Genomic DNA, 1153433 nt, shown 5'->3' with positions numbered 1-1153433 from the left:
GTCCGAAGGTGTAGACGCTGTGCGCGTGAGTGCAAGAAGGAGCTTAGCACTCAGCCTACATATCCCACTACAGATTGTAAGTCAAGATGTCGTCAGCAATGTGGTGTGCTGGTACGTCGCTTGAATGCTGACCCAGCTAACTGCGACAGACATCATGAGATGGGGTCTGCCGTTACTTTTTTAGCCTTTGGAACAGTTATAAGGTTCCCTAGGCGCTGCACTACAGCTCCAACAGCCTTGTACCCTCGCTCAAGGGAGCCCCAGAGGAGGGTATCATCCAAATGGCAAACTGCATGGTACCTATAAATATTTTATATAATTTTCTCAGGGAATAATAGGAAAATGAGGCGGTGACAAATGGCAGTCTACTAAAGAAAGGAAACGTCTAAAGGATCGATATGGAGGTGGTGAGCGCATCACTTTTTTTTCACTGAGGGGAATTCGCCAGAACCCTGAACGGACATCGAGTTTGGAAAATAAGTATGCAGATCTATATCGCACATTTTGTAACGTACGTGAAGCGAGGGTCTCGGAAAAAGTGGTTATTGAAATGCTAGAAACGGTGCTCATTTCGCTCCTGCGTGTTTATAGCGTAAAGGAAACTGTCGCGCGCACATGCTCTCGCGCGCCACTGCCACACACTGTGCTAAACAAGTGGGGCGCAATCATTTGAAAGAACGAGTTTTCTCGGTAGACATATGCGTGCGATTGATGCCTAATGGTTAGGGCATCGGACTGCTGTGGTGGGAGGCAGTGGTTCGATCCGACCATCGGAAAACTAATTCAGTTCATTTTCAGGCGTGAGCAATTCTGCAAGACATGACCCAAAAGCACCAGGAGCACGGTCAGGAAAGTCTGGGAGGGTTCGCAAAGAAAACCTTACTTTAAAAACATGTTGGGTATATTTACACTGTACCGCAGAACCCCATGGCACGCACAATAGCATTGAACTTGTACATTTGCAGCGAACCGAAAATTCCTCATTTACAAAAACACTAAAGAAGAGCTGTTCGAGCGGCTGTATTCTGGGGCGCTATAACGTAAAACTATTCCAAACTTTTCTATTCCAATTCTGCAATCAGCCCACAGCAATTGGTCAAAATCTTTTTGGACCACCCCCACTTCACCTGTCTGTCATGCGACGTCACGAAAACCGCGATAACTCCACATCTGATATGACGTGTACACACTGATTATGCATAATTTGACCGAACAAAACAAACATAGTCATTTCTGATTCGAGGCCTCTTTGCCATTAGACCTCGGCTATTGGTCAAAAGTTTTCGGGCTGCACCCACTTCACCTGCCTCTAACGCGACGTCACAAAACTGCAAAAACTTGCCACGTCAAAGTGACGCGTATGCGTTAAAGATGCGTTAATATCACGAACAAAACGGAATTTTCTTCTGAATAGCCGCAGACTGCCCCGTTCCGAAACGAATAAAAGATGGCTGCCGCTGATCGCTCCGGCACTAGCTACTAGCCCCTGCCGGAGAGCATGGGTTTATTTGCGTGTAATAAAACTTTTTGCGTAGCCGTGTAACGTTTTGGAGAACTTTCGGCACGTTTACGACCTCGTTCTGCCAACTCTTCTTTGCTGAGGATCCGTTTTAGCATGATTCTTAAGCTTCCGTTGTATGCCGCTGCGATTGTCGACGAGCCAGCGCAAGCTAAGTAAGAGAAAGCGGACCAATCGCAGACGCCGGCACCACCCTCTTCATCCGGTTATCGATATTCAGCGCAGTGGCTCGGCCCCATCGAACCCCTCTCCACTTGAGCATGCTCCTAGCCTCTTATGAGCCAATTAGATAAGACAAGCTGCTCAGTGTAGGCAATGTCATTCGTTTTTCAAGCAAACCAAAGTGACCTCCTATGAACGACGGGAGCATTTCCTTGGTTTGTTCAGACAACCCTGCCGGTGACCGCCCGATGCTTGCGTCGGTGCTTACGCAAATTTGACGTCAGGAGATTGGAATAAAAACACATTGGAATAGTTTTACGTTATACGGCCCCTGAACTTGGTGCCCTAGCGCAACAGCCTGAAGCCGTAATCATTAGGCCAATATATTAAGGCGAAAGCCTGAAGCGGCTTATACCCCCTATGACCTTGAAAAGAAAGCGTAGTCCGGTCCACTGATGCAAAAGCTATCATCATTAGCAGTGGGCGCGTTCCCCACTAAGCAAGCAAAAAACGCAATGGCTCATCCCTCTCGTAATTCAGAGACTACGTGTACTCAGCAATGTGAAGCGTACAGTACGTGCATTTGTGGAATCACGCATACAACGTACAGAAACGCAGCTTGTATTCGGAGTGCGCAAAAAAGACAACACGTGACCTTCTCAATCGCTCGTACCCACGTAAACAATGGTCAAATACCCCCATAAGCAAGCAAAAAAAAAATCTCAGTGCCCTTCCACTCTGTCACGAAGGATGACCAGCGAAGCTGTGTATGGTGGCCTCTTAATGGCAAACTGCACCTCCGCTGTGGCTCCGTCCGGCATTGCACCATCTTCGGGATCTGCCCACGTATGGGGAGTGCCTAACGCCTGCTTCAGCTCTGGCGTGGGTCGGGCCGGTATCGCACTATCTTCGGGATCGGCCCACGTGCAGGGAGTGCTTAACGCCTGCTTCGCCTCCGGCGCGGGCCGGCCCGGCATTGCACAATCTTCGGGATCGGCCCTCGTTCGGGGAATGCCCAACGCCTGCTTCACATGGATGCTAGTGGTATGGTCTGCAGACTCCATTCTCGGTCGCCGAAATACTTTCATATGCCTACGCCCAGGTAGGAAAAAGGGGGCGAAACTGTCTCTTCCACAAGTCAAAGCGTATTCCACGTCAAGCACACTTGTTCCTTTGTTTCTTGTAATGGAAGCATCGTTTACCAAATGCCCTTGCAGTGCCGAAAATTTAACGTTCGGCAAAGTGGAACGTGCTCCAAACATGTCTTCGAGAACACGAACTGTCCAAGAAAAATGCAACTCTGTCTCACTTGGCTGCCCATTGCCGATGGTGCGGATGCACCCCAATGTTTTCCAGCGTATCTACCCTAACAAGGGGAGTGCAACAATTGAACCACCGGATTCTGCAAGCGTTTTATATCAGAAAATTACAAATAATGTATAAGCCAAACATTCAATGAGCATATAAATCCTGGCATATAAATCATATGAATCATGACCATATATAGCCAACAAACTACGAAGCAAAGGAAAGCATCCCGGAAATTAGCTGTGGTTGAAATGGAAATGTATCAAACAATCAAGAAAATGGAAACGAATGGGCAAGAACTGATAATTTGTCGCAGGTGCGAGCCGAACTCACAATCTCCGCATTACGCATGCGTTGCACTACAAACGGTGCTACTGTGACGTCTATCCTTTTGATAAGCGTGATTCCTTGCGTAACCTAATTGTCACTACAGAAAGCCAAATAATTGCGTGACCTAAAGGATGGTGGCATCTTTCCGTTAACGATTCTGAAATACTTTCTTGCTTACCAGGCTTCGGCACCGTTCGGCACGACCGCGTTAACAGGCGAGGTGGGTGAGCCCTAATTGGAACGAACCATAGTTTACGCTGCTATCAAGTTACTGACCACAGTGATCTACAATGCATTTTCATACGTTCGCAACCTTTGGGCCTACCCCTGAATATCAGCCCGTGTTACCGACCTCCGGACTGCTCCTTCGTCAGCCAATTCCTTGGTGCGCTTCATTCTCTGCTCGTAATGCACCTTCGCACAGCGTTGCTTTTGCTCGGCGATTTTAAGTTTCCCTCAACAACGTGGAATGATCTCAATCTCACGGCGTCGAAACATTCCACTGAAAGCGATTTCGTTAAAACATACCTCACTTTTAGCTTGTTTCAGCTTGTCATGAACACTAAAAGAGATAGAGCACGTTCGCCCAACATACTACACCTCGTGCTCACAACCCATCCCGATCACATTCCACCATTCACACTTACTTGGCCTTAGTGGTCACGCAGCACTTCACGGTACAACTTCTTGTGACCTAGCACGCATTAAGAACAAAACAAGAACGCTAACTCTTTATGATAAAGGTGCCTGTGGCGCCATTACTAGGGATTTGAACGGCCTTTGTAGAAATTTTATTAATGTATTTTCACAGCGTTCAGGCGAGTTGAACTAGTTCCTGCATAAAAAATAGGATAATTAGTTGATTAATGCGTACTCACCATCGCCGCAAGAGAATGCCCTGCTTCACCGTGGTTTAACAGGACGTTAAAGCGACTAAAAAAACAAGGAAGAATGCACTATTTTGTTGGCCAAAGCACGTAACGCACTTTCAGCATTCAGCAGGTATCGCATCATTCAAAATAAATATGATTCTCTTGCCGCCAACGCTAAACGTTCCTTACTATCATATACATTTCCACCTATGCTACAAGATAACACTAAACAATTTTGGCAAGTTATCAACCCTAAACCAGGGTCAAAAGTATTGAAGGACCCTGCATAAACCTTGTACGGCTATATCACTGTGTGATGACCTCAACTTACGCGCGCGAAAGCAGGTTGTCTGCGAAATGCTCGTCTGCTTTCTTTTCAATGTCTAGTGAGCAGCCCACAGGCGATCTGCCAGATTAACCACACTCTGATCACCATGAGATGCCTGGTATACCATATGAAACTAACGGGATAATAAAAATGATTGAGTCCCTGAAAGCGGCGCCAGCAGGAACCGGTTGTATAAATGCGAAGATCCTAAAGAATAAAAAAAAAACATTTCCGGCGCTCTTTTATCGCACGTTTTCCGCAGTCCCTTGCGAGCGGCATTGTAACTCATGACTGGAAAGGGGGCAAATGAATTCGTATACAAAAAACGGCCCCAAATAAGCGCCAAAAAAGAAAACCGCCACCCTATCTCCATTACAAGTCTCCCTTGAACAATAATGGAGCAGATAATTTGTTCACACTTAATGAAATTTCTGCTTTCAGTAAATTTTGTTCACCCTTGCCGACATAGATTCCCCAAAAATCGCCTAACTAGCCTCATTCATTAACGATATCAGCTCCAGCCTAGACGTTAACGTACCCGTCCACGCACTTTTTCGCCATTTTGACGAAGCTTTCGACAAACTCAAACAATAATAATTTAATTGTGGGCTTTTACGCGCCAAAATCACGATCTGATCATGAGGCACGCCGTAGTGCCTTTGGATATCCGGTTCAGTTGCAAACTTGTTGGTGTCTGCTTGTGCTATGAACTGTGCGCCAAGAAACTACTTATGCCTTTGAAGACAGCCCACACTAAGCTCGTTAATCGAGCTGTTGCTACGTTGTGCCTAAAGAAGGCTCTCGGCAAGTGTTGCCCGCACTGTATCTCACATGCGTCCAATCGCCAGGCCAAAAGACTGCTGAGCGTCGAGTATCCACAGCACCTAGTCTGAGGGTCTTCTCAAAAAGATGCGCACGAAGACGCAAACGTGTTAAGCTTACGCACAACGTACACTGTAAAAACATTTCCTTAAGAAAAAAAAAACAAATTTTTCGGCAGTTGCCATGCCAGAAAATTTCGGTAAAGCTCTATTTTCTATTTTTAACTTTCTGCGTTATTAAACACGTTCTTTCAGGTTTACATTAGCAGGAATTCTGTGTTTAAAGACAGCTATCTGTTTTGTATACAGAAAACGCTCTGTTTCATGTTTTAAACTTTTTCTTTTATTTTAATAATATTGTGTTTTATTTTACAGAAAATGTAGACTAAAACAATTATCCATTTTGAGGCACAGAAAAATTTCCCCGTTTTCTGTTTATATTTTTCCGTTACTTCACATTTCTTGTCTGTTCCACTCTACAGAAGTGGGATGTGTAATAAAAATTTTCTATCGTGATGAATAATGGGTGAACGAGGACTGTCGCTGAAGGCAACGTTTTGAAACGGCATTTCTCTTCGTGATGGCGGTTGTGTTGACTGCAACCGATATTCTTTTTTCGACCACTGTTTGCCACTTGTAGCCTCCATTTTCATTTAAAGATCTGTCTTGTGCAGTTTTCTATCGCGCGTCACATAATCACTAAATAATAACAAATGTCATGTCAATATGCAGCTGGACTGAAATCGAAAATTAGCCTATCTGGTCAAAGCTGGAAACATTCAACTGTAGCGCAAAAAGACGAAGGTCACAGGCAGCGCTCGTGTGTGTCTCCTTCTTATTTTGCACAGTTTTCTTGCGCTGCTGTTAAATATGGTGAACACTTTTTCTATCAGTGGCTGTAAGAAATAATTTGCGATTTAAGACTTTGTATAAGAAAATTATTTTTGTTTTATTGCACATTAATAGATCACTGGACGGATAAATATGAAGACAGGAATATTAATAGAACTGATTATGCGCAATACACTCTAAAAACTAGGGAGGGTATCGCAGGAGTGAAGCGGCCGATTTACTCTTCAAAGCGTTGTTTTACTCTCGCAAAATGTCGAGTGCAGTGAAATGCATTGTTCACTCCGTCACCAAGGAGAGAGTGAAATGTGCTTTCTTCTCTGTCCTTTTGAGAGAGAGAGTAGAATGCCCGTTCTACTATTGCGGAAATAGAGAACAAAACGTAGCGTAATCTTCTGCTTCAACTGTAGGACGCTGGCCCCGAACATGGCGATGTATAACTCATGCACACTGAGCAAAGAACACACAGCTTTGCTTCTAGGAGAACAGGCAGCCACAGTTCAAAGGAACGCGTAGCGAGCGCTCTACTTTTTCACTCGGAGTTGCTCCACCGCGCGCGCGCGCGCTCAAAATCGCGGAACAACACAGCACAGGAGAAAGGTGATCCGGCCAGCGAGCAGCAAAAAAAGGCCAGCTAAGGGAGATCGTGTGTCAGCCATCTCGCGTCGCCACGAAAACACGACAGTCGTTCGTCATACCTTGTATATAACAACAAATCCTCCACGGTAAGTGAATTCTAACTTAGGTGCACATTCTCCGTATATGTCATGCAATCGCCAGGAAGTCGTCGCTGCGCTTAGCCGACGCGATTGACAACGGACTAGGCATCGCGCGCTGTCTCTGTCGATGTCAATCGAAAAAGCCAGTCGTCGCGATAACTGCATGTGATTTTATCACTTGCCGCTTTGAAAATCGCAAAATCTCCCAGAACCACGGTATGTTCAATCAGACGTGAGGCTAGAGTGAGCTTAAAATGGTTTGTACACCAGCCCATGATTCCGAGCCTATGCTGAGCGCGCTTAGCGTGCGTTTTGTGTGTTCGAATTTGTTCAGTTTGGCAGTCTACTGTGTACGGAACACTGTTGAACAAAGGAGGCACATAACAAAAGGTGTCATTTTGGTCGTGGCACACTTTATTTATAGATAAGCCGCGCTGTTGACCGTGTCTCGCCCATAGGTAACATACGACCACTGAAGATACGTGCAGCGCCAGTGCCAGTTAGAAACTTTGCCGCAGGCATTGAGCGGCATGCTGCAAGAGGTCACTTGGGAGCGTCATCTAGAACTTGCTGAAAACGCATTAGGAGTTGTTGTTTTATGATGAATAAAGTGTAAACCTCATATAAGCGATCTTGCGCGCGACAGCTACAAGCGACGCGATAGAGATGGCTGTCGCGTTCGCTCGTCGCTTAGAAGTCGTACTCCGTGCTAGCGACGGCTTTGAGCGACGTCTCCCCGGTGTTGCCGGGATGAGGGCTGCAAATACGCGTCAGAACTAGCGTGACGCGTGCTTTAGAAAGTTAAGTTGGTGTATTTTACTGTAAAAACTTGCATAAAATATTTGCGAAGGTCTTGCAGTAGGTTCTTATCCTTGCATATATAAAAATTGAATCGTTTGCTCGTTCCGCGCGACAATCGGCAATATTTGAGTAATGTACATTCAGCTCCGGCTTCCGGCGATTGGCTATTCACTCATCGCACTTCCAGGCGACGATCGACGAGTTCTATGTTTTTAGAACCGAGCGATCTGTTCAAGCGACTGCCCGATTTGTCGCTCGAAGCCGTCGCTCGTCGCCGTCCCGTACTATATCGCTCTCATAGGGTTTAGCCCTAAGACTGAACTGCTTTTGCTCATGTATTGAAACGGTGTGATTATATATCTGATTTTATGTCTCCTGTTGCGGTTTCCGAGTGCGGTGCGAGTCTAAATAGGCGCTTATGTCTACAAACTCGGTGAATTGTCAAGCAGCGAGTTATGCATCGGCATCGAATGTTGCGGCTGCTGTGCGGAATTACAATTGCAGGGGCGCTTTGCATACGCTTATTGGTTTGGTCTTTCCTGTGCATTTGATAATATGAGCTGGCGTTTCAGAGTTATGTCGTATGAAGAGCTATATCACCCTTCCTCTGGCGGTTACAAGCGTAATGTGTGCATCTTGCTACTGCATGGCCGATCAAAATGGCAGATCAAAGGCCACAGTGAACTTCCCTGTTATTATTGAAATCTGGGTTAGCTTGCCACAGCAAGTCTTGTTGCCCTTTCTTATAGGTACCTCCAGTCATATCCATTGAACTGAAGCATCATATTGTCATCCTTACTGAGCATTATGTTTGCAGATATGATCCTCAAGTTATGGCTTGAGCAGTGGCACAACCAGAGATGGTGCGGGAGCACACTGGGCACGTGCTTAGGATGTGTCACAAGTGCTGTTTGCGACACACCAGACTAAGGACAGACATGACATCTGACAATGACCAATATTCTATATATTAGCAGGAGTATTTTAACATTGGTGCTGAACGAGGATAAACTTTCGATTATTTCTTTTTTGTTTAAATCTAAAAATTGATGTTAGTTCGGCAGTAGACTGTTGCAGTCATTTAGATGTTTCGCATGCATTTTAGTAAGAAGACTAAGAGCTAAGACTTTCTTTTAGTGTCATGACCTTGACTTTCTGGATGTTGTTTTACATCATGACCTCGTGTTGACTTTTCCAAACTATATTTTTCACCCCCCGCTTTATATAAGGCAGGAAGGCAGCTGCAAGGACACAAGGATGCCAAAGAGCCAGCCCAGTGCGACTTCACGTAGCGCTGAGGAGCGCACGCCAAAGAATCAAAATACGTTGCCATGCAATTTGGACGAGAAAACTAGAATGTGGTCATATTAGGTGTACCATTTGACTAAGTGTCAACAAAATCAAAATACAGTATGCCACACCGTGATGAAAATTATCATGCTCTAGGCCGTCAACATAATATATTTATGTAATGTCTCTGATGGCAAAGTCAAATTCAAGTATGCTCTCTGGAGACAAACACATAGGAGCAAGTGTCATTGAAAAGTTAGAAATGTTTAAAGAGAAGCTGATTAGTTTTGTGAGAATTGACTGCTTTTTGTGTTGCCTCTCAACAGATGTATCTATGTGATAAAAAATAGTTTGACAATGAAACTGCATATTTGCTTAGTGACATGATACATACTTGTAATGAGCACGGTGCCTGTTTTCGCTACCAAAAGCAATAGCTCATGCTTGGTTAGGTGCTTACATACATTCAACAGCTTTAATAGTCTACATTTAATAGCACGCGAATGCAAGGATGCAAATACAAACCACTGTGATTCTGTATTTTGAATGCTGACATGAAGCAGACAGATTTTCATGTCTTCCCTTCTATTGTATTTTACACCTAATTTTAGAAGTATGGCTTCACTTTAGGTTCCAGAAAATGGAAGCATTGGGGGAAGAGAATCCCATGTTTAAGAAGTCATCGTTTACATGCATGCTCACGAAACCAGTTCATTAGAACTGCTCGTCCCACCCCAAGCGAAAGCAAGGAGCACTTAAGAGGAAGCTTTAGCTCGGGTGCTCCTATCTAAATACATGTAAAAGCAGAATTCGTTTTTCTCGGCAACCACTGCACCAAATTTGACGGGGTTTGTTGCATTTAAAAGACAAACTTAAAATCTAGTGACTGTTGGTTTCGAATTTTTGAGTTAGATCGTCAATTTTAGAGCGCAGCTCTTTGGCGTCCGTTCCTGGGTTTCGCGTTGTCGTCGGCCTCGTAACCAGCTCCGCCCCCCTTTCATCCCCCCAGCGCTAGCAGCGACCGACTGATACCGCTGGATGCCGCTGACGCCGCTAGAGAGTCAAGATAACGTGACTGCATAGAACACCGTCGCCGCCATGGAGAAAGAGGAGGAAAGGGTCCCCCCCCCCCTTGTTCTTGTGTGGCGGATAGGGTGCTCTTCAGTTGCCGACGCGCCGGTTATTCGTTGTCCCTGAAACCAACTCCGCAGCTGGGGTTGACTCACTATCGGCGTCAGCGGCATCAGTCAGTCGCTGCTATCTCTTCCCTCCTCCCTTTATCGTGTTGTCCGCTTGCTGCGCGCGCTTCTGCCCCCATCGTTTGCCGCTGGGTGTACACGCCGCCCCCCTCCCCCCTCTTCCTGCGAGTCTCCGGTTGTCAAAGCGCCGGCTCGAACTTAATTCCTTTCTTCGCTCCTCCTCCAATGCAACCCCTGTGCGGTGGCAATCAGAGAGCCAGATCGGTGGCGGCGGATCTGTATATGTGCACCGCCCGAGCCGAAATTGCCGCTGCCGTTCGCCCTGTGCGGTGGCAATCAGAGAGCCAGATCGGTGGCGGCTTGACATAAAGACAAACAGCAATTTCCTAACACTTATGCGGGAGAACATCCCGTTCCTCTCGCTCGTAACGCGTCCCACGGCTGTGACAACCTCGCGAGGCACTTGTATAGATCTCGTCTTTGAGAATCAAGCATTGGTGTACCAAGTCGAACATATATCAGTCTATTTCTCCGACCACAAAGCTTCCTTCATGACTGTCAAGAACTGTTAGTGGAGTCTTTGTTAAAGGAATACGTGTGAAAAATAAAAAAAAATTCTGTGATAGCGCATACATGTGTTGCTCGATTTCTTTGCCTCAATCTATCGAAAAGGTGAAACAGCTTATTTGCTGCGCTCAAATTTCGCATTAGGAAGTAACGTAATCGTCGGTAATTTTTTTATTAAAAATTGGCAAAAATCGAAACTTTTCAAAAAACGAAACTATCAAGTTTACTACTCTGTAACTTAACCACTAAAAATGATAATACAATTCTGTGAATTGCATCTAATAGTACATCTAAAGCGGACAAAATTAATATGTTACACATTAATATAAAAAAATTTAATCATAGAGAAATACAACTTTTGCAAAACCGTTGTAACCAACGTAACAAATTCACGTAAGATGTAAAATGACATATTGAATTTGTCCGCTTTGAATGATCTAATGGATGCCGTTTACAGAACCGCGATATCGGTTCTTGATGCAGAGCTATGAATTTATAAACTTCGTGCTTCTATTTTTTTCAAACGGTCAAATATTTGAAAATCGTTTTAAGAAAATTCAAGCCCTAAATCGAAATTCCGCTTCCAACAGTCACTAGAATTTAACTTTCTCTTTCAAATGCGACAAATTTCATCAAAATCGGTCCAGGGGTTATCTCATAAAAACGCTTTTGCGTTTTACATGTATTTGAATAGGCCGCGTCGGAGTTGGGCCCGAGCTAAAGCTTCCTCTTAATGCCTTTACCTGTGTATACCGTGGGGCAAACCTTACATCTTAGAAGCCGGAAAGTCACTTGGAATTGAAAATTATTTTTAAAATGGAAAATTGTGGTTTGTCCTGTGAATTTCATGAAAGCTTCTGGCAGGTATTTGATATTTTCATTAGGGTGACTCAATCTACTTGCCAACTAAGTATGCTAGTGGAGGTAGAGATGTGTTCAATGCAAAGAACTGAGAGCATCTGAGTAGAACACTTGTTCATCGATTGGCGGATGTGAATATATAGTGTTAAGCAAAAGCCCCTTAGTTTCATGGCTTCTGTCGACAAAATTTTTATAAGGCGAAATAAAATAAAGCATTTAATGCGCTTGGTAAATCTCTGGACTTAAGATAGAGTACACAGTGATGTGACGTATTAATCTTGCCAGACACAAATGTGCTTGTTTTGAGATGAAGATTCTGTGAAGTGCGATAATTTTTCTTTTCATTAGTGCATCTTAACTACTTCAGTAGGAAAAAACTTTGGTTTCAGGTAGTTGTTTCATTGTGCAAGTATATGCATAGTCGTATGCAAAATCCACGTACATGGAAGGCATATGTGAAATAATATGGTGCCATTCGCAATTTATCTTTTGCTTCGTTGTTTGTATTTTTTCGTGCAGTTCCCTGCCTGTATGCTTATGTCGCCTTTGTTGCATCATATTGAGCAAATATGATATTTGGTTTATATCTGAAGCCATGGTATACTTTAGTAGATTGCATATTCAACGCGTCACAATAATTGATCATGTAATTATGCAAGCTGCTCCTCAGAAATATAGCATTCTTACTGCAATAGGAATAAAAAGCTACCATATATTACCAGAAACTTGATGCGCAAGATTTTAACGCCAATGCACCTTGCAGTTTTCTACTCCTTTGCTACACACTAGCTAATATTCTAAAATTAATTTTATTTATTTGTGAGGAAGTGTAGCGATAAATCATAACAGCACCAGGAAACTACATTCGTGAGGAGGCCAACCGAATAGGAAATAGGACACGCATCTGGACTGCTTTAACATCGGGAAGGATGTTGCTGCAGAACCACGACAAGCCACACTTAGAAACAATGGGGTGCAGCCCATACACGAATAATTTTATGTGAAATATAAGCAAAGCTATCTAGACCTGCGGCCTCACATGAGAATATACAACAGATTTCTGAATGCGCTGTACTCTCAGTCAGGAACATCCATACGCTGTACATGACGTTATCAAAAGAGCTGCTGTCTTAGAATCGGCACACAAAAAAAGTTTCTTGCACAATTTATCTACATTACCAGCCCCATGCTATGCAGCTCATCTGGTAACCTCTGCCATGTAAGTGCATGTGTTCTGCGCCACAAATGCGTTTGCTGGCCAGTAATGTAGCGCATATTTCTCTTCGATCATAGCGTCAATACTTTCTGAGTTTGCAAACGTTTGTTGTGTTTAGCTTTCTATTGTATACTTTATTTTTGAAAAGAAGGAGCCAATTGAAATTAAGGATATTTCTGCGCTGTAATACTGATGAAACCTTAGAGAAGATACTTATGTTTTATTACAAGATGCGTTCTAAAGTTCATGGGCATCATTGTAATCTGATTTCATGTGTTTTTCAGTATGTTTCTCAAATTATTATTCAATTTGTCTTGTGACTGATCAATAAAGATTTCGACGTTTCAAGAGAAAATGTTTCATTTGAGTAACTCGGCGACTACATATTACATCCCATTGACCAAGCAAAAGTGCAGGAACTGCTTACGGAGGAATCAAATATTCCCCAGATGTAAGCATTGCGAATCCCTTCTAACGTGACCATGAGTCTACATCGTGCTTTCACACTATTGGGAAGAGTACTAGCACGCTGTTCTGAAGGAGTACAAGCACTCTGTTTACGGGAGTAGAAATACTCGGCTTGGAGGAGTACAAGTACTCGGTTTGCAAGAGTACTATTACCCATGTGGGGAGAGTATTAGCACTCTCCGGAAGAGTACTAGCACTCCCTTGCGGTGGGGTAACAAAACTCTGTCAGGAGGAGTTGCCCTACTCTCTCGCAAAGAGGGTCGATCTACTCTCGAAAAGAGAGTGAAATATGGGACAAGCAGTTATTCCCTCAAAGAGACTGCCCGGAACTCTCTTTGTTTTTAGAGTGTAGGTTCAGAAAACAAGCAGCGTCGGTTTCCCTCTAGGTGTTATAACAGCTTAAAATTCAATTTTCCAGGCTATAGATAAGCTTCCGCTTGCCTTGGATCGCATGCGTACGTAAAGAAGGAATAATAGGATAAAGGACGCGGCCCTTTCAAAGCAAGGCAAGCGAAGTAAATAAATACGCACATCTTTGAGTAATAGGCAGGGATGGCCAATTTACGAAACTCCCCGGAACAGGTCACTAAATTCGTTTTGAATTAGCCACGGCATGTATTCATACACAAATTTGCGACACAATAGCGTCAAGATGGATATGCATTGTGTATGAGGCATCATATTAGGTGTGCACTATTCCAGTGTCGATATTGTTAAGTGCACATTGAAGAGATGTGCGTATTTTCAAACAGCAGCTACACTCAAATGCTTTTTTGGTTGTAACCAGAAACTGTTGTGCAAAGTCAGATATTGGTTTAACCATCGTAGCTGACTGGCAAAATAGCAAAACTATTCTAACCAGAAAATTGTGTAATCTAATTTTACTCTGACACTTGTTGTTTTTTGTATGAATTGATTCTGTGATGTTTCGTGCAAAACCACGATTTTATTATGAGGCACGCAGTAGTGGGGGTCTCCAGATTAATTTTTGTGGCCAGGGGATCTTCCCTGTGCCCCCAACGCACGAGATAAGGGCGTCATTGCATTTCGCCCCCCATCAAAATGCGGCCGCCGCGGCCAGTATTCCGTCATGCAATCTCATGCTTAGCAGCGCAACATCAAAGCAGGCTTAGCCACCGCGGTGGGTATGTTTTTATATATAAACCAAGGAACTAGATGTGTCATAGAGCCACACGTGACAAAGAGCAAGTGGCAGTGCTAACACTGTGGTAAATGATATTACAAAGACTCAAATCAAATCTAGCTTATTTTTCCATAAAGAAGTGGAGGGAGGTCTTAACAAAAAGTGAAAAGTAGTTCTTTTGACGAAGGTTCAGGCTCCCGTTTACATGACAGACAGCCGTGGTGATCCGGGGAAAGAATGCACTTAGGAATACAATTCGGTTGCAATTATTATACCAGTGTGACACAAACGCAGATTTGAGTAAAATAATGGGATGCAAAAGAGCATGTAAGGCATATAACAATGTTAATGAGTGTAATTTGAGGGAATTATACAAAGCATACACAATAAAAATACAAGGTGTCCTAAAGTTGCATAGAAAAAAATGTGCGTAAAGCTTTATTTATTAACATTTTCAATTGCAATCTTGTTCTCATGCACATAATTCAGAGGAACAGGGAGAGTGTGTCGAAGCATTTGCGTAGCATATGTACGGGAATATGACACGCTCCAAATATCTGTAGGACGTGCAGGGTAAATGCGTGTCTTCAATGCTAAATCCAGCCAGCCAGCCAGCCAGCCAGCCAGCCAGCCAGCCAGCCAGCCGTTCGAGTTTGGCATCTTTTCATGGGTGATAATATTTTGTTTGTATTTTATTACCAGTGTATATGCGTAAGGACTGGGAACGCAGATAAGGTTAAAGCACTTGAAAAGGAGTTGGGTATGGGCGTGGAAAGGCTCACCAGCTATGTATCGAAGGGCGTTCTTTTGAAGCCATGCAGACAGTTTATGTCTGTCAAGGTTGTTTTACCCCAAACAAGCAGGCAATAATGCAAGCGAGAGGCAAACAGTGCATAGCAGATAGACAATGTAATACGTGATGGCAGAAAAAAATGAAATTTTGCCAATATGCCGACAGATTTTGATATCCGCGTAATTATGTAACTGATGTGGGTATCCCAGAACATACTTTTATGAAACTATACAACAAATGTTTTAACTGAGTCAACGACTTCCACAACAGAATTGTTAAGAATAAGATTTCCTATTTGTGCAGTGGTCGATTGTCGTGGAATGAAAACAATGGCTTTGGTTTTGTTAGCATTTATCTCTAATGAGTTCAAAGCACTCCGTGGGCTAAAATTTTCAAAGCATTCATTTATGTCACGTTCAAGCGATTTGCAACGAGTATGACGAAATAAAAGTGTTGTGTTATCCGCGTACATGATGAATGTTGGTTTTTGTTTTATGCTAGTAATACCACTGACATAATAATTGAACAACAGTGGTCCAAGAATACTTCCTGGGGGAACCGCAGTGCTTATCGTTTTAAGTGTTGATAAAGTATCTGTAGCAACACTTTGCATGCGGTATGATAGATAAGAAGTTTTAAGTGTTAAAGTCAAGCCTCGTATTACGTACAGTTCCACTTTATTTAGCAATGTTGTGTGGTTTAGACGGTCGAATGCCTTTGAAAAATCAACGTACAATCCAGCTACGAGCTGCGTTTCTCCAAAGGTTGTGATTATAATGTTTTTTTGAGCTAAAAGTGCTTCTTCAGTGGACCTTTCTTTGCGAAAGCCGTATTGAGCGGTATTTATTAGATTGAATTCTTCAGCGAAGTTTGAAATTCCGTCATGCATGATCTTTTCCAAGTCTTTGGATAATACGGGCATAATAGAAATTCCGCGGTAGTTCGGCAAGTTGCGTTTGCCCTCCCCCCCCCCCCCCACCTTTAAAAACCACAATAACTTTCGATACTTGCACCTTTTTAGGGAAGCCTCCCGTATAGAGAGCCAAATTAACGACGAGCAAGTGGTGCTGAGATTAAGTCAAGTGAATATTGAATAGGTTATTTTTGTATACCGTCTATGTCGCATGATGTAGTATTGCTTAATGAAGCGAATATTGCATGAACCTCTACTTCACTTGTCGGTTTAAGATACAAGCTGTTTATGTTCCTGAGAACCATTCTTCGAGCATCAGGGGGGTAAGAGCTATTGAACATGTTTACAAAGAAGTTATTAAAGGCTTCTGCAAGGTTGTAACCATAAACAGGTTTGTCATTTAAAATTATTTCAGTAATGTTCTGATGGGCACAGGGCCGCTTTAAAATTCGTTAATTTTCCTCCATACATCTGCTTTGTTACTCTGATCATTCTGGAAGAAATTTAAAATATAATTCCGTTTCGCATTTCGTAGCAGAGAGTTAGTTTTGTTCCTGAGTTCTGTAAATTTTTTTTAGTCTGCAGGAGTACGAGTGTTCAAGAACTTCTTAAAAAGGTTATCTTTCTTTTCTATCATTTTGAGGTAGCGGTTTGTTATCCAAGGCTCTCGTGAGCGGTTTGCTCTTTTGATTGAAACTAAAAAAAATGATTGATAATAGGCTTCCATAAATAAAGATAGAAATGCTTCGTATGCCTCGTCAGACGTCCTTGAGTTATATAGAATATTCCAAGCTATATTATTTAATGTAGTGCGAAAAGTTTCTAATGTATTTTCATTAATCTTTGGAACCTTGCGATCAATAAAATATCATTCTTTGACAGCTTGATGAGATTTGTTCAGCAAAAAAGTCGGCAAGCGGTCATTGATGCATGAAGTGAGAACGCCTCCTAACGTGTCATCTGGATCTAGGTTAGCAATAAAAAGATCAAGTAATGTTGTTGAATTAGGCGTTATACGTGTCGCCGCTTTGATTACATTAGTGAAGCCATGTGACAGCAATATTTTTTCAAATTTGTGCTGTGAAGTTAGATATCTTTTACATATCTATATTTAAATCACCACCTAGGACAAGAGTCAGTTTATTTGGTTTGCATAACTAGGTAAGTTGTCAATATGATCAAAGCAAGTGGGTAAACTTCCATCAGGTTGAATGTAAATCACCGCAATGGCAAAATTTTTCTTTTTACACCTCACAACAAGGCTTTCAGTATCACTGGCAATAAAATAAGATGTGTCGAGCAATTCGCACCCAGTGGATCGCTTTATGTGCATTAATAGTCCGCCTCCTTGTCTGGTTGTCCGGTTTAGGGAAAATGTTGTGTAATTTGCATCGATTACGACAGCCCTGTCTGACTGGAACCAGCTTTCGGTTTACAATATGATGTCAAACCGGAAACTGAAATTTTGCAATCACACTTTTAATTCATCTTCTTTATTCCGTGGTGACCCATGTTTGAATGAAAACATGTGAAACCCTTTACTTTCTCAGAGACGAATATCTTATTCATGTCATGACAGTCTGTCATCATTTTGGATGCGACTTTACTGCTTAGCGACTATTATTTACAATCTACTGAATCTTGACAACATCACGAGAGCTTCATATATAAAGTATGTTAGCTTGCTCATCTTTGCGTGCTTGTATTTTCCCGTCTTTCTTCCGGACGAACTTCCATCCACAAGCTTTCTTTTTCTTAATTGCCATCCCCAACCAACACTTCAACGATGGAGAGAGATGTTCATTCACATAAATTAGGGAGCTAGAAGCGTGATCGAGATCAGTCATTGATAGGCGAGACTTTTTGTCCTTTTGAAGAAGTGAGTCACGTTTGGGCCTGTTCCTGAACTGGACTACAATGTTAGGGCAAGAGCCTTCAGTACGAGTTTTCACTCGGTGAACTGTTTCGACGTCATGCGACGTAACTGGCTCATTTAGCGAAGTTCCAATCTGGCATAGCCTCGTAGTGAGGTTCTCATTTTCCTCCTCGACTACTCCCTTTATTTCGATGTAATATTTTGTAGAATATTGCTCGCTCGAGGTCATCCTCTGGTCATGTTTCCCAAGCTCCCTTTTTAGATTTTGGCAGTCAATCACCAAATTCTCATTAGATTTTTTCAGGACCTCATTTTCTTTCTCCAGTGATTTGTTCTTTTTCACGAAGAGCCAGGATACAGCTGTTTCGTACAAAAATAGGGAAGTGTTTTATTTTAAAGCAAGAAAAACTGACGGCTAAATAAACGATATGAAAACAAAACAGAAACAGTGAACTTCTTCCTACAGTGCAAGAGAACCAGCTTATGACACCACAATGGCGCTGAAAAGAAAGTAAGAGTGACCTCGGCATTACGTTGTTCAAGACTTCTTTAAAACTCAATCGGGAAGACACCTTATTAAGCATACAACTTTTTCTACAAGGCCGTGCTGCTGCCTTGAGCGCTGTGCCTTGGGTCCTCTCTCAGGGCATCATGCTGCGACTGACCTGACAAAGAAACCACTGGTTCTTTAATATACACATGACAGTAGCATGATTGTACAGAGCTCAGTGAAGTACTTTAGCTCAAGACTTGGTTTGGGGAAGAGTGTCCAACAAAGCCCTGCAGTTTATGCGTATCTGACTACTGTACGGAAGGCCACTGCCAAATAATGTTTATACCAGCCAGACGACTTTTTCGTTTCAGGTAACTCCAGAATATTAGTACGTGGCCAGTCAATAGCAGCATATGCACCTTGAGACAAACAGTACGTATAATGGAACAAAATTTACGCCCCCCAATACACACCACACAAACGCACACAACTACAAAACTCACGCACACAACCTGTACGCAACACACATGCGGACTCACACCCACACACGACACAGACACACACGCACACATACTCACAACACAGACGCCACTTCATGTTAGTGGTCCTTGTTTGTTTCAAAAATGTAGAAGCCTATACAGAACATTGCACTGACAAGCTTCATTTTATTGTTGCCAATATGTACTAAGCTGATCTGTGAACCTTAGGTTAATTGAAACATGCGTGGTTTTCTTCTTTAAGTACATTTGAGCGTACAAAAGGAGTGACATTCAGAACGACTATTGCTTCATTTTAAAGGAACAGTCAATGAAGACAAAGAAAAAAAAAAGATGCTTCGTTGGACTCTACTGGTTCTGCGGTGTAAGTACCACCGGTGTAAGTACCACCTTGCCCCTATATTGGTTGTTTTGTTGGTTTTGTTATTGTGCTTGTCACCTTGATTCATGACAGAGTTAACATACCGTCCGTACAACTATAGTTGAAACATCTTTTAAACCATGCAGCCAGTTAGAATGTGATATTAAAAACGAATATACGATTCTCTCATGATTTCCTATATTAGAACTCTTCTAAGCTGATCTCACCCTTCACTTGAGGGCACATGTTGAAATTACGGAATTGAAGCCAATCAGTGGAGAAACGACGCAATGAATTGGTTACTTCTTGGCCTCAATTTCGGCATCTGTACATATGCTTCAAATAGAATGCTTATGACGTTATTCAGTGAATTGTTTTAATTAACAGGAACATTGAAATCTGCCGATCAAGTAAAGTCCCCTTCCTCATCTAATCCATGTCAATAGGCCTAATTGTGCTATATGCCACATGCGCTTTTTGATTATATCGAACTAAAAAAAAAAGTTGCAGTTTCGCCCGAAAGGTGAAGCATCGACTGCGATAGCAAATTAGTAGAGAGCTGTACGAAGTAAGGATAGTAGTTCTATTGGCAGCTGTAAACTTGGGAAGACTCGCTTACCAACCTAATTAAGCATGGTGTCAGCGCGCACAAGAAAACATGCGCACATCTCACTCGATGAGCGCGGACACTTGCTGTCGATACGCTGGTGGGGAGGAAGCGGTAAAGCAGTGAGGGAAGTCAGCGTTGCATAATCAATCGCTTCAACGCGAGTGCGGCGAGAACACAGCGCGCACAAAGATATGAACCGTCTGCCAATGTTTCGGCCCTCAAGTTTTACGGATACTTTGCTTTTATACAGAGTTACCTTCATTATTGTTTATAGTCTTGGGGCAGTACGTACAATACCTATGTAGAACCTGACGTCGGTCTTCAAGAACGGGCGCTACGAGCAGTTACTTTTTCTAAACATAGTCATCCAAGTAAACCTCTGTTTCAATTGCTTCGTGTTCTGCCGTTCAGTGAGGCGCCTAGAGTAAGAGTTGCTCAGGTAGTTAATACAATATTACGTTATAATAACCCGCTACCTACCACAATATTTAGTTTTCCGGCAAGAAACAAGAGGGAACCTAGTAACAGCTCTACTAACTTACCACCACGTCCCAATTTAAATGGACAGAGACTCGTCGAGTTCAACGGCGCTCTAATATGGAACGCACTCCCACTCAGAGTAAAGACCAGCCAAAACTTTGTGGAATGCTTCAAAAACTTCATTCATGAATGCTCACAGGGTCTTTCTATCTGTATCCCCTGATGTCATGACATAGTCTTTTGTTTATTCTATATTTTCCACGTCAAATTATTTCATAACGTGTGTTGTTGTCTCGCACAGTATGTATGCGGTTATTCTTATGTCTATTTTGCTATTGGACCCCAAACTAGCCGCCAAGGCTATGAGTCCAAACAGTATTGTGTATTGTGTGTATGCGATTATTGAAATAAATAAATAAATAAATAAATAAATAAATAAATAAATAAATAAATAAATAAATCACCCTCTTTCATCCATATATCGAGCCTGTCGTTCAGCCGCGATCTTCAGTTCCTCTTGCGCCCGGTCGCGAAATGCGCAGTTGCTACCGGAGCAAAACACCACCCCCCTCACCTCCCTCTCAAGCCCTTTCGCGCGACGGAAGACGACGCGTTTGCTCTCCGCTTTCTTCCTTCGCGCTCGCCAGATTGCGCCGCGATCATCGGTTTCCCTCGCGTGCTTTCACTCGCGCAGACAACATACGACGCGCGGGGGCGCTGTTATCGCCCTTGGACTTTATACGGAACATCACGGCGATGGTGACGCCGGCAGTGACGACGGCGGCAAAAATGCATCTGGAGTGTCTATATAATTGCTATCGCAATATAAAACAAAGGAGGTGCTATATGCTCTGCATAAACGCGAAGCTGGCTCTCTCCTGCGATTGAAAAATATAATGGTGAAGGGGAAGTCTGATTCCGCTTAAAGCCGGCTAGTGCTGTCGAAACATGTAGCAATCGGCAAAAAATACAGGCATGACGGGCTCCCGGGCGCCACGTCATCTGCTTGACGCGCGGCCGCGCTGGGTGCAATCTGTTAAGAACGACCTGCAGAAGTGCAAGTTTTGCCAGCCAGGTGCGTCAGCGGCGTCGACTTTCCTGGAAAGCCACCGCCATCCTCCAGCCACACGGCGTCACTAAGTCTACTGTGTACGGAGAACAATGCGCCGCGTCCTCCACCCTTCGTCGCTTGATTGCCGAGATGCGTTCGATGAACCAGGCTTTGTGCCTGAACACGACACCGCCGACCAGGTCTGCCGTGAGCAAGAGAGGTCCCGAGGGAACGTCTTCGGAGTCCCTTTCCCACGCACCGTTCCTCACGTAAGCCCCGAGTTCTGCGAAGTCCGTCTGCCCTCAGTGGAGTCCGTGAAACCGGTGCCGAAGCCCTCCCGCTCAAAGGCGGCTCGTCTACGTCTACTGATCGAACGTTTCCCTCACCTAGGGATTGAGGGAGGGCCGAGTGTTTATAAACCGCTGTTGTGCGGCTGCTCAGTGTACTTTCACTCGCAGTTATGCTAGACTGATGAACTGCAACGTCCTTATGTAGATACTGTAAATAAACCCATATTCCTCGTTCTCGATGAGAAGCAGTCCTTCCCTTAAACAACGTCCTCGGCGTGGATAAGTTAGACGACGGCATGGGCCAGCTACCATCTAATTCATGCCCGACTCCAATCTTGAGAACTGGTTACGAGCGGTGGGATTGACCTTCCAGTCCTAACAACACACGTTCCGCACAATGTGAGCTTGCTAACGTCTTCACTCTTTGGATAGAGGAGCCTGTGTTACCGCGTTTTCTTGTGTACCGCCTCTACTATCAGCGCCGAAAACGCCGCGCAGGAGCAAAGCATGAAAGATAAAACTATATTCATCGTGAGCCCCTTGTAATCCGAACTGCCATGTATTGTCTGCTCTACGTCTCGTCTACAGTAACGTGGAATAGCAGAAACGAAAAAAAAATCGGTATTTATTTCATTACCAAATATTTACAGCATTTACTCTATAAAATACCGACACGACTCCTTTGAGTGCGCCGTACCTAGATCGCCAACAAATCACACGTCACCTATTTTTGTAACAATTTGAAGCAGAATAGCACAAGGTGGAAAATAGTCCTGATAATGTAAAGCGGCGAACACAGTACGTTTACTGTAAAGTATTAGTTACGTGAAACAATGACAGATAAGCTGCCTTCTTTAATTCCATTACTAAATGTTTTTGCTGCAGTTCCATTTATGCTAAGTTTGACCGTTTGTTTCTTATTATTGCAGTGCATTACTCATGCATTTAGTTATTCTTTGTCAGAGTCACGAAGTCAGGTTAGCCGACGACATGCGAGCGATTCCTTGTGGCCTCGAGCGTGATGCCGCAGATTTTCGCGGCTCATGTGCTAGCACGCCCTGCGCTGTGCTTTCGAAATGCGCAGGAAGTACACCAAGCCACACAGTCCAGTGTTCCCGCTAACTATTTTCAAAATCAAACAACGTAGTCAGTAGCCAGGCAAAATCATTCAACTACGGTAACGCCCTAAAACACGGGAGCCGCAGCTAACGAAGCAACAAAATAAATACTAGATGCTGTGTGCCCTCATATGCGGCCTGTTGATATGGCAAAATCAAAGGAAATAAAATATTACACCATAAAAATAAGTAGCACTTTCCGCATACTTCGGTAAACTAAATACTTGATCGTAGCTAAGAGCTAACGTCGTTGAGTGAGCTTTATTGAGAGCTAACGCATACTTTTTTTCTCTTTCGCGCAGCCACAGTAAAAGCAAGTACATTCTGAAAGGCATGAACACACAATAATACATCTGTCCAGAGAGAGCTATAACAAAATATGAAGCTAAAATGAATACTCAAATCACACATTGCCTCACAAAGCGCAACGCATGCGTAAATGTCGGAACACGTAGTTGTTAAATTTTGTCACTGTCCGCCTGAATTTTCCTTGCGGGCTACATTGTAGTCCTGTTCTATGTCATGAACACGCGGGAAATATTAGGCAAAAGAATACGTCGTGCACTGTTTGTAATGTACTTACAAAGAAAACCACTCACCTCTTACGATTGGCGAAAGAAGAAACGGAGCGGTGCCGACATGCCTTGACTCGAAGAGCAGCTATCTTGATTATGGCACGGGGCATCAAAGCAGCATTACAAACAGCGTATCGTGTGTGGTATATACAAGAAAAACATGAAAAAAAAAAACTCTAAAATGTTATCTTATAATTTTTCATGCACTTGCAGTAATTGCGAACGGTTATATATTAGTTTTGATTCTATTTGTAGGCTGGAGAACAAGAACAGAAATTGTCTTTTTTATTTTAGCAAGTTTCTGTCACAGACCATTAACAGAAAATGTATTTTGCGGTAGAGATAGTACCTATTTTTCTTTTAATTAAAACCTTTTTTTACAGTCTAGGCAGAAGACAGCTGTAATACCTTATTTTCAGACGCTATCAAACAATCGGAAAATTGTGGCCGAGCTTTTCCACGTTAAAGTAGGGTTGATAAGGTTGATGTCCCTCAACACAAAGAAAACTGCGCTAATTTCCTTCCACCGTCGGTCTTCGTATTCCACAACTCCATGTACGGTTCCCCAAATATCTTCCTTGCACTCATATTAATATCTCGGCGTCTGGTATGGCGTCATCCCACGTGGTCGTCTGACATAATTAACATCACAAATGATTCTAAAGCACCCTCGCTTATTTATATCATAACTTGCATCACATTCCGTCCTCTAAAGATACTTGCTTACCAAACACTGGTACGGCCGGAACTCGAATATGCCAGCGCCAATTTGGGATCCACATCAGATTAATCTTTCAGATATGTTGGAATTCATCAAAATCGTGCTGCGAGGTTGATTTATCCAGGATGCTCTTGTCTGGCTAGCGTCGCAGCACTGAAACCCCGGGCCAACCTTCCCAGTCTTAAACACCGCCGCAAAATGTCGAGGCTTTCCACTCTTCACAAGTTTTATCACTCGGATAGTGGATGCTTTTTATATAAGCAAATTACAAATAACACATAAACCAACCATCAATAGCCCCCTCAAGAGAGAGAGAGAAATAACGTTAATTTGCACCCGTAAAAAGAGTCCCGAGGAGTCAAGAGTCTTACTGCCTCTTCGGCTTGCTCGTCCCTTTTCAGCTGGCTGATGCTCCTTGGAGCTCAGCGGTGCCCAGGGCCATGCAGATGACTTCTCCTTGATCATCTTCCTTCGAGCTGGTCATTAAAGTCTGAAAGATTGTCTCTCCCTGTCTTGTTTGTTTTATCTAGGACATGTCCATATTGTGTGGATCATGTCCGCCTTTGCCCCGCAGGGCTTGCAATTCATGTTCTCTGTGTTACCGTGCCATCTCTTCAGAATGTAGGGCTTGCATTTCACCCCTGCATAGAGTTGCCGCCATGTTATCTCTTCTTGCTTAGTTTTTTATGCGCCTCTGGCAGTGTTTCCTTTCCCATTCTATAGCAAGTGAGAATTTCGCGGTTAGTGTTTACGCCTTCTTTTTGCTGAGGTTCTCTGGCTGGAGAGGCTGCATAGGTGTACCGGAAAGTAAGCTCTTGGGCCAATGCGTACGCTTTCTTGTTGCCGGGCAAGCCTTCATGGGCAGGAGTCCATATAAGGTTTGCTAATTCATCTGGAATTGATCCTTTCTCTAATATGTTGAATGCCTCTTTGGAGATTCTCCCTGTGGTTTGATTCCTGATGGCTGTTTTGGAATCGGACTCTGTGATTTTGACCGCTTCTTGAGTCAAAGCTAGTGCTATGGCCACCTCCTCTGCAACGTGCACTCTGTTTTGCTTGGTACTACAGCTCTTTGAATTCTCATCGTTACCTTGTGTCGTCACTGAGACGAAACCTAGCCTGCATTCATATTGTGCTGTATCCGTGTATAAAACCCGTTGCTTTTTATCTGGCGATTTTTGTAATATTTTAACCCTGGCTTTCCTCCTATCCTGGAGGTGACTGGGATGCATGTTCTTCGGAAGTGGTGGTATGCGTATCCTGTTTGTGATTTGTCACGGAATGGCTCCCGTGATTCTTACTTTGTTGTGGGTTTTGTATCCTAGTTTCTCTAGAATTCTCAGACCGCCTTTGCTTCTCATTTGTCTCTGTTGCTGGGAGACTAGTGTAGCTTCGATCAACTCTTCTAGGGTGTTTGAAATGCCCATTTTTAGTATCCTCTGCGTAGATGTGCATGGCGGCAGGTTTAGGGCTGTTTTAACTCCTTTCCTAATGTGGATTTCTGTTTTGTTTTGTCGGCCCTTGTTAGCTTAAGGTACGGTGCTGTGTATGGGATCTTGCTGATCGCGAAGGACTGTACTATCGTTAATAGGTTAGCCTCCCTCATGTCTGCCTTCTTGTTGGCGATTATTCTTAGGAGTCGACCATGATTGGCTTACGCTCATTTCAAGCTTTCTGATTGTTTCCGTATTTCTTTCATTGTCCTGAATGTGCAGGCCTAACATTCGTATTGCTTTTAAGTTTGGAATCGCGTCCCCGTTAACAGTGAGTTTTATCCCGTGGTTAGGGATTTTCTCTCGCATTTTATGTGCAATAATGAAGACAGCCTGCGACTTTGTAGCTGAACATTAAAGTCCGGCCTTTTCTAAGTGCTCTTCAATTCTATTGATCGCCTTTTGCAGCGTTTTTTTCTATGTGGGCGTCACTGCTTCGTCCTCATAGATCGTACGTTCTAGACCTTGTACGTTCTTAAGTTTGTGCGGGAGTCCCATCATTACTATGTTTAAGAGAGTGGGTGAGAGTACAGAGCCCTGCGGTGTCCTCTTGCTGCTGAGCTGTATCCCTTTCTTCTCGTTACCCCCTAGATGGACCGTTAGCGCTCTCTCAGTCAGGAAGTCCTTTATATACTCGTAAGTATGTCTCTCCACGTTTAAAGGCTACTCAATTGTTCTAATATTGCCTTGCGGACTACGTTGTCAAACGCTTTGGCCACGTCCAAGCCAATGACGGCCTTCGTGTCCTCCGTTTCGTGGTCGAGAATTTGCTCTTTAAGCTGTAGCGTTACATCGCAGACTGATAGGTGTACTCTGAATCCATATCATCGTGTGAGGGTACATGTCTTGGTCTTTCAAGTGCCTGCTGATTCTAGATTATATGAAACGTTCCATTAGTTTCCCGACGCATGACGTGAGGGATATTGATCTGAGGTATTTGAGACTCAGATTTCTCCCTGGTTTTGGAATTAGGACTAATTTAGACTCCTTCAATTGTTTGGGGATGATTTTACCCGTCTCCCAACCCTTTTGCATAAAATTGGTTAGGTTTACTATTGACTTGTCGTCTAGGTTCCACAACATCCGATTGCTGATTCTGTCGGGTCCTGCAGCTGTTTTCGCCCTTAGTCGAGTCGGCTCGGCCCTAACCTCTTCGACACTCTTAGGCCAAGTTGCACCCTTTGAGGTGTATCTCTGCCACACAACGATAATCTTCATCTGCCTTGTTTGTGTTTCCTTTCTTGAAAACGCCGCGCACGCTACTTTCCTCTCGGGAATGCCATGTCATGCTGATAACGCGCATGCCGTTCGTTTCTGGAAAGTACCAGGCTCGCCGCGTTAAAGAAAGGAAATGCGGACGAGACAGATGACGATTATTGTTGTGTGGCAAAAGGGTGTAATTTTGTTTGAGAGTGTACCGTGACGCGGCTGACCAAGAGGGGGTTCCCGTCCTCATTATAGTCCGGTAGTGTTTGTTGCAGGCCGCATTTAAGATATCCATCCTTAACATCGGTGAACAAATGGCTATTACTACCTTCGTACTTATACACTAATTTGTGCATGTTTCTACGCGTCTCTGAGTTGCTGCTTTGGGGATGTAATAGGTGCCTCAATAGTTGGCAAGCATTTGATTTACCAATTGTGTGATCCAAGTGCTCGCATATGCTATTACAATTTCGTTTCGTGAGTTCGAGCGCGTATTCTTCAATCTCTACGTTCAGGTGCACTAATGCCCTTCTAATGTTCCTATTGCTTCTATTCTCTTTCAGTTTTTGCTGTAGCTGCCTCTTCTTCCTGCATAGTCCGACCATTTTCCGGTCTGCTACCTCTTGCGCTTCATCTGCCTCCGCCTTCTCGGTGGCCTCTTCAACCGCTTCCAACAGGGCGCTGCTCCAATGACCTACATCTTTGAGCTCCTTATTTTCAGCATATTTCTAAGTAAATAAGTTCCAATTTACCTCTTCGATTTTCTTGGGTTCGGGACTTGGTATGCTGTGTTCTACCACCGTCTCTATTATTCTGTGGTCGCTCCCCAAGACCTCCCCCGTGTTACACCATCGTGCGGTTATGTGTCCCCCTATGAGAGTAAGGTCCGATGTGGTGTCCTTGGAAACGCCATTTCCTTCTCTCGTCGGGATTTCAGGATCTTTTAGTAGGGTTAGTCCATGCTTGGAGATACGATCCCATAATTCTCTGGCTTTTTGTTGCGAGGTTTTGTACCACACAAACCTGTTTTTGTCTTTGTGTAGCACGACACAGCGAATGTGCTTCCTCCCTCTTAAATGTTTCTTTTTATTCGCGTGCTACTAACATAGATGTGCATCAATTCACCCGACCTTACAATTCTTCTAATCCGATTGATAATGTTTTAGGACTCTGCTACCGGGGCTGTAGCGACTGGAAGAATAGTGCTTCCACGAAGATTAGTTTTCCATGAGATCTGTTTTCGCGTTACCATGACAATAGGTCTGTGGTATGTATATACTGTACAACTGTCAAAATTTGGCGGATATTTTTTAATTACCTACACAAATTTATCTGTAAATTGGGCTGTTTCTACTTATTACGTGAGGCGGTGAGAATTTTTTTCGAAAAGCTTTGGTGTAAACAATCTTTTATGTTTCAGCGGGATGAGACACCACTGGAAATGTACTTAAAAAAAAGGGATACCGAGGGGCCCAATTTTTGCAATCATGACCACATGTGTCCGCAGATTAAAAAAAAAAAGAAAGAAAGGATAACGTATGGAAACTTATTTGTAGTTTTGCAGCGAAGGGGGGGGGGCTGTTATTCTCTAGTTATCGAAATTTTTCGTGGGGTGCTCACTCAAAAACAAACGGTCACAGGAAGGCTTTCTGTTGAGTTTCTCTGGAAGAGAATTATGTTTTCTCGTATAATCGAATTACAGTCTGATGCTATCATGTCTGTAGGATGTGTGTAAGGCGTACTTTGCGAATTTTGTGACACATTTTACTTTGAGAAATTGAATTAGTCGAATGACGTACTTCAGCTAGGCAGATGTCCTACAAGAATGAGGATGTATGCTGCGCTAGCGGTACCATCACCTAGCGGCCAAGGCCGCTCGAGTAGACTTCAAATGGCAGCTGGAAAAGGGCTTTGTCTGAGTTTGCGCTTAACAAAATTATATTTTCTCTTATATTCGAATAACAATCCGAAGCTATGATGTCTGCAGCTTGTGCGCAAGTCGTACTTCACGCATTATCTGAGGGAATTTTACTATTAAACATTTAGTTAGTTCAGTAAATCGCTTGCGCTCGGCGGAAAGCCTAGAAGAATGGAGATGTATGCCGAACTGGACATAATGTGGACGAAACAAACAACTTGCCGGCGTTTGGGAACGGAGCCAGCATCTGCCGGCTTACTACCTGTGCGTTGTACCACGAAGTGTGCTATGGAAGCGGCTGTTCCCGCGTGCACATTATTGGGTATTTTTCTATGAATACACCATTTACCTCTGGGAGTGTTAGGCAGCGCCACTCAAGACCATGGTGGCGGATGTGGAAGACCCTTTTTTGACAGAGGGCGTCATGTAGAGCGTGAACGTCTTGGGCGCAGACGGTTAACTAATATACTTTCGTACGCTACCTGAAGGCATCAAACATGCTGGAGTCCGGACCCTCGCTATAGAATGAAACATGAATGTGGACGTGGAAACAGTCGCCACCGCAGTAAAATTGTTAATGAAACGCACGCATAATGTGGAGGCTGCGGGTTCGGATTCCACCAGCGGGAGGCTTTCGCCTCGTCTACTTTTAGGGTAATCATTTCTCGGGATTTTAAAACAAAGCAAAAACAACGGCAGACCGGATGAATAGAGACACAGACAGAGCATTGATTCAACACTAAAGTTCATTTCTCACAAATTGAGAACTGCAGATAAGTTCCCCTTAGTTCTGATGGGTTTCTCTTGGTTTCTTATGGTTAGAAACTTGTGTGCAGAATAACAAAGAATGAAGGTTTTCTTTTTATTATCACCGTAAGAGTTTGCTGCCTGGACCACATTTCCGTCTGTATCCAATTTTCCTTATTGAAGAAAGTTTGGCACGTAGCTTCAGGTTTCAGTTACTTGAAAAGATGCACTACAATATTTATTATGGTTGTGCTGTTTGCAGGCACAAACAATTTTTTACTGGAAGCGGGAAGTCAATTTTTGTACCCTTTAATATTACTATCGTCTCTAAATGTATTCTTCAAAATATTTTTCTTAATGTATTGATACTGTTCATTTCTGAAAAACTCTATCGTTAGATAACGTGTGCATTTCCCACTGATGAAAGGTTCCTACCTGTTATGTACTAGCACTGACAAAGTCTATTGAGATGTTGACAAAGGTATTTCTTATTGATAAATCTTTCAGCTGTTCCGTGAAAGCTTGCAGGCATATTTTTCTTAGTTGTCATTAACCACGCCGTATTATGTTTCTGTTATTGTGATGACCGTGGAACCTCTTCGCTTTCTTTAACAATTCCGTCATGCTGTGCTCAAGAATGGCTGTGTTCATTTTTACATCGTGGGTTGCATAATATTTACTACAGTGTTTTACAGTAAACATTGTGAATTTCAAAATAGAGTCATGCATCGTCAATATTTATTTTGGCATCTGCTTATTGCGGGGCAAGAACTTCGTTGTGCGTGCTGTCACAATGGTAGAGGAAGGGACCGGCGACCGGGGCAGCGAAATCGCCATACTTGAAGCTGTCGCGCAGGCGTATGCAGATAGCGAGAGTGCTGGGCTGTCTCTCATGTTTGTCACGTGGCCAAGTCAGCGTTTATCTGCATCGGCGGCAGCGGGATCAAGGATCATTATCACGATCTGTTCAGTTCTGACTCGTGCGGTAACCAGCCGTCGAACGGAATAATTACTCCCAAGCTACAACTGATAGTTCGAACTGACCTCGAGTGTGAAGGGTGGGAATGGCCCGGCACTCTTGCTCGTTAGCTGCAGCTGGTAATTTCGCCGCTGCAATCGCTGGTTACTCGCGCTGATCTATTTCCATTGCCACTGTACAAAAAAGTAAAGCTAAGCTGCAAGAAAAAAAAAACAGCGAAACGCGGAAGCGAATTATTCACGGCATTTTGGAAGCGGTTTGATAGGCCGTAGCGTCTGTAATCGAAGACAATTTTTGGATTTTCTGCGATATCAGTCACCAAAGGCCCGACCGAGATCTCTCCAAATAAAATTATCTTAGCGTTGCCCCAAATTGTAGGGAACTTCAGAGCGGTGAGCTTTCTTTGAAATAATTGTTTCGTGAGGCGAGTGACTGCAAGTCAGTGTAGGGGTCTAGCGTTTCTTCCAGGTGGGTGCACATTAAACATCTAATGTAGCCTTATGTGAAACTTTTAAAGCTAACAACTTTCTTTCGAACAACCTTGGCAGTTTTCTGAATCTCAGCGAATGACGTCACCACTCGGGGAGAAACGGGGTTAACCTTTCGCCTCCGCGCGCGTGACTTGTAAGGACACATTGGATTCGCATTTCTCCGCGGTTCAGTCTCTGTCCTATTAGTGTGCACACACGAGGTCGCAGTGTTTAGCGTCAAGAGGGAAGAAACGATATTGGGACTTCTAGCGTGCGGCGCTCTAGAGAGTGCTGAAGAAAGAGCGGACCCTCAACCGCCAATAAGTGTACATGGCGAATGATAGTGCAGGGGAGGCCGGCCAGGAATATAGAACAGGTATTGCACTGATTAGTATATTGACGTCAACAGGCGCATTGCCTAAGAAGAATTGGAAGCAAGCCGTTGCCCATGGGGCGCAAATGACGTTAACACTGGGCTCCATAGATTGGCGAAGACAGCGAACACCGTTTACGTGCTACAGGAAATGGGTGCCGTGAACACCCGTCGATGGTAGCCCGGGCTATTCACTAACTTAGGTAATCATCTTCCATGAGCTGCTGAATGGATTTCTGAACAGCGGCTCCTCTAGACTACCTCCAAATTTGTATGTTGAATAAAAATGGAGTTCTCCTCAGTATACTTAATATTGTGCTGGGACTCCGTCACTTCGCACGTCTCCAACTGTTGTTGTTCAGTCAGAAATGCAGCACTATGGATTCTGCTTTCCGCTGTGAACATTTACGTGCGAAGATACAATCTGTCTGTCAAACTTTCGAAATTGTTAGGATCCGTTGCCTGTTTTACTGAAAATTGAAATAGCGGCTTGTAGAGGAGCTATTATTTTCAGCTTACGTCGATATGTGCGTCAGTCATTCAGTTAGTGCAGGCCCTGAAAAAATTAGTAGCAACTATACCCATGGCATTGCAGGTGATGAGCGCTAGCTAGTCCGCATTGCATTTTTTTAAGGCGACAGCCAGTAGATATCTGTTTCAAGGTCGCGTTGGGAACAGAAAATATCACGGGATTCAGGAAGGCCAGAGGTCACCCAAAGCATGTGCAGGCATGTATAAGAGATGAATGATAAGCCAAGTTAATTAATGATTCATTAGTTATTCAACTAAGGTGTATTAGGGAGGATGAAGGTTAATTGGGGTTTATTAAGGAGGATTAAGGTGGACGAAGAAGGTTAGGGTGATGGAGGAGGATTGGGGCCCGATTAGGGAAATTAATGCGGATTAGTGTGGGTTAAGGTCAATTATAGTGCATTACGTTGAATTATGTTTAACAAAGGAGTATTAAGACTGATTAGGGTGGATTAAGAGGACTTAGATGAATTAGGGTGTATAAAGGAGGATTAAGGTGCATGAGCAAGGATTAAGATGTATTAGAGGAGGACTAAAGTGGGTGAAGGTGGATGAAGGAGGATTATGACGGATTAGGGTGGATTAAGGAAGATTATGGTGGCTTACTGTGAATTAGGGTACATTAATTTGGATTAAGGTGAATTACAGTAGGCTTTACAAGGCATTCGTATTCGTGGCTCTTAGGAGATACCTAAGGACACCATGGATTTTTTGGAATTTGTATTCAACTGCACTTCCACGTACGCATGAGTGGGCGACGATTATTATTTGGTTTTCTCACGAATACATGCAATGTGCAGGGGGTGCTCACATGATCGCCACGCTTGCTATTGATATCGACATCTAGGGGGAGGCGAGGAATGTTCGCTTTCAAAGCGAAAGTTCTAAAACCATCTTACTGCTGTTTTGTTCTGCGGGCAAGCATTTCCATTGATTTAACACGAGCCGAAATCATTCCACCAGTGAGCTTTGATTTGAAGGTTGAGCAATCAGTAATGGTTGTGGTCATGATCTAGTAATGCAGAGAATTTTCTGCAGGCAGTAATGCTTAGCACTGCAACATATTTCACTCTAATCCACCTCCATCCTCCTTCATAAACCTTAATCCACCATAATCCTCCCTAATGCACCTCTATCCACCCTAATCCACCTTCATAGACCTTAATCCACTTTAATTCTACATAATACACCGTAATCCTTCTTAATACACATAATTCCATCTTAATACAATCACTGATCAATCATTAATGACTTTGCTAATCAGAAATCATCTCTTATCGCGGCTGGACATGCTTTGGTTTGCTTCCGGCCTTGCTTGAGTCACTGATATTTTCTATCCCTCACAACGCGACCTTCAAACAGAGATTTAAGGCTTTCGCTTAATAAGCCGCACGCATAGGGATTTGCCACAAGCAATACAAGATCAGACGCACAAAGTAAAGTATCTCATCATGTGGCATAAAAATTGTCTGGAATAGAGAACTCGCCTCAAAGCTCCCTTTACATCAGCATACCCCGTTCACGCGGCTTTAAGAGACAGACAACCTCCTCATAAACGTTGCCTTCAGCATTATCGACGCCGTTATCAGCATTTGTCAAAATTTTCAACACCACTGGGGCGCGCGAATGACCCAAAATAGCTCACCTCCATAGAATGCTGCGGCGCGGCCGCGGGAGCACAGGAGAAAAAGCGTGCCGTGCGCAGCGCGCGCAGCTGGCGGGCGAGGAGAATCTAGGAGGAAAGAACCACGCGGAGGAGAGGGTCGCTACTTTCAAATGATCTGGAGATGAACTTCCTCACCTCACCCCTGTGCTTCGCGCGCGACAGAAGAGGACGCGCTTCCGCCCCGCCTTTCTCACTCGCAGACGCGAGATTGAGCCAATGGAGTCGCGTTCGCAGGCTCACCATCGCACGCGTTCACTCCCACGTACACCATGCGGCACGCGGCGGCGATTGTATTGCCTTTGGAATTTATGCGGAACCTGCAGAGATGAGCAGAGATGAGAGATGAGATCCAGAGATGAGAGATGACTGCAGAGATGAGCCTGGAGTGTTCATATATTTCCTATGGCAGTGAAAGCTAGTCGGCCTTGACGAGAAACAAGTATGTGAACGATCGTGGCCTTAGCATGTTCAGCATTGCCAGCTGGTTGAAATTCACGCAGGCTGTTATAAAATGTGTCGTTAGTGCTCGCGTGCGTTACATATTGTAACGCACGCGAGCACGAACGTTCGCGTCGGGATCTACGCTGAAAGTAGCCGAAGCAGCCCGATGCGTGGATCAGATCCTTATGCCTGAGACTAGCTTGCTTTCGTGTGCAAAGACTCACCCAATAAAAATTAGTTTTGCGACTCCCATGTTGTGGCACAGTCAAATTCGTCACCGTCATACCAGCGTGACAGTATACCGCTTTTAATCGTTTCTAGCTGCACCAACAGATTCGCTGTAAAAACAGAAGAACGTGCATGAAGGTTCGAGAGGGCGCATTTGCAGATGGCACCACGCGCCGCACACTACTAGAGTCACTGAAAAAAAATTCAGAGTCTCGCATTTGGTTTCCGCGCGCCACCGCCTGCCGCGACCACATGTGGTTGGGTCACTCGTGTCAGGTGACCGTTTGCCGCCATATCCCTTCCAAGCGGTTTAAGCAGGCACGTCGAACACGAAGCGGACGCAACGCGGACGGAGAACGCACACTTTGTGGTTGGCGACAGCACTTTGTTAGTGGCGAGCACGGGCCACACAAGTTACCGTAACATTACGCCTGGTTGCTGTGCCTTCGTGTGTGGCAACCAAACGAAGTGCGGAAAGACATTTTTTCTGCATTCTGTGCGGGAAGGACGACCGGTATTGGCGTTCTCCGTGGCAGCACAGAATTGACCGCAAAAGCTTCGCGCCCTCGAATACCCGCATGTGCGAGGTAAGTTTGTTCAATAACATACGCGCAGTTTTTGCTGGACAGATATTGCTTTCAAGCGACCGTACTTGCGTGTGACCGCTAAACTTTTCCAGTTCGGTTCGCGCGGCCCCCTCTGCATTACGCTATTGTTTGATGTTCCGTTTACGCGGCTCGCTTTGCCTCGCGCTAACGAAAATCACGTAGTACCTACCTTTCAAGTAATCCTTTTGGTTCGCGCGGCTAGTTATTCTTCGGCCTATTTTTTTTATTCTACGTGTGTTCTTTGGAGCAACAAAGACGTGAAAGCCTGCATGGAAGAGGAGGCATGCATGCTACATTTGGAAAAGGCGCGACAAATGCATAACCGAGGCATCAATAGCGCTAACCACCAAAGAAGTACACTCCCTGGATGCATATGTGAATTGAACTCACTATCTGGTTTAGGGTGGGACGTTATTATGTCTTGCTGATTTTTGGGGGCAACTTTAAATTTTGTTAGATTGCGGCATGCGTTAGTTTTTGCCATTTATATCTGGTTTACTAGCAATACACTTTCAGCGTGAGTAAAAATGCTTTGTGCGTGAACATAAAACATCGACCAACCATGTTGCCACCAGCCGACAGCTGATATCCCCGACGGTTCATGTGACATACCGCAAAGAACAGGTAGCCAATGAGCACCGGAAGAAGGCCCCATTTTCCCCTATCGAACTATTGACTCTAGGGTTAGACTTTGCTTGTTTGCCCACAATTCACTCTGCAGTAATACTAAAATAAACGCAGCCGTCGGGCTACATTGTTGTTTTTACAATCGAATGCCTGCTGTTGTGTGAAGAACTGTTGTTACAATACTTTTTTCCCTGATGTAACTGTTAAATTAATGTCCGCTCTTTGCCTCCACGTCTTGCTTTGTGATTGCATGCTTTTCTTAATATGCCAATTTTGCTGACACCACAAAGCGACTCGGAGACTTCCCTCCTGAAATGTACTCTTTCATGTGTCTGATCTGATTCAATTAAAGGGTCTGCAATAATGAGTACGATCTAAAAATACGCGCGGCCTTTGAGAAGAACTGCACCCCTGTCAAGTACTGGCCACCTCTAGCACAATCAAGAGAAAATTCGAGAACACAGTAAAAGTTCTGGAAGTATGTTCACTAGAAGTTTGGCGTTATCAAAGATACAAAAATACTTTACAGAAAGCAGTTTTTCTACCCATATACGAAAACAAGCTTGCGTCTCTCGTGAACGAAGAGCTCTTAATGTTACAACGTTGAGCAATGCATTCAGAGAGCTTATTTGACAAATCAATGACATTACAAGCATGCATTCGCGAAGACGTCACTAGCCGCCACACGCGAGGTTGTCGGCATGATGCGGCTACTGGCGTTTGTAAATACCCTGGCTTCAAACGCATTATAAGAAACTATAACCTATAAAATCGCGTTTTCATCCTTTGTCTACTGTTCTCGACGCATATTGCACTAAAAGGCTATTGTTGCTGGCGAATCTGTATAAAAACGCAGGTTTTTCTTTTGTGTTGGCCAAAATTTTCAGTAAGTATTCGACAGGACGTCACGAAATTTATTAAAGTTGTTGATACGGCTGTATTCTACAACAGGGATTGTTTCGAAAATATAATTCGGCTCCAACCAGAACTGCGGAGGGCGTGTCTGTTTGGGTCGAAACTATACCCAAAGGCTGAGCCGTATACATTCATTGGAACGTTACGCATGCACTTTAACTCACCGAGCAATGTTGTATGACAAAAAAAAAAAAGAACTGAGGACACCTACACTCCACCTCCGAAGTGACTTGTAGCAGTGCCGAAGGTACGAGGTGCACACGAGGCTGGTTGAATAGGAACATTGCAATTTGTGTATTCCCATTGATATTTCTGTTTTGGTGGAATGTTATGTACCAACGACAGGCAATAAAGAAAAGAAAGCCGGCAAAGCAGAGTTTACCGGCTAAACTGTCTGATTACTAGCGGGATAAGGGAGTTTCATCTTATGCTTGACACATGATACTTTACAACAATACGTAAGATGTTAGGTCCTTTGCGCATGCACGTTGTATACTCAATAAGTACTGTGATGGTTACCACGGAAACATTAATAGCCGCCCTAACCGTGATTATGTAGCAGAATGGCAGCACCGCATGCTTTAATCCCAATTCGCGCTTGTTAATGGCTCTCCGCCCTGACAGCAAGAAATAAATGGTGAAATCCATCATCGCTTACTCTCATCTCATGCTGAGAATAAAACATTACGTATGTTCTGTCTTTGTTATTGAAATCAGCTGTTTCTTTTGACGCTGCTAAGACAACATAGGCAGCGCCGAGCAGTAAAATTGATTCGAATTGCATTTAGCAAATGGCGCCACAGCATCAGCGCTGGTTATGTGTTAACGATGTTGACGACGTGTAGCGAAACGCTACAAAGGCGTAATTGTTCACGCTATCATTAATTTATTGCTCCGCTTAGTATGGCACGTGATGGCGGTGGCGACCAAACGCTACATAGACGCTGAGCAGACTGCTCGGCTTGTGGGAACATTTACCAGGGTCTTCGCGCTTGCTAAAATTGGCTAAGGATGCTGCATTGAACTGCTCAGAAAGCGTATGGATGAAGCTAACCCCCGCTGTGCATTTAAGGAAACGCAGTCTGTAATTATTACACAAAAACATTTGTCGCGTCACTCCACCAACAATGCAGGGTGCATCGAAAGTATGGTAAGCAGACTCGGAGCAGGCGACGCTGCAAGGATGAACACGTACTGAGGGGAATTCCGCCTTGCCGTTGGCCAAGGAGCGCTCTAGCTTCACCAGTACTCCTAGCAACTAGTGATATGGAGTATAAGCCCTTCTCGTGACTTGTGAATGCGAATGTAATAATGTCACATTGACCACCGCTGAGCGGTCCTTCGAGTTACGAACCCCTCGAGGACAAGCGGGTGCGTTGATGCGCTTGGTTCACTGTGATTTGACCTTACTGAGGCGCATTTAGAGTGCACACGAGAGCTTGCGCAGTCAAGCAACGCGTGGATGACGCAAGGGTGACATGACGTGGCGAAGGTCTTTCTCACCCAACGCCTGGCGTGCTATTGCGGCAGCAGGCGTACCCCGTTACCTACTCTGCTCCGCCGAGACGCGCTAATGACGTCGCGTCGCATCCAAGGGGAATGTATGTCATTTTTTCGCTCTACAGACGAAAAGTGCCGTGTTTTTTTTAGCTCAATAGGCCATTCGAGGGTATTGCTTTAAAAAAAAGACGCGCTTGCAAGGTAACTTCTGGGGCGCGATTTGTAGCAATTCTGTTACTTTTTTACAGCGAAGGTGTTAAGGGCTTGCTCCCGTTGGATCTTGTCCGTGTTTACACACAAAATTTCCCAGACGTCGGCTGATGCCGACAATAGTGCAATGCCAGGTCGATCCGCGGCGGAGGTGAAGCAGGTGTTAAGCACCCTCCATACATGAGTTGATGCCGAAGATAGTGCAATGCCGGGCCGACCCGCGGTGGATCGAGGTGCAGTTCGCCATTAGGGTCCTACATACACAACTTCGCTGGTCGTACTTCTACACAGAGTGGAAGGGCGCTGCTTTTTTTAATGCCTTTGCCGCCATCCGCCCCAGCTGCAACTCGTCAAAAATGACATGGCCACGCCCATCGTGTATGTCGATCACGCCACGTAGGACTTTCGCAAAAACCCGAAATGTCAAAGTGACGTTTACGCACTCATTCTGCGGACATAAGACTTAATCTTTTGCCACCGCCGGAGTCAGGGTCGCTTCAGAAGGCACACAAAATGGCTGTCGCTCTGATCGCTGTGGCGGTGGCTCTTCGCAATCGTCGACGTAAACCCAGAAAGCCGGACGAAGCGTTTGACATGCCGGATGACCATTTTCGACGGCATTGTCACTTATCGAAGGAAATGGCGGGGTATTTGTGCGAGCAATTGGCGGGACAACTAGAAGCGGAGCGAGCGGCAGGACTGTGGGTGGAGCGGAAGCTGTACCGTGCCCGGCGCGTCTTCGCCAACGCGACCTTCCAAGTGTCCATAGCGAGGGAGGAGACGATCCGTTTGCCGCATTCCGGCGTGAGCGAGAGCGCGGGACACGTGTGAGATGCTGTCGTAAACGCAGAGGCGGGCAACAGGCGGAACCATTACCGTGTAATTCCGAGAAAAGGCAGCCGTGAAGGAGGGCTGCCTTTGGTGCGAAGCTATTCCTGGCGTAATCGGATGCGCGGATGGACGCCTCATTGCTATTATTGCGCCCAAGGGTAACTGAAAGGCTGCGCTAATGTGCAGCAAGGAATACTATGCCCCAAATTGCATTTTCGTAAGGGTACGTCATGTTTTCTAGGGCGCCCGTACCTGCTTCTCTTGACGGTTATGTTGCACTTGTCGACGAGGATTTTCTCTGTTCATATTTTTCTCACATCTGCGCCGTTGCCTTGAAGATCTTGGTAGTAGGTCTTATGCGACCGGGGATCGACCACGTCTTGTTCTTCTGGCCGACGACATGGCTGTGCCGGCAGCTCTAAGCCGGGTGCATCGCAAACGCCGGGGAATACCTCCTCGGTGAGACAAAATATGTTTCTAGCAGTCACGCTTCAGTAGCGAATAGAACGGCATGTGCGCCACAACGCAAGCTTTCAACTAAATTACAAGCAGATGAGTAAGTGCCTGCCAGGAGTAGAAGAAATTAAAGCAATTAGTGCTACCACTGAAAGTATTCAAAGTGTTACCTAAGTTACAAGCATGCTACCAATAGCCTTCCAGGAGCAGAAGAAAGCAACACGTGTTAGTGCTACTACTATCACAGTACCCAGTTCCTGCCTGAGGCATAAGAAATGAACACACATTAGTTCTACTACTGTGTCATTGGTAGCACCGATGAGTGTTTACTCCGCTTCTGGTGGGCGCTTAGTAGTGCGCTTGTAATTTGGTTAATGTTTTGCGTTGGGGTGGGCATGCCCAAATCAGGCTTTTACCTGGAACTCACAACAGTAATCTACAGGGTCTTCAACATCTGAACTGTTCCTTTGATGAATGATGCTGCACTATTTCCATCTTCCTGCAGGTGACAGTGGCTACCTCTTGGAGCCATGGCTCCTGACCCCGGTTTGCGGCCATCCTTCAATGGTAACAGCCAGTAGACAGTACAACACAGCTCACGCCACCATACGTTCTGTGCTGGAGAGGTGCATTGGGCTCTTGAGGAGCCGTTTCTACTGTCTCAAGCGGTACCGCATCCTCCTCTACGAACCGGAAGGTGCGCGCCAGTGTCGTCGCGATGTGTGCTGTGTTCCAAAACTTTCAGTTTTAGAGGGCGACATAGAACATGATGATGACAGTGATCACGATAGCAACCACAGCACTATTAGGGAACATGACAATAACGTTGGCTCGATAGCATGTGGTCTGCCCCTAAACAGGCGGTCTCAAAGCAAGGGCAGCTGTCCGAGACATTGTTATTGGCAGGTTCGTCGGAACCCGTGTACAACACATGTATTACGTAAGGGGTTTGCGGCGGCAGCTACATGCCGACAGCGGTGTGAGCATCACCAGATGCAGTTATGTCTCGAAACGGCACCGGACATTGCTTAGGTGCGTCCGACAAGGGGGCCTCTTCATCAGCACCCGCCCCGACGGCGACGAGGCCCAACATATACTGTGACGTGCAAACACAGTAGCTCACATCGAGGACACAACAGCCTGCACCCTCCTTGGAAGAAGAAACTAGTGCGAAGGCCAGCCTCCTGACTCTGGCCATCACGGAGAGCCCACTAATTGATGCAAGAGGCCAACGTCGAGGACTTCCGTGGGAACCGGGTTGACTTCACTATCTCAAATTGCCACGTGGTTGGCTCGTATGCGGGGGCGATTGCGCAACTTTGGGGGCGGAGTCCGGTGGAAAGGTGCGACGTCATGGGTGGGATTGTGCAAGCGATTCGAGGATTGTGATTAGCCGAGACAAATTCACCAGATTTTCTAGTATAGTAACTTAGGAAATTGAACTGCTTTAAAAGCGGAAAGCTTTGGTGCAATGGTGTGTTCTGACGTGTCCTGATGCGTTTAGACAGTCAGTGAGCTCAGGCATGTAAAGTGCTCCTACATGAAGTGGGCTTTCATATTTGGAGCCAGTGTAAATAATGTAAAATAAACAATTTTCTTCGGCTCTTACACCCCAACCTACTCTGCCCTGTGCCTGGAGGATTCCTAGCATAAACGCTACCCTAACCTGCAACAATGCATACAAGCTGTTGTAGTGTAAGGTGTGGTAGTTTAAGAGACACCAAATAATCGCATTTACATTTCATGCTGTAAATTTGCAGACGAAAGTCGATGAGGATAGCTATAGGGGATTGTTCGTATGACATATCTTGCTTTGTTGTAGTAAAAGCTGAACGACGAGGACAACAGGAAGGCGCATTTGACACACGCAACGCTAAATTTCAACAATAGATGTATTTCCACTTCTCGTCGCTATGTATTATCACTTAGTAGTGACAGTGAAGAAGGCAGCAAAAGTGTGATTGGCGAAACTAGCGTTTTGTTGGGCAAACTTGTGCCCTCAATAACAGGCTACACTCATAGAACGACAGCGGCGAACACAGTCGGCGATCGCCGAAAATCATGATCTGCTGGTCAGGCGCGTAGGTGTTTGATACACGACTCATCGAAGGTTCCAGAGTAATGGGTGGTGCCCGCGTGTCTTCCAGAAATTTCTACAGAATTCGCGTCACACATGCAATCAGATTACAGAAGCTTTGGTGACAACAGAATCGTTGATAAGATTCGAGAAACTACCGACACATGCAGGCGCGTGCGGCGCTGAGCGATAACATTTGTTAGTCGGTGAAAAGTGCTCATCCAAAAAGAGAAAGAAGTCCACGCGTGAATGCCTCCCTCTCAAGAACCATCCCCCTATTCTACAAGCATAACAGGAGAGCGAAACACAAAGTGACATTTATTCAACAAAAGTAACAAAACAAAACTGAAACAAAGTCCAGCACTAAAAAAAAGGAAGTCCAAAGTTCCGCTAAACGAAATCCTAAAGTTCGTTAGCGCTCGTAGAACGCCTTAAGTCGCGCAACTTAGACTATATTAAGTCGTGAGTGGCGCCCCTGTTATAGTGAAATGCCGTCTGGCACGATGTCATAGTTGAGTGCGCCAATGCTTCGGAGGATCTTGTAGGATCCGAAATAGCGGCGTAAAGGCTTCCCGCTAAGACCTCGTCAGTGTTTTGGTGCCCAAACCGAAACACGTTCGCTGGGCTCGTACTCGACGTAGCATCGTGGAAGGTTGTAGTGACGGCTGTCGGCCCTCGGCAGGTTCTATATCCGCAGGCAGGTGAGCTGTCGGGCTTCTTCGGTGCGCTGGATATAGGTGGCGACGTCAAGATTCTCTTCGTTGGTGACTTGCTGCAGCGTGGCACCGAGAGTCGCCGTCGTGTTCCTGCCGTAAACCAGCTTAAACGGCGCGATCTGTGTTGTTTCTTGCACCACCAAGTTGTAAGCGTAGGTTACGTACCGTAGGACGGCATCTCAGCGCTCGTGTTCGACGTCGACGTACATTGCTAGCATGTCGGCTAGGGTCTTATCCAGGCCATTCGTCAACGGGAGGTAGGCAGCTCTCCTCCTGTGGCTTGTGGGGCTCTATTGGAGTATGGCTTGAAGGAGCTCCGCTGTAAAGATCATTCCTCTGTCGGTGATGCAGACTTCTGGGCACCATATCGCAAGGGTGTTCTCGACGAATAAAGCGCGGCCTTTACAGAACAAGTTTCCGGCGTCCAAGCGACGAACTTTGTCCGACGGCCGCCGCTCGACGGCCGGCGTCAGAATTCAGGACGCGCGCCACCGATTTAGAGAGGACGGATATTTTCGCCCGCTGCTGTAAGCGTTCAGCGCGCGGCGACATGCCCGAGCCAATCAGGAGCCCGCACTTCCGGCCGCTGCATCATGGGATTGATGGCGGCGGTATACCCACGATCATCGCTTGTGTGCTCCCGCACGTAATTTTTTCTTTTTGTAGTGCCGCAACATTTCCCGTGCGTAGTGAACACGCAAGAAGTGCACGACCAGCCAGCACATTCGCAAAAGAAGTCATTGAAGGCCGCGCGCGTGGAATTCAATGATAGACTGATAACCGCTGTGGAAAAGCGACCAGTGCTGTGGGACTGCTGCAGGCCCGACTACAAAGACCAGCGCAACGTGACGACAGCATGGGAAGAGGTGGCCGCCGAGTGTGGACATGACCGGGACGGACCCTAGCACGCGACACCTAAACAGATCCTAGACTGTCTACCGATGTGTTCGAGCGGTCCGCACGTTGTCGGTGTTCTCTCTCCCCACTAACCACTACATCCGCATAGATCCAATGTTTGCAGAGCTAAGCAGTTTTCTGCGCTTTCTGGAGGATGCAAATAGGCAGGCGTAAATGGAAGAAATACCGGCGCAATAATTTTCAAACACTAAGTTATGGCGTTATTAAGTGTCGTAACGTGGCAAACATTACTGTCGGTTACATTTAAGAAACAGTAATCTCCTCCGTTACGGCTGGTCACATTGATAGCGGCTCGGTGGCGTTCGCCGCTGGATCATCGCATGAGTGGCGGCGAAGCGAAAACGTGGCGGCGCATCTCCCTACATTTTATGACGCGCAAAGTTCGTCGGGGAAGTTCGCTCCATGAAGGTCGGGCTTGATTTCGCCACTTCAGCTCCGCTACCTTTCGGCAGAGCCTATTTCAGCAAAGCGGGTAGGGTAGTCCATCACCACCACGATCCACTTATTTCCGGATTCTGATGTCGGAAAGGGCCCCAACAAATTCATCCCGATCTGCGGCAATGGTCGGGAAGGAGGCTCGTTCGCCTATAGTAATCCCGTGTGCTTTGTCGGCGTTGTTTTGTGTAGCTGACAGTCTTCGCATGTCTTGACGTTACAGTTGACGTCGTCAGTCAGGCGCGGCCCGTAACACTCTTCCTGTATCCTCGATAGCATCCGGGAGAGTCCGAGGTGCCGAGCGGTCGGATTGTCATGTAGGGCGAGCAGTACTTCTGAACGCACAGCTGAGGGAACAGGAAGAAGGTAGTTAGCGGGGACTGATGGGAATTTCTTCATTACGAGAAGGTTGTTTGTAAGCGAGAATGAAGACCATCCTCGCTTAAATACCGTAGGCACAATGTCGGTGTTCCCTTCCAAATGCAGGACATGACTTTTTAGCTCCGCGTCTGCACGTTGCTGTTCAGCGAAGTCTTCCGCGCTTATTATTCCATGGAAGGCGTCGTCATGCTCGTCTTCTTGCAGCGGCCGGTCAGTAGCATCAGATTGTTTTCGTCCGGACCTATAGATTACAGTGATGTCATATTCTTGCAGTCTGAGGCTCCACCGTGCCGGGCGTCCTGAAGGGTCCTTGAAGTTCGCATAGCCAACACAACACTTAAAGGCCGCTGACGACTTTGAATGGTCTGCCATATAGGTATGGGTGGAATTTCGCTGTAGCCCAAATAATGGCCAGGCATTCATTTTCTGTCTTAGAATATTTGCCTTTCGCTTTTGACCGCACCCGTCTAGCGTAAGTTATCACAAGTTCATGTCCGTCTTTCCTCTGGACTAGGACGGCACCGAGGCGTAGGCTACTGGCGTCCTTTTTCGTGATCTTGTTCAGTCGACGATAATCGACCAGGGTTCCACCCTTCTTCTTCACCAAAACTGCAGAAGATGCCCACAGGATTTTTGACGGCTGAATGATGTCGTGTGACAGCATTTCGTCGACTGGTTGCCTTATAGCTTCACGTTCTCGGGTCGAAACTCGGTAAGGGCTTTGGCGGACTCATCGAGCACACTCTTCGGTTATTATGCGATGCTTTTCAACAGGTGTTCGTCGAATCTTCGATGGCGTAGAAAAGCAGCCTTTGTATGGGCGGGGAAGATTTCCGAGCTTTTGCTGTTTCCTCACGGGGAGACTTAGATTTATGTTGAAGTCTGGGTTGGGAACCACGGTCATCAGTTTAAATGCAGCGGAATCCGAGAGGACAAACGCACTGCGGCTTTCTACAATTTCCCCGATGTGTGCGATCGTCGTGCTCTTGTCGATGCGCTTGAATTTGTGGCTGAAGTTTGTCAGCATAACTTTCGCTTTCCCTCCATGCAGTCGAGGGATCCCTCTTGCGACGCAAATTTCACGATCGAGCAGTATATGTCGATCACTCTCAATGACACCTTCTACGTCTACGGGCGTTTCGGTGCCGACGGAAATAACAATGCTGGAGTGGGGTGGGTTGTTCACTTGACCTTCTAGCACTCTCAAGGCGTGGTGACTGCGAGAGCTCCCCAGCGCAACTGCTTGATCTTTCGACAGCGTTACGGGCTTCGACTTCAAGTTTATGATTGCGCCGTGTTGGCTCAGGAAGTGCCTGCCTAGAATGACGTCTCGTCAACACTGTTGGAGGGTAACCAAGGTGGTAGGGTAGGTCCGGTCGTGAACGGTAATTGTTACCGTGCAGATTCCGGTCGGCATTATTAGGTGTCCTTAATCTGTCCGGATTTGAAGGCCGTCCCATTTAGTATTGACTTTCTTCAACTTGGCGTCAAATTTTCCACTGATGACGGAGTAGTCGGCTCCGGTGTTTAAAAGCGCAGTGATTATTTCATGGCCGTCGAGAAGCGCATCGAGGTCAGTTTTTCATTTTCCTACCGTTGCAATGAGGTCTTGGCGTCGGATCACGGCTGCGTCGCGTTGACCTGTCGATGGTACAGGGCGTTGTCAGGTCGTCTTTCGTTGGCGTATTCTTCGCTACCAGACTTAGTCTGGATGGCGGCATCTCCTTGATATGTCGTCGAGACAGGCTTTTCGCCTTCTTCGACGGCTGGACAGATTCTCCGTAAGTTCGATGAACAGCAACCGCACCTCTATCGGTTGCTGTTTTTAGTTTCCCGGATATGGGCTTGCAGACCGGCCCCGGGCTGTGCCAGTGTCTGATCGGCGCTGCGGGGACAGGCAGCGGCCGTGTGACGGCGAACGGGAAGGTCGTCGTGGGCTCGACAGAGTGGCGGCTAGGTAGTCAACGATATCCCTAGGACGTCCACCTCTCTGCGGGCGCGGCGCGTTGACGGCGAACCCTCGGAGTCCTAAATCACGGTATGGGCATCGGCGGCGTACGTGGCCCACTTCTCCGCAGTGACATCACATCGGGCGGTCTTCGCGCGCGCCTCATACATCTGTCTTGCTTGGGTAGTGGCGCATGGCGCCAGACGAGCGAGCCGGTGGTGGCGGACGACGGGATTGCGGCGTTAAAGGGCCCTGGCAAAGGCGCAGAGGGGGACGGGAGGTGGTGCTTCGGGCTGCACTTCGGAAACGCCCAGTGACCGTCGAAGTTCGTCCTTGACCATGTTAGTGACCGAGGACGCCTGAGGTTGCGAAGGTAACATCTTGCTCAGCTCTTAGCGCACAATGGCACTGATGGTCTCTTCGAGGTCACCGGAGCCAAGTGATTCGAATGCGCACTGCGGCGTGGGAACTTCGCGATTTTACTGCCTAGTGCGCGTTTTCAGTTTTCTCAATCGTCGTTGTGTCAAGAACTCGGCTGCGGTCTTCGGTTGGTTGCGGATCAGTCCGGCGAAGAGCGCGTGCTTGGCGCTTCGCAGACATTTTTCTCTTCGGACATTTACGGGTCGGGGTGCCGGAAAAGATGGGTCATCTCATTAGTGAAGATGGTCATGGCCTTACTGGGTAGTTTCACTGGGATTTCCAGCAGGACCTCGTCCCTTTCTTTTCGGGCAACGCTCCTGAAGGTCCTGAGGAAGTTAGTGCGGGACAAGTCCCACGTTATGCGGGGGATTCCCGTTTCTCGAACCAAGTCCTCGCGGCATCTTCCAAGAAGTACACATGGCGTAAATTATCCTCAGAGGTCCAGTTGTTGAAGGTTGAAATCCTTTCGAAGGTCTCGAGCTAGGTTTCCGGATCCTCCGACGAAGCTACACGGAAGGTAGGAGGCTCTCTGGGTCGTTGAAGAACGATGGGAGACGCTGGGGCGGCCATTTGGTTGTTTAGCTGGCCATTGTCTTCCTGGTCGTACTGGCAGAAGTCCGTGCTCCGGGGGCAGTCCTTGCAGTCTGTGGCTAACTGACTGGTCTTGGGCGACGTTGGTGTTGTATTCATGGTCCGGGCTTCGTTGGTGGCCATGGTGGGGGTGTTCCGCACGTGAACCTATGTATGTGAGGGATGACAGCAGCCTTTCTTTTCCTCATGTATGTGCTTGTGCCATTCACCTGCTCCGAACTGCTTTCCTGTGCCTTTCTAAGCAATCCTTTTGCGACTGACACTAGCAAGTGGCTCGGGTAACCAGCGCTGCTTAAAGGGACGCTGAAACGATTTTGACGATCTTGTACATATGTGCTGAGTAGTCAGAGTAGGTCCCTCGGATCATGAATGGACGCATCGAAGTGTTACGCGTAAAGCGTGTAATTAATTATAAGGTTTTAAAAATGCACATGGCTGTCGATCTGGAGACATGGCTGTCGATCTGGAAATGCACATGGCTGGAATTTTCAGCCGCCCCTACTCGTATGACGTGAATCACCCAATTGACGTCAGTATGGCGAGCTATCCGATTGGCTGCCGAGGGCGCGTCACAGATAATTTTTCCACCATTATGGGGAAGAAATTATGTTCGTAATAGTTGGAAGGGCAATTAATTATTTAATTATTAAATATTTTTAATTAATTGATAAACACACAGAGGGAACCAATTCTCCTGCGAAGCAGTTAAGGGCATGTTCTCTACACGACGGTCTTATTGTGTAGGCACAAAAGCGTGTGTCCGTGTTCAGACACATCCCCAAGATCAGCCCACGTATGGGAAGTGCAATGCCAGGTCGAACTGCGGTGGAAGTGAAGCAGGCGTTAAGCACTTCCCATACGTGGGCCGATCCCTAAGACAGTGCAATGCCGTGCCTACCCGCGGCGGAGGTGCAGTTCGCCTTTAAAGGGAACCTGAAAGCTTTTCCAGAAAAAATGAGTGAAGAGCAGTACGCCGTGGTTTTCAACCCTCTGAATTCGAATATCGCATCGAAATTGAGCGAAAGAAAGCGCAATCATATTTTATTTCGATGAAAAGTGCAGCAGCAGACACGCCCAGCTCGCGCGCTTCGTTTCTGCCTGTGATTGGTCGGGCGCCTCGTGACGTCAACAATGGTGTTCGTCCGGACCGACTGCTGCCGCTACACACGAAGCACGGTGCAAAGTAGTTTGGTGGTGTTTTGCTGAGACGGTCATGGAAATTTTCGAGAGCTTGCGTTTCTCTGAGGAGTTCAGCGTTAAGTCCAAACTCTACGAGAGCGATTTTGCGCGCGACGGTGACGGGCGACGGCTTCGAGCGACAAAACGGGCCGTCGCTTGAACAAATCGCTCGGTGTTGTCACTCGATCGCTCGTTTCTAGAAATCTAGAATTCGTCGCCCGGAAATTCTATGAGCGACTAGCTAATTGCGCAAAGCCGAAACTGGATGTACATAACTCAAATACTACTGTTTGTCGCACGGAACGAGCAAACTATTGAATTTTACACGTGCAAGAATAACAACCTAGTGCAAGACCTTGAGAAATATTTTATGCTCCTTCTTCAGTAAAATACATAAACTTAAATTGATAAAGCATGCGTCACGCTAGTTTCGGCGCGTATATTGCTGCCCTCATACCGGGAAGTCGTCGCTCAAAGCCGTCGCTCGTGTGGAGTTCGGCTTGCAGACGACGAGTGAACGCGACAGCCATCGCCTCGCTTGTAGCGCTGTCGCTGTCGCGTGCAAGATCACTTGTAAGGGGTTAATACTTGTACATACTACACGTACGTACGTACTTGTACATACTACATGTACGAGCCGATTGCGAAGAGCCGGCCTCTCCAAGAAGCAAAAAATGCTGGTGCAAGCACTGCTTTGCACGTGAACAAAGGCGAAGTGTTGGCGAGTATGTTTTTTGCTAAGCTGCATTCAGTGTTCCAGTGAGTACGTTTCCGGGCAAACAACTGTAGTGTTATGTTCCTGCATGCCTACTCGTAGAACGTAAGCGGTGATGCGATATTCAGCATTTGTGCGCTGCCCCAAAGCTGTCGGCAATCTACACAGACTGTTTAAACGCGGGAAAAGTTTAACGGCTGTTGTAGCACGTGTAGTATAGAACCTTCATCAGCGCGCCATCCGCAGGCTACTCGTAACCGGTGAATTCTGTCGGCTACGTGAGATGGTCGGTTTATTATGTGTGCGAGAGAAGGGGGAGCGCAGCGTCTTGGCGTGAGAAGGCTTTCCAACACATGTAAACTTTACGCTTGCACTGCGTTATGGTAGCTGCATGCAGGCTGTTTCACAACACACGTGCGAATAGAAAATTCGCAGCGCTTGGCGATGAAACCTGCGTCAAGGGTGCGCGATAAACATGCAGCTTCCGTTCAGCGTGCTATTTTTTTTTTTTTTGAGGAGAACCCAAAGCACGCATTATTGATAAACTCCGGTAGTAATCGTCACGGAAGTGATTAGACCACAACACTTGTTCTTGAGCGCTTGAAGTTGTTTCGCTTCACAGCAGCCTCCCACTTAGCTGAAAGCTTCTTGTCTTGCAGGAACTAATCGAACATCGGAACATCGTCGTGGCCGCTGGTGTTCGTTCAAGCGTAGGTTGAACGAACAGCCGGCATGATCGGCCTACAAGTTCAATTGATGCTGCGCACGTCAACTACCACTCCTATATGCACACAAATAAAGGAATGTAGGGTCGAGCGAAGCAGATTAGGACGGAACGCACGCAGAAATAAGCCCGGTCAGGCACGGTCGCAGAGACTGTGAAGGAGTGGAACACCAGTGTTGACGTCACTAAGCCGCGGTTTCTGGTCTCCGCTCGCATCTTCAGCGTCAGCAAGCAGCGCGCGGCGCTCGACGGGGGGCGGAGCTACAGCGCAATTTTAACCTGCGATTGCGTCGCTCCTAAGTGAAAAATCCCCCCAAAAATTTTACCTTCATGGTTTATAAGGTTCCCGCATCCGTATATGAGCGTCTTATTGAATTCGACAGACTCTTCAGCTTCCCTTTAAGGTGCGCATAAACACAGTTGCGCTGGTCATACTCCACGGAGTGGAAGCACACTAAGTTTTTAACAACCGATACAATCGGCGTGGCAAACTCACTAATGGAAACTTTGTTAATGACGCCTATCGCCTCTAACTGTCGCAGTTCTTCCTCCACTGCCGAACGTAATGCGTAGGGCCCGTTTAGAGCTTTGAGGAAGTTGGACGGTTTTCCTTAAGAAACAGGCCTGCTTGCTCACCATCTATCTCGCTAAGGGTGTCGGCAGAAGTGGTGCTGCATTTGTAGATGAGTCCAGTCGCTTTCCGTGGCGCTCTTGGCTTTCGTCAGGGTGCGAATCGTTGCATAGCTTGTGTGAACCGCAAATTTCGCGCTAGTGCAAAGGAAAACTTTCGGGCCATTCGTACCTTGTAGAGCTGGTCCGACGTAGTCTAGGACGTACAACTGAAGGTCACCGACTTGGTCTTTGTACCGCAAAGCAGCTTTCAAGACGCCGTATGGCTGGACAACTTTTCCTCTGTACGTTTTCAGTCGTAGTTATGTTGGTTCCAGTTTCAAAGGTGGCCTAAGCTTGTTGAACTGTTGCTGTGACACCGCAGACACTGTAGCATCTGTGTTTAACTCCGTACGGAAATGCACACCATGAATTTGGACTTCGACGTTGATGGGACGCCAGGTTTTCTGAGACGGCATCTGTATTTTACCCATGTCGTCGCTTTGAAGAGTGCGCATTCACTTCCCGTGACTCTTGGGCTTCTGCTGAGGTCCACGACAGGCACGCTGAATGCGACCCTTCTTGCCGCAGTTAGTGCACTTATCAGCGATATGCGGACATGCGCAGGGAAAATGATTGTCAGAGCCGCAGCAGTAACACTCGCAAAAGCGCTTCCTCTTCGTTTTATCTTCAGTGCTCATTTTCTGAAGTTCCTCGCCAGCTTCTTTCGCGTGCGTTCCCTTACCGTTTTTCTTATATTCTTCCAGAGCAAGTGCTGGCGTAAGAGAACTCGAGATTGTCAGCTTTTTATCTTCTGCAAGCAAGTATCGCATAAAGCCGGTACGGAATAAATCGCACACAAACCTGTCTCGGAGCAATTCATCCAAAAAGGTGTCCATTCCACATGTTTCAGGGAGTTTTCTGAGCTCGGCTACATACCGATGGATACCTTCATGTTGCCGCTGATGTATTCTGTGAAATTTTGCTCGCTCTCCAATCGCAGACACTCTCGGAGTGAAGTGATTGCGAAGCACTTCTCTTAGTTCTCTTAGTTGATTAAACGTCTTTTCCGATGGCTGATCTGGTGTAGTCAGGGACTGAAAAAGGCTGTACAACTTCGGCCCAATGATACTTAACAAACCGTGCACTTTCGGGTCTTCCGGAACTTTATTCCCCACAGTGAAGGAAATTAGGCGTTCTTCGTAAGATAGCCAGTTACACACAGTTTCGTCCCCGACTAGAAGTGACCTTTGAAATGCCATGCGACGGGAGGATTAGATACCTTGACATCAAGTTTGTGTTGCCGATAACAAAACCTGCTGGCGTTACGAACCTAGGGCAAGTAAGCCACGTTTACCGCTTCAATCTGCGCATACAAAGCTGGTGAAGAGGGGAATCGCAAATATGTGTTTCAGTGAAGCACTGAAGAGGTCGTGCCGGCACTTTAATGCAGGATAGCTTCGGACGGTAAGCCCCCCATTTAAAGCACCGCTGAAACGGTTCGGACAAATTTTGTAGACGCATAGGGTACAAAGGATAAGTTAATCATTCGCACCACAATTAGTGTGAAATATCGCATATTAAGAGACCTACGGATTATTACAAGTGACCCTCCTCCATAGTCATTCATTTTGTCCTCAACTCGTTCGCCGAGTGATCGGGGCTAAGCTCCGCCTTCACGGGCTCTGCGTTATGATGGCACGTCATATCGTCGACTTCCGGTCTTCTAGGAGCGAGCGTGAGAAGCCTCTCCAAGCTCTCCGGCAGCTGTTGGCAGTCGACCCCAAGCGAGAGCTATCGAAGCAGCGTGCTTTGCGAGCGTTCTGTCGCAGCGCCGAACGTATCTGGTATTCCGGAAACCACAGGCGAGCTCGACATTTCGACGGAACGGTGGAGGCATAAACTCAAGCTAGCTAACGAAGGAACCTTACCGTAGACGTACCTGAGCTTCTGATCGGTCTGCACGGTCCAGCCACCAGATGGCGCAGAGCTTAACCAGCCAAACAAAGAGCTAATATTGCTCTAGCCAAGTGTAAAACATTTTAATCATTTACAAGAACAACGCGTTAACAATCATAATCCAGCGAAAAATTTACATCAGCAGCGAATACGAATACATTTCGTTACTACTACTGTGTGTGCTTGAGATCTGGCCCAACAGGTGGCTGCACCTTGCAGACCATTAACATGTGCACGTCTGCTCATGCCGTGAACGACACGGTCAAACGGCCAGGCCCTGTTGCCTTGCGCTTGCGTTTACCCTGCTATCGGTCTCGCGAAACGCTATTGCGTTAGTGATCTTCGGGTGTAAAGTGACCGCCGTAAACGCGCAAATCCCGGCGCCGATCGGATATAGCGGAAGTCCGATGCGTTGCAGCCTGTCCGCTCGTCTGCTGCCTTGCAGATGGACGTGATGTCGCCGCTTTACATACGGCCAGTCGCTACGTTTGCAGTCCACAAGGCAAAAAAGTCGAATCATAGTGCTCGCGAAAGACCCACTCTGACCGCGGAGATCTCGTCAAAATGGAGCACGTTGTAACAAAAGCACCAGACGCATGCTGTGTTCCGGAAGTGCTTAAGTGTAGTGAGAAATTGTTCTTGTGCACTCTCTTTGTGTTAGTTTCTTTTTATAGAAAAAAAATTAGTTAATGACGACGACGAACGCGGCAGCACTGGCACGAGAGCCTTCGCGCTGTAACGCCGAGGGGCGCCAACGAGCCATGTGTGGAAGACGACGACGCTGGAGCCTATCAGATGATGATAGTTTTTGCGTTAACACACGGACACGATCGTGGGTGATAGTAGCCCTTAACTGCTTCGCTGCAAAAGGGCCGGACAATACGTGTGTGTGTGCGGAGATTTTAAGACAACGTTTAACCCTGTTCTAGACGCAGAGAAGTGTCCCCTACCTAGTCTGAATGAGATATTAGCTGCGCTAGCGATAGGGCTGTACTTTTCGAAGCGGCATCTAAATAGGGCATACTAACAGGTGGAACTGTCGGAAGAATCTAAAAAGCTGCTCACATTCAATACGCATAAAGTACTGTTCGCTGTAAACAAAGTGCCCTTCGGAGTCGCCTCGGCAGCAGGGTTGTTCCAGCGCATTATGGATAACATCTTGAAAGGTCTACCAGGAGCGATATGTTATCTGGACGATATTCCTCTGACAGGAGCTACAACTGAAGAGCACGTCGAGAATCCTGAAGCAGTGTTCCAAACAACGGCGCGAAAAGGTGTCCGAGTTAGGTGCCACAAATGCGAGTTTTTCAAGGAAAGCCTTTAGTATCTTGGGCATCTCATCAGTAAGACGGGAGCCAAACGAACTAACTGAAAAGTTAAAACTCTTCTGAAAAACCTAACGCCTACTAAGATAGCACAGCTGCGTTCACTGCTTTCACTCATTAAATTCTATGGCACGTTTACTGCGCAATTGGCAATGCTTGCTAAAACCTTCTACAGATTGGTACAGAAGGAGGTCTGCTGGTCCTGGGACCGGAAATGTGAGGGCGCATTTCGAGCTACCAAAGCAGTGCTGTCATCAACCGAAGTTGTTGCCCAATACCACCTGGACCTCCCGCTACTGCTGTCGTGCGATGCGTCTCCGTACGGTCTCGGTGGCGTGTTATCGCGCGTTATGGAAGAAGGCACCGTAAGACCAATTCCTTACGCTTCTCGGACACTATGAAAGGTAGAAGAAGAGTATAGCCAGATTGAAAAGGAAGCGCTTGCCTTTATCTTTGGCATCAAATAATTTCATTTTAAAGTTTATGGCCGATAATTTATGTGAATCACTTACCATTATTCGTCAGAAGCCTTTCTTCGGCAGAAAAGCGGCCTACCGGCCAGAGTTGCCACAAGGCTTCACCGGTGAACTGTAACACCTTCAGCTTACACGCCCGACCTTGTCTACTGAAAGCCAGCCGACAACGTGGACGCGAACTACTTTTCGCGACTGCATCTAGCGACAAGTGAGGAAGAGAACAGTTCGAGTGAGACATTTTATACGCTTCCCTTAGCATCTCTTCCTGCCACAAGCAGAGATCGCGTGCGACACAGCCCATGATCCTGTTCTCAGCCTTGTCTTGGACTTGACCAGGAAGCGGTGCCCTTCGCATGTTGATGAGATAGTGTTCAAACCCTACTTCGCGAGATGCAGTGAACTGACTATCCACGAAGGGTGGCTGATGCATGGAATGCGAGTGGTCGTGTCATCAAAGCTGCAACATCTAGTCTTGGAGGAGATACACCAGGGACACCTAGGGATTGTGCAGAGTAAGGAACTCGCCCGAGGCTACGTGTGGGGGTCATCCGTGGAAAAAGATGTCGACAACCATGTGAGAGAGTGCATGTTATGCCTGCAGCAGCGCAACAGGCCGCAAAGAGAGAGAGAGAGAGAAAGGCAAAGGAAAGAGAGGGAGATTAACCAGAGATTATCTCCGGTTGGCTACCTTGTACCGGGAGAGGAAGCAAACGGATGCGAGAAAGTGTGGGAGAGGAAAATAACACGCACACACACACGCACACACACACGCACATACACACGCACACACACACACGCACGCACACACACACGCACACACACACACACTATGCAGAACTGTCTCTGTAGGCACTGTCACACAGTCTGCGAAGGCGTTCCTAGTGTTACGCAGTGTCACCGTCCAATGCTACGTCACACCGTGTACAGCCGCAATTTGTCACAAAGTCCCGTGTTTTTTTAGCAACGCATAAGCGCCTTCATAGTGGATGATGCTGTTGTTTGCGTAGGGAAGCTTCCAAGTATGTTGCTTTCCGTTGTTGGACCCTTGTCCAGTAGGTCTAGGGTGTTTGATAGGGCTGCCCTTTGCGGGTTTAAACGAGGGCACTCACAAAGGAGTTGCGCGATTGCTTCGTTGCACCTACAGAAGTCACAAACTGGGCTGTTGGCCATCCCGATAAGCAAAGAGTACGCATTTGAATATGCTACTCGAAGCCCTAGACGGACTATAGGAGGATGTAGTTACGTCGTCGAAGGTCGGTCGGAATACCGAACTGTAAATTAGGGTCCAGAGTGTGAAGTCGCGCACTTGTGAATTCGGATGAATTCAAATGAGCTAATGTTAGGTCAGGCGCAAGTGTGGCAAGAGGAATGGCAACACAGTTGACGCCATCATGGGTAGATCGGGTAACTGTGTCCGCTCGATAATTACTACGTATGCCGCAGTGACTAGGCAACCACTAATATATTAAATCGTGTCCGTCGTCAACTATGTGATGGTGGACTTCTCTGATCTCTGCGACGAGCTGCTCACGTGATCCATGCTGCAGTGCTGAGAGTAAATTCTGTAGGGCTGCCTTGAAATCACAGAAAATTGACCATGCATGGGGTTGTACCCCCTGAATGAAACGAAGAGCCGCACGCAAGGCTACCATATCAGCAGGTGTGTTTGATGACACATGTGACGTTTTTAGCTGCATTTTGAGGGATATCGCTGGTGTCACCGCAGCGGCAGCTGAACTTGTACCTATGACTGGGCCATCGATGTAAACATGCACGCGGCCACTGCGTACGGGGCTAATGTCGCACGAGGTCAAGGGGCAGGTACCCAACGAACCCTGTACGTGGAGGCGACACAAGTACCATTTTCTACGAGCCTCTGCTGCGACAGCGGCGTCCCCATTTGCGGTGGAGGAGGAGACCGAAGTTCGTGATCCAGCCTTTGCAGTTCGTCCGTCAGCATCAGCCCCTCTCTCTGAAACTAGACCTGCACCCATGGTCGACGGGAACAGCACTACGAGGTAGTACCCGCAACGAGTTAGGAAGCCACCTGACCGATACTAGCCATCCTGACCCCCCAAATTGGGGTGGAGAAAGTGATGCGATCCGCCGCAGTTTCTTACCACCGTGATAAATGACGCGCAAGGTGACGTCAGCAGAAGCTCTACAAATAGCGGGCACCTGCGTGAGCGCAGCGAGACAGCATTCTAGCGGCCGCCCAATAAAGTACTGCGCAGCCTTCTCAACGCTTGTCTCATTCGACAGCCCGCGAACACCCCACATTAAATTCCCCGTGCTGTGGCATTGCCAGGGAAGGGCTGACGGAGCTTCCGATGAGCCGAAATTGTCCCGGCCGGCGCCCGGAAGAATTTTACGCATGACACATCGCCGATGAACAAACGTGCATATCCTTCGAACTCACGCCCTAGACAATGAGAACACGGTACACGCGTAATGGCAGACCAACGGCCTGCTCAAGGTAATAGCTGTGTTATTGTGCACCAGGCGTGGGAAACTTAACTGAGAATAATGGAACCCTAGAGCCCCGCCCTCTCGCAAAAAGAATTCTACCTGCGCGCCTGGCCCCCTATTGCGGAAAACCCGGTGGCCGGCGTTAAAATGCGATGGTGTAGCAAAACACACGTGAACAAGTGATGACGTCAAATTCCCGGAGCTGGAGCTGCCGCGGCTCGCACTGCAAAACACCACGGTAAACAGCCACGGCGTCGGACGGACGCCATGGCCCATACTGCAAAAATTGATTTTGCCGAATTTCAGAACTGCGTTGACCACGTTGAAAACCGACCTACCCCCTCGTAATATCGACTTCGCCAATCGAAAAATTTGTGTAACCCCCACTTAAAATTGGCTTTGTTCTATTCGAGCACATGTCTAAGCGAAAAATTTCGCACGGAACAGTGACACTGCTTTCGCATTCAATGTACGTAAGCAGATTTAAATGCCTCTGTAACCTTTACTTTGCTCCGAAATTGTCAAATGGCCCATTCAACTAAAAGGCCGACGTCTATTGCCGACAGCAGAGAAGCTACAGACATATTCCCCTTAGCTACATTCCAACTTCACGAGCGCGCCTCGACAGAGCAGTGCGGGCGAAAGGGGCCACCAGCCCGCCAGGTCTTGCGTAAGAGGAGAGGTCATGGGCGGGAGACAACGGCACTCGCGGTTTCACTGTCTGAAGACCGAGTGAGCCCAGGTGAAGCCAAATGAAAACGCACCAATCGTCAAGACTCGCTCGCTTGCTCCGCGAGGAGTTCGCATCTATACTTCGTTTTACAAACTGTTTGCAGCGCTGTGGAAGGCACGGGCTCCTTAGCCAATCAGGGCTGCAGGAGCACAGCAAGTAGTCCGTCAAATGTTCCAGCAGTTTACAACTTGATTTAAAACATGTTATGTGATAACTGTATTTGGAATTCGGCGATTGGGAGGACCGGGCCTGGGGCCACCTAAAATTTTAAAGCGTTTGGAGTGACAATTTTAAAATATAGAAAGCACTGTCAATCAATCGCGAAACTAGTAGCAATAAACCGCATGAACACAGCTCCTCGGAGGCATGTTACAAGTTGAAGATGCATCGCCTTTCGGCAACATGGCGTCACCCTATTTGGCTGTGTCCTCTGGGAGCCGTCCGTCGAAGGTGCGCTGTTTCCGCAAGCTGGTGAAGCAGATTGCACTAAACGTTCTTGATGGGTTTCGCGTCGACTGCGGAGGCAGTTCGAGCTTGAAATCGATTATCAAGAGGACTGCAAAACTCACCCAGGTGAGTGAGCGAATACTCTACGAGTGGACAACGGAGGCGAAACAGGTGGGCAAAGTGTTGTCACCGAAAAAGCATTGTGGTGAAAAAGCCTGTGAGTGGACAAGAAAGCTGGACGATTTTAACCTGAGCTTGTTGCGAAGGGTTGTGGACAACGTCTTCAAGAGAGGGGAGATTCCGACTCTCGCCAAGGTGGTGCAGCGTTTGAAAGAGGACGACACGTTACCGACTGCGTCCACAGCAGCGCTGAAAAGGATGCTGAAGATGCTCGGCTTCTGACAGAAGCAGTGGTCTCAGAATGCACTGCTGATGGAAGCGACGCACATCGTGCAGTGTCGCCGCCGGTACCTGCGCCTGATAGCGGTGCTGCGATGGCAGGGTAGGCCAATTTTTTTTTCACCGATGAAACGTGGGTCAACGCTGGCCACACGAGTAGTCGGGTGTGGATTGATGGTGCCATCCAGTCTGCGCACGAAACAGTTCGTTCCGGACTCTCGATTGGTCTTCAGACCCCCAGTGGCAAAGTCGGCAGACTGACGTATTGCGGCAAAGAACGCGGTTTTGTCGAAGGCGCTGCGGAAGTCTTGCGACCTAAGAAGAGCTCGGGCGACTACCACGACGAGATGTACGGAAACCCCTACGAAAAGTGGTTCTCACAAAAGCTTCTTCCACAACTATCACCAGGTAGTGTTATCGTCATGGGTAACCCGTCATATCATTCTGTGAAGCAGGATAAAGTGCCGCACATCAACAGCCCCAAAAAGGCCATACAGGCATGGCTGTCGGGAAAAGGTGCTGCGTGGAGTTGCGACATGGTGAAAGTGGAGCTCATTAAGCGTTTCGACTGCTTAAGCACAGACGGGGACCGATACCGTGTGGACTGCATCGCTGAAGCTGCTGGTCGCCTCGTTCTGCACCTGCCACCCTATCATTCCCAACTGAACCATATAGAGCTTGTTTGGGGCGACGTCAGTGGCTTCGCGGCGAGTAAAAATAAGACATCTAACCTTCAATACTTGGAGCCTCTGGTTTGGCAAGGCACTGCGCAAGGGACTGCTGACAAGTGGAAGAACTATGTGGAGCATGTGCTTAGTCAGGAAGATGAGATGTGAAATCTGTACCACATAATCGACGATGCTGTTCAACAAGGTCCTGCTGTTGTGATCAACCGCAGGATTAATTCTCGCTGCTTAATTTCTCTCGCCGGATTAATTTTCGCTGCTTCTGTGTGGAAAAAGAAACGGGGCCAGTCCTTTTGGAAAGGGCGGTGCCCATCCCAAAAGAAAAGAAAAAGATCAAAAAGATATTACCACCATCTGCTACAAAAATAACAAGCTTAATATTAGTACGCTTTGTTTAACGTAGACGGAGTCACCTGTCATTAATATCACGAGGCGACAGGCGCGTAGGAACACAATTATCTGATGCGCTCCAGCCTGACTGGCTAATCGAGCCCTACCGTCCACACCACTGCAAACATCTTGTGAAGCGGAGTATAGCAGCACCGCTCAGCGGTGTTCACTTGTACATCAATTCTTATTCGCATCTCGTAAGGAGTGCTTAGACGTCGTGCGATTTTTTCAGTGGAGCTGTTAGAATATCCCAGGATTTCTCTTGACGCTCGCAGCTTCGCTGAGATCGCGCAGCACAGCACAGTGCCGAGGGTGGATGGAGCTTAGCGGGGGAGAAGAAGCGGTGCGACGGGGACACAGGTGGTGAGACTCCAATGCTCGTCGATAAAAACCCGCATGCGAGTTTCGGCGGTCTTCTTTCTCGCTGTGGAAAGAAATTCGCCTAGCTGGGTGATAGAAAGCTGAGAAAGAGTGAAAGCAGAGTATAGATATATTATCGTGCAGCATAGCAACGCGCTGAGGGAGGGTGAAGCATAGAGGGAGAGAAAAAGCGGCTCCGATAAGAAGCATAAGAACCCGCGCGTTCGCTTCGGCAGATTTCAAGAGGCTACCAGGTATACGGCGTCGGAACTAGCATGCATCGGAGTTAAGGCACATGCGTCTGGCACACGACACCGACGCATTTGGCGTCCCAACAAATCGCTTCTGTTACGGCGGAAGCCTCAAATGGCGCGCTGTCTCAACCGAAAGCACCCACTGAGGTAGACCACAAAACACCTATATAAACTCAGAGAAGGGAAACTGTACCTTCCACAGAGCAACGAAGATAAGAGTAGCGGTGCCGTTGTAAATTTAGGTATTGCGACCGAGAGGTGGCGCTAGCAAAATCGAAACTAATATCATCATTATTACGCAGTGAGCAATATGGCCTCTATGGGTAGCGGCTGGTGGGGCTCGTTGCGCACCTCGCTCGCTCGGTTTTGGGGACTTTGTTAACGCTTTCCGGGCGGCATTCGTTTGTATGGCACTATATCATAATTACTGATGTCTTTATTATACCGCCAGGTGACCGAGAGCCCTCAACTAGCAAAAGAACACTTCATACAATTAACCTCATATCGTTTATCGTTTTGGTGAATCATGCACTGCATGCCACAATTTTCGTACATCTGGTAGAGTTAATGCTGTCAGTCACTGAGTTTACAACATACGGAAACACAGATAACCATCAATTTACTGCATTGCAAGCTGAAATTGAGTTTTCCCATGTGTTCGGCCAAAGCAGGAGGACGAAGCTTCACACAACGATATTTATGCTGGGCTACCCTCGTATTGTGTGTAGTGCTTCTAGACGGGTTTCATAGTACATTTTCTGCGTTCAACGATTTCAGCTAAATTAAGAAGAGAAACATAAAGAGTGCTCGGCAAAGACGTGCTTTGCGGAAGATAAGGTCCAGCTGCAATATCCCATTGTTTCCATAACAAATTGGCGAGAGGCACGAAGTGTAGGGGTAAAAAAAACGTTATGCTAAGTTTCAAAGCACACTTTGTCTGCTCTTGATATTTCTGCTGCACATTAAGTGTTCAGATGCGGCAGGAAAGGCTTCGTTCGAATCAAGCGGAGTACTCGTAGGAAGGCGAGGAACGTTGTGGATACAACAGTGCTTACAAGGACCTTTGCGAATATGGTGTGAATAACAAAGACACTAAATAAGCATATAATGCTCCGGGATCCTTTTAAAAGGCAATTTACAGTTTCACGTTGAAAAACACGTCTTCGTTTCTGTATTCAAAAGAAGCCAGTGAGGTTGCAAGGAGACGAAGGTATCAATTGAATAACAGAGGTGAGCAACGGAAGCCTCAGCCTGGAAGCAACGTTTCAACAAACAAACATATCTGTGAAGGCCTTGACGAAGAATAGTTCCCACTGGGAGGCTTATCTTGCTCGTCCACTGTTGATTTGCTGAATTTTATGCCAAACTTGCTCCGAGTATATTTGAAAAATTTTTTGGGAACACGCTGATCAGTTTTGTCCGCAGCTGTTTGAAGCGAAAGAAAAATTATTTTTAGTGATTTCTGATGTTTGAGAAGTGTGGAGTAGGCCGGTTGTGTGCATTTTCCTTCTACAGCTGTCTCGTACGGTGCAGGCTAGCGTAGTTATTGATTTCATGCAAACAGTAAATGAGCCTTCTGTAGTAAACCAATGTAAATTCTCGCACGTATCCAGATATAATTCTAATCCTAGCACCTACCATCTGAACAACGTTCTGTTATATTTCATCATGTGATTTAAATATCTGGGCGTACAGATTACAAATAACTTAAATGTTACCATTATTATTAAAGCACAACTGCGAGTCGGCCTAGTTGGAACAGATTCATCATTTCAAAATTTTTGTGTGCAAACTAACAGGGACAAAGAACAGGATCGGAAGACGACGACGACGAACGTGCCAGTAAGCGTCGAAGACCGGATCCCGCTTCTGAAAATGATTTCGGTGATTTAATTTGAGCCCAGTGCGACTATTTTAGTGCCAACGGACTCTTTAAGTTGTGGCGATCCCGTAGACACCCGACTCTTGAAGGTGGGTGGCCTTGTTGCGATTTTATCGGCCTTTTCCGTCCAGACCACGCCGCTGCGACGCTAACCCTAGCCGCGCTTGTGTTAGCGCGGCGAAGTGCTGCTGCGGCGCTAGCTTTTCTCGTCAGTGTCTGCAGTGATGGAATGTGAAGTGGAAGGGGAGCTTCTGACTCCCGAGGAATTTTCCAAGGATCCCGGATGGCAAACAGTTGCTGCCAGGCGCTCCGGAGCCAAATCGGCGCCCATCGAGCGAGTTGGTGCCATTTCTACCGGCGCTAAGCCAAATGACAACGCGACCGCAAAGGGTCGCCGAGACAGCAGCAGCGCTAAAGCCAAAATTATTCGGGGTGGAAGGATGCCTCCGCTGCCCAAAGAAGACGCGAAGATCATCGTCAGGCCGAAGGGAGGTCTGAACATTAGCAAGGTGGGGCCGACAGTTGTGGCCGAGGCCATATGGAACGCAGTCGGTTTCGACCAGGCGAAGCGGGACTCGGACACGATGTGCCCGAATTTCCAACAAAATATCATGGTCATCAGCACCCTCAGCAGAGAGAATGCGACCCTCTACGTCAGGGTCGAGTGCATCGCTGTTGGCGGCCAGCAGCACGAGGTGAACGCCTACGAGGCAGCGCCTAACTCTACGTGCAAAGGCGTCATCCGCGGCATCGCACCGAGTGAAGGCCCGGAGGAGCTCGATCGCAAGATTGTGAACTCAAAGAACCCGCTGGCCTTGGGAGCCAAACGAATCAAGAGCACGGGCACCGTGGTTGTGGTCTTCGACGGCTACAAGGTGCCAAACTACGTGTCGTACGGCGGCACACTTGTCAGGTGTGCATTATATAGGAAGCAAGTGCAGGTGTGCTACGCCTGTGGCCGCCTCGGGCATCGAGCGGACGTCTGCCCCTCGCCGGACGAAACTATGTGCAGGGGATGCGGCATCGCCAACCCGGAAGAACAACACAAGTGCGACCCCAATTGCAGGCTGTGCGGAGGCCGACACTTCACCGCTGCCAAGGAGTGCAAGCAGAGGTACCAGACGCCGTACCTCGTCAGACGCAGGCGCGGGGACCGATCCCGAGCCAATAGAAGCAAGTCACCGGCCCTCGCCATGGGCGAGCGACAACTCCGGGCCGCCGCCGGTCGCTCCGCAGCTCGCGGGAGCTCTAGATCCAGGAGCCCCTCTCCACCTTCCGGACGCCGTTCCAGGTCCAGGGGCAGATCCCGGTCCAGGGGCAGATCTATGTCCAGGGGCAGATCCGGAAGCCGCTCCAGGAGCCGCTCTGTCTCAAGGGCCAGGTATGGGTCCAGTGCCGGCCAGCAGAGGAAGAGAAAGTCGACGCTATCGTGGGCAGATATGGTTGCTGGCGGCGCCCATGCGAGATCCACCCGGGGCCCACGCGACCCGCTTCCAGAGCATTCCAGGGAGGCAGAGGTAGCGCGCCTTATGAAGGAAAACGCGGACTTAAAAGAAATGATCAGAAAGATGGCTAGCGAAATGATAGAGATTAAGAAATTAGTAATCAGTCAGAGTGTTACATCCAACGCGTTGGCGCCGACCGCCACAGAAGCACCAGTTCCGGCCTGCGACTCGGCCGGCGCCGCCAAGCGTAGGGCAGTTTCCAATAAGGACGGTTCAGATTCGCAAACTTATGAGGTCAAAGGCATGCTGGCCACGCTCACGAAGAGCGTGCAGCAGTTACACCAAGGCTTAGCAGAGGTGCAAGTCGCCCTAGGAGACCCGAGGAGAGGCCTAGGCGTGCTGGCCGATCGCATGGACGCCCTCGAGCGTCTGGTGATTCCGAATAATACGTCCGTAACTCCGATGCAGGTCGTTGTTCCGAACGCGTCGGGGACTCAAATCAGGGCTACGAGCACATCGGCACGTCAGAGTGGGGGGAACTTCTTGCGTGCACCTGTGCTTACAGCGGGTACCCCGGACAATTTATCTAATCATGGATAGTGCCAAAGAGGAGTTCAAAATTTGGCAGTGGAACTGCAGGGGGTACTCCAATAAGAGGGCTCCTTTGCAGCAATATTTAAGGTCGCTACGTAACAAACCACAAGTAAAAGCATTACAGGAAACCCTCGTCTCTGCCGCATCCCTCTCTGGTTATCCTGCCGTCTCCGTGCAGGCCGAAGGTCGGGGAGTGTGCACGTTAGTTGACAGGAGGCTTACACACTTGTCTCACGACCTGAAGCTGGCGAGTTGCAAGGTCGAATACGTCATGGCGGAGGTTCTGCTCAATACGAGACAACGCAACCAGCGGAGAAACAGCGTGTTCATACTCAACATCTACAGCAATCCTAGGGACTCGCAACGGCAGTTCAAAACGATACTCAAGAAGTCCGTCGACCTGGCCGGCACCCATCCCTTGGTCGTCGTCGGAGATTTCAACGCACCGTACGGCGTGTGGGAATACGTCTACGACACGAGCAAGGGTCGGGGTCTGTGGCAGAACGCCAACGAAATGGACCTCACGCTCATCACGGACAAGGCGTTCCCCACCCGAATTGGCAACTCGGTTAGCCGGGACACCACCCCCGATCTGGCGTTCGTGAAGAACGTCGAGGGAGCCGAGTGGAGCAACACCGCAATAAATTTTGGTAGCGACCATTATGTGCTCGAGACCCGCTTCGAAGTCACCCGAAGTAAATCCAGACAATTCACTGTCACGGACTGTTACCTTTTTCGCAAGCTCCGCGGCAACGACAGCGCACCCGTCCCAAAAGACCTGGAAGATTGGTGCGAGCGAATCAAGAGTGACGCCGAGTCATCCACTAAGAAGATCGTCAGCGACCTGGAGGTAGAAAAGATGGACAGTAGGCTGGCCCATCTGATCGACGCCAAGCAGGCGCTGCTTCTGAGATGGAAAGGACAAAGGTTTAACCGAAGATTGAGGAAAAAGATCTCCGAGCTTAACAAGGCCATCGAAGATCACTGTCGGACCCTCGGCAAGCAGCAATGGGACGAGGTCTGTGACTCGATCGACGGGCAGATGCGTAACGGCAAGTCCTGGGGAATGCTTAAACATCTCCTCGACGAGGGCAGCACCAGATCCAGTCAGAGACACACGCTCGCCAGAGCCCTTCACGAAGCTACCATATCCTGTTCCGGGGACGAGCTGGTTGCCAAGCTCATGGAGAAATACCTTCCCATAAAGCATGGCGACGAGGAAGACCGGTTTCCCGACTACCTCGGACCAGCCCGTCCGGAATTGGACGAAGACTTCACCGTGGGGGAAATTAGGCAAGCCATTTTCGCGCTCAAGGGGAAGTGTGCGCCAGGTGCCGACAGAATCACCAACAAGATGCTGCGAAACCTTGAAGACGGTTCGATCGCATACCTCACCGAGAAGATCAATGAGACGTGGAAAAACGGCAGCGTCCCAGAGCAATGGAAGAGCGCCAACGTCGTCCTGATCCCCAAACCCGGCAAGGCTCCGAACGTGGACAACCTCCGACCGATCTCTCTCACCTCCTGCGTTGGGAAAGTGGCGGAGCACGTCGTCTTCAACAGACTAAACAGATATCTCGAAGAGAACAACATCTATACTCACAACATGATTGGCTTTCGTGCCGGCCTCTCGTCGCAGGACGCCATGAAGATGATCAAACATCAAATCATCGATGGCAGTACCAGAGACACCAGGGCCCTGCTCGGACTCGACCTCGAGAAAGCGTTTGACAACGTTCTCCACGAATACATTCTGGCCACCGTGGCAGACCTCAAGCTGGGCCCCAGACTATATAACTACGTCCGTTCGTTCCGGACAGGGAGGAAAGCGAGGCTGCGGATCGGCGACTTCGTCTCCGACGAGGTGCTCCTGGGCGCACGGGGCACGCCACAAGGCTCGGTCATTTCGCCTGCTCTCTTCAACATCTGCATGATCGGCCTCTCGATGAATCTGGCCCAAGTTGAAGGAATCAAACACACCATCTACGCAGAGGACATCACCATCTGGTGCACCGGCGGTAGCGAAGGGCGAGTGGAAAGCGCCATGCAAGAGGCGGTAGACGTCACGGAGCAGTACCTGCTACCCACCGGACTCAGATGTTCCCCGACCAAATCTGAGCTTCTCCTTTATAGAAAAGAAAAAGGCTGCAGACCCAAGGGCTGGAAACCGGTCTCGGAAAGTGACATTCACCTGTTCACTCGGAGCGGTGACCCGATACCCAGGGTCGACACCATCAGAGTCCTGGGTATGTTCATAGAATCACGCGGCGGCAACGGCACTGCGCTACGCAAGTTAATTGCAAAAACCGACAATGCTTTTCGCCTCGTCCGAAGGGTCACGAACAGACATCGTGGCCTCAAGGAGGACAACCTGCTTCGGCTCATCAACGCCTTTGTGCTGTGTCACTTCACCTACACGGTGGCCATGCACAACTGGCTCAGAGCCGAGCGGGAAAAGCTTAATGCCCTCATTAGAAAATTCTTCAAGAGAGCCCTCGGGCTGCCCGTCAGAACGCATACAGAGGACCTCCTTCGGCTCGGCATACACAACACCACGGAGGAGATAGCCGAGGCTCAGGAACGGGCCCAGCTAACTCGGCTGTCCACCACGCCAGCCGGCAGGCGTATCCTCGAGGAGATCGGACTCGCACCAACCAAGAACTTGGCTGAACACACCGAAATCCCCAGAGAAATAGGGGAGAAGATCGTGGTCGCCCCTTTGCCCCGCAACGTTCATGCCGTTCACAACGCAGGTCGTCGCAAGGCAAGAGCATTTAATATAATAAAGCAAATAAACAAAGACAAAATCGCAGCAAGCTTCGTGGACGCAGCTGCATACCGAGACGGCAAGGCTTTTGCGGTTTCCGTCATTGACACGCTGGGCAAAGTCATCAACTGTGCTTCCGTCCGGACGACGAACCCAGACGTGGCCGAGCAAGTGGCCATTGCACTCGCCATGCAAGACGGTCGGAGAGACAGGGTGTATAGCGATTCGAAAGCCGCCATCAGGGCATTCCAGAAAGGCCGGGTAGCCCGGCAGGTAGTTCAAATTCTGAAAGGCGCCAAACAGGGCAACACCTCCATGCACTCGATCGTTTGGTTCCCTGCACACGGCGGGGCGATTGAGGGGGTTCCTCTGAACCTCAACGAGTCTGCCCACGAGGCTGCGCGTGGCTTTACCGACTGCGCTGCCCTCGGATCGGGCGACTCTCTCCCCGGACACAGAAACGCTCCTCTCACACACAACGAAATCACGAAGTTCTTTTACTTAGAGAGAAGGGTTTTCCCCCCACCTCACTCCAAGCTAAGCAGGCCGCAGGCGGTCACACTAAGACTTCTGCAAACGAACTCGTACCCAAATCCGGCGTCCCTTAATAGCATATATCCAGAGATTTATCCAAATTGTTCTTGCGTGGGCTGCGGTGAGGTAGCTACGTTGCCTCATATGCTCTGGGAGTGCGGGTCGCTGGGCCCGAAGTTCACCAAGGAAGAGTGGGACGCGCTCCTGCGAAGTCCTGTCTTTGAGGATCAAATCCTGGCCGTCCAGCGCGCCCGCGGTCGGGCCGGCAGACTAGATCTCTCAGTCCCGTCGTGGGATTACCCAGGTAGCACACAAAGTCTTGAAAACGTCGTATTAAGGGATTCAACGTCTGAAACGGATTTTTGACCAAAATCGACGCATCAAAGACGTTCCAAACAAGATAGCTTAAAAACGAGGGGTGAATACGTTTTGATAACGTTGGAAGCCAGACAACTTAAAAACGAGGGGTGAATACGTTTTGCAAACGACTCAAAACGCCACCGCCACGCCACGGCGCGTCAGCCTCTTTAGCGGCTTCTACAATATTCAACAACCCATCAACGCGATCCAACCTTGCGCAAGGTGGCGATACCGTCGTCAGATCATGTGACCAAGGTGGCCACGTGATTCGTGATGCCGGGCAGCCGGGCGAGCCGGGGCATAGTCGCGTCGTCATGGCGTCGTCACGTCACCGCACTCGCATTGCGCTGTGGTGTGTTTGCGGCTGTTCTGAACGTGCTGCCGCTGCCCTTTGCTATGTAAGTGTTGCAGTGTTTTGCTGTCACGAAAGCGATATTCTGTGATCAGTTTGGGTTGTGCGATATGTTTGTGTGGTTTTAATTTGGAAATCAGTAGTGTTTTCAATTGTTATTTGATCAAGGCGGCCACGTTATTCGTGAAGCCGGGCATAGTTACGTTATCGCACTCGCATGGCACTATGGTCTGTTTGCGACTGTTCTGAATGTGCTGCCGCTGCCCTTTGTCATGTAAGTGTTGCAGGGTTTTGCTGTCAAGAAAACGACATTCTGTGATTAGTTTGGGTTGTGCGATCTGTTTGTGTAGTTTAATTTGGAAATCAGTAGTGTTTTCAATTGGAGGGCGCGGAGTGGAGGGCACTAATCAGCTCTTCAAGTTCACTGTCATGTTATGTGAGGCGCCTTTTCACTGACGCTGTAATTAAGGCGTTAAGGGCAGTATAAGGACGAAAGTTAGAGGGACGAAATCGTGCCTGTGTGTCCCTAGCGTCGGGGTCGGCCGCTATGCGTGATCCTAACAAGAAAGCATTTTGCAGAATGCGAAGAAAGGCGGCAAAATTTCTGTCTGTGCGCACCTTGCCGATCTCCGCAATACAGCCATCATCGTGGTATTTTAGTCTCCCGTTTAGCAAGAGTGTTGCAGACAAGGGAACTGGTTCAAACAGGCTTTTTTTTAATGATTCACTGCTAGTGCGGTATCCCAAAAGGTGAGGTCAAGTGCTCACCCTATTTTCTTCCCTCGCGCTACAGCGCACTGACAGAATTTTGCGTGCACCATACCGTGCTTTTATCGTTTGCGCTTCAGGTTCTCGATTGTGTTTTCGCCCCCTTTACCCACGTGATGGGTATTTCATGGTATTATCGTGTACCACATGTGTCCATATATTGTGTCCAATATATGAAACGGCCAAATTCGATTTTATTTGACGCCTCAAATGGTAGAAATGTATTCAGTCCCTTGTAGCTTTGTGCTTGTTATCAATTTTACTATTTGGCGAATGGATACAGCATGTACGCTGCATAACTCGCTTGTGGATACTGCATACGTGAGTCGAGTATGCCCTTGGTATAAAATAACTTGTATGCTTTAGGTAGTACGATTGTTTGCAGTTTGGGACATGTGTCGGAATGTACGCTGTGCGCCCTTCGCGCTTTACGGCGGCCTGCCGAGTTCGTGCGGGTGCCATGTGTGCGCATGGAGTTCGCGAAGCGCTCTCGCAGTTTTTTTTAAATATATATATATACATGTGTTCTGTTCGCGCGCTTCGCACAACAGGGCATGTCGCAGTTCTTTGTCCTTGTGCAACACATTTTCCTAGCGTACGTCTGTGCATTATTTGGTACCGGTTTAACACGGGGCTCTTTTAGCCGCTATCCAGTCCGTTACGAATCGAATTTCTCGGTCGTGATGGCTCCTCTGCGCAAGCTACGAGAGTGAGCCAGTCGCATCGATAATTTCGATCCGGATCGGGCTTGATCGCGATCGAGAGTGGTCGTGTGACACCGGTTTTACACATGGCTCCCACATAGGGAACACTTTAAGTTCAATGCTACTGAGTGAAGAGCAAGTGCATATATATGCCAGTGGTGGTATGTGGGCAAGTCTTTCTGGTGAAGCCAATACTTGTGCATTCAAAACATTTCAATTACCAGCGTAGTGCATCAATGTGTCTACTTCGACAAAATAGAGCACCAGTGCAGATATCTGAACATACCTGTCCAGGGCAGCAAGTGTGTCTAGATTGAAACCACTACCAGCATGTGCGGCAGTTCTATTTCCAGCAGCGGGACTGCACAATAATCAGTAGGGTGCTCTCAAGCTGTTTTTCTATGAAGCTCTGCCTGGACTGTGTGCCAAATATTTTTGGACGTGAAAGTGGGGGTGAATTGGTAAACATCACTGGAACTGTGCCTGGACTTTGTGGCAAATGTTTTTGGATGTGAAAGTGTGAGTGAACTGGCAAAGAATTTGCTCTGGGCTACATGTGTTAAACGTTTTTCTCATTCAGAGTGCTTTTTTTTACTTTAGGAGACTGGAGATGTGCGCAAAGTGTGACATGTCAGTGTGCTAATTAATGTATTTGCTGGTTTGCAAATTATTCGTTGCAACTTTATTTTTGCCAGAGAGGTACAACTTTGCCTCTTGTAAAGGGCTTTTTAGATAAAACACTTACTGTTTATTATGACCATTGCTTCCTTTGTTACACAAATGCAGCTTCCAGTGCATTCCAGTTTATTTCCATGTTTATGTAAGTTTCTAATATGAGGCTTGCATATTCATTTCTCACGTTCTGGAGTGGCAAGATGCAGCATTACTGTCTCATCGTTCGCTGTACTACAGTAGTGTTCACTTGTTACACTGAATCCCCCGTTTAAGTATTCTGTACTAATTTCACTTTATTGCTTTTTTGTTGTATGGTTATTTTTTTCTCGCCATTACCTTCTTTGATATATCCTAAAGGCAATATTTCCAATTTTGCATTGTTCCCATTTTTTTTTATTTCTGTCACAGGATTGGTTTATGATGGTATGCGGTGGTATTTCTTTTTGTGCTCTTTTCAAGCTTCTAGATGATTGGTAACATTGCTTGGAGGCAGTTACCATCCAATTCATACTCTTGCATTTTTCAGTCTACTTCTTCCATTCGCTCCGATGTCACTTCTGCATAACTCTAGTCCATCTAATAGCACGCGCACTTTACTACGATAAATTAGACACTTTAGTACACTCCAGGTTTTTCTGTTCATTTTTGTATGTGTACTTGGAATTTTGTTTATGTGCTAGTGAATGTTCACTTTCGAGTTCATTACGAATCCTTTCTGCGACTTTTGCCATTGTTGATGTACTTTTATTTCTATTTGCATTTCTCACACAGTTTGTTCGAACCTTGCATAAGCATTACATTTTAATAAAGTGTTCTTGCTTTGTCACAATGTTCTCATTTCATGCACTCTTGGCATGAAGGGCTTGGTCTGGCCACCTGCCAAGATGTGGCCATTTGTTCTTTGCAGGATGTCATTCCCATTGTGGTTGTAAGCATCGTAGCTTACTAAAGGCGGTATTAAGGATTTATTATTCCTAACAGGCTCATTTTCGTGCGACTTGGTAGACGATGCGCCGGCCATACGGGGAACAGTGCTTGGCACTGCGCCATGGCTCTTACAGTCAACACCGACGCTTCTACTCATCTGGGGCGCGATTGGAGATCGTTGTTCGAAACGCCCGATCAGTTTCACCTCACGCGATTGGCCTAGGCCGTGCCAACGGGTGCGGCTGACGACGTCTGCGCGGCATAGGCCAGTCGCGTGAGGCGAAACCAAACGCGTGTTTTGAACAACGATGTCTCATCGCGCCCGTCACCCGCGAAAATTAGCTTCAGATGATCGTAAACCTTTCAAGACCGCTTCTAGACCAGCTTTTTGATAACGTCCTAAAAACGTTTAGAAATTGGTTACGAATAGTTTTGGCAAAGGGATTACTTGTGTCTTTCCCAATCCTATTTCTAGACCAGCTTTTCGAATACGTCTTGCAGACCTGTTCTAGATCGTCTCAAGAAAGTAATTAAGCCGGACATTAGCAGAGATATCCGACGTTTTCCCGCCGAAGTTCTCTCATTCGTGTCTTCTTTAACCCGTTTTTATCGTCTTGGATAAACGCTACGAAAACGTTACGTATCTCTTTTGTGCTACCTGGGTAGCCGGGTGCGCGTTTTATCGCGCTTTGCTGGACCAAATAAAAGTTTATTCACTCACTCACTCACTCAAGAACAGGATCAACGCAAGGACGAGCGCTTTCAAAGAACTGGTTTAATTTCGAAGAACTTCCTGCTTAAATACCCAAAGATATGCGCGATCTAGTCAAACAGAGCACGCCTATAGCGCATACAACCCTTGAGTTAAAATGCCGTAGACCAAAGCCACCCGCTCAACATAACATCATTGAGGCGCATGTAACAAGCACTTATGATGAAAATACGTTAAATATGTGATGACAACAGTGAATTTTCTTTATCCAGCAATGAAACAGAAGAATGGGTGATGCATTTTTCCTTTTGTTTTTAAATCCAGTGCACTTCTACAATTTCTCTCGTGGTTTGATTCCTATGCTTATACAAAATTTCGGTGCTACTAAGACACGGTGAGCAATCGTGTTCTTGACAATGCATAGCCAAATGCGTATCAGGGCGACCTTTTATACTAAATAAGTGTTCCATTAGTCTCGTGTTGATGGATACCGAAGTCTGCCCTACGTATACATGACCACACGTCATAGAAATTCGATAATGTTTTTCACGCAATCAACAAATTGGTTCTTACGCGAAAGTCCAATGCTACATTCATTCTTTGCATCTTCCTTTCTTTAGAACTTATTTTTGAACTTAGAATACGCGCTACCTATGTTGTTTTTTGCCCGAAACACCACTTTTACTTCATAACTCCCAGCCACCTTTTTAAGTCTATGTGAAAGGCCGTGAAGATACGGAATCTTTGTAACCTTCGAAGCCAAATCCTTCTGCCGTTGATTTTTTGGGCATTGTTCTTTATCCTGTTTAGGATTTTTTCATTAGTCTATCACATGACGCCAGCATCACAGCGAGTGGGTACCCAGCCTTTCTCAACCTATCAACTTGCTCAAGAAATGCAAAGTTTACAGTGTGGTGACATGACTTCATCACCGCTGACCTGAAACATGAAATGACTATGCCATTTTTCACAAGCCTGGAATGGTTTGAAGCATAGTTCATTAGCGGATTTCCAGCTCGGGGCGACAATGACCAACACACATGTTCCGGTAGAAATTCTAACTTAACATCAAGAAACTGTAGCTTAGTATCTACAGGTAATTCCGAAGTAAATGTCAAAGCCTTGCCCAAAGAATTAAAGGCTTCTACTACCCTATTCCTGAAAGCACCCTTGTCTACGTGAAAGCCTAAAATCAAGTAGTCATCGACGTATCTGCATACGTTATATACTACACCTTCTAAATCTTTGGTCAGTTCTCTGTCTATGCTTCCGAAAAAAATGCCACTAAGGATGGGAGCTACCTTTGACCCGATGAACACACCCCTTGCCTGTAGATATGTTTCACCACAGAATCCTACACGTGTATTCGCTAACTACAGATGCAGAATTGAAGAAAGGTTTCACTAGCCATGTCGCACGTGTTGCGCAATGACACCTCGTCATTCTCGTTTGTTATGCAATCTTTTACACTGCACATTAAGGGCCCATGCAGTAAGGAATTGCAGAGACCTTGAACACCTATGCTGAATCCGCCAGGTGCTGCTTGCACTATCCGATGCCAGAAAATTCACTCGGCTGTCATAGATTTTCAACAAGTACGGATCCTGTACTTCTGAGGAATTCAACATTTTCTTCAGGAACCCCGCGACCAGAACCTGCCAACACTCTCGCTCGGAGACAATTGGGCTAAGCGGAATTCCTTGCTCGTGTGTCTTTGGCGCAAAAAAATATCTCCAATTTCATTCCTTTTGAGTTATTTACATGTGACGCGAGCTTTTCTTGGTCGCATCTTTTCAATAGCTCCACCGCCGGCTTTTTTACGCGTTCTACATTCCCATGAAATTTCCTAAAACACTTATTCACCGCTAGGAAAGCCTTTTCTAAATAACAATCATTCGATACAACAACCAGAAAACCTTCGCTAATTGCTTGATCCACACGATGGTCTTTCTCAACTAAATACTTAGCAGTCCTATCAACATTAGGCCTGGATCTATCGCTTACCGAAGCTTTGGCCACCACGTCCGCACATTCCACCACACATCGTTCTTTTTCTTTCTCTGGTACATTCCTGGCATTGTCCCTTGGAAGTGCTAACCTGTCGACGATGCTGATCCTTGGCTCTACGAAGAATTTTCTCGCCAGCTTGAGTACCTCTTGATGCCGTTCTTCCATTGCTGCGTCCCCTAGTCCCATCCTTAGTAGCTTTTTTTTGGGAAGCATAGACAGAGAACTGGCAAAACATTTAGAAGGTGTAGTATATAAGGTGTACAGGTATGTCGATGACTGCTTGATTTTACGCTGTCATGTAGACAAGGGTGCTTTCAGGAATAGGGTACTAGAAGCCTTTAATCATTTGGGCAGGGTTTGACATTTAGTTCATAAGTACCGGTAGATAAAAAGCTACAGTTTCTTAATGTTAAGTTAGAATATCTACCGGAACATGTGTGTTCGTCATTCTCGCCCCGAGCTGGAAAACCGCTAACGAACTATGCATCAACCCATTCCAGGCTTCTGAAGAATGGGACAGTCATTTCAAGTTTCCAGTCAGCGTTTATGAAGTCATGTCGCCACACTGTAAACTTTGCATTTCTTGAGCAAGTTGATAGGTTGACAAAGTCTGGGTACCCGCTCGCTGTGATGCTGGTGTCATGCGATAGACTAATGAAAAAATCTTAAACAGGATAAAGAACACTGCCCAAAGAATCAAAGGGAGAAGGATTTGGCTTCTAAGGTTACAAAGATTCCCTATGTTCACGGCCTTTCAAATTGACCTAAAAAGGTGGCTGGGAGTTACGAATTAAAAGTGGTGTTTTGAGCAAAAAACAATATAGGTAGTGTGTGTTCTAAGGTCAAAAATAAGTTCGAAAGAAAGGATGATGCAAAGAATGAACGTAGTGTTAGACATTCACGTAAGAAACAATTTGTTGATTGCGTGAAAAACGTTATCAGATTCCCTTGACGTGTGGTCATGTATACGTAAGGCAGACTTCGGGCTGCATCAACACGAGGCTAAGGGAACACTTATCTAGTCTGAAAGGTCACCCTTGTACGCATTCGGCTATGCATTGTCAACAACACGAATGCTCACCGTGTCTTAGTAGCACCGAAATTTTGTATAAGCATAGGAATCAAACCACGAGAGAAATTGCGGAAGCGCATTGGATTTAAAAACAAAGGGAAAAATGCATCAGCCATCCTTCCGTTTCATTGCTGGATAAAGAAAATTCGCTGTTGTCATCAAGTCGTTGACATATCTTCATCGTAAGTGCTTGTTACATGCGCCTTGATGATTTTATGTTGACCGGGTGGCTTTGATCCACGGCATTTCTTCTCAAGTGTTGTTTGCGCTATAGGCGTGCTTTGTTTGACTAGAACGCGCAGACCTGTGAGTATTTAAGCAGGAATTTCTTCCAAAATAAAACCAGTTGTTAGAAGGAGCTCGACCTTGAGTTGCTCCTCTTCTTTGTCCTCCTTTGATTGCACACAAAATTTTCTTTATGATTAGATGCGTCATTAAAATTACTAATCAGATGCTCGGGCACTGATGGCGCAACTTTTCGAAAGCACACTCTATTTCAAAACTACAGCTTAAGAAGACTCTAACGCGCTTGAAACTTGAATATGCATCTGCAGTATAGGATACTAGTAGCGTTAATTTTATTACTTCGCTGTACTCATTTCACTCTTTATCATAATAACCGTACCCCGAGTACGCCAATGAAAACTAACCTAGCACTCATTCTATTAGCTAACCGCCGCAAAGCCGCCAGTATTTCACTATTTCATAAATGTTTCCATCACATCACGCGTTAGCACGAATTCATACTGCGACCTCAGTACATTTTACACTGCGTTGATCATCGCAGTAAGGTAGGAATTTATTCATGTTACACGAAGTCTTTCTATCGCTATTTCATCCTCCGTAGATCTCAGGAATGGAACCACCTTCCCTCGAGTATGGTAGCCATCACCAATGGCAAACAATTTCGCGAAACATTAGCTAACATTGCGTGATCAGGAGAATCATTACGTTACCAGAACTCAATGCACTTGTTTGTTTGCTTTACTCTACTACTTCGTAGCCGCTATACGTTTTAATGTCATGTGGCCTTGCGGGTACCTTAAACAAAAGTTACAATAAAATAGTGAAGAGGGACTGCAATGGTTTCCTCAAAATTGCATTGAGCGTTCATGAAGGTTTGAAAATTATCTACATTTTCATGTAACATATAAACGCTGTGAGGGAACATGTGATACTTGGTGGTAATACCCGTCAAGCTGATTTGCAAAGAGCAGATGACATTGTTTGTGAATTAGCATGTAGGAGCTTGCTATGCTGTTTTTCTTGTGGTCGTCATGGTTATATCGATGTGAAAACAAATAAGTTGGCACACAACATGTTACTTCTCCGGTTGTCATAAAACGCCCTTAAATGCAAGAAAACTTGTATGTAAAATGTTACGTTTGCCACTCGGTGCGATAGAAAACTATACACTGCTGCTTTCCTGATGCTCACGCCCCTCTATCTGGTAAACTTGTAAACATTTCATGGTGAGGCACGTAGTTGAATAGGACCTGTTTTCTTTATGGTGACTGGTGAGCTTCTTATGTCATATCGTGGGCAGCTCGCAGACCAATAATTTCTCTTTTGTCTGTCTTCCGGAAAAGTGAAATGATGAAACCATGAGAAACGTGCTAGCAATGATGAAGAAAATGTTGATTAAATAAATGGAGAAATCACGGTTCTAGGAGAAGTGTTCAGAAACATACCTTGGGAGAATTCTGACACAGTGGTGATACATTCACTGTTTCCTTGTGGTCCAAAGGGGTGAACAAATATGTGTAGCGTTTTGGAAGCTGTAGCAGAAAGGAAAAAAAAGAGCCTCAATTAGTATGGCGGAAGTGTGGGTGAGTTTGTGAGTTTTTGATTCATGTATGACTGAGAACATCGCATAAAACGCTCCAGACAGAAAAGCACACACGCACACAACACTGTTTTAATTGTGCATTTCTTTGAATCGCCTTCTTGTGTGAGCTGCGCTGAGCGAAGTCTCGATTAGATGAAATTTCTTGGTAATAAACGCAGTAATTTTCTTCTGCACCACATGCAATTAATCCAACTATCACAGGAACTACCTTTGCACTAATGTGCAGTGAATTTATCGCAGCGTATAATTTTTGTAGAAACAGCCAAAACTTTTTTTATACTGTACTCCGTGTTGGGAACCTCAGAAACGTGGCAAAATAACAAGAGCTTTGTTTGAGTTCACTTTGAAGAGCAATAACTTTGTAATTATTATTTTCGGCTTTTACGAAATGACTACAGTTGTCTGTTTTATCCGCCTTGCATGCAAGGAAATTCAAAGTATAGTGTGGGAAGCAATGCTTTTTTACTCACTGGTACAGAAGCTCAGTGGCTGCAAGGTTAATTCGCATTCGTGGATAGACTCCAAGCAAACTGTACTTGGTTCCATCGATGAGTTTTCGCGCTAGGTAGCACAAATTCTTTTCAAAGCAACAGGTCATTACGCGGCAAAGCTCGGCAGATCCCTAACGACGGAAGCCATGCAGCCGTTATACCAGTGAAACGCCGAAGGTGCTGAAGTCCACCGTCTTTAAACTGGCTTAAATGCTATTGTTATTTAAATAAAACGAACCTGCGTGATGCTGCTCAAGGAAAACGACCACTCCTTTGGAAAACATTACCGCCCTGCAATTTGAATCGATAAGCGGCACGTATTGCAATCGATACCAGTGGGGTGCTGCAGATCAGACGTCAGTGAGGTCTCAAAATTATCATTGGAGTAGCAAAACAAAGGCTCTAATAACAAATGTCCGCTAAAAACTACCGTCTACTTATTTTTTTACAAAATGTCTTGTTCACTATGTTTGCCGGTTATTATGTGTACATTTATATAACAAACATTTGGCCGTGTTGAGCGGCCGCCCTAGTAGAAAAAATACAAAGTAGCTCCACTTGCGCGCTTCATGCTGGCACGCGCCGCGGTTGATTTCTCGCCCGCTGTTGCGGTCGGTGGCACTTGAGAGTGTGCGGGGCCTGGGAAGGCGGCATGGACTTCCGATGGAAGATGCACGCAGAACATTCTTTTCTACAATGCCATCCGAGAAGTTTGACTAAGTTCGAAATCTTTCAATCGATGTCTACGGGCAGTCTACGATGCGTTAGCGGGCAGCTCTGCAGTGAACTGCGATTGCAGCCGAGTTGTAGTTGCAATACAATCCATATTCTCGAACACAACCACATCAATGACCTTAGCAAACTTTGTGAGGTGCTGACAAATGTTTAATGAGTGTATGGCCGACACAGAACAAGAGCCAGCGTTTTTAAGAACGTCCGAGCAACAACAGCCTTTTAGTTGAGTATGTCAGCTTACTTACGTACAGTGAATGCAGGCCCTCAAAACATTAATGCCAAGTATACGCATGGCATTGCGAATTATGAGTACTAGCTATTCTATAATTGCCTTATTTTGCGAGTACCCCTGCCCCGTCACGCGGAAAGTCCACTGCCTTGTATCTCCACAAAAATGCGTGATTTGGGAACTTAATGCATTTATTCGCTATAATAGGACAAAGTTGGATGAATGGTAGCTTCATAACCGATAAAGAACAATTTAATTCCCTCCCCCCGCGCCATTATAAGTTAAATGAGAGAATAACGACATAGATACATGGGGCTCCTTAGAACATGTGTGGGGAAGCTTATAGTAGAGGAGGGCGAACTGGAAATTTGTGGGTGGCTCAACTTGGAAACTTGGGTGTGGGCAACTTAACTTTAGGGAGAAGCAAAATTATAATTTGGTGATGGGCTGGCTTGAAATTGGGACGCGGTCCAACTTAAGTTTGGGCGTGGGCGAAGCTAAAAATTCGGATGGGCCAACTATATTCGAGGGTTGGCCAACATAATCTAGGGAATATGCCAAGCTGAAATCTAGGAGTGGGACAACCTAAGTTTCGGGCTTGGTCAAATTGAAATTTGGATGTGGGCCGACTGAAATTCAGGTATAAGCCAAGTCGAAATCTAGTGGTTTGACTTGAAATTTGGACATGGTCCAATTTCATTTGGGGTCGGCCAACAGAAGTTTGGAGATGGGCCAACTTGAAATTTTGGGGTGAGTGAGCTGAAGTTTGGGTGTATGCTCACGTATACTTAGACAACTTCAGCGGAGTTTTTGCATTATCTTTCAGTTTTTGAATTTCCTTCGAGTTGGGCTGCTACGCACACACGAGTGCGTGACGATGATTATTTGCTTTCCACGCGGATACAGGCGTTATTGTGTCGGTGTTCACATGATCGCCCACGCTTGCTCACACTGAAAATTGCGAAAGCGTCCTATTCAGTTCAGAGACCACAACGCAAAAATCTACTTCCGCATTGAGAAGACAAACACACGGAAGGACGATGCACTCGCGACTAATTCATTATAAGGAAGCACCACAAATATAGTCTCTGCGGTGCACATTCCCGTAGAGGTAAGAAAAAACAAAACGCTGAGGAATGTGCCACGAGCAATACTAGATCAGAACCACAAAGTAAAGCATCTTATTACGTGGCAGAAAAAATGTTGGAGTATGGAACACGCCTCAGAACTGCGTCCACATAAGTACGCCCCATTTATAAGGCGTTAAGAAGAGACGAAACTGGGGTCATAAAAGTTACCTTGAGCAATTATTATCGATGCTGTTATCACCATATTTCTCAATTTTATTCACAAATATGGCGCGCAAGTGTCCCGAAATCATGCGCCTTCATCGAATACAGCGGCCCGTCCGAGGGTGTCGTGCGCAGCTGGCGCCCCCAAAGAATCTCAGAGGAGGAAAGCACTGTGGGGAGGAGAGCGTCGCTACTTTCAAATTATCAAGTGATTTTAGCCGATACGCGATGTGTACACGTATCGGAGCTACCCGACGCGCATGTCACCTGGCAAGTGGCCCGATACGTTTCTAATAAAGAAGAAGATGATGATGATTTATGGCATCCGCTTTCAAATGGAGCGGTGATAGTCCCCTAGCCTGTTTGATTTATTCCCGTATGCCATGGATGTTTTAGAGCGCAGCTCTTTGGCGTCCGTTCCTGGGTTTCGCGTCGTCGTCGGCGTTGTCGTCGGCCTCGTAACCAGCTCCGCCCCCCTTTCATCCCCCCAGCGCTAGCAGCGACCGACTGATACCGCTGGATGCCGCTGACGCCGCTAGAGAGTCAAGATAACGTGACTGCATAGAACACCGTCGCCGCCATGCAGAAAGAGGAGGAAAGGGTCCCCCCCCCCCCCCCTGTTCTTGTGTGGCGGATAGGGTGCTCTTCAGTTGCCGACGCGCCGGTTATTTCACGTAGGCCCCGGCACGTCGACGAATACGTGACCACCTTCCCACGGCTAGACCTGGTTCTTAGCGCTGCGGAAGCGATATTGTTTGTGTCGGCATCGGCGGCGTTGTCCCTGAAGCCAACTCCGCAGCTGGGGTTGACTCACTATCGGCGTCAGCGGCATCAGTCAGTCGCTGCTATCTCTTCCCTCCTCCCTTTATCGTGTTGTCCGCTTGCTGCGCGCGCTTCTGCCCCCATCGTTTGCCGCTGGGTGTACACGCCGCCCCCCTCCCCCCTCTTCCTGCGAGTCTCCGGTTGTCAAAGCGCCGGCTCGAACTTAATTCCTTTCTTCACTCCTCCTCCAATGCAACCCCTGTGCGGTGGCAATCAGAGAGCCAGATCGGTGGCGGCGGATCTGTATATGTGCACCGCCCGAGCCGAAATTGCCGCTGCCGTTCGCCCTGTGCGGTGGCAATCAGAGAGCCAGATCGGTGGCGGCTTGACATAAAGACAAACAGCAATTTCCTAACACTTATGCGGGAGAACATCCCGTTCCTCTCGCTCGTAACGCGTCCCACGGCTGTGAAAACCTCGCGAGGCACTTGTATAGATCTCGTCTTTGAGAATCAAGCATTGGTGTACCAAGTCGAACATATATCAGTCTATTTCTCCGACCACAAAGCTTCCTTCATGACTGTCAAGAACTGTTAGTGGAGTCTTTGTTAAAGGAATACGTGTGAAAAATAAAAAAAAAAATTCTGTGATAGCGCATACATGTGTTGCTCGATTTCTTTGCCTCAATCTATCGAAAAGGTGAAACAGCTTATTTGCTGCGCTCAAATTTCGCATTAGGAAGTAACGTAATCGTCGGTAATTTTTTCATTATAGCAATCGTTTACGTCTTTATAATGGTCTTCTTGTTCATCAAGACATCTATATTTTGTACAGCTTCCTATGCAACCTGCTAGAGGGCGTGCTCCATGGTGTAATAATATGCAACTGCAATGCAACGAGCCGCCGTATAGACGACACGCGGCGTGCATCCGGCATCGCAATACAAGTGCGATGACACGATGCCAATGATGATGAGGCGGATTTATTGGCATCCGCTTTCAAACGGAGCGTTGATAGTCACTAAGCCTATTTGGTTTATTCAAGCATACCACGCATGTTTTTCATTTCTGTGCGCCTCTATAATAGTCTTTTCGTTCATCAAGCCTTCTCTATCTTGCACAGCTACCTATGGAACTGCTAGAGACCGTGCTCCCTGCTGTAGTAACATGCAACTGCAATGCAACGAACAGCCGTATAGACGAGACGCAGCACGCATCTGGCATCGCAATACAAGGGGGACGATACGATGCTAATGATCATGATGAGGATTTATTGGCATCCGCTTTCAAACGGAGCGCTGATAGTCCCCTAGCCTGCTTGATTTAGTCACGTATGCCACGCATATTTTTCAGTAAAGCAATGTTTGCGCGTCTCTATAATGGTCTTTTTTTCATCAATAAACCAGTTCGAGGACAGTGCTCGGTTCCTTTATCAGGCCGGCTCGGCTTGTTGCTTCAGTTCTACGTTGCGCTCAACCTGTTTTAGGCAAATCACGGTTCTAGGGGAAGTGTTCATAAACATAGCTTGGGAGGATTCTGGCCCAGTGGTGACACATTCACTGTTGCTTTGTACGTCCAGACACAATATAGTCCAAAGAGGCGAACATATACTGGAAGCATCTTGGAGGCTGTAGTAGAAAGAATAAAAGAGCCTCATTTACTATGGCGGACGTGAGGGTGAGTTTGTGATTCATGTATGACTAAGAACAGCACACAAACCGCTCCATGACAGAAAAGCGCTCATACACAACACTGTTTTTATTGTGTATTTCTTTCAATGGTGTTATTGTGCGTGCTCTGCTTAGTGATCCTTCGATTAGATAAATGTTTGCCAGATACCAGGTAATAAATGCAGTAATTTTGTTATGGGCCAAATACAATTATTCCAACTCTCAGGGGAACTAGATTTGCACTAATGTGCATTGAATTTATCGCAGCGTATCATTTACGTAGACACACGCAAAACAATTCATTATTTATGCTGTACTCCGTGTTAGAAATTATAGCAGCGTTCTAAAATAACAAGAGCTTTGTTTGAGTTCACGTTGAGGAGCAATAACTCTATAGTTATTATTTTCCACTTTTACGAAATGACTACAGGGATCTGCTTTATCCGCCTCGCACACAAAGAAATTCAAAGAATGCGAAGCAGTGTTTTTTTACTCACCGTTACACAAGCTCAGTGCATGCAAGGTTAATCCGAATTCGGGGGTAATCTCCAAGTAGACTGTACTTGGTTCCAGCGATGAACTTTCACGCTAGCTAGCACACCTTTTTTTTTTCAGCCACACGTCATTACGGTGCCAAACGCGGCACATCATTGTCGACGGAAGCCGGGCGTGCAGCCGTTATGCATGTGAAACGTCGCTGCTGATGAATTTCACCGTGTTTAAACAGGTTCGCTCGGTGGCGGCTATCGAATGTTCGGCACATTAGCTGGCTGATATATTATTGTTATCAAAATGAACCTGCGTGATGCTGCTCAAAGAAAACGGCCACCCCGTTTGCAAACATTACCGCCCTACAATCTTGATCGATAAAAGGCACGTACCGCAATTGATACCAGAGGGCTACTCCACATCAGGCGTCAGTGAGGTATCAAAACCTTTCTTAAAGCAATAAAACAGACAATAATAATAACTGTCCTCTAAATATAAATGTCTATTTATATGGTAACAAAAAGACATGTTAATTATGTTTGTGAGTTATTGTATGTACATTTATAGACCGAACTTTATAGACCGACAGTGTGGAGAAGCCCTGGCGGAGAAAATACAAATTAAGGCAAGTCCACTTGCGCGCTTCATGCTGAAATGCGACGCGGTTGATTTTTCGCCCTTTGTGGCGATCGCGGGAACTTGAGGGTGTGTGGGGCCTGGGAAGACGGCATAGATTTTTCTGAAGCGTTAACTTCTCCCTGCTCTCTGATGTCTACTATAGAAGATCAGCGCATCTTTTTCTACAATGCCATCCAGTAGCTCGAGTAAATACGAAATGTTTCAATCAATGTATGCGGCTATGCCTTCGAGCGATCCGAAAAAACGGGAGTGGCAATGACCATGAATTAGATTGGAGCCGAATTTTAGTTGCGAAACAAGCCATGTTCTGGAACACATCCACATCAATAACCTTAAAACACTTTGTGAGGTCCTGACGAATGTTTAATGGGTATCTGATCGACACAAAACGAGAACCATAGTTTTTCAGCAGGTACGCGAGCAACATAAGCCTTTTAGTTGAGTATGTGTAGAGCACAACATACGAAGGACGACAACGCGATTTTGTGGGTCATATTGACACGTGTACTCATCTTTATCGGGCGACCATGTTTCGCAGCCTAACAAAAGTTATCGCATGGCGCCGGACGCGGCTGTATGTATCCGAAGTTTCTGGAAAGTTACCGATGCTTGTATGCGCTGTCTGTTGTCGCCGAACCTTGTGTTATCTGATTTAATCACCTGTCGCGAATGGGGTAGAACTTTGTGGAAGGCACGCGGGTCCCAACGATTAGTCTGGAACGTTCGACGACTGCTGTGTAAAAGCCGACGCGCTTGACTGGCTGATCAGATTTTCGACGATCGCCGAGTGTGTTAGCCGCTACCGTTGTTCTTTGTCTTGCATTACACTTCGGTGTTGGCGTGAAATCACGGCTGCGTCCTTGACCTGTGGCTGATATGTGACGTCGTCAGGTCGTCTTTCATCGTCGTATTTTTTGCTTCCACACTTCGTCGGGACGGCGGCGTGTCGTGATGTCGTCGAGGTAGTTTCTTCGGCGCCTTGGTCGGTGGTGGAGGATCTTAGTCAGTTCGACGAACAGCAACCGCACCTTCATCGGTTGCTGCGTTTAGTTTTCCGGATAACGGGCTCGGTGACCATCCCCGGGCTGGGCCAGTGAAAGGTCGGGGCTGCGGCGACAGGTAGCAGCCTGGTGACGGCGAACGGGTGGGTCGTCGAGCGCTCCACTGAGTGGCGGCGAGGTAGTCGGCGATATCACGAGGTCGTTCACCAAGCTGTGGTCGCGGCGCGTTAACGGCCAACCCTCGCATTCCCATTTCCCGGTATGGGCTTCGGCGGTACACGTGACCGGCTTCTCCGCAGTGGTAGCAGAGCAGGTGGTGGTCAGGAGCGCGCCAGATGTCCGTCTTCCTGCCGTAGCGGCGCTGGGCGACGGGCGGGCGTGCTGACGGCGGCGGCGGTGGACGGCGTAATTGTGGCGTTAAAGTGCCCTCGTGCGGTCGTGCAGGGGGGCCTTGACGGCGGGAGACGGCGCTGTAGGTCATCGCTTCCGGCTGGGGCTGGGGTGATTCTGGTTGCACCTCAGGAACACCAAGCGATCGGTGCACCTCTTTTTTCACGATGTCGGCGATCGAGGCAAGTTGAAGCTGCGACGTAGGCCAGACCTTGCGCAGTTCTTCGCGCGCCACGGCCCTGATGGTCTCGCGCAGATCGTCCGTGGCCAGTGATTGTTTTGACCACGATCTTCTTTGTTGACCCAGCTCAGAAGTCTACTCCGACGGTACAAAGGCTGCTTCACGACGTCATGAAGGATTCGACAGACACTAGTCGCAAAGCATGGCATAATCACCGAGCACTCCGCTCGACCACTCCGCCAGAGCTCTTACCGAGCTTTGCCGCGAGAACATGAAGCTATAAGAGAACAAGTCGACGAAATGCTGCGCGACGACATCATCCAGTGGTCGAAAAGCCCGTAGGCATCCCCTGTTGTCTTGGTGAAGGAAAAGGACGGAACTTTACGTTTCTGCGTCAATTATCGTCGACTGAACAAGATCACAAAGGAAGATGTGTACCCCCTACCACGGGTAGGCGACGCATTAGATCGGCTCTGCAACGCAACATACTTCTCGTCGATGAATCTCAAGTCTGGCTACTGGCAAATAGAAGTCGACGAGAGAGATCGCGAAAACACGCCTTCATAACGCCCGATGGCCTCTACGAGCTCAAGGTCATGCCATTAGGACTGTGCTCGGCGCCTGCAACGTTCCAGCGCGCCATGGACACGGTGTTAGCAGGATTGAAGTGGCATACCTGTCTTGTTTACTTGGACGACATCGTCGTCTTCGCCGGAAATTTCAACGATCTCCTTAGGCGGTTAGCGAAAGTACTAGAGGCCATCAAGTCATCAGGGCTCACTCTGAAGCCAGACAAGTGCCGCTTCGCTTACGATGAACTTCTGTTCCTAGGCCACGTCCTCAGCTAGTCTGGAGTCCGCCCCGACCCGCAGAAGACAGCTGCCACCGCAATGTTCCCGCAGCGAATCGACAAGAAGGCAGTGCGTAGATTCCTTGGCATGTGTGCCTACTATAGGCGCTTTGTCAAGGACGTTTCACGCATCGCTGAGCCGCTGACACAGCTAACTAAATGTGACGTCGAGTTCAAGTGGGAAACGTCGCAGGCCGACGCATTTCAAGAACTCAAACGACGCATGCAGTCGCCGCCCGTACTTGCGCACTTCGACGAGGACGCCGATACCGAAATCCACACTGACGCCAGTAGCCTAGGTCTTGGTGCCGTCCTAGTCCAGAGAAAAGATGGACATGAACACGTGATAGCATACACTAGCAGGTTGTTGTCAAAAGCGGAAGGCAATTATTCTACAACAGAAAAGGAATGGCTCGCCATCGTTTGGACTAAAGTGAAATTTCGCACTTGCCTATATGGCAGGCCATCCAATGTCGTCAGCAACCATGACGCCTTGTGTTGGCTAGCGAAATTAAAGCTTCCATCAGGATGGCTGGTGCGGTGGAGCCTAAACCTGCAAGAATATGATATCACAGTAACCTATAAGTCCGGACGAAAAGGCACTGATGCCGATTGCCTATCACGCGCACCCATTGACTCGCCGCCGCAAGATGACGAAGATGACGCCTTCCTTGGCATTTCAAGCGCGGAAGACTTCGCTGAACAGCGGCGAGCAGACCCGGTGTTCGAAAACGTCGTCAAGTATTTGGATGGGCACACCGATGTTGGCCCTAGGGCATTTAAGCGAGAATTGTCTTCGTCGCGGGTTCAAACGATTAGACTAGAACATTCCACGACTGCTGTATAAAAGCCGACGCGCTTGACACGCTGATCAGATTTGTGACGATGACCGAGTATGTTCGCCGCTACCGTTGTTCTTTGAGTGTAGCCTGTTTTTGAGCGCGCAAGTTCGCCCAGTCAAACGCTTGTTTCGTTAATCACAGTTCTGCTGCCTTTTTAACCGTCACTCCCGCGTGACAAAATTTTCGAATGAAGCGCAGCTCAGAGAGTGCTTCGAACTGAAGCATAAATCCCATGCAAGCTACCTTGAGCGCGAAGGAGACAGGCCACGCGATGGCGGTCGCGGTCGCTCGTCACCTACAAGTCGTACCCGACGCTGGCGACGACTTTGAGCGACGTCTCCGCGGTGTTGCCGGTATCAGGAAGCGAATACGCACGGAAACTGTCGTGACGCGTGCTTTATTAATTTAAGTAGATGGGCTTGGCTGTAAACAGCAGCATAGGTTATTTCTGTAGGTATTTCTCTATCTTCTTATCCTTGCTAGTACCAAAATTTAGTCGTTTGCTTGTTCGGTGCGACAATCGGTATTACTTGACTGATTAACATACGTCCAGTTCCAGCCTCGCGCTATTAGCCAGTCGCTCACAGAACTTCTGGTCTAGGAGCGACCAATCCTAGATTCCCCAAATCGAGCGACGGGAACGCAAGACCTGTTCGCGCGACGGACGTTTCGTCGCTCGAAGACGTCGCTCGTTGCTGTCGCGCACAATGTCGCTCTCATGGGGTTTGGGCATCACTCGACTTCTAGCGCATATACAGTGCCATAGGATAATAGAAAGTGTGTCACCCAGGGTAAAGAGCGGGCTTGCTCCCCGATGACGCCACTTGGAGGCACTGTACTCTCCAGGCGTGCTCAGAATACGTCGTCGACACCAAACAGCGTGCGCGTTAACCCGCCGAGCGCAGCAATTCAAGTTCAAATTTGACTGGGAGATGGGGACATCATATTTCTATAGCATTTCCTACTATTCAACATTTGCTTGATACTTCGTGAGTTATTCGCTGTGCATGTGCTTGCGTACACTCTAGCAGCTCACGCTATGCAACCGTAGGAAAGCACATAAGCCACACGCAGAAGCTGGGCTTGTCCCACCGGAACAAGCAGCAGCGCCGTGGCAGCTACCAGGGGTGTCGCAACGCAGGCATGATGAAGCGAGCTGCAACCGACAAGGTGTCTGGAGTGAAGAGTTCGAAGCGACGGCGGTCATTGGCCAAAAAATGCGCCCGCGGGACAGGTCCAACCTTATGATGTGGACTCCCGCTTCTCGAAACATGTCCTAGCGGCGTCTTCCAAGAAGAAGTACACATGGCGTAGCTTATCCTCAGAGGTCTAGTTGTTGAATGTTGAAGTTCTTTCGAAGGTTTCGAGCCAGGTTTCCGGATCCTCAGATGAAGCTACATGGAAGGTAAGGGGCTGTCTGGGTTGTTGAAGAACCATGGGAGACCCTGGGGCTACCATTTGGTTGTTTAGCTGGCCACTGTCTTCCTGGTCGTACTGGCAGAAGTCCGTTGTCCAGGGGCAGTCCTTGCAGTCTGTGGCTAAGTCGCTGGTCTTGGGCGACGTTGGTGTTGTATTCGCGGTCCGGGCTTCGTTGGCTGCCATGGCGGCGGTGTTCGGCACATGAACCTATGTATGTGAGAAATGACAGTAGCCTTTCTTTTCCTTTTGTATGTGCTTGTACCATTCGTCTGCTCCGAACTGCTTTCCTGTGCCTTGTAAGCAATCTTTCTGCGATTGTACGACACGTGGCTCGCGTAACGAGCGCTGCTTAAAGGGACGCTGTAACGATTTTGACGATTTTGTACAAATATACAGAGTCTTTAGTGCAGCTCCTTCAGATCATGAATTGACGCATCGAAGTGCTCCGCATAAAGCGTGTAATTTATTATAAGGTTTTAAAAATGCACATAGCTGCCGCTCGCAGCACACTGTTCGCCGGAATTTTCAGACGCCCCTAATGAATGACGTGAATGACGAGCTATCCGATTGACTGTCGAGTGGGCGTCATCAATAAGTTTTCCACTGTTATGGTGAAGAAATTGTGTTCGTAATAGTTGGAGTGTTAATTTATGATTATTTGGTACTTAATAATCACACAGAGGCAACCAATTCTCCTGTGAAGCAGTTAAGGGCTATTTGTAACAGGATGGTCTTCATGTGTCTTCAAGGGATCAACACAAAACCGTGTGTCCGTGTTAAGACACATCCCAAGATCAGCTCACGTATGGGAAGTGCACTGCCGGGCCGAACCGCGGCGGAGGCGACGCAGGTGTTAAGCATTTCCCATACGTTGGCCGATAGCGAAGATAGTGCAATGCCGTGCCGACCCGCGGCGGAGGTGCAGTTCGCTTTCAAGGTGCCCATATACACAGTTTCGCTGGCCATCCTTCGTCACAGAGTGGAAGGACACTAAGTTGTCAACAACCGGAACAATCGGTGTGGCAAACTGGCTAATGTATATTTTATTAATGACGCCCATCTCCTCTAACTGTCGCAGCTCTTCCTCCACTGCTGAACGTAATGCGTAGGGCACGTTTAGAGCTTTGAGAAACTCTTGACGGTTTTCCTTAAGAAACAAGCTAGCTTATTCACCATCTATCTCGGCAAGGGTGTCGTCATAATGGTGCTGCAATTGTAGATCAGTAAATTCAGATGCTTTCTGTGCTCCTCTTGCCTTTCGTGAGGGTGCGAATCATTGCATAGCTTGTGTCAACCGCAAATTTCGCCCCAGTGCAAAATAAAAACTTCGAGCCATTCGTACCTAGTAGAGCTGGTCCGCTGTAGTCTAGGATGTACAATGGGAGGTCACCGACTTGGTTTTGGACCGTAAAACAGCTTCGAAGACGCCGTAATGCTGGTGTTACGGTTGGCGTGTAACACCCCGGGCAAAACGGATGCTCTACCACCAAGACTCATCGAAACGAAGGGTGGATTATTATTTTGCCATGGTTGTCTCGAGTGGATGACCGGTCTGGCAGTGCGCCGCCGTGTTCACAGGCCCCTTCGTGTGCTGCATGTCTTAGCGAAACGAAGAATGGATTCCTGATTCGCTATGGCTGTATCGAGTGGATGCCGGTCTGGCGGACGCCCCGCAGTGTTCACAGGCCCTTTTGTGTGTGTGCCTGAAAGCCCTTTCCGCGAACCAGATAGGACCGCCGGGCTGCCGCCAGCGGAGGCACGCTTGTGAAGAGGTCAGCTGGGACAATTGGTCAGCCGCCTATCCACAACCTGACGCCCTTTCCGCGAACTGTCGAGCTCTATAGGAGAACTTCCGCGCACCAACGTCGCCTAGAAGAAAGGATAAGCGCCTGCGCTTCCGGACCTGCTGTTTGCCACCTGCGGTGGCGGAATCGTGAAAGCTCGCCGGGTGAGTGTGTGCCGCCACCAAGCACCGTGGAACACAGTGTACATCACATGACGTTGACGTGCGCAAGATCCCGCCTACGACTTTAGTGGGCCTACTTAAAGGGCCTTGCAATATGCATTTTAATTTCATTCTCTTCTCATCTTTCACCAACCATTCAATAAACCGTGCAAGTTTCGCGCTAGGAATCGTCTCGTCCTTGATGGTCGCCATGGTCTACGGGATGCCTGCATCCAGCCGGCAAATCCACGCTACCCAACAGCAACGTCCGTCGAGCTTAGAGAAACAGGCGTCACAACTGATCGGCAGCGGTGGGGTACGCTAGCCTTGAGAGCGCGACACTGGACAAGTTTTCCTTCGTATGCTTTCAGTCGTAGTTGTGTTGTTTCCATTTTCAAAGGTGGTCTAAGCTTCTTGAACTGTTGCTGTGATATCCCAGACACAATAGCATCTGTGTTTAAGTCCATACGCAAATGGACACCTTGAATTTGAACTTCGACGTTGATGGGACGCCAGGTTTTCTGAGACAGCATCTGTACGTTACCCGTGTGTTCGCTTTGAAGTGTGCGCATTCGCTTCCCGTGACTTGCCGGCTCCTGCTTAGGTCCTCGACAGGCACGCTGAATGTTACCTTTTTTGCCGCAGTTCATCCAGAGCAAGTGCGCCCTTAAGGGCATTTGGGATTGTCAGCTTTTGATCTTCTGCAACCAAGTGTCGCTGAAAGTCGGTACGGTATAAAGCGCATACAAACCTGTCTCGAAGCAACTCTTCCAAAAAGGTGTCTATTCTACATGTTTGAGGGAATTTTGTGGACGCACAGGGTACAGCTAAGTTTAATCATTCGCACCACAATTGCTGTGAAACGTCTCATATTACAAGAGCTACGGACGATTACAAGTTAACCTCCTTCATAGTCACGCATTTTCTCCTCAACTCATTTGCGGAGTGATTGGGGCTAAGCTCCGCCTTCACTGGCCCTGCGTCATGATGGCACGTCGTGTCGTCGACTTCCGGTTCTCGAGGAGCGAGCGCGCGCAGCCTCTGCAAACTCTCCGCCAGCTGTTGGCAGTCGACCCCAAGCGAGAGCTATCGAAGCAGCGTGCGTTGCGAGAATTCTCTCGCAGCACCGAACGTGTCTGGTATTCCGGTAACCACAGGCGAGCTGGATATTTCGAAGGAACGGTGGAGGCATAAACTGAACCTGATGAAGGAGCTTGAGCATTGACGTACCTGATCGGCCTCCACGGTCCAGCCACCCGTTGGCGCAAAGCTCGTTGGCGCAAACAAAGAGCTAATATTGATCTAACCAAGTGTAAAAGATTTTAAACATTTGCAAAACAACGTGTAAACGATTGCACTCCTGCGAAAAATTTACACCAGCAGCAAAGAAGAATACATTTCGTTACTGCTACTGTGTATGGTTGAGCTATGGCCTACCAGGTGGCTGCACCGTGCAGACCATTCAAATTTGCGCTTCTGCTCATGCCATGAACGACACGGTGAAAGGGCCAAGCCCTGTTTGTTCCCTTGTGCTTGCGTTTACCCTAATACCGGACTCACGAAACGCTGTTGCGTTAGTAATCTTCCGGTGTAAAGTGACTGCCGCAAACGCGCAAATCCTGGCGCCGATCGGATAGCACAAGTCTGACGCGCTGCAGCCAGTCCACTCATCTGTTTCTTTGCACTGGCACACGATGTCCCAGCTTCACATATTGCCAGTCGGTACATTTGCAGGTCACAACGCAACAATATCGAATCATAGTGCTTGCGAAAACACTGTGAACGACTCTGAATGCGGAGCTCTCGTAAAAATGGACCACGTTGTAACACAAGCAGACGACGCTTGCTGTGTTCTGGAAGTGCGCAAGTGTAGCTAGAAATTCTTCTTGTGAATTTTATTTCTGTTACTTTCTTTTTGTAGAAAAATTTAGTTATTTAATGACGACGACGAACGCGGTCGCACTGGAGCGAGAGCCTTCGCGCGGTGACGCCGAGGGGCGCCAACGAGCCATCTGGGGAAGAAGAGGACGCTGGAGCCAATCCGACGCTGGAGTTTTTTGTTAACACACGGAAACGATCTTGGGTGAAAGTGGTCCTTAACTGCTTCGCTGCAAGAGGGCCGGACAATACGTGTATGCGGAGATTATAAGACAACGTCGAACCCTTTTCTAGACTCAGAGCAGTGTCCTCCACCTAGTCTGAATGAGATATTAGCTGCGCTAGCCGTAGGGAGGTACTTTTCGAAGCGCGATCTAAACAGGACATACTAACAGGTGGAAATGTAGGAAGAATCTAAAAAGCAGCTCACATTCAAAACGCATGAAGTACTGTTCGCTCTAAACAATGTGCCCTTCAGAGTCGTCTTGGCACCAGCGTTGTTCCAGCGCATTATGGATAATATCATGAAAGGTCTGCCAGGAGTGATATATTATCTGGACGATATTCTTTTGACAGGACCTACTGCTGAAGAGCATGTCGAGAATCCTGAAGCAGTGTTTCAAACACCGGCGTGAGAATGTCTCCGAGTTACGAGTGAAAAATGAGAGTTTTCCAAGGAAAGCCTTTAGTATTTTGGGCATCTTATCAGTAAGACGGGAGCCAAACGAACTAGCGGAGAAGTTAAAACTCTTCTGAAACACCTAACGCCCACTAACATAGCACAGCTGCGTTCGCTACTTTGACTCATTAAATTCTATGGCACGTTTACTGCGCAATTGGCAATGCTTGCTAAAACCTTCTGCAGATTGTTACAGAATGACGTCTCCTGGTCCTGGGCCGAAAATGCGAGGGTGCATTTCAAGCTATCAAAGCAGTGATGTCATCAACCGAAGTAGTTGCGCAATACCACCTGGGCCTCCCGCTCCTGCTGTCGCGCGATGCGTCTGCGTACGGTCTCGGTAGCGTGTTATCGCACTTTATGGAAGAAGGCACCGTAAGACCGATTCCTTACGCTTCTCGGACACTATCAAAGGTAGAAGAAGAGTATAGCCAGATTGAAAGGGAGGCGCTTGCCTTTATCTTTGGCATCAAATAATTTCATTTTATAATTTATGGTCGATAATTTATGTGAATCACTTACCATTCTTCGGCAGAAGCCATTCTTCGGCAGAAAAGCGGCCTCCCGGCCATAGTTGCCGGAAGGCTTCAGCAGTGGACTGTAACACCTTCAGCTTACACGCGCGACCTTGTCTACCGAAAGCCAGCCGACAACGTGGACGCGAACTACTTTTCGCGACTGCAGCTAGCTACAAGTGAGGCATAGAGAAGTTCGAGTTAGACATTTTATACGCTTCCCTTAGCATCTCTTCCTGCCACAAGCCGAGATCGCGTGCGAGACAGCCCGTGATCCTGTTCTCAGCCTTGTCTTGGACTTGACCAAGAAGCGGAGCCCTTCGCATGTTGATGAGATAGTCTTCAAACCCTACTTCGCGAGATGCAGTGAACTGACTATCCACGAAGGGTGGCTGATGCATGGAATGGGAGTGGTCGTGTCACCAAAGCTGCAACATCTAGTCTCGGAGAAGATACACCAGGGACACCTAGGGATTGTGCAGAACAAGGAACTCGCTCGAAGCTACGTGTGGTGGTCATCCGTGGAAAAAGATGTCGACAACCAAGTAAGACAGTGCACGGTATGCCTGCAGCAGTGCAGCATGCCGCAAAGAGAGAGAGAGAGAGACAAAGACAAGGGAAAAACAGGGAGATTATCCAGAGATTATCTCCGGTTGGCTACCTTGTACCGGGAGAGGAAGCAAACGGATGCGTGCGGTGTGGGAGAGAAAAATGGCACGCACGCACCCACACGCACGCCCACGCGTACGACCACACACACGCCCACACACACACTATGCAGAACTGTCTCTATAGGCATTGTCACGCAGTCTGCGAAGACGTTCCTAGTGTTACGCAGTGTCACCCTCCAATGCTACATCCCACCGTGTACAGCCGCAATTTGTCACAAAGACCCGTGTTTTTTAAGCAACGCATAAGCGCCTTCATAGCGGATCGTGCTGATGTTCGCGTAGGCCAGCTTCCAAGTATGTTGCTTTCCGTTGTTGGACCCTTGTCCAGTTGGTCTAGGGTGTTTTATAGGGCTGCCCTTTGCGGGTTTAAACGACGGCACTCACAAAGGAGTGTCGCGATTGCTTAGTTGCACCTGCAGAAGTCGCAAAGTGGGCTGTTGGCCATCCCGATAAGCAAAAAGTACGCATTTGAATATGCTACTCCAAGACATAGACGGACTAGAAGGAAAAAGTTACGTCGTCGAAGGTAGGGTGGAATAGCGAACTGTAAATTATGGTCCAGGGTGTGACGTCGCGCATTTGTGAATTCGGATGAATTCCAATTATATAATGTTAGCTCAAACGCAAGTGTGGAAAGAGGAATGGCAACGCAGTTGACGCCATCATGGGTAGGTCGGGTAGCTGTTTCCGCTCGATAATTAATACGTACGCCATAGCGACCAGGTAACCACTGATGTATTATATCGTGTCCGTCTTCAACTATGTGATGGTTGACTTCTCTGATCTCTGCGACAAGGAGCTCACGTGATCCATGCCGCAGTGCTGATAGTAAATTCTGTAGGGCTGCCTTGAAATCACAGAAAATTGACCATGCATGGGGTGGTACCCCCTGAATAAAACGAAGAGCCGCACGCAAGGCTACCATATCAGCAGATGTCTTTGAGGACACATGTGACGTTTTTACCTGTGTTTTGAGGGATCTCGCTGGTGTCACTGCAGCGGCAGTTGAACTTGTGGCTATGTCTGGGCCATCGATGTAAACATGCACGCGGCCACTGCGTACGGGGCTAATGTCGTACGAGGTCAAAGTGCAGGTACCCAACGAACCCTGTACGTGGAGGTGACACAAGTACCATTTTCTACGAGCCTCTGCTGCGACAGCGGCGTCCCCATTTGCGGTGGAGGAGGAGTCGGAAGTTTGTGATCCAGCCCTTGTAGTTCGTACGTCCCCACCCCCCCAGCATCAGCCCCTCTGTCTGAAACTAGACCTGCACCCAGGGTCGACGGAAACAGCACGGCGAGGTAGTACCCGCAACGAGTTAGGAAGCCACCTGACCGATACTAGCCATCCTGACCCCCAACTTGGGGTAGAGGAAGTCATGCGATCCGCCGCAGTTTCTTACCACCGTGATAAATGACGCGCAAGGTTACGTCAGCAGAAACTCTACAAATAGCGGACACGTGCATAAGCGCAGCGAGACAGCATTCTAGCGGCCACCCAATAAAGTACTGCGCAGCGTCCTCAGCGCTTGTCTCATTCGACAGCCCGCGAACACCCCACATTATATTCCCCGTCTTGTGGCATTGCCAGTGAACGGCTGTCGGAGCTCCCGACCAGCCGAAAGTGTCCCGGCCGGCGCCCGGAATAATTTTAAGCATGACACATCGCCGATGAACAAACGTGCATATCTTTCGAGCTCCCGCCCTAGACAATGAGAACACGGTACACGCGTAATGGCAGACCAACGGCCTGCTCAAAGTAATAGCAGTTTTATTGTGCACCAGGCGTGGGAAACTTAACTGAGAATAATGGAACCCTAGAGCCCACCCTCTCGCGAAAGGGTTCTACCTACGCGCGTGGCCCCATATTGCGGAAAACCCGGTGGCCGGCGTTAAAATGCGATGGTGTAGCAAAACACACGTGAACAAGTGATGACGACAAATTCCCGGAGCTGGAGCTGCTGCGGCTCGCCCTGCAAAATCCCACGGTAAACAGCCACGGCGTCGGACGGACGCCATGGCCCACACTGCAAAAATTGATTTTGCCGAATTTCAAAACTGCGTTGACCCACGTTGGAAACCGACCTTTCCCCCTCGTAATGTCGACTTCGCCAATCGAAAAATTTGTCTAAACCCCACTGAAAATTGGCTTTGTTCTATTGGAGCACATCTCTAAGCGAAAAATTTCGCACGGAAGAGTGACACTGCTTTCACATTCAATGTACGTAAGCAGATTTAAATGCCTCTGTAACCTTTACTTTGCTGCGAAATCGTCAAATGGCCCATTCAACGAAAAGGCCGACGTCTATTGTCTACATCAGCGAAGCTACAGACACATTCCCCTTGGCTACATTCCAACTTCACGAGCGCGCCTCGACAGAGCAGTGCGGGCGAAAGGGGCCACCAGCCCGCCAGGTCTTGCGTGAGATGAGAGGTCATGGGCGGGAGACAACGGCACTCGCGATTTCACTGTCTGAAGACCGAGTTATCCGCGTGTCCCTTGTCCGCGCAGGATCGCGCCTGCGTTCTAAGTTAGCCTAGGTAAGGCGAAACGAAAACGCACCAATCGTCAAGACTCACTCGCTTGCCCCGCGCGGAGTTCGCATCTATGCTTCGTTTCACAAGCTGTTTGCAGCGCTGTGGAAGTTGCGGACCTCTTAGGCAATCAGGGCTGTAGCAGCACAGCAAGTAGTCCGTCAAATATTTGAGCAGTTTACAATTTGATTTAAAACATGTGATGTGAAAACTGTATTTCGAGTCCGGCGATTGGGAGGGCCGGGCCTGGGGCAGCCTGAAATTTTAATGCGTTTGGAGTGACAATTTTAAAATATAAAGAGTGCTGTCAATCAATCGCGAAACTAGTAGCAATAAACCGCATGAACACAGCTCCTCGAATGCAGGTTACAAGTTGAACACGTCATTTACTCTTTAACAATGCAGTTTCTGGACTCAAATAATTTCTTTCACTCATCACAGCATGGATTTCGTAAAGGTTACTCCTGTGAGACTCAACTAGCCATTTTCGTTCACGACCTGCATGCAAACCTTGACGCTAATCTCCAAACCGACGCAATCTTCCTCGACTTTGCTAAGGCATTTGACAAGGTACCCCATAACCGCCTATTTCTGAAACTTTCCAGCCTAAACTTGCATTGTGACATACTAGCATGGATAAAGGAATTCTTGACTCACCGCTCCCAATCAGTCATCATTAATAAACAAATGTCTAACTTACTACCAGTTTCCTCAGGGGTACCCCAAGGATCCGTCCTTGGGCCTCTTTTGTTTTTAACTTATATTAACGACCTACCTCAGAAATTAGATTGTCATATTCGGATGTTTGCCGACGATTGCGTTATTTACAAAACAGTTACTGACACCTTTAACCAACAATCCCTACAAAATAACCTAAATCTGGTAGAAAACTGGTGCAACGACTGGCTAATGACACTTAATATAAACAAATGCAAATATATATCTTTCCACCGTCACAGTAATCCTCTCCTGTCTCCCTACACTATCTCTAACGTTCCTATCGACCCTGTCCAATCATATAAATATCTCGGTGTTCATCTTAGCCATGATCTTACGTGGAATAGCCATATCGCAAAAATTATTTCATCTGCTAACAAAACGCTTGGCTTCCTAAAGCGTCATCACCACTCTGCCCCCCTGCATGTTAAGCTACTCGCATACAAATCACTAGTTCGATCAAAATTAGAATACGCATCGCCCATCTGGTCCCCGAAACAAGTATACCTTGCTAATTCACTTGAATCAGTTCAAAACAGGGCAACTAGATTCATTCACTCCTCGTACTCTTTTGATATCAGCATATCATCTCTGAAATCGCAGTCCAACCTACCTTCTCTTGCACTTCGTCGCCACATTTCTAGTTTGAGCTTATTTCATAAATTGTTTTATTCCGAGCTATCACAGGAACCCTACATCTGCCCTCCCCCACCACGTTTCTCTCTTCGCACCGGACATCAGCAGCAGGTGTCTCGACCACGAGCACACACAAAAACTTTTGCTTCGTCATTCTTCCCCCGGACTGCTTGCGACTGGAACGGCCTTCCCCAAGAACTTGCTGCCATCACATGCCCATCTATGTTCCTTAACCAAATTACGCGTGCGCTTGGATCACAATAATCATTTTTGTTTGTATAACTCGTTCAACATTTTTCTGTTTACTGTTGTTAACCTATATGTGTCCCACCCCTTATGTAATACCCTCACATGAGGGTCTTTAAGGAAATAAAGTGAAAGTGAAGTGAAGTCTTTCGGCAACATGGCGTCACCCGATTTGCCTGTGTCCTCTGTGAGCCGTCCGCCGAAGGTGCGCTGTTTCCGCAAGCTGGCGAAGCAGATTGCTTTAAACGTTCTTGATGGGTTTCGCGTCGAGTGCGGAGGAAGTTCGAGCTTGAAATCGCTCATCAAGACAACTGCAAAACTCACCCAGGTGAGTGAGCGAACACGCTACGAGTGGACAACGGAAGCGAAGAAGGCGGGCAAAGTGTTGTCACCTTAAAAGCATTGCGGTGAAAAAGCCGGCGAGTGGACAAGAAAGCTGGACGATTTTAACCTGAGCTTGGTGCCAAGGGTGGTGCACAACGTCTTCAAGAGAGGGGAGATTCCGACTCTCGCCAAGGTGGTGCAGCGTTTCAAAGAGGACGACACGTTACCGACTGCGTCCACAGCAGCGCTGAAAAGGATGCTGAAGATGCTCGGCTTCTGACAGAAGAAGTGCTCTCGGAATGCACTGCTGATGGAAGCGACGCACATCGTGCAGTGTCGCCGCCGGTACCTGCGCCTGATAGCGGTGCTGCGATGGCAGGGTAGGCCAATTTTTTTTTACCGATGAAACATGGGTCAACGCCGGCCACCCGCGTCGTCGGGTGTGAATTGACGGTACCATCCAGTCTGCGCACGAAACAGTTCGTTCCGGACTCTCGATTGGTCTTCAGACGCCCATTGGCAAAGGCGGCAGACTGACGTATTGCGGCAAAGAACGCGGTTTTGTCGAAGGCGCTGCGGAAGTCTTGCGACCTAAGAAGATCTCAGGCGACTACCACGACGAAATGTACGGAAACCCCTACGAAAAGTGGTTTTCACAAAAGCTTCTTCTACAACTGTCACCAGGTAGTGTTATCGTCATGGGTAACCCGTCATATCATGCTGTGAAGCAGGATAAAGTGCCGCAGATCAACAGCCTCAAAAAGGCCATACAGGCATGGCTGTCGGGAAAAGGTGCTGCGTGGAGTAGCGACATGGTGAAAGTAGAGCTCATTAAGCGTTTCGACTGCTTAAGCACAGAAGGGGACCGATACCGTGTGGAATGCACCGCTGAAGCTGCTGGTCACCTCGTTCTGCGCCTGCCACCCTATCATTCCCAACTGAACCATATAGAGCTTGTTTGGGGTGACGTCAGTGGCTTCGTGGCGAGTAAAAATAAGACATCTAAGCTTCAATACTTGGAGGCTCTGGTTTGGCAGGGCATTGCGCAAGTGACAGCTGACAAGTGGAAGAACTATGTGGAGCATGTGCTCAGTCAAGAAGATGAGATGTGAAAACTGTACCACATAATCGACGATGCTCTTCAACAAGGTCCTGCTGTTGTGATCAACCGCAGGATTAATTCTCGCTGCCTAATTTCTCTCGCCGGATTGATTTTCGCTGCTTCTGTGTGGAAAAAGAGAGAGAGAGAAAACATTTATTCGGACCATCGAGGTGGTAGCTCTTGAGGTCGAGTGGGTGGTGTCCTCATTCCAGGACTCCACTGGCCATGGCTGCTCGACGTACTTGATGGAAAAAAAAAAAACGGGGCCAATCCTTTTGGACATGGCGGTGCCCGTACCAAAAGAAAAGAAAAAAAAGATCAAAAAGACATTACCACCAGCTCCTGCAAAAATAAACAAGCTAAATATTCGTTCGCTTTGTTTAACGTAGACGGAGTCACCTGACATTAATATAACGAGGCGACAAGCGGGTAGGGACACAATTTTCTGATGCGCTCCATCCTGACTGGCTAATCGAGCCCTACCGTCCACACCGCTGCAAACATGTTGTGAAGCGGAGTATAGAAGTACTGCTCAGCGGTGTTCACTTCTACATCAATTTTTATTCGCATCTCGTAAGGAGTGCTTAGATGTCGTGCGATTTTTTTCAGTGGAGCTGTTAGAACATCCCAGGGTTTCCCTTGAAGTTCGCAGCTTCGCTGAGCTCGCGCAGCACAGCACAGTGCCGAGGGTGGATGGAGCTTAGCGGGGGAGAAGAAGCGGTGCAGCGGGGACACAGGTGGTGAGACTCCACTGCTCTTCGATAAAAAACCTGCGTGCGAGTTTCGGCGGTCTTCTTTCTCGGGGTGGAAAAAAATTCGCCTAGGTGGGGGATAGAAAGCTGAGAAAGAGTGAAAGCAGAGTATAGATATAGTATCGTGCAGCATAGCGACGCGCTGAGGGAGGGTGAAGCATAGAGGGAGAGAAGGAGCGGCGAGGGAGGCACACAGGTAGTGTGACGTCACTGCTCTCCGATAAGAAGCTTAAGAACGCGCGCGTTCGCTTTGGCGGATTTCAAGAGGCTACCAGGTACACGGCGTCGGAACTAGCATGCATCGGAGCTAAGGCACATGCATCTGGCACACGACACCGACGCATATGGCGTCCCAACATATCGCTTCTGTTACGGCGGAAGCCTCACATGGCGCGCTGTCTCAACCGAAAGCACCCACTGAGGTAGACCACAAAATACCTATATAAACTCAGAGAAGGGAAACTGTACCTTCCACAGAGCAACGAAGATAAGAGTAGCGGTGCCGTTGTAAATTTAAGTATTGCGACCGAGAGGTGGCGCTAGCAAAAGCGAAACTAATATCATCATTATTACGCAGTGAGCAATATGGCCTCTATGGGTAGCGGCTGGTGGGGTTCGTTGCGCAGCTCGCTCGCCCGGTTTTGGGGACTTTGTTACCGCTTTCCGGGTGGCATTCGTTTGTATGGCACTCTATCATAATTACTGATGTCTTTATTATACCGACAGGTGACCGAGAGCCCTCAACTAACAAAAGAACACTTCAAAGAATTAACCTCATATCGTTTATCGTTTTGGTGAATGAAGCACTGCATGCCACAATTTTCGTACATCTGGTAGAGTTAATGCTGTCAGTCGCTTAGTTTACAACATACGGAAACACAGATAACCATCAATTTACTGCATTGGAAGCTGAAATTGAGTTTTACCATCGTGCTCGGCCAAAGCAGGGTGGACGAAGCTTCACACAACGATATTTATGCTGGGCTACCCTCGTGTTGTGTATAGTGCTGCTGGACGGGTCTCATAGTACATTTTCTGCGTTCAACGATTTCAGCTATAGTAAAAAGAGAAACATAAAGAGTGCTCGGAAAAGACGTACTTTGCGCAAGATAAGGTCCAGCTGCACTGTCCCATTGTTTCCATAACAAAATGGCGAGAGGCACGAAGTGTAAGGGTAAAAAAACGTTATGCTAAATTTGAAAGCACACGTTGTCGGCTCTTGATATTTCTGCTGCACATTAAGTGTTCAGATGCGGCAGGCAAGGCTTCGTTCGACACAAGCGGAGTACTCGTAGGAAGGCGAGGAACGTTGTGGATACAACAGTGCTTACAAGTACCTTTGCGAATATTGTGTGAATAACAAGGCCACTAAATAAGCATATAATGCTCCGGGATCCTTTTAAAAGGCAATTTACAGTTTCACGTTGAAAAAAACGTCTGCGTTTCTGTATTCAAACAAGTCAGTGAGGTTGCAAAGGAGACGAAGCTATCAATTGAATGACAGAGGTGAGCAAGGGAAGCCTCAGCCTGGAGGCAACGTTTCAACAAACAAACATATCTGTGAAGGCCTTGACGAAGAAGAGTTCCCACTGGGAGGCTTATCTTGCTCGTCCACTGTTGATTTGCTGAATTTGCTTTCAGGAATAGGGTACTAGAAGCCTTTAATTCTTTGGGCTGGGTTTGAAATTTACTTGCGAAGTACCGGTAGATAAAAAGCTACATTTTCTTGATGTTAAGTTCGAATTTCTACGGGAACATGTGTGTTGACCTTTTTCGCCCCGAGCTGGAAATCCGCTGATGAACTATGCTTCAGACCATTCCAGGGTAGTGAAGAATGGGATAGTCATTTCAAGTTTCCGGTCAGCGTTTATGAAGTCATGTCACCACACTGTAAACTTTGCATTTCCTGAGCAAGTTGATAGGTTGAGAAAGGCTGGGTACCCACTCGCTGTGATGCTGGCGTCATGCGATAGACTAATGAACAATGCCCAAAGAATCAAAGGGAGAAACATTTGGCTTCGAAGGTTACAAAGATTCCGCATGTTCACGGACTTTCAAATTGACTTAAGAAGGTGGCTGGGAGTTACGAATTAAAAGTGGTGTTTTGAGCAAAAAACAAAATAGGTAGTGTGTGTTCTAAGGTCAAAAATAAGTTCGAAAGAAAGGATGATGCAAAGAATGAATGTAGCGTTAGACACCCACGTAAGAAATTCTTCATTGCGTGAAAAACGTTATCAGATTCCCATGACGTGTGGTCATGTATACGTAGGGCAGACTTCGGGATGCATCAACACGAGATTAAGGGAACACTTATCCGGTCTGAAAGGTTACCCTGGTTCACATTTGGCTATTATGCATTGTCAAGAACACGATTGCTCACCGTGTCTCAGTTGCACAGAAATTTTGCATAGGCATAGGAATCAAACCGCGAGAGAAGTGGAATCGCACTGCATCTAAAAGCAAACGGAAAAATTCATCAGCCATCCTTCTGTTTCATTGCTGGATAAAGAAAATTCGCTGTTGTCATCAGGTCATGGACGTATTTTCATCGTAAGCGCTTGTTACATGCGCCTTGATTATTTTATGTTGACCGGGTGGCTTTGGTCCACGGCATTTCTTAAGTGTTGTATGCGCTATAGGCGTGCTCTGTTTGACTAGAACGCGTCGATCTTTGGATATTTAAGCAGGAAGTTCTTCGAAAATGAAACCAGTTGATAGAAAGAGCTAGACCTTGCGTTGCTCCTCTTCTTTGTCCCTCTATGTTCGCGCACAAAAATTTTCTTTGTGATTAGATGCGTCATTAAAATTCCTAATCAGATGCTCGGGTACTGATGGGGCAACTTTTCGAAAGCACGCTCTATTTCAAAACTACAGCTTAAGAAGACTCTAACACCCCTGAAACTTGAATATGCATCTGCAGTATAACATCCTAGTAGCATTAACTTTATTACTTCGCTCTACTCATTTCACTCTTTATCATTATAACCGTACCCCGAGTACCTCAATGAAAACTAACCTAGCACTCATTCCATTAGCTAACCGCCGCAAAGCAGCCAGTATTTCACTATTTCATAAATGTTCCCATCACATCACACGTCATCACGAATTCATACTGCGACCTCAGTGCATTTTAAACTGCGTTGATCATCGCAGTAAGGTAGCAATTTTTTCATGTTACACAATGTCTTTCTATCGCTATTTCATCCTCCGTACATCTCAGGGATCGAACCACCTTCCCTGGAGTATGGTAGTCATCACCAATGGCAAACAATTTCGCGAAACATTAGCTAACATTGCATGCTCAGGAGAATCATTACATTACCTGAAATCAATGCACTTGTTTGTTTGCTTTACTCTACTGCTTCGTAACCACTCTCCGTTTTTATCTCATGTGGCCTTGCGGGTACATTAAAGAAAAGGTAAAATAAAACAGTGAAGAGGGAATGCAAGGGTTTCAATCAGCATAATTTCCTGAAAATACATTGAGCGTTTATGAAGGTTTTAAAATCATCTACATTTTCATGTAAGAGATTAACGTTGTGAGGGAACATGTGATACTTAGTGGTAATACACGTCATGCTGATTTGCAAAGAGCAGATGGCATTGTTTGTGAATTGGCAAGTAGGAACTTGCTACGTTGTTTTTCTTGTGGTCGTCATGGTTATAACGATATGAAAAGAAATGAGTTGGCACACAACATGTTACTTCTTCGGTTGTCATAAAACGCCCTTAAATGCAAGAAAACTTGTATGTAAAATTTTAGTATTGCTACTCGGTGCGATACAAAACTATACACTGCTGCTTTCCTGATGCTAACGCCCCTCTATCTGGTAAACTTGTAAACATTTCATGGTGAGGCACGTAGTTCAAGAGGACCTGTTGTCTTTATGTTGACTGTTATGCTTCTTATGTCATATCGTGGGCAGCTTGCAGACCAATAATCTCTCTTTTGTCTGTCTTCCTGAAAAGTGAAATGATGAAACCATGAGAAACGTGCTAGCAATGCTGAAAAAAAAAGTTAATTAAATAAATGGAGAAATCACGAGTCTAGGAGAAGTGTTCAGAAACATACCTTGGGAGAATTCTGACCCAGTGGTGATAAATTCACTGTTTCCTTGTAGGTCCAAAGAATATAAAGTCCAAAGGGGTGAACAAGTATGAGTAACGTTTTGGAGGCTGTAGCAGAAAGAAAAAACAAAGAGCCTCAATTACTATTGCGGAAGTGTGGCTGAGTGTGTGAGTTTTTGATTCATGTATGACTAAGAACATCGCATAAAACGCTCCACAACAGAAAAGCCCACACGCACACAACACTGTTTTGAATGTGCGTTTCTTTCAATCGTCTTCTTGTGTGAGCTGCGCTGCGTGAAGCCTCGATTAGATGAAATTTCTGGTAATAAACACAGTAATTTTCTTCTGCACTACATGCAATTCATCCAACTATCACAGGAACTACATTTGCGCTAATGTACAGTGAATTTATCGCAGCGTATAATTTTTGTAGAATCAGCCAAAACTTTTTTTATACTGTACTCCGTGTTGGGAACCTTAGAAACGTGGCAAAATAACAAGAGCTTTCTTTAAGTTCACTTTGAAGAGCAATAACTTTGTAATTATCATTTTGCACTTTTACGAAATCACTACAGGAGTGTGTTTTATCCGCCTTGCATGCAAAGAAATTCAAAGTATAGTGTGGGAAGCAATGGTTTTTTTACTCACTGGTACAGAAGCTCAGTGACTACAAGGTTAATTCGCATTCGTGCATAGACTCCAAGCAAACTGTACTTGGTTCCATCAATGAATTTTCTCGCTAGGTACCAGAAATTCTTTTCAAAGCAACAGGTCATTACGCGGCAAAGCCCGGCAGATCCCTAACGACGGAAGCCATGCAGCCGTTATACCAGTGAAACGCCGCTGGTGATGAAGTCCACCGTCCTTAAACTGGCTGGAATGCTATTGTTATTTAAGTAAAATGAACCTTCGTGATGCTGCTCAAGGAAAACGACCACTCCGTTTGAAAACATTACCGCCCTACAATTTGAATCGATAAACGGCAGGTATTGCAATCGATACCAGTGGGCTGCTGCAGATCAGACGTCAGTGAGGTCTCAAAATTTTCATTAGAGTAGCAAAACACAGGCTCTACTAACAAACGTCCGCTAAATGCTACCGTCTACTTATATTGTTATAAAATGTCTTGTTCACTATGTTTGCCGGTTATTGTGGGTACATTTATAGATCAAACATTTGGCCGTGTTGAGTGGCCGCCCTAGCAGAAGAAATACAAAGTAGCTCCACTTGCGCGCTTCATGCTGGCACGCGCCGCGGTTGATTTCTCGCCCGCTGTAGCGGTCGGTGGCACTTGAGAGTGTGCGGGGCCTGGGAAGGCGGCATGGACTTCCGATGGAAGATGCACGCAGAACATTCTTTTTGTACAATGCCATCCGAGGAGTTTGACTAAGTTCGAAATGTTTCAATCGATGTCTACGGGCTGTCTACGATGCGTTAGCGGGCAGCTTCACAGTGAACTGCGATTGGAGCCGAGTTCTAGTTGCAATAGAATCCATATTCTCGAATACAACCACATCAATGACCTTAGCAAACTTTGTGAGGTGCTGACGAATGTTTAATGAGTGTATGGCCGGCACAGAACAAGAGCCAGCGTTTTTAAGACGGTCCGCCAGCAACAACAGCATTTTAGTTGAGTATGTGTACAGCACAGCGTACAACAGCAGACAACGCGATCTTGTAGGTCATATTTTCGAATGAAGCGCAGTTCATAGAGTGCTCTGAACTGAAGCATAAACTTCATGCTAGGTATACCGTCAATCGGTGTTACTTGACTAAATTATATACATCGAGTTCCGGCTTCGCGTTATTAGCTACACTCCAAGAACAGTTTACACCCTTTGGCTTGCCCCTTCTGCCACACAAAAATAATCGTCATCTACCTTGATGCGTTTCCTTTCTTTATCCCTGCAAGCCCGGAAGTTTCCAGTGACGAACGGCACGCGCGTTATCAGAAGGGGCACTCCAAAGGGTGTAAACTGTTCTATGCTGATAACGCGCATGCATTACTCTTTTTAGAGTGTAGTCGCTCACGGAACCTCCGGACTAATAGCGACCAATCCTACATTCCAAAAACTGAGTGGTCGAGAGATGAGAACGTAGAATCTGTTGGCGCAACGGCCATTTCGTCGCTCGAAGGCGTCGCTCGTTGCTCTCGCTCTCGTGAGGTTCGCTCTCGTGAGGTTTGGGCTTCAATCGACTTGTAGCACATATAAAGTGCCATAGATTAATAGAAAGTGTACTGCCCCGGGGTGATAGCGGGCTTTCTCCGCGATAACGCCACCAGGAGGCACTGTGCTCTCCAGGCGTGCTCAGAATACGCTGACGATAACAGCGCGGGGGTTCACATGCCGAGCACAGCTATTGAAATTCAAGTTTGAATGGGAGACGGGGACATAACTTTTCTATAGAATTTTCTATATTGATGATTTTCTTGAATCTGGGCTTTTGCGCAGAATCTTAGTTTGTGCCCTGGAAACAGGCAAACGCGTCTTAGCAGCTACCAGGGGTGTCGCAACGCAGGCATGATGAAGCGAGCTGCAACTGATAGGGTGTCTAGAGTGAAGAGTTTAAAGCTACGGCAGCGATTCGTTACGAAGCAGGCGCATGGAGGAGCGCCGTAGCCGGCGGCACGGTCATGCCATTTGCGAATGCACCCGCTCGAATCTTCACGCACGGTCTCTGTTTTTACGACGAATCGGTGAGTGCGGCTAGAAAAGATCGAAACCGTTATACCAGTGTGCGGAAACTCCCTAGACATCTCTTGGGACAGTCGGCCACATGCCAATACAGACGACCCTTGATAATTTGAAAGTACTGCGCGACTATGAACTCTGCCGCCTGGGTGCGACCTCCTGGCCTCCACCTCATCGCTCCCCCCCCCCCCCCCTTCCTGGGAAAAAGCGTTGCACCCGTTTTTCTGCAACGCGATTGGTATCCTTACGATTGCCCTTGGAAATGAACGGATCTCGCGTTCTGCTTATGTTTTGCTTTGTGTTGGCGCCATTTTCCTCCTTAGCTCGGGTGGCTCGCCGTATCGAACATCACAGATTCCTGCGATGTTGTGCTAGCGCTATGTCGTTCTGCAGGAAGAAGCGTGAACGTGTTTAGGAAGTTTGTGTGATACCACAAGGAATGCGTGACGGCTTGCGTAAGAACAGTGGCTGCACAGCATTGTACAAAACAACTTTGTTCCGACAAAGAACAGTGTTGTTTGCGAGGTAAGCCGCCTTTCTTTATTGCTCTTATCAAAGCAATGGTTCACTTTTTAGAGCGCAGCTCTTTGGCGTTCGTTCCTGGGTTTCGCGTCGTCGTCGGCCTCGTAACCAGCTCCGCCCCCCTTTCATCCCCCCAGCGCTAGCAGCGACCGACTGATACCGCTGGATGCCGCTGACGCCGCTAGAGAGTCAAGATAACGTGACTGCATAGAACACCGTCGTCGCCATGCAGAAAGAGGAGGAAAGGGTCCCCCCCCCCTGTTCTTGTGTGGCGGATAGGGGGCTCTTCAGATGCCGACGCGCCGGTTATTCGTTGTCCCTGAAACCAACTCCGCAGCTGGGGTTGACTCACTATCGGCGTCAGCGGCATCAGTCAGTCGCTGCTATCTCTTCCCTCCTCCCTTTATCGTGTTGTCCGCTTGCTGCGCGCGCTTCTGCCCCCATCGTTTGCCGCTGGGTGTACACGCCGCCCCCCTCCCCCCTCTTCCTGCGAGTCTCCGGTTGTCAAAGCGCCGGCTCGAACTTAATTCCTTTCTTCGCTCCTCCTCCAATGCAACCCCTGTGCGGTGGCAATCAGAGAGCCAGATCGGTGGAGGCGGATCTGTATATGTGCACCGCCCGAGCCGAACTTGCCGCTGCCGTTCGCCCTGTGCGGTGGCAATCAGAGAGCCAGATCGGTGGCGGCTTGACATAAAGACAAACAGCAATTTCCTAACACTTATGCGGGAGAACATCCCGTTCCTCTCGCTCGTAACGCGTCCCACGGCTGTGACAACCTCGCGAGGCACTTGTATAGATCTCGTCTTTGAGAATCAAGCATTGGTGTACCAAGTCGAACATATATCAGTCTATTTCTCCGACCACAAAGCTTCCTTCATGACTGTCAAGAACTGTTAGTGGAGTCTTTGTTAAAGGAATACGTGTGAAAAATAAAAAAAAATTCTGTGATAGCGCATACATGTGTTGCTCGATTTCTTTGCCTCAATCTATCGAAAAGGTGAAACAGCTTATTTGCTGCGCTCAAATTTCGCCTTAGGAAGTAACGTAATCGTCGGTAATTTTTTCTTTCTACTACAGCCTCCAAGATGCGTCCAGTATTTGTTCGCCGCTTTGGACTCTATTGTGTCTGGACCTACAAAGCAACAGTGAATGTGTCACCACTGGGCCAGAATCCTCCCAAGCTATGTTTATGAGCACATCCCCTAGAACCGTGATTTGCCTTTTAAAACAGGTAGAGCGTAACGTACAAAGGAAGCAACAAGCCGAGCCGGCCAGATAAAGGAACAGAGCACTGTCCTCCAACTGGTTTATTGATGAACAAAAAGACCATTATAGAGCCGCACAAACATTGCTTTAATAAAAAACATGCGTGGCATACGTGAATAAATCAAGCAGGCTAGGTGACTATCACCGCTCCGTTTGAAAGCGGATGGCAATAAATCCGCATCATGATCATTATCATCGTATATTCCCACTTGTATTGCGATTCCAGATGCGCGCTCCGTCTTGTCTATACGGCTGTTCGTTGCATTGCAGTTGCATGTTATTACAGCAGGGAGCACGGTCTCTAGCAGTTGCATAGGTAGCTGTACAAGATAGAGAAGTCTTGATGAGAAAAAAGACGATTATAGAGACGAACAAAATTGAAACACATGCGTGGCATACTTGAATAAACCAAACAGCCTTAGTGACTATCACCACTCCGTTTGAAAGCGGATGCCAACAAATACACCTCATCATCATTGGCATCGTGTCATTGCACTTGTATTGCGATGCCGGATGCACGCCGCGTGTCGTCCATACGGCCACTCGTTGCATTGCAGTTGCATAATATTACACCATGGAGCACGCCCTCTAGCCGTTGCATAGATAGCTCTACAAGATATAGATGTCTTGATGAACAAAAAGAGCTTTATAGAGACGTAAACAAATGCTATAACGAAAAACATGCGTGGCATACGTGAATAAACCAAGCAGGCTAGGGGACTATCACCGTTGTGTTGGAAAGCGGATGACATAAATCATCATCATCATCTTCATTAGAAACGTAACGTGCCACTTGCCATGTGAGATGCGCCTCGGGTAGCTGCGATACGTGTACACATCGCGTATCGGCTAAAATCCCTTGATAATTTGAAAGTAGCGACGCTCTCCTCCCCACAGTGCTTTCCTCCTCTGAGATTTTTTGGGGACGCCAGCTGCGCACGACACCCTCGGACGGGCCTCTGTATTCGATGGAGGCGCATGATTTCGGGCCACTTGCGCGCTCCATTTGTGAATAAAATTGAGAAATATGGTGATAGCAGCCTCGATAATAATTGCTGAAGGCAACTTTTTTAATCTTTCCGGCCTACTCATCAGCGTTTTTGCTGCGACAATTTCTACGTTCAATAAAAATGGCGCTGTCTTAAGTATGCGGAATGTTCTGCTCGGAGTCATCCCCTCTAACGTCGTCAACTGCCATTCAGTGGAAAATGCAGCACTATAGGTTATGCTTTCGGCTATGAACGATTATGTACTACGATACGGCCTCTCGATCGCACTTTTCGTGATGATTAGGATCCGTTCCCTGTTTTACTAAACATTTACATAGAGGCTTGCAGAGGAGCTTTTTTTTTGTCAGCTTACTTACGTACAGTGAATGCGGCCCTCAAAAAATTAATGCCAAGCATACGCCTGGCACTGCGGATTATGAGTACTAGCTATTCTGTAATTGCCTTATTTTGCGAGTACCCCTGCCCCGTCACGCGCCAAGTGCACTGCCTTGTATCTGCACAAAAATGCGTGATTTGGGAACTTAATACATTTATTCGCTATAATAGGACAAAGTTGGATGAATGGTAGCTTCATAACCGATAGGGAACAATTTAATTTCCTCCCCCCTCCGCCCCAAATAAGTTAAATGAGAGAATAACGACATAGATACTTAGGGCTCCTTAGAAAATGGGTGGGGAAGCTTATAGTAGAGGAGGGCGAACTGGAAATTTGTGGGTGGCTCAACTTGGAAATTTTGGAATGGGCAACTTAACTTCAGGGATATGCAAAATTAAAATGTGGTGATGGGCAAACTTGAATTTGGGACGCGGTCCAACTCAAATTTGGGCATGGGCGAAGCTAAACTTTCGGATGGGCCAACTGATGTTCGAGGGTTGGCCAACATAAACTAGGGGATATGCCAATCTGAAATCTCGGAGTGGGCCAACTTCAGCTTCGGGCTTGGTCAATTTGAAACTTGGATGTGGGCCGACTGAAATTCAGGTGTAAGCCAAGTTGAAATCTAGTAGTTGGTCTTGAAATTTGGACGTGGTCCAATTTAATTTGGGGTCGGCGAACAGAAGTTTGGAGATGGCCCAACTCGAAATTTAGGGGTGAGTGAGCAGAAGTTTGGGTGTATTCTCACGCATACTTAAACAACTTCAGCCGAGTTTTTGCATTATTTTTCAGTTTTTGAATTTCCTTCGAGTTGGGCTGCCATGCACACACGAGTGCGTGACGATGTTTATGTGCTTTCCACGCGGATACAGGCGTTATTCAGTCGGTGTTCACATGATCGCCTACGCTTGCTCACACTGAAAATTGCGAAAGCGTCCAATTCAGTTTAGAGACCACAACGCAAAATCTACTTCCCCATTGAGAAGACAAACATACGGAAGGACGATGCAGTCGCGACTGACTCATAATAAGGAATCACCATAAATATAGGATCTGCGGTGCACATTCCTGCAGAGGTAAGAAAAAACAAAACGCAGAGGGATGTGCCACGAGCAATACTAGATCAGAACCACAAAGTAAAGCATCTTATTACGTGGCAGAAAAAATGTTGGTGTATGGAACACGCCTCAGAACTGCGTCCACATCAGTACGTCCCATTTATAAGGCGTTAAGAAGAGACCAACCTGGGTTCATAAAAGTTACCTTCAGCAATTATTATCTACGCTGTTATAGCCATATTTCGCAATTTTATTCACAAACATGGCGCGCAAGTGGCCCGAAATCATGCGCCTCCATCGAATACAGCGGCCCATCCGAGGGTGCCGTGCGCAGCTGGCGCCCAAGGAGAATAGAGGAGGAAAGCACTGTGTGGAGGAGAGCGTCGCTACTTTCAAATTATCAAGGGATTTTAGCCGATACGCGATGTGTACACGTATCGGAGCTACCCGAGGCGCATCTCACATGGCAAGTGGCCCGATACGTATCTAATGAAGAAGATGATGATGATGATTTATGGCATCCGCTTTCCAACGCAACGGTGATAGTCCCCTAGCCTGCTTGGTTTATTCACGTATGCCACGCATGTTTTTCGTTATAGCATTTGTTTACGTCTCTATAAAGGTCTTTTTGTTCATCAAGACATCTATATTTTGTACAGCTACCTATGCAACTGCTAGAGGGCGTGCTCCATGGTGTAATATTATGCAACTGCAATGCAAACAGTGGCCGTATAGACAAGACGCCGCGCGCATCTGGAATCGCAATACAAGTGGGAGGATACGATGCTAATGATCATGATGCGGATTTATTGCCATCCGCTTTCAAACGGAGCGGTGATAGTCACCTAGCCTGCTTGATTTAGTCACGTATGGCACGCATGTTTTTCATTAAAGCAATTTTGGTGCGTCTCTATAATGGTCTTTTTGTTCATCAATAAACCAGTTGGAGGACAGTGCTCTGTTCCTTTATCTGGCCGGCTCGGCTTGTTGCTTCCTTTCTACGTTACGCTCTACCTGTTTTAGAAGGCAAATCACGGTTCTAGGGGAAGTGTTCATAAACATAGCTTGGGAGGATTCTGGCCCAGTGGTGACACATTGTTGCTTTGTAGGTCCAGACAAAATAGAGTCCAAAGGGGCGAACAAATACTGGAAGCATCTTGGAGGCTGTAGTAGAAAGAAAAAAGAGCCTCATTTACTATGGCAGACGTGTGGGTGAGTTTGTGATTCATCTATGAGTAAGAACAGCACACAAATCGCTCCCAGACAGACAAGCGCACATACGCAATACTGTTTCGAGTGTGTATTTCTTTCAATGGTGTTCTTGTGTGTGCTCTGCTTAGTGATGCTTCGATTAGATAAATGTTTGCCAGATACCAGGTAATCATTGCAGTAATTTTGTTATGGGCCAAATACTATTATTCCAACTCTAACGGGAACTAGATTTGCACTAATGTGCATCGAATTTATCGCAGCGTATTATTTACGTAGACATACGTAAAACAATTCATTATTTATGCTGTACTCCGTGTTAAAAATTATAGCAGCGTTCCGAAATAACAAGAGCTTTGTTTGAGTTCACGTTGAAGAGCAATAACTCTATAGTTATTATTTTCCACTTTTACGAAATGACTACAGGGATCTGTTTTATCCGCCTCGCACGCAAAGAAATTCAAAGAATGCGAAGCAGTGTTTTTTTACTCACCGTTCCACAAGCTCAGTGCATGCAAGGTTAATCCGAATGTGGGGGTAATCTCCAAGCAGACTGTACTTGGTTCCAGCGACGAACTTTCACGCTAGCTAGCACACCTTCTTTTTCAGCCACACGTCATTACGGGGCCAAACGCGGCACATCACTGACGACGGAAGCCGGGCGTGCAGCCGTTATGCATGTGAAACGTCGCTGCTGATGAACTTCACCGTCTGTAAACAGGTTCGCTTGCTGGCGGCTATCGAATGTTCGGCACATTAACTGGCTGATATATTACTGTTATCAAACTGAACCTGCGTGATGCTGCTCAAAGAAAACGACCACCCCGTTTGCAAACATTACCGCCCTACAATTTTAATCGATAAAAGGCACGTACCGCAATTGATACCAGAGGGCTGCTCCACATCAGACGTCAGTGAGGTATCAAAGCCTTTCTTAAAGGAATAAAACAGACAATAATAATAGCTGTCCTCTAAATATAGATGTCTACTTATATGGTAACAAAAAGGCATGTTAACTATGTTTGTCGGTTATTGTATGTACATTTATAGACCGAACTTTATAGACCGACTGTGTGGAGAAGCCCTGGCGGAGAAAATACAAATTAAAGTAAGTCCACTTGCGTGCTTCATGCTGGAATGCGACGCGGTTGATTTTTCGCCCCCTGTGGCGATCGCTGGAACTTGAGAGTGTGTGGAGCCTGGGAAGACGGCATGGATTTTTCTGAAGCGTTAACTTCTCCCTGCTCCGCTGCTCTCTGATGTTTACTATAGAAGATCCACGCATTTTTTTCTACAATGCCATCCGGTAGCTCGAGTAAATTCGAAATTTTTCAATCAAGGAGGAGGAGGAGGAGAGAAAGGAGAGGAAAGACAGGGAGGTTAGCCAGTGTAAGTACCGGCTGGCTACCCTGTGCTGGGGAAAGGGGTAAAGGGAATAAAAGGAGAAAGAAGAAGAGGGAAAAAAATGAAAAAAAAGATAAAATTTACACAGTAACGCGAAACTACGCGCTACAACGTTCAAAGGCGGTCGCACAATTCGCAGTTCCTTAAAAACTTCAACAAAGCCCTTAAGGCCTTGAGTGCCGAAGCCCGTCTGGACCACTGTCCTAGAGCTTTTTCCTCTGTAAAGGGGCGATTGTCCAGTTTTGCGAGAGCGGTCCCGAGCACTTTTCTTCGCACTGCGTAACGGGGACAGTCACATAGGAGGTGTTGAATCGTCTCCTCGCAGCCGCAGGTGTCACAAGTAGGGCTGTCGGCCATGCCAATGCGGAATGAATATGAGTTCGTGAATGCCACGCCGAGCCACAGGCGGCACAGAAGTGTTGCTTCGGCTCGTGGCAACCCTGGTGGTAGGCGGAGTTGCAGACGTGGATCCAATTTGCGGAGACGTGCGTTCGTGAAATCACTGGTGTTCCACAGATTCTGCGTAAGCTCGCGGGCGAGGGAGCGAAGACTTGTGGCTGCATCTGTTCTTGACAGCGGTATGGGTATAATCTGGGCACCATCATGAGCCGATCGGGCAGCGTCATCCGCACTGTCATTTCCTGAAATTCCACAGTGTCCCGGTATCCAGTGGTAGATGATGTTGTGTGCCTTGTTGATTGCGTGGTGGTGGAGCAGTCGGATGTCTGCGACTAGGTGCTCATTTGGTCCATGGTTGAAAGGAGACATCAGACACTGAAGAGCTGCCTTTGAGTCACATAAGATGGACCATGAATGTGATGATTTGTGAACTATAAACTCCAGAGCAGCACGGATAGCTGCGAGTTCTGCAGCCGTCGATGACGTAATGTGAGATGTCTTGAACTTGAGGGTGACGCACTCTGCGGGAATCACCACTGCTCCAGCTGAACTATTAGAGGATACAGAACCGTCTGTGTAAACATGGATGCGTCCTCTGTGCTGTTCATGTAGCACTGAAAGCACGGTTTGTTTGAGGGCGAAAGTGGACATCTCCGTTTTCCTTTTGATACCGGGAATAGCAAGAAGAGCCTGGAGTGGATGGAGGCACCACAGCGGTTGAGGTGGTCGTGCTGCAGGCGTGAAGTCTGACGGTAAAATTCCATGGTTGGCGGCAATAATCTTGCTAAACGCTGAACGAGGTCGAGCGGCAGGAAGGGAGGCGAGATGATGCGATGGAAGGCGGGCGAAGTGCCTGATATGCATCCTTAAAGTGTCGACTTGAAGATACGTGTTTTGGTTTCAATCAATGTATGCGGCTATGCCTTCGAGCGCAATCAATGGCAATCAATGCGATTGGAGCCGAATTTTAGTTGCGAAACAAGTCATGTTCTGGAACACAACCACATCAATAACCTTAAAACACTTTGTGAGGTCCTGACGAATGTTTAATGAGTATCTGCTTGTCACAAAACGAGAACCATAGTTTTTCATCAGGTCCGCAAGCAACATAAGCCTTTTAGTTGAGTATGCGTAGAGCACAACATACAAAGGACGACAACGCGATTTTATCGGTCATATTGACACGTGTACTTATCTTTATCGGGCGACCACGTTTCGCCGCCTAAGAAATGTTATCGCACGGCGCGGGACGCGGCTGCATGTATCCGAAGTTTCTGGAAAGTTATCGATGCTTCTACCCGCTGTCTGTTGTGGTCGAACCTTGTGTTATCTGATTTCATCGCCTGACGCGAATGGGGTAGAACTCTGTGGAAAGCACGCGGGTCAAAACGATTAGTCTGGAACGTTCGACGACTGCTGTATAAAAGTAGACGCGCTTGACCCGCTGATCAAATTTTCGACGATCGCCGAGTGTGTTCGCCGCTACCGTTGTTCTTTGTCTTGCATTACACTTCGGTCTTGGCGTGGGATCACGGCTGCGTCGTTGACCTGTGGCTGATATGTGACGGCCTCAGGTCGTCTTTCATCGTCTTATGTTTGCTTCCACATTTCGTCGGGACGGCGATGTGTCCTGATGTCGTCGAGGTAGTTTCTTCGGCGTCTTCGTCAGGGGCGGAGGATCTTCGTCAGTTCGACGAACAGCAACCGCACCTCCATCGGTTGCTGCGTTTAGTTTTCCGGATAACGGGCTCGGTGACCATCCCCGGGCTGGGCCAGTGAAAGGTCGGCGCTGCGGCGACAGGTAGCAGCCTGGTGACGGCGAACGGGTGGGTCGTCGAGCGCTCCACTGAGTGGCGGCGAGGTAGTCGGCGATATCACGAGGTCGTTCACCAAGCTGTGGTCGCGGCGCGTTAACGGCCAACCCTCGCAGTCCCATTTCCCGGTATGGGCATCGGCGGTACACGTGGCCGGCTTCTCCGCAGTGGTAGCAGAGCCGGCGGTGGTCAGGAGCGCGCCAGATGTCCGTCTTCCTGATGTAGCGGCGCTGGGCGACGGGTGGGCGTGCTGACGGCGGCGGCGGTGGACGGCGTAATTCCGGCGTTAAAGGGCCCTGGCGCGGTCGTGCAGGGGGGCCTTGACGGCGGGCAACGGTGCCGTAGGTCATCGCTTCCGGCTGGGGCGGGGGTGATTCTGGTCGCACCTCAGGAACTCCAAGCGATCGGTGCACATCTTATTTCACGATGTCGGCGATCGAGGCCACTTGAAGCTGCGACGAAGGCCAGACCTTGCGCAGTTCTTCGCGCACCATGGCCCTGATGGTCTCGCGCAGATCGTCCGTGGCCAGTGATTGTTTTGACCATGATCTTCTTTGTTGACCAAGCTAAGAAGACTGCTCTGCCGATACAAAGGCTGCTTCACGACATCTTGAAGGATTCGACAGACACCAGTCGCAAAGCATTGCATAATCACCGAGGAGTGCGTTCGACCACTCCGCCAGAGCCCTTACTGAGTTTCGCCGCGAGAACGTGAAGCTCTAAGAGAACAAGTCGACGAAATGCCGCGCGACGACATCATCCAGTGGTCGAAAAGCCCGTGGGCATCCCCTGTTGTCTTGGTGAAGAAAAAGGACGGAACCTTACGTTTCTGCGTCAATTATCGTCGATTGAAGAAGGAGGAGGAAAGAGAAAAGAAGAAGGCAGGGAGGTTAACCAGAATAACGTCCGGTTGGCTACCCTACACCGGGGGAATGGGAAAGGGGAAAGCAATGATCACAGGGAGAGAGAGGAGGGAAGGAAAGAATGAAATTGCGGCAAGTTCGCTGACGCGTGCGGTTTTACAGAAATTGCCTTAATAGTCACAGGTGGTCGCACAAACCCGTCGTCCTTAAGAAACACAAAAGTGCCTTCACCGCTTTATGGGCCGACGGGCGATGGGGGCGGTGTTCCAGTAGCACCTGCACAGAAAGCGGCCGATTGTCCAGTTTTTGGAAAGCTTTGGCAAGTTCTTGTCGCTCTAGGGCATATCTTGGACAGTGGCACAGCAGGTGGTCGATGTTTTCTTCGGTGCCACAGACCTCGCATGCTGCACTGTCAGTCACCCCAATTAATGTAGAGTATGCCTTTGTGAAGGCCACTCCTAACCAAAGGCGACAGAGAAGCGTAGCTTCACGTCGAGGAAGTCCGGGTGGAGGTCGGAGCTGCAGGGATGGGTTTAGTCGATGTAGTCGTGTAAGTCGTAAGTTTGCGAGTTCCACTCGGTCACTGTGAGGCTACGTGCCAGGTGTCGAAGCTGCCTTGCAGCGTCAGTCCTCGAAAGCGGAATCGGAATGCAGTGCTCTTCTTGATGAGCTGTGCGAGCAGCGTTATCGGCGGACTCATTGCCACTGATACCACAGTGGTCAGGTACCCACTGAAAAACGACTTCGTGGCCTTTTTGTTGGACATCGTGGTGAAGTTTCACGACTTCGTATGTCAATTGGTCATGACATCCGTGTCGGAGAACTGACTGCGTGCACTGTAATGCCGGTTTTGAATCACAGAACACAGCCCATTTTCTGGGTCTTTCCGAATCAATGAATTCCAGTGCTCGACGCCGGGCCGTTAGTTCTGCCGCCGTTGAGGTCGTGACATGCGATGTCCTGAACCGCAGTGTCATTCCTCGCGTTGGTATAACCACGGCACCACCAGAACTGCACGACGTAGTCGATCCGTCGGTATAGATGTGCACGTGGTTGCTGTACCTTTTATGCAGAAGAAGTAAGCTCAGCTGTTTTAGAGCAGGGGCCGGTAGATCTGTCTTCTTCTGTAGTCCTGGAATCGTTATCTCAACTTGTGGACGGCTCAAACACCACGGAGGAAACGCTGGCTTGGCCGCAGGTGCGTACCCTGAGGTAAACGACGCACGATGTGCACTGACAATACCGCTAAATGTCGAGCAGGGCCTTGCAGCAGTGAGGCTCGCCAAGTGGTGTGAAGGGGTCCTAGCATAATGCCTGAGATGCATACGCATTGTCTCAACGGCAATGTGCGTCGTGATCGGGTAATCCTGCGCTAGGGCAATGGTTTCAGCCGTTGATGCACTGCGTGGTAAGCCAAGACATATCTTAAAGGCTTGGGCTTGAATACTCTGAATCGTACGCAGGTTAGTCTTGCAGGTGTTGGATATTGCAGGCAGGCTGTACCGCAGGAATCCAACGAACAACGCCATGTACAACTGTAACATAGCGTGTATAGATGCTCCCCAGCTTTTTCCTGCAAGGAACCTGAACAGGTGACAGATAGCAGTCAGCCACTTTTTCACGTAATTGACGTGCGGAGTCCAAGACAGGTCTCTGTCAATTACGACTCCCAAGAACCTGTGGCTTCTGCTGTATGGTATAAGTTGTCCGTTAATAGATACGCCGTAACCAGACATTGGCTTCCTCGTGAATGCCACCATTGCGCACTTTCCGCATGAAATTTCAAGTCCTTGTTGACGAAGGTAGCAAGATGTCATTGTGGCTGCCTTCTGAAGCCGAGCACGAAGCTGAAGTCGTGTCACACCTGATGCCCAAATGCAGATGTCGTCCGCATAGATGAAAAGTCGTACGGTGCTTGGCAGGTTGTAAACTAATCCACTGAGGGTGAGATTGAAAAGAGTCGGGCTAAGCACTCCTCCTTGAGGGACTCCTCGGCTACCGTAATGCTCGGACGTCGGGCCATTTTCTGTGTGCATGTAGAATGGTCTCCTCTGTAAGTAGTTGCACACCCACATATACATCTTACCACCAAGTCCGACGGCTTCTAACGTGCTAAGGATGGCTTCATGGGCGACACTATCATAAGCTCCTTTAACGTCTAGAAACAGAGCAGCAGATAGTCGCTTACAGGCCTTTTGGTGTTGCACAAATGTTATCAAGTCAACAACGCTATCTGTTGACGAACGGCCCCGTCTGAATCCGGCCATAGCTTGTGGATAGATTTCATAGTACTCTAAGTACCATTCCAGACGTGTTAAAACCACTCTTTCCATAGTTTTTCCGACACAGCTGGCAAGTGCGATCGGACGGTATGAGGAAATGTCCAAAGGCGACTTGCCAGCTTTGAGAAGTGGAATGAGGCGAGTTGACTTCCACTCTTGCGGAACCGTACCCGTCTGCCAGGAGTCGTTGTATAGGAGCAAGAGTGCTTTCCGAGCTTGGTCTCCTAGGTTACACAGGGCACGGTATGTAATGCCGTCAGGTCCTGGCGCTGAAGAACGCCTGCACAAAGCCAGCGCAGCTTCCAGTTCTTCCATAGAAAAAGGGCATTCCATGCGGGGATCGCGTGAGAACAGTGGGTCGTCGAGCGTTCCCGTACCCGTTCCATCGGAATTTGCCTCGCCAGCAATCTTTCTGCAGAAAGATTCAGCGACGTCAATATCTCTACATTGTAGATAAAGTGCCAAAGATTTAAACGGGTGGCGCTGACCAGAGGTTGTGCGAAGGCCACGAACAGTCCTCCATATAAGCGACAAAGGTTTTCGCGGGTCCAGGGACTCGCAAAAGGATGCCCATTGTCGCGAAGCCAGCTTGTTCATGTGACGCTGTATTTTCTTTTGTGTTCGTCTAGCCAATCTCAAATCATGATTTGACTTCATGCGTCTATATCTTCGCTCCGCACGACGGCGAATGGCGCGAAGTTTTGCTAGTTCAATGTCAAAATCGGTGCGGGAAGAACTCCTCGAAAGCAGATGCGTGGTTGTTTGTATGGCATCCTTTATCGCGCCCTGTAGGTTATAAGAGGTGCCGTCACGACAACAGTCTTCCATTATTATTTTGTATTTAGGCCAATCGGTGCACTTGACGGTTCTGGAAGACTTGGAACTAGTCAAACCTTCGATCTTCAAATAGGTTGGGATGTGGTCACTACCCCGTGTTTCTAAATCGGAAAACCAGTGCACTCTTCTCGAAAGCGACCGTGACACGAAGGTTAGGTCCAAGCAGCTGCTATACGCTGATCCACGCAGATAAGTGGGGCTACCATCATTCGACAAGCAAAATTCCCGTTCAGAAGCAAAGGACACCAACGTTCTGCCTCTAGAGTTAACTTTGGAGCTTCCCCATAGGTAATGGTGGGCGTTAAAGTCACCAGTGAGCACCCACGGCTCTGGAGTCGATGTCAAAATTCCCCGTAGGCGCTCACAATCTAGACGGCTTGCTGGAGATATATAGGCTCCAAGAATTGTAAACGTGAGCTTTTTCTTCTTCACTGTTAAGCAAACGTATTGATTTGCTTCGTCAGGAGGCACTGGGTGATGTACATAAGTCAAGTCACGGCGTATAAACACAACAACCTTGCTGCACTCTCCGTAGGTAGAGGACATAAAGCACTCATACCCGGACAGTCTGATGGGAGCTGACAGGTTGGGCTCGCAAATCACGATAATGGGGAACTGGTGCGTAAAGACAAACTGTCTAAAGTCGGACATGCGTGACTTAAGCCCTCTGGCGTTCCACTGCAAGACAGATGCATGCTTGACCTCCTCTTGAAACGACGGCATCTCTCGTGCCATGGTTTTACCCTAGAGCCGCAAGCACCGGACTCAAGGTGTCCAGCACCTGCAGTGCGCTCTGTGCCGACGGGGTTTTCATGCTGCTCAGTAGAATGCGCATGGCGTCCATAAGTGACTTCAGCATCACTATGACTTGGCGATCCTCAGTCGTCGTCCCATCCGCGGTTCGTGAGGCCATTGTGGGCTGCGCACTTTGGTGTGACTCCGAGGCAGGTTGTGCTCTTGGAAGTGTAGGCCACTCTTCAGGGGTGAGCGTGTTGCCGCAGTCTTCGTTTTCGCAGTATCTGTTTTTGTGGAAGTCGGCGTTGATACGGTAGCCGCTTTGCCGGAAGATGGCGTATATCTTTCAGTAGACGTAACTCTTCGTGCTGCTCTTCGGGGCCGATGTTGTCGTCGCCTGAGAGTAGCGGCAGCCTCTTTGTGTGTTGAATGGTCCCGTACCATACGTTTGAGTACTGCTCGCTCGTTCCTCAACCGCGGGCAATCATTGGATGAGGCCTCATGAGTACCATGGCAGTTAGGGCACTTTAACACAGTTGCGCGGCAGGCATCTGCTGAATGGGATTCGGCACACCGTGGGCACACGAGGTTATTCCTACAGACACCTTTTGCGTGTCCCATCTTGCAGCATTTGTAGCATTGCAGGGGCTTCGGTATGTATGGGCGGACTGGATGGCGGACGTGGCCAACTTTGACATGTGAGGGAAGGCTGTCTCCATCAAACCACAGCTTCAGGCAACGGGTGTTGCCAAGTCTTGTGATGTGCGTGATAAGAGTGCCTTCTGTAGTTGGCTTTATTAATATTGGTAAGTCGTCGGTTGGTATAGAAATATCAACATCATAAATGACGCCGATAGTCCCATTGCAGCCAGTAGGTATCATGGATCGCACCTGTACTTTGTCGATCTCCGTTACGTGCCGCCGGTTTTGCAGCGCACTACGGTGTAGAACATCTACTGCAAGGACATTCTTCCGTGCGTTTATTCTCACGTCCTTTATCTCATTTGGCGCGACTCCCTCAAGAAACGCAGAAAGGACTTGCCTGTTTAGGAGTCGCAGATTTGACACTGGGTCCACAGGCATGAAGAGCATAGTGTGCGGCCAGCGCTGTGATGTTGTCTTCACGGTAGAGACACTTGGCGACGATGACCTCCGCAGTAGTCTTCTTTTTGTGGTTCGGCTCATGACACGCGTGAACCCGTCGTCCGACGAGTCGACGCTGTCCGAGTACAACTCGGTTGCCTCGCTGTCCGTGTCACTTGACGCATTTCCGCGTTTCCTGGACGCGACCGCACGTGATGGCTTGGCTCCAGGAAGGTCTTCGAGGGCTTCTTCGTCCATAGCCACAACACGGGAGCGGCAGCTCCCAGATTTTGGAAATAAACAAAGCGAGACAAAGGTACAAGCGTTCTATGATAGAAATACTTCGTCGTCGTCTCCCACCGTCGATTGAAGAAGATCACAAAGAAAGATGTGTACCCCCTACCACGGATAGACGACGCATTAGATCGGCTCTGCAACTCAAAATACTTCTCGTCGATGGATCTCAAGTCTGGCTACTCGCAAATAGAAGTCGACGACAGAGATCGCGAAAACACCGCCTTCATAAAGTCCGACGGCCTCTACGTGTTCAAGGTCATGCCATTATGACTATGCTCGGCGCCTGCAACGTTCCAGCACGTCATGGACGCGGTGTTAGCAGGATTGAAGTGGCAGACCTGTCTTGTTTACTTGGACGACGTAGTCGTCTTCGCCGGAAATTTCGACGATCACCTTAGGCGGCTAGCGACAGTACTAGAGGCCATCAAGTCATCAGGGCTCACTCTGAAGCCAGAAAAGTGCCGCTTCGCTTACGATGAACTTCTGTTTCTAGGCCACGTCATCAGCAAGTCCGGAATCCGCCCCGACCCGCAGAAGACAGCTGCCATCGCAAAGTTCCCGCAGCCCATCGACAAGAAGGCAGTGCGCAGATTCCTTGGCATGTGTGCCTACTATAGGCGCTTTGTCAAGGACGTTTCACGCATCGCTGAGCCGCTGACACAGCTAACTATATGTGACGTCGAGTTCAAGTGGGAAACTCGCAGGCCGAAGCATTTCAAGGACTCAAACGACGCATGCAGTCACCGCCCGTACTTGCGCACTTCGACGAGGACGCCGATACCCGAAATCCACACTGACGCCAGTAGCCTAGGTCTCGGTGCAGTCCTAGTCCAGAGAAAAGATGGACATGAACACGTGATAGCATACGCTAGCCGGTCGTTGTCAAAAGCGGAAGGCAATTATTCTACAACCGAAAAGGAATGGCTCGCCATCGTTTGGGCTAAAGTGAAATTTCGCCCTTACCTATATTGCAGGCCATCCAAAGTCGTCAGCGACCATCACGCCTTGTGTTGGCTAACGAAATTAATGCATCCTTCAGAACGGCTGGCGCGGTGGAGCCTAAAACTGCAAGAATATGATATCACTGTAACCTATAAGTCCGGACGAAAAGGCTCTGATGCTGATTGCCTATCACGCGCACCCATTGACTCGCCGCCGCAAGATGACGAAGATGACGCCTTGCTTGGCATTTTAAGCGCGGAAGACTTCGCTGAACAACAGCGAGCAGAGCCGGCGTACGAAAACCTCGTCAAGTATTTGGAAGGGCACACCGACGTTGGCCCTAGCGCATTTAAGCGAGGATTGTCTTCGTCGCGGGTTCAAACGATTAGACTAGAACATTCCACGACTGCTGTAAAAAATCCGACGCGCTTGACACGCTGATAAGATTTTTGACGATGACCGAGTGTGTTCGCCGCTACCGTTGTTCTTTGAGTGTAGCCTGTTTTTGAGGGCGCAAGTTCGCCCAATCAAACGCTCGTTTCGTTAATCACAGGTCTGCTGCCTTTTTAACCGTCACTCCCGCGTGACAATATTTTCGAATGAAGCGCAGCTCAGAGTGTGCCCTGAACTGAAGCATAAATCCCATGCAAGCTACCTTGAGCGCGAAGGAGACAGGCGACTCGATGGCGGTCGCGGTCGCTCATCACCTACAAGTCGTACCCGACGCTGGCGACGACTTTGAGCGACGTCTCCCCGGTGTTGCCGCTATCAGGGAAGCGAATACGCACGGCAACTGTCGTGACGCCTGCTTTATTAATTTAAGTAGATGGGCTTGGCTGTAAACAGCAGCATAGGTTATTTCTGTAGGTATTTCTGTAGCTTCTTATCCTTGCTAGTACCCAAATTTAGTCGTTTGCTTGTTCCGTGCGACAATTGGTATTACTTGACTGATTAACATACGTCCAGTTCCGGCCTCGCGCTATTAGCCAGCCGCTCACAGAACTTCTGGTCTAAGAGCGACCAATCCTAGATTCCCAAAACCGAGCGATCGAGCGACGGGAACGCAAGATCTGTTCGCGCGATGGACGTTTCGTTGCTCGAAGCCGTCGCTCGTTGCTGTCGCGCACGAAATCGCTCTCATGAGGTTTGGGCTTTAATCGACTTGTAGCGCATATACAGTGCTATAGAATAATAGAAAGTGGGTCACCCCTGGGTGAAGAGCGGGCTTTCTTCCCGATGACGCCACCAGGAGGTACTGTACTCTCTAGGCGTGGTCAGAATACGTCGTCGACAACAAACAGCGTGCGCGTTAACCTGCCGAGCGCTGCAATTCAAGTTCAAGTTTGACTGGGAGATGGGGACATCACATTTCTATAGCATTTCCTACCATTAAACATTTGCTTGATACTTTGTGGGTTATTTGCTCTGCATGTGCTTGCGTAGACTTTAGAAGCTCACGTTTTGCAAGCGAATTAAAGCACATAAGCCACATGCAGAAGCTCGGCTTTTCCCCCGGGAACAGGCAGCAGCGCCGAGGCAGCTGGCAGGGGTGTCGCAACGCAGGCATGATGAAGCGAGCTGCAACCGATAAGGTGTCTGGAGTGAAGAGTTCGAAGCGACGGCGGTCATTGACCAAAACATGCGCCCGCGGGACAGGTCCAACGTTGTGATGTGGACTCCCGCTTCTCGAAACAAGTCCTAGCGGCGTCTTCCAAGAAGAAGTGCACATGGCGTAGCTTATCCTCAGAGGTCTAGTTTTGAAGGTTGAGGTTCTTTCGAAGGTTTCGAGCCAGGTTTCCGGATGCTCAGACGTAGCTACTTGTAAGGTAGGGGGCTGTCTTCTGGGTTGTTTAAGAACGATGGGAGACGCTGGGGCTGCCATTTGGTTGTTTAGCTGGCCACTGTCTTCCTGGTCGTACAGGCAGAAGTCCGTTGTCCAGGGGCAGTCCTTGCAGTCTGTGTCTAACTCGCTGCTCTTGGGCGACGTTGGTGTTGTATTCGTGGACCGGGCTTCGTTGGCTGCCATGGCGGCGGTGTTCGGCACATGAGCCTATGTATGTGAGAAATGACAGTAGCCTTGCTTTTCCTTTTGTATGTGCTTGTACCATTCGTCTTCTCCGAACTGCTTTCCTGTGCCTCTTAAGCAATCCTTCTGCGATTGTACGACACGTGGCTCGGTTTACGAGCGCTGCTTAGAGGGAAGCTGTAACGATTTTGCCGATTTTTTACAAATATACTGAGTCTTTAGCGCAGGTCCTTCAGATCATGAATTGACGCATCGAAGTGCTCCGCATAAAGCGTGTAATTTATTATGAGCTTTCAAAAATGCACATAGCTGCCGGTCGCAGCAAACTGTTCGCCGGAATTTTCAGACGCCCCTAATCAATGACGTGAATCACCGAATTGACGTCAGAATGGCGAGCTATCCGATTGACTGTCGAGTGGGCGTCATCAATATGTTTTCCACTGTTATGGTGAAGAAATGGTGTTCGTAATAGTTGGAGTGTTAATTTATGATTAATTAGTACTTAATAATCATACAGAGGCAACCAATTCTCCTGTGCAGCAGTTAAGGGCTATTTGTAACCGGATGGTCTTCATGTGTCTTCAAGGGATCTACAGAAAACCGTGTGTCCGTGTTTAGACACATCCCAAGATCAGCTCACGTATGGGAAGTGCACTGCCGGGCCGAACCGCGGCGGAGGCGATGCAGGTGTTAAGCATTTCCCATACGTTGGCCGATCGCGAAGATAGTGCAATGCCGTGCCGACCCACGGCGGAGGTGCAGCTCGCTTTCAAGGTGCCCATATACACAGTTTCGCTGGCCATCCTTCGTCACAGAGTGGAAGGACACTAAGTTGTCAACAACCGGAACAATCGGTGTGGCAAACTGACTAATGTATATTTTATTAATGACGCCCATCTCCTCTAACTGTCGCAGCTCTTCCTCCACTGCTGAACGTAATGCGTAGGGCACGTTTAGAGCTTTGAGAAACTGTTGACGGTTTTCCTTAAGAAAGAAGCTAGCTTATTCACCATCGATCTCGGCAAGGGTGTCGTCATAACGGTGCTGCAATTGCAGATCAGTCAATTCAGATGCTTTCTGTGCTCCTCTTGCCTCTCGTGAGGGTGCGAATCATTGCATAGCTTGTGTCAACCGCAAATTTCGCCCCAGTGCAAAATAAAAGCTTCGAGCCATTCGTACCTAGTAGAGCTGGTCCGCCGTAGTCTAGGACGTACGATGGACGGTCACCGACTTGGTTTTTGTACCGTAAAACAGCTTCAAAGGCACCGTAATTCTGGTGTTACGGTTGGCGTGTAACACCCAGGGCAAAACGGATGCTCTACCACCAAGACTCATCGAAACGAAGGGTGGATTATTATTTTGCCATGGTTGTCTCGAGTGGATGACCGGTCTGGCAGTCCGCCGCAGTGCTCACAGGCCCTTTCGTGTGTGTGCATGCCTCAGCGAAACGAAGAATGGATTCCCTATTGGAAAATCCTATTTAAATTCAAACTGGGTTATACAGGTTTAAACTGGTTTTAACAGGGACCTGTTTAGCAACAAACAGGTATAAACAGGACCAGTTTACACACGAACAGGTCTGAACGGAGTACCGTTTGGCATGCAAACAGGTATAAACTGGACCAGTTTACACACGAACAGGTCTGAACGGGGTCCCGTTTGGCATGCAAAGAGGTATAAACAGGACCAGTTCACACACAAACAGGTCTGAGCGGGGTCCCGTTTGGCATGCAAGCAGGTATAGGCACGACCAGTTCACGCAGAAATGGGTCTTAACAGGGGCCCTGTTCGCAACTAAACTGGCTTATACTGGACGCAGTGGCACCATATAGGGTCGCCTGTTTGGCACAAAAGCTGGTTTAATCTGGAGCTTTGTGGCAACCACACTGGATGGTATCATGCATACCAGTTTAATGCTTGAATAGAACTGGGGAGGAACTTTTTTATTGTTCGACATCCTGACAATTTAGCCCCTAGTGCTAAATTGGGGCCATTATCAAGCTCTACAGAAATTGCGTGACCACCTCGGAACATTCACAGACCAAACTGCGACATGCTAGCTGCGAATTTCAAACCGATTCCCGGTCCTGCCCAGTTGAAAAAGACAACAGGAATTCCTGCTGCAACTACAGAAATTTCTGTTGGATGACAGAAGTTCCTAACGTTTTTGTAGTTGCGACAGACATTTCTGGCGTTACGACAGCAATTCTGACGTCGCAACAGAAACATTCGGTCGCGACGGCCAAGAGTTCTGAAGTCGCAACAGAAGCACTTTCCGTCGCGGCCCTTTAAAATGTCAGCTTCGCATCGGTGGTGTACACTGTACTTTTCTCTTGCGCGGTATTCAATCGTGCTTCTCTGAAGGCGGCAATATTGATAGCACCGACACCGGTATTAAAGTCGACGTGGCCAATTGTTATAATTGTGCCGAGACGACGCGGCACCAGCAACGCCCTACCGGCCTCCTCAATATCGGCCGCTGATCAAAATCATACCATCTGCGGGAATGGCTGCGTATCCGCTTTGTTTTATTTGGTAAGATGGGGCACACAGGCCTGTGGACTTACATGTGCGGTTACACTGACACATTAGTTAATTTCCCAGAAATATTGCACAAGCTTATGCGAAGCGGAAAGGAAGTTTTGGATTGTTCCACAAAGTTGCGTGAAAAGCTGTCTCGCTCGTGTCTCATTAATCTGGTACAGCGCTGCCGTGAGAAGCCAGTATTCTGTCGGGATGAAGACTCACCCACGAGTGTTTATGTAGCTATATAGCATTGAACACGAATTATATGAGAGCTCAAAAGTGTAAAGAGCAAGAGACAACTGTCGAAATTAGCAGTAACAACCCTCAGTGTCCCCGGTCACCGTTGTCTACTTCTGAATTTCTTATCAAATATGGATATCGTTACAGCAAAATCGATGGTCTAGCACTCCACGAAGTACCTGTCGATGGTCACAACACTTTTGCTCATCTAGAGATGCGGCAGTTGACGCGCTGAAGTGAAAGCGCATCTTGGCTTTTAAAATGTAAATGTAAACAGCAACCCAGACAGCGATTTACACTGTTGACATAGCTTAAACATTTCAATAGCAGTTATGTTCTGCGTGGTGCAGTGGTAAGATGCTTGTCTCGGGACCGGTAGATCCTAAGTTCGTATCCCAGGCGAAAGCATTATTTTCTCTACTTCTTTTTTTTTTTATTTTTTTTCGTACTAATAATTTTACATATCCTTAAAGTGGTCTCTGTCAATTTTTAATCAAATATTGATCAGGAACTACAGAATTTTCGACTACAGGACGTCACACTACAGAGAACAGAACGACAGTCACAACGTCGTCACAACGTGAGACGTTTATACCGCGTATACGCAGATTGCTGTCCTCTCTATTAAAAGCAACGTTGCTGAAACACGTCGTACAAGACGCTGTACGACTCGCATAACATCGAAATACAACGCCGTCACCATCCATGAGATCACCGAAAGCACGGTCGCTTTCGGTGGCGGCCTACAGATGGCACCACAGGTAGCGCCGGTAAAGTTACAGGTGATATTATTTTGCCGTCTACAGTTGTCGCTACATGTGAGTGCCTGCTGTGTATTGACGCCGTCCGATGTTGTTTAATCGTGTGTACGCTGTGCCGAGAGAAATTGTGGTGCATTTTGTATGCATTTAGAATCACAAAACCCCTGGGACCGCGTAATGTAGCCCGCAGTATCCTTCGTGTGGTGCGCCGATGTCGAAGATATGAACCTTCGCGCTTCCTTTGTTCCGGGCTCATGAAAAGGATCTCCTCCTCTGGCACTGTCGCATCGTATCGCACTGTACGGAAGAATTTGGTGAAAGTTGTGCTCTTACGTCCTGTAGTTGATCCGCAATTCAACAGTGCGTGCGCCGGAAGAACCGTTGGTGCAGTCGATGCCGCGGCACATGTGACACTAGAAGGAGCGTTTTCCGAGTACGCCGAGAAAGGTAAGTCCGGCGCTTGCGCGCATTCTTCCTGTCTATGGTTCGTGAAGTGTGCACTGTTGTACGTATCGCAAGATCCGTACAACAACCGAATCCGGATTTGTAAAGCAGCAAGAATTATAAATGTGCTTTTCAAATGGTTGTTCTTCATGCCGCAGTGCACATTTAGCAAAAAGTTCCATGGAAATTGCCCTAAAACGTATTCATGTTACCAACAGCTCTATCTGTGGTTTATTTACTTTCACCTATGAAGCACGCTAGCGCGGGTGGTTCTTTGATATAAATGGGCACAAAAATTCAAGCAAAGAAAGTTACTGTCTGTGTACATAATTTTTCATTGAGAAATGGTATAGGCATTTCTAGAAGTTGTACGTCGATGTGTCGTCTTCACAGCTAACAGCTGCGCGAGATAGCACCCGATTCCTTCGTCGACGCATGGCCAGATTTTTAGCTTGTATGGAAATTCTTCTGTTTATAGAGTGTCGTCAGATGACGTGTATTAGTGTCCTGTGTGTTTTCGTGTACTTGTAAAGGGTTCCGATCTTGCAGAGAAGCCGAAATTACATAAGCAATGTTTCTTTTTAATCGAAAAATCTTTCTCTTTTCTGTATTGTCTCTCCAGAAAAAGAGGTGGTCTGTTGTAATTTTGAGCGCATCGTCCTTTGGGAGCAGTGCTTTGTTGCGCCGCATAAACAAATTAGGTTTTGGAACGCTTTTCATGTCCTACGGAATTTTTTGATAGTACAATTCACATTTCACGTTATACAGCTGTACGTTTGTGTAAACCTTTTCATAGTAGATTCATGTTTGCTACAGTTCGATTTACGCGTTATTTAACCGGCTGTGATGTTACAATCAGATATTTGCACAACCAGTTGCAGCTTCATGTAACTGGTTGTATGAGACTTTTTTCAAAATGTGACGTGATCTTTTTATATCACAAGTTTGCAGTTTCAGCAGGGATTACAATAAATTAAGCATTTATTATTTTTTAGGGATGGCAAGATTTTGTGAACCAGAGGCACCTCCACATATGCACCTGCGGCACTTCTGCAGGCTCAACAGCACGGAAAAGTACCTGATGTGCATGCTGTGACAAGGTGTGTGCAAAGCAGTTGCTGCCACTTACACGAGCTGCAGATTTTGTTGGTATCATCCATGTTTGGAAACTCTCCTGAATTTTTCGTGGGTTTACAAATGTGGGCTCATTTTACAATTTTATGAATGTCACTTTAGAAAGACAATGAAGTTGTGTTGGGTAAGATATTTTAAAGCTGTTGAGAGATTGATGGCATGACATTGTTAAAATGCATGTAAAAAATTAATTGTAATGGTACTTGTACTGCTTTATTATTAACGATGCAATATCTCTAACGAGAACATCAGACGGGCACTTGCTTTTGGGAAGTTTGGTCAGATAAATTCCTGAAGCAGCGTAAAGCTCTGTAATCTAAAAAAAAACAATGTTGTCAGTTACTGGTTTCAAGTTCGCTGCTGCTTTTTGTGCTGCACGACAAGTTAAATAATGGTTGATAATGTGTGTGTGAGATAATAGTTCTGCGCAAACACACGAGGTGGAGAGAAGTAATTAATAAAGGGACAATCAGACATCCACCCGCTCGTACCATTTGCTACAAAGGAAACCCGTATGTGTTCCTCAAAAGGAAAGCCGCACAGTTGAAGAAAAATTCGTCCTGGTCCGGGACTCGAACCCGGGACTACCGCCTTTCCGAGGCAGCCACTCTACCATCTGAGATAACCAGGTGGCTAGCACATGGCAGGGCGAAGTCGAATTAGCTGACAACACGAAGCAAAGGCAAGGGTTTGACGTAATATTTTTTCCCCTTTATTCATTACTTCTCTACACCTTGCGCGTTTCCGCAGAACTATTACGTCAGACCCTTGCCTTTGCTTCATGTTGTCGACAAATTCGACTTCGCCGGGCCATCTGCTAGCCGCCTGGTTATCTTAGATGGTAAAGCGGCTGTCCCGGAAAGGCGGTGGACCCGGGTTTGAGTCCCAGACCTGGACGGTTTCTTTTTTTCAAATGTGAGGCTTTCCTTTCGAGGAATCCGTACGGGTTTCTTTTGTAGCAATTGCTACGAGCGGGTAGATGTGCGATTTTCCCTTTATTAATAATGTGTGTGTGTATGCAACAATGGGGGTGCTGAGAGCAAGCTTTAAAATAATGTGTGCTATTTCCCCAACAAATAATTTAGTGTCTGCAGCATTTTTACAAAATATTATGTTCACAGGTTGGAAGGTATGACATAATGTACAACACTTTTGCTGTAGATGCATTTTCATATGTCCATTTTCTGTCTACTTGAATCGTATATTTAGAATTTGGCCCACATTCAGTTTGATCAAGTTACATAGGTAGCCCCCTCCGAGTTAAATATAATTAGGGGCTATTGTAGATATGCATGATATACCTACTCACTGTATTGTGACAGATATTTTTAGGGACTGTGTTGTGAGGCATGCATATCCTTTTACCTGTATGTCTTGCTCCAGGTTGCCCGACAAAAGCATAAATGCTTTGCCCACCTGTATTATTATGCTTTCATGTAGACTTCTAACATCTTTGCCCACATAGACTCCATGTTCTTAATTACATTTTTCTAAGTATTCACTGTTGTGCATTACATTATTGTGTTACATTACTGTGCATTACATGTTTTTCTTCGTTTAATTTTGGAGGGGGTATTCATTTCTATAGTAGTACAGAGAATAGGACTTCAAAATAAAAAGCCACGAAAGGTGGCTTAAAAGTGTATGAAGCTTGGAATTCTACATTCCATCCCCTAAAGCGCTACCAGTAGTAAAACATTCCTAATTGTATTTTTTATAAGCTAGCTGCCAGATACATAGTCCTATTATGAGAGTATGTTATTTTTTCTTCTTTGGTCTGACTTGTTTTGTTGAATGTTCTCCTTGTTAGTTCAGAATTTGTTTTCTTGCCATCTCATGCAATACTCCAACTGGAGCCTATGAGCTATGTGTATAATAAATAAGTAAATTCCTAAAGCATGCAACAAACCATGCAGCATAGCATTTAAATGTTGCCAGTTTATAATGCTTCTCGAGTGCAGCGCATCATGGAGCTTGAGGCTGATCTCTTCATATGTAAAAAAAATTGCAGGTTATGAAAATGTGGTCCTACAAACTGCTGGTTACGCATGTCAGTCAGCCTGTTGCAGTGGTCACAAGTGAGGATGTAACCAAAAAGCTGGGCGTGCTCAGCCATTTTGCATATGGCACAGGATAAAGCTTCACCTCTGCTATTGCTTCTCTTATAATAATGGCCTCCGAGTATACATGCCGAGTTATGCTTCTGGGGACACTTATTAGTTAACCTTATCAGGTAATACCATTAGCCTTATGGGTGCTATAATGTTGCAGTACCTGCAGGATGGCCAGCATTACAATACACATAAAATTATTGTACAAGTCATGCAATGGTATCGGGATTAGCCCACCAAGTGACAACCTTTAATTACACTATACTTGGGATCAGCCCAGCTCACTCAGTCAGGAAGACATCCATGCATAAAGGGAGGGGTACGGCAAATAGAGGGCGTTCGATTAATCTTTCTCACATAGATAGCTCATACATATAATCTTTCTTAAATTGGATGCTTTGTTGCTCAAAGTGAAGTTACTTATGGGCATAATGTCAGCATTTCGATCCTATTTATGCTCAACGAAAGTTGCTTTGTTCAGTGTCACTTTTTATATTGTTTCGCTTCTGATTCTAAGCTCACTTGTTTTGTAGCTGCTATAGGTATTGCTGGACCTGGAGAAGAAGTGTAAACAGACCATGCTATGTTGCTGATATGCGCTGATCTCCACATCCAAGTTTGTCCCGCGACAGTTGGGCACCATTGTGCCTTGCTTCATTGACAAGGTGATATAATATGGTGAGCTTGTACTTCAATATCGGTATTGAAAATTATGTTAAGGAAAAAAGACAAGAATTGGTCTTTATGATAGATACGCTCATGTTCTTTCTTTAAGGTGTTCTTTTGACACTGTTCTGCATGGACATATTTTTAGATAATTATAACTCCTTTATTGCAAAGTGCCATGGCGCTAGTTTATGCATTAAACTAACACTCTTTCACCAAAAAAAGCCTTATTTAGCACACAATTCACAAGGAAAGAAAGGAGGCAACATGACAGACTGCTACTAACAGTTCAGTATTATTGCTCACACAGTGATATTGTGCAAAAGGTGAAAGGGGGAGAATAGATCTGAATACATGCTGTTCGCACAGAAACGAAAAGGATGCATCACATGGTGAGCGTGACACTTGTTTTACAATGATAAGAAGCAGTCTCACTGTCTAGTAATTCTCTGCTTGGGGAGCTAGTGCTAGGTTCCTCGTCATACATATAAGAAAAGCCTCAGATATCTCTCCATTTGTCTTTATATTTTGTCACGATCAAGCAGCTTTCAAACATGGGTGCATGTGCGCCGAGAGCAGTGCACTACCACTGCTAACTGACCCGCGCCTCAAGTTTGCTTCGTCACGCTGCCAGTCATTTATACATCGGCCGGTTTATCCGATGTAGCCTCTACTGCACGAAATGGTATGTGATAGACACTGCACCTGTGTACTGTACGTGCTTTGTTACATGATTTTTTCAGAGATAGTGATGCAGGCCTTTTCATTATTTACATGCCTACACAACAAACCAAGCATTATCTGTGCTTAGAAAGAATTGTAGGAAAATCCAGCATGAGGCAACTGTTCTCGGCACGAAGCAAACTTGATTCGTTGGTTTTCGTTCATTGGTGCGATCACACTAAGACAGACAAGCTTGTAGGCTGTGCTTCTGCAATTTGTACAGCACACGGACAGCACTGATGTGGGCCTCATCTGTGGGCTGACTGATGGCACCTTCTACGGCGCAGACCACTTGTGTTGGGCGAGGCACCAATGTTGACGTTTGTTCCCTTGTGCAAAATAGCAGTCCTAAATTTTGAGTAGTTGCAGGAAGACAAGGTAAACATAACTTCCATGGCTTGAGTGGGCTCATTTCTCTTGGGGCATCTAGCTTTTTTTCTTGCAACTGTGCAGAGGTGCTTCCCTAGAGTCGGCGTGAAAATGGCATAGAGTTGTGCATTCGGGAACTCCTGAACAATGATCTGCTGTAGTTAGGGCTTTGCGAAAATGCATTGTCTACCAATTGGTAGAAGGTGCATTATTCAGCCACTGATTTCCTGTTGGCATGCTTGCACTCGTGCTGTCAGTAATTTCTTGGCTTGCCGAATTATCTTGAGGCCCCACGCTGATGATGCTACTGATGTCTTCATGTGCAGACTTTTCAGGATGAGGTTCTTTGCTTTGCAAATGTTGTTGAAAGGTAGATGGTACTTACAGGTAGCTATTCTAGATATTAGTGAAATGAATTGGCCCATCTTGCTTTGTCAAACATCGTCACGCCGACATCAGTTGCACAAACAAAAACCTGGCCTACTCGCAGCGTCGTGCACGAAGAAACAAACAAATCAGCTGCTGGATTGTCTTGACATGGCATACTAAGCTGAGACCGGAACTGCTGTAGCTACAAACCAGGCAGAAACGATGGATGATGAGCAGGGATTTGCAGTAGCGCCACTTCGTGGGGCAGAAAGGAGGCTCCATTCAAAACAAAAATGGCGTTCAGCAAGTAGAACCATGCAACGGTCAGAGTCGGTGCATGGTGCTCTCGATCAAGTTGGCTCAAGGAGTTTCCGAAAAATCAGATGAGAGGTTGCAAGGCGTCCGAACTTTCGGAAGTTGTTATACATTATGGTCCATGGGGAGAATGGCGGTGCCGTGAAGCAGACCGAGTAATCATGTCCGAATTTTCGGAGTCCGGAAAGTCAGTCGGTGACTGTACCTATACCTATGTGTCTATGTATACCTAGGTGCAAGAGTATTTGCTATGATCTGTGCAAGAATTGCTGTTGCCCGTAGATGCCCAACATGTCGGGTGCCAAATTGTAAAATACCTTGCAAAAGTGATCTACAGAAAAATACCGCTTCTGCTATATTTCACTTTTGCAAGAAATTTTGCGGCTGCTGGCACCTACCTTAAAAGGCTTTATATGGTCTTCGCATGGCCAGGGCCTTCTACTTTTGTGAGTCTGCTTATCTCGAAATTTACCCCGGTTTTTATAACTTCAAGTTGGCGGGATCCCTAGTCTTCTTTAACGTGTACCCAATAGACCTTACATAGGGGTTTTGGCATTCCCCTGCCATCTAAATGCAGCCATTGTGGCTGGGATTCAATCCCATGCCCTCTGCCTGAGCAGCGCAATGTCAAAGCCAGTACACTACGGTATTTTGCTGGCAGAAGGGTTTAGTTTCTGAATAATTTATTATCTCAACCTGTCGGTGTTGTTTTTAAAGGTATTTCATGTTTGTATTCTGTTGCTTCAATACTAGTAATTATTGTAAATCAAACGATGTGTCCATCTTTTTCCTATAACACTTGCTTCAATCGCCTGCTAATTATGGCAGCTTATTCTCCCACAGTAATCCATGTTCCCTTGAAACATAGGCATTGCATGAAACCACATATTTTTCAATAAGATTTATTCATTATCTCCTATGACCGGAATGCTGAACCTTTATCTGTGGGAACATAGGCAAATTTGCCTATGTGCCAACCTGTTGCATGAGTCAAGATAAATTATTGGCTTTACTTTTTCAGGTGCCCTGCTCGCTCTCACCCAAGCAACCCACTCCAGCGGTCTCCTCTCGGCAGACTGGATGCATCGAAATACCGTTAGAAGGTCCAATAAACAGTGCTTGGGACATTTATGACATGCTTTTACTTAAGCCGGAGGACTTCAGGCTTAATGAAAGCTCAAGTGGGTGTACAGAAATACCTACGTAAAGTATACTTGTATTTTTCACTTACAAGTACATGCCAATACTTTGCCTGACATTTTTCACCCCAAAATTACGCTTTACTATGGATTTGTGAACAAACCATTACAGCAAAAAGCACTGCATTAAGACGAGTACAAGTAATCGAACATATACTAAACTTGCAAGAATTACATTTGCATACTTGTAGTAAATATGAAAATGAGGTACAGTCTTCTTCAGGGTGCATTTTCTTGTAGGTCATACATAGAGAACGTACTCGTGGGTCATACAAAACTTGTTCATGATGTATCACATCAGTGTTGGTAGTGCTAATCAATTTATGCCGAAAATTGTGTTCATCTTCGTGTCAAGCAATCTACCAGGCAAACCTACATGTGAAAGTGGCATTCTTGTTGCAAACATAATGCAGATCTACTTCTCTTCAATGCTGATCGCAAATACACAAGTGTACATAATAGGTTTAAAGAGTAAATTATATTAAGCAACATCAATCCATTCTGACAGGACCTGGTATGAATGTAGCAAAATATAGGTCTGAACAGGGGCAAACAGGTCTGGGTTAGATAGGACGGAATTAAACGGGTCAGGATTAAACAGGATTTAAACGGGTCAGGATTAAACAGGATTTAAACAGGATTTAAACAGGTCAGGATTGAACAGGATCAAACGGGGTCCCGTTCCATAACCCTATTTGATGAAACCCGTTTGAAAACAAATAGGATTTTCTAGTAGGGTTCCTGCTTTGCTATGGTTGTATCGAGTGGATGCCGGTCTGGCGGACGCCCCGCAGTGTTCACAGGCCCTTTTGTGTGTGTGCCTGACAGCCCTTTCCGCGAACCAGACAGGACCGCCGGGCTCCCGCCAGCGGAGGCACGCTTGTGAAGAGGTCAGCTGGGACAATGGGTGACCGCCTATCCACAGCCTGACGCCCTTTCCGTGAACTGTCGAGCTCTATAGGAGAACTTCCGCGCACCAACGTCGCCTAGGAGAAAGGATAAGCGCCTGCGCTCGCGGACCTGCTGTTTGCCACCTGCGGTGGCGGACTCGTGAAAGGTCGCCGGGTGAGTGTGTGCCGCCGCCAAGCACCGTGGAACACAGTGTACATCACATGACGTTGATGTGCGCAAGATCCCGCCTACGACTTTAGTGGGCCTACTTAAAGGGCCTCGCAATATGCTTTTTAACTTCATTCTCTTCTCATTTTTCACCAACCATTGAATAAACCGTGCAAGTTCCGCGCTAGGAATCGTCTCGTGCTTGCCTTGGTCGCCATGGTCTACAGGATGCCTGCATCCAGCCGGCAACGCCAGGCTACCCAACAGCAACGTCCGTCGAGCTTAGAGAAACAGGCGTCGCAACTGATCGGTAGCGGTAGGGTACGCTACCCTTGAGAACGCGACACTGGACAACTTTTCCTCCGTATGCTTTCAGTCGTAATTTTGTTGTTTCCAGTTCCAAAGGTGGTCTACGCTTCTTGAACTGTTGCTGTGATATCGCAGACGCAATAGAATCTGTGTTTAATTCCATACACAAATGTACACCTTCAATTTGCACTTCGACGTTGATGGGACGCCAGGTTTTCTGAGACAGCATCTGTACGTTACCCGTGTCTTCGCTTTGAAGTGTGCGCATTCGCTTACGTGACTCGCTGGCTCCTGCTTAGGTCCTCGACAGGCACGCTGAATGTGGCCTTTCTTGCCGCAGTTTGTGCCCTTATCAGCGATATGCCGATATGCGCGGGGAAATTGATTGTCAGAGCCGCAGCGCTAACATTCGCAATAGCGCTTCCTCTTTGTTTTTTCTTCGGTGCTAATTTTGTGAAATTCCTCGCCACCTTCTTTCACGTGCGTTTCCTTACCGTTTTTCTTATATTCATCCAGAGCAAGTGCGCGCTTAAGTGCATTTGGGATTGTCAACTTTTTATCTTCTGCAACCAAGTGTCGCTGAAAGTCGGCTTTGTATAAAGCGCACACAAACCTGTCTCGAAGCAATTCTTCCAAAAAGGTGTCTATTCTACATGTTTCAGGGAGTTTTCTGAGCTGGGCTACGTACCGATTGATACCTTTATGTTGCCGCGGATGTATTCTTTGAAATGTTGCTCGCTCTCCAATTACAGACACTCTCGAAGTGAAGTGATTGCGAAGCCCATTTCTTAGTTCCTTCAACGTCTTTTCCGACGGCTGATCTGGTGCGGTCAGCGACTGCAAGAGACTGTACGACTTCGGCCCGATGATGCTTAACAAACCCTGCACTTTGGATTATTCCGGAACTTGGGGTATTCAGGAAATCAGGCGTTCTTCGTAAGAGAGCCAGTTACACACAGTTTCGTCCGCGATTGATGTGAAATTCGAAATGCCATGCGACGGGAGGATTACATTCGTTGACATCAAATTTGTGCTTGCCGATAACAAAAGCTGCTGGTGTTACGAACCTAGGTCAAGTAAACAACGTTTACACTTCATTCTGCGAATGCGAATCTTATGAAGAGGCGAATTACAGCGAATATGTGTTTCAGTGAAGCCCTGAAGAATTCATGCCAGCATCTTAATGCAGGATAGCTTCGGATGCCAAACCTCACATTTAGAGGGCCCCTCAAACGGCTTGGGCAAATTTTGTAGACGTACAGGGTACAGCTAAATTTAATCATGCGCACCACAATTGGTGTGAGACGTCTCATATTACAAGAGCTACGGAAGATTGAAAGTTAAGCTCCTTCATAGTCACGCATTTTCTCCTCAACTCGCTTGCGGAGTGATTGGGGCTAAGCTCCGCCTTCACTGGCCCTGCGTCATGATGGCACGTCGTGTCGTCGACTTCCGGTTCTCTAGGAGCGAGCGCGCGCAGCCTCTCCAAACTCTCCGCCAGCTGTTGGCAGTCGACCCCAAGCGAGAGCTATCGAAGCAGCGCGCGTTGCGAGAATTCTGTCGCAGCACCGAACGTGTCTGGTGTTCCAGTAACCACAGGTTAGCTAGATATTTCGAAGGAACGGTGGAGGCATAAACTCAACCTGATGAAGGAGCTTGAGCGTTGACGTACCTGATCGGCCTCCACGGTCCAGCCACCCGTTGGCGCAAAGCTTAATCTGCGGAACAAAGAGCTAATATTGATCTAACCAAGTGTAAAACATTTTAAACATTTGCAAAACAACGTGTAAAGGAATACACTCCTGCGAAAAATTTACACCAGCAGCAAAGAAGAATACATTTCGTTACTGCTACTGTGCATGGTTGAGCTCTGGCCTACCAGGTGGCTGCACCGTGCAGACCATTCATATTTGCGCTTCGGCTCATGCCATGAACGACACAGTGGAAGGGCCAAGCCCTGTTTGTTCCCTTGTGCTTGCTTTTACCCTAATAGCGGACTCGCGAAACGCTATTGCGTTAGTAATCTTCCGGTTTAAAGTGACTGCCGCAAACGCGCAAATCCTGGCGCCGATCGGATAGCACAAGTCTGATGCGCTGCAGCCAGTCCACTCATCTGTTTCCTTGCACAGGGACACGATATCCCAGCTTCACATATTGCCAGTCGGTACGTTTGCAGTTCACAACGCAAAAATAGCGAATCATAGTGCTTGCGAAAAGACTGGGAACGACTCTGAATGCGGAGCTCTCGTCAAAATGGACCACATTTTGACACAAGCAGACGACGTTTCCTGTGTTCTGGAAGTGCTCAAGTGTAGTTACAAATTATTCTTGTGAATTTTCTTTCTGTTACTTTCTTTTTGTAGAAAAAATTAGTTATTTAATGACGACGATGAACGCGGGAGCACTGGAGCAAGAGCCTTCGCGCGGTGACGCCGAGGGGCGCCAACGAGCCATCTGTGGAAGAAGAGGACGCTGGAGACAATCCGATGATGTTAAGATTTGTGTTAACACACGGAAACGATCGTGGGTGAAAGTTGTCCTTAACTTCTTCGCTGCAAGAGGGCCGGACAGTAAGTGTAAGCGGAGATTAGAAGACAACGCTGAACACTGTTCTACACTCAGAGCAGCGTCCTCTACCTAGTCTGAATGAGATATTAGCTGCGCTTGCCGTAGGGAGGTACTTTTCGAAGTGCGATCTAAACGGGGCATACTAACAGGTGGAAATGTCGGAAGAATCTAAAAAGCTGCTCACATTCAAAACGAATAAAGTACTGTTCGCTCTAAACAAAGTACCCTTCAGAGTCGTCTCGGCACCAGGGTTGTTCCAGCGCATTCTGGATAACATCTTGAAAGGTCTACCAGGAGTGATATATTATCTGGACGATATTCTTTTGAGAGGAGCTACTGCTGAAGAGCACGCCGAGAATCCTGAAGCAGTGTTTGAAACGCCGACGTGAAAAGGGTGTCCGAGTTAGGAGTGAAAAATGCGAGTTTTTCAAGGAAAGCCTTCAGTATTTTGGGCATCTTATCAGTAAGACGGGAGCCAAACGAACTAACGGAAAAGTTAAAACTCTTCTGAAATACGTAACGCCTACTAACATAGCACAGCTGCGTTCGCTATTTTGAGTCATTAAATTCTATGGCACGTTTACTGCGCAATTGGCAATGATTGCTAAAACCTTCTACAGATTGTTACAGAAGGACGTCTCCTGGTCCTGGGCCGAAAATGCGGGGGCGCATTTCAAGCTATCAAAGCAGTGCTGTCATCAACCGAAGTAGTCGCGCAATACCACCTGGACCTCCCCCAGCTACTGTCGTGCGATGCGTCTGCGTACGGTCTCGGTGGCGTGTTATCGCGCGTTATGGAAGAAGGCAGCGTAAGACCGATTTTTTACGCTTCTCGGACACTATCAAAGGTAGAAGAAGAGTATAGCCAGATTGAAAAGGAGGCGCTTGCCTTCATCTTTGGCATCAAATAATTTAATTTTAATATTTATGGGCGATAATTTATGTGAATCACTTACCATTCTTCGGCAGAAGCCATTTTTCGGCAGAAAAGCGGCTTCCCAGCCATCGTTGCCACAAGGCTTCAGCCGTGGAGTGTAACCCCTTCAGCTTATACGCACGACCTTGTATACTGAAAGCCAGCCGACAACGTGGACGCGAACTACTTTTCGCGACTGCAGCTAGCGACAAGTGAGGGAGAGACCAGTTCGAGTGAGGCATTTTATAGGCTTCCCTTAGCATCTCTTCCTGCCACAAGCAGAGATCGCGTACGAGACAGCCCATGATCCTGTTCTCAGCCTTGTCTTGGACTTGACCAAGAAGCGGTGCCTTTCGCATGTTGATGAGATAGCGTTCAAACCCTACTTCGCGAGATGCAGTGAACTGACTATCCACGAAGGGTGGCTGATGCATGGAATGCGAGTGGTCGTGTCACCAAAGCTGCAACATCTAGTCTTGGGGGAGATACACCATGGACACCTCGGGATTGCGCAGAGCAAGGAACTCGCCCGAAGCTACGTGTGGTAGTCATCCGTGGAAAAAGATGTCGACGACCAAGTAATACGGTGCATGTTATGCCTGCTGCAGCGCAGTTGCCGCAGAGAGAGAGAGAGTGAGAGAAAGGCAAAGAAAAGGTAGGGAGATTAACCAGAGATTATCTACGGTTAGCTACCTTGTACCGGGAGAGGAAGTAAACAGATGCGAGAGGTGTGGGAGAGAAAAATAACGCACACACGCACACGCCCACGCACACACGCTCACGCACGCGCGCACACACACACACAGACACACACACACACGGACACGCACACACACGCACACTATGCAGAACTGTCTAAGTAGGCCCTGTCACGCAGTCTGCGAAGGCGTTTCTAGTGTTACGCAGTGTCACCGTCCAATGCTACGTCACACCGTGTATAGCCGCAATTTGTCAGAAAGTCCCGTGTTTTCTTAGCAACGCATAAGCGCCGTCATAGCGGATCGTGCTGATGTTCGCGTAGGCCAGCTTCCAAGTATGTTGCTTTCCGTTGTTGGACCCTTGTCCAGTTGGTCTAGGGTGTTTGATAAGGCTGCCCTTTGCGGGTTTAAACGAGGGCACTCACAAAGTAGTTGCGCGTTTGCTTCGTTGCACCTGCAGAAGTCGCAAAGTGGGCTGTTGGCCATCCCGATGAGCAAAGAGTAGGGATTTGAATATGCTACTCCAAGACATAGATGGACTAGAAGGATGCATGTTGTTATGTTATGGGGTTTAACGTGCCAAAACCACTTTCTGATTTTGAGGCACGCCCTAGTGGAGGACTCCGGAAGTTTTGACCACCTGGGGTTCGTTAACGTGCACCTGAATCTCAGTACATGGGTGTTTCCTCTCCCATGGAAATGCGGCCGCCGTGGCCGGGATTCGATCCCGCGACGTCGTGCTCAGCAGTCGAACACCATAGCCCCTGAGCAACCACGGTGGCTAGAAGGATACATTTACGTCATGGAAGGTCGGGCAGAATACGGAGAGAGAGAGACAGAGAGAGAGACGAAACGGGAAAGGCAGGGAGGTTAACCAGAGAAAAAGATCCGGTTGGCTACCCTACACTGGGGAGAGAGGGGAGGGGGAGATAAAGTGGCAACTAAGTAGAGATAAGGAAAGGAAGGAGCGTAGACACACAATCACAATCGGTCACTGGCACCGAATACTGTCATCGCACAGCACAGTGACACTTGCCGCACTATCAACACCTGTTCAGGCTACAGCCGCCTGTCCAATTCTGTCGCCCTCAAAAACCGCAACAGTGCCCTCGTCGCACACTGCTGCGATGGCTTGTGATGGCGGTATGTTAAAATAAGTTCCTCTGTGAGAGGTCTTTGGTCAAAGCGCGCTATCGCGGTTGCGAGTGATTGTCTCTGTAAATTATATCGAGGACAGTCACAAAGAAGGTTTCGAAAAGTCTCCTCGTTACCACAGTCCTCACACGTGGCGTCGTCGGTCCATCCAATTCGGTAAGCGAAAGACTTGGTGAAAGCCACCCCTAGCCATAGTCGTCAAAGCAGGGTAGCTTCGCGACGGCAGAGTCCAGCTGGAATACAAAGGCGTAGAGGGTAGTCAAGATTGTGGAGTCGGTAGTCGTTAAAACTTCCAGCGTTCCACAAGGAGAACGTGATGTGGGTCCAGGGTGTGAAGTCGCGCACTTGTGAATTCGTATGAATTCCAATGAGGTAATGTTAGGTCACGCGCAAGTTTGGAAAGAGGCGCAGTTGACGCCATCATGAGTAGATCGTGTAACTGTGTCCGCTCGATAATTACTACGTACGCCACAGTGACTAGACAACCACTGATGTATTATATCGTGTCCGTCGTCAACTAAGTGATGGTGGACTTCTCTGATCTCTGCGACGAGGTGCTCACATGATCCATGCCGCAGTGCTGATAGTAAATTCTGTAGGGCTGCCTTGAAATCACAGAAAATTGACCATGCATGGGGTGGTACACCCTGAATGAAACGAAGAGCCGCACGCAAGGCTACCATATCAGCATATGTCTTTGAGGACACATGTGACGCTTTTAGCTGTATTTTGAGGGATCTCGCTGGTGTCACCGCAGCGGCAGCTGAACTTGTACCTATGACTGGGCCATCGATGTTAACATGCACGCGGCCACTGCGTACGGAGCTAATGTCGTACGAGGTCAAGGTGCAGGTACCCAACGAACCCTGTACGTGGAGGCGACACAAGTACCATTGTCAACAAGCCTCTGCTGCGACAGCGGCGTCCCCATTTTCGGCGGAGGAGGAGTCCGAAGTTTGCGATCCAGCCCTTGCAGTTCGCCCCCCCCCCAGCATCAGCCCCTCTCTCTGAAACTAGACCTGCACCCATGGTCGACGGAAACAGCACGGCGAGGTAGTACCCGCAACGAGTTAGGAAGCCACCTGACCGATACCAGCCATCCTGACCCCCAATTTGGCGTGGAGGAAGTCATGCGATCCGCCGCAGTTTCTTACCACCGTGATAAATGACGTGCAAGGTGACGTCCGCAGAAGCTCTACAAATAGCGGGCACCTGCATAAGCGCAGCGAGACAGCATTCTAGCGGCCACCCAATAAAGTACAGCGCAGCCTTCTCAACGCTTGTCTCATTCGACAGCCCGCGAACACACCACATTATATTCCCCGTGCTATGGCATTGCCAGGGAAGGGCTGACAGAGCTTCCGACCAGCTGAAATTGTCCCGGCCGCCACCCAGAAGAATTTCACGCATGGCACATCGCCGATGTATAAACATGCATAACCTTCGAACTCCCGCCCTAGACAATGAGAACATGGTACACGCGTAATGGCAGACCAACGGCCTGCTCAAGGTAATAGCTGTGTTATTGTGCACCAAGCGTGGGAAACTTAACTGAGAATAATGGAACCCTAGAGCCTCCCCTCTCGCGAAACGATTCTACCTACGCGCCTGGCCCCATATTGCGGAAAACCCGGTGGCCGGCGTTAAAATGCGATGGTGTAGCAAAACACATGTGAACAAGTGATGACGACAAATTCCCGGAGCTGGAGCTGCTGCGGCTCGTCCTGCATTATCCCACGGTAAACAGCCACGGCGTCGAACGGACGCCATGGCCCACACTGCAAAAACTGCGTTGACCCACGTTGAAAACCGACCTTTCCCCCTCGTAATATCGACTTCGCCAATCGAAAAATTTGTGTAACCCCCACTGAAAATTGGCTTTGTTCTATTCGAGCACATGTCCAAACGAAAAATTTCGCACGGAATTGTGACACTGCTTTCGCATTTAATGTACGTAAGCAGATTTAAATGCCTCTGTAACCTTTACTTTGCTGCGAAATCGTCAAGTGGCCCATTCAGCAAAAAGTCCGACGTCTATTGCCACAGAAGCGAAGCTACAGACACATTCCCGTTAGCTACATCCCAACTTCACGAGCGCGCCTCGACGGAGCAGTGCGGGCGAAAGGGGCCACCAGCCCGCCAGGTCTTGCGTAAGAGGAGAGGTCATGGGCGGGAGACAACGGCACTCGCGGTTTCACTGTCTGAAGCCCGAGTTATCCGCGCGTCCCTTGTCCGCGCAGGATCGCGCCTGCGTTCTAAGTGAGCCTAGGTAAGGCCAAACGAAAACGCACCAATCGTCAAGACTCGCTCGCTTGCTCCGCGTGGAGTTCGCATCTGTACTTCGTTTCACAAACTGTTTGCAGCGCTGTGGAAGTTGAGGGCCTCTTAGGCAGTCAGGGCTGCAGCAGCACAGCAAGTAGTCCGTCAAATATTTGAGCAGTTTACAATTTGATTTAAAACATGTGATGTGAAAACTGTATATCGAGTCCGGCGACTGGGAGGGCCGGGCCTGGGGCCACCTAAAATGTTAAAGCGTTTGGAGTGACAATATTAAAATATAAAAAGCACTGTCAATGAATCGCGAATCTAGTAGCAATAAACCGCATGAACACAGGTCCTCGAAGGCATGTTACAAGTTGAAGATGCATCGTCTTTCGGCAACATGGCGTTAGCCGTCCGTCGAAGGTGAGCTGTTTCCGCAAGCTGGCGAAGCAGATTGCTTTAAACGTTCTTGAAGGGTGTCGCGCCGAGTGCGGAGGCAGTTCGAGCTTGAAATCGCTTATCAAGAGGACTGCAAAACTCACCCAGGTGAGTGAGCGAACACTCTACGAGTAGAAAACGAAGACGGAGACGCGGGCAAAGTGTTGTCACCGAAAAAGCATTGTGGTGAAAAAGCCGGCGAGTGGACAAGAAAGCTGGACGATTTGAACCTGAGCTTGTTGCGAAGGGTGGCGCACAACGTCTTCAAGAGAGGGGAGATTCCGACTCTCGCCAAGGTGGTGCAGCGTTTGAAAGAGGACGACACGTTACCGACTGCGTCCACAGCAGCGCTGAAAAGGATGCTGAAGATGCTCGGCTTCTGACAGAAGCAGTGGTCTCGGAATGCACTGCTGATCGAAGCGACGCAAATCGTGCAGTGTCGCCGCCGGTACCTGCGCCTGATAGCGGTGCTGCGATGGCAGGGTAGGCCAATTTTTTTTCACCGATGAAACGTGGGTCGACGCTGGCCACACGCGTAGTCGGGTGTGGATTGACGGTACCATCCAGTCTGCGCACGAAACACTTCGACCCGGACTCTCGATTGGTCTTCAGACCCACAGTGGCAAAGGCGGCAGACTGACGTATTGCGGCAAAGAACGCGGTTTTGTCGAAGGCGCTGCGGAAGTCTTGCGACCTAAGAAGAGCTCAGACGACTACTACGACGAGATGTACGGAAACCCCTACGAAAATTGGTTCTCACAAAAGCTTCTTCCACAAATATCACCATGTAGTGTTATCGTCATGGGTAACCCGTCATATCATTCTGTGAAGCAGGATAAAATGCCGCACATCAACAGCCCCAAAAAGGCCATACAGGCATGGCTGTCGGGAAAAGGTGCTGCGTGGAGTTGCGACATGGTGAAAGTGGAGCTCATTAAGCGTTTCGACTGCTTAAGCACAGAGGGGGACCGATACCGTGTGGAATGCGTCGCTGAAGCTGCTGGTCACCTCGTTCTGCGCCTGCCACCCTATCATTCCCAACTAAACCATATAGAGCTTGTTTGGGGCGACGTCAGTGGCTTCGCGGCGAGTAAAAATAAGACATCTAAGCTTCAATACTTGGAGCCTCTGGTTTGGCAAGGCATTGCGCAAGGGACTGCTGACAAGTGGAAGAACTATGTGGAGCATGTGCTCAGTCAGGAAGATGAGATGTGAAAACTGTACCACATAATCAACGATGCTCTTCAACAAGGTCCTGCTGTTGTGATAAACCGCAGGATTAATTCTCGCTGCTTAATTTCTCTCGCCGGATTAATTTTCGCTGCTTCTGTGGGGAAAAAGAAACGGGCCTAGTCCTTTTGGAAAGGGGGGTGCCCGTCACAAAAGAAAAGAAAAAAAAGATCAAAAAGACATTACCACCACCTGCTGCAAAAATAAACAAGCTAAATATTAGTTCGCTTTGTTTAACGTAGACGGAGTCACCTGACATTAATATCACGAGGCGACAGGCCCGTAGGGACACAATTTTCTGATGCGCTCCATCCTGACTGGCTAATCGAGCCCTACCGTCCATACCGCTGCAAACATCTTGTGAAGCGGAGTATAGAAGTAGCGCTCAGCGGTGTTCACTTTTACATCAATTCTTATTCGCATCTCGTAAGAAGTGCTTAGATGTCGTGCGATTTTTTTCAGTGGAGCTGTTAGAACATCCCAGGGTTTCTCTTTACGTTCGCAGCTTCGCTGAGCTCGCGCAGCACAGCACAGTGCCGAGGGTGGATGGAGCTTAGCGGGAGAGAAGAAGCGGTGCGGCGGGGACACAGGTGGTGAGACTCCACTGCTCTTCGATAAAAACCCGCGTGCGAGTTTCCGCGGTCTTCTTTCTCGCGGTGGAAAAAAAATTCGCGTAGCTGGGTGATAGGAAGCTGAGAAAGAGTGAAGGCAGAGTATAGATATAGTATCGTGCAGCATAGCGACGCGCTGAGGGAGGGTGAAGCATAGAGGGAGAGAAGGAGCGGCTCCGATAAGAAGCATAAGAACCCGCGCGTTCGCTTCGGCGGATTTCAAGAGGCTACCAGGTACACGGCGTCGGAACTAGCATGCATCGGAGCTAAGGCACATGCGTCTGGCACACGACACCGACGCATATGGCGTCCCAACAAATCGCTTCTGTTACGGCGGAAGCCTCAAATGGCGCGCTGTCTCAACCGAAAGCACCCACTGAGGTAGACCACAAAACACCTATATAAACTCAGAGAAGGGAAACTGTACCTTCCACAGAGCAACCAAGATAAGAGTAGCGGTGCCGTTGTAAATTTAAGTATTGCGACCGAGAGGTGGCGCTAGCAAAATCGAAACTAATATCATCATTATTACGCAGTGAGCAATATGGCCTCTATGGGTAGCGGCGGGTGGGGCTCGTTGCGCAGCTCCCTCGCTCGGTTTTGGGGACTTTGTTACCGCTTTCCGAGCGGCATTCGTTTGTATGGCACTCTATCATAATTACTGATGTCCTTATTATACCGACAGGTGACCGAGAGCCCTCAACTAGCAAAGGAACACTTCAAACAAGTAACCTCATATTGTTTATCGTTTTGTGAATGAAGCACTGCATGCCACAATTTTCATACATCTGGTAGAGTTAAGGCTGTCAGTCACTGAGTTTACAACAAACGGAAACACAAATAGCCATCAATTTACTGCATTGGAAGCTGAAATTGAGTTTTCCCATCGTGTTCGGCCAAAGCAGGGAGGACGAAGCTTCACACAACGATATTTATGCTGGGTTACCCTCGTATTGTGTATAGTGCTGCTGGACGGGTTTCATAGTACATTTTCTGCGTTCAACAATTTCAGCTACATTAAAAAGAGAAACATAAAGAGTGCTCGGCAAAGACGTACTTCGTGCAAGATAAGGTGCAGCTGCAATGTCCCATTGTTTCCATAACAAATTGGCGAGAGGCACGAAGTGTAGGGGTAAAAAAACGTTATGCTAAATTTTACATGACACGTTGTCTGCCCTTGATACTTATGCTGCACATTAGGTGTTCAGATGCGGCAGGAAAGGCTTCGTTCTACACAAGCGGAGAACTCGTAGGAAGGGGAGGAACGTTGTGGATACAACAGTGCTTACAAGGACCTTTGCGAATATTGTGTGAATAACAAGGACACTAACTAAGCATATAATGCTCCGGGATTCTTTTAAAAGGCAATTTACGGTTTCACGTTGAAAAAAACGTCTTCGTTTGTGTATTCAAAACAAGTCAGTGAGGTTGCAAGGAGACGAAGCTATCAATTGAATGACAGAGGTGAGCAAGGGAAGCCTCAGCCTGGAGCCAACGTTTCAACAAACAAACATATCTGTGAAATCCTTCACGAAGAAGAGTTCCCACTGGGAGGCTTATCTTGCTCGTGCACTGTTGATTTGCTGAATTTGCTTTCAGGAATAGGGTACTAGAAGCCTTTAATTCTTTGGGCTGGGTTTGAAATTTACTTCCGAAGTACCGGTAGATAAAAAGCTACATTTTCTTGATGTTAAGTTCGAATTTCTACGGGAACACGTGTGTTGAACTTTTTCGCCCCCAGCTGGAAATCCGCTGATGAACTATGCTTCAAATCATTCCAGGCTAGTGAAGAATGGGATATTCATTTCAAGTTTCCGGTCTGCGTTTATGAAGTCGTGTCACCACACTGTAAACTTTGCATTTCTTGAGCAAGTTGATAGGTTGAGAAAGGCTGGGTACCCACTCGCTGTGATGCTGGCGTCACGCGATAGACTAATGAAAAAATCTTAAACAGGATAAAGAACAATGCCCAAAGAATCAAAGGGAGAAAGATTTGGCTTCGAAGGTTACAAAGATTCCGCATGTTCACGGACTTTCAAATTGACTTAAGAAGGTGGCCGGGAGTTACGAATTAAAAGTGGTGTTTTGAGCAAAAAACAATATAGGTAGTGTGTGTTCTAAGGTCAAAAATAAGTTCGAAAGAAAGGATAATGCAAAGAATGAATGTAGCGTTAGACACCCACGTAAGAAACTCTTCATTGCGTGAAAAACATTACCAGATTCCCATGACGTGTGTTCATGTATACGTAGGGCAGACTTCGGGATGCATCAACACGAGATTAAGGGAACACTTATCCGGTCTGAAAGGTTACCCTGGTACACATTTGGCTATGCATTGTGTCTCAGTTGCACCGAAATTTTGTATAGGCATAGTAATCAAACCGCGAGAGAAGTGGAAGCGCACTGCATCTAAAAGCAAACGGAAAAATTCATCAGCCATCCTTCTGTTTCATATCTGGATAAAGAAAATTCGCTGCTGTCATCACGTCACTCAAGTATTTTAATCGTAAGTGGTTGTTACATGCGCCTTGATTATTTTATGTTGACCGGGCGGCTTTGGTCCACGGCATTTCTTAAGTGTTGTATGCGCTATAGGCGTGCTCTGTTTGACTAGAACGCGTAGATCTTTGGGTATTTAAGCAGGAAGCTCTTCGAAAATAAAACCAGTTGTTAGAAGGAGCTAGACCTTGCGTTGCTCCTCTTCTTTGTCCCTCTATGTTTACGCACAAAAAGTTTTCTTTATGATTAGATGCGTCATTAAAATTCCTAATCAGATGCTCGGGTACTGATGGGGCAACTTTTCGAAAGCACGCTCTATTTCAAAACTACAGCTTCAGAAGACTCTAACACCCCTGAAACTTGAATATGCATCTGCAGTATAACATCCTAGTAGCGTTAATTTTGTTACTTCGCTCTACTCATTTCACTCTTTATCATTATAACCGCACCCCGAGTACCTCAATGTAATCTAACCGAGCACTCATTCCATTAGCGAACCGCCGCAAAGCCGCCAGTATTTCACTATTTCATAAATGTTCCCATCACATCACACGTCATCACGAATTCATACTGCGACCTCAGTACATATTAAACTGCGTTGATCATCGCAGTAAGATAGCAATTTTTTCATGTTTCACGATGTCTTTCTATCGCTATTTCATCCTCCGTACGTCTCAGGGATGGAACCACCTTCCCTAGAGTATGGTAGCCATCACCAATGGCAAACAATTTCGCGAAACATTAGCTAACATTGCATGCTCAGGAGAATCCTTACATTACTAGAACTCAATGCACGTGTTTGTTTGCTTTACTCTACTACTTCGTAACCACTCTCCGTTTTTATCTCATGTGGCCTTGCGGGTACATTAAACAAAAGGTACAATAAAATAGTGAAGAGGGACTGCAAGGGTTTCAGTCAGCATAATTTCCTAAAAATTACATTGAGCGTTTATGAAGGTATTAAAATTATCTACATTTTCATGTAACAAATTAACGTTGTGAGGGAACATGTGATACTTGGTGGTAATACACGTCATGCTGATTTGCAAAGAGCAGATGACATTGTTTGTGAATTAGCAAGTAGAAACTTGCTACGTTGTTTTTCTTGTGGTCGTCATGGTTATAACGATATGAAAACAAATAAGTTGGCACACAACATGTTACTTCTTCGGTTGTCATAAAACGCCCTTACATGCAAGAAAACTTGTGTGTAAAATTTTAGTATTGCCACTCGGTGCGAAACAAAACTATACACTGCTGCTTTCCTGATTCTCACGCCCCTCTATCTGGTAAACTTGTAAACATTTCATGGTGAGGCACGTAGTTCAAGAGGACCTGTTGTCTTTACGGTGACTGTTGAGCTTCTTATGTCATATCGTGGGCAGCTTGCAGAGCAATAATCTCTCTTTTGTCTGTCTTCCTGAAAAGTGTAATGATGAAACCATGAGAAACGTGCTAGCAATGCTGAAGAAAAGTAAATACATAAATGGAGAAATCACGGGTCTAGGAGAAGTGTTCAGAAACATACCTTGGGAGAATTCTGACCCAGTGGTGATAAATTCACTGTTTCCTTGTAGGTGCAATTAAAATAAAGTCCAAAGGGGTGAACAAGTATGAGTAACGTTTTGGAGGCTGTAGCAGAAAGAAAAAACAAAGAGCCTCAATTACTATGGCGGAAGTGTGGCTGAGTTTGTGAGTTTTTGATTCAACTTGACTGAGAACATCGCATAAAACGCTCCACAACAGAAAAGCACACACGCACACAACACTGTTTTGAATGTGCATTTCTTTCAATCGTCTTCTTGTGTAAGCTGCGCTGAGTGAAGCCTCGATTGGATGACATTTCTTGGTAATAAACACAGTAATTTTCTTCTGCACCACATGCAATTAATCCAACCATCACAGGAACTGCATTTACACTAATGTGCAGTGAATTTATCGCAGCGTATAATTTTTGTAGAAACAGCCAAAACTTTTTTTGTACTGCAGTCCGTGTTGGGAACCTTAGAAACGTGGCAAAATAACAAGAGCTTTGTTTGAGTTCACTTTGAAGAGCAATAAATTTGTAATTATTATTTTGCACTTTTACGAAATGACTACAGGAGTCTGTTTTATCCACCTTGCATGCAAAGAAATTCAAAGTACAGTTTGGGAAGCAATGCTTTTTTTACTCACTGGTACAGAAGCTCAGTGGCTGCAAGGTTATTTCGCATTCGTGGATAGACTCCAAGCAAACTGTACTTGGTTCCATCGATGAATTTTCGCGCTAGGTAGCACAAATTCTTTTCAAAGCAACAGGTCATTACGCGGCAAAGCCCGGCAGATCCCTAACGACGGAAGCCATGCAGCCGTTATACCAGTGAAACGCCGCTGGTGATGAAGTCCACCGTCTTTAAACTGGCTGAAAAGTTATTGTTATTTAAATAAAACGAACCTGCGTGATGGTGCTCAAAGAAAACGACCACTCCGTTCGGAAACATTACCGCCCTACAATTTGAATCGATAAACCGCAGGTATTGCAATCGATACCAGTGGGCTGCTGCAGATCAGACGTCAGTGAGGTCTCAAAATTTTCATTAGAGTAGCAAAACACAGGCTCCAATAACAAACGTCCGCTAAATGCTACCGTCTACTTATTTTGTTACAAACTGTCTTGTTCACTACGTTTGCCGGTTATTATGGGTACATTTATAGATCAAACATTTGGCCGTGTTGAGCGGCCGCCCTAGCAGAAAAAATACAAAGTAGCTCCACTTGCGCGCTTCATGCTGGCACGCGCCGCGGTTGATTTCTCGCCCGCTGTAGCGGTCGGTGGCACTTGAGAGTGTGCGGGGCCTGGGAAGACGGCTTGGACTTCCGGTAGAAGATGCACGCATAACATTTTAACGCGATAGCGTTAAGGAGCTCGTGTCGCAGAAAAGCCGGTGTCGTCGGCGTCGGCGTCCGCGGCGTTCGACGTGAGCGATAAATCACGGCAGGCACTTCATAAATAAAAAGCAACTTCCAAGATGGGCTGGGTGGGAATCGAACCAGGGTCTCCGGAGTGTGAGACGGAGACGTTACCACTGAGCCACGAGTTCGATGCTTCAAAGCGGTACAAAAGCGGCTCTAGTGAACGCGGTGTTGCCTTAGAAACGAGCTGTTTCTAAGGCTCAGGCGTGCGTCGCTTGCTCAGGCGCACATTTCGTTGTCGCGCGGAACGCTGCGTTGCTCGATCGACGCTGACCGCGTCCAATGCGGGGCGCGTAGTCGCTGCGCCGTAGCCCATTGTCGTACACCCCTTGGCGGGTCGACGGGAACGCTGTCGTGTTCCACTCTTGAAGGCGAAGCTTAAGCGTCCTCCAATTTTTTTCTTACAATGCCATCCGAGGAGTTTGACTAAGTTCGAAATGTTTCAATCGATATCTACGGCTAGGCCGTAGCGGCAGCTCGGATCCACACTGCGATTGGAGCCGAGTTCTAGTTGCAATACAATCCATATTCTCGAATACAACCACATCAAAGACCTTAGCAAAACTTTGTGAGGTGCTGACGAATGTTTAATGAGCGTATGGCCGACACAGAACAAGAGCCAGTGTTTTTAAGAAGGTCCGCCAGCAAAAACAGCCTTTTAGTTGAGTATGTGTACAGCACAGCGTACAACAGCAGACAACGCGATCTTGTAGGTCAGATTTTCGAATGAAGCGCAGTTCATAGAGTGCTCTGAACTGAAGCATAAACTTCATGCTAGGTATACCATCAATCGGTGTTACTTGACTAATTTATATACATCCAGTTCCGGCTTCGCGTTATTAGCTACACTCTAAGAACAGTTTACACCCTTTGGCTTGCCCCTTCTGCCACACAAAAATAATCGTCATCTGCCTTGATGCGTTTCCTTTCTTTATCGCTACAAGCCCGGAACTTTCCAGTGACGAACCGCACGCACGTTATCAGAAGGGGCACTCCAAAGGGTGTAAACGGTTCTATGCTGAAACGCGCATGCCATTCGTTACTGGAAAGTTCTGGGCTCGCAGCGATAAAGAAAGGAAACGCATCAAGGCAGATGACGATTATTTTTGTCGAGAGATGAGACGTCGAATCTGTTCGCGCAACGGCCATTTCGTCGCTCGAAGCCGTCGCTCCTTGCTCTCGCTCTTGTGAGGTTTGGGCTTCAATCGACTTGTACCGCATATACAGTGCCATAGATTAATAGAAAGTGTACCGCCCCGGGGTGATAGCGGGCTTTCTCCGCGATAACGCCACCAGGTGGCACTGTGCTCTCCAGGCGTGCTCAGAATACTTCGTCGACAGCAGCGCGGGCGTTCACATGCCGAGCGCAGCTATTGAAATTCAAGTTTCAATGGGAGACGGGGACATATCTGTTCTATAGAATTTTCTAGTATTGAAGATTTTCTTGAATCTGGGCTTTTGCCCTGGGAACAGGCAAACGCGCCTTAGCAGCTACGAGGGGTGTAGCAACGCAGGCATGATGAAGCGAGCTGCAACTGATAGGGTGTCTGGAGTGAGGAGTTTAAAGCTACGGCGGCGATTCGTTACGAAGCGGGCGCATGGAGGAGCGCCGTAGCCGGCGACACGGTCACGCCATTTGCGAATGCACCCTCTCGAATCTTCACGCACGGTCTCTGTTTTTACGACGAATCGGTGAGTGCGGCTAGAAAAGATCGAAACCGTTATACCAGGGTGCCGAAACTCCCTAGATATCTCTTCGGACAGTCGGCCACATGCCGATACAGACGTCCCTTGATAATTTGAAATTACTGCGCGACTATGAACTCTGCCGCCTGTGTGCGACCTCCTGGCCTCAACCTTATCGCTTGCGCGCTCCCCCCCTTCCTGGGAAAAAGCTTTGCACCCGTTTTTCTGCACGGCGGTTGGTATCCTTACCGTTGCCCTTGGAAATGAACGGATCTCGCGTACTGCTTATGTTTTTCTTTTTGTTGGCGCCATTTTCCTCCTTAACTCGGGTGGCTCGCCGTATCGAACATCACAGATTCCTGCGATGTTGGGCTAGCGTTATGTCGTTCTGCAGGAAGAAGTCTGAAATTGTTTCGGAAGTTTGTGTGGTACCACAAGGAATGCGTGACGGGTTGCGTAAGAACAGTGGCTGCACTGCATTGTCCAAAACAACTTTGTTCCGACAAAGAACAGTGTTGTTTGCGAGGTAAGCTGCCTTTCTTTATTGCTCTTATCAAAGCAATGGCTCACTTTTTTTAATTATTCCGGCCTACTCATCAGCGTTTTTGCTGCGACAATTTCTACGTTGAATAAAAATGGGGCTGTCTTAAGTATGCGGAATATTCTGCTCGGACTCATCTCCTCTAACGTCGTCAACTGCCATTCAGTGGAAAATGCAGCACTATAGGTTATGCTTTCGGCTATGAACGATTATGTACTATGATATGGCCTCTCGATCGCACTTTTCGTGATGATTAGGATCCGTTCCCTGTTTTACTAAACATTTACATAGCGGCTTGCAGAGGAGCTTTTTTTTGTCAGCTTACTTACGTACAGTGAATGGAGGCCCTCAAGAAATTATTGCCAAGTATACGCCTGGCATTGCGGATTATGAGTACTAGCTATTCTATAATTGCCTTATTTTGCGAGTACCCCTGCCCCGTCGCGCGGAAAGTGCGCTGCCTTGTATCTGCACAAAAATGCGTGATTTGGGAACTTAATACATTTATTCGCTATAATAGGACAAAGTTGGATGATTGGTAGCTTCATAACCGATAAGGAACAATTTAATTCCCTCCCCCCCTCCGCCCCAAATAAGTTAAATGAGAGAATAACGACATAGATGCATAGGGCTCCTTAGAAAATGGGTGGGGAAGCTTATAGTAGAGGAGGGCGAACTGGAAATTTGTGGGTGGCTCAACTTGAAAACTTGGGTGTGGGCAACTTAACTTTAGGGAGAAGCAAAATTAAAATCTGGTGATGGGCAAACTTGAAATCAGGACGCGGTCCGACTTAAATTTGGGCGTGGGCGAAGCTAAAAGTTCGGATGGGCCAACTATATTCGAGGGTTGGCCAACATAATCTAGGGGATATGCCAAGCTGAAATCTAGGAGTGGGACAACCTAAGTTTCGGGCTTGCTCAAATTGAAATTTGGATGTGGGCCGACTGAAATTCAGGTATAAGCCAAGTTGAAATCCAGTGGTTGGACTTGAAATTTGGACGTTGTCCAATTTCATTTGGAGTCGACAAACAAAAGTTTGGAGATGGGCCAACTTGAAATTTAGGGGTGAGTGAGCTGAAGTTTGGGTGTATGCTCACGTATACTTAGACAACTTCAGCCGAGTTTTTGCATTATTTTTCAGTTTTTGAATTTCCTTCGAGTTGGGCTGCTACGCACACACGAGTGCGTGACGATGATTATTTGCTTTCCACGCGGATACAGGCATTATTGAGTCGGTGTTCAAATGATCGCCCACGCTTGCTCGCACTGAAAATTGCGAAAGCGTCCTATTCAGTTCAGAGACGACTACGCAAAATCTATTTCCGCATTGAGAAGACAAACACACGGAAGGACGATGTACTCGCGACTAATTCATTATAAGGAAGCACCATAAATATAGGATCTGCGGTGCACATTCCCGCAGAGGTAAGAAAAAACAAAACGCAGAGGGATGTGCCACGAGCAATACAAGATCAGAACCACAAAGTAAAGCATCTTATTACGTGGCAGAAAAAATGTTGGAGTATGGAACACGCCTCAGAACTGCGTCCACATCAGTACGCCCCATTTATAAGGCCTTAAGAAGAGACCAACCTGGGCTCATAAAAGTTACCTTCAGCAATTATTATCGCGGATGTTATCGCCATATTTCTCAATTTTATTCACAAATATGGCGCGCAAGTGGCCCGAAATCATGCGCCTCCATCGAATACTGCGGCCCGTCCGAGGGTGCCGTGCGCAGCTGGCGCCCTAAGAAAATAGAGGAGGAAAGCACTGTGGGGAGGAGAGCGTCGCTACTTTCAAATTATCAAGGGATTTTAGCCGATACGCGATGTGTACACGTATCGGAGCTACCCGACGCGCATGTCACATGGCAAGTGGCCCGATACGTTTCTAATGAAGAAGATGATGATGATGATTTATGGCATCCGCTTTCAAATGGAGCGGTGATAGTCCCCTAGCCTGTTTGATTTATTCCCGTATGTAACGCATGTTTTTTATTATAGCAAATGTTTGCGTCTCTATAATGGTCTTTTTGTTCATCAAGACATCTATATTTTGTACAGCTACCCATGCAACCTGCTAGAGGGCGTGCTCCATGGTGTAATAATATGCAACTGCAATGCAACGAGCCGCCGTATAGACGACACGCGGCGTGCATCCGGCATCGCAATACAAGTGCGATGACACGATGCCAATGATGATGAGGCGGATTTATTGGCATCCGCTTTCAAACGGAGCGGTGATAGTCACCTAGCCTGTTTGGTTTATTCAAGTATGCCACGCATGTTTTTCATTAAAGCAATGTTTGTGCGTCTCTATAATGGCCTTTTCGTTCATCAATAAACCAGTTGTAGGACAGTGCTCTGTTCCTTTATCTGGCCGGCTCGGCTTGTTGCTTCCTTTCTACGTTACGCTCTACCTGTTTTAGAAGGCAAATCACGGTTCTAGGGGAAGCGTTCATAAACACAGCTTGGGAGGATTCTGGCCCAGTGGTGACACATTCACTGTTGCTTTGTAGGTCCAGACACAATAGAGTCCAATGGGGCGAACAAATACTGGAATCATCTTGGAGGCTGTAGTAGAAAGAAAAAAGAGCCTTATTTACTATGGCAGACGTGTGGGTGAGTTTGTGATTCATGCATGACTAAGAACAGCGCACAAATCGCTCCATGACAGAAAAGTGCACATACACAACACTGTTTTTAGTGTGTATTTCTTTCAATGGTGTTATTGTGTGTGCTCTGCTTAGTGATGCTTAGATTAGATAAATGTTTGCTAGATACCAGGTAATAAATGCAGTAATATTGTTATGGGCCAAATACAATTATTCCAACTGTCACGGGAACTAGATTTGCACTAATGTGCATTAAATTTATCGCAGCGTATCATTTACGTAGACACACGTAAAACAATTCATTATTTATGCTGTACTCCGTGTTAGAAATTATAGCAGCGTTCCGAAATAACAAGAGCTTTGTTTGAGTTCACGTTGAAGAGCAATAACTGTATAGTTATTATTTGCCACTTTTACGAAATGACTACAGGGATCTGTTTTATCCGCCTCGTACGCAAAGAAATTCAAAGAATGCGAAGCAGTGTTTTTTTACTCACCATTACACAAGCTCAGTGCACGCAAGTTTAATCCGAATTCGGGGGAAGTCTCCAAGCAGACTGTACTTGGTTCCAGCGATGAACTTTCACGCTAGCTAGCACACCTTCTTTTTCAGCCACACGTCATTACGGGGCCAAACGCGGCACATCACTGACGACGGAAGCCGGGCGTGCAGCCGTTATGCATGTGAAACGTCGCTGCTGATGAAGTTCACCGTCTTTAGACAGGTTCGCTTGGTGGCGGCTATCGAATGTTCGGCACATTAACTGGCTGATATATTATTCTTATCAAAATGAACCTCCGTGATTCTGCTCAAAGAAAACGGCCACCCCGTTTGCAAACAATACCGCCCTACAATTTTCATCGATAAAAGGCACGTACCGCAATTGATACCAGAGGGCTACTCCACATCAGACGTCAGTGAGGTATCAAAGCCTTTCTTAAAGCAGTAAAACAGACAATAATAATAACTGTCCTCTAAATATAAATGTCTACTTATATGGTAACAAAAAGGCATGTTCACTATGTTTGTCGGTTATTGTATGTACATTTATAGACCGAACTTTATAGACCGACTGTGTGGAGAAGCCCAGGCGGAGAAAATACAAATTAAAGTAAGTCCACTTGCGCGCTTCATGCTGGAATGCGACGCGGTTGATTTTTCGCCCTCTGTGGCGATCGCTGGTACTTGAGAGTGTGTGGGGCCAGGGAAGACGGCATGGATTTTTCTGAAGCGTTAACTTCTCCCTACTCCGCTGCTCTCTGATGTTTACTATAGAAGATCCAGGCATTTTTTTCTACAGTGCCATCCGATAGCTCGAGTAAATTCGAAATGTTTCAATCAATGTATGCGGCTATGCCTTCGAGCGATCCGAAAAACCGTAGTGGTATTAACAACAACTGCGAATGGAGCCGAATTTTCGTTGCGAAACAAGCTATGTTCTGGAACACAACCACATCAATAACGTTAAAACACTTTGTGAGGTCCTGACGAATGTTTAATGAGTATCTGGTCGTCACAACACGAGAACCATAGTTTTTCAGCAGGTCCGCGAGCAACATAAGGCGTTTAGTTGAGTATGTGTAAAGCACAACATACAAAGCACGACAACGCGATTTTAACGGTCATATTGACACGTGTACTTATCTTTATCGGGCGACCACGTTTCGCCGCCTAAAAAATGTTATCGCACGGCGCAGGACGCGGCTGCATTTATCCGAAGTTTCTGGAAAGTTATCGATGCTTCTATCCGCTGTCTGTTGTCGCCGAACCTTGTGTTATCTCATTTCATCGCCTGACGCGAATGGGGTAGAACTCTGGGGAAGGCACGCGGGTCCCAACGATTAGTCTGGAACGTTCGATCAGTGCAGTATAAAAGCCGATGGGCTTGACCCGCTGATCGGATTTTCGACGATCGCCGAGTGTGTTCGCCGCAACCGTTGTTCTTTGTCTTGCATTACAGTTCGGTCTTGGCGTGGGACCACGGCTGCGTCGTTGACCTGTGGCTGATATGTCACGTCGTCAGGTCGTCTTTCATCGTCGTATTCTTTGCTTCCACACTTTGTCGGGACGGCGGCGTGTCGTGATGTCATCGAGGTAGTTTCTTCGGCGTCTTCGTCGGTGGCGGAGGATCTTAGTCAGTTCGACGAACAGCAACTGCACCTTCATCGGTTGCTGCGTTTAGTTTTCCCGATAACGGGCTCGCTGACCATCCCCGGGCTGGGCCAGTGAAAGGTCGGCGCTGCGGTGACAGGTAGCAGCCTGGTGACGGCGAACGGGATGGTCGTCGAGCGCTCCACTGAGTGGCGGCGAGGTAGTCGGCGATATGACGAGGTCGTTCGCCAAGCTGTGGTCGCGGCGCGGTAACGGCCAACCCTCGCAGTCCCATTTCCCGGTATGGGCATCGGCGGTACACGTGGCCGGCTTCGCCGCAGTGGTAGCAGAGCAGGCGGTGGTCAGGAGCGCGCCAGATGTCCGTCTTCCTGCCGTAGCGGCGCTGGGCGACGGGCGGGCGTGCTGACGGTGGCGGCGGTGGACGGCGTAATTGTGGCGTTAAAGTGCCCTGGCGCGGTCGTGCAGGGGGGCCTTGACGGCGGGCGACGGTGCCGTAGGTCATCGCTTCGGGCTGGGGCTGCGGTGATTCTGTTTGCACCTCAGGAACTCCAAGCGATCGGTGCACCTCTTTTTTCACCATGTCGGCGATCGAGGCCACTTGAAGCCGCGACGTAGGCAAGACCTTGCGGAGCTCTTCGCGCACCATGGCCCTGATGGTCTCGCGCAGATCGTCCTGGACGAGTGATTGTTTTCACCACGATCGTCTTTGTTGACCCAGCTCAGAAGTCTGCTCCGACGATACAAAGGCTTCTTCACGACGTCATGAATGATTCGACAGACACCATTCGCAAAGCATCGCATAATCACCGAGCAGTGCGCTCGACCACTCCGCCAGAGCCCTTACAGAGTTTCGCCGCGAGAACGTGAAGCTATAGGAGAACAAGTCGACGAAATGCTGCGCGACGACATCATCAAGTCATCGAAAAGCCCGTGGGCATCCCCTGTTGTCTTGGTGAAGAAAAAGGACGGAACCTTACGTTTCTGCGTCAATTATCGTCGACTGAACAAGATCACAAAGAAAGATGTGTACCCCCTACCACGGATAGACGACAAATCATATCGGCTCTGCAACTCAAAATACTTCTCGTCGATGAATCTCAAGTCTGGCCACTGGCAAATAGAAGTCGACGAGAGAGATCGCGGAAACACCGCCTTCATAACTCCCGATGGCCTCTACGAGCTCAAGGTCATGCCATTAGGACTGTGCTCGGCGCCTGCAACGTTCCAGCACGTCATGGACGCGGTGTTAGCAGGATTGAAGTGGCAGACCTGTCTTGTTTACTTGGACGACTGTAGTCGTCTTCGCCGGAAATTTCGACGATCACCTTAGGCGGCTAGAGACAGTACTAGAGGCCATCAAGTCATGAGGGCTCACTCTGAAGTCAGAAAACTGCCGCTTCGCTTACGATGAACTTCTGTTCCTAGGCCACGTCCTCAGCAAGTCTGGAGTCCGCCCCGACCCGCTGAAGACAGCTGCCATCGCAAAGTTCCCGCAGCCCATCGACAAGGCGGTGCGTAGATTCCTTGGCATGTGTGCCTACTATAGGCGCTTTGTCAAGGATGTTTCACGCATCGCTGAGCCGCTGACACAGCTTACTAAATGTGATGTCGAGTTCAAGTGGGAAACGTCGCAGGCCGAAGCATTTCAAGAGCTCAAACGACGCATGCACTCGCCGCCGGTGCTTGCGCACTTCGACGAGGACGCCGATACCGAAATCCACACTGACGCCAGTTGCCTAGGTCTCGGTGCCATCCTAGTACAGAGCAAAGATGGACATGAACACGTGATAGCATACGCTAGCCGGTTGTTGTCAAAAGCGGAAGGCAATTATTCTACAACCGAAAAGGAATGGCTCGCCATCGCTTGGGCTAAAGTGAAATTTCGCCCTTACCTACATGGCAGGCCATCCAAACTCGTCAGCGACCATCACGCCTTGTGTTGGCTAGCGAAATTAAAGCATCCTTCAGGATGGCTGGCGCGGTGGAGCCTAAATCTGCAAGAACATGATATCACTGTAACCTATAGGTCCGAGCGAAAAGGCTCTGATGCCGATTGCCTATCACGCGCACCCATTGACTCGCCGCCGCAAGAAGACGAAGATGACGCCTTCCTTGGCATTTTAAGCGCCGAAGACTTCGCTGAACAGCAGCGAGCAGACCCGGTGTTTGAAAACCTCGTCAAGTATTTGGAAGGGCACACCGACGTTGGCCCTAGGGCATTTAAGCGAGGATTTTCTTCGTCGCGGGTTCAAACGATTAGACTAGAACATTCCACGACTGCTGTATAAAAGCCGACGCGCTTGACACGCTGATAGGATTTTTGACGATGACTGAGTGTGTTCGCCGCTACCGTTGTTCTTTGAGTGTATCCTTTTTTAGGAGGGCGCAAGTTCGACCAATCAAACGCTCGTTTCGTTAATCACAGTTCTGCTGCCTTCTTAACCGTCACTCCCGCGTGACAATATTTTCGAATGAAGCGCAGCTCAGAGTGTGCCCTGAACTGAAGCATAAATCCCATGCAAGCTACCTTGAGCGCGAAGGAGACAGGCGACGCGATGGCGGTCGGGGTGGCTCGTCTCCTACAAGTCGTACCCGACGCTGGCGCCGACTTTGAGCGACGTCTCCCCGGTGTTGCCGCTATCAGGGAAGCGAATACGCACGGAAACTGTTGTGACGCGTGCTTTATTAATTTAAGTAGATGGGCTTCGCTGTCATCAGCAGCATAGGTTATTTCTGTAGGTATTTCTGTAGCTTCTTATCCTTGCTAGTACCAAAATTTAGTAGTTTGCTTGTTCCCTGCGACAATCGGTATTACTTGACTGATTAACATACGTCCAGTTCTGGCCTCGCGCTATTAGCCAGTCGCTCACAGAACTTCTGGTCTAAAGGCGACCAATCCTAGATTCCCAAAACCGAGCGAGCGAGCGACGGGAACGCAAGATCTGTTCCCGCGACGGACGTTTCGTAGCTCGAAGCCGTCGCTCGTTGCTGTCGCGCACAAAATCGCTCTCATGAGGTTTGGGCTTTAATCGACTTGTAGCGCATATACAGTGCCATAGGATAATAGAAAGTTTGTCACCCCTAGGTGAAGAGCGGGCTTTCTTCCCGATGACGCCACCAGGAGGCACTGTACTCTCAGGGCGTGCTCAGAATACGTCGTCAACAACGAACAGCGTGCGCGTTAACCCACCGAGCGCTGCAATTCAAGTTCAAGTTTGACTGGGAGATGGGGACATCACATTTCTATAGCATTTCATACTATTAAACATTTGCTTGATACCTTGTGGGTTATTCGCTCTGCATGTGCTTGCGTAGACTCTAGAAGCTCACGTTTTGCAAGCGCATTAAAGCGCATAAGCCACATGCAGAAGCTCGGCTTGTCTCGCGGGAACAGGCAGCAGCGCCGAGGCAGCTAGCAGGGGTGTCGCAACGCAGGCATGATGAAGCGGGCTGCAACCGATAAGGTGTCTGGAGTGAAGAGTTCGAAGCGACCGCGTCATTGGCCAAAAAATGCGCCCGCTGGACGGGTCCAACGTTATGATGTGGACTCCCGCTTCTCGAAACAAGTCCTGGCGGCGTCTCGCAAGAAGAAGTACACATGGCGTAGCTTATCCTCAGAGGTCTAGTTGTTGAAGGTTGAGGTTCTTTCGAAGGTTTCAGCCAGGCTTCCGGATCGTCAGACGAAACTACATGGAAGGTTTTCAAGGAAAGCCTTCAGTATCTTGGGCATCTTATCAGTAAGACGGGAGCCAAACGATGGCACGTTTACTGCGCAATTGGCAATGCTTGCTAAAACCTTCTACAGATTGTTACAGAAGGACGTCTCCTGGTCCTCGGCCGAAAATGCGGGGGCGCATTTCAAGCTATCAAAGCAGTGCTGTCATCAACCGAAGTAGTTGCGCAATAGCACCTGGGCCTCCCCCTGCTGCTGTCGTGCGATGCGTCTGCGTACGGTCTCGGTGGCGTGTTATCGCGCGTTATGGAAGAAGGCAGCGTAAGACCCATTCCTTACGCTTCTCGGACACTATCAAAGGTAGAAGAAGAGTATAGCCAGATTGAAAAGGAGGCGCTTGCCTTCATCTTTGGCATCAAATAATTTAATTTTTATATTTATGGGCGATAATTTATGTTAATCACTTACCATTCTTCGGCAGAATCCATTTTTCGGCAGAAAAGCGGCTTCCCAGCCATCGTTGCCACAAGGCTTCAGCCGTGGAGTGTAACCCCTTCAGCTTACACGCACGACCTTGTCTACTGAAAGCCAGCCGACAACGCGGACGCGAACTATTTTTCGCGACTGCTGCTAGCGACAAGTGAGGGAGAGAACAGTTCGAGTGAGACATTTAATACGCTTCCCTTAGCATCTCTTCCTGCCACAAGCAGAGATCGCGTGCGACACAGCCCATGATCCTGTTCTCAGCCTTGTCTTGGACTTGACCAAGAAGCGGTGCCCTTCGCATGTTGATAAGATAGTGTTCAAACCCTACTTCGCGAGATACAGTGAACTGACTATATGAGTGGTCGTGTCACGAAAGCTGCAACATCTAGTCTTGGAGGGGATACACCAGGGACACCTAGGGATTTTGCAGAGCAAGGAACTCGCCCGAAGCTACGTGTGGTGGTCATCCGTGGAAAAAGATGTCGACAACCAAGTAAGACAGTGCATGTTATGCCTGGTGCAGCGCAGTTGCCGCAAAGAGCGAGAGAGAGGCAAAGGAAAGACAGGGAGATTAACCAGAGATTATCTTCGGTTGGCTACCTTGTACCGGGAGAGGAAGCAAACAGATGCGAGAGGTGTGGGAGAGAAAAATACCACACACACGCACACGCACACACGCCCACACGCCCACGCCCACACACACACACACACACACACAACACACACGCACACGCACACACACGTACTATGCAGAACTGTCTCTGTAGGCACTGTCACGCAGTCTGCGAAGGCCTTGCTAGTGTTACGCAGTGTCACCGTCCAATGCTACGTCACACTGTGTACAGCCGCAATTTGTCACAAAGTCCCGTGTTTTTTTAGCAACGCATAAGCGCCTTCATAGCGGATCATGCTGTTGTTCGCGTAGGCCAGCTTCTAAGTATGTTGCTTTCCGTTGTTGGACCCTTGCCCAGTTGGTGTAGGGTGTTTGATAAGGCTGCAATTCGCGGGTTTAAACGAGGGCACACACAAAGTAGTTGCACGTTTGCTTCGTTGCACCTGCAGAAGTCGCAAAGTGGGCTGTTCGCCATCCCGATAAGCAAAGAGTACGGATTTGAATATGCTAGTCCAAGACATAGACGGACTAGAAGGATGCATGTTGTTATGTTATGGGGTTTAACGTGCCAAAACCACTTTCTGATTATGAGGCACGCCCTAGTGGAGGACTCCGGAAATTTTGACCACCTGGGGTTCTTTAACGTGCACCTAAATCTAAGCACACAGGTGTTTTCGCATTTCGCCCCCATCGAAATGCGGCCGCCGTTGCCGGGATTCGATCCCGCGACCTCGTGCTCAGCAGCCCAACACCATAGCCACTGAGCAACCACGGCGGGTCTGGTGTAGCAAAACACACGTGAACAAGTGATGACGTCAAATTCCCGGAGCTGGAGCTGCTGCGGCTCGCACTGCAAAATCCCACGGTAAACAGCCACGTCGTCGGACGGATGCCATGGCTCACACTGCAAAAATTGATTTTGCCGAATTTCAAAACTGCGTTGACCCACGTTGGAAACCGGCCTATCCCCCTCGTAATGTCGACTTCGCCAACCGAAAAATTTGTCTAAACCCCACTGAAAATTGGCTTTGTTCTATTCGAGCACATGTCTAAGCGAAAAATTTCGCACGGAACAGTGACACTGCTTTCGCATTCAATGTACGTAAGCAGATTTAAATGCCTCTGTAACCTTTACTTTGCTGCGAAATCGTCAAATGGCCCATTCAACTAAAAGGCGGACGTCTATTGTCTACAGCAGCGAAGCTACAGACACATTCCCCTTAGCTACATTCCAACTTCACGAGCGCGCCTCGACAGAGCAGTGCGGGCGAAAGGGGCCACCAGCCCGCCAGGTCTTGCTTAAGAGGAGAGGTCATGGGCGGGAGACAACGGCACTCGCGGTTTCACTGTCTGAAGACCGAGTTATCCGCGCGTCTCTTGTTCGCGCAGGATCGCGCCTTCGTTCTAAGTGAGCCTAGGTAAGGCCAAACGAAAACGCACCAATCGTCAAGACTCACTCGCTTGCCCCGCGAGTAGTTCGCATCTATACTTCGTTTCACAAGCTGTTTGCAACGCTGTGGAAGGCACGGGATCCTCAGCCAATCAGGGCTGCAGGAGCACAGCAAGTAGTCCGTCAAATATTTGAGCAGTTTACAACTTGATTTAAAACATGTGATGTGATAACTGTATTTAGAGTCCGGCGATCGGGAGGGCCGGGCCTGTGGCCACCTAAAATTTTAAAGCGTTTGGAGTGACAATTTTAAAACACAAGAAGCGCTGTCAATCAATCGCGAAACTAGTAGCAATAAACCGCATGAACACAGCTCCTCGAAGGCATGTTACAAGTTGAAGATGCATCGCCTTTCGGCAACATGGCGTCACCCTATTTGGCTGTGTCCTCTGGGAGCCGTCCGTCGAAGGTGCGCTGTTTCCGCAAGCTGGCGAAGCAGATTGCTTTAAACGTTCTTGAAGGGTGTCGCGTCGAGTGCGGAGGCAGTTCGAGCTTGAAATCGCTTATCAAGAGGACTGCAAAACTCACCCAGGTGAGTGAGCGAACACTCTACGAGTGGACAACGGAGGCGAAAAAGGCGCGCAAAGTGTTGTCACCGAAAAAACATTGTGGTGAAAAAGCCCGTGAATATAGAAGAAAGCTGGACGATTTTAACCTGAGCTTGTTGCGAAGGGTATTGCACAACGTCTTCAAGAGAGGGGAGATTCCGACTCTCGTCAAGGTGGTGCAGCGTTTCAAAGAGGACGACACGTTACCGACTGCGTCCACAGCAGCGCTGAAAAGGATGCCGAAGAAGCTCGGCTTCTGACAGAAGCAGTGGTCTCGGAATGCACTGCTGATCGAAGCGACGCACATCGTGCAGTGTCGCCGCCGGTACCTGCGCCTGATAGCGGTGCTGCGATGGCAGGGTAGGCCAATTTTTTTTCGCCGATGAAACATGGGTCAACGCCGGCCACACGCGTAGTCGGGTGTGGATTGACGTACCATCCAGTCTGCGCACGAAACAATTCGATCCGGACTCTCGATTCGTCTTCAAACCACCAGTGGCAACGGCGGCAGACTGACGTATTACGGCAAAGAACGCGGTTTTGTCGAAGGCGCTGCGGCAGTCTTGCGACCTCAGAAAAGCTCAGGCGACTACCACATCGAAATGTACGGAAACCCAACGAAAAGTGGTTCTCACAAAAGCTTCTTCCACAACTATTACCAGGTAGTGTTATCGTCATGGGTAACCCGTCATATCATTATGTGAAGCAGGATAAAGTGCCGCACATCAACAGCCTCAAAAAGGCCATACAGGCATGGCTGTCGGGAAAAGGTGCTGCGTGGAGTAGCGACATGGTGAAAGTGGAGCTCATTAAGCGTTTCGACTGCTTAAGCACAGAGGGGGACCAATACCGTGTGGACTGCATCGCTGAAGCTGCTGGTCACCTCGTTCTGCGCCTGCCACCCTATCATTCCCAACTGAACCATATAGAGCTTGTTTGGGGCGACGTCAGTGGCTTCGTGGCGAGTAAAAATAAGACATCTAAGCTTCAATACTTGGAGCTTCTGGTTTGGCAAGGCATTGCACAAGGGACTGCTGACGAGTGGAAGAACTATGTGGAACATGTGCTCTGTCATGAAGATGAGATGTGAAAACTGTACCACATAATCGACGATGCTCTTCAATAAGGTCCTGCTGTTGTGATCAACCGCAGGATTAATTCTCGCCGCCTAATTTCTCTCGCCGGATTGATTATCGCTGCTTCTGTGTGGAAAAAGAAACGGGGCCAGTCCTTTTGGACAGGGCGGTGCCCGTACAAAAAGAAAAGAAAAAAAAGATCAAAAAGACATTACCACCAGCTGCTGCAAAAATAAACAAGCTAAATATTCGTTCGCTTTGTTTAACGTAGACGGAGTCACCTGTCATTAATATCACGAGGCGTCAGGCGGGTAGGGACGCAATTTTCTGATGCGCTCCATCCTGACTGGCTAATCGAGCCCTACCGTCCACACCGCTGCAAACATGTTGTGAAGCGGAGTATAGAAGTACCGCTCAGCGGTGTTCACTTCTACATCAATTCTTATTCGCATCTCGTAAGGAGTGCTTAGATGTCGTGCGATTTTTTTCAGTGGAGCAGTTACAACATCCCAGGGTTTCTCGCGACGTTAGCAGCTTCGCTGAGCTCGCGCAGCACAGCACAATGCTGAGGGTGGATAGAACTTAGCGGGGGAGAAGAAGCGGTGCGGCGGGGACACAGGTGGTGAGACTCCAATGCTCTTCGATAAAAACCCGCGTTCGAGTTTCGGCGGTCTTCTTTCTCGCTGTGGAAAAAAATTCGCCTAGCTGGGTGATAGAAAGCTGAGAAAGAGTGAAAGCAGAGTATAGATATAGTATCGTGCAGCATAGCGACGCGCTGAGGGAGGGTGAAGCATAGAGGTAGAGAAGGAGCGGCCCCGATAAGAAGCATAAGAACCCGCGCGTTCGCTTCGGCGGATTTCAAGAGACTACCAGGTACACGGCGTCGGAACTAGCATGCATCGGAGCTAAGGCGGTGTCGTGTCTGGCACACGACACCGACGCATATGGCGTCCCAACAAATCGCTTGTGTTGCGGCGGAAGCCTCAAATGGCGCGCTGTCTCAACCGAAAGCACCCATTAAGGTAGACCACAAAACACCTATATAAACTCAGAGAAGCGAAAGTGTACCTTCCACAGAGCAACGAAGATAAGAGTAGCGGTGCCGTTGTAAATTTAGGTATTGCGACCGAGAGGTGGCGCTAGCAAAATCGAAACTAATATCATCATTATTACGCAGTGAGCAATATGGCCTCTATGGGTAGCGGCTGGTGGGGCTCGTTGCGCAGCTCACTCGCCCGGTTATGGGGACTTTGTTACCGCTTTCCGGGCGGCATTCGTTTGTATGGCACTCTATCATAATTACTGATGTCTTGATTATACCGACAGGTGACCGAGAGCCCTCAACTAGCAAAAGAACACTTCAAACAATTAACCACATATCGTTTATCGTTTTAGTGAATGAAGCACTGCATGCCACAATTTTCGTACATCTGGTAGAGTTAATGCTGTCAGTCACTGAGTTTACAACATACGGAAACACAGATAACCATCAATTTACTGCATTGGAAGCTGAAATTGAGTTTTCCCATCGTGTTCGGCCAAAGCAGGGTGGACGAAGCTTCACACAACGATATTTATGCTGGGCTACTCTCGTATTGTGTGTACCGCTGCTGGACGGGTCTCAAAGTACATTTTCTGCGTTCAACGATTTCCAGCTTTATTAAAAAGAGAAACATAAAGAGTGCTCGGCAAAGACGTACTTTGCGCGAGATGAGGTCCAGCTGCAATGTCCAAATGTTTCCATAACAAATTGGCGACAGGCACGAAGTGTAGGGGTAAAAAAACGTTATGCTAAATTTGAAAGCACACGTTGTCTGCTCTTGATATTTCTGCTGCACATTAAGTGTTCAGATGCGGCAGGAAAGGCTTCGTTCGACACAAGCGGAGTACTCGTAGGAGGGCGAGGAACGTTGTGGATACAACAGTGCTTACAAGGACCTTTGCGAATATTGTGTGAATAACAAGGACACTAAATAAGCATATAATGCTCCGGAATCCTTTTAAAAGGCAATTTACAGTTTCACGTTGAAAAAAACGTCTGCGTTTCTGTATTCAAACAAGTCAGTGAGGTTGCAAGGAGACGAAGGTATCAATTGAATAACAGAGGTGAGCAAGGGAAGCCTCAGCCTGGAGGCAACGTTTCAACAAACAAACATATCTGTGAAGGCCTTGACGAAGAAGAGTTCCCACTGGGAGGCTTATCTTCCTCGTCCACTGTTGATTTGCTGAATTTGCTTTCAGGAATAGGGTACTAGAAGCCTTTAATTCTTTGGGCTGGGTTTGAAATTTACTTCCGAAGTACCGGTAGATAAAAAGCTACATTTTCTTGATGTTAAGTTCGTATTTCTACGGGAACATGTGTGTTGACCTTTTTCGCCCCGAGCTGGAAATCCGCTGTTGAACTATGCTTCAAACCATACCAGGGTAGTGAAGAATGGGATAGTCATTTCAAGTTTCCGGTCAGCGTTTATGAAGTCATGTCACCACACTGTAAACTTTGCATTTCTTGAGCAAGTTGATAGGTTGAGAAAGACTGGGTACCCACTCGCTGTGATGCTGGCGTCATGCGATAGACTTATGAAAAAATCTTAAACAGGATAAAGAACAATGCCCAAAGAATCAAAGGGAGAAAGATTTGGCTTCGAAGGTTACAAAGATTCCGCATGTTCACGGACTTTCAAATTGACTTAAGAAGGTGGCGGGGAGTTACGAATTAAAAGTGGTGTTTTGAGCAAAAAACAAAATAGGTAGTGTGTGTTCTAAGGTCAAAAATAAGTTCGAAAGAAAGGATGATGCAAAGAATGAATGTAGCGTTAGACGCCCACGTAAGAAATTCTTGATTGCGTGAAAAACGTTATCAGATTCCCATGACGTGTGGTCATGTATACGTAGGGCAGACTTCGGGCTGCATCAACACGAGGCTAAGGGAACACTTATCTAGTCTGAAAGGTCGGCCTGGTACGCATTTGGCTATGTATTGTCAAGAACATGAATGCTCACCGTGTCTTAGTAGCACCGAAATTTTGTATAAGCATAGGAATGAAACCACGAGAGAAATTTCGGAAGCGCAGTGGATTTAAAAACAAAGGGAAAAATGCATCAGCCATCCTTCTGTTTCATTGCTGAATAAAGAAAATTCGCCGTTGTCATCAAGTCGTTGACTTATCTTCATCGTAAGTGCTTGTTACATGCGCCTTGATGATTTTATGTTGACCGGGTGGCTTTGATCCACGGCATTTTTTCTCAAGTGTTGTTTGCGCTATAGCTATAGCAGGAATTTCTTCGAAAATAAAACCAGTTGTTAGAAGGAGCTCGACCTTGCGTTGCTCCTCTTCTTTGTCCTTCTTTGTTTGCGCACAGAAATTTTATTTATGATTAGATGCGTCATTAAAATTCCTAACCAGATGCTCGGGTACTGATGGCGCAACTTTACGAAAGCAGGCTCTATTTCAAAACTACAGCTTAAGAAGACTCTAACGCGCTTGAAACTTGAATATGCATCTGCAGTATAACATCCTAGTAGCATTAACTTTATTACTTCGCTGTACTCATTTCACTCTTTATCATAATAACCGTACCCCGAGTACCCCAATGAAAACTAACCTAGCACTCATTCCATTAGCTAACCGCCGCAAAGCCGCCAGTATTTTACTATTTCGTCAATGTTCCCATCACATCACACGTCATCACGAATTCATACTGCGACCTCAGTACATTTTAAACTGCGTTGATCATCGCAGTAAGGTAGCAATTTTTTCATGTTACACGATGTCTTTCTATCGCCATTTCATCCTGCGTACATCTCAGGGATCGAACCACCTTCCCTGGGGTATGGTAGCCATCACCAATGGCAAACAATTTCGCGAAACATTAGCTAAGATTGCATGCTCAGGAGGATCATTACATTACTAGAAATCAATGCACTTGTTTGTTTGCATTACTCTACTGCTTCGTAACCACTCTCCGTTTTTATCTCATGTGGCCTTGCGGGTACATTAAACAAAAGGTACAATAAAATAGTGAAGAGGGACTGCAAGGGTTTCAGTCAGCATAATTTCCTCAAAATTACATTGAGCGTTTATGAAGGTTTTAATATCATCTACATTTTCATGTAACAGATTAACGTTGTGAGGGAACATGTGATACTTGGTGGTATTACACGTCATGCTGATTTGCAAAGAGCAGATGGCATTGTTTGTGAATTTCAAGTAGGAGCTTGCTACGTTTTTTTTTCTTGTGGTCGTCATGGTTATAACGATATGAAAACAAATAAGTTGGCACACAACATGTTCATTCTTCGGTTGTCATAAAACGCTCTTAAATGCAAGAAAACTTGTATGTAAAATTTTACTTTTGCCACTTGGTGCGATAGTCTGCTGCTTTCCTGATCCTAACGCCCCTCTATCTGGTAAACTTGTAAACATTTCATGGTGAGGCACGTAGTTCAAGAGGACCTGTTGTCTTAATGTTGACTGTTGAGCTTCTTATGTCATATCGTGGGCAGCTTGCAGAGCAATAATCTCTCTTTTGTCTGTCTTCCTGAAAAGTGTAATGATGAAACCATGAGAAACGTGCAAGCAATGGTGAAGAAAAAGGTAATTAAATAAATGGAGAAATCACGGTTCTAGAAGAAGTCTTCAGAAACATAGCTTGGGAGAATTCTGACCCAGTGGTGATACATTCGCTGTTTCCTTGTAGTCTAAAGGGGTGAAGAAATATGAGTAGCGTTTTGGAGGCTGTAGCAGAAAGAAAAAGAAAGAGCCTCAATTACTATGGCGGAAGTGTGGGTGAGTTTGTGAGTTTTTGATTCATATATGACTGAGAACATCGCATAAAACGCTCCATGACAGAAAAGCACGCACGCACACAACACTGTTTTGAATGTGCATTTCTTTCAATCGTCTTCTTGTGTGAGCTGCGCTGAGTGAAGCCTCGATTAGATGAAATTTCTTGGTAATAAACACAGTAATTTTCTTCTGTACCACATGCAGTTAATTCAACTATCACAGGACCTACATTTGCACTAATGTGCAGTGAATTTATCGCAGCCTATTATTTATGTAGAAAGAGCCCAAAAATTTTTTTATGCTGTATTCCGTGTTGGAAACTTTAGAAAAGTGGCTAAATAACAAGAGCTTTGTTTGAGTTCACTTTGAAGAGCAATAAATTCATAATTACTATTTTCTACTTTTACGAAATGACTACAGGAGTCTGTTTTATCCGCCTTGCATCCAAAGAAATTCAAAGTTTAGTGTGTGAAGCAATGGTTTTTTTACTCACTGGTACAGAAGCTCAGAGGCTGCAAGGTTAATTCGCATTCGTGGGTAGACTCCAAGCAAACTGTACTTGGTTCCATCGATGAATTTTCGCGCTAGGTAGCACAAGTTCTTTTCAAAGCAACAGGTCATTACGCAGCAAAGCCCGGCAGATCCCTTACGACGGAAGCCATGCAGCCGTTATACCAGTGAAACGCCGAAGGTGATGAAGTCCACCGTCTTTAAACTGGCTTAAATGCTATTGTTATTTAAATAAAACGAACCTGCGTGATGCTGCTCAAGGAAAACGACCACTCCGTTGGAAAACATTATCGCCCTAATAATTGAATCGATAAACGGCACGAATTGCAATCGATACCAGTGGGCTGCTGCAGATCAGACGTCAGAGAGGTCTCATTAATTTCATTAAAGTAGCAAAACACAGGCTCTAATAACAAATGTCCGCTAAAAACTACCGTCTACTTATTTTGTCACAAACTGTCTTGTTCACTATGTTTGCCGGTTATTATGTGTACATTTAAATATCAAACATTAGGCCGTGTTGAGCGGCCGGCCTAGCAGAAAAAATACAAACTAGCTCCACTTGCGCGCTTCATGCTGGCACGCGCCGCGGTTGATTTCTCGCCCGCTGTTGCGGTCGGTGGCACTTGAGAGTGTGCGAGGCCTGGGAAGACGGCATGGACTTCCGGTAGAAGATGCACGCATAACATTTTTTTTGTACAATGCCATCCGAGGAGTTTGACTAAGTTCGAAATGTTTCAATCGATGTCTACGGGCAGTCTACGATGCCTTGGCGGGCAGCTCGGCAGTAAACTGCGACTGGAGCCGAGTTATAGTTGCAATAGAATCCATATTCTCGAATACAACCACATCAATGACCTTAGCAAACTTTGTGAGGTGCTGACGAATGTTTAATGAGTGTATGGCCGACACAGAACAAGAGCCAGCGTTTTTAAGACGGTCCGCCAGCAACAACAGCATTTTAGTTGAGTATGTGTACAGCACAGCGTACAACAGCAGACAACGCGATCTTATAGGTCATATTTTCGAATGAAGCGCAGTTCATAGAGTGCTCTGAACTGAAGCATAAACTTCATGCTAGGTATGCCATCAATCGGTGTTACTTGACTAATTTATATAAATGCTTTCCGGCTTCGCGTTATTAGCTGGTCGCTCACGGAACCTCCGGACTAATCGCGACCAATCCTACATTCCAAAAATTGAGTGGTCGAGGGATGAGAACGTAGAATCTGTTCGCGCAACGGCCATTTTGTCGCTCGAAGCCGTCGGTCGTTGCTGTCGCACACGAAATCGCTCTCGTGAGGTTTGGGCTTCAGTCGACTTGTAGCGCATGTACAGTGCCATAGATTAATAGAAAGTGTACCGCCCCAGGGTGATAGCGGGCTTTCTCCGCGATAACGCCGCCAGGAGGCACCGTGCTCTCCAGGCGTGCTGAGAATACTTCGTCGACAGCAGCGCTGGCGTACACATGCCGCGCGCAGCTATTGAAATTCAAGTTTCAATGGGAGACGGGGACATAACTTTTCTGTAGAATTTTCTAGTATTGAAGATTTTCTTGAATCTGGGCTTGCGCCCTGGGAACAGGCGAACGCGCCTTAGCAGCTACCAGGGGTGTCTCAACGCAGGCATGATGAAGCCAGCTGCAACTGATAGGGTGTCTGGAGTGAGGAGATTAAAGCTATGTCGGCGATTCGTTACGAAGCGGGCGCATGGAGGAGCGCCGTAGCTGGCGGCACGGTCACGCCATTTGCGAATGCACCCTCTCGAATCTTCACGCACGGTCTCTGTTTTTACGACGAATCGGTGAGTGCGGCTAGAAAAGGTCGAAATCGTTATACCTCGGTGCCGAAACTTCCTAGATATCTCTGGGTACAGTCGGCTACATGCCGATACAGACGTCCCTTGATAATTTGAAAGTACTGCGCGACTATGAACTCTGCCGCCTGGGTGCGACCTCCTGGCCTCCACCTCATCGCTCCCCCCCCCCCTTCCTGGGAAAAAGCGTTGCACCCGTTTTTCTGCAACGCGATTGGTATCCTTACCATTGCCCTTGGAAATGAACGGATCTCGCGTTCTGCTTATGTTTTGCTTTTTGTTGGCGCCATTTTTCTCCTTAGCTCGGGTGGCTCGCCGTATCGAACATCACAGATTCCTGCGATGTTGTGCTAGCGCTATGTAGTTCTGCAGGAAGAAGCCTGAAAGTGTTTAGGAAGGTTGTGTGGTACCACAAGGAATGCGTGACGGGTTGCGTAAGAACAGTGGCTGCACAGCATTGTACAAAACAACTTTGTTCCGACAAAGAACAGTGTTGTAGGCGAGGTAAGCTGCCTTTCTTTATTGCTCTTATCAAAGCAATGGTTCATTTTTTTTAAAATTATTCCGGCCTACTCATCAGCGTTTTTGCTGCGACAATTTCTACCTTGAATAAAAATGGCGCTGTCTTAAGTATGCGGAATATTCTGCTCGGAGTCATCCCCTCTAACGTCGTCAACGGCCATTCAGTGGAAAATGCAGCACTATAGGTTATGCTTTCGGCTATGAACAATTATGTACTACGATACGGCCTCTCGATCGCACTTTTCGGGATGATTAGGATCCGTTCCCTGTTTTACTGAAAATTGACATAGCGGCTTGCAGAGGAGCTTTTTTTTTGGTCAGCTTACTTACGTACAGTGAATGCAGGCCCTCAAAAATTTAATGCCAAGTATACGCGTGGCATTGCGGATTATGAGTACTAGCCATTCTATAATTGCCTTATTTTGCGAGTACCCCTGCCCCGTCGCGCGGAAAGTGCACTGCCTTGTATCTGCACAAAAATGCGTGATTTGGGAACTTAATACATTTATTCGCTATAATAGCACAAAGTTAGATGATTGGTAGCTTCATAACCGATAAGGAACAATTTAATTCCCTCCCCTCCTCCGCCCCAAATAAGTTAAATGAGAGAATAACGACATAGATACATAGGGCTCCTTAGAAAATGGGTGGGCAAGCTTACAGTAGAGGAGGGCGCACTGGAAATTTGTGGGTGGCTCAACTTGAAAACTTGGGTGTGGGCAACTTAACTTTAGGGATAAGCAAAATTAAAATCTGGTGATCGGCTGGCTTGAAATTGGGACGCGGTCCAACTTAAGCTTGCGCGTGGGCGAAGCTAAAGATTCGGATGGGCCAACTATATTCGAGGGTTGGCCAACATAATCTAGGGGATATGCCAAGCTGAAATCTAGGAGTGGGACAACCTAAGTTTCGGGCTTGGTAAAATTGAAATTTGGATGTGGGCCGACTGAAATTCAGGTATAAGCCAAGTTGAAATCTAGTGGTTGGACTTGAAAATTGGACGTGGTCCAATTTCATTTAGGGTCGGCCAACAGAAGTTTGGAGATGGGCCAACTTGAAATTTAGGGGTGAGTGAGCTGAAGTTTGGGTGTATGCTCACGTATACTTAGACAACTTCAGCCGAGTTTTTGCATTATTTTTCAGTTTTTGAATTTCCTTCGAGTTGGGCTGCCACGCACACACGAGTGCGTAACGATGATTATGTGCTTTCCACGCGGATACAGGCGTTATTCAGTCGGTGTTCACATGATCGCCCAAGCTTGCTCCCACTGAAAATTGCGAAAGCGTCCTATTCAGTTCAGAGACCACAACGCAAAATCTACTTCCGCATTGAGAAGACAAACAAACGGAAGGACGATGCACTCGCGACTAATTCATTAAAAGGAAGCACCATAAATATAGTATCTGCGGTGCACATTCCCGTAGAGGTAAGAAAAAACAAAACGCAGAGGGATGTGCCACGAGCAATACTACATCAGAACCACAAAGTAAAGCATCTTATTACGTGGCAGAAAAAATGTTGGAGTATGGAACACGCCTCGGAACTGCGTCCACATCAGTACGCCCCATTTATAAGGCGTTAAGAAGACACGAAACTGGGCTCATAAAAGTTACCTTCAGCAATTATTATCGACGCTGTTATAGCCATATTTCTCAATTTTATTCACAAATATGGCGCGCAAGTGGCCCGAAATTATGCGCCTCCATCGAATACAGCGGCCCGTCCGAGAGTGCCGTGCGCAGCTGGCGCCCCCAAAGAATAGAGGAGGAAAGCACTGTGGGGAGGAGAGCGTCGCTACTTTCAAATTATCAAGGGATTTTAACCGATACGCGATGTGTACACGTATCGGAGCTACCCGACGCGCATGTCACATGGCAAGTGGCCCGATACGTTTCTAATGAAGAAGATGATGATGATGATTTATGGCATCCGATTTCAAATGGAGCGGTGATAGTCCCCTAGCCTGTTTGATTTATTCCTGTATGCCACGCATGTTTTTCATTATAGCAATTGTTTACGTCTCTATAGTGGTCTTTTTGTTCATCAAGACATCTATATTTTGTACAGCTACCTATACAACCTGCTAGACCGCGTGCTACATGGTGTAATATTATGCAACTGCAATGCAACGAGTGGCCGTATAGACGACACGCGGCATGCATCCGGCATCGCAATACAAGTGCGATGACATAATGCCAATGACAATGAGGCGGATTTATTGGCATCCGTTTTCAAACGGAGCGTTGATAGTCACTAAGCCTATTTGGTTTATTCAAGCATGCCACGCATGTTTTTCATTTCTGTGCGCCTCTATAATAGTCTTTTCGTTCATCAAGACTTCTCTATCTTGTATACCTACCTATGGAACTGCTAAAGACCGTGCTCCCTGTTGTAATAACATGCAACTGCAATGCAACGAACGGCCGTATAGACGAGACGCAACGCGCATCTGGCATCGCAATAGAAGGGGGACGATACGATGCTAATGATCATGATGAGGATTTATTGGCATCCGCTTTCAAACGGAGCAGTAATAGTCACCTAGCCTGCTTGATTTAGTCACGTATGCCACGCATGTTTTTCATTAAAGCAATTTTGGCGCGTCTCTATAATGGTCTTTCTGTTCATCAATAAACCAGTTGCAGGACAGTGCCCTGTTCCTTTATCTGGCCGGCTCGGCTTGCTGCTTCCTTTCTACGTTACGTTTTACCTGTTTTAGAAGGCAAATCACGGTTCTAGGGGAAGTGTTCATAAACATAGCTTGGGAGGATTCTGGCCCAGTGGTGACACATTCACTGTTGCTTTGTAGGTCCAGACACAATATAGTCCAAATGGGCGAACATATACTGGAATCATCTTGGAGGCTGTAGTAGAAAGAAAAAAGAGCCTCATTTACTATGGCAGACATGTGGGTGAGTTTGTGATTCATGTATGACTAAGAACAGCTCTCAAATCGCTCCATGACAGAAAAGCGCACATACACAAATCTGTTTCGAGCGTGTATTTCTTTCAATGACGTTCTTGTGTGTGCTCTGCTTAGTGATGCTTCGATTAGACAAATGTTTGCCAGATACTAGGTAATGAATGCAGTAATGTTGTTATGGGCCAAAAACAACTATTCCAACTCTAACGGGAACTAGATTTGCACTAATGTGCATCGAATTTATCGCAGCGTATCATTTACGTAGACTCACGCAAAACAATTTATTATTTATGCTGTACTCCGTGTTAGAAATTATAGCAGCGTACTAAAATAACAAGAGCTTTGTTTGAGTTCACATTGAAGAGCAATAACTCTATAGTTAATATTTTCCACTTTTACGAAATGACTACAGGGATCTGTTTTATCCGCCTCGCACGCAAGGAAATTCAAAGAATGCGAAGCAGTGTTTTTTTACTCACCGTTACACAAGCTCAGTGCATGCAAGGTTAATCCGAATTCGGGGGTAATCTCCAAGCAGACTGTACTTGGTTCCAGCGACGAACTTTCACGCTAGCTAGCACACCTTCTTTTTCAGCCACACGTCATTACGGGGCCGAACGCGGCACATCACTGACGACGGAAGCCGGGCGTGCAGCCGTTATGCATGTGAAACGTCGCTGCTGATGAACTTCACCGTCTTTAAACAGGTTCGCTTGCTGGCGGCTATCGAATGTTCGGCACATTAACTGGCTGATATATTATTCTTATCAAACTGAACCTGCGTGAAGCTGCTCAAAGAAAACGACCACCCCGTTTGCAAACATTACCGCCCTACAATTTTAATCTATAAAAGGCACGTACCGCAATTGATACCAGAGGGCTGCTCCACATCAGACGTCAGTGAGGTATCAAAGCCTTTCTTAAAGGAATAAAACAGACAATAATAATAACTGTCCTCTAAATATAAATGTCTACTTATATGGTAACAAAAAGACATGTTAACTATGTTTGTCGGTTATTGTATGTACATTTATAGACCAAACTTTATAGACCGACTGTGTGGAGAAGCCCTGGCGGAGAAAATACAAATTAAGGTAAGTCCACTTGGGCGCTTCATGCTGGAATGCGACGCGGTTGATTTTTCGCCCTCTGTGGCGATCGCTGGAACTTGAGAGTGTGTGGGGCCTAGAAAGAGGGCATGGATTTTTCCGAAGCGTTAACTTCTCCCTGCTCCGCTGCTCTCTGATGTTTACTATAAAGATCCAGGCATCTTTTTCTACAATGCCATCCCGTAGCTCGAGTAAATTCGAAATGTTTCAATCAATGTATGCGGCTATGCCTTCGAGTGATCCGAAAAACAGCAGTGGCATTGGCCATAGATGCGATTGGAGCCGAATTTTAGTTGCGAAACGAGCCATGTTCTGGAACACAACCACATAAATAACCTTAAAACACTTTGTGAGGTCCTGACGAATGTTTAATGAGTATCTGGTCGTCACAAAACGAGAACCATAGTTTTTCAGCAGGTCCGCGAGCAACATAAGCCTTTTAGTTGAGTATGTGTAGAGCACAACATACAAAGCACGACAACGCGATTTTAACGGTCATATTGACATGTGTACTTATCTTTATCGGGCGACCACGTTTCGCCGCCTAACAAATGTTATCGCACGGCGCGGGACGCGGCTGCATGTATCCGAAGTTTCTGGAAAGTTATCGATGCTGCTATCCGCTGTCTGTTGTCGTCTCACCTTGTGTTATCTGATTTCATCGCCTGACGCGAATGGGGTAGAACTTTGTGGAAGGCACGCGGGTCCCAACGATTAGTCTGGAACGTTCGACGACTGCTGTATAAAAGCCGACGCGCTTGACCCGCTGATGAGATTTTCGACGATCGCCGAGTGTGTTCGCCGCTACCGTTGTTCTTTGTCTTGCATTACACTGGAACACGGCTGCGTCGTTGACATGTGGCTTATATGTGACCTCGTGAGGTCTTCTTTCGTCGTCTTATTCTTTGCTTCCACACTTTGTCGGGACGGCGGCGTGTCGTGATGTCATGGAGGCAGATTCTTCGGCGTCTTCCTCGGTGGCGGATGATCTTCGCCATTTCGACGAACAGCAACCGCACCTCCATCGGTTGCTGCGTTTAGTTTTCCGGATAACGGGCTCGGTGACCATCCCCGGGCTAGCCAGTGAAAGGTCGGCGCTGCGGCGACAGGTAGCAGCCTGGTGACGACGAACGGGACGGTCGTCGAGCGCTCCACTGAGTGGCGGCGAGCTAGTCGGCGATATCGCGAGGTCGCTGCCAAGCTGTGGTCGCGGCGCGTTAACGGCCAGCCCTCGCAGTCCCATTTCCCGGTATGGGCATCGGCGGTGCACGTGGCCGGCTTCTCCGCAGTGGTAGCAGAGCCGGCGGTGGTCAGGAGCGCGCCAGATGTCCGTCTTCCTGGCGTAGCGGCGCTGGGCGACGGGCGGGCGTGCTGATGGCAGCGGCGGTGGACGGCGTAATTATGGCGTTAAAGGGCCCTGGCACGGTCGTGCAGGGGGGCCTTGACGGCGGGCGACGGCACCGTAGGTCATCGCTTCCGGCTGGGGCTGGGGTGATTCTGGTTGCACCTCAGGAACTCGAAGCGATCGGCGCACCTCTTTTTTTCACAATGTCGGCGATCGAGGCCACTTGAAGCTGCGACGAAGGCCAGACCTTGCGCAGTTCTTCGCGCACCATGGCCCTGATGGTCTCGCGCTGATCGTCCGTGGCCAGTGATTGTTTTGACCACGATCTTCTTTGTTGACCCAGCTCAGAAGTCTGCTCCGACGGTACAAAGGCTGCTTCACGACGTCATGAAGGATTCGACAGACACTAGTCGCAAAGCATGGCATAATCACCGAGGACTGCGCTCGACCACTCCGCCAGAGCCCTTACCGAGCTTTGCCGCGAGAACGTGAAGCTATAAGAGAACAAGTCGACGAAATGCTCCGCGACGACATCATCCAGTGGTCGAAAAGCCCGTGGGCATCCCCTGTTGTCTTGATGAAGAAAAAGGACGGAACCTTACGTTTCTGCGTCAATTATCGTCGACTGAACAAGATCACAAAGGAAGATGTGTACCCCCTACCACGGGTAGACGACGCATTAGATCGGCTCTGCGACGCAACATACTTCTCGTCGATGAATCTCAAGTCTGGCTACTGGCAAATAGAAGTCGACGAGAGAGATCGCGAAAACACCGCCTTCATAACGCCCGATGGCCTCTACGAGCTCAAGGTCATGCCACTAGGACTGTGCTCGGCGCCTGCAGCGTTCCAGCGCGTCATGGACACGGTGTTAGCAGGATTGAAGTGGCATACCTGTCTTGTTTACTTGGACGAAGTGGTCGTCTTCGCCGGAAATATTGGCGATCACCTTAGGCGGCTAGCGACAGTACTAGAGGCCATCAAGTCATCAGGGCTCACTCTGAAGCCAGAAAAGTGCCGCTTCGCTTACGATGAACTTCTGTTCCTAGGCGACGTCATCAGCAAGTCTGGAGTCCGCCCCGACCCGCAGAAGACAGCTGCCACCGCAAAGTTACCGCAGCGAATCGACAAGAAGGCAGTGCGTAGATTCCTTGGCATGTGTGCCTACTATAGGCGCTTTGTCAAGGACGTTTCACGCATCGCTGAGCCGCTGACACAGCTAACTAAATGTGACGTCGAGTTCAAGTGGGTCCGTCGCAGGCCGACGCATTTCAAGAACTCAAACGACGCATGCAGTCGCCGCCCGTACTTGCGCACTTCGACGAGGACGCGGATACCGAAATCCACAGTGACGCCAGTAGCCTAGGTCTTGGTGCCGTCCTAGTCCAGAGAAAAGATGGACATGAACACGTGATAGCATACGCTAGCCGGTTGTTGTCAAAAGCGGAAGGCAATTATTCTACAGCCGAAAAGGAATGGCTCGCCATCGTTTGGGCTAAAGTGAAATTTCGCCCTTACCTATATTGCAGGCCATCCAATGTCGTCAGCGACCATCACGCCTTGTGTTGGCTAGCGAAATTAAAGCATCCTTAAGAACGGCTGGCGCGGTGGAGCCTAAAACTGCAAGAATATGATATCACTGTAACCTATAAGTCCGGACGAAAAGGCTTTGACGCCGATTGCCTATCACGCGCACCCATTGACTCGCCGCCGCAAGATGACGAAGGTGACGCTTTCCTTGGCATTTCTAGCGCGGAAGACTTCGCTGAACAGCGGCGAGCAGACCCGGTGTTCGAAAACCTCGTCAAGTATTTGGAAGGGCACACCGACGTTGGCCCTAGGGCATTTAAGCGAGGATTGTCTTCGTCGCGGATTCAAACGATTAGACTAGAACATTCCACGACTGCTGTGTAAAAGCCGACGCGCTTGACACGCTGATCAGATTTTTGACGATGACCGAGTGTGTTCGCCGCTACCGTTGTTCTTTGAGTGTAGCCTTTTTTAGGAGGCCGCAAGTTCGCCCAATGAAACGCCCGTTTCGTTAATCACAGTTATGCTGCCTTCTTAACCGTCACTCCTTCGTGACAATATTTTCGAATGAAGCGCAGCTCGGAGAGTGCTTTCAACTGAAACATGAATCCCATGCAAGCTACCTTGAGCGCGAAGGAGACAGGCGACGCGATGGCGGTCGCGGCTGCTCGTCACCTACAAGTCGTACCCGACGCTGGCGACGACTTTGAGCGACGTCTCCCCGGTGTTGCCGCTATCAGGGAAGCGAATACGCACGGAAACTGTCGTGACACGTGCTTTATAAATTTAAGTAGATGGGCTTGGGTGTAAACAGCAGCATAGGTTATTTCTGTAGGTATTTCTGTAGCTTCTAATCCTTGCTAGTACCAAAATTTAGTCGTTTGCTTGTTCCGTGCGACAATCGGTATTACTTGACTGATTAACGTACGTCCAGTTCCGGCCTCGCGCTTTTAGCTAGTCGCTCATAGAACTTCTGGTCTAAGAGCGACCAATCCTAGATTCCCAAAACCGAGCGAGCGAGCGACGGGAACGCAAGATCTGTTCGCGCGACGGACGTTTCGTCGCTCGGAGCCGTCGCTCGTTGCTGTCGCGCACAAAGTCGCTCTCATGAGGTTTGGGCTTTACTCGACTTGTAGCGCATATACAGTGCCATAGAATAATAGAAAGTGTGTCACCCCTGGGTAAAGACAGGGCTTTCTCCCCGATGACGCCACCTGGAGGCACCGTACTCTCCAGGCGTGCTCAGAATACGTCGTCGACAACAAACAGCATGCGCGTTAACCCGCCGAGCGCAGCAATTCAAGTTCAAGTTTGACTGGGAGATGGGGACATCATATTTCTATAGCATTTCCTACTATTCAACATTTGCTTGATACTTAGTGGGTTATTCACTGTGCATGTGCTTGCGTAGACTCTAGCAGCTCACGCTATGCAACCGCAGGAAAGCACATAAGCCAGACGCAGAAGCTGGGCTTGTCCCCCCGGAACAGGCAGCAGCGCCGTGGCAGCTACCAGGGGTGTCGCAACGCAGGCTGATGAAGCGATCTGCAACCGATAAGGTGTCTGGAGTGAAGAGTTCGAAGCGACGGCGGTCATTGGCCAAAAAATGCGCCCGCGGGACAGGTCCAACCTTATGATGTGGACTCCCGCTTCTCGAAACAAGTCCTAGCGGCGTCTTCCAAGAAGAAGTACTCATGGCGTAGCTTATCCTCAGAGGTCTAGTTGTTGAAGGTTGAAGTTCTTTCGAAGGTTTCGAGCCAGGTTTCCGGATCCTCAGATGAAGCTACATGGAAGGTAGGGGGCTGTCTGGGTTCTTAAAGAACGATGGGAGACCCTGGGGCTACCATTTGGTTGTTTAGCTGGCCACTGTCTTCCTGGTCGTGCTGGCAGAAGTCCGTTGTCCGGGGGCAGTCCTTGCAGTCAGTGGCTAACTCGCTGCTCTTGGGCGACGTTGGTGTTGTATTCGTGGTCCGGGCTTCGTTGGCTGCATTGGCGGCGCTGTTCGGCACATGAACCTATCTATGTGAGAAATGACAGTAGCCTTTCTTTTCCTTTTGTATGTGCTTGTACCAGTCGTCTGCTCCGAACTGCTTTCCTGTGCCTTTTAAGCAATCCTTCTGCGATTCTACTACACGTGGCTCGGGTAACGAGCGCTGCTTAAAGGGAAGCTGTAACGATTTTGCCGATTTTGTACAAACGTACTGAGTCTTTAGCGCAGGTCCTTCAGATCATGAATTGACGCATCGAAGTGCTCCGCATAAAGAGTGTAAGTTATTATAAGGTTTTAAAAATGCACTTAGCTGCCGCTCGCAGCACACTGTTCGCCGGAATTTTCAGAGGCCCCTAATCAATGACGTGAATCACCCAATTGACGTCAGAATGGCGAGCTATCCGATTGACTGTCGAGTGGGCGTCATCGATAAGTTTTCCACTGTTATGGTGAAGAAATTGTGTTCGTAATAGTTGGAGTGTTAATTTATGATTATTTGGTACTTAATAATCATACAGAGGCAACCAATTCTTCTGTGAAGCAGTTAAGGGCTATTTGTAACAGCATGGTCTTCATGTGTCTTCGAGGGATCTACACAAAACCGTGTGTCCGTGTTTAGACGCATCCCAAGATCAGCTCACGTATGGGAAGTACACTGCCGGGACGAGCCGCGGCGGAGGCGAGGCAGGTGTTAAGCATTTACCATACGTTGGCCGATCGCGAAGATAGTGGAATGCCGTGCCGATCCGCTGCGGAGGTGCAGTTCGCTTTCAAGGTGCCCATATACACAGTTTCGCTGGACATCCTTCGTCACAGAGTGGAAGGACACTAAGTTGTCAACAACCGGAACAATCGGTGCGGCAAACTGACTAATGTATATTTTATTAATGACGCCCATCTCCTCTAACTGTCGCAGCTCTTCCTCCACTGCTGAACGTAATGCGTAGGGCACGTTTAGAGCTTTGAGAAACTCTTGACGGTTTTCCTTAAGAAACAAGCTAGCTTATTCGCCATCTATCTCGGCAAGGGTGTCGTCATAATGGTGCTGCAATTGTAGATCAGTAAATTCAGATGCTTTCTGTGCTCCACTTGCCTTTCGTGAGGGTGCGAATCGTTGCATAGCTTGTGTCAACCGCAAATTTCGCCCCAGTGCAAAATAAAAGCTTCGAGCCATTCGTACCTAGTAGAGCTGGTCCGCCGTAGTCTAGGACGTACAATGGAAGGTCACCGACTTAGTTTTTGTACCGTAAAACCGCTTCGAAGACGCCGTAATACTGGTGTTACGGTTGGCGTGTAACACCCCGGGCAAAACGGATGCTCTACCACCAAGACTCATCGAAACGAAGGGTGGATTCCTATTTTGCCATGGTTGTCTCGAGTGGATGACCGGTCTGGCAGTGCGCCGCCGTGCTCACAGGCCCCTTCGTGTGTGTGCATGTCTTAGCGAAACGAAGAATGGATTCCTGATTCGCTATGGTTGTATCGAGTGGATGCCGGTCTGGCGGACGCCCCGCAGTGTTCACAGGCCCTTTTGTGTGTGTGCCTGAAAGCCCTTTCCGCGAACCAGATAGGACCACCGGGCTGCCGCCAGCGGAGGCACGCTTGTGAAGAGGTCAGCTGGGACAATGGGTGAGCCGCCGATCCACAACCTGACGCCCTTTCCGCGAACTGTCGAGCTCTATAGGAGAACTTCCGCGCACCAACGTCGCCTAGGAGAAAGGATAAGCGCCTGCGCTCGCGGACCTGCTGTTTGCCACCTGCGGTGGCGGACTCGTGAAAGGTCGCCGGGTGAGTGTGTGCCGCCGCCAAGCACCGTGGAACACAGTGTACGTCACATGACGTTGACGTGCGCAAGATCCCGCCTACGATTTTAGTGGGCCTACATAAAGGGCCTCGCAATATGCATTTTAACTTCATTCTCTTCTCATCTTTCACCAACCATTGAATAAACCGTGCAAGTTTCGCGCTAGGAATCGTCTCGCCCTTGCCTGGTCGCCATGGTCTACGGGATGCCTGCATCCAGCCGGCAACACCACGCTACCCAACAGCAACGTCCGTCGAGCTTAGAGAAACAGGCGTCGCAACTGATCGGCAGCGGTGGGGTACGCTACCCTTGAGAGCGCGACACTGGACAACTTTTCCTCCGTATGCTTTCAGTCGTAGTTGTGTTGTGTTAGTTTCAAAGGTGTTCTAAGCTTCTTGAACTGTTGCTGTGATATCGCAGACACCATAGCATCTGTTTTTAATTCCATACGCAAATGTACACCTTGAATTTGGACTTCGACGTTGATGGGATGCCTGTTTTTCTGAGACAGCATCTGTACATTACCCGTGTCTTCGCTTTGAAGTGTGCGCATTCGCTTCCCGTGACTCGCCGGGTTCTGCTTAGGTCCTCGACAGGCACGCGGAATGTGGCCTTTCTTGCCGCAGTTCGTGCACTTATCAGCGATATGCTGATATGCGCGGGGAAATTGATTGTCCGAGCTGTAGCGTTAACATTAGCAATAGCGCTTCCTCTTGGTTTTTTTCTTCGCTGCTAATTTTGTGAAATTCCTCGCCACCTTCTTTCACGTGCGTTTCCTTACCGTTTTTCTTATATTCATCCAGAGCAAGTGCGCGCTTAAGGGTATTTGGGATTGTGAACTTTTGATCTTCTGCAACGAAGTGTCGCTGAAAGTCGGCATTGTATAAAGCGCACACAAACCTGTCTCGAAGCAATTCTTCCAAAAAGGTGTCTATTCTACATGTTTCAGGGAGTTTTCTGAGCTCGGCTACCTAACGATTGATACCTTTATGTTGCCGCCAATGTATTCTTTGAAATGTTGCTCGCTCTCCGATTGCAGACACTCTCGAAGTGAAGTGATTGCGAATCACTTCTCTTGGTTGCTTCAACGTCTTTTCCGACGCCTTATCTGCTGCGGTCAGGGACTGCAACAGGCTGTGAGACTTCGGCCTATTTATGTTTAACAAACCCTGCACATTGTGGTATTCCGGAACTTGGGGTATTCCAGAAATCAGGCGTTCTTCGTAAGATAGCCAGTTACACACAGTTTCGTCCCCGATTAATGTTAAATTCGAAATGCCATGCGACGGGAGGATTAGATTCGTTAACATCAAATATGTGCTTGCCGACAACAAAATCTGCTGGTGTTACGAACCTAGGTCAAGTAAACAACGTTTACACTTCATTCTGCGAATACGAATCTTATGAAGAGGGGAATAGCAAATATGTGTTTCAGTGAAGCCCTGAAGAATTCATACGAGCACCTTAATGCAGGATAGCTTCGGACGCCAAGCCTCACATGTAGAGGGCCCCTGAAACGGCTTGGACAAATTTTGTAGACGCACAGGGTACAGCTAAATTTAATCATTCGCACCACAATTGGCGTGAAACGTCTCATATTACAAGAGCTACGGACGATTACAAGTTAACCTCCCTCATAGTCACGCATTTTCTCCTCAACTCGTTTGCGGAGTGGTTGGGGCTAAGCTCCGCCTTCACTGGCCCTGCGTCATCATGGCACGTCGTGTCGTCGACTTCCGGTTCTCTAGGAGCGAGCCCGCGCAGCCTTTGCAACCTCTCCGCCACCTGCTGGCAGTCGACCCCAAGGGAGAGCTATCGATGCAGCGTGCGTTTCGAGAATTCTGTCGCAGCACCGAAGGTGTCTGGTATTCCGGTAACCACAGGCGAGCTGGATATTTCGAAGGAACGGTGGAGGCATAAACTCAAGCTGATGAAGGAGCTTGACCGTTGACGTACCTGAGCTCCTGATCCGCCTCCACGGTCCAGGCACCAGTTGGCGCAAAGCTTAGCCAGCCAAACAAAGAGATAATATTGATCTAACCAAGTGTAAAATATTTTAAACATTTGCAAAACAACGTGTAAACGATTACACTCCTGCGAAAAATTTACACCAGCAGCAAAGAAGAATACGTTTCGTTACTGCTACTGTGTATGGTTGAGCTCTGGCCTACCAGGTGGCTGCACCGTGCAGACCATTCACATTTGCGCTTCTGCTCATGCCATGAACGACACAGTGAAAGGGCCAAGCCCTGTTTGTTCCCTTGTGCTTGCGGTTACCCTAATACCAGACCCGCGAAACGCTATTGCGTTAGTAATCTTCGGTGTAAATTGACTGCCGCAAACGCGCAAATCCTGGCGCCGATCGGATAGCGGTAGTCTGATGCGCTGCAGCCAGTCCACTCATCTGTTTCCTTGCACAGGGACACGATGTCCCAGCTTCACATATTGCCAGTCGGTACGTTTGCAGTACACAACGCAACAATATCGAATCATAGTGCTTGTGAAAAGACTTAGAACGACTCTGAATGCGGAGCTCTCGTCAAAATGGACCACGTTGTAACACAAGCAGACGACACTTGCTGTGTTCTGGAAGTGCTCAAGTGTAGTTAGAAATTCTTCTTGTGAATTTTCTTTCTGTTACTTTCTTTTTGTAGAAACATTTAGTTACTTAATGACAACGACTAACGCGGGAGCACTGCAACAAGAGCCTTCGCGCGGTGACGCCGAGGGGCGCCAACGAGCCATCTGTGGAAGAAGAGGACGCTGGAGACAATCCGATGATGTTAAGATTTGTGTTAACACACGGAAACGATCGTGTGTGAAAGTTGTCCTTAACTTCTTCGCTGCAAGAGGGCCGGACAGTAAGTGTATGCGGAGATTAGAAGACAACGTTGAACACTGTTCTACACTCAGAGCAGCGTCCTCTACCTAGTCTGAATGAGATATTAGCTGCGCTTGCCGTAGGGAGGTACTTTTCGAAGCGCTATCTAAACGGGGCATACTAACAGGTGGAAATGTCGAAGAATCTAAAAAGCTGCTCACATTCAAAACGAATAAAGTACTGTTCGCTCTAAACAAAGTGCCCTTCAGAGTCGTCTCGGCACCTGGGTTGTTCCAGCGCATTCTGGATAACATCTTGAAAGGTCTACCAGGAATGATATATTATCTGGACGATATTCTTTTGAGAGGAGCTACTGCTGAAGAGCACGCCGAGAATCCTGAAGAAGTGTTTGAAACGCCGGCGTGAAAAGGGTGTCCGAGTTAGGAGTGAAAAATGCGAGTTTTTCAAGGAAAACCTTCAGTATCTTGGGCATCTTATCAGTAAGGCGGGAGCCAAACGAACTAACGGAAAAGTTTAAACTCTTCTGAAATACCTAACGCCTACTAACATAGCACAGCTGCGTTCGCTACTTTGAGTCATTAAATTTTATGGCACGTTTACTGCGCAATTGGCAATGATTGCTAAAACCTTCTACAGATTGTTACAGAAGGACGTCTCCTGGTCCTGGGCCAAAAATGCGGGGGCGTATTTCAAGCTATCAAAGCAGTGCTGTCATCAACCGAAGTAGTTGCGCAATACCACCTGGGCCTCCCCCTGCTGCTGTCGTGCTATGCGTCTGCGTACGGTCTCGGTGGCGTGTTATCGCGCGTTATGGAAGAAGGCAGCGTAAGACCGATTCCTTCCGCTTCTCGGACACTATCAAAGGTAGAAGAAGAGTATAGCCAGATTGAAAAGGAGGCGCTTGCCTTCATCTTTGGCATCAAATAATTTAATTTTAATATTTATGGGCGATAATTTATGTGAATCACTTACCATTCTTCGGCAGAAGCCATTTGTGGGCAGAAGAGCGGCTTCCCAGCCATCGTTGCCACAAGGCTTCAGCCGTGGAGTGTAACCCCTTCAGCTTATACGCACGACCTTGTCTACTGAAAGCCAGCCGACCACGCGGACGCGAACTACCTTTCGCCACTGCTGCTAGCGACAAGTGAGGGAGAGAAAAGTTCGAGTGAGACATTTATTACGCTTCCCTTAGCATCTCTTCCTGCCACAAGCAGAGATCGCGTGCGACACAGTCCATGATCCTGTTCTCAGCCTTGTCTTGGACTTGACGAAGAAGCGGTGCCCTTCGCATTGTAGATGAGATAGTGTTGAAACCCTACTTCGCGAGATACAGTGAACTGACAATCCACGAAGGATGGCTGATGCATAGAATGTGAGTGGTCGTGTCAAGAAAGCTGCAACATCTAGTCTTGGAGGGGATACACCAGGGACACCTAGGGATTGTGTAGAGCAAGGAACTCGCCCGAAGCTACGTGAGGTGGTCATCCGTGGAAAAAGATGTCGACAACCAATTAAGACAGTGCATGTTATGCCTGCTGCAGCGCAGTTGCCGCAAAGAGAGAGAGAGAGAGAAAGGCAAAGGAAAGACAGGGAGATTAACCAGAGATTATCTTCGGTTGGCTACCTTGTACCGGGAGAGGAAGCAAATAGATGCAAGAGGTGTGGGAGAGAAAAATAACACACACACACGCACACGCACACACACGCACTATGCAGAACTGTCTCTGTAGGCACTGTCACGCAGTCTGCGAAGGCCTTCCTAGTGTTACGCAGTGTCACCGTCCAATGCTACGTCACACTGTGTACAGCCGCAATTTGTCACAAAGTCCCGTGTTTTTTTAGCAACGCATAAGCTCCTTCATAGCGGATCATGCTGATGTTCGCGTAGGCCAGCTTCTAAGTATGTTGCTTTCCGTTGTTGGACCCTTGTCCAGTTGGTGTAGGGTGTTTGATAAGGCTGCAATTCGCGGGTTTAAACGAGGGCACACACAAAGGAGTTGCGCGTTTGCTTCGTTGCGCCTGCAGAAGTCGCAAAGTGGGCTGTTGGCCATCCCGATATGCAAAGAGTACGGATTTGAATATGCTACTCCAAAACATAGACGGACTAGAAGGATGCATGTTGTTATGTTATGGGGTTTAACGTGCCAAAACCACTTTCTGATTATGAGGCACGCCCTAGTGGACGACTCCGGAAATTTTGACCACCTGGGGTTCGTTAACGGGCACCTGAATCTAAGTACACGGGTGTTTTCTCCCCCATCGAAATGCGGCGGCCGTGGCCGGAATTCGATCCCGCGACCTCGTGCTCAGCATTTGAACACAATAGCCCCTGATCAACCACGGTGGCTAGAAGGATGCAGTTACGCCATGGAAGGTCGGGCGGAATAGGGAACTGTAAATTAGGGTCCAGGGTGTGAAGTCGCGCACTTGTGTATTCGTATGAATTCCAATGAGGTAATGTTAGGTCACGCGCAAGTTTGGAAGGAGGCGCAGTTGACGCCATCATGGGTAGATCGTGTAACTGTGTCCACTCGATACGCCACAGTGACTACACAACCACTGATGTATCCTATCGCGTCCGTCGTCAACTATGTGATGGTGGACTTGTCTGATCTCTGCGACGAGCTGCTCACGTGATCCATGCTGCAGTGCTGATAGTAAATTCTGTAGGGCTGCCTTGAAATCACAGAAAATTGACCATGCATGGGGTGGTACCCCCTGAATGAAACGAAGAGCCGCACGCAAGGCTACCATATCAGCAGATGTCTTTGATGACACATGTGACGTTTTTAGCTGTATTTTGAGGGATCTCGCTGGTGTCACCGCAGCGGCAACTGAACTTGTACCTATGACTGGGCCATCGATGTAAACATGCACGCCGCCACTGCGTACGGAGCTAATGTGGTACGAGGTCAATGTGCAGGTACCCAACGAACCCTGTACGTGGAGGCGACACAAGTACCATATTCTACGAGCCTCTGCTGCGACAGCGGCATCCCCATTTGCGGTGGAGGAGGAGTCCGAAGTTCGTGATCCAGCCTTTGCAGTTCGTCCGTCAGCATCAACCCCTCTCTCTGAAACTAGACCTGCACCCATGCTCGACGGAAACAGCACTACGAGGTAGTACCCGCAACAAGTTAGAAAGCCACTTGACCGATACCAGCCATGCTGACCCCCCAATTTGGGGTGGAGGAAGTGATGCGATACGCCGCAGTTTCTTACCACCGTGATAAATGACGCGCTAGGTGACGTCAGCAGAAGCTCTACAAATAGCGGGCGCCTTCGTGAGCGCTGCGAGACAGCATTCTAGCGGCCGCCCAGTAAAGTACTGCGCAGCCTTCTCAACGCTTGTCTCATTCGACAGCCCGCGAACACCCCACATTATATTCCCCGTGCTGTGGCATTGCCAGGGAAGGGCTGACGGAGCTTCCGATCAGCCGAAATGGTCCCGGCCGGCGCCCGGAAGAATTTTACGCATGACACATCGGCGATGAACAAACGTGCATATCCTTCGAACTCCCGCCCTAGACAATGAGAACACGTTGCACGCGTAATGGCAGACCAACGGCCTGCTCAAGGTAATAGCTGTGTTATTGTGCACCAGGCGTGGGAAACTTAACTGAGAATAATGGAACCCTAGAGCCCCCCCCCCCCTCTCGCGAAAAGAATTCTACCTGCGCGCCTGGCCCCCTATTGTGGAAAACCCGGTGGCCGGCGTTAAAATGCGAAATGAGATGGTGTAGCAAAACACACGTGAACAAGTGATGACGTCAAATTCCCGGAGCTGGAGCTGCTGCGGCTCGCACTGCAAAATCCCACGGTAAACAGCCACGTCGTCGGACGGACGCCATGGCCCACACTGCAAAAATTGATTTTGCCGAATTTCAAAACTGCGTCGACCCACGTTGGAAACCGACCTTTCCCCCTCGTAATGTCGACTTCGCCGATCGAAAAATTTGTGTAACCCCCACTTAAAATTGGCTTTGTTCTATTCGAGCACATGTCTAAGCGAAAAATTTCGCTCGGAAGAGTGACACTGCTTTCGCGTTCAATGTACGTAAGCAGATTTAAATGCCTCTGTAACCTTTACTTTGCTGCGAAATCGTCAAATGGCCCATTCAGCGAAAAGGCCGACGTCTAATGTCTACATCAGCGAACCTACAGACACATTCCCCTTGGCTACATCCCAACTTCACGAGCGCGCCTCGACAGAGCAGTGCGGGCGAAAGGGGCCACCAGCCCGCCAGGTCTTGCGTGAGAGGAGAGGTCATGGGCGGAAGACAACGGCACTCGCGGTTTCACTGTCTGAAGCCCGAGTTATCCGCGCGTCCCTTGTCCGCGTAGGATCGCGCCTGCGTTCTAAGTGAGCCTAGGTAAGGCCAAACAAAAACGCACCAATCGTCAAGACTCGCTCGCTTGCCCCGCGAGTAGTTCGCATCTATACTTCGTTTCACAAGCTGTTTGCAACGCTGTGGAAGGCACGGGCTCCTCAGCCAATCAGGGTTGGAGGAGCACAGCAAGTAGTCCGTCAAATATTTGAGCAGTTTACAACTTGATTTAAAACATGTGATGTGATAACTGTATTTGGAATCCGGCGATTGGGAGGGCCGGGCCTGGGGCCACCTAAAATTTTAATGCGTTTGGAGTGACAATTTTAAAGTATAAAAAGCACTGTCAATCAATCGCGAAACTAGTAGAAATAAACCGCATGAACACTGCTCCTCGGTGGCATGTTACAAGTTGAAGATGCATCGTCTTTCGACAACATGGCGTCACCCGATTTGGCTGTGTGCTCTGTGAGCCGTCCGTCGAAGGTGCGCTGTTTCCGCAAGCTGGCGAAGCAGATTGCTTTAAACGTTCTTGATGGGTGTCGCGCCGAGTGCGGAGGCAGTTCGAGCTTGAAATCGCTTATCAAGAGGACTGCAAAACTCACCCAGGTGAGTGAGCGAACACTGTACGAGTGGACAACGGAGACGGAGAAGGCGGGCAAGGTATTGTCACCGAAAAAGCATTGTGGTGAAAAAGCCTGTGAGTGGACAAGAAAGCTGGACGATTTTAACCTGAGCTTGTTGGAAGGGTGGCGCACAACGTGTTCAAGAGAGGGGAGATTCCGACTCTCGCCAAGGTGGTGCAGCGTTTCAAAGAGGACGACACGTTACCAACTGCGTCCACAGCAGCGCTGAAAAGGATGCTGAAGATGCTCGGCTTCTGACAGAAGGAGCGGTCTCGGAATGCACTGCTGATCGAAGCGACGCACATCATGCAGTGTAGCCGCCGGTACCTGCGCCTGATAGCGGTGCTGCGATGGCAGGGTAGGCCAATTTTTTTTCACCGATGAAACATGGGTCAACGCCGGCCACACGCGTAGTCGGGTGCCGATTGACGGTACCATCTTGTCTGCGCACGAAGCACTTCGATCCGGACTCTCGATTGGTCTTCAGTGGCAAAGGCGGCAGACTGACGTATTGCGGCAAAGAACGCGGTTTTGTCGAAGGCGCTGCGGAAGTCTTGCGACCTAAGAGGAGCTCAGGCGACTACCACGACGAAATGTACGGAAACCCCTACGAAAAGTGGCTCTCACAAAAGCTTCTTCCACAACTACCACCAGGTAGTGTTATCGTCATGGGTAACCCGTCATATCATTCTGTGAAGCAGGATAAAGTGCCGGACATCAACAGCCTCAAAAAGGCCATACAGCCATGGCTGTCGGGAAAAGGTGCTGCGTGGAGTAGCGACATGGTGAAAGTGGAGCTCATTAAGCGTTTCGACTGCTTAAGCACAGGCGGGGACCCATACCGTGTGGACTGCATCGCTGAAGCTGCTGGTCACCTCGTTCTGCGCCTGCCACCCTATCATTCTCAACTGAACCATATAGAGCTTGTTTTGGGGCGACGTCAGTGGCTTCGTGGCGAGTAAAAATAAGACATCTAAGCTTCAATACTTGGAGCCTCTGGTTTGGCAAGGCATTGCGCAAGGGACTGCTGACAAGTGGAAGAACTATGTGGAGCATGTGCTCAGTCAGGAAGGTGAGATGTGAAAACTGTACCACACAATAAACGATGCTCCTCAACAAGGTCCTGCTTTTGTGATCAACCGCACGATTAATTCTCGCTGCTTAATTTCTCTCGCCGGATTAGTTTTCGGTGCTTCTGTGTGGAAAAAGAAACGGGGCCAGTTTTTTTGGGAAAGGCGGTGCCCGTCACAAAAGAAAAGAAAAAAAAGATCGAAAAGACATTACCACCACCTGCTGCAAAAATAAACAAGCTAAATATTCGTTTGCTTTGTTTAACGTAGACGGAGTCACCTGTCATTAATATCACGAGGCGACAGGCGCGTAGGAACACAATTATCTGATGCGGTCCAGCATGAATGGCTAATCGAGCACTACCGTACACACCACTGCAAAGATCTTGCGAAACGGAGTATAGAAGCACCGCTCAGCGTTGTTCACTTGTACATCAATTCTTATTCGCATCTCGTAAGAAGTGCTTAGATGTCGTGCGATTTTTTTCAGTGGAGCAGTTACAACATCCCAGGGTTTCTCTTGACGTTCGCAGCTTCACTGAGCTCGCGCAGCACAGCACAGTGCCGAGGGTGGATGGAGCTTAGCGGGGGTGAAGAAGCGGTGCGGTGGTGGTGGTGAGACTCCAACGCTCTTCGATAAAAACCCGCGTGCGAGTTTCGGCGGTCTTCTTTCTCGCGGTGGAAAAAAATTCGCCTAGCCGGGGGATAGAAAGCTGAGAAAGAGTGAAAGCAGAGTATAGATATAGTATTCTGCAGCATAGCGACGCGCTGAGGGAGGATGAAGCATAGAGGGAAAGAATGAGCGGCGAGGCAGGGACACAGGTAGTGTGACCTCACTGCTCTCCGATAAGAAGCATAAGAATCCGCGCGTTCGCTTCGGCGGATTTCAAGAGGCTACCAGGTACACGGCGTCGGAACTAGCATGCATCGGAGCTAAGGCACATGCGTCTGGCACACGACACCGACGCAGATGGCGTCCCTACAAATTGCTTCTGTTACGGCGGAAGCCTCTAATGGCGCGCTGTCTCAACCGAAAGCGCCCACAGAGGAAGACCACAAAACACCTATATAAACTCAGAGAAGGGAAACTGTACCTTCCACAGTGCAACGAAGATAAGAGTAGCGGTGCCGTTGTAAATTTGGTATTGCGACCGAGAGGTGGCGCTAGCAAAATCGAAACTAATATCATCTTTACTACGCAGTGAGCAATATGGCCTCTCTGGGTAGCGGCTGGTGGGACTCGTTGCGCAGCTCGCTCGCTCGGTTTTGGGGACTTTGTTACCGCTTTCCGGGCGGTATTCGTTTGAATGGCACTCTATCATAATTACTGATGTCTTTATTATACCGCGAGGTGACCGCGAGCCCTCAACTAGCAAAAGAACACTTCAAACATGTCAACTCGTATCGTTTATCGTTTTGGTGAATGAAGCACTGCATGCCACAATTTTCGTACATCTTGCAGAGTAAATGATGTCAGTCACTGAGATTACGACATACAGAAACGCAGATAACAATCAATTTACTGCATTTCAAGCTGAAATTGAGTTTTCCCATTGTGTTGGGCCAAAGCAAGGAGGACGAAGCTTCACACAACGATATTTATGCTGGGCTACCCTCGTATTGTGTGTAGTGCTGCTGGACGGGTCTCATAGTACATTTTCTGCGTTCAACGATTTCAGCTATATTAAAAAGAGAAACATAAAGAGTGCTCGGCAAAGACGTGCTTTGCGCAAGTAAGGTCCAGCTGCAATGTCCCAGTGTTTCCATAACAAATTGGCGAGAGGCACGAAGTGTAGGGGTAAGAAAACGTTATGCTAAATTTGAAAGCACACGTTGGCTGCTCTTGATATTTCTGCTGCACATTAAGTGTTCAGATGCGGCAGGAAAGGCTTCGTTCGACACAAGCGGAGTACTCGTAGGAAGGCGAGGAACGTTGTGGATACAAGGACCTTTGCGAATATTGTGTGAATAACAAGGACACTAAATAAGCATATAATGCTCCGGGATCCTTTTAAAAGGCAATTTACATTTTCACGTTGAAAAAAACGTCTTCGTTTTTGTATTCAAAACAAGTCAGTGAGGTTGCAAGGAGATGAAGCTATCAATTGAATGACAGAGGTGAGCAAGGGAAGCCTCGGCCTGGAGGCAACGTTTCAACAAACAAACATGTCAGTGAAGGACTTAACGAAGAATAGTTCCCACTGGGAGGCTTATCTTGCTCGTCCACTGTTGATTTGCTGAATTTTATGACAAACTTACTCCGAGTATATTTGAAAAATTTTTTGGGAACACGCTGATCAGGTTCGTCCCCAGCTGTTTCAAGAGAAAGAAAAATAATTTTTAGTGATTTCTGATGTTTGAGAAGTGTGGAGTAGGCCGGTTGTGTGCATTTTCCTTCTACAGCTATCTCGTACGGTGCAGGCTAGCGTAGTTATTGATTTCATGCAAACACTACATGAGCCTTCTGTAGTAAACCAATGTAAATTCTGGCACGTATACAGATATAATTCTAATCCTAGCACCTACCCTCTGAACAACGTTCTGTTAGATTTCATCATGTGATTTAAATATCTGGGCGTACAGATTACAAATAACTTAACTGTGACCATTATTATTAAAGCACAACTGCGAGTCGGCCTAGTTGGAACAGATTCATCATTTCAAAATTTTTGTGTGCAAACTAACAGGGACAAAGAACAGGATCAACGCAAGGATGTGCGCTTTCTAAGAACTGGTTTAATTTCGAAGAACTTCCAGCTTAAATACCCATAGATATGCGCGATCTAGTCAAACAGAGCACGCCTATAGCGCATACAACCCTTGAGTTAAAATGCCGTAGACCAAAGCCACCCGGTGAACATAACAACATTGAGGCGCATGTAACAAGCACTTATGAAGAAAATACGTTAAAGATGTGATGACAACAGCGAATTTTCCTTATCCAGCAGTGAAACAGAAGGATGGCTGATGCATTTTTCCCTTTGTTTTTACATCCACTGCGCTTCCGCAATTTTTCTCGTGGTTTGATTCCTATGCTTATACAAAATTTCGGTGCTACTAAGACACGGTGAGCAATCGTGTTCTTGACAATGCATAGCAAAAGGCGTACCAGGGCGACCTTTCAGACTAGATAAGTGTGTCCATTAGTCTCGTGTTGATGCATCCCGAAGTCTGCCCTACGTATACATGACCACACGTCATAGTAATTTGATAACGTTTTTCACGCAACCAACAACTTGGTTCTTACGCGGATGTCCAACGCTACATTCATTCTTTGCATCTTCCTTTCTTTAGAACTTATTTTTGAACTTAGAACACGCACTACCTATTTTGGTTTTTGCCCAATGCACCACTTTTACTTCATAACTCCCAGCCACCTTTTTAAGTCTATGTGAAAGGCCGTGAACATACGGAATCTCTGTAACCTTCGAAGCCAAATCGTTCTGCCTTTGATTTTTTGGGCATTGTTCTTTATCCTGTTTAAGATTTTTTCATTAGTCTATCACATGACGCCAGCATCACAGCGAGTGGGTACCCAGCCTTTCTCAACCTATCAACTTGCTCAAGAAATGCAAAGTTTACAGTATGGTGAAATTACTTCATCACCGCTGATCCGAAACATGATATGACTATGCCATTTTTCACAAGCCTGGAATGGTTTGAAGCATAGTTCATTAGCGGATTTGCAGCTCGGGGCGACAATGACCAACACACATGTTCCGGTAGAAATTATAAATTAACATCAAGAAACTGTAGCTTATTATCTACAGATACTTCCGAAGTAAATGTCAAAGCCTTGCCCAAAGAATTAAAGGCTTCTACTACCCTATTCCTGAAAGCACCCTTGTCTACGTCACAGCCTAAAATCAAGTAGTCATCGATGTATCTGCATACGTTATATACTACACCTTCTAAATCTTTGGTCAGTTCTCTGTCTATGCTTCCGAAAAAAAATGGCACTAAGGATGGGAGCTACCTTTGACCCGATGCACACACCCCTTGCCTGTAGATATGTTTCACCACAGAATCCTACACGTGTATTCGCTAAATAAAAATGCATAATTGAAGAAAGGTTTCACTAGCCATGTCGCACGTGTTGCGCAATGACACCTCGTCATTCTCGTTTGTTATGCAATCTTTTACAGTGCACATCAGGGGCCCATGCGGTAAGGAATTGCAGAGACCTTGAACACCTATGCTCAATCCGCCACCTGCTACTTATACTATCCGATGCCACAGAATTCACTCGGCTGTCAGAGTTTTTCAACAAGTGCCGATCCTGTACTTCTAAGGAACTCAACATTTTATTCAGGAACCCTGTGACCAGAACCTGCCAACACCCTCGCTCGGACACAATTGGGCTAAGTGGAATTCCTTGCTTGTGTGTCTTTGCCGTAAAAAAATATTTCCAATTTCATTCCTTTTGAGTTCTTTACATGTGAAGCAAGCTTTTCTTGGTCGAATTTTTTCAATAGCTCCACCGCCTGCTTTTTTACGCTTTCTACATTCCCATCAAATTTCCTAAAGCACTTATTCACCGCTAGGAAAGCCTTTTCTAAATAACAATCATTCGGTACAACAACAAGAAAACCTTCGCTAATTGCTTGATCCACACGATGATCTTTCTCAACTAAATACTTAGCAGTCCTATCAACATTAGGCCTGTATCTATCGCTTACCGAAGCTTTGGCCACCACGTCTGCACATTCCACCACACATCGTTCTTTTTCTTTCTCTGGTACATTCCTGGCATTGTTTCTTGGAAGTGCTAACCTGTCGACGATGCCGATCCTTGGCTCTACGAAGAATTTTGGCCCCAGCTTGAGTACCTCTTGATGCCGTTCTTCCATTGCTGCGCCCTCTAGTCCCATCCTTAGTAGCATTTTTTTGGGAAGCATAGACAGAGACCTGGCAAAAGATTTAAAAGGTGTAGTATATAAGGTGTACAGGTATATCGTTGACTGCTTGATTTTACGCTGTCATGTAGACAAGGGTGCTTTCAGGAATAGGGTAGTAGAAGCCTTTAATCCTTTGGGCAGGGTTTGACATTTACTTCGGAAGTACCGGTAGATAAAAAGCTACAGTTTCTTAATGTTAAGTTAGAATATCTACCGGAACATGTGTGTTCGTCATTCTCGCCCCGAGCTGGAAAACCGCTAACGAACTATGCATCAAACCATTCCAGGCTTCTGGAGAATGGGACAGTCATTTCAAGTTTCCAGTCAGCGTTTATGAATTCATGTCACCACACTTTCAACTTTGCATTTCTTGAGCAAGTTGATAGGTTGACAAAGTCTGGGTACCCGCTCGCTGTGATGCAGGCGTCATGCGATAGACTAATGAAAAAATCTTAAACAGAATAAAGAACCATGCCGAAAGAATCAAAGGGAGAAGGATTTGGCTTCTAAGGTTACAAAGATTCCCTATGTTCACGGCCTTTCAAGTTGACCTAAAAAGGTGGCTGGGAGTTACAAATTAAAACTGTTTTGAGCAAAATACAAAATAGGTAGCGTGTGTTCTATGGTAAAAAATAAGTTCGAAAGAAAGGATGATGCAAAGAATGAATGTAGCGTTAGACATTCACGTAAGAAACAATTTGTTGATTGCGTGAAAAACGTTATCAGATTCCCATGACGTGTGGTCATGTATACGTAGTGCAGACTTCGGGCTGCATCAACACGATGACTAAGGGAACACTTATCTGGTCTGAAAGGTCGCCCTGGTACGCATTTGGCTATGCATTGTCAAGAACACGATTGCTCACCGTGTCTTAGTAGCACCGAAATTTTGTATAAGCATAGGAATCAAACCACGAGAGAAATTGCGGAAGCGCAGTGGATTTAAAAAGAAACGGAAAAATTCATCAGCCTTCCTTCTGTTTACTGCTGGATAAAGAAAATTCGCTGTTGTCATCAAGTCGTTGACATATCTTCATCGTAAGTGCTTGTTACATGCGCCTTGATGATTTTATGTTGACCGGGTGGCTTTGATCCACGGCATTTTTTCTCAAGTGTTGTTTGCGCTAAAGGTGTGCTCTGTTTGACTAGAACGCGTAGACCTGTGAGTATTTAAGCAGGAATTTCTTCGAAAATAAAACCAGTTGTTAGAAGGAGCTTGACCTTGCGTTGCTCCTCTTCTTTGTCCTTCTTTGTTTGCGCACAAAAATTTTCTTTATGATTAGATGCGTCATTAAAATTCCTAATCAGATGCTCGGGTACTGATGGCGCAACTTTTCGAAACCACGCTCTATTTCAAAACTACAGCTTAAGAAGACTCTAACACCCCTGAAACTTGAATACGCATCTGCAGTATAACATCCTAGTAGCGTTAATTTTATTACTTCGCTCTACTCATTTCACTCTTTATCATTATAACCGTACCCCGAGTACCCCAATGAAAACTTACCTAGCACTGATTCCATTAGCTAACCGACGCAAAGCCGCCAGTATTTCACTATTTCATAAATGTTTCCATCACATCACACGTTATCACGCATTCATACCGCGACCTCAGTACATTTTACACTGCGTTGATCACCGCAGTAAGGTAGGAATTTATTCATGTTACACGAAGTCTTTCTATCGCTATTTCATCCTCCGTACATCTCAGGAATGTAACCATCTTCCCTCGAGTATGGTAGCCATCACCAATGGCAAACAATTTCGCGAAACATTAGCTAACATTGCGCGATCAGGAGAATCATTACGTTACCAGAACTCAATGCACTTGTTTGTTTGCTTTACTCTACTACTTCGCAGCCACTCTCCGTTTTAATGTCATGTGGCCTTGCGGGCACCTTAAACAAAAGTTACAATAACATACTGAAGAGGGACTGCAAGGCTTTCAGTCAGCATAATTTCCTCAAAATTGCATTGAGCGTTTATGATGGTTTGAAAATTATCTACATTTTCATGTAACAAATTAACGTTGTGAGGGAAAATGTGATACTTTGTGGTAATACCTGTCAAGCTGATTTGCAAAGAGCAGATGACATTGTTTGTGAATTTCAAGTAGGAGCTTGCTACGTTGTTTTTCTTGTGGTCGTCATGGTTATAACGATATGAAAACAAATAAGTTGGCAAACAACATGTTAGTTCTTCGGTTGTCATAAAACGCCCTTAAATGCAAGAAAACTTGTATGTAAAGTTTTACTATTGCCCCTCGGTGCGATAGAAAACTATACACTGCTGCTTTCCTGATGCTCACGCCCCTCTATCTGGTAAACTTGTAAACATTTCATGGTGAGGCACGTAGTTCAAGAGGACCTGTTGTCTTTACGGTGACTGTTGAGCTTCTTATGTCATATCGTGGGCAGCTCGCAGACCAATAATTTCTCTTTCGTCTGTCTTCCTGAAAAGTGAAATGATGAAACCATGAGAAACGTGCAAGCAATGGTGAAGAAAAGGTTAATTAAATAAATGGAGAAATCATGGTTCTAGGAGAAGTGTTCAGAAACATACCTTGCGAGAATTCTGACCCAGTGGTGATACATTCACTGTTTCCTTGTAGTCCAAACGGGTGAACAAATATGGGTAGCGTTTTGGAAGCTGTAGCAGAAAGAAAAAAAAAAGAGCGTCAATTACTATGGCGGAAGTGTGGGTGAGTTTGTGAGTTTTTATTCATGTATGAGTGAGAACATCGCATAAAACGCTCCATGACAGAAAAGCACACACGCACACAACACTGTTTTGAATGTGCATTTCTTTGAATCGTCTACTTGTGTGAGCTGCGGTGAGTGAAGCCTCGATTAGATGAAATTTCTTGGTAGTAAACACAGTTATTTCCTTCTGTACCAAATGCAGTTAATCCAACTATCACAGGACCTACATTTGCACTAATGTGCAGTGAATTTATCGCAGCTTATTATTTATGTAGAAACAGCCCAAAAATTTTTTTATGCTGTATTCCGTGTTGGGAACTTTAGAAACGTGGCTAAATAACAAGAGCTTTGTTTGAGTTCACTTTGAAGAGCAATAAATTCATAATTATTATTTTCTACTTTTACGAAATGGCTACAGGAGTCTGTTTTATCCGCCTCGCATCCAAAGAAATTCAAAGTTTAGTGTGTGAAGCAATGCTTTTTTTACTCCCTGGTACAGAAGCTCAGAGGCTGCAAGGTTAATTCGCATTTGTGGGTAGACTCCAAGCAGACTGTACTTAGTTTTATCGATGAATTTTCGCGCTAGGTGGCACAATTTTTGTTTTAAGCAACAGGTCATTACGCAGCAAAACCCTGCAGATCCCTAACGACGGAAGCCATGCAGCCGTTATACCAGTGAAACGCCGCAGGTGATGAAGTCCACCGTCTTTAAACTGGCTGAAAAGTTATTGTTATTTAAATAAAACGAACCTGCGTGATGGGGCTCAAAGAAAACGACCACTCCGTTCGGAAACATTACCGCCCTACAATTTGAATCGATAAACCGCAGGTATTGCAATCGATACCAGTGGGCTGCTGCAGATCAGACGTCAGTGAGGTCTCAATATCTTTATTAAAGCAACAAAACACAGACTTTAACAACAAATGTCCACTAAAAACTACCGTCTAGTTATTTTGTAGCAAACTGTCTTTTCACTATGTTTGGCGGTTATTATGTGTACATTTATAGATAAAACATTTGGCCGTGTTGAGCGGCCGCCCTAGCAGAAAAAATGCAAAGTAGCTCGAGTTGCGCGCTTCATGCTGGCACGCGCCGCGGTTGATTTCTCGCCCGCTGTAGCGGTCGGTGGCACTTGAGAGTGTGCGGGCCCTGGGAAGACGGCATAACAGTTCGACTAAGTTCGAAATGTCTCAATCGATGTCTACGGCTAGGCCTTACAGCAAGAGGGGCGACGCTACACTGCGATTGGAGCCGCTTGCTAGTTGCAATACAATCCACATTCTCGAATACAACCACAGCAATAACCTTGGCAAACTTGGTGAGGTCCTGACGAATGTTTAATGAGTGTACGGCCGACACAGAACAAGAGCCAGCGTTTTTAAGCGCGTCCGCCAGCAACAACAGCCTTTTAGTTGAATATGTGTACAGCGCAGCGTGTAACAGAAGACGATGTCATCTTATAGGTCATATTTGCGAATGAAGCGCAGTTCAGAGAGTGCTCTGAACTGAAGCATAAACTTCATGCTAGGTATACCAACAATCGGTGTTACTTGACTAATTTACATACATCCAGTTCCGGCTTCGCGCTATTAGATAGTCGCTCACACAACTTCCGGACTAATAGCGACCAATCCTACATTCCAAAAACTGAGTGGTCGAGAGATGAGAACGTAGAGTCTGTTCTCGCAACGGCCATTTCGTCGCTCGAAGCCGTCGCTCGTTGCTGTCGCGCGCGAAATCGCTCTCGTGAGGTTTGGGCTTCAGTCGACTTGTAGCTCATATACAGTGCCATAAAATAATAGAAAGTGTACCGCGCCTTGGTGAAAGCTGGCTTTCTCCGCGATAACGCCACCAGGAGGCACTGTGCTCTCCAGGCGTGCTCATAATACGTCGTCGACAACAAACAGCGTGTGCGTTGACGTGCCAAGCGCAGCGATTCACGTTCAAGTTTGACTGGGAGATGGGGACATCACATTTCTATAGCATTTCCTACTATTCAACGTTTGCTTGATGCTATGTGGGTTATTCGCTCTGCATGTGCGTGCGTACACTCTAACAGGTCACATTTTGCAATCGCAGGAAAGCGCATAGGCCACACGCTGGAGTTGGGATTGTTCCCGCGGAACAGGCAGCAGCGCCGTGGCAGCTACCAGTGGTGTCGCAACGCAGGCATGATGAAGCGAGCTGCAAGCGATAAGGTGTCTGGAGTGAAGACTTCGAAGAGATGGTGGCGATTGGCTACAAAGTGCGCGCGCGGCGGAGCGCCGTAGTCGGTGGCACGGTCGCGCCATTTGCGTATTCAGCGTCTCAAATCTTCACGCATGCTCTCTGTTTTTACTGCAAATCTGTTAGTGCGGCTAGAAAAGATCGAAAGCGTTATACCAGGGTGCCCAAACTCCCTAGATGTCTCTTGGGACACACGGCCACATGCCGATACCGACGTCCCTTGATAATTTGAAAGTACTGCGCGACTATGAACTCTTCCGCCTGGGTGCGACCTCCTCGCCTCTACCTAATCGCTTGCGCTTCCCGACCCCCTCCTGGGAACCGGTGTTGCACCCGTTTTTCTGCACTGCGATTGGTATCCTTGCCAGCGGATCTCGCATTCTGCTTGTGCCTTGCTTTTTCTTTTGGCGCCATTTTTCTCCTCAGCTCGGGTGGCTCACCATATTGGCCATCACAGATTCCTGCAACGTTGGCTAGCGCTATGACGTTCCGCAGGAAGAAGCGTGAAAGTGTTTAGGAAGTTTGTATGATACCACAAGGAAAGCGTGACGGCTTGCGCAAGAACAGTGGCAGCACAGCGTTGTCCAAAACAACTTTGTTCCGACAAAGAACAGTGTTGTTTCCGAGGTAAGCCGCCTTTCTTATTGCTCGTTTCACAGCATTCCCTAGAGGTTCATTTTTTAAGATTATTCCGGCCTACTGATCAGCATTTTTGCTGCGACAATTTCTACATTGAATGGGGGTGTCAATTTCTACAAGTGGGTGTCTTCAGTATGCTAAATATTCCGCTCGGATTCATCCCGTCTAATGTCGTGAGCTGTTATTCAGTCGAAAATGAAGCACTATAGGTTGTGTTTTCGGCTATGAACAATTATGTACTAAAGTACGGCCTCTCGATCGCACTTCTCGTGATTGTTAGGATCCATTCCCTGTTTTACTGAAAATCGACACAGCGGCTTGGAGAGGAGCTTTTTTTTTCAGCTTACTTACATACAGTGAATGCAAGCCCTCAAAAAATTAATGTTAAATATTCGCGTGGCATTGCGAATCATGAGCGCTAGCTATTCTACAATGCCTTGATTAGCGAGTACCCCGGCACCGTCACGCGACAAGTGCAATGCCTTTTCCAATTTCCAAATCACCCACGAAAATGCCTGATTTGGAAACTTAAGACATATATTCGCTATAATAGGGCAAAGGTGGATGATATGTAGCTTTATAAGCGATAAGGAACAATTTAATTTCTTCCCCCCCCCCCCCGCCCCAAATAAGTTAAATGAGAGAATACCGACATAGATACATAGGGCTCCTTAGAAAATTGGTGGGGAAGCTTATAGTAGAGGAGGGGGAACTGAAATTTGTGGGTGGCTCAACTTGTAAATTTGGGTGGGGGCAACTTAACTTTAGGGATAAGCAAAATTTAAATTTGATGATGGGCAAACTTGTAATTGGGACGCGGTCCAACTATAATTTGGGCATGGTCGTAGCTAAAACTTCGGATGCGCCAACTGATGTTCGAGGGTTGGCCAACATAAACTAGGGGATATGCCAAGCTGAAATCTCGGGGTGGGCCAACTTAAGCTTCGGGCTTGGTCAAATTGAAACTTGGATGTGGGCCGACTGAAATTCAGGTATAAGCCAAGTTGAAATCTAGTGTTTGGACTGGAAATTTGGACGTGGTCCAATTTAATTTGGGGTCGGCCAGCAGAAGTTTGGAGATGGGCCAACTTAAAGTTAAGGGTTGAGTGAGCTGAAGTTTGGGTGTATGCTCACGCATACTTAGACAACTTTAGTAGAGTTTTTGCATTATTTTTCAGTTTTTGAATTTCCTTTGAATTGGGCGGCCATGCACACATGAGTGCGTGGGGATGATTATTTGGTTTTCGCGGTGTTCACATGATCGCCCACGCTTGCTCACACTGAAAATTGCGAAAGCGTCCTATTCAGTTTGGAGTCCACAACGCAAAATCTACTTTCGCATTCAGAAGACAAACGTACGGAAGGACGATGCACTCGCGACTAATTCTTTATAAGGAAGCACCATAAATATAGTATCTGCGGTGCACGTTCCCGCAGAGGTAAGAAAAAACAAAAAGCAGAGGGATGTGCCACGAGCAATACTAGATCAGAACCACAAAGTAAAGCATCTTATTACGTGGCAGAAAAAAATGGAGCATACGGCGCTCCGCCGCACGCACGCTTCGTAGCCATTCGCCGCCGTCGCTTCGAACTCTTCACGCCAGACACCTTATCGGGTGCATCTCACTTCACCATGCCTTCGTGTCGACACCCCTAGTAGCTGCCACGGCGCTGCTGCCTGTTCCCGGGGGTGGTGGTGGTGGTGAAAACTTTTAATTGCTGCAAGAGAGTTTGGGAGCCACAGAGCGGCCCCACTACATGGTCGGCGTCCCTAGTCCGGGACATCGCTTTTCGGGAGTCCGTAATGATGATTTTCGAATTGGCGTGGGCGGCAGCAAGCGCTATCGCTACTTCCTCGGCTCGCATTGAATTCGGGGCTCGAAAAGAGAGTCCATCGACGTGCATTTCCTGGTGAGCAACAGCGGCCGTGTAAAATCCCGTGGGCGACGGCCTTGCTACGTCTACATAATATACACCGGGTCGGGAGCCGTGTTGTCTCTCAAGAGCCCGAGCCCGCGCTTGTCGTCTGTTTTCGTGCATGTCGGTGTCCATGTTACGGGGGAGTGGGGAGACACAGAGCATATGGCGCCACCGTACTGGGATACGCTCCGTCTCCTCTGGAATGCAGTCGTGTTGGATGTGTAAGCGGTTTAGCAGGCGGCGCCCAGGGGCCGTCTGCATGAGCCGCGTGTATTGGTTCACGAGGTGGGCCTCCCGCAGCTCCTGGTAGGAGTTTAGCACCCCCAATGCCTTCAGTTTGGCATTAGAGGTAGCCACCGGGAGATCCAGGGCTCGCTTAGTTGCCTTGCGGATGATGGCGTCTGTTCGCGCCTCGTCTTGCTTAGTAGTGCGGAGATATGGCACGGCGTAGAGGATCCGGCTAGTCACGAAGGCATAGACGAGCCGAAGCGCGTCCCTGCCCCGCAGACCGCCCCGCTTGTTGGAAATGCGGCGGATCATACGCCCTACCTGTTCGCCTACTCTCTTGAGTTTCACAATGGTGGAGTCCGGTCTGAGTCTGTGGTGAATGAAAAGGCCCAGAATACGGAGCTCCTCCACCTCTCTAATAGGACCTCCTGACAGAGAGATGTGAATTGCTGTCCTATCCTTTGGGTTCGCTCTGACATGCAGAAGCTCTGATTTCGCTGGAGAACATTGGAGCCCACAGTCCATAGCATACGCATCGACTATGGAAGCGGCCTGCTGAAGGCGGGCCTCCATGTCCCCCACGCTCCCCTCAGTGGTCCAAATTGTAATGTCATCTGCATATAACGCGTGTTGAATGCCTTCCACCCGGGCCAGTTGGCTTGGGAGGCGCATCATAGCTATGTTGAACAGGAGCGGTGATAACACCGCTCCCTGAGGGGTACCCCGTGTTCCCATCATGTAAGGGCCGTATTCCTCGCCCTCAATCCGAAGGAAGGCCTGGCGATTAGTCAAGAAATCTCTTACATACGCGTAGGCCCTAGCCCCACAATCGGTAGAACTCAAGTTGGCCAGGATGCTTCCGTGTTTAACATTGTAGAAAGCCCCTTTCACATCAAGGGCGAGGATGGCTTTGTCATTGTGTTGCATAGTTGTGGGTCGTATTACATCCCTGTGCAGCTGGAGAAGGACATCCTGTGCAGACATGTGGGGGCGAAACCCGAACAGGGTGACTGCAAAGAAGCCCTTACTCTCCAGGTATGGAGAGAGGCGATCCCGAACCATCGTCTCCATAAGCTTGCCCGCACATGAGGTCAATGATATGGGCCTCAGGTTGTCCGTATTCACGGCCTTACCTGTTTTAGGGATAAACGTTACAAGTGACGTTTTCCACTCGGGAGGGAGTGGACGCCCGTCCCAGATCTGGTTGATGTATTCTAATAAATGGAGGTAGGCTGGGTCCGGTAGGTTCGCCAATAGGTTCACTGTTATGTGATCCCGTCCCGGAGCCGTACCCCGGCGCATTTTTGCTAAGGCCGCCTTAACGTCGTGCAACTCAAAAGGGGCATCAAGTGTTTCATTAGGCCTGCCAGAGTATATGTACTCAGGCCCAGGCGGGTCCTCCGTACGACAGAGATATCTGTCGCACAGAGTGTCCGCAAGTTGCGCCGTCGTACCTTGATACCCTTGCAGAGCCCACCGGAGCTGCTTTTGCGTCTCCCCTCTCGTTTGGGAGGGGTCGATTAGACTGCGAAAGAGACGCCACGTCCCCTTCGAGCTCATCTGATGAGCTGCGGCGTCGCAGCGTGCTATCCAATTTGAATCTGAGAGTTCGGCAGCATACGCTGCAGCCTGCTCTGTGAGTTTGGCTATGCGGTCGCGTAATTTGCGATTAGTTTTCTGCTTTTTCCACCGTTTAGTTAAGCTCCGGCGCGCCTCCCACAAATGCAGGAGGTGGGTGTCCACTGCGGGGATCTCTTCGGTGGTTTGTAGTGTTGTGACGTCTTGTTTCTGAATGTTGTATATGTGGTTAGCCCACTCCGCGTATCCGCCGGAAAATAGTACGGGAGGGATAGTGTGATTTCGGAATTTGTGCCAATCGGTCAGCTTGGCCTGACCCCATTTTTTGCGCGCTGGCTTCGCCATGAGTGTAATCCGGAGAAGGAGGTGATCGCTGCCTAGAGAATCTCCCAAGTTCTCCCAAGCAGCCGCTCTAGCATTTTTAACGAGAGAAAGGTCGGGACACGTGTCGCGGGTTACCGAATTCCCCACTCGGGTGGGATACGCCGGGTCCGTGAGCAACGTGAGGCTGAGGGTCGAGATGAGCTCCGCCAGCTTACGTCCTCTTGCCTGTTCGAAGTGGTAGCCCCAATGAAGGCTGGGAGCATTGAAGTCTCCAACGATCACTAGAGGCTCTTTGGCTGCCATTTTTATCGCGCGAAGGAAGATTTCATTAAACGTTACGCGCGGCTTATGCGGAGGGCAGTATATGTTGAGGATATGTATTGACGGGTCGCGGCGTCTGAGAGGCCGTACTCGGACCATGGTATATTCTTGCTCGGTACTCAAGTCTAAGTCGACCTGAACCACGGTGTAAGCTTTATTCACCAAGATGCACGTAGAGGCGCCCCCCTGAAAGGTGCTGTAGCCTGATAATTTAGCGTCTATGCCGGGCTCCTGCAGGGCAATGAGTGCCGGCATGTCTCCTAGGGACTGCAGGTAGAGCTGGAGGTGTGACCGTTTTTTCCAAGCTCTGAAACCCCTGCAGTTCCATTGGATGATCTGGAATTTTTCAAGGTTGTTATCATTCCTATTAGATCCGCTAGCCATCTTGTTCTATTTATTTACGGGCGAGCGGACTAGCTCTGGCCGGGAGCCAGCGCAACCCCAGCGAGGGGCCGCACCGACCCACCAGCTGCAGAGCCTGAACCATGTTCCTCCGCTGCCTGGCGGGAGGCTGTCTTACGTTTGAGGTGAGGGGATTCGCAGCTAGTGGCGTTCTTAATTTGGGTGCTGACCCAGGGCTGCACGGCTTTAAGGACCGAGTCAGTGACCTGGGCCATAAGGTCGGGAAGTGCTTGCGTTAAAGCTGCCTTGAACATGTCCTGGAAGGACTCGCGGACTGCTGACATGATTTGATTCGGGAGGGCCGCCACCTGCTCCTCCAGTTGCTCGGTTTGGCGCTGCAGTGCCTCTAGGCCGGCGACGCTACCAGCAGATCCAACTACCGTGTCCCCGCACTGCCGCGAGACGCTAGTGAGGCAAGATGTTACGGATGATCCGTCATCCTCGCCATCTGGCTCAGCTTCTTGCATTGGTTCGGATGACCCGGCCTGTTTGGCCTTTAATTCTTGAATTTTGCGCGCTAGAATTTGGTTTTGGCGCCTGAGCTCCTCTACCTGCTGCTGTAGGGCGGTTTCGGTAGGGGAGGGACGGGTAGGGGGCCCGGAGACTGCCCTACTCCAACTGCTCACCTGTGGTTGGACGGGTGCCAAGGGCGGGAAGTCCCTGGCGTTGAGGACCGGGGGCACCGCCTGGGTCGCGGACCTGACAGGTTTCGATGTGCCGGGTTTGGCCTTGGTTTCCTGATCGGCTGGCGCCTTCTTGGCCTTGGGCGGAGGAGCCTGCTTGGGCCCCGTCTTTTTCTTCGGTTTGGATCCGGATGGGGAGCTCGGTTTGATGGCTTTCCGGAACCGCCCGGCACAGCCAGGAGCTCCGGTAGGGTGGCCGCCTCCGCAGATGAGGCAGCTCGGAACACAATCATGTTCTGCCGGGCCGTCAGGAGTGGCATCGGGAACCTGGACTCCGCAGCGTTTGCAGCGTCCCGGCTGCGGTCGCGGGCACGCATCGGCCCGATGGCCCACTGTGCCACAGCGGTGGCATGCTGGCACTGTTTTCTTGTACAGGCGAACAGGGAGCCGTTCGTAGCTGTACAACACCGTCCGTGGCACCTTGGTCCCCGCGAAGGTGATCACCGCAACCGGGGTTCCCCCTAGCTTGCGCACAGACACCACATTTTGTTCCGCACTGAGTTTTCGTTTAACGCTTTCAGACGTTTCGTCTGGCGAAACAGTCACGACGCCTCGACAGAACGCTCCGGAGAGTTTAGGGTGTCCCCGGAACGGTAGCTCGCGTTCCCCTACCGGCAGCACAATATCCCGGAGTAGCTTCTCCGCGGCGTCGACAGATTTCAGTGCACATACAAGGACGTTTTGGTCCCAAACGGGCCACACCTGAAGTCCAGCATTTGCGTCGTCCCCGAGGATGGTGCGGACTGCAGCGCCGGCTCGTCCAGGACCAAAAGTTGCCTTGAGGTCGACCGTGTTTCTTGGTTTCAGCACCACGACGATGTCATCTTTTTCAATGCGCGGCGTGTTCTGCGGCCGCCACCGGAGTTGCTTGGAGCTCGTCGAGGCTGCGTTCAGCGCACTCCCGCCCTGCGTATGCGCAGAGCTAGCCGGCGCCTGTTGCTGGGTGGCACCAGCACCAGCGTCCCTCGATGCCGCCGCCGCGTTCTTCTTTCCGCGCCAGACGCGGACCATATCTTGGAGGTAATCGTCCTCGGTTGGTAGAGGATCCTCGCCTTGAGTCGTTTCCTCGGATTGATGGTTATCCATTCTTACGATCTGCAAGGACTGCGGGTCGTATCCGGTGACTTGATTTGGAGCCGCCAGAGCCGAGGGATCCCCGACCGGGGCCATCGCAGGCCCCGGCGCCGTTAGGCTTAGCACCACCGCGGCGTGACGAAAGCTTCAAATGACCGAAAAGTGGTCAGAAATTGGCCCCACCTTAACAAACGTGGTATAGACGGGTACCGCTGAGGTTCCTGGAGACGATGATACCAGGCTTGCAGGGGGAAAAGTTGGTGTATCGCAATTGATTGCGATCTGTCACGGAGCCGACGCGGTATGCGACCGTTCCCGTCACCGACCCGGCGTCTCCTCCCCGGGGGACAAGCCCAGCTTCTGCGTGTGGCTTATGCGCTTTAATGCGCTTGCAAAACGTGAGCTGCTGGAGTGTACGCAAGCACATGCAGAGCGAATAACCCACAAATCATCAAGCAAATGTTGAATTGTGGGAAATGCTATAGAAATGAGATGTCCCCATGTCCCAGTCAAACTTGAACTTGAATCGCGGCGCTCGGCACGGTAACGTGCACGCTGTTTGTTGTCGACGACGTATAGGCGTCTTGCGCTGGAGTTTGAGGTATAGTAGTGGCACCTTGTGGCGGTGCGCGAAACGTTATCTGGGTTGTACCAGCTTCGGTAGTGTTGAGCACTCGCTGTGGCGAAGCACGTTTCCAGTCCGAGGTTTGCGTCGATGCGCGCTTTTTAACGCGATAGCGTTAAGGAGCTCGTGTCGCAGAAAGCCGGTGTCGTCGGCGTCGGTGTCGGGTGTCGGCGTCGGCGTCAGCGGCGTTGGCCGTGAGCGATAAATCACGGCAGGCACTTCATAAATAAAAAGCAACTTCCCGGATGGGCTGGGTGGGAATCGAACCAGGGTCTCCGGAGTGTGAGACGGAGACGCTACCACTCAGCCACGAGTTCGATGCTTGAAATCGGTACAAACGCGCTTTTAGTGAACGCGGTGTTGCCTTAAAAACGTGCCGTAGAATGTTATACTGCGGTGTATATTGGTAATTATGAGCACGTAACTTACAGAAGTCGCATTTACACGAATAGCGAAGTACGTTTCCGCTACATTTCTTCTGCGCTTACCACACACGCACAGCCATCTTGCGGCAAACACAGAAGACCCCTCCTCTCAATGTACGGCGCTGCCCCGACAGGTGGCGCGCCATGCGCGCATTGGGGCTGTGCTGTGCGCGGACCGGTGTCAGGCGCGTTGCGGCCCCGACTCCCTCTCCCCTGGCGACGCTTCGCCGTGCTCCCACGCGGGTTGCAGAATCAAGCGCCGTTCCTTTCTTTAGATTACTATCTGTCTATCTCTCTGCCCGTGCCAATCACGACGTTTGGCTGGCGTAGATCGTTTCCCCCTCCGAGACACCGAGTTCTTTGGTTCGTTCCGTTTGCACAGGCGCACGTTTCGTTGCTGCGCAGAACGCTGCGTTGCTCGACGCTTTCCGTGTGATAGGTGGACGCAAAGTCCGATGCGGGGCGCCTCGTAAGTGATCCCTGCGCCGTAGCGCTTTGTCTTACACCCCTTGGCGGGTCGATGGGAACGCTGTCGCGTTCCACTCTTGAAGGCGAAGCTTAAGCGTCCTCCAATTTTTCTACCCTGTTTCGAGTGCGAAAAGGCTCGTCACTTCTCACAGACCACGCCCACCCGGCCGCGAGCTAGCCGCAGCCTATGGTTTAACGTAATGCTATAGAAGACGTAATGCTGGAAGCAGAAGGAATCGGCGACGCCGATCCGGAGAGACCTATAGCTCAGCCTCGAAAAAGCGTCACCGTCGTTACTTCTGTGTGGTGGGCTGCCGTGAACAAGAAGGCCTGAATTTCAACATAAGATTCTACTGTTTTCCTTCAAGGCCTCACGAAGCGGAGCGTCGGACGCGCTGGATAGCTTCAGTTCGTCGCGCTCGGTAAGCGAAACTTCGCGCCATGCTGACTGCTTCGTGTGTCTTGAAGCTTGCTTGATTATCGGCGTTCTAAAATTAGGTCTTTTTCACCTACAGTACCAACGACAGACCTACATAGCAGCAGGCATGGCTGGTGATTCTCGATTCGAGACCCGGCCACAGCGACAATTAACAATTCGACCGGTGCGAAGGGGTGAAGTGACCAGGTGTGTGCAAATCAGCACAAATGGTCGGGCTGATTCGGTGACAATTCACTACTCCACTACGAGCAGCACAGGTTAGAGAGTTAAATGTGCTCATCCTTGACCTCAAGCCAGCACGTTGAGGCACCGCAGCAACGTAGTATTGATTGCAGTACATCGATGTTCGAGCGCTGTCATTAAAAGCGACATCAAGCGAGCAGCGCACGAGCTCGCGCCGCAGCGCGACTCGCACGTACATTACTGCGAGCCCATATGCATTGCATCCGTTATTTATCAATTGCTAAAGGGAGAGATGGCCGCTACTACAGTGCAGGCATAACTACTTGTCAAGCGGCATGCAGTCAACAAAGATTGCAGGAGGCCTGCCGTTTCGCGGCAGGTTGAAAGACTGCTGCCGTCGCGGCTCGTACGAACGTGCCCACGAGCAGTTCCGCACACATGATGTCTGCATATCGCTGCTGTGAATTCATTTATAGCAAGCATTTCCTCGCGTTTGTGCGCCTGAATCTAGCAGCGTGCAAAGCTTACCGGAAGTTCAACTTTGTACGCGACTCGCTTCACTTGCGATTGACACCGCGCTAATGTTTCGCCGCTTATTTCTTGAACGGCGTACACGTATTCGGCGCTGCATAATTCATTGCCTTTACGCAGCGTGCCACCTCTGGAGAAATCTTCGGCGCCCGATATTCGCTGCAAGCCATGGTACAACAAAACCGAAAGTGGCGGGTCCATATTGTAAACGTGCTTTCCGAAGCAGACGACCAAGCTTGGTACTACCCAGTTCCCCTCAGAGGGCGCTTTTAGCACGATTTTCGCAGCGCCACCCGGGCAATGCAAGGGTGCCATTGTGAGCAAGCCTGGAGAATACAGTGCCTCCTGGTGGCGTCATTGCGGAGAAAGCCCACTCTTCACCCAGGGGCGGCACACTTTCTATTATTCCATGCCACTGTATATGCGCTACCAGTCCATTAAAGCCCAATTCTCATGAGAGCGACTTTGTGCGCGACAGCAAGGAGCGACGGCTTCGAGTGACGAAACGTCCGTCACGCGAACAGATCTTGCGTTCCCGTCCCACGATCTCTCGGTTTTGGGAATCTAGGATTGGTCGCTCTTAGACCAGAAGTTCTATGAGCGACTAGCTAATAGCGCGAGGCCGGAACTGGATGTATGTTAATCAGTCAAGTAATACCGATTGTCGCACGGAACAAGCAAACGACTAAATTTTGACACAAGCAAGGTTAAGAACCTACTGAAATACCGTCAGAAACAACTTATGCTGCTGTTTACAGCAAAGCACCTCTACTTAGATTAATAAAGCACGCGTCACGACAGTTTCCGTGCATATTCGCTGCCCTGATAAAGGCAACACCGGGGAGACGTAGCTCAAAGTCGTCGCTAGCGTGGGGTACGACTTGTAGGCGACGAGCGAACGCGACCTCCATTGCGTCGCTTGTCGCCGTCGCGCCCCAGGTAGCTTCCATGGGGTTTACGCTTCAGTTCAAAGCACTCTCTCAACTGCGCTTTATTCGAAAATATGACCTAACAAATCGCATTGTCGCCATTTGTATGCTGTGCTCTACGCATGCTCAATTAACAAACTGTTGTTACTGGCGGACGTGCTTAAAAAGGCTCGTTGTTGCTTTTTGTCGGTCAGATATTCATTCAATATTCGTCAGGAACTCACAAAGGTCTTAGAGGTTATTAATGGGGTTGTATTCCAGAACATGGATGGGTTCACAACTATAATTCGGCTCCAACCGCACGCCGTTCGCGACGCCACGCTGTTTTTCGGATCGCTGCGAGCCGTAGGAGTACACATCGACTGGAACATTTCGAATTTGCTCAAACTCCTCGAGCGGCCTTGTAGAAAAATGATGCGTGGATCTTCTATCGCAAACACGAGAGAGCAGCGAAGCAGGGAGGAGTTAAAACTTCAAAAAATACCATGCCGTCTTCCCAGGTCCCACACACTCTGAAGTTCCGGCGATCGCCACAGCGAGCGAAAAATAAACCGCGTCGCATTCTAGCATGAAGCGCGCAAGTGAAGTTACATTCATTTGTATTTTCTCGGTCAGGGCTGCTCAACACAGCTAAATGTTCGACCTATAAATGTACATATAGTAACCGACAAATATACTTGACATGTCTTTTTGTTACAATATAAGTAGACAGTTATTTTTAGTGGACAGTTATTATTAATGTCTGTGATTCATTGCATTAATAAAGGTTTTGATACCTCACTGACGTCTGATGTGCAGCAGCCTACTGGTATCGATTGCACTAGGTGCCGTTTATCGATTCACATTGTAGGGTGGTAATGTTTGCGAACGAAGTGGTCGTTTTCTTTGAGCAGCATCACGCAGGTTCATATTAATAACAATGATATTTCAGCCATGTAATATGTCCGACATTCGATAGCTGCCACCAAGCGAACCTGTGTAAAGACGGTGAACTTCATCAAATGGGGGGGGGGGGGGGGGAGGCACGTTTCCGTTGCGTAAAGGCTGCATGCCCTGCTTCCGTCGTTAGTGATCTGCCGCGTTTGGCCCCTAATCACATGTGGCTTGAAATAAAAGTGTGCTAGCTAGCGCGATAATTCATCGCTGGAACCAAGTGCGGTCTGCTTAGAGACTATCCACGAATTCGGATTAACCTTGCATGCTATGAGCTTGTGTACCGGTGAGTAAAAAAAACATTGCTACGTATTTTTAACATTGAATTTCGTTGCCTCCGAGGCGGATAAAACAGATTGCTGTAGTCATTTCGTAAAAGTGGAAAATAATAACTATAGACTTATTGCTCTTCACAATTCAAACAAAGCTCTTGTTATTTTACCACGCTGCTAAAATTCCGAACACGCAGTGCAGTATAAATTATAAATTGTTTTGCTTGTTTCTACATAAATGATACTCCGCGATAAATTCACTGCGCGTTAGTGCAAATGTAGTTCCCGTGATAGTCGGATTAATCGTATTTGGCACATAACAATATTGTTGTGTTTATTACCTGGTATCTGGCAAACATTTTGATCTAAACTAATCGAGGCTTCAAAGCACACACAAGAACACCATTGATAGAAATGCACACTCAAAACAGTGTTGTGTATGTGCGCTTTTCTGTCATGGAGCGATTTGTGCGCTGTTCTTAGTCGTACCTGAATCACAAACTCATCCACACTTCTAGCATCGTAAATGAGGTTCTTTTTTTTTCTACTACAGCCTCCAAGACGCTGCTCATACTTGTTCGCCTCTTTGGACTCTATTGTCTCTGGACCTACAAGACAACCGTGAATGGGCCACCACTGAGCATGAATCCTCCCAAGGTATGTTTCTAAACACTTCCTCTAGAACAGGTACAGCATAACGTAGAGAGGAAGAAACAAGCCAAGCCGGCCAGATTAAGGAACAGAGCACTGGCTTCCAACTGGTTTATTGATGAACAAAAATACGATCCTAGAGACGTACAAAAATTGCTATAATGACAAACATGCCCGGCATACTTGAATAAATCAAGCAGGCGTGGTGACTATAATAATAATAATATTTGGGGTTTTGCGTGCCAAAAGCACTTCCTGATTATGAGGCACGTCGTAATGGAGGACTCGGGAAATTTTGACCACCTGGGGTTCTTTAACGTGCACCTAAATCTAAGCACGCGGGTGTTTTCACATTTCGCCCCCATCGAAATGCGGCCGCCGTGGCCGGGATTCGATCCCGCGACCTCGTGCTCAGCAGCCCAACACCATAGCCACTGAGCAACCGCGGCGGGTGTGGCGACTATCACCGCTGTGTTTGAAAGCGGATGCCAATAAATCCTCCTCACCATCATTACCATCGTGTTATCCCACTTGTATTGCGATGCCAGGTGCGCGCCGCGTCTCGTCTATACGGCCGCTGATTGCATTGCAGTTGCATAATATTACACCATGGAGCACGCCCTGTAGCCGTTGAATAGGTAGCTGTACAAAATAGAGAAGTCTTGATGACCAAAAAGGCGATTACAGAGACGTACAAAAATTGCTACAATGAAAAGCATGCGTGGCATACGTGAATAAATCAAGCAGGCTAGGGGACTATCACCGCTCCGTTTGAAAGCGGATGCCATAAATCATCATCGTCATCTTCATTAGAAACGTATCGGGCCACTTGCCATGTGACATGCCTGTAGGGTAGCTCGTATACGCGTACACATCGCGTATCGGCTAAAACGCCTTGATAATTTGAAAGTAGCGACGCTCTCCTCCCCACAGTGCTTTCCTCCTCTGAGATTCTTTGGGGGCGCCAGCTGCGCACGGCACCCTCGGACGGGCCGCTGTATTTGATGGAGGTGCATGATTTTGGGCCACTTGCGCGCCCCATTTGTGAATAAAATTGAGAAATATGGTGATAACAGCCTCGAGAATAGCAGCTGAAGGTAACGCTTATGAGCAGCTTGGTCTCTTCTTAACGCCTTATGAATGGGGCGTACTGATGTGAACGCAGTTCTGAGGCGAGGAGTTCCATGCCACAAAAAATGCGTGACGGCTTGCGCAAGAACCAGTGGCTGCACAACATTGTCCAAAAAAAACTTTGTTCCGACAAAGTACAGTGTTGTTTGAGAGGTAAGCCTCCTTTCTTATTGCTCGTGTCAAAGCATTCCCTCATGGTTCATTTTTCTTAAATTATTCCGTCGTGCTCATCAGCGTTTTCGCTGCGACAATTTTTACGTGGAATAAAAATATTCGGTATGTTCAACATTCTACTGCGACTCATCCCCTCTCATGTCGTCAACTGTTATTCAGTCGAAAATGCAGCACTAGAGATTCTGCGTTCCGCTAATTATGTGCTAAGATACGGCCTCTTGATTTCACTTCTCTTGATTGTTAGGATCTCCTCCTTGTTTCACTGAAAATCGACATCGTGGCTGGCAGAGGAGCTTTTTTTCCAGCTTACTTAGATACAATGAATGGAGGCCGTGAAAAAATAATTCCAAGTATGCGCGTGGCATTGCGGGTGAGGAGCGCTAGCTATGCTAGAATGCGTTTTTATTGCGTAAGCATTCTTGGGCGAGTACCCCAGCCCCGTCACGCGAAAAGTGCCTTTTCCGATTTCCAAATCACGCACGAAAATGCGTGATTTGGAAACTTAAGACATTTGTTCGCTATAATAGGGCAAAGGTGGATGATTGTTAGCTTTATAAGCGATAAGGAACAACTTCATCGCCTCCCCCCCCCCAAAGAAAAACGAGAGAATACCGATATAAATACCTGGAGATCCTTAGAATATGCGTGTGGGAGCTTTGAGTAGGGGTAGGCCAACTGAAATTTGTGGGTGGGTCAACTTGAAATTTGAGGGTGGGCCAACTTAACTTCAGGGATAAGCAAAATTAAAATCTGGTGATGGGCTAACTTGAAACTGGGACGCAGTCCAACTTAAATTTGGGCGTGGCCGAAGCTGAAATTTCGGGTGGGCCAAACGATGTTTGGCGGTTGGCCAACGTAAACCAAGGGATATGCCATGTTGAAATCTGGGAGTGGGCCAACTTAAATTTGGGGCTTCGTCAAATTGAAGTTTGGATGTGGGCCGACTGAAATTCAGGTATAAGCCAAGTTGAAATCTAGCGGTCGGACTTGAAATTTGGACGTGGTCCAATTTAATTTGGGGTCGCCCAACAGAAGCTAGGAGGTGGGCCAACTTGAAATCTTGGGGTGGGTGAGCTGAAGTTTGGTTGTATGCTCACGAATACTTCGACAACTTTAGTAGAGCTTTTGCATTATTTTTTCAGTTTATGAATTTCCTTTGAATGGGGCTGCCACGCACACACGTGTGCGTCACGACGATTATTTGGTTTTCGCGCGGATACAGGCATTGTTCAGTCGGTGTTCACGTGATCGCCCACGCTTGCTCGCACTGAAATTGCGCAACCGTCCTATTCAGTTTAGAGGCCACAACGCAAAATCTACGTTTACATTGAGAAGACAAATATATGGACGGACGATGCACTCGCGACTGATTCACTATAAGCAAGCACCATAAATATAGTACCTGCCGTGCACATGTTCGCGCAGGTAAGAAAAAAAGACACAGAGGGATGTGCCACAAGTAATACTAGATCAGATCCACAAAGTAAATCATCTTATTAGCTGGCAGAAAAAAAAAATTGCTGGAGTATGGAACTCGCCTCAGAACTGCGTTTACGTCAGTATTCCCCATTCATGCGGCTTTAAGAAGAGACCAACCTCCTCATGAATGTTGCCTTCAGCTGTTATTCTCGACGCTGTTATCACCAGTTTTCTAAATTTTCTTCACCAGTGGGGCACGCAAGTGTCCCGAAATCATGCGCCTCCGTCGAATACTGCGGCCCGTCCGAGGGTGCCGAGGAGAAAGCGTGCCGTGCGCAAAGCGCGCAGCTAGCGCGCAAATAGAATCGAGGAGGAAACCGCTGTGGGGAGGAGAGCGTCCGCTACGTTCAAGTTTTCAAAGCGTTTTAGCCGATACAGCCGATATCCGACGGCAGCGCGGCTCCGACCACTAGCGGCTGCCAGATATATCCAACTGGAAATAATTCACAAAGAAAACAGCGGCGTTGTGACGTCAATGGTGAGATAAGAAGGCAGAGGGAGAGGGCGCGAAGCAGGGAGGAGGAAAAAAAAGGCACGAAGCGCCTTTTTTTCTGCCGCGTTTACCTTTCACGCTTTTGTCCACGATTTAAAGCACTGAGACACCGCTCGTGCACAGAAGCGCCAAGCAATTATAGTGAGATATATTTATATAGCAACGTATCGTTAACTTTCAACATATGCTGTTAAATTGTTACACCTCATTTCCTGAAAGCAGTCGCTTTGAAATTCCTAACTCATGGTTAAGTTTAAGGCTACAGTTCAACTAGTCCAAAGATATAGTGGGGGGCTTGCATAGAGGAAATACCGTTCTGGCACCATCATTCGTTAATATTGTTCGTGTATTGTGTAGTGAATCAACTGGACGATTTGTCATCCAGCCAAAACTCAACACGAGCAATAGCTTAACGTTTTTGGTTTTATTCACACATTTCGTATTGGAAAAAGAGGGATATCCACGCAGCGCGAAAGTGTTACTCTGCAGGAAAAGTTACGAGAAGACAGCTTAAACCTTTTTCTGTACGATGAGAGCTGCATCAAAACGCAACATGGTGTGAGGTTCGTGCATCGTTTCGCTGTTATTGCTCTTGAAATTTGATGAACATCACATCTATTTTTTTTACTTTAGAATTGGCTGTTCATGTCGAGAAGGAGTGAACAAAATGTATAACCCAAGAAACACGCACTCAACCACTTCATTACATTGATTTCACCGACAGCAGATGGGCTGGCTGCCATGATGACGAATGAGTCGAGCAGTCCATTCAGGCTTGGACGCAACTAGTTTACTCATGGAAAATATGTACCTCATCAGAAAATAGTTAGATACTTGTGCTAACCTGTTGTCATTAGGAAACCTGGAAAACTTCGCAGTACCAGAAATCCCGCTCTTAGAACAATGCAGAGTCGCACAAGATATGCGATGCCCCGATTTAGCCGCCTTCGTTTTAGCGTTGGTTGATCTCGTTTCTTGCGTGTTCCGTCTCTTGCACGCCTGCTAAGAGTGCTGGCTTATCTTTCCCAAGTTCATAGTTGGCCCGATAGCCGAAGCTGGTGACCGAGCATTATGCGATTTGCGATGTCGCTGAGCGAGTGACAAGTGTGAGTAGAGGCAATCTCGACGGATGCACGAAGTCAACCACTTCCAGCGCTTCGCCCGATTTAAAATTCCCCCCAAAAGAAAAAAACTAAACAAGAAGTAGTGTTGTTTGCCTTTCACTCAAATGTCTTTACTTCTAAAAACTTGAGAAGGACAAGAAATGTGAGCATCCACATACACTTTAATCCGTTCCACGAGATCTTAGGATGTCCGGCCGCCGCTAGGAGCGCGCATGTTCCTTGAAACCGAAACTAACACTTGCCTTCCGGGGGTTTGTTATACTGTCCCGCTGGTGTGACGGCGAAGAATTACACCGTGCTCGCTTGCCTCGCACCCGCCATTTACCACCAGTTCCGGTCCGGCACTCAGACGGGGAGGCCGCATTAGGTTCGTCCTGCCGAAGAGCAGGCTGCGTTCAAGGAACGGGAGTGGGCCGCGCGTCGTGCGTTTCACCAAACAAACAGGCGGCGTTTCATGAACACCGCCGGGAACTCACTCGAGAAAGGGCTTGTCGTTGATGTGCCGACTTCGCCGTGAGGGAGCACGACGCCGAGGCATTACGGCAAGGAAGAGACGCAGATCGCGAGCTTCGTTTGCGCCTCTCCGCAGTACTGGAAGGGCGTTCAATTTTTTTTACATGCTTGCTTTATTGCTTCAAGCGCTGTCAATTTCGCTATAACTATTCAAAGATTACACCTCTGCTCATACATAGATTGCGCTGTTATTCTGTTGTGTAAATGCGTTGATGACAACTGACAATGAAAGTTTTGAATACATTTTCTAATGGTTTGGGTGACAGGGCACCTATTTAACTCGAGGCACCGAGTAACGCCGTCACCAGAATGGCCACAAGGTTTATTGGCGCTACGCTTACCTTCTGTGGTGACGTAGTGGCTTACGAGTTGTGCTACTTAGCCCGAGGACGCGGGATCGAATCCCGGCTGCGGCGACCGCAATTCGATGTGGTGGAAATCCAAAAACGCCCGCGTACCTTTGCATTGGGTGCACCTTAAGCAACCTCAGTTGTTCAATGTTAATCCGGAGGCCCTCCCGAAGGCGTGCCTCATAATGAAATCGGGGTTCGAGCACGTGAAATCGCAAACATTATTAAATTATTTTTTGCGCTATGCTGGAGCTAAATAATGATGTCCGAATTGTTCGCGATCACTGAACCCTGCCACGAACGCTGACTTGTCGATCATTCACCAGCTGGTGTGATCTCTTAGTAATCCGCCCTGGTTGCTTAGAGGATATGATGTTGGGCTGATAAGCACGAGGACGCGGGATCCATTGTCGGCCAAGGCGGCCGCATTTCGATGGGGGCGAAATGCGAAAACACCCGTGTACTTAGATTTAGGCGCACTCTAAATATACCCTGGTGGTCCAAATTATTCTGGTGTCCGCTACTACACCGTGGATCATAATAAAGTTGTTGTTTTGGCAAGTAACACCCAATAATTTTATTTTTTTAATTTCTTAGTGATTTCCTTGATGATTCCAAGAAAGAAATGTAGCGGCACCGGTAGAACTTGACAGAGGTGAAAAATCAGAGCCTCGATAGTAAACGGGACTGTCAAGGTCTCGGAAAAGTAGCAACTGATGCAAGAAAGTTACAGGACCGGACGGCACACGCAGCACTGTCACAGCGCAAGCTGGAGGAGCGGCTCATACGCGCTCCATTTTTGAAAGCACTCACTAGAGGGCCTTAACGGCGACGTCTCTTCGCTTCGTTTTCGCGAGAATGATTTCAACTGCCAGCCCGGCGTCCTGCTGTAAGGCTTGCTGGAATGCAACGCTACTGCAACGCAAAGGTTGCCCGTATCGACGCTACGCGGCGCGCATGTCCCATTACGTGACAAATGGCACGATACGGTGCTTGTGATGATGATGATGATGATGATGATTTATTGGCGTTCCCTTTGAAACGGGACGGTGACAAACAGACACCTAGCCTGCTTGATTTATTCAGCTATGCTATACATGTTTTTCAATATAGCATTTTTGTGTACATCCTCTTAATCTTTCTCTTCCTTACGCCTTCTCTGTCTACCATGTACCTATGCATGTTGGCATGACTTGGTGTGATGACTATGATGTTGGCATGACTTGGTGTGTCACCTGGTGTGATCATATGCAACTGCAATACAAAGTGCACACGTATCGGTGCTAAGCGACGCGCATCTCACATCGCAAGTGGCACGACACGATTCTAATGAAGAAGATAAGGATTTATTGGTATCTGCTTTCAAACGGAGCGGTGGTAGTCACCTAGCCCGCTTGATTTATTCACGTATGCCACGGATGTTTTTCATGTATATAATGTTATAATTTTATTTTTGTTCATGAAGACTTCTCTATCTAGCTCTCTGTCTAATGCAACGGGCGGACATATAGACGAGACGCGGCGCGCATCTGACATCGCAATGTAAATGGGACAATATGATGCTAATTATGATGACGATGATTTATTGGCATCCCCTTTGAAAGGGGGCGGTGATACACAGTCACCTAGCCAGCTTGATTTATACAGGTATATAAGACTCGTTCACAGCGGAGCTGTATATGGCTAGGGTACCACAGAATTTTCTTGTCCGCACACAAAAAATATCATCATCACTTGCTCATACCCCCGTAAGCGCTCATACTCCCGCAAGCGAACAAAAAATGCAACGGCTCATAGCACCGAAGGCAGTGGCTATAAGAACTCAGCAAAGTGAAGCGAAAAGTTTTTACACTCTTTCTAATCACGCATACAACATACAGAACAGCATGTCGAGAAGTGACATCATCAGTGGCTCATACCCTCTTAAGCAAGCAAAAAATGCAATTGCTCATAGCCCCGAAAGGTTCATGGCTACTCACTTTGCGTGGGTTACTTGCGATGACGCTACCCCTGTGGTCGTTGTCAGTGATTTCAATGCGCATGTGTTGGGACCGAAAAGAGAATGGTTTACGCGTTTCGTGTTGCAGACATATCGGTCGTGATGCCACACCGATCCAGCCCAGCCGATCATCCAGCGGCGTAGATACATCAATTTGACATTATTAAAGAAGGAATTTGCAGTTGCAAGTGTGCTTACCAGTGTATATTATACCAACCACAAAGCCATCGTGAGCGTCGTTGCTAAGTGACAATGAGTGTTTACAATAATGTATTTACAACATGTTTTGTGACCACGATGCTTAGAGCTTCGTTGGTTGTCCACCTTCGCAGAACGGAATGACCTTGATTTTTTTTTAGATTTTTGCATTCTTGCATACATCTCTTGAATCTGCTTTTTCTTCCTCAAACCTTCTCTATCTAACTTGTACCGCTACCTATGCAACTGTTACATGGCGTGCAACTTGGTGGAATAATATGAAACTGCAACGCGAAGTGTGCACGCATCGACGCTACGTCATGTACCGTCGATGCTACGTCGCTACGTCGCTACGTCGACGCTACGTGCTAGGCGTCACATCGCGTGACGCCTAGCACGCTAAGACGAGTTTATAGGTCATTTTTTCCGGCGCAAGCATGCGAACGCGGGCGTGGCTCAAAGATACAGTAGCTGACACATGCGGAGCGGGCCCGGGTTCATGGTGGGAACTAGGTTTTTGGTTTTTTTCATTCCTGGCGATAGGTACAATGGATACCAGCGGCAGCGGTGGACGACAACGCCAACGGAAACGGCTATTGGAATGAGCTCCATAACGGCCTACCCTGTAAAAACCGCCGGTGACACGGTTATACTCATTCCTCGCGAGGCCACTTGTGCGGGAGTGACGGCACCAATGCATTGCCGCCGTTCGCAAAAAACTTATTGTTCCCATGCTTTTTTTTTAGTCGTCTCGGTATTTGTAGCACTCGACGATGTTTCCACGGGTAATGACGAAGTTCACCACGAAGCACCCATGTATTGGTTCGGATCGTTCACCGTGCAGCATACGGGTTAAAGGCAACTCGCTTTGGTTCCGAATGCCTTTTGCCGCTTCGACCGTTTGCCACTTCTTTACCGTGTTGCTGGAGCTAAGGTGGACCGACTGCATGCGTGCATCGTGTTGTGCGTTTAGGCGTTTGTGGTTAGCAAGCACTGATATTGTTGGTATTACGCGGCCCGATAAATTCACGCACCAGCTGTCGTGCAGTTTCTACAGCGCTGCTCTTAGGCGCCCGCTCCTGCGTTGAGCGTTGGCGTGCGTCGGCGATGTAACCAAGCGAACGAGCACAGCGAAAGATGAAAGAGCGAACGCGCAGTGCTGCGGCGGATGAAATACGGCAGGAGAGAAGAGAGCGCGAGGACGAAAGCGGAGGAGAAGGGTGCAGCGGAAGCATTAGGAGGAAAGCGGAGGAAGCCACCTTGAAGGACCACCAGATGGCGCTAACGTCCGTGCATTCTCGGCCGGGGCGGCGCCGGCCCTGCGAGTCAAAGAAAAAGAAAAGAACCAGAAAGCTGGCCTTCGCGCATAGTGTTTGCCGTAAGGCGAATATTACGGTTGCATAAGCGGCTGTTGCCAGGATGTTGCCGGGAAGCGGCAACTCTGTGGCCGGCCTGTTTACAGCGCGGCGCGTCGTGGCTCCGTATATACCATGGTGGCTCTGCCAGTCGGTAAGGTGATCGGTGGGATGTCCCAATATATCCCGAAATGAAAACACGCATGCTGCTGCGCCCAGATTTCCCATTAGGGAGTATCATAATCGTCGGTGATATCTTTTTTTGTCTATTTTACGCCTGCCCTGGCGAATATTGAACTTTTGCTAGTTGCTTCACGCGGAACAGCTCTTTTTACGACGTTTTCGACCCGTCTCACTTGTAGTTGGGCTAAACTCCGCTTATTTTAATGGAATGATTACAGTGAAGCATTTCCAATATGTTGATTCTTTTCTCCCTGGGATATCTTCGATGTTGTGGCACTCGGATTATTGTTTAGAAAAGAGGCAGTTCAGAGCGAGGATTTCTTTGAGCTGCTGCGTATGGCACGACTGTTTGCTAAAAAGAATTCACGTCATGTTTGTGACGATATTAACGCATGCTGCTGTCTGAGCAGACTTGCTATGCTGAGTGCTTTGTTTCACAAGGAGTCTCTTTCCTGTGTGCATTTTGTAATAATTAAACATTCTTCTTTAATATATTTTGCGGCGCCGCAAAGGACTAAACCCACCCTTGGTGTCAAGGCTGCGTTCCTCCTCCTTTAAATATGTGATAGTTTCTATCTTTAGTTGCATTAAAAAAAGCAAATACTAAAACTTTCGTAAGACTTAAGGTTCGCGCGTTTCCAAGCAGCTCACTAATAGAATTTCAAATTGACAAAACACAAGCGGGAGCGGCAGTTGGTGCGCAATTTCATGAATAGCGCAGCATCATTATGCACCCGTGCGTTTGGCGACTTCGTTGACTAGTGTACGCTTTCCCATTACCCATTCGCAATTACTCATCTTGAGGCGACTTTCAGGGTACTTATTCGGCGACGTCATGTATATGCACCGGTAGCAAGATTACTACAACATCTGCCGGCATCAAGGCGTGCGAAGTCGTTTGAGATATAGGTCTGCACCAATGGCCTGTGTTAATTATTGAGATATGGAGGCACTAATGCATCAAGGGCACAATTTAAAAGAATCGATCAAGACATCCCAATAGCAAACAAAACAAAACTGCAACATAACACAAGCTGACTTTGTAATTGGGCTTCGTATACGCTTGCCTGCCTCACGCATCTGGCACGTATGCAAGCTGGGTTGCTCCAAACTCCGGTAACATAATGTAGATGTCCGCTCACATAGAGGTACGCGCATTTCCGGCAGTTGTCACTTTCCGGCAGTCTGGCATCCGAAACAAAGGAGAAGTCGTAGCCGCGAAGTTGAGCCATCCTTGCGGCAAAGGCTTGTCGTCTGCTACTGCTCCCAATCGCGCTTACGCGATCGCCCACTTGCTGGCCATCAATGGCGCCTCTATAGGCGGCGCACTACGCGAATACTGTGAGAGAGGCACCGAGGCAGCGCACTATCAATATGAACCTCCTGAGAGCCGTACCGATGACTCCTCCCTCGAGTATGGATAACTGGGTTTACACCTTCTTCAGATTGATATCCGAGTTTGAGATGCCGCCATTCGATTTACTGATGAGGTCCACGACATATGTGGCTCACGAGTAATAGACAGTTTTCGCAGAGCGTTGCTTGCGCTGCGATCCGCTCGCCCTTAGCACTCACCGGTGGCTGCATGAACTTAGTTGATTTCGCCTACATAACAAGTGCGTCTCCCAGAGACGCCAGCGACGCCCTTTCAGGCTGGCTGTAAAACGACAAAGAAACCAAGTTGACACACTCTAACTCTGCGCTCAATGGGCTTCGTAACAGAAATACGGGCAGAGTTATTCATTCCGCTGCAGGCATAAGCATTAGTGTTCCCGCTAGCGTTCTTGTGAGCGGATGCTCGCAAGTTATATTACAATGTATCGGTCTGAGCGAAGCGCGCCGTAACGCGCTGCTGAAACTGTCTAATGTTATGTTCGCACGACGATTGTGATGTTCGAAAAGCTTCTATTTGTGGCATCGACTACATAAGGCGTTAGGGGTGCTACGATCACGAACGCTGCTGCTCGTCCACAATGGCAATCGAGTGCTTGGCGTAATTAAGCACAGCCGAGTAAAATACAACGTAGCCAGTAGACGTGTACGCAGTCAGGGAGGTCACAGAAACAAACAGAAACATAAGCGGTTACGCAGCAGCTATACATCGAAGACTACACAACCAAAACAACCGCCACTGAGCATAACGGCTGCTGCTCTGAAAAGGTCACACCACTTCTACAGGCCATGCATTGCTCGAAGCGGCTATGTCAGAAGTCCCGTAACCAGAAATGTAATACCGAGACTGCAGGGCCCGTCGTCGATATCGTGAGCGGGCTATCTGGAACAGCTGGAAAAATAGCACTTCGCCGAACAAATGTACGTTGTGTCTTTAGAAGTTGTGATCTTGTCCTCCATGTGACTTCAGTATGAACAAAATAGGTGTGCTATGACAACTTACATTTCTATCGAAACACTTGTGCGTTAAATGAACAACCGTGTTAGACTTCACGACCGGCGCTATCCACAGTTTGGAACCGTTAGCGTACCTTTGCCTTATCTTGCGGCCCAGCATCGACGTCAGAAGGGGGACGGTGGCCTGAAGGACGGTTTTGTACTTCTATGCAGTAGGGAGCTTGTTGATCGGGAAAATAAAACTGTACAGGAAATTCGTAGTGGACGTGTTCCCAGCACTTTATGCACAAGATATTGAAATGGCTGCTTCAAAGCCTTCCGGTTATCTTTTTCGGCAGCCCGTCGTTGGTCACAGAGATCACCTCAGTCTCCAGGAAGTCACGATGAAGAGACAATACTTGAAGCAGCTTACACTACTTGGTGCTAACTTGTCTTTTAACTTTGTAGATGCGGTAAAATGGTTCTTGTTCACAAAGGTAAATTTCTCAATATGCCACGTTTATTTTTGTGCCTACTTAGAGTAACTTTCTATTTTTATGATGCATGTTAAAATGAACTTCCTAAGTATGTGATTATGATGCTGATACTCCAGACCCATTTTTTTTTTGTTGTACTGTGTCTTTGTTCTGAAAGCAATGAACAGGTCATTCATGCCATAAAAACAGAGACTTACCAGAAAACACGTCTGTTTCGTAAGGTTGATATTTAGATATATTGGTGTACACTGTGTTTAGACAGCTATAACATTAAGGAAATGACAAATACAAATAGTGGGACCAGAGTTGTCTGAAAATATTTTCATACTCTACGTAGCGAGTTGTGCCCGATTTTTAACACAGCCAACTCATTGAGAAATGCGATGACGTTGAAGTGTTTCAGAGCAAGGTATGTATAATTTATTTGAAGCACAGCTTTGTTTCATGGGTTATCGTCTGTTACAAGTTATATGCGGCCTCGTGTCTTCTTGTTCTGCGTTCTTTTTGAGTGACGCACATGATTCTTAGGTCGCATACGTAGTCAAGGATATCGCTGTCAACAGAAAAGCCTACCGGCTCATTCAACAAGGTTTTAATGCTAAGCTCTGGGCTTTACATATATGCCTACGGATACTGCCTTCATTCGCTGTTTCATCCGCTCCACATATTCGTTTCTTTTTGCACTACATGAACTTCCTAATATTCGTAAGGTGTGATCAGTGATGTAATTGAGCTCCAACTTTTTGTGTGGCATGAGAGCCAGTTGTTCGCGCTGCTCAAAATTTAGAAACTTGCCCTACTTTAGAGACAGGTTGTGTCGTATTGTTTTGTTTTTTCGGTATTAGCCACCTCTCGACATCACTAGAGGTCCGGCTCGAGGCCGTTAATTAGGCAGCGCCGCTTCAAGAGACTTGGACACTTAAAGTGCGTGGGACGTGGAGGAGATCAGTGTGCAGGCGGCGGATTCAAACCTGGTTAACGAGCTGCCATTGTTTGAGCACGTAGATTGCAGAACGCAAGGGGGCAGGTTTCGACATCCGATGTGCAGTTGCTTTGTTAGAACAATGGGTACTGATTAAAGCACCGCTCTTCCGCCAAACTTGAGGCACGGGGGAAATGAACAGACATTCCGTTCACGTGCAGTGGTTGCGCAGAGCTTCAGCTGTTGGTTTTACGTATTTGTAGGTTAATTTTTTCGTCTCATCAAATGTAGCACTTCTGCTTCGCTGTTTGCAACTTATTGTACAAAATTTCTTTAGGCAGGGTTATGTGGCAAGCAGCAACACATGGAAGCACGTGTTGAAAAATTACTTTTACTATCAACGCTGAATATCAGTGTAACCAAAAGAATAGGCTTTTTCAGAGATTGCATCTTTAGGGATGGTCGGACAGTGCAAATGTGCAGACAGACATTTTCTGAGGTCAGTAAAAAGCAAATATTTAAATGCGCAACTCAGTGGCCAACGGCTAGTGCAGACAAATCGCTTAATGTAATACGTAGTGAGCGGCTTCATCTCCTCGTATTCAAAGTTCACAGAGATTCGCAACACAAGGGTACGCTGTCACTCCAAGCTCAATAGCGGCCTTATTAGCGAAGCAAGCTGTATGCTGCACTTTCATTCGCGTATCAGCTCTCCGCCTAGTGCTTACGACTTGTGCGCTCCACCGCTGTCCGTGCGGTATGCAAAGTGCCTAAAGTTCCGTTTGCACGTTACGCAATTCGATATTGCATAATTACGCAAGAGACTTTCCCCGTTTCTCCGTACGGTCGAAGCGGCGGGACCAATGTTCCCGCAACCATGGCGCAACTAAGGGGGGATATTTGTGCTCTTTAATGAGGCTGCCGCGCGGGAAATATTTGAGCTTCGTCCATGGCTTATTAGCACTCTTGGTCGAAAAGCGTGCCTCGCTTCGAACGTCGTGGTTGGTTGCGATCAGGACCATCTCGCCGAGGAACGGGAAAGTAAGTGCAGACGTTCTACGCAGTAGTAGAGGCCCAGCGTTTGTGATTTCCAACCGAACTCGCACACGTCCAGATATGGCAATTAAAGGCGGGCCCATTACGCGGTACTCGGGATCAGTTCGCGGAATCCTTTTCTTTATGAGCTGTACCTAAAAAATTGTTCGGATCTACAGGTGGTGCCGACTAATCCTTTTATCTAGCATGCTTATGGGCATCTTTTCTCATCTGCAAGTGTGCTTCTCTGCACTGCAGATTTGTGTAGCTTTATAGCGGCATTGGTAAGTGTTCAAATGAAGGTGGAGTGCTGATTGCATATCATGGGGCTGGTCTCTTGCGCGTGGTTTCATGACGAGAGCCAGATATGCATTTTACTTGTCGCAATACAAGGAATCTCTGGTTGTAGATGCCGTTTGCTGATGCGACTACGCTGCGATTAGTTGGGCGGATTGCCTCGCAGGAAAGCTAGCTTTACAATTATGGAGAGGATATACTGGGCTCACTGCTAAAATACGTGGTTACACCACATGCTATCAAACTGAAAGAAAAATAGAACAAGAGAATATGGACATCATTTTCAAAGTTGGCTTGCCCAAATAACAGAGCCTTCCATATATAGTTTGCTGAGGACGAGCTGGTTGGCTAGTTGGCTCTGCTTGTCTGTTTCATCACAGTGCATAAAAAATTGACAGGGACAGACAGAGTAAAGAGCACAAAGCGCTGACTGCAATTGGTTATTGCCACGCAGAGCGCTTGTAAATGTACAATTCGACACTTGAGCGCGCGCACGAAAAACAACAAAGCTATGACGACACGTCAAGACCTCCCTTGATAGCGGTGAAAGGTGCCGTGCGAATCAAAGCAACGTCAAACATAAAACAAAAACAAATAGCAAAACTGTACTACGAAGGCACTCTGCCGACCGAGTCACCACGTGAACCGACGGCCTCAACACAACCATTGTTAGGCATAGTGGCCAAATACCGGTTGCTTGTGTCGGTCGTATGTGCGCTGTGATCATATAGACTGTTACTCGGCACTTGCAAATAAGTTATATCTTGAGCTCTATTATCTAAGCCCAAAAATTGCGAACATGGGCACAGCAGCCACGGAAACAAAAATTACGGAGAAACCATGGACTGTGATTATCGGCGTAAGTGAATAGTCCAAACGAACGAATAGACAAGGGAGCGAGGCCATAGTGGAAAAGGTGATCCATTCAAGATTTGTAAATTACCTGGAGACTTGCAATATAACTTAATCACTAACTTGCAACCGCAACATCAGTACTGATTCCGAAAAGGCAAATAACTCAACGTGTGTTACTTTATATTAAGGAAAAAATGATAACATATGAAATAATTTATATATCTAGAAACATTTTTAGACTTCAAGAAGGCATTCTATTGTAATAAACATGATATTCTTTTTGCTAAGCTACCACGATATGGAACACGTGATATATCTGCCAGTCTAATTTATACCTACCTGTCTAATCAAGCGCAGTTTGCGGCTAATGATGACATGAAGTCATATTTACAGCCAAATAAGTACGATGTTCCACAGTGATCAATTCTGGGCCCTGCTTCCTTTCTTTTTTTTTTTGATTAGTGATATTCTTACTGTTCCCCACACTTCGGATATAGTTCTTTGTCCAGATGGCATGAGCATTTCGGTTTCTTCTGCTGGCTTAGCTGCTTTCGTACTTTGCAAGTTCCTGGCGACAGTATATATTAGAATGGTGATATGCCAATAATAATACAAATAGGTGTAAGTAAAACGAAGTTTATAGTATTCAGTGTCATTAATAAACCACTTCTATCTGATAGCCTAATTACATTCCAATATTACGTGTTTGATCGTGTATATAGAGAGAGATAATGTTTAATGGCAGAAGGGTGGAGAGGTCGGCCTGAGTGAAGTGCCTCTAGCTCGCTACTCCACGCTGGGGAAGTGGTTTGGGGAATAACAGAAGTGGGAGGAGAAGAGAAAAGAGGGTGGTTGTACGGCAAATACGATGAGGGCTGCACAACACTGTATCTGTGCATTGTGTACGTGTACACTTCACACCACAGCACAGTCATCTTAGCGAGCAGAGTTAGAAGTTACTGCAATGTATCCAGGAGACTGTCGATAGCGTTCATAATTTTAACCGCTGTTAGCGCCACTGGCGTATTTAAAGCGGACAGTAGCAGCTGCAGGGCGGTGATTATTTGTCGCAGCATGGTTTTGATAACAGAGTCCGATGGTGCCATCTGATTGCACTGTCCTTGCTCGCGCTGACAGTCTAAGGCCCGTGTACGCGGCGGCAAGCGTCGCCATACATTCGATTCCGGGCTTGCGCAGCTGGCTTGAAGCAATGGTTTAGAGAGATTTATCGATGCCAATTCAACTACCTTCTCCTGGACCTGCGGAATTGGAGCTAGGGAGCTCTCGTTTGGACCTACAGCTTGCCCACGCCGATGACGCGTTGGTCTCCTCCGCTGTTGCACTGATGCTACCGCCTCCTTGTGGGACAAACTTGTCTTGCTCATTTTGCTCAGTACTTGTTTCTCCTTTTTTTTTGTTTAGGACACTCCTTGGAATTGGCCTCGCGGGGTACATCGCAATTCGAGCACTTCATTTCTTTCACCGTGCACGAAGATACGTCATGGCTGCCAGCACAGCGCAGGCATGTCGTATGGCCTGTGCATACAGCGTTGACATGGCCTAGCTTAAGGCACTTGTGGCATTGCAGTGGCCGGGACACATAAGGACGCACCGGGTGTCTCACGTAGCCCACCTTGACATGATCAGGTAGCGTGTCTCCCTCGAAAAGAAGCTTGACGCTCGTCGATCGACCGAAGCGGTGAAAATCGATGGCCTTCACTGTTGAAGACAGAAGCCTTCGTAGCTCTTCGTCGTTGATGTCAATCACGGCATCGGAAATAACACCTGTCCTAGTGCGACGGCAGTGCAAGATGAACGACCAGACTTCTATGTGTCCTAGTATGCGCACGGTTTTCAATTTTGCTAGTGCGGCCTGCGTCGTTACTTCCTCTGTAACTACGTTTTTCTATGTGTTAAAACGCACTTCGTTAATTCCTCTCTGAGCCACATTACCAAGGTAAGTGTTAAGAATCTGTCTGTCTACAGAATTTAAATTCTTAGACACATCGAGCGGCACAAAAGCGATCCTGTAAGTCGGAGTAGGCGGTCCGCTGGGGCCCTGCTCACTCACGTCGTTGGTTGCCTTGCGGTATTTTCTCTTCATTCGCCTGGCCTCCACGACGGCGTAGCCATCGTCGGAGTCCATTGGCTCGCTGTTGGAGAAACAGAAACCGGACGTCTCCATGCCTACGTTGCAATCTTTACACTTTATCCCTGTGAGACGCAGTGAGAAGAGGCGTGCTCGACGCTGGTGATGAAGTGCCGTCTGTCATCGCCTCGCATGGTTTCGCGTCCAAAAATTCAAAAAGCACAATTAAGCCTCCACTATGACAAAACTATGGCAGCAAGGCAAGATGCGACAGATCACTTCGTCTTCCAGTTAGATCGTGTAATGCAATATATATTGTTAGGGGTTCAATTTCACGCAAATCTGCGTTAGACGCCACATGTAAAATCCGCTATAGACAGTGTTTCGAAAACAAATAGGTGTGTTAAACAAATACTGTGGCGTGGCAAAAAGGCACCTAAAGTGCCGGGTTTGCTTTAGAGCGATAGCTCTACTACTTCAGGTACAAATTTAGACAAGGCCTGGTTCCGTAAATCTCACATTCAAGCTCACGCAAGGTCAAACTGGCACTTAGCCTGCCACTACTGGCGGCTGTTGCGTAGACCCGTGGGCGCCCATATCTTGAAAGCAATCTGCAATGTGGACAAAGTGCGTGGTGGCGCGGGCCTCATCAATCGGTCTGCGATGTATACAAGTTGCGCCGAGTGCTGGTAGCTTCGTATGCGCCGTGCTTTCGACGCTTAGTTCGCGTTGAAGCGAGACGCAGCATTAAGGTCAATTCGCTGGCTGTTACTGCCTCGCCACGCAGCATCAGTGTGCTTACTTGTGGTGCAGTCGTAGATGCCCTAGTTGCTGATGGCGCCAAGCAAAGTCTGTGTCCTTTCCCAAAGCAAGGAAAACCGTGTTGTCGTTCGAAAAACTTGGTTTAACCACGTAACACCATGGCAAACTTCTTTAATTCACTGACACCTTCAGTAGTGTATCCTCTATTAAGGAGTTACGTATCAAAACAATTTACCCTCGTGTTGACTACTAGGTCAGTTGGTGCATCAGGTAATGTCGTTGAGCAGAATAAGGATGGGAAGAAACAATGTGGACAAGGCAGACGCACACTGACAAGTAGAGGGATCGCGCATGCGAAGTCATAAGGCAGATGAACTGTTCTTACATATTCACTTGCAAAATTTCCAAAAGATACTAACGCCTATTAAGATAGCACGTCTTTTTTTATGTGTGAGAGCTACTGACGGGAGATTTATTGATGTGGCTGATTTTGCGCATATCTGGCCAGCCTCAATAATTTCCCTCACCAGTCTTTCGTTAGACTTGTTCACAATCGTTACATTGTTGAAGAGCGGTGTGGAAACGCAACATTTGCTGTGCGCAGGTACGTGCATAGCACCCTCTACATCCTTGAAAGACGATGAGTGCTCCCTTAGTCGGTCGTTTATACATCGATCTGTTTGGCCAACGTAAATTTTACCGCAGCAAAGCGGAATCTTGCAAAATACCTTTATTTTTGTCGGATCACGTACTAGGGAGCACAACCTCTAGACTTCTCAAGGGGCTCTGAAAACTGCACCCACCCCATGCTTACGTCCGACTTTCGTCAGTTTCTGCGAAACGGCGTGTATGTATGACATCACGACATATTGTTTTTTGTTCCTGTTTCTCCTTTGCGGCTGCGGAGGTTCCCACTTTGAGCTTCTTTAAAAGCGAACCTCCCACGGCGACTTGACGACTGGAAGGGAAACCCAAGCTTTCCAAACGTGACACCTGCATTACATCATGTCATTTTTCCCACCTGCATCATGTATCCCATAGAACAAAAAAGATAGCTAACAGAACATGTGTCAAAGTAGTTTTCTCGGCGCCAGATAAGCTTGGGAAGATGTGCAAAATGGTTAAAAATGTATTCGTTCCAAGAGAGTGCAACATTAAACATGAAAATCCATTCGCCTCTTGTAAAAGGGAGTTGTCTACGCCTATCCGTTGTCATGTGGCAGGTTTTATGTCGGTCAAACGGGGAGATGCCTTAATAAATGCCTGACGCAGGACAACAACAATGTGCATGATACAGTAAAAGGTCATCTGGGCATCCACTGTAGAGACTGCGACACTAGGGCCTGCCACCCTGACTTCGCTAGAACACAAATTTTAAGTAAACATAGTAACCAACTAACCCGTGAAATCATCGAAGCAGCGCACATCGCCTGGACAAAAGACGCATGCGTCAGTAGCCCCTCCTTATCCATTACGTCCAAAGAACTAGCATTTTTACTGGGGCGGATATGATGATTACAGGTATCTCCCCTGTTCAGTGCAGCGTGTAGGAATGATTGTGAATATATGCATGGTCAGCGCTCGTTCGTGTCGTTTCTCCCTGCTTGTCCCCGTGAACACCGCGCTGTTCTGCTTCAAATATGTCTTACCAACTCGCCCAATCGTCTGTTTTAACCAGTGCATTCTAAAGCTGTGCTCTACCTTGTGCAAGCAAGGCTTTCTCAATGCCGAATTCAGACGCGACAAAGCTATCCCTCGTCTGGCGAGCTTTAGGCATGAACAGTGATACTGTAAGAGAGTTTTCTTATAGCGTGAAAAATATTGCCAAAAAACATGATTGCCCTATGTAAAGCACAAAGCAAGCTCTAAAAACTGCAACACGCCATTGGCAGGAACGTTAAAAGGGAAAAGACAATGAAAGTGAACAATAATGAAAAAAATTCGAACGCCCTATTAGCTGCGGATGTGGATGATTGGCCATTCGGTACAATAAAAAGGAACAAAAGAAAGTGGTCGCCATACTTGTAAACTTTTCAAACATGCCTTTTTTTCAACGAGAACTTCAAAGACAAGTCTGCATTGAATGATGTACCAGAACATCGAACTGTGGCGGTGCGTCAGCAGTTATGCAAAGTCGTGCATATAACATCCCCAATACTTCATTACTCGTGCCTTCTATAACTCATAGGCCCTGTGAAGGGTAGCAGGCTAGAGCTCACTTGATAAAACAGTCGTCTCTGACTTTCCTTGAATAAAATATCTTGCCTAAATGTTTAGTGCCAATTTCACTAGGTCATGTTCTGGTGGTTTTACAGAGCGCTTACATTGCCTGCGACAAGAAATTATGAGTAGTGTAAACGTCACATCATAAGTACATTATTGTAAGGTTATTTCTCAAAATGATTCACGTAATGCATTCCTTGAAAGCTATCGCACTCATTGCAGCATTTTCCTCATTTTTCAAGAAAAAAAGCATTTCAGGAGCAGCGAGAGCATTCTTTCTGCTGCCCTTACCGCACTCATTTCCGAGCATGCGTTACCATGTAAGGGATGTGTTAATTAGCTTTAATTATCGCCACTGAAACATCAAAACGCTCTTCTAAGAGAGTTTTTACAGGAATAGAGCAACCAATTTTATGGAGCAGATTATACTTACCTATGAACTGTCAAATTCAGCACGATAGAGCGGAGCAAGCAATGTCACACTTGCGAAGTCATATTTTACGGGCGGCAATGGGTGGGCTGCATTTTCAATTCATAAGTACCAGCGCTAAATGAATAAGTCAGGGAGACAAGACAAACACAACGTTCGTCGTTTCGAGCCTATATGGTGCCTGGTTTGGCGGTGTTCCGTTGCGTTCGCGCTGGTAACATGAATCAAGAAGTCTTTGGAAGCCTTCTAAAAGTTTCCAAGGCACATTTCTGAATATCTTAGTGACATCAATGAAGACTATACTTTCAGTAAAAGACGGTAATTGTAAATCTTCTCGGGCTTTTCATCGTACGCTTTCAAACGACCGACGTCTTCATTTATTCCTACAAGGACTTTCCAAAGACGAGCTATGCTTTCTTTTCTCTCTTCAATTATACTTTTCTTCGTTGAATCCTTCTCTTGATGGGCTCATTGTACTGGGAACTAAAGCACCAACAATAACAAACTAAGGACACGTGGAGAAATTCCTGCTTTCAGCCTATTCTTCAAAAAAAAAAAAAAAAAGCGCGTGCTTCACAATAGACTAAGCTTCAAGACCGCATTCATCACAATCACTTTCGCTTCACCAAGAGTGGAAAGCGGCTTTTAGAGACTCGGGGACGCGCCCACGGGATGTCTTAATAAGCTGCTGAAAACAGGCTCTCAGCAAAAAAAAAAAAAAGAGGCAAAGAGAGTGAGAGAGAGAGAGACATATAGAGAAAAGTAAAACTCGGTGATGTTGTTTAGGTCTCTCGACGGGTGTCGTTGTTACCGACTTGTTTGAGCGCTCCTTTTAATCACATTTAAGGATCAGTTTAAAAAGTAAAGAAAAATCGCATTTAGGCAGAGGTGCTGCGGCATCCCTGACTTTAAACTTTGTCATTTCTACTTTCTGTTTAAGGGTATCACAGGAAATAAATTAAAAAAGAAACGCTTGCGACTGCCTCACGACCCGCTCTGTATTCAACCTTCTTCCAAAATATGAAGGCGCATCAGAAGAGAGTGCATTTTCAAGGTAGAGATCCCAAGGGTGCTCAGCATGAAAGGTGGGAAAGCGCGTTGCTGAGGAAAAAGGAAAAAAAATGAGGAAGAAATCAGCAACTAGTGACTTTGAAAACTCCTTTTATGCGAAGCGCGGAGTTAACAAAAATATTTCCCGTTAGAACCAAGTCCACGTGGTCCAAGTGGAGCGAAGCATTGTCTTCTACATCTGTAAGTTCCAATTATTACTGTCGCAAACTGAAAGTGCGTAAAGAGAGTTAAAGAAATCGTTCTCAGGTGGAGTGCAGTTAGAAAGCTCTATCAGGGGCCAAACGTGTCTTGTGTTGTGAAGAAAGTAGGCATAACGTGGCAGTAGGAGCCTTAAAAGTGAAGAAACCATGGCCACAGCACCTTATAATTCAGCCTGGAAGTTTAAGAAATTCTGAAATTCCTGAAAACAAGTGCTAAACTGATTTCCAGGAATAGTAGTAGTAGTAGTAGTAGTAGTAGTAGTAGTAGTAGTAGTAGTAGTCGTAGTAGTATAGTAGTAGTAGTGGTGGTAGTAGTAGCAGAGAACGTTACTTGTTGCGTTGTAATGAAGTCTCGGAGGGTGGAGCCTTCAGTCCCCGGCCTCATTTAGTTGTATTTTATTTCGGCCAGATTATACAATATGCCCCGCCCCCGAGGACAGGCTAAAGGAGGCAAATAAATCATGCCTCCTGACAACGCCTTGTCCCCGGATTACAAGTCGTGGCATCGGTGGCGAACAGGTAAAGCACATAATTATCAGGAACGCTGCTGAGTAAAATTAATACCACAAGAAAAGACAACAAAACGTACACCAACACTAAGACAAAGAACTGCGGAAAATATTTTGCCGTAGACGAAAAACAGAAATCGCTGAGGATTAGTAAATCAATAAGACTAAAGCATAGCTATTCCCGCCAATCTATATGTTTGTGTGATTATTCAAAATTATGCAGATGGAAAAGACATCTTTACTTTTTCCTTAAACATCGACACCCTAGTACTTTCTACAGCTATTTCCACAATCATCTGGTACGTATGACACAGGATTGCCATTTGGTGATGGAAGCATTGTTTTCCATAATAGGCTCTAGATCTAGTGGCGGACAACGCGACACCATGTAAGTCATATGTTATATCCCTCGACCGATAAGTATTACTGAAAGTATCGAAAACCTGCTTGATCTTATAGAAAATGTAAACTGCCAAACCCAAGTTATAGGAACGAAAAAGATTGCGAATATAAGTCTCGAAAACATTTGCTTCGACTGGCCTGCACACAACGCTTGTGGGACTCTTTTATGAAGCAAAACAATTTAAAGGAATCAATTTTGTTGCGCGTACCCTATTCTAGGTACCCTATACTGCACTATGAGGTAGTGCAAGACGGCATATCGCAGTCACAGCGGCTCCGGACACGATCTGAAGTGGTCCACGTAGTGAGTCTGAAGCCCTTTTACGCACGCTGACGAGCTTCCTTATTTTGTTGTTTTCTTTGCTACGAGTCCTTTTCTTTATTACTTTCGTTTGTTTGCAGCATTGGGTCGATGCTTCTTAAGAGGGGGGTGTTGACAGTGTACTTGTCTTTATCGGGTGACACGTTTCACCGCCTAACAAATGTTATCGCACAGCGCAGGACGCGCCTGCATGTATCGAAGTTTCTGGAATGTTATCGATGGTTCCATCCGCTGTCTGTAACGGAACCTTGTGTAAACTGATTGCAAGTGCGCGCGACGCGAATAATGTAGAACTTTGTGAAAGACGCGTGGGCGCCAGCGATTAATCGGAACATTCGACGATTGATGTATAAAAGCCGACACGCTTGACCCGTTGATCAGATTTTCGACGATCGCCAACTGTGTTCGCCGCTCTCGTTGTGCTTTAAGTGTAGCCTGTTTTGTGGGCAGAGGTTCGCCCAATAAAAGCTACTTTTGCCTTTCACAATATTGCTACTGTGTTCTTTGACGTCACGACCACGTGACAATAGTGAGTTTCTAAGCGTGGTATAGCGAGAAATAAGGATAGAGAAGCAACACGTTTCTCGGAAAGGGAAAAAGGAAACCGAAAAGCAGGTGGAACTGGCAGATACGGGAAACGATCGATGAACGAAAGAAAGCATCACGAGAGCGTAGGCAGGCAAAAAGAAATTCGGATGTCGCAGGATGAAGTCGACGGTAAATGGCAAAGATACCGGGAGAACAATCTTTGGTTCTAATACTGGCTCAAGCAAACAATAAATGTGAAATTTAGCGTTCGTTGTGAGAAATATGCGAGAAAAAGAAGGCCGCATATAAAGTGTTTGAAACCACGTTAACTTTTTAGTCAAGAAGTCGGGAACAATACAACTAACCCTAGCCAAAGACTGAAACTAACTTGAAGATTACATAGTAACAAATTATATCCGAAACGTAACAGGCGAATAATTTTGTGGTTTCTGATAAAAAAAAAGAATGTACGAGGAACAGATGGGAAAGAGACCTGGCGCTGAGGAATTTCAACTGGAAGAAGGCAGAATAGAAAATTCCTAAGTGCAAAGCCACAGAGTTATACGAGGTTCCCGTTAGGCTGATTAAGGGACTAGGAAGAAAAAGAAAGGAAGCTCTGTGGAGAGAAGTAGAAGAAAGCTCACGCGATAGGCCGATACAAGATGGTTGGCGACAAAGTACACTGAATCTAATTTATTAAGGTAAGCCGGAGAAAAATAGAGGTTACTCATTTCGACTACTGACCAATATATCAGTAATATATATGTCAGCTATGCAGGCGATTAAATTAAATCTGCAAGCATGGGCAGAACATATGGCATATTGGGAGAAGTTCAAAATGTCTTCATAATCTACAGGCGTCTGGACGATAACTTATTTGTTCTTACTCAGTGTATTGAAATATTCATAGAAGAAAGAAGAGTATTATATGCGACTTTTCTAGACAATACCGGAGCGTATGGCAACGAGGACCGCAGCATTTTGTGCGAGATTCTGGATGGGGAAGGCTTCAGCGACGACTGCACACAGTTTTTGAGGAAGATTCAACGAGAAAATACTGTTTGAGTTGAATGGGAAGGGATAAGGGGCGAGGAGCAAGTTCATATTAACAAGGGGCTTAGACAGGGATGCCCTCTTTCCCTACTGCTCTTTATGATGTACATGGTGATGACGGAGAGGGCGCTATAAGGAAGGGATGACCGTGTATGATCTCTCATACAAACAGGTGGGTAGTGTAGTAGAGCAGGAGCTTCTACATTAATTTTATGCGGACGAGAGTTTGTTGTTAGCGAACAAGCGAAGTCATATGCAACGTCTGGCATTTATCCGTGGACAGGAAGGCGAGAATTTAGGTCTGAAATATAGCGTTCAAAACTCCGGTGTTACTGTATTCAATGGAAACAGTGAACAGACAGTGTTAATACAGGGCCAGAAAATACCTCGGGTAAACGAATATAAATACCTCGGTATATGAATAAACGAAGGCAATAGATATATGGAGACACAGAAAAATAAAACAATAACAACAAAGGGGAAGCGAAATGCGGCCATAATGAAACACAGAGCGCTATGGGGATACAATAGGTACGAGGTGCTCCGGGGTATGTGAAAAGGTCTAATGATTCCGGGACTTACTTTTGGATATGCGGTTTGTTGCTTGAAATCAGGGGTACAATCAGGACTCGATGCCAACCAAAGGTCAGTGGGACGCCTCGCATTGGGTGCTCACAAGAAGACTACAAATGAAGCTGTGCCGAGTGGTATGTAATGGATAAATTTTGAAGTGAGGGAGGCTCAGAGTAAAATTGATCATGAAGAACGACTGAGAAATACGGAAGAAAGTAAATGGGTTGAGAAAGTGTTCAGATATTTTTACAGGAAGAATATTGACTCACAGTGAAGGAAAAAAGCCACGACGCTTACCAGAAAGTATGCCACTGGTATAATAAGGAACATAGCAACATAGGACGTCACACGCAAAGTCAGAGAGGCTCAGACAGTCTCCAGGGTGGCGGCAACGGGACAGAAACCCGCTTTCAGTAACTGCCTAATAGGTAAACGAAATCAGGAAAGCAACAATTTATGATATCTCAAAAAGAAGCGCTCTGTTTTTCGAAGCCAGATCAGGATGCCTTAGGACGAGTAGTTACAAAGCGAGGTATACAAAAGAAAAACAATCATGTGCTAGATGCGGCAAGCTAGGGAAACGACGGAGCATCTTTTACTATAATGTGAAGACATCTCGCCAGCTTCCGGTTTAGGCTCGTATGGCCTCATTGAAGTCCTTGGGTTCGGGAATAGCAGGGAGAAAGTAAGCATGTCCGCAAAAGAGATTAGTAGAAGAAAATTGGAGGTTTGGTGGCAGAAAATTAGGGAGACCACAAACAACAGAGCCGTACAAGAGAGAGAGAGATAAGATAATGCAGAGAAAGGCAGGGAGACTAACCAGAGGTAGTTCCGGTTCGCTACCCTGCACAGGGAGAAGGGTTAAGGGGGATAAAAAGAGAAACAGAGTGGAAGGGGGAGATAGAAAGAAAGAGAGACAAGCACGAACAAAGCGCGTACACTACAGAGCAGTAGGGGGCGGCATTCTTAGAGTCTGTCGTGAAGCCCCGTAGACCGCAGGAACCTTAATAAGGCGAGTAAGGCCTTCAACGAGGATGTTCTTTCAGAGCATTGGCCTAAAGCTTTTAGTTCTGATAGTGAACGTTCGTCCAACTTGTCCAGTACTCTGCAAATCACTTGTCTCTGAGCACTACATCGCGGGCAGACACAGATAATATGTGTGAGCGTCTCGTCGATGTTGCATGTGTCGCACGCGGGGCTGTTGGCCATTCCAATGAGGAAAGCATATGAGTTTGTAAAGCTGACGCCTAGCCACAGACTGTAGAGCATGGTCTGTTCACGTCGTGGTAACCCAGGCGGGAGGTGCATCCGTATGTAGGGAGACAGAGAGGCGTACAAAAACAATATTACGAATTGTGGCTAAAAACGTTGCATCCTGGCAATTTGTGTATTTTTCAAGACAGGTAGGACATGAGGCAAAACAAGAACAAGAGCTTGGTGGTGCAAGCCCCTACTCCCTTTCAAAGGGCACGCTTATAGCATCCATCCACCTTAAGGCGGCCGCGAACGCAAACTATAGACGGCAGACCACGCGAGATATCAACTTGCACATTGCTGCCCCTTCCTGGTTTTAAGGAACACTTTCACTGAATACGTGTTAACGGTTTTTCACGTATACCTGGTGCTCTACATAGAACATTTCGTTATCTCATCCACCCAGTCTTTGTGTGCTTTTATTTTATCCTGTATCTCTATATAGACTTATGTGTTAGTTTTGTGATACCTATATTCCGTAGATATAGTAAGTTTATTATTCTATATTCAAAGAAATCATATGTGGATTCATACACCATTCATTGTCTCTGCACTTGAAACTTGGCGTAGGTCTTACGCTTCTTTGAGAGCGTAGCTCTTAGGCGCCCTTTCCTGCGTTAAGCGTCAGCGTCCCTCAGCGTAACTGAACGAACGAGCAGAGCGAGGGATGAAAGAGCGAACTCGGAGGGCAGCGGGGCTTGAAAGACGGCAAGAGCTTGAGAGCGCGAGGAGGAAAGCTGAGGAGGAGAGCATGGCTAAAGGGTGAGGTGGAAAGCAGGGTATCGCGCAAGAAGTACTCTGGGGCGGCGATTGCTACAGGATAGAGCCAGAATAGCGCGCGTCGTCTGTTCACAGATGACGCCATCGGTGGGGCGTGCGGCGAGCGCGTCCACCGAAGAAAGCGCTGCATGATGAGAGGTCTGTTTGGGGCGGCTGCTGTGAATCGCGCCCACGCGTCACCCACGTGCTGTTCGCATTTTATCTTATTGGCAATCACTATTCCTTACAAAGAAAGGAAGTTGAGTGGGCGGGAAGGAACACTTCTTCCCGTTTACTAATTTTCTGCCTGCTGTTTTCGGGAATTTCAAATCGGGCGCGGCTTTGGAAGCGTGCAAAGTATGCTGATTTCATTAAACAGCCTCTTCAAAACAATTTCCGCTATACTAATTTTTTTATGTAGCCTTGATTTTGTTTATTTTTATCATCTAGTACAGGGTCGTATTCTGAAACTTTCGCCTTCCGCGAAACTATCGCCTTGGCCACGCCTCCGCCAAAGGCGCATGCTGATTGGCAGTTTGAGCAAAACCGGAAAATAAACAGCGCCATCTAATATTTCAGACCTACGTCATTTTAACGTCATCGTGTCGATGGGTACTCTCGACGTATATTGCATAAACGAACATGTCTTCTGGCGTCTTTTGGCGTGCGGTTGGTGGTGGAGCGTAGTGGAGATAAAATAGGTGGTAGTTTATAGTAGTCTTTTTGGTGGCGTCTTAGACGCGTTGTTTCGCGGCGATATTTGTTGATTCATTTAAAGTAAATCATTTCGCACATCCTTATTCAATTTATTTTACCTAAAGCGACCGCAACCAGTCGTAGTCAGTGCGCAGAACCCGTACTGCGGCCACTCCACTCGATAACAAGACACCCGAGCCTCTCTGCACTCGCACGGTGCGCTCTCTCATGCGATGTGAAGCGTTCGACAGCGCGTGTTCGTAGTGTACGCTGACGTCACGGGTAAGCAGTCGCTTGATTTATTGAACGTGACTATCGCGGAAGGCGAACGTTTCGGAATACGGCCGCAGTGTTGTGGTTTCAAATATTGTGTACATAGCACTTTCTTATGTGATAATCAAATTCTGTGTATCTTTCACATTGTAGCTTAATTTTGCCATCACGTTTCATTACACTCTGCAACAACTTGAAAGAATGTGTAGGCCTGCCCACTCATCTAAGAAGCACACCTACGGGGAACACTTAAAGTTCAGTGCTACCGAGCCTCTGCTAACGCAAGTGCATATATTTACGCAAGCGCATATATATGCCCGCGGTGGCATGTGGGCAAATCTTTCTGGTGAAGCCCCAGCATGGGCATTCAAAAGATTTCGACTAACAGCGTAGTGAAGAATACCTGTTCACTAGGACAAAATGGGGCGCCAGCGCCAATATCTGGGTACACCCGTCCAGGGCCACAAGTGTGTCCACATCGAAAGCTTTTCAAGTGCCAGCATGCACGGCAGTTCCATTGCCAGTGGGACTGATGAATGTTAATTGGTGTGCGCCCAAGCTTTTCATCAATGAAGCTGTGCCTGGACTGTGTGTCAAATATGTTTGGATGCAAAGGCGAGGATGGAAACTGGGAAAGCACTTGCTCGGGGCCGCGTTTGTGAAACCTTTGTGTCATTCAGAGTGCTTCTTTTCTTACATTAGGAGTCTGGAGTTGTGTGCAAAGTGTAACATGGCAGTGTACGAACATATTAACTGGTTTGCAAATGGTTCACTGCGACCTTACGCCCGTTTATGCCAGAGTGGTGCATATGTGTTTCTTCTGCAATGCTTCTACAGCGATGCTCGATATGGCTAGCCGATTCCTCCGTCCGTCCGAACCTACGTCCGTCGGTCGTTTGTACGTCGAAAACTCCCCCGGCGCAACCGCATCCGCATGCGCCAAGAAAGAGAGAAAGGGAGGCGCGCGATTAGCGAACACCCCCTAGGGAGCACAAGACCTCTTTATTCCGATCCATGACGTCACGCTACATGTCCCGAAATTTCCATTGACAAGGGTGACGTGATGAAAGCGGTGACGTCAAAATCACTGCTGTCTAATCGGCAGCATTCCTACTCAATTCTGTGGCAGTCGGGCCAGGTAACATGAATTCATGGATCGCAGTGAAAAGGCCGTGTCCTATCTTGGGCCCCTCAGTTACTCCCCTGTCTTCTCGTTTGTCCTATCTAGGTGGTTTTGGATTACCTGCGCCAGTAGTGAAGCCGTTGCTCTCCGTCGCAGCCGAGCGCGCGCAGCAGTTTCTCTCCGGCTACGTAATAGCTAGGCCACGCGTCATACCTACTCCTGAGGAGCAGGCAGCTTTTGATCCGCAACAACGCGAGGAGAACCGGGAACGAGTTCGTCTACGCCGTGACGACGCTGCAGCCCGGGCACAAGAACAGGCTCGTGCAACCGAGCGCAAGCAGCAACTGCGTACCAAGGATCCGGCAGTCTCCCATGCCGTCGATTCATGGACCGTCGGGATTAAACTAATCATAAACACTGGCGCCGCACGTTTCGGCTTCGCTGCTTAACAATCTGTACAGAGTGCTTGGGCGGTGATCTTTTAGATAAACCAACTCGTATTTATTACGGGCACTGCTTCCTGGCTTACACAAATGCAGCTTCCAGTGCATTCCAGTTAATTTCCATGTTTATATGAGTTTATAATACGAGGTTTAGACATTCATTGATTTCAACTACAGTGCTAAGATTATTTTATTTATTTACCGTTACTCAGTCTTATCATACACAGCATTACAGTGGTGCTCTGTTGTTATACTGACGTCCTGGTTTCAGCATTAAATACTATTTTCACTTGAATGTGGCTTTTGATTTTATGGTTCTTTTAATTATCGTACCATTACAATTTTTTATGTATCCTAAAGGGAATATCTTCAATTTTAACATGTTCCCATTAATTGGTTTCTACGACAGGACTGTGTTTAGATGGTATGCGGCGTTTTTGCATTCCTTTGAAGCTTCTACATTATTGGCAACATTGCTTGGGGCCGCTATCATACAATTCACTCTCGCATTCTTTAGTCTACTTCTTGGAGTAGCTTTAATATTAATTATTTCTAGATAATTCTACTTAGTTCATCCAATAATAGCATGTGCTGTTTACTATGCTAAACAAAAAAGAAACTTTAGCACACTCCTTGTACTTGCTGTTCATCACTGTATGTACACTTCCAAATTTTATTTCTGTATATTCCAGTCATTCTTAATCAGTTTCTAGTTCATTGAGAATTGTTTCTGCGGGGTTTAGTCATTGTTGATCTACCTTCAATTCGAGTTATTTTGCACTTCTCATACATTTTGCGCAAACCCTGCATAAGTATTACGTTTTGAATAAATTGTTGCTTTGCCATAAAGTTCTAATTTCATGCGCTCTTGGCACAAACGCCCTGCCTAGGCGCCTGTGAACACGCGCCCATTTTTTCTTAGCGGGATACATGCCCATTTTGGTTGTAAACATCGTTGCTTTATACCAAAGGCGGTATCTGGGATCCATTTTCGTGGGCATGCTCAATTTTATGTGACTTGGTGGAGGATGCGTCGGCCTCTATAGCCAACAGTGTTTCGCAGTCCGCCAGAAAGTGTTTCCCTAAGCACCGACGCCTCCACTCATCTGGAACCCACGAAAACGAGCTTCAGATTATTGCGAACCTTTCCAGACCACCTCTGGACCAGCCTTTCGATATAGTTTTTAAAACTTTGAGAAATCTTAAGTGAATAGCCCAGGCAAAGGAAACATTTGTCTTTCCGAATCTTATTTGAAAACCAGCTTTCTGAGTAAGTTTCGAAGACCTGTTGGAGATCTTCTCAGAAAATTAATTAAGTAGCACGTTATCAAACATACATGACCTTTGAACAACGGTTTTGTGTTACTCGTGCCCTCTTTATGCAGTTTTTATAGTCTCGTATAAACGTTCTGCATCTCTGTTGTATTATCTGGGTAGGATGACGATACTGAAAGGTTGACGATGGTGAAACGACAGCGTGACGACGATGGCAATACGGCAGCAGTATGACGACGAATGCATAGCGACTACTGTATGACGACGCATTGACGACGATTGCAAGACAATGGCATAAGTACAATGGAAGTACGACGAATGTATGCTGACAACTACATGATGGTGACTGCATCACACAACCGGTATGACGACAATGGCTCGACGACGACGGCATGACGAGAGTCGGATGACGTAGCTGGAGTGACGACGATGGCACGATCACGACACAATGACGACGACGGTCTCACAGTGATGGCATGATAGCGACAGACGGTGACTGCATGACAAGGGCGCCCTGATCACGATTGAATGGCGAGTGTATGATTAGAGTACAGTGCCGAATTAAGATTCACGTCAATGGAACAACGAAGGCGGTTTGACGGCGATGATATTACGTTGCAGAAGTAGTGACGATGATAAACCACAGCGTGACGACGACGATATGACAATGCAAAGACCACGATGACCAAGAGCCCATAACTACCGGCCCTAGCCATTAGACAACTTGGGCAACTGGGTCGGAGTAGAAGGCGTGACGACGACAGCATGATGCGAGTAAGATCACGAGGCTGGAATAACGACAATGGAATGACCACGATGGCATCACAACGAGGATCCCATACCTTGCAGCCCAAGCAGGCTGACGACTGGGGCTACTGGGTCGCCGTAAGACGCTAGAGAAATTAGACAGACAGACACACAGAGAGACAGACAGAAACTGAAAACGGCTAAAGTAGGTAAAGTATGCTATTCGCATTAAAAGTAAATTGAAAATAATTCGCGCAACACTTGACAATGACACATTCTTTTGAAATATTTTAAAGAGATCTGAAATGTTTATTTCGCCCTTCTTTTGTGCGCAAGGGTCTCTCCCTGTCACTGACTAGCCCTGAGTGTTCCGTCCGCGTTGAAGTGATTGTGGAGCCAGCGAGGCATATCTGAATCGGTTGTTCATTGTGCACACCACCAAGGCTTTACATATTCTTCTTTCGTCGAGTGTTTATTTAGAATGACGACATGCTCTATTATGAGAAAAGGTTAGCTCGAAATATCTGTAGTCTGCCGCACACAAAGCACTTTGTCACTGAGGCAATGTTCCACTAGCCGCGGCACTTTCCTTAGCCTTAAGTTATAACCTTCTTTTCACAGACCAGAAGCTTTCCAGACGTGGAAGATATGTTCTTCGTGAAGGTTGCCGCATAAAAAACAAGTTTACCATCTTTAGCAGCGGATCAGACACAGCGTTGCACACGATCCAGAGCAGCCAATGCAGGATTGCAAGGCCATCCGCGTTCTATTAACTCAAAACATCGTCCCCTTCGTACATGAGATGACTCTTGTATTAAAAAGCGCGTATGTTCAATTCTAAGGCGAAAGCATTAAGTGGCACATACTCTCAATTGTGTTGAAAACGCGGCGTGCGGTACAGACATTCATGCGAGCTCGCCACACGCCGACATACCCTCGTGCCACTGATCTCACGTTCGGTCGTCGTCTTCTTCCACAGCTGGCTCCGATGACGCTCATCATGAGTCAAAAACGAAAAGATAATCAGGATACAGTTCCTGGAATAGGGGCGCCAACCATTCCGGCCTGGAGATCGTCATCAACCAATAGAAGATGAAGAAATCCAGCCCCGACCGCTGTATTACTCTTTCTAGAGCAATAAAGTTTACTCCCTCCTCCTCCTCCTCCTCATTCAGGCACATGAACACACGACTTTCGGTAGGAGTACAACCCTCGAGCTTATGTGGAAGTAGAACCCGCGAGCTTTGGTGTTAAGGTGAAATTAATTTAAAAAAATAATTATGGGGTTTAACGTCCCAAAATCACGATCTGATTGTGAGGCACGCCATAGTGGGGGACTCCGGAAATTCTGAACATTTGGGGTTCTTTAGCGTGCACGTTAATCTAAGTACATGGGTGTTTTCGCATTTCCCCGCTCGAAATGCAGCCCCAGTGGCCGGGATTCAATCCCGGGATCTCGTGCTTAGAAGCCCAACACCATAGCGACAAAGCAACCACGGCGGGTGAAGTTGATTAATGCACAGTTAATTAATGTAGAGGTAATTAAGGCACTCGCACCCACGGCCTCTGATGATAGTCTGACCCACGACCTCTACTGTTAATTAAGCCAAAGTTAATCAAGGTAGGTCAATTAAGGGACTCGAACACATGACCTTGGCTGGGAGGAAACAAGTAATAAGAAGTAACAACGCATTCGAATAGGAATATCAAGTAATTTAATTAATGTCCCTTCCGGGCGCAGGTTTTCTCCTTCACCTTCTTTGGCGTATGCTATAGTGTCTTAATTTTTTTTAAGTACAAAGTGCTATTTTGATCCCTTTAAAGAAAGAAAACTAACATTGTGCATCAGCTTGTGGCATTCGTTTCCTGACAAGATGAAGTCATTAGATTGAGTAATGACACACATATGTTCAACATTTTCTCAGATTATCGTAAAAAGCGAGTAACCACAGACGCAAAACAAAATGAAAACAAAATTCCGCCATGGACTGGCACTGATGTTGCCAGGGCCACCTCCCTGCAATCGTGCGGTGTGTGTTAAAAAGCATACGTAAAAAGGAAATCTATTACGTTCGCCTACGGACGACCGTTTTAAAAGGCAATCTCCGTTCAACGCGTGTACAAGTAATCTGAGGAATTACAGCAATGCCATGAACTACTCAATAGGCATGACTAGGTGCTTAAAAGCTTTCTGCAATAATGGCGTGCGTTAAGCAAAAGCACATAGGACAATCCTACATCACACTCCAAAAAGGGGACATATGGAAAGCGTAGGAGCTACCGCCGGTTTAGGCATCGCAGAAGTTTATGGGCGTTCTTGGAACACTCGAAGACGACCTACACTGACGGGGGGATTAGAATTGCGAACGTTGGCTCTTCCTCTCAAGGTTCGCCCTTTCTTGAGAATCGATCGCAATACTTGCGAAACTTGTGCAATATCAGCCTTCGCTGAACTGAGCGGCTTTATTCCGGCTCTATGTGTTGCACGTGGATTACAAGACGACGAAAGGGAAACGAAAGTCCATAGACGGCCACTTGCACAGCCAGATTGAGCGGTCTTCGGAAATGAAGCAATCGACCTTGTCCGACGTGGCTAGCTCTTACAAAGCTCGGTGAGAACGCTTACACAATGAGAGATATAGGAAAAACGAAAGGCAAGGAGGTTAACAAGATGGGAGTTGCCGGTTCCCTACCGTGCACTCTGGTGAGGGAAATGGGAGTGCATAGAAAATCAGATATACAGGGAAACACAACAGTGACAAAAAATTCGAAGTTTGGCCGGCAAAGGAAAATATCAATTTCGATAGCAAATTAGTGGACAGCTATACGAAGTAAGGATGGTAGTTTTATCGACCGTATAAGCGTCTGAACATAGGCATGGTAACTAAACTGACAAACGTGGGTTCACGCGCGCACAAGCAAATGTGAACAGACCTCACTCGATGAGCGCGGAAACTCGTCAAAACGCTGGAGTCGGGAAGCGCGGCAGTAGCAGCGAGCGAATCGACCTTCGTGCAGCGTGTCGCATCAACGCCGACAAAGCTGCGAAAACACAGTGCATGGCGGGTTGTGTCCCCGTCGCAGATGGCTTTCGAGATATAGCGACCCGGGCGGGTGTGCGCGGCCGCCCGGGCCACCAAGAGCAGAACCCGCCCCCTCCCTTCCCTGCTTTCAGAGCATAGCGCGCGACGGAAGACGGCACGCTTCCTCTCCGCTTTCCTTCGTTGCGTGCACGAAATTAAGCCGCGAGCGCCGACTTACGATCGAACGCTTTCACTTGTATATACAGCGTACGACACGCGGCGACGACTGTATCACACTTGAACTTTATACAGAACCTCATGGCGATGGCGACGCTTACGGCAGGAACGCGCTTGGAGTGTCCATATAATTGCTATCGCAATAAAAATAAATTCGAGGACAACGAGGCACATCTTATCGGTTGTGCGTGCGAAAGCATTAATGTCCGATTGAACGCCGCTGAGCCGTTGTTCGAGTTACGAGTTCCTAATGGGCAAGCGAGCGCATTCAGCAGCTTGGCGCGTCTTTATTTGGCCTTACCGAGGCGTAGTTAGAACGCTGGCGACAGCTTGCGCGGACCACCGTTGGCGCGGACAAGGAACGCGCCGATGACACAGGCACGTCGTGGTTGCTTAGTGGCTATGATGTTGGGCTACTAAGCACGAAGTCTAGGAATCGAATCCCCGCAATGGCGGCCGCATTTCGATAGGGGACGAAATGCGAAAACACCCGTGCACTTAGATCTAGGTGAACGTTAAAGAACCCCAGGGGGTCTAAATTTTCGGAGTCCTCCACTACGGCGTGCCTCATCATCAGATCGCCGATTTGGCACGTAAAAGCCGATAATTAAATAAGAAACACAAACACAGGCTTCCGAAAGCGAGGATGACGTAGTGTCGCGGCGATGAATGCTTCCCCTACGCGACCGACAGGTGGCGCGCAGGTGTTCCGTTTGGTCGACTCTGCTCCGCCGAGGCGCGTTCGTGGCAGTTGCGTCGAAGCCAATGTGAATGCCACCGTGATCCACTCGTCACGTAGCAAACAGAACACGCTTAGTTGAGGTGGTGTCTAGATGACAGTCGCAATGACGCAGGCGTATAGTGATTCCGACAATATCAGCGATTCCATTCGCTACGCTCTGCATGTATGTACTGACAGTACCGTGGCCGCCATATTGTTTTACGTCCCGCACATCGAAGAGCTGCACTTTATCTCAATCCACTTATCTCCAACAGCACAGTGGAAGCTCTCAATAGGGCAACAAGGTCGTGTACGGGACTTCACGCGAATACTGTCCTATGCAGGCCCAGAAATCCTTTTAAAGTGTGCAAACCTGAGCAAAAGAACTATTAATTTCGCTTTTCCTTAAGCAAACCGCAACCACAGTACGCTTAAGAACACGAGGAACTAGCTCGCACCATATCCATTTTCTCTAGCATTTTCTATATGGCCCGATCATCCTGTGAGCCTTCGTCACAGGATCTGGCTTTTCCTGCTATTCGTGTAGATGGCGCGCGATCGCTACACGCTCACTGTTGCATAACCACTGTGGTACCTTAATCTTATGTTCATGTCGGAGCCATGAATGGACGTTTTCATCGGGGTGAGCGAGACCCTCCTATCTGGACTCCCGCGCGGGAGCGCGACGGCACGCGTAGCGGGGTGTGCAATCCCACCACATCTCACAAAAAAATTATGGCGGCGCCCAGAGTGTTCTCGTTGAAAAGGTGCATAGAACAAGTACCGGAATAAGTACGAAAGAAGAAAAGGCACAAAGCTTATGCTTCGGAAGTGGGCCGTCCGTCATTCACAGCGAGTCAATCAGTGTGAGTATTTGGCAGGGGTTTGTGAATGGCAATTTTGGACACCAAATCGAATACGAATGAAATTGTGCCAGAATCGAATCAGACATCGAATAATCTTACAATAGTATTGAAATAACCAGTGGCCGTTTTCACCGGGATTGTAAAACAATGTCCATATACTAGTTTTCACAAAGGTAACAAGCTTCTGTAATAATATTGTAGGTTTTAAATCATTGTTCGCAAATAAGCATCCGGAACAAATGAGCAGTTTGGTCGCACACTCAGAACTAGGGGTGTGCGAATATTCGAAACTTTCGGAGAGCGAACTGAATAGTGAGTGAGTGAATAAACTTTTATTTGGTCCAGAAAAACGCGATAAAACGCGCACCCGGCTAATCCCACGACGGGAGTGACAGATCTAGTCTGCCGTCCCGATCGCGGGTGGGCTGGACGGTCAGGATTTGGTCCTCAAAGACCGGACTTCGCAGGAGCGCGTCCCACTCTTCCTTGGTGAACTTTGGGCCCAGCGACCCGCACTCCCAGTGCATCTGAGGCAAAGTAGCAACCTCACCACAGGCGACGCAAGAACAATTTGGATAAATCTCGGGATATATGCTATTAAGAGATGCCGGATTTGGGTAGGAGTTCGTTTGCAGGAGTCTGAGTGTGACCGCCTGCAACCTGCTTAGCTTGCAGTGAGGCGGTGAGAAAACCCTTCTCTCTAAGTAAAAGAATTTAGTGATTTCGTTGTGCGTGATAGGAGCCTCCCTGTGTCCGGGGAGAGAGTCGCCCGATCCAAGGGCAGCGCGATCGGTAAAGCCACGCGCAGCCTCGTGGGCAGACTCGTTGAGGTTCAGAGGAGCCCCCCCAATCGCCCCGACGTGTGCAGGGAACCAAAGGATCGAGTGCATGGAGGTGTTGCCCTGTTTGGCGTCTTTCAGAATTTAAACTACCTGCCGGGCTACCCGGCCATTCTGGAATGCCCTGATGGCGGCTTTCGAATCGCTATACACCCTGTCTCTCCGACCGTCTTGCATGGCGAGTGCAATGGCCACTTGCTCGGCCACCTCTGGGTTCGTCGTCCGGACGGAAGCACAGTTGATGACTTTACCCAGCGTGTCCACGACGCAAACCGCAAAAGCCTTGCCGTCTCAGTATGCAGCTGCGTCCGCGAAGCTTGCTTCGCTCTTGTCATTGTTTATTTGCTTTAGTATATTTAATGCTCTTGCCTTGCGACGACCTGCGTTGTGAGCGGGATGAGCGTTGCGGGGCAAAGGGGCGACCACAATCTTCTCCCGTATTTCTCTGGGGATTTGGGTGTTTTCAGCCAAGTTCTTGGTGGGTTCCAGTCCGATATCCTCGAGGATACGCCTGCCGGCCGGCGTGGCGGACAGCCGAGTTAACTGGGCCCGTTCCTGAGCATCGGCTATCTCCTCGATTGTATTGTGTATGCCGAGCCGAAGGAGGTCCTCGGTATGCGTTCTGACGGGCAGCCCGAGGGCTCTCCTGACAAATTTTCTAATGAGGGCATTAAGCTTTCCCGCTCGGCTCTGAGTCAGTTAAACATGGCCACCATGTAGGTGAAGTGACACAGCACAAAGGCATTGATGAACCGAAGCACGTTGTCCTCCTTGAGGCCACGATGTTTTTTCGTGACCCTTCGGACGAGGCGAAAAGCATTGTCGATTTTCGCAATTATCTTGCGTAAAGCAGTGCCGTTGCCGCCGCGTGATTCGATGAACATACCCAGGGCTCTGATGGTGTCGACCCTGGGTATCGAGTCACTGCTCCGAGTGAAGAGGTGAATGTCGCTTTCCGAGACCGGTTTCCAGCCCTTTGGTCTGCGGCCCTTTTCTTTTCTATAAAGCAGAGGCTCAGATTTGGTCGGGGAGCATCGGAGTCCGGTAGGGAGCAGGTACTGCTCCGTGACGTCTACCGCCTCTTGCATGGCGCTTTCCACTTGCCCTTCGCTACCGCCGGTGCACCAGGTCGTGATGTCGTCTACGTAGATGGTGTGTTTGATACCTTCAACTTGGGCCAGATTCCTAGAGAGGCCGATCAAGCAGATGTTGAAGCGAGCAGGCGAAATGACCGAGCCTTGCGGCGTGCCCCGTGGGTCCAGGAGCACCTCGTCGGAGACAAAGTCGCCGATCCGCAGCTTCGCTTTCCTCCCCATCAGGAACGAGCGGAGGTAGTTATATAGTCTAGGGCCCAGCTCGAGGTCTGCGACGGAGGCCAGAATGTATTCCGAATTGAATAGTGTCTCATTTAATTCAGTCTTCCAATCGAAGAGGCACTATTTGTGCACACGCATATTTTTCGAATAACTTTACAATATTTCAGAAGCATCATCTTTGTTCAATGAAACATACAAATGGAGCAAATGTTTCACACATTTCTTTCCCGCATAAAACAGCAGAACTTTGTCTCACGTTGACATTGGAGAAGTGGCACACACCTGATTTCACTCAACATCGATTGCATTCCCTGGATCCATCTATGCAACTGCGGTTGTTACCAGGGCTTCCGCGTAATGAGGAAACAATGCTGTGCCGCTTACGCTTGGGCGTCGCATCACGAATGCATATGCGTTTTTAATTGGAATGGCTGATAGCGCCGAGTGCAATGCCTGCGGTGTCGAAGAAACTATAGACCATCTACTGTGCTAAAGCCCATCATTTCAAATTGAAAGACAAGATCTCTGCACAGCTCTCAACCAGTTAGATAGAAAACCGTTCACCTTGAACAAGATCTTGGGACCATGGCATCGCATATCGCAGCTACAAAAGGCCACAAAGCGCTGCTGCGATATTTGAAAGATACAGGATTGAGTCAGCGTCTGTGATCCGGACTGAGTGACTGAACGATATCCCCGGTGGACTTTCTCTTCTTTCTTTATCTTTCCGTCCCCGTTTCCCTTTCCCCAGTGTAGGGTAGCCAACCGGGCTCAGTCCTGGTTAACCTCCCTACCTTTCATTTATCATTTACTCCCTCTCTTTTTGTCTCACGTAGCGGCTACGTTTTTCAGGGAGCCAGACTCAGGGACCCGAATTTTTCAGGGAGCCTAAGAGTCCTGTGTATGTGAACGAACAGTGTACTTGTTCGTTATGCTAGATATGTGATTTTAATAAAGGACGCTTCATAACGTGCAATGTAATGAAAAATACTCCCTACATTTATGAATTCTAGGGTGTGAGTATCGTTTCGTGACAATGGCTTTTAATTATACAAAAACTACTCGAAATCTAGTAGGCATTCGATTTGATTGAATTGGCTTCTGGAACTATTAAATTTGTGTCAATATTCGATTCGGCCTCACAAAGAATAGAGAAACTCCGCTGGTGTTGTTTAAAGAGACACTAAAGCGAAACGATAAATCAATTTAGACTAATGTAGCATTGTTTGAGAACCCTACAGACAGTCATTTAATAAAATAGTTTGATTATTAGATGACAAAATGAAGGTCCAAGTATCAGTATTTGAATTTCGCGCCGAAACCCCAGCGCTGGAACGTCATCGTGACGTCAGGCATTCCAAAGTATGTTTTTGCATTTGGGCCGCGTTGGCTGAATAAGTGTTCCCGAAACTTGCCATGTTTAATTTTTGATTCCTTTAGAACACAATGTAGTCAATCTGTACCGCTATATATAATTAGTAGGCCCTAGAAGATGCCATCAAAATCCAAGACGTCAGAGCCCCCAGGTGCAGGAACTCAAGTAGGCGTCGCCACCCGTATTTCGTGCTTGCTCTTTTTCTGGCTTAGCAGACGGCTTATCGTTGTAACAGTGATGTTTTCGGTGTTATAGAACGGTAATTTACTGGTGAAGTATGCGCAAGCATACCCCCAAATTTCAGTTGGCCCACTCACAAATCTCAGATTTGCACAAATTTAACAAATTTTTCTAAATTTTTCACAAATAACCCCATGCGTTTTCTAAGGAGCGCTATGTATCTCTATGGATTTCCTCATTTTATTTTTATATGATGTTTTCTTTGAATTCTTCCTTGTCGCTTAAAAAGCTATTAATACATTATACTATTACTATACTATACCATACTATGCATTCATACAATTATAACGATTAAATGTCTTAATTTTACAAATTACCCACTTTTCTGCAGGTACAAGTCATTACATATTTTCGCGCGACGGGGCTGTGATACTCACCAAGGATTGCGTACACATTAAAGTTACTGATGGCTCGCCCTTACTCAGGACTGGTCGTGTGATTGCTCATAATTTGACCGGAATGGACTGGCTGCCTGAGCGACTTAGCGTGCTTTACTGCGTTACTTTCTGCGTTTTTCTGTTAACGACGACCATGCTAGGATCATATCAATATAACTTTGCGTGCAATGTGATGTTTCACCGGCAATAGTTGGTGATTGAGAATATTCAAAAACTATCCAAAAAAATGTACGTGTTCGGCAATAGCGCATATTCAATTCCAAAACCGAATGCAAAGTACATTATAGAATACTATTTCGTTATTCCTAGGTTACGAATATCTGCACATTCCTAGTACTTAGTGCTCCTATTTAATTGCAAGCAATCTTACTGATGCTGCGTTTTCTGCCCTTTGAAATCTTACCGCCCATCGCTCCTTTTCAAAAGAGTTCTTCCTGCGCCCTCTGGAGCGAGCCAGCCAAGGGTGAGAATGAATCGCTGTCATTGTGCGCCAGGTGGTGCCACAGAGCCAGGGGATATTAAAATGGTTTATTTTTGGTCGGCGTGCATACCGTGAAAACCATGGAGGAAGGAAAGTTGTGAAAACAGACAGAAGTTTGAGTAAAAGTGGATTCTGTGGTATGTTTCTGAGCGATCACATTCAGGCAGACACTTTTAAAGCATTGATATGAGATTGGCATTGTGGATTTAAGAAGACTGGGAGACTTCGATGCACGAAGGTAACTTCCCAGGGACGAGCTCATTGTGGTTAACAGCGATGACGTTGCCCGCCGTGGTTGCCCAGTGGCTATGGTGTTGGGCTGCTGAGCACGAGGTCGCGGGATCGGATCCCGGCCACGGCGGCCACATTTCGATGGTCGCGAAATGCGAAAACACCCGTGTACTTTGATTTAGGTGCACGTTAAAGAACCCCAGGGGATCGAAATTTCCGGAGCCCCCCACTACGGCGTGCCTCATAATCAGAAAGTGGTTCTGACACGTAAAACCCGGTAACTTAACTTAGTGATGACGTTGGAGCAGGCAGATTTATTCTGGCACTCTCGGCTGATAATTTATAATCCTGCTGCACATCGCTCGTGGTATATAATGCATCCCCCACACGTCTGCAAGTCCACATTGACGAAGAATCCCAAGTAGAAGGTCAGATTTTCATGTTCTGGTGGCCTTCCAGAGACATCGGAGGTTGTACGCAATCCGCCTCTTTCATGGCGCGACGGCGCATGCGCCCTGCCCTAGCGGATTAGTTGCGAAACGTTTTGGAAGGGTCGCGCACGTGGCCGCGCGCGGGAAGTCCCCCGCAAAAAAAATGTGCTCGGACGCGCGCTGCTGCGAGCACTCGGGCCGTGTACCGCATTGAAACTCTACTGGACGTCGGTGCGGTGCCGAAAACGTGCGTAGCGTAAGACCGCAACTCCACTTTAAGAGAGAAAGCGGCCAGGGCATCGTCCGAGTTGTCGGGACTACACCGTGAGCCTGGTAGTTGCCGCCTTTCATGGATGGCTCGCTAACTAAAAACCCGTGCGTTACACTTGGGCGACACTTAAGTACAGCACGCTGCTGACGTCTTTTTGCAGCGTCGGTCCTCACTTGCTGGTGGCGGCAGCGCGTTCCTGACTACACGTACTCGTAGGGCGCAAGAACACTGGGTCGATGCTGGGCCGACAAGACGCTTACTCCAATGATTGACCGACTATTGCGCGCCACTGTAACCTTTTTATCATAACAGGTCGACAACGACGCAAACGACGAGCGTGGTTTGTACTGCGACAGGCGTTCTTGTCGAAGGCACCGGCACAATCAGCGTGCCGACCATCGTTCGACCGAACCCCGTGCGATCGGCCGCCGAACCGACAACGCAATAGCGACAGCGTCTTCGCTTGTATATATGATTAGTCGTGCTCAAAATGTGTCATACACGCCTACCAAGTTGAAATGCACAAACCCTAACCCTCTCAAGCCGTGCCCACGAAGTTTGAGCCAATGTCGATCCTGTTGAGCGAAGGTTGACCTGGTGCCTTCGAGTTCGTGCACTCGCTACCGGCGGACCTGAACTGAAATATAAGCAGTGAGGTCGTACGAAACTGCTTTTATAGTTCGATTCTGGCCTTAGCGATTTGAAATCAGCTACACTTCACTTTGCACGGCGCGTACACAACAAGCGGTAAGCGGCGACACAGCGCTGTGCCAACGTCTGTACGTCACCGTACCTGTAGGCTGTCGGCCGCATTTGCTACGTATATGGGTGGGCCTCTACGTGTTGCTTTGCCGACACATTTCTCAATTTCTGAGATGCACTGTTTACCTCTGCCTCAAGCGGCAAACTAGAGAGGGTGTATTCGGTATACACCAGCATAAAAAACCGCCTCGCTCATTTATACGAACGCCGTGTGAGCGATGGCATCCGCGCGTTTTCGTGAGAGAACATGGCCTACAAAGCGGCACTTATGCGAGCACAGTTTTCTCTAATAATGATCTATGTCACGCTAAAACTGTAAGTCTCATGGAGTTAAAGAAAAGCGAGAATGAGTTAACAGCCCGATATATGTATCTGGATCACAGCTGCCGTTGTTCAAGTGGTTCGGCCGCTCACATTGGCTCGTCTTAGGGTGTAACAACATGGCACATATACGCAGATATGCACGTTTTGCTACATTTTGACACTATTTAATAACAGCGATGGACTTTTCCACAATATTTGGCGATAACAACGACCTGCGGCTGTAGATGTCGATGTAATCCGACGCAGAAGGCTGCGCTCGAAGACTTTTTGAATATGCGAAACGTCTAAATAATTTGTAAAAATTATACAAAAAGTGATGTCCAAGTGCAGAAATCAGTGAAAAATTCCAAGGCAGCCGTGCCGCCAAACGGAACTCAGCCTGCCTTGATCGGCCGCACTGTTTGCAGAACAGCGCACTCAGGCCTGCTCACCAAGTAGCCATTGAGTGCTACATGGCTTCAGGAACGACATGCTGTCCCGAAGAAGCCATTAATAATGATTCGCGATCAACGAAACGCACAACTGACGGGCACTCAACGTGGGCGCAGGCCACGGAGTGGCGCAGGCACACAAATCAACCGCCGAAAGCCCCGGGACCCTTGCAAAACGTTTTCAGGGGCGTGCGGCAGAGGGCAGCACAGGAAAATGAAAAAGGCGGTTGGCGTGAGAATCCTCGTCTCCGCACGGCATCAAGCAAGACGTGGCACTCCGCAGGATCATATAAAGTATGTGACCTAAGTCACCGCAATTTGCGCACTTTGGCAAACGTGCGAACCCATTCTTGGATCGCCAGCTCTGTATACTGACACCGCTCTGACTTAAAAAAAAAAAGGAACAGTGTAGCCCGCAGGTGCGCTGGTCTCTCGATTGCACAGGGTTCATATGGCGCATGCAAATGTTCGCCGAGTGATACCAGAGCTGCTGATGAAATGGGTGGGTGAATAAATGAATATTATTACCATATTTCTCTTGAATTATCGAAAGCTGGTGACCTTGGAGCTTGTGTGCTGTACTAAATTGAACAACTTGTTCTTCAACATACCCAAGGAGGATACGACGCTGGGTAGCAAATCGCTTTTCTGTGTATGCACTTAGCCTCTACCCTTTTTAGCTTGCTAGTTCAAGTACACGCAAACACACACACACAAATTGCAAGCCGGCGTAGTCGCTTGCTCGGTGTTAGCCTGCCTCACGGTGCGCAATTGACGCTTTCAAGCGGTTTTCAAAAATTTTAACATAAATGTTGCGTCGTGTGAACGTCACATGATTAGACAGCAACTTTGCGGCACGGTTTTTCAGCCAACGATCCGTTACACTCATCTCCCAGCTCGCGTTTACCCGGCTCCGAGTTGGTGGTCAGCTAGAGGTGTGTACGGTTGCAATAATGATATCTGTTTGCGTGGTAAACCAACGTTGCCAAGGTGTTCCAAGTAGTCCCCGCTGTGGAGGCAAGAGAGACTACTTGCAGTGACTTCGTTTGCATTTCGATATAGTTCGATGTTTTCAACGCCACACTGTTAAAGAACTCGTGTCGCAGAAAAGCCGGTGTCGTCGGCGTCGGCGGCGTTGGCCGTGAGAGAAAAATCCTGGAAGGCAATTCATAAATAAAAACGACTGGCAAGACGGGCTAGGTGGCAATAGAACCAGGGTCTTCGGAGTGTGAGACGGAGACTCTACCACTCAGCCCTGAGTTCGATTGTTCAAAGAGCGACAAGAGTGCCTCTAGTGAATGCGGTGTTGTCTGAGAAAAGTGCCGTAGAAAGTTATGCTGCGGTGTATATCGCTAATTACTAGCATGTAAATTACCGAAGTCGCAGTTAAACGAGTAGCCAAGTACGTTTCCGCTACATTTCTTCTGCGCTTGGCTCACACGCAGAGCCATCTTGCGGCAAACATAGAAGACCCCCTCCTCGCAGTGTACGGCGCCACCCCGACAGATGGCGCGCCATTCGCCCACTTCTCCCCTTCGTCTCGTTTGAGCGCATTGGGGCCGTGCGGAGACCGGTGCGAGGATGCCCCAATACCCTTGCGTTTAATAAGTTTTCACGCTGTCCCCTTTCAACTTCCAGCATGCGTCTCTCGAACCATCGTGTTTAGGCGACGCGCCTCTTCTCTCCGCTCACAGCGCGATTCCTAGCTGCAGCGTCCGATGCGGGACGCCTCTGACGTGATCGCTACGCCGTAGCGTTTGGTTGGAAAGCGTCCCCTGCGATGTGTGTGATGCTGCTGGCGAGAAGTCATGCATCTGCGTGGTGCTCCCAAGCGAGATAGAGGGCGATCCCATCGAGGCGTCAGCCCCATGATCGCGTCCGTCTTCATGTCGCGGCCTGGCTGTCCGTGCCGATGACGACGTTTGGCTCGCGTAGATCGTTTCTCCCACAGGGAAACCGAGTTCTTTGGTTTGTTCCGCTTGCTCAGGCGCACGTTTGGTCATTGTGTGACTCAAGAGCATGCCGAGCGAATGGGCGGGCGGTGCGAACGGGGTGCGATAACGCTATCGCGTTCCACTCTTGGAGGCGAAGCTTAAGCGTCCTCCAATTTTTGAACTCAAGTGTGTGTCACTATTGTTTATATAGGCTCAGTATTCAATGAAAGAAGTTTTCATCCTGCCAAATAAACATAGTGTGGTATACGGCTGCTAATGCGTTGTTTTAGATCACTTTTATTTTTGTTGTTCTTTTTCGGGTTTTTTACTTGCAACCCGTCACGAGGAGCCTCACATCCATGCTTGCGCGAGCGAACGCTCTTGGAGCGCATCAAAGTATGGACGGAACGCCCAGCGAAGCATAGACGGAATGGGCGTAGTGATAACTTTTCTTGAGCGAACATCTTGCGTAGCTTCCACAGCATCGACTGCTATGCAAGGAACGGATTATAGAGTCCCGAAGCAGCCATATGTCCAGGGCGTCGACGATGACTCATTACGAAGAACATCGGCACAATACAGCGCAATACAGCGTGTGATAAGTAATTTGAACGCCTTCGCTGTCTTTGATGATTCAGATTCTAACATTCCTTGGCGAACATTTGCCACTTGGAGAGTATCTATCTATCGAGCCACCTACGTCTTAGTTCTCTCATAGTGGTGTCAACTTGGTATGTACCAAAACTGGCATACTATGACAACAGTGTACGAGGAACATAAATGATCGGTCATGTCATGAATATCGTGACACGTGTGTCATGTAGGTCGTGAAACAGCCGCCTACGTCTTGGTAGGTACCAAAATTGGCATAGTATGACAAGAGTGTACAACGGACATAAATGATCTGTTATGACATGAATATCATGATGTGGGTGTCATGTGGGCCATGAAAGAGCCGCCTACGTATTGGTTCTATCATGGTCGCTTCGTTAACTTGGTATGTACCGGTATTGGGAGAGTATTACGAATGTATGACGAACATAAATGATAAGTCCAGGCTTTTAAAGCCTGGACTTATCATTTATGGACGTCATTAATTTCCTAGTATTCTCCATTATTTGCAGTACTTCCTGTTTTCATGCCTGCCACTTTTCTCACAACGTTTTTGCAATAAAATGTTTTGTGCTATTTTCATGTTCTTGGCTGTGCAGCAGGTCCACTTATATTGAAGGAACATGGCACATTTATTTACGATACTCCTTTTGGTGTGAGTTACTAGAAGTACAATATAACAAACAATAAAGTTCTATTTCCTCAACAGTTGGCATGATTGTTGTGCTAAGTTACAGCGTGAAACAGCAAATGTGAATTTAAATAAAACTAACATAAAGTCAAACGCCTTCTCGCGTCGTCGTCGCAACATATAAACAACGGCACAAGCGCCTGAATGAGATCTCTTGATTTATGCAACGTTATGGGTCACAAAAGATAATAATAAAATAAACGAAACTGAAATCATTGCCTCAGAGATTCAGCGGCGTGCAGCCACCATCTTCGAGGCTGGTGCGTAGCACGGATTCCGCTAGGTGCGCTGAGAACCAAAGTCCGCCGCAGGCGCCCACGGGAGTGTCTACTCTTTACGTTTACTATATTACTCTATGGTTATATGCCGTCGCATCAGAGCTTCGTTTATAGCGCTGCGCACTCCTGTAAGAGCGGCGTCGACAGGCCTCAAGCCTCAAAAGCTTAAGATCAGGGTTTGGTTTATCTATGCGCCGCCGTGGTCGTACCGTAGCTTGTTGTAGACACTCACTAACCTGTTTGAACCGCTTGTCGTTTGATGGCGCATTTGAAATCAGCTGACGGAACTTTTTCCAATTTGTAACAGCGTAGGCGGCAGTCTGGCAGCTAGGAGCATTTTCTGGAACAAACCAAATTGGTAGGTGTTCTGAGCCCCATGGGTCCCTTTCACATGTCGATGCCAGGCACACATCTCTTGTTGATATCACAAGGTCGATAGTGGATTGCTCCTTTCCTCTGCCGACAAATGTAGGTGAGCTGTTATTGAGGTTTTTGTATATCATGTGTAACAATGAGTTCGTTCATCTCCACGCCACAACTGTCTTGTGGACGAGAACACCAGCGAGGATGGTTTGGATGGAAGTCTCCGCACAGCACAAATCATGCTGACCCATAATCAGATTTCCTGCATCACTTGTCTGCACCTAAATGTGCGCTTAAACGCGCCTACAAATATACCGAGTGTTTTATTAAATGACGGGGACGAGAAATAAAATAACAGTTCTGCGAAGCTTGCGCAAAAAGAAAACGAAAGAAAACCAGATAAGCAACAAGCGAACGTTCAGAGGAATGCTGCAAGAAAATTCTTGGCGCGTTTTCACTTCGTTATTGGAGAGCTGTCGATCAACTCATTGCGCCGTGGAGCCCCAATTTCCGAATGTATACCTTACATGTTTAATGCAACCAGCTCGAAAAGTCAGCCATATTCAGCACGGCTCGAACGTAAAAGAGAAGCCTATTCACGAGCCTCACGCTTCGGCCTCCTGTTACCAGGTACCGCTGATATGTGCGGAAAAACTCACGCTGCCACAGGTTGGACCGCCGAGTAATTGAGTATCCAGAGGAATTACAAAATTAGAAAGCTTGCCGCTATAGTGTCATTGCAGGAATTCAAACCCTGCAGCGCGCGCTTCAGTCTGTGATGCCGCGTGACTGCCACCATCAGTATCGGCGGCGTGAATAGTCTCCGGCCTCACGCCCAATGTCTCGTTACTCTTGGCGGGTGTATTGAACTGATCGACTAAAAAGGAATTCTTAATTATTATTGCGACAAGAATTATAGGACACTCCGTGCGCATTTGTGCCGTCGCCGCCGCCGCAGTGATGTTCTGTACAGAATTCAAGAGCGATAAAATTGTCGCCCCGCGCCATATTTGCGAGTGAAAGCGTGCGTGGGTGACGAGTCTCCTGTCGCGCTCGAGGCATGGAATTGAGGCGAGGGAGGGGCGTTCTTTTCCGGCGTCAGCTGCTTATGGCGCGGCCGTGCGGCCGCTGTATCTTGAAAGCGACTTGCGACGTGGCGAAAGTGCTCACCCGCGCGGGCCTCATCTTCAAAGCGATCTGCGATGTTTGCAGAGTGCTCGTAGTGTGCCGGTAGCTTCGTATGCGCTGGGCTTTCGACTTTGCGTTCGCGTCGCAGCAGGAATGGCAATCGATCGCAGCAGCTGCCACGATTCCTCACTCGAGCTTTTTGACAGCGAGTTTCTGCGCTTATCGAGCGGGAGGTATTCAGGTTTACCTGTGCGCGCCTAACACAGTGCTTGTTAATTCAGTAAAACTCGTTGGCGGGCTAGTAGGTACATGGTCATGATACAATGTGAAAGCACGACTGAACGAGGACATAGAAACACAAAGGGCTGTCTTTGTGTGGCTGTTTCTTTTTTTTTATGAGGTTTTACGTGCCAAAACCACTTTCTGATTATGAGGCACGCCTTCGTGGAGGACTCCGAAAATTTCGACCGCCTGGGGTTCTTTAACGTGCACCTAAACCTAAGTACAAGGGTGTTTTCGCGTTTAACCCCCATCGAATGTCTGTTTCTTTCAATGCCCTCCTTGAGTCGCAATTTTGCATTCTATCATCGTTATTTAGTGAGTAAGCAAATGTTTACAACTGTATACGGCTGATAAAACAACTATCCTTACTTCGTAAATCTACCTACTACTTTGCTATCGCAATCGGTGCTTCGCTTTTCTGGCGAAACTGCGACTGTTTTCTGCTCGTTTCTAAGGAATTAAGTTCCCGTGCCGTAATTATGGAGAGTACAGCTACCGAAAAAGGAAGATAAATTTCACCTACGATTACGATACGTCCTAATGCGAAATTTCAGCATAGCTCTATAAGTGTTCTCATTTTGCGATATATTGACTGGCGCGGACAATCTTTCTCGTGCGGCACGTTGCAAGCTGAGCGAGGTGTGCCGCGACTGCCTCGATACTCGGGAGATCGCGAGAGGCAACACATCTGTGACGCGTGGGTGTGGTTCACAGCAGCCGCCGCGGACAGACCTCCGCTCATGCAGCGCTGTTTTCATTCAGACGACGCGCGCCGCTCTGGCGCCATCTCGTGGCCATCGTCGCCGCACAGCCCGTTTGCGCAGTACTACCAATATTACGCTTTTATTTTCGCGCTTTCGCCACATCCTCCTGCTCTGCTTTCCGCCTCGTGGTTCCGCTGCACCTTCCTCCTCCGCTTTCCCGCTCGCGCTCTTTTCGCTATCGCAGTCTTTCATCTCCCGCTCCGCTCCGTGTTCGCTTTCATCATTCGCTGTGCTTATTCGCTCGGTTACGAGGTAGGACGCCCACGCTCGGCGCAAGAACGGGCGCCCAAGCATCCCCTAAGCTAGGCTGAATCGGCTAGGCTGTATCAGGGACACAGCTGCAGTGGGCAAGTCAAACATCGCGTGTATGCTGCAGAGGGTGTATGCCCACTATAGTACAGAATTGACGCCAACGAAATGGCAAGGTACGTTTAGTCACGCATTAGAATGCTTACATACCGAACTTAAGTTACAGCTAGAGTGCGCCTAACGGCCTGATTTTGCAATAGTGCTCCCTCGCTATTAGAGAACCCTGTTGTTTAGCAGAGAGGGCTTCGGCACTAGAGTACAGTAATGACGCGCCTATTGGTGGCGCCCGAAATAGCCCTTCACTGCTCGGGTCCGCCGCACTTGTAAATGGTTTGGGTTCTTGCGCTTGCCCAAATATCCTGCATATGCGCTCCCTGTGGAGACGGACACGCTACGCTGTGGTGAAATGCCTTGAGTATCTTGTCTGTTGTGTATTCTGTCTGTATCTTGCGACCAAAATCTGTTCACTCTATTTCTGAACGTCAAGTGACGACCGCAGGTGCGCCATAGGCGAGCAAACCTGAAATTTCTGCAATAGATTGCGTATACTTGTAGGCCTTATAACTACTGAGGAGACCCAGACTGAATTTGATAAACACGTCATACCTACTATGGCAGAGTGGTCTCTCAAACACGACCCACTGCCGCTCGGATTGACAAACATACTGCCGAGTGATGCTTCTCCGAAAGCCTAGCGAAAGGCCAAATTTAACTCGCATTGCATCATGTTTGGTGAAACAATGGCGACATCTGCGCACGTAACACGCACGATGAACATTCATGTAGTGGCTTGTTTCCTCTACATATTGACGTCAAAGTTAGGCGCTTGGGTAGCACTGTTACAAATATATAAATAACGATAGTATAACATGAATTCGTCACATAAATTTTGAGGAAGCGTCGCTTTCTCAAAAGCTGAAAGACAATTGAAGCAAAAAATTATTGTAAAAATATTCATGGGAGTTGTCTAAGTATGATTAAGTGAAGTGCTCTGCCACTTGGCCATCTCCACGCAGCCTGGTGTCATTATCAATGTTATGAAACTTGATCCGGCCAGTAAAAACGACAGCGCTGCGGCGACACGAACTCGTGCGGGCGGCGGTGCAAGGTGCATTGATAACGTAAGAAAAAAATTGGAGGACGCTTAAGCTTCGCCTTCAAGAGTGGAACGCGACAGCGTTCCCGTCGACCCGCCAAGGGGTGTAAGACAATTGGCTACGGCGCATCGACTACGCGCCCCGCATCGGACGCGGTGAGCGTCGAGCAACGCAGCGTTCGGCGCGACAACGAAATGTGCGCCTGAGCAAGCGACGCACGCCTGAGCCTTAGAAACAGCTCGTTTCTAAGGCAGCACCGCGTTCACTAGAGGCGCTTTTGTACCGCTTTGAAGCATTGAACTCGTGGCGCAGTAATAAAGAAAAAAAAACTCGTGGCTCAGTGATAACGTCTCCGTCTCACACACCGGAGACCCTGGTTCGATTCCCACCCAGCCCATCTTGCAAGCTGTTTTTTAACGCGATAGCGTTAAGGAGCTCGTGTCGCAGAAAAGCCGGTGTCGTCGGCGTCCGCGGCGTTGGCCGTGAGCAATAAATCCCAGCAGGCACTTCATGAATAAAAAACAACTTGCAAGATGGGCTGGGTGGGAATCGAACCAGAGTCTCCGGAGTGTGAGACGGAGACGTTACCACTGAGCCACGAGTTCGATGCTTGAAAGCGGTACAAAAGCGCCTCTAGTGAACGCGGTGTTGCCTTAGAAACGAGCTGTTTCTAAGGCTCAGGCGTGCGTCGCTTGCTCAGGCGCACATTTCGTTGTCGCGCCGAACGCTGCGTTGCTCGACGCTCACCGCGTCCGATGCGGGGCGCGTAGTCGCTGCGCCGTAGCCCATTGTCTTACACCCCTTGGCGGGTCGACGGGAACGCTGTCGCGTTCCACTCTTGAAGGCGAAGCTTAAGCGTCCTCCAATTTTTATTCATGAAGCGCCTGCTGGGATTTATCGCTCACGGCCAACGCCGCCGACACCGACGACACCGGCTTTTCTGCGACACGAGCTCCATAACGCTGTCGCGTTAAAATACTGCAGGTGGCGGCGCCAGGTGCGCGGATGACGTTCCCATCCTCATAAGCCCTTATCGCTCTTTAGCGCCCTATCCATCCGCGTGGAACCATTATGAACCGTGGCCAAACGTACTTAGGGGGCGGTTTGGTATGACACCGCTGCGCGGACCTTACCTTGAAAGAGATCAGCGATGCCGAGAAACAGCGTCCGCTGCTCATATCTTCACGCTCTGTGTTCTCGCTGCTTACATAGCGTTCAAGATGGACGCGCGGGCCCGTATGGACGCGCGTCCATGATGGACGCGCGGACTCCGTGAGCCCAGTGTTCTCGCCGCTTTGTTGGCGTTGATGCGAGAAGCAGCAGGAACGGGGAGTTCTGCTCGCAGCTGCGGGCGTTACCTCTGAAGCGCTCCTCTTAGGTGTCGGACGGAAGGACGGCTTTATCGTAGCGTAAGCATAGAAATGCTGACGCTTTTATTAACGCTGCAGAGATCGGTGGTTGTGCTCCTTCAGACCTGCTGAAACAAGAAAGCGCGGTGTGAGTGTTCAACGTGTTATCTGATAGCTGCGGTTTCGACGCTTCAAACCAAGAAGTAAATGCTGTGACGACAAACGAGAGGAAACAAATGAATGAACAGAGGCAGCAGGACGGTTAGTGAGACGGTCGTCTCTTTTTTTCTTCGTTTGCACGCCAGACAGTCAACATAAAGGTCATCGTTGGACGTCTTAGGAAACACAATTAAAACTGCACTACCTTGAGATGAGCTGCCACTCCGTCGCTGAACAATGTGCGCGGTTCACCAGTACACGACCAACACATTCACCACACCTCGCTCCGTATGCAACCGCCGGGACAACACATCAACATTTTCAGATACTACTAACTACAGTCGAACTAGGAATGGTGGGTAATGATGCTCTTCGGGTTGTCTATGGTTTCTTTTGTTCGAACGGCGGTCACGTTTCAACTTCACATCCGGTATTCTCCGAGCGTTCACTTGACGCTAAGACGTCGCCGTCGCAACCACAAGGGTCTGCACTTCCAACGAAACGGTTGACAGATGAACTGTTGTAGACACAGCGCGAAATGCGTCCACTGCGTGTATGTTGTACAAACATCAATCGACAACGTGAGGAACGATGACATGTTTCGACAGCTGGTGGCGTTGGCAAACGGTCATGGCGTATCCGGATGGAAGGTTGCGGCAGGGTGCTTGCTCATTTTCTAAGTGACCTTTGAACGAGCCCTGAAACACATTTAGTTAAAGTCTGAAGACTTTTCTCTTCATCGCGTGGTACGACGAAAGTACACGGATATTTGGAGACTGAGCAAGTGCAACACGCCAAATTGAGAATGATGTTTAATTCACCGCGCTTTTCATGAATTTTTATCGCTGGGTAAATTTTGCAGCGGCTAAGTCTTGTGAGAGGCGACCAACAAAAAGTGACATTTAACCTTCAGGCCGCTCAGCGCAGTATTGCTGCAAGATGCGACAAGGATTTATATAAAATTTGCACGATAAATACACTATTTCAGGGCTTCTTCAAGAATAGCATCTATTCTAACATGAGGCCTCAAATAAACATACAAGAGTCATAAAGCGCATTTTCACTTTGAAATGTCAGTGGAAGCCTGCAAGGATTTTCCACCTGCTCAGCTCCACGCCACTACGTAGTTTTTACAAGATACCTATTGCTCTTTAAAACTAAGGTTTGACTTGAAATACACGTTGACCTGACAGGTTCTTTGACACTGCTTTTTTTTACACGCTTGCATATTTGAAAAATGTTGCTAATGTCGGAGAATCTAAATCTAAACGTACGCGACGTGCTGAAAATCGATAAACTATGGTCTTCTGTAATTAGACAACATCAAGCAACAAATGACCCAAAAATGACACAGGAAACATCAGCAGTAGTCCGAAACATGATGTCTCCGAAGCCAAGGTTTGTACAAAAGGTCTTGTCTTCATCAGGTTTGACGAAAACAATGCACCTTGTCGAAAGTTTGCTCTATCGACACCACTTGTTCGACCACTGCTAGTCCCTTCCTTTCTATATTCCTGTCAACCAGGCATCAGTAGATCACATCGAAGAATCTCGCCAATATACTACGCGTGGTCATTTTGACACACGCGACAGAAACTTACTTGAGAGCCTTGATATTGTATGACAGAGGCTCCGATATGTAAGCTCCCGCTTCGAAGCCTAAACGCTGTTGGGCCCTGCCGGGCTGCCTGCAATGTATTCCTTAATCTTCCCTTTATATCGATAACCCTCCCAGTTTGGCATATGCATTTCATTTCTGTCATTAGGGACATCCTTCCTGGACCGCAGTACTATGCGTTTTAGTATTTTAAGCTGCTGTTAACATGTATTGGGAACCCCATTTCATTATCACTGAAACATTCTGCCAAAAGCTGCACGCGCACTTGAGTTCGATGGTTTATCATGTGTTCGATGTGTTTATCACATGTGAGCGCGAACAGCGTGAACAACGGAGGTACCTTACACAGTTACCTTTCGGCACTCTGCCGAGTGCACGGTAGAAAAGTTGAGAAAAGTGCAACGCTAGCGCATCTCTAAGCGGTCAGGAATGCCACGAAATATAGTTTTCGAAGTGCTGAATCACTGGACTTTGACTGCAGCACTGGTGCGAATACTGCAGTTTCCTTTTGAGTACATTCAAAGCATTACAATGGACAGTGTTATGTGAGCCTGGTCTGTACGGTGGTACTACACTGCAAACGCGGTCAATATCATAGTAGTTCAATAATAACAAGTGTAGATTATCAGTACTCTTACAGAATAAATGACGGAAACTGCCGTGGAGGCTTGGACATTTTGTTTATGTCAGGGTAGGTATGAAATTGGCATCGATGTTACAAAACACGCGAGGTTAATTTACATTTAACGCGCAGCGTCATCATGTACGAGTTGTAAGATGACGTATTGCGCCTCAATTATTTGTGGTTCGCTGTGTGACCTTTGATCCAGGCGGCGGCATAGTTACGCCAGCCCAAAAAAATTTCGGAACATGTTAACTTGGGTGGGTGTAACCATCATTCATTGTACGCAGCACTGGTTAAATTCAAATGGATGCAAGGTTCCCACGCCCCCCCCCCCCCCCCTGTCTCAATGCGCGGCATCAATGTCTACTTCTGGATAGAAGCAAATAAATAATTCGGCAAAATAAGCACATATAGACTGCCACTTGAGATCATGCGTCAGTATAGAATCGCGGTGTGTCGACCACCTACCTGTACTGTGCAAATCCGACATCTTTGTAAACATGCCAAGTGTTTGGTACTGTTTATGTGATGCTGCAACGGCAACCCAATATCCGTCGTGCGAAAATAAGCACATCCCAGCATTTTCTTACAACGTCCGAATTCAGGCGAGCACGTAATTGAAAGTCTGTAGCTGAAGCTTAGTTTTTCGAACATTGTCGAAACGCCGCACTAAGTTAGACCCTACTTAGAAAAACAGAGTTCCGCAATTGGTCATGGTTGAAGGCTCTTGAGATTAAACGACACTGGAAATGAATGATTACTTAAGCTGGGGGTATTTGTAACTTGGGGTCCCGAAATATCAAAACGGCTACTCTTAATGTGAAAAGAGGGTAAGGAAACGAATGATTAAAGCAGCTCTTCGTGGCGTGAGCATCTTTGACAGCGCAAAGTGAGATATCTAGTCAACGGTTTCTCGGCCAGAAAGCAGAGTGCATATTCAAGGAACCAACCACGAAATGTAGCAGGTCTCGAGAACGTGTACTGCGTCACGACGGACCGAACAGAAAGAACTACTATCTTAAGGTCCACTGTGACGTTTCATGCCGTCGTACAGGCACGGAATCGAAAAATAGATTTCGTTCATATCAACCTCTTTCTGCCAATTGATTAAAAAAAATTGCAATCTGCTTCAGAGTTGCTAATTAATGTCCCTTGAGAATGCTACATGAATTCCTGAGTAAGTTAGGATTATTTTCTTTCGGTTAACTCGTGGTGACTGCTCTGTTGAAATTGTTTCTACCTGAAATCCTTGCAATGAGCGTGGCATACATCACAGGGGCAGAAACTTTGATAGGTTGGTATGGCAACAACAAAGAACACGCATCAAACCAAGTTTTCTAAGGTGCTGGATGTCGAACTACTCCTTTGTGATATTGTCCAATGCCGGAAGTTGGTGCGTGTCTTCTCCCGCTGTACTTAAGGCATAAATATGAGCGAACACTGATTTTGAGGGCGTCAAAGGCATTACCGACACTCGTGTTACGTGACGTCATCGGGACATAAAGGAAGATGGGCGTTAATGCACCGCAACCCGACGCGAGTGAAAATCGGATGGTGACGGTTGCTTCGTTTGGTGTGACCTGTTTGGAAGGCGCTATCTCCAGTTGGTGACATCACGTGGTGACTTGACACTTAAGTAATACAGTCGGGCCAGTAATAGCAGTTTTGGTGAGGTTCTATGGAGCCTGCGGGTTACGAGTTCACGATCATGTCGGCAGTTGACAATAAGAGGATGTGATCAAACTAAATACAGCATCTTCATAGCTATGCAGCGATAGTACAGAAGACTTTGAAACATCTCTATGCAACAACAGTGCCTCCACAACTTGTTTGGATTGAACTGTAGTTCGAGTTCGGTAAAAGTCTATTCATATGGGGTGGGAATCACTGAATAAGACGCGAATGCTGTGTAATGAGCCCGAGTGGTTCCTAACGTACGTGGACACGGTCGGAGTGTCATCAATAGCAAATGTGGTCCTGCTTGTCATGGCATCATGGCTGGCGATAGATGCGGTTGACCACAAGTGGTTACAAATTACATTGAGGTGCAGAACACTGGTGCGTAGAAGTTAAAAATTACAAAACGTGAGACAGCGCTTGGCGCAACCTTCAGAGATACTGCCCGATTACTCGCGTCATATTGCAACAATGACTATTACTTCGCCAACGACAACCTAAAATATTGAGTTCAGGTAAGGTGCCTGCTTTCTAGCGTCGTATTACAGCGACGCACTTGCTTCGAATTGACTGCACAAAAGCTACAGATCCCGTTCTGACAAAACGTCTGTTACATAAGTTGCACTAGCGATTGCCCATAGCCACGGTAATCCTGTCAGTATCACGTCTATAGCTGTGATGTTATAGGGTGCCGTAACTCTGGCCAACAAGCAGGTGGGTAGACGTTTTGCTAATATGGGACCAACGGCTGCTGCATCGATCGTAGTGTGTTACTGCAAGAAAGTTCATACTTTCGATCTAAACACTATAACTATTCTCAAACTTTCTTCTTACACTTTCTTAGGGCTCACCTTCTCCTCGCACAATATACGCCCACCTGCATGCATTTTCAGTCTTCAAATGTCGCAATGTCGCGCTAGTCACATTCCTATTAATAACGTTGTGTCACGCTGATGCGGGCTTCTATTCCTGCCCTGAATGCCTCCGGCGCACAGAGTTAGGAAAATTTGGAAATGCAGGCAATATAGTTGACGAATACTGCACGAAGACAAGATAATCACGGAAGGGTGCAAAAACTTCAGAGTTCCTCACAAAAAAGAAAAAAAACTGTCACAAAGTCAAGTTTCAATTTCCTCTCTATGGAGTTCCATTTTAACCGCTTCTTTAACCACTGCGGTCAATAGTCCGTCGGCAGTGGGCGAGGATGGTCGGGTAGGGAAGCGGGGATGACTAGCGGTGGACCGTCCACGGCAGGGCGGGCGATAGGCCAATGATAGCGTCACTTCCTTTGTTGGTGCGCAGGCTCCTCGGCAGAAAGAAGCCTCCCCTGGGCGGGGACACGTAATGTACGGGCACGACGCACAGAACGTCGTCGGCAAAGTAGAAGTATCCGTAGCGAGGCTCGGCGGGCATGAAGACGCCTTCCTCCGACTGCTGCTTGCTGCTGTCACTGCGCGGGTCACCGACGGCGACGCGACCTGGCGTCGCCCCGAGGCGGAGTCGCGTGGCGAGGAAGTTGGAGACCGCCGACGCCACGTCCGGAACGAGCCGGTACGGAGGTATCTGCCGCAGGAACAGGTGTCCCAGCACTCCGTGCTCCAGGTTCGCGCACGTCTCCCTCGGAAAGCGGCCGTTGGTCGCTTGGTGGCCCCTGCGAGGATAGCGAGCAGCTGTCGTCATTGTCGCCAGAGAATCCCGAGGGACTCTACAAACGCAAACACCTGAAACTGTATAGCGCACCCCTTCTTCTGAAGAAACGAAACGTGCACGGGGTGCTTTTTTTTTTTTTGGGACTATGCGTTATCTTGAAAAATCGCCTGCGGCAGGAAAGATAATTTCACTCCTGGACCTGGATTACTCGAAGAAGGGTGATTACTTGAACGAGAAATCGAAATTATTCACCGAATAACCGAGCGAAAATTCACTAATTATTTTTCGAACTAATTGCTGTAGGGCACATATCCCGATTTGCGAAATCGAGCCGGTCAGTAACCAAGGCATACTGACATGGAACTTCTGAGCATGACATCTGCTTCGCAATATGCACCATGAAAACTGAGGCAAAAATGCACTGTTCTACTTACTTTTTTAACAAAAGGCCGTTTAATACAATAAAGCACAGAAATAACTGGAACGCCTGTGTATTTATTTGCACACATTGGGATGAATGTCTCGCAACTGACGTCATCCTGAAACTTCCTTCCATGTGGATACACCTTGTGAACTCGCCGGCTAAAATTCGATAATTATAATATACGAAGTCAAGTATTTCATTAAAAATCTAAATTACGTATTTTTGTTAATTACAGGAATACGCATTTCAATATATCATGCAAGTAATGTCCGTCTCTTATGATTCCCTAGCTTAGATACTATAATTACATCAACAACCCGCAATTTTAACAGTTCTCTATAGTATAACAACAGGTAGATCGATTCTTATTCACTGTCTATGTAGCGTAAGATTACCTTTTCTTCTTTGGGGAAATGGACATTTTTTTACTTCCTTTTCAAGGCATTTCCGCAGAACTACTACGTCAAACTCTTGCCTTTGCTTCGTGTTGTCGAGAAATTCGACTTCGCCCTGCCATCTGCTAGCCGCCTGGTTAGCTCAGATGGTAGAGCGGCTGCCCCGGAAAGGCGGTGGTCCCGGGTTCGAGTCCTGGACCAGGACGAATTTTTCTTCAACTATGAGGCTTTTCTTTCGAGGAACCCGTATGGGTTTCCTTTGTAGCAATTGCTGCGAACGGGTGGATGTCTGATTTTCCCTTTATTCATTACTTCTCTCCACCTTGCGGGTTTCCGCAGAACTACTACGTCATATCTTGATTACATCGCGTATGCGTGCGACTTGAAGTAAACGGACGTTCGCTTCGAAACATACAACGAACTGCACAACCGTTACACTCTCGGATAACTAACTGTGTTACATGTACCGTTAGAAGAAGTCAAGAACTGTGCGACGAACGCCCCAAGAAACACTAATAGAAGTAACTTTAAGAATGAAAAAAGTCGGCGATGTGTTTTAGACAGCAAACGCATAGACGCAACTGGCACACTAACTGAAGTTAGGAGGAAAGAACGGTGCTAGTCAGCGCGTCCGGACCATTCAATTCTCATTGCTTTGCAGTTATTGTCTCCTGTCGTAATGGTGGCTGTGTAATCGTCTTTATTCGCGTACTGACCACAGGGTCTCCTTCTGTCTTCGTATCCTACAAGTTAGAATCCAGGGCAGACTCCAGAACGTAGGAGAGGAGCGTGTTATGATGAGGAATATACACTAACGCTAGGAGGTCGTCCAGATCCCTGTGAGAGACGTGCGGTCGAGGACGGTGTTTTCTTCCCCTTTACGTCTTATGTTCAAGGGCACTTCCAAAGTAGGTGTGCTCCGTCGACAGCTTTTTCTACGCCATGACACATTGGTCAGGCAAGCTATTATGCACTTGAAAAAAGGGGGCTCCAGCGAAACACAAAGGACGCGCGCGCAGACAACGAAAAGGCGTTAGACGCGGACGGACGCGGGACTTTCAACTGTACTTTATTGAAATTCACATTGCCGCACATAACCTCCCATGCATGCGCATCTTCAACTCCTCTCAAGACACGTGCATAGCTAACACCTCGATTATACATAACCGTGCGAAAAGAGCCGACGCGTACGCATGGGAGGAGTAGAAGTTGCGCAGGAGTAGAAGTTGAGTAGAGTAGAAGGAGTAGAAGCTAGCTCTAACATGGTGGCAGAAGGAAGATCATATTCTTACGAGCGGTGGAAAAAGTTTATTTAGGCCTTTAACGACAGCAACAGCAGGCTAGAAACCGAAGGAATCGCCGCTGCAGAGTCGTCGTTTTCCCCCTTTTTTCCCTTTCAATCTCCCACGACTCTTTTATGCACTTGAACGCAACATACCTCTCCTAACAGACAAAGCTCACTCAGCGAGTCAACTGGCTTCTCATGCCGTCTATGATTTCAAACTGGTGACATGCACGACTCGTCGCCTAGCAGAGCGTCTACCAGTGTTTGTGAGACGCGCGAGAGTATAGTTCACTTCGCTGATTTTGTCGATGACAACACACGGTCTATCGCAGTTTGCCAGCAGCTTCTGGCACAAACTGCGCTTCCTTGTGGCAACCCAAAGTCAAACGAGATCACTACGGTGATAAAACAGGCCGATTTGGTGCGTCGTAGCGTGCTTTGGAGTTTTCCTGCGGAGGGCCAAAGTCCACAGTCGCACAAGTCACCCTGCCTCTTCAACGATGCGTAGTGTATAAGCGACCGCAGGATTGCCGTGGTGGTAAAAAGGCAGGACCGTGTCAAGCGTATATCAGGGCGGGCGAGCATATATAGAAGGACAGAGAGGCTGTAGCTGGTTGTCTCATGACTGGCGGTGCAGTATCCGTAAGTAATAAACGGTGGAACTTCACAGCAAGTTTTCTGATTGGAGTCAACATACATGGAAAGCATATTGCATTTAGTTCGATTAGTGCGCTCAATGTGGCCATTCGCTTGTGGATGATACGGCATCGAGTTTTCAAGGTGCGATGTACATAAACTCAAAAGATCCTCCAGGATATTAGCTGTGACTTGACGTTCCCGGTCGCTTATAATCACACGAGGCGGTTCATGTCGCTCAACAACATCATGAAGTAGGAAGAGCGACACTTCGGTGGCAGTGGCTGGTGGTATGGCCGCAGTCTCGCGCTAGCGCGTGACGTTGTCGGCACGGACAATTGTCTACCGTTTCCCCCTGGATGACAGAGAAAAAGGACCTAAAACATCAATTCTAACTTGCTGTACGGGCAAGCTAGGGGGCGGCCCACGTTGAAGGAGACCAGATGTGGCAGTGGCTGGACGTTCCCGGCCGAAGTTCGCATTCGGGACCAGTGAAAGCGTGCTTGAATGCGGTGAGTCCGCACAGTGCCTATGTCACCGAAGGTAGAGCCATCGTGCATAGCCCCAAGGGTTTTCGGCCGGAGACCCTTCGGTACCGCTACAAGGAGGCGTGCACCCGTGCTTGAGTAGTTCCTTTTGTAAAGGAGCCCGTCACGTACGCAGTAGCTGCTTGTTACAACAGAACGGGCGGAAGTGGAGTGGATCAAATTTGGTGTCTGTTCGTTAGTCCGCTCTAAACACATCGGTTGAACACATCGGCTTTGAACACAAGTGTCCACTGAGGTGCCCACACATTATGAACCTAGAAGTATCCTCTCCAGTTGTTGATGGTATTCCTGTTCAGTTTTGGAAAAGCACTAACACCTATTCATCTCTTACCTCCTCAGAACCTTTTCACAGTCATTACAATGCTCAGTGCTGCCCGGCGACTGGAAGGCGCGGAAAGTGGTTACTGTGCCAAAAGGTATTTAGAGCAATCCTGACAGCTATAGACCAATTACTTTGATTAGTATTCCAAGTAAGCTCATGAAGCACATAATTTGCTGCAGTATTACCTCATTTCTTGATGACAATAGCTTTTTTTGCCGCGTCTCAGCCCGGCATCAGGAAGTACTTCGAGTGTGAAACACAATTTGTGCTCGATACTAAGGACTCGCTTTCTTCCATTGACTGCATTTATCTTAACTTCTGCAACACTTTCGGTACTGTCCGGCACCGCCTTCTTCTATTAAAGCTAACATAAGTTAATATCCACTCAAATGTGGAATAATGGGTGGAAAGTTTTCTATTCTCTCACACCCAATTTATGTCTGTGAATGACTATAATTCGCTCGTTTATTCGGTCGGGACCGGAGTGCCACCAGGCTCAGTTCTGGGACCACTGCGATTTGTTATTTTTACAAATGATTTGACTACAGAAGTCTCAACTATCAGATTACACGCTGACTGTGCTATTTACCTCAAGATAATCAACCCAGACGATGTTTTCCTTCAAAACAATTTTAACAGTGTCTCGTATTGATGTTCTAAATGGCTGATGACGCTCAATCGTTGTAAGCGCAAGTCTATGAGATTATCGCGTTCAGGTTGCCGCTTGGAGCTTTACCTTGATATGCGTAACCGTTGGTCCTTAGATTCAGTTAAATCGCCCAAATACTTTGGCATCCATATTACGAATAGTATGCGATGGAAAATGCGCATGGACTACGTATTCAATAATACTAATCGTAGCCTTAGTAGTTTCATTCACCGTAATTTATTCTCTACTACGAGATCTTTAAATCTAGCTCTCTACAAAACTAATGTGACATCAAAACTCGGATATGGCTCATGTATTTGGAATTCCTGTTCTACCCTATCTTCTTCCCTTGAATCAATCCAAAATAAACGTGCCCGTTTTACTGTACTCAACTACGCCTGAAACGCAATCGTGTCAGCAATTAAGCATTCTCTCGAACTACCTGACCTAGCAATTAGGCGGAAAGGTGCTCGACTATGCATCTTTCATAAAAACTTTTCTCGTATTCCAGAGCTACAATGTGAACTTCTCGCTGCCCCTTCACATGTTTCCACCCGCATTGATAAAAATCTGAAAGTCCACGTGCCCAGCTGCCGCACACACCAGTGCACAAAATCCTTCATACAGAAGACTGCATCTCAGTAACACTAATCCCTATCCCTATCGGGATTTACATAATAATAACACAACGTAATAATAATAACATTGACGTAATAATAATAACATAATAATAAGATAACATAAATAACATAATAACGCAATAATAACATTGACATGATAATAATCCCTATCGGGATTGACAGTATTGTGAAATAAATAAACACCTCCCCGCCTCGACTGCCATCAATCCCGACGAGTCTTCATTCAAGACCGCCATTTGTACGTTGTTATTCAAGTGGTAACCACTCCACTCTATAAGGTCCTAGTGGCCCTGAGAGTATTTGAATGAATGAATGAATGAATGAATGAATGAATGAATGAATGAATGAATGAATGAATATCATGAAAATGGGATGCTACAGAGGCAACGAGATCATCAATATAGTCTGCGTCGCAGTCCGTCGTGTTAGGCGGCGTACGGGAAAGACAGTCTGCGTCAGCATGCTTTCGGCCACTCTTGTAGCAAACAGTGCAGTTATATTCCTGCAACCTCAAAGCATAGCGCGCAAGGCAAGCACAATTGGTCCAGAAGGTTCACGAGCCAGCACAGGAAATGGTGGTCTGTGAAGACTACGAATGGGCGTCAGTATACGCAAGAACGAAACCGCTGAACCACAAAGATTACAGCGAGGCATTTTTGCTCTGTCACCGTGCGATTGCGTTCAGGTTTGCTTAATGAGCGGCTTGCATAAACAATCGCATGCTGGCAATAGTCACAGCGTTGGACCAGGACGGCACCCAGACCAACGTCGCTATCATCTGTGCGGATTTCTCTTGACGCTGTAGGATCGATGTGGCGAAGGATAAGTCGAAAGGTCAGCAGTAATTTGAACTGACGAAATGCAGAATCGTGCTTAGGTACCCACTCGAACCGTCCGTGTTTATGCAGATTTCTCGAAGGACAGGAGACGTGAGCAAAACAAGGAATAAAGTGACGAAAAAGCAAAGACCCAGAAAACTACGACGTTGATTCTCTGCAACAGAACTGCTTGTTGGCCTAGTTGGTGCTTGTTAAAAGACATGTTTTTTGCCGCAATTAAACACTCAAAAAGGAAGACCGCCCGTGTTGTCTTTATGTGTCTTCCTTTTGTGAGTGTTCAATTGCGGCAAAAAACATGTCTTTCAGCAGCCGCCCGTGTTGTCTTTATGTGTCTTCCTTTTGTGAGTGTTCAACTGCGGCAAAAAAACACGTCTTTTAGTTGATTCACTGACTCCGGTGCAGAATGCCTCGACAGATGCCGTGTTCAAGGGAACAGGCCAGATACCGTCCTAGCTATAGAGTCTAGCTTATTAAGGCACTAGAACCCACGACCCAACATGGGGATATGGGCGAACCGGCCATATCTTCAAGTTCGATTCTAAGTGACATCGTGAACGATGAGACTCGAAGCCAACCTTTGGTTTTCATTAGGGCAAAATTACTTAGGACACAGTTAAATAAAATATACGCAATTAAGGCAGTACAACCCACTGCCTTTGGTAGGAATGAAACCCGAGACCTTTGGTGTTAATAAGGGCGATGTTAATTATGTGCATTTATTTAAGGTAGAGTTAATTAAGATAATAGAATCCACGACGAAAACTAGTAATAGGAACAAACAACGTATTAGAATGATAGTGCCAAGTGTTCTAATGTATGTTTCGTAGGCGTCCAGGCTTTCGCCTTCATCCTCTTTAGAGCAGGCTAAAGTGACTCAGCTTTTTATTCAACTCAACAAAAAATGGAACATTATGGAATGGTTATGCGGTAACCTCAAGCTGGAGGGTGGTTTATGACAAGGAAATATTGTTTGGTGAACGACAAAAGTTTACCTTGGAGAAAAGAAACTGAGGGAAGTAGACTTTGTGAGAAGCCGCTCATTGTATACAAGCAAATTCGATGCGTTGCTGAGTAGCCGACAAATTGTTTCAAAGTCTGGTCTGAAAATAGAAATATTTACAGTATTTAAGTAATCTATGTTGATTCATAATTACTACAGCGAAAGCAACGAAAAGGAAGGGGAGACACGAAACGACAGCACTGTGTGCTGCTGATGGACAACTCCGAACGCTGATAATAAACATAAATACACATGACTTTTCTTCTCGCAGAGTACTTTCGCACGTTTTATATGACTGCGTAAATGTTCGCTGGATACACATACTTTACATGGAACCAGACTCAGGCACTTGAGGAGCCACGGCACCGAAAAACACAAGGCAACAATGAAACAATACAAGCTACTAGTGACGCCTACCAATTCAAATAAATCTGAAATTTATAGTTGCTCTAATCTTCTACGTGATGGCGCTACTCGTTTATCTGGGTCTACGTACGTCCCTCTGAACACTCGAGGCAGTTTTCTTGCTGTTGTGGGTGGGACATATATGTCCCAATGACCGACAAAGGGTTAAAAGAACTCGCCGCTGCCCCACACGAATTGGCTCGCGGCTGCTGTAGAGACCGCAAGCAGACCAGCCGAATGGAAAATGAGAGCGCAGGCGGCAGGAGCATTTCCCCTATGTCTAATATCGTGATAGATATGGACACAACTATGTGACAGTAAGGTCGGTCGCTTACCGTGCGCAGTTACTAACATTCTTAGAAGAACGATACTTGCAAGTTGTTCTTACGACGAAAACTGACACTATATCTTTATATAGCCAAAATAGGTTTCCAACAAAATCAATGGAAAGCTAGCATCACTCTAAAAAAAAAAAACTCACTAGAGGAGTCCATCAGTATTACCCTTCTAAAATCTATTCACGGGAGACAATACGGGGAGATACGGTGACGGCAGAAATCAAAGAAGCAACTAAAAGTAGGACGTTTTTAATGTACATGACTATTGGTAGCTTAACTACACGCTTAACGTTCAATCACGTCAGCGTTTCCTTAGAAATTCTCGAAATGGCTTTGAATCTGCGAGGCGATGGTGGTCGCGATAACGGTTCCCAAACTGTCACGACGATGAATAAAAGCCACTAGAAAAGACTTCGCCATAAAGGAACGCCTCTGCTGTCTTCCAACTCCTAACTACTTTGAAGTCGTCGATATCAGCCTCTAATCTTAAGTGCTATTGACGTTTATCCTCAGTAACCACAGGCAACTCTGCACGAACTCCAGCCATATATCACGCGTGCATTAAAGATTTAAAAATGCTCCTGGTAGTGACTGGCTTCGTTGTCTACTCTATAGACTGACATCATTTACAGAATGAAGAAAAAATGTACGCATGTCGACATTATTAATGCTTTTCCACTGCTCCCTTATTTGCACAGATAGCGATAGACTGGCGCCTATATATATCGCTGCACGTTCTCTACAGAACTTTATTGCAACTATCTCAGAAACTTGCGTGGCTCGTAAAATACAAACTACGAGACTGCTGTAGTTCACTCGTGACTGCTGCTGCAACGTCCGCAAGGACCGGGCTGCTGGTTTGTCGCTGGCTTGAATCGCAACAGATTTGTCACTCTTAACTATACACGTCAGGACTCTTCTACAAAGGTCACTGCATGCGCCTACTTCCTTTCAATGTTTTTATCAAACCAAAGCAACAAGTACAAAACGTGGAAGTCAGAAGAGGCACCGTGAGTGACGGCCATGCTAAACGTCGCATAATGAAAAATCGGCTCGCCTGTCATTGTGGAACATCGCAGTAGCAAGATATTCCGGCTCAACGATATAACTGTTTTCTCCAACATGCTGATTTAATGCTGTAATCCAGTCCTTGCGACAGGAATTCATGAGCGCTATCAGACGTCCAATTTTGGAAACATATTCAGTTTTGCTGAAGCGGCAGCGCCCTTTGTCATCAGCCTTATCTTTATTATTATTACAAGAACAATCCACGGAGGCAACACAAAATTTTATTGCCAGCAAGGAAATAGTTTACAACATATATATATATATTTTTTTTTTCACCCGCCGTGGTTGCTCAGTGGCTATGGTGTTGGGCTGCTGAGCACGAGGTCGCGGGATCGAATCCCGGCCACGGCGGCCGCATTTCGATGGGGGCGAAATGCGAAAACACCCGTGTGCTTAGATTTAGGTGCACGTTAAAGAACCCCAGGTGATCAAAATTTCCGGAGTCCTCCACTACGGCGTGCCTCATAATCAGAAAGCGGTTTTGGCACGTAAAATCCCAAATATTATTAACATATATTTTTGTCCATATTACGACATTCTTTGCCGTCTTTCACACGTGTGTTCATAATTCGCCTGTAAAGGCGTATCAATGCAAGTGTTATCAGTCGACACAAGTCGCATGTCAACAGAAGTGTCATCAGTCAAAGCGAGCCGCATGCCCCTATTCGACTATCTTATCGGTCAAGCTGTACTCCCACAGCCCATTATTGCTGTTTAAGTCCGCGGCCTAGTGGGGCGTGACTCCCCCCATTCCTGAAGCACCATAAATTTACTCTGGTAAACTTATTCTTACTCGCGCGTGTGTCGGCCTGCCAACATGAAACCTGTTCAACATGCTAGCCAGAAGCTTAAATCACCAGTAATTCCCAACTCTGAGTTGCTGTCACGTTGAGACGAAGTTTTAAAAAAACTAGAACAGCTCGAATCCGAGCAATCACCGTCGAATTGACAGTTATGGGACTACAAGCTATAGCTGGCTCCGATACCACTCTTCATGCCAGCGTTCCCATAATCGTGCTTGTGCCACCACTCTTGCGTTCTTCTGCTTCTTCTACAGAGAGAGAGAGAGAAAACTTTTATTTCTACGCCAGCGTCCGGCGCTCAACCCTGGTCGGTCAGCTACCAGTCCTCACCCAACACGTCGCTGACGTGCTGGATAAGCACCGGCAGGAGAATGTTAGTAGCATGGGGTGGTGGAGAGAGCCAGTCCGTCCACGGCCGTGGTTTGATGTTAGTGGGAATGTTAGAGAGGGCTGACTGCAGTTTGGGTTGAGTGTGAGGGCAATGCCATAGACAATGCTCTAGGGACGGATATTCCATGCAGTTCGGGCATTTCGGTGGCCCAGGTAGGCCTTGAATATAGTGACGGAAAAGAGGAGTCACTATAGAGTTTGTTTGAAGTCTTCGGAGAATAGCGCTGTCTTCTACAACTAGCTCCGATGCCGCTCAACATGCCAGCGTTGCCATAGTGCCCCATGCGCTCCTGCCCCTAGCGCTCGTGCCACTGCGCGCACGTGGGTAGTCATCTTTTATAGCTGGCTACGATGCCGCTCATCACACCAGCGTTCCCATACTGCCCATCGTGCTCATGCCACCTCCCGCGCCTTCGTATTCTTCTACAGAAGATTCTGATGTCGCTCATCATGGCAGCGTTTCCATGCTTACCCTCATGTTCATGCTACTGCTCGCGCGTTCATCGCTGTTTCTTTCTATACCTGGCTCCGATGCCGCTCATCATGCCAACGTTCCCATACTGCCCATCGTGCTCATGCCACCTCCCGCGCCTTCGTATTCTTCTACAGAAGATTCTGATGTCGCTCATCATGGCAGCGTTTCCATGCTTACCCTCATGTTCATGCTACTGCTCGCGCGTTCATCGCTGTTTCTTTCTATACCTGGCTCCGATGCCGCTCATCATGCCAACGTTCCCATACTGCCCATCGTGCTCATGCCACCTCTCGCGCCTTCGTCTTCTTCTACAGAAGATTCTGATGTCACTCATCATGGCAGCGTTTCCATGCTTACCCTCATGTTCGTGCTACTGCTCGCGCGTTCATCGCTGTTTCTTTCTATACCTGGCTCCGATGCCGCTCATCATGCCAACGTTCCCATACTGCCCATCGTGCTCATGCCACCTCTCGCGCCTTCGTCTTCTTCTACAGAAGATTCTGATGTCACTCATCATGGCAGCATTTCCATGCTTACCCTCATGTTCATGCTACTGCTCGCGCGTTCATCGCTGTTTCCTTCTATACCTGGCTCCGATGCCGCTCATCATGCCAATGTTCCCATACTGCCCATCGTGCTCATGCCACCTCTCGCGCCTTCGTCTTCTTCTACAGAAGATTCTGATGTCACTCATCATGGCAGCGTTTCCATGCTTACCCTCATGTTCGTGCTACTGCTCGCGCGTTCATCGCTGTTTCCTTGTATACCTGGCTCCGATGCCGCTCATCATGCCAACGTTCCCATACTGCCCATCGTGCTCATGCCACCTCTCGCGCCTTCGTCTTCTTCTACAGAAGATTCTGATGTCACTCATCATGGCAGCGTTTCCATGCTTACCCTCGTGTTCGTGCTACTGCTCGCGCGTTCATCGCTGTTTCCTTCTACACCTGGCTCCGATGCCGCTCATCATGCCAACGTTCCCATACTGCCCCTCGTGATCGTGCCACTGCTCGCGCGTTCGTCCTCTTCTCCTACAGCTGGCTCCGATGCCGCTCATCATGCCACCTTTTCCATACCGCCCATTGTGTTCCGGCTACTGCTGGCGCGTTCATCTTCTTCTATAGTTGGCTCCAATGTCGCTCATCATGCCAGCTTTCCCATACCGCTCCTCGTGCTCGTGCTACTGGTCGCAGGTTAGTTGTCTTCTTGTGTAGCTGGCTGTGATGACGCTCACCATGCCAGCATTCCGATGCTGTCCCTTGCGCTCTTGTGAGTGCTCGCGCTCATCTTCTTGTATAGCTGGCTCTGATGCCTCTCATTCGTGCCAGCATTTCCATACTGCCCCTCGGGCTCGTGTGACTGCTCGCGAGTTCGTCGTCTTCTTGTACAGCTTGCTCCGATGCTGCTCGTCATGCCAGCGTTCTCATACCGCCCCTTCCCCTGCGAAGGCGCTGACGACACTGGCCTACTGCCAGTCGGCGCGGTGATTTTTTTTCTCAAATTCCTTGCCTCAATATATCGCGACATGAGAAGACGTATCGAGCTGCGGTGAAATTTCGCACAAGAGAACATCGTAATCGTCGCACACTTTTTTGTCCCTAGATAGCGCCCAAAATAATCTGTCATAAATCACGAACACCAACTTGCCTAAGCCAGTACTTTACTTGTATTACGTCAAACTGAGAATATTGGCGTGCATTTAAACCTGCCGCCAGCGAGTATGAATCGACGTTTCTTCTTGCTGCCCCATACTCTAAGCAAAAGGCTTTTTGTTGCAGGTGAGTCCATGTGCGTGCCTCGTTAGCCTTATCAGACCGACTGTCAAACGCTGAAGTATAATTCGAAAATCGCAGTTGAGCTTCTATGGGGTGCAACTTCAACGGAGGCTTCGTGGCAGAGTTCGCAATGTCACCGTAGTACTTACATTTTGAGCACGAATAAAAAAAGTCTCTGTTCGCTGTAACTGTAAGGTGGTCTGGAGAGAAAGAATCAACGCGACGATGTTTGTGAAGTACCACTCAAATAGAACATTGATGTCGTCAGAGAGGCAAACATCAGCGCCCATAGGTCAAATAATGGAAGGTAGAGGACCTCTAAAAAAAAGGAAGTCATGTCAGTCAGATGATGGCTAGGTTATAGAGATTACACACGTTTCAGAACATACTGTAGACTTTTGCAGAAGAACGGCTTCGGGACGCTAATGCGAAATCGATCTCAGAAATGTTTAAACTTTATATTTTGATTGTATATTTTTTTCGTTTTGTATCTTCTCGTCTTGGCAATGGGCGGAGTGCAGGCCACCACCGTCATCGCAATCAAGGTGCTGCAATCTACCCTTTCCTGAAAAGTATGAATGTGGCTGACTAGAGTAGGGCGCTGTGTCCTGCTTTTTCTCGGCGGTTCATGATTAAATGTGAAGTGCAACGAACTTTTGGGGCACGTTAAAGGATATTTTCAGAAATACGGTGTGTGCCGGCAATACGGGCTACGGTGTTAAAAAAGGACTACGAGATACGACGATGGGATAAACGGTGTTTTGTTTGCCTTTACAAGTGCCACAAAGAATTTCTTTTTCTTGTACGTGTTGCGGTAGTTTGAACACACACCGATCAGACTAGAGCGTATGATCGCCATGGATTCACATCACTACGCATAGCGTTAACTTCCGGATGTTGCCTTGCAGAGCAAAAACTGGGACTAGATGACGGCATAATCCTCAATAGCAGATTACAGGACAGCAGAGTGTAAAGCTGGGCTAGTTGGTTCATCTCCATTAAACCGGCACTGAAAATGAGACCGCGACAAAGAGAAGAGGAGCGCGTAGGACTAGCGCTGTATTAACAACCGTTAATTGTGTGTTCAGCAGTGCTTGTACTGTCTGCTTCCCTTTGTGACGACATCCTGTAGGCTTTGCCGTTATAATGAAATCACAGAACAGCACGCACTCAGGTTCAAAGTTCACGTTCCAAGCGAGAACCACTCGGTGCTAAGATGTTACTCTAAGTTATCACAGTTCTAGTCATGAAACACGTATGGGCAGCAAGCGTGAAAATTGAAGTGAAATTCTTGGGTTCTACGTGCCAGAATCACAACCTTATTACGAGGCGTGCCCTAGTAGGGGGGACTCTGAATGAACTTTGACCACGTCTGGTTCTTTGGGCTAAATCTAAGTACACAAGCGTCTTTTGCAATTTACCCCATCGAAATGCGGCCAGCGGGGCCGGGATCGGATCCGCAACCGCGAGCTCAGCCACGCCACGACATTGCCACGGGGATACCACGGCTGGTAGGCGCGAACATGAGCCGCCACGCATTTCGAGTTTTCCACTATGTAAAACTGTGCGTGTGCCTATGGTGCACAAATCGCCGATAGTGTCCAAGGCAGCGTCCTGTGTGCCACTCGGCGGAGAACGAAAAAAAAAAACAAAGAATTGAGGAAATAACTTCAAAAAACTGCTTCACTACTTCAAATGAACTTCAAAGACTACTTCAACAACACTTCACCACATGCTAAAAAGCATGTGGTGGATTCATGTTTGAATGACTAAAGTGGTCATGGCGCTTGTCTCCGCTTTCTTTGGCGTCATCTGCCGGTGCGACGGAGCCCGCGTAGGAAGATCGCTTTCTGTCCTGTGCGTATACATATTATTATAGCGACATATACGGCATTGTCTCTGGCGGTGCGGCTATATATAGAGCCGAGAGATCCGGTGACTGCCACCTTTGCAAGGTGACTCCAGTCGCCACGGTGAACTCAATGCCAGAAACAATGTGCACGTGGGAATGTACAAACTGCAGCGCAGGGCAAGCGCGCTTTCAAGCAAAAAAAGTAGAAAGAAAAGCAGAATGACGTGACACAAAGTATCAAATACCACGAGAAGGTAGGCGAGCGCCCTTTGGAAAGCGACACTGCACGCGCGCAAGGAATCGCCAAGCAAAGTGCAATACGAATCTTGAAAGCCGACAGCGTACACACACACACACACACACACACACACACACACATATATATATATATATATATATATATATATATATATATATATATATAATGAAATAAATAAAGATATATCAAGAACAATATAGCGAGAAATAGGAGCTTTACCCTGGCCATCGTTTAGTGTGGCCTCAGCAGCACTGATAATGTTTCGTGACGATACTGAATGATAAGGGCAAACAGCTAAAAGGCGGATGCAGAATACATTATTCTGAAAATTCTAAATATGTGCAAAAATACCTTTGAAAGTTAGGCATGGGAACAAATAGGTTGAATCGTCCGCACTTGCAACGCTAATAATGTGCCCACCAGAGGCCGGTTTGAACGCCTGCAAAGGGCGCATAACATTTCTGACATATGTAACCGGAGTACCAAGGTCATTAGCCATTCTCTGAATTATAGAGGCGTTTTGAACCCGAGCCATTATTGCGAAAAAATTGGCTCTAGAAGATCCTCTGCGAACATCCGCTATACAAACGCTGATGAAAATTTCCTGATAGCTATTGCGAAGAAAATTTGACGAGATGTAGGAGATGCAAACCATCAGAGACACCTCTTCCGGTCCGGCCATATTGAGCAGTGTCTTCCTGTCTCGAGCTCTGCTTCAATAGAACAAGAATTGTAATTCTCCAAGTTCGCACAAGTGTGTCAGGAATGTTAGGAATGGCAAAGTACAGCAAAGAACGTGATAGCTTTGGGTAATTTACAACATTGGTTGCTTCTTTTGCATTGAAACGTGTTCAGGAATAGGAAAGATTGAATTTTGTATTTATGATAACTATTCGCACTTCAAATTTTAATAGTATAACGGTAATTCTTCGCTTCGACATTAATTGAATATACTACGAGAACAGTATTTACGTCGTTAACATCACGTGTTTTCGCCATTGAGCGCTATGTATGCCTGCCATGCATTGCCCCCTTACCCTATGCCCAAGTTCGGCTCTGTAAGGTGTTATTAAATAAAGTAATGAATAAAAGGTTGAGTGAAATCAGTTGAACACTTTTCATTGGTTCGGGCTATATTTTTCCAACAGCGCGTATAACCGCTTCTGCTTTTTAATGGTCTAGCAACTGAACTTGTCCTGTGTTTATGACATCTCGTCTCTTTACACTGAATGCCGCTCAGTTTCCGACCACTGTCGAAACTGCAAATGGTTTACGGATGCATGTAATGTGTGGTCCACTATTAAAGGGAACACCCATACGTGTGCCTCTCTCTTTGCTGGCGCCCTAGCTGCAAGTGGCTACGGTTGCAGTGGCAGTGCACTGCACAGGTGTATCGAAAGTTCTGAGTCAGAGCTAGCAACCACAAGTTGTGTGCAGTAAATCCAGGCGATTTTACTCCAGCGAGAGAGCGAGATCCTGGCAAGCTCTACGCTCAAGTGTTCCCTTTAACAGTGGCCCCCTCTATACCTTGCTGAAGCCACGTTACGGTTTCCTTGTTTTGCTAGCTTTCGTTTTGTCGTTCATAAACTGGTCGTATTGCTTGCCGTTCTGGTGCCTTACTGGTACGGTGTTACCTTTCATATAGGCATGCTTAATGATGTGTTGTTTATCCATAAAATGCGTTTTGTTTCGATTCCTTTAAGAAGACTTTTTGAAGACATGCCTCTCGCATATAATTTCTTTCAATTTTGCTAGCGTCCATTCATACAGACTAGTCAAGACCTACACGTTTTCAAATTTAGCACGAGGTGCAATTTGGAAGGAGTTTCTTGTTATGGTTCCCAAGTGCGAGACAGATAGCGGCAAGAAGTGGAGTGGACTGTTGCAGAGAGATCACGTAGGGAAGGAATTGCGACTTCTGCTGTGCCTATGAGGGAGTGCATCATTTATGCATTGGAGTCTTGAATACCAGACTTCCATTCGACTTCTTCTACATATAGGCTAGAATGGCTAGGACTCACCTATAAGTAAAGCTTGGTGCTGAGATGAGAACGAAATGTGAACTGCGAATGAAACGGAATGTGCAGAGAGTGCCTACCTACATGACAAGAAGCAACAACGGTCCTGCAGGGGCATTTTCTAATACATGGCATGCGAGAAATTAAATCAATGCTGGTTTGAGGTTCTTCATCCAACAAAACTTTTTGCAATTGGAACCTAAGATACAATTCACAGTTTCACGCTTTAAATTGGGTTTAACTTGGAGGCGGAAAATACCATGGCTGGCATACAAGATTCACGCAGCAGTCAAACACGCCGTCCTGTCGCTGTTAAGGGACTTTTCTACGTTAGGAGTGATAATTTTTTTTTTGGTGTGTGTGCTTTCTCCTAAAAATGAATGCTGGCGGCATTGGCCCATGTCCATAACGTTGCCTGCATACCGTTTTTGAAGACAAAACAAACATGAAATGCTCTCTTCCGACGGATGCGGATACCATGACGGTGACGGAACGGGAAGGTCTACGGCAGTGTGAATCAGACTTTAGGCAAATGAGACGCGACAGGACGTGTTGTGTGAAAGTGTTCCGCAGACAACGTCAAAGATAGAAACCGGGTTGATTTGCATCAAAGGTGGTGGCAAGCTGGTTCAGAGCGATCGACTAGGTTGAAAACCTCTACAGGGACACACAAGCAACGTCACATCTAGTTGACTTTATTTATGGCTCACAGCCAGTTACTTCGGCCTGTCGATCCAGTTGTGGAAAAGAAGCTAATCGAAGATGTGAAACGAATAGCTCTAGCTAGATTGCTCGTTATGATGGCGTCCATGCATTGTCGAGAAAACGTTCCCATTGTATGCAAATGGTCCTGTGCTAGTCACCCTGACGGCCGCATATGCTCTCATCTACTGCAGCTTCAATGTACACATTTGCAATGCCACCTAACAGCTATTGAATAAGGTGACGCCGCGCGGTGCCTGTGAAACATCATGTGCAAGAATTTACGCAAATACCGTGCTGCAACCAACAAGTCACTCCAGAAAGACCATGAAAACTGGCGGCACTATTCACTCCAAGAGCGCTTCAACGGTGTACAACGTACCAGCGTGAATATTTTCAATAAACGTGTTACGCCGTACCTAACAAAACGTTTCGGAATCCGCAGAGACAAGTCAGGCCGCATCTGTTTGCAATTTAAGCACTCAGCGACAAAGTGAAAGGTGCAATTCCAGTTTTCCGTGTGGCTACTACTCGAGCTTGAGATTTCAAGCCGTAAGTGTACTGAATGCAAACAAGTTAAGCTGATCGCGAGCTTCCTTCCCGGCTTTTGCGAGCCGACCTTCGCAGTATTGTGCAGCACATATACACCACATGCATTAGTTGGAATGTACCATCGCGCGTATAGAATCCACACGAGGTAGTTCTTAGCGAAAATGATCCACCTAGTGTACTTTTTGAGCTGCTCGTCACTATCAACTTCATTTCAGCGTTGGTTAGCGATTTCATTCGTTTGAATAACTTAAGTTTGGCGCCAAAAATCTTTTCCTTCATCATCTGTCCTTAATGTATATTTTGTACTCCGCTCGTTCTGGAAAGGCAGCAGTTCTGGCAATATGACCACCAAGCATATGTCTCACCACGAGAAAAGGCTCGTGCTATATGGGGCTTAGGTGTACGCCAATGATCACGCGAATCTTTCGGGAATATATAATGGCGATGTCTTTTTCTGCACAGATTTACCTCCAAGAAGGTTCTCTATAACATCAGTTAAGCAATAATTTATTCGGCAAGTCCACCGGTGTGGTGGTGTGCCGTTTGCACATCTATTCCCCTGCTTACGTGCGGTGCGGCCTTAGTCAGTCGTCCCTAATGGTGACCCCTAGAAACGTCCTCGTCTCCGGAGCTCCGGGGCTCGGGTCCGCCGACCGGAAGACGGGCGACGACCCGGTGGTGAGCGGCCGCGTGGTGGACACCACTGCTTGCAGGCTGGCTCGCCGCACCGTGACCGAGAGGGCGCGGCGCCTCGCAGGCCGCCGTAGTTCGCCATCCAAGTCGTCGTCTTCCTGCAGGCGCATTGCCGATGAAAAAATTCGTGAGGTCGGCGGAGAACGTACATGCATATGAAGTATCCGCAATTATGCGCGGAAAGGCATGCAACATTTCCTTCCGTTCAACCACGAAAAAAGTGCAAGCACTTAAAAGACACTAAAGATACCCCTTTTGGTTTAAAAAGATGTCAGCCGTCACAATTTTCCTAACATAAACGTAATAAAGTTGCTCCCTCTCATTGCTATCAACCGGAGCGTCTGCTGACACCAGTCTTGGATACAGTGCAAAAAGTTAACATTGCGGTTTCGCGCCCCAAAACGTATTTCATTGTAGTTGTTAAATACAGTTTCACAAAGTAATACATCTTTCACATGGGTACTCGAAAGTCTTTTGAGCAAAAAGACTTCTCCCGAAAAGGAGCTTCGCCGGCAGACATACGACAGGGAGCGATCTCTTTTTCAGAAGCAGTTTTTTCTGGAAGCGCCATTCTTCGATCTCTTTTACGGCCGAAAAGGAGTAGCCTGGAAACCAGTGGGCGCCAGCAATTATCATTTATGAAATTAACATAAGCGACAGCGTATTTCTCTGTCTCCTAGGCTTATCATAAAAAAATAATTTTATGTCTCCCAGAAGGGCGTAGTAAACCCAGTAAGAATCATTTTCTTCTGTACTCTCGTAAGCAGGTCGAACGGGTCGGGAATGTCACGTCGGATGTCGTGTCGGATGTCACTACAACAAATCTTTACACCGACGTTTCTTGATCTGGCGTTGTTCAATTTATTTGAAAAACGTGTCGTACAATAAGTTTTCACTTGATATTTCGAGATACGTGACTTTATTTCGGCCTACTTTGCTTCGAACTCTACCGCCACGCTTTCGGTAGCGTGTCTAGAAGGAAACCCTAAAATGAGATCTTCGGTGCCGTGTGTCTGCTGCGTAACACGTCTTCATTAAACAGTCTTTCAACTTTGTCGCTCAAAGTCTTTCAAAAGACTGCTTAGGTAAAAGAGGTTTTGAGTGCTCGTGCGACAGTAGTATAACTGGCAATTTGCAGACAGAGCATTCCGCACTTCGACGTTAATAACATTCCTATTTTTCTTGAAATTTGGCGAACGCTGTGCACCACACACATTCTGGTGGCATCCTATACACATACATGATGTGAGATACTCTAAGTTGGTTAAGTGGTGTATCGCAAAGTCAACCCTAATGAATGCGCTTCGCCACTCCTGTCCTCACAAGTGTTTGCCCAGTTTACTTGTGCAAGAGGATCGCATGAAACAGGCCAGTTTTCCGCAGTATATCATCACAGCTGTGGCCGAAGGTCTCCTTAAGACCGTAAAACGCGGGCGACAGGATGAACAGTCTACTTCACCAGAAATTGCGCGAGGGAAGCCAAAACGCGCAATAATGCCGTACATCCACGATATCTCACACAGACCGAAGAAGATTGGCAATAACACAAATGTAAGCGTCATCTTTTCAGCGCCAATCAAGCTGTCCAGCTTGTGCAAGGCCAGCTACTGTGGTTCTGAGAAACAAAGTTGCCGCACAAATCACAAGGAAGGCTATGTTCCTTGCGAGAACAATATCGAGTATGAACTACCCCTGTCATGTGGCAAAAAATATATCGGCCAAACGGGGAGGTGCGTAAAGGATAGGCTGCGTGAACGCGCTAATAATGTGCGAACTGGAGGAGTGGGGCATCCGGCTTTTCCCTGCAGAAAGCACGGGTGCAGTCCCGTTTATAATCAGTGCACTGTGATAGGAGGAAGCCCAACACAAACAACACGTGACATCCTTGAAGCGGCGAAGATCGCTAGTTTGGGTGACGCATGGGTTAGCGCACCTTCAATCTATCTTTCAAAAACTGAATTCGATTTCTTAAACGTCACACAGAGGGTGGCTTGATGCAGATAGCATTTTATACTTACAGTTACAGAATTTTTTTTTTAGCTATGCATAGTCGCATTTTTCATCTTATATATCATCTTGACTTTCGATTACACATGTCTCGTTGCTATCTTATTCGTTCAAAACCAGTACATATGCGCATGCGTACATTGCTGTCAGTTTTCCATATATATGTGTACCGCTTCGAAGAATAAAAAAAAACCAATTGTTGGAAGTAAGCGCTGTGTCAGCGTCGTACTTCTCTCTCTCGTCCCTTTTCGCGCGCTAAAACCATAAAAGTTATGGAATACCACATGCCCGAACTTGCACTCTTTCAAGATATTTTTGATATTTTCTCCAATTTATCTCAAGAAAAAAAATTCTAAATATTCGCAGATAAATAGTTCAACATTCCTCACTTCCCGTGGCATTTTTTTTTTCGATATGTAACGAAAAACGTGCATTATGAAGTATCTGTCACGTAGTGTGCAGAATGTGGCGTTTTGGTCGAATTAAAAAAAAGAGTTTTGGTTTAGCAAGTAAGGCGAAGCAACGATTGCGATGGCAACTTAGCAGACGACTATACGGAGTAAGGATAATAGTTTTATTGGCCGTACAAACTTGCAAGCATTGACTAAGTAAACTAACAAGCATGATGTCACGCACGAACACGAAAACATGAACACATCATGAACATCAGAACACATGAACACAGCGCGGGAACTCGCTGTCAAAACGCTGGAGTCAGGAAGGGCGGCAGCAGCAGCGAGCGAATTCACCTTCGTGCTCCCTCTCTTTTCAACGCGAACGAAACGGCGAAAAAACAGCGCAGCGCACTCTCTGTCCCCATCGCAGATCCCTTTCAAGATAGAGCCCGTACCGCAGCGCCATACGTAGCAGGAGCCGTAGTAGAATGTCCTTTACCCCTCCCTACGGTGCCGTGCGCGCGACGGGTGACGGCGCGCTTCCTCCCCGCTTGACTCCCTTCGCGCGCGAGATTGAGCCGCCATCGCCGGCCCACCCTCGCAAGCTTTCACTCGCACATAGAGCATACGGCGCGCGGCGGCGGTGTTATTGCGCTTTGACTTTATACCGAACGCGACGGCGATGGCAGAAAAGCTCCTGGGGTGTCCATACAATTGCTATTTTCCTATCGCCATAAAATAGCATTGAGATTGCAACTTGCAGCAATATCGCTTTTTAAATATTGGCACGCAAGGATTTTTTTTTCATTTAAGCGGAATGTTCTTGAGGTAGCGCATTTGCTTTAGTTCAGTAGAAGGACTAGGCACATTACAACATGGCAACAGAATCTTACAGCAAAAGGTGTGAGGTGTGCCACTTAAGGAGATAAAATCCTTCTTGAGAAGAAGAAGAGTAATTTTGAAATATAAAGTTTAATAGTGAACCACGGGCACATTTCCCACAATCATTTACCTGGTTTTTAACTGCGAAGGCCTTCCAGAAATTTCTTCCCACTGTTCCGTTTGGTTTGTTTGGTTTTCTTTGTAGCAATTGAGCGTGACACACACACAGATCTTCAGTGGGCCTTGCCCTCCTGAGCTCAGGATGACAATGTCACAGGATTTCCAAGAATTAACTTTTTTTTCTGTTTTGATTATTCTGACGGAAATTAAGGCGTCCCAGTAAGGTAGCATAAGAAGAAGCAAACGCTCGTAGTGTTCACACTTTGAACATTGGAGCACGATAAACAGTCACTAATATAAAAACAGGTGCACTGCCTGCATGAATCAGTATTACCATACATGGTTGATATTTGAAACGCTAAAGAGCTGAAAATGTTCATTAAGCGATATCCACAATCGTAAACGCAAGAAACAGCTTCTTGCGAGTGCTTAGCATTTTTTTTTTAAGAGAGCTGGTATCAAGTGGACATGTGGCCACGCCCATTTCTTAAGTATGGTATAGCGCCATTTCTGAACCGCTCGTTTCGGCATATCATTTGAAGCCTATGTTCTTTATGAAATGAGGCACTTCTTGGTAGTAAATTTGAAAATGAAGACGTTTTATTTAAAGAATATTGCTTACGAGGTATGCCCCATTAGGCCGCTATTTTGCGAGGAACTTTACTCCGTTGTCTTTAGAAATTGCAATTGTAGGGGACAAGTTGCATCAGTAGACTTTGTTGATATAAGTGATATTGCCGTGTAGCCCATGCATTCTTTTCGCGACGGCACCGTAGGGATACGTCATCACGATGTTTTCAGTTCCCTGTCAGTGTGCTTTGTCAAATGTTCTTAGAAAAGTTTCGGCCATAGTATGGAGCGGCCTACGTGCACGTACCGAAGTAAGAGGCTTCTGTAGAGCTCGTGTGTTCTGCCAGACAAATGCCTACACGTGTACCAGTGTTTGTCTCACAGGCTGAAAATTGGATTGTGGCTAAGTGGTTCGTTTTCGTTAATTTAATTATAAACTAAATGCAATCCGATGACTTTATTAGCATGAATGTACAGCTCAAAAAGAGAGTTGAAAATTAACAGGACATAACAAATGTTGCTTAAAGTAATGAGGCAAATGAAGCAAAAGTTTAAAGGATACTTAACTCCATGGTAAAGCGCCACCTAATGGTCCGATTAACGTTGAGCAATTCTGCTATAAAGGTCCCAAGAACTGACGGCAACCTTGAAACTATAAACCAACAAGAACTAGAAAATTGAAATATCACTAAGGATACTCTTGATGTTCTCACGCACCACTAGAGTCCTCTGTGTACAGTATTCTCATGGAGCCCAGTGCCGCAAGGGCTGGCGTTTACTTGTCAGCGCGGGACAGGACCTTATTTACAGCACTAACAACTGACTCATCTATCTCACTAAGAAACACAAATTGCTTAAGTGTTTACCAGGTTTTCTACATATCGCAATCTATTCGGTTTATACGATTTAACGTCTCGGAACCTTGGCTACAGGTGAAAAAAAATATCTCTAAGGCCACCAATAGCCGATACATTTGAGCACACGTCAGTGTGACGAAGCAGACTAGGTTATGTTCGCGTTTTCTCAGTTATGACGTCTCCCGACCTGTCGCAAAGTCGCCAGTTGTCGCCGAAGCTAACACGCACGACAGGGCGCGCTCGAGAGCAGTACGGCGGCCGTGAACGCATGCGCAACGTTACCTCAACGTCGGCGTCCAGAAGCACGTTGTCGGCGACCGACTTGCGCCTGCGCAGTCCGATGAGAAGCTCGGAGAACTCCTCCTGGAGCTCGCCGAGGCGCGTCTCCAGTCGCTCTCGCTCCTCTTCTTCCGGTGTCGTCACCGCCGGCGCCGGTGAGCGCGACTGAGGCCGCTGTGGCCCCCGCGTGCCTTCTTCCGGTTCCGGCGTGAGAAGCGGTTCCCCGAAAGGAGCGACTGCCGTGACGCTGTCGCCGTCTGTGGGTGTCCCGAGGCTTCGGGCGCGCAGTTCGTCCAGCGCGTGCCGGACCCGATGCAGTTCGTCCTGGACGCTCTGCAGTTTCTGTTGTAACTGTCGATAGAGAAAGAGGCAAAGTGCACATGGCTTCCCTTCGCGCATAATTATTGCGAAGTGCACACGTCAAGGTACGTCGTCTCAGGCTGGAAGTGGCGCGTACAGGCAGATTTCAACGTGGTACACGTTTTTAAACTACCAATTGTTGCTAGAGCGACCATTCGTGGGAAAGGGCAGAACGATATTTCACTAGCCGTCCGAAGTTTGAGCAGCAAAGATGTGCTTTGAAGCCCGCACTGAATTGCCTTGAAGATCGTTTTCTCAGCGTAGGAAAGCTAGATTAACGCGTAATTATAGCGATCCACGCTAAATATTAATGAACTTCCTGATTGAAACTGGTATTGCATCTAAGGATAAAAATAGCATGCTCTTGTTGTCTATACTCATTTCTTATGCTTATTAACTGATCTATTGTTTATACTTATGTTATGTGATTGGATTGACTTGATTGATTGTCTTAGTGACTGATCGCAAAACCTGTAGGACATGCTTTTTTTCTTGTTGTGCTTCTATAACGACTCTTCAAGCACACCTGCAAAAAGTGCTTCGTTTCCGAAACGTTTTTCATACTACCTTGTGCTTACGTCCTTTGATCCTTCAATAACTTATCTTGTGGAGGAGGTCGTGATACAATAGTTGCCAACATTTGCAAGTTCATCCAAATCAACCGAGCACATCTTTAAACTCTAAGTACATGAGCGCCCAATTTGCTTATGAAATTATTATTTAAAAAGGCGAATTATGGGGGCATTGGGGGTCCCTGTTCGTTTATATTGAGAACATTGCGCAACTGGTCACCACGCAGACAGCTTCGACATTGTCAACTGCATCGTATGTAATGGCGCGCAGTATGTAATGAACTAAACAACATGCTTTGATGAGTAACCCAGCTGGGTCAATATGAGAAAACTGCGGTGATCTGGCCTTTTGCTTTCGTGCTAAGACACAAAGCCACGCACGTTCACTGTTGCTCCTACGATGCCAAAATCTGTCGCTTGCTGTAAGGGTGACTTGGTACTAAAATTTGAAGGTATATAGCCCAACAAAGAACGAGAAAGAAAGGCGGGCGCTATAATCCCAGTAGATCTTTCAACCACGGATGCGACGAGATTTCACAGAGATACACAAAAAGCAAAGAAATGTCTACAATATGGCAAACACGTTGGTACGTCAGGAACGCGTTCATTCAAAGGCTTAGGAAACATTGATGTTCCCCAAAACAAGGAGTGTGCAGCACGAAAGTCTGCTTATTTGTAGCCTTTGATAAATAGTTTTGACAACAAAGAGAAGTAAAACGCTAGAACATGCTGCCGTTTGACGGATAACAAATATATGTATATTTGCCGTTTCGGTTGGCATTGTGTTGACTAAAGCGCCGTGACGTCTTTACGCGGTACTTATCGCAGCCTGTCAGCGTAAGCTAGGCAATAGGTGATATTTTCCGATTGGAAAGATCAAATTGCGTATAAAACAGCTGAGTGGAAACCACAATGTTTCCTTTTTCACTGATACATTAGCTCATAGCAGTGGAAATCAGAAAAAGCGCGATAAGTGCTGATGCACCAGCCATCAATTAGCAATTTTTAGTAATATCTGAAGTGAACACTTCGAGGTATGCATTGCAATTGTGAAATTCAGGCAGCTCAGGGTACAAATTGTGCCCGCTTGGCAGAAACTGCGGAGCTAACCCGAGTGCTGACATCTTTTGAACCTTGCGCAAGAATGCATTGGCGCTACACACAACATTTCCTCACGAAGCCTGCCTTTTACAAAGCGAAATTACCTGATTTGCTTCAAAGCTTTCGCATACGACAAAGCTCTCGAGCCAAAGCATGTGTGCTTGCCAGAGCTAGCTGGCGTGGGCAGAAGTCTGAGTGCGATTGATGTCAAGCACTCTTCTAATCTAGACAACTGCAGAGAGAGCCTCAGTTTATCAACGAAATGATGCGCTCGAAGGCGTTCTTCGTTATTTGTTGCTGTGGAGGGTATTTACGCAGTGCTTGTTGTTTTACTGCGTGATATTGTAGAGAATAAAGCCTGTGCCTGGCATATCTACAGGGGTAGTACACACGGCTATGCCTATACGCCGACTTGTTAATAAAGGTGCGTTGTCATTTGCTCAGCTTTTGGGCAGCATCAGCAGTCCCGGTCAGCGAGATACTAAAGGTCCGCAAACAAAATAAGAAAAAAGTAGCTACGCTTCAATAAAGAAGTATTCAAACTCCATATGCAATGCCCTGTTTGAAGTTATGCCTGCGAAATTGCGTGCCGAAACAATATTGCATTAGTGGTTGCTTTCAAAGCAAGGCCCTCTTTACGTTCGAGCTCCTCCGTTGTTCGAAAGATGACGACTGACGCCATTAGAAGGAAATCAATATGAATGAGCTAACCCAAATAATAGTATTATATTAAAGACTCTGCTAATGTAGCGCACTAGTGTGAAGAATATAACTAAAGAAACGCAGTATAATACCAAGAGTTCTCGAATATCCATATGCCAGGATAGCTTCTCACTTAATCTGACGCGGCTGCAAAAGTAAGCTCATACTAGTGGTACATTTCTCATCAGTAAACGCTCATACAATAGATAACGTCGCAGGTGTCTCGAAACAGATAATGAAATGCACTGTCATTAGGCCGCATGTGACTGCACTTGCATCGCAGAGTATAGCAGCATACGTATTACCCTCCTTGCACCAATATTTTTTAGGGAAGCATGAAATCATTTTTTGGCCAATGAGAAGACTATATATTTGTTCTGCATATGTCCTGATGTAGGCTAACATGCCGTAGCAGGTGATTCGGTAATTGACACAGGCCCTCAATGTAACAACACGAGGAACTGTCGTTAGCATGGAAAGGAGAGCTACAGAGGCGACACCAACGAACTTGGCGGGATTAGCTGTTATTATCAGTAGCTGTGTAAATTGCGCTACCGTTTCTGCAGTCTCAGGAAGACAAAGACTTAAAGAATCAACGTTGGGATCGCGGCGTCGCATGACACCGCCAAACTAAATCACCTCCATCATCCAGGTTTGGGGTCGTTCAGTCGCGATTGTCCACCAGGTTTCTGATACTGCCGTTATCCAATATAGATTGAAAAAATTACTCAGGCGGTTTGAACACGAGCCGAAGGAATGGTGCTGGCGTAGCTAGGACTTGCCGTACGTAGGTCGACTACTGGGACTTGCAATATATGCACTTTCTGCAGTATAAATAGGAGCGTCAGGTGTATTCGACACTTTCAGGTAATCCGCTGGATGACATGGGCTCAAGTTTCCCCCTGAGATATAAATCTGCGGCGAATTTTTTTTTTCATAGCACCCTTTTGGTAAATACGCCCGCACTCCTCCCCAGTTCTGTGCACAATAAATTAAAAGTGATTGTCATCTGCGACGATAGTCATCAAAAATGTCGCTCTCACTGCAATGAAATGATGGCGCAACCTGTCACAGCTACGGTGAGCACCATGCATTCGCCGTAGCTGAGCACCATCGTTTCTTTCGAGCGGAATCGAAGCTTTTTGATCGGCATTGCCGGAGACGACATCGACTTCAAGTTTACTGCTGACGAAACTAGTAAGTAATGGCAGAAAACGTGATCAAATTTTAAGCTCACTCGAGATGCAACGTAGCAAAGTTTGAGCGGAAATCCGCAAACGGTTTAAAAGGCAGAGTCACGTATAGCTCGCGCTCTTATTAATGCAGCAATGAGTACAATGACTAAGCCTCACAGTAGCAGCTTCAGTGGAAGCTTCAGTGGCACTTTGAGTAGTATTCAATATCCTTCGCAGCTTTCATGTGATAATTGTTCGAAATATTACCTATCCATTTACATGCAGTCAACAGGTTCGTCCGTACTCTAAGCAGCTAACGATTCCTGCGCCTTTCAGCGCATTTCACCCAACGTTGGCCCTTGATTTAAAAAGAAAATTATTAAATGTGAGTAACAATCGGAAAGTGCCGAAGCAGCAGTTATCGCAAAATTAGCTGCACAGAAATAACACATACTATCTACTACTAGGCAGCGTCTGATTGTGTTACCTTGCGCCATCTTTAGGCCCTGCCAGGAACCGGCAATAAAATGGTAAGCCGTACCACTGTTCCTGAAGGCTTTCAGAGAAAGCAGTTTCGTGGACGAAGAAAAAACTTGACGCACATAATTCGTGACACGTAATTTGTGAACACATGCCGCGCTAGAGCACTTTACTTACTTATTGAACCTTTAGACCTACTCGTATAAACACACTTGCTAATTGGAGGGCACGATAATGCAGTGAAACTAAAATTCTCAGCCGTCTGATGCCATGCACACGTCTGTGTCAGAACGATGGTCTTGCTTTCTTTCGTTAAGCTTGTTTTTTTCAGCGCTCACTGTTTTCTTGTTTTATGTTCGCCATTTCACTCATAGAGGCAACAGTCGTGAACAATACCTTTGGTCCCTCGTTTGCGCGCTGTCGCGACGATGCGATGCGTTGGAATTAAGCCCCTTCCAGTGGTCACACTCTCTGCACCTCGGCTTTGAATAGCAGAACGTCGTCTGCATCGTAGAACTGGCGATTCCGCTGATGGCGGCCATGGTGCGGTAGCAGACGGCAAGAAAAAAAAGGAAAGGAAGGAAGGAGCGCAGGCAGCCGAGCCGGAATAACAGAGAGGTGATAAAAAAATAGGGAAAGAAGGCAGAAAAGGTAGAGTGTGCGGTGTGTGCGTTGGAGTGGCAAGAGAGGGGAAAGAGAGGGAATGGAAGAAAGAAAGGAATCTAACTAAGACGTGCATCTACTAGGCAAGCAGCACTACTACGGCAATGCATAATGAATAGGGGGGGCAAAAGCCAGCGTTCGTACAGCAGACGACAAAGGAATGTCGTTCCGCGAGGCACCCCTCGGCGCTAGCCTTTTGTTCACCGCTCCCGAGGGCAATTCGCACCGACCTCTGTGGCGTAATTACGCGGCTCTCACATCAAAAGCCCTCCAATAGGGAATTAGATGGCCGAGCATAGCGGGCGAAAAATTCACCACGCCAGGACACCTGAAGCGAAAGCCGGAGAAGCCACGAGCGAGAACGAGAACATAAGCGAACACTGTCCGCGAAGAGCACCGCCTACACCGTTCCGAATTATCGTTTTTTAAGGCGTACATTATCTTATTTGCATATCCAATTTATTCTCGTAAGTTGCCTGTGTCGGATCTCTAGAGTATCGATTTGGTGGCAGAGAGGAACTTGCGAATTTCTCGTTAATGTGTCACCGTGTGTCGGCGAGTACCGGCGCCGGCTTACACTACTCCCGTTTCACTTTAATTTGTTTCAACCGTGCATGAAGCATCGCAGGTATAGCTACCGTGACAACACATGAGCCCTTCTGCGTTCCGAAGAGCACCTCACAACGGTCAAAAAGGCAACTGACCTTACATACACACTCAGTGAGCAGCAGTGTCACAAGGAAAAACTGACTTGGGAACCGCCACAACAATGCGATTAATTATGTTCCAGTTTAGACGAGCCAAGTCTGTGGCCTGACGCCTACCCCCGCGCAATGTCTCGGTACCACACTGAACCAAGAATTTCAATCACTTGCATGGGCGATCCCGCAAGCTCGGATGGCTGTGCGTTTTCGGATACGAGGGCGTTTTCGTGTTTCAAAGCACTCCTGTACGACATGCGAAAGCTGACATAAAATGAAGTGGGTTTAACGTTAAAATGGTGTGCTTTATTATTTTTCTATGAATATGATTGCGAATTCTGAGGAAGCTGAGACAGAAATTAAGGAACGACTTAATTGAGATTTCAAACAGCATCGTGCTGGGGCGGCTGGTACTCACACACAGAGTCAGGTACTATATTGCACAGTGTGTCTTAGAACATAAGAATGTTAACGTTCCTGTTTATTTGGAAGCACTGCATTACTTGCAAGCGTAACACAAGCCTGGTGTTGCCACTGTCCTTCTCGGCATAATTTTTCCCCCATGTAATATGCAATGTCAATGTTAAGCTTGACCCCAACAAGCGTTAGGAGGAAGATGTAGCTCGGGGCTCCTATCTAAATACATGAGAAATGAGATGTCGTCTTTCTAGGCAACTATTGCAGCAACACTGATAAAGTTTCTTGCATTTCAAAGAAAAAAGATAAAATTTAGTGACTGTTTATAGCGAAATCTCGACTTATGCCGTCAATTGTTTTCCATAAATTGTTGAAAATCACGAATTATCAAAAAACGAAGCTATGAAATTTACTACCCTGTAACTTAGCAATGGAAAATGATATCACAATTCTGTAAATGTATCTAATAGTACATCTAGAGCGGGGAAAAACTGATGTGTTATACATGGCTCCTAAGAAGATCACTAATATGTGAGCAGGACTTTTGCCAAAACGTTGCAAACTATGTAACAAATTTATGCAAAATGTGAATTGATAAGTCAAATTCGGCCGCTTTGGATGCTTTAACGAATGCAGTTTACAGAACTGCGTCATCTGGTTTAGTGCATAGCTACGAATTCGCAAACTTCAAGCTTCCGTTTTTTTTCACACGCCCGAATTTTTAAAATTCCATTAAATTTTCAGGCCAAAAATCAATATCCCGCTTCCAGCAGTCACAAGAATTTAACTATCTCTCTCAAAGGCAATAAATTTCATTAGAATAAGCCTACTGGTCATCTCAGAAAGGCGTTTCTGCGTTTTACATGTATTGGCATAGGCGGCATCAGAGTTGGGCCCTTGCTACATCTGTGGAGCATGCTAGGTATTTGTGGTTGCGATTGAAAGGCCCAAGTTTAGTGCGTCTTGTTTCTAACGTAATTGATGCTTGGTTTTTATGGCCCATGCTCGAAAAAGTTAAGGCGCTAGGAATGTGGCTTCATTTTCTGGGTTAATTCTGACGATTGTCATACAAAACGTGGTATTAAGCGTCGCACAACAGTAGAAAAACCTTAACTGTAGTTCATCTCTTAGTATTGGAACATTGTACTGACAACTCATCGTATTAGCGCAGTGGCTACGGTGTCGCGCTACTGAGGCAGCGGGTTCCATCCAGGCCACGGCGACGGCATTTCGAAAAGGGCGTTTACGTGTACGTTTAAGAAACTTGTGTGGTCAAAACTATTACGAAGACCCCACTACGGCATGCGTCATAATCATGTTGACACGTCTACTTATTTGTCCTTATCTCGCGGACTGCAGTTCACCCGCTAATAACTTAATGTTATCAGCGCAAGAGGTGCCTGCATGGCTGGAACCCTCTGGAATGTTACGGATGGTTTTATGAGTTGTCTGTTGTCACCGCAGCTTGCGTAGTCTGATTGCACACGCGGCGCGCATTGTGTAGAACATTCTAAAAGGCACGCGGGCACCAGCGATTACTCTGGAAACTTCGATGACTCACGTATAAAAGCCAACGCGCTCGACCGGAGCATCAGACTTTCGGTGATCACCGACTGTGTTCGCCGATATTGTTGTGTTTTAAGTGTTGCCTGTTTTTGTGGGCACAGGTTCGCCGAATAATATGATAATTTTGAAATTCAGTTTTGCTGCTTTCTTCACCGTCTGGTGACACCTGATGGAAGTACTGGGTACGTTAATGCACGGAACACCACCCCCGAAAAGCCATGATCCAAGCCCGAACCCGAAAGACATAGCCAACCACGCCCCGGACCATCGAGTAAGCCGTATACTACAAAACTTCCTCCGGAGCAGGGTCTTCTCCCCGAGCACAGCTGGATCAACACCAAGTAGGCAGCAACGATCACAACAACAGCGTCGCCATCCACGATAGTGCTTCAGCAACCCAGGGAGCCTTCCGCGGAGGTTCATCGGCAGACTCGGAGACCTGGTTCGCGACATTCCAGAGTTGCCAACCAACAACAAGCGGAAGCCTGCAGACAAGTTGCGCCACGTATATTTCTCACTGCAAGGACTTGGTTCGAAAATCGAGAGTCGTCGTTGACATGGCGCCTGTTCTGCAGCGAGTTCCTGAGGACTTTCACAAGCGTCATCAGAAGAGAAAGGGCTGAAATTCTGCTACAAGCCCGAGTGCAGCTACCTAACGACGACGTCGCGGTAATTCACGGAAAAGATGACTCGTCTTTTCGGTCATGCCAACCCGGAAATGTATGAGTAGAAGAAAGTACGTTTTCTCATGAGTGGTATAAAACAAGAATTCTACGCAGGACTGATCGGCAACCCGCCCTCCATCGTAGCAGACCTTTTGTCCGAAGCCATGACAACTGAGAAGACTTTAGAAGCGCGCACCATGCACTTCAATTGCCGCTCAATGCCACACTGGAAAAGTCGAAGACCTTTGCCCCAGCGACAGGCGAGTGAAAATCAGACAAGTTGTGCGCGAAGAACTGCGGAAGATGTTCCCAGCGTCGCAGTCCCAATTCGATTGCTGACGTAGTCCGAGATAAATCCAGCGGTCATTGGGAGTTCACGAAGTTAAGCCGGGATCCCGACAGCCTCACCCTGAAGCGACGACCTACGCCACCGTCACCTACCGTCAAAATACCTTTGCGCGACCGCGCTAGGGCGCCGTAGTGCTGCATTTTCATCATCCGCCTCCGCCGCCATCAGCTCACCCACTCGTCCCCTAGGGCAAACACTCAAGGAAGACAGACGTCTAGCGCGCTCCTGACCAACACCCACTCCGCTACCACTGCGCAGATGCGCGTCACGCCTGCTTCTGCGCAGCGATGGGATTGCGAGTGCTCGATATCAACGCACCGCGCAAATCACAAGGTCAACGTGACACGTGACATCGCTGAATACTTCGCCGCCGCTCAATGGAGTCCTCGACGACCGTCGTGTTCGCCGTCAACGCCGACGATATACACTGGCCCAGCCCGGGTCCGGTTTGCAAACCAGTATTCGGAAAACTAAAAGCAGCAACCGATGGAGTTACAGTTGCTGTTCGTCGAACTGGCGAAGATCCTCTGCCACCGACGAAGACGCCGAAACGACTATCCGGAATTCATAACGAGATGCCGCCATGTTGACGAAGCCTGGAAGCGAAGAATACGCCGACAAAAGACCGGACGACGCGAGGTGTCAGCCACAGGTCAACACGACGCAGCCGTAATCCGATGCCAAGACCTAATCACAGCGCAAGACAAAGAACCATCGACCTCGACGTCCACCTCGACTGCTACACAGTTACTGCGTTAGTGGACACAGGAGCAACTACTGAGCCATGAGTGGACCCATCGCCGCCAAGTTGAAGAAAGTTGAGACTGCATGGGAAAGCAATTTCGGACCGCTCGAGGACACCTCATAACGCCGACTGGAAGCTGCACGGCAAGAATCACCGTTTATGACCGGACTTATCCTGCCACCTTCGTTATCTTCCACGTCGTTCTCGTCATGGACTTCTCGAACCAACAGGGCGCAGTAACCGACCTCAGTCGAAGTTGATAACGCTGTCTGAACATCAAGCGATACCGCCAGAGAGCTCTCGTAGTCGCCACGCCTTGAGTGTGCTCGAAGAGCAAGTAAGCGTCCCGGCTCACTTCGACGTTTCAATTTCCGCAGGCATTGAAACACCCCCAGACATAGAAGGCGTCATCGACGAGGGCGATCAACGTCTACTGTTCGATCGTGAAACTTGCGTCGCAAGAGGGATCGCTCGACTGCATGGGGGGAAAGCGAAAGTGATGCTGGCCAAATTCAGCCAGGAGTTCAAGCACGTCAACAAAGGCATGAAAATGACAGAACTCGAGGAAATTGAGGAAAGAAGCAATGCGTTTGTCCTCTCCGATTCTGTCGCATCTACTTCGACGACCATATATCCCGAACCAGTCTTCGAAATAAATCTAAGCCACCCCATGAGTAAGCAACAGCAGCTCGAAAGTCATCTCCGAAGATACAAAGACTGCTTTTCGACGTCATCGAAGATTCGGCCAACACCAGTTGCAAAGCATCGCATATTAAGCGAAGAATACACTCGATCACAGAACGAGAGCCCTTACTGACTGTCGACGCGAGAACGAGAAGCTATAAGGCACCGAGTCGACGAAATGCTGCGCGACGACATACTCCAACCGTAAAAGAGCCCGTGAGCGTCTCCTGTGGTCTTAGTGAAAAAGAAGGGTACTGCGCTTCTGCGTCGGTTATCGCCGCTTGAACAAAATCACCAAAAAAGTCGTATACCTTTCTCACGGACAGACGACGCATTAGACCGACCCTGCAATGCTAAGTACTTTTCGTCGATGAACCTCAACACTGATTATTCGCAAATTAAGTCGACGAAAAGGATCGACAGAAGACCGCGCTTACCACGCCAGACGGCCTCTTCGAGTTCAAGGTGATGCATTGGGACTTTGCTCTGCCCCTGCAACGTTCCAGGTCGTGATGGACAGTCTTGACAGCACTGAAGTGGCAAACTTGTCTCGTCTATTTGGATGATGTTGTAGTCTTTGCCAGGAATTTCGAAGATCACATGAGGCGGCTTCAGACAGTACTAGAGGCGTTCAAGTCATCTGGACTCACCTTGTAGCCAAGAAAGTGTCGTTTCGCTTACGAAGAACTTCTGTTCCTAGGCCGCGTCATTACTAAGTCTGGAGGCAGTCCGGACACACAGAAGACAACTGTCATCGCTAACTTGCCGTGGCGCAAAGACAACAAGGAAGTATGCAGATTCCTCGCATTGTATGTCTATTACGCGCGCTTTCAGAAAGCCTTTTCCATAATTTCAGAACCGCTAACTCACCTCAGGAAAGCCACTTTAAATGGGAAACACGATAGGACGACGCATTTGAGGAGCTGAAACGACGGCTGCAGCCACCACCGCTCCTTTCACACTTCGACGACGACGCCGAGACGGAAATCCACACCGACGCAATTAGCGTACACCTCGGTGCCGCGCTACCTTAAAGGAAGGAAGGCGTTGAAAGCGTCATAGCTTTTGCTAGCCGGTCACTGTCAAAAGCGGAAGCGAATTATTCTGCGACGGAGAAAGAGTGCCTTGCAATCATTTGGGGTATGGGGAAATTTCGGCCTAAGATACAGAGCAGGTACTGTTGGCTGGCAAAATTACAGGGTTCTTCAGGTCGTCTAGCCCGATGGAGTCTCACACTTCAAGAATTCGACATCACCACAGTGTGTAAGTCCGGGACCAAGAATTACAATGCCGACTGCCTGTGGCGCGCCCCTATTGACCCACCACCGCAAGACGAACTGGACGGCCTGAAGTCACAGGACGTCCAATACTGCAATAACTGCAGGCGACACTGCCGAACAGGAACGAGTGGACACAGAGTTACGAAACTTTGTGGAGTGCCTAGAAGGCAAGACCAAGGTTGTCCCTAGGGCATTTCAGCGTGGATTGTCCTAGTTTTTCTTGCGCAACAACGTCGTCGTAGAAGAGAACTTCTCCCCCGTCCACGGAAACTGCCTTCTCGCTCTGCCAGCAGCACTGAACCAGAAGTTCAGTGCACGGTCAGATGTCTTGCACGCCCTACTCAACAATCACACAGCCGAGCACATGGAGGTTTCCTGTACGCTCGCAAGATTGTAAGGAATTACTATTGGGCGTGCCTGACCGCCGAGGTTGCCCACTACGTCAAACCTTGCCGTGACTGCCAGCAGCGCAAGGCACCACAGAAAAGGCCAGAGTGTTTACTACAGCCGATCGAGCGTCCTTTCCAACCGCTTCAGAAGATCTGGACGGACTTGCTGGGACCCTTTCCGACGTCAACACCTGGAAACAAGTGGACAACAAGTGGCAAACTGTACCCGCTACAGCGAAATGAAAGCCCTGCCCAAAGGTTGTGCAGCGCAAGTAGCCGAATTTTTCGTCGAAAACATCCTGCTGCGACATAGCGTCCCAGAAGTCCTCATTACTGACAGAGTGGCTTTTACAGCTGAGCTTACTGAAGCCATCCTGCAGCAAAGCCAGACCAGTCACCGGGGACCCACTACCTACCACTTGCAGACGAATGGATTAACGGAACGTCTCAACGAGACGCTCGCCAACACGTTCGCGATGTACGTCGACGTCGAACATAAGACGTGGGAAACCGTCCTGCCGTACGAAACCTGTCGTGCGAAAAAACTACGTCGTGCGACCGTGTTTGGCTTTGGACCCAAATAAGTCGACAAGCACTCAGCGAGAAGCTTTTGAGACGCTATTTCGGACCCTACAAGATCATCCGACGTGTTGGCGCACTGGGCTAGAAGGTCTTGCCAAAGAGCATTTGGCATTCTCAAAGGCCAGCGCGCTCACGGCCTGAAATAGTCCATGCTGTTCGCCCTAAGCACTTCTAAGGCTAACTCTGGCACTTTGTTTGTTTGTTATTTATCTTCACTGAATGTGCTTTAGTTTCTTGCGCTCGTGTTTGTAGCATTGATACGATGCTTTTAAGAGCCGCGGGGGAACTGACCAGTGTTGTTATTTATCCCTTTCCCGGTGACTGTTTTAGAGCGCAGCTCTTTGGCGTCCGTTCCTGGGTTTCGCGTCGTCGTCGGCGTTGTCGTCGGCCTCGTAACCAGCTCCGCCCCCCTTTCATCCCCCCAGCGCTAGCAGCGACCGACTGATACCGCTGGATGCCGCTGTCGCCGCTAGAGAGTCAAGATAACGTGACTGCATAGAACACCGTCGCCGCCATGCAGAAAGAGGAGGAAAGGGTCCCCCCCCCCCCTGTTCTTGTGTGGCGGATAGGGTGCTCTTCAGTTGCATCAGTCAGTCCCTGCTATCTCTTCCCTCCTCCCTTTATCGTGTTGTCCGCTTGCTGCGCGCGCTTCTGCCCCCATCGTTTGCCGCTGGGTGTACACGCCGCCCCCCTCCCCCCTCTTCCTGCGAGTCTCCGGTTGTCAAAGCGCCGGCTCGAACTTAATTCCTTTCTTCGCTCCTCCTCCAATGCAACCCCTGTGCGGTGGCAATCAGAGAGCCAGATCGGTGGCGGCGGATCTGTATATGTGCACCGCCCGAGCCGAAATTGCCGCTGCCGTTCGCCCTGTGCGGTGGCAATCAGAGAGCCAGATCGGTGGCGGCTTGACATAAAGACAAACAGCAATTTCCTAACACTTATGCGGGAGAACATCCCGTTCCTCTCGCTCGTAACGCGTCCCACGGCTGTGACAACCTCGCGAGGCACTTGTATAGATCTCGTCTTTGAGAATCAAGCATTGGTGTACCAAGTCGAACATATATCAGTCTATTTCTCCGACCACAAAGCTTCCTTCATGACTGTCAAGAACTGTTAGTGGAGTCTTTGTTAAAGGAATACGTGTGAAAAATAAAAAAAAATTCTGTGATAGCGCATACATGTGTTGCTCGATTTCTTTGCCTCAGTCTATCGAAAAGGTGAAACAGCTTATTTGCTGCGCTCAAATTTCGCATTAGGAAGTAACGTAATCGTCGGTAATTTTTTTTACCCTGCTAACAACTTAAGGTTATCACTCAACGCAAGAGGCGCCTGTACGATTGCGACTGACTGGAATGCTACTGACGGTTCTATGCGGCGTTGTGTGTTGCCACCGAAGTTGGTGTAATCTGATTGTATTCACTACACGAATTGTGTAGTACTATCTTGAAGATACGCGGGCACCAGCGATTCCATTCGAAATTTCGCTGACTTGGAAAAGCCATTGGAAAAGCTGACGCGCTTGACCAGCAGATCAGATTGTTGACGATCGCTGACGGTGTTCGCCGTATCCTTATTCTTCGAGTGTATCTTGTTTTTTGAGGGCACAAGTTAGCCTAATAAAACGCTAGTTTCATCATTTACAGTTTTTCTGCTGTTTTCACCGTCACTACTACGTGACAATATTGTTAATTTAGCACGTAAAACCATAGGATTTATTATTTTATTTGCTGTCGCTAAAAATATACATCCTATATAAGAAAGATCGTATCGTGAAACCTTAACTTTTTACTGGCAAAGATCCTTTGCCGGATTATTAGTTCAGATTATCAGTTCATAGCTCGGCGCACGATGCGACCAATGTATCCGACATTTTTTTTAATGGTGCAGCTGATTCTCTAGCCAAAGTGCAGGCCTAACCCAATTAAGCGCGCAAGGCGAACCAAGCTGCGCATTCTAGAACATGGATGAACAAGTGTGATTGTACTAGAATAGCGCTAGATGTAGAAATTAAGGACGGAGTTGAGCCGTTAGTTGATTACAGGGACTGAAGACCGCGATCTCCACTATCGTTGTAGTTTTAATGTTGTTTGCCTTCTGCGCTCAAATACACGCATAACGTGTTAAAGTCGTAACTGACACACTTTGCAGTGCTTGATTCTTTACCGTCACTACAACATGACAGCATCGCGTGCGAGTGGCATTTGAGGACACAGCTTTGAATCGCCACAGACAATAGGATACTCGTTCTACCTGTCTAGGCACTTAACATGAGTCGCACTTACCCCTCTGTCACCTATCTAGCACGTTTATTCCAGGGTATGATCGTTCAATCTGAGACTGGAGATGAAGCAGTCGCCTTGCATGGCGACTAGGGATGATCAGCATCAGGTGGCAGAGTAAAAAAAAAAAAAATAGACATCATGCTTCCTGCACACGATTTCGTCTGGTGTCACTACTAAGTTATGGATTGGCGTGCGCCCACAATGCCTGCGTCAGCGAAGAACATCTGGTTGTGAACTTCAGCTACCAGGTAAGCGTCAATAAGGCCTGCTAATTCTGAATATCTCAACCTGACTGCCGCTATCTATGCCGGCCGTCAGTGAGAGAAAGACTAGCAAACAGTCACACAATGATAAGAACTATTGTGAAGCAGTGCCTAAGATCAACAGACTATCCGATCCGAGTGTATAAAAATGATCGAAGCCGAATCAAGTCAGTAATTCAGGCTAAAGATGGTTTTATTTCATGGACTTAAAAGAAAAGCAGCACAAGAAACAGAGATGAAGATTTGCAGCGAGTATTCCGAATCACGCATGGAACATCGATACCCATTCTGAAGTCGTTATTGTGTCCTTAAACACCGCGCATACCTCGCATTAAGGCGCTGTGCAATATAACTCCCTTCCCAAGTAAACGACCTAGCTGAAATGAACACATCACCGCACTTTCGCGCAAATGTCCGTTTTCTCCTTCATTATGCCGCTATTTAGGCTCTGAATGCGATTATACACCTTCTGTGCGCCCCCTAATACGACATTATTAGTCGATGTGTAACTGCTGAAACTGCGGTAATTCAATGAGTCCACATCTATTGACTCAAACATCGAAGAGACCGACGTATTCTCTGCAGCAAAATACTCGTGACTTGGTTACTGCGAATGCCTACGGAGTTCATTGATTTCACCTTGAGCTTTTGTTCTACGACCGATAAGAGGTAGCTTGAAAAAGTTTGCAATCACTGTTACAGTTCAGGAGTTGGGTATTGATTCATTGCCAGCCCTCAAAGCAATGAGCAGAGGTCGAACCAAGTGGGTGAGACTGAAAGAGCAGGCAATTACGCCGTTCCCTTGCAAAAGAAAATACGACCGTAATTGGGCATTTCCTTCGATCGCAAGGTCCTGCCAGAGTGGAGGATATTAGGGAAAGAGTCGCCGCCGCACCATTAAAGGGCCGAAGATGAGCTTTTTTGCTACATCTGTGGTGAAAGTTCTTTATGGCGCTATTTTGCGCATCCATACCTAGCTGCCTGAGGCACCCATTATTCCCCTTGCTAAAGTCTTATTAACTCCGCTTCAGTGTTATTCTAGCACAGGCGAAAACTAGGGATCTTTGAGGTACCTGTATTGAGTAGTGATGTTCAGCTTGACAGTTAGTGGGAGTGATATTTCTTCATGAGGACTGAGAATGAAATAAATCGTTGCCGTGAACCGCAATGCAATCTGAGCATGTCCCACTGACGAAACAGACGAATTAGCCGGTATCAAAACGGTATCAAACGCGTATTAGGTACCAGACTCTTTCACGGGCACACTCGCACTTGAGCGAACATTGTAAACGGACGCATCTATCGCGACTTGGTCATGTAAGCGCTATTATAGCTATCGCAATGCCAGTGCTGCTAGTCGCCACGCATATACTACTAGGTAGCGAACGCAATGGACAGAGCGCTTGCACCTCTTCAACGCTGAATGTGCTTGGGATATCAAATCAAGTAGGCACATGCGAGGTACTGCAGAGTGTAATGGTGCAGGAATACATGTTCAGTGTTCCACACGTGCCTCTACGACGAGCGTAAGTGAGTGGTGCAACTGAGAACGTGCTCTAGACGGCTCGCAAATTCATGAGTGCAAGCAGATTCTTGTGCAGAAGATAGCAAGCGTGATGAAGCACGAACGTGGCCTTGGAAACAGTGTTACCTTGTAAAATGAGGTAAGTTGAGTGGGCAGTGTTCTTGAAAGTACGAAGTTGAAGGTGTTGTCCACGTTCAGTAACGGAGTTTTCTGTGACATTAATAGCGATGAATGAGTGATATACTATGATGTAGGCTGTATTTTGTACAATTTATCTGTTTATTTCGATTGTTCTTGTTTCGTCCTCTGCTGAAGAGGTGTCCTATGCCTAAAGTAACGTTGTCATCAGAATCAATAATGAATGGCGGCGAAAAGTACAATAAACTGACAAGCATTAGTTGTAGAATAAAAGAATGCGGCGCCCAATTTGTACCCCAAGGTTAACAAGAAACAAAAAGAAGATATGCTCAGTCAGAAAAATACGAACCAGGACTTCTCCAAATATGTATGTGTTATGCACAGAATTTATTTGACACTGTCACATTTTTAAGGCGAAAGAAAGCCTTCAGTGGCTCGTTGTGCGATCGCGTTGACAAGAAACAAAAAAAAAACACGGCGTCTAGTCGAGTGGTAAAAAAAAAACACGTGACTTTGTCCGAGCGAGAGGTGGGTGGAGAAAGGAGCGGACGGCGCACGTTGAGAGAACATAGGGGTTGCGTCGGTGACGTCACGCGGGGGCGGCGGCGGTTGTGGCGACACTCGACTGCGGAGATCGAGAGATAGAACGATGACGGATACTCGCCCAGGGCCTAGCGGATTGCGCGGTAGGCGTCGGAAGTACGCTACGGCCGAGGATGCTGGCAACGCGAGAAACCAGATGCTGCGTGCGAAGCGGTGGAAGCAAGGCGTCCGACCGAGAGTGCTCCTTTCCCCTACTGAGAGGATGCCACTTGACTGTGTTCGGCTTGCGCTGAACATTTGTAACATTTACTGGCGATAAGCATGATGCACTTTCGTCCGTTTGTTTTTAAGAACAAATTTCCGATCATCGTCATTTGTGAACCCAACGTTGAGAGCGCCATCCGCCTATCAGGATATGAAGCTTTCATGTCTGCCACCTGTACCGACCGCAGCAAAGTCATCGTTTATATCAGATGCGATTTCACATATGTTTTACACCCAGTGGCACCTGATGACGACAAACAGTATGTGTGTTTGACTATAAAATGCAAGAACGTCGCACTCACGCTCATAGGTGCCTACATTTCACCTAATAGTCGATTTGACAACGCACGACTAGGTGCAATTTTAACAGCGACACCTGGACCATGGATTATTACCGGCGACTTCAATGCGCATCATCCGCTATGGGGAAGCTTAAAGATGGACTGTCGAGGCAGACGTGTACTATCCTTCGCGTCGGACCATGAGCTCTGCTGCCTAAATGATGGCAGTCCCACTTTTCTGCGGGGATTGACATACAGCAGCTGCCTGGACTTGACATTTGTTTCAAGATGCCTCAGTGCCAGTGTGAAATGGTTGACGGACAACGAAACGCATGGTAGTGACCACGTTCCAACATATGTCAAAATTGACGGCATACGCAAGTCACCCTCTACTACAGTTCTTCATCACATCGACTGGCCTAAATACACATTGCTCATGGAGAACAATTGCCAAGAGATCCAGGACTGTCTGCCTGGCAACATCGAGAAGCTAATTAACGCTGCTGCTCAAGAAGCCACAAGATCTTTCAGGCCTATTCCTAAATTTTCTGAATTCGAAGCAGAATTAGAGCGGCTTCGAGCAATCCGCCGTCGCGCGGAAAGAAGGTACAGGTGCACCAAGTCCATCTACGACCTAAGGGAGGCGAGACGCATACAGAAGAAGATCCAGCGTCGGATCAACTCCCTGCAGTCTCTAAGATGGAAGACCTTCTGTGATACCCTTGATCCACATAAACCCCTGTCACATATATGGAGAACAGTGCGTGGTCTTCGAACATCACCGCAACAACGCCACCCCTTCAAATGCCTGGCTCTCTACCAAGGTCGCAGAGAGATCGACGTAGCGGAGGACTTCTGTTTCAAAGTTGCTGGTTTACCGCCATCGTTCGCTATACGTGATTCCCGTGGTGTTCCAATCTCGCGGGATTCTCGTATGGACAATCTGTTTTCCATCGAGGAGTTGCAGGCGGCGTTGGCAGCGTGCAGACGTTCCTCATCGCCTGGGCCTGACGGGGTGACATACGCAGCTCTTTGAAACCTCGGTCACACAGCCCGGCATGCACTTCTAGACGTGTACAATAATTCATGGCGTGATGGAGAAGTTCCAGCTGCATGGAAGTCCAGCCGCCTTGTGCCTTTGCTCAAGCCAGGTAAATCACCCCTAGATGTGGCGTCTTATCGTCCCATTGCTCTGGCCAGTTGTCTAGGAAAGGTGATGGAGAGGATGGTGCTGACGCGTCTAGAGTGGCATCTAGAACACTACCGGTTATATCCTGACGCTATGGCAGGCTTTCGACGCGGACGCTCTTCTATAAACAACGTTATAGATCTTGTCTCGTCTGTTCAGCACGAAAAAAGCCTCAGGAGACTGTCAGCGGCGATGTTCCTGGATGTCAAAGGCGCATATGACAACGTAACCCATCAAGCCATCCTGGACGCCTTGGGTGAGGTCGGCCTAGGCGGCCTTGTTTTTCGGTGGATATCCAGCTTCTTGAAGGACAGGTCATTCTTTGTGCAAACAGAGGACGGTGCGTCAACCTACCGAGGCGTACCACAAGGCGGAGTTTTGAGCCCCACTCTATTTAACCTGGTGCTCATCGACCTGGTCCATACCCTTCCGGAATCCGTCCATGTGTCGATCTATGCAGAAGATATATGCCTTTGGTCATCAGGAGCGACGCGTCCTCAGGTGCGCGCCAGACTTCAAAAAGCGGCCACACTAACATCAGGTTATCTTCGAGCACGAGGTCTGGAGCTGTCCTGCGAGAAGTGCTCTATAGTCGCTTTCACGCGTAAAGCAATGAAACCGTACATTATCAGAATTAATGGACAGCCAATTGCCTACGAGAAGACGCACCGGTTTCTAGGAGTGATAATAGATCGAGACCTTTCCTGGAGTCCTCAAATATCCTACCTAAAAAGGAAATTAGTCATGATAACCCACGTGCTCAGATTTCTTGCGGGAAAGTCATGGGGTGCGTCTGTGAGTGCGATGCTCCAACTGTATAACGCACTGTTCCTCGGTCTCCTGCGCTATAGCTTACCTGTACTGGGTGGGACCGGCAAGACCAACCTCCGTGCCCTCCAATCTGTACAAGGGCAAGCTTTGCGAATTTGCCTTGGTCTTCCCAGATGTGCGTCCACGGCAGCAACAATAGCCATCGCGCATGACCACCCCATCAACACGTATCTTCAAGTCGACACTTTAAGGATGCATATTAGGCACTTCGCCCTCCTTCCATCGCATCATCTCGCCTCCCTTCCTGCCGCTCGACCTCGTTCAGCGTTTAGCAAGATTATTGCCGCCAACCATGGAACTTTACCGTCAAACTTCACGCCTGCAGCACGACCACCTCAACCGCTGTGGTGCCTCCATCCACTCCAGGCTCTTCTTGCTATTCCCGGTATCAAAAGGAAAACGGAGATGTCCACTTTCGCCCTCAAACAAACCGTGCTTTCAGTGCTACATGAACAGCACAGAGGACGCATCCATGTTTACACAGACGGTTCTGTATCCTCTAATAGTTCAGCTGGAGCAGTGGTGATTCCCGCAGAATGCGTCACCCTCAAGTTCAAGACATCTCACATTACGTCATCGACGGCTGCAGAACTCGCAGCTATCCGTGCTGCTCTGGAGTTTATGGTTCACAAATCATCACATTCATGGTCCATCTTATGTGACTCAAAGGCAGCTCTTCAGTGTCTGATGTCTCCTTTCAACCATGGACCAAATGAGCAACTAGTCGCAGACATCCGACTGCTCCACCATCACGCAATCAACAAGGGACACAACATCATCTACCAGTGGATACCGGGACACTGTGGAATTTAAGGAAATGACAGTGCGGATGACGCTGCCCGGTCGGCTCATGATGGTGCCCAGATTATACCCATACCGCTGTCAAGAACAGATGCAGCCACAAGTCTTCGCTCCCTCGCCCGCGAGCTTACGCAGAATCTGTGGAACACCAGTGATTTCACGAACGCACGTCTCCACAAATTGGATCCACGTCTGCAACTCCGCCTACCACCAGGGTTGCCACGAGCGGAAGCAACACTTCTGTGCCGCCTGTGGCTCGGCGTGGCATTCACGAACTCATGTTCATTCCGCATTGGCATGGCCGACAGCCCTACTTGTGACACCTGCGGCTGCGAGGAGACAATTCAACACCTCCTATGTGACTGTCCCCGTTACGCAGTGCGAAGAAAAGTGCTCGTGACCACTCTCGCAAAACTGGACAATCGCCCCTTTACAGAGGAAAAAGCTCTAGGACATTGGTCCAGACGGGCTTCGGCACTCAAGGCCTTAAGGGCTTTGTTGAAGTTTTTAAGGAACTGCGAATTGTGCGACCGCCTTTGAACGTTGTAGCGCGTAGTTTCGCGTTACTGTGTGAATTTTCTCTTTTTTTTTGCATTTTTTCCCTCTTCTTCTTTCTCCTTTTATTCCCTTTACCCCTTTCCCCAGCACAGGGTAGCCAGCCGGTACTTACACTGGCTAACCTCCCTGTCTTTCCTCTCCTTTGTCTCCTCCTCCTCCTCGACCTAAAGCGCCACACGTGTACTTCGCACTGCGGCTCGTTATGTCTTGCAAGAAGTCGGACCACTGCTATCGTATAACTTAATGCATTACCAAGTGTGCAGCAGGATTACGGATTCACGTGTTACAAGGATGCAGCAACATGGTCCCGAACTTTTTTCCCGGATCACATGGCTCCGAATAACAACGAGAGCTTCCAAAACTGTTTTTCTGTTAGAAGCTTGACGTGTACGTGTTACCGTTACCAGAAAATCGCAACTTTGAAGACGTGCACAGGAGATGTATCGCTGTTGGCGATATCCATGAAGCCGTGATGAACCAGGAACCTTCCGTATTCGTAAGGCTGCTAGATTATTTTGGCTCGTCTGTGGCTAGTTCATCGATTACTCGCATAATGCTATACATGGAATTGTTTAGGCCATCACTAAATATTAATGCTTGGAAGGCAGCAAGGACTTGTTAGTGGATCAAGAAAACCTACTGAAAAGAACTTCCCTTGCAAGTCGCGTGCCCTCACGTACTTTTTTCAGCACTTCTGTAACACCCTTTCCATCAGACTCGTCTCCGACCTAAACTTAGTTTTCTCCTTACAGCCATGCGTAACTTGAAGTATGATCTAGTCCAACGAAGTTCCCTTTACGCCCTTGAATAACGCTTCCCCTTTTCGCTTTTTTAAAAAACTATAACTTGGTATAGGCAGTCAGGAAAAAAAAGCAGGATGCGAAAGAAAAAATTCTTGATTGCGCGTTTTCCTGTTATCCTGAGTATCTTTTCCGTTGCGATATTCTATAAAAGCAAACTGGACATGATATTTCAGCACTTATTCCGTGAGAATACACCGGCAGGCGCGTAGCATAGAGGTTAGCTTAACGTGAGCTAAACGTTCATTTTTGCAGCTCACACAGTGTCCGCAAACTCGTGAACTGCCCGAGATAAATAGAGTAGGTGGAGGCACTAGCCACATTCAGTTAATCATACGCGGCATCGGGGACACTGGCCACATGAAGTAGCTTTGCTTCTGACTCACAATTCAGTACAAGGTTGTTTCCAGTCAAATGCATACGACGGTCGTCTGAAACTTGCACTACGTCCCGCAAGTCCGATTTCACTGCGAACAAGCAGTGAGCAGGAAGGCACAGGGTCGCAAGGACCATCTGGCGTATGTTATCTCTGATCCTGCTCGTGTCTATAAATCATTGCAACTACATGGACAAAGATACGGAGTAGTTAAAAGAAACGTTCGCATAGAAAGGCCCGAGGATCACTGACTGCAATTTCTGTGCAGGCGATTGTTTCGATCTTGTTATGGCGGGTAGGCTTTCTGTTTATGGTTGGAATCATTAACGGCTAATATCCTCGTATGGAGTTCGCCTGCTCCGTGATCGTTACTTTATGGTAGGCTACATTCAAGCTGTGAAAGTGCACATGAATTTGTTCGTAGGCAACACGAGTGAAGACACAGCACGCGAAATACCGATAATGTGTGGTAATATTTATCTTTACGTGGAGGTTGTCACGCACAAGGCGCTTACAATAAACACCGAAAGCATAGAATTTGTTGCGAATGTCTTACGCTCTTTTGGAGGTCTCTCGTCGACCGCTACTAGCACTGTCCCACATAAATGGCGGTTGACACTATGTGCGTCTGCAGATAGACGTGCTATAATCTGCTCGTTAGAGGCAGCAGCCCCGTGTTACAACACTGAGGGCGCATGAATGTGCGAAGCGTGCGATCGTGAGGTGTCTTTATCGACCAGCACAAGAAGGACCCGCACGAAGTCTAGGTGCAGTTTGGTGCATGTAGACCCTCGGCTCACCTCGTGCAAGGGAGGCCTGACGATCTCCTGGTTCCGGCGCTCAGCAGTGTAGCTGGAGCGGCGCCTGTGCTCTCCGGGGATTCTCCGCCTGGACAGCAAGTCCGACAGGTGGTCCAGCTGTGAGAAGATGGCCGGGAGCGCGAATGGATACGTGCACCTTGGCGGTGAAAATCAGGTTGTATGTGTACGCAACAGATGTATACATGACGTTTCGTGTACTTTAGTTTTGGAACAGCGTTTCGTGCTAGTTTTTTTTTAGCGAAGCTTTGTTTGCCTCTACTGCTACTGCTGCTACCTCCCTAACTCACGCTACCTACAGTAAGCCTGACATCTGAAATTGTAATTTGATAGTGACAGTGCGTATTTGAGGACTCATCCTAATTTCCGCATATATTGTGCTGCTTTTATTTTGCGATGTGTGACACGTTATGTATTGCTACGTGTCTCACGTGAACACGACGAGCTCTTGGTGCCAACATCTGATTGTTTTTCATGTCAAAGAAAATAAAAATAATAATATCAGCCGTGCTTGAGTTATCCAGTCACAGAGATAGCCACTTCGCTCATTTTGTTCAGTCACACGCTTATTATTATTAATTGCGATTTCATTCGCACGACTGAGAACAACAGTACAAGTGTTTTTTTTACTGCATTTTACCCCGTGGAGCTGGATGAAACGAACAATGATACGTGCTACCTCAACCTCCCACAGCAGGCTTTATATACAAGGAAAGCAATGATAAACGAGCGACGTCACAAATGTAGGCAACTACGGTTTGGCCGCAGTTCGCACCACGTCGTGCGCACATCTACTAAAGTGCTACTCACAAGACGTAAGAAAACACGAAAGGTAAGCACATCTGCGCCGTTTCCTTATTGACCGTTGCCTTGCACGCTGCGTCGATGGAAGTTGCGCTTTTGTGAATTACCATCATTGCATACTGACCAAGAATATCGCGATAAACAAGGCATGAGAAAGAAACAAGACACGCCCGCAGATTAGGAACTGTAGTTTATTGCCAGAAACACAAATGTATAACATGAAATAAACGTGTGTAAAAAAATTTGGAGGACGCTTAAGCTTCGCCTCTATGAGTGGAACGCGATAGCATAAAAAAAATTGGCAGTGGCTTAGCTCGGCAATGCCAGGATATACGTAGCGAGCGCTAAGGCATAGCATGGCTGCCCTTGGTTAATCTTGATTGCAAGTTCAGGTTAGTCTGGTTGTCTAGCTATGTTGCGGCGTTTAGCCAGTCGTTCGGCGCCCTGTTCGTGTGTTTCCTGGGCGATTCGTTTCCTCTTCATCTCATTCCGATGTCGATTCCAGGCCTCCTCCTGCTTATCAGAATTGCCGCCGTCCATACTGCCGCCTCAACTGTGGTAGCGGCGCACGCGAGCTCTCCTTTTCAATCCTCCGACATGTTATCAGGCACGTGACGCAGCTGGCGAAGCGAGCGGACGCGAGCGCAACGACGAGGAACGCTGTGTGACGCCATACCAAACGGCGGTGGCGGGACACCTGTGGCTCGGTGCTACTAGTGGCGCATGCGCAGTAGTGACTAGGGAGCGAGAGAGAGAGAGAGAAATATCCGCGGCGAGGAGCGCGTTGTGACGTCATGTGCCTCCTCGAAGCACCTACACGACGAAATCGCAAGTTCGCGGGCAGTAAAGCGTTCGCTTTAAAAGATATCTATCTGACTGCTTCTCAAACTTCCCAGCAACTGGAGCGTATGTAACCGTAATGTTTGCACGGCAACACTGGCCGTAAACTCTATGCCTGAAGGCGGGCTTTCTGGTACAAACGCGGCATCTTGTGTGGTATGCTATGTGAGGAAGGCGAGCGCCAGCTGTAGGTATCGCAAGGAACCGGGCGCGCCGCTTCGTTGCCCCAGAGACACCCGCGCGACAGCGCGCGCAAATGGCGGACGCCGCTGCTGGTTTGTGAATGGCAGTAACGCTGGAAAAAGGGTTTATTTGAGTTCTCGCGTAACAAAATTATGTCTTCTCGTATAGCCAAATTACAATCCCAGGACTATCATACCTGCAAGTTTCGTGTAATTCATAGTTAACAATTTTTCCTGGTATTTTAGCTTGAGAAATTCAATTATTTCAGTAAATTTCTTGCGTCACATGAAGGCCTGGGTATCGGTGGTTCGAAAATATTTCCGTCGAAACAACGTCCGACGCCGACACCAGATCTTCTGCGAGACGGGCACCTTAACGCTATCACGTTAAAGGCTTAAAAATTAGCGGCTGAATAATCAATCCCTTTACCTTTGCAGCATCACGGCGGGCTCGCAACGCGTATGTCACAGGACTTGTGAATAAAGAACGCTCCAGCAACCCCCGCATTATCTTCTACTTGTGCCTCTAGAACTAATTTTTGTTTCTTTATCGCACCTCACTTGTCGGGCTATCCTTCGTCAGTAGTGAATACCAGAAAATTGGAGGTCAACAAAGAATCTCCAGAACAAGTTAAGGATCACGCAAGGAGCTATTGAACGAGAATCGTTAGGTGTAACGTTACGATACAGGAAGAGAGCAGTGTGGATTCGACAGCAAACGGGGATAGGCAATATTCTAGTTTTCCGCGAGAACAAGATTTAGCTGGGCAGGTTATGAATGCGTAGGGTAGATAATCCGTAGATCAGTAAGCTTATAGAATGGGTGCCAAGAGAAAGGAAGCACAGTCGAGGACGCGGGAGGAAGAAAGGTGGGGTGATTAAGTGAGGAGCCCTGCAGGCGCAAGTTGAAATTAGCTAGCGCAAGACAGGAGTGATTGCAGAGGCAGGGGGACCCCTTCGTTCCTGCAGTGGACATAAGAAAGAGGCTGATGATGTTGATGATACTGATGGAATACCGACTCGCCTATCATTCATTACTTCTAAATAAAAAAAATGAAACGCACATTCTGTAGTTGAGGTCCATTGCCGTTGCAACATGCTCAGTAATCTCTCAAACCAAGGAGCATATCTCACAAACAAGTGTTCCTACACATGGTGCACGGCCTTAAAAGATGCACAACACTTTCTCGTTTGAATTAGCGCTCTTTTTTTTTCGCAGCGCATGTGAAATATCATTTTGACACGTTTGCATTTTCAAAAATTGCACTACGCAAGCCGATGCGGCGGTAGTACCAATGGCGCGTATTCAGCGCCGGCTGGTTGCATTTTATTCGTTTTCCTGTCACCAACGTGTAGCGCGCTATGCACGCAATTCCTATTCGATGCTTCCGTTATTTAATGTGTCAAGCAAGCCATCCCGTGCGCGAGTTACGAGCACGGCTTGAAAGGCTTCCGTTAGATGAAACTTGAGTGTGGGTGCGCTGTTTTTCAGCAGGAAAAATGGAAGACTGAAATTGTTCGAGCAACGACAGGGCCGACGCACCCTGCGGACATTGTCTATTCTATAGCAAACGCATTTGCATGCCGCAGTTCATGGCCCAGGCTATCCACCAGAAAGCAAAATTATGTCGCTGCCAAGGAAAATAGAGACCTGCTGCACGCTGTTGTAATTTAATTTAGATTATATCCATATAGCCAACATGGGTAACAAGGCACGGCCCCTGGGAATGTGCCACTGGGGAATGTGCCGCTGCACAATGACGAAAAAAGATCCCCGTTTAAATTTTCGTGCACCATCATTGAGCAGTGATAGTTTCGAATTCATCCTCTTACGATCCATCCAGAGATGTGCTGCATAATGCGTCACTACAACCGCACTACCGTGGTACTGCGATTGGAACAGGCAGCTCACAAACAAAAACGTATCAAAGAGCAGCTTACATTAGAAGCTTTGCTCTAATTGAAGAAGCGTAACACGCATTCAAAGAAACCAAAGTAACGCGCGCGTTATATGCTGTACACACAGAAAACGTGCTTGAAATATGCTGCTAATAGAAAGAGGGTGCGAGCGGCCACTGGCTGGCACTCCGTACCTGAGAACGAAGCGGACGACGCGATGGAATTCTGTACGCGCGACGTAATTGCGTGTGTGTAGCTCGGTCGGTATGCGCCCGACGTCGTGCGACGCGTCGCCCGACCATGAAGTGTCAAACCATACTACGTCTTTCGCATACCATTGCGCACGTTGAGAAAGTAGCGGAGGCGTTCTAGTTATGTCCGAATGGTGCGTAGTGAAGGGAACTGCAACATTGCATATCATTTTAGATGGCGCGCGAAAGAAACAAAAACAAATGATACGCCTGGATATATAACTTCAATAGTGCTCCATAGAGCCATAACGAAAGGGCTCCTCCGAAGAGGAACGATGGCAAGGAACACAACCAAATCAGGCATAAAACACGATCGCGCGACAATATACGACACCTACGCGTTTCATCGAATGCTTGTTTAAAGCAATGCGAATGGAATAAAAAAAAACAGTTATGACTGAAAACTAGGACAATTGACAGCGCTTGCGTCTTTCGTTTCGGTATTGTGTTCTGTCAATTTATTTAGATATTTCTTTGTGAGAATGAGAGTACACATTTTACCGCTGAACTAACTTTCGCGCACTTTTACATAAACAACGTCTTCGGGAGTTGAAATATTTGCCCCAATGTTTTTTTTTTCATCATTTGACGATATTCAACTTTGCGCCTGTGTGTCTCGCGCTGTTTAACTTTTAACTACAATAGGTTCTACGTGAATACCTCGCAAGCACTTTGCCCCAGCCAATAGTAGTCTCGGTACTCGGCAGGTGCTTTGAAATTCCACAAAATTAGGCACTTATTTCAAGTTTATCACGACAGCATCGTGGACCTCGCGATAGGCTGAACGACGCTCATCTTAATCAGGAGCAATAGCATGGATAGCCCCTGAGAAACACCTATACATAAAGCTGCAGGCGATTGGTAGGCAAGATGGTGAGTCCAGACTGCGATATTATCGTTCCTCGTTCGTGGTCATCATTTTTTTTTCAACGCAATTAGAAGGAAACGAAAAACAAGCATTCGCAAGCAATGTTTTCAGAAAAAGAAAACTTCGCAGACGTATGCCAATGTCCGAGCTACTCATACACCCGATACATCGACATTGTAAAAGGGAGCGCGCTCCCACTATTGCAAAGTTCTATAAGGGTCTGGTTTTCCACGGCAGAAAAAATCACCCTAACCAGTATTCTGTGCATTTTACAACTCTTGGTAATTATGTTGCAACGTAAATTCGGGCTAGGGCGCAGGCTACGTTGTTGGCAGTTCTTCATCGCTGCCGCACGACAACCGTTGTTGCAATCCTTTTCACAAATTCACCGCGAAATGCAGCGAGTGGGTCGGAAGGAAATACCCGCCCAAGGGCAATAATTGTTGGGCTGCTGAGCACGAGGTCGCGGGATCAAATCCCGGCCACGGCGGCCGCATTTCGATGAGGGCGAAATGCGAAAACACCCGTGTGCTTAGATTTAAGTGCACGTTAAAGAACCCCAGGTGGTCAAAATTTCCGGAGTCCTCCACTACGGCGTGCCTCATAATCAGAAAGTGGTTTTGGCACGTAAAAACCCAAATATTATTATTATTAAGGGCAACAATTGCCTCCTACAAGTGCGTTTCATTTCGTTTTTTCTTGGCGAATCAATCAGCGCTAGAGTTCCAATTACTTCCGCCTCGCTGTGTACCTGATTGGCGAACTCCCTGATAATCTCGTCGGGGTCGGGAACGATGTCCATCTGGGACGACACGGCCACGTTGAAGGCGCCGGCGTACGAGGTGATGGTGACGGCCAGCGGAACCTCGGGCGTCCATCCCGCCCAGGCGACCGCGGTCTTGACGCGGCTCATCCCCAGAACGACGTGCTCCTCGGGGCCCGGCATGTTGCAGAACACCGCCGACGGTTTGCGGTGCCACATGCCCATGAACCTGCGAGGAGACTCGCAATGGAACACAAAAGCTCCGTGCTTGGACCAAGCTTGGCGTGACACTGTGAACTATAAGGACGGCCCCGTGGCTTGAATAAAACGCGGGCCGCACTTCCTGTACAAGTGTGATAGTTTGTGGAAGTGAGCGAGCCCGAAAATGCCATAGAAGTCAACAGGTAAGCAGACTAGTGAAACGTTGTTGCGCCAAAAAGGAGAATGAAGACTGGAGTCAAGTCTTATTCAGCTCAAGTTTTATTATTTTCCTTTATGGCGCAACAATGTATTCATTAGATGCCAACCAACTCGCCCAGCAACTACTTCTACTCAGGTAAGCTGACGCAGCAAATCGAAATACTGTAAGTAATGAGCAACTTAAGAGGAAGCTTTAGCGCGGGTACTCCTATCTAAATACATGTAAAATGAGAATTCGTTTTTCTCGGCAACCACTGCACTAAATGTGACGAGGTTTGTTGCATATTAAAGAAGAGCTTAAGATGTAGTGACTGTTGGCTTCGAATTTTTTATTTAGGTCGTCATTTTTTCTATTCGAAATTGGCAAAAATCGAAAATTTTCAGTAAACGAAACTATGAAGTTTACAACACTGTAACTCAGGAAGAAAAAAATGTTACCACAGTTCTGTGAATTGTATCTGATGGCATATTTAAAGCGGACAAAATTAATATCTTACACATGAATCCAGAAGAAGGTCAGTATTATGTAAATACAGCTTTTGCAGAACGCCTGTACACAACGTAATAAATTCACGTAAGATATAAATTGACAAATACAATTTTTCCGCTTTGCGTGATCTAATGGATGACATTTACAGAACCGTGATATCTGTCCTTGATGCAGAGCTATTAATTTCTAAACTTGGTGCTTCTATGATTTTCAAACTTTCGAATTTTTGAAAATCTATTTAACAAAATTCAGGCCCTAAATCGAAATTCTGCTTCCAACAGTCACTAGAATTTAACTTTCTCTTTCAATTCCAACAGATTTCATTAAAATCAGCCCTGGGGTTATCTCAAAATAAGGTTTTTATGTTTTACATGTGTTTGAATAGGCGGCGTCGGAGTTGGGCCCGAGCTAAAGCGACCTCTTATGTGTATTAATTAGATTGATTTAAGTGCCAGAAATGGCTGAGTGCAGAGAGTCGGGAGTGCACGACACTTTCCGAAAATTAGCATACCGCAGTCTTTTTTTTTTTACATTATTCCGCACTAGAGTGGAAGCTACTATGCGTCCTCTGGTGCTGCACAAAACTCACAGACAACAAAATTCTTGGACACTAGCCTATACAGACGTCGGCGCAAGCTGCTATAGCAGCGCTGCGGCGTTACCTAAAGGAGACTTGATTTCTCAGCAAATTGTGGTTGCGCGCCACTGTTCACTGTGTGGCGCAGTATGTCTCTGTACGTGACACTGTGTGGCTTTCTGGCGTCTTGACAGACTGTGACAGCGCCGACACTCAGTCTTATGTTAAAGGGATAATGAGACATCCACGCAAACGTAGCTAACTGCTACAAAGGAAACCCATTCGTTTTCCTTTGGCTCGGTTTCCTTCGTGGCACTTAGCTACATTTGGGTGGATGACTCATTTTCACTTCGTAAATTACTTCTTCCCCCCTTGCGGGTTTCCGCAGAACTATTACGTCAAACGTTAGGCTTATGTTGTCCACCCTCTCATTCTTCGCTTCTATTTCTAACGCGAAAGCATTAAAGCATTACGCAAAAATCCGGCGCTATAGTCGGCGGCGCGTCCGAATGATGGTGCTTAAGATGGCGGACGGCAAGGACTAAAAGTACATAAGAAAGTACACGAATTGACATCGAATTTCTCAGGAAGGTTCCTGTAAACAAAGCAAATCAATGTGTTCGAAATTCTAGAACATTAAGCAAATTTCGGCCTGAGTGGGAATCGAACCCGGGCCTACGGGGTGCGAGACGAGCACACGTCACCGACGCCACGGCGGCTCCACGGTGTTGGCTGAATGAATGTGTGCCTAGTGCGTGTCTCATTGCGTACGTCACGCCTCAGCCATCTGGCTGACTAAACGTGTGGCCTAGAGATCGTGTTCCTTGGGCACGTGATGGCGCAGACCAAGGGTGAGAGGTGGCGCCACGTCATTGGTGTATAAAACGAGTGTACATAATAAAAAGCATTGCTGTGCAACTGAATGCCGCTGCGCGGTCCTTCGAATTATGAAGTCCTCGCCGGTAAGCGGGCGCGTTGAGACGCTTGGCACGTTTTCATTTGGCCTTACCGAGGCGCAGTTCAAGCGCAGGCGTGAGCATTCGCGGGAAAGGAACGCGCAGAAAGAAACATTTCACGAAAGCGACTACAATGCTTTCGCATTCCCGCACGTAAGCAGTCTTAAATTTCTCGATCGATTTTTTTCTCATTATATTGAGGAAAGACCACTGCTCCAACCGTTCCCAAAACAAAGTGCAAAGGGTTACGTTTACCAGATAACTGAGGAGGAAGAGGAAAATGATGAAAAGGAAGGAAGGAAGGGTAAGGAGGTCAACCAGACGCACGTCCGATTTGCTACTTTACACAGGGGAAGGGGTTTAAGAAACTGACACTGCCAGAGGAATACATTGGTCTGTTTTGTAGTATGAACTCTTTGTCCCGTGGTCCGTTGTTCTGTTTTCATGCTATGTAAGATGTTAGGCCAAGCATGCTTTCTGATAAGTCTAGACTTTTTCTGTGCAATAGCTTCCTCAGCACACACGCAAAAAGTAAGAGCCAGCTAAATTCTTGACATGTGCCTGATGTCACACCGACTTCATAGCAAGCGGTTTTAGCAGGACATTAAGAAAACAACGTAAGTTTAGCCTTTAGGTTCTCCAGTAGGAAGTAGTGCCTGATTGCTTAACAAGTGCCAATACATTGCCTAAACTGTAATAGAAAAAAAAGGCATTTCCTGCTTCATATCAGCATCAATATCAAACCTAATATATATACACACAATTGTCTGGTTGTTGGCGAGTGGATTCAGTATGTATCCTAGGATCCACGCAGACAACCAACAGACGAGAAAGCAAAGACAGGAACGCGTTCGTCGTGTCCTTCCTTTCTAGTTCCTTGCTCTACGTGGTTGTTCTCAAGTGACGTGCTAGTGTATTCGGCTATGTGACGAACGATAAAGCGAGAGTACGGACCAGTGTGCCAGCCGGCAGGGCAGCAGCGTGAACAGGATGTTTGCTGCCCCGTACAGCACCACGGGGTCCGGCGAGTTCTTCAGCTCGTCCATGGCCTGTCGCACTTCCCAAAGGCGCGGTATGGCGCCCTCGGTGTTGGTGGGGAGGCGCACCAGCGCGCTGCTCAGCTGGGTGCCCAACTCGGGCACGGGCTCGCCGGTCGCTGGCTCGTACCTCAGGTCCACGGCCAAACACACCTGGAAATGTAGAAACACCGGAATGGATCATAATCAAGCTCCGAGTCAGGTTCGTAGTAAAAAGCAACATAGATCAAGAGAGAGATGTCAGAGAGTACTAGGCTGCATGGGATAAATAGATAAACGTTTATCGAATTCAACAAATATTAGGAAAGGAAATGTCAATGTTTGGGTTCCCCATTCCAGGACTCCAGCGACCGCAGCTGCTCTCCCAGCTTGATCCAGGAGACCCATTTGGGTCTCCATGTCAGCGCGGGCGAGGACGTCCCAAGGATGCCCCAACATCGTGAGTATCAGAGGTGACCGTGCCTCCAATGGCTTGTTCTGGCATTCTCATATTACGTGCTGTAGCATCCCTCTCGACTCACACCACGGAAATTGGTTTGAATATGCATTCGGATTTATGAGATGCCACCTACCCACCTGTGGTTAGGTATTCACCTGCAGTTGCGTAAGGCTACGTGCATCTTCCACTTTCAGTAATTTATGCGGTAGAACATACCGCTGTCTTGTCTTGCGTTGATGTTTCAGTACATCGCGAGCACTGCATGGTTCGTATTGTTGATCCCAATTGTTCTTTTCTCGGTTTGTTAAATCACGAACTAAAGAGTGCACCTGCTCATTACCCGAAGTATTCTCGTGGCCTGGGCACCAGATTATGGTGTGGTGGTGTTTTGCCTTGTCACCGAGTATTATCGCGACAACTTACGGTAGCCTACCATATGGAAACAGTCTACAAGAAGACATCTTCTGAAAGGTGACAAAGAGTCATTAAAAAAAGTTGGAAGCCGATTCAATCGCTAGTTGAAGTCACGGAAAGACAGTGTCTTCCTTGGCGAGTTGGGAGTGAGAATGCGTTGTTGCAAGTGCGTAATTTATGGCAACAGCGACACTTAAGCGAAAACGTTTGATAGACGTCATCTAGAGGGCACTTCACCTTCGGAGTTTTTATCGTCAGTTATCATCATCAGCATATCAATATTACTGTCGTCGTTCCAGCTATCATCATCGCATTCATCATGATCACCATTATCAAGGTTTCATCAGTGCGGTTCTCACAACAAATTGCATGATTCATCATCATCGTCATCAACATGAGTCACGACTATCAGCTTTGCCAAATTTTTAGATTGCACTAACTTCCGGATCTGATAAAGAAAGAGTCTAGAAAAAAAGATTAGATAGAGACATACCCGATACGGTAAACTGACAGTAACTTATCAAAATTGCTCTAAAGAAAGCTAGCGTTAAGGTGGTGCTAAAATTATCTGTATAAAGCAGGAATAGTAATACGGTAATAGACAATAAATACGAAAACCATAAGCAATGAACTATGCTTGAAAAAGGAAAATGTGAATTTAATAGTTCGATAAGTTAGAAAAGTTTGATATTTTAAATGTGCGAACTTTTCAATCATGTTTAATGTATGGTGGTAAGCATTACAAATAGATAAGCGGAAAAACTGGTGCCATTTCAACAGTAATTTATCTGTATTATGAGTAGTCAGTGCACTGCAGTCACACTGCAAAAGAAACTTGATGCTATAAGATGATTCACTGAATTGGACCGCGTAGGGATGAAAATCAGCCGGCATACTTTATTGCTGCACGCTACGGAGTGACATTTCTACAGAATTCCCGAAAAAAATATTATCATATTCATGATCATGATCATCATGATCATCCCATGTATTTTTCCAGCTAAACGATGATTTCTGCAACAGATATGCAATTGCACAGGTGTTGCACGCTCCAACCCCACCCAGCGGCAGAATTGTATACCGTCGCCCAGACCAAACTCCATACTCTTTAAGTGTCCTGAACAACTGCGAGCACTTAAGAGGAGATCCCAAGTACTTTGTATTCTTTATGCACGTCGAATGCCATACCAGAATATTTTAGAAGCACTAAAGCCATAATAGTATTTCCCTTAATTATACATAGATATAGTGAATGATGGAATTTAGCACCGTGAACTAATCGATTCAATTAGTCTTTATTGTATGTCGGCGAATTGAAGGCAAGTGTGTTCGGCGCCTAATTTCGTAAATTAACGTTATCGGGACCTTTATGGTAAGGAATAGTAGTGAAGTGGCTGACACGTTAGGCGTCCAAGTTGTTTGTGTAAATCTGCTAATGACTATACTAGCGCTGCGTATAAAGCACATGTCCAAACTGTTCCAGAGTAAAATGCTGATTGCGAGGGTAACGGCTGTAATAAACGGAAGCCGAAATCATAAGTCAAATTACTGTCCATGAACCATTCAGCTAGTATATTGTAAAGGCTATGAGAAGTGTATTTAAAATGCCTATCTTTTTTTAACATTCCTTAAAACTTTTCAAACTCATCTGAGCAAAATTACGGCATAGAATGGTCGACTCACTTCGCGCTGTTTTAACAAAAGGAATTTGTGTTACGGTACTTTGAACGTAAAGGTAAGGAATTGGGGCTTCTTTATATATTTTTTTGACCTCTCGGCAATTCACAATGCAAACATTCGAAGCATCGTTGTATGTAGCCTCGACACTTACTAATTTCGGCGGTGCTCGTTCGTACGGCGACACACACAGACACCACACACACACACACACACACACACACACACACACACACATATATATATATATACATACATATATATATATATATATATATATATATATATATATATATATATATATATATATATATATATATACGCGCTCATATGTATACATATGTACACGGTATCCCTGCTAAATTTAGCCAGAGCTTAAAAATATGCAAATGCTATGTAGCTGGACGGAACAATGGTTGTCTTATTTGCCGTCGCTTGGAGAAACTGAGGGTATTTTTTTCCATTACGCCTAATTATATAGCTAGTCTTAATAATTTGTACCACTTCTCAAATACTATAATTAGATGAAACGTGGCAATGAGAAAATTGTAGAGCGACATGCAAGACTCTCGATAGAACTTTCAGCTGTTGAATACATGCTACATAAACGTAAGGTTTGGGTACGGGCTATTTGGTATTCCATTGTTGCAAACACCACTTACAGCGCATACATAGAGAAAGGACTAAAAGAACGACGAAGACAAGCGCTGTCAGCGCTTTTTCCGATTTTTCCGAGCGTGAAAGCAGCCCGCCAATGCACGCAAAGTTTCCGTGCGACTAGCCACTCGAGGTACTTTGCGCGTGATCGCGGGCTTCCTAATTTTATTCTTAATGTTCAAGATAGGCTGGTTTCGCGCGGTCGCACGACACTGAACGCGAAACCACACAAAAGGGATCTTCAAAGGAAGGAGTCATTGATGGCTTGATAGAGTCGCGCCCCAGAAAGACGTGACTAAACACAGGCTGCCCGCGGGCGACACGTGGAGTGTAGGTCGACGCTGGTGGAGCCAAGAATGTAGCCACTCTAAGTGCTGCGTTGCCGCACGCGGAATATCTTGCAGGAAGCATAGGGAAAATATTAGGATTCACTCTTGTTCCCTAATGTAGTTTTCCCAAGTAGTCCCCCTTTGATACTTTCGCAGTAGCCCCTGGAAGTGTTGCCGGCTCCCCAATTTTTAATGGGAACACACACACGTATAGCCATCACAATTCCTTCCCTTTTGGCTCCATTGACAAGTGAGGTGACAGTGTCCTTGCTGGGTTGAACGGCAACAATAATTATCTTTTGTTCCGCAAAGTGCGTAGATGCATACTTTAGAAATTGGGTTACAATTGCATTGCACGCTGAGCCACATTGCTCTACGCCCGTGCTTCTTCCGAGGCGCACTTTCGCGGTCAACCACGTGGCTTCGCAGGCGCCGACGAGGTAGGTGCTCCTGCATCCATCTTGCAACACGCATTGGAGACAAGCCGACGCGCGTGTGCTTTTATACGCAAGTGGCGAGCCCTCTCACGTGACGTCACAAACCGCTACGCGTGCTGTGCCCACCTCTCCCGTGACGTCACGAACCGCTGGGCGCGCCACTCGAGGTCTCTCCTCGTCTCTCCGATAATACCTGGTGGTGTGTAGTAGAGGTAACGCCTCTGGCTCTCACTCTAAAGCGTCCTCGGGGTGGGCTGGCTTCGAATCCACCTATGTGCAAACGCATTCTATATGTTCTTTTCAAATATCTTAGTTAACTTTACCTGGATATGGGGGGGTCTACATAATTACTTTCCACACATTATGACCTTTTTCTATGCTTAACATCGATCCCATACATACCATACTTACATTTCAGCATTCCTAACATTATGTGTACTGCCACCGCCGGACACCGGCAAATCGCCCAATGAGCCAAGTAGTGCATTCGCGCTAAAATTCCGGTATTGGCGTCGGACGTCGTTCTACAAAAAAATATAATTCCAAACCAGAACCACGCAGTCCCTCAGCGTGGCGCAGAGGCGCTAGTGGACTAATTCAGTTCCTCAAAGTAAGACACGTCAGAAAAATCGTAAACTACGACCTAAACACAACGTACAGACATGATTGCGGCGTATTGTAATTTGAATATACTAGAAATCATATTTCTGTATCGCGGAAACTCCAACATATACCGCTTTTCCAGCGTTCGTAGCGGCGCATCTTGCTCGGTTCCTTGTATCAACACCATCCAGATGGCGTTCGCTTCGCGTATCCTCAACAACGCCACGGTTGCTGGGAAGCGTGACACGCAGCTAGGGATCTTTGAATGCTATTGCGTTCCGCTCTTAAAGGCGAAGCTTAAGCGTCCTCTACGTTTTTTGAAATGCACACCATGCCTGACTGACAGTCGGGATATTCATCCAGTGTGCAGACAACATTCACTACCTCCCTCTTTACTGCTTTTCATTCATTCCCGCCTTATGATTTCTGTAGGGCTCCATCCAACCTATGTGTTCGTTCAGTTTGAAGTTTTCTAGACTTCTCTCTTTGCCTTCTTCCTATCTCGCTTTCTTGAACGCATAAATAAGAGCAGTGCAAGGTGTTCTAAGAAGCCCAGTAACTCCGCGCTATCGCATTTGTGATGGACAAAGCTAAAGCCGGTGTGATGACCAGCAAATGTCCCTACATGCTTGGAACAGCCTGCCCCTTTCGCCCATGGAAAACCGCAGAACGTTCAGAAGAAAAATGGCTGTACGTCCATACGACTGAAAAGAATTATTTCCTTTTCCCTATGGATTCAGGCCCATTATTCTGAAGTGAATAAATGCGCAGCAATATATCCTCGCAAAATGCCTTGCCCTAGACCTCGACTGTGCATTCGACAGGCAACGCTCATGAATAATGTGCATCAGGAGGTCTCTCATGCTGTACCCTTGTAGTCGCCTGCTGGTCTCATGGCGATCCTGTCAGGAACGAATACCACAACTGCGGACTTAAAATTCAGGGTTCTCCGATTTGATCGGGGCCGAGGTCACTTAGTTATTTTCTGTTCCCAAAATTCTTATTTTTAGCTGCTTATTTACAAAAATACTGCAGACCCCGTATGTGCCGCATCAGAAGAACAAGAAAATTTTTGAGTACGAGAACAGTAACAGAGACAGAACGAATGCGGCCAAATACAACATAATAATAAAAATCCTCAAGACTTTCTATCGCTTTCCTACTTCTCGTTGAGATGACAAGGGTAGGAAACTCCACTCTTTAGTGGAGCACAAGAATATGAGACGTTGAATAGACACGAAAACAAATATGAAATTGCTTTTTGGAGGAGCAGCTCGGTTCACAGGAGATGCCGTCCCTTGTGACACCCTATATCCGAGCGGTATTCTTTGCATGGCAAGAACAAATAGTTGTTACGCCATCCGTACTGCTGTTGCGCATCTTTACGCGTGGGCGCAATGAACATGCAACGTCTCCTCATCTACTTTCCTGTTTTCCCGCACTCCTTGTGCAGGGCAGCAAAGTAGAGAGTCGTCGATAGATTTTCATTTGTTTCCTTTTATTGTTTATCGGTCTCTATCAATGAAAAACAAAGTGACAGTTTCGCCAGTAAGACGAAGCACTCATATCTATTGCAAAGTAATAAACAGCTACACGAGGTAGGGTTCATAGATTTATTGGCCGCCTAAATTGCAGTAAACACTCGCTTGCTACATGAATTAGCAAGCGTGGTATCAAGCGCGCACAGGCAAACATGAAAATATCTCACTAGATGACCGCGAACACATACTGTCACAACGCTGGCGTGATGAAGAACGAAAACAGAGGGGCGCCAACGCTTGTGCTGCCTCTCGCTTTAGCGTGCCTCCGAGACTTGAGATTACGCGACCTAGAGCCCAAGGCACACCGAGAGACCGAGCACAAGAAGCGACGAGCCATCTCGGCTCGCCTAAGCTTTGCACCCGCCTGAGGTTGACTCCGAGTTAAGGCACGTGTGGCGCAGGGTCGGGCTGGAGCAGGAGACGCGCTCACCTGCCTCCCGCATCGCGCTCTTGATCACGGCACCATGCACCTGCCTCATACCGACCCGCATTGAGCGCGTTTTATCAAGTGACCTAAACCACTTCGGGCGCGCATCAAGTCACCATCCTTTTTGGCTCAACCTAGCAGCTTCCCGTCGTGCCCACATAGTGCGACGCGCGGAGCACGATAGGATGCTATCGCACTTCGATTTTATGCGTAACCTCACGGCGACGGCAACGACGACGGCGAAAATTCAACTGAAGTGTCCATATAATTGCTATCGCAATAACACATGGGAGCTAAGAAATAATTTTTCCCGGTTACCACTGCACTGATTTAGATTAGGTTTGCAGCACCTAAAAATGCCACCGAATCTAGTATTTCTAGAAAGATGATTTCCAATTTATCCAATTAAGAAATCCTCGACACCTGGTAACTTATATAGAAAAGAAGCTCAAGCATGAGGATTAATACGCTATTCTTCAGCAATGAAAGTGATCTTACAATTCTGTAAACTACACATACTGAAAAATAAAATCGGAGAAAATTGATGTATTTTAGAGCACTCTGACTTCTACAACTAATGTGCAACTGGCACATTTGGTAAATTCTTGGAAACATTGTAACAATATCACGTAAGCTGTCAATTGATATATCACATCTGTCCGCTCGAGATGGTTTAACTGGCGCGATTTACAGTACAGCAATCTGCCTTCTTGGCGCGCAGTTACAGATGCCTTAACGCCATGTCTTACGTGTAGATATTTAGAACATTTATAAAGAATTATAAAAATAAACATAAACCGTTATTGTAGCGCAGTAAGAACTGAATAGACGGTTGAACGACCGCTGACGCCTTTTGCTACGTTCACAGACACTGGCCCAGTGACTTGGCATGTAGCATTTAGCGGGCATGCTGCAGACATCGCACAACTAAAGTTCTAGTCAAAGTCACACGGGTGACACCGTTACGATACCGCTGTGCAGCTGAGTACGAGGCAGAAAGTTCCATTATTGGCCTCCGCAGTCGCATTCCAGTAGCGGCTCAATGCAAAGACGTGCGTAAATTAAACTTTGTGTTCATGTTGAGGAAGCCCAACTGGGCAAATTGATTTGCAAGCCCATCACCAAGGCGTCTCTGACAATGCGCTGTGCACTGTACGCCTTTTTTGTTTGTCCCTTGTCACGCTGTTTAAACATTCTATTGTTTGAACAAATTCATTCGTGTTCCTTGGTTGGGAGAATAAAAGCTTACTCATGTTCGTGAAAGAGTTTAGCAGAAGATTTCGTAGCAGCCGTGGAGAGCTTTATAAGTACTACAAATATAAATATTGCTAATACAACATTTACAAACATTTAATTCAATGAAATAGCCAGCGGATGAGTGGCTGTAGTCGCTGCACGCCGGAAGAGTAAAGGAATGAAAGATTTCTTATTTTTTGCGCACAGTGTCGAGTGTCTACGGTTGCGTTGCACTGGTAAGACCTGAAGAAACCCAAACCAGAATGTCGCCGCTTTTGTTGCGTTAACTTTTCCCTTATTTTCTTGTATTCGCACAAAAAGAAAGGCACTTAACGATAACTTAAACCAACAATTCAGAAAGTCCTTAAAATTTATGCACGGTCTTTTTTATTCACTTAAATTATTCACGTACAATTCGTTTTTATTCAGCACAGAAAAACATTCAAACATTATTAAAGTCAGCGTATTAAAGCACGTTCAGAAAGTCACCTCCCAAACACCACCTTTGTTGTCACTTAAAGGGAAGCTGAAAGGTTTTCCAGAAAAAATGAGTGAACATCTGTACATTATGGTTTTCAACCCTCCGAATTCGAATATCGTATCGAAATTGAGCGAAAGAAAGCGCAAATATATTTTATTTCGACGAAAAGTGCAGCAGCGGACACGCCCAGCTCGCGCGTCTCGTTTCCGCCTGTGATTGGTCGGTGCGCCTCGTGACGTCAACTCTGCCGCTGCCGACCGCTGCCGCTACACATGAAGCGCGGTGCCAGGTAGTTTGGTGCTGTTTTTCTGAGACGGTAATGGAAAATTTAGAGAGACTGCGTTTTTCTGAGGAGTTCGGCGTTACTCCCTACATGTACGAGCTGACTGCGAAGAGCCGGCCTCTCGAAGAAGCAAACGATGCTGGTGCGAGCAGTACTTTCGACGCGAACGAAAGCAAAGTCTTGGGATCTCCTCGTGTTGGAAATGCTCGTTGGTGAGTATGTTTTTTGCAAAGTGATCTAGTGATCTCGCCGATCTTTCGCCGATCTAGTGAGCTCGTTTCCGGTCAAACAACTGTAGTGTTGTGTTCCTGCATGCCTCCTCGTGGAACGTAAGTGGGAATGCGATCGTCGGCATTTGTGCGCTGTCCAAACCTGTCGGCAATCTACAAAGACGGTTTAAACGCGTGAAAAGCTTCCCGGTTCATGCAGTACGTGTAGTGACCTTCATCTGTTGACTACCACTCACGTTGACTACCACTCACGTTAATTACCACTCACGTTGACTACCACGCACGTTGACTACCACTCTACATACACGCAGACGCACCAACAAAGGAATGCAGGGTTGATCGAAGCAGATTACGATGGCACGCACGCAGAAACAAGCGCGGTCAGGCACGGTCGCGGACGCTGCGAAGGAACGAAGCAGAGTTGACGTCACAACACCGCGGTTTCCGGTCTCCGCTCCGCTCGCTCATTCAAAGGGGGGCGGAGCTACAGCGCAATTTCAACCGACGATTACGTCGCTCCTAATTGAAAAAAAAACCCCCAAATTTTACCTACATGGTTTATAAGGTTCCCGCATCCGTATGTGAGCGTCTTATTGAATTCGACAGACTCTTCAGCTTCCCTTTAACTATTCCCTAAGATAACCCATAACAGACAAAAAAAAAAACCCATTCAAGCAGGGATTAAAACAAGCACTGAACAGGTCGTTCAAATAAGTCGCTTCTAGAGCTATGTCCGCTCACGTTCTCCGGGCTCTCACTCTGCCCACCGAATCGTGCCGTAAATAAGTTAGGCCCGTCCTTGCGAAAACTTTTCTCTTTGACCATTCCAGCAGAAACGTAGTAGCTCCGGGTCCACCTCGTGACGTCGCAGGCGCGCAAGCGCTGTTTGCTCAGCGTCAAACAAAAGCGTCGCGTGCCCGAGGTGCGTCAATCTTGTTAGCAGCACGCGAACGACGGCGCGCTCGGGAATGAACCGGCAAACTCTGGTCGCACCTGCGAGGCTCCGTACGCGACGATAGCGGGCGAAAGCAATTTGTATTGATTTGCAGGCCTTGCTGCGTGGCCCCGTCCCAAGCTACTGGCGTTCCTGCAGAGCACTGACCGTGCTTCTCTTACTCGTCGCAGCGGCCATTTTGCTTCGAGCGAAGCGAACCAACGAGTCAAGACGAGGCTTCCCCTAGGATGCTTCGGATTGAAATGAACTTGAAACGTGAAATCTTATTTGTTTGGCATTTGAACAAATCAGCCCATTTTAGGTTTGCTGATCCTACTGTTGAAGTTGAGTTCTAGAGACTGACTGCGCTACAGTCGATTAACGTAGGCCCTCGGTATTGTGACGCGAAGCTTTAAACGCTCCATTTTTTTACAAGTATTAAGTGAATATTTATTCTCTTGCTTGTACAGGATACACAGCTTCGCGGATACGCGTTTGCTGCAAGTAGCTCACTGAGTTTTTCCAACGATTTTATTTATTCAGATACCCGCCCTGGGTGGCTTGGTGGCTATGGTGCCGCGCTGCTAAGCACCTCGACGCTAAGCATGAGGTCGTGGGTTTGAATCTCGGCCACGGCGGCCATATTTCGATGGGGCTGAAATGCGAAAACAACAGTGTGCTTAGGTTTAGGCGCACGTTAAAGAACCCCAGGTGGTCCAAATTATTCCGGAGTCGCCTACTACGCGTGCCTCATAATCAAATCGTGGTTTTGGCGCATTAAACCCCATAATATGTAATTTTTATTATTATTTATTTATTCAGCTTCTTCAAGTTATTTTCTCTAGTCCACGCAACTTCATTTCAAACCCTCCAATCCAGATTTCTCAATATTTATCACGCATAGCACATATGTAAATGCTGCTTTATTCGAATTGTCTCTAAGCGTAGGCATATAAATTTGCATCCTCCTCTTAGAGCGAATGATAACCTGTGCATACCAATATCATACATGACATGAAGCCTGCAGGTGTGCAGTAAAGAATTCTTTTACACCAGACCAAGCTGTTATATTCATCGGCGTGGTCCAGCTGTCGTCCTGGGTATTTAAAAGCGGACGCACCCTCATCTGTCCTCGTAGTTGGCAGCAGGGCGTAGGCCGCGCGTTCATCCATTAAATGTATCTGCTTTTGCAGGTAAGCACCTGCTGGGAGCAATTTTTCGTTCCTTTTGTGAGCTGCGCACTGCTGCCACACTTCTTACAGCTCCCACTTTTTATTCTTCAATTTGTCATTCTTCTGTTTCTAATATGACTAAGGATTTTGCAAAAGCTTTCGACGATTTTATGCGTGAAATGAGATTAGAACTTCGTTCTGTGAAAGAGAGCATGAAATTATGCAGCGACACTTGCAATGAGACGAAGCTCACCTCTGAGGTTAGGGCACTGAGAAAGGAAGTCAGCGAACTTGTTAAGTGTAATGAAGGTTTGAGGAGCGAGAACAAGCGGTTGACACGACAAGCTGGAGAGCTACAGCAGTACATGAGGCTCGACAATTTGGAAGTAAAGGGTATCACGGGGAATGCAGAGCCTGTTGATGTCATAAAACAAATTGGCGAAGTTGTTGGCGAACCAGTCAGTGAATTAGACATCGATACATGTCACCGCATTCGCACTTGGACGAGACGAACATTATAGTTCGTTTTGTTCGACGAGAAAAAAGGAACACGTTCCTTTCTAAGGCAAGGAAACAGAGACTTAATAACAGTATGCTTGGTTTTTCAGATGGAGGGGCTGTCTATGTTAATGAGCATCTATCTCAGTTTAATAAGCATTTGTTAGGTGCCGCCATTGCAAGTAAGAAATTAGTGTCATGGAAATATGTCTGGACTATAGGGGGTAAGGTGTTCGCACGTTAAAGTGAGCTGACTGACGCTCTGAGGATCACCGGTCATGGTGATCTGGAAAAAATGACTAGGTAAGGTCCGTTTCCTAAGATGGACTGTTGCACCGCCATGGATTGCGAGCCAACTTGTGCTGGCTATAATGTTGAAGGTCTCAGAACGAAGCTCGGTTCTCTAGAGAAAGGGCTCAGTGGTGTTAATTTAATGCTGGAAGCATCAAACACAAGGGTGACCATCTGAACTTGTTTTTTTTTTCGTCCATAAAGCGTAAATTTGATTTTTTCGTGTTTACAGAAACATGGCTAACATCCCATGAGGATCATTCCCACTTTGACAACTATACTTATATGAAATGGATTATTAAGGCTTCACTGCAAGGGTGGTCGTCTCGCTGTGTATGCAAATGCATTGTAAAAACGTTCTGTTATAGATGAATTTTGCGTAATAGATTCTAACGTGGAATGCATTACTGTATCTACTGGAAATGTAGTGGTCGTCGCAATATACAGACCTCCCACCCGTAACAAACTGCGCTTCGACTTCCTTGAATATTTTCTGGTGTATCTGAGTTCTACCGGATGCGTATTTATAATTATGAGTGACATAAATATTAACTTGTTGTCGAACGATTAATGTGCAACGCAATGCAATAATGCCGTTACATCCTTTGGCTGCTTGAATTGCATATCGTTACCCACAAGGGTAACTGTTGAAACAAGTTGTCTACTAGACGTGTGTATTACAAATCTGGTGTCTAATAACATTCTCTCTGGTGTCCTGTCCCATGACATCAGCGATCATTTGCCAATCTTTTGCTTCCTGCCTGTCATGAACGACATACATGTGAAGGTCCCACGGTTATACAGAGTAATTAATGCTAACACGATGAGTATGTTCAGAAAATTAGTCGAAAGTTCACATTTCACAGGATAATGCATTTATTAAACAGGTTCTTTGGTGCTACAACCATGCCTTTCCACTAAAGGAAACTAAAACTTGCAACAAGTTTAAAAAGCCTTGGATGACTCAGGAACTATACAGAAGAATTAAAACGAAAAACCATTTGTATTACAAGCTTAACAAGAGCCGTGAAGCCAACACCCTCATTAAATTTAAAAATACAGGAATAAACTTAACCAGGATGTTAAAATTGCTAAATCTACTTACTATATTGATCGGTTTATCAAAATACATTCCAACAGGAGAAAAGTTTGACGTGAAATTACCTTTTTACCTAATAAATGGAATCCAGACCAGCCCCTTACTATTATGACAGTCAATGGTGAACTGACAGGCTCTGATCTCGCAACCACTTTCGATGATGTTTCTCAATAATGTAGCAGATTCTATATGCACGTCGGTGACCACATCAGTGACAGACGCATTTTCTAATCCAATCACTCCCTTACAAAATTCTATTGCGCTAATGCCAACTACTACTCCTGAAATAGCTTCATTAATACATAAGGTAAAAATCATGTTTTACCAGGGCATGATGGTATACTAACAGTACTTTTGAAGCATGTATCGTCTTTAATATGTGACGTCTTGCGTCACATCTCAAAATATATGTTAGAAAGCGGAGTGTACCAAGATCAGCTAAAGATAGCACGTGTATATCAAGTTTACAAAAGTGGGGGAAAGAATGACATATCTAATTTAGACCCATTTCGGTTCTACCCGTTTTATCAAAAATCGTTGAAGGTGTCATTAATACACGTCTCGAAATTTTTTTCCATAAGTTCAATGTTATTACTTTCTCGCACTATGTATTTCTGAAAGACAAATCAACAGAGCAGGCGCTTTTAATAGTAACAGAAAAAAATTATTAAGAATAGCGAAATGAAACAGTACACTCTTGGTCTTTTCTTGGATTTCCGAAAGGCATTCCATTGCGTTCATCACAACACCCTGTTCCGCAAGGTTAACAGTTATGGAGAACGTGGTATTGCATCTGACTTGCTAAAGAACTATTTAAATAACAGATTGCAGTATGTTCAAGTTAATGGCACACCCTCAGAGCATGATGTTCCTCAAGGATCAATATTAGGACCGTTATTATTTTAGTATACAAAAATGATGTCGCTAGCATATCCGAATCGCCTAATCTGGTCATGTACGCTGACGATACGAGCATATTTTTTTCATCGCACTCCTTGTCCAAAATGGAGGCTACGGCAAATGCATATTTAAGAAAGCTACATAACTGACTATGGACCAATAGAATAAGCCTTAATTTAAAAAGACAAACTACATTATTTTTCATCCTATTAATACAGTAGAAAGTATCACTCTGAAAGTTTTCTACGAGCATACCGAATTAACGCGTGTTTCAAACCAGAAACTTCTCGGTGTTTGGTTCAATGAGAATCATTCTTGGAATTTTCACCAAATTAATGTCTTACTTAAGTAAAACAGTCGGTTGTTTGTATAAGATATCTCATTTGTTGGCCCCCTGGTTAAAGATATCCATGCATTACGCACTTCCGTACTCAAGGTTATCATACTGTATCCTTGTTTGGGGAACTACGACATCCAGCAATTACATTAAACTAATTTCAATTCAGAAACGCGCTTTGCGAGCTATTCAGGGGTTTCCTGGCTGACCTTCAGATTTACCTACATCACCGCTATTTCAGAAACATGACATCCCTAAAGTAAAAGAAGTATATAATTTCTGTCCACTTTAACACATCCATCATCGTAAATTGCTCTTTTCTTGTCCAGATAATTCCAGCAGCCTTTATGCTTTTCAGACGAAACGTAAGCTTGTTCCAATCACACGCACCAATTATGGCAAGCAAACACTAAGATACCAAATTCCCTCGGTAATAAACCGATTTCCTTTTGAAACTGAACGTTATCTTCCACAAAAACGTTTCAAATCTACAATTAAGAATACCTATTGGAAAAAACGGAATGACATATTTCGTCGACAGACTATGCATTTATTCGTATTTATTTTACTACCTGTCAAATGTTTTTTGTATAGCGCACATGTTGTAAGCTCTTGATATGGTTTCTATGTTATAGGACTGACATTTTTATGTTGGTAAAAAAGTTATGTATCTTTATACCGCTCATACGATAAGTTGTGTTTTCCATTTATTCTTTTCTAGTACAAATTTGATGCATGTTAACTTACTGCGACATGCTTTTTACAACGCTTGAGAAATTCGTTGTGAATTTGTTGTGAAGTGCTCGTGCACAATTCCAGCTGTTCTACGGGTGACCGGGACCTTGTCAGGCTCTCGCCTTTTGTCTTGGCACCCTCTTTTCGTTGAAAAGAAAATAAACTTTCACTTTCACTTTAGTTGTTGAGTAGCTTTCTCAACAGTTATCTCAGAACATGGCAATTGTAAGAGGTTTCGTTTCAAGCAAATAAAGTATGTCGCTCTTTCTGAAGTTTTCTACTAAGCCGAAAAAAGTAACAACCTATAGGCTTCACTTTGCTAATACAATATGTGTCTTAATATGTCTAGCATTAAATCTAATAAGGAAAATTCCAATGTTCGCAGATAATAATATTTTGACTGCTCACGTAAAATCTCTTAAACATTTCAAACTGTGCAGTCCTATTTGCGATGTATACCAATGACGATTTCCAATCGTTCGTTGAAGATGAAGAAAAAGAGAGGAAACAGACTTGATATGGGCAAAGCTGAACAGACCTCCAAGTCGGCTATTCTTGTTAACACAGGGTAAATATAATAACAATCTAGCGGACACTGACACCAAGGACAACGTAGGGGAAATTACTTCTGCCTAATAAGTGAAATAAAGAAGCGATACGTTAATGGAAGTGAAAGCGGATGAAAAACCAACTTGCTGCAGCTGGGGAACGATCCCACAACCTATGCATGTCGGAATCGCTCTCCACCTGCGGCAAGTTGTTTTTTCGTCCACTTTCATTTCCATTAATTCATCGTTTGTTTCTTTATTTAATTTAATTAACACAATTAATGTCTTCTATGTTGTCCTTGGTGTCAGTGTTCATTGGCTTCTTATAATATGACTAATAAAAATCGGACCCCTCGGTTAACCCCCTTTGTTCTCGTTTACCACAGGGTAAATGTAATTGTACCTGGTAGTAAATAGGTCAATAAGAAGTTGGTAAGAACTGCAGAGAATTATATTATTCGCTTAACCGCAGGAAAAGATCTAACCATTGCGTTTCAGTGCACATCTCGCCTGTGCCTGCTTCAATACTGTAGTACTGATGCTCATTGCGTATTTTTAAGTACTATAATAACTAGCGTTAACATCGCACGGCCAATTAATCGTCGCATAGCTCATAAATGTGAAGATATGTACAGATGCGCGCGCAAAAACAAATGCAATGCCGTGTTCGCCGCGCCCGGGCGCCAACGAAGTGTTGAGCTCGCGTGGCGCGTGGTCCGTGCCTGTGTTCCGTGCGGCCTGGCGTTCAAGTCCAGCCGGTTCTCGGTGGACGCCCGGTCCAGAGAACCCAGTTCCAGCAATACGCCCTTCTAGAACGCCGAGGACCAGTGTTCCTGCTGGGAAAGCAGTCCAGGGAGCCAGGCGAGGTGGCCGCTTTCTCGGGGCACTGCGACGACCAGCCTTGCTGCCGGCTACTGCGCGGCTATCGCAGCTACGTCGGCTACCATGGCTGTAGTCACAGTCGCTGCTGGTGCGGCTGCGTGTACAGTGACGCCGTGGGTAGGCACATGGTGAGGTCGTCCAAACGCTAGCCGACCATTCGGGGCCAACATCGGCCTCGACGCGTCAACGAACTCCGCGCAAAGGAACGCTTGACGGGACTAATGATAAGAGAGGCATCGTAGCTACGAGCCGCAGGACAGCATGTGTTAGTTATAATACGGTTATGTATACGTCTCCCGTCAGGTTTGCATTTTTGTCCTGTTAATAGAGATTCTTTCTTTTGCATGCAGTAGGGCGTCCATGGCGTTCGTTGGCTAGTGTTCCTGGGGCGAAACTTCTCATATTCTATCAGAATCATCTACTATCACAACGAACAGCAGCAGCTCATAAAATCATATAGGATGATTAAGTGAGGTCCCGATATACTCAGTGATATACAGAGGCATACATATATTGAACTGTAAAATAAGGAGCAGTGGAGCTGTGGCTATGAGAGAGACAACGACGACGAGAGAGAAAAACCTTGTTTAGGCGGTCGATCGGCTGTACTACCTCTTGCTGCGCTATCGTTCCAGTCACGAATGCTTACTGCCCAAAGTGCTTCGCGATAACTTATATATATATATATATATATATATATATATATATATATATATATATATATATATATATATATATATATATATATATATATATATATATATAAATGACGAGAACAACCTAAACTATACAATATAAACTATGTCCCAACGATCTGAAGTGGCATAGATTGATGGATGCTATGAGCGTCGCCTTTAAAATGGGGCAATACGTTGCTCAACGAAGCTCTTTTTCTCATTTTAGAACGCAGCTCTTAAGGCCCAGACCCTAGAACACGACGGCAAGCTTCGGCACGCACCCGTGCGTCAAAAGCGTCGGTCGGCGAACAGGCTGCAGAGCGGCGACGCGCAGAGATTTTGTCGACGACTGCTGATGCCGGAAGTTCGGCAACGCGTGGCGACGCTTCGCCGGCGTGCACCACTCAGAGGCTGCGATGCGTCGCCGGCGTCAGCCAATCGGAGGCTGCGAGGCCTCCGGCTGATATATGCCTATGATGGGCGCCGATGCGAAGACGCCGACACCAAGGATCATCCGAGTTCTCTGGACACGCGATGCGCGCGACAGTGTTCCTGAAATACAGTGTTGTGATAGTAACCTGACAACAATACGACCGATGATCCCAGGTTGTGACAGTGGGACGTGGATCCGGACTGACTTCGAACGACGCCGACAAATCCAACCTGCCCACTGGGTTCCGCCTGTCTCAATGCGATCGTCTGCTAAAGCATCCAGTCGAGTCAGGATTTCCGCGACTTTTGTGCTTGATGTATGTGTATTTTGTTGTGCTTGAAACTAACGGAAACATGCTTCCGAACTTGGAAGTCTGGATAATCAGCAATCGCATACCGCCGATCTTGTTTACGTTACGCGTAGGCCTAGCGCGTCTATCGAGTTCATAACTGGAGAGTGAAGTAGCCCAGATGAGAAACTTTGTCGAATGAAATGAATTTCCAGTTCGGTTTGGCACGCAGGGGTTTAAAATATGGCACTCATGACTTCGTGTGGTGTGTGATGTGGTGAATGAACCGTGCGGAACTTCGGGTGGTGAACCGCGGCGTAATTTGTGCGCTCTCAGGTGACTGAAGTTTAACAGGCAAGCTCTGCGGTATTTCCTGTGACAAAGATACCTTCAAAGTGGAAGGCACTAGCAGTCGAACAATGGTGATTACGTACGTCATCAGCCGTGCCGTCCGTTTCAGCTGGCAGTGCGCTATTCTATTCGGCATGTGAATCCAGTTCAGTAAAAGTTCACAGTAGTCCTTCACTCACTTTCTTCAAGTGCATGCATTATATGTGCCGGTTGGGGATAACACGCTCGTGCAGCACTCAAGAACGCTGAATCACCGAAGGAAAATGGCACAGCGCAGTTATGTTTGAGTCAGTATGTCCTTATACTTGAGAACTGCAAAAGAAAATCATCGGTTTGCAACGTGCGCACCATGTGCAGTACACAGGAGGACCTGCTTAATACAAGACCTATGCATGCAGCAGCGTACAAAGAATTGCTTCGATGCTTGCTTGAGAAGCAGCACGTACTCCGTCAATAAAACTGTAATTGGCTTTTGATCTCTTTCTTTGCTTACGGAAAGAGGAGATGGTGTGGGTGCACTGCCGGAAGATGAAAAGGTGTCATCAGTGCTGTGTTGCAGTCGGTATGCTTAAATTGCCCAAATATCTTCTGCTTTCACTAAAATGTTTCCCGCTGCGATACTACAAACTGTATTCAGGAAAAAGAACAACTCAAAACCAAGTTCCTAACGCATCTTCGCAGAATGTCTTTGATTAACAAGTTAATAAGTTAGTAATTGGAGGCAGCCCTATGAAGTCTGTTCGGGCCATTCCCATTCTGGGTGTAGCATTCAGGCATTCTCTCACCCTGCATTACCAGCGCCACATTGCACTAGTCTCTCAATTCTGCAGGGTGCTTGACGGCACTATGGACAGCGCTCATCTTTCTTCGTTAGTATGTCTGAACAAGTGGTCAGCACAGCCTGAGCCCCATCACGCTTGTCGGGTCCGACACCGCAACTCCATGCTTATATCTCTGGCATGCAGAGCTTTCTCTCCACCCCCGCGCCCATTCTGACTCCCCTTGCATGCGGCTCGACTGAACTGGCGCTCCTGTGTGTCGTGTACCCGTTGACTGTTTGCGTATGTGCCGTGTTCTGCGATTGAGCAAGTATGCGCGTGTGTGCACATGGAGGGGGGGATGTCTTCTGCACCCTACAAATTCCTGCTCTAGATGGCTGGCTATCAGACGCTCTAGCGTACAGGCATCAGCCTTTCTTTTTCAGTCTTGCGAGCTGTCTAGAGCGCCAAGTTACCGCTATGATGATGATTATTATTATCATTATTGTTAGAATCATCCCTACGACCACATTTAATGTGTTGAAGTGAGCGTGAAACGTAATTGAAAATATTTCTGGAGGTTCGTGCACTGTTACTCTTCTAAAAAGGGCGACAAAGATGTACGTCTTCTTGATGAAAATGTTCAAGTTGTCTCGAACACTGCTGATGACTTTGCAGAACATTTCTGTTCTGTATATGGTGTAAAGATGCTTCAAGTAACCTTCCTTCTAAGTCTCGCACGGTGTGTGCGTTATCAGTCAATGAAGACCTTGTTTTCAAGTGTATGAAGCACCTCAAACCATCCCTTTCTCGTGGTGCTAATGGTATTCCTTCCGCAGTGACTAAGACGTATGGAAGCATATTTCTTCCCTGTTCACACAAGCATTCTGAATAGTTCCCTAAAGCCTAGTACATTTCCTGGCGCTCGGACGGTAGCATGGACATTACCCGTGCAGAAATCGGGTGCTACACGACCAGTTACTAACTGCCAGCCTATATATACATATATATATATATATATATATCATGGCTTTGTGCGCCTATTTCAGACTGTCAACAGTGGTCGCCACTGCATCGACCTCTAAAAAGACATAACTCTCAAACTGGTGCAGAAACAATAAGGTACTCTTGAATGCTTCAAATACTATGACATTAAGTTATGTGCAGAGTGTACACCATGTGCGATTTTCATACACCCTTCGGGATGCTCCACTGAATAAACTGATACCTATCTTCAACCACCACTTTGGCCATTCTGGTGACCATTTTAGCCTTGTCAAATATACCTCAACTCGCACCTCTGGACTCAATTTTGTCTCTAATTGGTTTTGATGTACTTTTTGGTTGTTTATCTTATGCTTCTTTATTTCTGTTCATTAACCTTTAAGGGCTGACTCAGGAAGGTCACACCCTTTTATTGTATCGCTCAACTAGGTCTTCTTGTAAACTACAACAGTAACAAGTGTATAAGTTTGTCATCATTATTTTGATACAATGTATTTTCCCATGTCCTGCAACAGCCTCCAAATGGAGGCTAGCAGTATGTATGAAATAAATAAATAAATAAATAAATAAATAAATAAATAAATAAATAAATACTTAATTAATCAGACCTTTCGTTCATGTAAAAGGTAGTCCATGGCACTATACATATCACAAAGCGTCTTGGTCACATGCAATTGTTCGTGCCACAGCAGTTTACCAGGCTGGATTCCGCATTCTTCGCCTGGCCTTGCTGCATTAAAGACTGTGCTATATATAACTCGACTCCAAAAAAACATGTTATAAGAATTGTGCTTTATTGACATACCTCAGACTTCATTTCCAGTGTTTTGTGTATCTGTAGGTAATCATGTATGATTAACTTCCTATTACCCTTCCTTGTTGTTTTCTCTATTTGTTTCTCTACCTCGCATTGTTTTGTTTTCATGTCGCACATATTGTCGCACATATTGCTCTTTAAATGCACGAGTACAAGCGCTCAATAGCTGTTCCTGGGCACTGTATATAACATACATTTGGTTGATTGATTATTATTGTAGTATAAAATGATGCTTTTATGTATGTACTAGTATATTATTTCAGTGCAGTAGCTTTTGTGGAATTAAAAAAGAAGTGTGAATTAAGAAAGCGCAATGAGATACTATGTGCCTGATCATATGCATTGTGGTATTAATATCGTCTGAGTTGTAATAACGGCTGGCTACTCTATCCAGTGTTGGGCAATAAAACAATATGCCACAGCAATCGTTGCGTGTCTCACATAAAAACTGAAAGTTTTTCTCAGTCAAGACATCATAGTAGGCTGAAAACAATAAACTGGTATTTTTTGGTGGTGACTTGAAGTGTATAAATGGTGAAAATAACATGTTTAAACACACATGCAAAGGAGCTGCCCCCATACATTCTAATAAGTGCATCAATCGTGCGACTTGGTAAAGAGCAAGAAAAGACACATATTAAAACACTCTGATTTTCAAGCTTGTGCTATCTGACGCTATGTCAGTTTATTGGTGTGGAGCAAGACAGACTTGGCATGCTGAAACCAGTTACAATAGAAATTTCTCAATTTAGTTACTAGAATTTTTTTCTAGCAATGGAGTGTAGTGGAGTGTAGATGCTTCAAACAACCTATAATAACAAATGAGGTGCTCCATGGCCAAGATTTGACAGAATCAAAAATCGAGAGGAGAGAATCTACGAATAACGTAGATTTATCTATTCTAGATGTTTCTTTGTGAGTGCTACAGGTGTTTCAGTTCTTTTTCCTGATTTTCTCAGGACCCATTTTTTCACGTTTCTTTCACGCACCAACAACCATAATCATATTGACACAGATAGTTTTTATCTGTATCTGGTGACTGTATTTCACCGTTGAACGCATGTTAAACGTTATCGCTGGGCCCAAGACCCGCCTGCACGTAGTGACTTTTGTGGTGATGTTTGTGGCGGACGGACCTGTTTTTAAGGCTTTGTGGCGGCTACGAAAACATGTTTTTTCTGCGTATTTCAGCTTGCTTCTGTTTTTGATTTGCTGATTTTTTATCCTTTAAAGAGCAATTGGCTAGTTTTCTTTTCTTCTTTGTCGTGTGCGCGGCTGTGCTTCACGAATATTTCGTTTTGTAGGAAACTGAAAGCACCCTTTCGCGAAACGTGTTTCAGCACGAGCAAGCATGTGGAACGTTAGGCCTTTAAAGCCTTTAAAATGTGTTTTGGAAGGGGCAAGATAATTAGCTATTCGTGGTTGTAGTGTGTGTGCATTGATATCGGGAATACTGCTTTGGTAGGACAGTGAAAGGGTGGCCGCGTGCTTGAACACATGTGAACGCGTGTCATACCTTAAGTCTGTGCGGCATTTATTGCTTCTGAATCATCGGTGAGAATTCCTTTGCAGCATTTTAAGGAATTATTGTGCTTATCAGTTTTTGCAAGGAGGCACGTCCTCTGAAAGCTTCGCTATTTTCATTAGAAAAAGTCGTGGAATACGTGGCAAGAAGGCTGGGAAAGCGGGCAGTGTGCGGGGGGTCCCTCAAAGCAGACACTGTGATGACGATGCTAGGCTGGAGAAAATGTAGGCTTTCCAAGATGAGCTTGTCAAATATGTCGAAGAGCCAAAAAATGATGAGATAAATATGGAGCGTGATACATGGAAGGCGGTGGGAAAAACACTTCAATCAGCTAGGGGAAAGCTGAACAGGGCCGCCATCGTGAATGAGAATGGTCGTGACAATGGAACGCAGTCTACCGACGTGACAGGAGAAGGAGTGCCGGCAAAGTACGTCGAATGTGTGCAACGTGAGGAGGGGGTTGCGGGAAAGAGCTGCGCGAACCTTCACGTGGCCACAAAGGAAAAGCAGGAACGCAGGGGTCGATACCCCTGTAAAGTCTAAATCACACAGGAAAGGATGACAAAGGGAAGGAGGGAGAGGCCTCGGCAGTAGGAGAGATGAAAGGTTAATTATCGCCGGTGACTCAAACCTGGCCAGTTGCCCAGAGGCAATTGTGGAGAGGGAGAAAGGTGGCAAAAGATTGGCGGTAATTACATTTCCAGGACGGACACTGGGCACTCTCATGGAGCGAGAAAAAGCAAAGCCCGCGGAAAATACAAACAGACGCACCCTTGTCCTAGCAGCATGTAGGCTAAATGACGCCCTGAACAGAAAAGAGACAGGACTAGCCCAGCGCTTCGCGAAAGACGTACACTTGCGCAAGCTGTCCCTTCAGGTACAGATCGGGGTGTGCATGGTGCCGGAGGCGTCTGTACTTGACAGTAACGTACGAAGATCCGTAGTAGCTGCTAATGAGGCTATTTGGACAATGAGCCGAGAGAAACGTTTCGAGGTTGTAGAAGTAAACAGGGAAGTGAGAAGCTGTGGTAGTTTCCAACGAGATGGGATCCACTTAAGTCATATGCTTGGACGAGAAGTGGGCTGGCGACTTGCTGGTCGCGCGGTTGCTTTTCTACGAGGCGCACGGGTGATCAGGAGGCCAGTGGCAATGAAGAATAGGTGGCAATGAAGAAGGTCACCTAGGGGCACCTAGGAATAGCATTGCCATCAATAAGAGAAAAAGGAGGAGAACAAGAAAGAGACCTCGCCATGCACTAGGCTACATAAACATGCAGGGCGACAGGAAAAAGGAAAAGTGGGTAGAGATTGAGGAGAAATTAATTAGAGAACAATTAGAAGTGCATACGGTTACAGTAACGCAACTAAGAGACTCGGAAGAGCCGCCAGTGATTGAGAACTATGTTTGGGAAGGGTGCAACAGAACTAAATTGGAAAGAAAGGGAGGCGGAGTCGGAATGCTCATCCATCAATGAGCCAAACAAAAAAGAGTAAATTAAAAATGTCAAGAGCATTTTGGTTATCATGTATAATGAGCGGAAAGAAAACTTGGCTGGGCGTAACGTATTTGTGGACCGGTAATAATTGCATAGGTAAGTATCAAGAGTAAGTGGAATGTCTAACTGCCGATATTAAGGGTTTCGGGAATGATAACGAAATTATCCTCTTAGGTGACATGAATGCCCATATACAGGACCTAGATGGCTATACGGACAACAACGAAAAGTCAACGCTAGATCTTGGTGAGCAACATAACCTCGTTATGGTGAATACAGGACCTAAGTGTGACGGGCAGACTACGTGGCAAGTGGGAAATCGGCAATCGACCATTGATTACTGCCCGGTGAAAGCAGGAATTCATATGTTCAGAGAAATGGTCATTGACGAGGAAGGCTATATAAGCATAGGGAGTGGCTATAAACGCAAAATTTTGAATATAGGATATGCAGTTACGAAAGAGAGCAAGGACCACAAAATGGTCAGTTGAATTACGAACACAGATCAAATAATAAATGTAGTCACAAGAGTTGAGGAAGAACTTCGCAAATGGCTAAGCAAACAGTGGGAATATGGTGAGCTTCCAAGTGTAATAACGACAGAAATACGCAAAGAGAAGCAACAAGCTCGTTGGAAAGGAAAAAGAAACCGAAAAGCTGGTGGAATAGAGAGATACGAGAAGCAATCTCCGAACGACGGAGACGATCACGAGAGCACAATTAGGCGAAAAAGGCGCAGTCGCCGCAGGATGAAGTAGCCAGTAAAAGGGAAATATACCAGGAGAAAAAAAATCTATGGTCCAAATACTGGTTAAAGCAAAGATAAAAGCTGAAAGTGAACGTTGGTTGTCAGAAATATGTGAGAAAAAGAAAGCTGCACCTTGAATACTTTGCAAGCACACAAATTCATCAGGCAGGAAGTCTGCAACAATACAGCATATCCAAGACGCAGATCAAAACAAAGTGGAAGGGGAAGCGGCATTAAATTACATTCGAAAAATAACAGCCCAATCCTTCCAAGGCAATGACGGGGGTTTACTTGAGGAGAAAAAGAGCATGAAAGAGAACCAGATGGAGAAGGAGCTGGTACGGACAAAGTTCAACTAGAAGAAAACCAAAGACAAAATTCCGGTGCGCACAGCAACAGGGCTAGACGAGGTTCCCTTTAGGCTGATGAATGAACTAGGTTCAAAAAGAAAGGGAGCTCTGCTGAAAGCATTACAAAAAACTTAATATATAGGTGAATGCCAGACATTTGGCGACAAAGTAGAATGAATTTAATTTATAAAGCCAAGGGGGAGAAAGATAGAATTCACTCATGTAGACCGTTGACCATTACCTCGGTAATAAAAAGGTTAGCAATGCAGGCAATTAAATTAAAGCTGCAATCACGGGTAGAGAGAGAGAGAGAGAGAGAAAGGTTTAATGATACGAAATGCAGAGACGTCGGCCTAAGGTACATTCCTCTAGCCAGCTACTCTGCGTTGGCGGGAGGGGAAGAGGTAAATAAAGAGGGAAGAAAAAAGTGCACGATGGGCGACGATGATGTGGAAAGAAGTAAAGCATATAGTAAGCTGTTCGGACAACTTAAAGCCTAGAGTGTAGACCCCTGCTTTTAAAAAAATGAAGCGAGGCCCGGATAGCCTTAAAACTCAATTTAACGTCTGAGCAAGGGCCTAAAGTAACGTCCTCCGACAAAGGTGGCCTGTCGAGGCGTGTAAGGACATTGTTCAACTTTTGACGATCTTCCACGTACTGAATGCAGTCACACAGCACGTGATCTATAGTCTCTTTCACATTGCATAGTGCAGTCTGATGACTCGGCACGTCATATGAGGTGCACGTACCCGCGCGTGAATGCCACCCCCAAACGAAATCAAGAAGGAAACAATTTATGATAACTCAAGGGGAAACTCTGTACTTTCCAAAGCAATATCAGGATGCCTTAGAACACGCACTTATAAAGCTAGATATAAGGAAGCTGATGCATGTGCTTGCTGCGGTAAAGCCAGGGAAACAATGGAACATGTTTTATTAGAATGTTGACATAACTGCTCAGCGTTAGATTTAGGAAGCTCGGGCCTCCTTGAAGCCCTTGGGTTCATTGATAGTAGGGGAAAAGCAAACATGTCCGCAGTAGAGATTGGTAAGCGGTGATTGGAAGATTGCTGGAAGTAGGGAAACGACAAACAACGGAGGCGAGCAAAAGCAAATTTTAGAGTTGGGGTTCAGAAAGTTTGGTTATCGGAATTCATGGTTTTTTTCCTTTTTTTTCTTTCTAACATAGCTCGGACATTAGGCAGTATAACAAGAAGAGCTTGGTGGCACAAACCACCACTCCCTTCCAATGGGGACGCTCATAGCGTTCATCCATCCATCCATCCATCCATCCAGTCAAAGGATCGCGCCGATAGTGCGTCTCGTGGGAACTGCATCCCGTCCTCTACGTCTGCGCTCCTGCATAGGGCAGCAACATGGCGGCGCCTTTGCCATTGCGCATTTCAACGCATTGGCTCTATCGGAACCTTTACTCTAGAGTTGGTTATGATAACTTTAAGGTAAGAACACTCGGCGCCATTTTGTGTTGCCCCTGTGAAGAATGTGCGTGTATTGGCGCGTCGGTGCATGAGGAAAGCTGACACACGCGTTATGCATCAAAGAAGCACCTCTCTGGTTCTATTGATGATGATGGTGGCTTATTGAGATACGCTTAGAAACGGGCCGCGAAGAAATCGTCAGCTAGCCTGCTTTAGTTACTCAGGCATGTTCTCAATGTCTTTACTTCTAGCATTCTTCTATTCTCTTATTCTTCTCTATCTACCTTGTAGCGCTGTTTATGCCTGTAATAGATTCGATTGTATCAATCTCTTCTGTGCTTTTTTTCCACCAATACACGAAACGTCTCTTGCTTATCTGGGCTGCTGACCGCGTGACACTTCTGTTTACTTTAAACCCAAGCGCTTCTGGAAGTTTTACGTTGCGTACTGGTCTCGCTGGGTGAAAGCCTTCCCATTACATTACGATGTGCTGAGTGCTCTACGGATTTTCGCTGTAGCGTACATATGCCTAATCTAATTGCGAATATTTGCTCTGGTATGTTTGCTGCGGTTCTTTCTGAACACGCTGCGCCACCTAGTGGCGGTGTCAAGAAGTCTGCCGTGGCCTCCGAGCGTAGAACCGTGGCACGTCGGTGCCTGAGAACGTTCACAATTGTTTTCTCGTTTGCCAGAAACCCAGAACCACATACTCACTGACAGAAGTTGGTGAGATATTTATTGAAGAGCGGCATATTGATATTACACAGCACGAAAAGAACACACAGAAAGGGAAGAGTACAGGACCTGTTCAGGACAAGGAAGAGCACAGGTGCTGTGCTCTTCCTTGCCCGTTTGTTTTTTGGGGGTGTTTAAAATGAATAATCTGTACCAACTAGCTCGCGCTCAAACCGTTCTCCGTGGCATTTACCGAATGCATTCACGGCACCGCTCGCTAAAGCGTTGACTTGAAAGACGTTGAGAGACTACAGATACATATGCAGTGTATTCTTGGCGCAGCCGGCTAAAGCATCGCGTTGCGGTCCTTGAAGAGCACTTGTGACCCGTCACGGCGACTTGGTGGCTACGGTGTTGCACTGCGAAGCAAGAGGTCACGGTATGAAATCGCTGACGTGGCGGCCGCATTTCAATGGGGGCGAAATGCAAGAACGCCCATTTTCCGGGGATTAGGGGCAAATTAAGGATGCCGTGGTGGTAAACATTGAACCGCAGTCTATGGGGTCAATCGTAATCAGATCGTGGTTTTTGCATGTAAAACCCCAGAATTCAATTCAACCAGTCCAATTCAGGAATCCTTGTGACGTGGGTGTGGTTCCTAGCAGCATCGCACAAATTTAGGGATCTTTTTATTAATCGTAAAAGCGCACACTCCCAGCAACACATACCTACTTACCCGAGTTCTTCTTAAAGACGTTCATTGAAGAGCGGGACACCTACTTTCACAGACCCAGTGCTAGTATTTGGCATGAAAGGGTTTCATTGAAGACCAGCACAGACCGAGTGGCATATACATAGGGCGCCAAGCTGGCGTCAAAGAGCTTGTGCGAAAAGCGGAACCTATCCAGTCCAGCATATTACATTGCTCCATGACGGCGTGAAAGAGCGTCACCCTTGCACATGATGCTTCATACTCAGTGACCCAAGTTGATCGGACGGCTTGTGTCGAAGCCGGTTCTGTCAACACAGCAGCAGGATGCGCTACCCATTCCATCATGGACTACGCAGCGACCCAGGGTACGCAGCAGAATGGTTAGATACATACATACATGCATATTTACATAATACATATCCAGCCCCTAGAAGTATGTGAAGTTACCTAAGAATGCTAAAGCATTATGTTCATTGCAAATATGCGTGCCAATGCGGCCTAATTGTTAGGAACGTAGGCGCAGATGGGTTAGAAAGCTTTGCTTTAATACAGAAATTGTCCTTTTGATTGCGTATCTATTCACTCTACAACATTCGTCAGCGCGAGGTTACCCATAATCCTGGCGATGAAGTATGGGAGCAGACAGACCCCCGTCCGATAGCGTGGCAGGTCCGAAACGTTGCTTCGTCACTACTTCGGGCCTTCCAAGATATTACGGCGACTAAGAAACGTTAACGACAAGGTTCTCCCAGAAAACACCTAAAGGAATTCCCGGCGGCTTCGTCAAACTAATTTCGTTCATGCCTCCAGAATCGAACTGTCTTTTTCGCGCCATGACTCGACCGTCAAGCGACTTTACTTCCTTGGCCACTTAGCGACGTTGTTCTTGTTGTTTTTCGTTTGTTTTTGTTGTGTCCTGTCTTTTTTTCTTTCATTCCTTTTTTGAGAAGTGCAGATTGTTATTTCCCGTGAGGGCACACTTCTTTCGTTTCTTTCGAGGCGGAGCTTCTTTAGGCGAGGGGGATAGAGGTAATGACACATGTCATGGCATATGAGTCGTTCTCTGTGGCACATACACGCTTGAGGGGTTGGAGGTATAGGAGAACGCCTTTCGTTGTCTATGTTCCGGTACAGACGTGGACACCTGGCTGTATCTGCTGGTTCTCCTGTGATAATATTGCTACACGAGTGTGGTATTTGATTTTTTGAACGAGGCGCGTGGGCGCCATCACATGAGAAAAGAGGAGGAAGAACGCTCTCTGGTTCTAGAGATGTCGGCTGAACTGGCCCACGCTGCATTATCCCTTGTATATATTTTGTAAATAGTCTCCAGTTTTAATCCTTCGTTCGCGTAACATTTTGCCGTTCCCCATCCTCGCCACGGAGCTGTACAGCGGCCGCACCATCCTGCTTTTCGCCATGGCTCCCGGTGACGACACCTCGTCTCCATCTACTCCTGGACCCCGACAACAACGTACCTTACGGTTACCAATCCCCGCGACTCTGGCATATTCTCCGGCCAAGGTAATGTTGACGTCGAAAACTGGCTCAGCCTGTATGAGCGTGTTAGCCGAAACAACCGCTGGGACCCTACTGTTATGCTAGCAAATGACCTATTCTACTTGGGCGGAACTCCTCGTGTCTGGTTCCGTACACACGAGGACGAGATCTCTAGCTGGGATGGCACGTGGCGTGTCTGCGTTGATTACCGCCACCTGAACCGAATTACTAAAAAGGACGTTTACCCTTTACTACGAATCGACGACGCTCTTGTCTTCACCGTGCCAAATACTTTTCGTCCATCGACCATCGATCTGCGTATTGGCAGATTTCCGTCGATGAGCAAGACCATTAAAAGACCGCTTTCGTCACTCCAGATGGCCTCTAGCAGTTCGTCGCTGCTATGCTTCACGTGTTCTGCAAGGCTCGGCTCCAATTGAACTCATCGAAGTGCCACGTCGGGCGCCGACAGATGACAGTGCGAAGCCAGCTCGTCGATGTTTCCGGAGTACAACCCAACCTGAGAAGGTTCGAGCAGTAACGGCATTTCCTGTACCTCAGTCTATCAAAGATTTTCAGAGTTTTGTGGGGCTCTGTTCTTCCGACAGTTCGTGAAAGATTTCGCAGCAATCGCTCGACCACTCACTGAACTTCTGAAGATAAGACGTGCCTTCTACGCGGGGTTCCCCTCAGGCTGCGCATTTTCACGCTTTATCACGATTCTCACCAATCCACCGGTCTTGGTCCAATTTGACCCGTCTGCACCTACCGAGGTCCGAAGAGATGCCAGTGGTTATGAGATCGGCGCCATCTTATCGCAACGCCAACACAGACACGACCATGTTATAGCCTACGCTAGCCGGCTGCTGACAACTGCAGAGCGCAACTATTCGATTACCGAGCGCGAATCTCTTCCTCTGGACTGTGTCAAAGTTCAGCCCATTTTTATTTGGCAAGCCCTTCTCAGTAATCAGTGACCATCATGCGCTCTGTTGGCTTTCGTCGCGCAAGGACCCTGCTGGCCGTCTCGGTCATTGGGTCCTCCGACTACAAGAATATCCGTACACAGTGAATTACAAGTCGGGACGCCAACACCAGGACGCAGATTGCCTCTCTCGCTACCCAGTCGAAGACGCGACCTGTACGTCTGATATTGACACCGACGCCTGTGTTCTCCCTGTTTTTCCACTGCTCCATGTCGCCGACGAGCAGCGCCGTGACCTGTCCTTGCGTATCATCATTGACCGCCTGGAATCTTCACTTGCCGACAGTTCCCTTTGCTTATTCACACTTCAAGATGGCGTACTCTATACCACCACAACGTTCACCCCGACGGCCCTGCATTACTCTTTGTGATCCCTAAACACCTTCGCTCGGCTGTTCTCCAAGAACTTCACGTCCTCCCCACTGCCGGTCACCTGGGTATGTCACGTACCTACGACCGGCTCAGCCGACGCTTCTTTCAGCCAGGGCTTGCTCGCTCCGTGCGAAGATACGTAGCTGCGTTTGAGAAATTCCAGCGACGCAAGACACCATCGACGCTCTCTGCTGGGTACTTTCAACCACTAGACATGTCCTAGTGTCAGCGGAACTATTCTTTAGGGTTGGTTTGTACATTCTTGGCCCTTTTCCTCTTTCTACCTCTGGGAACAGGTGGATCGCTGTGGCCACGGATTGCGCCGTGCGCTACGCCATCACCCGAGCGCTTCCTACAAGCTGCGCCACAGATGTCACCGATTTTCTTTTACGCGACGTAATTTTATTACATGGAGCTCCGCGACAACTTCTCACAGACCGTGGCCGGACATTCCTATCAAAAGTTATCGCGGACATCCTGCAGTCCTGTGCCACGAGGCACAAGCTATCCACGTCATACCATGCGCAAACAAATGGGCTCACGGAGCGTCTCAAACGCATTCTCACAGACATACTCGCGAAATATGTCTCTTCAGACCACACTGAGTGGGACCTCGCTCTACCGTTTGCCACATTTGCTTATCATACCTCGCGCCACGACACCGCCGGGTATTTTTCCTGCTCTTCGGCCGAGAACGAGCACTGCCCCTCGACAAAACCCTCCGTGTTCACGCGGCACCGACCAGTGAATATGCACCTGACGCCATCGCCCACTGTGTCCACGCAAGGGAAATTGCCCGTGATCGCCTTCTGAAATGCCGAGAGAGTCAAAGGCGTTTGTACGACCGGCGACACCGAGACGTGCACTTCCTGCTTGGTTCGTTGGTGCTTCTACGGTCCCCACCGCGTCAGGTCCGTCGATCCGAAAAACTGCTGTCTCGTTACTTAGGCCCATACCGAGTGCTTCATAGCGTGACTCCCATCGCCTACGAGATCGCCCCTTCCCAGTCCAGTCAAATCGTGCACGTTACACGACAAAAGAAGTATTACCCTCCCAGTGATGGCATTTAGACGCTCTAGCATGTCACTTCCGCCGCTGGGGGATTATGCTACACGCGTGTTCTATTTGATTGTTAGAACGAGGCGCGTGGGCGCCATCATTCGAGAAAAGAGGAGGAAGAACGCTCTCTGGCTCTCGAGCTGTCGGCTGAACTGGCGAGCGCTACTTTATCCCTTGTAAATATATTTTGTATATAGTCTCCAGTTTAACTTTTTCGTTCGCGAACCAATATGTTGCATTGTGATTATTTAGGTATCATTTGCTATAACAATTAAAAAATTACCAAATCTTGCTGCTTCCGCATGTTCACCGAAAAGTAGTTGTTCGTCTGCGTTCGTGTTACATTAGTTTGTGCCGTATTCTTTTGCGCTGTTCCCAGGTATTTTCGTAGTTGTAACACGATAATTCCCAACCCTATACACCCACAAACTGGCTGTGCTGCTTCTGACGAAAAATGAGTGGTAATTAAAGCGACACACACTTCGTGAAAACACATTCACGACAGCGTAAAATACTCACATATGTACTCAAAACTGTAGAGATGCATTTACACAACGCCCACCTTGCGAGCGAGGAACCCGGACTGGTCCGTGGGATGGGGATCGCCGAGGCCTGCTCGTGCCAGGGGTGCAGAAGATCGCCTGTCCACTATCGCGCAAAGGCAAATTTTGATGCAAACACTCGCTGGCATGCTTCGGCCTCCGCGGCCGAAACTCAAGGGCGCATTTTTACAATTGCTAGAAGGTACAACGGGGTGTGGCGTATCTCGCGGCGCTCGACGGTTCTGCGCAGGCGCGAGTAAGAGCGGGTGCGAGAGAGAAAATCTGGGGGCCTTTGCTCTTTGAATATGTGACTCTGCCTAAGCACCACGGAGGAGGTTTCTTAGCGCGTGTTGTATGCGTTTGTCTCTTAGACATGACGGCCTTGCGGAGCGCGGTCGAGTTTGTTTACGCTTCGCCGCTGCTGCCCGCGCGGTGAGGCAGTGGGCACGGAGTGTTCGGTTATCGCTGTGTCTGAAGGGGCAATGTTGTGACTGGTGTTGTATAAGTCGCGGGTCGCTTTTTTTGTAGCGGCGATAGATTGCATTTTTTTACCAGCACTGTTCTAAGATGACACATGTAAACGGAGGCCTCAGAAGAACAGCACAGGTTATAATAGAGCAGGCGGCGCTGGATCTCCAAGGCACCGAAGGGGTAGCGGGGGGATCAAAGCTGGAAGCAGGGCGGCCCGTGGGGCGTTGCTACAATTGCTAGTAGGTACAGCGGGGTGTGGCGTTTCTCGCGGCGCTCCACGGTTCTGCGTAGGCGCGAGTAAGAGTGGGTGCGTGAGAGAAAATCAATGTGGGGGCCTTTGCTTCTTGAATATGTGACTGCCTGATGGAGGTGCCTTCCCGCGACTCGTCCCTAGCCCACCGCGTTGTGCTTTGCTCGATCTCCAGGAAGCATTCTTACAATTGCTACTAGTAGCTAGCAGGCGCGGGAAGGCACCTCGATCCCAACACGTGGCAACACCGGCATAATGACGATTGAATGACGATGGCGTGATTCGGTTAGAGTAACGGACGAGAAGTGATGCCTACGAAGCCGCCAAACCAGTATGATGACGATAGCCCGAAGACAACGGTATCATGACGAGTATGACAACGACGACATGATGACAATAGTATGCCGATGACTATGCGACTATTAGAGTGAATTCACGAAGTTTGAAAGCCGACGACGGAGCGTCCACAAACGCATCACGACAGCACTATGACAACGAAAGACGATGACGCAATTACGGCGATGTCCTGGTAACGGCCAGAAGGTAATTAGATGACGAGTGTATTACGAGGATGGTGTGCGACGACGGAATGGAGAGTCTGATGACGAGGCTAGAGTGACTGCAACGGAACGACCGCGACGGTTTCAGGACGAGTGAATGATAACAAATACCTGACGAGTGTGTGGCGATAACGAAATAATGGCGGCGCCATGACGAGATTAGGATGAAAAAGCTGTAATGACGATGATGCAATGACCACGAGGACACTATGACCTCCAGCAGACACCTAGTGGCTCTAGCTTAATATTAGGCAACCTACACCACTGGCTTCGCGTGGAAGCCGTGACAACGACGGCACGAGGAGAGTCACATGGCGAAACGGAACGACAGTGATAGATAGATAGATAGATAGATAGATAGATAGATAGATAGATAGATAGATAGATAGATAGATAGATAGATAGATAGATAGATAGATAGATAGATAGATAGATAGATAGATAGATAGATAGATAGATAGATCGCTTCCTGAAAGTCCGTGAAGGAACCTTATCATGCTCACGCCACAAAATTTACTCTGTCATGGCACCGTCGCTATCGTCGCAAAGCAGGACGAAGGCCAAGTTCGCGTCATCGCCTACGCCAGTCGCCTCCTCTTCCCTTCAGAGCGCAAGTTCTCCATCACTCAACACGCAATGAAACATTGCTTACGTATTCAGCTTCTTCAATCCAACTCATTCACTTTGTTGGTTACGGCCTAAAGCCGTTTGTCGGAAGTCACCTGTAGTTTTGCTGAATAGGACACTGTCATGAAAAAACCGCACGTTTCTGAGATATTCCTCACACATATATGTTCACACAAACAGTCCACAAGCACCCAGTTCTGTAAGCGAGTGTTTCAAGACCCTCAATTCAGGGCTGGTAGGTAGCAAGCGCGAGTCTGGCTACCGCTTTCGGACGGTGCGGTCCAGGTTGGCGTTCGCACACGCCAAATGGGTTCGGTATAGGTCGGCCAATAAATCGAAAACAAGGAAGGCAGGCCGGTGCCGAATTCGCAACCGCCCGTTATCAGCGTGGAACACATCTGGGTGAATTCTAATTGAGGCGCAGTGTGCGCACCATCGGTGTAAGGGGTATTAAACCTCGCTCCTGGCTCTCGCTTCCGAGGCGCGAGCGGTTCCAATAAACTGGTTCCATGAGCATGTACAGAATCGATACTAAGGGCACCATAAAAAAAGAGGCCTGCCTCTTACACTATGGCGTGAGTATGTCGTCGTTGCTCAGTTCGTCGGCTACTGAGCGTTCCAGCTCACTCGCTTTGCGCTAACAGCGCGCTGAGAATGGATAGTGTTGCAGATGAGGACTGTCGACTGAGGCTATTCGGGTTGGTAACATTATGCTTTCAAAGATTTATTTTTGTACAGCTGGCGGGAATTGAATTTATTGGAAACATTATCAATTTAAATTCCTTTATTTTTAGTTTGTCGTGCAAGCGGTTTCCGCACACCATGCTAGGATTCCGCCGCAATCTCTCCGCACAGGACGTACTGCTTTAGCTTAAACACCAGATCGTAGACGACGCTACTAGCTCCTAAGTCAATTTTCGGCATATATATTAAAGATGCCTTTGACAACGTTACACACAAAGTGAACTCAAAAACAGTTACAACATTTGGACTAGGCCAAGGAACGTACATTTACGTTAGATATTTCCTCACAGACAGGCGCGGTTGCGTCGTCGTCGGCGATGAGTAATCGCCGGAATTTGAGACAGGCACGTCCGGCGCGTCACAAGGATCCGTCATCACTCTTTAATTTGGTTCTACTCGGTCTACCCAAGAAATTAGCAGAAGTAGAAGGATAGCATCACACTCTCTACGCGGATGACATCACCCTCTGGTTGCCCGGGGCAGGATGTGACGGGCATGTCGAGCGAACGCTACAGGCAGTGCGGTCGAGCATTACTTGCGAGGAAGGGGCCTCGAGTGCTCGGCTACCAAGTCCCAAATGTACAAACCCACAAGCAGAGGTCGTAAACCCCTGCGTGACGAGGAACGTAAATACCCCAAAATACGCATTTTATTGGCAGATGGTACTCGCGTCCCGCACGTAGACAAAATTAGAATACTGGGGTTACTTCTGCAGGCATATGGCCATAATCGAGAGACAGCGCGAATCGTCGTTCGGTAGATGACACGATCCGACTCTTGCGTCGCATTATAAATAGATGCTATGGTGTGCGCAAATACTGGCGATAAGTATCGTGCAGGCGTACGCGATAAGCCTCATAACGTATGTTGCCCCCTACCTAAAGGGGATAGAGTCCGAAAAAAAAAACAAGGTCGAATGCGTGATACGAAAGGCTCTCAAGAGGGCGGTCAGCATTCCACTCAACGCGAGCACCGACAAGTTTCTACAGATCAGACTTCACAAATCACTTGACAAGTTAATCGAGGCGCACGACGTTGCGCAATAAGACCGATAATCGCAGCCAAAGACAGGTCGATGTACCCTCGAGTCGCTCGGCATCTCGTACCACACTCAGTATCGAGAAAAGACGGCGCTTTCGGTCTCGGTCCGCGACCGCCTGATCATCCCGCCCTTTGCCAAGAACATGAACCTGATGCACCACGCCGACAGACGCAACGAACGAACATGCGACCTTCAAAAGAAATTTGGCAACAGCAACGAGGCGGTGAAGGTAGACGCCGCGCGCGGTCGCGTCTCGCGGGAAGCGGCCCGCATACTCCAAATTTGTGACGACGGCGACTGGTCATCGCCCTCGCAACGCCAATATTCTACGGTCTCCCTCCTCCGGATTCCGGCACACACCGATGTCCCACTCGCGGTTAACGAGGCGGCCCACGCCACGGCTCGGGGTCTCACACGCCGAGCCGCCGCAGATTATGTCGCAGCCGCCGCCGACCCCGAGAGCGGGGCATCGGATCGGCCAGATCGGGACACTACGACAGAAATGCAGCAACAAGAATCACAGTAAGCGTAGGGCGATCGCCTAACCACGTTGAGACCTCAAACAACACTAGAGACTCGAAACCCGCCGTGGTTGCTTAGTGGCTATGGTGTTAGGCTGCTGAGCACGAGGTCGCGGGATGGAATCCCGGCCACGGCGGCCGCATTTCGATGGGGGCGAAAACACCCGTGTACTTAGATTTAGGTGCACGTTAAAGAACCCCAGGTGGTCGAAATTTCCGGAGTCCTCCACTACGGCGTGCCTCATAATCAGAAAGTGGTTTTGGCACGTAAAACCCCAAATATTATTATTAGAGACTCGAAAGACGTATTTCCCGTCACCGCGCGATAAGTTAAACAGGAACGAGGCCGCAACCTTACGCTTGCTCCAGACACACACCTACCCTAGCGCCGCCGTCTTATATCACTGCTACCGGATTTATATCCAACTGATGCATGTAAAGCTTGCGGACAGAGAGCAACGCTGCGACACATGCTCTGGGAATGTTCCGGCAACAACGACACTGAAACCACCTCGTTCGCGACGCGTCCATAATCGCGGCGGTTGCCAGAATACAGGAAGCCTCGAGCTCGCTTCTTCCCGACGCCGCCCCGGCTGCACGAGCAGCCGGGAACCTCCGCCACCGCAGGAAGGTGGCTCTCAAAAGTTTAGAGTTGGCAGACCAGCTCTGGGCCGTCCGGCGAGCCGAAGATGCCGCCCGAGACCAAGGACTTCGAGCCGCCACCTGAGGTCACCATAACGAAAATTGTCGGACCATTCTTTAATAAAGCTCCTTCTTTTTCTCCTGCAAAGAGCACGAGATGTATTTACTTTATCTAAGTTTTTTTCAGATCTGGGATTATTCAGAAAAGTGAAGTTTCGCAACATTTGGTAGTAAGTATGCTTTATTTATTTTGGAATGCAATTGTATACGTTCTCAGAATGCATAGCCTCACGGTAAGCTTGTGCAGAACATTGAGCGCACGAAACATTTAATGCGTAAGCATTCTTTCGGTTTCTATCTAACCGCTCTCTCGCCAACCTGAGTCACTGCCTAGTTCATGGCCGAAATAGTACCGCATCGAAGTGTTGTGCCGAGGGCCCATGGTATGTGGCAATGTATACACACGTGCCGCTCTTCAACGTCGACTTTGCATACCGATATTGCCCGACCGCGGACTGACATTCTGAACAAGGACACTGCATTCTTTTGGAGCCGCGAATAAGCCAACGCCTCCAACACCCTCAATCGCCTGTTAACAACGCCTCCGATATTAGGCCACCTTGATCCATCTGCACCAACTCAAGTTCGCACAGACGCCTGTGGCTATGACACAGATGCTGTCCTCGCCCAAGAGCAAAATGGTGTGAAGCCCGTCACTGCCTACGCCACTAGCCTCTTGTCCCCTTCAGAGCGCATTTTTTTTATCACCGAGTGCAAGTGCCTCGGTCTCGTCTTGGCAGTATCTAAGTTTCTCCCTTACTTGTTTGGCCCTCATTTTCTATCATTGCGGACCCCCACTCACTGTGCTTGCTATCGTCACTGAAAGATCCGACTGTCCGCCTTTCTCGATGGGCACTCAGACTTCAGGAGTATTGTTTCGTTGTGACGTACGAGTCCGGCCGCTTACATCTGGACGCCGACTGCAAGCTTGTCTCGTCATCCTGTCCATCCTCCTGACATTGACGAACACAATCCCGACGCTTGTCTTCTGGTCATTCCTCACTTTCGAGACATCGTTACTGAGCAGCGAAAGAACGACTCTCTCCAGTCGATCATTTAGTGCTTGACTTAAGGACAATCAGATGGCTCAACCAGAATGTTTCTGCGCCATGATGACATTCTTTATTGACGCAACATCAGCTCTGATGGACCAGATTTACTGCTAGCTGTCCCTCGTCAATACCGTTCTACTATTCTTGCTCAGCTCGACGAGACGCCCACTGCCGCAAACCTTGGCACCTCCAGCACTTACGGCAGAGTTCGACGTCGCTCCTTCTGGCCAGACCTTTAACGCACTGTGCGTCGTTACATTACGGCTTGCGACCCCTGCCCGCGTCGAAATAGGCCATGTGCGCAACCTGCTGGCCACCTTCATCCAATAGATGTTCCCCCGAAGCCTTTCATCCGTGTCGGCATGAACATTCTTGGCCCCTTCCCCAAATCCATAAAAGGAAACAAATGAAGAGCCGTTGCCACAGACTATGCAACGCGCTATGCCATTACACATGTCATCCCCACAAGCTGTGCTACAGATGTAGTAGACTTTTTACTTCAAGACATGATTCTTCACCATACCGCGCCAAGGCAGCTGCTGACAGATCGTAGCTGCTACTTCCTGTCCCAAGTTGTCGAAGACATACTTCATTCCTGCTCCACCGAGCACAAGCTGGCAACCGCATATTACCCACAAACGAACGGACTGACTGAACGATTGAATCGCACTCTTACAGAGATGTTCTGTATGTACGGTTCAGCAGACCATCGTGATTGGGACAACACGCTGCCCTACACGAGATTTGCGTACAATTCCTCCCGTCATGATACCACGGCTTTCTCGCCTTTCTACCTCCTGTCTGGTCACCATCCCACTCTGCCTTTTGACACCTTGCTACATTCGGTGTCGCGACATACTACGGAATACGCCCATGACGCTGTTGGTTGGGTTCGTATGGTTCGCCACATTGCCTGTGACCGACATACATCGGCTGAGACGTCAGAATAGACTCGCTGAGACAGTTGCCACCGGAACGTTCAGTTCTCTCCCGGAAATCTCGCTTTCATGTGGACTCCAAGTCACCATTTCGGCCTGTAGAACTGCTGTCACGCTATACGGGGCCCTACAGAGTATTGCCACTGTTAGGTCAATTAAATTGCGACATCACCCCTATCGAAGACACGCCATCTCCTTTCAAGCTAGGAACTGACGTCGACCACGTAGCCTGTTTAAAACCGCACTGCTCATCTAGTTCGTTATCATCATAAGAAGCGCCGAGACGGCGCTTCAGCCCCCCGGGGTTATGTTACGTTGCACTTGGACAGGACCGTGTGCGCAAGAGGAAGACGAAGAGAAAGTGGTAGACTGTCTCCTGGAGTAGAAAAGCAAGTTTCTCTAGCCGCGGTAGACCCAAAGCAGTTCGGTGCCTCTTGAAGCTTCGCTGACCTGCAGTAGTGTTTTGGCTGAGTGTAAGGTGGTTTCAGATGTCTGACTAACCTTACTCCAGGCCCTGCTGTTGCATTCCTTGCAACAGCCGTCTTGGGCTGATGTCGACCAATTCTTCAGGCCAGGCAAGACCCCTCTGGTCATCATCGCTGCCACCTAATGATCTGCTTTTACATTTATTTTTTTTCGCACTGGCATCAGCACAATTTTTGTTGCGTTTGTGCATACCAATGGAGGTGTCATCAGGCCCACCAACCCACAAGCTGTCCAGAAGGAACTTAAGACTATGTCCAATCACTTCCACACCATCATTTATACGCGAGCGCTCGAACGGGGGGGGGGGGAGGGGCGTATAGTGTGTCGGTCACCCAACCGAACCTGTGTTCAAGACCTACTGGAATGCACTTCATTCGTTTCCACTCCGGTGAGTGCTTTTATTCCACCTCACCTTCGTTGCACTAAGGTTCTCGTTCGGGGAGTAGACTCCCGCTTAAGTAAAACTGAAACTATGGACAAGCTCTCTGCAGCAGGCGCCATTGCTTTTTATCATTGCATTCGGCTGGTAAATAGCGAGAGAACTTCAACGGAATCAGTACTTGCAACGTTTGTAGGCGCCATCATGTCCGTCAGAAATAAAGGTGTGGCCTCTTGTGTTCCGTGTAGAACCACTCGCGCCACGTCCCAATCCAATGCCAGAATTGTTGGAGATACGGACACAGCGCAGGAGGATATAAATCAATGTTGCGTTACCGCACCAGTGCAAATGATCATCCGTAAAATGAATGCTCTGCACAATCTCAAAAGTGCTGCCTCTGCGGGGGAGCAAACCCAGTAGACTATTCTGAGTGCTCAGCTCGCGCTCAAGAAATAGAAATTCCTGAAATAATCAATCGCCGTCGCTGCTGCTGAAGAGATGCAGTTGCAGTTATTGAAGACAAGGCCTTCGAATACTCTGGTGTTACAACGCGCTACACTCCAAGCCTGTATCTTAATCTCTCGGAAGCTGTTACCTTGCCTGAGGAAAAAGCAATGGCTAAAGCTATGGAAAAATTGATATCCAGCCTGTCAAATTGCCTAGCGCAAATCACTTCGAGCCAGATGATAGAAATAATGCAGGCCACTAAGAGAGCGATTCAGTCCTCAGTTTCCAACGCCACACCTCAAATGCCTAGAGACGCCTTCTGCATCTGTAGATCAGTCGACAGACACTACTCTGCTAGTTCAACCAGGCGAGGATGAGCCCTCTTATTCAGACACCGGGTCATGGCTATGGAACTTGACACCCGAGCTTCAAAATGCATGCAATCCCCAATTTCTACGATTATGAAACCAAAATAAAGAAAGAGCCAACCATCTCCTGCGATTTGTGAAGACGTGTCTCGCGCTACAGCCGCATCGCCAACGCGCGCCTCGGCTCTACTCGCGGTGCTGATTGCTGGCCTTTGCTCTTTTTTTTGGGGGGGGGGAGACGGTGCTTCGGGCCACCTCGCCGTTCTCGGTCGCTGTGCATTTTGCATAAAGAACCGCCAATAAACCTCTTCTCAGATTAAGGGTGGTATTCTAAAGGCGGCAGTTGCCGCTGCTGTGCGATCAACACCTTCGGACAGCTGAAAATACTGCAGTGGAACTGTCGCTGTGTATTCTGAGCTTTAACTGATTTATCTTGCCTGTCTAATCAACTTAGCCGAGATGTCATACTTCTTCAAGAAATTTGACTTTCACAAGAGAAAAAATTTCAATTGAAAGGTTTATGGTCTTCCAGATTAGATCGACACTCGCGAGGTGGAGGATTACTGGTACTCGTTTCGAGTAAAATTTGTCACAAGGCAAAAATTTATTTTCAAGTCACAGACATCGACTGCGAAATTCCCACGGTATCTTGCATTTTCAATTCTAAATGCTTATTTCCCAACCGGTGTGCAAAGTACGCGTCAACTTGTAGGGCTGTGGATGCTTGTAAGAAACAAATTTTTTTTGCAGGGGTTTTTAATTCACATCACGTGTCGTGGGGGCTAAAAGCAGATTTGTGAGGTAAGTGACTATGGGAGTGGAGTATTAATAGTCACTTTTCATGTTAGAACACAGGACAAGTAACATTTGCTAGAGCTCACTTTCGTTGGTTGTTAGATTTAACGTTTTGCAGCGCTGGCATCATAATTTCGCCGACAGTAGCCGTTGACTCAGCAACCAGCATTCATCATCTTCCCGTGCCCTTGGAAAGCATTTGTCCAATAACACGTTTAGAATACCAGGCATGTAAATTTGTGAACCACAATAAATTTAAAACTTTTTTGCGATCAGCTGTTTGGAAACTTGCCAATGATAAGGAAATAGCTTCCCCCATTTGCTTAATTCTAGAGGGTTCCAGGAAGCAAGCTGAATTTGTCATCCCTTTGGCTAAAGGCACTGCTTGTCGTTGGTGGAATGATGAGTGTACGCGGTAATATAAAAAAAAGTCGCTTGTAAATGCTTCTGCCTAATCACTGCCCGACAAATGGGAATATGTATCAATTGCACACTGGCGTACTTAAGCGTACTGTTTATCGAGCCAAATCTGAATATGATATTAGGCATTACGATTAGCTAAGAAACACAAGCAATAAGCGTGCTCCTTTTGCATTTCTTCATGCTAGAAAGGTGCTACCAACGCCCTTAGTATTAGACTCGATCGTTTTGACCTCGCAAAAATTGAGCGTCTCCCTAGAAGAAATTGCGAAACGCTTAGAAAACTGATTCACAGCCCCAGCTTCCGACTATTCATTGTGCATTAGATTTCTTGGATGGCTTGACTCCAATTTCCCTATCTGAGCTAAATGAGACTGCGCTATACTTTCCGAATACAGCCCCTCGCCCTGAAGGAGTCAAATACGATGTTGAAAATATTGTTACAGGAATCGCCTAACGTTTTTTTACACCTGGTAAATTATTCAAATAAATATGCTTGGATTCCATTGCAATGGAAGCTTGCCAATGTATTAATGATGCTTAATAAACAAGGGGGAAGGTATACATTGGACAACATGAGGCCCATCGCGCTTACATCAAACGCAGTAAAATTAATTGAGAGGTTCCTTCACCTTCGTTTCATGAAGTTTATTATTGATAATTTCATGCTGAGCCCTGCGAGATTGGTTTCAATGCCGGTTGCTCCATCTGGCATGCCCCCGTCGACTTGGAAAGTAAAATACAACTACCTCGACGTCATAGGCAATATGTTAGCTGAGTGACGTTCGATAATGCTAAATCATTGATACCGTAGAGCACACTCTATAAATCAACCTGTTAACGTCCTGTGGTTTTCCATGGCATATAGCAGCGTGGATTCACTCATTTTTAGGTGAAACAGAAGTCAATTTCATCAAAAGTGACTTTTCTTCATCTAGGTATAAACACACCTGAGGCGTACTGCAAGGGTTGGTATATTCCCCGGTGCTTTTAAATATTCTGATGAGCAGACTTGCCTCCCATCAAGAGGTAACTACTTATATTTACGCAGAAGATATTGCGTTTTTCGCATCTGCAAACGACATCCACACGCTGTACGGACGACTTCAAGCTCACCATTGTGCTCTCGGAAGGTGGTAGGTGTTAACAACTTTTTACTCAATGCCAGCAAATGCGCTTTTCTCGTTTCTCCGATACATGACACAGTCCACGTCTCATTGTCTTACCCCCTCCAATACATACCACAGGTAAAATCTATTAAATACTTTGGAATTATTTACAACGCCTCTCTCAATTGGCGCCCACATATAGTGACTGGAAAAGGCGCCCGTGCAATCCGCGTATTGCGTAGGCTCAGCAGTCGTCGAATAGGATTAAGAGATACACTCCTAATGCTATATCGCATGTACGTTCGTCCTGTATAAGAATTTCGTTACTTACTCTTCGCTGGAGCTCGAGCCTTCATGTCCCGTCCTCTAATCCTTTTATAAAGAGGAATATTACTTTTGTGCTTAGACCTTCCTAAGTTTGTTGAGAATTTTGTTCTTTATCTACAACCTCGTATTCCTCCTCTTTCGTGCTGGTGCCGGCTTTTGACAGTGCAGACGTTCTTGAGAATTTATGAGTCAGTGCTACCCCCCGGCATCCTCAAACAATATTTATTTCACAGCCTGTGCTGTTTTTTGGTATCATCTGGGCGCGATAAGGCAATCAAGAGAGCTCTCGGCCTCCCCATATACACTCACACGGAGCGCTTACTTCAACTTGGCATGCATAACACGCTAGAGGAAATAGCGGAAGCACAGGAGAGGGCCCAGTTCGTCTGACTATTTACCACACAAGCTGGAAGACACATCTTACAGGAGCTGGGCGTTCCTCCCAGAGTAATCAAAACAAAGTTCTGTAGCATCCCTCGAGAGCAGCGGGACCGCATCATTGTCGCCCCGATCCCACGAAACGCCCATCCAGAGCACAACGTGGGAAGACGTCGGGCGCGCGCGAAGGCTCTCCTGGAAAAGGCTCGTGAACGGGCTTCGGAGAACACTTTCGTAGACGCAGCGCGCTACGCCGACGGACAGGCCTTCGCTGTAGTTAGCGTAGATCATGAAATGCAAATAACGAATGCAATCTCGATTCCCACGACGTCTTCTGAGATCGCAGAGCAGGCTGCAATAGCGATGGCCTTATTGGACGACAAGAGGACATCAATCTACAGTGACTCCATATCAGCTGGTAGGGCATTTGCCAAAGGAACCATATCCTAGCTGGCCCTAGGGATACTAGGAAGCAAGGAGATCAAGCCACACACATTGATCTGGTTTCCAGCCCACATGGGAAAGATCGTGGGTGCCCCGCCCAACCTCAATGAGTCGGCACACGGAGCTGCGCGAGGGATCATCAACCGCGTAGCTACCGGGCAGCGTGACGCTGGGGCTACTGACAATCGGGACTCTCCTCCCTCGTACACCGAAATTACTAAGCACTTTTACTTGGCTCGGAGGATCTACCCCCTCCCACACTGCAAACTCAATAGACCTCAGGCTTTGACACTAAGGCTTCTACAGACGGGGGCTTACCCAAACCAAGGTGTACCCCGAAATTCAGACAACAAATGCATGTGCACTATGCAATGACTGAGCGAACTTACCTCACATGCTCTGGCGATGTCCCGCATTACGCGGCGATGAAAACAACACTGCTTCACGTTGGGATGCGGTACTACACAGTCCCAACCTCGAAGAACAGTTATGGGCTGTCCAACGGGTCCGCGACGCGGCGGAGAGGCTCGGCCTCTCTGTCCCGACGTGGGAGCGGCCCGCTGCGCGCTAGTGGGCGTCCTAAAGGACCCTAATCAAGTTTTTCATCTATCCATCCATGTGGGCGCGATTACATGCTACGCAAACTACATTCGAGCAAAAAATTACCTGACTCTTTCGACATGCACATATGCGATGTACTTCCAATTCCTGACGGAGCTGTTACCATGGATACTCGATTCAGTGACATTTTTCCTAAAAACTCTAAACTACTTCTACATGGTATTATAGACAGTATATTAGAAGATCATCAGAAGAACCTTCAAACAAACATTGCAATTGCGACAGATGCTTCACAACGTGAACAAAAGTCATGTGTAGGAATATTTTCCACGATTCTAGATTGGACATATTCTATTCGGTTGGCAGATTTTATACCGATCTGATTAGCCTAATTTATGGCAATGGTGCTGGCATTACGCAAATTAGGACCATAAAATACGTCAGCGGTAATAACCACTGATTAATTTTCACTGTGCTCATCCCTCAATGCTTCTCGTGATTCTCGCATAATGAGGTCGTTTCATTCAGTGGCACGTAGGTGCTTCAGAAGCGTGCGTTTTATTTGGGTGCTTGGCCACAAATGACTAACTATAAATGAAATTTCAGATTCTCTCCAAGGCATCGATAAATGGCCCCATTCTGCCTTATTGTCATTTGAGTGCTCATGTCACTGCTGCTAGATTTCGCAGGAGTGTTATTATGCAGGTAGTATCGGGCTTCGCAATTACCAGCTCTGTGCATTACCGACATCTTCTACACCCTTGGCCCAGAGACTTTTGCCAAATACGGAAAACTGAAGTGTCCACCACGAAGCTGCACTGCCGTATACACATGTTGAACTTCTATCTACACAGGTGTGGTCTGGTGCCCTAACCATTATGCTCATTCTGTGGCGAAGCGGAGACAATAGACCATTTCATGTTGTAAGCGGGCGTTTTTCTGTTATAAGAAAACGACTACTCGGAATCCCGGATCGCAATACTGGCCTAAATGTACCAGTGCCTGTGATCCTATCTTTTCGAGCCTCTATAATTGGTTTCGCTCACAGAAATGTTCGCTTAGCAATCCAAGATTACCCCATTTAAACCAATCTATTACCGTGTAAGACTGATCGTCCTCCCTCCCCAAAATAGCATTCTTCCATTTATATTTTTATTTATTTATTTATGATTGTGATTTATTTTTTTTTATTTATTGATGAGGAAGGAAGGAAGGAAGGAAAAAGTGGAGAAGGAAGGCAGGGAGGTTAACCAGTTTTGCCTAACCGGTTTGCTACCCTACACATGGGAGCGGGATGGGGGGGATGAAAGATGGGGAGAAGAGATAGAGGGCACATAACACGACACACACATCGTTGGTTACAGTCTGTCACTCTTGTGCGGTACGTGACATCACTGTCACAGCCGCTTGTCCAAGCCCGTATCCTTCATAAACCGAAGTAGTCCCTTCGTCGCCTTCAGCTGCGATGACTTCAGTCGGCGGTATGTGAAAATGGTTGCAACTGACAATGGTCTATGAGTGTTGCAACAGGCGGAGTTAGCCTGTAATACATAGACGGCAATTGTTCCGCCTGAGCCTCTTATGAGTGTCACTGTGTCTGTAACCAGGTGTCGAAGAGCCCTGTGTCTCGCATGAGGACAATCAGCAGTCGTTGCAGCCTCTTCCCGATTGCCGCAGGCTCTCCGGAGAAAACAACGCCTTCAAAGTCCTGTGCGAAAGACCATTCTTTTGCAGGCTGTCGACCATGGCTTTCCTTTCTGTGTCGAACTGCGGGCTTACCCAAATTAAAGGTTCCATGTCGGCGATATCCCTACCGGAGGCACAGAAAAGGGGAGCGCATCGCCCAGTCTAGAATAACCAAGCCGCGGTATACGCAGAGTCGGTCCGGATGCCGTACAACAGCGTTGCTTCTGCGCGAGTAAATCCAAGGGTCAATCAGGCTGGGTGCGCAGTCTGGTGGAACGCCCTAATATATAGGCGTTAACAGCGCACGAGCCAAGCATGCAGTATGACTGTGTGTGGTCTAATTGCGAGCCTACCCCATAATTATTTATTTGGCAAGAGACGGCGACCAAATCGACATATTTCCAAGTCTAGACAAGCGTGATTCAAACTTAATACGCCGCAAAGCGGTGCAAACCATTTCACCGTTTTGGCCTTGTTCGGACCGTTCTCGAAGACACATTCATCCCTTTTAAGGGAAATATGCTCTCCCGAATAGCCGACACATTATTTATGCGATCTCATTCGGATGACAGCTTCAGAATGCAAAGAGATAATGCAAAAGAGGAAAACTTACACAGGGCGTGTTTTTTTTTTGAAGGTACAGAATTACGAAAAAAATATCAACTGTGCAGATGGCACAATTCTGGTCCATGTTTGAATTCAATTAATGAATTGCAGATGATAAATTTGCGATGCGTATCAACTGGGACCGAGGCACCAGTTTCGACATCATCGTCAATTTCAGCCAATTATTATGGCCGCTGCATAACGAAGGCTTCCCCAGCGATCTCCATTACGTATGTTATTCTTCACCTAATTTCAACTAGCACCGGCAAGTTTATTAAATGCATAATCCCACACAGTTTTCTAGTTTAATAAATTCATCAGTGTATATAATTTAGTGCCGTCCTCGGCTGCGCTTGGCTTCCCTTGGCACTCATACGGTAACTCCGACGGTCCACCGGTTACCTGACCTAAGCATTACATGAAATGCGAAGCTCCATTTTTTTCTCAATGACAACTAGAATATCGGCGATCCCGGCTTCCTATCTGATCCATGTGCAACGCTCTTTTTCCTCTCTCTTAACGTTACGCCTAACATTTTGAAAGTGCCGCTTATAGGCACCCGTTACTGAGTTGAGCGTCGGCGTCCCTCGGCATGCCTCGCCGCCCCTCGTAACCGAGCGAACGAGCACCGCGAAGGATGAAAGGGTGAACGCGAAGCGCAGCAGGAGATGAAAGACGGCAAGAGCGAAGAGAGCGCGAGGAAGAAATATGGAGAGGAGGGCGCAGCGAAAGCACGACGACAAAGGCGGAGGAGGAGAGTATGGGAAAAGGCTGAGGAGGAAAGCTAAGTGCCGCACGAGACATCCTTAGCGGGGGCAGTCAGGCATGCGGCGATCGCTATGGCAACCGAGCAACGGCGTGGGCTTCGGACCCACTACCCATGGGTTACTCCCTCTGCGCCGCCGCCGCCGCCGCTAAAGAATGCACTCCGCTCGAGCCACGCGTTGCCGTGTTAACACTTCCTTTTTGAAGGATTGGCGACGGAACCAGCGGAAATGCGTCGTCTGCCGTTGCTGCTAAAGGAGTTGGCCCAGCAGAGGCTCAGCGCCGCCAACGAGAGGGCCCAGTCGTTTAGAATCAAATCATTTGCCACGATACATCGCGAATTGAAAACAGCTAAAGCGGCGCGCACAAAATTCGCATTAGGCAGTATCGTGGTTGCCGTTGAATACATTTTTGTTCCATCTCTCTTTGCGCGGGCCTTAACTTGTTTACGAGCTTCTTTGATAGCCTCTAATAATAGGCAATACAATGATTGTACACTCTCTTTCGTAACGACCGAGGTAAGCTCCTAGTCAATATTTGGTAACACCAACGATATATGCACTCCAACTGCCCCCCCCCCTTTTTTTTCCATAACTTTATTTCTCGCGATCACGGTTCCATTTCAGAAATAGACCTAGATAAGCATACTCCTCCCAAGATTATAGAGGCTGACTGAAGATTATGAATTGATGTTCCCTTGCGAGGCTATTCAACATTGCCATTGTCATTTGTATATTAATCCTCTACCATACTACTACACTTCCTCCATTATTGTCCTCAATCATTTATTGTAATTCGTCCACAGTGTTGCTGAACAGGACAATCTTGGCTGCAGACCGCAGGTTTCTGGGATATTCGCCGATGATCTTCAGTCCTAAGCCTTCCCGCTCTAATAGTTTGAATGCTCTCAAGCATGCAGTAAATAGCAATGAAGAAATTTTGTCTTCTTACTCACGCCCTTCTTAATAGTATCTGTTGCACTTTTTATTTCAAGATTCAAGGTAGCTGTGGAATTATTGATGATATCTCCCAAGATATTCCCCTATGTTTCCTGTGCTCCTTGATTAGACAGTGCAACCATGATTGCTGGTTTCTCTCCTGAATCAAATGACTTCTTATAATTATGAAAACCATTAGAGAGGTTGATTGCACTCCACAGATTTCTCGGTTACATGAATTATGACATGGATGTAATCTACTGTAGAACATCCTTTCCTGAAGCCAACCTATTCTCTTGGTTGATTGCAGTCGTATTGCCCTCATTCTATTGGTAATTATTTTGGTTACTATTTTATGCAATACTGACAGCAAGCTAATGGACCTATAATTCTTCAGATATTTTACGTCTACCTTTTCATGGATTAGTATAATGATGGCATTTTTACAGATCTCTGGTAAACTGATCCTAGTGACGCATTGCGAGTAAAGGACGCATAATAGCCCCTTCATTTTTTATTAAATTGACTGTTATTTCATCCTAACTTATCGATTATCGCCGAGATATATCTTGCAAGGCTGGTCTAACTTCATCGCTAGTTATAGACTGAGGCTTTGTATCCTGTTATTACTACTACCAATGAAGGTTGCGCGCCCGCCTTAAGTACTGTAGCGATAAGTATAGAATTTTTCTGCTACTTTTACTATATTAACAAAATTTCTGAGGCTTTTAATACAGACTTTACCCTGTTTATCTTTTGCTGCACACATACTGCCCTGTCCTACGCGAAACTTTTCCTCGCTGATTTCATGTTGCAGATACCTTTTAATGCTTTGTGAATTTTCCCGACCTTCTAATTATCGAGATATAAATTCCCAAACCATGCGATGAAATACATGGACGTTGCACTTACTTTTGCGTTCAATAAAGAAATCGGCGTCTTGTTAAACATCCAAGTGGTACAACATCGAATTTTTCGCAATTTTCATAACGGACATCTCGAAACAGATGTGATCCTTAGAATTCGTGCGAAGAGGATATGTCTTGCCAACTAGCTACGAGTAATAAATTGCAACATGTGCCGCAACGCAACTAATTAAACACTGAAGTCACCAAGTGATTGTTAGTTCTATTGTTACGTAATTTTTTTTGCGAAATGTTCTCTGATTCGAGTAAAGCAGCTGCAGATAGCAATTAGGCTATCTAAAACAGGCGATATTGTTACGGAAGGATGAAAGAATATAGAGGACGAAGAAGATCGTGAGACGCTGGCTGCTGCGTGTTGGTGGTCAGCCATCTTAACTACTCTGACTCATTTTGTACATATATTGTTACCTAGGAAGACGCAGACAAAAAGCTATATAGAAGTATGTTTACAAGGGAATACGCCGAACTTGGCCAAGAGGCAACAGCCCGCGCTAGCATCTAATCGTCGTCGTCGTCTTCTCACTGCTCGCCTCTTCGTCATTGTAAACACTGTTCCATAGCACTACCCCCGGCGGGAAAAGAGCCGTCCCGGAGCGACTAAAGGGCCGGACTCGGAAGCAGTGTAGTAGGCTTTTAGCCTACTGACATGCACGACATCACTAGATGCCAGAGTACATGACGAGGTTGAGCGCACAGGAGCAATTTTGTACGTCACAGGCGTCACCTGGCGCAGCACGCCGTAGGGGCGTGTGTATACCGATAGGAACTTTTCTGAAACTCCGACGTGACGAACCGTGAAGGGAGTCCATCATGCGTTCAGAGGTGGCAGGAGCGTTCATAGACCGAACGGCATCACTTTGAATTGCTAAAGACCGTCTGGTGTTACAAAAGCAGTCGTCTCGCGGTCGAGATCGTCCACGGCAATCTGCCAGTAGCCGGAACGAAGGGCAATAGAGGAGAAGTAGCGAGCACCGTGGAGGCAGTCAAGGGCGTTATCAATCCGAGGTAGGGGATAACAGTCCTTTTTGGTAACCCTGTTAAGTTGCCGATAAATCCACGCAAAAGCACCATGAGCCATCCTTCTTTTTTACCAGTACAACCGGTGATGCCCATGGACTACATGACGGTTCAATAATGTTCTTGGCAAGCATTTGCGAACTTCGGCGTGCATAACTTGACGCTCTGCTGGTGACACTCTATGCGGGCGGCGATGAATAGGAGGGGTATCGCCGGTATTAATGCAATGTTTAACAGCTGTAGTTTGCGTCAAAGGACGATCGTTAAAGTAAAGAATATCGCGGTAGGAAAACAGAACGCGGTAGAGATCACGAGCGTGCTCGGAGGGCATGTCGGGCGCAATCTTTTTCTGTAAGTTGGCGATGGTACAAGTTGCCGACTGCGATGGTAGAGGAGGATCAGCTGAATTGTCGTCTACTGCAATTGATGCTACTGAGCGATCCTCGAATGAGCAAAGCCAGGCCAGAGACATCCCGCGTGGCAGCACTTCTGTCGTCAAGCCAAAATTGACCACTGGCAGGCGGACGCGATTCGGCGTGATAGATAAAACTATGAGATACTGTGATCCCGTATGTAAGTAGGACGTCTTGCATAGGAGCCGCGATGTAGTGACCGTCCGGCACTGGTGGGGATGACACTAAGTCAACGGAACTGAGGCGACTGGGGTGTGGTTCAGCGGGGTCCAGAACGGTCAGGTCAAGGCGGAGAGTACTGCCGGAACAATCGATGAGAGCAGAATGTGCGGAGAGGAAGTCTAAGCCGAGGATGATGTCGTGGGGGCAGTGGGTGATGACTGTAAATAGCACGATAGTGGCACGATCGGCGAATGAGACGCGGGCGGCACACATACCAATTACAGGGGCTGTTCCGCCATTGGCAACACGGACAACAGGCGTCGTGGCAAGTGTGATTATTTTCTTCAGGCGGTTGCGAAGGTCAACGCTCATTACTGACAAATGCGCCCCAGTGTCTATAATAACAGACACAGAAACACCGTCGACCTGCAGGTCAAGAAAGTTAAGATGAGTGGGCAACGTCAGCACAGGATTTAGCGGCGTAAGGAACAATGCAGCGTCACCTCGAGGCGCTGCATCGTCTAGTTTTCCGGTTGGGAGCGGCGTCCGAAGGGAAATGGCGAAATAGAGCGACGGGGCTGGGGAGAGCGAGATTGTCGTCGTTGGGGCGAAGGCGAACGAGTATAGGGGCGGTTCGGCTCAGGCGAATCAGTGGCGGCCTTTTCGGAGCGTGCGACATAGGGACGAGAAGGGCCACCTGAGGGGCTAGAGTAGTCAGTATAAGCAGACCGGGTCGGGGAACTCCAGCGACTGCGACAGTGCCGAGAAATGTGCCCGATTCGGCGGCAGTCAAAACAAATGGGCCTGTCGTCAGCAGTGCGCCATTCAGATGGCTTGCGGAAACATGGTGGGTAATAAGGTGCGGGACGGGATGGAATGAATGAATCCGGGTGGTTATCAGGGCGATGAGCCGAGCAGATGGTGTGAACACCGACGTTTGCGAATTCCTGGCGGGCAACTGCCTGGATCAGGGAAACCATGACCGCAGGTGCGTTGGAGGGGCTCGAGTCGAAGGCAGTCGGATAGGCGGCCTCGATCTCACGCTGGACAATCCGGGTAACATCGCCAGTGTTGGTGGGACGAGGAGCGTCGGCACAGGAAGATGTCGCTGGGGTGTTGGGCAGACGGGCAAACTGCTGGTCAATACGTCGCCTTTTAGCGAGTTCCAGGTGGCGGCACTCTTTTATACCTGCATCCACCGTCGCCACGTTGTTAAAAACGAGCAAGTTGAAGGCGTCATCGGCAATACCTTTGAGGATGTGGGAGACCTTGTCGGACTCAGTCATGTGTGCGTCAACTTTGCGGCACAGAGCCAAGACGTCCTGAATGTACGTGACGTAGGGCTCCGTTGACGTCTGCACGCGGCCAGATAACGCCTTCTGCGCGGCAAGTTGGCGGCCATATGGTTTGCCGAACAAGTCTCGGAGCTTATGCTTAAGCAGATCCCAACTGGTGAGCTCATCTTCGTGCGTCCGAAACCAAACTCGAGGTGTGCCACCGAAGTAAAAGACTACGTTGGCGAGCATGATAGTAGGGTCCCACCGGTTATTGCGGCTGACGTGTTCGTACAGGCTGATACAGTCATCGACGTCTTCCCCATCTTTGCCCGAGAATACGACAGGATCACGGGGAGCGGGGAGAGTGATGTAGGGCGTCGAAGTAGGGGGGGGGGGGGGAGGGGGCAGCGGGTGTCGGAGCCGGCGGAGTCGAGTTGTCGTCGCCGGGAGCCATGGAGGAAGGCTCGATGTACCGTCCAGTGCGAAGCTCAGGGACGAGGTACAGGGAACGTCCACCTCCACGAGATATGTTACGTAGGAAGACGGAGACAAAAAGCTATATACCAGTATATTTACAAGGGAATACGCCGCACTTGGCCAAGAGGCAACAGCCCGCGCTAGCCTCTAATCGTCGTCGTCGTCTTCTCACTACTCTCCTCTTCGTCATTGTAAACACTGTTCCATAGAAATATTGAAAATAGAGTCTTTCTATACTCCCAACATCCCCGTAGCATAGTGGTGGTAGGGGCTGGGTACCACGGCTGGCAACCGAGCTCCGCAGTGGACGCCACCATCACCGTCCGCACTACGAATGACGGTGAGCACGCGCGACCAACGTCGTTGCCGCCTCCTACATCACCGTCGCCAGTGACGTCGCTCTCCCCATTGGTTGTGGTTGTGCAAACCAAGGATTTTGGAACTTTCTGCAGGACCGATGGCACCGACGTTGAAGAGCGGGTGGCTATGTACGAACGCGTGAGTGGAATCAACAGATGGGACCCTACGCTTATGCTAGCTAACCTGTTCCCTCGAAGAGGCACGGCAAAGGTGTGGAACAAAAACCACGAAGGGGAGCTAACCAGCTGGGACACATGCAACGAGCAGTTTACAGAATTTTTTGGCAAACCTGCCGGCCGTAAAATTGCCACAAAGCAGGAATTGGCCTCCCGTGCACTATCCCCCACGGAGTCCTATGTCTCGCACATGCAGGACGTGTTGGCGCTTTGTCGTAAAGCCGATCACGACATGACAGAAAGTGAGAAGGTAGGACACGTGCTGAAGGGGATTGCTGACGATGCCTTTAATCTGCTCATGTGCAAAAGCTGCTCCACAGTTGATGTTATCATCAAAGAGTGCCTACAATTCGAGATGGAAAAATCCGATGCGTCCGGCCACCGTTCGCCAGACTGCCCAATGTAACGTCGACGCGCGAATATCAATCCGCACTGCAGCATGCATCCTCATCAGAGGATTTGGTGCCAATCGTTCAAGGTGAACTGGGTGCGATGGCGCCCGCAGCTTTCTGTTCGCGTAGCCCTGCTGCTACCCCTTTTTCAGTCGCCTTCTTACAAGCCATCGTTCGCCAGCAACTTGAAAACGATGGTCGACATTCTGTGTGTGCTGTCGCCGATCCCAGAGCGCACGAACGCCCTTCTACTATTTTCGCTCCACCCCGGCGCTTCTGTCCGCGTTATCGCAACCTAACTGAGTGGAGAACAGCGATCGACCAGCCGATATGTGTCACCTGTCGCCTCATCGGTCACGTCGCCCCATACTGTCGCAGCTCGTGGCCCTCAACACCTCGCACGCCGATAACCTAAGCTGTTTTAATGGAAATGTCTGCAATGTTTCACCCACCGCCGAGTCTAACAGCGCTGACAACTCTGCTAGGAACACGTGGTACAGTCGCTGACTATCGCCGCACGGACACCAGTCGCGCTCACCGCAAACGCGTCACCCATCTTTCCGTTCGCAGCAGTCACGTCGCCTTTCGTCCCCTGCGGCTTTCGGCCGCACCCTTTCGGAAAACTAAGAAGGCAGCCCTCGGGGGTGGTAGTTCATTGGCTACTACTGCCGCAAATCCTCTGTCTGTGCCCACAAGGAGATTGTAAGTGGCGTATTATAGACGGCGCACCTGTCCAAGCACTCGTCGACACCGGAGCTCACGTATCTGTGATGAGTGCTAGCCTACGCAGACGGTTAAAGAAGGCCCTCACCTCAGCAGCTGCCCGAGTGCTTCGTGTGGCCGACGGAGGCGTGCTGGTTGTTCTGGGAATGTGTACTACGCGATTAAATATAGCCGGCCATCCTACGTCTGTTCTCTTTGCTGCGATCGAAAACTGCCCTCACGACGTTATCCTTGGATTGGACTTTTTATCTAATCATTCTGCTCTCATCAAATGCAAAACCGGCGTTCTTCAGTGAAAACTGCCTCAACTCGCCGATGCTCCGAGCACCGCCCCACTGCACTTGTGCTCGCTTCACAATGTACGTCTGTCGCCCGAGACAGTCACTTACGTCACTTTGACCGCACAGCCACAGGTTCCTGACGGTGAATGTGCTTCGCCCTATCGTCGACGTGATTTTTAACTGCATTCTGCATTCGCTGCAGACGATTCTTCGTCTTCCGCTCCTCGACCAGTTCAACCGATGTAAGTTCTGACCAAATTATAGCGCCTGACTTCATGTCAGCACACGCTGTCGTTCTCCGGCACTTGTTGATGTCCTATCGCGACATCTTTGAGTTTGCTGACCGCCTGTGAGGGCAGACATAAATCGTAAGTCATAGCTTGATACTGAGACGACAGCCCCATCCGACGACGTCCTTATCGCGTGTCCCATGCTGAGCGGCAAGTGATATAGCGCGAGGTCGACGAGATGCTCTTCAAAAACGTCATCGAATTTTCCTGTAGTCCCGGGGTATCACCTATCGTCCTAGTAAAGAAGAAGGTTGGCAGCTGGCGCTTCTGCGTCGACTGTCGGCACTTGAACAAATCATGCATAAGGACGTCTACAAATTGCCGCAGATTGATGACGCCGTCGACTGCCTTCACGGGACTACTTCTCATCCACCGACCTCCGCTAAGGATATTAGCAGATACCTGTCGACGAACTCGACCGCGAAAAAACTGTATTTGTTACACCTGACGGACTTTAATTTAAGGTTATACCTCTTGGGCTAAGGTAATACCACCGCCCCATTTCAAAGAATGGTGAACTCTCTGGTTCGTGGCTACAAATGGTCGACATGCGTCTGTTACATAGATGATCTGATGTTTTTTCACCAATATTTGAGAGCCACCTGGCTCGCCTATCGGCAATGCTTTGCGTTTTCCGACGTGCTGGGCTTCAGTTGAACTCTTCGAAGCGCAGCTTCGGCCATCGTGAAATTGCTGTCCTAGGTAACTGTGTGATTTCTCGCGGCGTCCAACCTGATTCCGCAAAATTTGTGTCGTGAAACAGCTCCCTGTGCCACGTACGGCAAAAGATAGCCTGACCTTTTTTGGCTTGTGTTCTTTAAGGTAAATGCAGATTTAGGACGCCTCTCCAAAGCTGCATTTACCTAATAAAAATGTTTATTCTCTCTCTGATATTTTGCACGTTTTGTCACGAACTTCGCCGCCATTGCCCGTCTGCTAACACCGCTCGTCAAGAAGGAAAGCACATCTTTATGGAGTCGTCAACAAGCCGATGCATTTCTAATGCTCACCAGATTACTTACTACTCCTTCGATTTTGGTGCATTTTGACCTCACAGCGCCTACACAAGTATGAATCAACGCCAGTGAATATGCCATCGACACTATCCTCGCGCTGCAGGAACAGGGCGAAGTTCGCGTCATCACCTACGACAGCCGCCTCCTCTCCCCTTCAGAGCGCAAATTCTCTATCAATCAACGCGAATACGTTGCTCTAGGTTGGCAATCGCTAAATTTCGACCACATTTGTTTGGGCGCAGATTTTCCGTCATTACGGACCACCATTCACTCTGCTGGCTCTCATCCTTATCACACGCGACTGGACGCCTTGGAGCTGGGCGCTCAAGCTTCAAGAATATAACTTTCACGTCCTTAACAAGTCCTGCGCCATGCACCAGCACGCCGATTACCTATCACGTCATCCCGTGGGCCCTCGCAGGTCCACCGCCCATGATTCCGACATCTGCACCTTCGCCATCTCCGACTTGAGTGATATCTGCAATGAACAGCTCAGTAATGCAAACTTGCGCTTCATTATCGATTGCATCCGCTCTAATCCCTCGGACCCGTCCCTCCACCAGTTGGCGATCCGCGACAATATTCTCTACCGTCGCAATACCAACTCCGACGGTCCAGAGCTTCTGCTCGCAATACCTGCGACCTTCCGTTCCACTCTTCTCCACCAGCTACACGATGCCCCTACAGTCCGTCACTTCAGAGTATCCCGTACATACGACCACGTGCGGCGTCGATTCTTTTGGCCAGGCGTTTACCGTTCTGTGCGGCGGTACGTCTCTGGTTGCGATTCCTGCTAACACCACAAGTGCCCGTCTTTGCAGCCTGCCGGCCCACTTCAGCCTACCACTACCATACCAGTTCATTTAACATACCAGCTAGTTCGTTCTATAGCATTGGCCTTGATTTCGTCAGGCCATTTCCGAATTCCTTTTTGGGGAACAAATAAATCGCTGTAGCTTCTGACTACGCAACATGATGAGCCATCACATGGGTAGGGCACTACCGATCAGTTGTGACACGGACGTTGCTGACGTCCTCCATCACGACGTAATCCTCCGCCACGGCACTCCACGGCAGCTGGTGACAGATCGCGGTCAGTCTTTTCTTTCGCTCGTTGGCAACGATACTCTTCGCTCTTGTTCCACACGCCACAAGCTCACCTTCGCCTACCATCCGCACACTAATGGACCAACAGAACGCCTCAACCGCACGCTCATCACGATACTATTTATGTACATCTCGGGAGACCACCGTGGTTCGGCCAATGTTTACGACAATGAAAACAATAGGATGACAATGGTATGACGACGACGCAATGACGACGATGGCACGCTAACTGTATCAGGACAGTGGAAGGATGACGAGTGTATCACAACGATGGCGTGACGCACCCTGTCTGACAAAACTCTGCAACGATGTTGGAATGACGACAGTGATGAGAAGACGACGGCATGACGAGAGTCGGATGACGCTATTAAAGTGACGGTTACAGAAAGGCCCCCATGGCATAATAACGATGTTATGACAGTGAATGTCTGACACGAGTATGACGACGATGACAGCCACGACAGCGATGACATGACAACTCCGGCATAATAACGATTTAATCACGAAACCATGATTCGGTTAGAGTTACGGACAAGCAGTGACGCCGATGGGCCCGCCAAATCAGTATGACGACGACCACATGAAGACAATGGTATGACGGCGGCTTTGTGACTAGACTAGACTGAATTGACGAAGTTTGAATGACCACGACGGATCGAGCACGAACGCATCACGACAACACTAGGACAACGAGTGCGTGAAGACGGTGCTGTAACGATGACGCAATTACGGCGATAGCATGACCACGGCCAGAAAATAATTCGATGACTTGTGTATTACGACGAAGGGGTGACGACGACAGAATGCAGAGAGTCGGATGACGAGGCTAGATTGACTGCAATGGAACGACCGCGGCGGCTTCAGGACGACGGAATGATAACAAATGCCTGACAAATGTATGGCGACAATAATGATAGCGGCGCCATGACGAGTTCAGGATGAACAGCCAAAATGACGATGATGCAATGACCACGAGGGTACTATGACCTCCAGGAGACATCTAATGGCTCTAGCTTAATATTAGGCAACTTACGCCACTGGCTTCGCGCATAAGCTGTGACGACGACGGCATGAGAGTCACATGGCGAAGCTGGAACGACAAAGGTAGATAGATAGATAGATAGATAGATAGATAGATAGATAGATAGATAGATAGATAGATAGATAGATAGATAGATAGATAGATAGATAGATAGATAGATAGATAGATAGATAGATAGATAGATAGATAGATAGATAGATAGATAGATAGATAGATAGATAGATAGATAGATAGATAGATAGATCGCTTCCTGAAAGTCCGTGAAGGAACCTTATCATGCTCATGCCACAAAATTTACTCTGTCATGGCACCGTCGCTATCGTCGTAAAGCAGAACCAAGGCCAAGTTCGCGTCATCGCCTACGCCAGTCGCCTCCTCTTTCCTTCAGAGCGCAAGTTCTCCATCACTCAACACGCAATGAAACATTGCTTATGTATTCAGCTTCTTCAATCCAACTCATTCACTTTGTTGGTTACGGCCTAAAGCCGTTTGTCGGAAGTCACCTGTAGTTTTGCTGAACAGGACACTGTCATGAAAAAACCGCACGTTTCTGAGATATTCCTCACACATATATGTTCACACAAACAGTCCACAAGCACCCAGTTCTGTAAGCGAGTGTTTGAAGACCCTCAATTCAGGGCTGGTAGGTAGCAAGCGCGAGTCTGGCTACCGCTTTCGGACGGTGCGGTCCAGGTTGGCGTTCGCACACGCCAAATGGGTTCGGTATAGGTCGGCCAATAAATCGAAAACAAGGAAGGCAGGCCGGTGCCGAATTCGCAACCGCCCGTTATCAGCGTGGAACACATCTGGGTGAATTCTAATTGAGGCGCAGTGTGCGCACCATCGGTGTAAGGGGTAGTAAACCTCGCTCCTGGCTCTCGCTTCCGAGGCGCGAGCGGTTCCAATAAACTGGTTCCATGAGCTTGTACAGAATCGATACTAAGGGCACCATAAAAAAAGAGGCCTGCCTCTTACACTATGGCGTGAGTATGTCGTCGTTTCTCAGTTCGTCGGCTACTGAGCGTTCCAGCTCACTCGCTTTGCGCTAACAGCGCGCTGAGAATGGATAGTGTTGCAGATGAGGACTGTCGACTGAGGCTATTCGGGTTGGTAACATTATGCTTTCAAAGATTTATTTTTGTACAGCTGGCCGGAAAAGTTTGTATTTTATTGAAAAAAGTACCTTTTTATCTCACTATCTCTTTTCACATCTGGGCTTATTCGGACGATAGTTTTTCAGGGTTGGGCAAGATGAATGCTTCATTTATTTGAAATGCAATGCGATGATTATTTACAATTATGAGCCAGTGTACGTTGTCAGAATGTTTGCCCTCACCGTGAACTTGTGTAGAAAATTCAGGGAACGCAACGTTTGATTCGTGAGCATTTTTCGGTTTGAGTCTAAGCGTTCTGCCGCCTACATGAGTCACTTGCTGGGCCGTGGTCGAACTGATAGCCTATCGGGGTCCTCTGCTTAGGGCCCAGGGTGGCAATGTGTACATATGTGCCTCTCTTCAACGCCGACTTGGAGCACAAGGGATGTGGCCATCGGTCTCCCAGGAAACCGTTTGACGCCAACATGGGGCGCTGGGTATCTGCCATTAGGTGCGCGCCGCTCTTCAAGAAACGTCACTAACGCCAACTTGGGTAGCTAGATATGTGCCACTGCCAATGTGCCACTCCACAATGACAAAAAGGGGCCCTTAAATGTCTCCGATGCCGTGCGTAATCGAACCAATGCTACAGACGTTCCTCAAAGACGGCATGGGCAGCCTGCCTCTCAAGTGTTCTGGCTTTGGGCTGCTTTTCTCTGAACGCCTTTCCCGCCAACGCTTTAGCGTATTGCGCCATGAAGCAACTGGTAACGTGCTCCTATTCAATGCACCTCTCGTTGACTTGGTTCTCTGACTATGTGCCACTGAATGTGCGGCGATCAAAGGAAAAATTCTCAGCGCTCGCTGGCAACGGCGCGAGACGCTTCTCATGTGGGAGGCTATGAGGACTTCATTGCAGTGGCAGTAGACGGCACAAGACGTCCGGAAACAAGCGCCAGATAGGAGTCCAGTTACCGTATGACACGTTTCTCAGCGTTCACTCACACCGGCCGACAAAAATCTCGGAGGCCACGTAATTGTTTTCAAGATTACGCCGCTGTCGAAAATGTACACCAGTAGCATAGCAGAATACACTTGTTTACTGCAATATTGACTCTGTGTTCGTCTGGTCGAGCTCTGTGTAACCAGGTGGCTCCACGGTACATACTACTCACGCTTGCGCGTCCGCTCACCCCGCTATGTAAGCGGTGGAAATGCGCCCAGGCAGCCTGTCTGTTTAATTGCCGACGGCGCCCGCCTATCCCCGCTTTTGCAGATGGCGCAAAAAAAGAACTCACCACCTATGCAGATGGCGCCTCAAAAAAAAAAAAAAACTCAGTGGCCTTCAAGTCTATGAAGAGCGATGACCAGCGAAGCTGTGTATGCGGGCCCCTTAATGACGAATTGCAACTCCACCTCGTGTCGGCCTGGAATAAAGTACTATCTTCGGTATCGGCGCACGTATGCGGAGTGCTAAACGCCTCCTTAATCTCAGCCACTGGTCGGTCGGGCATTCCACTATTTTCGGTATCGGCCCACGTATGGGGAGTGCTTAACGCCTGCTCCACCTCCGCCGCGGGTCGGCCCGGTAATGTACAATCTTCGGGATCGGCCCACGCATGGGGAGTGCTTAACACCTGCTTCACCTCCGCCGCCGGTCTGCCCGGCATTGCACTATCGTCACTGGCTCGAAAAGCGATTCGTCCACTAGTGCAGTATTTGAAGTGCGCAGGTTTAAGAGACCGTTTATAGGGTCCTTGTGTATGGTGTCCCTCCTACACATACTCAGTGCTTAGTCTCTCTCTTTCTTCCTCTGTATATTCCCCTTTTCCCCACTCCCAGTGTAGCGTAGCAAACCGGATGCTGTTCCGGTTGACCTCCCTGCCTTTCATATCCCTGTTTTCTCTCTCTCTCGGGATTTTGTGTCTACACAAAGACACGATTCTGCGGGAAGTAGCCCTTAAGAGCTTCGCTGTAACAATGTTTCAGCGGCACTTAGTTGTCCCTACGCGGATAAATGCAAGAACATTGCGACCACCGCGCGATGCCTATGCTCATTCAATCACTCAGCAACTAGCTCTTGAGGACAGCAATTTCTTCGTTCCACTCCCATCAAAGGTAATGCGTTTGAGTGCTTTAATAAGCTCTACGTTAATTAACTCTCTGTTGCAATTAACTATATCATAGTTAACTGTGTCGTAATTATCTCCGCCTTAATTACCACCGAACGTCGTTGGTTCGGCTCCCAGCATATGGGTTTGAGTACCTTAATTACCTCCATCTTTACCAATTGTGCCTTAATTAACTTCGTCTTAACACCAAAGGCCGGAGGTTCAACTCCTACTAAAGGCCGTGGGTTGGAGTACCTTAATTAAGTCTATCTTAATTACTGTGCCTCAAGCAACTTCGCCTCTGTTAAAACGCTAGGGCGTGGGTTCGACTCCCACCAAAGGTTGTGGGCTCGAGTGGGCTAATTAATTCAATCTTCATTAACAGTGCCTGTATCCCCATCGCTCTAATTAACAACTAAGCTAGAGGTATCGTAGCCTTAATTAACACCAAAAGTTTCGAGTTCGATTGCCCCCAAAGGGCGGGTATTCGCAGCCTTCTTGGACCATCCTGTGTTTTTTCGCCTCATGAGTCATTTAATGCTTCGAATTAAAACAACCGCTTACAGTCACAAAACACTGAGAATCGTTCCCTCGCCTGTCGCACGCCCAGTGGCGCATACTCAATCAGCCAATTTGGCGACAGGTTTACTGAACAACGGCACATACCCAGGCATTCATGGCGCACTTCGCTAAACTGTCTGCGTGAGCAACGCTCAGTGAGAAGAGCCATGCACTCAGTGCGCACCTAAGTTGTGGTAAAAAAAAAAAAGTCGCAGTTTCGGCCGAATGGCGAAGAACCGGTTGCGATAGTAAATGAGTAGTTAGCTCTACAAAGTAAGTATACTAGTTTTATCGGCTGTATAAACTTGTAAACATTCGTTTACGAACTAAATTAACAACAATATAATTCGTAAGCGCTACTGAACGAGGACGTTAAAAGAAACACACACACAGAAACAGCGATGTCTCTGCATGTCTGTTTCTGTCTACGTCCTCGTTTCGTGGCGCTTACGCATTCTGTCATGGATTCAAACAAGCTAGCCCGCCAACGCCTTTTGAATAAATTAACAAGCACAGTGTCAACCTCACCCTCAAGCGCGCAGAGGCAAACATGAACAAATCTCCCTCGATGAGCGTCGAAACTCGCTGACAAAATGATGGAGTAAGGAATCGCGGCAGCAGCAGGGATCGATCTGACCTTATTGGAACTCTCACTTCAACGCTAATAAAACGTCGAAAGCACAGCGCATACGACGCTACCGTTACCAAGGTTGAGGACTGGGCGTGTTGGTATACCGCATTAGAGGCTCGATTGCTCAACATTTGGACGACACACACAGAGGAGAAACACACACCACAGAGCGCTACTGGCAACTATCGTTTTATTCTCTTGTCGATGGAATAAATACTCGAAGATACTCGTGGTATCGTGGTTCCTTTTTTTGCGATGTCAGAAATGATAACATGACAAAGCTGGCTAGGCATTGGTGGATGGCAATGTTTGTCAAAATCTTTTTGTTTTTGTCGTTACCCTCCTCCCACGCGTACTCAGCAAAACATCCCAGATCGTCTTGAAGTGACGCCCGTGCGGGTGCGCACTTTGGCCACGTCGCAGATCGCTTTCCAAGGTACGGTGCCCGCACAGCCGCGCCGTAAGCTGCAGCCGCTGGAGAAGAACGCCCTCCTCCCTCGCCTCACCGCCGTGCCTCGCGGGCGACAGGAGAGGGCGCGCTTCCTACTCGCCTTCCTCGTTGGCACACGAGATTGAGCCACGTTCGTCGGCTCACCCTCACACGCTTTCACTCGTACATAGAGCAAACGGCGACAATTTTATTGCCCTTGGACTTTATGCGAAACATCACGGCGACGCCGACGGCAGAAATGCGCCTGCAGTGTCCGTATATTTGTTATCGCAATAAAACGTTCATTCAAGATTGACAAATACCCAGTTTTACATACCCAGTGACGCAAGTTTTGAACCGTGTTCACTCAGCCCGGAATAAGTTGCGCTCTGTATTTTAGACAAGCGTTGAAGCATTTATCGGACGATACATTGCGCAATTACCTCGTTGGTTCGACAGGGTTCCCGACTCTGAATTAAATACTTTTAGTTATTTACATAAATAGTTTCAGGATACCGTGCAGCATGAATCATACTTGTCGACTGGTCGAGTGCCCGGTTGTGAACTGCGCGAGCGTCACAATTAAACTCTTGTAACGGCTTGTTTATATATCTGTTAATAGCACACGAGCCAAGCATGCAGTATGAATATGTGTGGTCTATTTGAGAGCCTAGCCCAAATTTATTTATCTGGCAAGAAAGAGCGAACAAGTAGATCGACTTTCAACTCCAGACAAGCGCAATTCAAACTTCATAAGCAGCCAAAGCAGCTAAAACGGATTCTCCTTTTTGGACTTGTTCGGACCTTTCTCGATGACATATTCATCCCTTTTAAGGCAACTATGTTCTCCCGAAAAGCCGACGCATTTTTTATGTGATCTCCTTCAGATGACAGTTTTACAATGTAAATAGACAATGCCAATGCACAAAACCTACACTGGATGTTTTTTGAAAAAAAAAAGAACTGTAAGAAATCACCTGTGGCAGTTGGCATAATTATTGTCAATGCATGAATTCAATATATGAATTAGACAATGAATTTGCGATGCGTATCAACTTGGAATGATACACTCGTCTAGAGATCATCATCAACATCACAATCTGCTTATTTTTATGTCCCCTGCATAACGAATGCCTCGACAGCGGTCTACAGTTCCCTTGCCTGAGCTGGTTTCTAGCTGATTCCCAGGGGAGTTGCGTGTCCGCAGCTCCCCTGTGTGCAATAAAGTTATCACCACCACCTGTCGTCCTCGACTGCGCTTCCGTTCCCTTGGCACCCATACGGTAACTCCAAGGGTCCATCGGTTATCTGACCGAAGCATTACACGACCTGCGCAGCTCCATCTTTTTCTGAATGACAACTAGAATATCGGCAATCCCCGTTTGCTATCTGATAAATGCGCAACGCTCTCTTCCATGTCTCTTAACCTTAGGCCCGACATTTTTAATGTGCACCTTATAGGCACCAGTTATCGCGTGGAGCGTCGGCGTCTCTCACCATGCCTCGCCACCTCTTGCAACCGAGCGAACGAGCACGGCGAATAATGAAAGAGTGAACACGAAGCGTGGAAGGAGATGAAAGATGGCAAGAGCGAAGAGAGCGTGAGGAGGAAATCGGGGGAGGAGGGCGCAGCGGAAGCATGACGAAAAAAAAATGGAGGAGGAAAGCTAATTGCCGAACGAGACCTGCTCAACGGCGGCGCCAGACATGCGGTGAGCGCTATGGAAAGAAAGCGATGGCGTTGGCTTCGGAACACTACGCATGCGCTCCTTCGTCTGCGCCGCCGCCGCTAAAGAATGCGCTCTGCGGAAGCCATGCGTTCCCGTGTTAACACGTCCTTTCTGAAGGATGAGCAACGCAACCGGTGGAAATGCTTCGTCTGCCGCTGCTGCTAAACGAGTTGGCATAGCAGAGGCTCAGTGCCACAGCCGGGAGGACCCTGTCGTTCATAATCAAATTATTTGCCACGATATATCGCGAATACAGAACAGCTGCGCTCAAAATTCGGATTATGGAATATCGTAGTTGTCGGTGATTTATTCCTTGGCCTATCGCTCTTTGCGCGAGCCTTGACTTGTTCACGCGCAACTTTGTTAACCTCCTATATTATGCAATGCAATGATTGTAGACTTTTCTTCTTAACGACCGAGGTAAGCTCCCAGTCAGAATTTCGTAACCCCTACCGTATGCACTGCAACGCATTACTTTATTCAGTAAATTTTTACCTCGTGATCAGGTTTGCCTTTGAGGAAGTGACCTAGATAAACGTGCTCATCCACAGGCTGTAGAGGCTGACTGACGATCATCAATTGTTGTTCCCTTGCGAGGCTATTGAACATTACCTTTGTCTTCTGGATATTAATCTTCAACCCCACTCTTGCACTTTGTCAATTAAGGTCCCCAATCATTCGTTGTAATTCGCCCACATTGTTGCCGGAGAGGACAATGTCGCCTGCAAACTGAAGGTTGCTGAGATATTCGCCGATGACCCTCAGTCCTGAGCCTGAATTCCCACTCTAACAGCTTGAATGCAGTAAATGCAGTGAATAGCATTGGGGAAATTTTGTCTCCATGCTCACAACCTTCTTAATAGGATTTTTTGCACTCTTTATTTGGAGAATCAAGGTAGCTGTGGAATCACTGCAGATATTTCCCAAGTTAACCCCGCATGTGTCCTGTACTCCTTGATCGCACAATGCATCCATGATTGCTGGTGTCCTTTCTGATTCAAATGTCTTGTTATAATTATGAAAGTCATATAGAGAGGTTGATTGCACACCTCAGGTTTCTTGGTTACCTGATTTATATCATCACGCTGCACGACACAGCCGAAGGAAGAGAACATAGATTTGTGCGCGAGGAGCTAGCCGGCTCCTCGCGCACACATCTATGTGGCCTTGCGTGATCATCCTGACCCTTGCTCTACGCTAACTATCTATCATCTTGTAACTACACCCATCCCATCCGTAAAAATATTATGAATGTGATCAATTGTAGAATATCCTTTCCTGAAGCCAGCCGATTCTTTTGGTTGATTGAGGCTCAAGTGTTGCTCTCAATCTTGTGGGTATTTTCTTAGTGAATATTTGATGCAATACTGACAGCAAGCTAAGGAACCTATAATACAGTAATTTTACGTCTCCCTTTTCATGGATTAATATAATGTTCGCATTTCTCCAGCTCTCTGGTACGCTCGAAGTAGTGAGGCATTGCGTATAAAGGACGCATAATAGCTCCTTTCTTTAAATTATGGTGTTTTACGTGCCGAAACCACTTTCTGATCACGAGGCACGCCGTAGTGGAAGACTGCGGAAATTTCAACCACCAGGTGTTCTTTAACGTGCGCCTAAATCTAGGTACACGGGTGTTTTCGCATAATAGCCCCTTCTGTTTTGATGAAATTGACTGTTATTTATCCTAACCTACCGATTATTGCCATGATATATCTTGCAAGGCTGCTCTAACATCACGGCTAGTTATAGAATGAGGCTTTGTATCTTATACCTACTTCCAATGAAGGTTGCGTGCCTGCCCTAGGTACTGTACAGATAAGTATCGAATTCTTCTGCTCCTTTTACTACATCAACAAAATTTCTGAGGCTCGTATTATCGACTTTACCCTGTTTATCTTTTACTGCACACATATTGCCCTGTCCTACGCCAATCTTTTTCTCACTGATTTCATGTTGCAGACATCGTTTACTGCTTCATGAATTTTTCCGACTTTCTTACTTTCCAGATATACATTCCCAAAGTGTGCGATGAAATACATGGACGTTACACTTACTTTTGCGCTTGAATAAATAAATCGGTGTCTCATTAAAAAACTAAGTGCTACAATATCGAATTTTTACCGCAATTTCAACGGCGTATAGCTTGAAACCAATGTGATCCTTGCAATTCGTGCGAAGTGAATATGCCTTGCGATATTGCCGGCTACAATTCACACATTTTAATATGTGCCGTAAAGTAATTAATTAAAAATTGAAGTCATTAAGTGATTGCAGGTTCTATTCTTATGCATTTTTATTGCTTTTAGGCGAAATGTTCGCCGGTTTGAGTACTCCAGCTAAAGAATGACGCTATCTGAAACGGGTGCTCCTTAAACATTCTGTAAGTCGAACAAAGCATCAGGTATGTATTACGCCGCTTTATTATCGGCAGTGATTGCTGTGGTGAGCAACGCGATTACGTTCATTAAAGAAGCTACCATAAACATGGCATGTTAGACTTCAAATGCTGGAAAACGATTGCGGTGGCTGACGCAAATATTCTACAACGTCTGGCGCTTAGATGTTTTGGGGTTCCATTGGGTTGGCGCACACGATCACTCTCGTGTTTCAAATTCCTAGCTGTGCAATCAGCAACTGATAATATTTTCTCCTTCACGTTGGAAATTCACAGACGCCACTGCTATTTGTCGAGTCGAAACCGACACAACCAAATTATTTCGCAACATGTACGTGCACTGCGGCCGGTGATGCACGTTGCATGTTATCGCCAACAAGAGAAATTTCTATATGATATGGTTACTGCTGCCCCCAAAGTCTACACGGTGGCTTGCCGACAACTCTGCCATTAACGGACACCACGTAAAGTTCGCTAAGAACGAACAAAAACATCGTCAAATTGTTGCGCAGCACACGGCGACAGCACACTCAAGCAGCAGTCTCAAACAAGCCACAGAAAATTAAAGACACAAGGGGGGCTATTTTCTTCTCGCCAGTTGAAAATATCTGCGGTTTCAAAATAACACAGAGAAAGGACAGGACAAGTTCGGCGTCCTACTGGGGACAAAAGTGCCCAGGACGCGCTAGTCGGCCGACCCCGACGTCGTCGGCAAGCGCCGGGCGCGAGATAGACAAGACCGGACAAGAGGCGCGGTGTGGGCGTGCCCTGGAGGCTCCCGAAGAATGAGCTAAGCGGCTTGCCACAATGCGGGTGTGTCGGGAACTTCGGAACATAACCCGCACGCTTGCGCGTGAGTCGCGTTCACGAAGTGAAGAGTCTACGGAGACGTGTACAATTTCAACAAACTGCGTCGAAGTTCAATCAATGCGCACCGACGACCTCTGGGAGACCATCAGAGTTGTCGTGTCTCAGGCGCTTTAGAAGTTGTTGTTGTTATCACAGCACCTTCTTGTTGTCACAGCATCAGAAGTTGTTCTTGTTATCGGAGAGCCGGGCACCTTGGGTTTTCCCGTAAGCTCGCAAGAATAAAAGAGAGGCACTATTGGCTGCGCCTGACCGCCGACCTCGCCCGCTACGTCAACACAGGCCATGACTGCCAGCGACGCAAGACACCACCGAGAAGGCCAGCGCGTTTACTTGAGCTGATCGCGCCTCCTTTCCGACCATTTCAGCAGATCGGGACGGACTTCCTCAGACCCTTTCCAAGGTCAACACCTGGAATCAAGTGGGTAACAAGCGGGAAACTTTACCCGCTACACCGAAACGAAAGCCCTGCCCAAAGGTGGTGCAGCGCAAGTAGTCAAATATTTCGTAGAAAACATCCTGCTGCGATATGGCGCACCAGCAATCCTCATTATTGACAGTGCAACGATGATCAAGAGACAAAACTCAAGACCATCCAGCAGGTCTTGGCAGCTCTAGAGAGGCAGCGACCGCGCCAAACTGAGAAGAAGGGGGGAACCAGGAAGGGGGCGGCGGCCCTCTCCCACCCGCGGAAGTAGCCAGGGACCAAAACCTCCAGGAGCACAATGCACGAGACTGACGTAGTGGCCGCGTCGTGGTAAAAGCTTGCCCTCCCTGCGTGGACGGAGCCTAACCGATTCTGCAGGCATTTTCAATAAAATTGCTCTCTCTCTCTCTCAGCTAAGCTTAAGCCATCCTGCAGTATAGGAGGACCCCTGCCTAGCATTTGCAGACGAATGCCTTAACGGAACCGACTGAATAAGACGGTCGTCGACATGTTACCGATGTATGTAAACGTCGAACACAAGCGGTGGGATGCTGTCCGTGAGTAGGTAACCTGTGCTTGCACCACGGCAGTGTAAGAAACAACACAGATCACGCCGTTCAAGCTGCTTTATGGAAAGAACCCGACGACAACTATCGACGCCGTGCTGCCGCAGGGCCACCGATGAAGAAAATGCCGACGTCGCCGCATATCTTCAGGGCGCCAAAGAAGCCCGGCAGCTCGTCCACCTGAGCATCAAGAAGCAGCAGAGGACCGACAGCCAGCACTGCAATCTTCGACGACGCTACGTGGAATACCAACCCGGTGACCGGGTCTGGGTCTGGACTTCGATACGGCGACGAGGAATCGGCGAGAAACTGTTACGACGCTATTTCAAACCTTACAAGATCATCCGACGTATTGGCGCACTGGACTATGAGGTCCTGGCAGACGGCATTACGAAATCACAGCGGCGCCGCGCACGACCTGAAGTGGTCCACGTGGTGCGTGTTATGCCTTTCTACGCCCGCTGACGAACTTAGGAAGTTCGTTTCTTTATTGCTGTTTTTTTTCTTTTTTCTTTATTATACGTGGCTTTTTTTCGCTTTCATACCTGTTTGTAGCACTGGCATGATGCTTTTTAAGAAGGGGCATTTACACGTGTACTTACCTACTTTTTTTCTCGGGGACTGCACTTCCACCCCGTAACAACTTAAAATTATCGGTCAGCGCAAAGGCGCGCCCCCATGACTGGAACTTACTGGAATGCTATCGATGGATCTACCCGTTGTCTGTTGTCGCCGAACCTCGTGTAATCTGATTGTATGAGCAACGCGAATTTTGTAGTACTTTCTGGAAGATACGCTGGCACCAGCGATTACTCTGGAACCTTCGATGACTCATGCATAAAAGCCCGCACCTTTGACCCGCAGATCAGGTTTCGACGATCGCCTACTGTATTCGCTGCTATCGTTGTGCATTGAGGGTGGGCACAGGTTCGCCCAATAAAGATTAGTTTCGGCTTTCACAGTTTTGCTACTGTGTTCCTTGCCGTCCCTTACTACGTTACAATGCAATTCCTCGTTTAACTGATTCGCTTATTAAATGTTGTTTATGTATACATATTCTGTCTCTTGCTCATTATTCACTTATCCTTCATCTTAGTCGTATTCTATTCGATGCCCAATTTCGTCCACTCCTGACAGGTCACCTTGGCTAGCCGGCCAGGTACAGCTTATTGGCTTCGTGTGCGCTATGCTCCCACGCGCCTAGTTAACGTTGAAACGACAGGCAGAACGAATGCAATTTCATTCGCCACTGCTGCCGCTGTTCATCACGCCATCGTTTTGACAGCGAGTGTCCGCGGTCATCGAGTGAGTTGTGTTCGTGTTTGCCTGTGCGCGCGTGACAATGTGCTTGTAATTTAGTGAGCAAGCGAATGTTTGCAGCAGTTTACTGTGCTAATAAAAAGATTAAAACTGCTCCGTGCAGCTGCCTAATAATTTGCTATTGGATTCAATGCGTTGCCTTTATGGCGATACTGTGACTTTTTCTTTCTATCGTTTCTTTTTGTGCTAGAGAACATGCCACACTGTGAATTTATCGATGTCGGTGCGGTGTAAAAACAACGCGAACAGCCTTGAGGAGAAATTATGTGGTGCTTTTTTTACTGTTGCACGCGTTTTCATTATGGCTTGAAACGACATAAAAGGTCACCGGTGTCACTGGAAATGATTAGATTTCTATTTTCCAATACAAGAACAATTAAGGAGTACACTCAATACTCATTACCGCCATGCGCTGTTTCATGCTATATCATGACTCCTACCAAAACAGGATGTTGCTGTTGAAAACGCCAAGAGAAAATTTTACTGAAGTTACTGTTCATTCATATTGAGGTTAAATAGAATAAACGGATTATATTAATCTCTGCATAAGGAGCCCAGGAAAACTTAAGAAATTGCAATTTTTCAACTTCAAATTCAAACTTATTCAAGTGTGACCGCGTACACATTTAGAGAGGTAATACACATATTAGAGAAAGATAGCTATCTAAACTGCGTGCATGCAATGTATTTGCAGCAAATATCCACGATTAGGTTCCGTGAATACGAGAGCGTAGCTCAAGCTGGGGCGAAGAAAATGGTAAAAGCGGTGCATATATCTAATCTACGTTATGACGAATGATGCCCGCGCAAAATAAAATAAGCAAAAGGTATTATTCGGGATCCGCAACTCTTCCTTACTTCGTGTTCCTATAAAGGTCAATGACATCGAGAAGAGTGCCCTTGTTCGTATGTAGCCCCGACGTCTATAATTTACGGAAACCGTGTAGATGACTGCCTCCTGCACACCGCTAAACATCTACATGTTTACAGTTGCGATGGGGCAATGCTCACTTAATGAGCGGGCTTGTACAACTATGAACTTTTAAGGATAGTGTTAGTCGTAGGACATTAGCACTACCCGATGTGAGCTGCGACTTACTGTCTTTCCCGGCTCGACGTGCATCTATATTAATAAAACAACAAGAATGACAACGACGACAACAGAAACCACAACAAAAATTAAGTGGAGCAGCAGAAGCGTACGCTACATGCTTTGACTTGGTGAACGGAACAATACTTTCAGAAATGAATTAAGTATGATTACGTTGACAGAGCATTGGTGAAGGTTATTCTGTTATTCGAAAAGAATCACGGCGCCAACTAGACGCGAGGACAAAGAACACAACGAAAGAACGGGCACCATAGTTCGAAGTGAATTTATTTGAATTACGACCCACCAACTTGCTGGAACCAAGATTATGCGATTCCATTCATCTGTATAGATGGCGCTAATGAAAACTCTTAGTCTGAGATAATCTCCACCTTAGTTTTAGTGTGTTTTCATTACGGGAGGAAATATAGGTGGCGGATAAAGCAAAAGAACAGATGAACAGCGGCTGCAGCCGGAAACTACATTTTATTTTCTGGTTGTGTCGGATTCAGAAATACTGAGATGCTCTCTACGAATGTTCCAATGAACAACATTCGCAAACACATGTCCGAGCAGGCGTATCTAGCAAACCAAAGCGGCATGCATATATTAGCGGCACAGTTTGTAACATCTCGTACTGACCCGACGAGCCAAAGACTGGATTCCCATTGAGAACTTCAAATAGAAAGATGCCGTCCTGATAATTAGAAAAGAGGTAATAGATAAACACGCTGAACCCACTTTGCAATGACACGAGGATTGCAGCCGTGGACAACTGAAGGCTGTCATAGTAAGCAACTCTGCTTTCCTAGTTATTTCAGAACCTCCCTTACTAAGGGAAGACGACGAAGTGTCTTCTTGGCGTGTTTCGTTTCTTACATGTTATCGTCCAGGTGGAATTGTGCCGTGATTATGACTCAGTGTTCGTATCGTCTCTTGTCGAAATAAACTTTTTCTTAACACACATTACACTTGTTTCTGTGCTCTGTGAATTTTTTTGTGAATTCTTCGCCTTTCGAGGTGCCTGGCCTGCCCGTCTTGTGGCAATGTACGTGGAGCATGCCAAAGGCCCGCCTGGCCAGAAGTCATCACGGCCGTCAACCGCAAGGAAGCCAGTTGGCTCCCCCAGTGACAGCGAAGTCACCGAGTTGTACTATGTCGGAAGTCGACACATCCGACGACCGCTTCATACCCGTGCGGAGTAAGAGGGTGAATAGAAAGATCGTCAACACAGCGCCGTCAACTCCTGGGAGTACAACGACTATGAAGTAAAGGCCTGCGCGCTAGCCACACGTCATCATCTTTATACCGGAAGAAACCTCAAGCAACTTACAATTGCTGAACAGGCAAGCCCTATCCATTTTTCTGGAATGTGCAGTGCCAGATCAAATCAAGGACATCAGAATAAATCCACGCAAAAATATACTCGCCATAGACGTGTACAACGCGAGTGCGCTTGGAAAACTTCAAGAAATCACGGAGCTATAGGCGGAATTCAAATGCACCCCTTTATCCCGATCGACGATACATTCATAGCCGGTGTAATTTACGACACTGACATTGCCATTCCCAATGATGTCCTACCTAGCCTCATCAAGCCGGCAAACGAGGGCACGATCATTACGCAAGTGCGCCGCCTTGGGAAGACGCGCTGCGTAAAAGCAAGTTTAAACGGGGATTGTATACCATTCCACGTTAGTCAGACATTTCCGACATCCGGTTCGACCATTCATCCAGAAGCCGCATCAATGCCATCAGTGTTTCAGGCTAGGACACGTCAAGGGCGTGTGTACCAACTCGCCACTGTGTCCCCGTTCCGCTGAACCTCATCCAGAAGAGACGTGCGGCGCCACGCTTCAGAAGTGCGCCAAATGTAGCGGCCCTCACCCGGCCTCGTCGAAAGACTGTCCCTGCATCAAGAAGCGCGCGCGGTTCTCGAGCAAGTGGCCAGACACAATTCGGCACACACGAAGGCAGCCGAAGTATTCCGGCGTCCGCGTCGACATTGGCGCCATCCTACGTCTTCAAAGAAGGCGCCTGCACGAAGTGATAGTACCCACTCCACTGCGGCACCACTTAATCATGCCGTCAAAGGGCCCACCACTTCCATGAAGGAAGCAGAGAAGACTCTTTCTTTAGAGGAATGGCCCACGCTACAGAGCCGCTCCCTTGCTAAGGAACCTCAGAAGGTCGCGGCCCCACCGGAGCCTTCTCCGGTCATAGATGATTCACCTAAAACGGATCGCCAAATCATCTCTGTGCAACGTTCCCTCATGGAAACCATCCGAGCGATTTTAGTGAACATGGAGACAACGTCTGCTCGAAGCGCACAGAACTGCTGGACGCCTTAAGACCAGTGCTTGAATCCCTCAACTAGAAAGATCCTTCCGAAAATAAGTCAAGGCAGCGTCCGTCATCCCACGGAACGCCAGAAGGCTAAAATCACGTATTTCAGATTTTCGTCAGTTTGTGTATACCAATGTGTTTCCCACTCATCGTCATTTGTGAGCTCAACTCGTCGAAACCAATCATACTGTCAGGGTAAGAAATTATGTCTTCAACATATAGTGCATGCAGCAATATCATCGTTTTTGTTCGTCGTGAAATTACATATGTTTTGCAACCAATTGCGCCCCACGACGACAATCAATATATATGCATCACCGTTAAAAAGAACAAACTTTTGTTTAAACTCATAGGCATGTATATGCTTTCAAAGAATTTTCATACCAAGAGATTAGCGGATATCGTGAGTATTTGTCCCGCCCCATGGGTCATCATAGGAGATATCAATGCACACCATACACCATGGGGAAGTACAAGGACAAATGCAAGAGGAAAAACATTAACAAGCATCACCTACAACTATGGCCTTGCTCTCCTACCTTTCTTCGAGGCGTGACATACGGCAGCTGCCTCGATCTTGCTTTCGTCTCTAACTCTCTCGCCAGATGTGTGACGTGGTTTCCAGATACTGAGACACATGGGAGTTTTCACATTCCCACCTATCTAAACATCAAAGGCTTGTCGTCTAGACCTGGTCCACGGAATGCCATTCGGACAATTCAATGGGCCAATTTCAAATTTCATATGGAAGATGCCTGCCGGGAAGGCCTACCCCCTGGGTTAGAGCACACAATTAAATGTACGATGCGAAACGCCATTCGCTTGATAACGATCGTTTCCACGCGAAACGACTTCGACATGGAGTTAGAGCGACTTCGAGCACCTCGTCGCCGGGCGGAACGTCGATATCGGCGCACAAATTCGATCCATGGCCTTAGGGCAGCCAGGAGGAGGCAAAAGAACGTTCAGTGTCGTATGGATAGATTAGCGTCGGGACGTCGGACAATGTTTTGCCAGACACTAGACTCCCGCAAGCCACTGTCTCACATTTGGAAAACGGAGCAACGTCTGCGTTCCCTTCCGGAACAGCGTTTTCCATTCAAGGCGCTCGCGCTTTTCCAAGGGCGGCAGGACATCGATGTCGCAGAAGACTTCTGTGCGCGGATCGCAGACCAAGCATCTCATCCAGATCCTCCAGCCCGAGGTGACGTCCCCCATTACCGTGATTGCCGCATGGACCTTCCTTTTAACATTGAGGCGTTCCTCATCTCCGGGTCCTGATGGTATATCATACCGAACCTTGTGCTATCTCGGAGAATCCGCACGGAGAGAATTGTTGAGTCTTTACAACTCCTCATGGCAGGAGGAAAGTTTTCCTGACGAATGGAAGGTAAGCCGCCTGGTGCCACTTTTGAAGCAGGGCAAATCCCCACTAGAGCTCACCTTTTACCGCCCAATTGCGCTGGCCAGCTGTGTAGGAAATATAACGGAACGGATGATCCTTGGTCGCCTGGAATAGTACCTTGAACACTACACGATTTATCTGTATTCCATGGCTGGTTTCCAACGTGACCGCTCTTCCATCGACAATGCAGTTGATCTCGTTTCATATGTCCAGCACGATAGGTCCCGTGTGCGTTTATGTGCAGCTTTCTTCGTTGATGTGAAAGGCGCATACGGTAACGTATTACATGAGGCCTATCTCGACGCTCTTGCGACGGTTGGCCTAGGTGGTCGAGTCTTTTTATGGACTGCAAGCTGTAAGATCATTCTTAGTGTTACTGGCGATGGCCCAACTGCGCGACGCTATACCAGCAGGGGCGTTCCTCAAGGCGATGCTCTCAGCCCGACGCTATTCAACCTCGCTGTTGTTGGACACTCTGAATACTTATCAAATACCATCAAGATTTCAATATACGCAGACGAAATCTGTGTCTGGACTTCGGCAGTCACACGTCCTCAGATACGTACCTGGCTTCAAAGAGCGGCAACTTTGACAGCGAGTTACTTGTGTAAACAAGGTCTCAGCATATCACCAGGAAAATGCGCACTAGTGGCATTTACTCGCCAACCAATGGCGCCTTAGGTCATCTCAATCAATGGGGGCACCATTTCCTATGTGAGAACCCAGAGATTTCTTGGCGTAATTATTCATCGAGACCTCTGTTGGAGCCCGCACGTGGCCTACTTGAAACGGCGCCTGACAGCAACCTACCAGTTGTTTACATACTTGACAGGAAAGACGTAGGGGATGTCAGTAGACGCAATGCTGAAACTCTACAGAGCTCTCTTTCTCGTGTTTTTCAGATATAGTCTACCTCTACTGAGCAACACCTTCAAGAGAAATATTCGCGTTCTGCAGGCAGCACAAGCTGAAGCACTCAGAGTTTGCCTTGATTTGCCCAGATGCACGTCAACAGAGGCAACTACTGCGATTGCTCGCGACCAACCAATGCAAACTAACCTCACGGTGGAAGCCCTGAGAACGCACATAAGATATTTCGCACGTGCCCCCTGTCACCACCTTGCAACACTACCTTCAGACTGGCACCAAGCATCATTCTCTAAAACTATCGTCAAGTACAACGACAAACTTCCCTCGGGCTTCACCGCCGCATCTAAATCATAGATACCCCCCCCCCCTGGTGTCTTATCAGCCCCACAGTACATCTCAGTGTACCAGGAAACGGGAAGGAAACGGGAAGGAGATGCCTCTCGTGAAGCTTCTTCTTCACGAGAGGCATGCGGACAGTGTACACATTTATACTGATGGTTCTACAAACATCCAGTATTCGCACGGTGCTGTGGTTGTCCCAGCAAGAGCTATTACCATCAGCTTTAGGACTGACCACCCAAGGACATCGACATCTGCGGAACTGGCTGCTCTTCGCGGTGCACTTTGTTTTATAAACCGTGAATCACCTCGACAATGGTCAATCTTCAGTGACTCAAAGGCAGCCCTACAATCTGTGCTATCAGCTCTGCGTCGCGGGCCATACGAACAGCTCGTATTCGATATTAGATGTCTACTCCACACATCACATGAAAAAGGACACCACGTAACGTTTCAGTGGCTGCCAAGTCACTGCGGCGTCATAGGAAATGAACACGCCGATAATGCCGCACGGGCAGCTCTTGAAGACACGCAGGAAGAGGCCTTACCTATTCCACCGTCCGACGCAGCCAGCAGACTTGGAGTGCTTGCACGGGAGATCACGCTCTCTCTATGGTGCAAATCACAAGCAGCCAGACCAACCGGAGCAATCGTCAGTACCACTTGCCCTGTTTGATGTATCTCTGTATGCCAACTGGACTCCGCTGAAGAAAGGCCACTCTGCTTTATCGCTTATGGCTAGGGGTGGCATTCACTAAATCTTACTCATTTCGCATTGGAATGGCCGACAACGCTCTCTGCAATGCCTGTTTTGCAAGGAGACGGTAGAACACATTTTGCGACTGTCCTGAATATAATTTTCAGACACAGTCCCTGACGTCCGTTCTAGCACACCTTGACAGCAGACCATTATCAGTTGAAACGATTTTGACATGTCGCCGACAGAAGACATCGCAGCTGAAGGCGACGAAGGGACTACTTCGGTTTTTGAAAAAGACGGGCTTGGAAAGCGACTGTGACAGTGACGTCACGTAATACGCAGGAGTGACGCACTATAACTGACGAGGTGCGTGCTGTGCTATGTGCACTCTCTCTCTATGGTCCCCATCTTTAATCCCCCCCATCGCGCTCCCATGTGTAGGGTAGCAAACCGGTTGAGCTAAACTGGTTAACCTCCCTGCCGTTCCTTCTCCACTTTTTCCTTCCTTGCCTTACTAAAGTACGCACTAACACGCGCTATATTGTAAACAATGCGACGAAACGACTTCCACAGCATTCGCAATCACTTCTGACCGGAAGATTTCCCAAGAAGGCAAACTTCCAGCGACGGTTCTTTATCCGACGTCGGGGGAAGAAAATTGATTGCCCCGAAACGGCCACGCACTCGGGGTGTCAGGAGCGCTTGAAAACGATATCAGCGCTCCTTCATTTTTTTGCGAATGAGAGAGAGAGGAGGGTAAAAGAAAGCGAGCTCGGAAATAGCGCTTGAATAGACCGAAGCAGTGAGTGGTGCCGCTGGAGGCTGGCAGTGTTGCGAAAGCTCAAAGCTCTCTTCAGCTAAAGCAAAACTATGGTGCTACGCAGCACTTTTGTCAACGGGCAAGTATACAAATACGCAAACAGCACGCTACTAACTCCCGTACTTTTAGCAACAAATAGAAAAAGAAAAACGAGTCCGGAATAAACAATAAGAAAGCGGTTCCAAAAAAAAAAGAAAAGAAATTCGTCCCCGATCTTAGAACGGACTCGCAATTGGCTTTCAAAGAACGAGACGGAATGTGCAGAAGGAAGTTGAATGAAGCAGTCGAGCGTGAAGAAATGCCAAGTGCAGAAGAATAGGTGCGGCTACGGATAGCTAGGTGTGACAGACAGGTTCGATCGTACGCTTCGGGGTAAAGAATTATCGTAAAATAAACGAAAACTAGAAAAGAAAAGATGTCGCGACGTCTTTCGGGCGCGAAGAAGCTTATTGGGCGTAAGGAAATAATAGGAACGCAAAGTTAGAAGTCTTTACTCGTGCCACGACTGTGCAGCTTGGCGTAAAATAAAAGCTGCTCTAGGTTCTATGAGAAAAAAAGGGGGGGTGCGGATGGGGGAGAAATATCGGGGCGTGTTGGGGAATACAAAAGTTGAAAAAGGGATTCATTGTAAAAATGACCGTGCGCCTTGCGAAAAGCGGACGGAGCTCGCATGAATAGAGCACGCTGCATTCAGGCCTCTTTCACACTTCGCTAAAGAAAGAAAGAGGAAATGAAAAAAATAGAGGAAGAAAACGGCCAACGCGAGAATGGCAGCGAGACGAACCAACTGCTCAGACGGAACGGAGAGAGAAGGACCTTCATGCCGTCAGAGTATTTCGTTCCATGGCCCTGAGAAATGTCCTCAAAAGTAAAAAATAAAAATCCCTCCCGTTGGCAGGATTCCCGTTTCTTTTTTTCGGCAGTTGTTTCCGTACAAGCTTTACAAAAGCTCGAGACTTAAAATTGGCGTGCGCTTATGTTTTCTACACACTTTACGCTTAGGAACCATCTCGCAATGCGTAAGGATATTTTCGACAGCGTTCTGATTTTCACGGAAAAAGGGGCGAGAATGAATTTTTCATTTGTGATCTATACTTCTTTCTCAAAGAAACCAATTATAGTACTTGCCCCAGCCTCTAAGATGTAATTATCTATAAAATACGAAATAAGAAAAAGCTCGTACGGTAAGGGAACTCGTTAAATGAGAGATAGCGGTATTTTTTCGCGCTTATTTAGAGCGCATCCTGTTTCAAATAGCCATTCTCTGCCGCTTCGCTTTCGTTACAAAATAACTCTCGTGGAAATGGGGCTCTATTCTTCTTCAGTGTTATCAAGAAGCTGATAGATCGTGTTCTCAAGTGCCGTTCGCATTAGAGAACCTCAAGATTGCTTCGCCCTGAGAGTTTCTAAAATGTCTACTTACGTAACAGCGTAATTTTCTATAGTCCTGTAAGCTTCACAAATCCGTCTTCTTCCGTTGCATCACACTCCATCGAACAACTGTGTATTGTTAAACGCGAGAACAGTCACAATTTTCGTAATTACGAAGACGAGATTTAGGATAATAGACACCAAAGCTGCAGGATTACGGTTGCCTTCGCGCAGGCCTATGTCTGGTGTGCCCGAAATAACTGTTCACCACTACGCCAATGGACAGTAGAGATGCCTGCACTGGAATCTAGGGAGCGTCGTATGGCTTGTTCCCTAAAAAAGGCTTTAGGACCGAGCTTGTTGGTGCGTCTTTCGTGACACCTTGGCGACTGCGCGCGCCACGAGTCTATAGACAAGAGAAACACGAGCGGTTTGCTAGATCGTCGAGCTGACATTCTCAAACGTAAGCACTCACTACAGTAGCTTCCTCGTAAAACATTCGTGCGAGTGACAACAGACTGCGGCAGAATAAGTTCGTCGACAAACCGACAGTCTGGCGCCAGTACGACTCGATAACTTACATTGAGGCAGCCTATCCAAGGGATGGACGTTTACATTCTTTGAATTGCGCAAGAGTCGTTGGGACTATTTGGGAGGGCCAGGCTACTCATAGGTAAAAAAATTTTATCCACATCGTTGAAGTGTGTGGTCTTTGTCAGGATATGAGTACGTGGAACATGCTGTCTCAAAGGGCGCTGAAGAGAATTAGAATTTGAGCTGTTTTCAGTCTGCTCTTAAACGCACTGACATAGCTGTACTCCTAAGAGATTTTCATGTATCGTTGTATGTACAAGTGCATGTACGCGTGCATGTAATCATTATACGTTTATGTACATATATAGACGGTATCCTGAAGTGAATAATATCTATGTATTTCCTGTCGTGCGTTTCATACACTCCTGTTCCAAGCTCATGTTATGTGAAAGTGTCTCTGTTGACTGAGTAATCTGAAAGGGATCTGATAATCTGTCAGACATTCGTGCATTTTATAAGCATCATAGACATGAACGGTAAATAAGTGCAAGATGGACACAAACAAACACACACAAACACTGCACATGCATATGCGTGCGCTCGTGCGCGCGCGCGCGTGTGTGTGTCTTTTTAGTTCGTATCCAGCTTGCGCTTATTGAACGTTCTTATGGACCAACTTGCCCAAGCTGCCACTCTGGTTTATAGACAAGTGAAATGCGTGTTCTCTTCTTTGTCATTCCCTGAATAAACAATGAATGAATGCACTGATTAATTCACCTCGTACAATGCTGAAGAAAAGCCCCTCTTAACGCTAGAAGCCACGTAAGGAAGAAAAGACGAAAAAAAAAATTTGCGGTAACACCGTTTTGAGGATCCTGAACCGACTGGACAAGACGTCAAATTTTAGAGCGTTGTTTAGGGCGTGGTTAATTGTTGATCGGTAAAGATGAACTATATCGAACTTTTTATAAAGCCAAAGAAGGAACTTTCGAATTGTTATTGGCATTTACTGAGCCACAGCAGATTAAATACAAAAATGCAATTAAAAACATGTGAAGCAACAACGATGTGCCGGTGCAGAAAAATAAACTAACTTGCATTACTGCGCTTAACGTAGCTGAACTGGGTTATGAGGCGCACCACATTAAAAACTTGTGGTTATTTTTTTTTTACAAATAGGTAAAGTTGAACCGCGATTTGAACGAAAAGAGAATACTGAAATAATTATTTATCCAACCAAATTGATTTTGTCTTTGTCGTTTAGTATCCTTTTAACGCAACCTGTGGGTGGATGTACTGTTGGCCAATCAGTTGGGTGCGGCGAGGCGAATAGCGGAAGATGGCTTGCAGGTCGTAAACGGTCCACATGTGCTGCAGTGTCAAAGCTCGCGGCGGTTGTCAAGCATTTGTCATGATCGGCATATACCGTGTGTTCCAGCTAACGTTAGTCAAGCTGTTTAAAGAAATGAGATCTTTGAAAAAAAGACAGCGCACGATAGGACCATAAGAGCTATGGTGCTTGGTCGTCAGAGGCCAGACTACCGAACAGCGTAGGTCCTATAATCGTATCTTGTATTGCGTTGTTTAAGTTTTCTTTTTTGTGAGCTTGGCTAACGTTAAATGAGACATCCTAGTTACTCAACAACAGGCTCGGCTCGGCATCGTGCTTCTTGAAGACGGCCTGTCCGACTTTCCTCTAATCGAACAACTTAATTGCCTTTATCGTCGGGGAAACGTGAGACAGCCCCAGCGCTTCCGTTGCCAGTGGTGGCGATTCCGTATACAAGTAAGACGCTCCTTACTTTAGAGAGACTCCAGCTACATTGGCGAGACTTTAAAAGCCTCCATAAACGAAACTATAGATATGCCGTAAATATATCCTTTCGTTTGTGGTCACCCTCGATGGCCGCCTTCGTCTTATTCCCTTCCTCTTGTAGTGAAGGCTACGCCAACCCAGCTGAGACTGCGTCGCCATTTGTGAATTCTTTCGCACGTAAGACGAAACTGCGTCACCCGTTTCCCATGGCGCGGAAAACAGCGGGACGAAAAGATGGAGAGCTGCGTGCAGTTGGGCTCGGTGGTGATGTCGTCAGTCTCGCCGCCGCCCTGCAGTGACAGCGCAACTTTTCTCATAATGAGAGTTGATGTTTCGCTGATGTAGTTACGGTGCCCCGAGGTATCACTGCAACGCGAGCTTGGTATCATGACTGACAGCCGTGAAAAGACGGCCGTTCCTCACGGTAACAAAATGACGTCACGAACGGCACGCTTGCGAAACCCTGCTTTATCGCTTTTTTTCTTTTTTTTTTGCGTGCGGGCTCGTTTTGTCGATTGCGCACATGTTGAGAAGTGTACGTCGACGACTGCGAGGAGTTTCGCAACACTGCCAGATTATCTCGGAGATGGGAGCTCTGTAATTCGTTTTCCCGTTGCCCTCCCCCCCCCCCCCCCATTATAAGAACACTTTTCGAGCAGAATAAGCGGGCACAAAAGAAAGTAGACAGCGGGCGGTTTTTCAGTCTCAGCATCCTAACTGTGCTGACGTCCAGAGAGTCTGAGCGGAGAGAACGAAAGAAACCGAACGGGAACGAGAACGACATGCTGTGCGATCGAGAGCAGCTCCCAGGAAAACCGGGAAAAGAAACCCGGGAAGAAAGCACGCAAAACGATAAGCTGTTGCAACTCGAAAGGTCTGCACTCTCTTCGAATTGTGACAGCTTGCCACGTCACGCGACAAGAAAAATAGACAAGCGTGAGCACCAGCAGCAAAATGTTACTCTAAAATTTACACTGGCTTTCTGACTGCTTGCCACCCTTCCAGTCAGTGCCACGGTGTACTGCCTGCCGCAAATGAGAATCGCCAGCGGGTCCCGATACGGCCAACCGGGCGAGGGGCACAGTGCAGCTTGCACGGTGTGAAGACAAACGCACTTTGCACATCGTGACGCAACGAGGCGTGAATGCGCTTCAATCGGCGAAACGGCTTCGCGATAAACGCATCGCACCGCCTTTTAAGGTGAAAGGACAGACTATTTTTTCTACTAGACATATGTCTGCGTGACTTCGGGTGATGACGTAAGCTGAAGAACACTATGCCATTTAAGGCTATAAAGCCTTATATGAGCCATGAAGCGAAACATCCGGCATCCATCCGATGCTAACAGCCGATGATGCCAAAACCCACGTGAGCAAGAGATGACGTCGCGTTGCCGGCGATGAACCTGCTGCGGCTCGCACTGGGAAATCCCATGGTGAAAAAAAAAATTTAATTATGGGTTTTTACGTTCCAAAGCCACGATCTCATTTTGAGGCACGCCGTCGAAGTCCGGGATTTCGACCACCCGGAGTACTTTTACGAGCACCTAAATCTGAGCACACGAGCACACGGGTGTTTTCACATTTCACCTATTGTTGACTGTTCTTGTTGACTGTCCTCGTTGACTGTTGTTGTTGACTGTTCTCTTGTGACTATATGTAATAATGTATTTACAGGATGTATGCCCCACTCGCTGACAGAGACTATTGTTAGGCGACAGTATTATTTGTATTTTTGAGACTTTCTTCTGCAGAACTCTGGAGTCACTTAACGTGCATATTGTATGTACCATGTATTTCTTACGTCATAGTGTTACTGTGAAAACGCTGCTTGACAAGTTCTGGTGCTTGTATTAAAAGGTTATTTGAAATGTAATAATGAACCCTCTATGTTGTAGGCCAGACCCATACAAGAGCTAAGGAGTAGCCGGCGCCTTAAATTATGCGTCAACATCTCCGTATATCATATCAATAAATAAAAGTGGTTTAGGGTGCATTAAAGTTGGTGCAAATTAGAGCAAGGTGGATTAAGGTAGAATTTAATTGTAAGGTGATAACTTATACAAGTCATTATGCCTTCGCATTCAAATCAAGGAAGGCCACTTAAGTGAACTTTGGTTTATATCGGTTGTTACACAAAGTTCCGCTGCTAAATGTTAAACAATTGTGAAGCCTTCTTAACTCGCACGTGTGCTTTCTGAATTAAACATGTATGCCTTACTTTATAAGTTAGAAATAAATGCCTTGCCTTTAAAGGACGTGAAATTGTCCCTTCTTTTCTTTAGTGATCATAATTAAGACGATCACTCCTGCAGACGAGCTAAAAACAGCGGGGTATCTCAGCCACATTCATCTGCTTAAGAGCTTATCGAAAAATATAGTTTTCCTAGCCCCTTAGATCCACTCTTCTAGATCGGGTGCCTGGATATTTGGATATTTCCCTTTTTATTGTGCACCTTTCCCGGAGATAGCACAGCTTATAAGAAAGAGAGGCTTTCCACTCAATGTTCGAATAGATGTTATGCGAAGCCCTTCGCTAGTAGCTGGCAACTCAGTATCGTTTGGGATTGGGCAAAGCATTACCACGTGGACAAATGCGGCTGCGCAAGACGAACACGTTTGTGTCTCACGCGACTGTGCGTGCGTAACGACAACCTCATAACGACGATGATGAAGATCGTCTGATGCCGACGCCACGATTTCCACTAAGGCCGTTCGAGACACAGCCATTTGTTGGGTTGGAAATAGGTAGTGAACGAGAGCAAGGGAGACAATCAGCAATTGTGACGTTATCAGCGACAATGCGTTATACGGTCGTACCTACCCGTGGCTCTGTCACGTGGTGCATGCTAAGACGACGATGGCATTTGCACGGCAGAGATGACACCCCAAAATCTGCTCCACCTGGCACGATCGTGAAGGCAGTACAGCGTCCCACCGCTTCTGCGTAGCGTTAGCTACTGCGAGGAAAGTACTAGGAAATGTGGATCGATCCCTGAGACGATACAGTCTGACAGGGCGTCGACAAGGAAGTCACACACCAGACGCAAGCGTCAAATGGCTCTAAGCGACTCTAAGTGACTTTGGTGGCCGCTCCTATCCATCACAGTTCTAGTGAGCTTTGCCATGAGAGAATGCGTGCTATCGTGAGCTCGCGCGCTCGAAGGCAGCGGTTCGATTCCACTGTGACCCATAGAATTTTTTCAACGTGAATTTATTTTATGCCAGGCTCCACCGAAAATCTGTCCCATGCACGTAGGTGACGCTGTCGCGATTACGACAATTTCTTGGTACCTCCGCGAGATGGCACTATTTTGCTGTATTGTTTTGTGGATTTACACAAATATATACGGGTTACAAAGTATCTCTAGTGCTGTATCTGCGCGATGAACAGATCCTTGTAGTAGCTAACAGGGAGAGTTCGTTCAATGGACAGGTGACGTGGCAATGCGGAAACAAGGTAGTCAGGTATTGACTACCCCTTAGTCTCAGTAACGATCCACGAACGACTATACCAAATGATGACTGACGAACGTGGAAAAAACATAGCGTGGGTAGCCATATCATAAACGTTAGACCTCGGTATTTGGGAGAGATGCTAACGCAAAGCATGAGGCAATAACGTCAGAATTTCTAAAAATGAATTAACGGCAAATAACAGGGATCGCAAGAAACATAGAGAAGAAAATGGAGGCGTTTCCTACAACATGTTGGGAATATAAGGAACTGACATGTTATTCAGCAGGACATGAGATAGACACGGCCAAAAAATATTTGTGAGTTGGAAAGCGGAAACTGCGTACTTATTATTATTTGTTTTGAAAACATACAAACATTATAGAGGAAAGGGAAATTGAGGAGCAAGCTGCCACTGCCAGCGGAAAGAGCATAACGTCTGCCTAGGCTTCAGATAGCAGGAGGCAGCAACATAGCATTTGAAGATAAGAAGTAGGGGAGGGAAGTGCAAATAAAGAGCAAGATGGCAAATCTCAAACAATTAAGCACAACACACACAGCAGGGCCGGTCACAGCAGGTCACGGTACTGAAGAATGTAGACATAGAAGAAATAGTGTTTGGGTGGTGGAACAGCGAAGTAAAGCGCGCTTCAGAAGAGCGTAAGCAGGCCTCTAGGAATCATCGAGAAGGCAATAAGTTGGGATTAAAGGAAAGATAGGCGCTCTTCAGAAGGAACAAAAACGGTGGAAAGTGAGCTCGTGCAAGAGAAAATTAGATGCAGAAGTGAAGGTTGGGTGAATAACATAGGCAAAAGAGACAAAGGCGCAGCAAAAGGATTCTGGAACCAGGTGAGGGCACGCGGAGCTCCAACTAAAACTTGCAGACAGCTACAGCCGATACAGACGGGGAAAAAGGAGCCAGCCTGGCGACCTAAGGAAACAAGGACACTGACGCGTCGTAGTGCTGTTTCAGCCGTCCGACAGGAAATGTTTACGATGCACAGTTTTGGTTCCCAGATGGCTGGAGGGGTTCAGTGACATAGTTGACAGGGAACCTCTGACCAGTAAGGGCCATCATACTCAGGCAGTAGGTTAGCGGAAAGGCCGGGTCCGGGGAAGGGTACGCGGAGCCACGCTAATGTACCAGCTGAATATGACAGCGAAGAAGAGCTGCTGTCGTGAGTCGTTCTGGCAGGCCTGGAATCGCGAGGTAGGTGAGCACGCGAGCTGGCGACATTCCTCAGCATAAGCTGCTACTTTAGATAGAGTCGAGAACTCGGAGGCACCAGGGTGATATGGGAGGATAGAGTCCACGAAGAAGGAAGGCTCACGGCCGTAACGAAGGAAGAACGGGGAGAATCCTTTCATAGACAGAGTGACGCTGTTGTAAGCGTAGGTAACGAAGGGTAGTGTCTAGTCCCAATTGGTGTGAACAGCCGGAGAACATGTCGCCTAGTTCGCGATTACAGAGCGCAGTCATTTCGTTGGCCTTGGGATATGGGCTGGTAGTGCGACGGACGATTCTGCGTTCACACACACTGCAAAGTGACGCCGAAATGGGAGTAAATCGCTAGTCTCGTATCGCATTCCCGTCCCTGGGTTTTCTATACTACATACCAGCTGGGTTAAAAAATTTACTCCCAAGCTGACCGAGTTCATTGCATGTAAAAACAGGAGTATTTTTCTTATCCGTGTGAAGGTTGTTGGCGAGGATAGTCGGACTATCTTTTACTACTTTCACGAAGTTTTTCAGGCTATTCCTGAGCGTTATTTCTGAAAGCTCACCGGTTATGGCGCCACGTGTCGTGTTTGAGAGATGTCGCCGCATCTTGAATAAGTGGAACCATCTTTCTTCGCAGCGTAGGAAACAAAGACGAAAAACGTCGCCATGGCTGGCTTCCTACGGCAGCTGGAGCTTTGCCGAAAGTGAGACAGGCGTACGGCTTGCAAGCACGTGTAAACAAACAAATAGGGCCATGCTTCATACGCAGCTTCCACTACTCAGCCAACTGACAATTATAAATTGATCAGTTATGCGCCAAAGCAAGCACTTATGTGATCCACGCTGCCGTACGTACTTCTTTTCGACTCCCCCTAAAGTCAACACAGGAGTATTTTGTCCGATGTGCCGCCAGCGCATGTTTTCTGATAGCGGGGCCCTGCCTGGTCGCCGAATATAGGCTTAACTGGAAGGGACGGATCTTCTGGGGGCCTGCAGAGTACAATACTACTAATTAATGATGTGAGCTTGAGCAAGGCTCTAGATCACGTGGTTTTAAGCTCTCTATGAATGCTTTCCATTCACGTCATCTAAAACTGGGCACGTCGTTAAGTCGGCTAACGACATCCTTTTACTACGTCTTTTAGAGGCGGTAGTGAAACGGTGTAATTTGGCGCATTTTACTCCAGCACGCCAGAGCAAGTTGTTTACTGCAATGTAGTTTTCAAAGCGCATGAGCGACGAAAACCCCAATCTCGGCTAATTTTTGCTAGCAGTGTAGAAAGGCTTGCACGGCTTTGGAGAGGAAGGAACGTCCATGATCACCCAGTAGCTCACGACGCGCATCACGCCGAAGAACGAGGTTATGAAGGATGAACAAGAAGACTTCCCGTGATGTGGCAGGTGGAAGCGCTCAAGTTTCGGCGCAGCGCCTGAGGTGGTTCACAGCGACGATGACCCAGCGGTTGCCATTTGGAGTATTAGGAAGGGGCCCACACAAATCAACTTCGATGCGGTCGAAAGAGCGTGTAGGACCGGGCAGGGGTCGGAGTGGCCCAGTAGTCGAGTAAGGTGAGCTCTTGCAGCGTTGGCACTAGGAACACGACCGGACGTACCGCCGGACGAAGCGGTACATTCCGCGCCAGAAGTACCCAAGCCGCAGGCGCAGGGCTTTAATACTCCTGCATATATCCTGCATTCATCACTTTATAAAGTTGTTGATGAAGGCAACCGATTCATATCGTAAATCGCTCCTTCAAAAGTTTTCAACTGACAAACAGGCAAAACGAAGGAACAAGTTATTGCGCGAGGCGAATGCTTCAGATGGTGAAAACGGGGCAGTAATACAGGCAGCAGAGTCGCCAGAGTGAGGCACGAGAGTAGAAGAGAAAGCAGGTACTGGGACCAACGCGGTCCGATCAACGGCAAAGCAGGGCAAGCACGAACACCAGCAACAGCCTTCTTGCCCGTCTTCTGCTGGCGTCCATATTTGTCTCTACAACGGTAACATCTTTGAATAAAACGATGCTCTGCTGTACATCATAGACAATATTAGGGATAACTTCGTCATGAAAGAAAACGTAATTCAGACTGATATAGACCTAACAGCAACAGAGCAGCTTCAGAGAACAAAATATAACGCAGGATACTTTTGTCGGAAAAAAAAAAACAGGAGAAAATCTCCCTGATAACACGGCCGCAGGACCCTATGAAATCACATTACCATTAATGAAAAAGCTCGGTCCAAAGAGCAAGGCACTGCTGACTAATGCCATAGAGTAAGTGATTAGAACGAAGAAAATTCAAGTTGGATGGCGAGAAAGCACGATGAACCTCATCTACAAAGGCAAAAGTGATAAGGATAAGACGAGTTCGTACAGCCAATTACGGTAACGTCGATGTATACAGAATAGGAATGTAGGCCATGAAATTAGAACTGTCGAGGTGGGTGGAAAAAATGGCACACTGCGGGAACTACAGAATGTGTTCAGACAAGGTAGACACTTAGAGGATAACGTGGTCGGACTAACTCGGTGCATAGATGTTTCAGTAGCTCCGAATAGACCTTTAAGGATATCCTTCCTAGATATTAAAGGAGCCTATGACAACGTAGACGGGGAATTGTTATCGGATATTACCAACCACGAAAGAATAGATGACGATTTCGTGGAGCGGGCGGCTGAGGGATATAGCTAGACTTCTACGTAACTTGAGTCAAACATTAAAAATATGCAAATACCACGTAGCTCGGCAAACTAAGCTAATCTTCTGTGCCATCACTTGGAGATAGTAGGGTTATCTTTTTGCATCAAAACGTAAAGTTATTGACGCCTTCTAACCCTCCACGTGCAAATCGCGCATGCGCGTAGATATTGCGACAGCACGATGGCGCTTTTCGTGCAGGCAGCCAGAAACAACGTACCACTGCAGCGGGTCTCCATGATCAACGTGAAAATCCATTTTCAATGAGACTGCAGCAATGGATCGAAGAGCTATATTACTGTTACAGGTATACAAGGATCGGGCCGGACTACAAGGTTCGGTTCCATACTCGAGCGGAACGCGAATATAGCTCAGTTCGACGTCGTTTAGATACGGAGTCACGTGCAGCACCTCGTGAGAGTGCCTGCATTGGTGGACTGCCAGCAGGCTTGTTTTCTTCTCTCGAGTCGCCCCTAGCTTTCGAAAACACGTACAGTCGCCAGAGAATGCTTACGCACGCTACCAATGCGGATAAAGATGCGTAGGCGTGCGTCTAGAATTCACAAGTACTGCGCGCGAGCTTGCGTATTCACACGCCGTATAGGGAACCCGTCAGGTCTCGGACACAGTGCCCGGGCAAAACGAAATCAGGTTTTTCTTTTCGGTTACGTTAGAGTGTACAGAAAAGGCGGGAGAGGAATTGCCTGGGGGGGGGGGGGGGTAGGGGCGTTTCTCGAGTAAAACAAGCGCGTCTACGCCAGTAGAGGTGCCTTCACGTAAGGCAAATAGCCTTCAGGGCGCGCGTATGCAATCAGTGCGTTGTAAGTCAGGACAGCTAGAGCAGAGCTTTCATAGAATCTACATCGAAAATGTGAACTGGACCGGTTGGAATGCTTGCAGAATATTGAGTGTGGAAAAAGCAAGGAAGTCGGGAGAGGTTTAGGCGAACACGTGCACTGACTTGCACTTGCACTTCACTGTCAAGGACCTGGCGGACAAAGATTCACGCAGTCGAAAGAGTTGAATTGTGGCGAAACAAGGCGAAATCGCGAAGAAATCGCTTCGCACATTTCTCCAGTATCCTGCACACCTGCTGTCTGCACGTAGTCGCGAAGTTCGTGCCCAGCATGTTCTCAGACGCGGGGTTATATGGGGAGGTGAAGAAGCGAGAAATGAATTTAAGACAGCGGAGAGTGTCTGTTCGTACTGTGAGTTTAAAGGAACAGAAAGTAACTGCGCATATGAAGAAGACACTTGCCGGTATGAAAAACGAAAAAGGATACGCGTAACGTACGTTAAGACGCATATGTGAATTTAGAGACTAAATGGGAAGATAGCCGATATTCTAGTTCATATCAAGAGAACGCAATGAATCTGGGCAATCATGTTACGTGTAGGGTAGATAGCCGATGGTGTTATGGACTTAGAGAATTGGTTCTATGGGATTTTAAACGCAATCGGGGATGGCAGCGGACGCCACAGTGTGAAGGAACGAGGAAATTTGCATGTATTATGCGGGTGTCAGCTGGCGCAAGACAGAGGCAATTAGAGCCCGTTGGGAGAATACCTCATCTTGTAGCTCACGCAAATTGAGTGACGATGATTATGAAAACCCGAGCCTAAGCATATAGAAGAAGCACCCAATAAAAGAGACAGTTTCTTATGCAGAAACGAGAATAAGAAGAATGAAGTGTTAAATGATTCGCTATCTGTAGTGAAAATATACGCGACTGGTAGAATTCACTTCCGTCGAGAAGAAACCAGGCTGTAACTTTCTACTTTAAGAGTACAGACAGCCACACGCTTCCTGGAGGGCTTGACCACGCTATCTAAAAGCAGCTTCGACTCGAGTGTCTTTTCTTCCCATTTTGCCCTCTCTCTAGTGACGGCAAAGCTTACCTGAGAACAGCGACATATTAGGAATATTATAGAGCATGTACCATACTACCTACCATATTAATATCGTACAGTATGTACCACTTTTTCAGGCAGCAGTTCAAGTTTAGGCAGCAATATTCAGGTACAATAAATCCTAAATGTCCTCATATTCCACAACTGTTCGGGTTGTGATATTACAAAACAATAAAAAAATGACTGCTCTCTCAATGTTGCATTGCTGCCTAAACCTTTAGGCCAATTTGTTACTTGAAAGAAGCTACTCACTGCGACAAGAGCTGTGCAGGTTTTGTTTGAAAACACATTCGCGAGGTGCCGCTATTAGTGCTGCGGCTCCTATGCTGACGTCAAGAACAGCAAACGCAAGGAACCCTTTTAGATTGATTGGTTTAAGAGCATAAACCGGGAGTGCATAATAAGCCAATATCTGAAATTAGTTTGTCGAAATAGCGCCAATCACGCCGTTCGCGCAGAGAACCGAGAGGCCCGGCAGAAAACACGGTCTAAATTACGTTGAGACCTGTACGTCTCTAAATATGCTCACAGTTAAACTCCGAACATCACGCGTGTTAAATCACTATAGCCTTTCTAATTGACTTCTTTTTTTTTCTTTGATGGCATAGGACTGGACCCAACGAAGGCGTCTATATGGAAGTTTCCACGCCAAAACACAGCCGCGTACACAGTGGTCGAGCAGTTCTAAGCTTTTAGATGTAGTGGTTGTGTTTCAGTCCCGGGTATCACGTTCGGGCGGCATCGCTCATGCACTTCATGCATGTAGACGAACGCGTTCATCAGCGTCATTTGCGTCATGGCGCGTACTGCTAATTTAGAAGTTCTATTCAGGAGCTTAGCGGTTGTGTTCATTGAGGGGTGAAACGGGGCGGCCGAATAGTGGCAGAGAACGGCTCATCCAGAATTTCTTGGCTGACATTCCTTTTCTAACGAACGTACTAAAAAAGAGAACGTTGCAACGCAAAACAAGTTTTTCTTGAACGTTGATAAAAAAAAACAAAAAGAAAACTGATTGGCAGTTCGTATTTTCGTATTTTGCCAGGTACACTACACTCTAATCAGCGCGTGCCGCAAGCGTGCCAGATCTCACCTTGATGTCGGGCGGGTTGACAACGCCGTGCTTCTTGAAGAAGCAGCGCAGCGATCCCGACATGGCCGTCATGAGGACATCGTTGAAGGTGCTCCGCGTGATCTGCTTGATGCGGTAGACCTGCGACAGTCGCAACGGCAGAAGATTTGAAGCAAGCGGATCGGGTGCCGTAGCCACGACGTACACTCCTATTCCTAATAACGCAGTGCGAAGGGCTTTTGATACCTTATACTCGCAAGTGCTGACGCTATTGCACATAGAGTGCTGTAATTCTATACCACTGGTGGTCCAGCCACTTTTGGACTTGGGACAAATTTTGGAGCAGGAAAAATGTCGTTTTGGAGCAGTTTAGGAGCAGAACAATCGGCCTTTTTGGAGCACTTGCAGAAGCACAGAATTAATCTGTGGCCTTTGGACGAAGCTTGTTAATGCTGTGCAATGAGTGAGTGCTGTTCAAGAGTGAAGCAAGACAGAAAGCTAAGTTTGCCTTCCGACGTACCATGTACCATGTACCATGCACAATATGTTGCAAACACATTTATTTGGGTAGGCAAGGAACTTAATTTTGTAAACAAGTAAACAAAATTTTGCAGGCTAACGAAAACAAGAATATGCGCCTGGGCGCAAGACAGACATAAAGTTCCAAATGACCTAGAACCACTGGCGCCGTCATACACAAAACAAGCAGTGATGGCAAATGTCTTACGTGCTTTCCAAACGACAGGTGTGCATTGATATGCTTTACCGCACTATAAAAAAAGGCGTATTACGCCCAATAGCAACGCTAGAGGCTCGACAAGAGACTATGCGTCCATGAACACCGCCAAGATGTGGTGCCTCCGTACGGTGTGTCGCAAAGATAATGATGAGGACAAGGTCGAGGACAAGGTTCGTACCATCCCGTGCACTCGCCTTCGTTGTGAGGCGGTTTGCCGGCTTCCCGTGTGTCGTGTGGCCTCCGCGAATAGATACGAGTCGATTTGGCGTAAAACTGTAACTTTTGTCGCCGATACCCGACCGACTTCTCGAAGTACTCACCTTTTACTGTTCCTAAGCGCTCAAATCGCCACACGCACGTCCGGAATTGCTCTGAAGGCCTGCCAGTGCAATTATTAGGCCTATCGCTGCTCGTACTGTGACCGGATAGGGTGGGTTCACTCGTCCATAATTTAAGAATACATACTGTGTCTTGTGACAATTGCCTCTTCGCACTCCTGGTATGCCTCACCGCAATACTCCGCGTAGGCTTCGCCGCGTAACATTTCAATAGCGAGGCGAAGCTGACTTTTGGGAACCGGCATCTTGCAACGCGTCGTGCTTTTCGAGCTTCGAAGCCATTCGCGAGGATTACAAATTCGCAGTCGGCGCCATTGCTACCAGCAGGTATTTGTTCTTGTGAAGAACACGGCACAGAACAGCAAGAAGCTTGGTTGCGAACGTAGAAGTAGCTAGGCCTAGCGTTGCCGCGCTGGTGGCTACGGCTGCCAGCGGATCTGCGTGTGAAAGCGCCTGCTCGAGGCAGCTAGATAATCAAAATAGCGGCGGTGGTGGCTTCAATCAATGCCGCTTTGGACCAGCGGTCATAGCAGAAAGTCTGCAGAATCGCACGGCGACAGGTTATTGCGTCCAAAATTTCAGAAGTTTTTATACATTGACTCTATGGTGTACCCTGGCAATGCCGCGAAGGCGCCCGAATTATCGGACATGTCCGAAAAATCGGAACTTCGGCAAATCGTACGTTGAATGTAGAACGCGAAAATGTCGCAGTTTTGCGCAGTTGGCGCAAATGGCACTTCAACGGGTGCAGCGAGGGGCAGGCAAGACGAATTGTAACAAAATGGCACAAATGGCGCACTGGTACCACTACTGATATCCGAAGCAATAAGGAGGTACTGTGGTCAGTGACTTTATTATTGTGAACTATGGCACCGTGCCCCAAAAAACCTTATGAGAAGCCTTATGAGAAGGGCATAATGAACCAGGATCACTGAACATGATGAAAAACGAATATCCGTGTCATATAACTTCAGACCTCGTCGGTAACAAATCACATCTTTAGTTGCAGCAGGCTCCGGATCGATCCGAAACGAATCAACCTGAATATGCTGTAATCATTTCGTCAATGGAGAAAAAAAGCACGATAGAAAGTTATGCTGACAACAACCCCACACTTTTTCTGGACTTCTGTAAAGTGCGGCAAGCTGACGAGGATAATCTGACGAACAAAAAGACCTGATAAATAAGGGCTCCTTTGTTCCACTTAATTGCCGCGCGATGCGACTCGTAGTTGCGCCGACTACGTCGGCGAGTAGGTCCCGATTCTGTGTTTGGCAGTGAGCCACGACAGACCACTTACAAATGCTTTAAATCCGCAAAAGCTTTCGTTTGGCGCCGTGCCAGACGACGACGAAGCACAGAGAACACTGAGTACCGCGGTGTCACACGGTTACTTTCAGTCAAGATCGCGCCGGACCGGATCCAATTTATCAATTTATATCAAGCACGGTCACTACTGCACGGTCAAACAATCTGAATCGAGTTAGTTTAGCTGACTCGGCATGAGCGTGCTGACGACAATCACGATCGCTATCGTGAAGCTCGAACTCGATGCGCATATCGCGATTGACTGAACACATATCGAAAAATCGCGATCCAAAGTGACCGTGCAGATGTACCCGGTTCAGATGTAACTGTATGGCGATCTAAAGTAGGAATCTGAGATGGGCATCAGATGATAGGCCGCGGCTTACAACACGCCGGAGCGAAATCGGGCATGCATCGCCAACAGCGACGCGTCGATTAAAAATCAGTCGACCTCTTAGAAGCACAACGTTCTCAGGGTGTCAGTTTAGAGGCTTCGACGTTAGTATCACACAGTAGGCTTTACTCATGTGCAGGATGACTCCGTACAGTTGTTTTATCTGCTGCGAACTGCTTTTGGCGTGAACGTCCAAGTCGTCCACTTCTTTCGAGGAAAGAACTTGCGAAATGGCGTACAGCTTGTCTCCGCTGGTCAACGCTGCAGCATGAAAGTACTCTCTTGTTCCTTTAATATGGCTAAACCGGCAAAAAGTATTTGCAACATCACCGAGGACCACGCTTGCACCTACGTGCACACAAAAAATGCCGAATCACGGATATACGTGAGGCCTTCGGCGACATATGCACTAAGTTCAAATTTCGCGGACTTCCCACCTTCGCAGTGTCGCGCCACTCGCCACAGGCGGCGCTCAGCAGCGCGGCACCGCTGCTGCTCAGTGGCGCCGACTGTTCATTGGATGGAGCCTATATTGAGGGGCATGCCACGGACAATGGCCTTGTAGGTTTTTCTAGTGAATTTCCAGAGAAAATTCGGGCCGGGTTTTTTTTTTTTCCTTAGCCCCACTCCTAGCGTAGGCAATTTCATTGTCACAACCAATCTAGTTAACCTCCCTGCCCTTTCCTCTTCATTCTCTCTCTCTTCATTGTCACCTATCCGCACTTTCCTCTCAATGGTAAGTGGGCTTGTCATGGTACAGGCATAACATAAAAATCTTGGATTGTAGCTCGAAGTGACGCGGACAGACACTAGGAGCAGACAGGACGACCGCTCGTCCTGTCTGCTTGTAGTCTCTGTCCGTGTCACTTCGCGCTACAATCCAAGGTCATGTTACCGTACCAACTCGCCCAACTTTCTCTCCTGTTGCATGAAAATCTTACCATATATTTTCCCTTCAGCCCCCAAGGATTACGACTAGCGGCATGCTTTGCGGCAGCTGTGGCGTAGCGAAACTTCTCGTCCAATTGGTCTGCTCATGCATTTAGCCAAGCCCGTGCAAATTGCCCAATACGCGTTTTGGCTAAGTTCTGGCTCGGCCTTGAAACGGGCGGCTACGATGTGATAGTTTTGTGCTCGTCACCGCATCTGCAGCGCTGCGGCACGTTTAACTGCATACAAGATCACACAAGGGCCCGCTCGGTAGTCTATGCTTCTAATTTAACGTCTGACGCCACAAGTGTATGACCTTCACAACAGATTCGATAGCAAATCGAGGAGTTGAACTTTACTAATTACGACTTGCGCGAACATATGCTGCGTTCCTGCGCACAGAGAGATCTCAATAGCATTCTTTTTGCCCTTACCACACGGTGCCTGATAGTTTTGTTACGGTGTTACAGAACCGGAAACTCCCTAGCTAAAAACAAAAAAAAAAGAACGGGCAGGCTGGTATGAACCAAAAAGGGAACATCAGAAATGATACAGAAGGCTAGTGCAATATTTCTGCGTAGAATAAGATCGTCTCATACGTGCTTGCGCAGAGCGCCTCCCACACGCGTGAACCATGGTCATCGTAAAGCTTTACAGACTCGCGTTTCGCTAGAATCATTACGCAGCGTCCAGAGCGTCATCTGTGGGACAGTGCGTGGGTCGGCGCTTCGTTTGCTGACCTGCGACAGGCGTATGCTTCCGGCCGTCCACGCGATGACCCTCTGTCTGCCGGGCAGCTTGGAGCCCCGCTTGAGGTAGTTGAAGTCGCGCTTGGTGAGCAAGAGCCATGAGATTAGAAAGGTGAGAGGGCCGACGACGAGCGCTCGGCACACGTTGAGGGGAAAGCTGGAACCGCCGAAACGCGGCTTCAGCTTCAGACTCGGCCCTGGGTCGCAGAGGTGGTTGCAGAACAGCATCATCAACGACACGCCGTCGCTGATCACCTGCGTGTTCAGGCAGAAAAGAAGGAAAGAAAAGAAAGGCCTTAGGCGTCAGGCATGGAGAAAGTATATACCTTGACCTCTTCACTAACAACAGACATTGATGTTCCGCTCATAGAAAGTAGGGAAAAGGAACACACGTAGAAAAAGAAGAATAAGAATAAAATACAGAAAGAGGCGGTAATTTATAGGTCGCCGGTCTCTTGGGACGCAGCCAGTCCCTGCATTATAGAGATAGGACGGCACATCCGAAGCAGGAGGAGGCTCAACAGGAGCTGTTCTTCGTGGCACGAGTTCGCACTTTTATATCCCATAGGCCCCAAGATTACTACGCCGGACGTGTCGAGCTTTCGCTTTCTTAGAGAAGGCTGCCCCCGTACTTCAGTGGTAATGAAAGCGTGGGGCCATTTCATCCTGGAAAAAGTGTCTAGACGAAGAAAAAGAAAGGCTCTAACTTGTCTACGTTCATCGCCATGCTTGTGGCGTTCAGTAAACTTTGATACGATGTGATTTTAGAAAGGTTGGCTACATGCGAACTCCGCTAGGCCGGCCTGCTACAACACATCCATTCCCCTTAGCACTGAGATAGGGAAGACTTCTTTTTCTTCGTTGGCAGTAAAAATACTGATTACAGCCATGTCGCTAAAAAAAAAACGAAATATATCATTTCCGAATGCTAGACCAATGTGTGGATGAGGTCAATGAGGATTAAGAAATGATGGCCACATTATTGGACACTATAATCACAACGAGGAGGAGGAGGAAAGAGAAAAGTAGAAGGCAGGGAGGTTAACCAGAATAACGTCCGGTTGGCTACCCTACACCGGGTGAATGGGAAAGGGGAAAACAAAGATCACAGGGAGAGAGAGGAGGGAAGGAAAGAAGGAAATTGCGCCGAGTTCGCTGACGCGTGTGGTCTTACAGAAATTGCATTAATAGTCACAGATGGTCGCACAAACCCGTCGTCCTTAAGAAACACGAAAGCGCCTTCACCGACAGTGCTGTTTTTATAGCGATAATATTTATATGGACCCTCCAGGCTCATTCTTGCCGTCGCCGTGATGTTTCGTATAAAGTCCAGGAGCGATAACACCGTCGCCGCACGTCGAGTGCTACATGTGCGAGAGAAAACACGCGACGGAAGCCGACAATCGCGGCTCAGTCTGGCGCGCGCGAAGGAAGAAAGCGGAGAGCAGACGCGCCGTCTTCCGTCGCTAGAAGGACCGTGGGGCATGGGAGAGAGGGAGGGGGGGCGGCGTTGTGCTCCGGCAGCAATTGGGTACTTGGCGATAGGGTGCAAGGGGAACTGACGATCGCGGCTCAATCGTGCGCGCCATATATAGGGGAAATCGGGGAAACAGCGCGGGAGGAACCGGTGCGGCTGCAACTCCGCCAACCGCGTACTTTGCACGGGCGCGCGCGCCGTATCGTGACAGGGATCTCCAGACCGTTCATACCTTCGTGCGAACTTTGTTCTCGTGGCTCTTGCGTTAAAGCGATAGACCGCACGAAGGGCACTTCGCTCGCTGCTGCTGCCGCGCTTGCTCACACCAGCGTTTTGACAGCGAGTGTTCGCGCTCATCGAGTGCAACGTGTTCACGTTTGCCTGCGCGCATTCACACCGGGCTTGTTAATTCAGTTAGTAAGCAAATGTTTCCGAGTTATACGGCCGATAAAGCTGCTATCCTTATTTCGTATAGCTGTCTACTGATTTTCTGTCGCAATAGATGATTCGCCTTTCGAGCGAAAGCGCTACTCTTTATATTTGTACGCCAATAATGTTTCCCACTGGCGAATGTACCTTTTCTATAACATCCACATTGTGCGCACTTTCAATCATTTCAAATCGGCCCAGTTTTTAGCAGGAAGCGTTTACTATTAAGAACCCAGAACTGTTATTTTCAGCTAGGAGGTTGACCGTTGGATTAGCAGCGAAAGCCTGATTCTTGTCATCCGCTGTAATTTCATTTTCTGTCTTTGCCAGCAAAACCTCGAAAGCATCAGGACATATCAAATTGCGTCCACAATAAGAACCTCTAAACCACTTGCAGCCCTCGTCGACTCCATGGAGGTAATAATCTGGGTGTATTTGCTATTTATATTCTCTAAAATAAGAACCTTTTATGTGAGAAGCTGTCAAATAATAAGGCGTTAATTATTCACTATGGTAAAAATAACTAGAGCACTATAAATAACTATTATCAACGATAAGCCTCCATAACATAAATTTAGCAGCTAATACGCCTGAAGCGAGCTTTAGCACTACGCAAGAAAGCACTTCAATACTCAACTAAACAGAAATTCAGGTGTCGGAGAAGGGCAGAAAAGAAAAAGGTAACAAGCTTTAACTTTTCAAACGTGTTCCGTACAGTGAAAAAATAAATAAAATAATGACTCGGTTTGGCAGATTTGCCTTCACAGAAGAAGCGATGGTCCAGCTATCAAATAGAAGAAAATGTCAACACTTGTTGCTGGACCCTTACAAAAATGACTTTAGACTGTCTATAGAAAGTCTATAGACTTTTCATAGACGACCTTTCCTTTCTATAGATTTGGACTTTTGTTGATATAAAGTCTATAGACTGTCTATAGACGAAAGTCGATAAAGTTTCTATTTCTTTTTGTCTATTCGCAGTCTATAGGCGGTCTATAGAAAAAAGTCGATAAGGTGTTTGTTTCCTTTTTGTCTGCTTCCCCTCTATAGAATACCTACAGACGAAAGTCGACACAGTCTCTATCTATTTTTGTCCATACTTTGTCTTTAGGCTTTCTATAGACGAAAGTCGATAGGGTTTCTATTTCTTTTTGTCTATTCGCAGTCTATAGACGGTCTATAGAAAAAAGTCGATAAGGTGTTTGTTTCCTTTTTATCTGCTTCCCCTCTATAGAATACCTACAGACGTAAGTCGACACAGTCTCTATCTATTTTTGTCCATACTTTGTCTATAGACTTTCTATAGACGAAAGTCGATAGGGTTTCTATTTATTCTTGTCTATTCGCAGTCTATAGACGGTCTATAGAAAAAAGTCGATAAGGTGTTTGTTTCCTTTTTGTCTGCTTCCCCTCTATAGAATACCTACAGACGAAAGTCGACACAGTCTCTATCTACTTTTGTCCATACTTTGTCTATAGACTTTCTATAGACGAATTCGATAGGGTTTCTATTTATTTTTGTCTATTCGCAGTCTATAGACGGTCTATAGAAAAAAGTCGATAAGGTGTTTGTTTCCTTTTTATCCGCTTCCCCTCTATAGAATACCTACAGACGAAAGTGGATACAGTCTCTATCTATTTTTGTCCATACTTTGTCTATAGACTTTCTATAGACAAAAGTCGATAGGGTTTCTATTTATTTTTGTCTACTCGCAGTCTATAGACGGTCTATAGAAAAAGTCGATAAGGTGTTTGTTTTTGTCTATTTCCCCTCTATGGACTACTTTTAGACGAACGTCGATACAGTGTCTATTTTTGTCCATATACTTTGTATATAGACTTTCTGTAGACGAAAGTCGATAAGATTTTTATTTCTTTTTGTCTACTCGCAGTCTATAGACGGTCTATAGAAAAAATTCGATAAGGAGTTTGTTTCTTCTTTGTCTACTTCCCCTCTATATGGACTACCTGTAGACGAAAGCCGATAGTTTCTATTTATTTTTGTCCATACTTTGTCTGTTGACTCTCTATATTATGGACAATAGTCGACAAGGTTTCTATTTTTTTCTCTACTCCTGGTGTGTTGAATGTCTATAGAAGAAAGTCGATAATATGTAATTCCGAGTTCCCATACCCCCCGCCCTCTGCGAACGCGATGATATGGCACTGGTTCATGCACGACGGCACCGCAACCCCGGCGCGGCGAGCAAACCGTGCAGACTGCTAGTCTGCGTTCGGTGCAGCTGCACCGAACGAGGATCGCGGCGGAGCAGGCACCGTCCGAGTCACCCAGGTCTTCCAGGCACCCGAAGGCCCTAAACCTGGCTGCTTCCCGGACGTACACTTCGCGAAGACCAGGTGGTGAAGGTCAGATGGTGAAGATGTGGCAAAGGGGGTGAATAAGTGGCGAAAGCCCGCAGACCAGGTAGTGAATTCACCACCTTTGAGTTGTCGTGGTCTTGCATGTCTATAGATTAACAATAGACAAACATCGTCAATCTGGGCCCAACCCGTGTACGCTGTAACCAAGCGCAGGTGCCGGTGGATAATACATAGCTGCATTTGATATAAGCCACTAAAGTTGATTACTGCTGAGATTGCTGTAGAGCCTATTTGTAGACTTTAGTATACACATAGTGTATACCTCCGCATTTGTTGACCACATATGATCTACGTAGTCGCTCTCGGCAATCCCAAGACAGTCTTCACAGTTGTCGCATCACTTTTGCGGCAGTAGAATAACGGAAGTAAAACGCCCATCCAATTGTTAAAATATATGTTATGAACGCCAGCTTCAGATACAAGTGGATTGGAAACAGGCATCAAGGTAACAGCAAAGACACTTGTAATGTTTGTAGCTGACAACGCGGACTTTGTGAATGTGCCATGAACCGATGTCGCGTGGTGTTCGCGTTGTCTGTCGTCCGATTCTCGGATACTTTTCACATTGTCTTCATATCTCGGCTGCGTCACTAACATCGGGCGACTTTTGTTGCCTAATATCCTGCACTATAAACTCATCAAAGTTTCTCATTCACTTAAAATAGGTGCCAAATTCTCTGAGCCCACCCAGTATTTCGCCGGCGGTATGCCTGCGCAGCCACGCATATAAGTACCTCAATGCTGTACTGATTGCTTTGACCTATCATCGGAACAGAAAATTAGCACTAACATACGTGCGGGCATCACATTTGGCGGTACGCTGGAAGATATGCTACAAATACGCTGTATTACTCATCGACGCTGGCAATAATGCGTCTAAAACGTCTGAAGGGCCCCGTAACGGCTTTTACAAACAGCGCATTCATGTTAGCGTTCCAGTCTCATACGATAGCCCACAGCGTTTGTTATACAACCTGCCAGCGCATATCCTTCGTCCACGAAAAAAATGCATAGCGGAAAAGAAAAGCCACCCGTTCCGGCGCGCATGGCGCGCAGAGAGAGAGAAAGAGACAAAGAAAAAAATGAAGGAGGAAAAGGCGCTCACACTCCTCCGAGCGCGCACGCCCTCCCGCACGGAGCTCCTGCGCATGATCGGAGCTCTTGCGCATGCGCGGCAGTGCGCCGTCTCAACGAGTGCGCCAGGCACGTAAACGGTTGTGCCGGTGTGCGGTGTCTCCCTGAACGTTGGTGTCTGTGTATGCGTGTCTTCTTTGTGGCATCACACGTCAACTACACTGAATGGTAAGCTTTATCAAAGACGTTTTGCGTCAATACCTCATGATTATGTGAGCGCATTTCGTAGCGCGAACCGGCTGCATGTAGCGCAGGCGACTCGGGTATAGTGTCGGTTTCTCGTTGACATGGTTTGATAACGTGCTCTTGTTCTCGCTTCTACTATACGGAATGTTTTACGGCGAGCGATCGCTCGTGCTTGTTGATTTTATCATTATAGCTTAGGTGCGTAAAAAAGAAAGTACACCATGTTTTAACTTGATACTGAGCTACCACTAAGCGGATTGTGTGTGTTGGGTAGCCAGTGTGGTAGATCTCATTTAGTGGCGCTTGATCCGGCCGCGATGTATGCTGCACCGTATGTGTAGTGAAATTCTCGTGACACGCTTTACGTATATATCTCGAAATTGTGTTAGCATCAAGAATTTTCAAACAGACAGGCATAGTTGAATAACTGCTAGCGTACTCGGATGAAAGGCCGTGTTTGCGGGGCATGCATCAGCAGTGTGTGCGCTGCCGTTTTCGCATAGTTTAAATGTGGCAGTATTTTTAAGATTCCTGGCAACCAATCTAAATAATTTTGGGAAGTTACAGCAAGCAAAACACGAGACATGAAGAAATATCAAGTAGAAATCTCTAGATTCACCCAATCTATTTATATGCAACCACAAACGCTTTTGGAGCATGAAACCTGCGATAAGCTCAGTCACTTGCAGCTTCGCAACTTAGCCGAAAAAATTAGAGAACAATAAATTAGTCGCTCCGGGAACACCTTTAAACGTTTCAAACTGAAGGCATTGCGTTTGACGGTAGTTGGAAGATGTGTTTTTTGTCTCTTTTTTAAACAATTTAGCAGCAGAAGTTATCTTTGGAGCTATATGAAAAGCGTTAAGCGGCTTCCGATGCTTGGGCGTTCTGCAGTTTACGTGCTCTTAATCACAAGGCAGCTGCTGGCGCAGATTCGCATTGTACTAATCGTGCATGGTATGAAGCCATTGTCGTGCGTAATAAGTGTTCCGGTTTTCATTACTGTTACATTTAGTGCCGTCGTCTTGGACAGACTGCATACAATATGCGCTGTACAAAAGAAAAAAGAGCCAGATTATCAATTTGGTGGTCTTTTCTAAGTAGATAACGCACAGATTATTCAAATAATTCAGTGGGCATTGCATTTGTTCTACCCTTATCAACACACCTAAGAGATCGTAACATGTTTTAGTTGATAAGTAACCTGATCAGTACGCCCCCATTCATGTGCATTCTACTGAAAGTGTGGCAAATGTATTCATCTCGAAGTATGAGAAAAGAGACACTGCAGACTGTTCTAAGCGGAAATAAATTGCAAACGTTAACGTGATTGTTCAAAACTGCAGTCAGTATGCTGAGCATGTTCGTTCGGCACGGGCATATTGCATTAACACCTGAAAAATGTGCACAGTCCAGCCGGGTATCTTTGTTTCAACAAGTATTATTATAGGAATCGTTTGGGATTCTCGCATTTCTTTTATTTTTATAAGTACACTGTGTGTCACATGAACCTGTCTTAAAACGAAACGTACCGTTGCTGGCACCGGGGACCATTACGGTTGTCTAACTGCTTATCATACTGTAGTATAACGAAACATCATAATGGTACTGATTAATATTGCCATGTAGTCTTTAGTCAGAGGTAAACAAAGTTAACTAGAGGCATAAGTGATGAGAGCAAATTATATTGAAAACTACTATTGAACCGTAAAAATAACTTATTGTATAACTCATTGTATAGTTTTTCCTCACATTGTTGCATTTGCTTTACGTGTGTCTCTGTGTCTTCCGTGCTGTACTCGTGTGGCCATCAATTACGAACTTGCCGAAGCCCTTGTCAGCTTTATTAATCAAGGGATTCAAGTCAGTTGAATCTAATACTGCATGTCAAGTGACTGACGTGTTATTCGTTTTATCTAAATATTATGGACTGGCAGTACTTGGCAAGTATTGAACCACAATATATTTTTTATTACACTTAAGCTGCAGGCGTCATAGATTGCCAAAAAATTTTCATGAAAACAGCCAGGGAAGGCTTGGAAAAAGATCGGGAAATTTTAAAATGGCCACATAGGTATGCTGTCTTGTTATATGTCATACAAAGTTTCCAGAGAATCTCTGAGTTAAATATATATTTTTAAAACGTTTCACCTGATAAAAATTGAAGGAAATTGGTTCCATTTATTGAAAAATAAAAGAAAGTCAAGCTTACTGACAAGGCATTTCTTACTCAATATGTGTTTTTTTGCGTTAACTATTAACTAAACGTCCTGAACCTCGATAGCCTAGAAAAAAATTTTCATCTTTCAAAGCACCTTAAATAATTTACTGTAATAGAATTCATTCGAACTATACTATCAGTTCTGTTTCCTAGGAGGTACATATCTGTCGTGCCATGACACAAAGTGCTCGTGTGGTATTTCGGGTGCTCATGTGGTATACCTAACTTGGAAACCTGTTAGCACGCCCAAGAAGCCTCATTACCTGTAACAAATTAAGTGACCATATCGATACAATCAGCCCATCTGCCTTCCGTTGAAGTTATGGCCAATCACCCATTCATTTAAAAGTATGAGAAAGACATTTAAATGTGTATTAAGCAAAATAAATTACACTCTTAGGCATGATACTGTGAATATTCCAGTCACGTCTTCTGAAATTATCCCTCTGCACGGGCATACTTAACTACCAGCCAAAAAAAAATGTACAGACAGCCCAACTGGGTAACGTTTCAGCAATAAATATAGAGGCCATTTGGGATAAGTACAATAATGCATCATATATGAACTTGTCATAAAAGGGAACATACTGTTGCTGGCACGAGCAGCAGTTGTGACTGTTTAATTGTTCACCATACCATGCAATAGAACATTGTATAAAGGTGCTGATTTGTATTGACAAGCAGCCATTAGTCATAGTTAAACCGCATTAAGTATTGACTTAGATGGTTTGAGCAAATATATTAAGCTGCTTAATGAACACAAAGAATATACACTTGTTATTTTTGCCTCATATTGCTGCATCTACTTATTTGCAGCATACACCTGCAGCACCTTTGGGACTAATGACACAAAGGTCAAGGCCAGCCTGGCGACCATGCTTGCCAAGGAGTAGTGTAAATATTTAATCTGTTTCCATAATAGCATACGACATGAATTTAAGGAATTCATCTATTATATCGAGCAATAAAAACGGTGAATGCATTGCTGGTGCATTTGTTTTATTTTTCGCATTACATGATTCAGCACTACATAAATTCTTTCTGTTTATGCAACATATATGAAAGTACAGCTGGTTCAGAAGCATTAACAATCTACTAACGGTAATGCATAAGTGCAGATGAAAAGGAACAGGTGCACATGCATAAATACATTCAAAACTTTTTGCTACCGCATGTAAACAAAATGTAAACTAACTTGTAGATAGCCGCTATGGAGTTATGGCCTTATACACTCTTTGTAGACTTGTCTATAAGATGTCTGTGTATATAGAGTGCCTATAGATTAAAAAAAATTCATATTTGTTAACAAATGTCTGCAGAATGTCATAGAAAAAAAGTGTATCGGACTATAAAGTTCTGTTTTTGTAGACTGAAGTCTATAGAATGTCTATAGACTATCTATATACATTTGTATATAGACATTCCATAGACTTTAGTCTACAAAAGTAGAACTGTATATATAGTTCTACTTTTGTAGACTGAAGTGTATAAAATGTCTACAGACAAATCTCATCTGTAGACATTCTATAGACTTCAGTCTACAAAAGTAGAACTGTAAGCCTATACACTTGTCCATAGACAGTCTATAGACAGTCTATAGACTCAGACTTCTTATAGACTAGTCAATAAAAAGTGTATGGCCATAAGTCTCTAGACTGTCTATAGGCAGTGTATAGACAGTCTATAGACTCAGACTTTTTATAGACTAGTCTATAAAAAGTGTATGGCCATAATTCTATAGACCGTCTATAGACAGTCTATAGACTCAGACTTCTTATAGACTAGTCTATAAAAAGTGTATGGCCATAAGTCTATAGACAGTCTATAGACAATCTATAGACTCAGACTTTTTATAGACTAGTCTATAAAAGTATGGCCAGAAGTCTATAGACTGTCTATAGACTGTGTATAGACATTCTATAGACTCAGACTTTTTATAGACTAGTCTATAAAAAGTGTATGGCCATAAGTCTATAGACTGTCTATAGACTAGTCTAAAGAAATGTCTATAGACAGTCTAGACTTCATAGACAAATGTCTATAGACTGTCTATGGACTTTCTATAAAAATTTTTGTAAGGGGAGGTCCTCTCTAAGGCAAAATAAGATAGTTCTATAAAGTGTTGTATAGGGCATCAGCAATGCGACATAGGAAATTGCATTCAATAATGTTGGACTCATGTCTAGCGGATGCGAAGCCATGTAGAAAAGTGAGACCAGTTGGTCTTTTTTTTTAATAAAGCGGTAAAATACTGCACAGTTTTGACATTCGCGATAAAGGCTATCATTTATCTCTCATGGCAATGGTGACGGTCCAAAGCTGCATCTATATACAAATACAGGGCGAAACCAAATCTAAGATCGCAACAAGTGTGCTATAAAGGCCTCATTGTACAGCGCCAGGACTGGGTCCGACCATCGCGATATCACTGACTCACTCATACCGTTACTTTGCCACATTGCCACCCACGTTATTAAGTAGAACTTTCCACATTAATTAATTGGGTGAGCGAAGATCCAGGTGCTGCTGTCGCACTCAGTGTCGTGTGCGACTACTACAGTATATGTGCATACGAGACTAAATATCCTGTTCCTGAGCAAAAGGTAAAAAGAACGGGGCAGCCAACTTGATAATGAAAATAAAGCTGTTCTCGTAGTACATTATTGTACAGAGTAATAAAGATAGGTAATTCTGAGGTATGTGAAATTAACGTGTCTCGAGCAGAATAGGTATCACTGCAATATCATCAAAACAGTCTTTCCAGAAGTGCACACAAAAATGGTGATCGCGATTGACGTACTCCCAAGACCCGAAAGCAGGCTTGACGCATGATCGTTTGTAAGTTGACTTTTATCATTGGTCGGACTGTTACGAACGCGAAAATCCCATTTTCTGTTTACGTCACTGTGAGATACTAGAAGCAGCCGCTTCTAGCATCTCACAGTGTTTTATACTCTAATAAACGTGAGGACATGGTAACCCTATGCAAGTTACCATGTCCTCACGTTTATTCGAGTATAAAAACCTTTCCTTGCCTAAACGCATAGGCGAAGGGTTAGCATCGTATGGTGGGTTGTCACATTGCAGCTGCGTCCTGGATTTTCATGAAATTTCGCGAAATTCGAAATGTACTTGGCGGTTGCATTTTGTCGTCTGTGAGCAAACGGCAACCTATATAAAAGTGGCATCAGTATGATAGAAAGCTGGCAGTAAGAATATAAATAAGCAGCTTTAATCAGGCACGTACCCATTTTTTTTTATTTTGGTGTTGGGGGAGGGGGCGGCTGGGGGTAACCCAAGATAACTTTTCTATGTAAATGAGGAAGGGCATACCTTTACTAGTATAAACGTGAATAATGCCCACCATTCGCCATAAAGACGCGTAAACCCGCAAAAGAGAAATGAAATAAGGAGTATCTCACAGGTACGCCTCTGAGATACACCTCTCCTTTGCTTGACAAACAAGGAACCATATCAAATGGACTCGCGCAGGAAAGAAGCGCAGGGAGAACACTGCCAAGAACAAGTACACAAGCGAAAGTGTAAAATAAGGATTTGTAGTGGCGTTTTTCGAATGAGCTCTGCAAAAATTACAGAGAAATATATATTTGCGGAACAATCATAGGTTATTTTCGATGCCTCACTTACTGCTGTACCATGTTAAGTGCCAAAACCGACACGGATTGTTATTTGGGAAGTTGCGTGACGATTCGTGATCGCCGGTCCCGTACAAGCGCGTAGAGCGCAGGACGCTACGGTTCTAGACGCATCGCGCCCACCCCGGAAGGTTAGATAAACACCCACATAAGCACCGCAGAGAAGTGGCTACGTCAGGCGGCTCAACTGATGGCTGTAGAAGTGTCATTCAGAACACGCTGAACTGATCTTCACTTCCGGCGGCATTTTGTTTACTTCCTTTTTCAATAAAAATGTGTTGATCCAAAAATATTTTCTTAAACAGCGGTTAAATTTCTTAACTTTCGATTTTTCTTCCTGTTTGGCTGTTGTCTCGGCTCTCTCCCTTAGTGGATTGCTTAATTTCTCAACTGCTGGCGACTCTTGTTTCCAGTTGCCAATTTTGCACGAAAAGTGCTGTACAATTATGGAAAAACCATGAGAGGTAACGGGTGACAGTCACATTTCTTATGGGCTTAAGGATTATTGCAGGGTTTGATGATGGACACCGTTTCGCATTTTTTTTTTCACCTTATCTAACCCATATCCCGGGCGCATGGTTCAGAGGGTATGCCAGCGTCGCGGCGAGCCGTCACTCGAGGAAATAATGAAGCAAAAGAAAAAGGTAAATGCAGCTGTCGTTTTTCTTCCAGCCGCAACTCGTTCCACAAGCGTACAGATCAGCTGGCTAGGAACCGAATCCCTTTCCTGGTCCCTTGATGAGTGTAAACAAAGAAGGTTGAACTAACGAAGCAACAGCGAAGCACGTGACCGTTCCAATATATGGTGACAACTGAACGCATGTCGAGTTAATCGCGCGTACGCCGAACAGATGAGAAAACTGGCCTTCGCACCCCAGGAGATGCGGATAACTACCGCCATTCACAAGGAGCGGAAAAGGCGGTAAAAGGTTGATCGCCGTATAGGTCTCAGGTCTCAAGATTGATTTGGCGGCGCTTTAGGGAATGTGCGTGAGAAGTGGCAGCGTAGGTAGAAAGGGGGAGGGGGTATGCCGCTTAATTTCGAGGGGGGGGGTGCGCCCTGGGTACGTGCCTGGCCTTAATACTGTTCCACGTACATCTGGCATCTATCATATCCGAGGTGCATGTGCTATGTAATTCAAGTTGATTTCCAAGAGAATTCAAGACGATATGCAATACATTGTACAAAGGGTCTGGGAAGAATATAGGCACCTCGGTCACGTACGGCGCATAAATTTTATAGCGATAGCAATTACATTGACACTCCAGGCTCACTTCTGCCATAGCCATCACCGTCATGTTCCGTATAAAGTCCGAGGGCGATAACGCTGTCGCCGTACGCCGCATGGTGTAGGTGCGAGTGAAAGCGTGCGAGGGGAGCCAACGATCGCTGCTCAACCTCGCGTGGGCAAGAGAGGAAAGCGGGGAGGAAAGGCGCCGTCTTCCGTCGCGCACATGGCACCAGCAAAGCGAACGCATTGGACAGCCTCGCGCGCTCTATCTTGACTGAGTCTAGGTGCGGACGCACCTCATACTTTTGTACGTGCCGCGTTCTCGCCGCCCGGTTTGCGTTGAAGTGATACACAGCACGAAGCTCACTTCACTCGCTGATGCTGCCGCACTTCCTGCCGCCAGCGTATTGACAGTGAGTGTCCGTGGTCATCGAGCGTGGTGTGTACATGTTTGCCTGTGCGCGCTGACGCCATACTTGTTAATTTAGATAGTAAGGGAATATTTGCGAGTTTACACGGACGATATTTATCCTTACTTCGTATAGCTCTCTGCACATTTGCTATTATAACGGAAGGTCTGCCTTTCGGGCGAGCCTCCAACATATTTAAAAGCAGTATGCTTTTACCGCTTTTGTCGAGAAATTGCAAGAAAGAAAGAACGGGAAAGACGAGAAAGGCATCTAAATTAAACCGCCTCGTGACCCAATCTGACTCCAGTTTAGTTCAGACAACAAAGCATTCCTACAAACCACCTTTTTACTGTAGCCACTGCAAAGTTTAGGGATGTGCGAGGTGTGGTTCGAGCCAGTTAATCACGTCTCCCGTTGAACAAACGCATCGTGGCACTGTTCACTAGATCAAAATTTAGGTATACCGCAAACGCAAACGGCTCAGAGAACCACCTCGCCATTTTGCAGCCACTTGGCTTGTCGCCGCCACCTGATATACAGTTACGTACCGTTACCCCACATAATTTACGGCCTGTCATAAGTGGCCACGGAAAGATATATAGGCTGAGCGTTTACCTGGTGCACTCTAGCGATGAGCACGGTCTCTCGGCCCCGGTCGTAGTTCGGTAGCACGTGGACGTCCCACAGGGGTCGGTTGACGTTCATGCCTCGGGACATGAGCGCCATCAAGTAGTGACGCAACTGCGCGCTGTCCTTGACCGGGCGGTTGTCCTCGAGAACGTGGTTTTCGATGCGGAACGAGTCGTCCTCCACCCACGTGAAGCCGCCCACCACGGGGATCACCTTGCGCGTGAACCTGCGACATAGATCGGGAAGCCTGGAGTGACGGGGGGTCGCGCACAAGTGTGTGTGTGCGCCGTTCCTGTTTGTGTGGCCTATGTCTCGCCACTTTTTTTGCTCCACAACTTTAAGGGCGCCGACTTATCGATACTTATGCAGTAGCCGCTGCCTCGTAAAAGTAGCGGCTGCTCCCTTTTGCCCCCTAAATATTAACAATAATAACAAGAAAAGATATGCGCTGCCGAGAAGAGTGAAGAGGGATGAAAATATTGCAAATTGCAGTCTTGAATAAAAACAAAACTGTATTGTCGCTGACAGAAGCGGGGACAAGGTTCCCAGCTGTAAAGACGTCTTTGGCGCAAAGCACTATTAAGGACTCTCGTTCCCATAATATGGATTATGATGCGCCATAGCGTTGCCGGAAAGATAATGCACTTAGCCTCTAGCCGACGCTTCACTGAACGCCATGATCGCTGTCACTTTGGTTCCGGATTTTGCAGCTATAATACAGCTGGCGCCGGGACGGTTTCTGCCTGTCCCGGCATCTGCGGTGGTAGCGCAAATGCTCCTGCACTTATCGCCAGGTTGTTTAAAAGCATTGGCGCCAAGACTGCCAGCTGTACGCAAAAGGGTTCCAGCTTCCTCAGCAAAGCACTAAGGGGAGCGGTTTGGTTCATTACCTAGGTTACGGGCATTACCCTATTTATACAAAATTAGGCGAGGCTCATAGACGCCTCAGGCATGAGGAAGATACTAAAAAAAAACACGAAAAACTTTCCTTACCTTTTTTACAGTATTTTTACCCTGAAATGCACGCTAATAGCAGGTTAAGCAACAAATGCAATATGATCATGAAAATGCAATAAAGAAAAAGAAAATATTTCACCTGTCTCTTGCTCTTGATGGTACTGAACACCTAGCGAAGTCAACAAAGCTTCTTTTCGAGCTAAAGCGACAAAGAAAGTTTACATTCTTACGCTCGTTAGCGCCTCTTCTTAAAAGCCAAAATGTATGCCAGACTCTGCGAGAATTTGTTATTGTGGAGAGAGACTAAGCAAAACAGCACGTACCAACAGGACAAGAAATGCAAAAACAACAGGACTTCACTAGAGGCTATTCGTCGCATCACGTATCCTATAAACCGTGTTATGTGTCACCCACCAATGATGCAAAGATGAGTATTGTTCGAGAAAAGATCCTGAGGTAATGTTGCACTTCAGCTAATGTGCTGAACTGAGAGTGAATCGAGCAAGGAACTCCGTATAAAAATAGATTTAGGCTATATTTCTGCGCTGTAAGCTCTCATCTGATATTTTTTTTTGGGGGGGGGGGGGTGGCTTCTTGCGGAAAATTCAACAAGTAACAAAAATGTTTGTGGTAGCATCACTTTTTCATCCATCCCAAGTTTCGGAGCTGCAATTACCTTTCGGGGTAAGGCACCGTTCGCTGGCTCCTATTATTTTCCTTGCGCTGCAGACCGTACTCGGCCGCCATTTTTCCAATTACCTTGAACGCTTACCATTACCAACGTCATTCTTGGTGCGGTCCGCTTTTATCTTCCATCGAGCAAACCACAGCGCTAACTGATTTCTCAATCGGCTAACGACCACGTGGCAGCGGTCTTTCGACGCGATCTTTGTAGCGACGATTGGGGAAGAGGAGGTACGATGGCGCTTGTAAGGCAAACAAAGGAAAGCCCCCTCCAATCTCCTACGCGGGAAGTGCTCCGCTAACTGGAAACATCGTAGAGCCCTTGCGTGCATTTTCGCGTCGCGGCGCCCCACAAGTAAGCGGTGTGACGCGAAGCGGCCGTAGCTGACAAAGATATCGTCATATCGAGATACCATATCCGATTCATCCAATGCGAGTTTGACGCAATGGTTTTGTATTGCCGCTACCGTATTGTTCTGAAAGCGCAGACAAAAAAGAAAAAAAAAATGCGAGAAGAGCCGCAGCGGGGACCCATCTCGTGGCGACGCTTTCAACTATGGCGTCTGGCGGACGTTCAGTAAATATTCGCTACGGTGGCTCTGAGGCTATGAGGCGCGGCGGGTGCGAAAACGGCCGAAAACTCGAAAAGGGCTGGGAAACGGCCGGGCAACGTAAGTACGTAACTAGCGCATTGAAAAAGTAACATGCTGGCAACTCCAGGCACCCAAAATCCTTCACCCCCCCCCCCTCCACACACACACACACACACACACACGCTTTGCCTTATGATTTCCTGAAACGATTTTGACAATTTCGTACAAACGCACTGAGTCGATAGGATCTCTTCTTCTGATCATTAGGTGCCACATTCAAACGATCCGCGTAAAGTACGTAATTTATTATGGGGTTTTAAAAATGTACATCACTAGCGATCGCAGCGGCGCCGCTCCCCTGAGTTTTCAGCCGCCCCAACCCAATGGACGTCTGTTGCCCACCTGACGCGCGTTGGACGAGCTACCCAATTGGCTACCCAGATCGCGTCATTGATAACTTTTTTCAACTTGATGGTGAACAAATGTTGTTCGTAATAGTTGGAATGCTGGTCAATCTCTTTCCATGAAAAAAACTGACAGAAAGAAAATACAGAACTATTTATGACTGCACTGAAGCACTTCCAGCACCGCGCAGTAAGTGTCGTCTGCTTGTGTTACAAGTGGCTCCGTGTTGACGCGAGCTGCGAGGTGAGCGTTGGTCTCGATCTTTCTTTTCGCGAGAAGCAATGTTCGCGCTTGTTGCGTTGTGTGCTGCAAACTAGGCGATCGGCAATACGTTAACCTGCTACAGCGTGTCCCTTTTACCAAGGCGGCAGACGAGCGAAGTGGCCGCAGCGTATCGGACGGTCGATATCCGATCTGCGCTAGCATCTGCGTATTTGCGGCCGCCACCTCACGCTGGTTGATTATTGTCGCAAAATAGAGTTTAAGCGCGTCCGTTATTCGGGTAAACGCTCGTGCAAGGCGACTGGGTGTCTTACCCGAGGAGCAGAGGCGCTAACGTGAACCGCTTGCACGGTGCATCCGCCTGGTGGCACAGAGCTTAGTCAAGTAAACACAGAGCTAATATAGCAGTAACCAAGTGTATTCTACTTATCGGGTGGCGTAAAGTTTCGGCATGAGAGCAATCGCGAACATGTTGTCTTTTGAAACGTTTAAAATGTTTTACACTTGGTTACGGCAATAGTAGCTCTGTGTTTGGCAGCTAAGGTCTACGCACCCAGGTGGCTACACCATGCAGGCCGCTCAGGCGGCTCACGTTTACGCTTAAGCCCATTCATCACAGAGTTACGTAATAGTAAGAAGGGGCTTTAGTTTACGCCTCGGTCCAACCGCAAAAGGACCAAGTCCGCCTATGGTTACCGGAATACCGGACCCGCTCGGCGTTGCGATATAACACTCGCTACGCACACTGCTTGGATAGCTTTCGCAGGGGATCGACGACCAGGTGACTAGCGGAGAGGACAGTACCAAACAGCAGAATCTGCAGTCGGCATTTGGTCGGAAACAAAACGAGCAATAGCATGCACCATCCGGCATATGTACCAACCATTTTTCCTTCGCAATACCACCGTCAAGCCCCTTCCAACGCCACCGCACCAAGCGAACGATCCATTCATTGCAAAGAATTATGTGGGAGGGAAGAAGCCTTGGAGTTGTGTGCTCATACTGCCGGCGCACGCGCGACTAAGCCGCCTATGTGCTTTTAAAAATGCGCATGCAGATGAGGACTCGGCGCTGAGATGCATCCGGTAAATTTATGTAATTAGTGCTAAATGTAGCCAGCGTTGTTACGGATCCAGCAGCGGAGCACCCAAACCTTTGCTTGCGCGAGTCAGCTGATGCGATAAAGCTTTCTTGTCCATTGACTGCTGCGGCGAAGTAACATCAGAATTTTTTATGTCTAGCCAGAGAAATATGGAATGTCTTCAGGCCAACTAATACTTCCGAAACCATAGCGCAGTACGACCGGAGCCATAGCTGCTAGATTTGCGAGGCAGCCTGCCACGCAAGCATGGCAACGACACACGGCGCACCCGTTAAAGAAACACACGTGCTCGCCGCGACGCACTGTGAAAAATTTATAAAGCTCAAAAAGCTTCTTTCGTCATTTCTTCACTTGATGGCGCTATCTTCTTAACAAAAACTGTCCACTCGAAGCGGCGCGAAAACTGGAACATACGAAATATAATACGGCCGCGCACGTGTGTGTCGTCTGGTCAAGCGGCTGGAATATGCCGCGTTTCGTCGCCAGGGCGGCGTGCAACGCACTCTTTTCGACGCGCCGCCTATCCAGCGCTGGTTCCCCATACGACAGCGGCTGCGCGGAAAGTGGGTAATCTTAAGCTGAAGGTGTGGTGCAATACGTTCCTGCTATTTCTGAAAAATAAACACCATGCAAATATGTCAAGCGGACAAACTACGCAGGAGTGTAGAAGCAGAGCCGCATTAATTAAAGCGCACGGCAGGGTCCAGACGATACTATGGAAGCGGTCGACCGTCAAATCAACACTTCTGTGCCCACCGTGGTAGCTTTCCAGCTGTCGCATTGCTAGAGGTCGCCGATTCGATCCGACCGCGGCAGCCGCATTTCAACGGAGGTGAAATAGACAGCGTACGTGCATTTAGCTTATGGGACACGTTAAAGAACATCACAGCGTCAAAATTAATCCGGAGTCCACAACCACGGCCTCCCTCATAATCCGATTGTAGTTTTGGCACGTACAGCCCCATAATCCAATTCAAGTTTAATACTTCTGCCGGTATGCGATGCGCCATGTGAGGCAATGACAACGCTCAACCCTCTCAGAGGTTATGAAATATGGCGAACAAGAACGCCTCAAGCGAAGACCTCTCTCTGTGTGTTCTGTGTACTACACAGACAAACAGCAGCAGTACATGTAAGGTAAAGTTTAGCATCATCTCGCCACTCTCGCATTGGACTAAACGTTGAAGCAAATAAACTTTCGCAGTCAAAATCACCGCTAATTGTGGTCAATCAAAGCAACCGGCACAGAAAGCCTTGCATACACCGATTCCCACGGTGCGTAAGATCTGCATAGTGTTTTTACATTTTCCCTCGTGACAAATTTTGAACGCAGTTGTAGTACTAGCGCTAATAATCATACCTTATTGTAAAAATTTAATTTTGAAATTTTACGTGATAAAACTACGATCTGATTAGGAGGCACGCTGTAGTAGGAGACTCAGGTATAATTTTTGCCATCTGGGTTTCTTTAACGTGAACCCAATGGACGTTACACGGGCATTTTTGCATTTCGCCCCCATCGAAATGCGGTCGCAGGTGGCTGGGATTTGGTCCCGCGTCCTCGGGCTCAGCATCGCAACGCCAAAGCCACTGCGCTACCGCGGCGGGTTTCTAATAATTACTGTTTATCATAGCGTCCACGAAAAATCCTTACGTCTTTGTACTGGGGCACTTGCCACAAGATCTCAATATACAGCCGCTGATTACTGTACTGTATAATAACCAGTGAATCAGACACGCTGCATTTGATGTGCCCAGGAACAGCCGGTAGTTTGAATACTGGCGCACAGAGAAACGAATGAGAAAGGTAAAACAATTAAAACAAAAATTTACGGGATAAGAAATGAAGTCAAAGGAAATGAACAGAATAAACAGGTGCGTAGTGAGCGAAGTTGAGCAATAACAGAAAATTGAGACACATAGAGCTTACATACACAATAGGTCGAACAATAAATATCGCTTCTTGAACATCACCGCACAGCTAAATCAGTTCTGGGGTTTCATGTGCCGAAAACTTCATGCCTAGAAGTGTACATTCGATGAGGTGACATATACAAAACCAACACATAAACCATAAGATGACATGAGAGTAGCACAGTTAAAATGACGGCTCACGAGGAAACACGAAGCTTGAAAGAGAGAGAAGGCATCATGTTTACAAAGATGTCAAGAGGGAGAAAATTACTGCTGTATACACTTAATATTTTCTGTAGACGCGAGCGTCTGCTGAACGAGGCAGGAGCGTGGAAGGGTTCATCTTCCCTGCTGGCCTTCTGCGGAACCCACAGTGAAACAGAGCCTAATAGATCGGAATGTGCGAATGTGTAATAATTGTGTGGAAATATTTATACAGAAACCGGACGTCGGTACGACTAAGTCTGAAGCTAAGTGACGGATATGTGAGATTATTATTCCCACTTGAAGAACTGTTGAGGCGCGAGTGTGGAAAGCGATGTTCGCTTATGCTCAAGAACAATAAAAAATAAAAGTCGCAGTTTCACTCGAAAGACGAATCATCTAGGTGATATCAAAGAATTAGGCTTTTACACAATGTAAGCAACAGGAGACCGATTCTTTAGCAGTACCGCGCGAGGGTCGACTGGCCGGGCGGTCATCGCCTTGTAACTGCCCGAAGCAAAGAGATCAGTAACAGCAAGATGGATCAGCAAGCGATGAGCAAGATCTTGCTGATCTAGCCGCTTCCCGCCGCTAGAAGGCGCCGAGCGGCCCCTGCACGTAATGGGTACCATGTACGTTGTCTTATCGAGCGAGTAAACTGCTGTAGATGTTCGCCTAACAATTATATTATAAAGCATGGTGTCACGCGCGCACAGTAAAGCATGAAAATATCTCACCCGATAATCGCGAACACTCCCTGTCACCACACTGGCGCGATGAATTGCATCGCGTTACCTCTCACTTCACCGGAACCCGTAACCTTGAGGTTGTGTTACCTCGAACGATAGGCATGCAGGAACACTGCCCGTATAAAGCTACGAGCCATCTTGGCTCGCCCTAATCTTCGCACCCTCCCCAGATTGCCTACGAGATACCACGGGCGGGCCTCACACGCGCTGGGTCACGCGTGCGGCGCCATGCGCAGCCATGGCGGCTGATCTCGAGAAGGAGACGCGCGCTCACCTGTCTCTCCTAGCACGCGCTTTATCACGTGACTTTCAACATCGAGCGCGTGCCTAGACCGCGCGCATTAAGGCACCATCGTTCTCGGCTCACCATCACACGCTTTCTCTCACACCCACAGCAACGACGCGGGGATACGAGCTTACTCGGACTTTATACCGAACATCACGGCGACGGCGAAAATTTGCCTGGTGTGTTCATATCATTTTTATCGCCTAACCATACTAATAATAGTAACAATCGATCAATTTAATGCTTATTACACCGCCCAGGAACCGCTGCAGTTGTAATAATAATAATAATAATAATAATAATAATAATAATAATAATAATAATAATAATAATAATAATAATAATAATAATAATAGGTTCTGCAAAACAAGAACTGCGCAGCAGGAAACCTTTCTATGAAACTGTGATGCGGGACACAAGCCGCAATGGATGTACCGACAGTAAGCGAGCCGCATTTATTCCCAAGCCGACATGATGGAACGGCAGTCAGGGGCGGTCAGACAAGTGAGCCGGCTGAGCAAAAGTAATAAAAAGTAAAAATATAAAAAAACAAGAACTACTTAACGTTGAGATCTCGGCAAGTCGATGTCTGTTCCGCGGTTCGGAGAAGCGCGATATGAGCGATGGTGATGGTGTCCGAGAAAGCCCCCGTTGCGTATATTTCCACGCTGCTTGACAGTGGCTCGGTCGGGCAATCCGCATAAAAAAAAATCAATAATGCAACTTCAGGGAAGTCTGAGCGAATAGCGATTAGACGGTGAGAGAGCTCGCTTGGACGCTCCGCTAGATCCTCGCGCCGTTTCTTCGGGTATTCGCTGTCAGCGTTATCGCCCTAAAGGTGTGCGTTATCCTTGGGGACAGCTTTCGCGTTGGAAAAACCTCTCGGCTCTGGACTCACGCGGTCTTCCGCTAACCAGAACCACTACGACGTCCAGCCGGTGATCTCTTACGAAGTGAACCACGACACAGAGTTAAACTGACGAACAATAACAAATAAAAAAGAAGGTTCCACGGTGCTTGGAATGCCCGTGTATTGGGCGGCGCTGGACACTGGGTTCAATGGCAAGGAAACGAAACGAACTGCTTGAGTGGCGTCCCTGCTGGGTATTGAGAGCGAGTAAGTGATGAATAGGGCGTTACTTGTGGCGTCGGAATCTTTTCAGTTTGCGTTGTCTTTAGAGGAAAGGCGAGGAAAAACACTTTCTTCTTTGTGTATTTCTAAACTGCAATTCGCAGTCAAAGTGATTGGCACATACTGCCACTGCAGAACGCTCGCACCCCAACCGAAAAGGCAGTTCGCTTTAAGGACGGTGCTGCAGACAGTCCCAGACATAGCAAGCATTCTTGAACGTGTATACCATGCATTGATGATATTGCTAGTGCTGCACGAAATTTGCGATAAATATGGAAACGCGCCTGTCACTATTACCTGGGGGATCGGACTAATGTTCCCGTGCGCACAAACAGGTCCATCTCTTCCAGCAATGGCGAAGAAGCTTTTGCGGGAGCAGCCTTTGTAAGAACACTATCGGTCCTAAAGGTACCCACCTCAGTTCACCGTGGTGAGAGTTGTGGGAAGAACGCAATGGTGATCGCAGCGTGACTACGAAAACCAGAGTTTTTGCTCGTAGCTGTAACATGAAGCCACTGGTACAAGTAGGCTGTAAACAGTGCACCTCACTTTATTACGACGTATTTGCAACCGGTCAACTTAGCCGCTGTAACTCCCAACGTTAACGGTCCTTGCAACCACGATAAGAAAGCACAAAACACAAGAAAACAAACAAGCAAAAAGAAAAGGATAAAGAGAAAGAAATAAGGAAAAGATAGCGATTTTTTTTTCATGGTGCGCTGTAGGACTACAAATAAGAAAAAGAGATTTCGTGGCGGCTACTCAAGATCCAACATTAACGCGGCGTGATCACTGCGATTAAGCTCTTGCCAAAGCGAGAAGAGAATAAGGGGGGATCCGACGAGCTTTATTTTTGTTACTGAAGAGAATACGAAATAACAGACAATGAAGCCATAAAAAAGCGTAGACGAAAGTCAATGTTATGTATAACTGAAATACACGTATAAGTCAAATCGAAATCAACATGCACTGGAATACAACTTACCGCATAAAGCCGAACAAATATCTTCCGGTATCCACGTGATGTGCTTTACCATACCAGCTACCACGGCAGCCGTCCTCCCATCCACTTGCTTTGATGTCAGCACACGTCTACAAGATTAGCGCTGGATGAATGTTATGATCGTTTCGTTTGAAACGGTGCGTTGGCGTGTGCCATCGAGCTCGACACTTTTACCTTACTACTGCACCTATTTTCCGTCTTTAGCACCCAAGGCGCATGGTGACAAATCATAGTTATGATGATCATGATCATTTATTAGCATCCCCTTTGAATAGTCACCTAGCCTGCTTGTGCTAATCAGATATGCTATTTATGGTGTCCAGTCTAGCATTTCGTCCACATCATAGTAATACTTTTTTTATTTGTTATGCCTGTAATGGATCAGGTACTATCTATATTTCCCCAGGTTTTTTTTTCACCACCAGTGCTCTAAACATCTCTGCCTTATGTCGACCGCTTGCTGGCTAATGCGTCCACCCATTTTAAATCTTAGCGTTTCTGGAAGGTGTAGGTTACTTACGGGTGTCGCTGCGTGAGCACCTTCGCATTCCATTAGCATGTGCAGAGTTGTCCATGGAAGTTTCGCTGCAGCAGATACGTGCCTCACCACGTTGTGGATATTTTCTCGAGTATGTTTTTGTCCTTAAGCAACCAGCTCGAGCCCCAAAAAGTATGGCACTGCCCTCTGTGTTATCGAACCGACTTGCCCTTATAATTCCTTTGTTCCCATTCTTTTAAATCTTCGTGCTCTTTCTTGTTTCCATTCCTTGCATCCAATTCGCTGTCTCTGTTTCTCAATCGTACTGATGACTTCGTCTTGCCTATTTACAAGGTAATCTCTTGACCTCTTCCTCTCAGCTATGTCCAGATATTAAAGTACTGATACTGGTGCACTGTAGCCGTCCAATTACTTTCCTGGGGTCTTCAAAACTACTTTTGCCCTGAGCTTCTCTGGCTTCAGAAGTGCCACAACCAATTTCATCCTGCGCTGCCTCATTCGTGCTTTCACCGTGGTTTTACCAAAGTCCGCGGTGAATTCCCACCACTGCATTACAGTTCCGGCATTTATTGCATTTGGCATTTCTGTTTAGTATCATAGGGCTGCTGACCAAAGCCATTCACTGTCAAGGCGGTGGATGCAGAACATCTTTCTAATCAACGGCGTGACGCAGTATATTAACTTAGGAGCAGGCCATTACGATGGCAGTTAATTAAATTAAATTATAGGGTTTTTAGGTTCCAAAACCACGGTCTCATTATGATGCACGCCATAGTGGTCACTTCCGAAAATTTCGCCCACCTGGTGTCCTTTAACGTACACCAAAATCTATGCACACGGGTGTTTTCGTATTTCGCCCCCATCAAAATGCTGCCGCCGTGGCTGCAATTCGATCCCGCGACCTCGTGCTCAGCAGCCCAACACCACAGACACTAAGCCACCGCGGCGGGTCCGATGGACGTTAAGTGTACAGTTGCGGTATCTGTGATCGGTCTCCTCAACTGCGTAGCTTACGTAGACGGGGCTAGCGGCAATATTTGCACGGTCCAACTCCTCCAGCCGTCCCACTTTTCCCACCTCTCCCTTACTATTTGCCTTTGACTCTCAACCAAAAAAGCTCTCACAAAACTGTTTCTTTTACCCCCTTAAAAAATGTTATTATAGCTTGTTTTCGTAACGTCGCACGCGCATGTTTTTTTACTTTGTATTCTAAAAAACTTAAACCCGCCGGACTGACAACGACTCTTACACATGTACATTTTCGCTTTGTGTTTTAGTGACCCACACTTATTGAAAGAACAAAAAGAACTACGCCCACCCATCTCATCTCCATCCCAACTAAACACCAAAATGCATGTTTATCTTCTTTGTTCGTGAATGCTTTGACTTCAGTTAACCAGCAGATCTCTCTTTCTCCCCCCCCCCCCCCCATCAAGGTTGTGGGAGAGCAAGCTGCGCGGATTTAAATGCTGCTCAGGAAAGCAACAGCTTCTACTCTGAGAAAAACCATTCCGCTTGTCGGAACCTTGGCTCCCCGCAACGTTCTGCGTTCAACCACTGTTAATCTCTTCAAAACGCTTCAAGTGCTACAAGCAAACAAAAAAACAGTAACATGAGTTTTAATGTTCTAAAAATACCAACGTCCTTCTGCGCGTGCAGACAAGGTCCCGCCCGTGTGCCACATATAAACGCATCGCTGGACAACACGAAAAAAAAATGAACAGTGACAGAAGCAAGGAAAAAAAAAACGGAAGTTTGTTTCTCGGAGATGCAAATACTTACGTCAGGGGCACATAAGAAGGGCACAACAGCTGACAAAAACAGCTACGCGTGCTCCTGGTTTCCTTGCTCTGCCGTGCGTCATTGCAGGTATGTTTATTTTCGAAACACAAGAAAAAGACACACAGACGGAATGCGACCGTGTCCAGAACCAAGATGAAATACCTACAAGCAGAGTGCCTTACCTACAGTTGAAGAACAATACAATCACATTTAGTAACGTTCGTATATTCGTAGTTTCTCGAGAAACGCGCGTGCTTAGACATCCCGTAAAGCAGTTGTAAACACTGGCAGTTCACAGAAGGGAAAGTCCGACGTTCTAGCGCGCTCCTAATTATGTGCCAAGTTTCCTCGAGAACTTTGCGGCGTTTCGTTACCTCCAAGACGTCATAACGTCGCCATTACCGGACGTCTGCTCTGGCCATGCTGTACGGAGGTGGCGCAACTGCAAACTGCGCAGTCCCTCAGTATAATCAACCCGGACAAGACAGGCTGTGATGTAGGTAAATTCAAGAAGTCAGTTACCTCGCTTTGGGTAATATGGTCACTCCTACGTAGCTTTAATCCCCTCAGCCCCCCGCTCTGCCCTTCTTGCCCCAGAAAAATGCTGTGTGTTCAGTTGGCTCTACAGTGCGGCTCACCTTGCGAAGATTTTGCCGAGTTGCCATATTTAATGAATTATTTATTTATTATTTATTTATGAATATTGCAATACACTCTATGGTGATCTTAGCAGGGTGCTTTACAAAATTCAACAGTGAGAAAAATTTGCCCAGAAAGTCAAAGAACACAGGTTTCACGTGAATCTGATAACGGAATTAAATATGCAATGCAGTCATTCTAAACTGGATATAAATTATGTTAGCGTTGGCCAAAGCACAGAATGATTAGTTAAGTTATGCCACTATGTAAGACTTTGTGAAAAAAAAGGAAATAGTTAAAACAATTACTTCTAGTACCGAATGGCGTTATTGATAGGTAATGACGTTGCCTAGCGGCACACCCAGATGAGAATTTAATAAATTCTGTTGTGTCTAAGTTATCATGCTGTTTAATTAACTGATGAAGAAACATTAACCATGAGCAGTGATTTCTATGGCTAAAGGTTTGTACATTGGCTTTCGACGATCGATGTGCGGCCGAAACAATTAAAAACAAAACAAACAGCTTTTTTTTGTACGCTTTGGAATTTGTGAATATTTGTTTTTGTTTAGGGGTCCCAAATATACGCAGCATAATCAAGTGTTCGTAGTATAACTGTCTTGTATGCCAGCAGACGAATGTGAGGTGTAGAGAGTAAGAGCTCTTCAAAGGAAGTGCAGCTTACGGGACGCATTGCTGGTTACAAGATCGATGTGCTTAGTCGAATTAAGGTTATTGGTAATGAAAACACGTAGATACGCACACTGTGTGACTTCAGAGACGTAGACATTATTAGCAGAATAGACGAATGTAACGGGGTTTTTATTTTTGTAATTTCAACTAAGGCTGTGTTCTTATAGTGAATGGACATTTGCCCGACTTCGCAACATGCACAAACTTTCTAAAAGGAGTCATATATTATTACTTGACCGGCAGAATTTTTTACAGTGGAGTACAGTACATAGTCAACGGCGAACAGCTTTATGTTAACAGGGGTATTGCGTACAATGTTGTTAATTAATATCAAAAACATTATTGGCCAAAGCAGTGAGCCTTGCGGGACTCCTGAGTGAACTGGTCGTTGACGACATATGGGGCGCTATAACGTAAAACTATTTCAAACTTTTCTATTCCAATTCTCCAATCAGCCCACCGCGATTGGTGAAAAACCTTTTTGGACGATCCCACTTCACCTGTCTGTCACGCGACGTCACGCAAACAGCGATAGCTCCCCATTTAATATGATGTGTACACACTTATTACGCATAATTTGACCAAACCAAACAAAAATAGTTATTTCTATTTCGACGCCTTTTTGCCATTAGCCCTCCGCTATTGGTCAAAAGTTTTCGGGCTGCACCCACTTCACCTGCGTTTCACGCGACGTCACAAAACCACAAAAATTTACCGCGTTAAAGATGAATTAATATGCCGAACAAAACTGCATGTCCTTCTGAATAGCCGCAGGCTGCCCCGTTCCGAAAGGAATAAATGATGGCTGCCGCCGATCGCTTGGCACTGGCTACTCGCCCCTGCCGGAGAGCATGGGTTTATTTGCGCGCAATAAAACTTTTTGCGTGGCCCTGTAACGTTTTCGATAACTTTCGGCACGTTTACGACCTCGTTCTGCCAACTCTTTCTTGCTGAGGAACCGTTTTAGCGTCATTTTTAAGGTTATATTGCAAGCCGCCGCGATTGTCGACGAGCCACCGCAAGCTAATTAACAGAAAGCGGACCAATAGCAGACGCCGGCACCACCCTCTTCATCCGGTTATTGATATTGAACGCAGTGGCTCGGCTCCATCGAATCCCTCTTCACTTGAGCATGCTCCTCGTCTCTTGTGAGACAATTAGATAAGACAGTGCAAGCAATGTTATTCGTTTTGCAAGCAAACAAAAGTGACCTCCTATGAACGAGCGGAGCATTTGATTGGTCTGTTCAGACAAACCTGCGGGTCACCACCCTGTGCTTGCGTCGGCTGTTACGCAAATTTGACGTCAGCAGATTGGAATAAAAACATATCGGAATAGTTTTACGTTATAGAGCCCATGGCCTTTGAAAACGGCATATTGATGCCTATTGCTAAGACAAGCGTTAAGCCAAGTCACAATTTGTCTATTCTGTAGTGTTTTCAAGCTTAAAAACTACTTTTTTATGCGAAACCTTGCCGAAAGCCTTTTCAAAGTCCATAAAAATAACTTCAATTTTGTATCCTTTATTTATTAAGTCTGCAAAATCATGCCGTGTTTTCACAAGTTGCGTGCAAGTTTTAAGATGTCTTCTGAATCCAGGCTGGCATGCAGTTAGTATTTTCTTTTTCAAGAAACTCCGATATGTCGTCAAGAATAGTGTGTTCGAGTAGTTTGCAAACAGTTCATATTATTGAGATTTGTCTATAGTGAGCAATACATTTCTTATTTCCACTTTTATGAAGTCGTTTTAACCTGGCGATTCTCGTTCTAGCAATGACATTGAAAAGAAAACGTTCAGGTACTTAGCGACCCATTCGGCATACTTTTTTCAAAAACGAATTTGGAATATTGTCCTCTCCGCACGATTTTTTAAAGTCGAGACTGAGCAGCATATTAAGAAATCCGTGTTCACTCATGACTAAATCTTCTATGGCGGTGCAGAGAGATGGAAACTAAGCATAACACTATACCTAAATGCAGATTTAAAATGCTCATCAAACCTATAGATTGCGCACACAGAAAAGGTCCCCAAAAAAACAAATTCAATAATTTTATATAAGTAACTTAAAAGGCACAATAAGGTTTGACCGTGTTTAATTTTAATTACAGTAATCACTACGAAAGTACAGTGCTCGTGCAGAAATTCTTGTTTGAACACACAGAGAGCCGAGGTCGAGAAGAGGTCAGAACAAGCTCTGCGTATGTGAACGTTCCAGTTAGTCTACGATTTTTTTTTTTTTAAGTTTGCGGCATTTTCTTACCATCTCCATAGCATGCCGAGCAGGCACATCCTACTTTTGATTGTCGCGATGCCGGAAGAAGTTCAAGAGTGGACTGTCGCCTCATTCATAGAAATCACGTGACCCACGAGTGCGTGCAGGCGACTTTACAGCTGGAAGCAACACTGCGAGCCCCCATCAGACTAATGCGTTCCATAAACCTATCAAGGCCAGCAATACTCCCCCGCCATCTGTTGTTTAGGCATAATGGGCCATCCTCATGCATAATACACGTTATGCACGGTGGTCTGTGGCGCGAATGAAAGAAAAAATAAACAAAGAAAGCCAGAAAAAGCAAAGACAAGGCTAAAAGCCGTGAGATCTGCGAAGAGCTCTCCACCAACGCGTTAGCGTTTCATTTGCTAGCCGTGACGTGCAGTGACAAGGTACTCGCAGAACCAGCCCACGGTGTCGCACTCGGACGCAGATATGCAGAACATCGTTCGCCACTTTCGCAAATGTTTTTCTTTACATGAATATTAGAGTTGTTGCTGTCTGATGACAGTCAGAGTTTCAGTCAGAAGAGAAAGAACAGCGAAGTAACGTAAACGTCCGCATATACCTATACTAGCTACCAAGTTACACCGTCGGTCGCGAACACTCTACCATTGCTTTTGAGCGATTTTGCATGTATATCTGTGGGTCTGTCTCGGTTATCTACAAAAGCACTCAGAAAATTTTGCGAGTAATGTAGAACTTGTAGAGTTGATGTTAGGTAGTGTTTTTATGCCAATAGTAACTATACAGACATCCCGGGCGCATTTTTGCTGTCGGCGTCGCCGTGATACTCTGTATAAAATCCAAGGGCGATAACACCTTTCCCGGGCGCCGTATGCTGTATGTGCGAGCGAAATCATGCGAGCATGTGCCCACCATAGAGGCCCAATATCGTGCGCGCAAGGGAGGAAAGCCGGGAGGAAGCGCGCCGTGTTCCGTCCCACTCAAGACACCCGGGAGAAGGGGGGTGCTTTCTACTACGGGGGCTGCTGCGTATGGCGCGGCTGCACGGGCCTTGAAAGTGATCTTCGATGGGGACCGAGTTCTAGGCATCTGTTCGCACTGAGGGCGGACAGCTTCTTGTACGCTGTACTCCCGCCGCTCAGTTCGTGTTGAAGTGAGAGCCAGCACGAAGGTCAAATCGCTCGCTGCTGCTGCCGCACTTCCTGATTTGAGCGCTATGACTGCGAATTTCCGTGGTCATCAAGTGAGATGTCTCCATCTTTGCTTGTGCACGCGTGACACCATGCTTCTTAATCTAGCTAGTAAGCGAATGTTTACAAGTTTATTCGGCCGGTAAAGCTCTACTATCGTTACTTCGCATGGCTGTCTACTAATTCGCTATTGGAATCGATGCTTCGCCTTACGGGCGGAAATGCGACTTTATTTTTTCAGGCGAATAGGTTTTCTTTTGATCTTGCGGCTCTTTTTGTGGCAGGTACGACGGTGGTCGGCTGACGGTGGTTGGAATTGGGCGAGGGTAAGCGAGGAAATGCGCTGAGGGAAAGGGCGTGTGCCCACGGGCAACTAAGTTGCCCACTTGTTCACAGGGAAAGAGTGGAAGACAGGGGATAGCGTTACGCGTGAGTTCTCGCACAACTGCGGAGACCGTCACTAAGCGAAGGGGGGCGGGGGGGGGGGGGGGTCAACGGCACTCGATAGCTCCTTCGTCGCGGCAAGGCAAGGGAAATGACCCGTACACTCGAGCAAGCTTATTGCCGATGGATCCGAAGGGAGCAGGAGGGTATGGCTGCTGCTCTCTCGCTCAGTGACTCGGGCTATTCGCTTACACTGACAATCATCGTCGATGGTATCTGTCAATTTTTTTATTTTTTACTGCGCTCATATTACGTGTGATGGCATTTATGGTATATTCCCTACGCAATTATAGAGAGGTGCATGTAATATGCCTCTATATAAAGGAACAGTAGATGCATGTTAATAACTCTGTGCACTGTTGCTATCAGGTCAAAGGATAACCCTGCCAAAGTGCTGATAATTGTAGCATATTATTATGGTGCAGGACTTAGGTCGACCGTGCGCAGCGAAAACAGATGCGAAACTATCGGCGTACCAGAGTGACAAACACGCAGGTGAAAACCAATATCCTGAGGTTCCTATTTCGAACGTATCACGGGAAGGCTAGTTTATTAAGAAAAAGAAAATGTCAGTAGAAGAAAACACGCGGGGATTCAAGATGAATCAATAAGGGCTCTAAAAGACGTCGTTATGAAAGCCTTTTTAGCCGCACAAGCAGAAGACACGGTAAAAAGCTTTCACTGCATTATAGGTTCTAACTTGAACTTCAGTGGTGTGTTTTTTCTCTACTCAGGAATAAACGGTAAATTGATATGACGAGACACATCTCGCGGAGACCGTTCCCGAATATTTCTTTGTGCCTAGAAACAAGCTACAGGCTTCACAATTGTATGCGTTGTACGCATGTTAAAGAGCGTTACCTTACAGAAACTCAACCGCACTGGCCTAAAATTTCACGCAAGAAAAATGAAAAAAAAAGAACAATTGACATTGTCTGCCTGCATTAAATCACCTGCGTTGTAAAGATTGCCAGTCTTAAAATGGTTGCTCTATCAGTTACTTTGGAATTATTTTTTGTTTGCACAGTGGCGAAAGCAAAGAAGAGTTTAAGTTGTCGCTACCTCTTTCTGCTCGCAGTGCGCATAAGTGTTGTAAGAGAAGTAGCTTGTCAATAATACAGAAGTCGCTGATGTTGACAGGCAAGGCGCGAGGTTTCTTTTGTTTTATTTATTTTTCGACATGCTATCTAAAAAGATTTAGCTCGCGAGAAGCTATCTATATATGCTTGGAAAGGGAGAAAGTGTTTTTCGCAGCAACTACTGCAGCGACTATGATGAGGCTTGTTCTAGTTAAAACAACAGTAAAGAGTGAGTTACTGTAGCAATTGTATTCTATACTTAGCCCGTCATAGCTCTTGAAGGATGCAAGATTTTTAAGAACAACTCTAGCGTTAAATTTACAATTGTGCGACTCAGCAATGAAAAACGATGTAAAAATTTTGTAAGCTCCACGTCATAATACATTCATTGCGCACGAAACTTACGTATCGTATGCAACTGTAAACTATACCGCTAATTTGTCAGCAGCACTTTTGCAAAGTTCTCGTAAACACTGTAACAAATTTACGTAGGTTGCATATTCATAAATCGAATTTCTCATCTTTATATGCTGTAACGCATGGGTCGCCAAACTACGGCCCGTGGCCGTTGGCGGTCCAAATGATGACACCTGCCCCCAGGAGGGTCCTTTTCTTCCTCGAAAATTCCCCGCTGTGCCTCCACCCGAGAGCGGGGCACCTCCATAAAACATAGCGCTCTTGCGCTTCTTCCTGCGAGCCGGCTTCACTGCAGTTACTCGATCGCGCCACGAGTCCACCTCGCCCGGGGCAGCGCTGACGAATAAGGAGCCTCAGGCGACCACCCCCTGAAGAGCGCGGGATGCTCTGATTGGCTGGTCCCACTCACGACGTCAGAAGACCCGCCGAAGCTGTCTCTACTTCCCCTGCGTAATGCTCATTCCTTTAGTCTACAGCATGCATGGCGTGGTAACCGGGGAGGACATCTTTAAAGAATCAGAAAATCCTTTCAGTGTAGGAGTTGTAGTGGAGCAACCAAAATTTTGTCAGGTCAGGAAAGGGAAGGAGGGGGCACGTCGACTGAACAAATAAGCAGAAAATAGGGCTCGTAGGGCAAATAATTAGGGTGTGCTCAAGATGATGGGCTCTCAATGTAGTTGTTCCAGCACTTCATTATTCACAGCTCGTCCTCTGTAGAAGGATTCGAGACCATCTGGCGCTTAGTACTAAAACCGGTTGCGTCAGCTGTTAATTTTACCAGGTCGCATGGGTTCAATCACTACCAGTTCATTCATTTTAGGAAAGATGCGCAATGTGTCTTTGTGGATCCGACCTAGAATTCATAGAACGCTCTTACGCTAGATTTGTTCGTGCGAAAATATTCCAGCCAGTCGTGTTGTTGGGCGTAATATTAACGAAAGCGGCCGGCCAATAACAATGGCCACTTACGAAGGAGAGGAGCCCTGTGAATTCGGTAATTGAATGACTCAGCTGCGAAAATGCTTTGTCTCTTTTATTTAACCTTAAAAAAACAACAAAGAGTTCCTTGCACAGAAGGATCTCTCCGAACCGCCACTGTCAAGTCATGAGTGTAACCTGTTGTCGTTGGCATAGGCTCGCGCCATAAATCTTAGTTTCGTCATTCGCAGTTTTCCTACTGTGTTTTTTACCGTCATTACTACGTGAAAACATTGAAAAAAAAAAGAAAATACATAACATCTGGAGCTCGAAATGTTGCTGCCAGGAGGAAATTAAAATGAAATTCCGAGGCGATATCGTGCATCCTGTTAGCAGTATAACATTTTTGGATATACATTCTGATGAAGACTTACCTTGGAACGCACATGGTAAAGAAAAACTCGTCTTCACATTCCAGCTAAGTTAAAGTCTACACTTTATTATTCAACGTCCAGTCCTATCCTAAAACATTGTTTGCTAGTCTGGTGTGCGGCCGCTCTTAAGATGCCGCTCTTAAAGAAATCTTAAAAATCGATTGGCGCTCTTGAGAACTGCAGCTGTGTTCAAAGAACAAACCACAATATTTCAATGTATACTCCATTAGTCACTAACAAGCTGCACACACGTTCGATATAAAGCTACATATATCGTGAAGTAACAAAAGGATAGCAGACATTTCTAGAAACTTACCTCCACACGAATAAAAGGTTCAACTTTAGGAAGGTACATTACCGACTACGAAAACAAAGAGTCAATTACAGTTTGCAAAGTTTAGTATATTAGATTTTATATAATCTAAATAAGAAATGATAGCTTATCAAAAGAGGAGTTGCAGACGCTGTCACTAAAATGTGTCACGAGATACCTTACTAATGAGTTACTATGCTAAATACGCATTTTATCTAATTGCAGGTAACTGCATCAGTACTGCTAGTTTTATGGAGAATTACACACCAATTTGGCGGGAGGAGGGAGTAAAGGATTCCTTTTCTTTCTTCTTTTTTTTTTATGGGAAATGATGAAACGGCCCATTGAGCGGAAAAGGGCGGCTTCTGCAGCAGCGAAACGGCACCTTAATCGCCATTGGCTGCGACGCCCCGCCACGTGCACACCTCGACGGAGCAGAGCAGCCGAAACGCTACAGCTGCTGCCATGTGTTGCGTGAGGGGAGAGAGAATCCCTGCGACATCACGTCGCCCTCGCTCTCGGAAGCCTGTGTTATCAGCGAGTTCCTTCTCGGCGCGAGATCTAGCCTGCGTCATAACTTCGCCTGCGTGATCGCTATAACGAAATTAACGTACGGACAAGCGGAAAAAAATGCGAAAGCAAACACGTTGGCCGCAGTGAGTTTCGAAAGTACGACCCCACGCTCAGAAGCTGAGCGTCTTGCCCACTGAGCAAAACCAGCGCTTCCTAAATAGCGACCCTCCGCACTCCGCTTTACGAAATCATGCTATTTGGACCTAAATTTCTATTGCCAAGCCAGGCGTGACGAAAGCGGTGGCGTCAAAATCACCTCGACTTATACCTTTGTCAAAGCGGAAAACTAAAGTGCACTTTGAGCGAGTGCAGTTCGGCGTGCTGAGTGTCATTTTGGCGGCGAGCTGCTACGTGAGAAAGAAAAGTGTTCTTTAAAATCCGCGACGATGGCGATCGGGAGTCAGAAGGCGAAGCATATATTTGTTAACTTAAAGATGCGTACGCAAAAACAGCTTGTTATTGTTGGAAACAGCATTTACAAACAAGCGACGGCAGCGGCAGCGACTTCGCCAGTACCAGTCCAAACGGCGCGTTCCACCTAACAACTACGCTGTCATTGCCCGCCACGACCGCAAACAGCCCGAGAACGACAGCAGTTTCTTGCTTTCTTTTTTTGGCACAGTGCCACATTTTACTACCTAGTAACGCTAGCAATTAAAAAATATCTCACTCAAAGTTACTCGAGTCTGCTTTCAAAATTACTTTCCTTACTTTTTACTCATTGCTAACGAGGCTACACACTTCGTCGCCGCGAAGCGGGTTCGATGAACAGGCTCGCCCACGAGTGCGCCCTGCAGTGAGTGTCACTAAGCGTTTCCGCGTGACAGTCGGCGAATGACACTGGCGGCGAAGCTCCTAAAGTGCACTTAAGTTTGCCCCTGTGGCAGGGGTATTACTCGCGAGCATCCCCATTTGATTCTATGGCAGTCGGCCAAGGTAGCATGACGTCACAGATCGAAGTGCACCGGCCTTGTCCTGTCTAGGGGGCGTTCGACTAGCGTTCGAACTTAGTCCGAACGCGCTCGCTTGTCAGCGAGGAGTTCATGACTCGCAGGACCGTTCAGCGGCGTTCAATTGGACATCAACTCTCTCGTATGCACAACTCCTAAAAAGTGCTCAGGTGCCCTCGGATTTTTTTTCTTTTCTTTTGGTGAAGATACGTCTATGTTCTTGTTTTCTATCTTGCTCAGCTTTTGAACGATTTTCACTATCAATAATGACATGTGCAACTTCTCCAGTTTTGCTTTGTTTCATATCATTTCGCACTGTGTATGCAATAAAGCACATCATCATGTCGGCGATATTTCTCAGAGTAGATATAATTCTGGGTTAAGGCCCTCTGACAGGTGCAGGTGTGTGCCTTTAGACTTCAGCCCTTAGTCTTTTTGTTAGCATTTTGCAAATAAAATTAGAAATATGAATAAAGTGAAAGCGATGTTTTTCGCAACAACTGTGGCGCATGAACTTCCACACCGAGGAGAGAATCGCTCTCCGTCCATGACGATAGTATCGTTTTTGCCCGCAATGTTGCGCCAGAATTCTCGTCATTAACCGGTCACACTGGGCGGACACGAAAATAATGCCAAGAGCACCATGATTATATTCAGTGCAAAAATATTAAGGGCCAACTCCGGTTGCGATTAAAAATCGCGTTTAGCATGCCTTGGGACGCGGCTATTATTTGTGGCACCATGTTGCTCTATGCTTTACGAGTAGCGCTACCCTCACCATTTTGCTTTAAACAGGCACGCAAAGCAGCCGCTACTTCGAGCGCCACTTCCACAAGCACCAATTTGGAAACCTGTGCTGCGTCAGCGTCTCAACAACCGCGTGCCAGTATACTATACACCGTTCCATACATAGCAGTGAACGCTGTGGAAGCAACGCAAGAAGTTCGGCCAAGAAAGGTTTTCACACCGTACAAGCAATTTCATCTATGTTTTTCCTATTGTCTTTGTTTGTTGGCTTTTTATGATACGATTCATAAAAATCGGACCCCTCGGTTAGGCCTTTTCTTCTCGTTTATTACATACCGAGGGTCTCGAATCGGGCAACGCTGATGTCTTCAGGTAGCATGTGTGGATTTATTATGGACCAGTTGCTTTCACCCAAAAAAAGATCCAGTACTCGTGACGCCTTCGGCAGAAAGGATGTTCTACATCCGCCGCCATGGTTTGTGAGTGGTGGCGCTGGCTAACACTCCTAGGCTTAGTTCAAGTAGTAACACACATAAATGTCCCTGAAAGTGGCTAGGAAAACGGCGCCGCGGTAGCTTAATTGGCAGAGCATCGCACTCGTAATGCGAAGCCATGGGATTGTCCCTCACCTGCGGCATGTTGCTTTTTATCCACTTGGAATTCCATTAATTCATTATGTCTTTAATTCAAGTTGTAGGTAGGAGTAATTTCCCTTTTGTTGATATTCTTCTTGTTTGTTGGCTTCTTATGGGATGTGAATATATATATATATATATATATATATATATATATATATATATATATATATATATATATATATATATATATATATATATATATATCGTATATTTCGATGTGTGAACTCGGGTTTTGATATAGTGTCTCACCGTACACATTCTTTTAAAAGAAAACAGCGTATCATATTCGTCGCAGAAGTCGTGCTTCTCGAGCGGCACGCGCTGTCCCAGCAAGAAACCTTCCTCGCGTAGGATGGAACCACCCCGAACCGCCAAATGCGAGAACCGTGTTCCGCCACATTTACTGAGCGGCTGCTGCACGCGTCTGTGTCGGAAGATGCAAAGCCACTCGGCCAGTGACGATGCGCATCTGCTGGTCCTTTCGCAGGTCTCGCGCATCACACATGCAAAGTGAACGTGGAGAAGCGTAAGGGACAGTGTGGGCAAACGTGTACGTCCCACAACTTTTACGTCCTATAGAAGCCAGCTGGAGCTCAATAGGGCTGCCTGCACGTTGCGCGACTACAGTTTTATTCGTAAACTGAGTGGTTCAGCACTTTGTTAAAGACAGTGCTCATGGTTCGGTTTGCGCACCTATTTTGTAGAAGCGAGCAAGATTGGTCAACTGAGCTGTCGAGTTGCGTATCCTGTGCTACTCTCAAAGGCACCTGACTGGGCGCGTTACCATGTCCGAATGAGTAATTTTGTGCTCCTCTAAAATTTCCGCACCTGCACTGTGACGTCAGGCTGCATGGAGAATGCACGACTCACTTCCAAAGGCTCGTAAGCTTACGTTATGTCGTTGTCGAGATATATGATTGCATAAACGACTAATGTTTGAGCCTCGACGGTGTTTAGTTCCATGAATGACGCGTACAAAATGAGCAGACCAGAGAACACCACAGCGTCGAAACGCCCACTGGAATGTAACTGACTGGACAAATGCTAGCAATTTCATGCAAGCCGCGAGGAAATTTTGCCCCCTCTAACGCCCATGAAAGCTCGCAGAAAGAAGATCCTGTCAGCTATAATTCATAAGAGCAGTTATTTAAATATTTTCAAACATTACGCGAGGTTTGCGATGAATAGGGCTTGAGTGACTGAAAAAGGGGGAATTGAGCTACGTTAATATACTACGTTGCTCAGTGGCTATGGTGTTAGACTGCTGAGCACGAGGTCGCGGGATCGAATCCCGGCCACGGCGGCCGCATTCCGATGGGGGAGAAATGCGAAAACACCCGTGTACTTAGAATTCGGTGCACGTTAAAGAACCCCAGGTGGTCGAAATTTCCGGAGTCCTCCACTACGGCGTGCCTCATAATCAGAAAGTGGTTTTGTCACGTAAAACCCCATAATTTAATTTTTTAATTTAACTCCTGCGGGGACGGTAGAGTATCCGCCTCCCGTGCAAGAGGACCGTGGTTCAAATCCCGGTGCCGCGCAATTCTCCACCGGAAAATAAAAAAAAAACCGCGTGTTGAGAAAATTGCACAAACAGGCCTGGAGTGCGGCCTGATCCCTATAACCAGAACCGGTAACGCACTCTCTCACCAGAGTAGGATTGGCCACCCTGGTGCAGTACATGGCCACAACCTCCTATAAGAACACAACAATCAAACCCCGGTCCTCAGTCCCCAGCAGCCGCGAAGCAACTGACCACGGCGGCGGTCAGATCTGTGACGCTGCAGAGGGTGCTAAGAATACCTGGCTCCGGACAGGCCGCCATTGGAATCTGAACCTGGCAACGTTTAACGTTAGAACGTTATCTAGTGAGGCGAGTCTAGAAGTGTTGTTGGAGGAATTAGAGGGTAGTAAATGGGATATAATAGGGCTCAGTGAGATTAGGAGGACAAAAGAAGCATATACAGTGCTAAAAAGCTGGCACGTACTGTGCTACCGGGGCTTAGCGGAGAGACGAGAACTAGGAGTCGGATTCCTGATTAATAAGGAAATAGCTGGTAACATACAGGAATTCTATAGCATTAACGAGAGGGTGGCAGGTCTTGTTGTGAAACTTAATAAGAGGTACAAATTGAAGGTGATACCAGTCTATGCCCCTACATGCAGTCATGATGACCAGGAAGTCGAAAGCTTTTATGAAGACGTGGAATCGGCGATGGGTAAAGTCAAAACAAAATACACTATACTGATGGGCGACTTCAATGCCAGGGTAGGCAAGAAGCAGGCTGGAGACAAGTCAGTGGGGGAATATGGCATAGGCTCTAGGAATAGCAGAGGAGAGTTATTAGTAGAGTTTGCAGAACAGAATAATGTGCGGATAATGAATACCTTTTTCCGCAAGCGGGTTAGCCGAAAGTGGACGTGGAGGAGCCCGAATGGTGAGACTAGAAATGAAATCGACTTCATACTCTGCGCGAACCCTGGCATCATACAAGATGTAGACGTGCTCGGCAAGGTACGCTGCAGTGACCATAGGATGGTAAGAACTCGAATTAGCCTAGACTTGAGGAGGGAACGGAAGAAACTGGTACACAAGAAGCCAATCAATGAGTTAGCGGTAAGAGGGAAACTAGAGGAATTCCGGATCAAGCTACAGAACAGGTATTCGGCTTTAACTCAGCAAGAGGACCTTAGTGTTGAAGCAATGAACGACAATCTCATGGGCATCATTAAGGAGTGCGCAATAGAAGTCGGTGGTCCCTTACAAAAATGACTTTAGACTGTCTATAGAAAGTCTATAGACTTTTCATAGACGACCTTTCCTTTCTATAGATTTGGACTTTTGTTGATATAAAGTCTATAGACTGTCTATAGACGAAAGTCGATAAAGTTTCTATTTCTTTTTGTCTATTCGCAGTCTATAGACGTTCTATAGAAAAAAGTCGATAAGGTGTTTGTTTCCTTTTTGTCTGCTTCCCCTCTATAGAATACCTACAGACGAAAGTCGACACAGTCTCTATCTATTTTTGTCCATACTTTGTCTTTAGACTTTCTATAGACGAAAGTCGATAGGGTTTCTATTTCTTTTTGTCTATTCGCAGTCTATAGACGGTCTATAGAAAAAAGTCGATATGGTGTTTGTTTCCTTTTTATCTGCTTCCCCTCTATAGAATACCTACAGACGAAAGTGGATACATTCTCTATCTATTTTTGTCCATACTTTGTCAATAGACTTTCTATAGACGAAAGTCGATAGGGTTTCTATTTCTTTTTGTCTACTCGCAGTCTATAGACGGTCTATAGAAAAAAGTCGATAAGGTGTTTGTTTCTTTTTTGTCTGCTTCCCCTCTATAGAATACCTACAGACGAAAGTCGACACAGTCTCTATCTATTTTTGTCCATACTTTGTCTATAGACTTTCTATAGACGAAAGTCGATAGGGTTACTATTTATTTTTGTCTATTCGCAGTCTATAGACGGTCTATAGAAAAAAGTCGATAAGGTGTTTGTTTCCTTTTTATCTGCTTCCCACACCCGTGTGCTTAGATTTAGGTGCACGTTAAAGAACCCCAGGTGGCCAAAATTTCCGGAGTCCTCCACTACGGCGTGCCTCATAATCAGAAAGTGGTTTTGGCACGTTAAGCCCCATATAATAAATAATAATATCTGCTTCCCCTCTATAGAATACCTACAGACGAAAGTGGATACAGCCTATCTATTTTTGTCCATACTTTGTCTATAGACTTTCTATAGACGAAAGTCGATAGGGTTTCTATTTCTTTTTGTCTACTCGCAGTCTATAGACGGTCTATAGAAAAAAGTCGATAAGGTGTTTGTTTCTTTTTGTCTATTTCCCCTCTATGGACTACTTTTAGACGAACGTCGACACAGTGTCTATTTATTTTTGTCCATATACTTTGTATATAGACTTTCTGTAGACGAAAGTCGATAAGATTTCTTTTTCTTTTTGTCTACTCGCAGTCTATAGACGGTCTATAGAAAAAATTCGATAAGGAGTTTGTTTCTTCTTTGTCTACTTCCCCTCTATATGGACTACCTGTAGACGAAAGCCGATACAGTTTCTATTTATTTTTGTCCATACTTTGTCTGTTGACTCTCTATATTATGGACAATAGTCGACAAGGTTTCTATTTCTTTCTCTAGTCCTGGTGTTTTGAATGTCTATAGAAGAAAGTCGATAATATGTAATTCCGAGTTCCCATACCCCCGCCCTCTGCTAACGCGATGATATGGCACTGGTTCACGCACGACGGCACCGCAACCCCGGCGCGGCGGGCAAACCGTGCAGACTGCTAGTCTGCGTTCCGTGCAGCTGCACCGAACGAGGATCGCGGCGGAGCAGGCACCGTCCGAGTCACCAAGGTCTTCCAGGCACCCGAAGGCCCTAAACCTGACTGCTTCCCGGACGTACACTTCGCGAAGACCAGGTGGTGAAGGTCAGATGGTGAAGATGTGGCAAAGGGGGTGAATAAGTGGCGAAAGCCCGCAGACCAGGTGGTGAATTCACCACCTCTGAGTTGTCGTGCTCTTGCATGTCTATAGATTAACAATAGACAAACATCGTTAATCTGAGCCCAACCCGTGTACGCTGTAACCAAGCGCAGGTACCGGTGGATAATACATAGCTGCATTTGATATAAGCCACTAAAGTTGTATACTGCTGAGATTGCTGTAGAGCCTATTTGTAGACTTTAGTATACACATAGTGTATACCTCCGCATTTGTTGACCACATATGATCTACGTAGTCGCTCTCGGCAATACCAAGACAGTCTTTACAGTTGTCGCGTCACTTTTGCGGCAGGAGAATAACGGAAGCAAAACGCCGATCCAATTGTTAAAATATATGTTATGAACGCCAGCTTCAGATACAAGTGGATTCGAAACAGGCATCAAGCTAACAGCAAAGACACTCGTAATGTTTGTAGCTGACAACGCGGACTTTGTGAATGTGCCATGAACCGATGTCGCGCATGTGGTGTTCGCGTTGTGTGTCGTCCGATTCTTGGATACTTTTCACATTGTCTTCATATCTCGGCTGCGTCACTAACATCGGGCGACTTTTGTTGCCTAATATCCTGCACTATAAACTCATCAAAGTTTCTCATTCACTTAAAATAGGTGCCAAATTCTCTGAGCCCACCCAGTATTTCGCCGGCGGTATGCCTGCGCAGCCACGCATATGAGTACCTCAATGCTGTACTGATTGCTTTTACCTATCATCGGAAGAGAAAATTAGCACTAACATACGTGCGGGCATCACATTTGGCGGTACGCTGGAAGATATGCTACAAATACGCTGTATTACTCATCGACGCTGGCAATAATGCGTCTAAAACGTCTGAAGGGCCCCGTAACGGCTTTTACAAACAGCGCATTCATGTTAGCGTTCCAGTCTCATACGATAGCCCACAGCGTTTGTCATACAACCTGCCAGCGCATATCCTTCGTCCACGAAAAAAATGCATAACGGAAAAGAAAAGCCACCCGTTCCGGCGCGCATGGCGCGCAGAGAGAGAGCAAGAGACAAAGAAAAAAATGAAGGAGGAAAAGGCGCTCACCCTCCTCCGAGCGCGGATGCCCTCCCGGCGGAGCTCCTGCGCATGCTCGGAGCTTTTGCGCATGCGCGGCGCCGTCTCAACGAGTGCGCCAGGCACATACGTAAGCGGTTGTGCCGGTGTGCGGTGTCTTCCTGAACGTTGGTGTCTGTGTATGCGTGTCTTCTTTGTGGCATCACACGTCAACTATACTGAATGGTAAGCTTTATCAAAGACGTTTTGCGTCAATACCTCATGATTATGTGAGCGCATTTCGTAGCGCGAACCGGCTGCATGTAGCGCAGGCGACTCGGGTATAGTGTCGGTTTGTCGTTGACATGGTTTGATAACGCGCTCTTGTTCTCGCTTCTGCTATACGGAATGTTTTACGGCGACCGATCGCTCGTGCTTATTGATTTTATCATTATAGCTTAGGTGCGTAAAAAAGGAAGTACACCATGTTTTAACTTGATACTGAGCTACCACTAAGCGGATTGTGTGTGTTGGGCAGCCAGTGTGGTAGATCTCATTTAGTGGCGCTTGATCCGGCCGCGATGAATGCTGCACCGTATGTGTAGTGAAATTCTCGTGACACGCTTGACGTATATATCTCGAAATTGTGTTAGCATCAAGAATTTTCAAACAGACAGGCATAGTTGAATAACTGCTAGCGTACTCGGATGAAAGGCCGTGTTTGCGGGGCATGCATCAGCAGTGTGTGCGCTGCCGTTTTCGCATAGTTAAGAAGTAGCAGTATTTTTAAGGTTCCTGGCAACCAATCTAAACAATTTTGGGAAGTTACAGCAAGCAAAACACGCGACTTGAAGAAATATCTAGTAGAGATCTCTAGATTCACCCAATCTATTTATATGCAACCACAAACGCTTTTGGAGCATGAAACCTGCGATAAGGTGAGTCACTTGCAGCTTCGCAACTTAGCCGAAAAAATTAGAGAACAATAAATTAGTCGCTCCGGGAACACCTTTACACGTTTCAAACTGAATAATAATAATAATAATATTTGGGGTTTTACGTGCCAAAACCACTTTCTGATTATGAGGCACGCCGTAGTGGAGGACTCCGGAAATTTCTACCACCTGGGGTTCTTTAACGTGCACCTAAATCTAAGCACACGGGTGTTTTTCGCATTTCGCCCCCATCGAAATGCGGCCGCCGTGGCCGGGATTCGATCCCGCGACCTCGTGCTCAGCAGCCCAACACCATAGCCACTGAGCAACCACGGCGGGTTGTTTCAAACTGAAGGCATTGCATGTGACGGTAGTTGGAAAATTTGTTTTTTGTCTCTTTTTTAAACAATTCAGCAGCAGAAGTTATCTTTCGAGCTATATGAAAAGCGTTAAGCGGCTTCCGATGCTTCGGCGTTCTGCAGTTTACGTGCTCTTAATCACAAGGCAGCTGCTGGCGCAGATTCTCATTGTGATAATCGTGCATGGTATGAAGCCATTGTCGTGCGTAATAAGTGTTCCGGTTTTCATTACTTTTTCATGTAGTGCCGTCGTCTTGGACAGACTGCATACAATATGCGCTGTACAAAAGAAAAAAGAGCCAGATTATCAATTTGGTGGTCTTTTCTAAGTAGATAACGCACAGATTATTCAAACAATTCAGTGGGCATTGCATTTGTTCTACCCTTATCAACACACCTAAGAGATCGTAACATGTTTTAGTTGATAAGTAACCTGATCAGTACGCCCCCATTCATGTGCATTCTACTGAAAGTGTGGCAAATGTATTCATCTCGAAGTATGAGAAAAGAGACATTGCAGACTGTTCTAAGCGGAAATAAATCGCAAATCTTAACGTGATTGTTCAAAACTGCAGTCAGTATGCTAAGCATGTTCGTTCGGCACGGGCATATTGCATTAACACCTGAAAAATGTGCACAGTCCAGCGGGACATCTTTGTTTCAACAAGTATTATTATAGGAATCGTTTGGGATTCTCGCATTTCTTTTATTTTTATAAGTACACTGTGTGTCACATGAACCTGTCTTAAAACGAAACGTACCGTTGCTGGCACCGGCGACCATTACGGTTGTCTAACTGCTTATCATACTGTAGTATAACGAAACATCATAATGGTACTGATTAATATTGCCGTGTAGTCTTTAGTCTGAGGTAAACAAAGTTACTACAGTTACAGTTACTACAGGCCGCCATTGGAATCTGAACCTGGCAACGTTTAACGTTAGAACGCTATCTAGTGAGGCGAGTCTAGCAGTGTTATTGGAGGAATTAGAGGGTACTAAATGGGATATAATAGGGCTCAGTGAGGTTAGGAGGACAAAAGAAGCATATACAGTGCTAAAAAGCGGGCATGTACTGTGTTACCGGGGCTTAGCGGAGAGACGAGAACTAGGAGTCGGATTCCTGATTAATAAGGAAATAGCTGGTAACATACAGGAATTCTATAGCATTAACGAGAGGGTGGCAGGTCTTGTTGTGAAACTTAATAAGAGGTACAAATTGAAGGTGGTACAAGTCTATGCCCCTACATGCAGTCATGATGACCAGGAAGTCGAAAGCTTTTATGAAGACGTGGAATCGGCGATGGGTAAAGTCAAAACAAAATACACTATACTGATGGGCGACTTCAATGCCAGGGTAGGCAAGAAGCAGGCTGGAGACAAGTCAGTGGGGGAATATGGCATAGGCTCTAGGAATAGCAGAGGAGAATTATTAGTAGAGTTTGCAGAACAGAATAATATGCGGATAATGAACACCTTTTTCCGCAAGCGGGTTAGTCGAAAGTGGACGTGGAGGAGCCCGAATGGTGAGACTAGAAATGAAATCGACTTCATACTCTGCGCGAACCCTGGCATCATACAAGATGTAGACGTGCTCGGCAAGGTACGCTGCAGTGACCATAGGATGGTAAGAACTCGAATTAGCCTAGACTTGAGGAGGGAACGGAAGAAACTGGTACACAAGAAGCCAATCAATGAGTTAGCGGTAAGAGGGAAACTAGAGGAATTCCGGATCAAGCTACAGAACAGGTATTCGGCTTTAACTCAGGAAGAGGGCCTTAGTGTTGAAGCAATGAACGACTACCTCATTGGCCCCATTAAGGAGTGCGCAATAGAAGTCGGTGGTAACTCCTTTAGACAGGAAACCAGTAAGCTATCGCAGGAGACGAAAGATCTGATCAAGAAACGCCAATGTATGAAAGCCTCTAACCCTACAGCTAGAATAGAACTGGCAGAACTTTCTAAGTTAATCAACAAGCGTAAGACAGTGGACATCAGGAACTATAATATGGATAGAATTGAACAGGCTCTCAAGCAAGGAGGAAGCCTAAAAACAGTGAAGAAGAAACTAGGAATAGGCAAGAATCAGATGTGTGCGTTAAGAGACAAAGCCGGCAATATCGTTACTAATATGGATGAGATAGTTCAAGTGGCTGAGGAGTTCTATAGAGATCTATACAGTACCAGTGGCACCCACGACGATAGTGGAAGAGAGAATAGCCTAGAGGAATTCGAAATCCCACAGGTAACGCCAGAAGAAGTAAGGAAAGCCTCAGGAGCTATGCAAAGGGGTAAGGCAGCTGGGGAGGATCAGGTAACAGCAGATTTGTTGAAGGATGGTGGTCAGATTGTTCTAGAGAAACTGGCCACCCTGTATACGCAATGCCTCATAACCTCGAGCGTACCGGAATCTTGGAACAACGTTAACATAATCCTAATCCATAAAAAAGCGGACGCCAAAGACTTGAAAAATTATAGACCGATCAGCTTACTGTCCGTTGCCTACAAAGTATTTACTAAGGTAATCGCAAATAGAATCAGGAACACCTTAGCCTGCTGTCAACCAAAGGACCAGGCAGGATTCCGTAAAGGCTACTCAACAATAGACCATATTCACACTATCAATCAAGTGATAGAGAAATGTGCAGAATATAACGAACCCTTGTATATAGCTTTCATTGATTACGAGAAAGCGTTTGATTCAGTCGAAACCTCAGCAGTCATGGAGGCATTACGGAATCAGGGTGTAGATGAACCATATGTAAAGATACTGGAAGATATCTATAGCGGCTCCACAGCCACCGTAGTCCTCCACAAAGAAAGCAACAAAATCCCAATAAAGAAAGGCGTCAGACAGGGAGATATGATCTCTCCAATGCTATTCACAGCATGTTTACAGGAGGTATTCAGAGACCTGGAGTGGGAAGAATTGGGGATAAAAGTTGATGGACAATACCTTAGCAACTTGCGATTCGCTGATGATATTGCCTTGCTTAGTAACTCAGGAGACCAATTGCAATGCATGCTCACTGACCTGGAGAGGCAAAGCAGAAGGGTGGGTCTGAAAATTAATCTGCAGAAAACTAAAGTATTGTTTAACAGGCTCGGAAGAGAACAGCAGTTTACGATAGGTAGCGAAGCACTGGAAGGGGTAAGGGAATACATCTACTTAGGGCAGGTAGTGACCACGGATCCGGATCATGAGACTGAAATAACCAGAAGAATAAGAATGGGCTGGGGTGCGTTTGGCAGGCATTCTCAAATCATGAACAGCAGGTTGCCACTATCCCTCAAAAGGAAAGTGTATAACAGCTGTGTGTTACCAGTACTCACATATGGGGCAGAAACCTGGAGGCTTACGAAAAGGGTTCTGCTGAAATTGAGGACGACGCAACGAGCTATGGAAAGAAGAATGATGGGTGTGACGTTAAGGGATAAGAAAAGAGCAGATTGGGTGAGGCAACAAACGCGGGTAAACGACATCTTAGTTGAAATCAAGAAAAAGAAATGGGCATGGGCCGGACATGTAATGAGGAGGGAAGATAACCGATGGTCACTAAGGGTTACGGACTGGATTCCAAGGGAAGGGATGCGTAGCAGGGGGCGGCAGAAAGTTAGGTGGGCGGATGACATTAAGACGTTTGCAGGGACAACATGGCCACAATTAGTACATGACCGGAGTAGTTGGAGAAGTATGGGAGAGGCCTTTGCCCTGCAGTGGGCGTAACTAGGCTGATGATGATGATGATGAAACAAAGTTAACTAGAGGCATAAGTGATGAGAGCAAATTATATTGAAAACTACTATTGAACCGTAAAAATAACTAATTGTATAACTCATTGTATAGTTTTTCCTCACATTGTTGCATTTGCTTCACGTGTGTGTCTGTGTCTTCCGTGCTGTACTCGTATGGCCATGAATTACGAACTTGTCAGCTTTATTAATCAAGGGATTCAAGTCAGTTGAATCTAATACTGCATGTCAAGTGACTGTCGGGTTATTCGTTTTATCTAAATATTATGGACTGGCAGTACTTGGCAAGCATTAAACCACAATATTTTTTTTATTACACTTAAGCTGCAGGCGTCATAGATTGCCAAAAAATTTTCATGAAAACAGCCAGGGAAGGCTTGGAAAAAGATCGGGAAATTTTAAAATGGCCACATAGGTATGCTGTCTTGTTATATGTCATACAAAGTTTCCAGAGAATCTCTGAGTTAAATATATTTTTAAAACGTTTCACCTGACAAAAATTGAAGGAAATTGGTTCCATTTATTGAAAAATAAAAGAAAGTCAAGCTTACTGACAAGGCATTTCTTACTCAATATGTTTTTTTTTGCGTTAACTAAACGTCCTGAACCTCGATAGCCTAGAAAAAATTTTCATCTTTCAAAGCACTTTAAATAATTTACTGTAATAGAATTCATTCGAACTATACTATCAGTTCTGTTTCCTAGGAGGTGCATATCTCGTGCCATGACACAAACTGCTCGTGTGGTATTTCGGGTGCTCATGTGGTATACCTAACTTGGAAACCTGTTAGCACGCCCAAGAGGCCTCATTACCTGTAACAAATTAAGTGACCATATCGATACAATCAGCCCATCTTCCTTCCGTTGAAGTTATGGCCAATCACCCATTCATTTAAATCTATGAGAAAGACATTTAAATGTGTATTAAGCAAAATAGATTACAATCTTAGGCATGATACTGTGAATATTCCAGTCACGTCTTCTGAAAATATCCCTCTGCACGGGCATACTTAACTACCAGCCAAAAAAAATGTACAGACAGCCCAACTGGGTAACGTTTCAGCAATAAATATAGAGACCATTTGGGATAAGTACAATAATGCATCATATATGAACTTGTCATAAAAGGGAACATACTGTTGCAGGCACGAGCAGCAGTTGTGACTGTTTAATTGTTCACCATACCATGCAATAAAACATTGTATAAAGGTGCTGATTTGTATTGACAAGCAGCCATTAGTCATAGTTAAACCGCATTAAGTATTGACTTAGATGGTTTGAGCAAATATATTAAGCTGCTTAATGAACACACAAAGAATATACACTTGTTATTTTTGCCTCATATTGCTGCATCTACTTATTTGCAGCATACACCTGCAGCACCTTTGGGACTAATGACACAAAGGTCAAGGCCAGCCTGGCGACCATGCTTGCCAAGGAGTAGTGTAAATATTTAATCTGTTTCCATAATAGCATACGACATGAATTTAAGGAATTCATCTATTATATCGAGCAATAAAAACGGTGAATGCATTGCTGGTGCATTTGTTTTATTTTTCGCACTGCATGATTCAGCACTATATAAATTGTTTCTGTTTATGCAACATATATGAAAGTACAGCTGGTTCAGAAGCATTATTAATCTACTAACGGGAATGCATAAGTGCAGATGAAAAGGAACAGGTGCACATGCATAAATACATTCAAAACTTTTTGCTACCGCATGTAAACAAATATGTAAACTAACTTGTAGATAGCCGCTATGGAGTTATGGCCTTATACACTCTTTGTAGACTTGTCTATAAGATGTCTGTGTATATAGAGTGCCTATAGATTAAAAAACATCATATTTGTTAACAAATGTCTGCAGAATGTCATAGAAAAAGTGTATCGGACTATAAAGTTCTGTTTTTGTAGACTGAAGTCTATAGAATGTCTATAGACTATCTATATACATTTGTATATAGACATTCCATTGACTTCAGTCTACAAAAGTAGGACTGTATATATAGTTCTACTTTTGTAGACTGAAGTGTATAAAATGTCTACGGACAAATCTCATCTGTTGACATTCTATAGACTTCAGTCTACAAAAGTAGAACTGTAAGCCTATACACTTGTCCATAGACAGTCTATAGACTCAGACTTCTTATAGACTAGTCAATAAAAAGTGTATGGCCATAAGTCTCTAGACTGTCTATAGGCAGTGTATAGACAGTCTATAGACTCAGACTTTTTATAGACTAGTCTATAAAAAGTGTATGGCCATAAGTCTATAGACCGTCTATAGACTCAGTCTTCTTATAGACTAGTCTATAAAAAGTGTATGGCCATAAGTCTATAGACAGTCTATAGACAATCTATAGACTCAGACTTTTTATAGACTACTCTATAAAAAGTATGGCCATAAGTCTATAGACTGTCTATAGACTGTGTATAGACATTCTATAGACTCAGAGTTTTTATAGACTAGTCTATAAAAAGTGTATGGCCATAAGTCTATAGACTGTCTATAGACTAGTCTAAAGAAATGTCTATAGACAGTCTATAGACTTCATAGACAAATGTCTATACACTGTCTATGGACTTTCTATAAAAATTTTTGTAAGGGGTAACGCTGTTAGATAGGAAACCAGTAAGCTATCGCAGGACACGAAAGATCTGATCAAGAAACGCCAATGTATGAAAGCCTCTAACCCTACAGCTAGAATAGAACTGGCAGAACTTTCTAAGCTAATCAACAAGCGTAAGACTGCGGACATCAGGAACTATAATATGGATAGAATTGAACAGGCTCTCAGGAAAGGAGGAAGCCTAAAAACAGTGAAGAAGAAACTAGGAATAGGCAAGAATCAGATGTGTGCGTTAAGAGACAAAGCCGGCAATATCGTTACTAATATGGATGAGATAGTTCAAGTGGTTGGGGAGTTCTATAGAGATGTATACAGTACCAGTGGCACCCACGACGATAGTGAAAGAGAGAATAGCCTAGAGGAATTCGAAATCCCACAGGTAACGCCAGAAGAAGTAAAGAAAGCCTTAGGAGCTATGCAAAGGGGGAAGGCAGCTGGGGAGGATCAGGTAACAGCAGATTTGTTGAAGGATGGTGGTCAGATTGTTCTAGAGAAACTGGCCACCCTGTATACGCAATGCCTCATAACCTCGAGAGTACCGGAATCTTGGAAGAACGCTAACATAATCCTAATCCTTAAGAAAGGGGACACCAAAGACTTGAAAAATTATAGACCGATCAGCTTACTGTCCGTTGCCTACAAAGTATTTACTAAGGTAATCGCAAATAGAATCAGGAACACCTTAGACTTCTGTCAACCAAAGGACCAGGCAGGATTCCGTAAAGGCTACTCAACAATAGACCATATTCACACTATCAATCAAGTGATAGAGAAATGTGCAGAATATAACCAACCCCTATATATAGCTTTCATTGATTACGAGAAAGCGTTTGATTCAGTCGAAACCTCAGCAGTCATGGAGGCATTACGGAATCAGGGTGTAGATGAGCCATATGTAAAAATACTGGAAGATATCTATAGCGGCTCCACAGCCACCGCAGTCCTCCACAAAGAAAGCAACAAAATCCCAATAAAGAAAGGCGTCAGACAGGGAGATACGATCTCTCCAATGCTATTCACAGCATGTTTACAGGAGGTATTCAGAGACCTGGAGTGGGAAGAATTGGGGATAAAAGTTGATGGACAATACCTTAGCAACTTGCGATTCGCTGATGATATTGCCTTGCTTAGTAACTCAGGAGACCAATTGCAATGCATGCTCACTGACCTGGAGAGGCAAAGCAGAAGGGTGGGTCTGAAAATTAATCTGCAGAAAACTAAAGTAATGTTTAACAGTCTCGGAAGAGAACAGCAGTTTACGATAGGTAGCGAGGCACTGGAAGTGGTAAGGGAATACATCTACTTAGGGCAGATAGTGACCACGGATCCGGATCATGAGACTGAAATAACCAGAAGAATAAGAATGGGCTGGGGTGCGTTTGGCAGGCATTCTCAAATCATGAACAGCAGGTTGCCACTATCCCTCAAAAGGAAAGTGTATAACAGCTGTGTGTTACCAGTACTCACATATGGGGCAGAAACCTGGAGGCTTACGAAAAGGGTTCTGCTGAAGTTGAGGACGACGCAACGAGCTATGGAAAGAAGAATGATGTGTGTAACGTTAAGGGATAAGAAAAGAGCAGATTGGGTGAGACAACAAACGCTGGTAAATGACATCTTAGTTGAAATCAAGAAAAAGAAATGGGCATGGGCCGGACATGTAATGAGGAGGGAAGATAACCGATGGTCATTAAGGGTTACGGGCTGGATTCCAAGGGAAGGGAAGCGTAGCAGGGGGCGGCAGAAAGTTAGGTCGGCGGATGACATTAAGAAGCTTGCAGGGACAACGTGGCCACAATTAGTACATGACCGGGGTAGTTGGAGAAGTATGGGAGAGGCCTTTGCCCTGCAGTGGGCGTAACTAGGCTGATGATGAATATACTACGCTATAGGCTTGGCTACACACACACACACACACTCACAACACGAATATATATATATATATATATATATATATATATATATATATATATATATATATATAGTCATATCATAAGAAGCCAACAAACACTGACACCAAGGACAACATAGGGGAAAATTACTTGTGCTTGATAAATGAAATAAAGAAACGATAAATTATTGAAAATTAAAGTGGATGGAAATTAAAGTGGATCCCAGGGTTTCATCCACCCAGGGGAAACCTGGGTGGATCCCAGGTTTCCATTAATTTATCGTTTCCTTATTTCATTTATTAAGCACAAGTAATTTATCCCAATGTTGTCCTTGGTCAAAGTGTTTGTTGGCTTCTTATGACGTGACTAATAAAAATCGGGCCCCTGGGTTAAGCCCCTTTCTTCTCGTTTATATTATATATATATATATATATATATATATATATATATATATATATATATATATATATATAAACGAGAAGAACGGGGGTTAGTTTATATATAGGCATCACTTCGTGGCCCATTGAAGCTGCTTGTAGACGGGGTATGCTTAGGCTGCCCTTTCCCGTGGCGAATCCACCGATTCTATTCAGTACTAGCATTCAGCATTCGGTAAATTCTTCAGAAAATAAGAATGGCTAAATGCTCAAAATTAGGTTCCGCATGCCAATATGGTGTTCAAAAAAGAATTACGAATCACGCTTCATGAAAGAAAACGCATTGCCATCCACCCGACTGTAGCACAAAACTATAAAGCAACTCCATAGTGGTTTCTTCGACATAAAGCTACGTAATTGAAGAAAAACTCTTCTTTCTCCGGGATGGAAGCCGGGACCGACGCTTTTCTGTGCGGAAGCTCTTTACCATAAGAACTATTCTGAGGTAATTTTAACTACCACTCAAATTAATTTATTTTGACTCCTGTATCGATCAACGTTCATCAAGTTAGCGACGCAGATCGCATAGAACTCTGTGAAAGAGGACGTTCACTCAATGACGTTGTGCCCGGCTTAAAATTGGTGAGATTTCGTGTCGCTCTCCGAATGTGTGTTACCATAATCATCGCAAGTAAGCCTTGCAATCACAGAATAACAACACAAGTAAGCTCTGCAAAGAAGAAACCATAGCGAGAGATTGATATCGCTACAGATATATTACAGAGCAAGCACGAATCACATACACCATTGGGATCAATTCAATTCAATTTTATTCGACGAAACGCGTACAGTGAGCTTCCATGAATTGTTTTGACCCGTAGCCAAAGGCTAGTAGTGCGTCCATACAGAAGTGCAATAAGGCATCCAGGTATAGGTTTCATACTCGCATTGAGATCACGATAACAATAGAGAAACCTTACAAGCGTCATGTTCTATAAGTAAAGAAAGGACAAAAGTAAAAATAAAGCAATGGAGCCATAAGAAAAACACTGAACTGCATTACATTCCACAGTAGCACATAATAGACGAAAGGTGGACAAACTGGGTAGTTTAAAAATCTTATCGGCTCATCATATTTGAAATCTTCACTCAGTGAAACAAGAAACACATATAGATATATCAAGGTATGGTTACGGAGAAAGGAGACGTGAATACAATGTCATGATAACAGAATTAATGATAGGAAATATTTTTTTCGCTACTATATTGAGGTCGCGTGTTTCTTTTAGTTCTAGTGGGAAAGACTTCCATACATAAGCACCAGATAGAGATTATGGGGTTTTACGTGCCAAAACCACTTTCTGATTATGAGGCACGCCGTAGAGGAGGACTCCGGAAATTTCGACCACCTGGGGTTCTTTAACGTGCACCTAAATCTAAGTACACGGGTGTTTCCGCATTTCGCCCCCATCGAAATGCGGCCGCCCTGGCCGGGATTCGATCCCGCGACCTCGTGCTCAGCAGCCCAACACCATATCCACTGAGCAACCACGGCGGGTGCATACATAAGCACCAGTAACTTGTATTGGTCGCTCTCCATATGTGTCGTGATGTGGAGGTAAGTTAAGTAATACCAGGCTACATTTCTAGTGACACGCGATGTCGTCCGTAACAGGGAGGCGCGTAGAGGACGGTGTTGTTTCCCTATAGTGTTGGTAAACACAACCGTTTTTAGTTTACGTAATAGATCAGAATGGCAGTACCTGCATACCTTTAAACAGTGATTCGCTATGATGGAAGAAGTCAGAGTGAGTAATTATTCTTATAGCCCTTTTCTGAACTTTACGTGCCGGCTGAAGGTATGTCCTTTAAGTCTAGGCCCATGAATCAGCACAATGTGTTAAATGACTATGCATAAATGGGAGATATGTGGTACGGAGAGTTTTGCTGTCGGAATAATCTCGGGCTTGCAATAAGTGATAACATCCCTCTGAAAGCCTAATACACAGCTCATCAATCCGTTTTTTTTTTTCATTATAGGTGACAGCCTATTACTATGCTGAGCTGTCGTCGCCTGTGCTGAAACAACTGTCTCTGTTTCTTCAGCACGAGAGGTACGCGGGCAGTGCACATATTTATACTGATGGTTTCACAAACATCCAGTGTTCGTCCGGTGCTGTGGTCGTCCCAGCAAGAGGTATTGCCATCAGCTTTAGGACTGACCACCCAACGACATCGACATCTGCGGAACTAGCTGCTCTTCGTGCTGGACTTTTTTGTCAATCGGGAACCACCTCGACAATGGTCAATTTTCAGTGACTCAAAGGCAGCCCTACAATCTGTGCTATCAGCTCTGCGTCGCGGGCCATTCGAACAGCTCGTGCTCGATATTAGATGCCTACTCCATACATCACATGAGAAAGGACATCACGTGACGTTTCAGTGACTGCCAAGTCACTGAAACGTCACGTCATAGGAAATGAAAACACCGATAAAGCCGCTCGGACAGCTCTTGAAGACACAGAGGAAGAGGCCATACCACTTTCACGGTCCGACGCAGCCAGCAGACTTCGAGTGCTTCCACGGGAGATCACGCTCTCTCTATGGTGCACACCAAGCAGCCAGACCATCCGGAGCAATCGTCAACACGACCTGCCCTCTTTGATGGATCTCGGTATGCCAACCGGACTCCGCCGAAGTGAGGCCACCCTGCTTTATCGCTTATGGCTAGGGGTGGCCTTCACGAAATCTTACTCGTTTCGCATGGGAATAGCCGACAACGCTCTCTGCAGTGCCTGTCTTTGGGAGGAGACGCTCCAACGCATTCTGTGTGACTGTCCTGCATATAATGTTCAGAGACAGTCCCTGGCGTCCGTTCTAGCGCACCTTGACAATAGACCATTGTAAGTTGAAACGATTTTCACATGTCGCCGACAGAAGACATCGCAGCTGCAGGCAACGAAGGAACTACTTCGGTTTATGAAGGAGACGGGCTTCGACAAGCGGCTGTGACAGTGAAGTCACGTACCGCGCAAGAGTGACAGACTGTAACTAACGATGTGTGTGCCGTGCTATGTGCTCTCTGTCTCTTCTCCCCATCTTTCATCCCCCCATCCCGCTCCCATGAGTAGGGTAGCAAACCGGTTAAGCTAGACTGGTTAACCTCCCTGCCTTCCTTCTCAACTTTTTCCTTCCTTCCTTCAACGAAGGCGTGCGCTCGCGAGGATTGTCATTAAGTAACATGTGAAATGATGATACATCTAAACGGTTATTTCGCTATTGAACGATCATTCATGTTGTTTTTCCTACGTTAACTGCTAATTAATTTTCGCAGACAATCTGGAAATGTTAGTCAGCTCGTCATTAGCTTATTGTACAGGGGGAAAAATGACTGTGGCAGGACTAATCCTTGGTGAACACATTTACTAATTCGCAGAGGGTCATTCACTACGACTACCTGACTGCAAGTTCTTGAGTAACTTCCGGGAAACTCGGCAACCTGCTCGCGAGAACCACAGCATTTTAGTTTGTTTAGTAGGATGTAGTGATCGACGGTGTCGAATGCGTTCCCTAGGACAAGAAATACCAGTGCGACAAGCTTATTGTTACTGACCGCTGCGTTAAGTACTTGAATGAGTAACAATAGCGCAGTTGATGTGGAAAAACCTGGCCGCAGTCCGTATTGCTGCGGGCTATTTATGTTGTAGTTTTCTACAAATGTCTGAATTCGCTTTGCAAGGATCTTTTCATGAACTGTATTGAGCTTACTCGGGAGAAATATCGGTCGATAACAAGAAGCACCTGATTTATTACCATGTTTAATATCCGCCTGACCCTGGCTAATTTTAGTGACGATGGTTATGCACAACTGCTTAACCAGAAGTTGAATACGCGACCCAGTATACGTCCTAATACGTGAATGTTTTCTTTAACCAAGCGTACGGTCACACCATATTGACCAAACGCCTTGTGACTTGACATACTTGCTACAACTGAAACTAACTTACACAGCTCTGTGTCAAAAACAGAAAACGTATTTTCAATGGAATGGGATAGAGTTGTGTAGGGATGCGAGCTTGACAAGTGGGCATTGCGTTTTCGCAATAAAATGGTGTTTCATATTGTGGAGGATCATAAGGTCGCACAGCGATAAATATATATATATATATATATATATATATACATTGCAACTGCAGTGCGCCCGGATTAATTTCTCAAGTATTGGCCAAGATTTAGAAAAACTGACACACCACTGGCATAGCAAGCGAACCGGCGTGTTCGGCACCTCCCCCCCTAAAAAAGACAAAAAGAAGCATGACCGGGGACAGAAGATTGTCCTCACGAGAGATTTGGTAGGTGCAGGGAACTTTCCCGTCTAGTAAATAGACGCCCTAAAGAACGTTCCACTGGGAATGATATACTACCTGGATAGAATTTTAGACACGCAAGGACACAGAGTACTGACTGGAGGAAAGACTATCGCGTTCAAAAAGATAAATAAGAATAAAGAAAGCACGAGGAGGCGAAGAATGAAACTATAAGTGTAGCAACCCAACTCCTTCAGCACTTGAATATCGAGGTTAACCTTCCGTGAAAATGTGTTTCTTCTTAGCTATAGGCCGGAAAGCGGGGGGTTCTTGCATTGCCTTGAGTACAGGTTGAGTAAGATAGATCGCTGCCTTGGAATGAACACAGCCTAGCTTGATCTGATTAGGGGGCCAGTGCCCGTTGAGTGCCGCATTATTGCTTCACGCTTGGAGCGCTATAGTACGCCAATAAAGAGATGGAAAAACTAGCTGATCAGCGACTAAACGTGACGGGCCACAACGGTTGCTCGAGTGTGTGGTGATTGAAAAAAAAAAAAAAACGCTGAAAGGCTTTAACTCGGAAACAAATTGGAAAGAAAGAAAATCGTCCCCATTGGCTTGCGGAGTAGGAAGCTGTCGTTTGCTCCTTTATTCATTCAGTCATGCATTTGTTCACTGTTGCACTTCTTTGCGGAACTAGTTTCACTAACAATTACAGAACAGTCTAGAAAGGGAGTACCCCAAATTTGTATATAACAAGAGATTGGTAGCAAAAATCTATATATATATATATATATATATATATATATATATATATATATATATATATGTAAGCAGCACATGATATAAAATTGTTTAAACATACCATCTTTGAAACGAGACAGATTTCTAATATTGACAGGCGTGCTTGTTTCCGGCTGCCGCTTTTCACCGGCCCACGAATGTTAAGCGTGATTCGTGGGCGCAGGAGACGCCTGCGTCTTGTCGAACCTTGTCTAATTTGATCGTATGCGCGACGCGAACTATGTACAACATTGTGGAAGGCACGCGTGCACCAGCTGTAACGCTGGAGCCTTCGACGAGTCACGCATAAAACCCGACGCGCTTGCACCGCAGATCAGATTTGCGACTACCGCCGACTGTGTTCGCCGCTATCGTCGTGCTTCGGGTGTCACTTGCTTTCGTGGGCGCAAGTTCGCACAATAAAAAAAAAAGTTAGTTTCGTGGTTCCCAGTTTTACTGCTGTGTTCTTCTTTAACGTCACTACAACGTGACGATATACAGCGACATTGTTTTGCCCATTGTTAAGCCAACCTACAGCATTAGAAAAGAAATTCGTAGGTGCAGTAGTGGCGTAGGTGTTACATATTTTACGGTGTTTATTTTCCAGCTGAAATAGCCGTACAAAAAAGGCAGATTGTTTGTTATGCCGCAATCACAACGTTGTTTAAAGAACAGTCCTATCCACTTTGTTTGGCAGAAATATAGTGTTTGCGCTTAGCGTAAAAAATTTAATCTGTCTAGTCGGTGCGTTCTTGATATGTGTCAAACTGTTGCTGACAAAACGAGCATTATTTCCTTTGGGCTTTCAAATTAGGCTGAATATCTGTTACCACTACCACAAGGATAATCAATCCGAAATTTTAGGGTAGCGTACACATGGTCAGAAGCTAACAAGGTAATGAAGAAAAGAGAAGGGAAATTCTAGCCCTTACAAAAAAAAGGACTGTTTTGCCACTTCTTTCTTTCTATTTTGCCCAATCTATTGGAAATAAAGATATATTCATATTCATTCATTCTTTTGTTTTGTCCAAGAGTGTGATTACCGGCTGCATCAGCTGTATTACGTTCAGAAAGGATAATGAAAATAGTCGTACAATTAAATTCATGTGCACACGTCAGGAGCTGTAGTAGGTAAAAATTATTGTGGAGTCGTGCACTGCGGCATCTCATAAAGTGTTGCTTTGCGATGTAAGCCCAACGGGTAAGTTATGCAATCCTTCCTATGCATTGTACCGAATTCAGGCTCTTGCTATGGACAGGAGCGAATTTTTTTATAGTATAAAACTACGTAGTCGCCCTAAAGATACGGCGGAATGGCGGATCCGTCAGGAGAACGCTCTTCCTCAGCTGCGTTAAGCAAAGCTTTTTTTAGCGTTTTCCCCTCTGTCATCTTTCTAACCCCTATCCCCCATCCCCAGTGTAGGGTGGCAAACCGGAGACCCATATCTGGTTAACCTCCCTGCCTTTCCTCTTCAGTTTCTCTCTCTCTCTCTCTCTCTCTTCGCAATACCTTCGCAGAACAGTGGCTAAATTGTGTACAGGGTTGCTCATCACGCACGCATGCTTTCCCGTCATCATATGCCCAAGCTAAGAACCTGCACAAGCAAGAGGGAGAAGTAGGGAAGAGTATGTGCTTTAGCGCACTTCGATGGCAATCCGTGATAGCGCTGGCTAGGGCTCACTGTTGCTAGCTCTGCGGAAGCCTTTAGAAGCGGTTCTAGGAGTTAAATACGTCATAAAATAAGAGGTTAGAGCATAAAAGTACGTAAAGGGCACAAGAATAGGTCGTCGACAAGCCGAAATGAACAAAAAAAGTTGCAGTTTGGCCCGAAATGTGAAGCATCGATTTCGATAGCAAATTAGTGGACAGCTAGCTACGCGAAGTAAGCATTGCAGTTTTATCGGCCGTATTAACTTGCAAACATAGTCATACTAACTGAATTGACAAGCTTGGTGCACAAGCATAGCGCACAAGTGTATCTACCACGCGCGCACAAGCAAACATGAGCACATCTCGCTCGATGACCTCGGAAACTCGCTGTCAAAACGCCAGAGTGATAAAGCGCGGCATCAGCAGCCGGCGAATTCACCTTCGCGCTGCGTCTCGCTTCAACATGAACTAAGCCGCAAAAACACAGCGTGCAGCAGAATCTGTTCTCGTCGCACATGGCTTTCAAGATGTAGAGGCCCGGGCGGGCGAGCTCGGCCGCCCGGTCCGACCGAAGTAGAACGCCCCCGCCCGCCCGCCCCTTTGCCTGGATCCTTGCGCGCGACGGAAGACGGCGCGCTTCTTCCCCGCGTTTTCCCCTTGCGTGCGCGAGATTGAGCCGCGTTCGCCGGCTAAGCCTCGCACGCTTTTACTCACACATACAACCCACGGCGGATGGCGACGATTTTACCGTCCTTTTACTTAGCGCCTCGAACCTGACGGCGACGGCAGAACGGCGGTTGGAGTGCCCATACAATTGCTATAATTGCTATTGCAATAAAAAAGATCCGAGGACACCTAAGCACTTCTTATGAGCTGTGAATGCGAAAACATTAATGTCCAAGTGAACGGCACTGAGCGGGCACTCGAGCTTTGTGCTGCGAGTAATGTATCATAGCGGCACCTGCTGCCCGAGCCAGCAAGAGCAAGCAGCGGCGCGGCGATGGCCATCGGGCGACGTGTCGCGCCAATGCCCCATCCCCTCACGCAACACCTCGCGGGCTAGCGGTGCAGCAGGTGTACCCTTTCGCCCACGCTGGGAGGAGCGCTCATGCCGAGAGCGAGGTTGACATGGCGTCGCGGCGCTGCCCTCTCTCCTCACGCCCCACCTAGTGCGCTATCACCCCAACAGGTGTCGCCCCTTTCGGCCGCTCTGCTCCGCCGAGGCGCAGCCAACGAGAACTGTGTCCAGGCGCGTTCGTGACGTGGCGTCGCAGCCAGTGCCAATGACAGTTTAGGTACCGTTTCGCTGCTACATTGACCAGACGACGGCTTTTCTGCTCAGTGGGCCATTTGACGCTTTCGCATCAATTGTGCGGCAAAGACTAACGATTTTGAGGCAGTGGTTAATATGAAAACTGGAAAAACCATCCAGCAAGTTTCAGCGGTGGCGATCAGGTAACGCGTCCGCTGCCACACTGCGGTCCAGCGTTCGCTTCTACATCGCAAACTACTTCGTCTGCGCTATTCTTTTAGTTCTTTTTTTCTCTATTTCCTTTTTCGATAGTGGCTCCGATGTGGGAGAAGCTCTTTCTCCCCTTAGATTTAAAAATGGCTAATGACAGCAAGCAACGCGTTCTCCCGGTCGCTCGATATCAACATCTAATGCACCGTTTATTGCGTCGTTTTCACATCCGATTTATAGCACATGCAAGAACGGCGTAGAAGCTTACTTAAATGCACGACTCGATGCTACCATGCGTGTGGCAGTCCGGCAGCAGTGATAACGCACTGTTTCGTGTGGTTTTGCCTTGTCAGTGGCGAAAAGGCTTTCGCCAGGTCACGCAAACCGCCGCCGGCAAAAGAAAAGGAGAAAGAAAATTCACAGAGGAGTACCATACTCCCAATGTGAAACTTGAGCGCCGCTCTCTACGTGTTTTCTTTCGCAACATATTGGCTGGCGCGGAGAATCAGTCTAGTGCGGCACGTTGCAAACGGGGCCAATTGTGGTGCGGCTGCCTCGCCAATGGGAGATCAGGAGAGGCACCACGTGGGTGACGCCAGGGCGAAATTCACAGCAGCCGCAGCAGTTTCCGTAAAAGGAATCGGTGAACCGGCTCGCCCCATGCCTTATCAATGACGTCAATGGTGAACAGACGACGCGCGCAAATCTGGCTCCGTGTTGTGGCGATCTTCGCCGCAGAACCCCGCCTTGAGCGGCACTACACTTTTCACGCTTTCGATATACCCTCCTCCTTCATTTTCCGCTTCGCGCTATCTTCGCTATCGGCGTCTCTAATCCCTGGCTGTGCTTGTTCGCTCGTTTATGCCGAGGGGCGCCGACGAAAGGCAGGAACGGGCGCCTAAGAGCTTCGCTCTAAAAAAAAGAATCGAAAAGGAAGGAAACAACAAAAAAATTCCCAGTCATTCCACTCTCTGAATGTGGGCTACCGGAGGGTCTGTAAAAAAATTGTGCGTGGTTCTGCTATCGCAAACACCAGATACCACTGGAGCTGGCAGAAGGCCAGCAAAGTGGTGCGAAACCTCACCCAAGACACACGAGCGCCGGCAACGCGTCCCTACGGCTTCCGCCAAAGGCGTCTACTACGGCGTCCGCGATTCGCGTGGCCAGCGCCGTAGTTGACGCCGCGGTTGCCTCCACTTTGGACAGAGCGAGTACTAGGAGGACATCGAGGCACCCCAGTAGCCGCCGGAGAAGAGAGCCCATCCTCCCTCGCCTGACCCCCCCCCTGCCTTGCAAGCCACAGGAGAGGGCAGGCATCCGGGCCACGCCGCCTCGCTCGTGTGCCCGCCGCTCTTTCTCCCACGCTACGCACCAGCCACCCTCGCTGCGTCACTATGCAGCGCGATGGTATTTTTATACTTTGCTTTCACTCTCACTAGCTCTCTCTCCCCCAGCTCGGTGAAGCTGCGCACGCAATGAGAAACACAGCGATGTTCTAGCTGCTCCACTGAAAAATGGAAAGTACACCACTGTGTGTAAAAGTTTACTTATCTTGGAGCTTTTCCCTTCGACGTCTTTAGAATACTTTGCGAACACGCGCATTCGCCACTAATAGCGGCTCAACCTTTTGAGGTGTCCAAATTGAAACGCGCCAGGCGTCTCTGGACGCTGGTCATAAGGGCGCTCTATGCCGCTGCTTGATGCATGCGTCCATGGCGCAATGGTTTCAATGTCGGGCTTCTGTGCTGGAATCTTGGCGGCGGATAATTTTAATCATGTTTGTTGAATTATTCATTACACCATACTTTGTTGAAAATGCCGAATTGCGAAAGTCTAAGAGACGTTCGAAGCTAGAAGGACGAAGGTCTGGCTAATCCATGTACTTCCCACAATTTCCATGCCGGCTGAACTGCCCCGACTGCAGCTCCCGTAGACACTAGCACCAGAGTTCTCTAAAGTAATTATTGTACGAAACTATGTGTAAGTGGCTTCGTAGCCTTTCTTCCCGCTACGCTAGGTGTAACCACATGCCCAACTTGTTTCATTTGGCTCCTCAGGGAAAGCGCGATAGTTTTGAGGCACGGACATTAAATAATGCATGGGAGGGTAGACATATACAGCTCCGCTGTAAAGATGTAGTCTATAGCTATCCGAACCAGGTACTCAGCGTAGCAGTCGGGGATCTTGACGCAACGCTAGCAAAACGACCGAATTTCACAGTTTCTGCACTTGTAATTTAACCACTGACTCAAAGCTATTCAAATTTCTGCCGTATTACTTTTGCAGATTTCGGCGTCTCTAAAAATCAACCAATTCTTGTGAGCTTGCAGTACCTTACCTACAACACATTGAACACATACAGCCACTGCAAATTCCGTTAAAAAAAAACGAGCCATCAGCCGCGCTGATACCAATTACCGCACGAATTAGTTACTACACGTGTATTCTCGAACACGTCTGCGCCCCCCCTTCCTCAGAAGCATATATATATATATATATATATATATATATATATATATATATATATATATATATATATATATATATATATATATATATATATATATATGTGTGTGTGTGTATCACGCATTCACCATTTTATGAAAGCGACGCGCCATCAAAGTAGCAGTGCGTATATTCTTCAGACAGGGCCGCAAATGATCTTAAATGTATGCCGAACTGCGACGTTTTATACAACCTTGTAACTCACGCTAGCAATTTCTTTAAGTTCTTTATTAATGCGCCACGTTAGAGGTATCCTGAAATCAGTTTTCCGAAGAAGCGTCCAGAAAGAGCTCGCGCTAGCATCGTTTTAATGTTCTTTCTTAATGCACTACGTTGAGGTATTATTAAATCAATTTTCCGAAGAAGCGTCCAGAAAGAGCTGCTTTGGGCGATAAAGCAGACGGTACTAGTAGGGTCGCTCGCCCCTCTTCGCGAACGAAAACTGAATGTGGCTTCGAGAGCAGTCCGTGCAGCTAACTGTACGGAGCAGCTAATTGTCTGCTTTCGTTAGCTAACGAGTCTGTTAATTTCCAGATTGCCGTTTCGACTTCGTAATAGTGAAGTGCTGCGACACGAACAGATTTACACTATTCACACTGTGTAATATGCGGCGAAGCGTAACTGCAGCATCGCCATTTGCGGTAAGCGCAAGCTGTCACAACCTCGCCAGGAGGCCCAACGAATAGAATGCGTTTCTCTTCCTGTAAAACCCGCATCAACGCTACGGAAGCAGATGCGGCACTTCTTACGGCAACTGTGAGCACGTCGACCTGCGCGGGCTGCGTCGAAAGAGGCACGCTGCACCAGAGCACACACAGAACTGAACACAACCGCAGAATAGGCACTGGCGCGAGCTAGGGCAGCACGTATTTAGCTGTCAGCGTGCTTTGCCCGACGTATCCTAACGTGAAAAAGAGAAATACGAACGAGAAAATTCGAATGTACTTCCGTAAAAACAATCCCGGATACATCCAAGGTACCTGTAAAAGAAGTTGGGGGGAAGATGTTGGACGTATCTTTAGCCGTAGCTTCTTTTTTATTCCTTCCTTTGATAATCAGAAATGAATGCATGATGTTATCATAGAAGCCTACTCTCGAACAGGAGCTTCTGCAGCAGAATCTGTTAAACGATTGCTTGTTAGTGTGTGGTTATGTAAAAATAAATGTCAAACTCCCTAATGCTGCTTATCGTTATTCAACATATTTACGCATGCCTTCAAGCGTTAGCACATATAATGCTTCAGTGGTCGGCCGTGTAACCTTGCAGGCGAAAGTACACGCCCGTGCATTAAAAGACAAGCGAGATAAAATTAAAATTAAACACCGGGAACATTGTGCCACATCGAGACAGCAGATGTGGCTCCAACTACCACAATTATATTTCACGAAGAAACACCAAAACTGCCGAGGCACATTTAATAAGGGCTCCTAAACGGGTCTGGCGATTTCGAGCTAAAAAGCGCAGTGCATACAATGCAAGGTCACGATCGTGTCTGCTAAGTATTACATCGCTATGCTCCACCAGAGTGTGCTTCAAACCAAATTCCGTTTGCCCTTCTCCTCGCCGGAGAGGTGCGCAAGTGCGCCTCCGTAGATGGCAGTGCTGTGACGTCACTCACAGTGACAAGTAACTTCGAGAATTAATCAAGCCAGCATCGGCTATTCGTGTAAGCTGTTACTTCAACAGACGAACCGGCGGCTACGTGAGTGGCTATGATGTTGGGCTGCTTAGCACGAAGTCGCGGGATCGAATCCGGGCCACGGCGGCATCATTTCGTTGGGACAGAAATGCGAAAGCACCCGTGTACTTAGATTTAGGTGCACGCTGAAGAACCCCAAGTGGTCCATATTTCCGGACTCCCCCACTGCGGCGCGCCTCACAATCAGATCGTTGTTTGGCATGCAAAATACCAGAATATAATTTCAATTTGTTTTCAATAGACGAATTAATGTTTAGAGAAATAATAGAACACACGTTCTCTTTTTTTTTACTTCGTACTGCAGCAAGATAGATGTGCTTCCGTTTCGTCTGCCTGTTCCCACGTCGTTCAGTCGCGCGCGAATACAACGAAACTATGGGTGCTATTACGTAAAACTATTCCAAACTTTTCTATTCCAATTCTGCAATCAGCCCTCCGTGATTGGTCAACAACTTTTTTGGACAACCCCCAATGCAGCTCTCTTTGACGCGACGTCACGAAAACTGCAATGGCTCCCTAACTGATATCACGTGTACACACGATTATGCATGATTTAACCTAACAAAAGAAAAAAAAATGTTATTTCTGATTCGACGCATTTTAGCCCTTAGCCTTCGGCTATTGGTCACAAGTTTTCGGGCTGCACCCTCTTCACATGCCTCTCACGCGACGCCACAAAACCGCAAAAACTTACCGCGTCAAAGTGACGCGTAAGCGTTAAAGATGTATTAATATGCCGAACAAAACTGATTTTTCTTCTGAATAGCCAGAGGCTGCCCCGTTCCGAAAGGAAGAAAAGATGGCTGCCGCCGATCGCTCAGGCACTATACTCGCACCTGCCAGAGAGCATGGGTTTATTTGCGTATGCTAAAGCTGTTTGCGTAGCTGTGTAACGTGTTTGAGCCCTTTTGGCACGTTTACGACCTCGTTCTGCCAACTCTTCTTTGCTTAGGATCAGTTTTAGCGTCATTCTTAAGCTTCCGTTGCATGCCGCCGCGATTTTCGACCAGGCACCGCAAGCTAAGTAAGGGAAAGCGGACCAATCGCAAACGCCGGCACTACCCTCTTCATCCGGTTATCAATTTTCAGTGCAGTGGCTCGGCCCCACCGAATCCCTCTCCGCTTAAGCGTACTCCTCGCCTCTTCTGAGCCAATTATATACGACGAGCCGCTCAGTGTAGGCAATGTTATTCGTTTTTCAAGCAAACAAAAGTGACCTCCTATGAACGAGGAGGGCGTTTGGTTGGTCTGTTCGGACAACCCTGCGGGTGACCGTTCGAAGCTTGCGTCGGTGGTTACGCAAATTTCACGTCAGGAGATTGGAATAAAGACATTTTGGAAGAGTTTAACGTTATATGGCCCTATGTCATTATCTACCGTGTTCCAGCGCGCGATCATTCTCTCTGATCCGCTTGTGGCTGCCTCAGTGTTCGTGTAGCACTCATACCTCTAGTCAGATATAAGACAAACGAGACAAACGAGACAAACGCAACAGCTGGCGCGCGAAACCGTCAGTGGAAGTGAGCCGCATAGCAAAAAAGGGAGGAACAAAAAACAAGGCGGGGCCCGTGACGTAGGCGCCACGTGATTCTCGAGCTACGGTACGGGAGAACACAGAGAAGGAATTGCGCTTGCGGAGACTAGACGTGGATGGTGGGGAGAGTGGTATGGTTGGCGGTGATGCTCGTTTTGTTGAAATCATAGGTTCGCACCGTTGAAATATTTCTAGCTCGGTTATTATTAAACCAATTTGAAAAATTATTGCGGCAGAACGCTCGCTAGAGGGCACGTAACGACTTCCAGTGTATAACCGGAATCTTTTCTGTGGCCTGGTGGGGGACCCTTTAAGGACTTCGTACGAGCACGTGTAAGGCGAAGCTGATGAGAATAAGCGAAGGTCACAGCGGAAGATATTAGTGACCTGTTAGAGCGTTGTTACAAACTTCGCTTGTTATTTCCGCCAAAATGAAAAAGAAAGCAACACATAATATTGTCGCAAGATAATCCAAAAATTTGTGAGGCGCTTCGCTCATTTAGTCATGTCATTTCTATACATTCATTAGGCTATGATATGTTCTGATAAATATGGTGCCTAAAGTTGCCAGCGTTTTCTATGTCATCAAGAAAGTGAAATTAATTGAGTAATTAATTAAATATGCGGAACTTCAAAAAAGAAATTTAAAGAGAAAGGATTGCCTGTTTTTTGTTTTTTGTTTGACAACTTCAAAGAAAATCGCAGGGGCGCGGGGGCGTAAGAAACGAGTAGACGAGACTTAGTGAAGCAAAATCTCCGCATGGCACCATGCTCAAGGGCGCGTACACCTTTATGGAATAAGCGGGAGTTACTCTAAGATAAAAGTCTGTGTTGGATTGCAAACACTTTTATTGTATCGTTTCGGGAGCTTTCATCCGTGTACCTAAACAAAGGCACCAGCGACGCTTCCGAAAAGAAAAAAAAAGAAAGAGAAAGGAGCCCTAAATGGTGACAAAGGAAGTCGACGACAGAAGAACAATGGCGGGACCTCGCAGAAGGACTCTCTGAGCGAGGATGTACGGCGTGTATACTGCCTTCTCGGAAACTCGAAGCAACCTTCCGAACTTCTACGTTTTCCCTGCAGCTGCAGGGATAAAGCGGCAAGCTACATCGGAGTGCTGCGAATGAAGTCCGGAGAACAAAGCGTGACCGTACAGAAAAGGGGCTCAGGTCCCGCTGCAGGAGCGCCGACCGGAAAAGGCTTAAAGCACACTTAGCCCTGACTTCCGCCCCAGGAGACCCGGATATACGACGGCAAAGGGGGTGGGGAGGAAGAAGACAACGAAAATAGAGAGCCGCTGTCGCCACCAGAGGACAATGGAACGCGCCGGTATGCGCCGCACCGAGGGAAGCGAAACCATAGAAGATGGCATGTAAATCAACACGAAAGGAAAAACAAAAATCAATCCGTGATAGTGCACAGACATAGCAGGAGTGGAGTTTCCCCGGCGTGAAAGCGGATACAATGGCCGCTGTCAGCTATCTTGTCATCCCGTTGCGGCCTTGGCACGCGTCGCGTCCATGCGGGTTCGTCCCTTCTAGCCTCCCTAGTTCACCAACCTTCTAGGTCCTTTATCTCCCTACCCCACCGGCGGGAAACGGGAGATGGACTAAGTGGCGGTTTGTCAGTCTATACGCTCCCGAGGAGAGTTGACGTGCGCAATGAACAATCTGATAAAGTGCGCCGTTTTATCTTGTTCTATGTTGTTCGTGGCCGGCATCGTGTAGTGCCACCGTATATGATTACCAGGTTTCGCTTTCGAGAGAAACTTGACTCCCGCTCCTAACCATGCAATGACACCTGATTATTCAAAAACGCTGCTCTGAAATTTAACCTGGCAGACAAAGAATGCATCATGACGGGCACATATTTTTCTACGTGTTCGTGCTAGCAAAAAGACAGTGTAAAAAGAAACGAAACATGACGAGCGGATGTGTTTTCAGTGTATTCAGAGATTGTGATAACGAGGAGGAACGTTGTACTGCGTGCTAACAAACCGCTGAGAACGCGAACGCAAGGCGTTTCAGACATTTTAAAGCCAGCCTTTAAGCTGTGCGCCAACACAGATTAGCAGCGTTTTTATACGTTCGTAATTGGGAAGTGTCGTGCTGTAAGTGATAGCATTTACAATGGCCTACGTTTTAGTTAGCGGGATTACTTAAGAGTCTTTCAACTGGTAACTCGTTTTTTGGAGCAACAAAGCCATATTTAAGACCCATGCCCAAAATATTGCATTCGTGTGCGCTTTAAGGACATGTGCAGTATAAGAAAACGTGATTTTATTATCCAATGGGCGCCTCAAGTGTGCAGAAACCTTATTCTGGATGTTCACGGCATAGAGTTTCCTACAAGAATTACTAGAGGGAACTCTGGCGCTAGTGTCTACGGGAGCTGCAATGGAAGCGGTTGTCCCAGCATGGGAATTATGGGAAGTACATGGATTTGCCTAAACTTCGTCCTTTTGGCTTAAAACGCGGCTTTGTGACTTCGTAAAGACGTCATTTTCAACAGTGTATTGCGTAATAAATAATTAAATAAACATCATTAAAATTGCCCGACGGCAGGATTGGAACATAGGGACTATAGCACAGAAGACTGACATTGAAACGATTAAGCCACGGACGCATGTATCAACAAGCGAACGAAACGCCCTTATGAATTTATCGCAGGCATGCCAGTGCCTTGTGACGCTTGGCGCGTTTCGATTTGGCCACCTGGACAAGCTCAATCGTTGCAATTAATAGCAATTGTACGCGTTCCCGGCGTCTTCTGCACTTCGAAGAATATAGATTGCGCTGAAATATACGACAATAAGATTTATACAGCGTAATATACAAAGCCACAAGAACGTCAGAATCCACAAGCACGAAGATCAGACAAATCCATGTACTTCCCATCATTCCCACGGTAGGATAACGACTGCAGCGCCAGAGTTCCCTCTAGTAATTTTTGTAGGAAACTCTATGGTTCACGGTGCTCAGAACAAAAGAAAAAAAAATCCAAGGACACTTAAGCACTTACTATGAGCTGTGAATGCGAAAACATTAATGTCCAAGTGAACGCCGCTTAACCGTCCTTCGAGTTATGAACTTCTGGCGAGCAATCAAGCGCGTTGAGACTCTCAGCGTCTCTTGATTTTGATAGTGATAGTGATATAAAGAAGGGAAGGGCGCTTAGATCACTATCACAATCACAATCAAATTTGTCTCACCGAGGCGCAGTTAGAACGCAGGTTGCGCGCACAAAGAATACGCGGTTAACACACGCTTCCGAGAGCGAGGCTGACGCGGCGTCGCAGCAATGCACTCCCGCCTCACCAACAACGCGGCAGCAGGTGTACGCTTTCTCCCTCTCTACTCCGTCAAGGCCCAAGCCAACAAGCGCGAGCCACCGTCACGAGCGCACGCTCATCACGTGGCGCAGCAGCCAATGGGTACGCTAGCTGCTACAGACGCCGCCGGCATTTTCGCCCAGTCAGCCATTCGACACTTCCGCATCAGTAGGAATAGATATGCCGTTGGCCTGCTCTGCGAAAGCGGCACGAAGGATCGACACCATCTCAAGAAACAGAAGGCGCGACAGATAGCAAAATGGCGCGGATGGCAGACAATAAGACAATATCGCGGCTGTAATACAAAGGGCACGTGTCAGCCTGGCTCCTTGCGTGTATCAGACAATAGGTAGGCGCTTCTAAGCCGCAGTGCATCGTGCTGCAGAAAATGTTTTGCTACTGAATCCTTTTGCTTGTGCAACGACAGGCGTTACTTTTACATTCGTGCAATCCCGAGTTGCGGCATTGCGTCAGAGCTGCGAGAGTGTAGACTCTCTCGTGTCCGAGAGGATTTCTATCAAAACAGGATTTTACGAATGCGGTTATGCTTGCCTCACACTTCATTGTTTCAGCATGGTAGACATGGCCGATTGAGAAGCCGTCGCAGTCAGTCTGCTAATTAACTAATACTGGCAAATAACTCTCTAACGTTATTGCGATAGCAATTATATGCAAACTCCAGACGCATTTCTGCCGTCATTGTCCATGTCGCTGTAATGCTTCGTATAAAGTTCAAAAGCGATAGCGTCATCACCGCCCGCTGTATGCGCGAACGCAAGAATGCGAGGGTGAGTCGACGATGGTGGCTTAATCTTGCGCGCGAAGGTGAAGAAAGCGGGGAGGAAGCGCGCCACTTGCCGTCGCGCGCAAGGCACCGGGGTCAAGGAAATAATAATATTTGGGGTTTTACGTGCCAAAACCACTTTCTGATTATGAGGCACGCCGTAGTGGGGGACTCCGGAAATTTTGACCACCTGGGGTTCTTTAACGTGCACCTAAATCTAAGCACACGGAGGTTTTCGCATTTCGCCCCCATCGAAATGCGGCCGCCGTGGCCGGGATTCGATCCCGCGACCTCGTGCTCAGCAGCCCAACACCATAGCCACTGAGCAACCACGGCGGGTGGGGTCAAGGAAAGGAGCGGGAGGTGTTCTGCTGCGGCGGCGGCTGCGTATGGCACGGCCACCCCGATTTCCTCTTGAAAGCGATCCGCGATGGGGATAGAGTGCACCGTGTGCTGATAGCTTCGTGTGCGCTGTGTTCTCGCCTGTTGGTTCGCGTTGAAGGGAGAGTTAGCGCGAAGGTGAGTTCGTGCGGTGCTGGTGCCGCGCTTTCTTCCTCCAGAATTTTGACAGCGGGTGTGGTCGATTATCGAGTGAGATGTGTCCATGTTTGCTCGTACGCGTCACGCCGTTCTTGTTAATTTATTTAGTAGACCAATTTTTTACAAGTTTATCCCGACGATAAAACCACTATCCTTCGTATAGCTGTCTACTAATTTCGTCTATAGGTGTCTACTAAATCGATGCTTCGCATATCGGTCGACACTGCAACATTCTTTGTTTTGAGGCAACAGTCTAAATGCTGGTATAGAGGTGGAGGCCGCATGAAGTAGGAACGATTTGCGGGAACTTCGAAACGCCTTCTGTTTTTAGGAAATTCATAGACGAATTCGGAACGAGGACGTACACGCAGCAGGTGCTCAAAGGTCCCGTCACGCCAGCACGAGTCGGTATACGGTAAGCGCACCTTTTTGATACAGGAGCCAATGACTAAATCGCCCCAACCAATTCGTAGGTTTTCTTGCAGCTCACGCGATAGCTAGGAATAGGCAGCAGAGTGTGCGGTACTCACCTTCGGAAGATGCGCTTCCCCTCGTCATTGGTCTTGTCCAATATGCGCTCGACGATGAGCTGGCCGAGTATAGAGGCCGTGAGTCCAGGCTCCAAATAGAGCACGCAGTGAGCCACGTGGAAGTTGAACTCGGTGTCGTGCAGCCAGTAGGTGTCCATGGGCGACACGAACCGCTTGTCGTCCTCACACAGCACTCCCTCCCTGGCCGAAGCGCACGAGGTGCCAGCGTGGCGCAGTACCACGGCCACTGGGAGCAGCGACAGCAGCAGCAGCACCAGTGGAAGGCCTGCGCCACATTGAAGAGGTGCTTGACATTCGTTTCGGGCCAGAAGAGTGAAGAGACAAAAAGCGGCGACGAGAAAACCGGAAATGCTAACTACGAAAGTAATTAAAAATAAATCCCACTTTTGCTTTATTCTAACTTTTATGCAGATATTGTCGTCGCGATGTTAGTGAGTGACAACGACAAGTGTGTATAAACTCCGAAACGTTTGGCAAAATGCAGTGAGTAGCTATAATTATCCTTTCTCCAGCAGGTGTTCCCAGGAAGATTAGAACTGATTAATGGTTGCCAAATCGGCGATGTCACTGAAGCCAACGTTTCTACTAGAGGACTTGGCTTCCTCTGGACTTGAACTGTTTTCTTTGGTACCCGTTTTTTTCCCACCCTCATTGGTGAAACGATAATAAGTGGATGCGCAGATTTTACGCTAGCGAATGTAGAAGTGTAAACAAAAAAATAACTATCCGTTCCCCTACCGGGAAATGGGGGTAAGCAAAGCTTGTCCTTTGTGCACCTGACCTTCGTAAAGGTTACGTAATCCCCAGGTAACGGTGCCGGGTTGCTTCGGCCTCCAGCTCCCTGTGCTACGGGTCTTGTTTACGTTGCTGTTGAATTGCCTTGGCTCGGGTGGCTCTAACGACTGGATCGGCGCGCCGACGGTGAGGCCTTTCACGGGCAACTTCCCGCCACCGCTCGCCGAAGGCTGCCTTTTCCTCGGGGAATGCACAACGCATGGCCGCCCCATCCGTTTTCTGAGACTTAACTGAACGGAAACGAACCCGTTGCTGCCTTTTCCCACCCCGGCGGAAGCGAAACGGCTCTGACTGGTCGCGCGCGTGGTGTGAGCGCGCGCCTATGCAGCTAGAATCCTTGCTAATTACACTCTCCGGCGCCAGAATAGCTGTCAACTCATCAAACCGTCCTTTCCCACAGCTGCTCTGCTCAGGGAGAAACTGGGTTTTCTTGCGTGACCACGACAACGCCACCGAAACTTGTGAGCGAATAGAAGCTTAGCTTGGAAAGAGAAAAAAAGAACTGCAAATAAGAAAACTAAATTGTGTAGTCGAGCAGAACTTGTTGCTCGGCGAGTTGGTTGGGATCTAAAGAATACATTGTTGCGCCAAAAAAGGAAGCGCTCAATCTGTCTTTACGTACTCTTCCTTCCCAAGTCTTTATTTTTTCCTTTTTTTGGCGCAACAATGTATTCTTTAAATAGTGTAGATCCCACGCACTGTGGCAATGCATTTTGGCACTGCGAGGCATTTTGCAAGTAGCCGGCTATGCAGCATCACTTCGTGTTCTTAAAGGAGGCAGTTGTTGCGTCACCGTGTATGCGTAAAGCAAGCAGTTGCGCGTGCGATGTGAGCGTGTTTGTGACGACAGAAGCAAGACGACGACGACGACGGCAGAACGAGAGTTAGGTTTGAAGCATAAAAGGATTTTAGCTCGTGGTGTCGGCAGCCTTCAAGCGACTTTGAGGCAAAAGCCAGGGCCGTTATTCAGGCACTCTAACGAAGACATTCGGGCAAGTTGACAAGGAAATTTATTCACCCGTAGGCACGCTTACAACTGCGGTATGAACGTAAAGTACACTATGAGGTATAGCACATGTAATACATCATACTTGATGTAAACAAAACAGATTGGCAAATGAAATAATAAATGGTGTCTGTTTAACACTGGCTTTGCCGCACACAACAACAACAACAACATAACATCATTACAGCTTCCACGCAACAGCATTATTGTCGGCCTCCAAATTACGGAAGACCCCAGGGGCACATACAAATACAAAGATTCAGCTCAGGCAAACAAAATTGAGCATTATTCTGGCTATAGAATGACTTTGCCTCGGGAGACGGTTCTGTACCGCGCAGGCCAGCGGCGAAGAAACCCATCAAGTTGCGAGAACAAAACGAGATCATCCGGGCAACCAATCAAAACTTAAGCAAACCTTTCTTTATTAAAGTGAAAAAGAGCAGTGTCTGGCCCCCAACCCTTTGTACAGGACCACATTACATAGGCTGATTACTGCCCAAATAGGTTACAAGAAGTATCGCTTTTGAGCTCTTCCCAATGTATGTTTACAATATCACTGAAGCTGAAACTTCTACTACGCTGAAGTCATATCTGTCATTTCCAATAGCGACGTTCCAAAGGCCGATGCAGGGCATGGCCAGGATATGGATACAGTGGCCGGGATATGGTCCTAGTACTCGCTACGCCAAGCGCGTTAATCAGGAGGAAAGCGCGCTGGCGAATGGTCAACTGCCAGATGCTGGCGGTGTCATTTCGCAGGCCGGCTGCCGCCATAAATTCGAAGCTCATTATCATTTCTGCGTGCTTTATTGTTGCAGTAGGAAATATTTTTCAGTTAAGATTGTTTCCCGGAAAACCGTACTGTACTTATTTTTTCTAAGCGCTAAAGGCGGGTGGAGGCTACATTCTATTTTATCAGTGCGCACGTCGACTAAATTATTTGCGCAGCCCTCCTTCAATGCTTCTACAATTTTGCGGGCATCTATTACGCGCGAGAATAAGGTATACGCCGACGAAGCTCCGGTCTCATTCATCGAATGCCCGTGGTCCCGCCGCGGAACGCCTCCGCGCACTTTCCTTTTTAATGAGACGTGAGCGTCCATATTTCTTTCGCGCTGTCCTCCCCTCCCCCCCTCCTCCCTACGTCTGTTCGCCCTCGCTCAAAGCATTAACAACGCGACGCTGCCATAATGTCTGGCGTCACAGGCAGTGGCTTCACGCTTACAGCTTTCTTTCTCCCAGTATACGTCCTTCATTTTTTTTTTCTTGATTCCTAGCTATTCAACGTTAAAAACAAAGCAACAGCGGGTTCCAGAAGCTGCCGGAACCGTAAATCCCTCTTTAATGAGAAGGAATGACACATCCACTTCGACTCCCTAATGGAAAAGTTAAGGAAGCCCTCGAACGACCCTGCTTGTACCGTAAGAATAAGCGCGCTCTCGCCTAAGCTATAGGTCTTGTTGCTACTTTTCCCTCTCGAGTTTTAGGGATTCGCACTCGTTATCATTTATTTTAGTATCTCTTTTCACAAGCCTTGCGAAAGTTTCTTGGACGGATGTGCAAGAGGAACTAGGATGAGAAACGCATTTCCTTTGAGCACTGATAAGGAATTGCCGTCGGATAAGACCTTAAACGGCTCTTGATTTGGAAGGAAGGCAGAATTCGGCAAAGCTGGGTGAGAAAGTTATACCGCGCTATTTGCTGCGTCTGCTAAGCCCCCTTTCTATTTTTACAGGCCCTTGTCCTGATTTTATATTAACACTCAAGTTATTTTACGGTAAATGTTATAGCTATAGCCTTAACAGCACACCGTGTGGTACACATAGCAACTTTTACTTTTCATTTCACGGAATTTCAGAAGTAATTTCGAACTGATTGACTACAATCGTTCTGCATTTTTCGCATAGCACGCCCACGTTTGCGATGCACAAACCCGCAACGGTCCCTTAACCGAGCCCACAATGCATTTGAACGACATAGATTTGTAACCACATGCATTTGTACCCGCATCGTTCGGACCATGTGATGCTTGAGCGCGTTGAACTGAAAGCTGGGCGAGTTCATACATATTCATAGTGATACTTGGGTTCAGGTAGCGGCCTGGCCAGCAGACCGTTTCAGATCGTGTTCCTCGTCTTGCAGATCGTAGCATACTCCGGCAACCACTCTTACTAGAAATCAGCTCGATTTGTGTGCGAACAGCGCATCGCATTGTCGACATCTTGTATTGTATCTTCGTCAATGCTGCGACTGTGCAGTCATCGTGGTTTGTAAATTCGATCGCACATAGCAACTGTTTATCATCTCCCAGAATTCCTATCAGCAATCCGTAATACATGCGTCAGCGATATCAAGGGACGTCTTGTTTCGACAGGGTGATGATAAAAGCCCCAACGAACAGTTTTTACTTCAGTGGGTCTGGTACCAGCAAGAATAGCAGGACGTTTAGGATCGTGTTCGTCGGCTTACAGGTGGGCTATCCACGTAAAGGCATTTGCTACAGAAGTGACTATCGCTTCCTACTGTTGCTGCCGCACCTACGGTGTGTTCTCAATACAGTGCATTTTGCAGCACATTCTTTACGATTTCTAACGAAACTCTCGAGGGATGTAGCAGCGAATCCTGACCGAGTTGAGAATAAACAACAGATGATATTGGAGCTCTTCCAAGGTCAAGAGAGAATGAGTCAAGAATCAAGTAACATTGTTACGAAAGTTAGTCCCATTGAGCGTTTGACGAATTTCCAATCCTTTGTTAACGTATCTGTAGAGGTTTCCAGCTGTGTTCATGAATTGAAAAAGAAAAACAGTCGTTCAGCTTAATAAAGTGGTTAAGACACTCGAACATAAACATGATAACTTTGAAAATGGAACCAGGAAGTAGAACCTAGTTATTCTTCACTTGACAGAAGCACAGACAAGTACATATTCGTCCTGGATATTCTATTAACGAACTTTTAATCAGGCTCACTGACAAGACCAAAGTGGAAATCGATGGGGGCAGACCCACAGGATCTGTTTTATAGCGAGGCTCTGTATGCCTAGGCGAAACACTCGCGGTCCGACCACAGAAACCCTACTGCGAGGGTATAAGCCATTGTTCAGGGGACGTATGAGCCACTGCATTCGTCTTAGGTGACGGACGGGCAAATTTGTGGTTGAATAGGCATATAAATCTAAGTATTATTACAGGGGAGGGAACACAGAGGGGGATGGGGTTAAGACGATATCATGATGACATAATTAAAGAAAAAGTTTTACAGCGAAGCTGTTTATGCCTAGGCGACACGCTCGCGGTCCGACCACTGAAACCCTCCGGCCGAAAGTGCGGCTCGCCATTGGCTACGCCGATACTGACGTCATTTCTCTCTCGCACAGCTGAGCACGCGCGCAGCAGCATGTCTCCGACTTCGCAATAGATTAAAGAATGTGTGCCTGTCTTTAAGTGAAATGTGCGGCCCCGGTGTAACACTTGGTAATTGCAGAGCACAACCGAGTCAGAAACACTATTAATAACGCATTGCGAAACACCAATGCGTAACACAAATCAGAAATACTTTGATGAACCCGCTGGATGAACACAATGAACCGCTCATTGCACCCTTTTATGATGGTGATTATACGAAGCCCAATGTGCGGCATTTCAAATAAGAGAGAGGGGGAGAGAGAGAGAGAGAGAGAGAGAGAGAGAGAGAGAGAGAGAGAGAGAGAGAGAGAGAGAGAGAGAGAGAGAGATTTATTTACAGAAAGGCAGAGAGGTCGGCCTGACCTGAGCTTTAACTTGCTCTGGCCTGCTACTCTACACTGGGGAGAAGGGACGGGGAGGGAAAGGGCTGATGAATGATGTTGGTATAAGGAAGAGATGCGTATTTACAAATTCAGAGAGTTTTGGCATCTCTAAAGCCGTGCGTCCAGCCCAGTGGCTTGGAGAAAAGCTAAAGCGGCTCTTGTTACCAGGGCTGCACTGTTTGCATTAGGCCAAGGACCTAAACGAAGCTCGTCTAATGGCTGTCTCCCGTGCATCTTTTCAATCGAAGAGACAAGTTGCTGTCGTTCTTGCGCGTACGCGGGACACACACAGAATATATGTTCAAGTGTTTCTGGCACCTCACAGCATGCACAGTTTGGGCTAATAAACGCTCTGATAAACCCAGGCCAAAGGCTTGCGTAACCTCCTTAAGAAACACAAAGACGTAACAAATAATTGAAAAAAAAAACTTAATAAACCGTCAGAATTAACCCAGTAATAAACATCGGGACCGAGCATTTCATGTTCGCTGGTTTACTATCTGCAAGTGGTGCATGGGAGGTGTTTTTCTTTTTTGTTGATTCCTGAAAAGCATTCGATTCTCTTAATCCCAACGTTCTCTTTACGCTTAACGCTCAACGCTTATGGCATAACAGGTCCATCTTCAGAGCTATTGCGGAGTTACTTACACGACAGACAGCAACAAGTTTGCATTTCAGGACTACTGCCTGGCACAAAAACAATGAACACTGGCGTTCTACAGGGGTCACTATTCGGACCCCTGTTATTTTTTTATATTCAATCATGAATTCCCAAAGTGCCTTACTTCTACACAATGTCTTCTGTGCGCGGACGACAGTACTGTTTCCACTTCCCATAAGGACATGTGTACATTGACTCTGGTCAACGGTTGGTGTAACAGGATTGCTCATTAACCTTCCCAAAACAAAATTTATGGTTTTTTAGTTGACACAATAGACAGAGACCTACCCTTTCACCTGTGTACGTAGCGCCTCACGCAATGTTACCATCTAATGAGTGTTCATTCTTACGCGTTCAATTACACTGCCTTCGAAAACTTAATTTGCATGTCAGCTTAGCAAAAAAGAAAACTACTTGTGGCATTAGGCTGCTTTAAAGGCCAGACACTGGTTTAAAAATCAGACTCTCTAGACATTTTACTATGCCTTTATTTTCGCCATCAAAATTATTGTATAAATTGTTGCAGTCTGACATATCGCTGTCATACAGCTCCATTGCCCCACATCCAAAAATAACGATGTCCGGGTCATCGCATCGGCTCCTTATAACGCTGGTGTTACCGCCATCGTCACCGAGTTAAACCTCCTGACAATAAATAAAATTATCTGTTACAACCACAGCATCGCTATTTACCGCCTACTTAAAAACCGACAAATAAATTTATTAAAGCCAAGCTTTCTTTGCAAGTTCTCCTAGCTTACCGGTGTTAGGATCGGCCTGCAGCTATTTCAGCCCGCTGCACGAGTTCCGATCCAACCGGGACGGTGGCACACTTCAGAGAATTGCGGATAAGCGGCAGCCACGTGGCACGGGGTCAGCTCAGGGGAGTTCTCGAAGGGAGGTAATTGGCGGAACCTCCCCATGAGCTTTTCGAGACAACAGACAATGTGTTACCCAGGCGGCCCACCCGGGACGGCTCCGAGTTCGACGAAGCAGGCTTTGTGCGCAACACGACAACGCCGCCCTGTTTTGCTATGAGTGGTGGAGTTGCCGCGGTAACGCCGACGAGAGCTCCTTCCCACGCACCGACCAAGACGAAAGACAATGTGCTACCCGTGCGCGCTACCCGGGCAGGCTCAGAGTTCTACGAAGCCCCTCTGACGTCGGCTCCGGACCATTTCACCTATGTATGTATGTATGTGTGTGTGTGTGTGTGTGTGTGTGTGTGTGTGAGCCCTCCTCCTCCTCCAAGTCGAGAGCCCACCTTCTCCAAAAGGGCGGGTCATCTACAATGACGTCGAACTATGACGTCGAGCGGAGTGCTTATAAGCAGCGATTGTCGGCTGCTAGAGTGTGCTCGTCGTCGTGCTCTGTGTTCGAAATGTACTCGTGAGCTGTGTGCTGCGTTGCTGTATGCTCGTCTTGCGGGCACCATTTGGGAGTCACGCTAGACTGTCGATGTATTTCATGTTCAACTGTAAATAACATGTAAATAAATCCTGCTCACCTAAGTCCCGACGAAGAGTCAAGCTCGTTCCTACAGCTACGACTGCCAAATCTTACATCTGAATGGCAGCGGTGAGATCGGCCTACAGCTCGTAGATCGTCCGACAACTCTAACAAATGGTGGCAGCGGGGAGATCGTCCGACGAATCTTACACCGGCGGCGGCGGCGGCGGCTGATGTTGCTGCTGCTGCCGCCGCCGCCGCCGCCGCCGCTGCTGCTGCTGCTGCTGTTGTTGTTGTCATCCAGCTCACACGCACCGCTAGGGATACCTTGCAACACCCTCACATGGCGCTCGCTTCCACGCCTCCGCGCATTGACCGCTTTAAGGAAGACTACACTCGCGGACAACTTTCTGTCGCAATGAAGGGAAAGCTACGGGGGCGGAGCTTCTGCGCATGTGTTACTGCGCCAAGTAGTCCGCCAGCGTTTGACACTGTTTTGGTTGCTTGGAACAGATGCTGAATCAACGCAGCTTCCACGTGCGACGGTTTAGCGTTTGCCCAGACGTTGAAGGGAAAAGCCGCAAAATAAGTAAACTTTTGCATTCAGTGGTGTGTTTTATCTTATATTTAACTGTTGCTAATAAGGCGTTTATGTTTTCTCTTCCCCTACTTAAACTAACGTGGAGGAAAACACGGGACTCTATTAGGAAGCGCTCTCACGTGTGCGCGCTTTGCCTCCGTAGCTTTCCCTTCATTGCAACAGAAAGTTGTCCGCGAGTATACAAATGAAGCTGTGCAAGGTGATATGGGCTCGACAAGTTCTTAATTGAGGGAAGCTCACAGTAAAATTGATTATGAAGAACGATAGAGGAATATGGAAGAAAGTAAACAGCCTGGGAGTCTGTTCAGATGTTTATACACGAAAAACACTGATTCCCAGAGCGAAAAGAACTTGGCAGCTTAGCAGCAAGAATGTGACCGGTATGGTGAGCAACATGACAAGAAGTAACGTCAAGCGGAAAGTCATAGAGGCTGAGACCCGGGTGGCGGCAATGGAAAAGAAAACTGCTAGGTGTAACTACTTAAGGGAAAAAAAAACGAAATCAGGAAACAAACAGTTTATGATTACTCAAAGGGAAGTTCGTTATTTTTGAAGGGAGATCAGGATACTTTGGAACACGTACTTATAAAGCAACGTAGAAAAAGGAAGAAGAAGCATGTCCTTGCTGAGGTAAAGCTAACGAAACGATGTAGCACGTTTTATTAGAATGTGAAGATATCTGCCCAGCCGTCGATTTAGACATCTGTGGCCTACTTGAAGCTCTTGGTTTCAGCGAGAGCGGGGGAAAGTAAACATGTCCGCAATAATGGTTAGTAAGAGGCGATTGGAAGATTGGTGGAACAAAAGTAGGGAATCGACAAACAACGGAGGCGTATAAAAACAAGGTTCCCAATAGGAGTCCAGAAAGTTTGGTGATAAACATTCTTCGTGGTCTTTTTCTTTCTTTTTTAATATAGGTAGGGCATTATAGGCAATATAGCAACAAGAGCCTGATAGCGCAACCCACCGCCCCGTTCCAAAGTGGGCGTTCATAGCATCCATTCATCCCGGTAGGGCATCCCACCTCCGCGCATCCCGCTGGGCAAAAAAAAAAAAAAAAGAAGAAGCGGGGAAGAGCGACCGGATCTCTAACAGTCATTGCTAGCGGTACAAGGTAGATTTTGAACAAAAAGAAACTTTAAGAAGATGTATACAAAAATGCTAGCGAAAAAATTATAACCCGTTCCCTATACCGGGCACAGGGGTGCATGCGAAGCTCGAGGTGCGCGGCACTTTGCTGTAACGCCTCAGCTTCGCGCTCCCTCACGGCAAGGTCGGTACGTCGACGACTTTCCCATTCTCGGGCGAGTTCCCGGCGGTGTTCATGAAACGCCGCCTGTTATTCGGCCGAACGCACGAAGCGCGGCCCGCTACCGTTTCTTCAACGCAGCCTGCTCTTCGGCAAGAACGAACCAAACGCTGCCTCCCCATCAGACTGCCGGGCCTGAACTGGCGATGACGATAGTGATGATAGTGATCTAAAGAAAGGAAGGACGCTTGATTCTAGAACTCATGAGGGAGCACGGCGAAGCGTCGTCAGGGGAGAGGGAGTGGGAAGTGAAAGATGATAGAGAAAGAGGGAGGATGTGGCCTAATAGACTCCACTATATGCGCGACAGGTGGCAGTCCTCAGTAAAGTCGCCAGCGTTGTAGCGGGCGCTTATAGGGTGTCTATTCCCGTAAAACTTATAAACACCAGCAGGCTTCGCAGCGCCGGGAGCTGTGGACACACCGGGAACAGCAGGTCAGCCTCTGTGGCCGCTGGAAGGCCGTGGCGTCCGCAGGTGTTGACCACTGTGGAGCGTTCCTGAACTGGCGGGAAACAGCGGGCGCGAGGCGAGCGAAAACGCCATAACACCCTTTCGCTCCTCCGGAGGAAGAGGACGCGTGTGATTGGCTTGCGCCTTCAGCTGCGTCTACTTCTTCGTGCATATAAAACCCCGCGTTAAGGGGCGCCTATCATGAGTCGACAGTGGCTGAATCGGTTAGCGGGGTGGTCTAGCAACCTGACAGGCAATTTTTACTTTCGCGCAGCTTGAGTTTTTCCGTATGGCAACACCGATGCCGAAAAGAGCGAGGCAATACAAGCGTCGTTTGAAAAACATGTCTAGCATGTCACGCCGGCCAGGTGGCCATTTTTCAGCGATCCGCTTCAATGGGATGCCATTAAATCAGCATTCGTTCAATCATCAAATTCGCTCCAAGTGTATCCACTTGGAACGAATTCTGAGGAGTACACCAGCTCGAGTTATTAATTTTAGACGTGCCCAACGAAAGAAATTTCCATTCCTGTTGCTTTAGAGCTTGAATGCATAAAACAGCGTGTTCCTATTAATGTAAATGAAACAACAGTGCCTTTTTTACCGCAAATATTACGGCGCCTATTTGGAAGCTAGTGCGATCCTGAGAATTCCTTTCATGTTGATACGCGTTCAAAACTGACAAGCTACAACGGTATATGCAATGTGTGGTGTAAATAAATTAGTAAAGTGTAATTAGGAAAATACTGTTAGTTAGTCAACTCAGAATTTCATTGCTCGTTCAAGAATACGGCCCGCCGGGAAACTTGGGCGGAGGGTTACAACGGCACTATCTGCAACAGGCAAGATTTAAAGCGCGCACGTTACACATATGTATCGTCTTCGTTTCAATTTGTGAGTGTGGCAGCTGCACGTTGCCGTCAAAACCGCCGCCTTTCGGGAAGAGCGCGTGCGCTTAGGGCACTGAGCACGGCTAGCAGCCACTAAAACTTACTGCAGCTTGAGCTGGCTTTTTTTCTCTTTTTTTTTGCTTAAATTTTGTTACGTGCGATGCTCTCTCCTAGTTCCCTCCTTCCGCCCCATGCGCTCAATTCACTCTCCAGTTTTTCTCTCCCTTAACCGGCCACTACGCGTCCTCTCCGCTTGTTAACGACTGGGAGAAATAACCGACACGCGATGCTGCGATTCGCCGCGAGAAGAGTGCTGGCAACAGCGTTTGTTGCGCGAGACTTGTAACTGGTCAACAGCGGCAGAACCTCGGTGACATCGTTAATGGCGGCAGTTGGTCCACCTCCCGCTTGGCATTTGTAACGACCAGTTTTTTACGGCTCACACGCATGGCTTGCCCTTATGATTACCTCGTTGCTATGGTAACCTCAAGCCCATAGCTCGAAGCCAAGCGGGCACAGAGCTTCCCGTTGTTAACGGCGACACACAGATGGTGTTTCGGTTCCCCTTCACATTTCGTCCAACGGAATCCTGAATTAATGTATGTCGTTGGAATAAATGGCGCACCGCTCTGGTCTGGTGCAGCGTTTCAAATGAAAGAGTCAAGTCTTTGTAAAGACGGCAAAGCTGAGATAATGACGTCCGTTTTCAACAATGTATTTCCAGCGTCAGCGAAGGCAAGTAAGTGTTAATAATCGTAACACAGAACTATGGTTAAGTACCGCATTGAGATCACATTTCCTACGACGATACTGATTGGAATATCGAACCCAGAACACACCTTTGCGGTACGATGACGCTAAGCTAACTTTGGAATCAAAGGCAGAACCGGCTAAGACGGAGACGGCAGACACACAGAGGCGTTGCTGAGTAGAAACGTTAGATTGCAATGTAACAATTCCACAGTTATACAAAAAGTGAATATTTTTCGTTACAGGTAGTGGTAGACAAATGCTACCTGGGTTGAAGGTACATACTCACAAATTCCACACAGATTCCCATAATACTATGGTCCCTCTTTATCAAACAGAATGGTGTCCTTGCAGTTACGGGTAAAATTGCTCCTCACGCACACCTCACAGGAGTTGTGCTTCATTGCTGTTAGCGCGATTAGCACTAATAGCTCTATTAGCACTAACAGCAACCAACAGCAACTTCACGCACATTGCACCATATTGTCCATTTCTAACCTATTTCACGCCAACTAGGGAAAACTGAGCTTTTGCCACTGGGTATGTCCCACGAGGTATGTGCAACTGACTATATGCATACGGGTAGGCGCCCGAATAGACAATTACGGAATAGACAATTTGGGTATCTGGTATGCGCAAATGTGCACGTGCCAGTGGGTCACTGGGTAGGTGTCATTGGGCACGTGCCACTCTTTTGCGCCCACTTGGGTATTTCGGTACACTAATAACAATCATCATAACATATAAAGCATACCGTCACAAATTACGCACGCATCCTAAGAAATACTGATAAGCGCATCAACGTCGCCAATCATCTCAAAAGAATGGGTACGCCGCCAAATATTGAGGTGCAAATATCCTGTTCGGTCCTCTCGAAAATGTTTGCACAACTTGATACGTCATCATTTTCTTTGCCCTAATGACCCTAATGGCGCATTAAATAAGGGGAGGGGGAGGGCGGAGGGTGATTAAACACTATATTCGGTGACATAGCAACAATGCCAGGAGTGCAAAAAGAAAAGCAGTGCTTATTTTCATTCGCTCGTATGTTTCATGAAACGAATTACACCATCACGTCCTCAGCTTTGGTACCTGGCATAGCTCATAACGAACAACAGTACTCATTTAAAAAGTCGCACATTCGCGAAGAAATGTGTGACCCCATGTGTTAAACACAAGAAAACGTCGCCGTACTGCACTCAGAGAAACATTGCTGAGTGTGTCGATCGCCATTCGAGGGCTATGCTTACTGCACATACGGCACATCAGGCGTACTGGGACATCAATGTTTCAGAAATGGCAATCGCAACGCGAGCCACAGAGAACCAGTCTACTTCTTCACTTCTACTTTTTTTTTAAATTTTGGTAAGGAAATTCCTTTCCCATAACTGAACAGGCTTGTCCCATCACGCGCTTCCCACTCCTATAGACGCAATTTCCCTTCTTTACGCAAGTCTTAACGCTGCCGCTACTGCTGTTCGCCATCATTTAGACCACGATCGGCTGCAGCAGACAGCCTAGTAATGGCTTTCATAGATTATAAAAAGACATTTTATTTAGTATAGATACCAGCAGTTACAGATATATTGGGCAATCAAGGAGTACAGGAGGCATGCGTTAATATCTGGGAAATATCTACAAAGATTTCACAGCTACCTTGCTTCTCCGCAAGAAAAGTAGAAAATTACCTATCAAGAAAGGGGTCCAGCAAGGAGACACAATCTGTCCAATGTTTTTTCACTGCATGTTTAGAAGAAGTATTCAAGCTATTCCACAGGGAAAAGCTAGGAGCAACGGTAAACGATGAATATCTCAGCAACCTTCGCTTTGCAGATGGCCTTGTCGTGTTAAGCAACACTGTATGGAGACTAATTACGACAAATGATAGATGACTTTAGCGAAGTAAGTATAAGAGTGGAGTTGAATATTATTATGCAGAAAACAAAGGTCTTGTCTAATAGGCTGGAAAGAAAAAAAACTAATGATCGCCCAATCAGCCTCTAGAGTCCGTTGAGGAGCATGTTGATTTAGGTTAATTACTCATGGGAGACCCTGATCATGAGAAGGAAATTTACAGAAGAATAAAAATGGGTTGTAGTGCCTACGCAGGCATTACGAATTCCTGAATACGAGCTCACCACTGTCATTGAAAAGAAAAGTGTACCATCATTTCATCCTACCGGTTCTAACATATGGGGCAGGAACTTCGAGGTTAACAAACAAGCTCCAGAAGTTAAGGACGGTGCAAAGAGCGATGAAACGAAAAATGTTATGCTTAACGTTAAGAGACAGGAAGGGAACAGCGTCGATCAGTGAGCAAACGGGGATAGCCGATATTATAGTTGACATTCGGAGAAAAAAAAATGCAGCTGGTGAGGCCACGTAATGCGTAGGGTAGATAAACAGTGGACTACTCAATTTACAGAATGGTGCCCAAGGGAAGGAAACGCAGTCAAGGACCGCAGGGAATAAGGTGGGATGATGAAATTACGAAATTTGCAGGCAGATATTCCTACCATCGCTCCCTCGACATAGGGCGCCACCCCTGCCACCGCCATGTTCAGGGCACCCCTCGCGCTCGCCTTTTTCTGTCCCACCGTTCTAGTACCCCGCCACCATGGATGCTGCCGTAGCCCGCCGGCGCTGGCTGCGCTAGCAGTTTCAGTGGGATGAGCCTATGGCACCCTATCCGCCTGGAAGACTCGAGACACCACCGCCTTCGGCAACCCACGACGCAGTCCTCGACATAATAGACACGAAAGACTAGTCCCTCTCTGAGGAGGAGGGGCAGCGTGGGGCGCTGCCATCAGCCGCGGCCATCACCAGCATGATGCCCACTGCGGGGCACGCACCCGTAGTACGTCGCCGGGCCTGCCTGGAAGCCGGATAACAGCCGCGGCAGTTGGTACTTGAAGTCGGCCAAGTAAAGCTGATGCTTCACCCTTATCTGCCTGCGTCGTTCTCTGAAAGCCTCAACTGACTGCCTGGCTCAGAAGCTACGGCACTGAGTCTACAATACTCATTGATTATATGACATCCATTGCATTTGACATTTGTTTAGCCTTCATTGTATTGAACTGCAAATCATGGCTTGCGCTTTGTGAAGTCGCCGCTGCTGCTGCGCCCGGCTGGGTCAGGACCCAGTAAGTAGTCTGACCACCTGCTTTTGTGCTGCTTCTTAAGCAAAACACGCCTGTTACCTAGTAAAATAAAAGAAAAAGAAAACTAAACAGCCTGTGCGATGTAGATGGTTTTCTGGAAAGGGAAATAATGGTCGTACGGAAACGCTGACCATTCAGGGAACACGTATGAGCTATTGATACAAAAAGCAATTTAGAGTATCTAGGATACGTAAATCCCGATGAAGATGACGTAGAGGTAAGCATAGGGACACTATAAAAGCAAGCTATTCTGAAGTGTTTCTATTTCATATCCTCCATTGGGTCCTCTGTGATTGGTCGAACAATTTATGGAACCACCCCTACTCCGCCTGCCTTTTACGAGACTTCAAGAAAGCCGTTAAACATTAAACATCTCAAAATGAAGTCCACACACCGATTATCTATTAGTAGGGCGAACAAAAAAAAATTTGATTCCTATCGTACGTTTTGTCACCATTAACTTTCCGCGAATGGTGGAAATGCTTTCGGGAGACTCCTAGATCGCCTGCCGGTTTTGCAACATCACAAAGCCGCGCAAACTCACCACGTCTAAGTTGCGTGTACGCACGAAAGATGCAGCCCAACGAAAGTGACCCTGTTTTTAAAATAGCCGCATACTGACCTTTAGAAATACATATAAGATGGTTGCCTGTACACCGGCGCTGTGTGCTCGGAGCTGGCGGGGAGAATCGATTTACTTGCGGAAAATAAAATTTGTCGTGTTTGTACGACGTTGCCGAGCCCGTTCGCCACGCACACGACATCCCTCTGCCAAAGGTCGTTTTCACCCTGTGTGTGTTTTGGCAGCATCCTTCAACGCCCGTCGCAGGCCGCAGCAATGGTAGCAGAGCATGGGCAAGTGGACCAATCGGAGAAACCGGTAGCACTCTCCTTACCCTATTATCTAATTTCTCTGCGCCAGCTCCAACCAAAGCAGTATCCACTGCTGCGCGCACCACGCGACTCCTTCGCCAATAAGGCAAGGAAAACCTGTCGCGGTACGCAGTGCTATTGGCTTTAGTGAAAGTTATCTACTTTCCCTGCGTTAATTCAGAGCTAACGAAATCCTCCCCACTTCTGCGTGCACCTCGCCTCTTGTCAGCCAATAAGGGAAGAAAAACACGTTAAGCTAGGCGACCCTATTCGCTTTGAAAGCAAAATGTCACCTTCTATACCAGAGGAGAGCGTTTGATTGGGCTCTTGCAACAACCTCAACGAAACCGACCGTGCTTGATTTGGTGGATGCGGAAATTTGAGTTCAGGAGATGAGAATGAAGTCAGAATGAAAAAACTTTACATTATTACGCCCCAACATGGTTGATGCTGCATCACTGTGGTATGTCTTGAGGAGGTGGCTCCAATTAAAAAGGCAAGGATTTTTTTGTAATCACCGAATGTATTCCACTAATTGTTAGAGTAAACGCGTCGACAGCGACGAGGGAAACTGCAAAATGTTCTTGAACTCTTTTTTTATTTGCGAACAGCACAGACGCGTAACACAAAACGTTACATTGGCGAGATTAATATGTTGAGCGTCAGATGTTGCCTGCGGCGCCGATATTCGCACGTATGTGCTCGGTATTGACGAATACGTATCATGCGTGCATCAGTGATCATAAACGCACAAGCTGTTTTTGATTAGCATGTCTACGAAAGTTCGCAGAAACATTTATCAAGCCAAATAAGTAGAGAGTAGCAATGAATGGGAACAGTTAGCGAGATTTTAATCTTTGCAAGCCGCCACGGACAAAAAAATGGTGGAATCCTCTATAGCCCGACTCGCAACTTACGACAGCCTCGCCATGGGCTCACACTGTTCAGTGTTTACATTAGTGACGTGAGTGATGGCCTGTCTTCAAAAAATTTGATTAAACATTATGCAGATGGCAGTGCTTCATATTCAAAAGCAGTGTCTGTGGAAATAGCTTTATCGGCACTTAAACATAAATAAATGCCTCAGTTTCCCCCTAAAGGGGAATCCCCAATTGCGATCCCAAACGCTGTCGCGAGCAAGAGCAGCAGCAGCAGCAAGCGAATTTCTCTTCGTGCTACCACTCGCTTCAGCGCGAACTAAACGGCGAGAACACAGCTCACACTAAGCCATCAGCCCTCGGCGCCCCTAGCCACTGTACCGACCGCAGATTGCGCGCAAGATAGGGCGCGCGCGGCCGCGCTCAACGGCGCCATTGTAGTAGACGTTTATTTCTGCAGCCCAGTCAATACAGCCGCCGCCCGAGTAGAACGCCTCCCTCCCTCCTACCCATCCTGCATTGCGCGTGACGAAAGACAGTTGGAAAAGTATGGGAGAGGAATTTGCCCTGCAGTGGGCGTAACCAGGCTGATGATGATGATGATGATGAAAGACAGCGCACTTCCTCTCCGCCTTCTGCACTGTGCACGAAATGGAGCCACTATATTAATCAGCTGACCCTGGGAGCGGAAGAAACTGGTACATAAGAAGCCGATAAATGAGTTAGCGGCAAGAGGGAAAATAGACAAATTCCAGATCAAGCTACAGAACAGGTATTCGGCTTTAACTCAGGAAGAGGACCTTAGTGTTGAAGCAATGAACGACAATCTTGTGGGCATCATTAAGGAGTGTGCAATAGCAGTCGGTGGTAACACCGTTAGACAGAATGCCAGTAAGCTATCGCAGGAGACGAAATATCTGATCAAGAAGCGCCAATGTATGAAAGCCTCTAACCCTACAGCTAGAATAGAACTGGCAGAACTTTCGAAGTTAATCAACAAGCGTAAGACAGCTGACATAAGGAACTATAATATGGATAGAATTGAACATGCTCTCAGGAACGCAGGAAGCTTAAAAGCAGTGAAGAAGAAACTAGGAATTGGCAAGAATCAGATGTATGCGTTAAGAGACAAAGCCGGCAATATCATTACTAATATGGATGAGATAGTTCAAGTGGCTGAGGAGTTCTATAGAGATTTATACAGTACCAGTGGCACCCACGACGATAATGGAAGAGAGAATAGTCTAGAGGGATTCGAAATCCCACAGGTAACGCCGGAAATACTAAAGAAAGCCTTGGGAGCTATGCAAAGGGGGAAGCCAGCTGGGGAGGATCAGGTAACAGCAGATTTGTTGAAGGATGGTGGGCAGATTGTTCTAGAGAAACTGGCCACCCTGTATACGCAATGCCTCATGACTTCGAGCGTACCGGAATCTTGGAAAAACGCTAACATAATCCTAATCCATAAGAAAGGGGACGCCAAAGACTTGAAAAATTATAGACCGATCAGCTTACTGTCCGTTGCCTACAAAGTATTTACTAAGGTAATTGCAAATAGAATCACGAACACCTTAGACTTCCGTCAACCAAAAGACCAGGCAGGATTCCGCAAAGGCTACTCAACAATAGACCATATTCACACTATCAATCAGGTGATAGAAAAATGTGCGGAATATAACCAACCATAATATATAGCTTTCATTGATTACGAGAAAGCGTTTGATTCAGTCGAAACCTCAGCAGTCATGGAGGCATTACAGAATCAGGGTGTAGACGAGCCGTATGTAAAAATACTGAAAGATATCTATAGCGGCTCCACAGCCACCGTAGTCCTCCATAAAGAAAGCAACAAAATCCCAATAAAGAAAGGCGTCAGGCAGGGAGATGCGATCTCTCCAATGCTATTCACAGCGTGCTTACAGGAGGTATTCAGAGACCTGGATTGGGAAGAATTGGGGATAATGGTTAATGGAGAATGCCTTAGTAACTTGCGATTCGCTGGTGATATTGCCTCGCACCCTTTCACTCGAACCTAGAGCATACGGCGCGCAGCCGCCAAGTTATCTCACTGATATACGGTACGGTATATCACGGCAACCATGACACTGACGACGACCGATATACGCCTCCTGAAGTGTCCACATAAGTGTTATCGGAACAATAGCTATAATGTCCAATCCAACGCAGCTGAGCGGTCCTCCGAGTTATGAACTCCTCGCGAGCAATCGAGCGCGTTGATACTCTTGGCGTGTTCTTATTTGGCCCGACCGAGGCGCAGCTACAACGCAGGCGAGAGCCTGCGCTGACAAGGAACGCGCAGATAACACAGGCCTCCGAGAGCCAGGGCGAGGATGACGTGGCGTCGTGGCGATGGTGGCTCCCCTCGCGGAACACATGGCGCGTTATCGAGGCCGCAGCTGCCCCTTTTCGCCCACTCAAGGAGGTTTAAAAGAACGGCTGGAGTGACGGGCCCCGCAGTTTTTTACCCGCAAATGTGAAGCCATCAGTTTGCCTACACTTCTACTCTGAAAGAGGGCCACGAAATTAAAACCTGCTCACAGGTTATTCCCTTTGGGTCAGCTAAGCTTGTGGTGTCTGGCTAAAATATTGCATTTTGCTGCATAGTGGTGTCACGACGTGCCGCGAACTTTGCAACGGCGTTTAGGCTTCCTTCTAAATCCAGTGACAAAAAGTGAGACGTCGAATGATAGCCGTACGGCAAAATGAATCCTTCTAAACAGCCATTAGTAGGAAGAAAGAGCTTCGTATATTCCCCTTTATTCGCTAACGTTTTTTTTTTCTGCTCACATGCAAGCTAAGATAGCGGCGGTTCGACTTCATTCTTGAGACGTCAGCTCCATTCTTCCAATACGTAAGCGCTACTAGCCTTCTAACCTCGATTTCGCCTCTGTGTGTGTGAACCCTCTTCTTACACGCGTTTCTTCAGCCGCGTTTTGCGTATGCTTCCGCTTCTTCTTGTTTTCACATATACGCACGCGGGCAGTTGTGACTGCACAGATTATTTACTTTGTCCTTATTTTCCTGAAATAAAGTTGATGCGTCTTTTTTTTTTCATCGTCCGATTCATGGCGGATCCTCCAGAATGGCCTGCGCCATCTCACTAAGGAACAACAATATCAACAAAGAAAATTCATGGCGTTTAAACGTGCTGGTGAAACTGGGGAAGAACGAGAGACGGGATTGGAGAACGATCGATTGCCCAAGCATCCCAAGCGCGCTGTTCGGGTTTGAACATCGTCAAACCCGACTAGCTGCGGACGCTGCATACCAGCATGGCAAGCTTGAGGAAGGTCCGTCTTTAGAAACGGCTGTAACCGCCATCTTGAAGCGGGACTTCACCGACAATCCGCGTGGTTTTGCGTGTTCTCTGTGTGTGTGACAGAGTGTGGCACAAGAAGGACTCGGACTGCGTCACGGCAGTCTTGTACTCGACCGTGGCTTTGGCTTTTCCAGACGTTAAGAATTCTCTTCAGTTAAGGTGCGTAAAATGCGCGAGTCTTCGTTCGCCAAAATTAAAGACCTTTGCACTCTGTGAGCAATGGCTACAGATGTCCGCGCGAACCTGCCCACCTCAATCCGCTCAACTGTATAGCGGAGGGCATGATTCCCTTTCGGAAACTCTTCACGCAAGTGCAAAGACTGCTCCACAACACTGGAAAGTACTGCGTGAAACCACAAAACGGTTGTCGTCCAAGTCTGGAACGGTCCTCCTGCTGTGTCTACTAAGCAACCCTATATACATTATGCGACCCAGTGTGCATGACTATGCATGTCATGTGTGCAATAAAACAACAGTTTAACAATGCTATCGCGAATGCAAAGGGTTTAATTAACAACCGGTCAAACGACAGCCTTTGCGCATGAAAATGGCAAATTTGTTCCACTGAGTACTGTTGCAAACCGACCATAAATTTTAAGCCTCCTTGCGCCCGCTCTGTTCCAATGAGGCGCGCTCGCGAGCCTAAGCTGGACACATGTCGATGATATTTGGGATAACTCGCGAAAGGACCCGTTGATTCAACAACGAAAACTAAGTAAAGCAACACAAGAGGTCGAACGACTGGCCTAGAAAACCGTTGTGATGCTGCTTCTGGAGCGCGGGAGTACCGTGTGGCAGCCATATACACATCCAAATATTAGCAAATGTGAGAGAATCCAGAACACGGCACTAGATATATCTTTAGATCATACGGTAGGGAACAGTCAGTATCAGGTCTCAGGAGGAAGGACGGAATTCAGAGTGTACATCAGAGGATGCAGATTAATAGTTCGAAGTAATTTTTTTTTTTGATGTTGCATGGGTACTTCAAAGTGGGCATTTGAGGCTATTTAACATTGGGTACATTACGGCCACGTACGAAGCACATCGCCCATTTAAAATATAGAACAGACTGTTCTAAATATTTGCATTCTTGTTACAACTGAGGATGCGTGGAATAAACTACTATGTGATGTCGTAATGCATAGTACTGTAAAAAAATTCGAAGTTTCATTGTTGAATGTATTACCGTAAAATTATATTGAGTAGATATATTGGTTTTAAGATCGTCTTAAAATTTCCTGTTGCAATATTTTGTTATTGTATGCACAGGCATGTTCTAGTGCATTAAATAGCTTTAAAGCTCTTGCGCGCCTATGATCTCATGATAACGTTTGCACGCGTATTCTACGCAAGCGTTTCTGTTTTTTTCTTTCACTGAAACAGGGGCCCTGTAACGTAAAACTATTGCAATATGTTTTTATTCCAATGGCCTGACGTCGAATTTACGTAACCGCCGACGCAAGCATCCGCCGGTCACCTGCGGGGTTGTCTGGACCGACCAATCAAGCGCTCTCCTCGTTTATAGGAGGTCGGTTTTGTTTTCACAAAACGAGTAGTGCCACCCCATGAATCATCGATTTTAAATTAGAGGTTTCAAGTAGTGTACAGAAAGTATGCTTACGGAACAATCTTGCGCAACCTAATCGCGCCCGCCTCAAAAAAAGAAAGGCAATATGAATAACAAAGAGTTGCGAGTTTGCTACACTGTACAGGCATGCCAAGAAGGCATTTTCGCGTTAGCAAATCATGTCTGCTCCGAACAATTGGATATCAGTGTGCCGCCCGAGCGGTTCCCTACAAACTCACCAATCACGGCGCAGACGGACACGAAGGCGACTGAGGCCACGAAGTACCAGGTGAGGTTCCTATCTACGGGGTGGGTGAGGAGCTTGATCGGTGCGCTGCGCATGTAGCGTGGTATGACCACCGGTGGCTCGGTTTGCTGCTCTTGCGTCTGCGACGGCTGCTGCTGCTGCTGCTGCTGCGGCTGCGACGACGGCGCAGACTTCTTCGTTCTGGTCCCTACACCAGCGCCTATTCGACTGTCGTCCAGGTCGATGATCACCTGGCGGTGATCAGCGACGGAGCCACGACTTGAGTACGGCGGCGGCCGGCCGTCCTCCATGCGTCGCTCGCCGGCGGGCTGATGCAGATCACCGGCAGGGTCACCGGGCGCCCGACGAAGCCATGGAAGAGACCGCTTCGGGCGGAGAACCCCGGGCACTCATGCTGGTCCCGGAATCGCTATCGCCATCGCTTTCCTTGCGGCTGGCGCCCTCTATGGGCAGGTTTCTTCTCCGGTATTCCGCTTCCGCGCACGCGCAGGTGCCGGGCGGGGAAGTCGTCATCATGGCTCCTGGACAACATGAAGGAAAGGAGGAAAGTCAAGTTACTAAACTTTTTTCTTTTCTGGACTGAAGGATACGCAGCAGCGCCCAGAAGGAACATGACTATGCAGAAACAATAAGCGTGCACTGTGCACTTCTACTTACGGTATTCGGTAGGGACATATTTCTTCCATAGCAGACTCACACCTTAAACGCAGCAAGCTGAGGAAAACAAAAATGGTAGGCGACCTTAATCTATGACTTAGGTGTCTCTTAGTGGCACTAGCACCTCGGCTTTGGTGCTTAGTGAACGCAACGCACGAACCGAACTCGGAGGCAACTGTGTGCCTTTAATTTGCAGCTTAAATATCATGCCATTTTCTTGTGTGGGACGCCATTAGTGACGTAATTACTTCCGCTTTCTATTTCCGGGTTTCCAGTAATTTCGACAAAGTCCTGCTTACGTGGCGGGTCTCTAAAATGTACTATTTTGTGTTTTGGCGTACGGTAATCAGTGGTTTCTAATCAAGTCTGATTATTCCAGGCACTTCAGTAACTCAACTTCCAACTAAAGTTATGCTCTCCTACTACATCTATAACGAAACCCATGAATTCTGCACTGTACTTCTTCTTTATTTTTTCTGGTTGATGTTGAATTTTGTTCGCGATCGCCTCAGTCATTTCTAATTAATTCTAATTATTCCAGGCACTTCAGTAACTCAACTTGTAAGTAAACTTATGCTCTGATATCATATCAATTGTGAAACCCATGAATTTTGAACCACAATGTTTTTCTAGATTTTTCTGATTTATTTTGAATTTCCTCCCCGGTCTTCTGAGGAGGTGAACCACAAGTGCTGCGCAAGGAACAAGACTGTCATTCGATGCTCGTGCCACCAAAATGCCTAAACAATATCAACACACGAACCAAAAGTAAACGCAAGGGTAATGGTTCGGCTTTCTGTCTTTGAATAGTCACGACTACCAACATTTGTCTTTTGAAAAAAAAAACGCGGTGGAACTGCGATGCGTGTTCCGACACGTAGCCGCATACGCAATATTAAGCCTGCACGCTTGTTCCCAAATGGAACTCTTTCTTTACTAGCTTTATTTTGAGGAAACATTGGTGTCCGCAGGTTCCGCGCTGGTAGCTCCTTTTCTCTGATCATTTTGTTTACTGCGGTGGCTTGTGCACACACGGCAAGAACGATCAGCTGCGCAAGTTCACTTCGCTGACATAATTACGCTCGAAACAATGAAAATGATCCTCATGAAGGTGCTTAAACTTTGTGACGCATCGATGCGTATTCTTCGATAAGCTTCAGTAAGGTGTGTGACGTTAGACATTGTGAATAGCGTATATGCTGAAAATGTTTCGAATAAAGCAAAGGTTAAAACACTGCGCAAGCCATTTTCCATGTGAGCATGCTGGCTAGATGTTTCGGCTTTAAGAGCAAGAGTAATATCAACATACACTTGGCACTGGCCCCTTTGTAAAGGTAAAAAAAAAAAAAATTGGGAACGAGACTACCGCGCATGGTCTGTACCGATAGCATGTGTGTAAGTATGTGAAACATATAAGATGGACGATAAGATAAGATGAGATAGGAATTATAGGATAAGGAACCAGTGTCGTTCTCCAGAGTCAACGAAATGATCCCCTGTCCATAAAAGCCTTCGTGCCCCGTGACAAGGGCCGGTATGTGGCCGTCGAGCCGCGTGGACCTGCCGACGCGGTTAAGTGCCTATAATTAGAGCTTGTCACCAACATCCGTGTAGGCAGGGGAACGGGCATTTGTGTCTTCGTATACGGCAGCACTAATGTGCTCACATAAGAAGACGCTCATATCGCCATTGCAAAGAGAAGGCTTTTTCTGCAAAGAAATATTTTTTCTCCCCAGTTCGAACAAGCGTACAAACCTACAAAAAACTCGCGCAGCTGTTCGAAGGAAAATTGCGCCATCGCAAGCTAGAATAGAACAAAAGTGACTACAGGGCAGCGAGAACACTCGAAGCACACTAGCTAGCCCTTGCTACTCGGCAAAGAGGAGAAGGAGAGTGAGGACATAGGTAAGGGGAAGGAACTATTTGATATAGTAGAAGAAGGGATAACAGAGAATATAATTAAAACAGAGGGGATGAATGATGAGGAATAAAGAACACCGGGAGCTTATTGTGTGATAACCGTAGGTCTTTGGCACCGGGTCTGTAATAGGGAGTAAATTTAAGTGGTACTAAACGAAATTGGGGAAAGGGGACAGAGAATGCGTATTGAGCTACTTTTTGTGCAGGTTTACTTGCAGAACTTCACGACATGACAAGGCCATGTACGGGAGTTACGTCGCCATATTCGTACGGTTTCCTTATGACTGGGACTCAGAGTTAACTGAGCCCCTTTCGCTTACGCCGAATACAAGCTGTACAGGGATAAATGTGTCTCAGAGTACAGTATATATGCATACAGGGTACACGCGTGTCGTCCGTAAGACGCATGTGACCATTTGTAAAACGTCGGTTAACTGAGTACTGTTCATGCGACACTGACTCTCAGTCCCTCTAACAGAAAACGTTTTTAGTGAGTTTGTTGGCGCAGATGCACCGTCGGTGTGGGCCGTTGTCGTGTTAACTACCTCAGAATGAGCACGTCTTCACTTAACAGTTATAGCCCTACAATGAGCTCCGTACCATATTGTGTCGCGCGGGGCTCACTCCTTTACTCGTCCTACTCCCCTTTTCCCTTACCCACAGTGCCGGGTAGCAAACCGGATGTCCATCAGGCTGACCTCCTTTAGCTATTCTCTTTTTTCTTTCTCATTCTCTATAGCCTAGGCAAGAAATATGCTGACAGATGAAGGCACAACACGGCAACTTTCTTACGTTTTTTTTTTTGCTTTTCAGTCATCACACATGCAATACAAACAAGTTTTCGATTCACAGCCAGAGGCTAGTAGTAGCGAGTCCTACTGGTAATCATTCGTCAGAAGCGGGGCAACTCATGGGAGACACACTGGAAACATATCCCGAATGAGATCGTACCAGCGCATCCAATCTAAAACCACCACTTGCAAGCAACAGTGCGCCCAGAAAGCTGGTGAAGTGTCTCATGAGTTAAGCCTTAGAGGTACGCCTATCACCTGAAGCAGACGCTGTTATGGTGCTGACGCGTTTCTACGAGATAACGAGAAACCAACAATGAACCGAAAGAGGAATAGCAAAGTCGCTGAGAAGAAAATACAATATTAAACATTTTATTGAAAAAATTAATATTGCAACTTTAAATGCGTTAGCATTTCTATGCCTAAACGAGCAAACCTGTCCTTCACGTAAAACGAATCACTATAACGAAGATAACGTATAAAACATTGTTGCTGTGAAGGCTTTGGTGATATATTTGGTGATGTTAGAATACAAGCCATCTCTAGAAACACATGTAGAGTAGACTTGGTGCTTTGTAGACATCAGGAAAGTTCGAATTTTGAAAAAAACCTTGTGCCAACCACGCCGCATCCCCGTTGCCTTTCGGTGGTCGCGGGATGCGCCTTCCGTTCGGGCCTTCCTTCGCCGATCAAAATGCCACAGATCTTTGACGGTTTATGCGCTTCACATGGCGGAACACAGACAGAGAAGCAGTCAATGACTTGATAACGATGGTAAGGCGAGCTGAGGGATTATACGGGTCTTATCACGGTTGACAGTTGTTCGTCGCGGATTCATAAGGTGCTACGGAGCGATAAGGGCTTATAATGGTCGGATCAATTCTGATAATGTTAACAAGCACTAATAACGGTTGATAAGGGTCGGGTCAAGTTCGATAAGGTTCACAAAAACCCATAAGGGTCGGATCTAGTCCGATAACGTTGATAACGACTTATAAGGGTTGATAAGCTCATAGATCAAGTTTCATAACATTGATAATAACACTGGTCTAGATGGAGATGAGCAAGTGGCCCAATGCTTATGCATACGTGGACCACTCACAGAGGAGTATGCGCATGAATTTTTTTCTTACTATATAATTTCCGTTCTCTTTTCTATTAGCTTGCTTTTCTGTGATTGCACCAATATATCATCTTTATTGTTATTTCGTAATCATACAGAAGAAAAAATAATGTTAGATAGTGTGTTTCATTAAGGGAGTAACATTTACTCCATCTCGTGACCGCAGTTTTCATATAGTACGAAAGACTCATACGCTGCGATGCGGCTGCAAGGCTGGAACTGCATGGTGCAATTCTCGCGAATGACGCGCAGCGCAAGGTGCACGGGTGCCGTTTCGACGAACGCGCCCACGGAAATCGCGTAGACGCGCGGCGCTGTCGGAAGTGGAAAAAATGGCTGTGGCTTAGCTAAGGTTAAGCCCAGGATGCGAAGCATACTAGCCTTTATTTTAGTTGTTGAACCACTGTTTAGCCTGGTGAACTGCTGTTGCTTGGCTATATTTGGTTCGGCTAGACGAAGAAACAACTCATGCAGGCGAGCGCACGAGTTGAGCCTCCGCTTTTGCAGCTGTTATGACGTCATATGGTAGCTACGCGGCCGCGCGCGGCGCAGCAAGGAAGAGCGTGGTTGTGCGGCTAGTATGCTTCGCATAAAAACACGCGCCGCGTCGCGTTGACTGCAGCGCGAATGGCACGCCACGCAATGCGCCGCGCATTGACTCCCTCAACGCCACCAGATGGAGTTGTCATTCGCGCATCTTGGCGGAACCGCTAGGGGGAACGCGCGACAAAGCCGGCGCGGCTGGCACGGAACCGCCGCGATTGCGCTTGTACTATGCGCGGAGCCGCGCATCGCGTTTTCGCCAGCGAAAAAAGAAAAAAAAAACAAAACACGTGCGATGTGGTCCCAGCATAACTGATCACCCATGCACAGAGAAGCACGTCAAGCAAAACCATATCAGATGCGGCCTCCCGACAAGGCACCTCGTGTCAAGACACCGGCACTACGCGATACATCTAAGCATTGACAATAAAAGTTCACATGGCCATGCTCTGACTGGCATCAATCGTCCCGATTGTATCTGCATATTATTCAGAAAATGAGGCCAATTGGCTCGCGCATACAAGATCCATCTGCGTTTACTTGCACGGCTGGTGAAGCTGCACAGGAATTTTAACTGAGGACAGCATGTGGACAAACAAATCTAATTTCGCTCGTAGCATCGATGACAAGTTCTTCACTTTAGCGTATGGGGACCAGTTCTGTTAAAACAAAAAAATAATAATAGAAACTCTCTCTTCTACTAGAAACGGGAAAGAAAGCCATTTTAGAAAAATAATCTTGGGTTCTTCCATTCTAATAGCATTTCTTGAGTAACAATATATATTTTTTGTGTTCCTTTGTTTTTCGAAATTGATATGTTACAGTGTGCAGATAGGATGGAATAAAGAACTAAGCAAAACGTGAGCCTTCTAAAGGTGACTTCTCACGCGCCCCCGGCAATGCTTATGCTTCTAATACTGCCCTAAATACACGTAGTTGAGAGCGCGGAATAAGGCGTCAGATAACCGCTTCGAGAAAACAATTGCAAGTGTTACTTTTGCCCTATTCTGCTGTTAAAACCGAGCTTGGTAAGAAGCTCTATCGCAGGTGCAAGCGCGCGTAGGTTTCCCGCCGCATCTGCCCTTACCATGGAGAGAACGCCTTCGAAACTGTCATGGCCAGATCGAGCAACTGCATTTTCTTGTATTTGGAAAGATTAGATGCGCTTTGTAGACAATCACAAAGAAGAAGACAGGACAGGGGCAAGCGCCTGTCTCGTCTTCTTTTTCGTGATTGTCTACAAAGCGCATCCAATCGTTCCAAATACAATGAACCAACTTGCCCAACAAGGCATCCTGCATCTTCTTGGTCGTTTCCTATGACATCGCGGTGACATTGGCCCAATGGAATTAGGCGGGCATTAAAAATGAGCGGTTTCGTTTCCTGCATCACCACCTGAAGCTCTGCCTTTCGCGCGACCTACCACGACGGAACGTAACTCTCATTTATGGCTGGGAGTAGCGTTGATTATTGACTGCTCCTTTGTCATTTTGAATGGCCACGAGTCCCGAATGTCACGTTTGTGGTTACAAAAAAGAGAATTGCGCACCTTGTGCCCGATTGTCCTCGTTTCAGTGCACTAAGGAAAGCCCCAGGCTTGACAAGCTTGACCATCGTCCCTTTAGGGAGAACATAATTCTTGGACCCTGATCCGATGGCGTCGAACCAAGTTACTCTAAACGCAGTAGTGCTTTGTTTTTAATTAAAAGCAAGTTGACTCAATGAGAAACTGTAATCGTTGACAGTTGCTTTTCGCGTGCTTGCGCGGACAGATAATCTCTATTTTTTTCTTCCTTCCTCCTCGTCTTATTTACCCTTTCTCCAACGTGTGCAAGTAGCCAACTGGACCTTTCTTCTGGTTAACGTTTCCGCATTTTATCTCCTATTTTATTTGTGTATTTACTGTGTCTTTCTAACCCTAGGTATACTTAACCGTGCCTGCCGGTCGGCCTCACGCTGCTTCCATACACCAACAGTTAATGTTGCGGGGCAATGATGTCTGCGCTGTGTGTTTGACTGGCTTCCGGTTCATTACGGTCGATAACGAAGCAGAGCTCGCCCGAACGTCTTCTGCTACCCGGGGTGAACCCAAGAGTGCCGGCTAATGCTCATTAATGCAGCTGCGGTGGACCGCCGGCCATTCCCATATCGAGCCAATGGCAAGCGTATACCTAAGTGAAGATCCGCCGCTCCCGGTGCTGGCTTCCGGATCCGCATGCAATCGTAGCTCACACACGCACGTTTTCTTCGTTTCCTTTGCCCTTCCCCTCTGGTATCGATCGCCTCATCACAGGTCATTCGCAAGTGTTGTGTGCAGGGGAGCTGAAGCCTACCGCAAGCTCGCGAAGTGTAACGTTACAGACCGCGTGGGCTACAGAGTTCGTTGCTCAACCCTTCAAATACCAAGCTTGGACTCACCCTCACAGTTCGTGCCAATATTTGCAAACAACAGGCAGGCTCAGTGAATAGCTTCTTATGCTTTGCATGCCGGAGACGACCCGCTCAAGTCAGCTCAGCGGACGCCGTTCGTTTGCGTTTCGGCGCTTGAAAGTCTTAATCGAAATTTTCGATTCTTTTCATTATCATCTGTTGAAACGATCACGCTTGGACATGACACGTGTGCTAAAGGTATGCCTCTTTTTTCAGAGCGCGTGTACTCATAAAATATTTCGTGCGAATAAAGAAGCTAAAGAGCGCATCTAATATTTTTCCGAATCATGGTATAATGTGCAAAGATTTGGCAGAATGTAAAAAAAAAACATTGGTACGATGACCGAGTTTATTACAGTGTTGTCGTAACCGACGCAGATACATTTTTCCACATCGGCTTTATTTTCTGAACCGCATGCTGGCAGTCTCCATGTCCAATACTTCCACTGCTTCCCCTTCCGCTGTGCGCATCAAGTGGTTTCGTGAATTATATATATATATATATATATATATATATATATATATATATATATATATATATATATATATATATATATATATATATATATATATAACATTTTTCTCACTATGTATCGCACGATTTGCAGTATTCCCAGCTAGCACAAAGTTATTTATGGAGGCAAACCTGTTTTGCTACTTCCAACAGAGGCGCCTACAGCGTCGGCATAATTTATTTCTTATTTATTTATTTTCTTGCTCTAAGCCCCTCAATGTCTGCGAGACTACAGGTGGGTGTGAGGACATGGATAAGGCATGTACCCATATCCCGTTAGACTAATCCAAAAAGAAAACTACAACAAACAAAAATTCAAGCAAGAAAACTGCCTCGATGGGGTTTAATGCCACGAAGCTGCAGATTGGACGACGTACCTGCAGCTTAGCTGCAGGTATCTCGACGTACCTGCAGGTAATCAGGTACTCACGTCGCAGCTCTGCAGGTACGTCGACGACGTACCTGCAGAGCTGCGACATGCCTGCAGATTGCAGGCACGTCGTAGTGAGGGGCTCTTGATTATTTTGAATACCCGCAGTTCTTTATTGTTCACGCAAAGAACGGAACGAGAGTTCCACCCCGGTCGAAATGCGGCCACCTCGGGAACAAAAACGGTCGAACCCGTCAATCAGTGTTCCCTGGCAGATTGTCACAAGCACACAGGCACCGCAGCTGACCAGGCACCAAAATACGCGAATTAATATATGGAAAATGATTTCACAGTAAAATGAATGCCGCAGATCCGAGGCACATCTTGGAACCTACGTCAAGCGATACTTTCGTCAAACGATTAATAAAACGATCAAAATGTTTCTCATTGTGTTCGTGCGTCTTCGGTATAACGGAAAGTGGCGTGTGCACACGGTGTACTCGCGCACTCGTGATATCCAATGTGACACACGTAACTACTATCTTAAAGAGCACATAATATATATATATATATATATATATATATATATATATATATATATATATATATATATATATATATTGTTACGCGCGAAGGAGACCGTGTATAACCCTTACGGATGAAGGGGACCGTTTACTTTAGGTCGCGAAGGTGAGCGCAAGAGCGGTCAGCTGGTTTATCAACTGAGCGTCGTTCTCTTCTTTTTTCTTCCACTCGGGACCGCAAGCACGTTCACTGGTCTTCGTTTTCTTCATGCGTAACATTCCTCTCGTCGCAGACGAAGCCCGCCGGGCGAGTCAATCCATGTGTCTTGACGTGAACAATTTCAAGCGGGCGACATGGACCACTTGTGTCTTGGCAGCTCTTCTACCACTCGCCGTGAGGCGAGCTATGTTATACGTGACTTCCGTGAGTCTGCTAATAATCACAAACGGTCCATCGTAGGTGGCCAAAAGCTTTTGGCATAACCCGCGTTTCCGTACTGGAGTCCACAGCCAGACTAAATCACCAGGGCGATAGGTTACCGGACGGTGGCGAATGTCGTAGCGTACTTTTGATCTGTCCTGCGATGCCAAAGTGCGCAAACGAGCAATACGACGAGCTTCTTCGGCGAGGCAGAGAGTCTCGGCGACAGTGGAATTTTCGTGACTGCAGAAGGGGAAAACAGTGTCGATTGTGTACCGGGGTGGCCGTGCGTACAGCAGGAAGAAAGGGCTATAGCCGGTGATCTCGTGCTTGGCGGTGTTGAATGCGTACGTGATAAAAGGCAGTACGTCATCCCAGTTCTTGTGGTCGGATGAAACGTACATAGATAGCATGTTTACAATTGTTCGGTTGGTACGCTCCGTAAGCCCATTCGTCTGTGGATGGTATGGTGTCGAGTGACGCAAGTGGGAATCACACAAACGAAGCAGCTGCTCTACGACGTCCGCTGTGAATTGTCGTCCACGGTCGCTGATGATCACGCGGGGCGGACCATGTCGCAGGATCACATATTGCAGCAGGAATGTTGAAACGTCAGTGGCAGTTGCGGAGGGCACGGCCGCCGTCTCGCAGTAGCGTGTGAGGTAGTCGACGCAAACAACTATCCAGCGGTTTCCCTTGGCTGATTTGGGAAATGGGCCTACGAAGTCAATGCCCACTTGTTGGAAAGGCGTGCTTGGAGGCGGGATCGGCTGCAGAAGACCTGCCGGAGCAGTAGATGGCCGTTTGTGGCGCTGACACTGCATGCAGCTGGCCACATACGTCTCAACAGATTGTCGCATTCCAGGCCAATAAAAGCGTTCCTGAATCCGGTAAAGCGTCCTCGCCGAACCCAGATGGCCAGACGTAGGGTCGTCGTGCATAGCACGCAGAATCGCTGTGCGAAGGCTCTCCGGCACCACTAGGAGAAAACGTGCGCCAGTGCTGGAAAAGTTCTTCTTATAGAGGAGTCCATCACGTACACAGAAATGGTTTGCTGTCGTCGAGGCGGTCGTAGCGGTGAAGAGCGGTGTTAATTTATCGTCTTTTCGCTGTTCGGTTTTGAAGCAGTCGAAGTCTGGAAAACGCGGCGACACAGAAGCCACGAGGTGATCGAAGTCATCGGCGTCACAGTCCGTAGTACTAAGTGGCATACGCGAGAGACAGTCCGCATCAGCGTGTCGTCGACCACTCTTATAAGAGACGGTGAAGCTGTATTCTTGCAGTCGGAGCGCCCAGCGCGCAAGGCGGCCACAAGGGTCACGAAGATTCACAAGCCAACACAACGAGTGGTGGTCGGTGACCACTGTAAAGGGGCGTCCATACAGGTAAGAACGAAACCGCTGAACCGCAAATATTACCGCGAGGCATTCTTGTTCCGTCACAGTGTAATTCTGCTCGGGCCTACTTAATGAGCGGCTTGCATATGCGATCACGTGTTCGCGGTCACCGCAGCGTTGAACTAGGACGGCACCAATACCTATGCCACTGGCATCCGTATGGAGTTCTGTCGGAGCTGAAGGACTGAAGTGTTGAAGAACCGGTCGTGACGTCAGCAGGAACTTCAACTGACGAAAAGAAGAGTCGCACTCCGGAGTCCACTCAAAGGGGGTGTCCTTTCGTAGCAGGCATGTCAGCGGATACGCAACGTCGGCGAATTTAGGAATAAATCGGCGGAAATAGGAACAAAGCCCCAGAAAACTACGGAGCTCCTTGACACAGCGCGGTGCACTGAACGCTTCAACGGCTGCTGTTTTCTGGGGATCAGGGCGGATGCCATCCTTGTCGACGAGGTGCCCAAGCACAAGGGTTTGGCGGTCTCCGAAGTGGCATTTCTTAGAGTTTAAAACTAGACCAGCGTTTCTGATGCAGTTCAGGACAATATCCAGACGCGAGTTGTGTTCGCTGAAGGTGCGGCCAAAGATGACGACGTCGTCGAGATAGCACATGCAGATGTTCCACTTCAAGCCACGCAATACAGTGTCCATAAATCTCTCGAAAGTTGCCGGAGCGTTGCACAATCCAAATGGCATCACATTAAATTCGAAGAGCCCGTCAGGGGTTACAAAGGCAGTCTTCTCCTTGTCGTCAGGATGCATCGGAATTTGCCAATAGCCGGATCGTAAATCTACTGAGGAAAAGTAAGAGGCGGAATGAAGGCAGTCTATTGCGTCATCAATACGTGGGAGTGGGTACACGTCCTTTTTTGTTACAGCATTCAAACGGCGATAGTCGACGCAAAATCTCCAAGATCCATCTTTTTTTTTAACAAGAATCACTGGAGCTGCCCACGGACTTGCTGACTCTTGTACGACTTCCTTTATTCATCATTTCGTGCACTTGTTCGTTGATAATCTGGCGCTCTGATGGTGAAACACGATATGGCTTTTGTCTAATCGGATTTGCCGAACCCGTGTTGATGGTATGGCGCGTTCGAGACGCAGGGATTGCAGGTATATTGTCCTTCTGCGCAAAGTCGAATACCGAAACGTGCTTCGAAAGCACACCCACTAACGTTCGGCGTTCACTCGTGCTGAGCGATTTATTGACCATCGACAAAAGGGCCGTTTCCGAACTGTGGCCGTCAGGTTCTTCCGGCACATCTGTAAGTTGAGCCACTGATAAGGACGCGTGTTCCCTGGCGAAGGCTAATTTCATGCCGTCAGGTAGTATAACGGGCTCCTTAGAACAGTTTACGGTCCATAAGCCAGTGCGTCCGCCTTTGATCGACACCACACAATGTGGAACCAAAACATTTTTCTTCATACAGTTAAAGTGCATTGGTTCTACGGTAGCTTCGAAGCAGTCGGAATCGGCGCCGCAACAGACAACGGGAACGCAAACGGTAGATGATGCAGGTATGACCGTATCACCACAAACACACAGTGTAGTTTCGCGATCTACAGGGTTCTCCAGGAGTCCTGATGGAATCCTACCACTTAAGAATACTTTTCCGGTGCGGCAGTCGACAGTAGCACCACACTCCCGCAAGAAGTCCATGCCGAGAATAACATCATGGGTCGACCGAGGAATAATTACAAACTCTGTCGTAATAACATGGCCTCCCAAAAATACGTCAGCACTACACACACCAATAGGTCGCAACGGCTCACCACTCACTCCACAGAACTTTGAATCTTCGTCCCATTTAAACAAAACCTTTCGCCCTAACACGTGTTTAAACGAGACACTCATGACCGAAATTGTTGCGCCTGTGTCCACCAGAGCCATCACAGGGACATTATCTACAAGCACGCGCACTTTGTTTTTCAGCATCAACACAGGAGGTATTTCTGTCAGTAGCACGTCTCCAGCGACCTCACCTCCATCGGCCGCGCTAGCTAGTTTTCCGGTGACGAAGGGGACGCGGTGCGACGCAGCGGTGAGGGAGAACGGGGAGCACGACGTTGCGGTGGGGGTGTCAAACTTCTGTCAGATGCTGGGGAGCGATTCCGGGAGCTGCTCGGCCAATACTCGTCGCCAGACGATACGTGCGCTGGCCACGGGGCACCGTGTGGCCGTTCGGAGGGCCGAGAAAACTCTGACGGCTGGCCATACCACGTGGTCATACGCTGGTTGCAAAACCGCGATATATGACCCTGGACACCACAGGAATAACACACCGGGAGAGGTCTAAACCTTGGTCGTTCGTCCATGAAGTGGATATTATCATTTTCGCGCGTGTAGTGGGTTGGTTCGTGGCGTGTGTCACGACGATACATCGGGCGTCGAGAAGGCGTGCGCTGAGTGCATCGGTCATAGCGCGGAGTCGGCGGGCGTGTTGTCATCCTCGACTGTGGGGCTGCGCTGTACTCCACGGCCGCTGCGGTAACCATTGGTTGCCAAGGGGCCGAATGTGGCGCCGTCATAGCCTCACGTGACGTGTACACGCCATGGTGGTCAACAGTTGAATGCAACAACCCTTCGCGGCGGGAAAGTTCCTCGCGGACAATCTGTCGGATGGTCGAAGGGAGGTCGAGGCAAGGACTCGTGTCCACACTGGCAACCGTCGTAACGTTTGCCAACCGACCAAACTTTGGCGCAATCCGACGCATCTTGAGCGTTTCAAAAGTTCTGCAGTGCCGAATGACGTCGGACACAGAACTGAGGCTCTCCTTTCCGATTAGAAAATTGTACACATCCTCAGCCACTCCTTTCAGCAAATGCCCAACTTTATCTTCTTCCGACATGCGAGCATTGACCACCTTGCACAGCTTTAACACTTCTTCGATGTATGTTGTGCATGTCTCACCTGGTAGCTGCGCCCGTTGCGACAGTGTCTGCTCCGCACGCTTCTTTTTGGCGACTGAGTCCCCAAAACACGCCTTTAACTCGTCAACAAAATGTTCCCACGTCGTAAGCGCGTCCTCGTGGTTCTCATACCACACGAGGGCGGTATCGGTCAGGGAGAACACCACGTTGGTGAGCTGAGCGGTTGCATCCCACCCGTTGGACTTGCTCACTCGTTTGTAGTGGACGAGCCACTCGTCGGCATCTTCCCCCGCTTTGCCTCCGAAGGTGGGTGGAACTCGGTAGTATGGCAGCGGACTGCTAGGCGCTGCCCTCGGAGTGGCTCCTTCTTCTGGCATGTCGAAGATGGTCACGGCTGATGGCGGGAGGCCGGCAAGTCGACGGCTTCGACGAAGCTGCGGCAGTGATGGTTCCGTTGTTGTGAGCGATACCCAGCACCTCCACCACTTTGTTACGCGCGAAGGAGACCGTGTATAACCCTTACGGATGAAGGGGACCGTTTACTTTAGGTCGCGAAGGTGAGCGCAAGAGCGGTCAGCTGGTTTATCAACTGAGCGTCGTTCTCTTCTTTTTTCTTCCACTCGGGACCGCAAGCACGTTCACTGGTCTTCGTTTTCTTCATGCGTAACAATATATATATATATATATATATATATATATATATATATATAAATATATATATATATATATATATATATATATATATATATATATATATATATATATATATATATATATATATATATATATATATATATATATATATTGTTACGGTGAAGGGAACGAAGAAGTTGAATTGGACTAGACGAAGACGAAGTCTGGCAGTCGCCTGAACGCCATATGCGGCAATTGTATGGATAGGTTATTTTACACTCGTGGGCCTGCTTTTTTCCTGCACCATTATATATATATATATATATATATATATATATATATATATATATATATATATATATATATATATATATATATATATATATATATATATATATATATATATATATATATAAGTACCAACCTTTCGCCAAGGCAGCCGGCACGGTGAGGAATACACGGGAGAGTGAGACATAGATAAAAGGAACACAGAAATGTTAACTAGTCAAGAGACTGGTTGGCTAGCCTGCGCTGGGGGAAGGGAGAAGGGGAACGTAAAGATCGGAAAGAGAGAAAGAGAGAGAGACAGATAGATAGATAGATAGATAGATAGATAGATAGATAGATAGATATAGATAGATATAGATAGATAGATAGATAGATAGATAGATAGATAGATAGATAGATAGATAGATAGATAGATAGATAGATAGACAGATAGATAGATAGATAGATAGATAGAGACGGGGGTAGCCAGACGTGCATGAAGAGCCGGCACTATACAGAGTCAAAGGCGCTCGCACGCGAAGGTTCGTAGATAAAGGTTCGCTCTAAAAGCAGCCACAAATCTATGAAGCACGACATACAATACTAGCACGCATATTAGATTGAGTTGGTTTCGCGACAAAAAATGAAAGTACAGGAAAGGAAAATAAATTTTCTAACTTGCGCGTGCACTGAAAACAATCAATGAGTGTCACGCTTTCTGCAGGTTGATTATTGAGTTGTGTCAAACTGAGCCGCAAACAGAATAACACTAAACAAAAACATAGTTCACGTGGAGGCTAGTGCAAGGAGCGTTGTTTTCATAATGGAAACCGGATGTAGAATTGATATGAATTGTAATGAGCTTGTTCGGTAAAAAAAAATTGTATAGTACATTATACGAAAAGAAAGGAAAGTGGAAAGCATTTCAAGGGAGCACGCAAAGAATGCTGATGAACATCCCTGCATTTCTCCCTACCTTCAATTTCTCCTTTCCTCCCTGTTCTCTCTTTTCATCCATCGACCCTCTTTCGCTGGCGTAAGGTAGCAAACCGAATGAGCGTCTTGTTCACTTCTGTGCCTTTGCTTCCTTTTTCCTCTTTTCTCACATTGTGCGCGTGTCATTCCGTGTCTTCGTGTGTACTCGTCTCTGTGTGCGCTAAACATACGGACCATCATAAGCTAACGAAACTTATCTCCACAGTGGTGAACAGCGTTAAACAGGCTGTCGGTGCTTGTTCTAACGAAGTCATCAATTTTCTGATTTAATAAGAAGACTGTTCTACTATAAACAAAGAATTATTGTGAAAAGAAAAAAAAAAGATACATGTCGCGTTGGCTAGCCTACACTGGGGGGAGAACAGGGGAATAGAAAGTTCAGATATAAGAAGGGTAAAGGAGACACAGCGAGACACAGTGAGAGACACGAGGCGCACCACACAGTCTAAGGCGTTTGCACAGCACTGTCGTCCTTAAGAATCAGGACACAAACTCATGAGAATTCATTGAAGACTGGCGTCATTGCTAAATACATGAAGAGGGATTTACTACACCACTCTACACTATCTCAGGTTCCGTATTGATTCAATGATAAGGAACGGAGACAACAAATACAATAGGACGAGAACGTCTGACATGGGTTCAAGGAACTTGACCACAACATGCACTCGAACGACATTAGCAGTAGCTTCCACTTCGCCGCACGCAACTACTTTCACAGGATGCGAATATGGCGGCTGCCATAGCTGGAGCCCACGCCGCTGGAGCGCGCACTTGCGACTTTCTCGGATACGTGCCCCAGCTACGCTCTCCTCCGGCTGTTGCTATTCTCACGCTGTGTGGACATACGCAAGCACGGACCAGCGAACGAAGACAATCAATACGTCTGAGGGGGCGCCGACGTCAGCTATGGGTAATGTCTTCGGCTCCCTTCTCAGTTATGTCTTTCTTTCCCCCGCCACAGTAAAAAACGCGTCCATTTTCTCCCCGTCTCGGTTTTCCGCAAGTTTCGCGACCTGTCTTTCCGTTCTCGAGACATCTCATTTCGAACATTACGCGGTGTTAATATTGAAGGATGCGCCTATATTACGCAACGTTGTTTTGGACTTGCCCAGGCATATCACGTATGAGGGAGCCTTCGCTCAAGCGGTCTGGCCTCCCCAGTGACCGGCATATTGACTTCAGCAAGTGGAGTCAAGATGGTCATAATTAAAGAGCCTCTCTGTACTTCCTGCACAATTTAGGGCTGCATTCATTACCATGTGTTAGTTATCTAGCTACTTTTTCTTTTTGCTATGCCGCAATGCAGCCTTTTTTGAAAACAAGGACAGAAAGGAACATGTGTCCATCGAATATTTGAAATAAGCAGTGCGGTAACGACATATACGCAAAGTTTGTATACATAGTAGTTACGGTAACATTCAAAGCGGGTGCACGTTTTCCTTGAGGAAATATTGGTCGGCTTCTTTTCGTACAAAACGGTAACAGCTGTGCGCACTTCAGAAGATTTCGTTATTATTTACGATGTCGGAAGGTTGCATAAATGTAGGTAAAATTTACAGAGACGTTGTATATTTTACTACAGGTGCAGGCGAGATACTATACGCTTGCAATTGCCCGACACCTGGTGCCGCAATTCCCTGATTCCTTCTCGCGAATACTATTTCGATGGAAGCTAACTTTGGACCTAAATAATTACATCCTAAACGTTCAAAGTAGTGCGGATGTTAAAGTTATTCCCGGTCAACAAGGAGGGTTATCTTGAAATTATCAAAATGCACTGTGCACCTGTGTTTCACTTGGTCCTATCGAACTGCAAAAACGAAAGGATATCTGTACTCATTGCTTAAACCTAAATGTTCATGCACCATGATGTCACTCCGTTAATCGTGGCAGCATACGAACTTTTGAGAACCTTCCGACGCCGAAGATAGTTTTGGTTTAACGTTAGCGTAACAGCGGGTTTAAGCAAAATAGCGTTACCGTCCCGCAAACTAAGTGTGCAGAAAGCCAGTTTTAGTATAGCGTGATAGCATAAGTTTACGTGCAGGACACTATTCCATTACGCTTTAAATTTCACACACGTAGTGCACGTCAGTGGTTCTATCTGTGTGTGCGTCAGGAAAGTGCGAGAGGCAGCACAATGGAAGCCAGCAGCGCGTTGTATTTGTAGTTTGCTTCTCCGTCGGGCTGCGGCGAAGCAGTAGCACAAGCTGTCCACCACAGCTTCCGAAATATTCCGATCTCAGAGGCTATATGCCATCGCCGAAGCGCCTATCCCCCAGTTTCACCGATAGGTGGCACTGGCATATGTTTTTCTCGTTAAGCCCTGGTTTTTCTCGTTAAGCTAAGAAGCGTTCGAAACTAGAATTGATCTCGAAAACTCCTGAAGGTTATCCGCAACACTGTGTCGTTGAATCGGCCTGAGACGAAGTGAAAGCCGTTTACAAAGTCATTTGCTACGATTGATGTGAATTCCAGAAACACAAGGCCAAATTCTGTTCGAAGCGGGCGGGCGGCAGCGCCGCCATGCTGAACGTAAACTAAATAAACCATGCCAAGGCGGAAACATTCAATCTGAGAAATAACGTGCGTACGTTTAACGATATGGGTCGTTTAGCCTTCTGCGCATGCGCATTTCGATGACGCTATCCCGCTAAACCCGCTATTGCGCTAAGCACGCTAAACACGCCAAACTAAAACTGCCTATTATATCGCCTGAACAAAGCAACCTTCTACCTGTGGTAGATGGGGTGAAAGTCTCACCGTCCTCCATGTCCTCGTGGAGTGTCGGGAAGCAGAAAGAGAAGCAAGAAAACATTTTCCTCTAGTATACTGGTATTGTATCCCTCTCCATCCCGGTATGTTTCTTGGTAAGGAACCCCTTTTTAACACCAAAGCTGTCCTAGGTTTCTTGAATGATGTGGTTCTGCATGTTAATAGCACAATAGTATCGCGGCACATCCTCTCTCTAGAGGACGCTGCTCTGATAGTAGTTCTGGACAGCATACACCTTCAGGTCCTTGAGCTTCAAGGAGTCTGTTGGGGCAGTAGTGCTTTTTTCGAATTTTTTATCGAAATGACCAATTTTAGCACATCGTCATTCTTTTACAATGCTTATTTCGCGTCCTTGGCACGCTTCATAGTCATTGTCATAGTTTTATTGCATGTAGCTCTTACACATTTTTAAGTGACCGTCTTTTACGCCCCTTTACAGCCCTATTACAACCATTGCTCGTAATTTATCGCTTCATTTTCATTTCATTACCATTGACTCGGCGCTCTTTGGCTATACTTGGCCCTTGCGCCATAAAACATCACACATCATCATCAACAAAACAATGCAGCCGATCACAGCGATAAAACCGATCATCTATGTGCATTGACGATACAATGGATTGTCCTCCTTATCGAATGCTTCAGTCCCCTCGCCCCATTCCCTAATTGATGGTAGTCAGCAGGGCTCAGACTGGTTAACAACCCTGTCTTTCCTTTAACAATCATCTCTCTGTGCCTTTTATTAGGAGAACGATACCCTAAGAGGAAGAAAGCTCCGTTAACTATTCACAGGGTCTACCATATTAGCAAGCACGCACATTCTGTACATTTGCAGCAAATTAACCCGCTCGACCTTCACGTAGGAAACTGCCTAATCGGAACTCCAGAAATCGGTATGTGCATATGCATATGAAACAAATAGCGATGCGGGTGCATTTGCTAGACGAATCGGCGAGCCTGTAGTCGATCAGTGAAGTACGGAAGTAACAAAATAAAAACGAAACAAGTGCGCCAGTTTAACAAGCAACCAAACATCCACCTGATCGCGAAACAATACCTGCTGTAGACGTGACCACGTGGTCCCAGCTGCTATTTCGACCTTGTAAACTGCCCTTTTTTTAGCTGCGCTTCTTGAGAAACTCATTTCGTTACGCGCACATTTTGGCAATTTCCCCAGTTCCATGCTTACGGGCGCTTGCAGACAAATCTGGACGCAACAGACAGCCCAGTTGTGTAAGTGATGTGCGGCTGCGCGCGCAAATTATGTCTCATACACAGCGCTTTGAATGCTAGTCACGTGTTCTGGAGTTCTCTTTTTCATCATCTGTACGTCAGCGAAATTCGTCATTTTGCATTTTACAGCGATACTGTCAGTCGCCGGTTGGTATTTTTCGTGTCCGTGACCGTTTGCAAAAAAAAAAAAAACGCATGCCGAGCCCGGTGGCACTTGCACGGCAGTAGTGGCTCGTCGTACCCCCGTAAGGCAGAGGCTTCAAGCAATCAGCAAAGTGAAGCGAAAAACGCGTACATTCTTTGGAATCACGCGTACAGCATCCGCAACAGCATTCGTTTCAATAAATAACAAGCACGAAACAAGCATCCGAACCACATAAATCATGATAAGGCGCTCCTGATAACAAGCACGTCGCGCTCTCCGCATACGTTTGCCGGTAAAAATTGCTGTTGCGTAAGCTGCCGCAACGATAAAGCATTGTAACCAGCCTAGCAACTGATTTCATTGTTGTTGCAGCACACCTATGGATACGCAACCCATAGTTATAACTCTCGAGGAGCCGCGTGAATACGTAAAGCGACAAAGGGAAAAGGAAACGGCCATACGACCAGCGGCGGCCAGCTGCCAAAATTATCATTACTTCAATTAATACCATTACTCTAAATTACCATTACTACCATTACTCTAAAACAATAAAGCATTGCATACCCCTGCCTCAGCAGTTGTAGTGGTGGTTTTCAGGGGCATCAACTTTCCCAAGGCCACGATGGCGACTCAATTTTCTATCTGGTTCCATTGGCAGCTACCATGAGAAGTTTATTCTCCACAATCGACTAATGCACCTCTTCGTCTTCTCTTGAGCTCATTTTAAGTGCAAATGATAAATTTGAGCAAAGCTTACGCATACTTGAGCGTGTTAGGCCCATAAGTATAGCCAAAACGTCATTTACACAACATTCTGTTACTCAACACATTCGGAAGTTAAGAGACTGTCCTTTCCCTTGTTTGTTCATGTTTCACCCAAACCGACCACCAATCAGGCACTTGCGCCTCCTGAAATTTCGACAGGTCTCGTCAGCAGTCGACGTTTTATTCTGGCCTTTCTTTGCTGACAGTGCTATACATGTTCACACGCTTTCTGCATCTCGGCCCTGTTGAAACGGTTGCGCCACACCGCGTCCCAGAAACACGAAGAGGCCGCCGCGTTGTCACGTAGCGCGAATGAGCTCCAAGGCTGCGGGCCAGCATGAGCAGAAACCATTGGCAATCGATACGTCCTGTAGGACCGAGAGGCGCGCGGTCGTCCGACGCGCATCGTCAAGGGAAAGGCGATGCCGCGAGCGGTGCCAGCCAAGACGTCCACGAAGGGCCCAGCCTTCGAGTATTCTGCGCTCGCCTGCGCTTACAACTGCGCAAGAACACGAAAGGAGATCCGTGCCGAAATAATAGAACTGTCGTCATCGCGATGCCACAAATTTTTGCCCTATTGACAGAACTTTCAGGCTCGGATAGCGCTGTCGTGAAGCGCTATCTATACAACTGCTGTTTTAGCGCTGTCGTGAAGCACAAAATGTTGTCGGGTCACACATGGTTGCAGTAGAGGTAATTTTGTCGCATTTCTGCTCTTTCTCCGCACATTACTTCAATGCTAGTTCCGATGAGGGATAAAAGAAAGTCTAAAGCTTCCTCTAGGCATAAAAAAGAACTCAGAAGCAGGAATGAGGCGATTCGTTTGCGAGAAATAAACTGTGATATGTGTAGCACGTGTGCGTAAAATAATAAGGGTAACTCACCCTCCGCCCCTTTCCCCCAAAGAAGAAAAGGAAATGTACCAGTTTGTTTCGACAATCTGTTTTCCCTGCTTGTGTCACTCTAATTTGCACTATCTTTATTCAGATGAGATAAAATCTCAGGTTTTTTCAAAGTGTCCTATGCCCTCTTCTCGTTTCTTTTGAAAAATACGGCAGAATTGACCCACATTCATGGGGTTTCCAGCATCTACCAACAGTGACACTGCTGACAACCATATTTGCTGTCAATAGCGCTGAACGCAAGCATCAAACACGAAGGGTGAAAAAAGATCTAAGAGGCAGCGTCACGTGATCATCTTGAATCACAGCCATAAAAGCACAAAAAAGGACCATGGGAAACATGTCCTCCCCACGTGATGCGAAAGCAATAATTTTTATCCGCTGAGCGCGTGGAACGAAGAGCGCGCCACGAGGGCGCCACTAAAACCTACCACGTGCCACAGAGTTTTCGAAGAAAGCCCAAGAACTACGCAGGGCCCACTCCTGAAGACTCGCTGCACAGATTGGCTCCGCAGAGAATGTCGTGTGGTGGCGTCACGGGAGGATGGCTTGCGGAGGCCAGCTGCTCGGCGTCATGCTCCCTGCTATTCGCATTTTCCGTCCCTCAAAACGCCAAATGCGAACGCGAAAGCAACATCGGCGACCGTCAATCAAACTACGAGTCACGAGAGCGATGCTGGAAGTCCGCCTGACTTCGTCCTTCTCAAAGACTGCGCTGGACCCTGATGACTTGGAGTGACCGGTCGCTCTAGAGAGGCAACAGTAGTACCACTCATCGTAGGCAATGGCCACAAGCGTAGTTAAGCAGCACGACCTACGAATAAGCGGTGCCATGATGTGAACAAGTCACGCCGAAAGGCCGCCACCACTGCTTTCGCACGAAGGCTTGAGCGCCCGAGCAAAACAGGGGAGGGTTCGAACGAGAGAGAGAGAGAGAGAGGAAAGGGCAAAGGCAGGGAGGTTAACCAGAGAAAAAAGATCCGTTTGGCTACCCTACGCTGGGGAGAGAGGGGAGGGGGAGGTAAAGTGGTAACACAAAGTAGAGATAAGGAAAGGAAGGAGCATAGAGACACAATCACAATCGGTCACTGTCGCCGAATACTGTCATCGCACAGCACAGTGACACTTGCAGCTCTATCAACATCTGTTCAGGCTACAGCCGCCTGTCCAATTCTGTCGCCCTCAAAAACCGCAACAGTGCCCTCGTCGCCCTCTGCTGCGATGGCTTATGATGGCGGTATTTTAAAATAAGTTCCTCTGTGAGAGGTCTTTGGTCAAAGCGCGCTATCGCGGTTGCGAGTGATTGTCTCTGTAAATTATGTCGAGGGTTCGAACGAACTTTCAATGGGATTAGAAATCTATTGAACTGGACAAACTCTGGCAGCATCGAACTTGCTCGCTACTCGCAACAACGCACCCCACAGCGTGCCTCGTTTAGCCTTGGCCGCTAGGGAGAAAGGGCCGCGTATTTCCGTGCTTGATTTTTGTTTATGCACCCGTGTGATGTATCAATTATCATAGTGCCGTCCCTGCCGCAAATTTAGCTTCGTTTTTCTATGTGTTTATGTCGGCAAAATAAAGAGAACTCACTCACACTTACAAAGTTTTTTTTTTCCCTCGGGGTTCGCTTGGACTAAGACTCACGAAACGCTTTTTTCGGTCGCACTCGAACTCACCAAAGTGAAACTCAGTTGCACAGTTACCGCGTTGATTCGCAAGCGCCGCGAAACCATATTGAGATGCTTCGTTCTTGTTTTCCTGGCGGTGAATCATCCGACAGCCATGTTAAATTTGTAAACATACGAAATGCGACTTCAGACGCGAACATGTTATGAGAGTTGAATTTTCCTGAGGGCATGCAAGCGTTGGTGGCTGAGAAACTACTGCTGTTTTTCTCAAGCATGAGATCACCTTTTCTATTTATGTCACAGCGGTGGCAAACGGCAGTGCGCAAAGTAAAAAAAGAAAAGATTATGGCAGTAATTACTACACTTCACTAGTAGTTGAATAAGCTTATATGATGCTCAGAAAAGCTGAAGCGAATGCTTTTCCATCAATAAGTATGGTTGGTAACGGCATGAAACTGAAAATTATTTTTACAATATATGCCTATGAAAGACGAACTAGATGGCACAAGAATGTGTGTGCTGAGTGCTGTCGTGTTTCTAATAAATCGCTAGCGGTATTTTTCATGCCATGTTTCACAGTCTAGTTACGGGCACTTGAAAACAGGGAATTTGTCGCAATACGTGAACATATACTAAGTAACTTCGTGTCTAGCTATTAAAATATTCTGCTGTACTTAATCTTGAGAATCAGTGCAACAACTCCAAGTTGTCGAGGTTGAACTGAAACACTCAAGCTGAATGTTTACTGCAAATGAAGTCGTGAAGGTGGCCATGAGGGGGCCCATGTCTGCCTATGACAGATTTCAGTGGTCGCTTCCGGGCCACTTCTACGAAGATTTAGCGGTGTTTTGACAACGTAACCAAGCTATATTGTTGCATTAAGCAAGCTCGTGTAGTGCTAACGATACACAAATAGCGCAATTAAAATAGTTTGGTAGTGTAATGCCACTTCACTATCGTTTCACAGGACTACTGCAGCACTCAGACAGTGCTCTGAAACGATCAGTCAGGTATGCCCTTAGAATGTGCGATCGGAATCCAAGAACACTAAGCGATACTGATAATTAAGAGAAATATATAGGAACACTCGAAATCCTTTTCAGCCTATCCATCCCAATTCACGTTTAAAACATTGGATAACCTATTTTAAAACACGATCACAGCGGCCATTACGTTCTATTGCCCGTTGAGATTACTGCGGAAGAAACCATCTATCAGTTGCAGAATCAGTTAACTGCTTATGCCCCCATCATTAGGCTGCATCATAAACCTAACTGCACGAGCCTGTATCAGATGCATCAAAACATTTCATTTGGTTCACGCACGTGCTGCTATTCAGGCATGCCATAATCCAAGCGCGAAGGAGGATATGCATTTTTTTACGAAAGCTGCACAGTTGCAAAATCCACGGCACTACAACTCAAATAGACTCAGAAACACGATTTTAGCATATACCTCCGCATACCCCTTCGCTGTGTCCTACGCCACGTTAAGTTGCTAAGAAATTCAGACGTGTTGAGTTGCACTATCTCAAAACTTTCCGCCTGAATATCTTGCGTAATATACAGCAGATAATTATGCGTCTTTTTCGAGACCTTTAGATGCACTAAAAGACTGCGCACTGCTCTGTCTTTCGCAATAGAGTGCATACGCTGTGCTGCTTCAGGAGGTGTATAAGATATGCCTTGACACTTGCATAATGCATGACAGCTTAGTATCGCTGCACAAATGACGTTTTAACTAATAGTTATACCGACGAGCTCCTGTAGAGCTGTGAATGTTCCGCAGTTCGCGTTGGTCAGTAGCTTTGCACTGGTAACCTCGGCGAAGTGATAGGCTCAATCGCTCTGCTCGTCCTGTCAACGCTTGAGCGACTGGCCATCGTGGAACCGCGCCAGCTCCTAGCCAGCAAAAAGAAAAAAAGAAGACGTCGAAAATCGGCAAGCGTCGACTGGAGATGTATTAGGGTAGCGGCCCATTACATACCTCGTTCCAAGAGCGTTTCGAGTGCTTCCACCAGGGGATGACCTCTGCCCTTCCTCGTGGTTTGACCAAACCGAAAGACGCAAAACAAGCCCACCGGGAGGGGCAGCGAGAAAGATTTATTGCCGCAGCCTAGCGGCAACGCCGCTCCTGATATGCGAGCGTCCGGCGGATTTCGTGTCTTTAGCAAGGAATACTTCATTCCGTAAGCGCTTCGCATCCCTGTATCTGAGTCTTGCGAGGAACAGAAAGAGTTATCAAGAATCATTTGTTATTTTAATTGTATTTCTTCGCCGTCATGAAATGAATGGTGAAAGAAAGACGACATATTCAGCTGCATCTATGCTGCTTGAGGAGCCCGCAACCCCTGTCGGGTGCGTCCTTGCAGCAGCAAAATACGGTAGATCAACACTTGCGCTAAGAGCATGCAAGCTAGATATATGAATAGGTTGAAATTGAGTCGTACCTGCCGTTCTGTTATATGAAGCAAACATATGATGTAGGTAATGGTACTTAAAGGAAATGAATCGATACTGACACGTGTGCTTGTTTATCTTTCTCCAGTGACCGCTTTTCGCCGGCTAAGAGATGTTGAACGTAATTGGTAGGTGCAGGACACGCCTGCATGCATCCGAAGTCTTTCGAATGTTATCGATAGTCTGATTCGTTGTAACCGAACCTTGAGTTATCGATAGTTTCATTCGTTGTAACCGAACCTTGTGTTAATGTGATTGTATGCGTGATGCTAATTGTACAGTACTTTCTGGAAGGCACACGGGCACCAGCAATTATGCTGAAGCGTATGAAGAGTCATGTATTAAAGAGCAGGCGCTTGGCCCGCTGATTAGATTTCTCGATGATAGTCGATTGTGCTCGGCGCTATATCGTTGGGCTTCGAGTGTGACTTGCTTTTATGGGCACAGGTTCATTTGCTGAAAGAAAGAAAGCTAGTTTCCTGATTCACAGTTTTTCTATACTGTGCTCTTCGACGTCACTACAACGTGACAATATTGCTATTTCGATATCTATCACTAAGATAACACAGCGTAACACTCGACACACGTTTGCCAGAATTGAGACGAGTTCTACGCGTTACCTACGCTTTTCAGGGTTCTTGTTGGATAACGGATCATATCATGGCATAATTTTGCGAGCGTATGCGAGGAAGCATTTCTGCATATTTTATTTAGACGAGGCCTAACCAGTAATTGAATAAATCATGCATTCTCACTGACCTGGATATATGCAAAAGCCTCTGCACGTAGCGAACCATACGCTGCGTTTGAAGATCGAATCGTGTCATGTTAATGTGAATACATCAAGACCTAAACATTTCGAAAGCGGCAACGTTGTTAAGTGGGTGTAATTGAAATAACAACGAAGGTTACAAGGACTAGTACAAACATGGAGAAAAATTAGCAACACGGGCACACATGAAATATTTGGATACCACATAGTAAAAGTGATACCTTTAACGAAGAAAGGAAAAAGTGGAGAAGGAAAGGCAGGGAGGTTAAGCAGTTTAGCTAAACCGGTTTGCTACCCTACACATGGGATAGGGATGGGGGAGATGAAATATGGGGAAGGGGAAGAGGGAGACAGAGCACGTAGCACAGCATACACACATCGTCCGTTGGAGTCCATCAATCTAGCATGGTACGTGATATAACTGTCACAGCCGCTTGTCCAATCCCCGTCTCTTTCAAAAAATCGAAGTAGTCCCTTCGTCGCCTTCACCTGCGATGTCTTCTGTCGGCGGCATGTGAAAATCGTGTCGAGGGACAATGGTCTAGTGTCAAGGTGCGCTAGAACAGATGCTAGGGACTGTCGATGTACATTATATGCAGGACAGTCACACAGAATGTGTTCATGCATCTCTTCGCAAAGACAGGCATTGCAGAGAGCGTTGTCGGCCATTCCAATGCGGAAGGAGTAAGATTTCGTGAAAGCCACCCCTAGCCATAAGCGATAAAGCAGAGTCGCCTCTCTTCGGCGGAGTCCAGTTGGCATATAGAGATGCATCAAAGAGGGCAGGTGGTATAGACGGTTGCTCTGGTTGGTCTGGTTGTTTGGTGTGCACCATAGAGCGAGCGTGATCTCCTGTGCAAGCACTCGAAGTCTGCTAGCTGCGTCGGATCGTGAAAGCGGTATGGCCTCTTCTTGTGCGTCTTCAAGAGCTGCCCGAGCGGCATTATCAGCGACTTCGTTTCCAGTGACGCCGCAGTAGCTTGACAGCCACAGAAACGTCACGTGGTGTCCTTTCACCTGTGATGTATGGAGTAGACATCTAATATCGAATACGAGCTGTTCGAATAGCCCGCGACGCAGAGCTGATAGTACAGATTGTAGGGCCGCCTTTAAGGATCTTTAAGGTTCCTTTTAAACAAGTTGAAGGAAGAAAGGCATCTGATGCTATAATTCGAGTTATTTCAACTCTAGATTCCCATATATTTAGAGAGCAACATTGACAATAATACACTGCGCACAAGAAACAGTGCCCAGTGTATTCATTTTACTCACAGACTGACGAAGGATCTTCTCAGTAATTAAATATTCAACTGAATACACTCAAACATGATGAAAGTATGACTAACATAGCCTTCCATCATGCAAACGGATCATAGGTTAGAAGGAATTCCTGTTGTTTATATAAGTTCACAATATTTCGTATGAGAACAAAAAGCTGTTTTGATCACGGTAAATGGCTGACGTCTCGTACGACCTGAATATTATTCATTTGGGTCAGTCTTAGCCAATAGTAATATCACTTACAAAATAATGACACAGGCGCTAATTCACTACGCTAAGCTACTTGACACAAGATGCGTTCGAACTTAACACTTTCATCCTTAATTTAGACTGTTTGCTTTCTATGGGACTGGTACGATTCTAATAGTATAACAAAGCCTAACCAGCAATGCCGCACATTTGCACCTTTCCAATCAAAATATTGTTACAACGCGAAAGAAACGGGGCTTACTTATTAGGCTTCAAAGCGAACCCCACAGAGGAGAAAAACGTCTTCTTCTCTTCCTCTTTCCACCACTCACACTTCTTCGTCTTCCACTCATCAGGCTACGTTTACTGTAAAATGTCTCCCCTCCTGCGCGCTGGGCGGGTCGGTTAAGATGTCGGAGTGAAGGGCATCAGATGAGCGACGTGTAAAACCTTAGCCTCGGTGGAGCGTCATCCTGTTCCGGTGAGACGCGCCAGTCGATAATTTACTTCAGCTGGTCAAGGATAACGTATGCGCAAGCGTAGTTAGCGAGGAGTCTCTGTCACAGGCCACCTTTGCCCATCGGACACCAAAACAAGACTAGAGCCCCTGAAGAATAGGTGACATCCCTATAGTGGCTGTCGTACCGTGCATTAGGCCGCCCTTGCGAAGATAGAGCACGCATGCGGGCCAAGCGTCGAGCTTCTTCAGCGAGACACAGTCTCGGCGATTGAGAGACCGTCGCGAGTGGAGACAGAAAATATGGTGCCCAGCATGTGACGCGGCCGACAAGCGTAGAGGAGGAAAAACGGGCTGTAGCCGGTAGTTTCGTGCTTTGCAGTGTTAAAGGGGCATGTAAATAGGGCAAAATGTCGCTCCTGTGTTTATGGTCCGCTGCGACGTACATGGACAACATGTTCACCAATGTGCGGTTGGTACGCTCGATCAGCTCGATCGTTTGCAGGTGATACGGTGTAGAGAAGCGAAAGTGAAGCGCACGATCGGAGAAGCTCTTCTACGACATCTTCAGTAAGCTGGCGGCCACGGTCGCTGGTGATTACTCGAGGAGGGCCGTAACGGAGAATGATCGAGTGCAGCAGAAAAAGGGAAACTTGGCTGGCGGTCGCAGATGGTAAAGCAGCCGCCTCGCAGTACCGGATCAGATGGTCCGCACATACGATGATCCAACGGTTTCCTTTCGATGAGTGTGGAAAGGGACCCATGAGATCAATTCCAACTTGCTCAAAAGGAGCGCTAGGAGGTGTCAGTGGTTGTAGGAGTCCGCCTGGTGTCATAGTTAGATGCTTGTGGGCGTGACACATAGCGCAACTGGCCACATACACTTCAGTCGATCGATGTATTCTGGGCCAGTAAAACCGTTGTTGGGCACGATGCAATGTACGCGCTGTTCCTAGATGTATGGAGGTAGGATCGTGGCGCTGGTATAGAAGAATAGTGGGGCATAGCTTCTCCGGAATTACAAGAAGGAATCGGGCACCAATTGTTGCAAAATTCTTTTTGTACAGGCCACCACGAACACAAAAGCCTCGGGTTGCCGTGGGATAATGCGCAGCGTTGAGAAGCGGCTCTATAAGCTAAAGTCTTCTCGCTGCTCCTTCTACAAAGCCTCTTTATAAAGAAGTGCTCGTGCCAAAGAAGCAATCCGGTGGTCAAAGCTACCCACGTCAAGAAGTGTCGCGTTTAGCGGCGTTCGCGAAAGGCAGTCAGCATCAGCGTGTCGGCGACGACTCTTGTTTGAAGCCGTGGAGCTCTACTCTTGGAGGCATTGAGTCCAGTGCGCAAGGCGACCAGAGCTGGGATCACGAAGGTCGACAAGCAAGGACAACGAGTGATTATCTGCGACGATTGTGAATGGGCGCCCATACATGTATGAGTGGAAACGTTGAAGATAAAAAATGGCCGCTAGGCTTTCTTTCTCCGTAACGGTGTAAATGCGCTCAGGCTTACTTAGCGTGCGACTCGCATAAGCAATGAGGTACTCTTTCCGGTCGCATCGTGCAACGCGGACTCCACCAACGGCCGTGCCACTTGCTTCAGGATGAATCTCTGTGAGTGCGATTGGGTTAAAATGTGTAACGATGGGGCTCGTCATCAGTAGGAAATTAAGCTGATGAAAAGAAGCGTTGCATTCATGAGTGCAATCAAAAGCGGAGTCCTCATGCAAAAGACAAGTCAGGGAAGTCAGGCCAGGGAGCTCGAAACTCCAGTGCCTGTTCACCATAGGTCAACAAACATACATATTGTAAGGTAAGCGTTTTCGATATATGGTAACCGATAGCGTCAAAGTATGGATATTTCTGCATCTCCTAGCGAGAGTCTCACTGACAGCGCTATTCTCTATTGCACTGTAGAATTCATCCGTGCGTCCTTGATCACCGTGGGTTGTCGTCCCAAGGAGACGAGCACATTTAGGGACAATTCGAGTGAGTACACTAAGCCTAACTCAGTGCCACTTTCGCTGCGAGGGACGGCAAAACGAAGTGTCTTTCTCGATTGATGACAATGACTGTCTTTCGAGCTTTGCGGCTTGATATGGTTCTCAACATTTCGAGTTTTAGAAACGATTACCCTTTCATTACAAAGGAAACTGCGTTTTCACAAGAACCTTTGCCATAATCATAGAATGCTATAATCTGATTAACGGGTCTCTCGAGTTTGAGCGTATACATGCAAGGAACGTGTGCAAAATCCAGACAGTTAAACTGTCGGATTCCATGGACAATTTGACGGGTGCCTAAAATGAACGTCACGACGTTGTTTTATCTTCACTGAATGCATGGGGTGGTTCATAACATTTTAAATCAGAAAAAAATGTTGTCGGAGAATCAGTCTCGGCTCTACATCACGCATATCTTTATAAGCACTGCCATCGCGGCTACACAGTTCAGCGCAGCGACTGTTCATTCATGGAAGACACTCGCTGGCTACTGCGATCCACGTCAAGTGTCATCAAGCATATAAGTCTGATAGCCTGCAAATGGCTCTTAGGGGTACCAAATTTAACTGTCTGACTAGGGTATAAGACATTCGGAAGATAGCGGAAAATGACAAGCACAATGGGCGAGGGCAACGACGAAGGGGCCCAGAGCACGAGCCGGCATTTGGCATGGAGCCTCCACAGTGGCGGCTGAGTAGGAAATCTTAAGCGAATACACCGTGCAGGAGGACGACACGCAAGGGTTCAGAATATCGTTTGTTTCCGCTTGATATATACTGCATCCTACGGCCTTGATAGGTACGCAGAAGGTTCGCTAAAACGACGTTGTCGCATGCGGCATACACAAGTAAATTTCTACAAAGTCTAGTAGGCAATCACCTGTATCGACGGTACACGGTTGCGAACGACGTAGCCAGGCAGTTCTTACACAGCTGACTTGCTCTTGCATTCCCCGGAAATCTCACGTGAGTTATAAGCAAAATGATTTGGATCAACTCGAAGAAAAGACCGTGAAGGTTTCGCGCTATCTTGGTCGGCAGATACGCATTAAACAAATGTTAGGTTAGAGTTATTGTCCCTACAGTGGCCTCTGAGGCACGCCGAAGGGGAGGGCTGCGCATCATATTTGACCGCCCGGGGCTAATTAACGTGCATCCGATGTGCGTTAAACGAGCGTCTTGGCTTTCTGACCCCGTGAGAATGCAGCAGCCGCCGCCGCCAGGATCGAACCCTGGACCTTGTGCTCAGCAGCGCAACGCGATAATCACTGAGATACCGCGATGGATAAATATTCTCCGAGGAGTCATCTCCACGCTTTGGCAGAGCAAAAGGAATGTAATTCTTTCTAACGCTTAGGACAAGTGAACCCGTGCGCACATCGCAGGTATATATGACGTTGAAGCTCGAAATTCTCAATGACAAAACTACGGTAGATCGAACTCTTCCTTCTTTTCTGCACTTCACGCGGTGTTTTGGTTTTACATATTGTGAAATTGCGGGCCCTAAGGTGAACGTTCCTCCTTGCACTATACTGCAATGCGTCGTCTGAAATATATGATTCAAAATTTTTGCGATAGCGCGGTGACATTTATGTGATAATGCAAAGTGAGCAAGGCCCCGCCGACATAGCAATGTTGTGTCGGGTACCGAAATCAAAAAAAGGGGCGAACTGCGTTTCATCCGATCACAAAATTTGATTTGCAGTCATCGAAACGCTTGTACCACGGATTCGACAAGAACTTCATCTTACCGAGAGATTTATGCATACCATTTCGCAACTTGAGACTGCGTTATAAATGAGCAGTTCTTTCGCAAGCCGTGTATATCTGCGCGAGAAATGCCTTCAGATTTGGACGATTTCCATGGAGGCGCATACTTTCAACTTTGCATGCATAATGTAACAGGTTTTCCGCTGCAAAGAAGCAGTAGCGGTCATACCTGAAGTGATGAAATGCATGTCGGAACTCTTTTTTTTTTTTCGGGACATTTCTGGTACGTTTCTCTCACGTGTTTATTATCCGGAAAGAAGCATCGTTTTCCTGCTTAAACCACGCTTGCTTTCGCCTGACGGCCGCTAGGGGCCTTTTTTTATGCCTCTGAGTTAAGCAACGCGTCGTAACTGTAAACGCCAAATGAAGCGTATGCGACTAAAACGAAAATGACTGCTTGAAAATTTCATATGGAAGAGTGAAATTTAAGCGCAACACCGAAGTGACCGAGAAGTACAAAAGCACTAAGGAAAAGCAAAAATATATACTACTATACGAGCAGCTAAGGAACAAAGCAAACGTATTATTATTTGTTACTGAGGAAAGCATCTTGAGAGATATGACACACCGCGGGTGGATATAAGCCGTACTTACCGAAATTAGATTATGCCCTTGAGCGTTTAACGATATCGGTCGCGAGGGACGTCCTGATACAGAGCTGCGATTTTTTTTTCTTTTGGTCGCCTGGGATCGCTTAAGCAGCAACAAAAGCATGGCACACGAGCGTTTTTGCATTCCGAAGCCATCAGAATGCGGACGCCGCGACTATGGTCATCGAACACACGACCTCGTGTTCCACAGGATCGACAACCTTGTAGCCACTGAGAATTTGCGCCAGGTTGCACTGATTGTGACACGGGGCTGAATAGGATATTTAGACGGTTTCTTGTCGGCTTGTGCCTTTGTTTCGAAGTAGAATTCGCTTTTACGCGGTAACTAACACTGTCAAATTATGAACCACGTACCGGAAGCTGGGAACTATCACTACATGTTAAGCCGTATTAATGCTACCGTTTGATACACTTAAAGGCCACGCGCGGTATGCGGGTTCCATTATGTACCTATACAAACTCTCCATTTTTTTTACCTTAATTTTGGGACAGATACACCAACCGCACTTTCACACAAAAAATTATGCTGATTCCACGTACACATTGAAATCTGCGTGATGCGAAGCATTGACGAAACTGTTATTGCGATAACGCTTTATATGATGCGTCCATCTGTTTTATTTTAATGCCACGTAAAATATAATCTTACGCAATGTTTATGGTGACGCATAGACATCTTTATGAAGGAAAGTATAGTTTCAATCAAAACTGACACGAAAAAACCCCGGCTCAGACAGGTGCTTTCATTGGATATCTTCAGCAAGCAATGATGGGCGTTACATACACTTGTATTTAAATCGACTCCTGTGCTGCAGCGACCTCGCAGATCCTTATAATAGCATTGCTGGAGGTCTTTTTCTTTATTATTTTTGCAGAACATATGTTTCGCGTGAAAGAAGCTATTCTTAATAAACTTAAACTTAGTACAGTTGGTTATCAGGAAATTGCAGAAAGAAATAGTCTTGGAATAAACATACCTACGTTTAGTCAATGTCAGTTATCAAATACAAGCTAAATAGGGACCCGCGTATGTGAAAGTGTGTTGGTTTATTTGTATTCTACAAATTTCGCATGAACCTTGCTTAATTCTGAAAATAGAATAATTGTAGTCTCTGATGCACTGTGCTCTCTTATTCAGGTCGTACAAAATGGTAAAAAAAAATGGTCCATGGAATAGCTACAGATCTCACTAAGGCGGAACGACTGATATGTCAGATTTATCTCGGAAATCTTCTCGGATGAAAATATATTGTGAGCGCAACGTGACCTTCATAGGCAGCGTATGTCATTACGCAACTTTCAGTTATCCATACGTCATTTTCGGTGGCGCCACATCAGACCAAGTGATCCGCGGCGCCATAAGACACACACGCAGGCGCATTACCGGAAGCTGCAGTTTCGTCCGCGCAAAACCGCTCCATCATCCTGTTTGCTCCCTCCGTAGAAAGTCACTGTTTCTATACTTCTCGTTTCGCTTAGGTACACTGCCTCGTTTTTTTTCTTCTTCTTCTTCTGTGCCTCCTTTTGAATTGAGATGGTAGGATGTTTGCGTCACGGTCCTTTCAAGGTCTCGAGACGCACAAGACACACGCTACGCACGAGGCCACCAGGGAGGCGGAGAAATGCGCTGAGCACATCATTTTCTTTCACTCGGGCAGCCCGAGAGGCGTGTGCCCGTGTCTCGAGCCCACGGCGGAGAACAGAAAAAAAAAAAAAACGCTGACATCCCCACGAATGCCCTTCCGACTTCCTGGCGCCAACGTTGTACACACATCCAACAAAGCATCATTTCTTTCCCTGCCATCGCGATGGTAGGTCAACCTCTTCTTTTGTCCTTCACACGACCCTCCCTCCTTCCCTCTCTCTGCGATATCAAGAAGAGCGCTTGTTGGTGTCAATCTCATCAAGCAGCGCCGCGCGTTCGCTGTCCGAGCTAAACGCCGGCAAACGCCCAACAGCGCCAACGACGGCAGCCTCAAACGCGTAACGACCAACACAATTGAAGGAATCGTCGCCGCCTTCTTTGCTTGCCATTTGGTCTGGCTCGGTTTACTCCATTTTTTTTCTCTCTTTCGCTGCTCGGCCTTAAGCCCATCCTGCCTCCCACGTCGTCGCACCGCGAACCGTGTCTCCATCGACCGCTTCGGGCCAAAAGAGTGTACTCTATATATATAAACACCCGAGTGCACGACCGGGGCCGCAATTTTCCTCAAATCGAACACTGCTAGTTTTGCGAGCGTTTGTGTGTGTTTCCGTCGCCGGGGCTCCCTTCGGTCCATTTGCGCTAATGCAATAACGTAAAGTGTTCTCTTCTCCGAGTCCATCCTTTACAATTCGGGGTCAATGTAGCCGTGCGGTGCGGAGTGCGATCTACGCTTGTTCGCACAAAGAACCTCTTTGCTTCTGTGATACTCTTCGAAGCGGTGCGACAACCGTGTAAAGACAGGTTGTAAATTTGGCTCTGCTCTGCATTTAGACCAACTGGGCAGCTTGTGTACTGCGCTTGGCGGCTACCGGCATCAACGGCTTTCTGTCGTTGGGGCAAGCCCGTGGTTTGGTATGTTGTTCGAAGGAAACGTGGCTCCCTTTGTCGAAAGGAATGCAGGTCACGAGCCGGTCGCATACGGGGCGCCAGCAGCAGCCGCACGGCTTAACCGTGCCGTTCGTTTGATTCTATTGATTTTTTTTCTCTCACTCCCTGCGCCGAGTGGTCCATCTCAGCCATAAGGGAGCCTGGGTGCGAGGCAGTGGCGAATGGTGAATCAAAAAAAAAAAAGAAATATTGGAAAACCTAGGTCAGCTTTTCATATATTTAGAGCTCACATTTTGCCCGATGCTCAGTGGCACTGCCGAGATAACTTTTATTGCTGTTCAACGAGTGAGAGAAGCACGAGTTCATTTCGATTTCATTGATTTCCTTCGAAATGTCGTTGGTTCTCCGCCTTCTTACGTGGGTAACAAATGGCCGTCGGCATCCTTCTGGGTAAGCTGATATGATAAGCACGGCCCCACAGGTCGAAAGATTGTCGAAACAAGTGAAAGCTACGGATCCATCTTCGTATGCGCCTCTGTCCTGTACAGTTAGCGCTACATATGGCATTTCAAGACAGCTGATACGGCTGCTTTGCAATGGGTCTCCTGGTATCCTGCCTTCAATTTTCTTTTTCTTTTTTTTATTTTATTACGCACGCATTGCTCACTTTGAAGGCTGAAATTGCCTACCTCAGCAGTGAGGAACTGCTGCAAGAGCACGAATACGTCCAGCGGTCCTTCGATCTACATGGAACATATACGCTCTATCCGCCAGTTCTTGAAATCGTGTCCTAGGTCGAAAAAGAAATAATAAAGAAGAATGAAAGAAATACTGAGACAGGAACAACACACGTCGCTGTCTCGTTGTGTGCGTCCCTGTTCAAGGAAAAATTTAAGGGAAAACAAAGTGCTTGTCTCAGCGTATGTAGGACGCCAGCACACAGCGAACCTCAGCGAAAAATGCTCTTCTTTCTGGTTCGTTCGAGAGTTGGAGCGCATCACAAAGCACGAACTAATAATAATAATAAAATAAAACACAGCACCATATTTGCTCAGCTTCGAAGAATCTTGTCTTGTAAAGTGAAAAGTAAGGACATCTTTTTTGCCTACTAGGTGTGCCTGAACGCAAAGCGGCCGCATTTGTTTGCACGGTGTATTCGCCGGAAAAGAAGATTTTTGTTCGAACGTGCTGGTCACATTTTCAATTTAATCATAGCTACGTATTTAAAAAGAATAGTAAACTGGGCGAGTTGTTTTTTTTTCTTGTTTGAAGGGGATAGCGCCAGCGCTGACACGCAACCAATAAAAGACATAGCACGGCGAACAAAGCGCTGCCTTTCAGCTGCCAAATTTTACTAAGGAGATGTTTACTTACGTTCCATGCTAACTGCACGCCTAGCTATAACACGGAGGGGGGGGGGGGAACTAAGGAAGGAGAAAAAAAATTATTGCGATAAAAAGGTATGCAAGGCGATAGCACGTGATGTATATATGTAAAACGCTTTAATTTTTTTTTGCTATAAAATATGTATTTCGAAAGTCAACGCTTTGTGAGTGGCATGGTGTCTTACTGTCGCTGCGCGCCTCATCGACGCTATACTTTCACACATGCATATTATAAGACAAAGACCGACCGAGCTGCCAAGCGCTTTTTATTCACAAAAAGGAAACGCGCCAGCTCGTTCGCGCAGAAGATTAGGGATGATGATGCCAATATGCATATGAAAAATTTGACGTACGTTAATATTGTTTGCACCAACCCCTCCCCACACTCCCAACCCCGACGTGGAAGCGGCCAACCTGGTCACAACTCAGAGAACATCCGGGCTTCCTCCGCGAGACGTGAACAATTTCTCAGGACCGAGTGTAGAGGGGCAACGAAATAGTTCACTGCAGAAGTTTTTTGTACAACGGTGTATGAATCAATGTATCGTCGAAGGAGCTTCACACAAAGCCTAGAAGTTCGTACTGTAGCCCAAAAGAGTAATTCGGCACCAGGGTGGAAATTGGCATAGCGACGTTTGTTGTCACAGCGACGTTTCCGCTCAGCTTTGGTAGCTTGTCCTTTTCGCCGCGCGATTTCGCGGCAATGTGCGCAACACAGGCAGCAGACCCTTCCGGAAAGGACGCGGTAGGCGTAAAAGGTACTAAAACGAATGCTCTGTCGAATACGGAGGTAGGGGATAGTACATACACACGAAAACCGTAAACAAAAGAAGGGCTGTAGGCAGTAGTTCATTTAATAGCAGTAATATATGCGAATGTCACAAAAGGAAGAATTTAATACCACTCAGTGCATTCAACACGGACGGACGTACGCGAAAAGCATGTCAGACAAGTTTCGCGGAAGCACTCAGTAAGGCCGTTAGGTTACGGATTATACTTAGAAGTACAATTGTGCTTGGTATCAGTGGCCCAAAGTAACTTCATCGAGAATTTGGGAAATGAACGCCTCGTCGAGGTCACTGAAGCGCAGTGTCAGCGTATCTTGGCTAATGCTCAACCAAAGTAACAGTACAACGCCGGCCGGCAGGAGTCAACGGCAAAGAGCCATATAAATCAATACCAATAAACTTAGAAGGCACGTCCGGGCAACGGAGAAGTTGTAGTGAAACTGGCAGAAGGAGATGCCGAGTGTTTGCGGTGCTGACATGTAGCACAAAAGGAAACCTATTTGGCAACCGTTATGTCACGCCAGAAGCAACGGGTCTTGACGCGGTCCTAAGTATCCCGGAAGCCTAAGTGGCCAGCGGAGACGTCCTCGTGAAAAGCCTCTAATACTCGAAGGCAAAGGCAGCGAGGTAGAACTGCGACCTTCCGATTACCCACGGGGTGGTAACAGTAGCGATGTAGCACATTATCTTGAAGACACAATTGTCAAAGCAGTCGTCCTAAGCCGTTGTTGTGTGGTTAGATGAATCCACTAAGGCGATCTATGGGAGATGGGCAGTAGGAGTCTGCCCGTTGAAGCGAGACAGAATCGGAGCGTGATGAAAACGTAAGTTCGTCCAGGTAAGTTACTGAGAGCTGGCATGGAGCAGGCGTAGCGTCAGTACGACGTAGGGGGAGGGGGGGAGACACCGCTGTATACCTCCAAACAGCGATAGTGGGCCGCAAGACAATGCGTCTGCATCGCGATGACTTTTGCCAGACTTATACGGCATTGTAAAACCATATTCCCCCAAGCAATGAGGTCTTGCTTAACGACTTGCAAAGGCAACTCGCAGTCGTCACACCATGCGGAAGCCGCACCCGTGACCAGTAGCTTGTGTAGAAGAGCCGCTATTGCCGCGAAGTTGCATACAAAGTGATGAAAATAGGAAGGCAAGCCGAGAAACTACTCTTTCAGCTGCAGTGGACGCATAAACTGGAAAAAAGCAGCAATCTTCTCGGGCTCTGGCTAGATGCCATTTTTTAAGACGATGACGCCCGAGACTTTTTTGCTTTTCCTCGGAAATGTGCACTTTTTTGTGGTGACCTTAAGACTAGCGTCTCAAAGGTAGTTAGGAAACTGGTCTATTCGTAAAAGATGTTGTCTAAGTTAGCGGAAAAGGCTAAAATATCATGAACGCACGGGAGGCAGGCCTTTCACTTTTGTCTATGAAGAACAGTGAACAGTGGCTCAGATGTTGCTGGAGCGTCACAAATCCCAAAAAGGATCACGTTATATTTACCAAGTTCGTCCGGTGTAGAAAATGAGGCTTTTTCTTTGTCAGCTTCATTCACCGGAATTCGCCACTACCCTGTCTGAAGATGAAGGCTGTAGAAATACTCTACTCCTGTAGTGCGTTCAAAGCGTCGTCAATTCTAGGTATGACACATACGTCCGTTCGCGTAATCCTATTTAGCGCTCTATAATTGACGCAAAAGGAAACGAAGTCACCTTTTTCTTTATTCGAATGACAGGATAAGCCATGAAGCTAGGTGAAGGAGGCATAATTTTCCGCGCAAGCATGCCAGCAACTTGATGTTCAATAACCTTCTGTAAGGACGGTGGTACGCGACAAAGGCGGCGTCGTATAATAGCAGAACTATTGATTTGGTTGCAGTGTGCGGCCACAGAAGTATGGCTCAAAACAGGGGAACAGCCATGGAAGCAGACTTTTTGCTTCGCCAAGGCAACCAGTAAGGCATCGGACTGGGAGACTGTTAGGTCAGCACCGATGACGGTTTGGGGAAGGAACGAAAAATCCAGGCCTAAGGCTAGTACTGGCAATGAAGAAGGGCAAAGCGTGGCGATAGAGATATGCTGAGGGTCAGCGAGGGTTGCCACAGCCATCCTTTTGGGGAACAGCCCAGGATATGGGGTTGTGTTGCAGGCAGGCAGAAGACCACGGTCGCGTGAAAACCGTTCAGGACAAGAAGGGATCAAGATTCCCCGAAAAATACAGCGGGAAGAAGGGGCGAATAGAGCGGCAGCGTCGGCGGTGCGGCTCGATATGACTGCTACAGCGTCCTCGTGACCAGGACGCAGGATGAAGTCCGCAGCAAGAATCAAGTTCAAGCACAAAGGTGAGGAGTCTGAAATGGGTGTAAGCGCTGTATACGGGATATGTGCAACTTACTCCCTATGAAACGACGGCAGTAGCAGAGCGTAGGAAGTGGCATCCTACAGTAAGTTCATGGATACACGTGCTAAGTGAAGTTAACTCAGTGTGGTGGTGAATGATGTCGATGAGAACAAGAGCATTACGCTGTCGTTCGGGATGAATGAACACATTATTACTGCCGCGCAACATAGGTCCAAGTTAAGGCGTTTTTACTTTCTGTAGCCGCGATCATAGATCACTACCCAGAACAGAAACGGCGGCTTCAGTATGGACAAGAGCATGCACTGGAACGCCTTTCACAGTTAAAGTGTGTTGTCCGGGCGAAGAGGCGGACTTTGCGATAACCGATAGGAAGCAGATTTTCCTCCAAAAACTGGAACAGTTAGTTTTGTTAGTATTGTGCAGCAACATGGGAAGAGGGGCGAAGCGGTGACGTAGAGCGTCGCTAGGGCTAAGGAGAAGGACGTCTGGCCGAACGGGAACTGTGAGGTAGATTCAGGGCAGCTGTAGCAGACGGAGAAGGCTATTGAGGGAACGAGTACGGTCCGCAACTGGAGGTGACGAGTCGCATGGTACAGTCTCTCTCATACTCGGCATAGCGCTAACCGATAGGACAGGAACATGGAAGTTAAAGACGAAGTATCGAAATGAACTGACAGAGAAATTCTCTGAGACACGTAGTGTAGCGCATCAGAGTAATGACTATTCAGTAATGACTTAAGTGCCAAGGGAGGTAAACAGAGCCGAGAGCGACGAAAACTTATACTAATGACACAACGAAATTCGCGTCAAAGTTCGCTTAACTTCATACAGCGGTGAATGAAGCAAACGAAAGTCACTTGGAGAGAAGCGAATAATGAAAACGGTGCAATTCGGCTGATAATAGCGGTACGTGCACTCTAATCATTTTCACTATTCACAGAGTTCTACAAGTGCTGTATAAGGGAGCGTGGAGGCTGCTTTTCTCACAGGTGCGAGCGATACACATGATAGAAACAGCTGACTTCTATAAATACTGGTCCGAACCGCCCAAAAACGGTCGTGGCGCTATTGGTTACGCTGGAAATCTGTTTAGAAAGAGAGGGAAGAAAAAGACCTGAAAAGCTGGTCTGTTTTCCGTATCCGGAGTCTTTTGGATTTAATGCACCGGAAAAAGAAACATGCCTAGCTTCTAGCTTTAGTGATCGTAAACAAACGCGTGCCACGCGCTAACGACTCTGCCTGGCGAAGCTGGAAATTTAAAAAAAGAACGCCCTGCCGCCCCTGCTCTCCGAGGGACCAGGCTTGGCGCTGGTAGCCGATGATGTCGCAGCTATTGCTTGTACCATACCATTGCTCCCCGCCTGCAAAGTCAGAAATCAGAATGCTATGCGGCGCAGAAATTCCAGCCTTGGTACAAGACACCGATGGGCACCTCTAGCACCTAGGTACAAGCACCTCTTGTCTAGTTGCCCAGGCACTAGAAACTTCCAGAAGCCCTTCTTGCTCAGAGGACGTCGCCTCCACAGTGACTGGCATAGTGACCTCAGTGGGGGTCAAGGTGACCCCTGTGACAGTTTTGGTGCACTTACTGGGCTATGAAAGTTTACATCTCCATACTGATAAGTCTTCTTTTTTTACTACGCTGTAAGGGCAGCCCTCTTTATGATAAGAATATTAACCAGTAAGTGGCGCACCACAGGAGTTTCCGAATAGCGCAGAGCGTGGAAAACAGAAATGGCTTCACTCCCATCGTAACTGCGTTGCCCTGCGGGCGTGGCACCACCACAAACGCTGTAGATGACGACGGATCGCGTTGTGGGGCGGGGGGGGGGGGGGTATATACGTGCGCAACCAGAGCGATCCCTCATCGCTTCAGAATGACCCATCGGCTTCGCTGGAGCACTGGAAACGTCACGTACAGGTCAACTGCGTAAATGACATCGGGGGGAAAACGCTCTTATTGGAAAACTACCGAAACCAACTTCAAGCCGAGGCCCAACTGTGGTGTACTGGGAACGATAGCCAAGCACATCGCTGTCACAGTACGAGTAGCACGAATTTGCGCAATATCAGTTGCATAAAACGCTTCTAATTTTTAACAAAGGAACTATTGTCGTTTTCTTTGAAAAACTTGAATTCTCATTTGCTTACCGTTTGGTCTTTCATAGGGTGACTGAGCGTCTGCTGCACAAAGTCTTAGATGTCGAATTTCAACGTTAAGGCGGCTTGACCAGCGAAGCTGTTTACCACACGACACAGAGGTGACATAGAATTTCGAACAAAGGCACTAACGTGTTTATTGTCCTGATCGCTGGTCATGGTGAAGACAGGTATGCACAGGCATTCTCGCTTCCTCTTTGTTATTAAATGCCTACGTTTGTAAGACGATGAATGGTTCATAAGCCATTTCAGTTCATGAACCATTGCTTAAGGGCCCCTTAAGCAATGGTTCATACCACCGTAAATGAAATAAAGTTTTAACGCGGCCTCCCCATTAAGACTAAAGAATAGGAATAAAGTTTTAGGTTGGAATGATGAGCGGCAACGGAGCCAGTGTGGAAGACGACGACGATACTCGAGCCATTGCTGATGATAGCTGATGATGATAACGACGAAGGTATAGTTTCCATTTACCAATGAATGCCTCATATCCCTTAAAAGCATTGAGCGCAACGGAGCGAGCTGTGGAAGGAGACGACGACGACGAACATTAGAGCAGTTGCACGAGCGAATTCGCGCGGTAAGGCCGAGGGTCGCCAACGAGCTAGTTCGCGGATTCGTGGTCGACGAAAATGCCTCTAGCCATATACAGCTATAGGCTGTGAAAGGCCACTCTGGGGTGCGATCTTGTACGCGTTCCAAAATAGAACGGAGGTGGTCCGTTCCACCGAGCCGCACATTATTGGTCAATTTGAACCGTGACGAATGTTATGACGTCAATTGTGACGTGATATCGGCTGTCAATGATTCCGTGTCGTCGGCTATCGGACGAATGCAGTGGAACGGACCGCTTATTTCGCGACGTAAAGAACGGGCCGCCTCCGTTCTATTTTGGAACGCGTACAAGATGGCACCCCTGGTGTCTGTTCTTATATTGCTGGAGTGACAGAGTCTGCCGCCTTGAGGTTAGTTAACTTGCTGCACTCGACACGTAATTTAACCAGTGTGAAACGTAAGCATGCATCGCGTTTTCACCGGGCTGATCTTTCAAAGGTGTCGCGAAATATATATCGCCCGGACTTTTCTGCAAGCGCCACGGATATAAGTACGGCCCGACAACGAGCCATAAAAGGTAGCATGAGATACCTACCCATTATAGAGTAGAGATATAAATCCATGAAAGTGGTACAAAGTCTGCAAAAGCTACTTCTGGTAAGAAGCTAGAAAAGACGTGTGATTCATATAGATAAATTATACACAATTCAATAGCGGCACATCTCCATGGATCTTGCTCAAAAGCAGTTGCACATGTGACGCATTAGACTGAGGAGCAGCGACGAGCGCTTCTTTTATCTTTATTCGGAGTTAAAATTTTCTTCTAATAAGAAATCGTGGTTATTTGGGTTGTAGAAACAGGCGCGGTGCGCCTGGCAGTCAAGGCCGGCAAATGCTTCGACCGAGCCTCTTTCAGAATGTTTACTGCGGTGTTTCGCCACGTGTCCAACAAACCAGTCTCTCTTTAGGAATGTAATAAGACAACATAAAGCTTCTTTGCGGGCTATAACTCATTCGTCTAGAAAGACAAGGTGTTGCAGGCACGCATGCGGAAAATCCTTTTTTTCTCTTCAGTTTCTCCAGGAAAGCAACCCTTTCATTTAGGTATTTTGGGCCCAACCACAGAAAGTGTTCAATGCCTCCTGTCTTGTTGCAGGTCGTGCAGATTCGGAGAATTGATACACCCCGAAACTCGTCTCACCATTACGCGTTATAATTCGTTCGATACTAATTCTATAAGCTTTGCACACGTTGAGTTTCATGTATTCAACGCTTGTGGCTTCGAAATCCACTCGTTGATAAGCAAACGTTTTAGAACAGTCGTTGAAACAGCGCGCCCCTCGTTACGCGTGTTCCGCTTAAGGGTCACGTATTCGAGACATGAAAACTCGCGAGTCGAAGCGACGACGAATTGCCGTACGTATGGCGCTTCAATTCGTTAGACGCGCCGAAGCAGAAACAAAACATGCAAACAATCCTCAGAGGCCATTCAAAATTTACACCCCATTAACACCTTGTTCCTGCCTCCTTGGAGAGAAGACGACGATAACTTATAGTCCCAAGACGCCAGGCCAGAGAGAAAAAAAATTTGTTCTCGTTTTCTTTCGATGCTTTCCTCTAGGCAACCGGCAGTCACACGCGATCGAACTGTATACGTACAGCGTCCCCCTATGGCGCATTCTTCACTCGTCGGCGCTCACGCGGCGTGAGAACTCGCCGATGTGGACGCTTTGCTCCGGCGATCAATCGCCCACTCGCGCGATCGCCGCGCGTATGCAAATGAAGGCTCGCGCTCCTGCCGCGTATTGTGTCGTCGCCAGGCGACGGCATTCCTCTCGAGCGCTTGTTCCACGTACTACTTCTTTGCGCGGCGTGCGCTCTCCTCTAATCACCCGAGGCCGGAGTCACGCGCAGGGAAAAACACTTCAGACGGGTTCGCGCCTCCTGAGCTCACTCTACTCGTCTGCAATGCAGCGAGAGTGCGGGTTTTGGCCTAAGAGAGTGAAAAAAGTTTGGGCTGGTTGGTGAACGATAATTACATGTATGCAGCTTGAGACGAAAGTGCAGATTACATCTTGTTCGGACTCTCCTGCGTCGTGGATAGTTCTGCCTCGGAGCAAATGTGTCGTAAAATAGGTGCCCATATCATTTATAGGTTTTAACCATAACCTTCGAAGAACCAAGGTACATAATACCACATGATGTTGCTGCAGAGATTATTGTTACATGGACACTGGTGCTTAGTGATTGACGCAATAGCGAGAAAGAGGCCCCCGAAAGGTTGGCCATACCAATCATCAAAAAGAAATTAAAGAAATACCTACAGTGAGTAAGGAATGTGGACAGATAGAAAATTCCCACAGAAACTTCTCTGGGAGTTGCCTAACTATGCGTAAGCATCATGCTCTTGCTGATCTGCACGCAGCCCGATGTCGTTACCAATGTTATCAAACTTGATCAGACCAGTACAAACCCTTCTGAACCATTATCGATTGTTATCAACCTTAATGGACACGATCCAGCTCTTATCGTTATAACCTTATCATAATTTTTCCCATCATTAAACACCATTGTACTCTTAGCACCTTATTCGTCCGCGTCGAACCATTATCAACAGCGATGAGCCCAATATAACCCCTCATGAATCCTTATCATATTTATCAAACCACTGACTGCTTATCTGTCATATTGCGCAACGGGGGGCGCTATAACGTAAAACTATCCCAAACTTTTCTATACCAATTCTGCTATCAGCCATCCACGATTGGTCAAAAATTTTTTCGACCCACCCCCTTCACCTGTCTGTCACGCGACGTCACGAAAACTGCGATACCTCCCCATCTGATATGATGTGTACACACTTATTATGCATGATTTGACAGAAAAAAGAAAACAGTTATTTTAATTCGACGCCTTTTCGTCATTAGCCTCCGGCTATTGGTAAAAAAAAAAGTTTTCGGGCTGTACCCACTTTACCTGCCTGTCACGCGACGTCACAAAACCGCGAAAACTCGCCACGTCAAAGTGACGTATACGCATGAAAGATGCATTAATATGCCGAACAAAACTGAATTTTCTTCTGAATAGCCGCAGGTTGCCCCGTTCCGGAAGGAATCAAAGATGGCTGCCGCCGATCGCTCAGGTGCTGGCTACTCGCAGCTGCCGGAGAGCATGGGTGTATTTGCGCATAATAAAACTTCTTGCGTGGCCGCGTAACGTTTTCGAGCACTTTCGGCACGTTTACCACTTCATTCTGCCAACTCTTCTTTGCTGAGTGTCCCTTTTAGCGCCATTCTTAAGCTTCCGTTGCATGCCACCGCGATTTTCGACCAGCCACCGCAAGCTAAGTAAGGGAAAGCCGACCAATCGCAGACGCCGGCACCACCCTCTTTATCTGGTCTTCGATTTTCAGACCACTGGCTCTGTCCCATCGAATCCCTCTCCACTTGAGGGTTCTCCTCGCCTCTTGTCAGTTAATTAGATAAGACAAGCCGCTCAGTGTAGGCAATGTTATTCGTTTTTGAAGCAAACAAAAGTCACCTTCTATGAACGAGGAAAAGTCACCTTCTATGAACGAGGAGACCGTTTTATTGGTGTGTTCAGACAACCCTGCGGGTGACCGCCCGGTGCTTGCGTCGGCGGTTAAGCAAATTTGACGTCAGGAGATTCGAATAGAAACATATTGGAATATTTTTACGTTATAGGGCCCGGGAAACGCATCAAACCTCAGAGATCGCTGACATTCCGGTTGGTGATGGAAAGGCCCCAACGGAAGCAGCATGTTGCGACAGTCGAAACACATCGGGGGACGCATGTGCCACATTTGTCATAAATTTTCACCAAATCAGAATTTTCCTCATGTCTAAAATGGTCCAAGTCGGCTCTACATGTGGTCCTAGAGATGACTTTTATTTCACCATTACCAAATCTTTCAAAAGTGCCTTCATAGCAACAGTTTTCATATGACGTTTGTTTTGTACGATCCTTACAACGCATTCATATGGTTCAGACATATTCACCTTCTGCAGGCGTGGGGGCTTTCCGATTGACCTCCCCAAAGACCTTGATAAGATTCAGCACGATTTTTTGTTTCCACTATTGCGACGTCTTCAGTTAGGGGAACCCGCCGTGGTTGCTCAGTGGCTATGGTGTTGGGCTGCTGAGCACGAGGTCGCGGGATCGAATCCCGGCCACGGTGGCCGCATTTCGATGGGGGCGAAATGCGAAAAGACCCGTGTGCTTAGATTTAGGTGCACGTTAAAGAACCCCAGGTGGTCAAAATTTCCGGAGTCCTCCACTACGGCGTGCCTCATAATCAGAAAGTGGTTTTGGCACGTAAAACACCAAATATTATTATTATTATCAGTTAGGGGATGTATTATACAATGGTATAACATTTTGATATAAACATTGCACTGTAAAGTTAATTGCCAACCGTACCCTCACATATAAAGTACAGGTACAGTTATCCGACCGGCAGGGTTGCCTGCTCTCACCTTTACTCTTCGCTATATACTTGGAAACGCTATGCTTAAGCGGGCGTTGAGCCTCAATCCGCATAAGCTAGCACTCTAATTTTGTCATTTGCGTAATGGTATCCTTAAAGGATAGCATTACGCAAATGACAACACGAAAGTGCTAGCTTATGCGGATGACATTACCTTTTTCTTGCGTCGATAAGTCCAGTATTAACGAGGCAATAAACACTACCCTGCGTTTCTGTGAATCTGCAGGAGCTAGTGTAAATTTTGATAAAAGCAAGGGTTTTGGACTAGGCACGTGGACGCTAACTCCCTCTGTTATTCTCGAATATCTATTGGAATCAGTCTCCCTTGCGATATCTTGGTGTGGCTCTCAATAACTTCCGTAATAGTGGAACTTATTGGACGTCCGCGATAACCACTATCGTTCGAAAGGTGACTACGCGGTAGGGACGTGATGTCGCCATTTTTTTTAAAGCTAAGGCATGCAATATATTTCTGGCTCCTAAGTGTCTTTATGTTCGACAGGTCTTGCACAGCTCACTTATCCATGGTCAGGTATTTCATCGAATATTGGCATGTTTTATTTGGCGTTCATCGTGGGAAACCATGAGGAGGGACAACCTTTTTCTTCTGCTTGAGAAGGGACGCCTTCCAATTGGGGAGGGAGGCATTTGTTAGTACGGCAATTGGTCATGCGATTATTTTAGCTCAAAAACGTCCGTCACCCATTCCTTCTCGCAGTTAACCGAATACGTCTCGTTTCAAACCTCCCTTTTCGTTTTGTCACGACAAACTTTGCTCAAGAATTGCCGTTATGGGACTTCCTAAAGAACTTAATTGTCGACACTATTTCATTTTCAAAAGCCAAATTGATGCTAGTATATTCGTTTACAGTTGATCGAACGTCGCTAAATACAGCACTTTATAGATAACCGTTTCCATAAACCTACGTATCAAAAGCCGTATCTGCCTCTATTTGGACAAGATGTTTCTTTCCGTGTCCGTACAATGTGTATTACGCGAGCAGCGAAAACCTTTTTCTTTAAGCTGCACACTTCGATCCTGCCAGTAAAAACATATCTTCACGACAAAGGACTTTGCAATCAACCCGAGACAACAAAACATTGTTTTTTTTTTTCATATCATCTTTGGGAGATTCTACAAAGAAGTATCAAAAAGCGCCTTCCTCTCGCATTTGACGGTGTCCGGTTCCTTTCTTTCAAAAAGACAGCCATTACTACACCAGATGATTTGTTTATGTTATTAGGACTGTATTCGTTATGAAGAAGCCGAATGATCGATAGACATGCCGAGCTACCTCGCTTGACAAGGTCTGTCTATCGAGAAGTGGCTGCTCAAGTGGGCAGTGTGGCTGCAACCTCTGATCCCGTTACTTAATGAATTTCGCATCTGGACGCTTGTGTCTGTTTGCCCCAAATTTTGAACTTTCATTGGACAGCGTAGCATGTGTGCATTTATGTTTCATCTGTGTCGAAATGTAACGCAACAATATTCGAACGACACTACTCATAATTTCATAGAATACAGAAAAAAAAGAAGTAGGTGTTTACTCTGGTGGCCATGGCACTCGGCTCGTGAGCACGGGATCATAGGTTCGAAACTCACCACCTCTAACGTTTTTCCTAACAAATTTATCTTTGTTTTATAAACTGATTTCATTATAGCGATTCGCCTTATGGGACGGACGGATGGACAGGTTTCCTCGTTGGGTTGGGATAGAAATGCACACGCATTTTCAAACGGGAACAAACGACTGGACAAAGAAAATATAGCGAACGAATAGAGCAAAGCCTTACTATAGCCTAAACTGCTGAAAAAAAAAGCTCCTCGTCAAAAAGTGTTGTGCACATCCGAACGCCTAGTGACAAGGGGCTTTACCGGCGCAGTCGCTAGCGGTGCAGTTACCACACGCATGTACACACGCACGTGCACACAAACAGACTAACAGACCCATGAGCGTGCCAATGAAACACCCCCATGTTAACAAAAGCACCAGCTTTCGACTAAGAATATGACACTCACGGCACATGCATAAGAAAGCTCGTTTGTCTCATTTATTGGGACGTCAAGCCACTTCCATCCAGACTAACTTCAGTAGTGCAAAGAATGCGAACTTTGTACGCACTTATTTTTGTGTACGTGCGTACGCCCTCATAGTTATTGGCGCTGTTCAACTCAATGAGTTCAATGAGCAAGCTCAAATTCCAACGCGATAATGTTTTGTAGGCCCTTTCTGTATGCTTGCAAGGTTAGAATAATTTTGAATAACGCAGAAGAAAAGAAAAACGCGCCACGCAGGTTTAAGTTACTCACGGTTTAAGTTATATATACCTATATTTGTGTACCTATATATACATACATTTTTTGTAGTTCTCGCAGTTATTGTGACACTGTTATGCAGGAGGTTGTTCGTGAACGTCTGTCTACCCCCCTCTCTCTCTTTCTCTCTTCTTTCTATTGTTCTTCTTCCTTCTCCTAGCGCTGGGTAGCCAAACGGACTCTCTACTAGTTAACATCCCTGCCTTCCTTTCATCTCTCTCTTTCTCTCTCGCTCTCTCTCTCTCTCTCTCTCTCTCTATGTAGCAGACGGTTATATGGCAACGCTCGTCCATAGATAGTGCGTGCGGAGGTGGCCGTTCAGTTATGTTAAAGCGAATAGCTTTCTTTCACTGTTTCGACCATTTTCGTGGTTGGCAGTGGGACTCGGCAAGAAAAACGTCAACGCTCTTTTTCGTTCGCTCCCTCAGGTCAGCGATTTATCCAACGGAATCGAGAAAATATTGAGACACAAAAACGCGTCTCTCCGCACGCGATTTGCGGCGGGTCTGAAGATGCAGCCGTCCGCGTCTGCACATAGAAGCTCATCGCATTTTAAGCTCTCAGGACCGACGTCATTGTCTTGGTTCAGCCCCAGCTCATATGCTTAACTATACTCTTATCCCCAATATATGTTTTCGTTTTCTTTACCCTACTGCTATCACTACACCATTATGGTACTTTGAAATGCATTATAGCGGCCAGCATGCTCTGGAGAAAAAGAAACTGTAGTGTTGCTTATTTTGCAAGAAATCGGTCCCAATTGCTTCTTTCTAATGCGAGTATCGCGTGCGCCCCTGTGTGCGTACTCACTCAATGTTGCCTGCCCGCCTACGAACTTCAGCTGAAAATAGCAAGTTGCGTGGCAAGGGGTGAAAAGTTTGTGCGCGCGCTCTTGTTTACTACATGAAAACCGATGATAGCGCGAGAAAAAAATGGGCTCCTCTTGCACGCTGAAAAGGCATCAAGCATGATGAGCTAACAGAAATGAACAAACATAAAGCCTACGACCCCTGTTACACTGAGAGTCGGATGTTTTAGGCGAGTAAGAAAAGAACAGGTCCACTTCCAAACGATGCCACCGCTGCTGGCGATGGTGTTAGCCTTCTGTTTGTCCTTTCAAAAAGACAACAAGCAAACAAAAACGAGCTGAGCTGCATTCATATTAGAATTCATATTATAAGATTGGAAAAGATATCCATTTCCCAGCCTGCATTATTTTTCGGAGAACACTGGCCCTGGTTTCATATACCACAGCTTGTCTTTGTACAAACGTTGCTTAACCCCTTACATATACGTATTTGGGAGGGGCCACCAATGTGTGATGTGCGAGAGAGTCTACAAATAATCTGTGATAACATCTACTCTAACAATGCAACATTTTTCTCTCAAAATATATTAAATGGTCTATTGCAAGATCATTTATTGAGTTCAGGTAAAGATGCAGTCATCGCAACAGACGCCTCACAGTGTGAAAAAATATCTGGAATTGGTATTTTGGCTCCTGCTCTCGAATGGTCATTCTCAATTGGGATTCCGGACAACTTATCCGAATTTCTAGCCTTACGTAAGCTAAATTCATCAATACTGACGGTAGTCATAATAACGGATTCTTTATCTTTGTGTACATCGCTCACCACAAACAGTGCTGCTAGCCTTTTACGCACACTTCATTTTCTAGTGCCTGACCACATAAATTTAATTAGAATACTTTGGGTGCGTGGTCATAGAGTACTATATGGCCGACAGACTCACGAGAGCGGCCCTCAATAGCCCTGTACTATCATTACTTCCGGCGTCAGCTTACCTGTCTACTACTAGATACAGGAGATATGCAATTACTCTAGACTTTTTGAATACAGCGATAGCAAATTTTTCAGAATATCGACACCTCCTGTTCCCCTGGCACAAAAATTTCTGTCACACCAGAAAAACTGAACTAATTTTTACCCGGTTACGCTGTCGAACACCATTATCAAACTTTTATAATCACAGGGTTGGTCTGGCACCCTCCCCTCTGTGCTCATTCTGTGCAGTAGATGAAAACATCGATCAGTTTTTCTTTTTGTGCCGCCATTTTTTTTCGCTTTAAGAAAAATATTTTAGAACCGACGTTCATGCAACGTGGTTAAAATTTTTCCATTTTAAATATCCTTTCTCTAGGAGCCTCCTCTCTTCGCAACTACCACAGCGATGTCTGCTCAGCCATGGAGGAATTCATAGTTGTTTCAAGACGTTTTTTCCTAAGTTCTTCAAGCATTATTTTTATCCATTTACAGATGAAACTTTTATTAGTTTTTGTACTACCAACATCTTCCTAATACCATCGAAATCTTGGCCGATCCGTCGCAGTTGGTACGAGCCATAGAAAAAGGAAATCCAATCCAATCCAATCATAAACTGCCCCTTCCACAACACAAAATAAAAACACCATTTCACCTTGAAGTTAAGCTTCGTCAGCCAGAACGACACAAGAACAAAACGCAAGTGACAATGCCGTCTTAAGGTTTTTCAGAGAAGAGCTCTGTGACGTCATGAATTTTAACGACGTCTGTTCTGGCCTGGTTAGTTTTCTTTCGCTATCTCTCTCTCGCTGTCTCTCTCTCGCTTTCTCTCGTCAATGTTATATTCTGAAGGAGCCAAAGACAGGGCTTGGGAAAATTCCGTCAATTTTTACATAACCTAAACGGCTCAATTAGGAGAAAATACTTCGCAATCCGTGGAGTCCCGCTGACGTACGAGAATTCGGGCGTGAAACTCAAATAACAGAACTATATGACTAATGTTTACTTTCTAATGTGCAAGTGATAACCGCGAAATTGAAATAAGAATGCCCAGATCTTCTCGACATTTCGGGCTGAGTTCATTATAGAAGTGGGCCAGCAAATTTTTAAACAAATTTAGGCCGGCCGAGAGGTGCAATCCGTAAACTACTCAAAAGCAGCTGATTTATTACGGAACAGAGACAGCGTGATGGCACGGCCGGGTAAACGGCGATGACAGAACTGTTGGTTGCATGATGCACTGAAGAAAGGTGAAGCACTCAGGCAAGCTCGCATTAAGGCGAAACATGGGGCATACTGCGCACAACATACAGACACTTTTTCAAGTGTGCACGTTATTTCGAGACCAAATTATTATTGCTAAACCCTCGTTTTGTGCCTGTCGAGAGGCTCTATGCAGACAGCTTATATCGGCGAGGAGGAACATGGCCTATTTGCGAAGGTACTTACGCAGATACGTTGATGATCGGTAGAGTCATCCCAGCTCCCAAACAGTGGGATAGTAATGATCGAGGCAGTTACCGCGCCATCTCAGTTCTGGGTATCATTAATACTGTGTTCGAAAAACTTGTTCTAGAACAACGAAGAGACCACTTGGAGAGTACCAAAATCATACCTCACTGCCAACATCGTTTTAGGAACAACAGGTCTACATCTACAGCAGTAATGGCATTGTCATAAGAGTTATGCACATCTCTACATAATAATGAAATTACTGTAGTCTCGTTCCTAACATAAAGAAAGCATTTGATACTGTTAATCATACTACTTCAATACAAAAGCTAGAGCACTATGGTTTCCTGAACACCACCCTTGATTTCTTTACAAGTTACCTTACTAGGACAAAACATTTAGTGGACCTGAAACACTTAAAATCATCCCAACAATCTTTATGTGCTAGATTTCCCCACGGACCACTGCTGGGTCATGTTTCATTTTCCCTTTACATTAATGATTTCCCTCTCAGTTTAACCAATCATAAAACAGTGATGTATGCTGATAACACTGCCAAAATTTTTTAACAGGCAGCACACTAACTGAAATTGAGGCTAAGATAAGCGACTTATCTCACATCTCCACATAGTTTAAAGCTAACAAACTGACAAGAAATGCCGCCAAAACAAAATACGTTCTGTTTAGGTCAAGGATCAAAGTTATCATAGACACTCAATTACATATTTGTAATTGTAACTTGTAATTGTAATTGTATTTGTAACTTCCCACTTAGACATCAACCTTAGCTGGCAGAATCATATTCATATCTTGTGCGATAAGCTTACTCCAGCTTGTTACGGTCTATTCAGAACTAGGGAGTTGCTGGACATACCTGTTCTGAAGATAATTTGTTTTTCTCTTTTTTTTGTCACTTGACCCACTGCTGTGAGTGGTGGGGTAGTGCATACTGGTCCTACATTGAACCAATAATTTCTTTGCAGAAAAGAGCGCCATGTACAATGACGTACCCGAACAGGTATCAATACAGTGCCCCTTTGTTCAATAGATTAAACACTTTTCCCACTCACTTTGGTACACGAAATGAAAATGGTAGTGAATTACATCATACAAAATAATTATCCGCTGTTAATTAATGTATTTTTTTCTGTTGCCTAACAGGAACACTAGAAATACAACCAATAATAATTTTAATTACCCTGTAACCCAAAGCACCTATAGACCGTGCCTAATTCAATGTTAAGACGCGAAAGTGTATACTGTACCGCTCGAAATCAAAATGGCTAGGAACCTGCTATTCTCTATCGAGCATTTCTACTTTTTGAAGATTCAGGGCTACGTTTGCTGATTTCTTATATGTTGAGTCGAGTGTTTATCGCCATTTCACTGATCATGTATAACCGAGCTTTCTGTACCTTCTGTTGCTAAAGTAAAAAAGTACGTACAATGGGCGTACACTAGCTGCGGCTATTAGCCAATCAGATTCTGTAAGTGTTGTATTTATTTTTCATAAAAATACAGAAAAAGGAGACAGCGCACAAGCCGCTCTTTACCTCGCATTGACAAGTGCGGATTGCAGTTCCTCCCAGCGGCTGCTCGGTACGGTCGCGGTGTGACCACGCAATAGTTGGTTTTCTGATTCGATTAGTTACGTCTGTGATTGCTGCGTTCTCAGATGATTAAGGCTCAAAAGGCTACCCCTGTGCTGCATTCGGCTAATAACTTTCGGAAGCGAATGTGAAGTGCGTCTTACGCCTCGGTGACTCCGTAGACTGTTACTGCGTGTGCAGACAAGCGTCCGCTTTGGGCTGCCAGCATAAACGGAAAGGAACTTACGCCATCAGCTTCGTTGCGTATACGTTGTGAATATTTTTGTGAATACGTTGTGAATAATGAGCGCGCAGCGACGAAATCGGCACCTGTGATCAAACTGGGATATGAACGAATGGTGCGTATTAGTGTCGGCCAACTACTGCGAATGGACTAAGGCAACTCCTTCTTCGTGGGGGCGCATTCATGCTTTATCATGACCTTTATCATGCTTGCCGACCAAAGTTCTGGTGGAAGCTTGCTGGGGACGGTATTATGAAACCAGTACGTGCCGACTAAGCAAGCGAAGGTATGCTGCTATACATTCTGCAACCAAAGCCATCCTTACAGCGAGCCAGGCGCCCCTAGTTCATATGGACTCTGCCGTTTTTCCGAATCTCCCCGGGAAGCTGCCTGGCCGGAGCCGCAAATCGCATGCTACATTACTTGTGAAAACAAAGCTGCTGTTGCACAGCATAGTTGTTAGTTTTTCGGCTATCTCGAGTCAGCGAGGCGTCGTTCAAGACCCAAGAGTGAGCATACGATTTCAGCGCGTCGCGTCGCATCTGGTCTGTCGCGGCATATTCGCGGGAACTTTCGAGAGGCCGTTTTATCAGTGACTCCATATTAACGGCCTTTTGGTCGAGTCATCTTAGAGTTATTTATTTCGTTAAGCTCGATGCCCGGGTGCCAGGTAAGCAACGCTTCGAAAATCGTAAATCCAACAATTTAGGCGCACGATAACCTAGCCTAACGTGTCTGCTCAGAGCTTCGATAGCCGCCTGAATTGAGATGTAAGCCACTGCGGCACTTCGCATGGAACATGGGGGCCTCTCTAGCTGTTGTCACCTGAGTGATACTTTAACAGGACTCAAGAACAGACGTACAATATTACCACGTTGCAAGCATGTTACGCATGGACAGTGTTACACTTGACTAGCCTCCTATTTTCCTCGCGGGCAGATCTGCAACAGCGCCTCTGCACCGGTCGTCCTGCCAAATTGCGGCTATATCGCAGATCAAAAGCTAAGTAACGACATGCTAAGAAATTTCCCTTTCGCAGAAACTTGTTGACTTCTCAGGAAGAGGAGACAACTTGCCACTCGTCGTCAACAGCACGTTCGTTCGGCACCCTCCAGCGTGATCCCATATATCCGCATGGCGACGGACAACAGACGGCGCTGGGATGGCAAAATAGCGGCGCACTGGATAAAGCGGTCTATAAAACACCGAGAAGGGAGGAAAAAGTGGAGAGGGAAGGCAGGGAGGTTAACCAGATTGGCTTAACCGGTTTGCTACCCTACACATGGGAGCGGGATTGGGGGGATGAAAGACGGGGCGAAGAAACAGGAAGCACATAGCTCAGCACACGCATCGTCAGTTACAGTACGTCACTTTTGCATGGCACGTGACATCACTGTCACAGCCGCTTCTCCAAGCCCGTCTCTTTCAAAAACTGAAGTAGTCCCTTCGTCGCCTTCAGCTGCGATGTCTTCTGTCGGCGACATGTGAAAATCGTTTCAACTGACAATGGTCTACTGTGAAGGTGCGCTAGAACGGACGCCAGGGACTGTCTCTGAACATTATATTCAGGACAGTCGCACACAATGTGTTCTAGCGTCTCCTCGCAAAGATAGGCATTGTAGAGAGCGTTGTCGGCCATTCCAATGCGAAATGAGTAAGATTTCGTGGATGCCACTCCTAGCGATAAGCGATAAAGCAGAGTGGCCTCTCTTCGGCGGAGTTCAGTTAGCATACAGAGATGCATCAAAGAAGTCGGGTGGTATTGACGATTGCTCCGGTTGGTCTAGTTGCTTGGTCTGCACCATAGAGAGGGCGTGATCTCCTGTCCAAGCACTCGAAGGCTGCTGGCTGCGTCGGACCGTGAAAGTAGTATTGCCTCTTCCTGTGTGTCTTCAAGAGCTACTCGAGCGGCATTGACGCCGCAGTGACTCCGCAATGACTTGGCAGCCACTGAAACGTCACGTGGTGTCCTTTCTCATGTGAAGTATGGAGTAGGCTTCTAATATCGAATACAAGATGTTCGTATGGCCTGCGACGCAGAGCTGATAGCAAAGATTGTAGGGCTGCCTTTGAGTCACTGAAAAATTGAGCATTGTGGAGGTGGTACCCGATTGACGAAACAAAGTGCAGCGCGAAGAGCAGCCAGTTCCGCAGATGTCGATGTCGTTCGGTGGTCAGTCCTATAGCTGATGGGATTAGCTCTTGCTAGGATAACCATAGCACCGGACGAACACTGGATGTTTGTCGAACCATGAGTATAAATATGTACACTGTCCGCACACCTCTCGTGCAGAAGAAGCAGCGACAGTTGTTTCCGCACAGGCGACGACAGCTCAGACTTTTTCCCTATTCCTGGTACACTGAAATGTACTGTGGGGCTCATAAGATACCAGGTGGGTATCAATGGTTTAAATGCGGCGGTGAAGTCCGAGGGAAGTTTGTCGTTGTACTTGACAATAGTTTTAGAGAATGATGCTTGGTGCCTGCTTGAAGGTACTGTTGCAAGGTGGTCATAGGGGGCACGTGTGAAATGTCTGATGTGCGTTCCCAGGGCTTCCGCCGTGACGTGAGCTTGCATTGGTTGGTCCCGACCAATCGCAATAGTTGCCTCTGTTGACGTGCATCAGGGCAAACCAAGGCAAACTCTGAGTGCGTGAGGTTGTGCTGCCTGCAGAACACGAATATTTGTCTTGGAGGTGTTGTTGAGTACAAGTAGACTATATCTTAAATAACCGAGAAAGAGAGCTCTGTAGAGTCTCAGCATTGCGTCTACTGACATCCCCCACGCCTTTCCTGTCAAGTATTCAAACAACTGGGAGGTTACTGTCAGGCGCCGTTTCATGTAGGCCACGTGCGGGCTCCAACAGAGGTCTCGGTCGATAATTACGCCAAGAAATCTGTGGGTTCTGACATAGGAAATGGTCCGCCCATTGATTGAGATGACATAAGGCGCCATTGGTTTGCGAGTAAATGCCACTAGGGCGTATTTTTCTTGTTCACACAAGTAGCTAGGGCGTAGACCTTGTTCACACAAGTAGCTCGCTGTCAAAGTAGCCGCTCTTTGAAGCCGTGCACGTATCTGAGGACGTGTGACTGCCGAAGTCCAGACACAGATGTCGTCTGCGTATATTGAAATTTTGGTGGTAGGTGGCAAATATTTAGGAAGCCCAATAAGAGCGAGGTTGAATAGTGTCGGGCTGAGTGCACCGCCTTGAGGAACGCCCCTGCTGGTATAGCGTCGCGTAGTTGGGCCATCGTCAGTTAACACATGGAATGATCTTGCAGATAGGTAACTTGCAATCTACAAAAATACTCGACCACCTAGGTCAACCGTCACAAGAGCGTCGAGAATGGCCTAATGTAATACGTTATCGTATGCCCCTTTCACATCTAAGAATAAAGCTACAGATAAACGTTTACGGCACCTTTCGTGCTGGACATATCAAACGAGATCAACTACATTGTCGATGGAAGAGCGGTCGCGTCGGAAACCAGCCATGGAATTCGGATAAATATTGTAGTGTTCCAGGAGGCCAAGGATCATCCGTCCCATTATGTTTCCTACACAGCTGGCCAACGCTATTGGGTGGTAAGAGGTAAGCTCTAGCGGGGATATGCCCTGCTTCAAGATTGGCACCAGGCGGCTCACTTTCCATTCGTCAGGAACATTTCCCTCCTGCCATGAAGTGTTGCAGAGACTCAACAATGCTATCCGTACGGATTCTCCGAGATAGCACAAGGCTCGGTATGACATAGCATCTGGACCCGGAGATGATGAGCGCCTGCAGAGAGCTAGTGCCGCCTCGAGCTTCTCCATTGTAAAAGGAAGGTCCATGCGGTAATCACGGGAATGGGGGACGTCATCTCGGTTTGGAGGATCTGGACGTGTCGCTTGGTGTGCCATCCGTGCACAAAAGTGTTCTGCGACATCGATGTATTGCCGCCCTTGGAAAAGCGCGAACGCTTTGAATGGAAAACGCTGTTCCGGAAGGCAACGCAGACCTCACACCTTTTTCCAAAAGTGAGACAGTGGCTTGTGGGGGTCGAGTGTTTGGCAAAACGTTGCCCAACGTTCCGACGCTAATCTACCCATTCGACGTCGAATCTTCTTTTGCATCCTTCTGGCTGCCCTAAGGTCATGGATTGATTTGGTACGCCGATATCGACGTTCCGCCCGGCGACGAAGTGCTCGAAGTCGCTCTAACTCTATGTCGAAATCGTTTCGCGTGTAAGAGATCGTCAGCGTGCGAGTGGCGCTTTGCATGGTATTTTTAATTGCTTGTTCTAACCCAGAGGGTAGGCCCTCGCGGCTGGTATCTTCCATATCAGATTTGAAGTTGGCCCATTGAATCATCCGTTTCCGTGGGGTTTTCCTAGGGCCAGATCTAGACGACAAGCCTTTGATGTTCAGATAGGTGGAAATGTGATCACTCCCATGTGCCTCAATATCTGAAAACCACTTCACACATCTGGCGAGAGTTGGAGACGAAAGCAAGGTCGAGGCAGCTGCCGTATGTCACGCCTCGAAGAAAGGTGGGGCTACCATCGTTCAAGAGAGTAAGGCCATAGTTGTAGGCGATACTTGCTAATCTTCGTCCTCTTGCATTTGTCTTTGTACTTCCCCATGCTGGATGGTGTGTATTGAAATATCCTATGATGAACCATGGGGCGCGGGACAAACACTCAAGATATCCGCTAATCTTTTTGTATCGAAATTGCTGGAAGGCGATATATACATACACGCCTGTGAAAGTAAACAAGAGTTTGTTCTTTTTAACTGTGATGCATATATACTGATTGTCGTCGTGGGGCGCAATTGGTTGCAAAACATAGGTGAGTTCACGACGAACAAAAACGATGATTTTGCTGCGTGCATACCCCATCCTTCCGAAAAGAAGTCAAGGCAGCGTCAGTCATCCAGTGGTACGCCAGAGGGCTAAATTAACGAATTTCAGATTTCCGTCAGTATGTGTACACCAATGTTTTTCCGCTCATCGTCATTTGTGAGCCCAACTTGTCGAAACCAATCAGACTGTCAGTGTACGAATGTATCATGTCATCAGAACACCGAGAAAGTTCCCCCTCTGGCCTGTGAGAACCAGGTGTGGCAGCAATTTTCTATTTCGAAGAATAAGCACCGCTTTATGATTGACAAGTATAGAAAGTGTGAACAGTGAAATTAAGTTACTTGTAGCCTCAGCAGCAAATTACTGTTTGAAGCGCTCTAGAGCTCCACAAGTGTATTTCGCGAAAAACGTTCGAAATTCGCCGAATATCTTTAAGACGTCTACGTGCCCAAAATCTGCTATTTCAATAGAATAGGAGGCGATTTATGCGTAGGCTCCTTCGTTTTCGGGTAATACCCAGTTATTCCTGATTTTTTGCATCACGAAGAAGATTTATGAAAATCCGGTGAAAACCGATCTCCTCCCGAAATTTATTGCTTTTTTATGTTCTGATGCTTTACTTGTCAAACCCAACGGAATTAGCCCTCGGCCTATATAAGATATGTGATCCACGGCTTGTGTAACACGGGATATTACCGACAAAGTAGTGATAATAAACGCATCCAGGTTGTGCGTAAAGAATCAATAAAAAGGACATAGGACATGCACGTATTTTGCCGAATCATAAGAATCTAAACAATTCGTCGACGATTACGACACTCCGTAATGCGAATTTTTCTGTATTATTTTTCTTATGTATTCATTTCGTGATATACTGTGGCATGTAGCGGAGTCGGGAATCGTCAAAAATATGAGCTTCGGGTCAAGCGCGTCGGCGTTTATACATTACTCGTCGAAGGTTCCAGTGTAGTAGTTGGTGCCTGTTGGCTTCCGGAAAATACTACACAATTTGAGTCGCGCATGCAATCAGATTACAAAACAATCACAAACCATGACAATCAAAACGAGCACGAACGATACCAAACCAAGCAAACAGAAAAAGCGCGATGAAGAGCGGAGGCGAGCAGACTATAGTAGGAAACCAGCGGTCCGGCTGGGACCAGATACAAGTACGCATCGAGCGGTCAGGCGGGTCCGCATTAAAACCAGTTTCCCGCGCGCAGGTCACAGAAGGGGCCGCTTTCATTGGTCTCCGCCGTTCGCGGCTCGCGTATTTCATCTTACGCTCCGCGGTTGCCCTTTCCACTTGCGCTGCTGTGCTCGTTCGCTCGGTTACGCCGCCGCCGACGACGACATTCGCCGCAGGAACGGGCCACTAAGAGCTGCGCTCTAAAAGCGCCGACGCTTCTTATTAATGGAATAGAGCACAATATTGAATGGTCAACTTACTTTTTCTATATGGAGACAACCAGTTTTCTGGTTAGATAGGCGTATTACAACTTGCTTTCCGTAATATAGCAGGACATTTTGACCAGTGAGGTAGTGGTGAAGGCAATTTTGTTGAACCAAGTCACGCAACAAAATACGTCATAAGACCTGTACATACGGTTTCTACACAGTGGGTGAGGTAGGTGACCCGACGGGAATACCGTCGATTAAACAAATGTAGATGGACCATTTGTAGCCAGAAACGAAGAAGCCCATCATTTGCCCGAACTTGGCCGGATCATTAGAGGCGAACAGGCATAAACTTGAAATGCTTGAGACCATGCGCTGTCACGAAGGCCATCTACCAGAAGCGTCTCTCGTGAACGGTAATACACCGATAGCCGGACCGTATACTGATGTTCGAAGCATATTTACCATACCGCAGATCGATGGACGAGAAATATTTGGCTCCATTGGGGCAGTCGAGAGCATCATCGATTTGAGACAGACGATAGAGGTCTTTACGTTTTATCTTGGTAATGTGCCGGTTGTCCACGCAGAAACACCCAAATTTCCATCTTGTTTTTCACTAAGACAACAAAAGACACTCACAGGATAAGATTTTTACATATAGTTGTATATATGTTAGACTAATGGTTTGCAGTGCCCTCTGAGTGCACTTTGTCCTTCAGTTTGAATGATGTGGCTTTCTTCGTCAGACAGACGTGGGCGAGTAGGGCTGGCGTCACTGGTATTGATTCTTTGTGCTCCCACAGGCAGAAGATGAGGTACTTATAGTCGATGGTACTGCGGTAGAACGTGAGGACACCGAAAATAGCATGAGCAGGAGAAGGTAAGAAGATACCATCTTGCGAATTTTGTCAGCAGGCGAAGTGGTACTGTCTTACTAAGTGGAATTCAAAGATAGTTTGGCGTCAAGAACAGTGAGATTGTTTTCGTCGAGCCGACAGATAGAGGCCGTCGACCTTCTTCTCGGGGTAAGTTGAGTCCTTATGCTGCCGCTAAGAAGCGGAACAATAGCTACGTTGCCACAGATAGTGACGAGAACGCAGCATCCCTAACGTAAAAAAAAAGTGTACTAGCGAACTAACCGCCTGTATGAACAGGCAGTAGGGACATCAAAGTGACGTATGCCATAGCGAATTCGGGCAGGCGTCTGACATAATGGATGAAGCATCATCGCGGCGGTTTGAGTGGGGAAAATCGGCCAGGTTACACGACTTCAAGCTGAAGATGACAGGTTGCGCAGGCTGTCGGGCGGAGTCATTCGAGAAAAATGCAGGCGGAGAATGAATTTTATGGTACGCAAACATGAATTAATTCACGGGAAAATGCCACGAGATAACAAGCAACTACCGAAACTGGATGGAGTCAATCCCGCGAATATTTACCGCCCGTCCATTCCAATGAAACAAGAAGCACAAGGACGAATGTTTGCTCCAGCGTTAAAGCAACAACCTCGCCAGCGCGTCCGGTATCAGTGAAAGAACTATTCTTCGACAGTTACTAACGGTCAAACATCGGAGCGAAATCAGCCATCCTACGAACGTCATTCCCAACGATTACCTGAGTGCACATCTCAACGACCAACAGAGACGATGGAAGCAATACGAGCAGTTCAGAATAGCAGCCGAAAATGTTGCACAGCTGATACAATTCATCCCGTTTGCTGTTGTTCGAGCTATTATCTCTGATCTGGAATGACCTCCCAGAGATAAACGCACAATTATCGATGGAGCCTTTAGCTAATGTGCCAGCTACCTAGGACAGTGATATCGGATGTCGCAAATGAGTACACGTTACGAAGACGTAGCGATATTGAAAATTTCTCCGCTACAGCGCGGAATTCACCCAACCTCATTTATATACTATTATTATTATTATTATTATTATTATTATTATTATTTGTTTTTGAAAACATGTATGCTGCACAGCAAAGGGAAAGCGAGGAGCAGGCTGGCAACTGCCACCGGAAGGGGCACAACGCCTGCCTACTCTTCAGTAAGGAGGAAACAGAAACAAAGAAGCGGAAGATGGCAAGAAGCTGAAAGAAGAGGAAAGAAAGAGCAAGATGACACAAGTTCAAACAGTTAAACACAACACACACAGCATAGGCCATACACTATAGTACCCGTCACAGCAAGTAGTCACAGCAATTGTAACCTAGAAATAAACATTTCATTTCATTTCATTTCAAAAAGTCACGCCAGAAAAGAATGTCGAAATAGAAGGTATTGTGTCTGAGGTCCCGTCACCCCAAACACAGAAATATATACAAACGGGAAGACTGCCATCTTTACGAACTCCCGCGCCGCCCTTAACAGACTACAACGCAGTCAGACTGATTGTGCAGTTGTGCGCAGCGTTACTTGACTCTGCAAACAAAATAGCATCACATGGGGCATCTCTCGTTCGCAGAATGGATACCTTCACACGTAGGAATCGCCGCAAATGAAGACGCTCATCGGCTGGCTTCAATTTGAGCTCGTAACAGCTGCGTCTGGCCAGAAATGTTGCACAAGCTTGATGACGCTCGTCTGCTGATTCGTCGGCGCCTGCTCAAGCAGCATGCAGACCAGCGCGTCGCACATGGAACGTTCCCGTCCCATGTTCGCCGTCGAGACTTGCCTCCTCGCTTTAGAGCAGAACTACTCAAGCTAAAGGTTGGCTGTGCGAACGTGTGCAAACGTTTATACCGACGACGACGTGTGGCCAGTCCAACGTGGGCATCCAGCACCTGATGTTGGTGTGTCCTGCTTACATCGCGCTGCAAATGTCGCTAGTGAGGGACCGTCACCGATTTGCCCTGCGGTGTACGATATTCGACGAATGCTTGTACCCCGGCGGTTGAGCGCCTCGACGGGATCAGGCTCTTCGCACTCTTCTTACTTTGCTAAACTGAACTAATATACATGGGAACACATATTCACACAAAAAGGTCTACCAGACAAAAAGACTCATACCAATTGCGCGGAATTCGCACAGTGTCCTGAGAAGAACAAGAAGAGGCCGGCTACATGCATGCACCCCTCATACATTAGATCATGAAATGTTACTCTCAGAACTAAGCAGCTGTGGTTTCAGAGGCCCGTATTGCTTATATTTCTTGTTTTACATTTTAGGTTAGATGTTTTCGGCGTTGCATGCACAGAAAGAGACAACGGCCGAGCAGGGCGAGCGCTAGAACCAACAACAACAACCGTCTTCCTCCTCTTCGTTTTCTGCTGGCGCCCGTATTTCCACTACAACTTGTTTATCAGGCAGACAGCATTGTGTCTGTGTAACGGAGTGGACCTCTTTGTTATTTTTTAAATCGGGAGTGCCACAAGGACCTGTTTTGGGACCGTCGGACCAGTCAGGCATGTTGTTTGTGGAGCAACAAGTTCTGTTATAAAAATTGGTTTTTTACTAATTTCAAAAACTTGAACGTGAAATGTCGCTGCTTACGTCTCATAGAAAAAAATATGTTGTGCCTCAGAGGACTCGTGCTATCTACGTGTCAGCAGATTTTGATAGTTTGAAATATAATGCAATCACAAGATCACTTAAACAAAATCATTCTTAAGGTCACGGGATATATGTAATGCCCAGAATTGTGAAACTATACCTTAGCGACTTTTCAAGCATGTATACAGATGGCGGAGCACTTTCAGAACAGGTCTATATATATACCATGCGTCTTTTTCGCATCTTAATTACCGGAAGGTGTTCGTGCTAACCCTGACTGCGAAATTCTTTGCTGTCAGCGTCTTTTTTTTAATCTCCCATATAGGCATAACATTTGCATGCCTATACATTATCAGAGTAACCAATCTTTCTTTCTATGTTCGAATATTATTTCATTTTGCTTATTACTTCCTTTAGTGCTTTATAAATCAATTGTGTAGACGTATTAGTACTACTTTTCGACTGCCGAGCTTTGCACACAAGCAATGTTGCTTATGTCGGCTGGATTTGTTGTTATTATCATCATTATTATTACCCTTATTATTATTATTTTAATATTATTATTATACAAGACGGATTTCGGCGGCGGCAATATGGTGGGCCACCTCATTGCTTCGATGCTAATGGCATTATTGCCAACATTAATTGTGAGATGCGTTATGCCAGAATTTTTATTTAGAACATACTGTTCTCAGATAAATACTTAAAACCAACGCGCAGACTGCAAGGTTCTGCACTTGTGGTGAGGGACATGTGGAAAAATATGACAAAGGAGTTATTTTGCTCAATGCATATTTTAACAAAGCTTTGACACGTTAAATGACGAGGTCCTCATGTTCATTGCCTTGTATCCTTACTTTGTGGCACAACGCGGGCTAGCGTGAATTAGCGTGAGAACTTGCACTTTCGTGAGGGGGGAAGACGACGAAGCTTAAGAGGCCGCCATCGACGGATGAGGGAGCTAATGCAAAGAGAGTGGCAGAAACTTCAACGGCGGACATGCCGCAGCCAGTCGTTAAAGTCACTAGTCACTAGTCACTAGTCTTAGGGGGGAAATGTCTGCCCTTGCGGACAGAATAGGAAAACTGGAGGAAAGACAGGATAGATTGGAAGCTCGGGTCGACAGGATCGAAGTCAGACTAGACAAGATTGAGGAGCGTCTTGACGCCTTCACCAATGACATGCGGGCTTTCCAAACACAGGTTATGGGCATGTTTCAACAGCTCAATGCTACGCTACAGGCTAGATTGCCTCCCGTAGTCGGCCAAGCGCCGATGTTAGTGAACCTAGTGCCTAATCATGGCCCCTCGCCAGCAAATTGAGGTTTGGCAGTGGAACTGCAGGGGCGTCCGTCGCAAGCGGGGGAACCTGCAATTGCACATACAAAATCTGGACAGTAAGCCTGACATTATAGCTTTGCAAGAGGCTAGTGGCTGGGTGAAATTACCGGGATTTAAGGCATTTACACCGCCAGAGGTTGATCGGAGGGGTGTATCGAGCGTCTTCACGGCCGTGCTAGTCCATCGCAACGCCACGGCGATTCAGCATACCATAGATAGCAGCAGAGAGGACTACGTCCTGCTAGAGGTTCTGCCCAAAAGAAAGGACGATAAGAGTCTCTTTGTACTTAATGTAAAGACGCAACGGCTAGCGGCGAGGGCTCAACTCATCGTGGTTGGAGATTTCAACGCGCCTCATCCGGAGTGGGGCTACATCCGAGCCACTCCAAAGGGAAATAGGCTCTGGCGGGTTGCTCAGGACCTACAATGGACAACCTTGAACAACCCGCTAGATCATACGAGGATAGGCAACAGCGTTAGCACAGACTCCTCTCCGGACCTCACATTTGTTAAAGGTATTAGGGATGCAAAGTGGGTAAACACGGGACAGCCACTGGGCAGTGATCACTATATCCTTTCCACGGTATTTAGTGCTGCTAAGCACAAAGACAGGGTAAAAGGAACTAGAGTGACGGATTGGGACAGATTTCGGAGAGTCAGGAAAGACACAGTGAGCGGGGAAATCGAGGACTTGGGAGCCTGGGTTGAGGCGCTCAGGCAGGACGTGAAGGGTACCACAGAAGAGGTTCCGACGGTGGAGGAAGGTTTTACGGCGGACTCTAGACTGCTACACATGTGGGAAGCGCATGCGAGTCTCCTTCGGAGGTGGAAGAAACAAAAGCATAATGGGGTCCTCCGTAGGAAGGTGGCCAAGCTAGAACGAGAAATCGAAACCTACACGTTGGACTTGCAGTGCAAACAATGGGGGCAGATTTGTGACAGGATGAATGGGCAATTCGGATGCAAAAAAACATGGCAGTTGTTGAGGCACCTTTTAGATCCAGCGGCAACCAAATCGGCGCAGAAGGGTCAAATGGCTAGGTTAGTTCATCAGTACAAAGGCACGACTGGGGAGTTCATTCAAGAACTCCGAAGTCGTTACATACACGGCGAGGCGGGCCGTTTCTTGCCGGATTACTCGGGAGAGGAAAACCTCGAATTAGATGCGGACTTTACGGTGGCGGAGGTAGAGTTTGCAATGGGGCAGCTTCGTACTACGTCGGCAGCGGGTCCCGACGGGGTTACTAATAAAATGCTGAGGAACCTGGATTTCAAGTCAGTGGGGGCGCTCACGGACTTGATGAACAAATATTGGGCGGCCGGGGAGATCCCAGCAGAGTGGAAGCATGCTAGGATTACATTTATTCCTAAACCAGGGAAGAAGATCTGTATTGAGAATCTTCGACCCATCTCGCTGACGTCCTGCTTGGCCAAATTGATGGAGCATGTGGTCCTCAACAGGCTTCAGGGTTATGTGGAGGACAAGGAGTTGCTACCTAAAACGATGATTGGCTTCAGGGCTAATTTATCAACGCAGGACGTCATGATACAGCTCAAAAAGGACGTGGTTGATCCTGGGTACGGCACGGGCACCAAGGCTATCTTGGGGCTCGACCTCACAAAGGCCTTTGACAATGTCACCCATGAGGCAATATTAAGGAACCTATCGGACATAGGACCGGGGGGTAGAACCTTTCGATACATCAGATCATTTCTGGAGGATAGGACTGCGGAGATTGTAGTCGGAGAATTTAAATCGGATACTTTCCCGTTGGGGGGCAGGGGGACACCACAAGGGTCGGTTTTATCGCCGTTCTTGTTTAATCTCGCCTTGATCAAGATACCGCCCAGGCTGGCAATGATATCGGGACTTAAACATACATTTTATGCGGATGACATTGTTCTATGGGTAACAAGGGGAAGCGACGCACAATTGGAGGAAACTTTACAACAGGCAGTGGATATTGTGGAGGAGCTAGCGGGGGAGGCAGGACTCTCGTGCTCTCAGCCCAAGTCCGAGCTTTTTGTGCTTAGGCATAAACCAAGAGGGATACATGCGAGGCACTATGTGCCGCCACCACCGCTGAAGGTGCAAGTGGGGGGTGCACCGGTCGCTGAGGTTCAAACGATCAGGATCCTGGGGCTGTATCTGCAGACTAACAGGAAGAATAGGGAGGCCTTGGAAAGGCTGAAAAATACTGTCAATGCTACCGTGAGACTTATCAGGAGAATCGCTAATCGTAAACAAGGCGTCAAGGAAAAAGACTTGTGTAAGCTGGTACAGGCGTTTGTGCTCAGTAGAATAGTGTATGCGACGCCTTATATGAAGATGGACGCGGCGGAGAAAGGCAAGGTGGAGGCTATGATTAGACAGGCGTATAAGGTGGCCCTTGGGTTGCCTAACAATACTTCTACCGAAAGGCTGCTGGGATTAGGGGTACACAACACCTTGGAAGAACTGCGGGAAGCACACTTGGCGATGCAACTCAGTAGACTGTCCAAAACGAAAGTAGGGAGGGATATATTGGAAGGGATCGGCATTGGAGTTGATCCTCCAGCTGGGGACATGAAAATTCAGGTGAAGCGAGAAATGCACAAGGGCTTGTACATGAAACCTTTACCTAAAAATATGCATCCGATTCATCACGAGAACTGTAGGAAGGCAAGAGCCAGAGCTTTACATGCTAAGTACGGGAAGTACAACGGGGCAGTCTACGTAGATGTCGCCGAGTATAAGAACAAGGACGCATTTGCAGTTGCGGTGGTGGACGGGCGGGGACGCTTAGTCACCTCTGGATCAGTCAAAACCCGCTCCTCAGAAACTGCAGAGGAGGCGGCGATAGCGCTAGCTATAGGTAATACTGAAGCTGACCTGATTTTCAGCGACTCTAAAACAGCCATCCGAAATTTGGCGAGGGGCAGAATCTCTGTCACAGCGGCAGGATTACTAGATCGGGCCACGGGGCGAGGGACAACGGAGGTGGAAATTGTCTGGGTACCGGCCCACTCTGGGAACCCTGGGAACGAGGCGGCTCACATGAATGCTCGAGGTTTCGTCAGCCGAGCAGGTGAGCCGGACTTTCCAGGGAGGTCCACGAGAGATGGGCTGGTGTCCTTTCACGACATTACTAACCATTATAAACTTGAGCGGAGAATTTACCCTCCACCGGACAAGCAATTGGTGAAGGCGCAGGAAAGCGTCTGGCGAAGATTGCAGACGAGATCTTTCTATAACCCATACGTGTTAAACAAAATCTACCCGGACGTTCAGCCGGAATGCAAATGGTGCCAGGAACTGGCCACCTATGACCACATATTATGGAGCTGTAGCATAGCGCCGCCACCGGCGGATATTATGCGTGATCCTTCTCTCGAGCAGTGGGAGGTCGTGTTGGCCAGCTCAGACCCGGTCGTCCAGACCAGGGCCGTGGAGTGGGCCACCCAGGTCGCCGTCAGCCATGAGCTGATGGCCATCTAGCACGGAATCGTCCGCACATGCGTTCTGACGAAAATAAAGTTTTTCCATCCATCCATGCACTTTCGTCCGGAAGGCGAAGCATTGATAGCGACAGCAAAGCATTCTAAAACTACACAAAGTAGGGTTCGCGGGTTTATCGGCCGTATAAGTTGAAGCAGACAAGCGCTTACTAATAAAGTAAAAAAAAAGACACTGTCATGCACACGCAGGCAAATGCGAACAAATCTCACTCGACGACCGCGGACGCTCGCCGTTCCAGCGCTGGCGTGGTGAAGAGCGCCAACAGACGGTGGCCACGCGTCCTGCTGCATCTCTGTCCAACGCTTCTCCGAAGCTTGACATCATGTGACGTGCAGCACTAGGCGTATACGCAAAAGCAGCATACATGCAGCCACCAACCATCTCGGCTTGCTGAAGCTTAAAAAACTGGCACTGGCTTAGCTCGGCTACGCCAGCCTATACGTAGCGAAAGCTAAGGCATAGCACTGTTAGCCTTGGTTAATCTTTATTGCAAGTTCAGGTTAGTCTGGTTGTCTTGCTATGTTGCGGCGTTTAGCCAGTCGTTCGGCCCGCTGTTCGTCTGTTTGCTGGTCGATTCGTTTCCTCTACATCTCGTTCCGATGTCGATTCCAGGCCTCCTCCTGCTTATCAGAATTGTCGCCGTCCATACTGCCACCTCAACTGTGGTTGCGGAGCACGCGAGCCCTCCTTTTCAATCCTCCGACATGTTATCAGGCATGCGACGCAGTTGGCGAAGCGAGCGGAGGCGAGCGCAACGACGAGTAACGCTGTGTGACGAGGAACGAGGTGTGACGTCATGTGCCTCCTCGGAGCGCGGCCACGGCGAAATCGCAAGTTCGCGAGGAGTAAAGCTTTCGCTTTAATACCCGCCGGACGTTGCTTCCTACATGATGCGTGCGTGGGCGACGCAAAGCCGAACTAGAGGAGCAGATTCGCGCTCGAAGAAACGAGGGTTGTTTATGTGATGTGAGGTACATGGACGTACGCGTGATGTGCTTATCACCCCACGTCTTGAAAATAACATAAACAGCCAGAATTCGCCCCTCGTACGAAGTGTAGAGACTAGGACTGCTGACTCAGAAATTGACGTCATTAAAATGAAGAATGTGCAAGCAATAAGAATTCCTAACTTCGCGTGACATTGTTGTCGCACGTGGGCGCCGCCATTGCGTGTCACCGGTTTATAAATAATGGAGCTAGAAGAGATTGTAGCCGAAGCGTATTACGAAGTTCTGAAATTTCAATATATCAGAACCATAACATTTACAATCCGCTAACTTTATTCGCTCTAATTCTAGTAATACACGTAGCAGCGATAAAATCTTTAGCAATGGGTACAGGAACACATTGACCTGTGCCCTTCGCAGTATGTTCCCGCACACCTATTTGACAAGCGAAGTACGGGACTTCGAGCGTATCAGACATTAACGCACGAGCATACCGAATAGCTCCTAAGTGTATTTTAAAGCGAAATTTCCTTTGTTTCTTCCCTAGACTTTTCTACTGCTGCAGCTGTCTTACACTTCATGTCGCGGGGTGGTTGCGAACGTGTATAACGTGCATGGCAGGGATGCGGGAGAGGCATTTGTGAGCCCTTTCCAGTGAGCACTTCGTGGTCGTCACCACAATGCCTTTTAAGGCTCTCTGGTCGTTGTCACAATGCCCTCCGGACGACTGTAAGTAGGCTGTAGCTTCCCCCCCCCCCCGCCCCCTTCCACACCCCGCCTCCGGCCCCGCAAAAGCATTGCAAAAGCTAGAGCGCTTACTTTTGTACTCACCAGCAACAGCCCAGGGGTGGGGAGATGGTACGCTAGAAAGAGGAGACAGAGAATGCGCAAAGCCAACGCCCTGACGAAGCGGGTAAATAAGAGCCATTCTTCGCTCGTGTCACCTTGCGTGCGTGGGATAATCGCCGGAGAAGATAAAGGCGCTGTCACAAAGCATGCTCCGTTTCAGGTATCTTTCATGAAAGAAACTCTGCTGTTGGACACGGCAACACTTGCGGACAAGGTGTAAAATCCTCACGAAGCGGGTGAATAAGAGGCATTGTTCGCTCGTGTCACCTTGCGTGCGTGGGATGATCGCCAGAGAAGATGAAGGCGCTGTCAGAAAGCATGCTCCGTTTGAGGTATCTTTCATGAAAGAAACTCTGCTGTCGGGCACGGCAACACTTGCGGACAAGGTGTAAAAATCTTAAATCAATGTATAATACGGCATATTCTTGCTATTTGTAAAAAAAAAATATCCGGTTACCATGTTGACGTGAAACCTGTATTGCTTGACGTTGTGCAAATTTTGTTGACTATTGTATTTTGTAAACCACCCGGCGAAAATCCGCAGAGAGGAGATTGGAGTATAAATAAATAAACACCGTGCAAGTTTTACATGCGGAAAACTGACGCAGGCCGCGCTGACGCAATGCCGCAATAAAGCGCTGCTGCGTCAAGACGACAACACGCCAGCGGCAGCACGCAAATCAACACTTCAGCCAGGCTGCGACGCGCCCGCGTGAGGGAATCTCGGCGCTTTGTCGCAGCCTACAAACAATGGCGCACATCAAGGTCGCGAGCAAACATGCCTCGCTGTGCGTTATGTGTGCTGCGTAGACAAACACAAGCGGTGCACGGAAGGTAACATCTAGCATCTCATCACGACTGCCGTAGGCCGTCAACATCACCGCCAAAATGTTGTCAATGAACGCAAAGAGCACAGTAAGTGGGATAAGCGTAATTTTTTTATCCTTTCACTTTGACTTATTCATTTGTCAGAAAGAATTTCAGTAGAAGACCTGACACCGTGAAATCTGTCTCTAGGAAGAGATCCATGGCAACCTGGCGTCTTCAAGATAAACAAAGACTACACCATACTTCACTTTGACACCAGGGGCCAAATTCGTAAAAGTTTTCACTCGTAAATGATATTTGTCAATGGCCGGCCTCCTTCCCTAATGTATGTCCTGCATCAGGATTGGCTGTAATTTGCTCTTACCAACGATGCTAGCGTAAGAGATTTTCGTGAACTTGGCTGCAGAGGTTCAACGGGCCAGAAATGCCTGGGCTGGGTCAGGCCAAGCCTAAATCTTTCGTGACCGCGTCGGATACAGGTTAGCTTTGACAACCCCGGGACCGGTTCAAGGTGGGCCAGCGCACGGTACCACCGGCTCTGGCATTGCCTAGGCCGAAAACCGGCCTGTACAGTCCTCTAGTGCAAGTACGTCTTGTTCAATCAGGCCAAGCGTTTTAGGCCGCTAAGCGTTTTCAGAGCGAGGTATATTTTCGACAAACATTTGCACAATTATTACCATCTGGCTAGGGAAGAATAACACCAAATCGTATGGAAAATAGTAGCAGAATAAAAAAGGTATGCACAAGACATTTCGCGACGACTGCCGAAGGTGATGCGTAATCATTGAATGAATGTAACGACACAACGTATTGCCACCGTCGAAACAAGATATGCATGATCCGTGTACGGCAGGGGCATTCTCTCGCGCTCCCCGAAGAACAAGCGGCGCCATCTAGCGGTGCCACCTCGAAGGCCGCGGTTGGCCTCCGAGATTCACGGCGCGCCGGTGCGTGCCAACGCTGAGGAATGCGTCATACGGCAGCCGCGCTCCACTCTCACGTTTCGCCTGGGACAGGATTCGCTATCTTGTGGTACTGCCGAGAAGTCTGCGCGTGGCCTTCGTTATAAAAAGCGTGGCGCTCAGGTGCCTGCGAACATTGTGAATTGTTCTTTCGTCCCACGCCGGACGGTCAGCGGAACATACTAAGTGAACCAACTTTGCAAGGGGTTCAATCAAAAGTTGCAAACGCCCGGTGCATTCATGGCGCAGCTCGATAAAATAATGGCGTGGAAGGGGTTCATTGAAATGCGGCCCATACACAGTGCATTTGTGACGCAGCCTGATTGTGCGTCGGTTTGTTGTCCTTGAAAACTCCTTGTGATGTGGGTTAGATTACGCTGAGCATCGCACAATTTAAGGGATCTTTCTCGCCTTTGTAGAGCAGCACATTCCCAGTGGCACATACGGAGTTGTCCAAGTTGGCGTCAGAGACGTTCATTGAAGAGCGGTACACAGCTACTCGCACATGCCCAGTGACCGAAGTCGGCGTCAAAGAGTTTCTTGGAACAGCGGCACGCACCTAGTCCCACATCGACAGTGACCTATGTCGGTGTGAAAGAGGGTGGTCGAAGAGAGGCACGTAGGTACACATTGCCACATACGAGTGATTACGCTGGAAGAGTCATGTGTGTGAAAGCCGACGCGCCTGTCCCGATGATCAGATTTTTTCGGCGATCGACGAGAGTGCTCGCCGCTATTATTGAGCTAAGTGTCACTACTTTCGCTGGGCGTAGATTCGCCCGATAAAGAGTTAAATTAGGAACTCCGTTTCGACATTGCATCTTTCCTCACCGCCACTACAACGTGACAATACGACGCCATACACGTGTGTAGCTGTACCGGCTAGGCAAGCGAACAGGCTTAGCGGCACAACATTTTTGAGCCTACAGTTCCTTCTATCGTGCCGACAAAAACAAGAAATCCACGCTATGCAGGGTACCTATTTCTGCGGAATAGCCTAACTGTCGAGTTGCAGGGCTGAAGGACAATGCGAGAGGCCACGGAAGTGTAAAGAGCTGCCTCTGTGCACATTCCCAGAACGACACTGACAATTCAAGCCCGCTCGACGCATCCGCGTGTGACTCGATCCCACCGCACCCATACCGTCGTATATTCCAGCCAGCGCTTGCTACACGCTTTCCAGGCGCCTGCGCTGATCCGCAAGCCCAGAGACCAACAGATTTCGAAAACGCAGAGGCAAGAACACGACGCGGATATAGAAAAAAAAGGAAGTGAATAAAAAAATAAATCCCAAAATCGCCGCCGAGCTGAAGCGTGAAATACGCGAAACTGCGAGTGAAACGTTCCGACTGGCCTGAGCTTTCTCGGCTGTCGGAACTCGAGCTGGTGAAGATAGAAGCGGCAAAGGGGAAAAAAAGAAAGAAGAAAGGGCCGTTATGAGGAAACAGCGCTTCAGGGAAGATACGTACATTTGCCTCTTGAACGCTTATGCAAATCTCGGGCGAGCTTGGGAAGCTATGCAGTGAAGAGTATGGTAAAGGAAAGCAACAAGGGAAGCGAGTAAAGGGGACGCCTGGCGAACGAGTGCCACGGGACCAGCAATAGTAGTTTGCGCATTTTTATTTCGACAAAAGGAAGAGGAACAAAGATGGACGCGGGTTTTTCGCGAGACAACGAATGCGCGCAAGCGAGTTGGTGTCAAGCTTTGCCACTTTTGTTTTGTTCCTGGCTCTTGCCGCTGGGAGACTGGCGCTCTTGTCGTCGACGTACACAGATGTCAGGGGAGCGCGATTTGTCACGGGGCCTTTCTCTCTCTCTCTCTCTCTCTCTCTCTCTCTCTCTCTCTCTCTCTCTCTCCCGTTTTGGTACGGCGGGGAAACACAACGTTGGGTTTGCGCGCGCTAGGTTTCGGTTTTTGCATACATCGGCGACAGTCGCGCGCGCTTGGACAGAATGTCAAACACAGCAGCAACCGCGCAGCCGGTAGGCGTGGTGTGAAGGCGTCTGAGAAAGCGCGGAGACGCGTTAATTAATGCATGGTTCATATATACACGTGCAGGGTGGCGTCGTCATCAACGGATCCCCTCTTTGCGAGAAATTTGCACGTTTTATCGTTACGATTAGCAATTGCAATGAGAAACGCAAAAAAAAAAAATCCTCATCGAGGGAGACCGCGGCACGCCAGTGCGACGTTGAAGGGTGAAGAGCCGCGACACTTAGGGCCATCTGTTATGGGTGTGGCAGCTCAGTTGCGTTGAGTTTCATTTTTCTGGGTGATATTGATCAGCATTCGCTACGCTATCGAAAAATCTGCAGCGTGAGCTTTTGCATCGAGAGCCCCTGTTACGTGCTCGCCTCCCTCGTTCTGTTTACTGGGCTGCACTCTTCACACAAAGGACTGCAGGGACGGCCCACCGGGACAAGGCTCCTAACTCCACAACCTCACTGCCAGCCCTGTCGTGCTCGTGCGCGCCCCACGAGCGGGGCATCTTTATTCTTTGCTAGCTCTTATGGTATCTAAGCTTATGGTATCTTAAGGGTAACTGACTGCATTCCAAGGGAACGGAAGCGTAGCAGGGGACGGCAGAAGGTTGGGTGGGCGAATGAGACTAAGAAGTTTGCAGGGACAACATGGCTACAATTAGTACATGACCGGGGTAGTTGGAGAAGTATGGGAGAGGCCTTTGCCCTGCAGTGGGCGTAACCAGGCTGATGATTATGATAATGATGATGATGGTGTGGTGGTGGTGGTGGTATCTAAATCTGCAGGACTACATAACCCGTCGGAAGAGGGCGCTACAAGACTAAATAAATGACGCACATGAGCACATCTCCCCTTATCGTTTTGATGTCTGCCGCTGAAAGTCCCAAATTGTTTGAAAACTATGAAAAATTAAGGGGCGATTTAGCGGGAAGTGCGAAAGAAATGTGCGAGCATTACCGCGCACCTCTTAGAGATCTCGGATCCACGATTTACAGGTACGCTATAGAGACAAATATTACGCCAACGCGGAGTGTTAAAATACCATTCCAGAAGCCTCTCGGCGCTTGTGCGGTGCACAAAAAAATTAAAAAAGAAATCTAGTTCAAAAGAAAATCACGTTCGAAGTGTCCGCATACCTTTAGGTTAATTCAAATCGCTCGTCCTTGAGTGGGGTGTGATGACGTTGCATACGCCATCACCGCCCTTTACTGCCGTCAGGGAGTAAAACAGCGCCTGACAGAAGGCGCTACAATTTCTTGGGCAAAAACGAAAACTCGCGGCCATGGAAAAACAGAGCCAAGGCATTGGATTCACAGCTGCCGCAGCTCTTGGTAAAGTGCCGTGGACCGTAAGGGGCTGAAACGCGAAAGCGCGAGCTGCGCAGAGTTCAACAAAAACTAAACGTTTCGATAGCCCACGTCGATCTCAAGCGTTTTTCCCCCTAAAAATCGAGTAGAACTGACTTATCAGGAAGGAGGGTTGTAGTGGCTGAAAGGGTATTTTGAATGAAAAGCGCTGCAGGCGGTGTAAAAAAAACTTTGTACCATTTAAATACGCTACGCCAGAGTAAAAATTAAGTTTATAGAACTTTGAAACAAATTGAAAATGACGTCGCTCGCTAAAAGTGTCAAGAAAAGTAGAGGCAGAAGTTTATTAGAATTTTTTTTACTGCAAAGGCGAACAAGCCAGATAGAAATTTCAGAATCATTACGGTGAGTCTGGTTGCTGGCAGCAGAACGTAAGCCTATTCTTACTAAAGAAATTAATGCTGCTAGCAGTGAACGACCCGTTTCGAACTAAGAAATCGGATGAAGTAGTGCAGTTTTGCATGGCAATGAAGATGTTGGTTATGCTTTTTCGGTTGATATAGAATTACCATTGTATTCAGTGTCACAGCATGAACTTTTGACTTTGGTAAATCCATGCATTGAGCAAGACGGTACGAGTCCGTTCCACAATGATGTTGGACTGTCAGTGGGGAATTTTTAAAATCTTTTGGAACATTGCCTTAGATATACCTTTTATTGTTCTTAATGTCCAAACGTTTCTACAGCGGAATGGCATTTATGTTGGGTCTTATAATGCTCCACTTCTCTGCGATACATTTTAGCTAGTGCAGACGGATCTTTAGACCCTGTTTTTATGAAAGAAACAATTTAGAGGATTTGCGGTATGTCGATGACTTTTTAGTGTTTTCAACATATGAGTCTTCTCACGGGGAGACGGTTAATAAGGTTTAAATTATTTTAAGCAGCACGGACAAGGCCTTGTTTTTACCCATGAGTCACTTCAGAATAATCTTTCTACAATTTTCGAACCTGAGCCTTCAAAAGTCTGCAGACGACAAGCGTGTTGGGGTTACCAACCTCGCGCACACAAGGAACACTTGGCGTTGAAGTCAGCCCATTCCAGAGTAGCAGAAAGAGAAAGTGCGTCCTCATGTATGGATTCGGCTCTCAGAAAGAAATCGTTTGTGCATAAGACGCAGGAGAGTTTTTACAATGAGGTGCGCCGACTTCAGGCAACAGGTTTCCCTTTGTCGCTCCCGACAGCCGTCGCCAAGGTCCTGATTCAGAAAAGTCAGAAAGAGGGCGGTGGCTGAACATGAAAGGTTCCGGCCTGTGGCGGTTCTTTATCTTCACAAGGTCACTCAACAACTCAAGAGAGTTCCTAGCAGGAGTCAGTCCCTCGGGCGTTTTCTGCACCGAACAAACTTGCTAGGCTGTGCTCCAGCACTTGCGATGACAGCAGGCGTCGATGCCCCCCCCCCCCCAAATCGGGGGCAGAATCTCCTATATACCATGCACAAGCGGCGTGGTTCATGCCTTCCCCTCTCTCTTGTGGAAAGACTTGCATTGGGCAGACAGGGCGATGTATCGATAAGCGACTCTGGGAGCATGCGCAAAGAAGTGCCTAATATGGAGACAAAGGTGCACATCTTGTGCCGCATACTAATTCGTGTCGCATTTGTGCACCGCGATTTCATGAGTCTTGGATTCTCAGCAGAAACAAACATGAACACGCGCAGCTGGCCTTGAAAGCTGAAGTAAAAGTATAAGTTAAGCGTAAGTATAAAGTAAAAAAGAAAATGAGTGGCCTTCGTTGGATCAGACGAAGGCCAATCCACCGGCCGAAGAATCACTAAAAAACATATGCCATAACGTTAGTTGTTCGCGCCAGTGCTCGTCTCTTCTCTTATGGTTTGTCTTCCGTGTTTGCACTGAACCTTCCACCTTATAATTAGTTAATTGATTATAACTATAATTATTTATAATTTAAATTTATAGTTAATTGATTAAATAATGCGGTTTTACGTGCCAAAACAACGATGTGATAATGAAGCACGCCGTCGTGATTGACTCCAGATTAATTTTGACTACCTGGGTTTCCTTAATATGCACCTAAACGCAGCACCATGCTGGTTTTTGCATTTCGCCCCCATCGATATGCTGCCACCGTGTCTGAGATTTGATCTCGCGACCTCATGCTTAGCAGCGCAACACCGAAGCCACTAAGCAACCACGGCGAGTCACCTTATAATACGATTTACCAAGTAGCCCGAAGCGAAGTTTTATTGAAGACCTGGACAAGTAGCGTTTTCTTCCGTCTCATAATGCACTGCAATGATCTTTCTAGGGCGCAGCCCTTAGGTGCCCTTTCCTGTGGCGAGCATCGGCGTCCCTCGGCGTAACCGACAGAACGAGCACAGCAAAGGATGAAAGAGCGAATGCGGAGCGCAGCGGGGGAGGAAAGGCGATAGCGAAGAGAGTGCGAGCAGCAAAGCGGAGGAGGAAGGTGCAGCGGAACCAGGAGGCGGAAAGCGGAGGGTATGACGAAAGCGTGAGAAGAAAACCGTTGCGCCGCTCAAGACGGATTCTGAGGCGATGATGGCTACGAGATGACGCCAGAGTAGCGCGTCGCCTTTTCACCGATGACGCCACGGATACCATATATGGAAAGAAAGCACTGCATGAGCGGAGGTCTGTCTGTAGCGGCTGCTCTGAATCTCGCACACGCGTCACCCAAGCGCTGCCTCTCTCGACCTCTCCGGTTAGTGAGGCAGTCGCGCCACACTTCGGTAGGTTTGCAACGTGCCGCACGAGACAGTATGTTCGCGCCAGACAATATATCGCACAATGAAAACCCTTCCGGAGCTGCTCTCATACTTCGGTATAGAGAGCATCGTATTCGCCGATGGCTTTTTTTTTTATTACGAGTGGTCGTCTACTGGTGACAGAAATATAATGGGGAATGCCTACGTCATAGGGCTAGTGCCTAAATGTCACGGGGGAGTCGGATATCGTGTCCTGTATTTACGCCCACTTCTCGTGTACTAAAGCTCTGTTCGCGATAATATTGGCGGTTCTATAGCATTATTCTGTCCATTAGGTTGGCTTTATGTTTGGGTGTAGTGTCTCTTTAGCCGCGTTCGCAGAATTGCAAAGCGTTGTGAATGGAGCGAATATACATTTCTGCTTCTCCTGCAAGCGATGTGCGCCACAGCAAAATCTGCTAAAGGATTAACACTGTGCTGTCACAGTTTTTGTAAATTCTTTTACATCAAGTAAGATAAAGCCATCAAAATAATATTGCTTCTTCAGCTATGCCATGGAACTTTCGTAAATTGACAAAAACAAGAAAAATAAATTCGGTAGACGGGTATGATGCAACACTTTTCTTCCACTATAAAAAAAATCAGGACCCATTCCGCCGTGTGAAGGTAATGGACAGCGAAGTTGTGAGGGGACTCCTGTCAACGATATGGCGACAAGACAAACACCAAGCTTCGGTCAATGTTCTTCGTTCGTACCGTTCCAGGCCAAAGACTCAAGGGACAGACATCTTCGAGCTCTCTACGCGTTGCCACCCCCCCCCCCAAGCAGAAGAAGCCGCCATTGCGTTGGCCGTGGCCTCAACAGAAGCGACTCCAAAACTACCGTAACCAACTTTGCGCGAGCACTAGTGGCACAGACCATACTAAAGCTCCTACAGTCCTCACACAACAGTAAAGACCCATGCTCAATAGAGTTGACATGGGTCCCGGCTCACGCGGGCAATCCAGGGAACGAAACGGCCCACCAACATCCTCGAGGATTCGTCAGCCGAGCGGTGGGCCTGCCCAACCGGGAGAGCTCAAACAAATATCACATCACGAAATAACCCAACACTGCCGCCTTGAACGACACATCAGGCCCGAACCACACAGTAAACTAAACAAGCGTCAGGAGATCACCAACGTAGGTTAGAGACACATTCATACCCGAACCTCTGTGTATACTTGCACATTTACCCGGACAGGGTAAGTCCGTACTGTCACCTTTGCGGCGGGCTAGCTTCCCTCAGTCGCATCCTCCGGGACTGTGAGGAGGACCCCTTCTCCCGATCTCCTGGCCTCTCCCTCACCTTCATCATGGGAGGAAGTGCTGCTTAGCTCCAGCCCGGACGTGCAACTCCGAGCCGTGGAAGGAGCTGAAGCTGTCGCCGTCACGCAACGCCTGGCGGACACCTGGCCTTCCTGACGAGCCCATGAATTAGCTCCCCGCTCTCACGAATTAAGTCGTTTCTCTCACTCTCTTTCATAGTATGAGCCATTGATGATTACAGTTTTGGACATGTTCTCTATGATGCAATTTTCTGCTTGCTTAGGGGGGGGTCACAAAAATAGCATTATTTTTGTCCCCGACCACGTGTTAACCATTAGCATAATCAATATCGGCCAGGCTTTGTAGTCTTTTCTACAGTATTGTCATCGTCATTCCATATATTTTCTTCAATGTGTGCATACACACACACACACACACACACACACACACACACACACACACACACACACACACACACACACACACACATATATATATATATATATATATATATATATATATATATATATATATATATATATATATATATATATATATATATACTGTAGCAATAATGGAATCATATTGCCGGAAGGCTACAGTAGCGCGCAGAATAGATTCATCGCTTTATTGAAGACAGCTGCGAGGACGGTATTTTCAAGCGTGCGAGCTACACACCATTTTTGTTGTACGCCTAGCCGTTGAGTGCTCATAGATTCTGCGTAAAGTTATTTAGATTTTATTACTTGTACAGTCATTTCTTCACAGTTACATGGGCGTTATAAGAACACACAGTTTTCTTGTGCTGACGTGAAAGAAAGCGCTATATGATTCTGCGTAAAGTTATTTAGATTTTATTACGTGTACAGTCATTTCTTTACAGTTACATGGGCGTTATAAGAACACACAGTTTTCTTGTGCTGACGTGAAAGAAAGCGCTTTCGCGCGACGTGTTCTGGGTTAAGGCATTCGACCCAGTTCCTTTGTCTGGCGGACAAAGCGACACAATACCTTAGTTCTGTTTACGCATTATATAATGGCCCGGAGAAGAAAACACGCCGCCCTCTGTTGGACGACGCGACAAACATCCATAACCACGCCCAAAGGAGAAAAACGACGGTGTTCGTACCAGAGGCGCACAACGGGGTTTCCAGCGATGCCGCGAGCTATGGAGTAAGGGAGGCGGAGAAGGTGGGGGGGAGCATCACATCGAACGACTCAATCCATGCCCTCACCCCCCCCCTTTCTTGCCGTCCCGCTACGATGTCGTCGGGGGATAATCAAAAAAGAGGGACCCGTGTGTGTGTTATGCGTCGGCAGTCCGAGCCGTGAATCAATCACCCGGCGGCATCGGGTCGTGATGACGTTGGCCGGCGTGGGGTCAATCAGCGATGGACGCCCCAGCACCCTGTTTCCCTCGTCTATACCGTATTGCTCCACTCAGAACCTCCCGCCGAAAGCTTAACTATGGTGACAACCGTATAAAATGAATAAACACGTCTAGCTGAACAGTATATTACTGAATTGCTTGAATCTATGATTTATCAAGACTACTGCAATGAGAGTTTGTGTGTATATATATATATATATATATATATATATATATATATATATATATATATCATCGTCATCAGTACCATCACCATCATCAGCCTGGTTACGCCCACTGCAGGGCAAAGGCCTCTCCCATACTTCTCCAACTCCCGCGGTCATGTACTAATTGTGGCCAGGTTGTCCCTGCAAACTTCGTAATCTCATCCGCCCACCTTACTTTCTGCCACCCCCTGCTATGCTTCCCTTCCCTTGGAATCCAGTCCGTAACCCTTAATGACAATCGGTTATCTTCCCTCCTCATTGCATGTCCTGCCCATGCCCATTTCTTTTTCTTGATTTGAAATAAGATGTCATTAACTCGCGTTGGTTCCCTCACCAAATCTGAACTTTTCTTATCCCTTAACGTTACACCCATCATTCTTCTTGCCATAGCTCGTTGCGTCGTCCATAATTTCAGCAGAACCCCTTTCGTAAGCCGGCAGGTTTCTGCCCCGCAGGCAAGTACTGGTAAGACACAGCTACTATATACTTTTCTCTTGAGGGATAATGGCAACCTGCTGTTCATCATCTGAGAATGCCTGCCAAACGCACCCCAGCCGATTCTTACTCTTCTGATTATTTCAGTATCATGATCCGGATCTGCGGTCACTACCTGTCCTAAGCAGATGTATTCCCTTACCACTTCCAGTGCCTCGCTACCTATAGTAAACTGCTGTTCTCTTCCGAGACTGTTAAACATTACTTTAGTTTTCTGCAGATTAATTTTTAGACCCACCCTTCTGCTTTGCCTCTCCAGGTCAGTGAGCATGCATTGCAGTTGGTCCCCTGAGTTACTAAGCAAGGCAATGTCATCAGCGAATCGCAAGTTACTAAGGTATTCTCCATTAACTCTAATCCCCAATTCTTCCCAATCCAGGTCTCTGAATACATCCTGTAAACACGCTGTGAGTAGCATTGGAGAGATCGTATCTCCCTGTCTGACGCCTTTCTTAATTGGGATTTTGTTGCTTTCATTATGGAGTACTACGGTGGCTGTGGAGCCGCTACAGATATATTTCAGTATGTTTGCATACGGCTCGTCTACACCCTGATTCCGTAATGCCTCCATGACGGCTGAGGTTTCGACTGAATCACACGCTTTCTCGTAATTAATGAAAGCTATATATAAGGGTTGGCTCTCTTAACTACTACACGCAGAGACAAAGCAACAGCGCTCGCATTCGATCCCATAGATGAGATGAATATATACATATATAAATATATATATATATATATATATATAGTCATATAATGAAAAGCCAACAAACACTGACACAAAGGACAACATAGGGGAAATTGCATGTGCTTAATAAATGAAATAAAGTAATGATAAATTAATGGAAATTAAAGTGGATGAAAAAGCAACTTGCCGCAGGTGGGAACCGAACCCACAACCTTCGCATGTCGCGTTTATTTATTTATTTATTAAGCACATGCAATTTCCCCTATGTTGTCCTTTGTGTCAGTGTTTGTTGGCTTTTCATTATATGACTAATAAATATCGGGTCCCTCGCTTAACCCCCTTTCTTCTCGTTTATATATATATATAAATATATATATATATATATATATATATATATATATATATATCAGTCATAGCTCTCGTAGTACAGCCCTCTGGGCCGTTTTTTTTCTCGAAAGTAGTCCTCTTGGGGTTAATATAATTAAACGAAGGTATTTCGCCCTCGTCAGCAGCAGTCCTTGAGATAGTTACTCTGGCTAGCTTCCTATGCGTGCCGCCCTCGGACCTGTCGACCATCGCGGACAACATCAGTCCCTTTCCACGAAAGTATGAGGCTCGGAGCAGGAGCTATGGCGCTTCAATATAACCTGGGGCCTGACCAACCAACCGACTGAGCTATCTTTCCGAGCAACATCCAAGGGTCACGAGTTCAAATCACCTGTTCTCTTCCTTTCCTCCCCCTTTTAGAGCGCAGCTCTTTGGCGTCCGTTCCTGGGTTTCGCGTCGTCGTCGGCGTTGTCGTCGGCCTCGTAACCAGCTCCGCCCCCCTTTCATCCCCCCAGCGCTAGCAGCGACCGACTGATACCGCTGGATGCCGCTGACGCCGCTAGAGAGTCAAGATAACGTGACTGCATAGAACACCGTCGCCGCCATGCAGAAAGAGGAGGAAAGGGTCCCCCCCCCTGTTCTTGTGTGGCGGATAGGGTTTTGCCGACGCGCCGGTTATTTCACGTAGGCCCCGGCACGTCGACGAATACGTGACCACCTTCCCACGGCTAGACCTGGTTCTTAGCGCTGCGGAAGCGAGGGTATCATATTGTTTGTGTCGGCATCGGCGGCGTTGTCCCTGAAACCAACTCCGCAGCTGGGGTTGACTCACTATCGGCGTCAGCGGCATCAGTCAGTCGCTGCTATCTCTTCCCTCCTCCCTTTATCGTGTTGTCCGCTTGCTGCGCGCGCTTCTGCCCCCATCGTTTGCCGCTGGGTGTACACGCCGCCCCCCTCCCCCCTCTTCCTGCGAGTCTCCGGTTGTCAAAGCGCCGGCTCGAACTTAATTCCTTTCTTCGCTCCTCCTCCAATGCAACCCCTGTGCGGTGGCAATCAGAGCCAGATCGGTGGCGGCGGGTCTGTATATGTGCACCGCCCGAGCCGAAATTGCCGCTGCCGTTCGCCCTGTGCGGTGGCAATCAGAGAGCCAGATCGGTGGCGGCGGATCTGTATATGTGCACCGCCCGAGCCGAAATTGCCGCTGCCGTTCGCCACTGCGAAATTATCTGCCAGTTCTTTCTGAGCCATGAGCGAGACGACCGATGGAAGTCCTCCGTCTGCTGCTGCTGCTGCTGCTGCTAAACGAGCTGCCAGAGCAGAGGCCCAGCGCCGTCGCCGTCAGAATCCAGAGGTGCGTGCCGCCGAAGCAGAAGCTTACCTAGTGGAGTCTTTGTTAAAGGAATACGTGTGAAAAATAAAAAAAAATTCTGTGATAGCGCATACATGTGTTGCTCGATTTCTTTGCCTCAATCTATCGAAAAGGTGAAACAGCTTATTTGCTGCGCTCAAATTTCGCATTAGGAAGTAACGTAATCGTCGGTAACTTTTTTTTCTTCTTTTTTTAATGTCGTTTCGTTTAGTTTATCACTGTACGGGAACCCTCCTAATATATATATATATATATATATATATATATATATATATATATATATATATATATATATATATATATATATATATATATATATATCCTCAACTATGTATGGCCACACATTTGCAGGTAATAAATACCAGGTTCTCTAGCCGAGTGCTATCCGAGCGGTATAACCGAGCTCAGATTGGTCCACCTTGCCTGGTCAAATAAGGCACCCCTGTAGGTTAAATGAGGCGTACAACTCCTGCGGGACCCGCCGTTGTTGCTTAGCGGTTTGCATGGGTTGCAAACGTGCATGTTAATGTGTTAATGTTAATGTGCATGTTAAATGGTGGCATGCAGCAGGGTGCACCCTGCAGCGTGCCACCGGGAGCACAGATGTCTTAAAGCCAAACACGAAGATTACATTTTTCGTCTGCGCTTCTAACATCAACATTGACATTTAGGCAACTTCATTGAACTGAATGCCATCCTCAAGGCTATATTACAAAGCTAATTTAAATAAACGTCGTGGTTGTCGGTTGTTTCATTCAAGACGAATACTTCTCAGGATGACGTAGTAAGAAAACGACAGTTAGCTCCGAGCACTTATGGGACTTCCGCAAGCACAACGAATGAGACGTGAATACGCCACTCACTGTCAATACGAATGAGCAGTGCTGTTCACACGTTCCAAATGGCCTCGACGACGTATTCTGCAGAAGGCATTCAAACTTTACTTCAGAAAAAAAAAATAATAATGAGTACGCAGCGTGCGGATGAAGGCTGTGCGTTCCAACTCATCTCATGGGCTGAGAGTGGTCAAATCAGGTGAAGGGGAACGGGGGGACGGGTGTTCCCTACAGCTGCAGTAAGAAATCACCGGTACTGTGAATGAGTGACTTTATTGCTAATCTAAAAGAAAGCGAGAGATTTTATTTACAGGAAAGAAACAGAGGTGGACTTCAGCTGCGTTCTAGTCTGCTATTCTGCACTCGAAAGGAGCGAAGGGGAGCAAAAGTACTAGTACTGGGATGGATGATGATGACGAGAAAGTGAAAATTTGGAAATAGTCTTTGCTGGAAAGGACCTTGATTAGCCCAAAAGGCAGGAATAGGCGATCAAACACCAAGAAAGGAACGGGAACACAGTTAACGCTTTAAAAACTGGGCGGAAAATATATAGACTATGCTTTCTACAGGGTACTAAACGAACCCACATTGAGCAGGGCACATGGAAGTATAGTTTTGAGAAATATGAAACTGGATTTATATAAGAATACCCTCTGAGTCGCCATTATTGACATTGCCAGAAAGGTAGTTTCATATTGAATGAATCGCTTTTTGTTTCCCTTTTTTCTTTCTTTCTGCAAATGATGCTTGCCTCAGCACATAAATAGCCTCTGCCAACGTGATTCCAGCAACCATCATAGGCTTTTCCCCCTTCTTTTTTACGTTCCTCAGGATAAAGTAAACAGAAAGGGAAACACTTTATTCTGGTCGAGTTTACTACGAAGTGGAGTTGTGCAGGTTATGTACTGGGTAGATGATTAGAACCGCCCATCTGTTCCAGTAACTGAGCGGCTGAGCGCACGTCCCCTGATTTAAGCGCGGCCAATTGAAGTGCCTGGCTGTCTTCGCGGCCGAGCGCATCGAGGTCCGGCGCGCCTTATCTCGGAGGCAATCTGCGGAGGGTGCAAAGTTTTCTCGTTCAATGTGCGCTGTCCTCCTGAGCGCTTATTGATGCAGGTCGCGCAATTTCACGTTTCACAGACGCGTTAATGCCAGAGGCCACGCGAAGCGTTCGCTACCGGATGACGACGCTGTCATCGCGCTAGCATTGGGACAGCGAGTGTTCGTGGTCATCGAGCGAGGTCCCCTAATCTTTGCCTGTACGCGCACGACACCATGCTTGTTAATTGAATTAGTAAGCGATTGTATGCTACGATATAAAAGGCCGATAAAGGTACGAATCTTTCTACTGTTTTCTTATAATTTCTTCCCTAATCCATGGCCGCTATAATGTAAAGCTATTCCAAACTTTTCTATTCAAATTCTGCAATCAGCCCTACGCGATTGGTCACAAACTTTTTGGACCACCCCCACTTCGCCTGTCTGTCCCGCGACGTCACGAAAACCGCGATACCTCTCTATCTGATATGACGTGTACACACTGATTATTCATGATTTCACTGAACAAAAGAAATATAGTAATTTCTGATTCGATGCCTTTTCGCCGTTAGACCTCGACTATTGGAGAAAAGTTTTAGTGCTGCACCCACTTTACCTGCCTGTCACGCGACGTCAGAAAAGCGCGAAAACTCACCACGTCGACGTGACGTGTACGCATTACAGATGCATTAATATGCCGAACAAAAGTGAATTTTTTTCTGAATAGCCGCAGGCTGCCCCGTTCCGAAAGGAATAAAAGATGGCTGCCGTCGATCGCTCAGGCACTGGCTACTCGTCCCTGCCGGAGAGCATGGATTTATCTGCGTGTAATAAAGCTTTCTACATGGTCGTGTAATGCTTTCGAGAACTTTCAGCGCGTTTACGACCTCGTTCTGCCAGCTCTTCTTTGCTGCGGATCCGTTTTAGCGTCACTCTTAAGCTTCCGTTGAATGCCGCCGCGATTCTCGACGAGCCACCGCAAGCTAAGTAAGAGAAAGCGGACCAATCGCAGACGCCGGCACTACCCTCTTCAACGGGTATCGATATTCAGTAAAGTGGTTCGGCCCCATCGGATCCCTCTCTACTTGAGCATGCTCCTCGCCTCTTGTGAGCCAATTAGATCAGACAAGCCGCTCAGTGCAGGCAATGTTATTCGTTTTTCAAGCCAACAAATGTGACCTCCTATGAACGCGGGGAGCATTTGATTGGTTTGATCAGACAACCCTGCTGGTGACCGCCGGATGCTTGCGTCGGCGGTTACGCAAATTTGACGTCAGGAGATTGGAACAAAATCATAGTGGATTAGTTTTAGGTTATACGGCCTCATGCTCCGGCTTCGAGGCGAAACTGCATCTATTTGTAAGAAACGCTATTACTTGCAAGTAGTTTTCCTCCTTAACTGCTCCTTTATTAGCACTGAAATTTGCCCGCAAATATACCGCTTTTCTTCGTGCAAACGCCGTTCGTTCAGCTGATGCGCACAGCTGTAAACCTGCTGCTAATTGATTTAGAAAACTGCACCACACTCACCCTCACTGCGGCCTGTCTTCTGTTGCGTCAACAAAGCTGAAGGCGACAGCTGGCAAGCTCTCCTGCATGGTATAACAAAGACCACCGTGAACCTTATGTGTAAAAATAAATAAACAAATAAACAGCGCATACTTATAGATGAGTCGTTAATTATAGCTTCTTACACGAACCGTGGTAAGAGAAGCTGAGAAAATGTTGTCAGAGTGACCTCTAGGGAACAGTTCACTAAGCGCAAGTGTATTTGTTGAGAAAATTACTTTGAGAAAACAAGTACTTCGTTCTAGTATGGGGGTGACAAAGTACACGTAGCCGTTGAAGCCCAAAATTAAAATGAAACTTTGCCTCGGAAGCTGCTATCTAAATGCATGTAAACGGAACAATTATTCTTTTTTAATTCATGTATGCTGTGCACCGAATTTGATGTTTCCTTATTCATAGAATACAGAAAAACATATTTGAGGTATATTGATTCTGTCCAACAGATTTCGAAGTTACGCCATAAATGTTTACACAAGCTGTGGAAAAGCGCAAAACTTCAAAATATTTAGGTATCAACATAATAAACCCTAACTAGGCAATAAGTATTAGGTACCACAATTCTGCAACGATTACGTTTTGAAAGAACCAATTCTGATGGAATTCATGTGCTGCACACCACTTTTCATTAAACAAGTTACTTATGATAAGACATTTTCGAAAATTAACCCTGAGGAAAGTAAATAATTTCATGTAAGCTCTAAACTTTGTCTACTTGAGATGCTTTATCACACGCTCTTTGCAGACCTGTGATATCTGGTTTGATACAACGAGAGAGATTTGCGTGCTTCGCGCTTTAGCTTTTATCGTATTTTTATTTCTTGCTACTTCATGATGTCTGGCAGCGCTGGTAAAACTCATCGCGTTCAATCAAAATTCCCTTCCTATAGGTTCGGCAAAATCGATAGCAATACATAGATTTTATCGATAAGAAAGACAGAGAGGTTGACCTGAACTGGTGCGCACTAGTCTGCTACTCTGCACTGACGAACCCGGAAGTGGAGTGAAAGTACTGGGATTGATGATGATGATGATGATGATGATGATGATGATGATGATGATGATGATGATGATGATGATGATGATGATAAGAGAAGTCGTGAATGGTTGTGCACATTAGACCGTGGCCACGGTGTGCAATCGCACTGTGTGTGTTCTAACGTTGCAGGTTTTTGGCACGTTCGCAATTAGGAAACATGCAACCAAAATGCGGCGAAATCGAGCTTTGTTTCTGAAATGCAACAAATTTCAGGTAACTATAGCGGCCCTCCAAGGAGAGCATTTCTCTTTTTGCTTGTATTTTAACTGTAAAATGGTAGTGGTGGTAGAGGCAGAGCTTGCTCGTAAACTTGGCCGTTCTTCTCGAGCGCTGAACGCCTTACACCGTCTTGAACCATGTAGGAGACATGAAAGCGCCTGTGCTCTTCACGCCTCCTTAGGCGTTGATTTGTCGCCGTGTTTCATTAAACACACGTTCGTACTTTTCTTCCACATGAACAATGGGCAAAAGGACCATGGTCGCAGGCGCAGCTCCCTTCTTACAGCGCCTCTTGCGTCGCGCGGAGGATTGCGGTGGTGCGCCCACCGGTGGCAAAATAGTCTTTCCCACGATTTCCTTCCCTGATATTGGGAATACGAAGAATAATGCACCTGTCAGCTTTATCTTCAATTGTAACATGATCTTCGGCAAATCAACATCACACGGATTCGCACCACCTTTTAATAAACATTTTTCAAGATTTTAAATATACCAGGCAGTGCCACTCGTGTAACCCGCACTAGCCGTGCAGTGAAGGTGCAGTGAGCGCGCGTTGTTCATGGCATAACTGCTCAAGACCGTGTACACTGCGTAGTGTTAACCAGAAAACCACTCAGGCCTGGTCTTCACGGCACGATTTGCTGGCTCAAGTAGTGGCGTCGTTGCGCAGTCCAGGTGTACATCATGCTTCCTTAGTAAGTATGCATACACACAATACATTTGTAAGCTCCCATACACCCCTGTGAAAGCACAACTGTGATGTCCTTACGACTCGAGACACAAGGTACAACTGGTTAGGCGTGCAGCCGGTACCAAGTGAAGCTGTAAAGTAACCGTGAGGGAGGATCTCGAGGGCATACTCCCGGGTGCTGTCAATGGTTGGAGCCATGCACACAGATAGGGATTTCGTTGCATTCAGCAATCTCAGTTTAGGCGGTTGTCAGTCTGGCACCAATTGGTCGGGCAAAAACGACTCATCCAAGAACGGCTGAGAGCCGACTTAGCATCCCGGTCGGCACTTCAGGTCAGTGCAGTGTCAAGAGCGGAGGAGGAGAATCAGGAGTCCCATTTTTGTTTCATCGTTTTCAATGGCGTTGAAATGGCATCTTTTCTATTCGAATGGGAGTTATATCTTTGCTGTGCGCGAGGGAAAGATTCTCAGTTTATTTTCGTATCGAAAAAACACGCCCCGCGCGAATAACAAGACACAGTTGCACACTTTAACTTGAATATATACAAAGCATTACGGTCATGTTTAGCGATGACGTTACCTGGTACAGTATTAACATCTAAGCTGGTGACGTTTATTCATTTAGCACTGTTACTATTTCACAGACTTTCCGGGGAACTCTCCCAGCAACCTGCATCACGGTCTAGTCCTTGGTAGATTGCCTGGAGCATCAGGCTGCCGTGCTTAGAGAACCGGGTTCACAAACCAACCGTCAGACTACACAGTTAATGAGTATGTAGCAATATGTACATATGTGTAACTCTTCAACGAACCTCCCTACCGCCGACATAGGTCATTGTAGATGCTGTACTCGCTATGGACCATTTTTATTGCGAAGCAATACAACTTTAGGTCGCACTTCAGCCCGTTCCGCGGCGAGGCGGTGGTAGGCACCGTTGACCTTTAGCGTGACCTCGCTGCGTGAAGTCCCACCACGTGACCTAGGGTGACGTCACACCAGCTGTGTAAAAACGGGGCCCCATCTCACGCCGTCGCGAGGCGAGGCGGTAGCCACCAACGGCGGCCTAACTCCCGCTCCTCTCACCAGGGGCGCTACGGTCGGTATGACGTCACACCAGCTGTGTAAAAACAGGGCCCCATCTCACGCCGTCGCGAGGCGAGGCGGTAGCCTCCAACGGCGGCCTAACTACCACTCCTCTCACCAGGGTCGCTACGGTTAGAGTGACGTCACACTAGCTGTATAAAACAGCTCCGCTCCTCTCGCCAAGGCAGTCATACAGCCAGATGTTACGATGGTGCCTACGAACAAGGCAGCTCGGCATAATGCAAAGAGGAAGCATCAGCGAGCTACGGAAACGGAAGAAGAACAACTTTCTAAGCGGCATGCCCAGTATGCAGCTCGGCGACAACGTGCCATCGCCAATCTGGGTTAAGAGAGTTGAGAAGACTGCGTCACTTTGGCGGACAACTTGGGTAAGGGGGAAGTATTCCAGGTGATGCCACGGTAGAACATCTGTGTTATACACGGCTCCACACGACTTTGGCCGCTTTTACACCTCGGATGCTCTAACGGGCGGCAGCTGCCTCATGTCTCCACATAGAATGATATCGAAGCCCCCAAAGGGTTCCAACATCCTGTCCGGCCTTATTTCACGAAGCCGCCGGTCCACTTGTCGAAGCAGGTCCGAAGATAACATGCTGACCTCGTGGAAAATGATACATCTCACTCCTGTGAACAGGGATAATTGTCTGAACAGGGATAGTGTACACTCCTCTGTGTACACTATTGCTTCGCAATCACCGGGCTTAACCAAGCTAAGACACGGCCGTTTTTTCATTAAACCTTTTCACGGTAAATTCGAATACTGGGTATGTCCCACTCGCTCTTATGCCAACTGGGTCACCGGGTATACCGCTCCACAATGAAAAAAAAAGAACATCGGCAGAACCAAGCTCACGATGACTTCGTGAATTCGTGTTAGCATTAAGCCAATAGAGCAACACATCGCATTGTCAACGTTGAAACGAGGTACATAAGAGAAGTGTCTTGCAGGGAATTGCTGTTTCGTTGTTCCCTAAGAACACTTGGCGCCATCTGGCGCTGCCGCCGCGAAGCCTGCGCGTGACCTTCGAGATGCATATTGCGCAGATGCGCGCGAATGCACAGAAACGCGTTATGCGGCCGCCGGGCTCCTATCTAGCTCTTCTGTCTCGACACGATCGCCATCTAGTGACACTGCCGAGAAGTGTTCCAGCACGTTGTGTGGCTATGGTGATTCACTGCTAAATGCATTTTCGTTGGTAATGATGGTGAGAGGGGTTCAATGAAGAGCGGCACACCCTGTTGCCCCAGTTGCTCTGATGGTTGTTTCGAATCGTGTTTCCGCCACACAGCAGCCCGATGACGTACCCGGACCTTAAAGGTAACAATTAAGTGTATTAATTTGTAGCTATTTAATCAGCTCATTTCCTGCAGTGGTTGCAACGGTGGGGTAGCGGTCACCAGATTTAATCATTAAAAGGTTATCTAGAAAGCCCACCTTTCAAACTAATTCTTTTTTCACGACCATTTCTCTGACTTTACAGCACCGCAATACGGTTACTCACACGAAAACTGACATGAGTGGGTTATTTCTTGCTTTTCTCTCGCTGTATTTTACGCATATACCTCACACCTGGGCTGGCGTGCGCGAATCCAGTGGTTTGGCGAAGTTTCATTGTTAACATTAAACTCCTATGTCTCTCGCTCCACCTTTCCACTTTCCTATGAAATCATTCAGTGTCTTCAAGCACAAGCCACGGACTATACGAGAAAAAATGCGGTAACAAACTCTTACGCCCCACGTCTCCCTCTATCCTAACACTGATCGGACTATTTGTCCTCTGAGGACGAAGCCTCGGGTTCTCAACAAAGGTCAGACTGCGATCGTTGCTCCGGGCCCGGTCATCACGATCGCACCACTGCCATGTGCGCGGACCATTTCTTTTTCTTTTGGGCATAGTACTCGCAGTGTGTTCACCTCCCGAGAATTCTATTCCGTGTACTCGAACCTTGTGGCCCGTCTCCAGGTTTCTTTCCTTGTCGTTTTCGTTGTCTGTGTTACAGCATTCCCTAGTTTCTTTTATTACATTACTGTTTCTAAATGAGCTTCGCATCGAACACCTTGTTTGCCGTAGCAGGCAAACACGTTCCGGTACTTGAATTCCGCTGGCAAACAGGGGCACAGTAGAGAAGGGAAAGAGAGAATTTATTAACGGCAAACACGGCAAGGCTCGGACCGAGCGGACGCATTCTGACCGTCTGCGCGAGACTTTATTGCGCACGAATAATGGCTTCGCTCACGCTGAAATACACTTATTTCAGCGCATCCGTAGTGTATACGGTAGCGATGCAACGCTCTATGGTAAGCAATCGAACAACTGAACACACAGCGCACAATGTATAGTCCCCCTTTGACTAATCAATTCTTACGATAGGGCCGTCCCTTATGTAAACACGGTCGATGTGATTATGAGGCACAGAGCGTTCATTGCGAGAGAAAAAGAAACATCAAAAAGTCATGTTGAAATTATTATTAAAAGACTTCAATATAATATTGTGTGCCGTGTGCGCACATCATATCTCGAACGGTGACTGCGAGTAGTGAAATGAAAAAGACGAAGGGAAATTCTCGCATGTACCATCTATCTATCTATCTATCTATCTATCTATCTATCTATCTATCTATCTATCTATCTATCTATCTATCTATCTATCTATCTATCTATCTGTCTGTCTGTCTGTCTGTCTGTCTGTCTGTCTGTCTGTCTGTCTGTCTGTCTGTCTGTCTGTCTATCTATCTATCTATCTATCTATCTATCTATCTATCTGTATAAACTTTTTTCTTCCTAAATAAAACCATCTGGACACTGCGACAGGCATCGAATGCTGTTAGCCGCCTCATGGCGTTCGCGATGCGAGAGTCCCTCTATCAGGTACTTGTCATTCGCTATTCCCATTTGAGGATAAACGCCACATGAGACTAAAGTTGTGTCCCGTCAGGCAGAACAAAACAACGTTTCTTCAACATTGTACAACGAACCAGCCGTGATGCCATCGCCGTCACCATCACATTATCGTCGTCCCCGTCGTCGCCGCCTTGACGCTGTCGTCACGTAGACGCTTAGCGTCACCAACCCAGTTGCTTGCCTGAAGGAATAATCTTTGCGGCAACGCTTTGCAGAAAACTAAACGATGCTTGCTAACAAGCTACTTGCAAAGTACTTCGTATAACATCGACTCGCAAAATGCCTGGAATTTGCAGATTTAGTTGTGCTTAGGTTTGTCTTTTTGGTGTTAATTTTTCCACGCGCTAATTGCCCAGAAACAACCCGTGTGATTAATTAGGAGATTAACTTCGGGACCGATGAGGCAGAGCACGTTTCTCCTCGTGAAACCGTGCTCCGCGGGTGGAAATTTCCCGCCATCGTGTTAACACTGCCTGTCGTTTAGATCTTTCGCTCTCTCGAGAAGGCCCGTGAGATAACATTGTCATTTTGGTTGTTCTTCTCCTTCAGCACGATGTTGATACGAGGCCGAGCAAGCCGGACTTGCATATAGCGACGTTACCATGACAAAATATCCTCAATGTGAGAGGATTTGCAATAACAAAACAAAAACGAAGTAAATGCTGAAATAAAATCGTCTAACTGATAAGCATAGGTATTGTTAATACAAAGTGAAGTATGCACAACAGAAAAACTTCAACGATTACTATACTCCCTAATGCGAGTTCTGAGCGCGGGTCTTTAGCTGTTTTCAATTCGCGATATATTGTAGCAAATAAGTTTGTTCTGAGCGACAGGGTCCTCTCGGCGGCGGCGCTGAGGCCCTGCTCAGGCAGCTCGTTTACCAGCCGCGGCAGAAAACGCAATTCCACCGGTTGTGCCACTCCTTGTTCAGAAAGAAAGCGTGAACACGCGAATGCGTGGCTCGCACGGAGCGTATTCTCTGGCAGCGGCGACGTAGGTGAAGTAGCGCATGCGCAGTATATCATAAGCACTCGCAGCGCTCGCCCCATGCCTGGTCGCCGCCGCGGAGCACCTCTCGTGCGGCACTTAGCCTTCCTCCTCAGCCTTTTGTAAAACTCTCCTCCTCCGCTTTGCTCCGTACGCTCTCGCTGCACCTTCCCCCTCCGCGTTGCTCCTCGCGCACTCTTCGTTATCGCCGTCTTTCATTACCTGCTGCCCTACGCGTTCGCTCTTACATCCTGTGCTCTGCTCGTTCGCTCAATTAGGCCAAGGGACGTCGTAGCGCGCGCTAAACGCAGGAACGGGCACCTAAGAGCTGCACTTTGAAAGAAAAACCCGAAAACCTTTTCGGAGAACTTCGTCGGTGTTGTGCGAGTGCGCAGGTGTGTCTTGTGCTGGAGTAGGTGCGTAACCAGAGACTACAATGACAATCTTTTGTCAATTTCAACGTGTGGCATAACGGTTCGCCACAAGTTCCTCTTTGACACATTATTAGTCCCTCTTTGACCAGCTTCTCAGAATGAAGTTGGTTGCCAATTAATCTACCGAAATTATTATTGCAGGAAAGTGTGGAAACAAGAAAATCAAGCTTCTGTACAGTGAACTGCCGTGTGATAACTCTGTGTGTAATCTATTCGAGACCCGCCGCGATGAGAAAGTTCTTCTCTTTGCGCGCAACACTTAGAAATTTACGAAGTTTTTATGGCTGCTCAGTGACCGAAAATGGTGTCGCAATTAAGATGTAGCACGCCATGCAAGTCTCTGTATACTTAGGGCTAACACAACACACACATAATCGACCGAATGCTGTCGGTGCACACACACGCGTAGCCAAAGTAAATAACTGAAAAGTAAACTGCCTTACAATACTATTACGCCGAGCGACAACGCTGTAGCAATTTTAATTTCATCCTCTGGAATTTTTGTTTCGTTGCTCCAAATAGTAGCTCTTCACGCCATTTTATGTGTCTGCGTATCAAAAGAAAAGTGCACAGCAAGAGGAATTTTTGCCCGTCCCTATCGAAACGCAGCGCTACTGTCTATAAAACTGCGCTAGAAAGTTTGAGGCATAAAATTCGCCTCGTACGAAGCCCGTTTTATTTCTAAAGGTTACGCCTTTCGGTGCCTTTTATTTTGACTTGTCGTTAGCGATACCATGGACATTATCGTAATATTTAAACTGATTCCATATTGTCCATATGTGTAATCATATTTGAGCACAACGGAAATCAGAGAATCAGTCATGTGTGAATCAATGGGCTGCAAATGAGATATATGTTGGCATTCATGCCGACACCTACCGTAATTAGGAGTTTAAGTAACAAAGCTGTATTGGAAAACTGGGTGATACAGTTAACATCTGCGTCAGTATTTTCGTCACAAGTATAAACGTTCTGCGACAAGTGGAGTAAAATTTTACATTCTAAAAAGTGCACAAGATTGTGAGGGATCCCACAGATGGATTCGCGTTTCCTTGGCGCACAGGCAGCCTGTTTTCGTGCATAAATATGCAGCAGGAATCGCGCCGTTCCTTTTCTTTAATTTTTGTAAAATCCAAAATCATGTCATCGGCTTCTGGAATTTGTCCACGAACCTTTTTAAAGATTAGGACTGTGTCGAAGCAAAACATTTTGGCTTTTCTCTCTTCCTTGGCGTCCCTTCAATGCATTAGTTTAGACGTGTGCTTTTGTTTGGTTCAAGTGGTAGAATTCACCCGGTTCTACACATTCACTACAAATAACCAGCGATTGTATTTCAAAAAAGAAAAAAAAACAGCGTTGTTGCGTCTCACATATCAGGCGACCTAGTCGACTTAGGAAATACAATCGTAAAAAAACACCCCATAGATTCCACGAGTCTAGAACGGGTGCTGAATCGCATTTAAATGCTTTTCCCTCTTATGCTCTCGGGAGACCACCAAACGTGATGTTGCCGAGGTTATTTTCAGATTATGTCTCAAACGTAAATATAGGCTCAGCAAGATGACAAGGTGTTGTCGTGCCCGCCGTGGTTGCTCAGTGGCTATGGTGTTGGGCTGCTGAGGTCGCGGGATCGAATCCTGGCCACGGCGGTCGCATTTCGATGGGGTAGAAAAGACCCGTGTACTTAGATTTAGGTGCACGTTAAAGAACCCCAGGTGGTCAAAATTTCCGGAGTCCTCCACTACGGCGTGCCTCAGAATCAGAAAGTGGTTTTGGCACGTGAAACCACATAATTAATTAAGGTGTTCGCTAAGCAAGCGTGCGAGTGGTGGTGTTTGTAACGTCCTTTTTCTTTATTTATGCGAAAGCACGAAATAACCCATTGGGCAAGAAAGCCGACGTATGTCGTCTGAAGAAGCGAAAAGCGGCACTTAAATGCCGATTGGCTGCGACGCCACGTCACCAACGGGTCTCGACGGAGCAGAGTCGGCGAAAGGGAACGCACGCTGCCGCAGTAGGGCGCCAGGTGCTGCGTTAGGCGAGAGGGCATCGCCGCGACGCCACGTCACCCTGGTTCTCTCTCCCTCAAGCCTACGCTATCCGTGCCTTCCTAGTCCGCCCAAGCTCTCGCGTGCGTTCTAACTGCGCCTCTTAAAGGCCAAATCAAAATGCCCCAAGCACTCTGCTTTATGACGTCTTGCTACTTGGTCTAAAATTTTCATTGCCAAGCCAGGCGTCACAACATCTGCAACGTCAAAATCAACGCGTCTTGCTCGGGAGCATCCCCATTAGAATCCACGGCAGTCGGTTAGGTTAAAGATGACGTCACGGATCGAAGTACACCGGGCTTCTGCTATATAGAAGGCATTGGCCAAGAGTGTCAACACGCTCGCTTGCCCGCGAGGAGTTCTTAACTCGAAGGTCCGCTCAACGGCGTTCAATTAGACATTAACGCTTTCGCATTCACAAATTATAAGTTCTTAGGTGTGGTCAGATTTTTTAATGACTTGCATTTTAGTCTACTCATTCCACTTTGGTGTGCTGCAATCTAATCGCTATCGTGTGGCATTTAAAAAATATACGTCTGAGAGTGCGCGTTGTCGCCTTTTTCTGCCCGTGTGAGTACTATCTGTCGGAAACCATTTGTGGTATGTGCAACAGACTAGCCCAGGCAAACACGTCTGAGAGTTTGGTTCTGCCCGCACAGTAGCCCGATGAGCAGAGGAGCCCTTTAGACTATGGACGCAAGCCTAAAAATTCCATCTAACACCCTTACCAGATTCCTGTCGACATTACGCCGCCATACTCGTGTTGTCGTCATACAATCGTGATCGTGCGTCGTTGTCATGACATTGCCGTCATTCCGTCGTCGTCATATAGCCTTCGCCATACAATTGTTGTAGTGCATTCGTTGTCCAATCGTTGTCATGATGCGGTTCTCGATCTGTCGCCATAGTTCTCGCTTCGTGATCAATTTCTAGTGAAGCCGTCGTCTTCATACCGTCATCTTCGTGTCACCATCGTCATACAGTCGTCGTCATCGCATCATACTCATGCGGTAGTTGCCACGCTGCCGTCGTCATGGCGCAATCGTTATTTAAAAATGTTCGTCCGATTGCCTTCATGCCGCAGTCGTCACACCGCCTTCGTGGTTACATCAACGTTATTCGTTCTTGGTGATTCCTTCTTCGTCACTGCATAATCGTGGTGCTGTCGTCCAAATGCCGTAAGGGCCATGGCTGACCCTGGCAATAATTTGCCATAGAAAACGCTCACAAAACGCTGTCCTGCACCGCCATCGCGTCCATCCTATGCCGCTGTGACACCGTTTATGAGGACCAAGGCCACCAGGCTAAATGCTACGACAAGCTGACGGTTTGGGCCAATAAGTACCGCAGTGCTAGCATGATTATTATCTGTGCTCCGGGCTACGTAAAACAGAAAAAAATGAGTAACAACTCGGACAGTGACTTTTAAGTGATTTAATTGACGGGGGGGTTGTATTTTATAAGGATGATATGATGGGCACATCATGAAAACATAAAATAACGAAGTGACACCAAGAACATTATTTCGCGGAACAGATAGGCAACAAAATTTACCTGAGGAATACTGAAAAATGTTGCAGCGACCGCCTGAACTGAGGTCTTCTATTTAACATTGATTTGATAAATAAACTATATTGTATTTGCCTCAACAAGTTATGTTTAAAGCTGTCACGAAAGATGTCCCTGTACAGGAAAAGCAGTTAACAGGACAAATGGCTTTTATCTACTCAACCAATTTCATCGGCAATCTCTCGAAATGATACATTGCAACTGTCCCTCCATAAACACAAGACGCTCGATCAAGGTCTCGCACATATTTACCCCTCTGGTATTCGTTTTGTTCAAAGCATGATGAAGTTTAATATACTGCTGCCGCACAGTTATGTTATGCTACGTTTCTTTGAAAAGGCCGGCACCTTATTAAGATTTATTCTTCTGAGTTTTTCGTGCCTACGTAAGCAAGCACAATGCAAAATAATAAAGCTTTCACGCGTCTTCGCTTGCTTCTTTATTACCCCTTCATTGCTAACTCATTTTTTCTTCAAAATTGATGAGGTAGCCACAATGGAAGTTCCTCGAGTACGCAACAGCGCAACACAATTTCACGGACGCTTAGCTAGACGGCAGCTTGCGATGCATTTCTTCGTGAAGAAGCCAGAGACACGGGCACAAGAAAAGAACCTAAATGCATGAAAATAAAAACCAAAGCGAAAGAAGAATGTACAGAACATACGGTCTTCTGATATAGGCTGAAGAACTTCCATTTTCGTCCCAACAAAGTTGCAGGCTCCTTTCGTCGACGGACTTATGGAAGCGGGGGAAATAAATTACGGACGCCCTGCAATCTTTCTTCGTATACGAGGCTCCAAAATGTGAATTTTCTGAGAGGCTCATCGGAGAGAAAGCCGCCTTGCGTAGTGAAAATCGCTGATGTGAAATGAGAAAAAAGAACAAGGACAAAATTCATCGGAGGAACACTGAATACAAAATAAAAGAGAAAACGGACGGTACCAAACCAGCTTTATGATTGTTCACGGCATCTCGGGCATTGATCTTCTATAGATGTGATCAGTCAGTTACAGTAACTATGAATGGCAAAATATACTTAAAATTAGAAAAGCTAAACATTGTTCGTGCCTTGTAGTAGACGCTTTGAAATTACTCTGTCGAGTATGGGCACAGATGGGGACGTTGTTAGATGAAGAGGCACTTCTGGGGTTTCGGAAGGCTGCTTTTATGTTAACATTACGTTCTTGCATCGCTGGTCAATAATCATCTCGAAGGGATCAATTTCCTTAGAAATCGGGACTGTTTGCCGTGCTTTAATATGCTTTATATGAAGGTTTCAGTACAACGCTTGTGATATAATCTGCCGAGCCGTCTCTAGGGAAACTACCATAACCCTCCAGCGTTTGCGAACCATCTCCCATTATTCAATAAAAAAAGAACAAAAAGTAACCTTGGACGTGCACAATGAGATCTGCTTCTAAGAAAAATAATTAAACTGTCTTTCCTTGAACGTCATGTTTAGTTGTGCTGCATACTCTTACACTGCGATCAAGGCCGTTTGGAGATAATGGAATGGAGTGTAGCTGGAGGGGGGGGGGAGGGGGGTCGTCCACGGTTCCCATCTGGAAAGTTTATAGCTTATGAGCTTTTCTAGTGTGCGCACTTCTAGTGTACTTCTAGTGCACGACACTCAAAAATAATTACGCAGCTTAAAACGAACTGAGGTTGAAGTTATTTATTGCGCGCATATGTCGAGCAAATTTATAAAGCGCGCTTAGTGACTTGCTAAGAAATCTTACAATAATTGGCGTAAAGAAGCGCTTCGAACACTTTTTTCGTGATCTGTCCTACAATGGTGAGCTCTCAAACAACAAGGAATAACAGTTTCATTTTCCTCTTCTGCTAAAATCAGTCACGGCAGTCAAGAACAGCAATCCAATGATGAAAGTTGATGACCTTATCACGGTGTTATTGCGTCACCAAAGGTTTGCGACATGGACAAAATTATGCTTAGAGCACGGCTCGTAGGCGCCCGTTTCTACGGCGAGCATCGACGTCCTCCGCAACCGAGCGAACGAGCACAGCGAAGTATGAAAGAGCGAACGCAGAGCGGAGCGAGTGATGAAAGACGGCGACACCAAAGAGCGCGCCAGGAGGACAGTGGAGGAGGAGGAGTATGCGCATAGACTCGAGGCGGAAAGCGGAGGAGGAAGGTATGGCGAAAGCGTGAGAAGGAAAGCGTTGTGACGCGCAAGACAGCCTCTGCGGCGATGTTGGCTGCGAGATGACGCCAGAGTAGCACGCCTTATCTGTTCACCGATGACGTAACCGATACCATATATGGAAACAAAGCACTGCATGAACGGCCTGCTTGCGTCGGCTGCTGTAAATCGCGCTGGCCCCACGCGCTGCCTCCTCTGCGGTGTCTGTCATAGCTCTTAATGTTGATACACCACTTTAAAGCCCAGTCAGTAGCTATATTTATAATTTAGATAAGCATTTCAAATCAGTGCAAAGCCAGCTGATGATGGCAGCTGAGCACACTTGGTGGCGTGCGCTGTTACTATGATCTAGAACATAAGTTTTTTTAATAGATACTGATGATGCGTTTGAATTCGCACTCACGTAACCACCTGTCGCCCATTGGCAGCATACGAGAGTGCCGTTCGCATTTCTTGCCTGCCAGCAAAATGCGACGGAACGACGATTTAAATGTGCACAAAAATGTGCACAAAAAAGGCCCGATCAATTGCACGAGAAGATATGATGAACAATATCAGTTGCACGGAGAGTGCAGATGTGACCGTCTTTCTTAAAATGATATAAACAGACAAATTGTTGACTATGCGGTGACGTCCACGGCTTTTCGCCCTTTTCCGCCGTCTCCGTCACCGTTTCTTTATATAAAAAGAACGAATAAGAACTCTTCCATTAGCTGATACCTGAATACAAAGAATGTGCAACAGTACTAAGAGTAAAAGTCTTTATCGAAAAGATCGGAAAGTTCTAGTTCTAACGAAGTACGCGGAAGTGTAGGGTAGACAAGTTTCGGATCCAAGAATGAGACAGACACGATGCAGTAGAGTCAATATTCGTCGCAAATACGTGTGTCTTCAAAGAAGCGTTGAAGCCTCGTGTACCAGGGCACCATCGAGTCCTTCGTAAATATGCATGTATGCGCGGGCCGGTAAAGAAGTAGGTCACCGAGAAGCGTCTCGATGCGAAAGCAAGAGCAAGCTGTCTCTGCTTCGATCGAACCTGCTGAGCTGACGACGTCGTTGTCGTGTTTACGTTTCTTTGTCAACCTGGCTGTCATCTAATCTGCATTCCTTATTAGTGACACAAATAGGCAAAAGTCTGTCACTGCGGCCTGCGTCACCAATATTCACACTTCATGCGCACTTGTTTTTATGGAAACCGAAGTACGCATGTGTCACCATGCCTGAAAGCTTACAATGTGGCACCTGCAATATGGCGAGGGACGAAGCGCTAATATGAATGACACTGATACCAATTTGTATTCCCAATATTTTCATGCCTAAAAAAAGAAATCTAGTTTATTTTTATGAGCGTGATGACAAGGGCGAGGACATAAGAAGTTGCCGCGGCTAGCATATCGACCAGGCCGATCGCACCGATCATGTTAGGGATGCCTTTGATGAGGTTGTGTACTATCACAGAACTTTGATAATTAGTTCATTCGTACATGGCATAGAAACCCGTAAATCTGCCACAGCGCTCTGAGAGATGTCGCCAAATTTGTGCTCATGTGCCCAAGTGCACGAGCGTTTTCGTATTCCGCCAATATTATAATGCGGCGAAACTTAATCATCGCGCAAACCAATAACACGCTACAGACACTGCAATGAGTCTTTACCTATTGCTGTATTGTGAGTGCCTTCGAGGTGAACATTACAACAATAAAAAAGCGAAAGCAAATTCTGGCCTAACACTCGCGGAATGGCAAAGCGGCTGCAGCGTTCTCGTACTGAACGCCGGGTAACGGCCTTTAATGCGAAAGAACTATACGCCCATGAAGCGGAAAATCCGGCGAACGTCTGACGTTAACGCCTCATTGTGACAAAACCAACGTGACCAAGCGATTACGTCGCGTTCCCGGCCCTTGACCTACTGCAGCTCGTGCTGCGAAATCACACGTTGAACAGCCACGGCGTTGCACGGACGCTATAGCCCACATAAAAAAAACTGACTTTGCCGAATTCCAAAACTGAGCACACCCACTTTCAAAATCGGCCTGGCCAACTCGGACAATATTGGCTCACCCGCAAAGTTTGGACGGCCGACGCTCAAAATTGACTTTGCCCAATTCGAGCACCTGACCGAGTGAAACGTGTCGCGCCGAAGAGCCACAATGCTTCCGCGTGCAATGCACCTAAGGAGACGTAAGTGAATCTGCAAATTTTTATGCTGCTACACGCCAACTAGCTTTGAATGCTGTCAGTGCGAGAAACAGGGACGATAATTGCATATTCATTTAGGAAGAATGAAGAAAAAAAGCATTCCTTATCACTGCGGTGGCTGGGTAATTCCAATCGCCGCGGTAGCTCAGTGGCTATGACGTCGCCCTGCTAAGCTCGAGGTCACTGGTTCGATTTCGGCCGAGGCGGCTTAATTTCAGTGGCAGGAAAATGTGAAAAGTTCGTGCGCTTAGATTTATGTCCACATTAAAAAAACCTTAGACGCTTTAAGTTAGTCAAAAGTTGCGCACAACGGCATACGTAATTTTCGAATAGTGTGTTTTGCACCTAGAACCTCATATCGAAATTCTGTTTATGTTTAAGCGACACACACGGAATTTGAAACCACCAACCATTTGCAACAATGTCAGGGCATCAATCGTGTGTACGAGTGATAGGTACACTTCGACGCTTAATTAAAAATATGGCGCCCCTTTCCGAACGGAAGCTCTTTAAATTTCACCCAATTTGAAGGATTCATTCTATAACTCTTCATCCAGTCAAATTTTGACGTGAGACGTCTTTAAAATCGGCCAGAGGTGGTCGCTTGTTGAAATCCCAAGTAGCAAAAACATGTACTCTAATCACTACATCGTTTTTACCGTACTTCCTGGCACTTTACTTTGGTATTGTTATGTAAAGGGAAAAAAGACTAATTACTCGATAATGCACGTGTCACGTGAACTGACGGCGTCGTTGTTGTACCTAGCATGACGCAAGTGGAGCTAAATTTAGCATCTCGCTCGCGGCTCAGAGACGCTTAGCTTTGCCGTACGTTTATCGATCCCAGCGGGAGTGATTGCGCTCAAAGGAGCTTACTATGCCCTGGCAAGTATAAATCACCAAACTTAAACGTGTATTAATCAGGAGTTACAAGGCATACAAGTGCACAGTTTTATTTGAGAAATTTCGCGGTAGCTCAGTTATGGAGCGTACGATACGCAGGGTCCAGAAATGGCGTGACGTGACACGGGCAGCAACACAGCCAACGTGCCCAATGGCACGCTCCAGCTTTGACCACGTACGGCGCCCCCCAACCAATAGGGAGCGAGCACGATCGCAGGATTAGATCGCAGGAGCCTTACCAGCGGTATCACAAGTCAAGCTCACAAGCTTTCTAATGCGTGGTTAAATTTCGTGACTTGTGTATTTAGTTACGTCATTTCTGCGGCCTAGTGCCAGTACAACTTGAGCAGCACTAACAAGATGTTTCATATACCCAACTGTTGCTGCATCCCTGATATATTATACCCAACTTTTTGTTTCGAAGGAAGACGCGGTGCGTAATTTGTTAAAATTTTCAAATTACCAGTTTATTGTTTTTTTTTCGTTTTATGTGAAGTTACGGATTATTTCTTGCTAACAGTGTCCGTAGATGCTTTCCGTCGAAAGCCATCTATAGGTTTTCGATGGCGTATCGCGGGCACTAAATTAAGCGGACCAAAACGCGGCTCGGCAAAACAGAAGTGTCTTAATTAAAATCTATCGATCCCTGCAGCACCAAATTTAAAAAGACATAGTGAGCCAAAGGAAGATAAAGATTTAATTACCGGTTATCTTGAAATTGATTCCGCTGGTGTCTGCATAACTTAATTGGAACACTGTCGCAATTTATGCAAGCTACAAAAAGCTCAGGAAAGTGTCCTTTATATTCCAGTATATTCTTTAGAGCATGAAATGTACATAATACAATATACAACGTGTCCCAGCTAATCTGGCCGGAGTTTAAAAATACGCAAATGCCACGTAGATGGACACAACAAAAGTAATGTTGTTTTCCGTCGCTAGGACATACCGCAACTTTTTTTTCATTCCGCCTAATTAGATAATTAGTATTTCCTAATTTTTTATTCAACCTCTTAAATATCGCATATTTAGACGAAAACAGTGAATGAGAAAATTGTAGAACGACATGAGAAACTCCCGATACAGCTTTTTGTTACTCAATACGTGCTACATAAAAGCGTCTTTCCGAGCGTGAAAGAAGCCCACGAATTCACGCAAAGTGCCTCGAGCGGCGAGTCGTGCGGAAACATTGCGCTCATTTGCGGGCTGCGTTCATGCTCGGAAAAACAGTTTTATCTAGCACTTATTGAGTAAAAAAAAAAAAAAAATCTGTATGGGGAGCTTTTCATGCCGCTCTACAATTTTCCCTCTGACACTTTTCATCCAGTTATAATATGTGAGCAGTTGATTAATTAATTCGGACTAATTATCTAATTGGGCGCTATGACAAGATTAATTTCAGCACGTCCAAGCGACGGCAGATAACATTATCTTTGTTCTGTCCAGCTACGTGGCATTTGCATATTTTTAAACTCTGGCTCAATTTAGCGAGGACACCCTGTATATAGGTTTTCGTTTAACAACAACAAGAGTGGCGAATTTAAAATGATCCGCCTTTTGTTGAGTTTGTTTCAGATCCTCATCGGTAATCTCTCTTATTCTATTAGGAACGGACTCTTCGTCTTTATTGAATCTCCACTAACTTTTTGAAATTGCGAATACGCAGCGAGTGTAAAAAAAGTTATCATCCACGATTTCAGTATAGCGCAGTAAACCATGTTGGACTGCAGCTTTAATTCTGCCAATGAATGGTTATATCCGAGAGCCACTTCGACTGAAGATGCTGCATACAGAAGCCCCACTGAGCCGCCTACATTTATAATTGATAAACGCATTGCGCCGAGCTTGCGGTTGCAATGATTTGTGTGGCATGATGTGGCGTCCTGCGACGGCCCGATCACCAAAAATAAAATGAAATGAAACAAATTAATAAATTCCGAGTTTCGACATAAACGCGAAGCATTGATAGCTGTAAGAATTAGAAAAGTACACGAAGTGCGGTTCACAATTTTATCGGTCACACAAATCGCGGCAATCAGCGACTCAAATTGTGAATTAAGAAACATGGTGTCACGCGCTCGACCGGCAAACACGAACAGATATCGCTCGATGACCACGAACACTGGCAGTCACAGCGTTTGCTCAATAAACATTGCCGAGCTCTGGGTGCGAACACTTCTTCGGGCTACCTCGAGCTTCAACGCACCTCCGAAACTTGATATTACGCGGGCTAGGCGCGAGAAGGGAGCGCACACGAAGCGATCAACCATTTCGGCTCACCGAACCTTTGCAACCCCCGCAGATTACATCCAAGAACGGGCACAGGGGTTGCGTACGCTTTCAGCAGCGCGGACAGCAATGCGCAGCCACGGACGGGATAGAGGAGGAGACGCACGCTCCACTGCCCCTTTTAGCTCGTACTTGATCATGCTACCGCGCCCCTGCGCGCGCTTACTGAGCGCACGAGAGGATGGCACGAACCAAGCCATCATCCTGCAGGGTTCACTCTGGCACGCCTTCCCCCGCGGCAAACAGCATTCGGCCCGCAGGGCTCAATATGATCTTACCGCACATGGACTTTATACAGAAGTCACGGGGACAGCCACGAAAATTAGCCTGAACTGCCCGTATAAGTCCTAGCGCAGTAATAAGCAAAAAGTTAGGCAGCTTGTTACACTCCTGCAACACGTGAAAGTGAAATCCCACTGCACACGTCGTAGTGCGTTATGTTATACGATGGGATGGTTCAGACTCCTTGCAAGAGATAACGAGCCGCAGTGTCAGGTAAGCGTATTGCGCTGTAGCTCGACCTCGTCAACGATACATGCGAACACCTAATGCACTACCTAAAGGTTCTTTCCTCCTTTCTTTCTTTGTTCTTTCAGTCTTTCTTACTTCGTTATTTCTTTCGTTTCTTCATTCATATTCAGCCATTGCATTTTTGCTTGTTTACGGGGGTATGAGCTATTCCTGATGAAGTTTTTTTTTTTTGTCTCACTTAACTACGCGCTGCTTTTTTCAGGTATCAGCCATTACAACGAGCCACTCAAGCCTTTCGGCTTAAAAATACTGACCTCGTATCATCACTCATGCCAAAATTGTTCCGCTTCGGCACACAAAGCTAGGCGTACTGCGATTGGGGTGAAGCGAGACGGATCGCTTCAAAGTCCGTGTACTCTGCTGGCTCATTGGTCGATCGCAATTCCTGCAGGCGCCACGTATAAGCTCCACTGTCCGCTACTATCAGACGCCACGAGGCCTCCTCGGTTGAGCAAGCAGTAAATCAACGATACAGACTGGAATTCTCGCTACTTTTCATTATACACGTTTTGCTGCAAGTATAAAGGAGGTGAGTGATCTTACTGAACGTTTGCGGGCTTGGAGCTCGGCTATGTCACTTGATGCTAGGACAGATAAGTTCACAATTGGGCTATCAATGAAGAGATAGTAGGACATAGAGAACGACAGTTGTGCATAGAGACCAGAGGGCCGTCAGCAGGACCCCTGTTACAATTGGTAGGGGTCTTGTCATCCAGCATAACTAGCAAATAGAGGGAAAAAAAATATAGGCCCATAAAGGAGTGTGACGCTGTGAAGAAACATCGGCACGGGAGGGAGCACAGTTGTTGTCACAGAGCACAGATCCGTTGTCAACTCAAGTCAAGCTGACTTCCGCTGACATAAAAAAAAAAGAAGACAGCAGACTTTAGCTACTCCTGCGGCTCTGAAGGCAATTACTGGGATGCCAGCATTTTACTACAGTGAAGACCGGACGCTCATTTGCTCGTTTACGTGGTTGCCCGCTTATTTTTGAAATACTTGCGTCCACCGGAACAGATGAACTGGAAGAGACCCCAGCGGTTACAGCGGTGTTTAAGGGGGCAAGAGTGCGGTTTCATTAAAATACATTTTAATGTAACAATTAAAAACAGTAATCTGCATTTTAACATTAGAAGTGTAATTAGAAGCTTTGATAGCACACAAAGGGTTATGTTGGATATATAAGTTCTGACCTGTTCTATTTTGTGACGTACGCAACCTTTCTGTAATAGTAGTACGCATTACACAATAATGCGTGCTGTGAAATTCGAACAACTAAATAGGCAAAATTAATCATTCAGGTGCTCCGCTTTTCTAAGCAGGCTGTATTAATTTAGTGAAAGTGCATAGGTTTATATGAGCTTTTATTTCAAAAAAGGAGACAGCGCAAAAATGTCACGGAGACGAGAGAGCAACACCCACACAGCGCTGACATACAACAGTTCATTCATGAAGCAATGAAGAAATAAATATATAGGGTGCTATCTTCTTCCAGTGAATCACCAACAAGCCCAAGCTTCCACGCTAAGTCGCTTTTATTTCCAATTGATCAGCTAAGTAATTATGCTATTTTTAGTTTGGCCCCTGCGGTTGAACATTCTATGATTGAAATGCATTGAAGTCGAAAGATCGCGACAGAAATTGTTTACTCTTTGTTTTAGCCTACACGGTCAGGTTTATTTGTTACGATTGTGCAGCAAAACAACGTCCAATCACATATATGCTAAGCGTGATTGTAAACTATAGCGCGGTATGTCAGATGACCTTCAACTCTGAAGTCTCCGTACGGTTAAAATCCCCTTGTGTTCACTCTTGTGTGTAAATCAATATTACACCGCAGGTGAGGAGGCAGCTGTTCTGTTAAAAGCTTTATCCTTTTAATGCACGGCAGATCATTTTCAACTTGAGTTCCAATAGACTTCGAGGCCAAAACTTCTAAAACTGACGTCTCGAGCGAAATGACGCAGTACCACGTACAACATTTGAGCGTTTTCATTTTCTCTGTGCATTTGCAGTGCTACTGTGTAGGCTGTGAATACTGTGAGGTACTGCGTAAACTATGCGGCCTTGTCGTACCGACATCGCGGTTAGCATTGACGCTGTCGATGCTTTCAATGTTGCGTTGAACCAACAACCTTATTCTGAGCGCACTGCGCATTGTATACGTATGTACCATGCTTGAAGCATTAGAGCGAAGCATTGCTCGCAAACGCCGAGATTTTGTTAATAGCAATTCCTATGCCATGCACGTAATTTAACCCACGTCCGGTACAGTGTTGCGCTTTACGGCCTCCAAAATCCCTGCACGGACACCACTCCTCTCAGAGTCCCGAGCTTCTGCGGCGGCAAACCCGCGAAGCTCGGGAGCAGCGCCATCTAGCCGCTGCAGCTGCACCCAACAAGAATTTGGCCGACAAGCTCGCGGCCTGCATCACTGTAGACACCCGGTGGCGAGATACTTTCGCCGCCGCGAGTCTCGAACTCTGCTTCGGCATCTTGCACCACACCGTCACTGCGAGAGCCCGAGATCCGTTCCCATGCATTTCAGTTAGCGACGCAATGTCCATGCTATACAGACGAAGAACACCTGATGACTTCAAAGCAGCCATTGGACGAATTCGGATACATTCAAACTCCGCTGAGGGACACGAGGCGCAAAAAGAAAATAACCATCGGTTTGCCCGCAAACACAGCTTTCTACAGTTTCGAGCCTCCAAAACCTCGTAACTCCTACTTTTGTAACGCACACCGCAGGTTGGTTATCTCCTTCCAACGGCGTGGCTTCTGACCAGGACAGTTCGGCTGCTCGCGACCTTTCGGCAGGACCAGCAAGGTCGAGCGCCTCGGAGATCCTTGGCCCGGCCGCTGCAACGCTGCGAAAGCGCAAGGCGCGTCGCGCGCCGAGGCGGACACACGCGCTTCGTCGTTGCCTCGCACACCCGGTATACCAACCCCGACGGACTGCACACGACCGCAACCAGTGCAACCGTACCCGTTTAGGGCCGATTTACGCTCAAACCGCCCATCGCCGCACGCCGCACCGCATGCATGCGGTTCGTGAAAAACGGGCGGTCGTCGCGATCGGTCACAAAATTGCATTTACGCTGAGTCCGCATGATGCGGTGCGGTTCGCATGCGCCCTCTGGTTGTCCAAATAGGTAACCAGCAACTGGCAACATGCATCAGCGAGTTGGCAGCCTCGTGTGCTGGCGACCAGCAATATTTCGCATCGTGCCTGGATATTATTATTACGTTTGCTGTATTATTAGTTATTTTTTTATTAGTTAGCTCTAGCGGTTCGAATGCGCCTGCATCCGCACTTCGGTTTGGGGACGCGACGTCTGTTGAAAGCTGGTAAACATTCGGCAGTGCGCAGAGCAACACTGTTCGAAGTCGGCAACTATCGCCAACAGCAGACGACACTGTCATATTTTTGTCGATGTAGGTTGAAGCTTCCGCGTCATGGTGAAAACGCGACTCTTGCACTGTCATATTCTGTGCTGCATGTGTGGCATTGACGTGGTGACCCACCTTTAGAACACTGTGCCGTCGACTCACCTGTGCCGCTTTTTGTATTACTTATTTACTTGATACCGCATAATGTTGCGACAACATACGTCACTATGTGCTCGGTTGTGTACGGCGCGATGGCACACTTTTTGTAGCTGTGCTAGCGAAAGCTTGTGTTGTGGAGAAGCGACGCACCATCACTCCTCGGCTGGACGAAGCACCAGCGCGGAGAAACGGGAAGCGACATTATCCCGAGTCGAGTTCTGAGAATCCTCCGTCGCCCTCAGCGTCTCGGCTACCGGACAGGGACCGAGAGTTTGCCCCCTCGAACACATGCAGCTCTCGCCTGCGTCTTTTGTAGAAAATAAACGCAGTCTGTTTTCTGCCACCAACCGATGCGCACTCCTTTCACGGATGGGGCCAGACCCCGTACGTAACACTGGCGATGAGGCAGGAGTTGCGAAGCAGATATCTACAAGTTTTCGCAGTTAAGGCCATGGCTACAGGACGAATGCACGGCGCTGTCGAGCCTTTCTCGGCCAAATCATGGGAATCGTGGATCCAGCGCCTCGACTTTTACTTCGTGGCGAGCGACGTCAGCGAAGAAGCGGGCACTTCTCCTCACGCTCTGTGCAGCCGACACTTTCGAACACCGTGTGCGCGCTGATAGCGCCGAAGATCCCGGCAGAAGTCAACTTAAATGATTCAGTGACACTTCTTAGGCGGCACTTCGACACCAGGACATCCGAGCTTTAGAGCCGGTACGTGTTTCAAAGACCCGACCAACGGCCAGACGAGTCGATCAGCAGCTACGCTGCGGCCCTCGGAACCTTGACAGCCGACTGCAACTTCGGAGCGCTGCCTTCGGCTACAATATCGACGACGTCACCTGACACCCAAACGACCGCTTCAGCGGCGAACCCAACTATGCCGCCCCAAGATGTGATGCTGCGGGACAGGTTCGTCCGCGCGGCGTCTGGGACGAACATCTTCCGCAGACACTGTTCGCTGAAAAAGCCTTACATTTCAATGCGCTGTGGCCTTAGCCTTGTCAGCGGAAAGTGCGTCAAGGCATCAGCGAGATATCAAGGGAGTGGCAAACTCTGAGGAAATTAACAGGACGTCGCAAATCAAGCCAGGAGGCAAGGATACGTCAGCGCGTCATTGCTATCGATGCGACGGCTTGCACGACCCTGAAACATGCAAATTCAAGACAGCCGAGTGCCGTTTCTGCTCCAAGGAAGGTCAGGTCTTGCATGCCTGCATCTCAAAGAAAAAGAAAAACACGGAACCACGCTCCGACAACTAGCAGCAATGGGCACACAGTGTCAAGCCACCACCTGTCAGCAAATCCTGCTGCAAGCTGCACACAGATAGTGTACGTACACACTGCCCCAAGTTGCTCGTGGACTTGATAGTGGAGGGAAAGCCAGTCCAGTTTGAGGTGGACAAAGGTACAGCATGCTCCCTGATAAGCGAGGACACGAACTACAGAAGGTGGAAGAAAAACACTCCGTGGCTTTCATGCGAGCCGCTCGATTTGTGCACATGGTCAGGTAAACAATTACACGTCCTGTGCTCCGCACAAGTTCATGTAATGTTGAGATCAAAGGACTATCTGCTGCCGTTGTTGGTTATGACGGGCACCTGGTGCAACCTCCTAGGAAGAGATTGGTTTTTGGCACTTCAAATTCAGGTGAAGGGGATCAACCACATTGGAGAGCCAGCACTAGAAATTACAGAGGTCGTGGGATGACACCCAGGTGTCTTCAAGGAAGGCATTCAGTGGCGCTGCAGGCACTTATGGAACATAAGCTTGACCATCTACAGCGCCAAGGTATCCTAAAACCAACGCAGCATACCAAATGGGCAACCCCATTGGTACTTGTTCAGAAGACCGACAGTACACTCAATGTCTGTGGTGACTACAGGAGTACTGTTAATACTGTTACTGTTAATGCAGCAGCGAAGAAGGCATCTTACCTGCTACCAACTACAGATGAAGTGTTTGCAAACCTACATGGTGGAACCCTCTTCTCAATGTTGGATCTTTATCAAGCATATCAACAACTGAAAGTTGATGAGAAAACAGCAGCACTGCTCACAGTGAACACCACAAAACGACTAATCAGGGTGGAATGCCTCCCGTTCTGAATTTCCACTGCACCAGCTATCTTCCAGTGCCTGAGGGAGACAAAGATACCTGGAATTCCAGGGGTGAGTGTTCCTCTTGACGACATCATTGTCAACGGGAATAGTGCAATGAGCACGCAGAGCATCTGAATCAGGTTCTGTCGAGACCAACTGAGAAAGGCTTACGCCTCAAGAAAGAAAAGTGCAGGTTTGGAATTACGTCAGTTTAGTTTCTGAGACATCGAATTGATGGCAATGGTGTTTGCAACACCGAGAAAAAGGTTGAGACTATACTTCAAGCACCCAAACCATCTGACAAGACATCCCTAAGGGGATTTCTGGGCCTTATTTCATTTGACGACTGCGTTTTGGAGAACAGAGCAATGGTCGTGGTGGAATTGTATAGGTTCCTAGAGAAAAACACACCCTGGAAGTGGAAGAGCAAGCATCAAGCCAATTTCGAGGCACTTAAGGAGATGATTCGTGCATCTACAGTGCTCACTCACTACGACGGGACGAAGCCCCTTCTTTTGTCTGTGGACGCATCGCCGTACGGCGTTGATGCCGTCCTCGCTCGGGAAGATGCTATTTGCCGAGAGGCACCCATTGCATTCAGTTCATGAACACTGGGAAGTGCCGAAAAGAGCTACTTCCAGCTCAACAAAGAAAGTGCAGCAGTAATCTACAGCATCAGTCATTTTCATAAGTACACAGCTGGCTGGCATGTGACCATAACAGATTGCCAGGCATTGATTGTAATCGTGAGTGAAACAAAGCAAGTATCCCGGGTCTTTTCATCAAGGATTATGCGATGGTGCCTTAAACTAGCAACATACGATTACAAGTTGCTGTACAGGCCTGGCCTACTGCACCAAAATGCGGACACTCCAAGCTGACTTCCACTACCGGCACAAGATGAACCTTATCCCCCAAGAGACGTGCTCATGTTGGCTACCATGCCCAGCTTCGAGCTTTCACCGCGTCAAATAGCACGAATGACTCGAGAGGACTCAGTTCTGTCCCAAGTGATGGAGGCTGTTTCAAATGCTGAAGTTCATAAACTGCCAAAAGAACAGTTTTCTTCATGCCGGAAACTGGAGACTGAGCTTTCAGCACAGGAAGGGTGCCTTGTTAGAGGCTTCCGGAGGCGAGAAACTACCTTCTTAAACTCGCACCTGCAAACCACCATGTAATTGTGGTCATGAAGGCATGTGCACGAAGGTACTTTTGTTGGGCAGGCAGGCATAACAGGCCATCCTTCATTTCAGTAGAAGTTGAGAGCTTCCTAAAGAAGAATGGGGTGATCCATGTAACAAGCACACCGTACCATCCTACAACAAATGGCCAAGCAGAGAGGATGGCTTTTGAAACAAAACGAGCATTAGCCAAAAACAAGGACGAAACATTCGCGTGTAGGCTGGCCCACTTTTTCTAAAGCAACACACCACCATCTGCACATCAACGGGTGAAATGCCAGAAGCACTTGTGTTCGGGCGTGAGCTGGATACAGCTCTCACGTACACTCAGCCCCAAGCAAAAGCGAACAAAATCCATACCAACTGCAACAGGGACACAAAGTCGAGAGTACTCGCTGTCGGACAAGCAGTTTTCTCTTGAAACTTTGGAGGGAATCCGATCTGGACAGAGGGAACGGTTTTGGAAAAGCTAGGCCACAAATCGTGGCTCATTAAAGGCCCCAACAGGTTAGTGCGATGACAATGTGACCACATCAAGCCTGGTATTTTGAGATACTCCACAGAAGATTCGGCGACACAGAATAAGGGCTGTACGCTAACCGCGAGCAGTGTCCCGCTCCCATTTATGCTTGGGATAAAAGAAGATAACTCCACGTCGTCAGCAGCCACTCTCTCAGGAATGCTGGAGCCTTCGCAATCATCGGTGACCAAACCAGAGATCGGCACTGCCCCTGAGACCGTGCCAAACACAACTGCAGAGTCATGCCCGCAGCGGGAACGACACCCTCCGGATCACTACGGCGACTCCATCTGAGAAGGGAGGCAAGTGTTTTGTACAAGCGATGCACCACCACTCCTCGGCTGGATAAGGCACCAGTGCAGACGAAACAGGAAGCCATCCCGCCCCGAGTCGAGTTCCAAGAGTTCTCCATCACCCCCAGTGTCTCGGCCACTAGACAGGGACCGAGAGTTTGCCCCCTCAAACACATGCGGCTCTGATCTGCATCTGTTGTAGAAAATAAACTCGGTCTGTTTTCTGCCACCAACCAATGCACATCCCTTTCACGGATAGGGCCAGACCCTGTACGTAACAGCTTAGAAGAACGCGCATACAGGAACACACAGGTATATCTAAGCCAATGAGCAAGGGATCTGTCACAGCAACAGCGTAGCACGCTGAAGCGCCGCAGCATTATCTATTAACATACTCCTATATAGATGGTTCTATTATCACTGAATACAGCTGTGTTGATTGACAAGTCACTTCGTCGCCGAGCACGCATGTGAATCATCAACAGTGGCTTGTTGATTTAGTTGCACTTTGCTGCTGAGGTCTCTTTAGTAGCTGTCAAGTTAATAGTGAGCCTACAATTACTTAGATGATGTAATATAGCATCGCACTTCTGAACAATGATGTTACACCGAATGAAAGTACAGGAGCGCACAGAGCTAGCATTTGTTCATTCTATGTTACGTCATTATTTCAAAGTGCACTGCCATGTTAAGTCATGACTAAACAACTAGCCATCAGTACGTCTTGAGCAATTGATTACAATTATGACAGACATAAAAGTGATATGTACATATCACAGTTACTTCTTCAGGCAGAGATGCTTGTCAGATATGTTTTCAAGAGAAGAATGTTTGCATGAAAACAAATATTAATTCATATTGCTGAAAAGACACCACATATAGGCGTGAATTCACCTAATGTTTACATTTCTTGTTGGTGATAAAAATGTCCCTGCCAATAGAAGTAGTGTTATGTCATTCATGCCTTAAGAGATGACAGAGGTTTACAGGGTACACAAGGCAGCAATGCCCATGCATAATGGCCTGGGTGGCCAATCTGCTGCCCCTTCACTATTTATCCATACCTCTATCAGCATTTAAACAGTGTACAGCCTGTGGTCAAAGTGAATACAGGCATGCTTGCTCTCTCAGCAATGGTGACAATCAAGGATGATTGCCTTGAGACCGTTTGCTGCTGTCAACATCATTTATGCATGCATTCTCTTTTTATTCTTTTCCCTAGATAAAAAAGAAGCTTGCACAGTCAGTGAGCTATAGCAAAGTAATGTTATTTGATAGCGTTGGGCATGGCCCTAATCTCATTCATGTAGTGACAACCTAGCTAGCTAATGCACAACCACATTAAAAAGAAAGAGAAGTGCATAGGCTAACAAACAGGTGCACAGTACGTATACTTCATCTCAAAGCAAAGCAAGATTATCAAGCGACTATAGAGATCTACATTAAGGGGACGCAAGCATTGAGGCCCCCTAGTACTTCGAGCCTCAACGATTGCATCCCCCTGATCTAAAACTCTCTAATAAGCTTTGCAATGAGTGCAGTGATCTTGCATGCGAAATGGTTGATGTAGTAAGTCGTTTTATATTTGCCTTTCTGAATCAGTAACAGCTTAAACAGGTACACGACAATGAAATGAAATGCTGGCTCGTATGGTGCACAAGACACAAGTAGGGGAGAACATTTGCTATGCCTGCTGTAACACCAATTCCAACATGCCGTAGCTTGTAGGCAATGAATGCAGGTTCATTGTTTTGGGGCAACTTGCACCTACCCCTAATGAAAGAACAGAATGTCTGCATTGTAGACATTAGTTAATTAGCAGCATGTGCGGGGCAGCACAAGAAAGTAAGGGAATGTTTGTTGCCTTTTTTTGTTTTCATAACCAACAGACAGTTTCTTGGGTGGAGCTTTATGATGAATTCATATTATGTTCTGTGTAAATCTGTAATGTGGGCATGTTCTATTATCCAATCACTTCATAAGTAGCCAAATGAATGCAGGTAGCCCCATGAACACTGTGAAACGGAACGCAGAAATTTCCAGTTAAGAAGCCATAGTGACTCACACTCTGTGCTGAACATAAAATAGAAAAAATGCGTAGTGGCAAATCGGGTGCACATTCTCATCTGCCATACAAATCCATATATTACAAGTAATCTTTCACTAATTCTCGTATTGCTTACAGTTGCACAAACCTTACTGCAGCATCCTCTGTGGAGTAAAATAATCTTGCCAGTCACAGCTACTCATTCACTCTATTAACATATATTAGCCCCCAGGCTCTCCTGTATTCCTTCACGCATGCTACAATAGCATGGCTGTGCTCAATCACCTATTTCCATTCCACTGAAATGAAGATGGCATATATTTGTTACCAAAATATGCTCTAAAGCATAACTGTTTATCATTCTTTAAGCCTCTGAGAAGTAAGGATGGATGTTCAGCCTTGCTGTTGTGGCATTTCATAGGTTTTAACCCACCGTCATATTTCTAAACAAGCAATGATGAAATTATATATTCAAACCATACCATCAGTACAACTGAGGTATTGCTTTCCCAGGAAGTCTCACTGCTACCTCCCCAATTTTGTAAATAATTAGACATGTTGACAACCTCGACATGTTGACGTTACCTTCACAGCCTGTGTTTTAACACGACAATTAAACCAGATTAACCAAACAGCCCTTACATCATTCTCTTAATCACTTGGTATACTAACTAGCACATGGCATTATAGTCATATTATATTCTGTTTGTATGTTTGGTGAATTGCACAAATCATTTTCGTCGCCCTTACAGCCTAGCTGGTGCTGTCTTACTTTATAACATTGAAGCAACAACCTTACTTGGTGCATTGCTGTGAGAACTATAACTAGCTTCACAGTAGCACTGCACATGTACCCTCAGACCACATCGTAGACATGCCTCTGTACATACTAGAGGCTAGCCACAATCAGCATATTTTGAAATCTAGATGAACAGGGTGCGAATTCATGTGTATCAAATAAATGTCTGTTCCATTGAGAGGCTGTGTGTATGCGATATAGTTATCAGTTCACCATACTTATGGCAGAAGAACAGAATACGCAGAACAACAAAATCAAGTTCTCTCTGAAAAGCTGCTTTTTGCCACTATTATATGCAGCAAAGTAAGACTTCAGAAAGCACAAATGTGGCTTAGAACGACAGAAAGCTGAGCTAGTTGGTAAGGATACTTTATGCAAAAAAGAGGTGAGGTGTGCAGACAGGAAACAAGAGTAGAGAAGTCCACTTCTCTACTCTTGTGTCCTGTCTGCATGCCTCACCTCTTTTTTGCATCACAAATATGGCTTGGGCGCCTCTTCATGCATTGTGAGGTGGGCGAATGTTAATTTTTTTCAAACAGAAATTGAACAAAAATAGTAAGTGTCAAATATTGAATAGTGACACAACGACGTGAGTACTTGTAGTAGCAATATTTATTTCCGTACATTTAGGTACTACATCTTAATCAACTAGTGCGAAATGGAGCTAACTATTGGGGACAAAGGATAAGTTTTAAATGCAAGGCTACTAATGTTATATAAAAAATACTTTAAAAGCGTATCAACAACTTTAGAGCCTCGTTGCAAAGAAGCTTTCCAAGAAATAATGGCTGCCGTATGAAGAGCTTCCAAAAATGCAAAATAAATTGTTTCCAAAAAAACATGAAAGTTGTAGAAAAAACAAACATAATGAAGGGCCAATGTTTTGCGGACACATGTAAAAGGACTTGCTGCAAGGAAAACAGCAGAGACTTGTCACATAAAAGATAAATCTGCTAGATTGAGATAGGTGGTTGGCTTTAGGCAAAAAAAAGCCCATGGAAAAGTTTTCTGCCAATATGGCTAAAAGATACATTCGTAACCGTGCTTGCCTTTGGAAGGCTGCATACGCTTGTTCACATGCAAGTACTTGTCACACATTCTTTGTTAAAAAACTTCCAATTTATATATTGACACAAAAGCCTCCTCTGATCACGGAAAAAGAATAGTATTGTCATATAGTATACATAACATTTAGAACATCAGGGTACTATTTTTCACAGTACGCAAATACTCATGAAAGACAAAACTGCAAGAAACAGCACAACACTTTGGCATAATCCGTAACTGATTATATCAACGAGTTTCCCATTTCATGTGGCAAAGTTGCATAGGGCAGATAAGATGTGATATCTGTGATTCAGAGATGCGTTATTGTATCTGAGCACAAGTATTATACACCTGATCGTTGTGGGAATAAAGAAATAACAGGCATTGATTACCAGTATGTCATCATGTCACTTCCATCTAAAAAGTGACTAACATTTCAAGTCAAACTTGCAACTGGCAAACTTGCATAGAGAATCATGTTTATGTGCCCATATATGTGGGCCCCATGAACCGTTGCTTTAAGTTATGGCCAGTGTCATGTCATTCCTGTATGTAAATGTGGTTTTGCACTATACAACTATAAAATTTTTGATCAGCATCCTAGTAAATTTCCTTGAATTTGCACCACAGGCTTTCTGTCGCAACACCCTCTTCACATCCATGATAAATGCTGTAGTCAGTAAAATATAGCTTTAGATTATTTCCTAAACTGCTTTCATTCCAGCAAGTAGACGCCGAGCAGACGCTGTGCCGCAAGTGAACATTTATGAGGGCATTCATACTTGCTGTTTATTAAGGTGGCTGCAAGGTAAATGGAGGGAAAGTGTACAGGTGAAGCGAAGCTCTGCTGTCGCATGCACGTAAACAAAGCTTCTGGTTATGGCATCAAAACATTTTTTTCATCAATCCTCCAACAATGGAGCATGTACTGACAGGACGGAAAGCAGACACCGAGCAGACGGTGCGGTGCAATGAAGACACCTTGAGGGGCATTCAGCCTTCCTATTAACTAGGGATCCCTGCAGCTTCCCCAGTGCGGCAAGGAACTACTGAGATGGAGTACAGCTCACAGAACACATTGTTAGCGTGAAAGGTTGGTGTCGTGTTCCAGGGCTTCCGTGAACGAAGAGGCAGACTGAACTTGAAACATGTTTTATTGAATGGCAGCAACTTAACGTGGCAGAATGACGGCCAAGGAATATAAGGACAAAAAGTACACCACAGCTTGGCGGCCAATGATTACATACACATAGTGAGCGAGGTTGATGTGATCGCAATATGACCCGCGTGACAGAAAGGGAAACTCTATCACACATGTACACGTGTACAGATATGCGACAGTTGGGCAGTGGCAGAGAAGGTGTTTTGCTGTGTCGCCACATGTGCAAAAAATTGCATAAGGAGCATTTGCATAGCTTACATTACAGCACATGACACCTAGCACAAAATGAATGATTGCAATACGTGGAGCAGTGATATAACTTCTAAGCTGTTCCCTAGCCTCCCCTCTTCATAAAGTGTAAAATGTGCAGAGACAGCTCTGGAAACAAACATGTACAAAGCAAGGAATCTGCTTTGATACAATACCTATATTGAGAGGCATAAGAGCATAAACGATCAGCGATGCTTCTGCAATGTTTATTACTGCAGAGCACATGCAATTGACAGAAAAAAATCAGAGACGATTACGATACTCCCTAATACGAAATTTAAGTGCAGCTCTACATGTGTTGTCATTTTGTTGGCATGGACAATCGGTCTCGTGTGGCATGTTGCAAATGGAGCGAAGTGTGGCACCACTGCCTTGCCAATCTGGAGATCGCATGAGCCAGCACATGCGTGACGCGTGGGCGTGGTTCACAGAAGCCACCGCCAACAAACCTCCCAGACATTGCGTGCTACTCTGGCACCATCTCATAGCTACCGTCACTGCACTTCGCTTTTATTTGCACACTTTTGCCATACACTCCTCTCCTTTCTGCCTCATGGTTATGCTGCACCTTCCTATACACTTTCCTCCTCATGCCTCTTCTCACTTGCCGATTTTTTAATCTCCCACTGCCCCATGCTGCCTTCGCTCTCATCTTTTGCTGAACTCGTTCGCTCCGTTTAACCGAGCGAACGAGTGGTCCTCTCAGCACGACAAAAGCTAAAGGAAATGTGCTCAAAAGTAAATGGAATGACCAGCAAAAGGAATACCCTGAATACGTGCACTATAAACCACGTTAAAGGATTGACTGAATGCACGATAGACATGGTCTACAAGATACCTTTGACACGTGGGGCTGATTACATGGGCCAAACAGGCAGGTGCGTAAATGATTGACTGTGCGACCACCTATACAACTACAGTCTGATACAAGCACCCAGAAGCCTTGCCATACACTGCGCTTCATGCCGTATCTTCCACAGGATGGGGATCTTGCTGAAATGTAGTAACCAAAGAAAAAGAAGTCATGGAAGCCTACAACATCAAGATGACCCCATGTGCCATCTATATCAGTCAGCAAAGAGATTAGCTTAATGACTGACAATAGATGGCATGGTTAGACTGGGAAGAACATCCTTGAACATGCGAGTAGGCTATATGAAGGTCTCCTTTTCCAAAAATAAAACACTTGTTAGTTTGCACTTGGGTGTCGTGCATTGTTTTTCTCTCTTAAGTCCTGTCCCTTAGTCACTTTGTGCAACAGTGTTATGTCAAACCAACTAGCCCACTGGGAATTTTTTTTAGTTATATGTAATATGCTCTGAGTGCACATTTACTTGAGTCTTGTTTGCAATGCACATGTGAAAGACAGTACAAAAAAGATGCAATATTACAGGTGAGCAAATAAGGGTTTTTGGGACCGAATAGTATAGTGCCAGAAGCAAATTGAATCGAACACTTTTCTAAAAATGAATAGCCATTATCATAATTAACATAAACTGATGTTTATATCACTGTATTTTTGAAGTTAGCAAATTTCTGTAATAGTATAGTACCTCACTAAGTATTGTATTTGAAAAACACCCCAAACTGAGCATACGAGCAAACAAGTACTTTATTCGCATGCACAGGGCTCTTCAGAGGATGCAAATGATCACTGTAGAGCCTGTAAAGTATGGCTGCCTGAGTAACCTAGCCTGCTCCTCTACGCAAGTTCTCATGTTTTATGGCTATAGCACGCCTGTCATGGTGAAAATTTACCGTACTTTTCTGCAATTTAGTGTTTATGTGGGTGCAGTTGGCATTTTGAAATACCCGAAACGTATGAAAAAAATATTCACATTTACAAAAGGTGACCACCGAATCGAATAGGGCACTATTCGATGCATAATTACAAAGTTGCAAATATTGACACATCCTTATGCAATACAACAGCTTAAAATAATGGTTTCGACACTTACATACACACTACATGCTCCAGCAGCCAACAGAATATCATATATTGACAAAAGGGTGTTTAACTGGGCTACTTGGTTATTCTTTGAGGATTGTAGCAGCAAAACTTAAGGAACATGGACACAGAAGGAACGACTAGACGAATACGCAGCTGCACTGTCAACTGATTTCTTGATTGAAATTCCCACTATTATTTATTTCATCGCCATATCTCTTCTCTTATACATCTGAGGCTGTCTCAAAAAGGCGACTTCCTTTCTTGTCAAGGCCACTGACGGTGTACTTACACATTACACTCCTGTTTTACTTATCTCGAATGCCTCAAGGATCTCCCGAGTTAGCCTATCGTCGTTCCTTTTCAGGACTTGTACTTCATGAAATTACGAGTTACGACAAGAAAAGTTTGCCAAAGTCTGGCGCCTACTGTCAGCGGCATGTGTTCGTGTAGTGTCTCTGCGTTTCTCGTTGGACGGGGTGAAGCGATGGAGCAAGACCATTCTCAGGAGAAAAGAGAAAAGTGTGCGCACATGAAACAAACTTACGAGCGTCTCAACAGACATTATTTGCAAAAGAAGCCTCCAAAGCAAAGATTTCTCGCCATCAACTTAGCATGAACGATCATTGTCAGCAGTGAGATAGCCGAGCGTCTAACGGTGGTGTTCGAGCATTGTGTAGCACCGTTGATTGATTGCTTTCCACCAGTGCTCACCATGCGCGCAAGCTGTAGAATGTGTGCTGTGGCACAGTCACGCATAAGTTGTGCTGCCAGCGCTCGATATGGTTTCCCACAACATAGCTTCACGCTGCTTTTCGATTCTCGTGATATGTTGCAATTAAAAATTCCCAAGACAGTGTTAAGAGAGCGGTTAAAAAAAAACATACAAGAAGGTAGGTAAAGCAGCTTGTGAACCCACTCCTATAATACCTCTACCCGTGTCTGTTCGTAAATGTGTTTTCTTGCGTTTGTCAATTTTTTTAATTTCCCACATTTCTTTCTATTCAAAGTTTTCTTAGTTTTTGCATGTGTGTGAACACATGCCTGCTACCATGCGTGTTTGCGCTTACTCTTATTTCTGTCCTTTTATTTTATATTAGCATTTGTTTTTGCTAGTTTTTTTTTAGCAAAGTCTTTACACATTTTCATTAACCAGTCTCATTCAAAGCACTAACTCCTGTACACTGCAGGGCTGGCCTCTTCGATCTCATTAAAACCTGTCTCACTGGTCTACCTCGTCTTTTCAATCTGCCTACTCGCTGTGTTTCTGTCCTTGCTTCTTGTGTTGTTGCTGCAATGTGATTAACCAACTTGCTCAAAACAAATTTTGGTCGCCTATGAAAACAGAAAGGTTTAGAAATACATTTTCTTAAAAGCGTCATGTGGGTTGCACAGTACTTTGCCTTTTACCTCTGTTCATGTTTATGCATCAGTGCATGTGGTAGCTTGCCAAAGTGCACATGAAAGGCTGCATATTGCAAAACAACACCTTGCTATGCTGTTGCACTTTTCATGCATTCAGTCTTAATAAACAGACGGTTTCGCTGCCCATCACATATGATGGTAAAAATATTCAACATGAATAACATTGTGCAGTGGGGTATCATTTCCTGTCTGATGCTTTCGTCGTTGCAAAGACATTTTTCAGTGAATGGAGCCCGGCAAAGCAGTGCACTGAGAGCTTTTGCAACTTTCACCATTTATTACTTCACAAATGTCATTGTCTGAACCTGGCCATCGATCGCTATGCCGATGGCTTGTGAATTAAATAATTGCCTCAATAAAACACATTCAACTTCACTCAGCATTTTTTAGTACAAACAATGTTAGCAGAGCTATTTAGGGTGAATAATTGTGCTTACATTGGTGTTACTTGCCCGGTCAGATAAACAAATACAACAATGGCTGCGGCATGACTGTGATTTGATGTGCAGATTGCAAATGGTGCCTTTCAAGCATGCCCTTGACTACTGCTATTAATACCTACCCGACTGAGTATTTTGGGCCTAACTAAGCTATTGATGTTTGATAATTGTTCTCTTATTCGCTTTACTTGCCTGGGCCAGGTAGCCAAAATAAACAATGCCACCACATTAATGTGTGTTTGCATGCAAGTTGCCAACAGTGGCTGTCCTTTTTGCGTTGATTGCTGCCGTTTCACCGACAGTGGCGACAACTTGACTGTGCTTTGACGTGCAGACTGCTAATGGTGCCTTTCAAGCGTGCTCTCGACTACTGCTATTAATAGTTACCCAAATTAGTATTTTGGTCCTCACTAAGCTAATGATGTTTCATAATTGTTCTCTTGTCCATATTACTTGCCTGAGCCATATAACCAAAATAAAGAATGCGACCACATGAATGTGCTTTTGCATGCAAACTGCTAAAGTGGTGGTCAATTTCGCGTTGACTGCTGCTGTTTCACCTACAATGTCTACGACATGGCTGCGCTTTGAAGTGCAGATGCTAAAGGTGCCTTTCAAGCATGCCCTGATGACTGTTATCTCATCACAGGGCCCGTCATACTCGTAGGTGGCTGCCCAATAGAGTATTTTGGGCCTTCGGACATTGCCATTAGTCATCTCAGTGGGCTGGAAATAACAGTAGGGGCAGCACAACTGCACGCAAAGCACAATGTGCTTTGGCGTGCACATTGGTGTGGCTGTCACTTTCACGTTGACTACTGCTTTTTCGTGTGAAGCTGGACAGTGGCTACCCGAATGAGCATTTTGGGCCCCGCATAGTTATTCAGGGTTAACAACTGTATTTGCATTCAGATTTTCCAGCATTTCAGCACGTTTCCATGCCAATACTTATATTGAGCACGATCTGTGCAGGACGTTGCTTTTTCAGAATTCGGCTTCCATTAAAAGGAATATGTCACCAAATGAACTGCTTATTTATTTGAGAGGTCACGGCAGAACGCTTGGCTGCTGCGAACCCACCGGCAATATTTTGGTAGCCCTAATAAGGGCTGTTCTTTCATTAAAAAGAAGCCATTATGCTTCATCGAGTGGCTCAATGCCGGACAGCTCACAGTCGGAGTCGCTTTCTTCACTGTCACCTTCACCCAGTTGGATGATGATGGGTTGCACGTGGTCACTTCCAGATGTATCAAGCCTGAACTTTGCCTTCAGGTCCATCACATGGTGAAGTTTTTTCCTCCAGTCTTCCACCGTTACGTGCTTGATTTTTTCCCTCAAGCCGTCTTTGACCGTGGACAGCTTGACGCCTCTGTTGTCCTCAGCTATGCCACTTTTTTACCTTTGCCCACACGAGCTCGATAGGATTAAATTTGCAGTGGTATGGTGGGAGCCCGAGTACGATGCAATCGGCCCTTTCAGCTGCATTGTCTACGATGTAGCTCAGAAGTGTGGCTTTACAGATGCTACCAACTCAAGCAGCTGCTTTTTAACCACCCTTTCGCTGTAGGTGATGTTTTTGCTTTTGAGTCACTCCTGTATTTTTTCCTTCTTCCAAGCTGTTGACGGCAATTTCTCTTCTCGCCAGGAATGGTAAGATGCATTAGCCAAAACAATGACGCTACCAGCAGGCAACTTCTGCAGAACGTCGTTAAGCCATCCCTCGAAGTGATTGCCGTCCATTTCTTTGTGGTGGCCGCTTGTTTTTTGGCCTCAGAATATATCTAAGCAGCCGTTGACGAAGCCATCCTTGCTGCCAATGTGCGTCACAATCAGGTGCTGGCCTTTTCCAGAAGGTTGTTCCAGACCCATTGACAGGACATTTGCTCGAGCGTATAGGTGTCCGCGCTTCTGCACCACGATGTCTGTCCACACGATCAACCCAGTGTGTACCGCCGTCACCCATGTCTCGTCCAGGAAAAAGATCTTTTGGCCTTCTGCCCGTAGCGCTCCACGTCACGAAGGTAGCGATTCTGCCATTCAGCGATGTCATCCCGTTCGGTCAGCAACGAATTGCCTCTCCTCTTCTCGTGCTTGAATCAGATGTCAGCAAGCAGGCGATGCACAGTACACCGCTTCAGTGATGGGAGATCCATTGTTGCGTGTGTCGAGGTATGTGTGGCTGGCAGGAGGTCTGGACCCCACTTCATGCAGAGTCAGAGACGAGGAGAGCTTTCTCGGTGAAGAATTCTTTATATAATGTTGACATGTTGTCGTTATCAGGAGAGAGACCAACAGAGCAGCTGCAAGCTGCTCAAATAACACCCCTCAGTCCACAGATTCACCAGACAGTCCCTAAGGACAAAACAAGGTCGAGAGAGAGAGGGTCTGGGCAGCTTCTGTGGTCCTTACGCCACTCTCGTTGGCCGGCACATCCTCAAACCGCGCTGCAGCGTCGGGCCGATCTGGCGGTCGGTCAGAATGGTGCGCCGGGGAAGTTTTATGGCCCGCATAGGACAAAGGGAACCAACTGTAAGGCACAGGGTCGAAACACAGCCTTCCTTTGGAAACCATCCCAAACACAGTGGGAGTCGTTTGTGGTGCAGGCACTGCTGGACAAAGGAGGGGGGGGGGTTGTGTTGCTGCCGGCACGGGGAGGGGCCGAATAGCAGTCCGTGGTCCGGTGGCCGCTTCCGTTGTGGATGCAGTGCAGCCACGGGGAAACCCGAGCCGTGCATGTAGTCGTGTGCCCGAAGCAGGGACCATGCGGGGACGAATGCTGCCTCCATAGTCGACACACCATAGCACTGGCCTTCCGTCAGACAAATCCCAGGGCACAAACATAACACCATATACGCTTCGAGAACTCGTTAGTGATCTTCTCAACCGTCCGTATCTCGTTGTGGCAAAAGAAATCGTGCACACGACCTCGGTGTGCACAACGTGTCATACTTTGTGCTGCATCTTCTTTTCTCCGCATTTCGTGGGCACTTTCGCGAGGGCGTCGACAGTTTGCCACCCGAAATATGTGAAGCTTTGACTTCCCTTCTAACCTTGAACACTGTGCTTTCGCTGACACCGAGCATCTTGAGTTTGTAATGGCTGCGATAAATGCATTGTTTTATATAAGTACTTGTTCAATGGCAACTGATTCATTTGAAGCTCGGAACAGGAGTAGTAAATGTGCCGTGTACATGCAAACAAGCGCAAAGCTAGAGCTTCTCTTTCTACTTTTGTCACTTGCATGAAGCTAAAGAGCAGACGACGGGCAGCGTTGTGGAAGGCAAGGGGTTATTTTTCGGTCGCGATCCGGCATGTGCTGTAGCACGAGAGCTCCACTAAACCAGTTATCAGAATACAAAAGTCTTTATTTATACCTAGAATTGCGCGTTTCAGAAGCATGATTTTTTTAGTGGAATTATTTTAGTCACGAAGGCAATCGGACATCGCGCTTTGGTCATCTGGGCGGGGCCTCCCCTTTTTTCTAAAGTTGTATCCGACTATAGTCGTTCCTTCTGTGCCTGCATTCTTTAAGTTCTGCTACAATCTTCGAATCATATATTGACCATACCAGTTGTGTTGCCATCTTCATGCTTTGTTAAAATATGCATATGGCTTTTTATCAAAAAATGCAAATTGTCAAGAATCAAAATGAAGTATCTAGTTTTCACACATTATATGCTTATCATGCTGAGCCACTGGTGTTGGCACTAACAGTGTGTACTCAGACACTAACAAGAAACAAGCAGCTGAATTTCTTGCACATGCAAGGCGCTCACATCTCTCAGTATAAGAATGTATACTTTGCTTAATCTAGAAATACGCCTCAGGATTTCTGCTGTTTACACCAATGTCCCCATGACAAAAATGAAGAGTGCCCGAAATTTGCGTTCATGAGAACAGTGCATCCGTGCGTCCACATTTCACGACAGCGCGCATGTACTCATGTAACTTTAAAGCTGTTCCTTATATTGCCCTCAGCGACTATAAATACCTTCATAGCACAGAAATAACTTCTGAAAAACACACAAGATACGTGAACGAGGCAGAAAGGGCCGGAACCAAAACTCGCCCGCAACGCTTATGCACTGTTCACTTCAGAACATGTGCATATTGCATGAAACGAACACTTATACGCCTAGCACCACTGCGACACATTGCACGTACATATCACAGTACACTTACGCTTCGTAAAAGTAAGAACGCTAGCGCTCGAACATTCTGTACGTGTTCGCGGTCACCAATGCGCATCGCAGCCGGCAAAACAGCTCACACGAAGCAAGACACAAACAGCACATTACGATTGCCTGCAATGAAACGACAATGAAGCTCATCGCTACACATCGTGTCATCACTTCTGAAACACAAACCAGCACTGCACAAACGTGCAATCTTCGTATCGATGAAGCGCGCACACACAACACCCACGAACACTATATGCTGATGTGGGCGATCGCAAATCTTTTCTTTTTGGCGCGTACCGAACTAGTGTCATGCTTAGAATGCAGGTTTGTGCGATGGCTTTCACGTTTGTAATGCACATGCAAAAAAACGGCCTAAAACACGAAATCGGCGGCTTCATTCCTTCCGATCCTCGCGTAAACACAGCACACATCCGTCTGTTTCCTTTGGCGATCGCACGTACTGAAGACTGTCAGAAAGAGTACAGCTGCTTGTTGCGTTAGACAAATAGCTTTGCAGGTGCTGAATAGCTCTTGCAATCATCACAATAAACCACACAAAAAACAAACTGCCGCTGCAGTCTAGGGGTCTAGGCCTTGCGCCCCGCTTCGCTTCGAACCAGCGCCATGTTTGTGCGGACACCGCACGGAGGCAAAAGTTCACGACCGCCTCTCATGACGTCACGTCGGCCATTATTGGCGGACCGCTGGCTTGCGGTGCGGCGTGCGGCCATGGGCGGTTTGAGCGTAAATCGGCCCTTAGCGAGGCAGGCGGCGGTCTTGTCTGCGAGACCGCCTGCCATGTTTTGCCAGCTGCGACGAGAAGATCGTCGGCGAGACATGCGATCCGAGCGGCAACACTCAGTGCGGACCCCCAGAAAAGCTGGTGCTCCCGTGGAATTGAACGACTCCCAATTGCCAAGTGTTGACGATTATGCTATACATATAGGATAGGGTAGGATAGGGGTAATTTTAATAAAGCGCCGGGGAACTGCACGCCGGAGACCTCAAGCTCCCCGAACACAAGCTCGGCAGTACGGGTACTCCACAGGGTTCGGTCATGCTGTATATCTATTGTCAATGAACAATATGTCCCCGACGATGCTTTTACCTTGCCGGAAAGAATTTGTATTTTGCGTCAACCTTCTAACGTTAACTAACAAATGTCTGCGCAATTAGTGCATGTATAAGTACAATCATGTTTCAGTGTGTTGCGTTTCATCTTTTATCTGTGTAATCAATTCGCAAATAGGAAATGTGCCTACCTGAGACAGAGTTGCAAAGCAATTTTGCCCGGAAATAAAACAATATATATATATATATATATATATATATATATATATATATATATATATCGTGTAATTGCGCAAAATAGAGAAAATAGAGTCCGTGAAACGCGTTCCTGCTCTCAAAATTTGTCACAGTTGCGGCTTTTTGTCGTCTCGTTACAAACTGTCAGGAACTTCATCTTCTCTGTGTATATGTTGTTTATTTGTTTATTTAGTACATACTGCAGACCGTTCGGTCCAAACAGAGGGGCAATAGAATGCATACAAGCGAAAGAGAACAAATTAGGTACAAGCAAATACAAATTCACACAATTTTTAGTCACGCTGTGTCTGTAAACTGTCGTTCCAGTCTGATATTGCTCTGGGGAAAAAAAAGGAAAAGAAAATTATAAACAAAATAATATATATATATTTATATATATATATATATATATATATATATATATATATATATATATATATATATATATATATATATATATATAAAACAAGAACTCGCTCCGGCTTCATTTTGCGAGGAACCAACTGCTTCCTGAATATATAGATGCCATTTGTACCGCCAGGCTTTTGTTCTCAAAGTTTAATATCGCACGAAACCTTGGACTGAAATCCGCGCATACGGCGTGCCAGCTCGAAAGATGAGGGAGGCGGTCCCTCTCTACGAAGCACCGATCTCCTCAATGCGGAATATATGTATATTGCATGGCGGAAACAAATAAACTACATTCCGAAAAGGTACTGAGCAAAATAAAGAAGGCGGCGCGATATGGTGGTTAGGCATAGACGCACGGGAAGAATGAATTTGGCGACGACGAAGCTGACGGCAGTCACCGTAAAATGATGGAAAATAAAAAACATAAATAAACAGAAGTGCGAGGCTATCAGATCAAATCCGGATCGGGTCAAGAGGGAGCTGTGGAAATAGAATCGCAGTTTGCTAAAAAAAGCTCTGCACATATTCCGAGTGTCTCTCCATATTAAACGCCTCCGTTTCAGGAGACGGTACAGTTTGGCGAAAGTATTATGCACGGGGAATATTCCGCGCATTATTAAAGAGCCAACGAAAAAGCTCTTCTATATTATACCAGCGCACACCGTCGCTTCTTCGTGTTAATCGTGTATTCACGGATATTTTACAAGCGGAGTGTCATTTGCATGCATTATTTTTGATGTGGGTTCTACGTGAAATTGGAGTGGCGCTACACAAAATATAGGAAAACGTGCACTATCAAGAAATTGAGCTTCTCTGCCAGAGAATACTGGGAGGTGCGATTTTCTGAGTCTCGATTTCTTCCTAATCGTGCCGCAGACATTCGGAGAATGTGAGGCACGGTTGTAATTTCTGCGACGCCCCCTTCGCGGCACTCGGCTATTCAGTATAAATTGTGCGAAAGCCTACAATTATGCCTGCAATGCCTCAATTTCTCACATGACTACGGTTAGCGGTAAAGGTTCAAGGGAGAAGCGGCAGCGATAACATCCGTCCGTGCGGAGACGTCTGGATGCATGTACCACGTGCCTTTCCTGAGCCTAACAGAGAATTTTAGAAAAACAAATATAGGTAGCAAATAGCACCTTTCGAATACTTGAACAGTGTTGATCGAAGAGGCGGGAATTAGATACATACAGTGCTGTCACTAGGGGGCGGTTGTAACAATCGGGGGGGGGGGGTTGCAGTGGAGCCGTAAATGGCAGGGTGGGGGGCGGAATGTGTTATGGCAAAATAATTGTTCGTCAGAAAAGCTAAAAGGCGCCGGGCGCCTTTAGCTGAGTGGAGCGGGGTCATCATTTCTATGTTTTACGGAGTTTTTAAAAAGTGCCTGCGGCAGATTGAAAAATTGTTGCCCTGGAGCTAAATTATGCAAAGAGGCAGACACTACTGGCACGAGAAATGGAAACACATATTCGATAAATTAACAAAAATTTAGTAATTAACGTTCTGGTTGATGACTTTACAGCTTAAATTGCAATTTATGAATTGTAGCCGCTGAGTTTGCAAGGCGTATCTAATTGGATAGAGTTTATAAAATGACGCTAGTTTGGAGATATGCGTCGTGAATCTCGCCGTAAAAATGAACTGTTGTGCCACTTACTTTTTTAACAAAACGCTCTTTTACGCATTGAGGCACAAAAGTAACTGGAACCACCACTTATTTTGTTCCATACTTTGGGAGATAATATTTCGAAACTGGTGTCGTCCTGGAAATTCATTTCAAGTGGATACGACTCGCAAGCTCACCTACTACGACCCGCAAATTCCAATATGTGCCGTAAAGAATTAATACGAAAGATAATTAGTGGCTTTTTGTTACTTAGTTGAATGTGTGTTTTGATTTATTGTGCAAGTAATCTCCGCCTTTCTGAATAATTCAGCTCAAGCATTAGCATCATGCTATCTGCAACAGGGTTCTTATTGTTCAAAATTCCCTAAGACTTCAAAAATGATCACCCAGTATGTGCGCTGCGCTGACGACAGAAAACAAGAAAGAGTGGAAGTTTGCATTATAGTCTTAGCAAAACATAATGACTTGGGGTGCTTTCGAACGTGAAGTTCGAATGAAATACACCGCAGAAGCACGTGAATTGCTTCGCCGATGCAACCGCGCGGCACTCGCTGTAACTGATGTAGAAATACTTCGCCACCGGGACCGTCCATACGCTAACGGATAGTGCGAGATTAGCATAAATTTGTGCTTTCGGTTTTCTTACAAAAGCTTCGTTAAAACGCCAAGCGTTCTACTAAAACTGTATTTGTCTTCGCCTATAGTCGCCTACTATTAGAAGCTCGTCTTCGTTTGCCTCTCAAGTTTCCTTCTTCCAAGGTGCTTCTTTGGACTTAGAAAACGTGGATAATCTATTCTCGTATATATCTATGCGGCTACAAAATGCAATGTGCAACGCGCATGGTCATGCATACACTGTGCATATACGCTTCCATATACGAGTGCGTATACGCATATCGCTACGAGTCTTTCTACATTATTAAATTATGCATTTTTTGTGTTTTATGTGCGCGCCTATTATAATAATGCTAGTTTGGGCACTCTATGAGGAAAACTATCCACTCTCTTCATATTTTTAGAGGCATTCTTTCCTTAAGAGAAAAAGAAATCTACAGTCCTGTTTTCTGCCTGTTAATACAAAATAAGCACGCAAACATGTGCTTTCGGTCTGATGTGCTGACTTGGAAATTGTATGGTGCACTCGTTGGTCTGGACCTTTCGAAACGAAATAAATATAGTTAGTCGTTAGCTACAGAAGAAAACTCAACGCTGAAGCGTGCAATGCAGCAAAAAGTGTGTTTCGTTTTCTAAAACAAGAAGACAAGGAAGAGCGGGTGGGGCAGCGAGTCGCGGCAGGCCAACATACAGAGTGACGCTGACCCTAGTGTTTAGCTACCCCCCACTCCGACCGCTTGCACAATAAATCAAAATGACTATCTGACTATGTAACAAAGTTTTGCTAATTAAGTTTCCAAGTATGTACGTCACGTGTCCAGGCTGAGCACGTCAGAGCAGCATGGTTACGACGTTGTTCAACTTTAATGTAGTCAGTTGGTTTGCGTACTTTTCACGCACCCTCTTTGCTTTCCTTTAAAACACTTCATAGGTGTGTAGTGAGCGGCTTGTAAACTTCATGGAACCGCTCTCTGGTCTATTTGATGGCGTAATTTGTGTGATCATGAATTTAATTAAGGCGAAAACACTTAGTGGCTCATATTCCCGATCACCTTGAGAAGAACGCGTCATCCGGTCTAATGGCAGAAAAAGATATTATCATCAGCAATGGCTCATACCTCCCTACGCAAACAAAAAATGCAATGACTCAGGTCTCTCGTAATGCAGAGGCTACAAGCACTCATCAAAATGAAGCGTATATGCATACATACATTCCAACCACGCATACAACGTACAAAAACGCGGTGTCTAGTCGAGCTGTGCAAAAAAAAAAACACGTCACCTTCTCAGTGGCTCATACCTCCGTAAGCAAGCAAAAAGTGCATCGGCGCGCCCCTCTCGTAATGGAGAGTCTACAAGCACTCATCAAAGTGAAGCATATAGTGCATGCATTCATTGAAATCATCCATAGGCTCCGTACAGTGGAGCTTGCAGCTACGCTGGCGCCATCTGCCGCAGCTATGCGACAGTACTGGGAAGGTGCCTCGGCAGCTCGGCCGGCACGGCGTGTATTACTTCAAGCGCACTGCACTTCGTGCCGACCACGGTTGGGCACGGTTTGCTTTGTTTCTTAGCCCTCCCCCCCTTTTTTTTTCGTATACGTCTCGGGACAGTGCAAGGGTGTGCGCTTCATGGAGAAGCATCGAAATCAGTGAGGTACGAAAAAATTACCGACGATTACGTTACTTCCTAATGCGAAATGTGAGCGCAGCAAATAAGCTGTTTCATCTTTTGGATAGATTGAGGCAAAGAAATCGAGCAACACATGTATGCGCTATCACACAATTTTTTTTTTATTTTTCACACATATTCCTTTAACAAAGACTCCACTAACAGTTCTTGACAGTCATGAAGGAAGCTTTGTGGTCGGAGAAATAGACTGATATATGTTCGACTTGGTACACCAATGCTTGATTCTCAAAGACGAGACCTATACAAGTGCCTCGCGAGGTTGTCACAGCCGTGGGGGAAGCAGAGGCTAAGCGCCGCCGCCGAGAAGACCCTGCCGTTCGCGCCGCCGAAGCGGAGGCTCATCGCCGCCGTCGAGAGCAACCAGCAGTAAGCGAGGCTGAAGCAGAAGCTCATCGCCGCCGCCGAGAAGACCCTGCAGTTCGCGCCGCCGAAGCGGAGGCTCATCGCCGCCGTCGAGAGCAACCAGCAGTAAGCGGAAGCGGAGGGGGGCGGCGTGTACACCCAGCGGCAAACGATGGGGGCAGAAGCGCGCGCAGCAAGCGGACAACACGATAAAGCGAGGAGGGAAGAGATAGCAGCGACTGACTGATGCCGCTGACGGCGATAGTGAGTCAACCCCAGCTATCCGCCACACAAGAACAGGGGGGGGGGGACCTTTTCCTCCTCTTTCTGCATGGCGGCGACGGTGTTCTATGCAGTCACGTTATCTTGACTCTCTAGCGGCGTCAGCGGCATCCAGCGGTATCAGTCGGTCGCTGCTAGCGCTGGGGGGATGAAAGGGGGGCGGAGCTGGTTACGAGGCCAACGACGACGCCGACGACGACGCCGACGACGACGCGAAACCCAGGAACGGACGCCAAAGAGCTGCGCTCTAAAACAACATGTGGAACCGGCGATACTGATGCGTAAGACTCACAGTCACGAAAGCCAGCCCGGGATAAATTGGTACATCTTTCCTGGCAAGCCTTACGAACTAGAACGACGTAAGAAATGGATCGCAGCTGTGAGGAGAGTCAAATAAGTCAGCTTCTGTCATCATACTTGTGAGAAGGGTTTGTTTTGTAAATCATTCTACACGTGCGCGTTCAGCAGCTTGTGCGACGCCAGCGGTCACGGCCGGGTCAGCTGCTCGACATTTAGAATTCCTTTGTCACGAATGTGCTAATTTGACTACGGCTTAGTGTAGCCTTAGCATTTCTCATGATCAGAATAAAATTGGCGTGTGTGATGAGCAATATATTATGACGAGGACGCTTATTTTATGCTGGCGAGCACTAATTCCTAGACGATACTCATTTCAGCTGCTGGCGCCAGAGCCGCAGTTTCCCATAGTGCGTTTTTTTTTCTTTTTCTTTTTTTAACCTACGTAGGACATTGGGCAGTATAATAGCAAGAGCTTGGTGGCGCAACCCACTACACCGTTCCAAAGGGGACGCTCATAACATCCATCCACACATTCATCAATCCACCTGTTCTTTCTGGCGACATTACATTTGCGAAATCGCATTGCAAATGCAAAGCCCATATGTAAGCAAAGGAACTCGAAAGTTAATCAGACCTTGTGCAAAGAGTGTAATGAACCTCAGTCATTGTACATGATCAAAAACCAACATTCGTATCACATAAATTCTGATCTCGTGGTTAATAAATCCCATTTGTCAGCTGCACATGGGTCTGAATGGGTCGTAAACGAATAAAAAAGGATATGCTTTAATCATTTCGTCAACTGAGAAACGAAGCACAGTCGAAAGTCATCCTGACAACAACCCGACCCTTTTTCCGTACGTTTACAAAATGCGGCAAGCTGGCGAGAATAATCTGAAGAATAAGAAGACCTGATGAATAAGGGCTCGTTTGTCCCACTTAATTGCCGCGCAATGTCACTCGTAGTTGCGCCCATTACATCGGCAAGTAGGTCCCGGTTCTGTGTTCAACAGGGAGCTACAACAGACCGCTTACAACTGCTTAAAAACCGCAAAAGCTTTCGTTTGGCGCCATGCCACACGACGACGAAGCACACAGAAACACACTGTGGTGTCACACATTCACTTTCAGTCGAGATCGCGCCGAGCAGATCAAATTTCTCAATTGCGATCAAGCATGGTCACTGCTACACGGTACAACAATTCGAATACAGTTAGTTTAGCTCACTCGGTATGAATGTGCCGACGACAACCTACGATCGCGATCGTGAAGCTCGAACTCGATGCGCGAATCGCGATCGACTGAACACATATCGAGAAAATCGCGACCCAAAGTGACCATGCAGCTGTTCCCGGTTCACATCTAACTGTATGGCGATCTAAAGTAGGAATGTGACATGGGCAGCAAATGATGGGCCACGGCTTACAAAGGGCTGGAGCGAAATGAGGCATGCACCAGCAACAGTGAAGAGTCGATTAAAAATCGGTCAACCTATTAGAAGCCCAACACTTCCACGGTGCCAGTTTAGAGACTGCGATTTCAGAGCAGCACAGCTCCATTGCTGCTCAGTGGCGCTGCCTGTTCCCTGAGTGGAGCCTATACCGCACATAGAACAGGAAACGTTTCAAGCCCCTGCTGAGAGGATGCAACGTAACGTCAGAGAGAAACGTCGTTGGCGCGAGTCTGATCTCGCTATACAAGCGCGCCAAGCCACAGCGAAATATCGGAAAGGAGCTGAGGAAACGGAACTGCAAAAGCAACAACGCGACGATACGAGACGGCACATTACGAAGTATGGTATGGTATGAAGAACTTTATTTAGGTCCGGAGGGATCAGTCTGGGACTGATGCGGGCCGCTCCCACGTCGGTACAGAGAGGCCGAGCCCCTCTGCTATCACACGGGCCCTCTGGACAGCCCTGAGTTGGTCCGCCAGCACTTCACTGTGCAGCATTCGCTGCCACCACTGTTCACCTCGAGAACCATCACCGGCCAACGCCAAGCAGCGCCACAGCATGTGTTGTAAATCGAGCAAACCCCCACACTTACTACAATAGACTGAAACCCCGCAGTCCGGATTAATTTTATTCATGATGACGGGGTTAGGGTACGTCCGTGTCTGCAGAAGCCTTAATGTAACCGCCTGCGGCCTACTTAATTTAGGATGTGGCAACGGGAATGCCCTGCGCCCTAAGTAATAGTGCTTGGTGATTTCGTTGTAGGTTAACAGTTGGTCCCTGTACTCAGGAGCGGGAGATCCAGCCCCTTCAGGGAGTACACGGCACACTAATCCTCGTGCCTCCCTGTGCGCCACCTCGTTGAGGTTACGCGGGGCTCCCTCCACTGTCCCCATGTGCGCCGGGAACCAAGTAACGGTATGCGAAGTGATATTCCTACCCTGCAGCAGTCTGTTAGCCGGTTCCGCAACAAGTCCTCTCGAGAAGGCTGTAATCGCAGATCGCGAGTCGCTAAACACCAAAGCTCTTCTAGAATCAATTAGTGCTAGAGCAATAGCCACCTGTTCAGCAACCCCCGGGTCTTTGGTATAAATGGAAGCAGCATTTCTAACGCTCCCTTTGCCATCTACTACCACCACCGAATAAGCATTTTTACCATTAATCCATGCGGCGTCAACAAACGCAGACTCCTCCTCCTGATCCTTTGCCTCTCGCAACAAAGCCCTAGCTCTCGCGACCCGCCTCCCTACATTGTGTACGGGGTGCACATTCCGCGGAAATGGACGAACCATGATATTTGCCCTAAGGTTCACGTTCAACTCGTGTAGGGGCGCCCTATCGTGCGACACAGCCACCGATTCTTCAAATGACTGTAATATATACCTACCCGCTGGTGTACCTAGCAACCGCTCCCTCTGTGCGGTACGTTGAGCCTCAGCAATTTCATCTAAAGTATTATGCAAACCCAGTCGTAACAACATATCGTTTGACGTAGTCATAGGCAGACCAAGCGCAGCCTTGATGGCTTTTCTGATTAATGCTTCCAATTTATTTTTCTCCCCCCTATTCCAATTTAGCATAGCTGCCACATACGAGAAATGACACATAATAAATGCGTGAACTAAGCGCATCGCACCTTCTTCTCCTAAACCCCTATGCCTATTAGAGATCCTTCTTATAAGTCTTATGGCCTCCTCCGTTTTCTTGGTAATACGCTGAATGGTTCTAATGTTCGATCCGTTCGCTTCAAGTACAAAACCCAGGACCCTGATTGCTTCAACTTTGGGTATCACCGACCCTTCCCTAGTATGAATTCTAATGCAAGGCTCAACTTCCGGTACCCAACCCCTCGGCCTACGACCTAGCTTCTTAGATTTGAAGATCAACAACTCCGACTTTTTAGTGGAGCACTTGAGCCCCATGAGACCCAGGCACTCCTCCGTAAGCGTTACCACCTGCTGCAGCCTAGCCTCAAGCTCCCCATCACTACCACCGACACTCCATATAGTAATGTCATCCGCGTAGATAGAATAGCCAATATCCTGGACAGTGTCCAGTCTATTAGCCAACTTCGACATCGCCAGATTGAATAACATAGGCGAGAGTACGGATCCCTGCGGAGTACCACAGCAACCCAATTTAACGACTTCCGATTTTATCTCCCCAAACCTAAGACATGTCTTTCTATCCGTAAGGAAAGCCTTGACAAAATTGAAAAGCCGCTGCCCCATATTCAAGTCCGATAGCACCCGTAGAATGAAAGAATGTCGGATTTTATCGAAAGCTTTTTCCACATCAAGTCCAATTAGTGCCTTAGTATCCCTTGTTCGCCGGTCAAGGATCTCATGCTTAATCCTGATCATAGCATCCTGAGTCGAGAGGCCGGGCCGAAATCCTATCATCGAATGCGGAAAGACCCCATTGCCCTCAACATAACGCGTTAGCCTATTTAAAATGGCATGCTCAGCGACTTTTCCCAAACACGACGTCAGGGAAATGGGTCTGAGATTTTCAAGCCCTATGGCCTTGCCCGGTTTGGGTATCAGAACAGTAGTTGCCAGTTTCCACTCTTCCGGGAAAGAGCCTTCCTTCCATAGGCAATTGATCTGCCGCGTAAGGAACTCAATTGACCCATCGTCTAAATTCCGTAGCATTTTATTCGTAATGCCATCCGGCCCTGATGCCGATCGACCATTAAGATTCTGCAGCGCCATCCTGATATCACTTTCAGTAAATTCCGCGTCCATAGCTGCATTTTCGTTTCCACTATATTCCAAAACCACATCAGGTGTATCGTGCCAGGTCTCCAAAGGAAGGTATCTCTGAGCCAAATCCTTTAGCAACTCCTGCTCCGTGGAGTCCCGACACGCCTGATGGACCAGCTTACCTATCACAGTCCTCTGGTTAGACTTAGTGTTTGTCTCATCTAGTAAATGTCTGAGCAAACTCCATGAGCCTCCCCTCTTAATGCGACCATCAATAGAATTGCACACTTCATCCCATTGCTGCTTGCACAGTACCCGACAATGGTCTTCAATTTCCTGATTAACCACTGCTATACGCTTTCTAAGCCTTCTATTTAATTTCTGACCCTTCCATCTCGCTAACATCGACTGCTTTGCTTCCAACAAATGTGCCAGGCGACTATCCATGTGTTCCGTGTCAATATCGGTCTGAACCTCTTTAGTGGACGCCTCAACGTCACTTTTAAGCTGACTAGTCCACTGTTCCAAGGTCAACTCATTTCCTTCATCATCGATTCTCTGCGCTCTTCGTTTCCTAAATGCATCCCAGTCAACCATCCTGAATGTGCGCTCCTTTTTATTAGCCACTGCCAAAGTAATCATAAGTATGTAATGATCGCTACCAAAATCTTTATTAGAATTGGACCAGGACGAATCCACCACCCCCCGAACAAAAGTGAGATCAGGTGTCGAATCTCTACATGTCGACGTGCCACATCTGGTGGGATACGAGGGGTCTGTAATCAGAGTTAAATTCAAGTCTAGTGCCTGCTGCCATAGTCTCTCCCCCTTAATAGTGCTATAAACATACTTCCACACATGATATGGTGCATTGAAGTCCCCTCCAATAAGCAACGGTGCATCCTTAGCCAGATTGGTTGCCTTGGTCAAGAGAGATTTGAAACTCTGCTTCGTGTCCCTGGGGCTACTGTACAGGTTAAGTAGGTAAACGCTCCTCTGACATGACCTTTGCCGACCTAAGATTACTTCCACCATAATATATTCAATCTTGCAATCTGCCATGTGAAGATCATGTCTAATATACGCCAACCTCCTATTAATGAGAGTAGCGAGTCCTCTGCCCTGTTCATTATCCTTAACTTCCGCTTTGAAATTCGTTAAGGTCACGTTAGACGTCAGTGTTTCCTGTAACATGATAACTTGAGGCTTGACACCATGCGTTCTAACAAACTGCTGCAGAGACGCCTTCTTATGATTGAACCCCCTACAATTCCACTGCCAAATACTAAATGAACTATTTAACAGAGCCATCTTGACCACGGAAATTTGGTGAACTAGTTTTGAGCTCAAGTCCACTCGGCGACTTACCCTGCTGGGCTAGCGGCCGAGTGCACTCCCGCTCCATAACAGGGACCACTGTCTCGTTTAGATATATTTCAATTTTGCCTAATCTCTGATCCGTGATATTTTCCCGTTCTTATATCCGCTCCAGTCTACTAATGATCTGATTTACACTTTCTTGCAATGTCATCAGCAGGCTTTTGCCTTCATCTGTTGCAGCAGTGTAACATGATGCCGAACTTTATTTACCGAATTGGCCATTCTGGACGCTTTCGAGCAGCCAAACAACTCCTGGCCCAGAAACACGTTCTCTTCTCTGGTCTGTTATGCATTGGTTGCTGCGGAGAGATTCAAGGAAAGAGCCACTCGGCCGCTCCACTTCACCGTTTTATAGAAGAAATGAAGAAAAATTATCTTACTAAAAATCATGAACAAACAAGAAAAGTCGGAGCTACGCCCGAAAAGCGAAGTCTCGATTGTGATAGCAAATTAGTAGACAGACATACGAACTAAGCATAGTAGTTTCATTGGCCTTAGAAACTCGTAAACACTAACTAACTAAATTGACAACCATGACGTCACGCGCACACCGGTAATAAATGCGCCTTACTTAATGAATGCATACACTCGCTGTCAAAAAACTGGCGTGGTGAAGAGCAGCAGCAGCAGCGAACGAATTGACCTTCGTGCTGCCTCTTGCTTCAACACGAACGAAGCGGCCAGAACACAGCGCGCACGAAGCTATCAGCATTCGGCACACTTCGACTCTGTAGTCATCACAGATCGCTTTCAAAGTAGGCCACGCGCGGCCGAGCCTAGCTGCGCCACAGCAGCCGCAGCCGCCACAGTAGAAAGCCTTCCAGTTCCTAGCGCGCGGAGGAAGACGGCGCGCTACTTCCGCGCCTTCGGTTTTGCGCGCGCGAGATCAAGCCACCGTGCTAAGCTCACATTCGCAGGCTTTCACTCACACCTACAGCATAAGGCGCCCGGCCATGGTTTTATCGCACTTGGACTTTATGCGGAACATGACGGCGACGGCTACGCCGACGGCATAATATGCCTGGAGTGTCCGTGTAATTGCTACCACCATAAAATTAACAAAATGAACCAAGATAGCAATGCTGCAACGGACCGTTCATTCAAAACTTTATGTCTGTTAACTTCACTAGCCTTTTAGTCGCTTGTGCAAGAGTATTCCACGAACTAAATAGATGATAATTCCACACACTACTCAGTTCAAGTTCCGTCCGCAGTACAAAGCATAAATGTGTCAAAGCAAAGCATATACCAGTGTGTCACTTGGTATGTAACTGTACTGAGATAGTTACTACAAACGATGGCTTCCACTTGTCTCCTAAATGAGTTTGGAGTACCCCCCACAATATGAAAAGCTAGTACAGCGAAGCGCTTGTCCGTGTATTTTATACAGGTACAAGTATTTAAAATGCTTATTAAGTAGATACGCAGTAATCTGGGATCTATGTAGGGTGTCACGCCACTGCGAGGATTACGACAGCGACGACTTGCTTATTATTATTATTATTATTATTATTATTATTATTATTATTATTATTATTATTATTATTATTATTATTATTATTATTATTATTATTATTATGACGATTGACTATCTATCCATCATACCTTTTCGACTAATTTGCTGTTCTCTGTAAATGGATATGTAGGCATAATTTCATTGACATCTCAACCCGTAATAATGTATTTACGACAACGGCAAGGGTTGATATATCGCGCACAAGGTTCCTTTAGGGGCGGCTAAGTTACCGTCAGATGCACTGGTCGATGGTGTTATGCCGAGTGTCGCGTTCAGCAGAGCAGCGGGCTAAGATGGTTGAAGTACGTGGTGCAGCCGGAAATCTTGAAATTGTTAAGTCGCCTTGCGCCCACACGATTAACGACACCAACTATACGTGCGCAGTTGGCCTTGCGTCCCAATTTGCGAGGTCGAGTCCAAGTGCCTCTTTCTAGAAAACATGCAGGAAGTCATCGTGTAAAAGATTACGGAGTTTAACGTGCCAAAACCACGATTTGATAGCGGGGCATGCCGTAGTGACGGACTCCAGACTCATTTTGACCACCTGGGGTTCCTTAACGAGCACCCAATGTGCAGTAAAAAGGGTGTTCTTGTATTTTGCCACCATCGCGATGCCGCGGCCGTGACCGCGATTTTATCCCGCGCCCTTTAACTTCGGTAGCGCAGCGGCATAGCCACTGAACCACGATAGCGGGCCAGGAATTTATTCGTTTCATCGGTTGCAAATATCGATATCACCAGTAACTACCCTAGGTATGTTTACATCTATTGCAATGTGATTGTATGATAGTATCGCATCGCCAAGGTTTGGCACCAGCACGACGATACTTGCTATATATTAGGCGCACGTAGAAGATAAATTTCATATACCAGAATTTGGACGTGGGCGGCATAACACGCGCACACAGAAGGGAAAACAAAGTGCCGCTCAAGACAGCCCGTGGTATGTGTCGTCTTTGTCTTTGTCGTGGAATGAACGAAAAAGAAAGACGCGGTGCTGTGAGCTTCACTGGTATGGTACGAATTGTCCTTCACTTTCCAATATTCAATACTAGTCACCCTTAACATAAGGAGGTATGTGTGTGTGTTATAAAACGCAATGAAACAATATTCGAGGTAAAAGATTTCGGCAAGGTTTATTGCATTATGCACAACAGAGGTGCGATCACTGGCACTACTTAAGTCAGTCATGCCAAACTATCAGGCTCACTGTATAAGGTAAGTTTGCATGCTCGCGGTAACAATGTTGCGCATTAAAACGCCATGGTTTGTCGCTATCGGTATAGAAAGGCATTCACGATATTAAATTCACCGTCGAAGCTTGCGTAGTTTCCACATGTTTCGGATTGTTTGTGTCAAACATTCCAGGTGTCCACGGGAAACCGAGCGGGCCTTGTCTCCTTTGCTTGCTCCTGTCGCCGTGTCTTTGCGCATCCGGATATTCTTTATGCTTTGCATATATCTATCCTCGCAACACAGATATAAGCACCTATGCACCCCTCTAACGGTACTGCAGTGGAGGCCTTGTGACTCGAGGCACGAGGTGCCACTGGGTAGGTGTCCAGTTGGTTGTAAACCATCCTGGCAGGTTATCATGAGGATGTCTTCAGGTGGCAAAATCGTCGTGGTTGTCAACGGTTGGCGCCACGTACACCGATGATATTTCACTCTATTCAGCGATCTCGGCGAACGTAGTCGTATATTTGGCCCCAGTTAGTGAGGCCGAGACAACACGTACCCAGACTAGCTGAGGCCCGGCTTAGCGGCCCGGTCGGCACTTCGGGTCAATGGAGAGTGTGGAGCGGAGGAGGAGGATCAGGAGTCCCATTTTTTAATGCACTAGCAACCTTAGTACCTCACGCACATTCCTGTCTGTCTGTCTGTCTGTCTGTCTGTCTGTCTGTCTGTCTGTCTGTCTGTCTGTCTGTCTGTCTGTCTGTCTGTCTGTCTGTCTGTCTGTCTGTCTGTCTGTCTGTCTGTCTGTCTGTCTGTCTGTCTGTCTGTCTGTCTGTCTGTCTGTCTGTCTGTCTGTCTGTCTGTCTGTCTGTCTGTCTGTCTGTCTGTCTGTCTGTCTGTCTGTCTGTCTGTCTGTCTGTCTGTCTGTCTGTCTGTCTGTCTGTCTGTCTGTCTGTCTGTCTGTCTGTCTGTCTGTCTGTCTGTCTGTCTGTCTGTCTGTCTGTCTGTCTGTCTGTCTGTCTGTCTGTCTGTCTGTCTGTCTGTCTGTCTGTCTGTCTGTCTGTCTGTCTGTCTGTCTGTCTGTCTGTCTGTCTGTCTGTCTGTCTGTCTGTCTGTCTGTCTGTCTGTCTGTCTGTCTGTCTGTCTGTCTGTCTGTCTGTCTGTCTGTCTGTCTGTCTGTCTGTCTGTCTGTCTGTCTGTCTGTCTGTCTGTCTGTCTGTCTGTCTGTCTGTCTGTCTGTCTGTCTGTCTGTCTGTCTGTCTGTCTGTCTGTCTGTCTGTCTGTCTGTCTGTCTGTCTGTCTGTCTGTCTGTCTGTCTGTCTGTCTGTCTGTCTGTCTGTCTGTCTGTCTGTCTGTCTGTCTGTCTGTCTGTCTGTCTGTCTGTCTGTCTGTCTGTCTGTCTGTCTGTCTGTCTGTCTGTCTGTCTGTCTGTCTGTCTGTCTGTCTGTCTGTCTGTCTGTCTGTCTGTCTGTCTGTCTGTCTGTCTGTCCATTTTCCTGCCTACTTGGGTCACTGCGTAGCCCGTTGTCAAATGGCCAGCGCATCGGGCCGCTGTGCTGACGGAACAGGGTTCTCAATACCAACCATCGGACCAACTTCGGTCACTGAATATGTGCCAGTGTGTGCATACGTACCGCGCGTCAGGGAACCTCTTTCTCTCCGACACGGATCATTGTAGTTCAGGGCTGTCTAGGCCCTGAACACACGAACACACGAAAACACGTGTTTTCACACCGACTTGGAACGCTAGGAATGTGCCACTCGTTCTGTGCCTGCTTTCAAGGAATCTCATTGATGCCAACTTGTGTCTCTGGGTCTGCCCCCGTAGGAGTGCGTCGCTCCTCAAGGAAAGTCTTTGACGCCAAGTTCGGTAACTAGGTCTGCGCCACTTGCCGCTCTAGAATGGCGAATATGATGCCTTAAATTTTTTATCCGATACTGAGACGAATCTAACGCCACGTCACAAGGCTTCCTTGATGACAGCGGCCCGACGATTAAGAAGGCTGCGCAAAAAAAAAAATGCACGGGTATGTGCCGTTTTCAAAGAACATCTTTGACGTCAGCGCTTTAGCGAGCTGCGCCACGAATGTACTGGGTATGTGCTCTCTCAGTGAATCTGTCGGCAACTTGGTTCACTGAGCATGACACTCAGTGCGCGTCAAACGAAGGTAGTAGATTCCGTGAGAGAACTCTCTAGAGGAACGTCTGATATGAGCTAGCCTACATCAAGCTAGCGTGCTTGGAAAGCAGTTATTGAGGCACTTGAAGAATGTACCAGATGCCAAATCTTGGGAAAAATTACGAAAGAAGTCATGCCAACGCATGTCCACGTACTGACAGCGAAACCACGCACAAAATCCCCTGCCTTCCGACTTCTTCTACCAAAGCACTTTGCAAATATCATACTAATTTTCAGCAAAGGTCCAATTATAAGTGTTTCAATATGCATGCGACTTACTATAAATACTGATATTTCCATAATTATTTTTTCTTTAGGCACGCTATCTTGGCGTGCGCGATTGTGCTCATAGCGCTTTAAGGAGTTCTAGGCGATGGCAGACAGGAAAAATAAGAGAGCGAGAGAAAAAGAAGAAAGTACACCTAAAAAAAAAATACTGTTCCAGGCTCTCACCCAGTCCAGCGTTTTGCGGGCTCAGCTCTGGAAATACATCGAGAAGCACATCGCTTGTCTGAAATCGTTTTTTCTTTTTTTTACGTGGCTTCCATGGTACCTTCCTGGAGTCGATCGATATTCTTCTGTCCGCGGCGAAGGCGTTCGACCGTAATTGGTTCCGGTGGAGAGCTGCCAGCCCGGGCAAATGGGATCACCCTGAATTGGCCGAGCGCTGAGCGCAGACGTGCGGTTAATTGCGTTATCATCGATGAAGCCGCTCTCAGCTGCCTCGTCACTGGAAACGAGTGAAAGGTGAACGAAGCTCATGTGTGCATCCGGTGTTCGCGGAAACATTACGTGCTCCTTGATCTTGATTCGCGCTTTCTCGGAGCACATACGCGAAAAAGACCAAAGTCCTTTCTGGAAGGACGGACGAAATCATGCGTCTGGCAATAAAGGACAGAACGTACCTTAAAGTGCCTGGCAATAATAGGACTGCAGCACGAAGCAAGGCATGTAGAGCCCCGGGCAGGCATGTCTGCATAGCAGGGGAGCGGTTCCCGCCAGCGTGCTATAGTGCCCCGTCTAGTGCACGAGACCTGGTCAAGAGAAATGTTTTGTGATCCTTCCTTACTGACAGGTGCTCGCTAATCACGCTGCACTCTGCGCAGCGACATAAATCGTTGTATCGAACGATAGGTCACGTGATGCGATCAGGCACGCCATCACTTTGCATACAGTCGACTGTTGAGGCTCCCTTGTACGTGCTCCGCTCGCTGAAGTCGAGGATTTCCTTCGAATCGAGGCCGGCTTGTGAATTAGAGGCTGTTGCTCGTTTTGTTTTCAAGTGGCGTCCTTTAAACCGATCGATAGACCGTGGAACGGGGTTGGTGTTGGTTATTAACGCTAGCTTTTAAGCCTCTTCCCCCTCTGTGGAAGCCGTGTTTCCTGCTCAGCAATGTCTGCGCACAGTGCGACGTATAGTTCGGAAAGCACGGAACAATATCCCAATTCCAATATCAGAATTCAGAATGTGGAATGTGTGTCTGGCCGCCAACGTCACGTGGGATTTAAGGTGAAGTTCTGCACGAACCAATATTAGTGCCCCGTCTAGACGGGGCACTAATATATACGTGCCCCGTCCCACGGCCCAGTCACGTGGTGAAGATTTAAGGTGAAGTTCTGCACGAACTGATATTCGCCAACGATACGCGAACAGCGATGGAAGCCTCTCCCCCAAACATCTGCCCATGCTGCTGCGATGTGCGCTCACGTGAATGCACTAAAGGTACTAAAAGCGAACTAACAGAATAGATGTTATCGCAAAACCACTCTGACTCGCATAAGAATATCCTTATTGTCGGCATCAAAGGCTTTGGCCACGCTAAACGTTACATGATTCATGATCTAAATGCTTAGTTAATTTCTTGTAAGTTTTATTTTTTACTAAACGTACCCGCTTACAAATGCTGTCACTATAACCTAAGTCAAAACCCGAACTCATGGTTTCAATTGCTCAATAGCTTTGTGTAGAAGAAAGGTTTGGGTTGTCCATTAACTTTGTTAGTTACGTGTTTCATTCAACGCCGGCGCCCGTGCCGGCGGCGAATCCATCTCGGATCTACTCAGATTAGGTAAAAGCACCTCAGAAACCAACGGTGATTTGACCGCCGCTCAAAAGCCGATTCCGCAGTTCTAGAGACCGTGTGGGTACCCTTGTGGGATTCACAACGTATTTCCATCGCCCTCACAGAAGCAACACAGAAATCTCCTTCTTCCCATCATCCTGCAAATATATCTAGCTGCTTTATCTTAATATTTACACTACTTTCCATTCGATTCGGTCTTATGGCGAATAATTGAGGAAGTTTCTGCTAAAAACATAACGAAGAACCTTTGGAACAAACGAGAAACCTTTGGAGAAACGACTTAGCAAGCGAAGCAGTACTGACGTAAGAGAGTAAAGTAAAAAAAAAGTAATAAAAGTAAAGAGAGCGAGAAGTTTTTTAAAGGCGAGTTTCCTGAGTGATAATTAATGACCCATATTTCTGGCTGCTCTGCTAATGGTGTTTCAACCGTCAAAATCATGGAGTGCTACTAAATCAGAAACTAAATCAGATGTGCCTAGTTTCTGCACACGGATACTTGTCAACGAAAGAAAAGCTGGCAGAGAAGCACCCCGTTAACAGAGAAATTAGTTGCTTCTTATCAAAACAAATAAATAAAGCAACTCGGCCCTATAAGTTACCGCAAACTCATCACACGCAAAGCGCCGTGCAAGCAGTAAGTCACGTCCCTGACAATGCATCCAGCCGATCGAGATTATTGCTGCTTAAGCCGAGTCCACGAATTGCTATTGATCAGGCGCAGTTTTACGGGCGTGATAGGAGAAGCGTGACGTATTGCGCTCGAAAGGACATTTTCTAGCGTAGACTCGTTGCCAGCAGTTAGGTGTTCTTAAACATTATCATTCATTGAAAGGGAAACGTTACTCAGATTCTGCATGTTCACGTGACACGTGCTTCGTGATTGTGCATCATCATCATCATCATCATCATCATCATCGTCGTCGTCGTCGTCGTCGTCGTCGTCGTCGTCTATAAATCGGCTTCAAAAAAACATGCAGTAGTATTCTAACTGACAAAGTGTTCATTTGCTCTGTTCTATACGAGTGTAAAAAATGAGTTTGTGTGTTTATGAAGCCTTTACACACGTCTGTTCTCCTTCTTTTCCCCTGTTTGTTCCTCTAAGTAGCAGCAAACAGCCTTGCTTTGTCTATCACATTTCTCTTATCTGTACAATGTAGCCTACGTTGCTTTTAAGAGCAGCGGTACAGTGGCTTCATAGCTGGGGCGCTACATTAAGCGCTAATAAAGTGCAAGGAATTACATCAAACGTTTAATTATTCAGATTCACCCGCCATTTCCCTGACCGGCTGTATGCTTCTGCGCACTGCCATCCAGAAAAAGGTCGGTGTTTAAATTCTACGGTTACGGCAATCGCAATTTGATGAGGTAGGAGTGCTCCAAACACTCCAGCTCGTAGATTATCGTGTATATTGAAAAAACCCAGCTGAACAAAACTATTCGTGGTGGATGAACAGGGCAAAAAGAAAATAAAAGGAGTTGGACCCGAACACACAATCTTATGCACACCACCATTTCGTCGACGCGCACGAATCCTCGCGCGCCTTATGGTTGCCCCATTTAATCGCAGTCGTCACTGCTACGAACGCAGTGCTCCACCTGCCATCGTCATCGTACTTGGCGACGCCTTACACATCGCACCGTCATCGTGGTGCACTCTTCTTTCCTCCTCATTCTTCAGGTGCCGCCGTTTTCGTTGCTAATTCATTAGCATTCGTTAGGGTACTTCAGGTACATTCAGGGGGCCTGAGGTATACCCCTGAAACCTAACCTCTGAACCATTATCTTGCCAACCAGGGTCACTGGGTGGTCCTTAGTCGAATGGGTAGCATCGTGCTGCTGCGCTGAAAAAACAGGGTTTGATACCACCAACCGTCGCACCAAGTTGGGTCACAATATGTACGTGTGTGACCCTTCTCCAACGAATCTCTTTCGCACCCACATGGGCGTAAGATGCCGAAATTGGTGGGCACCGCTGTTCAACGAAATTCGTTGACGCCGACTTGGAGCACTCGGTATGTGCCCCTTGGTCTGTGCAGGTTTTCCACGAACCGTCTTCCGTTGGAAAATAGAGTGGTATGAACTCCATATCCTCGTCACCAAGCGCACGTGTCGTCTCTTCGAGTAGTATTTAAAGGCTGTTAAATAAAAAATTCAATCGCGCAATCACAAGACCTGCGCTTTGTCAAAATTGCTTGAGAGTGTAGATTACTTAGTTATAACTAAACTAGGGATGGTGAAATTTCTTTGCATTTGGCTTTAGGCAGAAACTCCATCGATTTTTTTGCCATGCCAAGGTAATAGCATTTTTGTGTTACCGAGACGCGTCTGATAGTAGAATTGTTTGGCAAATCCGGAAATAATTATACATAAGCGAAACAACGCGAAAAAAAAACAGAAATCTAACGGAGCGGCCCAAGGAACATGTTCGTGTGACGTCATGTCTGGCCCACTAGCGGAGAAGGTGCGCAAGGCATGCCGGACGCGCTCGCGCGGAGAACGAAAGCGGCGAAGAGCAGATGCTCAGATGATTCGCGACCGCGCCGGAGCACTGGGACAATGTATTCTGGTGACAATGTCAGCTGCATCGGCTCTTCCGACCCGTAAAACTGCGACAGCTACGACTCCGGCGAATTCAATAGCCATGAATCGCCGTTCGCACTCGACCCGCCACCACAAGAACCATTGCCGTGCGGAACACATCGCGCTGCCAAATGAAAATCTACTGTAGCCCTAACCACAGATTTTATATGTGCTGTTTGCTAGTACACGTGTTTTGCCCCTTCTCAGGGAAGCGTTTCGCACACTCCCTATAATATGTTCTGGAGCGCTGCTTTGCGCGTTTGCGTTTTGATTTAGAAGCGCGGTTTCCCCTGAGGAAGCCCGCTGAATGTCCTAAACACTGACCGGTGCATCTGTTTACACCGGCATGGTACAGCGACCGCTCGTCGTTCGCTTCAAATATAACGCAAGACGGGCATCGCTGACACCAAATATTATCAGAATACATCAAAACATGTAGATTTTCTGCATGTAAGCACCACCGCATCACTATGAGTCATGCTGGTATGAGCGATCGCACACCTATAGCTTCGAAAACAGCGAGCGGGAGATCGTAGTACACGTTGTTACACTGACTACGTATCATTCTTCGGACTCTTTTTCATGCACGCAATTCACGTGTCTCGTAAAGTAGATATAAATGAACAATGCGGGCGTATTTTTCATTCAGACAACGCGTAGTTTTTCTTGCGGGAACGCCTACGCCAGTACTGACACCGTTGGCAGCTGAGCGAGGCGCTTGTTTCAGTTGTAGCGAATCTGGGGGCCTCCGCTTGTTCGTCCTTTGGGATGAGAGGCAACCAGTGCACCTCGGCAGCAAAATAATGAGTCAGCATAACGATACGTAAGAATACACCCACGCGCGTAGTCACATCTAATTTAGGGAAGTGCCGGCGAGCACGACTGACTGCCTTCGACAACGTAAGCGTACTGATGTTGACAGTGCGCCGTGTACTCGCTTTTCGCCTTTTGTGTTTGCACTATACGAAATGAAGAATAGTTTATTTCAAGTCCGTATGGTCAAAGGTCAATTAAAAAAGAAGTTTCCTCTACAAACAGACTCTTACAGAAACCCCAGACTCATGCACGCCATGTATCCAGACATGTACACTACAAACAGATGCACATCGTGTGGCGAGGTTGCCACACTAAATCACGTTATGGGAGTGTCGGGACCTAACAAACAAGTCGGGCAGTGCCGACTCCTCCGTCTCTTCCACCGCCAGCCTCCGGTCACGCTGGATGACCGCACTGCTCAGCTCCGACCTGACAGCACAACTCTGGGCCGTCCAGCGAACCGAGGAAGCCGCTTCGGGACAAGGTCTCGGAACCGCGTCCGCGGCAGGTGCCCAGACCCACTAAAAAGACGCCGGACTCAAATCTTGTTGATTTGAAATAAAAGGTTACGCTCGCTCTCTATCATAATGACATAATAAACTTCTGGTCAATCATTCAGGCCCGTCCGTAGTAGACGCACGAACTCGGCGACTGATAAGCCTCACCACCGCTGAACGCGGTCGACATCGCATGAGACTGTGTGTGCGGCACGTGATGGCTGAAATTAGTGCAGCCAACAACGCAACGCCATTTTGAGCCCACCACGTGCCCGTCCAGGTAGAGCGTAACTTCTCGTGATGGAAACTTTTCACACCGAACACTATATCTCACGATCGCGGATTCCTCGGCACTGTCATCATCATCATCATCAGCCTGGTTACGCCCACTGCAGGGCAAAGGCCTCTCCCATACTTCTCCAACAACCCCGGTCATGTACTAATTGTGGCCATGCCGTCCCTGCAAACTTCTTAATCTCATCCGCCCACCTAACTTTCTGCCGCCCCCTGCTACGCTTCCCTTCCCTTGGGATCCAGTCCGTAACCCTTAATGACCATCGGTTATCTTCCCTCCTCATTACATGTCCTGCCCATGCCCATTTCTTTTTCTTGATTTCAACTAAGATGTCATTAACTCGCGTTTGTTCCCTCACCCAATCTGCTCTTTTCTTATCCCTTAACGTTACACCTATCATTCTTCTTTCCATAGCTCGTTGTGTCGTCCTCAATTTGAGTAGAACCCTTTTCGTAAGCCTCCAGGTTTCTGCCCCGTAGGTGAGTACTGGTAAGACACAGCTATTACATACTTTTCTCTTGAGTGATAACGGCAACCTGCTGTTCATAATTTGGGAATGCCTGCCAAACGCACTCCAGCCCATTCTTACTCTTCTGATTATTTCCATCTCATGATCCGGATCCGCCGTCACTACCTGCCCTAAGTAGATGTATTCCCTTACGACTTCCAGTGCCTCGCTGCCTATTGTAAATTGCTGTTCTCTCCCGAGACTGTTAAGCATTACTTTAGTTTTCTGCAGATTAATTTTTAGACCCACTCTTCTGCTTTGCCTCTCCAGGTCAGTGAGCATGCATTGCAATTGGTCCCCTGAGTTACTAAGCAAGGCAATATCATCAGCGAATCGCAAGTTACTAAGGTATGCTCCATTAACTTTTATCCCCAATTCTTCCCAATCCAGGTCTCTGAATACCTCCTGTAAACACGCTGTGAATAGCATTGGAGATATCGTATCTCCCTGCCTGACGCCTTTCTTTATTGGGATTTTGTTGCTTGCTTTATGGAGGACTACGGTGGCTGTGGACCCGCTATAGATATCTTCCAGTATTTTTACATATGGCTCATCTACACCCTGATTCCGTAATGCCTCCATGACTGCTGAGGTTTCGACTGAATCAAACGCTTTCTCGTAATCAATGAAAGCTATATATAAGGGTTGGTTATATTCTGCACATTTCTCTATCACTTGATTGATAGTGTGAATATGGTCTATTGTTGAGTAGCCTTTACGGAATCCTGCCTGGTCCTTTGGTTGACAGAAGTCTAAGGTGTTCCTGATTCTATTTGCAATTACCTTAGTAAATACTTTGTAGGCAACGGACAGTAAGCTGATCGGTCTATAATTTTTCAAGTCTTTGGCGTCCCCTTTCTTATGGATTAGGATTATGTTAGCGTTCTTCCAAGATTCTGGTACGCTCGAGGTCATGAGGCATTGCGCATACAGGGTGGCCAGTTTCTCTAGAACAATCTGTCCATCATCCTTCAACAAATCTGCTGCTACCTGATCCTCCCCAGCTGCTGTCCCCCTTTGCATGTCTCCTAAGGCTTTCTTTATTTCTTCCGGCGTTACTTTCGGGATTTCGAATTACTGTCAAACCGCCATTAATTCCCAGCTTGGTATGCCGCGTATGACACAATGTGGCCAATAGCTGAAGAGAAGGCCGGGCAGGTGGTTCGAGAGACTTAACGAAATTATTATTTTTTTAAATCTGCGCAACTTTCAAACCTGATTTTCCGATTAAATGGCGGAACTGTGCAGAGAACGTACACAGCGACTTTCATTGATATCTGCTGACATCGAGAAATCACCAGAGTCACCCTTTAAGGCGGCTGCCTGTCAATAAACTGTAGCTTATTGTTAACATTTGCTAAGTCTCCACAGGACATAGATAGTTATCATAATAGTTAGGTGGATTCACGCAACAATATTTCTTCTTTTAAAATACGTCGGCACGTTTGTGATTATATCTTCGCCTATCTTGACGTGGTCCTGTTCAATCGATATCTCACTGCGGGTTTATTGTTCGCCTCCGTTACCCTGTCCTGCAATATACAACTACGTATAGAGCTTCCGGTTGGCCACAAAAGCAAACAGTAACTTGAAGTAGCAGCTCAGATGACTTCCTTTAGCTTCAAAGTAACAAAGTTCACGCTCAAACCCCTTTCGTGATTGAAAACTGTCGAACACATCCTCTCGTATTTTTTTTCTTAGACGCCGAAGTCTAACGTACGCTGCCTTTGCCGAACGAGTGGACTTTCTAAGATTGTTCTTAAGAAAAATATGTTGGCTCCACATCAAGCAGTAGAAGCGGTAGCGCAGTGCTGCGGACCAAAGATTGTGCGAAGTACCACGAACTGTAGTTTCGATTGTGCTTTCCGTTATTTTTAACGTTTATACGAACCGGAAGCCTACACTTGGAAGCTTTGTCTACAAAGACAGCTGTGCTCACGAGATACACGATTGCAGATGGTGAGGTAATAAATAAAGGCCCTCTTCGGGCCACGACTTCTAGGCGCAAGGAATGAGTGCACTTAGAGGAAATTGATTTACGACGCCCTTCACAGTCTACATCTCTTGATCCAAGTGATGCATGTCTTCCGGCAGTTCGGTCCTTTCATTTTTGCAGGTTCTTTTTTTTTCATTTGAGCCGGAAACGAAGAATCTGATTTGTCGAGAAAACTTGCACGACCGCTTGACGTTTCTTTAGAGAAGTAGAAAAAAGAACAACAAATAAGTTCGCCGCTTCGCACAAGTCGTAGCGCTCGTAAAGCTGCTTCAAAGAATCGGAATAATCAAGGAAGAAAGAGTTTCGAATGTGACAGGGCGCTATTCTGTGAAACAAACCGATATATGTTACGTGAGTTGAGCTGTTATTTGTTATGCTTAGTGCACAGTACCCATACTCACCACTCTTGTACCAAAGTACATCAAAAGCAGATTCCTTATGGGGGCAACTGCATACACGATGTCACAGTCTGTAATGTGTGAAGAAGAGGACACTAATGGTGGCCTTGGAGACGACGAAGTGTTTCGGTTTTTCGCTGCTCTACGCTATGTTGGCTCCGCCATTAAAAGCCATCTGTGAATAGACGTACGCCTCTTCCTTCCCGTGACATCATTTCGCTGCTGCAGCGTGGTAAGCCTATCGCATCCTTCTTTGCTCCATCCCACAAATAACGAGGTTGCGCATGCCCAGTGTACCGGAGACACACGCAAAGGTGAATGCGTTGAATGGCTGAACGCTGTATTTACCATCACCACTGGCATCATAATCAGCCTATTGAATTTCACTGAAGGACGAAGGCCCCCGCCAGCAGCCGTTATTAACCCCAATTCGCGTCATATAATTTCGAGTTTACTTCTGTTTGGCGTCATCGACGGCTTCTTTTCGTCTTCGACTGGCTTATTCTTTTAGTCTAACAGACCACGAGTTATCCGTTCCGCTGAATATCACAGTTATGCACAATATCGTGGATTATGGTCTGCTCAGCATCGCTTGTTACTCTTCCGTAAATCTCAACAAGATTATCAGCTATCGAATCTATAAGCTGTGGTGCCGTCCTCATGACACTTAACGGTACCACAACCTCACATTACACTGGCGTCCTGAGTAGCCGCAATGCTCAAGCATGCATTTGGGACTGTATGTATCGCACATTCAGCGACAAGGAGCGAAACTACAGTGAACTTATCAAAGCTATCATTGTAATATAGGTAGAACAGGCACCCTGCAGATGTAACTGTTGTGCTGACGAGGGCGCCTCTGCCGGCGGCATGAGCATCTTCCGGGGAGGAAACAACGGCGGCAGCAGCTGGTCGTAAATACGTTAAGGTACCGCGGCCGGACGCGCTCCTCGCTTTTTAAGTCGAAGTTTTCTTTGCCCCTTCCTTTGACTTTCCCACTGCTGCTGTTGCTGTCTGGCACACTGCGTCGGGGGATGGTTGCGATCGTGTATATACATGGACGGAGCGTGGCACAGAAGAAAGAAGACGCGAGAAACTCATTTGGACCGCACCGCGTCGAATGGGCACAATGCCCTTTGGAGCTCCCTGCGCGTCGCCACATAATTACAGGTGTAATTATACGTCAGCGCCACCCCCTTCCCGCGCAAGAGCATCGCAGAAACTGCAGCGCTACCTTTCTACTAACGTGAAAGTCCAGAGGGAAGCTAGATAGAAGTGTAGAGAGAAGGGGAAATAGAGGTCAGAGGAATGGGTAGAACCGATCGCGAAACGAGTGAATAACAGCCGAGTGAATAACAAGTCGTCGTTCCCACACAAGAGTACGAGGGATAAGGAAAAGGTGACGTGAGAACGCAAGGAAACTCCACTACGGGCAAAAGTTACGGAAAAAGGGAATAAATTTAAGTTGAAGGTACGGTATGGTACGTTTCTGCTATTTCTGAGAAATAAACACCCTGCAATTTTGTCAAGCAGACAACACACGGAGGGCGTACAGAACCAGAGACGCATTGGAGAGCACCATAGGGTCATGGCGACACTACAGAAGCGGTCACACGTCAAATTAACACTGTTGTGCCCTGCTACGGTAGCTTTGCGGCTATGGCATTGCTTTAGGTAGCGAGTTTGAGGCCGACCAGCAGCAGCCGTATTTCGACGGGGGCGACAAAAAAAAAGCTCGTGCACTTAAGATTTACGGACCCGTTATTGAACACCTTGGTGTCAAAATTAATAAGGAGTCCGCCACTATGGCGAGCCTCATAATCCGATTGCGCTTTTGGCACGTACAGCCCCATAATCCAAGTTTAATACTTCTTCCCCGATGCGATGTGCCATGTGCGGCAATGCTCAACGCTCTCAGAGGTTACGGCGCAAAACAACGGCTCAAGTAATGAGCTCTCCCTGTGTGTCCTGCGTGCTAGGCAGACAAACAGCAGTGGTGCACGCGAGATAACGTTTAACATCAACTCGCCACTTTCATGTTGGACTACACGTTGAAGAAATTAAACACGCGCCGTCAACATCATCTCTAATTATCATCAATGAAAGGAAACTGCATAGAAAGCTTCGCTTAGATGGATTCCCACAGTGCGTGGCATCTGCATAATTTTTTTGCGCTGGTTGTTTACACTCTACCCGAGAACCTGGGTCCTTGATGCTTGCTGCAATTAATCGGCGTCCCCCCCCCCAAAAAAAAAAAACTGCTGTGCTGATGCGTGCGAACAGCACTTGCAGCAATACTTTAAGGATTCTTTAGAGTTTTGTCAAGCCGTCGTACAGACTGTTTTTCTTCGCTTACCCCCAGTTTGTACTGCACAATGTATTGCAAACTGAAATAAATATTTCATTGATTGATTGATTGATTGATTGATTGATTGATTGATTGGTTGATTGATAAAGCTGTTTCGGAGCGCGTGGTCCAGAATAGGAACGGCGTGGACGGTCGACCGAGCCCGTTCGACGACAAAAGTCAGCTATATTTTCCGCATTTTCGTTGAACTGGTTGTGATGACAAATAGGCGCATCGTGGAGTTACCTTTTACACGTGTCCTTTCAACTCGGATGTTTTTGTTTCATTCATAAAACCACCAGTAATGTGCGTGTTATTGAGGGGAGCAAATTTGAATGCTAACGGCTGATGGATGCCGCTCGCTCGTTATTACCACGATTTAGGACCGCACATGCTTCCGCCACAACGCCATAGCGGCCGCTGACAGCACCTAAATATTTTACAACGTTTTGAAACAAGAAAGGTCACTGATGCGTCGCTGCACCGACAGCGATATGGCGACGCATTGCAGGCTGCCGTCCAGTTGTACACATTTCAAAATAAAAAAGAAATGTTTGCTAACTATTCCGGTTTTGCATTCCAAAAAACGTGTCCTATGTTATTTTGCCAGGCTCACATGACGACCCGCTGCGTTTTATTTATTTAGTTTATTTATTTGTGACACACCTTACCAGGATCCCACATAGGACATTGAGTAAGAGGGGACCAAAATCAAGTAATACAATACATACAATATAATATATAATACATACAGTCTCGTGACAATATGAATGTAGAGAAAGAAACAACGCCAGCCAAGTGCACAGCCTAGAAATTAGGTAAACATATTAACTACATACAGCTGTGCATGAGAACAATAAAAAGGAACTCGATAAGTTTATAACAAACTTATTACAGTGCAAGGAAAAAGCAGGAAAAATAAAACCAGACAGTGAGTATGATATAAATGGCAAACAGTCAAGGTCTTGGGATTCCCAAGGCGGAAAAGTGCATGTATGCGTTTCGAAATTTGTTATACGCTTTAATATATACAAATCTGTATGAAAGTGAAGAGAGAGAGAGCGAGAGAGAGAAAATAATGCTGAGAAAGGCAGGGAGGTTAACCAGAGGTAGTTCTTGTTGGCTACCCTGCGCAGGGGGAAGGGTTAAGAAGGATAAAAAGAGAAACAGAGTGGAAGGGGGAGATAGAGAGAAAGGGAGACAAGCACGAACAAAGCGCGTACACTACAGAGCGGTAGGGGGCGCCATTCTTAGAGTCTGTCGTGAAGCCCCGTGGACCGCAAGAACCTTAATAGCGCGAGTAAGGCCTTCAACGCGGGTGTTCTTTCGGAGCATTGGCCTAAAGCATTTAGTTCAGAAAGTGGACGATTGTTCAACTGGTCCAGTACTCTGCACATCACTTGTCTCTCAGCACTGTATCGAGGGCAGACACAGATAATGTGTGCTAGCGTCTCGTCGATGTTACATGTGTCGCACGTGGGGCTGTTGGCCATTCCTATGAGGAAAACATATCACTTTGTAAAGGCAACGCCTAGCCACAGACGGTAGAGCATGGTCTGTTCAGGTCGTGGTAATCCAGGAGGGAGGTGCATCCGTATGTCCGGAGACAACGAACGCAACCGACGCACGGTGAAAACATTCGAGTCCCACAGGGGCAAAGCACACTCACGGAACATCAATCGCAAATCAGCCGCAGCGTCTGTTCGCGAAAGCGGAATGAAGACTCGTTGATCATTTTCATGTGCAGATCAGGCGGCTTCGCCGGCGCGGTCATTCCCGCTGATGTTACAATGTTCTGGAAGCCACTGAAAGATTATGTTGTGTCCCTTGTCATGGCTTTGATGATATATGTGCTGAATTTCTGGGGCCAGTTGTTCATTGGGTCCGTGGCGCATTGGGCTTCGTATGCACTGAAGGGCTGCCTTGGAGTCACTAAAGACTGTCCATTGTTGCGGTGGCTTCTGCTTAATGAAATCAAGTGCAGAACGGAGCGCCGCGAGTTCTGCACCCGTCGATGTGGCTGGTCACACATGAAGTTCTTGATTTGATTTCTTCAAATTGTGCCGGGATGATGACTGCAACAGCAGAGCTGTTGAGTTTTACTGAACTATCTGTGTATACATGTTGCCGGAATCTGTGCAAGTTGTGAATGTGCTCCAAAGTTCTTGTTTCAAAGCTTGCAATGGCGCTCCAGCTTTCTTTCTGATTCCTGGAATTGTCAGTTGCACTTGCGGCCGGTGCAGGCACCACAATGGATCTGACAATCGTGTAGCGGGCGTAAATTCTGATGGCAAGTAGGACTGATGTCTTACAATAGTTTTAGCAAAAGTTGAAAGTGTCCTTTTTGCTGGCAAGCAAGCAAGATGGTGTGAGGGAATCCGAGTCAGGTGTCAGATGTGCGCATATGAAAGTGAAGAATATTGATAGTGGCAAGGGCGAACCTGTGACGCAAGGTTGCAGCCATCAACGGTTGTCAAAACCTCATGGAAACGAGAAAATCCAACGAAACCCTAAATAGATGCTTCGCTGTTGATAGAAACTCTCGGACTCGCCTTGGCGCCACTTCTGGACAATAAACGTTCAACTCTGTTTTTCCTTTCTGATTTGGAAAGCACGACTTTCTCATTAACAGCGGGAGCAAGCGATAGGGGGCTTTAAGGAAAGAAAGAAAGAAAGAAAGAAAGAAAGAAAGAAAGAAAGAAAGAAAGAAAGAAAGAAAGAAAGAAAGATGCGAGCTAATTTGAAAAGTCGTTCGTTTCGGCAAGGACCATGTGGGATATCGGGCATTTCACATCCCCCAATACTCTCAGGAGATTAGGGACGCTAATACTTTCGGCACGCACTGCAAAGGACAAAAAAATATACAGAAATAAAAACGGAAAAAATAAAAGTAGCATTCTTTCTTCACGCGAACCTAAAGCATCTCACAGCAGTGCGAACGATACTAGTTTTCTTAGAAAGCGCAGTCAGCTAAATAGCAAGTGTACTACATTTACTTATTTTAGTTTTCGTCTAAAAATTTTGCAGAACCTTCGGACACACTTTCCGCGACGAAGTGACAACGCAGGCACGCCGTGTACCTGTGCACAAATGACACTTCGAACTTCAGCTCGGGAACGCCGAAGCGGGCTTACGCTTTCCCACGACACGGGTGCGGCCGTCGCCGCAGCAGCCTGCTTAAGTTGTTCGGCTGCTGTTATCATAGAAAGGGGAAACGCCTTTGCAGGCTCAAGCAGATCAGTTACATACTAAACTATTTCTTAATTACAGGTTCTCGAGCCCTGTCGCTGCGTTGAGTTTGGCTTGGGGAAAGCGTTTACCGCTGATATCGACGTCTGTATAAAACAGCGACCACCTTGACTTTGTAGACGTGGCCCGCTGCGGCCTCGAGGCTAACGCTGCGAAAGCGCGCGTCCAAGTCTCGCAGTTTAGGACGAAGCTTTAGCTCGGGTGCTCCTGTCTAAATACATGTAAAAAGAGAATTCGTTTTTGTCGGCAACCACTGCACCAAATTCGACGAGGTTTGTTGCATTTAAAACCAAAACTTAAAATCAAAACTTAAAATCTAGTGACTGTTGGTTTCGAATTTCTGAGTTAGGTCGTCAATTCATTATGAAAAATTGGCACATATCGAAAATTTTAGAAACACGAAACTGTCAAGTTTACAACTTTGTAACTCAACGACGAAAAATGATAATACAATTCTGTGAATTGCATGTAATAGTACATCTAAAGCGGACAAAAATTATATGTTACACATGAATATAAAAAATATAGTAATATGGAAATACAGCTTTTGCGGAACCCTTATACACAACGTAACAAATTCACGTAAGATGTAGAACGACACATAATATTTGTCCGCTTTGAATGATCTAATGGATCCCGTTTAGAGAACCGCGTTATCTGTTGTTGATGCAGAGCTATGAATTTGTAAACTTCGTGCTTCTATTTTTCTCAAACGAAATTTTTGTAAACTGTTTTAACAAAATCCAAGATCTAAATCGAAATTCCGCTTGCAACAGTCACTAGAATTTATCTTTCTCTCTCAAATGCAGCAAATTTCATTAAAATCGGTCCAAGGGGTTATCTCAGAAAAACGTTTTTTTGCGTTTTACATGTATTTGAATAGGCCGCATCGGAGTTAGGCCTTAGCTGAACCTTCCTCTCGAGGAATCCCGTCGTAATGATCCTACTCTGGTCGTAGCCATAACGAGCGCCGCGGCAAACGCGCGCACCCATTTCCATTGTGCCGCCGGAGGCAGCGCGAGCGGCCGAACCACCCTCTGCTTTCCCCAACGAATGATAATGCGACCGCGTGGTGGTGCTTTCAGATAGCCTGCGTTATGAAGCGCCAAGGTAATTCACCTACAACAATAACCGCACGGAACGTCTACTTTCGCTGGGATTCAAAGCAGATGGACGCATTAACTGGTCAGCAGTCGAGATAAGCAAGAGACGTTTAGAATGCTTGAGCAAAAAATATATTTAAAAAAAAGGCAGCGAAGAGATTGACGAAGCCGCGGTCGCTACATGCATGGATAACAGCAAGGAGACGTGGGCAAAATGCTAGACTGGGATAGGTGGATATTAATACCTGATTAGCAGATGGAGGCCTGCTCACTGTTTGTCGGCCCTTAGTTTCGAAGGGAATGCCAACGGAAATCACCATCGCCATCATCGGTGGCCGAGCCTAGCGAAGCGTAGGGTGCTTATTTCTTTGTGTAAAGATGCCTATCAGCAGAATAGCTGACACGTATTAGCTGCAGTAAAGTTGCCTGCCAATCTGTTCGTCGGAGCCCTTATGTTCGGAAAATCGTTATGCCCTAGCTAAGACTGGTATTACTAGTTGCAAAAAAAAAAGCCACTGAAAGAAAAACAGGAACCACTAAATCAAACGTCTATGACAATGCGTGCATACATATGACGAACAATTTGTCGCTCTCCACAGTAATTTCCCAGTCAAAGCTCACAACTGCTTCTCTCCTCCTCCTCTTGTCGTGCAGTGTATTCAGGGCCATATCACACAATGCAAATATATCAAATGTTTGAAATAATTAAAACAGGCCAGTTCTTCGTTACCGTGACTAATACATGCGTACTAAATGAACAACTTCTCTTTTACTATTTTGCGATTCAAGGAACGGTAATATTTCACGCGATGTCAACGCTCGAACACTGATCTATGTTTTCTCAAACCATGCTCGATTCGAAGTTCTTCCTCCGCTCCACGGAATTAACAACAGCGCCATCCCTCCATTTAAATAGGTGCTACGTTTGCCAGGAAGTGACGCAGCGACTTAATGAAGCGCAGTGACCATTTTTTATCGAGGGGTTACGCTGCTATCAACTTTCTTGATGTCTAGGTGACTCAACCATTTCACCCATGTCACTGGTGTTTGAAACGGTGTCACCACCCCTTTTCGAAGCGGATGCAAATAAATCATCGTGATAATTGTGTCGAGCTGAAATTCTTGAGTGGTGAACCTCTTAAAATACTGGGAGTTTGTTTCAAGCACACTACCTCCGCGTTTAAAGAGAGAAGCGGAAGAACAAAACGGCGTTTACGTTAATCGCACTAACACCAAATGCAAGAAGTCACTTGAAACTACGGACGAACCTCTCCGTTCAAGAAAATCAATGGGCACATAGTGTACACATACTATCAAGTACTAGTAAGAAATGTGGCAACAAAGAACTCACGAAGTCTGCCTTTTGTTAACTTTTGCAGCGCTGGCTGGCCACAGTGAACTTCAAAAGTCTCACAGCTTGCCTTTTCCCGCTGTTTGCTCGCGGAACGCCTGCATTCTAATTTGTTTCGTAAACTGGATTTTGAACAACACGCGAACACACGCGTATTTAATGAAATCAGGCTGTGCGGTGCACACCTGCCGTTAAAACATCGCATTCGAGGCTTTCACTCCTGACTGTTCTCACATTTATTTTTGTTCTATGCTGCATCTTCTATACCTGTCGTCCCCCTTCTCTCCCCGAAGAAAAAAAAAGTATCATTAATGAACGCGTGAATGTCAAAATAACATCTGCGAGGAAAAATGAGATTTTCGTTCAGAAAGCTGTAAAGGCATTCGCTTAGCACAGTTCTAAGCGCTGTAGCTGCATTTTCTTCCCCCTTGTTGTATTTATGTATAGCTAGTACAGTAACGCTTCCCTTCGCGGACAAAAAAGTCCAGTTTGGGAGCAAATTGCGCTGTCGTCAGCCTCCAATCGTGCAGTGACAGCTCCCTAACCAGCTTTGTTCCTCGCTCGGGAGTGAACGCGCTTTCGTGCAACAAGGCAGAAATGCAGAGCCCGCGATTAGCGCTCATGTGAGTATCCAAGAAACAGGAAAAGAAAACCAAACTACAGCGTGCCTTTGAACAAGAAAGAGGCGTTCGATGGACAGCCTCTGACGGTTAGCGAGTTTCACCTGCCCCCCCCCCCCCCCCCCCTGTTCTTCGGGGACATGAAATATTCAAACCGAGCAGGACGAACCCGTGACGTGAATACACTCGACGCGCGCTTCGTCGATCGCCGCACAAGTGGTCGCAACGACGGTACGAATAAACTCGTTGGCGACGTTCTTTTGTGGTCATTTTTTGAGCACCACGCTTATACATCACGTTTTACTTCCGAACGAGCAAAGGCATCACGGCACCGACTGGTTGCGGAAGCGAGACGTGAGACAGCGATGACTGAATGAATGGCGTGTAACTACGTTGGTAAACGGAGGCGGGGGGGGGGTACATTACATATCTCAGTGAAAGTGCGTTTTTCATAGTGCGCGTTCTCTCTACATATATATAATCGCCAGTAATTCTGGATGGAAATGCCGTCTTGTAAGCAGAAGGACAGCTCATCTAGGTAACTACGTATACGTTGGCTTAAGATAAAGCTGAGCAGCTTTGGAAAGGAGAGATCGGAGAAATCGAGAAGAGAACGCAGAAATTCTTTTCGCTGCATTCACTGCAGTAAATCTGGTGAGGTCTCTGGATTCCATTAAAGAAACATTTAAATTTAGTGACTGTAGCAAGCGGACTTTATGCTTTAGTCAGATGCTACTGCCTGAGTACAAGGGAGGTGGAGGGGGGGGGGGGTATTAGAGAAGAATGAAAATAGGTGAGATAGTTATTTATACAGTGCACTTGCTCACCATTCCGCCCGATTATTCAGGTTGTCGAATTTTTACTTAGAACTGTTGAGAATCTGCTTAGTAGGTATACTGATGGGCTAGTTGGTGAGCCATGGTATTAAAGCAGCGTACTTAAACCTGACACGTTCACGCACGCATAGAAAGCACTTACACGTGCACAATACACATAGACATACATGTAGACACAGACATACACATACAGAAGCTCAAAATTTTCATAAAAGGAAGGTATTAAGTTTACAACCCTAACTCGGCAATCAAAAATGATATCACACCTTTTTTTGAACTGCACCTGAGAATACGCCTAAAGCGGACCAAATTTATCTATCATACGCAACTAATTTGTGAGCAGTACTTTTGAAAAACGCTTTTAAACACTGCAACAATTTCGCGCAGGCTACAGGCTAATATAACAGCTTTGTCCGACATAAGTGCTCCGACAGATGCAGTTGACAGAACCGCGATGCCTGTATTTGGTGCAGAGCTGCAGATTTGTAAACTTGGTGCTTCTATTTAAACAAAAGCTAATACTGATTTTTTGTCAATCTTTTCTAAAAGGGTGAAGCCATATATCAAGATGCTGTTGCCTACGGTTGCCACATTTCAACTTTCAACACTTGATTTCAACAAATTTAACTCAACTGGATCGGGCGGTTTTCTCATGAGATTCTTTCAGCTGTTCGCGCACATTTGAAAAGACAATTTAGAGTTGACCCCCAGCTAAATCATTCGAGGAAAATTATTCGAAAGTGTACACCTGAAAGGGGAGTCATTTTAACAAGATTTTCACAACCAAGTTAGCCTGACCTCTGTGGTAATTATATGTTTCGTCCGAACAATTGGGCGGAATGACGAGCAAGTGCAATCTATAAATTACGATCTCTTCTATTGTCATTCTTCTGTAATACCCCCCTCCCCCCCCCTGTCTTGTAACTAGGCAGTAATATTTGACCAAAGCATAAAAAATTAAATATTACATCATGTTCCCCTAGGTTTGGCTGTCCTCCGAAATAAACGATTCGAACAGAGAAGAAAAATAGAAATGTTAGTGAAATAAAATTGACAGCTCTGCTCCAATCTTGCCGTTAGGGCCACAATTTCCGTTCGTTCATATGCAACCTTTAATCTTGGGCTCCGCACTTTCATACTGAAGTAACAAAGACGTTCGAATTCCGTACCGCGCGAAAGAGCGGATCCTGAAAACACCGCTAGGAGAACGGTAATGGAAAAACATTTCCGAGAACGTTCTTTGATTTCCCATGCGGTCCCAATCGCGAAGTACCCTTTTATGCGTATATGACAAAAAAAAAAAGGAACAACACCAAGAAAGAAGCGGCATGTCGACAAATACGATCAATATATGGATCCGTTCTGTTTTACCGGCAAGCAGGCGGAGGCATGCGCTATTTTGGAGCGTTGAGTCGTCTTCATTTAAGTTCCTGTTTCGATGAGCGGCAGCCCAACGATTTTCGCTTTGCCGGCGAACAATTCCTCCTTTCTTCTCGATAACGCAGTCGCTGCGGTCTCCCAAATGCGAAATAAATGAGAAGCGTTGAACTCTTCAAGATGGACTGATTACGACTGACGACGAGGTGCGCATTAGGCGTAAAGAAAACGAACACAGTCCCGTACTTGCTCTTGTGACGTACCTTTGTTTTTTTGAGAGGCGGGAATATTTGCTCCTGCATGTTATTGTCCTCGGACTGACAGCTCGGACCTCAAAGAGGGTTAGTGTTACCGTAAAAGCTCTCTCTCTCTCTCTCTCTCTCTCTCTCTCTATTAAATTTCCACTTGTCATCCTTGTGAATCTTCAAGGGCGTCTTTCTTTCCATTTTTGCGCTCAGTTGACCATGCCCCTTTCTCAACCCTTATTTTATTTGGTTATTATTATTTATTTTGAAGTGTAGTGCGCCCGCGCCGTGTGGAAATACGCATGGAAATACGACGCCGGAAATACGACCGCCGGAAATACGCCGTCGGAAATACGCCGTCGGAAATACGACCGTCGCATGACCAGCATTCGCCTCGTTCTGCAGGAGTCCCCAAACAGGAGGTATGTGGTCGATAGCGGGGACAAGGGTCAAACATGTAGGACGCACTCTGTGGTTTACCTTCGTGTTTGCTTCTTGTTGTGTTTTTTGTTGTTGTTGTTCTTTTCATCACGCGAAATGAAACCGTTTACAGCTGATGGAGCATACGGTTGCTGCGCCGTCGCTCTTCGCACGCATTTCGGCGTGTCTTTCGTTCATCGAGGCACACAGTCTCCTTCCTACTGAAATTGATAGGATGGATGGATGTTATGAGCGTCCCCTTTGGAATGGCACGGTGGGTTGCGTCATCAAGCTCTTGCCTGACGTCCTACTTAAGTTAAAAAAGAAAAAGAAACCACTCCCACAGCCAAATTTTTTTGACCCCTATTGTGAACTTTGCTTTTGTACGTCTCCATTTTTTTTTTGAGGTTTCCCTGCTTTTCTTCCACGAATATTCTAATCGCCTGTTACTAATCTCCATTGCGGACTTGTTTACTTTTCCCCTGCTCTGGCTGAACCCAAGGGCTTCAAGGAGGCCAGTGGTGCCTAAATCGACCACTCAGCAGATGTCTTCATATTGTAATAAAACATGCTCCATTGTTTGCCTAACAATGGAACTGCGATAGAGGGAACTGCGGCACTGCCATGGTTCGGCTAATATGGAAGTGGAAGTTAGGACAAGCATTTGCTTTACATATTTAATGGAACCTGTGTCGAACGAGAAGAAAGAGAAACAGTGACAAACGCCAAATTATTTTAGATTGATAAACTATTCTCTGAAAACTAATTTCATTATTTTCGCGACAGTAGGTTCACTATTGGTAGGGAAATGGAATACGAGAGTCGCGTTTCTATAAGCTAAGCTCAGCAGCCCCAGCGAGGGCACGTGAGTGTGACGTGACAAATTTAACAGCGTATATATATATATATATATATATCTATATATATATATATATATATATATATATATATATAATCTGTGCGGGCGCCGCGTTCGCCTACTAAAGGTTCCTGAAGCTTGCGATATGCCAGGTTCGGCTGTATAAAAAGAAACACAGTGATTTTTTTACGGATTGACAAATAACTAGGCCTAGCACGCCGTCACAGCCCACGACTTCAGAGCGAGCCGTAGCGAATACGGTATTGCCGTGTCGCGAACTACCTTTTTCTTTCTTTTCGAGTCTTTTCAGGCTAACACAAAGCTACTTCACGCGATAAGAGTGACGTTTTTGATATTGTACACAGGTAACTTGCTAATGCAGGTTAAATCAACTTTTTCCTTAGTATCCCTCTAGGAGGGCACGATGACTGAACCTGCATGCCTGATGCTGCCATAGACATTACAGCTGAAGCGCCCTCTAGTGGTTTTGGCATAAAGCTCCATGCACCGAGGCACAGGTAATAAAAGCACTGCAAGGTTGGGACATGCGCATCGATACTTCCCGGCCAAGGTACGCACGGTCATAAATAGAGCGCCCGGAAACCGGTCGATTCGGCTTTCATTGAAAACCGCGACGACGTTTACAAGGAACCGGCAGCCGCTCAGAACATGAATCGAGATAGACGCGTTGATGGAACGATTGCCTAAAATGAACTATGTTTGTCTCCTTGAACATGTATTTATATCTCAAATTCTTCAGTAGTAGTAACGAAAAATGACCTCCGGCGCCCAACATGGCACAAATATGAAGGCGCACAAGTGGCCTGTAACATGACGTTCTATCGGACTACGCGGTTCCTGGTCCCTGCTTGGTTTGTAGAGCGGAGAAAAACACACGAACACAAGACAAGACGAGCGCTAAACTCGCCAAACTGTCCATCCCTTCGCGCTATATTTGCAGGTCTCTCTCTTAGTACTGAAATACAACACACTTTTTTATTAAGTTTTCTTAAGTTACAATGTGCAGATAGACCTTCCTTCGTCATCACCGTCAGCAGGAGCGTATTTTACATTCACTGCAAGGCGAAGGCCTCTCCCTGCGATCTCCAATTACCCCTCTCCTGCACAAACCGATTCCAACCAGCGCCTGTGAATTTACTAATTTCATCTCCCCACCTTGTCTTCTACCGTCCTCGACTGCGTTTCCCTTCACTTGGCCCCCATTCTCTTACCATAATGGTCCACCGGCTATCTAAGCTACGCATTACATGACCTGCCCAGCTCCATTTATTTCTCCTAATACCAATGAGAATATCGGCTATCCCTGTCTGCTCCGTAATCGACACCGCTCTCTTCCTGTCTCTTGACATCACGCCTAACATTCTTCGTTGCGTCGCTCTTTGGGCGGTCCTTAACTTGTTCTCAAGCTTCTTTGTCAGTCTCCCAAGTTTCAGCCCCATGTGTTAGCACTGGTAGAATGCATTGATTGTACACCTTTCTTTTCAATGATAATGGTAAGCTTCCAGTCAGGACCTGACAATGTCTGCCGAATGAGCTGCAACCCATTCTTATTCTTCTGTAAATTTCCTTCTAGTGATCAGGGTCCCCTGTGAATAACTGACCTAGGCAAACGTACTCCTTCAGAGACTCCAGAGGCTGACTGGCGATCCTGAATTCTTGTTCCCATGCCCGGCTATTGATCATTATTTGTCTTCTGCTCATTAAGCTTCAACCCCACTCTTATACTTTCTCTGTTCAGGTCTTCAATAATTTGCTGTAGCTCATCCCAACTGTTGCTGAACAGGACAATGTCATCTGCAGATTGAAGGTCGATGAGATACTCGCCGCTGATCCTTACTCCTACCCGCCGTGGTTGCTCAGTGGCTATGGTGTTGGCCTGCTGAGCACGAGGTCGCCGGATCGAATCCCGGCCACGGCGGCTGCATTTCGATGGGGGCGAAATGCGCAAACACCCATGTACTTAGATTTAGGTGCATGTAAAAGAACCCCAGGTGGTCGAAATTTCCGGAGTCCTCCACTACGGCGTGCCTCATTATCAGAAAGTGGTTTTGACACGTAAAACCCCATAATTATTCTTCACTCCTAAGCTTTCCCAGTATAACAGCTTGAATAATTTTTCCAAGCACGCAGTAAATAGCCTTGAAGAGATTGTGTCTCGTTGTCTGACCCCTGCTTTTATAGGTATCTTCTTACTGTTCGTGCGTAGAATAAGGGTCGCTGCGCAATCTTAATAGCAATTTCCCAAGATATTCAGATATGTCTCCTGTACTCATTGATTACGTAATGCCTCTTTGACCGCTGGTATTTCTACTGAATCGAATGCCTTTTCGTAATCTATGAACGCCATATAGAGAGGGTGATTGTACTCTGCGGATTTCTTGATTACGTGATTGATGACATGCATGTGATCCATAATAGAGTATCCCTTCCTGAAGCCAGCCTAATCCCTTGGTTGACTGAAGTCCAGTGTTGCCCTTATTCTATTCGAGATTACCTTCGTGAATATTTAATATAATACTGGAATAAGCTAATGGGGCTACAATTTTTCAATTCTTTAACGTCTCCCATTTTGTGGATTAGTATAATGTTTGCATTCTTGCAGTCGATAGACACTTCGTATAGAAAGCCGCCAGTTAGTGAAACATTATGTCTCCAGCATCTTTGATTAAATCGACTGGTAGTTAACATTCTCAATGCGGTTTCCCCCGTTTGATGTCTTGTAAGGCCCTCCTTAACTTCACCGCTAGTTTTAGAAGGAGCCTCTGTAACCCGCTCATTATTATTTAGAATGGAGGTATTCTGGCTGCTTTGGCTACTGTACAGGTCATTATAGAATTCTTCCGCAGCTTTTACTATATCTTCGAGGTTGCTGATGGTATTACCCTGCTTATCTTTCAATGCAAACATCTTGGTTTGTCCTATGCATATTTTTTGTCATTGATTTTAGGCTCCGTCCATTTTTTAAGGCTTCCTCAGTCTTTCTAACGTTATAATTTCAAATATTCCTTATTTTCGCATTGTTGATCAGTTTTGACAGTTCCGTGAATTCTATCTGCATCTCTTGAGTTGGACACTTCCCTTCTTTGTCGTTTCTTTATTAGGTCCTTTCTTACTTGGCAGAGCTTACCTACTGGTTGCCTTTGTGCCTTACCTCCAACTTCATTTGATGCTTCTGAAGCCAGCCCAGTTACGTTTGTAAGTTAGGTTTCTACGTTGTACTTCATTTGTAGTGAATAGAACAGTGGCCCTGCCTCCGCCTTCGTTGTCGATTAATTGGCATGGCTCGTTTATCGACAGAATAACGACGGCAGAGCCAGCCAGCCATGTCGTACTCGTGTACTTGGGGAAAAGACGCGATACAAATATAAGAAGGGTAGACAGGACTAGTTTTTTTACTCAAAAGTGGCTGAAAATATCAAAATGTACGTGGTTAACCACTGTTGCAATCACTCCTGTGACAGCAGAGCTATAGGCGGCTTTTACCATTTGCGAGGCGGGCTATCGGCATCACTCTCACTTCCCAGCGTTGCTGTAAAAGGAACTCTTTCTTTTTTTAGAGGCTGCACAAATCGAAAAATACCACTTACAAAATATCCACGCGCTTTTGGAAGTAACCGCCGCGGGCCTAAGCACTGCCGAGGGTGAGCTTTGCGCTGCGCCATAAAGAACTAGGTCCTGAAAAATCGGTTGCCAGTCCCTCTGAACACAGTAACAAGTCAAGATGAAATCTAAACACACAATTTAGGGAAAGAAAGGAAGAAATATCCGGCGGAAGACTTCTCGGGATGACTGCCTATTGTAAAAAGGCCACCGGGTCTTTGCCGCTTTTCAACGAGCCTCTTTGATGCCAACGTTGCTCCCGGACTATGTGCTACTGGATATGTGCCGTTGTTAAGGGACAGATAATTCGGCGGAGACACTTAAGACTGCTTACGTGTGGGAATGCGAAAGTTACATAGTTGCCGTCAAATGTGTTTTCTTTTCTGCGCGTTGCTTGTCCGCGCAAGCTCTCGCTCGCGCTTTAACTCCGCCTCGGTAAAGCCAAATGAAAGCGCGCCAAGCGTCTCAATGCGCTCGCTTGCCCGCGATGCGTTCATATTTCGAAGGACCGTTGCACCGACATTTAATTGAACAATAATGCTCTTTACTTTATAGACTCACTTTATACGCTCATGACGTGGCGCCACCTCCTGTCCATTGGCTGCACCGCCACGTTGCCAGCGACGAACACTTTAGGCCACATATTTAGTCAGCCAGATGGCTGCGACGTGACGCATGCGCTGGGCCCACATTTATTCAGCCAAAAAACCCTGGAGCCGCCATGGCGCCCGGGAAACGTGCTTGTCAGGCACCCCGGAATCCTGGGCTCGATTTCCACCGAGTCCGAAATTTACCTAAGATTCTTTGCAAATGCATTAATTTGCTTCGTTTACAAGAAGTTCCCCGAGAAATTTGACGTCGATTCGAGCATTTCTTGCTGTGGTTTTGCTCGTTGCCGTCGGCCATTTTTGGTACCACTATTCGGCCACGCCGCAGAATACAACGCCGAACTTTTGCGTAATGGGGCATATAATGCTTTCGAAGTAAAACAGCCGCGGAAAACGTGTTGCGATGACTGCCGGTTGCAAGGCGTTAAGCACTGAATCAATATCGCGACCCAACGTACTGACACCGTCGGAACGAGTTATGTATCACGCAAGTACTGCCGTCAGATTCCTCCTTCGCGCTTCCCTAAGAACACTAGGCGACATATATAGAGCGTCGGCCACGGGCCCTGCGCGCGGTATCCAATATGCATGAGCACCGGTGCGTGCTGTTATGCGGCGACCGGGCTCCTCCCTCGCCGCTTTTTTCCGCACACGCTGCGACATCTGGTGGCGCCGCCGAGAAGAGCGCGCGCGGCCTTCGAGACGAACGTGGTGCGTCGGTGCCTGCGAACGCTGAGAATTGGCTTTTCGCTTTCGGCACACTCAGTGGCATACACTCTGTGACCCAAGTTGGCGAGAGGTTCAGAGAGGAGCGACACACACGTGGTGCATTCGTGGCGCAGCTCGGTAAAGCGTTGGCCTTGCAGGCATTCGTTGAAAAGAGGCACATACGCTGTGCATTTGTGTAGCAGCCTGCTAATTCGTTGGGTTTCTGTCCTTCAGGAACCTTTGCGATGTGTATTAGACTCCACTAAGCATCGGAGCAATTTAGGGGACTTTTTTTTTCATTGTAGAGCGGCGTATTCCCAGTGGCACATAGATAGTTACCAAGTTGGTATCAAACAGGTATATTGAAGACCGACATCGAAGACGAGCAAATATAAGGCTAGGAGAACGGCGTTTGTTTCAACTGGCGGCGAATGTAAAGTGCATTGTCGCACGTCATAACGGACGAAACAGATACCGCTCACCTAGCGTGATATTTTGCAATCATGGCGATTCCGACAGCAGACTGGCCAGAAGTGGGCGTATTGGCAGGCACACGACCACGAAGCGACGCGCTTGCAGAATGCCATGTCTGGACACCAGGCGCTCGCTTCAAGAGAGGGCTCAGCGACGAAGTTTGGCACGGGCTTGCAGATCCGGCATCATTTTGTCCCCACCCGTGCTTTACCTCCCGCCCGTACTCTTTGCTTTCTGCATTTCGCTTCTCACCGGTGGCTTCATTATAATGTCTTTCCCCTGGGCCACAGTAAGCATAAGCTGACGAGCTCGGCGCAATCCAATCGTAGCAGCTGAAGGGGCGATGTTGCTGTAGCACCGGCGGAGTGGCCGAGACGTGAAATCTCCCGTCTGTCACTTTGTAGGCCCGGAAATTGGTTCCTCGCACAGCACTGAGGACTTTTTTTTCTTCACACACATCTCGGAAAGCACTGCACTATCACGGCGACGTACACTGACGAGCCCGAGAGATCTCAAGACGACTAAGGGAGTCAGGCGATAACCACAACTATATTCAAAACCGCCACGAAACCACAAAGGAAGCCAACTAATAGAAAAATATCGCCATGAATCTGAGTGTAGCACGAAGCTACAAAGAAAACCCACACGGGATTCTCAGAAAGGAGGTGGTTGAAGAGATTTGCATCGTGGTCTGCAGATTGAGCCTGGAACCAACGTCTTTTCGGAGGCGCCACTCTTCAAATAGGAACTCATTTTCCGAAAATTCCGTGTGGCTTATTATTTGTAGTTTCATGTCAGGTAAATTACAGTCGAAGCTGGTTAAAATGAAAATACTTGTATGCCGCAAATAGTGCGACGTATCAATTAATTTAATATATCCATGCTCGCCAATAAAAACGGACTTCTCCGATTCATTTGATATACGTAGATTTATTTGTTCGCTTGAATGAACAAAGCAAGCTATGAAGGCTTTTCAAAAAGAAAACGCATAGGAGGCAGTTTTTCCCTGTGCCTCTTTGTTTCCCAGCGTCGGTAAGAATGGGTTTCTTATTGCGCGATATAGGTGGCGTCCAAATCCTTGGTACAATAACGGTAGGCTCTTAATAAGAGAAACAGATCTCGAAGGCTATAATTTTGCTGCCTGCATGCGCCGGAAGTAATTGCCGAGCCGGGAACGCGCCATAGCTACCATGTTTGGGACACCATTTATTGCGTAGGCTTGCTCCATTCCGCTTCCCTCAAAGCAGGCGCTCTACTAGCGCTGCACATATACCGCACAGCGTGTACTGAAACTCCGAAAGACGCCGCGAATCACAAGCCGGGTTTGATATATCCAATGTTTAATTCACAACGAGTAAGTTCCTTTAAGCAAGTAAAATTCAGTAAGCTTCCCTTGTTCGATTAGATAATATTTCGCTTTGACTGATATCGTAATATTTCGGTTCGACTGCACAAGTTTTTTTTACTGAGTGAGATACCATCGGCCTTGCGGATATCTGCACAAGCTATGACAGAACCAGTGCGCCTGCAAGAGCCATATACTTGTTATTTCTTCCAACTTAGGACGCCAGCGTCCTAAGCTGCGTCGGATACGTTCGACACGACGCACAAGCAGCGAAACACGTTGCTTGTGGGATGATAGCTCAATGATTAGTGCGTCAGCCTGTCTCCAGCATCTTCCCGCCGGCGCCTCGAGCTAGATTCGATGTGGCCCCATTTCCGCAGTTATTTCTTCCTACGTCGTGCCCTAAAAGCCTGATATTGTTCAGATTTTACTACATTGCCTTTGAATTGGGTTGACATTACACTGATTTCTACATAAGTTGTCTGTGCTCGTGTCTAGAATCCACGACCTGTACCACTATAGATTAAGTGTACTAAAATTTAAGTTAAAAAGAAAACTAAAAGTATTTCTCAACGATTTCCAGTTTTTAAAAGAAGCACGGTTATAAGACAAAGACAGGTGAAACATGCAGGTGGAAACCGCGCGGTTGAACTCGAGAACGCCACGTCTGTGCTATGTGTTGCCCTGTCCCCGAAACCATTAGGAAAGAATATTTTTTTCTTGCGCTTCTAGCAAGTTTCTCTTGAAGTTTGCAACCGCGAGAGCATATAGTTGGACAACATAGACACTTTCAGCCTATTGTTATTACATTTGCTATTCTTTTACTATATAGATGTGATCCCTAATTATCTGTTCGCTTTTATTTGGACTCCAATTCTGTCTTTGTGCTGCTGCGAACCCCTGTAATAGGGGCTGCGCACCCATCAAGGCACCAAACGGCAGCTTTTTATCCATTGCTGCTTTGGGTGTTCGTTTAAGTAGACGAAAACAAAATGGCGACAAGGTTCAACTTGCCTGGAATTCATCATTCAATTCACATTTTACTTTACTCCTTTGTGAATTACCAAAAAAGAAAAATCACGCACTGCGACAGCAGTACAATGTCAAGCTCCTCAGAAATTAGCGATACGCAGGGGTTGCGCAGTGCCATGACCGACCTACACGCGCAATACTTCGTTAGTAGAGTCAGAAGTGGACACTCAAAGAACAAAGAGGCCGACGTCTAAAGCCTTTCATCGCGAGCGAATACGCGGCAGAAAAGGCGGCTCCCGAGTACGTGGTGCTGAGTGGCGCCGAGAACAGAGATAACAAAAGAAAACAAAACAATATCGATCCCACGAAACTTTCGTGAAAGAGTTAGGCAGAATACGACAGGGAAAACATGTGTTGTAGAGGGCCACTCTAACGACAACCCTCACTGCCACCGAGGAAAACGCCACAGCTGGCCCGACTAATGAAAAGGCGACAGCGGAGCTACGCCCGCTGTCGCCCAGGAATTTGGGACATTGCCCCCTTAGGCCATCTGTCGAACTTCGCCACAATGTACAATAGTAGCTTAGCGGACAGCATTTTATAAAAGCTATGTTAAAAAAAAAAACTGCCAAATTTCACCAACCTTCAGTTATCAGTGTCGAGAGGGCACTCCCTCGTAATGATTACGACACTTACCCCTGTATTTAGAAATGCATCTTAACTTTCAGTCAAGGCTTGACTTGATCTATATGCCGCCTGTCGTGAACACGTCGGAGGAAACGCCATGAGCATCTCGGGCACGTTCACAAGAAACAGGAGTGAACGTGAAGAAAATGTCTTATACGACGCGGACTGATCTCTCGTGCCCACGAGTAGGCCTCCTCTCGCTATTGGAAAAAGAAAGTGAGAGGAACAGAGATAGTACATTGGGTGCAAATGATGGAAACACAAGATTCACATGGACATTTATATGGACAATATTTAAATTAGGAGAGACAACCTGTAAGGTAGCACAAACGCCTTGCACTTTGAAGCCCGAGCTGGCTGCCCGAGGACAAAAACGTGCAGTAGCAAACGTTCGCAACCGGATGAGGCATGTCTTTTTCCTTCTTTTTTTTATTGCCATAAAAACTTGCCCTCAAGGCATAATTCTTGATATGTATATGTGTATCATACGTGTGCTGTGAGCCCTGTGTCGTGTATGAATTGAAGCAGTGTTCTGTGGAATCAGTTATCATGTATCCAGCGGTCATAGCTGGTTGTGACACTGTAGCGGAGACCGGCTTGCAGTAGGAGACGCAAGCGTTCCGATTGGAAGCCTGGACATTACCATATTAGGTGGTACGCATCTGCCGCTATCAATGGTACACGAGCAGTACGGACACGCAACACCCAGTGGTAAATGCGGCCACTTCCACGTCGAGATCACAGCCGGTGCGAGGGCCACTCCGGCCCGAAGCCTCCTAAGCGCGACTTCCTCCGCCCTAGTAAGGCGACGGGGGAGGGAGCAGGCACGTGTACACCGCAGCAATAGTCGAGAGACAACTCGGCAACTTGTAATGGAATGCCAAGGACAAGGAGCTTAGAGAGCGTCCACCTTGCCGAAGCGCTTGGATGAAATTCAGATGTGAGCGATAAATGATGGTCGGTGGTTAAGATAAGCAAGGGAAGTTTAGAGAACAATAAAAAAAAAACACTGAAGATATAACTGTACAATATAGATATAGGGACGTTAATGCAGACAGAGATCAAGGACAGATAGGCAGACTAGACTGCAGTATATGTAATAAAACGTGGTTAGCTGAAGCTGGATAGGTGACTACCGCCACCCCACTTCAAAAGAAATGCCATAAGAAGCAATGATCCGATTTAACCAAAGCGCGCATGCGCTATCGAAGCTCCGCTCTCTGCTTCCAACTGTCGCCGTCCAGATTTTGTAATTATGGGCGAAGTTCGAAGCAGTCGATCACTTACGAAGTCTACGGTACTGTCGTTTGTGAACGCTCACATTTATTTCGGCTGGCTTCATTTCACGACTCCGAATTGTTTTCTCGCGTCTTCCTCTTCAACTTTGTTTTAACTCTCTGGGGAATGGTCAAGCTGTGATCTGTGTTAGCAAGTCACAGTGATATTGGAGACGGCGCAACCCATTGAACACTTCAACGATTATAGAAGAGGCACGCACCAGGTTATGAACATGCAATTATCATCCATGGGCAATTCAGGCCACTCCAGTGGCAGAAGAGTACTGCAATATTTTTTCATGGAACCACTCCTATGGCGGACGGGGGCTCGGGCGGGGTTGAGGAGGATAAAAAGAACACGATGTCATCCCGCTGCCTGAAATTGCACCCGAAGACAATCCTACGCCTAAACATCACAAAGCTTCTTTCAAACGCTTCCACTGAATTAAACACACAAATATCGTCTTATCCTATGAACCCGCACAGGCGAGATACCGAAGGCGGTATCACTGGTTAATTGCGCGCCCTGAACAGCGCAGGAATTGACAGATCCTACCCATATTACCACTGCGAAAAAGAAGAATGAGAACTGGGAAAACAACGACATCGAGGAAACACATATGCCCAGTTGTTCAGGCTTCGGTAATATTCCGAACACGCAACTGGGCGTGGTATTCGAAAACTCTTTCTTAAATGTCATAGCTTTGCTGTGGGCTTCTCATCCTAAACTTGCAACTGCGCACACGAAACGGGACTAAAGGGAAAACGACACGTATAACGAACTGCTGTAGCGTGCACCTTTCGCACCTGTCCCATCGCAACACGACACATGGTAGCCGTGCAACTAAGCTCGGTAAAAACTGTTGTTGACACAGCATTCAATATGCGAATGTCTCTCGCTCAATATGTCGCGACAGGGCGGCGATACTATTCCCAGAAACGGGGACGCTTGTCGTTGACTCATTATGCGTAAAAATGCCGATAAGGATATAGTATTTGCGTTTCCACGTAGGTGGCCGATAACTTTCTCCTGGCGAGAGGGAGAGAGCATTTCAATGCCAGGAAAGTAGAGGTTGGCTGGAGAAGATTTGTTTCTGGCCTGCTACTCTGCGTTGAGAAAAAGGGGAAGCGGAAGAAAAGCAGATAGACGTGTTCTTCACATCACGGGGCACTTCAGCGTTGTTTGGCCAGAATGCCCCTGCTGATTTTTCTGGGTCCTGTTACCCCCTTGTCATGTTGTCCTGTTACCATGGCCTTTAGATAACAATGGTCAATCGTGGTTAAGATGCTTCAAGAGTTACGGTTCGCAGCCGCTTACTGAACAGCCACTGCAGAATCAGCCGTGACTGAGTTGCAGCAGAAGCGCACGACCGTTATGCGGCCAGGGTAAGAGTGACAGAATGCTTCTCTTTTCCTGACAACTTTAGGAAAAAGAGTGGGACTGCGCTGTTTATTACCTTTGAAACCCAAATAATATGGTTGTTCAGTGGCACTTAAAATGTGTTTTGTTTTGCTTTCCCCGGAACTTCTTCTCTAGGCTCACATAAACGGAACCCAGTATTTAATGCGAGCCGACAGCCTGTATCAGCTCCTGTAAAACGCCAGTTCACTGCTCGAATGTGAAGTAAACTGAGAGAGTGTGAACGTGCGCATCGCAATTTCCTGCGAAAAAAAAGACCCTGCAAGCAGCGCAAACACAAACGAACTAAAACTCTTCAAAAGTAGAGGAAGGTGCATTCTACGTCCATCATTTGATCGTCCTTCTGTGCAGCGTAGGGCTGGCTAGAGATCGCTGGCGAGTGGAAGCCGAGTAATATATCCCATGTTTGTGTGAAGCACTACCAAGCTTAGAGGCATTCCTATTCACATGTCAGCGCCCCGTAACTCGAACGCGGTACCGGAGAAGAGCATTCGGCAAAGCAAACATATCAACCAGACGATAGCACACTAAAAAAAGATCAAGGAATCAAACGCTAACAAAAGAAAAAAAAACGCGACAGTGCGACTTCTGGTCTCGCCGTTCGATGACCGGGGCTTCCTGAACTGGTCGCACGGCAATGGATTCATCATTTCCTCTGAAGCCACGCAAAGAGAGGAAAAACATTTTGCTAGAAGCGCGGTGAAAAAAAAAAAGAACGGAAAGAGAAAAACTCCTCGTCTGTTCTTTGTTACCTCCTTCAGCGGTCAAAGCAATTTGGGAGCCGCCGAAAAGGAACGAAGCTTGGAACGCGCGAGATCGATTCGATACCGCGCGCTTCTCTTTCTGATTTGCTCTGCAACGCGCCTTGTACGTTCCTTGCGTCCCACCTCTGGTACTCACGTTCGGTTCGCCCTATTCGTTTTATTTTATATTTCTCTTGCTTTGCGAGGAATTTCTTTCGTCCTCAACGATTTCCGTCCGTGAAAGATCTCCGCTGTGCTTCCAGATGCGTGTAGCAGACGAAAGCCACACCATCTGTTCGATTCGGCATCCAGAACCTCTCTTCGTTTCCTGCTATCTTACTTGCCTAGGCGTGCGTAAGACCCAGAGTATTCTCATTTATTTCGCTGCCCTCTTTGTAGCTGCACACCGCTCACTTGCAGGTTCCCGGAGAAAAGGGAAATCGTTACTCCTGTAGAGCTGCAGGCGCGTAGGGATTGGAGCCAGAAGTTACGCCAGTTCTACACCTCCCCTTCTCTTCACGCCTGCTCGTTTTTTATCCTCCGCAGACGAATTCGAACGTTCCGGCTTTTTACTGTGCGGCGTTTTAGCATCTGGGGTCTGAGCTGAGAAATTCGTCACTGTCCTCAGGTGCAATCACAGAAAGCAATCAGAAGTCAGAAGGTTCAGCGAGGAAGATGCAGTAAGGCGTGGCCAGAAGTCCTGCGATAAGATTATCAGCACAAAAGTAGGCCGCGGCTGGACCTCACCAAGTGCCATATGAGAGCGATTGCCGAATGTTAAGCTCCCGCATAGGACAGAAAGAGAGAAAAAACTTTGTATAGAAAGGCACGGGGTTAAGTAGAGGTAGTTCCGGTTGGCTACCCTGCACGGGGAGAAAGAGCACATAGATAAAAAGAGAGAGGAAGGAGGAGAGAGAGAGAAAGAGGGATGAGCAGTAGGGGGCGGCGTTCTTAAAGTCTATCGTGAAAGCCCGTACACCGCAGCAATCTTCGCAACGCGAATAAGGTCTTCAGCGCAGATGTTCTTTGCGAGCACTGGCCTACATATTTCTGTTATGATAGTGGACGATTGCCCAATTGGTCCATTCAGTCTGCAGATTACTTGCCTCTCGGCATTATAGCGTGGGCAGACACAGATAATGGGTCCTAGCATCTCATCACAGCTGCATGTGTGTCGCACGTGGGGCTGTTAAGAGGAAGCTTCAGGCTCGGGCCCAACTCCGACGCGGCCTATCCAAATACATGTAAAGCGCAAAAACGTTTTTTTCTGAGATAACCCCTGGACCGATTTTAATGAAAGTTGTTGCATTTGAGAGAGAAAGTTAAATTCTAGTGACTGTTGCAAGCGGAATTTGGATTTAGGGCCTCAAGTTTGTTAAAAAGAGTTTAAAATATTCGACAGTTTGAACAGAATAGAAGCACCGAGTTTACAAATTCATATAGCACTGCATCAAGAATAGATATCGCGGATCTGTAAACGGCATCCATTAGATCATTCAAAGCGGGCAAATTCTGTATGTCATTTTACACCTTACGTCAATTTGTTACGTTGGTTACAAGGGTTCTGCAAAAGCTGTATTTCCATATTACAATTTTCTTTACATTCACTTGTAACATACCAATTTTGTCCGTTTTAGATGTACTGTTATATGCAATTCACAGAATTGTATTATCATTTTTCGTTGTTGAGTTACAGAGTTGTAAACTTGATAGGTTCGTTTCTTTAAAATGTTCTATTTTTACCAATTTTTAGTGAAGAATTGACGACCTAACTCAAAAATTCGGAACGAACAGTCACTACATTTAAATTTTTTCTTTTAAATGCAACAAACCTCGTAAAATTTGGCCGAGAAAAACGAGTTCCCCTTTTACATGTATTTAGATAGGAACGCCCGAGCTAAAGCTTCCTCTTAACCATTAAAGTAAAGAAGGCATCAGAGCTGTTAAATACAACGCCTAGCCACAGACGGTAGAGCATGGTCTGTTCAGGTCGTGGCGGTTCAGGCGGTAGAGGCATCTATATGTCCGGAGACAACGAACGCAAACGACACATGGTGAAAACCTGCGAGTCCCACGGGGGCAAAGTACATTCATGGGACATCGATCGCAGCCCAGCCGCAGCGTCTGTTCAGGAACGCGAAATCAAGACACATTGACCACTCGCATGCGCAGTGAAGGCGGCTCCGTCGGCGTGTCCATTCCCGCTGATGTTGCAATGTCCTGGAAGCCATCGAAATATTGCGTCTCTTGTTGTGGAATTTCTTAGACCAGTTGTTCATTGGGTCTGTGGCGCATAGAGCTTCGTATGCACTGGAGGGCTGTCTTGAAATCGCTACTGTCCATTGTTGCCGGGGTGCCTGAACAATGAAATCCAGTGCAGCACGACGCTCTCCACCCGTCGAGCATAGGTAATCACATGAAGCGCAAACGAGAATGAACAATCAACCGCGGGAGTTATACAAAGCTCTCCAAGCGTGTCTGAAAGCAAACACATTGCATTTCTCGACGTGCGTTTCCGTTATAGAGTTTCAGAAAACAACTGGATTGTACTAAAAAAAAAAGCAGACAAACCCAACTGCACTTGGCATCTACGTAAAGAGAAGCATTCGTGGTGTGAGTGACTCATGTACAATGAGTGTGTTTATATGAAGGATGAATAGATAGACTGGATATTATATACACGCATTTACATGCACTACATCATACATGTATTGTTTGTTGACATTTTCGTGGTGATCCATATTTCTGTGTTATATTCGTGGTGTTTCTGAGGCGTCAGTTTCTTCGAGTGTCCCTGCGGATCACAACAAGCGTCTCAACGCGCTGGTTTGCCCGCGAAAAACGGTGTTCTATGCCACTTGTCAATGCATGTGTCCGGGGGGTGATGGTTTCAATGTCAGGTTTGTGCCTTTAAGGCCCTGTGTTTGAATTCTACTGTCGGATAATTTTAATAGTGAGCATTGCTACGATAACAATTATACGGACACTCCAAGCGCATTTCCGCCGTCCGCGTCGCCGCGATTTTTCGCATAATATGCACGTACGATAACATGGTCGACGCGCACCGTGTACTGTTTGTGCGAGTGAAAGCCTGCGAGGGTGAGCCGACAATGACCGCTCAATCATGCGCGCGCAAGGGAGGAAAGCGGTGACATAGTGCGCCGTCTTCTATCGCGTGCAAGCACAGGGGGAAAGGGGGGCGGGGGCATTCTACTGCGGCGGCGACTGCATATGGCGCGGCCATGGGGGCCTTATGTTGAAATCGGTCTGCGATGGAGGACAGAGTTCGCAACAGACTTAGTTTGCGCTGAAGCGAAAGACAGCACGAAGGTCAGTTGGCTCGCTGCTGCTGCCGCGTTTCTTCGCTTCAGCGTTTTGAGAGCGAGTTTGCGCGGTCATCGAGTGATATGTGTTGATGTTTCCTTGTGCGCGCGCGACACCATGCTTGCTAATTCGGTTTGTAAGCGAACGTTTAGAAGTTATACGACAAATAAAACTACTATACTTACTTCGTATAGCTGTCTATTAATTTGCTATTGGCTAAATAAAGAAGTCGTCAAAAACTGCGACTTCTCTATGTGGAGCTAGAAGGACGACGTTTAGGCAAATATATTTACTAATCATCATTCCCATGCTGGCTGAATCGCCGTTCGTGCAGCTCCCGTAGACAGGCACGCCACAGTTCCCTCTAGTAACTATAGTACGAAAGTCTGCTTGAAACGGCAAACTCGTAAGTTACTTCGCTGCTCCGTTCGTAGAAGGCTTTACTATCCCGTTCAACCCGTTCGGCGTTTGAGGCCAGATACGAATGAAATAGTTGCCTAAACCCGCAAGAACGCTTCACTTTAAACTATTTGATGCACGCCTTATGGTATAATATATGGCGCGGTTTCATTACGGTTCCGCAAGTGCCTATTTCAGGCCACACGTTCCCTTCAAACCCTTCAAAAATTAAGTTCCACACAATGTGCCACAAGGACACAGCGCGGCCTGCGAAAGACCGCGAAGCTGCAAGGTAACGCACCTTTTTACAATGTCTTGCCGTCTCTATATATGCAACAACGATCGCAGCAATAGCGATATCAGCGCTTTCTCAACAACAATATGACGGCATGTCGTGAAACTACATAAAACCAGTATGCATTTTATATTCTGTAAGACTTCGTATGAAAAGCACGATAACAAGAAGTCAGGAGACACAGCTGATGAAACAGAGCACGGGAACGTTATAAAGCATGGGAAGTCAGCGAAGCCAACCGCGCGCACCACAAATATAATCTGGAAGTGTGTACTTCTCGAAATTTCAGTGGCGGTCTACCTACTGTAACATGACGTATTCCGAAGAATAAGTTTACAGTTGCTATAAGTAGGACAAAAGAACGAAGACAAAAAAAGTAAACTGAGAGGTTATTCTATCCGCAGTGATTTCTTTTTTTTTAATTTCAGTTTGCTCCAACTTTCTCTTTACCTTGTACCGTTGCCGACCCGCGAGTGGCAGTAACCGATATCGGCCACAATTTGGTCAACTTATGTTTGCGGGAAACTCTACAGATAAGGAAGTAAGTGAAAAGGAAAACAAATTGACGATGTCATCCGCGGGAAATCTATAAAATTGTAATAATAAAAACAAAGAAAGTAAAAATTACACTGGCGAAGCTGTTCGCTGTGAGACACACCTCTTTAAATGTAACCATAGTCTAGAATGTTAAGTATATGGACACCCTCGCGCCAGTTTTTTAAGTTCCTGCTCTTTCAGTATATGTGTTCATTCGATTACAAATCCGAGGACGTCACATCCATGGTACATGGGTTTCTGTACCTCAGTAATTTTTCAGTAAACATTAGGCGTCGCTGCTTCGCCAGGGCTGAATGACGCGTCACAGTTGCGCATTCTGGCTACGCTCATACGCACTGAACGAAGCAATGCACTACAAGATTACCATGGTTCTTTCGCAGCGCCCCACATAGGAAGACTGCAGCGCCGAGATATGTTCGAAAGAAACGCAAGGTTTCCCACTCTTGCACTTACATGGTCATAGCAAGGCCCACCGTTACCAAATGCGCTAGTTGGCGCATGGCAGCTACATAGTAGAGCACATAAATAAAATAAAACGAAGAAAGAATGAACGCCGAACTGAAGGAAAGCAACATCCTGTATCTTTTTTCTTCAGCGTGGTTCAATTTTCTGCTGACTGTTCGAAAAAGGCTACGGATATCGGAATCATTTTGCCGATTTGTAGCACAGACAACGACCGAGCTTTCCGCTTCAATTGATATGTCGTTGATACGTGCTGGGACCTATACCTGACATCAATCTATATTTCCGAATTGGAGATAACGTTCTTAAAGTACTACCCGAGGCGATCGCTGGTTGTCACACGGAGACGATCGCTCGTTGACACACGGGCACTCAAAAGGCCTTTGAGCAAAAATACTTCTCCCGAAAAGGAGTTTCGCCCGCAGGTATACGACAGGGAACGACCTCTTCTTCAGAAGCGGTCTTTTCTGGAATCGGAGTTCGTCGATCTCTTTTACGGCCGAACAAGAGTATCCTCGAAAGCATTGGACGCATAAAAGAAAATTCGGCAGAGACACCTAAGACTGCTTACGGGCGGGAATGCGAAAGCATTGTAGCCGCTCTGGAGAAAAGCTTTCACTGAACTATTCATCCGTATACATGGTCGTGCACGTTGCAAACTTGCACGGCATTTCTTTTTGTGTTCCCTTGCTTCGTCTTCTGCGGCGTGCTTCTGTGGGCGATCACGTTTCACAGACGCCGCTGAGGTAAACTCTTCAGAGTCCATCCCAGTAGACAAAGCACCGATCAAATCCGAAGAGAAAGTGAAGCGCAGGAGGCAGCGACGTGACGTATGCAATTACGCACGCACTAGGCACAACTTTAGTAGACTATAACAGTTGACCCGCCGCGGAGACGGGGAAACGTGCTCGTTTCGCACCCATTAGGCCCGGGTTCGATTCCCCCGCAGTCTAAAATGCACGAAATTTTCCTTTGAATTACATAAAGTTACTTTGTTTACACAAACCTGCCTGCCAAACTTCACGTCAATCCGAGTATTTTCCACGCGCCTTTACTCGGCTTGCCGTCTGCAGTTTTTGGTACCATATTTCGATCGCGCCGCCGACGACAACGCCGGACTTTCGCGCAATGGGGCATATAATGATTTCGCAATAATAACGTGATGCCTTTCAGAAGGTGTATAGTGAACCCAGTAACGTTCCATTTTCGTCTGTACACGCTTAAGCGGGTCGAACTGGTCGGAGATGACAAGCGATGATGCTTACAGACGCGCACCGCACAGACGAGAAAGAAACTGCGCACGCATTATTGATAAACGTGTAATGCAATAAGTTTTCCCTTTATATTTCGAGATACATGAGTGTGTTTTGACGTATTTTGCTTGTAGCGCTAGCGCCTAGCTTCCAGTACCGTGTCCGGAAAGAAACACTTCTGCGCAACAGCTCTTCGTTAAGAAATCCTTCAACTCGGTAAAAGACCAATTACGTAAACGAGTTTTTGTATTCTCGAGTGACAGAGGTGTAAGGCGTAGTTCGCAAAGCATTTAGAGCAATACAAAAAAGCAGGCTTACGTCACTCTGGCATACGACAGGAGTCTACAACAATGGCGTTCTTTGGCCATCCTTGGCCCTTGCGCCAATAAAAGAAGAACAACAAACATGAAGTAATGCCAAGTAAATTTTCCTCGACATGCGTACGCTCCAAATGCTGCTGGCTACAAGCGGAAATCAGAGTTGAGCATTCACTTTGGACAACTTAAACCAAACGCCAATGTTCATTGTGTACAAGCCAACTGCGAGATTATATTTGCTTATCATTGATGATCTTGGAAATATCGAATTACTTGAACGCTGCACGCTCTTTTCTGGTTTTCTTTCTCGATATTCATTCCCCGTGGCCTAAATTACCCTAAGCATTATCGGTGATGTTGTCACGCGAATAGGTTCTTGTCTGACATTTTGCTGTATTTTGGCGACCGCCTGACAAATACAAACACCGGAGGCGTGGTAAAAGAACCGCGACCTTTAGGTAAATCAAAGAAAACTTGCCTGACTCTCTGCACTCTTTTGGAAATTGAGTTCCATGAGAGCTGCTCGTTAGCGCTGCACACAAAACGTATAAAGGAACTTCTTAGTAGGCTTTATATTGCGTCACGTAACGCTATTAGCTTTGTAATATCTATGTTACACTAACATTCCGAGTTGCATTATGTCCCATTTGAGCAAACAAGGAACCGGAACAATATGAGGAAACAGGACGTTACCAGTAGGAAGAACTCACGTTTCAAAGTATTCCATTCTACCATGCCACAGCAGAAATGTAAAAAGCTTGAAAATCGCAAGCAGGTGTGGGGTGAAGGGACACAAACTGCAGATAATGCTACATGCAGAGATCACTTCATGCTGAGACCCGGAAAACCACTCTCCATCCAAAATTTACAGCCCATTTTTCTTACCTCGTGCATAGGAAAGCTGCTTCAGTACGTAATCCTAACTCGGCTCAACTTTTCTTGGAGATGCAAAATGTCTTCTCCCATGCACAGTATGGATTCTCGCCCCATTGGTCCACTGATGATGTTGTTCTTCAGAATCAGAATCTCGCTGACCTCCCACCGTGGCGCAAAGAGAGCTCTTCTGGTATGCACTCAACGTCAAGGGAGCTTTCGATAACGTTTTCCATGGTCTCATCTTTGAGAACTTAGACCACCCTTGTTGTGGCTTCCGCATGCACAATTGCGTACGAGACTTTCGAGAGGACCGCGTAGCCGCAGTGGAAATGGGCCCATACCGGTCATCAGAGACTGAAATTACCGGAGCGGGAACACCTCAGAGGTGAGAGCTACTTAACATAGCACTCTACCTATTCAACATAGCTATGGTGAGATTACCTTCGTTCCTGCAGGAAGTAGAGGGGATATGCCACGCGATATATGCGGACGACTTCACTTCCTGGGCGAGCGTTGGCTCGGACTGAAAAATTCAGGACCGCCTACACAGGGCGGTGCATACAGTGCAGGGGTACCTCGCGACTGCAAACCTCAAATGTACACCATATATGTCACAACTATTATTAATCCGATCCCGAAACAACTGCGAACCACCAAGCCCAGTGATTGGAGTGAAAATCTAAGGCATACACCAATTCCCACTGCACATGCAAAGCATCCGAATGCTTTGTTATCACCTTCAATCCAATGCCAAAGCTCTCTACACGCTAGATCTCCTTGGAGAACAGAGGGAGCAAATCATATGTATGATGAGGCGCATCAGTAACCGCTGCTCGGGATTAAAGGAAATCGATATGTCGCGCTTTTGGTAAAGCTATGCATTATCAGCCGTCTAACCTATCATCCGACGTACCACAACCTGACCCTCATCCTAATTAACCGCATAAACTCCATTATTAGAAGAGTTCTTAAGCAAGCGCTCGGAATTCCTCTCTATGCTTCCACGCAACGATTACTTGTTCTCGAGGTAAACACCACCACTCAGCAACCCATCGAAGCCCACAAAATGGCGCAACTCGGGCTACTATGACTAACCCTTTGAGGCAGTCATTTACTCACGGCTGGGCTACCCAAGCTGGGCTACCTTCTATGCTAGAGCAAATCCCCATACCCTAAAAAATCCGTGTCTTACTCACCATAGCACCCATAACGCGCAATATGCATCCAGAGCATTAAAATAGTCACAGGGAAACATGTGTTAAATTCCTTCAGAGACTCATCAACGCCCAGCCGGAGGGCACCGTCTATTACACTGTCGCTGCACAGTATACTCTTACCGTCGGGAAGGAAGAAAGACAAGTGTCGGTGGTAGTGGACGATCAGGGCGATATCCTCTCCTTGTGCAGCGCCCAAACTAAGGCTACGCTCACGGGGGCGAAGGTGGCTATGGCAATTGCTATGCATCATCATTCGCAGGAAGATATTACCAAAACACGACATCATTATCGACTCACGGACGCGTGTCCTGCCTCCCCCAGGAAGTTGCTCGCCCTCTCCCCGCCACACAGGATCTCCCCTTAACTCCTCACCTCTCTATACCACGGATCAGTCTGGTTTCGACACCAAGTGAGGCCTCACTGTCGGGCAATGACCGCACTCATGCATCTGCCCGAGAGCTAGCCTGCCGGACCCCTGGCAGGGAGGCGACCAAGCCAGATCAGGCCTCCCGCAATTTCCCAACGCATACAGTGACACTCTAGATGTTTACAAACTAGGACGCTTGCGATATCGTCTTCCACCCAAATCCTTCTGGAATAATGCCATCTCCCTAAGACGGCTTCAAACCAACTGGTATCCCAACCTCCTCGTTCTCAATAAGTTCTGTCTAACATTATACCCTACCACCCGCCTAGGCTGCGGAGCACCGTCAACGTCGTTCCACGTCACGATTGAGTGCCGATAAGTACCAGAGGATATCCCCACTATAACATCCCCCAGCAAACATATGCGCAGTGGGAGGCGATCCTCGTCGCCCGGAGCCTCATATCTGGCTCGTCCTGGTCCGACGAGCTTCAGCGGTGGCAGCAGCCAATGGGGCCCTAGGCTAAGGGCCCCAACAAAATCGATCCTTTCACTTTAAAATAAACTGTCTTGTTCAATTGAATTGTGCGATTTTACGTGCCAAACCACGATTTGATTATGAGGCACGCCGTAGTTGGGGACTACGGATTCATTTTCGCCACTAGGGGATCTTTAACGTGCCCCTGAGGAACGAGACACTGTAAAGCTTCTTCGAATTCTTCTTCTTCTTGGCAAAACATGTGGCTGCTCTACGTACCTGTTATTGCAGTTAGCAAAAGTGCACCACGAAGTACAACTTTTAGTCCAGCAATTCACGCGTATACAGGTCAGCGGCATTGATACGGGGCTCTTTCATTGGCCGTGCGCTAGTGGCATTTCAAGATTCGTGTCGGGAATAATAAACGGCATTCAGCTACCCAATAAAGTTCCCTAATTAACTTTTTGGTTATGGATTTAGGGCACACATTTAATACAAGAGTTGAAGGCGGGAAGCATATAAAATAAATGCTGGCTCTCCCGTAATCGAGAGTACATGTAAGCATGGAATGGCTGCCTACAAAGCAGATTCGCTGCATATGATACTAGCCACAATCTTAAAATCGATATAGGGCATGTTTGTAATGGCATACCACACTGCATCGTACCACACTGTGCACTGGTGCATATTGACGCAACTGTTTCCTGTTACAGACAGCGACAGGAAACAATTGCGTCCATAGGGCGTCTTCTGCTGCCTGCGGTGCAGCCGCCTTCAAGCGCTTATCTTCTTCCAACAGTGCAGCCCGCTCAGCGTCTTTCGCTGCTTTTTCTTCTTGTCGCGTCGAAGTGGTCGGCTGCAAGTATGCGGCCTTAGCTAGGTGGCCGCGGTCCGTGTTTCCACCTTCATGAACGGCCGCATAATCCTAGCGTTGTCGGCCAGTCGAGCAGTCTTCTGCTATGGCAACGGCGTAAGAAATAACTGGCCCTGGCATATAACTCGCTAAGCGATCGGTTTCCGGAAAATGATTCCTACTTCTCCTTTCCTTAGGCTGTATCCCTCGGCTTAAGCATTTCTTACTGCGACCTCATCGAACTGAAGAACGATGCAAAAGCGTATGTGGCCACTACGCGACGTAAGCCAGAAAGCTTACTGAGCCGAAATGAGGCTGTCTTCAACTGAACCTCATTGCAAATCCCGTGTGGACCAAACAGCCATCCGCGGCGCGCCGGACGCTGCCGGCTTGGTCACGCAGCGTGGCTCCATCTCTCGAGGCAGCGCGAAACCCGTGTCGCAGAACTCACGGACCGCTGGATGTGAAAAGAGCCCACGCAAGACAGCGCCAAAACAGGACAAGTTTGTGCTGCCCTGTAAATGCCTTTTGAACGTCGCTATTGGAAATTACAAATTGAAATTCAGCATAGTAGAAGTTACAGCTTGAGTGATATTGTGAACAAATATAAGAAAGGAATCAGACGCCATATTTTCGTTGTTTGTTTGGGCACTAACTAGTGTATGTAATGCGGTTCCGTACAAAGGGTTGGGGGCCAGAGACCGCATTTGGCTAGTTTTGACTGGTTGCGCAGATGAACTCGTTTTAAAAGAATTATGAGGTTTTGCGTGCCAAAACCACGATATGATTATGAGGCACGTCGTAGTGAGGGACTCCGGAAATTTTAACCACACGGTGTTCTTTAACGTGCACCTAAATCTAAGTACAGAGGTGTTTTCGCGTTTTGCCGTAATCGAAATGGGGCCACCGTAGCCGCGATTCGATCTCGCGACCTCATGGATAGCAACCCAACACCATAGCCATTAAGCAAACACGGCGGTTTGATTTCGTTTTGTTCTCTCAACGATGCCCGGATGATCTCATTTCGTTCCCACTCTGTTATCGTCTTCAGTGCCCGCAAAGCGGCTCTGGATTTTGGCTCGAGGTATCTTGAAGGTATCCGGCAACAGGAGCTAGGAGGATTTCTAGCTTAAAAATAGTTATTACTAGCAGAAATTCGGCGAGCGTCGCACAACTTTTGCGATATCTGCCCCGAAATTGCTCTAGCAGATACACTTAGGTTTTAATTAATATCTCTCCGAAAACCCATCTTCACGTGCTAAGGACAAAAGTAACTTATTCCAAAACTACCGTTCATCTTTTCTTTTCTCAAATTTCTTGTGCCCGCCGCGGCGGCTTAGGGGCTATGGTGTTGCACTGCTAAGTACGCGGTCGCGGGTTGGAACGCCTGGCACAGCGGCTGCATTTCGATGTGGGCAATATGCAGGAAGTCCCGTGCATTAGGGGCACGGTAAAGATTTCTTGCTGGTCAAAGTTAATCCGTAGTTCCCCGTACGGCGTAGCTCATAATAAAATCGTGGTCTTGGCACGGAAAACCCCAGAATTCAATTCAATTAACTATATGTAAAAAATGTGCATCAAATCATCAAATGTGCTTCATCATCTTCCATCGACCTCGTTTATCGGTATGCCAAAGGTCAGTTCTGGCGCTCGCGGGCTATTTTAGAGAGCATTTCTTAGGCGCCCGATCCTGCGCCGAGCGCCGGCGTCAGCGTCCGTCAGTGTAACCGAGCGAACGCGGAGGGCAGCGGGGAATGAAAGAAAGTGACATCGAGGAGAGCGCGAAGAGGGACGCGGATGAGCAGGGAACAGCGGAGCTATGAGTCAGAAAGTGGAGGGGGGTATGACGAACGCGCGAGAAGAAAAGACTAGTGGCGCGCAAGATGGGGCTCTGCGGCGACGATGCCTACGAGATGGCGCGAGAGTAGCCCGCTTCGTCTTCTCGCCGATGACGCCACCGATACCATTCACGGAAACAAAGCGCTACATGAGCGGAGGTCTGCCTGCGGCGGCTGCTATGCTTGGCGCCTACGCATCACCCACGCACTGCCTCTCGCGATCTCCCGATTAGCGAGGCAGTCGCGCCACACTTCACTCCCCTTGCAACGAGCCGCCCGAGACAGCTCCTCCGCGTCAGACAATATCATACGAAATGAAAACACGCATAAAGCTGCACTGAACTTTCACATTCGGGAGTATCGTAATCGTCGGTGAATTTTTTTTTTAATTTCGCCTTTGCGCCTAGCTTTACTGAGTGATCGAACGCCGCAGTGCATATTCCCGTATGTACAAGTATTAGCGGGAACACTGAAATCCTATCGAGCGTTTTAAAGTCTTAATGCAGCTTAGGCTCCGTGCTGTTGCGAACGACGAAATTTGTGTTGGCGTTCACGGTGCACTTATCTAAAACTCACTTGTTCTGTTCGCGAAGAGGCAACGCCTACATAGATACGATGATGCAAGGATGAGTTCCCGCGAGTGGCGTAGCCAGTGGTTGGCACGCCGTGAACCTTTCCCCTCTCCGTCCCTAGCCAAGGTGGTGCCCCCCCCCCCACTCTTCCACCCCTACGCGAAAAAAAATTATGGCTAAGTCAGCGGCGCCAGCGTGATACGGACGTCGTCTTGTATAAATCGTTTCCGAGCTGAAGTTCTTGTTGTTTTGAAGTATTGTCCATGCAACGTGTAGCGGTTTCAGTCTGTATAGAAGGCCTCGAGGAAACGAGGAAAGAAAGCTAGGGCCTTTCGTATTTCTTTTTCTCTTGGCTAACGCGCGTAGAAGTCGTGCTGAGGAAAGAGCAGTAGAGAAGCCAGAGCAGTGCTACAGACACGAGTTGCAAGCAAATATTCTCCGTCCCTCTTTCCACCTCGTCTACGCTCAATCCAAAATGCGTCCGGCAAGGTGTTTTCACGACCTGCTATTATGGTCTCAAGCAGAATACAAAATGTTGGGCTGCCTCCTGCTCCTTCCACTATATTTTGTTTGTGAAAGCCAGACGACAATTGCGCTGGCTTCTGCTCTGTCTGCTTTATTTTGCTTGTGAAAAGCAGACGACACATTTCGCTTATTTATGCTCCTTCCGCTTTATATTGTTTGTGGAAGCCAGACGACACATTGCACTTTCTTCAGCTCTTTCTCCTTTACATCGCTTGCCTCGGCTCAGCAGGGCTTGCTGTTCACAGCCATTAGGCCTGATACGCGCACTAATTTGATGACTCCGGTAAACGAGCGCGGCCATTTGTCGCTATATCGACTCGAACCAGCACCCGAATGGCCCATTTCGCAAGCATAGAGGCACCGCCGAAGCCCTGCAAGTGACCAGAGTGTTTCGTGGAGGCTTCCGGTATTAAAGCTCCTCTCCCTTACTGATTGCAGGCTCCGGAAATGCTCCCTGGTGTTGTTCGCCCAGGACGCAAGTCCACAAAAAGTATGAGACGGCTGAGCGATTTCAATGTCTTTCTTTTTTTTTTTAATGCTCGCGATGATAACCTTTAAGAATTGTATGCAGAATATACTCTTAGGCAGTATTGAGGGAACAAAATAATTTTCTCTTTACTTACGCTCCTTTTTTTTACTTTCACTCATAGATTGGTTATATGTGAGTTCGCGCATAATTCTTGCAATTGTAATGCTCCAAAAATTGACATTTTCTGGCACTGTACTCACCGCTTGTAACAAAATTTAAAACAGTATTTCCTAACGTTTTCGTATTGCACCTTTAAAGGAAGCAGCCTACGTAACAATTCTAATAGTTATCGTTTTTCCGTCAAATTTTCAGGTTTCATTAATTTTCCTCGTTTTATCAAGGCAGATTATATGTAACCATAGCACGACGCTCGTCTAAGCATTGAAAGTCGCTTTTAAGGAGGGATGTGGGACTAGAAATCGCTACTTTCGCCACAGAAACGGCTTTTCTAAGTTTCTTTATTTTGGATTCTCTGACGAGTAAAGAAGCTCATCACTGTGTTTGGTTGTATTTGGCGCCGTTCAAGAGAAGAAAATTAATTTTCTTCTCGTGACCGTTGCGCGTGGCTACCGTCGATTGCACCCACGAACGCTGCATTCAAGACACCGCGGCGAAGTGGACAAGAAACCAAACACGGTGTTCGGTTTCTTGCCGAAGAAGAAACCGAACAAGCTTGTTTTTAAAGCGTTTTAACCATGTGAGACCTTCCAACGAGGGTATAGCAGGCCGCGAAGTTAAAAATGAAGAAAGCAAATGCATATTTCTGGTCTAAATTTGAAAGCTTACTGCTCCGAAGCTGAAAAAGCAAAGCGTGTTGAACTTGAATCAATTCAGGAATAGCAGGTTCCGATTGAAGAGGAGCGTCAAACCTGTGTAGCAGACAACTCCCTTTTTTTTAAATACCATAGCGAGGTCTGAAATCGAGCTCATTTTTCTCACTTAGCACTTTTTGGCCAAACAACATCATTAGGAAAGCATCATTCCCAAACTGCTTCGCAAAAACTTCGTTTCAGATAAATTTTTGGGCTGAAAATTTATCAGGAACAAGATGACGTACTTTTAATATTTCTAAATATTTGTTAAAACAAGAAGATTATTACATACCTGACATAAAAAGACAAAGAAAAAGAACTCAACTTACTCTCAAAATGATGATATTGTTACAGAAAGGGAATGAAAAACACGCAGCTGGCCTTATCCTGTCCTGTAACCCCCCTAGAAGGTATCTAAGAACAATCAATGCGTCTTCATTCTTTCTGAAGTGATGAAGATTTCCTTAGGTGACATACCTAATTTGTCCGTGTAACAGCTATGACTTCTTTTCTATTTGAACTGTAGTAATCAAATTGAGAATACGTACTTAAAAAAGAACATACGTAAACCTATGAAATTTTATAGGTGTCCGTGCAAAGGTTCAAAAGTTAATTTCATGCTTTGCAACTCCCCTTAATGAAATACAACACGTCATGTTATTTTCAAAGGTTACTTGTAATCCTATATTGTACTTTTCATGTTAGGCCAAGGCGCTGGTGTCCTTCCAGAACTGGCTCCGCACCTGGGCTGAGCTCAGAGAAACAGTTGACTGACTACGTGACTCTGCATGTGAAGCTTCCATAGAGAGCCGCAGTCAGCCTGGTTTCCCTTCCTTTTACCCACTAGCAAGAGATCTCGAACCATCAGTAAAACATGTCCTGTTCTCTCTACGCCTCATATGATAACACGCAGAGAACGGAACACGCACGTCTGACAGGAGAGCCAAGAAGATGACCAAATGTCCGGACGCTGGCTGATCAGTATGAGAAAGTAATGAAATGCATAGGATGTTGATATGCGTGGACATCACATACCTATAATTGCTGCACGTAATTTCTAGTTAGCCTTTTTCGTTGTAATAAAACACACGACTCGCATTTCTGGTCTCAAATTTTTAAAAACAAGATTACGCAGATCTCACAAAGTGTGGGAATCAGCGTTTTGCAATCAAACCTCGTTTCAGGCTCCGAAAAGCGTTACCCGCTGGTGCAAGGAGCAAAGCGAACTGCATAGGTGACAAAAACGTGCAGGCAAACACGGGATGGCTTCCCCGGGATACCTACCTACAATCAAGTGCAAGAATGGCACAAATAATGGCTCGAAACGAGAAAAAAAGAAATATGCACTGACATAGAACCGCAGAGCGCTTTACGCAATAGCCTTCTAAAAATAGAGTTTTGTTTTCTCTCTGTCTCTTTATGCCCACCTGCCAATACCAGCATGCGTTTTTGGTTTTTATTACTATAATCAAGGTTAACCTGAAAATCACTACTTCAGAAATACAGAATGCTGAGGCAGTGCTCCATGTCAATATTTGCGGCTGCAGATATGTAAGCCAGCCTTCAATTATCTAAAAAATAAGGCAGTCGCCATGCATGGGCCGATATCTTAAGAGATTGAACACGTGTGTGCGTGGTCTGTGGTCTAGAACTGCGATTGCTGAAACGTTTCCACGCGGTTTTCTGTCTTAATACTTGAAACAAACATTGCATTACTCAAACTATAACATTGTCTCCGATCTGCGTGGTTTTTGGTTTCATGCATTGCACATGCGGAATTTGCTTTAGAAAGTCTGTTTCTTTGTTTTTGTTTTTGCGCAAGAGCACGGTTTAAAGTAACACTTGTCAAAGCTCGCCGGAGAGGCCTACTGCTAGTACGAAGCTCCCGGGTGACTTGACGGCCTTCTTGGCGCTCATCCGGGGCTGCACGCATCTCTCTATAATTATCGTTACCAAGGCACCTGCTTATCCATGGTAAAGTTGATTGCCTGACTGATTGTTTAGCTGGCCGCGGTGTAACGTCTCAGAGCAACAAACCTCGTATAAGACAAGGCGCGGCGGAGGCTTTGCAGTAAGTTTCACCAGGTCGGTTGGCGTTAACGCGCATGCAAAACATAGTGTGTGAGCCTTCACGGATAGTGTGCCAGTTGGAATGCGGAAGATACGCCTCATGATTGAAAGAGCTCGTTCAATTAAAAATTTAAATTGTGGGGTTTTACGTGCCAAAACCACTTTCTTATTATGAGGCACGGCGTAGTGGAGGATTCCGGAAATTTCGACCACCTGTGGTTCTTTAACGTGCACCTAATAATATTTGGGGTTTTACGTGCCAAAACCATTTTCTGATTATGAGGCACGCCGTAGTGGAGGACTCCGGAAATTTTGACCACCTGGGGTTCTTTAACGTGCACCTAAATCTAAGCACACGGGTGTTTTCGCATTTCGACCCCATCGAAATGCGGCCGCCGTGGCCGGGATTCGATCCTGCGACCTCGTGCTCAGCAGCCCAACACCATAGCCACTGAGCAACCACGGCGGGTAACGTGCACCTAAAGCTAAGTACACGGGTGTTTTCGCATTGCCCTCCCATCATATATATATATATATATATATATATATATATATATATATATATATATATATATATATATATATATATATATATATATATATATGTATATATGCATACATACATACATACATACACGGGGACCCCGGCGTCGGACGTCGACACCGGATTTTCTGCAACGCGAGGCCATTAACGCTATGGCGTTAAAAACTAGCGAGTCGTTAGGGATTTGCTCCATAGCTATTAGCTCCGAGAACGACCTACAGGGGCACTGCGAGCGCCATTCGCGCGACGTCAGGGCGCAGACTCGCGCATGTCGCCTGCAACAGTTAGGTCCGGACGCCAACTGGTGTTTCCTTTGTTCTGCCGTCGTTCTACATGCTTGCCTACTTATGCCAACCTACTCGAATATATTTTTGCGACATCTTCATCTGCAAAATCTTATTAAAATATCTTATATTTCCTAGACAATAATAAATATCTCAAAGGCAACGCTACAGTGCTAGCCGAGGGAGCTCGGTCCGGCGCACTGCCGTTTTTTCATGCGCCGTTGTACACTTAGCAGCGTTAGCTCACGTGAATAATAAAACACATAAACGTAGGAACATAGTATGTAACAACGCACCCACGCGACCATGCTTGCCGTGGTGCAACAAACGCGTAACAAATCGTGGTCATACATGACTTCTACAACATTTACCTTGATTTTATCCCGCGAAAGCGCGTTTGCTCACGATAAGTATAGTTCTCGGTCGAATTTTTTGCATTATTTCATAGAAATGTTCAACCCTAACACGAGCACTGAACACCGCAGTTTAGATTCTGTCGGCACCACTTGCTTTTTCAACTGCTCCTAAAGATTAGGCCGTTCTCTGACTGTTATTTTAGGCAGCAATCATTCGAAGTAAAGCTAATTGAAGCTTACAGCTCTTTGCAAAACACACAAGGGAATGGACCACTAGTTATTCTTATTCCCGTTCCAGTGCTAGGCGCTCAGCTCAGCTGAGTAATTTACAGGTGATTGTTGCCGGAGGGACAGATTTGACGAATCTGTACGGCGGATCGACACGGCTGTTCGGCCCATATTCTTGAGGGAAATATGTTTTTTGGGCCGTATGACTGAAGTCAGCAAGAAGTTTAATCCTCATTCATTAGTAGTATGGCACACATTCAAGGTATCATTATTCAGCGGTGTAGGTCAGAAATTACTTGAACTCATACGAGGCTTGTATAGTGTCTTCTTTTTTAGGTCGGCATACGAGGTGCTCTTTTATGGAATTAGCGAAGCGAACAGTTCGCACTTGGCATATTTAAACTACGGAAATTCGAGGCATCGTGAGGCATAAGGCACTCACATTTTACTCTTCAACGCAGCCTAATCTGCACTTTAGTGCCTCGAGCATACCATAAGGATTGCATTTGGCGCTGTAAACAACTACGTCGTGGTTTCAATTCGACGTTATAGTGAACTGATAGGGTTCGTCAACAGTGAGTGCTTCCCTGTAACGCTGTCGTTGCGGAAAGGGCGTGCTATAATGTCGATAAAGCCTGGCCGGTGCGTACCACTGTGAAACATTTCATCGCTAGTGATGAATTGGCTCTCAACCTTGTAGCGTACACGGCGACACCGAAACGCAGGGACACTGAGCTCTGAGCCGGCGCCTCTGTGCCAGCTGCGAAAGACGATAAGGATTAAAGCTGAGCAGCGCGCGCTCGATGCACCATCCCAGCACGCGCAGTTCTGTTCCGGAAGCCTGCTACGCTGGTCCTCTGGCGCTGGCGCTCCGCGGCGATCCCTCGGTCCCCGACAACCTTAAGCACGAAACGCTTCTCTCCTTTGATTGCTGGTTTGGTATCCGTGAAGTACGTACTATCATAACGCTCCGTCGTGTTAACAGCCACGAACAACACTTCTTCTAGGTGCCTGTTTAAGAGAACGGTGAAAGTAGTAGCAATTTTTTCCCCTCAAATACGCATGCCTAACTCCTCCGTTCACACATTATTGATGTGGCTGTGTTTGACATGAACAACTCAGCGGAGCAATAAGAATCTTCATGGAAGCTTCGCTGGCAGTACCCTTTAAACGGATCTGCAGTTTGACACCAAATACCAAGATTTCTGTTCCGTGTAACACGCAATATCTGCCATAGCTAAATACTAAAGGAACGTTATGTTCTTAGCGATGGCATCAGACACAACATTTAATGCTGAAATCGCAGGCATTCTCCTTACGCAAAATTTGCCAACAGACACGGCGCCCAACTGCTTTGCAAAACCAGTAGACCCCTTCAGGCTACATAACTTGCAATATTCAAGCCGCAAATTTTCACGATTCACGCGGTTTCCAAAACCAAACTGCAGTTCTATGTGACAGCAGTGACCAGTCGAAATGTTCCTTCAATAAGTGCGGCTGGCGCGACCAAGTTAATATCGAAAGCATGCACGAAGCTAATGAGCCCGCGCGGCAGCCGAGCCAGCCAGAGGTGGCGGCATCCTGGCCATGACGTCATTCGCCAGAGGGCGCCACTCCAACTCCGCGCCGGTTATAGACACGACCGTATATACGCACCTATCTACAGCTATCTTCCATATACTCACGTTACTTACGATCTTGCTCACCCCTTTGACGCTCATGGTCAGGCTACGTAGGCGAACTTTCCCCAAAACGAACACCCGCCGCGGTGGCTTAGCGGCTATTGTGTTGCGCTGCTAAGCGCGAGGTCTCGGGACCAAACCCCGGTCGCGACGGTCACATTTCGAAGGGGCGAAATGCAAACACTCACGTGTCCCGTTCATTGGAGGCACGTTACGAGATCCCCTGGCGATCGAAATTAATCCGGTGTCCGCCGCTACGGCTTGTCGCATAATCAAATCATGGTTTTGGCACGCACGTAAAACCGCAGAATTCAAAACGAACAGTGAGTGAGCTGAGCCTACATATGTATGTCCTTTTTTTTCATGTAGCCCTATCTCGCGCGTCCAGACTGCACTTGAAATTTAACTGATTTTATCACAAATGCTCCTGCGACTTGCCACGCGTAAGCGCTCCAGCAAATCTACGCATCCGACATGTAAGTCTAAGCTGCACTGCAAAGGAAAACCACCCTGCCTATTCTGCCCGGCTCCTATAGCACGCACGTGATCCGAGGACCCACAAAACGGGCGTTGTTTTAAACTTATGCAAACAAGCTTTGCAGACCAGCCGCCGTATAGCTGCACCAAGTCTCGTCCCAACAGCACTCCCGGGGTTTGCGTTACCGATTAAGGAGTCCCGTACAAGGCATAAGGCGCATTCGTGAGCAAGCACGTACACGGTCGGTACCAATCTTGCCTCCCCCATTAGGCTTGCTCGCACGGGCAATTAGCCTCCGAGGGCTGTCGCGCGTTCATTAGCGAGCCGCAAATCGGACGCCCTGATTCGTAAGCAAACAGAGGCGTCGCCCGCCTTAGCAAGATCGTTTATCGGTGACGGTGCCCGAACTCCCTCGGCGTACGCATTCAGCCCGCGCGATTGCACGGAGCATTATACGTGACTAAGATTCTGAGCTTGGGCCTATTTACCGTTGAAACTTGCTGCGTAATCAGGCGTCGTAATCACCGGTGTACTTGTTGAATACGGTATTAGAAACAAGTGCAGCCGAGGTATCGGCGCAGGAAGACTGTCAGCGGGTAATTTGGGAAGACTGATTTGTAGAAAATGATGGTGAGATGAATTAACACTGTTAAGCGAAAGAGAGAACCCGTTTAAGAACGCAATCTTTCGTTTAACGAAGTGTTGCGCAAATTCACAGAGCGATGCGGAACACACAGAGAATATTTTCCGTGACAGTGTATTGTAGGCCGTATATCACGCGCTTCAAGTGAGTTAATTCTGCGAAAAGGCAGGTCTCATTTAGCAATACCGGAAGAGGGTGGCCGTGAGGCACTTTCTCACTCGTGCCTAGATTTCCTGCGCATCTTCTCTTAGTAAATATCCTGCAGGTTACTTTCGCCACATTGCAAAGGCTCGAAGCTGTTGATCTGTACAGGCTATGGACAGCAAGCAAATCTGCAAACAAGTTGCCCTCCAACTAAGAACATCGCCACACTCAGGCGTCAAACACGGTGGATGCCTCACAGGCCCCGATAGGAGCATCACGGTGCTTCGGGGAGCCGCGCAAGAGTGCAAAGAAGCGAGCCAACGGTTTTATAGAACAAGAGTCGCGGCGTGGGACATAACGCTCGGCCGGTCGCTGCACTACAGGAGTCGTAAACCGCGCCCCCGGGAACTCGGCCACAGGCGATCCCTCGCGTATAGAGACGCCGCTATGCCGTAAGGTCGTCAACGGCCGTGGCGCATAACGGCGCACCGCCCACAGTGACGCGGACTGTCGGTAACGGTTACCGCGACGCAAACGCGAAGACCGTCAGAGGGAATGCGAGCACGGGTCACTGCCGAAGATAGGGTGAGACGCGCGGCGATGTTTATGGCCGTTCGCCCCCGTGCACGGTCAAGTACTAAATACTATGACACGGAACAGCTTTCCGTGCCCAGTAACTTGTCCCTACAATTAACATCCGCCTTAGGGAGCACCGAGGTGCGATCAGGAATGAAACGGGTTCTAATCTGGCCGCGCATCGTAGAATTTGCTCATGGAAACCCATGTTTGGACAAACGGAAATATTGTATAAAAATATGCATCAAATGAACCGCGAGATTGTAGAGGCCTACTTCATGCATGTGAACTCAGGCGCATGGGTCAGCCAGACTTCTATCACTGTGCAGGATAAAGAAACTGATTTCTTGAATGTCAAGATAGGCTAACACCCTTGTAAACGTCACTTTACACCTGTTTACGTTTTCTGTATATTATAGTCCGCTGCTTGAAATAATAAACCAGTTGTTAGTCTGCGCTCGTGTTGTGTACTTCCTCTCGTCCTTCGTCCGGGTTGCGCTGCCCAGCCATAGGAACATGTCCCTACAATACATTTTTCACATCGTGCACGCATGCTGGAATGTATCACAAGCAAAGTTAACCCAAAGAGCTTAACCAACTTATAGATAAAACTATGTGATGTTCGCACGCTTGCCCTTATCGTTATCTTATGCAACATGTAAACTGATGCAATGTTTATGCACCGTACAGTTCCTCACGTTAATTTCCACGCGCTGGTTATGCTTATGCCGTACACTGATCATAAGCCATGTCAAAATCGAACTCGTGGCTGAGTGATACCGTCTCTGTCTCACACCCCGGAGACCCTGGTTCGATTCCCACCCAGCCCATCTTGCAAGTTGTTTTTATTCATGAAGTGCCTGCCGGGATTTATCGCTCACGGCCAACGGCGCTGACGCCGACACCAACACCGACGCCGACGACACCGGCTTTTCTGCGACACGAGCTCCTTAACGCTGCTGCGTTAAAATGCGAACAACAGTTTTTACTGACGGCACACTGTAAGATGTCGCGAACCAGGCGATGTTTCTTCCTGCTTGTTGGAAGAACAGTTAGTAGACCGTTGTTTGTTTCTCACTAAACGAGTATAAGGTGTATTACAGCGAAGCTGTGTATAGCATTTCAGCAGTCCGCGAACAACCCGCGAAGGAGCTAGTTGGCGCCCCTCAGCGCAACCGCGCGAACGCCTTCATGCCACTGCTCATGGTTTCGTCGTTGTGGTCTCCTTCCAAAACTGGCTCCGTTGCCGCTCATTGCTTAATAGTGTATGAGCCATTCATTGGCAAGTGAAAACTATCGTCGTCGTCATCATCATCAACAACAACAATAATAACTATCATCATCAGCAATGGCTCGCGCATCGTCGTCGTTGTCTTACGCAGCTAGCTCCGTTGCCGCTGATAATTCCAGCGTAGAACTTCATTAGTTTGTTCATTTGTAGTAGTAGGGACCATTGCTTAAGGGGGCGTGAGCCATTCATTGTCTTACGGGACGGATGCATTTATTAGCAGAGGTAATACGAGAATGTTTGTGCACACCTATCGTCACGATGACTACCGATAAGGACAATCAACGTGTTCGTACCTTCGTTCGAAATTCTATGCCACCTCGCTGTCGAGGGCTAAACAGCTTCGCTGGTAATCCACCTTCAAAGAGTGCAATTCCTCATAACTTCTTTAATATGCTCTTTGGGGCACAGGGCAGATATGAATGTACATTTGTTGCTTCTATATCCATTGTGTCACAGTTGCCTATTACCATTTTGGGCAATTGGCCAAGAATATGAACATACACAGAGGCAAAGACGTAGGAACGCGAGGGTGTGCTTAGGCTAAATACAAGAGCTTTCAAATAATCTGTTAACTATCGTGTGCTACTTGATTAGGAGGTATATGTGTTAACGATATCCATGACGCAGCATGAAACGTACAGTTTTGACGTACAGCTTTGTTGTTTCATAAAGAACACCAAAGCGCGTTCTCTCGCACTACTTTGCAGGTCTACGAACACTGATTACATAAAAAAATTGCTCGAGCCTAGTGAGATAAACATTATTTTTGCCTGGAGAGGGTTATTATTTTGCCTGGAGAGGAAACCTCATGGGGGTTTCTCAAGGGAGCGTGCGTGTACCTTCGCTGACCTCATCGCGAATGCTCGTGCCGAGAGGCAAATATACCCACCTCCGCACTCTTCCCTCACTACCGGGGAGCAACACTTAATTATGGAACCACCTGAAAACGCACACGCTACATACACCATCCCTCCTATCCCACTACCGACCCATCCCACCTCCTTGCCCTCTGTGCAATGTGCCGAAAGCAAGCCTCACCCATATACTCCTGGCCTGCCCGGCTTATCCTCCCCCCGGCGGGCCGGTATCGCTCCAAACCTGGGAGGACTGGGAGATCTCACTATGCTCCACGGACCCGGCAAGGCAGAAGATCGCCGCCAGCCGGGCTGCCAGCGTCATGGACATGTAAAACATGAACGCTTGAGTGCAGTGGGGTCGTGCGGGGACCCAGCGGGCCTGGGAGGTCCCAAATTCCTTTGCAAAATAAAGTTTTTTCCTCCTCCTCCTTCTCTCGCTTCAACGCGACTCAAACTTCGAAAGCAGAGCTAATACGAAGCTACCAGCACCACGTGGACTCTGCAAAAATGGTAGATCGCTTTGAAGATGAGGCGCGCGCGGTCGCGCACTTTGGCAACGTCGCACATCGCTTTCACGATACGGCCGTAAAAGCAGCTGCTGCCGGAGAAGAACACGCCCTGCCCCTCTCTCGCCTCACCCCCGTGCCCGTAGCGCAACAGGAGCGGGCGCACTTCCGGCCGGCCTTCCTCGCTTGCACACGCGAGATTGTGCCGCGTTCGCCGGTTCCCCATCGCACGCTTTCACTTGCACATACAACATACGCCGCGGGGCGACGATTTTATCGCCCTTGGACTTTATACGCAACCTCACGCCGACGGCGACGGCAGAAATGCGCCTGGAGTGTCCGTATACTTGCTACCGCAATAGAAGGGACTGAGAAAGGAAACATGTAGGACAGGCTGACAAAGACACACCTCGTTTAGCAAATGAATGCTAGGGTTTTACATGCCGACAGCACTATTTGATTACCAGACAGGCTGTAGTGGTGGAGTGAGGGTTGATTTTGACCACCCGGGGTTCTCTAATGTACTGCAAATGCACTGTACACGGGCGTTTCCGCAATTCGCGTTTACTGAAACGCGACCGCCGTGGCTGCGATTTGATACCGCACCCTCCGACTTAGCAACACAACGCCATGTGCAATATGCCACCACGAACACAAACCTAGTGGTAAACCAGTTAGAGCTACACACGCATCTACTGTATCGCTGCCAAACAAGTACAGTGGCAAACTACCAGAAGGAGTATAATCACAACTTCCAATGAAGACCTCCTATGTGACTGCCCCACATCCGAATTTGAGAGGAGTGCCCTTTGGACAGCTTTGGTGGGGCACTAGATCACAGGCATTTTACAGAGAAGATTCTTGGGCCTATGGCCTCGCGCGTCTCATATATGCCAGGCAATAAAGACGCTGCTGCTTTTTTTAATGCGCCAGCCTGTATTACGGCCTCTTACTAATTCAGCGATGAACGCTTGTCTTTTAGCTCTACAAATTGTGAGAGTATCACTTCCTTCTCACCTTTCAATCCCCTTTGCTCCTTCCCCAGTGCCAGGTAGCCTGCCGGGATCAGTCTGGTTAAGCTCCCTGCCTTCCGCTTCTAACTTTTCTCTCTCTCTCTCTCTAATGAATATTGCGTGGCTGCACTGTGCAGTGTAGCGACCTTCCGTCACTTCGCCGTGCCTCGCTGTGGGGGTCATTGCCCACTGCTCTTTCTGGAACCGAGGCACCTGCCCAAGTGGGACGCCCCCCCAGCCACTCAGCAAGCCTGCTGTTACTTAAGAATAAAGCCAGTCGACTTCTTGTTGTCACACTTTCAAAACGTGTATTCCTTGGCTCCGCTATGCCGAGCTCCCAACAGCAGTACCCAGAGCAGCAACGTAACCATAACTAGAAGCAGTGATACCGAGGCTCCTTCTATAATTAGCGATGAATAATTTGAAAGGGTCTTGCAAGACGTGTCCCAGGAAAACGTCGCCCAAAAAGATGGAACCGAAGTCAATTTAACAAAAGATGGAGGAGATATTCTGCTTGCAAGGCTTGCGGGCTTTTAGACGCAGGGCCTCACGACTTCAAGTCTATCTCGGAGCTGGAATAATGCAAGATTATGCTAATTTATAAGGGAGAATATAAGGAATTGAATAACTAGGCTCGTTAGCCTAGTTTCAGTTTTGTATAAAATTTTCACCTAGATAATTTTTCATGGAATCAGGACAACTGAATTCAATCAACCAAGAGAACAGGATGGCCTCAAGAAGGGATATTCTACAACCATCATCTTCATGTCATCAATAGGGTAATGGAGAAATCTGCAGAGTACAATGAACCTCTGTATATGGCTTTCATAGGCTATGAAAAGGCACTAGTACTGATACCACCAGTCATGGCCTTATTGCGCAATCAAACAGTATAGGGAGCAAACGTGAATGTCTCGGGAAATATCTATAAACATTCAGCAACTACCTTCTTTCTCCACCAGAAAAGCACAAAATTAGCTAACAAGAAAGGGCCAGGCAATGACACAATTTCTCAAATGATTCTTAGTAGTGTGGTTTGCTGGGCCAGTTGGTGGGATGGTGAACGTATAAGAGGTTCCAGCAAGTACGGACGCGAGCACAAGTAAGAAACGGACAGGACCACGCCAGCTTTGTCCTGCCCGTTTCTTCTTACTTGTGCTCACATTCATACTTGCTGGAACCCCATTTACGTTCACCGTGCTCTCAAATGATGGTCACTGCATACTTAGAAGCAGCATTCAAGCTATTAGGCTAGAAAGGTTTAAGAGTGAGGAGCAACTCCGAATACCTCAGCGACCTTCAGTTTGCAGATAACATTGTCCTGTTCAGCTGAATTGGGGATGAACTGCAACAAATTATTGAGTATTTAACCGAGAAAGTGAAGAGTAGAGGATGGAAGATTACTATGCAGAAAAGAAATGTTCAATAGCGTGGCAAGGTGGCGAGAATTCGTCATCGACGGTCAGCCTCTAGAGTCTGTGCAGGAGTACGTCTATCTAAGTCAATTACTCACAGGGGACCCTGATCATGAGAAGGAAATATACAAAAGAAAAAAAAATGGGTGGGAGTGCATACGGCTGGCATTACCGAAGCCTGACTGGGAGCTTATCACTGACGTTGAAAAGAACAGTGTACAATAATTGCATTCTACTAGTGCTAACATATGGGGCAGAAACCTGAAGGTAAACAAAGAAGCTAGACAACAAGTTAAAGACGGTGCAAAGAGTAGTGGAACTAAAAATTTTGGGCGTAACGTTAGAAGACGGGAATAGCACGGCGTAGAACACATAGCCAATGGGGGTAATGGATGTTGTAGTGCACATCAAGGGGGAAAAATTTAGCTGGCCAGGTAATGTAATGCGTAACGCAGACAACAGGTGGACCATTGTAACTACAGAGTCGGTGCCAAGGGAGGGGAGCCCAGTCGAGGAGAGCAGGAAAGTGCGTAAGCTGATGAAATTAGGAAATTTGCAGGCAGAAAGTAGAATCAACTAGCGCAAGAAAGTGGCAATTGGAGCTCGCAGGGAGAGGCCTTCGTCCAGCAGTAGACATAAAAACAGGCTCATGATGACGGCAGCGATGGTGATCGGAGGGAGTACCTGAGAAAGATAAGCACCCTGCCTCTGAAAGCGAAGAAAAACAACGGGTTAGACACAAGCTACGAACATTGAGAGCGCCATTTCTCGCCTTTCCCTGATTCTTGCGTTGGTGCGCGAGCTGGCGCAGACCTGGGCACTGGGAAAAAAAATTGTGGACTCATCTGCGATCGCGAGATTTCTCCAGCCCTGTGATCTAATTAAGCACGGTGCGTCGGAATACGGCACGCCGCGTTCCCCGATCGCGTCGCTTCGTCGGGCGCGGGGCTTCATGCGCCGGCGCCTCCGAGAGACAAGCGGCCTCCTATTAGGGTAATGCTGTCTAACGAGCGCCGATGCTTCATCCCGTGACGAATGCGACGAGACGGCAGGCAGTGAAGCGACTGACGCCCGAACAAGGGACACGTCAGAGCAGCGAACGACACGCGACGTCTACGCAGCCAGACGCGCTCGCGCCGATGCGAGTACACATGCGGGCCGCACATAAGTGAAAGCATGCATAAGGACCGGCGCGACTCACGTCACGCCTTGTTAGACCGCATGCCGTGCGACGCAGGACTATGCCATTGTGCGCGGCGCGTGCGACAGGTGGAAACCCGCGCTGCCTGAGTAACGACCGCGCTTAGCATATAAGTTGCTCGCAGCTCGGCCGTGAATTTCGTTGCCCGCTGCATGCAGTGCCTGCCGTGAAACGGTGCTTGGATGAAGAAGACTAGTGAGATGAAGCAGGTAGTGCGAAAGTGTACGGTATGAAAGTCAATTTGGTGGAATCAGGCAGCTTTGAATGTATAAATCGGGCAGTTCCGAACATTTTCCATCAACCATTAACTCCTACCTTACCGGTTTATGCGAAACTCCCTTTGTCGGGCAACAAGGGGATCCGTCCGTGCGGTTGTATGTGGCGCCACATGCTAGTGCGCTGCGTTTGGAAGAAAGGCGAAGGAACGCCGCAGAGACTAAAAAAGATTCATGCAGGAACTCCTGTGTGAGTAGTCCAAGTATGCGTAGGGATCGTGCTACTTGCGTGATCACCTCCACGCAGCCCGGTGTCGTTATCATTGTCGCGAAACTTAATCCGACTTGTATAAACGACAGCCCTGCGGCCACAAGAACTGCACCGGACGGCGGCGCAAGGTGAATTGATGGCCCGAGCAAACTACAGCAGGTGGCGGCGCCAGGTGCGCTGACGGCTTTCCGATCATACTCTGCCGTTATCGCTCTTTAACGACTTATCCATCCGCGTCGAACCATTATCAATCGTGATTAACAGCACTCCGGCAGAGGCTCCATATGGCGCGGCCTCGCGGGTGCTATTTTGAACGCGACCTGCGATGGGGACGGAGTGGGCCGAGTGTTGATAGCTTCGTGAGCGCTGTGTTCTCGCCGCTTAGTTGGCGCTGGAGGGAGAGGCAGCACGAAAGTGAATTCGCTCGGTGCTGCGGGGCCTATCTTGAAAGCGATCGTCTTACGTGACAGACGGGCGGACGGACCGACGGGTTTCATTGTCGGGTAGGCATAAAAATGCTTACGCATTAAAAAAAATTAACAGGCTCCGAGCTCGGCTTTATGGTCTCACGAGAACAAAGTCTTACGCTTCAACTCCCAGCTGACACCACGGCCGACGCTGCTACATTTCTTGACTGACGCGACCACTTAGTCGGCATCACGTTACTGGCAAGCCTGACAAATATATGTATATATATATATATATATATATATATATATATATATATATTGGGCCATAGGGCAGAATTAGTGAAGCGCACGTGTATTTACAAGTATCAATCGTATACACGTTGCAACAACAGTTCATGCACAAGATGGCTGCCGGAAGCAGCCGCACGCTCTTCTCGACAAGTCGACGTCCTTGTTCATAGTCATACTATGACTATGCCCCACTGCTCCGTGACATCATGCCCCGGTGGGAAAGGCGCCGTCTGGACGGTATTGTTTATGGGGGCGAAGTCGCGGTAAAGTAAGCTTTTGCCTAGAAATATGGAAAACACCCGTGGGCACAGGTACAGACGATGAACGATAGTCCAGCGAGGATACTTCGTGATTTACATCGTCGAGCTGGTGCAGGATCTTATAAGGTACAGTGTAGCGCGGGAGAAGTTTTTCGGACAATCCTCGCACTTCCACCAAAATTCCACGGGGCAGAATTAGCGAGGAAGCATGTGCTTGCTGCGGACGCGTCCGCGCCAGCTGCCGCTTTCTCGCCAATTTAAATGTGCCTTTTGCCCAGTTTTGTGCCTTTTCTACCCGGAATGGGATTCTTGAATTTCTTTTCTACCTAAGGAGACTACATATCGGCAAGTGCGTGACCTCTGTACTTTTTTACGAGTGATTTCATCTCTCGCCGCCCCGCTTCGGGCTCTAAGCCTAACGGCGAGCACGGCAGCCGCCATTAACGCCCGTCTCGAGTCCGCCCAAGCCGCCGCCGACCCGAGACCTCACCGCGCCCACCCCGGCTGCGGGGGCCTCCAGCGATCACAACAAACGAGCATTCCTCCCAATAACGACCCTACAGCGATGGCATACGAAGTCAATGGCCAAGACAATGAGCCCGGAAGACTTCACCGCAGACGCTGGTTGGACTATCGTGGCGCCGCGCCCGTCAGTAATCATGACTGCTTTGAGCCAGCTCAACCTCGTTAACCACCAGCGAAAGGGAGGAAATACGAACGCAACCGTCTCAACAGCGAGAAACTCCTTGATCAAAGCAAGCAGAATGCCCGCGCTGCCCCAAGATAACATCAAGATCGTGATTCGCATACGTGGCGGTATCAACATCGCCAAGGTAGGCCAACTGACGGTCACCAAAGCAATTTGCACGGCTGCTTGCATCGAACCTAATGAGCGAAGCGAGGATACGATATGCCCCAATTTGAAGCAGAACATCATGTGGTCAGCACACCGTCCGAAGCGAACGCAGCAAAATACCTCAGGATCCGCAGCATTTCCATAGGAGAGCAAACGCTTGAAACCACTGCATATAGGACGGCGCCGCACGAAACGTGCAAAAGCATCATAAGAGGGGTTCCGCTCAATGAGACGCAGGACTCTATAAACCGCAAGATCCTCAACCCACGCAACCCGCTCGCTCTGGCGGAAAAGAGAATCAAGAAAACTGGCACGGTCATCATCGCCTTCGACGGCTTTCGAGTCCGGAACTATGGCAGATACGACAATGCCCTGATCAAGTGTTCTCTTTACCGCAAGCAGATCGCCATGTGCCGTGTGTGCGGCAGACTCGGCCATCGTGCGGACGTATGCCCATCGCCCGACGACGCAATTTGCAAAGGCTGTGGACTAGCTAACCCTAACGCAGATCATGTGTGCACCTCGATCAAGTGTGCGCTCTGCGTGGGAAATCACGCCACGGCAAGCAAGGAATGCACGAACCGCTTCCAACTTCCCTACGTCGTCCGAAGAAGACGAGTTGAGAGAAGAATCGCAGCAAACGCAAGCAAATGCACCACGAGATCAGGACCAATCGCCCTGAGTCAGCACGACTTCCCGCCACTAAAGAACGCCGAGTGTAGCACCATCAACGACAACGTGGAAGCCAACACAGATGCTCGCTTGTCCTGCGAGCGGGGCCGCTCGAGATCGAGGAACTGCGTTCGCCTGTCGTCACGATCACGAGGACGCTCCAGGGACCCGAACCAGAGATCCTCGTCAAGGATACGATTCGCCCCCAGCCCACGAGTTGGCAGTGATGATCGGTTGACGTGGGCCCAACGAGTTCAGCAGCACCAACAACAGGAGCGACGAGAACAGCAGCACCAACAGCAGGCCGCCAACCAGGTGAGTCCGATGGCACAGCCAGAGCAAGTAGAAATAGCAAATACGATTAAAAGACTAGAACACGAAAACAAAGAGTTAAGGCAAACAATCACACAACTCGTCGAGGAAATCAGACAACTCAAAATGCCACCACCCTCCGACTCTAATCAAACCGAAGCCACATCAGAACCCATGGTAGTAGAATTACCGGTCGCGGAATCCACGCGCAATCCGCATAAGAGAAAAGCCGTGACAAACACACATCCATCGAGCACGGACAGCGACATTAAGGAAATCAAGGAACTGCTCGGCGGGCTTGCAACTATCATCGCGTCACTGAAGGAAGCGCAAGACAAACTTGCGACGACTGTAGGGACCCTCAAGGAAGGTTACGACAGGATAACGTTACAAATAAATCACATGATGGAGACGATCAACATCCATGGGGCAAAGCTCAACGCGCTAGAAATGGCAGACCACCCGTCTGTGACATCACAGTCTACTATCACCAAGCTACCTCGGGCGTTGTCGCTCGATAGGCAAAGCAACAACGTGGCTTCACAAAGGCCACCCCACGCCAACAACAACGATGGCTGTGCAAACTGAAAAGTTTCGCCTTTGGCAATGGAATTGTAGGGGCTACGTCCGCAAAAGGCCCCCCTGCAAGAATACATTCGAGCCAAAAAAAGACAAACCCCAAGTCATTCTACAAGAGACAAATACCGTTACACCCTCGCTATCCGGCTATGACGTGACCGCAACGACACCGCAACACAAATGTAGAGGTATCGCCACGTTGATCAGCAACAAGCTAGTCCACATTACACATAAAATTATTCACGACCGCAGCAATTGCGAATTCATCCTCACGGAAGTCTTCCCTATAGCCAAGAACGCCAAGAGCATATTCATCCTAAACGTTTACAGCAGCCCCAAGCACAGAGCACAAAAATTTAGGCAAATACTCCAGCTCGCCCGCAACCGTGCCGGCGACAACCCCATGATCGTGGCCGGGGACTTCAACGTCCCTAACCCGGCCTGGGGATACGTCGCCAGCAGAGCCAAGGGCAAGTACTTACTTAACGACGCCGATGAACTTGACCTAACGCTCATCACGAACGCCGAAATCCCCACAAGAACGGGTAACTCGGTCAACCGCGACACGACGCCAGATCTTTTTTTTTTTTTTTTACTTTTGTCCGCAACGTTCCAAACTATCAGTGGAACAACCTCTTCGAGGATCTGGGCAGCGATCATCACAGTGTTGAGACAACGACTGACACCCCATCCAGAGAACCCAGAAACATGACGTACGTCGACTGGGACAAGTTCCGCGAGTTCAGAAACGAACGCCGAACAGGCAAAGAATCAATTGACCAATGGACGCCGCAACTAAAGGCCGACATTAAGGCGGCCACGAATTAAATATAGACAGATCTCCCCGTTCAAAGCATGGACAGCCGACTGGCTCACATGCTCGAAGCCAAACAATCCCTCACCAGGAGATGGAAAGAACAAAGACACAATCGACGGCTGGGGAAAAGAATTTCTTCCCTCAACCGGCTGATTTCAGAATATTGCACGCAACTATATAACCAGCAGTGGAACGAGGTGTGCGACGCCGCGGACGACCGCATCAACAGCGCGACGATGTGGCACCTGCTCAAACATCTTTTAGATAGAAGCAGAACCACAGCGGACCAGGGCCGTACACTGAACGGGATCATGCACGAGGAACTCAAAATTACCACGGAAAATGAGCTCATTGACCGTTTCGCCGACAAGTACCTCCCGCTGGCCAAAAATGCTAGAGGCACGACCGCCGATGCATATCGCGGCAAAGCCAACCCTGAGCTTGATCGGGACTTCTCAACCGAAGAGGTGCGCACGGCGCTTCAGAACCTAAACAGCAAGTCAGCGCCGGGGCCGGATGGCGTAACTAACAAGGCACTTAGAAACCTCGACGAAACCTCAATCAAAACCCTCACAGAGGAAATCAACAAAATCTGGAGGAACGAAGCACTACCCGAAGACTGGAAAACGGCCCTCATCGTGCACATCCCAAAACCTGGCAAGGCGCCCAACATCAATAACCTCAGACCTATCTCGCTGACGTCTTGCGTCGGCAGGGTAGCCGAGCACGCGGTCCTAAACAGGCTCTCGAAGCATCTCGAAGAAAAAGATATCTACCCCGCAGCAATGATCGGCTTTAGACCCGGGCTATCCACCCAAGACGCCATGAAGCTCCTCAAGCATGAGATCATTAACGCAGACACGAGAGACGCGAGAGTAATCCTAGCGCTAGACCTCGAAAACGCATTCGATAATTTATCAGATGAGTACATACTCGACACGATCTCCAACCTCGACCTCGGCACGAGACTCTACGCTTATACAAAATCGTTCCTGAGCGACAAAACGGCCACGCTCCGTCTGGGGGAAATCAAGTCCCAGAAATAGAAACTCGGCGGCAAGGCCACACCGCAAGGGTCTGTCATCTCTCCGACGCTTTTTAACCTTGCGCTAGCCGGCCGAGTCAAGAAACTGGATCAAATCGAGAACTTCAAATACACGATATACGAAGATGATGTAACGCTCTGGGTCCCCGGAGGTAGCCTGGGATCAATTGAAAGCGCTCTGCAGCAAGCGATCGACGCGATCGAGGAATACCTCGCTCCCACCAACCTGCGATGTTCGCCTGCGAAGTCGGAGCTCCTCGTCTACAAACCATCGAGAAGCGGTCCCAAGCCAAAGAACGAAATCAGAGACACACACTCCATTACTCTCAGAAGAAAAGACGGAGAAACCATTCCACACGTCAGCAAAATCAGAGTCCTTGGGATGCTCATTGAGAGCAACGGCTCTAACACCGCGACAGTGGAGAAGATCGTGACAAAGTCGAATAATGCCTCGAATCTCATACGACGCGTAGCAAACAGACAACACGGCCTTAAGGAAGAAAATCTCCTCAAGCTAACACACGCCTTTGCGCTATGCCACTTCACCTACGAGGCGGCCATACACTGATGGAAAGTAGCAGAGACGTACAAATTCAATGTACAACTGAGGAAGCTAGTTAAACTAGCACTGGGAATCCCCAAGAACACCGAGACAGAGCTCCTGCTGCAACTGGGGGTACACAATACCCTTGAAGAAATCGCCGAAGCTCAAGGACGGGCTCAATGGACAAGACTCTCTGGAACCAAACTAGGTAGAGAAATCCTAGCCAAACTAGGTCATGACACCACAGTAATGGAGAATCTATATCAAAGCATTCCGACGGACAAAGGCAACTCCTACACGGTTCCCCCCCTCCCGCGGAACATGAACCCCGCGCACCATCAACCCAGAAGGCTGGCACGCGGATCGTTCATCCTGCGTGAAATTCGTGATAAGAAGATCTTAGCTTGTTTCGTAGACGCGGCACAGTACCCGACCAGGAAGGCCTTCGTTGCCACCACGATCACTAAGCAAGGTCAAGTCACGAACGCTCTCACAGTCAAGACCCACAAGTCAGAGATATCAGAACAGGTCGCCGTCGCACTCGCGCTCACAGACCCGACCACCACCCACGTCTACAGCGTTTCACGGTCGGCCGTCAAAGTCTCTGAGAAAGGAGCAGCTGCAAGCCAAGCACTACAAATAATCAATAGATCCGCTGCAGCATCACACCATCTGCTGGTTCCGGGCACACCTCTGAGATATCGAGGACGCCCCTCGCAATCTCAGTGAGATAGCTCAAAGGAGCGCGCGAGACCTAACCCTCCGCGACGCCACCTATTCTGGTCGTGACCATCCCAGCGAGAATCGGGAACCTCCCTCCACATATAACGAGATAACAAAGCACTTTTATTTAGACCGCAGAGTATATAGCACACCTCACAATAAGCTCCCCAGGCCTCAAGCCCTCACGTTCAGAATGCTTCAAACAAACACGTACCCCACGCAGAACAGACTACATTACTGCATGCCTGACCTATACAAAACATCATATTGCGAAAATTGCCATAGAACACTAGACGTACATCACTTGCTCTGGCCTTGTGGTCGGACCCACGCAAACAAGGATCAAGACTCCGCCAGGCTACAAGAAGCATTACGCAACACGGACCTGGCGGAGCAGCTCTGGGCCGTCCAGCGAGCCCACGATGCGGCCAGGGAGTTACAACTCCCGGTCCCAACGTGGGAGTAGCCCGCTCTATGGGACCTTGCGTCCCGTAGCTCGCAGGACCTTTCATTAAAGTTATTCCATCCATCCATTCAATTAGCGAAGCGCAGGTGTATTTACAAGGAGGAGGAGGAGTAGATGTTAACGAAGACAAAGAAGGAGAGTTAGCCCTGGAAAGCGTGTGTCTAGCCTGCTACTCCTCACTGGGGAAAGAAGAAGTAGGAAATACAGGGAAAGGTAGGTGGCAGGTGATTATGTTATGGTACAATGAGCGACTATATAAACGTTGTCCAATATGCGGATGCGCACTGTTGACGCAATACACGCAAGAGTAATCGTGCTAACAAAAAAAGTTATCGCTCAAACACATTTCGCATGTCTGCACGTCTCACAGGTTCTAGAGGCGATCGTCTAAACCATTCTCACGTAACGAGTTCAAGAGTGACTTTATGGCACGTTAGGCATGGTCAACTCTTCTGCACGCACCCAAAATGTTTTCTGCCAAAAAGGGGCGGAAGTCCAAGCAGCCAACATTAGACTGAAGTGTTCTTCGTACGACCGCATATTGAGGGCACACGCAAAGTACGTGAGCTATTGTCTCGGGAGTGTGCCAGACGCTGCAGTCAGGGTCCCATGCTTGTCCAACCTTGTGAAGGTGTCAGTGAGTGTACGCGACACCCAACCGTAATCGATGGATGAGTGTTCCCTAGCCTCTCCGCAACCGAAGTGGAAGCCGGAATCGTAAACCAGAGTCAAGTTCATGGAGCCGCTCTTGCTGATGTGCGGGGTTGCCCCAAAGTTTTGATGGAACTATGGAGCAAGGCTTTGATGTCATGACGGGAAAAATGAATTTTTACGATGTTTCCGTCAGTGTGCGCCTTTTTTTGCTTCAGCGTAAGCCTGTTCATTTCCAGCTATTCCACAATGGCTAGGAATCCACTGCAGCGCGATAGTATGCCCGGATTGAGACACCATGCAAACAGAGACATGATATCATAAAGCAGAAGACTAGATGCGGTTCTGTGATTCGCCCAATTGCTGATGAGTTGCATAGCTGATTTTGAGTCACAGAACACTGTCTACTTCTCGAGGTTTCTTGCAGTATGCAGCGAATTACTTCTCGAACTCCGGTCTTATTTACAAGTATATACATGTTGTAGCAATACTGCATACACAAGATGCCTGCGCAAAGCAGTCGCACGCCCTTCTCGACTAATGGTCGCCATTGTTCATAGCCATACTATGACTATGACCCACTGCTCCATATATCTATATATATATATATATATATATATATATATATATATATATATATATATATATATATATATATATATATATTGTCACGCAGTATTGACGGATAAGAATGCAGCAAAACTATGAATTGCGAAACCAGTTTTATTGGGCGAGCCTGTGCCGACAACAACCAGGCTACACTGAAAGCACAACGACAGTGGCGAACATAGTCCGCGATCGTCGAAAATCTGATCTGCCGGTCAAGAGCGCCGGCTTTTATACATGAGTCATCGAAGGTTCCAGAGTAATCGTTGGTACCCGCGAGTCTGCGTGGAAGTTCCGCCCCATTCTTTTCCCACATGCAATCAGATTACACAAGCTTCGGTGACAACAGAACCACTGATAACATTCGAGAAACGTCCCGTGACGTGCGGGTCGTTTCTATAGAATTCGTGACGTGCGGGCCGTTTCTTTTATATATATATATATATATATATATATATATATATATATATATATATATATATATATAACAACGTAGCGGAACTACACAACAGTGGCTTATGAGGAATGCGGCGCTAGAGAGTTATAAATCAATTTCTACCACACATCGTTCTTTCACGTGCACTGTTGCGGCTAGGATGGCGTTCAGGACATGGAATCCACCGAGCTCATCGACTACGACGTCAAGTTGTAGAAAATGAAGGAAAAATTGTTTGTTTAGCTTAGTTACACGGCTCCAGTTACAGAAGCCCACTTCATGCAGGAGCGAGTTAAATGTCCAAGTTGACATCAGGACCCTCTGTCCCCACTCTCGAAATGTCTCTGCTTTTAATACCATCGTCGTCTCTAGGCGAGTCAACTAAGGAATCTGAAGACCATCCAGCAGCAAATCACCCTCGTCGACTCCGTTGCAACACTACGCCCATGCTTGCAATAACCGGCAGTAACTCCCCTCCGAAGAGAGTAACCTACGCCACTCTAGTCGTCGATGTTGTTCCCCTCCTTTTCATCCTTCGCTCAGGCTGCCATGTAAAGGGCGGGGTGAGGGCCTTGTGTGGGACCCGTCAAGAGTCGGTGTCCAGGCGACGGTGAACTCTAGATAGGTGCTGATGGATGGGTGGTGGTTTGACTTGTGTTAAACGTCTAATTAACCGTGACTCCCAAGTCGTCGTCACTGTTCCCCTCCTTTTCATCGTTTGCTCAGGCTGCGAGGTAAAGGGCGTGGTGAAGGCCTTTCGTGGGACCCTTCAACAGTCGGTGTGCACGGTGCGTTGACGTCTGGATAGGTGCTGATGGATGGGTGGTGGTTTCTCTTGTGGCAAACGTCCAATCAACGCCTTTGTGGTGTTGAGACATAACAGCACCCATTGCACGGCACACGAGCGTTTCCTTGCATTCTGCCCCAACGGAATGCAGCTGCTGCGGCCAGGATTCGAAGCAACGACTTCACGCTCTGCAGCGGCTTGACTAAAAGACAATACATTTTGTGTCTACCTAGACATATAACAGATAACCTTTTGCACGAGCTTGAGTGGGAAATACGGTGTCGACACGCCTAGTCCACCACCATTTGTTGGGTAACTTGAGCATATAGAAGCAGCCCGACTATTTCGAAACATATTAGCTTTTGGGGAGAGAGAGGAAGACAAAAATGAAGTGCAGGGAGCTTAACCAAGGTCTCGCCCGATTAAATGGCTAGGCTACACGTGGATAAAGGGGCAAATGCGATAGGAAGGAGAGCCACTGTGCGCGCACTCGTAGATCAATGTTAACTGAAAATCGCTCATCGGATTCGGTTGTCTTCAAAATGTGCAGTGGCGCTTTGGTGGCCTTGTGCGTAACAGAGGTATGCAGCTCAGGATCCAGAATCTTAGTTTTCGGGAGAAGTCTGTCGTCTAAGTGGCTGAGACTCATACGCATGACATTTCGTTGAGAATTGTAGATCGTATAGTGGCCCGGAATGCACTATGGTGTCATCCCGTCCGCAAGACTTGCACACAGCGCTGTTGAGTATTTGAATGATGAATAACTAAGTGTTCCTGAATGCCACGTCCAAACTTGGGCGGCAAACTAAAGTTGTTTCACACGGACAAACCAGAGTGGCGCTGTGGAAGTTCCTCTTAGCCCACAGGTCTAACAAAATCTGATATGTTGAACTAAGGCTGTCGATTCTCAAACACACCATGATCTAACTACACCGACACAAAAAAGGCATGCTTACGTCCATTCTGTTTACATACTGATGTTCCTTCGCAAGCAGAAGCTTGATGTGCTCGAGTAGGTTTAACACACTTGAAGAAAAAACAGCGCTACAAAGACGCGGACTAAAAGAAGAACATGTTCTTTTTTTAGTCCGCGTCTGTGTAGCGCTGTTCTTTCTACAAGTATTCCTTTGGGAATTTTTCTTAATGAAGGCCACATTTTCGTTTTCTTTTTGAGATTGTATTCATCGATACTCCCCACTCTGTCCCTGTGTACAAAAATGCCTACGTCGCATATCTTCTCTCATCAGAAATGGCTGTATAACAGAATGCGTGTCCGTTGGTCTAAACCATCTTTGCCCTTACAAGTAATCTTTACTTCGCTGAACTATAAGGCAACCTTTAGTTTTCACTGTCATTAACGGCAGTAAAAGCAGTGATGCGTCACTATCACTCGTAGAGTTGGAGTGACGATAGCTATCAGGTCATGCTCGCTGTGCTGCCCTCTAAGGATCCAGGGATATTAAGAAATCTCTCCTGGTGCAAGAAGTCTGGACGTTGCCTATGTCAAGTGTGCAGTCGGTGGGGATTGAAGGCTAAAATATAATTGCGAAATTCATAAGGCTAATTCAGAAGTGACCAATTACTGGACCAGTATGGCCAGTTCTAGCGAGCGTGTTTCCTAAACATACCGGGCCCACCAAATGTGGTGGCACCTGAACTTGTTTAACACATAATACTTCTGCGGAAACCCTCAAGGTCAAGAGAACTAATTATTAAGGGAAAAATGAGACATCCACCCAGTTGCAGCAATGGCTACACAGGAACTGCTTCGACTGGGTGGATGTCTCATTTTCCCCTTATTAATTACTTCTCTACACCATGTGGATTTCCGCAGAACTATTATGTCAAGCTCTTGTGTTTGCTTCGAGTTGTTGATGGGTTCGCCTTCGCCCTGCCATCTGCTAGCCGCCTGGTTAGCTCAGACGGTAGAGCCGCTGTCCTGGAAAGGCGGTAGTACCGGGTTCGAGTCCCGGACCAGGACGAATATTTATTCAACTGCGAGGCCTTTCTTTCGAGGAACCCGTATGGGCTTCCCATGTAGCTATTGCTACGACTGGGTGGATGTCTCATTTTCCGCTTATTGTTTGACACCAATTAGTCTCGATCGATCTCTTCTGTTGGTTTATTTGTTTATGCCATATTTAGGTTCCACTGCAGGTCTTTAAACGCATGGCGGCTTGAACGATGTTTTCAACAGATAATTTGTAGTAAAAGAAGACGAGGCTGATGTTTCGAATTGAAGATTGTAGCCAAAAAACGCTGCTCAGATTCTACATGCTCTTCACGCCGGCATATCTAGTAACAGCTGGATGATATTAGTCATACGACCGCTCTCATACGCTTAGTCGACAAATTTATCATTCCCAGCTATTGTACAATTAATCTTCCTGTTAGCATTCAGCCCTCAGTCCTCAGCAGCTAAGTGTTCTAATTCGTAGCATCCCTCAAAACGCCAAACAGACCAAACAAGCAGCCTTTCACGTTCTTCATTCTTTCTTTTTCAATATACGCGCTCACGTTGTGGTAAAGTTCATGTTGTCGAAGAGCATGGGAGAATAATGAGCATTCGAAATCGGTAAGCGCCAGCATAGCCCCGGGTATGTTCAACCTCTTTGGAATCGCTGGCATGCGCAGACATATGACAGCCTGCCCCACGACTCACCTTTCTAGCAGAAATATTTCATAGTATGTAAACTTAGTGCTTCCTTTGCGTTTCCGTCGGGTCATGTAATGTCCCTGGACAGCAAACCGTATAAAACGGAATCACTGACTTTTGGCCCACTTGGTGCAACAACTTCAATTAAGTGTTCTACGCGGAAACTTGTTCACGCGGACACAGGAAAGGACACACACAACCGCTATTGTGTGTCCCTTCGTGTGTCCGTGCGAAAACATTTCTGCGCTAATACACTATACAAAAGATGAGCTGGTTTTTTCTGCTCGGCGACTGCAAGGTCCGCCACGTTGGGTAAGTTGAACGTTCTTCCAGAACCGATGCCACGCACACGCCTGTTCGTCCTTTATTCAGTGCCGCGCAAGAAAGCCAGTAACCGCGTTCTGTCTTCCCCGCAGACGAAACTGCGTCGTACGCGAACAAATCCACAAGAGACCGCGAAGGTATCACCGAACGGCGAGGTTCTCAACAGACGGGCACTTCTCGGCGCTTTCAAGAACAACAGAGCCCCCTTGCGTGGCTGAACGACCGACACTGTCAATATTTTAGCTCACTGCGCTGGCGCCTTCCCGCTTATCGCTGTAACGCAGCACTCGAAACAATAGTGAGCCTGGCGCGCGCGCCCAACGGCAACCCTTGAAATACCCTCTGGCGACCCTGGAGTCCCGCACTGAGAAGGCCAGCGCGCGCCAGAGGATCGATGGCACAAGTGCGTCGCGTCTGCGTCGGCCAGGTCAGACAGTCGTTAGTACGAGCGTATTCTCGGGCACGTACTCGCCCTTACACGGAGCGCTGGGGCTGAAGTGTGCTTCGGCGCGAACGAGCGCGTGATACGGCAGATTGTCACGAACGCCCAGCGGATAACAGAAGTCTGGAGACACAAATAGAAAGAACATCGACGCTTGAGAAGCGGAGGGTGTTCGGAAAGCTTTAGTTGTCGGCACATGAGAATAAGACAAAATCGACAAGCGAAAGAGACGTTAGAGGCATGGGATCTGCATAATTTAAAGCTCGCCGTTTTGTTTTTGTTTTTTCACCACCTTGAGTTCTTGCTTCTACAGCTTGTCTTCTACTTAAGTTCACCCACAAAGGCCTATGCAATTTTTTGTCGTCTCAAGAGCGTTTTTCGGCGCTTTGTTGACATGCAATTGCAATATACACCGGTGTTTGCGTATATCAAATGAAACACTTCCTGCTTTTCTTGCTAATACTGCATAATTAAGAAGAAGAAGACGAACACATTTATTTGGGGTGAGGAAAGAAGCTCTTAAGAAAAGGGGCCAGCGGTTGACCATTCTAGATAGCGAAGAAGTGATTCAGGTAGCAAGGATTATACCAGCATTTTCAGTATTGTCGCTGAATCACGTATCTGCCAAATATGGCGTAAGCACTCTTGCATCCAAAACAGAAAGGTTGGCTTGATATTTGCAGCCAAAAAAAGCCACTCTACTACTAATAAGACGAGCCAGTTTAAGGGTGTCAGCTTTGACTCCGAGTTCCATGTTTAACAGTAAAACAGATATGAAATCGCAAGATAAAACCGTTGTATTGCATAAATTTACCCATTTGTTGTCAGCACCTGGGGATCTTAGCTTATCGTAATTGTTGCGCATAACAAAATAAATTCAGGAGACCGCTCAACAAAGAAAAACAATGCATGCACCACATGGTTCAGTGAATAGTTTCAGTATTTTTTTTCCTTTCTGGCATTTCTGAAACGCTATTTTCACGACACGCTACTCGCACCGTCTGATATCCCATATCACGCGATATTCATCGATCAAAATATATTTGCTAATAGACACCTTAATAATTCAATTATTAAATTATTAAGCGTCTTTGCTAAAGAAAAGTCGAGAAGTGCATTGAGATGCTCATCCACAACATCTCTTACGAAACGCGTTCGCGTTCGTTTTATACTGCGGAGAGAAAGGAAATTTGTCTAAGAAAACATCACTTAATGTAGCGTCGCATCTGACACCAAGTTTGCACAATTATACGCCAATGCAGATGCAATTCGCTTGATACCTAAAACATACACTTTAATTTTGAAGTCGCAATGGCTGGGCTAAATTAGTATATAAAAAAGATTATTTTTCAGAGAGCCAATTAGTGATCATCGCACAAATATTAGCGTAAGCCGGAATGAACAGTAGGTAGCCGAAACAATAACGTACTTCTGTTTACGGCAGCGGTTAAGAAGCTCTTACGTCATCTTAAAACGCATGGTCTCAGCAAGGCCCCCTATACTTGGTGGAAATGAAGAAAGTTAGGACGCATATTTATTCAAGTATTCACGGGGCTTGAACAAATGAGACTTTAGGTACTACGTATTCATAACTAAAATTGCTTCATGGTAGAAACGGTCGCGTTTTTAGATATTCTGGGTCTGGCCGCACTGCTTAGGTGATTACTGAAACCATAAAACACGCAGATACGCCAGCAAAATATTACTACGCGAGATGTTCGATCTTATTATACATATTAGTTGTCCAAAGCCGGTCAAACACTTGTCTCTTCTCGTAAGTCATAATAAATAAGTCAAGAGTCGCAAAATTGCTTTGTTGCAATCACACTATAACCTTAGCTCAACGCATCGTTCACAAATGCAACGTTGAAATGCAGCATAGACATGCCGCTTGTTCTTGGAAACGTATACCAGCAATTGACAAAGAGAAGGAGTGTTTGCTGAGCTATGGCATGCTGTGCTATCATCACCGTGAGCAGGAGAGAGAGAGAGAGAAACAACTTTACTGGTCCATTATGAAATGAAACGCGTTAAGCGTCTGATGGGGTGGCTCCCTCTTCGCAGGCTCCATATACTTCCAGGGCCGCCTGGCCCCTGTGGATCAGTCGGAGCTGGTCTTCCAGGGCGGGGCTGGACAGCCTGATCTCCCATCACTCGTAAAGGGTGGGGATAGCAGGGGGGTTAGTTATGAGTATTGGTGGGGGGTGGTCTATGGAAAAATTGCACTCTCCTATGACGTGCCGAAGGGTGCCTAATGCATTGCAGTGAGGACATGTGTTCTTGTATCTCTCTGGGTATATTTTGTTCTGGAGGCCGGGGTGGGGAAAGGATCCTGCATGGATTTGCCTGTATATTGTTTGGTCGGCTCTGGCCAAGGAGTGGTGGGGGTGCGGGAATGTCTTCCTGCCGTCCCTGTAATATTTGACTATATCTCTGTAATTTGTGATGGGTTGCCATCCCCTTGCCTCCTCCTCCTTGGCCCGGGAGTTTAGCGCTCGGGCCTGTTGATGAGCATATTCATTGCTCCTAACTGAGGAGTGAGCCGGGACCCAAACTAATTCGATTGCTTCTTTAGGAGGCGTAGCTTTATCAAGGATTTTTAGTGCCGCAAGGGACACCCAGCCAGATCTGTAGTTCTTGTATGCAGCTTGTGAGTCCGTGACGATCTTGGTGACGTTAGGTTGCAGGAGTACAATCTCAACTTCACAGTCGTACGATTTTATGCGTTTATTCCTTCGCCTCTGATATCTTTAGTGGGTGGAATAGCGCACTAATCACTACAGCGGTTATATAATCAATTCGTATAAAGGTGAACATTTCTAAACAGCCTTTCTACGATAATTCTTGCGTCTTCTTTTTGCGTGTATTTTCTTGATCCACTACGCACCCTTCAGAAAAGACTCTGGCATTTGAAGCTACATAAAAAAAAGACGAACACAATTTCTCGAGAAGCTCAAGACGTAGCTCAAGAAGAGTCGAACACCAACAAACTAAGCTGCGTGTGCTTTTTCCGTTTATAATGATTCACAAGTTAACAAAAAACTAAAGCGAGATAAGAGTAAACCTCTCGTGGCCATTGGTCTATCTTAATTACAGAATTTTCTAATACACACATTCATAGGTACTGCCGAAAATTCACACCACGCAGTGTAATAAAAAAAATGCGTTATCAGGAAGCTTTAGCTCGGGCCCTACACGACGCGGCCTATTCAAATAAATGTAAAACGAAAAAAAAACGCTTTTCTGAGATAACCCCTTCACCGATTTTTATTGAAATTTGCTGCATTTGAGATATAAAGTTAAGTTATAGTGACTGGTGGAAGCAGAATTTCGATGTACGGCCTGCATTTTGTTGAAGGCCTTGTCGAAAATTCGGAAGTTCGAAAAATATAGGATCACGAAGTTTACAAATTAATACCTCGCCATCAAGAACAGATATCGCGATTCTGTAAACGGTGTACATTAGATAATTCAAGGCCAACAAATTCGATATGTTAATTTACATATTACGTAAATATTCTTGCGTTGTGTACAGGGGTTCTGCAAAAGCTGTATTTCCATGTCATTAAACGTCTTTACATTCATGTATAACACATCAATGTCGTCCTCTTGTCCCCTTTATATGTGCTATTAGATGCTATTGACAGAACTGTGATATCGTTTTTCAATACTTAGTTACAGAGTTGTAAACTTCATAGTTCCGTTTTCTGAAAATTTCCGATTTTTAGTAAAAAATGCACAACCTGAATCGAAAATTCGAAATGAACAGTCACTATATTTTAGAGTTGTAAACTTCATAGTTCCGTTTTCTGAAAATTTTCGATTTTTAGCAAAAAAATGCACAACCTGAATCGAAAATTCGATATAAACAGTCACTAGATTTTAAGTCTTTCTGTTAAATGCAACAAATTTTGTAAAATTTAGTGAAGTGGTTGCCGAGAAAAACGAATTCTCTTTTTACATGGATTTAGATAGGAGCTAAGCTTCCTCTTAAGTATTCTCTTGCCAGGGAAACTTGCATGCTTAACTTTGATTGTGAACAAAGGTTGGTTGTGATTTCATCCCTTCAAGAAAGTTTGATCTTATCGGGAGCTCAGGAATGAGAAACACTCTGGTTCACCGTATAATGAATGCTCGGACTTACCGCAGCCGTTCATTCTGCCATGCAGACAGTATTCCAAATGTCCGAAGCTTGGCAACGTCTTGAAAGGGCACAGCCACCAGGAATTCTGCAAAAGTGTTTACGAGAAATAATTTAGAGCCTCCTACTGAGCAATGTACCAAAAAACAATCGTTTACTCTCACTTAGTACAACCACACCCAACAATTCTGACCCATTTTAATACTTCCACGTTTAGTTGCCAGCCATAAAACTCGGCTTCCGAGAGAAAAGAAAGAACGAAGACACTGAAGCCAATTTGTAACCAACCCAGAAATACGGAGTAGGAACGAAGTATAAAGCAAGAAATTACGCCGACTTTAAGCTGTCTACAAAACATTACAAGTTAAAATATTCCGCACGTGACAATGAAACTACTAAAGCTAACCGTGACTGATCAAAGTGAAGTAAGGACAGTGGATCCCTTAAAGAGAAATGCACGATGCCTCTTACTTCCAAAAGCATTAAACACCTAGAGAAAGCGAGCAACAAGAAATTATCTTAGAACACCCATTTGCGTTCATCTTACCCGGTTCACTTCAATCCCTCCCTCCCCCTCCGGCCACCCCCTCCCCCTCTTTTCTCATTTTCTTTTTCTTTTTTCTTTTGCTATACTAGAGTTTCACGTCCGGAGGGCCAGCTTTTGCCACGTTTCCGTTTAACGCAATCAGCACTAAATTATTCAAACTACGTCGACTCCCGCTTGCCTGCTCATTGAAGATTGCAGGTGACGCTAGGAGCATTAAAGTAACGATCCGATGAAATCACGACGAGAAATGCCCGGGTGTTGAGACAATTTCAGAGCCTACTAGGGCACCTGCCAGTGATCTAAATTTTAAATATAAACTAGCTCGAAAAGTGCACTACCTTGAAAGATAGTAATCCTTAAGGCACAGCTTCGTGAAGCCGCAAGTATTGAGCCAACTTGCCAGATCGAGCAGGATGCCTGATTTGCTTGCCTTTTAAAAGGCAACAGACCAAAACTTTAAAAGGTGTCCGGGCTTTACGTGCCGAAAATACGATCTCCTTACGACGCATGTCACAGTGGGGGGATTAGGAATAACTTTGAGATTATGGAGTTCTTTGACACGCACCCAATGCAAGTTGCACGAGTGCTTTTGCATTCGGCGCCCATCGAAATGCGACCGCCGCGGCGGGGATCGAACCCGAGACCTCGAGCTGAGGAGTGCAACGCCACAGCAGCAAGCCTATCGTCGCGGTTGAGCGAAACGTTGAAAGGTTGTGAGCGAAAAGCGAAATTAAAAAAATGAAGAATAAACCATCAATTTCTGCCCGGAATTGCGCGGTGTGTTAACGGGAAGCTCGTTTTTAAGACTCAAACGATGCCACCAACTTACGAAGCAGCTTCCACGCGGCGAATAACAAAAGCCGCAAGTCACATGTTCTAATGATTCATTTCATTTTCTATTACTCTGGCCCCTTTTTTACTTAATTTAATGTCAGCATGCAGCTATATTACCTCCGGATTGGCTGCTCGGCGCAGGTGATACGTAAATAAAAAGGCCGACTGGAATGAATCGTTACGAAACGCAGCAGCTACGTCTAACGGATTATTAAAAAACGCGCCACTGCGCTTTGAACTTTTTCATCATAAAGAATTTTGGCTTCCGCGCTATGCTTAGTGGCACTTTTCGCAGAAACATACGTTTGCGGGTTTTCTCCTGTTCGTTTTATTTCGGGTGTTCTTTTTCATGTTCTGCACCTTTGATTTCTTTTCCTTCCTCAATTTATACCCTTACCCGCCGTGGTTGCTCAGTGGCTATGGTGTTGGGCTGCTGAGCACGAGGTCGCGGGATCGAATCCCGGCCACGGCGGCCGCATTTCGATGGGGGCGAAATGCGAAAAACACCCGTGTGCTTAGATTTAGGTGCACGTTAAAGAACCCCAGGTGGTCAAAATTTCCGGAGTCCTCCACTACGGCGTGCCTCATAATCAGAAAGTGGTTTTGGCACGTAAAACCCCAAATATTATTATTATTATCAATTTATACCCGTGTTGTTACGCATGAGTGCATTAACCTGCCGGCGAAGCGTTCGATTTCGAGTCAAGCAATGAGGTGCCTTCGTGTTTCGATTTCACGCGAGCGCTCCTTTGAGTACGCGCCTGCTGAAAGGAAACGGCAAATGGGCTGCGGGTATTAGCGATATGCAATTAGCACGGTCTTGAGCTCACAACTGACTGCGAGTGTACTGAAAGCGATCATTTACGCTAAATTTTCCGCACCAGCTGGCGCACGGGGCCCTGCTTGGAGTAATTAGAAAGATCGTGCAGCGCTATGAGTGCCCCATGTCGTTCTGACGCTACTGCTAGCAGTATTATATATGCATTCATTTACTAACTCTCTGCACATGCTTTGCTACTGACGACGTTGAATTCCAGCCATTACGCAGAGCATTACTTTCATTATAACCAAAAAGGAAGCTAGCTCCTAATTACATGGTAAATGACTAATCATTTTCCGCGGTCTTCGTTCGCCGACTTTAGTAAGCCTTGTTGTAATAAATAAAAAGTTAAGCTATTGTAAGTGTATGAAGCAGATTTTCAACGCAGTGGTTCAATTCTGGGATAAACATTGTTGAAAATTGCAATTCTAAGTAACTCAACGTCAAAGTTTTCAAGCTTTTAACTCATTAATAAATAACGGCAACAGGATTCTGTATATTGCATGTATTAGGATATCTAAAGCGGACAAATAGTTTCCCTTAGTACGATTAATTTGTGTGTACATTTGCGAAACTCTCATAAGCATAACAACAATTCCATGTAAGCTGTAGAGCCATAAATCACGTTTTGTCTGCATTGGATTCTCCCCTGAGAGATGCAGTTTAAAAAACTTCGACGCGTATTTTTGGTGCCCACTTACGAAATTATAACCTTCGTGCCTTCTTCTTCTTTTCCTAGCTCGCAAATTTTTAGCAATTGTTGTAGCCAATCCAAAATACTAAATGAGAATCCTGCTTGACACGCTTTTCTATGTATTAACTTGCTCTCGAAAATTAACTAAATATTACCGCTATTAAGATCACTCCATCGGTTGCCGAATGACGGAATGTCTGCGTTATACACGCTTATGATTACAGAAATCGTATCTGACCGCGAGCAAAAGCTTCCTCTCATACGTTTTTGCTTAGCTACGGAGTCGCTAGACGCCGAGCAGATTGAACAGAAGGCGTTTCGCGGGAACCACGGCTTCCATCTTTTCCTCTCCTAGCGACCTCCACCAGTGCAGTGCAAAGAGACGCCAGACCGTCGGAGATTGTTTACAGAACATTCACACCGTGTGTCTCAGAAGCTGGTAGTATTGAAACGAAGAGAAGCGCCTACGCCGACAGAAGCAGTTGTACTCGCGAAAGAAGTTCCAAAAGCTTTTTTTTTTCTTTTTTTTTTTCAGCGCTGAAAAACGTGTCCCAAGTTCTGAAGTGCATGTAAGAGACGATACGGTTGCACGCCGCGAAGTAGCTGGCCGGGGGCAATATTGAATAACTAAGAAAGTGTGCTCGCGTCTCGGCGCTAGTAGCGAGAGCCTCGGCAAGTTTCTTTCAATTCTTTTTGTTTTTACTACAACTACACCACCTCTTTCACGCAAAGTTCGTTTCCTTTTCCTGCCTTTCACTGCTTTCGCGAAAGGCTGCGTGTTCGTCTCGGAAGTTTTGTCTGCGGTCTCATTTCGACCGAATGCCACGATGTTTTAGTCCTAGCGTGTTGGTTCCGACGAGCAAATAAACTTATAGAAGCCAAACAAAAAAAGAAGGATTTCTGATTCCCGATTGATGCCTCTACGAAACGCTAGTCGACTACAATTACTGTGTATTTTGAAGTGCTGTACATGGACAGTAGAAATATTTATGACGGACTCATACTGCCTCGAGAATCATGGCGGTGCATGTAACATAAACTAGAAAGAAGCCTGGCGCTAGTGTCTGCGGGAGCTGCAATGGGAGCGCTTGATCCAGCATGGGAATTAAGGGAAACACATGAATTTGCCTAAACTTCATCATTCTTGCTTCAAACGGCTGCGTGACCGTGTAAACTCGTCATTTTCAACAGTGTTGAAATGATTACATAACCACGCTTAAAATTGTCCGACGGCAGGATCCGAGCACAGGGCCTATTAAGCAAAGAGGCCCAACATTGAAACCATTAAGCCACGGAGACATCCATCGACAAGCGATATGAAAGTCCATACGAATTTATCGCGGGCAAGCTAGTGCTTTGAGACGCTTGGCGAGTTTCGATTTGGCCACCTCGACAAGCTCAATCGTTGCAATTAGTAGCGATCGTGCGTGTTCGCAGCGTCTTTTGGACTTCACAGATTATATATTGCTCTGAAATTCACGACAATGAACGCATACAAAGCGCAATGAATACGCAAGAACGTTTCAATCCACAAACACGAAGATCAGACAAATCCGCGTACTCCCCATCATTCCCATGGTGGATCAACGGCTGCAGCGCCAAAGACCTCTCCAGTAATTATTCCAGCAAACTATATCGCCAGAATATCGGAGACGCTGCAATTTCCAACGAGTGACTGTGGCTAGATTGCGCGTTTCTCGTTGCATTTTGTGACGTATCTCGAAATTTCGATCACCAGTATTACGTTTTTGTTAACCGGGTGAAAGCTGGCTCTCAGCCGCTCCCCTGAATTTACATCTTTTATTTTTATTACAAGCGCTCGCGGCAGTAAAACACGGTGAGAAACACAGGTGCGCTGTTCAAACGAGCGTCGAGTATTTATATCGGATGTGTCAGCGAAAGGTCTAGCTTGTAATAAGCAACCCCAGAGTTAATAAGGAAATCATTTTCCTTGCAACGCAGCGATGGTGGTTGCAACGCAGCGATAGAGACATGCGACAATCACAAATACCTGGATTAAATATTGTTCGCTAATTAGCCTTTCCTGTGCGGCATTAAGAAAATGCTTCCACTGCAAGCTGAAGTCAGCCAGTAAGCAAGCAATGCTCATTGACTACAATAATGCATATTCTTATGGCACAGCGAGAAAACATATCTACGAAAAAAGTTTTAACTGGAGTATCAATGCATAATTCCTCCCACATGAGCTACAAATCTATGGGACACTTGTTTGGGCAAGTAATATCTTTTAAAAGCAAGCACAGAGGTCAGAGTGACCACAGTTTCACAGATGGGATGCTTTGTGGCCGCGTTCTGATTTAGTGAACTGCAAGAAAAAGCGTACCCAATGCTACCGCTCATACAAAGGGCTAACCATAAATGTGGAGTAATTCTGAGCGCAAGTTCTTCGCGCACAAGGTTTCCAACGCCTATAGCAAAAGAAGTTCTTATGATCGAAAAATGACGCCGCAATTGCTTGCATCTGTGCTAAGCGGAGTATCACCATCTTCCAATTGAAGAAATAAGGAGATCTGCTCAAAGGCGATGCACCAGAAGCATAAGCAGTGCTTCGCGTTGGGTCGACGGCGCGTCAGAACGTTGCCCCGATGAGGAACGCCGCCAGGGGCGCTGCAGGCATAGCCACTTGCTGATGCACCAGACAAAAGACAATGAAACTCGTCAGTGTTCTTCGGAGCCCCGTAAAAGAAGTACTCTGTATATTTAGCTGAAACTGTATGCGCCGTTCTGTTCAGAACATTTTGGGCATTGACTTACTTAGCCGGGCTTCCGTGCCTCGCTGGCACCAGTCATGCAGTTTAGGCAGGCGAAATGCTGCCAGCATCGCAAATGGCGATGGCCTGCGAACGTATCGTGCCTTCTGGAACGCGCAGTAGTGTCCGACGCCCTATCTCGCCCGAGCAGGCACTGGCTTGTTGCTGCACGACCGCCGTGGCACTGAAATCAGAGCCCGCGGCGAGTGATTATGAGTGACAATTGATATCAAACTAAGTCGGTCGCGAAAGCGTGCGTTTGCAGATAGCCAGTATAAGCAACGCTAACTTAAGGTGGCCGTCTGAAACGGGGCATTGCGGCAGTGAATTAATTTTCGCGCGAACATGGCAACCTGCGCGACATAAGATAGCGCATCGCGTCCTGTCGTCCTTGCCGCCATTATCACAGGCGTTTGTTACCGCCGCATTTTATAAGTCACTCCTGTGTACAGCCGAGATTAATCGCGCGTTGCTAGTGCTCGCTCAGTCAGAGATTTTAGAGGCACCACAGTGGTTCTATTCAATTACTATATGCAAATGTTTCGCTAGTGTCTATGGGAGCTGGAAGCAGGGTGGGTGAGCGAACGCGCGCGGGAATAATGGTTACTGCACTTCTGGCTTTAAACGGCTTCGTGACTACGTAAACTGATCATTTTCAACAAAGTGGAGCATTATAAGTAAACAAATAAATAAATAAGTAGTAACAAAATCGTCCAGTGGCAGGATCGGAACACACGACCTCTAGCACAGAAGGCCGACATCGACGCCATTACGCCAAGGACGCATGCAAAAAGTGGAACCAGTGCAATTAGCAGAAATTGCGCATGCCTGCATAAACTTATTGCGTTCTAAAAAAATGTAGGCTTCTTTTAAACATAGGCCAATGAAGGCAGATAACAGTAATAAACGTAGCGACGAGAACGCCTGAATCCGCAAGCACAAAGGTCAGACGAATCTGTGTATTAACTCTATACTGCCACGGTGGCTGAACGATCGCAGAGGCAGAGTTCCATCTAGTAACTATTATGAGAAACTGTGTGATAAGCACATTGCATCCACGATCTCGGCGTCACCGAACACACTAGTAATGTCCAGATAGTAATTACCATCATCGTCTCGTTGAAACGGCGGGCATCGTTTCCACGATATATATATATGTGTATATATATATGTATATATATATATATATATATATATATATATATATATATATATATATATATATATATATATAAAGAATGCACTACTAGAAAACTCGGTTCTCGCGCCTATTTTGCTGCATTCGGAGCGCTATTATCTTTCTCTCTTTTTTTCAGGGCTCTCCTTCTGGGTTTACAGTCTTCTTTTATTTCTTTTAACTTTAGTCGCCACCGGTCACTATTATCACCTTTCTTTTTCTCTTCTCTTGGATGATATGATGATTCAGCGCTGAAGCTTCCAGTATTGCAGTTATAGCAAACAGTAACAAAACTGTCATCCGAACAGCGCCAGAGTGCCAACACCGAAAACAGCAGCACCAGACGAGGCAGCCGCTTTGTGATAGGAGGAAGACAAATTGCGGCAGTTCCGCGAAAAAGACCGAAGCGGCATCCGCGATATACATCATAGTGTCACAGACAGCAAGACTTGCCCTGCCTCGAGCAGTATCGGAAACAGCAACGATCCACGCAATAATGACTCCGTGCACAGCAACATGTATTGCCTTTGCACTTTACTTGCTGTTGTTTCTTTGTGGGTCCCTGTTGCATCCGTTACCTCTGTATAGCGACAAGAGAGAAAAACACGAAACAAATTTATGCAGACCACGTATACTTTAAAAACACCACTTAGTAATTGCCCTGGATTGGCTGATTATTAAAAGAAAGAATTAACGTTAAAACGTTTCATTTCTTCAATTTCGCGTGATCCTGCGGCGCCGTACGTCAGTGTGACGTCAACGATATTGCTACACGCATACTGCGTGTTTCCATTCAACGACGCGCGCGGGAGCGCCGACGAAGAACACGAACTGCTCCTGGGTCTCGAGCTGTCGGCTGAACTGGCCAGCGCTGCAGCTGTCTTTGTAAACATTGTAATATCCAGTTTCGGTTTCGAATGGTTATGGCCACTGGCGCCACTCCGCGCCCGACGCTGTAAGCGTGCCCTAATGTATTTCCTTTGCACTCACCGCAATAAACGTATTCGTTGTCTGGTCCCCGACTCCAGCGGCCCGGCGATTCCTTTGCGGCGCTTCGCGCCAGGCCGTTAGGGCCGATTTACGCTCGAGCCGCACATCGCCGCAAGCCGCACCGCACGCGTGCGGTCGCGTGATAAATTGCACGTATCAAACACTTGTGCACAAATTTCGGTTTACAATGTGTAAGTTATACATTGTGCACACAGTTCAAATGGTAATTTGCGCAGAAGTGCTGGATACGTGCAATTTTTCACGCGACCGCAAGCGTGCGGTGCGGCTTGCGGCGATGGGCGGCTCGAGCGTAAATCGGCCCTTAGGCCTCACGCTGTAGGTCCCGCGTCCGGCCGCACCGTCGAAGCTACTTCGTCGAAACGCCGCACCGTCCGCACCGTCGAAACAATATTTTCTTTCTTTGTTAAAGACAGAGCAAATAATCTATTTCTTGATAGATCTGTACAAAGCAAGAAGAATTATATTTTTGAGACTATTTTCTGATTATTCCGTGTAATTAGTATGACGCGATTGTGTTGTTTTGTTATGCATTGGAATGTCTTATTGCTCTCGTTTTTCTTATTATGTACGTATTGAATTTCATCAATTGTATGCTGTACCAACCAGTTTAGTACTAATCGATAATGCCTGCAATTTTTTGTGGGATACGTAAAAGAAATGGACATCATAGTACACATCTTTTAGATTGCGATATGTATTCTCCTGTATTTGAACTGTGCCCCTTACACTGTTATTTGGTAATCTGCTGTATTCACTTGGTTTTAGTTGACTTGTGAATCAACAACCAACACCTTTGTATATACAGTTAGTGTTGCTCTTTTTTTATGCCTGCTATGCTAGGATTTCCTTTATATTTTTTTATCGGACCTGCAACTAGCCTTCGGCTACATGTCCGACAAGTGATTGTTACTTGCGTATAATAACCTGAAAAAAAAATAAACATCTTTCTTTCTTTCTTCTTTACTACAAACTGGCGACGGGGTAAACCATTTGCTCTGTTAGCTACTTGCCTTTGCCGTTCTACTACTGCTTCTACCCTGCTTCCGGCATGCGAGACGCTGCAACTACGTCGATTTCTCCTTCGTCCACCTCAGCTTACCCGCCTTTGTTCTCAGTGACCGGCGTGGCATTCGCACCCCACATGCCGCCTTTCCTTGCGATACCCGGTACTCCTTCGGTACCGTGGCTCACGTGGAGACGTTCTTTTTGCACGCTTCTCCTGGCGACAGGATGCGAGGCAATACAAGACGCGAGGAAGAAAGCCATTTTACTAGTAACTTAGGCTCTTAGGGGCAGCGTCTCTACTACGACCTGGCGTCGCAAACAGACCTGACAACTGCAACTTTCGAAGACATTCTTCGCCTCTTCGACTGACATTATGAAGAAAGCACCAGTCTCCTGGTGCATGGTATTATCTTCAGGGACAGAAAACAGGAACCCGGGGAAATCTTCCAGGACTTCGTCACCGCATTACAAAGGCTTGTGCCTTCGGCCTTGGCACGATGAGTCCCTTCGCGACCAAATCTTGCAAGGCGTCGCATCAGCAAGAATTCGAGAAAGGTTACTCTACGGAGGATCGCCCCTCACGCTCAAGAAAGCCGAGGAAATCGGACGAAGAGTGGAGCAAGTTGACAGGGAACTTCAAGTCTTCAACAGCTCGTCTGTGCAGCGCGTCTTGACGCAACGCCAAGATGGCGTCGACAGCCATCACCTTGCTCGCCCGGGCGGGCACGATGGCGGTCCCCACCACCCTTCTCCCTCGACCCGGCGGGTTCAAGATGGCACTCAACGGCATGGCGGAAAGTCCCAACCTGGGGAGGCTGGCCAACATGGTGCCCGGCCCGGACCCCGCAAAGCCAGTCGAGACATCGCAGTCCATTGCTACCGATACGGTTAACCTCACCACAGTGCATCCGACCCAGGCTGTCCGGCCAAGCACGTTACCTTTCGCGCATGCGGAAAAGTGGGACATTACGCTTCAGTTTGCCGTGCGAGGAACCGAGCGCATCGACAGTCCCCTGCTCGAGCGCAGTTTGTTTCTGTTACCGCCATACAGAATCAGCCACTACGGTCCCGTCTGCGCTTACAATTCAAGCACCGAATTACGGTGCGGCAATAATTCACGCCGAAGTCCTCATTGCGAATACTACACTCAAGTTGCTCGTGGATACAGGAGCTACGGTGCCGCTGAAGAACAGCTCCGTGTACAAATAACATTTCAAGGTTTTTTCCCTTTCCTCCTTCGAGTCTTCGACTCAAGAAGTATTCGCAGCAAGAAATTTTGCATTCAGGACATTTCTCCGTGCTCGTCAAGTACCCCAACAAGGCTGCAGTAGTGACATTCCACGTCACGAACCAAGGCACTTCTGTTCTGGGCTTAAACTCCATTCAAGCTTTGGGCACTGATATTAAAGGGTCTTCGCTCGCGTGTCAACATGGCTATAGTATGGCACTCAAGTAAAGGTGACCAAAATGTCATTGCGGACGCATTAACCAACATTAACCAGCATTATATGAACCAGCATTAGATGAGAAAACAATGTCTTTGGTATCATCACGTATTACAAAGGAACAGATCCAAGAAGCTACACAGGCAGATCCAGTTTGCCAAGCATTAAATGAAAAAAACATTCAGAGGATGGAGAAATGCCGCGGATCTTCCGCCAGTATACAGTCCATACAGTCCATACGCCATACAGTCCGAATCGTCATACGTGGATAATCTGCTCCTCTGAGGTGAACGTATCATTCCTTCTGCTTCCTTGCGTCAGAAAATCCTGTCTATTGCTCAAAAGGGTCACTTAGGCATCCCTAAACAACGCTCAGACTGAGAGGCATCTACTGTTGGCCCCACATGGATAGACAAGTTGAGGAACTTGTGGGAAACAGCTTTGTTTGTCGGCCAACAGATAAATCTGCCAAGCCGTCTTTTGCTTCATTACAACCTGTCGAATGGCCGCTAGGACTATTGGAAAAATGAGCTATAGACATAACAGGTCCTCGTGATCGTGCTCCACAGTATGCACGTTTTGCTTTGGTCATTGTTGTCTATCATTCCAAGTGGCCCGAAGTTGCTTTTATGCCTTCAGTCACATCTGAAGCCATCATGCGCAGTCTTATTTCCATATTGAGTAGAGAAGGATCTCCTGGTGCTATAGTGTCCGACAATGGACAATAGTTGGTTTCTGCTGAGTTCAAGAACTTCCTGAAGGAGAGAGGCTTCAAGCATTTCTTGTCTTCTTTTTACTACCAACAGGCCAATGGTCAGGTAGAAAGATTTACCCGTGTCCTGAAAGAGTTCATACAGATTGCTATTTTGGAACAGCGAGACCTCTGGTTTGCAGTCTTAGAATACTTCGCAATTTACAGGTTTACTCCACATATGACTACCGGTGCGTCTCCAGCTACGCTGTAACATAGTAGTGAACCACGAACTCGTCTTGACGTCGCAAACATGCCTTCAATTCATCCTGAATTTGCTTTTCCTAAGTTTCGCCACGAAACGGAAAGTAGAGTGCGTCAAAAACAGGAAAATATCAAAATGTATGCAGATCATCGTCGCGCAACCACATCGGGCACTCAAGTCTGTCTCAAATCTGGTGCCAAACACTCCATTCCGTTGAAGATTCATCGTAAAGTAGGTCGAAGTACTTTCCAGCTTCAAAATGGCAAGCGTTGAAAATGCTTCTAAACGGGTGAAGCACACGGTACGACAGGGTGAAAAGACAAATGAAAGGAGTTATTTCAGTGACGACACACCCTTTGATGATAGTTTTCCATCTTTTCCTCAATTTCCTACCGGTACCCGTTTTCCTGCTGCATCTACATTACAACCTCCAGTTTCAAAACCGCGACCGGGTTCCCCTCGAGCAGAAATTCCTGATCTTCCTTCCGACACTACCTGCCCAGACACAGCTCCTGAAGGCACTTAGGGCACCGACACACATTCCAGTTCCTGTACGAGTAACAATTCCTCTGATCCTACTCTACAACCTGAATCAGTCCTCTGTAGGTTCACACGTCATAGACAACTTCCAGTACGGTTTAAGGATTACGTTTCCAAGTAGCTTCCTGCCTTGGTTTATTGTCTACAGAGGTTTCAAACCACCCATGCGAATTCGGCTGCTACGCCAAAAGTCTTTCAGTGCATGTTTGTTAGATTAATAGTACACAAGTAGCATCCTCGCGGGGGAAATTCCCAACATTGTTGCAGCGCGGAGTGCCGTATGCGCACAGTCTTCGATCCATGACAGCCTCAGAGCTGTCTCGACTCAGGCTCAGAGCGAATGAGCCACCCATGAGTGCTGTCCAAGGGGACACACGGATGTTTGCATTGCAACTACAACGCATACTACAACGACAATAGGCAAAACGGAACGCTTCCACAGGAATGGCGACACGCCGCTATCACCTTAATTCTGAAACCCGGGGAAACGCTGTCCCTCCAAAATCTCAGACCCATTTTGCTGACTTCGTGTATTGGCAAACTCTTCGAACACGTAGTTCTAAATCGCCTCTAGCCTCACCTCGAAGCAAACCAATTCTTTCCCAATACCTTATTCGGCTATCGACCAGGTCTGTCTGCACAGGACATACTCCTACAACCTAAGGAGGATGTTGTGGAGGGTCCAAGTAAAGTTCAAACAAGAGCCATTCTGGCGTTGGAACTCAAAGGAGCCTTCTATGACGTCTCACATGGCCTCATTCTAAACAATCTTGCATTCTCCCGATGCGGAAAGCGCATCTAAGATAAAGTCCGAGCCTTTTTATCTGACCGAACAGCCACCATCGGCCTAGGTGATATTCGGTCGGATATCATAAAGCTTTCCGGTAGAGGGATTCCCCAGGGTTCGTTCTCTCAACCACCCTGTTCAACGTGCCGATGGCAAAGCTACCACCGCTCCTCGACAAACTTCCGAGCATGCAGCACGCCCTGTACGCCGATGATATTACAATCTGGGTGACCGCAGGGTCAGACGGCGCCATTCAAGACGCACTACAGGCAGCCGTAAATATAGTTCAAGAGTATGCAACAGTCAGAGGACTCACATCTCAATGGCAACTTTATTCCAAGGGTAGACAGACTACGTGTACTAGGACTTCACATACAACACAACGGGAAGGCCACACATACCCTACACGTGCTCCGCCAACAACTTACTCAAATACCGCACATGATAAAGCGCATTACAAACCGCCGACAAGGACTGAAAGAAAAAGACGTACTCCGAATCGTGCAATCCCTCGTAATTAGCCGATTAACCTACCACCTCCCCTATCATAATCTGACTCAGACTAAGATGCACCGGATGGACACCCTCCTCTGTACGGCACTAAAGGCAGCGCTGGGACTACCCCAACATGCGTCTACGCAGCTGCTACTACGACTGGGGGTGCACAACACCATCCGCGAACTAGATGAAGGTCATCTTAACAGCCAATTGCAACGTCTGCAACGAGCAGTGCAAGGGTGCCACTTTCTATCCCGGCTAGGATACCAAATACCAAGAACCACCCCCCCCCCATCCCACAACAGGAAAACTGCACACTTCTTCCGCTTAGCATTCGAAACAAAATTCACGTGGCCCCAATTCCCCGGAATATGCACCCTGACCGTCATAAAGGTCAACGAAAGGCAAGAGCACAAGCCCTGGCTCTGTCATTTGCCGATGACAAATCAAACACTCCAGTCCTATACACCGACGTGGCCCGCTACCCACAGAAACGTGCCCTATGTCTAGTCGTACTAGATAGTGCAGACATTCTGAGAGCTTCAACCACGCTCAACACTGTGGACAGTGGCACGGCGGAAAAGGCTCCTATTGCCCTAGCCATCGTACACGCTTCAACCACGCCGGCGCCGGATGGACCTATTACAGTGGTCACTGATTCTCAGACCACCAGCAGGACTTTGGCACAAGGGAGGGTGACACCCTACACACACCGCATCCTTACATCATTACACCCCACAGCGTTACACAGGGTGCGTATCGTCTGGACACCTGGACACGCCTCTGTCCATGGTAACGAACGCGCTAACGCGGTAGCCCGAGAGCTCGCTAACCGGGCGCCATTGGAAGAGCTGTCGAACCCAGACGACGCACCGACAGAACCACTGAACCAGTGGCGTAGCCAGAAATTTCGTTCGGGGGGGGGGGGGGGGGGGAGGGGGGCCTCACGTTGGAGCTCGGTCTCCTCACAAAATTTACCGAGGGATCAAATACATGAATAATAACTGCATTGCCATTGCCACAGCTACTGCAAACAAATTCTTGGACGCTACACAATGTCAAGACAAGTATGTATTTTTTTCATAAAATAATATATTCTTATGTCTCAAAAATTGTGCCGGAAATAACGGATATCAATGATTCCATGCTTTTGTCTGTTTATAAGAAAAAAAAATATCACACGAGCTTTAGAACTATATTACTGCGAACCCAGAAAAGCAGTGTGTACCGCTTATATGATAAATGTAAAGGCCGTGAATCGAACAAGTTGGGGACAAGTATTTCAATGAAACCGTGTCATTCAAGAACATTGTTTATATTTGTACATATGCAACGGCCAGGGAAAAATCTCAGTGACTCTGTCCTTCGTCCCAATGTACAGCCCATGAGCAGCTGTAACTGGTGGTGCACTGTAATTGCACCAAAATTGTAGTCGCAACACAGATCACATATAAAACGCAGCAGTTCTGCAAAATATTTATTAGAAATACGAAGTAGAATGAAATACACAAATGCTAAGATAAAGCTTGATAAAAAGCAAAAAGTGTTTCTGGAAACAAAGTTCACTGCATGTTTCCACAAAACCTCGCAGCAAGATATTTAAATATACGTATAAGTATCCAATAAGTCTACGTATCTAAGCAAAAGTCACTGTATACAGGGTGTTTCGGCTAACTTTAGCCAGAGTTTAAAAATATGCCGATGCACTCTAAGACGACGCGACCAAGTGCATGTTGCTCACTTTTGTATGTAGTGCGTCACGCTACTTCTTGTATTTTGCTTAATTAAATTTTTAGTCAAGATTACTAACCAACTTCTGAAGTGAAGAGGCTAGGAAAAAAATTCTAATTAGAAAATTTCAGAGCGGTTTGCAAAATGCCCGAATAAACAGTTTCTGTCTTTCTAATATCTATTAAGTATCAGTGTATTTCAGCTTACTGATGATGCCTGCGAAATACAAAACACCAAGTGACATGCCCGCTTGCGCGTTGTGATTGCACTGCTCCCCAACGTTCCGCGCACAAACAGCCATAGACGCGCTGCCGCTTAAAAGAAAAACGACAGGGCAACGACGTAGGCGTTGGCTGTGTCATTTACGCCAGCGATGTGCTCCCCTCACGAAAGTTTGTTATACCGTTAAGCAGACACAGCCGTTATTGTTTGTGCTGCCTGTCACAGGTCCATCGTTTCGCGATAGCTGTAAGCAAACTGAACCATCCCTAAATAAAGAAACTCAGTTTTCGGAAGGCTGAAAATGCTAGAATAAGAGTGTCCAAACTGACCAGACGCAGTCTTTCACTGAATTTACGTTTATTTTTCATGCGCTTTCACAGCAAGTGCTCGAAGAGGTCACCTTCTGCAGCGATACAACACTGGGATCTTCTGAGAAAGCTTGCTGTCGCTGCCTTGAGCACCGCCGGTGAAATGCTGTGGTAGTCTTCAGTTATATCCTCCTGTAAGGCTTCTGGAGTCGTCGTTTCCGTCGTGTATACGTGAACCTTAACATAGCCCCACAAGAAACAGTCAAGAGGGTTAAATTGTGGGGTTTTACGTGCCAAACCGACTTTCTCATTATGAGGCACGCCGTAGTGAAGGACTCCGGAAGTTTCGACCCCCTGGCGATTTTTAACGTGCACCTAAACCTAAGTACACGGGTGTTTTTTTCATTTCGCCCCCACCTAAATGCGGCCGCCGTGGCTGGGATTCGATCCCGCGACCAAGTGCTGAGCAGTCCAACACCAAAAGTCGAGAGGGTTGAGGTCGGGTGACCTTGTAGGCCACAGGACAGGCACGTCTCTCCCTATCCATTGCCCTGAGAAGGTAACATCAAGCCATGCTCGTGCGCTTGACTGCAGCTGTGGGCTGGGGCCCCGTCGTGCTGATACCACACTGCGTCAAGCTGGGCTACTGGCATATTGCAGCAGAAGTCTTCAACCGCCTCTTTGGAGACCTCACTCTTGCCGGTCAAGAGTGTTGTTCAAAAACACTGGGCCAATGACTGTGCTACCCTATATTCCGCACCAAACATTAAAAGACCACTGATGTTGGTGGCGCGATATTCTTAGCCAGTGGGGGTTTCGTTCACTCCAATAGTGTGCGTTGCGGATATTTACTAGGCAATTTCGGGAAAAGATCGCCTCGTCAGTCCAGAAACCTTGGTGAGAAAGTCAGAATCCTGTTCCTCCTGAATCAAAATCCAATTCGCAAAGTAGAGTCTCTTTTGGAGATTCCTTATGCAACTGCAGGTGATGAGGGTGCAGTCCAGCTGTTTTCAAAATCATCCAGGCAGTTGAGTTGGACACACCGAGCTGTGCGCTCACGCTGCGCGTGCTAGCGTGTGGATTAGCCGCCACGAAAGACGAAACGTTGGAGCGAACCTCATTATTTATGAGTGAAGCTTTCTGCCTCTTTCTTCTGAAGCTGCCGGCTTGCTTCAGCGACTCGCATGTGTTAAATATTGTCATCGAGCTCGGCCGCCCACCCGGGTGCCAGCTTCCAAATATTCTTGCAGACTGCCGTCCCTGTCCGCTTGCAGCTCCTCGGACAAGGAACATGTCTGCTTTTTCCTTGTTGGAAAAAGGCATCACGAAATTGCTCGCACTTTAACAGCCAATGCACGATAGTTTGTTTATCGCTGTCTGGAACTACGAACTATCACTACCACAACGTCCGTCAGTCGCTTTATGCAGGGCAAGCCATAACGGTTGCTACTTAAATAAAACAGCCAACGCTTGCGTCATTGCCCAGTCGCTTTTTAAGCAGCAGCGCACCTATGGCTATTTGTGCGCAGAACGCTTTGAAGCAGTGGAATCACGAAGTGCAAGCGGGCATGTCACGTTGTGTTCTTTTATATTTCGCGGGCATCTGCAGTAAACTGAGAAACACTAATACTTAATAGATAGAAAGGCAGAAACTGTTTATTCGGACGTATTGCAAACCGCTTTGCAACTTCCTAACTTGAATTTTTTTCATAGCTCCGTTGCTTCAAAAGTTAGTCAATTAATCTGGACTAGTAATATAAGTAAACAATGTACAGAAATAGCGTGACACACTGCATACCAATGTGAGCAACATGCATTTGGTCGCGTCGTCTTAGAGCGCATCGGCATATTTTTAAACTCTGGCTAAAGTTAGCTAAAACACCCTGTATAATGCGTCAAACAAGGCTAATAAACATGTTGCGCAATCACAGATTCACATATCACAGAACAACCGACGTGGCTTCTCAGTGGCTATAGTGTTGGGTTGCTGAGCACGAGCTCGCGGGATTGAATCCCGGCCACGGCGGCCGCATTTCGATGGGGGCGAAATGCGAAAACATCCGTGTACTGAGATTGAGGTGCACGTTAAATAACCCCAGGTGGTCGAAATCTCCGGAGTACTTCTCTACGGCGTGCCTTATAATCAGAAAGTGGTTTTGGCACTTAAAACCCCATGATTTGACATCACAGAATCCTAAGGCCCGCCCACCCTCCCTGCACTCCCTTGATGCCTCGCGCGCGACGGAAGGCGGCGCGCTTCGTCCCCGCTTTTCTCCGTTGCGCACACAAGACTGACCCACGATCGTCGGCTCACCGCCCCCCCCCTGCACTTTCACTGCGCTGCCGATGTTACCGCCCTTGGACTTCATACGGAACATGACAACGACTACAGGTATGCGCCTTGAGTGTCCATATAACTGCTATCACAATAATATAATAAGAGTATCCGGCAACTGAAGAGTCCCGTGACCCATCACTTTTCACAAAAGAAGTAACAAAATCAAGCTTTCACCATGCGAGAATTCGCTGCGCCGCAGCAATGTCTTCATCTGTGTGTGTGTGGGGCGGGGCATCGAAATGAAGGAACGCAAAGGAAAGCATGTTGGCCACAATGAAATGCCTACTTGGGGCACCTAATGTAGCTACTCAAAAAACATCGAAGAAAACCAGAGACGCTTGGTCCACAGCGATCCATACGCACACTGCTTATTGTCCTACACTGGCGATATAAAACACTTTCCGTAGACGTTGCGATAACATATAAATTATGGTGATGCCCTCAAGCGAACGCGTTGCAATATGTCGAGTTCCCACAAAGGTGGCGGCGAGCGACCATTGCTCCTTTTTGTCGTCTGCTAGCCAGGAAGCGCCCAAAACTCTCTGAGGCCAAAATCCACTCGGCCAGAGAAAAACGAACGCGCACCAATGTGCGCCGCGTGATTGTCAGGCCAGTATGAGAAAAACGCATGCGCCCTGGCTTGCTCTGGCAGCCCGCGGGTAGCGAGAACAAGAAAACTGTAAGCCTCAATGTGTCCTCGCGAATAAAAGTAAAAGTAGGAAAAATAAATAAGAACACAGTTAACTTTACTGGCTTTAGCATCTTGACATGGATGCTTTGCCGCATGTTAAAAAAGAAATGTTGATATCCTTTTCTGTGACATGATGGCTCAAATGTACCATTACAACGCTTCGTCTCATAGGAGCTCGCTGTGTGCTTTGTCAACTTGTCTGATAGTGTGTTGATTTGACTTGTCTCGTAGTATGGTCCGATGTACGACTTTAGAAATTCAGTCAATGCAGCTTTGGCATCAAATGTTTATAAGAACATTTAACTCACAAAGATGCGGAATTGAAAATGTAAAGCACGGCTTCGGAAATGTCAATGCACCTTTCACATCAAAAGTTTATACGATCTTTATACCCATAAAGTTTCGAAATTGAAATCCATGCGGCCCGTATATGCGGTCCGTGGCCTCTACGATATGCCGTGACGAGCCCGCTCGCCATCAAAGCGCCCTTAAAACTTTGTGCCCGGATGGGGATCTTTGCGTTATGTGACTTCAGGCGCATGGGAGTTGCCACGAAATACAGCCCGAGTTCCCAATCTGCGCGCCGAAATGTCTTTTCGAGCGTGAAACATAGATTCTAGACAAAATTCAGAATGATTCTTTGGTCGGTGGTGCATCACAGCACGAAAAAATTTCGGGGGGGGGGGGGGGGGCTGAAGCCCCATAAACCACATAAGCCCCCCCCCCCCGGCTACGCCCCTGCACTGAACTACACTGAAACTCTACAATATTACAGAGATACCAGGAGACACTTCGCTCCACCACATAATTCCCTTAATCTAGAAGATGCCGTTGCGTGGCGACAGCTTCGAACTAATTCATTTCCCTGCCTCTTTTATCTTCACTTCTTCCACCCCACGCAATATCCCTCGTACTGTCCCTATTGTGGAGCAAAGCCCACAGTATATCATTTCACCTGGGAGTGCCCACACCATCTGGGCTACTCCCGTATTTCTTCACCTACCCCTTCCTCCTGGGAGACTGCGCTGACCAGCTCAGACCCGCAAGAGCAGCGACGGCTGATCCGGCGGGCACGCGGAGTGGCGCGAGCCAATGGGGCCCTGAACTAGGGGCTCCACCCTGCGAGGAAGTCGCCCAAACTCATGATAAATAAATGTTTTCTCTCTCTCTCTCTCTCTTGCAGTGCTTCTTGTACTCAGTGAGCTCTTATCATGTATGACGTGTATGTGCTAGTATGCACCTCCTGTCCTCCCAAGAGGGGTATTTTCCCGAACTTCAATGCAATTGTGTTCCTGAACTTGCGTTCATTTTCAGCGTCTTTATGTTGTATGCTTGTGTCTTTTAAAAATGGGGACGCCAAAGATGTCTGCTTAGAAAAAAAATCTGTGATGGGTACTTGTACCAGAATTTTCTATAGTATAAAGATGTCATCACGAAACACTTGTGTAATGGTGCGTACGCGTATTCTCTAGGCCCAACTCATTTAAATTTAATAACCCATAGCATGTAGTGCGACGCTTTTCGATTGCACTTATTTGTCCATTTGGCCAATGCCAACAAAAATGTATAGATGATGCATGGCCGTAAGTCCAACCTTAGTCATCGCATAACTGCTCGCACTTCAGTGTTCTTCTGTAAATCGTGACTCTTGCTTCTCTCCCGAGGAGAGCAAGTGGCGCATTTTTCTTTCGAGGGAGAGGTGATGTAATATCCAGTTTCGGTGTCGCATGGTTATCACCGCCGGCGCCACTCCGCGCCTAACTCTGTAAGCGTGCCCTGATGTATTTCGTTTCGCCTCACCGGAATAAACGCATGCTTTGTCTAGTCCCCGAGTCGAGCAGTCCAGCCCTTCTATCGCGGCACTTCGCGTCAGGCCGTTATTCCTCAAGCCGTAGGCGCCGCGTCGGCCGCCCCGTCGAAGCTACAAGAAACATACATTGTAATTAGTGTTCAGTGAATCATCCCTCGTTCGCGTAAACGATTTGGTGGCAGGTTGGCGTTTACCTGTCCTCGCCATGGGCCTGCGCACCGTCCAGCTTTGCGCCACGGCTCCCGGTGGCGGCACCTCGTCTGCATCTACACCTGACACTCCAACAGCAACGTTACGTCACTGTTACCGATCCCGGCGATCCTGGCGTATTCTCCGGCCAAGATAATGTTGACATTATTGAGGACTGGTTCAGCAAGTGCCAAATTATAATCCGATTTTTTTTCCTATTTTGGGCCACTATAACTCGGTAAATGTTCTTCACACTTACAAAGTTCGATGTTTGACTATCGTAAAACACAATGAACACCATTTTGAGGCATAAACCGTTAGATAGGCCAACGCAGATGCAGTGAAAACCTATGATAACACGTCTTCCTAATGCTTCAGCTTCAACATGGCGTCGCCACCCATACATCATTCTAGCACGTTTTGTGGCTTATTGAGCTTCCTTTCACAGCAAGGGTGAATTTTGTTGGTGTTGTTTAATGATAATTAGCTAATACAGATCAAACTAAAAACTTTTAAACAGATATGGCATTGATAACATCGTCTTAGAGCTACGTCCACGCTATTTACAGTCCCGGCGCCGGTGCGATAGCGCTTGTTCAGCCGGCAGGGTTAAGGGAAGGTCATCTCCGCTCGAGCAGGTTTGTAACCTGATGCTACGGCGCATACGGTTACTCCTAAACGACAGACGGACGCCGCGTGCAAGAAATCCTGATGCCGAACATTTCCAAAGGATATATATCAACAGAAATTCTAGAAAAGTATAAACAGGGGAAAGTGCACGTGCTTCCTGTCAAGTTTTAGAGGGACATAAAAAGAGCATTGCCCTGCAGTTCGAGGGAACTGACTTTGCGCTTCCGGACAAGATAAGCGTTAATACCAATCGAGAAGCGCTACGCTAAGCTCGCGAAAGCGAGTCGCCATGTCTGTAATATACGAGCAGACGAAGGGAAAACTTAACCTCGTCGTCTGCTTCGCTCTTTCGTGTCGTCGTTTCCGGTCGTCTGTTCGCCGCCATGGCCGCTCGCACACAAAGAAAGGGCTTGATTACTAGCTCTGGCGAGAGCGCACTTTGCGGTGCTGTCGGAGCTGCACAAATACCCGCTATTTTTGTACTGTTGTTTTGCGTGTAGTTCTTCCCTCCGCTGGTGGGCCGCACATTCGCGCTTCGCTACCCGCCTAGATGGCGTATGCAAATTAGGTTTCCTCGGCATGCAGAACGTCGCCCTCTATTTGCGCCCGCTCGGGAAGACATAATAAGCCGCGCCGCGGTTCTGCTCCTCAGTGTGGAAGGCGGGAATGAAGACTAAAAAGGAACTCCACCGACTGACGCTGACACGTGGGCAGCCGCACACAACAAGTGCAGTGTTTGCAGGTTAATTTTATTAAGTGTATGACGCAGTAGTAGTTGAAAAGCATGGAGCCAAGAATAGGCTCTGAGAGCAAAAGAACCAGCAGTTACAACGCCTAATTGCGCAGGAAAGAAATAATAACTTGATTTTTATGCGGCTGAGTTAGAATAGCGAATCCATCGCATTGCAGCGCCTGATAATCTTCGGGACGGGTATATTTAAGGCTTCTATTCGACCGAATCGCACTGTACGTAGAATCTCCGTAGATGCGGTGATGTGGACAAAGCATTGACGCAAATAAATGTTTTCTTCTTCTGCTTCATACGTAGGTGCTTCCGAAGATATTCCTGTGTGCTTTACGTACTCTATATGGCCAGTACATAGATGATTTGGGGTAGCTACATAGATAATCTACAAGCTTTTCAGTCTCTCAAGAAGGCCATAAATAGACGGGATTGTTAATTCAAAGGGCCGCTCTGGCCATTTTGAGCTGACGAGCGCCGTGCATACAATGCGCGCTAGCGATCGTGTGTGCTAAGTATTAGACAGCTTTAGTTACACTTACATAGAGGCTTTGCGAACGTAGAGCTTCTACGTGTGAGCAGTTCGCATGCGTAGACCGTAGCGGGCGCGCGCGCGTCTCACGGACGTACGTGAGATTCAATAGACAGTTTTAGTTACACGTACGTAGAGGCTTTGCGTACGTAGAGCTTCTACGTGTGAGCAGTGCGCATGCGTAGAACGTAGCGGGCGGGCGCGCCTCTCACGGACGTACGTGAGATTCAATTCTTTGCGTGCGTTTCTTGCGCACGTAGAGAGCTTCGCGCGGGAGTTCCGCAAGATCACGAACAAGCGATAGCGGGCCGCGCGCGGGCAGACGGTTCGCATCGAAACACGGCGACAGGATTGAATTGGCTGCCGCCGTGTTCACATTTCCCGATAGATGGAGCTACGGGGTCCCTCTTGGCCTGCGTCGCGTACGTGTAGCTAAAAGCGTTTCAGATGGCGTGCCCGTAAAGTACGCAGGCTTTTCACGTTTGCGTACATGAAGCCTCTACGTACGTATAACTGAAACTGTCTATTAACATCGCTACGCACCCAGGAAAGAGCTTACGTCACGCAAAACACCGTCTGCCCTTCTCGCGGGCGCCGCGCTCCCGGCGCCAAAGTCGACGCCAATCGCGGAAGTGCGCCTACGTACACGGCAGTGCTGTGACGTCACTCATAGTGACACGTGACATCGAGAAGTATTAGAGGCCACATCAGTTATTGGCTTAATCTGCTGCTTCAACCGACAAATTAAAGTTTAGAGAAATGATAAAACGTACAAAACGAATTTCTGCGTGTTTTTTTTTTTACTACGTACCGTAGCAATCGAGATGAGCTTCCGTTTCGTCTGCTTATTCCCACATCGTGCAGTCGCGAGCGCAGAAAAAGAAACTGTGTTATCTGGTACCCTTTTCCAGCGTAGAGATCACGCTCTTTTATGCCCTCGCACCTGAATCATTGCTCGTGACTGCGGCACCATTCCGGTATTCTCTTGCAGAGCGCTCAAAATGGTCTCCTCCGCGAAACCAGACAAACACAACGGCTCGCGCACGAGACCATCGCAGGAAGTGCGCCTTTAGCAAAAACGCGGGAGGAAAAAAAAAAAGCGGGACCCCTGACGTATTAACGCAGGGAAAGAATTTCGCTCGCGGAGGGTAGGCGGAGCAAGTGGAGGGAGTGTATATGTTGGCGATGAGGCTCGCCTCCTGAAATCATGGGTTCGCTGCACTTCAAATATTGCTCTCTCTACTATTAATGAACTAATGGCTTCCCGCCTTCAGCGCTTTTATTACAAGTCGAGAAATAAGAACAGAACCGGCTCACTTTATTTAGAAAGGGAAGTGCCAGTTCAATATTATAAGCGATCTCGTTTATGTAGAACCATCATATCTGTCATCTCTCAGTTCACTGACTTCGCGACTTCGGCCACGTGTTTGACAATTTATGTGAATTGAACTGAATCTCGCGCGCAAAACGAAACAATAAACAACGACATATACATGAGACGGCAAAAAGCATCGACTGCGAATTAAGCAAGAGGTACGGCACGGTAATATGTCCCGCCAGTCTTTAGGGTGCATCCGAATATTTCTATCGGCTGGAGGTGCTCGCTGTCGTCCATGGGAGCCGAAACGCACAAGATACTTTGCCGGTACTTGAAGATTCAGTACACACACACACACACATTGTGAAATGGATCCATGCGTACCTTACAAATAGAAAGCAATATGTTCAAATAGCAGGCGAAAGATCATCCTCATTACCTGTGTTATCCGGTGTACCACAGGGTTCGGTTTTAGGACCAATTCTGTTTCTATTATATGTCAATGACATTGCTAATGACTTGCATCCTAACATTGAACTGCGTCTATTTGCGGATGATTGCCTTATTTACTGTCGCGTTAAGAATGTCCAGGATCAAGTGTTGTTGAACGAAAGCTTGCAAAGAATTTATGACTGGTGTGTTACGTGGGACATGAAAATTACTTTCGATAAATCAGCTTACATGACTGTATCTAACAAGAAAACCCCGTTGCTTTTTTCTTACAGAATAAATAATAGCCCACTTCAACATGTTAGTAAGCTTAAGTATCTCGGGGTTACAATCACGCACAATTTGAATTGGAACGCACACATCGAAAAGATATGTGGTTCTGCTCAACGCAAACTCGGTCTGTTAAGACGAAAGTTGAAAGATGCTACACCCGAGGTAAAGCTCAAGGCGTACAAAACAGTAGTACGGCCTACACTGGAATACGCATGTATAGTCTGGGATCCGCACCAAGTAGGCTTGATAAGTAAACTGGAACGAATTCAAAGACTAGCCGCAAGGTTTATCTTTAATGCTTATCAAAGGACGCAGTCTGTAACTGCGTTATTATCTCGTGCCGGTTTGCCCGAACTGGCCACGCGCAGAAAAATAGCCAGGTTGAAATTCTTGTACCAAATGTATAATAATAAATTCAATTTGGACTCCAGACTATACTTGCGTCCCCCTGGACGAGTGTCCCCACGTACAGCTCACCCTCATGTTGTAATGCCCTATCTGCCGCGTGTTGATGCCTTCAAATTTTCCTTTCTTGTGAAAACTATAGTTGATTGGAACAAACTTGACGCAGATGTATTTATTGAAACGCCCACAACTGAATCATTTGAGCGTAAACTGTCATGTGTTTGCTGAATGCATTGTTTGTTTATTGCGGAACTGGTGTTACGTGTTTGTGGAAAAATTTTTTCCCCCACCCCTGTAACAGCCCGCAAGGGCTAACAGTATTGGAAATAAACATTACTATACAGCGCGCAACGAAAAGACGTCAAAAGTTTTGTGTAAAGCAACTTGAAAAATATGAATGTTAAGATTACGGCTTTTTTTCTTGTCTTTCTCTTTCTTTTTCAGCGATGTAGTCCACGCATCCCGATGAAAGCGGTAACTAACCAGGTCCCATCAGACGGCGTCATAATCTGCGGCGTCAAGGCGGCCTGGTGCGGGTACTTCAATACGCCGCCCCTCGCTATTTTTTTTTGCGTCTTTTCTCGTTTTTGCAACCAGCCCTCGCGGTATATGTAGATTTCCATGTATTGTGGAAGTGTAATTAACAAATACAACTCGACTCAATTACCTCTTTACCGTCGCTTTAAGCGCTTCCTCGGCACCAGCTAACTCACAAGCGAGCATACCGACAGTCACGCAAGCACACATGTGCTGTCGCATTAATTTTTCACGCGCGGTGGACGCCTGCGTTTAAGGGAGATTAAGCTGCTCCGTTAGGGTTAACCTCGAGAAAACAAAATGCACTGACCAGGCGACACACTTTGAGCAGTGTCGAAAGCGCGCGAACCACGGTGGTCATTTACTATTCACGGGTTAGGATAGCGTAAAGGAAGCGCACTAAGATAGTCATCTTATGTCTCTTTTAGTAAACACCACACACACGAGCGCGAAACTATAAGTATTCAACTTGTCACATAAAGAGCCGGCGACGACTGGCAGCACGACGAACAGCAACAACAAAGATGTCGCTTTTAAAATGCGAGTCAAACTGAGTCCAACCTGTATGAAAAGTACTTTCACTGGTGCTCTGTCGAGCGTTAACATTATGGGCTCAAGCATGTCGAGCAGTGCTACACATGATGCGATGCCACAACGTACTTCAGTGCAATGACGCGAAAGACGGCTTTATAATTGGAGATAATTCTCATTTATTTATTTACTTATCGGCGCTCCTGGCTTAAATACCTATAGAGGGCGGAATAAAAAGATTAAAATACAAAACCCGCAATATTTGCCGCATAAATCAAACGAAAGGGAGTAACAGCTTTCAATCCCCAAACTCTTTTTTTGTGCGTGTGCGTGCGTGTGCTTAGCTTATCCCGCAGCGAATGAACGTTACGTGAAAGGAAATGCCAGGAGAAATCTGTTTGATAAAATATTCACATAAATGAGTTATGATTTAGGCGAAAGCAACCTCGGAAGTTGGAAAAGCCGATAATGCGTTGCGTAAAGCAAACAAACAAAAATATAATCAAACAGAAACGGCGCCGGGAAGCCCCTGGGTATTAGGCCGCCATGTCGTTGAGCGAGAGCGGAAGTGCAAAGGGGGAACTGTTCTGTGCTGGAATAACCGCAGCTGGCGGAGACATTTAGGGCGTCCACGGCTCGCGATATGATTAAAGAGGCATTGCGCTCATTCGCGTGCTTTATATCACTGCATCAAAACGCGCCGAATAAGTTATCGCACGGAACATAACTACGCGGGGCGAGCTTATGGAACGAGTAAAATATTCAACGCGGCGCGTTTGCAATTAAAACAAAAGGTACGCGTTGTTGGCGCCGCATGCATTTTGCATGCGAATGAACAGCTAAGCGTGCTGCAAACGCTCCTTGCTTCGACGGTGGCGCGCCTAGTGTCGGCCGACTTAGTGCGACGCGTTAAGGCTCCATCGTCCACCACCGCGATAACCCTTTTTTGGGACGAACACGGGAGACGTTTTCGAAATGTCGCCGTGAGGCGACGTATTTTGCAGAGTATAAACACGAGATTACGATACGTTTAGTATATTTCCATATAGCGTGTCGACTTACGTGTCCGTTGATGAGCCTACGATGCGCCCTTATAACCTGTGTGTTTTCTTCAGGGCAGGATTACTTACGGTTAGCTGGCAACTAAATGTGAGCATATAACCGTAAATATTTCGCCTGGATATATATCGCATCTCCCTCCGGCCCACTCCACAGCATCACGTGGTGATGCATAAATGACGCAATCGATGAAACCATCGATTGGGCAAAGAAACATATGTTTTATTTTCACCGCTTGGCTTTCAATTAGAACGAGGCGGCGCTGTAAGGCAGTGAGCTATTAGCTAGAATCCCTAAAGGTCTGCCACTGTATTGCGGTACAAGAGGGATGGATGCCAATCCCCGTCCACCACCTTTGACCACGGCGGGCCGAATACAAATAAGGAGTGAGCGAATTCGGCAGGTTAGGTCACTGGACCCCGCTAGCGGTATCGTAAGTGAAGCATGTCAGCTTTCTATAGCGTGAATAAACGTCACCTGCGCATTTCGTTACATCGCCATTTGTGTGCCCCACTGTCCATTCGCACCCAGCACCACGTACGTACAAAGCCTTATGCATAGCCCACTGCGGCTGGGTCCCGGATGCAGCCTCACCGATATTTTTTTTTTTTTTTTGGCTCTGTGGTGTCGACGACGTGGAGCTAGTTTTGCCCACTTTCTTACACCTCTGATTAGAGGTGAGAATTATTGTCATGATTATGTAAAACAGCGAACATTTGCTGATTTATTGTTTCATTTCTCCCTAGTCGGGCCAGCTGCTTTTATTACCATAACATTATAAAGCAGACTATAATAGAAGGCATAAGGGATTCCCAACGAGACGATGGAACGGAGAGTTTAGAGCTTTCAAGAAAGCAAGCTAGGTGCCAATGTACAGTCGGCGTCATCCTTGTGTAGAGCGCGGGAAGGGCGGACGCCGGGGTGCTCCGCCGCCAGCCAGCGACGTCTAGCGGTAGTGGCTCGGCCCGAGATTAGATGCGTTGACCGCGCGTGCCAGGACACTTCTTATCTCGAGACCAGCAGCTAGCGTTAGACGTCGCTGGCTGGCTGCGGAGTGCCCCGGCGGCCGCCCTTCGCGCGCTCTACACAAGGGTGACGCCGACTGTACGTCGCACAAGAAACGCAGAGAGAGAAAGAAGGGAGAGGAAAGGCACGGAGGTCAACCAGACGATCGACCGATTTGCTACCTTACACTGGGCTAACGGAAAGAGGGAATAGGAAAGATGACAAGAGGGAGAGAGTGAACAGCGCACGCATGCGCCAGAATTCACACGCATGACCGTAAGCGGTACCTCAGGTGGACAGACCTCAAGAAAGGTGTATGAATTGCGTGTTGCGCCATCGACGGACGGGGCCACGGTCCGAGTATCTGACTTGGGAAAGAAGTCTAGTGTCCAAAGGCAAGCATGTGGCGCTCTAGTGGAGATGAGCTAAACGAGAAAAAAAGAGCGACAGAAGGGGCCAGATTTTTGTCAGTCGGAACAATACGAAACCCATAGATAATGAAACCACGATAATTGTAAGGAAACGAGTTGGATCCTTTGATTGAAATGTTGAAATCACAAGGTCAAGAAGAATGTAAGTGGACAAAAGAAAAAGAATTAACCGACATGAGTAGCACTGGAGTTGGAAAGGTCATTCAGCCATAGTAGTTAACCAAAGGCCGATGAAAGTATCAATTCGAGTTTCGTGGAAAGTGAAGCACATTTCATTGCGACAAAGAATATGCCTCTGTGAAGTGCTTTGTAAATTTGGAGGCATAGGATCTAGTCTGGTGTTTGCACTTGCTGTAGGCCCGTTCAAGGCCTTAAATAAATGCCTCAACAAAGTATTTTTTCTCCAATGAAATGTGACAATTTTTGCTACAGATAAAGCGGGTTATTCCAAAATCATAGGAATAGGAAATTACACACACACACACACACACACACACACACACACACACACACACACACACACACACACACACACACACACACACACACACACACACACACACACACTCACACACTCACACGCAAATGATAATGAAAATGCGAAACACTCTACGACAAAACACGAAGATACGAAGAGGAAGTCCGTGGATCACGCAGAAAAATGCATAAAAATTATGCAGATCCCTACTCATTGTGGGAATTTGTGTAAGCGAAGCTTTCTGAGCTGTTTGCTTTGATTGGCGATAATTAGCGGTGACGTTGACAGCGAATTTTTGATATCTTTAGTGTTTATTGCAATACAAGGGTGGTGAGTTGACGTTAAACGTTACCTTCCGTGCACCACTTCTGTTTGTCTGCGCATTACACAAAACATATACCGAGACGTGTTTCCTTAAGGCGGTGATGTGCGCCATTGTTCATAACCTCCAAGAAGGTTAGCATTGTCATTGCCTCACACGGCACATCGCATGGTGGCAGAAGTGTTACACGTCAATTGAAATATTGGGCTGTAGCTGCCAAAACGACAATCGGATTATGAGGCGCGCCGAAGTGGCGGACTCCGGATTAATTTTGAGCCCCCGGGGTTCTTCAGGCGCACCAAATGTCAGTACGCGAGCGTTTCCTCATTTCGCCCCCTTCAAAATTCCGCAACCTCGAGCAATGCGATAGCCGTAAAGCTACCGCAGCGGGCGCAGAAGTGTTGATTTGACGTGCGACCGCTTGCGTAGTGTCGCTTAGACGCTATGGTGCTTTAACGCGCATTTTCATCTGCGCACCGTGCGTCAGTTGTCCGTTTGACATAGGCGTGGTGTTTATTTTACAGAAATAGCAGAAACCTACCGTACCGCACCTTGAACTTAAATTTATCCAGTTTGTCAGCAACCACTGGCGTGACTAGTAGTAGCATATTCTATAGTCGGATGCAACATTAGAAGAAAAGGGGCGTTTACTCCTCCGAGGTGGATGCGCACTATCCTGTACCAATGGGCGCGCACTCTAGACTGACCTCACGAGCCGGACCCCGGGTGACCCCGCCGATGGAGAAGATGGCCGCCTGCGCTTCGAACTGGGCCGAGTCGCGTCAGTCGTGTGCGTCTGCCCCTCGTCAGAGTGAATTCCCAAACGGCTTGCGGTGGTCTACCGTGCCGGAAATATTGTTGCGAGCTTACGACGCACCATTTATGCAGCGTGCGTTTATTCTGCGCCGTGATCGGGCGACGAAAGATAGCAGCGACCATCGCTGACGCTGCGCTACGGGAAACTGACGACACTGCTGGCTCGCATAAAAAAAAAACGTGGAAAGAAACGAAAAGAAATATACTATCACATTATTGAAGTTATTAATAAAGGGAAAATCCGACATCCACCCGTTCGCAGCAATTGCTACAAAGGAAACTCGTGCGGCTTCCTCGAAAGAAAAGCCTCAGAGTTGAAGAAAAATTCGTCCTCGTCCGGGACTCGAACCCATGACCACCGCCTTTCCGGGGCAGCCGCTCTACTATATGAGCTAACCAGGCTTTTTTTTCTTTATTACCAGCTTGGCACAAGCCTGAAAAGTGTTTGTGATCGTAGATCACACTCGTTTTATATGTGTAAAAGCATCAAGCATTGACACCACAGCTTCATCACAGTCATTCGTCTTGTACACATCACGTACCTTCACAACCATTTCCACAAAATATTCATACACTGATCGGCCTTTAACATCACAATGTCTATATGCCAACAGACCACGCCATACTGCGTGCAGCCAAAGTGAAAAAGATAACATCCATCTGTTCAAAATACGTTCAGGTGGTAAAAAACGAATGCCATGTGGATTGAGGCGTAGGTCTATCTTTAAAGTCCTCTGTAATATATCCCAAAAGACTATGTCATTATTACAATCAATGAAAACGTGTTCGATAGTTTCACATTTGTAGCACAGAAAGTATCTGCTTCCCCATGGCACATAAATCCCTCTTTCCTCTAACCACGTTTCGACATGCGAGGTTTCCGTGTGGCTTGAAGAAAAATGTTTTAACGTTTGCCGGTATCCACATGTCTTTAACCCTTTTAAGTACGTCTTGCCCAGGCCTTTTTTGAAACAGTAACCGATACAATGAAACAGGGAACACACTCTCAATGAGATCCCTCATAAGACGCTTTCTTTCTACATTGGAGAGGTACTCAAGGGAAAATCTGCGGCTAGCAGGTGGCACGGGGAAGTCAAATTTGTCGACAACACGAAGCAAAGGCAAGTGTTTGACGTAGTAGTTCTGCGGAAACCCGCAAGGTGGAGAGAAGTAATTATTAAAGGGAAAATTATTTGCAATTGCTACGAACGTGTGGATGTCTGATTCTCCCTTTATTAATTACTTCTCTCCACCATGCGGGTTTCCGCAGAACTACTTGGTCAAATCAATGAAATGAGTTTGTGAAAGCACAAAACCGAAAAAGACAATCTTATGATATTTAAAACCAAGAGTATTTAAAGCGATAGATGAAGCATTTTTATATCTTTCCTGCCTCGATCATCTTCTCGCCCCAGGTATTAACAGTTCGATAAATGCATTGTTTTTTTTTAAGTACTTGTTAAATAGCAACGGATCCATTCTAAGCTCTGAAAACGACTAGTAAATGTGCCATGTACAGGTAAACCAGCGCAAAAGCCATGGAGAGTTGCTCTTTCTTCTTTTGTCTCTTGCAATGAAGCTAAAAAGCAGACGACGCACAGCATTGCAGAAGGCACGAGGTTATTTCTCTCTCGCGGCCCGGCACGTGCTGTAGCATTCCAATCACGAGAGCTCTACCAAACGAGTCATCAAAATAACAGAAAAATCTTTATTTATACCGAGAATTGCGCGTCCTAGAAGCACGGTTTTTTGAGCGGGACTATTCTAGTCGCGTAGGCAATCGGCTGTCGCGCATCGGTCATCTGGGCGGGGCCTCCCCTTTTTTCTAAGTTTGCACCCGACTATAGTCTGCTCACGTAGTGTTATCCCTCTCACCCCCCTCCGCCATGTATAGGAACTGCGAGCGATGAGTGGCAAGGATGTCATTCACTCGTTTCGTGACTGCGTTGATTATACCTATTCTCTGCCTCTATTCGCTCCAGGTAAGCGCCGCAGTTTCTGCAATGTTGAGGATTGGGCGAGTTGGTATTGCATTCTAACACGCAACATGGAAAGGAACATGGAAAGGAAGAAAGAAGCCGAGCCGCCCAGAAGAAGTAACAGATCGCTGACTTCCAACTGGTTTTATTGGCAGGTTGCGCGAAGTATATAGCCACAAGAAAGGATGAAGCAATGTTGTCACAACACTTCGCAAAACGTCACACCGATAGAAGTCTACACCATCATGAGTCACAGAACGCGTAATTCTGTCATGCACGGTTAAATTCATCAAGAAATCTTACTTCCTGTAAAAATAGGCACGAAGATGGCGCGCTAACACACTTGCAAAACTTTTGCAGGGATCACGGATAATTACAGCTGTCAAAGGGGTATTGCGGCGACGCCCATGAAGCTCCAGAGCGCATTGTGTATATGCGACACTGTGGAAAGGTCCAAACGAGTTTCTCGCGTCACGTTTCCTCTCACGCGTTCCTGCCATATATATTCGCGCTCTGAAGCCCCTCCCGACGGGTCGTGCAAGACAGCAACAGCAGCCGTGGAAAAGTCGAAGGAAGAAGCAAAGAAAGCTTTGCTTTAAGAGAAGATGTAACAAGACTTGCTTGGTCAGTCCTCCACAATGGCTATGTGCCGTTATCACACATGTGACATAGATTACTTAGATGTATTCAGATATGCGAGGCACTTCTTGTGCACATCCTCGTTACTTGTATTGGAGAGCGGAAATTTCTAGCTGGGAGAGAACAAGTTGCTCCACATCTATGCCATTGAGACCCCCTCCTCCCTTCTTGCGGCAATATAGCACGAAGGGGGACGCGGACGAAGGTATACGCAAAAACGTGGGCCGATTACGTCACCACCAAGAAAAAGGCGGCGACGTCGAACACGCAGCAATGCACAATTGACGAGGCTCTCTTACTTAGCTGCACTGCGCCGCTTGAATACACTTTGCCTACAAACACGGTAAGATTGAAAAATAAAAATGAATAAACAAAAAAAAACACGGGTTCTCGCATAACATGGCGACTAAAAGAACTTGCGAAAGCAATTTAGGTGCTTTCTTGGAGGCACTGCTCCTGACGTGCACCGTCTAGCTCATCAATCATACACCTTCACGTGCACGTTGACGAACGCGCACTAGAAAAGCAAGGATGCTACAAGCTTTCGTGTATTGAATTTGCGAAAATGCTGTTGCGCATGCGCGAACACGGCTGTCACGAGCGACCTCTACATGCTTGGATACGAGAAGCAGAAGAAAAACCAACGTAGCAGCAGCCCTTGCGTGCCTTGAGACGCCATCCTGTGGTGTTTGTTTTTCGCGCTATTTTTGTGAAAAAGCCGGCAAGCATTGTTGCGTATGCGCACACAAATTGCTTCACTGGCAAACGGAGAACGAGTTTCTTTCGGTTTCCGCCCGAGAAGAGCTATCCGGCGAGGAAAGCAGCATGGATAAGCGACGGCCGGAGATGCCATCACAGCATCTAACTCGCTCCTCGCACAGCCAGTTCGCATCGCGCTACTTGGGGCTATATTGAATTGCCGTATTCCAGCGCTGCGAGGTTATTTCGGCCTGCAAGCTTCGAGACGCCCTTAAAAGCAGCCGCATTTTGCCGCAAATGTCGAAACCTGAAGATGGACGAGGATGGACAAAGCTTGCGAAAACGAGGTGGTGTCGCTTCTTTTTCTTTTTTTTTTTTCGCTGTTTACCCTGTCCAGACAACAGTAATTGGCCCGAACGTCCAATACAGGCGCATCTTCTCTCCGTGCAGGACTCCCAACAATCTGTGTAAAAGGGACTTCGTAAGCTTACGCCAATACTAAACACGTAGACGTGGTCAACAGGCTACTTCTGTCGCCGGTGACAGTGTCGAAATATCTGCAACAAGTCGTCGCTGAGATGCAACTATAATAAATAGTATAAAGTGATGTCGCGAGTGCGCCTCAAATGACAATCAGCGCCCAGCACTACACCACCGAAGTGATCGAAACGCACCATTCGAGGGCAGTTGATCTCAAGTTGGTTGCGCAGACGGGCGGCGCGCGCCGCGACCACCATGCGAGGCAGTTTGCATGGTTTGTCTTTTTTTCTGCCAACGGTGTTGGGATATTCAAAAGTATTTTCATTTGCCCTCTCAATATTCAGGCGTCAGTTAAAGAGTTCACAAAAACTCTGTGTTCAACTGCTAAAGCAGAGGCGTTTTCGTAGCCGGCCACACCCACGGCCAGCGAGCAAGGCCTACCGTCTTAATCGGTGGCAGTCAGTGCATGCAGTACAGAGAGCGGCGAGCCGTTTGAGACTTTCCCGCGTTTACCGTGCGCGAAAAAAAAAGTGCCGTAGTAATAAGACAAACTAGTCTGTGAAGCATCTCTTTGTTGCAGATGCCCCGTATTACTACGGTAAACCTTCCTAAACGGAGCATCATGCTCGGCCCACTGACTGTCGCAGCCGCCGATCGCTCGAGCCGATAGGCCTATATAGCTCCCCGTTGTCGAAGCAGCAGACGACGGCGCTCGCGAAGAAAACGCCGCTAGTCATAGAGCGTTCATTTTCGTGAGCATTTTAGCATCTGAGCAATTATGTCGCGGTTAAATGCATGTAGAGTTGGTTCTCTCCACACTCTGTGGGCAGTATAGAGAGCAAAGCAGGCGAGCCGCCTTGCATGTTGGTCGCTGCGCGCGGCCAGTCTGTACCACACCAAGTGTGGTCACTCGGCGACACATCGGCGGTGTGTTTCGACGACGTACCCTCCGCTCTTTGTTGAAGGAGTTCATGTCGCTCGCACCAGTCCCGTGCTGAAATCAGCAGCCTCCAAATATCTATTTTGAACGTCATATTCTTCCTTCAGTGCCGAGCCTCGATGCGCCCGGCGAACAGTGGCAGTTTTAGAAAGCAGTTACTGCCACACACGATCAGTTTGCACGGTACGCTTCGAGAAGTCACAGGTCCATGTCATGTACGCAAACGGGAACGGACCGCCTGCGTCTTCAGTTATTTTTGCCGCAGTGAAGAACACACGCGGCTGCCGCGGCAGACGCCAGGCAGAAGCCGAGAAACGAAACTCACGGTCTAACCACATACTCTCGCACGCAGAGCACTGTAGCTAGTCTGCTGCACGGCAGGTGGCGCTAAGTATATTGCACACCGTCAATACTGCGTGTTTCTGGGGCGCGGTGTGACGACACTATTTAGCGTGCACTCGGCAACTCACAGCCTTCGCCTCTGTGATACTTCGCTGCGCACATTTGCGATATTTCCCACAGTTAGTTGTCTTTCTTTTACATCGTTAGGCATGTGTCGCGGAGGAAGCTTCAAGATGGATTCAACCAGCGCAAGCACTAAGCATATTTTGAAATAAGGCGTTCGCAGAGTGACAAAAGCGGTGACATGAGTGCAGGTGTTAGTCGCAACCTTATACTGTAGGTGCGCTCGGTAAGCCTACTTCACATGCACCGCTTAGATCCGTCAACTGCCCACTCCATCCCGAAACCGGTATCCGTCGTGAGAGAGCGTTTCCTCGCCGGTTGCGCCTTAAAAAAGAAAGAAATACCAGACATATACGTTGGCCGACGCTCCTAGGTTTACCGGCGTCCCTTCATCGTCACGTCGGTGCCATGGCGCTGATGGGACGGGGCCGATGACGGCTCGGTTAATCAGGCCTAACGCACTGAGGTAAAGAGAGAACACGGCAAAAGCGCTAGCGGTTAGCACAACATACGTGTATATATATATATATAATGTTGCGTGTGGAAAGACACAGACAGAAGACGCTATTTACATGCTATTTACACTGGAGCCAGGCAGCCAGGCCGACACTCGCTCGCGCCAAGCGCATTGACCAACTACATCGTCGTTCTCGCGGCGGCTCGTTTCTTGAGCATCGCTTGATCATATCGTAATATTACCCCCCGGCGGCAAAAGCACCGTCACGGTGCTGTTAAATATCCAAGGCGCGTAGAGAGTTGTATGGCTTGAGTCGGGCGACGTGGACAACGTCACTGATTGTCACAGCGGAGGACGTAGTGGGCGTGGCTAGAACGATTTGATAGGTGACATCGGTCACTTTGCGGAACACGCGATATGGGCCTGTGTAATAAGAAAGGAGTTTTTCACATAGGCCAACTTCACGCGAAGGTGACCAAAGCAACACGAGGCTGCCGGCACAAGATGGACACCACGGTGACGGAGGTCGTAGCGTTGCTTCTGCTTGTCTTGAGACACTTGTAGACGAGCGCGCGCAAGTTGGCGAGCGTGGTCAGCATGGGCGATTGCATCACGGGCATAAGCGCTAGTTGAAGCTGTGGCGGACGGAAGCACAGTATCCAGTGGTAGCGTTGATTCGCGGCCATACAAGAGGTAAAACGTGGAAAAGCCAGCAGTTTCGAGACGGGAAGAGTTGTATTCAAAGGTAATGTAAGGTAGAGCCAGGTCCCAGTCACGGTGGTCGTCGGAAACGTATATGGATAGCATGTCTGTAAGGGTGCGGTTCAAGCGCTCAGTGAGGCCGTTCGTTTGGGGATGGTAGGTGGTAGTAAATTTATGCCGTATTGAGTCGGCACGCATGATGTCGTCCATGACTTTGGCCAAAAACGTACGGCCACGGTCTGTTAGCAATTGACGCGGAGCACCATGCATCAAAATAATATCATGCAGGAGGAAGTCCGCAACAACAGTTGCGCAACTGGTCGGAAGAGCACGAGTTACGGCGTAGCGGGTCGCGTAGTCCACCGCGACTGCTTGATCATATTAGCAAGAATACGTGTTTACAGGAGGTATTCAGAGACCTGGATTGGGAAGAATTGGGGATAAAAGTTAATGGAGAATACCTTAGTAACTTGCGATTCGCTGATGATATTGCCTTGCTTAGTAACTCAGGAGACCAATTGCAATGCATGCTCACTGACCTGGAGAGGCAAAGCAGAAGAGTGGGTCTAAAAATTAATATGCAGAAAACTAAAGTAATGCTTAACAGTCTCGGGAGAGAACAGCAATTTACAATAGGCAGCGAGGCACTGGAATTCGTAAGGGAGTACATCTACTTAGGGCAGGTAGTGACGGCCGATCCGGATCATGAGACGGAAATAATCAGAAGAATAAGAATGGGCTGGAGTGCGTTTGGCAGGCATTCCCAAATCATGAACAGCAGGTTGCCGTTATCCCTCAAGAGAAAAGCATATAATAGCTGTGTCTTACCAGTACTCACCTACGGGGCAGAAACCTGGAGGCTTACGAAAAGGGTTCTACTCAAATTGAGGACGACACAACGAGCTATGGAAAGAAGAATGATAGGTGTAACGTTAAGGGATAAGAAAAGAGCAGATTGGGTGAGGGAACAAACGCGAGTTAATGACATCTTAGTTGAAATCAAGAAAAAGAAATGGGCATGGGCAGGACATGTAATGAGGACGGAAGATAACCGATGGTCATTAAGGGTTACGGACTGGATCCCAAGGGAAGGGAAGCGTAGTAGGGGGCGGCAGAAAGTTAGGTGGGCGGATGAGATTAAGAAGTTTGCAGGGACGGCATGGCCACAATTAGTACATGACCGGGGTTGTTGGAGAAGTATGGGAGAGGCCTTTGCCCTGCAGTGGGCGTAACCAGGCTGATGATGATGATGATGATGATGATGATGATGATGATACAACTATAAGACGAACACAAGGACTATCGTCGAAGTCATGACACAGTCGTAAAAGGCAGGGGTTCTTTGGATCGCCTATGGCCGTGCTTCGAACTCGGTGCCAGGCTTCCGGATACCTGGTATCTATCACCACTCTCTGTGGAGCAGCGCATGGTACCGACCACTCTTGAATGACACAGGGGAATGAAGCACCACATGCAGTTTTCATTGCGATGGTGGAAACTCCAAGGGAATTTTTATCGTCGCCGTCGTCATGCGATTCCGTATATATTTATTTATGTGTATGCTGCATTCTACGACTTGCTGTATGAGGTGCGGTCTATGCGGGCTATGTTGCCACACCTATCTATCACTGCAGTGGCTCAGACCAAATCTTACTTTCCTGACAAAATTATTGCTCAGAATTCTGAGAATGGCAGCCCGCAAACAAATGCCATGAAACTAAACACCAACAGCGCGTTCCTTTCATCATATACCTCATCGTACTTAAACATTAAAAATGCGCAACAATAACGGAGCTCAAACCTGAAAATGATGTTATTGGTGCGACTGCGCACTGCCTGCGGGATCTGTCCAGGAAAGATGTCTGGAACATACCCGATACTGACAAAAGGTGGTAAAGTGGCTAAGACAGAAGTTGGCTTTAATTACTAACCATAAATGAAATCGACCCACGGCAGGATTCAAACAGAAGACCCCTAGAACAACAGCCCGTTTTTCTTTAGCTTACGTTTACTTCAGTTCATACTGACACTACAGTTACGATTCTTACACTTCGTCTAATATTCTAACACGTTGCTATCGCATTCATTGCTTCGCCCTTATGGCGAGACAGATATTTTGTATGGCCACTACACTCGTGCCATACAGTCCAGTACAAAAGTTTACGGAGCACGCGAGCACAGCAGCGCCAGGCCCAATGCGCATCCCTCCCTTAATCGATGGCCTGTCTGTTCTATCACTCGGCACAAATATTTTCCATCTTTCTCTTTCTAGCGCGACGCCCTTTTCGGCAGCCACGGCTACGTGCTTCTGTCTTGTGAGCAGTATGTGTGTCTCGCGTGCCCTTCGGCATGCATCAATTTCACTTACGGGTCGCGACGATGGCTATATTTTCAGTGACAGTTATTCGTCGCTGCTTCGACCATTCGTTTTAACCGCTTTCTCATGTTTTGCAGGCAGCGCTAGCACGAGTGTTGCGGCCCTGTTAGAGACAAAAATAAACCCTAGGCCCAAAATGACGTTATTCTGGGACACGTCGTGCTCAGGGACTCCGGATAAATTGACAGCACACGGACATATTTTTTTTTTTATTTCGCACCTACCGCAATGTGACACCGACGGCCGTGATTTGATCGCACGCCCCCGAGTTAAGCAGTGCAAGGTCTAAACGACTACGCTACGACAGTGTGGTACTCTGCGCAGAGTGCAACTCTGCAATGTGCAATGTGCAATGCAATGTGCAATGTGCAACTCTCTGTGCAAATTTATTCATGGCACCCATATACAGGAATGTTATGGGGCATGCAGAAAAGCTCCAGTACGATGCGAAATGCTCGCCGTTTTGAACCATCCAATAAACGCGCGTTGGCATCGACCGGTAGAGAGAGTTGACAATATCCGGTCGAGAACGCAGGGTCTCCCATTCCGGTGCGATTGCCTGCCACGCAACGCATCCGCAGTGCGGTTGACGCATATCGACTGACATTTTTTTTTTCAGCACGCGCCCTACGCATTGTTTATAGAATTCAGGTCGGTGCCACGCGGAGGCCACTCAAGCTGGCACAGAGCAAATTTTTTTTTGAGCAATGCGCTGACAACATGTGCTTTGTGCACCAGGCTACGGATATGCTGTAAAAGGTATCAACCGTCGCTGAACGTTGAACGTCTGGCGCATGTGGAATCAGGTGTCTGACGATGACTGCGCATGTGCTATGACGCCGTAGAGGACCCTTCCAGACGCACAAGGGAATCAAGGCTACCTTTTCTAGTCGCTTCCCACACGCTCACAGAACGTCATCCACTGGACAGAAAACTTTCCTTGTATTCAGGGAGAAATCTGGACGAAAAGCTATGAAGTTATATTAGAGTAACAAGTCCATTTTTTTTTACGAATTAAGCTTGTGTATGAACTGCATATACGGCTACAGCTTCAACAGAATTTGCAATGAAAAAAGAAACAGTGTGCGCATCACATCGCCGTGGAAAGCCACATTGACAGTTTCGGAATAATCACACCGAGGACAGAACAGTTAAATGAATGCTGTAAGCATTGCACTACTACAGAAAAATCAGGTAAATTCTTGAAGGCAGTTGTATACGTGAACCTCACTTCTGAGGCAGAACTTTTGGCTGTTCCGCAGTCATCTTTACGCATAAAGTATGCGTAAATCATAAACTTACATGCGCTTTAGTGGACGCCGAACACGTTGCCGCTGCTCGTCCCAGCGTGTGGAAAAAGCCGATTCGTCCGTGAAGATTATCTCGCCCCATTCTCCTCCTGTCCAACCTTTTGCGCAAGCACCGAACATAAGCCTTTCGAGCAACTGCCCGTCTGAGAGGACGGGCTTCTGAGCCGCTATGAAAGTGTGTAGCCCAAGCTCACTCACCCTTCTTCTTTATGTGTCGGACGATACGGTGAACGAGAACTCGGCGCGGATATCCCCCGCGCTTTCAAAGGGATCGTCCACGACTGCCGCAGTAATCAAGCGGTTCCCTTCCCGAGTCGCCGCGATTGGACGCCGACTGCGCTCCACATCTGTGAATCTCCCGTCTTCGCGGAAAGCTTGGATTAACCTATTCACGGCCGTTCGACTGCTATTGGTTCGGCGACAGATTTGCCGCTGAGGTACGCGTTGTATAAATGTGTATTCGCTCGTCTAACGGAACTCGAGGTGCCATCTTCCCTCTCTACTAAGCGATGCCACCAGTGGGTCTATTAACACCGATTTTTCGAGCGATAGGAAATATCTGTGCGGCGTGATGCCACTGGACGACACGTCACGATACTTGTACGCAGATGGGCCTCCTATAATGTATAACGGAAATTCTGTGCCTCACCCGCCGTGGTTGCTCAGTGGCTATGGTGTTGGGCTGCTGAGCACGAGGTCGCGGGATCGAATCCCGGCCACGGCGGCCGCATTTCGATGGGGGCGAAATGCGAAAACACCCGTGTGCTTAGATTTAGGTGCACGTTAAAGAACCCCAGGTGGTCGAAATTTCCGGAGTCCTCCACTACGGCGTGCCTCATAATCAGAAAGTGGTTTCGGCACGCAAAACCCCAAATATTATTATTATTCTGTGCCTTCATTCGTCTTTTTTTTCTTTTGGCAATCGTAAAACGTCATTTCACCCTTTCGTTTTCCGTCCACAGAGCTCTAAGACTTTTTTGAGCAACAAGCCATCGAAACAGGTAGTCCTAGTAAAGGTTGCGTAACGATCGTGGCAACCCTTCGCCCAAACTGATACCTACCCATCGGCCCACCGCTCGCGGCAGGTCGTGATTGCGATGATGCTCCTATCAAAGTAGAAGGGCGACGGCCGTACCGCTTATGGGCGCATTGCGTGAAAAGAACGAGCTATCTATGCGTTGTGCGGCAGTGGAAAAATTGACGTGCCAGCGAATAACAAGGAGACCCGTTTCCAGTCTGGCGCTGCGGTCGCCGGCAGGGGGCGCACCATCAGGCGGCGCTGACAGGCGGGCTGGCACGTGCTCGCACGGTTCGCAAACTTTTGCGGTCGACTGTACATACCGCTGGTACAAAACGCGAGGCGACACAATATCAGATGTCATGGTTTTGGCGCAATGAGGTCGCCACCAGTTCATGTCATAACAGTGGAGCTCCCTCATCGGTGTAGAGGACGCTTCGGAGGAACCAGAACCACTGCACCGCACAGAAGCGTTGACAATGAATTCGTGGTTTGGCAAAACAAATTCAGTGACATCGCTGCGCATTACTTCATAGAGGAAATTTCAATAGCGTGCGGACATCGCAAACACAACAGCTGACGTCAGTGACTTTCTGCTGTAGTCGATGTAATCAACTTATTAGAAGATATACCAGACGGAGCACAAAATGCTATTCCTTGCAAGAGAGGCAGTGCATCGCAACTGTCTAGGAACTAACGCTTGCAACTATACATTCCGCAACGCAGCGCAGAGTCACGATGACGAATTCTTGGCTGAATAGCAAAGCGATGCGGGGATAATAATTTTCTTGTTTGATACGTAGGTGTGCCCAGCGAATAACACCGAGCATACAAATCCCTGTATTAAGCTTATGAGATTCCCTGTAGCCACGCATAGTGGATGTCACTCTTGTAGCTGGTAAATGAGCTCTGCGGAATTCCGCAAGGTGGAAGAAGTATCATGAAAGGGAAAAATTGTTATCCACCCGAATGTAGCACGAAGCTACAGAGGGAAACCCATGCCGGTAATTCTGAAAGAACGCTTCGCAGTTGATGGAAAATTTGTCCCGATTAAAATGAAATTAATTGAATTCTGGGGCTACACGTGCCAAAACGACCATCTCATTATGAGGCACGTCATAGTGGGGGACTCCGGATAAATTTAGACCACCTATGGATCTGTAACAAAAGCCTAATGCACGGGATATGGGCGTTTTTGCATTTCGCTAGTTCATCGTACAACCAGCGCTACTCACGCGCTTCTGTTTGCACGCTCTTTGTTCGAAGCGTTTGGCTTGGGCATCAAAAGTTAAGAAGAAGGGCGGTTCGTATAGGAGCACAGCGCTGTTGACGAGGGCAGCCCTAGTGAGCAATATGGCACAAGTCAGGACGAGTAATTAAGCGACTAATGAATTTTCGTTGCATAGTGCGGCCTCACGTACGACTTCGCGTACTGGGAGCGGGCAAATATTACGTTTTTTTGACGTACCTTTACGTCCACAAGTTGTAATCGTGATGTGTTCAGCAATTATTTTGCAGAACGCGCCTCCGATATCTTCTTTTTTTTTTCAAAATGCAACGGCAGCGCAAAACCTGCCGAGCCAGACTTGCATGATCAGGCTTCTTGCGTAGGTTTCGCAACGTTCCACGCTAACTATGGAAGGAAATGTTCCTACATGAAACACTATATGTGGTCATTGTTTTGAATCAAATGCAGTGATTTTCGTTTGTAGCGTGCAATTCGTTTTTACCCCCAACTTTTATAATCCTGATTGCTGTTATGGAAACATTTATGTATAAGTTGTACTATTTTTTGTGTGTAGGTTGTACTATTTATTATTTTGCAATTAGGAGTACCCTTACCCCGCAATATGCTAACGTTGAAACATTGTTTGATATTAAAGCAGCCCTGTAATGTAAAACTATTCAATCGGTTATTATTCTAATATCCTGAATTTAAAATTATGTAACCATCGACGCAATCATCGTGCGTTGACACACACGGTTATCTGTACAGACCAATCAAATGGTCTACTGGTTTATATGAAGTCACTTTTGTTTGATTTAAAAAATAATAACATTGCCTGCATTGAGCGGCTTCTCTCATCTGATTGGCTGACAAGAGGTGACGAGCCCGCTCAAGTGGAGAGGGTTTCGATGGGGCTGAGGCAGCGGAGCCAAAACAGATAACCGGATGAGGGAGGAGCGTCTGCGATTGGTCCGCTTCCCCTTAGCTTGCAGTGGCTGGTTGAAAATCGCAGCGGCGTGCAAGAGAAGGCTAAGAATGCCGCTAAAACGGATCCCCAGCAAGCAAGAAAATTCAGAGCAATGTCGTATACGTGCCGAACGGGCTCGATAACGGTATACTGTCACGCAAAAAGCTTTATCATGCGCAAATAAGTCCATGCTCTCCGGCAGGTGCGAGTAATCAGTGCCTGAGCAATCGGCGAGCAGTCATCTTTTATTCGTTTCGCAACAGGGCAGTCTCCGGCAATTCAGGGAAAAAATCTTATTTGTCCGGCATATTAATGCATCTTTGACGCGTACACATCATATTGATGCGGTGAGTTTTCGCGGTTTTTTGACGTCGCGTGAGAGATAGGCCAAGTGAGCCCAGCTCGCAAACTTTTGACCAATAGCAGAGGGCTAATGGCAGAATAGAATCGAATCAGAAATAATTACTTTTCTTTCGTTCGGTATAATAATGCATTGTCAGTGTATACACGTCATATCAGATGGGCACCTATGGCGGTTTTCGAGACGTCACGTGGCAGACAGGCGAATGGGAGTGGCCTGAAACTATTTTTGGCCAATCGTGAAGGGCATATTGCAGATTTGGAATAGAAAAGTTTGGAATAGTTTTACGTTATAGCGCCCCAGATATACTAATGCATTTTGTGCCTGCCATTTGTTGCCCATTCAGGGGGCGGCTGCCTCGTGAAGGTACTCGTAGTAGCCGCTCCTAGTGGCCGCTACGGCCCTCGTATTCAACAAGAATAAAGTCTTATTTTATTAGATATGCATAATGGCAAGTCTGCTATCTCTCATTTTAAAACCATGTGTTGCAGTTTAAACCTGCTGCTGCGTTTCATCTTTCGGCAAGAATCTCTATACCTTGACGAGTTGCCCCAAGCATGTTTGACTAAATATTTGCACGAATCACGGATTGCTTCACCTAAACAGCGGCCTAATCGTTCCTGTGCGCTTTTCCCCTTTCGTCCACCAAGGCAGTTGCGCATGAAACGAACGGTTAACTTGCTCTCTCAGGACTCCGCGACGGATTCCGAAAACGGTATCATTAGATGCATTGTGCAGCTTCCGTTCAGTGAATCTTTCCGTTGGCGCACAGTGATCAATGAGAACCTGAAAGTGTCCGATGCAAAGTAGTCTATGGCTCGTCTGGGACATTCGTGGTGGCATTTCGATGGAGAAAATCCAAAGAGCCACCAAACCGAAGCACTCAATAATTTTAGGCTGATATCTTATATTCGAGAAGACCTACTTTGGTTATCGCTCCGGTGATAGGACAATTACTCCAAACGAACATTAAATTGAAGCTTCAAATTTGAATTTCCTACAGCAACGCCCTGCACTTCAATATGGCGTCACGGATGTGGACCAGTAAAATTACTTAAAACTTTCTAAAGTCAGCTCTTGGCTCTTTTAGAATGAATGTAGTCCATCTTTACCTGCAAACTTAAGGAGGCCCGAGCCGACGCTCTCGATATCAACGATGTCAGGATGAGGTGGTGCGGGAACTTCAGGGCGGCTTTACCACCTGGCATTCGTCCTTTCGTCCTGCTTTAGCTTACCCAGCCTATTATTAAAGAAAAGTGGCTATTTTTAGTATTGGAGTAGGGTAATTTATACAAACTGTTCTAAGCTCACACGAACTTCTGTTCGCTTGAAGAATCCCACATTGTGACAATTACCCAGGACCCCTCCACAAACGCTTCCCTACATAACCACTATGCAGGTTCGAGACGCTGAACTCCCGAATTTCACCGGCCTGGCGCTCTTTGGCCACACTTGGCCCTTGCGCCAAAAAACACCACATTCATCAACCCACAAATTAATTCTTTTAATGTTCATGCGGTTGAGAGGCATCAACACTCGCGGGCAGAAATTTGAGAGCCTGTAACTGAAACCAGCCGATCCAAACAAATGCGGGGCCCTCAAGTGCGGCCGCTTTCATATAGTTTAGCTACCTTAGACAAATTTCTCGTGTTGTGGCGCTACGGCGAACATCTCCATGGTGCGACGCCTGGTGTGCCACAGGGAAAGCGCATATTGCTACATATTCAATGAAGAGACGCCGCCAACATGCACAGCGAGCACCGCGACGTCGAAGCACCAAAGGGAAGGGCACAAACGCGGCAGTTCTCTTCACCTCCAAACGCCTTCCTCCTCCGGCGCTGGCTTTCTTCGCGGCGCCAAACATAAGCTCGTTGATTTGACACTATGCTTGCCCCTCCATGCTTGCGCGTAAAGTCTGTAACCTCGTAGTTGTTGAAGCTTCACGTTTAAGAGTGAAAGCTCCCGAGGGCAGAAAATGGCTTCAGGACACGGAAAGCGCGGACAAACGGTAATGTCAGGCAGGTCTGCAGGACGTATTCCACAGATTCCTAGGATATCCCTGTCCTGACAGTGGATGTCCATAGGATATTCATAGGACCTCATTGTTTTCTCTGGTAATGTCGGCTTTGTAATTAGGAACTCTGTATCTATTGCTATGATCCCGTTCGGACAGAAGTCTAACGGCTTTTATAATGGAACAAAATCTTCCCGATGGCAAGTAGATGTCAACCGCAAGCGTTGGCAATCAAACGCACCCTGCAACACATTAGTGCGAGAACACGCGCCCTTTGTGTCGGAAAGTCCGACCACCGAGAACTATAGAAATGGGCGAATGAGTCGAAGATAGCCATTCACTATAAACAATCGATCCCTTCATAACGTATTCAAACCATACACATATCATCCACTGACTGTTACGATGCCTTCATTCCGAGAATCCATCCGAGTCCATCCTTCAATGTTTCAAGTATATTTGAATTTATTAAGAGATGATTACAGGAATATGCAGAACAGGGCCTCAGTGTTAGGCGACCGGGGCCCTCTATGCATAATTTATAGAAGCAGATTACAAACGCTCATAAAAAAAAAATCAAGGCAATAGAAAACCAAATAACCGTAGATATAGGTAAAAAAATTAAAGCAAAACCAGAATGAACAATTCGAGCAAAACATATAGAAAACCAATGTAACACTGCCAATGTGCAAACTTCTCTCATATACAAATACCGAAATTAAACCAAGAAATAGAAATACCGACTAACAGTCAAAACACACAGGTGATGCTATATAAACAAGAATTGTGCGTAGTTATCACATAAACTGATTGCAGGCACCACTAGCAAAATGAAAAAGATACAAGGACACTTAAGGACTTATGAGATGTGAATCCGAAAGCTATAATGTCCAATTGAACGCCGCTGAGCGGCCCTTTGAGCGATGAGCTCCGCGCGGGGAAGCGAGCGCGTTGCGATGCTCGGCGTGTTTTGATTGGGCCGTACCGGAAGCGCGGTGCAGAACGAACGCGAGATCTTGTGCTGACAAGGAACGCGCGGACAACGCAGGCACGCGAGAGCGAGAGCGAGCGTGACGTGGCATGGCGACAGTGGCACTCTACCTTCACGCAACACCTGGCGCGCCAACTCGGCAGCAGGTGTGTACCCTTTCGCTCACTCTGCTCCGTCGAGGCATCACAGGGAATGGGAAATTAGGCACTGTTTCGCTGCTACAGGCGACAGACGCCGTCTTTTTTTTTTTTCTTCAATGGACCACATGACGCTTTCGCATCAAAAATTAAACAAAAAAAAGTTGCAGAGAGGTTTCACGTATGGACGCCGCGAACACGCACAGCGACCACCGCGGCGTAAAAGCACGAACAGGAAGGTCACGAACGCGGCCATGCTCCACCTGCAGGTGACTTCCTCCTAGGGCGCTCGCCTCCCTAGCGGCGAAACACATAATTTCGCCGATTTCACTGGCGGGTCACCGGCACTTGCGTGTAAAAGTAGCATAGAAGAATAAATATGAAACTAGGTTATTGATTCAAAAGATTGCTATTTTGTGATTCTTATACATTGAAAGAGACCGAGATGTTTCGATGGAGTAAGGAAGACAATTCAGCAGATAAGGCCGTTACAATGTACGAAACATTTTACTGTTTACAAACATAGGCCCTGGACGGCTTCAGGTTTTGCTCATTGATGCAGCTCGCTAAATTTAGCGAGAAAGAAAGGCATTGACTGCGATATTGAGTAACAAGAGTGCGTTAAAATCTGAACCCGCAGATTTTAAACACTTAGCCTCTGTACATTACGACATTTTTAGAAGTGAATGTTCCGGTAGTTTATACGAAACTTCTTCAAATTTCTCTGCGGGGAAAGCTGGGGTACACTAGTCCATTCTATGATGCAGCTGTACAGGGTACTATTCCTCGGACTCCTACGTTACAGCCTACCAGTGTTGTCAAATGCATGCAAGACAAAGTTTCGCGCTTTGGAGAGCATAGAAGGTCAAACCCTACGCACGTGTTTAAGGCTGCCTCAGTGCATCTCAACAGCAGAAACAATTACCATCGCGGGAGACCACATTAACCAGACACATTTAGCTGTAGACTCTCTGAGAGCGCACATTCGCCATCTGTCAAGGATCCCCGACCATAATTTGGCCTCGCTACCAGTCGAGAGACCTCAAGCGACCTCAAGTGACCTTTTCAAGAGTGATTAGCGCTCATCAAGAGTGCATACCGTCATCTTCTAAACCGGCGGCGAAGCCTTCATCTCCCCTGTGGTGCCTGCGACAGCCTCAATTGAGTTTTGCTATTCCTGGTATTACAAAAATAAAGGCCAATCATCCACCGCCGGCTTTGAAGCAAATAACACACCATTATTGCACCAGACGTATCGTGACCACATAAATATATATACCGATGGCTCGATCTCGCTTACCAGCTCAACTGCCGCATTCGTGGTTCTAGTTAAGCAGGTTACAGTTAGATTGAAATTGTCACACATGACTACATCTACGTCGGCAGAACTTTCAGCTCTCCATGCCGCTATGACTTACGTCACTGAAGAGCCAACAGAGAAATGGGTCGTATTTTGTGATTCTAAGGCAGGTCTTCACAGTATTAAGTCTGAATTACATCGCAGAACTTACGAGCAGATGGTGTCTGACATCAGGGAAGTGCACCACCATGCTCTGGGAGGAGGGCACAACATTATATTTCGATGGATACCTGCTCACTATGGCATCGTCGGCAACAACCCAGCTGACAGGGCTGCCCTGTCTGCCCAAGAAGATACCCAGACGCGTCCAACACCTTTGGCGACGTCGGACGCTGCCAGGGAACTTCGCCTACTTGCACGCAAAAAGTTACAACATCTCTGGAGTTCAAGTGCCTTCAATTGCCCATTACATAGACTGGACCCTGCGCTACGGCTACACCTACCATCTAGCCTTTCCCGCGGCGAAACAACCTTGCTGTGCCGCTTGTGGCTGGGAGTGGCATTCACAAATGCATACTCCTATCGTCTGGGAATGGCCGAGAGCCCGACGTGTGCAATTCTGTGGGTGCGAGGAAACTATCGAACAACTATTGTGTACCTGCCCTCGTTATGATGCACAACGCCTCTCTCTGCGGGCAACTTTAGACCGACTGGACTCAAGACCGTCCACCGAGTCAAAGATACTCGGACCGTGGCCCCACCCGTCACTATACCGGCCTATACCAAATTTGGGCGCTGCTGTGTTATCGGCGGTAACGAAATCAGGCTCGCAAGAGTGGCAATAGAAGCTGAAACGGGACGCTATGACCCATTAGGCATGAGCAGACGCACAGTTTCCTTATGAATAAATCAGCTAGCAGTTTTGAATGTCACACGTGAAAGTCATGTAATATAGACAAACATGTCATTTTGTTTGCTTGCTGGTTTTGCTTTTGTCAGTAATATGTTTCTTGCATCCGGTTTTTTATGCTTTCTTTTGTTACTATATAAGCCATCATTCGGGGATAAAAAAAGCTAAAACAGTTGGAAGGCAATACTCGTCTTGTCGATTTCCTTAGCCTTGTCTCACTTCCGCTATTCCTGTGTTACCGTTGTTTGCTAACTGGCACTTTGCTTGATTGCACAGCTGATTCCCACACACATGGCACGATTGCGAAGATACAAGTCGACACTGATACAGACAGTGAATCGGCAGCCACACGCACAACGCAATGCGGAACTCAGAATGGTACAATGGTGCACCGCGCCAGGGCGAGCGACTAGCAGAAATAAAGGTCAAGTACTAAAGGACAACAGAATGATTTACAAGTCATCGTAGTAGTTCAAAAGAAGCCAGCCTCACCTCCTCTGCTGAGCTAACTTAAGAACAAGGACGTCGACTTGCAGGGCACCCAGGCAGCACATGTAGAACTAGTTGTAGAAAAAAAATCAAATAGTCCTGTTTTGAGGCCTAAAACAACGATGTGATTCCGACGCACACCACTGGTGTATTCTGGATTAGAAACTTACTGAGGTTTTCTTTTTTTTTGTAGGCATAAGTATAGGTACACGAGTGCTTTTGTATTAATTCCGCCCTATCTGAATGCGGCCACCGTGGCTGGGTTCAGACTGGGCCACCACCGCAGCACTGACCTATCGGGGTGGGTCCAGCACTGGAAGCCATGACAAAAAGATACGAGAAAGCCGTCACTCAGACTAAGACTTTCACAAGGAACCAAGCTAAGTTTGCTCCTCAATAAGGCCGTCTACGTGTATTTTACAAGCCACTGCCACTGCCGTATGCTCTTGGTTAAACTGCTAAACTTCAAGTGAGGGAAACCTTGAAGCTGATGGACTTCTTATAGCCGTCTCCCGGAGTGATTGGGCAACGCCATTGTCGTGGCCGTAGCGCAATAATAAAGTCCGTTCTCGTGGCCAGTATAAGGTTTCCTTAAATCTTTGCATAAAATCCTAACATTACCTCCTGCCAATGCACAGTACCTGTTCGCTGTACTTGCTCAGGGGAAAGTGTGCACTGTTCTAGACCTCTGAGCAGCGTACTAGTGTATCTCGACTTTTGTTTCTCGCTAGCATATACATGCACATTGGATCGCAGCAATGTGTAGGAATGCCTTTCGGAACTTCAGTGCACTTTTAGTTTCGCACTAATGTGTGGTGCGACCCTAAAACATTACAAGGAGTGTTGTGCTATCTGGACGACGTGATCGTCACGGGGCTCAGATACAACCAGTGCCAAGTGGTCCAGCAGATGTATTGCGCTGGAAGTCAAGCATGTGATACGTATAATTGACGAGATGGTATAAATCGGTGTCCAGAACTTGGAGGCAAATACAAACAGAAACTTATACGAGTCCCGTGCAACTAAAAACTTTCTACCCCGATATATATGAGAGCGATATGTGCAAGCTATGCAAGTCTGTTAGAGCCACCCGTCAACACATGTTGTGGGGATGTGAAATATAACAAATTAAAATGGCAGTCTCCCCAGAAAATCTACGGGCGCGGTGGTCAGCCGTGCTGCTCAGCTCACACCTCCAAGACCAACTTTGGGCCGTCCAGCGAGCCAAGGAAGCCGCACGTGAGCAGCAGTTCCCAGTGGCCATCTAGGCGGCCCCAGGTCCGGGCTTCCCACTCGCCGGATTCCAAATAAAGTTGTCACACACACAAAAAAATTGAAGCTATAAAATTTCACGCGCCCCAGGAAACAGCCCTGAATTGAAAGCACACTGAGGAATTCGCAGTTCCGGCTTAAGGGTTATGCCCGACGTATCATGATATTTGAAGCACTTCTATCACGTGCTGCAAAAAAAAAATTGTTATGATCGACAAACGAGAAGTGCGCATTTAACGAGAGTCAAACGTAGCTAGAAAAAGAAAGCGTCTTCACCTCTATGAACCGGATAGTGCAAGAACGGGTACGGAGGGTACGCCAAAGAAATTTTAGGGGCTAGAAGAAAGAAAGAGGGCCGTGCCGCCTCTCTGATCACGCACATGCTCTGGGGAGAGAGGGGCTAGCCAGGCCCCGTAGAAATTTCGGGGAGGGGGGCGCATGCCTAATGCGCCGCCCCCTGGCTACACCGCTACTGGCTTGGCATGCGTCGCCATACAGTGCCACGGCGGGTACGGCTCTCTAGAGCGCAGAAGCAGTGCCCTATATCGATGGATGCATTCTACGAGCATCCCCTTTGGAAACGTGGCGGTGGGTTTCACCACCAAGTTCTTGTTCTTATTTTGCCCAATGTCCTACCCATATATTGAGGGAAACACACAAACACAATGAATTCCCAGCATTCCACTTTTTGAACCATTACTGAGAACTGTTTTTCTACGCCTTCGTTGTTTGTGGTCTCCCAACTTTTCCACCACTTTATTACAACTAAACTTTATTGCGGACATGTTTACTTTTCCTCCTGCTATCCCTGAGCACAAAAGCTTCGAAGATACCCGAGGAGCCTAAACCAGCAGCTCGATAGATATCTTCACAGTCTAATAAAACATGTCCCTTTGTTTCCCTAGCTTTACCGCAGCAAGCGCATAGTTGTTCGTCTTTGGTTCATCTCGCTTTATAGCTACGTGTCCTGAGGCATCCTGATCTCGCTTCGAAGAGTAAGGAGCATCCCTTTGAAGTTGCTCATAGTTACTCATAGCAGGTTTCTTTTCCACTGCCGCCACACATGGGATTGTCTCAGCATCTCTCAATTTGAGTTTGGCGAACTTTGTTTAGCAACGTTGCTGACCATACCAGTCGCATACTTGCGGGTGTAAGTTTCCCAGTTCTCTTCGTCCACTGTGAGTCAACGTATTTCCTGCACAAATATCTCAGCACTCTGGCAGGTCATTTACTTTCTTTCATATCTGCTTTCTTCCGCTATCGAAAGCCTCGGCGCCACCTGCCGGGGCAAGGTCGAATTGCATAGATGCTTCTGATCATGCGCTGCCAGGTCTACAGCGCTTCGTTATTCGCTGCCATAGCCATGCCTCTTGAGCAGCTCCACCTGTTCTGATGATTGAACCCGGTCAAACTGTGCATGAGCACGCCCTGTGTTGTCGCGCGATGAACGGATGCGTTGTCGTGCAAGGACGCACGCCTTGCATGCTCCTGCTCCTCCTCCTGTCCTTGGGCTGAATCACGAGAGAGGGGTAGTTGCCCAACGAACATGGATATGACAGTGAATGGCGAAGAGGAGCGGTTCTTTGCCGGCAGTTCCGTATACGATGAGAGAAATCTCGGGACATTTGCCTCAAGAATCTTGCTTTTGAAAATGCCTTTGCCGGATGTATGAGGACTTCCTGCTGGAGAATCATACTTCTAAATGGGCCTTTGCCTAGATACTACGGAGGATGACTTGCTTCGCTTCGCTTAACCGACACTTAAGCTTGTGCCCAAACGGCATCATAGAGGCTGTTGCAGAGTTCGTAATGGCACAGCGTAAGCTTTCTTTCTGATCAGTGGTTGGCCCGTGTCACTGAGGCGAACGTAAAATAAAGTTTGTGCCAGAGCCCACGGCGAGGAAGAAATACATGCACCGCCCTGCCATGAAAATAAATACCAACCTGAAAGTGAATCTTTTACAAGAACTCGGTAAACACGAGCCATTGATCATTGGGCTGCTGCCGCTAGAGCGGCATCTACTTTCATGCTCGTGGCTCGGCATCTACAGTTAATGTCGTTTGAGGGTATGCCACATCCATTCAAGTGCGGCATCAAAGAACACGGAGAAACTACACGCAGAATTTACTGATTTTGACCTGACTGAGAAGGGAGTAACGGACAATGGCGTGCTATTGGTGTGATGAATTCGAAAATTTCCTGCAACTAAAGTCTGTGCAGCACAACAGGATACCAGCTCACCACCAAGCTTCCAGTGGAGCTGCAAAACGCCTCCCTGAAACTGTGAAGCGAAGCCTGATCACCAGCTGGGCCACCTTCGATGAGCGCACGGGAACATACATACCAAACAGTTTAGCAGCGTCTGAACCAGTTTTTTTCCACATATTATAATATGCTATGCTCTACCACCGGTAGGGCCCTTGCTGAGCTCTTTGTATTGGGAACCACACACAAGACTCAGCATGTTTCATGCAGATTTATAGTCAAGCATTGGGAAAGACTAACTCGATGTCAAGCTGAGCTGCGCCGTTCAATGCAGGAATTCGAAGTAGGCGACAACGTGCGCGTGCTAAGAAATCAGAGACAGAATTCACAAAGCGATTCGTTTGTAAGTGTTCTTCGACACTGGCTGGCTGCCTTCACTAATAATATGTCGACCATAAGGATTAACCGAAATTTTGTATTAGGAACAATTCTGGCCTAAGCGCTTTTTTTGTAAATACGGGCCCTGATCGAGAGACGCCTCTACATCGAAAGGTGTCATTTGATGTGACGGTTCAGCCTAACCAATATATGATCGAGATTCGTGACCAGAAGCGGTTCTCGCATGTTTTCGATATCGCTGCGAGTGCATCGGGATTTTCCAGAGGAGAGCGATACGGCACGAGGGGTATCCGCGTCTACATAGCGAAGGTTAAAAGGGCCGCACTGCGCGGCAAGCCCCCAACCGGCTCCCAAAAATCAGCAAGGCCTTGTTTGCACGACGTCACGCCATCTAATGATTTGAGCAAAGATCGAGAATGCAGACGCAGCAACTTCGACGCAGCACAAGAATTCGGAAGCAGCCTCAAAGATTTGGCTACGACACAAAGTGCAACGTCGCGTGTAGTAGCCAATCGGATAAAATAGACGCTGTAACGTCAGATAAAATAAAATATTCCTATATTAAGTATACCCGGCAAACAACCAGGCTGATGTAATAAAACTACGACGCACCGTAGCAGCCGTGGCTTTACTATCTGCTTTCTTCTAGGTCATACCGAAGGCTATGGCGACATTTGGCGGCTCGCATTAGGGGCGCGGCAAACTTCCGTCTTGCTAATTAAGGCGACATCGCATCACAGCAGCTGAGTCGGGTGTAATTTGTGCGAGAACTGTGGAGCACGCAAATCATGTTTTTCCTGGTTCTTTCGCCAAATGGTAAGCTCGAGCTTATGTGCTAGAGCCTTAGTGTAAGCGTTGTTTACATTCAAGGAAAACGTCTGTTTGCATGTAGACGCTGCGTCTATACCGGGACCCCACGCTGAATAGGTGCGTTTCGTGACCGCTGATTACGGTCTCCTGAACAAACGTAACGCCGCTACGTAATACCAACTGTGCGAAGCAGTCTTGTTTCGCCGATACAAACGTAGACCGCACACCGATGGAATACATCTCATGTCGTTTTGGTCCATTTAGACTTGTCGGTACTGTGCAAATAGCTCTCTTGAGTGAGCGCAGCGACCGCCTCGGCTCGGGAGTGATTTACTACGATCGCGGCAGGTTTTACCAACGGACTCCGCTACCTTCCAAACAAATACACTTTTCAGAATCAGGCAACGTCTTCTTCGAACGTTACGGCTGTGCCTCCTGTGGCCTGCGAAATACATGCACACACTACACAACTCTCATAGCCTGCGCAACGCACGTGACCTGTGCAATTGTTCAGTGGATAGCGCGCTCAGATCCCAAATTGACATTGCTTCCGGGGTTAGAGTTCATTTCCCAGCGGCGCTGGTAGGAACAAATGTGTTTCTATATCTTGCGAAGGTGGTCGCCTGATGATGACGGCGTAATTCACTGGACGCTGCAAATGTAGCTTCGATTATAAATACGGGCGAAAGTGAAAATGACATGTTAACATTGTATATATATATATATATATATATATATATATATATATATATATATATATATATATGCCTAGCGGGCGATAACGGACAGGTACTGTCCGCTATCGCACTTTTCGTAAATGTCCGCGGTTTTTCGGAGTTCCTTTTATTGCAATAGCAATTATACGGACACTCCAGGCGCACTTCTGCCGGCGCCATCACCGTGATGTTACGTATAAAGTCCAAGGGCGATAACATCGTCGCCGAGCGCCGCATGCGGTATGTGCAAGTGAAACCGTTCGAGGGTGAGCGACGACGGCGGCTCAATGTCGCGCTCGCAAGGGAGAAAAGTGCGAAAGAACCTCACCGTCTTGTGTCGCGCGCAAGGTGTCAGGGGGAAGGGAGGAAACCGGGGAGGGGGTCTCCTTTCTGCTCCTGAGGCTGCTGCGTATGGCGCGGCCGCACGGGCCATACGCGGTCTGCGATGGGAACAGAGTGCACCGAATGCTGATTGCTTCGTGTGCGCCGTGTTTTCGCCGCTTAGTACGCGTCGATGTGAGAGGCAGCGCGAACATCAATTCGCTCGCTGCTGCAGCCGCGCATCCTCACTCCAGCATTTTGACAGCGAGTTTCGACGGTCATCGACTGAGATGTGTTTACGCCTTCCTGTGCGGGCGTAAGACTATGCTTGTTAATTTAATTAATAAGCGAATGGTTGCAAGTTACTACATCCGATAAAATCACTATCCTTAGTTCGTATAGCAGTCTAATAATTTGCTTTTGCAATCGCTGCTTATCATTTCCGGCGAAACTGCGACTTTGTTTCCATTCAACCAGCCGACGTAGTTCTTAATGTCAACGCCGCGTCGCAGTTTTTGTTATATATAGACGAACACTGCAGTCGAGCGCCATGCCACGGAAGGAGCAACGCCATAAAACGAGGCTGCGTGCTGTGTTATTGTTAGTGCACGGGCCATGCATATGAAATTATCCTACACACGGCCCAAATCCCTGCCGTCAGATTTCTCGTACGACCAGCAGTAAATGAAAACGTTTCTTCGCGCTCCTAAGCTCTTCTCAAAGGGGCCCCTGGGATTAAGGGATTCCTGTTTTAAAGGATGGAGACTGGAATCTCGTCGACGTCGCTTTAAATCTTTTATATCATTTTTTTAACATCTTCTTTCAGTCTCGTTCTGCTTCTTTTTTTCCTTTGTCTTATACCGGATATTTGGATTATAGCGTTCATTTTTTCAGCTAGAGTATTACCAGCGCAGGCCGTCTCTCACGGTTTGCGGCGCTAAGCACATTTTTAGTGGCAGCGAGGTGCAGCCCGAGAGCGGCCGTAAAACAAACAGCAATCTTCTTCATGCGAGGTGCGGCGCACTGATGTGCCACGAAATAGGGGCCACGAAAATTATGAGTTGACGTAATGAATAGCTGGGCCGAGAATCCTACAGTACGTGAGGGACGAAGCATAGCGTCAAACACATCCGTGATGTCTAACGTTGACGGTTCAACGAGCGTGCCGGCTTTTGCGGCGTTGCGCTAACGCCGTCGTGTTTCTACGACCGCTGAAGTGTTAGCGTTAATATTAACGCCATAGCCTTCAGGAGCCCGCGTCGCTGAAAATCGGGTGTCGGCATGCAGCGTGGGAAGTCTTATCGGCAAAAAGATTTTTTTTAACCACCCATACCCAGGCCATCCAAATGACGCAAGAAATTTACTGAAGTAATTGAATTTCTCAAGCAAAATACGTGAAAAAATCGTAAACTACGACATACACGCAACTTACAGACATGATAGTTCTCTGAGCGTAGTTTGAATATACGAGAAAACATAATTCTCTTACGCGAAAATTCAAAGAAACGCCTTTCCCAGCGTTTCCACAATTCAAAGACCGACCGCGGCGTCCGCCATTAGCGCACGACGGCGCGTGGATGTCTCGGGAGCCACGGAGCAGCGCGCCCGCTTCCTCACCTGAAGCATCGCGGCCAACTTCTGCAAGAGTTCCACCGCCTGGGGCTCCCATGTTCACGACAGGAAGACATCCTCTTCCCCTGTCGTAATCAGCTACCAGCCTTCCTAAGTGTCGTCTAGTACCTCGACTCGTCGGGGTTCTCGGCGAGACTATAGGAAATTTTTACAAAGACGGATAGCCTAACGGCCATCCCACCAGCTCGGGCTTCCTAATCCGCCACTACTTCACTTCTACTGGGCCACCTCCTATACGGTCTACCACCAGCCTACTCTTCCGGTCAAACCCACTGGGCCCTCCCTGCCGGGCTGCGCTCTGATTCTGCTGGGACGACCCCCTACCTTTCTCCCTCCTACCCTCTCTCTCTTTTAACCCAGCACCGCCATCCAACCGTCTTTATCACGGGGAGCATGGTTGTGCCAAGGATCGTTCAGTGAGGCCGGCCTTGCTGACACCGTGTAACAACACATACGCTGACGCTGAGCCGTGCTCCCGAATGGGTTGCAGAAAATAGTGCTAGCCTTTCCTCCTTCCCCTACAAGAACCACTTCTCTGCAATACCTCCAGCTGGCACTCGCCTTCGCCGCTTCGCGGCCCGTGCAAGAGGCTGCGTTTCCACCACAAAACCAGCCTTCGCGGATAGCGTTTGGGGCCAGCGTTTCCCCTTAAACATTACGGTTACGTACGCTACAGTTGCCGGGAAGCGTGAGAAGCAGTCAGGAATCTTTGAATGCTATCGCGTTGCACTCTTAAAGGCAAAGCTTAAGGGTCCTGCAAATTTTTCATTTCCTTCTTGCTGTTATGAGGCATGGTCGGAACTCGGAACGAAAGGTTTGGTCAGATAATTCTGGCCGGCTTATCCTCCGTGAAGTGTCGGTCGACGCATATATTGAAATCTGTTATTGTTATCCTTCGTTCGTTTACAGTCTCAAAGCCAGGAACACTTTGCGGGTAAGGTCAAACGAAATAACACGCGGCTATTATCAAACACAACAGAACACTAACAACAACCGGTACACTGCGACTGAACCAACTCAATAACGCCTTAACTATTACCCAAAGCGGTCATTGCTTACTAGACGACGCCGGCAAAAAAATTTTAAAAAATCAAGAGTGACGCTTATTGAGGACGTCAAGAGTGTCGATGACGAAGGTAAAGAGGACGCTGACGGTAGGATGTTCGCGCTCTTCGGACAAAGGACTGTGGCTGAACTACGTCGCGGAGATCCAAACTTTCAAGTAAACGCTCTAACAATGCTGTAACCTCCGCCATACATCGAATACGTTATGATAGCGACGACAACGGCTGGAGGTGCGACTTTTTCACAGCAGCCAAGGGGCGAAGCCAGGGCGACATTCTAATCAGAAGTTTCGAGCTTTCCCTTTTGCCCCGACGACACTGTTATCGTGCCGGCGACGGAAGCCAGCCGCACAATTTCGCGTGATGGGAGCAGCCAATGAGATTTATCACAGCAATCATTTAGAGCCGGAACGCGAGAGGGGTCTACAGGGTTTGCCAACGTACGAGAGGCGAACTGCCTTCTTCTTGTGCTTACCCTTCTACCGTCTCGTACTTTAGCAACGCAAAATAGCAGCATTATAGGCACGGCCTGAAAATAAGAAGCCGTAGCCCAGAGAACGTCATTTGTGCAAATACATTTCCTCCTGACTGGAGAATGAACTTTGACGAACGCACGAGAAAAAGAAAAAGAGAAAGACCTTCCTACTTAGGAATTCTTGTGCTTCACCACTTTGCCAGCGTGTTCCACATCACAAGAGAGGCAGCTGCTTGGAGTGGCGATTGCGGGCGTTTCTAGCCGGCCATTTACGAAGCAGAGGATACTGGAGTGCCGCCAAACAGATAAGCAAAAGGAGACGCGGGCGCTGCTGTGATTCCTACATTACAGCGATTTATTTGCATCGCCACAACTTCTTTTATCCACATGCTTCATTTCTCTTCTTTCCTGTGTACCTTACTTTGTCCCAGAACCTTTCTTCAATGCAGAGTAGCAGACCGAATGGTTATCCTCTGCTTAGCTCTCCTCGCTTTCTCATTTCATTTCTCCCCTTCTCTCTCTCTCTCTCTCTCTCTCACTCGATCGGCAACCACACACATACCGACCACAACACACCAGAGTTGTCACGAGACTGTGTTCCTTGATTTCGACTTTTCACGTATTACAGATTTACACCGCAAATTACAGGTTTCTCTTTATTCTTACTTCGCAGTCTCTTCGCCCTCTACACATATAACATCCGTTATAGTAACAATTATACTACAGCTGTCGTTTCGCGATCCTCATGAGTAGTTGCTGCTTGCAATTAGTGTAGAATACGCGGCTAACTAAAGATAACTCAAATGAACGCTCTTCTAAAAGATGTATCAGTGTTTGAGCAAATATGGGAAAGAGTACCGTATTTCGTTTCAAAAGTAGCAACGATGAAGAATATGGCACGAAAATGAGCAAAAAGAAAGGGAAAAGGCATAAAGGCGCTAACACAGAAATAATGACCAACAACATTCTCCAACGACGATGCTGACCATCGCCCCTCCTATGGATGCGCCGGTAGACGCGCGAGCCATTTCTTCAAAGTGCTGTAGAGGGCGCCACTAGCGTGTGTAATTAGCAGAATCAGCGCTTTCCTGAGCCGCCTCGTACGCATAAGCGATCTGCCAAAGCCTCTCCCGACCGCGCCTAACAGCTGTGCAACGTGTGGACAACTCTCGAATTTTCCAGAATATAACCGGCAGTCCTACCTTTCGAGCAGGTTCCCACAAGTAAACTACCACGCGATATCAGAAAAAAACAGAGGCTCGGTGTAGTTGAGTGCAAGCGTCAATGCACTCTCAAGTTATCCCTCACTGTGTGGAAAAACGAGCCAATGAAACAAACAGTTTGATTTAGTTGCGGCTCTTATTTTTTAGTGAAATGTCCACGGCATTCGCAAAGTACTTCTCGAACACTAGTTTCCAGAAACAAGGCGGCAGGACCAGCGCAACATGTCCTGCGGAAAAGTTTGGCACTTCCCTTTAACGACTCTGTCGTCACTGCTTGCCTCACGGCTAGAACAAAAAACGTTGGAGGACGCTTAAGCTTCGCCTTCAAGAGTGGAACGCGATAGCGTTATCGCACCCCGTTCGCACCGCCCACTCATTCGCTCGGCATGCTCTTTATGAGGCGAAGGTGAGAAGCGGGCGAGTGGCGCGCCACCTGTCGGGGCAGCGCCGTGCATAGCGAGGAGGGGGTCTTCTGTGTTTGCCGCAAGATGGCTCTGCGTGTGCGCCAAGCGCAGAAGAAATGTAGCGGAAACGTACTTCGCTAGTGGTTTAACTGCGACTTCTGTAATTTACATGCTCATAATTACGGATATACACCGCAGTATAACTTTCGACAGCACGTTTCTAAGGCAACACTGCATTCACTAGAGACGCTTTTGTCCCGCTTCGAACCATCGAACTCATGGCGGAGTGGTAGCGTCTTCGTCTCACACTCCGGAGACCATGGTTCGATTCCCACCAAGCCCATCTTTCAAGTTGTTCTTATTTATGAATTGCCTTCCGGGATTTTTGGCTCACGGCCAACGCCGCCGACACCGACTACACCGGCTTTTCTGCGACACGAGCTCCTTAACGCTGTCACGTTAAACTATTCACAAACCCAAGGGCACACGTTCGTGCTCAACCACCAACGTGTCGCAACGTTGGTGGTGGTTAGTTGGCATCGTAGGAAGCGCCGTGTCTTTAACACGGCGCTTCCTACGTTGCGCACGCACAAAATATTGGGTGTGGATTATCCCACAGCACTCATAAAGGCTTCACCATGAATACGTGTAGAAATTTGGCCTAACACATATTGCTGGACGTCAAGCACATTCGAAGGATCTAAAAAAAAAGCTGCGGTTATTTAGCAGTAAGTGGGAGGGAAATGTGGGAGGGATTACTGATTCAAATCACATTCACCACTTCGCAACATCTTGTTCAGGGCCTGAACAACGCCTCGAAGTAGAGAATGCCAGTATTCTAATTATAGTGCATAATAACATTGGTGCACGTAAGAGTAGAGATCCGTGTATCAAGCAGAAGTAGTAAAACGCAATGACAACACAGAGGGATGGAAAAAAAGTTGCGAAGAAAAACGAAACAGTTAAACGGTAGGTAAAATAGCGATACGAACAACAAATTAGCATTATACAAGAAATATAACAAGGAATATTTAGAAAATAAAAGCGGCCAGTAATGATCAATAAGATTATGTGGACTTCAAGAGGGACTAGGGACTCTCAGTATTGCGCTCTAAATAGGTTTCATTGGTGGTGTGAAGTCGGGAGGCGGTGACGGACTGACTCAAAGCTCGTATTTTCGGGCAATTTCTATATGTCTGTAGTGCTACTGTGGATACGCCGGAGACGATGCAACGCGTCCTTCTTTGTCCTGTCCTCATCTCGCCGTGTCTCCACAAGTGCCCTACCAGAGATATACTACGCTAACAGTATGGATCATGCTACAATTTGCGCCCGACACAAGAGTAAACTAAGAACTGCGGCTCGAGTATGCTGCCGTATTAGTGAACAGCATTCATCACCCCCTTACTCCTGTCATCGTGATCCTTCTGAATTGCCCTTGATTGTCCTGAAAAGAGCAACAGTTTAGAGCGCACGAGTTCAGGCTGACGTCTCTACCTGTCTGCAAATGAAATGTTTTCTCCTCCACAAGTACATTCCTCCTCCTGCTTGTCATCAGGCCCGTGAAATATATTTTTTTTGTCCTATAGATGAAATTTGAAAGGGGAAGCCGAGACTTGCCCCGGTATCCTCAAGTGACACTCGATTCGAAGCTCTCCACCGAGTTGAGCACAGCGCAGCCCTTCGACTGAAGTAGACGTTACGATTGCGAAGAACTGCCGCGGAGTGTCAGTGAAGTGCAATGACTACTCATGCCGATGGGTGGCGCTGCAATCTCTTTTCTTGAGCAGGGGTGAATTGTTGACCTAAGGAACATTCCGGAATACGAGACGGGTCGTACTTGTGGCAACGACGCAACTTTCGCCACTTGACGAATTTTCACTCGCAATTGCACGCGCTGGAACAACGGCACATATCGTCCACAGGCCAAACCTAACTTCGTTTGATCAGCTTCTAATATTTTACGTCGGTGCCATTGCGTCTGCCTTGGAGGCGTTATTTTCCTTCTGCTCCACACAGACACATATGTGGTGCTATGAGAAGACGACATACAGACTGTGTACTGAGTCCTTGAAGGCTTCTTCGGCCATATCTCTTGCGAAATCGCAGGCATGCCTTTGTAATTTCAGGAATATCCGTGTTACATATCCCTTACATACTACAGGCGCTACTAGCGGTGCCCGTAATACGCGAGCCGTGGTCAGTATGTCCAGAGGTACGAGGATGCCTGCATATTAAGCGATATGAGGTGCTCAAATGCTTATGCTGCAACTCTTCGTGTGAGCTGACATCAGCCACTAGTGACGGCGGACATGTTATTAGCGATAGCAACCAGCCAATGGCAAGGAGAACCTACGAAAGAAAAACTTCCTTTGGCTTTCACGCCCTTTAATCTATATATATTTTTTTATTTTCTTGAGCACAGTTCCCATCTCAACCACAGGTTATGTCAGCACACTTCGTAAGTGAAAAAAAGCTTCGCGTGCCAATCCCTGAGCTCGCTCGTAGCCCGGTAACTGTGATACTTCTCCCTGGAATGCAGTCTCGCACCTCATTATAATAGATGTTCTTCACCTCTTGGTTTAAAAATGCTTACCGAACATCCATGCGAGAATGGCGTCAGTCGTTTTATTGATCGAGCGTTGGCTGCTGCACACGTCGGCGCTCTTCAACTTTCTTTTTCTTTGGTCTCGTTTCACCGCCTCATGTTCCTGCTTAGGAGCAGTTATATTTTTGCCTTCTCTGTGCTCGCGGCCTCAAAAAACATGGGATCGATATTAGTACGTGACTCTGAAGTCGCGCATAGTTAGATGTGGCACAAAACTCGATCGGGCGTACTCAGGTGACGTCACGCACGCAATATAATTTGAATACGCACAAGTTCTACTCTGCTGCTAGGGATAAAGAAATCGAAATGAAGTCCACCTTCACAGACTGGTGGCTGTACAACAATACTGCGACAGCGAATACATCAGTGCATACCTACCACTCAAGCGCAGCAGTCGAACTTTAGGTTCTTCCGTGAAGCGTTACTAGCAAGGCTTTCAATGGATTTCAAATTCTGACGCATCTAAGACAAAGCTCCATACCTTTGAAGTCTGAAACGTTAGCCCAGCGGCTGAAAGCTCTGCAATTCGCAGTTGATGTAGTCTATAAGACCGTGCTTTTCATGTGGACGATGCTTAATTCGGATATTTCAGAAAGCATGGTCGATACCCAGATGTGATTTTTTTTAATGCGCCTGCAAAATGAAGTGGCACTATGCTTGAGTATGAGCGCCTCTTGGATTTCATCGTAAATTTTATCAAAGCGCTTCTACTTCAGGCGCATTTCTTTTTTAAAATTATTCAGAACGTTTACTTTTAGTGCGGTATGGTTGAGAAAAAAAAGATAAGAGTCACAAGGCTACTTAGGCGTGGACTATAGTGTGCTCAAGTTGGCATAATATCGGGAGCCTCTTCAACAACATAATAGTGGCATTGCTCGATTGCTCCAACATTTCGCTCCGATCAGGACCCACCCGTCGCATCTAAAAAACTTGCTACACGATTCTCCCACACACCTAACGAATTATCACGCCCCACAAACACCCGGAAATTAAAGAAACACGACGATCCCGCTCGATTTCGTAAAATACGCGGCTTTCGAAGGCGAACGCCAAATATCTGTAGAACCGCTTCTGTGCTGAGCATGAAGCATGCAAGAGAAATAGGGGCCGGTAAAACGCGACATAAAATAGTCAATAAAGAGAGTTGTGGTTATTTAGCCTTAAGTGCGAGAGAAATGCATAAGCATTACTTAGCACCCGTCTAAGGTCCCGGCTCAACAATTTAAACCGCGTTCACCACATTGTAAAGTGTTGCTCTGGAGCTCATCGCTCTACACACGTGATGCTTCTTCGAGAAGTGGTGGTTCGGAGCAGACCATGCGCACCGTGAGTTGCGCTCTACATAAGAGTGAAACCTCAATATAACTCACCTCGATTTAAAGAAATCCACGATGTAACGAACTAATTTAATTTCGCGATGTTAGTTGCGCTGAAAACCGTGCAATTTTTTACGATTTAACGAAGCTATTTCGCGACTTCGATTTAACGAACTTTTCGGCCAGTTCAAGCACGTGCTCGGAGCTCGTATGGCTAGTAGCTCTAACAGAAAACAATAAAAGAAAATGTCGGCCAAGGCAAAAGTTAGTTCAAGCGTCCTACTGCGCGATAAGATTGAGCAGCAAAATCACCATCACAGCGCGCACGCCGGGGCGCGGTCGGTAGCAAACAACGCTGCACCGAATGTCGCGTTGATAAACAAGTTGCGAGGCCGCGGGCGCGCGGCAGCTGGAAGCGCCAGGAGAAACACGACAGCTGACGATATTCCTTCTGCGCGAGGGCGAGGAGTGAACGCGCGCTAACGCTTTCAAGCACGTGCTGGGAGGGGTGGCCAGGAACGCGCGCCCATATATACCTGCCTTCTCCGCCTAGCGTGCGCGTCTTCTCCTTGCGCGCGCCTTCTACTTGAGCGCACCTCTCTGAGGCAATAGAGAGTTTAGATTAAGGGACGCAAGCGGCTTGCGTCCCCTAATCTAAAGCTCTCCAATCTCTCCAAGCGTCCCCTAATCTAAAGCTCTCCAATCTCCAAAAGGGCGAGCCCAAGCGATTGGTGTGTCTTCACGCGCATTTTGTTCTTCCGGCGCACATCTAGTGCAGCCGGTCGTGTAATCTCCCGAGACACGGCGCGAAGCGCTTGCTCGCGTTGTGACTTGCGAGTTCGCGGTCATCGAGCGAGATCTGCTGATCTTCGCCTGAACTCGCGTCATACCGATAAAGCTACGAAGCTTCATTCGTGCAGTCGTCTCTTTTGTATCGCCATTAATGCTCCGTCGTGTAAAAAAACTGTGACTTCTTTTTTTTCTTTTTTCGCTCAGGACGAATATCCGTACCTTTTTACATTCTTATTTCTCAAATGTAGGCGTCCACTGCGGGCACTAGGCCCGGTCAGCTGTGGCGTTAAAGGTTTACGACACCGCGCGACTCAACACCCGCACATCCCGGACGCCGTGAGCCCCATCGATTCATTGCTCTCGGTGCGATCTGCAGCGCACGCGCCGGTGAGGCTCATAACTGCGCTATCGTGACCCGATCTGCTTGGAATTCGCTTACGAGGCGATGATATCTACCAGAAATGATATTTGCGCTCGTGAAGTTGTTTGTAATGCTACACCCGTAAAATTTTGAAGTGACGAAATTTGCGATTTAACGAAGTCTTTCACTGATATATATATATATATATATATATATATATATATATATATATATATATATATATATATAAATATATATATATATATATATATAAATATATATATATATATGTATATATATATATAGAGAGAGAGAGAGAGAGAGAATTAGGTTAGAGAAAGGAGGTTAGGTTAGAGCAGTTCACGCGTAATGCACAGTCTTGGGATCGTTCCCCACCTGCGGCAAGTTGTTTTTTCATCCACTTTCATTGCCATTAATTTATCATTTCTTTAATTCAATTAATAAGCACAAGCAATTTCCCCTATGTTGTCCTTGGCGTCTTTGTTTGTTGTCTTCTCATAATAATAATAATAATAATAATAACAATAATAATAACACTAACGAAGTTGTGCTTCGCATCTTTCTACATACGCTTGCTCAATCTCAATTAAACAATCCGGTCACCATATATATATATATATATATATATATATATATATATATATATATATATATATACACGCATACAAGTGGGCGCCTTCTAATCTATCCCGTACCCTCTCTACCAATACCAGGTCACCGGCTTCTCATAGTACACATGCGCTTTCTTTATACTTTGACACGCCTAATGCTAACGCATCATACACAAAGAAAAGGCCATCTTCTAGAATATGTTGCGGCCGGGCTCTACTCAACCATGGTGCCAAGAGAGAATCCCAGGCGGGAAGTCACGTGACTATACTCAACGGAAAGAACAAAGCTGGCAAGGAGGACGGCCAGCAGCTAGGAGGAAGCCCGCCCATTCACGTCCTACACTTTTGTGCCGTGTGCCCACATGTGCATGCATGAAGCAAAAGGATGGAAGTGCAGTGAACGACCGCGCACATCAGTGCTCCGAGTGGAACACAAGAAATATCGACACTAAGGTGCGCGTAAGTCCACTACGCCTACGATGAGGAAGCTGGGTGCTGTCGACTCCCTCGCACAGCTCAGTTTCTCAGCCTGGTTTTCCGTGTTCTTACGCTGTCACAACAATGGAATCCTCATTCATCAGAAAGGCAAGGTACTGACATTCCTGGGGGCATCGGTTGAACACAGCAAGCAATGCCACGGCTACAGCAGCAGAATGTGCGTATTCGATAAAGAACGGGAGGTAGGATCGTTTTTCTCGCGTTTATTTTCTGTGCGCATTGCATGCGTAGATAATGAGTGCGCACTCATTACTACGATATACCCGACAAATTGTGCAGTTTAGAAACCTTTCGCAACCTTTCGCCCTTGCATGAGTCATCCGCTTGCGGAACGTCCTCCCCGATACCCTGCTAGCTGAACATAACAAACAAACATTCTGTCGCGACACGAACAGGCATTTTTTACTGTAATGAACATCTTTCCTGCTTGGCATCTCGTCTTCATTTTCTGTCTGCCTTGCTTTGACGATTTTCGACTTTGTGTAAACTTGGTTCTTCATTGTACCAGTATTAACAAAGTGTTCTTACGATTTGCATAACTGTACGCTCCATACACAATGTAAAATTTTAACGCAATAGCGTTACGGGTCCCGTGCCGCAAAATAATCCGGCGTCGGTGTTGGCGTCGGTGGGGGGGGGGGGGCGCGATGTTGCCTGTATGAGAAAAATCATACCGACCCACGCATCCCGGTCCACGCCAACCCTCCGCATGGCGCACAGGTGGTATTGAAATAATTTCATATCTCCAAGAAAAATGCGTCAGAAAAACTCGTAAAGTACGATTTGCACACAACGTCTCGGCCTGATAGCGTCGCATTGTAAATTGAATATACGAGGGAACATAATTCTGTTACGCCCAAGCTCAAACACAAGCCCCTATTCCAGCTGCTGTTCGAGGTCTCTCTTAGTAGGAGCGGCACGTCTCAGAAAGCTCGTCTTCGCGCATAGCGTTCGCCGCCAGTGTTTCCAGGAAAAAAAAAGGGGGCGATAGGTTAATTCGTGGGGGCTCCTGAGGAAAGACCTGATCGAGCGAAACATTACTGTTCCATAAGCCGCAGTTGCCGGGAAGCGTAAGAAGCAGTCAGGGATCTTTCATGCTGTCGCGCTCCAATTCTTGGCAGTGAAAGCACAGTATCAGAGAAAGTAATCGCACGCAACACAGATGACAATTATTGTGACTGGAAAGGTATCATGTCGCATTCTTATATATATATATATATATATATATATATATATATATATATATATATATATATATATATATATATATAAGCATGCGACATGATACCTTTCCAGTCACAATAATTGTCATCTGTGTTGCGTGCGATTACTTTCTCTGATACTGTGCTTTCACTGCCAAGAACACTAAGTCATGCTGAGAGGCATCGAAGTAGCCGGAGTGCATTATTAAAGAAAACAAACGGACGCCAGATGGCAGTCACCGCTGGGGGCACAAGACAAGCCCAAAAGAATGCAAGTTTTTCGTAGAGAAGCAGGCGCGATGACGAGGGCTCGGTTGCTAGGTCATAATGTGACGACCAGCTGAAAAGATACACTGCTATAGAGCAGTCGCTCGCGTCGGCGAGTAAAGCAGGAAGCTGCGCGTACCACTGAGACTGCATTATTCTTATATGAGGTAATCGGCGACTTGTTACCCTCAGCTCGGTTGGCTCGTGGTCAGGGTGACTGGTCCCCGCTCCTGCTTCTAGGGTAAACGCTCATTGGAAAACGACAAATCGGTGCGCTGCTCAGTCGAGTCTGTAGCGCACGAACCACAAGCGGAGCCAAAACGTTGGAACAGCGAAGTGAATTCGAACTGTCAGGTTTAAGCTCGGGGTAGTACAGAGTGGTTACGAGGGAGGCCGTAGTGGCAAGCACGGGCACAATTCTAACCACCCTGGCTATCTAAATATACGCCTGAATCTGAGTACACGACGAGGGGGAAATAACTTCATTGTGGGCCCTGCGAGTTGGCGGGGAGGGGCGAAGGCTCCGCCTAGGTGACGGCCGGGAATTCGAGGGTCCTGGCGGCATCCTCGGCCCGCCGGACCTGAGTACACGAGCTTTATTTCATTTAACTCTCGTTTAAATGCCGTCGTAGGGGCCGGGATTCGTACCCGTGAACTGAGGTTCTCAGCGGCAGAAGACCTTAGCCAATGAGCCACGACGACGGGTATTGATGCAAAGAGAACTGCTGACGACTGCGGTTGGACGCATGCGTGGCGACGACGAGAAAGAGACGGCAGGGGCTCCCACGCACGCGGTCTATGCATTACGCGGACCGCCGCTCGCGTTTGGGCGGGATATTACCGCGTACTAATATCGGACGCCCCAGATGTACGCGAGAAATGTGAAGGGGGCGCGTCGGCAGTCCCGTTGTTTCGGCGTCCGGTTGACGACGCAGGCAGCGCCATAGAGCGGCAACCGGAGGAGGAAATTGAATTTCGACTCCCTTGCCCCTCGCAGAGTGCTCGAGCGCCAATATAGGACTCGGGGAAAAGAGCCGCAACGAAGAACCATTCGCTCCCCGAGCCAGTCCGCCCCAGGGGACGGCAGGCCGAGTGCAAACGCGTAATGCACTTGCGCGAAAAGCGCGCGAAATGAGCGCGAAAGTTTCGCTCTCCTACCGCGGCCTGCGTCACTGTTGCCTTCGCCGCGGAGTGGCGCGCCGGGCGGAGCGCTAATGGTGCAGGTATATTTTCCGGTTACGGTTCGGCCGAGCCAAGACTGCCCTGTTTTTCTCGTTCCAGTTAGGTTCCACTAAATAGAAGATAAAAGTAAAAAAAATGCAGGTCCCACACACAGTGGTGGGAATCGATGTAAGCGAAGCTTTCCGTGCTGGATGCTTTCATGGATGATAATTAGCGCTGATTTTGACGGCTAAAGCTTAATTTCTTCAACGTTTAGGCTAACACGAGAGTGTGAGTTGATGTTAAAGGTTACCTTTGGGTGCGCCACTGCTGTTGGTCTGCGCAGTACACAGAACACACACGGAGAACGGTTTGCTTGAGGCACTGTTCTTCGCCATATTTGATAACCTCTCGGAGGGTTGAGCGTTGTCATTGCCTCACATGGCACATCGCATTGTGGCAGAAGCATTAAACTTGAATTGGATTATGGGGCTGTACGTGCCAAAACCGCACTCGGATTATGAGGCCACGCCGTAGTGGCGGATTCAGGATTAATTTTGACACCGTGATGTCCTTTAACGTGTCCCAAAATCTAAGTGCACGTGCGATTTTTATTTCGCCCCCGTCGAAATGCGGCTGCCGCGGTTAGGATCAAATCCGCGACCTCTAGCAATGCCACAGCAGCACAGAAGTGTTGATTGGACGGTCGACCACTTCCGTAGTGTCTCCTGGACCCTGCGGTACGCTTTAATTAAAGCGGCTCTGCTTCTCCGCGCCCTGCATAAGTTGCCCGCTTGACATATTTGCACAGCGTTTATTTTTCAGATATAGCAGCAACGTACTGTACCGTACCTTGAGCATAAGCTTGTCCTGCCTCCCGGGAACCGCTGTCGTATAGTAGTGGTGTTTCCTTGACTTCTCACGTCACCTCCCCCCTCTCTTATATGGGAACTGGCTTTTCTCCTTCCTGTCTTTCTTCACCTCATCTTCTCTCTACAGTTCTATCTGCGTCCCCTCTAGCCTCGCACCTTAGTAGAAAGGGAAGCGCTGCAGCGTCTGCAATTCTTCTGAGGGGAGTCACGGATAATCAGAGCCGTCAAGGGGCGAAGTGGCAAAGGCCAGGGAACTCCAGAAAGTATTGCGCACATTGCCCAAGGTGGGCTGAAAATGAGTTTGTCCCGTCGCCTTTCCTCTCTTTTTCGCGCCTGTTATGTATATACACGCTCTGCAACTACCCCCCCCCCCCCCTGACGCGGTGTGCGCGACAGCAGCAGCAGCAGCAGTAGTGGGAAAGTCGAAGGAAGAGGCAACGAAAGCTTCGCTTTAAAAAAAATTTTTCCCTGTATGGGTGCAACCTATGTGAAACAAATCTCAGTGAGCGTCGGCTCTTCCCCTGGCCGAGCTTCCTGGCCCTGTATACTGTATATCACTTTTAAAATCGCACCCCACAAGTTTCACTATGTGGAATGTTGTAGTCTCGTTGCATGTAGGTTATGCCACCTAAGTGTAGCACATTTGCAAGAATGCTCAACCCACAGAGTGGAACTTTAGCAGAACAAGCTTAAGAGTGCAGTCACAAATGCCAAGAGAAAAACATTAAGACCGCAGTGACTTCTTCATGATGCTGAATCAATAATCGCAAGCAACATTTAAGAGACCGCCACAAATGAATACGTTCAGAGCATCCTACGCCATTTAACCGCTCTTAACGGGGCCGAGCGCACTCTGCCCTGGCCCTGCAGGCCTACAACATAAAAACATACCAATTTGATGTTATTAAAATCTTCTTACGTCAAGTTTACGTAACTGCCGACGCAAGCTTCGGGCGCTGAAACCAAGCGTTGTCTGAACAGTCCAATCAAACACACTCCTCGTTTATAAGAGGCCACATTTGTTTGCTTTAAAAGCCAATGGCATTGCCTACCTTGACAGGTTTTCTGTTGTATCTAATGCACTGCCAAGAAGCGACGAGCATTCAGAAGTGGAGATGGTTTTGATGGGGCCGAGCTAGCGCAGTGCAAGTAAATAACCGGATGACGAGAGTGGTGACGGCGTCTGCGATTGGTCCGCTTCCCATTGCTTTGTCTTCGCTGGCTGGTCGAATATCGCGGTGAAGTGCAACGGAAAGTTAAAAATGCCGTTAAAACAGATACTCGGCGAAGAAAAGTTGGCAAAACGATGTTGTATACTTGCGGGAATGGTGCAAGATCGTACTTGCCACTAGGCAAAACTTTTATACGCAAATAAATGCATTCTGCCTGAAGCTCCGCGTAGCGAGTGTTAGAGCAATTGGTGGACAGCCATGTTATATTCCTCTCGCAACAAAACTCGATATTTTTCTAACAGCCTCCGGCTGTTAGAAAAATATCGAGTTTTGTTGGGCATATTAATACATAGTAATACAAGTCACTTTGACGTGGAGAGATTTCGTGGTTTTTTGACGTCACGTGACAGAAAGCCGAAGTGGGCGCTGCCCGAAAACGTTTGACCAATAACACAGGGCTAATGGCAAAAAAGGCATAGAATAAGAAACATATATTTTTCGTTTGTTCGGTCTAATCATGCGCAATCACTTTCCCAACATCATATCACTTGGGGAGTTTTCGCGGTTTTCCTGAGGTATTGTGACAGAAAAGACAAGTGGGAGTGGCCCGAAAAATGTTTGACCAGTGCTGCACTGCAGAAATGAAACAGAAACAGTCTGGAACAGCTTTAAGTTACAGCGTCCAAAGACGCCCGCCGATATTTCGCATAAACACTTTTTGTGCGCGTATATGCAAAGATCTACCAGGATAGCTTTTACTCTAGATGTGCGCAAACCTATAGCGCTTGTTCTTTGTACCCTTCGACGTGACTGTGTCCTTCTTGCGCGAATTTCTCTTACAGGAATGTCTTAAACACTACGTCATGAAATAGTTTTACTAGGGTATATTCAGGTCGACGGGATCACATCCCAGCCGCGGCGGCTGCATTTCGAAGGGTGCGAAAAAGAAAGAAAGAAAATAAACGCGTTCCTATGAGTGGGCAGCGCAACCCGGACGAAGAACGAGAGGAAGTACACAATACGTCCTTCGTCCGGATAGCGCTGCCCACCCATAGGAACATGTTCAATCACCAACTCGCCCAGCTTGCAGTGTTAAAATAAACGCCCCTGTCTCGTGCATTGGGGCACGTTAGAGATTCCCTGGTGGTTAAAATTAATCCAGAATCTCCGACTACGGCGTGCCTCATAATCAAATCGTGATTTTGACACGTAAAACCCCAGAACCCAATTCAATTCTGCCTTCACTTGTGCGACGGGGAAGAAAGTTTAGACTCTAATGGAATAAAATTATCTCTGGCGGCAAGTCCTGAACGTGCCGGAGTTTTCAATAGTTAAATGGAAAAGATTCGCAAATAGCAATCGCACTGCATAATCCGCTAGCCTAAGCGCAGTAGTTATTTGGCAATGATTAGCGAAAGTTAGCAAAGTGGTGAAATAATAGCGGAAACAGCATGTGACTCGCTTGGTTTGACTGTACATATGCGTCCTTATTGAAACACAAGCAGCTTGTTAGTAATCAAGAACTCGAGGGCACCCATTGAAACAGTAAGCGCATAAGTGTTTCTAATAATCAGCATGTGCAGTGTGGCTTACTGTAACTTTTTAACTAGCTATCTACACTTATGTGCTGGGAAAAGCACCACTGGTGTGCTAGCTCAGCTTCATCAATTCGATGGTACGTTATAATCACAACGTCCGAAGATTCTCATTGTGGGCAGTAACGCACCGCACGTTGGCCCACCTTGCTGCGTCTGCTAATTGAACGACCATAATTAATCCATTTTTGTAGCGACTAACAGCTTCCATTAATGCATTCTGTCAGAAGTTACTTGCGAACTACGCCTCACCTGTCTTACGACCTACAAAAGCAGGTTACCCATTTATGCCGTGCAAAAGGAACTGAGCTTTGCTGCAAATATTCGTCCGAAGAATTTGCTGAGGGCTGCGAGTATTGTACCTCGGACGTGAAGCCATGGTTGGCTTCCCCGGTGGAGTGCTCCGTTTGTTTTCTTTTCTTTTTATTTCTGCGATAGAAATAAATAAATAAAGGTAAAAAGAAACAAAGCAAGAAACATTGAAATAGAGAAAGCACACGGAAAAAGAATCTGCTGAAATTCAAGGGAATGCCAGGACATTCAAAAACCCTGGAGGCGGTGAGCGTCGGAAACCGCTATGATTTCGAAGATGCCGACATTCATATACAACGCTGCAAGGATAAACCGAAAAGCTCTTCAAAATCACGTCCTCGGGCTATTACATATATCGCGATTCGCCACGCAAGAGAACGCCTGTATGCTTTCCCGAGCAATAAACTTTGCTATGGATTCGTCGAGAAAAATGGTTATTGCGCTGCCCGAACTTTCTCGGTGGAATAATATCAGGCACGAAGGAAATTATTACGCGCTGTTTGTTGCATTTTTAAACGAGTAAGTACCGCGTGATTATGCGAAAGTCGAACACTGGAAGCGAAATTAGAATGTTTTATTGCCAAGTTTAACAGTAGCAACACACATGAGCATTCGCTGAAGCAAAACCAATAATTCAATACACCTATTATAATATTTAGCGCTTTAACAATATTTTAGAAATATTCTCATTGGCCAATCAGCATGCTGTCAGGTTCGCCAAGTAATGCATGACATGCATGCCTATAAAGTAAATCATTAACGAGCTATTTACCGTAGTATGTCTTGTTAAGTAACCCCGCAATTGTCAGATTCGCGAAATACAACGTGCCCAAGTTCTCGCTCTCGGATTTGTTTTATGGCAAGCATAGGTTTTAGACCACGCATTTGGGTTAAATTTTGTACTCGTATATGGCAAAGTTGTAGTTTCTGGTTGTTTCTTTTTTTTTTAGTTCAGCCTTCAAAATACACTTTACAGGCTCACCTTCGTGCTCCCGGCGGCCATTTTCTATAAAGTAGATATCCCAAACACGTCACAACTCATCACCCTGAAACAAACATGCTGAAAACTGTAGCACGTCCTCCACCATCCCAAGTGAACAGCGCAGTTGCTTTCTAAGCTTTGAAGCGTTCACAGTACTATACTCTGTTTAGCATGTAGCAGGCAAAACTACGGAAGCTAGAGAGACTTTTCTCACTGCTGGCATCCGCGACCAAACTAGATCGTCCCTTACGAAATGAAGGTATAGATATGCGTCAGGTATTTCGTGGTTGAAGTTAAACACGTTCCACGTAAACTTACGTCCGCAAGTAGTAGTTGTAATAGATAAAGAATGTATTTTGCTGAGAACTCCACAGAAGAAAAAAACTGCAGGGCGAAACAGGTGCAGTTGATAGCATACAAGCTGTTCATCTGCGACCTTTCAGTTGCTGAGACGAAGCTAACTTCCCCACGGCCTCTCTTTGATGACGCTCTTATCCCTTGCCTTTTTTGTGAGGGTGCCTCACATTTTTCATATTTCTATAGCTTTCTCTCTTCACAAGCAAAAAAAAAGGACGCGAGAACTAGCTTGCTGAAAAAATCCCATGTTTGTATTGCTTACAATATTCTACAGCACTCTAAGTGGCGGTATATTGACAATTAAAACAATTTGCATCTTTGATACTTGTAGCACCTAATTGGATGCCCAACAATTAACGAAATTGCTAGTTCTTTCTCAACTGGACTCCATATAGCACGTACTTGGTTCTATTAGCATAGCATCATTCATTTTTTTAAAGATTTTTCAATGATACCTAGGACCCACCATACTATACCTATATGGATGATTAAGTAACCAGATAATACAAGCACAGTGTTAAAAAGACTAATGGTAGCACGTACATGCATTACGGTGAATGCATATAAACACATGATGAGCAATTCGTGGTCTAAGCGATGATTGTTGGAGATGGTGTTTGTACTGCAGGAAGGAATTTGTCATGCCTACTCGAAAACATATAAACATGAATCACAAGTTACAAGCATATATACTTTGGCAAATATCTACAGACTCCACAGCTACTTTAAATCTCAACATGAAAAGTGGAAAAATACCTATAAAGCAAGGGGTCACGCAAGGACACATAGTGTCTAAAGTGCGTTTCACTGCATGCTTAGGCATATTTTGGCTATTAGAGTGGGAAGCATTAAGAGTGAGGGTCAACGCCGAATATCGCAACAACTTTCGGTTCGCAGATGACAATGTTGTGTTCAGTAATGTTGGGGACACACTGCAACAAATGACTGAGAACCGAAACAAAGCAAGTGTAAGAGTAGCGTTTGAAGATTAATATGCAGAAGACAAACATATTATTCAATAGCCTGGCGAGGAAACAAGAGTTCATGGTCAGCAGTCAGCCTCTAGAATCTGTGCAGGAGTACGTTTATCTAGACCAATTGCTCGCAAGGTACCCGGCTCCATGAGAAGGAAACTTACAGAATAACAAAAATAGGTTGGAGCGCATACGGCAGGCATTATCTAATAATGACTGGGAGCTTACCGCTGTCGTGGAAAAGAAAAGTAAACAATCATTGCATCCTACCGGTACTCACATATGGGGCAGAAACTTGGAGTTAACGAAGAAGCTTGAGAACTGTTTATATACACTTAGTAAACATCATGCTCTTGTTCTGACTACTAGAACCAGGCTGTCCGAAAAGCGTGAAATAAGTGGAAGTTCGAACTTTTTCTGCACTATTTTTCGTACATAGCATGTCACCACAACCTTACCCGAAAAGCTTTGAGGCAACAAACGTAACGGCACCCATCGGAGCGATGGCTCTCGCCTAGGACCAAATCTGACCTGATTCCTAAGTAACTGGTAACGTTCGCAAGAAACAAAGGTGAGTGCGTCATAGCTCGGTCAAGGGCGCGCTAGAAGAGTCAGGTGGGCGCTCGTATATTCCTATAGCTGAACCGCGCGCCGACAGAGCTATATCTTAACACGTCGTGGCTGATTTTCACGAGGCGGCGCCCCGTTCAGTCACATGACGGTATCATCAGTCACCTATAATATTATTTGGAGGCTTGAATTTTTCCTCCATAACTTGGTCAAACCTTGCTGCGGCTATATCACGGAATCGCAGTGAAAGTTATTTTGTCCATACTTGCTTAATGTCTGCCTTGCCACAAGTTGTTAATGACGCAGCACGTCATGGCATCAATTCATCTAGTATACTTGACCTCACGTGTCACAAACTTTCAACCCTGCCACACATGTCAGGCCTTAGCGATCGCTGTGTACTTCTTGATTCATTTATTTGTATAGTTCTTAACCACCCCCCCCCCCCCGAAGAAGAAAGCAAACCATTACACTTTGTGATCACGCAAATTCGAGACAAGAATATCGAACTCGAGAATTTTGGGCTTTTTACAAACCTCCGTATGGCTTCTTCAAACCCCCAACTGACTTCTTCTCAGAAAGAAGATGCTGGACTTCATAAATGCATTTTTACCTATAATAGCTGTAACATAAAAACAATAAATTCCCTGGTTTAACTCAACGCTGAAACATCTGAACACCAAAAGGTTGTTCCATCATCCTAAACGCTCTAACATCGAATCGCATGACAGGAATATTGCACTGCAGAAGAAAGCATTCGAATAGCTCTCCAGCAAAACTAAACGTGCCTTTTTCTCGACAACTCTTCCGAACATACCAGCCCAAAAGAGTTCTGCAAGGTTTTAAATCATAACCAATCGCAACCACTTCTCCATTCGACACACATGACCAGCGTATTCCTAACTATGAAGGTACCGAGAGACTCATCGCTCGTTCTCATGCGTTTTTAGTTACGCACCTGATGACGATCTGCCTAATTATCCATCTTATGACTATCAGACTGCGCCCGACAACAGCTTGAGCCATGCCAGCATCGCAAATATGGTTCACTCCACAAGCTATCATCCTCGTGAGGCCCTAATGACATAAACTCTAAAATTCTAAAAAAAGCACGACACACTGTCAGTGACATGCTGTGTTTTCAGCAGTCGTTGTCATTAGAAGTGGTCCAGATGATTGAAAGGTGGGAAAAATTATTCGACTTCTGAAGAATGAAAAGTCCGCACTCCTCAAGCCGCAGTTACCGCCCTATCTCCCTAACCTAGCCATATTCAAAACTAATGGAGCACGTAATTTACTCGCACATTGCAAAATATTAACATTCTCTCTACTTTTTTACTCCGAATAAGCATGGTTTTCGCTAAGATTCATGTTGTGACCCTCAATAAACGTTGTTCAATAACGACATAAACTGTAACCTTCACGTAAGTATTCCAGTTGACGCTCTGTTCTTGGACTTGGAAAAATACCTTTGTAAAAGTGCCGTTTCAACGGTTCTTCTCAAACCGCTCTGTTTAAACCTTGGTCCTTTTGTATTTAACTGCATTCGTAATTTATTGACTGATACAGAGCAGTTCGTTCACGGTAACAATCATTCCTATACTACTAGTCCAGTTCTGTTCGGTGTACCTCAAGGCACCTGTCTTAGGATACGTTCTTTTTCCAATCTAAATCAACCATCTACCCGGTAATATCTCTTCCAGCATACGTCTGTTCACGGACCACTTTGTGGGTTATCGTCCCATCCATAGCGACAATGGATCACAATCACTTCTAGAGGAGTTCGATAATATCAGCGCTTGTGGTACCCAACGGTTGATGCCCCCGAACAAAGCTTTATTAGTTTCGAAACAGTCCTCTTTTTCAACATTTTATTAGTTTTCTTTTTCACCCGCAGGAAGGATCTCCGTCTACCAAAATTTGTCATCTACAACTCTAAAATATCCTCTGTCGACGCATAAAAATACGTTGGTGTCAGCCTTTCAAGCAATGTGTCTTGTTTCTCTGATATAACGAGTGTAACTAGCAAAGCTATGGTGCACTATAATATGATGTGGTGTGTTCAAGAAGGACTCACGGCTGCCGCAATTGGTGTTGAAAGCCACGAGATGGCGCTACCAGAGCATGGGCTGTCGCCACATGCACAACTTCAGGTGCACTAAGGCGCTTTGCATATACGACGCTTAGTAACCTGGGGGCGAATTCGCAAAGCTTTTCGTTCGTAAGTGCTGTTTTTCATTCGCTGATCGCCTTCATAACAATATGTCCAACATCACCATTGGCTGGCACGAACGCTTTTAGCGTAATAACGTTTTGTGAACACGGGCCCTGCTTTTTAATTGCCAACACGTCAATGCTAACACGCCCCTGCTTCGACCGCATTGTCCAAATCATTAACTCTGGCTTGTCGGATGGAGTCACCACAGTGTTCAAGAAGAGAGCTCATTTCTTCATCGAGCTCTGCAATGCCCGAGCTGTCTGCTTTGGCGAGGTTATAAAATGACAGCCAACTTGCAACGATAAGGAACTGCGTTGGTGCGGGATGATCATTTGATGCACGTGAGTGTATGACGCTGGCTGAGCCAGTATCCGTTAGAGAACTTCATGGAAATCCAAAGAGAACAACTCTGAATCATACACGCAATTCCTACAATTACGTGTCAAACATGAAAAAAAAATGAATAAATGAAAACCTACTCCTCAGTATGCAGATATCACTCAAACAATATATGAATATTATGTAAAGAGACTGCCATAGGATCAATAATTTATTGGGTATAGCAAAAGTAACTATTTCAAATTGATAATTTACCTAATTATTGAGTTATGTAGGTAATATGAGTAATGCAGAGCAACAGTAAAGGCAAGTTTACTTAATTCAATAATTATTTATTCTTTAATAATCATCTGTTTTATTTGCTTCAGTTATGCCAAAGCTGGGTAACTAAAATGAATTTATTAACTAAGTAACTAATCAGTCGCATTCAACTCTGTATATTGCGGTGACAACCGCTGTATATAATTCAAACTGGAGTACCTCGAGGAAAATCAAGCCTTTATTCTAAACAATGCGTCGTTTGAACTGCATAAACTACAAAAAAAAATCCCAAACAACATAAATTTTGACGTAGGCGCTTGAGGCATACGAGCAGCACAACTGACGACAGCAGGAACGAGCGGCGGATCGATAGATGTTGGCGCCAGTGCTGCTGTCACGTGAGCTGGCATCGAAGTGCCGGACCTTTCCACGCTGTCGGCCGCACGGCAGTGCATGACGCCTGCCGCCCCTGAACACACTACCCCGTTCTAGTACACTTTAGCAAAGCCAATCACAATCTATGGCACTTTCGACGGTACTTGTGTGTTGCTACCACTTACGTGACTTACGCAAGTGCCACAACATTGATCTTCACTTGCGATTGCTATTTTAACTTCGAAAAAAAAGTCCTAAATGAACCGCCGACCCGGGACCGTGTATGGGCTGTTACTGCCGATTTCGATAGCCGTTTCTTGTTCTTCACGCAAAGGATATGCAACGTTTCCTTAGTTCAGTGATGCCTTTCAGGCAACACGCCTGTATAGTCATATATCTTCGTCAGAGAAGCGCAGGCTAGTGCTGGGAGCCTTCGGCGATAGCCCATATACCTGTGTTTGTGACGCGTCACATCTGCGGTCATCGGTTCTTGTGCTGGCACTGTAGACATGAAAAAATTGTTTATTTAAGAACACGGATGCGAAAGCTGAAATACGGAGTGATTTATCTTTGTTAGATTTCTTGATTCCTGAGCCTAGAAGCGCCGATAGTGAGGACGGTCTCGGCGGATACGCTAGGCCTAAGCTTCGGTGGGGAGCGATCTCGGCGCGGGCAGCTGGCGAAAGGTAAAATGTGTGTATTTGAGCCTCAGAACTTCTTTTAGTACAATAGGGAAAGTGAAAGCGCACGAATCAACTCAGATTTGTTATCAGCGCGATAATATCAGTCAGCGATAGGCTTCGAATTCGGGCTCCGTTCACGCGCGTCTGAACGACTTCTGCATTTCATGTTCACTCCACAACACTGCGACAACGGCGACAACTCCCAGTCATATGCTACGTGCGAACTACTAAAGAACGCGGCGTCCTCTGCGTTTACGTGGTTTCGTTCAAGAATTTAGCTATCCGCCCAGACAAAAGGGGAAAACTAAAAAAAAGATTACAGTGATCTTTAGTTTCAAATGTCCATGAATAAACAGGGCCGCTCACGCACCTTTATTCCAAGCTGCGACGCGAAATATATAGGGTTTTATAACCCCAAGATATAGCGCTATTTAGGACAAGAGACTAGTATCAAGCGATGAAATTGTATAAAGCATTTAGTATTTAGCAGCGCTCGTCCTTGCGTACTGGAACCAGCACGGCACAAACACAACCAGCGCAGTTTCCAGCGAGAACCAGCGCCTGTACAGCACAAACCAGAGCGCCCCATTGTCATGGCAGTGGAACCAGCGTCTCTTCCAGTGTGACCCAGCTCATATCCAGCGTTCTCACTGGCGTCCCAATGAGTCCCAACGAGTGCCAGCACACCCAGTGCGACCCAGCGCCAAAAAGCGCGCTGGTTTCACACTGGAAGACGCTGGTTCTTGCAATAGGGATGCCCGACTCGGTCTAAACGACGCCTGGTGTGAATGTTCCCAGGGCGCTCATTGCGTTTCTTTCGACGCGTTCACGACAGCCGTCGTACAGAACAAGGCAAGCATGGGCTTTAAGTCTAGTTGCATTTCTTAATACGGCGGCTAATCTCAAGCTTCGGAGACACCGTTGAGAGGGTACGTGGCAAAAGGTGTCGCTCCACTCCGTTTGCGCTATTAAACACGTCGGCGCTGTGACAGCGAGTGTTCGTGGTCATCGAGCGAGATCTGTTCATGTTCGCCTGTGCGCGCATAGCACTATGGTTCTTACTTTAATTAGTAAGCGAATGTTTACTGCCACTTACACGGCCGATAGAGCGACGAACCTTACTTCCTGCAGTTGTGCAATACTTTTCTATTGTTACCAATGTTTGTCCTTTCGGGTGAAAGCGTGACTTTTTTTTCAAGAACTGTCTCTCGTGAAGGCATTATTTATACCACTATGCCCGCAATCCCGCAACACTGATAAACCTGCTACAACAAGTACCGCGATAAACAAGACCTTTATCATATTGTCCGGTAAAGGGTACCTTCTGGAGCACAAGGCTACAATTTTTAGCCCGGTCGATATGTCCAGGCGATGTTACAATATAGGCGCATTCACCACACACACACACACACACACACACACACACACACACACACACACACACACACACACACACACACACACACACACGTATATATATATATAACGCATCGTTGGGCCTAATCGCAAACTGCTAATCACTAACGCGCAAACTCGTCAACGCCAATAGCGTCTGTGAAGCAGACGCTTTTTTTCACTTCTGGAAAATTGATCGATCCTATTCACTCCTGACGACAGCAAACCGAGTTCTTCAAAAGACGTGCCGAAAATATATACGCGCGCATTATCTTTGTTTGTCTTCTTCAGACAGCTTTTTTTGCTTCTGGCAAGAATGGGGCAGTTTGACACATTTTCGACGAGCTGTATGTTTGTGTTGGCGTGTCCATGAGTGACAAAAACACCATAAATCACCTTAGACGGCAACGCGAGAGCCGACGAAGCAAAAGATCGATTTAATGCTTCGTTGTCCGAGCCGTCCAGAAGGATGTGCCGCCGTAGATCTCCAGAGCAAACAAAGAAATGGCAAAAAAAAAACGATGACCAAAAGAAAGTACGTTCACCAGTGGGAGCCTATAGATGGCCGAGACCGTAGAAGTCGGCTGTACGGGGCAAGTACAGAACACACAGAAGAGGCTGCAGTCAGCGTAACGACCAGGTCTCGACGTGGTGCGGCCGGCCGCCTGTTGGCACGCGCGTTCGATCGCAACAGATTGCACGCCGTATTATACGGGAAGGGCACAACTGCTCGAGGGTATATCGATGACGGAGCCGTTTCGACGTTCCCCCGTTAGGAACGTTCATTTTCTCTGCGCGCCTAGACAGGACCATAGAGTTTTCTGCAAAGCAGTTCCTGGCGGGAACTCTGGCCTTGCGATCGCTCGGCTACCATGGACACGAGGAGTATGTGGATTTGTCTAATCTTCGTACTTTTGGCTTTAGATGTTTTTCTGGCGATGTTAATTTATTGCGAGTTACTTTGACAAATTTCCCACTGCCAATAATTTTCAAAACGCAGCAAGACAATAATCACATCGCGCGTATATGTAATCATAGGCGGTGTCCAAACCCACGTCCCAGGGGAACGCGCCCACTACATTTAAAAATGCGAATCTTAAAGGGTATGCTTTTGTTGGTTGCATGCGGCACAAGCAATGTCGCGAGCCGGAAACACGTCATAGACGTCGGGTTTTGGACACCATCCCTTCTTAATTTGTTGGATTTATACCGCAATATAATGTTGAAAACGATCAACCTGCAAAGTCGCATAGCCGTTTCGAATCACAAGGGTGAAGTCGAGAGAAATCCATGAATTGCCCATAATTCCAACACATGCTTGCTGAATCGCTATGCTTTGAGCCCCTTAGGCGCAAGCTCCACAGTCCCTTCTACAAATTTTATTATATCATTTGATGGTGGACACAAACTCTGCTCTGTCCTGCCCTCTATTTCTTTTCTTCCGCATCTTCGGCAGTACGCTTAGAAAGTGTCAGTAATGAGTTTATTCTTCGCGTAACCAGCACTTCCTCCCTCGATGTTGGCATACTGTGATATAATAAAGTTATATAATAGGGCTTTAGGGGTGACACGTCTACGAGTCCGCGCACGACTTCAGAAGGCTTCAACGGCCGTATCAATATACCTAAGAAGGCAAGGCCTCGAGCTTTCCCCTGAGAATTGTGCACACGTTGCGTTTACTCGCAAAGACATGGCCCCGTATGCTTTGCGGATTAATGACCAAACTGTACGATACAGACGAACGCACCGCTTTCTTAGCGTCATCATCGATAGGGTCTTGTCTTGGAGCCCTCACGTCTCGTACATGACAAAGCCTTTGGCCGCCATCGTGGACCTTCTTCCATTTCCCGGCGGGAAGTCTTCGGGCGCAACAGTACCATGAATGTTACAACTATATAAAGCACTGTTTTTGGGCTTCCTGCGGTACCCAGCTTACCTGTACTAGGAAATACCTGCACTACAAATATCTGCAAACTTCAGAGTGTGCACGCACAAGCACTCAGAACTTGTCTGAGTCTTCCTAAAGCTACGTCATCGATTGCGACAGTGGCCATTGCCGGAGACACTCCTTTGACAGTCTATATCGATATAGATGCGTGCCGCTGAGTTTAAGTGAAGCTTTGTAATTAGCACTCATCAGGCCGCCATTGGAATCTGAACCTGGCAACGTTTAACGTTAGAACGCTATCTAGTGAGGCCAGTCTAGCAGTGTTATTGGAGGAATTAGAGGGTAGTAAATGGTATATAATAGGGCTCAGTGAGGTTAGGAGGACAAAAGAAGCATATACAGTGCTAAAAAGCGGGCATGTACTGTGTTACCGGGGCTTAGCGGAGAGACGAGAACTAGGAGTCGGATTCCTGATTAATAAGGAAATAGCTGGTAACATACAGGAATTCTATAGCATTAACGAGAGGGTGGCAGGTCTTGTTGTGAAACTTAATAAGAGGTACAAATTGAAGGTGGTACAAGTCTATGCCCCTACATGCAGTCATGATGACCAGGAAGTCGAAAGCTTTTATGAAGACGTGGAATCGGCGATGGGTAAAGTCAAAACAAAATACACTATACTGATGGGCGACTTCAATGCCAGGGTAGGCAAGAAGCAGGCTGGAGACAAGTCAGTGGGGGAATATGGCATAGGCTCTAGGAATAGCAGAGGAGAATTATTAGTAGAGTTTGCAGAACAGAATAATATGCGGATAATGAACACCTTTTTCCGCAAGTGGGTTAGTCGAAAGTGGACATGGAGGAGCCCGAATGGTGAGACTAGAAATGAAATCGACTTCATACTCTGCGCGAACCCTGGCATCATACAAGATGTAGACGTGCTCGGCAAGGTACGCTGCAGTGACCATAGGATGGTAAGAACTCGAATTAGCCTAGACTTGAGGAGGGAACGGAAGAAACTGGTACACAAGAAGCCAATCAATGAGTTAGCGGTAAGAGGGAAACTAGAGGAATTCCGGATCAAGCTACAGAACAGGTATTCGGCTTTAACTCAGGAAGAGGACCTTAGTGTTGAAGCAATGAACGACTATCTCATGGGAACCATTAAGGAGTGCGCAATAGAAGTCGGTGGTAACTCCGTTAGACAGGAAACCAGTAAGCTATCGCAGGAGACGAAAGATCTGATCAAGAAACGCCAATGTATGAAAGCCTCTAACCCTACAGCTAGAATAGAACTGGCAGAACTTTCTAAGTTAATCAACAAGCGTAAGACAGCGGACATCAGGAACTATAATATGGGTAGAATTGAACAGGCTCTCAGGAACGGAGGAAGCCTAAAAACAGTGAAGAAGAAACTAGGAATAGGCAAGAATCAGATGTGTGCGTTAAGAGACAAAGCCGGCAATATCGTTACTAATATGGATGAGATAGTTCAAGTGGCTGAGGAGTTCTATAGAGATCTATACAGTACCAGTGGCACCCACGACGATAGTGGAAGAGAGAATAGCCTAGAGGAATTCGAAATCCCACAGGTAACGCCAGAAGAAGTAAAGAAAGCCTTAGGAGCTATGCAAAGGGGGAAGGCAGCTGGGGAGGATCAGGTAACAGCAGATTTGTTGAAGGATGGTGGTCAGATTGTTCTAGAGAAACTGGCCACCCTGTATACGCAATGCCTCATAACCTCGAGCGTACCGGAATCTTGGAAGAACGCTAACATAATCCTAATCAATAAGAAAGGGGACGCCAAAGACTTGAAAAATTACAGACCGATCAGCTTACTGTCCGTTGCCTACAAAGTATTTACCAAGGTAATCGCAAATAGAATCAGGAACACCTTAGACTTCTGTCAACCAAAGGACCAGGCAGGATTCCGTAAAGGCTACTCAACAATAGACCATATTCACACTATCAATCAAGTGATAGAGAAATGTGCAGAATATAACCAACCGTTATATATAGCTTTCATTGATTACGAGAAAGCGTTTGATTCAGTCGAAACCTCAGCAGTCATGGAGGCATTACGGAATCAGGGTGTAGATGAGCCATATGTAAAGATACTGGAAGATATCTATAGCGGCTCCACAGCCACCGTAGTCCTCCACAAAGAAAGCAACAAAATCCCTATAAAGAAAGGCGTCAGACAGGGAGATGCGATATCTCCAATGCTGTTCACAGTATGTTTACAGGAGGTATTCAGAGGTCTGGAGTGGGAAGAATTGGGGATAAAAGTTGATGGAGAATACCTTAGCAACTTGCGATTCGCTGATGATATTGCCTTGCTTAGTAACTCAGGAGACCAATTGCAATGCATGCTCACTGACCTGGAGAGGCAAAGCAGAAGGGTGGGTCTGAAAATTAATCTGCAGAAAACTAAGGTAATGTTTAACAGGCTCGGAAGAGAACAGCAGTTTACGATAGGTAGCGAAGCACTGGAAGGGGTAAGGGAATACATCTACTTAGGGCAGGTAGTGACCACGGATCCGGATCATGAGACTGAAATAACCAGAAGAATAAGAATGGGCTGGGGTGCGTTTGGCAGGCATTCTCAAATCATGAAGAGCAGGTTGCTACTATCCCCCAAAAGGAAAGTGTATAACAGCTGTGTGTTACCAGTACTCACATATGGGGCAGAAACCTGGAGGCTTACGAAAAGGGTTCTGCTGAAATTGAGGACGACGCAACGAGCTATGGAAAGAAGAATGATGGGTGTGACGTTAAGGGATAAGAAAAGAGCAGATTGGGTGAGGCAACAAACGCGGGTAAACGACATCTTAGTTGAAATCAAGAAAAAGAAATGGGCATGGGCCGGACATGTAATGAGGAGGGAAGATAACCGATGGTCACTAAGGGTTACGGACTGGATTCCAAGGGAAGGGATGCGTAGCAGGGGGCGGCAGAAAGTTAGGTGGGCGGATGACATTAAGACGTTTGCAGGGACAACATGGCCACAATTAGTACATGACCGGGGTAGTTGGAGAAGTGTGGGAGAGGCCTTTGCCCTGCAGTGGGCGTAACTAGGCTGATGATGATGATGATGATGATGATGATGAATTATCATCTTTATACACTAAACGCATACTTCGGCTCTTAAAGTGACGCAAATCATATGTTAATAAGAAGTATGGGCAAAATGGTGCTAATTATTGAATAACTGATTTTATGATTAATTTTGTTGAGTTAGCTTTTAGTCGCAAGAAAGCGTCAGTAATACTTTCTGGCGGACTAGTTGGCTCATACTTGAATTATAAACGTGCTGCGCAGAATACACAAGAAATGAAAACAAGCACAGTACAGGAGTTCACTGTGCACTTATGCAATACTAAAGAAATTGCAATGGAAAATCAGCTACAAGAAGCTAAGAAGATGCATAAACGATGCAGCCCCACAAGTCAGGCAACTCTCGTAAGTTTTAGTAAATCCAGCATCTGTCTCAGCAATAAAATTGACAGTCGACGCAGACTTCACAAATATTGTTGCATAAACTGATTTTTATAAATTATTCTGGTACATGTTCTCTTTCACCTATAATGCATTCATTTTTGTCAATCCATTAGGTGAGTCTATTAGAGGGATTTGCACAAAATGCAGGATTTTGCACTGCATTTCGCCCTTTATGTTTTAATTGCACAAGAATTTAGCGTTTCAGTGTTGCGTAAGCCACTCCGTGACGTCATTCTGTCCGCGATCTACTATAGGTCATTAAGCGCTGAAATATTACAGGAGGAAGTCCCACAGTTCAAGATTATAAGTGCGACCTACAATCTGCATAAAACAAAAACATAAATTACGCATATTTAAATAGATGGCAACACAAGGCGCGCATACAACAAGTGCAGTCTTAAAGCTATGAATAAACCTGATGAAAACTGAGAATATAGATAGTGCACATATCCTCAACATATGCGTACGAGCATATACTAAAATTACCAACATACTTACCAATGAATAACATAGTTCATCGGTACAATAAACATGTACGCTACAAATTGATTGAAACAATAATCAGCCCATACTCCCTACTTCTCTATTTCACTTATACTTACACGCACCTACGCTATATGGGTGATGAAAATCAACGAAAAAAGAAAGAATTGGTTAATACTGAACAATTCAAACAGAAAGAAAATGGTCGATGACGCGATGTTACACTTAATCGTTCAGTTGAAAAAAAAAGAAAGAAAGAAAGAACTCAGATAAAGTTGGAATGAATGCACTCAGTACTAAAAGAATGCGCATAGAACTTATTGCCATCTTTTATATGCCAGTAGGAGGTCAAGGGTCAAGGTTCATGACATGTCTTTTATTTGTCTGCTCACAGGTTTCGGGCTTTTGAGCACTATAGACCTTTTCTGACATTTAAAGATGTACTTCTTTGTCTATTGTGTTATTAAATAGTTTCGTAATTTCTTGTGTTTGAGTGACTTCACACATTTCTTGCTTTTTGCCTTTGTGATGTTCTCTGATAGGTGACATGTTCGTGGCGCGCTCATGTGACAGTGCCCAGCCAGCACTATCTCCCGATAACAGCATGTCCTTGCGTAGCCGTTTTAATAAGGGAAATGAATAGGGATGCAATCCATCGTAACAGGCAGCGCGAAATTGGCCAGGACAAAGGATGAGCGAAACACGAAGTTTAAGTTCGCGCTCGCGTTTCGTGTTTAGCTGATGCTTTATACTCGACAATTTCCGGGTGCCTGTCACCGTGTATCTCTACCAATTAGCCCGACGAAATTGCCTATTAATGGATGTAATGGGCCGAGCTCGGATTCCCGGAGGGTAAGAGTGGTCTTATTCGATTTAAACTGACTCGCCGTGGAACAGGATTCTTGCAACAAGCTCCCGAGCTAGGCCACACCAAGGGCAAGGTCTTAAGAGATTCTTAAGGAGCGTCTACATCCTTGAGCAAGGTCGCTTTGTGTCTGTGCGGCCGCTGCGTGCAAAATAACAAAGGTAGTGCGGCTGAGCGCCATTGTGCCGATATTGTTCGGCGACACTATTACGCAGCGAAGGCTGAAACTTACATTTCTTGGGAGCTCCGTTCAGCGAAGGCAAGCAATACGCGTTTTGACTGCTTGAAAACGGAGAGTTGGCTGCTTCATTCAAAAGTGAAAGCAGGTTTGCCGAGTGGCAGTGGTGGCGGATTAGTCCGGGCTGCTGCCTCGATTCCAAGAAAGAGCAGCGGCCAATGACCCCCACGGCGATGCACGGCGACGTAAACTGGCTTTCCGAGGAGCGGGGACAATGTAGGGACGGACGGTCGCTACACTGTTGTTTACATTGTGAAAAGCCGGGAAATGTGGCAGTGACGCCATGCCGAGGAGGCCGAGCGGAGTATAATACCGAACGTGTACTACCCGAGCTGGAGATAGCTACAGAACTGCTTGTTGGCCTATTTGGCGCTTGCTAAAAGACATGTTTTTTTTTTTTGCCGCAATTGAACACTCACAAAAGGAAGACCCGCCTGTGTTGTCTCTATGTGTCTTTCTTTCGTGAGTGTTCGATTGCGGCAAAAAACATGTCTTTTAGCTGGACATAGCAGTTTAGTGTGCTTTCGGCACGCGTTAAATAAGACCAGCTGGTGAAAAGTTGAACTGGAGTCCTCTACTAAGGCGCCCTTCGCAACGCTCCCCCACCCACGCAAAAGAGAAAAAAAACGCGAGTCGAGCCCACGACCTCGCGCTTAGCAGCGTTATACGCCTAAGCCGCTGAACCAATCACGGCGGGTACCTCATAAGCAGCTGTGCTGGCGCCAGGACGTTAAATCCCACAGTTTAACCTCTAACAGCAGAATTAGCCAGGGCTAGCCTGCAAACCGGATGTCTCCTCTAGCCATCGATCCCTTAAAACTAAAAGAGAACACTTGTGCGTGGACACAACAGCTCGCAGTAAGAAAACGTGCCAACTGTGGAGTCGAGTATTACCGCGAAGGTAAACGCAAAACGATTTCGTGGGAACCAAACTGCACGAGAGTTCGAGAAATATTACGCGCCGACAGCGTCGCAAACCGGCGGAGCTGCGGCAGGCGTAATCGCGGTCCTTTGAACAGCGCGCACACATTCCTGCAAACACAGTGCGCATAGCTAGGGACACGGCTGACTTGTTTTGAGAGCACAATGCGTCCCTGCTGTTGTACACAACGGGCGATCGGCGGAAGCGGTGCACAGCGAAGCCAGTGGCAACCAACGTGCGACTCTATATCACGCCGGTAGTTGCCGGCGCCATTATAAAAGCGACCTTGTCGGTGCCATTATAAAAAGCGTCAACACAAGGCGCAGCGACGACACGCTCAATCGCACGGTACGGGCGCGCGTCATGGTGACAATCTATTCAAGCGGACTCGAGAATAATACATCACAGCGCGGGGAGCAAACGCAGCCGCACCGGAATGTACGAACGCGCTGCGTCTACTTTCTCTCTTGTTTTTTTTTAGATCTTTTGCACTGGCTGAAGTGCGAATGCACCTAAAATGAGCCGTACAATGAGCTATTGTAAAAACAAATCTCTTGGCTGAGTCAACAACAGCGAAGCAAGCGTGACCGGCGGCGATTGAATAGGATGACTTTGCCGTGCTAGAAAAAAAAGCACGGTAAGCTGCATTTATTCTGTATTTGTATTCTTTCATTTTGATGTACGGGGTGTTTTTTTTTTTTTACCATACATAATTTTTAAAAATTACGGTAGATAGTGTAATTGCAGTACTCGATCTCAATTAGTCGGAGCGGAGGACATTACTCGCATTGGGAATCGAAATGAATAACTGACAAATTAAAAAGAACAACAAATTAACGTTCTTTTAATTGGTTCACGGCCCATATTGCTATTCAAGAATTCTAACTAGAGATATTGCAAGGCATATCCATTTAGAACGAATTTTAAGGATCTCATGGTTTTCGAGATAGCCCCCGTGAAACTAGCGGTAGAAATGAATGCGCTAAGGCTACACTTGTTTTTTTTTTAACAAACGGTCGTATTATGCACTGAAGCACAACAGCAACTAGAACGCGGATGTATGTCGTCGCTCACTTTGAGAATGAGCGGCTCAAAACTGGTGTCAGGTGGAAAGTTGGTTCAAAGTGGATCAACCTCCGAACGTACCGCTTGCAATTCGTAAATTGCAAAGTGTGCGGCAAAGTAATTAACTAAAAAGGTAATTTGTCAATGTTTGGTAATTAGTCCATTATGTATTTTGATTTTCCCGTACAAGTAACGTCGGCGTCTGCTTATTTTCGCTGAATGACTGCAATTACGCTATCTGCCAAAAGTGATTTCGTTCTCAAGTTTTGCACGATCCAAAGCAAAACACCCGGTATATAACTCTGCCTGAAGTGCTAAGATTGCAGATACATTATACGTGGCGACTACGTTTTCTTTGTTTATTTGTTGAGGCCGTGAAGCGAAACTCCTGTTCATACTATTCAGCCTGAAAACCAGAGTTCATTGTTGAACACGGGCACTTGAAAATTTAACTGTACGTCTGGCCTGCCGCTGGGCAGCTTAGTATGGTAAGCATGGAATCCCAGAATCCAAAGTCCCCAAGTTTATTTATTACAGTGCGTTAAGGGTAGAAACTATTTTAACACTAAGAAAATAAAAATGAAATAAGAGAAATGCTACGAAGTTTAACAATAAAATCCCCACATGGGCTATGTCAGACCACTAGCGGTCTCCAGATTTATTTTGAGTTCTGTAAGTTGGCTGCAAAGCACAGCATACGAGTAGTTTTGCATTCTGCTCCGAGCCCTATGTCGACGTCGGGAATCGAACCAGCGACCCCGCACGCTGCCACATAACGCCATACTCACTAAGCTGCGTTGGCGGATACTAACAAGAAAAAAAAAGGACATAGAGTAAATGAACCACATCACAATGTTACCTGGTACTTAGTGCCGCTATTGAAGGACGTTGTGAGGAGAAGAGGAAGACGATGTGACGTTGGCATCGATCAGCGGTATCGCTATGCCCAGTACTTCCGGCTTACGCATTATCCCTGCACATGTACCCCTGTAAATATTCTTCCCCGCAATATTTGATGGAAGTGCTGGGTAAAGTCGCCACGACTCGGATCTGCAGCTCCGCAGCGGACAACACGTCTGTTCCGCTGCTTCTTTCTTTCTTTCTTTTTTTTTGCGTCTACGCATGCTCGCAAGTCGCTCTGCACTCAAGATCATTCCAACATGTCCAACCACTTTACCTAAACTAGCGACCTGTTTAGCAGCATCTCTCGCGAATAGCTCAGCAGGATTACACGTATTCATTCCTTGCGCCAATTTAGCTATTAACGAAATAGTTATACCTGTCAATGCGGTTGTAGATATTGCGGAAGGACGGATAACGCGTCAGTGCATTGCATCGACTGCGATTCGCTTCGAATATTGGATTCTGGCTTCCTATACAAGCAATCTCGAAGACAATTTGTAGCCAACATTTCACTGAAAATCAGCAGGCTCCGCGTTGGAGTGACCTCTGCGTCACAACTGATGCGGGGAGGCCAGGTGAGATGCGTCGAACGCTTTATCGTAGACTCGGGCGTAGACGGAGACCAGCCGCGGCCTCGACCAGCGGGCCAAACAACGGGCCAAAACATTCGGGGCCCAGATGTCAGCCGTCCCCGCACTCTCATGCGACTCACGCCGAGTGTCGGGGCTTTCGTGGGGCGCAATTTCCTTGCCTTCGATAGCAGCGTCGTGGCTCGCTACGACTGACGCGTACTTCAAGCGTTTCTTGCATTCCAAATTACTCGACTGCGTCAGACTTCATACTGCACACAACGACGGTCAGGTCCGGGTCGCTTCCCTACTTCCACGCGCAACGTTACAAAAAAAAAAAAAAAAGAACGAGATTCTTTAAATAAGAAAAGCGAGAACGAAGAAAATATCGTAAAGAAAAAAAAAGCTTGTCGTATCCAGGCCTCTGTTAATTTTTTTTATCGAGAAACACCGCGTGGCTAGGCGGAAAATAACAGCAACAAATAAGTCGTTAGTTTCGTTGATAACTAAATATGCTATTATTACCTTTTTAATTACTAACTTTCAGCCACATCTGCTTGCCAAATTGAAGCCGAGGACCGAGGAGTAGTCATGTCACGTCTACTTAGCAAGAATCCTAAGAATAGGGCCACCTTCAAAATTAGTTTTCACTTGAAGCTTGCTTCCTTTTGATAACGTATAACTGTGAGGCCGGGGAGCTCTATGAGTGCATTACCATTCCAGCCACGAAGGAGTGTACCCGCACTAATAGAAAGAGCACGCCTGGAGAACTAATGGAACGAAAGGGACAAGGCACAATTCAATTGCTGGAGCGGGATACTCATTCGAGCATTTATGACATGAAAAACAGAAGTGTGAAGTTGCGTTTCACCGTTTAATTAGATATCATCGTCAGAAAAGTTCTTAATATTTCTTCGCGCTCTCTGTCTGATTTGTTGTAGCGCGGTGTACCACATAATTTCCACTACGAAACGCCGCCGTTAAATGTCCCTTGGGGAAAACAGACTAGACATTTGAACGCGTGACTTAGGCTGTGAGGAAGAAATGAATGACCGTAACGCCGTGTAGTGACAGGCGGTCTACGAAGCATGGCGCGCTGAAAGGTCCCGGAGATTTATATGAGGAAACAGGGGTGTCGGCGGTATGCGTCGAAATCTCAGAACACCCATGTCAAGTTCCACATCCCCCAGTTTCCCTCGTCCCTGTACGGGAATGTATAACCGACACATTTCGGAACCATCGCCGCCAGGAAGTCCTATCCGCTGACTCGCCGCTTTGAAGCTGCATAGAGGCCAACCTCGTGCACTGGTTAACATAACTTAATGGCGGCTCTTTGGGGCTCATTTTGGGCTCTAGGGAAGAAAGCGCAGCCCGCGGCATAAACCAGGCGAGCGGCTTGTGGGGTCACAGCCGACCACTCCCGGGGGTCAATGCATCTAGACATCGTTCTAGCAAGTAAGTCTCCTCGCGCTCTCCTCACGTCCTTGCAGCACGGTGTGTTCCACTACGCAAATAAACGCAGATTGGGTGCACACGTGCAGACGCCTCCTCCTGCGCGAGCAAGACAATGAGCTGAGAACGTAAAAATCAGGAACAGCCGGACATTGCCGGCAGCAGAACGGACTGGCGATATGCGCCTTCCCCGATGCCCAGAGCGAAGGACACAGACAAGCGCGCGGAGCCGCTCGCCGGGCAAGCGAAAGGGGAGAATGACCTTATTTGCCTATTCCATTTATCAACATTCGGCCGACAACACGGGGCCGCTTTCGGTTCATTCACGAAGAGGAGGCACACCGGGCGGAGACGAAAAAGAGAAACAGGACGATGATGACGGGTCCCGGGGCCGACAAGTACGGAAGACTAAAAGAAGGCGAGATAATAACATCTCGCGATATGCCGGGCGCCTTCGGCCGGCCTCATAAATAAAACATCGGGACAGGCCAGCTATGTGCCCGCACGGTCGCGTTGTCGTCTCGGACGTGTCTTTCTCTCTTTTCCGCGCCTGCGCGGAGCGAGCGGAAAGAATGTGTCTGTGTTTACCGTGCCCTGCGTCACTAAGATACAGCAGCGTTAGACATGCAGGAGGTAGCGCTGACGCCCGCCAGGGATTCAAGCAGGGCATTTTACGGCGCTCTCAAGAGGCATCCACTTTCCACTGCACTCGAATGACATTTATCGTTGTCATTGTTGATGTTGCTGTTGTTATTAGCATTGTTGTTGTTATAACTATTGTACTTCGCATTCCAAGCATTGTAACCAGGGGTCATCCAAAATCAAAACGGGGGCTGACAGATGGAGTATAGTACACGTGGCATGACCGCCGCGACGACATCTATAGGCGGAACAGCCTGACGTCTCTTGAAAGGACAAGCCGCTGCCTTTCAACTACCCCATCCATTGTCCCCAGACTCGATGTCGCCATCTTAAAAGCTTAAAAATAACCCGACGTATTGCTGCTACGCTACTCAAGTCATTCTTTCAACTTATGTATCTTTTTGTTGCTTGCACACTGACCGGCTCACCGGCTCTTCTAAAACCACAAACGCACGCCGCCTGCGACACCCCTGTTGGCTCCCTATCCTCTCCCACCCACAACACCCCACCCTCCTATGTACTTCTTTCTTTTTCTCATTGTTTCTTTTTCTTCTTTTTTTTTTCTCTTTACATCTTTTTTTCTGCAGGCTTTCCACTCAACCACTCTTGTCCCGTCGTCTTAGATATCAGGCGTAGGCTTGAGACGTTAAGCGAAAGCGCTCATTTCCTTTTCAGCCTCGACCTTTAGAGCCAGCCGCCACAGACCACAACCGCGCGTGACGTCACTACGCTAACCCGTGAAAATTAACCTGCCAAGGATGACGAGGCCGCTTTCGACGAAGATAGGTCCTCCTATCGAAACGTTGGCCAGCCTTTCTCGGGCACCTTATCCCTGTTTCAAACCTTTATACCACACCACGGAACATTAGCCTTTTCACGTTCCTGCCTGTCATCACCAATACTCAACCGTACACCGAATAATGAGTCTTTATAAGGCTTATTTTTATAATGTCGATAACGTTCATAGCTCACGGTCATTGTTCTTCTCCGCGCTTTCCGCTGATCAACTTCAACTTGTTCAACTTCCTTTCTCTTGCGGTTGCTTTTGTATTTACCTGCTGTTTTGTTGTATACGAACTACGAACGTCAAATTAGCAAGCGTCTTCTGAGAGTGATCGCACCTGCTTATAGAAACATGAGAAGAAAAAGAGAGGGAACGAAGCACAATACAATTTGACACAACGCGTGACCTTACGTTACAGTGTATTGCCATGTGGGTGCTAAATCGCACGGTCAAGTAGCATGGTTGCACGTATTCCTTAATTATCTTCCACAATCCTTTGCCTGCATGATTTCTTGAACATCGGAAATAGAGTGTTGACTTGAATCTAGCCATCCGTGGACACTAAACATTTCCGCCTTGACTAACCACACTTACCTAACATTATCGGAAGAGGCTCCAACAACTCTGTATGAGTTTACATAATTCACACCCAAGACAATGGTGGAGAGAAGTAAACTCAAAAGTATTGCGTAACAGTGTCTTCACAGAACCCAGAATAAATTTGCAGTACATGCTGTGGATAAACAAAGCCGCCTGCTCGACTTTAAACAAAGTTTCTTTTGTAATGGCCTGAAATTATTCGAAGTCTGCGCGAAGGTCATTTACGCCTGTTCCTTCTAAATCCGAACGCACTCATTTCACACAGAAACATACCTACGTAAAGAGCCGCGCCACTCGAGCAGTTTCGCAACCGAGCAAGTAAAGGTCCGACCACCCGCCAGGCGGCGTAGCGATGTCCGCTTCCGCTTCACCTCAAACGTAGACAGCTTATGGTATACGTCTACTGGGCTACGTCCACGCATCGCGTTTCCATAGAGACGTCGAAGCTGCGCCGGTCATGTGCCGCTGGTTACGCCCAGACCACAGCGCGTTTCCACGCGTCACCTCGCTTGTGCGGTAAAGCGTTTCCTTTTCTCTTCAGAGATAATTTTGCTATTTCCTGCGTTAAGAACATGGTTGAATTATGGGGTTTTTCCGCGCCAAAAACGCGATCTAATTATGAGGCACGTCGTAGTGGGGGCCTCAGGAAATTGGGACCATCTGGGGTTCTTTAACCTGCATCTAAATCTAAGTACACGGGGTGTTTTCGCATTTGAACCCCATCGAAATGCGGCAGCCGTGACCTTAAGAACGTGCTTAGCAAGATGTTTGTTTATGCTAGGTGAGCATATTTTGCACGTGTAGCAATAGAATCTGAGTCGTGGCCTCCGTTTAACGTGCAGCCACCAGTTTGTTTTTGCACCAGTTATTTCCGGGAGGGCACGCGCATTACTTCCAACGCGTAATTTTCTAAAAGTCCCTCGCAATACCGTCGGTTTAAAGCACAGAATTTGTTATCCGTGACTCACCCGTACCGTCACACAAACGTTTCATTCGGCGCGGCTCGAGTCGTGTAACGCGCATTGGGGATGGTTTTGTGAAGGATGTTCACCTCCCTGTACATGCATGCTACATGCGCATGGCCAGGTTCGCAAGTGCCACCTTTAATTGACGCATTGTTTGTCATGGCTAAAACATTCTTATGGTAATGTGTGTCTGTCTGTGCCTTTATAAGGTATGTGATCCAGCACTTCTTCTGTTCGGTTTCCCATGTAATTAAACATGAAAATGTAAACTTTCTATTGCGATAGCAACTACGTGGGCACTCCAGGCGCATTTCTGCCGTCGGCGTCGCCGTGAGGTTCCGTATAATGTCCAAGGGCGATGAAATCGTCGCCGTGCGCCGTATGTCGTATGTGCTAGTGAAAGCGTGCGAGGGAGAGCCGGCGAACGCGGCTTAAATCTCGCCTGTGCGAGCAAGGAAAGCGGGCCGAAAGCGCGCCCTCTCATGTCACGCGCGAGGCATGCCATAGCTTGAGGCGTCCTCTATTGAGAGAAAGCTATTGCGCTGCACTCAGCCCCACTTTTCACCCCCGCCAATCAAGAATCTCTATCTTCATGTGCGCAGTACTTTCGACGTTCTTTCGCGTTGAAGCAAGAAATGTGCGAAGGTCAATTCGATCGCTGGTGCTGCCGTCGCGATTCCTCGCTCGAGCATTTTGACAGCGAGTTTCCGCGCGCATTGAGCGAGATGGGGTGGTGGTGGTGGTGGTGGTGCAGCAGGCGGGGTTAGCCTGGCATACATAGCCGGCAATTGTTCCGGCTGAGCCTCCTATGAGTGTCACTGTGTGTGTCACCAGGTTTCGAAGAGCCCGTTTCTCAAATGAAGGCAATCAGAAGTTGTCGTATTAGGTCTCATTCTATAACCGCTCCGTCTAACACATTTCGTTCAGACTTTTATGATCCGCTCTGTTGTCTAAGCGTAAGATTTACCTCGTGTTCATTATTGATCCTAAGCGACTTTAACTACCCCTGTTAATAATTGGGCACTGATTTCCCCTCAGTAATTAACAATTCGTCCGAGTGCTCATATTTCATCCATATTTGCTTGGACTGTAACTTAACGCAGCTCGCCCTTAAGCCAACTCGGTGCAGAACCACATTCTGCTAACATACTTGATTTAATCTTAAGGAGATCACCCCAACATCTATTATTCTGTTAAAATTCGAACGCGCTTACACGCGACGAGAGATCTTTATGCTTTGTGCGCAAGGATTTCGAAGAAATTTTAGCCAACACCTACTCTCAAGGAGAAATACCGAATTACGACGCGTAGATATTGCTTCGTACAACGCACAAATGGGGCGACCATCATTTACGTTATTACATCAACTCGTGTAGCTGAAAGTGAAATAGCGTCACGTTCTGAAATTTCAGCAGTCATGAATGTAGATTAATAACCCGTGTACTACAATTGCTAGTGGGGCCGGCCAAGCAAGTTTGACCAGAAGCTTCACTGTCATTGTATTCAAGACAATGTTTACTCGAACTTATGGTTCGTTTTTCGATGCTCTGGGCCATAGCACCGCCGTCCTTCACACCCACATATATATATATATATATATATATATATATATATATATATATATATATGTATATATATATCCAACGGACCTGTTGAGATCTATGCGAAGCGAAGCTTTACTGAAGTGGTTAATTAAAGCACTACAACGAACGCGGAAGCAATGCGATTGTGCTTAGCTCCATCACATATGACGCGTAGTAGTATAGCGATGAACAAGACGATTAGTGATCTGTAACGAAGAGGCGGGCGAAGTTCTTCAGCCTGTGTAGGAGTAACGTTGGCAGCGATCATGTTCTAGATCTCGTCAAAAGATGAGGAACACTGACAGGAGCACTGCAGAGTGCTAACGGCAGACGAACAAACATCGACAGTGAGCGAAGAGATTTGGCACTCGTTCAAAGATGTCACACGGGCCACTGCCAATGTCTCGCGGAAGTATGTGTGTTCAAATTTCAAAGTGGAGTACGGGCAGGTAGACAGAGTTGGCCACAACTGTAGCAACAATACTAAGGAGCGCGATACTGCGCGTCAGAACGACGTCATCTAGTTCACATAGTCACCATCAGGTACAGCGGGGCGCGAGGTGAAAAGGACAGAAGTAGCGGATTGATGCGGCAACCGGGGGGCGAAGTCACCAGAACATGAGGAAGGAGGTGCTGCAGGAATAGAAACAGAGTAGTGTTGCAAAGGCAGGTCGAAGCGAACAACGCCCGTAGAGCAGTCAATCAAAGCGGAGTGCGTCGATAGAAAGTCGAGACCCAGAATCAGACCACGAGGACACCGCTTCAGGACTATAAACAAAACGGTGGTGTGGTCGCCGGCAATATACCTTCGTGCTGTGCAGATGCGAACGACAGGAGGCTTTCTCCGTTGGCAACGCGTACGGTACACGGAATGGCAGGCTTGAGGATCTTTGTGAGCCTGTGACTAAAGCCAAAGTCAGCACAAGTATATTTGGGCTCCTGCGTCTATCAAGGACATAACCCGGATGCCATTCAGCTCAACATGCAATAAGCTTACATGGGCAGGCAGAGGTGTCACAGATTTGCGAGGCCGAGTCGAGTATGCAGCATCACCTCCGGGAGCTGGATCGACTAGTTTTTCAGAGGAACGAACGGCGCCATTGAGGGGCTACGCGCCCGCGGCTAACGAGACCGACGTTTTGGGGTCGATGGTGGTCGGCTGGTACTAAATGTAGTAGCTATGCCGTCGTTGTTAGAAGCCTGAGCGTACACAGGAAAATGGCGAGGACTTTGCTCCGAACGCTTTCTCGAAAATCGCCACCGGGGTGACGATGGTCAACGGCTGAGGCAGTGCCGTACGATATGTCCAAACCGAGAGCAATTAAAACAAATCAGTCGATGACCACGGAAACTCGCTGCCAAAACACTGAAGTAAGGGAACGTGGCAGCAGCAGCGAGCGAATTAACCTTTGTGCTGCTGCTCGCATCACGTAAACTAAGCCGCGAAAACCGCGTAGCGCGGACTCATTACCCGCCGCACATGGCTTTGAAGATACAGCGGTCCGGCCACGTGCGAGCGTCCGCCTGGTCCGCACGTTTATCCGCCCGGACTAGAGCGGACCCCCTTCTCTGCCCTCCCCACGATGCCTTGCACGCGACGGAAGGCGGTGCGCTTTGTCCCCGTTTTCCTCCGTTGCTTATGCGAGACTGAGCTGGGATCGCTGGCTCACCATTTCACGCTTTCATTCGCACGTACAGCATGCAGCGAGAGGCGACGATTTTGGCGCCCTTTAACATTATACGGAAGCTCACGGCGACGGCTACGTTGACGACAGAAATGTGCCTAGAATGTCCGTGTAATTGCTATCGCAATAAAACGGTGCAGGCAATGTCAGGCACTAAACCACCGTCTGCCTCTAAATCGTGCCACTTCCACTGGTCGCGGTCGGTCGCAGCGTTTCCGGCTGATATACCAGCTGTCTGCGACAACAACGGGGCGAGTTTTCACGCCGATGCCTCGCGCCACTTGCACTTAAGGAGCTTTAAAGCTGTCGGGCCAAGCCTCTCCCAGGTGCTCGACATGGTTGGCATTGATAAAACGTCGCGTGCAGCCTAACTGTCCCATTCGGAAGCCGTACCATCAGTGGGATATGATTGGCCTCCCATGTGCATTGCGAAAGGCGAATAAGCGAGCTTTTCAAGGCTTGAAACACGGGACAGCTGTGTCTGCACGGAAACCAATGGTCTCTTGCGCGTCTGTCCGTTGTCCGTCTCTTGCCATCTTTCGAGATGGTCTCTAGTGCATTTCATCTAGTCTCTTGAGATGGTGCCTTGTGCGTCTTGGCGTCGTTAGTCGCTTGCGCGTTTTGCAGTCTTTCAGGAGCAAACAAATGTCACCGCATTCTGCCAATGACTGTGTGAAGTCAGGAGCTGTGGTTGCGGCGGGGTCAGAGGTATTTCGTTTCCAGGATCCCTGGACAGATTTGTGAAGTCCTGGAATGGCTGCGCTCCATCATTAAAGCTCGACAAAATAGTAGATGATGGCTGATCCTTACCCGCGACACCGGAAGATGATGACGAGCCCGTGATACCCAGCGGGAAAGACGACCGGTGCTCGTGACCTCGAACTTCGTTTCTGGCGCCCGTCCTGGATCCCGCCTCGAATATGAGCCCGCAGGCCTCACGGCAGTGGGAAAGCCGTGGGCTTGCCCACTGCCGTGCCCACTGCCCACTGCCACGGCCTGTGCTGGAGCGGACATCGTTATACGGTGGGCCCGTGTACCCACGTGTCCACGCAAAGGCGAGGTTGGGGGTTGCGTCACTGACTGCGGTGGATAAGTTGTGATATCGGGCTCTGGTAGTGATGGTGTGGTATGGTGTAGGATGCTGAAGCATGCTGAATGGGCGATGGTCCGAGACCTGCGCCGGCAAAAGCAACTCACAAACGCCACCTACCGCAGGGCACGCCGCGTACCTATCTGCCCAAGTCTTGTCGGGTGCAGCCGCAGCTGCGGCAAGGTGCTGTTGCCACACTTCGCGGAGTTGCCGTCGCAGACGATCGGTTGGCGTTGACAGCTACGTCAAAGCAGAATCGGTGGTCGTCTTACGCTTCCCACGTCTGGAGTGGACCCTACGGCGACATCCAGTGAGCCGATGCCTACGGCTGGGCAGCTTGCGGACCTCTCTGTTGAGGCGTTTCTGGAAACGACTGCTGCGTACCCCACCTTGACGTCACGAATCTCATGTGACTTGTCCACGGAGCAGTGCTGGTCACAGTCACTGCAGGCATAGGAGAGCCTGTTGAAATCAGCTACGAAAGCTGCACACGATTCAGGCCAGGACCGGCGCCTGATGCCTTCGTACTCGTGCCATGCCTTGATGACACCAAAAAGTCGGTTGACTGGAACCGGCATTTTCGGTAGTGCGGTCAAGAGCAATGAGCTTTTTACACGCAAAGGAAGGCGTCATTCTGAAATCCTTGTGGTATAAAGTTTCTAAACAGGGATAAGGTGCCTCAGAAAGGCTGGCCAGCCTAGGCTTTCTGAGGTACCTTATCCCTGTTTACAAACTTTATACCACAGTGTGCTATTCCATCTGTCAGCCCCTTTTCTTGATTCTGATAGCCTTGTGACTCCCAAAGAACTGGCGACGGTAAGGTAAGGCGAGGACCTGGAACTTACGGAGGCGACGTAGTCCAGTTGCTGTGACAGCAGCGAGATGGCTCGCATGCCGTTCGTGAGGCTGTCGGGCGAGACTCTCGAGGAGACAGGGGCGGTGCTCACAGAGAATACGACCGCCCCGGTACATACGCTAGCGAGATGCCTTTACAAGGAAGCATGTACGGCTTGCCTTGGCATCTGACATGTGGATGCTGTCCTGGGGCAGGTGAAGCTTGCACGGCATCCTCTGGAGAAAGCAGGCACCCAAGACGGTGAGATCTCACGAGGACTGTCCTTAAGGTTGGGCCGCCTTAGGCTGCTTTTTCAGAGACTGTACCGTCGGGAAGAAGCAGCCTACTTGCTGGTCACTTCTTCGCTGCTGGTGCCCGCAGTGGTTGTTACTGTTGCTGCCTCAAAACATTGCTCGTACCCACGAGGGGTCTTGGTCACACTGGATGAATTGAAAAAGTACGTACACCCAAAAAATACCAAAAGGAGTAAAGGCAAACATGCCCGCAGTCTGAGCAGACGAGCCCAAGTGCATGTCTTTTTCTTCGTTACAATATATATATCCGCAAGTACGCCCGCGCAAATACGTAGCGGCTCAGCACTTGACAGTAAACAACGAGAGCGGCTTCGTCTGCGTGGCCGTTTGAACCTTCTTGATAGACGTCCTCTCATAGTCAGCAGAGTGCTTGAACTATGGTCATGCTCTTATAAGTTGAGGCGTGCTGTGAGCTGTACATCGCGTTTCTTTTTTTATCGGGCGCAAATCCTATGCACTGCCCTATGAGTGATGTAATCTTGCATATTTTAGCAAGCTGATCTCATCACCGTGTTGTCCTTGTTTATGTATGCATGACAATAGCTGTGTGGACTTCTTCACTCAGGTGTAATGGGCGATGGTCCTATATTTACTAGACTGTGCTTTCCATGTTGGTGCCCGCAGATGAGGTATCTTTCGTTCGGTTGTGTTCCTGCACGTGTGATAGTATTTTACATATTCTTCGTGATGTTCCCCGTTTATTGCTGCTAGAATAAAGAATGTTTGAATTTTCGGATACTCGGCCTTAGTGTAGCCTACGTTCTAATGTTTATAAATCTAAAAAAATAAAAAAAACAAAGCAAGAGGCTTTGGCCACGCCGAACACGAGATAGTAGACAAAGGAAGCTTTCTTTAAAATTTAAGTTTCCTGTAAGCTTTGCACGATGCGTCTACAGTCGGCAAGGCATTCCTACGCTCAACATTCATGGACGAAGTAAACCACCTAATTTACGCAATACTGCACCGTTCTAGCTGACGAACTCGCACTCCCTCTGCCGAGATAATGAAAATCGCGCGGTGGGGAATCTCGTGTCTTCCGACTTTTGCTGGATCGGCTTACCATCTTGGGTGCATCTGGTTCTCTTCTCTGTCTTTTGTTATTGTTGTCGCGCATGTGAACAGCGAAGCTCCCAGCGCTCGCCCAATGGCGCGACTAGGCGCGGCGCCACCTTGAATTACGCTTATCGTGACTTGCGACGCACTCGGAGTTATGAAAGCGAAGCAAAAGGCCTCTTTTGTTTCCTCCTCATCGCGCTTGGCCGCTACGCTGCAGCAAGACAGGATATTGCGCTTCCGCTGCAGTAGTGTACGCGCGTGGACTGTTAATAAGACAGAGCCAAATGAACGCCGAGAGAATTGCCATTCAGTCGAAGCGATTTGAGGCCGCAATATCAGCAACAGGTAGTACTAGAAAAAAAAAAGACAAAGCTAGAAATTACGAACATCGAACGTACGCGTCGGAATTATTGTGAAGCGATGTTCTTCTGAAGCATCAAGTGCTATCAAGCGAGAAGCGCGAGTTACAGTTGTCTTTATTGCCATCCTGCGCAATGTGTCAGCTCCTCATATGGTAATATTCGTAAAGCCGCACTGGATTACAACTTCCATCCCATGCATTCTCTATGCACCACACGATTCGTAAGCTATGCCGAAGGCACACTGTGGGCGCGAATTCGAAGGGTGACGTTTCATGTTTGTCGAGAGAAGGGTGGTAACGGGGAGGGGGGGGGGGAAGCAGAGAGAAGTAAGGGCGCCTAACACAGTGGGACGGCTGAGTCTTACTCGCCCGTTTTATTCTCGCGTGCCTCAGTGATCCAACGGAAACTGGCACAAAAGCGTGTATTACGCTATACGACGCACGCGACTATTTAGCTGAACAGTCAAAGGAAGGCCCGTAACCAGGGGGAGGGTTATGGGGTCCTGACGCTCCCCGAAATCATTGCCGCGGCGAAATACTACTCGGTGCAACTTACATATATACCACTATATTATATGCAGATGTCAATATGTGCACCATATGTTCCTACTATCATATGCCAGCGATGTCCGGGGTCCGCACGAGAAAATAATGAACAGAGACCTTTCATAGCCGTCGTTGTCACCGCGAAAGCCCTCTGGAAATTTATTCCGGGGGTAACCCCCTGACCGTTCGGCCCGGGGTGTTCACAAAGAGAGCTTCCATTTGCATGAAAGCAAGGAAATTGAGGTCGGGGGCCACGCGGTGCGTGAATCTAATCAGCGGTGGCAATTTGTTTCGGAGTCTCGATGCGCAAAGCTCCCAACTGGACGCAGACCGTGCACGTGGTTGCGCTCGTCGCACGCACCCGCTGGCCAGCTCGAAAAGCGCGCTCTCGTTTAGCGGATTTTGGCCGGCGTAATTATTGTTCCTTGCGCAACCTGTTCGCACAGGCGTTGACGGCCCGGACTGCGGCCTCGTTTAAGAACCAGTCGGGAAGCGAACGCTCACAATTGCGAGATTTGTGCGTGAATGTCAGCGCCAGTGACCGCAGGCGTCAGAGGTCGCATGCAAACACCGTCGTTAATTATTTTGCGGGTACTGAAGCACGATTATTAGCGTTACGCTTGTCATGGCATTTAGCGTTGCGCTGTAGCAAACGGTACCTGTTGTTTCAGACAATGTTTTCATTACGATTGCATCACTCTACCATTGCAACGTCGCACACATTGGCGCTCACGGATGCTGGCAGTGTGGATTGTGTGGCAGACGGTGGTAACGCACATTCCAGTTGAACAATAGGAAGAACTAGAATTGGCCCAGCCATGTAAAGCGTAACCTACGTAACTGGTGACAGAGTGGCAGCCAGGAGAACTGAAGAACAGTCGTGGACCGCAAAGAAGTAGGTGGTGTGATGATATGAAGAAACTTGCAACTATAGAATGCGCTGGTTCGAACGAGGCGCGTGTTATTGGTGATCGATGGTCGAGGTCTTCGTTCTGGAGTTTGCATAGAATAGGCTGACTATGGCAAGCGGGCCACTACAACTACGACGTCTTTCTCTCATAAGGCGCTTATTTCGGTTATTTATTTATTTAATTAATTAAATACACTGCAGGTAGCTATAGCTTAACACGCAGAAGAGGGTTAACATGTTAGTAGAGAGCGTTAGTAGAAAAAGCGATAACAGTAGTACACTTTAAAGCAGATCTGGGCAAACATCTCCAATCTCCGACTTAACGAGCAAAAAGAAAAAAAGAGTGCACACGCTGGAATAACTTCGTTCGTGCGAAATATCGGCGCAGAACTCGAGAGTGACTAGTTCGCGAAGACATTGCGGGCTCCCGCAGCAAATGAGTTTCTCGATTTGTGCCGATATTCTTGTGGCACAGCACATAAAGAAAAAGAAACCTTAATCTGGCCAATCTAGGGGGAAGTTGCAACGGGTGCAGCTGCAGTCGCTCCAACATGCAAGTTACCCACGACGTAGATTTATAACCTCATGAAAAAAGCCGAGCGCCCAAACGCTGAATCCGCTCCACCTTTGCACCATTGACAGCGTAGAAAGGATACCGAGCTATTGCAGCGTAGTCGAGCACAAGGCAATCTAAGGAACGATACGCTTCCAGCTTGACATTAGAAGGAGACCCGTTTAATTTTCTTCGAAGACAGCGAAATTAATTACACACTTTAGCGCGCCGTATACGATATGGGCGCTCTAGGAAAGCTTACTGGTAATTATGACACCTAAATATGTTACTGCGTTCACACGTCCCAAGGACCGCGTCAATGCGTCAAGGCATTTTGCTAGTTGTAATGGGCATGAATACATTCTTCGAAGTTAATCCTCAGTCCCTTTCTTTATTTTTTGGCACCAGACCACGAGTTTACATAAGTTCTGTTTAGAATTGAGTAAGAGGATGCAGATTTAACACTCGAATATAACACAAACCTCTGGCGAACAACTTCACTTTAAAACAATCATCAACGTAATTGGCAATGCCGCTTACAAAAATAAGAAAAACAGCGGTCCAAGTACCGAATCCTGCGGAACCGCGGATAATAGCCGTAAATTATCCGCCCTGGCATTTATCCCGTCGCAGCACTAAATTTGCGGTGCAGCGGTGGTAGAATTCGTCCGGCTGGCTGAGGAACCACTTTGCTCATTGCCATGAAAGACGTCATGGCCTTTCGCGAACACGCAATAATACCACCTCACACATGTCAAAGCGAGACATATTTCCCCATCTGTGGGCTGCATTTCTCTGAGGATTTCGATAGGCGTCCGCTCTTTGCTTCATAGAAAACTAATCTCACTTCGTGGCTCCTACGCCGTGGACCGTGTGAAGCACAACCACAATCTTCAACTGACAGCAGCGCTATGCCACGCAGCTGCCTCGTGATGAAGCCGGGCTGTTCCAAGAAAGGTCTACCGTTGGGAATCGATATGTTTACTTCGCATTTACAGCCGTAATATGCCTAAAAAAATTAGGCGCAAATACTTTCTGTTTCATCCTCGTAGTAGCGTGCAAACAATGCTTATGCCCACAGCTGCAGGCCGAACCGTGATTCGCCAGCGCCACCGACGCGACTGAGTGTAGCGTTGACGATGGGCCGAATTCGCTTCGTACAGTCAAGGGCATAGCAAGCCTCTTGATGCCTTAATCGTCCGCACGCGAGCCGGGTATGCGCCATCACTATAATGGCGGGAGCGGCGGTGGCACCGACAGCATATCTTTTTTTTTTTCTTTGCGCACCGAGCTCTCCCTTTATCCGCGCAGTGGCATCAGCGAGCCTCTTCAGTTATCCGTCCCTGACAGTCCGGGACTGCTTGAGGTGGTGCTTCCTGCCAGTGAGTGTTGCGCATGCAGCGTCTCGGCCAGTTCTGGGACGTCCAGGACGAGAAAGCAAGTATATGCCGAGTGCGTTCATTACACACGAAGCCTTCCGGTCATGTATTTTAAAAGTGAAGCTTTTCCTTTGCAAAACTCCCCGGGTGTCGTACCTGTGGGTGCTGCAGCGTAGCTATTCTCTTGCCGCATAGGCCAACCAATCGCAGCGGAGTACGGCAACCAGGTATACGTCGCGGGGTTCCTTGCACCACCACCAGATGGCACTCATGCCCCCGCACACGACGCAGCGGTGGCGCCGGCCGTGCGGGGAAAATAAATAAAAACTACCAGAAGGCTCGCATTCGCACATCCGCCGCTGCACGGTAATGAGGAAGTAAACACTTCTTGCGCATACAATGGATTTTTAGCGCCCCACGTGCTTATCCGCACGCTGCCTCTGCTGCATCTGAAACCATGACAGCACCAGGCGTCTGTTGTTCTCGCTGGTAGTCAGCAACTTCGCTTGAAGGGCCCCTCACCAGGTCTGGCCCTGTCGAGCCGACAAGCGCAGTGCATGCAATGTGCCCTAACGATCGTATCGACTAAATATTACATCCCTACGCACCGCTTTTGAAAGAGCTTAAGTTTTAAAACCGAACATGATTTACCCTCCTCACGGACGTCGCGCCCCTAGACCGAGCGTCGATGTCAATCGCGCATGTGCGCCTACATACATGCTAGTGCTGTGACGCCACTGGTAGTGGCACATGACTTCGAGAATTATTCCAAACAACATTAGTCATTTAGTTAATACGCTGCTTCAATAGACCAATTAAGGTTTAGAGAAATAATAAAACGTACAAACCGAATGTCTCCGTGTTTTTACTTTACTTCATATCGTAGAAAGGAAGATGTACTTCCGTTTCGTCTTCTTGTTCCCACGCCGTGGAGTAGCGCGCAGAGAACGAAAGTATGTCATCTTCTAGCGCGCTCCAGCGCCGCGATCCTGCTCTTATATGCTCTCGCGTCTGCTTCACTGCTGTGACTGTGGCACTAACTTATGCCGCTAATCAGGTATTCTCGTGCACAGCGCGCAGAATAGTGCGCCGCGCGAAACACACTATAGCTCGTGCGCAAGACCACCACTGGAAGTGCGTCACTCAGCAATACCGCGTCCGATAGATAAAAAAAAAAAAAAAGCGGAGGGGCTGGCGAAGTATTCATCACGCGATCTTCCGGCTACAGTATGAGAGAGCGCAGGGAAGGAATTTCGCTCGCGGAGGTTAGACGTGGCGTGTGAAGAGAGTGTACATGTTGGCGGTGACGCTCGCCTCCTGAAATCATGGGTTAGCGTCACTTCAAATATTTCCATCTTTCTCATTAATGAATCAATTCGAAAAATTATTGAGGTAGAAAACTGCTTAGAGGGCACGAAACAACTTGCAGCGTATAACCAAAATTTTCTATGTGGCCTGGTGAGGGTTCCTTTAACAAAAAGGCTCGGCATAATTTTTGTGTGTGCTTGCGTGCGTGCGTGTACTCGCGTTTCGACTCTTTATGCACTCACGAAAAGCTTCCATGTATAGTGACTGTAACTCGTTAAATCTGCTGCATTTTGTATGACAAATTGCCCAATACACACAAATGTCCTTTGCTCCATAGTTGACTGTAGGAACATGTTCGTGTGACAGACGCAAAGAAAGTATACCTACGCTTGGAGCTCACGTATGAGGCGTTCTTGTTGTACTCTGCAGTAAAATTCATTTGGCGAATCTTCTATCTACAAAGCAAGACTGGTGCCAGTCAGAGAGTTCTTTATATTTATAGGCCAGTGTAACTTGGCATTTTTAAAGGGGCGAAACTGGAAGTTTCATGGGAGCCAGCTGTGTAAACAAAGAAGTGGTCTCCAATGACTATTGCAATAAAGGGTCGCTTGTTCTTCTGCTTAAACGTGAGTCTGGAAAAAGCGGCTGATAATTTATCTGGAGCACATTGCAACCCACCTTCTACTAGCTGAATCGAAGGGAACACATTGATTCCTCCACGCATGCTTAATCTCACCACCATTTTTTTTTCTTTTCGACAATTGTTTTCCCCATCACCTGCGTGTAATCAACAGGGCTTGCATGGCGATCCAAGAACGAAACTACAAGGCGTATGTTCCGAATGAAATGATTTACTAGTGGAGATAAATCCAATAGTTATGAGCAGTTTGAAGTTGCATGTTGAGAAATGTTGTATGTGGGGCATGAAGTATCTGTAGGTAGTGTGGAGTGGCAGGAAGGCAGTGCTAAGTTGGCAACTTTGGTTCCACTGAGGCATTATGTGGAGAACGGCTTTATCATATAGCCAGTTTTTCAGTGCCCATGTACGCGCGCGGTATGGAACCTCTCAAGCGTGGTACTGTTTCCAGTCTAGGGGATTACGTTAGAATAGCAGCTTCTCACAGTATTTAGCCAAGGATACGACTATTGAATACTTACTAGTACCAGACTGCAGTATAAAAGTTACGAACAGAGATAAGGTTCCTCAGAAAGGCTGGTCTACGTTTCGATAGACGAGCCTATGTACATTTATGCCACTTTCTATTTTCGCTGCTGCTTTAGTGCAGTGTTCTCGCGTGGACCAAATCACTGCCAACCTGCAGCGCTAAGTGTCGACTGCGTGTCCTAAATGTATATGTACCCTCTCGACATTGCCAACAAAAACTTGTTGGAATTATGAAAATTTTACTAAATTTAATTTTTGAAAGTTCTGTTCACTGAATTACACTAGTGTGCTGCGGCGAAGTTCAACATATTGCCGAAGGCGCAATGTGCCAAATTTAAGAGTATGCTACAGCTTTGCCTGTTAAAGTAAAGAAATGAAGAGACATGTAACCTAGCAATATATCTCAAATTTGTACTGAGTGTCCCAATTGCTTTGTGCGAAAATGTAAAATTATGCAAGAGCTACGTAGCCGCACAAAATCAAGGTAATGTATGTCGTCGCTTGGCGCAAGTCAGAGTACTTTTTTCTATTTCGCCTAATTAGATAATTCCTTATTATTATTAATCTTCAACTACTCATTGATATTATATTTGATTTAAAGAATACAAAGCGCCGCCCTACTAGTTCCAGGGCATTTTTTTGTATATTGCGGGCTTTCTTTCAGGCGTGGCAAACGCCATTTATGTAGTGCGTATTGAGCAACAGAAAGCTGGATGGATAATGTTTCAGGACGCTTGAGAATTTTCTCATAAACACTGTTGCTCTGAACGTAATATTGAGGAAACAAAAGCAAACAAAAGTGGCCACAGTCAAGCGAAGAGACCGTTAGATTGGGCTGTCCAAACAACGCTGCGGGTGAAATATATTTGAAATTAGATCATACGGACCTTGGTTCTGTCCAACCACGCGGCATCTGCATGTTTTTGCATCTTGGACCAAGTTACGTAGGACACACAGCATATTTCTTTTCGGTGTCCTTTTACTCTCGCCTGCGCCGTTTACGGGACACCATGCAAGTTCCGAGACGACCGAGGGTCCCGAAGTGCCACCGCGCGCCAGAGACTCCCGAAATAATTAACGGCTGTTAATTATTAACCTCACCTTCGATTCAGCAATGATGAGGCCAAACGACCTGCTCATCACCTTTGAGCTTACCGATTGATGTGTCACCCTGCGTGTCAGACAGAGCCTGCATTGTCGCCTCCCCTCTACCCCCCCCCCTCCCTCCCGCATCTGCAATAACAAAATATTAACGGTATACCGAGCATTCGTTCGTTAATAAAGACAAAAAAGAATAGAAACACATAGAAGGAAAGCAAGTTTTCGATAACGCTAATACACGCGCTACAGCTCCTTCACGCCATCATAGCTATTTGCATCGCCTGGGCTTTGTTATATCATTAGTTACAGGAGGGTCCTTATAGGCTATAAAGAACAAAAAAATATTACAGCTTAAAAAAAAAAAGAAAACAAGAGGGAAGTCAACTTGCCTGTTTCGGCGAGATGCTTCTGGAACAATGAACGCCCAAGTACGTGGAAAACAGTATCCTGAAGTATGGAATTTAATGGCAAGTTTATTAGTAGCCCCGATTTATCTCAAGGGCGGTGGCACGAAACCTGGTGCTCTTTTTTCTCCGCTAATCATCTTCCATCGACGCTTGAGTTCACCGATAAGTTTAGAACATTAGTGCAATGCTTTTCACATTTACTATTTCTTTTTAGCGACCTATATACTACCGGTTGTGATGAAGTTGACGAGATGACCTGAAGATAAAAAAAAAAAGGAAAGAACGCGAAAAGCATGCTGAGTATAGTGTCGCAATGCTGTATGAAGTTAGTAAATGAGATTGCGAAGTCGGTAAAGCTTCAATAAAACTGGGCTCTTTACTGTCTTTCTTTTTTTCTTCAAAGCTCCATGAACCTACGCAATAAGAACCCACATAAAGTAGAGAGCCTAAACAAGCTTAATGTCTCCACTGGTCATCAATTTCCTTTACTTTTTCTCCTTTCCGGAAGATAACTCATCGTCAAGAAAGGGGTCACCCGCTCCATGTACCTGTTTTGCTCTCCGTAGACAGATCCCGAAGACAGCGAGCTAGCAAGTAATTCTCAGGTGGGTTTAGCGCAAGACCTTGGAAGACAGCCAAAGCTAGCCCCTTCGTCAACGTCGTTCCGTACCATTTGTCTTCACACCGCAGCCTCACGAGACAAGGAACATTGTAGAGCAAACACCATGGCTACTCGCAACTTTCACAGATTTAATGAAAAATAAACTGTGCAGACGCCGGTGTTTGTCTACTTTAGTACGTATCCTGCCTGTTGGCGCTTTCTTACCAAGGCGAATGGATAGCGACTTACCCAGGTTTCGGTTCGTTTACGTTCGATACCATTCGAGAACCCGAAGAATATCGAGTGCCGACAGGTCATAGACGAAGCAGGTAGACTGCCCGAAGCAAGCAAGCAAACAAACAAACAAACAAACAAACAAACAAACAAAATACCGGACCGACAAATGGTGCAAAATGTCTGTTAAGTTATTTACTACTAAATGACACTCAGAGTGAGCGTCATGGTACGTCATTACCCTACTCTGTCGGGTGCGATGCCGAAGCGTGACACGCCCGGTGTGCCGGTTCTTCTGGGGTGCGATCGGAGATGGTTGTTCGGCGCGTTCGTTCGGTTACCGGCGCGCGCGATTGGCCTACTCCGCGCCGACGTCGCTAGCCGCGGGGCGCCGCCCCGTGACAGGAGCGTGACGTCAAAATGACGACACGCTCCTGTCAATCATCCGCCCACCGAGCATTTCGTACGAACGCGACGGGAGTTGAGAAGTTTGGAGCGATCATACGGCTTCGCATGGCGCGTCTGGTGGATTGGATTGGATCCAGCAGGCGGCCTTTTCCGCTGCGAAATGGCAGGTTTGAATCCAATTCATAGTTTAATTCTAGAAAATGGCGCTTCCGTTGGAAACTTAGGTTGTTGCGCTGGCTTTTCTAGAGGAAGGAGGAGAGCGGGTGGCGGTGCGAAACGCGTTTGAAGAGATGGCAGAAAGTGAATTCCGGCGTCGTTTTTGTTTCTCGAAACAAATAATTCGTTGGTTGTACAGAGAAATCGATAAGATCATCGGTGCCAGCGAGCCATTGGGATGTTGTCGCTGCCTCTTGAAAAGTGCGCCACTCTTCCCGTCGTTTTTTTTTTCTTTTTCCTTCTCGCTGTGCGCGACACCACCTAGGGACGACGCAAAGAACCTAATAGTTATAAATTGCAGTGGGCACACGTACTACTATTTGAAAACGTGTTTGTGCTTGAGAAGAAAAAAGTACATTTCTTTAGATAAAGATTTAATTCACTTGGAAGACGAGAAACATTTGGTTTTGTAGTACACTGTTTGCAAGCAGACGACAAACGACGCAAGTAAACTTCCGGGGAGGTCACCGCTTCCTGATTGGCTGCTCTCTCCGCCCCGGTGTCACAAATTTTGCATACTGCAACTCTGTGACGTTGCAGCAACTGAACAGAACGCGTATCGAACAAAATATCTCCGATCGCGCCCCTGGTCGCTCAGCGTCAGAAGCCTGGACAGCATGGAATCCGATATCCCTGACAGAACGCAGTGCTACTGCGCTTTACTAGAGAAACGTACGCTAATTTAGGAGCGCCAAATAGGCACCTCCAAGATCTGTTCCTGCAGTTTTGGTCGACATAGCTCGGGTAACAGTTATGCTGTCCTAAACCACAATTTTCGAAGTAAGTTATCATACCAATTCCCACAAAAAAATAAATAAAAATATTGAAGATTGTAATCGATTGCTTCAGCTGCACTTGATCACTGCGTTGCGTGTCATTATATATATATATATATATATATATATATATATATATATATATATATATATATATATATATATATATATATATATATAAAGCTTTGTTATCTTCAAACTACACAGCTAAAGCGAAACTTATAGACAAATAAACGTTGCAGGCTGACAGCCACAGGGCTCAGACGTAGACATTAACTACTCCAAAGCCCTGTTTACATTGAGTGTAGTGACGTGACTGACGACATGGCATTTTAACGTGCACAATGATCTCAGTAAAGCAATATGTGGCGATATCGGCTGGTTTACCATCAGAGGCGGGAGTTGCATACAGTGAAAAGGCGAACATCGAACGAAAGCAAAAAAAGAAAAGAAAACCACTACACAGCAAGCTATGCACACGCATACGTTTCCCAAGTACAGCGACCTGTCCATCCTGCAAAGCCTGTTTTAGTCCTGAACAAGTTCATTCTAACGCAAGCGGCAAGTTCTCCCGTTAACTCAGTACCCGGATTGGTATGTCGCGCAGTTAAGCAACAAGACTGCTTTGCTTCGAGACAGCTACTGTGGTGTTTGTTTATCTCTTATCGCCAGAATCCTCACAGTTCGTTCGCCTAGCGCAATAAAGCTGACAAGAATCCCACGACTGTGGGCAATCAGTGAATGTCGCTTCTTTTCAGTGACCGTAATTGTGGCGCAAATAATGGGCTCCAAGAGATGCGAACAACCACGACAAAGCTTGGTCAGTTTTCGATGCCGGGCTCATTCCTGCCGCGCGCCTGGATGTTTTACATGTTGTGCATTCCTGACAACAAAAAGAAACAGTTTGTAGCATCATTATTTACAAAGAAAAAAAGTGACCGCGTACACTGGCATTCAGAAGTCTTTCTTTGATATTCGCAGCTCCGACCAACAATCCCGGACTGAGCAAGAACTTTGAAACCTGTCCCCATGGTCAGTGTTGTTTTTCAAGACAATTTATAAACTCCAGTACTGTTACTTGTAAGCATTGTGTTTATCCCACCTATACTCGCGCTCACGGAGCCACTGCCGCATTGTTTTAAAGTATAAGCCTGTAGTGTCCCTAGACTAAAGTATTTGCACTAAAAAAGACGAAAAGAGGAACTTTCACGCCAGCAGTCATTCTGGCGTACACCAGGATAGATACTTACAAACGTGCACAGCTGACGAAACGCGGATGCCGGCACATTTCGAGTTATGCTCTCAGTGCATCACACGTGAGAAAAGCTCACGCTCAGCTGACGGCTTAGTTCAGACTTCGGTGAAATACAAACAAAAAGACAGCACAGTCCAACGAGTAAACACAGCGCCTCTTCCATTAATGACGCCGCAAGAGTTCATTTTGCTGTAAAAGATAAAAAGTTATCTTTCGTTTTTTGTGGTTTTTTTCTTTGCTACACAGAAAGAAACTTCTAATAGAGAGTTCGGTCAAGCTTCTGTCAAAGCCAGTTGAGTTCTGCAAGGCAAACCGCGAGTGTGTAGATGTGCCCAAATATGGAAAGCTTTAAGAGTGTTAAAAGTGGCTTTGTTTGAAACACGGGGGGAGGGGCAGGGGGGGCTGCTCAGGAGAAAAACAAAGATGCATTTGCATGAGGTCTTGGTAGCTGTTTAAATAGTTAAGCATCGTACTTATTCATTTAAGTAATAGAACTTATGAAGAAAAGAAAATTCACTATTAAAATCGGTGAGCGATGAGCGTTGTCCTATTTTTCACATTTCTTGGCAAATTGGCCATTCGCCGGTGCTACTGCGAACATTTGACTTGACCAGCACATCAGCAGGAGTGTTAAAGCTTTATTAGCATGTACTTTCATAATGATACGGCTTGACAAACAATCCATAGCTTATTTTAGATCATACTACAAATAATTAGGACGGACAGAGCATTGGTCAAAATACTCCTTTTCTGGGTGTCCTGATTCATTTTTCGAAAAAGATTACTCTCGGGAGCTTTTACTTCCTGGAATTTCAATGCATACAGCATGAGTTCCAAGCGAGAAAAATGTGAGAAAATAAACTCGACAGGCTACAAAGGTAATAAGGGGCACTCTTTGTCGAACTGTCGGTATAAGGTAAAAAAAAAAGTGTCTTATAAGACAGCGTGGTAGCCTTCATGCAGTGATATGTTCCCGAGGTAAAGTCAAATCGTGCAGATACAGCTACATTACCTAGCACCTGTATTCATTCAGCACAAAGTCAATGCAGTTAATATAGGATGCTTGCGACACCTGTATCTATTCAGCCCCGGAATATGCGGCGATCACAATGCAGTAAATTAAAGCCTTTCCTTTGTAGTTGATAGCAGAATGAAGTGTTGTAGCGCGAACCCTGAGTACCTTTGTTTGAGTATTTTATAATCCACCCTACAATCGTCAATTTTACTCAAACAATGTATAGTTTTTTTTGCGCAATCCAGTGCCAGCCGTTTCTCGATGTATTGCAGCCCAGGTACGAGCTATCTGCTTGTTCTTTGAGTGTGAAGACTACAATAAAAAAGAAAGAAAAAAAAAACATGGGTACGTTGGTTGGAACTGCCGTCATTCCATAGCGAGGACAAATAAGTATGTCGGTAACATTACGCGCATGTTTGGGTTGGTTGGAACGCATATGATCATGCGGAAGCGGCGGATGTTCATGTGTGCGATACAAAAAAAAAAACAACAAAAAAAGAAAACAAGTGTGCGTGCATGAAGACAGATGTATTGCGAACAGGAAGAAACGAGTGCGCCCGACCTGCCATTCCGAAAAGAGCGAATAAAGCAACAAAAGTTTACGCTATAAGGATAATGACAAGACAGGACAGGACAAAGTGCAAATGTCGAGTGACACTTGCCCTTCCCCGCGAACAACGACATCAGCTGCTACTCCGTCCAGCGCGTCATGACCAGCGCTCGACTGTGAACGATCGTCTGTGCAAGAACTATGAGCAGCTATACCTTACGTCAGAACAGACTTGAAATTTTACATAGTATATTGACAAACTACGCACGCACTAGTTCGGTCATCGGCAAATAATTAGAACACGCTGCCCTCTAATTTCACAAGACAGCTTCAGGCAAAGTCCTGCTAAAAACAAACAAACAAACAAACAAAGCTAGTGCAACATTGGTTTGCAACACGAAAGTAAAGTACAATGTTAAAGTACTTGTTAAGTTAAGAACGACCGCCCGAGAGTTATCGGAAGCATTCTTCATACAGTCATTAGGGTCACAGTGCATTAGTGTGCCTTCTTTAAACTTGTACAGTGCTGAATATGATTTTTTAGATGCTGTCGCATGAGTGCGCTCTTGTGATCGGATGTTGGTGGTTCCTGCATACGGTGCTCACTGCGCATGTTCCTCTAGTTTCTGCTGTCTATATAAGGAGTGACGTAATAAAATGATGTCAGTTGAGAGTAGCGCCTTGTCCTGTCGCCTTTTCTTGTGTCCGTTGTTTTGCTCTAAACGAAGTATTTATGGATAGCATATTGAAGTAACGTCTTGTTTCTGCGTTGTCGCCGACAATAGCTAAAAAAAAAAACAAGACAAAGAAGACCACGAGTACGCCGTGTCGCGAATTATTTCAATATCAAGTGCCACGCACATCCCATTGCCTAGTTGCGATACGCCTGTTGCGCTGTTGGCAACAGCCGCGCCAGATCGCCGAGTACAAATTCCGTTCCTTAGCACTTCTCGGTTCACAAGAAACCAGTTTGAAAAAAAGAAAAATGTTCCGTGAAGCGCCTAATATCGAATGCATGCGGCGTCTCTGAACGACGGCCACAGGCACTCACAGCTGTACGCGTAATTTGTAAACAGCCGGAACGCAGGTTGCTTCGCTCCTACAAACCTGTAGATATTATATGCGCTGCTTAGATGAAAATATGTGAAAGCAGCGCGTGAATGCGCTGAGTGACTGTCTCGATCTTAAACGTTGCAATATCACACCGCCTCGCACAGATCTTCTGTTTAGATTTTCAAGCATGAAAGTAACATGCGTGAAATTAACCTGTCTTAAGCGAAACGACTCCATTTGACGAAATAAATACATAACTTTTTTATTGTTCGCGGCATTGACAAGTATAGCGCTAAGCATGTTACGCCATAAGCTCAGGCAGACAGGTTAAATTTTATTCCACCGACGTGCCGACGCATTACATTTGGTGTACCAAATCAAATTTTCCCTTTGCATCGGCTAATTTTCTGCATGCTTGTTTCAAGTGCTGGGAAGCAAGTTTGTTGGATCGGTTAGATCTACCGTTATCAACGCGTTAGGCAGTTGAGAAAGAAAACGAACGAGGCGCTGAAAACCAGTGAGCATAGTTATAGTGACGCTGTCAGAGCGCTGGACATTCGAGGAGAGTGAACGAGCACTTCACCGCAAGAGACGGTGAAATCAGAACTAAATTTGGCGCTGGACATCCGAAATATAGCTTTTGGTAGGGAGATGCGCCGCGCGCAGACGAAACCAAGGAGATGGGAGCCCGGCGGAGCAGACGACAGGAGAACCATCGCTTACCCTTGACGGCTAGGCTCCTCAGCCGGCGCTCTGTAGCGTCGAGCTCCGGAGCCCGGCGCCGCGGGTCAAACCCCGGGGAGCCGCCGACGCTCGCAGCTCGGCGCCGCGGCTTCTGCGCGTTTCTCGCCTTTTTCACCGGCGGCACATCAACACCTCACGGCCGGTGCGGCTCACACACAAACACGCACATCTCCACGGCCGCTACGCCATTCCGTTGTCGACGGGCAACCGGTCACAGCGGCAGCAACGGCGCGAAGCCACACGCACTCGACGATCCCGCCGACGCGCTCCGATCGTCGTCTGCTGCTCCGGCGCTCGCCGCTCTCGCTGCAGACGGCGCCGTTCGACGGAACCCGGCCGCCGCTGGGCGCCATCTTGTATTGCTCTCTCGCCTCAACTCTCTCTCTCGCTCTCTTTTTGTCTCTCTACGCGACTCTTCCTCTCCGTGCGCCGGTGTCGGTTCGAGCGGAGACCTTCTCTTTCGAGGCTCGCGTCTCCTCTTCGCCCGCTCGATTTCTTCGCTGTCTGGGCGTGCTCTTTTCAATAACGCGAACTCTTCCCGCTGCTCCCTCCGTTCTCACCGTCTCGGTCCTTCACTTCGCTCGTTCGGTTGGTTTCCTTTCCTTCAGTTTGGAGGGTTTCCTCCAGGTTTTGGGTTTAAGCCTAGAGGGTGCGTGCTTTCACTCCATCGCTTATGGGTTACCAGGCGCCCCACGGCTAGGAACGAGGAATTCATAAAATAAAATAAATGGAGGGGAATACTTGATAGATGTTAAGCCTTTGTCTAGAGGTAAGAAATTCTTCGCCTATATTCAGGTGGGTTCCTGGAAGAGAAAGGTGCCATTTGCACAGTAATCCAGGTAGGTAACTAAATATTCACTAATAATTTTTCTGGTTATTCACTTTAAGACAAGTTGCATACGACGTTGAAGCTTCGCAGTAGTATTTAGGTTTGTCGAGACCATTTTCTGATGATAAGGCACGCCTCAGTGGGAAAGTACTGATTAAATTTGACCCCCTGGGGTTCTCTACCACGCACCCAATGCCCGGTACACGGGTCTTTCTGCATTTCACCCGCATTTAGCAGTAGTCAAGCCATATTTGCTGAGAAGAAATCACAAGACTAGCAAAGCTTTGGACGTACCCGTCTCTAAACTGACAGAAAATCAGGGAACCAAGGTGTCCGATTTTTGTTAGTCACACTCATATGAAGCAAACAAATGATGAAGGCAACGAAAGGATTGGGCAAATAATTCGTAGTTATTAGTCAAAATACAGAAATGGTAAGCGTAAGGGAAATGAAAGCGGACGACAAGCAATTTGCTGCTGATGCCAGCCAAATCCACGAACTCCACATCACGCATGGGTAGATAAATATCCAAGACTGTGGACCTAGGAACCGCCGCTGCTCAAGCTCCATTAGTAGTGCAACGCAGATGCAATGCAGAGGCTGTGGGCTCGCGAGTCGCCTCCCACCGGCGGAAAGTTTAATTTTCGTCGACTGTGATTGCCCTTTCGCTTATCAGGTGTATACCTCATTAGAATAGTTGAAAATACTTCCCATATGCATTCCTTGCCTTTGTTATCTGTTGGCTTCATTGCAATCATCAAAATGTGCAACGAATCAGATTGGCGTTCCCGTTAAACACTCTGGGCACTGGAATCTAGAAACAGATGTCCTTGTTACTATTTGCGCTAAGCAGCAGGACGCCATTATACTGCTGCGCATTATAATTACTTCATGTACTTCTAAGCATTTGGGAATGGAACATGCGCCCTGAGGTGACAAATTCAAAGTAGAATTGCGAGAATATTAGCTGTTTTGAATATTAATCGAATGATACTAGTAGGTATGGAATATCGAATGGCTACCCGAAGACGCCTGCATTTACCGCCAGAATAGTGCGCCTGTTCTCGTTAGTGCAGAAACAACAGCTATCAGGGACAAGTTAATAATTTTACATACAACATCACTAATTGTGTTTAAAGAAACAGCATGAATAGCCCCTCAACAATTTTGAAGTCTGCTTTCCAGAATTAATGGCTACTGTATGACGAACTTTCCCAAAAACACTTAATAGGGTTGCAAAAAAATAACAGAACACGCGGACGACTCAATTACAGTTGACATCTTCGTAAAGCCGTTTTCCCATCCACTTTATTGGGTATATATATAGATGTTTGCTACTAGAACCCTGGGAGGGTTAGCCAGCGCCACACACTCATAAACCTTGGCCGCGGATGTGGAACATCCATTCTGCCGCAGGCGTCACGAGTACGTGATCTTTCTGGGTGAAGGCTAATGGTCAGTAAAGCCACACATGCAACCTGAAGGCATCAATGTTGACGGATTCGAGTCCCTCGTTATGTAATAAACGAGGAGAAAGGGGTTCTAGAAGGAAACATAAATACCAAAGAAAGAGGATGGGAAAATGGCGCCGCGGAAGCTCAAGTGGTAGAGGATCGCACGCGTAATGCAAAGATGTGGGGCCGTTCCCAGCCTGCGGCAAGGTGTTTTTCATCCACTTTCATTTCCACTTATTTATAATTTCTTTAATTATTTAGTAAGTATAAGTAATTTCCCAAATGTTATCCTTGGTGTCATTGTTTGTTGGCTTCTTATTGTCAATGGAAATCGGGCTCCACAGTTAGCTCCCTTTCTTGTCGTTTACACGCACACACACACACATATATATATATATATATATATATATATATATATATATATATATATATATATATAATGTCTTTAATGTTTACGTTAGCATACATAGTGTCCTGATGCACTCGTGGTGTTCCTGATGCGTCGTTTCTCTTGTAGTGCAACTGTGGATCGAATCATGGCAAAAGTCTCAACGCGCTGGCTTTACCGGGAGAAAGGATCTTCTATGCCGCTTGTCAAAGCATGCGTCCGTGGTGTGTGGTGTAATGGTTTCAATATCAGAATTGTTTGCTAGAGGTCCTGTATACTAATTTTGCTCTCTGGAAATTGTAATAATGTTGAACTTATTATATATGCCTCCATACTTTGTTGAACGTGATAAGTTGCAAAATCACAAAGCCGTTCGAAGCCAAAAGGACGAAGTTTGCGCGAATGCATGCCCTAACCACCACTCTCTTGCGGGCTGAATCGCCCGACTTGCAGCTCCCATAGATACTAGCTCCACGGTTCCCTCTAGTGATTATTGTATCAAACTACGTGCTTGAAACAGTAAACTCGTAAACTGCTTCGCTGCACCGTTTGTTTATAGCGCCACCATCCCGTTAAACGCGTTCGGCGTTAGAGGCCAGGTACATAGCAAAAAGTGCCTCGAACTCGGCAAGAAAACTTCTGGAAGTTGAGAAAAACCTGCGAAAAGGTGAGACGCCAACATGAAGAAAAGGAAAGATAGCACAACGCTGGATTTCTTCCATAGCCAAACAGCTTAACTTTAAAAGCTGCAGGACTTCCCTGCCGCATAGACGTGCAAAAGGGGCCGTTGAAAGGTAAATATCACTGGTTGTAGCGTAACAGATGAAACTGTTACATGACTATAATGCCAAAAAAACACTACGTGACAGACTACAAGCAAACATCACTGGTTGACACGTCGACTACCGCGATCAAAGGGAAACGAATGCTTGCACCAACAATTTTATTTCCGAATTGTTTCAACCAATCAAGCTTCTCGACATAGATCTGTACACAAAACATGAATTCAGGTAATAAATTTTCAGGAGGAGACTCAAAAGCGACAACTGCGGTATGGCTAACTATCAATATTAGATAAAGCAAATTTTCAAAGAGCACAAGAACAAACTATGATTAGCAAAACTGTACATGTGGTTAAAAAGTACGTGGGCATACATATCAGCTGTAATACCGATTATTGAAAAAAAGCTCATAATTATTGCGTATGAAGTAATGAAAATAAGAACATATTCAAAAATGATCTAGAACTGTTTAATGACAACATCTTTACACTTCACTTTATATTGCTCCAAACAGATACAGCACTGAAACAGGCGGTTGGTTTCCTGTAATTTGTAGGGACTTTTCCTAAGAGAAAGTTACTTACGACAGCAAACCTTGTTGCTATTCTATTATTAAATCGGTGAATTGGGAAAAATGTGAACGGAAACTAGAAGGCGGAGGACTTCAAACAGCAGGACCATCAAACTGAATTTGTATGCGCAAACAGCAGGTAGTACGCCCCGTTTGAGGAATAGGGTATTACACGATGTCAATGTCAATGGCAGTGTCAACGCTGCCAGGGAGTCCTAGCTTCCCGCTTACCAAACGTATCTTGCCAAACGTATCTCAGAAACTCTGTTCGTTTAGTATGAGAGCAGAAGCTGGTGATTAGGTTTATATTTTCAGCGTCACGCGTTAGGACGCCGTCCACAACGTGCAAGTCCTCTAGTTTCACAGCACTACCAATGTCGTCACCGATTTTTTTAAATATTTGGGAGCAGTCATCGCTTTGATTCTGCGAGATATGACTCGTAGGTCGACATTATTCAGCCGAGAATACAGATACAGTTCTACTTGTAGAGAAAGTACTTCACTTTTTGGTCCTTTGTTTTCGGTGACAAGGGTGGGACGAGCTGTTTAAGTACTTCGAAATGATTGTTCATGCCTGACTTGCTGCCTTTCAGGCTATGACACCTTCAATGATTTATCATCTTGTGTTACTTCTCTTTAGTTGATGACATACATCTGCAATTTTCTCGTTTTTCACTCAAAGCTGTTTCCCAAGATTTCTAGTTTGTAGTAGCCACTTTGCGGTTTGTATGTTTCTGGCGTTTATGGACAGCTTCGGACACTAGGCGACATCAGGATTGTACTAAATGAATAAAAACACATTGTTGGTTTCCAAGTGTGTACCCCAGCAGAAAAGCCTGATGCTCTAGCCATTTGACCAACTACGGAGCCCTGAAAATAATATAAAACACCTTTAGGCATTTCCCTCTTGCAAGTGCGCACTTGAGACGCTTCGCACGTCAGGCACGTGGCATAGCAACATTTTACTTTTAAAATGTGATGTTGCTTCTCATAACTTACGAAGAAGAAAGAACTTACGAGACATGTTCATCCCTGAAATTTTCCTGCCCATCACTCATCGCACTGGGGCGCGTTTCTACAGTGCCAAGCATGTGTCCCGTGATTCAACAAGTTTTAATGATCAATAAAGGTACTGCTCTTTGAGCAAGGTCCAATATGGCAGCCCAGGGACGCATTCATCGCAGAAGTTTGCAGCATGTTTCTTGTCCTAATGCGCAAGCTGTCGCTCACAGAATATCAATACAAGGATAGTCCTGCCGGAAATTGTTATTAATGTTGCTCTTTAATGCAAGGCGTCAGGGGCCCTCAGCAGGAAGAGTTGCCATCACAAGACACGCTCCATTTCAGTGTTGCCACGAATATAATTTGTGCGTTCAAGCCATCCTTATCAGGGGAACAATTTTATCGTCTAATTGGACGCCCAGTTACTGCGTAGCTCAGATATAAAAAGAAGGCATGCAACACGAAAGGGATCTTTATATGTGCCTATATATCTACTTTGACGGATCCCGTCTCTTAGTCCCCAACCGCTACCTGCTGGCAGCCACAAAGTACTGACTTATATTAATTATATTCAAAACAGATATGGGGACCTATGGCGTAACTTTATTCCAATCTATTTTTATTCCAATCTCCTGGAGCCAAACTTAGCTAATCGCCCATGCGGGCATCGCACGTGCACTCGCAGCGTTGTTTAAACAGGTAAATGAAAGGCTGTCCTCGTTTATGGGAGGTCATTTTGCTTTCAAAGATAATATCATTATCTACCTTGAGATGCGTTTCTTATCTAATTGGTTAACCAAATGCGATTAGCACGTAGACGTGGAGAGGATATCTGTGAGGCCGGGTTATGTAGCGAAATTGGATAACCGGACGAGGTGTACAGTGCCGGCTTTGCCGATTGGCCTGCTTCTCCTTGCTTAGCTTTCGGTGTCGGGTAAAAAATCACGGTGGCTGAAATACTGCTAACTGCATCCTCCCTTCCTTCCTGTCTTCCATTTCTGTGTTGCTGTCACCTCCCTTCAGAAGAGTAGGCAAGCGTTGTGCCCCTTCCGGTGGCAGTTGTCAGCCTGCTCCTCGCCTTCCCTTTCCTGTTAACTGTATATATGTGTATATGTGTTCAAAACAAATCATAATAATAATCCTCAGCTAAGAAAAGTTGACTGAGCGATGTCACATTTGTGCTGAAAGGGCTCGCCAACGTTACACTGCCACAAAAAGATGTTTTTTATACGCAAATAGATAATCTCCCCCGGCAGCTCTGAGTAGCCAGTGCCAGAGCGATCAGTGTGCAGCCATCTTTATTCATTTCGGAACGGAGCAGTCTCCGTCTATTCCGAAAAAAATGTTCGGTTTTGTTCGACATAATAATGCATCTTTAATACGTCCACGTCCCTTGGACGTGTTCAGTTTTACGGTTTTGTGATGTTGCCCGATAGACGGGGAGAGCGGATATAGCCCGAAACATTTTGACCAATATCGGAGAGCTGTTGGTGAAACGGCCACAGAAACTGAAATAATTATTCCCTTTCGTTCGGTCTAATCACGCATAATGAGTGCGTACACGTCATATCAGATGTATCATGGTTTTCACAGCTTTCCTGACGTTACGGACAAGCGAAGGGGTGAGAGTGCCGAAAACATTTCGACCAATCATGAAGGGGTGCTGGCAGAAATGTAAAAGTTTGGACTAGCTTTAAGTTGTAGCGCCCGTGGTTCGTTTTGCCATTCCAACATTACAGCATCCAAGATCGAGTGTCTGGAGTGCTCAGGATAACTGTGTAGGCGAAGGCATCGAGATTATCCAAGCAGTGCGTCCTTCACACCTGGTGTCAGACGCTGGCACCAATATCGGCGTTGCTCAGGTTGGCTTCCGATACGGGAAATTATGGTCAGGCCCAAGCTTGTCACCTGCCATATTTGAGTCTGAGGAAACAGCACAGCAACAATGCTGTTACCTTTATTTTTTAGCGTATTACTGCTCGCGAAGGAAAGTTGTCCTCGGCCACCACTCAGTGTCCATACGTTTCTCCAAAATTGTGAGAGTAAACGCAAAGCCTCTAGATGAAATTTGTAGTATGAGCAAAACGAGAACAAGGTGAAAGTGGCAGCGAACGTTTCCACAAGTGGACTTGTCTTTTTCAAGGTCACATATGCTTTCCACGGCAAAGAAACACACCGTTGTTTCTCTTGGGAGGACAAAACGTGAGTTCGAGAAATCTGTAGAGTTTGCACAGCCCGGATGAGGTCATATTGTGCATATTCGCTGGCAGGTACTAGTACGGATGGAATGAACGTGTCCAGTGGCAATGTTGGTTCTCGACCGAACAACAGAAAACAACAGCCATGTCCTTGCGAGAAGAATTCTATGCAAAGGTGACACACGGTAGCCGACGATCGCGAGATCAGAGTCATTGTGATCACAGTCAATGTGTTCTGACAGACATATTCAGAAAGCATGTCTTTAAGAGTTCGACTGAGACGCCCCATGAGACCATTTCTATATTGGCGGTGACATTTCCTCAGCGTACTGCGCCTTGGGAAACACTGTAGCATGTCAGCGATGACTCTCGAAAGGAATGTACGACCCTGATTAGTCAGCAGTTGGCGTGAGGCTCCATGTTGCAAAATAACATCACGAAGTAGGAAATCGGCGACATCGGCGGCGCAGCTTGTTGGTAGTGCTCGGGTTGCGTAGCGCATTGCGTGATCTGCACCCCAAGCTACTCGTCGCCAGATGTTGACACAGGAAGAGGGCCAAGTAACTCAAAGCCAACGCAAAGGAGTAGTTCCGATGGGATATCGAGCGCCTGAAGGTACTCAGCAAGGTGAGCCCATGGTGTTTTACGCCATTGGATTTGCTCTCAAGTCACTACGTATTTTAGTAAAGAGCTGGTGAGACCCAGCCAAAAGAAGCGTCGGTGGATCCGGTAGTAAGTTTGAGATGCCTACGTCGCGGGTAGTTGGGACATAGAGGAGTTTGTGGAGAATGATCGAGCGGAAGTGTTTCGGAACTACGAGGAGGAGGGCAGGTTCATCGAGGTGATCGTTGTGGAGGTACATTACCCATGACACACTGACAGTCCAAAGTCGTTTTAGCTAAAGGACATCTACTTCGAAGGCTTTCACCCGAGGTGACACGCCACGAAGGTGTACCTTTTTTCTGGCAAGGGTCCCTTTAAGAAAGGGAGATATCCGAACTACAACACTGGCGTAAAGGCATAGCCTCGTGGGCAGCCCATCAGGAACATAAATCGAAATCAACATTTTCGAAATTCTTTGTAGCCTTGCCGATATTTAATTGCTTCCAAAAATAATTGTTACAGTCAACAGACGCCCAATTTGCCTTGCACTGAACATTCCATTGCACCCATACTCTTAAACGCATTCACCTGGCCCCATCGCATGTGTCACCACCATCGCCCCACTACACTCACACTCAAGAAGGTGTTAAAATAAATTCTCAAGGCACTCGCCTTGGGTAGCGTCATCGGCATGTTCTTCCAGCCACCCAGTTCCGTCGACGCAGCGTTACAGTACAAGCTACGGTTCGTACATCTCGAGCCATTCCTCGACGTCAAGGTCAGCTTGGCCGGAAAATGTACCAGGATCGCGGGGATGGAAAAGCGCGACCTATTTCGTTGCTGGGGCCGCAGTCTTGGGCGGAACCGAGGTGTCTTCACTGGGAGCCATGGCGGATGGCTGCGGCGCTAAAAGGGGAACGCGTACCTCAACCGAAATGTTTTTCGAAAGAAGCAGTAATCGTGCTGGAGATTGTTTAGAGAACTTATTTGCAATACCAATGCAGTCCTGACCAAAGTAGGTGGTAGGTTGGGGCCGGGAAGCTAATTCCCCACCATGATTGTCGGGCGACGTTGCTCGTCTTTTAGGAGGCGATCGCTCCTAGCGATATGATGAATAATCATAATATAATAAACACATGCAGATGCAACGCCCATGTTGGACCCTAGGCGAACCCGTGCTTTAGTGAAGCGGTAGTATAAAGGCTTTACGAATAACGACGGTGCTTGGAATATTGTTTACTTCCACTGCATACAACGTGTAACGTGTAAAGAAATACGATAAAATTTGTCATAAGTGTATTCGTTCAATTTGATCTGGCTTGGACCATCTAGATAGTTTGGCAAGAAGTTGATTACACTGTGATGATATGGCGGCTTACATCACCGCCAGAAATCAGGACAATTCTGTCAGTAGCATATATGATAAATTGCGCTTTGGAATAAATATTAACTATGTCATTACCATACAGAATAAACAAAGGCAGCCCTAGCACAATACCTTGCACTATGCCAAATCTGTTTATTAGGAAGGAAGATGAGTGACATATAAATGGACACGCTGGAATATGCCATTCAGATAAGAACAGACATGAGAAACTGCCCCGAATTCCGTTAAGCTAAAATTTATCAGTAACATATTAAAATTAAGAGAGTCAATGCCTGCTTAAATCAAGAAACAGTGCAAAGGGAAACAGATTCTTTGCTATATTCTGTACTATGCACTCCTTTATTGAAAGCAAAGCTGCTTTTGTCGATCTATCCTTTCTAAATCCGTATTGGGCATTCCTTATGACATCTAAGTTATTAAATAATTTGATGAGGCATCATTATATAATCTTTTCAACCATACTGGAGAACAGTGATAAAATTGAAATCGGCCTGTATTTGTTCGTTGAAGTATGACTGCCACCTATAAAGATTGCTGAAACTATGGCCTACTTGATTGCTTGTGAAAATATACCTACGTTAATTAAGCACGCAAGAACAGGGGAAATGAAAGAAATACAATACTTTAGGCATAGCACCTGTAAATTGTCCATTTCAAGTGCCTTACACTATCGTAGTTCAATAAACGTGCTCATAAATTATTGTTCGTCAGTAGGCTGATCAAAAATACTATCTTTGATGACATTATTACTGGTTGTCAGTTGAAGAGAAGAAAAATGGTTGCTTGCACTAAGAAAATGACCGTTAAAGTGATTTCCGAGTGCTCTGCCGTTTAATTTATTACTATTGCGCAGTATGCTATATATATATATATATTTGGAACGCTCAGTTTGTTTTGGTGGGCTAAAACGTTATTGATTATTATCCACGCCATATCAAGGTGGTGTCGAGTAACAGTTGAGAAAAGATGCTTATAATAGGCAAGCTTTGCACGTCTAAGAATAGCATTTAATTTTCTTATATAAACTTTAACTTACGTAAAGTCCAAATGAGAGCGTGTGTGTGAAAATATATACAATTTTACGTCACATCATCTTCAAGTTCTCTTTTGTAATTCGTGGCGTTCTTGCTTTTCTTGATAGATTTAGCTTTTCAAGGGAAAGTGATTGGTATAGATATTAACAAAAAGATAAATTATAACTTATCATACGCCCCGTTCTCATCCGCATTATTTAAAACAAAGCACCAATCTTGCGGCATTATCTGTCGTTCTAACGCATCACGCCCGTTTTCTGTGATATGCTAAACAGTGAAAAAATCCAGATCCTCGCACCTTACGAGTAGTTAATTTTTGTAGAGTGCATAGACAAGGAAATAACCTACCTCTACCAGATTCATAAATAACGGTTTTATGGTTTGTCACTAAAATTTTTGAAGCCAGATGCTGATAATAATGTACGGAATTCCTCAGAAGCTTAGCCGCCTTCAATATATTCATATTCATATCACCGACAAATATAAATCAAGAAGTTTGGTGGCAAATAATCTATAGGAACCAGCCGTAAAATGCCGCAAACTGCACACGGTTGCCCCCTGGTGGGCGGTAGGCGACAAAAATTATTTTCTTACGACTTGAGACTGTTACGATTTTGTAATAATCCGTATAGACACTGTACTTGCAGACAAATTCGTATTGCGTGTGTTTTTTTACGAGAAATGCAACGTGCGCAGCGCGTTTTTTCGGACGATCGAGACAGAATCTCCCTTACCCGCAGAGTACTAGCTTTTTGCTGCTAGTTGTATACCATATGTATCGGATAAACTTATACGATTCAGGTTTAAGCGAAAATCGGACTTGAACAAATGTGAGGTCAAGCTGTTTTTTTTTTCGCAAAAGAACGAGTGCCGATGTGCAAAACCTGTCAGCATAATGGGTAATAAAACTTGATTGCCCAACGTGAAGCTTACATTTGATATTCGGGATTATTACTCATCTTAAGGAAGGGATACGCAGTAAGTCATAAAAAACAAGGACAGAAATCCTCACTTTTGCTCAAGTTGTTATCGGCCTCGCCATGACTTCTGGCCTTGAATATACTTCATCAATGTCACGTTCATTCGGAACGTGTACAACAGGCGCGCCGTTACTTTGCTTTGCATACATTTTCACATTCTACGACCAGACCGATTGCCCGTTGTGCTCATGTTTCTTCGTGAAGCGAAAGAAGCTTCATGTGTGCTGAACAAAGGGGCTAGTTAACGTAAACGGGACTGCTACTGGCTAGACAGACAGGTCTTATCATAAGACGCGCTTTCTTTGCTTTATTAGTATGGTATCCGTCTTCCCGCGAGACTTAAACTGGACGACGATTTGCTTTCAGCAGCACCTCCACTGCATACGCGATGGCAGGTCTCGAGGTTGCTTTCTACCCGCCGTGGTTGCTCAGTGGCCATGGTGTTACGCTGCTGAGCACGATTTCGCGGGATCGAATCCCGGCCACGGCGGCCGCATTTCGATGGGGGCGAAATGCGAAAACACCCGTGTGCTTAGATTTAGGTGCACGTTAAAGAACCCCAGGTGGTCAAAACTTCCGGAGTCCTCCACTACGGCGTGCCTCATAATCAGAAAGTGGTTTTGGCACGTAAAACCTCAAATATTATTATTACTAGGTTGCTTTCTGCAATATGTTCGTTCACGGCGTCGCCAATCATAATCAGTCCCCAATTGATCCCTTTTCGTCCATGAGGACTCCTTGGATTTGTGTTTGCAACCAGCCGCTAAAGCGGGTTGCAAACATATTCACTAAGAAACCCGCCGTGGTTGCTTAGTGGCTATGGAGACGGTCTGTTAAGCTAGAGGTCGCGGGATAGAACCCCGGCCACGACGGTAGCATTGCGATGGGAGCTAAATGCAAAAACGCCCGTGTAATTATATTTAAGTGCACGTTAAAGAACCGCACTTGTTCCAAATTAATCCTGTCTTCCTCATCCTCACAATCGCATCGTGGCTTTGCACGTAAAATCCTACCAATTAATTTTTTTACTACTGCACTACGTGAAGAAGGCAGGTTTTAATGTCCCGGGTTTTGCTTTCAAGTAGCCTTTAATCGGGACGAAGTGGAGTTGAGAGCCGTGTTCTTTGCAACCTCGCCATGCAATTTCTTGTTAAGGTCCTCTTTTGTACGGTGCACACTGAAGACTCTGCGACATATGCCTTTGCTCATTCCTTTGTTCGCGGATTTCATTCCGCAAGGGTCCCTCATCAGCATGACGAAATACTTTCATTTCTTGGCTTATTTTTTTCTTTAGCGTTAACAGCTCAGCCTCCATCTCATCCTTAATCTTATTTATTTCCTTTGACATTTACAGTTCGCACTGAGCGAAACAAGATCAAAAACACTTCAAATATTTCAACACCGATGAAGCTTCGACGTCGGATCAGTGAACTATACGTAAGGAGTATATTGACAGCACTACCATTCTATAAATGGCGAAGCATGTAACACGTGCTCACAGCGTTCGCCGCTACTGCCAAGCAAGGGTTGTGGCGACGGCGTGACGTTTCAACGTGACGTGGAGCGTTGAAGCAGGGTGCAGGCGCAGCCGACAATGACGCCTCGCGACACCAGATCCTTGCATGCGCTGAAGCTGCTGGAGCGTTCATGCAGTGCTGGACCGTGCCGGGCGCTTGGTGTGGCTACGAGGAAAGACCAACAATAAATGGCCAAACCTTAAGCTCGCGCGTACAGCCTTCGTCACTGGTTTTACGTACACTTGAAAAATATTGATGGACACACGTTCCACAGCGCCCGCATTGTCGTCTTTCTTGTCCGTGTGAATCCAGCGCAATGACCTCAATTGTTGCATTCATGCCTCATACAAAGCGCGTTTCGGAGGTTGCAATACGTTCTGTCCATGCACTGTTGCTTCAATGCTAATCTTACTGCCAGCGACATTCGTCGTAAGGTGGATTCTACCGGATGTTTCTTTTTTTTTTTTTGCATTCCATCCCCGTAGGAATGTGGCCTCCAAGGTCGGGATCAAACCCACCACCTTGAACTCAGCAGCCCAACGCTATAGGCGCTCGGCAACCACGACGGGTCAAAACAATTTCTCCGTTTCCATGTATTTAGATATGAGCCATCAAGCTGAAACTTCATTTTAACAGCTGCTCTTGAACCAAGTGACACTCGCACCAACTAAAGCGTTCACTGCAGCCTTAAAACGACGATTTGGGCCGATATAATATATTATTCCTTGCGCTCGGCCCAGTTCATTTCTTATCGTCCACCGTTGATGGCCAGCCGATCTCGGTGATAACGTGGACTGAGCGCCACTCTGAACACTGCCGAGGCACGAAATGGAATCGCATTGGAATAGAAGTGCTGCAATATCTATAGTATAGCGTTCAACAGAAACTCGTCTGGCGAGGAAACATACTGGCGCCAAAAAACATGCAATCCCCTAGTCCTTCTCTTATACCTGATGAGTGCATGCTTCTGGCACCTGTTACAATATCTGAGCCCAAGGTCCGAGTGGATTTCCACACTGTCTACCGCAGCTTATGTAGTATAGGTAAGGGCACAAGATAAGTGCACTGATATTATCGCCAGAACTTCATGCCAATGCTTACACCCGGATGGGACACATGGAAATCTCTTCTGTACGATGGATTAGGATGCGAGGGCATTTCTACTCAATTTAAATATATTTGCGGTGTGGTGAGGCGGAGAAGCGCTGTTGATATTAGTGGGCTCACATAGTGCCAACTTTGTTCCTGCTTGTGCTATCAAATTGAAACCTGGACCCAGGCAGAGTGTACGCACGTGACCGCTATTCAATGGTAAATACGTACTTAGTATTTCCAATTAGCGACGGCAAGCAGTAATAACTCAGCCGAATAGAAACTCAGAGACTCGGACTAGTGCAGGTTCCTCTATGGAAACTGGCGCGTGTTTCCTAATGCTCTTGTGCTTTCGCTATAACAAGGCTGTATTGCTACATCGAGTCCTCTATTAAAGTCGGGTGTACGGTTTTTCGATAATGCTTAATTTTTCTTAGCGCTGTTATACCGCACAGCTTAAGGCGTTTCTTACAATTACAAAATTGAAGATGTGTGTTGAAGAATTACACCTGGGGCTTACCATCTGTAGAGGACAGCAGTGAATAAGCGATAAGGACTGAGTAAACAATATAGTAACCGCAAATTCTCTTATTCACATTTGCTATAATACTTTACAGCACGTATAACTACGACATATTTCAACTGGATCAGTGGTAAAGGAGTGGACATATAGTAAGGTGGCGGAAACTAGCATCAGTTTCAGAAAGTTACTAAGAAACGAGTTTGTGTTATAGCTCAAATATATTAAAAGCGCCTGTCAGTCAATGTAGAACACGACAACATGGAGCATTAATGAGTTCTATGAAAAAATTCGAGGATGAGCATGACAAAAATGGCGCTGTGATCGAGATTCTTTGGACAGTTGCGTGGTTCGCGCATTTACCGGTTCAATGTATTTTTAACAAGTTCGCTAAACAAATTAAATGTTATCCGGGAACTTTCACCTGCGGCCTAATTAATCAGTGGACACACATTTCGCGGACATGAAATGTCGATGATTAAAAGCTGCAAGAAAAAAAAGCATCATATTGAGTTCTCTCTGTTTAAAAGTTATATATTCGAATTTATAGTCCTGAAGTGAATACCAGGCTGTAGTCGCAGTGGAGTGTGTTCAGATAAGGAAAGAATTAGGGGGTCCCGGCTTCATTTCGTTTTAAGCGAAAGTTCTATATGAGGTGAGCAAATGTCTCTGTATAAAGGAATAAGCCTTCGTTTTGAGAGACGTAGTGAGGACCCTGAGAACAAAAATTAAAAAAAAAAGCTAGTTTACTAAAGGCGGATAAGAGTAGTTTTGCGACTTGCACATTCTACGAACTTGAAGACCTGTCACTCCAAAACTAAAACACTGTACACCGCGAGACATCTTCTGGCAATTTTAAACTAGTAGAACCACAGGCCTGAAGGAAACTTACTTATTCATTTAGTTACCCTAAATGTCCGGTAGGATTCTTATATAGGGCGGGAAGGGCAACAAAACGAAGATACATTGTAACTTATTCAAGATAACTTCGTAAGGGTGAAAAAAATGAAAAAAAGAAAGCACGGTACAATACAATGTTTCCAGTACACAATATGTATAGTTAACGTAAAACTGTCAGAATATGCGCAATTGTGCAAACATCGCATTATAAATTCCCATACAAATTACAGTTAATGTAAAGCAACGGTGCGAGAATTACAATCCCCCAAAAACCTATAACCGGCCCTGCAGTTTCAGGTACTCAGCTCTAAATACAATGAACCGAAGAGGAGATGTACGATTTAAAACTTCAGGAAAGAATAATGTGTAATATAACATGGCAGAAGTGAACTGAGTCTGAAAGCGATAGAACGAGGGAGAAAAATCAGCAACGGTCATAAGAACGTGCTCTTTAAGTGGCTAACAAACGTATCATGATTGGTAAGACATGCAACAACTTGTGAGAGCTCACTCCAGTGTGTGATGGCAACAAGAAGTGGCGAGTAAAAAAAAGTGGTTAGTTCGCACATACATATAGGCTGCACATTAAAGGAATGGTCTAGTCGGGGAAAAACGCGATAAGCCGGCGTGGCGTAACGGGTGGAGAAGGGTGAATGACTGTGAAAACGTTCTTTTTTAAAAAAAAATACAGCTGTGCCTGACGCTTGCAATTTGCAAGTGAAAGTAATTTGAGCGATGTTTTTATCGCCGGCACGCTAAATGGCCGAGAGCACTTCCTGGCATTGAAACCGGCGGCTTTGTTTTGAAGCGATTCTAGCTTGTTGATTAAGTATAATTGATGAGGGTTCCACATTATAGATGCACACTCTATTTTTGAACGTAGTAATGTAGTGTAAGCTAGTAGTTTTGTATCGGTGTTAGGAATGTGTAGGTTGCGCCTAATTATACTAAGTGCGCGAGATGCGTTGCCAACCACCTCGTATATATGGCGATCAATGAAATATCCGACGTGAATATAATTCTTAAATATTTTACATTAGCACCGGTATGATGTGCATGTTTCTTAATGTGTAACGGCATTCGAGTGCTGTGTTCGATGTAGTAAATTCAATTACTTTTATTTTAAAGCATTTGTTTCCATCTGCCAGATTTCGCATCATTTATTATGTTTGTTTAGATCATCCTGGAGCGTGCCAACATCCCAGGAATTAATGACCGGTCTGTATATCACGCAGTCATCTGCAAACAATCGCACTGTAGAGGATATGTTAGCGTTTAAGTCATTCACGTATAGCAGAAATAAAATCGGTCCAAGTACGGTACCCTTGGGCAGTGGCGTAGCAACAGGGGGGGCCGGGGGGCCGTGGGCCCCGGGTGCAAGGGGCCAGCGGGAGGGGGGGGGGTGTCACGCCTGAAGACACCCCTTTTTCCGCCGGCTTGACTGGGCGCAAATGGCAAAGAATGCTCCGGTATCCAGTAGCCCGAGCTCATGTACCCGATGCGTTGCGCCGCAGAATTGTCAGCTGCAGCTCTATCAACACCCCATGAAATAATTGCACGAATGTGCGGGCTAAAAAAATTTAATTCCCAAAATGGTCGCTAAACTATTCGCCTTAGCGGAATGTTTCATGTGGGGTGTGCCGTGCGTTCATGCTGGGAGCAGGAGTCGCTAAACATACAGTAAGGCGTTGAGGCTCTTGGGTCCCTCTTCCGTTCAAAACGCGCAGCGGAGACGAACAAAGACAGCACTAAGAGGGCGTTCAACGAGCGCGCCCGGCGCTCTCGCTTACAGCGAAGCGTTCGTTGAGAGCGACGTTGCATAAGTGCGGCCGTCAAAAGTCGCGAATGGGATTCTCTGGATCGTCTTCAGACTGGGTGCGGCCGAAGAGTTTGGCGGCGTATGGCTCGACAGGCTGTATATTGTCGCGGGCGCCGCGATGTTCAGCTCGCTTTTACTTCCCCTCTCCCGCTCGCTCCGAGAAGCCGCTGCGAAACCGGCCGTTATGTTTCACGCTTTCCTTCTTACCCTCGAAAGTTTCAGAAAACTGTTGTTATTGTGTGACTTCATGTCATAAGTACAGTGTCTGTGTCAGCTGCACAGATTTAAAAAAAAACGTGAATTTTGTAAGGATATTTCCGGATATTCTATGAAGCTATGTGTCTGTGATTACTAGGAACTCGGCAGCGTGAAAAATATGGCAGGTAAGTAATAACGATATCCCTAATAATCCCCTAATTAGTACTAATAGAGGAAGCACTTCAATTCCAGAATTGAGGATTCAAATTCATATTATTAACTCAACAAAACCTTCTTAAACAAAATCGTTTTGGGTGCTACAACCTACAATACTCTGGCACTGCGGGCGGCGCCCAGTATGGCAGTAGCGAAAGAAATATGAAATAGTGGACCAGTGAGGTTCATCCCTCAACCCTCTCCATTGCGAGTGCAGACGAACAGGTTTGGCTGGCACGGACTTCTTCGCGGTCTTTCTTTTTTTTTTTTTATGGTGACGCCAAGAATCGACGCGAAGCGTGCTCTATTCTGTTCCTAATCTTTTCATGGTACCGCAGATCGGATAATCACGTCTGTCCGTATAGCAGCAAATAAAAACAAGGCTTTATTGATGAGAATGAATAGAACTCGTAATTGTCATAACATTGGCGCCCGCGCAGCAGGGAGGGAGGTGGCGTTTTCCGTTTCTCTAATATGGGGGGGAGATCAGCGTCACTGAAACACAATTTAATTTTCGTTTTCGTTCAGGGCTGCCCACAGCCAAAATACTCCGGGCCATAGTACCTACGACGATTTTTGTGAAGTTGTTGTTGGACAAGATATGAATGTCGGCCTTCAATTTTGCAAATGCAATGTTGCCGCTAAAATTGGTAATTAAAAATTTATAAAATGTTTTGTTTTACGTGTGACGTGAGCCGTATTTGCCACGATGCCGCATTTGTTTTGGTTGCCAAGCCTTACAGTCTGACAGAAGATGTGCACATGCGCTTATCACAAGTTATCAGTGCAGCACACTGTGTTATTTGGCGCAGAGAAAAACAGCGTGCATTGGCCTCGAGCTCCACCACTGGAAAAGCTGGCGCCACTGTCGGCGTGACGTGCTATTAGGGATCACGTGGACATAGCGGCCGCGTCGGCTGCTTCGGGAGCGCCGAAGCGAGCTGAAAAGGAAAGTTTAAGTTCCCTCGTACGCTGCGGTCCTCATTTATTGGCGGGATTTTCCCGCTTCGAGTGTCTCCTTTACAACGATTGAAAGCACTAGAATAGGTAGTGGCTACCTTTGAAGGTGCGCAACATGGTAGGCTACTGCTCGGTGCCGCAGTGCCGGACGTACGCAACGGAGCCCGGTGCAGCCTTATTCACACGTAGCCGCAGGACAAGAAGCTGCGTGAAGCTTGGCTCGCGAAACATAAAACCGGCAAACAGTCATCGGCTACAACTCGGGTATGCAGGAAGCACAGACACGAGGGCGATTTCTGCTTCGGCGCCGGGTCTGCAATGTTCGAAAAACGCGCACTGAGATGCTCGCCCGAGTCCGCTGCCCGACGAATGTCATGACGGGTTGGTCTATGAGCTTGTCGATGCTATGGATACTGGCAAGTTCACTGGAGTGGATAGGGAGTGGTAAGAAGCACAAAAAAAAAACGCATGGCATATGGTCATGTTTGTGTTATGAATTAATACACTGGATTGCAAAAAAAGAAGCGCGGGAAATCGCACGCTGAGAACACGGATAAACATTTAGTGTGACGCAACTCAAGAAATAATATTGAAACGTCCAAGAATTTAGAAAAAAAAGACGATTGAATCGTCGCGACGTCCGGCACATCAGTCCCCGTAGGCGTCGAAGTCTCTACAATGAAATTATTTTTGAACAGCTCTGATAGCGCCCACGCAACATTAGTTGCTTGTATACTGTCAAATGCTCATATTCTGCAGCCTAAAGCTCATGGCACGGTGCGAAAACGCGCACGTGGCGAAAGCGAAACAGTGCGCGGACAAGCATGCAGACGCGCAGTTGGTCGCTGCGAAGCTGTGCGATAGCTGCATTGAGGCTTCATTCTATTACGCTCCATTTAGGTATACAAACACTATAAGAACATATTTCACATAGTTTGGTCTCGGCGTTTGCCTACCTTTCACGCAAGAAGCCAGGTCGGGAGACTAAATCGCTGCGACCGCGCACAGTGGCGTCCACTGCACGTATTCGACAAATAGATAGCGTCTGTAAACGATTCTGTGCTTTCAGTTTGCCCAAAATTATCGTTCAGACAGTAAAAAACTTCTCTCGTTTCGGAAGTACTTACAGAAATTTTTGGGAGAGCACCCGGGTGGTGTTTTCAGTGAGCGCTGACAGCAAAACCTATGAGGAACGCGCCGCGTGATTCCTCATGCTACGCCAGCGAGGCGCTTCCGATAGATGGCGACACCGTAACTCTTCGCCGCCAATACCTGCTACACTCGCGACCTCTGGGAAAGAAAGCGAAGGAGAGGGGGACCCGGGGGACGTGCGCGGTGTCCAAGGCGGCTGTACTGGTGCTGAAACCCGGAAATTGTCGATATCCTCGCCTTCCTCGACTAAAGCCGGGGGGGGGGGGGGGTGACGGAAGACCTATGGGCCCCGGGTGCCAGACGACCTAGCTACGCCACTGCCCTTGGGTACCCCAGATTTGACTTGGGCTAAGTGGGATAGGTGTTGACTGACAGAAAGTGTCTATGAGCGGCCGTTAAAAAGGTTTCCATCCTCTTGAGAATTTCCATGCTTAGGTGAGCAAGTTTCTTTGTCAGAACCTTGTCAAAAGCTGTCTTGAAATCTGTAAATACGGCATGTAGTTCCGATAAAGAATGTGTGGCGTTATGGAAATCAGTAATTAATTCGAACAACTGCGTTTCGCAGGAACGTCCTTTCAGAAAGCCACGCTGATTATGAAAGAAGAAGTCGTGCTTCATGAGGAGTTTCATAATTGCTGATGACATCACATGAAATAGAAGTTTCCAAACAATGTTAGCGATGTATGTCTGTAATTCGAAACTATTGAATGGTCAGCGGATTTTAGTACGCGAATAACGTGAGCGATTTGCCAGTCATCTGGCACTAGCCCGCAGTCAATAGACTGCTGGAACAAACGGGCTAAAATGTGGCATGTGGAAGGCTGGGTTAGTTTTAGGAGTTTTGGGAATCTGCCGTCAGGACTTGGTGAAGAGTTAATTGGCAATCGATCTTTAGCTGCTGATATGCCCTGAGGGGTGATGGTTACGTCATTCATAGTAGCACTTAAACATGTACATCGCAGGCCAGAAGGAAAGGGTACCCCGTCGGCAAATATGGAGATGAAAAAACTTAAATTCCTCAGCTGTCTCTCCTGACGGAGGAAACTATCCGTCTTTATGGGAGTCTATGGAGAGCAGTTGGGGTTAATTACGTTCCAAAACTTTTTTAGTTGCTTCGTACATGGGTGGAAATGTCGTGATTGTAGAACTTATCTTTGGCTGTCTGAATTTCATTTTTACAAAGCTGTGCATGTTCATGGTACAGCTTCAAAGTTCAATCCGATGCACTGAGTTTCGCTGTTGAGTGTACGCGCTTCTTTTTGTTTATGCAGCGTTTGAGGCTCGTTGTAGACCATATGTTTTCTGTATATGACGTGATTACAGTTTCGGAATGTATTTGTGCTTTAATGAGGTAAGTTTGTTTCGACCAATTCTCCAGTTTTCATCTATTCCGCTCAGATGGAATGAACATAAGAAGTCTTCCGTAAAGGAGGACATTTCGTTGTTTATCCTTTCAATCTGAGCGCGCGAATACTCAAATATGATATTCTTTTTTGCTTTGGGATCTTGATTTGTTGTATAATATTCCCCCAATGGTAGTACTTTATGGTCCCTTTTAGTTTCAAGCACATAGATTTTCAGATTTTTTGGTTGTGTGGTTGGTACGAGGTCAAGTATTGCAAGGCCGCGTGTGGGTACAGTGATAACTTGTTGCAAATTAAGCAAGGCAAGTACTTGACGAAAATTTTGTCATTCTTACTTCTTGCACAGTTTTTGGGTCTGCATAAATGCCAATCAATGTCGGGGTAATTGAAGTCTCCAGCATGGATTATTGATCCGTTGGGTATCTGTTTTATACAAAATCCAATGAGCTGTTTAGGTTCTCAGTGAATTCACTTGATGAAGTCGGCGGCCGATAGCAGACCCCTATGCCGCAAGTTGCAGACGGAGATAATTTCACTGACACCCATAAAATCGCAAGACATGACTCAGTTTCCACAATTAGTGCTTGTAGATGCTTCTTAACAGCGATGAACACGCCTCCACCTCAACTGATAATCCTATCTTTTCTGAATACAAAGTAGTTGTTTGATATATCCAGCTCATGATCATAAATATCCGGAGATAACCAAGTTTTTTGTGCCGAGTATTATGTTAGCCGAACAGGATTCAAGAATACGACAAAGTTCGTCTTGCTTGGTAAGCAGGCTGCGAAAGCGAGTTAATAATGGATAAGGCAGTATCAGAGAATGCTATATTGTGTCAATGTAGCTTCTCAGGCGTCTAAACTTTTAGAAGTGCCGCAATTTGGTTTCTTGACAAATCAAATGTTTAAACCGCATTGTTAAGTATTCGTTTATTAAACAACAGCTTGAACTTTTCTTGAGGTTTCTTCTCTGCACGAGCGAAGTCTCTGAGCTTTTTCCTTATGCACTATATAGGCGGCGAGAAACCTTCAATATAAACGTGAAGCAAATGTACTTCTTTCAGTTTGAATACATTTTTAACATGTTATTTTTATCTTTGAAATTCAGAATTTTCACAATGATTGGGGGCGCGCGGTGCTCTCTCCGCTATCCGGTTCTGTGAGCGCGTTCAATTTCGCCGGCGGGTATTCCAAGGTTTCTCGACACAAAGTCTGCAACCATTTCTTCAGTATCCTTCCATTTTTCGGACGTTTGTTCGGGGATGCCTTTCAGAATGAAGTTATTGCGGCGCATTTGAATATTACGATCGTCAATGGCTAAGTTTAACTGCTCATGTTATTGGGATTCAATTTAGCTTAGCTTGTCCTGGGATTCCTTTAGCATGGTTCCAACTTTGTTCACGTCGTCAGAAAGATTATTGACAGCATCTGAACGCCCTTTCAGCATAAAAATATGTTGCTTTATGTGCGTAATATTCGTGTGTATTTCTTTCGTCTTCCTCACGATGCCTTTCTGAAATTTTTTCTTTGATGTTGCTAGGTCCCTGACTATAGTAAGCTGTTGGTCTACCTCGTCAGGACCGGGGCTAGTTTCAATGTATCCAGCGCAAAGAAAGATATGTGTCAAGCAAAACAAAACGTACGCAAGCCTGCATCCTGCACGTAAGTTTGCATTCAACTTCCTTGGGTGCACCCCCACAAACGAATGCATCTGCCCTGCTCTGTCTTGACCACCAAAGAAACCAATCCGGACGCGGTAGGTTACAACAGCTACGCCCATGTCTTCACATAAAGACTTCTACAATTGCACACAAGTGAGATCTGCAGCCGAACAAATAGATGTGTCGCAAGAACTGTTGACGCACTCACCTGGAACGCACAAAGATAATTATACAAGGTCAAGAAATTGGCCGCAAATCCCGCTGGATAGCAGCCGTGAAGGCTCGATATGTGGCGCAGATGGCGCTATGTTAAGCAAGAACGCGCTTGCACTGTTAACCACGCTGTTGACCACGCCAAGTCACTCGCTGTAACCACAAGTGCCGCTTGATAATCAGTCACCGCTCCCGCAGTGTTTGCGGCGTCAGCTGATCCAGGATGGTATCGACGAAGAAAGTTGGGATGCCGTGAACTTGAATGTACAAACAGAACCGTATGAGGGCAAGAAATTGGGCGCACATCCTCATGTATCCTACAGTAGTTTCTGTAACTGCGAAACTATTCTTTTTGAGCAAGTGCATCTAGCTGACCCCGAGATCTGTGGTCTTGCGGGGCCGTTTTAGCTAAGACGACGAAGCTGGAAACTTTTCTGAGAAATCTTCAAATAATTTCGTGCAAAAAAAAGGAAAAAATGGGCAGCTACATTGCCTCTTTATTTCGTAATAAAATGCTGAGTACGCCAATATTGCGACAGTAGGGAATACGGGGCAATTGTAAACGCAACTAAAAAGACACTTATTTGGCGAATTGCGTTAACATTTTATAGAATGCCTTTGCCGGACTGATAAATCTAGTACTCTGAAGACATAATGTATTATTTTATTTTATACAGGAACATTAAGCTCGACGTCGCGGGATCGAATCCCGGCCAGGGCTGCGAAATTTCAATGGGGATGAAATGTGAAAACACCCGTGTACTTAGAATTGGGGGCACCTTAGAAAAACCCTAGGTGGTCGAAATTTGCAGAGTCCAGTAGTACGACGGGCCTCACAATCTGATCGTGGTTTTGGCACGTAAACTACCATAATTTAGTTTAAACATTAAGCTTCTTTTGAGAACTCTCTATGGTCATGCATCTGACGTATGCAGTTGTAATATCAAAATCGAAACTACATTCATGTTCCTTCTTTTCTCATTGTTTTGGTGGTAGTGAAGAAAACTGACTCAGATCGCGTCTTTCTTGCCTCTTCTGAGCCACGAAATATGTTGACCTTGGGTATTCATGGCTCCTGTATACGTATTTTACCAGCGGTACGGTAACGTAGCAAGCACGGGAGAGTGTGGTAGCGAGTGATTTAAAGCTGGTCTGGGAAAACTGCTTCTGGCACTACTCTTTAATGACACCTGCTTACTGAGATGCTCCCCGTTTGTATGACCGATATGTCCTAGAGGAAAATAACGATGAATCCACTGCAGTGCAGAGTCAGCTGGATACGTAGAGATCAGAACAGTCGCAAAAGTGGTGCCAAATATGATTTCCTTTTAATTAGAGCTCTTATATAAGCCAGAACAACCCTTCCGCACAATAATTCATATTTTTTACTTCACACTAAAAAATTCACAACTTACACAAAGTTTATAAAATTTCGTTATTGAGGGGCACAATGTTTCAACCGGAAAAACGCGTGGTATAGAGAACGCAGCACGGGGTCGGACGCTCTCACGTTACGGTGGCGCCATAGGGTATGGAGCTCTAAAAAGTCTGTAAGAGGAAAGGCAATGATTAAAAGGCGTATTTTTCATTTCTATCTGAATTCGCGTGCCTTCATCGTGCAACCAAGCTTACTACATCGCCCAATCTATTGTGCAGCTCATACCTAAAGACATTTATTTTGCTCTTCCATTTCGAGTGGCTACTTGAATAAGCGTAAGCTCTGTACCGACAGCCAACGCGCCGAACCAGATTATTCGTCGGAAGTGCCCTCGAGGTACTATTTATCATTTACATGGTTCAGTTAGAGGAAATGGTCATCCATAGTGGCTTCATTGAACGCGTGCTGTAGACTACGCATCTGTGCTGTAAAGCAGTTTCATCGAACGGCGACCTCGCCGGCAAGCGGGTCCGCACCATGGTCGAGGAAGCTGATTGGACGGAAGCAGGACAAGAATGCCGATAAAGCTACACAAATGCTGAATACAAAGAAAAGTGGGGGAACTCGGAAAGACGGTGGAAGATTTGTGAGGATGCGACAGGCTTGGTAGGCCACAGCCAGAGCAACAAGAAGAAATAAAGAACGGGGGCAGGGCAGAGGGGTGATAAGGATATTTTCGAGAAAACGATAGGCTTGATATCCCACAACGTGGCAAACAAAAAATAAGAACCCTCTTACCAGCGGCCGTTAAGATTGAAATGTGCGGGCGCTGGACGAGCTGAAGAAAAGAAATGGTGGTTAAGTGCGGTTGGGGCTTCGAGCTCGGATGATGGACGACTTGAGGCGTCAGCGCCGGAGTGTGTAAGACGAGAGAGATTGTTCTCCCTTCCGCGGTCCTGGAAGTAAAGCACCGAATTGGGGCGGAGCGGGGAAGGGGAGCTCAAATCAATGCCTCCGAATAGTCGATCGGCGCGAGCCATCGCGCTGATTTTGGGCTCGAGGAACCGCCGGCGTAAATGGCGCGAAACGAGGGAATTGATACCAGCAGGGGAGAGCTGACGGCCTTGGTGGGAAAGATGGTTTCAAAGGCGAGGATGGGGGAAGTAAGCGCTAAGGCTTGAGCTCGACCCCGTCCCCCTCCGTAGGCGTAGGCGCCGCCAGAAGTCGGGCCGCGAAAATATGCGGAATCGTTTAACGAACCCGCAGTTTTGAAAATCAAGCGCTGAACAAGCTTTCCGCACGCGGAGGGACCATAAACTGTCGTTGCGGTACTCAACAAGCATTAGTCTTGAGCTGCAGCCAAGTAATTAGATCACGCGCGTTGTTTACTCGGTGAACGTTTTTCAAGCGGTCGGATGCAACAAAGAGAGAGCAAGGACAGACGGCGAAAGATACTTGAAGCGTATATGAACGATTAACGTCGCGAGAAGGCGAGCGAGACGACTAGAAATTTGTCACCCGAAGCCGTAACGGACTCGCCATTGTAGCCGCTCGTAATCATTTGTGAGCGCTACATTACTTGTATGTACAAGAATGGCTTTGCCAGATTGATCCTTGTCCCGAGTAGCTCCCCCTCCCTCTCCTCCGCACCCAGCCCTGTCGGAAAATTCCGTTTACTTAGTACCGAAGTTGCCAAAAGCCACGCGTTTTCAGGAATGTGTTGCGTAAATGTGGTTGAGGGGAAACAATTTTTCAGGCTAGCCACGCGATTAACTTTTGTCCGTATGGGTTGTGTGTACGGGACAGGAGAGTTTTATATCTCCCCCTGTGAAATTCTCTCGTCGGATATTTCTGCGCGCCCAAGGCTGTCAGAATCATTACATAGTTTTCAACTACGTCTTTTGTCATCGGACGTATGGCTAAAGCTCCGTTGTCGACATCTATAAATTTGTGTTAGGCCCTAACGCTAAGGGTGTGGTGAGTGCGATAGGAAAACACCCGTTAGGGCGTTAACATTGTTACAGTGTACAAGCATGCATACATTTTCTTGGCAGTCACCGGGGTAATTCCGTGTCTATGGCGTTTTTTTTAAAGTCTAAGGTCGCGCCAAGAATGAAAATTGATCTAATTAAATTAAGATTTGGACGACAAAATTAGAAACATTCCACAAATGCAAAGTTTTCCGGAAAGGGAAGATCAAACGCAGGTGCCTTGGCAAGGTTGCGTTTGCTTTTTTTTTGTGATACACTGCATCGCATTAAAGACAGTTCGTCAGTAAAAATTTAGAGAATTAGCAGCTCCACGGCGTGAACTGGAAGACAGGCTTACTTTTAATCTGTTAAATCCCTGTTATCGACAAAGGCTATATTGTTTATCAGGTGTTAGCCTGCGTGCTACCCTATGTGGAGCCTTTTAGGCACCTCTGAAGATTCGTCTGTCCGCACTGCATGTCGAGACGTGTTATGAGATTTTATTTGTTTGTCAGATTTTTACTATTTTCAGTGTAATAATACTTTCTTACTTTTATCAGGAGTTTCAAGAACTGGTCTTTCATCTGGCGCATGTCCTTAGGGCCTCCTGAACAGAAATACGATTCTAATTAGAAGGCAGAAGTAAACTTCATAACAAAGTGGTAGTGCGTGTAACTGGCTTTCAGCCGTAGGTCCCCGTTGGAAGCTTTCTCAACGTGGGCCTCCAGATACACTTGGCCCGGCAAAAATTTAGCGGTGGTCAGCTACTCCTGGGAAATGTTATATTGTGAAGGAGCTAACGAACTAAAATTGCTGGCGTTCGAGTACCGAAATCTTTGAATCTAATCGAATAAGAATAGTCCAAAAACGTGACCACCAAATGCCTGAGTCGACGCATCTTAGATGTTAGTTAATGTGGTTTAGTGGCGAAAAAGCGGCTAAGGCTATGCTAATCCACACAAGAGGCGTTTTATAATACTATTTAATAGGAGAACGGTTGTGTTAATCTATAATTCGTCTAAAAAGCCAGTGTCCCCTAGGAATTTACGCACCTCAGGTAATGGGACTATGGAATCATCTCCTGAAATTAAAGCAGGATATAGAAGTACGTGCATTTGATATATGTTACGCAGAAGGTTTCGTCTTTGTACTTCAATGCGTGTGCATGTGAGTAATATATAAATGACTGTTAGTGGTTCTTAGCAATTCCCTCACCTCACCTTCATGCTTACCCTCATGCTTGGCAGCATGAGGGTGAGGTGTGTGTGCCCAGTGCGTTGTAGGCATAGTACTACTTCAAAGAACCGCTCCTGGTGGTTACACGACTTCCGCTCACCAAGTACGGGTTCAGTGAGATGTAGCTTGTTGTTTGTACAATGCTCCGATTCGTCTTGCCACTTTGACGTTATGGCCTTCCTAATGGCACGGATACTTTCTTTATATGGAAGCGTTCTGTTTTTTATGTCTTTGTACGCTGCCATTGATGCACATCTAGCAGCTGCTTCGTTACCTTGTATCCTGACATGACTTGGTACCCAGCAGAAACGAATTGATCTCCCGTATTTGCTAAGCGTGACCATGTTTAGCATATCCCCTAGCAGGGGTTCACACTCAGATTTCGGATGTAGAACCTTCAGTGTACATAAGGAATCAGTGTATACGACTGTGTTTTTGTGTTTGCGAGTGGTAATCTTTTTAACTACAACCCGTACAGCATAAACCTCAGCAGTGAAAACCGAGGCACGTTTTGCTAGACGAATACTTCTTTCCGAATGTTCTGTTACGGCCCCTACAACCACGTATTCTTTCGTTTTAGAGCCATCAGTGTAAAATTCCATGTTATTTTGATATTTGTCACGAAGAGCACGGAATTCTTGTATAATGTGTTCGTGTGTAGTGTCACCTTCTTTAAAATGTGCTAATGTCCACTCACATAACTGTGTGAAATCGTACCACGGGGGCAACCATCGTGGCTTTTTTGGCAACCTGGAGGACTTCGTGAGGGATGTCATACTCCCAGCAATATTGCGCATATCGCAGGACAAGCGGCTTAATCATGTTCCGTTTATTTGTGTAGTGTAAGCGTGATTTGCACTGTGTGATGATCTTGTAGCATATGCGTTGTGGTGAGGACTGAACTTTCAGCACATAGGAAAAAATGAGTGACGCTCTGCACTGCTGTAAGGGAGGTTCATTACACTCAACGTATAAACTCAGGACAGGTGATGTTCGGTAGGCCCCACTTGCCAGTCGCAGTCCCAGGTAATGTACTGGATCAAGTCGTCGAATGTAAGACTGTCTGGCTTAGCCATAAACCATGCAGCCGTAGTCTAGAATGCTGCGCACAAGAGACCGGTAGATACGTAAAAGACACGCTCGGTCAGAGCCCCAATGCTTAAGAGACAAAACATTAAGGATATTTAGCGCTTTATTTGCTTTAATCTTTAGTGCTTTTATGTGAGGTAGAAAGTTTAGTTTCGTGTCAAAGGTTACTCCTAAAAACCTATAGTCTTGTTTCATCCGCAGTATCGCGTCATTCAATTTTAGGACTCGATCACTCTGTATCCCTCGTTTCTGAGAGAACAAAACAGTAACTGTTTCCTGTGTGGAGAAACTGAAACCATTTTGTGAGCCCGTTGTATAATTTTATTTAATGTGATTTGAAGCTGCCTTTCAGAGGTTGGCAAATTTCAGGCGTGGCAAGCCACTTGGAGATCGTCTACGTATACAGAGTGCGTAAGAAACGACGCTATAATCTCATTAACTGAGTTCATTTTCACTATAAAGAGTGTCGTGCTGAGAACACAGCCTTGTGGAACGCCATTTTCCTGTGTAAATTCATGAGAATGTAATGAGTCCAGACGTACCTGAAATGTTCTATTAGACATAAAATCAGCTAGGCAGTTGAGCATTTTTCCACGGATGACGAGGTCTCTTAAAATTCCATATCACCATGTTGTATCACAGGCTTTTTCTAAATCGAAGAAAACTGCAACACAGTGTTGTTTTTGCAGAACTGCACATCGAATTTTATGTTCTAGACGGACAAGAAGGTCAGTAGTTGAACAACCCTTTTTATATCCACACTGGTGGAGGTCTATAAGGTTTCTTGATTCTAGAATAAATGAGAGTGTTATATCGATAATGCTTTCATATGATTTTGCCAAACAGCTAGTGAGAGCATGGGTCTGTAGCTGCTTGCATATGTTGGGGTTTTACAATCTTAAAAAATGGAACTACCTATTGCCCTTTTCCACTCTTCCGGCAATATACCAGATTCCCAGATTATGTTGAAAGTTTAAGGAGAGCATCTACAGATGCTTGAGATAGGTGGGCCAGCGTGGCGTTGTGAATACGGTCGTGACCTGGCACTGGGTTTTTCGCTACAGAAAGGTCTGTTTATTTCTTGTTGTGTGAGGGGGGAATTGGACGGTTCATTTGACACACTAGTGGACAGCTACTGTTTTTCAGCAGACTTTCTACTGCAAAAATTCCTTTGTGTAATTCACTGAACTGGATACATCATAAATATGTTCGCCAAGTATGTCTGCCTGTTCTTGTGTTGTTGTTTGTGCGCCTGGACTTGTAAGTAACGGTATTGTGTAAGATGTAGTAATCTCCCGAAACTTTCCAACCTGTACCCACATTCGATTAGATGTGACTAAACTGTTTATTGAAGATATGTATTTCTTCCACGAAGATTTTTCTGCCTGCCTTCAGATAAATTGTGCTTTCGCTTTGGCCTGTTGAAAGCATAAGAGGTTGGTATAGGTGGGGTGCCTTCGCAGTACGCGCCAGGCCGTATTTTGAAGCTTTTTTGCTTCAGTGCACTCAGGAATCCACCAGGGGTAAATTTTTTCGGAGCACAAGGCTAGATATTTGAGGTATTGCCTCTTCGGCCACTGCAATTAAATCCGCAGTGAACTTTTCAATAATTTCATTTGCGCTGAGTTCATTTGAAAAGAATTCTTCGAGTTTGGCATGTTTTACAAGTAGCGGCCAATCGGCCAGATGTATTTGCCAGCGACGTGGCTTAGAGTTTATGGTAGGTAATGCGGATGATGGCTTGATAAATGCCGGCAGATGATCACTTCCATATAAGATGTCGAGGACTTCCCACTTAAAATCACCAAAGACAGGCGGTGAGCAGAAGGCTAAATCGAGACAGCTAAATTTGCGTCAGCTTAATGAAGAATACGTTGGTGAAACCGAGTTTAAGAGACATATTGCTGTTAGACAAAATAAAATCTTCGATTACATGCCCTCTTTGGTCTGTTCTAACGCTGCCCCAAAGGCTACGCTGGACATCAAAATCTCCTACTAAAACAAAAGGCTCCGGCAACTGATGTATTAAATTTTCCAGTTGTCTAGTAGAAAAATGAGTATGGGGGGAATGCAAAGTGAACAGATGGTGATGGTTTTATGCTATAGAATGGTGATTGCGACAGCCTCGAACGAAGTATTCAACTGAATAGTTTGTGTAGGGGTGCCACCCTGAACGACTATGGCGACTTCTCCTGACTAATGGCTAGTGTTCGCGGTTCCTTCGGAGAACGGTAAAACCTTAAAGTATTTGACAGTTCTTGGGCCATGGGTTTGTTCGTTGAAGGCAGAATGCAACTGGTGATAACTTATTTAGATGTCTTTGATGTCACCTAGATTGTGAATTAGGCCTCTGCAATTTCAATGGATGATGAAAGTCATTTTATTGGAATTGAAAAAAAGATTACTTGTGTGTGTGAGCTTACCAGTTTTAGTTAACATGTATTAAAAAGTTGATTACTCGCATTAAGGGTGGTAGACGTTCAGGTTACCAGTTCCTTTCTCGGCAGAGTTACAATATGTTTCTGCTTCTTGGAGCGCTCCAAGGAGCGCAGACCTTTTGGCACCAGTGACGCTGGGGTTTTCGGATAGACCTCCATTGCCTTTTCCGAGGCGCTGGATGATCGAGAGCCAGGCGCCGAGACGCGCGTCTCGGGCCGCGGGGTTCGGTTCAACTTTGGGCTCTGCAGCACTCCGGTCTGCCGGCCCGGCTTCGATGATGATGGAGCAGCATGGGCTGCAGCCACCAAGGGGGCGGATAGAGTTTCTACAAGGATACCAGACGTGGACTCTAAAGGCTCCGGAAACCGGTGTGGCGCTGCCTCCTGCCGCGTCACACTGGCACAGCTTGCTTGAGGTAAGTACCCTAGCCTTTTCCTCGCTTCATAGAATGAAATCTTTTCGTGTACTGTGATTGCGCTGATTTCTTTTTCTCTTCTCCAGTGAGGGCAACTCCGCGAGTAAGCAGGATGATCGCCGTTGCAATTCACAGATAATGCGGGAGCATTGCATTTATCAGAAGGTTGGTCATTGGCCCAAAATTTCGCGCATGCTTCTTTGCCTTTGCATGAGTGCGACGCATGCCCGAACCTCTGGCACTCGAAACACCGCCTCGGGTTTGGTACGTACGGTGTGATGTTGATTTTGAAATATCCTGCGTCGCGTGAACTAGGGACAGTGCTGCTACCAAATGCCAATATCACATGTTTCGACGGGATCTGTTGGTCATTTCATCGTATTGTGATTTTCTGTACCTTAATTACGTTTTGTTCCTGAAATCCTTCGAGGAGCTCTTCATCACTGAGGTTCAGGAAGTCTTCTTCTGATATAACTCCCCTGCTTGTGTTGTGTGAGTGGCGCGGAGAGACTAACTTTAATGTCACCGATACTGGTGAGTTCTGCGAGCTTTTCTACTTGTTCTTTCTTGCTCAGTTCAAGGAGGAGGTCTCCGCTAGCCATCTTCGAGGCTTTGTAACCAGGTCCAGTTGTGTTTGCTAGGAATTTAGAAACTATTCGTGGTGACAGTTTTCTTACGGCTGTGTTGCCTTCACTGGGAAGAACATGGTATTTTGGAAATATGTGTTCGCTTGGTTTAAAAAAAATATGAAAGTTGCTTCGGTGCGACCTCTTTTGAGAGGCTGATCTGAAAGTCGCGGGAGCGATTCTGCCATTGGATGGTTTCAAAATTCGGCGGCGGTGGTAACCACCGACCACCGAGCCCAACAAGGGGATGCTAGAGGTTCCAAGAAACCTGCAGACACCAGCTATACACCGCCACAATAACCTAACAATGAGCCCTTGCTCCTTACGCAATCAGCTTTACATTTACATCCCAACACAATGTGATGTTGGTAAAATTCTTCACTAACCGCTCCCAGTATTGCTAAATCAGGCGTCCATTAGGGGCCTGTTTTAGGGCCAGTTCTCTTTTAACATATTTTAATGATCTACGTATGCGAGTATCCACACATTGTCCTATGATCGATGACGATTACGTCATTTGCCTCGCATAAATACTACCACTGACCAAGCATTTTTACAGAATGATCTTAAACTGGTACATTTGGAAAATGTTCCTGAAGCCTAAGAAATCTCCACTCCTATCGTTTTCTCCGTGCCTTAACCGTTTTGCATTTACTTAAGAGATCGCTAACTTTGCGGTTGATTCGATTCATTCATGTAAATATTAGCCGTTTAATTGTTCGCCGACCTCTCATGGCGCACTCAACCGACTCATATTACGTCATCCGTGAACAAATCACTCGGCTTTATAAAACGGCACCTGCGTCATGCTTTGCAGATGTGAAATTACTGGCATATAGATAACTTGTTCGACAGAAACTCCAGTACGCATCCATAATTTGGAATTTGAATCAGACGTGCATAATCAACGCACTTGAATGTGTTCCAAATCGCGCCACACGGTTCATTCACTCGTCATATTCAAATGACGCGAGCGTTTCCTCATTAAAGACAGAGTCCGGCTTTAAAACCCTCTTCTGCCGCGGTCAAATCACTACCCGCTCCCTTTTTTAATAGTTTTTCTGGAGCACTTTCATTCATCCGCCATACATCACGCCTCCATCAAGCATTTCGAAAGGTTCCGGTCATCGAGTCTAAGTAGGACGCCTGGATACCAGGACCCGCACATTTCAAGCATAATCTTTCCCTATGAAGAAAATGCCTCGAACGAGCTCTTCGCCACGACATCACCGCCATCACGTGCCCAACTACATTTTCCGAAACCGTGATTGATATTATGTTATCACCTGTATATACTGGATGATCAATTTTCTGCTTTATGTAATTCTTAAGGATCGCATGTTGCAAATAGCATAATTTTAGTCCTTGAGCTGGATTGTTCAGAGAGGCGGGCGTTACTTACCCGAAATATCGAAACATATATTACGCGAATAAGCAAATAATTATTGATTACCCTACTAAATAATTACTTGACGCCGCCTATTGTAATTTACGAATTGTATGGTGACTCAGTAATACTAGTTGCTCGGCTAGTCGGTTCCTACTGTATTAGGGACCATAAGATGTATGGCCACATAGGGCAAATGGACACGAAAATAAGGGGAGGAAATTGGGTTTCATATTGTAATACGGTATGAACAGACCAGCTAAGCAACAAGTATTACTCAGTTACACTAACGCTAACAATGTCCCTTCCTCCCGTTATTTTTAAGTCGATATGGGCGAGCAGGAGGAAAGAGAAAAGAAGAAGGCAGGGAGGTTAACCAGAATAACGTCCGGTTGGCTACCCTACACCGGGGGAATGGGAAAGAGGAAAGCAAAGATCACAGGGAGAGAGAGGAGGGAAGGAAAGAATGAAATTGTGGCAAGTTCGCTGACGCGTGCGGTTTTACAGAAATTGCCTTAATAGTCACAGGTGGTCGCACAAACCCGTCGTCCTTAAGAAACACTCGATATGGGCTAAGTGGCAATAGTTCCTATGGTTCCTACTACTGTAGCCGGTGAGTTGGTTAGGCGTGTCCACTTGCAATGAATTTCCGGAATGACACCAGTTCGGGGATTTGCGCCATCATGCTCGCCGTAAAAATGCGCTGTTGTTACACCTAGTTTTATAAGAAATCGTTATTTATGCATTGAAGCACGGAAGCAGCTGCAACGCCCATATGTTTTGTCCCACACTTGGGGTAATTGTATCTCGAAATCCGTGTCATCCTCAAAAGTCATTTCAAGTGGATGCGTCTTGCAAGCTCACCGGCTACAATTCGTAAATTACAAATCTCCAGTAAAGCAAATAATTAGCAAGTTAATCAGTATTTTATAGATAATTTGAACACGTGTTTCGAGTTCTCGTGCTATTGATGTCAGCCTCTTCGAATAATCCTGCTCTACGACAATAATTGTTCTGTCTGCCACAGGCAGTATTTAAAACTACCGTAAAAATTAAAAATGATCTCCTTGCGTACGTTTGTAGTTACCTGTACAGGCTTTTGTACTTGATTACTTACCAACCCTTATGTCACTTCTCGTAATGGGGTCTCGAGAGTAATAAAAGGAAGTGAAGTGATGTGCAGTGTGCGGCCGTGCATGCATGCGTCAACCCCACTCACCGATTAAGATACTCGTGGTTGTTCCTGCCCGCATCCGTGAAACGAAATTTTTGCCTCGGCGCACGAGTGTTTAAAGCCTTTAGCGCCACGGAATTCAAACTCCATCGCCATTTTGCCAAAGACGGCTTTTGACGTGTTGCAAATATGGGCTATTGAAGGGCCGGTAGAGGTAGTGCGCACGATCTTTGAACGGTGGGTGTGAGGTGCAATGGCCCACGTGATCCTTCTTTGTATGGTGCATTAGGGCTACCATTTCTTTCAAGTGCCTTATTCAAACATATCTGAACTTGATATGAACGAAAAATATACCTTTCTAATACCGCAGTCCATATTGCCCCTTCCGAGCAAGATTGCCAGCTTTCCACAGCGCTTAACGAGCGTGCCGAGACCCCTTGTTTTGTCTTTCTTTTCTTGACTTTATGTCTTTATATCGGGAAGTGTAAAACTGCTGCATTAAAATTGGAAGTGCAGCCGGAATAAAAATTATCGGCGGTGGAGGAAGACGACAATGTTTCCACAGCATTCATCCAGGTGGCGCTTGCCTTTTAAACATAAACCATTGCATCGGCTAACAGTATTGGTACGTATTGCGGCTTGAGAGGAATAATGAAGGGTGTACATAAAGCTAGATACGGCCTCTCACTATCATCATAATCTCCTCATCATCACAATCACCATCATCATCATCATCATCATCAGCAGCAGCAGCAGCAGCAGCAGCAGCAGCAGCAGCAGCAGCAGCAGCAGCAGCAGCAGCAGCAGCAGCAGCAGCCTATTTTATGTCCACTTCAGGACGAATGCTTCTCCCTGCAACCTCGAATTACCCCTGTCCTGCACCAACCGATTCTGGCTAAGCTGAATGTGCGGTTTTGTACTGTGTCACAGTTAGACCATGCCGGAAGCTTGTGGCGAACCTCTGTCACCCAATGCCTGGGAGCGAGGTGTTGATCCATCCACACAAGAACGAAGTCGCATAATCGGTGTACAACCGACTTACATCAAAGGAAGGTTAAGAGCAATGTTCACCAGGGCAACCCCACGGTGAACGCAGACCATATTTAAAAGGCCGGGGGCTTTGGTGTGCCCTTGTAATCCAACTACACAGAGACCTTGGTATGGATGGTATGGCGCTCTTGTAAGAGAGTTCAATAACCGTGCTGCTAGGGCCACGGGTCGGTTGTGCCGCCCTGTAGCCCAGCTTACTGGAGGCGACAGTGTGAAAGTCCGGTCTCGTAAGTCTATCTTAGGATGAAAAAAAATTAAATTATGGGGTTTTACGTGGCAAAACCACTTTCTGATTATGAGGCACGCCGTGGTGGAGGACTCCGGAAATTTCTACCATCTGGGGTTCTTTAACATGCACCTAATCTAAGTACACGGGTGTTTTCGCATTTAGCCCCCATCGAAATGCGGCCGTCGTGGCCGGGATTCGATCCAGCGACCTCGTGTCAGCAGCCTAACACCATAGCCACTGAGCAACCACGGCGGGTTGGTCCTGGGAAGAGTCCGACAACCACTCATGATCCAGAGGTGCCTGAACGATGCGGATGGTTGCGTATCCGTGTAAGCCAGCTTGGGTGGAGTCGCAGACTCTGGAGAAGAGCACCCCCCCCCCCCCTGCAAGAAGGGGAGCTCATACTGTATGCTTGAATCGGAGGGCTGCAGTTGCAGGAGGGGGAAATGGAGGAGAGCCATATTAATGGACACCCGGAAAGACGCGTGGGTTGTCAACCCCTTCCTGCATATCCCAGTGCATGGGATGTGCCTCGGTAAGCAGAACTGTACCTCAGCTTCATCAGGAAGTGGGGCCAGCTCTATCAAGGGAAACGGCAGTGTGGGGTCGCATGCCCCTTGCCGGCATAGACTGCTTCTATGCGGTCTATGCGGCTGATCCAGCCCCTGAACACGGTGACTTGAAATTGGTGAACCCTGAACCGGGTCGGACGTAAGGTTACCGGAATATCGACTCATCGATTCAGCGTGACGTCGAAAAGATGCTCACTAAAAAGTCATTTAGCCTTCCTGTAGTCCTTGGGCCTGAGCTGTCGTCCTAGGTAACAAGAAGGATGGGAGCTGGCGCTTCTGCGTCTTCTACCGGCGCTTGAACAAAGTCACACGTAAGGACGTATACTCACTGCCGCGCATGGATGACGCCCTCGACTGTCTTCACGGGTCTACCTAATTCTCATTCGTCGACTTGCGCTCAGGATTTTCGCAGATGTCTGTCGACGACCTGGACCGCGAAAAGTCCGCATTTATTACACGGACGGTCTTTTCCAACTTAAAGTTATACCTTTCTGCTTCGCCTTGGCCTTCGCCAAGGCGAAGGCAGAAGGAGTATTCCTGCAGAAGGAAAGCGGCTGGTCCTCGGAGACGTCGTTTTGGATTCAAAGCACGAAAAGACCTTGCGCCTTGGACCTAAGTTTTGCCTCGACCCTTGTCTGAGAACTGTTGTAAAGTTGGCCTTCTCCCATAATGTGTCATCTAAGGCTCAGCCCGAGGACAGAACTAGGTGTGTATCAGAGTGTACTGACGCTGTGGCCAGTAGTAAGAACCCTTTAGTGCGCAGCAATAGATTTCGATTGCTGGTGGATTATTTGTGTGATAGCGATTTCCGCGTCGTGCAATCCGACAAAGAAGGTTACTTTGTTGTACTTTCTGAGAAACAGTTTTCAAACAAGGCGCTTGAGGCAATAGGCAAACATTCTAAAGAGGCTATTAAGGAACCAGTAAAGAATAAGAAACAAGCCCTTTCATTATTGAAAGGCATGGGGCTTCTAAGTTTGGCAAATAAAGTTAAGGTTGAAGAGCGCTCTTTGCTTGAAATTTTCTTCTCGGCAAAAACACATAAGCCCAGCGTTCCTTTTCGAGCAATAGTCTCTGAACGCCTGGCAATTAGTGGTATCATCTTACCTCAATAAGCATTTGTCAGCACTTTCCGTGGCTGACACGTTTGTTGTGCCTAACTCGGAGGCGGTTGTAAAGTTTCTCTTGAAGGAGGTACCCGGCTTCGTGCTTTGGTTTTAGCATAGATGTGGTCGATTTATTCTATTCTCTTCCTCATAATCAACTTCTGCAACGTGTTCAGAATTGCATCTCAGACCAAAACGATGAGTGCGCATTCCAAAATAATTGTGGCATTTCGGGTGGGTCTTTCCTGGAACTTTTATCCTTTTATTTAGAGAATACCTATGTAATGGGGGAAGATAAAGTTTTCAAGCAAAAGTCGGGGATATGTATTGGTGCCAAAATTGCCCCAATACTTAGTAACATTTTTCTAATTTATGTTGGCAGGAATGTAGAGGACTTAAATGGAAGGTATATTCGAATTTTTCTATCCGTGGATGATTTCCTAAATTTAGTTAGGTCTAAGGGTGCTGAATGTGTGCCTGACTTACTCGGTGCTTTTTCTAAGCATGGGTCTGGACTAAGCTTCACACATGAGATCCCACAAAGGAACGTCCTGCAGTTCTTAGATCTGAATTTGACATTTTTGTCTAACCATGTATGCTGGCGATACGCTCCCAGGAGTGAAAAACCTCTTGTAAACTACGCGTCTTGTCGCTCTAAGCTTGTTAAATTCGGAATTGTAACAGGTTGTATTGGTATCGCTGTCAAAAAATCGTGTACTCATCAAATGTCCAGTAGCCTGATGGTCCAAGCCTAGAGATGCAGAGAGGCCGTTTTTCCAGATTGTGTAATTGTGGCTGGTGCTAATAAGCTTATAAAAGCGCTGAAAAGTTCTGAACAGCCCAAAGAAAATGTTGCGTGGGAAAAAGTTGTTGTCATGCCTTATGAGCACGCGTTGTCACATCGTTAAGGGGGTAGGGGCCAAGTATGGTGTGAGGGTTGTTTTTTCTGCTCCGATGAAGCTGGGTAAATTAGGGGCAGCAGTTCAGAGCAAGCAGGAATGCTTTAAACTGAATGCTGCATGCAAGGTAAATCATGTCAATAAGTACATCGGTTTCAAGAAGGGCTCTGTCTACCAAATTCTTTTATATTGTGGTCAAACTTACATAGGCTAGACAGGCCGTTGCATCAATATAAGACTAATGGGGCATGCCAATTCATTGGACAAAAAAGACACTAACCTGGCAAAGCATTGCAGTATTTGCAAATCCGTAACTTTCTTTGACGATACACAATTGCTATTTTTTCCTAGTGACAAGACTACCAGAGATGTCGCTGAAGCATTCCATATCATCAGAAAATCTAATAGCTGCGTCAACAAAACATCTTTAATCTTGTCAGCGAAAGAAATGGCATTGCTGCATAAAGGGTAGATTGCAAGGCAGGTACATCGCGTGCGTATGTTGGCTGTCCGGTGTGTGTATACGATCATCGATGTATGACCGGGCGCATGCGTGCTCAGTTTTGTACGTATAAGTTGACTTCTTACTTCAAATAAGTCAGTTGTAAGGTCAGCGCCATGTTTGTCTCCTTCTCTTTCTGGTCCTGTCGTCTAGCGCTGCTTGAATTTTATTGTTACCATTTAACACCAACTCGCCCAATCCGCTGCCCTTCTGCAGCACAGCTGGTGATGTGTCTGCACGCGTCCATGCCAAAGTAAGCAATCCTAGCTAATCCGCCCTCGCCTCCTTTTTCTCCTCTCACGCTTCACGAGCTTAATGTGCTTGTGCATCACGTGTTCACTCCGGCTTCGTTTCGCCGACAGGCGTCGACGTCTTCTCACGTATTCGCACTAGCGTTGCCGATCACTCATGACACAACCCATAAATAAGACGACAGGGGCAAAAATACTAACCAAATAACTTTCAGGACAGATCACCACGCATTGTCGAATGAAACATTTAGAAATGGGGTGCACGCCTCTTGATAAAGAATGCATAATAAGTTACAAGAAAACACACAGCACTGGGTGAAAAGCCCAACAAAGCAAAATACATTAGAGGAACATTTCTCATGTGTCCCTATATAAAATAATTTTTATTCACAATTCAGTAAAATTAAACCTGTTCGGATATCTTTGTTTTGTAAAATGTCGGTTAGCGCTTCGCGAGCGTTGCTAGTACGCGGTCGTGGAAAATGCCATGTGCAGAATGTTCACCTGTCGCGTTTTGTAAATAATTTGCTTTGTCCGTAATCAAGGGAAATATTGCAACCACGTCTGCCTCCTGCGTGTCTTTTGTGTGGCGTATGTATCCTTCGCAAGCATGAGAGGCTATCTTATGTAACTTCGAGTGCTTTTCTGAGCAACGTTGCAGATCTACGCGCCACTGTGCTCGTGTCCGGGGTGCATAGGCTTTTGGGACACCATTATTGGTGGAGAAGAAGCGTCGCACGCAATGCAGTGGATGCCAGCTATGGGACTGAATCGTGCAGGAAATAAATAATAATAATAATAATAATAATAATAATAATATATATTTATTCACTTCAATTCATACAACGTGTTCCAGCCTGCATAAGCGTTGCCGCTTGTGTGCTGAGCTGGGCAGCCAGGTTAAGCACATGAAACAACAGCGAGTAAATCATAGTTGAAAAGAAGAAAAAATAAAATCAACAAAATACTCCGCAACTGCTTCTGCGAAAAAAGAACAAACAAACAGAACAACTGATAGCAAATCAACTATGCACACTTTCGTACACGAAATGAAAACATTAAGAACATGGCCAACAGCAAATTACCTCATTCAATATTATCGTTCAGCCAAGGTCGTAGAAAATTCTTAAGGTCTTTTAATCCGGTAATACTCGGGAGGGTTCGTATTTTATTGAAGTAATAAGGAACATAGTAGGTACGGATTCTTTTGCCATAAGTGGTGAAGATGCGGGGAATGACATATTTTTCTGATTGACGGAGAGGCCGTACTTTAATGTTGCAGATTTTAAAGGAGCTGTGAAAGAAATGCTTGCACAATATGTCAAAGACAAATTGCTTGTGTACAGGTAGCATGTCAAAATATTCCATACTCTCTCGGGCTGACTTATCATGATAGTTGGTTCCATAGGAGAGATTGGTTGCAATCCTGTGCACTATGCGGCTTAATGTGTTTAATTTATATAAAGATGCGGTTCCGTAAATTGTTATCCCGTATCGTAATATGGACTCTCCCAATCCCTTATATACCATTTTTCTAACCGATACACCACATATAGATCGTAGAGCATATATATAAACGCACACTAGGCGTAAGCGTTTGGCTAACTCTGCAATATGAATATTCCACGACAGTGTTTCGTCAAATGTGATACCAAGGTATTTAAAATTGGATTTAAGTTCCAAAGGTGGGCATGAACAGCGCGTACAGTTCCTTTCATGAAGGTATATATTTGATAGTCTTCTAAACATTTTATATGGGCTATGAAAACAAAGTAGGCAGGTTTTTGTACTATTAGTAAAAATCTGATTAGTGTTTAACCATTCTATCAAAAGATGCACATCCTGCTGCATCCTGTCGGAGGCCTCTTCATACGTTTCACTTGGTATGGCCAGGGCGGTATCATCCGCGTATAAAAAGAGTTGCGAGTTCAGTGGAAGACAGGTCATATCATTGACGTAAATATTAAATAACAAAGGTCCTAAAATTGATCCCTGAGGAACACCTGTCGAAACGTTGAAAATTGGGCTGTATAATCCGCCTAGTTGGACGCATTGGGCTCGATCAGCAAAATAGCTTTTAAAGAACGACATGTACGGACCTCTAAACCCAATACTGTCAAGTTTATCTAATAGTAGATTGTTTTGAATGAAACAATCTACTATGAATGTTTTGAATGAAACAAAAGGAAAATTTTCTACATTAAACTGCGTTGACCCTAGTGTTTCAATCAACAATATGACGTTTGAGAACGCGAAGCTAGGGAAAGTAAAAATTCATGTTATGATTCGTATGCAGCATGCCCAAAATTGTGCAAAAAATAACTGGCCATTTCGTGGTAGAAGTGAGCAGTTGGCCTGCCAAGTAACTTAGGTTGTTAGAACGGCGTTGGTGTATTAAGTGAAAGAAAAAAAGAACCGTGTCAACCAAGTGCTGACACCAAAGAAGACAAGGTCGACGTACGTGGTTATTCAACTCATTCGATTATTAAATGTTAATTACATTTCTCTACGTTGTCTCGATTTCAAGTTTACCAGTCACTTCATTTGTATTTTAAAGCATCGTGTTCGCTTCGCTTCACACAGATTGATGCATGTGTGCTACCTCTGCACATTATTTTTAAGTGAAAACGACGGCATTTGCATGTAGGAGTACCCTCCAAATTTTCGCTTGCCTTTGTCTGAACAAACAAAAATAACATTTGACATTATCTATAGACAAACTGACAGAACGGCACGAATACCTCAACATTTAGTAAGAGTGCTAGCGAAATATAGTTCAGGAGCTGTAATACGGAAGTTATAATCATAAGTTCTATTGCACGAATGTTCACGATAAATTTATGTGCAAGCATTTATAAACATAAACGTTCACGAGTGAAGGCGTCGCAACCTGCATTCTAACGTGAATGTAATTTTAACATTTCAAAGTGTTTAACGTAGTCAACAACAATAAAAAAAAATACTTCACCATGTCCTTACTGGTCCTTACTGATTCGACGTCATTTTTCCCTCGTACAGCTGCTGACTGGAATGGCCTTCCGGGCGATACCGCTGCCATCCCTTGTCCATCCACCTTCATAGAAAGCGTCACCAATCACCTTTCACCATAGATTAACACATGGTTCCTGCTTATTTCTGTGTAACCCACCCCTTATGTAATACCCCGTTACGGGGTCTTTGAGGAATAAAAATGAAATGAAATAAGGCGGGACCTCACCATTATGCTGTCAAGGCATCAAAGGCAGTGGCTTCGGAAATGTGATGACTCGGCTGAATAAATTTCCAAACACACGGTTCCGCAGAAATTTCCCCTGGGAAATTTCACCACGGCATCAAGTAGAAACGGTTTATACGCGTACGGCGACAGCAGTACGGAAGCACAACACGCAGCACTGATGGCGTCAGCTTCCACTTTTTATTTTTGCTTTGTTGTGCACTGCCGTGTGCACGACATTCTGTACGGGAGTCGCGGGCAGAAGGTCTAACAATCACAATAACGTTTGCTAGGCATGACGGAATACGCGATAGTAAAGAACCAATGTCTTAAAATTGCGCACCCGAGTGCTTCAATGTCACACTTTGATACTGCGGGATTCGATTGACTGCGTTGGCCTATTCGATTCTACAGCACAAATACAGTCAATGTACGGACTTGTTTTCTAGATATTGAAGAGTCAATTTACCATTTGACCCATCTCACTACATCTGTAACCGCATGAGCATTGTTCAAGGTTCAGCTGTAGTACTTTTTTTTGTTCAACGAGCACAACAGCACGTTCATCAGGTGTCGTTTTGCTCCACTGTAACACTCTAGCACTCCGCTCAAACAGCTCCACTGTAAAACAAAAACACTGCTCTTCCTCATTTACAGACTCTCCAGTTGTATGACGCCCACTTGCGAAAAGATTTACAAGCATCTATCAAACAATGTAACTTCAAATAAAATTGAAATTAACCTCATTATAATTGATTCAGAGAATTTCAAATTTAAGTACACTAATCTTTATATAAACATGAAGTTTATCTGTCGTGACATGTTCTTTTTAAATGTCCCATTTTTCAATTCAACAGACTAGACGCACTATATAGGTGACTTTGTTCACACATTAGAAAGGATTTGATATTCAATTTCATGGACGGAGATAATTTTCTTTAATATCCAAATTTCATTTAATTTCGATAGTTAACTTTTCAAACGCCTCTGTTAAGTCGCATTTTACATATGTTTCACCACTCACTCCTTTGCAATGCTTTCATTACTATATCTAAGTGCATTACGCAACATCACTTTCATTGAAGTACGTAGTAATTAGGTAGAAGTATGCAATATACAGGTTCCCTGCACTTCGAGTAATTAATTTACCCTCCCGCTGCGATTTGCTAGCGTCCTGGTTAGCTCAGATAGTAAAACGATAGTAGAACCGGAAAGGCATCGGTCCTGGACTAACATCCATGACCATAATACATTTTTCCAGAACTGCAAAGCTTCCTTTCTGACATACTTGTATAGGTTTCCTGTGTAGCTTCCTGCTACATATGGGCGTATCACAATTTTTATTTTGACAAGTGTAATTTAGGAACACGTACTTGGCGTCATTATGGCCTCATATACAGCGCCCGCCAGGTGGGCAAAACAAGGGCCTGAATCGGCACAGCCATGTCAGAAAGCGTTGAGAAGGCCTACCAGTAAAGTTATTATCCGTTTAGGTTAACGTTATTACGCTGCTGTCACCACACAATTACTGAAAAGTACTGGGCCCATCACAGTGCCCCTGCTGGTATGCTTCACTGTATAAATATACTTTGCGCCTGCTTTGCTGCAACATACTTTCGTAATGCGGCAAAGCTGGCTTTTGAAATGTTTGAAGTTCCAAGTGTATTTTCTTTCTTTGTTACAGAAAGAGGAAACAAGAGCTAAACGCCATATGACCCGACAGGGTTCCTTGCTCCCAAGCGCGTTCGGCTTCCACGATAATTCAATGCAAGAAAAAAGCAAATATAGGACAAGACAGAGCGAGTACGATGTAGAAAATAGAAATAAACAAAATAATTTATACATTATACGATTACTATGTGAAACACATACTATGCTTCAAGTTTGTTTGTTCGTTTGTTTGTTTGTATATTCATATTAGAGTGCAGATTAAAACATAAATATATAGTGCATAAAAATGTGAGTGCGATAGCATTTTATGTACAAGTAATTTGACTATGTAACAAAAACGTTTTTATACGTTGTTTAAAATGAGGTGCGTAAAAATAAATTTTTTTGTTTAACGATATTTAGTAGACTTGGTATTTGACAGTTTATATCCTGACGTCCCTAGTTAGTACGCGTAAATGGTATTGTTCGGATTTTATTACGTAATGGGTATTGAGGAGAAGAAGTGGATATGCTGACATTATGGAGTCTGTGTTTTTTATATGTAGGAGTAATCTATAATAAAAAACTTGATTCGCTCGGATCAGTAAATGTGTGCCAAAAAGATTGCGTGTGGGTAAGTCACGTGGCCTACCATGGTAGTTTTCAAAATTCCGACTACTCGTTTATGCAAACTCCTCATAGTTTTTTGGTGCGGTTGTTCCCCAAATCAACGTACAATAAGCTAGATAAGAGTTTTTTAAAAAAGGGCATAGTATATTGCTTTCTTTAGCCGTAATGGTATTAGACCACCAATTTTATACATACAGCCTACTACTTTGCTAAGATCATTGCTAAGCTTTTTGACATAATTGTCCCTTGATAAGTTCTCTTGAAACTATACCACCAAAAACTTTTGCGTTGTTATTTGTTCTAGCCTCTTTGCTTGAAGTAGAACGGTTATATTAACATGCAACGGCTTATTTATCGGTTTAAATATCATATACTTGGTATTGTTGACATTCAGTTGTAGTTTGCCGGTGTACAGCTATTCAGGTAATAAATTCAAGTAATCATTTATTTCTTTTTCTAAGCATTCCAGGGAAGAATTTGCAACGAAAAGATGAATATCAAGCGCGTACGTGATGATATTAGGTAAAGAAGAAAGGTTAGAGAGGCCGTTAATCTAAAGATTAAGTAATACAGGATGAAGTATGGATCCCTGTGGCAGGCCAATCTGTATATTGAGAAGTGAGGAAGTCGCCTGATCAAATGAAACAAATTGGTAATGATCCGTTAAGTAACTCCTCATTAGATCTAATGCCGCACCATATATACCGTAGTCATAAAGTTTGGATAGAAGTATAACATGATTTACACTGTCAAATGCCTTATGCAGGTCCCAAAATAAGCCTGCTGTGTATAAAAGTTTTTAAATATTTTGCAGTATTTGATGTCTTATGTTTAGGAGTGCATCCTCACATAACTTATTTTTTTGAAATCCATACTTTGCCGTACTAATAATAGCATATTTCTTGAGGAACCCTCTAGTTCAGCGTTTAGAACAGTTTCAAAAAGTTTCGAAAAAGGAGGTAGTATTGATATAGGTCGGAAATTGTTTACGCTATGGTATAAACGGGGCAAGCTCTGGCTGTTTCAAATTTGCTGGGAAAAATTCCATATTCAAACGTTTCATTATAATGTGGGCGAAGGCATTAGGGATGATGTCAGACACATATTTTATAGAAGTCATGATCCCATCAAAACCTGCAGCACTGTTTGAATAAAAGTTATTTATCATGCTTTCTATTTCGCTTGGCATCGCCGAAAAAAGAATATTATTGAATTTTCCGCAGTCGGTTTCACAAGAGTGGGTCTTAGCTCTTATGGATCTTCTGCAGAAATGTTGCTGCAGTTTTGAACAAAATGAGTGTTTAGGATAGAGACTGCTTCTTCACCTGCAAGAGTATTGTGAACAGAAGCTACTCGTAGGCCTTGAGGGCTAGCCTTCCCTCCAGATATCTTCTTAATTTCCTGCCAAGCTTTTCTTGGATTCGTATAAATGCACGAGAACACTTTCACATAATGTTTTTCAATTGCATTTTTTATTTCTGAATTTACTTGGTTATGGTATTCCTTGAATTTGGCTGGTTCCTTTATATCTCGTGTTTTAAGATATGTATGGTGAAATTTATTTTTATTTTTTATGATTTAGAAAGCACAACGTACATCCATGGCTTTCTAATTTGTTTTGATCGTTTTGTGGCACTATGTTGTGGGAAGGCTATGTCATAGTAAGCAATTAGTTAATCGAAAAATGAATTGTGTGCCTTATTTGGGTCACTTTCAGTTAGCTCAGATTCCCATTTGTTTTCACGGATAAGAGATCGAAAATTGGCTAGCGTCGTTTTATCGATGATGCGGTAGGAATATACAGGCGCATTTTGCTTGTATTCTGGAAACAAGGCAGAAAACGAAAGATTGGAAGATGATCGCCTACGTCAGAGGACACGACACCAGCAGTTCCAGAGGAAACACGTACATTAGTGATACAGACACCTATTAAGGTTTCGCTATGTGCTGTTACTCGTGTTAGCAATGTTATAATATTAGACCACGCGTAAGAGTACAGCAGCTGATTATATTCTTGTGTTACTGTATTTTCGATTTTCAGCCAGCATATCTATGTTCGAATCAACTAGTATGGCGAACATTTTGCTCGTGCCACTGAGATAAGCTAACAGCTTATCCACAAAGGAAAATGATTCATTTTTCATGTTCCCATAGGGTGCTCTGTAGACTACTGAAAAAGTTCCTGCTTCAAAAGGAATAGTGAGGCACTCGGCCTTATGATTATATATCGAGAAATCTGCAATTTTGTGCGAGTTTAGATCATTTCGTACATAAGCTGCTAGACCGCCACCTTTTGCGTAGGTACGGTTTAGTAAGTGGTGGGTGTAGTTCTCAAGCCGTATGGGGTGGTCCTTATCACATAACCATGTCTTAGTAACAATAAGAACATGGTGACAAGTTTTGGTCTGTTGTTGATTCTTCAATTTTATCTTGCTTATTTTGTATGCTTTGAACGTTTAGATGAAAAATTAAAATACGTTTTTGTGAACCCGGAGATGTATATCCAAATGAAACGTAATCATGACATAAAGATTTATCGGCTAAAGCCGTATCGGGGCTCAAACACAATAAGATGTTCTCTCACGAAATAAAATAAAATATTAGGTTATCACGTTGCTGATATCCTCAGTGCTAAAATATGCAGAATAGGTGACATTTGATTACGGCTCACCATTACTTTCCCTCCAGTGGTCCAGACATATTTCCAACCAACCTCATTTTTCCTTTATTACGCAGCACTTAGTAACTGCTTACCTTTTCTCGTCAAGTGCTCATTAATGAATATAGAATGATTTTCATGAAAGCCAAGCATTCTGGTATTAATATTTTCCTTCTGTGATTTAGCAAGAAAACAGTTCCTCTTGATGCGACGCACAAATCGAACAATTATGTTATATTCGTTACGTTTCGCCGCCCGTAGTGTATGGCATGCATTAATGTCAGAATCTTGCACTTCCTATGCAACAAGTTCGCCAATATTCCTAATGATAGTTATTGGCTCAGCATCAACAGGAAAACCCTTTATTTGTAAATTGTTGGAAAGCTGTTACGTTTCAAGTTCCTCTAGTTGTCGCGTCAGCTTTGAATTTTGCACTTCAGTTTCCTTGTTTTGCGTTAAAACAGCCTTGATTACTTCTTTCAGTGCTCATAAATCCTTATTTTTCTGCTTCGTTCTTCTAGTTATTCTAGATTTTCTTTTGTCTCTCTGAGTTCATCAATTACTTCAGCCCGCAATGCGTCTACAGCTTTTCTTTTTTTGACACAGGGCTTCTGGCATATGACACTATTTCTTGCGTGTAATGACTTGAATGTTTCAGATGCGGTATTAGTGGAGTCCGGTAGCAGTGCATAAATTTAAGTGGGAGGAAATGGAAAACGTATAGCGCTTACCTACAAAGCAGATAGCTACTCAGTTATGTGCTTAAGATGCACTGCTACGGAATCGCGAGCCTGGTCATCGATCCGTCACTTTTTAAAACTGATCATTATTCAACGTATATGACTGTTGCCTCGTGTGTCGTGGTCAGAATTATGATTTCGTTCCTACATTCTGGATGCACTCTAACATTTGGATCAAAGGAGTACCATTGTCATTAAATTTCAATGCAAAAAAAAAAAACTATCCTGATGGTCTCAATGGCAAATGTCATTTCTCTAGAGAAAAACGGTTTCCGGGCAATTCCTACTATTCTTTTCAGGAAAGAGCGGACAGAGCACTACGCTTTTCTGTTGTCTACTAACGAATTGCTGCGTGGCCAAGAATCTGATCTCATTCAGCTTATTTCTGAAGCTTTCTACGAATCAAGAAATTTGGTCGCACTCTTTCGCAATTTTCCACCAACGTTCTGCGTCTTCGTTTACTGGTAAATAGCAGTTTACTGTCCCTTTATTGGGTTATCTTCCGGACCGCAGTTTCTCCCGCTTTTCGCAACAAGCCATTCGTGCTTGTTCGCGCAGCGGACACCTAGTTCCGAAGAAAACAATTTCTGCACAAACACAACAGATGGTAGAGCAATCTTGATGTTGAATTTCGCCTAAGGGGGACTGCATGGGACGGATGTTTTTTTCGTGTACAGGCGGCCGTCTGTTATTTTCTTCTTTTCAGAAAAATCTGGATCATTTGTTTTGGACGACATACAATCAGATAAAAAGGCACGCGAGCCAGTACAACTACTTTAGTGCAGAGTTTTCTACAGAATTGCCTTTTGAGCTTCGGTAACTTTCCGAGATGAAACGCAGTTTGACAAATTCCTAAAGTGCGCGGTAGTTTTTCGTCAGTAAAACATTTTTAGGCCATGAATGGGTATTACATTTATATCGAATAGCACAATATTATAGGGTGTATATCAGTGCAAAACGGTCGCCGCGTAGCCTGCCAAATACTCCGGCATCGTGAGAGGCTCCTCGCAATGTGAAAGATTATGCTACAGTCCACGTTTCACAAAAGCGATTTGAATGCGACAAAGACTGCATTATAGTGAATTGTTAGAAAACATTCCCAATTTAGCTGCGTGACTCCTATGGACCTCCAACCAAGATATGGCTGTAGAGCTCGATGTAATAAATCGAATTTAACATATATTCAATTTATTACAAGCGTCGAAGCAATAACAAAATATTGATTGTATCTCGTTGCGTGATGCCCTTGGTAATCGGTATTTTGGTACATTGATTATATTGATTAACGACACATTGAAATCTCTTAAGTAATGCTAAAGATGTTCGCGAATGCTTCTACACCCTAAATACCCGGCATTCGTCTAGCAACCAGCATCCATAGAAAGGAACCACTTTCGCGTGAACTTTAAGGCCATACACAGAAGTTGGTTGCCCTCGACAGACTTCCCGACTGCTGCAATAGTGAATTGAATGGGACCCAAAGTTAAGGCAGCCCTTTCATACGGCGGTATGTCTTTTCTATTGTGGATAATTGAAGTATTTGGCTAGATTAGGTGCACTTGATGCTCGTGTATAAAATTTTCGAAGCTAACGCCATAGGAGTAAGGGAGGCAGATCATGCGATCTAGTTATGCACTCATTGAAGGATGGCTAGGAGATCGAAGCAAACTGGAGCTCGCGAGAATTGAAATTGCTTTCCGTTGGTTTAGGAAATACAAAAAAATTACCGACGATTACGTTACTTCCTAATGCGAAGTTTGAGCGCAGCAAATAAGCTGTTTCACCTTTTCGATAGATTGAGGCAAAGAAATCGAGCAACACATGTATGCGCTATCACAGAATTTTTTTTTATTTTTCACACGTATTCCTTTAACAAAGACTCCACTAGGTAAGCTTCTGCTTCGGCGGCACGCACCTCTGGATTCTGACGGCGACGGCGCTGGGCCTCTGCTCTGGCAGCTCGTTTAGCAGCAGCAGCAGCAGCAGCAGCAGACGGAGGACTTCCATCGGTCGTCTCGCTCATGGCTCAGAAAGAACTGGCAGATAATTTCGCAGTGGCGAACGGCAGCGGCAATTTCGGCTCGGGCGGTGCACATATACAGATCCGCCGCCACCGATCTGGCTCTCTGATTGCCACCGCACAGGGGTTGCATTGGAGGAGGAGCGAAGAAAGGAATTAAGTTCGAGCCGGCGCTTTGACAACCGGAGACTCGCAGGAAGAGGGGGGAGGGGGGCGGCGTGTACACCCAGCGGCAAACGATGGGGGCAGAAGCGCGCGCAGCAAGCGGACAACACGATAAAGGGAGGAGGGAAGAGATAGCAGCGACTGACTGATGCCGCTGACGCCGATAGTGAGTCAACCCCAGCTGCGGAGTTGGTTTCAGGGACAACGCCGCCGATGCCGACACAAACAATATGATACCCTCGCTTCCGCAGCGCTAAGAACCAGGTCTAGCCGTGGGAAGGTGGTCACGTATTCGTCGACGTGCCGGGGCCTACGTGAAATAACCGGCGCGTCGGCAACTGAAGAGCACCCTATGCGCCACACAAGAACAGGGGGGGGGGACCCTTTCCTCCTCTTTCTGCATGGCGGCGACGGTGTTCTATGCAGTCACGTTATCTTGACTCTCTAGCGGCGTCAGCGGCATCCAGCGGTATCAGTCGGTCGCTGCTAGCGCTGGGGGGATGAAAGGGGGGCGGAGCTGGTTACGAGGCCGACGACAACGCCGACGACGACGCGAAACCCAGGAACGGACGCCAAAGAGCTGCGCTCTAAAAAAAAACAGTAGAATGAACATCATTGTGTAAGAATGTACTAAACAGAAACTTCTGCTCCAATTTTAGCAAACATCAATTCCTGTCGTCATGGCCCGTTCGTGACGTCTGCGCAAAACAACACAAGTTTGCACCTAGATACGAGACATTTATAAAAGGGGTCTAATGCTTCGATACCCTACCCATTAAATAAACCTGTGTTCGCGTGAGTGCTACAATTTTAACACCCGCGCGCGTGCACAACACACACAGACACACACACACACACACACACACACACACACACACACACACACACACACACACACACACACACACACACACACACACACGCACGCACGCACGCACACACACACACACACACACACAAACACACACACACACACGCACACAAACACACACACACACACACGCGCACGCACGCACACAAACACACACACTCGCACGCACCCACGAACGCACACGCGCACGCACGCACGCACGCACGAACGCACACAAACACACACACAAAAAACTCGGCAAGTTGTCAGGCAATAAATAGCATGGGAGTTTCTGATTTCCTATTCTAGATTCGATTCTGGTAGAAGAGCAATGTTAGGCAGCTTTTGAAAGGCGCTAAATTAGGTATTAGAATACCGTTTGATAAGCACAGATGGGACTTGAGTTAGAAACTTCATAATTTGCCATTTCTTCTTTCAGTTACTTTCAGGTTTAAGTCATTTACTCAGAGAGCAGGTTGCTAATTATGACCCATCCTGTTATTTCAATTTGTGTACTGAAGTATTTCATCGTAAGATTATTGCGTAGGTAGAAACACGAATGGTCTCCGTGAAGGTCACGTGGGTTTACGTAGCGTTTTAATGCGATTGGCTTTCTGTGCTCCCTCGCCAGCTTTCAAGGTCGGCGGACTCTCTGTGCTGAGAGAACATGCTCTCTTGCGACCTAGAGGAAGCGCGCGTTAGTGGCCGAACGCCAACTACTATAACCGGTGAAGACTTGAGAATGCCGTGGCAAACACGCAACTCTCCCACTTGAAAAAAATCCGTGTCAACCCAACAGAAAATCACGTCCGCTCATTTTCGTGACGTCATGCTGAGCATGACTTTTTTGAATATCGGAATTCGTGGAGAACCATGCTTTGAAGCGCGACGAAGCAAAGGCCAGGTGCGGTGCGGTTCTGCGGGCGGAGGTAGTACTGAATTTTTAGGTTCTCACCGTGTATAGCTTTTTTAGACGCATTGGTCGTCGCGCGAAAGCTTTGTGACGTCATAAGGTGCAGCTGCTGTGCTCGATGGCAGCACCGTGCGACGTGTCAACCCCGCCTTTGCTGAAGGTTGAGTTAATGTTCCGCTACGTGTCGCTCGTCAAGATGTGCTTTTTCCTCTTCACGGCTGATCTCAGCTTCGCTCAGACCAATTTTCAGAGCGAGGGTGATCTGCATGATTGGAAAGCGAATTGGTGGAGGAGTGTCTGACCTCCATAGAGTGAAATGAGAAGAGAGCGCAGGTGCTCAGCTGTCGTCACTCCGTTGATGACACGTGGCCGTGGATGTCATGACATCATCATTTTCATCAACGTCGTCCACCGTTATCCTAGCGTGAACCTCGCGCGGCCGCGGAAATGGCTTGTTATACCTTGATGTCATCTGCAAAATCATGTCGATGGTAATTTGTGTACTACCATCGAACACCATTATAGTATTCAGCAGCATGCTTTTCGCAAGCTTTCCTAATGTGTCCCTTCCATTTATGTGGTCTGCATAAGCCAGTCATACCTCGACAATCACCTTCTGTGGTTTCTGCAAGAATTTTTCCGGCCACGCCGAAAGGTCGATATGAAAGACTAGTCAGCAACAATGATGAGCATTGAGAACACAATTTTCGTTTGTTCCCTTATGGTTTTTATTGCTCATATAGCAAAAAGCAGGGCGTCATGGTACGCTACATATAGGGTTTTCCAACAGGTTACTGCGTTCACGTTTGCTTGCGTTGCTTACTATAACACAACACATTACCATCAAGCAACACAAAAAGGCAATAATAAATCCTTCCTTCTGTGCACTACCTTCTTGGACAATTGAAATGATCTTACGGAAGTGTCCCAGGTGACCACCGCAACTGCAGTGATCTCCTCGTGACCAACCACATCTCTTCTGATACTGTCAATAATTCCTTGCTGTTATCAGTGACTATGGCAACAGGAGGAAGTAGTGATGAAGAATGAAACGGTGATAATTTTCTTGTTCTGATGGTTAAATATTCGATAACCAAACTTAACAAGTTCATGCATTTTCTTACATAGTGCGGGCCCGTCCACTCTTTTTTAAATCTGAGGAACCGAGTAGACGACGAGATTTACGAGGTTCCAATTTCTGAGTTAGGCGTAGGATGTCCAAAAAAATAGTAAGCACGCCCCACTGCATTGTAGCCGCGTCAGTGATGCCGCCTCCGGTTTACTGGGGGTCACTTCGCCGACAAGAAAAAAAAACTGGCTCCAAATGCTCACCCTCAGGGCAAGACTCAGACGCGTGTCGGATACCGACTGTCATGCGAGGCATAACTTTTACTTCACATCTGCCTGCTTCTTTTACCGCGACCGCAGTTCGATGGGTGAAAGTTGGGTTGCTGTGTTTGTCCTTCGTAATTGAAAATGATCCTGAATCATGCCAGGCATGATGAAAAAAAAAACATCACAGTCTGCTGGTAGCACACACTGCTGTGAACATCTCAAACAAGTTTTGCAGTGGTGTACGGTGCGTGGAGCTCGCAAGCGGAGCGCGAAGTGGCCGTTCTCTCACACACTCTCGTTTCAACGTGAGTGTGCTACTCACTCTTTCTTTGACGCTTTCTTTCGTAATATAAACGATTCCCATTTGCGCTTGCTATTGGCCAATAGCGTACATAAACCAAGAAGGGCGTTTAGGTCAGTGCGATTCCTACTAGACTTCCAACTGTTGTTGTTTATATTTAGCGACGCACTTTAATAAACAGGCTGAGGTAAGCAAAAATACGCTTTCGAATTTCGAAAATAATTGGATACTTCCGTAAGAAGTCCACTATCATGTGCTCACGCACGGTGGCAGCCGCCCGCGGTGGAATTAAGCTCTGGCAAACCTGCTTAACGGCGTCGTCACCGTTGGGCTTCGCCAATTTCTACTCAATACTCAACTAGCCTCAAACCGCTCGAAACTTGAGGTCAGCTCACACCGACGCTTGCCAGCGCGCGGTCACTACTGGCCGGTCCTGGTTAGACGCCTTCGCAAACTTCGCTTCCTATTGAACTATAGATATGGCATAAAAATGTGCCAGCTGGATGTGGTTACTGTCCATCGGTCAAGCGGGTGCCGGACAAAGCCGGTGCGCAGCACTTAGCATGGTCAGACTGGAGCCTATAAGTGTCTGCACGCAATCAAGCCTTGTCATTTGCATAGCAAACGCTGCGCATGTGCACTGCAGTTGCACGCGGCTGTGGTATGCAACGTAGTGTAGATACCGCGGCCGCCGCGGGCCCCCACGACGTGCCCGATGGCTGAGCACTGCTAAGAACGGCCAGCTGCAATGCAAGTTTTGCCAACCAGTTGCCACTGTGGAGGCAACACTCCGGGAGCGTCACCGCACACCTCTAGCCGCGGTGTGACTAAGTAAACTGTGCGTGAACAACATACGTGCGTCCTCGACTCTCCGTCGCTGGAGCCGAGTTTGACGAAGTCGTCATTCTAACTATACGGGCTCGGCGGACCAACTATTGTTACTGAGCCGCGGGAACATCCACTGACACCCCTTCCCACGCGCCGACCAAGACGCCACACAATGGGCGGACGGCGGGCGTGCTGCAGTTCGGGGAATAAATGCCCCTACGGTGCCTCGTTCTCCCCTGCGGTGCCTGGTCAACACGGCTACGGTGCTTAGACGGTCGTTTCCGTCACCTGGGTATCGGGGGAGGACCGAGTGTTTAAAAACCGATGTTGTGCGGCTGCTCAGGACACTCTCTCTCAAGCAGTCATGTTAGACTGATGTACTTTCTCAGACGGTCATGTTAGACTGATATAAATACTGTAAATAAACCCATATTCCTCGTTCTCGATGAGAAGCAGTCCTTGCCTTCATCAACGTCCTCAGCGTGGATAGGTTGGACGACGGCATGGGCCAGCTACCTTCTAATTAATGCCCGACTCCAATCTTGACAATGGATCACGAGCGATGGGATTGAACCCCCAATCATACCAGCAGCCTGCCGCTCACTAACCAATGCTTCACGCATAGCGGGCACCAAAATGGGAAGCAGTGGCATGTATGTGAACATTAAAAATGAGATTTGCAATGCGCACCACGGAAACGTTCTGTAGGAGCAGATTTGTGGGCACGGCCCGCTCAGCCGCTGCCATCGCAGTGCAAGCCATTGAAGAAGGAGCAGAAGCACCGCGAAGGGGTGTCTGATTGCCAATAACTCTGCTTTTGCTGCTGAACGCATTGAAGTAGATTTCACGGCAAATTATTTCTGATATACCGTATTTTAACCTTAAATGCATTTCTAGACTATAAGAAATAGTGGCTTATGGCCCCCTCAAACCGACGACAGGCGTAATCAGCGTCAATTCATGCTGATTATGTTGTAGTCGTTAGAACACATCCGCATCCTCACATTCACCCTCGAGATGGGGCAGCAGAAATGAAACTACTCTTATACTGACGACTGACCTCCTGCACTGTCGTTATTGTGCCATTGGGAGAGAACAAAATAGCGAATGTTCCGCAACGCCACTTCCGGTTCGAGGCATAGATCTTTGCTGCTCTGGATTCCCGATGTTCGCTGTGATTGGAGAGGAAGGACGCACGTTTCACGAACGTGATTACCAGCACAATGGCCTAGGGACTACGGGTCCTGCGCTTTAATTATTCGACATGAATGAAAAAGGAAAATGCTTTGCGTTCTCCTGAACGAATTCCGCGTACGTGCACGTCAACGAGCGGCAGAAAGCTGTTAGGCGTAGCTACCCAGCCTAGCAGCACGAACGTGTCATGAATAAACTTTTCCACATTCAAGTGTTCGGACGTATCAGATCCGTATCTTTATTTGTGCTTTTGACTTCCAAGCGTCATCGCCTCATAGTCGCTAAACACACGACCACAAGATGAACGGCAATAAACAAATGTTCGCAATTGAATCGTGATAACCGCATTCGACAGACACGGTTGGCGGTCCTAAGCTCGATCAAAAGACTCCGACTCGGTGCGCTCCCCATACCGCACTGCCTACTTGCTGCGAAAAATATAAAGACGGTTGAGCTTTGAAAGAGCAGCGGAACGGGACATCCTCTAAGTTATTGAGGTGACTACTACGACGCTGAGTGACTTCGCTTTTGGCTGCGTGAGAGGCGTGGTACGGCGTCTTTTCTATATCTGATACACTTAAGTATGCCCTTCTGATACGTTAGTGTTGAGCGCGCAGGAAGAGCGAGTTTGAGCGCGCCTTGTTTCGCTGCAGACAAACACCAAGTTCGAGTGCACCGATTTAAGAAACACCCAGGAAAAAACACTAATTACGAGTCGTTGAAGGAATCTGCCCGACTACTTGGAATTATTATTTTAAATATATATACGAATGTGAATTGCCAGCTGTTGAGTTCCTTTGCTTTTTATTTCTTCTGCACGTTTATGAAGGGTGCCCAATTCTACGGCAAATAACTTACTTCACGGGTTCAGGTGCACACCGCTGTCAATTACAAGCCCAAATATTGGTGAACATGAGTTAAATTAGACGTCGCCTGGGCCGTGTTGCGTGCAGCCATTCAGAGTAAAAAGGTGTGCAGCTTAGCTGCGCATCTAAGCACTGCACAGCTTGCAAGAAAAATATTTCAAGACACTTCCGAGAAAACGAGTTTGTAAGAAGCATCAGCGATGATCACCCGTTTCCTTTTTTGTAATGAATAAACTTGATTTGATTTGATGATTGTGAATGTAAACGAATAGCCATATGCTGCTTAAAAGTTATTTGCTTTAGTATAGGAAGGAAGCGCGTGTAGGCTTATACATGTTGCATTGAGTATATTTAGTTAGTGTTTGTTGTTTCACTACATGTATCCGTAGAGAACAGAGCCGTTGACCAGTACATATGTACATGTACTATAAGTAGCTTTACATTTAATGCGACTCATCATATAGACGTGTGCGCTGTATGGAATGTCGCTGCCATCCTACACTCCACATTCCCGAGTGGTACACCACAGCCTTTATGCCTTTAGAAACCACAAACCCTCACGCTAGACCACGTACGTCTCAAAGAGCTATAATAGCCAGCGTTCAGCTGCTAACGCACAGGGCAACTTGGTTGCGTGAAAGGACGCACACTTTTGCAAGGGCACCTCTGTACCAGCGCTGAAACTTTGCAGAAAAAACGGCAACACCATCATTACAAGATTCTAGGGCAGCGGCAACAAATTCTCTGCATGGTTTGGATCATGTACACGACGTTGAAGTCTGTCATTGACGTCGTACTGTTTGGCTGAAAAACTTTCCTGAGTGTGACCTGTGATTCACTCAGAACGGGACTCCTCGAAAAAGGCGGAGGCTCGCCTGCACCGCTGACGTCTCCCGTTCCAGGCATGCTTCTCAAGTGGACGACAAGACACTCGACAATGACACCAAGGTGAGCCATCTGTGAGACGGACCAGTGATCCCGACGAGAAGTTTTGAACTATTGCTTCGATGGGACCCGGCAGGTTCGCGCCGATGCAATTGTCGATAATTTATGCAGCCGTCCATAAACAATCACATGTACTTGATCTCTTCTGCCATATTTCTGCCAAGTAAAACCCTACGGTTCTGTCAAAAACATTTTCACCGTGCTGTTGAGGACCAGGGCTCACAAGCTTTTATAACACTGCTATTATGTTGATACATTTATAATTTTTACCACCACGGCTGAAAGAATAGATTGCTTTCCGACGGATGCGAATTCATACTGCTGAGAATACGGACCCGTAAAATCAAATCAATGGCCATAATATGTGACCCAGCAACTCTTTACAAGTCACTGCTTTCTTGGCCACACGGTGGTCAGTTAGCCAGCACCTGACGTATGAAAAATACACTGGTAGCACAATATATTTATCAGTCGTGTATCTGCTAAACTGGGTGAACGGCTCAATGCCTTCAGAAATTCGCAGTGTGCAAGTTCTTTGGCAATACGCGCGAATGGTCATGTCCCACTACGATTACTTCCAATAAACTCATCAAACCAAAGCAAACCAAACCACTCTAACTATAGCATGAAATAGGCATAACCAGTCCCCGAAGCTTCACTTCACGTAAATTCTAACAGGTGCGTTAAATCTGCACACTTTCTTTTTCAGTCCAGCGCATTTTACACTTAGAGCACGAGACGACGAATTGGGCAGGTAACTATGTCTTGGGGACGTAATCCACAAATGTGTACGCTACGTGGCAGACTGACGAATCTCGATGACATTCTGATTATAAATTTTGTGTGCGTGGCGCACTCCGTTGACTGCCAGAATATGTCAGTGATGGCAGAAATAGTCCGGCCCAAATTTTAATGACGCCCAGCATGGTGAAGGGGTCTGTCATAAGAGGCGATACCATAGTTCACGGGCAGCCTGAGGGAAGAGCGGCTGAAGTAAGGGGGCGCCTTTTTATTCCATCGCATTTTATGTGCACAGAATTTCACTAGCGAGTCGTTGGTGCATCTCACTGGGGCGCGCAGTATAGCAACGTAACAACGCATCGTTATTCGTTAGTCTGCTGCCGCTAATGAGACATCTACCTACGGCTCCCAACCCCTCCCCCTTGCTCTATGCTCGGGTCGCTTCGCCCCCTTGGGCAGGGCCCTCCGTGTCAGGCGCGGTAGTGAATCAAGGTTCGAAAGAACAAGTACTGCAGAATTCAATCGAGCAAACTAATGATGCAGCAACGTTAAAAGAAATTTGTTGGAGATGCAGTTCGAACCGAGTACCCTGCAATCGTGAACTCGAGGCTCACGCAAGGTGCCATGTAACCAGACAGAAAGGGGCACTATTGCAAAGTATCGGCATCTGCTTCTGTCGCCTCCATCCCTATAGTTCGTTCCAATTCTAATTATACCAATGTTTAGTTCTTGCCTGCTACTGGCGACTTACCTTTACATTTTTAGTGTCCTGAAGCTTCTCCCTTGCTTTTACGCGCGATTATAGGCTACAAGCCACGAAACAGCGGGTCATTCACCGGAAGCCGTCCGGTCTCGTCGAGCAGCGTTTACACGTGCTTTCGCTCTAATGGGACACGAGCGCCCATATTTCTCCCGAACTGCGGCCTGTTGTCGGTTCACCGTTGCTGAAGCCATTAACAACGCCCGGCTGCCAAACTGCCTGGCGTGGCTAGCGGTGGCATGACGCTCACAGCCTTTTCTTTCAGTCAAATTTCTCTCCTTTTTCTTGCGTCGTTATCTCAGCGTTGAAAAAAAAGGGCAAACCTCCGCAAAGCTTCTCTCTTGGCTCCGTAGGTTGGCGCAACCGTAAATCCCTCTTTAATGAGCAGGAATGACACATCCACTTTTGGTCCGTAATGGAAAAGTTAAGGAAGCTCTTTAACGTCCTCCATTCTGGTAAGAAAAGCGCCCTTCCGTCTAAGCTGGAGTCCTGCGTGATTTAGCGCTTCTGCGCTTTATGGATTCGCAGTTTGCACATCGCCCTTTCTTTTTACGCGCCTTGGTGATATCTATTCGGAGTGAAGTGAGGAGGGAAGCGGTGCTGGACTTACTGCTAATTGTCGCAGAACTGAACAGAAAACCTTTCCGTTACAGCAAACGATGTGGCACCGGATCAGAACATAAACGAAGTTCCAATTGTAGGTAAAGGATGCCCGCAGAGATCGAGGAGAAAGGCATCGCAGCGATCACCACGTGCGCCTAGCTAGAGTCCTTTTTTTCGCCGCAGTTTTCATGTTGTTTCTTACACTGACCTCTACATCCTTCGATTCCCCCCTCGAGAAGCGGCACTATCCTCAATGCCGCACAAATTTTTGATGTCTTTACGTTCCTTGCACACTTCGCTCAGGCCTAATTCAGGAGGTCACAAATTTTCACCACTCTTTCCACATCGTAATCTCTCTTTCCCAGGGATATCAGATAGTATACATTTGTCATGTCAGCGGGTCGTATTACAGCAAACGAAACTACACGAAAATAGCATGACGTTTGGCTTTACTTAGAGCTATCAACGGATATTACCTGACGCCGCATGGCGAAGTGTCATTCTAGAGTTTACGCGGACTACAGTAACGTGCTAGGCCTACAATAACTGAATTCAAGGTACTCGCCCGGGAAGTTTCTTGTATTGCTACTCCTTCCTGAGTTTTTGCGCGCCGTATGGAGATGTTGCAGTTTCGATAGTCGTCTAAAGTGAATAATTTTTACCATTTGAGCTTGCCCTGGTTGAAGTACTCACATCTTGTTATGTATGGTATGGCCGGTACTTACATCAAAAGTTGTAGTGTATACGTTAAGTTGTATACGGCAATTTCCTTCAAGCATAATTTCCACCCCATCACTCCAATTCGAGAGTGAGTCGGAGTAAAAGGAGCTAGCAATCTTATAAAAAAAAGGTACGCAGAAGGAGTACCTCAGAGGGATTACAACTTGCGCTTCCTATGAGCAAGAGTGAGCTTGTTACTTTCGCCTAGCGGCGCATGAAATTGTCGAGTCCCTTCTTCCAATTCCTTAGAGGGGTGTCAACGTTGTATTTTTTTTCTATTCCACAATTAGGAGCTTAGTTTTTTTAGTTTTAATTAGTTCTTCAACTACTTAGGAGCCAATACGTACGGTTAACTTTCCGTTTGACTGCAGCATTACATTCAGAAGCATCCGCAAATAGTTTTTAATGCTGAAAAGAAGCCAGAACAAGTGTTGCCTAAATAAGGGTTTGCGCAGAAGGTACGTGTCTTAAATTAGAGCAATTACATTAGAGCGCTTACATGAACTCGCACACGATCTGCCACATTTCGCGCACGGACTGTCACATTTGAAGCTTCATTTATTTCCTCGGACTGCCAGAGACTGGAACGACCTGCCCTTTATGCCGCTGCCATCGCGTGCCATTAAGAAAGTCTGGAAACTGCTCAAACTTGTCTCAAAATAACTGCCTTGTCTTGTGCATACATGTGACCACCCCTTATGCAATACTCCGAATGGTGTTTTAAGGTAATAAAATGAAATAAAATGAAATATGGGCCTGTCTTATACTAGATATATCAGTGTGCTTGGCTACCCACCAACAAACATATGAAGATATCCGATATAAACATCTCTTTTCTTGTTATGAGAGCTGAATTATTGAGTGATACAATAGAACAGTGACATTTCTTCGCGCCAGTGCGCTGAATGCAGTCCCATAGCACAGAGGGACAATATTTCGCAACTTCGCACTTTGGTGTTATTCTGTATGGAACGAAAAATTCTAGCTCAGCCATATGTAGTGCAGCATCGGCAGAGTATTTTAAACATATTACATAGGCGGTACTCAAGATGAAAAAAAAAAGCTGATTAGCTGAGGCCTGGAGTGGTACTGTCGATCCGGTTGTCGTAAATTCAACTCCTGGTGGCACAGGGAGAACTATTTTTCGTTTATGTGTGTGTGTGTGGTTTTCGCGGAAATGACTTTGCAATCCCAACGAAGGACCGCGGCGTACTATGAAACAAGCAGGGAAGTGTGCCCATAACAGCTGTCGATGTAAAAAAAAATATGTTAAAGGGTTCCTGCTTTTGATAGCATACTTAGCATATTCTGGGCCCGTTTACCGCCACTTGTATGCCTCCGAATAAATTCGCACCGGCGTAACTTACGGCAGAAACGTGAGCCGCAGGTGGTTTTTATCCCCAAGTGTTTGATGACATTGGCAGACGCCTTGCTTTATGCCTAGCGCACGCTACTCAATACGGCGAAGTATACAGAGAAATCACTGGCAAAAGCAGATAGAGCACTGCAAGCCATCCGACTGACAAAATTGCTTTTACTTGATGCAAACGACGACGGCGTCGCAGCCGTCCTCTTTTTTTTGCGACCAGGCAATATTTATTGAGAACACGGTTGGCGACCATCTGCGTGGTGGTAGCGTTTGGGGTCACACCCGTGGCTTGACTGGGCACGGGGATGCTCATCGTTGTCCTTGTGCAATTATGAAATAGATGCTATCGCCACAGTCATATGGCACTGCTTTAAACAAAACCAAATGTGTGAGCCACACTGAAAAAGTGAGTCTGGTAGGGCTGAGCACCCAGAAATGTGGTTGGGGTTGACAACTGACGCTTAGGAATAACCTGATGCAATTTTTGACGATTTTTCTGCCATATTGAAGGCCGGGTAAACACGTCAAGGCATGTCTGCCAGGAAATTCTGTCAGTATAATTAGATGAATTCATAAAGATTGGCGGTTAGCAATATTGCACGATATGATTACTTGACATCCATGCTGAAAATGCATAACGGATTCGCACTCGCGTTTCCAATAGGCTACATGGCATTGCCAGCAGATCATGCCTACATGGCACTGCCAGCAATTGCCAGCCTTTATCGACACGCCCTATAGGCCATACGATTATTTGTTCTAGGAAGTGCACACAGCAGCTAAGTCTAATTGCATAATTGTCATTACGAGCCCAGCGAGCCAGGTCTACAGCATCCCATACTTTATCGCCCGTCAGAAAGGCGTGCTATTTACGTTTTGCAGGACTCTGCGTAGCTGTATTTACAGAAGAACAAAATATCAGAAAAAATGTACGTGGCTTTACTTCTCGAATTTACACAGTGGGCTATGATGGACGCAGTCCCGATTGGACTTCAGATGAGTTCTCACAAACCCAGATTGTCTAATCTGCCATGAAAGCATAGTACATGAACGATTTCGCATTCCAGCCCGATCAGAATACAGCCGCCGTGGCCGGGAGTCGAAACTCCAACCCATGCGCAGCGCCATACCTGCTGAGCTACCATGGCAAGTAGAATATCACAAAAGTGCGTTAATTAGTCCAATAGCTTTTATTTGCACTATAGCGTCCTTCGTGCATTTGGTAACGATACAATTCAGCAATATAAAACCACAGCATGCACGGCTGTTGTTTTCAAGTTCCATATCTTCGAGGGTCCCGCTCTCTTCTGTAAGAACCCTGCAACCCTTTTGAAAGGGTAGTGTTGCTAATTTGTCATCTATGAAGTGTCGCTATATCTTAGAACAAAGGTTTCTCGGCCTCCGAAAGTTAATTTCATTTGAAATCGTGACCGCAGCCGAGACCTCGAATACGATGGTTGCTTCACGCGTGACGTTTCCTGAATATTCATCAGCAGAATGTGGAACCGGTCCCCATTGCTGCATCCCTCTTCTATGTCATCACCATCCCCCATCACACCTTTGAATCCTCGTTCCCCCTCCCCGTAAACGGAGTAGCCGGCTAGAGTGAGCTTGGCCAGGCCGACTCTTCTGCTTACCATTCAAAAAATTCTTTCTCCCCTATCTCCATCTCCCTACACTTGAAAAGGTACTGAAAGATGCTGCTTTACCGAGCAGTCATCAGGCCACTGCAACTCTGCCTCGCCATTACCACATCACCGATAAAAAAGATTAAATTATGGTGTTTTCTGCATGGCGAAACCACAATATAATTATGAGGCACGCCATTGTGAGGGACTCAGGAGTAATTTGGACCACTTGGGGTACATTAGCGCGGTAAATCGCGGGGAATGCGCGTGGAATCTAGCGTTTGCGCATTTCGCCTTCTTAGAAATGCGGCCAGCACGGCCACATACATCATCGATACGCATTCATGAAAAGGCATTGGGAAGGGAACGAGTCACTTCTGTTTCGCAAGTACAAACACGTACTTTGAGATATACTTCTTACAGGACGAGTTCAGTTTGCTGTGTATTGTGTAATAGATTGGACTTGATCAGTTGTGCCCTCGGTCGCAACGCCCCACACGATTACGTTGAGGGATGCGCTTTCCCATGAAAACTTGTGCAAGAAACTGAGCGATTGCGCGTTCGTCGGTTAGGATTCCTCGGTGTGACTGCTTTAATGCAAGCCCGCGGTCGTTTTGGCCCACTTCTCCTTCGGTTAACGACAAACTGCCGCCCTTCAGCAAGCGGGCGAGATGTTCAATCATGACAACGGCGTCTCATCTTCTGCATTTTCCTGAGTCATATCGTCGTGGACAAACTTGTAACCGCTTCTTGCGTGCAATACTTTACAGCTGGCGACGGTCGAATCGGTGGGACTCGTTGCCGTAATAATCGTCGCATTCCGAGTCAACAGCAGCCTGACGCTTAAAGGGAGACTAAAGAGATGGAGGGAAAGGAAGTCAAGTTGAGCTGGATTAGTAAATTGTAATAAGAAAAGCATCATAGAAGAAAGTTTTCAAATGACAAGAAGCTTCGTAAGTCAGAAAAGACGCACTAACGAAACAGGTGGCGACGCCGCTTTGGAATTGCCGCGCCACGTGTAGTGATGTCCTGGATTGTGAACACGTCTGCTACAGCCTAGTTACCTTTTCTTCGGTAACCATGGATACAGTGTTCATTACCAAAAAGCAAGAAAAAGTGAGCTTAGTAAGTTTCGGGATTTCTCAGAGCGTCACAGTCGGCTCAAGTGAGACGAAATATTTTGAAATTCGTAATGTTCCATTGACATACTGGCGCGGCTGTTTAGTCTCAGAATTGAAGTCATCAAAGTCGGGCCTTGATATTTTCTTCGAGTAATCAACCCATTGCTGCAAAATTAACGAAAGTATAACCTTTAAACAGCGCTGCACCAGTCTATGGTGGTTGAGTGTGTTTCTATAAGCCTGCCGGCCTCGCATTTGTACCTGTACCTCAAGAAAAAGAGTGTCCCCGCTGCCTTTTAGGCCGAGTTTCGCATCATGAGAGTCGGTAATAGAGCAGAAAACCGCTTCGGTCATTCTGCTGACCGCTGTAAACATGGACTGTCAACTAATGATCATTAGCCTACCATGGGCAGAGCTCGAGTAAATACCGATAGAAGAAATAAAGCAGACCGTACGCTTAAGCAATCAACGCGCCTCCCCCGCCCCCCACTCTACGCCAAATCAATACCTACTTTCACATGCAGTTATCTCTAACACGGATACTTTTATCGGTTCCTTTGTTCCGTTTTCCGTGTATTTGTAGTCGCTTCACATCTGCCTTATTAAGAAGCCCTCTGAATGTCTAATCAAAGCCTACACCAGAAAGGTAAGTTTACTTATATCTTAGCAAGGGCTCGAGCTTTACTAGCATTTGTATTTACTGTTTACGCACTGATGCCGATTTCCAAACTACACTACAAAGCCTAACATCAAAAAAAAAATATAGAGAAGGCACGTGCATTCTTTCTGATTACAGGCGCCTATAAACTGACGGCATCCTCATGGTTGTTGTGACTCAAGTCGGTAATTGTTGACGCCGCTGTTCGTGCAGAAGGAAGGAATGTGCGCCAACCTCCTTTTCTTCACGACGGATGGTCAACTGCTGCAGTGAAAGTTTTAAGCTCCTTCAAATAGGGCAGACTTCTCTCATGACAGCTGAAAAACGGTGTAAGATGCACTAGGTCTGTAATGCCCAAATTGATACGCCAACAATAGCATGGGCAAAGCCGAGAACGAATGAAGCTCTGCAGATGAGGTGGGAAGCCATATCGTTGCCAAGAATCAGTAAGGAACACTGAAAAGCTTTTATCGTTCCCTATAGAGCTAAGTCGACTAATTGGGCCAATAGGAAGAACAAAGAGTGTTGAAAAAGTGTGCGCAGCCTGTTAGTGACAGTGACAGTGACGTTTATATCGTCCACTATAGAGCTAAGTCGACTAATTGGGCCAATAGGAAGAACATAGAGTGTTGAAAAACTGTGCGCACCCTGTTAAGCATTTCTAAAGGAGAAGCTAATGTAGGTACAAAGATCGACGAAAACAGAAGACTATGAGGAACGCAGCTAACAGAGAAAAAAGATAGTCCGTGTCAAGTGGAAATGGTTGAGGGCAGAACGAAGGAAAAGGTTGCAAGCACGTTTAACAAGAAACCGTCGCTGCTACAGTTTGCTTCATTGTAATCATGCCACTCTAAGGTTACGGGAAAACCATCGAGCTGAAAGAGGATAAGAAAACAACGCCGTAAGATGAGGTCACCTCGGTAGAATGGATCGTAAACATATACTAACACGTTTCATTGGGACAGATCAAAGCACAGCGAATGCGTGCACTTTCGTTTGGCACCGTTCGATGTATTACCCCGTATTTTTTCTCACTTTTAGGGATGTAGAGCGAGAAAATTAAATTCTGCTTCATCCATACACGAGAAACGCACGCCTCTGAGCACAGTTCTCTATGTGCTAGTTTATTATGTGATGGGTTCGGAACGTGGATTATCCCCTATAAAAGACTGGCTCGTCATGAATTAGTGATCTAATCCTGTATTCACAAAAGCACCTCGCGCTGGAACTGTTGGTAAGAGCGCATGCCAGGGAATCGTGGTGTCACACATGCTATTATCCAATGAAGCTAGCTAATGAAGAGAAAAACGCACTTGCGAACAAAATGCTTCGGGAATTCGGCCCCTGAGACATGTCACTGCTGAATGTTTAGCTTCCACCTAAGTTCGAGAAATAAGTTTGTTAATTTACATGCACATTTTGCATATATTAAGGGGGACTCACATTACAAATTAGTGCACAAATGTTATCTCCCATGCCCTTTCTTCTTCGCCGGCTGTTGCTATTCTCGCCCAACTATAAACGGATGAGCAAGGACAATCAATATGTATGGCGGGTAGGTCACTGTGAAGGGGCCTTACCTCTCTGGAACTCTTCGTAAAGCGTGCTTTCTTCAGTGTAGCCAGAAAGGTATTCCTGCTCGCTGTAGATTTTTCTCACGTCGTATTTCTTACCCTGTGGCGTGTGTTTAGAATAGAATATGCTGTATTTCTTATTATGAAACAGTTTTTCTCGGATGTCTATTCTCGGCATACCTACATAGACGTAACAATCGCAGTGCCCAAGATGCGGAACCCTCTGTCGCTTGGGCTTCCACGCAGACACACACACACAAACACATATACACAAACAAAACGTTGCATGCATGGATGGAAAATGACGTCGCTAGTTTACGGTATACATACATTGCACCGTGCGAAATGTTCCTGAATTTATATACAGTTGGTGTTATAACCATTATCAATACGTGCTTCAAAACTTATCTCAGCTTTCTTACCCCAGTATTCTTAAACAACACTTTACTCGGCCTTTAATTTTGAATTTCACATTATTGGGGCTACGGAAACGCATGCGATAACGTCGTTACCAACAACGCCGGTAAGGAATGGAAAACCACACACTAATTACCAAGTGCTACAGTTGCGCTATTGACCCTTTTCGCGGAGCAGGTCGCCATAGAGGAACGAGGTGGCGCTCACGGAGGCTCATGACATGGAAGCAGTGGAAAAGTAAACATGACCGCAATAGCCATTAGTAAGAGGCGATTGGAAGATTGGTGGGCAAAAAGTAGGGAAGCGACAACAAACGGAGACGTACAAAAGCACAGTAAGCAATAGGGGATCAGAAAATTTGGGTGTGGGAGTTCATAGTATTTCTTTATTTTTGTATTGTTTAACTTAGGTGGGACATTAGGCAGTACAATAGCAACAGGTTGGTGGCGCAACCCACCGCCCCGTTCCAAAGGGGACGCTCATAACATCCATCCATCCATACCATCCATCCCCATGTTGCCTCAAGTGAAAGCTCCTTATTGTGGCAGCATTGCCGTTTCTGTCGTGTTACAGTGAAATCAGCTGTCGGTAGTGCAATTGGGTGGTGGCTAACGCACTGTGCTCCATTAATGCAGCAATATATGGAGCAAAGACGTGTGTGGTAGTTGACCGCAAATATATTAGCTGTAATATTAGGCAATCAAATGAGTCGCTGTGGCCAAGTTCACTGACCACTGCTACACAAGGTCTGCCTCTGCTGTCAGCCCTTCGGAATAACCGGAATTCCTCGAAGATAGAATGATTCCTTCATGAGCCGGAGTTGCATAGCCAACCAGAAAAGAAGGTATTTGAAAACGCAGCATTGGCAAGCACGAGTAGCGCTCGTTAGAGCCTGACAAAACAACTGGCGCCATCTCTCGGCATAGTAAGTTTATCGCACGTCGTCGACACACATTCACCCTGACTCACATTCAAACTCATGTCCACTTTATCGCCCACGTACCAAAAAGAAGTAAATATGCGTAGCCATGAATTAATGCGCCGAGGCATAGGGGACGGACTACAGTTATAGCACACGATTGTTCGAAGCTGAACGTTTAGTGACATTCCGCAGGACAAGCGAGTGCCTACCTATAAAGCGTCTTCGCTACCAGCCTTTACAAAACGCAAATTTCTGCGTTGAAACCATCGTGTCCAGCAGGAACGAATCCGAGGAACGTTACTGAGTTGCATGACAAGCCGCTACTTCAAACTGATTGGCAAATAAGGTACGAAGTTCAAAATATATTCACCTTGATTGAATTCAAAAACGAAAAATTTGGACAGGTTATAGATACAGTTGTAGCCCCGCTTCAAGCACATCCGTCGCAAACGCTGCATGCAATTGGGCAAGGCGTTATGAGCTCCAAAAGCGCTTACATCCTCTCAAGCTGTGGTCTAAGCTTCGTGTCGTCCACCCAATCACAGTAGACTGTGATTGGTACGCTGAGCCGAACCGGCCGCTTCGCGCGGTTAGAAGGCGCTGACTGGTCGGCCAGTCGCCGCTCGCGTGGTGTTCTGAAAGAATCGGTCGACTGTGCATACAAACGGAGAGGCAGTGAGGGACGAGCCAACATGGCGGCCATATAACGTGTTTCCGGCTACCGCAATTGCTTCCAGTTAAAATTGCGTCCAGCTAAAAGCAGCACATTGCCACAGCAGCGTAGGAATCCGTGTCTTGAGTGTTGCGTATGACGAAGGGAGTGATTGACGGTGACAACAAGCAATGCTTAACTGCCGTAGACGTTATGCCGTGTCCCTTCATTGCCGCTCTTCAAAAACGGAGAAATGTTTCTGTTTAGCCGGGCCGCTTTTTTAATACTTGTATGCATGTGCAAGTGCAAGTGTATGCAAGTCCTTTATGCTTTTTCAAGTAAAAAAAACTAAGAGAATAAACGCTGTCTCCGCTCGCTGCGTTTCTTGCCGCTGTGTTCATGTCGTGCTGCAGTTAATAATAAATGAAGATTAACTACCCCGACTTTCAGACTTTTGTCAATTCCCTGGGATAGGCGCATTTCTTTCAATATCGCTGTCGCAGGACCTTGTTGTTACACCTTGTACAGTGGCCTTTTTCTGCTTTCTTGTTTGTTCCCTATACCTTAAACGTGATTCCGTCTTATTGTTACAGTTTTTTTTTTCGAATGTCTGAGGATTGCAGCATGGCCTTTCAAGAACTCTAGGAGCAGATGAGACACGCTGGTCGCAGGAGACAATGAAGGCTAACAAGCTCTGAGAGCATCATCTTGCTGCCCTCAAGCGCTCCATCAGTGGAGGTGGGGCGTTGTTTCTTGCGTTCAGAGCACAGGGGCCGAAAAACAATTTCTGCTGCCACCGCAGAAATGCCCTTCCGGCTTCCTGGAGCCAACGGCATAAATACTAGACAAAGGATTACTTTTTCCGCCCTCGTCATCTTAGGTCAACAAGTTCTGGTGTCCTTCACGTGACAACTAGTTTTTATGTGATCTCAAGAAGAGCGCTTGTTGCTGTCAATCTCGTCGACTAGCAGGATGCGTTTATTTTTTCGAACTAAGCGGGGGCGAACGCCAACTACTAGAAGGACGATAGACTCAAGCCGACAAGGGCCAGCACATTTGAGGGAAACACCGCCGACTACAAAAATTTTTCGCTTGGCCATTTACCTGTCGCTCAATTAACTTTTCTTTTCCTGTCCTGTTAGCCTAGCAGACCTTAGCGCAGGCAGACAAAGAACCTTCTCCAAATCAACTGCCTCGACCGAGCAACAAACTGTTATTTTTAATATATTGAACCGAATCATTAAAGGAATTGGGCGAATGGTGCTCTTGTGCACTGCGATCTATACGAATGTCGCAAGCCCCACTCGCATAAAACCTCCCAAAGCGCGGGAGCAGGGTCAAGTCCTGGGTGAAGGCGGCATCAATGCCAAGTGCCATTCTTGCTACTCCTTCAGGCCCATCTGAGTGCGACTGAAAAAAGGTACTGTCTGTTTTCTAGTTTTTTTTTTCTCCATCTCCCTATCACAAGCATACCCGCATCGAGTGCCCGAGGCGACATCGCGGCATATGACCGTCGCTTTCTTGAGCGGCATCCGGCGTTTACAACACCGCTCGGTGCCAACGAACGGGGCGCCACCTTATGTCCTCGAGATCGGCAAGTGAGCAGAAAGCAAAAGCGACACCTGCATAATAACAGCACGAAAACACTAAGCGCTATGCCTGTATCGACAGCATGAAAAAAATAAAGCAGTACTCTATGATGGAAGTAGTATCTATGATGGCTTCTTTGACTCATTGTTCTTGCTTCTTGATTTAAACCTTTACTGATGGGGTGGAGTTCTTAAACATCTGGACTATGAAAGTTGCCATATAGTGAACATAGTGAACGGATCTGCAATTATCTTGGCAACATAGGGTTAATTATTGTTACGGAAAATTTGCATAAATTAACGTTAATTACTTGTCGCTAAATCTGAGCTCAGGACTATTATTGCACGCTCATTCATGTGGCGCAGCCGCACTCGAGCAGCTTAATTCGTCCGCTGCAGAGAATCATCCTAATTTGTGAACTAATGCGGCAAGATATAAAACATTTGGGTAGAAGCTGCCCACTGGGAAATTGCGATGTAGTGCAACGCATCCTTTTCTACACTTGAAACCAAGACTGTCATATTTTCATAGATTAGCACCTCCAAATATGACCACGCACGCTATGATGATCTCCCCCGCTCACTCGTTCTTACCACAATCTTGTGCTTGGTAAATCAAATAGCTGTCATCATCATCATCATCATCATCGTTGTTACGCCCACTGCAGGGCAAAGGCCTCTCCCATACTTCTCCAACAGCCCCGGTCATGTACTAATTGTGGCCATGTCGTCCTTGCAAAATTCTTAATCTCATCCGCCCACGTAACTTTCTGGCGCCCCCTGCTACGCTTCCCTTCCCTTGGAATCCACTCCGTAACTCTTAATGACCATCGGTTATCTTCCATCCTCATTACATGTCCTGCCCATGCCCCCCCCCCCCCCATTTCGTTTTCTTGATTTCAACTAAGATGTCATTAACTCGCGTTTGTTCCCTCACCCAATCTGCTCTTTTCCTATCCCTTAACGTTACACCTGTCATTCTTCTTTCCATAGCTTGTCGCGTCGTCCTCAATTTGAGCAAAATCCTTTTCGTAAGCCTCCAGGTTTCTGCCCCGTAGGTGAGTACTGGTAAGACACAGCTATTATACACTTTTCTCTTGAGGGATAATGGCAACCTGCTGTTCATGATATGAGAATGCCTGCCAAACGCACCCCAGCCCATTCTTATTCTTCTGATTATTTCCGTCTGATGATCCGGATCCACCGTCACTACCTGCCCTAAGTAGATGTATTCCCTTAGCACTTCCAGTGCCTCGCTAGCTATTGTAAATTGCTGTTCTATTCCGAGACTGTTAAACATTGCTTTAGTTTTCTGAAGATTAATTTTTAGGCCCACTCTTCTGCTTTGCCTCTCCAGGTCAGTGAGCATGCATTGCAATTGTTCCCCTGAGTTACTAAACAAGGCAATATCATCAGCGAATCGCAAGTTACTAAGGTATTCTCTAATAATTTTATCCCCAATTCTTCCCAATCCAGGTCTCTGAATACCTCCTGTAAACACGCTGTGAATAGCATTGGAGAGATCGTATCTCCTTGCCTGACGCCTTTCTTTATTGGGATTTTGTTGCTTTCTTTATGGAGGACTACGGTGGCTGTGGAGTCGCTATATATATCTTTCAGTATTTTTACATATGGCTCGTCTACACCCTGGTTCCGTAATGCCTCCATGACTGCTGAGGTTCCGACAGAATCAAACGCTTTCTCTTAAGCAATGAAAGCTATATATAAGGGTTGGCTATATTCGCACATTTCACTATCACCTGATTGATACTGTGATAGTGTGATAGTGATAGCTGTTGTAGTAGTGCTTTTTCTCGCCCAATTTGTCAGCCGACGTGCTCGCCTGCGTTTAGATTCGCCCTCTTCAGAGGGGAGTTGGAACGCTCCTTGTTAGTGCCGAAGAAATTCTCAGGTTGCCTGCATTTTCTGCGCGTACCTTGCTCGTGCAAGCTCTCGTCTGCGTATTAACTGCGCCTCCTTAAGTCTAAATCTAAACACTGGGTCTCAACGCGCTCACCTGCCCGCGAGAAATTCATATCGGCGTTCTGTGTGCTATTCGATGCATGCGCCCGTGGCGCATTGGTTTAAATATCATCGTATGTTTGAATCCTGCCGTCCGACAATTTTAACGGGGCTCGTTCAATTAGTTTTACAACACTACTTCTCGTAAAAATTTGTAAACGAAGCCGTTTGAAGACAAAAGGACGTAGTTTAGGCAACTGCATGTACTAGCCATCCGTTCCATGCTGGCCGAACCACACCACCTGCAGCTCCTGTCGACACAAGCGCCAAAGTTCCCTCTAGTATTTACTGTGTGAAATTCAATGGTTCGGAGTTTGGCGGATGCATGTCGGCACATGGTGGCTTTTTGACAATATATCGCGTCGGAGGCTCGTGCGCCCAGAAATAAGGGGTGGTAAGCTTACAGGAGATTGTGCACCTAAAGAAATTCACCTAATAATTCGTAGCTGGCGCTGCAGGATTTCCGGAACACGAAACGGAAGGATGAACGGAACTGAGCAGCAAGTTAGCCTTTGCACCTAGCCAAAGAATGCTATGCATTAACACATTATGCGCAAACCGACCAGGACGATCGTCAACGTAAGCGAATAGCCCGGAAGAACGATCTAATCGACGAGCGAGTGAGCGACCGACCCAACCACACTCCTTTCCAGCCGTAACTCGCTACGCGCGCTTTCCCACGGTGCGTTTCGTCGCCTTCTTTCGCCCAAGTCCGACCACGCTCGTACCACCGACCACGAAAATGGTCCGAAGACTCCAAGAAACTTATTCGCTTAAAAAATAATAAGGCAGCATGGTTTAGTACGCAGGTGCGTAAAAACATACACGCAAGAAGGCCTAGATGACCCAGAAGTGAACGCTTCAACTCGGGAACTAGCGGCAATCAATTCCCATTGATTTCATTGCTAACTTCATTGGTGATTTCTTTCTTGAAAAAGGATTCCTTTTAGGTAGCCTTGTAGATTCTTCATGAAGACTGTTCAATAAAAATATGTCTGCTCTGCTTGTGGTTTACTCGTTGGGGATTATTGTGACGCTACTTAATTGCTCCCTCTAATACATTTATGAAACAAGCTAGATTTTCGCTCATCCTAATGTCTTTAAGATCAGTCGAAGGAAGTCGCTTGCTGAAGCAGCATGTAACGAAAAAATTCTCTATTATTATTGCCATATATCTTTGGAATCGTACTACCCATGCACCTTATTTTGGTAGCGCTGTGTCAAGGAAGAGACGCTAAGGTGGCGTCGAGGAGTGAGGACCCTCTCGCATCACGCTCAACAATTTCAATGTTTTTTGTGTGGTGCAGTTTTTCGAACCTTCAAAAAGTGCACCTCATCCGTTCCGGGAAATCAAGCGACACCCAGGGAGGCCAATATTTGTGTCTTTGGACTACTTTCCCGGAAACAAAGTCGCCGTTTCGCTCGAAAGGTGAAGCACTGATCGCCATAGCAAATTAGTAGATATCTATACAAATTAAGAATAGTAGCTTTATCGGCCGTATAAATTTGTAAGCATTAAATTACTAACTAAATTAACAATGATATGATGTGTAAGCGCTACTCAACGAGGACGCAGAAAGAAACAGACACGGAAACAAAGCGCTGTCTCTGTGTGTCTGTTTCTTTATATGTAGATGCACAGTCACGCTTACACATTCTATCATTGATTCAGACCAACTAGCCCGCCAAGGTGTTTTAACTAATTTAACAAGCACGGTGTCACGCGCGCACGGGTAAACATAAACACATCTCGCTCAATGAGCGCGGAAACTCACTGCCAAAATGCTAGGTTGAGGAATCGCGGCAGCATCAGTGATTGAATTGATCTTCGTGCATCTGTCGCTTTAACGCTAACGAAATGTCGAAAGCCCTCTGCATATGAAGCTACCGACACTACGCGCACTCTGAACATCGCAGATCGTCTTGAAGATTCAAACTTTTGCCAAGTCGCAGATCGCTTTGAATGTACGGCGCTCGCATGGCCGCTCAAGGCGACGACCACCAATCCGACCGCACAAGGCGATGACCACCAAAGCAGAGATAAACACACTACCATCCACCATCAACAACGGTGAGACTGACAAACACATTCCAGACGCCAAAGAGGAATGGACGACTGTTGTGTCCACAGGGTAAGAAAAGTACAACGGAGAGAACGTGCGCAGGAGAACCGGAAGAACAACTCTCCGAAGAACACGGACAAGCGATGACTTCGGCCGTGACGGAACGGGAAGAAGCACCACTAAGCTTACCAAAGGACGATTTCATGGTCATTGTGAGACCTCATTAAGGACTCCCGCTTGAAGCACTCGCAGCTCGCTTGATGGGCCGTGCTAAAATTGAGGCCTGCGATGAAAAGGTACAAGGCGAGCAGTTTCGGCTACGTATTAAGCCTGGATCCAACATTGTAACTGTCTCAACCCCAGGAAAGGAAGTCGTAAACACATTGCGCCAGGTTACAGCACTCAACATACATGGAAAGCCCCATGCAGTGAAAGCGTATGTATCTTTGGGGGACGGAACAGATCGGGGGGTAATCCACGGACTCACCTCGCATGCGCCCTCAGACGTCCTTAAACCGAAAATCAAGTGCGCACACTAAATGTCAAATTCACTCACGCATGATTGCTTCGCGACACTAAGAGTGCCGTCATTGTATTCTTGTATTCTTCGAAGACCTAGTACCAAGATATGTGTACTACGAGGCAGGTGCCATGGCCTGCTATTCGTATCAGGACGCAGTGCAAGTCTTTAAAACATGTCAAAGGCTGGGTCACAGAATTGATGTGTACCCGCAACCGGAACTGAGGGTGCGCAGGATTTGCGGAACGGAAGATCCTGCAGAAGGACAAGATTGTAACCTGAAGTGTGTCTCATGTGGTGAAGTGCCTCTAACGGTGGACTGAAGCTGCAGAAAGCGCCTAAGACACGTCAGCCGACTAGAATCGTCGTTGACTCCAAGCACGGAAGCCATCAAGGGAAAGTAAGCTGAAGAGTAAGCCCAGATGGTTCTTTAAGTTGGAGGAAGACAAGCAAGGGTATACCACAGACGGATCTATTCCCTTCAATACAAAAGATTTGCCGGAAATACAGTGTCAGTAGATCGGATGGAGGCCAGAGAAGTCCAAGTTGACGAAACCTTCGTCCCAACACCCTCAGTCGAGGTAAACCATTGGCCAACCACGAATGGCGGCATCAAAGGCAAGCTGGGCGCAAGTTGCAGTTCACACTGCACAACATCATATCAACCACAAGTCGGTAGCGGATCAGAAACTCATGGAAGAAAATGCATCAGTAAAAGTCAGCTTGGCAGAATTGAAGAAAGAGACAGTATTCAGGATGCGGTTAAGCTCCTCGAGGAGACGGTTCACCATCGCATGGTTGGGCGTCGTCTTGAGTAACTTTAACTGAGAAGCCGGCTAATCTCATTCACCAATTTTGGGGTAAACTGCCCTCTAGGTGAGTGATACTTTCTTTTGCCAAACCGCCACGGGAAAATATCTCGATCAGCGCTTCTGCAGCGTGAACTGCGTCGATTGCGGAGAGTGCCACAGCATCTAGATAACAAGTCGCAAAGTCGATGAGCGTAAAATACATGTCGGTTCCCACTGTTCTACTTTGGTAAAAAGCCCGTGAATCAACCAACAGCCATCCTTTCAAAAGGTGTTCGGATCAGAGGCATGTTGCCCAGGGCAGCATCTTGTACTTTCGCTTTAGGGGCTGTCATTTGGCACTTGTCGCAGGCATTGCTAAAGCGTTTAAGTCTCGGTGTACACCTGCCAATGAAATTATTGTAGGACACAATCAGTAGTTCCCCTAAAAATTTGATGCCCTGCCACGATGCTTTCATGTGCAACTTCTAATAAGACATGTCTAAATGCTTTCGGAATGATCATCTGCTTAAACGTTCTGCCAGTAGCCAGGCGGTAACCGCAATACAGCAACCATTTTTCTTCGATAAATTTATAGCTGTGACCACTTCTAGATTTCATCTTCTTGTTCACTTTGCACAAATATGTCTCAGCGTCGGATTTTTGCACTGTTCTTGAAGGAGTTGTGCGTTCCTTACAATTGTCACGAAACATATCCGCTGGCACGCACAAGGGATGAATATTGCCTTGTTCTTGCTTTTGCGTTCTGGCGTTAGCTACACTCGAAACATGCTGAGGATTCGAAGATGCCTTAGTCAGCTATGTTTCCATGGAGGACTCATCCTCCTCCTGGCCAGCAATGACATGCTAGCACTTAAAATCGGGGTCGTATCGTTCTCTGCCACCTGGAAGGTTTCCCAGGTCACAGAGGGGCTCATCCTTACGTGCTGCTGGTAACTGTAGAGTACGGCATGTTCCCTTGTATGACAAAAAAAATTCTGGTGTTTTACGTGCCAAAACCACGATTTGATATAAGGCATGCCTTAGTGGAGGCCTCCGAAAATTTGGACGACCTGGGGTTGTTAACTTGGACCTAAATCTATGTGCACGGGTATTTTCGCCTTTCATCTCCATAGAAATGCGGCCGTCATGGCCGGGATGGCTTCTATGACAGCTTCAGGCAATTAGCGTGTTCATCCGTCCAAAAGAACACCATTGCTTGATTGTTCTATCATATACACCTCAACAACGAGTTCCCGTCTGGTGATTGTAGTATTGAAACCCGTATCTCGTAGTACTCGAACCTTCTTGAGCAATCGATCTTCAACCACTGGCCACCCTTCGATGAGGAAAGGTACATCATTCCCAGGGTCCTCGTCATGGCTGTCACTTGATCGGTGAGTTTTCTTTCTGGACGCATTCATAATTTACCGGCACGGGTCCGCGCTATCCGAGATTGGGTTAGTGTACAGGCAGAAATCGGTTTCTTGTCCCTGTACTGATTTCGACAATATTCACTTGTATGTCCCGTTTTGCCACACAACTTACACTTTAGCATTTGCTTAGGCTTGCGACAGTAAGGAACCAGATGTCAAGAACGACGGCAGACTATGCGCTTGAGCTGTTGGTGCTTGGGAGCTGCGCTTTTTTCACATGGAATCCTTTGTGTTATGGGGGCACTTTCTGAAATTTGGCAAATTCAGCTCCCCAAGAAAACGACTCGTTATGCTGGCAAGTCTGTCACTGAATTTGCACCTTCGCTCCCCCAAGAAAATGACAAACTTTGGTTGACAACTCTTTTTATCCTTCTGAACCCTTCCCCCTGCGCAGGGTAGCCAATCGGAATTCCCTCTGGTTAACCTCCCTGCCTTCCTCTGCATTATTTTCTCTCTCTCTCTTGGTTGACAACAGCGCAGAAACTGCTCAGAGATCATTTAATGTCATAGTGCTCCATATGTTTCAGACACGCTAGCCATCTCAATCTATTGAACAAAATAACCCGTAATCCTTGGTGCTAACTGTCCTCTAGTTACACCATCTGCTCCTCATGCTTTCCGAAACTTCTCTTGCTAACATGGAGCCGTGAATTGGAACCTTTGCAGCTAGGATTTCTTTACCTTCTGGCAGCCTAAAGAATCGGCCGCTGTCATCGGACCAACCACAGTCAACGCGTCAATAGTTAGCACATGCTCACAGCAAGAGCCCATTTTTCTTGCGGCCAGTCCTGCCCTGTTGCTACGCGCAAAAGTAAAAGTCAGCTTGGCAGAATTGAAGAAAGAGACAGTATTCAGGATGCGGTTAAGCTCCTCGAGGAGACGGTTCACCATCGCATGGTTGGGCGTCGTCTTGAGTAACTTTAACTGAGAAGCCGGCTAATCTCATTCACCAATTTTGGGGTAAACTGCCCTCTAGGTGAGTGATACTTTCTTTTGCCAAACCGCCACGGGAAAATATCTCGATCAGCGCTTCTGCAGCGTGAACTGCGTCGATTGCGGAGAGTGCCACAGCATCTAGATAACAAGTCGCAAAGTCGATGAGCGTAAAATACATGTCGGTTCCCACTGTTCTACTTTGGTAAAAAGCCCGTGAATCAACCAACAGCCATCCTTTCAAAAGGTGTTCGGATCAGAGGCATGTTGCCCAGGGCAGCATCTTGTACTTTCGCTTTAGGGGCTGTCATTTGGCACTTGTCGCAGGCATTGCTAAAGCGTTTAAGTCTCGGTGTACACCTGCCAATGAAATTATTGTAGGACACAATCAGTAGTTCCCCTAAAAATTTGATGCCCTGCCATGATGCTTTCATGTGCAACTTCTAATAAGACATGTCTAAATGCTTTCGGAATGATCATCTGCTTAAACGTTCTGCCAGTAGCCAGGCGGTAACCGCAATACAGCAACCATTTTTCTTCGATAAATTTATAGCTGTGACCACTTCTAGATTTCATCTTCTTGTTCACTTTGCAAAAATATGTCTCAGCGTCGGATTTTTGCACTGTTCTTGAAGGAGTTGTGCGTTCCTTACAATTGTCACGAAACATATCCGCTGGCACGCACAAGGGATGAATATTGCCTTGTTCTTGCTTTTGCGTTCTGGCGTTAGCTACACTCGAAACATGCTGAGGATTCGAAGATGCCTTAGTCAGCTATGTTTCCATGGAGGACTCATCCTCCTCCTGGCCAGCAATGACATGCTAGCACTTAAAATCGGGGTCGTATCGTTCTCTGCCACCTGGAAGGTTTCCCAGGTCACAGAGGGGCTCATCCTTACGTGCTGCTGGTAACTGTAGAGTACGGCATGTTCCCTTGTATGACAAAAAAAATTCTGGTGTTTTACGTGCCAAAACCACGATTTGATATAAGGCATGCCTTAGTGGAGGCCTCCGAAAATTTGGACGACCTGGGGTTGTTAACTTGGACCTAAATCTATGTGCACGGGTATTTTCGCCTTTCATCTCCATAGAAATGCGGCCGTCATGGCCGGGATGGCTTCTATGACAGCTTCAGGCAATTAGCGTGTTCATCCGTCCAAAAGAACACCATTGCTTGATTGTTCTATCATATACACCTCAACAACGAGTTCCCGTCTGGTGATTGTAGTATTGAAACCCGTATCTCGTAGTACTCGAACCTTCTTGAGCAATCGATCTTCAACCACTGGCCACCCTTCGATGAGGAAAGGTACATCATTCCCAGGGTCCTCGTCATGGCTGTCACTTGATCGGTGAGTTTTCTTTCTGGACGCATTCATAATTTACCGGCACGGGTCCGCGCTATCCGAGATTGGGTTAGTGTACAGGCAGAAATCGGTTTCTTGTCCCTGTACTGATTTCGACAATATTCACTTGTATGTCCCGTTTTGCCACACAACTTACACTTTAGCATTTGCTTAGGCTTGCGACAGTAAGGAACCAGATGTCAAGAACGACGGCAGACTATGCGCTTGAGCTGTTGGTGCTTGGGAGCTGCGCTTTTTTCACATGGAATCCTTTGTGTTATGGGGGCACTTTCTGAAATTTGGCAAATTCAGCTCCCCAAGAAAACGACTCGTTATGCTGGCAAGTCTGTCACTGAATTTGCACCTTCGCTCCCCCAAGAAAATGACAAACTTTGGTTGACAACTCTTTTTATCCTTCTGAACCCTTCCCCCTGCGCAGGGTAGCCAATCGGAATTCCCTCTGGTTAACCTCCCTGCCTTCCTCTGCATTATTTTCTCTCTCTCTCTTGGTTGACAACAGCGCAGAAACTGCTCAGAGATCATTTAATGTCATAGTGCTCCATATGTTTCAGACACGCTAGCCATCTCAATCTATTGAACAAAATAACCCGTAATCCTTGGTGCTAACTGTCCTCTAGTTACACCATCTGCTCCTCATGCTTTCCGAAACTTCTCTTGCTAACATGGAGCCGTGAATTGGAACCTTTGCAGCTAGGATTTCTTTACCTTCTGGCAGCCTAAAGAATCGGCCGCTGTCATCGGACCAACCACAGTCAACGCGTCAATAGTTAGCACATGCTCACAGCAAGAGCCCATTTTTCTTGCGGCCAGTCCTGCCCTGTTGCTACGCGCAAAAGTAAAAGTCAGCTTGGCAGAATTGAAGAAAGAGACAGTATTCAGGATGCGGTTAAGCTCCTCGAGGAGACGGTTCACCATCGCATGGTTGGGCGTCGTCTTGAGTAACTTTAACTGAGAAGCCGGCTAATCTCATTCACCAATTTTGGGGTAAACTGCCCTCTAGGTGAGTGATACTTTCTTTTGCCAAACCGCCACGGGAAAATATCTCGATCAGCGCTTCTGCAGCGTGAACTGCGTCGATTGCGGAGAGTGCCACAGCATCTAGATAACAAGTCGCAAAGTCGATGAGCGTAAAATACATGTCGGTTCCCACTGTTCTACTTTGGTAAAAAGCCCGTGAATCAACCAACAGCCATCCTTTCAAAAGGTGTTCGGATCAGAGGCATGTTGCCCAGGGCAGCATCTTGTACTTTCGCTTTAGGGGCTGTCATTTGGCACTTGTCGCAGGCATTGCTAAAGCGTTTAAGTCTCGGTGTACACCTGCCAATGAAATTATTGTAGGACACAATCAGTAGTTCCCCTAAAAATTTGATGCCCTGCCATGATGCTTTCATGTGCAACTTCTAATAAGACATGTCTAAATGCTTTCGGAATGATCATCTGCTTAAACGTTCTGCCAGTAGCCAGGCGGTAACCGCAATACAGCAACCATTTTTCTTCGATAAATTTATAGCTGTGACCACTTCTAGATTTCATCTTCTTGTTCACTTTGCAAAAATATGTCTCAGCGTCGGATTTTTGCACTGTTCTTGAAGGAGTTGTGCGTTCCTTACAATTGTCACGAAACATATCCGCTGGCACGCACAAGGGATGAATATTGCCTTGTTCTTGCTTTTGCGTTCTGGCGTTAGCTACACTCGAAACATGCTGAGGATTCGAAGATGCCTTAGTCAGCTATGTTTCCATGGAGGACTCATCCTCCTCCTGGCCAGCAATGACATGCTAGCACTTAAAATCGGGGTCGTATCGTTCTCTGCCACCTGGAAGGTTTCCCAGGTCACAGAGGGGCTCATCCTTACGTGCTGCTGGTAACTGTAGAGTACGGCATGTTCCCTTGTATGACAAAAAAAATTCTGGTGTTTTACGTGCCAAAACCACGATTTGATATAAGGCATGCCTTAGTGGAGGCCTCCGAAAATTTGGACGACCTGGGGTTGTTAACTTGGACCTAAATCTATGTGCACGGGTATTTTCGCCTTTCATCTCCATAGAAATGCGGCCGTCATGGCCGGGATGGCTTCTATGACAGCTTCAGGCAATTAGCGTGTTCATCCGTCCAAAAGAACACCATTGCTTGATTGTTCTATCATATACACCTCAACAACGAGTTCCCGTCTGGTGATTGTAGTATTGAAACCCGTATCTCGTAGTACTCGAACCTTCTTGAGCAATCGATCTTCAACCACTGGCCACCCTTCGATGAGGAAAGGTACATCATTCCCAGGGTCCTCGTCATGGCTGTCACTTGATCGGTGAGTTTTCTTTCTGGACGCATTCATAATTTACCGGCACGGGTCCGCGCTATCCGAGATTGGGTTAGTGTACAGGCAGAAATCGGTTTCTTGTCCCTGTACTGATTTCGACAATATTCACTTGTATGTCCCGTTTTGCCACACAACTTACACTTTAGCATTTGCTTAGGCTTGCGACAGTAAGGAACCAGATGTCAAGAACGACGGCAGACTATGCGCTTGAGCTGTTGGTGCTTGGGAGCTGCGCTTTTTTCACATGGAATCCTTTGTGTTATGGGGGCACTTTCTGAAATTTGGCAAATTCAGCTCCCCAAGAAAACGACTCGTTATGCTGGCAAGTCTGTCACTGAATTTGCACCTTCGCTCCCCCAAGAAAATGACAAACTTTGGTTGACAACTCTTTTTATCCTTCTGAACCCTTCCCCCTGCGCAGGGTAGCCAATCGGAATTCCCTCTGGTTAACCTCCCTGCCTTCCTCTGCATTATTTTCTCTCTCTCTCTTGGTTGACAACAGCGCAGAAACTGCTCAGAGATCATTTAATGTCATAGTGCTCCATATGTTTCAGACACGCTAGCCATCTCAATCTATTGAACAAAATAACCCGTAATCCTTGGTGCTAACTGTCCTCTAGTTACACCATCTGCTCCTCATGCTTTCCGAAACTTCTCTTGCTAACATGGAGCCGTGAATTGGAACCTTTGCAGCTAGGATTTCTTTACCTTCTGGCAGCCTAAAGAATCGGCCGCTGTCATCGGACCAACCACAGTCAACGCGTCAATAGTTAGCACATGCTCACAGCAAGAGCCCATTTTTCTTGCGGCCAGTCCTGCCCTGTTGCTACGCGCTCAAATCGCTGCAAGTACGCATGTAAGTCATCTGGTTTCTCTTCAAAGAAAGGAAGTGTAGCTTCTGCGGATTGAAGGATGACGAGGAAGTGTTGGGCGCTGGAAAAACTTAGTAGCCATTGCCCGCACATTCCGACCTCCTTCCTGAAGCTGTAGCTTTAGCTGGAGGATCTGCCGCTGCTTCTCGTCAGCTAAACGCACTAATTCAGCAGTTTCCTCGATTGCATCTCGCCCCGCAGCTCTCTCCTCCATTTGTTTCACCACTTCACCAAACCACCTGTGAACTTCTGCTCCTGACAATGCTAGTTGGAGTACTGTTGCGGTGAGCATCTCTAAATTCATAGTTCTGTCTACTAATGTGTGATACTAATGTGTGACGAGGGCACTCGAACGAGACTGCCCTCATTGACTGAACATACGAGAGAATCCTGGCAGGCTCATTGGATTGTGATGGCATGAAGTTCAACATCACTCTAAAAAGAGACCAGTACAAAAGAAAGGCAAAACAAAGATGTATTACTCACGTACGACTTGTAATAACCACAATTACTACTTAACACAGTAAATGTACACATACGCCACTGCTCTTAAGGTATGTTCCAGAGGCCTAGCGGGTATATTGCGAATTATTCAAAGGGAAGCATGAAGCATACAGTTTACGTAGAAGCAGATAGCGCCATGTCAGAGACGCCTCGGAACTGGCGTTGGATAGCAGGGTCCTACGGCAGGCGTTGTCTCGCCGCAGAGAGCTGAGGTGGCGCTATGCCATGGTCGACGAATCGGAGCCTCCACGTGCCCGGTTTTTCTGAGGGCGCGGTGGTGCTCTGGAACACACAGGAGTAGCCCATCATGTCTCGTCCAGAGGCCGCGATGTGGCCCTGGTTCGTTTCTCTGGAACGCTAATACAGCAATGCTAACGAAAGCCAGCCCTCCTGGACCACTGGTCCAGCGGGAAAACCGGCCCAGACGTGGCTTTGCAGCGACCGTCAGTTACTTTGTTATTCCTGCCGTGGGGCTCATTGCCCCTTGCTACAGAAATCCAGATTGCCTCGCCGTAGGGATCATTACCTCCTGCTGGAACCAAAGCGGCCACCCGACTGAGGCGCCACCACTGAAACTTAGCAAACCTGCTTTTACGTTCGAATAAAGCCAGTCGACTCTCAGTTCTCGAGCTGTCAAAACGTAGGTTTCTTGCATCCATTAAACCGAGCTCCCAAAAGGGCTGTCAAAGAATCCCTAAAAGAAGTTACGGTGGCTGATTTCCAGAGCGCCTTCGCAGCGTGGGAATCGCTTTGGCAGAGTCGTATCGACGCCCAAGGAGACTATTTCATAGAATTTTAATATTTACTGGTCGGATAAAAATTTCGCTGTTTCGCCTGAAAGGCGAAGCACCGATTGCAATAGCAAATTGGTGAATAGCCGTGCGAAGTAAGGAATGTAGTTTTAGCGACCGTGTGAACTTATGCGCATTCGCTTACAAACTAAATTAGCAATCATAGAATGTGTAAGCGTGATTGAACGAGGATGTTGGAAGAAAGAGACACACAGAGACAGCGGTGTCGGCTTGTCTGTTTCTTTCTACGTCCTTGTTCAGTCGCGTTTGCACGCTCTATCATGGATTCAAACGAGCAAGCCCGCCAACGTGTTTTAACGAAGTTAATCAACACGGTGTCACGCGCACACATCTCACTCAATAACGCGCTGTAAAAATTCTACAGTGAGTAATCGCGGCAGCAACAAGCGAATTTACCTTCACGCGTCGCTCCCTTTAACGCGAACGAAACGTCGAAAGCGCAGCGCATACGAAGCTATTGGCACTACGTGCGCTCTGCAAACATCACAGGTCGCTTTGAAAGTGAGGTTCGCGCGGGCGCGCACTTTGGCCACGTCGCAGATGGCTTTCAAGACACACGAGCGCCGGCAACGCCAACCTACGGCGTCCGCCAAAGACGTCTAATACGGCGTCCCCAATTTGCGTGGCCAACGCCGTAGCAGACGCTGCGGTTGCCTCCACTTTGTACGGAGCGGCGGGTGAGGAGGACATCGAAGCACCCTAGCAGCCACCGAAGAGCGTCTTTCCTTTCTCTTGGTGATGATGATGATAGTGATCTAGAGAAAGGAAAGAAGTATGATTGTGCGAAATTGTGCCTTTCTCTATATCACCTTCATCATCATTTACCGCCGGCCTGTGCAGAATTTTCTGGCGAGGTAAGGTGAAGCCTGCATCACACAGCATAACGAATGTCGTGAGCCTACAGGCTTATAAAAAAGGGCTCAATCAGTAACACCCGGATCCCTATTAAATATGTCTTACACTTGAATTACTTGTAATAGAAGGTTTCGGCCAATGCCGATGCTAGACATAATAGACAGCTTTAGTTGGGCATCCGCAGCAGCTCTGCGTACGCAGCAAACCCGCGGAGGCGTCAGTGCGCATGCGGAGTGAGTTGAAGCACGCGCTGCATTTTGCGTGCGTTGGTAGCTTTTCAAAAACTGCGTAGCACCCGCTGCGGGCTCAGCGCGCTTTGCGGGACGTTCTCGCGTGTCGTCGCGTGTCCACGAGACCGCAGTCTTCGATATCGCTCTTGCCGAAGATATGACTTCGGCCTGTGGTTTGACATCGTGGCGGCTGATATTGGCTACCCAGTTTCAGAAGGTGGCATATGGTGACTAGCATAATACTGGTTCCGAGGCGTGCTAGTCAACAATCCGCTTCTCAACTTTCGTGTCCGGTCAACTATTGCCGTATCGTGTTTGTGCTTCGCTACGAACGCACAACCTCGCGCGCTGCGCATGCGGGTGGTTGCGGACGCACAAATCGAACTGCCTAATTTTAGCGAGCCTATAACAAACTTCCGAAGAGCAGTTGCGAACAAAAGGCTTTGTGAACTCGACTTTTGAACTGTAGTAACTGTATGTCGTGATAGGCTTTGTGCTTCGTCATGGTCCCGTACTGTGCAGCTCTCAACGAATGGCAACAGGGTTCTCTAGGAAGCGTTTCGACGCGTCACTTTTTCGGGATATTCCCCGTTTTCTGCGCTCTTTCTTCTTTCTTTCTTTCTGGCTCTAAGCATTGCACTGTACAGCTTGATTAGTATAAAATAGGGAAACAATCGATAGCCGTTGTTACGTAACCAGGCTTATACGTGTCAGCTCTTCTCCCTTTCAGCCCTTTGGCACAACCTTTCTTATCTTTCTTTTTTCTAGGGTGTTAGGAGGTGGAACCGCGTCTTGCTTTACCCCGTTGTTACGAACGGCCAAATGAAGGACGGTCTGGAATCTCGGTAAGGTTAATTTGCATTTGCGATTGGAGGGAACTGGGTGGATGAACAACATGAAAACAGCACGAAACAAGATATTCTCGGGCTTAAGAGCAGATGAGGGAAGTGTTCCGTGCCTGCTTGGTAATCAACGGCTGTTTGTGTGTTGTCTGTGTACGGTGGTCTGTATGTGTGCAAGCAACAGGAAACAACATGAAAAGTAGGATCGAAACAGACTACGAGCTAGGTTCTTCCGGCGTCTGCTTTAAGACATGATGAACACCCCTCTTGCACTCAGCGTCGTCCTGATTGGACTTTCCTTAAAATTCTTTTCTCTGATGGGAAATGCGATGTCAATTTGCTCAAATTTTGTACTGCCCCACTTTATTTCAAGTTGAAAATTAGTTCATTCTAAGCGCCTCAGTAGCGTGTTCAGAGATTTTGGCTGACCTGTGTCCAGAGATGCATTTATTTGAGAAATATGACGTCGAGCAGCTTTCCGTATTGCGCATATAACCCACGTTCTCTTTACGATCGTAGATTAGGATAAATCCTATGTGTGGAAGCACATGTAGGGGCATCGGTGATATGAGCCGATCCTATCTCGCATTCCCATTCCCGCTACTGTTTCCAAGGCTTGGCCACATCATCGCTTTATATAAACAGGCCGCTTCATTAGTTCTAGGCGGAGATGTTAAGTGACAAATGACAGAAACCTAGGGGTTCTATGTTTATATATGTTCATATATGAAACCCGTGTACAAAAAGGTAACGAAGATTCAGAGAGAGAGCTGTTTTCTTTTGATTAATAAAAAAAAATAAAGGAATATATTGGTTCTTCTAGCCACCAACTTCCGGCGTCATAGCGCTATCGGAGCCGGATAACACTCATAGGACTAAGTGACTGAATGCTGAGGTACTTTAGAATAGAGTAAAGAGGATGAAGGCGAGAACCCGCGGTCTTAAGTGACATTTGTTACAGAACTTGACATTCTCATTCGAATGTTTGTTACTTCCTATTGCTTTCTCACGCCAAAGGTCGTGGGTTCGAGTGCCATAATTAACTGAATCCTTGATAAATCCACCTTAATTACCTTCGCTTTAATTACCACCAAAGGTAGTGTGGGTACGGCTCTCACCAACGGACGTGAGTACGAGTCCCATCAGTTTGGGTGTAATTGAATTTTGGTGCGATTCAATTTTGGTGCCATAATGCCGGACGGTCAATTTTTCCACCGATGACTCATTTAAGGCTCTCGACTTAATAATACTCTGCATAGCCCACCTTAGACATTGAAAGGGGCAACCGTCACTCTAGTTTTACTGTTGTAATACCACAGACAGTCTGCAGAGACTGTGAGTATACGTTCCGAGAGGGTCTACTAATTCCATAACGGAGAACTTTGGCGCCCGTTCCTGCGTGGAGCATCGGCGTGCGTCGGTGGCGTAACAAAGCGAACCAACAGAGCGAAAGGTGGAAAAGCGAACGCGGAGCGCAGCGGGGGATTAAAAACGGCGAGAGTGCGAAGAGGAGGGTGCAGCGGAAGCATGAGGAGGAAAGTGGGGCAAGCCATCTTAAAGCATCATCAGATGGTGCTCTCGTCCGTGCATACGCGGCAGCGACGGCACCGACGTGCGGGGGAAAGACAAAAAGAACCAGAAAGTTCGCCGACGTGCATAGCGTTCGCCGCAAGCATTTCCCGGTAAATATTACGGTTCCACAAGCTGCAGTTGCCGGGAAGCTCCAGCTGCGGTGCCGGTGTATATATAGCGCCGCGCTTTGTTGCTCTGCCACTCGATGCAGTAAGGTTAATTTGCATTTGTCATTGAAGGGCACTGGAGGGATAAACTACATGAAAAACAGCACGAAACAAGGTATTGTCTGGCTTAAGGGCAGATGAGAGAAGTGTTCCGTGCCTGCTTTGTAATCAGCGGTTGCTTGTGTGTTGTCTGTGTACGGAGGTACGTATGTGTTTTTCGCGTTACTATTTGTGCGATGCCTCCATATATCCCGAAGCGAAGACACGTATACAGCTGCGCTCAAATTTCGTATTAGTATCGTAACCATCGCGATATTTTTCAACACAATATCTTCGTAGCTGGCTTCTCAGTGATTGGCCATACTTGAGTGACTTGTAACTACTTCTAGCAAGCAATCTTCACACAGCCTAAACTCTATTGCAGTAAGTGCGATCGACGGCATTCGGCGCTCTCTGGCGTGGCCGGCGCGGGAATAGATGGTCTATCCACACTGGATCGGCTAGACCAGACTGCACCGGGTGCTCGCAAGGCTGACCGGCTTCATGTTCGTCTACAATTCGGTTGCACTGAAGAGAGAACGTGTTGAGAATTCATCCTCGCCAAACAAAAACAAAAAGAAACTCTGCAGAGCCCTTCTAACGATGACTGTCGACGGTAATGTGCTAGCGTTGAAATAATATAGTTACACAACGTATTGGCACCACCGAAACGAGTAATATATTAGAGGTTTACTAGATGTGGGATTCCGCTTTCGCGCTTTCATAACAACACTCCAAGCCATTTTTATGGAGTAAATGCTATACATTTATTGTGCGTACTACAACTGCAGCCCATCCAGCCGAGTAAGCTATTAACCCATTGAGTTTTGTATACTTCCTAAAGCGCATGAAACATTTAATGCATTAGCATTTATAGGTGCTCCACGGACTTTCCGGAGGCTAAGTACGTATGTTTTTATGTATCTAATCGTTTTCCCGCAAGCTGGGTCTCTGTGTTATGCATGGTGGAATGGATATAGCATGTGGCTGCTTTGCAGAGGCAACAGGGTTCCAAACCAACCGCCGGGCCAGCTTGACTCGCAGAGTAAGGGGCATTGTGTACACATATGCAACTCTTCAGCGAGCTTGTTTATACCGACATGGGTCACTGTAGATGCAGTAGTGGGTAGATACCACAGTTCAAGGAAACACTTTCACACAGAATTGGAGCATTACGAATGTGGCACTCGGTCTGTCCTGGTCTTGAATGAACAGTTGGTGCGAACTTGAGTCACTAGATACGCGCCAGTAAATGTGGCCCACTCTTCTATAAGCGTCATCAATGCCAACTTGCGTTCGATACCTATGTGCAAGTGCAGTCTAAAACGATGTGCCACAGATGTGAATTGGTATGTGTCACTGTGTTTTCGTTTACTTTTTAGTTCCTTATTAAATGGACTTAGTAACAGTAGAGCCTTTTATCTCTGCATACCCGTTCGCTACGCAACCGTTACATTATTCATACAACAGTCCTCTACAAGAAATGAATGCGCGCATTAGGTAGACTTCACCTACTGTTGAGTACGTCAATTTTTGCGCTACTACTCCAGGAAAATATACATTTTCTTATAGCTCGAAAAACTTCAGGTGCGGTTGCAGGTATGCTTACTGAATAAGGATCACATCAACTTTGGTTTTATTCCTTCCGCTCCATTTCTTTCCATCGACAAAGGTCATGGTTTTTATTAAGTTAAACACAAAGGAGTTATTGTGCAGTTTGCTGGCTACGGCTACCCCTTTTCGTTTGTTTGAGAACACAGCGCAAAAACTAAGAAAAAATAAACACTGACATTAGGTGTCCAAGTATTTTTGTATTCACAATAACTAAAATAGTGATAAATGTTACAAGAAACTCAGGTAACTAATAGCAATTTATATACCTTAAGAAGGTGTAAAAGACTTCAATTATGCATAACTTTGTTTCCAGTTGGCACGTTGGTGGGAGGAGAAACAACTACCAAAGCCATGCAAGTTCATCGTTAAAGGAGATGAGGCGCATAATAGGTTATGTAACCCTCAATCAAAATCAGTGCCGATTTCACCTTACCGTAAACCTGAAAGTATAGCATAAATCTATTGTATATTAACGAGCCAATCACGCAACATGGTTGCAATGCAAAAAATCTACCGTAATTGCCGAAGAGATTACCGGTAATACCGAATGTTGCAATCTTGATTGAGTCAAGTGCCGGATCTTTCAGTTTGTGATGCCTACATCCGCCATGACACATAGCGTATAAAAATAAAATAAAATAAAATTTAAATTAAATTAAAATTTAATAAATTAAATTGTATAAAGTTTATGAGTATTGGGTGCCCCTCAGAAAGAAGCACGAAAACCCTTCCCCGTTAGCAGTCCAAGTGATATACCATTCACCTAGTCAAGCCGATTTTATGGCTTTTTGTCTGCGCCCCTGTCATCTGTACGTTGTATAGATACAAATAAAGTTCACAGTTCACCCTCGAATAATAAAATAACATCAACCACACAAAAAAATTACTGCTAAAATACTCTTCATTCATGAGAAAGTCAACTAGACCTGCGTAATGTTTGGTGTAGTCCATCGTTGTAAACATTATTCTTTAAGAAATTCTGAACTCTTGCGGACGTTTTTGGATCTGCATACTGTTTCCCTCCCATAAAGACCTAGTGTAATTTATGTGTGCTTGAAAGAATAAACCGTAATTCGTAAAATTTACCCGATACAATTATAGCGTGAAAACGGGATCGAGAACAAGAATTTATCGAATCGCGCAGATACATTTTTTAAGCATTGTGGGTTTTAAGCAGAAGCGAAATTTGAAGAGAATTGTTGAACATAGCCGGAAGATGTGCAAGCAAGCGTAAGGCGCTCTGAATTTTCAGCGTATACGGGGAAGCTTTGGTTGTTCAAAAAATAGTAAAGCAGCATAAAAAAGTTCAGAATTGAGTAGATGTTATTTGTCGTCATTTGTCTGTTATCAGAATTCTGGGAATCGTTAGTTGATTTGCTAGGAAGGCTTTGAGGTTTGTTCCAACGTTTCGCTTCAGATGTCCCCTTCCAGACGGTACATATGGCCTGCCGAACCGCTTCAGGAACCGGTTCGGAGCGATTCCTCCAATAAGTTTTGGTCCGGGTTCAGTTTACCAGATCGCAAGACAAAATAGTGCTTAGATTTCTGTTTCGCGGAAAATAACGCTCCAGTTGCGGCTTTCGGTTCAGATTCAGTTTGGTCTGACCCCCTGGTCGTCATACTCTGAAGTCATCTGGCTTATCCTCGCTTGAGCTCCGATATTTAGTTCCAACTGTTAATAGAGGACGCAAGTGCACTTGCATACATAGTGGAACTTTAAGCTCAACGTCAGAGAAGTAAAAGGAGAAATTACGGAAAAGGCTCCCATGCACATGACGGCGAGCGATTGTTTCTAATCAGCTCGCAGAGATGTGCTGGCATCATCGTCTTCTTGGACACTACGCTGCTCGGAACCTTTAGCGTGCGGCTAATCGTACGCGCATGCTCTGCAGGTAATGCTCGCACTGCAATGACAAATATGTTTCAGTGTATCGAGGCTGAGAACAAAAGGCGTCATATGCCGCGAGCCCAACCGACTGAAGAAAGCGGCTACAACTCTGCTGTTAAATGGCATTCGAACCAACTGCGAAGTGAGTACAAGTACGGACTGCTGCTCTCATCTGAAAGTACGAACAAAACAGCGTCAGATTACGTTGCTCAGTGCTTGACGTCATGCTCCTGTCTAGAATTTTAGGCGCGAAATGCGTTTAGCTCCCGTTGTCGGCGACCTTCAGGTGACCTTGAGCCAAAAGCCAGAGCCCCTATCTGGGCACTCAAACGCGAACATCCGGGCAAGTTCCCAGATTAAAATGAGAACATTCGGGCAGCCAGTCGAAACTTAAGAAAATGCGGTCTCTGGCCCCAACCCTTTGTACAGGATTGCATGCAGGCTAGTTAATATTCAAACAAGTTACAAAACAGATTGCTTCCGAGTTCTTCCTTATGTTTGTTGACGCCGTAACTCTAGCTACAACGTTTAGTATGTTGAACTTTTATTTGTCATTTAGAAGAGCGACGTTCAAAAGGTAGATACGGGACACCATATATTTCATTGTCATCTTTTGGTGCTGAAAGTGGGTTGCCCGCCTGTCTGTGCTCTTTTGAACACCAGCGGTCCATACGAGTTCAGCGGTGGGGGTTTTGCGCCGGCTCGAGAAATGGCGTGAAGCTGCCTGGCACCTCCTTGAGGCAATTTTCTTCTTATAGCTCGGCAGTGCGCTCTGTCCCACTTGCGCCTTTCGCTGTCTGTCGTGCCGCCTTCAGCCGGCTAGCTTCTTCGAGCTGGGCAGCGTCCATATAAACCCTTGAACAGTATGGCGTGGTGCGGTTTGGTATCGGGGGTGTGCCGTTGCGAACTTGCACTACACCCATTTTAAGATTGCGGCTAGTATCATGTCCAAGCAGTCTGCTTTGTCGGTTGCCATCTCGTGCTTACATCTACTATCGATTACGGGAGAGCCAGCATTTCTTTAAAAGCGATGCTTTATATGGCTATAGGCGCAACGCAAATGCGTGTGTCCGCGCCTCTGTAACGAAAACTTTATTCATTAGCAATAGCTAGGGCGTCGTCGGCTTCTTCTACAGCTAGGTCATTGGCGCCCCTCGGCGCAACCACGTGAACGCGGTAGTGCCACTAGCCCCGCGTTCTTCGTCGTCTTCTTCTTCACAGCTGGCCCCGTTGCCGTTCATCATTCCAGCGTCGAATTTCACTTTTGTCGTCGTAATGGGGAGGCCGCGTCTACGGAGGTATGAGCGAGTCATTGTCTTACGTTACCGCGAGACTTAATTTTGAAGCAATTTAATTTCGAAGAACCGCAAGGGCCAATGGCGGCCGGATGCTGCTAACCACACCGCCGAGCAAACTCGAGACATTGAACGCAAGCGACAACAGTGGACTGCAGGCGTGACGTCACTGACGTACGGCCCAGTGACACAGGGGCTGCACGTTTCAGCTTCGCTGGATAACCTTCTGTATGGAGTGCTTGGGCGGTATTTTTTTCTTTCCTCCATGACAGCACACTTTCCCTCCAGAAACGCCCATTAGTTGCCTGCTGCCTGATTTGTTAATTGTGCCTTGACTCAACGGCAAAGAATGTGCTAAAGAATAGGCGACATAACGTGAAGCGCATAGCGTGCCCTGAAGCCATAAAGGTTGCCAGCGTTTTCTAAAGAAGGATAAGCCCTGTTCGGCCGCTTTCAGGTTGCCGACTTAAGCCCCCACGCTGCCGGGCCTACCAAGTTATCCCGATTAACGAGCGCGCGTTACCATATCGTGAACCGTTAGCTCTCCAGATGGGCACCGTTTGCAGTATCGAGGAAAGACTGAAACACACCGGCGTCTGTTAGGGCGAGATATGGCTTAAGAGGCTCTGTGCTCTTTAAGAGAACATTCGCTTCTATGCAGTCGTCCTTTTAGTTGTGTGCAACGTATCGGCAGCTTCATGTAATGTTGATCCTCGTAAGCAACAAAAGAAGAAGAACCACAATTATTACGTACATGTGCTTTTACGAGCGGTGGCACTCGCGTCTACGAACAGCAAGTTCCAAAAACGATCACCTTGATTTTGCCTTGTTCTTTGGATGCATCTTAACATTTGCAAATAAGTGCTGCAGTTGCCAGTCAGCACTATACTCAACACTCAAGCACTTTATTGCGCGCAATTAGAGATACCTCCAGTAACCACCCCACATTACCAGTTCCTGAGCAGCAATACTAAGAGTATGTAAAATTCATCCGCATCTGAACATGTTATATTGTCAGCGCCTCAGAAAACGTGTGACAATCACATCAGAAAGCGAGTTTATGATACTACGCTTTGCCTTGTTTATTTTTGTAACAAACTTACCCGCGAGCTCGATCTCGATAAATCCAAGCCTGGCTAGCGGGAACAAGTTTCCTTGGATGTCTAAAACAACACGATACATTAAGCGAAGTGTAGAGCCAACACTATATGTATTATATTATTTATTTTTTAAATACTGCATGTTTTTTAAATATTAACCAAGCAGGATAAATAATACAGCTAACGAAATTTCTAGATTCGAGATAAAACGCCATTACATCTTAGGAAAGTACGCAAAAAACATGATTATATATTTATACATTGCGTTATAAGGTTCTGTTTCGCAATTCCAGACGGATACTCAGTGCAGAAAAAATAACTTTTAAGTATTAGTCGTTCCAAAGTAAGTGTTGGAAAGTGTGTTCGACAATGTCACGTGGGCCTTGTAGGCAACGCGTAAGGAAACTGCGTGTAATTAATAGTCAATTCACCCTGAACTAGTAAGCTCAAAAAGTTCAAATGACTTTCTTTTCTTCTTGATTGAAGTAGTTCAATGTTGTTAGCATTCATTAGTTCCGAAGGAGAATCAGTGTACCTAAATTTGGAAAAGAAAGCCTGACAGACTTTCACTGAATCGTTTCTGTTTTGTTAATGTTAAATTTAGTGTAAGGATCCCAAACTATAGAAGAATAGTTGAAGGAAGGAACCAGTCACAAAAGACAGGACAAGAAGAGATCTTCACACCACAACTGTTCCTTTGTCTTTTTGTCGTTTGTCTTTTGTGACTGGTTTTTTTTCCTTCAACTATGTACCAACGGGCCCGGATGTCAACCCTCCTGTATAGAAGAATATTCAATTCAGTAATTTTCTTCTTTTTTCATCGACTGTACAAATATAATTCAGCGAGAACCTTACTACACTTTCGTCACACATGTCGCACGTACAACAATTAAAGAAAAATTGACCATCACATAAGCATCCTTACGTCATTGGAATGCGAAATCATTGTCTAACTTGTCTAATTGGTTAAGTCCATAACACGTGACCTCATACATTGTATCGTGCCCTTTACAACTCTTCCTTAATCCACCTTAATTTGTACCAATCTTAATAAACTTTCTACAAATTGTATCAAAAATGATCTTCTTTAAGTTCCCTTAATCAACTTTATTTCATTTTTATTCGCGCTTGTTCAACCAAATTCACGTTACTAATTGTGACTTACAGGACGTTGATGATATTTGTTACCACTAGTTGCGGGCAACGGCAGCTTTTCTGCCTCATAAGACATATAATACGCATCAATTATAAAGCTGCTGTCAGCTGTCTGGTAAGCGACGAATCTGCGCTGTCGCACAGATACCCTTAGTAGAGTAATCACCCAGGATTAAATTACGCACAAATAATTCACCGACGATTACGGTACTTCCTAATGAGAAATTTGAGCGCCGCTCTAAACGCGTTTTCATTTCGCTATACGTTGGCTGGCGCGGACAGACCGTCTCGTGCGGCACTTTGCAAGCGGAGCGAAGTGTGGCGTCACTGCCTCGCTAATCTGAAGGTCGTGATTAGCCAGCGCGTGGGTGACGTGTGAGCGCGATTCACAGCAGCCGTCGCCGAGAGACCTCCCAGACGGCGCGCGCTACTTTGTCGCCATCTCGTAAGCTTGCCTTAAAGCGCGTACATGGACAATGTCTGTGTACTCGCTGTAAGTTGAATTTTCAATGGAATACCAACTAGACCATACCGAAACCCTGTCCCATCTCGTCGCCATCTTCACTGCACTACGCTTTTTGTTTCACCCTATCGTCCTACCCTCATCCTCCGCTTTCCTCCCCGCGTCTTTCACCCTCCGCTGCGCTACGTTCTCGCTTTCATATTTCGCTGAGCTAGTTCGGTCGGTTACACCGACACAGACGCTTGCCGCAGGAACGGGCGTGTAAGAACTGCACTAAAAATAAAAAAAGAACATTCACCGATGATTGCGATACTCCTTAATGCGAGCATTGAGCGCAGCTTTAGATGTGTTGTGTTCGATTTCGCGATACATTGAGGCAAAAAAAAAGACAAAGATATGTAGTAGGATCGGCAATCGTTCGAAAATCTTACGTGCAGGTAAAGCGCGTCGGTTTTTATACATGACTCGTCGAAGGTTCCAGCGTAATCGCTGGTACCGCTTGGCTTCCAGAATACTACACAATTCGTGTTGCGTATACAATCAGATTACAAAACAATCGCGAACTACCACGACCGAAACAAGTGTGAACGAGACCAAGCCAAGCCTGCCAAACAAGCGCGAGCGAGAGCCGACACGAGCAGGCGATAGTATGAAACGATGCGCCTTTCATCTCCCGCTGCAGGTTCGCTCTTTCAACTTTCGCTGTTGTGCTCGTTCGCTTGGTTACGCCTCCTCCAGCGACGCTCGCCGCTGGAACGGGCCATTAAGAGCTACTGCACTCTAAATCATAGTCGGCTGTATCAGAAGCGCATCCGTTGTTGGGTATGTGTAACGTGTTGTGCGAGCTGCGGATGCTGTGTGGGCACTACGGTACAGAAATGTACGTAAGTAAACGCACAACTGCTAGTTTATTAACGCACTGGAACCTATCATGCCAAACTTATGTTATTTATTGCGGTGTATTTTTGTAATTGTGCTCACTCCATGTTTGTAGTGGGCCTGTTAGTTCTACAGAAGCTGGTTGGGTAGAAATGATCCCCGAGTAGTGGCGCACCAGGCTTCCTGGCGGCGCTCGAGCCCACATCATTCGTGGGTGTTTGGGACCACTGTTCTTGTCTCAATCCCCGGCGCTTTCGGTCACTAATACGGTCACATTCGACAGTAGTCAAACAGATTATACTATGCTCTTCCTTGCTGCCTGAGTCTCTCCACGTGATATCTGGAGCATACGTGTTTAACTCAAGGGGGTCATAGCACCGTCACCTCTTAGGGTACTTACGCAGTAACCTCAGAAATTGCCCTGCTAATATTCGTAAACTAGCCTACCTTACTTTTCTTAGCCCAGAACTTGAGTTTGCTTCCACGATTTGGTCTCATGATCAGAACAACATGGTCCCCACCTTAGAATCCATCCAAAATAGGGGCACGCGATTGATCTCAAGAAACTATAACTACCAATGGAGCGTTACTCAGATTGAAACTGATCTTTCTCTTCAATATTCAGGCACCCGTGGCGACATCGCTCTACTAACAGTATTTCACAAGTATTTACACTCCAATAGATCATGTTCCTTCCATCTCGATGTCTCATCCAACACATCCAAAAGATTGCACAGTCATTTGAGTCTTACACGGATCTACGGCGACACTCTAGCTTTTAATTCATCAGCACTTCCACGAGAAATCAGATTATGGAGCGTGGAACGAAAGTCCTTGTTCTGTTGTTCATCAAGGTTGTGCGACTTCTGGATATCAGGAGAATTCTCCGAAGACGTCGTCCTCCAGAATGGGGAACGGAGGACCTCCGCGTTCTCCTGGCAAGGCGAGTCCCGCGGTGGTAGCCCTGTCCGTGGGAAACCACGACATCACCGACTATAGGCTTCCCGATTCATCTGACAGCTCAGCAGCGGTAGAGATGAAATCGGACACTGATTACACGCTAGTCCAATCGCGCCACTTGAAGCGCAAGCTTCGTCGGACGTCAGCAGGCAGTGACTTTACTCATAAATGCAGATGTGACGAATGGGTCTTCTCCGTGGGCTACACCCCAACTACGGCAGGAACGAATTTGAATTCGTTGAACAAACAATCGCCGACCAAATGCTTCGATCGAATAGCCTCAGGACATTTGAGAGAGCTCCGCATTAATGCTCGGAAGAACATTCTGACAGTGGAGGTGAGTTCTCAGGCAATATTGGAGGCTTTGAAAGCCATTCAAGTGGTTGGCAGATACCCTGACCGGACACTTTTCACCCACACCCCTCTGTCTCAGACGGCGATCTTCGTGGTGACACATCGACGTGCTGCCCTCCCGGACGCTGAATCATCGCCACGTGATGAAGCTGCGACTGCGTGACCTCGTGGCCTGCTGACATCATCAAGAAGATTACCACTGGAGGTCGCTGCCCGGAGAACCATCCCTTTAAATAAGCACACACCGACGCACACCCTTCACTGGCAGCAGTGGCATTGCATGAGCCGCATCATTTAAAACTGCTCGTCTAGGCAGATACCTTCACCAGACACTTTTCACCCACCCCCCTCTGTCTCAAACGGCGATCTTCGTGGTGACACATCGACGTACTGCCCTCCCGGACGCTGAATCATCGCCACGTGGTGAATCTGCGACTGCGTGACCTCGTGGCCTGCTGACATCATCAAGAAGATTACCACTGGAGGTCGCTGCCCGGAGCACCATCCCTTTAATTAAGCACGCACCGACGCCCACCCTTCACTGGCAGCAGCGGCATTGCATGAGCCACATCTTTTAAGGTTCCTCGTCTACGCAGATACCTTGATCAGACACTTTTCACCCACCCCCCTCTGTCTCAAACGGCGATCTTCGTGGTGACACATCAACGTACTGCCCTCCCGGAGGCTGAATCATCGCCACGTGGTGAATCTGCGACTGCGTGACCTCGTGGCCTGCTGACATCATCAAGAAGATTACCACTGGAGGTCGCTGCCCGGAGCAACTTCCCTTTAAATAAGCACGCACCGACGCCCACCCTTCACTGGCAGCAGTGGCATTGCATGAGCCACATCTTTTAAAGTTCCTCGTCTACGCAGATACCTTGATCAGACACTTTTCACCCACCCCCCTCTGTCTCAAACGGCGATCTTCATGGTGACACATCGACGTACTGACCTCCCGGACGCTGAATCATCGCCACGTGGTGAATCTGCGACTGCGTGACCTCGTGGCCTGCTGACATCATCAAGAAGATTACCACTGGAGGTCGCTGCCCGGAGAACCATCCCTTTAAATAAGCACGCACCGACGCCCACACTTCACTGACAGCAGTGGCATTGCATGAGCCCGACCATTAAAAATTCCTTGTCTACGCAGGTATTCTTAACAACTCCTGTTTTTCTTTTTCCATACCACTTCCGCAGCTGCCACCCAAATGTGTTCTCCTCCTTCTTGTGTTTGAGTTTGTATGTCATTTTTATACCATGCCAACTAATGCTGAACTCTAAAAAATCGAGAATTTAGAGGCTAAAATTAACAGTTTAGCTAAAGACACCTCTGATAAGGTGTTCGGCAAGTTCTTGCTAAAAATGAAAAATTCCGGCATTGATGTTGTGGAGTTATAGAAGGAAGTGGAGTCCCTTCAATCAAGTGCACAACACTTGAATCAACTTGTCGAGGACTTACGGGCCCAAGATACCTCATTGGTAAATGAGAATAAAGAACTAAGAATCAAAAATTCTCACTCATTCGTAAGGTCGAAGAACTTGAGCAATATTCACGCCTCACCAATGTTGAGATCAAGGGCGTTGCCTGTTCCCAAGGGGAGGACTGCGTCGCAATCATGGAAATGCTAGGGGAGAAAGCTGGATGTCCCATATCGCCTAATGATCTCGACATTGTTCACCGCGTGCCTATACGGTCTACTGACAAAAAGCAACGTCATTACACGTTTCTGCTCTCGAAATCCGACTTCATCAGTAAAGCACGTAAGCCCAAGCTTTGTGTCAGTGATGTAGGGTTCTCTAGCATTTCTAACGCACCTATCTTCGTAAACGATCATCTGACCCCATGTAACAAGGCCCTGTTTTCCAAAGCACTAACACTGAAGAAAGAAAAGAAGTGGAAGATTCTTTGGACTGGCAACTGTCAAATCAAGGCTAGAAGACTGCTAACCGCAGAGTTTTGCGCAACCGTGATCCTTCCGACTTTGCTCGAATAGACTAATACCTTAGCAACCAGTGCTCATTGCCTCACCACTTATCACATCAATAATTGCCTCTTTCCGGGAACCTAATCAAGTTAACTCTTTCATAAGTGGATTTTATTCCGTCATTCATTTCAACGCTAGAAGTCTTCGCAAACACTTTGGTGAGATTGATAATTTCCTATTATCAACTTCTAGTTCATTCTCATTAATTGCCTTGACTGAAAATAGGTTACCAGACGATGACAAAAATCTTTATTGCTTCCTCAACTACAATTCAGAATATTGTAACAGATTAACTAGCAGTCATGGTGGTGCGGCAATATATATCTCTCCGGATTTTAGTTATCGCAGACGACATGATCTACACTTACCCATGACTAATTGCGAATCTGTCTGGATTGAACTAGTTAATTGTTGTCGCTCTAATAATGACAGAGATATCATATTTGGTTGCATTTATAGTTCCCCTTCATCAGCAGTCGATGACTTTTTTATAATCACGATCATACTTTGCATGCCCTTTCACTAGCAAATAAATATGTCATTATACCGGGTGATATTAACATTAATCTACTCAATTACACATCTCCAACAGTTATTTATTACACCAGTCTACTACAAAGCTACGGATATCAATGCTTAATTGATGTTCCTACACGACAGGTTCCTAATGGCGGAGGGACGCTAATTGATCACGCCCTCTTTAACTTAATAACTTCACCAGAGGTGAAAGCTCTTGATATTGACATAACAGATGATTAGCGATTGCTTCTATGTTTTAAATATAACTCGAGTCCTTGGCCTCTTCCACACTCTAAATACGTTCTGGACAAAGAGAGCTTCATGAATGCCATTGCTAATAAAGACTGGTCTGAAATAAAAACATTTAATGATCCTCAGAAAGCATTTCCTAAATTTCTTACTGTAATTATATCACTTATTCATAAATTCACTTGTAAAAGGAAACGTAAAAATACAATTGCATTCTCTCACAATCCATGGATGTCTAAAAAGTTATTAGCAGCTTTGCGCAAACGCGACCCTGTACAAGAAAACTAAAAACCGGCCTTTTAATACCAAATAATTGCCCGATATAGAAGGTTACGTAACTCTATAAACAACCAGTTAAAAGTGGCAAAACGCTTATATCTTGAAGAAAAAATCTTACAAGCCGGCAATAACAGCAAATTGAAATGGGACATCGTCAACTCCTTTGTAAACAGGAATTCTAAACCAGAACAGCTATCCAAAATTGTATAATATAACTCAGAGTATAACTCTGCAATCCAAATAGCCAACGCCTTCAGCTCCTATTTTTTGGTAATGACACACCCTCTTTTTCACAAGTAGATCAACTTAATCGTCTCCCTCACTCATTTTTTCCTTTACCCCACAACGCCAGAAGAAATATACAACGTTATATGTTACCTGAAACCCACCAGTGCTGGAATAGATGAAGTTCTACCTGCTACCATTAAAATGATTGCCCACCTAATTTCTGATCTCATGTCTTATATTACTAATTCGATATCCAAGACTGGTGTGTTTCCTAACGAGCTTAAGCGCGGTAAAGTCATTCCTGTTCTAAAAAAAGGTGACAGCACATTAATACATAACTACCGCCCTATGTGTATTTTACCTTTTTTCATCAAAGTTCTGGAGAAATTAATCGCATTGCGTCTAGCCAAATATCCCACTAAATTTAATATTCTCTCTTCATGCCGATTTGGCTTTTGTAATGGATACTCCACAGATTTGGCACTCATACGTCTAACTGACGAATTAAAAAAAATAATTGACGATGGTCTATTTGCAGGTTCAGTTTTCATTGATCTAAGAAAGGCATTCGACTGCTTAAACCATATTATCCTTGTTGCTAAGCTTGACGCTATCGGTGTTCGTGGTCCTACGCTCTCACTATTAAAAAGTTACTTATCAAACAGAGTTCAGATAGTGTGTGTGTCTAATGTCTATTCCAGAGAACAAACCACTAACATTGGCGTCCCTCAAGGATCCATCTTAGGACAACTACTGTTTTTGATTTATATCAATGACCTACTTAAATATTTGTCGCCTACTAAGTGCATTCTGTACACTGATGATACTACCATATTTGCCTCTAATAAAAACATGTCGCTTCTTATTAACAAGCTAAATGCTGATCTAGAAAATGTTTTAAGTTGGTGTAATGCTAACCTATTATCTATTAATGCCACCAAGACTAAATTTGTTGTATTTTCCTCACATCAACAACATTCGGCATGCTCCCCTTCTTTAACTTTTGGCTCACGCTCTATCTCTCCCAGTCCATGCTCATCTTTTCTTGGGATTTCTCCTGACTGCAGCTTGAAATATAAAGATCCCATTTCTCACATCAAAAAGAAAACAGCATACGGTATTCGCGTTCTAATTAAAACTCGTCCCTACTTTACACCTATTATATTAATCTCGCTATAGTTCCACTCATTCATTCACTCTCATATTAACGGCGGCAAAATATGCTGGGGTAACATTTATAACACTGACTTGGCGTCCCTCCAGGTAATCCAGAACGAATCAGTAAGAATTATTACAAGCAGTTTACGCTTTGCAAAAGGAAAATACCTACTATAGGGAAAAAAACATCCTAACCATTTGAGAACTTACTAAATATAATCAAGAGATATTATTCTACAAATATATGACTAAGGAACTACCATCAATCTGCTTATAACCTTGTGACCTGATAGCTCATAGTCACACTAGATTTGCACTCTATAATAATTTCCGTCTACCTGAACTGCGAACTAACTATGGTAAACAGACTGCGGAATTTTCATCAATATCGCTTTGGAATGCTCTACCACCTATAACCACAAACGAAAAAAAAATGATACCAATTTAAAAGAGAACTAAAATAATTCATAATAAATACTTACTGAAGTTGTAGATTTTTAATATTTTATTTTGAATTTTTATGTTGCCATACATAAAAATCAATACATACAAATATTTCGAAAAAGCGAAAGATTTGTCCAATAGTTCTCATTTTTCCCGCACGTTTATTCTACATGACATGGCTTTTTCATATTTTCTTCTTGTCGCACGTGGATGTTTCTGCCACGCATGCACGGCTTTTTACCTTTCTCAAGTTGACTAGTGTCTTTTAATACCTCTGTCATCAAAAGTAAACTTTTAGTTGAGCTTGTGCTCGTGTGTGCTCCTACCTATTTCGTCGTCCGCCTCTGTTCGTGCTGCTGTTTACAGTACGCACGTGTCACTTGGTTAGGCTGGTAAACATTCTCACAAACAAAAGTGAATGCCTCCCCTCAAAAGGTAGCCCATCCTTTACTACTAAACACCAGAGCAAATTGAAAGTAAGCCTTCACAGCGTCCATGCGGCAGCTAGTACACCACAGAGCGAGCACAAAAAATAGCTGAAAATCCCACTTGATGGAGAGTGGCAACAGAGATGCGAGCTTGCTAGTGAATCAGCCACATATCAACGGGTGCCTCTTGCATGACTCCAAAGTGCTCTTGACGGAGAGCACTTTAGCACTTGGGAATTCGCTGCATGCGTAACATGTGAGAAGGGAATGCGGACGGAAAATGAGATTACGCGGATTAGGAATCTGCCACGCACGTATTCATTTTGACTTCCTGGAAATTTTACGTGCATACCATGCACAATGCACAAGCGTTTTTGCATTCCGCTCCTTTGGAATGCGGCCACTGCAGGGATCGTATCCACGACCTCGAGCCACAAATTGCCACGGCGGCCGCCATACCTACGAAATGCGTAAGCGTGAAGTGCAACACTGCCTTCCGGTACGAGTGTGGTACAAATGTGGCCCAGCTGCACACCTGCTGCACAATTATTTGTCTCGGTTCTCCTAAGCTCGTAGCGCCGGCCTAAATACCTCGAAAAGCAGCGTGCCTCTCACGTATCGGAACGCGATAACAAACGCTTGGATGGCCCACGTGAGCCCCTATGAAAGATGACGTGGCCACTGTACAAAATTACCACTGCGCATAGGAGCCGATCCTTACGTTCCAATTGTGTTCTCTCATACAAATTAAGGAAACGTTATTAGATAGGAACAAATGAAGCAATGCAATTTTATGCATGTGGGGCGCCGCTGCTGCTTCGCATACCATTGTTTGAAACGAAGTGACGGCGGCAGCGAGAATTAGTATCGCGCGCTTTTGCTCCGCGGCATGCGGTTTGCTTGAAGAAAGTGAACGGTGTGCTTAACATGTCACGCCTGTCAAGGTCAACATAGAAAAAAAGGCTACATGCTCAAGAAAACGAGATTACTTATCTATCTGCAGAAGTTCGGCTGCGACTTTTTCGGTGTGCCTTCTCTACAACAGGCATCATGACCTCTGCCGCGCAACACATCAAAACAACCAGGCTCGCACATCAGTCGAATACTAGTAGCTGGGTGAGCCAACGACTTTAACGGATAAACGTCCGACTTATCGTCGTTGAAGCTTTTCACTGAAATGTCCATCATGATGTCCGAAAAGAAAAAAAATACTTTCATCAAAAAGCACGAGGCGTGAACCACCGCACAACTGCAACCAAGTAACTGAGTCCGAAAGCCGTTCACAGCTTCACTATCGTATTGAGTTAAAAAAACCTTTCAAACACATGACAACGGCAATGAAAAAGCGCTAATTAATTAGCAATAATTTTTCATCCACTAACCTTCATAAATATTTAAGAACAACCTAATTTGTAGCGTAAACAACAAATACTACGACCCAAAAATTGGTTGCAACCATGGTTACCGCTACAAAACTAGCGGTAACCATGTGGACTGTTGCAAAAGTGTGCGCAAAGCGAAGCTACAACGGTTGCAACCGCGTGCGCGGGCGCATACACACACACCTGAACGCTACCTTGACGTTGGTAGCGCCGCCTAGAAATAAAAATTACTACTAATTTTGATCTTTCTACTAAAGTAACGCTTCTAAAATAGTTTATAGCGCCTTTGCAGATGACGAGGTCACAAGTAACGTATGATAAGAGTCCGTTACCTGTATTTCTTTCATATACCTTTGGTGTTCTTCTATTTGACTGAACATACGGGACCTGCAGGCTTGCGAGATGAGAGTACAACAGTTCGGCGAGGCTCAAACAAATCGCGTGCTTCTTGCAAGGCGAGAGTCGGGAGGAGCTACAGTTACAGCGCTTAGCTGTGATACTGGGGCGGCTGTTGCTGAATCCGAAGCTCTTTGAAGTAAATGGTTATAGCGGCTGCGCGCTGCGATCTGAAAGCGCGTTCGTTCTTTGATCTCTAGTACCACGGACATTGGATAAACAAACTATATTTGCTTTACGGACAGAGGGTACGTCGCAGGAAATTCGAATACCTCACACGTGTATGTTTGTAGCGCGTGCGCGCTTGCATACTACGGTTCCCACAGCGCGTCGGATGGTCGAAGGTAGTGTCGTCGCATGTCGGCGCGTGTCTTATCGCCGGCCACGCTGCCGCCGTGTCTACTTTTGGGGAACTCCACATGCGCGTAGTCACCGTTTTTGAACGTGAATTTCGCTTTCTTCTCCTCTGCGAAACGTGCTCATTTTGGATCGTACCAATGGGTATGTCACCTAGTGTATGTTAAAACGACGATGGCATTGATACACCGGCGAATAAATAAATCGTTATGAACTTGGGCGGTCATGAATCTAGTCTAACGTTGCAGTTTTTACGTAGCGAAAACACCTACGAAAGTGGGGCGGTCCTGGAGATAGGCACTTCAAAGCACCAGCTGTGGCGACAGCACGAGGAAGTCGCACGCGGCGCACGTGCAAAGCATTTGAGAGATTACTTGCTTTCGAATGAGAGGAGTATGCACGCGCTCGTGGCCTATTCGTTAGAGTAGCGGGCTCGACGGCTGACGTTTGATTCCACCCCATCGGTCACACATTATTTTCTTTTAATGAAAGCGACGCGAAAGAAGAACCTACCTGCCGCAAAGTGTCAGGAATGAGGTTGGAACGCTTCGCAATAAATTTTTTGAATGTCTTCATATCCGAGTCCTAATTATTGTATATTGGACTCAACTGCTACACAACAAAGCAACTAAAAAAATCAACACTAATTACCCAATAAATTGTTGATTGAGAACACTCAAGAGTAATATTGTTGTGCAAGGGTTGAGTGAACTCAATTGCTATTGAAGATTTGTTGAAGTCCGTTGTTTCAATAATTAACCATTGATATATTGTTTGGCAATCAACAGCCATTTTGTACAGAAAAGCTATATATATATATATATATATATATATATATATATATATATATATATATATATATATCACAGAAGTCATAGCCAGCACTAAAGGAATAATAGAGCAGCGGCTCTTACCACCTACTAAGGCCGCCCATATACCCTTCCAGGAGAGAGGCAGAGAGAGAGAAAGAAAAAATATGTTACAAGGGAAACGATAAGAGGATTGACTAATAAGAGAAATGTGATAATTTTGCAAGCCTGCCACGACCACGCGATTTATGTTTAGCCGCAGCACTCTAACTGGGGGTAGGAGGTAGCCTATGTACTTGTTTTCATTCCTTTTGGACTCGGTAGCTTCGGCCAAATTTGTCCTCGAAGCTGTGTCGCCTGTCATAACTTGTTTCGTGAAACGTGTAACTGGTTACATGCGATTGGTTACTGAAAAAGTGATCGAATTACCGTGAGTGTTACCAAGCAAACTAATTATTCGGCAAATTACGAAATTACCAGGAATGTTATTGATTAGAAGTATTTAATTAAATGTAATTAGTTACGTACCAATCTGGCTATTGTGAGCACCACCTTGGCATGTTATATAGATCCGAACAAAGAGTAATATTACCATGCTGATTAGTTATTTCATGCTATAGAAAGGCATAGTCAGCGAATAGTTTATCAGAACTACTTTTTTGAGGGCAGGCAAGTCGCTAATATAAATCCGGAATTGTCGTGGGCCCAAGACAGAACCCTGAGGAGCATGTGACTTCGGGGCTGAGGAAGGGGGATGTAGAATCATTAGCTTTAATAAACTAGGTATAGCTGGTTAGGAAGCATTTAAACAATTTGAGCAAGTTAGCGTCAGTATTAGGAGTACTTAATTTAAGAAACAGAAGATAATGAAACACCTTGTGAACTACTCTTGCAGAGTAAAAAAAAGAAAAGTAGTTTAAAAAAAACGTTATAGATGCGTTTCGCAGGAGTAGTTCTGATGAAACTCATGCTGCAATGAAGTGGAGAAACAGCCGTTCTCTAGCAATTACACGATAATGTGATGTGCTCAATGATATTGCTGGGAACGCTGATAAGGGGAACGGTCCTGTAAGTGCGACGAGAATGCAGGTTACCGATTTGAGCAGAAGTACCACTTTACCTGCCTTTCAAATTGGAGTTAAAGACGAGAGTTCGATAGACAGGGGGAATATGTGCATAAAATAATGCCGGTGAGTACACAGCCGTATTCTTCAGAAATTCCGAAATAATTTGAGCGGCACCGCAGACCTGACGGTGGTCCTAAATGTTTAATTAGTTTCAGAACCACCGAAAAATTGACAACTGCATCCATGAGAAAACTAATTCGATTGCGCATGTGCGCGACTGTGTCAATAAAGCAGTCAGAAAACAATTTCGCGAAGGTGGAATTTAGGACCACGCATCACTTTTCATTGCTCGTGGTGTTACCATCGCTATCTCTCTTTGATATGTTATTATTCATTTACTGCGTTAACAATTATATGGAACCTATAGGCGCATTTCTACAATCGACGTCTCCATCAGCGTGATGTTCCGCATATGGTCGATGGGTGACAACTTCGTCGCCATGCGCCGCATGCCGCATGTGTGAGTGAAAGCGCGCAAGGTTAAAGCGGCGATGTTGGCTCGTTACAATACTTTCCCTGCATCCACATAGTTAAAAAGGTGTCCCCAAGAAGCCCCATTGCTGCTTGGGTCTTGACGTCAGCACTCGCGTAGGACCGAAGCCCTTCCTTTTATGGATTCAATGCCCTTATGTGAGACGCCAAGTAGCTAACGCTTAAAAGACGTGCCGTTTAGAAGGCGCGCGCAAGGGAGGAAAGCGCGAGAAAGCGCGCCGCCTTCGTTCGCGCGCAAGGCACCGGGAGATCGAAGAAGGGGGGCGGGAAGCAATGCGGAGCAATGGGAGGAAGTGCTGTCAAGCGACCGCTGCGAAGACTAGCTAGGTCTGGTGCAGCGTGCACAGTGGACAGCGGAAGCCAGCGGAGCCCTGGACAGAAGGCTGCCGACTATTTCGATAGAAGACAGACGAAGGAGCGAGTAAGGACCTCGGAGGAAGACACAGGAGGAAGACTCCCCTGAAGGATCCGCCCCTGCCGCAGAAGAACACAATTAGTAGAGCTCAATAAAGTTTTCACTAACATTGCTGAATGCCTACTGCACTGAATTTGATTAAGAGAGTTAATATCGTTTGAGTGTGTGAAGTATATAATTTTGAATAAATCAAGCATTTTCATTTCATCAACTGTGTAGATTGCAAAAAATTGCGGCAGCTCTCATTTTACGATGTCTGTCGAGGTAATGTGATTATCCTTCAGGGAATGTATCGACACGCTCTATGTCTCAAGTGAAACTCGTGCACAAACTGTAGTTCTCATTCTGAGACTTCCGCTTCTACGGTTGCATGTGGCATCATTTTGGAACCTCCCATGTCGAAATGGCACTCGCTTGCCACAGCAACGCCGGAGAATGGCGGCATGATCACGACTGTTTGGCGCCGACGCCCCAAAGACTATTGAATGGCAAAGAAGGAATCACGTCGACGGAATAAAAACAGTATGACGATGACAACATGAATATAATGAGGTGACCATTGCCCCCATATTGCCGCCAGCACTGCGAGAACAAAAGACGACCGCCACATCCCAACTGCGTTTCTAAGAGCCGCCACACCGCAAGCATCACGAAAAGCACTGCAAGGCAACGCTGGGCCGGTGCTGACAGACCGGCGGCTCGTGCGCGAGAATCGGACTGGCACGCGACAGGAGGCGATAAGAGGAGAACGACGTTCGAAGAAGCGAAGCTCGAGGGACTTTTTTGTTGACGGGCACAGGTTCGCCCATAATAAATGAGCTTTCATAGAAACGGCTGTCGTAACCGTTGCTTACTTATCTGGTGGAGGTTACGGGTATGATTCCAAGCCCCATACGCGCCAGGGAAGGTAGCCCGGATGCCCTAAGTTTGGAGCCAACGGAATTAACGCCGGTCCACCAACGCACGAGCCGCCGCATACGAGGTGAGGCCCCCGTGTTTGGTCCTCTCGCTGATTTACCAATGGCAGCGGCAGCAGTCAGCCTAGGTACCAGTGCGATGGCTACTCAAGTAATGCCTCCTCACGTCATCGTTGATTCCCCCGGACGCCAGAATCCTTTCACGGAGACACATTCGAGGATGCCGAGGACTGGCTCGAAAACCTGGAGCGTGTCGCCAGATGTAACGGTTGGGACGAAACAAAGAAACTCCGGTATGTGTACTTCGCGCTAGAGGAATCTGCGCGCACGTGGTTTCAAAACCATCAAGCGTCGTTATCAACGTGGAACGACTTGCGACGAGAGCTGCTTGCTACGTACCCGAGCACGGACCGCACATAGAGCGCACAAGCCGTTCTTCAGGCGAGGAACCGGCGGAACAACGAAAGTGTGACCATGTGCATTGATGACATGACCCACCTCTTCCGCCGAGCCGATGCAAACATGGCTCAGGACAAGAAATTGCGGCACTTAATGCGCGGTGTGAAACAGGAGCTTTTTGCCGGCCTGGTTCGTAATCCGCTCCGCACTGTAGCCGAATTTCGATCACGAGGCGACGACGATGGTGAAGACGCTGCGGCAGCGTGCGAGGCAGTATAACAGAGAAGTAAGCCTCGCATCATTTGATGTTGGGTCAGGAGCGCTCCCCAACAACATGGACATCCTACGCGAAATGGTGGGGTCTGTCCTAAGGTGAGAGCTCCAGAAAGTGCAGCTGGCACAACGCCCTCCTCCAGTGTGCTCACTTGCCGATGTCATACGCGAAGAAGTCCGGCACGTAATGTGTGAGCTAGAGCCTCAGCTACGGCCCCGCGCACAACCAGAGCGTCAGCCGCGGCTATCGTGCGCCCAAGTTCTACGTCAGGACCTAGGACGCACCGACTTTGGACGAACGGCCACAATACTACAGGTACTTCCTCGCAATGTATCGCCCATGGCAGAAGGAAGACCACGTAAAAGCGGTGTATGGTGCACTGCAGACCGGCGTTCCCTCTGCTACCACTGTGGAGAGGCTGGTCACCTATACCGGGAATGCCAGAATCACCGAGTAGGACTACTTGGCTTCTCTGTGAATGCGCCTTGCCCTCGAAACGGTGAGCGCACTGATGAAATTGAAGCATTTTTGTCCGCGCGCCAAACTATTCGAAACGCCCAGGAACATGAACCTCGATCGGCAGCGCATATGCGTTATAGGTCGCCCAGTCCGCGTCCCTCTTCCATTTCACCGAGGCGTTGCTCACAAAGTCCGCGACGGGAAAACTAGAGCCAGCGACCTGTAGAGGCAAGGCCGCTGACGTCCGGAACGCCGAATGCCCTCAATCGCCAATCCGACAAGACGACGGCAGTGACGAAACGACGAACAAGTGCAGTGATGACGCCGTTACTTCTGAGTTGCGCGTCATCATGGACGACTTCGAAGTGACTGCGTTGTTAGACACTGGTGCGGACTATTCAGTTATTAGCAGTGTACTCTCCAGATAATTGAAAAAGGTATTGACGCATTGGAACGCACCTGCAATACGTACAGCGGGGAGACACTTAGTCGACCCCGCAGGAATGTGCACAGCAAGAATCGGAATTAGAGGCATTACATACGTCAGCAGCTTCATTGTTCTGCCTGAGTGTTCCCGTGAGCTGATACTGGGCATGGACTTTTTGCAAATGAATGGCGCAATTATCAACTTGCAAGAATCACGCGTGTTGTTTTCTACAGAAAATGCTGTTGCCAATTCTGATACAGAACAGCCACATATTTCCTCTCTGCGTATTGTGGATAAACACGTGACGGTGCCGGCACGGTGCAGTGTGACTGTCGTGAGGAGCGACATATTTCGTGACTATGAGGGACTTGCAGACGGAAGTATCATGCTGTTACTGGAAAAGCAAATATGCGTGTCAAGAGGCCTAGTTCACCTGCGTAACGGATGCGCGGACGTCCTCTTGACTAACTTTGGCAATGAGGCGCAACACCTGGCGAAGGGAACAGCCATAGCGTCTCTTCATGACTGTGCACAACTTGCGGATGTGTCAACCCTCGATGCAGCATCACCTGCTTCTGTCACTTTTGACAGTGTCCTTACCTCCATCGACATTGACCGAGAGTTGTCATCACTACAAAGAGATAAGATTGTGAGCTTGGTCACATAGTTTTCTGAATGCTTTTCGACTTGATCGAAAGTCCGTCATGCTCCCGTCGCAAAACACCGCATTGTGGTCGAAGAACCTGCAAGACCAGTGCGCCAGCACAGGTACCGAGTGGCTCCAAAAGAAAGAGAAGCGATAAGAAGTCAAGTACAGGAAATGCTCCAAGGCGATGTGATACGGCCATCCAATAGCCCGTGGGCATCTCCGGCAGTCCTGGTAAAAAAGAAGGATAACCCCCTACGATTTTGTGTTGATTACAGGAAACTCAACCTCGTCACGAAGCGAGATGTTTATCCACTCCCATGCATCGACACCTTGGACAAACTCCGCAATGCTTACTTCTGTTATTTGGATCTCAAAAGCGCATACTGGCAGACAGAAGTGGACGAGCGAGATCGCGAAAAAAATGACATTTGTGACACCGGATGGTCCATACGAGTTTAAGATGCTTCCATTTGGTCTGTGTTCTGCGCCCGCCACCTTCCAGCGTATGATGGACACTGTTCTCTCCGGACTGAAATGGCAGTCGTGCCTTGTCTGCCTTGATGATGTGGTGGTCCTCTCCACTACATTCGAGCAGCACATGCAGCGACTGAGAGCAGTTCTGGATGCCATTCGTACGGCGGGATTTACCACAAAACCCAAAAGATGCCACTTCAGCTTTTGGGATCTCCGCTTTCTTGGACACATTGTCAGTGCTGGAGGCGTCCGCCCCGATCCTGAGAAGATCACTGCAATAGAAATGTTTCCGAAGCCAAGAGACAAAAACGCTATTAGACGTTTCCTGGGACTGTGTGCCTACTACAGGCGTTTCGTAGAAAATTTTTCTAAAATTGCCGAACCACTCACGCGACTGACAAAAGAAGATGTCCCTTTTGTATGGGAGAAAGAACAAGAAGATGCCTTCTCTGAGCTACGACGGCGTTTACATGGTCTTCCTGTACTTGCCCATTTTGATGAAAATGTCGAAACAGACATCCACTCCGACGCGAGTAAAGTTGGTCTCGGTGCCATACTTATTCACCTGCAGAATGGAGAAGAAAAGTTATTGCGTACTCAAGCGGTACCTTATCAAAAGGCGAGACAAATTACTCAGCTATAGAAAAGGAATGCCTGGCGGTTATATGGGCCATCAGTAAGTTCCGCCCATACTTATATGGCAGACCGTTTCGAGCCATGAGCGACCATCATTTATTGTGCTGGCTAGCGAAACTCAAGGACACTTCTGGAAGACTCGCTAGATGGAGTTTGCGTCTACAGGAGTATGACATCAAGGTCGTTTACAAGTCCGGTCTCAAGCAAAATGATGCTGATTGCTTATCACGCGCACCAATCGAAGCTACGTCACCTGAATACGAGCAAGATTTCCCATTTCTTGGGGCTGTGAATACGACGGAAATAGCTCATCACCAGCGTACTGATCCGGAATTACTCCTGCTCATCGAGTACCTGGAGGGTCGACAAGTGAAAGTGCCTCGAGTTTTCGTCCGCAAATTGTGTTCGCATGTCCTCCGGAACAACGTCCTCTACAAAAGAAACTTCGAGCACAGTGGTAAGACGTTTCTACTTCTCGTACCATCATCGCTGCGAGCTGAGATCTTAGAAGCTTGCCATGATGATCCTGCATCTGGCCACTTAGGCGTAAGTAGAATTCTGGCGAGAATCCGCCAGTAATATTACTGGCCGAAGTTGATGAATTCAGTGCCGCACTATGTCAAATCGTGCCAAGGTTGTCTAAGACAGAAAACAACGCCACTCAAACCAGCATGTTTTCTGCAACCGGCACAGCCACCAGCAGCACCCTTTGAATAAATAGGAGCGGATTTACTTGGACCCTTTACCGTATCAACCTCAGGAAAGCGCTGGATTGTGGTAGCAACCGATTATCTGACTCGGTATGTTGAGACATCTTCTCTTGCAAAAGGAATCGCCATTCAAGTGGCTCAGTTTTTTGTCACACACATAGTGTTACGACATGTCGCACCTAAGGTACTCATAGTAGACAAAGGAAGAGCTTTTGTGGCCCGTTTGATGCAGTCTGTTATGAAACAAACACATACTGCTCATAGAAAAACCACAGCGTACCATTCGCAAACAGACCACCTGACCGAATGGCTCAGTAGAACGCTCGCTGACATGATCTCAATGTACGTGGTCATCGAGCATCGGACATGGGACAGTATTGTACCATATGCTACCTTTGTGTGTAATACTGCAGTACAATAGACGACACATTTCACGCCATTTGAACTTGTTACAACGACACTAGACGCAATGTTACCTGTAAACAACAGCAGCGAAGACGACCCTAACGTTGGTGAGTACATAGAAAGGGCAGAAGAAGCACGGCAGTTACCAAGACACCGTATCGTACAACAGCAAAACGTCGACGAAAAGCGGTACAACCTAGGAGAAGAGAGGTACAGTACAACCCCGGAGACAAAGTGTGGGTATGGACGCCTATACGTACGACCGGTCTTTCGGAGAAGCTACTGCGCTGTTTCTTTGGCCCCTACAGAGTACTTCGCCGGCTAAGACCCTTAAATTACGAGGTAACTCCAGAAGGCCAAGTCTGCTCCACACGACGCAGGACTCGCCCTGTGGTCGTATACGTAGTACGAATGAAGCCTTAACATGACAGGCATTGTCTAATAGAATTTGCACGTACGATCATGCCTAACACCGGCCATGCTCTGTCAATTGTCGTTTTAAAGCAGTTGACCTCTTTTAGAGGCCTTTTCTACGCATCGGGACGATGCTTCTTCGGAGGGGGCTAATGCCGCCAGCATTGTGAGAACAAAAGACGACCTCCACATCTCAACTGCGTTTCAAAGAGCCGCCACACCGCAAGCATCAAGAAAAGCACCGCAAGGTAACGCTGGGCCGGTGCTGACAGACCGGCGGCTCCTGCGCGAGAATCGGACTGGCACGTTCGAAGAAGCGAAGCTCGAGAGATGTTTTTGTTGACGGGCGCAGGTTCGCCCAGAATAAGTTAGTTTTCATAGAGACGGCTGTCGTAACTGTTGGTTACAACATATGAAACGTTAGTATACGACGGCAGTGTGACGACGCCGACATGAGAACAATTCTATGACGATCAGGATATGATGATAGTGGCGCGACGACGACGAAATAAGTACAGCCGGATGACGAAGCTGGAATGACGAAGTTGGCACGACGAGGATGGATTGGCAATTATAGTATGAAAACGGATGCATGATGACGACTGTCTGACGACGATGACATGACAATTGCAGCGCAACCATGATTAAATGATGACAGCAAATTACGGTACAAAATGAAGAATGAAGAATGATGTCGCCAGAAAGACATTATGACGGCGACGGCATGACGACAATGCATCACTTTACTGAAGTGATGGCAATGATCAGACGATACGTTATATTGACAGCATGACGACACCGGTATGACAGCAAGGGTACGACGACGACTGCGTGAGGACGGCGGCATGACAAGTGTTTGATGCCGAAATTAGAATGACGACGATAGAACAAGCGGGAGGGCATAAAAACCACGGTGTGACGACAGATACATAACAATGATCGTGTGACACCGACAGCATGGCGGCGATGACACGAAAACTGGACGAGGGCAATCAATTTACGAGTACATCACGACAATAGCGTAACGACGACTGCAACACGACGCCTGTATGACCACGATGGGGTGACGACGATGGCGTGACAAGAGGCGATTGACGAAGCTAGAACAACGATGTTGCAACGGACCGCGACGACATCACCACAACGGGCACATCTCTAGTGGCCCTGACTATTAGACTAATTGACCTACACAGTTGGCGTAGAAAGCGAGATGTCAACGGCATGGCGAGAGACAAGTGATAAATCTGAAGCGACAACGATGGAACGGTTATGACGGCATCGCGATCATGAACACACATTTTGTGGCCCAAACTGGTAGGTCACTGGGTTGGCGTAAGAGGCTAGATAGATATATAGGACAGACAGATAGGCTCCACATGCTTGAAGTAGGAAAAGAATGGTAAGCGAATTAAAAAGATTGACTCGCCATCTTGGCCATGCAACAGTTAATATCCAGTGAAGCTGTTGAAAACCACGGCTTCAGCTGCTGAGGGGGGTTTGCAATGTTTATTGGTTGAGAGTAATGGTAATGACAATGTACCACCGCTGGTCGTACTGCCGTTTCTTTTCCCCTTTGCCGCTCCTCGTATTCACGCTGCTCTTTGGGAATCCCAACTGTGCGTACCCAGCTCATAGCGGTGCTGTAAAAACTATGAAATCAATTGGTAGGCTGCTTTTATATACGAAAGGCCAGTGACGACGCTCCGCACGTCACAAGCTGCCGTCGCCGTGGCAGCTTGCGCAACAGTAATCTTTACTGGTGTACGTATGCGCGAAGCGGTACGTGGCTTCGCCTTATTATTAGCATAGCCTTATAATCAGTTATGTGGTTCCGATGCTTGTTTTGTGCTTATTATGTATTGAAATGATTGCTGTTCTGTATGTTCTTTGGGTGATTCCAAAGAATGTATGCACTTTTCGCTTCACTCTGAGGTGTGCTTGAATCCTGCTTCACCTACGCTGCGGGTCGGCCTGGTATTGCATAACCTCCTTGATAGACCCACATTTTTGGCATCGCACGTGTGCATGAAAAATGCGGACCAACGAAAGGCTAACAGCTTCGCTGTAAAATCTATGATGAATCAACCGCAGTTGGTATTCAATATCCCATATAAAATTATTTGAGAGCTCCTTATTTGTGGGACTATGTAACACCACATATTGTGGGTGGCGCTCTCCCTACCGCGATGCTTTGTGCATGCGCGGGAACCAACCGGCACTCCGAGTGCCTCTTCTATAAACACCAGTTTAGAAAACCGGGCAGCGTGTGTGGCCAGAGGCACATAGTCTGAGATGAGAGCGTCTGTGTCTTCGACCAGAGGCAGGGCGTCTTAGCGACAGCGTCTCAGCACGCCAACTCTCAGGAGAAAAGAATGCGTGAGCACCCACATTAACATTGTACCGTTGTGCGGTACCACCGGTACCACAGTACGGTTTTTATGGCCGTGTGTGTAGACTCCACAAGCATTGAAACATGGGAATTATCCTTTGCTCCTTTTAGGTTGTTTGTTTTCGATGATGTTAAACTACGAATTCAACCACCTCGTCGTTTTCTTCAAATGGTTTACTCTTTCTTTTTGCCATTGAAAAGCGTTATAAGGAGCGCACCCCCATGTTTTGCTTCCTAAAATCAGGGCTAAAATGATATAACGTTCACTTATGGAATCTCCACCAATAAGGGGCCAAAGGTAGGTAAGTGCGAGATGGTAAGTGCAGCATTATACAGAAAAATAACGTGTCGCACCTTGGTTGGAAGTAACCATAGGGAGGAGTCAAGGTGGTGGAGGTTCTATAGAAAAGAAGTCCGCCCACGCTCACAGAGCAGATCTCGCTGAAAAAGCTAGGCATTCAAAAACCCCTTGCTGCACTTTGAGGTCATCAGCATAGCTGCGAAAGTCGTACGGCCAAAGTATCACTTGTTCGCGTTGTAACAGCTCCGCGCAGCATCGTTAGAGAAGAGGGTGGCCAACGGGACAAGGTAGACGATATAACAATCGAGAACAGTGGTTCAGGCGCCGTACCGAACCAAGTGTATAACCAGGCATCTCACGCCTTTTCCGCCCCTCTCACCAAGCACTTCTGTGTTCCTGGTTTCGAGCTGAGGGCGCTATGCCTTCACACTCGTAGTTTGTTAGCTGCCCTCATCGACGCGCAGCGGTGTGAAGCCGCCGTGAAAGGCTTCGGTTCCCGTTCCCTGCCCCGGCGAGGTCGTTCTTTAGTCCTGATTGCTTCACTGCGTGCCATCGCGACGCATTTTTCACGTGACGAAGCATCGGAGCTCATCGGGAAACATTACTCTATAGGATCGCTTGTTTTGGGTCAACGCCCATGCTTTAACGCGCCCAAGAAAGCGGTGCGGTCGGCAACGCCACTTGGTTCTAGGCTGTGTCATTACGCGGGACGATTAATCACCCCACCAGGGCTGGTCCCGAAGGCCTCGCCGATCAGTCAGCCATTGTAGCACCCCAAACTTGTGCGCCGCCTCGCATTCCAACGCACAGTGTATCGGGAGGCTACGGCTAAACCTCAACAGAAAGAAGAGGTCCCATCTCGTCTTTGTGCCCGACTGACTTTTCCGCTAGTGGGGCTTCGCTCAACCAACCCATCTCCTCCTCCACCGGGCCCAACGTGCGCAAGTCCGTGCGAATACAATGACATCCTACAGGGACGTGCGCGAAAAAGGACCTGCCGTAGCGTCAGATGCCCCTGCACAAACGGTCTTGTGGTTGTTTTCATTATTTTTATCCCGACAGTGGCCGATCATCCGTTTTTCTGGGTACAAAGACCGCCTACGCCAACCCTTTTGCTCGAAGCCAATGCCGGTCTTATGATGCCTGGAAGCTCTTCCTCGAGAATTTCGTGTTTTCTATCTCGCCTTCCTTGGCTCTTTTAGTGTGTTCCGTAATGCTAGTGTGCCAAGTCATCAAGCATTCGAAAGTAATCGTATTTAAACTGCTGTATTCTGTTAAACGAATGGAAAATTAGTGTGCGTAATTCAAGCGCTGTCCATTCGCCTTTAAGCGCGATACAATTCCTGTTTATTGTGGTTCAATCCATTTATCTTTACTTAACTTCGATTGCTCAGCTGTTTAAGGTGTTAGGTCACACAAAATATTTTTTCTTTAAATCGGAAGCAAGGATTTACATAACTAATTTTCACGAGTAAGCATGTGTTAGTTAACTTAATCAACTATTTGAAGTGCGGAAAATGGTTCCTTTTATTTTTGGCAGTTAATTTTTGTCAAAAGATACGGTGAAAGTGCTAGTCGAGTCCGCCGTGATAAGCAACTAATGAACTGTTGAACTGTTATTTATGTAGCGAATTGTGGGACCCACGCAGGCACCTAGAATAAAAGCAATGTGATAAGTATTCAGGAAGTAATGCTCGAAAAAGTAAGCAAATTTAGTAAAAGAACATGCCAATGTGCAACAAATTTGTTAGCAAAATGAACTCTACATGGAAATTTTTTTATCACTTATTTTTTTTCTGTTTCGTTGCACACATCTCTACGTGCAAAATTTTATATCAAGATATTCATAAAAAACGTTATCAAGGTTTGCATAACATGAGGTGGAGCAAAATCTTGTTTTGAGAAAAACGTAAACAAATCTTCAAATGATGTGATGGATGTCAAGACAACATAGTTGCCTAAAAGGCACTATCTTCATATCTGGAAGCACCGTAAGATACACTACAGGCTCCTTTTATTCGGGCCGCTGCTCGACGACAACATCAGATGAAAAAAGTATTTTGAATGATATTTATATGAAATAAATAGTAATGACTCTAAGCTTCTCAATACAAGGGCATGGTATGGAAAAATCACTGTAACTCCAAAACGAATGCCGATAGGAAGATAATTTATATCACATGTTGCTGAATATGAGGACATCTTAAAAAACAAGAAATCCAAACAATTGATTTTTGAAGGTGGCATATCAATTTAAATTGTTCACGAAATGCCATACAGCCAGTCGCTACTTCAACTTTCGTAGACCCTCCGTGTTGTTTCTGGCTTACTTCAGAACAAACAAGGTAGCTCACCATGTTCAAGAAGCGTCGTCGTTGGTTGTTATCGTTGCTAAATTTCAGTATTATTTGTTACGTGAAGCCTGTAACCGTAGTAATAAAATGATTATAAATAAATATATGCAGTATGACAATATCACAAAAGAAAAAGCATTCAGTTAACAACTTCTTACGTTTTAACAACATTAAGCACGAAAATTCAGCCAATGTGCCAACGCGGGTGTCGTTATAATCTCATCGGATCACAGCTAAACAGCACACGCAGAAAGCATAGCCGCCAATGCCACAACAAATTGTTATTTCTTTTTTTAAGCGAATGCTCTGTCACTCAGTCCCGTGAAACCAAGCATTTAGCATACGCCTGACTCCTCAGATCAGTGATGCAGTACGTAATGTCATCTGGCTTCTCTTCACAGATTCCGTCATCAATAGGCTCGAGAACGTGCCGTGGAAAGCGGTACGGTTCATTTCCACTCGTTACCGGCGCACGGATTCTCCGACTGAAATGTTATGCCAAGCAGGTTTAACTTAACTCGGCAATCGAGCTTTACTGCAACGAATGAAGTATCTATGTGTGCTACTGCACAAATCCATTAAGTTTAGCCCCGGAACGTTCATTGAAAAAAGGCAAACTAGAGATAGGCGGCACACATACGATTCGACATTACAACAACCCCTTTTAGTACTCTCTCTTGCCGAGATCACTTCTGGAATAAAATGCTCTTGACTGCTGCATGACGCCCGCAGCGTAAAATAGAAGAATCTCTTGACCTGGAGGAGATGGCAGCAGCAGTCACGGTTTAGTTTCTACGGTTTGACGACCGTAAGTACCTTACATGAAATGTTCGCAATTTTTCTTTGCAAATGTGTCGTCTTTATCATCTCTTACGGCTTCATGCGATATCGCATTTGATATCAACAGCATTTCGATAGGCTGCTGTGTACGTCTTTTAGGCGATCTTTACGCTTGCATAGACATCGCGCTTACCTGCTTATTCGTTGCTGTTCTTTCAACAAAAATTGACTTTGCTTATAACACTTGCTTCTTCTTTGCATATTTCTTTATTACACAACCAACTCCTTCCTATATTCGTCCGTCTGGGGCTGGCAGTATCCACAAATAAACATTACAATTAACAATAAAATACGGTTAGCAGTGTTAGCACTGCAGTGTTAGCACTGAGCTACCTTTCCGGGCAACATTGAAGGATCACGAGTTCAAATCACATGTTATGTTCCTTTTTTTTTTTAAGGTATTTTCCTTCCTTTTATCACAGTACGGAAACCCTCCTAAAAAAAAATTCTATATCCTCAATTATGTGTGGCCACACATGTGCAGGTCATAAATACCAGGTTCTCTAGCCGAGTGCCATCCATGCGGTATAACCGAGCTCAGATTGGTCCACCTTGACTGATCAAATAGGGCGCCACTGTAGGTTAAATGAGGCGTACAACTCCTGCGGGACCCGCCGTGGTTGCTCAGTGGTCATGGTGTTAGACTGCTGAGCACGAGGTCGCGGGATCGGACCCCGGCCACGGCGGCCGCATTTCGATGGGGGCGAAATGCGAAAACACCCGTGTACTTAGAATTAGGTGCACGTTAAAGAACCCCAGGTGGTCGAAATTTTCGGAGTCCTCCACTACGGCGTGCATAATCAGAAAGTGGTTTTTGTCACGCAAAACACCATAATTCAAATTTTAATTTAACTCCTGCGGGGACGGTAGAGTATCCGTCTCCAATGCAAGGAGACCGTGATTCAAATCCCGGTGCCGCGCAATTCTCCTCCGGGAAATACAAAAAAAAAAGAAAAAAGAAACCGTGTGTTGAGAAATTGCACAAACAGGCCTGGAGTGCGGCCTGATCCCGGTGACCAGAACCGGTAACCCACTCTCTCACCAGAGCAGGATTGGCCACCCTGGTGCAGTACTTGGCCACAACCTCCTATATGAATACAACAATCAAACCCCGGCCCTCAGTCCCCAGCAGCCGCGAAGCAACTGACCACGGCGGCGGTCAGATCTGTAACGCTGCAGAGGGTGCTAAGAATACCTGGCTCCGTACAGGCCGCCATTGGAATCTGAACCTGGCAACGTTTAACGTTAGAACGCTATCTAGTGAGGCGAGTCTAGCAGTATTATTGGAGGAATTAGAGGGTAGTAAATGGGATATAATAGGGCTCAGTGAGGTTAGGAGGACAAAAGAAGCATATACAGTGCTAAAAAGCGGGCATGTACTGTGTTACCGGGGCTTAGCGGAGAGGCGAGAACTAGGAGTCGGATTCCTGATTAATAAGGAAATAGCTGGTAACATACAGGAATTCTATAGCATTAACGAGAGGGTGGCAGGTCTTGTTGTGAAACTTAATAAGAGGTACAAATTGAAGGTGGTACAAGTCTATGCCCCTACATGCAGTCATGATGACCAGGAAGTCGAAAGCTTTTATGAAGACGTGGAATCGGCGATGGGTAAAGTCAAAACAAAATACACTATACTGATGGGCGACTTCAATGCCAGGGTAGGCAAGAAGCAGGCTGGAGACAAGTCAGTGGGGGAATATGGCATAGGCTCTAGGAATAGCAGAGGAGAATTATTAGTAGAGTTTGCAGAACAGAATAATATGCGGATAATGAACACCTTTTTCCGCAAGCGGGTTAGTCGAAAGTGGACGTGGAGGAGCCCGAATGGTGAGACTAGAAATGAAATCGACTTCATACTCTGCGCGAACCCTGGCATCATACAAGATGTAGACGTACTCGGCAAGGTACGCTGCAGTGACCATAGGATGGTAAGAACTCGAATTAGCCTAGACTTGAGGAGGGAACGGAAGAAACTGGTACACAAGAAGCCAATCAATGAATTAGCGGTAAGAGGGAAACTAGAGGAATTCCGGATCAAGCTACAGAACAGGTATTCGGCTTTAACTCAGGAAGAGGACCTTAGTGTTGAAGCAATGAACGACTATCTCATGGGAACCATTAAGGAGTGCGCAATAGAAGTCGGTGGTAACTCCGTTAGACAGGAAACCAGTAAGCTATCGCAGGAGACGAAAGATCTGATCAAGAAACGCCAATGTATGAAAGCCTCTAACCCTACAGCTAGAATAGAACTGGCAGAACTTTCTAAGTTAATCAACAAGCGTAAGACAGCGGACATCAGGAACTATAATATGGATAGAATTGAACAGGCTCTCAGGAACGGAGGAAGCCTAAAAACAGTGAAGAAGAAACTAGGAATAGGCAAGAATCAGATGTGTGCGTTAAGAGACAAAGCCGGCATTATCGTTACTAATATGGATGAGATAGTTCAAGTGGCTGAGGAGTTCTATATAGATTTATACAGTACCAGTGGCACCCACGACGATAGTGGAAGAGAGAATAGCCTAGAGGAATTCGAAATCCCACAGGTAACGCCAGAAGAAGTAAAGAAAGCCTTAGGAGCTATGCAAAGGGGGAAGGCAGCCGGGGAGGATCAGGTAACAGCAGATTTGTTGAAGGATGGTGGTCAGATTGTTCTAGAGAAACTGGCCACCCTGTATACGCAATGCCTCATAACCTCGAGCGTACCGGAATCTTGGAAGAACGCTAACATAATCCTAATCCATAAGAAAGGGGACGCCAAAGACTTGAAAAATTATAGACCGATCAGCTTACTGTCCGTTGCCTACAAAGTATTTACTAAGGTAATCGCAAATAGAATCAGGAACACCTTAGACTTCTGTCAACCAAAGGACCAGGCAGGATTCCGTTAAGGCTACTCAACAATAGACCATATTCACACTATCAATCAAGTGATAGAGAAATGTGCAGAATATAACCAACCCTTATATATAGCTTTAATTGATTACGAGAAAGCGTTTGATTCAGTCGAAACCTCAGAAGTCATGGAGGCATTACGGAATCAGGGTGTAGATGAGCCATATGTAAAGATACTGGAAGATATCTATAGCGGCTCCACAGCCACCGTAGTCCTCCACAAAGAAAGCAACAAAATCCCTATAAAGAAAGGCGTCAGACAGGGAGATACGATATCTCCAATGCTATTCACAGCATGTTTACAGGAGGTATTCAGAGGCCTGGAGTGGGAAGAATTGGGGATAAAAGTTGATGGAGAATACCTTAGCAACTTGCGATTCGCTGATGATATTGCCTTGCTTAGTAACTCAGGAGACCAATTGCAATGCATGCTCACTGACCTGGAGAGGCAAAGCAGAAGGGTGGGTCTGAAAATTAATCTGCAGAAAACTAAAGTAATGTTTAACAGGCTCGGAAGAGAACAGCAGTTTACGATAGGTAGCGAAGCACTGGAAGGAGTAAGGGACTACATCTACTTAGGGCAGGTAGTGACCACGGATCCGGATCATGAGACTGAAATAACCAGAAGAATAAGAATGGGCTGGGGTGCGTTTGGGAGGCATTCTCAAATCATGAACAGCACGTTGCCACTATCCCTCAAAAGGAAAGTGTATAACAGCTGTGTGTTACCAGTACTCACATATGGGGCAGAAACCTGGAGACTTACGAAAAGGGTTCTGCTGAAATTGAGGACGACGCAACGAGCTATGGAAAGAAGAATGATGGGTGTGACGTTAAGGGATAAGAAAAGAGCAGATTGGGTGAGGCAACAAACGCGGGTAAACGACATCTTAGTTGAAATCAAGAAAAAGAAATGGGCATGGGCCGGACATGTAATGAGGAGGGAAGATAACCGATGGTCACTAAGGGTTACGGACTGGATTCCAAGGGAAGGGATGCGTAGCAGGGGGCGGCAGAAAGTTAGGTGGGCGGATGACATTAAGACGTTTGCAGGGACAACATGGCCACAATTAGTACATGACCGGGGTAGTTGGAGAAGTATGGGAGAGGCCTTTGCCCTGCAGTGGGCGTAACTAGGCTGATGATGATGATGATGATGAGCAGTGTTACAGGGAGAGAAGTGCAGAAGGCCGTCGCAAAACAGATTACAGCATTTCGTCAGACACATGATATTCGATACCTGTCACAAAGAGCAGTTCTCTTCTTATGCGGAAAATTCCTGCTCCCGAAACAATCAGCCAATAGGCGGACATGCCCACCAGCGTTAAAAAAAATGTTACGAGACAATCAAGCCCATCAAAGGCCGCCACAAAATTATAAGTTTCCGCAAAATTGCCTGAAAGATTTTTAATTTAAATGAAACCTTTTTAAGGAGACCTGTGCTGGGAATATAAGCCGACAGCCGGCAAGGCCGTAGCCAGAACCTTCAAGTCCATAAAGTAGCATAGCTTATTTAAGCCTTAAAAACGCCGCTAACAAAATTACATTTTCTCGTTAAACGAAGCTTTGATAGTGACGAAAGAAATGGGGACTTTCAAGCTGATCTGGCCCCGTTTCAGGCTACCCCAAGCAACACAGGAAATCCTCGGAAGCGAAGTACGATTGACGAGGGAAGACGCTTCGCAACTCGCAAAAAATGCGAACACATTATGGGCTTTTCACCGATAGATAGGCTGTTCTGTTCAAGATTTTATCCACAAAAGGACTGTGCACAGAGATAAGAGTAAGTCCATTAGGAATAACTGCGAAGCCAGTAAGGTACCTCTCTTGGGCATGTTACGTGTTTAAGTGATTCCGCTGGTACCTTCGACCAAGGAGCTTTCACTGGTGTATGTTGGGGCAAACAGTGGGAGCGACAAGACATAGTAATATATTATTATTTGTATTGTGCATCTGAGTAATTAAAACGACCTACTTGCTACATCTCAGCGTAGTGTTTTGTTTTCTTCTCGTCTTTCCTCAACACTGCTGAAGAAGCAAAATTAGGCTGAGTCATCAAGCTCATATTGTAACGCCATCAAGATCATCTATGTGCATTATAATTTTCCATTAGAAGAACTAATTAAAAGCAGCATGTCAGAAGGCTTGAGACCAAAAAAATTCGCAAGAGTAACCCAATTTCTCAGCGTCCATTTGCAACATTCACTTTCAGTCGAGTACTGCGAAGTACGTGTGAAACGCTAGGAAGCACCGGCAGTCCATTTGATAGCGCGTCCACTGAGCGAACAATTACAAGCGCACTAATTAATTCCCCTAATTCATTATAGTGCTGGATCCTAGGACACCTTGTAATCGCGTCCTGAATAGAAATCTGCATTAAGATCCAACGGTTCCAAAGGGAAAGATTTGGAGGCAAGCTTCGATCGGTTGGCCAAGCCAGGAGGAACTACTGGGCACCTTCTGACGAGACAGTTTGCTCGAAAGCAACTACCAAACATGCTCCCCCCCCCCAGCCTTGTTGATCAAGTGAAAATGTAGTGAACCACAGTATCTTCATAGGAATATTGATGTACGTGCCGCCCATAAGAATAAACTTTTCCTTAATGCAGAAGTATTCCAGTCAATCAAATATATCGTAAATCGAAGAACCAGCGCACCTGTAGATGCAGAGTAGCCGGATATTCTGATCATAATCGTAAAAAATTTTGTGTTTCTCTAATATTGTGTCCATTCCTAGCACGCTGCATTGTTGAAGTCCAAGCAGACAATGCGCGAGGAATAACACATAAACAAGTTTAGAAAAGTGATATATGCACAGGTGGGTCCACTGTTAAAACGAACATGCTTGGCTCATGCTCAGCGCCGCGCCATGTGCAAGAAGCGTCGAAAACAAAGCACATGCGCCAAACGACACAGGGGCGGTGTAGGCCGCACTGCAGTCTGCTACCGAACCAACCCATCGCTTTGCTCGCACGCGGCAGTCCTGCCATGGAATCTCAGATGACGAGAGCTCGCCAAACGGAGAAATTTGGTGTGCACTGCCACCCGTGAGAGGTAGAAAAGCACGTAAGTACTCTTCTAGGGCAGCGTCGTGTAGTGCGAACAAGGAGCAGCAGAACTATATTGTTTGGGATGGGGCGTTTTTGGGTGCGCCGAATCACGGCGGTGCTGTCTCTCGCGCGAGTATTCAGTGGACGGAAACACATTCAAATCACTATTTGCAACTACAAATTCGTCCTAAGTGCATTTTCTTATGACGGGTGTGCCAGTTAACTTGGACCAAGATTTAAAAAAACCCCGAGAGCTTTGGAGAAATTGTACCGAGTGCGTAGTAGCCGTAGTAGTGGGTACACACAGCCAGTATTTTTGTCATCCCGAATTAATTCCTTTAATTATTTAATCTTTAGTTATCGCTCGAATTGCAAACATATCAATTACAAAGTTGTAGGGCACCTCAAATAACCTCCGAATAAAATATTTGTTTCGTGCTCACCTTTGCCTCGTTGACTTTCCCGAGAAAAAACAAACAAAAGCGTGCCAAACATCCAAAACACGAAATAAATACACGCTCGCGCCATGCTACTCCTGCGCTCCCAGGTGAATAGCCACGAATACATGACTTTACTAGCGGCTGCAGCTTGATAAAGGGTTTCATGCTATGAGATGGTCGCGGCATCATCAGAAGACGCCGCTGACACATGGTAAGCGTAGCGGAGCCATAGGGAGATTTCGAAGCTGGGAAAACATGACGGCGCACTTGGGACTGTTTTTTTTTGCGCGCTCTTCTTGTTCTGTTAATAGGTGCGCCCGGAATGTGTGTTCATTTGGCAACTCGCGCAATTTATTTGTAATGAGCGCGTACTGCCGGCCGTCACAACGGCAGTACGAATTTGACCGCATCGTGAGCAAGGCGAAAGGGTTGGAGGGGACCAGGCCGCTCCTGTTACTCGGCGACTTAAACGCTCCTCACACTACGTAGGGCTAAAAGTTCCAGTCCAAGAGAGGAAACGCATTGTCCAAAGCAATGGAGGATCTCGAGATGGCCCTCCCGAACGATCCGTACGTAACCACCAGAAGAAGCAACACTGCCGCGTGGGACACCGCGCCGGACCTGTCGTGGTTATCGGGCACGCTAGACGTCTGCTGGAGAAGCGAAGAAGTGGGCTTGGGGTCTGACCACACCGTTATCGGCATCACGATCCGAGGCTCCTGATATCGGGCTGTAATGGGGACGGCGCGGATCACCGTTCGGGAAAAGATGAGAAAGTTTACCCAAGAACAAGAAGAGGCGTCCGAGGAAGAATCGAGACAAGCTCAAACAGAACAGACCTAGACCGAATGGGCGAGGGACCAGAAGACGGCCCTCCAAAAATTTACTCAAGAAATCGCAACGACGTCGCAGACACCGTACGTGGACGCCCAACTGACCGACATGTGGGCGGCCCGGCACTCGTTAACGCGACGGTGGAAATGTAAGAGACAGAACAGAAAGCTGGCCAGGCGCATATCAGTCTTGAACAAACAGATCGCCGAGCACGCGGCGAAACTATGAAGGGAAAATTGCCTGAAGACTTGCGAATGCCTGCAGAGCAAGCTCTCGACGTGGAAGATGTGGTGTCTCTTGAGGCATCTGATCGACCCACTGAGCAGCAAAACGGCTACCAATTGCAATGTCACCAAAGTATTCAGCGCGTACAAAGGAGACGGCCGCAGGCTCCTGGAGGACCTGAAGGCGAAGTACCTAAAGACAGAGAAGGGCCAGTACCCGGTGCCCTACAGGTACGACGGACCCGACAACGAAGAGCTGGACCGGCCGTTTACCATGACGGAACTGTGGACAGCGGTAGGTGAAAGTAACAAGAGAAGGCCACCCGGCAGGGACGCCATAACTTTTCAAATTACTCGGTAAGATGAGCGGTACAGCCGCCCGCGGCCTCCTAGAGCACATCAACGAAGCCAGTGAGAGCTCGTGGTTGCTGAAGGAATGGAAGGACGCCGATGTCCACTTCATTCCAAAGCCCGGCAAGGCCCTCACGACAGACAACATGTGGCCCATCCTCACGTCCGGCGTGGGGAAGATAACGGAGCGCATGCTCCTTCGCCGGCTGCAGAAGCACCTCGAAGAGAAGGATCAGATGCCGGAGAAGATGTACGGCTTCAGGCAACATCTCAGAACTCAAGACGCGATGATCCAACGCCACGAACTGGTCGTCAACGTGGCAACGAGGCACGCGCGGCGCGGTATACTCGCCCTTGACCGGAATGGAGTGTTTGACAAGGTGTCCCACGCGAGCGTGTTGCAGAATCTGAACAAGACGAGGTGTGGGAGAATGACATTCGCCTACATCAAATATTTTCTGTCAAAGGGAACGGCGACAATCAGGATAGGGTAGGAGAAGTAGGACCCTGTCTAGCTCGGCGATAGGGGTCGGTCTTGTCACCCCTGCCCTTAAATCTGGCCCTCCTGCCCCTGCCCGAACTACTCAAGCAAGTTGAACGCGTGGACCACGCATTCTACGCCGACGATATTACGGTGTGGACGGCCCGAGGCGGGTCCGATGCCTGGACGGAGGAAGTCTTGCAGCGGGCAGCAACGACCATGCACGAGTACGCAAAGTCGTGCGGACTGAGCTGCGCTCCCAAGAAATCAGAGCTCCTCATGATGCAACCAGGAAAATCCAAGAAGGAGCTGCTGTCGAACGTGATAATCACCATGGAGGGAATGACCATCAAGCCAACATAGCAGATTAAGATTCTCGGCCTACTACTTCAGAGCGACGGCAAGGCACACACCACCATCACAAAGATCAGGACTGCAACCGAACAGATACTTAGTATGATTCAGGAGGTACCTAACAGAAACCGAGACCTTAAACAGGACGATGCCATGCGCCTGGTAAGCGCGTTCGTCGTGTCACGGGTTACCTACTCCGCCGCGTATCTCCCGCTGACGAAGGGGAATAGGGACACCCTAAACACGATTCTTCGTAAGGCAACGAAGCAAGCACTGGGTATGCCCATATACTCGTCCACGCAAAGACGGCTTGACATGGGCGCCCACAACACGGTGGAGGAGGTCATCGAAGCCCACCTCTCCAATCAGAGAATCCGGCTCAGTCACACGGAACACGGACGAGCCGTCCTACGCAATATAGGATGGCCGATCAAGCCAGTACCAATCAAGGCGGCCCTGCCGGAAGACGATCATTCAGACCAAACCCCTTCGCCGGAACATAACGCCGGGCAAGGACGACGAGAGGCGCACCGCGCGTGCCACAGCCATAGCCCGGAAGAGAACCCCAGGGTCCTCTACGCGGACGCGTCGCTCCAAAAACACAGTGACCGTGCAGCGATGGTGGCTGTTACGTCAAAATACAGGCTGATCGTCAGCACGTCCCTGAAGACAACAGACCCCGCAGTTGCCGAAGAAGCGGCCGTGGCCCTCGCACTCGCATAGAAGAGCGTGGACACCGACTAAAACACAGCCTACGGAAGCTTCCTCAGGAGGGGGGGGTAATCTCCGCAGCCCGAGCCATTCTGTCCAAGCGCAAGCCTCCGGGAAGAACCATGGAGCTCGTGTGGGTGACGCCTCACTCGCAGGTAGCAGGCAACCCCATCTCTGACTACCATGCCTGAGAAATCTCAATCCAGGCCGAGCACGAGCCGTAAGAGCTCCCGCAACCGCTCACCAGCTGTGGGTACATTATCTGGATGTACCGAGAGGAAAGGTGCAGACTGCCAGAACCGCACCCAAAACTCACCAGGTAGCAACATATGATCCTGCGTCGAGCGCAGGCGGGATCGCTTGCGCATCCCATAGTGATGAACCGCATGTATCCTGCGAAACACGATATGTTCTGTCCTTATTGCAAAAAAGAAAAGGGCGCCTTGCCGCACATCTTGGCAGAGTGCACGTAACTCAAGCCCCCCCCCTCCCACCAAAACCCCCAATCCCCACCCCATTGAACGATGGGAGACCTCGTTATCCAGCTCCGTCCTTCCGATTCAGCTCGCACTGACTGACAGGTGCGAGGAGCTGCTGGGAACATATGGGTCCCTGTTGTATTCCGGTGGTAGCCGCAGATGAACCAGGAAAGCAGTCAGGGCCGCAACGGAAGTAGCACTCTTTAATCAGAGGCATGTATATACACAGATGACAACACTGGTGACGTCTAAGAGCAAACACAATGAAACTGATATACTACGTATTCCCTTCCTTACAAGAACAAGCAATTAATAATAGATTAGTATTGTTATACATAGTATATACACTATTTATAATTATTTATAAATGTCTCCAACCATACATGGCATGTGCTCATCACTAATAATACTGTATGGAATTACTATACAGCATGGCCTAGGACAAGCAACGCAAAAAAACGAGAAATAATTGCTAGCAGAGAGACAACCATCTGCACATAGTTCATGCAGTACTCATGTTCTCTCACACTGCACCCGTCTGCACCTCGCACACAAGCTACATGTGGTCCCGGTATCGATCTGGAGGCCTTCTGTTCCTCGGTGGTTGGACCCTACGTTGAAGCACACGCTCATCCGACACAGCAGCTGACGCTGGAGCTCATAGCGCGGGCATAGCTGGTGAGGCTTCGGGTCGAGCTGTTGAGGCGTAATTGTTGGGCTGCTGAGATGCCGACGACGGAGTCACGGGTTCGGAAAAGGCATTATGCTGCAGATTCCATGTGGCTGAATGCAGGTACCCTGGATAGCTTCGACGCGTTCCAGGTTCGTCTATCATCAAGCCAAAATATTGATGAACCTTGTTCACGGATTACCTTCCTCGGGTGGCTAAACGCGACGTCTCTTTTAACCGATATTCCAGGTTTTTTTTTATTCTAACGTAATCACCAACAGCGACTGTTGTCTTCTTCGCGGCCCTGCGATGGCTGGGTACTCTTTGTCGTAGTCTTGCTTGCTCTTAACTCGTTGGTGCAGACTGAATTTCGGAAACAGGATCCCTGAATGAAGCTGGTGACGGGTGGTGCACAACGTCAAGGCGTGTTCTCGGTCGCCGTCTATGTAGGAGAACAGACGGTGCAACTAGAGTAGTGGCATGTGGCGTGCAGCGATATATTCCAAAATACTCGGTTACCGCTTAGCGAAGCGGACGCTGTTCTTGCATAGCGACCTGCACAAAATTCTTGAAGACCCGTTTAAACCACTTGACAAGTCCGTTCGCTTGGGGGTAGTAGACGGAAAAGTGCGCAAGGCGGATGGCGCGATCTTTGAGGAACTCAATGAAATCCCTAGATGAGAACTGGGGCCCATTGTCGCAGACCACCACGTCCGGATAGCGCTCACGGGCGAACACGTGAAGCAAAAAGTGACTGACGCCGCGGGACGATACTTCACTGCAGAATTGAACATCTGGCCATTTGGAATAATAGTCGATGAGCGTAATGGCGTATATGCAGTCATGTGGGGCCCTTTCTATAGGGCTGTCGAAGTCAACAGCAAGCTTCTGTCATGGACGCTCTGACAGGGGTACTGGCTTGCAAGGCGGTAGCAGCAGTCTTGGTACTTTTGTCAGCCATCTGGCATGTGCTGCAGTTCTGGATGGATTGCTCCACTTGCCTGTCCATGCTTGGCCACCATTACCGTTCTCATAGCCGAGCTTTTGTTCGAACAATACCAGGGTGAGCTTCATGGGCAGCAGCGATTACCTGCGATGCGAGACAAGGGAACGACGATTCGTTCGCGGCGCAGCAGCTGGTTGTCAACGACGGAGAATTCTTCATGTACCAAGAAGAAAGACTGAAGTTCGCCCGAGAGAGGCTTATTTGCAGGCCAATATGTGGCAACAGAGATTTTGACTTGTTCTAGCATGCAGTGTTCACGAAGGGCCTGTTGAAACTGCTCTTTAGTGAGGCACGGTAAGCGAACAAAGGACACAACCTCATCAATTAGACATTTTCCTGCGGAGACCGAACTGGAAGGTGGGAAAGGGCATCCGCCGCATAATTTTGAGACCCTTTCTGATACTCTACTGTATAATTGTAGCGAAGCAGCCATTCCGACCAGCGTGCAATGCGAAGGGGGCGGCGCCCAGTGCCTTGAGAAGAGAGCAGCGAGACCAAAGCTTGGTGGTCCGTGCGTAACGTGAAATGCCGTCCCCACAAATACGTATGCCATTGCTGACAGGCCCAAACACACGCCAGCGCCCCACGCTCTCCAACTCCGTATTTCTTCTCTGCAGGTGAAAGTGCGTGAAGCAAAGGCAACAGTTCGCAGCATGTGGCCATCAACCTGCTGGAGAACAGCACCTAGTCCGCAGTCGGACGTGTCAGTGGACACTACAACCAGAAGGGACGCATCAAACATGTGAAGGACTTTGCTGGAAGAGAGTAGGAACTTCACCGGAGCGAAACTGGCATCTGCAGCATCATTCCATATGAATGGCTGGTTCTTCCGGAGAAGAGCTCGAATTGGTTCTACCACGTCAGCATGCCAGGGAATGAACTTGGTATAATACTCGATCAGTCGGAGGAATGAGCGCAGACTAGTACTATCAGTGGGCGCCGAAGTATCCATAATGGAAACAATTCTCTGGCAAAGGAGAGATGCCTTGCGGTGTGATCCCGTGTTCCAAGAAGGAAAGTTCCTGTACGCCAATTAGGCACTTGTCATTAAACTTTAGTCCTGCTTCCTTGAGACCGCACAATACAGCAGTCAGGTTGGCCAAGTGATCCTGTTCGCTCTTCCCGAAAACAATGATGTCATCGATATAGAACAAAACACCAGAGCATCCTTGAGCGATTTTCGACATCATTTGTTGAAATGCAGCGGGGGCGGATGACAAACCGAAGCAAACGCGTTTGAAGCGGAAGAGGCCATCATGAGTTATGAAAGCGGTCAAGTCACGGCTTTCAGGATCGAGCAAAACCTGGTAATAGGCCGACGCGAGATCTAGCTTTGAAAAATGCGTTGCCCCAACAAGACTGTGGAGGAGTTCTTCGATGTGGGGAAGAGGGAAGCTATCCGTCACGACAACTTTATTAGGCTCTCGTAAGTCGACACAAGCACGAATGCCTCCATCCTTCTTTTCAAGAACAACAATTGGAGACACCCATTCTGAAGCGTTAATGGGCTCTATCACGCCGAGCTGCTCTAGCCGCCGAAGTTCCTCAGATACCCGAGCTGGAAGCGAAAGAGGAAGGCGGCGATGTTTTACTACAAGGGGCGGAATCGAAAGCCGTAGTTTGACACGATGTACAAACCCATTTGCTAGGCCGAGGGTGGAGTCAAAAAGACATGCAGATTCATTGCGCAACTGTACTGGAAGGCGTGCAGATGAAACTGGTTCCTGAACGGGAACTTGTACGCTGTTAACACTGTACGCTTGAACACTGTTAGTTGACGTAGCAGTTAGTCTCAAGGCAGCGGAGGGACGAGCCATCCATCTGGAAGTCAAGAGCCATAGTGGCGTCGACACCCAGAAGCGATGTACCTTGCGAGACAACGTAGAAGAGAATGGACGCCTCGCGTTCCTTGTATGCCACTTTCTAAATAAAGCCTGCTCGAACTGGAATAGGCTTTCTTTAATAATCTAACAGCTTCACACGGGGCGTGGCCAGGAGCACCTGTCCGGCAAAATGTTTATAAAAATATCCCCCGCTAGAATGAAGACTGAAGATCCCGAGTCCATAGGAAATGTTAAAGTCGCGTGACCAACTGCTGCCTCGACTAGAATTCCAACGCGGCGGGACGCGGTTACATGTGTAGAATGCTCAAAGCTTCATTATCAGTTCCACCGTCAGGCAAGGTTTCATTTTCGGGCAATGTCAGTTCGCTAAGTTCACTAACCGCAACGGCCCATCGCTTCTTGCTGCACATCGCGCTGAAGTGACCAATGAGACCACAGTGATAACAACGTTGACCTTGGGCTGGGCAGTGGGGTGATGCGGCACTGTGCTGGCGCGAACCACAATGATAGCAGTGAGAGGATGAGTTGTATGGGCGCAGATACAAGGCAGGTTGGCGGCTGTCGTGCTGCAGGCTCGCCTCTGTACGGGGTTCCCGCAGGGGCACGTCGTTACGCGGAGGGTGACGCGTTCCAGTACTTTTATGGTCGTATAGCGCCAAGCGAGCGTGCCCCGACATGCGCTGCACGTTGCCGGAAGCAAATTATCGAATGTCCTCATTGGTGTGATCGACTTGTGAAGCTAATGCCACTGCTCGGAGGACGAGAGGGTCGAGCCCTCAAGAAGGAGTTCGCGAAGGTGCTCGGACACGACGCCGTCTACGAAATGGTCACGAAGCGAGTCTTCCAGAGACACATAAGAATATGCTACCGCGAGAGCACGTAGTGCAGCAACATACTACTGTACAGACTCCCCCGGTTGTTGCATACGACGGCGCAACCGGTGCCTTTCCGCGAGGACATTGCTTGTGAAATGTTGCTTTAAGGTTTCGATAGCCTCGTCATAAACGGAAGGCTGAGTGACGTCCCCGCTATCCTCACTACGTTTACCGCCGGCAGCTGACTCACCGCTCTGTGCGGCATCCGACGTAAGCAGTAGGCTGGAGAAGACACTTTGACCCTCAACGTCGAGGATGTGTGTCAGCAAGGCCTTGCGACATTCAGACTTGAATTCGGATGCTCCTGATGTCAGCAGGAAGTTGCCATTGCCATCCGATGCCATTGCGGCCAGGGAACCGGAGGGCGGCCGGGTACAGGCAGGAATGGGGGTGGCGGAGCGAGCCCGATACAGCTTATGGCGTAGTAAAGTTGCAGGCGCGGTTACGCCCCTCGAAAAGATCCCATCCTCGTTGCCATTGTTTATCCAGAGGAATGTATATATACAGGTGACAACACTGGCGCCACTGGCGGTGTGTAAGGGCAAACAGAAATTGAAACTGATGCACTACAGTCCCGTAACTAGATAACCACCCCTTCTGGTGCCTGCGCGCACCACCGATTTATTTCAGGCCCAATAAATGTTGATTCATCATTATCCTTTTGTTCCCTTCAGCAATAGCAACAAAGCTTGTGCAGGCTATGTCCATTTAATCGGTCTTGGCGGATCTGTACGGCCAGCACATGCTGTTGTCGATTACGTGAACCATTTTCTTGACGTGTCAGTGGGCAGAAAATAACGGGAGATATCAAGGGTACCATGCCCGTGACCTGATCTTCAAAAAGACAATCATGTCCTTCACGTATGATCAGAAGGCTAAAATGATCCTGGCTTTGGGGGCGGCGCACATGAGCAAGAGGAAGGCAGCCATGCTATTCTGGATGTGGCCTTGTGGTCGACGCCCTAGTCCGGCAACATCGCTTATAATGTACGAAGTAATTTGTGAGAAGTATAGCTTCACAAGAAAGTGACACAGGACTGCGATAGTAGTTCAAGAAGCGGGAATGGGTGTTTTAGCATTCTTTGCTGCTAGTCCTCACGTTGGCGTGACTGACGCCGATGCCGAGACCGGAACCTGAAGCTGAACCTGAAGTGCGGAGGATTTTTTTGAAAAAAGGTCATATGCAACCGTACCACGTACAGTCGCGTTCATAAATTTGGACACCATACGAGCCCGTGGCCGTGTGCATGCGCGCACCGTCTGGCGGCTCGGTGCCTGTGTCGAGAGTATTGCAGTGCGCGTCCGCGTCCATCCTATCTCGCTCGCCTGCGTGCTCGCTCGCTGCTCACTGGCGGGCGGGTCGATTATCGTAATTTGCGTTCGTTGCCACCACGGGCGTTATCAGAGATATTTGATCGTTTCGCGTTCTGTACAGCTGCTGCAACGTCACAAAGTGGCAGTATGTAAAATTTCTGACAAGCATGGGAGGGAGCTGCCAATCGGCAAGCAGTGAACTCTCCGTACGACAAACGTCCGGGGAGGTTGTCCTTGTTTTTGGTGACATCAGAATGGCGACAGGCTCTTGCCCATCATTTTGATTACGAGCACGTCGTCTGCTAGGAGCAGAATGCGCCTAGAGATGTGAAGTTCGAGCGGTAATCTGCTCGCTACGAGACCGGCTTCGCATAGCATAAATGGTTCACCGCCTGCAGATTGGCTGCACTCTCACTCCTGTTCTCACAAATTTTGCATACCGCCACTTTGTGACGTTGCAGCAACTGAACAGAGTGCGTCGAACGCGTCGAAAACATCGCCGAGATCGGACCAAGGGGATCGAAGATGCCCGCGCCGCTCCTACGCGAACGACACTACTGGCGGCGGCGGCCGCAAATTCCTGTTGACGGCGCGCTCGCGTATGCGCAGCGAGCGAGCGAGCAGGCCAACGAGATAGGATGGACGCGCATGCGCCCTGCAACACTCTCGACAGCAGTCATCGAGCCGCCAGACGGCGTGCGCATGCACACGGCCACGGGCTTGCATGGTCTCCAAATTTATGAACGCGACTGTACATCTTCATCAACAACTTGAAGACCGAGAGTTTGAAAACAGACTGGACTTCGCCAATCGGGTTGGCACGAAATGTGAAGAACCGGACTTTCTCACTTGTGTGCTTTGGACGGACGAGGATCATTTCTCCAGAAACGCACAAGTTAAGGTTCACAACGCGCACTCCAACAGTGATAAGAATCCCCGCTGGCTCGAACAAACACGAGCCCAATACCGGTGGTTGTTTAATGTGCGGTGCGGTGTTTTTGGTGGCAACATCGTTGGACCCATAGATTTTGACAAAACACTAACCACGGAACGCTACGTCAACAAATTCTTCGGGAGCCCCGCGAACGATGTCTGTTGCAACGTTCCACTTGCGCACCTTCGGAACATCTGGTTTCAACACGATGGTGCTGCTGCGCATAGCAGTAGTCAGCCTCAAGCGCGGCTCGACAAGCTTTTTCCGGACAGTCGACTGGCCTGCCCGGACCTGAACCCTTGCCGTCAAGGTCACCGCACATAACACCGCTGGACTTCTTCTTTTGGGGCTACGTGAAAGATTGCGTGTAAAGCAGCGAAACTACCACACTGGACACCCTAAAGGCAGAAATAAGCGCAGTATGCTGCGAGATTCCAACGTCGCTGATCAAAGCTGCAACAGCAAAAGTGTTAAAAAAAATTACCGACGATTACGTTACTTCCTAATGCGAAATTTGAGCGCAGCAAATAAGCTGTTTCACCTTTTGGATAGATTGAGGCAAAGAAATCGAGCAACACATGTATGCGCTATCACATAATTTTTTTTTTATTTTTCACACGTATTCCTTTAACAAAGACTCCACTAACAGTTCTTGACAGTCATGAAGGAAGCTTTGTGGTCGGAGAAATAGACTGATATATGTTCGACTTGGTACACCAATGCTTGATTCTCAAAGACGAGATCTATACAAGTGCCTCGCGAGGTTGTCACAGCCGTGGGGGAAGCAGAGGCTAAGCGCCGCCGCCGAGAAGACCCTGCCGTTCGCGCCGCCGAAGCGGAGGCTCATCGCCGCCGTCGAGAGCAACCAGCAGTAAGCGAGGCTGAAGCAGAAGCTCATCGCCGCCGCCGAGAAGACCCTGCAGTTCGCGCCGCCGAAGCGGAGGCTCATCGCCGCCGTCGAGAGCAACCAGCAGTAAGCGGAAGCGGAGGGGGGCGGCGTGTACACCCAGCGGCAAACGATGGGGGCAGAAGCGCGCGCAGCAAGCGGACAACACGATAAAGGGAGGAGGGAAGAGATAGCAGCGACTGACTGATGCCGCTGACGGCGATAGTGAGTCAACCCCAGCTATCCGCCACACAAGAACAGGGGGGGGGGGACCCTTTCCTCCTCTTTCTGCATGGCGGCGACGGTGTTCTATGCAGTCACGTTATCTTGACTCTCTAGCGGCGTCAGCGGCATCCAGCGGTATCAGTCGGTCGCTGCTAGCGCTGGGGGGATGAAAGGGGGGCGGAGCTGGTTACGAGGCCGACGACGACGCCGACGACGACGCGAAACCCAGGAACGGACGCCAAAGAGCTGCGCTCTAAAAGCAAGTACTGTATTGCTTCAGATGGTGACCTAGTTAGCACGGGCTATAAGTGGTAGGGGAGAGCAACCACTCACACCTGGCGTGAAGCGTTAGTGTTTAACGCACCTTCATGATGTCCCGCTATCTTTACATAAAAAGAAAAGCCTGTGGCAAATTTAGAAATAGGCAAGAAACTGCTTTGTTTGGTGTTTTCTGGAGTTCAAGAGACATAAAGAGTAAATGGATAAACCCGTTACACCTTTGGATGTTTCTTTGTGGGCAGCTGAGACGCGTTACATCCTTTTGGCTTTTATTTTCTGTTCTTCCGAGAGCTGCTTTCTTCATTTTCGTACTCTTCTGCGCACTATTTCTTTAGCATTGGTTGAATTTCGTTTGTAGCTTTGCTTCATGATACACGTAAGTTAAAGCTATACCGATTGCCTCACGATCGAGCCCAACGTTCTTGCGTCTGCAGATGCTGACGCTTATCGCACCACTCTAGTTAAATAGCGAAACTTCGTGAGCCAACCTACAAGGATGGTGATGATGACGTGGCAGGTCTGTGTCGCTAGTTACCTACAGAATTGCTTAGCTTCACTATGTTTTTCAGAGCCCTTTTGCTTGCGTAATTCTCAGATACTAGTTCAGTATTTGAGAGAGGAAAATCCTTGTGATTGTAAAGCTTTTAGTATGGATATCGAAGACGTGTATTATTCCTTGCTGCATGACGGTTTGCTTTCCGTAAATGATTGCATTAAAGCACATATGCAAGAGTCGGCGTTTATTGGCAGATGCGGTGTTTCCACGGGAGCTTTTCTAGAAATCCTTTCAATGTACTTGAAGTCGACGCTGATTGGGTGGAGAGATGGCGTCTGTCTCCAGAAATCAGGCATTTGTATTTGCTCAAAGGTTGCCCCTATTCTTAGCAATATTTACCTGAGTAAGGTTGACAGCTGCTTACAGAAAGACTTAGTTGATAGCGTTATCAAGATATCTCGTCACGTTGACGATTACCTGATTTTATGCAATAAGGAAGAATTCGATTCCGCTGCTACCTCAGTAAGTGAGCAATTTAAACTTTATGGAGGAGGATTAAAGTTTACCAATGAATTTACTCAACGACGCGCAATTAGGTTTCTTGACATTTCCATGGTCTTCGAACAATATCACGTTTGTTGGCAGTACTCCCCAAGATCTTCGAAGCCGTTACTAAAGTTTCAATCCAAGCATTCCAAAGTAGTAAAAAACGGAATTGCCATGTTGTGCCTTAAAGGCGCATTCACACCGAAGGCGGAGCGTCTAAGCGGACAAGCGGATTTTCAAAGCAGCGAGGCGGCGAGCGCCTGCGCCTGATCAGACCAGCCGGGTTGTCTGGCTGCCCGCGCCGTCATGAAGTCGGGGCATCTTGCACCTTCTTAAGCAATTTAAGGGGCGTGCCGCCATCTCGGGGCACTTTGGGTTTGTACGCGCACTTTCGATATTTTTTTTTTGTCGTGGCTCGGCGCGCTCCCGTCCGCTATCTACTTCTGCAAAATGATGAGCTCAGACGAAGAAGACGAGATCGTTGGCATTTTGCTCGCCACTTGTCTTGTCGCTTTTCAATATTTGTTACAGCGCAACACAAGACAAGGACAAAAGAATGTATAAGGCGACGACACGCCGCCATGTCGTCGTTTTATACCTTGTTTTGTCCTTGTCTTGTGTTGCGCTGTAGTAAACCTTACTATGAATCCCTACCAACCAGCCCAACTTGACGTTTTGACGCTTTTCAAGAACAGAAGCGACCCGCCGTGGTTTCTCAGTGGCTATGGTGTTAGGCTGCTGAGCACGAGGTCGCGCGATCGAATGCCGGCCATGGCGGCCGCATTTCTATGGGGGCGAAATGCGAAAACACCCGTGTACTTAGATTTAGGTCCACGTTAAAGATCCCCAGGTGGTCGAAATTTCCGGAGTCCTCCCCTACGGCGTGCCTCATAATCAAAAAGTGATTTTGGCACGTTAAACCCCATAATTTAATTTAAGAACAGAAGCGAAAACCTCAGAGAAACACATTTGTTTACATTCGTTCACCAGCGCTTCCGCCGTGTCGGGTTCTTATTGGCTGCGGCGAAAGCGGCCAACTTGTCCGCGTGGAAAATATAGGTACGTGCGCGATCCAGCCAAGCGGCCGCGTATTTTCCGCAAAGCGGAAAATCCGCGGCTGCTTGGCCGGATCCGCTTGTCCGCTTGTCCGCTCCGCCTTCTGTGTGAACGTGCCTTTAGTCTTCTCTTACCTGATCCTGCATGTACAAAATGAGCTCCAGTTTTAATGCGCAGGTCCGGCGCCTATTAGAAGCAGGTTATCCTAGCGTAGCAGTGGCCACTGTGGCTGAGCGCCTAAACAAGTCGGTTTTGAGGGGCACGGACGTGATTACAGAAAGCAGTCGTAGCAAAAAGGAGTAGTGGCTATTCCGTACATTCATTCAGTGTCGCACATGCTTAAAAAAGTTGCAAGTAGATATGATGTGAATGTTGCTTTCACTGCTCCCAATAAGCTACGTAAGATATGCGCTGCCGTGCAGAGGAAAAAGGAGCAGGTAAAAGGCAAGAAAAGAACAGATATTTGCCCCGTGAAGCACAATAAGAACAACAGTTTTACTGACTGTCGTATGGGTGTGCTTTATAAGATTCCCCTTAGCTGTGGCCAGTTATACGTAGGGCAAACGGGACGGTGTATCAATCAGAGGCTAATGGAACATAAAAGGTCGTTAACTGGTGGATCGCCTTCTAATCTTTCCCTAAATTGCCAAGATTGTAACTGCACGCCAGAATTAGATGAATGCCCGATATTGTACAGGCATAAAAATGAAGATACGCGTCTTATGGTAGATGCATGGTATATCTATAATGGTGGAAGTGCTTGCGTGAGTCAGCCTTCGATTACCTTACATAAGAAATAGATTGAGTGCCTTAACAGTTATCTCTCACGTAGACCGGCATATGTACACGACTAACACGTGGTGATGCCATTCCTGAGCTTGCGCAGATGAGTTTTGTGTCTTCCTTATTTTTTCGCCTTAGTGCTCCCTTCAGTTGAAAGTCGGCGTTCGTGTTGTCCACTTCTCTACTCTTGTGTCCTGTCTGCACGCCTCGCCTCTTTTTTGCATAATGAATCCTTACCAAGTAGCTAAGCTTTCGGTCGTTCTAAGATACATGACGAAGCCTTGTACGACGCGGCGGTACACGAATGCAGCCGTATTTCGCTCAAAGGTTTTCCGTAGAGGCGTGGAAGCACGGATCTTTTTCATAGTTCGCGTATGTAGCGGCCTTTTGTTTTTCTGAAAAAAAAAAGAACCAGGCACACTTCAGCACGATATAAATGCTTCATTCGGAGCTTCTTGAGGGTGCCCTTAATTTTGTAATTGATATGTTTGCGATTCAAGCAATGAATAAGAAGTTCACTACTTAAAAGCAATTAATTAATTAATAATTGTCCTGAAAGAATTACCGGCACTAAGTAGAAACGACTGTCGCTACTATGCAGTCGGTACGATATCTCTAGTGCTCGTGGGTTTCTTGATAAATCTTGGTCCAACTTAACTGAGACACCGAGTATATGCTAGTGTCACTACCTGACTGCTAGCATTTCGGGGAAATATAAGAGCTTTAGGACCAATATATTTATATTCCAGTTTCTGAATCGTCAACGATTCATTTTTTGTTTCGCATCTTGCAGGAACTCGACCGACCGATCTTCGCTCTTTCTTACCAGCAACTTGTCGAGCTGACCACTGTTTACGTAGGTAGCCATACCATCAAACCTTCTGATGTTCGTTAAGCCATTTGGTCTTTGACTGGGACCTCTCTGCTGCTATTGAAGCTCCAGACTACTGGGCCAGCGCTACCAATGTCAACTCCAGATTGATGTCACCTCAAGCATAAGCACTTACTCGAACATTGGACAACCAACTGACTTCAATTGCAGCTTTACTTAAGCCTAAGAACTCGATAGTCCCTTTGAAACAGCAATCAATAACGAAAATTGACGCCGCCGGTCTCTGCTTACACACCATATATTTGATAATGCGCTTAACTAGAGGCATCCATTCTTTATAGTGTCTTGCTCTTCTTCACTTAGCAAAGCCAGTATGTTTTCTTGGTTTGCTTCGCAGCATTACATTACAAATATAAATGAATATTGCGTGCTGAGAATATTCCTTGAATTCTGCAAAATTATATTTTTTTTGCCTCACCGTTTCGTTCTAGGAAGATAATTTGAATAGGATAGGAGGATCAGTTAGATCAGATAGGAGGATCAGTTGTCCATCGTCACTGCTTACCTGTTATGTTATTGGTATCGAATATCACATTTAACGAACAAAGCTGTTATAGTAGCACCGTACTAATGGCGTACTAGTTAGCGCCAGCCTAATCGATGAGTAAAACTTCGTTTCTGTCACAAGCTTTATCTTTGTGAATTCATCTTATGACCATTGTTTACAGCACTGTTTTAATCGCTTACGCAAATGCACGAGTCCAGAAGCGGCGAGACTGAAGTTCAGGTAGCGCTTTTTTCGTATTGCCTCTCTACGTAATTTAAAAGCAGTCGCTTCTGAGAGTGAATGTGCAATCAGATGCGCAGGGGAAATGACATACAGTGTAGTTAGATGGCTAATCATCGCCTTTAGTTTACCTGAATTAGGAATAAATGGCCGTGCAGAAACGCTTTTGAATGGACAGTGCCCGTAGCCTTCTTGATAAAGCTAGCTCTAATATACCGGCCAAGATTTTTTTTGGTTGTGGTCAATAGGTTTCAAGGAAAAGACATAAATAGACTGGTTTATGAATGAAGATATTTGATGTGCGAAATCAACAGAGCCCCAGAAACGCCAATAAGGAGGGCCTCAGATTAAGGGAAGTACGCATGATTCATGATACAAGTGAAAATTTAAGTTTCTTTCCAATGTGTCTATCTGATAGGGACATTGGAAACATTCAAGCTCATTTGTAAGCACACCGGCCTGCCTCGTCTGTAATGTAATTACCGGCGATGCGGGACTGATATTGCTGCCACTTAGACATGTTTTGTTGCCTTAGGCTGAGATCATGGTCGGTGATCATCAGTGTCTCAATAGGGGCTGTGTTACAGTAATGTATTTTGTTACTTGAGTTAAATTTGCAAATTTCTTGCGTTACCGGATTTCTTTTCTTTTTCCTGTACTGAGAAATTTGGGGGGGGGGGAATTGGCCTTACTCAAGAAACTACAGAATACATTTGTCAAAATTTGAACAGTTCATTTTTAATGCAGGAAATCTGAGTAAACTCGAGGCTGTAGATGCCCAGCACAACGATTTCTAAGCTCTTGATAAAAACCTTGGGTTTATTGCAAGGAAACGCAGAAGTGCGGAAGTGAAATTTCTTAAATGGCTAATATACGCTGATTCAGAAAAAAGTAAAAAAAATATCTAATGATAAAAAAGCACCTGTGGCGTAATAATCAAAAGGCTATGTGCTTTTGCAAAGCGGGAACATAACTAACATAACAGAACACCGAGGTGTACGTCATACCAACGTGCTTGTACATGAGCAGAATGCCTTGAAGAGGCAAGCACCGCTTCTTTAAGAAACAGGAATAAGTAAATTAGCAAATCTCACTATCTGCGTTTGTGCACTAATGAATTTAGGTCGTCTTTTGCAGTTAACAAGATGTAGCCATTTGGTTAGCAGGGCACGCCAATTTCTAACTAATGTTACGGGTGAGAGTGAGACGCGTTTATTTACAAGTGATCAAATATGAATTGTAGTGCATATAAGCCGCCACGGGGGTTGTTGCTGTTACCTCAATACTTGCCACTTCCTCCTAAACTCCACGCGGCAAGGTCCATTGTCTTTCAATAGTTTTTCTCGTCGCAGTCGTAGTGATGCGTTATGATGACGCTGGCACTAATATTATTATGTCTGTTCCCATATTGCTTACTAAAGTGCATTATTGTCTGAGATAAATTTGGCCTTCTAACGGAGGTGTTAGGTTAAGAAAGCGAAACTTCAATGAATGCTCTGCAAAACTTAGCATTTACTCAAGACTGCTGTAAACTTCAAAATTTGTTCTAAATCACACGCCTTGAGGGCACACGGGCTTCACTTTATCACTCGTAATGTGGGACATAAAATTATTATTTTAACTCTCTTTTCTGACAGTACATATTTGTTTGAGCCTCTCATGCATATATTGTGCGCCTCATCTGGGCAGTACAACTGTATTATCGGTCATACACTATATTTAGAGATTCATTTATTTAAAAAATATCACTGCCCGAGCACTCGATACAGATGGTTAACCAGCGAAGCTGAAACGTGCCACCCCGATGTTTATCACTCGAATAATCCGGGTGGTCGAATAAAGTCTTTCTCAATTATTGGTGTCTTAATGAGGTCACACACGTTCGGCTGCGAGAGAGACGTCAATGACGGTATGCGCACAGTCTACCGTGGTCGCTTGCGTGGTAATTTCGACATTATATCCGAGTCAGCGCCATTGCTTTAATAAATGCACAATGCTTGCACAATAAAAAGTTTTTCATTAAAAATTTCATGAGTAGTAATCAGCAATATTCTTCTGGGGCGTTGATTCGCATTACGGCACAAAATTTCAGAAAATAATTTGTTGAAATCGTGTCAAACATGGTATTTCTAAAGAATGGTAGCATTTGGGTACTATTCAGTTTTCCTTCTACTAATGGGACATGCGGTCTGATGTAACTAAACAGCTAATTCGTGAATCTAGCAAATAACTAACAACACAATGCCATTTCCCCATACTATTAACTTTCACCCCTTGAAGTAATCCAGCTAACGGGAAATAACTTCGCTGTCCAGTTTTTAACTCTGCATTAAATTATTGTGGTCGCGCGTGGAATGCTGCGTGCCAACAAAAAGAAAGAAGACGGGTTATCAGGACTAGTGAAGCGGCAAAACTTTCATTAAGGAAGCCACAAAGTTCGGGTACAATAGCTCCACCATGCCAGGCGCCCTTGATCAGCCAGCCAGAGCGAGAATGCTCATTTCCGTTTCGGAACTCGGACCTTGTAAGGGAGGGAAAGGAAAGGGGGGCAAGCTTTAATGAAGGAAACCCCCGCAATGCGGGCACCAGTCATTTCGACGGCTTCGCCGGCGCAGCTGCGCTTTCGAAACAACGTATTCCGGCGTCGGTTTAAATCGATCACCATTTCGGCAGCAGACAAATGGTGCCGCTCGTTTAGAGAGGACGCGAAATTAGTCACTGCCCAGACCTAAATGTCAAGGAAAATGACTAAAGTCAAGGAAAAAAGACTAAAAAACCGACGCGAAAAAGACCCCGAGTGCGCGATCTCTTTTCTGCCCGTTTCATGCTTTCTTTCATTGAAGAAACGAGCACAGAACTAACGACCGTCAGGCACCGTTACCGCGCACAACGTGCAATGGAAGTAAAAAAACACGAGAACAGGATGCAGAAAAAATATGGGCTTCCATCAGCTACACCATAGTTAATAAAACTAAAAGAAAACCTTTCTTATACTGTTGCCGAATATTGCAATTCATCCAACGCACCCTGGACGCACTGCGACATACACCAGTAGCAACAAAAGAAAACAGTTACTTTCCTTTGTCCAAGTGTACATTATAAAAGTAGTTTAAAGCACTTATTGGGTATATAGGAGCCAACTCAGTCACGCTGCGATCGTGCTGTGTTGTATAAAGAGACAATTCGTACGTGAGAACTATAGAATGTCTCTAGTCGTTTTCAAGGCAACGTATGCTTTCTTCGCCACAGTATATACAGGTAGGGTTCTTCTAAAGAGGAAAGGGGGTAGTGCGGGTGGGTGCGGCAACGAGCGAAGGTGTGTTAGCGGCGACGGTGTCGCCCCAGCCACAAAACCTGCAGGCACTTTCAAAGTGACATCGAAATTAAAAGCACCGCAAATAGCAATACACACCAAGTGAAAACTAGCGTAACTTGTACAAGTTGGGAGGTGATTTATATGCTTGAATATTCCTTGTCTAAGGAACAATATATCGGTGAAAGGAAACAATCAATGAACGTCAGATTAAATGGACTTCGCGACGACACCGCTAAATAGCTTTCCAACGGCGTCGCCGAGCATTTAAACCAACCAGGGGATAACTTTGATGAACCTAAACTCTACATCTTGCAGTCAGATTTCCGTTCTGAACGAGAAAGAAAATACAGAGAATCGTACATTATTCGTAAGTTCAAGACATTGCAACCAACAGGCATAAACGTTTCACAAGGAACTTTAGAATCTAACCGCTGTACTAAATTTCAAGCTATGGCAACGACACTTAGTTTAGTTGCTTAGTGTTTTTCCCCCTTCTTTCTTTCCTTTTTTCTTTTATTTATATATTTATTCATGTCAGTAATATTATTCTTCTCGAGCACCGTTTTCTGCCGCTCCTTTTATTATCTCTTTCAGATAATTTTGTCGAATTTGGTATGCACTAGCTAGTGGTGAGAAAAATTTACTTTTTCTTTGTCCTGTTGTCAGAGTGAGACATAGGCAATGGGTGTAGCATATTGGATTGTCGACAGCACGATGGCGAACGCCGAGGAGTTACATAATGGTTAGTCGGATGTATGGTAAGGGAAACCAATTTACGAGCTGTTAACTGTTTTCGCAGTATTTATTCCCCCTCGTGTAGTGCCGTAGCCTCTGTTAAGTAACGCCGCCATGTTCGATAACCAACGCGGTAATCCATGCTTCCGTACATCTGAAACTCCTTCATCCACAGCTACCTCTTTTCATCACTAGTGTTCGAAAAATGGTGGACTGACAGTTGAGTGCACTTCAGTCTGGTCTATGTACGACAAGTAACGCAACAATTCCGAGGTTTCTGTCGCCATTGCACTGTAGTCTTAGAGTCACACCCGAGGTGTCATTGTCATAGTTGGGAGCGTTGTTTCCATAGCCTAAGGTTGCTGCCATCATGGTTTTCTTATTCTGCGAGTCGTCCTCGTCAAGCCAGCGGCATTCCATCGCCGTCGTAACACTGTGTGCGTAAAAGGGGGGGGGGGGTATTTCTACTAGGTTGGACGAGTTTGCACAACACAAAGGCGTTGCAAGGATTAGGAGGGCAAAGGTTGCTAGCAAATGCTGAGGAAGAGTTAAATTCGAACAACTTGCTGTACTCTACTGATATTCCAGACAACGGCTCAAAGGAAGCCATCTTGATGAACTTCCACGAACATCCACCAGCTGTAGAAATAGCCTCCCCAGGTGGCTCCGCATAACAAAAAAACACGATGTTCTTGTACGCATTTTGCTTATGGTTTTAGCATTCTTTGCCTACTTCAGGCGTTTGGAGCCTATCTACCTATCTATTTATCTATCTAGCATCTTACACCAACGCAGTGGTCCTAGTTGTCTACCAGACTTTGCCACTACGTAAGACAGACGGCGGTCATGCCGTCATGGTCGCTTCATCATCGTCATTTTAGCGTCAACTTACTTTCCTCATTCCGTCGCCGTCACGCCTTCTGCGTGGACCCAGTGCATGGCCTATGTTGTCGAAGAGCCTGGGCCACTACGTGCGCGAGCTTGAGGTCCTGATACAGACGTGATCGTCGCATCTTCGCCATTCCAGCTTCGTAATCCGACTCTCTTGATCCTGTTTTCGTAACTCTGTCGTATTCATACATTGGTGGTGCATTCGTTGTCATACCGTCGTCGTAATACCGTGGTGGTCGCTCCACCTTCCTCCTTCCAGCTTCGCCATCTCGCTTTCTTAATGCGGTTGTCGTAGCGCCTTCTCAGCCACCTCAGTGGCGCAAGTAGTCTAACACCTTGGGCCAATATTTGAGAGCTCGAGGTCGTAGTACAGCCGTGCTCATTGTATAGTCGTCATTCCTGCTTTGTAATCCGACTCTCGTCATGCCATCGTCGTTTACCGTTGTCGGCATACATTTGACGGGCATGACTTTCCATACTGTCTTCGTGATGAAGTGGTAGTCGTTTTGCCTTTCTCACTCTAGCTATGTCATCTGGCTTTCATCATGCCGTCGTGATCGCGCATTCTATGCCAACCCAGTGACCCAAGTTGTCGAATAGCTTAGGCTACTGTGCATGAAAGCTCGTGGTCGGTATACAGCCGTAATTGTTGGATTGGCGTCATACAGAGATTTTACAGCGTAAACCGTTATTAACACCTTGCAATAGCCGTTTTGGATGGCAATGTTGTGCGACACCGTCGTCACCACCGCCGGCCTCCGTCGCAGGTATCGCCGTGAATGAGAAAAAAAATGCTCAGCTCACGCCAGCACAGAACCTGGGCCCGCTGCGCGGGAGTCAGCTACTCTACGACTGAGCCATGCGAGCACTTGCTAGCTTGCAGTGGAAGCATGCCCTATCACAGAACACCTATACAAACTTAGAGAAGGGAAACTGTACCTTCCACAGTGCAACGGAAATAAGCGTAGCGGTGGCATCGTGAACTAAAGTATGTGACCACGGGTGGCGCTGTACAACAGGAAACGGAAACGGGGTTTTGCACAGTATGGTCGCTTTACCTACTGGGTTCTGGCTGATGCGCATCGATCGTGCTCCCGCCAGTTAGGTTGCTGTGTGGCAAACGTAGCGCCTACATATATGTAGGCGCTACGTTTGCCACACAGCAACCAAACTGGCGGGAGCACGATCAAGGCGCAGCAGAATATATGTAGCGCTGAGTCATATCGAGTTGAGGCACACTCTGAACTGACTTTTAAGGGCATCCCGAGTGGTTTTTCGTTTATTACGCCGCCGTTACCCCGAGTTGTGCCGCCGCGCTCCAGCTGTTGCATTTCGTGTAGGGCTACTGACAGAGTGCGGTTTCCAGGTGGCACGATGGCCTCGACTGGAATAAACGCACACACCAAAGATTGAGTAAGCTTGAAAATATTTTATTTGCATTTTACAAGTACAACAAAAAGCACACGTCTACGGATCCACACAAACGCGGTTACATAGTCAAGAACCTAGTCAAGAAATGGCTCATTAATAAGGGTAGCACAGACGCACAAGAAAGAAGACCTAAGCTACAAAACGTACAGTCGGCTGCTAAGCATAACTTCCCTGTCACCGCGTGTCACTTTTATACAGCATCTTTAGAGCACTACCAGGCCGGGTAATTTGGCGAAAAGAACGCAACAGCTTACGGCCGTCAGCTGCCTCTTCCTTACGGGTGTCATAATTATCCTAATCTCCGCATCAACGTCGTGCAAGTCCGCATACAGGTATCTGTATCTGAACCACATGTGCCAGCTTAATACATGTGTAGTGAAATTATGATAACCACTGCGTCTTATCAAACGTATTGGTTTTGCAAATGCGCATTACAGCTGACGGAACGACATACTGTAAGTGAAGCACAAGAGAACAAGGACAAAAGGAGGATGCAACACTTGAAGAAGAAGTGAAGAATTAGTAGGCGTACAGCAAACAAGCGATGACGGAGAACACACAATGATGCATCGGGTGTTCTGTGACATCGGTTTGCGTACTTACGGTGTTATGGAGATCAACGGCATAAAAACGTACCTTCAAGCGTATTCCGTCAACCTCCGCCGCATTCATTATGATAATCAACGCCTAAACAAAATGAGGCACTATTTTTTGCCAAGAGTAGACCACTTTACAGCGAGTCTGTGTAATGACTCGCAGACGAAACCAGCATGCTTTCGAAAATGTTTTACCGCCGTAGTATTCGAACGCCAACGGCCAGGAAACACATCGATACCAATAGGCTGTCGGCTGTCGGTGGTTAATCAAGTGCAAAAACCTTGACGCTATGACTAAAAAGCAGCTTCAACAATCAAATTAAAAAAAAAATCAACTGCCTATTTGCCTGAGGTAAAAAAACATCCTTAGACACCTCGATTGTTCATGTCAATGGTTTGTGTAAATTAAAGAAATCAGCATGTTCAGCGCCCCTAGCAGAGAAAGCAGCAATTAAAGTATTCGACCAAATTACAGCAGCTCCACTTGCGCGCTTACGCTGAAACGCGCCTCGATTGATTTTTCGCCCTCTGTGGCCATTTGTTGAACTTGAGAGTGTGCGGGGCCTGGCCCTATGATCACGTCCGGGCCCGCGAGTAGACACGCAACGCAATGTGACATGCTCGCCGCGTAGCGTCGATTCGTGCAAACTTTGCATTGCAGTTCACATTATTACACTAGGTGGCACGCCATGTAGCAGTTGCAATCATAGCGGTACAAGGTAGATTAAATTAAATTATGGGGTTTTACGTGCCAAAACCACTTTCTGATTATGAGGCACACCGTAGTGGAGGACTCCGGAAATTTACACCACCTGGGGTTCTTTAACGTGCACCTAAATCTAAGTACACGGGCGTTTTCGCATTTCGCCCCCATCGAAATGCGGCCGCCGTGGCCGCGATTGGATCCCGCGACCTCGTGCTACGCAGCCTAACACCATAGCCACTGAGCAACCACGGCGGGTACAAGGTAGATCGGGAAGGTTTGAGGAATAAAAGTACGATTAAGGAGATGTATAGAATAATGCTAGAATGGCAAAAAAACATGTATAACTGATTAAATCACAGTGGCTATAGGTGATAATGTCATCGCTTTGTTTCAAAGGGGATGCAAATAAATCATGACCATCATCAGCATCGTATCGTGCCACTTGTTTTGCGATGTGAGATGCGCGCCGGGTAGCGTCGATACGTTCCCACTTTGTATTGCAGTTGCTTATTACTACAGAAGATGGCACGCCATGTAGCGTTTGCATAAGTAGTAGTACAACGTATATGGAGAATTCGTGAGGAATAAAAGGAGCATTATGGGAAAGTATTAAGTTGCTGTAATGGAAAACATGTATGGAATACGAGATTCAATCAAGCAGGCTAGGTGGCAGTCTATCACTATCCTGTTTCAAAGGGGATACCAATAAATTCTCATCATCATAATTAGCATCGTATCGTACCTGTTCTCACGCGATGTGAGATCCGCACAGTGTCGCGTGGATACGTGCACCCTTTGCATATTCATATTATTACACCAGGTGGTACGCCATGTAGCGTTGGCAATCTTTGGCCATATCTGGCCCTTGCGCCAATAAACGCTGTATGTTACTATCATCACGCCATGTAGCAGTTGCATACGTTGTACTACAAGGCAGATAGAGAAGGTTGGAGGAAGTGAAAGAAAACTAAGGAGGTGCATACAAATATGCTAAAATTAAAATCATTTATAGCTCACCTGAATAAATCAAGCAGTCTGGTTGACCGACTGTCACACGTCGGTTCGACGTGTGCCTTCTTGAAGCTTCTTGTACAACATTCCAAAGGGGATGAAAATAAATAATCATAATCATCATAAGCATCGTGTCGTGCTAATTGTCACCCGAAGTAACATGCGCGCCGCGCAGCGTCGGTACGTGCAAACTGTGCGTTGCAGTTGAGTTTTAATTCACCAGGGTCCCGACATGAAGCAGCTGCACGCTGCATGTAGCTGGACCTTGTAAGCTCAAGCAGGATAGGTGACTTGCTGCCAATTAACACAACAACCTGGGAGAGTTGGTAACTGAATATGTCACTATTAGTGGGCAGCGTAACCCGGACGAAGGACAAAGGAAGTTGACGATATGAGCGCATACTGACAACGGATTCATATTTTCAAACAAGTGATTTAATATTAACAGAATGGGATCGCGCATGTGCTGCGTACAAGCGACAAAAGTGTGTTAGCCTATTTCGCGATTCAAAAACTTGGTTTCCTTACCATGCAGAGAGATAGAAGTCTGGCTGACGGAAGCACCTGAGTTCAGATACATAAGGCAAGCTTCTGCAATCTTGCAGTTGATTTGGCTTTCATTTTTATACACTATATGAGTTTTCTTTTAAACAAAGTCTTGCAAGGAAAAAATGCACAATACGCAGCCAGATTCCAGCTGATTGAAATTCTATAGCAGCTGGGTGCTACCTGAGGCGGATGTTAAGGCAACGCCCCCTCTGCCCAAACTACATTTTGCCGCACGGAAGTGGAATTACATACACAACTCTCACTGAGCATGAAACTAAATGCCCCATGTACTAGATACGGTTAGTGGCATTTGATGACTGCTTTGGTCTATTAATAAGGGTGCATATCGTGTTTAACAAATTCTTAGCGGAAGAGATGACTTGCAATCCATATTCCATAGCTGCCTTTCTTAAACCATTCCCCATCTGGTGTAGATAAGAAATGAGTGCATACTTTGTTCTGCTTTCTATCTCTTGCTGTGGTGATTCCCTTTTTATTTTCCTTGCAAGCCCTTCACAGATTGATACAACAATGGAGCTGGGAAAGGCGGGCTCCTCTAGAAGATTTAACTGTGGCGAAAAGCTGAGAGTGGCGGGGGGTGGCATGACTTTCTAAATGCGGATCCTAAACACGTCGTAGCAGTGCCTCTTTTCACTAGTTTAAAATATTCCGACTTGTAAATTAATATTGTTTCGTGTCTTAGGGCTATATTGCGAACAAATACGTTTCCCTCTTAATCTAAACTGTAAATCCAAAAATTGAATTTCATTATTCGGCAGCTCATTAGTAAAACGGGGACACAACCCTTCCATATTAAATGCAGCGATAATATAGTCAATGTCTTCACAACTTGTTTGCGCAGGGATGACTATTAAGTAATCATCAACACACCTAAAGCACCTAATCATTGTTCTCTTCAAGACGCTCTTGAAGGGCCAGTCAACATTTCCGAAAAAAATTTCGCTAAGAATTTGTGCAACCTGAGACCATATGGAGACCTTCTTCTTATACCATCGCCCTCATTCCAACAAGTCCTTACATCACCATCCCAGATGATGAACGTGGAATTCAAATAAAAAGCAAGAGCTCGAAAAATGACTGAACAGGGGCGCCATTCTCGTTCCTAAACTTTAACTCATCTCAATCCATAATGTACTTCAATAATAGACTTTGTGAAAGGGAATAATATAAATCTGTGGCGCCAACGCTTAACGGGTCTTCGACCCGTTAAGCGTTGGCGTTGTGAATTTCTTCTATAGATAACCGGAGACTCTGCGATGTCATGTGTTTCTCTCACACACAATTGTACGCTAAGGTTCTTCAGGTTTATGGGTTTCTATCTAAAGAAAGCCTCCAGGTTCAATCCTTGAGTTTTGTTTGCTGCAGTAGATAAACGCTTGTGGTTGAAATCCAGCAACAATTTTTTTTGCTTGATCTTTGACTTTCATCGGTTCGACGTGTGTCTTCTTGAAGCTTTTTGTCAAAGCAGTTGAGGACTTCCCAGAAAAATGCCCTTCCACTGGGAGAACCAAGTGACCTTCTTTATCAGTAGTCAATACTTTCACTTTGTTTCCTCCCCAATATTGCACAAGAAGCAGAATTTTTTGCAAGCTGCAATTTTGGTTTTCTTGAGAATTGACTAACACACTTACGCCCTCAGATATGCACCTGGATTTTTCATCTTCTTCAAGCCTGACCACTGATCTAACAGCCGCTGTCTCATTGACCGGGTCTATGCACACTTCTAGGCAAAACTCTGGTCATAATTCGACAATGTTCATGTGCTTATCTGGAACGATGATTTGAGCCAGGTTTAAGATTTCATTCGCTCGCTTCGGGATATTCTCCATCGAAGGTAAGTTGCACCGGGCGTTCCTGCAGAGGAATTTTACTGAAGACTGACTTGCGCTGGACCACTTCTGGTATATACGACACTCTCAATGTCTTCCTTTCATTGAACCACAAATAGATTTGAGGCAATCTCTCAGCATTCTTGCCTGGCTCATCTATTCAGAAACGAAATCAAACGAGAGATTGTAGAGGCTTACTTCATGCATGCTAACTCAGGCATATGTGCCAGCGAGACTTCTATATCTCTACGTGACAAAAAAAAACTCATTTTTCGATGACAAGATAGACTGGCCCCCTTTTACCGCTTGTACGCATCACATGATCCCATTTTGTGTACACTTAATCATTTGTATGAAAAAATAGACCAGTTCTCACTCTGCGCTGGTGTCGTCTACTTCTTTGTCCTTCGTCGGGCTTACACTGCCCACCCGTAGGACTATTTGTCGTCGCCCTTTTCAAAGTGTATACGAATAAATAATAATCATCGCCAACAGCACCGTATCGTGCGACCGGTAAAGGGATGTGTTATGTGTGCAGCGTAGTCTGGATACCTGTGTTTATTCTTCGGTACATTTTATCGCGCCTCCTCGCAAGGTACGCACCGCTGCTGAAGTAGCGAATCGTAGAGCTGCGCCGACGGCTGCAACCAGGCAACGTCGGCCTCAACTGCCCACTGTTCATACAGCAGCAGAAGCCGCAGCTCTCCGTCGACGCTGGGTGGGCAGTTAAGATCGTTCTCATGAATACGAGGCGAGGACACTTGACCACGAAGAACCTCTAGTGCGTGCTGCCGGAAATGGGGCTTCAATGAATCTGCTCCTCCAGCTTGCGCTGTGATTGTGCTGCGTGTCAGGCGCAGGAGTGTGGCTTTTTTCCAACCCACTCTCGTCATGCTGCCATCGTCACGCCGTCGTCATCGTACATTCTTCATGAATTTCTTGTAATATCTTCGTCATCAAATTATTATCGTCGTTAACTCGTCCTCGTTCCAGCTTCGTCATCCTACTTGGTTATGCTGTCGTCGTGACGCTATCGTTGTCATACACTCGCCGTCATTATATTGCCATATCATGACGTCCACACTGTGTGGACGTCATGCAGTCATCATTGTCGTCTGTCAAACTTCGTCTTCTGACTGCTGTATGCCATCGTCGTCGTGCCAACGTCGTCTCGCTCCCTTTTTACCGTCGTAATTACTTCAAAAACGCCACCTCGCTGCCGTCATGCTGCCATCGTCATGCCGTCTACGTCGTTCCATCGACGTCATTTCTTCTCCCTCATTTTATCTTAATCATGCCGTCGTCATACAGCTGCGACTACGTCAGCGTTGTCATGCCTTCGTCGTCATTCCACCGTCGTGAGACATTCGCTGCCATGCATCCATTCCCGTACAGTAGTCGTCGTGCAGTCGTGGTCCTGCCATCATCGTGATACCATCTTCATCATCCACTTATATTCATACGGTCGTTACCAGGCTGCCGTCGTCAGCTCAGTGTTTTCATGCCGTCATTGCCACGCTTTGATTGTTATACCAGCGTATAACATATATGCCGTCATGGTGCTGCCGTATAACGCCTTTGTCGTTTCATCGACTTTACTCCTTCTTTGTCGTACTATCGCCATCACTTCGTTGTCGTCGGCGATATTGACAAGCGAGTACCATAAGCAAAGTGCGTCGATAGCAGAGACATTTATTTCGTAAACAGCCGAAACAACTGAAATCTCAGAATAGATCACCACAGGTCTTTAATAAAGGTGAGGTTAGCAATACATTGTGTAAATTCACTGCTTTAATGCCATTCGCATGACCGTCGACAGTCATTGTGAGCATGGTTCGACCGTATTGTTTTTACTGTCCTTGCGTTCTTTTTAGCGTGGCCAATGGTGGTCCTACTTTGAGGTCCCGTATTTATAAATTGCCCTAATCTTTCACAGAATTATCGACGGTCCTGCAACCATTCTCCCATCCCTAACTGTCACCTCTCTTGTTCTCTGAGACTGCCATAATTGTGTAATGACAGTTTGTATTTTCGTCTGATCGACGCAAAACTCCAAAAGCCAGATGTCTCTTGTATTTTGACACAGTCTGTTAAAACACCAAATTTGACTTTTGTTTTAGCACAACTTCTAATATCCAACGCGCTTTCATGTAGGCCAGAATACAGAGCGAGCGCTATAATTTCGAAACACTGCAGTGTGTATCCGGACGTCAGTCTCTTATGCGCCGTCCATTTATTTGCAATCTAAAAATCAATATTAGTTCGAACCTATATGCACTGCGATATTCATCTGTTCTGAAGCGCTGAAGCAGTAATTTAGGGTAATATGCGTGACATATGACCGTTGTTACGACTGGCCTCGGTGTGATGAAAAAATTGTGCCACGTCGCCAAAACCGTGGCGAAAGCCCGGACGTTTCAAATCCGCCAATCCGCCGACAACCATGAAAATATGTCCAGGAGGCCGCAATGGCGAAAACACGTTTTTATTATGACTTGAAGGGGAGGTGGAAACAATGGCGGCGGCGTAGCATAGCAGCAGACCGTGCCAGCTGAGGTGGCGCTGCTGCTGCCATATAGATCGCTGTATACTCGCGCGGCAAGCTTTGTGAGCGCTTCGCGAATAAGTTAACGCTTTGGCACAATGACCGATACCGTATGTATATTCAACGTCGCCGTCCAGTTTATGGTCTTAGACGCTTGCCTGGAACAATAAAATGCAGTGCTTAACGACCTGTCGTCAACAATAAATAACACTCTGTAAAAAAGATGTCCGGAATGCTGCCGCATGGGTTTCTGACGCTTCGACCCAAGACGGGTGGAACCTCCAGATCTGCCAACAAAATACTGGCAACTTCTGCACCCATTCTTTACGGCATACACAGCTTTTAAGGATAGTTTTTCTTGAGCATGCGGCCGATCACTTTCTGGCTATCAAATGAAAGCTTTTTGGTGAGTGAAGAAGGTATTCTGAGTTTGTGCATTTCTGGGCACACACATAAAACAGTGTCAACACAGTTGAAAGACTGCATGTTTAGCTCTGTTTATAGTGAACTTCACGCAACAAGCTGTCCAAAATCGCAAAGATAATGAATGAATAAATGAATTCTCTGGTTCTATGTGACAAAATTATGATTTGATTATGAGGCACGCCATTGTGGGGGACTCCAGATTAATTTTGACCACCTGGAGTTCTACAACGTGCCCCCAACCTACGAAAATCAAAATCAGAAGAAAGCATATGTGCAGGCACATTCACGTAGCGCGACCGAGCTTCAAATAGCGTATTGACTGCCGTTTGCGTTGGCTCCTTCTCTGCCTTTACGATTAAATGCAGCCTCGCCAGTGCGTAGCAATTTATGAGGCTGCTAGTGATACCTTTCGACTGCCGTGGGCAACCAATTAGGGCTAGTCCATTTGTTGTCAACTTAGCAATCAAATTCAATATGCTTTTTGGTTTTGGTTACCTAAAGCTGCACGTAAACGAGTTGTCCACGTTTGCAATAAATATCTGCATCTCAGATTGATAAAGCTCTCTAGTTCCATCTCTAGTTGCGTGATTTAGCAGTTATTCACGGGTATTTCACGAAGAGGTGGCCCAATGAGCTTTTTCAGCACTCATTACATTTCGTTTTTGTGATCATACTTCGGGCTCCATAACCTGTCACGCAATAAATGTTCACTAAGTAATACTAAATAGCAATTACGCAATTACTAATGGCAAAATGAGAATTCGTAAATTCCTTGAATCCGAATAGAAAAAAAAAACTTCCCCTAGATTGTCAGGCTTGTTCACAGTGAAGACCAGCAAACACGTTCAAACAGAGGTGTCACTGAAACGCATATCAACATCCAGAAGAATAAAGTACGCCTCCGTGGGCTCGCGTGCGACAATATTACTTTATTCGCCCAATTTAATAGACGCGAACAACGACATGAGCGAGTTTACACCGAGGTGCAAAGCAATGTGCCTGGCGCTTCTACAGTTTATTTATTGATTAATTTACTTATTTATTTAGTTATTTGAATACCCTCAAGGCTACAGGGCGTTACAGGGTGGGGTGGATTACTTTGAATCGAAATAGGTGCATCGACATTGTCCCAAACAAGCTGACATGACGGAAGATACCGAAAAAACAGGATACTCCTCGTCACAATAGCCAGTTACAGCAGTGCCATCTGAAAACAGGCTAGCCAGGTGAGCCCTCCCGGTCGTCATCGTGAATTGTTGGTACACTGAGCGCATGCCCTCCGAGATTTGCGCGCGCTGGCTGGTTTTCGACTGGCCGTACATTGGTCGCGTTCGCCAGCAAAAAAATTTTGGTTCGGCGTGAGCATGGCTACCACGAGAGGACGCCATTAGCCGAGGAATAGAGCACCAGCGGAGGACGCGGTAGCAGGCAGACCATGTGAAATGTCATCGTGCGCTCTTCGGGTTTCGCGGGTTTTTTTTCACAGCCAATGGCAAGGAGCAGCGTTCGGATCGTTCACACACACGCCCACGCACATATACACGCACATACGAGTTTCACGTACGCGCCTGTAGCACCAGTCCGGAGCCGTCGCAGTGCTGGATACCCTCACACGAGACGTACGGCCACTGCTTCACCCGCCTCCCTGCTTCGGGCGTTTAACTGTGTGTCCACTCTTCGCTCATACGCGGCACGACGGAGAGTTTGGAGGGGAAACACGGGAAGCCTCACAGGTAAGCGCGAAGCATGGTGCGCTATGCGAGCATAGCTCTCCCTTCGCGCCTCCACCGCCCGCGCCGCAGGGTCTGGGGATCTCTGACCCTTTTCACAAAGGCGAGGAGGGCCAGGCGTCATCACACGCGGTGGTGCCGGTGACATCACGAGAAGCGAGCATGAGAGATGCTGGGGGCCGTTTGTACCTAAGTGTTGCCAGGTTCGGCCACACATAGCCAAATTGGACAACAGAAAAAAAAAGAACTTTGGTGTCGGCTTAGGCCAGTTGGCTATGTGGCTATATCGGGGCCTCCGAAAATCTCCGACTTGGCTTTGTTTGGGCTATAAGGGGCGCCATAATCCACGCTCCATAGGTGGCTCTCATCGAGTGAAAAGAAATCTGAGGCGGCAGCGCGGCTCTGCGTGTGTGCGTGCTCGAAATGCCTCCCCCCCATCAGTGCGCCGTTCTCTGAGCCAACGGCTTTCTTCGTTCTTTGATACACTTAAATTTACACCGCGCTTCACCATGCGAACATTTGCGCCAGCAACATCGTCTCATATTCGCCTTATACCGACACCCGATCAACGGGATCTAGTTGGGATGAGCTATGCTCAGAAACGGAGAGCAATAAAATTGGGCCGGGCGATCGTGGCGCCGGCAAGAAAGAAGTGAAGCATGGGTACATGACACGCTCCAGTGCGTTCACGGCCAAGGCTTTTTCTTGAAGTATCGCGCCATGCACAGCTTTCGACCTATAAACTCTGCGTTCCTCACGGTAAGCTTTACTGCCATTTTTCGTTGCGTGCGAATGGAATTTTAACGTGAGAGCGTTAAGAGCCCCATGCCAGAGAAAATCCCGTGTCGGCGCCGTTGTACGTATGAGAAAAATGATCCCAAACCACGCAGGCCTTTCGGCTGGCGCATGGGCGTAACGGAATTATTTGGATTTCTCAAAGTGCGTCAGAAAAGTCGGAAAGTACGGCTTACACGCAACCTACAGAAATGATAGCGTTGTATTCTAATTTGAATGTACGAGAAAAGATAATTCTGTTAACGCGGAATCTCATACCCCTTTTTCAGCTGCCGTTTGAGGTCTTTCTTAGTGGGAGCGGCGTGTCCCATTCGGTTCCTTGTAACGCCATCCAGATGGCACTCGCGGCAGCGGCGACGCCAGCCGTGCGGAGGGAATGATACACACACACACACACACACACACACACACACACACACACACACACACACACACACACACACACACACACACACACACACACACACACACACACACACACACACACACACACACACACACACACACACACACACACACACACACACACACACACGCACGCACACGCACACACACACACAAAGCTCGCCTTCGTGCATATAGTTCGCGGCCAGTGTTTGCAGGCAAGCATTGTGGTTACATACGCTCCGGTTGCCAGGAAACGTGAGAAGCAGTCAGGGATCTTCGAGTGCTATTGCGTTGCACTCTTAAAGGCGAAGCTTAAAGGGACTGAGGACCAATTTTCATGGTACCAGTTTTTTAATCCAATGGAAAGCTTACCAGTCAGTGTCTAATCATGAAGTGGTAACGTGGAAAACGCCGTGGAACATTCTTGTCAGAATTTTTCGATCTGCAGTGAGGACGTAGTAGTTCAATGGAAGCATGCTGAAAGTGGGGATACGTGAGCGCGATAGCAATTATACGCAGGCATTAGTGAAAGGCCAACGACAAGTGCGGCCAAAACTGTTAGAAAGTATTATTTTGTCTATAACGTCGACCATCCTGCGATTCATGTTTTCCGAAGTGTTACAGTATTTCTGCGATAATAGCTACGTGTTTTCGTTGCTTTCTGTCGAACATCTTTGGTATTTCACCAGTCAGAACGAAATGAATTGGATCGAAAAAAAGGACGCTTTTACACGTGGTACGTAGTTCAGGATGTTGCCATAGGGTGTTGTCGTTCAGGGTGATGCAATGCGTGCGCTTTAGATTTCAGAAGCATAGAATAAAGCTCAACTGTATAATAATATAGCAAATGCAATTCTAAGGAATAATTATGTTGCACTTAATAACAGCCGACTTACGTACAGTACTCTCATAGATTACATACGAAGTACCAAGATTTCACTGCCAGGCCTCGCTACTTACTTGTTTTTGAGACTTACTTTTCCAATTTAAAATTATGAGCTCTACTTCAATCGTGAATAGTGTGCTGGATTCTTATCGCTATAAATCATATTCATTTCATTTCCATCAACGTCTCACACATATTCTGGCCAGTTGTCAGTGCCTTTAAGCGTCCTCCAAGTTTTTTGTTCGTGCTTGCATTCGACATTCATTTCAATAGGTTCGCTCTCTGCAGCGATTCGCTGGAACATGATTTTCCGGGGTCAACCAAGAAAGTGTTCTGTGTGCAAGCATGTTGTCGCTGTTTTGTATGTCAAATGTCGACCATCACGGCTTCACCGACTTTTTGTTACGACGGGTTGTGATTACCGTAGTCGAAGGTGAAGATGCATGTACAAATAAAAATGGCTATAGTTGGCTACAAATTTGTTTTGCTCATTTTTGTGTTTGGCTACATTTGGGCTACCATTTCTCTAACTTTGGGCTACGCCGTCGTGTCCGACCTGGCAACACTGCGTTTGGTCGGTTCAGTTAGCGCTAGAGGGTACTACAGTTAGCGCCGCTTTTCAGAGTGCGCTCCACCATCTTTCTTTGTAGGGCACGCATGCTGCTTAAACTGAGCGTTTGTGGCGCTGCATTCTTCGGATGCGGCGCTTTCGTTGAGCGTAACTAAGAGGAAATGTCTGGAAGCACCAGCAAAAAACAATACGTTTATGAGGCACGCCGTAGCGGAGGGCACCGAAGTAGATTTGGTCACCGAAGGATCTTCAACGTGCACCTCAATCTATGTAGATGCGCAATTGCCGCATGTTTCTGTGGGCGAGTCATGCTGCATCTTGATTCACGTCCTATCGCAACGGCGAAGCGCACTGACGAAAGTAAGCGCCATTAGCAGCATGAGAAATTGCTTTCAAACTGGCTCCTTTTGTGAGCCAGCTTTGAAACTGGCTCACAACATGATAGTCATGTCTGCATAGCTAGCACATTTCGAAGTACTGAGCGTTTCCAGAAGATGCAAATTTTTTTTCCGGAGACATTCCACTTCTACATATCCACATGAATGTAGCGGGAGTGTGTGCAGACAAAAATTAAACAAATGGGCACCAGCCTGCACTTTGCCCCTCGTAAGCCTTCATTCATTATTACCTAATCAGTAAAAGATCATATGGCAGCGCAAATGCCTTCTTTTCTCACCTAGTCAAACCCTCAGAAACAGTACCAGAGCGTCTGAAAGCCTGCCGTATGCATCACTGGATAGGTGGATGGATGGATGGATGGATGGATGGATGGATGGATGGATGGATGGATGGATGGATGGATGGATGGATGGATGGATGGATGCATGGATGGATGGATGGATGCATGGATGGATGGATGGATGAATTGATGTTATAAGCGTCGCCTTTTGAACGGGGCTGTGGGTTGCGCCATCAAGCCCTTGCTATTATACTGCCTAATGTCCTACCTAGGTCAAAAAATAAATAAAATAGAAAAAAAACCATGATGAATTCCCATATCCAAATTTTCTGACCCCTATTGTGAACGTTGATTTTGTAGGTTTCCGTTTTCGTCGTTTCCCTACTATTTTTCCACCAATCTTCCAATCGCCAGCTAATCTCTATTGCGGACATGTTTACGCTCCCCCTGCTCTCGCAGAAACCAAGGGCTTCAAAGAGGTGAGTGGTGCCGAAATTGACCGCTCAGCAGATGTCTTCTCATTCTAATAAAAGATGCTCCATCGTTTCAATAGCTTTACGACAGCAAGCGCATGCTTCTTCTTCCTTCTTATATGTCGCTTTATAGGCGCGTCTTCTAAGGCATCCTGATGTCGCTTCGAATAGTAATGAGCTTCCCTTTGAGTAATCATAAACTGTTTCTTTCCTGATTTCGTTTTTCCCTCTTAAGTCGTTACTCATGGCAGGTTTCTTTTCCACTGCCGCCACCCATGAGATTATTTCAGCCTCTTTGACTTTCCGCATTACGTTCTCTGTTGCTATGTTGCGCACCCTACAGGCCGCATTCTTGCTGGTAAGCTTGCTAGTTCTTTTCCTCCCCTGTGAATCAATTTCCCCGTCCAGCTGGTCAAGTTCCGGGCTGCTAGGCCCGCTACCCCGTCGCTACCCTACTAAGTAACGTACTATGTACGCTACCCCGACGGTCCTGTGAACCCGTTTGCAGCACTATGTGTGATGAGGACAATGATTGTTTCTTTCCCAAGTCGGTTGACAACCTATAATACGTGTTTTTTTTTCAACGGGTGACTCGTAACCCTGAACTAGACAGTTTGGTCCATCTTCGTTGCAAAAATGAAGCGCAAAGCAGACGCATCCCAGAAGCGCAGAAAACATATAGTTGCAACTTTACCGCTGCCTCTATAATTATTACCTCACTCATTTCACTTCAGTATATATGTCTTTAAAGCAAAGCTCTCTTTTCTTCTGTTTCCTAACTCTCTCCTCCTCCTCTTCCTTTGCAGGTGCTTCTTGCAGGCGTGGGCATGTGTCATGATGGAAAACTTTAGCACCTGGGAATTTGCAACTTGGCATGCGATATTGGCTCAATGAAAATTTCTTTACATGCCCCCCGTAAGAACGAAGGCCGCTTCTAATGAAGCACATTCACAGTGGCCTGGCTTAAGAAACATATACAGTGGCCTTAGCTTCTATGGAATAACATATAATGCTATTTCTCCATCTCCCCGCCCCATACCCTGCCCAATAAATGGTGTGTGCCACTGACTAGGTGACCGAATAGACAGGCAGACCAGAGGCAAGACGTCAACATACAGGCCACGTAAGTTCGAAGGCATTTCTGGTACAGAGAAGTTATACTGGCGTCACAAGCAGCTGAGCGATAAGAAAGGAGTAAAGGGATCAATATGCGACCAAAGCATGCGTTGAGTGAGGATCTTTGAGAAATATAGAAGGGTATAAGTGAATTGAATATATTTCAATGGTAAGTCTCATGGAAAGCGGAGCTCATAAACTCTTCACAAATGTGCCCGATTCACCGAAATTTCTTGTTCACGCGCGAAATAAAAAGCTAAAATGGGGACAGGGTGTCAACGGCACATCTTTCAGCCACAGTGGGCCCGCAGCTTCGAAGAAGAAATTCTTGTGACCAGAAGGTAAGCAACCAGCTACAAGCAGATGACAGTGAAGGATAGCAGATAAGGCATTGTTCCACTCAATGGCCAAGAAAAGGATAACGAATGAGAGACATAGAGATATAGGAAAACAAGAAGCGGAAACGGCCAATCACGCATCGAAGAAGTGGTGTCACTCCCGTGTTTCGTACACTCGTTTCGCAGGCACGCAGATCTTTCACGGAGCGAAAATCATTGATCACCGATGAGCACTGCAGCGGAAGAGCGTGGAAACAAAGAAAAGTGATTTCCCGATACAGAACGGAAAGACAGGGCGTAAGTTTCGACATGAAAGAACTCGCAGAGGCACCGCAGTATGGCATTGATCTTCGTGTTCGAAGCACTCTCGGACGCTTCCAAATTGCTTTCGATGCTGAACGGTGTGGCGAAGGGGGAGAAAAGGAACCGGTGCGTCTTGACTGCCCCAGATTCTTTGCCGCCTTGTGCAGGTTCACAGAAGATGACGGATCTATTGCACTGCTAGGTTCAGCAGGCAGGGTTCGTCGAACAACGGGACCAGTTGTCGCAGAGTTTTTCAAGCATTTTTTGTTGTCACTGGGTACTTAATCTTCATGTGACCCGCTGGCTTGCTCGCCTTTCATACGGTTCCCTATTTTTCTTCATTTTTGCAACGCACTGCCTTGAAGCTGTCGGCAACGATGCGAATAGAAACGCTTGAATTTCCGCAGTGCTTCGTTCGACTGGACGCACAACATTTACTATTATTCATCGTGTGTCGATAATGGAAGACAATGTAAGTGTCTAAAACAGATAAATATAAAGGTTTTGGTGTTTTTGGAGGACACGTTGCGAGGCATTAAGACTCTCGATAGAAACCAAGTTCACTTAAACTTGAGTCCTTCGTTTATTCTGTACCTGGAATAATGAATTCAATTTTCAGCAGGAAGCAGCATGGTTAAGTTCGGAGGCGCTCTCATTCTTTATTTGATTATTCGGCGGAGAGTCATACATTCATAATATAATTACTTTTTTGCCTATATGCAAGTATGGAACGAATCTTTTAAGTTTATTAATAGAAACGCACTACCGCGCATCCACTATCTTGCTGGATCTTTCTTCGCCGAACTCCCTGCGTGGCCACAGAGACACTTCCTTTCTCCGGAATTTAGAAAGCTTGCGGCTGCGCCTGATTTACCATTGCGAAGAATGCATTCTGTACCAAACCTTCGCAAATTGAGCCTCATGTTTGCAAGTCATGGCGAGGTGCACAGTAGGCAGGTATGTGCGCGATTTTCACGCGAAAGTTAGCCGTTTGTTGTAACAGGTTATTTTCGTTGTTGTGTGCGTGTAAAGGGGGGGGGGGGAGGGACGAGTCGTACCATTACGGTGGATCAATGGCCAGTGGCGTGGTGCTGTCTTTCGGTGGTTTGCAAAGTACTGAAGTTTGCTTTTCGCCGTGAAGCTATTTTGAACCTTTATAAAAACTACCTCTTCTAGAGATGTACAAAACAGGTAGTTTGCCCGTCCCTCTTAGGAGGAAGCCTTAGCTCAGGAATTCCTATCGAAACACAAGGGAACGAAGAAATCGTTTTTCACGAAAACCCTGGTACGAATATCATGACGTTCGTTGCTCTTCAAAGAAGTGTACGCCTGGTGCCTGTAGCAAGTACATGTTCCATTGAACTCGTTAATTCTTTAGAAAAATCTTAAGATGAATGGATTGCTAATAACTTTCGTATCAAGTATGCAATTCCGAAAGTCAGCCATAGCTAACGATACCTCAATTGTGCAAGCAGCATCTAACAATGCGTTGGAAAGGAACTAAACTTGCTATAGTGTCTTCGGGCTAGGCGGGGTATTCATTGAAAAAAGTATAAAGATGTCGCACTTTTGTGCACCACTAATTAGGAACTCTAATCTTCATAATACAGTAATATATTGATCATATTATAATAATGTTATTATATCATTATAGGAAGTATAGAATAGTTGCAATATAAAATCTGAGAAGCGACTAGTTAAAGCGCACAATCAATGCTTTTTGTGTAATAAATCAGGCCATCGGGCATCTGAGTGTTGCATAGGGACGGGAAATAAGTTCGGTTCTGGCTGGCCCAGTGGTAAAAACAGTTCGCCTGGCAAATAATCTCGGAAGCAAGAAAAACAAGTGTCGTTTATACTGCCGACTGATGGGCCTACCCACAGGACAGTACCGGAAAATGGGTACGTCGTGCTACAAGACGAGGAGGCCGTTCAAGTCGTATATACGACATGGACGCATATTCCGAGTGCCTCTAATGTAGCGTGTGTCTGTGGCCAAAGGATGCCTCGAGGGTAAGGCCGTAACTGTGCTCGGAGATACTGGCTGCAATACTGCAATTATTCGACAAGGACTCGTTCCCAAGGAAATGTTTACAGGAACAAAAAGCTCAGTATTTAGGCTAGGCCGCACTGTACAACATTTGCCGGAGGCAGCAGTCTTTCTAAGTGCAGCCTTCTTCACATGCATGGTGCCTGCCTAATGCATGCAGAACTCCTTTCACGATGCGGTGTTGGGCAACGACGGAAGTGTTCAGCCGGTTACTCAAGTAGACCCACACCAAGCATAAGAACATTATGGAGCAGGCCAAGCAGACAACACCGTGAGAGACGTGGACAACCCGGCCATTTCGGCGGGTCGTCCTGCAGCGGAGCACAACGAGTGTTTTCCTGGAAATCATAGGAACTGCCCCAAGATTTCGTCCACAAAGAGGAAAGCATCACTATGTCACGAATTTCAGCGCTCCCGCAATGGACAGAGACACCACTCAAATATGTTAAAGAACATATCTAAAAAATATATAACAAGAAATAGCAAACTACACTGACACACTCTAAATACTATACACAAACGAAACACTCCAAAAACTAGCTATACTGCGATATAGCTGGTAAACCTCGACGGTTTATTTAGCAGTTCGCGCGCTGAAGAAAATGACGCTGGCCATGATGATGAATGTATAGAGATGAAAAAGATGATGGAGTCATATAATGCTCACACAATTTCCCCCGCGCGTGGTAGCCACTAACCTGGCCGCTGGTTATGGCGGCAAACGCCGTGTGGAAGGCTTTATACGCGAAACATGCACAATCTCTGTGGCATGGCAGTGGCCATCCAAAGGCGGAACAACAGGAGCGACAAGGTAATTAACTGGCGAAGTCTGTTCCCGAACAGTCTAGTGCGCGACACAACGGGTCTGAAGTTTCTCGCATAAGCCAGGAGCGCGAACGGGAGTCCACAGCAACACTTCGTCCCCAGGGTGGAAGGAAACGACATGGTGGGATGCATCAGCGAGTTTTGCGGTCTTGTTGAATGGCGTCGGTGTTTAGGCGGGTACATTGGCGACATCGGAGAGTGTGCGAAACGAACTGCTCACACATTGACGTGGGCGAGGGCACGGGGACACCACGTCGAGGATAGTGATCGGTTGGCGACCATACACAAGGAACAGGAGCGAGTACCCCGTAGTGCGTTGGATGCCTGTGTTGTATGCGAACGTGACGAATGGTAGAATGACATCCCAAATGGTGTGGTCAGGATTAATGTACATTGATATCATGTCGGACAGCATGCGATGAAACCGCTCTGTGAGGCCATTAGTTTGAGGGCGGTAGCTGGAAGTCGTTTTATTATGGTATTGAACGCACGGAGAACACGGAGAATCCCCTGCCGCGATCACTCAAAAGGACAGGTGCGGTTCCGTGCCGTAAAAAGAAGGGTTCCAAGAAAAAGGCTGCAACCTCCGCTGCGGATCCCAGAGTTAGTGCGGCTGTTTACCATGTCAGCTGGTCTACAGCTGTGACGATCGATCGAGGTCGATACCAATGACTGCGAAATGAGCTTCAGGACACGAGATAAGTTGGAGCAGTCCAGCCGGCGGTCAGATCAGTCGTCTGCGGTGTTCACAGAGCGAAGAATAAGCCACGTATTTTGCTACGCTGGTTGCAAGTCCAGGACAAGAGGAGCGGCTGCAGATTCGCCCATAGGTTTTATGGAAACCAAAGTGACCGGCAATGGGATCGTCCTGAAAGGTCTCCAGTGTCTGGGCTAGGCCCAGCATCTGAGGCAAACAGAAAGGGCGGGTCTAAAAATTCATCTGCAGAAACAAAAGCAATGTTTAACAGTCTCGGAAGAGAACAGCAGTTTACGATAGGTAGCGAGGCGCAAGTGGTAAGGGGATACATCTACTTAGGTCAGGTAGTGACAGCGGATCCGGATCATAAGACTGCAATAATCAGAGGAATAAGAATGGGCTGGGGTGCGTTTCGCAGGCATTCTCAGATCATGAACAGAAGGTTGCCGTTGTTCCTGAAGAGAAAAGTGCATAACAGCTGTGTCTTAGCAGTACTCGCGTACGATGGAGAAACCTGGAGGCTTACGAAAAGTGTTCTGCTTAAATTGAGGACGACGCAACGAGCTATGGAAAGAAGAATGATGGGTGTAACGTTAAGAGATAAGTAAAGAGCAGATTGGGTGAGGGAACAAAGCGAGTTAATGACATCTTAGTTGAAATAAAGAAAAAGAAATGGGCATGGGCAAGACATGTAATAAGGTGGGAAGATAGCCGATGGTTATTAAGGGTTACGGACTGGATTCCAAGGGAAGGGAAGCATAGCAGGGGTCGGCAGAAAGTTAGGTGGGCGGATGAGATTAAGAAGTTTGCAGGGACGACATGGCCACAATGAGTACATGACCGGGGTAGTTGGAGAACTATTGGAGAGGCCTTTGCCCTGCAGTGGGTGTAGCCAGGATGATGATGATGATGATGAGGAGGAGGAGGAGGAGGAGGACGAGGAGGAGGAGGAGGAGGAGGTCCATTTCATCCCATAGCGCCTTTCTTCGTAAGTCCCACAAATGGCGCAGCTATATCGGCGTAATGAGGTATAAGCTCTCCAGAATCCCGTCAGCCGTAAGAACGATTGAACCTCTTTCTTGGTTGCATTGCTTACCCGTGTCAGGTCGAGCAGCGCCGACAAACATAATTATGTTCATAAGACTGCTACCTTCCTATCCTAAAAATTCCTTGTTACGTGCGCCGCTTCGAGGGCTGCTCATGTTTTCTGAATCCACCTACGCTTACTATTGGCGCAAGTACTGAAGGTCGCAGCTGTGCATCCTTACTATACGCCTTTCTTCGATTACGCGCTCGTCTTTGCAGTGGTGGGAATCGCAACCTTGCTTACCATACGAATAGCTTTATTGTTGTGCATACGCCTTTTCCATTATTCTTTTCTTGCGGCAAATCTGTTCGTAAGATCGCTTGGTGAATTCCGCTTGTTTCTTACGGCACAGGGCACCTTTTTGGCATTTTGTAGAAGCATCTACGAATTGTTTGGTCGTAATGGAGCTGCCACAGTTTTCTAAGTGTACCAGAGTGTTTGAAAAGTCACTACGGATAATGCGAAGGAGTATCGGAGTGTCAAAGCTGCCGTCCGTACTAACTGAGTTAAGCGTAGCAGTGATTGAAGTCACGGCTTTTTTTTTTACCAGTAAGACTCTATGAAAACAACTAAATATTTTCATTCGAGACGTGTTAGGAGCTGTCATTGAAGCTGGCATTAGGAGCTGGCATTGGGTATATTTTCTTATTGAGTACTTCCATACGATTCAGTTCTCCGTGCTTCTAAATTTAAAATCATGCATATCTGGAAACTGGTGAACATGCGTGCAAAGAAATACAGAATGGACCGGCCCGCTCTATTTATGATCGCGCGAGCTGCGACCCAGAATTATCGACAAACGGGTTCCGTTTCCCCAGTGAATTTTTTGTCGATGCCCCTTTGAACAAGTCAGACGTCAGGAAACGCAAGCAGAACTATTTTTCAGAAACCGCGCCGGCGCCATGGCCAGCTGTTTGGCCTCGCGCGAGTAGTAGGAAGGTTGATGGGCAAATACGCAGAATTTAAATACGTATTTAACCATTTTCCACGCTGTCGACAATACACTTCTTGCTTAGGAAGTAAAATGCATTTCTTTTATTGGGAGAGCACATCCATTGGCCTCCAGTGGTTCTTTATAATATTAGGCAAAGAGAAACTGTTTTTTTAATGAAAGAGAAAAGAGCAGTGCGCAAATATATGGTGCGGGCGAAATGCGCCAGTGTTGGCACCGAAGGATTCAAGTGGGGCTTATAAAATAAAGGTATTGAACTTTATAGATCGGGAACGTTCAAAAAGTTACCCCCATCTTAGTAGCAGCATAACTATCGAAATCCAGACAGTCAGTAATACCAAAGAAAAAATTACGCAGTATACATTTCACGATGACTGTTGAAGGTAATACGTTTAGCATTGAATAAATATAGCGACACAACGTATTGTCACCGGTGAAGTCGCTTATGAATGAGGTGTGTACCGCAGTGGTACTCCTCATTGGCTCTTCCCTCAAAACGCTCGGCGCCATCTATTGCCGCCGTCGTGAAACCTGCGCGTAGCGTTCGAAATACATGGCGCGTTGGTGCTAGCGGACGGTTAGAAACCCGTCATGCGGAAGTACGACTGCTCTCGCGAGAGTACTTCCGGACACGCCGCGCCATCTAGTAGAACTGCTGAGAAGTTTGCACGTAGCCTCTGAGACTAGAAGCGTGGCGTGCCACTGCCTGCGAACGTTGAGCATTGTTCTCTCTGATGCCGCGCTCCGACGGCCATATAACCAGTGACCAGAGTTGGCGAGAGGTTCATTGAAGAGCGATGTATGCTCAGTGTATTCATGACGCAGCCCGCCAGAGCATTGGTATGAAACATGTTTTTTGAAAAGCGGCCAATACCCGATGCATTTGCCGCGAAGCGTGCTAAAGCGTTGGGTTGTTCTCCTCGAAGAGCCTTTGTGATCTGAATTAGATTACGATTAGCATGGGAGAAATTTAAGGGATTTTTCTTCTTTCAAGAGCCGCACATACCTAGTTACCCAAGATGGCGCTAACTCTTTCCTTACGGGGCCTATAAAAATTTATCAATTTGATTTCAAGTTTTTTGCACACGTTGTTAAACATTTTCATATGAATTCTATTGTCAAGGTCATGCACGGTTTAAACTGACGGCTTTAACTACATGTTGAGCAGATTGAACAACTTTTGGCGAATTGGGCAGTCTGGAAAAAGAAAACTTCAACTGCGAGTATCGGCGAGTATAGCTTCCAGTGATCCTAGCACTTGCTCAATAAAGCGACGCGAAATTTGCCGTTTGTCAGCTCGGCAACATAATTTTCAAATGAGAGCAGAAGTGAAAACTCAGAAGCTTCTGTCGGGTTCTCTAATTTTTCGGTTGGGCGTCTAGGTTGTTTGAACAATGTCTCAAACAATGGTAGATGCACTTGATTACGTGTTAGTTTGATAATTGTGTTCAACTAATATCGAGCGAAACTTTATTCTTCTCACCGTCGGTTGCTTTTACACGTCAGCGTTTCGACAGCGTCTGTTTTCACTGACACAAGAGCACACACGCACTCAGACCGACTTTCCACGGAAACTACAATAGCAGTCTGACCTCTTACATTTTGAACACCGCCTGTGCAAGTACCGTTTTCCATTGCCGTATAATGTTCTGAAACGCTCCACATTAATTTACAGTAGCGTACAGGAACTGAACAAAGCACGCGGACGTTCATCCTGAGTTGAACACGCACTACACAACGCTGCTTCCACAGAAAAGATTATTGAACTCAATAATCAAACAAGAGGAGGCTTCTGCATGATCCCTGACCGAAAACCAATGCTTCGTGAGCCTAAAGAATGCAGTAAAAGAAAGAACAAAACACAAAACAATCGTATCGTTGTTGCAATGAGTAAGCACAAGCGCTCCTTGCACAATAAGTACAACTTTTCCCGTTTGCGAAGTTGCTGCTTTCACGCCCATCATGGGCATCACAATCGCTAGTATTGGCGCCAACAAATCATCATATTGATTCTCTTGCGTGGTTTGACCTACAAAAGTTATAAACTATGAGCGCATGTTTGGTATATTTCATATTTTCTTTACTCGCAGTATTTGTACAAAATTAGCAAGTCGATTCTTTCATTCCTTTTCCGCGAGGCGCTTTGAATATTCACGTAACAACGCTCCATAACAGTGTCAGCAATTCCTACTGCTATACAGCCATTCAAAACACCAGTGATCGCGCTATATAATTTTGTACATAATGGTAGAGGTTGCAACTACTACGTCTTGTAACTAAACGTCAGAGCTCAAAAGCACAGAAAATGAGCACATTTCTAGTTGTAAAGAACGAGTTAAAGAAGCTCATTGAAGAGTGGCACACGCCTACTCACACATACACAGTAACCCAAGTTGCCATGAAACAGGGGTGCTATGCAGGATGCGCCGAGTTTGGCGAAACTCGGGATCTTGACGAGCTCTGGCGACACCCCAAGATGAAAGCACAAATGGTACCGAGACACAGTTTATCTTTCGACAAGCGTCCAGTTTCATTGGTTTATCTAGATTCACTCTGGCTGGCTATCGTTCCTTGGGCGTTGCCTTCTGGGCGGTCGACAAACTGGGGCTCACTTGATCATACCGTCGGTGCATGGTCGTGCGTTCTTTCACTTGTTTGTCGTTCCACCGAGTGCATTACATGCACAAGCGAGTTATAAAACAAACGCATTTAGTACAATATTATTAGTTAGTTTAACGTGGTTTAGAAGCATTTTAAAGATTATAACATGTACACTGAATGTGCATTAGACTAATTTGTAATTTAGTACGCTTCGCATTATACCGCGAGGGAACGCTGTGGTGGCGTCATCACATCCATTCACCGGGCGAACATGGCGGCTAAACATCGAAGAGGCCCAGTGTAAACAAACTCGTACAACGAGCTTGCAGTGCGCGACTTAGTGATCAGGCTCGACGATGACCACTATTTCTTGGATAGTTCTGTTCCTCCGTCAGCAATCTTTCCGTGCACCCCGTAAGACTCCCAATAGCTTCGACGATTTTACAGATCGCAACGCGCACCTACTGTTCACGACGCAGTGCTGAAGAAACAACTTGTCCGGTGTTGCTTCTGCGAGTGCGCCGAGTTCCTCCAATCTGCGTTACTGCGAGCGTCACGAACATTACATAGTGTGGGCAAAAGGCAGACAGCCTATATAGCTACGATGCGACAAGGAGGTGGTAGCGACGGTAGATCTCGCTACCAACACAGTGAAGGGGACATCGACAAACTGCAGATAAGTATATTTCTACTGTTTCATATTTAGCATAATAAGAGTGCACGGATTAAGTCACTTTCGTAGTAACGAACTGAATGTCCAGCAGTTTAAGGAAGGCAGTGAGAACCAATGAGTGTTTGTGCTTTTACATGCAAGTGGGCCCGCGAAAATATGGAAAAGATGAAGGTAACCTTCACTAACTTGGTGAGAAAACAGAAATTCATGAGTGACATTAAGCCCGCAAAATTTATGGAAGAGTATGTTTATCCAGGTGAAATATCAATAGCAGGTACTGATATAAAACAGGAAACTTATACAAAAGTTTCATGGGTTGAACAGCACATGGAAGGCATTACCGAATCGTGATCGCCACGTTACCGATATCCTTGAAAAAAGTTTAGAATCACTGCATTCTACCGGTTATGCAATATGGGACGTAAACCCGGAGGTTAACAAAGGAACTTGAGATGTCAAGGACTGTGCAGAAAGCGAAGTAACAAAAATTGTTGGAGATAGCATTAAGGCAGGAAGACAGTGGCGTAGTAAACCGTGGCAACTGATATGCTAGTTGAGATAAAGATAAAAGAAAGGAATCGGCAGGCAGGCCATGCACGTATTCGATCACTTGATGCCAATTCATAACAGGTGATTACATAAGCATGACAGAATGGATGTCAAGGAGAGAGAACTACAGCCGAGGATGGCAGAAAATTGCGTAATGGGACAAAAATATGATGTTTGTAGGCATAGGATGCAATCAGCTCGTATAAGACGGGATTGTAGGGTGAGGCATTTGTTCTACAGCGAACAAAAATAGGTTTGTGGTGCCGACAGCAGAGACTCGTGAAGGTGCGGGGCCACCTCAGCTGCTGGCACACTAATCAACATGACAATTGGCTCTGAAAAAGAAAACCCCAGTGATGAAAAATAAAGCAACGTTGTCCCGACACATTGTTTTATTATGCATACTACATAAAGGTTTCCACAGTTAAGGGCACTTAGTACTAATAGTGCAACGAGCACTTTTCTTTGTAAATAATGGTATGTATGCGGCTGATTCATTCCAATACACTTTTTTTTGCAGCAAAACATTCTGCTGCTGGAGGCACTCAACTGCCTCGTGGCAGTAGGCGAGCGCCAGGCACGTGCTCTTGAGAGTGTGGCAGAGGTCCAAAGGGCTGCTCTGCAACAGTAGTATCGGTGCCCTCACTGCTCTCCTGTTGAAACCACAAAAGGCACCTTATAAAGGAGCTTTCAGTTTAATATTTTGTTTATTATTCACGAACAAGAATAAAATTATTGCAGTAAACATTGTGCTGTGCATATTAGGAGACTTGTAACATGCACTTGGTGTCCCTTCAAAATAGGCAAAAACATAAGACAACCTGTGCCACTCTTGGACCATGTAAATAAATAATACACTAATGCAGCATACACATTGTGCTGTTTGTTCTTTCTATGTGCAAGAATACAGTGTGTGTTGATTAGCCACAGGATGAACAGTGTGTGTAATTCACAATGAAGACAGGAAACAGCAGGAGCTTAATAATGCTATCACCTATAGACTGTGCATATGACTGCAACACTCCCCGATTCAAATGTGCCATTACATGCATGTTCGATACCTTCTTATTCTTTCGATATTCTTTAACATTGTCTTATAATTGCATGTACTATATTTCACACATCTTAAGCCCTTCCATAGCACACTTCTGATGTATCCATTTCATAGGCCAAGTAATTGTACACTTTGTCCTTTTGTGTTGTATGAAAAGCAGCATTCTTTACAGTCGGATAAAACTTCAGAAGACAAGAGAGGCCCCGCCCAGATGACCAAAGCGCAGCAGCTGATTGCCTCCACGTCTAAAGAAATAGTCCCTCTCCAACGAGCAAGTATTAGTCTGTCCGGCGGCACGATGTCAGTCTAGAGTGCGTGCCCATTGGTGCAAGCTTGTGTTCACCTGCCATTGAACCGTAGATTCTGCGGCCTCCTAAAGTTGTATCCGACTATAGAAACACGTAATGCCTTGAACCAGTTGCATAGACTTCTGCAACTTGATAGCACACAATGATCAGGAGCAGAAATCTATAAAGGCATCCCAGCAAAGCTGGCTGGCCACACTTCCATTATGAGGGGCTGTAAAAAGGTCTCGCCAAATATTCCCATGACGTTCTTGAAAAAGAGGTGGTGTTTGGCACTTCTTTAGAATCAAAAACAGATTACAGTGAATGTTGTGTAGCACGTCAGAACAAACTGAGCTTGGTTATCTGCACAGCATGTAATGGGAGGTTGTGCTTCACATAGGATACAAACTGCTCTGTCCAGTACAATTTTGAGGCCGGTATGGCACCTATTATGTCAACAGCGTCAATATACAAATTACACTTTTCACAGGCCATTGATTTCACCATTATTTCTGTATGATGGTTCTTTCAATCAGTCCTTGTATTACATGAGCAGGTGGATTTGAAAGCAAAGCTTTGTTTGCAAACCTTCCGACTCCCATAATTGTGTGGCAAGGCACTGGCATGTTGTCGAATAGCTCACACTTCCTCGGTCCTGCACCAAAGAAGCCGAATGCTATATTTGAAGTTGAATCGCACAATTCAACGGCACACAAAGAAGAGTAACACACACAGCAGATCATTCTGCTGTGTATTTTTCTTCTTTGTGTCCCATCGAATTGTTGTGCAATTAAACTTCAAGCTTCCATACCAATACACCCAGTCTTCAACCTCACCAATGCTCTAGTTATTAGGCCACAATGGTGCACATCTTTGAAATTTCCTAACACAAATTAGCTCTCCAAAAAATCACAAGTGTTAAATTTTGCAGCACAGGTGTATGTACGCACGTGCCATATTCTTTACCACTAAACTCACAGGAATCAAAGGGGCAAGCATTAACCAGCCTTGCTGCTGCCGTTACCATTATCATCATGACACCAATGGAAAGACAGTGCCACGTTTCACTAAAGGGAGTGCCGAAGGGAAAGGTGTGACAGCGAGGGCTTACAATAAAAATAACGGTTACGAGATATGTTCAATGCCAATATATGCTGCATGTCGCTCATCCTACTTTGGCACTGTGGCGAGCATTTACTCGTTTGAGCATATCACGTTTTGTGTAATCATTGCTCTAAAGCTGTACAAATGGTCTATTTGCTCGCCAATTTTGATTTTTATCATGGTGGGTTAAAGACCCACTTTTCATTGGAATCTGCACCACATTTCTCCCGATATGTAATTTTGCCTTGGTGGTTCATGACATCTTCACGTACCGAGAGTTCTGCAGAGCATTGGATGTGCGTTGCTCTACAGCTTAAGAATTAGAGCCCCATTATGAGACGAAAATATACAATTTATCCATCCAGAATAACGCCGCCCCCCAAAAGAAAGAAGATACACTGAACCTCTGGCACATGCATCGACAGTGAACAGAGCAAAGAATCTGAAGTATTCTCTTCATGCAAGCCAACACACTAAGATTCTCAATGCATTTTCATTTCGCCACACATGCATAGGCACAACCGGCTTGGTGCAACATCCACATCTCGCGCTGCAACAAATTGTGCAATGTCTCACTGTTTCATAGTGCGGCCGATAGATTACGCATGACCAAAATTCAGCATCGTGCATACTAAGTAACTTCACTAATGCAGAACCCCAAGTTCTTTATGAGATTAGGATTCATAGGTTACTTCACACAATTTGTGATATCCATTTATCTATTTGTACTTAATTAACCTCTTTCCCAAGAAAATGAGCCATTTGGAAGGCACCCTGACAGACAAGTAGTACAATTGGCAAAAAGTCATCAACCAGCGAAAAAGTTAGTATCATAAGCAGCCGCATGTGAGATGTTGCTAACACAAAATTTAAGTCGGCTACACAGAAGTGACAAATTTGGCAATATGGCGTGTCTAAACATTGCTTCAATGTTAATCACAGTAACGCTGACACTGAAGGCGCCTTAATTCCTACGTACGTTCTGTCGACACACCCGACTACGTTCGTAATGTTCCCACGAAGTAGGAAGCATTCTTCTATATATGCCCGCTCAGCCGCAGTATTCTGGAAAGCTAGCCACCGCTTACGCACTGCCGCATCGATAAGCGCGTCAGACACATCTCTGACACAGTGGCTAACAGTAGTTTGATGGCGTCCAATGCAACGCTCGGCGTCGACGCTTCCCTGAAAACTCCCAGTCCCGTAGAAACGGAGGGCACAGATGACTTGCTCTACGACGGTGAGCGAATTAAGCCCGCCACGCTGTCTCCGCAGACGAGAGTTCGCCTAGCTCGTCGCACAGCCAGCGCACTGATGTCTTCGACAGGCGAAAATGACGCTGAAACTCCACGTCGGTCATGTAGGTGAACGGGTCCGGACGGTCATACTGCCGCTTGCTGCCGCTGGATGCTATGAAACAGGCTGCTGCTGCCGCCGCCATGTTCTCGAGTTGAACTCGGAGGGGGTTTCGCGATGTGCGAGTTTAGCACGAGTTCGCCTGTCAATCAAAACCAGAGGTCACGCCCCGCGCGAGGCGTGTAACTCTTGTGCGCGCAGCCACTACAGTTGGGCCACGCCCAACTTATCTTCCGGCAACAGTGACGCGGTGTCGAGCTGAAAGGCATCAACAATCTTGACCGCCGACATAAAACACGCACAACGCACTGTCATCGGTGATGTACTGAGCACCACTATCAAAAACAAAGCGTTGACTGTCGCTGGCTTATGCATACATCTTCTCGGGCTGAGATGGCCCCACAATACGGTTTCATTGCCTGCATTGTGGCGCGTAGCACACACTAAATAATTATCGGCACGTCACTGTAGCTGCTTGCAAGGCGTCGATGCGCCGAGGGGGACGACGATGCTGAGGAGTGCGTATTGCAGCGGTCGTTTGAGATGGCTGCTCTGTCATCGGTAATGAAACGGAGCCACAGCGTCATAAACACGATCAGCGTCCGAGAATCACTCGCTCTCCTAGACCCAGTGCAATGGCATTTTTTCATCACAAGCACTGCGCACTCAACAGTTCCAACACCTTCCTCCGTTCGAAGTCTGATTTCATAACTGCACACAAGAGCCCTCACCTGCCAAAGTGCGAGTGCTGCGGTGTCGTTACGATATCCATCTGCGATCGCTGCTGGCTCCAGCAGAGGTAATCCGCAAGCACCTTCGACTGCACAACACACTCATATACTGCGTACATGCGCTCAGAGGCACCTTCACTGGGCAAGCGATGACAAGCGATGAATTGTGTCGCTGGGAAGCACGCACTTTTCGCAAAGTATCGCAGAGGCATCGCGCACAAAGATAAACTGGTACATTTTCACTGAACTGCGTTACTACGCACTCCAAAATAACATGCCGCCATCTCGCCGCGACAGCCGTTGTGTCGTTTTTAGTTGGTAAAGCGGGGGCCTTAATCGCCTAGTGAAGCGCCTGCGATGAACAGCCGTACCGCGGCGCTGCGTGTCTATTCCCCTAATAGAGAAAGAGTGGCCATGACCCTCCATGGATCGTGACCGACTTTATTGAGAATAGCACTGCAGCGCCCCTAGGCGACTTATCACCGTATGAACGCCCTCGTGCGTGCGACCCGCTTCAATGTACCGCTTCTAAGCTTTCGCTGTCGCCTCACTGTCGCCACTCGCGGCAAGAAGTGCAAAATTTAATAATTTGCTCGATCTCCGTTTGTCATCACAAATTTCTAGCATTGAAAACGAAAAACAGATAACTAAAGAAATAAAAATGTTCGTTATTTTATTTGTTGTATTTTAACGTATTCGTTTGAGTGGAAGTGTAGGTGCGAAAATGCACCCCATGTACCCTGTTCGCATTCGACGGAGGAAAGAAAGATAGCACCAGAAAGAGGAGGCACGCCCTTGACGCGCCCGGGAAAGGCGTGGCAAGCGGCTCACGGCAAGTGTGCAGACAGACAGCGGGACAGTCACGGAATCGCTAGGTTGCGATAATCCGTTGATAACAATACGCGGCGCTGGCGCGTTTCGTTGTGCAGTCTTCTGCGCTTGAAACGTGGAAGCAGTGTGCCGCGCAGGGTGCGCTCATGTTGTCATGCGTGGATTTTTGTCTACATATTTTTTTGCCTGCAGCTTCGGCGCGTTTCGCGCTATCTCCGTTCACTGACTGCCGTCGAGCAAACTCGGGTAAAACTCAGGTGAACGAGAAACTCGGCGCATCCTGCATAGCACCCCAGGTTGATTGAAGGCCAGCACAAACCGACTGAAACGTACTCAGCGCTCCAAGTCAGCGTCAATGATTTTCTTTGAATAGCGGCACCTACTCAGTGCCGCATCTACTGCGACCCATGCCGGTAAGAAAGGACCAGACAGACAGACAAAGAACATTACTAATGATCCTGAGGAACCGCGTTAGGGTACCTCCCTTTTCAGGGTGTACGCGTAGCCGTCGCGGGCCGCACCCACGTCGGGGTCGGAAGATCGTGATCCTCCGCCCTGTCGCAGGCCCTATGGACAGCCCGTAGTTGCTCTGAGAGGTCGCCGCTCTTAAGGGCTGCCTCCCAGTCGGTTAGAGTGGTAAGCGATGAGATGCATAACGCAGGGCATTGCCAGAGCATATGAGATAAGGAGCAGTACGTCTCCCCACACTATGGACAGTGGGGTTCTACATTAGGCGCGAAGTAACTGAATCGGCCCCTGGAGGGGAATGACCCCGTTTGGAGCATGCGAAAGGCCGACGATTGTGGTCTAGTAAGTTTTGAATGTGGTAGCGGATAGGCCCGCCGAAAAAGTTCATAATGTGCCAAGATTTCATGGAAGGTGTGAAGCGAATCCCTGTACAGTCCTAAGTCGCCGCCCGTGAGTTCACCGGAACAGCCGCGGTGTGTAAGACCTCGCGCATAGTCTTGGGCCAACTCATTGGCGTTAACAACCTCAGAGTGCACACTGATTCCCATGCGGGCCGAGAACCATTTGATGATATGAAAACCAGCAGCCCTCTCGCTGCCGAGGATGGCCGCCGCCTCCTTTGAGATCGAGCCGGAGGCGAACGCTCGGGCTGCAGACCTGGAGTCTGTAAAGATATTGGGATGTAGAGGGTCCTTCAGTGCTATAGCTATAGCAACCTGCTCGGCTACTTTTGCAGAAACCTTCCGCACAGATGCTGAGTTAATGAGAGTGCCATTTGAGTCAACCGAAACTAAGGCATAGTGATCAGAGCGCCCGTACTGGGCGGCGTGAACGAAACATGCCAGATTCGGATTGGCCGCAGCCACTTTTAACAGGGAACGAGCCCGGCATACCCGGTGCCCTACATTGCATTGAGGGTGGACGTTACGTGGCATGGGATTTACCTGGAACGTATCTCGGACAATGGGTGATAGGGTCACGTTGCGCTTTCTGATTTCCTGGTGACCACATCTAACGGATTGGAGGATGCGTCTCCCTGCGCGAGATGATGAGAGTCGCATTATTTGGGCCACTCGTTGGGCCTCGATCACCTCTGACAGTGTGTTGTGCATGCCTAGTTGCATGAGAGGCGCGGTGCTTGCAGTGAGTGGTAAACCTAGCACGCGCTTGATGCTCTTGCGCCTGAGGGCGTCGATTTCGGCCTCATCCTGTTTAGGCCAGCGCAACGCGGAGGCTACATAGTTAACGTGGCTCATCAGAAACGCGTGGTAGAGTCTGAGGTGATTGCTCTCGAACCCCCCTCCTGCGGTTCGAGACCTTGAGGATAAGCCGCAGAACATTTTCCGTCTTGGAGGAAATGTGGGCTATAGTCTGTTAGTTGCCTCCGCGAGATTACGGCGGCTGTTGTGAGTCGTGCCCACAGGCCATCCACGTGCCGCCTCTCGCGATCTCTCGATTAGCGAGGCATTCGCGTCACATTTCGCACATTTTCCAACGTGCCGCACGAGACAGATTGTCCGCGTCTGCCAATACATCGCGCAGTGAAAACACGCATGCAGCTGTGCTCAAATATTGCACTAGGGAGCATCGTAATCGTACGTAAATTCTTCGGACTCTTTTTTGAAATGTTAAATTTTTATCTTCGCCAAACAAAATTCGCTGAACATTTTCTCTTCGGGAAGCTCAAACGAATTTGCATGTTAGTGCTTGGTCTAAAAAGTCTGCGAAGCCGCAGAAATTTGAGAGGGAGCGCAGTTTTGCTACCTATTCAGCAATTGATTTATTCTCATGCTGAGGCAGCCGGTAAAGCTTGGCTCTCACCAATAACTGATGGCTTCGGGGCTAAATGGTTGCGAAGCGATTTTCGTAGGTCGTCGTAATACTTGCTTCATGGAAGATCTGGAGCGGTAAGTAACTTGAGTAGGGCACGTCCTCGGTCATATTAGGCGCAGGAACGCATCAACCTTGCCCTTCTCCGGTACTTTGTTGAAATGGAGCAGCAATGTCAACCGCTCGTTGTAGAAAGTGCAGTCGCTGTATAAGTTTTTTGAAGGCTCCATGCAGCCCAATCGTCCCACTACTTGCGTCGCTGGATCAGCATTCCTGCTGTCCTGGAAGCTCACAATCTTGCAGCGACAGCACCAGGAACACGAACCGGGGTAGAAGCTTTCTTCCGTTATACCAACGCCGCCGTATGTTAAAATCATTCTCGTCGCCAGTTGTTGTGTCGTAGGGACCCGGAGACGAACGTAGAACAGTAGCAAACAGTTTACTGCTAAACTGTGAAGCAAAAACGGAAGTACAAGTGCAAGTGACCGGAAGAGAAACATACCAGCCTTATAAGCCTTACATGGTCGGCTCACGTGGCTACCTGGAAGCTTGACTCACTGACGCTAATAACAAATAGCAGGTGGCGCCGATGACCTGTAGCACGACACTGCCCAATTGTGTGGTCAAGATATGTTCGGGGGCAATTGCAACAAGTTTTTGCTGAGGTTTATTTGGAAACATATGAAAAGAGATTTCAAGAACTACGTAAGGTGATGTGGCTTGTGTCAGATGATCAAAGCCAAGCCGCGACTGCATGAGCTTCTGTTGCTCGGCCACACCGACAAACCATCTGAGGCCGCAGGTACAGACTTCGCCGAATTGACAAAGAAAAACCCGGAGATACGGCAAACAGTCATTTGAGCTACACTAGATAAGTGTACCAAAATGGTGGCCGCACGAATGCGCAAATTAAATAATAAATTATGCGGTTTGGCTTGCCAAAACCACGATCTGATTATGAGACAAGCTGTAGTGTGGGACCTTGAAATAACTTCAACCACCTGGGGTTCTTTGACGTTCACCTAAATGTAAGCACACCTTGTTTTCTTTTTCGCATTTCGTCCCTATCGAAATGCGGCCGCTGGGGCTAGGGTTTGTTCTCGCGACCTCATGCTTAGCAGCCCAACACCATAGCCACTAAGCAACCATGGCGGTTAACGCACAAATAGTCTCATAGCTCTTCGTGACTAAATATTTGCACATTTAAATGTGATGCCTGGTAATAGGCCTGAATTCATTACCAGAAAGCTTCAATAATTCAAAAAGAACTCTGGCGTAAACACGCGGCGTTTTGCTGCCTATAATGCGCAAGGAAATGGGTTAGCGTAGAACGTGATGTGCGAATTGAATCAACTTTTGTCGAAGTACTCAAATTTGACAAGCGGCGGTAAATGTTACCTGGCACTGGCAGTGGCTCATTAAATATGACTCAGACCACTAGCATAGAGATGCGCTCCATATATTGTTGGCTATGATGAGGTTCTAACACTGGCCACATATAAAGAGCATGGGTATAAAGACCTGTTCCAGCAGACCGAGCGCTGTAAATCTTTTGAGAAGTCATCCAGATATTGAAAAACCCTGAAATTCTTGTTTAACAAGTGGCGCGAAGGCCATCTACCAAGCTGGCAAGGACCTATGTCCAGTTCAGCAGGCCTACAAACCCTTGAAGCACATATAATCGGACTTTGTGAAGTTGTCAAATAGCATGTTAGGCTCTGCAGCCACAAAAAATTGACAATACACTTTTCCGCGCTTTGTCAGTTTGCGGCTAACTTTTGTGTTGCCCAAAATGTTAGTGCGACCTCCGAGGAAGAACTAAATTTTTTGCCGCTTTTAGTGCACTGACATTTCTCGATTCTTGGAATAATATAACGTTAGCAAAGATTCGCAGCTTTGCCTTGACATCGTTGTAGTCGCACATCTTATATGGGCAATGTATGAATTGTATTGTGCTATCAATTATATGGACAGTCCAGACGTATTTCTACCGTCACCGTCGCCGTGATGTTGCATATAAAGCCCAAGGGCAATAACACCGTCGTCGCGCGTCCTACGCTGTATGTGCGAGTGAAAGCGTGTGAAGCGAGCCGATGATCGTGGCTCAGTCTCGTCTGCGCGAAAGAGATGAGTGCGGGGAGGAAGCACGCCGTCTTCCATCGCGCGGGAGCCACCCAACTTTAGGAGGCACCGGAGGGAGGGGAGGAAGGGGGCGGTGTTGTATTCTAGGTGCTACTGCGCATGTGGCTGCTGCACGCAGTCGCTTGGCCATATGTTGAGAGCGATTGGCGTTGGGGGCGGAGTTAAGGTGCGTCTACGGCTCATAGTTTTGTGGGTGTTGTAAGTTCTTGGCACTCAGTTTATGTTGAAGCGATAGACAGCACGAAGGTGCCTTCAGTCACTGCTGCTACCGCGCTTGCTCACGCCAGCGTTTCGACAGCAAGTGTCCGGGGTCATCGAGTGTGATGTGTACATGTGACGCCATGCTTGTTAATTTAGTTAGCAGCTGAACGTTTACCAGTTCAACAGCCGATAAAAGTGATATCCGTATTACGTATGACTCTTTGCTAATTTGCTATCGCAATCGATGGTTTGCCTTTGTAGTGAAACTGCGACTTCTTCCTCACCCTTGAACGCTAATAGTAGTGACCATATCAAGACAAAGATTTGTTTACAAACAATTCCCAATGTAGGAGAGCGATTTCTTTTGACATGGGGCGCTAAGACTAAAAATATTTTAATATATTTTTATTCCAATATCCTGACGTCAAATTTACGTTATCGCCGACGCAAGCTTCAGGCGGTGACCCGCAGCGTTGCTTGAACAGCCCAATCAAACGCTCTCCTCGTTTATAGGAGGTCAGTTTCGTTTGCTTTCAGAACAAATAAAATTGCCTTCATTTTGCGGTTTCCCTTATCTAATTGGCTGACAACAGGTGAGGAGCACGCTCAAATGAAGACGGATTCGATGGGACCGAGCCAGTGCACTGAAAACAGACAACCGCATGAAGAGGAGGTGCCGGCATCTGCGATTGGTCCGCTTTCCTTTACTTAGATTGTGATGGCTAGTCGAAAATCGCGGCGGCGTGCCACGGAGGGTAAGAATGACACCAAACGGATCGTCAGCAAAGAAGAGTTGGCAAGGCGATGTCGTATACGCACCGAAATGGCTCGATACCTTTAGATGGCCACGCAAGAAGTTTTCTTATACGCAAAAAAAAAACAGATGCTCGCCGGCAGGAGTAACGAGTGCCTGAGCGATCAGCAGCAGCCATCTTTTATTCCTTTCGGAACAGTGCAGCCTGCGGCTATTCCGAGAAAAGTCCAGTTTTGTTCGGCATATAAATACATCCTTAAAGCGTGCACATCACTTTGACGCAATAAGCCTTCGCGGTTTCGTGACGTCGAGTGAAAAACAGGGGAGGTGCCTGCAGCCTGAAACCCTTTGAATAATAGTCAATGCTTAATGGTGAAAAGGCATCGGATCAGAAATAATTATTTTTCTTTTGTTTGATCGAATCATGCATAGCGAGTGTGTACACACCATGTGAGATTGGGCGCTATCGCGGTTTTTGAGACGTCGCATCACAAACAGGCGAAGGGGTGGTGGTCCAAAAAAGTTTTTGTCCACTCGCTGACGGCTGATTGCAGAATCGGAATAGAAATGTTAGCAACAACTTTACGTTATAGCGCCCATGTATGAAGCATTCATTTTTTTTTGTAGCGAAGACAATAAGCTCAGGAAAATTGCCTGAAAAGCCTCATACGATTGCGCTGTAGGTGGTATATTATTTTCGCCCAGCGTACTATTTCAACCCCACAGACATGCAATACAAACAACGGGTGCAGGTAGGTAAGCCTTGTTTTGTGCAGCTTACATAGACGACGGTCGTTATCAGTCGATATGAAAGCTCGGTGCGCGTCATTTATTTCAAATTTTGGACGTCATCGCAACTTCGCTGCCACAGGAAAAGAAGCGGGGATTGTTTTTCGGCAAAGCGAAAATCGTTTTCGGGCGGCCTTCAAAGTGTGCTCACAAAGGACCAGAACTGAAACTTCCGAAGTAGTAAGTATCTGTACTTCACTTTGCTCGAGAGAGAAAACACTCTGCTCAATATATTGATCTGTTTATCTTCAATTTAATTTCTTTTTCTTTCTGCTCGCAATAACATCCTTTTGCCGAAAGGAGTGCGCAGGAAGTAAAGGTTTATCCCGAGCACTTTTTGTATGTTTTTTTTTTCAGATGATTTATGAATGCAGGTGGTGCGACATTCACGATGCTTCCCAACGAGCGATGGGTAGAAAATTGCACGCAGGTACACCGTGGCCTATGTTATAACGTTGAAGCGCATTGCAAAACGAAAGTTATACGATCAAAGAAAAAGAAAAAAATGTGTAAAATAAAAGGTAGCAAGAAGCTCACGCAGAACTAGATAAATGCGGGCTGCGCATTAAGGTAAAGCGGTAAATCAATTCCGAATAACACTTGTGCAAGAAAAAAAATACTTACAAAATTGGAACGAAAACTTCCCACTGGGGAATTGTCACCTAGTGCGAATCATTCTTTGCACTCATTACTTGTGGACCTTATATTGTACCCTTGAAACGAAGACAGCCGTATCCTAAAAGATAAGCAACTCCATTTGATACTACGCCCATTATGAAGATCTCCTCAATAAACGCTATAGCGTTAAAGGTCCCGTGTCACGGATAACCCGGTGTCGGAGTCGGCGGCGTTGTCCGTGAGAGAAATATCATCCCGAACCACGGATTCTGAAACAAGCAGGCCCTCCGCGTGGCGCAGAGGCCTTACTGAACTAATTGGACTTCTCAAAGTGAAATGCGTCAGAAAATTCGTAAACTACGACTTAAGACTATCTACAAATATGATAGCGTCAGATTACAATTTGAATATACGAGACAAATTTACTCTGTTACGCGAAAACTAAAACACAAATCCCGTTTCCAGATGCTGTCTGAGGTTCGGCGCGGCTGTGCACCACCTCCGGGATCGACCCAGGCAAGTGGCCGTGTTTCTACCAGAAAGCTCGTTTTTGTGCGTAGCGTTCGCAACCAGAGTGTCAAGAAAACATTACGGTTACATAAGCTGCAGTTCCCTCGAAATGTACCAAGCTGTCAGGGATGTTTGAATGCTACCGCGTTCCACACTTAAATGCCAATATTAAGCATCTTCCATTTTTTTTACCGCAAATCTTTCTTTTGTGCGGTAAACAAGTACTATTGTAGTGCCATTTTCTCTCGCCTAATTGGTCTGGTGACGCGCACGCCTGCGTTACAATGCATTCTCTTCGAATGCTTCTCTCTGTTGTTGTAGACAAATGTATTCGTGCTGGCGTTTTCCGCGCGTACCCTGGCACGCAAGCTCGCGCCTGCGTTACAACTACGCCTCTGCAAGGGCAGAATTCCGTATAAATTCTCTCGCCGGATTCTGACGTCACAGAGAAGTTCCTCCAGAGTCTCGGGGTCCACGCATGCACCCCCTTGCCTGCAAGAGGGGCGCGGACCCCGAGAATCTGCAGCACCTTCACTGTGCCTGCCCATCCTTGGCGCAGTAACGCTCCATAGGGATCAAGATTTACAGGCGCCACTGCCTTCCAGCGGCCACAGAGACTGACCTGCTGTTCCCGGTGTGTCCCCGGCTCCCTACGCGGCGACGCCTGCTGGAGTTTATAAATTCCACAGGAATACACACCCTGTAAGCGCCCGCTACAACGCTGGCCACTTTACTGAGGACTGCCATCTGTCAAGCATAGTGTAGTATATTGGGCCACATCCTCCCTCTTTCTCTATCATCTTGCACTTTTCACTCCCTCTCTCCTGACGACGCTTCGCCGTGCTCCCTCACGGGTTGCAGAATAATAAAGCGTCTTTCCTTGCTTTAGATTTCTATCACTATCATCACGCCACTATTCCTGGTCACTCACCAGTTTCCTGCGCACGGCATAGTCACAAAATATTCATATTGAAAGAATCGCAATCAATTAACTCATCCACAAATTCTTATGTTCTGGCCTATGATGCGCCGCACGTCCCCCGATATCGAGTGCGACGGTCCCGCGTCGAGAAAATTCTAACAATAGTTCAGGCTATACAGTTTCCTACGATAACTACTAGTGGAAACTCCGGCGCTGCGAGTGTACCACCACCATGAAAATGATGATTAGTACATAGACTTGATCTTCATGCGTGTGGCTTGGGATATTCTTATGGCTTTGTTTAATATGCTTTATCTGCATTTATTTTAGTATACAAGATTTCAAAGCAATCTGTGCTTGTATGAATGCAGAAGGACCCCACCTCCAAATTTGTGAACCAGCAGTGAATGAAGTTCGTCAGATTTGAAAAAATTCACCACTCTGCCAACGACATGGTTAAACCTAAGTTGCCTGCCGAGTTCTTGCTAAAAGACTAACGGTCCTGAATGTGGCTTGACATTATCGTGCCGATGAAAACATGGCGACACACAATGATAGAAGCACACCTAATTTTATCACTAAAAGAAACAAACTTGAAATCGACATTGAAACTCAGGCAATAATGACTGGGGTGACGCTCTGTGGCGAAATGGGTCATCTACAATACCGTCGTACAACATTAACAACATGTCGTTGGAATAAGTTTGTTCATATAAATATCTTGGTGTTTACATCACTTCTAACCTAAATTGGTCTCTTCATACTGAAAACATAATCAAAAACGCTAATCGCATGCTTGGCTACCTACGTCGCAACTTTTTCAACGTACCTACTAATTTGAAACTTTTGTTATATAAAACATTATTCCGACCCAAACTCGAATACGCGACTGCGGTATGGGACCCTGCTCATGAAAACCTAATCACTGACCTCGAGATGGTTCAAAATAACTCTGTACATTTTATTCTTGCTAACTACAACCGCACAGCGAGTATAACTAACATGAAATCTAATCTTTGCCTCCCATCGCTGGCATCTCGCAGAAAAGTGTCTCGTATTGCCTTCTTCCACAAGTTGTACCATCACCATACTCTACGAGATCACCTCATCCCCCATCCAATTTATGTATCCCGTCGCATTGATCATCAGTACAAAGTTGGTATTTTGTCATGCAACACCAAAAGTTTTTCACAATCATTCCTGCCGCGAACCTCGCGTGACTGGAACCATCTTCCCGCCGAAGTTGTAGGCCTTATTAATTATGAACAGTTCCGTGAAGCCTTAGCTAATATTGTATATACAGGTACCATTTAAACACTCATGTAACCAACTGTCTTTGTCCTTTTGTATTTACCACTCCCCCTCTGTAATGCCATTGGCCCTGAGGGGTATAATAAATGAAATGAAAAAAAAAATTAAGCACTTGAAAACCGAGTCCACTTCTAAATAAACGTGCAGGCCTCAGTTCGTTCCAGATGGTATATCTATGAAAGCACAAAAAAGGAAGTTGCAGTTCTGCCCTAAAGCCGAAGCATCGATTGCGATAGAAAATTGGTGGATAGCCATGCGAAGAAAGTATAGTAGTGTTATGGGTTGTATTAACTTGTAAACATAGGCACAATAACCAAATAAACAAGCATCGTGAAACGTACGCACAAGCACACATGAACAGAGCTCACTCGATGACCGCAGAAACTCGCTGTCAAAACGCTGGATCGACGAAGCGCAGCAGCAGCAGCGGACGAAATGACATTCGTGCTCCTGAGAAAAGGAAGTTCAAAACTCGAACCGATGTTTGTCTGGTTGTGGCCGCACCTTTGCGTTGACGTCACACGGTTTCCCGGTCGTCCATTCATCCAATGGTCGCACACATACGTAGCATGGGTTACCTATATGGTTGACTCTGAGATTCAGCTGAACAACAGAAACAGATTTCGAAGGCTTTGATCATGCTGTTTTCAAGCAGCGGACCTGATTGTGCACCAGGAAATACGTCAGGACTGCCACATTTTTTTTGTTCCTAGCAGTAAACATTGCAGAATAGAAAAGGGTCTGTCACATGTCTACAGTAAATTACCAGTTCGGCAGCAACTTACACTCCAGTAACAAGTGAAGCGAAAAGCCTGCTGTGCACTTGGTAATACATTAAGTATTACGACCGCAAGGGTTAGACTTCTTGCAGAGAAACCAAGCCGCAGTGTGAAGTAAGCGTGTGGCGAACCACTGTTTGCGAGCTACTCCAAATTGCTGTTTTGCATCGTCATTTGCTGCCTTCGCAGTTCGGCTTCTTGGGCTTGCTTTCAACGCTTAGCTGTGGCTTCGCTCACTCGTATAGCGTGGAAAGATTCGCGCCAATGATGTTTCTCTTCGGCTCTAGGTTGCATAGTTTCGGCAGGGGAAAGCAGCACTCGTGGTCGAACGCCTTGCTCCCGCAGCTTCGCACGTCGCACCTCGCTTCTCGCTTGGCGACCATCCTCGACCGTAGAGTACTTCCGAGGCAGGTATGCAATGCTTTATTGACGGTTCGGATGCACGTTCTGAGCTTGTTCCTTATTGAAACGTATGCTGTTCCGTGTGTTGTGTGAGTGATTTGAATGATGGTATGCACTGTTCGCTTCACTTCGCTGAGCGCTTGTAGCCTCTGCCTTAAGAGGGTATGAGCCATTGCACCTTTGCTTCCTTACGGGGGGGGGAGACAATTGTGCTCGGGAACGGACACGCTCTGCTCGAATCCTTGTAAAATTGAATTAATCCGTGATACGTGAGAATGGGTTCAAGCCGACTATCCGGGTCCAGCGATCCCATCTCCCGGTTGTGTGCTGCTCGGGCGGCTAGGCGAGCTGCTTCCTTACCCGGGTTGCCGGCATGAGCTGCCATCCACATTAGACGGCTAGTGTCTTGAGGTTTGAGAAGTCTCCTTGCAGTGAGCCCAGGCCCCGACTCTGCGGCGCGTACAGACTCGATCCGTGCTAAGCCCCAAAAGGTTGGCTTAAATTTCATAACAAGAGTTCCCACGTAACTGCGACCACTGCGATGCCCTAACCGCAGACCAAGATCAGTTACCCACCCCCACCACTCCTCTCCAAGCTCCTCGCCACCATGTACTTAAAACGAAAATAAGAGAAAGTGGGGGCAAGCCCACTCCTACTTGAAGCAATAACGGGCATTAGAACCAATCAAAAATGAATGAAGAGGGGTGTAAAACTTCACAAAGCGCTAAATTGGTAGAAAAAAAAAAGAATTGGTAGAATAACAGTTGGGCATGGTAACGCGTGGCATCCTAAAGCTCTGATCAGCGAGCACAGAAAGACTCGCATAAAGCGTTTATTTAAAGTGACACTAAAGTGAAAAATGATTTCTACTGCATCAGTAAATTACCGTTCTGCAGCACCAAAAACATCACTCTTACAACGATAAGACGTCGGGTAAGCCAGAAAAAGCGCAAGAACGAAATACGGGTGGCGACACCTACTTACGTTCCCGCACCTGGGGGCTGTGACGTCTTGGATTTTGATGGCATCTTCTATGGCCTACTAATTATATATAGCGGTACAGATTGACTACATTGTGTTCTAAAGGAACCAACTATTAAACATGGCAAGTTTCGGGAACCTTTATTCAGCCAACGCGGCCAAAATGCGAAAACATACTTTGGAATCCCTGGCGTCACGCTGACGTGCCGGCGCTGGCGTTTCGGCGCGAAATTCAAATACTGATATTGGACCTTCATTTTCTCATCGAATAATCAAATTTGTTTTTTGAAATGACTGCCTGCAGATTTTTCAAACAATACTTCATTAGTCTAAACTGATTTATTGCTTCGCTTTAGTGTTCCTTTAACAAAAAAAGTAAGTGGTGGAAGGCATTATGGATCAGAGGGACTGCAAGTGCCCTTGCCAAGAGGAAACACCTCCAAGTGAAGAGTGGCAGCTGCAAGAGGAGTTGACGAAGCGGACGTAGGCGGCATACAGACAGGAGAGACCTGTAATAAACTGAAAGATAACAGAGGCAGCGCTATGACCACCCGGTGAAGCCAGAAAACTGGCCAGGCAGCCATCGCGGGTAAAGCAAACGTGCGCACAACCGCGCCTCACCGACCTGCGGAACCATTATGGTGCAAGAAGGCTCAAAATAGGCAAAACAAAACGAAAAGGAAAGCGGGGTCACTTGGAAAGTCCGTTCGACAGAGCGTTCACGCATCCATTGAGAATAAGAAAAAGAAAACAGAAAAGTATTGTGTATCGTGAACGGTAATGCGCAAGGAATGAACAAAAGAAAGTGAGTGAGTGAGTGAGTGAGTGAGTGAGTGAGTGAGTGAGTGAGTGAGTGAGTGAGTGAGTGAGTGAGTGAGTGAGTGAGTGAGTGAGTGAAACAACTTTATTCGATCCACAACAGACGTGAGTCAACTCAACCTCACCTGGCTAGGCCCACTCGGGAACCATCAGGTGAAACCTGACGGCCCTCTCGCCGGCCCCATGGACTGCCAGGATTTGAGAGGTCTGGCCCTGGGCCATAATAAGCTTCATCATTTCCTTATGGGTGAAAGGGGACGGGCAGAGGCGCAGCCCCACAGGTCATGCACGAAGTCCGCATAACCACCACACATGGGTCAGTCCGCGCTTGGGAACCATTCCGGGTACATTGTGCACGGTGCCGTCGAGCTCGGGTGAGTGCTTCTTTGTGGAAGTCTAAGAGTGACTGCGAGTAGTGCGGCAAAGGCAGCAGTCTTCTTGATTTTCTTGATTGATAATTATGCTTGCAGATCTCGTTGTACGCGCAGGGAGGATTGGGTCCCCCTTGGGCAGGACACGTTACCCGACGCACGGTCAGTCAAACCTCGTGCAGCCGAGCGCGCCTCCTAGTTGGGGTTGAATGGTTCCAAGGTGCGCAGGGTACCAGGCCAATGACTGATGTTTGAGGTATTTAGCATTTTTAATGATGCGTAGGGCCTGGGGATCCACCCTTCTCATCTAAAAGGCCCTGATAGCGGCCTTGGAATCTGAATAAATCGTGTCATATACACCGTCCGTCCACGCAAGAGCAATAGCAACCTGCTCTGCAACGCTGGAGCTAGAAGTGCGAATGGTGGAGCAGCTCAGGATTTTGGAATCACAGCCGATGAACACTGAGGAGAAGGCTTCTTCTTGAGCGTACGAAGCAGCGTCTACGAAGCATGTTCGATCCTTGTCCAAGCGGGCACTGGCGAGGAGAGCTTTACCCCTGGCTCGTCTTCGTTCTTCCTTGTAAAAAAAATGAACAATTATTGAGAAACGAAACGGGGAGAAAAAGTATAGGTAAAGAAAGGAAGAGAAAAGAAATATCAAAAATAACAGAAAACCAGAGAAAATCAGAAGCAACTAACGCCCACGACCAGCAAATTGCATGCAGCCAACGGTAACCAAGGAAACGTCAGCGTGTCAAAACACACAAAAAAGAATAATAAAAACAAGAATAAAGAGAAGGTAATTAAAAGGGAATGTCTACGTAGTAAAAGTGCGATCCTTGCAACTACGGCGGCAAACGCACGGCGGCTACGCGCAACCGGACGCGACGTGCGAATCGCGCCGACCCCGCAGGGCGTACCTGCACCACAGCGCCGTCGCCCGCAAAGCCTGGCGAAATGCTCAGGTGAAGCAAGCGAAACATCGACAGTACACCCGCAGCGAGTGCGGAGGCAGAGTAAGGAAGCATCCCACGTGTAAGAACAACACTGTTATAAAAGCATATATTGCTGCATGGCAAACAAAAAGAAACCAGGCGTCGGCGTCCCAGTGAAGGCAGCTAGAGCGCACAGTCAAAGCCCATGCGCGGTAAGCTGCAAGCGCTCCGTCGTAACTAAACATGTTAGAACTGCCATCACCCAAGGCGCTGAGACGAGGAGTCAGCCATGACCCCGGCAACAAGCACACGGGCAGTGTTCTTGCACATATGCCCGGGCTCTCAGAGGCTGACACAATAGAGTCTGCTTTGGGGTAACGCTGAAAGCATGTTGCCATCCTAGAAGCGAGAATGGATCGTCAGCCGCGACGTCAGACGGCAGGTCACACGAGTCGTAATGCGAGCCAACCAACGCAGCATAGCAAAACCGCAGCCGTGAGTGAAGAATACGCCGCGCTGTGGCAGCAAAAGTAAACCAGAAGCTCGCCAGTACGCAAACGCGCAATGACGGCGGCAAGAGAAAAGAAACAAGTCCGCAGATGTCGACAGTAACCATGCAATAGCAGACTGGCCGTGGGCAGTACATACAATAAGCTTGTAAAGGCCGACGAAACTTAAGAGGCGTTCGGGTGCGCAACATGCCATGGCGACTCTTGCACAGAACGCCTAAATAGTCGCTCCGTGCGTATTAATAAGGCTCTCTTTTTCTGTACTGTAAGCATAGCAGAAAAATGATGAGACATCACGCGAGGGTTGCCCGAAGGTCCAACTAGGCTTGCGGCTAAAGAAGCCTTTAAAGGATAGTCATTCAAATGATGAAGGAAGGCCGAGCATTCCTGCCCACAAGGACCAAGGCTGTGCTGCGCTAAGCCGAAGCGGTTTAAGTAAAAAGAAAAGAGTCCGTGATGGGTGATTATCTGCACCAACGACTGCGGTGGCGGGAAGTAGTTAGGAATGGAACAACCGTTTGGAACCCAATGATATAATTTCGTCTCTTCGTAGTGCGAATCCCAATAGTGCTAGGAATAAAGGTACATCTGTTTAAATTATTTGGACCGAATAGACGTAATTGACGCTTTTGACCGTCGCAAGAGGCCGTATTTAGTTGCGCCCGCCACCGCCGCACCTGCTAGTGCATTGCCAAAGACGCCAGCATGGCTGCGCGCGTCATACAGATACATTGTGAAACCGCTTTCGAAGCCGCGCGAGCGCTCTGGTAGCCATACCACGCGCGTCAGCCCAAGAAAGAGCCACCAGAGCCGATAGCGAAGACAGACAGCCGGTGTAAATCTTGATAGGCAGTGCGGCGCGAATAGTATCAAGAAAGTTGAGTGATTTCGCAACTGCTGTAGTCTCAGCACAATTTGCGCCGCTGGCGTCCTCCCGGAGCCTCAAACGCGCAACTTTCCGGGTGGATTGATCAGGGACCAGGGTCACAAAGGTCGTACCAGGCGACAAATTGGCGTAAGAGCCGTCCGTGTAAATATGTAAGGCTCGTTCTCTAGTAACGATGGAGGCCTAACGACCTGTTAGCTTTACTCGAGTTTTACGCCGTCAGCTCCGAGACGGCGTTTCGCCTGCCAGGGAAATTAGGAGTTACCAAGCACTCCCTTGGGTCAACGAAGAAGGCGACGATGACCAGAACGTTGCGAGTGCTCAGCCAGCTTGGCAATTCAGTAAATAGTATCGGCTTTTAATCGTGCTCCGACTTCATCAGTTTGATGCACCGTCACAATATTTATTCCGCCGCCCAATTCTCGTGTGTTTTAATAGCTCAGTTTCTGTCGCCACCGATATCAGTTGTCACTGTTGCCGGCCTACGTGCACAGTAAGCAGAAGAGACTTCGCAGCTTGAAAGATTACGTTTTAGTACTTTCCAGACGTTTCACGAATGATCAATTGGCGGCTTAAATACTTCAGATACTACGTTTCGCACGGTCCTACGAAGAGGGAAATGCTTCAAATTAGTAGTCAATGCCATTAACGTTCAGGAGCAGCTGATACATAGCGCGAAGGAATTTCCTTTCTTCATTTCGTGGCCGGCTTTTGAGGCTGTGCGACAATTCATAGCAACGTTATAATATTTGGCCAAGAGAGGGGCGGGGGTTATTGACATGTTAAGAAAACTTAGGGCCTTTCTTTGAGGACTGACACTGTACTTTCGTATAGGATGGCCTTTCCAAGGATAACTGAATTTCCGTCCTGGTGCTTCTTGTTCTTGTTATATGCCATCTGCTTGAAAACTAATTTGAATTTTTTTGAGCGCCTAAATTTGGTTATCTATCCTGCATTCCCGCCCATGACCCGCTGTCTTCAATTGGGTGAGCCATCACGAACATTCCGTAGAAGCCACAGTATATTTATGCAGCTCTGTAATATCCGCACTTAATAATAATCAATCAATCCTGTTTATTTAACGTACCAAGCAACAACCCTGAGGTCTGAGTACTTGTGCACGCATACAAAAAAATCCAGAAATAAAAAAAACAATACGCTGCAGGAGAATATCGTTCAAACAAAAGCGATGAATATAAAGAACAATTGTGAAAACAACACAGCAAATACAACAAAGCGCAATGTAAATACAAAAGGAAAAGGAGAAGGAACGATGACAGCAAGTTACGCAAAGTAGCGAGATCATGAAAATAAGCGTTATAAAGTCATGGTACTCTGTGCGCCATTGGGTGTTGTTGATGACAGACAGGGACATGGAAAGGCCTACATTCTCTGGTGATCTTGCGCGGAATCGGAAGCATTGTACAACTGAGGACTTCGGGGCAGGTGAGCATACCGCGAAGGAGTTTGTAGAGAAATATGGTCCGCGCGATTACGTCGGAAGCGAAGTAGCACCTATGTCGCTATATGTTTTGTAGTTCTTGGTAGCTAGTTTTGTATGTGCTCTTGAGGATCAAGAGGTCTAATTTATATTTTAGAGCATTAGTTATGCTTGAGACCCTGTCAATGTGATTTTGCCGTGACTGTCAGGTCCCTGCCATACAAGCCCTCCGAAGGCTTCGGCAGACCCGGCAAGAAATGCATGTACATAAGATCTCGCAATAAAGATTATTATTATTATTATTATTATTATTATTATTATTATTATTGCTGATTTCGTAGGCATTACCAGTTATTACAAGTCATTTCAGTCCTTAGCAGTCATTACTGCTCACTAGTAAGCATCTTTAGTCATTTGTAAGGAATTGTGGTCATTACAAGCCGTCGTTAGAAATATTGCTAATTTAGGAGTCATTAGTATTCATTATTAGCCATTACTATTCATTATTGACTTCTACCAGTCTCTATTATAAGGTTATTATTCACTAACTCTCACAGCAATCATTGTTTCATTCTTTAATCTTTCTTTATTCTTGCTTCATATGGCGTGATGAGGCTTCGGCGGACGCTCCAGCGGTGATGCCTGCGGACACTAACTTCACCATGAGCCAAGAAAGGCTTTCGCCTTAAAAGTAAAAAAGAAAGAATGAAAGAGCAGGATAATCGAACGGAGCTTTCGGGAGCTGTGTGCTGTCAGCAACGAGGCGCGCTCGCCATATTCTTCTAATTACAAGTCCGCTGATTCAGGCAAAAGTTATGTCCCTTATTTCAACCATGAAATCTGGTTGCAGAAAGAGATCCTTCGCGGGCATGGTGCTTTTGCGTAGAATTTGGGAACTGTTCCATAACCTTTTTATTCCTTCATTTTTTTTTGCTTGTCCCATCACGGCAGGCTATGCAGTCGGCGTATTCGTATACTAAAGCGCATTCACTCTGGCGGAAAGGAAAATTAGATTCGGTGCGGAAAAGTCAGTGCTTGGCTCAAACGTGAACTATGGCAATGTTTGGCACCGAGAATTAGTTGTGATTTATTTACTTTCATTTTTTATTGCAACGTATTTTTTGGACGCTAACAGCATGCATGCAAACTTCTCGAGGGAAAACTTCGTGTACTCTTTTTCAAACTAGATTTGGCATCCATGAATAACTTTTCTTATTGTTTAAGTGAAACGTGGCACGCCCTGAATTATATATTGCAGTGACCCTGAGAAACAGCTGCAGCGCATACGTTATCTTTCCGCACTGCCTGTGACGTGCAATCTGTTTTCATTAAAGACGCATGAATTGTTTCGTCGCTCGTCTCAGAGTTTTAGAAATAAAATGCAAACAAAAGGATTTAGACAGTACAGATAAAAAGTTAAAGAATCTGAAAATTTTATTGTGAACAACTCCTTGTTGTTGGGGCTGCAACTAAAGAAATGAATGGACGAAATTCCAGGTGCTTACTTTTCCAATGGCAAAAGGCTGTAGCTTTATGTTGTCAAAATTCTTTTACTTGCAGAAATGTACACAATCGAGTTACATGAGCTTGTTTGCACTTCTTAATAAAGAGGAACTGCCATTTCTTATTGCTGGTTTCCCCTAAACATGTTTCAGTTGCGTCAACACACGCATGGATACGCCTTATACTTTTATACAAGCACAAAAACGCATCATGGTAGGAGCCTACTGCACCATATAGCCCATCTCCTGGTGCCGAAGGATTGAACGGCGTAGAGCTGGGCTTCGATATCCGAAACTAAAGTGTCTTATTTCCTTAAGCATAGCGCGTACAGACATAACACAGAAAACAGGAATCAGTACAATATGAGAGTTTGTTATCAACGTCTATTTCATTCAGGAAACACTCATGACATAAACACAAGCGTGCGCTGAGCGCCTGCGGCACGTCAAATCTGAGCATCTCATCCTGCACGCCGATCACCCGTATTGTGCATTTGCTATCTAGTAGTGGTAATGAAGCTTGGCTTACGACATCTATCGCCACTCCCTGATTCACAAAAGAATAGGTGTATCCCACGCGCTGTTGGGAAAGTGTACGTAAGCGAAGCTTAGTATGCCGTTTGCTTTGGTTGGCGATAATTAGAGGTGATGTTGGCGGCATATATGTAATTTCTTGACTGTTTAGTCCAATACGAGACTGGTGAGATGGTGTTACGCGTTACCTTGCGTGCACCCCTGCTGTTTGTCAGCGTAGTCCACAGAACACACAGGGAGACGAGTTTGCGTGAGGCCTTGTGTGTGACTGTTCGTAATGTCGAATAGTGTTGAGCATTATAATTTCCTCACACGGCACATCCCATCGTGGCCGAACTGTTGAATTGCGGGGCTGTACGTTATTCAAGAATTATAATTGTACGTACACATTGCGAACATACATTCGTGGTCTTCAACACGTGTTGCTGCTTAGCGAAGACGCTGCTGTTGCGCGCGACGCTTCTTTCGGGCCTGCGTGTCCTCGACATTGAGTCCACGCTTTGGAACCATCTTGCTGGCGCGTTTTTACGTGCTCCTTTTGCATACGCGTTCAGGACGCTGTTCCAAGTGCTCTCTTCAGGCTATATACGATTGTAATGTTTACACTATCACAGCCCAGCATGGGACCTCCACAGCCCAGCACGTGCCATAGCGCGAGCTTGCAGTCTTGCAAGAAACCCAGCAGCGCGCCTGGCAGCGCTCCTGGCACTCCTGGCAGCGCTCCTGGCAGCGCTCCAGCAGCGCTCCTGGCTCTCGCCCGGAGGCGAGTGCCATGTGGAGGTGTTGGAAGAAACCCAGCGGCACTCGCTGCAAGACCTTCAGAGCAGCGCCCGGAAAGCCAGGAGAAGAGGTAAAGAAAGCTTCGCTTTAAAATACGTTTCTATATACTTTCATAAGATGGAATCTCTGTGTCTGAGCAAAACTTTGGTAACATGAAACTAAAGTTCGCTCAAACAATCCCGTCAATCCGTCGCTAAATGCGAGCCTCTCAAACCTTTCATAATTTTTGTGCTCCTGTAGGAACATATGCAGAATCCTGCCTCTCTGAGCAGCGTATTGATGTGCATATGTTAGAAGGATACTGTACACGACTGCAAATATGAGCATGCTCTTGACTTGGCATGCGCGTTGACCGACCTCGATTTCTGTACCTTTCTGAGTGGCTCCAGGTAAGCTGCCTAATTTATGCTTGGCCGTGAAAGCTATCTCCGTACAGTAGCTTGCGACGGCCGTCTTCAGATGGCGAGACAGGCCACGGATGTCGCATTCAAGAAAAAAGGATGTGACAGAAGTTACAGATCTCGACGGGTACCGCAAACCGACGTAAGAAACAGTCCGAAAAATTCATGCGGAAACTCCTCTGGGAGTTGTCTAAGTATTCCTAAGCATTGCGCCACTCACTCATTTCCACATAGCCTTGTGTCATTATCAATGTTGTGAAATTTGATCCGACCAGTTTAAACCTTTATCATCTCTTACCGGTCGTTATCAATATTATCAGACTCGATTCGAGCGTTATCCGCTGTTATCTTTCCGTATCAAACTGATGGGTCTTGATCAGACCCTTTGAACTCGCATGGTGCTCATCAACCTTATTGGTACTTATTAACCTTATCAGAATTGGTCTGACCATTATAAACCGTTATCGCTTTTTAGCATCTTATCCGTCTGCGTGGAACCATTATCAATCGTGATGAGACACATATAACCCTTCATCGCTCCTTATGAACTTATTGACTGCTGTTCTGTCTTTGTTCCACGACGTGAAGCGCATAAGCCCTCAGAGATCGGTGGCAATTAGGTCAGTGAAGCAACGCCCCAACGGAAGGCACATCCCGCGATCACCCAAACGCCTCGAAACTGAGGCGTATTTGACAATAAATTTTCGCCAAACCAGAAATTTCCTAATGTCCACAATTCCCCAAGTCGACTTTACATCTGGTCCTAGAGTTTACATTATTCCACTGTCACCAAATCTTTGAACAATGCCTCCATACAAACTATTCGCCTTTAACAGTTGTTTTGTAACGAGGGTACAACACATTAGTATGGTTCGGATATCTTCACCTTCTACGAATGTGGTTGCTTAGCCTAGTGGGTATAGACTCATCTACTGAGTATGGGGTCATAGTTTCGAAACTCCCCACCGTCAACGTTTTTGCTTTCGAAATTATTTTGTTTAGACAATAATTTCTGTATAGCGATACGTTTTAGGTGACGGATGGACGGACAGACAGGTTTTCTCGTTGGGTAGGCACAGAAATGCATATGCATTTAAAGGCTGATAACGCTCCTATTTATCAATTATTATTATTATTATTATTATTATTATTATTATTATTATTATTATTATTATTATTATTATTATTATTATTATTATTTGGTTTGAAAACATATATTGGCGGCGAGGACTTTGCAGTCGCCATATGTCGGAAGCGCCTCGCTTGCGTACTATGAATCATAACGGGGCGCTCTCCTCATAAGTTTGGCTGTCGGCGCTCATTAAACACCAAGCGGAAGCCGTCCTAGACATTTCTGTAAGTACTCCCGAAGTGACAAAAGTCCTTTGCTGTAGAAAGAATAAGCGTGGGCAAACAGCAAAGAATCGTTTACATAAGCTATCTCTTTAGCAAATGCGCTGATGGAACACCTACTGCGCGCGGTCTCCGTGATTGAGTCCACCGAAATACTTTCTTGCGTTGAAGGTATGTAATCACTGACAGCAAACTATGTGAAATGTGTTCTTATAGTGGCCTGTCTGTACAACCAAATTGAGCATAACCGAATGAAGCCTCAATGCAGTGATCGCACCAGGTCTGAACGACCGGCTACGAGTCTGCATGTCTGCACACAAGGTTTCGCTTTCTCTGCGTGGGGCGTTTTCGCCCCATGCGGGAGCACCGGCTGCAGCATATGAGCATTTGACAGTACACAAACAACCATTGATGAGTGGACGCTGTCAGAGCTGTCAAAAAGTAATTTCGCTATAGCTAGGGAATTCGACGCCCACGGTGATTTGTGATGTGCTGTGGCGGCGATTCTATCATTCTTCTATTTTAAATTCTTGGACGTTTCAATATCATTATTCCTCAAGTTGCATTTCACTGTATGTTTATCGGTTTTCACAGCGAGGGATTTCCCGCTGCTACTTTTTCTTAATCAGTACATTCATTCTTTGGCGATAACACATACATGAGCATAAGCCATGGCTTTTTTAATGTAGTTCTTACCGTTCCCTTTACACTCCAGTAAACTTCCCAGTATCTAGCACCAACAAATTTATAGATCAAAGCTTGATGACATTAGCCGGGCAGGGCGCGCGGACGAGCGTCTCAGTGCGCGATGTCTACTACTCACTGAACAACTGTGAACATCTCAGCCCCGACGCCGTAGAAGGAATCTTCCTCGCGGAAGTGCTTGGTGCACAACTGAGTCAGCGCCGATGGCTGCTAGTCAGTTCTAAACCCCGTATTCAGAAATGTATCTTAACTTGAAGCTCATGGATGACGTGATATAAACGACGCCAGGTGCGAACGCCCCCAAGAAGCTCATTGCGTTTCCTTTCGTGAGTTCACGACAGGCGTCCTTTAAATCGAGTCGAGCGTGGTCTTCCAGCTAAGCTGCATTTGCGAATACGACGGTAACTCTCGCGATCCAAGCTTCACGCAGCTTCTTGTTCCGCGGGCACGGGTGAATGCTGACACCGGGCTTCGTTGCTTACGCACAACACGGCAGTACCGAGCAGCCGCCTATCTTATTGGACGCCTTCAAAGGCAGCCACTACCTATTATAGTGCTTCCACATATCGTCAAGCGGACACCCATAACGGGAAAACCTCCCCACTTGATCATAACCTTAAATTTTTGTTTACGTTTACAGTTCGCTTCGGCGCTTACGAAGCAGCCGACGCGGCCGCCGTGTCCACGTGATCCTTCATACCACGTCATGCCGACGGCAGCGCTAGCTTTTCAAGTGGTAGAGTTCGCCCTCAATACACATGGCAGGAAAGCTAGTGCGACGGACAGGCTGGCGACTGCCACCGGAAGGGGCACAGCGTCTTACGATGCACGCAACAGCCACACGAACACTGGCGTAATAATTCAGACGTTTAATTCTTCAAAGAACCGGTGGTGTCCAGTTCGGTTACTTTTGAGTGTTCTGAAGACTTTCTAGAGCTAGTTAGGCAGCCCTTTAGCCCAAAGATACATTTGGCATTGGCTCGCTGGCACAAGATCAACTCTCTGATAATCAGTCTGATCCCTTTCTCGACCAGTTACTGTATTTCTAGGCTCCAGAAGATTCTAATCACTTCAGCCAATGTATTCTGAACTCATAAATTAGGTCGATGAACGTGCTCAATAAGAGGAATTGACTGTACATTGATGAATCTATGGTACACCGTTTGTAACAGAACCTTTAGCGGAAGTGTAGCCTTCCTCAACAAGAATTGTCACAGTGGAGAAAGCAGGCTGCCCATCGCGGTGCTGAATTTTCTTTTCTGAATCTGTGCTCTTTCACAAACAAATCCGGCAATCCGCGCAAACCGCTCCGTTTACCGGAATAGCGGACAAGCTAAAAGTCTCTATTGTGAACACGATTACGCCACTGTCGAAAATTTACACCATCAGCTAAGCAGAATATAGTAATTAACTTTGTGTTTGTGTGGTTGAGCTTTGCGCCGCCAGCTGGCGCCACCAATCTGGCCGCTCACGTTTACGCCCCGCTAAACCGGCAAACCGCCCGCGCTTGCCGGAATACCGGACACGCTAAAAGTCTCTATTGCGAGAAGCAGACAGGGATCTTTGAATGTTATCGCGTTCCCCTCTTGAAGCAAAACTTATGCGTCTTACATGTTTTTATCCTGGCCACGAAGTTCTCTGGACTCCGGTGCGCGTTCCAGGCTTATGCGAAAAATTCCTTACTCGATTTATTGGACCTTACACGGTCATTGAGTATACACCGCTTGTTAGTTACCGCATCCCCTTCATTAGAATGACATCCGATCACGGTTGCCCGTGGGACAGAGATAGTGCATGTCTCTCTCGCGCTGCCAGGCGGCCACTTGGACAGGAAGAGGGAATAAGTGTGAGCGCAACACATGCATGAGTACCATTTTCATCATTCGTTTATATATATATATATATATATATATATATATATATATATATATATATATATATATATATATATATATATATCACTTCAAGAAAACTTCTCACCTTTTATAGAGAACTTGCGGCCTTGGAGAGGCTCTTGAGTAGGTTACCAGCATGAAATCTCGCAATTGTAGGCTCCATTGCGTAGATTTCAACAATTTCTCAAAGAATCGGGCATCTCCAAAAACTGTTTTACAGTTAGGTAATGTAATGGACGTTCTTCTTTCCAACAAACAATCTTCCATCACTCCAGTGAACCCCTGCACTTAATCCATGGACACTTGTAAACAATGCAGAAGACCTTGATTCCCGATATGAAATAATCCTATTTTCATGTTCTCAGTATATGAGAAGCAAATGCAATTTGTGGCGTGTGGACGCTGCTCATTACGCAATAAAACAATCTGTGCATTGTATTATTTTTGTTTTCCTGGAGGACGGCCTCAACTTGTGTTGCTGTGAGGTAACAAGGTGACAACTCGTAAAATGTCCTAAGGAACACTTGCTTAGGTGCTCTATTTTGATGATCACTGGTTTTTATTTCTCCCAAGGTACCTTTATTTTGTCACATGATGGAGCAGAGAAGCAGTGAGTGCCTGTAAGGGGTGCAAACATTTCCTCACTTACATCATCGCGAAAATAATTATTCGGGGGGGCAAATTTCACCTTTCGCACACGTAACATGTCTACCAGAGCAGCATAATCTTTTTTGTGTTATATCACTAAACACAGTCATGATGCTGTAGAGTATTTGTTGGGTAGTTGACTGGTCATTACCGGTTCAACCACTGCGCCCTCGATGAGACAAAGGCGAATATTAAAGCACATAACACAGACCGGTGAGGACATCAGCGCTCATAGGTGCTCATGCGTTTAAGTGTTCGTCCTTAGTTTAGGTGAGCTGCCATTGTATCGATAAACACTCATGGAAACGGTGAATTTATGTGTACGAAGGTTTCGGAACGTCTTCTCTGAAATTCATTTTGCAATATCTTTGTCGCTCTATCTGAGCGTTATCAATAGCATAAAGTGATGGGAACAGAGGAGTAACCCGACACGATGAAGAAAAAAAGTTTGTCAGTTCTGCACTAGCAAGACCTCGTCGTTTGTTGTGCAACAAACAATGTTAGCAAAGAGAAGTGGGCAAGTTGGTGCGTTATTTCTAATTCACAGTGAATTAGAACCAAGGCAAAGCAGACGAGAAGAGTAGACATGCTGATGTATATTCTTCAGTTCCTTGTGAAAGAGCGAGTTAGTTGTGCATCCCCACGCCTGCACTCACGACAAACATGCACGTCAAATAACCCAGGCGCGGGAATTGGAAAAAGACGTCGTGTCCGTCGTGTTGCACCCGCGTCCCCCTTCCACGGCTATTTCTCTGTGCATTGAAGTAGCATCGTAAATTTTTCCCGCGAAATGACTTGAGACGAGTAGGGGCATGTTGGGACCATTTTTAAAAAATTTCCTTGCTTTAGCCTACTTCATTTATGTCACCTGATTAAATATTGCGTGCAGTATTTGTTCTTGACAGACAGAATTGTTCTCCCGTACGACGCGGCATCCTTGGAGCGACTGAGTTTTCCACGCACGTGAATTCTGGTGAAGTGAAACGAAAGTGCTGATTAGAAAAAATTGAACTTCACGAGTGAGCTTCACACTAAATAGGTTCGCTCGGTAAACTGAATATTTGTTTCTGCGTAGTTTTGGACCTCATTTCTCCACAACACACAGTCTTTCTGGTGGCAAAAGGAAAGAAGATAACCATAGGTGGTATGCCCGAAGTATGACAATGAAGAAAATGACAATATAAAGAAAGCCACATGACACGCGCAGCAAAGTAGCAATTTGCGAAGTTTCTGAAGTTGGACAGATGCGAAGGAAGGCACTGACAATAAAGCTTTACGGTAGTCAGCCACATACTCAATTTCTCTTTTAATCTGGTGAGTCTCTGTGATGATCCCCGCAGACTGCTTCAAGAAAAACTTCAACAGTAAAAACAACGACAACAATAACTTGGTGCACACACTGACTCACGCGCGCCACCACTGCTACAAATAGAAAGGTGGAACTGCGTCGCCGAAATTACAGGCATACATTTCCTATCCTTGTATGCATACAATGCATGCCGAGAATAAGAAAATACGCACATGGCAGGATACGAAATGTGAACTCAATTTGGGCCACTCAGACTCCGCAGATTTCTACGCCGTGGCGAACAGGAAATCGAACTGCTGGGAATGCTCACCGAGAGGGGCAATTTCTCGCCTTCTAACTCAATTTCTGCTGTGGCACGCTTTGCGTCTTACTACGCAGGCTTCAGCTAGATGACATTTCAGAAAAAAAGGTCACTCGGAGTTGCTCGCGGAGCTTTCGGGAATACAAGGAATATTGTGCAAGCAACATCAGCCTACATGGGTGCAACAAGAAAAATCAATATGCTTTCTTCTTTTGCCTCCGAGGTTCCTCACCTCATGCATTTGCATATATCCTGCTCCACGTAGAGAATCCCTCTTTGCTTTTCCACCTACACTAAAAGAAAATGGTATCTCACGAAACTATAAAGCTAACTTTTAAATTAAACCCATGACGAAGCTGAGGCATGCTTTATGCCCGCGTTGTTGCTCATCTCGGCTAAATCTGAGTTTTTTGCACTTAACGCTGCATTCCTGCTTTCTTTTCTGCTCTTCTCATTTCTCATTGTTTTTTTCACTAACATGCGTAAGCTTTTCTATGCCTATCCAACAAGAAATGTCTCCGTCATGTAAGGCAATGAATAGTTCATACCCCCTTAAGCAATGGCTCATATCCTGGTAAGGCAGATGCAACACGCGCTCCAGAAAGTGAAATGATGCATGCATTGATTGAAATCAGCCGTACAACACGCATAACAGCATGCGTTTCAATAAAGAACAAGTTCAAAACAAGCATCCCAACCATAAATGAAGCATCCCTACTAGGAAATCCTATTTGTTCTCAAACGGGTTTCATCAAATAGGGTTTATAGAACGGGACCCCGTTTGATCCAAGTTCAGTCCAGACCTGTTTAAATCCTGTTTATTCCTGTTTAAACCTGACCCAATGTATGAAAGCATCTAACCCTACAGCTAGAATAGAACTTGCAGAACTTTCGAAGTTAATCAACAAGCGTAAGACAGCTGAGATAAGGAAGTATAATATGGATAGAATTGAACATGCTCCCAGGAACGGAGGAAGCCTAAAAACAGTGAAGAAGAAACTAGGAATTGGCAAGAATGAGATGTATGCGCTAAGAGACAAAGCCGGCAATATCATTACTAATATGGATGAGATAGTTCAAGTGGTTGAGGAGTTCTATAGAGATTTATACAGTACCAGTGGCATCCACGACGATAATGGAAGAGAAAATAGTCTAGAGGAATTCGAAATCCCGAAGGTAACGCCGAAAGAAGTAAAGAAAGCCTTAGGAGATATGCAAAGGGGGAAGGCAGCTGGGGAGGATCAGGTAACAGCAGATTTGTTGAAGGATGGTGGACAGATTGTTCTAGAGAAACTGGCCACCCTGTATACGCAATGCCTCATGACCTCGAGCGTACCGGAATCTTGGAAGAACGCTAACATAATCCTAATCCGTAAGAAAGGGGACGCCAAAGACTTGAAAAATTATAGACCGATCAGCTTACTGTCCGTTGCCTACAAAGTATTTACTAAGGTAATTGCAAATAGAATCAGGAACACATTAGACTTCTGTCAACCAAAGGACCAGGCAGGATTCCGTAAAGGCTACTCAACAATAGACCATATTCACACTATCAATCTAGTGATAGAGAAATGTGCAGAATATAACCAACCCTTATATATAGCTTTCATTGATTACGAGAAAGCGTTTGATTCAGTCGAAACCTCAGCAGTCATGGAGGCATTAAGGAATCAGGGTGTAGATGAGCCATATGTAAAAATACTGGAAGATATCTATAGCGGCTCCACAGCCACCGAAGTCCTCCATAAAGCAAGCAACAAAATCCCAATAAAGAAAGGCGTCAGGCAGGGAGATACGATATCTCCAATGCTATTCACAGCGTGTTTACAGGAGGTATTCAGAGACCTGGATTGGGAAGAATTAGGGATAAAAGTTAATGGAGAATACCTTAGTAACTTGCGATTCGCTGATGATATTGCCTTGCTTAGTAACTCAGGGGACCAATTGCAATGCATGCTCACTGACCTGGAGAGGCAAAGCAGAAGAGTGGGTCTAAAAATTAATCTGCAGAAAACTAAAGTAATGCTTAACAGTCTCGGGAGAGAACAGCAATTTCCAATAGGCAGCGAGGCACTGGAAGTCGTAAGATAATACATCTACTTAGGGCAGCTAGTGACGGCGGATCCGGATCATGAGACGGAAATAATCAGAAGAATAAGAATGGGCTGGGGTGCGTTTGGCAGGCATTCCCAAGTCATGAACAGCAGGTTGCCATTATCCCTCAAGAGAAAAATATATAATAGCTGCGTCTTACCGGTACTCACCTACGGGGCAGAAACCTGGAGACTTACTAAAAGGGTTCTACTCAAATTGAGGACGACACAACGAGCTATGGAAAGAAGAATGATAGGTGTAACGTTAAGGGATAAGAAAAGAGCAGATTGGGTGAGGGAACAAACGCGAGTTAATGACATCTTAGTTGAAATCAAGAAAAAGAAATGGGCATGGGCAGGACATGTAATGAGGAGGGAAGATAACCGATGGTCATTAAGGGTTACTGACTGGATCCCAAGGGAAGGGAAGCGTAGCAGGGACGGCAGAAAGTTAGGTGGGCGGATGAGATTAAGAAGTTTGCAGGGACGGCATGGCCACAATTAGTACATGACCGGGGTTGTTGGAGAAGTATGGGAGAGGCCTTTGCCCTGCAGTGGGCGTAACCAGGCTGATGATGATGATGATGAAACCTGACCCGTTTAAATCCTGTTTAAACCTGACCCGTTTAAATCCTGTTTAATCCTGACCCGTGTAATCCCGTCCTATCTAACCCAGAGCTGTTTGCCCCTGTTCAGACCTATATTGCTACATTCATACCAGGTCCTTTCAGAATGGATTGATGTTGTTTAATATAATTTACTCTTTAAACCTATTTTGTACACTTGTGTATTTGCGATCAGTATTGAAGAGAAGTAGATCTGCATTATGTTTGCAACAAGACTGCCACTTTCACATGTAGGTTTGCCTGGTACATTGCTTGATACGAAGATGAACACAATTTTTGGCATAAATTGATTAGCACTACCAACACTGATGTGATACATCATGAACAAGTTTTGTATGACCCACGAGTACGTTCTCTATGTATGACCTACAAGAAAATGCACCCTGAAGAAGGCTGTACCTAACTTTCATATTTACTACAAGTATGCAAATGTAATTCTTGCAAGTGTAGTATATGTTCGATTACTTGTACTCGTCTTAATGCAGTGCTTTTTGCTGTAATGGTTTGTTCACAAATTCACAGTAAAGCGTAATTTTGGGGTGAAAAATATCAGGCAAAGTATTGGCATGTACTTGTAAGTGAAAAAGACAAGTATACTTTACATAGGTATTTCTGTACACCCACTTGAGCTTTCATTAAGCCTGAAGTCCTCCGGCTTAAGTAAAAGCATGTCATAAATGTCTCAAGCACTGTTTATTGGACCTTCTAACGGTATTCCGATGCATCCAGTCTGCCGAGAGAAGACCGCTGGAGTGGGTTGCTTGGGTGAGAGCGAGCAGGGCACCTGAAAAAGTAAAGCCAATAATTTATCTTGACTCATGCAACAGGTTGGCACATAGGCAAATTTGCCTGTGTTCCCACAGATAAGAAAGGTTCAGCATTCCGGTCATAGGAGATAATGAATAAATCTTATTGAAAAATATGTGGTTTCATGCAATGCCTATGTTTCAAGGAAACATGGATTACTGTGGGATAATAAGCTGTCATAATTAGCAGGCGATTGAAGCAAGTGTTATAGGAAAAAGATGTACACATCGTTTGATTTACAATAATTACTAGTATTGAAGGAACATAATACAAACATGAAATACCTTTAAAAACAACAAGGACAGGTTGAGATAATAAATTATTCAGAAACTAAACCCTTCTGCCAGCAAAATACCGTAGTGTACTGGCTTTGACATTGCGCCGCCCAGGCAGAGGGCATGGGATTGAATCCCGGCCACAATGGCTGCATTTAGATGGCAGGGAAATGCCAAAACCCCTATGTAAGGTCTATTGGGTACACGTTAAAGGAGACTAGGGATCCCGCCAACTTGAAGTTATAAATACCGGGGTAAATTTCGAGATAAGCAAACTCACAAAAGTAGAAGGCCCTGGCCATGCAAAGACCAAATAAAGCATTTTAAGGTATGTGCCAGCAGCCGCAAAATTTCTTGCAAAAGCGAAATATAGCAGAAGCGGTATTTTTCCGTAGATCACTTTTGCCAGGTATTTTACAATTTGACACCCGACATGTTGGGCATCTACGGGCAACAGCAATTCTTGCACAGATCATAGCAAACACTGTTGCACGTAGGTATACTTAGACACATAGGTATAGGTACAGCCACCGACTGATTTTTCGGACTCCGAAAATTCGGACATTACTAGGTCTGCTTTACGGCACCACCATTCTCCCCATGGCCCATAATGTATAACAACTTCCGAAAGTACGGACGCCTTGCAACCTCTAGTCTGATTTTTGGGACACTCCTTGAGCCAACTTGATCGAGAGCATCATGCACCGACTCTGACCGTTGCATGGTTCTACTTGCTGAACGCCATTTTTGTTTTGAACGGAGCCTCCTTGCTGCCCCACGAAGTGGCGCTACTGCAAATCCCTGCTCATCATCATCGTTTCTGCCTGGTTTGTAGCTGCAGCAGTTCCGGTCTCAGCTTAGTATGCCATGTCAAGACAATGCAGCAGCTGATTTGATTGTTTCTTCGTGCACGACGCTGCGAGTAGGGCAGGTTTTTTGTTTGTGCAACTGATGTCGGCGTGACGATGTTTGACGAAGCAAGATGGGCCAATTCATTTCACTAATATCTAGAATAGCTACCTGTAAGCACCACCTACCTTTCAAAAACATTTGCAAAGCAAAAAACCTCATCCTGAAAAGTCTGCACATGAAGACATCGGTAGCATCATCAGCGTGGGTCCTCAACATAATTCGGCAAGCCAAGAAATTATTGACAGCACGAGTGCAAGCATGCCAACAGGAAATCAGTGGCTGAATAATGCACCTTCTACCAATTGGTAGACAGTGCATTTTCGCAAAGCCCTAACTACAGCAGATCATTGTTCAGGAGTTCCCGAATGCACAACTCTATGCCATTTTCACGCCGACTCTAGGGAAGCACCTCTGCGCAGTTGCAAGAAAAAAAGCTAGATGCCCCAAGAGAAATGAGCCCACTCAAGCCATGGAAGTTATGTTTACCTTGTCTTCCTACAACTACTCAGAACCTAGGACTGCTGTTTTGCACAAGGGAACAAACGTAAACATTGGTGCCTCGCCCAACACAAGTGGTCTGCGCCATAGAAGGTGCCATCAGTCAGCCCACAGATGAGGCCCACATAAGTGCTGTCAGTGTGCTGTACAAATTGCAGAAGCACAGCCTACAAGCTTGTCTGCCTTGGTGTGATCGCACCAATGAACGAAAACCAATGAATCAAGTTTGTTTCGTGTCGAGAACAGTTGCCTCATGCTGGATTTTCCTACAATTCTTTCTAAGCACAGATAATGCTTGGTTTGTTGTGTAGGCATGTAAATAATGAAAAGGCCTGCATCACTATCTCTGAAAAAAATCATGTAACAAAGCACGTACAGTACACAGGTGCAGTATCTATCACATACCATTTCGTGCAGTAGAGGCTACATCGGATAAACCGGCCAATGTATATATGACTGGCAGTGTGACCAAGCAAACTTGATGCGTGGGTCAGTTAGCAGTGGTAGTGCACTGCTCTCGGCGCACATGCACCTATGTTTGAAAGCTGCTTGATCGTGGCAAAATATAAAGACAAAAGCGCTGGAGAGATATCTGAGGCTTTTCTTATATGTATGACGAGGAACCTAGCACTAGCTCCCCATGCAGAGAATTACTAGACAGTGAGACTGCTTCTTATCATTGTAAAACAAGTGTCACGCTCACCATGTGATGCGTCCTTTTCGTTTCTGTGCGAACAGCATGTATTCAGATCTATTCTCCTCCTTTCACCTTTTGCACAATATCACTGTGCGAGCAATAATACTGAACTGTTAGTAGCAGTCTGTCATGTTGCCTCCTTTCTTTCCTTGTGAATTGTGTGCTAAATAAGGCTTTTTTTGGTGAAAGGGTGCTAGTTTAACGCATAAACTAGCGCCATGGCACTTTGCAATAAAGGAGTTATAATTCTCTAAAAATATGCCCATGCAGAACAGTGTCAAAAGAACACCTTAAAGAAAGAACATGAGTGTATCTATCATAAAGACCAATCCTTGTCTTTTTTCCTTAGCATAATTTTCAATACGGATATTGAAGTACAAGCTCACCATATTATATCACCTTGTCAGTGAAGCAAGGCACAATGGTGCCCAACTGTCGCGGGACCAACTTGGATGTGGAGATCAGCGCAGATCAGCAACATAGCATGGTCTGCTTACACTTCTTCTCCAGGTCTAGCCATACCTATAGCAGCTATAAAACAAGTGAGCTTAGAATCACAAGCGAAACAATATAAAAAGTGACACTGAACAAAGCAACTTTCGTTAAGCATAAATAGGATCGAAATGCTGATATTGTGCCAATAAGTAACGTCACTTTGAGCAACAAAGCATCCAATTTAAGAAAGATTATATGTATGAGCTATCTATGTGAGAACGATTAATCGAACGCCCTCTATTTGCCATACCCCTCCCCTTATGCATGGATGTCTCCCCGACTGACTGAGCTGGGCTGATCCCAGGTATAGTGCAATTAAAGGTTGTCACTTGGTGGTACAATCCCGATACCATTGCATGACTTGTACAATAATTTTAATGTGTATTGTAATGCTGGCCATACAGCAGGCACTGCAACATTATAGCACCCATAAGGCTAATGGTATTACCTGATAAGGTTAACTAATAAGTGTCCGCAGAAGCATAACTGGGCATGTATAATCGGAGGCCATTATTATAAAAGCAGCAATAGCAGAGGTGAAGCTTTATCCTGTGCCATATGCAAAATGGTCGAGCACGCCCAGCTTTTGGGTTACATTCTGACTTGTGACCACTGCAACAGGCTGACTGACATACGTAACCAGCAGTTTGTAGGACCACATTCTCATAACCTGCAATTTTTTTTACATCTGAAGAGATCAGCCTCAAGCTCCATGATGCGCTGCACTCGAGAAGCATTATAAACTGGTAACATTTAAATGCTATGCTGCATGGTTTGTTGCATGCTTTAGGAATTTACTTATTTATTATACACATAGCTCATAGGCTCCAGTTGGAGTATTGCATGAGGTGGCAAGAAAACAAATTCTGAACTAACAAGGAGAACATTCAACAAAACAACTCAGAGCAAAGAAGAAAAAATAACATACTCTCATAATGGGACTATGTATCTTGCAGCTAGCTTATAAAAAATACAATTAGGAATGTTTTACTACTGGTAGCGCTTTAGGGGATGGAATGTAGAATTCCAAGCTTCATACACATTTAAGCCACCTTTCGTGGCTTCTTGTTTTGAAGTCCTATTCTCTGTACTATTATAGAAATGAATACCCCCTCCAAAATAAAACGAATAAATACATGTAATGCACAGTAATGTAACACAATAATGTAATGCACAACCGTGAATACTTAGAAAAATGTAATTAAGAACATGGAGTCTATGCGGGCACAGATGTTAGAAGTCTACATGAAAGCATAATAATAAAGGTGGGCAAAGCATTTATGCTTTTGTCGGGCAACCTGCAGCAAGACATACAGGTAAAAGTATATGCATGCCTCACAACACAGTCCCTAAAAATATCTGTCACAATACAGTGAGTAGGTATATCATGCATATCTACAATAGCCCCTAATTATATTTAACTCAGAGGGGGCTACCGATGTAACTTGATCAAACTGAAGGTGGGCCAAATTCTAAATATACGATTCAAGTAGACGGAAAATGGACGTTATGAAAATGCATCTACAGCAAAAGTGTTGTACATTATTGTTGTACATTATGTCATACCTGCCAACCTATGAACATAATATTTTGTAAAAATGCTGCAGACACTAAATTCTTTGTTAGGGACATAGCACACATTATTTTAAAGCTTGCTCTCAGCACCCCCATTGTTGCATACACACACACATTATTAATAAAGGGAAAATCGCACATCTACCCGCTCGTAGCAATTGCTACAAAAGAAACCCGTACGGATTCCTCGAAAGGAAAGCCTCACATTTGAAAAAAAGAAACCGTCCAGGTCAGGGACTCAAACCCGGGACCACCGCCTTTCCGGGACAGCCGCTTTACCATCTAAGATAACCAGGCGGCTAGCAGATGGCCGGGCGAAGTCGAATTTGTCGACAACATGAAGCAAAGGCAAGGGTCTGACGTAATAGTTCTGCGGAAATGCGCAAGGTGTGGAGAAGTAATTAATAAAGGGGAAAAAATATTACGTCAAACCCTTGCCTTTGCTTCGTGTTGTCAACTAATTCGACTTCGCCCTGCCATGTGCTAGCCACCTGGTTATCTCAGATGGTAGAGTGGCTGCCTCGGAAAGGCGGTAGTCCCGGGTTTGAGTCCCGGACCAGGACGAATTTTTCTTCAACTGTGCGGCTTTCCTTTTGAGGAACACATACGGGTTTCCTTTGTAGCAAATGGTACGAGCGGGTGGATGTCTGATTTTCCCTTTATTAATTACTTCTCTCCACCTCGTGTGTTTGCGCAGAACTATTACGTCACACACACATTATCAACCATTATTTAACTTGTCGTGCAGCACAAAAAGCAGCAGCGAACTTGAAACCAGTAACTGACAACATTGTTTTTTTTAGATTACAGAGCTTTACGCTGCTTCAGGAATTTATCTGGCCAAACTTCCCAAAAGCAAGTGCCCCTCTGATGTTCTCGTTAGAGATATTGCATCGCTAATAATAAAGCAGTACAAGTACCATTACAATTAATTTTTACATGCATTTTAACAATGTCATGCCGTCAATCTCGCAACAGCTTTGAAACAACTTAACCAACGTAACTTCATTGTCTTTCTAAAGTGACATTCATAAAATTGTAAAATGAGCCCACATTTGTAAACCCACGAAACATTCAGGAGAGTTTCCAAACATGGATGATACCGACAAAATCTGCAGCTCGTGTAAGTGGCAGCAACTGCTTTGCACACACCTTGTCATAGCATGCACATCAGGTACTTTTCCCTGCTGTTGAGGCTGCAGAAGTACCGCAGGTGCATATGTGGAGGTGCCTCTGGTTCACAAAATCTTGCCGTCCCTAAACAATAATAAATGCTTAATTTATTGTAATCCCTGTTGAAACTGCAAACTTGTGATATAAAAAGATCACGTCATATTTTGAAAAAATGTCTCATACAACCAGTTACATGAAGCTGCAACTGGTTATGCAAATATCTGATTGTAACATCACAGGCGGTTAAATAACACGTAACTCGAACTGTAGCAAACATGAATCTACTATGAAAAGGTTCACACAAACGTACAGCTGTATAACGTGAAATGTGAATTGTACTATCAAAAAATTCTTAGGACATGAAAAGCGTTCCAAAACCTAATTTGTTTATGCGGCGCAACAAAGCACTGCTCCCAAAGGACGATGCGCTCAAAATTACAACAGACCACCTCTTTTTCTTGAGAGACAACACAGAAAAGAGAAAGATTTTTCGATTAAAAAGAAACATTGCTAATGTAATTTCGGCTTCTCTGCAAGATCGGTACCCTTTACAAGTACACGAAAACACACAGGACACTAATACACGTCATCTGACGACACTCTATAAACAGAAGAATTTCCATACAAGCTAAAAATCTGGCCATGCGTCGACGAAGGAATCGGGTGCTATCTCGCGCAGCTGTTAGCTGTGAAGACGACACATCGACGTACTACTTCTAGAAATGCCTATACCATTTCTCAATGAAAAATTATGTACACAAACAGTAACTTTCTTTGCTTGAATTTTTGTGCCCATTTAGATCAAAGAACCACCCGCGCTAGCGTGCTTCATAGGTGAAAGTAAATAAACCACGGATAGAGCTGTTGGTAACGTGAATACGTTTTAGGGCAATTTTCATGGAACTTTTTGCTCTATGTGCACTGCGACGTGAAGAACAACCATTTGAAAAGCACATTTATAATTCTTGCTGCTTTACAAATCCGGATTCGGTTGTTGTACGGATCTTGCGATACGTACAACAACGCACACTTCACGAACCATAGACAGGAAGAATAAGCGCAAGCGCCGGACTTACCTTTCTCGGCGTACTCGGAAAACGCTCCTTTTAGTGTCACAGGTGCCGCGGCATCGACTGCACCAACGGTCCTTCCGGCGCACACACTGTTGAATTGCGGATCAACTACAGGACGTAAGAGCACAACTTTCACCAAATTCTTCCGTACAGTGCGATACGATGCGACAGTGCCAGAAGAGGAGATCCTTCTCATGAGCCCGGAACAAAGGAAGCGCGAAGGGCCATAACTTCGACATCGGCGCACCACACGAAGGATACTGCGGGCTACATTACGCGGTCCCAGGGGTTTTGTGATTCTCAATGCATACAAAATGCGCCACAATTTCTCTCGGCACAGCGTAAACACGATTAAACAACTACATCGGACGGCGTCAATACACAGCAAGCACTCACATGTAGCGACAACAGAAGACGGCAAAATAATATCACCTGTAACTTTACCGGCGCTACCTGTGGTGCCATCTGTAGGCCGCCACCGAAAGCGACCGTGCTTTCGGTGATCTCATGGATGGTGACGGCGTTGTATTTCGATGTTATGCGAGTCGTACAGCGTCTTGTACGACGTGTTTCAGCAACGTTGCTTTTAATAGAGAGGACAGCAATCTGCGTATACGCCGTATAGACGTCGCACCCACTTGAAAAACCCAACAGGAAATTTTCAGTCTGTCGTATTTTGGGACGTTGTGACTGTCGTTCTGTTCTCTGTAGTGTGACGTCCTGTAGTCGAAAATTCTGTAGTTCCTGATCAATATTTGATTAAAAATTGACACAGACCACTTTAAGGATATGTAAAATTTTTAATACGAAAAAAGTAAAAAAAAATAAAAGTATAGAAAAAAATGCTTTCGCCTAGGATTCGAACTTCGGACGTGACGGTCCGAGACAAGCATCTTACCACCGCACCACACCGAACATACCTCTTAGTGATTCGTTTAAGCTATGCCAACAGCGTAAATCCTTGTCTGGGTTGCTGTTTACATTTACATTTTAAAAGCCAAGATGCGCTTTCCCTTCACCGCGTCAACTGCCGCATCTCTAGATGAGCAAAAGTGTTGCTACCATCGACAGGTACATCGTGGAGCGCTAGACCAGCGATTTTGCCGTAACGATATCCGTATTTGATAAGAAATTCAGAAATAGACAGCGGTGACCGGGGACACTGAGGGTTGTTACTGCTAATTTCGACAGTTGTATCTTGCTCTTTTCACTTTTGAGCTCGCATATAATTCGTGTGTTCAATGCAATATAGATACATAAACACTCGTGGGTGAGTCTTCATCCCGACAGAATACTGGCTTCTCACGGCAGCGCTGTACCAGATTAGTGAGACCCGAGCGAGACAGCTTTTCACGCAACTTTGTGGAACAATCCAAAACTTCTTTTCCGCTTCGCATAAGCTTGTGCAATATTTCTGCGAAATTAACTAATGTGTCAGTGTAACCGCACATGTAAGTCAACAGGCTTGTGTTCCCCATCTTACCAAATAAAACAAAGCGGATACGCAGCCATTCCCGCAGATGGTATGATTTTTATCAGCGGCCGATTTTGAGGAGGCCGGTAGGGCGTTTCTGGTGCCACGTCGTCACGGCACAATTATAACAATTGGCCACGTCGACTTTAATACCGGTGTCCGTGCTATCAGTATTGCCGGCTTCAGAGAAGCACGATTGAATACCGCGCAAGAGAAAAGTACAGTGTACACCACCGATGCGAAGCTGACATTTTAAAGGGCCGCGACGGAAAGTGCTTCTGTTGCGACTTCAGAACTCTTGGCCGTCGCGGCCGAATGTTTCTGTTGCGACGTCAGAATTGCTGTCGTAACGTCAGAAATGTCTGTCGCAACTACAGAAACGTTAGGAACTTCTGTAGTGCAACAGAAATTTCTGTAGTTGCAGCAGGAATTCCTGTTGTCTTTTTCAACTGGGCAGGACCGGGAATCGGTTTGAAATTCGCAGCTAGCATATCGCAGTTTGGTCTGTGAATGTTCCGAGGTGGTCACGCAATTTCTGTAGAGCATGATAATGGCCCCAATTTAGCACTAGGGGCTAAATTGTCAGGATGTCGAACAATAAAAAAGTTCCTCCCCAGTTCTATTCAAGCATTAAACTGGTATGCATGATACCATCCAGTATGGTTGCCACAAAGCTCCAGATTAAACCAGCTTTTGTGCCAAACAAGCGACCCTATATGGTGCCACTGCGTCCGGTATAAGCCAGTTTAGTTACAAACAGGGCGCCTGTCAAGACCCATTTCTGCGTGAACTGGTCGTGCCTATACCTGCTTGCATGCCAAACGGGACCCCGCTCAGATCTGTTCGTGTGTAAACTGGTCCAGTTTATACCTGTTTGCATGCCAAACGGGACCCCGTTCAGACCCGTTCGTGTGTAAACTGGTCCTGTTTATACCTGTTTGTTGCTAAACAGGTCCCTGTTAAAACCAGTTTAAACCTCTATAACCCAGTTTGAATTTAAATAGGATTTTCCAATAGGGATTGCATACCCCCCACAACAAACCTGGCGGTGGTTTTGAAACAGTTTCGCTAGACTAACCCTAACTCACCTTAATTAACACCACAGATTCGGGCTGGGACTCCCGCCAAAGGTCGAGGGTTCGTCTGCCTTAATTTGCGGTATCTTAATTAAATATTGCTAATTAACTGCACTTTTTTTACATCGATGGTCGTGGGTTCGATTGCCATATTGAACTCGATTTTAATTAAGCCTGTCTTATCATGTTCGCTATTGAACGTGATATGCTAATGACCGATGAGGGCTGGAAAGGTTTTATACTGGTGGGATCAAGTTCCATAGCGTTGATTATGACACGGGGCTGCGTGAAAATGAGCAAGTGGCACAATGCTTAGGCTACCAACACAACCACCAGAGGAATTTCTGCGTGATTTTTTTTTTATTCTGTATAGAGTGCTGTTGGTACCGACATGATATTAAGCTTTGTCTTTTATGGTATGTTCCCGTTCTTTGCCCTGGCGTTTGTTTAGCGTCGCTTCCTTTCTCCCTTGAGTGCTGTGCTTCACGGTCACGCGAGTGCAATGTCAAATACTAGTACAATGACGGGCTGTATGTAGTAGCGCATATATTAGATTAATTAATTACATTATTAATTACATAAGTAATTTAGATATTAGATATCATATATTAGATATTAGTAATCATTTCGTCATTGTTATTCTATAACGTTCGTTTATATAGATATGACAGAGTATTTTTGTTTGGTTTTATTACTTAATTTGCATCGCAAAACTTTATAAATTTGGCGCTTTGGTTGGCTAGATGTCTTCTCTCGTGAAGTGGAAAAGTAATACAGTCGCAAGTTGCATAGAAATATGGAAAAAAAATTCTGTATATTTCACTCATTCGCGATCCCTGTTCACGTAATAATTTTTGTTCTCTCGGAGGAAAACGACAACAATGGTACGGTTCAGACACCTACCCCCGTGATGGCCCGTTCGATAAAAATGAGATCGGATATAGTTTACATGAAATAAGGACGTATCAATAGGCTTGTGCTGTTTTTTTTTTTGCATGAATGGTACGGATGTGTTGTCAAGCGCTGACTCTCTCAATTCCTGTTTTGAGGCAGTAAACTCCCGGGAAATATATTTCATGCACGGTTCACACATGATATTTTGTAGCTCTCGCACACTCCTTAAAGAAGAAGGACGCGCGGGTTTTCATTTGAAGTTTCAGCTTTGTTACCGCCACGCAGCGCTTGAGCACTTCGTAGCGCGCTGCACTTACTGTTTGGAATTACCACGTCTTGTCAGGCGCCTATAAATATTTCCTGTATGGTTTATTCTCAACGCAGCACTGCGAAATAGAAATTCAAATAGGCCTCACCCGGCTATAGCGAAGTACGAAAACATATTTCAGAATTTATTGGTTTTATACTATTCCACAATTGCTGTTTTCTAATTTTTTTTGTGTGTGTAACGTGATCAGTGGCCGAGGCTAATTCACATGGCATGAGAGCGCTGAAGGAAGTCGGTTGATTGCCTCGGTTGCTGCCATCACTAAGCGTGAACCGCGATCGCGCGTAATGAATATCCCCCCACGTCTCGTCTTCCTTAACGTTTAATTTCTTCTGGACATAGCGGTCATTAAGAAAAAAATGTTCAACGCTCGGTGAGCGGTCCCAGCCCAAGGACATTAAAGCCTAAATGAAGCCAATGCAGAATGAGGCCAAGGAATGTGCATCGGAAATTAGGTTTTTTATTACATTACCGCTTGATGAATGCATATTTCATTTACCTCCATAATAACTTTCATATTTCTGATTAACCCAAAATGGCATTGAATTTTGAGTAGCGCAACACAGTAGCCCATAGAAGAGCCTTAATTCCCATTACAATTTTCTTCATTTTTTTAATAGAAGATGGTGTTGTTACTATAATTACACTTCTTATCTTTATTTTAATGTAGTGTAGGGATACTTTATTAATTCTATTAATTTACATTGAGCTTTCGGAGTTATTGAAGAATTTCTCATGTGAAGCTTTCTTTTTCGAATAAATACGTGCATATTCGTAATGCATCAAATGGATAATTGGGATAACGGGAAAACTAGAACGCTTTGTTAATACAAACATGCGCGACACGGAAGACACTCAAAGGCTTATTGAGCAATTAATTTTAATGCACACAAAGACAATATAATGTAGACATTCTTCACGTTACATGAGCTAAACGTTGTTCCTTATACGAAGTGCTTCTTCTAATCCCAGGGTATCCGACACCTCCACCCCCGCAGTTTCAGTGATTCAGGTCGTCGTTCGCCAAGAATTGACGAACCTTGGCCTCTGCTTTACTCTCAGCGCCATGAACACTCCTGTCACCACCCTAGTCTTCGCAAACAGGCCTCGTCGCGGGCCGTACGCCCTTCATTGTTCTAGAAGCTCGTCGGAATCGAGAAACGCCGATGACAAACCTATCTGTTCCCGCTGCAGCCTAGCTGGACATATATGTTGCTATTGCCGCAGTCAGTGGCCCTCTCAATCCCATGGCCCATTTGCTGCCTACTTTGGTCCCTTCCGCAATGCAAGCCGGAATGCGGCCCGCGCCGAATCCTCGGCACTCAATGGCCTCAACGAAGGTACCCGCTACGCTCAGTCGGCTCCGCCGCATCGCCGTCCATCTCCTCCACCGACTCGCTGCCGTTCTCCTTTACCGTCCATAAGCTGTCGCTTTTCGCCGTAAAACTAGATTTCGCAGCTTCTGGAGGTGAAGCTACATTGCCGAACTTCGTCCAAAATCCTCAGCTGCCGTTACGTGCCAACCGGAACATTTTTGAAGTCCACGTCGACGGCGTCCCTATCAGTGCGTTGGTGGAAACTGAGGCGCACGTCTGTGTCATGAGTGCCAGCTTTCGTCGCCGCATGGAGAAGATCCTTACACATCCTATGACCCGAGTCGTACTTTTTGCTGACGGTGCGGTGGTCGCTGTTGTTGTAATGTGCGCAGCTAGGGTTATTCTTGCTCTTCACCAGGTGGTAAATATTTTTATGGTCCTTGTGCAGTTGCCTCAGGACCTCATACTTGGAGTTGATTTTCTTTCTGACAATTCTGCTCTGATTGATTGATTTGCCGGTGTCCTCCACCTTAAAACGTGAACCCACTGACCAATCTCTTTCTTGTCGCTTACATTGCAGCCATATTGTTCGCCAATTAGCTAAAACCCTGACGTATAACGAGCCGTCATGTTCTCCAGGTGTTCCAGATGGTCACTACTACGTCACGCCTCTTACTGACGTCGTGATCACGCGCGGTGTCGCTGCACCCTACACGGTCCTCCGCATTAGGGCGAACAACCTGCCTTCCACTTGTGAATTTTCACTTCATCAAGCAAGTACTTCCAGAGGGGCCTCCTGCAGCCCACCTCTGCCACCTGCAAGACTTTAAGCTAGAAGCTTTTGCAACGGACGCTACATATCCTCAGCAGGGCAGTGCGATGCCGACAACTTGTGGCAGCCAGAAAATTCGCAGCATTTGATCGCCAGTGACCTTTTCCTCAGCACACTGAAGTTTTGATATGTATATTCACGTCGTATCAGTACATTTTCGGCTTCGGTAATTGGCCTTCTGTCCAGGCGTCCGTTGTCGCGCTTCGCATACACACAGGTGATGCCGCCCCTGTTCACTGATGCCCCGATCGAGTGTCTGCGTCTAAGGGAAGCGTCATGCAGCCGGAAGTCAATAAGATGCTTACAAAGGACATAATTGCGTCATCCTCCTTACCCTGGGCGTCCGCTGTTGCTTTACTTAAAAAGAAGGATCAACCGTGGCACTTTCGTGTGGGCTATCACCACCTAGACAACATTACAAGGCGTATGCGTTATATATGAACGAAATAAGCAACAAAGACACGTATATGAAAGAGATGGTCAACGAACGTAGTATCAAGTATTTGCTAGTGCAGAGAGTGGCGCTGGTCGCTATAAACATACGTCTCAGATATTTCTTCATGTGATTTGATCAGCCTGTGTTAGCATTATGTTCCTACACTTCAATAATACTGAGGCTGTCTTGCATAAGCCCTGTCAATATGTTACCGACTTGGTTGAAGGCGATCTCATATCAAATAATTGAAATGTGGGGTCTTTCCTTGTTAGCACGTTCAATTACAGTGATCAACATTCATTAAACAGGGAAGGCCATTGACGGAAAGCGCCAGCAAAATTACTTGTTTATTCACTCTTGATCCCGTCAAACCTACATCTTTCTGTGAATTCCGTGTTATTTTAATTTTAGTGTGGCTTTCACGCACTGATCTCGTGGCAGTAGAATGACTTCTCTTCATAGTTTCCTCTATCTCTTCCCGCCCCCTGTGCTTGTGGGGTCGAGGGGGGTGGGTAGTGGCACTTGGGGAGTGCACTAATATGAGACGGTACAGTACAGCAGCGTGGACAAGGCTATGGTACGCGGCAAAAGTGAAACGGGGCAGTTCTTGGCTACAGGCAGCGCTGGCGACGCAGACCGAGAAAAGAGTCACACAGGACGAGTGATTATCTTAAATTTTATTTTATTCCCGTAAAACGCTTGTATGCATATGAGCAGAAAACCCAAAAGCACTGTATCGCGCGTAATGGAGACACGCAAGAAAAAAGAAAAGAACAGCAAGAAACACAAACTATGGTGTCTAACTCAGGCTTCAAAGTTATATGGAAACTTAAATGGGGATACTAGAGTCATCAGGCCACGACGCACTACAATATTGTGTCATGTCACAAAACTCGCTTAACTTTTCAAAGCGATACTGGTGAATGGCTGACGCGCACGATGACTCTTTTCGTAATGTGGCGGCCCTTAATGAACTCTCATGTACGTAAATGTTGTGTTCGAAAAGCACAGAAGGATCATTAAAAACCGGATCGCAACCACAACTCTTGGAGTGCAAGCCCGAGTGAAAACCGTCTTTCGTTTTTTCATCAGCTGTGGCGATCTCTTTACATATATACTATAGAAATTTTAATTTGGCCTACATACATAAAATTATTTACATAGAAACATACAGAAAAAAAAAAGTTTCTGCGAAGGTATTATGCAATTAAAAGAAACACCTTTAACATCCGCTGTCCTTTGGCAGATAACACAATTGTACTCCTTGAGCTCGTTTAATCGAAGAGGCGCACGTTACAGGCACGAACAATCAGAATGCATATCTGAGTAACTTACTAAAATTCACTCAATAGGTTTTTAAATAATCATGATATATAATATAATACAATGTACAAATTCTAGCCCGGGAGCTCGCAAGGTTTGTACATTTAAAAGGAATTCTCAGGTTGAGAACAGTTCCGAGATATTTCCGGATATTTGCGAGGAATCACGCTGGCGGTCCAGTTCGTGCTTCAATGTTAAAAAAGCGGAACGACCGTACACATTCAACGCAAGAGTTATGGCACGTATCTCAACAATGGCGTCATCTGCATGATTCCTTTTCTGTGGATATGCCTTTCAATCTCACAGGTATAATTTGTCGATTGCACTTTGTGCAACATGTAATTTAATAAATATTCATTACTGAATTTTTAGTAATTAGTTGGTTCTGCATATAGATTTCTCATTCAGATGATGTCCGCCTTGGCGAGCAGACCAGCTGAAGGACTAGAAAGGTACGATAGGCTACAAAAAATATTAAATAGTTCGAAGTATTCGTAGAAGCACCTGGTATACTCGACGACATGAAATTTGTACAAAGCGCACCACTCGAATCGAAAAAAGGTGTTTCCTTTCCTCTGCAGGCATCAGTTTGATGTTTCTTGCGTTAAGAACATTGTTAGCGAGAGGTTTGTTGTGCTGGGTGAGCGTATTTATCACGTGTAGGGTAGAAGCTGAGCCGTGGCACCCGTTTACCACGCAGCCACCAACTTGTTCTTGCACCCATATTTTCCGGATGAGCATTTGCATTACTTCCAAAGTGAAATTTTCCAAAAGCCACTCGCAATACCTTCTGTTTAGAGGACAGAATTGTTTACATGAACTTCCTCGTACCTTCACAAAAACGATTCATTTTGCCCGGCTCGAGCAGTGTAATGCACATTTGGGATGGTTTTGTGAAGGATGCTTACCTGACTGCACGCTGCGTGCGCCTGACACGATTTGCACTGCTACTTTTACTTGACGTGTTGCTTGCCGTTAAAACATTCTTCTCGTAGTTTGTAGCTTTATGAATTGTGCGATCCGGTACTTCTTCTGTCCTATTCCCCATGTAAACAAGAAAAAAAAAAAGCTTTTGTATATGGAACGACTACTTTCTCTTGTGTAACTGAATAATGCAGCTCAGAAACGGCATAAGAATTTTTTATATTTACACAATACTGCAGGCAGCAATGCTTCCCAAGCAGGAGATGTTTACAAATGAAACATAATATGTGCATGCAATAAAGCGAGCTCTGGCTACATTATTTTTCTAGTTTACATGAGCTGATTGAGCCTTGCTGGTTCTTCGAGAAGCTTGCCGGCTTTTACAGTAAAAAGTTTGCGATACGCTAGTTTATTACGTGAAGTATACATAAAATTGAAATATTAAAGCTCTTGCGCTCCACTAGAGACGGCGTATTGAAAACATTTGGAGCAAAATGTAAACCAGAATCGAAAGCACCGTCATCGAAACCGAAACCAAAATACAGCTAAACCACGCTTCTAAATTCTCGTAAGACACAATAAGCGGTCTGACAAGCCGCCCAGGTCGCTGGCGGCAGTGCAGTAGCTCGGCCGCAGGGCTATAGACGGGAGTGTCCGCTCTTTACCAATATTTCTCCATGGGAAGCGTCAGAACCAGTCACACACCTTTGAATGATATCGCGTTCCACTCTTAAAGGTGAAGCTCAAGCGTCCTGCACGTTTTACAGCGTTGGTGTATATGGCTAGGTTCTCAGGAAAAATGTGTCCTTGGGCAAGAGCCACGTGGAATGAATCGTCGACTCTCGCGTCGACATAGAGCGCCCCGACGGCAAGTGGATTGTTCCTTACTGTTCGAACGGTTTGGAATTGAGTGCTACATGGACGTCAACGTGCCGACCACGCGCCACCGGTCGTGTATAGATTTAACCTTTGGAAAGAACGCTTCTAGCACAGCAGTACAAGCAATCGCGTTGTACCACAGCGACTACAAAGCTATGGTCACTGTGGTAATAAATGATACAAAAAAAGGCAACACCGAAGTTGCACGAAGGTCTCTTTATTCAATCAATATAGCAATAACCATATAAATGAATATAGTTATCAACATGGGCATTCCAATACATCTTCGCTGGTTGTCACTTGTCACAGAGTTTAAGGGCCCTAACCTTTTTGATTACCTAGGGCAAATACACCTACGGGCACACTACATTTCAGTTTCCAGGCACCAGAGTTTGGAGAAGGCCTTGATAGTAACCAAACTCTACTAAAGACCTAGCATAGATTATTTTAAAGTATTGGCTGCTGCTTATCTCCGATAACCCTGGATATAAAAAACAAAAACTTCGTTTAGCCTGCTGAAGTCTTGGTTTCACTCGGTTAAACTTTGATTTAGCTTCAATTATTATACTTAGGTATGCAATCATCGCTAAGCCAAGTATGACGGCTGTGCAGGGTTGGTGGCTAGACACGACTGTGGTTAGGCTTGGCTAGACACGCATCATTCGACGGTGCGACGCCTGTTGTGCCACAGGGAAAGCGCAAGTGCTAGCCATGCAAGGAGACGCCGCGAACATGAGCAGCGTCGAAGCACAAACGGACAGTGTGTGAACGCGGTCGCTACGCTGATCTCGACGGTGCGACGCCTCTTGCATTCCGGGCCCTCTCCAGTGAAGCGGTTCGCCGGGCGTTATCCGTGGGGTGGTCAGAGGCCGATTGTCGACGACAGCTCAAGGCCTCCCGCCGCCGCGCAACGCTCAGGGAAGACGGGCCAGCCTCGCTCTCATCCATGGCCATGCTCACACTAGAGTGTTTTAGTTGAGCGTGTTTACGCTCCGCTAAGCAGTTAAGCGGAGGGGAAGCGCGATTGCGCATGTGTCGTCCGCTTAGCCGTAAGCGGGATAGCGGAGCGAGGAACACGGTCCGCTTAGAAGCTGCCTGAGCGGAGCGTGCCGCGCAGCACTTTGGCTAGCGTTGGCGTCAGAACGGATTGGATTGGATGCAGAAAGCAAGCGCGCTGGCTAACACGTGGCGTTCCCCAAGACGGTGCTTTATTTTCCATTGGATAAAATGGACCGGTAACACATTACAAGCGCACGTCTAGATACTTCATGAAGAAATAAGATATATATATATACGTTTTACTGTATAAGAGTGATCATAAAGTGTTTTTATTTTCTTGCATTACTCTGAATTCAGCCAGGGGGCGCTGCAACTATGAAAGGTCCGCTCCGCTGCGCTAAACGTATAACTAAACCGTGAAAATCGCTCGCCGCTCCGCTGTGGCTAAGCGGGGCAGCTCGGAGCGGAGCGTACCGTAAAGACGCTCAACTAAAACACTCTAATCGCTAGGCGAGCGCGGCTACCATCATGGCGCAAGGTGCGTTTGTCGCGAGCGAAACACGCGACGCGCGGCGAGTACCAGCGTTGCCGCCGACACGCGAGCACCCGCACGAAAAAAATGGGGCGGCGCTATCGCGCCGCGTTTTCCGCGTGGCCAGACACCATACCTCCTAACGACATGAATTGCCTTTATTACCGTATATATAATATGACCTTATAATTACACAACACTACAAAATAATCTTCGTGCAATTAGACAGCTACATTTTTTTTCCAAAACGTATATATCAAGCTTCATTTCAAACAGCTAGATTATGTGCGAAACTGCGACTAAGCACCTTCGGCATCGTGGTAGCACGTGTTTTCTTCAATGCGCGGCAGTTTTGCCAAGCCAAAAAAAAAAAATCCGCCAAAGAGGTTCCGTCGAGTAGCGCAAAGAGCAGGGCCATCTGGTGGCAAAACCCTAAAAAAAAACACCAGAATGCCACGTGACTTAAGGCCAGAATACATGGAGCGAATATGCGACGAATAGTCGGCGTTCGACGCCCGGCGGCGTACGCGCGACGCGCGGCGGCGAAGAAAACGTCGTTCGCCGCCGATCCAGCTGGCGCAGAAAAGTTCGTCGGGCGGCGACGATACCGGAAGCGGCAAACGAGCGGCGCCCCAAAGCGAGCCAATCAGGTCTCACTATTCGCCCCGACTTCCGGCTAGGCTTCCCCGCTTGTCCGTGCATCCCGATCCCGCTCTATCGTTCACGCCGGTCTCCCGCTTTTCGTATTCATGGCATCCAAAGCGGTTAATAAGTTAATAACAGCCATGGTTAGACAAGCTCACGTGCGCTACTTTCGGGTCTGCTTGCTTCGGCCGCGCGCGCGTTGAGCCACAGAACAGAGCCGCGGAGTTGGAGGAGCCGAAAGTTGTTTGCCCGCCCAGTGTTGCCACAACGCATAGTATCGCCGCTTTCTTTAAACTACATCGGCACATGAATGTCTCAAACACATAAAAAACATTAGAAATCATTTCTAAACAAAATTTTACGCGTTTTTAGAGTGTTCCGCAATTCAAAAGCGATAATAGTTGTCGTAAAGTTCTTTTTTTTTTGTTTCATGTGTTTCACTACAGCGCATTTGCCTCGTCTATATTTGAAGTAGTGGCTTAGCGCGAATTAAACTGCCTAGCCACACCGATAACAACGCAGCGACTCGCCGGCGGCGGCCGCCGTGTCTTCGCTCCATGTAGCGCAGCCCGACGAACATTCGGCGTCGCGGCGTGGCAGATTTTCTGCCGCCCGAACTTCGTCGTGAAAGTTCGCTCCATGTATTCTGGCCTTTACGCGACCTCTGCTTGGCGGACGCGCCGCGCGAGGCGTTTTTTTTTTTTTTTCACTACGAGCAGCAGAACGCGGCGGCGCGATTTCGTGATGGATCATGCTGGGCACGCGTCAAACTTGACGCTCGCGTCCCACCATCCGCGCGTCAATGACGTCTGAAATCGCGCCATGCGTTTCTGGCTAGCCAGACGCGCGGCGCGACACGGGGTCACGTGGCGACCCAGCTGCGGAGGGCGCATGCGCCAGGGCAGCGGTGGCGGCTAGCGCAGCGGCGGTGGCCGAGCTCGGCGCGGCGAATCACGCGGTGCGTTGCCAAGGCTACGGCGCAGCTGCGGTCAAATGAAAATCAAATTCTTGGCGACTGCACTACTCGGCTCGACGAAGTTAGTAAAGATGTCGCTTTAAAATTGCAGCGATCACTTATTGACAATACGTAGCACAGGTGATGTATGCACATGCATAACGTCACTGTTTCTTTCGCGCTGTACATGTTAAATGAAAATATTGTAGAAGAATTATAACGCGTGTAACCGCTTTTGCACTAGTGTTCCTTGTCTGACTTATTTCAGGTGCTCTGGTTTCATTTAACCAAGGGGATAAAATAGCAGCTTTCATGAAAGTGTATTGCTTAATAATAACGGTTTTAGCAAATGTGACCAGTCCCGAAAATGCGTACTTTGCGATCGTACAACTTATTTAGGAAAAATAAACTTTCAATAAAGACAATGAGATGCCAAGTAAAAAAAACGGAATGGTGAAGGAGCAGTAAAGTTAGTTCGATGAGCGCCAAAAAAAGGAAATAGTAGCAAATGAGATATATTCGTTAGATTAGTATTAATCTCGTGCTTTTATATTTTCGGTTCTGTCTTTATCGCGTAATTTTTGCCTCTAAACGAGTAATCGAAGATGCTAGAATGCGTGTCGCGGCTTAGGTTATATGGACACCTGTGGAGCACACCGGTGCGTGCTCGGCGGTATGGCGATGCTTCCCGATAGTGTCACTGTCGCAAAGTTGGCTGTACACCAGGGCTTGCTCGGAAGTTTTATGAACAAAGAAGGCACACATTTCTAGGGGAACATAACGAATGCCTAAACTTTATGCTGGACGCGGCTTAATAGAAGTAACAGCATGCTTTTTGCTAGTATGTGCTTCCCTATTAGTATGCATAACGTTTACCAGGGCCAACAAAATTAGCGTCTACGAGCCCGTGCCAAACGGCACTCGGCGCCCTCGAGCTAAGGAAGTACCTGGTGTCGAGACCTATCCTTGCGCATGATGGTCGTACCTACCAATAACCAATCGTGGATGCTTAGTGGCTTCGCGCTGCGAAGCATGATGCCGCGGGATCAAATCCCGGCCGCGACCGCAGTAATTACATGGGGGCGCAATGCAAGAGCCCCCGTTTACCGTGAAGTAGGGGCACGTTAGTAAACCCCAGGTGGTCAAAAATAAGATGTCGCCCATCACTACAGCGTGCCACGTAATCATCGTTTTCCCACGTAAAACCACTTAATTTTTTGCAATCAGTGCAGCAGATTACGATAGCAGAGCGGTGCCTGTTTTGGGCTCTGACGAAAGACAATACACCGCGCGCTTCGCCGGCCTAAATAGGCACCACTCTTCTTGCGTAATATACTGAACTAACCGAAACTATGACAGCATGCTGACAAGAGGTTCGTATATTGTCGAACACACGAGCAGGAAATGATGCACGATGCCATGTCTGGACACAAGACGTTGCTTCGTGACATGGCGCAGGAACGCAGTTTGGCACGCGCCCGCAGATACCACTTCATTTTATTCCTGCCTGTACATCCCAAAATAATTTTGCAGGAGCCAATAATTATGGTAAAATCTTTATTGTGATGACTTTCACAGAACTAAGAATACAATATTGCTGTCACATCACGCAAGTAAGCACACCTTCTACGCACTGCCAATTCCTAACAGAATAAAATGTCGTGATGATCAGTTGTCTATTGTTAAAGGGTTACGCACCCCGTTATCAGAGCATGCAACATGCCAGTCGACTACTGCGCTCCAAAATTGAAACGAGTTGTTTTAAAAAGCCTGATAGACTTCACCGAGCTGCTGCTCCATCTAGAAAATCCTGGCTGCCTGCTGCCGGTTAGGCTTCAGTGTCGGATTTGGTGCTAGAAGGTTTGGGGAGAAGTTCGCGCTGAATGTACGGGAGAACGCCCCCCTCAGCGATGGTCACGCCGGCGAGCAGCTGTCTCAGTTCTTCGTCGCTGCGCACGGCCAGCTGCAGAAAGCGCGGGGTGATCCTGGCCTTGTGATTGTCCCTCGCCGCGTTCCCGGCGAGTTCCAAGACTTCGGCGGTGAGGTATTCGAGCACGGCCGCCAGGTACACAGGAGCGCCGGCACTTAGGCGCTCGGCGAGCCTGCATCTTCGCATAAGCCTGTGGATTCGGCCCACCGGGAATGTTAAGCCGGCTCGTGAGGAACGGGACCTGGGTGTCACATATCCGCTTTGCTTGTCGTTGGTGTTTGACTTTCGGCTAGATGACATCGCGGCAGCCACGGTAGAAAGACTGTGCTTTTGGTGCCGATGGAACTGGACAGGACGGAGAAGGATAGCCTGAAATGCAATGCAAAGGGCGCTTGCCGTTAGCATCCGGGTCAATGGAAGCAGACTCCACAAATAACGCTAAATAACTGGTGCCCTACGACAGGAGGTGCCCCCGAAAAAACTGGCTACCCTAATTTTTGTTATTGCAAACAGCAGTAATTTTTTAAGAGCAGGTCTGGGCTGTGTCGTTGTCACTTCAGATCTATGCGCAATACTGGGAACATTCTTACCGCGAACTGATCGTAGGACGGCAGCTGTCTGTAAGTCAGCCGGGTCAACGGGTGGCCTCTCGTGCAGTGCGGCAGCAATCGCTCATGGGCGAAGCTTTATGCTCTGAACTTTGGCCACGTGCTTTATTCGTCTACGCATGGAATAGACTGTTACGTCATTACCTTGTCGGTTTTGAGCTGATAATTAGCGATTAGATACTGGTATAAACGGTCTCAGTGAAGTGCAGTCGTTCGTAGCACGCCACTGAGCTGAGTGCGATCTGTAGTTTCATTTTGGAAACCATGTCGTCACATAGTTCGCGGAAGCTATCTTAATGCGAAACGAATGTATGAGCCATTGCGCAAAAGTCTAGCGTTGTAGTCGGCGGCATCGACGAATGATGATACAAAAAAGGCCTCTGTAGCGTAGCCTTTTGGGCGTCTTGGTGCATGATTTGAATAGCAATGAATAGCGCGCAGTGGACGGGAGAGTAAAATTCAGACACACACGATCAGTACGAACAGTTAATTTCAAACATTTTATTTTTCACATGCACCACTTTTCTACGCCAGAAGAAGGACCTATCTATTATACAACCGGTATCAGCATCTCAGAAACGCCAGCTCTTTATCTAGCCCGAGAGAAGCCGAGCACCAGGACAGGGATAATCTTGTACCCACTTCATCACTGATCGGTAACCGGTGAGACTGGGCATAGAACCCCACACCTCGCGCATGCCAGGCGGATGCTTAAACTACTAGGCCAGAGTCGTAGTAACAGAACAACCCGATAAACACTTTGTAATCTTCTGAGTGAAAGAATGTTTGGAACAAGTAAGTGCCAAGTAGCTTGAGCACGAGTAATGTACTATTTCAAATAATTTTACATGTGAAAGGGGCCTGGATGGATTGAAAAGTTATTTTGGATGCATTAGTGAAAAAAGCCAATAGACAATACATCTCCTATGGCACTGCGCATTCATTTGGAATGCTTTCTTGCAGAATACAGCACTTAACAGTAGTCTTCATTCAACTGTTGTATACATGGAAGAAAGCAGTTCACATTTGACAAACACGTTCAGACCTCCTCACTGACTGGCTAACAAGAGAAACTACTGAGCACTTGTAGTCTTTCGAGTGAAAACAGTCACAAGTGTCACAAACAGTCACCCTTTCACATACCTTTGCATTAAACGCAACAATTTTCGGAAAAAGAAAGATTTTTTGCTGATTTTTATATTACGCCATACACTTTGCCTAAAACGATACTTCTTTAGATTTATATTCTATAACACTTTTCTAGTTCACGAACAAGATGTGGAAATTAAAGGCCAGAATTTTCTAAAAACAAAAAAAACAATTTTCAATGTAATCCTTCAACCAGTTTTGCGGGCGATGATACCGCCTGGCTCGGACTTCTGGATATGAATGACGTTAGATTCACGTCATCAGGAAGAACATGTTGAGTGCCTCGGTAAGGAGCTCTCTTGTTCCAAAGATGATCGCAGTAGCCTAGTGTCACTAATACATAATATTGCACATCACTGAATAGAGGCGCCCCAGGCTCTCCAACAGTTCCATCACTTACAGCACTGAATAACGGCCAAAGAGGTGCCACTGACGGCACAATGTGCGTCCGCAAAGACGAATGTGGGCAAAACTATCGGGACTACACTGTGAAGCGAGTTTGTACCTTCAGGAGTCTCCAATGTGGTTCGTGATGCACAAGTAGACTCAGGAGGTGGCATGAGTGGAGCCCTCATGGCCGTGTCTCACAGTGCCTTGCAGGTCGAGGAAAAGATGAAGTAGGACCGTGTGTATGCGAAGATACTTGTTAAGCTTGACAGTATGTTGACATTAGCAGGTGCAGGTTCTCAACCAGGGCAAGCTTAAGGAGGTGTGGGGATTGATCCCTAATACTGGCTGGCAACCACCAGTGACACAATGGCTGAAAGATATCCCGCGACCTGGAGCTTTGTTGCTCTAGAGTGAAATGCTTGGAAGATGAGTTCTTGGGCCCCCCTCCTTGCCTAAAGAAAAAGGGCCACAATGGGCTTCACCAGAAAAGGCGCATTTCAGCCACTTCAGGATCGATGACTCATTGGAGCGTCGAGGAGTGTGGCCCGTACGATATATGTAGGCAGCGAAAACTGTCAGCCATGACTAGATGCATTACTTGTCTGCAGTGAACTGTACCCTAGTCTAGGTTGATTCAATGCGCGCGATAACTGTCTGTGGAGCACTGCTTCAATTCGCTAAAGATGTAATAATATTATAAAAAAATAAAATGATAATAATAATAATAATAATAATAATAATAATAATAATAATAATAATAATAATAATAATATTATAATGTTTATTTTCTCCAGCGAAACTGGAAGGAAGGTATTCCAGGCGAAAAGCAGCTCTAGGCAGCTTAATATGGGTCCGGAAACCCTCACGTGGGAGGGTTCAAGAGCATAGTAAAATGATTACTTTACTCTTATAGAATAACAAGGATGAACCTTGCAAAGTAATTTATACAAAACAATAACTGAATTCAGAACTATATACAAGGAATACAGATTCAAAAATTAACAACTTGTACGGTGTAGATCCACATCTTCTGGTTGGCCTCCTGTGGCGCGATAACTGTTCTTGCGAGATGGTTGCTGTACTTGTGTGCTCAGAGACCTTCAGTTGTGCAACCTCTAACATTAACATGATCAACAGCTCCACCGACAGGGCTAAAACCATTGTTCGAAGGGGTAGCCTACAAAAGGGCTATAAAACGCTACACTCAAGAGGCCCAGGAGAGCACGTGGGAGGAGTCACAGCATTCTCGAAGGCAGGCATCAGCCACCACGCAATCGATGTGAAATGTGGCAGAGCGCACAAAGGACAGCAGGGAGGGCACATTGGGAAGTGTGTGAGCCATCGTATAGCCAAGGTGAGGCGTGGCAGTGTGCACAGTCGAGCCGCGGCAGTGAGGACACCTGGGAGGCTTGCGTCAACCGTCAGGTAATCGAGATGAGATGTGAAAGCAGAGAGGACACCTGGGGAGCGTGCATCAGCCATCGTGCAGTGTGCCAGCGCACTGCAACGGCTCAGTGCCAGAGAGCTGCGATTCAGACGTGCTGTTATTACTTCCCAGGTTGAAGATGATTGGCTTCATTTTGTCACTAAACCCACTCATCACGCAGAAGTGTGTTCCAACACCCTTCACATGCTACACAGCCTTGGCCCAGTTCTCTGGCGTGGCTTTCTCCACTTCAGCAAGGATAAGGTTGCGCACATCCTTGGTCTTGAATGTGCTGTTCATTGCTTCCACTCCACCCTTAATCTGTGCCCAAATGGGTTCTACGAGGTTAAACTCACAATGATATGGAGTGAGCCTGAGGACAACAAAGCCAGAACATTCAGCAACCGCATCAACCCGGTACTTGATAAATTTAGTCTTGACGGTGGCCACAGTGTCTAGCAGCTGCTTCTTAGTCATGATGGCATGGCACGGTATCGCCTTTGAAGCCACCCAGTCTAGTATCGTTGCCTTCCGGCATGACAGAGACGGGATTTCCACCACGCGTCTGGAATGGTAGGACGCATTGTCCATAACAATGACGCTTCACGGTGGAAGCCTACCGACGACCGAGCAGAACCACGTCTAGAAACGGTTGCCGCCCATTTCCTCGTGGTGTTCACCTATTTTCTTTCCCAGGAACACATCAAGAAAGCCATCAACAAATACATCCTCACTACCAACAAGATTCACGATCAGTCGCTGTCCTTTTACCGACGGCTGGTTGAGCCCCGTCCTTAAGCCACGCAAGTACGCGTCGCGTGACGACTTGACAGTCATATCAGCCGAGACCTTCCTCACTGTGCTGCAAGCATTGAGCCACGTTTTATCAATATAGGATATTTTGCGCCATTCTTCCCTCTACTGAGCAATTTCGTAAAGATATTGTGCGCCCAGTGCAACAAGTCTTCGCGCTCGACGAGCAAGGAGTTCCAACCACGTTTCTCGCTCTTGAATCCGATGTCCAGGAGGAGGCGGCGGATAGGCCACGTCTAAATGGTCAGCAGATTATCTATGTTCACGGATACTGATTCCGCAGCTATGTTCTTCACTGTTAGGATCTCGCTGCGGCGGAAAAAAGCTGTGAACGCAGTTTCTGAATGCAGTTATAGTGAAGCTGTCGTAAGTATGTAGGCGCCTCCTACAGCCTTCACCTCTAGGCCACTTCCGTGGAGGTCCGTAGTTCTCCGTCCATATCTTTGGTAGTGCGCCTGACATCAGAGAGAAGTGGTTCTTGTGGGAAAGGAGGAAAGGCTGGCACTATCTTCTGCAACCCATGCGGGAGCGCGCCTGACATCAGAAAGTTTGAGTAAGCTCACAGGGGTCAGTTCGCTCACCCTCTCGCAGATCTGCGTGATGGCGACATTCGGTTGCTCTTTCCGCAGCTTCATATACACATTCAGAAAGAGTTTCTGAACACCACTGCAGAAGGTATTTACACTGCTGTTTCTCTCGGACAACTGGTTCAGTGTCTTCGGAATAGCCTGGCACGCCTGAGGCTTACCTGGTGACGGCACAGTTGATGAAGGCGAGTTCGATGAAGAGGAACGGCAGATGTATAATGGTGCTCGGTGAGAAACGCTTCCTCAGGAGCGACGTCCATGTTGGAAACTGGTGTATGTCCAACCCTCGAGTTATTTTGTGCAGACAATATTTTTAAAACACAGTAAACGACAATCACAATTATTGGACATAAACATTTATTGTAAAACGTTACAGTATCGGCAATATTGTACAAACATGTGACCAACTGAGGCGTTTGCTTCTTGTGAATATTTGTGGCGCATGCTGTGTTTTTACGTTGCAAGTGCTTTATTTCAGTTCAATGAAATTAGACTTTCACCATTCCACTGTAATAGATGAGTGAAGACGTATAAAATTACGTGATTACCACTTTATTTTTGTGGTTACCGTCTAATTTAGGTAACAGGGAAAGTTTGAAATATGGCTTATTTACAGCCTCGCGGAGGAACAGTGGCTGGCGGTTCTGAGGGTGTGGGCGGGGCTTCACTGCAGACTTAAGTTGTATCCGACTATAGTACAGCTTAGTTAACTAAACATGACATGGTACAGTTACGTAACTACTATAGTAGTTACGTCTGCTACTACTACTATTATAGTAACTACTATAGTAGTAGTCAGCTACGGACCGGACTACACTACAGCTTACGTAACTGAACCTGGCACGGTATAATTGATTAAGCTGTCAGTGCCGTTTGACCATTAGGGTTACAGAATGGACACCAAGGGAAGGAAAACGCACTCAAGGACGACAGAAGACTAGGTGGTGCGATGTATGGATGGATGGATGAAAAACTTTATTAGGGTCCTTTAGGACGCGCACTAAAGCGCAGCGGGCCGCTGCCACGTCGGGACAGAGAGGCCGAGCCTTTCCGCCGCGTCGCGGGCCCGTTGGACAGCCCATAACTGTTCTTCGAGGTTGGAACTGTGTAGGACCGCATCCCAACCTGAAGCAGTGTTGTTTTCATTGCCGCGTAACGCGGGACATCGCCAGAGCATGTGAGGTAAATTCGCTAAGTCATTGCATTGTGCACATGCATTTGTTGACTGAATTTCGGGGTATACCTTGTGAAGAAGTCGGGGGTTTGTGTAAGCCCCCGTGTGTAGAATCCTTAGTGTCAAAGCCTGAGGTCTATTGAGTTTGCAATGTGGGAGGGGGCAGATCCTCCGAGCCAAGTAAAAGTGCTTAGTAATTTCGGTGTACGAGGAAGGAGAGTCCCGATTGTCAGTACCCCAGCGTCACGCTGCCTGGTAGCTACGCGGTTGATGATCCCTCGCGCAGCTCCGTGTGCCGACTGATTGAGGTTGGGCGGGGCACCCTCGATCTGTCCCATGTGGGCTGGAAACCAGATCAATGTGTGTGGCTTGATCTCCTTGCTTCCTAGTATCCCTAGGGCCACCTCGGATATGGTTCCTTTGCCAAATGCCCTAACAGCTGATATGGAATCACTGTAGATTGATGTCCTCTTGTCGTCCAATAAGGCCATCGCTATTGCAGCCTGCTCTGCGATCTCAGAGGACGGCGTCCGAATCGAGATTGCGTTCGTTATTTGCCTTTCATGATCTACGCTAACTACAGCGAAGGCCTGTCCGTCGGCGTAGCGCGCTGCGTCTACGAAACTGTTCTCCGAAGCCCGTTCACGAGCCTTTTCCAGGAGAGCCTTCGCGCGTGCCCGACGTCTTCCCACGTTGTGCTCTGGATGGACGTTTCGTGGGATCGGGGCGACAATCATGCGGTCCCGTTGCTCTCGAGGGATGCTACAGAACTTTGTTTTGATTACTCTGGGAGGAACGCCCTGCTCCTGTAAGATGTGTCTTCCAGCTTGTGTGGTAGATAGTCTGACGAAGTGGGCCCTCTCCTGTGCTTCCGCTATTTGCTCTAGCGTGTCCTGCATGCCAAGTTGAAGCAAGCGTTCCGTGTGAGTGTATTTGGGGAGGCCGAGAGCTCTCTTGATTGCCTTCCTGATTAATGCATCGAGCTTATCCCGCTCCAATCTTTGCCAGTTGTACATAGCCGCGACGTAAGTGAAATGACACATTACGAACGCATGTACCAACCTCACGAGGTTATCTTCTCCGAGGCCTTGTTGCCGGTTGGCCACTCTTCTGATTTGTCTGATGGCATTGTCCGTCTTCTTAGTGAGTCGCAGCACTGTCTGGTTGTTTGAACCATTCCACTCTATCATCATGTCGAGAATCCGGATAGCATCCACCATCGGAATATAGCCTCCGTCGTTTGTGCGCAGTTTTATGTCGCATTCCGCGAGTGGTTTCCACCCCTTTGGTTTGGGGCCATACGCTTGGGTCGAAAAAGTAGCAGTTCCGACTTGTGCGGTGAGCACCGAAGGCCCGTGGACTCAAGGTATCTCTCGGTAGCATCAATCGCCTCTTGCAGGGCCGTCTCTACCTTTCTGTCACTTCCTCCCGTACACCAGATGGTAACGTCGTCTGCGTATATGGTATGACTGATACCGTCGATAGCAGAGAGTGTCCTGGATAGTCCAATCATGACGAGGCTAAAGAGGGTTGGGGATATGACTGCCCCGTGTGGCGTTCCCTTAGACCCCAGCTTGATCATGTCTGAAGTCAGGTCCCCGATATTAAGGGTGGCTTCTCAGTTTGATAAGAAAGATCTCGTGTAGGAATGAAAGTGCTTCCCCAGGTTAAGGCTCGAGATTGTGTTTAAAGCGAACGAGTGAAGAACGTTATCGAAGGCCTTTTCCAGATCTAGACCTAGTATGGCTCTCGTGTCCCGCGTATTATCGGTTGGTGCATTGGTGCAGGACAGGGGTTATTGGACATCGCAGGGGAGGCCTTCGTCCTGCAGTGGACACAAAACAGACTTATGATGATGTTGATGAAAAAACTGAATTGTTACGTAAACAAAGATTTCTTTGTAATCTGCTGTGGCTGAGTGTCTGTTAACGTTCTACGTGACAAAGCGTTCGTATTATCATGACATTCATCAGTGACTTCTACCTTGTGCTCTTTTCCAACCGTGCCCTAATCTAAACAACCTTTCCGTGACAATTTTAGGTGCTCCTTGCATGTGTTTCCAATGTGAGAGCATCATGAACCACTGCCAAATGTTAACAGATAATTTGTTTTGTAGTGGCGAGGCAATGACCCACAACAGTGTCCCCATAAGGGAGGAGCCCCCAGGAATGGAGCAGCACGACGCATAGTCTGGATGGTCGGGTCACTTATGTGAGAAGTGTCTGTGTTCCAATAAGTAAGCTCTCGGTATCATTCGTGGACAAGTTTATTTGCATATATCTCAACACACTTTACGAAGTAGGCTAAATATACATGCAACTTTATTCAACTTGCTGCTTATGTGTGTTCTTCCACGTTATGCTCACAGTATGGTGTTCTATATAAAAGTAGGCCTCAAATCTCATGTTTGCTGTATTTCCTGGTGGTTGGCTGGAAGTTAAATTTTATTATCGCTTTCTACACCATATATATATATTTGACTCCCCTTACACTATGAATTCTAAATGAGCATGCAGTACATAGTGAAAAAAGTGCTGCATTAATATATATATATATATATATATATACAGGAAAGAGACGACGAACTTTTTGGGAGACTTCTTTTACTTAACGTTTTCGGCTGGTGGACCAGCCTTCGTCAGAGTACAGTAACGCATGGACAACACATACACAGCTTTAAAGGCACCGTATCACGAGCAGAGGGCGCGCTATCTACACTGACTAGACCATACACTGCGCATCATAAATCATTATCATTGCGCATTATAAATGATTGTCCATGACACGCATTTTGGAATATACAAAAAATGAAATGCAGATGTGTTCACGATACAATACATACAAACATTACTCTCAAGTAAGTGCCAGCGGTTACAATGGTTATGTGTAGTGAAAACAAAATGACTTACACATGCAGATACAAAGGCGTGATGTTTGGCACATGGCATCTCTAAGTGCAACCTCGAATTATCTAAAAAAGTAATATATATATATATATATATATATATATATACCCTTTTGATGGTTTTTTTGTTGTGAAGCTGTTTTCCATACTGTAGCTTTTACTGCAGCACTTTTTCTCTTTGTATTGCATGCTCATTTAGAATTCATAGTGTATGCGGCCAAATATATCACAGGTGTAAGCGCACAGCGTGCTTACCATTGTTTAATAACACTGATACTCACAATTATTTTTGTATTGTTCCCAGAAAGACTCCCCCTGGCTAATACACATTTGGTGACAATGAATTTCTTGAAATTAGGCATGAAAGCCCGTATTCACTGTGCTGCAATTACTACAGTAGTGAGGTGTTTTCTAGTAGGGTTCGCATTTTTTCTCTTTCTTTTCTTTGCAAGCTATCCTCTCGTGAAATTAGGCATTGTAGCAGTTGCGAGTCTTTCCAGTTAAATTATTTTTACTTCAAGTCAATACAGGCTGAACCACGTAGTTAACTGGTAGATCAATATTTAAAGAAGCACACAATTTCGTTCTTATTGCTTAATTGTCTGCTTCCTCTTGCTATGGTGTTTGCTGGTTATTGAAGTGGTGCTCATCAAATAAATCTGACATCAACAGCACCTCGTAAAACACATTGTATGGAACTGGCACTAATTATACAGCTCTCAAGAATTATTTCTTATGTGTTGGGTCCTATTCTGAGTGTTCTGTTTCATCCTATGTATTTGTTCGGCACTGTTAACAGTCTTCTATCCATTAAGTTTGGCCCTGTTCAGGTCAGAATATGTTCAACCAGCAAGTCCAGATTATAATGCTATAAGCGAGACTTCGATTAATGGGCGGATACATTGAAAGCAGTATATGTAATCCTAAAGGTATGTTTGACAAGAATACTTGTGTCTAGAAGAAGCATCATTTTCACTGCAGCTCTTATGGTTTTAAGTTGGGTATACAAGTATCTATAGCCATTTTCCGCAATTTAGCAAGTGTTTTAGCTACATGAAACAGCCTATGTTGTGACTACTCAAGCCAAGTCCATGGTTGGTGTACCTGCTTGTTTTTTCTTGTGCACTTACACTTCCTTGGTGCTTAAGCACTGAAGCCTTCTGAGAGATGGAGTATTGCAGTAATTTTGAAGCTAGCTTGGACCTACTATTGCTACAGTATGCCAACAGATACCTACCACAGTATTGGTGCACCTCCTGAAGACCAGCCATATCCGCTAGGTGAATTTTGTTGTTTTCTTTTGAGTTTGTCCGTCAGTTCATATAAGTTTTCAGGACAAAATTTAATGGAGGGAGGGGAGACCATACAACATGACCACTGCTAACAACTGACTATTTTGATGAAAAGAATAAAAATATGAGTAGCCCTGGATGTGTGCTTATATGGTGCAGAAGTTTTTTCAGTGGGGAGGTGTAAGTTCTAATACAAAGGCATCAAGTCACGACAAACAGTATTTGTGTAAAAAAAGTAGATCGGCAAAGACTAATTTCTGTTTCTTGTCAACTAGAAAGGGTTCCTTTCTTCATGCACTGATAATGGAACCTAGCTCACACAGTTTATTTATATGGTACTGATTATGTTGGCACTGATTTCTCTTGTAAATTTTTCAGGGTGAGTGAAAACAGATGAAAAACTTTATTCGGCCTGAAGCCTTATAGTTGCAATGAAACGACTACTTCAGGTGAGCATACTGGTCTTTTGAAGGAGATATAATGATTTCTTTGGCACATATTTAGTTACCGGCCAGTTTGCCCTGTGTACATTTGGCCACGTGAAAGGAATACAGTACACTACCTCTGAAAAACACTAGACAAATTTGCTGATATCTGTAAACGAGCAAACCTCGCTTACCCGCTCGCCTTTTTCAATTCACTAGTGGACTCGTGTGTATACTGTCTGCGTATTTTTTTTCCTGGAAATATGCGTGCATAACTGTCCGCAAGTGAATTGACAAGGGCATCCACGCAAGGGAGTCTTGCTTAGTAATAGATACCAACAAATTTGTCTGATGGGTGCCAGGGATAGGGTAGTCTATTTCTTTGATCATCTGTATATTTGGTCAAGTGGGCATTGGCCAGACAGACTGGTGCCTAGACATGCACCCAGGAAAGCACCATTATTCACTCAAGCGACAAGTATACTGGTCCGACTTGATGATACATTGGCACGGCTGATGCTGCACGCCAGTCTTAGATGATTCATCTGGTTTGTTCATCTGCGGCAACCAATTGACCAAAAAAATCAGTGAGGAAGATCATGCTATTGTATTACAAAGTTGAATACTGTCTAGATGACATGGAAAAGCAATCACTTCGTGCTTATTTATTCAACTTTTTTTATGCAAGTACTGTTACACTTTTGTACTGCAACTTGCGCTTCCTTTCTGAAAGAAATCTGCAGTACAAGTGCACATGCAGTGTAAATATTTCATTTAATTGTTCCATCAATATAAACGCGGAATTGATAGCTTTTGTGTCCTGTGGTCTCCTTTCTGTCCCTTGTCTCGCACTCAAACGTTAAACATGACAGCGCACCAACTTTCTCAGTTACTTGTCAGTTAGTGTTGATAAATTCGAAATATTGTTTTGAGCTATAACATTCTTGTCATTTATGTCAATTCCGCCGGAAAGTATATAGTACTACTATTCTGCCTTCTCATAAAACATGCTAAAATGTATGTACTCTTGCAATTATGGTTTATGTAATGATAGCCGCGTAGCACAAGCCAAGAGTTGGAGCGACAGAAACTGTATTTTGGCTTCCGCGAATATCTTAGTGGGTGATCAGGGGCGGGTACTAAGAGAGCTCTTCTGGTTGGCTGGCACTACCTCTACTTCTTTCTGCACTTCACGAAGCTCAAATACCCCACTTGGGCTCAAAGAAACTGCTTATGTGTTGCTTGTATTCACTTTAAAAATTACTTTCACAGACAGAGGTAAACCATATAATTTTTTGTGGAGCCCCTTCACTTATGCCACTGCACGTACCTGCTCTTTCTGGTTACATTTATCGCAAAGCTGCACACACTTCGTTTTGTTACTGGTACTTAATGACATGAAACTGGAAATGGGATAACCTTACCACATGAAAACAAATTTTTATCGATGCCACGAAGAATTTGTAGTGACGCGTAGAATTCTTGCCTTATTCAAGCTGTGCTGTGTCGCGGGGAAGCAAGGGAGGGTGCAACTAACACTGAACTGGCTGTGGCTTCCACAAGACTTTCAAGTTTCATTGCCAAACGACAATGGGAGGCAGCACTGTCCTCCTCCGGCTCGACGGACCCGCACAACCTGGTCAACTGAGTGAAAAGAGCAGCCAAGGCCGCTGCACTGAGGGAACTACCCCGTGCCGAGCGGATGGGCGTTCTACACTCGTGTGCTTTTTTCTATTAAGTTTATTCTCTATCTCTGCCTCTGTGGGCATAAAGCTGAGATAGCCTTTAGTTACAAATAAAAAGCTACGCAGATCATATATAGCACTTTCCCTTCTCAAATTACTCAGTTGCTGGGGCAATACATTTGTACAAGGAAATTTGCTGGACTTAAGGTACTTTATGCTCATATTTTCAAAGGAAAATTAGTTTTCTTTTAATGCGCCAAATAAACAAATATTTGCACTTCTCTTTTGTCTCTGATATGACAGCAAATGGTCATCCACAGAATAAATGTAAACTAATTGTTTACCATAGTAAATATTTATTCTGCAGCATGAAGCTCAAGATATATAGATATTTGATACATGCTAAAATTTTTCACAAAGAAATGAGAAGGTACCAGCATGGTCCCAATGATACCACACAAGGATGAAGAAAGCACCAGGCAAGCACATGAAACATGCGTGCAACACACTAAGAGTACCAACTCAGGTACACCAAGCACGCCAGACCGGGCTCACCGTACACGCCAGGGTGGGTACACCAGATTGGGCTCACCACACACACCAGGACGGGCCCACTAGACCCGTGTCTGAAAACTCGCTCTGGTGTAAACGATTAGAACACCAGGACCGCGCTGGTGTATTTTTAGACTGGGAATTGCTTGCCTAAGAAAACGTGGAGTAATTGGTACGACCTATTTGGATTCTGCCGGACCTCGGGTGCCGAATAGAGTTTGAGGTAGCCATTATATATGCTAAACTTTGTCCGGTAAGCCGTGTGAAATTTTTTCTTCGGTTCTTGCTCAGAAAAAAAAAGCCGTGGGGCAGTCTAATTAGTGGCTACATCGTGGATATTGCAATGAGCTGCTTAACTAGAGCTCGCGGATGGCGGAGTTCTATGGGAAGGAAACGTAAATAAACTCGTGTACTTTTGTTTAAGTGCCCGTTAAAAAACCTCTGGGGGTTAGAACTGCCTCATATTCATAACGCCAGATGTAAAACGCCATAATTTCTTTAATTAAGAAAAGAAGCTAGCTGCGTCCTTCGGCATATTTTCTAGAGGTGTGAATGAAAGCAATTATTCTAGAGCCTGATTTCTGAGAGAAAAAAAAGCATGAGGTGCTTATTTTATATTTCACACCTAAATATATTGCCGTTGCCAACTGTACGCCTGCTATACTAAGCAGCTTCGGTATTATAAACGGTTGGCTTCAGTTGTTGGTTGCCCTATCATACGGAAAATAATGAAGCAATTAAAGAAACGGCATTCCTCACATACACGTAGAGATATTTGTAGATGGGCTGTATTCGGCGAAGAAGATAAATGTGGTACCACATTGGGCACCCACTTTTAACGGGTTGCTGATGTGGTGAGACTGACAAAATTTATTTTCTTTGGCTAAATTAGGTTAGAAGACTTACAGGCTGCCCCAAAACGGGGCGTTTATATTGGATGACCGCTGGGAACTTGTCAAGCGGAATCGATTAGCAACCATGCTGTAATTCTCTCAGGAACTGGTGCGCCTTTGCGCAACAGCCCCGTCTCTCCAGCTGCACAATCATTCGGAATGTGAGTCCTCACTTGCATCGGCGCCTCACCTTCGAGATTTTAAACGTGCTGTTATGCGTTACATTTGAACAGAAATGGCCATTAGATAATTTCTAATAGTGAATTCTGAAGTCGAATACCATCTGGATACAAAATAGAATTCGTGTAAACGAAATGCTTCTACTTTATTTCACTGCTGCCACGTTGAAAGAGATCGCCCGACAAGCCACGGAAATTACGTGGGGAAAGAGTTCCCAGTCTCGCTGATTCAGTTTGAGTACATTGGCAATATCTCTTCTCGAACACTGTTGTTCATATTACGGTTCAATAATTGCGAGCCTTGATTTTTTTTCTAGGAAAGTCGATTGATTCATCTGGAACTGGTACAGCTTTTAAAGGAAGCACTTTTATACCAGGGACTTCTCACTTTTTCAATCACTGCATTTAGAATATTTGGTAATTTTCTTCGTACATATATGTCGTGAATATCTATTTCGACGTAGCCTTAGATTTACTTAGAAGTGGATTGGTCCTTTGCATGTCTTCGCGCCATGCAGTTAATGAACCTGATTTATTTGACTACTTCATTGTTACCCGTGATCATCGTCCCTGATCAATATTCCACCAACAAGAAGCCTGCGTAAAATGACACGATGTCAATAAGTTTTCTTACGTAGCTCCATGTTGCAGATAGGCGGCTTTCGTGGCAGAAACTAGGCGTTACTTTTAGGAAACAAAGTTAAAAACTCAGTTATCCTCCACACTGTGATGAAGGATGACTAGCGAAGCTTTGTAGGGCGAATTGCACCTTCCACGCGGGCCTGCCCGGCATTGCACTGCTTTTCGGATCAGCAACGTATGGGGAGTGCTTATCGCCTGCTTCACTTGTAGAGCGATCGTAAATTGTAGGGCAGTATGAAAAACTACCGACGCACACATTTGTTCCTCAGTACGTGCTATATAAAAGTGTTTTTCCGAGCATGAAAGCAGCCTGCGAATACATGCCAATCATCCTTTACACTATTTTCTTGCAAACTAATCTCATTGCCGCTTTCGGTTGCAAAAATTTTGTACCGGTTAGCATAAGACTAATTGTGCTGAACGCACTTTGAAACTGCAGTAAACCATTTTATGAGCGAAAGAATAAAAATACTGCGGCATAAAAGACACACAGCAAAAACTTTGAACCATTTGTTTAGGTTTTGTCCACGGTCCGACCCCCCCCCCCTTGTTTTCTTTTTACTTCTGTATTTAGCGTTTCCGCTCCTTATTCGGTACCAGCAAACCTAAACTTCCCAATTTCCTGGTTCTAGTTTTAAATGTGTATGACGCGCTTAGAGAACAAATACAATATCGAAAACAGGGATCTGAGCGAAGGTTTTCGGCTGGTTTTTTTTAGCGATAGCACAAAAGGCAAAGCTACAGGTACGCTTGCCGGCGCGCCGACGCATTAGCAGGATGGCGCAGGCCAGGTCGCACGCGTTGAAGCTCTGCGCGACAGCGGATTCTGTTCCACCAGTTGGGCGAACGCAAGGCGCGACGGTCCGAGCTGTGGCTCGCTTCCTTGTCGGCAAGCGCACGTGTACGTTGGTCTTAATTCTCATCGCTAGACCAGCCTAACCCCCGAAATGTGCTCGTTACCCGGGGAAGTAGCAAACGTAGGGTTGCGCTGAGCCGGCTAACATACACAGGGGAGCTGCTTCACACCGAATGTAACGAAGTTGAATTGGCGAAGGTCAGCACTACTACGCCGGACTAGTCCAGTCCGTGTCGCCCAGATCATTTGTCAAGTAAATGTAAATGATCTGGTTCCCCGTTTGGCGATCTCTTTCCCAGCGTGTGGGCGCGTCCCAATCATCCTAAACGAACCCCACGAGTACCGTGCAGTGGGAGAATATGCTCCTTTGCTCCTACCTGCAAATTCAGATCTATGCCATTGCAAGAGCCGGTGGGGTCGCTGTCGTTCAAAGGCTGGCGGCTGCCTAGTGGTGAGGCCACCGCAAAAAACGCTAGGCAAATAAATGTTTTACAGTGAAGCTGCTTATGGCTAGGGCTCCGTGCATTTTTCATGTCCGTCAACAAATCTACCGATCAAGACAATAAATGTGTTCGTGCCTTTGTTCAGAATTCTGTGTCACATCTTTGTCGTGTGCTGCACAGCTTCGCTACTCGTACACCTTCACAGAGTGGAATGGCTCGCGATTTTTTCCTCCTCCTTTGAGTTGCTCAATTTTTCCGCCCTTCTCTCTGACGTTCCAGAGCGCATCTCGTGGTATTGCCGGTAGCGCAGTGCATGCATTAACTAACCGCAGTGACCACTTACATTTCCGAGAATGACATCGAATTTCTTTCGTGATATGCTTAACACGCTGGGCAACACCACAATTGGAATGCCTGTCGTCAACGGAGGGGGCTGCCGAACACGCGTCATCCGCTGGACTGACAAACAAAGAATTAAGAGACAGTAAGTGAAGGCCAAATGCTGCAGTTTATCTTAAAAAGAAAGGGACGACCGATAATTGTGAGTGCGTTACTTAAACGGAAGAGCAAAGACTAGAAAAGCTAACGGCGTACAATCACATGTACGCACTTTACAGACTAGCATACGACGCCAGGAGCAATCAAAACTAAGCGTGGTGACGATGGCGGCTCCGCTAAATTTCGAACGGAATAGTGCTCTGGAACATTCCGTATGTACTGTTCTACAAGCCTGCTGACTCGCATTTCAAAAGCTCTAGCAGAGCCGGTCAGCCGGCAACAACATGTTGCCCAAACGTAGTGAGCACGCGCGCATTGCGGCAGTGGTGACCCTCCGCTGACGTCACACACAACTGGGTGCTGTTCAGACATCTGGGGGCTAATAGTAGCACTGCTGTTGTACCGAGAAAATGAAATTGCTCTAATGCTGTAGGTCGCACTGCGTCATATCGCTCGTGGCATAAGTCGTTGAAGTATTGGCCCCGGAGTCCATTTAAATGTTCGAGAGAGAACTTCAAAATGAGTCATCCTGCCTTAAAAGCGTAAAGCTTTTAACTGAGGAGCTACCTGCTCACCTGCGACCTCAATATTAAATTACACAGATATTGAAGAGAAAAAAATGTGTAAAGAGACTTCAAATTTGAAGGTCATCTGAAGTACAAAGCCATAGCCATGTCAAGCATATAGGTCATTATACGTGATATAGGTTATACGTGGTATATATAAACAAACAAATTTGAAATGTGGACATGTGTACATCGTAAATAAAGGTGAGAACTTATTACAGCGAAGCTGTTTATGGCCAGCGTTCCGTGAAATTTTCATGAGTGCGAGCAAAAACTACGATCATCGGTAACGGCTCCCACACCCTTTGACAAATGTACACCCTTTGGGGTGTATATTTGCCACACAAGAATAATGGTCATCTGACTTGCTTGCATTTACTTTCTTGAAAATGCTGTGCCCGCCACTTCTCTGTCGAGAATGCTCTGTCATGCTGATAAGACGCATGCCGTTCTTGAATTGAGAGTACCGTGCTCGCAGCGTTAAAGAAAGGAAATGTGGACAAGACAGATGACGGTTGTTGTTGCGTGGCAAGATACGACCCAAAGATTGCAATTTCGTTTAAGAGCATACCCTATAACATGCAAAAAAATGCAATGGTGCATTTCTCTTGTAATGCAGACGGTGTATATATGTTTTCATCCACTTTCATTTGCATTAATTTATCATTTCTTAAATTCAAAGTAGAAGTTCAAGAAATGTCCCCTATGCTGTCAATGGTATCCTTGTTGTCTTCATATGACATGACTATGTCTATATATGTGAGTGAACGCGAATGTATATCAATCTGTTTGCTTTCCTTTCCTCACGATGACCACCGATCCAGACATTAAACGTGTTCGTACTTTTGTTCACAGTTCTGTGTCACCTCTTTTTCTCCTACGAAAAACGGCGTCGCTAGTCACCCAGCTTCACAGAGTGGAATGGATCATGGATTTTGATTCCACACTACTCTTTCCGTACTATCACAAGTTATAATTACCTTTCCTATGTTATAGTCACTAATCCCTATTATAAATGTTACTTGAAATGTATGTCTTTTATACAACCGCACACTACCACCTAAAGACTGTCCTAACCGCTGAGGTCGCTTCCATTTCAGCGTAATTGGTAGACAGATTTATTTGAGAAAGGAGTCGGCAACCAAATCAAAGAAGCAAATAAGATATTCGTCTTCACTGTAGGAAAATTCAGCTGTCGCGTAAATAAGTTCAGATCCGAAGGAATCGCTGAAGTGGGCTGTATTTTCTGCACCGCGCTAGTATTTAGTGCTATTTGCTTGTCATTTACCGCACAAACGTCTCAGTAGGTTGGACATGAATTCGACAAGCGACATGCTAGTGTAAAATAGTGTAAATAAGCCTCTTTTATAAAAAGGCAGCACGCAGCCTTCATGTTTTATTTTGGTCATCAATAAATGTTTTATACGTTCGATTTTATATATAACAACATTTTTCTTGAACATTTATACTTGATTCCATTCCTAAATTTAGTTACAAAAGCAGTTAAATAGCCCTAAGTTGAGTTAGCCGTATATGGCTATATTATTATTTTACACAAGAAATTCGTCTCCAGTTGATATACATCCGTGACGTTCACCTTATGCTCCTGAACTGAGGTTGACATAAATTTCACTGCGCATTAGTTGTTTTTTATTGTTAGAACCCAAAGTGTACTTATTACTAGTGTAACAAAGTTAGAATTTCTGTAATCCTTTATGAATTTGTATAGTGCGAGGTCAACAATTGAGACCTCATATTACAACATACGTGAAATAACTGTATGCGGCAAATATTTCAATCTGTCGCATGCGCAGCGGTCTCAAGAAGCAAAGAATGTTCAAGGAAACAATACGACCACGCCTGCTCGCCAAACGTGATTAGAAAGTGTGCGTGGGGGGAGGGGGGGGGGTGAGGTGCGGGGGTGGACGCGTATCAAATAACGAGCACGAAACCTCCAGAATTGTAATCTCGCCGTCTGCTTCTACTTTAAGGCAAGCCTGTACAAACACTACTTTTCTTTTGTGCAGAAGTGGACGCACATGCTTGTACGGAGCTATTCCGCTACATTACGAAAAATTATATCCGCAAGAAAGAGAGAAAGGAAAACACGAGCTTCTACGTTTGCAGCCTTGATTAAGTGGGCATCGGTTCTCCCAATTAGAAGCTCAAGCTTTGGTGCGTATACTGGCAAGATAAATGGGAAATAAGACTGTTGTCTACCTTTTTTTCTCTACTGGCATTGATTTTCTCCACCTGAGAACACTTTTTCAAAATCTGATACCGTCGATCAATGGGTTTTAATTAGAACGCTCATGTTTTCTCCCCCCCCCCCCCGCTCGAGTTTCTTTCTCTGAAAGCAGCGTCCACGGTTTGCTATTGAAAAACAATAACTGCTGCTTTATACAACCCTTTTCTTACATTGCTAAATGTGGATCATGATCGATCCATGAGAGCATGTATACAAAAGGTAAACTTTATTACGCAGTTTGCTACGAAGTAACCTTAAACGCCTGTCGTTGCTTGATAGGAAAAATACAAGTGAATGGTATGTGTTTCAATGTGAACAAACGGATAATATTCACAATCACATATCAAGAATTTACTATTAATCCACGCGATTTATAATGATTGATCCTCGACAAGGGAATTCACCGGAACTCTTTCAGTTTGCGTTCTCTGTAGGAAACACAAGTAAAACTGGACGACATTTGTGCACACCTTACTATGTCCATATGGCATACCAAGCTGGTGACACATGAATGAAGACTGTCAAGTGACGTTCGATATGCGATTGCTAAAAGTTCAATAAAAGATCGGTAATAGTAGTTTCCGTACACCAGACGTAAAATCGAACAATTACGGAGATAAAAAGCTATGCAGACTGCACGCGCTGTTAGAACTTACTTTATGCAAACTATCTTACAAGTAGCTGACTACCCAGCACCCTTTGCGGTTCTTTATTGGGTTTCTAGATGAACCGATGTGTTTTTGTGGATCAAGCACCTCAAGCCTGTGAACGAACACAGAAGCAAGAAAACGCCGATAGCGATAGTGTAACGGATGCCGTTGCGACACTTTCTTTAACCTGAAACGTCTTTAAAATCGGTCAGAGAGAGTGGCTTGCATAAACCGCATGTTATGAAAGCGTACAAAAGGTTTCAAAAGGTTTCAAGGTTAACCCGCAGGACTCCCACTTTTCTTTAATTATGGGGTTTTACGTGCCAAAACCACTTTTTGATTATGAGACACGCTGTAGTGGGGGAGACTCCGGACATTTTGACCACCTGAGGTTCTTTGACGGTCACCTAAATCTAAGTACCTGGGTGTTTTCGCATTTCGCCCCCACCGAAATGCGGCCACCGTGGCCGAGATTCGATCCCGCGACCTCGTGCTCAGCAGCCCAATACCATAGCCACTGGGAAACCATGGTGGGTCAACTCCCACTTGACCTATGATACGTTAATCGTGTAAGCTTTCGTATGCGTGAATAGATGACATGCACTTTGCTTTGGTGTAGTTGCATATAGAGAACAAAAAAAAATTGCCGACGATTACGTTACTTCCTAATGCGAAATTTGAGCGCAGCAAATAAGCTGTTTCACCTTTTCGATAGATTGAGGCAAAGAAATCTAGCAACACATGTATGCGCTATCACAGAATTTTTTTTTATTTTTCACACGTATTCCTTTAACAAAGACTCCACTAACAGTTCTTGACAGTCATGAAGGAAGCTTTGTGGTCGGAGAAATAGACTGATATATGTTCGACTTGGTACGCCAATGCTTGATTCTCAAAGACGAGATGTATACAAGTGCCTCGCGAGGTTGTCACAGCCGTGGGACGCGTTACGAGCGAGAGGAACGGGATGTTCTCCCGCATAAGTGTTAGGAAATTGCTGTTTGTCTTTATGTCAAGCCGCCACCGATCTGGCTCTCTGATTGCCACCGCACAGGGCGAACGGCAGCGGCAATTTCGGCTCGGGCGGTGCACATATACAGATCCGCCGCCACCGATCTGGCTCTCTGATTGCCACCGCACAGGGGTTGCATTGGAGGAGGAGCGAAGAAAGGAATTAAGTTCGAGCCGGCGCTTTGACAACCGGAGACTCGCAGGAAGAGGGGGGAGGGGGGCGGCGTGTACACCCAGCGGCAAACGATGGGGGCAGAAGCGCGCGCAGCAAGCGGACAACACGATAAAGGGAGGAGGGAAGAGATAGCAGCGACTGACTGATGCCGCTGACGCCGATAGTGAGTCAACCCCAGCTGCGCAGTTGGTTTCAGGGACAACGAATAACCGGCGCGTCGGCAACTGAAGAGCACCCTATCCGCCACACAAGAACAGGGGGGGGGGGCCCTTTCCTCCTCTTTCTGCATGGCGGCGACGGTGTTCTATGCAGTCACGTTATCTTGACTCTCTAGCGGCGTCAGCGGCATCCAGCGGTATCAGTCGATCGCTGCTAGCGCTGGGGGGATGAAAGGGGGGCGGAGCTGGTTACGAGGCCGACGACGACGCCGACGCGAAACCCAGGAACGGACGCCAAAGAGCTGCGCTCTAAAACATAACCAGATCGCACATGTGTCACGTGCGCAGGTGGCGCCTCTGTCGCGTCACGCACGACCCAATCGGAACTAAATTTAGCCTCGCATGCGGTGTTGAGAAAGACGTAGCTCGGGAGTACGTTTGTCCAACAGAGGAGGTATATTTGCGTTTAGAAAAGCTCACTGTGCCATAGTTGGTATAATGTATCAAACTCAAAGTGATATGTTCCAGGGGTTATAAGGTGTAAAGTTGGAAACTTCCTGCGCCTATTTCAAGCATCCTTAGATATGCTGCCAGTGCGTTATATACGTAGGGTCCAGGAATGGCGTGAAAAGACTGGTGCAGCAAGGCACAAGCATCCAGCCCCTTTGAATACGGCGGAACGTGTCCTTCTCCATGCCGAGGTCGAGCACAGGAATCTAGGCAAGCGCTGGCGCCCCAAGTATCTGCGACTGCGGATGTATGAAGAACAGTCAAAGCGCACAGATGAAAGCATTTTTCAATTTTTCAGGAGATACCAAGGACGTAAAAGCGCCAAATGTGATATTGATCAATCGGGACCATAAAATGAGACCTTGCCGAGAAATCGGAGCAGAACGACTGGAATTCTGAATGCATTGTCAAATGCTTGGGACAAAATCGTAGTTTGCATGCAACCGCTGTATATTGCAAGTAAGGCCTGGGATGATATGTGCAGCGTGCGCCGATTTTCTCGTTCGCACGAGTTTTACCCGGGTTTGCTCGATAGCAGTCAGTCAACGGAGGTAGCATGGAGCGCGCGAGAACGGCAAGCAAAAAATAATGCCTAGAAGCAGCCGCGTATGACAACATAAGCGCACCCTGCGCAGCACACTGCTTCCGTGTTTCAAGCACAGAAGGCTGCGCAACGAAACGCGCCAGCGCCACCTATTGTTATGAACATATTGTCTCAATTTAGCGATACCGTGACTGCCCCGCTATGCGCACACTTACCGGGATCCGCTTGCCATGCCTTTCTCGGGCACGTCCAGGGCTTGCTTCCTCTTCCGGGCGTTATGTTTCCACCTTCCCTCGACTACGAGCAGGGCACATGCGGCGCATTCGTGCACTTGCACTTTCCCTAAGTCGAATGCCTTAAAATGCAACAAATAAAAGGCCAAACATTTTCTTTCTTAAGGTATATCTGTTTTTTTCGTTCCAAATGCTATAAATTTCTAGTGACAAACGGAGATTGAGCAAATTAATGAATTTTCCACTTTTTCCGCGAATGGCGAGAGTAGGGAAAGCTTACAAGCGGCTACATTTTAGCAGGTCAAGTGCGCCAGGAAGTTCATAAGTTGAGCAGTAGCCCGGGCCCCTGCAGTGGTGTTCTCGATAAAGTCAGTCACGTGAATGATCTGACCATTGTCCGTTTACTAGGGGAATGGCAACGCAGCGCCACGGCATGGCTGGTCACCGCAGACGCTTGACTGAAGCTATCAAGGCCGCCGCTGTACCAAATGAAAACTGCACTCCATCCATATAGACGGGAGCAACGGCTGTCGCTAGGAAATGGTGGTATGGTATTGCGTGGTCTGTAGTGACGCAGCACAGTAAAAACGTACCTGTTCATCTGTGTGCGCAAAGTCTCCGCGATGCATTGCGCAGAGGAGCCTGCTGTCCAGCTTGTCGTCACTTGCCATCGCTTGTTAATTGCTTGCCAAGTGAAGGTGCCTCTGTGCTCATGTACGCACTATTTGCGTGTGTTTGCATATTTGCGTGTGCGTGTTGTGACTTCAAGGAGCTTGCGGATTGCCTCTGCTGGAGCTAACAGCGATCGCAGATGCGTATCGTAACGACACCACAGCAATTACATTTTGGCAGATGAGGGCTCTTGCGTGCAATTACGAGATTTCGAAGGTAATTAGTTTCGGACACATGAAAAGCAGTCAGGGGTCTTAAGGCAAAGCTTAAGCGTCGTCCAGTTTTTTTTTTATTATCCGGCAGCAGTGGTAAGACACCCGGCTTGTGATCGCGGGGTTGCAGCTTCGAATTCCACCTCTAACGCTTTTCCTTTCGAATTACTTTTGGGTTTATAGCCAGTTCCTCGCACCAGATAACAGTGTCGAGCGTGCGGCGCAGAGAAGCTTCCGGTAACGTGCCTTATTAGTCTACTCCGCCGGAGCACAAAGCACGTTTTTTAAGTTGTTTCAATGTGCGAAAAGCATATTTTTGTGTTCCCAGATTAGCCATGCGCATTATGCACTCAAGATCAATATCTAAATATTTTCGTATAACTTACGGCAACATTGATTTGTAAAGGTGTTGCCATGTACAGAAAAAAAGTGTTGAAACTCTGGAGGCATCCGTTTTAGAGGCACTCCTGTTACGCAACATTGCCCCGACTGACTTTCTGGCTCGCTGTAATTAGCGGGCTACGTCAGTCGGCAAAACCGGAAGCCGTCCAGGGTCTACGTTTGTAAACAGTGAAATGATCTATGCAATAATTTCTTAATAGCGATTGATCTTGCGTGAGAGACGGGCGGACAGGTTTTCTAATTGAGTACGCATAGAAATGCTTAGGCATTAAAGAAATTCTGCCAGAACTGATCGCACAATGAATATGGCGATTAGCATTCAAACAATGTAACTTAGTAAGCTGAAAGATTGGGTCAGTTGATTTGCGTCATGAAGTACTTCATACTTTTCACTTCGGGCTTCTATGACGTCATAGCAGCCCGAAGTCGAACGTATACACAGAGAAACAGACACACGGGGACACACGCTAACTTCCAACTATTGGTTTTTTGTATATTGGCCAGATTTATATACTCAGAGTTAACAAAAGGTTGTGACGTGGCAAAAGAAGCAGCAAGTTCACGAAAGAAAGCTGCAATACCACGACACCATCTAGGTGCAGGGGCCTGTGCTTTCTGCAAAGAATAATTCCCTTCCTGACAATGCAGCAGAAGGCCTACTAACACAATTATCTTGCGGTGCTGTGCGCGCGGCCTCAGCGCGCACGAGTATATCCATCCTTATGTCTAGCCATCACGCCTGCGCACCCTGAATTCTGTTTGCACCTACATTCATGGCAATGACTAGCCAAGAAGCCTCCCTCCTGTTTCTTTTATTGTTAAAGTGTTCGAACAGGCGTTGGTTCAAGCACTTGCCTGTCTGCCCCATGTAACATGCACCGCAAGAGAGGGGTAAACTCTAGGCGACCTGTCTCACATCAGTCTACAAACTGTGAGTGATGATTCACCTTGCGTTGACGCATTTATAGTCGGACACGACAGCTATTCCTTGCTAGTTCAAAAAGGTTGTGCGGTTGAGAAAATGCTACCTGAACGCAGACCCGCTTTTTCCAAAGGATTCGAAATGCAGCGCCAGTAAGGAATAACCGCCACTCTGCCACGCCCGCGACTGTGTGGAGTGGGCGTAATGTCATTGGTTACACGGCGACCTTTTCTTTTTTCGAGTGAATTCTCTGCCACCGAAGCGAGTAATAGTTTAAGGTACCCCATGGCACAAACCCACAGGGCTTGTTCCATGAAGCTATCGGTTACCCTGGGGTGGCACAACTTGTCTAGCGCAATCTCCAGCCCCTAAACCATGATGCTCCTCTTGAAGGGACTGACAAGCGATCTTTAAGGACCTCGGTTTTTATGACGCAACGCAAAGCTCGCCCTCACTAGCGTTTGCGTGTGCGATGGTTACTTCCAAAAGCGCGTGGATATTTGGTAGGTACAATTTTTCGATCATAGCAGCCTCTAAAAAGCACGAGTCCCTCCTCCAGCAACGCTGAGAAGTGAGAGCGATCTCGATAGCCAGCCTCGCAAATTGTGAAAGCCACCCATCCTTCTGCTTTCACAGGAGGGAGTGTAACTGTGCTTAACCATTTAAACCTTTTTAAACCTTTTCAACCACTTGCATATAGAAAGCTGGCGCAATAAGTTCGCCTTGTTGTACAGACATTTCTGACATTTGTACCACGTTATCCCCCAAGTACACGCCTACGTCATGACTAGCACGCGCCACTCGTCGTTCTGTCGATAGACGAGCCAAGCGAACTCCTCGAAAACGAAGGCGAGGGCAGCGCCACTTTTCTGCTCTGTATAAACGAAGGCTTACCTGCACATTCTAAGTCAGGAAAAACTTATAATAATAAAAGCTATAGTGCATTTCAGTACTAATAAAAAGTCCAGTAACCGCGTGCAGTAACCGCGTCACGTGGTGGACCTCTCATGCAGCTTCATGTTTTTGTCGCGTGGGGCGCCAAAGGTCCCTTTTCCCAATTTTAGTGATCAAATAAAAATAGAAATCCACGTTTAATGAAAAAAGTAACATGGCTCGTTTTAGACACTGTGATAGGGAATCATTCCATCAGCGGGGTTATATCGATTTGCGTTCTGGGCGATTGTCTGTCCCTTAACCAGCTTGCGTGCGCCGACTTGTATCACAATATGAACCACAAGTATGAAACCGCTTTAAAATATATCACAAATATATCTTACTCACTTGCAAACAAAAGGTAGACAGTACTCATTAGTTATGTAATGCCTGCAATAATTAATATTATTTAAGAAAAGGCAAATTTATGGGAGAATACATGTTTAATCCGATGTTCATAACTTTTTTTCGGGGTACAAAAATCTGGATTTGCCAGATATCAGCCGAAAACCAAAGATCCTACAATTTTTAGGTGCTCCTTTTGCTGGGTCTACAACAGCTTTGTTTGCAGATAAGGTAAGCATTTTCTCCATTGCTGATTAGCTTGAGACGCAGTGCCTGTGAGCAGAAGCAGTCGCATGTACACATTGGGCATGCGGCATTCAATGTGGTTTCTGCAAATTCGCAGCTACTGTCACATTTATTTCTTCTATGCGAAGCAGCCTCTACTGGAGCGATAATGTAGTTCATTGCCCGTGTGATTGATGGGGACTTAGAAGTGTTGTGAATACCACACACACAGACACAAACACACACTCAGAAAATTACGTTTAGAACAGCTGCTGCTTTATAAACCGTACGAACTTCATTCAAATAAATTTTCCTGTTCCTGGAAAGATGGGTATCATTCTTCCAAAATGTTGGTTATAATGCCATAGATGTAAGGAGCCAGCGTTCTGGCCTATTAGCAGCCCGTTTAGGCCCGTTCCATGAGGCATCATAGAGCGCCTACAAGCACGAACGAACCTACAAGCATCTACAGTGAGTACGAGCATGCATGATAGTATGGCTGGTCTTACATCACCGCCTTCTTACACCTCAATGTTTTTGCGGCTATGCTGGATGGCATCACACAGAAAACCCATCAGAAATGCATCACTTATAGTTGCTGCTTCATTTCGGCACTAAAGAGATTGGCTAATTTCAAGCCTTAAGATCATTCAGCACAGCCAGCTAGGATTTCTCGTGAAATCAAGCTGTTGGTTTTCATCATGCACCCCTTGTCAGAGCTGTAAAAGAATATTAAAATAAGCAATGCTCCACACTTCAAAACTGCTCTCCATCTGCCATCGGCCCTTCTAGGAGTTCATGCGCAAGAGGAAAAAAAGATGAATTCGCAGATGTCAGTTTTGAAGCGCCAGCAAATCGCTTTCTTCATCCGCCTATCTTCCCCAAAGCTGTTGCCCATTGCTAGCCACTTCTATAAGACCACTCCGCGAAATGCCATGGGTTTCTCCGGCTTCACTTCTCATTTCCCGTTTATCTTAGCGCAGTTCTTTCTTTTATTCTAAGAAGTGGTAGCCTTGTGGAACGATACTTTGCTCTTCTATGCAAGCCTTGGAGAATCCATATTTCTGAACGTTGAGTAGGGATGACAGATAGCGTGGTGTGCGCTATTCATCTGTTCACTTCTCGAAATTCGGCACTGAAAAAAAAAAAGACTCGAGCGTTGTCGTGATGAAGTCGGAAGTTGCTCTGCGAACGCTTCAACTTTAGACGCTCAACGCTTACTTACTTTTTGGTTTTTGTTTCTGGCCCTTGAACGCGAACTGGCGTGGCGTTGTATGTTTATCCAGCGATAAGCTCTAGCGAAATGACGAAACGGGAATGCGAACACAGCAAGGCTTCAAATTACTACAGCGTTATCAATTTTCAAAAAGCTTTGAATATATTCAAGTGCACAATATAGATGCGAGGCACGGTAAGCATGTGCGGTGTGTTGAATATTTCGCTTGCTTCCGCACACTGAAACTGAAAACTTAACATACTGCAGCCCTTATTGTTGGCCAAAGGTCAAAGTAGGCTTATAAATTGAAGCACCCTGATCATTCAACGAACGAAACAAATAACCTGGCATATATATTCTTGGGATCCCTTTTAGACATGTACAAACACTAAGAAATACACGGTAGGTGATAGAAATAGCTTCGAAATTAGATGCGTTGTGTTCAGCACCGAATAGACTGTTAAGAGAAACATCGGTTTTCACAAGCATTTCCGCATCGTGATGAAAAACTGGAGTGTGGTGATGTGCTCCGCTTAAGTCACTTCCACTCCTTTAACAAATTAGGCTGGTGGTTTCAAGTTTCCTGTTTATTGAAATTGTGCTACACGTATTTCTTTGTTGCAAAATAAATATACTACAGAGGGAGATTACAAAGTATACATTATCGGGAGAACCTCCTGTTAAAACGTGCAGCAAATATAACACAATTTGACTGGTAACTCCTGTTTAGAACAACAGAAATATAGAGAGCTACAAATTGGAAGCAATTAAACATATAAGGTAGTTCAAGATTACTCAGGAGTGAGCAAAAAGTATCGGTTTTGGGTTAGGCATATGAGTACAATTAATTGGCAGCATTTACTAACAAAAGCTATTTAAAAGCACGAGTCCATCATAGTATTTTTATTCTCGTGTTAAAAAGAAAAAAAAAGGCAATAATGCCACTTCCGTATTTCAGGATTTACGACATCGGTTATGCGCAATCTAGTCAAACTTAAAGGATAAAAAAAATCACCCCCCTTCCAGTCCGTGAAGGTGGCTGAACAGCGAAGCTGTGTTAGTTACACCTTGTGTTACCCCCATGCCAGTCAAACTTTGCAAGTAGTCTATGTTGTATACCTTTTGTTTCACCATTCTTTCACCTCATCTTCGCTTTTGCGTGCGTCACGTGGTGAGCATGCTTTAGGAGCTATGCCGTTTATTTATCCAGACTTTTTATTCAGAATACCCCTAAAGGCCCTCTCACAGGAGGGTATTACATAGGGGGGTATATATTACATAGCATCTCTGGCGCGCAGCTCGGGGTCGGCCCTACGACGAAAAGCGCGTTCACGAGCCAATTCGCGCTAACGCTTGCGGTAGGCAGCTTCTTTCTGAGGAGTACGTACGACTCGTGGTCTTCCCATAGTTGCAGCTGGGATGCAATGTGTGGCACCACTAATCCAAAGCTCTGTATATTGGGCGTAAGACCCACCACTGGAGACGCGGGCGCTACAATTGTTTTGACGATTGGTTGGATTGGCTTGAAGATTAATGGGGCTGCTGGCACTTCTTGCTCGCGCAAAAAGTGCCGCTATCCATGTGATCCTAGTATCGCGTTTCAATCTCTGGGCACTGCTCGTCGGGCGCAAACCACCAGCCTAACGTTTGTTTCTTTCGCGGCAGGTTGTATTCAACTGCCGATAAATTCGATGCTGATCTGGCTAGTTCGACAAAAATACACCGTGTGACAACCGTATAATATTCGCGTATAAAATAGCATTCTCACAGGGGGAAAGGGGTGACTCCAACCCCTTTTCCCCTGTTGAATTTTATTCCTCTCCCGCTAGGTAACGAGGTCCCCTTTTAAGCGAAGTCCGGCTACGACGGCACAGGGGCCCTACAAACAGCTTAGCTCTCAAATCCGAGACTTCATTGCACCGTAGTGGTTTGGTAAAGCGCATACGCAGCACTTGCAGGTAAGAAACTTGTTGCCACCCCACTATGCCTCTTTGGCCACGTAGACGAAGATGTACGTCACCTGATTGTCGAGTGCCCAAAACAGGAAAGTGCGAGGTTCACACTGAAGGCAGAGGATGTTATTAGATCGCTGACAATTCATCATAAAAAGAGTACTTGCCCCTTGGACGAAAGCGCGGTTACGGGGAAAAGCGCATGTTGCATTGAACCTTGTTCCACGAAGATGCTAGGTTTGCACCTAGGTTCTAGGATGCTAAGATGCTAGAAGATGCTAGGTTTGCACGGTATCTTTGCGTCATAAAACTTAAACTGAGGTATATGATGTGTTGTATATGTGGTGGCTGTTTAATTATGAATCGCCCACCTGCAATTGCGAACCACATATGTTCTAGGACGTATTCAAGTAACTTTATTTATTGACGGAACTGCTTGCGATTCCTTCGATATGTTTGGAAGTGGCTTCCGAACAATTCGTAACGTTGTAGGCAAGTAAACAAGTAACGTTGGATTCGCAGCGGCAACTGCCCTTGGCCAAGTTCCGCGCACCGTTCGCGCATGCCACGACATCACATGGACGTGGGATTCTCGCTGCTTGTTCCAAATGCAAGTTTCGCGAGACAGCAGAACAAGCGCATCACGACTCGATAACGAAACAACTAAAACTCCAAAGAGCGCGTGGCGCAGAGTCGACAGCACAGACTCGAGCAAAAACGAAAGCTTTCGACCACCCATACCACTGAACGGTAACGTCAACGTGTTATTTTTTCTTAGAATCGAGCAGAAGTAGACAAGTAGCATTTTCTTCTGTCTTAGAATCTAATGAAATGATCGTTTTAATACGAGTAGTTGAGTACTAGTGACATAAATTATGATGAGGAGTGCCTTCGTCATCGGGCTAGTACCGGAATGTCGCTGGGGGGTCTCAAATCGTGTCATGCATTTACATCAATTTCTCGGTTACTAAAGCTCTGTTCGCAATTATATTGACGCCTTGAACGTTCTAGAGCATTGCATTATCACTTTAACTTGACTTCAGAGTAACCTTTAGTGTTCGTTTAAGGACCGTCTCAAAGGTGATGCAATAAAAACTAATGTGCGTTACGTTAAGAGAAGGGAATACAGCGTTGTAGATTAGAGAGCAAAATGGTGTGACCGATATCCTAATTCACAATAACATGGAAAAATAAAACCGGGCTAGCCGTGTGGTGCGCAGGCCAAATAACGCGTGGTCTATTAGAGATACAGAATCGCTGCCAGAAAAGGCGAAGTGCAGTCAAACATGGCAGAGAATCAGGTGTTGTACTTAAATGAGAAAAATGGCAAGCACAGAATAAGTGTTGCTTGCATTTGGTGAAAGCGAAGCGAGGAATCCTATACAGTCTTTAAAATAGTTTGTACAAGCAAGACAAGAGTAGCTTACATAGTCCGGACGAATACGTTTTGGAGCCAAGTAGGCCGATTTCGTCGACTGGTGGGGTCTGTCGCTCTCTACCAATGGAAAAATATTCCGAATATCTCCAAGCAGCGGCAAACATTGCCTTGGTCCTGTCCAGCTACGTGGTATTTGCATATTTTTAAATATTAGGCCATGATAGTTGGGACAGCCTGTATATCCAAAAATATATCCGTCGAGATAACGGGCTACACAGCAGCAGCTCTGAGCAGTCACGCAGTCAGGCCACACTCTGGAAAGTAGACAGCCATAGCTTTGCTCTAGATATCTGAATGGTGCTGAGGCGAGACTTGGTACTAGAGATCCCTAGGCAGACCTACAAAGAAACAATGAAGATGTAGGACGCTTAAACTTCGCCTTTAAGAGTGGAACGCGACAGCGTTCAAAGAGTGCTCACTTCTACTCACGCTTCCCGGCAACTGGACTTGATGCCGTAATGTGTTCCTCGAAACGCTTGCTTCGAACGCTAGGCAGGAAGGCAGGCTATCTGGTAGAAACGTAGCCTCTTGCGTTGGGCCATTGGCGCGCAGGCGCGCGCCATTGTCGAATGCCGCGGCGGCTCAGTGATTGGTATAAACGCTGAAAAAGGGTTTCCTTGAGTTTTCACGTCAGAGAAGCATGTTTTCCGGTATAGATAAGTTATAATGTGACTCTATCATGTCTGTAGGCTGTGTGTAAGCTGTTTTTATGATTTTTCTACGTATTTTAGCTTGAGAAATTCAATTACTTCCGCAGCTTACTTGTGTGACATCGACGGCGTAGGTATGGGTGGTTCGAAAATCTTTTTCGCCGAATCGACGTCGGACATCAGATTTTCTGCAACATGGAGCCGTGATACCTATGGCGTTAAAAACCAGACAACAGAAACTGAACCTCAGCACGGCAGCTATGTAGAAAACATTAGCGTCATAGCAACGACGTCTCTGCAAACGCGCGAAAGCTTGCAGTTCCTGCAGTTCGAGCGCAAGCGCCGGACCAGAGCAAATTTGATTACAAGAACATGTGCGCTAGCAATTCTGCGGACGCTCGAACCGCGCATGTGCCACCGCATCTGGCAACGTCATTGGTGCGTCCTGTGGCGTGGTCGTGTTCTTAAGGTATCGGCGCGGACACACGGCCCACTGGTGGAAGTTTTGTTTGCCTCCAGAGAAGTGTAGTGTGTTTCGCTGCAAAAGTGAGGAGGAATAATATTTTTATTGTCCAGATCTTTAGGACGCCTTGCGGCCCCGGGTCCAATCGGCAGCCTAGAGCCTATGGGTCCTGGTGGTGTTTTCAGCGAGCTGAACAATCTGTACCTCTTCCGGGTCCGAGCTAGGTAGCGTGGTCAGCCACTTCTCGGTGCTTGGTCTTGTTGCCTAGCTTTTCTATGGGCAGGCTCGATCCTATGATCGAAGTTGGCTTTTTAAGTGCGAAAGTTGCATAATTCTGGGTATTGGCGCGGGAAGCAATAGCTGTACGTAAGCGGGTTCAGCTACTTGGTTGTAGGAGACGCTGCCCACGGCTTGCTTCTTGGCGAGTCACGCCTGTGTGTGTGTGTGTGTGTGTGTGTGTGTGTGTTTGTGCGTGTGCGTGCGTGTGCGTGCATGCGTGTGTGCATGCGTGCGTGCGCGCGCGCGCGCGTGTGTGTGTGTGTGTGTGTGTGTGTGTGTGTGTGTGTGTGTGTGTGTGTGTGTTTGGAGATTTGTCTACATGTCACTCTTCGACCCGAGTCGAAGAGTAACAGTGAAGACTTCGAGCTATATGATGGGCCACCTTATTCCCGGGAAAGGAGTGCGCTGGTGCTCGTATAATGTGTACCACTCGATAATTGTAGCGAGTTCTCAGGATTCCTAGTGCTTACGTGGCAATTCGTCCTCTGAAAAAGCTGCGTACGATGCTCTTAAAATCGTTAATAGTGACTCTGGAATTAGTAGACACAATTGCCATCGCAATGACTTCTTGTTGCGCTACTTCTGAATTGTCTGTCGCTACAGCACCGCCAACCGGAGGCTCCCAGTCAGCGTCCACTGTAACAGCGGTCATTGCCCTCTTGTCTCTGTGCTCTGCAGCGTCGACATCAACCTCGTTCTGCCTGAGGCCATATTTGCATTCCATATGCTTTACTCTAGCTTACCGTCTCTCTTGAGAGATCTACTGAAGCGGCCCTATCAGCAACAAAAGACACACTTATTGACAACTTCGAGCACGATCTGTTATCTTTAGGCTTTTTTCTCAATTTCCGTAAGGCATTTGGCTCAATAAAGCATGACATATTATTAGATAAACTGTATAAACACGGGATTAGAGGAGTAGCTTTAGATCTGGTTAAACGATACCTTAAATATCACCTTCAATACACTGCCAATAATACCTTCAAATATATGATGGGGCATATAACATGCGGCGTTCCATAGGGGTCAATTCTTATGCCGCTTCTTTTTCTTACTTATGTCAATGATATCGTAACTGTACTACACATGGCACATTTAACATTATATGTAGACGACACCAGCGCTTTCTTTTCCGGCACGGAATTAAAACCATTACATGAGCAGGCTAACCATGTGCTGCAGGAACTGTCAGAATGGCTTAAAATAAACTCTTTAGAATTAAGCATAAAAAACAAAGAATGTTATGTTCAGACCTCGTAATAAGCCAGCTTCTTACGAGAACTTTATTCATTTTCGTAATCAAGTAATCGACCGAGTTACAGCATACAAATTTCTTGGTATACTTTTGAACGACTAGCTAGATTGGTCTACGCATACAAATATTGTCCGTGCAAATGTGTCTGGAGGGATTTGTATTACATGTAAATTTCAAAACTCGATTCCAGCGTTGTTAGAGAAATAGCTTTACTACACTTTGATACGCTCACACATTCATTACTGTCTACTTATGTGGGGTGCCATGACAAAGACTAACGTGGATAGTATACTTGTTCTCCAAAAAATAGTATTACGTGGTATCGAAGGTGAACCATGTCATTGTTACACATCTCCAATACTTAAAAAGCAACAAATTCTGACTATTGGTAATATACTCAATAACCTAATAGATACTGTAACATATAACCAAGAAGTATCTGATCCATTCGGGTTTGTAAATAAATACCTTCGGAGAGAACACTGCCACGACTTTAGACATACGTTTTATGAAAAGGAAAAGCTCCGCACAAACTACTGCGCCCAGAAGCTTGATTGCTTAATACCAGCTTTCTTACACAAACACCCCAACGCACTGTAAATTATCGAAAGAAGCACTTCTGTCCATGCCCTGAAAAAAAAAATGCATACCTGCCAATTATCATTTCAGTAGGGACGGACTAGGTAGGCAAATGATCACCTTTGTTTATGAATTTGTTGCTGTCATGTTTTCAATATTGTCCATTAGATCGTCTAGTGTTTGTATAGTTACTCTTGAAGTCATCATAATTTACATATATTGCCACATCCTATATGGTCACTGCGGGTATGTGCCAGGCGATGAGAACGACGCTGAAGTAGCGCGCGAGTGGAAAAACAGAGACGACAACGACGTCGCGTTGACTGCTCTGCTAAAGTGCTTCCATACGTCCTCTACGCCGGCTTTCCCGTCTTCTACTAGGCTGCGACACTGGTGGAGGTGCCGGGGTAGGATTGCCTCATGCTCGGCACCCCTTCGCGGAGCCATACCTCGAAAACGGAATCACCTTCGTTCGTCGAAACTCCTGTTCCCCGGTACAGTCGCCGCCTGCTAGGCCTGACGCCCGAGTTCAACCCTTTGCAGGACCCCGCTGGAACGCGTCTACCTACTTCCGCCATGGCTACTGCAACTCCATCGCAGGTGACGCTGCAGAATCCTAAGATACCAGAAAGCTTCCATGGCGACGCTTTTGAAGATGTCCAAGATTGGCTTGACCAATTTGAGCGTGTCGCCAGTTATAATGACTGGGGCTCCCAGCAAAAGCTGTCTAATGTCTACTTCGCGCTTCAAGACAGCGCGCGGACGTGGTTTGTGAACCGGGAGCGAAGTTTGACCACATGGGATGCCTTCCGCACCCAGCTGCTAGACACGTTCACTAGTACCGACAGAAGAGACACTGCGCAGCGCCTACTCGAATCCCGTATTCAAAAACCAAACGAGAGCGTAGCCATGTATGCAGAAGATATGACCCGCCTTTTCCGCAGAGCAGACCCTGAGATGGCCGAAGAAAAGAAGTTACGCTATCTCTTGCGCGGAGTAAAGGAGGAACTGTTTGCCGGACTCGTGAGGAATCCACCGACGACAGTGGTCGAATTCACCAAGGAGGCTACCGCTATAGAACGGGCACTCAAGCAACGGTACCGCCAATATGATCGCGCGAACTCACCGGTGAATGCTTCAGTTCTACCTGAGAGCTACGGCACGTCTCTGCGTGAAGTCATCCGGGAGATTGTGCGAGAGGAGATCCGGCAGCTCGGGATTTCTCCTATGGCACCAGCGGTGGCTTCTGTCGCTGATATTGTTCGGGAGGAAGTTCGACAGGCCTTTTCGTCCTCCGACCGGCAGGTGGTGCCGCGACGGCTAACCTACGCGGAAGCTCTCTGTCGTCCACCTCCCGCGACTTCGATGCTGCTGACACCGTCGACCACTACGACGCAGCCAGCACCGCCACCCCCGACGCCATATTTTCGCCAGTCACAGCCGCCGCCAGCTATGCCGTATCGCCGCCAGCCGATTGCTGCGCCTCGGTCTTACGGCGAATCCCCTGTGGGCTACCCGCTTCGAAAGACCGATTTGTGGCGCACCGCTGACCGCCGGCCGCTGTGCTTTCATTGCGGCGAAGCTGGACATGTTTATCGCGCGTGCCGCTACCGCGCAGCCGGGTATCCAAGGTTTCCGAACTGCAATTACCCTGTGTTTGATGCTGCACGTACCTGCGACGACAATTCTACAAACTTTCGGCCAGAAGGTTCAGCGACGCCTCGATCACGTTCCCCTTCTCCGGCTCGTTATACCCCACCGACCCGTCGCGATTTTTCTGACGCCTCTAGGGGCAGGTCCCCTAGCCCACGCCGGGGAAACTAGAAGCAGCGACCTCCGGGGGTGAGGTTGCAAACCGTCTAGCTTTCCAAGAGCCCCCATCACCGACGACCGACGACTCTAAAACTCCGACGTCTCCAGCCGCACCCCCTGTAACCGATGCCGTCAGCGCCGATCTTGTCGTTTTCATTGACGGCCACCAAGTGGCCGCTCTCGTCGATACTGGTTCGCATTTTTCGATAATAAGTCAAAAGCTGGCCGACAGGTTGAGAAAAGTGAAGACGCCGTGGACCGGGCCCAACATCAGAACTGCCGGCGGCCAGTTGATGACGCCGATCGGAAAATGCTCAGCCAGGATAGTAATCGCCGGTGAAACCTTCGTCGCCACCCTCGTCATTCTCTTTGAGTGCTGCAAGGAACTTATATTGGGCATGGATTTCTTGAGAGAGTACGGTGCAGTGATTAATGTCCGTGACCTCGTCGTCACATTTTCTACGAGCTCAGACGACGTCGACTCCGCGGAACACCAGCGACCCCGCTTACGTATCACCGACGACGACGTCACGCTTCCGCCGCGAAGCTGTGCCCTCGTACCTGTTATCTGCGACAACTTGAACACCGGGACTGGTGTCGCTGAACACATCGACGCACTGGTACTGAGTCAAGGCGTTTCCATCGCCAGGGCCGTAATTAACGTACACGACGGACGTGCTGAACTCCTACTGACGAATTTTACCAGGGAACGTCGACACATTGTTAGAGGCACGGCTGTTGCGTACTTCGACGAATTTACCTCAATACAAGACTGCCTCTCAGTGGAGCACGTGACGGCCACCGTGGCCATGCCTGCCCCTGTGGTTGATATCAGTCCCACCTTGTCACCCGTCGAACGTAACAGCCTTCTGGAGCTCATCGATGTGTTTAAGAGCTGCTTTTCATCTACGTCACGAGTCAGCCAGACACCGCTCACTAAGCACCGTATTGTCACCGAAGCCGACGCCAGACCAATTCGGCAGCATCCTTATCGTGTGGCACCGAAAGAGCGCGAGGCGATACAAACGCAAGTGAAGACGATGCTTGAGGACGGGGTTATTCGGCCATCTAAGAGTCCTTGGGCATCGCCTGTCGTGTTGGTGAAAAAGAAGGACGGTAGCCTGCGCTTCTGCGTCGACTACCGAAAACTCAACCAGATCACAAAGAAAGACGTTTATCCGCTGCCGCGTATCGACGATTCACTGGACAGGCTACGAAACGCACGTTACTTTTCGTCGATGGACTTGAAAAGCGGCTACTGGCAAATAGAAGTTGATGAGCGAGACCGTGAGAAGACCGCATTTGTGACGCCCGACGGACTTTATGAATTTCAGGTGCTCCCCTTCGGTTTGTGTTCTGCGCCAGCAACGTTTCAGCGACTAATGGACACGGTACTCTCAGGCCTCAAATGGCAAACCTGTTTGGTGTACCTCGACGACGTGATTGTTTTCTCCGCCACGTTCGAGGAACACTTACGGAGACTAAAGACGGTCTTTGAAGCAATACGCTCAGCTGGTCTAACCTTGAAACCTGAAAAGTGCCATTTTGGCTTTGAAGAACTTCAATTTCTCGGTCACGTTGTCAGTCGTGAAGGTGTCCGACCTGACCCTGATAAAACCTCTGCCGTTGCTAATTTTCCAACGCCATCAGATAAAAAGGCCGTGCGACGTTTTCTGGGCCTTTGCGCCTACTACCGACGCTTTATTGCGGACTTTTCGCGCATCGCATGGCCTTTAACGCATCTAACCAGAGAAGATGTCCCCTTCGTATGGGGTGAAGACCAGCAACGGGCATTTCACGACCTACGGCAACGCCTGCAGACGCCTCCCGTGCTCGCACACTTTGATGACGACGCTCCTACGATTCTTCATACCGACGCTAGTAATGTCGGCCTCGGCGCAGTGCTTGTACAGCGGCAGGACGGCGCCGAAAGAGTGATTGCTTACGCCAGCAGGACGCTATCAAGAACGGAGGCAAACTACTCCACGACAGAAAAAGAATGTCTCGCACTGGTGTGGGCCGTCCTGAAATTTCGGCCATATTTGTATGGTCGGTGTTTCACCGTTGTCAGTGATCATCATGCACTTTGCTGGCTGACTAATTTAAAAGATCCAGCTGGTCGGCTAGCGCGCTGGAGTCTTCGTCTCCAAGAGTTCGACTTCACGGTTGTCTACAAATCAGGGAAACGACACACCGATGCCGACTGCCTTTCTCGGTCTCCTGTTCAGACTGCAGTGCACGACGATGATGACACGGCTTTTCTAGGCGTGCTAGATACTGTCGCCGTTTCACGCCACCAACGCGAGGACGCAGAACTGGTTCCTCTTTTTGACTACTTAGAGGGAAGAACAGGCAGCGTGCCGAGGTTATGCGCCAGAGGGCTGTCTTCATTCAGCTTGCGCCACGGCGTTCTGTATAAAAAGAACTTTTCACCTAGTGGCAGCAGCTACCTACTCGTCATTCCCGCATCTCTTCGCGACGAAGTCCTACACGCCTGTCACAACGAGCCGACCGCTGGTCACTTGGGCTACACTCGAACATTAGCAAGAATTAGGCTCAAGTACTATTGGCCGAGACTTGCGTCGATCGTGAAACGTTACACACAGACATGCCTGGATTGCCAGCGCCGCAAAGCCCTACCCGGCAAGCCAACTGGACTGCTGCATCCTGTTCAGATACCGCAAGCGCCGTTCGAACAAATTGGCATGGACCTTTTAGGTCCGTTTCCACTGTCTATTGCCGGAAATAGATGGATAATCGTCGTCACGGATTATCTTACGCGATACGCCGAAACAGGTGCTATCCAACGTGGAACAGCAGCCGAAGCAGCGCGATTTTTTGTCGAAGCCGTCGTCCTAAGGCATGGCGCTCCCGCAGTGGTCATAACAGACAGAGGATCTGCGTTCACGGCTGCGCTTCTGGATACCGTGTTGCGACTAAGTGGTACCACTCACCGCAAGACCACGGCTTACCATCCCCAAACCAATGGGCTGACGGAACGTCTGAATAAGACTCTGGCAGACATGATGAGTATGTACATCGACGTCGACCACAAGAACTGGGACGAGATTTTACCATATGTTACATTTGCATATAACACGGCTCGCCAAGAGACAACACGCGTGACGCCTTTCAGCCTTGTTTACGGACGCGAAGTGACAACCATGTTGGACGCAATGCTGCCGCACGAGTGCGGTGACGACGAGACTGCTGCCGAGGAGTTTACGCAACGCGCAGAGGAAGCCAGGCAGCTTGCGCGTTTGCGAATCAAAGCACAACAGGAATACGATGCCCGACACTACAATCTTCGACACAGACCCGTCACGTACAACGTCGGTGACCAGGTGTGGGTCTGGACTCCGATTCGTCGGCGGGGGCTGTCTGAAAAGCTCCTGCGAAGATACTTCGGCCCGTACACAGTTCTGCGCCGCATCAGCGATGCTAATTATGAAGTTGTCCCCGACAGCCATAACTGCTCCAAACGCCGGCGGCATCTGCCCGAGGTTGTGCATGTGCTTCGTATGAAGCCATACATTTCCTCATGACTTCAACTTTGCACCGTCTGTGCACAGCCTTCGGACGTTGGTGCATCGGGACGATGCCCTTTTTTTTCAAAGGGGGGGCAAATGCCACATCTTATATGGTCACTGCGGGTATGTGCCAGGCGATGAGAACGACGCTGAAGTAGCGCGCGAGTGGAAAAACAGAGACGACAACGACGTCGCGTTGACTGCTCTGCTAAAGTGCTTCCATACGTCCTCTACGCCGGCTTTCCCGTCTTCTACTAGGCTGCGACAATATTGTGTATCCTTGCAGTTACATGTGGTTTCCACAACTTCAAACTTCACAATTCTTTATGGTGAGTGGGGTGCATTTTGTTTGGCAGGGGTGGGATCCTGAGAACCTCTCTTTATCACTGAGGTTTGTCCACTTTTACGATGTGGTGTGCCTCCTACGCTATTCCTAGTCCTAGTGGTGCTTCGTGTGAGTCTCATGTACTGCGATATCGTGGATGCTTCGATGAACTCATCGAGCGTGTTGTGGAGTCCGATTGCTAAAGCCTTCTTATTTGCTGCCGTAATTGGAATCCCAATTGCTTGCTTCTATGTTCTCTTGATTATGCTCTTGATCTTAGCCTTTCCGGAAGAGTACGGCTACAGGTACGGAGCCACATACACGAGTCTACTAATCACGAAGGCCTGCACTAATCTGACCACATTGGCCTCCTTCACTCCGTAATGCTTATTTGCAATCAGCATAATTAGACAGCTTGTCTGTTGCGCAATGTGATCTCTGCCATAATGTTTTCGGCATAGAGATTTCGCTCGTGTATGCGTAGGCCTAGCACCCTGATTGACTCTATGGTCGGTATAGGGCTACCGTCAGCCACTAGCCTTATTTGGGGTGCATATCAGACTTTGTGCCTTTTTTGGCCTCGATAGATCAATAGCTCTCGTTTCTGTGGTGATCACTTGAGTCCTCTCACCGTTAGGTATGCCTCTACCTCATCAATTGCGTCTTGGAGTGTTTCCTCCATTTCGCCCTCGTTACCTTGAACTGTCCGTAGTGTGATGCCATCTGCGTGGAGCGTGTGCATGAGTTCTTCAATCCAATGTTATTTCTCTGTTAGCCCAATTAGCGCTATACTCTATAAGGTCGAGAGGAGTGAGCTTTGTGGTGTATCCTTGCTTCCCGGCCCTACTTCGTCTGACTTAGTTGCTCTGAGTACAATTCTTTCACTCCAATCTGAAAGTCTTTAATGTAGTCGTAGGTCCTCGGCCCCACCACTAACATTTGGAGGTTCTCTTGCAATACCTTGCGTGACATGCCCGAAGTCTCGGTCAGGTCAAAGCCCAAGATGGCTGCAATCAAGCTCGCAAATCACGACAACTTGTGCACTCTTCCAATGCTTTTGAAGTTTGCCATTCTCCCAGCACTCATTCATATATTTCGTGAATGCCGAGATTGCTGCTTCGTCCAAGTTTCTGAGCATCGTATGAGTCACCCCATCCGGGTGTGGATCAGACCCGTGCGTAGGCTAATGATTTCCGCCCTAAATGGAACTGGATATGTAACGCGCTCCAATGAAACTCTTTGACACCATCTTGGCAAACTGAGTCTGTGTCATTCGGTGTGTGCTGGTGTTCACTGAACCTATTTGATCCCTACTTGGGTCATTGTGCATGTGCAAGTAGGTGTGTGCCGCCCTACAACGACTAAACGGTTTTCTTTTAGTTTATTCGATGCTTAGGGAAATTCAACCAAAGTCACGCTGATCCTCCCCCCCCCCTGCAAAAAAAAATCAGCAACTCGACACTTTATCATGCTGCGCCACAAATGTACGGGGTATGTGCCGCTCTTTAATGAACCTCTTGACTTCATGGGTCACCTTGTATGTGGCGCTGGTTGTACGGTAAGCTATAGAGCCATTCTCATCGTTCGCATGCACCGACAATCCATGCTCTTAGTCTTAGAGGCCACGCCCGGACTTCTCGGTACCGCCGTTAGGTGGCGTAGCGTGTTAAAAAGCAGCAGAGAAAAGCCCAGCTGCCACATGGCACATGTCTTGGCGTTCGAACTCACCGGTGCGCCATGCATTTCGGAGGACATGGGCGCAGGCTGCGTGGTAGTGCTGCTAGATGGTGCGCAGGGTTTTTTATGGAAGACCAAAAGAGGAATCCCGCTGCAGTATACACATCATAAATATAACTTCTTTCAACGGTGGCAATATATTGTGTCGACATATTCATTCACTGATACACGCATTGTCGACAGTCATCTTGAGATGACTTCTGACAAATTTTGCGAAATCAAATCAAAACAACATTTATTTATCATCAAGATTATGTTTGTGACAATGCAAATCAATTGGTATACATGGTGACGGCAATTTATGAAACGAATATTTGTGGAACACTTAGGGAGGTTCCCTTAAGTTCTAGAATCCAGATCACGCACCTGTCATGGAGAATTATGTGGTCTCAAGTTTCTTGCTTTAGTTACAGGAAGGTATCTCGCGTGGAAAGAGTGGCGTTTAATGGGAACATTTTGTCGGAGAGCAAGTTTATGGTCACAGGTTGTAAGGCTGCAGTCTCCTCCGGAAGCAAGATGATGTGGCATGTTTTCTTTCGATGGGAAGCGCGCTCTCATTCTAGCGGAGTTGTAGAGTCCCACTAAATATCGAGAAGAAGGCCTGTCCAGTTCGTTAAGGATATTATTTGAGATTTTGTGCTTTTTTTAGTGCGGTACTCTTGTTCAAGCATAGCAAATCAGCTTTCCTTTCATAGTGATTAAAAAAGCTGTAGTCGTTCATTGAATAAAAAATTCACCGAAGATTGCAATAGTCTTTAACGCAAAATTTGAGCGCTGCTCTATAAGTTTTCGCATTTTACGATACATTTGCTGGTGCGGATAATATATCTCGTGCACCAGGTTCCAAAGGGAAGCGACGTGTGGCGCATCTGCCTCGCTAATCGGGAGGTCCCTAGAAGCAGCTCGTAGGTGACGCGTACGCGTGATCCACAGGAGCCGCCGCGGACAGACTTGCGATCATGCAGCGCTTTGTTTCCATAGAGGCGACGCGCGACGATACTCTGGTGTCATATCGTAGCCGTCGTTGCGTACAGCCCGTGTTGCGCGGTACTACGCTTCTGATGCTTTCGTTCCACTAACGACGAGAGTGACCCTTCGTGGCAGGGGAATTCGTGCCACCAGTGTCTATGGCGACAACTACCAAGGGAGCGTCATGCCAAGCCTTACTCGTAGCCGCCCGCCATCGCCCCTTGCAGGAGCAATGACACCCATAACCCGCGCTCGTACCGCAGACGGACCTCAGTAGCTGACGTCGCGGACGAGCGTAGCTGCTCTCGCTTCCCTATGTCAGGCCAGCCCAATTATCATGAAGTACCGATATGCAAGTCCTCCCTTACTGCCACGGACATGCTTTCAGCGCAGCAGAATGGTCTGTGAATTGTTTCTATGCTGGCTATTCTGTCTAACCCATCAGTGCCTTCTCCTGGCCATGTATTGCGTCGCCAAGCACACCACTTCGCTGTCCATTACCGGCTCCTACACCGCCATAACTATCTTTCTGGGACAGCCGTGAATGGTTACACGTGGTCCCTCGGGATCAACGTTCGGACATATGTGCCGCGTTTCACCATGGCCGGAAATGCGCGTATGCGAAATACTAAATACACACGTGCGCCTGCGACTCTGTTATTACTGGCGCGGCATGTACCAATTATTCCGGCGATATGTCCGGTTCTGCCGCGCTTGCCAAGACTGCAAGAATACCCCTCGACCATCAGCTGCTCCTTTGCAATCATTGCTTTGCCCAAGGCGAGCCTTGGACCGCGTTGGAGTAGATCTTTATGGGCCCCTTCCAATCAATTCAGACGGCCATTGCTGGGCGATTGTGGCGACAGGCTATCTTAGGTGCTTCGCGGATACTTCACCTCCGCCCAACGCATGTGCGCGTTATGTTACCTGGTTGCATCAGCGTAATTTCGTACTTCCCCATGGAGCTCCCAGAATATTGCTGAGCGGCAGAGGCCGTGTCTTTCTATATGATTTTAATGAAGCCCTACTGTAGCAATGCCACATAATTTACTACTATATACCACCCACAGACTATTGGGATGGTTGAGCGCTTTAACCGCACCCTTGGCGACATGTTAGCCATATACATCGCATCTAACCAGACCTAGCGGTACTACATCGTACCCTTCGTCATGTATGCTTATAATCTCGCCGCGCAGACCACTACAGAATTTTCCCGTTCTTCTTTCTTCACAGCCACGTGTTTTCCTGGACAATAGCTACCATCCTTCCGTATCGCCCTGACACAGTGGAGCTATCTGAAGCTGTTCCGCACGCGGAAGAGTGCCGAAAGCTTGCCTGCACGTTTACTTCGGAAGAACAGCAATGACAGAAGCTTCGTCGTGATATTGCAGCGTTTACTGAACTCTATGCTCCTCATTTACTAGTCTGTTTTTGGGTTCACGTCGCCAGCGTTGGACATTCATCCAAACTTCTTTCGAAGTACCAGGGTCCCAAGCGTGACGTCAGCAAAACGTCTCTTGTCAATTAGATGGTAGGACCCTTTGATACACCTTCGAATAAGCGATGCCGAGAGCGCGACATGTACGTTCACCGGCTAAAGCCTTACTTGAATCTACCTCTGCTATCCATTGGCCGGTACGGCTCCCGTTCTCCAGGGAGATAACTGTACTGGAGAAGAACATGCAGCATCCACTGCTTCAAGAAAGATGACAAATTGGTCGAAGCCTTATGCCTATATTGCCGGAGCTGTGTGACCTCTCGCGGCGGTGCTCTACTCTTTGAAGCTTCATTATTTAAAGAACAACGCCTCTCGACAGAACGTTCCATTCTCCTAAGATAGAAGGAGTTGCATATGTTTATGGGTAGTACTTTATAAACAAGAAATTGAATCAGAAATCAGAAAGACTTTGCCTCTATTTTTCTAGATACATCACGGCTGTAAATGAGAAGTCAACCTATCCATTCCAAGCGGTGGATCTTTCTTGAACCAACCCCGCCTTATCTGCGGGTAGCTCCGTGGCACGGCACTGCTGTCAGTTGTTAAAGATGGTGGTTGTGCTTCACACATCCACGGTGTACGAGCAATGAAGTCTGATTCATTTTCTATGGAGCTAGGGATGCAGGCCCATCGAAATCCACAGGGAACTGCAGCCAACGCATGAGCAAAGGTGTCTCGCTTCGAGAAGTATGAAGTGGTGGTATCGTGAGTTCAGAAAACGCCGTGAAGGCTTGCACGACAATGAGCTTTCGGGGAGGCCCGCCTTGCACCACTGACTGGCAACAACTGGAAGAGTCAGGACCACTCACCATACAGCCTGTACGTCGCCCCTACTGATTTCTACGGTTTCGGTCTGCTGAAGAAGTTCCTAGCAAGACAGCGATTCACGGGCAATGGTGAAGCCAAGACAGCAGTCCGACGGTGGTACCACAGTCAGCCAGACAAAATCTATCATAGGGGCATCTCAACTTTAATGCTGCGATGGGACAAATATTTTTACCAGTGTGGGGACTATATGGGAGAATAATACAAGATACATTCAATAGTACGCATGTTTGTAATTACCTGGATAGAGGTTATTTTTTCTAATACGTAAAATGGGCAAACACTTTCTGATTCGCCCTTGTGTTATGCAGTGCATATTACATACTGCAAATTACGTTGGCTACCCTACCCGAAAACTATTTCTTCCAGCATTTGTCACCGTCGTGTCAGTTATGGCAGCAATAGGTCCTTTTCTTCGCCATGCGGTAGATGTAAATGAAGATGGCATTCGGCTCTGCAACAACGAGCGACCTCACGCTGGCCGATGACATCGCACCCTGGTGCTGCTGGCTGCTTCCTTCACCGCTGGGACTCGGGAAGCGTATAAGACTTGCGAATGCGACCGGCTTTGTTGCTTGTGTTCCATTGTCGCCATACATCGTTACGGAGAACTCTGGAGAGCCGAATCGATCGCGCGGATGCCATCGTTCTCTTTTCGTACTAGCTCATTGCCCGCGGCGTCGTTCCATTATGCGTCGCTGGTACGATCCCCGCTGCTTCTTGGATCGGCCGTAGTTATAGATCTTTCTCGTGTCTGCCAGCAAAGAATGGCTTCTTTTCTCCTTTTTATCCTTATGTACCACTTAGAGAGGCACAATGTATTGGGTCTGTCGGTGTCAGGCTAAGGAACCGTATCTTGCTCTACATGTATGCTAGCTCGTACAGCAGGATACCGCTATTATATTTCGGCTGTTTTCTTGTCCCATGTGTTCAACTATATATATTAGAATCTTTTATTTTTTAAACTCTTAGGCATTTCTGTGCCTACCCAATAAGAATTATGTCCATTTGTCACCTTACACGAATGCAATAGCTCATGCCCCCGTAAGGAAGCAGATAATGCAATGGTTCGTACCTACGTAAGACAGAGGCTACAAGCGCTCAGCAAAGTAAAGCGAACAGTGCATATATTCATTGAAATCGCCTACATAACACGCGGAACGGCATACATTTCAATAAGGAGTAAGCTCAAAACAAGCATTCGAACCATAAACAAAGCGTGGCATACTCCCTTCAGAAAATGCTGCGGTGGTTTTGCAAACGCTTCGCAATACATCGAGGTTGATTAAAACCGGTTAGTGTTGATAAGGGTTGATAAGTTCTAAGAGTTGATAAGTTGGTTCCTCGTGAAACCCGGTACTCCGCCACTGAGCGCGAATGCCTGGCACTAGTGTGGGCAGTCGAGATATTTGATATTTTTTCTTATGGCACTCCATTTATAATTCAAACGGATGAACAACTCTTGTTGGATTTATCCCCCGCTAAACACCAAAATATTACGGTCCTGCGGTGGAGCCTAGTACTACAAGAGTACTCGTTTTAACTAGAGCACATGAAAGGCTGTGAGATGTAGGCGCAGATTTTTTTAATGGACTCCAAGCATAACTGCTCTACCATTTTTACTGTGTGTGTTGATTGTACAGGGGTCGCTTTTTCACTTGATTGTACATGCGCTGTTACACCCGTCACTCTGCACCGTGTTAAAGAAAGAAAGCTTATTGCGCGCGAGGGGGGGGGGGAGGCTCTTTGTCATGAGTGAGTGGAGAGCGACAGAACACTGCGGAGGAGCGGCAACTGCAAACACCATCGAGGGGCCGACAAGGAAGACGATGTTGGCGGGCGGTAGCACGAGCGGTCGGACGAGGAAGAAGGAGGATCAACCAATCAGTGGTGGGCACGAGACTACGGGTACGAGTAAGGAGCAGAGAGAAAGAGACGAACTGGAACGCTGGGGGAAGAGATTGGTCGGGGACGAGAGTTCTCAGATCAGTAGTGTCGAGGTCGGGGTCGGGGTCGTCGGGATCATCAGCAGAACCAGGACGATCCCGTCTGCGCCTGGAGAGATCCGCGGAGCGTAGGGCTCGGTTATTTTTGCTGAACCTGCGGCCATCGGCGTTCCTGCTCCTGGTGCTAATCCTGAGCTCCTGGCGCTGATCCTGAGCCGCCGCGAGGAGAGCAGAGGCCCGGAGTGACGCTGGTGAGAGGCGCCACGGCGGCACCGCGAGCCAAGGCACTCGTACGTGCGCTGCTCTGCTGTAGCGGTAGCACTTGGACGACTTTCGACTCCGACAGCCTTGGACTCTGCCGTGCGGGGCTGGCTCTCCCGTGCGCCCGCGTCCCTCGTGTGCCACGGCTTGTCACACCGCTACCGCCGAGAACGCAAATACCAGTGCACGCTGGCAACGCACTAGCCGAGTAAATAAGACCTTCGGTGATTTATTTTTTGTTTATTTGTTCTAGAGTTAGAGCCGTTTGAACTTCTCGCGCAGACTAGCGTGGCTAGTGGCACTTTATGTACTTTCGGTGTGCTGTTTAGTGTTCTGTTGTCTTTTATTTCTTCGAATGAATATTAAATTTGTTTTGGGGAAAAACAGTTCGTGTTTCCTGATCTGAGGCTCCGCCTAAGTTTAAAAATTCACACTCAAGGAACCTGTCATCACCACTGTCTTCCTCCTTTCCTCTTTCTATTCTCCCTTTCCTTTACTTCCTGTCCAGTGTAGCAAGCCGGACGCTTGTCTGGTTGAACTCCCTGTCTTCCCTTTGCTTCCTTTCTACAGCGAAGCTGCTAGGCTCTAGTTGGCCGGGATTTCTCTAGTCCTCGTGTTCGATGCTCATACAAAAACTTAGGCCGATCCCAGAGACGGTACAAAGAAGCGGAAAGCGCACAGCGGGCTGCTTCTGCAAAGGGGATCACATGACGTCATCAGATGACATCATCACGTAGACATCATCGCGTGACGTATCGTTTGGCTTTATGACGTCATCAGCTTACGCATTGAGGCGATATCGCCACGTGACAATGCTGTTATTCTCTTACATTCGAAATACAATTCGAAGCTCTAATGTCTGCAGCTTGTGTGCAAGTGGTACTTATGAATTCTGGCGCAATTTACTTTAAAATCTTAAATCAGTTCAATAAGGTACTTGCGTTCGGTGGAGGGTCTATGGTAGATAGCGTGTGTTCTGCATTGCCGCGCACATGCGTGCGCGCGTAACGTACTTCACTCGATGTGGGGATGCTTCTCTAACATCGTCTAACGTCGCTCAGGCTTGTCTAATGTCCGGCACAGCTTCGTTGTACACCCACTTTCACAAAAAGGAATGAAGGCGGATTTTTTCTCACTCTCCAGTAATTGCTGTGCGAGTGAGAAAACACTTTCAGTCGGAAACATCCATTCCAGCACTTGCGTTGTACTTCGGTTGGCTATAGTTGTAAGTGTGGCGAAATTAAAGAAAACGATAGTTGCCTTTCATGTCATGCGTACAACTGGTGCGATGTCAGAGTGTTATCGGCATCATTGCTAGCATAGATATATGTTTAGGCTTAAAAATAAATTAAGAAGTCTTGCGTTAAAAAAATGACGATCTGGTTATGTGGCACGCCATAGTGGAGGACTCAGGAAAAAGTTTCACTACGTGGGGTTTATCAACGTGCGCCTAAATATAAGTACATGGCTGTTTCTGCATTTCGCTCCCGTCGAAAAGAGGCAGCAGTGGCTGGGATTCAATCCTGCGACGTCGTGCTTAGTAGGATAAAAGCATAGCCTCTAAGCAACCACGGTGAGTGTAAAGGCCTGAATGTTTCTATGAGCGACCTTTGTTTACGTTTCACACTGCAGTTAGCAATTGCTGCTGGTAAAGATGTTATGCTCCGAGTTCGCAACGTGTTTGTCGGTCACCTGAGTCGCTCATTTTCGGCGAATTGCCCCGCTTTAATTAACGCTTTCTGCGTTTCCTGGTAGCACCGCCACCGCGCTGCTGACCCAAAAAGGTCGTTATTGAATTTTCGCCTTCGTCCAAAAGGCCACTGGTGTGAACGCTAGCATGACGAAGAAAAAAAACTTCTATACCAGCACAGCGTTCGCGATTGCCCGGAGAGAGAATAAAGGCCGCGTGACAAATTGTCCTGGCAAATGTGCGCACGTCAGTGACGATCATGCGGGTGCGCCAGCGAAAGCCAGCGGCAAGAGGAAGCGTCAACGCTTGACACTAGCGTACGTGCATACATGCATGCGTTATCTCCAGCAAACCAGCCTCCCTCGTGCCCTGTACCCCGTAGCGCTGGCGGGTAAGGTTTTTCCATACATTCCTGGTTTTTTTTAAGTAATTCGTTTTAACGCTGTCACTCCGCGAACTCGACAGAGATTTGCATGAAGAGCGAAGGAAGGAGAAAACATGCATATCGGCTGGTAAAAACGCTTTGCCCTCACCGCCTCCATTTCGACCACGCTGTCCCACTTCCATCCTCTTCCCACCCGAGTTCAGACTACCGAGAGAGCGCAGCTCAGCGGTAACATTCCGTTCAGCGCCGCTCACGTTTAGCGCTTATGTTTGACAAGTGTTTGGTGACTTGCTGTATTCTGTTGTAATGTATGTGATGTGGTTTCGCTTAAGCTCGCTCCAAATTTGTGGAACTCTGGGCTTGTGGAAGAGCTCAAACTTGCGCAGTGTCAAATCTACTGCGCTCTGCGCGGGCTCGGTCTAGCTTGCGTTTGTCGATCGTGCCCGAAGCGGTGATGCGGTCAATAATTCTTTGCATTCTAAAGATTATGGACGCCTCAAAATATTTTGTTGTCCTTACGTGAAATTTAGGAGATGTGCCGACGTCTACCCATCGCGATAAGTAAAATTTTCGCCGTATGAAAAATGAACTATAGGTGTGTAAACGCGACAAATAAATATACATGTCTACAAATTTTTGTATATTATATTAATCTCTTCCACACCTAGTTTTTTCTGCTGTACATTCACGTGCACATTTGTAAGAAGTATAATAACATTTGCCCTATTTCTTGATTATTTAAGTGTTTGGATACTATCACGTTGATGTAGCACGTTTAGTATTTTCCTGGGTATTTATGTTATTTAATTCAATTCGTAAAATAATTACATGTTGGGGAAAGCCGAAGACAGAAATTTCGAAATTTTTGTATGTATCATTAACAGTTTGTTTGATGACGTATTTGTTGTACACGCTGACGGTACATCTGTTGCACCGACCGCTGTGCAACATAAGTTTCGTTGTCACTCCGTTCAAATCTATAGTGATATGTCAATGTCCAACAGTCCGTATCTCACCTACAGTTTCGGCCCATTTAGTGCCATTTGCCCCATTGCCTCCTCCTGCTTTAGGAGGTAAGTTGTCGATTCCTTCTACATAAATGCTATATATACTCTGTGTGAATATTTTCAAACGAATCGATACATAAGCTATAATATCAGCGTGTTGTTTTCTATATAGACAGTCGAGGTAGGCGGTTTCTGTTATCCGCCTTCATCATCATCATCATCAGCCTGGTTACGCCCACTGCAGGGCAAAAGCCTCTGCCATACTTCTCCCACAACCCCGACCTTGTACTAATTGTGACCATTTTGTCCCTGCAAACTCGTTAATCTCATCCACCCACCTAACTTTCTGCCATTCCCTGCTACACTTCCCTTCCCTTGGAACCCAGTCCGTAACCCTTAATGACCATCGATTATCTTCCCTCCTCATTGCCTGTCCTGCCCATGCCCATTTCTTTTTCCGGACAGGCCGCCATTGGAATATAAACCTGGCAACGTTTAACGCTAAACCATTATCTAGTCAGGTGAGTCTAGCAATGCTATTGGAGGAATTAGAGGGCAGTAAATGGCATATAATAGGGCTCAGTGAAGTTAGGAGGCCAAAAGAAGCATATACAGTGCTAAAAAGCGGGCACGTCCTGTGCTACCGGGGCTTAGCGGAGAGATGAGAACTAGGAGTCGGATTCCTAATTAATCAGAATATAGCTGGTATCATACAGGAATTCTATAGCAATAACGAGAGGGTGGCAGGTCTTGTTGTGAAACTTAATAAGAGGTACAAAATGAAGGTTCTACAGTTCTACGCCCCTACATCCAGTCATCCGCCTTAGAGCTGAATAATCATGGGACGTAAAATATTGTCGTACCTACATAATTTTTGGCCAATGTATACACTGGTTTCACGTACTACCGCCTATTCATCAAGCGGACCATAAGGAGAAGTCATTTTGCGCTCTGAGTATGCGTGCATTCACAGTATCACAGTAAAAATATTACAATTTTGCTTATTATGTTATTATGTGTAGCATTGTTTTTTTGCTTTTAAATTTTCTTGTGATACACCTCTATATTTCTTATGGGACGAAGAGTAGGCAGCACCAATGCGTGGTGGCAACATTCAATATAGCTATGTAAAATTTGTTGCTCAGAAATGCCGCTAACAAGAAATTGGCCCCCTAAAGTTTGATAACTCACCTCGCCTGCGACAATTGCATGACCCCAGCGACGGCCTCAGGGTATTCACGAAGATGGCAACCGCGAGAAGCACGTGGACTATTATGACAGAGCAGTGCGCACATCGGTTGCAAGAAGCGCCTAACAAATAACATTTTCATGCGTCCAACATGTGCCTCGAAATAAGTAGAGGAATCTTGAGAAAGTTTGTTGTAAAATGTACTTAGGAATGCTACTGGACAAAGCGGGACAAAGTGCTACTGGACAAGTTTGCTAAAGGCAGCCTGATGTTCCCATGTGTGGGACAGTGCCGTGGTGTAAAGAACTGTCGGTGAGCACTCGATCAGGTGCCACTCAATATTCTTAGCGGTAAACCGAGAGGGGTAATATTATTTTTTAATTAGCAACGACAGCAAGGGCGTAAACCTTTCGAGGGTGCGCACTGGAAAGTGGATACTTCTTCAAAACATGCTCAAGTGCATCGGATGCGAATCGGGACGAGGAGGGAATATCTCAATCATGGCCACGGGCACTGAGACCGACATAAAAGGACGAACAAGAGTGGCGGTAATGGCCTAAACACTCAGGAGCTTCATTTAGGCCTGCTCTTGACAATGTACGGACAGAGTGACTTTTCAGTTGGGCGAAACATAGCAGTGACGTGTTCATTCAACACTTTAGTGTGAGACCGAGTTATGAAACGTACACACACTAGTTATTGTTAAGGATGTTTAACCCATTATATACATGTATATATAATATGCCTTCCGTTTCGTTCGCTTTGTGCTTTGCATTTTGCTCATTTCACATGGACAGGAAGTCCCACAAACGGTGATTAAGCCTTCGGACCTTCTTTGTATATTGACACGCGTACGTTGTTATCTTTTTGCTGTGACCATTTTTCAGCGGGTAGCAATTTTTACCGAGTCATCGCTTAGCTGAAGAAGTGCCTTGAAAGGTATCACAACTTTCTTTAGTGTTCACCGATTCTACAGCAGAAGCATCTTTTCTCATCGGACTGCGAGCGCTCGCGATGAGTGGTGTTCATTTGGATCGTTCACGACTAGACGTGATTAAGCCTAAATGTACAATGCAGTATCTATAAATGTATCCGATGCGCTTGAGTGCCCTTGAGCAGTAGATCAAATTTCGATGCCTGGCGCTCGTGCTTGCCGCTATTGTTTTGCTCTCAGAGTTACTTCTGTTTGTGGGCATGAGTTCACTCGATAAATAATTAAATGACGCCTTTGGCGGTGTCTGATTCTTATCGTCAAAACTATTCACAACTTCGTAATCACAACTTTGTAATATTCTTATAATGTGCTATAAATTTCCGTTTAAATTGACCCCACCTGCATGTCTCAATTTTTCATTGCAAGCAAGCTTGTGCGGGTCCGCTGTTGAATAATCCCAGGTGACGACACTGGACCAAGTACAAGCAATCGAGGTACATCTATTTTTCCAGTTTCCTTACAAAGAGTCCGTGGTCGTTAGTGCGCCGGCAAACAAGTCACCGAACAAGGCTGTTTCTATACAGTGGTAGTATAACGAGCTTCACGACGCTGTCACCATTAATCAGTGACACGCAGGAAATTGTCAAAATCATTCTCCAACACGGCTTGGAATTTTCAAAGGCTTTCTTTAAGTTCACTAAACACTACCGCGCGATAGGTAGCAGCGTCAGTGGCATTGAAGGAAAACCTTATGCCGGCGAGCGAATGAGATATGCAGGGTGGAGATATGCAGATATGCAAAGCTGTAAGACACTGAGAACAAGATATTCTCGGTTTTTGTCTCTTTTTTTGCAACAGCAAACGGCCACAAATAGCAGAAACCTTTTTTTTATTGTCCCCTTTTCACAACTCTCAAATAGTTTTGAACGACTGCTGTTGCAGCGCAATCTTTCTTTCCCCAAAGCCGGGTTTATATGTCTATGTGTTTCCTCGAACTCATCTTGAATGAAGAAAAAAAGGCAAATAAGGCACATAAGGTCAAAATATTACTGGATGAGTCTGCGACTGCATTTGAGGTAGTTGATATTGTGTAACTACATTAGTGTCTCTAGGTGCCAGTTTCAAGTTTAACTACAATCCTTTGGCAGGCTAGTAGGCACCTATCTCAGGTGGGGTGCACTACGCGTTTGATGCATCTCTGTATCAGTACTTATAGATAAATACTTATCAAATACATTGAACCTAACGTCCGCTGCTTTCAACAATTTTAAATTATAACCGTTTTGCCCAGAACGCCATTTACACGATTGGCTTCCAGCGTTCCAGCGAAGACCCCACGTCATTCTTTCCCGCTTAACGATCGTTCTGGTTGCGCACGTCAAGCTATTTCCTAGACGATCCATCCCGATCCACTTCATGCATCGCCGGTGCGTGATGGCGCCAGGGGACCGATGGCAGCTCGCACCGACCAACCTTAGCCTTTTCCTTTCCTGTCTCGGGCCGGCGCAGAATGCATGTCATCGCGAACGAGTGCCTTGAGAATTTAGGCCGCCTTTTGCGTAAAAGAGTGAAAAATTCCGCTTCTGTTACACTGTGAATGAATGGCGGTATGGTACTATAACATCTATGTATGCGCAACGCACTTGAACGCCCTGCTGGCAGCTCCAATTTAACGCTGCAGGTCATCTTCTCTAGTGTTTTCTTTATATAAATTTTAGAAGTTTCATCGCCGTTGGCTTGTTTCTGCAGGAACCCGCGAACTGCAGTAAAAAGAGCATCGCCGTTACTGCAGTACCCTATCGGATACCCTAGGCTTTACTCGGCTGCCTGATTCCGGCTATAGGATTTTCCATTTCTCCTTGCATTAAACATTTCTGTACTGTCTTGTTGCACTAAGAGACACAAACGCTTAGAACTCGCGTGAGCCACCAGATAAAACGTAAACTTTTTACTACTTCAGAAGCTTCCGAACAATGTCCTAAACTATAATAGTATAGCAATACGTAAGGAACTGCAGAACGCAGTTCATGCAACATGCATCATGCGGCTTATATAAATACGCAAAAAATGGCGTAATACTTGTTTCAGCATTGTCCATCCCTCAGAGATTTATGGCGGTTTACAGAATTTCTATCTGGTAATAATGAAAGCCGCTTTTTATTGGAAAGAAGGCTGACAAGTTGCCTCCACGCTTGCATCATTTCAGATTTTTGGAGCAGTTTTGCGCTACTACGTCGTTAATTTCATGTTGCTGTTTCATAATGGTGAAAGCGAGAAAAATATCTAGGCTAACATTGACTGAGTGAATATGGACCAGCGGCGAATAATAGCGTGAATCTATTCTACCAACTACCTGCATTCTAAGCTATCAAAAATGTTCGCTTAGTCCCATGTACCAAATAGATTATTTGCAGTATCAACAAAATGTTGCTCGACGAGTTTGTGTATGCATATATTGGTTAAATATCCCCATTACTAGGTACGATGCTGACATGCTTGTACTCACCGCATCGCCGCCCTAGTCTTCTTTTCTTTCTTTTTAGTGGATCATCACCTATGTAGCGTGCCTCTTAGTACGCTTGTATATGGAGCTGCTTGTGCCCAACTGCATTAACAATAGTGGTCGCATGTCGGCTTAGGAAAGCGACAGGGGACTCCATAAGCAAGAACGATCTTATGTATGTCCTCACGTGTGGAATGCCTGTCAGCTAGCCACCGCAGACTTCCATCGAGGACTTATCCTCCCCCTCACGTGAGGTAGGAAACCGGACAAAGTCTGAATAACTTCCCTACTTTTCCTTCCTCTCCTCTCTCTCCCCCTCTCTCTCAGTGAAAAGAAAACAGACCACCGGAAACCGTATGATTAAAGAAATCTGACGGCAGCGCTGTTGTGGAGTGTGATCTATAAGAGTGCAACGCCCACCTGTAGCATGAAACCTCCTGAAGAGCAGGAGGACTTCGCTAGTCGGGGTCCTGAGCTAGTCGGGGTCCATAACGTTATTGGCCTTTCTTACGAGCGGTATCAGACTTAGAGAGGCTGCGCTCGTACAAATACAACTACAAGTAAGTTCAAATTTTGCGCACATAAGAGGAACAATACGCCAAGTTTATGTCCGTTGGTAAATGCGTATTGATCACATACAGCGTTAGAAATTTGTAAGCGAGTGTTCGAAAGTATCACGGTGCTGCTGTTAGCTTGGTTTCCAATGTCCTCAGAAAACGTTGCGTTTCAAATATTTTATACTTTGAAGAAATAGGCAGCATTTTAAGTGCAATGTGTCCCTTTGTTTTAATGTTTCTGGCTTGTTAAAAAGCGTTAATAAATAATTATTGAACCCTCATCTATTTTCTTCTTACTTTATCAGGCGTGATATATTAGTTTCGCCTGGTGTCCTCACTGAGCTGAAGGAGGCAGCGTCGTTAGGTTCGGTGACTGTAAGGACAAGTTAATGGGTGATGTGTAGGTGAAGGGGGTAAGTGGGGCTTCTGCAATAAATTATGTATGCAAGCACTCTAGTTTGTGTGAGCGTGTCTAATGAAAGGGGTAGGATTGATCCCACTGACCTGGCTATAAAAGCCACCAATAGCAAATTTACCAAAAATTCGTGGTACACTATTGAAACTTTCGGTGCGAAGTTAAATGCGGTTGGATCAAACACTACTTCTGTAAAAAAAAATCTTAATGAAGTGCCAGACCGCGTTCTATGCTTCTCAGTCACCCGGCGTAGCTGCATATAGTTTACAAGAGGTTTATTTTTTTTGTGGAAAGGGGTGGTGCGAAATGGTACCTGCGATGCATGACAAATTTTTTGCTTTCCTGGTCTGGTTAGAGTGTTGCTAATAATTGCTCGCCCGTCATCTTTTTCCCTATTTTCAGGCGTCATTACACGTTCCGACATGGTTTCAGCGATGTCCTCGCCGAAATTAACAAGACATTTTGTATATATTTGGCGAAAACAAAGGGCGCGTTATGGCCAATATGAAAGTAAACTCCAAAGATAGTGAACTGATTACCACATTTTCAGTAAATTGCGCACGCAAGTGGTCAGTAGCTTTATGAAAGTGTTTTGCGTGGCACTGTGGCGTACTCCAATGCTATTCACAGCGTGTTTACAGGAGGTATTCAGAGACCTGGATTGGGAAGAATTGGAGATAAAAGTTAATGGAGAATACCTTAGTAACTTGCGATTCGCTGATGATATTGCCTTGCTTAGTAACTCAGGGGACCAATTGCAATGCATGCTCACTGACCTGGAGAGGCAAAGCAGAAGAGTGGGTCTAAAAATTAATTTGCAGAAAACTAAAGTAATGCTTAACAGTCTCGGGAGAGAACAGCAATTTACAATAGGCAGCGAGGCACTGGAAGTCGTAAGCGAATACATCTACTTAGGGCAGGTAGTGACGGCGGATCCGGATCATGAGACGGAAATAATCAGAAGAATAAGAATGGGCTGGGGTGCGTTTGGCAGGCATTCCCAAATCATGAACAGCAGGTTGCCATTATCCCTCAAGAGAAAAGTATATAATAGCTGTGTATTACCAGTCCTCACCTACGGGGCAGAAACCTGGAGGCTTACGAAAAGGGTTCTACTCAAATTGAGGACGACGCAACGAGCTATGGAAAGAAGAATGATAGGTGTAACGTTAAGAGATAAGAAAAGAGCAGATTGGGTGAGGGAAAAAACGCGAGTTAATGACATCTTAGTTGAAATCAAGAAAAAGAAATGGGCATGGGCAGGACATGTAATGAGGAGGGAAGATAACCGATGGTCATTAAGGGTTACGGACTGGATCCCAAGGGAAGGGAAGCGTAGCAGGGGGCGGCAGAAAGTTAGGTGGGCGGATGAGATTAAGAAGTTTGCAGGGACGGCATGGGCACAATTAGTACATGACCGGGGTTGTTGGAGAAGCATGGGAGAGGCCTTTGCCCTGCAGTGGGCGTAACCAGGCTGATGATGATGATGATGATGATGATGATGATGATGATGATGTGGCGTACTTCCACTTCCTTTCTCTGGCGAAGACAACTCGGTCAGTGCTTCTGTGGAGGCGATATCCGAACGGCCTTGCTGTGGAACAGCCCACATCTCGTGGCTAGTCGTCTGCCAACCTGGGACACGGGGTACCACTAGGTACTTTGTGGCGCCGAATGAAGGTGCCAACGAATGCGCTAAAGTAACCCCGACGTCTTGACCAAGCATGCCCACCTCTGCTCTTTTTAACAAAAAATGACATCCGTATAAAACCTATGCATACAAGTCGGCTCACAGGGATCTCTAAAGCATATCACTGTGCGAATGAAACAGTAAATTTTATCTAATAGATTCTTTCATTCACTTTATTTTATTTTATTTAACGACTCAGTATGCGCCAGTGGTCGCGTTCCTGGCCGTGTCTAATTCTCCAGAATGGGCACGTCCCACTACAATTCCTGCGCACCTCTGTATCTGTACCCCCTCTGGAAACGGCGGTAATAGTGAAAAACGCCAAGATGAACAAGGCGGGAATGAACAGGCAGCACAAGAAAATCAGACGGAAAGTTATTACATACCATGACATGCTGAATAACACTGACATAGCTGTCGCTTACAAACGAGTTAGCTATTTGGCATGGACACAACTGTAGCAGGAGCGCCCAGCCAGCAGCACCAATCGCCATGGTCATGAAAGTCTGGGAGGGCTTTCGAAAAAGTTTAGCGTTGTGAAATCGAGAACACATATCACGATGGCTGTTGACGTTAATGCGACCAGCATTCAAGCAAGGTAGTGACACACCGTATTGGGGAATTAGTTAGAATCTGTAGTGGTCGTTCTGATGTTTACATTGCTTCGGCAATTACTTCCGCTTCGGTTTCAGTGTATTAAAAGGGTTCACTTGCTGCTGTCTGGTAGACAAATGAACTTGTTTGCAGCGCCTTTGAACTCTCACTCGGCGAATTCAACCACAAAAGCTATGCAATAAGGCAACCTTTCATAAAATGTGACAAATACATCCATAACTTTTGAGTGTCCGCAAGCAAAGAACCTCCTGTGTAGACATACCTCGATAGAAAAAAGTCAGAAGGCAAGCACACTGCGTGATTTACAAACAGGAGTGATCTATGTTACTAGTTGCTGTTTATTTCTTAAACGAGCGTATCAGAGATAAATTTTATCTAGCGGCTGCCTCTATTCTGAGCAACCAAAGCTAAAAATAAGATAAAAGAAGGCGGTCACATTCTGACACCTAAAATAGTTTGGCGCCACCTAGTCGAAGAAGGATGCTCAGATTTACGAATCCAGCAGCGCACGAGCACTATCACGCTATCAGAAACCAACATCTAATTGTAGACTGTGAGGTGGTCTAAACGTTCATGTAGACGCTATGAAATGCGTCTGACTGGCCATTCGGTGGCACTTATTGCAAGTCATTGCGATGGACAACATTATACCAGGTCTTTCTACCTTTATTTCTTACGTGGTTGGATGATGCGTCCGGCGACATGCAACGATTGTGGAGTTTGCCGGAAAACGCAACGAATATTGGAGTTATTGGCATTACCTGACATCTAAAATATTGCATGAGTTGGTGATCTCTACAAATGTATATACTCTAAATCTAACACCAACCCGAGCTTGCGCAATTTGCCTCTATGCACATCAATACAATGGTTAGGTTATTAGTCTGTGTTTGTTTGTGTTTTTATACTGATGAAAAAACGAGAACACCAAGAGATTTCCGCATGACTAAGGTACTTTCGTTGTTGTTTATTCAGCTTTTACACCCTCTCTTCGCTTCACCATTTTGTTCCGTTCGTAGATCGCCTACTGATGCTACTTCTCATTGCCTTTGTCTGTGCTGTTACTTGTGCATGACTGCTCTCGCAATCGTGATCGTAGGTCGGCATCATGATTGGCTTTCGGATGACATACAGCAGCATGATTTTGCGTTGTTTGTCTCTGTAGGCTCGTCAGTCGGTTAAACACCAGAAGACTTCCCTTAACAAATTCACGTCCTCGCCAACTGAGGGTAATAAACTGAGCGTAGTTAGTCACCCTGCTTTTCCTTCTGTCGCTCCTTCCTGAGAACTAAACAGAGCATCATAAAAATGACAATAAAGAAATCTGGCGACAGTATTTTTTTTTGGAGGCAGCCTAAAAGGATGCCATCCCTTCCCATCCAATGAAACCATCCGATGAGCTGGAGAATGAAGTTTGTCGTAGTGAAAGAAGCATTGACTCCGCGTGCGATTCTCGCTGCCTCTTCCTGCACGTCGAAGTCTGGATGAAAGAGAGCATTGCCCGTTTTCTTTTATTCATTTACTTTTCATCTCACTGCCGCTAGAAAAGTTGAATCGAGCGCCCCAGCTGGCAACACGGCATCTGCGCGCCGCTGTCATTTCAGGTATCCTGCCTTTACAACACGGTTAAAACACGCTGGCGGGGCTAGTTGGTTAGAATCCATGGTAGAGTGTATAAGCGCGACTGGACGAGGACGAAGAAAGAAACAGATACAACACGGCTCTGCGCTTACGAATGGTGGCGCCATCTCAGGGCCTCGATATCAAAAAGTGAGTGAAAAAAAATAGATATCGGCATCAAAAGTACGCACAGACAGTAAGCCTTTCTTGAGAGACAGTAAAAAGGAAAGCAGTCGACAATATATATGGCGACTTCGTTGGCACGTTCATGTTTGGTTCCTGGCGAAGGCAGTTATCGATGGAGTTCAATTCTCAGAAAAAGATGAAAAATACATCTGTACTCTGAAAACATTGACAAAGTAAAGTCGTGGCGGAATATTTTCGACCACACGGACTTCACTAGTTAGCGTGTACCTAAACCTCAAAACACGACTATTTCCTGCGCTGATTCATGTACTGCATCGGCGGTGGGGGCTCAATCAGGACGATTCGTGCTCTACAGCTCTGTAGAGCATTGCGGGAAGCGGTGATTAAATGATGCAATAAAGAAAATTAAAGCTAACGCCAATCTCGATGATTTTCTACCGCGTGCAACTCATTTCTGAAAGACACGAATGGCGCAACTGTGGGCGTGGGCAAGTGTTTTGTTTCTAAAGTGCGGGGCTTACTTGATACTATGCTGCTTCAGCCGCATGGGAGCCAACCATTACAGATAGTAGCGGCTTTAAAGTTTACTGGAGTATGATATGTGCTTGCGAGTAGCTAGATCAACTCGTCTGGTGAACACTTGGTCAATGACAGCGTGGCGTCGTGTAGATGGCACTCGGTTCATGGTGGTTAGGGTTACCCTAAACCAACACTTCCTCCATGTAACGGGGGACACTAAGCTTGGCCGGATTTGATCACCTGCCGCTTAGGTTGAAAGAGGCCGGTGAGTGCAAATGCGTGCCGTGTGGCAGCATAGAATGCCCGAGAACGAGGTACTGTTGTATGCCGACGACTACGTGACAACCGTGACAACCTTAGAACCAAGGGAGGACGAAGGTATGACGACGATGCTGCGACGACTGTGGCGCGAAGACCGTGGTGGGAATACGAATGGTGTGACGACCACTGCATGACGCTTGAGATGGCGACGCTGGAGTTACGACGACGGTGTGACGACGACGGCGTGATAAGCTGCAGCCGATGGAATTACGATGACGGAATGAAGACGACCATGTGACGATAGGGATGATGGGGCAGGAATGAAGATAACAGCATGACGACAACGATGTCACGACGGTATTACAACTAGGGCTCGAAGACGGCGTCATTACGCCGACGTGGCAACACAGTCACAGAAAAGCAATAAAAACGATCGAAGGATGAGTATGTCATGATACTGAAGGCCGGATCCCAACGCCATGAAGGCAATTAAGTGATGACGGCGCAATGAAGACGGCAGCATGGCAACTACTGCATGTTGATGACGAATCTCACGTCTGCGCTCGCGTGCATCACTTTACCGCCGCGGGCAGCCTTAATACGCATTGCATCCACATTTTTACGCTATTCTGAAGCTGGGATCGGCTTACATTTTTTTGGAGACAAAAATAATCGTCAAAGATACGCATCTTCAAACTGTGATCACATCCTTGTTGAAAGCCTTGCTCTAACCTTGACTTCGTCAAAGCATTTAAATACACATATAGTGTAGCCAAGTGCCGTAGACGCTCTTTAAAGGGACCAGTGGGCCTAGATAACAAGGAAGAAGCGGGCACTCCATCTCTCGACATAGCTGCAACCAAATCCCATCTATTTCGTTGGTAATCTCATTTGTCATTTGATTCTTCGAAAATACTTCCTTTTAATAATCCCATTGTTCGTTCAGAATGCCCCTGTTCAAGAAACAGATATCTCTACTCTAGTTGCTTTCATTTATGTGTTAATATTTTTACATCTTGCTAAATTCCTCCCTCAAATAGAGTTATGAAACCTTCCCGATAGTTGCCGATCCCCCCGAGCATGTAGGAAGCACGGCTTTTAAGGCTTCTGTACCTTTCTTAGCCGTTTTTCTTGCTTTTACTTGTTTTTACTTGCTGTTTTATTTGCTAAGGTGAACCACTTCGCGTGGGCGTGCTGCTCTAGTTTGCACATATATTCGCATCTCCTTTCACTAAAATCTTCTTGGAAACCAGTGCTTCGTCTTGCCTCATGCGCCCTCTTCGTCTGTTTGCGGTGCGCAGTTCAGCCTTCCCGGATCACCTTCTGTCGCATTTATGAGCTCTTTAGTACGGGCTGTAAATTGACGCGAAATTGTCTGCATACGTGACTTGAGCCATCAGGACAAGTGTGCAACGCTTTCCAATACTTATCCCCGAGGACGAAATTCTGTCCATGTCTGAAGGGAATACTGACACGAACGCACCCGTCCTGCTTTATCACAAATAAAATTATTATTGCCTATCTGTCACTTACGAAAGGAACCATTTTTCGGGATCAAAAAATTTGGCCGCGTTGCGTTTATTAGCTTTGTTTTTCGATTCACCAGCGATAAGGCCGATCTCTCATTCACGAGCAGTAGGAGAAACGTATTAATCTAGCCTTTAGCACTTCCGAGTCACATTTCCTCTGAAACATACGATGAAATAGTCACGACCTCATCTTTCCTTCCTTTCACACTTTTTCGCTGTCGTTCACTATGCGACATGCTTTTGCTCGGCCCATAGGCGTAGCAGTATGGAGCGAAACGCACTTGATTGCTTTAAATGCAGCACGGAATCAAATGCACTTCATTGTACCAAATGCTCAACGGGACGGCATGGACTGGATTGCACTAAATGCATCATGAGACACAATGTACCCTTTTCAGCAGCAAAACATCCGGAATACTTAAAACTAAGAAGACACGAAGGAATATAAGGAGTTCCAATTATGGGCAGTTAAGTATCTGTTAAGGTTACTTTGAATCCGTGATGATGTTCTCTGGTTTATATCTTCCAATTAGTTGTTCCGCCCAGGTTATTTTTTGTGAAAAGAAAGGAGATATTAATAGTGAACCAACGAAAGGAAGATAATAGTAAGAGTATATTGGGTTGCTACCTAGTGCTTGCGGGAACGTAAAGCGCCCAAAATAATAAATTAATGAACATTAAGCTGCACACGAAATAACTTGTAGTGCACCAACATTGAAGTGGTTGACAACGTTCTTGATTCTGTGTTTTCACCTAATTAGCCCACCTCCGTAATCACTTATAGGACACAAGAATACCGCGAACTATTGGTGTAAAAAAATTGGCTTGTAAAATACAGGAACATATTGTCTTATCCTAGCTATATCTATGATTGTTTGTTTATGTCCTTGTGTAGGCCAGCATAAACATCACTATACTTACTTCCACTGAAGACACATTTTTCTCAAAGAACTCTGAAAACATTCATTGCTTTACCACAAGTATTCGACGCATGAGTGAAAGAAACAAAAAGAAGGCCGGCATGTTAACCACCAGTCCGGTTGGATACCTTACGCTGAAAAAATCGAAAGTAGTGAAAATTTTCGGAGATGCTTTACTATTGTTTTCTTGTGCATCTAACACTCCTACGTGATAGACCATTGCAATGTGGCCCTCTTTGTTCTTTTTTGACACGATTGAAAGCATTCTGATTCAGACGCGCAAGCACACAGTGGTGTGACTTTCTTATTTTTCATATATTCTAGACGTTCTTCAAATACAGGAAAGAAAACTACCTTTATTATATCTTAAACAAAAATATTTGTTTCTTTCTGAGCCCGCTGTACGACGTATCAAAATTAATTCTGCAAACAAAAACAAATGCTTCAAGCTTTGCACAAATAAGTTTACCGATCCACGAGCTAATCGCGCATCAAAAGTAGCCTAAGTACCTGAAGGCAAATACGGAGAATATTCCACTGGTCTCATTCGTCTAAGATGTACCGCTTTCTTTTAGTATTGGATTGCAGAATAAAAGGTTTGGCATTGGCCTTTTACATTGCATTCAGGAGCGTTTTCTTGATTTTCCCAGTATGGAAACGGTGCTCCATTGGGATGAAATCAAGCGCATCTGCTTCTTATGGAACGTTAACATTGTTTGCGACCGAGGTGAAAAAAGCAGCCAAATATATTTCGTGGGTTACTAGGCACATCATACACTTGAAACACAGGGCAAAGCGAACTAGAAATCAGGATGCTTCGCCCCGGCCACCTTAGTGGCTTTCGTACTGTGCTGCGTGAATCAATCAGCCAATCAAATAAGTATTTTTCATGCTTCTTAACCGAGATTCGGTAAATATAACCCCCAACGGTGCTGAAGTACCATTCCTCACCGCAAGAAACAAATAAGCAAGCTTTCACAGGAAGATAGGTCCATAGTTTACCCGAGAAAAATAGCGCACCACTTCCATAGTAGGTTTTTAAGGAAGAAGTGCTTTTAGCTGCCATTGTCGGCGACATTCAAGTGGCCTTGAGCCAAGAGCCCCTGCCGATACCAGGGCAAGTTGCGAGACCAATTTTGGGGCCATTGTTTATTTTAACAAAAGACGATACAAAAATTGAGTCACTATGACGGGGCAATTCCACCAGGACGATAACATATACAAAAGTACGAAGCATTGTAGACAGGGCACGTTTTTAAATAATTGTCTAAGTCCACACTCACTAACCTATGACCGCATAGACCCACATAAATGCAAAGTTAGCCATAAACTAACTGTCACATTACACAATATGACGTTCAATGTATACAGTGTACACAATGGTTATGTGCAATGATGAGGTGGGTTAACATAATTTTGTAGCGATGCTGTGAGTTGTGTATATACAAAGATGGTCATGCATACGAGAGCACATAGGAACCATGGGCACCTACATATTATATATATTCAGTGGATGCTTTTGTTTGCCTGGCTACAAGGAACAGGCTGGCCGAGATTTAAACTATGCCCGTCCATCATCCACCAACAGGGAACAGTATGACCGCTGTCGAAGGAACTCCCCTTCCCCAAGAAAGAACGAGTCATCTCACAGAAACGACAGTAGCTCAAAGTAGTGCCTCTCACGAAGTGGAAATAGCGTGGCGTCGATGTTTCGCGGTCACCGCCTCGCGCGATTTGCGCCACAGATAAAAGGTCCCCGCTGCAATGAAAAGCCGCGCGAAGCGGCCATGGCAGTATCGACCAGATGTAATAAAGCGGTTAGCTCCAATGCGAGGGAAACCAACATCAATGGGCGTCCACTATACCCTAACAATGACACACTGCAGCAGCACCTGCTTGTTGGATTCTTGAAGGGGGCAATAGGGTAGCCAACCAGACCCTTGACTGGTTAACATCCCTGCCTTCTTATATTCATCTCTCTCATTGAAGGGGGCAAATGGGACAAAGCGTGCATACCGCGCTAGTGTGTCACGCGTTGGGACAACTTGCCACCCTAGACGCCACATGAAGTCGCGTAAGTGGCCAGGCAGAAATGGCGCCGTTATCGCACCCCACGACACTTTATTGGAACATTCGCGGCCCACTGGAGAAACTAGAGGAAGCCGTAAGGCTGACACTGAATCCACAACATGGTTTTCGAAATCGTGTATATCAGGACATACCTGTTGTACGTGGCGATAAAAGGCCACGGCCTTAGAGCAAAATGCAGGTACGTTTAACAGTTGTGGTCCGCGATTTAAATGTATGCCTGGGAGCATGTAAGAAATTTGTGTGAGTTCACGTGCGGGCGGGGCAGAAATCGCCGATCAAACAGCCCGCAGCGGCCAGACACGAATGGGAACGTGAACCCGCCGAGAGCGTGTTCGCTCA

The 1153433-nt window shown here is 46.7% G+C and overlaps 3 protein-coding genes across 3 annotated transcripts; 1 reads left to right on the top strand and 2 right to left on the bottom strand.

Moving 5' to 3' along the window:
* Positions 1 to 58374: 58374 nt before the first annotated feature.
* On the top strand, positions 58375 to 58788 carry LOC142563382 (uncharacterized). The gene has a single exon (XM_075673940.1). The coding sequence runs from the start codon at positions 58375 to 58377 to the stop codon at positions 58786 to 58788; it is 414 nt and encodes a 137-aa protein (XP_075530055.1).
* Positions 58789 to 268857: 210069 nt separating this feature from the next.
* Positions 268858 to 815339, bottom strand: LOC142563876 (putative diacylglycerol O-acyltransferase Mb3761c). Its single transcript, XM_075674553.1, has 13 exons — positions 815285 to 815339; positions 742563 to 742647; positions 519044 to 519593; positions 497262 to 497547; positions 439833 to 440073; positions 426082 to 426345; positions 421654 to 421773; positions 329609 to 329844; positions 326200 to 326440; positions 320587 to 320703; positions 297511 to 297858; positions 292272 to 292495; positions 268858 to 274329 (listed from the first exon to the last, which is right to left on the bottom strand). The coding sequence occupies exons 3-12, from the start codon at positions 519360 to 519362 to the stop codon at positions 292289 to 292291; spliced, it is 2379 nt and encodes a 792-aa protein (XP_075530668.1). The 5' UTR covers positions 519363 to 519593; positions 742563 to 742647; positions 815285 to 815339; the 3' UTR covers positions 268858 to 274329; positions 292272 to 292288.
* Positions 815340 to 1087859: 272520 nt separating this feature from the next.
* LOC142563381 (histone H2A-like) lies at positions 1087860 to 1088261 on the bottom strand. The gene has a single exon (XM_075673939.1). It carries the CDS (start codon positions 1088259 to 1088261, stop codon positions 1087860 to 1087862), a length of 402 nt encoding a protein of 133 aa, XP_075530054.1.
* Positions 1088262 to 1153433: the final 65172 nt, after the last annotated feature.

Source organism: Dermacentor variabilis, chromosome 11 (assembly GCF_050947875.1).
Source record: "Dermacentor variabilis isolate Ectoservices chromosome 11, ASM5094787v1, whole genome shotgun sequence".
Taxonomy (NCBI): domain Eukaryota; kingdom Metazoa; phylum Arthropoda; class Arachnida; order Ixodida; family Ixodidae; genus Dermacentor; species Dermacentor variabilis.
Note: the sequence above shows the minus strand (reverse complement) of the source record. Positions and strands in the feature narration are given on the sequence as shown.

Bases quoted from the DNA above. Each gene is read 5' to 3' on its own strand.
- LOC142563382 (XM_075673940.1), top strand. From the start codon at position 58,375: ATGGGTAACCCGTCATATCATTCTGTGAAGCAGGATAAAGTGCCGCAC.
- LOC142563876 (XM_075674553.1), bottom strand. From the start codon at position 519,362: ATGGAGGACGGCCGGCCGCCGCCGTACTCAAGTCGTGGCTCCGTCGCT. The intron at 421,774-426,081 runs GTCAGCAAACGA...CGACTGTCGCAG, and splicing joins GAAGCATACGCCTGTCGCAG to GTCTACCGCATCAAGCAGAT. The intron at 320,704-326,199 runs GTACACAGCGAG...ATCTTCTCACAG, and splicing joins TCAGGGAGTTCGCCAATCAG to CTGGACCACCTGTCGGACTT.
- LOC142563381 (XM_075673939.1), bottom strand. From the start codon at position 1,088,261: ATGTCATCTAGCCGAAAGTCAAACACCAACGACAAGCAAAGCGGATAT.